The sequence below is a fragment of the Camelus bactrianus genome, chromosome 11 (genome assembly GCF_048773025.1).
Source record: "Camelus bactrianus isolate YW-2024 breed Bactrian camel chromosome 11, ASM4877302v1, whole genome shotgun sequence".
In the NCBI taxonomy this organism is placed as follows: Eukaryota; Metazoa; Chordata; class Mammalia; order Artiodactyla; family Camelidae; genus Camelus; species Camelus bactrianus.
The window spans coordinates 25,080,003-26,111,051 of NC_133549.1; the positions used below are offsets into that span (position 1 = coordinate 25,080,003).

Genomic DNA, 1,031,049 nt, shown 5'->3' on the forward strand with positions numbered 1-1,031,049 from the left:
GAAATGATTCTTGACCTAACGATTAATTAACAAAAGCAAAAAAAAAAAAAAAAAAAAAAAATTTAATCTGATGAAACTTGAAATATTTTAAATTTTGCTTATAAAATGAGATTTTATAATGTTTATAATATTTTTATTTCATATTATTTGCCCAATTCAAATTCATGTAAATACAGACTTGCTGAAAATTACTAGCATATGGCAGAGAACGCGAAGAAAACAAAACATTCCAGGCAGTGCATAGACCTAATGACTATTTAAAAGTTCTGAGAGGAAAATAAATTCTAAGTAATGTTTACTATGACAGAAAGCAGGTAGATTTATGAAAATAAAAAGACAATGTTTTACACCAGAAATTGACACAACATTGTAAACTGACTATATACTTCAATAAAAAAATAAAAGATAATGTTTAAGGTTCATTATCTCCTTACAGAGTGAAAAAGAAATTCCCATTAATGAAGTGAATACACAAATTGAATGCCTTTCCTTCAAGAGACTTCACCAAAGCAATAGCAAAGGAATGCTTTTTTTTTCAAGTTTGTTGGGATAATAACAAAGACAACTGGAGGCACGTCAGCCGTCAGAGATTGCTCCATGTTTGTGGGTAACAGGAAGTGGACGGAGGTCTGGTCATGGAGGACTCAGGGCTGAGGAGCCCAGCATGGAGTTGGGGTGAGAGGAGGGCATAGGGGCTTCAGCGCAACAAGACCCTACAGACCCTGGACAGGCTCTGAAACACCAGGAATGGTGGAGGGAGCAGACCTGGGGCTAAAAATAATAAATGGATGTTAGCAGAGCCTATTCCTTCACTCCATCTTACCCTTCTTCTGATGCCTACCAACTGCAAAATCAAAATCAAAACCAAACCTCCTGTGTATTCTGAAAAACAAACAAACAATGGTAGGTTGAAGGTAAACTTAATTAAATATCTTTTAAAATAGAATTAGGGAAAGAATTAAAATATGAAAGCATATTAGAGGCTAAGAGAATCAATTCATGAAGTCTCACATCTGAATAAAGGAGAGGCAGACACTGAAAAAAATGTGGAAGGAAGAAATTATCAAAGAAGTAATACAAGAATATTTCCCAAAGTTGAAGGAGGTGAGTCTCCAGATAGAAAGAGCCCAGTAGGTGCCTGGTACGATAATTGAAAATCTCTCTCACAGTCCTGCAGGTTGGCTCATGCTCATGTTGGGGAGGGCGCTTGTGTGGCTGCACTCAGAAAACAGCTAGAACCAGAGTCATCCGAAGGCTCAGTGGGGTCGGGTGTTCAAGATGCTCACTCATGTGGCTGTCAGGTGACGTACGCTTTGGCTGGGAGCTCATCAGTGGCCAATATTCAGCCTCTTCGTGTGTCTTGAGCTTTCTTACAGCGTGGCAGATGGGTTCCAAGAGCAAACATTCCAACAGGAAGTAGAATCTGCCAATCTCTAACGGCCTGAATTCAGAAATGGACAGTGTCACTTCTGCTATATTCTATTGGTCAGACAGTCCCAGAGCCCCGATTAAAGGGGAAGGAGACATCAATCTCCCATTTCAGTGGGAGGAATATCAAAGAATTCATGGCCACCGTCAACTCACCACTGACCCTAAATGCTTCTAGAAATAAAACAAAATAGTTCACTTACAAAGTAATGAGAATCAGAAACAAACTCATTTTCTAGCATTTTCTCCCTTGTGTCCCACACTCCAGCTACATGTGCCAGTCTCATTTTATCCTCAAAGACTTTTCTTTGCTGTTGCCCCTGATTAGAATTCCCTGCATCTTTGCATGACTCATTACTTCTCACAATTCAAGTCTCATCTCAAATATCACCTCCTCAGAGAAGGCATCTCTGCCCATCATATCTAAAACAGCATTCCCAGTCAGCATTTATACCCTTAGCCTGATTTAAATTCTTCATAGCACTGATCATTACCAAGTCCCTTTTCCTTGTTTTAATTATCTCTGTCTCCTCCATGAGAGTAGGGACTTTGTCTTACTCAAGTTGTATCTCCAGTGCCCTAGAGCAGTACCTGGAATGTTTGTTGAGAGGTTGTCTCAAGCAGACAATGGAGCAATACCTTTAAATTCTTGGTGCAAAAAACGATTTTCAACTCAAAATTCTATGGCCAGCCAAATCATCAATCAATGGAAGGGTAGAATAGAGACGTTTTTCAGACTCATAAAATTTCCCCCTTTTACAATTCTTTTAAGAAAATGTCTCTGCAAAACCAGGGCATAGGCTAAGAAAGGTTTTAAACATAGAGTCCAGAAAGCAGTGGATTTCACAGAGGAAAGGAGGAAGGGGAAGCCCTATGATGATAACTGTGCAGCCATACTGGAATTCCAGCTCATCCAAACTGAAGTGGGCCGACAGAGGGCGCCAGGATGGAAATTTCCAGAATAAAAGGGGGAATTTCAGTACCATAGTGGATTGAATGAAGAAGCTGGAAAAAGTTGATGATACCTTTCTTCAAATAGTGCAATCAAAGCAACCAGAAACTGTAGGAGACAGCAAAAGTGTAAGAAAAAAATGTAACCAGTAATCGTATTGATCACTAGCTCTTCATTAAACAATATTCACAGAAATCCAGTAAAACATTGCTCATTGAGTTTTCAGTTTTGGAAATCGACCTAATGACGAAGTACAGCGGGTTCACTTAAAGTGAATAAATAAATAAACCTAATTATCTACCTCTCAACCCAGAAATATTCATTTTAAACTAAATTTAAAATAAACAGAAATTAAAATAACTTTAAAAACAAATAAATAATGGCAATTAAAATTTAATTACCCAACCAATATTTACAAAGAATAAAATAGAAAAAATTAGGCTTTAAAAATTTAGATTAAAAAAAGAAAGAAAATATGTGTTCCTAATATGATTAATTTTTTTGCCTCTTTTCTACTTTGCAGAATTTAACTTTTCTTTGTTTCTTTGGATCCATTTTCTTGAAGCTTCCATAGATATCATTAGGGCGTGTGTTCTACTGCATGCAAAGTTCTCTGCATCGAATCAAGTTGCAAACTGCCTACTTTGCATATGGAGTGGTCAATAAATAATAATAAAGAAAAACAAAAACTGCTTTATTTTGAAGCCCTCTAATAATATGCCTTAGACCAATTTTCCTAAGCTAGGTTCCAACCAGTAGTAACAACGCTGGTCGCCGCATCACCCAAATCTGGGTGATAGCTGTGTTTCTTCAGGGACACCCGATCCACAGTGGGTGATCAACCTGTAGTGTGAATTATCCACTCCTGTTACCTGGTCTCTTCATCACCACCCATGTTTATTTTTCCTCCTTGCCTTTTTTCATTCATATTTCCCACCAGGGCACTGCCTAATTAACACAAAAACTGACAGCCACCGCAAAAATACTAGCTAAAATATGTGTATTTCTTAGTTTGTGCTAGGAACTTTAGATAGGCTAGCACTGACTGATTTAATTTTTATAACAACTCTCTGATGCAAGATTATTGTTTGTCCCCATTTTAGAGATAAGGGCATTCTCTTAACACAGCTAAATAATGTGCCTAAATTAGTAAGAGAGAAGCTTAAGTCTGTTTTACAATACAGCCTGTTTGACTATTATGCATACAGCCCCATTTGCTTCATTTGTCCATCTCTCAGATGTTTGATAGCTTTGCCCTGAAGAAAAGAATGTGCTATTCTTTCACAAGCTAAAATGTGTGTGTTAAAATTGGAGATCCAGCCTATCAACCTAAATTAGTGTTCCCCAAAAGTGCTAGAATGTCATGAAAACTTCATCCCCTTTGCAATATCTTTAATATCAGTGTCCATCCCTAGTTTCAGTTTTCAGAGCTTAGCTAAAATGCGTTACTCTTTATATCTTAGAATACGTTTAGTGTCATGTATGGTATGTGTTGTGCAGAGGCTGGTTTTTAAAAGGGTGCTATGTACAAAAGTAATAGGACAATAGACTAAAAAGAAGTTGACATAGGCCACATTTCTGATTTGGGTGAAATGAGTATGAGAATTTCAGTTTATAGGAAAGTAACTATATGCAGGTAAATGTTTGCATTATTTTACACAATGAAGAAGACCAATATTAATACATAAACCAAATAAATTTCTTGGGTCAAGGAAATTTTTGAAAATTATTCCAATTATGCTTTAAGACTGTGGCTATTTAAATGTTAGCAAATATCATTCACGAAAATCGATTGCTAATAAAAATAGGAAAATAATAGCAATTTTTTAGCACGAGTAACATCCTTATTAAAAGGCAATAATAGCATAGCTAAAGTTGCTTTAAAAAGAAAGAGTAATGAGTATATTGAAAGGAGGAGAGGGTAAATGAAACATTAACAATTGGGGATATGGCAAGTCTTTAAATTCTTCTTGCAACTTCAATAGGTTTGAAATTATTTTAAAATAAATTACTTTTTGTAAGTGGTGATCCTTGTGCTCTCAGACCATCTGATCTTATTATGTTAAAACTAAAAAACGAAACGAAACAAAACAAAAAACCTAAGTGAGGTGAGGAATCAGAAAGCAGGATTGAGAAAATGTGCCTCTAAAGGCTTCGCCGGGCAGATGCAGCCTCTTCTCAGGTACCACCATCCTTTTCTTCTCAGTCCGGAGTCTGGACTCAGGACAGGTCCTGCCCTACTGCAGCTCTCAACACTGCCTAAAGCAAATGTTGCAGGTTAGGTAGCAGTTACTCTTGGATGAACAAGGGACTGTGACACAATAGGGGCCCCTTTGCACTCTTGAAAAATGCCAGTGAGTGATACATTCATGATACTGAAAAGGTGGAAAGAACCCAAATGTCCATCAACAGATGAATGGATAAACCAAATGTGGTCGGTCCACACAGAGCAGAATTATTCAGCCAGAAAAAGGAATGAAGTACTGACATGTGCTACAACACATATACACCTTGAAAACATTGTGCTAAGTGAAAGAAGCCAGACACAAAAGACAATGTATTGCATGACTCTGCTTATATGAAATGTCCAGAAGAGGTAGAAACAGAAAATGGGTTAGTGGTTGCCAGGGGCCAGGGGAGAGGCACTAACAGGCATGGGGTTTTTTCTGAGATGACGAAAATGTTCTAAAATTAGTTGTGATACTTGCAAAATTCTGTAAATCTAAGAAAAACCACTGAATGATATACTTGAAAAGTATGAATTTTATGGTGTGTGGATTATATCTTAATAACGAAAAAAAAATCTCGCCCTGGTGCTCCGAGGTGATTAAACATGTTTAAGTTGTTCTGCATCTCCCAAATCTCGCAGTTCAGGGGATGGTCCGTGATCAGTAGCGAGGGCATGGCCTGGGGGTTAAAAATGGGCAATTAGAGGCCCCCTCCCAGACCTACTGAATCAAAATCTGTGTATTAACAACTGCCCTTCCCAGGTGGTTCATATGCACATTCAAGTTCGAGGAGCACTGGTCTAAAGCATCACTCAGGCCACGTAGTCTAGTGTGAAGTGAGAAACACGTAGCAGGTGTGATCATATTAACACACTATTTCAATGACATGAGTGAGATTAGAAAACAATTTTTAAAAATTTGTTGGCTTTTATTTCTTCCTTTACAAATTCTCTTTAATGTTACAAAAAAAAATGAAAGAACAGAAAATGGGGGGTGGGGAGGAAGAGTTTAGAAGATGGCGTGAAGCACAGGGGTTTAGCGTGTTACCAAAGGTCCCGAAGTTAATACTGTTTGTGGGTTTTTGTTTGTGTGTTTGTTTGTTTGTTTTTGCTAGCTGGAAGTCACTTAAGGCACAGACCTTTCTCTGGCCAGCTGCTGTTCTTAAGTGCTGTTGACTAATGTGGCTGTTGGCTCTTTTCCAAAAAATAAGGAAATGCCTGCGGGAAGGGGGCATGGGGTGGGTGGGGCTAACAATCTTCTTTAGACCTTGAGGCCTTAAGCCCCTGGATCCTCGAAAATGTTTATTTGCAATTTTTGCTTAATAATTTGTACTCATTGTTCCCCAGTGCAGATCGAAAATTAATATTTTTAAATTAAATTTCTCTTCTGAAATGATACAATTAACACACTGCTGCAGATTTAATGACCTATTTCTCTTCGCCCTACTCCCACCCCAGGTAAGCACTATTAACAGTAATACCATCAGCCCTCGGTCAGAGGTTTCTGCATCCATGCGCTCAATCAACTGAGGATAGAAAATTTTTGAAAAAAATTTTTTCCTGGAAAGTTCCAAAAAGTAAAACTTGAATTTGCCATGCAGTAGCAACAATTTACATAGCATTTACTTATATTTAAAACTATTTACATAGTATTGACATTGCAGTGGGTATCAAAAAATCTAGAGATGACAAGTATACAGGATGAGCCTAGGTTATCTGCAAATGCTGTGACATTTTATATAAGGGACTTAAGCATCCACAGACTTTCATACCCATGGGGGCCCTGGAACCATCCCCTCTCGGATACCGAGGGACTATTGTCTACACCTTTCTCTGGGATCACACATGCGTGTTGCATATCTGAATACCAGCAGCCCCTCTGCTCTCTGGCCAAACTGCATCAGAGTGGGTGTTTCCTTTGCTGTCCGTGCCCAGGTAGGAATTGCTGAGGAGCTGTGTGGATCCTTCCCTCTTGTGATATCCTTTGTCTCGGGCACCCTGACCCAGAGACCTTGACAATAAAGGCAGGCACGTCCCAATCCTGGGCTCAGCTTCTTCTTGTAAGCTTTTGGATCAGTGTCTAGACTTGCAAGAGATGCTTGGAAAAAAGAGAAGCCTCTAGATCTGGAAAGTTCAACCCCCAGAACTTTGCATGGCTGGTTGACTCTCATTATTTAGTTCTTAACTGAAATATCATCTTTTCAGAGAGGCCTTCCCAGACCCCAGCTAAAGTAATCCCCTAGACCCCTCACTGCCTAGTTACTCCTTACCACAACCCACTTTTTAATTTCCTCATAATACACCATCTGCAGTTATTTATTTATTCCTTGTTTATTGACTCCCTCTCTGATAAGCTTGCCAGCTGGCGTCTGCCCCATGACAGCAGGGGCAGAGCCTCGATCACTTAGCAGAGCCTGGCATCTAATGGGTGCACGATGCCTTGCAGCTGCCACCCAGCCCTCTGTCCCCGCCACGTCCAAGCTCCCCTGCAGCCTCGGTACACAGTTTTCCACATCTCAACAGCTCCCACCTCAAGTTCCTGGCATTTTCCCTTTTCACCAGTTTGAGCTCCCTTTTACGTTCCTGGAGAAATTTCCTATATTTTCTGTGAGCTCAGCAGGATCGAGTTGTTCTGTAGCAGGAGACTCTTCAGAGTGTCTAATCAGACACATTTGTGATAATTTTTCACCTTCAGTCGAAGGAGTTCCCAAATATGGAGCGTCAGGCTTTGGGCTCGGAAGCCCCAACTGCCTTCCTGCCTTCACCCTATTCTGACTCCCATCCTGTGCTCCTTCCCATCTCAGCTGAACGGCCTTGAATTTGCTGTCTGGGTCAAAATTATTGCCTGGGTCCTGATCCTTTCTGTCCTAGCACCTGACACAGCAGCAATTATACTCACCTTTGTTTTCATTTTCTCCATGCCTGACTCCCTCCAAAACCTGTAAACTCCACGAGCGAGCACAGGACCTTGTCTGTTGTTTTTGATACTGTATCTCCATCATCTAGCACGTGGCTGAGCACATAGTACGCACTCCATAAACACTTATCAATAAATGAATGATCCAGAAAAGGGGTAGATTTTCATCTCAGATTCACGTATCAGCAGCACAGCAGGAGCTACCAGAGAACCAGGGTGTTGAAAGCTTCCACTAACTTCCCACTTTTCCCAGAAGCCTGGCAGCGCAGGAGCACTGAGATCTCCCAGAGACACATATTGAATATCAAACAACACCACTTGACATGTTTATAACGCCAGCCACAGAAAAAAACACATTGCTGATGCTCCAACTCAGCCCTGGCTGGACATACAAGCCTGGAGTTCCTGGCACCAAATCAGATCTGACCAGAAGGATCTCACCTGTAGCTGGCTGTCTCCTGCAGAGATGATATTGCCAGAACTGTTATAAACTTTGTTTTGTATCTGAGAATTTATGTTTTCTCATTTGATTCACAAGAGAGTGGGTAGCCAGCTACAGCCTGTCAGAAACTCTATGCCACTAGGGACCCGTTCTCTCCATTCCTGTCCCTCCTCTAACTCTTCGCCTATGTATCTCCTCTCTGCCTGGTGTTCATCAAGTCCTAGTTACCAGACAACCCGCCTTATGTGTCCCCATCTCATCTTGTAGTACCTCATTGTCATGTCATGGTAACTGGGAGGGTAATCCAGAGTCTTCATCTCTGAGGAAGAGAGGCTGGAGTCCACACAGCTCCTCTCACCACACCGTTTTCTACTTCGTCATCTTGAAACACTCTTTGTTCCTGATTATTGGATGTGACCACCTGTGCTCGTCAAGCTTTCTGTTTCAGGCACAGCTCCTAATTTCTGAATCCATCTGGTTGCACACAGTTGGATTCTCTGTTTTTCAGTACCAGAAAATCTAAACCCAATTGGCTTAAGTAGAAAACAAATGCACTATTTGGATGGTTTTGTCTACACAGAACACCCGATGAAAATTGCAGTAGGCAGTAAGGACATTTATTACTTCTCATAAGAAGATGCCCGGGGCGGGGGCACTTGCAAGCACTGGTTCAGCAGCTTGCTTGTGTCAGCAAGGACTTGGACTCTTGCTGCCTTGAGATGCTAATTTGTTAATCTGTCCTCACAGGGTCACAAGATGGCCACTGCATTTTGAGTAACACAACGTGGACATGATCATTTTGGATAAATAGGAGCGTTTTCCCTCGGTGTCTATTTTTATTGTGGAGAAAACATGTCTGAGAAGAACTTCCATAGATTTCTCCTAGTCCCGTTGGTCAAGAAGGGGCCACATTCCATGCACAGATACCAGGGAAGTCAGGAGGAAAGGTAGATATCTGGCATTTTTTTGGCTTCTATGGTAAAGAGGAAGAGATGGGGAAACAGAGAAACAGAAAATATGTTTCCCAGCCTCCCTTGCAGTTAGGTTGGCCCATGTGACCAGACCAGGCAAACAGACTGCGAGCAGCAGTGACACGTGCCACTTCCAGGTTGAGGCAATTAAACCAATGCTTATTTCAAGACTTTCAGTTTCACAAGAAGGATTACAACGATTTTGGCTAAGACACTGTAGTGGGGCTTCTATTATTCTTCGCTGAATAGACCCTGATACACCCTTTACCCACCAAGCTGGTTATTCTCATTTGTTCTCAATCCTGCCTTAAATCCATCCCAATCTTCCTTGGCCCTGCCCTGCCCAGCCCTGCCCTGAGATTGATCTACAGACCGTATCCCACAGGCTCTCTTGCCCTCTGGCGTCCGGTTGGCCTCAGTCAATGAGAGGTCAACACAGGGAGAAGATGTTGGAAGAGAGACCAGGGTATTTCAGCTCCCACTTCCTCTTTTCTCAGCACTTCATCTTTTTCTGGTGTGGTTGCCTCCCTTTAGGACCACGGCTCCTGTCCGGTGGACCCTTCTTCATGGCTTCAGCCCTCATGGGGCTCTGGTAACACTCCTTCTTTCTCTGACCCTTCAGGCCCAGGAGTAGTAATGTCTTTCCACTGTTGCTCATCCTGGGTACCTGTATTCATTCCCCATGGCTGCTATAACAAATGGCCATAAGTCTTGCCTCCAATTTATCTATTTTTTCTTTCTTTGGTTGCTTGTGCTTTTGGTATCATATCTAAGAAACCGTCACCTAATCCAATTGTCCCACCACCATTTGTTGCAAAGACTATTCTTTCCTCATTGAATTGATCTTTGTAGAAAATCAATTGACCTTGGATGTAGGGGTTTATTTCTGGACTTTTAATTCTATTCCATTCTATTTAATGTCTATCCCTATACCAATATCACATAGTCTTTTTTTTCATTTATTGCTTTTGTTTATTTGTTTTGGGGGAAGGTAATTAGGTTTATTTATTTGTTTTAATGGAGGAACTGGGGATTGAACCCAGGACCTTGTGCATGCTAGGCACACACTCTACCCCTGAGCTATACCCTTCCCTCATAGTCTTAATTACTACAGCTTTGTAGTAAGTTTTGGAATTAAGTGTGAGTCCTTCGACTTGTCTTTCATTTTCAAGGTTACTTTGGCTATTCTGGGTCGCTTGCATTTCCACATGAATTTTAGGCTCAGTTTCCTCCCTGCCTCCTGGTGAGACCCTGGAAGGCAAAGGCAAGTCTCTGAACTGTCTTTGTGACCTGCTTGCTGTGTTGGGTATCTGGCTCATTAGTACAGATCACAAGCTTGTTGAATTGAGTGAAATGTTCGAGGGATTTTTATCTGGAGTATGGAATGAATTTCCACCTGGAAGAATGCTAAGTATTTGTTTTGGTTCCAATATACTGAGCTGCAAGTAGTAAGCACAAAACAACAGTTGCCTAAACCACAGGATATTTAGGGCTTACTTAACAAGGAGTCTGGACGTAGGCAGACGCCAAGTCACTCCGCAATTCAGCCATGTCCATCCTTTCCCTCCAGGGTCCCCAGCATTCTTGTCTTTTGTCATGCTTGTTATCTTATCAGCTGTAGATGGCCACCATCATACCAGGCACCATTGCCTCATGCCAGCATCTCCGAGAAGGGGTCAGGATGGGGACAGAAGCTTTCTTTTTCTGGAGGCTTTGTGTGTCAGCCAAATGGGAAGCTCCCTCCCATGTTACTGTCCAAAACTAGATCACGTGCTATCCCTAGACCAGTCACTGGAGGAAGGGGGATGAGATCACTGCGATTCATTCAGGCCAATCATGCTTCATACAGTGAAGCAGGCGCCAGAGCATACCTTTCCTGAAATCCAGGGAAAGGCAGTAAGGGGAGGAGGTATATGCTGTTGGGCAGCAATGAGTAGTGCTTACCTCAAGCTGGGTATACATGATTCACAAAATGGTATTTTTGTAAACCCTTGTGTAATAATTCAATTTATATTGTTCCTTGAAGAAAATAAAATGTGTTCTCAGCACCAAAGAAAACTCTTGAGAAATAACATTTGCAATCTAATCTAAAATACATAGAATGAAATTCACATATTTATCTTTAATACTATACTGAATATAATTCCATCATTCTTAAATCCATTGGAAGGTATTTTAGAATCTTCTAGTTTGAGACCCAATTATGAACATAAATTGTCAGAGGGTAGATTTAGATGGGATGGTTAACAGAGAGTTTACTATTACAGAGTCAAGGAACCGTGTTAATTTTCTGTTTGTTCTTCTGTCCTCAAAAAGAGTGGGATCACCAGCTGCTCATGAACCCCATTTGATCCCCCAATGATGGCTCAAGGAACTAAGGTCACAAAGAGTGAGTGGCAGAACCACATCTCTTGTCTCCTCCAAATCCAGCGCTCGTCCTGCTCAACTGCAGGCGCCTCAGTCAACAAACACGTACTGCGTGCTCCTGACCTGGAAATGTTCCAGGTATTTCTGTCTGGCGCTTGGAATGAACTTCTACCTGGAAGAATGCTAAGTATCTGTTTCACAGGCTGTGGCTGTGTCCCGGGGGCCAAAGACACCTCGGGAAGATGAAGGTCTAGTGGGGTGGGCACGGGGGACCAGACAACCAAGACCCTACACACCTTGCAGGGTGGAGCAAGTGGGATCCTGGCACGCCAAACTTCACGCGAGGTCAAGGGCCTGCGCCGCCCTCGGGGCGGGCGGGGCGGCGCTCTAACCACCGCGCCCCCGGCCCCGGCCCCGCCGCCGGCCTCCAGCCACAGGCGTCGCTGTGCGCTCGCGCCGGCCGGGGAGCCGCGTTCCGCGGGGAGCGGCGCTCGCGCCGAGCAGGGGTTTCAGTTTCTGGCGCGAACTTCCGCCGTTCCGAAGTTGCACGGCGGCTGGGCGCGATGTCGGGGGACAGCAGCGGCCGCCGGTCGGAGGGCCGGGGCCGGGGCCGCGACCCGCACCGGGATCGCACCCGCTCCCGTTCCCGCTCGCGGTCCCCGCTGTCGCCCGTGTCCCGCCGCGGCGCCGCTCCCGAGCGCAGGGAGGCCCCAGAGCGCCCGAGCTTGGAGGACACAGAGCCGTCGGACTCCGGGGACGAGATGATGGACCCGGCGAGCTTGGAGGCGGAGACTGACCACGGCCTGTGCCGCCAGATCCGCCATCAGTACCGGGCGCTCATCAACTCGGTCCAGCGTAAGGCGGGGCGCGGGGCGCGGGGCGGCGTAGGGGCGGGGGCCGGGCGCAGGCCCTGTGCGGCGGGGCTGACCAACGGCGCGGGGGGCTAGCCCCGCGCCGCCCGGCCGCGTCTCGGTTGACTTGCGAAGCGCTCCCACATCCATCATGTGGACCGGGCTGCACGACCTTTGCAGGGGCGCTCAGGTCCCCGATGGGCAGGACGGCACAGCTAGAGACCGGGCGCGGTCCGGGACTCGCCCTAGCCCAGATGGCCAGGAAGGGGGAGAGGCGGCACGCCGACCCCGTGCTCCTTTTCTTGCATCCCGCTGTTCCCCGCAAGTGGTCACCCTCCCAGCAGCGGCAGCGTTACCTGAGAGCCTTCAGAAATGCAAATCATCGGACCACACCCCAGACGTACCCAATCTGCAACAGTGGGTGGCCCAGGGGATCCTGTGGCTGGCAGAGAGCCACTCTGTTAGAAGCGCTTCTCAGAGGCTGCAGGAGTGGAGCCCTTTGGGTGAAGGTTGGTGGGAGCCATCTGGGTTCCCTTAATTTTAAAGTACATTCTGCTGAAAGGGTTCAGTCACCTTTATTTTTCTTGGCCGTTCATCTTTTCAGCTTCATCTTTTGGAAGTAACTCCCTGGGGAGCAGAGGGACGGGGCTTGGCTTTATTGCTGCGGGTGATTACTTTGTCAAGGACTTGTTAGTGAAGAGCACGTTTCCCAAAGCTTGTGTTTTTTCAAAATAGAAAACCGAGAAGATATATTGAATGCCAGCGACAAGTTGACAGAGGTTCTTGAAGAGGCCAATACTCTGTTTAATGGAGGTAATTCATTATTTTATGTATGGAAGCTTTTTGTTACCATATGTTTGGGAATGGTTTTAATTAGTTTTACATAAGAGCAGAATTACTGACATCAATCAAATCTCATATTTATAATAGTGCTTTACTAGTTTGGGAGCGTTTTTCACTGTGGCAATACTACTGCTTTTATTGTACACTTACCATTTCCTAAGCGCTTGACATGAAATTTGGGGGGGGGGCAGGAGTCTGTTTTAACAAGCCACCGCCCCCGCCCCCCCCCCCCCCCCGCCCTTGTTCTGTTGCTTGTTCAAGTTTGAGAATGTTCCATGTATTATCTTTCTACTCTTTCTCCGGTTTTTACTGCTGTGCCCCCAGGCTGCATTGCTTGAATGGATGAATTAAAGGAAAACCTGAGCTGGCCTCTGACAGCCTGTTTCTTTCCCTGTTCTCCTCCCAGCCTCCCCTCCCTCAGCTCCTTGCTCTTGATTCACTTATAACCGAGTTGCGGGTGGCCATGTCTACAGGTGGACCTTTTGGTCTCCAGTCAGGGTGGTGTGTGAGTGTGTGTGTGCATACCCGTGTGAAAGGGAGAGGGAAAGAGAGACAGAAGTATCGACACTGAACTCTAGACCATTGTTGGGGGGCTCTAAAAAATAATCTTGGTTTGAATTAAAAGCAGCGGCAGTGTTGGTGCTAAGAGCAGGCTATGTGTTTGATGACAGAGGACACGCCAGGGGTAACCCTTGATGTGGGCCCTGGGTCATGGAGCCCTAGGATGAGTTTCCAGACCACGTTTCCTTCCAAGCCTTCCTCTTTAGTTCTGTGGGAACAGAAGGGGAGAGTGCAGACAAATGTGGGTAAAGGCGTCAGCAGAACTTGGCGCTGCCCGGACACCACAATTCCTCATGTTCTTTGAGGACCAGGACATTTATATCTGCTCATTCCTTAGTATAGCTAATAGCTTAAACATTGTCCCCTTTTAACATTTTCTATCTAAATGCTTTCAAATTTATGTCCTTCTTGCTCTGACTGCAGCTTCCTTACCATCCCCCACCTTGGTCTACCAGTTTACTAAATCTCATCAAACCTTCTGGAAGCAAGTCTTGCCTTTTCACCCAGTGAAATCCCTTCTCCACCCTCTGTAGCTTTTTCTTCTCTCCCAAGCCTGGAGGGCCAGGCCCCCTAGTCCCTCTCCTCAAGGTTACTCTTGACTCATTTGCCTCATTATTATTATTATTCACCCATCTTAAAATTTCTTGATCAACAGATCATTTCCCCCTTGGCCATTTCCACTGTGCTGACGGGGTCACCTCTTTAAGGCAGAGTTATACACTCAACTGGGCCCTAGGAGGTGGTCAGCAAGCATCAAATTCTGTATTGTCTGTATTTGTGGATTTGATGTTCTCAGTTTTAAGTCTTCAGAGGCGTGGCTCCATCCGGGAGAGATCTGCACTCTTCTCCCAGTAGGTGCTGTGAGGATGCTGGGCTCGGGAGATCTAGGACAGCCCAGGAACCAGCTTCTCTAGCATCTGCCTCTGCTTCGTTCTGTCACTCATTGTCTCTTAGACAGCAAGTCTCCCGATATAAAACGGAGGAAAAAGTAACACGTGACTACAAAACCTGGAGTCATTAAGTTCACCAGCCTGAGGAGTGTTTGGGAAATTGGTGATTCAGATGAAATGGCCTTGAGGAGCAAGCCGGGCGTAGGCATTTCTGTATCTGAACTTCCCCGTGTTTGTCTCTTCTTGGCTTCCTTTTCCATTCAACTTTGCCAGTGTTCCCAGAGCACTTCCTCCCACTGCCTGTTACCGTCGGGGTCTGATTAAACCCATGCCCCTCAGCTCTGCTGTTTGCTGCAGTGGACCCTTCCGTCATCTCCCCAAACTTCATGCTTGGTTTCCCTGCCCCGTTGCCTCTTGTCTCCTTTGATTTAAACCTTTTCTCTCTATAGCTTATCTTAAATCCCATGTCCTCTGTCAGACGTTTTTGGATCATCCATGCCCAGAGGTCACAGCCCTGCTGCCTGTAGACCGCTCACTTGGTGGTGTTGATGCTGCTGGGCGGAGGCGTGCATCCCTGCTGCCTGTCCAGTGTGTTATTTCAGTTGACGTTCCAGGACAACTTACTTGTTGCTGGTCAGCAAACCACCACGCCAAGCACAGTGCCTTACACATATTGGACATTCACTCTGACTTACATCACCCTCGCAGGTGTTAATAGTGACTGGGATGGGTTACTGGAGTCAATGGGAAAAGCAAGTGTTAGAGATGGTGAAGGTAGTATTAAACTGGGATTATTAAGAGATTGTGGTTTATATGACTGAAACATTATGCTTGTCACCAGAAATTGACACAGCATTGTAAATTGACTATACTTCAATTAAAAAAAAATTGTGGTTCAGTTCCCAGGAGTAGGAAAAGTGCAGAGAGAGCTGGCTTTTAGGAAGACTGGTCAGCTTTGATTTCAGATTTTGGTAAGTTGGGCAGGGGAACCAATTTTTAGACAGAGATGGGTATGTTTGAGATTTTTTTGGTCCAGTGGGAAATGCGGAGTAAGTAGTTGGAAATTTAGGGGAAATACCTGTGGATAACGTGTATGCTGTAATATGTGTATTTTCCTTCTTTTTTGAATAGTGTCCCGAGCAAGAGAAGCAGTCCTTGATGCCCAGTTTCTTGTTTTGGCTTCAGATTTGGGCAAAGAGAAGGCAAAGCAGCTGCGTTCTGATCTGAACTCGTTTGATATGTTAAGATATGTTGAAACTCTAGTAAGTTCAAAGCTACAGAATCTTAACAAAAAATGTTTTATCTGCACATGCTGTATAATTATGTACTTGGCTGATATCCATATGCAAAGGGTTTTCACTTCATTTTTCCTTTTTTTGGTCTCAGATACCTCCAAAGAGATCTTATCAAATTAAACCAGATGATGTGAGAGCTAATGGTGGAATCTAGGTTGGGAGTTTAGAGCAGTTTGAAAATCTCCTGGCCTTCTAAGACTCTGAGTGCTATGTTTATTTTGAATGGCCATGTTTTTTCCTCACTCAACTATCCGTTCATAAATGTTTTAGCACATTCTCAGTGACCTGGAACCTTTGTCCTGAGCTGGGCAAAAGCCCACGTTGCAAGTGGCAGAGTTCAGCTGGAGATGAGTTAGGACTGCTGGAGGGGGCACATTTTGGTCTGTCTTGGAGAATATTTCAGAACCATATGAATATGATTGGGGTTCTGCTTTTGGGATTTTTTTTGGTGGTGGTTTTATTCACCTTTCTTTGCCTCTTAATACATTTGAATGGTTGCTACCTGAAATTTTGAAATTTTTGGTTGACTGATTGACCAAAAAAAAAGTGCAATGAGACTCTGCTGGTTTTTTCCCCCTTGGTTCTGCTCTGAGCCAATCTCTGCCCTAGCATGTTTGCTTGGACACTGAATTCCTGTCTGAATGTTTATTAAATGGTTATTAAAATGATTTAGTACCATGAGATCTGACCAGATAAATTATTTTGTAAAAGTATGAGGCAGACGAGGTTTTTTGTTGTTTTTAAAACCTTAAATTTTTTAAAATCTAAGTTTAACTTCCTTAAGTTTCAAACCTTAAAATTTCCTTTTTCTTTAACTTTTAAATTTTGAGGTATAGTGCATTTTGAAAAATGCACCCTAATGTATAACTCAGTAAATAGAGTTGGCCATATATTGGGTAATCTTTTTAAAAATTACTTTTATCAGGGTGAGCTTTGTACTTTAAATAACATATCAAAATAAATTCCCAAAGTCTTAAAGCCGTCAGTGTAAAACCCTAAATTAATAGCTGTCTAGTCTCTGGATGGGGAAAGACTTTTTTAAAATATAGTAGCAAATATAAAGACTATAAATTGCCAGATTTGACCACAAAAATGGAAGCATCCTTCTCCAAGCGTGTGGTGTGGGACGGGGCAGCAGGAGAGGGGAGGGGAGCTGACCACACCTCTCTGACTGGGTTCTTGCAGCCTCTCTTTTTTTCAAAGTTTAATTGCCTTTAAAGGGTTAAGTTCTCTGAGGGCTTTTTGATTATTGTTTATATATGATACTACCATTTTAATTTGATAACTTCTAGGCATTTCATAATTTTATCATGTAACGTGTACTTTCATAAAAATAAATTTAATATAATGCATTTTCTGTGAGATAGCTTGAAATAAGAGAATTATTAGACTTCTGCCAACTCTTCCCAGGAAGGCCATTTTAAGATGCCTGACGCTAGACCATGCTGTCTGCAAGTGCTGAGATAAAGCTGAATAGAGGGCTCCAGGAGGTTGGCTAAAAAGGAAAATTGAAAGCTAGCCAAACTCCCCTGTTCTGTCTCGGAACTTTTGCTTTGGGATATGATTTCATGTTTTTATGCTAATGCAGCTTTACTGATTCTTTAAAAATGAATGACTTGTGATCAGAAATTCCCAGCGGGGTTAGTTCTTCTGGTACGTCAACCTCTCAGCCTGCGGTGGGCTAAGCAGGGTTTCTCAGCCTTGGCACTAAGGACATTTCAGGCTGGGTGAGTCATGGTCGTGGGGGCCTGAACTATACCTTGAAGGATGTTAAACAGTATCCTGGCTTCTACCCAGTAGCTGCCAGTAACCCTGTCCCCTCCGCCCCCTCCCCGAGTTGTGACAACCAGAAATATCTCCAGACATAATGCCAAAAGACCCCTGGGTGCAGGCAAAATCACCTGGTTGAGATCCATCGGTCTAGAGCATCTTACTTTCTCACTCAAAAATTCTAAGTACATTGAGGAATATCTTCTGCCAAAAAGACGATACTTTTGAAAATAGGAATTTACATATATAAGATTATCTTTATGATAAGAAATTTAGCCAACATATTAGAACAGTCAAAACAGACTGCCTCTGGCCTCTTGTTTAGTGATAGAGATTATTGGACGTGGTAAATGATTGCTTGTGGCTTAACTGGGGTTTTTGTTTCCCTTCATTTTTGTAGCTGACACATATGGGTGTAAATCCGCTAGAAGCTGAAGAACTCATCCGTGATGAAGATAGTTCTGATTTTGAATTCATAGTCTATGACTCCTGGAAAATATCAGGCAAAACAGCAGAAAACACCTTTAATAAAACCCATACATTCCACTTCCTGTAAGATGATTTTAAAAATCTGACACACTGGCCATTTGTAATCCTTAAATTGCTCTTTAGGGACAGAAAAGTTATTTGGTATTGTAGAGGTGATGATCATGATGCCATTGGTTTAAGAGCCTGTACAATCTTGATGTGCTTGGAACCTCATCCTGCTTAATTTAAGCAGCGAAGGCCGTGGCCTAGCATCCCTTACCCAGGCACTCTGCCGGCCCCTTTGTTTCCCAGCGTGGAAGACTTTGGGTCTGTGACATCATGTCTGGCTTTGTTTCATCCTCTTTAAATCCTTAGCATGTAGAAGGTTGATACCTCCCATGAAAGGTTTCATAAGATTTGTTACCAATATATGTAAAGTACCATTTACTGTAATTCCCTGTTGGATGATTTCTGACCTGTATGACATGAAGACTTCTCGAGCCACTGTCACTTAAACTGCCCAGGTCATTTTTTGGACACAGCTCTGATTTTGAAAAGCTTTTCTTTATTCTCAAATGGGAATTGGCTTTACTTTCCCAGCTCAGTCCTGTGAAGTAACGAGAAACAGCTTGTACTGGTTCTTTTCTAAGAGAGCCTTCAAATGCCTTGTGGATAATTTCTCTAGGGTAACCACCCAAGTCGTTTCTTCCTTAAGTGAATAGCCCCGGGGCATTTGTCTCTTCTGATGACTCTTCTAGTCCTCCTGAGATCAGTAGCGTCTCAGATAGAGGCTTTGGAGGTGCCGATGTAATAGGCCTGTAGTGTGGGGCCAGGCATCTCTTTTCAACAAGACTTTTGTTAACTCAAGTGCCCGGAACCACTGTATATTATAGCAAAAACAGCAAACTTCTTTGTGATAGGACAAGTCCAGATCTTTTTTTTTTTTTTTTTTTTTTTTTGCTGTTGAGTTCTAGGCTCTGTCATAAATCCTGGGATCTAAAGATAGCCTTTTGTTATGTGACTCGACTTCATCTCACCATCTAGCCCAGTTTGCAGCCACAATGAATTATTTGCAGCTTTGCAGCCTTGCACTTGCTGTTCCTTGGCCTACAGTGTCCTTTCTCCCATTTTTTTCCATCTGATAAGGTTTACTTATACCACAGGCCCCAACTTGGAAGCCTCTAGTAACTTCTCTAGACAGAGGAATCAGTGTAGGATCAGATTTCACAACCAGATCCGTCCCATGTCTGGGTAGATCCCTCTGCCCAGATGCTCTGCTAGCGCTTAAGTAATTCTCCAGTACAGCACTAAAGGATCTACCATGTTATATGGAAATGGATCTGTGTGCATGAATATCTGTCCATCTACACTGCATACTTTGATCTCTTCAAGTGTAGGGACCACTTGGGTCTAAATTCTCTAGGCCTTGGTTTCTACACAGTATGTCTATTACTGTAGCTTAAATCTGCATGGAAGCTTTTTTTCCAAAAGGGAAAGGAATGCCATAGCCTCTGCTTGACCTGTTGTCCTCAGGTGTGTTCTGCGGTCCCAGGCTGTGGGCCTCTGCCCTGGCACCCCTACACCAAAGGCTTTTTACCCTAGTGGAGCTGCTTGTTCGCCTTCCCCACTTGTTCATCCTTCCCCTGATCTCTGAAGTTGGCTTTGCGAAACTCAATAGGCTGGCTGGGAAAACCACAGGCATATTCACTGACTAAAGTCTGAAGATGCTTGAGGAGGTATCTATGGTCGAGTCAAGCTCCTAGGAGTTCTTTTAGAAACACAAAGGGAGCAGAAAGGATGTCACAAACCTGACATGAGTCTTGGTCTGATGTCAGCTCATTCATCACTGACGTCTGGTCTGAATTTGCCTATGCCATTGGGAACTCCTTTCAGCTCGTGAAATTAGTTTGTTTTAAAAACAAACCAAAAAAGACATGAAAGCGTATTTTTCATTAGGTTGGGTTCAATACAAGGAGAGGCTCCTGTGCCAAAGCCACGAGTTGATCGTCCAAGAAAAGTTCGTATGATAGAAGAGCAGCAGGCAATGCCTGCCCAGGTTTGTTTTTTTCAAATGTTGCTTTTTAAAACACCTAAAGTTGAAATAGCCATTAGTGTAATGATACATGTAATCTGGCCATCTTTTCTAAGTGTTAGGGTCTGGAGTCAGGTTCTGTCACTTAAAAGGAATCATTTAATGTTTGAATCATTTTTTTATTTATTTAAGCCTTTAAATATTTTATCGGATTGACCACTTTTCTTAGTTTTAACTCAGTTCTGTAGTTTGGATTAGTTCTCCCAAACCAGGGTCTCTTAAACTCAGCACTATCAGCATTTGGGGCTGGAAAATCTTTGTTGTGAGAGGCTATTCTGCGCATTGTGGGTGGTTAGCAGTATCCTTGGCCTCGTCCTCCTAGAAAGGGCATCCTTCCCCCCCAAACCCCACGTATGACACCAAATATTAGCAAATGTCCCCTTGGGGACAGAATCATTCCCAGTTGAGACCCACTGTTCTGAACTGCCCCTTCTGTATTTTGTATTTGTATGTCATATTTAACCTGAAAATGGTTGATTTGGTAATGTTACTCCTCTGTTAGAAAATTAATATAAAAATGTTACTAAAACTAGAAAAATCTTTTTTTTTAAACTATAAATTTTAAGACAGGGATAAAAACTGCTAGCCATCCCCCATAAAAGATATTTAGAGGAATTTGGCCATGTAAGGGAGCGGGAAAGGTTAACAGGCGGGCAAGAAGGTCAGTCTGCTTGATAATGACTTTGTATTTTCAGTTAAAAAGAATGGAAGAATCTCATCAAGAAGCAACAGAAAAAGAAGTAGAAAGAATCTTGGGATTGTTGCAAACATATTTTCAAGAAGATCGTAAGTATGATACCAAGTTCCAAATGGGGCATTTTGTATTTATCAGTTAGACCGGTGTCACTTTCAATGAGAACTTATTTTGATTTAAAAGGCATTTTCAGTTATAGGTGAAGGCTGAGTCATTTTGATTCTTCCTTGGCGTATGTATTTAATGAGGCTTCTCCTCTTCAGAAATCCCATGTGAGAACACTGGCGAAGTAAATTCTAACTTCTCATTTTTTATTTTTAAAAGATTTTTTTTTGTTACAAAACAATACATGCCATAGAAGTGAGAAGAGTAACAAGTCAAGTACCTGTTCCACCCACCCTCATTCCCTAGATGTCAGCACTTATAAAATGTGATGCGTATATTTTCAGATTTTCTTCTGTTTATGTCAGTCATATAAATATGCAACTAAGTAGTTGGGATTTTTTTTATAATTGTTTTTTTGCTTTTTTCAAAGCTAATCATAATATATACATCCTTATGCAACACGACTTCCCCACGTGGACGTTTTCCCATATGGATTTCTCACTTCCATTTTCAGTAATTCCCACTGGGGGGCTATGTCATAAATATATTTAACAAATCCTCTATTAGTGGGCAAGTAGCATTTTACTTTTGTATAAACTGCTGGGGTGGAAAATCTTGGCACACAACTTTGTGCACATGTGCTAATATTTCTGTAGGACAGCTTTTTAGAAGTGGGTTGCCAGGTGAGTGGGCATGTAGATTTTTAATAGATACGCCAAATTGCCTCCTGCAGGGTTGTACTGATTTCCAGCCCACAAAAGGATGAGTGCCCATTGCCTTTCTCTGGCTAACGCTAGCGAGTATTGGTCTTATTGGTAAGCAAAAATAATTTTTCCTGTATTGAAGAATCTTTTCCTCTTTTTTCTGTAGCTGATACTCCTATGTCCTTCTTCGACTTTGTGATTGATCCACATTCTTTCCCCCGAACAGTGGAAAACATCTTTCATGTTTCCTTTATTATAAGGGTAAGACTCAAGATTATTTCTCTAATTGCTTTTATATGCTTTTAAAAGGATAAATAATAACAGCTATAGATGGGAGCTGGCAAAGGAATCTGTACAAACCAAAATGTGTCTTAGATCCATTGTAGCAAAATGTTGACAAGCTGTAGGCAGAAGAAACTAGCTAGAAATTTATGTGCTTGCTTTTATATCCTAGAAATTTTTAAGAGATAGAATTGGCAAAATATGAATATGGAACTACAGATAACTAAGTTTGAAATAATTTCAAAATAGATGGGTAAAAAGAAACATACTCAGAAATATACTTTAAGAATTTGCTCTAGTCTGTCTTTTTAGTCTTAGGTTGCATTCCTGCACTTGTAAGATGACTTTGATTTTAACCTTAGACAAAAATCTGTTATTGACCAAAGTATTTTTCCAGAAATGAGATCAGAAGCATATTTGGCAATGGTAACTGATAGAATTATGCATAATAAAATGCGGAGTATTCAAACAGTGAATCAGTTAAAGAGGCAAGATGGTTACAGATTTATTTTAGAGATCTTCAGGATGGAGGCTGTGTCTGGGTAAAATTGCTGATTAGAACCTGAGAGATAGTCCGTGTAGAGAAAGATGTTGGAGAAGGCTTGTCCATATAATCTCATTATCCTCACAGTACATTTTGATTGTCTAAGATACAGAATTTTCTAATTGAGTAATTTACTTCATCCAATGGGTATAGGTTTTTGAATCTAAATTTTAGTCTTCTCCTAAAATCACGTTTGTGTTTTAGGATGGTTTTGCAAGAATAAGACTTGACCAAGACCGATTGCCAATAATAGGTAAGTGATCCTGTGTTCAGAAAAATTACTTTTAGAGAAAATATATTTGTTATTAGAGTTGGTGAAATGTATCTTATTAAATATAAATGCGTTTTTATCTTAGGTAACAAACTTTTTTCAGTGCTGTGTTTTGCTCAACTAACTGAAAATACTAAAAACTTGATCATAGTTTAAAACCAATGGATTCATCTGTATCATTGATTCACCATCTACTGCTGTAAAAATTAACAAGAAATGATATAATTTCCCTTAAATTTTAATTTAGAAAATTTCTGATTGCAGTTTTTTTTTAAGTTTCCTTCTTCCTATTTTCTAACGCCAGCTCCTCGTCTCCCTGAGAGAATCTTTAATTCTTGGTTGAAGGATTTCACACTCTCTATCACTCTTTTCCTTCTAAGCTCTCCTGTAGAGGATGAAGTACTTTTATTGTACTTACCTGTTACTTTAAAAGTTCTTAATTTCATATTGGACTCACTAGGCCTTAGCTCTGTGGTTGGTTCATAGCTATGCAGAGGTTTCCAAGTGATTGGATCTGTTATTCTACCACATTTTTTTTAATGGAAACAAGTGGAATTACTTGCTATAGTAATAATACTACAACACAATAATGCATGAAATTGTAATAAGCATGTAACATTCTACGTATCTTCTCGATACAGGTTTCATTCCTATTATTCATTGGTTTCTGTTCAGATTACCTCTTCTGATTTGACAACCTGAAAACTTTGTCTTTCAAACAGAGCCTGTTAATATTAACGAAGAAAATGAAGGAATTGACCAAAACACTCAAATTAGGAATCAAGGAATTATAGCTTTGAGTTATCGCGACTGGGAGGTAAAGCCCTGTATGTGGCCCCGGGCGGTTCATCTCCAAGAAGCCATCTGCTGTAAACCCAGTGCCCAAATGTTCTTTCTTCTCCACCAGGAGATTGTGAAGACCTTTGAGATCTCAGAGGCTGTGATTGCTTCAAGGCAAAGCCAGCCGAGGCTAAGTGCTTGACACCAGCTAAAGGTAACGTTTTCTATCGGGTGGCTGTGTGTGTTTATTTAAGTTTATTTTTCACTTTTTCACATTCTGGTGAAATTTGGATTTTGCTTCCCTCTAGTGTCCCATTCTTAGAACTGTGTGTTAAGTGGTAAAAAAGGCAGAAGAGAACCTAGTGGTTGCAAGTTCCCTTCATGGGTTGATTACTTTGGTGTTCTTAAGACTTGCAGTTGAAAGAGACAGAGCAGGAGATTGTTCTTGGTTTGGCTTTTCTCCCCCTGACAGATTGATAAATTAGCTAAGTGGAATACTGAATCCTCCCATCAGCTTTGTTCACTGTCCCATTAGATTCATTTATTTTGTAGATACAAAGTAGAAAAGGAGGATTGAGACAGAATTACCTTGGAATGATGTTGGTAATGGGCATGTCTGAAATTTGAGTAATGCTCATGAAATAATTCATTTTTTCGAAAGAGAACATTGCTAGTAGGAAATCTTAGTAGTGATCTGGCTTTCTGTACTGCACGCAGCTGTGGATGGGAATCTGGAGACTGGATTCAGTGGGCTCTGCCCCTTTAAAATGTTGGGCAAGTCACTTTATCTCACTTAGCTTCATTTTCCTTGTCTATAAATCTGTCCATGAAATGGGGGAATTTTGAACTAGGTAATTGCCAAGATTTTTTTTTTCTAGCTCGAATTTTCTTTGATTTTGTAAGTTAAAATTAGCTTTTTCGTACTTAATGGAAACTCTTTAATCTGTGCCTCAATTAATTGAGCTTCTTTTGTTCCAAGATAATTGAAGGAACGAGAACTGACCTGAGATATATAATGTGGGTGTAACTGGCCCCTCCTCACTGAGGAGACACTAGTTGTTAGATTTCATTAATGTATCTTAAATGAACTTTCAATTTATCATTTATAAACTGTTAACCAGCTATTTTCCCTTTTTTTAGGACTCACGTGGATAGTGAAATCCAAAAAGGAAAGCAGCATGTATTGTATATATTGTATGATTAGACATTTTTAAAGACATATTGTTTTTAGTAAAATGTAGCTTTTGATAGTTTATGAATTTGTCATGGTTATCTTTAATTAAAGGAAATTCACTGCCATATTCACAAATCATTGTAGTTATTCTTTATTTTCTGTTCTTGGGAGAGTTTCTCCTTTCTCCAGTCCTATCCCATTGCAAGTTTTGGTTAGGTTGTTAATGGCCTAAAGATCATTATCATTCTTTTTACACCTTTTTTTTTAGCTGTACAGTTAACTAGTCAACAAATATTAAGTTGCACCATATGAAATTGTTGTTTTTAAGTAAAATACAGTCAGGTAGCAGCATTTTCATATGATTCAGCCTATGATTTACACATAAGAAACTATTCGGTCCTTTTTCAAGGCAGGCTGGACCACTTTCCCCAGCAGTGCCAGCCCTGGATCCATCTTCCCCGCAGTCCTCTCTTTGTACACAAGGGCTGCTGATTGGCCAGAGGGAACCACACAGCGGGGTGAGTAACGCTGCTCCTGTGTTTGCTGGTCCGTCAGGCCAGTCCTTGATGTTCTCTGAGTCATGGTTGGTTCCTTTTCCCATTCGCCCACCTTCTGCATCCATCCTTTCTCACTCCTTCCCTCTGTTGTCAGAGGTGGAGGTGTCTGTTCTGTGGAGGCGCTGGATTCCTGCATCCTCGGCTCTCTATTCTGTCCATCATCCCCTCTTCATATCTAGCACTTTCCCTTCAACTGTGCTCGTCTGTCATCTTAAAAAAAATTACTGTGGTGCTTCTCAGGCTACTGTCCTATCTCTTTTTAAATCAGAATCATTTGCTGTCTCCCCCTTTGTCAGACCTCAAACTGTGTAGTGAGCACCTGCTGTCCCACCATTCTACTGGGGGTCTCTTAGACGCCAAATGTATTGGTGATTCCTTTCCAAATCTGTTAAATCCAGTGGATAAATGCTGTGCATCTGACACTTGAAAATTCACTTTTGAAAACTGCGCATCGTATGTCTGATGCTTTCCCTGGTTCCCCTTCCATGACCTTACTCTCATGACATAACACATCTGTATCCTGAACATTGCCAAAACTTTGACTAAACTTCTTTAAAAAGCTGCAGATGCACGTAACCAATGGCTCTTTGGACCACATGTGAGCCATCTTTTATACATGTGTTTAAAACGGCCCCCCAATTTGTTTTCCCTGTAATTCCTGCACGGGTGTTTTTACTACTTTATTGTCTCAGAAAGAAACCCAGGATTTCTTTTCTCTTTTACCCCGTGTAGCCTCTACCACCTTCAGTCATGGATTCCCATTTGGTCTCCTGATTCTCTGTATCTTGCCCAGCTCGCTGCCCCTGACTCCCATCTGCGTTCCCCACTTCCTGTCCATCCTTCAGATCTCTTCCTTTTCTTCACAACTCCTTGTCAGTTTCTCAGCAGTTTCCCCACTGTCTTCAGGATTTGAAACCCTGAGCTCTTCAATGATGCCCAAAGCCTCGCAGGATCAGGTTCCAGGCTCACTTCCTTCCTCTCTGAACTCTAGCCATCTCTTTCATTTTGGTTAAGCAGCTTTAGTGAGATATATGTCACATACCATACTGTTCACTCATTTAAACTGTGTAATTTATTGCCTTTTGGTCTATTCACAGGGTTGTGCAGTCCATCACCACAATCTAATTTTAGAACATTTTTGTCCCTTCAACCTTGGACTCAGTAGCTGTCAGTCACCCCTCCTCACCTACCCGCCTAACCCCCCAGCCCCAACCAACCACTAACCTGCATTCTGTCAAAAAATTTTCTGTCTCTATCTCCACACATTTGCCTATTCTGGACATTTCACACAAAGGGAATCACGCAACATGTGGTCTTAACATTTTAATTTTTCAAGCATGTGTGTTTAGAGCTGCCTTTTTCATTCATCTGCTTTCTACTTGTTTCAAACTCCTTGTCAAGAAAAGTGGTTCCCTTTTGCAAGCCAAGGGGCCAAAGCTGTTACTTTGCATTTTGTACCTTTCTGTAATTGTTTGAGTTTTCTAACCACACACTTCTTCATTATTTTAAAAAATTATCAACAGAAGTTACCTGGACAGAGAGATTATGGGCCACTTTTACTTCTTTAGACCTCTGAATAGGAAAAAAAAACTAGTATGTCATCTCTTAAAAATCAAACACAGGTAACATCCCCAAAGCCTGTTTCCTTCCAGAACTTTGTGTTGTAACAGCACCTTTTGTTCACCTCAGTTCCTCCGTTTGTGCTTCTCACATTGTTTGCACGCCTTTTCCAGCAGAGTTCCCCCAGTGGAACTGAAACTAAAATAAGGCTGGGCCTCACTTCTGTGCCGATGGTGGCTGGCGGGAGGGGGCACTGGTGTTGAGTTTCTCCCGCCTGCTCTGCCTGCCTGAGGAGTTACCATCCAAAGTGCATTCTCAGGCCCCGCGTTCCCCATAAACTGCTACCCTACCCTCTAGTCCATATTCTCGGTGTAGCTTTTACACCTTCTCAAATAGATTGTGAGCCCCTATGGGCTACGTCATAGAGTCCTGGATCTCTGGCAGGGCTGGGGCTTAGGCCTAGGTACATGGTATCCCGTTAGATTTCAGGTGCACTGGAGAATACAAGACAAGGTGTTGTCTGCATAACAACTGTAACAGGCTTTTACACTCTGTCTATATTTATAGAGAGGGAGCCAGGGCTCTTTAGTCAAGACCAACTCAGAAGCTGTGGAATTGCAGATTTCTTTTGTTCATATTCTTAGGAGCCGTGTTCCCATAAAAGAACAATGAAAAGCATAATGAAGGAGAGGCTTGGGGTGGTAGATTAAAAAATGGCTGCAAGTGTTTTTGCGAGAGTCTGTTTCTCTCCCCTTGAATGTGGGCTGGTCTTGGTGACTTGTTTGATCAGTAGAACACAGCAGAAGTGGTGCTCTGGGACTTCTGAGACTAGGTCTTAAGAAGCCTGGTGGCATCTGACAGGCTTCTCAGAGCCGTGAGTCACCATGTTTTAAGTCCAACTACCACATGGCTCTGAAACTAAATGGGGGGGGGTGGACAGAGAGAGCGACCAGCTAGGAGCTAGGCTCAACCTTCTAGCCACCCCTGCACCAAGCCATCTTGACCCTGCAGACTAGCCCAGCCATCCCCTGAATGTCCCCAAGGAGTCCCAGTGGGGCTGCATGGGACAGAAAAGTTGCCCAGCTGAGCTCTGCCTGAATCCCTGATACAGAATTGTGAGATAAAATGGTGGTGGTTTTAATTCACCAAGTTTTGTGTAATTTATACAGATAGCTGAAACACTTGGGAATGCTGTGCTTGTGGTTTAATTTTTTTTCCCCCAGTGTGATGCAGTTAGAAACAAAATTAGGGGATAGGAGGTTTTACTGCACCAACATCTATGAAGGTAATGCTACAGCCTAAAAAAGATATAACAAATCTAGAAAATAATTCAAATTTTATGTTTTTCTAGTTGACGCCTCAAAAATGGTGGCATCCTCAAGAACTCCCTTTGGAGTGGTTTTTTAATTTTATCCTCTTTATTTGACTTTTCCATCAGAACAGTCACTTCTATAAGTGAGTCTTGGTAAGGCTGGACAAGTGGATAGGCTGTGACCCATTCAAGTTCTTTTACTTTCTCTTTCTCCACCTGCGGTTTTAGGAAAGGAGGAGCTTGGGCAGAGAGTTTCTGAGCATCTCGCTGATGGTTCCTTTGCTCTGTGAGTTCTCTCCCTCGAGTCATTCGGTCTTGATGTCCCTTAATCTGTTTCTCTGCCCAGGCCAGCCTGTGCTCTTTGGTCTTAGTTTTGTGTATTTTCTGGATGCTTTCAGTGTTTTCATTCTTCTCCAGTGTTAATGCTTTGGGGAAGAGCATTTCACTTGGGATTCTCAGAGGCAGTGGTCGGAACTCGTGGTCCCTGAGGCCCCTGGCTTGTTTGGCTCGGTGTATGTGTTTCTCTATCTGTCTCAGCTCCTTCTCAGGCACCGGGAAGCACCGTTTCTTAGCATCTTCTGTTTTTTCACTTGGTCTTTTTTCCTCTTCCTCCTCTTTAACTTCCCATTTCGGAGTCACTTTGTGTGTGCGCGCCTCTTCCAGCATCATTTGCTGGTGGTGGTGATAGAAGTATGCCTCTGCTTGGGCAAACCGGAAGTCAGAAGACATGGCCTTAAGTTTGTGAAGTGTTTCATTCTCCTGTTGAATCTTTTGGGCTAACAGTTTCCTTGCTTCTGAAGAATGGACACCACCTAAACCCTTTGCAAAGGGGAAGTATTAGAGCTCTTTAAGTTGGCTGTCCTTTATTTCGTTCTGTGTTCGTCCATGGCATGGGTCTCAGGGGGCTGTCCGCCCTGCCTGCCACGCTTACATGTCCCAGTTAGGGTCTCTTCGCGGCTTCATGTCTTCATCAAACCTCCCACGTTCTGCGCCCCCCGGCACTCCCTCCTAGCTGAAGACTCGGCCTTAGATGTCCTGGAGAAAACAGAAGCAGCCACCCAGGAACACCGTCCTCTTCCCACCAGCCCTGAGCGTCCGTCCCGGACGCTGCCTTCTGCCTTTCTGGTGGAAACACTGCCGCTTCGTCTGTCAAAGCCGGTTCTTGTTAGCTTGTTAGCTTCGTGAGCTACAGTTTGCAAAGGTCAAATTCCCTTTCCTGCTTCGAAATTTCCCGTCTACTGGATCACTCTATCCGCATAAGAGTACGCTTCAGTAAATATCATCTTAAAATAGAAGACTATTCCTGGCCCCCTTCGCGGTGTAACTGGAAGCAGTTACTCCTCCACTTTCTCCCCTCACATTTCCCCCAAAGTCCTCTTAGGTTCAGCTCCCATCCCCGACCACCTGTCCGAGACTGCTCTCGCCTCAGTCATGAGTCATCTCCCCAGTGACAAATCCAGTGATCTCATCTCTGCCCTGTCATACTGGACCTCTCAGCAGCAGAGGTGACCCCTCTCCTCCTTGAAATACTTTACTTTCTCCTGGCTTCCAGGCGATAGCCAAGGGCATGTGACTGGGGCTATCTTGGACCCTCTTCACTCCTCCAGCCATTAGCTAAATATCCCCAAGTACCTGAATAGCCCCTCATTCCCTTCCTACCTCACGGCTACCCCTCCACCTGCTTTTCTAGTTGTTTTTTAAATGTAATGTAGGAAAACAGCAGAGAAACTGGCACTTAAGAGAGCACAGTCACATTTCGGCTTCCTTGGACAAGGACAGTGTTGGTCCTTCAACAAGTGACAAACCGTCTGTCAGATGCTACTCTAGAGTGGGAGTGGGGGGTAAGGCAGACAGCCAAGGCACCCACCTTCAGACCTGGACACCGCCGACCTGACATCCCTTTTGACTCGTCCTCCAGGGCGTTCGCTTCAGCTTCCCCCTTCTCAAACCTGTCACTTCTAACTTCAAAGTGCCCCCAGCCTAGGGTCGAAGCCAATAACTAGCTTTCCTAAATCCACACTTCTCTTCCTGTGTCCCCAGCCCCATCAGACCCGTCACACCACCCAGAGTGATCTCTGCATTGCATAAATCTGAGCACATCGCTTTCCTGCACAGAATCCTATTGCTTTTAGGAGAAAATCTCAAATTCCAGTGTGGCACCTGTAATCTGGTTCCTGACTTTGTCTCCAAACACACTTCTCAGGGTGACTGGCTGCTCCCTCTGCTACAGCCACACTGAATTTTCTGTTCTCTTTCCTACCTATTTTCATGTGTTCTTCCTTCATATACTCCCAAACACACAATATAGCAGCTCTGACTATGATACTTAGTATATAGTTTTTAGGTTTTAGCTTAAATGTCACTTCTTCAGACATTCTACATCCTCATTCAAATAAAATCCCATCCTTTCTGGGAGGGTATAGCTTAGTGGCAGAGCACATCCTTAGCATGCACAAGGTCCTGGGTTCATTCCCCAGTACCTCCACTAAAAAAAATTAAAATTAAAAAAATTAAAGACATGTTTAAATAATAAAATCCCACCTTTTCATAACAGTTCTGTCTGTGGTAACTATTTGTTCAATCTCTACGTCCCTCACTGGACTAACCCGGTGAGAATGTGGGTGGTGGTGATTTTGTTTGGTGCTGTCCAGTCAGCACCACTGGTGCTCAGTGAACCAGACACTGAACTAAACACTGAAAGCAAAGCACACTCCCTTGAAATACTTAAGCCCCCCCCCCTTTTTTTTAACCTCCATGATAAACTTATGATTCTGTTACTGGCTTCAAAGCTCATAGTAAGTATATTTCCTCACCTTAATCTTCTTTTCTAATGGGGACTGTGAACCTACTGCAATCTGAGGGTCTTGAGTGTTTTTGGCCCAGGCCAATCTAGAAGAGCAAAAAGAGAAATTATACTGGGGTTTGGAGAAAGGTTTTGGGAATATGCTCTGGTGTGAATGGTAACAGGGAGTTGATCTGGGACTCATTTTTCACATGTAGCAAAAGGCATGTCTCTGTCCAAAAGGCAGGACTCCACGGTGTGTTTAAGTTCTTCTATCTTTCCTTGAAGTGAGAAAGGAATGCTTTCTGATAAAAGTGTTAGAGCCACATTGTGTTTGAGGTTGAGACTGTCAACAGTACGTCTTATTTTAACACTGGAGAGGGAAGGCTTAGTTACTATTTCAAATTCCACAAACCACTGTTGGTGGATGTTGGTGGTAGAACAAAGAACTTACCTTTGATGAGAAATTAAGGTTTCAAAACTAGTAAGTCCATTTTAAGTTCAGTTATGCATAAAGTGATAAAGAATAAATATAACTGATCAGCTATCATGAATTTCCAGTAATAGCTATCTGACTATAACATGTTTCATGATTCTTGTGTGAGGTCTACATTTTAGATAGATAATAAAACAACTTGACTACAAATGTTTTTTTAATTTAATGCAGGAAAAAACAAATTTATCCCTTAAGATAGAGCACTCACATTCAGGCATCAAGACCTCTTATTTCTTCAGCTGCTTAGTTAGCAAATAGGTTCTGTTTAGCAATCTGGGTTGTAAATATTGTTTCTCTGGCCTCTCTTAGCAGTGAAAAAGAAGGATTTTATAACATGGAACTGGAAAAAAGACTATTTGCTGTTTAGCAAAGCTGATTTCTCAAAGTCTCCTTTCTGCTTTCATATTTTTCTTTCCTAAGCTGTTCTTATATTATTTCCATAGCAACATTTATAGTTTACCATACAATAGGCATTGTGCTAAGAACTCAGATTCTTTTACTGAGTCTTCCAACCATATGAGGTAGGTACCCATTCTCCCCTATTTCATGGCAAAGTGGACTGAGGTAAGAGAGGTTCAGTGACTTGCCAAAGCTCCACGGGTTGGTGTCAGAGGCAGGTATGTGCCTGTGTGACTCAAAGCAATTAATAATTCATTTCTGTGCTACACTCATCCCCTGACAAATGAACATTCTCCTGCCTTTACTCAAAATGTGAGGACAGGAATACCTACTGTTCTTCTGCACTCAGATCCAACCATTCGGAGTCTGTCACCAAAGGAGGGTGCGAGGGTGGGGTCTGCACTGCCGGCTGACTCTTCCACAGCCCCCCACTGCACCCTCTCCTCAGAGCACCTTTGGTTACTTCTGCTGATCCCGGGTCCCCTTGCTTTTTATCTCTGGGGTCTTCTGTTTCAGCCATCGCCCTATCCATCGCCACCTTTACAAACAACATCTCAGCCCTTCACTTTCTTCCTTGCAGCCTCTGCCCTCCTCAGCCGCTCTGCCAGCTCTAAGCGCTCATTCTCTATTTCTGCAAAGTCCTGTCTTGCAGCCATTCAAGTTTCTGGCCCCCTTTCAGACTTTCAGCTACCTCCTGTTGATCCTTCAGGAGGCCTCGAGCTGATTTCTAGGGCAACCAGCAGCAGTCACAAGCTTGTTTTATGTGTCATCACTGTCTGAGATTGAGCCTCCTGTGAGGTGGTAGGTTAGGACACCGTCTGGCTGGCAAGGAATGAACTTCAGCGTGAGCTGAGCCAAATGGCCCAGACAGAAAGCAGAGGGGCCTGTGTTTCACACACACAGGCATCCCTACTTAGTGCAGTTAGAGAAAGAATCTTCCAAGGCAACAGGTGTGTCTTTTTCTTTTTTGGAATATATACTATGTATCTTGCATGGAAACGAAATCATGGAATTAGTGGGGAACCCTGGAGTGGATCCTGCACGCGCATTCGCAGTGGTTGGAGGTCAGACGTGTATTCGGGTGGCCCAGTCACGCGGTTTCATCATCTCTTAGCTGGTGTGTCACTCAGCTAAATAATGTTCCTGCTTTGGAGGTTTTGAACTTCAATATTCTTTAATATACTTCTAATCATATACTATTTAATTATGTTCATAACTGGTCATTATAGATGCAGAAGATACACCAGTGTTAAGATACAAATGAATGAAAATGAGCCTGCATGTTCACTTCAGGGTGCTATTCACCATAGATGTCAGCTGCATCCATTTCAACAAAGCCCTCCTGTAGCCCTCATGCAGACCAAGATGTCTCTAGTTCCTAAAAAAAAACATGAAATGGAAAAAATACAATGGTTAATTACAACCCGGCTTCTGTAGTAGGAATAACATCTATCCCTGCCAAACGTGCTGTTTGTAGAGATGTGCTTGAATCTGTAGCCCCAAACCCATATTCAGAAATAAGTTATAAAAGTAAGTTTACTTTATCTGAAATTAATGTAGCTACTGCAGCTTCCTTTTGATTAGTGTTAGCGAGAGTATATATTTCTCCGTCCCTTTACTTTTAGTCTATCTGTGTTTTTATGTCTAAAGTGGGTTTTTCTACAGATAACGTATAGTTGAGTCTTATAGTCTCTCTTTAAATTAGTATATTTAGACCATTGATATTTAAAGTGATTGTTGATGTAATTGGATTAGTATTTACCATATTTGTTACTGTTTTCTATTTATTGCTCTTGTTTTTCTGGTTTTGTGTGTGTGTGTGTGTGTGTGTGTGGTCTACTCTTATTCTGCCTTTTCTGATTTTAATTAAGCATTTTATGATTCTATTTTTTTCCCTTCTCTTTTAGCATAGCAATTATACTTCTTGTTTTGCTTTTTAAAATTATACTATTTTGCAGGCAGTGCAAGTGCCTTACAAAAGAGTATTCCCAGTTCCTCCCTCCCACCCCTTGTAACACTGCAACCATTCATTTCACTTATCCACAAACTTGTACCCTGTACATGCTGCTATTGCTATTTTAATCCATCTGTTACCTGTCAGGTCAATTAAGATTTGAAAAATTAAGAATCTGATTTTTTTACCTCCATTTATTCTTCTCTAATGCTCTTCCTTTCTTAATGTAGATCTGATTTTCTTTCTTTCTGAAGAGTTTAACATTTCTTGCAAAGCAGGTTTTTTGGAGACAAATTTCCTCTATTTTTGTTTGTCTGAGAAAGTCTTCTCCTTCACTTTTGAAGGGTAATTTTGTAGGATACAGAACTCTAGACTGGTGTTTCTTGCTTTCATAATTTTAAGTATTTCACTTTCCTTTCTTGTTGCTTGCATTATTTCTAACAAGAAGACTGATGTAATTCCTACCCTTGCTCCTCTATAGATAAGGGCTTTTCCCCCTCTGGCTTTTTTCAAGATTTTTGTTTGTCTTTGATTTTCTGCAGTTTGAATAGGATATGCTGACACACAGATTTTTTTTGACATTTATCCTGCTTGCTGTCTATACCGCTACGATTTAAAAATTCAAATAAATTTAAATAAAAGTTCAGTTTCCCTGTCTCACTAGCTACATGTTAGGTGCTCAGTAGGCACATATGGCAAGTGGCTACCAAACTGGAGAGCACAAGTCTAGACAGTGGAGGGATGGGGTCCAATCTGAGACCTTGGCAGTGAGTGGCCCATAGAGGAAAGTGTCTTCTAGGATTCTACCACTCCTAGACCTGAGACCCCTGGTCCCCAATCCACCTCCCTGCCTTGCTCATACACAGGCTTTTTCTAGCATGTCCTCTGTATTTCACTCTTTCCCTCTGGCTTAATTCAATTGTTTTGCTCACAACACTTTCTTCATTTCACTTTAATTCAAGAAACATGGGCCTATCACCATGCAGATTCCTTCACATCATCTGTGCCTAGTACCGAGCCTCACTCTTAAGCTTTGCAGACTTGATTTCACATCCAATTACATCAACTGTGTTAATGACCAAACATGCTAGTGTTGCCAGTGTTTTATTCTGTTGAGAAAATTAAAAAGACGACTGTCTATTGATGACAATTTTATAAATAAAAGGACATTCTAATAGTGCCCTATTCCAACTCCCCCCAAAAAGGGGGAAACTAAATGAAGCTTTGCATTATTTTTCTAATTTGGACCTGGAAGATGAAAATTTTGTCTGTAATCCTCAGCGAACTAAAGACATCTAGGAACCATTGCCTTAGTATTAAGTCTGTAAGTCCAAACCTAGTATTTGCTGATCTCTTCTTTTTCAATAATTTTATTTTTATAACCCTTCCCCATCCTATTTGTTTCTTACTAGCTGTATGATCTTGGGCAAGCTATTTGGCCTCTCTGGTCTGTTTCCTATGTAGTGAAGGTGCTATAAGGATTAGATGAGTTAATACATGTCTAGGGCTTTGGACATTCTCATTGTTGTTCAAGGTTGGTACGTCCTGGAGTGCACTGGCTGAGGTTGGTCTAGGGCTTGGGACAAGGTTAGGGCTTCAGAGGGACACAAGGGAAATGGGACAAGACTATAAAGCCTGAAGAGCCTCCTGGTTGCCTACTCTCTGTCCTGAGCATGGCATTCTACTGTTTCATTTCACTCTTACTTTCAAAATGAGAGCCTGTCCAGGAATGGATCAGTAGTCAAATGAACAAAATGCATGAGGTCTGTCTAAGAACATGGGTACTGAGATCTAGCAAGGAGCCTTCAAATCTAAGGAGTTGGAGGAACTGCATAAACCTAAAGGGACCCTGAACACCTCTTGCATGCTATATAGCTATCCTTAGGTTCTTTCCCATTGTGTGAGGCACAAGTGATGCTTAGCAATGTAACAGGTCACTGCCGCCAAGAAACCTCTTAACTAAGCACACATCCAGCATAGTGGACCTCGGGGTAAAGAATGTCGAAACTGACCTCAAAAGTTTACCTGTTTCTCCAAGTTAAACATTTTTTAAACATTGTTAAAAGGTAACTGTTACCCAGTCCAAATTCGTTCTGCTTGCCACAGGACAGGCCAATAAATCGGGAGACCAATAAATCAGGAGAGGAGATGTGGGGGCAAGGAACAGCAACTTTATTCTGAAAGCCGGCAGACGAAGAGGATGGCAGACTAATGTGTTGGAGAACCATCCTCCTCCAGTCAGAATACAGGCTTTTATACAACCCCCCCCCCCCAAAGACCCCCAGAAAACAACAGGGGAGGGGGTGTGGTTGGTTGGTGCAAACTTCTTGGTGTAGGAATTCTTTGTTCCTGCAGCTGTCCACGTGGGCCAGCTCATTGTGCTCCTGCAAAATCTCCAACAACACAAATGTTATTCTCTATTCTGCAACTTGTTATCTTTACGTGAGTACACAGCTAGCAAGACTAAGCCTAGAAAACAGGGCATACTGGTTAAAGCTAAAGGAACAGATCCAATACAGTCAGATTTTGTTCTTTTCTATTATATAACCATCTTCTAAAAACACTAAAAAGATAGTCTTTATTGTTGAATGGGAAAAATATAAGGACAGACAGGCTTAAATTACCGTGCATAAAGAGTTAAAGATAAAGGACTACTGCCTTACTGAAGGTACTCACTCATTTTTATACTTTGCTCCAGACTGTTACTCTTTAAGCAATCTCCTTTAAAATAGTGGTTGCAAATTGGAGGCCCCTGGGCTGAATCCAGCTTATATAAATTTTATGTTTGGACCGTACAGTTAAAAATATTCTTTTAAAGTAACATTTAAAAAGTATACTTTAAAAAAATCTGATTTTCAGCTTCCCTTAAAAAGTTGTAAGACACGGTGGCACTGGGCTTATAGTGGCACAAAGCAGCAACTGGCTCTGACAGTTGTTTCCTGTGAAAGTGTAGTGTTCAAGTCACCTACCTGGCCATTCAACAGAATGCCTGCATGTGTACTTGAACCTATGGCACATTTAAGTGCTTGCTGGTTTGGAAGAAGCCAGAATTGTCTACCATCAGGGGCAGTCTCAGATGTTAACTTTTAAACTGAGATCTGCAGGATCTAGAAATGAAAGATCACAGCCTCCGTGCCCGTTTCCTTATCTGTGACGGGGCCAACAACGCGCCGTTGCTGGAAGCACTGGTAACAATACGCAAAGGGCTGGCTGGAACTCGGGGCCTGGGGGCACGACTACCATCCCCACAAACGTCCTGGGAGGCCCGAGCCCCGGCACAGAGCCGGCCCGGGGGCACTGGAACGCCCCGCGCCGGTTCTCGCTCTCCACTCCTCCCCGCCGCGGGCCCCCGCGCTCCGCGGAGGTCGGCCCCGGGGCGCCGAGAGGCGTGGCCGGCCCACGCGGACCCTGGCGGCGGCGACCATGGCCTCGGTGGTGGAGTACAAGGGACTCAAGGCCGGCTACCACTGCGGCTACTGCGACTCCGAGGAGGGCAAGGCGTCCAGCGGTGAGTGCTCCCGTCGACGGGGCTGGCGCGGCCGACTCGCGTCCAAACCCCGGCACCGCCCGCCGCGCCCCAGGCCAGGCCCTCGCGGGGGAACACCCAGGCCCTGCTCCCCAACTCCTCCTTCCCTTTCCCACGCGTTTCTTCCCAGACTGGAGCCCTTCACGCTCCGTCTCTCGGCCTCACCCTCAGCGAAGATGGCGGTCCCTCTCGAAGAAGGAGCGGAAATAGCGGAAAGCTGCCCTCGGTCAAGATGGCGCAGGCGGCGTCAGCGCCAGGGGGCTCCCGGCGAAGCTCGGCCTGCGGGCGCCGGGCGGCGCGGTGCATTGTGGGGTGGCGGCGGCGGCGGTGGTGGTGGTGGTGGTGGTGGTGTGGGGCTGGGCAGCGTCGCGTTTGGAGGGCCGGGACCATGGCTTCCTGGGCCTCTCTTTCGCCCAGCATCGTGGAGTATTTCGAGGGCGAGGACTTCTACCGTTGCGGCTATTGCAAGAACGAGTCGGGCAGTCGCTCCAATGGTGAGCGGGTCGGGCTGGCGGGCGGGGAAGGGCGTCACGTCCTCGGGGGCTCCGCGGCTGGCCGGCAGCTTCGGGGGTGGCGGCGCCTCGGGCGGACTGGCCGGAGGGACGCGCCCAGGATGGAGTACCGGCCCAGCCCCTGTCAAGTGGAGCGAGGGCCGAACGAACGCGGCTCTCCGGGGAGTGGCGTGGCTGTCAAAAATAAAAACGGATCTCACCTCTGATTCATCAGGGAAGCTTCTAGAGGCTTATTCTTCACACAGGTGCTCAGACGTGCGAGCTAATGATTGTCTCGCAGGAGCCGAGTGTGGAAACAGGTGTCCATCGTCAGTAGGATGGTGGGGTACGTGATGGCACGCCTGCCGGGGAGCGCTGTAGTGTGGTCAGTTACGGGGGCTCACCTGTAAGTGCTGATGGTGATGTGGAAGGATCCCGGTAGTAAGTGCGGAAGGCGAGGTGCTGGACAGTGAGTGACGGTCGTGCTGTTTGTGGAGAAAACGGTGTGTCTGGAAGACACACGTGCGTGGGCATCCACGGAGGACATGTCTCTGGGAGAATGTAACAGGGAACTGGTGACCAGAGTCGCTGCTGGCGAGGGGCCCTGTTTGTACTGATGTGTGAAAATTGTACCAATTGTTTGTGTGCCATGTCATTTCTCCACCCACCTCGATGACAACACAGCCAGCCTACAGTACCCTCCACCCCCAATTATGATTCAGGTTTCTTTCGGAAGATTTTTTGGTTTGTAGACAACATCATGTTTGTTTCCTGCCTTGTCATGCTTTGGCAACAGTAGAAACTCTTATTTTGAAGAATAATCTGGCATTGTGGAAAAATGGGATATCTACGAAGGTGTAAATTTGGGTGGTTTCCGTATTAAAAAAAATTCTACCCTACGGTAAGGGAATGATTTGGGTGATTATGGTGTGTCCATCTACTCATTAATTAAGTGTTTACTAGGTGCTTCTTGTGGGGGAGACGGAGTAGAATGTAGCATAATGCAAACATCAGGAGTGACGATTATGAAGATGAGTTAAGTGGAAAAAACATTTAGAGTGGTGGGATAAACGGAGAAAATAAGCAGGATGGAAATAATGTCTGTGACATGATTACAGGTCTGGGAGGGAGAAAAAAAACCCAGCAGAAGCACACCAAATGGTGACAGTGATTGCCTAGGGTTCTTAGCGATTCCTCCCTTCTCTCTCGCAGAATTTTAGAATAGCGATTATAATATATATGTAACAAACAACTTATATTAAACCTGCCTGAAGTTTATATTTAATAGGTCCTTAATTATCTTTTTCTCGTAATTTCATTAAGAGAAAAACCGATTAATATAAATATCCTTCGTTTAAAGTTCTATGGAAACAAATCTGCTTTCGACCTTTTCACCTAAAGAGAGAACTGTAAAAACTTCTGTCTCGATTTTGATTTTAATAATACAGGGCGCTCCATCTATTGGGTAGGTAGGTTTTATTATTTCTATTTCACAGATGAGGAAGTTGAGCTTCAGAGTAACTTGGTGTTAATGAGCGCCTGCCAGGCTTGTGGACATTTCTGCTGTGCTCGAGCACCCATACTTTTCTCACATCCTTCTTTCTCGAGCCTGTCTCTGTCTTTACATACGTCTGTTGCAGTTTACTGTTTACAAGGGTAAAACTCATTTTTCTTTTAACAATCAGTGTTTTCTTAGTCTTTATTTTTTTTCCTGGTTGCATAATTATTTCGTCATATTGATAATACCACAGTCCCAGTAATCACTTTTCTGTTCCTAGGCATTTGGATTTCTTTCAGGTTTTATACTTAAAAGGAATATTGTTGTATGTATAGTTTTGTCCTGTTTTCAATGTATGAGACTGTTCTGTAAACACATGTGAAAACCAGGAGAACTTACTTGCTTTCTAATTCTTCTGAAAAGACCAGCTTATTAAATTATGTGAGATAATATTATGGTTTAAAGGTGTGATGTAATTTGATTGCAGTGAGGACCTAAAATTATAATGTCATAGAGACTATTGACTAATCCTGAACTGAATGTGATCACTTAATTTTAAAAATTAGGATAACCTTGATACATCCTGTGTTTCATTTGTATTGTGTATTTTGTCAAACTAATAAGTATGAAGTATGTGCAGACTTTCATTTCTCCCCTGTGAGCTAGGTATATTTTTTGCTTCAGTATTCACATTTTAAAAATCATGTGAGTTTAGAAAAGTGAGAAGTTCCACCTGCTGTAATAACATGACACTTATTTTTCAGGCATGTGGGCACATTCCATGACTGTTCAGGATTATCAGGATCTCATAGACCGAGGATGGCGAAGGTAAAGGTCCTTGATGCAAAGATACTTCTGATATTCCTCAGGTTCTTCTCATAATTGAAAGATATTGTTTGCCTTTAAAATGTTTTCCTGTTGTTGAAAAGAGATTTAAAAGAATTTTTATTACATTTTGTTGTGTAGAGATTTGGTTCTCGTTTTTAGGGTATTTATAAGGAAAATTTGACAAATGTAGAGAGTACATTATAATAAACCTCATATACCTATCATCAGGTTAACATTTTGCCAATCTTGTTTCATCAGTTTTCCTTGCTCCCTGCAATGTACTGAATGTTGGTGTTCCCGCCAAAGTTCATATGTTAAATCGTAACTCCCAATGTGATGGTATTTGGAGGTGAGGCCTTTGGGAGGCGATTAGGTCATGAAGATGGAACCCTGATAAATGAGATTAGTGCCCTTATAACAGACCACGGAGCTCTCCCTTGCTCTTCTGCCACGTGAGGACACAACAAAACGATGAACCAGAAGGCTTGTCTCCACCTGACAACAAATCTGACACCTTGATCTTGGACTTCCCAGCCCCTAGAACCATGAGGAGTAAATTTCTGTTGTTTGTAAGCCACTCAGTCTGTGGCATTTTGTTACGGCAGCCCCAATGGAATAAGATACCTCCCCACTCCCCCCACAAAATTATTTAAAGCAAATTTCAGATATCATGTCATTATAGCTGTACTAAATATGTGTTTCTAAGAGGGAAGAATTTTTTTCTTAACATATCCAGAATACCATTGCCATACTTTCCAAATTTAATAATCATTATTTGATGTCACCTGTTACCTAGTTTTGATTAGATTTTCTGCCTGTCTCAAACATTTTCTTTCTCCCCCCATTGCTTAATTTGAATCAGGGTTCCCTTAAGGTCCACACGTTGCCTTTGATGGCTAAGATTTTTTGGTCGTTATTTTTATGTAGATGATTTTAGAATAACTATTAGGTGAAGTTCCTTACATAAACATGAGCAACGTTAAGTGCCACTACTCCCCAGAAGACATGGGCTTGAGTACAGCACATGAAACTACACAGCTTTCTCCGGAAGTAGATGAATATAGTCAGATGTTCAAAGACTGCCGTGATAGGGAACTTTTTTTTTTTTTTTAAGGTACAAGGAAGCTACTGAAGGCTCTTATGTCAGAGAGAAGTTTGATGGAATTTGTGATTTGGAAGTGATCATTCAGATAGCAGAAAGGTATCTGAGGGGGCGATTCTGAAAGCCAGAAGACTAGTTCCAGAGGTGATTGCAGTATCCAGATGTGAGATGGTGAGGACCACTGTCGTCGTCAGGAGCAGTGGCTGTAGATTAGGAGATAGATCAGAGGGAATAGACTTAGGAGACATTTTAGAAGTGGAGCACTTGCTGTCAGGAAAGGGAGGTGCATTAGAGGGAAGAATGTGGGAGGACTCCCAGGAGCCTGGCTCGGGAACTGAACTCATGTCTTTACTGGGGCAGCCATAATGAAATACCACAGATCGGGCAGCTTACACAAGAGGAATTTATTTTCTCATGGTTCTGGAGGCTGGAAATCCAAAATCAATATGTCCACAGCTTTGGTTTCTCCTGAGGCCTCTCTCCTTGGCTTGCACCTGTCTGCTGCCTCGCTGTGCCCTCATGTGGTACTTTCTCTGTGCATGTGCATCCCCCGTGTTTAATGTCTCTCTTTATGTCCAGTTTCCTTTTCCTATACGGACAGCAGTCAGATTGGATTAGGGTGCATCCTAACAGCTTCATTTTAAGCCTAATCACCTCTCACAAGGCCTTATCTCCAAATACAGTCACACTCTGAGGTGCTGGTGATCAGGACTTCAACATAATGCATTTTGAGGGGACAAACTTCAGCTCATAATGTCATGACTCTGCATTAACTGAGATCCAGAAAGCATGGAAAGGATCAGATTGGTTTGGGGGTACATTGTGCTTGCACATGGAACCCCCAAGTGTGGATGGAGTAGGCAGCAGCACACATCAGTCCCACAGCATCCTGGGCAGTTTTCTCTGCCCTTTCCAGTGTTGAGGGAGATGGCAGGTTGAAGCATGTAAGGGACTGCAGATGCTGAAAAGAGGGTAATTGAGATCATTAACCATGGGGTACATATGTAAAGGTTTAGGAAAGAAGACGCTACTCTGGCCCTTCGTATACCCATACTGCAATATTAGTTAGCTTATGAAGAGTAACTAAGCCTAAATGCATTTTTAACTGTTAATTAGATTTTACCCGATTTTTGTTTACCTGTTGGTTAGATTTTTCCTTAGATTTTTGTACCCCTGTACTAATCTACTTGGCTACATTTGAAAAATTTGTATGAAATTAACAAAACTATTTTATAATTTTAGAAGCGGAAAATATATGTACAAACCTGTCATGAACCAAACTTGTTGTCCTCAGTACACAATAAGGTAAGAATTTTAACTACTAGAATTCTGTTAATATGAAGATTGTGTATAATTTTTTTCGTAGAATCTTGCTTTTTTCTAAATGTTTATTTCTATCCTAGGTAGACATTCTTTATAAAGGAAAGCAAATGAGTTGTGTTTTTTCTGCATACTGATGCTATATTCATGTGCCGATCAATAGCTTTTAATAATGTTGGATTGTTCATTTATAAATATGATATGAAAAAATATACTATTTAGCAATCTAGTCAATAATACATGAAATACTGGGAGAATATTGGTAAATACTTAAATTACTTTTAGATACTAAATTTTTATAGGTTTTAGCTTAGGATTTTCCACATTCTAGTGTATTGCTCGGTACAGTGATTTTATTCAAGCAGTGTCATAGGGTCCTGTGTGAGGAGGAGGGCTGACGCTTAACCCGCATATGTTCAGTCTTGTTTTTGTCATTGGAAAACTTAATCTAAAAAGTCTTTTTTCTTTTCCTACAAAATGTTTGCTTGCTTGATTTTATACAATCTTTTATCTTTCCCCTGTGCCCCTCTTCCTCTACCCTAACGTGGAAGGATTTTTCCTTCTCTGATTGTAAAGGTCTTTCTCTTCTCCCTCATCCTCCTTCCCATTCCCCTTTCGCCTTCTGGTAGAAAATAGGGAAAGTATGTAAACATCGTGAAGCGCGTCTGCAGTTTCGGTGTGTGTGTATGTACTCTCAATAAAAAAGCAAACGCAGTTGTGTCCATCACGCTTGGCTTGTCCTCACAGCTGTCTCCCGTAGTTGCTCTTAATCTGTTTTGGAATTAAAGAGAATTTGATGAAAGTTACAGACCCTCTCTGCAACAAAACAGTACAGTAAGAGAGGAGGCATACAGACAAAAATATGTAATATTTTACACATTAATTTTAGGATGATCACTGACTTTCAGAATGTCGCTGATTACTGGTTAAGAATCCTTTCTCTTATCTAACTGGTCATAGGCCTGGTACAATAAAGAGAAAAGATGGATGTCTGGTTTGCTGACAGCATCTCATGTAGTATAAAATGACAGAGTAGCTCCTTCAGCTTTAATGGTTAGGAAGTGGTGGCATCTTCAAAGGCACAAGTCATTTTGCTTCAGATAGCAGTTTATTATTGGAATATGGCTAGAATTCTGTTCAAATAAGTGTCAGGACTGAATCCTGAGAATCTTTAATCAGAAAAGGCCAATTTTAGTGGGTTAAAGAAAAAGGTAAAAGCTTCTATAATTTATTGGGTGCTTGTCTCATACAAAGCACTCTTCCAGGTATATTGCTTTTATGGGAAAGGATTTGGTTAACATTGTAAAACAAAATAATTATGAAGTGTGAATTTTTCTTTGCATTTTGTAATTTTGCATGGAATCAAACATTTCCTGAATTGTTATCCTTTACATAACTTCAGTGTTTATATCGATCTTATGGAGTCATTTTGCATATTTATTCTTTTGATTATACTACAGTGAGGCCTTATGAGGCCTTATGTAAAGGCAAGGTGGTCTAGCCTACAACTTGGCTTCTTGTGAGGCAAACGCTGGGGCCTGCCCATATGTGAGCCTGAATGAGGATGAACTTCCTGGCTATGAATTTTTGCTTTTTTTTTAGTTTTACTTTTTAACAGTATTATATCTGCTAATAATTTAAAGAATCAAATAGTTCCATAAAGCTTATTTTGCAAAATAGCAATCCTCTGAAACCCCCATCCAATTTTTTGTTTCCCGGTGCAGTCACTTTCAAATCTCTTAACTGATTCTGTCTTTAAGTAACATGCTTATATAATTATAATGCTTGATTTTTAAAATTGGTTTTCCCCGTTATCTCTGGGCTTCTCTCTTTGAAAGATAGAGATTTAACTTTATTTCACCCCTACCCCACTGTCACATTCAAGCTCATGTTTATTTATTTGTCCTCATCCCCAGCTTCCAAATACTGTCCTTTTGGATAGATGTAGTCATGTCATTATGTCTGCGTAAATAGGCCTCACAAGCTCAGCTGTGTAGTAGCCCATGATTACTTTTTCTTTCCTGCACAAGTTTTTACTTTCCCTGGAGTTGATCGTTGCTATTTTTAGTTTCATAGTTTTCTAGGTACTTCCATCGGTATAAATTTCCTCTTGGTGTGTTTGGATGCTTTTTACTCTTACCATTTTTATCTTCTTGAAGAAAATCTCTTGTGGAGTCTTCTGACCTGCTCTGGTCTGGACCGGTGGTCTCTACACCTTGTTCGTCACTGTCATCCTGTTATCTCTTTTTAACTGTCATCTTGAGGATTCTCTTTGGGTCTTGAGTTGGATTCTGTCTCCTCTACCCTCTTTCTTGTATTATCCCCTCATTTTAGTGAAGCATATCTTCTAATAGCTTCCTGAGAAAAAAATACATGAGAGGTGAATTTTTTGAGACTGTGTGTGTCTGAAAATGTGTTTGTTCACTATTCAAACTTAACTTAAAATTTGGCTGGGTAGAGAAGCGTAGATTGAAAATAATTTTCCTTTAGAATTTTGAAAGCTTCGCTCCATTGTTAGGGAGTCCAGTGTTGAGAAGTCCCAATGGCATTCTGATTCTTATTCCTTTGTCCAAAACGTACTTTTTCTCTTCAGAGGTTTTTTTGTCTTCAGTGTTCTGATATTTCATAATATATTTGGCACTGTGTTTTCATTCATTGCATACAGACTTCAATGTAGGGGCTCCTCCCATCATGTCCTTCAGTTCAGAGAAATTTTCTTTTTTTGGTCGATCTTCTCTTTTCCCTTTTCCTTATCTCTTCTATAATGTCTTTATTCAGACATTGGACTTTTTAGACTGGTACTCTAATTTTCTTTTCAGTTTTCCACATCTTTTGGGAGATTTCCTCAACTTAATTTTCCAAATCTTCTGTCTTCTGTTTAATTTTTTATTCTATTATATTTTACTTCTAAGAGGGATTTTTGTTCTTGGACTTTTAAATTTTTTAGACTCCCTTCTTCCTGTGTACTCTTTATCCGTAGCCTCCAAATTGCTTTCCCCAATTTTTTTGCACCTATCTTTGTATTAGATGCCCTCCTCAAGTGTCTGGTGATTCCAGCTTTCCAGTGTCCCCATTGGAAATTTTACCTACTCTGTTGGGCCTTGTTTACTGTGGGCTTTAAGTAGGGTGATCTGGCTAGGCTGCTCTGTGGAAGAATCCCTGATGTCAGTATTTTAAGGTCTGATCACATTCTGGAGAGAAATTACCATCTGCTGTTCTGGGGTTGGGTTGGGGAGTGGGTTGGAGGTCTCAACATTCAGCATGTAGACTTCTGTTGAAGCTTGCTGTTTCCAGTGCAGTCCATTGCTTTCATCTGTGCCTGTATCCCTCATATAAGAGACCTTATTTTTACTCTTTCTTAAACGTTTGCCGTTTTCTCCTGGGTTGTGTAGAGAGTCATTTGTGTAAAATGAGGGAGACTATCATATATGTAACTGCTTCCAAAACAGACTTTCAAGGGATCTTCCTATTTTTAGACTCATTTTCACTCTTATCCTCTGAGGTATCAGGTCTCACCAATTCTTAAGACTTTTAGGGGTAATGTAGAGAAAACTGGATAACCTCTGGCTTAGGATTCAGCCTTCTTTGGTCTGCTGAGTCAGTGAGCACTGTGCATCGGCTTTCTGGTTTCCAGCATTTCTTCTATTCGTTTTTCCCTAGTGGTTTATGTCTTTTCCCTTTTTAAAATAATCTCTTAACTGTAGTTTAGTGAGATTTGGGGTGGGATTAGAGGCTACATTAAGCTCTGTCTTTACCCAGAAATCTGAGGCATGAACTTGGCCTCATTGTAGTACTATGCAGAAGTGATTTGATTTCTTCAAAATTTGAGTTAACCTTTTAAATATTTATTTTGCTTTCCCAGGTGCCAACCTTTACAGTTTCAGCCATCAAAATCTCACAAGAAGGTTTTGAAGAAAATGTTGAAATTTCTGGCTAAAGGGGAAATTTCAAAAGGACATTGTGAGGGTAAGATGAGATGGGGTCTAAAAACTGTTTACTTTAAATTGATCTTTCTTTCCGAGGTTCTTACTTTCAGTCATTTCTTAGGTAGGGGAAAGGGGTCCCACTATAATCAGACACTGCTGTTACTGTGATGGTGATGACTGCTCTTAGCCCTGCTGTCACTGTTAGCACTGCCCGCTAAATCAAGGATATGGGGAGTATATGCCAGGGAAAGTCTCGTTTGGGAAGAAGAGAGGACCACTTTAAAGATGTGATTTCCTGGAGTTTATTGAAATTTTAGTTTTCACAGTTCTTTGAGAATTCTTAATTTTATTTGGTCCTTAATAGGCTTGTGAATTACATAGAAAGTGGCATTATCCCTAGAGAGATAGAGATGCTTATATGCAACTCACACAAGATTGCGTGACCACTTACAGTGCTGAGCAAAGCTCAGCTTTTCCGTGTTTGAGGAAGGTCTTCAGTAAATTATATTGCCTGAAATTGTTTCTTACTTTCTAATAAATTTTGAATTGTGAATTTTCCTGAAAGGTAATTAGTAACATTTAATTTACTTGGGTTACAGATACTTTGCTTTTTCAGTTTTTTCAGAGTTTTTGTTGCTTTTTTTTTTAAGATTTCCTATAGGCACTGCCAAATACATGACCATAAAAATTGGGAATACCGCCCATTCCTAGAGCTCTTTTTCACTTTTACCATAGAAAATGCCTAATCCTGGGAGCCTCTCACCCCAGTCTTAGGTTGTTAATCTGTTCCCCAAGTATGTTTTGAATGCCTACAATGTCCTAGTACCTCTTTTAAGTACTGGAGGTACAGTGACCAACAGGACAGGTAAGTTCTTTGCCCTCGTGCACTGTCCTTAACAGACCATAATTCAGAACTACTTGGAGCAGACTTGGCAGAGCTGGGGACAACAAAGAGGCTGGAGGGCTCTAGGTCATATTGGAAACATCAGAATTTTGGTATAGCTCTGTTTAGTAATGTTCATGTATAACCTTAAAGGTTAAACGGATTTTCTTGGTTAGTTAGTATACAGTTTTTTTCAGTGACCAGGAATCATCCTCTGAATTTCAAAAATTAATATTCAGATTTTGAGGATGCTACCCATTTGTTTGTTTTATTTTTTGATGGGGAAGCAATTAGGTTTGTCTGTCTGTCTGTCTGTCTGTCTATCTATCTATCTATCTATCTATCTATCTATCTATATCTGTTTATTTTTAATGGATGTAGTGGGGATTGAACCCGGGACCTCGTGCTTGCTAAGCATGCACTCTACCACTGAGCTATACCCTCCCCAGGTTGTTCATTTGTAAATTGAGGATTGCCTGTCTTTTTATGTAGCTTTTACATTTAAGTCTTTATTTGACTTGTAGACTTCTGAATTATTTATACCTGCAACTTAATTCATAGGAGTGCTAATACTCATTAGGGTAAAAGTTTAACAAAGAGACACTAAAATGCATAGACTGAAAAATGATAGAAGTCTGTTTCTTTCCTCATATAACAGTCCAGTGAGGGTGTTCCAGATCCACCTGCAGCTCTGCTCCTACCTCAGCCATTCTGGGACTCTCTTCAACATATCATTTCCAAAGTCACTCTGGTTTTTGCTAATCCAGCCAGTGGGGAGGGGGAAGGGTGGAAGTTCAGGGTCATAGATTTCCTTAAAAACAAGCGAGTCACAATTGGACATTTCAGGTGGTTATATTCCATTGACGGGAGCGTGGCTACAGCTTGTGAAGGGACTGGCAGTGCATTCCCTTGGTAGTAATCATGGTCTTAACTACAGCTCTGACTTCAGAAGACAGGGGAATGGATTTGGTGGACACACTAGTCTCTGCTGTGTTGAATCAAAAAGGGGCATTTTTTCCCATGTGTGTCTTAATTGTGTCAGACGGCCTGACTGATGGACTTGGATCTTTTTTGGTTTGTAGATGAGCCCATGGAGCCCACCGTGGAGGATGCTGTTGCGGGTGACTTTGCATTAATAACGAAATTGGATGCACAGTGTGACCTTAGAACACTCAGTGGTGACTTCAGAGAGAGCTTAGAGAGTGAAGAGAAGAAGAAAATAAAGAGCTCAAAGAAAGAAGAATCTAATGAATTAATTCAGTCACAAGATATAGAAGAGAAGTTGGGCTCTGGTGAACCATCACATTCAGTTAAAGTGCATACAGTCCCTAAGCCAGGTAGTGCAAGTTTGTTGTCAGACCTTGTTAAAGTCATACTAAAGGATTTTCTTTGGTGCTTGAGACTTTGCAATCCCTGGGCCCTCTCGTGAGCTCAAAAAGTGAATTACTCATGAAATCTGTAAAATAGATCGCTGTTTTACACAACGTGTCATTACCTGGAGTTAGATGAACAAATTATTTTGTTTAAAAAGCCTGAAATAATAACCTTATTATCCTCAAACACAGACATTTTAAAAGAGTTCCATTTCTTTTTGCTACCTTAGGCCCTAGAGGCTTGAGGATCAAATTTTTGTCAGACGGTATGGTGCTAAACGTTTTAATTTTTGGTGTTAAGTGAGACAAAGTAAATTTTAGATATTATGTCCAAAACATAGACATTGTAAAAAGCTGCAGTTTATCATTAGATTTCTTTGTGTAATCATAATTAGAGTTTAAAAATTTACAGATTTTGATATTTAAGTTCACCTTTAATAAGATAAGACTTATTTCTGTATCAGTCATAAAAATAATAGGCTTAGAAAATTTATCCAGTATTAAATGGGTTTATTATATATATGTGTGTATGTATGACTCTTTCAAAATTATTTTGTTAAATGTCAATTTGCATAGTTATTCTGCTTCAGTTCTTGAATTTGTTCTTATATTTATTTATACAAAATAATCCAAGGGAGAGATTTTTATACCATTTTAGTTTTTTTGTTTAAATTGTAAATTACATATGTTTAAGTGCAGAAAACTTCACATCTTTATTGAATTTTTTTTTAACATAAAGGATTTCTTGGTACTTAAATTGATGTTGGTCTGAGAGTTCATCCTAGTTGATAAGAGTAGTCCAATAAAATATTTTGAATGACTTAGATAATTTCTTTCAACTCTTACTCTCTTGGGCATTAGGGTCAGTCTGTTTACTGTTTTTATTTTTTATTATAAAAATTAGTCCTAGTTTATAAAATTTGAAAAACCTGTATTTTGAAGAATTTCAAACAGACAAATGTAGACTGAGTATTATAATGAGTTTTCAAGTACCCTACCCTCGTTTGAGACAATTTTTGACTCATGGTGGCCACTCTTTTTTTTCTTCCAGTTTTATTGAGATATAATTGACATACAGCATTGTATAAATTTAAGGTGAGCAGCATAATGATTACATCACGAAGTGATTATCACAATACATTTATTGTGGTGAACATCCATCATCTCAGATAGGTAAAAAATGAAAGAAATAGGAAAAAAAATGTTTTCTTGTAGAGAGAACTCAGGATATACTCTCTTAACAACTTTAATATATAACAGCAGTAATTATATTTATCGTGTTGTACATTACATCTCAAGTATGCTTTTAATCTTATAACTAGAAATTTGTACCTTTTGACTTGCCTTCGTCCAACCCTGCACCTGACCACAAGTCTGATCTCTTTCTATGCGCTTGTTTGTTTTTAAAATGGCCAGTCAGCTAAACTCATATCCAGTTCCCCCTTTCAGTATTGTGTTGAAGCAGATTCAGACATTATATCATCCTGTATTTCAGAATGCATCTCTAAAAGCTAAGTACTTTAAAAAACATATTCACAGTACCATTATTACACCTAAGTAAAATTCCTTAATGTTACTGAATATGCATTATGTAAATTTCTCATTTTTAAACAATTGTTTGCATCTGGATCCGAATCTCTTTAGATTTGTAGGTTCTCATTTCATCACTCCCACTTTTTTATTGCAGTTTGTTTATTGAAGAAACTGGGTTGTTTGTTCTGGGTTGTTGGTCCCAGTCTCTGTATCTGACCCATCACATCTTACATGCACTTTCAAATGCTCCTCTGCTGCCTGTAAGTTGATAATTGATGTAGAGCCTTGATCAGATGCAGTTAAATTTTGGGTTTTTTTTTTTTGCTTTTTGGAGGAAGGCAAGTCTTAATCAGATTTAAGTTCAAATTATTGCTTTAAGAATTGGTAAGGGTTTGAGGATTACTTCACGAGTGGTGGGGTATTGTTTCAGGAGACATACAGTGTCTGGGTGCCTCTTTTTGTTAAGTGCTTCTAGCCATGGGTGGTCAATGTGTAAATCCATTGATCCCTTAGATTTTCGAACTTTTTCATTTATTTTTTCATTTACTGACTGAAATACTTCTAAAAAGAGTACTTTCTTTGCATCTGTTTGTTTCCCATAAGATAAATTCTTGATTCTTCCATTTTATTTTCCATCCTTCAAAATAAAATTTTCTAATAGTGACCAGTTAATTTTTTTTTTTTTGTATTATTGTGAACTCATGGATCTGAACACATTTGCTATGTTGTAATTCTTTGCTCCTATGGGAGCTTCTCTAAGTTGGCTTCTGAGTCCTTATGATACAGTTGTACTAGTCTTGACAGCTTCCTTGCTACCTGGTATAACGTGATACTCCTGGATCATCTTGTACAGCCATTTCTCCAAGGAGTCCTGGTTCCTTTTGATGGGAAATGGTACTTGGAGATCACAAACTAGGTTGGATGTGGCTGTTATTGCTACTGGCTTGGTCATTGTTTTCTAGTCCTTTTCAGTGAGCAGTCTTAAAGGTTCATGAATTCATATTGATATTTTCAAATCGAATTCAGGACTGTAGTATTTTTATCTTTTTTGTTTGTTTTGCATTTGTATCTTGTTTTTCCTGCACCGAGAAACCTAGTTCTCAAGGACATTGGAGATGGTATTTGCCCATTTGCTTTATCCAACATTACACAATAGTTTTAGAATTATAATACTAACCTTACCTCCAGTAGTATGGTTACTGAAACATTTAAACACTTTTTTACAATTTTCTTTTTCCCCCTTAGGACATCTCTCACTAAGAATGTGAGACTATTCTTTTAAATCATAGGAATCCTTGTTTTGGATTTTCTCTGGGAACTTGCGTTTTCATTTTATTTGAACAGTATTAAAAGTACATTCCCTTGAACTTAGCTAGAAATTATGCAGATCTACCTACTGAACTGTATTAAAACCACTGGAGACTAAATCTAGGATTCTTGAGTGGTTTGAATCTGTGCGTACAGGGTTGGTGTGGTGTGCTGATCTTATACTGATGAGTTATTTTTATTCTGCTGAAGGAATTTGTTAACTTGGGGAGATCTGTGCCCCCTAAATAAACTGAAATCCTGATTTGCTGTGCATTGTAGTTTGCACCATGATAGTACATACATGTAGTATGAAATGACCATGGTAAAGATTGCTTAGTCTAATGAATGAGATGTGTAAAGCTGACAGAGGTAATCTTTCATAAAAATACTGAAAAGTTGTTCCTCAGTTTGTTCTAGATAATTTCATAATTTGTTCATAATTGGGAAACTTTGGTAGGGAATGTAATTTTGAGTAACTATAGAAAATGCAGGTATTTTTTCATAATACATTTACAGAATGCCTATATAGGCAGAACATTACTTTAGGTACTCGTGATATATATGATAGTGAATAAAAAGATGACCCTTCAGTGGATAGTAGATACTGTTTTATGAGCTGTGCTGCATTAACTCATTTGATCCTTCAGAACTCCATGGGTGGGACTGGTTATTATCTTGGTACAGACAAGGAAGCTTGCCCAAGGTCATCTTGTCAAGTGACAGAGCTGACCTCAGGTAGCCCATGTCAGAGTGTGTGCTCTTGACTGATAACGCTGTTGTGTCTCTCAGAACAAACCTGAGAAAAGATACATCCCCTGGCTGAAGGAAATGAATTCCCTAAGGCGGCAGAGTGGTGGCTAATTACAGAATCACTCTTATGTTGCTGGTTTAGTAGACTTAAACTCAGAATCTTTTTTTAAAGGTCAGCTTTGCTTTTAGGTGGAACACATGTTAGTGAAGTTGTAACGGCAGCCTCACTATCAGTGAGCTCACTGTTTTCTCATCAGGTTTGTTTCTGTTGACCTGCTCTTGGTCTCTGGCAGGTCCCTTTACAGTCTAGGTCTTAATTTCCTTCTCTATAAAATTGAACTTGCTAGTCTTGTAAACCTTCCTAGTGCTGACTTTTATATGATTTGTGAATACTGTGTTTCAGGATCCTAAATTAAAAAAAAAACTTTCACTAATAGCTTTTAAAAATTTATAAAGTTTAGTGTTAGAAAAATTGGAGAAAAGAGAACACTACAAAAAAAAAAAAAAGAGAAGGGAAAATCCTTTCTTTATTTCTAAACCTGAATAAGATGACTGATAACATGGTGGTATATTTCTTTCCAGATTTCTTCCTAAATATTTTAATGTATATATATTTATATATAATGTTTTAACACTGAATAATGACAAATCCCCTAAAATTTCTAAAGCATTTTAAATGACTGTTTGGTATTCTATTGCTTACTGTTGTAAAAATTCTGTAATTATTCTATAATTGGACATTAAGATTATTTTGAGGGTTTCATTTGTGTTCATAGTTAAAATTTTCTCAGGATGGATTCCTTGAAGACAGCTTCCTAGATTAAAGGGTACTTACTAAAATTTATGGTTTATGATAGTTAAAGTTTTTATATTTTAAAGGGTTACCAGTTTGATATTTGTTCTTTCAATCGAAGCAAAACTCTGATTAACTAGAGCTGAACTAGTGAGACCCTTCAGATAGATGAAGAGAGACACAAAGATCTTGAACTAAGCAAGGATTCTTTTTTATTAAAAAACCTGCCAGAGTATGTTCTGGGATCGGCACTTACTTACTCCCAGTTCCTAAGCATTTTTCTATGGCACCAGTGGTTTCAGAGAAGTGTCTCAGAAATGAGCTGGAGACAGCAGTGTCCTGAAGTGGAAGGTTCTTTCTTCTCACAAAGGCAGAGAAGTGGATGAATAGTTACAAGAAAAAATATTTTTCAACAGTAAGAGCTGCCTGAAAAGTTTGTGTTACTGTTTACTTTCTGTGGCAGTTCCTGCTTCTAAGGTAGAACTTACCTTGGAGCTCTCCTCTGTGGTCCTCCGGAGCATCCACCCAAAGCTAACCTAACAGTCGGGACTCTGTGGACTTACTCTGTAGAATCGTTGAAACTTAAAAAAAAAATATTTCTAGAGCCAAATGTGATTGGTCTAATATTTTGAAATTCTTTTTTAGGCAAAGGGGCAGATTTGAGTAAACCTCCCTGTCGAAAAGCAAAGGAAATCCGGAAAGAAAGAAGAAGGTTAAAACTCATGCAGCAGAACCCAGCCGGAGGACTTGAGGGTTTCCAGGCTCAGTGTGAACCACCAGCTTTGTTCCCAGCAAAAGCTAAATCAAACCAGCCCAAATCACTTGAAGATTTAATCTTTGAATCTTTACCAGAGAATGCATCACACAAGTTAGAGGTACTTTGAAGGGTGTTTTTCTGTTTTTGTTTGTTTGTTTTTGTTGGGTGCTTTGTTTACTTTTCACTTGATAATACAGTTGATGTTTTGCTGTTTAGTGGGAAATGAAAGTGAATTGGGATGAGGGGCATTTATGTTTAATTAATTGCTACTTGAGAAAAACTATTAAGAATTGAGAAAAATAGGCAATTGACTACTAAGATTGTGAAAATTCCAGTTTTAGAATGTTATTAGGTAAGGTGCTCTGGCTTTTTGTATCCCTTGATTAAAATTTAGTAGTTAGAGTAAAAAAAAAATACTGTTTAAAATTTCATTTTTGGCAGTTTTGGTTTAGCTAGTGAAAGAATAGTTCACAGTAGGCAAACCATTGTTGCGTCCATTCTGTTTTTCTGATCTAGGCAGGGCGGCAAATAGTCCTACATGTGCACGCCAGCAGTGAGGAATTAACTAACCACAGTCCTAAATGTACTAATGTAATCCTCTCACTAATTCTCCCAAACCAATTTAGGCATAATATGAATACTTTTAGAGTATTCCTCTTACTTTCTCCAAATTGATTTATATTTCAGGTTAAGTCTAGATTTTTTGGTATCAGTTTGGTATTTACAATTTTTTTTTCTAAAAGATTAGCTATAATGATTTTATTATATTCTCATACTCGATAAGTAACTGGTCAGCCTTTGAATTTATAGCTTAATATCATCTAAGAACATCACTTATCACTAAAGCCCTAATACTAAAAATTAACTGGATGCAGTTTAAACTAACCTTAGGACAATATATATTATTAGACATAAGTTTTGACAGCTTTGACTATTATAATTCCTTGGCTACTCTGATTTTGGTATTGACTTTCTCCTTCCCAAATTGTAGAGAATTAAACACACTACTTAAAATATTTTATAAAGAGTCTTTTATCTTTTGATCAAATAACAATGTGTTCAGGGCACCAGGCACACCTAACACGCAGTCCTTCAGCAGGCAGCCCTTACTTTTACGGTAGGGATACCAGGGTGCATGGAGATGTGTCATCCACTGGGTGTCACTCTTTCTTCACAGAACTCATGGCACAGATGAGAAGTTTTCATTTATGCCTTTGTATTATGTGGCGTTTGATTTTCTCTTTTATTATTGTGTTTTGCTAACGTATTTTAACTGATTAGTAGATAAAGTTAAAATACACTTTAGCCATTGCTATGTGTAATTACTGTCTTTAATGCATTCTCATTTTACATATGAAGAAACTAAAGCACAAAGAGGTTAATTTATTTACTTGACTAAAATGGTGACATTAAGATTTAAGTAAAGGAAATCTGACTTTAGAGCCTTCATTTTAAACGATGCTATGAAACAGGAACACTCGTTTTTTTTCAGTGGAGGTACAAGGGAGGTGATGCAGGACCTCGTGCATGCTGGGCCTGCGCTCTACCACTGAGCTCTATACCCTCGCCCTGGATAGGAACACTTTTTGAAGGTTATCTTTTACACTTATAAAAGTTGCAAGTTTAGAGTTAATGATGCGTGAAAGAGTGTCCAGAAAATACATTCATTTTTAGCCTTTTGAACTATTTACTGAAAGTAAGTTGTGCACAACCAACATGAACAGTATTTATTTGTGTCTGTGTCTTAAGTGCCAGAAGTATCCTACCTTTTGACAGTAGAGGCAGGCTGACATAATTTGATCATAAAGCTTAGTTTTAGAATTTAGACAGGATCCTCTGCTGTGTTGATGAGTCCGTAGTTTGGAGAAATAACTTTTTTCTTTATTTACTAACTGGTTGATTTTAAACATTAATATATTATTGTTATATGTTTATGTTTAATATTTGTATTGGAACTTTTGGTTCTTTTTCGGTGGGAGTAACTGTGAATGCATAGTCCATGGAATGAATAAATGAATTAATGAACATTGTTTTTTAACTCCTTCTGAAGGTGAGGGTGGTGAGATCATCTCCACCAAGTTCTCAGTTCAAAGCCACATTTCAGGAGTCTTACCAGGTCTATAAACGTTACCAGATGGTTGTTCACAAGGACTCACCTGATAAACCAACTGTGAGCCAGGTCAGCAGGCCAAGTGTAATTTTTCTATGCAAATGAAACTTTCCCCTCTATTTGATATCATTGTATGAATTCTTGATTTGTGGTACATTTAATTTATATTCAATTTGCAGTATATCTGCAAAAAGATAGGACTGTGGGATAGTGGACGTTCTGAAAGTGCAAATTTTACCTAGTGCCATGTTAAGTGCCATTCTTAGATAATTTTTAAGTGGAAAGTAACACATAAAATGAATTATCTCTATTTAAAGTCACAATGTTTAGATGCATTTCTTTCCAAGTTAGTAATAAATAGATCTCTAGGTTAAAATGTGAGAGAAAAAGTTAAAAAGCTTTATTTTCATGGTAGGCATACTTTGCACAACACGGTTCATGTGCTTTATCTCCATTTAAAAGTCATGCATAGAGAGAGTTCATAGCAGCTAAATTACTCTCGTTGATGTACTGCCCATACACAGCTGAGTGGGGCCAGAAAAGTAAGAGAGTAGAGTGTTTTAATTGAAGTCCTCATATGCTTATGATTTTATAAATCAAATTACCCAAGGGGAAGAAGCTTAAAACCCTTAATCTAGGTAGAGGTGACAGAAGTAATGGCCGTTACATTAGCAACAGTATTGGCTCTGGTGTTTGCAGAGAACCACAGTAGGTGGATAGAGAAAAAAACAAAAGAAAAGAAAAAGAAATTTCCTGGCCCTTATGAACTGACATTTTTCCTAAATTTTGCTATAAAGTTAGTGCTTCAGGCCCTGTGCCAGTCCACCTGTTCCAAAGATTTATCCATTTCATGAGAAATTCCAGTGTTGAGCTTTGGAAGCGGATTTGCGGAGATCTTACTCTAGCCTCACCTTCAGAAGCACGTCATCAGGGAGAGGTGTTTCAATGGCATTTGCTTCTATTTTCCTTGCTCTGAAGGTGAGGTTAGTACCTGTCTCCTTTGAGGACCCAGAGTTCAAGTCGTCCTTCAACCAGTCATTTTCTTTATATGTCAAGTATCAAATGGCCATACACCAGGATCCGCCTGATGAATGTGGGAAGACTGAGGTACCTTTCCTTAAACGTTTTTTCCTGTGTTGGGTGAGGTTGTCTTTGAAGAAGCATTGGTATATATCCTTCTCATGCCATTTCCTTATCTGTTAAGTAGAGCTGATGAGCCTTTCAGTGTGTTTTACTGAACTTTTGTGAAAAGGAGTCATACGTGTATCATTTTAAATCCCTCAGGAAAAGGGATATGTTTTTACTCAGGGTCCTCTCCAGAAACCTGAGTGTAGCGTGTTTATATGTCAGTCATCAGGCTGCATCAGCAGACATCACTGAGTGCTTGTTATGTGCCAGACGGTGCACCACAGCACACAAGAGGAGTCTCCGTCTTCAAAGAATTGATGATCAAATGGGAAAGACGGGCCAAGAAACAAGCATATCTTGACAGGAAGCAAGTGGGAAAAATTGCATCTGTTGAGGTCATATTGAGCATCATTTAACAAGCCTTTATTGAGGGCCTACATTTTCCAGCTGGTGATAGATGCATAAGAGATTGTTTAATTGTCACAGTGGGACAGTGATGTGTTGGGAGAAGGATGCCAACGGATGCAGGAGGATTAAAGTTTTGATTTTTTGTTCGTTTTTGTCTTTTCAATGACACAGAATGTGTTAGCTTAGAAGAGATGATTAATAAGGCAGGAGTAAATGTGGCACGTTCCCTGAGAGAGGGCTGACCTCTGGGTCTCCCACAGCCTTGGTAGTTAAAGTGTGGTCTGCAGGCCAGCAGCATCAGCGTCACCGGGAATGCAGAGTCTCCGGCCTCCCCTCAGGCCTGCTGAATCAGAACCTGCGTTTTGAACTAGGTCTGCAGGTGATTCACGTGCAGATTCCATTCTGAAAAGTGCTTCCATAAGTTCCCTGTTGAGATGTGTAGCTGTGGGCGATAGCATTTGCAGAGGATAACGATTCTGCCGGGTGCAGGAAGCATCCTTTGGTATTCTCAGGTGGTCTTACTCCTTTCTGAACGTTGCTCTTTCCTGCTGCCCTGGAGGTTCTGGCTCTGTGCCTGCCTGCCTACCAGGTGTGGACAGTTGGGCCAGAATACCCTGCCATGGTCTGATGTGTTTACTGGGTAAAATAAAGATCACTTTTCCACGAGCTCTGGCTCCCCCCCCCCCCCCCCCCCCAATTTCAGGCCTCTGTGAAGTCCATTCCGGGAGACTTAGTTCAGTGCTGAAGTTTATAGTCTTAACTGGGGAGACAGATTGGTAAGCAGTTCCAGTGCTGTTTGAATTAGCTATTGGATTGGTAGGGAAAGCCACCTTAGTGTGGGACTAGGGGTTAGGGAGGTTTTTTTGATGGAAGTGACATCTGAGCCAAGTCTGAAGACATGAATGTTTATCAGGCCAAAGAGGGAGACAGACATTCTTGGCAACAGGACTGTGTTAGGAAGTATAAAGCACCACCTATGGAATATTCTTGCCAGAGAAATTGAGCCTGAATCTACAAGCTTCTAGATGTAGTAATTCACAAAAATATGAGGGATAAAAGAGTATTTTAAAATGAAACCTGGTCAAGTCTATAAGACAGATGATCTTGTTTCTTTAAATACATAATGAACAAACTGTTTTTAAAAAGAGAGAAACCTGCTCCAGGTTAAAAGTTATAAACTTAAAAAAAATATAGAACTACAATACCATAATCACATCCAGCAGAATTAACAATAATTACGTAAGGTGGTGTCCAGTACATTTTCAGTTTTCTTTAGTTGTCTGAAAAATGTCTTTTTACAGTTGGTTTGTCTGAGTCAGGATCCATGTTAGGTCTATACACCACATTGGGTTAATATTCTCTTAAACATCTTTTAATTTAGAACAAATCTTCCTCTTGTTTTTGATAGCATTTAAAAAAAGAAACTGGGTTATTTACTTTGGGATTAACTTTGCTTCCTTCTACTGATTGTTTTTGAAGGTGTAAGCAAATATAGATGTGGTATCTGTGGGTGTGGTGTGTGTACACGGCATGTATGCATGTATTTATATCTCTTTATATGCATGTTTATACTGCACACCATGCTACGTACACATGTCCTTATATATACACCCATTTCCTGCCCTTTTCTTAGACAGAGGGGTAGTGTAGCAGACTTGTTTCCATCTTAGTGGTCACTTCCCAGCAATACATGGAGAGATCTTCATTTTCTAGCTGCATGGTACTCTTGTCATGGAAGTGCCATAATTTTTTCAGTCATACCTTTATTGCTGGCCATTTGGCTATTTATAGTCTTTTATCCTCTCATAGTGTTGCAGTGAGTACCCTTGTGCCTAGAATTTTTGTATTCTTGTCGGTGTGTCTTTGTTACAGGTGTCCAGGTCAAAGGTGAATTTCTCTACAGAGAGTCTGCTGTCCATAATGGTTGTACCCTTTTGTACCAGTGTCTATGAGATGCCTGTTCCTTCATGGCTTTGGCCGTAGAATATTTTGTAAGAATTTTGGATTTTTGCCATATATATGGGAATGAAATTTCTGTGTGGTTTGAGTTTTCATTCCTTTTATCATAATGAAGTTAAATGTGTGTTCTTATGCTTAAACTGCATTTGAATTTTGCATTTAAAATTTGAAATATGACATTTTTGCTTATTTTTCTAGGGGTATTGCTTTTTTTCTTTTCGCTTCTTAGAAACTCTGTGTATTAAGGACATTGGCCCTTTGTGATAAAAATTGTAGATACTCTTTTCTGGTGTGTCATTTATCTTTTTGCTTTGCTCAACAGTATTTTGGAATGCAAAAGTTGATTTTTATACCATCAAATAATGTAGGGGCCAGAATTTTTAGGGCTCTCTGCTGAGCTCTTTTGATTTTAACCTTAATGTAACAGAGAATCATTGAAGGATTTTAAATAGTAGAGCTATAGAATTCAGTTTAGTAGTTGTGAAGAAATGTGTTAGATAGGACTTAATAGGCAATAGAAAACAAAGTTGAATTGTTTTTGAGTTTTTTTTTTAAGAAAGTATTTATTTGCGTATGTAACAAAGAAGTTCTGGCTTCAGTAGATCCTGGGGAAATACCATCAGATCTGTGTCTTTTGCTGGTATTGCCAACCTCAATTTCCTCTATAATGATTTAATCTTAGGTAGGCACATGGTGGCAGAGATGAATACTGCCTGTTTTTGGTACATCATTCTCACAGCTAGTGATCTCAGCAAAAGATAATGGTGCTTTTTTTTTCTGATGGTTTCAGTAAAGAGTGCTAAGGAAGGTACTGAGTAGCCTAACTGGAGACAAATCTTTATCCCTGAACCAGTCACTGTGGTTGGGTTGGAGAACTCTGGTCACGTCTGGATCACATGCTCTACCCAAGAGGTTAGGTGGAGGAGGGTCCTTACCTGAACTGCGTGTTGTAAAAAGTAGAGCAGTGGTTCCCACCATAATGTTGGACATCCTGGCTGGCACTGAAGGTCACTTTGGTGGCAGGATTGTGGGAGATTTTTATTTAAGAGTGATGAGCCTCAAGGCAGAGCCCAGGTGAGGTATGATGGAACCGAAAGTAAGCAGTGGTGGACAGAGTATGGTAAGGGTACAACAAATACTTAGGAGGTGGAATTGGTGAGGATTTGGTATTTGACTTGAAGGATCTTTGGGGAGTTAGAAATAAGGAGAGAGAGAAGAGTCCAGATTGATTTTTTTTGAAGTTCTTCCTTGGATGCCTGGGTAGATCCTGTTGCCTTTATCTGAGGAAGAAGAAATTGTGCACTTAGGGTCATAAAATGAGCTCTGGGTTGGACAGGTTGAGTTGGAAAAGCTTAAGGGACAACTAACTGAAATCAGCATCTGGCACTTAACATCTGGACAGGCTAGGCCAGTGTTCTGTATCAAGGCACCAGGTATGATGGAGGCTTTAAAAAAGGCTTTGTATTCTTCTGTCTTTGTGCTTTAAGAAGATGTGGGTTACATTTTCTTAATTTTGTTCTATGTTATGGGACAACTCTAATGTGTAATTTAAATGACCCATATTATAGGGTAGTAGTCTATACTGTAAAAGTGATAAATGTATTTTTTTTAAGAAAAATGACTATAGCATTTAATTAAAGTAAATTTTATTGTGAGCCATTCAGAGTTCTATTTCCTTTTGCAAAAATGAGTTACTGTATATTTTAAATTTACATTCACTATCATTGAGTAATACTGAACTCTGGGTACATAATATGACCATGTGTTTAAGAAATACATAATGAGTATTTTTACTGTAGCCAAATAGTTTTGCGTTAATGATTCATTTTATAGGATAACATGATTGCAGCAAATTCATCCCAGTGGGGACGTTTGTGATAGTATAGTACTTTGATTTCATACAAGTTTATTTGGCTTTGATAGGTCCTTTGACTTTGAGGTCATTCATAGCATTTTATGACATCTGACTGAATTCATATGGAATTTTCAGAGACATTTGAAATGATACTGTTTTTCATATGGGCCAGTTTGTCTTTTCTCTGAATGTAGTTTCTAAGAAATAACATGAGATAACATTTTGTAAGTCAAGACCCTGTGCTGTGCTTTTTTCTTTATAGCAGCTTTATTGAGACATAATTTACATACCATACAATTTACCCATTTAAAGTATATGATTCAGTGGTTTTTAGTATATTCACAGAGCTGTGCAACCATCATCACTAACTCCAGAGTGTTTTCATCACCCCCAGAAGAAACCCCAGACCCATAGCGGTCACTCCTTGTTATCTGCCAGACACCCCAGCTCTAGGCAGCCATTATTCTACGTTCTGTCTCTGGATTTCCTTAATCTGGACATTTCATGTAAATGGAATTGTACAATACTGGTCTCTTGTTGACTGGTTTCTTTCACTTAGCATAATGTTTTCAAGGTTCATCTATGATTCAGCATGTGTCGTACTTCATTCCATTTTATGGCTGAGTAATATTCCATTGTATGGATGTACCACATTTTGTTTCTCCATTCATTCATTGACGGACATTTGGGTTGTTTTCATATTTCGGCTTATATGAAAAGTTTTGCTGTGGACATTCGTGGACAAGTTTTTATGTGGACATGTTTTCATTTCTCTTGGGTATTTACCTACAGTGGAATTGCTAGGTCATAGGGTAACTTTATGTTTACCTTTTGAAGAACTCCCAGACTGTTTTTCAAAGCACTACACCTTTGTAAATTCCCAGCAGAAGTAGACAGTGGTTCTGCTTTCTCTGCATGCTCACCAACACTTTTTTCCCCTTTTTTTCTTTTCCAATTTATAATTTTAGCCATCCTAGTGGGTGTGAACTGGTTATCCCATTGAGTTTTGATTTTCATTTCCCTGATGGCTAATGAATGATGTTGAGCATCTTTTTATGTGCTTTTTGGCCATTTGTATATTTTCTTTGGAGAAAATGTCTATTCACATTTTTTGCCCATTTTTAAAGTTGCATTATTTATCTTTCTGTTATTGAGCTGTGAGAGTTCTTTATATGTATTCTAGATATGAGTCCTTTATCATATATGTGATTAGAAATATTTTCTCATTTTGTGGGTTATCTTTATCTCTAGTAGGATTTTTTGTTTTAAAATCTATTTTGTCCGATACTGGTATCGCCATTCTATCTTACGGTTCCTGTTTGCATGATACATGTGTACCTTCTTTTGTCTTCAACCTGTTTGTATCTTTGAGTTTCAAATATGTCTCTTTTAGAGACCATATATTTGTGTGTGTTTATTTTATTTTGGAGGGAGAACAGTTGCTCCCTCTTAATTGAAATGTTTAATCCATCTATATTTAGTGTTATTCATAGAGTTGGATTTATGTCTTAATTTCACTTGTTTTCTCTGTCTCATGTCTTTGTTCTTTTATTTTTTTACTCTTTCTTTTGCACTAAATGAGTATTTTCTAGTGTAACGTTTCAATTCCTTTAATGATTTTTACACTGTATATTTTTGAGATGTCTTCTTAGTAGCAGCTCTAGGGCTTACCGAATACATCTTGACTCAAGAGCGACTTCAGATTTTATACTAACTTGATTTCAGTGAGATATAAAAATGTTACTTCTGTACCTCTAGTCCCTCTTCCCTTTTTTATGCTACATACAACATGTATATATATGTTATAAGCTCAATATGTGTTATAATTATTACCTTATATGATTTTATGTCTCTTATAAAACTGAGAAGAGGAATAAGAACTAGTATATATTTATAATTTGTTAAAATTTACCTTCTGATTAACCATTTCTGGTTCTCTTCCTTTGTTTCTGTGCATCTGAGTTACCATTTAATATAATTTGCTTGCTGTGTTTCAGCTTTGTCCCCATCCACTTCTTTATGATGTTGCTTCAAATATATTACTTTTCTGTATGTTACAGTCCCAACAGTGCAGTTGTGTACATATTGTTTTATACAGCTGCTTTTAAAATCAGTTAAGAGAAGAAAGGAGAACATGCATTTGTATTTGAGAAGCCTCTGCTGTCACTCCCAAGAGGGGCTCAGTCTTGGACGTTGCCCAGTCCCCCCAGGATGACAGTGGTCTTACTAGTGTTGTCTTCGTCTCTTTCTCTGATCTCTCTTAAGATGTTTGTCTCTGTTGGTTTCACATCCAGCTCTTAGGCCCCAGGAATTGCTAACTGGTTGCTGCATTGTTTTTTACAGTGCCCAGGGGCATAAATTGCTCCCTAATGTGATTTATTAAATTTAGGTCCTTTTGCAGCGGCAGTTTTTGAGGCCAGTCTTTGAGGTTTGTTCTTTTCCCAAGAGGGCACTTCTTCATTGTCTCTTTTCCTGTTTCTCTCTGGTAAACAAGCTGGCCTACGGGTTTAACTTGTCTTTATGGAACTACTAGCCTCCTCTTGATTGCTTCCACCCAGATTTGTTTCCAAGTGCTCCCTTAGGTTTGAACTTCCCCACGCTCTGTTCCAGAGTCCCTCGGGATTGCTGAGGAGCTCTCTGTTCTTATGGCCTGCTCCCTTGCCCTGTGTCACTAACCTGGAGCTGTGGGCTGGGACGGTGGCTCCTTTCTCTTTGAGGGACACCTCTGCTTTATGAGCAGGGCATTGGTCAGGAGCCAGGTCCTAGCTCTGGTCTTTTCTAGGTAAATGATTAAATTTGGGGCTCATCAGGGAATTTTAAGACCTATGAGCCGCCCTAGTGAGAGTTCTGTGTAGGGAGATGGTCACTGCTGCAGATGGGGGTCCTTTACCTGCTATGTTTTCAGCCTAGAAATTCTTCATTCGCTTGGCAAACCCTTGCTTACAGATAGAGAGTAAGCACCCTGTGGGGATGGCTGCCTTGGGCAGCTGGTGTGGACATGCTGCGTTGCTTCTCAGTCTTGAAGTGTGGCACTTTATGTTGAAGGACCCTAATTCTCGTCATAGAATACAAATAGTAATTTCTCTCTGTACCTGGCAGCCATTTTCTACCTGAATAAACAGCCAGTGTTCCTGGGCTTAGAGGCAGAAAGAGAAACTAAAAAAATTCTCCTTTGAAAAGTATAAGTGATCTGACCTGCTTTCCGGGCTCCATGCAGCAGCTCGCTGTGCGTGGTTTTGTCGGTATAATGGGCCAAGCCAATTTAATTATGTTCAAGAAAATACACTTTTGCTTTTGTTGTTGTAAAAGGTTTGAAGTAAATAACAGCATACTGAGTTGGGAATTCAAGCAACCATATCAATGCATAAAATCCATTTTTTCTCTGTGGATAACTGTAAAAAACATCTTTTAAACATCCTGAAAAGTAGGTTATTTTTTGAGAGATTTGATGAGAAGATAAATAAATATAGATTGCTTTGATAACCAAAATAGCAGATCAGTTCTTTCTAGTAACATCTTTAGAAAAGTAGTACGTAATTGGAGATGGTGAGATTGTATTCATAAATTATTCCAGTATGTTTGTTTCCAGTCATTCAGGTAGATACCAAATTTTCAGAAAATAATGTGATCTAAACAAAATAGAACAGGAGTAATTTGTGACCTACCTTTTGTATAATACAATATAAAGCCAGTATTTAAGAATCTTTGTTTTTTCAAAATGTCGGTAATTGCATATGACATAAACATGGGATTTTTAGCTGAAATTTTACTGATGTTATATTATGGAAAATACCGTTAATAATATTTATTAAGTGCTGTTGGTTCCTTAGAATAATTAAAATTGATCTCAGCTCTTAACTTTTTGAAGAACAGGGTATATAGTCTTAGCTCCTGTAGTCTGTCACACTTCTGAGGCATTGACTGCATCATTTTCCAGATTTTATTTTGGACTTACAAACGTGAAGGAAAGTTGAGAGAATAGTATACTGGCCACCGTATACCCATCACCTGGATTAACAATAGCTAGTTTTCTGTGTTTGCTTTACCTTTCTTTATGTTGAATCATTTTAACTTAGATAATGCATTGTGACATTTTACCCTTAAATTCTTTAGCATATATCTCTGAAAAATAAGATGTGCTTCTTCAAAATGCAGTGTCATTATCATCCATAAGAAAATTAATGATTCATAAATATCAAGTCCTATTTAAAAAAATTTTCCCATTAAAAAAATTAGTGTCCAATCTAGGTTTGTAGATTATATTTAGTTATTTTATATTTTAAAAATTCTAGAATAGCGTCTGTCTTTCAGATATTTTCATGATACTGACTTCTTTTCCTCAACTTTTTACTTTGAAACTTGAAATTTACAAACAGAAAAGACTACGGTGACACCCACACTCTTCACCAAGGTTCACTGGTTGTTAACAGCATTTGTGAGATTTGCTTTATCTTTTTTTTCTTTCCTTTTCACCTGAACCATTTGAAAGTAAGTGGCGAGTATTACAACCCTTCACCTGTAAATACTAAATAAGCATCTACGATAGCAAGTATATCCTCATGCTTGACTATAATATTTATTCCTAAAAAAAAATGAACAAATTCGGTAGCATCATAACCCGTATTCAGATGTTCCATTTATACCCAGAATACCTGGAAAGCTTTTTTTTTTTTAAATATAAGACCCAGTCAAGGTTAATGCATTGTATGAAGTATTATGTTTATGCTGTTTGTAATGTGGCTGTTATGTTTGTTGAGTCTTCTAAATTTTTTATTTCTTATGACTGATATTTTTAGAGTGTAGGCCGATTATTTTTAGAATGTCCTTTATTTAGCATTTGAGTATTTCTAGTGATCAGATTCAGCCCAGTTGTTTTGAGGTGTAGGTGATACGTACTTTCTAAAAAAAAATCCTTTTAAATTGAAGTATAATATTCATACAGAAAATTACACTCAAGTGTTCAGTTCAGTAGACACATTTTCATGAATTGAACTCACTCATGTAACTGGCTCTCAAATCAAGAAATTGACTACTACCTCCAAAGTCCCCTCTCGTCCTTTTCTGGTCACTACTAGTACTCTCTTGACTTGTAAGACTGCAGATGAGTTTTGCCTATTTTGTACTTTCTGTAAATTGAATCATGCATGATTCGAATGTGCTCTGGATTGTGGTTTCTTTTGCTCAACGTTGTATGAAGTGCAGTTCATCTGTGTTGTTGTGTGTTGTAGATTGTTCCATCTCATCGCTGTATACTGTTGTACTTTTGCATGTATACCATCGTGTACCCATTTCTTGGTTAATGGGGATGTGAGTAGTACCTGGTTTGGGGCTACTGTGAATAGTGTTGTATACGGATACCCTCTTACATGTCTTTCTGTAAACATGGGCGCATTTCTGTTGGGTGCAGACCTAGGGTAGAATTGCTGCGTCGTTAGGTATGCAGATGGGCTTTCAGATATTGCCAGTTTTCTCTAGGGGTTATGCTAGGTTTTCTTTCTTTTTTTTTTTTTTGTCCTCCTCTGTCAGGCGGCACGTGATGTCAGGTTGTCCCTCACTTGTGCTAGGTCGGCTCACTTAGTTGGATGGCAGCCATCAGATCTTTCTAATGTTGAGTGACATTTTCACCTTTGTAATTAGATCTTTCTATTGTAAAGGCATCTTATACCCTTACTATTTAAATAGTAAGCTGTGGGATGATATTTTTGAGATATTTTGAATAATCTCTTTCCCAAAATCTGTTGTCCAATCATTTTAGCATCCTGTGATGTTCCTTGTCTGAATCCATTATGGGGAAGGTGAGAGGGGCTGCAAAATGGTGATTGATCTAATTGTATTATTTTCTTCTACGTTTATCTGAAATTGCATATCTTCTGTAAAGAAGAGCTTTATCTCCATTTACCTCCTCGCCCCCCCCCCCCATCTTTTTTCCTTTTGGTATTGCTGTGGGCTCATGGATTTAAAATTATTATTTTATATTAGAATAAATATTAGTATTTATATTCAGTATTATAATCCATTGTCATCTTTTTTTTTTTAATGCTTAAATTGTCCCAAATTTGGCCAGTAGAATTCCCCTTAAGTGAGTCTTTAAGTATTTATTCCCTTTTTTTCTGGTACAATAAGATGTTCCAGACTAATGTTGTATTTTTCTTCTTTCAGATTTGAAATCAGCCTTTCTCCAACCAATCCTAGTTCCTTTTGGTGGAGAATGGTATTTTTGTGCCTGAAACAGGATGCTAGTTATGCTCATTACTGCCATGGTATATGACGTTGGCTTTTGAAAGTCCAGGCCAGGTGTCTTAGAGAATGTCCCACACTTTGTATTTGTCTGAGTTTTTCCTCCTGGTCTAATTTAACTTACTCCTTTGTTGCCCAGATTTCCTGTAGACTGAAAATGAAGCCTAAATCTTGATTCAGGCTAAACAGTTTTGGCAAACATGCTTCATAGAAGCTTTTGTGTACATCATATTATATAACGATGGATTGTCCCAGTACTGATGCTTGAACACATGTGAAGGAGGTAACCTCCAGATCTCTTCATTGTAAAGATAAGGTTTTCCCTGTGATTAGCAAGGAATCTGTAGGAGAGCTACTTCAGCACAGATGCATGTCCCTTTCGTCAGCAACCTTTCATGTAATAGTTTTAGTATCCATTGATCTTTGGCTCAATCAGTTCACTAGTGGTTTGTTTAGCTTTTTCTTTTTTAAAAAAAAATGTATTTACTAATAGCTATTCTTTGTTTTAAAAAGGGAGGGAAAGATTTTCCTAATTACTTGAAGATGAACTAGTTGTCTCTTAAGAAGGCAAGGTAAATGCTGAATCCTTTCTCCTTAATTTTACAGTAAGGAGTTGGTGGCAAATTAGTATCCCTCGCTCTCTTTTTTTTCCCCTAAACTATCGCTGCAGAACTCACGGGTGTTTTTATTTCAGTGCATTATAATCACAGTCATTATACTATTTGATGCTCAAATTGTCCCAGATTTGGCCAATGCAGAATCCTTCAGGATATCCCCTCTGTCCTTTTGATAGGCATCTTTGAGTCTTCGAGTCTTCCTGTTTCCTAGAACAGAAAAGAGAGCCCAGCCTCATCTTACGCACTTCCCAGCCCAGTCTTAGAACCTGCCAGACGTTTTTCCGAGAAGCCCTGATTCTTTTTAATAGCTATTGAATTTAGAGATCAAGAAGAGTTGGGTAGTGTGAGTTTATGTTGATATTTCCAATTCAAGTTCAATATTGTGAAGTTGTCTTAACTTTTCTGATTCCATATTTGTTTCTCTTTGCATTTCTTGATCACATTAGTGTATTTATGAACTTGCTTTATATCGTGACATACATAAAATAGATTCAACATTACACAGTCAAGTAACAATACTTATGACAACTGATGAGTGAAGTTTATGATACTTTTGTGATTCTCTTTTTTGTCCCTGGAACATATCCCACTCAGATGTTCCATCAGAATACTGTGTTCAGAAGTCACGTGGAATAATTTCTCTTATGTGACTTAGGTTCATTTATTTCAACTTGCTTTCAGTTTTGGAGTTTGCTTCTTAATTTTAGTTTTTAATAGGTAATATTAGTAATATTAATATTTTTAATAGGAACATCTACATGGTTCCAAAGTCAAAACATAAAAAGAGATACACTCAGAAAAGGGCCCTTTCCGTATCTCCTCCCTCCTATTCCCCTGCCCTCTGGAAATAACCATTTTGATTAGTGTCTGGTTTATCCTTCTAGGGGTTTGTTTTTGTAAAAATAAACAAATACTTCTGAATAAACTTATTTTTCTCCTTTCTTTCACCAAGAGAAACATTCTGTGTACACTCTTTTGCATCTTTGTTTCTTCTCTAAAAACGTATCCTAGGAGTTACTCTCATATCGTATCATAGAGATCCCCCTCGCTCTTTGTTTTTGCAGCTACATATTTTTTTCCTGAGTGGACATCCTGTCACTCATTCATAGGACAGTTTATTTATAGGACAGTCTCCTATTAGTGGACATTTGGCTTGTTTCTAGTCTTCTGCTGTTATAGCTAGTATGATTTTGTCATTTTGCATTTGTGTGAAGGTCTGCTTGTGTGCTTTATCTCACATAGTGCATCAAAAGACAGAAGCTCATATACTTTTGCTGGGTATTGCCAGATTCCCTGCATAACTGTCCCCTTTTGTACTTAAGTACATGAGAGTGCCTTTCTCCACAGCACTCCCAGAAGAGCGTGGTAGGAAATAGGAAACTTCTGTTTTTTGACAATGGATGAGCAATGTATCCTTGATTAATTTTTAAAGGTTGAAAAAAATATTAGGAAGAGGTGTCTTATTTTGGATAACTTCTATGATCAAGGGCTGAAATGTGTAGAATTTTGTATTTCTGTTTTATATAGTTTTATGAAACAGTTAAGAGACTGATGCTGATGATAACAAAAATGAAAGGGAGTAAGCAAAAGCTTTCTGAGGGGTGATGAAGATGGCAGCACTGTCATTATCCCTAGTAACTAGGAATACTAGTAACAGTGTAAATTATGAGGTTTGAAAATGATCTTTTGAACAGTGTCTTTAATGACTCGTATCATTTTTTTCTCAGTGAGAATCTGCCTTGTTAAATTTAGTGACTGAATCCAGGTTATTGCCTTAATAAAATACTTAAGCAGCAAGAATTTAGACCTTGTCTGACTGGTCTATAAGAGATCTGTTTGCACTAAAGAGGTAGGCTTACACTGTGCCTTTTCTTCCTCGTTGTAGAATAAACATGTGATGTGATTCTGTGTACATGTGTGTGTGTATATAGTATCGTAGCTGCATTATTACACAATTAAAAGAAACTTGATTTAGATTTTAAGAGGAATATGTATCCCTATCTCTTTTTTTTGTGAAGTCAAGTCTTTTACCTGAAGTATGATTGGGGTGACAGAGAGTAAACCTGGCTTGAGTGATTTGCTTGTAAGTCACTGTGTGGCAGTGTATTGGGGGTATCTGCTGTCAGGCAGGGAGGGCCCTCTGGTGGCATCATGGCCCTGTGCCTCCTCTTCATTGCCTTCTACCCTTGGGGCTGGGGTGAGGGGCGGGGCAGCTGCTGCCCTTGAATTGTGACTCCTCTGACTTCATTCTTCTTACACGGTGTTGACAGGAGCCCTTCTTGAACTGTTTGTTCCATGGCTTTGTTATCTGCAGCGGACACCTGCCTATCTTTAATATGTCCTTGTTATGGATATAGCTCTACTACAAAGGGTTTCTTCTTGTGATCAGGCTGTTCTCTATCTAATTAGACAGTCAGTTTTCAGGTTTCAGGTCACCCGTGTTCCATGTTTTTATTTTCCTTTCTGGGTCACACATTCACAAATTAGTGACAAGAGAACATAATAATGGGGGATGACAGTAGTTTTGCACCTGTTAGATGTCTTTGTTGGCACCAGAGCCACTTCTCTGGCAGGGATTACAGAGCCCATCATCGTTGCTTCTGTTCGCGTTGTTTAAAACACAGCACTCCTGGACTCCACGGATGAAGATGGTGGGAAGCTTGTCTTAGGCCACAGGACACTTACTCTCTACTTGTTTGTAGATAATGATGATGTTCACAATGTTACTAACCATTTATTATTTTTAAAGGTATCTTTTCTTTTTTAAAAGAAAAAAGATGAACAAACTTTGTTTTTTAGAGCAGTTTTAGGTTAAAAAGCTTTTTTGGAAAGTTCACGTCATATTTGAAACACATATCACTAGGATTAATAAGTAAGTCTGAATTATATATTTTTACTTTAATTTTTAATAAAAAAAACTTTAAAGTGGAACTTTTTTTTAAACATGGAGCATTCCTAGGGTAGAGATAACAGTGCCGTGAACCCTGCCCATATGCCCATCACTCAGCCTCAACGCTATCTCAGCACTCAGCCTATTTCCCCTTGCCACTTTTTGTTTGTTGTTTCTGAAATTATGCTTTTACCTTTAAATACTTATTTATTTATTTTTTGTTGATTCCATCAGGTAATCTTGTGTAAATTAAAAAATTACAGTGATTGAACTCATTTCAGGCTACTGTGCCTTCCACTGTTTTCTAAATTAGTTCAGAGAACTTCCTACGAGAGATTCAAATATCAGGAGACCTCTACTTCTGAGGGATACTTATTTTGGGGAAAGCTATCTTATATTCAGGTGTAAATGATTAGACAGTAAGTGTGGTAAAGAAAAGGTTGCCATGGGTCCCTTCTGACCCTGTGGAGAAATGGAAGATGGTGGAGTACTAGACTCAAGCCACCAGGTGGCGCACTAGATCTAGGACAGGTTTGCTCTTCCATTCAGGTTCAGCCCTGTCTCAGAGTGGCATGTGTAAGTTGCGTGTTCATAGTCTATGAAGTATGGATAATGCTTTTCTTCTGCCACTTGTAAGAATTAATTGAGTCATTGAACATGATAATTACAAATGATTCTTTGCTTGTTAAAGATTTAAGTGGTTTCTGGAACTTAACCTAGAGGCACTTTCAGCTTTGTTTTTCCTTCCTTCCTTAATAGTCTGACTCTATGTGTATGTACATAACAACAACTTACTTTTAGAAAATTATTCACTGTATCACACTGACATTTTCCTTCAATTATGCAAAGAAACCAGGCAATCATGTATAGGATAGGTGTGTACCAGTTTATAAATAATATCTAGCTGTCATAATTAACAGAATCTGAATGATGGCAAGGTGTGAGCATTTTGAAACATTTTTTATATATTTTCAAGGCCAGGGCTCACTTTGGTTAGTGGCAGAGAAATGTCTCCAAATTTAAGTGCTTTTTACACTGGACCACAGTGTTGCCAAGTGAAAAAGTGAAAGTTGGTGTAGATAATTAACATAGAATAACGACATCAGTGAATGAAATGTTCAGCATAAGGAAATTTTCTAAACAACTGGAACATTTTCATTGTTAAGGTGTTATATACGCTACTCATCTGAAATGACCATCTTTTCCACATGTGTTCTTGCCTGCTTCTCACACAGAATACTGAGCAGGACTTGTCTCAATAATGGCTCTGTTCCCTCGTGAGTGTTACTGCTCTTGCAGTATTTCTGTGTGCCCCGTGCCCTCAGACTACTGCTTTTTTCTCCAAAGTTACTCTGTTTTCATCTTTTTTCCTTTTCTCTTTTTGCTGTCAGTTTTTGCTGTGTTAGCTTGTTTAGTTTTAGCATTCTTGCCTCTTGAACTTGTGGTTTCTTAATGCATTAAAATGTTTATTGAGCACATACTATGTACCAGGTAGTGTTTGAGAGGCATTTGGTACGGTTAGCAAATGAGTAAATAAGTCAGATAAAGATCCCCTGTGTTTGTGAAACTCACATTCTGAAAGGGGAGGAAGTGGTCAGAGGTAGTCATTAAAGAGTGAGCATACTAAATGGATAAATTACACAGTGGGTTAGCAGGGGTAAGTGTTAAGGGGAAGTAGAGCAGGAATAAAGGAGGAGTGGATGTACTAGTTACTGGCTTGGAGACTAGATCACAAAGTTTATTGTTAGTAAAGTAATAGTCAAGGGAAAAGTGGGAAAGGGAGCTGGAGGGGTTCTTCTCCAAGCTGGGGACATAAGCGTCAGGACATGGCTTTTTGATGCCTCCTTTTAACCTTTATTGCTTTCTTCTGGAGTTTGAGTGTCTGAAATTCTGAAGTAGTTTGATAATTGACCTCTGGTTAAGGTATAACTTAACTATAATGGTTATTGTTATACTTATGTTAATACGTACATATTTACATTATTTTCTGGAAGTTGAAGAACAAGACAGGGAAACAGTTCAGTGTCAGGTGGAACGTGTGGCATGAAGTAGACACTGGTTCTGGATTAACCACCTGCAGGAGGGCAGGTGTGCCCCGTGATAAATGATCTGGGTTGAGCGGTGTGAAGATGACACCCGTGCTAGCAGACAGCACTTGTGTGTCTATCATGGCAGACATTTTGGGTCAGAATATCAATAAGTAGCATCACGGATGACAGTGCGAACTCTGGTCAGACACTTGCCTTGAATCTCAGCTTCCCCACTTCTTACGTGTGTGACTGAGCAATTTCCTGATTCCTCAGCTTTCCGCTCTTCAGGCTCTTCATTTGTAAACATGGGGGAAAACAGCACACAGGGTTTGGTGCGAGGAGTAAATCAAGGTACAGGTGCTTGGCTAAATAATTGTTTAAACTTCAGTTACTCCAATGTGGGTAGTGATGAGCCATTAGGAGGCATCAGAGACACCAGGTCCAGGAACAGAAAGTGCTAGCTCTGGCCCAGCCAGCCAGCCAGCATTTGTAAATTAAATTATATTTGTCCTTGTTTTGTTTTTCCATTTTAATTCTAGTATGTGTTTGACTTAAAAGATCTCATATGTTTTCCATTTTAACATTGAATTAGAATTAATCCTTTAGACGGAAAAAAGCAGTCATACTCAAAACCATTCAGTGTGGTTTATCAGCATGTCGGTTTTGTCTTTAAAATCGTATTATACCACATAAAACCTTTAAAAGGTATCATTCAGTGAAGATTTGTATGTGGATTTCTTGACTGCTTTGCTCAGAGCTGGAGACAAAGGAGCTGAGTGTTCCTGTCTTACTCTGCTGATGGAGCTTCTTATTCTGCAAGTAGATCTCCTTTTGAACAAAATAGCTGTGTTTTATTAGACCACCATAATCTGCGGTGTGCTTTGTACTGGTACATCAGCTTATAAAAATACTCTGCCAGAGTCAGAAGAAATACGCAACGTGAAGTGCTGGGAAAGCAGTGGGTGCCCAGTGCACGGCCGTTGAATGAAGGGGCAGCTGAGTTGACTGTTCTCAAGAAACAGCTGGAGAGAGAACTCACTTGCCAAATGGAAAATTACAGGAAAGAAAATAGTGTTCTTGAAACTTGTAATGTGAAGCAAAAGGAAAATTCAGATGATGACAAAGCTCCTGACAGTTGTCCTTTTGTAATAAGTAAAAGCTGAGAGAGAGTGTTGAGAAACTTACCTCCAAGTTAAGCACATTTTAGTGAGTGCAAAGCTCATGTGATGGGGTAATCTTGTTGTGAGTGCAATCTGTCTTTAGTTTTTGTATTTTAGGTCTGCTTTTTCCATTAAATCTGAGGAGCCTCAGGTTTTATGACCTCCTGGTAATGACTCGACAAGTGAACAATGCTACCTATTGATGACTAGCCTAAACAAGGGAAGTTTGTGTTTTTGCTGTGGTCATTCATTTGATACGCCAAATAATTTTAGCTAACTGCTTGCATGATTTTCTTCGTCAGTAGTTATAAAAGTAAAAAATATGTATTATGTACATGATTTTTTATCCAGAGCCTAATTCTGCCTTTAAGAATGTGTAAGAATAGGGAATATATTTGTGTAGGTCTACAAATACTGTCCGTGAAATAACATATATTAGCTTATCTATGATAGTCATTCTAGAAACGGCTCAGATTTATGCTTAGAATGGCTCCCATGTTTCTTTCTCTGAGGCTGTGCAGCAGTGTGATTCTTCTGTTCAATCAATTGTATAAATGTTGAATTCCTAGCATGTTCCAGTCACTGGGGGTGCAGAGATGGATAAGACGTGGTCTACTGCACATTTTAGCTAACCAATAACGTGAATTTTAAAATATTTTTAAAAATTTCTTTTCATAAGTTTGCATTACTGTTTCAAATATTAAAATACTAATAATATTACAGATACGTACCTGGCATGATGTGGAGAAATTTGATCTTGCTTGGAATCAGTCTGATAAGTATGCAGGTAGTACCTGTAACCATTGTTACTGTTTGTTAATGTTATCAAGTATTAGGTTTTTAAACAGTAATTAGATTGCTGACAGTATATTCCATTTCTTAGTGCTTTCACCAGAGAGCTTTCAAAATAACTTTTGTCTTGACTCTGGCTTCCTGCTGATTTTTATTACTAGGTTTTGCGGTTTTCTGTTTATCCCTAATTCATGTCATTCAGATTTTTGGAAGACACCCAGTTTTTCAAGGTCAATTTGAGTTCTTTACCTAACTTAATGCTGTTTAAATGATACCTACTGTTGTCCTCAGTATCTCTTGAGGAGTTGTGCCTCAAAGATAATTCTTACCTGGAGTTTCCCTGCAGGAAATGGGAGGAGTGTGTGGAGGACACAGGTGTTCCTACGGAGTTCTACTGAGAAGGGCACAGGCTCTTTCTTCACTGATACCAGCTCCTGGTTACTGGTGACTGCTGCTTGCTGTTTGTGGCATCCCACCTTGACCAAATGACCCAATTCTACAAATAGCCAGGGGCCATGAAGACAGGTAGAGAAAAAGAAAGGACTATGAATATTCATTTATTTGTTTATCAACTGATTAATCCAATTCACAAATGAATGAATGCACTTAGGCATTTGAACAGGATGTATTTTTTGAGTCCCTCGTATGTGCCAGGCATTATTTTAGCTCTGGGATGTAGCACTGTAAACAAGACAGAGCTAAGTTCTCACCCTCAGGGAGATTATTATAGGCTAGTGAGGAGGGTAACTGAACAATAAGTGTGCAATATAGTGTCAGGATAATACATGCTAACAAGAGAAATGAAGAGGGGAGGGGTAGAGAGTGATGGTGATGATAATTACATCAGGGTGTCAGGAGGAGGCTCTGAGGAGAGGGGCTCCTTGGGAGACACCCAGATAAAGAGCATGCCTGTCTTTGGGTGATAAGTTTCAGGCATGACCTGTTCTCAGAACAGCAGGGACATTGATGAGGCTGGAAAACAAGGCATGGGACATCTTTCTTATCTACATTGCTTGTGAAAGTTATTTTTTTTTTTCTTTTAAATCTCCTCTTCCTTTTTGCCATTGATTGGCTGAATTTGTAATTATCATAAAAATGTGTTTTCTTGTAGACTTGTTAATTGCTCTGTTTCCTTGTTACCTGAGCACCTCTATGTCACTGTATTTTAGTGTGGTTTTATAACACTGAGACTTTACTGCCTTCCTGGTGAGTTTTAATTAACGGTGGTGTTAAGTCCTTTGTAAAATGAAGGGAATCATGGATTGGAATTCTGGGTTCTAACCCTAAGTTTTGCTGCTGACTGAAATAATGTAGCATTTCTGGACCTCGGTTTATCTAGATGTAAACTAAGGGAGCTGGACTAGATAACTGCCAAGATTTCTCTTAGCTGTAAAATTCTGAGGTGTCAATGAATTTTAGAAAAAATCCCCAGGAGGAACTCAATAGTTTTTTGTTTTTATTTCCTTTTTTAAAATTAATTTTTAGGTTTCCATACAGTGAAGTGCACAGATCTTAGGTATGCAGCCTGTTGAATTGTTACACAGGTACGTGCTCCTTACAGTCACCCCCCAGGCTGAGAGAGAGAGGGTTTTCAGCATCCTAGAAGGCTCCTTCATGCTTCTTCACGCAACTGCTGTTCTCACTTCTGCCATCATAGATCAGTTTTGCGTGTCCTTGAGCTTCGTATAAATGTAATAATACAGTATATACTCTGTCTTCTTTTACTCAGTGTTCTGTCTGTGAGATTTGTATGCATTTTGCACAATTTGTTCTATTTTTGGTGGGCATGTGGGATGTTCCCAGTTTTAGGCTATTATCAGTAAAGCTGCTTTGAATGTTCTTGTACATATCTTTTGATGGACATAACACAGTTCTCTTGGGTAGATAACAAGAGTTAAATTGCTTGATCGCAGGGTAAACATACTTAGCTTTTGTGAATACTCTCAGTTTCCATAGTGGTTGTACCTTGTGCGAATTCTCATTGTCCTATATCCTCACTAGCATGTCACCAACTTTAATTTTAGCCTTTCTGGTATTTAGTGGTATTATATTTGGGGTTTAATTTGCCTTATGATCACCTTTTTGTAAATTTATGGCCATTTGAATATCCTCATTTTTGCAAAGTTGCCTGTTTAAGAGTTTGCTCCACCTTTAAGAAATTGGGCTCTCATGTTGTTTCTCCTTATGGATTTTGAGAGTTCTCTATTTTTGGATATGGGTTCTTTCACCTACAGTCATTCCTCAGTATGCGTGGGGGGGTTGCAGGATCCTCTGCAGATAAGCACAATCTGCAGATGCTCCAGTCCCTTATATAAAATGGTGTAGGATATTTGCGTATAACTCATGCAGTCCTCCTCTGTATACATTAAATCATCTCTAGATTACTTATAGTATCTACACAGTGTGAACTCTGTGTAAATAGTTACCAGTGTGGGCAGATCCAAGTTTCACTTTTTGGAACTTCTGGGAATTAAAAAAAAAAATTTCCATCCATTTCTGTCTGTGGTTGGTTGAGTCTGTGGATGCAGAATATGGAGGGTCGACTGTATATGTATATTCTAAATATCTTTTCCCCAATATGGAAATGCCTATAACAATGCAATCCTAGGAAAATACTATATTTAGAAGAATGCAGTTTAAAAACTTTTTTGTTACATCTTGGAACACTCAATGTACAGACTAAGAAAGCAGCAGTTTTAAAGATTTCTTATTACATAAAATTTTGGTCCCAAAGTAGACTTTTAAAAAATCCTAAGGTACTTTTTCTTTTAAACACACTTGTAAAATTATTTCCACACTTCTTATGTGATGTTTTAATATTTTGTGCTAGTCCTTAATTTATTTGGTGCTGTAACAAGCAGGTCTTTAAGTCATAGGGTCCTGTAGCAGAATGACTCTCCCATTAGAGAAGCGGAAGATTCTGGACTCAGCACATCCTGTCACCAGCACTTGAGTCTGTCTTGTAATTATCATAAAAAGCTATGTGTTTTGGTATTCCTTTTGATGACTTTGCCAAGAACTCCTTTCTTTGCATTTTGATGTGAACTCGCTCTATATGGTGATTTTGTTTGCTGCTGGTAATGTTGAAAAGCAACCAAACTCTTTGAGTTCATTCTCTTTGAGCTGTAGAACTATGACATTCTTATCTGGGTTTATAGATTGATGTTGCAAGTTTAACCTTTCAATTTTAGAAACAGCAACACCAGAGTTGCCAGTAGTAAACAATGAATGAACTTTTAGTTAAGTTCAGATATATACCATTTGTGTTATTAGATACAGAGCCGTTGTCTATAAAACATAATTATTAAAATGAACACATGAGGTGGGTGTTAGTGAATGACTTAATTATAGCCCAGGTCCCTGTTGCTCTTAGAAATTGGGGAGAGAGTTGTAAGTAGTGAAAGCATATGCACTGAAGTAGTTCACTAATTAGGATGTGTGGCAGCAAGCTGTGGAATCAACACTTAGGGCAAAACATTTATAACTTGTCTGTGTATTAATGTTACGGGCTTTTGTGATTCGGGGCAGATGTTAATCTTTCAAGAGACATTTGTTGTAGTTCCTTCCATGGTGTGGGCTTGAGCATTAGCCCCTTCATCAGTCCAAAGTGCTAAATCTTGCGAGGATCCCCTTGAGGGATATTATTGGGTAGGAACCTTCTCTCTTAAAGGGGGAAAAAGAGCCATTGATTCATTGATAGTTTATGTTAGATTTTTCTGACACTGCCATACTCAGTATTTTCAGTGAGCATTTCAGTTAAGTATAGATTGGGGAAAATGATTCAGAGCTGGCAGGGACCAGTGTTTCCTAGAATGAATTTTGTCAAATGTTGTCTGTGGAATATTAACAAATGTTACTTGAAACTAAAAACCAAGCAACTAACCAACAGAACTCTTTGGTCATGTAACTTTGGAAAGCAGTAGATTAAATGGAGTTGAAGGGGTTTTTGTTTTCCCAACCTTTTGGAGATATAGTTGACATATAACATTGTGTGCCTTTAAGTGTACAACATACTGATTTGATACGCATATGTTGCAGCATGATTACCAGCATAGTGTTAGCTAACACTTCCATCGCACACATGATTACCATTTCTCTTTGTGGTAAGAACATTCAAGATCTACTCTCTTAACAACTTTTAAGTATATAGTACAGTATTGTTCTGTATAATCACAGTGCCGTGCTTTAGATCCCCAGAACTTATTCATCTTGTAGGGTTTTTCTTTGCAGAATTTCTTCGAGCCCTTAATTTGTCAGTATACCTTGTACTTTTCCAAGATGAGGAAGGGGACGTGAGACAGCAACAGTACGCAGCATTTCCTAAGTTTATTTGGCTGTGGAATCATCTTTTAGAGAGTTTTTTAGGAGCTTGGCGTTTGGTCATGGAATCATTCTTCAGAGAGTGTCTCAGGAACTTGGCATGCCACAGGACACCATTTGGTGAGAGTGGTTAGGCTGGAATCATTTTGTAGATAGAAAACTAAGGCCCAAATAATTTACGTTACTCAAGTAGCTTGAGCTAGTGAGATTCCAGATTGCCCAGCTCTGAGATCACTGTTCTTTCCGTCAGCAAAAAAGGAGATTTAATGGCTCAGAAGAGATAGGTTTAAATATGCTAGAATGTAAATAAGGTTTTCATTGTCATCTTTTAAGACTTATTGAATCTTAATGTCATGTCCAAGGTTCTAGGTCTAACCAAAAAAGGTAGTAACAAGTGGTTAGTTCTTTGAGCTGCATTGCTAACAAATGGAATAGGGAATAGCTGTAAAAATGAATTTGGGGAATTATCTGTATCTGATCTTTTTACTCCTCACTAGAATTCGGATAAACAGGATCTTAGTTCTCAAATCTTAGTTTTGACTTCTTATTAAGTACAGATTTAATTGTCATTCTGTTGACTTTTTAAATGGGGCCAGAAAGGTGTCTAGCTTAATATAATTTAGGCTCTCCATTAAAGCTTCCAAATTCCTGATAGAAAAACTTAATGTTTTACATTGAGTTATGATTTAGATTGATAATCGTAAATTTTAATTAATTTATTTATTTTCTAATTAAAGTATAGTCAGTTACAAGTTGTCAACTTCTGGTATACAGCGTAATGTTTCAGTCATACATATACATACATATATTTGTTTTCATATTCTTTTTTCATTATAGGTTACTACAGGATACTGAATACAGTTCCCTGTGCTATACAGAAGAAATTTGTTTATCTATTTTATATATAGTAATTAATATTTGCAAATCTTGAAGTCCCAGTGTATCCCTTCCTACCCCCTTTCCCCCAGTAACCATAAGTTGGTTTATGTCTGTGAGTCTGTTTCTGTTTTGTGAATAAGTTCATTAGTGTCTTTCTTTTTTTTTTAAGATTCCACATATTAGTGATATCTTATGGTATTTTTCTCTCTCTTTCTGGCTTACTTCACTTAGAATGACATTCTCTGGGTCCATCCATGATGCTGCAAATGGCATTATTTTATTCTCTTTTATGACTGAGTAGTATTCCATTGTATAAATATACCACAGCTTCTTTATCCAGTCATCTGTCAGTGGACATTTAGGTTGTTTCCATGTCTTGGCTATTGTATATAGTGCTGCTGTGAACATAAGGGTGCATGTATCTTTTCAAGTTAGAGTTCCCTCTGGATATATGCCCAGAAGTGGGATTTCTGGATCATATGGTAAGTCTATTTTTAGTTTTTTGAAGAATCTCCATGGTGTTTTCCATAATGGCTGCACCAAACTACATTCCTACCAGCAGTGTAGGAGGGTTCCCTTTTCTCTATACTGCTCCAGTATTTATCATCTGTGGACTTTTTAGTGGTGGCTATTCTGACTGGTGTGAGGTGATACCTCATTGTAGTTTTGATTTGCATTTCTCAGATAGTTAGCGATTTTGAACATTTTTTCATGTGCCTATTGGCCATTTGTATGTCTTCATTGGAGAATTGCTTGTTTAGGTCTTCTGCCCATTTTTGGATTGGGTTGTTTGTTTTTTTCTTATTAAGTTGTGTGAGCTGTTTATATATTCTGGAAATTAAGCCCTTGTCAGTCTCATCTTTTGCAAGTATTTCCTCCCACTCCATAGATATCATTTTGTTTTGCTTATGGTTTCCTTTGCTGTGCAAAAGCTTATAAGTTTAATTAGCTCCGATTTGTTTATTGTTACTTTTATTTTTGTTGCTTGAATAGGCTGCACTAGGAGGACATTGCTAAGATTTATGTCAGAAAATCTTTCACCTATGTTTTCTTCTAGGAGGTTTATACTGTCTTGTCTTACATTTGTCTTTAATTAAGCCATTTTGAGTTTACTTTTGTGTATGGTGTGAGGAATGTTGATAATCATAAAATTTCAAATATTTTATTATTTTATAGCCTAAAATAATCAGACTTGTCCCCTAACAATTTGTAAGAAAGTACCACGTAGTAGGGTGAAAGGCTGAGGAAATAGGACCAGCAGAAGCATTTTGTTAATGCATGGAAATTTTGGATAATCTGTGTGAGCTATTATAAGACTTAGAATTCCACTTTGACAAATAGGTACATCTCACTGATGTTCTTTGGTTTAGAAAAATAATTGTGGCTTATTTTATAAAAATTACTGTTCAGTATGCCTTTTTAAAATACAGGAATTTAGCATGGTTCCTTATTAAACAGAAAAGGCATTTCAGGAACATATTAGCTTAAATTACTTGTGTGTTAAATAGTTTACATTACAGGGATAAATAGTTGATTATAGTTTTACTGGGCTATCTTGACAAAGTTAGTAGTATGTATTTTTCTTTTTATTCTCCCACCCCACCGCACTCCACCTCCAGTAACCAGCATGGTTAATAACAAGTCTTGGAAAAAAGAATTACTAATTGCAACTGACAGGAGGTTTAACTACAATTTTGTGTGCTTGGAAAACTGTTTAGAAAATTTGGGTAAGCATAAAGTGCTTCTCTGAGAAGGTGCTATGAGACAGGCTACCAAAGATGAGAGAATAATGGTATCGAGAGTAAGAATGGTGAGTAAGAATGCTTTAAGAGAAGCAACGTCAGTAACTGTGCATCAGTAGCACTGATCTGTGTGTATCTTTTTTCCCTTTTTATTTTTATTTTATTTTTTCTTCCAGTTTTATTGAAAAATAATTGATATACAGCACTATATAAGTTTAAAGTGTACAACATAATGATTTGACTGACGTATGTCTTGAAATGATGATCTCAGTAAGTTTAATGAAGATTCATCATCTCATACAAAATTAAAGAAATAAAAAAAATTTTCCCTGCAATGAGAACTCTTAGGATTTACTCTCTTAAAAACTTTCATATATAACACTCAGCAGTGTTAATTATATTTATCATATTGTACATTACATCCCTAGTACTTACTTTTTGATTGCCTTCATCCAGTTTCCTCTCCCCCACCCCTTCCTCTGGTGATCACAAATCTGATCTCTTTTTCCATGAATTTGTTTGTTTTTGAAGTATAATTGACCTACAACACTGTGTTAGTTCCTGTTATACAACACATGATTTGATATTTCTGTCATTTCAGAATAATCACCATGATAATCTTAGTTATGATCTGTCATTACACAAAGATATTACATAATTATTGGCTAAATTCCCCACACTGTATATTTCATACCTGTGACTCATTTATTTTGCAACTGGAAATTTTGTACCTCTTAATCTCCCTTACCTATTTTTTACTCCCTCCATCCCTTCCCCTCTGGCAACCACCTGTTAGTTTTCTATAATTCTTTCTGTTTATGTTTGTTCATTTGTTTTGTGTTTTTTTTTAGATTCCACATATAACTGAAATCATACAGTATTTTTCTTTCTTTGTTTGACTTCACTTAGATTAATACCCTCTAGGTCCATCCATTTGTTGCAAATGGCAAGGTTTCATTTTTTATGGCTGACTAATATTCCATCATGTGTGTGTGTTTGTGTGTGTGTATTATCACATCTTCCTTATCCATTCATCTATTAATGGGCACTTATGTTGCTTCCATATCTTGGTTATTGTAAATAATGTTGCAGTGAACATATGGGTACATATATCTTTTTGAATTAGTGTTTTTGTTCTCTTTGAATAAATATCTGAGTGGAATTGCTAAATCATAGGGTTCTTCTATTTTTAATCTTTTGAGGAACCGCCATACTGTTTGCCTTCATGGCTGCGCCAGTTTACATTCTCACCGACTGTGCACATAGATTCCCTTTTTTCCACATCTTTGCCAACCCTTTTTATTTGTTCTCTTTTTGGTAATAGCCATTCTAATAGGTACGAGGTGATACCTCATTGTGGTTTTGATTTGCATTTCCCTAATGATTAATGATGTTGATCACTTTTCATGAGCTGTTTGGCTTAAGTTTTCTTCTAGACATTTAAGTCTAGAAGAACTTACATTTATCTTACATTTAAGTCTTTAATTCATCTTAAATTTATTTTTGTGTGTGATGTGAGAGTAGTCCAGTTTGATTCTTTCACATATAGCTGTTCGGTTTTCCCAGCACCATTTGGTTAAGAGGCTGTCTTCTCCCTTTGTATATTCTTTGATTTTTGCCATTTTGATTACAGTGTGTCTGTATGGTCTTCTTTGGGTTGATCCTGTTTGGACTGCCTGTGCTTCCTGGACCTAGATGTCTGATTCCTTTCCCAGGTTAGGGAAGTTTTCAGCTATTTTGTCTTAAAATATGTTCTCTGCCCCTTTCTCTCTTCTCCTTCTGGGACCCATATAATAAGAATGTTAGTACATGTAATGCTGTTACAGAGGTCTCTTAAACTGGCCTAATTTCTTTTTACTTTTTATTCTTTTTTCTGTCTTCCAGCTTGCTGGTTCTTTCCTCTCTGTCATCTCATCTACAGTTGATTCCGTATAGTGTACTGTTTATTTTAGTTAATGTATTCTTTATCTCTGTTTGGTTCTTTTTTATATTTATATTTTCTCTTTGTTAAAAACATCTAACTTCTCGCTCTGTTTATCCATTCTTCTCCCGAGTTCTTTGAGCATCTTTATGATTATTACCTTGAGCTCTTTATCAGATAGATTGCTATCTCCACTTCACTTAGTTCTTCTGGGGTTTTATCTTATTCTTTTGTTGGAAACATATTCCTCTGTCACCTCATTTTTCCTTATTTGCTGTTTTTATTTCTATGTATTTGGTAAGTTGGTTTCATTTTCCTCCTCTTCCAGGTACAGCAAAGGAGACACTCTCACAAATGAAAGTTTTGTACATTTACCAATGTAAATGTTTCTTGTGAAGGAGCAACTCCTACTTGGTTTTCAGAGTTTTTCCTAATTCTGCTGTTTCTTAGAAAATAACCAGCTTAAAATAATATTCTAAAGGGACACATTTTGGGGTGGCGAATTCTGCTCCCCTGCCTTATAACAAGCTCTATTTTTTAGAGAAGTTTTAGATTCACAGTAAAATTGAGCCATTTTTTAATACTGATCTGACATCATGGTGGTATTTGTTAAAAGATATGTATTTCTTCTGTCAGTTTCAGTGTATATGCAAAATGTATTTTGCAATTATATTTCCTTTTTGTGGTTGTTCTGAGTATTAATTACTTGTACTAAATATAATATGTGTCATTTCATCAGGAAAGAATTTACTAAGTAATTTGACTGAAGGGAAATCACAGTGGCTTTTTCTGGTGCACTAATTGAGATGAAACATTTTTCAACCTTTTTCATGTCCTGTGTATAGGATAGTGAACATCTGCCCTGTAATTTGTTATTCTGTTTATACTGCTTTGCAAACTAAGAACTTTATATATTTCATGTTTTGGCAGCTTCAAACAAGAAAAAAATTTTTAGGTCTATTTTGAAAAGGCTGCAACAGGAATGTTACATATATACATAACAAAGATGTGTGTAAGTTGTTGGAGCTTCAAGCAGACAATAGTTTTCTTGCAGAGTATTTATATGCTACTCTATCATTATTTAAAGTGACTTCTGTCGATGAAAAATTAATCAGCCTAGTCGATCTAAGAAACAAATGGAAAATTTTATTCGAGCTAAATTGAGAATTATAACTCCAGGTACAGCCTCTCAGAAAGCTCTGAGAACTCTTCTGCCAATTAGAAGTCAAAGCACAGTTATATAAGTTTTTTGACATAGGAGGCTGTACGGTAAATGATGTATTGTTGACAGTTTACACGATCCAGATCTATAAGTACAAAGTGGTGGGTCGTGCGACCCCCTTACAAGAGCAGGAAGGAATGTTGTCTTTTAAGCAGTTGTCTTACTGGTATAGGAGGTGTTGCTTCTTATTGTTGAGCGGATATTTCTGCCCACGGGGGAGGTTTGGCCGATGCATAATGCAGACACACAGTGCACAGCAGAGGGGAGAGAGGAGGCCAAAGGGCAGAGAAAAACTTATGTTTTAATTTTTCTTATGTTGCCATAAAACGTGAATTTTATCTCACACTTCCGTCATAATTGATGCATTAATTATGACTGAACCATACTACTTCTAAATTCTAAAGTATAGCGTGTATAATATAGTTAGCATGCACATATTGAAGAAAAGCATAGAAAAAACACTACAGTAGTAAATTTCTCATTTTAAAATGAAGATTCACCATGCTTCATTTTTCTCCACTATTAAAACTGGATAGTCTTTCAGTGGTTACTTTTTGCCCTTGGGAGGAAGTGTAGATGTCATTTTGTGCTGGGCTATTATAAAAAGAATCCAAGACAACAGACGTTGCACTTTAAATTTCAGTAGAATTGTGTGCTTTATATCAGCATTATGAAAATTTAAAATTTGGTATATCTTGCACTTTCAGAAAGTTCTTTTTAATAGTTAATTGAATTGCATATTAATATTATATAAATTAAGGAAAGAATCTCACAGTGTCTGTATTTTAGTATACCCTGTCGTCTAAGGCCTAGATGATACTAGGTAATTACTTGGCTTTGGAGTTCACTACTAATGTTTTAGGAATGTATTTGCTTTAGTTTTGGTGGAAGGAAGTGTCTGATATACTTTTTCAACTTTATTATGGAAAACTTTAAACATTCACAAAGTAGAGAGTCGTGCACTGAGTCCTCATATATTCATCTCCTATCCTCACTGGTTTAATATAAAGGCTCTCCTTGTTTTATCTGCACACTCCCTACCATCCCTTTCCTCCTGAACCCCCAGTGATTTTGAAGGAAATCCCAGACATCATGTAATTTCACTGAGAAATATTTCGGTGTGTATCTCTAAAAGAGAATCAAATTATCTGTATTCCCAGGGAGAACTAGCTGGCTTTGTTGTGGAGAGGAAGTTGAAGAGTGCTTGGAAACAGGCCTGCCCCTGCGTTTTATTGTAGTTAATTTCCATTCAGAAAGATCCAGGGTTTATACTACTTTATTATTACAATAAGTCTCAAAAGATTTCAAATGTTGATTTTGTAAATAACATCTCAGAAAACATGAATTACCATCATGAAAATGTATGAAGTTATGTGACAGTCCTTATTTCAGAGCTAACCTACAATTTGCTTTGTCATTTTTTTCATGGCTTCTCCCCCCTCCAAAATTTGTTCCTTTATTTAAATACCATGAAAGAGTCAGCAGGTTAATACTTAGTTTCAGATGAAATTTATAAAACTCTGTTTCAGAGAAAGAGAGAGCAGAGAGAAAAAAATATGCATATGGGGCTGAAAAAAAGAGGAAGGGCAGAACAGGGTAAACATCATAGGCTGGGTACCAAATTGTGGGGAGGGAACTCCTTTCATCCACCCTCACTCACCCAACCTCCTTTCTTGGTCTTGACTGTTTAATTTCTCTCCCTTCTTGGTTTCTCCTTTGATTTGCATATTTTTCTTCTCTTGGCATGTACTTAACTTTGCCTCTGGCATTTATGATCAGGAAGATTGCTGATTCTTCTCTTGGGGAAGGTTTTATTATGTAGGGGTTGTGAGATAAAATTTTAAAGAACAAAATATTTTAAGACTAGTTTTGTTGTGCTTTATCTGTTTTTGTACAGAGTTTTAAAAATGTTTCTTTAAGTTAATTCAAATAGTTGGGTACCTACTATGGGCTAGATTGAACTTTTCTATATTTTGTGAATGAATTATACAGTGTAAGACATTATATACAGACATTTAGGTTTACTCTATGTGCTCCTTTTGAAAAATTTTGTAATAATTTTTCATTTTTTGTTCTCTTTTGCTGCTCTTTTATTGGATGAAACTGATTCTATTCAAATGTGATTCTGCAGTTCACCAGATTCCTTTGCAACTCACCTTTGGAGGTAAGAGTTTACCCACTGACCTTAATACTAGAAGTGCTAGTTGAACATCATTCTTGGTATCTTTTGTGAAGCATTCATTTGATAATTTGAGTGATCTTTTTTGTCATGATATATTCTTCAATACCAGTAATGAGATGAATGCAGACTTTGTTTTATAAGAACTCCTATAAGTTACAGAGCTATCAACCTTCATAACAGGTTGTCGCCTCTTTTTAAGTACATTTTCTTTTTAATTGGTAGAGTGAAATCATTCCATTTTGAAGAGCCTTATGGTATTGCCTTACTCCCATGACTGTCTCACCCTGGCCTTATCCTCTGTGAACTGCCCTAGTGTGGAAGGAGAGCCGGAGAGGTCTGGGCAGAGGCTGTCTCAGGGAGGTTTCAGTTGATTTGAGAGCGCTTTTTAAAATCCATGAATTAATTAGCGAAGAGCAAAGGATTTACCTTTAATTGAACTTCATTGTAACACAGGCACTATCCTAGGTGCCCAGTTCACTTTCTCATCTAATCCTCGTTAATGATAACCCGAGAACCAGATGTCAGTGTGAGCTGTGGCTGATAAGGAATTACTTGGAGAAGATGGGCGAGACTTTGGGAAAGGAGTGGGAAAGAGGAGGCATCCGGATGTGTAGAGGGACATTGATACTACTTTTGCCTATATTAAGACATAAACGCAGAATGCAAAATTATACGTGCAAATCTCAATTTAAAAACAATTTAAGCATACAGAAATTAGTTAGAAAGGAGATAAACAAAATGTTAACGTTAACTACAAAATGTTTTACCTCTTGCTCTTCCCATGAAGAAGTCACTTGGGGGAGAATGGGATACCTTGGTAGGTTTTAAGTGATGGCTCTTGTAGTCAGTGTTTGATTGAGATGAACGTGAGGGAACTCTCTGACTGATGTGGGAACAGGGTCTTGTCTTGGAAGAAAAGGGACTGGTAGGAGCTTAGATGAAGAGATAATGTTGATAATGCTTAAGGCTGGCCTCTAATTTAAGTAAGAGCTGAGGGGAGTAACCAGAAATAGGAGTTTTGAGCAGACGGCAGTGAGGCTGGGCTAGCTTACCTCCACAGGTATAAATACGGAGACCGGAGCTTGATGTGCACTTCACTGGGGCAGAGTAGCGGTTTGGAGATGTTACTAAACAATGGCAAAGATGCTTTTAAGTAGACCTCACTGATACACTTTCCCTAGATGTAAGCTCAGAGAGGACCGCGTTTTTCTTGCTTCCTTATGTGTCCTTGTATAGTTAATACTACACAGGAGGCACTGAATAAGTATTTGTTGAAAGAATAAATAAGTAATCTAGGTACAGTACAGTTGAGGCTAAAAGTAGTATGCTTTTTTCTGTAATTTGACAGGATGCAGCTGAAAGCACACAAGGTCTAATATTTCTGTTTCAATGTGGTTAATAGTCTGTTTTCTTAGCTAGATTGTAGCTACTTAAGATCAGTGTCTGTCTTTTTCCAAAGGATGCTCTCAGGTATAAATAGGACTTGGAATGGTGCCAACCGTACACCTAGAGTTGTACCAAACATGTTTTTAAATTACATCTTATTATTCAGGTTAAATATTGGGGATCTTTGTGTAGAAGCTTTAATCTTTGGTGAAAAGTAGATGGGAAAGTATCATGATCAAAGTTTAGTGATCGTTCCTGCATTTCCTGTCTGATCTGCTTTCTCCATTTAATGACCTGGAGCTGTATTTTACCTCGGCTAAATTGATCTTTTTCCTTTCTGGGCTTGTGGACATGGAGGAGGAAAAATAAAATAAAAGATGGCTAATGTGCTTTTCTTTTCTTGAAGTATTTGGGAAATACTTTGAGGGCATACTGTTGATATGTTTCTAGCCTGGAATTTCACAGGGGCCACTGGATGGCATGGTTGGTGCTGCTACCCCCAGATCTCCAGCAGCACTGAGCTCAGGATTCTGCTCCTTTGCTACCACACAGAACCTGAGATCCAAAGCAAAGCAAAGCAAAGGCAGGAGAATGTTGAGAGTCTCTAAACGTTTAAAATGGTGCTATTAAGCTTATGCTTCAGCTGGAGAAGGAAAATTGCAAACATGGTAAGTACCCAGATACCTTACCTAAGTTTGAATACAAGAAAAATAATTCAGGTAGAGACAATAAAATACATGAGGTTTGCAGTTGAATATGAAGGTGACTTTTAGTTTCATTCTGTCCACAAAACTACTGTGAATGACCCATGTCCCTTTGCTGTAAGTCCTAAACAGTTAACTGCCCCTGGGATCTAACGAAATTGTCAGGTTATAGTAATTACATCAGTAATTTGATCTGCTGTCATTTGAATGGAGCCATGTGTGGAGAGTCAGTTACTTCCCTCTGTGGGGCTGACCCTTTTACATTCCTGTGAGCTGAAGACTAATAGAGCTCATTAAGCTTTATAGGAAAAGAGCTTTTATCACCTCGTCAAGTCAGGCCACATACTTCCATTATATTCCTAATTTCACGTGGCTCTGTAGTTGGTGATGTGCGTTCCCCTGCTAGGTTTACGTCGGATCTCTCCCTTACAGACATTTTTATTGACATTTCTAAGCCTGAATTACATTTTGTGTGGCACCACATACAGATGTCTTCAATTAAATGTAGGTAAATAAAAGGGATTATGTATCAGAGGCTAAAAGATTCTTGAAATTCTCTTCTAAGTCTGAGTTTGCCAGCCAGTCCAGTAGGGTGCAGTCTTATCATCATTTTGGAGGTAGAGAACCAGGGAAGAGGCATTTGTGAGAAAAGTTAAATCATTTGGGAATGTGGGTCACTTAGGATTCTCTTCAAGGATGTCCTAGTCCTTCATTCCAGGTCAATTGGAATCTTTTTCATTAGCAGTTACCAGTTTTTCGAGAAGTTGCAACTGTAGTATATGGGAGTACTATGCTTATATGCTTATATTATTTTAATTTTCACAGGATGTCTATGAGGTAATTATTTCCAGTTTCTTTATGAAGAAAATTGAGCCCTAGAGAGGTAGTTTGGTTGAGTTCACTATTGCAGCTACTAGTATATGACAGCAATAAGCTTTGAGAGTCTAACATTACATGAAATGATGACAGTATTTTTTGAAGGAAGACAGTGGTACGTTTCAGGTGTGCCAGCCTTGGCGCTGTTGCCATTTTGGGTTGGATAAGTCTTTTTTTGTGGGCGCCGTCTTGTGTGTTGTGTGGTTCTTAGCAACATCTCTGGCCTCTACCCAACAGATGCTAGTAGCATCTTCCCCATGAGTTGAAGCAAAATGTCTCCAGACTTTGCCACATATCCCTGTTAACAACTACTGCCCTAGAGCAGCCTTAACAAAAAAGAGCAGAGAGAGTTAATAATCCAATGGTGATGACAGTAGCAATGATAACATGTTTTCAGACTCACAAAAGGTGGAAAAAAGGAACGGTGAACAAAGGACAGGTGAGACAAATAGAAAAGAGAGCAAAATGGTCCACTTAAACTCAGCCATGTCAATTAGTACATTAATTATAAGTGATCTAAGCCAAAAATCTGCTGTATGGAAATGTTTTATATCTACTCTGTCAAAAACATGTGTGTATCCACTGGTCATACACAGCCACTGAACTCTTCAGGAACTGAATTGAAAAACTTTTAAATTTTAATTAACTTATGTAGCCACATGTGACCAGTGGCTATCCTGTTGGATATAGTACAGGTCTAAACACTCCAAATGAAAGTCAGAGATTGTCAGACTAGATAAAAGAAAAAAAGCAAAATCTACCTTAAATATGAAGATATGAATATGTTTAAAGTAAAAGGCCAGAGTAAACTATACCAAGTGAATACTAATAAGAAAGTGGAGTGACTATTCATACCTAACAAAATAGACTCAGGGCAAAGACTTTTAACAGAAGGAAAGATGGACATTTCATAATGATAACATGGTCAGTTCATCAAATGAAGACACAGCAATCTGAAATGTTTTTCACTTAATAACAGAACCTCAGAATACATGAAATGAAACCTAATGGAACTGAAAGGAGAAATAGTCAAATCCACAGCTATGGTTGGAGACTTTAGGACAACTTTCTCGGTAATTGATAGAACAATTAGACAGAAAATTGCAAGGAATATAGAAGATTTGAACAAAACTATCACACAGTTCTACTTAGTTGGTATCTATTGAACACTGTACCCAACAATGAAAAAATACATATTTTTTCAAGTACTCAGGGAATGTTCCCTAAGATAGATCATGTGCTGTACCATTATGCAAATCTCAGTAAACTGAAAAAGATTGAAATAATCTCTGTTCAAAATGGAATTTAATTAGAATCAATAACATAAGGAACTCTCATAGCTTAGTAATAAGATAATGTAGTTTAAAAACTGGATAAAAGATTTGATTATATATTTCACCATGAAGACACAAAAATGGTTAATAAGCACAAGATGCTTGCCATTCATTAGGGAAATGCAAATTAAAACCACAATGAGATACCAATATAAACCCACTAGAATGGCTATAATCAAAAGACAATAAGTGTTGGAGAGATATGGAGAAATTGGAACCCTCGTATGTTGCTGGTGGGAATGTTAAATAGCATAGCCACATTTTGGCAGTTCCTCAGAATATTAAATATGTATGACCCTGCAACTTCACTCCTAAGTGAAACGAAAATATACGTCCAAACAAAGACTTGTATGTGAACTCTCACAGTAGGGTTATTCATGATGGCCCAAAGCTGGAAACAGTTCATATGTCCGTCGGCTGGTGAATGGATAAGCAAAATGTGGTGTTACCATACTAATACTATTCAGCAATAAAAAGTACTTTAGATGGCTCTGGTAGATATCAAGAAGTCACCAGTGGCCAGAATTGGGAAGAGGGAATGGCTGTTACCTAAACTGGGTCCTGTAGAAATGACGGGAGTTTGCAGAGGTAGCAGTGGAGGGGTGAGGTACGTATAAGGTTGAGTTGCTAAACTTGGATACCTTTTTGCCAAGTCAGTCTTCCTTTAGCAAGTAGTGGTGTTCATCATTACTCCAAGGATCTTTCCATTGTGTTAAAAATTGAGGTCATCTGCCTTGACAATTTTCATTGCCCATTAGATGTGCATGAATACTTAAGAAAATGTTTGAATGGTAAATCCTGGCATGGATTAGTTTCCATGGGGATGTCAGTCTTGCTTGATGTTGGCAATCATTGAGTTCTAAATAAAAATATCAGTTTGGATGGTCACCGTGGGATGTTTTTTTCCTTCTATAAGAAAGATTGGAAAAGCAGGAGCCTCAAATTGAATTGACATTTAGTGAGGGCTCACGTTAGGATAATCACTCTTGATTCTGAGGTGTTCGTTGCAGTGCTCAGTACATACTGACTGATCTGTAGAATTGACAGGTTTTGGATTCTATTACTTTTCCTTTTGAGTGTTTAGATAGTATCTCACTAAAAGTCTTTGTTGGATGTTTAGGATTGGATATATAAAGAGAAATATAAATAAAGTACAAGGAAATGTCAAAGTAAACAGTTACCAGGTTAACATCTTAATTTCTATTTGTTCTACAGTAAAAATGCAGCAGATATAAATAAATTCCTATTTCTGTCATATTTATTGAAAACATTTAATGTAAATCTGTCCTCATTTATTTATGCTTAAAGTTCATTAGTTTTTTTTGTCATTTCAGAGCTGCTAGTTTTTGAAGCATTTTAGTTCCTTAGAATTCAATCATTGAGAAATACTTTTCTTGATTCATACTTTGGTTTGGTAAATTGCTGAAGTATCTCAATTCATTTTGTTGAACAGGACATGTTAATATATTTTAATTGTGTGTTAATGGTGTACTACAGAAGCAGTGTCCACTGAGATGAATACTGAACTAAAAGTTACGAATTCTGGATCCTTCTTAGCATTCTCCTAAATTGGCTCTGTGATCTTGGGCAAGTTCCTTAATCATCTTGACCCTCACTTTTTCACTTATAAAGTGAGTGAGTATGTCAGATGAAGATGTCCCTCAAAATTTAGCCAACATTTTTAACATATTTTATAGCTTCTTTAAAGACTCAGGTATTTTAAAACAGGCAAATAAAATAAACTTCCCCTAACCTTCAAGTTTTGTCCTTTACTATGCTTTTATGTTCTGAAGCAAGTTGACATTTTACACAGAACAGTTCTGCTTACTTTTTTAAAAAAATAAAAACAAGTCTTATCCTATTACCTTGCATACACAAATGCTATTTCTCTTACTTTTGTCCTTAAGATGGTCTCAACCATCCATATTAATTACATTTTTAATAAAGTGATAACTTCTGTTTCATAGAGAGAACTTGAGAGGGAGGTAATTGAGAACTTCCTGTTGTATATAAGCAGTTTAGCAGACTGAGAAAGTGAATAAATACAAACATCACAGCTTTCCTACACATCCCTTTTACACCTCAGAGTGACAGAGATGAACATGTTTATTGACATGACCCAAAGATACAGCCATTCTGTAGCATGTGGAAATAAGAAGAAAAAATATATAAGCTTAAAATTATGCTCATTGTTTCAGTGTTCATTCTTACTTAGAAGTTCCCAAGGCATCCAAAGGTTATACATTAAATTTATTGATTTATATTAATCCACATTTAAAAATTATATAAATGTCTTAAATTATGTTTAAGCCAACACAAAACATAAAAATATTGTTGGTTGCTCCACATTAATAATCATGAGGGAAATGCAAGTCAGAACCACAAAGACATACCACCTTCACACCCAATAGGATGGCTATTAACCAAAAAACCAGAAATCAATAAATGTTGGCATGGATGTGGAGAAATTGAAACCCTTCTGCATTGCTAGTGGGCAGGTAAAATGCATGCAGAGGTGCAGCCTCTACCGAGAACAGTATGGCAGTTGCTCAAAGAATTAAAAATAGAATTACCATATGATGCAGCAGTTTCTCTTCTGGCTATCACACAAAAGAATTTAAAGAGGGACTCAGATATTGTGCGCCAGTGTCCACAGAAGCACTATTCGCACTAGCTGAAAGGTAGGAGCGGCCCAGGTGTATATGGGCAGGTGAATGGATAAACAAATTGTGTAGAATGAATATTATTCAGCTCTAAAAAGAAAGGACATTCTGACACATGCTACAACATGGACAAACCTTGAGAACATGTTAAGTGAAATAAATAAGCCAGTCACAAAAGGGCAAGTACTGTATGATCCCACTTAGCTGAAGTACCTAGAGTAGTCAGATTCACAGACCGACCGTAGAGTAGTGGTTGCTGGGGGCTTAGGGAGGGAAGTAATCGGGAGTTACTGTTCAGTGGCTACAGACAATCAGTACAGGATGAAAATGTCCTGGGGATGGATGGTGGTGGTAGCTGCACAACAGTGTAAATGTACTCAATACCTCAGGATTGTACACTCAAAAGATGTTGAAAATGTAAGTTTTATGTTACGTGTGTTCTACCACAATTTAGCAAATATTTTAAAATGTCAGAATTATAATTTAATTCAGTTGAACACAAATTTTGATTTTTCAAAATCTTAAGCATTGTATAGAAATAGTGTTAACTTTTTTGATTGATAAACCAGTAAGTAGTTTTGGAAGTTTAGTTAAACTGGTCTTTTCATTACAAAAAACAAAACAAAAACAAAGCTTCATATATTCTTTCTAAAATCTATCATATATTACACTTAATACTTATAAATCTGAGAAAAGACATGACTTTTTTCTTTCTTAAACCAAAATTATTAAACCAGTTTAATTTATCTTAAAAATGTTTCTGAGCCAGCAATTTCTTTTTTTTTTTTTTAATTTATTTTTGTATTTTTTGTTGGGGAAGGAGATAATTAGGTTTATTTATTTATTAATTTATTTAATGGAGGTACTGGGGATTGAACCCAGGACCTTGTGCATGCTAAGCATGCTCTCTACCACTGAGCTGTACACTCCCCATCAAGCTAGCAGTTTCTTTACTTTCTGTGAAGTTGGAGAATATTAGATTTATATAAATGCTCACTTATATCTGTAAATCAGTTTTACAGAACTCTTCTAAGAGGTGTAATAGTGTGATTTATTAATACTCTCTGGATGTTGGAAAATATTTCATGTACAACAAGAAGTAAAGATTTTTCTGAATTATAGACTCACAGTCATGTAGAGAGCTCTTAGTTTCAGTTCTAAACTTGAGCTACAGGTCAGAAGTAACCACAGAAACCAACGAGGTTCAGAACTCAGAGAGCTGTTCTCCTTAATTGATTGAACTCACAAATAAAGAAACAGACGAAAAACTAACAAACCACATTCTCTGTCTTCTCTCATCCAACAGAGAATAGATCTCCATCATCCATCCAACAGGGACTATGAACCAGATTTAACTATTGCTGCCAGTAGTGGGGATAACTTACTGGTTATAAAACATAAACAAAAGCACAAAATCAGAAGAGAGGGAGAAAAAGACTTAGAGAAACAGCAAAGTTAGAGCTCTGTCACTGCAGGGGAGTCTCTTTGAGAGTCAAGAAAAGACAAACAAGAAAAGACATGCTAGGCTTAACATACTGTGAGGACACTTATAAATTACTTAGGTTCATCATGTAAGTCAGTTCACTTGAGCTTCTCGGTGGGTGACCTCCAAAACTGTTAAACTATAATTTGCAAAAAGTTAAAATCATGACCTTCATACAGCTACAGCATGAACACATTAACATGACAAATTTTGTTTTGACTCATTAATTAATGCAAGAACCAGTAAGACTTTAGAGCTGGGTCAAGGAGCACGTGTGAAGATATATATATATATGTCTGTTACGTATCTGCAAACAGTTTAATAAAAGGTTGAGATGAGATTACTAAGTTAGATAAATAACCACTGGTTATTGTCTTACAGGGCATTAAACTGTAACCTTTTGGGTTATTTGTTCCACCAGACAGAAGTCTGTAAGTTAACCTCTACCCCAACTAAATTGAAAAATAACTCAGTCAAGAGAAAATCAAGTCCAGAGCTGCACTCAAAGAACAGCCAGCAATTTCTTTGGCCTGTGTCAAATTTCACCTATTAACCACCTATTTAACACTAGGAATTCCTCAACTTTGAATTTTAAGACTTTTTTGATTATACATTAATACATGTTATTAAAAATAACACTATTTCAAAAAATACAGAAAATGGAAGAATAAGAAAAAAATCACTCATAAGCTCTCTACTAACAATATTAGATTTTTTCCCCTTTTTTACAAGTTTGTGTGTTACATACACAGAAATTTTTCATATGATTGGAATCATATATCTCATTTTATACTTTTATATTTTTACTTAACTTGGAGAAATATTTACAGTGTTATTAAAAAATCTTGGTAAACATAGTTTTTAATTCCTACATAATAGTTCTTCATATGAATTACTGTAGCTTATTTTATTTTATAATTTTTTTTTGAATTTGTCTCTTTCTCCCCAATTTGGAAGTGAATAGAAGTTGTTATAACATGTCATGGTCTTATTTAATAAGAGCTGATTAAAATTTTCAGGTTAGATGCTGCTGAGTATTTTTTGTTGAGAGTATCAGCAGAAATTGAGGTAGATAGTATAAAGAGTTTTTTCCTTTTTAATGACTGGATAATCTTCACTAACTCAGGGATTCTGATGAAATTGAGGCCTTTAGATGCTTACCTAGCGTAAAGTACCTTATTGCAACCTGAGACAGTTGGGTGAATGGGAGCAGCACATGAATTCTTAGTATCTGGAGGCTGTAAAAACTGTCCCTTATTTTACTTAGTAAAATTAACTTTTATATATTTCCTTTGTGAACAGAGAAAGTGTTTCTTAAAAAAGAATAACAAAATATTGTTACTTTTACATGTACTTTTTTTTCTTTTTTGAGGATCGTTAAAATTTAATTGTCGTCAGATTGAAATACAGGTGATAATTGGAAATAATTGCATTAGAATAACCCTGCATAGACTAAAATTTTTGGTGCCGTCTTATTACAGAGTTAGCAATATTTAATTTATAAATATATGAAACTAAGACAATTGAATGTTTTGAAGGTTATGATCAGTAAATTTGGTTCCTGTAATATAACGTGGACTGTAAAACGTTGATACCCAGTGTGATATCAAATCAGAGTACTTGTAATTTGTGTTAACTGTCAGAATCAGCAAAGAAAAAAGTAACCTCAAAATGCAAAATATTGCTTGCTGGTGGAGATTACACTGGATATTGGTAGCTAAACCCATCAGGTAATGTTCCCAACTAGTTCAACACTATAGTTGTCTTTTCAGGAGAAGGGATTTTGCCAGGGGAACAAGAATTCATTGAATAGCAGATCTGTTGTTCTGTGGAATGTTCTTTGTTGGGAACTACATGTCCAACCAGCACGTGTTTTCTCAGAGTTGGCTTAATTTCACATACTTTGGACATCAACTGGAAACAAGGTTGGAGTCTTTTTCCAGGTAGACGGTTGTATTTACCGTACGGTACAGCTGTGAACCAGGAAGTGTGTTAGTTTTGGTAGCTATCTTTAGTGTACTGATTGTCTGCCAGAAAAATTGGGAATTGATTGCATTCAGTTTTTTTTTTTTTTTAATTTGTAGACTTTATCTTTTAGAGCACTTTTAGATTCACTGCTCTTAAAGGGGAAAGTGCAGGGAGTTTCCATATATCCCCCTCCCTGCACAGGATGTTGACAGTGGAGGAGGCTGCATCACAGGGGTGCATGCATTCAGGTTTTAAATAACTTACACAAAACTATGTGATATATTAACCATGAGTATTGCTGTTTGTATTTTACAGATTAATTATTATCTTAAATTTCTTAATTATAGACTATACTATTTCAATTCGGTTTTGGGGTCTTTTTTTTTTTAAAAGAGATCATGTAAATTTTGATACCATAGTGGTTTACCACACTTTTGGGATTCTGTTTTTAAAATGAATTCAAAGTTTATTGCAGTGTTTCATGAAACTACTAACAAAGGGCAAAACAGTTGCAGGAATTATTTTCAAACAGTGCATACTTCAGTCAGGTGCTTTGAATGAGTACCTCTGGGGGCCTCCGTAAACTTTAAAAAAATTTCGGAATACCAATGGTCAAATCGTAGGTTTTTGTGTAAACCAGTACAATTTAGTAGAGTTTCTTCTGGATGCTTTAGCAGGAAGGAGGACACAGCTTCTGCTCTCTTGAAGCTCCTGAAGCCTTTCACTGTTCCGGTCTTTGAACTCCCGAGCAGGTCCCCCCAGTGCTGTCCCTGGTGCCTGCAGTGTAACTCCCCCTTTGCCTGTTCCTTTGAATCTTAACAGTGTCTATGTTTTTAAGCATAACTGAGGAACATAGAGGCAGGTGGGTCAGGAGACAGGCGTACTTTATCAGAGTAAATATACACCCATTTTGGGGAGCCATTTAGCTGGGAGCCTGAATTGGCCCATTAATATTGATGTCGTTTCCACATAGTGCCTTTGGTATTGTACCACATAGCTCATTAATCACAGAAGCCATGCCATCCTTCCTCAATATTTAAGATGTGTTTCCTTTTGTATAGCTAGTGGTGAGCTTTATTGTTAAATTTTTCCCCTTATCAGCTAAATTTCTGAAATTGAGGAACTGCTGAAAAATACCTTTGCTTATTACTTCTTTCACTTATCTAAATTTTACTACAAGCTGTGGGTATGAGAAAGATAAACTGTTTATAAATATTGTTAGTCACATTACTGACTTATTGGTGAGGAAATTAAAGATAGTTGCTTTTAGATTAACCTTGCTATTAAATGAGCTACTAATGAAATTTCATAGACACAATCTTTTAGAATGTGTCATTCAGTCCCCTTTAAAACCAAAACCAAAACTGACTCAAATTTGCTAATAGTCTGCAAAGTGCTTTTATTTGTACATCATTATTTGTTTCTTATGACTACCTTTGAGGGTCGGCATAAAAGTGTGATTCTTGTTTTAAAAATGCAGAAATTGATACTTCTAAAAGAAGTTAACTTTCTGGCCATTTTGCCTTTGCAAGACAGTAAGTGTGTGGTGAGTGGAGTTAGGGCTCAGATCCGGGTATCTTGATTCCAGAGTCCTGAACTCAGGTCACTATAACCTGCTCCCTTTCTGTTTGCAGTTTACAGTTTATAGACTCCTTCTCTACCTGTATTTTAAAGATACATTTGTATGAGTGGTTCTCAAAAGTGTGGTCTTGTACTCCTGGTAGTCCAAGGCCCCATCCAGGGCTCTTCAAGGACTAAATTATTTTATTAGCCTTTTTCACTCTCGTTCTCATGTGAGTGTACAGGAATGTTTTCTGCAGGCTATGTGATGGCAACAAATTAAATGTAGAAGCAGATATGAGAAATCAGCTGTCTCTATAAACCAGACATTAAAGAAATTTGCAAAAATGTAAAACAGTGCCATTCTCCTCACTAATTTTTTTTTTTTTTTTTTTTGGTTTGGAAACTACAGTAATTTTTAAACAAAATATATTGAATTAACATATGTTGGGTTTATTGTTATTTTTAAGTGAATTAACAAGTACATATTTTTGAAAGTCCCAGTTTTAATATCTGATACAGTAAGTACCTACTGATACAGTTCAATAAGCAAAAGTTCTTTGGGGTTCTCAGTAAGTACTCTAAATATACAGGGATTTTGAGACCAAGAAGTTTGAGAGCTGCTGGTTTACATGATACCGTGAGATATCGAGGCAGCACCACTGTTACTTTCCCTTTTTCAAATAGTTTGTGTAATTTCCTGCATAATCTGTCATTATCTCACCTTCTGTGTTTGTGGCAGTTGAAGAATATTAGCCATTACAAGATGTTAGCTAAGTAAGAGGTAAGAAATGCAACAATCCCAAGTATTGAAGTAGGATTCTCCAAGCAGTAAATAGAGAGTAGTCAGTGACTTGGGAAGGCCTCTCTAATACTGAGGGACTGAGCCCTTGGAATGTTAATTGAAGGGACGGAAAGTGACCTAGTGGAGGTGAAGGTGACAAATCAATGTAAGCTGACAGTTTAAATTTGCAATAGGGATAATTTCTAATTGCTACTCATGGACACGTGTAATCAATAGTATCCAAATAATAGCATGTGGAAGCATATGGCAAGATCAAGTTCAGTGAGTCTGGGTTTTAAGGATATTACTGAATGATTGGAGAGCCTTTCCAAGAATTCTGCTGATTTCTGATTTCACAGATTTAATTATTGTTCTTTCTGTTTTTATCTTCTTTACTCTGTCCCTCAAACTCCTGTGTTCTTTCCATATTTTAAAGTATTAAGTAATTTGAATTAAGGGATTTCCTTTGTGGGAAAGAAATTCTATTTATGGCAGTTTTATATCAGGTAGAAGAATAGAACCGATTGAACAGGTGTGTGTGTGTGCATAGACAGACATCAGGCATGTTAGTTATATCAGTTCAGTGCGTGGTATTGGACACATAGTAGGTACTGACTTTTTCAGGATTTCCCAGCCAGAAGTGAGTGATTTGGGGGCTCTGGCTGTTCTAGCTGCAAAGAGAGCTGAGGGAATCAATATTTCAGGTTCAATTCCAGTCTATTTTCCATGGCTACTGGGTACTTATTGAAAAGCTTGAAAGTATAGACTGACTTACCAAATTGAGACTAGCAGATCATTGTTAACCAGCAGTGCTGATATCTCAGATGTATCTTTAGGAAAATAGCTTCCTTTACTTGAAGCATCTTCCACAATGGAGAAAAAGAAATCATTTATATTTAAATGTCAGAAAACATGTTGGAAAGAAAAGGAGTACAACAAGGCAAGTTTTAAGAAGAAGCAATTTTTTAACCATGCATTGAAACACTTTGTTATTCATGCTGCTATACTTACTGACTTGGATATACGAGGGATGTTTGAAAACTGAGTTTATTTAAATGTGTTTAAGTAGCTGATTGTCTTATTTAACATTGACTTAGGGGCTAGGAGCCAGTTTGTGGGTCATTTAATAACTCCATGGTTTTATGATCATTTTATTGCTTAACTGACTCTTGGATTTCAGGTTTCCTCAGGTGATGTGTTGGGGGTCAGAGTAGGTAGACACATGGCTTAGTCAGCCCAAATCTATATGAAGTGCTTTGCAGATCGGAAAGACCCTCAACTTCTGCATGAATTGAGAGATTGGAATAATGCCTGCAGTAGGGCAGACTGGTCATGACTGGACTCACAGGAGAACGAGCCAGTAAAGTAAATGAAAGCAGATTATTAAATGGGAGGTCAGGGAATGAGAAAAACAGTGAGAACTGGAAACTGAGAAGGTAGTTGCAGTTTGAAAAAAAAATTCTATTTGGTGCCACAAGTAGGACTGATTTATATTTAGGGTTAGCAGAATATATTGGTTATTTATTTATTGAGAATATGCTTATTGAGTCCATACTTATGTCCTTAATAAATACACTTTTAATGCATGAATGAATACACATTCGATTTAATGAGTCCTAGAATGATACACTAAACTGAAATCATGGAAAAATTTAGACTCACTTCAAAGTCATCCAATTAGCTTTTAACTTGGAGGTTTTCTGACATTTGACAGACTCCCCACCTTACACATCATGAACTGGCAGTCTCTCTGTCACTGCTGTGGTTGCTCTCCTGCACGATTATTTTTAAAGACAAGGAGCTTCATTCCTGTGAGCCTCAGGGCTTACAATTGAAAGATGGTTTTCATAAAATTTAATAATATGTAGGAATTTGTTTATTTTTTATTACATAGTTGGAGCATTCTAGCTTCTGAGACAGGTAATTAGGCTTAAAGTCTATCAGCAATTTGGAGTATTGACGTTAATTCAGGTGTTGTAGTTACAACAGGTTGATACCCTTTCTTTTTTCCTTTTGTATAATACTTCTGTTTGCTTACCTGTTCTACTCTTCAAACTGTATCTGTTCTAGAGAAATAGTAATGACTTTTTAAAGAGCAATACTGTATGTGACAGTGAATGCTAAAACCAGGGGTTGACATAATTTATTATTATAGTTAGTGGAAGCTCTTAAAAGGTTAAAGGTGTGTTTATTGCCAAAACGACATTTTAAATATAGCAGTGGAAGTTTTAGAAATCACTGATGCTGCTAGCACCTCAGTAATTTTTTTTATTTGTTGTTGACCTTGATCGCCTGTACAATTACTTTTCCTCCCTTTCCCATACTGTACTTTTTGGAAAGAAGTCACTGTGTGCAGCCCACAGGTAGGTTGGAGGCAGTTATGCTCTCCTACCTTTAGGCAGAGTATCTACGTAAGCTTTTTGGAATTCTTCTGCATTAGAGATTTGTCTCTTCTTCCTCATTCATTGGTTTATTCAGTCATATATATCAGTATGTACTCATGGACAATTATTTTGTATTTTGGGTTATAATCCAATACTACTTTATTTTCTTGCTTAAATTGTTCCAGCTTTGGCCATCGGGGGCTCTTTCAATTGACTGCTGTGCCTCTTTGATATGCCTCATTGTGGATTTGTGTGTGTGTGCACTTCCTTACTTTCTGGCACTACAAGATGCTCTAGGTTTATTGTGTATATTTCCTGCCTCACTCCTGGAATCATTTCTCCAAGGAGCCTTGAGTCTTCTTATTGCAGAATGATATTAGAAACCAAGATTTATGTACTAGATATGTTTATTGCTACTGGGTTTTTTTTTTTTTTTTAATGTCTTTCCACCTGAGAATGCAAAGAAATAAATGTGTGTCTGCTGACCATGGTATTGTATGAGCATATCTATGATATGTGGATACCTATAAGTATTTATGTAACCATCTGTGCCTGTATTAAGCTAAACATGACGTCTTATTCGTGTCTCCAACTCTAATCCATGACCATGTGGATCATTCTAGCCTCTACCTCTTGCTTATTTGTAAATTTACACTTCAACAGTGAGTATCCTGGTTCCTACCATCCGCCATCCATTTACTTAGTTGTTCAGTTCCAGTATACATGACATATCAGTATCAGAATTGTTAACCTGTAATTTTCATGTTAAACAACTTTATCAGGTAGAATACAATGCTTATGTGCAGATTTCCTCTTGCCTTCCTTCTTATAGACCCCCAAAGTTACTTACATCAGCACATTTCCCCTCCCCAGCCTCTTCAGTTAGTTTGTTTCATACATGTGGTTTTTTAAGAAAATTTTTTGTCCAACTATTTTTGGGGGTGGGTAATTAGGTTTGTTTGCTTGTTTGTTTGTTTATTTTAATGGAAGTACTGGGGATTGAACTCAGGACCCTTGTGCATGCTAAGCACACACTCTACCACTGAGCTACACCCTACACCCTTGTTTTGTACATTTGTATACAGTTAGATTCTCTTGTCACTGTCTGCATTGCTTCCTGGGATCCCTTAACCTCCTAAGTGATTTTCTTTTAATTTGCAGACATTAAAGCTCACTCTTTGTGTTGTAAAGTTCTATGAGTTTTGACAAGTGCATAATGTCATGTATCTACCACCACAGTGTTATACAGAATATTTTCATACTAAAGGTACTTCATCTGTTCATCACTCCCCAGCCCCTGACATTCTTGGCAACCACTGATCTTTTTACTGTCTCAATAGTTTTACCTTTTCTAGAATGTAACTGGAATCATACAATATGTAGCATTTTCACACTGACTTCATTCACTTTGCAGTATGTGTTTATGGTTTCTCCATTTTGTGTGTGTGAGGCTTGATAGCTTATGTCTTTTAACTGATGAATAATATTCCATTATGTGGATGTATCACAGTTTATCACCTATTGAAGGATATCTTGGTTGTTTCTAGTTTTGAGCCATTGTGAATAATATTATAAAAACTGTTGTGTGCAGGCCTTTGGGTCTTTTTTGTGACTTAAGTTTTCAAATTAACTGGATAAATGCCTAGGAATGTGATTGCTGTTTTGTGTGGTAAGACTGTGTCTGGCTTTGTAAGAAACTCCCAGACTGTCCTCCACAGTGTCTGTACCATTTGGCATCCCCACCATCAGTGAGTGGGAATTCCTGTTGTTTTGCATCTTCACCAACATTTGATCTATAGGTTATTGGGTTTTAGCCATTCTAATAGTTATATAGTACTCTCGTTTTTTAAATTTCACTGTCCTAACAAATGATGTTGAACATCTTTTCATATGTTTATTTGCCATCTGTACAATTTCTTTGGTGAAGTGTCTGCTTAGATACTTTGCCTGGTTTTTAACTGGATTGTTTGCTTTCTTGTACAGCACCATTTGTTGTATAGACTATCCTTTTTCCTGAATTATCTTTGCTTCTTTGTCAAAGGCCAGTTGACTGTATTTATGTGGGCCTCTTTCTGAGTTCTGTATTCTGTTCTGTTGTTGTATTTCTCTGTGCATTCACCAATATCACACTATCTTGATTATTGCAGCTTTATAATAAGTCTTGATCTCAGCTAGTGTCACTTTCCAGCTGTGCTCTTCTTCAGTATTGTGTTGGTTCCTGGCTCTTTTGCCTTTTCATATAAACATTAGAATTAATTTGTCAATATCCTTGAAATAATTTGATTGAGACTGCATTAACTGTGGAGACCAGCTTGGGAAGAATGGACATCTTAATCAAAATGAACATATACATTTATTTACATCTTCTTTGATTCCTTTTGTCAGAATTTTGTAGTTTTTTTGCATATAGATTTTGTATATATTTTGTTAGATTTATTCTTAAATGTGTAATTTTTTGGTGGTTTTGGAAAAAGGTATTGTGTTTTTAATTTCAAATTCCAGTCATTGCTGGTATATATGGGAGCAATTGACTTGTATCTTAACCTTGTATTCTGTAACCTTGCTACAATTGCTTATTCGTTTCAGTTTTTGTTGTTGATTCTTTGGGATTTTTTACGTAGTGTGTTGTGTCATTTGTGAACAAAGACAGTTTTATTTTTCTCCTTCCCAATCTGTATGTATACCTTTTATTTCTTTTCTTGTGTTATTACACTAACTAGGATTTCCAGTATGATACTGAATAGGAGTGATGAGAGAGGATATCATTGCCTTGTCACCACTCTTGGGGGGAAAGCAGTCAGTTTCTTACCATTAAGTATGATGTCAGCTGTAGATTTTTTTGTGTATGTTCTTTATAAAGTTGTTGAAGTTCCCCTGTATTCCTAGTTTCCTGAGAGCTGTTAGTCATGAATAGGTGTTGGATTTTGTCAAATGTGTTTTCTGCATCAATTAACATGGTCATGTGATTTTTCTTTTAGCCTGTTTTCGTGGTTGGATTACATTAAATTTTTTTTAAATTACTTTCCTAATGTTGAAGCAGGCTTGCATACCTGGAATTAATCCTACTTTGTCATGGTGTATAGTTCTTTTTATACATTGTTGGATTCAATTTGCGAATATTTTGGTGAAAATTTTTGCATCTATGTTCATGAGATACTGTTCTGCAGATTTCCTATCTTGTAATGTCTTTCTGGTTTTGGTATCAGCAAACGTACTTTTTTCATTTTTCTTCATTCCCTTTTAGCTTTTTTCCACATACAGTGTCTGTGACTTTAACTGTGTGAAAATGATATACAAGTTTTGTATATTTGTTCACTTAAATTGTTAATCTCTAACATCCATTCAGTCTCTAGCAAAGCATTTTTATGGTGCTTCATAATTTTAATTATATGGTTTTCACTTGAGAGCAGTTCATTTAAAATTATGTTCAATTTTAAAGTAAGAAATATTTAACTGTTTACAGAAAGTGGGTATACTCTGAGATCTCTGAATTTTTTTCCTGTGGGATTATAGGGTCATTAAAATAATGATAAAAAATAACTTTTATTTTCCTTTGTCTAATAGGGAGAACATCATAACTCTTTGTACTTACACAGGAACTCTTAACCTAAAAAAAATCACAAGCTCGTATGCTTTATGAGTGTGGGGGACAGATCAGGCCTCGCTGGCAGTATGGGGACACTTCTGCTCACACCCAGCCCTCTCCCTTACGTCTTCCATCTTTCTCTCATATACCATTTCTTTCCCAACTTTCACGTGAAACAGAAAAATACAGTTTATTTTGCCCTCCAGTAAGATTGCTTCTGATAATTGTAATGGATCATATAGAACTTCAAATAATTCTTCATTTGATTATAGTTTAAGTAGTTGTTTACTTATCCTGTAAAATTTATATTTCCTACTGCAAATTTTAAAACAAGTTAAAAAGATCTGAAGTTGAGTTTTTACTATCGTTCCTTTGTTTGGTCAGTGTTTCTACAACTGAAAAGTTTTGTGGGATATGAGTCGAAAGATAATGGCAACAAAGAGGAAATTTTAGGACTTACTAACCTGAGTGAAATAAAAATATAAGAGGTTAACTATTAAGATTTTTAATATAAAGAGAAAAATAACAAACTGTTCATGTTTGTATGTCTACTTTTTCACAGGCAGAGAATCCCCCTAACGGACCGGATTGTGGCTATGGCTCCTTTCACCAGCAGTATTGGCTTGACGGAAAGATCATTGCCGTGGGGGTGATTGACATCCTTCCATACTGTGTATCGTCTGTCTATTTGTACTACGATCCTGATTATTCATTTCTGTCTTTGGGTGTCTACTCTGCCCTCCGGTAAGATTGCTTCTGACAATTGTAATGGATCATATAGAACTTCAAATAATTCTTCATTTGAATATATTTTATTATGTAATAGTAGAAATCCTATTTGATAGTACATAATAATTAGTTGCTCTAGTAGTCTCTTATATATTGGTATTTAGAAATACCACTTTTAGAATGGAGGCTGGTGTTTGATGGTAATTACCTGGCTTTTTATATCCATCTAATCTAGTGCATGAGAAGTCATTGTATTTGTGGGATGCTTTTGTTGTTTAGTTTATGCATTTATTTAAGCTCCCCTGTCAAAACCACTTCATGGTTTTTAAATGTTGCATATTTTTTCTTGTCATCACTTTTGTATGTGTACTTTTATAATTAATTAAAAGTTTCATGAATCCGGTATAAATGAATTAAAACAATGTCTGTTGGAAGTAATATACAATTATTTAGACTAGGACCTGGGAGTCCGAGTCTCCACCTAACTCCTTAACCCTCATCGAAAGATGATTTCCCTTTTGTGACCATGATTGCAAATGTATGCAACACAGCAAAAATATTTTTAGTTGCATTATCTTAATGGTAAAAAGATTGGGGTCTTAGTCCATGAAACTATTCATTTCTATTTTCATCCCTGCTTGTCTGTGTATACATGTGGTAGAGGAGGGAAGGAGGATTGAGAATTATTTTTCTGTTGTTTGCTGGGAGCTTGAGTCTCTCATTTTTCTCCCTCTTGATCATTGTGTCATTTTTTTCTCTCTACTTTTCCCGTTCTCTGTCTGATGGTCATACTTTTCACATCATGGTAAAATATACCTCAGGATTGATTATTTTGTTTATTGTGTATGTGTTTTTCTCTGAATTATAAAAAATAAAAGGGTCTTTTTTTTTAATCACCATTTGATTTTTTTAAAATATGGCCCATAATTGACTTTTTTGTGTTTTTCAATGGCCCACAATATTAGTGTTTTCAAAGTGACCTGTCTCTTAATGCCAAATTATATAGCAAATTCAAAAATACATGTTTGCAACTGATTCCTATAATAATCTTTTAGTTTTCTTATGTGGTTAATTACATTTTGTATAGACTAAAAACATTCAAAATTCTTTGTAGTATCTTTGTGACTTTTTGTGAAATTAGAACTGATAATTTAAAGCATTTGTATTTTGTAACTTTAGAAGTGTATATTTCAGAAAAGATACTTTCTTTGTCCCAAAAATCAGTCAGCACTTTGAAATTATTGCCGTTTTCTTTCTTGTTTTATTTTTGTTATCTCTTGCTTTACAGTGTGTAGCATGGATTTGTCTAGACTTCTCAGATAAATATTAAAAATGGTATTTATTCTTACATAATAAACCTCAGCCTCTGTATGAAATATGATTTCATGTCTCAGTAAACAAAGAGATACAGAAATCCTACTGCATTTGAGATAGCAAATAATTAATTCTCAGCAAAATGAGAACGAGTTCTGTTTGTTGCTTCGTATATCTTGAAAATTCTAGAGCTGGAAAGCTTTAAGGAAGTAGCAGAGGAGCCTGAGGGCACAGGAGCTGGACCAGGTGACAGTGTGGAGGGTGCCAGTGTGCTGCGGTCCCCTCACTCCCTTGCAGTGCTCTGGAGAGTGTGAGTGGCTGAGTTTATGCAAGAGGAGAGGTGGCCAGAAGGTTGACATTAGGAAGCAAAATTGGGGAGAGTAGGTTACAAGTTGCCAATTCCATTGTTGATTTTAATGTATTTCAGTGAAAGCTATCTAGGTAATTTTCCCTCAGTTTCTTAAGCAATCGTTCAATCAATAGAGTTTTTATACTCTACTCTATAATCAAGTATAGATTTTTATGTAATCTAGTCTGCAGAGTTTAAAACTGTTTGCCTTGGGAATCATGAGCATGGGATTTATTTACTTTTTTTAGCAAGATGAATTTTAGAAATGTAATTAATTTCTTTAACAGATGTTTATTTGAGCACAGTCTGTGTGTCCAGATACTGTTTATAGATGTGAATAAGACAGACAGGATTTCCAGCTTTGTCAAAGCTGGCAGTAAATTAGAAAACTTGACAGACACAACTTTAGAGACTGTTGTGCTGTGTTAAAAATAAAATTATGGTTGCAGGCATATGGCCCTTTGTACATAAGGTAGTCAGGAAAGAAAGAAGAAAAGGAGCCAGCTATGTAAAAATTTGAGGATAGAAGTCCTGGTCAGAGGTAGCAAGTCCAAGTGCCCTGCCCTAAGGTGGTTGGAATGAAGAGAAGGAAAGTCTTTCGGGCTGGGATACGAGGTAGGGTCTAGACAATGTTATCCAAGGAAGGCAGAGAGGCAGGTGGCATTGATGAGGAAGGTGCAGATGGAGCAGGGCTTACAGGTCACAACAGGGAGGTTGGACTTTTATAAAAGTGTGATACCAACCCAGTGTGAGGGTAAAGGGTTTGGAGAGGTTACCTGATCTGATTAATACTGTAAAAGACTTCTTAGACTGTTCTGTGGGTTATGGAGGGGCAACAGCAGAAACTGGAAATCCAGTTGGGAGGCTATTGGAATTGTCCAAGGGAGACATAGTGGTGACTTGGACCAAAATATTTGAAGTGAAGGTGGTGTGAGAAGTGGTCAGATTCTGGGTGTATTTTGGAGGTGGTGCCAACTGGACTTGATGGATTGGACATGAAGGCAAGAGGAAAAGAGCAGTTAAGGGTGGTTCATAGGTCTGGGGCCTGAATAGCTTGTGGGTGGAGTGGTGATTCAGTTAACTGAGATGAGCAGGGCCAAGTGAAGGAGTGCCGGTGTGGCTGGGTAGGGTGTCCACGTAGAGCCCAGTGGGCCTGCGTTGTTGTATCCGTGCATTCTTCCTCAGCTTGAACCTTGAGAGTGGGTTAGTTCTGGAAATAGTGGGAACTGTTCTTACTACAGAACAGCCTAATAATGTTTTAGTCTAATAATGTTCAGGTAGCTTGGATTTAAAAATATGTTTGCTGTAAAGATGAATTTTTAGGGCAGTAGCCCTTCACCAGTTTAAATTTAAACTTGCAGAATGAACAGACTATTCCCTTAAAAAAATAAATCTCTCCTTAGATTTCAAGCATCCACTGCTGTTAAAAACAGAGAAAAAGAAATTAAAACCTTGAAGAAACAAACCTAAAAACAGAACAAACAACTTTTCTCATATTTTAGAAATGTACTCTCAAACACAAGCATTCATTCAGATGGGAAAGTAGGATGAAATTCTGTGCCCATATTTATCCAGCTACAAATTAAAACCATGTCAAGCATAGGCATTGCGGACAGCTGCTTTGTTCAGTTAGTCCTCGCCTGTGCCAACAAATAGAGAAAAAGCAGTGAGGTAACATGGTTTCCTCTGCTCTTTAGTTTTAGAGAAAATAAATATTAAAGTAGCATCTGGACATAGGAAAGGATTACATGTCATGTACTACTGAAAGTATTTGCATGTAAATGATAATCTTCCTGAAATTTGTTGGCTTTTGAGTTTTCTAAAATTTGTTGTACTGCTTTTAACCTGATAAACCCAGTCTTTGAGAACTCAAGGTGATAATGAATAACAGCAAGGAGCTGTATTAAATCTCTAATTTTATGCTATTTGAATTTTGGATACACTACTGTGCCCAGCAAAGTGGAAAACCTGAACTTAGATGCATTTACTCAAAATAATAAAGTTTTTTGGTGTCTTCTCTTAAGTAAAAATCATCTTACAGTATTTTCAAAATTGTTTTTCTCTCAACACTTGGATTTTTTTAATAGCTTAATATCAGATTTTATCAAATATTTGTCACGAGATTATATAGTACTTTGAGTATTGGAGTTAAATTTAACTGTACCTTCATCTTTATTCTTCTTTTGGCAGAGAAATTGCTTTTACTAGGCAACTTCATGAGAAAACACCTCAGCTCAGCTATTATTATATGGGTTTCTACATTCATTCATGTCCCAAGATGAAATATAAGGTAAAGTTAATTTTCACAACTGTCTGTCTGCTGTAGAGTCAAGTTATGAAAATTAGTGCTTTCATAGTTTCTCATCATAATAGTTTAACATGCTTGTACATTTCTAATATATATCACAAATTATTTTTAAACGTGTCTTAAACTTTTCAGAGAATCTAGCTTGTTCATTGCCTGAAACAGTGCCTGACAAATAGGTGCTAAATATTTGTTAAAGTAAGTTAATAGGTAGAAATTAGTGGAATGTATAGAAAGCTCAGCTATTCTAGAACTTTCAGTAGGGCCCTGCTTCCTTGCGGTAGCACATTATGCCTATTAAGAAATCTACCTTTACAGGGTGCATCCTCACCCTCTCCTGCCCTCCATTTCTTCTCCCTCCTTTCAGTCTTAGCTTTGTTTCCTTTGGACCCAGTCGCAGTCCAGAACAACCGGAGCTCGGTGTGAGCAGTAAGATAGTTTTGATAATACAACATTTGCAAACGTTTGTAAGGTTTTCATCACGGGAAGATGAATCTTTAATATGATTTTTGTCTCAGGGCACAGAATTTGGAGCTTTGAAAGGGGTTCAGATGGGTTAACTTAACTCTCTTTGCTGTCTCAGAGATGAAGCTTTCTGTAATGAGAACCACAGCCCCCACTGTTCTTATTTTGTAATTTATCTTATTATTGTCTGACTTCAGTACATTTTAGAATTTCCCTTTTTAAAAAAGGTCTTACCGTTTATGACTCTTACTTTTATTCTATTGTATTTTTGATTATTGAAATATAATTGACCTACAACACCATGTTGATTCCAGGTGCACAACATGGTTATTTGACATTTCTATACATTACAAAATGATCACCAGTAAGTTTAGTTACTATCTGTCACCATATAAAATTATGACAATATTGATTATATTCCCCACATTGTACATTTCATCCTCATGACTGACTTATTTTGTAACCGGAAATATGTACTTCTTTATCTCCCTCAACTGTTTCATTCATCCTCCCATCCCCCTCCACTCTGGCAACCACCAGTTTGTTCTCTGCATCTATGAGTCTGTTTCTGTTTTGCTTGTTTATTTGTTTTATTTTTTAGATTTCACCTATAAATGAAATCATATGGTATTTGTCTTTCTGTATCTGACTTATTTCTCTTATCATAATACCCTCTTGGTCCATCTGAGTTGTCACAAATGGCAAGATTTAATTCTTTCTTTATGGCTATATATGTATATATATATATATGCACATATATATAAACCAGTCTTCTTTATCCATTCATCTGTCACTTAGATTGCTTCTATATCTTGGCTATTGTAAATAATGCTGCAGTGAACATAGGGGTGTGTGTATCTTTTTGAATTAGTGTTTTTCTTTGGAAAAATACTCAGAAGTGGAATTGCGGGATTATATGGTGATTCTGTTTTTAATTTTTTGAGGAAACTCCATAGTTTTCTACAGTGGCTGCACCAGTTTACATTCCCATCAGTAGTGCACAAGGGTTCCCTTTTCTCCACATCCTCGCCAACACTTGTTATTTGTTGTCTTTTTAATAACAGCCATTCTGACAGGTGTGAGGTGATCATCTCATTGTGGTTTTGATTTGCGTTCCCTGATGATCAGTGATATTGAGCATCTTTTCATGTGCCTGTTGGCCATCTGTATATCTTCTTTGGAAAAAAGTCTTTTCAGGTCCTCTGTCCATTTTTTAATTGAGAAGTTTGGGTTTTTTTGATGTTGTTTTATGACTCTCTTTAATGAAACTCTTTGATGTTTTCTAAGTATTAGTAGCCCACTGTAAAAGCTCTGGAAAATCTAGAGCAGTATAAAGGAGCAGGCCACATCCTGCCTGCCATAATAACAGTAACCAAATACCTCTGCTCTACTCAGAGCACTGCTTTAAGCTCCGAAGACAGGAAAAGATTTAAACATGAACTTTCCTCTTAAAACTTGTAATCTAGGTGCGGATTGGGGGTATTTTACATAAAATCAGGTCAGTACAGTGGTCTGGTAAGTGACCTGGGAGGTGATGGGGTTTGCTGCACAAGGTATGGAGGAGGAAAGGGTTTAACCGGAAGGAAAGAGAGGCCCCCCAAAAGAGTAGGTATGACAGCGAAGCACAAATCATGGAGAAGGAGTGCAGAAATAAGAATTACTAGGTGACAGAGCCATATGTATTCATAAAAAAATGGAGGAGGAGGAGGACGGTCGCCATTCAGTCAATCTCCCTTGTAGCTGAAGCCAAGTTATGAGCATGTTTTGTGGCTCTGTCTGCTGTTAACAATGTAAATATAATAAATATTAATCAGTTTATACATAAAGTCTATTAATGGTGTTTTGAGGAAAAACTTAGAAGCAAAATAAGTCCATAAATTGGTAAATTTAATTTGTTATTTAATGCAGTTAACATGGTAAGATATCCAAAATGGTTATTAGAAATAGGACCTCGTAATGTTTGCTGGCAGTTTCCAGTGTTTTAATATTCTCTATAGGCTGAAGTTCTTTGTAAATACAGGCATACCTCAGAGATACTGCGGGTTCAGTTCCAGACCACCACAGTGAAGTGAGTAACGCTATAAAGCAAGTCACACAAATTTTTCCCAGGACACATAAATATTATATTTACACTATACTGTAGACTGTTAAGTATGCAGAAGTATTATGTCTAAAAAAATGTACATACCTTCATTAAAAAATACTTCATTCCTAAAAATTGCTAACCATCACCTGAGCCTTCATTAAATCATAATCTTTTCACTGGTGGAAGGTTTTAAATAGCAAAATGTGACACAGAGACATGAAATGAGCAAATGCTGTTGGAGAAATGGTCCTGATAGACTTGCTTTTGATGCAGGGTTGCCACAGACCTTCAATTTGTAGAAAATGCAGTATCTGCAAAAAGCAATAAAGTGAAGTGCAATAAAATGAAGCATGCCTGTACTACTAAACTTGATATTTCTTATTAAACAATTTTTAAGATAGTCATACTAATAAGTAAAGAATATTGGAAATATTTTAAGAATAACTTATGATGTTAGGAATCCTATTCTCTCATTTAAAATCCCAAAAAGTAATATCTTTGGGAATTTGGAAACAACTATTAAAACCTGTAAAACTAGGTTATAGCTCAGAGTGGAAAAGGCATGGGGCGGACTCAATTTAACCATTTTAAACAAAACTTTAAATTTTTCCCAATATATTATATTCACATTATAACTTCTTGGGAGAGAGAATTCTGGGAATTTGTACTGTATTTAATGATTTTGTAAGTATGTGAGAGATAATAGTGATAAAATATCTGAATATTAAATTAATTTTGTAAAGCTGGCATTTGCCTGGCATAATTGTTTGAAAACTTTTGGGTCATCAGGAACATGTTGCTTTTAATTTTTATATTGTTTAAGAAAATTGTTTTTATCTCCTCATGATTGAAGTAAGTCAGTTTTTGTAACTGAAGAGTAAAGATACTTGCATTTCAGTTAAGGATATTTTATTATATTTTGAGCAAATGAGAACCCTTAGTTATGCAGGAATAGCACAACTGGTTGTAAACATAGGAATTTTCAGTCAGAAAATGTGCTATCAAAATTGTAAGATGGATAGTTGTTGGTTCAAGCATGAATAGTTCTCATTGCAAGTTGAAGGTCTAGAACTAGAGACCAATAAAAGATAACTCACAGAAAATGAATCACATACTATTATAAAATTTCTCATTTTCATGAATGAATGAGGGTAAATTTAGTATGTAACTACAATAGTAGTTAAAGTATCTTTTTTTCTTAGAGCGTAAGTGTTTCACGCATTAGTAGTGACATATTTTTGTCACATCGTAAAGTACACATGGAAAAAACTACAAGTGTTTTTTATCTGATGTTAAAGAAAAAGGAATATATTTTAATATAGGAATATGTTTAATAACTAAGAAGGAACAGTCCATTAGGTACCTGGTATACACTAGACACTGGGAATACAGTTGTAAGCAGAATAGATGTGGTCTCTGCCCTATTGGGGGTTAAATCTGAATGGGCACATAGATAATTATAATCCAGTACATAAAGTGGCACCAAGTGACTGTACCTGAAACTAGAATAATGTTTCATTTGGGTTTTCTGGTGTAGATTTAGACATAGTAAGTTACAGTCTTCATATAATACATTTATGACGCAGAGCAAATTATTTAACAGGTTTGAAATACACTAAAGAACTGGTTTTACCTGCTCTCTTATATTGAGTAATGAGCTATCATGAAGGCATACTGAAATGATGAGTCTCTTTATGGGTAGGAAAGACTGTCATTTGATAGATGATTCCCAAAGCTTTCCATCATCAATTTCTCTAACTCTGTACCCTGTTTGTGTGTGCTGCTCCATCCATCAGCAGTACATTTTGTTTCCCTCACCGTGTATTGGACTGGCCTTGTGACTTGCACTGACTAACAGGATCCCATAGAAGTAACTGCCTGGGACTTTAGGCCCAAGTCTTAAGAGGACAGACAGCTTTTGCTTCCTCTGTCTTTGAAGCCAGTCATCTTGTAGAAGGTCCAACTACCCTGCTGGAGAGAGAGGCCACTTGGGAGGCCTGAACATCTTGGATGTTTCAGCCCCAGCCAAGCAACTGGCTAAATGCAGTTGCCTGAGACCAGCAGAAGAACCACCTAGCTGAGCTATAGCCAAATCACAGAATGACGAGGAATAATTATTGTTGTTTTAAGCCTCTAAGTTTTGGGGTGGGTTGTTACTCAGCAACTGATGACTGAAACACGTGGTGTAGGATGGAAATCACTAGATCCAGTTGTAGATTTCCACATCGATGGATCAATGGAAGTCATTCTGTGCTGAGCTGTGCAGACTCTTGTCCTGAACTGAGCTGAACTGATCTGGGAAGTTTCTGACAGCTCAGTGTGAGAGAGTTTTGGCAAAATTACTTTATTTCCATGTGTGGTCATATCTAAAGATGTGCCTACTTGGCTTATGAGAATTCCTCTTTATAAGGCATTCAGTTTAATACCCTGACTTGGGCCTAGAAGGCGTTTGTTAACATGATGACACATTTTGATTTTGCTTGTGTTGCTAATGGTGAGCACTACAAGACGAAGATCACCACGTGGCCATCTTCATGGTTACCTAGATGGCTATAATGCAATGGAGTCTCCTCTCAAAGTACTCAAGGTTTACTAGGTCAGAGCAGTTATACTCCTGTGCAGCATACTCCCTAAAATGCATTTTACTGAATTATTTTGATTTTACTGTTCTGTGTGTGTGTTTTAAATAAAGGTTGATTTATATAAGTAGTAAATAGTCAGATACGTTTTGTCTGTGGCCATAGTCTTAGGTTAAGGCACAAGGTAGTCACAGAAGAGTTTTAGAGTCATTAATGAAAAGAAATTATCTTGATAAGATGTGTTATCATTGCTCGCTTTACCTATTATAATAATTGTGGCCATTTTAATGGGACTTGGTAATGTTTGGCATAAATCAGTACCGATTTGGGGACTTGGGAACTGGCTGAAACAAACGGAAACTGTATTTTCAACTTAGGAGAGTTTCTCCTTGGAGGAGCTGTCCTGCTGAAGTGGGAGTGGGTGGTGTGGTTTTCTGGATGCCATCCTCAGTGGTGTTCGTCCTCTTTCTCTGCCCCTCTCACAGTTCCCAGGTAGTGGCTGCCCTTTGGACATCACAGGCCATCAGCGGTGGCTAGAATTCAAAAAGAATAATATCCTCTCCTGTGTCTCACTTTTCTAAAATATTATTTTTAATTGTGGTAAAATATACATTGCAGAATTCCTCTTAACCATCTTTAAGTGCACAGTTCAGAAGTATTAATTAAGTATATTCACATTGCTGTGCAGCCATCACCACCATCGAGCTCCAGAACTCCTTTCATCTTGGAAAACTGTAACTTGTATCCCATTAAGCAATACCTCCGCATTCCCCTCTCCCCCCAGCCCCTGGCAACCACCATTCTACTTTCTGTCAGTCTCAGTTTGACTACTCTGGGTACCTGATGTAAGTGGAATCATACAGTGTCTGTCTTTTTGTGACTGGCTTATTTCACTTAGTGTAAGATCCTTAAGGTTCATCCATGTTGCAGGTGTCGGAATTTCATTCCTTTTTAAGGCTGAGTGATACTCCATTGCCTGTATACACCACCTTTTATTTATGCATTCATCCATTGATGGACACTTGGATTGCTTCTACCATTTGCCTATTGTGAATTATGCTTCTGTAAACATGGGTGTACAGGTATCTGTTCAAAACACTGCTTTCAGTTCTTTTGTGTATATGCCCAGAACTGGAATTGCTGGATCATATAGTAATATTTGTGTAATTTTTTTTGAGGGAACGCCATACTGTTTTTTGTAACAACTGCACCATTATCTTCCCATCAGTGGTGCACACGGGTTCTGATTTCTTCACATTTTCACGAGCTCCTGTTATTTTCTGGTTTTGTTTGTTTGGTTTGACATTAGCTATCCTAATGTATGTGAGCTGATCTCTGTCTCTTTTTTAAGATCAAGAAAAACCTTACCAAGAAGCCTCCTAGCCTGTTTCACTCATTTCATTTGTCAGAGCTGTGCCTCTTTTCTGTGCCTGAGCGAGTCACTCACTAGCAAGGGGAATGGAATTAATTTAGGGCAGATGTGATTGGAGATGGGCAGAGTCACTTCTTGGAGATCGTGGCACTGCAGAAGGTGAACATCTGAACAAGATTTTTTTGTTTTTTAAATTCTGCCTAGAACCCAGTATTTTTAAACTGAGCTGTTGATTTATATTTATTTATTTTATATATAGTTTATATACGTTATGCAGTTTGTGTGTGTATATATATCATTATATATGCTTTTACAAATTGAACTGTAGGTTTAAGTATAGTTTTCTAAGGCTTCTTTAAAAATAAAATGTTTTCCTGTGTTTTCAAAATGCTTAATATTTGCATGTAAAGCTTAGTTTACATTCTCTGTTTTGACACCTTTCCATACATTTCAAAACTATTCAGTTTCCCTTGAATGTGAAAATTAGAATATATAGAAATTGGTGTTGGGAATAATTTTTTAAATTTCTTCTCCATGTTGCCTCTCAGACTGCTGCTGCAAGGCCATTCTGTGATCTGAAGGAGGTGTTTTGACTGAGTTCTTTATCCAGACTTATATGCAGGCCAAAGTAAACAGTGATTCAGGCAGTCTGCCTTGGTATCATGACATGGCCAGACATCAGACAGTTGAAACATCAGAAAGGGTTCGGAAATGTCAGAAAAGAAACAAAAGGCTAATTCATCTGTGATTAATCTTTCTTAAAATTCAGTGCCTCAGCTTGATTGTGGTCAAACAGCATCTCTGGAATTCTGCAGGAGTTTGCCTGAAAAGAGGTAGCTGACATAGCTGTTATAAAAGCGGGTACTAGAAGAACTTGGAGCCCGCAGAGCTTCATCTGCAAAGTCCTGTGCTGCTGGAATCCTCGAGCTCCCGAGCTTTTCAGGATTTCCTGACTAGACAAAGTAGCAAATGTTATTTTACTACAGTCTTGCAGCCCAGGGTGATGCATTTGGGTACACGTGGTAGTGACTTTGCTCCTACTGGTCTGAAAGAAATACAAATGGTCTCATCAGTTACCCACAGCACAGTACAGAACACTGGAGTGCTTGATTCAGCACCTATTTTTGATGTTCAATTAAACATCCAGTGAATTAGACACGGTCAGTAGAAAAAATTACCACAGAATAATTTTAGTAAGGGGTTTTCGATGCCTCCTGCAGGCAATGGCTTCTGGCTTCTGTATCATGCTTTATGAAGACCTTCCCTATCCCTCATATTAGAACATAATAATATCCTCTCTTTATTCCTTTTCTCTGGCAAGATTCATCTCAGGTTTGCTCCACTCTGAAACCTTGCCTGACTCTCCTGTGTGTAAGTGTACGTTTCCATCGCAGCTTACATGTTGATACCTGACACTTACTGCACTGTATTACAACTACTTGTTTTCATATCCGTCAGTCTCTTTAGACTCGAAGCTCCTTCGAAGATGGAGCTTGAGCTCATTTATTACTTACTGTAGCAACAACCCCTGATTTACAGTAAATATTCAATAAATCTTTGAATGGTTGGAGGGAGATCAAGAACAATGAGTAATTGGATTACTGGTTAGAGGGAAAGTACATATTTGCACCAAGTAAAGTGACGTCATTTGGCATTTCTACAGCATAGACCTTTGTATAGTTTTGGCAGTATTAATCAAAGATAAGTTTATAACAATTGTTTACTTTTAGAATAATGAGAAAGTTGTTTTGTTTCAATTGTCAGACGAACACTGAAGATACTCTTGCATTTGCCTTTTTCTTCAAATTGAAAAAGCACTGCAAATAATTTAGAACATTTGTAATTCTAAAATGATAGTCCTGTATAATATTTTATGTGGTTTATATTTGAATAGCATTTTATTTTTAAATAGGTTGATCTAAAAATGTATCTAACTGAATAAAGTTTATTATGTAAAACCCTTGAAATAACAGAATATAGTATAAATTTTTTTCTAGGGAGTATGATTATAAATTTTGATAATTGTGTAATATGAATGTACAGTCTAAATACTGTTTTAACTAGCATTGATTTGTTTCATGATCTCACATATTGGCTGTAGAGGGGCAATGAAGGGGGCTTCTCACTGTGAGATCTGGTTCCCGCTTGTCCCCAAGTAATGGTTCTCTCTTAGGGGCAGTTTTGTCCTTATCCCCATCCTATCTCATTTCTGGAGACCCTTTTGATTGTCGCAACTGAGGTGATGGGAGAAGAGGGTGTGTGTGCGTGCTGCTGGCATCTAGTCGGAAGAGGCCAGAGATGCTGCTAAACATTCTTCAGTGCATGGTCCCTGCAATGAAGATTCTTTGGCCCAAAATATCAGTAGTGCTGAGGTTAGAGAAACCCTATTTAAAGAGTTAGCTTTTTGCCATTGAAGTCAGTAGGGCTTTACAGTTGCTGAGTTACCGTGTGTAATTTGACTACTGCTGTCAAGAAGGAACTGCCAGAAAGATTAATTTTGGGTTCACCATAACAATCTTGAAATAAACTATCCCGTTATGACACACCAGAGAGAGGTTTCCTGTGTCTTAATTCATGACCCTGTGCGGTCATAAACGTATTGATGACCCCAGGACTGTCTTAAATTTTCTTTGGGGGCTTATATGTGGCCTTCATGTCGGCTTAAAGGTAATGTAATGTTTCTGTACAATGAGATATATCTAGCGAATCTTGAGGTCTCATAGAAGGAGCAGCAGAAACAACAAATAAAGCTAAATTTTCCAAAATGTGTTGCTTTGTTTTTCTAGTTCCGATGTGAGTGGTAGGGTCTGTCTTTAGTATTTATAAATCATTCTGTTTTCCTTGCTTTGTAGAAATAGAAAGAAATTTGGCAGCTTCATAATAACCAAGTGAATTGAATTATTCTTTCCCTAGCAGCTAATTGAGTTCATCTTTTTTAGTACAGAGAGAACACAGTGTTGGCATATGTTTCAGGATGGGAGGTTAGACTCCTTCAGCTTTAGTGGCACAGGGATGTTTGGCACATCCTATACTCGTGTGCTTTAATCTAGCCCATTTGGACCTAAGCTGTTTTAGAAAAGCACGTGTGTGTATGTGTTTATTGTTTGTCTTGCCTAGTATTCTACCTTGGTGTTGATGAGAGAATGAAGCCAATTTCCACCTTTCCCACACCGCTCCAGGACCCCCCATCACAGCTCAGGTGTTCTTTCCTTCTTACATCTGTACGTGTTCTCTTGGTTCTTATATCTCATTCTGTAAAAATAAGGCAACTGTAAGGTTTTCATACTTGACACTTTCTTTCAAAAGCCTTATTGTCTGCATTTGTGGCATTAGCTAAAGTGAAGCAACCTTGAGGAGCATAATAATCTGGGATATTCAGCAGTCGGTTGACAGTGACAACACTGAGAAGCACAGGAAGCTCTGTGTCCACGGCTAGAGGACCTTTCTGGTTGTTGCCTCACTGCCTTCCAGCCTGTGGCCGTCCTCAGCCACGGAACTATTCCAGCATGAGGTGCATTGTGTGGGGATCGTTTTATTCTCTCACACGGGTCTCTTAAATCCACATTTCTTGGCTTGGTCCTCAGGAGTTCCTTTTTCTTCCTGATACCTCATCATCTGCCCTTGGGCATCCTTTGTCCCCATTTTCTCTGCCGTTTGTCCCACACAGAGACCACTGCATTGAGGTGTGTGCCATGCCTGTACTTCTTTTCTGAGGGAAATTGCTATTCTGATCGTTTCTGCCAAAGGAAATGCAGCCTTGGAGTTTAGGTCACCATGTTTAGTGCCACGTGACCCTGCCATCTTAATTGCTATTAGTTGGACTAGGCATGGGTACCTGACCCCAAGGTGGTCGATCTCCGGTAGACTAGGGTCAAGTAAGGCTCATCATTAAAGCTTTGCCCACTGAATAGTGGATGACCAGGCCATTCAGATCCTCTCTTTTAAGGAAGTGTGGATTGAGACTACAGGGAGGATCAATATTTAGTGGGAGTCGTCACTGAGAGCTACACAGGGAATGGTAACAAAAGCTCAGAGTTAGATTAGGGCTCCATAAACACAGGTCCATAAAGTTTAAATTGTAGGCAAACTTTTGTACACATGCCCATTTATCTTGAGAATAGAGTTCATGGATTTCTTTCATCTGGCTTTCAAAGGGGTCTGTGAACCAAAAGATAGCAAGTAATGAGATGGTGGGGGAGCAGAAGCAGACACAGTGAGTAGCAGATGAAAATACAGGTTGCGGTCTCCTGCTCTGAGGGGAGACAGGTAACCACTTGTTAGACCTACTTGTCGGTTTTTGAATTATGATCTGGGCCTGGGTTTCCTCCTCTTCCTGGATAGCCTGGGATTATCTGGAGCCTGACCCTACGTGGGTAATATTTGTGCCCTCATTTTCTTATGTTCTTCCCTAAAATGTTCTGTTCCCCTCTGCCATTAGTACTAGCCACTTAGTGGAGCACCTGAGTGAATTTCTTTGTTTCTTTAATCCAAAGAGCCAAACTGATAAACATGTCTGTTAGCAGCATAGATGTGCTAGAGAGGGCAACAGCTGTGCCATTTCCCTGGCTGCTGAGTATTATGGTCAGTACCTACATAAGGTGTGTCCATATAAATGAGCCACATGCTCACCTAAGGTTAGATGGAGGATAAGGAGGGAAGGAACTGGTGAAATATTCTGTATAACAGGACTTGATAAAATCCCAGATCGTAAATAGTTTTTACTCTTTTCCTATCAGTGGAACATGCCATCTTCTTTTTCCAAGATGTTAACCATAGGATTGTGACGGAGGGTTCAAAAAAGTGGTTGATTTACCATGTTTGTGTCTGGGCATAAAAAACATTGACTTAAAAATTAATGTGAACAGATGGTAGAGAATATTACATTATCTGACGTTTTAACACACTGAAACAGATTAGTGAGGTTGAGAATTTTCTTCCTTGAGAATTGAAGAACAAAATGACAACAAACAGATCTTTGTTGGCATGAAGGAGATATATGACCATCATACCTTAGAGACAGAGAGAGGACCATCTCAGTTCTAGCCTAAAGCCGTGAAAACTAAGACCAAGGTAGTGGTGATAATGAGTTATAATTTTTCCTAGGAAATAGAATAGTTGCTTTTGTAACTTGGAACTACCCAAGTCTAATTTAAATTTAATTTTTCCAGAGGTTTGCTGCTTCTTACTGAATGTTTGGCCAGGCAAAGTTTTGAGCTTGTTTTTCAAACTAAATTATGATGAAGGATTAAAGAGAAGGGAAAGGGCGTTGTCATAGAAAATCAAACAGAAAATGTGTATTTTCTTTTTTCACTGATTCCCCGGTAAAGTTTTTATTCTTCTTCTTTTTTTTTTTTTCCTTATTTTAAATATGGTCAGTTTACAATGTTGTGTCAATTTTCTTTCCATTAAGAATTTTCTTAGGGGACAAAACAGTAAGTTGAAAATTAAAATAAAAAATATACAACTTATTTAACTAACTGGCTGCATTTCCTTTGAATTTCAAGGTGGTAAAAGTTCTTAAGTGCTACACAGCCGCCTTGATGGGCCAGGAATCATAAATACTTAGAGGGGACTTAGGAAAATAAGGACCCTTTTTTAAAAAAGATAAAAGGTCCATTTCTCCCTTCTTTGTTAACATTTATTGGTTTTCTTTTACTTTTTAATTCTCTTCCCATCACTTTTGGGTGAACTGAGGAAAAACTGGAGAATGCCCTGTGGGTGCTTGTGTGCCTCTGCTGTTGTCATGGAGTCACATAGACTGTAGCTGCGTATTTCAGTTAAGGATTTGGAGTAAGGCTCATAAAAGGGAAATTTCTGTCCTCTGTAGTCAAGGTCTCACATTCCAGTACAGCACCGTGTAGCTGCACTGCTCCTAGCTCACAAGGAAGGCATCTTGAAAATGGTAAAAATATTTTCATATTTTTGGATACAGAATCCTAGAGAGATGCTAAGTGTTTTTATTGCTTTAATTCAGATTAAAGCTAATAAACCCAGTCCCAGAGGCTCTGTTAGAGTCAGGTTAGTAGGGTTGGTGAGTGAGTCTCAGATAAGAGTCCAGCAAGCAGTTTTACTTGTTTTTGGAGCTCGGGAAGTGATAGTTTTGTTGATCCAGCTCCACTTTGGAAACTCGCCATTTCCAGACATGGCCTGAGGCCCTCAGTGAGTACTCTAAGTGAGACAGTGAAACCAGAGGGCTCAGTTCCATGTTATTGTATTGTGATTAACAGTCCAATGGTAGACTTGATTTATTTGGAAGTATTTTCAAGCTTTCAGAAAAGTCTCAGGAATAAAAATGATACAAAGAATACTCAAATACCCTTCACTCAGGTTCACCTTCTTCTCTCTTCCCCCCATATTTACATAGATACGTGAATATGTGTATTTATACACTTAAAACACACACAAATTTTTTTAACTATTTGAAAGTAAGTTGGTTATACTGAGTGATTCTTTAGTCCAAAAATTTTTGCTTAGTAAGCAAAATACTTGCCAGATGTGTTTGGAGAATATGTGTTTTGTAATTATTAGCTCAGGTAATTCTCACAACCACCTGATACAAGTGTTATTTTCCCCACCATTTTATAGAATAGAAGTCTGTAACTAACGTACAAGTAGTTAATGTCGGAGTGTTCACATTCAGGTAGACTGAGGCTGAAGCCCAAGCCCTGCTATGTTGCTTCCCTTTAGGACACTGCCAGTGTGAAGACTTTCATGCAGATTTTAAAAACACTCTTGAGTTCTCACAGACTGTATCAGTCCAGATTTCATCTATTGTAAGACATGCATTTTTTTCTTATTCTCACATTTTAAAAGCCTGGGTGTGTTTTTCACAATGGATGGTGATGTAGTTGACAGTATATACATGTGTGTGCAAACTTGGTTGTTAAATTTGGTGGTGTGCTTTTTGGCCACTGAGGTAGGGGTATGTGTGTGTGTGTTTTTCATTTCCCACTTGAAAGGGAAAATGATGTTCTGGGTTACCAGCTCTAAGGGGTAGAGGAGCTGTTGCATTTTATTAAATATTGTGGACTTGCTTGAAGATCAGACATGCTAAATTTTCACAAGTAAAATATGTAAATATTTCTGAAAATACAGCTAAGAGCTCCTTAACTATTTGAACTTAGTGTTCAAGTGTTGATTGGGTGGTATAAGTTGTGCTGTTGCAGAATTTACCTTCCTTGACATGGGTTTCCTTCTTCTGTTTGTCCTTCCCCATTCTTTTCTTCCTTTTTTTTTCTTTTTGATTTTAAAAATAATTCCTCTTGTGGAAAAGGGGATAAATTAGAGGAATGTTAAAAATAAAAATTGCCTGCAGCTCTCTCACCCAGAGCTCATCACAGCTGACATTTTGCTGTATTTCCTTTGGGGTTTTGTAAATATACATGCATTTCTTTTTTCCTCACAGTTATTAGGTGATACATGCAATATTGTTTCCTACCTTTTTCTGTTTTCTTCATAAGTATTTTCCTATTTTTCTTAAATCTTTCATTACCCCCTGATTCTAAGTGACTGTAAATGTTATAATGTGCCATAATTTATCGAGCTATTACTGTGTGTTTAAGTTCTTTCCACTTCTTCTTGCTATATAAGTAACTCACGGCAAGCATTTTTTGGTATATTTCTTTTTGAGACTGTCACAGAATTTACCCTTTTGCACATTCATGCTGGAGGTGAGGAATCCATCCGTATTGTGTGTCTATACATTTGGGACATCTTCCACGAAGAGCAGAGCAGCACTATACATTAGAAGCTACTGAAAATTAGACTAGTAAACGTACACAGGAGTATAACAACGGGTGTCTCCTGTTTTATGAAAAATAAACCAGCTGATTTTCTTTTTAAATTTTTCTGTCTCTCCTAAAATTTTACACTGATTAGTCACTTAGCTTGACTGCCTTTAGTTCTTATACACTGATGAAGTGTAAGTTTATTTCTTTTCCTACAGTTTTTTGGATTTATTTAGATACTGATAAATTTTATACTACCTTTTAGGAGTCATTAGTGCTGATGTCTTGTGGCTATTTTAATTTCAAGTTGAAGTAGTGAAAGGTTACTTTTGTTCTTTCAGTACTTCCCAGCCTTAGTTTGCAAGTCCTCAGGAGGATTATAAGGAAAGTTGAATAACTCAGTGATGTCAGCCCCTGTTGTAATAAAGGAAATAAAAGTTCGTTTTTAACTTTAGTTCTCTTAAGAGGACAGTTTGGCAAGAAAAATGAGGAATACCTCCAACAATATGAAAGTAGATAACTGTCTTTTGCCATTTGTGTTCTTTTCCCCCTCTTCAGCTTTATTTTCTTGGGCCGTCTACAGTGCAGCAGTGGCTCTGGCCTGACTTTATTCCACTTCTTGCTTTCAACACCTAAGTAGGGTCACCTAATCTTCCTGCAGGTGTACATTTTCAGCTTTTGCCCTCAGCCCCTAACGTAAGAGCCCTGTAACTGGGCTGTGGTAGCTCAGCACTGTGACCTGCTCTAACAGCCGGGGCTCTGGCTTCTCCCTGCCCACTGCCTTGAATCTGTTCCTTATGTTCAGTTTATCTGCTGATGCCCTTCCATTCCTTCTGTAAAACACACACAGTGCCCATGGCAGTCAGAAGACTTATGGCTGGTAGGCTGCACTTTAGTGTACATGCATGTCTGTTTTCATAAGTTTTTTATGCCAATTTTACTTGTTATTGTAATGGTGCAGCTTAATTAAATATTAAGTAAACTGATGAAAGATGTTTTTAAAAAAGTTATTTGCATTAAACCTAATTTGAATGCTTTGGGTAGACTCAGAGATGAGTCAGAAAATTGCTGCTGAATTAGTTGTGGATGAGATAACAAAGAGTTTGGGGTAAAATAAAAATCCATAAAAATCTTGAAAGAGTCCCCACTTCCGTAAGTAAGTTCTCACTGCACTTTAAAGAACCAGTAACCAAAGTCACAGTGATGCACCTTCAGAGAAAAGACTTGGTCCTAAATCAATGAATGGCTAATGAATGTGCAGGTATATATTTTAACTTAAAGTGTTAAAAGTTTGTATGTGTGTTTGTGTGAATTTTGTCACACAAACACTGTAATGAGCATTTTCACTTAACCTACCATTACTAGTCCTGTTCACTCTGGATAAGACTGCTTTTGCTGTAAATTACTCTATAGTATTTATAGATATTTTCTTTGCTTGAAAATAATCAAATTGTGATTAAATAGGTCTAGCAAATAAATATTGTCATGTAATTTACAGGCCTTCAATCTCTCCATATTAATAGGATTTGAGAGTCACTGAACATGGCTTTGTGCTTGTGGGCTTCCATAGTTGCCACGTAAGGGTTAAGTCAAAGCCATATTATTTTGCCTCATCCTCCAGTCCTCTTAGATCCTGGAATCTTGTTCTCAAACCCTAGTGTATGTTGATGTGTCTGTTACTTGAGCCGCGTCCTGCTGTTACTGTTATTTGCTTGGGCTGTTTTTAGTTTTCTGGAACCACCTCTAAATGCCTCGCTCAGGTTGATTTTTGTAATTTGCATATCTGGCCAGCCATAGTCTGGACTCTGTCACAAATCAAACCCTGATTCTTATGACTTTTTAAAAAATCACTGTTTTACATGTTTAATTTTGGAAACATTATGAGAATGTTATCTCTTTATTACATCCTAAATTCATAATAATTTTTTTTAAAGAAACCATTTTATTGAGGCCTGCTATACATATAGAAAAGTGCAACAAAATGTAGAGCCCCATGAAAATCACAAAATAAACACACCTATGAGTCCTTGTTGTCTACTGGAAATTGATATTTCTCTCCCTGGCAGTCATTCTGTAAAGGACCAAATTGTAAATATTTTAGGTTTACAGGCCATATGGTCTGCTGTTGTAGTGAAAGCAGCCATAGGAGATATGTAAACAAATGGGCATGGCTGTGCTCCAGTAAAACTTTCATTTATGGACATTGAACTTTGAATGTCATATAATTTTCACATGTCACAAAGTATTACTCTTCTTTTGATTTATTTTCAACCATTAAAAAAATATAAAAACCATTCTTAGGTTGTGGGCCAGTGAACGGCAGACCCAGTTCAGCCTGTGGCCATGGTTTGCGGACCCCTGTTCCGCGGTATGCCGCTGACCTAGTTTAGTTTACTCCCCTGCTGGTCCAGCCTCTCCACATCTGAGTTAACATCGTTGTCATCTTCATCATCCAGCACATTATAGCCGTTCTCCTACAATTAGAAAACCCAACTATCAGAACAATTTGCTATGTGAAGTTCAGTGATAAAATTGTCCTGATGTCTGTAGAATGCATATTACCAACCTGGGATTCAAATTTTAAAATGAACTTTTATCTACATAAATTTAAGCTTATACTAGGGGAGAGGGTATAGCTCAGTGGTATAGTGTGTGTTAGTGTGCACGAGGTCCTGGGTTCAATCCCCAGTAACTCCATTAAAAATAAACCTAATTACCCCCCCCCAAAAAAAAAACCCAAATAAAGAGGATTGTTTTTTAAAAAAACTTACACTATATGAGGTAATAAACTATGAGTTAATCCATAGTGGCTTAGAGACTAAATATAATGATGGTTGGTTGATTATCTTTGTTTACTTTTCCTTTCTTTTTTATTTAACTTTCCAGACACTCAGCAGTTTAAAAATTACTGTAAGTGTGAAGGATTATATAGTATGGTTTAATCAGTCATGAAATAAGTCTGTTGTGAGTGCTTTACAGTATTGTTAAAAGCCATTTATTTGTCACCCATATGGTGGTATCTTGGAAAAAGCAAATATTTAATTCAGCCAGCATTTGCTAGGCCTGCTAGTAAGTGAGGCACATAGAGTAAGTTACTCTAGATGGTGATGAATGAGACACAGGTCATGTCTGCAAGGAGCCTTTGGACAGGATAAACATTTGCAAAAACTATCCTGCAGAATGAAATGTGTAAGTTCTATAAAAAAAGCAACAGAATACTGTAGGAGCACAGATGTATGGTAGAGAGAAGTATATATTTATTGAATCTGATTTTTTCCCCAAATTTTGAAAATTTCAAACCTACAGAAAACTTGAAAGACTAGTACATTGAACACCCATGTACCTTCACCTAGAGTCATTAACATCTTGCTACATTTGTTGTCTCTCTTTGTATGTGTGCAAATATAATTTTATGTATGTGTGTGTTTTCTTCCTACTAAACCAGTTGAAAGTAAGTTTCAGAGATCATGACGTTTCATCCTAAGTGCTTTAGTATGGATCTCCTAAAGCAAGGTTGTTCTCATACTTAACATTATTTTATTTTTTTAAATTGAAGTATAGTTGATTTACACTGTTTCAGGTGTACAGCAAAGTGATTCAGTTACATGTATATATTCTTTTTCAGATTCTTTTCCATTATGGGTTATTACAAGATATTGAATAGAGTTCCCTGTGCTGTACAGTAGATCCTTGTTGTTTAAATGCATGTGTTTATTTCTGGGCTTTCTATCTTGTTCCGTTGATCAATATGTCTGTTTTTGTGCTAGTACCACACTTTTGATTACTGTAGCTCTGTAGTATAGTCTGAAGTCAGAGCATGATTCCTCTAGCTCTATTCTTGTTTCTTAAGATTATTTTGGCTATTTGGGGTCTTTTGTGTTTCCATACAAAGTTAAAATTTTTTTGTTTCAGTTCTGTGAAAAATACTATTGCTAATTTGTTAGGGATTGCACTGAATCTGTATAATGCCTTGAGTAGTATGGCCATTTTAATAATACTGATTCTTCCAATCCAAGAACACAGTATATCTTGCCATCTGTTAATGTCATCTTCAGTTTCTTTTATCAGTGTCTTATAATTTTTGAAGTACAGATCTTCTGCCTCCTTATGTAGGTTTATTCCTAAGTATTTTATTCTTTTTGATGCAGTGGTAAATGGGATTGTTTCCTTAATTTCTGTGTCTGATATTTCGTTGTTAAAGGTATAGAAATGCAACAGACTTCTGTGTATTAATTTTTTATCCTGCAGCTTTACCGAATTCATTGATGAGCTCTGGTAGTTTTCTGGTAGTGTCTTTAGGATTTTCTGTGTATAGTATCATGTCATTTGCAAACAGTGAAAGTTTTACTTCTTCTCTTGCAGTTTTGATTCCTTTTATTTCTTTTTCTTCTTTGATTGCTGTAGCTTGGACTTTGAAAACTGTGTTAAATTAAAGTGGCGAAAGTGGGCATCTTTGTCTTGTTCCTGATCTTAGAGGAAATGCTTTCAGCTTTTCACCATTAAGTATGGTGTTAGCTGTGGGTTTGTCATACATGGCCTTTATTATGTTAAGATATGTTCTCTCTGTCCCCACTTTCTGCAGAGTTTTTATCATAAATCAATGTTGAATTTTGTCAAAAGCTTTTCCTGCATCTATTGAGATGATCATATATGGCTTTTCTTCTTCAGTTTGTTAATATGGTGTATCACATTGATTGATTCGTGGATTTTGAAAAGTCCTTGCATCCCTGGGTAAAACCCCACTTGATCGTGGTGTATGATCCTTTTAATGTATTGTTGGAGTCAGTTTGCTAGAATTTTGTTGAGGATTTTTGTATCTATGTCCATTAGGGATATTGTCCTGTAATTTTTTTTTTTTTTGTAATATTTCTGTCTGGTGTTAGTATCAAGGTGATGGTGGCCTCATAGAATGAGTTCGAAAGTGTTCCTTCCTCTGCAATTTTTTGGAATAGTTTCAGAAAGATAGGTATTAACTCTTCTCTAAACATTTGTTAGAATTCACTGTGAAGCCATTTGGCCCTGCCTGGACTTTTGTTTGTTAGGAGTTTTTAAATTACTGTTTCAATTTCAGTACTGGTAATTGGTCTGTTCATATTTTCTGTTTCTTCCTAGTTCAGTCTTGGGAGATTGTACCTTTATTTCTTCCATGTTGTCCATTTTATTGGTGTGTAGATCTGCATAGTAGCCTCTTAACAATAATTTGTATTTTTGTGGTGTTGGTTGTGACTTCTCCTTTTTCATTTCTGATTTTATTGATTTGGGCCTTCTCCCTTTTTTTCTTGATGAATCTGGCTAGAGGTTTATCAATTTTGTTTATATTTTCAAAGAACCAGCTTTTAGTTTCATTGATCTTTTTTATTTTTTCTTGTCTCTATTTCATTTATTTCTGCTCTGATCTTTATGATTTCTTTCCTTCTACTGACTTTGGATTTTATTTGTCTTTCTATAGTTGATTTAGTTGTAAGGTTACACTGTTTATTTGAGGTTTTTCTTGTTTCCTAAGGTAAGCTTTTATTACTGTGAACTTCCCTCTTAGAAATACTTTTGCTGCATCTGATAGATTCTGGATCATTGTGTTTTTATTTTCATTTCTAAGTATTTTTTGTTTTCCTTTTTGATTTCTTCAGCGATCCATTTGTTATTTAGTAACATATTGTTTAGCCACCATGTGTTTGTGTTTTTTGCATTTTTCTTGTAGTTGATTTTTAGTCTCATAGCGTTGTGGTTGGAAAAAATGTTTGATTTGGTGTCAGTTTTCTTAAGTTTACTGAGGCTTGTTTTATGGCCTAACGTGATCTTTCCTGGAGAATGTTCCACACGCACTTGAAAAGAATGTGTATTTTGTTACTTTGGGGTGGAATGCTCTATAAATATCAATTAAGTCCACCTGGCCTAATGTGTTATTTAAGGCCTGTGTTTCCTTACTTATTTTCTCTGGATGATCTGTCCATTGATCTCATAGGGGTGTTAAGGTCCCTGCTATTATTGTGCTACTGTTGATGATTCCTTTTATGTCTGTTACCAGTTGCCTTGTTTATTGAGGTACTCCTATGTTGGGTGCCTATATATTTACAATTGTTGTATCTTCTTGGATTGATCCCTTGATCATTATGTAGTGTCCTCCTTTGTCTCTTGTAACAGTCTTTATTTTGAAGTCTGTTTTGTCTGATACAAGTACTGCTACTTCAGCTTTCTTTTTATTTCATATGCATGGAATACGTTTTTCCATCCTCTCACTTTCAGTCTCTGTGTCTCTAGGTCTGAAGTGAGTCTCTTTTAGGCAGCAGATTGTGGGTCTTGTTTCTGTATCCATTTAGCCAGTATGTGTCTTTTGGTTGGGGCATTTGTCCACTTACATTTAAGGTAATTATTGATAAATATGCTCTTATTGCCATTTTGTTAATTGTTTTGAATTTGTTTTTGTAAGTCTGTTCTTTCCTCCTCTTCTTTTGTTCTTTTGTGATTTGATGACTATCTTTAGTGTTATGTTTGGATTCCTTTTTCTTTTTTTTGTTTGGTGGATAGATGTTTGGTTTGCAGTGATCTTGAGGTTTTTGTATAATAGTCTATATCTGTGATTATTTTAAGTTGCTGATCTCTTAATTTCAAATGCATTTTAAGTACCCTGTATTTGTACTCTCCTCCCCTCATGATCACTGGTTTTGATACCATTACGTCTAATTGTTTTGTGTATCCCTGAACCACTTACCGTGGATGCAGATGATTTTACTGCGTTTGTCTTTTAACCTCTCTGCCAGCTTTGCTTATAGATGACAACCTACCTTTACTGTATATTTGCCTTTACAGGTAAGCTTTTTCATTCTGTAATTTTCTTGTTTCTAGTTATGGCCTTTTGTTTTTTACCTAGAAAAGTTCCTTTAATATTTGTTGTGAAGCTGGTTTGGTGGTGCTGAATTCTTTTAGCTTTTGCTTGTCTCTAAAGCTTTTGATTTCTCCATCAAATCTGAATGAGACCCTTGCTGGGTAGAGTATTCTTGGTTGTAGGTTTTTTCCTTTCGTCACTTTAAATGTATTGCACCACTCCTTTCTGACCTACAGAGTTTCTGCTGAAAAGTCAGCTGATAGTCTTATGGGAGTTCCCTTGTATGTCATCTGTTGCTTTCCCTTGATGCTTTTAGTATTTTCTCTTTATCTTTAATTTTTGTCATTTTGATTACAATGTGTTATGGTGTGTTCTTTTTTGTATCGATTTTGTATGGGACTCTCCACTTCCTGGACTTGAGTGACTACTTTCCTTTCCAGGTTAGGGAAGTTTTTCAGCTGTTAATCTCTTCAGATATTTTCTCGGGCTCTTTATCTCTCTCTTCTCTTTCTGGGACCCCTGTAATGCAAATGTTAATGTGCTTTATGTTGTCCCAGAGGTCTCTTAAACTGTCTTCATTTCTTTTCATTCTTTTTTCTGTTAGGTGGCAGTGATTTCCACTACACTCGTCTTCCAGCTCACTCATCTGTTCTTCTGAAGCATTTAGTCTTCTATTGTTTCCTTAGTATATTTTTCAGTTATTGTATTCTTCATTTCTGTGTGGTTGTTCTTTGTATTTTCTAACTCTATTAAAAACTTCTAACTTCTTGCTCGGTGTATCCATTCTTCTCGCAAGCTCTTTGACCATCTTTACGATTATTACTCTGAACTCTTTCTTGGGTAGATTGCCTGTCTCCACTTTACTTAGTTCTTCTTCAGGGGCTTTATCTTGTTCTTTTGTCTGAAACTTACTCCTTTGCCACCTCATTTTATCTAAGTTGCTATTTGTAATTTTATACATGTGGTAGGTGAGTTGTGTTTCTTGACCTTGGCAAAGTGATCATCTGTAGGAGGCATGCTGAGCATCCCAGCAGTGCACTCTCCTGTCGTCACCCAAGCTATATGCTCTGGGGCTACGTGGGTGCTTCTGTTGTAATGGGTTAATTACATGGATGGTCTGGTAGGTCCCTAGTCTTGTTGGTTGCCAGGCCCTGCCTCGGGCAGATGCTGCTGGCTGATGTTTAGCGGGGCCTGGTCGCATGTGACTGGTTGTGGAATCCTAGGGGGCCCCTGAGGCTACTGCTGCCTCACTAATGGGCAGAGTCAGGGTCCCAAAGACTCTGGGGCTGTTGCCCACCCACGGGCTGGTGAAGCCAGATCCTGGGGTTAGTGCTGGTCTACTGGCAGGCAGAGCTGTTTCCTGAAGTCTGGTTACAGGGCCCAGGGATTCCAGAGTGCGTTTCAGATCATTGAGGGGGAGTTGGTTCCTGACACAGTTGGGTATGGGTCTGGGGTATCCCACAGATTACCTGCTAGTGGGCCGGGCCAGGCCAGGGCCCAGCTGGTCCCAGGATGGAGTCTGGCCTGCATTGTGGGATCATAGTTTTCTTGCTCCTGGTGTCTGTCCCCTGGTGTGTAAGGCTGGTCTGGAGGTCTGGTCTAGCTTCCTGGTGGGAGGGGCCGGTGCCTGTCCAGTCGTGCGTAGAGCTGGGTCTTGGCCCTCTGGTGGGCTGGACTGTGCCTAGGGGTGAGCCCAGAGGTGGCTGTGGGCACCTTAGTCTTTAAGCGGCCTGTCTGCAGATTTGTGGGGCTCTTGTCCCCACCCAGTTGGTTGTTGGCCTGAGGCGTCCCAGCACTGTTCTCTGCAGGCTGTTGGCTGGGGCCAGGGCTTGGAGCTAATGGTCCAATATGCTAGCCACTGCAGGAGTGATTTTCATGTGGCCAAATGTTCCCCATTGTGTCCTCCCCCAGTGTCTGTGTCCGCAGGGTGAGCCGCAGTTGCCTCCCACCTCTCCAGGAGTCTCTCCAAGACCAGCAGGAGGCCCAGCCCAGGCTTCTGTCACATTACTGCTTTTGCCCTGTGTCATGGTGCGTGTGATACTTTATGTGTACCGTTAAGAGTGAATTCTCTGTTTCCCCTAGTTCTGTGGGGCTCCTGCAATAAAGCCCTGCTGGCCTTCAAAGCCAGATGCTCTGGGGGTCAGTTTCCTGGTGCGGACCCCAGGCTAGGGAGCCTGACGTGGGGCCCAGAACTCTTGCTTCTGTGGGAGAACCTCAGCGATACAATTTTTCTCGTGTCTGTGGGTCGCCCCCCCCCCCGGGGGGGGTAGGGGTGGGTATGAGATTTGATTTTATTGCGAGTCTGCCCCTCCTGCCTATCTCATTGTGGTTCTTCCTTTGTGTCTTTACCTGTGGAAGACCTTTGTTGATAGGTTCCAGGCTTTTTCATTGATGGTTATTCTGCAGATAGTTGTGATTTTGGTGTGCTTGGAAGACAAGGTGAGTTCAGGGCCTTTTTACTCTCCCATCTTAGCTGCAGTCCTCCTCTTCATAATTTTGTTCAGACAAAACCTTCTTGGTTAGAATATTACCTCGGTGATGCTGTGTCAATCTCCAGACATCACATCTGGAGTCCCCTGAAGTCAGTTTGTCCCATTGTAGGCAGTGATAAATTTGCTCACTTATTAATTCATGTGGAATCTACCAGGTTTCTCCACTGTAGAGCTGCTTTTTTTCCTTTGCCATTAGTAAGTAATCTGTGAGTCTATACTTTGAGACTGTGTACAGCTGTTCCCACAGTCTTTTACACAATGGTAGAATCTTTTTCTTTTTCACAACTTCTTCTGGGCATAGGGCTTTAAAAACATATTTCATAATTCCAGTTGTTTGCAGACATTTAAAATTTAAATATTTATGCATTCCTTTAATGAAATGCTGTTGAAAGTTGGGCTATAAATATATTTCCTCATATAATTTAAATATTAATTACCACCTTATCAGGAGAAAGCAGAGTTAAGATCAAGTTCCCAAAGATGAAATCACTGAGTCCAGGTCTTGGTTTCATGCCTTATTATTTGTACAGACTTTCTAAGCTTCCATATCTTTATCTGTAAAATGGGGATAATCACCATGCCTTATAATACCAAAATTAGTTATTTAATTATAGGTAGACATAATCTTTACTAAAAATGAGTGACTTCAAACTATAGAAAGAAAAACATTTGTTTACCTAGTTATTTTATTCAAATGTGATTTGAAATTATAATTAATTTCCTTTTTTCTCCCAATGCATTTGATTTATTCTAGTTTTTAGATTTTTTTTTTACATGCCCTTCAGTTAAGGCTTCATATTTTTTAAAAGTGCTTTGGAAACTTACGTTTAATTCTGTCTTGTGTGATTCTTAATAGTCATCTTGTAAGTGCTTCACGCTGTTACTACAGGAAGCAGACTCAGATTCTCATAGATTATACTGTTCCCCAAGACTATAAAGTTTGATAACTGGGTGAAGGCTTAATTTATTAATAGATTTTCAAATCCATTGCTTTAAAACACGTAGTAAAGTTTGAGGGTACTTAAATTTTCTTTAATAAACAGTCTACATGAAGATAAAGTTAGGAAGCATAGAAGCTATCATAAATAACCAGGGTTGTGTCGGAAGCTCTCTGGAGCCAGCTTAAATTGACTCCCACTGGGCAGAATATGGACAATTTGAACATCACAGAGGATAACTGCAGTGGGTTGAAACAGGTGAAGTATCTTTAGACCTGTGAGCTCATGGGTCTGAGTCATTGCTGGAGTTGGTGCTGTGTCCTGCAGTGTATCACGCAGATGCTACATCACCACAGGCCTGCAGGTGGCCTGTAGATCCATCACTTCCAAACATCCTCAGGGATCCACAATTTTAGGTTCAGAATCATATAGATGCCATAGTTTTAGGCTCTGCATAACAGTAACTTCTCAAGATTAGACTTTCCAACATCTGGAAGTTGTAGATTTCAGCTTCAATTTTATTTATACAAGTTCAAGAGAGTTTGATGTAATAAACTGACAGGATAATTATGCTGTTTTGATTTCTCCAAACTGTTATTGGATAGAAAGGTGATGATTGGTTGCTTAAATTTTTAGGATAATATACTTTTTTGTGTAAAGCAAAGATAAATACCACTATAGAACTTTATTTTAATGATGTAGCCATTGTAAACTTCCTTTCCTATATTTTAAATTTCAAGATATGTGTATTTTTAAAATAAGTTCTAAATAACACTTTCAAACCATACAAAAATATTAAAAATCCTCACATCATGAAGATTTTTCTTGTGTGTTTGGTGCATATGCGGTTTTTTTAATGGGCTAAAAAATGGATAAGATTAAAACATTACAGGGACACTAATGTTACTATGATCCTTAGGATCTTTGTAACTCTAAATTCCATTCTAATAATTTGGTTAATTGGGTTTGGACCAATATGATATTTTAGCCTGGATATCTTAGAAGGAATGAAAAAGGAAGATTTCTCAGGTTGTCATCCAAGATTATTTGGTGTTTGTGACATAATAAATTTGTCTCAGTAATTTACCTGAAATTCTGTGAGTGGACTTGATTTGCTTACCCTGTGAATAACTGTTTAAATAGTGTAGTCTTCATAATTACATAACTGATCCTTTAGAAAGGAAGGAAATAATGTATTAGGCATCTTTGCAGCCTGCACTGCACAAAGCTGTTACATTAACCTTCTACCAAGCCCTTCCTTGCAGAGACACTGAATACTGATGACATCCAAGGGGATAGGATGTAAATTCTACCAGGACTCCTACTGCTACACTGTTGAGGGGAAAAAGGTTATCCTTAAACTTGAAGCATTTAAGTCATTTGTGATGAATTTTCCATCAGGCAGAAAAAAAGGAATGATTACCAAAGATCACACCCCTGGGATAAATATGAGGTTATGGCTAACTTCTTATTTGCCTCAAGGGTGTAATTAAACAGACTTTTACGATTAAGGGTTTTAGGCATTGAAAAATGTTTACTGGAAAAAAAATAATAGCTCTAGTTAGAGACACGATCAATCAGAGACAGCTTACTGACTTTATTAAAGCTATGGATTTGTCATGAAATGTTTTTAGCATTTGTTTGACTCAGGGCATATCAACTTAAAAAAGAATGTTGAAAATTAAAGCCAGTAATATATTTCTAGAGGGTCCACATCCTAAATAATTTTAATTAGACAAATTTTTGTAAACAGGAACATTGGATGTTGCTGACACACTTTAGGTATTCATACTTATGTCTGGTTTTAGCTTGGGAATTTTAACAGAAAAAGAATATTGAGACTGAGCTTCTGATTTTGGTTTTATCAGTAATTGGCCTTAAGTTGCTAAGGCCAATTAGCAACTTTTAATTGCTTCCCAGCCTTTTAAATGTGAAGATGAAACTGGATATTAACTAGGGAGGTCTAAGGCCCTTCTAGTTTTAAAATGATCTGATTCTCTATTTTTAGGGAATATGATTTGACAGTTTAATTCAATAAATATTCAATAAGTATCTTTTGAGAACTCAGTCCTTAGAAGGAGCACTACAGAGACACAGGAAATGCAAAGAAGTGATGTCCTCCCAGCTCTTACAAAAGGCCAAGTTGGGATTGTGGGGCGAGGAGAGGAGGTTGGTGCAGAAGAAGCGCAGCCTGTGAACAGATGACTCCAGCAGATTGTACAAAGTTGTGGATAGATTTCTGCAGAAGCCCAGATATCCCCAAAAGATGCCAACTCTGACCCTCCCGATCTAAATTAGATTTCCTTCTTGTACTATGTAGTGTGCTTTTTCTTCATAGTATCTGCCATGCTTTGTAGTAATATGTTTCTGTATGATTATTTCCTTCAAATTGTTTCCCCTTCTAGACCAGAAGGTCCCTGAGAGCTGAAACTGGCAGTGTTACTGTTCTCTGTGGCATGCCCCAGACCTTAGCAGGCAGCCCGACGTGGTAGGCATTTCATAATTACTGTTGACTGCAGGAGTGAGAGCTCAGTTGGTGGTGAAGCAGAGTCCAAGGAGAGCTTGGTAAAGAAAGAGTAGGCAGCATTTAGGTTTGATTTCAAAAGTATAGTAGGCGTTAAGACCAAATGGGAAGCACCCCAGGCAAAAGAGCCTGTGCCTAGATGTGCGTGCCCCGGTGAGTGTGCTAGGGGGTGCGAGAGTAGTCTGAATGCAGACCTCGTGCCTTATGCTCCCGATACTTGGTACCTCTAAACTGTGGAGCGTTCATAGGAAGTTTGTGAATCCATATGCAGAGTGTGCACACAGACTAATAAACATGTGAGTACGGTACTGTTATTCTACAAACATGTATAGATTCTCTTGTGATTAGTAAAATCCAAACTCATTAAAAGCATTAGTGATACTTACCTGGCAGGGGAGATACTGTGATCACAAAGGTTGATTTCCCAGGGCGAGTCTCATCCATTGAGCTTGGGATGTGCTGACCTCTGTGATTTCCCCAAATGTGGGAAACTCAACTGTATAATTTGTGGTAGTGGGGGACTGCGTTCTCACTCTCCCCTAACAAAAAAAATTAATTAAATTAAAAAAAATTAAAAAGCATTAATGAATTTGTAGTGGGTTTTTATCTTGTGTAATTTTTCATCATCTGTAACTAAAATTATACTATCTTATAAAGGTCTATAAAATTTTTTTTGCTTTAAAAAGGGTTGTCCTACTTTACTGAGGGGAGAGTCAGTAAAGGGTTTTCAATAGAGAATTTACAGTCATTTCTCCCTGTTGAAGTAGGAGGTTGGATTCAAGAGGAAGAACTTGGAATCAGCCCTTCTCACTGTTGTCTAGGTAAGGATGACTTCATTTGTGGTACTGGCAGAACCTGTGATTCTAAGTGCTATTCTCCAAGCAATAGTCTAAAAAAGCAAACACGTGGATTGATTCTTCTTACCAATGTGGTGAAGGCCAAATTTAATATACACATTCATACAAACACATAAATGTGAATATCCATACGAATATTTAATCTTTAACAGGAATTAAAGAAGCTTTGAATTTTACTTTTTTATTTTTTCCTGCATTACTGTCTTTGTCTTCATCTTTCATTCTATTTCTTTTTTTTTTTTTTCCCCTTCATCCTTTTCAACTTATGACCCTTCAGTTTGAAATTAAATTTGGGCTGTAAGTTGACTCCCTGAATCTTTTCTTCACAAGCTTTCTTTGTATTTTCTAGAAGAAAAAGATTAACCCAGGGTTTCCAAAATAAAAGCAAAGATTGTGATTAAAACTGAATTAGAATCTTTATTCTCTATTATTTGCTTATAGTAAAATAAATAGCCCAGTCTTAAGGAAGATTTAAAGTAAGTCCTGGAGCCTTTGCGAACCCTTGGATTTTAATTAAAGAAACACAGAATACCATCACTTTCTGTTTGTCAGTGGAAAAAATATGTATTTTTAAATTTTCAAAGCTTAGCCTTGGAGCACATGGAGTACATCTGTTGGCTTTCAGAATTTGGGGAACACAAATGGATTCAGATGTTTAGGCCCTTTGTCTTCACTGGTCTCAGCTCACCTCGCCAACTGAGCGTGGCACAATCCAAACACAGTTTCTGAAAACAGGGCAGCTAGAGTTACTTCTCAAGCACTCTCCTGGGGACTGATAAAGTCAATCTCTGTTTATGTAATGAAATCAGGGAGCAAGGGGTCTGCTGTAGTACTTTGTGGATGGGATTCCATTGGTGTTGTCTTTCAGGGAAAAGACTGGATTTAATAAGCCCTATTCTTACTCACTTTCTCTGGAGGTACAACCCACTCTAATGGATTATTTTGAGCTGTTTTTGTTTATGTAGCGTTAGAGCCTCTCTTTAAGCAATTGGTTTTAGTAAAATCAATAGGTTTATTGTGGAAAAATGGGATACTGATAACAACTTTACCTGATAAAAGACTTAAATGTCTAGTTAATCTTTCTGTTTTGTTCAGTGCTACTGGTGTTCACTGTGTGTGTGTGTGTGTGTGTGTGTGTGTGTGTGTGTGTGTGTGTGTGTTTAAATAATATTGCCTTTCTAGTGTTCTTACATTTTAATTTAACTTGAACTTTCAAAACAAATTCTGCTGGTGTTATCCTCAAGTACTCATGAAATCCTTCCTATTTTTCAAAATATTTATAAAGTATTCTTGAGAGTGAAATCTCATAAAGATCTTTGCTTCAGGACCGGAGTTCAAAGGAAAGTCCGTTTGGTTTTAATTTGAAAACTGTAAAAACAAAATACCCTCAAAATGGCAGGGTGTGAATTGGTAACTTCAATTTTATTGCAATCGGCCAAGCCCATCCCCAGATGTTTCCAATTAAAAGCCAAGAATGCTAACTTGGGTGAATGTCATATGAAAGCGTTTCTTTACTATTCTGATTTTTTCCCTAAGAAAAAGAACAGCCTCAAATTCTTTAACTTTAATTAAAGAAATAACTTCTCATTTACATGTTTTTTAAACTTATACAAAGAAATATGTAATATTCAGAGAGGATTTTTATATGTTGTATGTGTAGTCCTGAATGCATAGGGGTTCACATGTGTCTTTACAAAGGAAAAAAAAAAGATTTTTAAAAGATGTTAAAGCCCTTTAGAAATTAAAATCATGTATTTCTGGATTACTGTAATCAAAGAATGGACATGTTAACGTGAATTTGTTTTAAAAATGGTGTTTAGTAATTTTATTGCTTTCTTCAGGATTGTTACAGGGAATTTTTCCATTATAATGTGAATGATGAGTGTTTCTCTTACTTTCAATCAGTTGTACATTCAGTTGTAAAAAGTACTTCTATAAGAATCTAAGACAATAAAAAGAGATAAAAGGAACCAGAATGCAATTTTAAAACCATGTGTTTCATATTATTTCTCTAGATAATACCAGGTTACAGTAGGATCCATTCATGAATTTGAAAGTTGCTTTGAGCACATCATTCTGTATGAAGAAGAAAGATACCTACTGGTAATAAATTTGAATTTATGGAAATTGGCATTGTTTGGGAGAAGATGGAGTTACTCTTTATGACTAACCTAATGTTAACATTTTGAAAGTAAAGCAAATAATACATTGATTTTTGAAGCTTCCCCGCACCAGACACAGGACCACATACTGTCTGTAGAGATGAAACAGTTGTTTTTCATTTCATTTCTCATTGGGTGGAGTTTCGACAGACGTGTATTTAGGAACTCAGAGGGGAGACATGGTCTGTGTAGGTCTTGGATCTCCCTCCATTTGCTGTTGGTAAGTGCCTACCTTTTTCCCCCAAACATGGTGCTACTCAGATTTTATGACACTGTAGAGGGGACCTCTTCTGAGAAATCTCCAGAGAAAGCGAGTGTTTTACCTTTGTGTCCCCTAGCAGCTTGTTTGCGGTCCTTGTTGTTCTTCTCGGAGTCGTGGCCAGAGCTGAGCTTGTGCTCAGCTTCTCGGTGCTTCCCACGCACTCGTGCCCTCACCCTGTGTTTACCGCTGGCTGCCTCCCCTTCCCCGGCTCGGTTCACCTTGTCCTCCTCCATGCTGGGTAGAGTCTCCGTGCGTGTTAAACTGTTGTGATTTTTAAGCGTTTTGGAATTTATCTGAAAATGCTTTAAAGAATTGTTGACTATTTTAAAATTTAGGTATAGAAAGTCATTATAAGATATAACCCAGATTAAAAAAAATTAACCCAGATGATATGCAGAAGCGTTACGAGGGTTATGTTCTTAACAATCACAGGAAGAGCTCATTATTACTGGTATCGTCATTACCAACCAAAGTGACACTACTCCACTCTGGACAGATGAAGATGCCTTTTCTCGAGTCACATTTCCCCCTTCTTTTCTTAAAGTGAAACTTAACATGAAAAGCTATGCTTTTCTTTAAAGGAAAGTGTATGCCAGTGAACTAAGGAAAAATATTTTCAAGTTTTGGGGAAAACACTAAATTGACTTGAACCAGTAGTTTCTAACCTTCTTGAGTATGGAACCGCTTTTTAATTTCAGGAACTTTTATAGACTCTGCCATGATAATGTTCTCACACTTCTATTGTTTTCCCAAAGGTTGAGAACTAAACTAGTCTTATACAGTGAAAACATACAAATTCAGCAAATATTGATTGGTTCTTCTGTGTCATGTTAATGTGCCAAACCAGAACGTATTAAAGTAACATCCACTGTGTTTAGAGAAGGAAAGAGAAAAGGGATGGACGGGGTATACTGGAGTCATTGCTTCATCCAGCTGTAACCTGGAGCAGGTTTTGGGATACATCAGTGAACAAATTAGACTAAATCTCTGACCCGACATTGTTTCTCAGAGTTTCCTACAGCTGTAATAAAGAAGTAAGTTAACAAGGATGTTAAAAGCCCTGTGGAAGAAAAACAGCTGGGAGGGTAGGTGGGCTTTATTGAGAAGGTGGCAATTGAGCAAAAACTTAAAAGCGGATGATGGGAGTTGGTCATGGGAATATCCGTAAGACCAGAAGACAGAACAGTCAGTGAGAAGCCCTGAGGTGGGAGCAGGCCTGAAGTGTTCCAGGGATAGCATGGAAGCCTGCGTGGCCAGGGTGGTGTGATGGAGGAGGAGGAAAGTGGTAGAAAACAGACCAGAAAGGTAAGGAATGCCGCATCATGGAGGGCTCCCTGCGCTGTGTTGTGGCTTGTTCGCTGCCTCGGATAGGAAGGATGGGCATGCAGACAAATCCTCTGTTGTAAAGTGAATTGTCAGTAGGTTTAGTGGTTGCCAGGGGCCTGTGGGGAGAGGGGATGGGGAACAACTGCCAATGGGTACAGAGTTTCATTTGGGATGATGAAAATGTTGTGGAATTAGGTAGTGCTGGTGACTGTACAACCTTACAAATACCCTAAAAACTGAGCTGTTCACTTTGGAAGGTGAGTTTTATGGTATATGAATTACATGTCAATAAAAATGCTGTAAAAAAATTGACTGTTAAGGCTTGCTGGAACCATGTTTTTTGCTCGTTCTCCGTCCAGTTAATACAGCCTTTGCCTTTGAAAATTCAGATTTCTAACTAGTTATACCTTAACTGAGGGAAAGTCTCCTCTTGTTGTTGGCTTTGTTTTCATTAGAAGTAAAGGATATTAATCTATTTCAAAATATCTTTGCTGAAATTGTTAATGATTGTGAAATCAAATTTTCCCAGATACTCACCCCTTTTCTATGCTCTTTAACTACCTGTGTCCACTGTTCTCCAGGAAGGTGTGATGGTGAGATGTGTCTAACCTTTGGCTGTCAAATGAGTGTAATTTTTTTGGTCAAATTCTGACTGTTAAATTTTTCTAAACTAGGATATTCTACGTAAAATTTATTTTGTAAATCTTTTATAGGGTAGAAAATTAGATCAATATGATAAAAATATTCTTCAAATTATGGTCTAAAGCATGGAAGTGAAAAGAATGCCTGGTCATTCCATTGACCAAAAACCAAAATTGTATGATCTCCTCTTCCAGAAGAAGCAGTTATTTTTTAAGAGAAATGGAGCAGGAGCTAGGATTTTTTCCCCTCGTGTTTTAGATTTAACTTTGGCATTTCAAATTGTAATCTGTGACAGCCTAGTGTAGTAGATTGAAATATTAGACCATATTTAACTTTTTTCTTTTTTCCCCCCATGATGGAGGTATGGTATAATTGGTGTTTTATGGCCAATCTAAGTGGTTTTCTCTAAAGAAGATAAAGTCATTGAATAGTATAGTTATACTCTGAGTAGAATGTTCATTCCTCTGTGACAACTCAAAATGTAGAGGCATTTTGTTTGTTTTTTGTTTTGTTTTGTTTTCCAATTCTAAAACAATTCCAGTTTGTAAACAGCTACAGAAGTTGTAACACTGGTGAAGTTGTCGATCACAGAATTTGCTGAACTTACTTCTCTTTGAGGACTTTGAATTGAGTAGTTATCCCTCACCAGACGTGTTTAATTAATAATGAAAAGCACGCATTCCCTCCTCTGTGTTTAGGCTTTTTAAGCAGTAGTTTTGACCCTTCCCAGGCGTCTTGTCTTGAACTACGTCGTCATCTCTGTAGCTGCCCCTCTCGGAGTAGGTGCCCTTGCTTGGTGAGATTTCACTGGGGTTTTCTTTTTTCTTTTGAGACTGGGGTGGGGGTGTGTGGAATCTAGAGCTCATCTTCTAAGGTGCAGATCAAATTGAAGGAATGTCTAAACAATTATAAGATAAGCCCTGTCGGACCAATTACATTTTCAAAATTTTGAGTACTTAAGAAGTCTGTGGTAACCCAGATTTCTTCTTATTTACAGAAAGTCGGCACCCTAGGAAGGGACTAATCTGCTTTCACCTCATTGTTCCAATATGAACGAGTGTGCTTAGAGGTTGATTAAATATTTTTCCTTCTGACCACGGGAAAGTATGTCCAAATCCTTAAGTAATTACATTCTTAATACAGACTTTTCTCATTTTCTTACACTAGCTGGAAAGGCAGGGCAGCTTTCAAGCCCCTGCGCTTTTCATTTGAGTGATGGCGACTTTAAATTGAACTAGAAGCACTTTGGTCGCTTAACCCTCTACTAGCTAAGTTTAGAAAACATAACATTTCAAAGTGGTTTATTTCATAAGATTCTTTGCATTCTTTGATGGCTTGAGACAATATTTGAAGCACTGAAATAAGCCTGTACTTAGAAGAAAAAGAATGTTTTTAACCTAATCTAAAAATTGGATTTCAGACGATCAGATCAAAAGTTTAAATGTGTACATTTATGGTTTTTCAGTGAGATAACCTGATTATTTAAAGAGTTAATAATAGAGGGGGACGGTATAGCTCAAGTGGTAGAGCCCATGCATAGCATGCTCAAGTGGTAGAGCCCATGCATAGCATGCACAAGGTCCTGGGTTTGATTCCCAGTACCTCCTCTAAAAACAAACAAACAAACAAATAAGTAAGTAAAATTCCCCCCACAACAAAAAACAAAACAGTTAAGAATAAAATATCTGACCCATTGTTATAAGCAAATATTGCCTTAAAAGAACGTTGTGAAAATTTAGGAACTTTAGACAGTTGTACATGATCACACTCAATACATCCTTATGTGTACTTTGTTTTTGTCCAAGTCTGTCATTCCCAGTAGATTGTGAATTATCCAGAGGCATACATTTGTTCATCTTTTTGTTCCCAGTACCTAGCGCCTGTCTTATAGTAAGGATTCATTTAATGTTCATTGACTGAATATTTTTCGTTGTCAGCATCATTGTTAAATCCAGGCACTGGGCTCAGCTGGCTGTTGGTGAATCTGCACATCTGCATGGAGTATGCCTGTTTCAATCTTAAAGACTCGTTAATGCCGATGCTTCCCTCCCCCCAAATCCTTGACTTGTGCGTCTCAGCCAGTCAGCATTCAGTTCTACCTTAAGTCAGAAGATGGTGTCATTTGTGTATTTGGGGGTTTCTTGGGGGGATTTTCTTGGTTTTTTAACTCAGGATGACATACTTTCTTTTTAGTAGACGTTCTTGGAATTCTCTTACGTTCTGCTCTCACAATAGACAAGATACACTGTTCCGTTTTTATTACTGTTTCCTTATTCATATAGGTAATCTTTTTGTACTGAATATAGAATCATGGAATAATTAAGCAAGAAGAACCAGAAAATTCTGTAGATTAGAAGAGCAATAAGAGGGCTTAGACCTATCAGATATTATATTAAAATATAATATAAAGCTTTAATTGAAACTATGTGGCACTGGTACATGAGTAGACAGACAGACATGTAGTGGAATAAATACAGAGTCCTGAAGGAGATCTAAATATATTTGGAAATTTAATAAGTTACCTAAAAGACATTTTAAATCAGTTGGGAAAGTGACAATTGTTTTAAAAATGATGTTAAGCCCATTTGGTAAACGTCTGAAAGAAATTAGGTTGTATCCTTTTTTCTACCTTACACCAGAATAAATTCCAGATGGAGCATAAATGTAAATGTAAAATTATGAAACCATAGAAGTGCTAGAAAAAAACATGAAAATGTTTTTATAATCTTTGAGTGATAGTGGCCTTTTTAGTTATATTGCACAACCCAGATGCCTTTTTAAAAAATGATGAACTTGACCACTTACCAGATTTCCACACAGCAAAAGAGCATGGCATACGCAGTCGAAAGACAAACTAGGGAAGTCCAACATACTTTATAAATTCAGGGTTAGTTTCCTTAATATATAAAGAGTTTTTCAATTAGTAAGACCATAAATCTAACAGTACAATGGGCCAACGTTAAAGAAAAGGAAATGCAAGTTCCTTTAAACATATGGAAAGGTATATAATGTACATTACAATCACAGTGAAATGCCATTTCTCAGATTGGCAAAGATGGAAAGTCAGTAGTATATCGTGTCAGTACAGATGTGGGGAAATTAGCTCTTGCATACATGACATTGCTGATGGAAATATAAAGTGGCACGACTTCTATGGAAAATAGTTTTGTGCTATGAAACTTATAACCCTCACAACATTGTAAAATGATTATAAATCAATAAAAATGTTAAAAAAAAACTTATAACCCTTATACCCAGCAATTCCAATTCAAGAAATGTATCCTAGACATATTCACAAATGACATATGTGCAAGAATATTTCTTTTTTTCCCAAATGGTTATACCATTTTAAACCAACTGTATTCAAGTTCTAGATGGTCCAAATCATTGCCGAATTTGTTTTCCTGTCTTTTAAATTTTAGCCATTCCAGGGGTATTCAGTGATATTTAATTTGCATTTCTGGTATCTGATGCTGGGTTTTTTAGGCATTCCTGTATTTTGGAAACATTTTTAAGTCTTTTGCCTTTTTAAAAAGTTGAATTGTTCCTATTATTGAGTTGTTTAATTTTTTATATATTTTGGATACAAATCCATTGTCTAATGTTTTGTTAATATTTTCCCCTGTCTTTCGCTTGCCTATTTATCTTCTCAATAATTTTTTGAGGACAGTATATAATTTTGATGAAGTCCAAATGATCAGTTTTTTTCTTTGATGGTTAATGCCTTTTGTGTTCTAAGAAATTTTTGTATACTCCAAGGTCAAGAAAATATATATACTCCCTTTTTTTTTTAACCCTGGAAGTTTTATTTCTTTAGCTTTTATATTTAGCTTTTTGTTCCCCATCAGAATTTCAAAATGGTCTATAACCAAAAAGAGGGGGAGAAAAAAAGATTTAGACTGCTTTAGACTGCCGTTTAGTGTTTTAGATTTGTTAATATGGACAGCACTATGTCATACTGTCCTTTCTCTCCATAAAATAGTTTCTGAATTAATGGAGAGAATGACATTGCTTTTGATAAGGTAGGTATCAGTGGAATAACTGGTTTTATTACGCCTCTTAAGTAAATTATTAATTCATTTCTAAATAATCCTGTGTTAGGAATTTTAATATTAGATGAGTATGTGGCCCACCTGGACCTGCCCTTTCCTGATGACCTTTCCTGCTCTAGGGCAGTGCGGCATCAGCAGTGCCGTGAACACTGCAGAAAGGTCAGAGAGCTGAGTTCGGGTCTTCACACGGTCACACCTTCTCTCAACCAACGAGCATTCCCATTTCATCTGGAATAAAATCCAGAACATGAGGTTTGAGGCTCCACAGAGTCTGATGCCAACTTACCTTTTCATTTCGGCAATGCCATGCTGCTTCCTGTTCCCTAGAGTTACCTTGTACTAGGCCCAACTCTGCGTCTTTGTTTATGCTGTAATCTTCAGCTGGATTGTTTTCATTCCTTTTCAGCCTGCCCCTGATTTATCCAGTTAATCTGTTAAATCCCCACTAAAACTCCATATCCTCCTTGAGCTCTCTCCCAACCTCTCAAAAGCAGGAATTAATTTGTTTGCGCACATTTTATGTACAGTCTCTCCACTAGCTTCTAGACTTCTAATGCTGGGAGGGCACAGTGCTCATTTTATGTCTGAGTGATGCTCCATCTAGTTGCTCACACGGGGCAGGCTGGTTGTAGGGCGCCTTTCTGATGCAGAGCTGTGTGACAGAGCTAAGTCCCCGAGCAGCAGTGTTCTTTGTCATGGGTTTTGCACTAGATAGTGTTTTTCAAACTCTCAGCTTGTGACCCATTTACTGTTTGTGAAACCAATTTTGGTGGTTCAAGAGCATCATTAAAAAAATGAAATAAGAGTAGAATAGAAGATAAAGGATTACATAACATGAGTAAGCATTCTATAGTAAAAGGTTTGTTTCTAGTTTTACATCTGCATATGGGTTTAGTAGGTTGTAATGTAAAATGTGTCTCTTACTGTGGATTGTATTTTAAAAAATTGAAATAATACTGTTTAGATTTTAACCTCTATGATGAATTTTGAATTTTAAAATTTATAGAAGAGACCTTTGGAATTTTAATTAACTTTGATATTTCTGAAAATTTATACTAAATGATTTCACATAATCTGTACTATCCTCTGTTAATTGTCTCCCAAATTGCCCTTAGGTGAATCATTTTTTTCTTCAGTATCTATTGTATGGTCTTCATTTTGTATTTGGGGTACATGACTGAATTATAAATATATAAATCATTTTTTTCTAAAATAGCGTATTTGAAGAAACATTAGAGGGTTAGTATCACAGATGTTTCCCTGAAATTTCTGTAATGTTTTAAAAATTTCTCGTTATTTACATTTATTAGTCTAGATTGCTTATGGACGTATGTTGGCAAGACAGTGCTTTTTAAAACATTAGAATGGAATGAATATTATCAGCTGAGTTGATCAATTTAAAAAATTGTGACTAAGAATAGTGAAATTCCACTTTGGAAAATAAGTATATTTCATATATAAATGATGATGCTCTCATATATGAAAGTAAATTTCACTTTGTTATTAACTAGCATTTTTTTTAACATTTTTTATTGATTTATAATCGTTTTACAGTGTTGTGTTATTAACTAGTATTTAAGAGACAACTTGATTTTGAAACTGGGTGTTCTTAGCAATCAACTCAGCAATAATCATATGTTAAATATTTCTTCCAAAAGAAAGTAGAAACTTGAATCTTCTAAATCAGCACAGGCATCCCAACTGGTGACACATTATTTTTAAAGAGGCTTTTAATCAAATGTGCATTCTTGCGATGGGAAAGCAATTACTAATAGGGTCGTTTAGTATTTACAGTAAAGCTGTTTCTGGTTGACTTCATTTAAATTTGTGATTAAAACCTTTCCTGGAATTCTGGAGCCTAGTAACTAGGAAGTTACTATGTTAGTAATGCCTGTGCCTCTCTCCTTCACTCCTCTTTAGGGTCAGTATAGACCGTCTGACTTGCTGTGTCCTGAGACGTACGTTTGGGTGCCCATCGAGCAGTGCCTGCCTTCCCTTGAGAACTTCAAGTACTGCCGTTTCAACCAGGACCCGGAAGCAGGTATGTCTGGAGCAGAGCTTGGCTGGAAATCACTGGCTTTGTTTTAAAATCCATGTGTGATGTTGTGGCAATCAACAGGGTCCAGGTAGCTTTTTATGGATCACAGAGTGCGTGAGTGCCTGCGCACGCCTGTGTTTATGAGATAGAGGAGGATGCCACGCGTGTATACACACACAACACTCACACTCGGGGTTTTGCAGATAAATGCAGAAACCTCGTGTGCTTGTGCTACTTACGGGCCATTTGGTTAGTTTCTCCACGCTTTGAGGGCTGACATCGCTCTGCATTACTTTCATAACTATCAGAGTCCATCAGAATTGTTCACTAGATTGTTTAGCCATCGTAAGGAATAGGAATATCGACCAATTGGACTAAGTTATGGAATGGTTTCAGGGGGGCCGACAGGCTGTGATGGATTTTGTGACAATACTTTCTTGACTTGTTGCATCTCTGGGGCTTCTTTTCTGTCCTTTCTGCCCAGAAGAGCCCTAGCTGTACTGTATCTCTTAGTGTTCCCCTTTGGGTCCTGTGCACACGTAGCAGGCACAGAACACTCGAAGTACAGCCCTGGAGTCAGACTTCCGGCATTCAGACCCCAGCTCCATCATCAACTGGTAAACTGGATACCCTTAGGCAATTTAATAATCTCTCTGGCCTCAGATTCCTGGCCTTCAAAATCGAGATAATAATCGGACCTCTCATATTGAGCTGAAGTGAGGATTAAAATAAAACGAACACAGTGAGAACAGCCCCTGTCGTTGATGGGCTGGTGATTGTTACGCAGATTAGGACGCTGCATCCCATGTGTGCCACCGGTTTTATCTTCATTTCCCTTTATCTGCACTGATCCCTCTTGCCAAAAAAGCATGCAGGTCTGTTTGCCTTCTTGTCGTCTGAGTACCACTCACCGTTTACAGCGGTTTTTCCTCCACACAGCCCTCCCTGTCCTCGCTGCGTTTCTCTGCGGCTTTGCTCATCAGACACGGGTTGTGACACTCTCTGTGGTCTGTGATGCGTGAAGTTGCAGTGTGTATCTCCCCCAGACTGAAGTTCCTGGATGTTTCCATGTGTGCTTCATTGACCTTTGTGTCCTCACAACCGACCAGAGGAAATGCCCGATGCATTCTTCTTAAGAATACAAATGTTTTCCTACTGGCCACCTGTGGTCTAGTCCAAGTTTGGAGAAGAAGAACGAAAGAGAAGTGGAGAAGTCAGGGGAAGGGAAGAAAGTAAATGGAAAAATCAAATAGGGAGACAAAGGGGGCAAGAAAAGAAATGCACTCATTTCTTCCTTAGAGGAGAAGACATTCATTTTTCGCCCCACCAATCAGGTTTTCTCTCATTAAAAAAAACCTGATTCATGTACCATTATATATACTTTGAAAAGCTGTTATGAAATCAAGAGTGGTCACTTCTTACACCTAATGATACCTCAGAATCTGATGAAGAGTGGCCATAGGGACCCAACTGACTCATAGGCCAGGCACCCCGAGGTTAGTTCTAGGTCTTCTGGGTGTTTCAGTTTCATAGAACAGCCAAAGCTGTATAGTTCATGCACCTTAAATTATTAGTCAGAATTTCAGTCTAACTCATTGATCAAACAGATATGTTGCTTAAAAACAAAGGTATTGAACCCATCAATTAGTTCTGGAGTCAGGTTCAAAATAAAGGGCTATAGTATCTTACAGGAAAGTGCATACGTTGCCCCTTGAACAAGTCAGGGGCTGGGGGCACTGACCCTCCACCCAGCTGAAAATCCACGTATAATTTTGAGTTGGCTCTTCATACTCGCATCCTTGGATTGAGCCAACCTTGGACTGTGTGGTACTTTCGTATTGAAAAAAAATCCGAGTATAAATGGACTTGTGCAGCTCAAACCCATGCTGTTCAAGGGTCAGCTGTACTTATCCACTCTGTCCCCTCAAAAAAACGTTTTCCCTTTATCTTTTCCCAAGGTCAGGTCAGATTGAAAACTGCAGAACATCCCAGTGCATTGTTTTCACATTCACATGTAAAAATTTATCTTTATAAGTTCCTTTCAATTGAATAATAATATGGTCTTAAGTTGGTCTCTGGCTCCTAAACTTATGACACAATTTCGCCTTCCCTTTTTCCTTCTTGATCTAGTTTAAAGGTTGCTCTTATATAATACACGGAGATTAAAGCGATCACAAGCGCTCCCTGTTTTATAAAGTTGAAAAGGTGACTGAATGATTTCCGTGTACTGAATGGACATTCAAGTAAGGATTCATTCTTGTTAATATATTTTAAATTCATCTTCCAAAGCACTAATGAGCATTTCATGGCAAAGAAAATTTAAAGTCTTGTATCCACGGGTTTTGTCAGGATGTATGTAACTACACACTAGTGAGTGAGGAATATATGGCACGTTCTTTTCCTGTAATCTACTGAGTTCTATCTGTTTCTTACGGCAGTAGCTTTAGCTCTTAATGTTCGCTGTTTAGAATTCATTTACAAGAGTCAGAGGAGTAAATTTCTTTGACAGTAGTGCTTCGAAGAAAATGAAGATCCTTTTCCATATGCTGAATCTTTGGAACTTTCGGGAGAGCACCATACAGTTTTATCAGTATTGAATATCGCACTCCAGACACTGTTTGAAATCAGACTTCTATCCTGTGGCTTTAGGAAATTAAAATGCAGTTACATGCTGGAATGTACTGAGCATGCTGTGAAACATGGTCGTTTGAGATTTAAATGGCAATCTGTGAGAAACTGCTCTCTTCTCTGGGGCCAGTTTTACTTTTACATGACCTAAACTCTGACTCAGAAAAGACAGAGCTTATTACGGGCAATATTGTTAGTCGGCATGGTGCTTTTTTCACTCAATCTTACTTCTCTTTTCAACTGTTCAGTAGTTAAATTACTCTGTGAAAGGCACAGCTGATCACCATAGGTGTCTCTAAAACAGACCTTGGCTACAAGGTACATCAGTGGCCACTTGCAAGAAAATTACGTTTCCCCCCGTCCCGAATTGCAGTGAGCGTCTGGAAATCCTATTCTTGCTTGTCCTCAACGTCCCCACCCCCAACCCTGCACATTTTGGAGATTTGGCTCCCATGGTTATTTGCTCAACTAAGAAGTCTGCGTAACAAGAAAAACCTTTGTATTTACTACTTTCTGGTACTATGGAAGGCAGGGCTGGCAAACTGAAGTAACTTGGAAAATTTTAAAGAAATCCTTTGTTCATAAATAGGTTTTTGTTTTTTAATTCAGGACCTCTGCTTACTCCAAAGAAAGGATTTCAGAAGTTTTTCAAATGATTTTTAGGTAAAAGTCTGGTGGATTGCTTTTTAAATTAATGGTTGGATATGTATACATTTCAGAAATTCTGCATCACAGTCACATCTTACTCTTTTGCTTAAATTATTTAAGTATTTACTGGAAACACTAGTAGAAAGTTTATTCAAATGCGTAAGACCGCCACTAAGAAAGAAATTAAATGACCCATAGATTTGTCAGACAGCAGTAGTCATTGTTAATATTCTATGCTCCCCTGATCTTTCTTTTTTTCTGTGCCTATGTGTGTGTATGTTTTTAAACAAACCAGGAATCATGCTTCATACTTTTGTTACTGTTTTTACTTAATACTTTGTGTTGCTTCTTACTTTTAGTAAAACCTACTTGACCGTTAACTTGGTCCTTGAGCAAACAAATGCCATTACGTATGTGATAGCATCTAATACAGATAGTTTGCAAGTGTCATTGAAAGAGTAAACCAGATGTTTTGGAGTTGGTTTTAGGGCCATAATAAACTATGATTTGATCTGACTCTTAATGTTGCACAGTATTGTATTGTTTTTGTTGGTAGCAAAATCGTTTTGGTTCCAGATTTACAAAAAAATTAAAACTTCGCTGAGCACATGCTATTTCCCAAGCACCGTCCTAGGTTTTCACCTCCGTTGCCTCAGTTTATCCTCAGAACATAATTAAATGCTCCATCCCTGACCCCTCAGATGTTATTTATTGCAAAAAAAAAAACAGCAAGTAATTGTTTTTAATCAGAAATTTAAAACAACTTTAATTCAAATATTGGTCTATAATTTTTAATATTTCTTTTAGAGGATCTAATTAGAATAAGCATTATTTCTATTTCTGCTTATAATTCCTGAAGTGTGCACTTTATTTACCACAGATTAGTCTAGATTTCACTCCCTCTTTTCTATATACATCCTTTGAAATGTTTGCCAGCAATTTCTTAATTTGTCTCTAATGTAACTAAGTCATAAATTACTAGTAAGGATTTTGAATTTAAATTTACTATAAAAATAACAGCACCTAATTTTGACTTAGTGCTTTATGCATTTACCCAGGTTAGAGAATTTCCAGAACACCTAAACTCTTCCCAGCAATTGCTGAAAATCTAAACTAATACAAGAAACTTTTTCCTAATTTGACCCTCGTCCTCTGAAACTCTTGAGGCTCGAAACTATATTATTTTATGTTATTTCATTTGTCTCTTTTCCTCTCTCTTTACTCCATCCTTCTTTTTCGCTGGCATGGTTCCCTGGCACTTTTTCTCTACTTCTGCAATGTCTGTCATATATGCCCACAGAAAAAGCAAGTCCGCCTCTGACTGTGCCTCTGTGTGTCCCCCTCTGACTGTGCCTCTGTCCTGTACCGGCTTGCCTGGTTTCTCCAAGCCTGGCATCATTCTATGTCCGGTCCCTCGAAAGAAAATATGCTTCTGCCATTATGTCACCTTAATCACTGGGAAATGATGCCTGATGAGAAAGCAAATTTACCAAAACTTCCTAGGGCCCCTAGCAATGTGCTAATCGGATAACTTATGATTAAGTAGACAGTGTCCTCCATAATTAATTTAGATGTAAAATTAAGCTGCTGTTGTTCTAATACTTCTGAGGGTAAAATTTTTTTCAAATCTAGATTTGAGGTTTACCTACCCATTTGAAGATCCAAAGTGAACCATGTTGATTGTTGGGTACTTAATAAACATAAATTCTTTGTTGCCAGTAAAGATGATGCTGTTGGATACAGCCAGCTGGAGACAGAATCAGTTGTAGCCTACTGCATGTCATAAAGGAAACAGGCATCAAAACAAGAAGACATGTTTGGAAATTTGGCTCTTAAATTTGGTGGATCTGGAAAATGATATGGAAAATGTAGAAAATTACAGTCTCCTAATTTTTCAGTTTACTCCCAATCACTTAAAAATATCACTTTATTATTATTATCTTTTCCAATTTACCTCCTTTTCAACAATATCCTTTTTATTCAAATGTTAGTGTAATGCTAAAAATAACTACTGGCTTAAAAATTAGAGACCAGATTTCCCTAGTTTGCATGGTCTTTTAGCGAAGACACCAAGGAGCAACAAAACAAGTCTTTCTACAGTGTTTGTGCAGAAGAGGGAAGTATTGTCACATTTTAATATTTGTATTTTCTATTAAAAATGTGAAGCTAAGACTTACTAAGGTAAACTGCAGTAGTTATCAATGACTGGTCTCATTTTTAAGAGTGTTTTAAAACCAGCCTTGCAGAGAAGTTTTTAAAATACTGTTTTACCAGCCAGTCTTTGCTCAGTAAGGCATACTGTGTATGAGCAGTAAGTCAGGGACTGAAAACTGTTACAGCCCTGGCCAGAGGCAGACTGAACTACCTCTGAAAACCAGACAAGGTTTCCATTTAGCTATGCAAGAAATACTTCTTTTATCCCTTTCTTTTTGCTTATGGGATAGATAAAAGTTTTAAAAATAAGCGATTTAAAAAAACGCAGTTTTTAATGTAATTAATCCTATAATAAATAATAAAAATTATTTTAGTATCATTCCAGCAGGCTCAAAAACATCGCGATACTCCAGAGCATGTCTGTAAGTGCTAGTTCTGCCCGGTTCTAATGTGTGGCATCTTACTGTGCTTCTTTGTTTCTTTGTTTGTTTGAATGAAAACTGACACTTTTTTTATATAATGAAGGGGTTGTCCAAAATGTCAGTTAAAGAATAAAAATAAAGCCCGTACCTGCTGTTTAAGTGCTGGATAAACTATGATACTCTGTTGAATATGAGACATCAATTTTAAGTCCTTTATTTACCATCACAAAAGAAAAAAAATGTTGCCAATTAAACTATGACTCCATCAGTTATAAGATGCATGCGGGTTTGAGAAATGTCAAAAATGTGTAAAAATAGAATCTTAACCTAGAGGAAGCAACGTTCAGTCTGTGCACTATAATAGCTGGCAAAACTATGGAGTATTTAGGAGACTTGGTGTGTGTGTTAAGGAGCTTTGTGGCATTTTAACTCTAGGCATTAAGTATGTTATAGATGGAGTGTGTGCTTATGTATCACTGTTGGAAGACATTGATTTCAGATGCTTTTATATAAAAATAAGATTATCATTGATTGATGATAATAATAGAGTTCATTTAATACTATGATCTAGGTACTTTAGAAAATTTGGAGAAGACATGTAACTACTTTACAAGGATATTTTACTGTAATAAATTAAAAACTTTTTACTACCCCGGTCATTGAAAGTTTGCAAGCATTGTTGATCTCCATGCATTCTGGTTTTAAACAAATTTTAAAATGTTTTAAAACTTTGTCTGCTGTTGGAAGGCAGCAATAAAAATAGAGAATTGAAAAGTTTTGCTTAGCCAATTAATTCAGTGATCTCTGACAATTGATGAAATGCTTAAAGATTGATTGATTAAATAAATAAATAAATAAATAAATAAATAAATGGCAAAAGATGGCATCCCAGCATGTCATCAAGCTTGTCACAGCCGTAAAGTAATCTGCAGCTGATTGAACGTTTTCCTAACTTGTGGGTTGTCTGTAAATACTCTTGGTTTTACTTATGGCTCTCTAGTAATAGGACATGAAGCATTAGCTCAGTTGAGAAAAAGTCTTAAAGATTACTTGATGGTATCTTTTGGAACCTGCATCGTTTGATACTCAATACCGTACCCACTAGCTGTTAGAGAAACTGACCCAAAGTAAAACGTAACTCTCTGAAGTTTTCCTAAATCATTCACACCCAACTTCAGTGTAAGAATGGACTCTCTGCATTTGCCTGCAAGGTATTTTTAAACTGTTTAGATTTCTTTTTTGTGGATGTTAATATTCAGTCTCTACAGAAAAATAAGCAAGCTATAACATGAAGGTATGAGAAGTTCTGTTTATTTTATGAGTGTTCTTTTATGTGATGCTGGCAAAATGTTTTTAATATAAACATGTTAACTGGGGTAGAATTCCTGTTCTTGTAAGAAATGTATTTTCCCAACCGCCATTCATTTGAAATAGACATCATTTAGGGGAGACCTGACTTGTTCATGCTTCTGTGGAGTGTTGTTCACTGCTAATAAATTGAAATTTGTCTGAAAATAGGAAGGACAGTGTTGATACCAGGGAAGGAATTAAGTTACCTGCTTTACTAACCCTATCAAAATAAGAAAACAAGAGTGAAAAACCAAGTACCTCTGATGCTGAAGAGACTGTCTTAGCCTCGTTTCTTTCCTGAAGCAGATCCTAAAACATGGGTTTGTATTCAGATGATTTATTTGGGAAGCTGTCTTGGGGAATAGGACTGCGGGACTGAGAGTAAACTAGGGAAGGAAGAAGAGAATAGAAGGGTGTGTTAGTGTGATCCACCATATTTAAGGACTGGAGTTCAGTCCTTCTGCTGTGTGTCTCAGAGTTGGCCACCTGAGGGACCAAAAGCAGTACATGTCCACTGGCTTCCATTCTTCCCTGGCCAGTGTTTGTCTCATTGGGTGTTAATGCCTCTGCGCTTTGATCTTGAACCTGTGCAAATGCCAAGCAGGTTCCTACAGGCATAGCTGCTGCCTCTGAAAGGCAGGAAGGAGGAGAGACAGACCTTGCCAACCTGTCCTTCACAGAGCCGTTTACCAGCCTTGTAGCATGAGTCAGAGGTGAGGCCAAGGGGACATGAGAGGCAGCCCCAAGGGGTGTCTAATACAGGACAGGTACAGAATGCGGTAGCATGTCCCTGATGTCGGTTGACCATGTCAGTTACATTAGGGCAGGCAGACTAAGGACCACGAATATGAGGAAGTAGTGGACTCTTTAAAAAAAAAAAAAAAAGCTAGCTTAGTTTGAAATAGTCGGAGGAGCCAGCCCAAGAATTAGGAACATAAATTTGAAGGACTCATGAAGTCATGCACTCAACAGGTATTAAGTCGGGTGTTATGCCTTAAGATGAGGTGTAAATTACTCCTCCTGGCCCTCGGGGTGTTTAGCAAAGGACACTCAAGCAATTTCAGTAAAATGTGATAAGTAGCATATTGGGGGTAATAGAGCATGCAGTTAGTCCACAACCTCTGAATTAAACCAAAGAAAATTTTCTTCAGGTTAATTAAGTTAGAGGGTATGGGGAAGCAGGGGATTAGATACTGTGATACACTGACTAAATGTAAATAAATGTAAATAAGTATATTTGAACTAGTTTTTACTAAATTTGCATTATCCTTGTCCTTTAAAATAATGTTTTCAGAGAAGTCTCATGGAATCTAGTGATTATAAATTGAACTACATTTTTAATGTCTCTTTTAAAAAACACTCTATTGTTAAATCCATTTTGTGAATCCTTTGATAAAACAAAGACTCTTTCTCAGTGCAGCTAATCAGCCTCATGTTATATTGTCATTTAAAAAATTTGGATTTTTGAGCATGTTTTCTTAAAGTACTTAAATTGCATTCAAGAAGGCAAGGAAAAGTAGAAGGGACTGTTTAGTTTATTTGCACTTTTTGAGTTTGCCACTGGTGCTAGAGTCTGCTTCAGGAGATAGTCCTGGCTTTAAACTACAAACTGCAGCCATTTCTTTCATAACTATTTAAGTCTATAACTGATATAAGACTTACAGAGACGTGCTTGGAATATAGGAAGAGGTCTTAAAAATTTATTTTAAACTTTGAAAGACTGCAGTTTAGAAAGTCTCATCTTTTAGGGACTTGTGAACGTATATAGCTGAGCAATGTGAGGACAAGACTTGATTTCTGTGTCAGAATCTGTCGAAGCTGAGAGGGGACACAGGAGAGAGTCCCAGGAATGGCCTGGAACAAAACAGAGTTTCTTCTACCATCTTGTCGTTCAGAGGGTCTGTATGTCGATGATAAATTTTGCTGTCACTGACTTGGTTGCTGGTTAGCTTGTTTATTTAATGACAAGAACGGGGTTTTAACATTCTTATGTAGTACCCCCTATACCTTTTCGTTATTAAAACATTTTGCTTCAAAGTAGACATTTTCAGTGCAGTGTAATGAAATGGAAATGAAAACCAAGAGCATTAGGTCATTAGGGGAGATTTGAGTCAGCAGGTAACAAATGGATTCCACCCTGAGCAAATGTGAGCTAATGAGAGCACGGCAGACACTCTGTGAGCACGTGGAACTGGACGAACAAGGAATGGGAGGGTCTAATAAAGAGTAAAGCAGAAACACCAAAACCTGAATAGCTGTAAGAGGTTAAAAGAAAACATTCTTCCTCTGAGCAAGGGGATAATATACCAGAAGACAATGTGGCAAAACTTACTCAATTTCGTTCTTTTTGTTTCTCAGCTCAGAGAGGGGAGTTTGCTTTGTGGAAGTGGGTTGCGTGTTCTAATCTAGTATCCAGAAATAGTAGAATTAAAACACTCAGGTGATTATGAGCTTTGAATTGGGGACCAGTAACCAACAGGGCTTTTTGATTAGCAGCAAAGCAGTTGGTAGCTTGCGGCTATCTCAAAAGTATCTGTAAATCTGCTCAAGCAGTTGACTTTGGCTGTGATTCACTGTCGTGTTTGGACCCAGATTCCTCTTTTCATACAAATTATCGGTTAAGCTTTGCCAGTTACTGAAACAGATCTGGAGCAAGGGTACTCTCTCTGCAGTGTCTTTGTTTATGGAATTCTCAGCCTCTCTGGAGAAACAGACATAGACCAGTCCAGGACGTGAGGCATGAGACAGAGCCTTTCATTCCAGATAAGCCCAGGGTGTTTTTGATAGGTGGTCTGCGTCAGCATCGTTTCCTTACGTCTTATTGTAGTTAATTAATGGGAGTTTTAAGAAGATTTCAGATACCATTCTTGTTCTAAAAGTGGATGAACACAGAGCACAATTTAAAACTATTGTGACTTGATTAATTTCAACATTTATAACACATTAACAAACGAAGGAAAATAATCCAAGGAAGATTTAATTTGAGAATTCAGACATTGAGTAATAAACATGTGGTAGTAATTAACAAGAGAGTCGATAAAAGTCTGGTAGTTGCTCTGAAGGTAGGTCTGTGTTGCTTGTCTGTGAAGAGCGTGAGATTAAGATCAGCACTGTGAACCACAAACACTTACTTGATGCCCACGCGGCACTGCACCTCATAGGTCTGTGTGTGCCCAGGGCATGGGGTGGCTGGGTGCTGATTCGGTCCCCACCCTCAAGGAGTTTACTGTCAGGTTGGGAAGGTCATCCACATATAATGATAGAGAGCAACTAGACTGTGGTTCCTATAAATAATGCATTAGAAAGCCCCATTTTTGATGAATGTGTTAAATAGCTTGATTGTGGTAATCACATGATGTAAACATATATCAAGACGTCATGTTGTACACCTTAAGTACAGTTGACCCTTGAACAACAGCTTTGAACTGGGCGTGTCCACTTACATGCAGATTTTTTTCAATAGTAAATACCGCAGTTCTGCACTATCCAGGGTTGGTTGAACCCAAGCACACAGAACCGCAGATACAGAGGAACCACGCATATGGAGGACCGACTATAAATTATACTTGAATTTTTGACCGCACAGAGGGTTGATACCCCAACCCTCACTTTGTTCAAGGGCAGTTGTATATACAATTTTAATTTTTATTTGTCAAATATACCTTAATAAACCTGGGGAAGAAGCACCAGTTTTAAGTGGTTATAATTAAAGAGAAGAAGCTAAGGTGACATTATGATGGGTTACAAGAACAAACTGCTGAGGTTTTAAATTGTGTTTTCCCAAGCAAAGCTGACCAAAGTGTAAAATGAATACTGCATGCATTTTCCTTCTAGCTCATTTTTTTTCAAGTATTGAGCTAATTGCTCATTCCATTTTGGTCTCTAAATTGTGAGAACAGATGGAAATAAATGGAAGTGTAAAATCTTTGCACTTTTTACAGAAGACCAAGAGTTACATTTCTCTGTTTTGTTTGCATAAAAGATTTTGGAAGCTTCTACTGTAGCCATTAGCTCTGTTCATTGACCTTTGCACTCCTATCATTGTTTGGAGATTAAAAATAAAACCTGAAGTATGTCTCACTCTTGCGTAAGAAAGGCTGTAGTATCCTAGGATAAGCTGGATTATGGCTGTTGGCTCTGGGGCTAGAAGAGGAGTTCCCTGTAACCTTTCTCCCAGGTAGGCATACCTGTGTTTGTGTTCAACATGGGTCATGACGTCACCCAGCAGGTTGTCATTATTTTGGTGTTCAGAAAACCACTCTTTACAGTGGGGAGGGGTGGCTGTGTGTAACTTTGTCATCACTTACCTCAACCTTTTATGAAGGTTTTTGAGGGATTTCATTTGATGTTTTGTTTTGTCTGGTGGCTTTTTTTTTTTCTTTCTTATAGTCTTCGTTTCATTTGCTCATGTTAAATTTTCCCTTATTTAAACATTTTTTGTAACCTTAAACTAGTTAAGTGCTGTTCTTGGATATATCCAGGTTTGCTTTAAAGGTTTGGGTGTTTATATATGTAAGAAATTTTAGACATTCATTCATTGGAAAGATACTCTAAGACAGTTAATGTGTAAAGTCTCATTTTGAGATTGTTCTTAATTGTAATGGATAATGAAAGGTCCTGATAAGATTTTTTTTTTCAGTTTAGGAAGTGTTTTATAAATCCCCCTGACTCATCTTGAATAATAAATTATTAAAAAATCAAGCACAGTGAGTTATTGTTAATAAGTCAAATCAGACTTATTAAAATTTGGCTTTATTGATCAAAGTATTTGGTTTATAGCATTGCTAATAGCACTGAATTTTAAACCATAAAGAGATAATTGGTCTTCAGGTTCAAAAGCAGACAGATAGTTTTAAACAATATGATAATATAATGAAACCTGAAATATTTCAAATTTGTACTACAGTTTTGCTTTTGCTTATGAAAATCCAGTAAAATCCTGAAATACTATCTTTGACTGCTAATTTCAGAGATTATTAGAGACTTTTATGCTAGAATAACTAAACCATGAAGATACAGCCCAATAGGAACATCCTGGATGTTTTACTGTATTTCCTTTGTGAGCTCGCTCGCTCACGCTCTCACGCTCGCTCTCTCTCTCTCTCTCTCTCTCTCTCGGTGTTTTTTTCCTCTCTCTTTCTTAATGTATCAAATAGTCCATTCCTTCCCATTGCCGCATAGTATTCCACGTTGTGGATAGTAGATGTGCCACAGTTTCTTTAACCATTTTCCTGTTGAAAGACATTGGGGTTGTTTTCATTTTAGGATTACTACCAGACAAAACTGCTGTAAGCAGCTGTTATACAAGTTCACGTCTCGACTTTGAAGTTTTCGTTTCTGTGGGATAAATGCCTAGCAGTACAATTGCTGAGTTGTGTGATGTTATATGTTTTTTGAGAAGCTGCCAAACAATTTTCCATTTAGTTATTGCCAAGCTAAATGCCAAACATTTCCAAAATGTCTATTCCATCTTACATTACCACTAACAATGTTTCAAAGATAACAGTTTCTTCACATACTTGTCAGCATTTGGTTTTGTTACTGTTTTTAAATTTAGCTATTCTAATAGGTAGGCAGTGGTATCTCACTGTGGTCTTAATTTGTGTTTCCCTTATGGCTAGTGATGTCCAACACCTTTTCATGTGTTTATTTACCATCCAAACATCCCTTCAGTGAAAGGTATCCTCACGTCTTGTGTGCATTTTCTAAATGGATTGTTTGCTTTTATACTGTTGAGTTAGAAGAGTTCTTTATATGCTCTAGATACAAATCCTTACCAGCTTGTCTTCTCATCCCTTTAACAGGGTCTTTCACAGGGCAAAAGTTTTCGTTTTGATACAGTCCAGTTCATCATTTTATCTTTTATGCATCATGCTTTTGGTGTTGTATCTAAGTTCTCTTCATCAAGACCTAGGTCTCAGATGTCTTGTAGAAGTTTTATACTTTTGCATGTAACATTTAAGTCTATAATCCATTTCTGACTTAATTTTTGTATAAGATAAAATGTATAGTTCAAGGTTTAATGTTTTGCCTATTGATATGCGATTGCTCCAATACTGTTGAAAAGGTTGTTCCTCTATTGAATTGCTTTTTTTTTTAAGTCAAAAATCAGTTAGTCATACTTGTGTGGGGCTGTTTCTGGATTCTCTATTCTGTTCTACAGATCTATATAAGTATGTTTATCCATTCTTTTCTAACAGTTGCATATTGTGATATGTCTTATGGATAATAGCGACCCCCATTGATGAACATTTAAATTTAAAATTTTCTGCTATTATAAATAATAGTACAATAGAGTTTATACATCTTTTTGCACAATATTTTTAATATATATTACATATAATATTAATATTATATAGAGCAGATTTCTACAAGTAGGATTGCTCTGACCAAGATAATGTGAATTTGACCTCTGAAAGGCAAGTTGTATACTGCAACGTATACTGCCCTTAGCCACACATAGTATTATCAAGTCTCTTTAGGCTCAGAGGAAAGATTTAGGTGGTCCTGAGGATTTGGAGGTCATACTTAAAGGACATGGATGAAATTTCCGAGGGAGAAAGTGTAGAGCAAGAAGAGAGGACGGCCTAGGACAGAACACTGAGTAACTCTCAACATTCAACGGTCAGGTAAAGAACTGCCCTGGTGGTAAGAGAATAACCAGATAAATGGTGTCAGGAAAACTGAAGGCAGAGCGGATTTCAAGAAGGAGGAAGTGGTCCTCTGAGTCAGTACTTTGCTGAGGGTGATGAAGACTCTGCAACGGGTTCCTTGTGTTCAAGGTCAGGGAGACCCTTTGACCTTAGTGAGTAGAGTGAAGGTGACTGGGCCAAGATACACATTGAAATAGGCTGTGGAGTGAGTGGGACGTGAAGGAATGGCCGTTAATGTAGATACTCTTTAAAGGAGAGAAAAGTAGAGTGAGGTAACTGGAGGAGAAGTTGGGGGTCACAGAGAGTCTTCTTTGTGCCAGAGGGCAGAGTGTTCAGCTTTTGTGAAAGTTAGTGGAAAAGAACTAGTAGAAAAATTCTGGGAAGTTCCAAAAAAGCAAAACTTGAATTTGGCACTTGCTGACAACTATTTATAGAGCATTAACACTGTATGAGGTATTATAAGTACTTTAGAGATGATTTAAAGTATATGGGAGGATCACAAAGATTATGTACAGATACTACACCGTTTTACGTAAGGAACTTGAGTGTCCTCAGGTTTTGGTATCCACTGGGGGTGCTGGAACCAGTCCCCCATGGATACTGAGGGACGACTCAGTATGCAGATTGAGCTGAGGCCAAGAATGGGAAAGAGATCAGACTTCTGGATTGAGACCTTTGGCAAAGAAAAGTGAGTTTGTGTTTGCGCCCATGGTAAATATTGTAATTTCACATTTAATTTTATGCCCCAGGAAATTCTCAAAAAGTTTTGTTGCCTGAAAGTACTTTGGAAAGTCTCTAGCCTAATTCCCTTGGAAGGAATCAAAATCAACCCAGTGCCAAATTCACTCTGGAAGCTAGCTTTCGTTATCTTTGGAACTTTGGCTTTGTGACCCAATGAGGTCGTTACCATCATGGTAATAATTTTCATGATCTATCAAATATGATGGAATTTTAAGGTGTTGATTTAGAAACAACTAATTTGTCAAACCAACTGAATATCATAGATCCTAAAATGAATGATTCAGGGTATTTGATAACTAAAAAAGTGATCAACTCTCCATATGTTGACTTGTATTAAATATAGTATTACCTTTGCTCTGTTGTTTTTTTTTTTTTCAGGACTCTATGTATGATTTTTATTCTTACCTTGATAGCTAAATTTCCAAATACTATGAAGCTAGTAAGGATCTCTGATGAGTCAAAAGAAAAGAAACAATATAAAAATACCTCAGGAGGCTGTCGTGATGGGAACAAGTCAGAACAGAATTTAACAATGAAAAAAGTACAAATGTAATGCTTGGGTTCCAAATAAGAAGGAATATGATGGGAAACTGAAGAACATAGTTTAGCATTTGTTAATTTTTTATTTTGAAATAATTTCAAATTTACAGAAAAATGGTGAGGTCAATACGAAGAGCTCCTGCCTACCCTCCACCCAGATTCCCCCGCTGTTAGTGTGTTACCATGTTTACCTGGTCATTTCCTCCCCTTTTGTTCTGTATTTTTTTCTTTGAGCCGTTTGAGGCTAAGTTACAGATATATTGCACCATTATCCTTAAATATTTCAGTAGGTGTTGCCTGAAAACAAAGACTCCTACATAGTCAGAGTACAGCCGTCAAAACCAGGAAAGTAGCAGAGATACATGAATACCATCTAGTCCACAGACCCTATTCAGATGTCACAGAGTTTTCCAGTCATGTCCTTTATAACACACAAACACACACAAACCTACCTTCCTTTTTCCTCCTTTTCTTTCTGATCCAGGGTTCAAGTCAGGCCCATGTGTTGTATTTATTGTCATATCTCTTTCATCTCCATTTATCTGGACTCTTGTAGATTATCCCTTAATTTGTGTTCATTAAGTGTTTCTTCATAACTGGGTTCAGGTTACATAGTTTTGGCAAGAATACCCTGGAAGTGATGCTGTGTTCTTGTTGCAATGTCTGAGGGGGCGCACACGCTCTCAGTTCATCTCACTGCTGGGGACTTGAATTTCTGTCACTTCGTAAAGTGACGTGGGTACCGTGGGTACCATGTGTCTCCACATAAAGTTAGTATTTTGTATATGTTTTAATAAATAAATGTTTTGTAGGGAGATACTTTGGGACAATGTAAATGTATTATTTTATCAAGCTGATACCTTCTAATTTTTACATCCATTGATTCTTTCTTGAATCATTCGTTGCTGAGATGGCTGGCAGATGATTTTTCTCATTTGATCATTCCTTCTACTTTTCTTAGTCGGTATTCTACTAGAAGAGGAGCAGTCCCTTCTCCCTGTCTGCTTGTTTATATATCGGTGTGGACCTGAGGAATCCTAACATTTTAGTCAATGTGTTATGTAATCCATTACTCTCATCATTTATTTTGAATGCTCAAATTGTCTTAGATTTGGCCAGCAGGAACCTTTTCAAGGTGACTCCTGTATTCTTTTGACATATCTCCAGCATTCTTTGAGCATTTACTTTCTGGCACAAAATATTCCAGGCTCATCTTGTCCCTTCCCTGACCCAGCTCTGCATTTAGGCACTTCTCCAAGGAGCTCCAGTTCCTTTCGTGGAGGATATTATTTGGAAAACAAGATCTGGGCAATACGTATGCTCGTTGCTACTGCGGTATCGTTGCTTTCCAGCCCTCTCAGCAGATAGATCTAGGAAATATATATGCGTACACACCCACTTATATCTCCTTTCGTGTCTGTATGTCTATATGATGTATAAACACCTTGAGTTTTCACTAATACTTCCATTTCTAATCCAACACAGCAGAATTTATCTCAGTCTTCTCCCATTTGATCTCTTCTCTGACAGAGAAATTCAACTCCCATTTTTCTCAGTATATTTATTTATGCAATCAGCTCCTTTGTATGTAACTAATTTCTTGACCACAAAGGCCAGACATGGCTTAGGCCTGCCAGCCTGGCACTCACAGTCTGCCCCTTTGGCCCTGGCCCCAGCCCCAGGCCCAGTGCACAACAGCAGCTGGGCAAGCCAACTCCCGCTTTGCCTTGAGAAAATCTGGAATGATGCGTTTTACGTGTTTTAATTTACATTTCTTTTTATTGTTGTCAGTTTTTAAGTGTAGCCTTTATTAGGGGAAACAGTGATGGTGAAAACGGAAGTATTTAAGAGGATATTTAAGATCAAAACACACAGAGTAGAAATTTGAAAGAATACAACCTTTATTCATCATCTGAAGAGGTTTTTTATTAGCACTTTACTTAGACAGCCAGTAACCAGTATTTAAGTAAAGTCTTAGCGGCGGTGAGTGGAGCCATGAGGTAAAGCAGTTGTGATTTTGTACTGACTGTGATGACTCCTTGTCTGGCATTATCCTGCTTTACTCTGCTGGCCTTTTAAGGCCTTCGATACCATAATATCAAAACAAATCTAGAGTTCTTTCTGGTTAGAATCATCTTGGTGAATTAGTTTTATATTTTGTTATATGATTTCTGCGAGTTAAGGTTTTTTTTAGTCCCCATCGTACCATGAGTTTGACAAAATTACGTAGTTTTTTCCCTTAAAAATGATATTTCTACTAGGACAGTTAGGCAAGAAAATGAAATAAAAGGCATCTAGATTGGAAAGGAAGACATAAAATTATCTTTATTTGCAAATGACATAGTCTTGTATATAGAAAATCCTAAAGAATGTACTAAAAACGATCAGAACTAATAGAGTTCAGCAACATTGCTGGCTAAAAAAATCAATACACAAAACTGAGTTTTATTTCTGTATACTTGTAATGAACAATTAAGAAAACAATTTCATTTGTAATAGCATTGAAAGGATGCATTAGGAATAAATAAAGACAGAACAGTATAAAATTTATATCCTGAAAAGTACAAAACATTGTTGAAAGAAATTACAGAAGACCTAAATAACTGGGAAAAAAATCCCATGTTTGTGAATCAGAAGACTTAATATTGTTAAGATGGCAATACCCCTCAAAATGATCTACAGATTAAATGTAATCTCTATTAAAATAACAGCTGGCTGCTTTGCAGAAATTGAGAGTTGATCCGAAAATTCACGCAAAAAATTAAACCCAAAACAGCTTTGAGAAAGAACAATAAAGTTAAGACTATGTGTATATAGACAGACATATATATTAATGGACTAGAATTGAGAGTCCAGAAAGAAACTCATATTTATGGTCAGTTGATTTTCAGAAATGATACCAAGACAGTCCAGTGGAGGAAAGAATAATCTTTTCAACAGGTGGTCCTCTGTCAACTGCGTATCCACATGCAAAAGAATAAAATTGATTCCTATTTCACATTGTATACAAAAATTTAACTCAAAATGAATTGGATCGAAATGTAAGAGCCAAAACCGTAAAACTCTTAGGGAGAAAAGATAGGAATAAATCTTTATGACCATGGATTAGGTGATAGTTTCTTAAATATGACACCAAAATCACAAGCAACAAAAGAGAAAAGTAATAAATTAGACTTCATCAAAATGATAAACTTTTATACTTCCAAAAACACCATCAACAAAGTAAAAAGGCAGTTCATAGACTCGGAAGATGTGTTTGCAAATCATGTATCTGATAAGGATTTAATATACAGAATATATAAACAATTCTGACAGCTCAATGAAAAGCCCAGTTTAAAAGTGGACAAATGGTTTGAATAGACACTTCTTCAAAGAGGATATGTGAATGAGCAGAAAGCACATGAGAAGAAACTTAACATCATTAGCTGTTGTGTGACCCAATGCAAATCAGCATCAAAATAAGATACCACTTCATACCCTGTCGGCCGGCTGGCTACTATCAAGAAAACAGATAAAACAAGTATTGTTGAGGATGTGAAGAGGTTGGGACTTTCATACACCGCTGATAGGAGTGTGAGGTGGTCCAGCCACTTGGGAAAACGTCTGGCAGTTCTTCAGTAGGTTCAACACAGAGTTAGCATATGACTCAGCACTTCACATCTAGGTGTATATGCAAGAGAAATGGCAACACAACAACTTGTACACAAGTGTCCATTAACAACATTATTTATAATACTTAAAAAGTGTAAATAACCCATATGTCCATCTCCTGCTGAATGGATAAATAAACACTGATAGAGTAGTTCCCCTACCCACCGGGGATGTGTTCTGAGACCCCCAGTGGATGCCTGAAACCACAGATACACTGAAACCTACATATACTATGATTTTTCCAACTCACACATACCTATGATAAAGTTTATTTATAAATTAGGCATGGAAAGGGAATGTCTAAATTGTCAGCATCACTACTCCTGTGCTTTGGAGCCATTATTAAGTATAATAAGGGTTACTGGAACATAAGTACTGTGATGCCGTAACAGTTGATCTGATAACCGAGATGATGACTACTGAGTGACCAACCGGTGGGATACGCTGGACAAAGAGTTGGTTCGAGGGACAGGGTGGGATGGTGCGAGATTTCATCACACTACTCAAAAGAGTGCACAACGTAAAACTCACGAAGTGTTTATTTCTGGAATTTTTCGTTTAAAATTTTTGGACCATGGTCGATCACAGGCAACTGAAACTAAGGAAAGCAAACCTGTGGCTAAGTGGGGGACTACTGCATGCTCCTAGAATAGTACATATGCCATTCGGCAGTAAAAAGGAATGAAGTGCTGATAACATGCTGATATGTGGATGAACCTTGGAAGCATTGTGCTAAATGAAAGAAAGCAGTCACAAAAGAGCACATCAGACAGAAAGGAGATTGGTATTGCTCAGGGCTAAGGCAGTAGCGGCAGTGGGGACTGACTGCTAGCAGGTGTGGGGTTTTTTCCTGGGATGCTGAGAACGCTCTATGGTTGATTGTCATGATGGTCGTACAGCTCTGTGACTACCACTGAAAACCATTGATCTGTGTACTTTAATTTGGGGAATTGTCTGGTATGAGGATTGTCTTCATAAAGCTGTTATTGGATGGTATTTTATAAATAAGCTACGTTTAGATTTGTTTTCTTAGTTTTCTTTTTTACCAGAAAATACTCTGAGTGAAATGACCATCAACAATATTCCTTATAGAAATGAAAATGTGTAGTTCTCCCTGACGGATTCCTAGACTGATTGTTGAGCCTTCCACCAAGTGGGCTTGACGACTTTGCTGACTGAGCTCAGTTAATTTCCCTTGCCCTTTGCTGTCCCTTAAAAAAGCTGCCTTTCACACTTTCTGTCCACCTTCCTCACACCCTCCCCTAAAGCAATCAAAACACTTGTTAGTACCTCTTGTTACTTTAAAATGTTCTAAATTGTATTTGACTTTGAACTTTCCAGAGTTGAGTTTGCTTTCACAGTTGAGTTCTATCATGTATTTATTTGTTCAAAATTTCAAGTTCCGTTATATCATAGTTTTGCCCAAGTATATTTAGCTTCGTTAACGTTACCGAGTCTGCCATTTATACAGCGATCTTTATGAGAAACTGTAACGGTACCTAACTTGTTTGTGTTTTTATGTTTCTTGTTCATGTAATGCTGTAACAATAAATAATGACATTAAGAAAAGAGACGGTTTCATAGTTTCTGGAAAGCCTAGAAGTTACAAAGTCTCTTTAAGAATAACGAATGAGTTAAATCCCCATAAGAAGAAGACATAAAGCTTTGATCTCCTGGTTCTTTTCCTTTGAAAGCACCTGTGATGTACAGTTCATCTCCAGCAAATAAAAAGCCAGGGAGGAATCAAGCAGCTGTTGCCCACCAGCGTTTTCCTTGAAGATTAAAACATCACAGAGTTGACAGCATGTGTGTATCACTAGTGATCAAATGCTCATCTCAGAAAAGAGTTTACAAGATTACCTTTGGTTTTTATTTTATGAAATGAAATTCTGATGCATTAGAGAAAGGAAAGATAGAAGTTCTTGCTGGCACACATTTTTAAGACATCTCAGAATAAGCTGACAGTTTCCCTTAGGTGATGGCAAATGGCCTTTAATCTCAAATGGCTGATTTCCCTGGTATCTTCAAGGTCCCCTCAAGAAGAGGCCTGTTGTGCTTTGTAGGTTTAGCCGTGTAGGTTTCTGTCTACAGACACTGATGACATTTATCAGGCAAGCGATACAGGATGATTATAAGAGGGTTTTGTGAGGATTTGGGATTTTTTTTTTTACATTAGTAAATAAATCATAATAATTAATTTTCAGCATTTCAGGTATCTGGTAGAATTTTTCTTGCTTAGGTTTTAAATTTAGATTTTAATACTAATTATGTAGAATATACTAAGAATCAGAATCTGCCTTCAGTGCAAATGTGACTAATGATTATAAAACTGCAGACTGTTCAGCTCAGAAAACACAACTGTGTTTTGTATAAAGATAGTCAGTGATTTCTGAAGTTAATACAGTAACCACTGAAAGCGTGATTGATTTGATTTTTCTGGGCTTAATTTGAGGTGTGGGTAGAATGTGATCCCCCCCCCCCCGCAAAATCTGTTTAAATGCATCTTAGGGAATTGTTAAACATTAGTAACTTGGACAGAAGTTTGGTGAGGCAAGGGGGAGGAGTAGAAGAAAGGATTATGTGTGGGGCTGACATCACTCTATTATTTGAATTTTTAAAAAAATATTTTCATGATATTAAAATGCATAAAATAAATTAATGCTCATTTATTGAGTATTCAGTAATTTCATTGATGACTGATTGCTAGAAAATTTGTTAGTTCAAATTATTGAAATACCCAGTTTTTAAAAATTTACAATATATCTTTGTTTCTCTTGCTCAATGTCTTGTTGACGTGCATTTACTTTTTCCAAAGTACTGGCAGTTTAGATCGATATTTCAGTATCTTGGGTAGGCAGAATTCTAAGCTTACATTCCAAATTTAAGTTGCAATTTAAGTTTTTGTAGATGTGGAAAGATACATTTTAGTGCTCCTTTTGTCTGTATAGTGTTTCAGTGCCTTTTTTACAAAGCATGATAACAGGAAAATTAAAGAGTTGGGGACAATTAAGAAAAGGAATCTGTGTTTCAGTAAATGTATAAAAAGTTTCAGTTGAGTCTTAGTATTTCTAGTGAATTGGTGATAGAATCAGGAGCGTATTATTTGGAATATTAAACAACAACCCCCATGAACTTCCAAAGTGTTTGAGCACTAGGACCAAATATATTTGTATCTCCAGTGACTTGGATGTATTAACATTGAAGGAAATGAGGAGAGGGTTTTAAAATTCATTCTTACCACTTTCTGATAATTATATATGTTGAAAAGTCGGTAGCTGGTTAATATCTATCTTGAGTATATAAAGCATTTGACTAATTCAGAGCAAAGGCCTCAAAAGTATTTGGAGTAAGAAGAACTATTGAAGTTGACTGATTTATATGCTATACCATTCTCTAAAAATGCTATAAATTAATTTATTAAGTTTTATGAAACCTAACTAAATACATAAATAGATTCAGCATCACCAATCAGTCTGGAATTCATGGTTGAAACTCACATATTGTAGTGTTTCCCCCAGATTTGGAAAGCATATGATTTTAAATCTTTTCCTGTAATCTTAATAAATAGATGTGAAATATATATTTTGACAAGTGAAACAATACAAAATTTTCTACTCTTTAGGAGGAGTGCACTTTAACATACATAATGGTGGATTTTTCCTATTCTAGTTTGATTTTTATATGTCATACTAGAAAAGAATGAAAATTAGGGGATGACATTTCATTCTAAATAAAATAATGGCTTATCAAATTTTAAGTTTTTATTTGTTAAGGTGTTTCATTCCTTCAAATCTTAAAGTATGTCTGTCCTAAAATATTTTAGGATACAGGTTTAAACTGTTAAAACATCATTCTATATAGTTAAATATAGACATGCTTCAAAATTCCAAAATACACACATGCTTCAAAATTCCAATTTTAAAAATTCAAGGTTTTATGTTTAGAAGATTTTGTGCAGTTTTGCCAGTGTTTCTTCTTTCCTCCTTTGCTGTTCTTACTGATCTCTACTGGTTTCCTATTTGCATTAGTTTCAAAGTACACTTGAATCTGACTCCTTCCTGCTAGTAGCATTTACAGCCAGGGCATGGAGATTTCTCTGTTTCAATTTGCATGCTTTAAAATGTCTGAAATGGACAGCAGGAACCAAGTTCCTGCCTCTTCCTTTGCTTATCATTTACCCTCGTAAGGGATGTGGTAACCTAATACATGTTAAATATTTAATTGTTTTGAAGTATGTGGATTTTCTGCTTCAGTTGGATAAAGTAATTTGTAAGAAACAACACAAATTTTGAAGTTGGTGTGTCCAGCCAGGTACACAAAGCCACTTCAGAAATTTACAACAGAGAACATTTAATTCAGGAAGTTGGTGATAAACAGGCAGTGTTGTTACTGAGAGCCGAGCGAGGCACAGAGAGGTGACCCAGAGAGCAGCACCAGCAGGAGACCACTGCCCCCCCTGGGCCGGAGAGGAAAAGGAGCCCAGAGAGGGCTACCAGCAGAAGCCAGAACCTTGACAACTTCAAGTGCGGCTGCAAGCTGCTGCCGAAAAGGTGGAGAGAGGAGAGGTTTTGGGAGAAACGCGCTGGCTGCTGCCTCCCCCGGCTCCAGCCTCCTGCAGAGAAGCCCCGGGGATAAACCAGCAGTGCTGAGGAGATGCCCTCTGCCAGTGTCTCCTTCACCCCCAGCTCCTCAGAAAACGTCCGGGGTACAGTGACAGCCTGAAACCGCACTGGCTTGCAGTTCTGTGAACTGAGGACCCGCTGGCCTGTTCCCTTTCTCCTCATCCCTCCACGCCATCCCAGGCTGCGTTCTCAGTAGGAGATCGTGGCCTTCTCTGGCAGTGTGTAACTTCTTTTTGGGAACTAGTACATGATTAGCTTTCATCTCCCTGCAAAAAAAAGCCTAAACAGGCACAGAATGCAGTCGGTGTTGGAACGCTTTAACTCGTTTCCTCGTTAGATGGTTGAGATCAGCTGGCCTATGGCCCGAGTCTATAAAATGGAGTCTCTCTTTCTCTTTAGATATTAGAAGAATAGTGTTACTTCTCTATCCCCTGAAACTGATTGTGGATGATTTACCCTGATTAATTAAGTGAACATCTAATAGAGAAAGCAATGTGAGTTGAAGAATAAATGTTTAGTATTTGTTGCTTCCATTACAAAATAATACGGGATGTAATCCAATTTAAGGACTCAAAGCATAGAGCCTTGTATCAGTGGGCATCCAATAAAATGTTTAATTTACAGTGACTCTTTTGTGAAAAGTTGGCATTGACTTTAAGAAAGAAGTTTATAGCTGAAAGACCCTGAGAAATCTCCTAAAACAATCCTTGTGATTTGTAGAAAAGGAAACCAGTATTTCCACTTTTTATTTTCAGAAGATCCAAATTTAGGGAAAAAAAAAAGAATGCCTAAATCAACCTCAGAAACAGCTATTTTTTTAAATTATAAAAGCCTCATGTTAATTATAGAAAATCCAGAATAATGACTGTGTATGTGTGTGTGTATGTGTGTCTCACATTTAAAAGTATTTTGTAATCCTCCCCCCAGAGATTTGTTCATCCAGCAGGTGTTTGTTCATTCGTTCAGCACCTACTGTCTGTCAAGCATTGTACTAGACACCAGGCAAATATTATGGGCAATAATATTTTAAAATTTCATTTCTATTCTTACAGCACTTTGTAGTAGAAAGGGAAACAGGTGATAAATATATATGTCAGGTGGGGGTCAGTGCCATGAAGGAAAATACAGGAGAACAAGAGAAAGGGAGATACTGTTTTATATAGGACCAGAGGAAGCCCTCTGGAGCGCCGACATCACAGTGCTCTGACGAAGACACTGAGCCACGAGGCTCCCTGGGGAAGCAGGGGCAGTTCTAGCAAAGGGAATAGCTAGTGGTCAGGACTGTTAACAGGCTGATGTGTGTTTGTCCAGATATTTTCCTGTGCATATATTAGGCTTTTAATAAAAAGAGCTGTTGTTTACACTACATCTGCTTTTTTTTCACTTAACAATCTCTCTTTGTCTTTTTAATGGCTGTATAACATTTCACCGTGTGGATGTACCTTAATATATTTAACCGGTTCTTTGTTGATGGACATTATGTTGTTTCCAGTTTTTCAGTATTATTACAGAGTATAGACAAACGTGTGTGTGTGTGTGTGTGTGTGTGTGTGTGTGTGTGTGTGTGTGTGTTGAGAATAGTGGTTTCCAACCACCTTTTAGGCTTAAGAAAATACTGATGCTCAGGTTCCATTCAGACCGGTTTTTAAATCATGATCTCTGGGGACAGGATCCAGGCTTTGAAATTTTTAAAAGAACTTTTCAGATGATTCTAATATTTGTCAACTATAGGATGATTCTAAGAAGTGGCCTTGCAGAGTCAATGTTGAAAAGAAACACACATTTTAGTAGATACTGTAACACTGTTCTCTATATTAGGATTGAGAACAACTGCCAGTAATAGAAACCTAAAATAATTTGTCTTAAGGGAGTTTATTTCTGTTTTATAAATTTATAATTTTATTTTAAAATTCTAGACACAGGCAGCCCAGGGCTGGTATGGCAGGGTTGTTCCACAAAGTCTTCAGGTACCCAGTTCCGTTCTGGCTTTTGTTTTTGCTGAACTAAGGGAAGCTCTTAACCTCAAGCTCAAGGTAGAGGTTAGAGCCCCTACCTTGACCTTCATGCTCCAGGCAGCAGAATGAAGGAAGGTTTAAAAAATGAAAGAGGCAAAGGGCCCGGGCCAGCTATCCCATAAAACACTTCACCTTGTATCCTGCTGGCCAGAACTTGGTCACAAGACCACACCCGACTTCAAGGAAGGCTGGGAAGCTGCCCTGCTGACCACCAGGAGCTCTTCTGTCTGGAAGAAGACGAGAACGGGCAGAGGCAACCTCCATGAAAGCTGTAAGCACCTGCCCTCCTGCTTGCGGAGCATTAGCGCCCGAGGCCCAGACCTGGTCAGGTCAAGTCAGCGCCTACTGCTGGGTCAGCCAAAGCCACACGTGGGGATGGAAACTTCACACAATATGTTGGCTCGGGGAAAAGCAAAATAAATCTCCATCCGACTCAGGAAAGATGCTGCAGCATCGTCAACTTTATAGTGTATGAGAGGATGACAAGGGTGATCGTTGAAGGCCAGTTTCTAAATTGCACACGATTCTCTGTCTCTCCCTGATGTTTCAGCTCTTCACGGAGGGAATTTAGTGTCTTTCAACAAGGCATTTGTTCCTTACTAGTATACTCAAGTTAACCTGAGTATTAATGCTACACACCCTCGTTGGAACATACTGCTCGAAGAAGACATCTTAACACATAATTTTTTGTACTTCAAATTAAATACCCTTAAATTAGGAAATGAAAAGCAGTTTGACATGCGACGTTTTTCATCAGTATTCTCTGTTGTTGCAGTGGACGAAGGGCGCTGTAAGGATCCTGACCGCCTGCAGGTGTTTTACAGGAAAGCCGTAATGCCTTACGGTGTTTATAAGAAGCAGCAGAGAGACCCCAGCGAGGAGGCCGCGGTGCTGCAGTACGCGGGCCTGGTGGGGCAGGCGTGCTCCGAGCGGATGCTGCTGTTCAGGAGCTGACCGGCTCGGGCCGCCCTCTGCCCAGCCTGCCCGCGCTGTGCTGATGATGCGGGCCACGGGACAAGTTCATTTCCGTGGGGAAATTCCGTTACCATCCACGGATTAGATTTTTTTGATCTTCACAGTTATATGGCTTTTCTAAAATATTTTGTGGCAATGTGTTTGTGAGAATCTCATGGTTAATATAAAGATTTTAAAAGTATGTTATGACCTAGACTCAGAATTGAGGTTTATCATTTGGGAAGCTGGTTTTATGAACAAGACATGCTAAACTTCTCTTGGTAATATTTTGGAAAATAAAATTAATAAGTGAATCTTAAGTAATTTAAATCACAGATGTGGTTTTTTTGTTCTGTTAGAGGAATCAAAACAGTCTATTTCCTCAGATCCATTTAAAACATTAATTTATGCTGAAAAAATTTAAGATGGGGAAGAAGGTGGGAATTCATTTTATCACTTAGGAAATGTCTTCTCAAGGGAACAAAACTGGGCTGTTACTCAGTGTTCAATATTACATTACTGCCGAATGTTATATTATGTAGTTTATTAGAAAACTTGAAGCAAGGGAAATAGTACAAAACATCAAAAAAAAAAAAAGTTGTGTTTACATCGATGCCTTTTTACCCAGGACAGTCCTATTCACGTCTGCTGTTTTGGCACAGTTATTTTTCCTAGAATAATTGTTACCTGTGTTCCCCTTTACTCTCCAAATTGTCCCAGCATGGACAATAAAACATATGATTACCCTTGTTATATATTATACTGTCCAAACTGGGATACTTTGCTCTATTTCTAAAAATCTTAAGAAATGGAGTTTTTAGAAAAATCTTGACTCCTGCCTTGACCTAAGCCCCATCAAAGGTAAATGTACACTAATTCTTCTTTCCTTAGAACTCAGGACACTTGTCTTTGGTTATTGATTAAAAATTAGTTAATATCTGACTACTTTTAGAGCTATGCTACAAATCACATTTAATGAAGTAGGGATGATTTTGACCTCGGTTCCAGGGCAAGAGGTGGAACCATCCACTTCTTGCCCTTTGGTGTGGGAGTTGGAGAGGAGACGCCACACTTAGCATGAAGTCTAGAGCAGAGGCCAGCCCCTTCTCTCCCTCTCCCTTGCTCTTGTTTGGTCCTTCACTTGTTCTGCAGATGTCCCTCGTTCCCCACCTCAAGGGGCAGGTGCTGTGCTGGGAGGCAGGAGGCGAATCCTCGTCACGTGTCAGTTCGCAGGGCTGGGGCTGTGCTGGAGACTTGGCAAATGAAGGACGGTTACTTTCCTACTTTTCTGCACTGATCCCCATCTGCTGCTGGCTGCTTGGCACTGAGTCCTTTTCATTTCACATTTTGCCCATTTTTCTATTCTCTATTGATTGATCTTTTTAAAAACCATATTATAAAACTTAGTAGCTTGAATCCCACTACTGATTTTAAACTTTTCTCCTAAATGTGCTCAATTTAGATATAAAACATTAGAAAATAATTTCAGCTAGCTAGAATAAAAGGGAGGATCATAAAACAATGATTTTTAAAGTGTCTAGAAGTTCAAATAAATCATCCAAATAACTGTATTTATTGATTCAGGGAGAGTGTATAGGTGTGTAACACCTGCCACAGGCAGCTAGTCAGCTGACAGGGGAGAGGAGTGAGCAAAGCCATTTTCCCTGAGAGCGTAGATTTTGCATTCTTCTGGAATTTTGTCCTTCAAAATAGTCTCCCAAGAGCATCTGATAGACTTACTTGGAACTGCCTTCTGTAGAACATTTTTTTCTTTTTCCCTCTAAAGTGGAGATAGCTTAATTTTTTTTATGATTGCAGAAATGATCCTATAAGCAATTGAAACATTCAGAAAAGCATAAATAAAATTAAAATAATCTGAAATCCTGTTGACTTCAGAAGTGTAGTGAGTATTCTCAGTATTATTAAAGTAAAGTAAGGAGGCTCGGCACCCTTGGCACTCGGGTGTCAGGTTGATGTCATCAGGTGCGCTACACCTGCTTTCATCTTAGTGATTAGCATGGAGAATGGAATTCATTAAGATTGCAACTCGAGTATCAAATGAAGAGAAAGCTTGAATCTTAACTTCTTACTGCAACTCTGCAGAATTCAGTTTAGGGTTCCTTCAGAGGAAAATGATTAACCCCCCCCCCCCACCTACCTGGGAACCGTGGTACCATCCCTGCGGGTGGGGTTCTAGGTTGTCTCCAGTGAAGCCCCAGAGATGAGGTGGGCATGAGGATGCTTCTGCTCGGTTGCTTTATTCCTGTGGTTTTTTTTGAGAGCAGATAGTGTATTGATCCTAATGAGCAAATTCAAAAGACATTCGTTCTTTTGAGCCCTAGCTGAATGAATATTAATAGTGGGCCAGAAGAGGACAGTCAAGGAAAGTGACTTGGCTTGGTCAGTTGACAGGCCGTCTAGCTGAGAAGTCTGATTTTATGTTAATGGCTTTCAACTAAAGAAGGACGGACACGGAAGAACCTTTCAAAGATAGTTCATATCTTTTCAAGGCTGGATCAGTCTTAGTATTATAGTCCCTTTCCGATTTCAAATAAATGTACACCTACCTCCCTGTCTTGGGAGCAAAACTATAATAGAGAGTCCCCATGCTGTCATCTGTGTTTAAATTATTTCAGTTCAGTGAGATTTTTGTTACCTTATTTTTAAAAAACGTAATCTGAGCACTTTTTTAGTATTCTAAAAGGTAGAGTCTATTATCAGATGAATATATTATTCATTTGATTAAAATTACTTAGATAAGAAATTATTACTGTTTATTTTGCTTTCAAACGACTTACTCTACTTTTTATCCATTTTGCGAAATACCAGTTGTATATGATTTCCTAATGTATCAGAATTTATTATGTAAATAAACCTTTCTAGATTTCTGAACAGTATATGGTTTGATTTTTATAGGCTTTAATATTATTTCAGTCTGAATAAAGATGAGAAAATATGATAATCAGTTTCTTAAAATGTGGCTACTGTTGCTAACTGTAAAGAAAAGAAGGAAAGGGAAATCAGCTGGGAAATGTCTGAATTAGAAGTTACTCAAATGTGTATTCTTGTCCAAAAGAAAACCAGTGGCTGTAAGACAAAACAAATTTGATAGCATATGATATTTTTTGCTCTTGTGTATGCTTTTTGAACAGTCCATTTGATAAAGCTTGAATGGAAAAAATAAAACTGTTTCTATCTGCAGTGGTTCTTGCTGGTCATTACTGAAAAGACATGTGTTTTCGTCTTTTAAATTCTCGAGTACATTTTACCTGTAGTGAATATGCAGAAAACAGAGGTAAAACATTGGCTATATGAGTCATAATATTTTCAGTGATTGGAATTCCAAATCACTTAGTTACCTAAATTAAAGCATGATGGATTTCTTTCTCAGGAATAAATAAAAGTAAAGTAAATCTCACCTTAAGCAAAGAGTCTGGATTTTCACAAGATAAATTAGGGAAGAGACATTCTTTTACCCAAAGAGGTTCAAAATAAGATTTAAGTAGCAAACTCAAGTATAATTTCTCTTAAAATGTTTAGTTTTCAGAGAAATTTTCGTAACTATCTCATAAAGTGTGCTTTAATCGTTCATAATCGTCAACAGTATATTTATAGAATACATTTTAAATGTTTTGTCTCTTTACAGAATCCTGGTTGGTTGATAATAAAATTAATCCTGTTTCCCAAGTGATTTAAATATTAGTTATAATTCCCGCTGATATTTTTTTCTAGAAGGGAAATAACCTTGTTATTTTTCTGTTTGAAATGGACAGTGTTCACCAGAGAACATTTGACAATATGGAAGAGTATATTAGATAAAATAAAAATCACTTAGAACCCCATCACTGCCACTACTATCATGCACATTTTGGTGCGTGTCCTTTCAAACTTTTTTTCTACCTACATGTGTGTGTATGTTTTATTTTGAAATAAAAATGGAATTCTGCCTTGTATATTTCCAAATTTTTTATCAATTTAATATATTTTTGAACATCTTAATTTACTGTGAAAATGAAAATAAATGAGGGAGAATAATCATTTAAATAGCTGCATAATATTCTGCTGTGTCTGTAACTTTTTGAGAAAGGAGGTTTAAGACTTGAGCCCCTCCTAATGTGTAACGGGGTTGTGACTGACAGGCAGTAATAGTTTTTACCAGTTCTTTGTAACACCTGACAACGTTGTTTTTATTCATTTCCTGGTTTCCTTGGCTTTTCCCTTACTTGAAAATTTTGAAAATGTGCAGCTTTTAAAACTTAGTTCCCCTCCCTCCTCTCATTGTCCCTCAACTAAATATTTTCTGAGAGACCTATGCTATTTTTACCGTTTGCACACCTCTAGAATTTCCAGTTAGAAAACGTCTTTATTTAAAAGCTTTAAGTTATTTAAAACAGGTAAGATTCTGACTCATTGATTCTTTGCAGAACAGAGGTCTTTAAAATGAGTACCTGGAAAGGGTGGATAACCATACCACTATTACTAATTCAGCTAAGTTTTTTTTTTTTACTTTTCAAAATACATTGGCTGTTTTATTTTCGGATTTAATTCTAAGTAAAATTGCATTTTTCATATACAGTTGGTTGTCACAGTTGGTGTCTTCAGTCCTGTCCAGAAAATATTTTCCTATTAACTGTTTCAATTAGACCAAGAATTAAAGTTGCTGAATATGTTTTGTGTGCCAAGCTTTTATTCTTTTAAAGCTGCAAAATAACTTGCAGATTTTTATAGCCTGGTTTTCTCATCACATCTCTTCACCTGAAATATGAAGAAGCAATTCCAACTAGAAGAGCAAAAAACAAAAAAACAAAAAAAACAAAACCTAGCATAGCAAATCTTAATGTTATGTGGCATTTGTGATTTTTAATAATTACCTGGCATTCAATGGTAATAACATGGCACTCAAAAGTAAATGTTTCAACCACTTGGGAGGAGGGGAGAGACATCTTTCACTTGCCTGGCACACGTAAAGCAGACTGTTAGTGACTGGCACCAATATCTTTGTTTCTTTCATCGTTAAAATTTTATTAAAGTCAGTATTCAAAAAGTATTTTTAAATATTTATTTGTTGTTTGTATGTTGCAAGCTAGAGCCATTATACTAGAAAGATACAAATGTTGTACTCCTAACTGGTATAATTCAACTGTGTGATTTTGGATCACGCCTTCCCCAGAACCTTAATTTTTCATGCTTTTTGTCAGTCTGTGCCAGGGTCTTAAAATCATTTAACATAGGGCTTTTTTTTTTTAATTAGCATTAAATGAGAACTCATGAATACTTCATGAAGTCTAGTTCATCACTTTGTTAACTCAGTATTCAGTGAGTTTGAATAGCGCCTCTCAACTGATGGAGCTTTTTGATCATGAAACAAGAAAAACAGCATTTTAGGATTGTGGATTCCGAGCTGAAGGCTCTTAGCTGAGTTGTATGTGGACAGTTCTGTGCATTTTTCCAGGTCATTTAAAAATACTGAGAGATGGCCAGACTAGTCTGGGAGTTAACTGTTGCTGAAGTTATTGGCTATTTAAGCAAAGATTTTATATAAATATATATATATATATATATATATATATATATATATATATATATATATATATATATATATTATATATATATATATACACACACACACACATACACACACACACACACATACACACATATACAGTGAGAGAGATCATGTGCTTAATTAAAACTTGCTGGTAATAGTATGATTTATTTTCAGTTTTCAGTTTGATAAAGGGTTTGGATTTATACGACTTGTAGAAGTCATACAAACTGACAAAGCTACTCTGTCCAATAACATAGCCTCTAGCCACATGTGTCTAATATGATATAAAATTAAGCTTTAGTTCCTCAGCCTCACCAGTCACATTTCAAATGCTCAGCAGCCACGTGTGGCCCCTGGCTATCCTGGGGCTGTCCTAACAGGTTACCACCACCTAGATGGCTTAAAGCAACAGGAATTTATTTGCTCACAGTTTTGGAGGCTAGAAATCCCAAATCAAGGTTTCGGCAGGACCATGCTCCCTCTGATGGATCTGGGGAGAATCTTTCCTGGTCCTTCCCAGCTTCTGGTGGTTGCCAGCAATCCTTGGTGTTCCTTGTTCCTGGAGGCTGCATCTCTCCCAATTTCTGCTTTCATGGTCACATGGCTATCTTCCCTCTCTGCATGTTTCTCTGTGTCATCTTTTCATCTTTTAGGGCTCCAGTCATACTGGATTTAGAGCCCACCCTAATCCAGTATAACCCCATCTTAATCCATCTGCCAAGACCCTAATTCCAAATAAGGTCACATTCACAGTCACCTGGGGTTAGGACTTGAACATGTATTTGAGGCAGGGGCCATAATTCAACCTGTGGGAGCTGCCGTATTGCACAGTGCAGATACAGACCACTTCATTATCACAGCAAGCTCTATTGGATGGCACTGCAGTAAGGCAATTTTTAAAAATAATTTATGATTTTATCATTTTTAAGGTTTCTATATGGCAAAACATCATGGAAGTATTGCAGCAAAACATTTGGGGTGGCTTATTTTGATGCTTTCTGGTTTCTCTTAATTTCCATTGTGTGATCTGGTTCCATCTTTGATTTAAGTGCATCCATGCATATGTATGAATATGAGGTATCTCATTACCCTGGGGCTGTCAGTTTCCTAAGATAACTGCCATATTATGATTTAAAGTTAAACTCTGTACAGATAGTGTTTCTTTAAAGAACAATTTGAATGGAAGATTAATTTAGAAATATAGGGGATCCCTGTTATTATTTCCATTTTTAAGTAGCATCTTTCTAGTTGTTCTAGTCACGTTAATTTTGGTAGAATAGAAAAAAACATTTATAAATTTATCAGTTAAAATCTAGATCTATAGCAATAAAAGGATTTAAATGCATCTCCCAAAAGAAGTCTACCAAAAAACATACAGAAAAGTGGGAAAAATAAATCCTCATTACAACATCCTTCTTATACTGTTTAATCTACAGCTGGTGGTTACCTCACATGAGTAAGTGGACTCAGAAGACAGATTAGATTGATTTACAGCTCTGCTTCTTAAAGATTTTCAAAATTCCTTTATTACTGTTTTTTAAATTTTTTTAAATGGAGGTACTGGGGATTGAACCCAAGACCTCATGCATGCTAAGCATGTGCTCTACCATTAGCCACACACCCCACGCACTTATTGTTGTATTCTTAAGGGTAATTTTGGTTACTGGTTTTTTCCTAGTATGGCCTACTTCTAGCCAAAACTGCATGTCAATGTTCTTAGCATGGAGATCTTAATGGAATTTCACTAGAGGCATGTTATTTAGATACGAAGAGGTTAGTTTGGACTCAGTTCACCAAAACTGCTTGCAGACACCCGTGAGCGGAGCTGGCAATGATGAGAGAGCAAAAGGGGCCTCCAAGGTTGGTCAGTGGCCACTGGGAGTTCTGCACCGGGGGAGGGATGATGTCTGCAGAAGTTAAGAATTATTATCTCTGGTCTCCCTGGTTTTCTGCCTGTTCTTGAGAGCCACCTTGTGATTTGCTTAATACCGTTCCATGTGCTGTTTTATTAAGAAGGCCAGAAAAACATCAGCGCGTGGCCAAGTGTGTGTCGTTGCGTTCTGCCCCTACAACAGCTGGTGGGTCATTAATATTTCTGATAATGTCACCAAAGATTCTGTTGGGAAACTTTGGAAATCAAGGAACCAAGTCTAGAGGAAAAAATCTGGAGAACAGTTTGAGCTTTTTATAACAAGCGCTTTATTCATTTCTATTACCCTTTATTGCCTTCGTTAAGATATGGAAACTGTTATGTGTCAGCATTATCGGTGAGTGATGAGGAATCGTGGGCCTCACTTATCTGCACGTTGCTTATCTAGCCACTTCGCCATCTGGAACGTAAATGCAGTATCAAAAAGTAAAGTTAAAAAGAAAAGAAAGAAACAAACTTGCTGCTTAGCAGTTAAAATGGGCTTGAATCCAGGCGTTAAAGCTCATGCCTTACTCATGGGAAAGCTACTTGGACCAAGTGGCCTAAAGAGAAACTTGGGGTGCCAAGGTAAAAGGATAAAGCAATATGGAAATGCCATGTTAATGGAGGGGTGCACATCGTCTTGTCTGTGTGGCTGACACTCAACACTGACCCTGTGAACATGGGAGCCTGGACCTGAGAAGGAAGATGGACTAGGGATGGGGGGGTGGTGGTGCTGATATCAGACTTAGAGCAACCTTCTGACCACATTCCACTAGCAACTGGATTCTTTAAAATAAAAATGGCAGAGGAGGGGGCCTGGATCCTACAGGCAAGCCACACTGGGTTCCAACGCCAGATCGCTTCCTAATTGTGTGACCTTGGGCAAAGCCCTAAGGTCAGCAGAGCTCAGCCTCCTCATCAGGCGGGTGTGCTGGGCAGGCAGGGGCCCGGGTAGAAGGATCAGCACCCTGCCCGCCGCCCCACTGCCCTTCACCCCACTGCACCCTGCCCAGAGCAGATGTCGGCAGGAAGAGAGGTCATAGAAACAAAGTTTTGCCAAGATGTTTAAAAAAAAGACGTGAACCCTACTAATACAAGGCAGAGACCCCTGAACATCTCACCAGCCCCTGGGCACACACAGTTTCAGGCCAGCCATAGTTGACACCGGGCATGGCGATGCTGAACTGCCAGGGGAACGGTTAAAGGACATCCATTGTACTCTGAAATAGGAAAACGTATAACCCATTCGAAATATTTCCATTCAAAATTGTTTTAAAGTAATAAAAAAACATTCTATTACTGGATAAATTACAGTTATTTGCAAAATTCACACTATTGGAACAGGTCTTCAAGACCATGGAATTGGCATCTGTTTTAAATGCCTGTTCAAAGGATACTCATCTAATGCTAGGAGGGTAAAAACTTTCTAATGGCTGCCTTTCCCTAATAGAATGTGGATAAACAATTATTCACAGGAGCCCAGGAGAGCGCCTCCCTCCAGCGGCGCCACCGTTCAGGATTTCTTTGGTATAAATGGGAGAAGAAAATGGGGTTTGAGGCCCGGTACAATTATGCACATTTTGGTTTGTTTTGTTCGAGACAAAACTAAACAACAGGATATCTGGAAAGCCGGCAGCATTTCGTGGGCTCCGCTGATTTCTCTGCACAGCAGGCTGGCCTGGGCGGCTACAGTTTAACTGGTAAAGACCAGACTGTTTTCATCTCGCCCCCTACCGCTGCGGCTTTTCTTCCTCCTCCTCCTCCTGCACTATGCTTCTGCGCGAAGGCAAATTCGGGAGGAGGCATTTCGTCTTCAAGTTGGCTTTTCACAGAGCCACAGGTTAGGGAAGAGCATTATCAAATAGGTCAGGGAATCAAAATCACATTTTTTCAGATGGAAAATTGGTGACTTTTTCATAGGACTGCTGCCTGCAGGGGAGAAAAGGGAGATGCGACTCGGACATAGATTTGTTAGTTGTTACCCCCCAAAGGTATTTACATGTTAATAGTAATTTTCTCCAGCCTAATTAAAAGTGAATTCTGTTGTGTGCAGAGCTGTGTGCCCAGTCCCTGCGCCAGCACGATTTGACACGGAGGCCAGTGGAGCTGTTTCCTGAGCATTGTCAGAAACGCTCTGCTCCCAGGTCACGTCCCAGCCACTGCTCCGAGGCCCCCGTGGAAGCAGAGCTGGCATCTGCGCAGCCAAGTCTGCACCCCACCTCCCCAAGTTGGGAGGTGGGGTGGCCCCACCTCGACCCACCAACCTCAGGTAGAAAGAAAGCTGCGCTGGGAAAGGTCTGACATGTCTAAACCTCTGAAGCATCTCTGTTCTTGTCTAGACTGGTGTTTGCACAGTGGGCACTGAGTGCAAAGTGGAGACATTGGTCCCTTTTCCTCTTTCTGCCCTTTCAGTTAAGTTTTCCAAAGGCCACCAGGGGGCAGAAAGAAACTTCCTTGCTTTTTTTTTTTTTTTTTTTCCTCTTCTGGCTAAATATACATGGAAAGGTGAACTTTTGGGGGGCTCCATTAGGGCCAATGTTTTTGATGTAAATTATGTTCCTCATACTTGGGAGTTTTTTCAGATTTTGGGTTGCCTTTGAATTGCTTCTTCTGCAACTAAGGCAACTGAGAGGGGGAAACTGTATACACAGCATTTTGTATTGTATTGTTTAATGACTTAGTTTCACGACCCCCAGGCCTGACGCAGCATCCCAACCTGTCCTGTGTTCTCCTCCGTGTTTCCCACCTCACTGTGCAGCCTCTCAGTACCTCTTATCCAGATTGTTGCAAAAGCCTTTCAACCAGTTTCCACCTGGCTCCTCCAGCCAGTTTAACTGCCTGACACACCGACTGTCCAATCCGTGCCTCCTGGTCCCACATCAGACAGCTCCTCATTCACCGCTGAGTGAAGGCTAAGCTGCCCCCACTGTGTGCCCCAGCTCATTTCTCAACCTTTCCTTCTCCATCTCCCTTCCAGAAACTCCAGTCCAGCTCTTTCTTTCCTGTGTCTTGATCGCTGGGTCTGTTCCATCACCAGTCCTAGCCAATCCCTCCTAGCAACACATGTTCAGATCTTCAAGGTCCAAATCAGGTGTCCCCTTCTACATTAGCACCATTAGTCTACCATGTCGGACTTCCATCTTCCTTCAGCAGTTCTCAAGGCTGGAGAAAACCAACACGACTGGGGCCGTCAGGGTGATGCACGTGGCTCTCAGCAGAGGCACCCAAAGACTGCACTCGTTTGGGAAAGCTCCCCGGAGGACACATGCTGGTGTCGTGGGGCTGCTGAGTCCCAGCTCCAGGACCCCAGGCTGGGCCCGCCCCTCATGGTTTCACAGCACGGGGTGGAAACATGTAGCAAGCACTCCTGACAATGAGTCCAAGGTGGACCATATTGAATTTTGCAGACTCTTAACACATATGAACAGTGAGAGAAAGGAACACACAAAGGACCCCAGGAACGACTGGGGGCTGACACGCCTCGGCAGGAAGGGCACACGCGGGGAGGAGCCGTCGGCGGACATCTGGCTGTTGGTATAACAGTTGCCTTGTGTAATGAATTCCTGGCCTAACGGGCATTTGGTCCCAGTACTTGGGGGCAGGCCTGCTTTTGGTTTAGAGCTCCCACAGCAAAAAAAAAAACAAAAAAACATATATATATAGAATGCAGCAATATGAATTGAAAATTCTTAAAGGGGATCAGTGTAATCCCTATTTAATTTGGTCTTTTCCTCTTAAATCCATTTTGGATATGAGAAGACATTCTTGCCATGAACACAAAGGCATTTTTACACATGTTGAGAACACTCTTCACCCTGGGAGAAGTCCTTGCACCTAATTGAGATCCTGAAGGGAGAAAAGTCTTGCAAACAAAGCTTTCCAAGTACAGAGAAGAGCTCTCACCAGCATCCAAGTGCCATTTGTCATATAATGTCTCCTTCTCTTCAGGGTCCCCCGAGTCCATGGATTCGTCCACAGTGTTCGGGTGGCGGGGCCAGGGTGCAGATAATGTTGATTGTGAAGATTTCTTTGCTATTTACTTGGTCTTAAATTCATAAACTCTTCCATTTGGGAAGAGGCACTGTGAGGCACTGTGAGGCACCGCTTGTCCTTGAAGCCCATAAGGCCCTCAAGGACAGGCCTGACCACGTGAGACGTGTTGCTCAACTCATCTGGACTGTGAGCTGCTTACAGAGACACGTGCACAGTGCCATTTGCAGAGACTGACCACGTTGCCCGGTGGCGGAACATGCCCATGAGACCTGGCGGGCCAGGAGGGGTGCTTCCAGGGCACGCAGCCCTGACACCAGCCCAGCACAGACCAGCGTCTCTCCTGGAGGCCCAGGGCCCTCAACCTGCCTGCTCTTAGAAAGCCTAGTGCAAACCCCACGCCTCACACATACACTTCATTCCTTCACTTCTTGATGGGTAAATCCGTCCAACAAGGATCTGAGCACCTGTTCAGTGCCAGGAGTGGAGTTTGCCACTAAGTGAACTCCATCTGGAGTTCCGTCTTCCTGGAATTACATTCTAGGGTGAGAGATGGACAATCTACAGGTAAACAAATAGGCAAGAATGCTGGATTATGCCCAGTCGTACAGTAGGCCACTTTGGACGGGGTGGTCCTCAGGGAAGGCCTTTTTGAAACAGTGACAGTAAATGTGTGTGTTGAATGTGTGAAACTGTGACCACATGTGCACCTGGAGTTAGCAGAGATTCAGAGGTGGGACAGTCATGTTCTCCGCTCTCTCTAGGGGATCAGCCTCAAAGACTCAAAATCAGGAGATGGAGAGTGAGCTGGCCTGAGGGCACAGATGAAATCCAGTGGACAGTCTTAGGCAGAAAATCGAAGGCGATCAAAGCGGTTTCTTAAGTTGATCTTTGCCCGACAGTCAGTTTTAGGAACGGAGGGCCAGGATGTTCCCAGCAGAGGGAACAGTAAGACCCCGTGTGGAGGCAGAAACACAGGGCACATGTGGACGCAGCGTGCAGCTTAATTCTGCTGAAAAATAGAAAACGTGAAAGGAAGTCACGGTGCTACGGCTGGACAGGCCGAGGGGAGCATCTCAGGACGGGGGGGCTCGGACATGCCGTTGTGGGCAGCAGTGTTCTCCCCGGCAGCCCTGGGCATCACCTTCAGTGGAGGGGGATGTAGCTGGGCCTGGACGCACGCGGGGCCTGTGGGGAGTCCCCCCTGCCCGGGAGGAGGAGAAGCCACGTCCTCGTCTCCCGGGATAGAAATGGAACGTGCCCCACAGAGTCCAGCAGCCCGGATTTCTCCTCACCACTAGCTAAACTGGTTTATTGCTTTCACCAGGAGGCCTAACGTGGAATATTCGAGAATCCCAAGCCTCTCCCACAGAGAGCACCCAGTGTGAGGGGGCGGCTGGACAGAGAGGCAGAGACCCCCACATGAACAAGCCCCGGAGGACGGCATGGCCAAAAAATAGGATTGGCCAGAGGGAAAAAGACAAAAATGAGAAAGGACGAGGGAAAATTTGAAATTCTACATATACCTGGCATTGATAACACAGGCATTCTCAGCTAAGGTTACTTCATAGTAATTTTTTTTTTTTGAGAATATGTATGGATATCCGTTTTAGATCGTTTTTCCTTCTTCTAGAAGTATGGAAACATGATAATCAAGGTGTCTGGTTCCTGTCTCAAATGATAAAGAAAAATCAAATATTTTGTTTAAATTGTGGCTTTGGGTTTTTTCCTCCCCTTTGTAAAAGCAAAACTGGGAAATCCCCACCTACGCCTTTCTTATGTGTAAGGTGACTTCTGTCTCCTGCCTGGGCCGTAAGTGTCCCTGAACCTGTTGGGATGAGCTCTCTCCCTGCTCTGTCTCCCCACCCAGAAGGGCCCAGCAGCTCAAATATGCCAGACGCTCTCCCCACTCCCCTACTCACCTCTTTTCTGTGCTCCCATTAAATACATAATCCATAGGGAGGTTTTAGGGGGATGGGTAATCTAGGAAGTCACCAACAGCAGGACCAGCGGACCGGTCTGGAGTAACACACCTTGTTGTGTGTTGCTATGGCTACTAAGTCTGGCACTAGCACCCCATTTCTGCAGGGAGTTTTGGGGCCACGTGTTCCTAGACCCCCACACAAATCCCGGGGACTTTAATAAGAGACATGCGACTGAAACCACATGCCATGCTTAGAAAACATCTGGGCTGGCCCGTATACCCGCTCCAGGGAAAAGGGATCTTCCACTGCTCCTCGAGCCGGTCAGGATCAATGAAAACCAAATGTGTCCACACTGCGTGCAAGCCCACATAGATACATTCACACTCACACACACTTTGCAAATATTTGTTATGTGTGACAGGTCAAGGGTAGTTACTGCAGCTGAAATGTAAACTGTCCGTGGGTCTAGAGAAGGCAAAATGCTCAGGACTTGTCTCATTTCTGTACACCACGTTCTTTCCTCCCTGTTATGGCTGAAAAACACTGACTTTATCACCAAAGTATATTTCGTGGGAGACCAGCTGGTTGCATACTCTGTTGACAAAATGTTGTCTGCATCTAAGGTAGCATGTGTTTCCAACTTGGCAAATCTTCTCCCATCTCACCTGCAGGGCTCGTAGTCACCGTGCGCTGCTGGAAAGCGCGCAGGGCTTTGCTTGGGCCCCGTGGTCAGGGGGTGAGACTGAGCCACTAGCCGAGGCAGGAGACTTGCATTGCTTTTCCACAAAGCACCCCTGGAAAACTCTTTTCGCCCCCCATGACAAACGGATTTCATCTTGCACAATAAAGAGCTGAGAGTCCCTGTGCCTGCTGTGGCCAGGGTGGTGACACCTGCTCGTTACCCAGTTCAGGACTCCCGCCTATCATTGTACGTGCCTTTGCTGGAATATTTTGGCCCAAGCTGGGGAAGGTTTTTGGCCCCATTCAGGGCAAAATAGTTGGCAGTACACTCAAGAAGGACAGCTTAATAGGTACTCCTTTATTCTAGCAATGGCCCTGGATTTCTATTTCTCTCCTGCACTGGTGTCATCCAGGCTCGTGGGGTCACCTGTCATCCTCTCCTCTGCTTTCGGCTCCACTGGCTAACACCATACTTGAGCTCCTTCCTTGTAACTTGGTCCTCCACCGCCAGCTCCTGCTCCTTCACTCCGGGTCACGAATGGCATCAGTTCCCGGCATCGTCCACCCTGCAGCCTTGATGACCTGACATTGACTCTTCTCTTTTGTGTCCAACATGGAATCACTTGGAAAGCTCTGTCAATTCCAGTTCCCATGTAGTTCTAGCATCTTTATCCTTCTGTTCCCTTGGCACTGGTTAAGTTTGCTCTCAGCTCAACTAGCGCCCTTGGCTCCTTACTGGGCTGGCTGGCTGCAGTCTCTCCAATCCAGCTGATGTCTCGCTAAATAATAGGCAAAGAACATTTCTTTCTAAAATAAGATAATGCCTTCCATGGCTTTTCATTGATTCCTGATTTTTCTTTGACTGAGTTGGCTTTTTGTTGTACAATTAGATGCTAAGCTTACATTTTTAACCTCCTACCCATAAGGATGGCTACTATCAAAAACCAGAAAATAATAAGTGTTGGCGAGGATGTGGAGAAATTGGAACCCTTGTGCACTGTTGGTGGGAATGTAAAATGGTGCAGCTATGGAAAACAGTATGGTAGTTCCTCGAAGAGTTTAAAATAGAATTACCATATAATCCAGCAATTCCACTCGTGGGAATATATCCAAAAGAATTAAAAGCAGGATCTCAAAGAGATATTTATGCACCCATGTTTATGGCATTACTCACAATAGCCAGAGGGTGAGAGCAGCCCAGGTGTCCATCACAGATGATCAAAATGTGAACACACACAATGGAATACTATTCAGCCTTGAAAAGGAAGGAAATTCTGACATGTGCTGCAACATGAATGAACCTTGAGGACGTTATGTTGAGTGAAATAAGCCAGTCACAAAAAGACGAATACTGTTTAATTCTATGTGTGTGTCTGTGGTAGTCAAATTCCTGAAAACGGAGAGTAGAATGGTGGTTGACAGGAGCTGGGAGAAGGCGGAAATGGGGAGCGACTGTTTTGTGGGTATAAAGTTTCAGTTTTGCAAGATGAAAAAGTTCTGGACATTGGTTCTACAACAATGTGACTATACTTAACAATACTAAATACTTAAAATGGGTTAAGATGCTAAAGTTTATATTATGTGTATTTTACCCCAATTAAAATTTAAACATTAAAAAAAATCAGGTTTAGATGATGATATAGTGAGCGGGCTGTCTGTCTTTTGTGCTGTTTCATGAAGACGAATTTCAGTATTTGAAAGAAGAGGTTAGCTTTGAAAACTAGGTGGAATTTGTAGAGTAACAAAATGGAAATGCTAAGGGCAGAAAATCCACCTCTCTTCTAAGAGATTCATGCAGTAAATATATAATATTTATAAGATTCTTGTAGACAAAGCTTCCCAATTAAAATTCTATTGTTATTGACATGACCAAGGGTCCATGATTCTACTTAGCATTTTCAGCAACTACAGATAGCTGAGAACCTAGCATCTCAAGCCTAAATTGCAGGAATATATTTAAAAAAAAAATTTAGGCTGAATATTTTTTGTTTGTTTTTGGGGGGAGATAATCAGGTTAATATTTTTAAATTTATTTATTTACTTAACTTACTTATTTAATGGAGGTACTTGGGGTTGAACCCAGGACCTCGTGCACGCTAAGCATGCAACTCTACCACTGAGCTATACCCACCCCTGCAAGAGTCCATCTTGATGTAGGAGCACAAAAGGAGATAAGAATAGTTACACAAATCTGGACCACGCCTCTGACCGTTTATCGGGAGATTTTCCGTTCCCATTTCAAAGGGAGAGAAAGAATAATAAGAACCGGTGTCCAGAGCATTTTAATAAATACAAAGCTCCCCAAAAGGCCCACCATTCCAGACCTTATGGCTCCTGCCAAATCCTGTGAAAATAAAGATTAAACCGTACAGAAGATTTGTTTTGTTCTGATTGCTGTTATTTTGTTTTGGTAATAGACGTCCCCAAGCATCTGGCCTAAGAGTGCTGACGGCTCTAACTTTTGATACTCCTCCTCCCGCACCCATTAAAAGGAATCAGTTCTTCTTTGGCTGGAAAATACTCTCCCTCCCTGGAATCACACACTCCACACTCCGCACCCCTTACAGGGAGGGAGGCAGCGCTGGGCTGCCGCACTGCAGTGCTGGGATCTAGAACCAGCGGGCCTGGGTCTCAGATTCCTTGTCATCGCTCAAGATTTTGTATTTTTAAGTAACTGCAAGCTTGTAGAAAATTTGCAAGAATAGTACAAAGAAGCCCAGCAGACCTTTCACCCAGGTTCACCAACTGCTAATACTTCGCCTTTCTCTCGCTTTTTCTGTCTCATATAATCATGGTACCACGATCAGAATCAGGAAATTAAACACTGGCACGACAGTATTATCTACAGCATGTCTCATCTCACCAATCTTCCCCATAATGGCTTCTATAGTTGTTTTATTTTCCCCCCATTGAGGAGACTTAGGCAGTAAGACATTAATTTTTGACCACCAGTTAAGCAAGTAGGCCCTTCACCGTCTTTCCCACTTTATTTATTTTTTTAATTGACATATAGTCAGTTTACAATGTTGTGTCAATTTCGGTGTACAGCATAATGTTTCAGTCATACATATACACATGTATTCATTTTTATATTCTTTTTCATTATAGATTACTATATGATATTGAATATAGTTCCCCATGCTTCAGTATAAACTTGTTTTTTATTTTATATATAGTAGTTAGTATCTGCAAATCTTGAACTCCCAATTTATCCCTTCCCACCTCCTTTCCCCCGATGGTAACCATAAGATTGTTCACTATGTGAGTCTGTTTCTGTTTTGTAGATGAGTTCATAGTGTCTTTTTTCCTTTTTTTTTAGATTCCACATACGAGTAATATCATATGGTATTTTTTTTCTCTTTCTGGCTTACTTCACTTAGAATGACATTCTCCAGGTTCATCCATGTTGCTGCAAATGGCATTATTTTAGTCTTTTTTATGACTGAGTAGTATTCCATTGTATAAATATACCACAGCTTCTTTATCCAGTCCTCTGTTGATGGACATTTAGGTTTTTTCCATGTCTGGGCTATTGTAAATAGTGCTGCTATGAATGTTGATATGCATGTATCTTTTTTTAATTGGAGGGTTTTTTTTCCCACTTTTGAGTAGAGAAAGAAGTTGGTGATTGCAAAGAATTAGAGAACAGGATTAACTTATTGTTTCCAGCCTATATGAGTCAATTATAATTTATTCTTTAAAATAAGATGAACCCATATATGACTTTATATTATTAATATATTACCCTATAGTAATTGAAAACAGCCTAAGATAAATGATAATTTTCATTTGATTCTATGTTGCCAACTGTTTAAATAGTTCAGCTTCACAGGTGGCAGTCACGAGGAAAGTGTCCCTCTATGGAAACAGGGAGGGAACTTATGATGTTAACACTTTAGCAGCAGTGTCCTGTCCGTAGGCTAAAATTACTGCTGCATCACCACTCTCCATTGGGCTGACCACACAACTCACAACAAAACTAAACAGTAATAGGGGAAAATAGAGAAAATGATGGTAAAAAATAGTTTACAGACTGAGGGTGGAAGGAAGTCCTCTGACGATGCTGTGAGGGCATCATCCCTTGTCTACACATTCAAGTTGAGGCTGGATTAAGCCCCTTGGAGAATACTGTCTGTGCTGTTCCTCTGTGAAACATATACTTCTTTCTCTAGGAGGGAAGCGTCCCAGAGGAGGAAATGTTGAGTTTTCAGAGTTTGATGGTAGAAATGAGGGAGTTGGATTTCAATAATTGTTGTTAAATGCACTTCTTCTCCGCCCTCATCCCAGAGGTGTGTGTGTGTGTAGGGAGGTCCTTCTCGGGGTATCTCTGCCCAGGATGTACTTCTTTAGGTCAAAGAGACTTTCATATAAGAGGGAACAGCAATAGTACATCACATTGTAGGAATGCCGACCTTATAAATAACGAACCACAAAACCACTAGCATTCCTCATCACATCTCCGTTTTTGCAATCATCAGTAATTCTTTAGCAACACTGGCTCTCTCTTCAGTTTCATATTTCCTCAATTATCTTATAAATTATTTTACAAATTGTTAATTCAAATTAGGATCCAAATTGGGTCCATACATTGCAATCAATTGATATGTCTCTAAAGTTTATTTTAATCTGTAAGTCCCCTCTGCACATCTTTTTCCCTTAGAAGTTATTTGTGGAAGAGACCTGGTCATTTGTCCTACAGAGTTTCCCAAAGTCCAGATTTTGTTGATTACACCCACATAGCATCGTTTAGCCTATTTCTCTTTCCCCTGCAGTTGCAGTAAATTCCTGGTTCTATCTCAAGGCTTAATTAGATTCAGGTTCAAGTTTTTCAAATAAGACTCCTTGGTGTGTTTTCCCAATAAGAATAAAAAATGTCTGATTGTTTCTCATTTTTGATATTAGCAGCCGTTTGTAATCATCACCTAGATCCATTATTTTATTAGGGGTTGAAAATGGATTATAAATTGTGAACTTAAACATATTTAATGTAATTGAACATATTTGATGAGTTTTAATCCTTTGCAATTATTACCCTTATTGAAACTCCAGGAGTACCAGTTTTGGACAGTGGGTGGTTAGCAAATACTTTTTGATAATAAATCATTCTTTCATTCGTTTGCTCACTTGCTCATTCATGTAACTGAGAGTTTTGTGTACCTATCATAAGCAAGACACAGAACTAGACAATGTGAAGAGCACAAAACTAAATAAGATTTGGTCCCTGTCCAGTAAAGCTTGCAGTCTACCGTGAGAAATAACATAGACAAATGGCACCTAGAAAGTGGTATCATAAAAGATATAGAAATAAACATGTATTGTAGTGATTTTGTTACTGAACCAAACTTGGGTCCTCTTGCCTGCACACAGTAAAGCGAATCTACTAACACCAGATTGTGGTGGAGGAAACTGTACCGTTTATTGCAGGGCGCCAAATAAGGAGTCCAGGTAGCTAGTGCTTAAAAGGCCCAAACTCCCTGAAGGCTTTCAGGGAAAGGTTTTTCAAGACAGGGTGAGGGAGGAGGGTTGTGAGGTGTGTGATCAGCTCATGGACACTCTTCTGATTGGTTGATTGTGACGTAATTGGGAGTCAACATCATCGACCTTCTGGCTCCAACCAATCCGGGGTCTGCATGCTTGCAGGCAGCACACAGTTAACTTCTTCCACCTGCATCTGCAAAACAGCTCAAGGGACATGTCTCCAAATACTGTCTACAGCCCTTGAGGAACTAAAGGTCCCTGACTTTGCTTACTGGCTAAACTAGCATTATTTTGTCTTGCTTGCCTATTTTCCTTCCTTTCTGCATTTTCTCACTTCTCTGATTAAATGTATTCTTTAGAACTCAGGGAAGCCTAGGAGACTAAAGTTTTTGTACAGACAAAAGGCTGGCTGAGGACATGGCAGAGGGGTCGGGGGGGGGGTGTCTGTTTCAGGAAGGCCCCATGGGGTCCGGCTCAGTTACAGTTTGGAGGTAAAGCTGGTATGATACGTTGTGTGATTGTCAGGTACGTAGGTCTCCTCTTTGCTCTGCTGTCTTCAGCATGAGATTCCATTTTGTGGTCTAAGATGGCTGCTGTATCTCCTGCCACAACGCTTATATCCAGCCAGCAAGAAAAGTAGAGAGGGAGGCGGAAGGCAGGCTACTGCCTTTCAAGATCAGCACCTGGAAGTGGTGCATTTCACTTCCACTTGCTACCAGTAGCTGGAACTTAGTCATGTGGCCACACCCAGCTACAAAGGAAGTTGGGAAATGTAGTCTTTAACTGGGTGACCATGTGTCTGTTCACTCTGCTATGTGCAAACTCTGTGTAGACCATCGACTCTCCAAGTTTAATGCACATATGAATCATGTGAAGTTCCTATTAAAATAAGTTTCTGATTCAGTAGACATGGTTTAGTGGGTGGGGATGTTGGAATTCTGCATTTCCAAGAAGCTTCCAGGTGGAGCAATGCTGTTGTTTCTTGGACCACATTTGAGTCCCACACTTCAAGAGTGCAGATGACCCCATAGGATGAACTGTCTGCTCCCAGGGTGGCCCAGAATTGCAGGCCACTGTGGTCTTCAACAATCCTGTAGCTATTTGGATAAATACCTTTGGAGGATGTTGAGTATTTGCATCAAATGCTCAGATAATGGGCCAGTGTACAAAGTGTAATTAGAAGGCTCTTTGCTCAAAGTAATTTGTATATTAGCTTTTGTTTGGAATTTGGAGTTTTCCCTTAGGATTAGCAAGTTTGGGTAATGGTATTCCAAGCATAATAATTTTTAAAATGAGTTATTTTCTAAGTAGAAAACAAATCACAGCAGCACACAGATTTCTTGGCATTATAAATGTTTAGATTTATGGCCTTCATCCAGTTTTCTTCAAACACTTTGGAAAGTGTGAATAATTATATTTTACGCCAGTATAAATAGCATTTTTATTCCCTAGAGAAATCGAAGCACTTCAAGGCCCTTTAAGTATGTTACCTTTTACATTTTGTTCATAAAAATAGAAAGAGCATCCCTGAAAGTGTTTCTTGCTTCTTCAGGCCTGGGTTAGCCACACCTGCCCTGCAGCTCGCACTGCACCCTCCACCTCCCCAGCGTGGCCCTGAATTGTCAGCCCCGGGATGGCAGGACCGTGTCTCTCTTATTCACCCCTGCGTCCCACAGCCTAGAACATTCTCAGTCTCGGGCTAGATTTTGAAGTTTGGATTTCTCCGTTTGTTTTGTCCCCAGTGACGGGCCTTTTCTGCTTGACCTGGCAGTGCCTGGTGCAGGGGCTTTGATCTCCCTCCAGCGAGCCACAGCCAGGGCTTATCAGAGGAGCCCAGGGTCGTTAGGAAGATTACAAGAGGGGAGGTAAGTGGAAGCACTTTGTGAATCATCGAGTGCTGTAAAAGCGCAATCGAGCATTACTCTGTGTAAGAATGATGTATTATTATGATTTTGAGCATTTACCACATGCCAGGAAGTAAATGCTATATATAATTCTCTTCTTTAATTATCATCTCTGTTTCACAAATGGAGAAACTGAGGGTCAGTAATTGGGCTGACGTCACACAGCGGAGCTGGTAGAGCCAAGACTCCAACCGGGGCCCTGGTCTGCAGAGCCTGGGCTCTTAAGTCTGATTCCATTATAAGGTGAGAACATATCTGGGGATGTGTTCAGGCTTGAGTGTGGATTTTTGAATCATTATTATATTTCATTTATTTTTGTATTCCAACGTGTGCCTTTACGCACCAGAGCACCTCCTGGCATCTTTTGGTTCAAGGTCTTTATCTTCCTTCCTTATATGAGCATCAGAGGCGTGGAGCCGTATGTAAGCTTTGTGTTTCCACATCGTATTTTTGGGAGAGCTAAGCCTTGGTCTGTACTGTTGGTTCAGCCACCAGGAGGGGAGGAGACCAGGAACACAGGCATGAAAGAAGGAAGATAGCGAAGCCCAGACTAACAGATGCCTCCCACCCACCCGTCTGAGATCCTGCAGTCTGTCCGGACTATTATCTCACCTCGTCCTGCATGTTTCAGTCCAGATAATGTTTATTTCCCCCTCCTCCCTCCAACTTCGAAAATCACTTACCCTGCAGTGTACAAAATAGGAGTGCAGTGCGCTTTAGAAAGATGCACAAAAATGGAAAGGGAATTTACCTTACCCCCTCTGGGCATCTCAATGAGCAGTTTAAAAGATGCTTAATGAAGCATGAGGCTTCTTTCGAGCAGGCTTACATTCAAGCTGCAAGCTTTGGGTTTTTTCTCCCCCCATCTCATCCCTCTCCCCACCCCCAGCTCCAAACAGTTCTGTCTACCACCCCAAAGCAGGCGGAAAGTATCCTGTGGCTCCCTCCCACAAATCAGCGCTCAGGGGGAGAGAATGAGGCTTTGGGGAGTGACCTGAGCGGTCAGCTTCGGCGAAATGTGCACAATAAACTTCTATCTGGACTGAATTCTTCTGTGAAGTGGCAATCACTTCCCAGACAGACAGGCCCTGGAGGACCCGCCGTTCTGCATCTTTTAATCACCGTTGCTATGGAGAAAGCCACTATTTCATTAGAGAAAGCGCCTTAACGCAATTAACACATAGTTCAGTTGTTCCCCATCCCTTCTGAGCCCCGGGATGGAGGGAGTTCTGGGGTATTGCTTTCCCTGGGGGCCCGCAGGAAACTGCAGGCCAAGCAGGGTAGGGAGGGTTCCCAAGAAGCAAACTCTGGGCAGAACAGGTCTGGGTTGTAGATCAAGAGACGTTAGAAAGAGGAACGGGCTTAAAATTAACAAAGAGCTAAGGACGAAGATTGGCTCAGTGTTCCAGAGCAAAGCGAAACAAAATAAACAAAGAAAAAGTGTCTGCTGGCTACTTTTTGGTTTGGAAATATACTGGAAATCTCCACACATCCTCTGGTGAAACCGATTTTATTTCAGTTGGGTTTTCTCCCCAGCACTGGGACAAATCAGTAGCCAGGCTGCGTGTGCATAGACATGACCACTGCCCCCGAGCCTGACCCTCTGCCTGGCTGCTGTTTAAACGTCCCTTTCACAGGCTCATTTGCAAACAGGGAAGATAATATTTTCTACTTAACTTGGCCATCATAAGAAAATTTCCCTAGGGTGCCTGCTTGGCTAGAAAAAGGAAATGCTAATAAAAATGATGAGTTTCAATGGCTATGAAATGAGCATTTGGGGAAGAGTTTTCCAAAGTTACTAAATTCTGGGCATTTCCCAAGAGCAGGCTGTACTTTTGCGCCCCCTTCCACGCCTTTCTCTAGCTGTGTAGAGTAAAAGACTCAAGCGACAATTTAACTCTCAATTAACAGTATTAAAAAAAGGAAGAAGGTACCCTCAGAAATCCATCTGGAAAAAGAAGGGCAGTAGAAAAGTTGGCCAACGAAACAAAGAAGAGGCATATATATCTTGTGTATAGATGTTTCGCATCGTCCCTAATTAGCTAATGTATTTCTTTCCGCATGCTCTTGGAGGAATTCTCAAGCATGTCCCCTGCAGCTCCTGGAGACCGCAGAAAAGCAAATGACACCGAATTTTCCCTTCTTAATTAAAATGTTAAACAGGGTTAAGATGCCAAGTTTCATCAGCGATATTTGTTCCCCTGGTGAACTCTTAAATCCTGCTGGGGTTCGGTTCAATGGGAGTTATTTGAGTCAACACATGTTATTAAGTTTCCAAATGTAATCAGCCCAGATATTTTAATGGAAACTTTCTCCTTTCTTTTAATAAGCATGTGGTTTGGTTATAAAAGCACTTGGGTTGGGTGCCCTGCGTTGCCCTTCCGCAACCAAATCACCATAGTAACAGGCAGCTGGTCTCTACAAAGCCCGGTGGGCGCTGCGAGGGGGCAGCGGGAGCCCAGCCCCCAGCCGCAGTGTTTGGCCAGGCATCAATGCCCTCAGTGGGATTAGAAAGTTTACGGGGCTAAAGGCTGTGGGAAAACTTTTGTCTGCCATATTTATCTCTTCTGCTGCTGTGTCTTGACATTTCCACTCGGGGTACAATGGGGTTAAAAGTAAGAGCAAATGTTTTGATGGGTTTATTTTGAATTATGAATTCATAGGTCTGCATAATCACCCGTCAGAGTCAACCTGCTTTTGACCGTGTCCGCCCAGGGCCAGAGATGGGTGGGAGGAGAAGGCAATGGGAATCTACGCCCGGGAGTAGCTTCAGCGTGGAGAATTAATTACACGGGGTAAGTGGTGGACACTCTGTCTCTTGGAGACAAGTTTCAGGCTCACAGGCGTGCTCTTGGGGAAGAACCATGAAAAGAAAAGACCTTTATTTCTGATCAGTTGGTTATTAAGAGGGAAAGAAAGAATGGGGAGGCAGGTGTTTCTCTCTCCTGGTCCTGAAACTCTCCTTCAGTTGGCTAGGGTGCTGTCTTCAGGACTGTGGCTAGTATTCTCCTGTTATAGGCTGAAATGTGTACCCCCAAAATCCACATGCTGAAGCCCTAACCCCCGGCACCTAAGCACAAGACTGCATTTGAAGATGGGGGTCTTTAAAGAGGTGATTGAGTTAAAGTGAGGTCATTCAGGTGGCCCCACTCCAATCTGACTGGTGTCCTTATAAGAAGAGGAAATTTGGGCACAGAAAGAGACACCAGCCATGCACATGCTGAAAATGAGAGAAGATCCTGTGAGGACCTAGCCACCTGCAAACCGAGAAGAGAGGCCTCAGGAGAAACCAACCCTGCCGGCACTTCGATCTTGGATTCCCAGCCTCCAGAACTATGAGAAAATAAATTTCTGTTGTTTACGCCCCCCAAACTGTGGCATTCTGTTACAATGGCCCTAGCACAGTGTACATCCCCCGAAGCTATTTTCCAATTCTACTAGAGGCGTTGACAGCCACGTGTCAGAAGAAGCAGGTATGAAGGCCCAACAAAACAACCTAGGCCATGGGCCCGAATCTCTCTCTCCCTTTCTCTCTCTCTCTCTCTAGGAAAAAAAAAAAAAAAAAAGCCACAATCCTAAACCAAAGGCCTGCCATTAAAGCAGCTTTAGCATGTGCTTCTGTCAACTCCCTTCCAAGTGGCTCAACCTCTTCCACTATACTAATGTCCCTCTTCAATATTAACGTTGTTAGTGGTGAGTTTAATGGAGCAGATGTTGAATTATTTGCAATATCTTGTAAAACTTCTGTGCTATATATAATCAAGATGGTACACTCATTCTTATTATGCAACCTGGGAACCCGAGTTGAAGGCCCAGGTGGATCCTTTGCTACCTTCTACCCAGCCTCCCCCACCTGCACAAGTGAACAAAGGAAATCCTAGCTCCATCCGCCCTGGAGGATGAGAGAAGTTAGAAGTGGAAGGGGTCAGGCATGCCCCTATTGTAAGCTGACCTGACATATCAAACTTGGACTTGAAAACAGGCAGATTTAAGGATGATTAACTTTTCTATAAAGTACATGTTGCAAAAGTATATGTGAAAGATACATTAAATAAGAGATTCTTTTGGTGCATTTAGAATTGGATTTAATGTAGAAAAATCTGATTTGTAGGGAATTTCTTTCAAAGCACTTGCTTAGTAAGATAAGACACTGAGAAGTAACTAAGATTGCTTTCTTACACTGCTTTTGGTCAGGAGTCGGGTAGTCCTGCCACACTGGAAGGCAAGTACAACTTAACAGATGAATATATATACACACATGAATATATACACACATCTACGCATTGACCTATAGATGAAGATATATATACACACACACACATATATGATTACACACACACACACACACAACTCTTTGCAGTCGATAACGTCATTGAGGAACCATTTATCGAGTGCCAGCTCTGTTTGCTACCTTGCAAGGTGCTTAGAATACAAAGGCATGGCTCCCAAGGAATTCACAATCTACTGAGGAGTGAAATATGGAAATAAACAACTGTGACATGGGTGATGGGAACACGGCAGAAGTTCAGGCAGCCTCGTGGGGATGTTCGCCAGCCTTCTACTCCCCGGCTCCAGTTTGTTGGACTCTCACACCCACTGTTGGTGAAGCCCAGCCTCAGCATGTCAAGGTGACCTGCCATTTCTGCCCCTGGATTTTCGGAGAAAGAAAAGAGAATTCTCTGCCAAGACATGGTCATGTATATACTTAGCTCATCCATTTGAGGTGCTAAAAACTTGCAAACTTAATGAAATATATTACACACTTGTTTTAGGATGGTAATGTAGGTTCTTCTTACCTGAGGTTGGTCTCATATGAAAATCTAGGGGGAGAGTGTAACTTAGTGGTAGAGTGTGTGCTTAGCATGCACGAGGTCCTGGGTTCAATCCCCAGTACCACCATTAAAAATAAACAAATAAATAAACAAATTCCCCTCCCGCCACAAAAAAAAAAAAAAAAAAAAAAAAAAAAGAGAGAGAGAGAGAGAGAGAGAGAGCGAGCTAGAGAATCTAAAAGATCAAACAGGAATAAGTTCAATTTTGTTTTCAGCCCTTACAACCCAAAGCTTTTGCTGGCCTCCTGCTTTTGGAGTTTGGGATCCAATGTTTGGATAGCTCCATGAGGAATGTCTGTTTCCCTCACCCATGTTTTTCCTTTTCCCAACCCCCCACGCCCACCTTCCCTCAGATTCCCTTTACCTTCGCTCGTGGATGTTTTTGGAACCCTACGTGCCTTCAGTCGCTGACCCCCCTGCGCAACTGCAACCGTGTCACTGCTCCGATCGAAGCCGTCAGCATCTTCCCTTTCAAGTGTGTTAATGTTTACTGGCTGCCATCCATATGCTAGAGATGTGCTTATACGTGGCTTACAAAACAAAGTCCCAACCCTGAAACCTGACATACAAGGAGCTCCGTGGCCTGGGCCCACCCGGCTCTGAGAGGCTCCGTGGTTTGCCGACATCCCTCCCTCTTTGCTGCACCTGCTTCCCACACCTTTCCTTCGACCTCCCACTCACCTGCTGTGCTCACCTGCTGTGCTCTCCCCACCCGGAGCAGTTTGTGATAAATGAAAAAGAAAGTCATGAACACACTTGTAGAAAAGAACAATACTTGTGTGATAGACAGAAAACAAATAAAAGTTCTTGTTCAGAAAGCAATTTTTGAGGAAAAGACACTAAAATATTCAGAGAGGCAGTTTCTGGGTAATGGGGTCCTGCGTGCATTTTTTTCTTCCTTCTACTTTCTGTTTCCCGAATTTTTAAATATCAAATACATTTTGCTTTATTAACTGAGAAAAAAAGATTTCAAAAATAAAACCTATGTATTCTTTGAGAACTAGCTTGGGATGGTAAAAAAGAGCATGAGTTTTTAGTTGCTCAAACTTAAGTTCAGACCCTGCTTCCACTTCCTAGTAGCAAGTATTAACTGTATGAGCCTCAGTATATACATCTGTAAAATGGGACAATGTCTCTTTCATAAAATGTGGAGGATAAAATATCCTGTCCATAAACTGCTTAGCACTTTGCCATGTAGTGAGGGCTAATACATTTTCATTCCCTTCCCTTTGTCACCCTCCATGAAGTCTAAAGCCCTATCAGGAAATACTATCTTACTTCTGTGGGTCTATCATGGCCCTGCTGTTTGCTATGATTATTTGCAAGTATAGTAACTTCTCAACGGGACGGAGAAATTGAGAACAGGAAGGGTAGTCACCTCTGCATCTCCTGCTGCCCATCTTCCCATAACAGACACTTGATGAATATAACGAGTCCTTTTTGAACAGAAGTAAATAATCAATATCTGTATCGAAATGAAGACTCTGCCAGAACAGTGCTGAGAATCTGAGATCCAATGAAAAACAGACACAACAAGAACTAGAAAACCAAATGAGGAAGAGTAGCCATTTTAAACTCACTTTAAAGTCAAAACTATCAGAAAACTCAGAATTATGACTCCCTCTCCCACTGTAACCTTTTCACATCACACATATGTAATAGAGACCATAAAAGTTAACGCGACGTTCAGTAGGACACGTTAAAAACAGATTGCGCGACGTGGCTGAGTTACTGTGGCAATGGGAATCATAACTTTGAATTTCCTCACTTTTATGTCTTTGTAACAGCATCAACCGTTACTGTATATTAGTGGCCCAGTTTACTCTCTGAACCCAAACTCTGTTTAAAAGGGAAAGAAGCTGCCATTCATGGATGCCCTGATCTCTGGGGTTTACAGGTCTTTAGGCAAGTTTTTCAAGTGACGGTTTCCAGAAAGATATTGGAGTAGATGGAATATTTCCCTCTTAACAGAGCGTTTTGCTTGAGTTTACCAAACTGTATTTCTTTTCCATTAAAATAAACGCTTTCAGGCAGGGGATGCATCACCGTGGCCGTGGTTGTTGACAGAACCACACAGCTTCCAGTAGGCGCTCTAGGCTTGGGTAGAATTGGGACTTCATGGACCACAACAATGCTGGGTTATCACTCAACCTCTGACCTCCATGCTTTCCGAGATTTCGAAATGTTGCCTCAAGAGGAATCCAGCGATACTAACCACTAAGTATCAAATAAGCAACAAGGTCCTAGGGTACAGCACAGGGAACTGTATTCAATGCCTTGTAATAACTATAATGAAAAAGAATATATATATACACATATATTCCTGAGTCACTATGCTGTACACCAGCACAACATTGTAAATCAACTATACGTCAATAAAAAAATTTTAAAAAAGAAGAGAATCCACGGAGGAGATGCAGGACCTGAAGTCTTGGGCTGGAAGGAGAACTGGTTTTCCATTGTCACAAGACCCTTGGTTCTGTGCCCCGGGGAGCGGCCTCTGTTCCTTAAAAGACAGGCTGCTTTTTCGAGTGGCTTGTCCCTTGACTAATGATTCCATGGGTTCGGAAATTATGCCTTTGGTGTGGCTTTACTTTTTCATTCTTGCTCCAGATCCTTTATTGTCAACGTCTTCTCCCCAAGTGGAGAACGGACAGGCCTCCATCTTTTCAGAAACCTTCATAAGCCGGCAGGTTGTTACTGAGTTTTCCTTCACTCTGGCTTCTCCGGGCTAAATCAGCCCCGCAGACCTTGAGCCTTTCTTCCTGGGTCTTGTTTTCTTACCCTTTTATCAGCCTTGTCATTTTCTCTGAGAGGCTCCAAACACTCTGTTCTCTGGGACATAAACACAGTCACTAGATGAGTAAATGTCAGCTTAAGGACTGAATTCTAAAATGAGTTTTAGTCCAAGGTAGAGCTTGTAATAGCTCCCAGGAAAGTTTTTTTTTCTTTTAAAGCACTCGTCCAAATTGCTATCCACAAAGCAAACACAACATCATGTACACACACACACACACACACACACACACACACACGTGTGGTGGAGAGATTGCGTATTATGCACAGGGAGCTACTTCTGTGCTTGTTTTTCTGAGGACGGTCAAGTCATGATAAATGGTCATGGCACTTGGAATGTTTTAAGCGCCTGCATTTTATTTTTTATATAGTTTACTTTGGTGACTGTCTTTTGGTAATTCCTGTCAGGGTTGCATTTTGGAAAATTGCAACCATCTCCTTGGCAGTACTTTAGAGGAAAATTCTAGGCATACAGCAGGGTGAGGGCCAAGAAGCCTGTCCCTATAAGTGAGACAGTGAGGTCACTATGGGTGTTTTTTTTTTTTTTTTCAGGGATAGGGGGAGGAGTAAAGTTGTTTGCTAAAATAAAATACCGTTGATGTTTGTATGAACTTCCAGAAGCACAGAAAATCTTTAAAAAATCCAAAAACAAAGGGAAAACGTCGATAGATTTATGCCTTTGGCAGGTACATCCAGATACGTAGTTGTTTTGCAAAAGAAGGGTGAGACTGGGAGAAAGTTGGGGGTTTCAGTCCCATCAGTAAAATGACCTGACACGCCAACCTTTCATTTTCAGAGGGAAGCACAAGCAATGAGTGAGTATTTTCCGTAGCATATGTAAAAACTAGGTGAAAATTAAAAATTTTTCTAAGACATTTGATGAACCTCAAGATTTTTCATTCAACTCATCAGGGGTCTTTAAAGCACAAACACTAAATCTACTAAAAATGCCTAAACTTTTTGGCAAGGGTGATTTGGTTCTGGTTGAGGACATAGCAATTATTCTTAACAGGCTCTGCTCTATTCACTTCTTCTGAAGGAGGGACCATGGAAACCTCTGAGCTAAGAGGACTTGAGCTCTTGTCCCCAAGAGTTAGAGTAAATGGATTCTTTTTCCTTGTTCATTTAAGTATCTCCAGTGCTCCTTTCTTTTAAGACCACAAAAACTTCTGAAGGAGAATTGCTGTGGTGTACTCAGGATAAAGGATTATATAGTACTGCTGTGTGGGTTTACCATTTATCCACTGTTTACAGAGTTTGATATCTTCAAATAAAGACATGTGAGAGAGAGAAGAAAATTAAATCAGAAAGAGAGATCACCAGTTACAAGGGGAAGAGGGGTCATGGTGGTTGGAGATGATTCTATCAGGAATATGTAGAAAGAGAGGACAAGATTAGATTTGGCTGTGAGTGACAGAAAACCCAAAGTAATGTGGACTTATATGACAGAGGTGTTCATTTCCCTTTCCTAGTAGGGTCCAAGGATAGATAGTCTAGGCTGAGGTGGTGGCTCCAAGATTATCTTGGCTCCTTCTATCATGCCTTTCTACCAACCTTAGCTTGTACCTCATGGTCCAAAATGGCTGCTCAAGCTCCAGCCATCATATTCACCTACCAATAAGCAGGAAGCAGGAAGAAGAAGAAAGCTGCACACTATTTCCTCTTACATCCTATTTGCCAGAAGTTAGTTTATAGCTGTGTCTGGTTGCAAGGGAATCAGGGAGATATAGTTTCTATTCTGAGTAACTGTGTACCTAGGTAAACATCAGAAGTTCTATTTTTAAAAAGAGGGACAAGAGTTAGTCTGGATACCCATTTTTTAAAATTTTTTTCTTTTTATTGTTACTATTTTGAGGGGAGGTAATTAGGTTTATTCACGTTTGGAGGGAGTTCTGGGGATTGGACCCAGGACCTCGTGCATGCTAAGCGTGCACTCTACCACTGGAGCTACACCCTCCACCCTGGATACCCATTCTTAAGGAGAGAGAAATACTTTCCTGAAGTCCATCTGCAAATTACAGCCATTCTAGAGTTCATTTAATTAAATTTTGAAGTTAATAACAATACTAGTAATTTACCCATTTTCACTTACTCAGAGGGCACGACTTTGAGGATTAGAAGCACATCTCTAAAATGGCTGACCTCTGTGCACCCTCTCCGCTCCTCTTTGCTGATCTGCCTGAGCTGGGATGCTGTTCTGGGGTCTAGAGATCAAACAGCATCTTTCTCTACAGCTCCCATCAGCCCCTCACTTGCACTGCGACCTTGGGCCAACCCTCCTTGCTGTCTGAACCTCAGTTTCCTCTTAACTAGGAAGTTCACAGTAATGCCAACCTCAAAGGTGAAATTTCAAGTGCACCCGAGGGACGGTGGTGAACATGTCTGTTCTCTGCCCTGAGCCCTCATGTCACCCTTAACCTAATGCCTGCAGAGCTGATAATAATAGCAAACAATGGAGTCTGTGCGAAGCCCTCCACATAATCCACACAACGTCCGCATTTGGTAGAAAAGGATAGAAAAGGAGCCTGCAGGTGAGAAAGGCTAAGGAACATGCCAGGGCCACTCAGCAGTGCTGTGACAGCCAGCTCCCAGCCTAGTTCCAGTACTTTCTGGAGCCCCAACATTGAAGCTCTCTGCTGGGCGATAATAACAAACGTGGGTTAAAAGTCTCCTCTCACTTTTCAAACCTGTAAAAAATTTCAAAACTCACAGTTTTCTCAGGTCAACTTGGAGGTGATCAAGAAGAAAGTCTGATGTTCTTCGAGAGCACATGGCCGTACCTGTTAATGGCTCAGGATGATGTGTTTATAAATTCGACATCGGGGAATAGACAAGGATATTACTGCTTCCTTTTGTTTGTGCTTTAAACTGTAATTAAGGATACGGAACCATTTTTAAAGGGAACCTGTGTCCAGTGCAGCCATTTTTTTCCAGCTCCACTGGCGGTTCACACACATGAATCAGGGAATGCAGGTTTTTCTCATAACCCCCCCCCCCGCCACCCGAAGGGGCTGGTGGACCAGGGCATCAGTGAGCATGCATCTGCAGAGCCTGCTCCTCTGCCCTGGGGCCAGTTCATTCTCAGCATGGTGCTGTTGCTCCCACTCTGACGTATCGAGGCATCCGCTCTCTCTTTGATCACTGGTATCTTGCTACCACCCGAAGCCCCAGCGGGAAGCATTTCTCCCCACACCCCTGCTCCGTCCAGGCACGTCATTCCTCCCGAGGGCTCAGGAAGCGGCTGCAGAGGGAGAATGTGGGCCTTGGGGCAATGGCTGGGGGTGGGGGGGAGAGAAAAGGCACCCAAGTTGGCACGAATGAGTCTGTGAAGCAGAAACTTGCTTGCTTGTGCCAGGCCAGATGGTTGTTTCGCGTCTGTTAGAAGACGCTAAGCCCCACGGCCGTGGGGCTCCTTTAGCTGAGTCTTCTGCCTGAATACAGAAAAATAAGACAAAGAAAAGAATTTGTCTTTGCTTTCTGAGTACGGGACCCCACGGCTTTTTAAGATACACTTTGAAAATAAAGTCGTCCAGGATCTGAGGGCACTTCAGTACCCCCTCCTTCCGGGCACCTCCTGTCCTTAGGACCTATGTTTCTGACAATCGGGGTGAAGTTCTCACCTGGCACAGCACACAGATCTTGCTGGATGCCTGGTGGGCGCGTGGCACTGAGCTGAGGGTGGGGTGGTCGATGGCAGTCCAGGCCCCACAGAGGAGAGCCAGGCAGTTTTTTTGCAGGCTGAACCTGTCTCAGATTTCGTGGGATTCCTCTGGGATTCTAGACATCATCCCTTAGACCCAGACACCAGCTTCAGCCAAAGGCAACCATGTCTTCACAGCTGGGCTGGATTTCTGCTGGAAGCTTTTGGCATCAGAAGATGAGCTATTTGCTCCATTACCTTCCCAAGGACCAAAGGCGATGATACCTTCCTTATCATTTTGTAAGAGGACTGGCCCAATTCTAGGAGTCCCATAATAGCATCACCTCCAGCCCAGGCTCCAGTCCTTAATGAACAAGACCCTGGAGAGACGGGTGACCATGTTCAGTTCTGGTAAAGCCAGCAGAGGACACTCTCACTCTCCAAGGCAGGAGGAAGGACCATTTCCCACTCCCTGCAGGGCACTGGGCCCCAACCTGCTGCCCAGCTTTCCCAATCACTAGCTGAGTGACCTAGGGCAGGTTAGTGACTCTCTCCTCCACTCTGTGTCTTGCTCTGTAAGAACAATATGAGGGTGAAATGAGTTGCTGCATGTAAAGGGCTGAGGGCAGTGCTTGGCTCAGTAACTGTCTGTTCTGATTACTCCGAGTATCCATGGGAAATCAAGCGCTGATTGATGGGCCAGAGGTATGCTTCGCCTTGAGCATGTTTTTTTTTTAGGAATTAAGGACATATGCTGGAGTAGATCAGGCAGAGTCTAGGACCTGAGTCCCTACTAAGGACCAAAGGGGATGATACACGAGAGAAAGTAGCACATGGTAGGGCCTGGGGGTAACTAATAGAGCATGATGAACATTAGGAGCAGGACACTGGGCTTTGAGGTCTAATCAGTCAAAACTTGTATGACTTCTCCTACTCATTCATTCATTCATTCAACAGACATTTATTGAGTGCGTACTGGAGGCCAGACTCCGCGCTGAGTCCCAGGCTCCTGTGATGAACGCAGATCAGCTCATTGAGCTTCCGTCCTAAGGGAAACTTGGGTGGGGAAGGGGAGGCAGGTCACGGAAAGTAAACAAATGTAAGAACAAGCTCATTTCAGAGAGTGGCTGGTTATCGACTGCTGTGTAGCTAACCACCTAGGACACAGTGGCTTAAGACCATCATCTGTGTGCTCGGGATTCTGCCGTCTGGCCAGGGGCCGCTGGGGAGAGCTCCTCTTGGCTCCGCGTGGCATCAGCTGGCTCACTCGTCTGGCCGGCCAGCTGTTGCTGGCTGCTGGCTTGCGGCTCGGCCGGGGCCGCTGAGCCGGGCCCTAGCTCTCTTCCATGGGCATCTCAGCGGAGTTTGGTTGGGCTTCTCACCGGGCAGTGGCTGGGGGCGGTGAGGGAGCTTTCCAAGATGGGGACCCACCCACGGGCCCGGGCAGGGGATGGGTGCAATCTGATTGGGCAATTGCAAAACCTCTCTGTCCCTCTCTTTCCTTCATTCACAAAATGAGAGGCCTGCCTGAATTATCTCTAAGGCCCCTTCCAGCTAATATTCCCGGAAGAGAACCAGGTCTTTGGCAGCAGCTTTCCTGGATTTGGGCCCTTTCGACTGCGCTTTCTCACCTGTAGAGCAATGAGAAGCAGGAGAGGTCTTCCTGGATGCTTTATGAGAAAACTCATTAACGAAGAGGTCCTTGGTACGGTCTCCAGCTGGTTATGTGAGCTGTACTGTCAAGCACACACTGTGCACCGTGGATGTGAAAGGCAGCTGCTTAAGCAAAGGCTCCTTTGAGCAAGAAGAAGGAATAACAGTCATCAAAAAAATTTCAGAAGGCACAGTTCTAGTCCAGACTAGACCAGCAAATAAACCAAATTCCAGCCAGCTAAAGTTACCCCATGCTCTTGGATCTGGAGGGGTTGGGGGGGGCAATGGAACTGAAGTTTTCTTTGGAACTTAATTAGATCGAGATGGTTGATAATGCTCCTTAAGGAGGGAGCTGAGCATTTAAAATTATACCAAAGATATTTTTCCCCAGGTATCTGTAAGGGGAGCCGTGAACCTATCAAAATGTGTGATAAGGAAGCTACGTGCGTCGTTTTCAACTAGTTCAGACCAGCTAGGCTGCTCCCTGCTCTGAGCTGCTGGCTATTAGCTGTCATCCAGCCTGGATATGAGACAAGCAGATGGATAAGCGAGACATCATCTCGTCAAGACCTGCAGGAACAGGCAGGCAGAGTGCCTATCACCGGCACCCATCTCCGAGGCAGGCTCAGGCTCCAGCACGAAGCACCAGGTTAGATGGGCTTTTTCATTTCAATGACATTTTTTTGGAAAGGTTAAAATTTAATCCTCTCCCAGGATAGAGTTATTTCAGTTGCCACTGATCCTTCCGATAAATGAGACAGGGTTTCATTTTTTTCTTGCTACCAAGGTATCTAATTTTATAAAAGCCTTCAACAATGTGATAATTTATGGTAGCAACAGGATGGCTACGTGTAAGGACTTGTCTACTTTCTATTAATTTTCTAAAGGAATCTCTTCCCCTCGCCACTGAGAAGCTATGCATGCCTTTCTCTGCGGGTTTCATTAAGACTGTTTGAAGTCATGATGGCAAGATCATTACGATGTTTTTGAAAGATAGTGGGTTTCAAAGAGTTGTACTTAAGAGACTTAAAAAGCTTCATCATCTTAATTCCTGTCCTCCGCCACTTTTTCAGAGCTGTGATCTGGATATGCAGTAATTGGTATCACCTTCCATACAATCTCGCCCCCAACTTGTGTTGTTGTCATTACTCCTGCTCCTCTTCTGAAATGACACAAGTAATAGAAAATTATAAAATAATTCAAAGCCTAGAATCTTCGAAGGAATTCAGAACCAGTGTAGAAATGGCTGTATCCATGTGCGTGCACACACACAAATGGGGTTATTGTACACTTCCTTACACAGCTGGAAACGGAGGCAGAGGATTTCTGTGATAAAGAGTCTAGCTTAGATAACCGTTTCTTACAGTCACGCCATGGCCATGCCAGGGGTAGGGCTGGTGTGGTCATAAGCTAGGCATCAGGACAGGAGTTAGTAAAAACTTTTAGAAATGTTCCCAGCTTCAAAGGATGAGGACAGAAAGGAAGAAGGGAAAAGGAGGTCCATTCTGAGCCTCAGGTTGGAGCCAGGCAGTTTGGGGAAGAAAGAAAGAATTCTCACACGTTTCTAAGTTTGAACTTGGTGTACAAGGAAGTGTTATATTTGCATTATAATCGTTTCAGTCTGTGATTGAAACATCTAAAGACTCCGTTTTGCAGAGAAGTGAAGTCAGAACCCAAAGACGTCAATTAACTTGTTCAAGCTCATAAAGAAAGACCACAAATTGGGATGAAAGTCAGGATACTGCTGGTCTTGGCTTAAGCAGCTGGGCTTTTCTGCCTGTGCTGGTGGGGGTTAGAGAAGAAAAGGTGGCTGGTGTGCGTGGCATGAACTGGGGGAGGAGGGGCTTTTCTACTTGTTGGGCAACCTGCTATCACATTCAGGTAAGGGACAATGAGGGCGCTGGTGCTTCAGCCACGGTTCAAGCCCATCCAAGGTATGTTACGTAGGAGGTCGCTCTAGACCTAGGACTTGGGAGAACAGGGTAGACGTGGCTTCCCCAGCCAACTGTGTTACCGATTTCTTAAAAGACAGGCAGTGAGAGGAGATGTCAATAAGGGACACACAGTACAAGGGATCAGTCTTTTGTAGAAAAAACATTTTCAACAAAGGGCAAATGAATTACAGATTTTACCGGGAAACTTCCTGCCTGCTGCTCAGGAAAGTTTAAAAAACTCAAAGCAGGGGAGTGTTGCAGGAAAATACAACTGAGGAAGAATGTCTCTCCACTATGCAGGCGTCCTTAAAAATATCTTGTGCCTTTTCTGACACAAACTTCTGACGTTGCTAAATCCACTCCTCTTAGCCTGATTCACTCGCTTTTCCACCCAAACTCCTCTCGGAGCCATTGTTTCATTTGGATGAGGGCTGTGGCCTGGCTCGCCAGGGGGCTACATGCGTAGAGCTCCTTTTTTTTTTTTTTTCATTTGATTCATCATATATTCACATCCATTTAAAAAAGTATTTTAAATTGAAGTATAATCGGTTTACAATGTTGTGTTCCCTTCTGGTGTCCAGCATAGTGAGTCCATTACACATATGTATGTGTTCTTTCTCATATTCCTTTTCATTGTAGGTTATTACAAGCTACTGACTGCTGTATCTTTTTACAATCTGCTTTTAGAGCCCATCACTCCTTAATCAAACCTTGTGTGCGATGCAGTGGTCTGGGATTGGCCCCTGGTGAGGTGGAAGGCTGCAGGCTTTTCCATTTGGAGCGCTGGAAGTTGCGGCTTCGTCGTCTCCTCATTTAAGATGATAGGATCTGGAAAGAATTTTTTGAATGAGAGAGAAGTAAAAAATACTATGTTGTGCAGTGCTATTTTTGCTTTTAAAAACATACACTCTCAGACACACACAGTGGACCGTTCTGGAAACATATGAGCTCAAATCATAGCCAAGGTCTCCTCTGGTAGGAGCCCTTCCTACCCGAAAGGGACCGCTTGTTAATAGCTGTATTCATGGAAGTTAAAATTAAATTTCTGTGTGTTGATGTAAAGCCAGCTTTCCCCTCAGGGCTATTTATTTTAAAAATCTAAAATGGTAAGGGGTCTACAGCATAAGCCGTAACGTAAGCGTACTGGGGTCTGTGCTCCAAGCAAAGCCTTCTTTGTGCTGGCCTCTGCGATTTAATGCCCTCCAGGAGGGCCCTGGCAGCCCCCTGGCTTCTCCTTCAACACGTGGCCAGCTCAGACAGCTTTCAGACTTGCCCACAAGGGCAGTTGTTTAAGACTCTCATACCTGGAGGTAAAGGCTGCAGTAACTGGCGCTGTCCCTGATTGGCCACCACGGGAAGGAGGGCTGGGGGAGGGAGCGGTCGTGGTCGTGGCAGAGTTAGTGCTGCGTGTGCGATCGCTTTTCCTTCAGGGTCCAAGGTTGAGATCGATGCTGTGCTTTAAAAAAAAAATGTTTTAATCAAGCAAATTTTAAGAATTAAAAGCAACCATTTAAAAAACAAGAGGGGAGGAGGCCATTTCTAATAACGCCCATAAATAAAGCTGGGAAGTGGCACATATACACGCAAAGGTTTAAAATGTAGATTTTCAAGAGGAAGTTGGAGCAAAAGGCAGTGATCATAGTAAGTGGTAGACAGCAGTAGTAAGTAGCAGAAGGCGTGTGTCTTCCCAGCTCCCTTGGAGTAAAGGAGTAAGCAAGACTCCTTAAAACGTCTTTGAAAGATCCCAGAGCCTTTTCCATTATGGGATAAATAGAGTAAGCCACGGCAGGAAGCAAGATGGGTCTAGCATAGACCCCAGCTTTACAACCCCAGCCAATACCCCCAACCCCTAGCGCCCGCCACGTAGTTACAGGATGTCTTTTACACCTGATTCTCCCTTGATTTCTATGCTTGAACTTTTGATTTTACCCAGGAGAAACCTATATATATATATAGCGGGAAGACTTGCTTCTCTCCCTTCTCAGAAGTACGTCATATTTGTTTCTCCCTTTGCAAATAGCACTTAGGGAATTTAACAGACGAGGTTTTGGGTAACAAGCAGTAGGAGAAGAGAATATTAATGAGCAAGTGAAAAGTGCCTTCCTCCTGCTGGCGGGAAGCGTGTGTCTCTTTATTTCTCCGAGAATTAGTAATAACTAAGTGCTCTCTTCCTGTTGATTGCTTTGCTCAATTGCCTTAGAGTGTGGATTTCTGTATTGCCACCCATGTGTCTTCTTAAATCCCTTTGGCAATGCCTCCAGGTGGAGGCACTGCATTTGCACAGACTGTCCACAGTCTTCAGCCTGCAGCCTAGGTAAAGTTGTGCACGAAGAGAAAAAGACTCTCTTGGGGTGACGGCCTCTACAGAACCCAGGTTTGCTCTCCCTGTTTTATCTGAGAGTCTTGTGTTGGGAGAGAAAGAAGCAGCCCTCGTGGTGGCCGGCTTTCCTTGTCCTTTGTGTCTCACTTGGGACCCATGAGTAATCAGTGCATTGTACAGAGAGCAACCTCCGCTTCTTTGGGCAAATTGAACCAAGTTGGAGCTGTGAAAGCAGGACCATAAATCAGCTCTGTTACAATGGCAAAGTTCTTGAAAGCACCTAAAAGCCCTGTATGCATTCCTTCTGGTTAATGAGCAACGAGGTAGATCCTTAGTCGCTGGCTTGATGGAGGCCAAGTTAGAACCAGAAGATGGATATACGAAAATCAGTCACCCAGAAAAATCTAAGCCACCCAAAGAAACACAACCAACTTCAAAGGCCTCCTGTGCTTTCTCTTATACAATGCTTTGCTGGCTGAACAATCTGTATAAAAAAAGCAGCTGGGTCTTCCATGGAACCAGCTCTTAGAACACATTTTGCACAGTCTCTATCAGAGGGGACTTTCTCTTAAAACTTGTCTTTAAACCTTCCCCTTGAAGTGTCGTGTGGATTCCCTGTGACATGATACAAAGCTGGCGAGAGCCTCCTCTTCTCCAAGTGTGGAGGCACCAAGGTTCTCCTATTACTCATTTTCTATGATTCCCAGATGTGTTCATAACAACTTGTTCCTTCTTTAGCCCTTCAGGCAGGATGAGACCCCACAGTTTTTCACAGTAGATGAAATTGAGGTAGATTCTTGCTGATGCATTGAAACTCTGTAGGAGTTTTTCTTTCTCTGTGAGATGATATGACCCAAGCTTCTGAAACAGAAGAAAAAGTGAAATCAAATTAAAAAGCAAGTGCTCGATCCGTTTGATCTTTTTTTAAAATTGTTTCTAAATAGTCTTTTTCTTTTTCATTGAAGTATAGTCAGTTACAATGTGTGAACTTCTGGTGTACAGCACAATGTCCCAGTCATACATATACATACATATCTTTGTTTTCATATCCTTCTTCATGAAAAGTTATTATAAGATAAGGGGTTGAATATATTTCCCTGTGCTATACAGAAGAAATCTGATTTTTATCTATTTTTATATATGGTAGTTAATATTTGCAAATCTTGAACTCCCAAATTTATCCCTTCCCATCTCCTTTCCCCCTGGTAACCATAACCATTTGATATTTGTGTGTGTGTATTTGTGTATAATTCCAGTTTATTGGTCTTCTTTTATCACGTTTTTTTGCGGGCTTATGTATAAGTAATGTAACTTTAAGTTCTTTTAGTTTTCTTTTTAGAATGAATTCTTTTGCACTAATTAATTTCTGGACATAACACATCATACACATTCCCCCGAATGCCACCAATAACATGAGGACACATTAAACAGTAACCAAAGTAACATATAGATTTTTTTGGCTCTTCTGAAAAATGAAATAATCGCCCCAAAAATGTATGTATCACATTTGAAAAAAAGCATTTACCTAGAGTGATATTGGTTTAATGACATAGAGAAAATATGTTCAATAGTTTTACCTTCTAAAATGCGTGGCTCTCCTGATGTCTTTCTGTTTACTGAAGGAACATGCTCTTAATCCGTTCTGCACAGAAAGTGCCCCGTGCAGTTCCATGCTGCAGGTGACATGCATGACTGGTCCCTTAGTGTCGTCAGTTGCCAGCCATGGTGTTTCGGCTTGTGCCTCCCCCTGGCCAGTGCATACTGATGGTTTGAGCCAGTGATATGGCTGCTGCCGCAGTGGGCTGTTCTCTGAGCTGCCCTTGCTTCATCCTTAGAGTTTAGGGTCTGCTCCTCCTCTCTCAACCCTCATGTAAAAAGCATTCTCAAAACCCCCTATAGAGAATCCAGCTTGGCTCACACAGGCATTCAGGAAAGGCTGGTTGCCTAACCAGAAGGATACTTAACCTGGGGTCCTAGACTCTCGAAAGTCCATAAAGGGAGTTTAGGGTTGCAAACCACCCCTGACAGGCGTGGTTTTGTACATGCAGAGATTCTTTTAGCAGGGAGCTGGCTTATAGGTCTCAATGGATTCTCGGAGGAGTCTGAATCCTGCCAAAATTTCATTACCGTCAATTGCCTACATCCAATTTTGTTGTCTCGTCCACCGTGTAGATTACATTAGCACAATCTATCTAAAACCTGCTCTTCATGTCTTGTACCACAACCCCAAGCTTCCAAGCCTCCCCTTACCTGCAGGACGAGCTACACTCTTGCCCTGGCTGCCCTCCTGATTCCATCGCCCAGTAATCTTCTCCACATCCGTTCCTCCAGGCTGTTCTACTCATGTTTCCCCAACATGCCGTGCAGGTGTGAATCCTCACCTGCCTTCTCTCATCCCTTCCCCACATTCTGATCCTGCAACTCCTTTAAAGTCAAACTCTTTCATGAAGACTTTTTTCCATCAACCACCAGCCTCACTCCTGTTCACAAGCTTATACCATCAATACACACTTGAATCCTAACTCTCTCTTGCAGTTTTACTTATTTCATATAAATAAATTAACCTTTAACATATAATTAGCCTTTCACGTGTATGTTTGCCATTCCAAACTGGATTGTGAATTCCTTCAAGACAAAGGTTCATTCATTCATTTGTTCAGCAGACATTTATTGAGTGTCTTCTACTGATGGGGCACTGAGCCTGGTGCTGAGTTTGAGCCCCTGCTACACTTGACCCAGTTCTACACACAGAAAACATACTCAGTGAACACTGAATGAATGAATGAATGAATTTGGGTTAAATCAAGCCATTTCAGGAGTGCTTGAGAACCTCTGAAAAGAATGCACAGCTAGAGTTTCTCCTGGTTTCTGGAACCAAAGCAGAACACTCAGGCACGGTGGATCTTAAAATATAACCTTCTGGAAGGACTCAGTAAGTCCCAAGCAACAATGTCTTTCCGCATCCAGGGAAGACTGTTTTCTGCTGACTCGGCACCACTCATGGCAGGTTCCTGGCTTTGCTGGCTCTCCTTGGCTTTTCCTTTCCCGAGGATGGCTGAGCGAGCGCGGGATCCAAGCCCACCCTTCCATAAGAGCTTACAACTTACAGTGGGGAAAGAGCAAGAAAACACGAGTTCTTTCTGCCCACCAGCGCTTTCTAGCATTCTCACCCCTTAGGGCCCCGCAGCTAAACTCATCTTTCTTTCCTGCCTAAAGAAGCCCACCTCTGGGGACCGGGGATGGGGTTGGGGGGAGCGGCGTCTGTGCAGTGGTGGGTCGAGTTCACCCACCTTCAGGTGGGCACGGGAAGTGGGTGCTGGGCGCGCATGGCTTTTAGAGACTGCTTTGAAAGCCCCGAGTGTTTGTCTTGGCTGGCTCCTTCGGTGGCTGGGAACCTGCCACGAGAACTGGCCAGGAGGTCAGTTTGGTTTCCTAGGTCTTGCTTCTGGGTTTGGGATGGATTCTGCTGCTCTGCTCCCTTCAAAGAGGGGACACAGCCCCTGAGACTTGCGGGCGGTAGCGAGCCAACTTCTGTAAGCCACATCCTGGAGGTTTGGGGACTGGCCTCCATCGCCCGGGATTCTGTTCTCTTTGGTGCAAACCAGGATCGGAGTGCTGGCCCTGCTCAGAAGGCCCCCGAAGTCTGCTGTTATTCCTTCCCACCTCCTGCTCCCTCCTGCCAGGACAAACAAGAGAGTGAAACAACTTTGCTGCGGGACCTCCCTCAAGGCGAGTGTGTGCTGGGAGAGAGAGAGAGGGTGTGTGTGCATTTCAGCATATCTCTTACACTTTAGGCCTTATTTCTCCTGAACGTTTTTTTGTGGAAGCCCCCTGCAGAGGTCCTGAGAAACTGCTTTCAAAGTAATATATTAAAAATACGCTTCATCACTGCTGGGTTGACCGCCAACTGCATGTTCCATGCTGAAATGGGGAAAAGTCACCTTTTACTCATTAGAAAATGGCCGATTGAATATACGCTCAGCTGCCTTTTAATTTTATTGTGGTGAAAATACACATACTCTCAAATTTACCATCTTAGCCGTTTTACTCTGAACGATTCAGCCACACTTAGTGCTTCCACAGGGCTGTGCCATGTCATCGCTATCTGCTTCCAGGGCATTTCTGTCACCCCTAAAGGAAGGCTGGTGCCCGTTAAGCCGTCACCTCCCAGCCCCCCTCCCCCAACCCCTGGCAACCACTAATCAGCCTCTGTCTCCATGGATTTCCCTGTTCTGGATATTTCGTATAAGTGGAATCAGACAATTTGTGCCCTTTTGTGTGTGCCTTTTTTCACTGAGCACCAGAATGTTTCCAGTCTCATGCATGCTGTGGCACGGGGCGGAATGTCATTCCTTTTATGGCTGAATAGTTGTCCTACGTTTGGGGGTTGAAGTTGTCCTCTCTCCCTCAAGCTTCCAGTCCCACTCCCATCTTCAGTCTGGTTCGAGAACTTCTGAAGTCTTGACTCATTGGAACTTAGTTCCTCCCAACTCACTCCCCTCCATTCTGACCTGCAACCCCCCAGCCATGCCTGGGAAGCAGCTGCCCCAGGGCCCCCTGAAGGGCCAGCTGAAACTGCAGCTTCCCAGCCCCACTCCACGCCCAACGAGCGCTCTCTCTGGGGACGGAGCAAGGAAACCTAACAAGCTCCCTGGTCGCTCTGCTGAGCCCACGTGAGCACCGGGGCTGTGACACAGGGCTGGCCAACCCCTCTCAAAGCCCAGGCGTGGACTCCTGCAGCTCCAGAGTCTGGGCCTCATCTCTGCCTCCACCACCAGCTGGAAGCCCAGCTCGAATGCCACGCCTGTGATTCGGGAAAACTTCCTCAACTTTTGGCCTGAAACCATCTCTCCTGGACTACGTGCTCCCTGAAAGCAGGGTCCAGGCTTCTCTTTGTATCTCTTGAATAATACTCATTTCCAGATTAAGATCATTCAGTGAGCCCTTACCTGCAGGCACCATCCTAGGTGTTTCTAATCAGTCAACGAATTTAACCTTCAGGATACAAGCGAAGGCAGTGTCGCTGTCCCCAAACACCTCAAGAACTACCATTTCCAGGAAAATGCCGGCGTGTGTCTGCTCAGTGACAGGTAGAGATCAACCCCTCAGCCTAAATCATAGATGGTGCACCAATGAATGAAGTTTGTGAAAAAGGCTGTCCTAAAGTCACGGGGAATAAAAAAGTGTCAGATAATGCTGGTAGGATAATAATAATTTAAAAACAAGTATTAGTAACGTCGAAGGAAAAGATGCATCTATGCCAAGCTAAACTTTCAGTCCCTGGCAGGAGACCCGCTCTGTCCCCCACTCTGGGCTTTCCCCCAAGCTGGGTGAATTCCTCTGTGCTTGAGGCTTCCTACATAGAAGGTGTATGTCTTCCCTCCTTCCTCACCTTAGTCACTTTTCTCAGTCATCCTGCACTCAAAGCACAGGGTCTGTGCCATTTACTATGATAAAGGCACAAGTTAATTCATGTGATTGAGCGCTAGTACTGTGGCCCCAGTGACACGTGGCTCCTGTGGCATCTGGCCAGTGGGCTAGGACAGGCCTTAACCTGTGCCAAGCAAGTAATGTTTAGGAGAAAAATTGCAGCTTTCCTTCCTACATAAGCCAGCAATTCCACCGCTAGGTATATCTCCCCAAAGAATTGACAGCAGGGACTTCAGTAGATCCTTGAACCTCTGTGTTCATAGCAGCAACGCTATTCACAAAAGGTGGAACCAACCCACGTGTCCATGAAAGGATGACTGAATAAACAAAATGTGGTGTTTCTATAGAATGGAATATTATTCAGCCTTAAAAGGCAGGGTATAGCTCAGTGGTAGAATGAATGCATAGCATGCACAGGGTCCTGGGTTCAATCCCCAGTACCTCCATTAAAGAAATACGTAAGTAAGTAAATGAACCTAATTACCTCCTCCCCAAAGAAGGAAGTACCGACAGCCGCTACAACATGGATGGATTTCAAAAACATTATGAAATAAGCTGGACAAAAAAGGACAAATACTGTATGATTTCACTTACATGAAATATCTAGAGTAGGCAGATTCATAGAGATAAAGTAGGTAAGTGTTTGCCACCAGGGACTGGTGGGAGGGGCAGTTTGGAGGGTTATTGCTAAATGGGTACAGAGTTTGAGGTGATGAAAAAATTTTGGAAATACTGGTGATGTTTGTACAACATTGTGAATGTGATTAATGTCACGGAACTGTACACTTAAAACTGGTTGAAGTGGTAAACTTTATGTTACTTATATTTTACTGCAATAAAAAGAAATCTCAGCTTTCCTTTCCAACCACTATAATAAAATAAAGAGCTGTGGATCTGCCAGATTCTGTTACAGGATCCTTGGGTCTTAGGTCCCCTTTGAATAAGGTCTATTAGGAGCTCCCCGCTGTTGAGAACATAATCTGTTTAACCTCCTATTTCCCTGCCCCAGCTGCTGGGGACTGGTAAGAAAAGGATTTGGGCTTTCTCTGACTGGCCCCAGGGAGAGTGAAGCCCAGCCGAGAGGGCAGCCTCTGCCCAGCAGACCTTCCAGCCAGTCTCAATCTGCAGATATGCCCCGGGGCACCTCCCATCCTGGAAAGGGAGTTCTGGCTGATTGTCCTGAAATGACAGCCACTGAAAGGATTCTCCTTTCATTGTTAGAAATTCTCCCAACAACGTTCAGACTGTGTCCTTTTCAGGCCCTGCAGAATTCCTAACGAAGAAATGAGGAAGCATGGAAGAAACAGCCAGGTTCACCGCAGCCTTGAGGATACCCCTATGGGGACTCTGCAGGCCTGGCATGGTTAGGTTTACTAATCCCTCCGGGGAGGAGGGCAGGGACCAGGAAGGAGGATGGGGGGGGGGGTGGGGGGGGTGGAAATCGTTACTGGCCAGCAAGGCTGGTGGTAGGGTTGATGGTTGTTCTCAAACACAACCACACGATTCAGAGCGTGTGCTTAATAATCTTCAATCAACTCCGGTTTATTTGCATGCCAAATCGATTTTACATGCGAAAGGCATCCCCCATTTAAATTAAATGCTCTATCAAAGACCTCCATGCTTCCCAAAGCCTCATGCACTTACTCTGGGCTCTTTGGAAAAAACACTGAGCTCTAGCTCAGGTCTCCTATGAAGTCACTTACAGATATTTCATTTAATTTTAATTTTTGTTGTTAATATATCAAGGACGTCTGTAGATTTATTACGTGCCAGGCATGTCCCAAGCTTTTTACAAGCCTCACTCCCCTGATTCCTCCTAATGATCCTGAGAGGTCGGTTCCGTTATTCCCCTCATTGTGCAGATGAGAAAACCAAGGCCCAGGCCACACTAACGAGGATGGCACAGCCTGCAGGGAACTTCCTAAGGGGGCTGGTAAGACACCAAACAACCCACTCTTTATGAGGCTTAGCACCCCATTTCCTCCGGCTGATTATGTTTTCGTAAGGCCCAGGCGAGTCCAGTAAAGGACGGGGCACGAACAGGCCTGCGTGCCTGGCTGTGTCTTTGCTTTCCCCTCCTCTCCCTGGCTTCCAGGGAAACTGAGGGAAAGAGGGAGGGGCTAGTGTTTCCACCTGCCTTAGGGGGCTTTTATCAGGAATAGACCCCAGTGAGGAGATGAGAGTTTTTGGAATAACCATGATGTTGGTACCATAAACTTGCATGTCGAGTCATTTTTCAGAGCAGCGCTGAAATTCCTGGTCAGATCGCATTTGAGAGCCATTTCAAGAGGTGACTACAATGCCATTGTTTAGATCTGAATCGGGGCTGTGGATTGTACCCAGACTGGCTTCCTGGTTTGGATGTTGTGCTTCAGTGACACAAGATGTTATCATGAGGGAAGTGGGGTGAAGGTCTACGGGCCCTCTCAGCACTATTTTTGCAACTTCCTGCGTATCTATAATTATTTCAAAATAAAAAGGTTTTTTTTTTCTTTTTCTTTAATGCTATTGTTTAAGAAGCCAGGGTGCTGTAGCTGCTCCTTCGGCCACGCTGTGTTTCTCTGTGCTGGGAGCTCAGGTCCGGCCAACCTCGTGATGGTCTATGGTCAGTTTCAAGGCTGTGCTCACTTCTTTCGGAGGCCGACCCCCTTCTTGGCACCAGTCCCCCTTTTTCCTAGACTGGCAGGTGGGGGGGGTTCTCCTTTCTGCGCAGGAGCTGGGACATTGTAAACAGCTTCCTTGGGTGCCACCAGGAGCCTGCTGCACTTCCCCATAAATCCTGGGCACGTTCAGCCCTGGGACTCCCCTCCCCTCCCCGCACAAAGCCTGCTGCACCTCCCACCTCGGGGTTCTTGTGAATCTGCCTTTAGAGCCCCGTTGGGCACCTTACGTATACTTACATATTCAATTCCTGCAACCCCAAGGAAGGAGTCTGACTGGGGAAGTGTGGGTGTCTGGGGAGGGGGTTCGTGGACACCCCAGGAGGAGGGAACTGCAGGAGCAAAGGTTTGGAGGTGGGACCGTGGGGGCTGGTGCGAGTAACAGACCATCTACACACAAGCACAGACAAGGCTTCGGGGGTCAATGAGGTCGGACCGACACGTGCAAGGTCGGTTGTAGTAAGCATTTCGAGACCCAGTCATGAGCCTCATGGTAAATATGGAATTGAATTTCTTGGGCAGCAGTAAAACCACCTTCCGTCCCCCATGCTCCAAATGCAAGGGGCTGTCATCTTCCGCAGGTTCTGAGAAGCCTGTGAAATATCTTCTCCTATTTCTGTGTCCAGCCTGCAGGAGTTGTATCTATAACCCTTGCCTTATAGACTTTAACTATTCAAGACTCTGGATCCTAATTTATTTTTCTCCCTCAAGCCTGGCATTCGGAGTTGGGCCTCTTTGGGGTCAGCAAAATACAATGGGACATCACCACACCAATCATGAAATCCCTAAACCTGCAGTGCAGAGGTTCCAAGTGGCTTCAATGTGGCTCGAGGCACAGAGAGGTCAAGTAAGTAGTCTGGGGTCACACAGCAAGAGTCAGGATTTGAACCCAGGCTGTAACTTTCATGCTGAACGGCCTCCCATGTGGGTAAGCAAATGTATCTGAGGCTGGTGAGCATAAGAGTAGCCTTGACACTGGAATATGGGCAATTTGAAGAACCCAGCCAGGAAGAACACCCTGATTTCTCCATGGTTAAGGTCACCTTTGCCAGTGATGTTCTTCAAGGAACAGCTTCATCTTGCTTGATGACTGTGAAGCCTATCACATTAAGGGTGGTGAGAAGCCCCTTTGCTTGGGGCTCAGATTTGCGATAGACTTTAGACCCTTAGACTTGTTTTCACAGGAGCAGCCTGGGATTGTGGCTGTTCTATAAAAGAAATACCCATGGGGGGGGTGTTTTCCCCTTCAGCCCCTCCAGCGCCCCAGTGTCCTTCCAAAGCAGTGTATGAATTCCTAGCTGCTCTGAGCAGCCAGCTTGGAGGGGAAGCTCCCCTGGTCCCTCCTGGAGGAGCCCAACTCGAAGCAGCTCTCGGAGGGCTGGAAGTGGGGCCCACGAGCCCTCTGCACCTGGCTCTGCCTTTGGCCGCATCCTGGGAGACTTTCCAACCACACCCAAGTTACCGATGACTCAAGGCTGCGTTCAGCCTGGTTAGGGGCACGTGCCTGGGCCAGGGGCTGTTTCTGCCATGGGCTCCTGGCAAGCTGGGACAATTTAAGAAAGAAGCCTGAGGACGTGTGTGCCTCTGGCTCAGATCTGTGTGTTTCTGGCCTCACTCCCCTCCCTTTCAGATGTGTGTCCTGCCTCACCGGCTCGCCTCAGGCTGGCGTCCACCACAGGGAGATTGCCAGAAGCTCTTATCTCGCTCCCTCCTGTTGCACCCACCTGGCTCTGGCCCACCCCTGAACTGGGATGGGGAAATGATGTCAGGGGTCGGTCCCCTACTGACGCAGAGCAGTGCCCATCCCCGCCCTGCTAGCTGTGTTCTTTGTCTGTCTTAACTTCCCACGATTCCTGCCATAAACGACTGCTGAGGGCTCAGCTCCAAGAGAGCTGACTGGAGTGGGTGGTCTGCAGGCCATCACACGGAGGCTGGTGAGGCACACTCTGCACTCAAAGTCACCAAAAGTGCGTGCGTGTGTGTGTGTGTGTGTGTGTGTGTGTGTGTGTGTAGAGGAGGTGGAAGGGTGGAGGGTAACAGAATCAGTAGAGAGACTATTCTCGTGGAATAGTCCCTCTCGTTCTCCCAAACATGCACCTTCAGGACTTTTACAGAGAAGAAGCCCAGGTTGCTTCCCACACAGGGTGCACAGGGAGTAGCTAAGAGACGGAACAAGCTGTCAGGCTCAGTCATGTGGCGGAAGGTAAACACGGGACTCAGACTTCAGGGCGAGCTGGCCCAGGTCGCCGTGTCTCCCACTGCTGAGTTCGGTTACCGAAGGGTCAGGGCCGTCCTGGCTGGCTCTGACCTTGTATCTCACTACCTTGTGCTGGAACTATGCTGAGATCTTCGCCAGGTCCCCTCCCTGACCCTTTCTTTCCCACCTCCGTGCCTTTGCTCATGCTGTTCCCTCCGCTAGATGTCCTTCCTGTTGTCTCTGACGTTCCCTCCCTATCTGTGCCGCAGGCCACCTTCTGCTCACATCCCCTGATCTCACATTGCTCAGGGAATGAGCAGATCTAAATGGCAAATGGACAAGGGGACCAATCAGACACCACTCACCTGGAAAGCCATGATGGACACTGCGAACTGTCTACTATGTGTCTGGGGAGGTGAACCCAGCTAAAAACTTCAGTCCCCAGTTTCCCTGCAGCCAGGGAAGCTGCGTGTTCCAGTTCTGACCAATAAGATGGAGACACAAGTTTGGGTGGGGCTTTTGGGGAGACTGTTTAAGTGGGAACAGAATCACGGTGCTCCACCCTGACGATCAAAGTCACGTGCCAGGGATGGCGGAGAGGTGCTGAAGGAGCCGGGCCCCCGGGGCCTCCATGAGGCAGCCCTGCCCACCCTGGACTCATTTTGTGGGACAGGTCCAAGTTTTATGAGGTCTGAGGCTTTTGTAATGTAGGAGACCTTCTTTGAGAAAAAGAATATAAAATATGAAGTAAGATGGCGGAAACCTGGGAGGGGTCTGGAAGTGTAACTGGACCTCCACAGGCCTCCTGTCTCTGCACTTGGACATGCAAAAGGGGACCCTTCATTGCTAAGCCCGGTGCTCAGGGTCCTGTTACTTGTGGCTGAACGTGATGGCTGACCCACACCGCCACGAGCTGTCAGGTGTGTCCACGTAGGGTCGGCTGGCCCGTCAGCTTAGAACCAGGTCCTAAGCATGGCCGCAGGTGAGCAGCACCTGCAAAGCACTTACAGCCCTGTTGTGGGTGGAATTGTGTCCCCCTAAAATTCATATGTTGAAGTTCCAACCCCCAGTGCCTCAACAATGTGACCTGTTTGGAGTTAGAGTCTTCAGAAAGGTAATCAAGTTAAAATGAGGTCATTAGGGTGTGTCCAAATTCAGTATAACTGGGGTCCCTCTAAAAGGGGAAAATCTGGACTCAGAGATTGCCACGGAGGGGAGAGAGTGTGAAGAGAGAGGGAGAAGGTAATGGTCTACAGGCCAAGGAGAGAGGCTTCAGGAAGAACCAACACTGCCTACACCTTGATCTTGGACTTCCAGCCTCCAGAACTAGGAGAAAATAACTTGCTGTTGTTTAAAACAGCCAATCGGTGGCACTGTGTTAGCAAGCCCTGGCAGACCAGTGCCGCCCTGAGACCCAGGCCCCACCCGCAGAGTCTGACCAAAGGGTCCGGAGCAAGCTCAGATCTGGGAATGTTTTAAAAGCCCCCAAGGAATCTCATGTGCAACCAAAGTGGAGGACCGCTGCTTTAGAGGGTTTAAGAAAGATTCAGAGGGTAGATGAAGTTCCAGTGGGCCTTGAAGGATGAACAGGAGTTCAGTGGACAAAGAAGCAGGGGAAGGTGCGCAGGTCGGGTAACCAGCCCAAGTGTGAGGGATTCAGAGTGCAAGACTGGGTCTGAGGGCACCAGAGGGGAGAACAGAGGTGAGGGCAGAAAGGCAGTCTGTGTGGGGTTTGTAGGGTCCCACAGGGCACGTGGGGAGAGTTTCCTAGGCTGCAGGGGGGCAGCAAGTTCTGCAGGCAGAGGCCTGCTTCGTCAGAGCTGCTCTTAGAAAGACAAAGCTCACTGCTTTCTCCCCGGAGTCTGAGTTACCAGGTGCGTACCTCGTCCGCTCCAGTGTAGCCCCGAACTTCAACGGGTCTGGTCCTGAGCTTCATGACAGTGCCATCCACGAGCTGGGCGCCCAGGAAGGTGACCCCAGTCAATAATCACGAGCTGGAATCAGCTGCCTTCCCTCGAAATGAACCCAGTGGACTTTCTTCTGTTTTCCTCTCACTGAATGCCCTTCCCCCTTACCCCGAGGGCAAACTCCTACAGTACCCTCAACACCCAGCTCCTGTCACCTCCTCTGAACAGCCTACCTGTCTTCCCTTGGAGGCTGCCACAATCACATCACCCACTCTGGTACTTTCCATGCTGCGTTGCCATGATCTGTTTACCTGCCCCTTCCCACCGGTCTGTGAATCCCTCGAGAGTAACTCTTCTCATTCATTCAAAAATGTTTATTGAGCAACTACTGCCTGCTAGACACTGTATCCTGTAGAAGTGAGCATAATTGATGCCCTTAGATATTGACTGAATTGATGGAGCATGAAAAAAAAAAAGACCTGGGAGGGAGTTGAAACTACAGGAACAATTTTGCATCACGTCGGTTTGCAAATACGTGTTGATTTGGAATGGCGGGGGGGGGGGGGGCGTTTGTGTTGTGTTCAGTTAACCACTTAAAACTCTCCAGGCTATTTCCCCAATTATAAAGTAAGACTAAGAATCAGCTACATATGCAGATCTCTTCCAGGAAAGTTCAGTAAATTAACTATATTCTACCTGCATTTAAACTCCTTCCCTGGGGCAAGTGGAGCCTGGCATTTGACTGATGTTTTATCAGGTTGTGTCTTGGGCGCTGGGACGAGCTGGCTGGCTCCTTCTGCCTCGAGGTTTCTGGCACTGGCAGAATGTGGACCAGTGGAATTGCAGGTCACCCCTGCCCCTGTTTTAGCTGATCATTCCAACCTTCCCCATAGATTCCTTTACTCTTTTCCACAGCTTAGTGGGTTACAGTTCAGTTTCCCCCCCTGCAGCCTTGGTCATTCTCTGCTGCAGCAGCCAGCGTGTTAAAGGGATAGAAAGAAGCAAGAAAAATCAGAAGTCTGGCGGGCTGAGACCAAGAGAGGCAGACGAGATCTTAGCATCCTGAGCAAGGACTCTGTTCTTAAGGTTGCATCCTATTAGCGTCCCCTAGGACTTGATTCCTTGAGCTGGCTTCTGCTCAGGCGCTGGAGACCCAGGGAAGAAGATTACAGTCCGCTTGGCAGAGGGGCTAACTTCGGAGAGAAACGCTTGGCTTCCTTCTGAAAGAAACCCAGGTGTTCTCAGGGGAACCCTGCCATTCAAGAAATGAAAAATGCCTCCTTGGCAGAAAGCCTGTTGCAAAAGGGAATGGTGGCTTTAGCAGAAGAATCACCATCAATAGATATTTCTTTGAACCCAGACCATGGGTTACAGCCACAAGCTTTCATTAAAGATCATTTTGACCCCGATATCTGGCATTTGCTTACTCGGGCCAGCCCAGAGCCTTCAGGCTGCTGGACACTGAGGCAGCCCAAGCTGCCCACTGTCCATCTTGCCCCAAGGTGGAGAGATAGCAGCATTTAGACACCTGTTAGATGCAGTTCTAAATATTTCCACCTCTTGAAGCAGAGAAGTGCCATCACCTGCTTCAGGTCTTGATTGCCGTAAAAGTTATGCATGAAAGACTCGAGTGGGCTATTTGGTGGCACTATATGCTTTTGTTTGTTACACATTGGGAAGCAAGAACACACAACGCTGGGGGAGAGAGGGAGCGGGGAGGGTGGGGAGAGTGGGCCCAGGCCTTGGAAAATGGAAATTTAGGTGTTCCAGCCTGGCCGAGTGCAGCCAGTGGGGACCACAGCTTGGAGGGCAAGGGGGCCATTGTAAGCCCTGCTCCTTAGAACCACCTGGACCCTTAGCTGACCATGCAGATCACTGTGTGGAAACCCCAGTGCCTTCAAGGGCTGTTTCCTGGAGGAATAAGATGGAGAACTTAGCATCTTGTTCTTGGCATCTTGAAGATGGCAAACTGAGAAGAAGCTCTGACCTTCCCCACTCCTTCTGGTGGCCAGGCGGGAGCAGACTATGAGCAGTCTTGGAGACTCAGAACGTTAGTTCAGTCTCTGAATGCTTGCTGTGGGCCTGCCTAGAACTAGGCCAGGGCAGGGCCACCCACAGGCGGTGACTGTGCAGTTGGAGAGCCAGGCCGGCCGAACCTCAGCAGGTGCAGCAGACGAGCAATGCCGGCGGCACCCCTTCCCTCCCTCTCCTCTCCTCTTCCCGTCAAATCTGCCACCAGGTCAGTCACCTTCTAAAGCACAGTTTGAGCGCACCTGTCCCTCACCCAGAGCCTCTCCTGCTTTGGGATTTGGCCGTGGCATCTTCTCTGCCTGGAAACCCACCAACAACCTCCGCCCAACTCCCAAGTCAAGGCCATATTCAAACCCCGCTTTGCCCCAACTCCCAAATGCAGCTGTGCCCTCCTCTCCTCCCCTCCCTGTCCCTTCCCCTCCCGCTCCTATTCTCCCCTCCCCTCCATGGCCCTGGCATCTCCCACATTGACTAATTATCCCAAGCTGCTTTACACAATAGTATTCCAGACACCTCTGTCCCATTTAATACCGAGCCCCCAAGGGGCGGTGGCCATATAGTGAGCCCCTGGTTCTCAATCTGACTGCATGTTGGAACCCCCTGGGGGGCTTTAAAAGAACACTGATGCGTGGGGTCCCACGCCCAGAGATTCTGACATAATTGGTCTGGGTGCAGCCAAGATAGGGGAGTATTAAGAGCTCAACAGGTGATTCTAAGTGCAGCAATGTTCTGAGAACATCTTTTTATCCTTAGTGTCATCCTGCACCCGAGGTATTTATGGAACTTGAGGGTGGAAGCAGCGAACAAGGCTACAGACCAGCACTGACCAATGGAAACCTATGAGCCACATTCGTAATTTCCAATTTTCAGTCACCCCATGTAAAAAAGTAAAAAGAAACAGTGAAATTAATGCTTTTCTCTTTTATCTAATCCCTGTATGCAATAGTATCATTTCAATATATAATCAATGCAAAAATGATTAATGAGGTATTGTACACCCCCCCTTTTTTTTCACACTAGCTGGTGTGTATTTTACACCTACCGTACATCTCAGTTTGGACGAACCACATTTCAAGGGCTCCATAGCCACATGCAGCTGGTGGCTGCCGTGTTGGGTAGGGCAGTTAAAGACCATAGATCAATTGGATCATGATGTTCCTGTGCGGAGCTGGTCTGGAGAGCACATGCAAGCTGTCCTGGCAGAAGCAAAAGGTGGCTTCTGCAGCTGCGGTGAGAGAGATCTAACACTCAGCCCCGAACACCCCCTCCCTCCCCTTCTAGTTAAATCACAGCATCTTCTTATCTTGCCTCACTCTCCGCTTTCCCCACCCCCCACCCCCATCTGGGTCCCACTTCCAAGACAAATTTCCTCCCATCCTCAGCCTCCTGTGGGCCAGCTTTCCAGTACCCAGCTGTGGACCTGCTGGGTTTCCTGTCCTGGTAGCTCTTTGGAGAGCAGGCTGCCAGTCCCCGCAGGAGGGAGGCGTGGGAGGGTCGGGGCACCCGGCCCGGGGATCCGGGAGATCCGGGGGTCTTTGGAGTGTATTCTGTCTCTCTCTTGCTCTCCCTCGGGGTCAAATGCTTAGCCACTGGCCACCCGCTCCCCGAGAGGCCCTAAGGCCCTCCCCGGCCCTTAGGAAGCCCCATAAAGCTGAGTACATCTTCAGGTGAGAGTCACCTGGCTATCTGCCGACCTCCCCAGGGTAACCCATGGTGAGGACATTTTGATGTCAAAATGTGCAGCGCTAGCAAGAAAAGGGCTATTATTAGGACCCCCACCCCCACCCCAGTTACCAGCCACATGACTCGGCCCTTTGATGTCACAGCAGAGGCTTCGGCCCAGTTCTCTGCGACGACTAATATGGTATTTCTGAAAATGCTTTCCCACTGGCACGTATTATCATTGTGTTCTCAGTGATTATCTTTTATTTCCAAAGGCAATTAATCTTCTTTGCCGTCCTTTTTTTTTTTTTCCCTCCTTGCATGTGGCTAGTTCCCCGTCTTTGTTGCTGTTTCAAATCTGTGAATCGTTTGGAAGCATGTGGTAAATTGGCTTTTATGCTCTAAGTTTTTGCTGAAAGCTGAGACAGCAGGGATGGCTGATGAGAAATAAATTTTTTTTAAAGTGCTGTAATTCTTAGGCATGTAGCAAGAGGTTTCACATGAAAACTTGGAGAGATTAATTGTAGATGACCCAATTTCACAGCACTATAAAGTGCTTTGACATGACTGGTTCTGCAGCTCAATCATCAAAGATTTATTGAATGGCAACTCTGCCTGGGGCACGGGATAGGTTCCTGGGAGGTGCTGTAGGGACAGACAACACAGCCCCTGTTGAGTGGAGGAAATATGTTGAGTGCAGGTAGATGGGGAGGGTAAATGCGACAAGGTCGTATATGTTAAGTGGAAGTTCAGAAAAGCAACGCAACAGACCTACTGTGGGTGCCCACAAGAGGAGGGTGATGGGTAAAGATCCCAGAGGAGGTGGGTGCTTGGGCTGAATATAAAGGACAGGCATGTTACAAGCACAGCCGCCAGGAAGCCATCCAGTAACTCTGGCAGGAGGTTCTGTACAAGTCCAGAGGGGAGGGTCAGGCTTTACAATGCCCGTGGGTTGGAAGCTTTACCATCTCATGGCAAAATGGTGATTCAAAGAGTCAAAGCCATCAGGTTCTCCTTCCAGCTCTGCTGCTGACATCCTCTGCTGGCTTTGGTCTGTCCCATAACCACTTCAGGCCCCCTCCTGGTACTGACAGTCCTTGTCACTGTCTTTCCCTTGACCAGCTATTCAAGAAAGATCAGAGATTGATCATCCATCCACCCATCCATCATCCATCCATCCATCCATCCATCCATCATCCATCCATCCATCCATCCATCCCTCTGGTAAATCAGCTGTGCACTTGTTCATTCACCCAAGTCCTTGTTTTCTAAGGACCTACTCTGTGACAGACACTGTACTGAGTGCTGAGAAATGCAGAGGGAAAAAAAGCTTGGTTCTTGCCATCAAGACAAGTTGAGGACGGCAATGACATGTACAAGTATTCATACTCACATGACAGAGCTACTGCCATAAGACACGTTAAGTAAAGACTGCCGGGTTGCAGGGAGACGAGGCCCCTGAGCGGGTAGCAGCAGTGTGGGCTCAGCTCTGCCTGAGCCCAGACTCGTGGGATTACGATGATCTGTGTGTCTTTTTTGTCACACTTGAGCACGGGCACTGTGTTTTCAGTACCACCCTTAGACCTAGGCAAGAGAGATCCCTGTTCTGGGGCCCTTATTTCAGGGCCCTGCTCTGACCTTCCTTCAGTGGAGCCCCTCTCCACCGGGTGAGGCATCTGTGGGGTCAAGGTGACAGGTCACCTGGAGCCTATGCCTCCTCCTTCTCTTTTAGTTCACACCAGAGATAGCCAGGCCCGAATGGACCTGAGGAGTCCTCTTTCCTGCGTGGACCCTCCCAAGAGTGGGTTGTGTCACCGATGTGGGCATCCCTGAGCCTAAGCCATAGTCCAAGGGCAGCATCTATAGGGTGTGGATGGAACCCGGAAGTGCAGACTGGGCTGACCGCTTGTGTGCATGCAAGGCTCCTCACCGTGTGGGACTGAATCGGATGAGGGACCAAGCAGGCAGGCTACAGGCCAGGGACAGGAGTCTGCTCTCCCCAGGCCACCCCTTCTAACACAGAGCCCCAGGGTGTCCAAGAACTCTACATCCAAGAACTATACATTGGAACACAGACCTCCGGTTGTTATGAAGGTATATTTGTCAAGGGAGGAGGAGAGGACGTATTTTAATGGACAATTTTTGCAAAAATAACCTTTAAATATTTAGACCTGTGGTACGTGGGTGTCCTTTAGTGCTCTGGCCTGGGTCCTGGAAATGTTAGGGACAGGACCCTTCGCCCTGTTTGTGGCTGAATCATAAATTCCTGAGCACCTATGATAATTAAATATAGTACATCATTCTGGACTGGATTCTGAACTAGAGTAAAAAGTGCTGTAAGAGGCATAGTTGGAACAATGGACAAAATTGGAATGTATACCGTGGACTGGGTAGAAGTATCAGTGTTAACCTTCTGAGTTTGAGAACAGTGCTGGGGTTGCCTCGGAGAATCTCCTTGTCCTTAGAAAACACAAGTGGAAGTACATGGAGCAGACGCGACCTTTCTCAAACGGTTCAGGGAAAACAAAAACACAGGGAGAATACAAATGTGGCAAAACGTTACAACCTGATGAATGGGGGTAAGGAGTATGCAAACGTCCTCTGTATTACTCTTGTGACTTTTTTTTCAGCCATAAGCTTGAAATTATTTCAAAATTAAAAACAAAACCACACGGCGCCTTGGGCAGAGGAGGGATTTAGTAAGTGTTGGCTGGGGTGACCTTGCAGCTGGTCCCCGAGGAGGGCTCGGGTTTCAACAGTCAGCAACTGGGAGAGAAAAGAGCGTTAACAACAATGGCCAGCAAACACTGATCGTGCCTGCGCCGCGCCAGGGCTCGGCCTCATTAACCCACTGCATCCTCCCAACAGCCCTGTGCTGTCCTAGTCGCCCCATTGTACAGATGGGAAAACTGGAGCCCAGAGAAGTGACATCAATTGCCCAGGATCTGCAGCAGTTAGCAGGAACCCAGGCATCTGGCTCCAGAGCTGCACCCTGCGCCCTTTGGCTTTGCTGCCTCATAACATTAGCTGACATAGAATGAGTGCTCAGTAAGAGAAGCACTCATATTTAGACCTTTCACACGTGTCGATTCCTGTAATCCTCATAAAACTCCCAGGAAATTCTTCTTCTTCCCATTTTACAGATGAGGAAAATGCAGCCCAGAGAGGGTAAGAACCCAGGTAGCTGGAGCCCAGAGCCTGTCCTCTTGAGCGGCACCTATGCTGGGTGAGTGTTTCCAGTAGACCCATTCGAATCAAAGCCCAGCAAGGGGAAGGCAGATGTGTGTTTAGAGGGCTCCGGGAAGTGGGCCTGCCTGGATGGGAGGGCATCGGGAGTAACAGGAGGCAATGGAAGAGCCTGGGCTGGGTGATGGGATGGGAGCTGGCTCTCCAGCTGGAGGACCACAGCCCAGGGGTGGTTGTGGAGATGTTGGTTAGTCTGGAGGGGGTTCCCAGCGACTTTCTCCCGGGGCAAGCGTCGGCCACATCCTGTTTGGCATCTGGAATGGGACTCCCATGGCAGGGGTTTATCTGAGATTGGGTGACGTGTGGCTGGGAGAAGGAGGAGGGGCAGGGATGTGACACTGCAGGACCAGGTCCGGGTCCAAGAGGAGTATCTTCCCTCCAGGTGGATACGGCTTGCTTTCCCGCTGTGTCTCCTGTGAAATGGTCTCAAGGCCCTCACCGTGCTGGCCCCTCTGCATTGAGTACCCTCGTGTGGGTCTCCCAGGGCTGGCATACGAAGTAGCAGAACCAGGGCCAGTGTGTTGACTCTTCAGGGAGACAGAAGAGGACTGGGAAGGAGTGAGGTCCCTGTCACTAAAGGCATTCAAGCACAGCTTGGACAAGTGCCTGGGAGATGTCCCGAGGAGTCATGTAGAAGTGGCAGAACTCGATGGCCTGACTCCTCTGGCTCTAAGATCGGCTGCTTTCTCTGCTGGTACTGAGAAGACCCACTGGGACAGACTGGACAGCCTCGAAAGTCAGGCTAAGCTGTTTGAGGTCTACCCTGAAGCTCTGGAGGGTCACTGGGAATGTCTAAGCAGGGGGGCCAAGATCAGAGCAAGGACGGCAGGGTGAGGAGGAGGACAAGGGGTGGGGCAGTGGTCTAGGGGACTTAACAGGACACTTAGTGGGACATGACAGTGGGATAGGCATGGAGGGTTAAATGCGAGAGCCATTCAGAGGTGATGATCTGCCAACTAATGAGCAGAGGGAGGGAGCCAGCAAGTGCTTTTCAGCACAGCTCTGAGGTTCAAGGCTGGGAGGACGTGACACCCTAGGACTTGGTTAGTCCCTCCCCTCTGTGCATGGGCTTCTGTCTCCAAATTCACCTTCATGATGAGACCTGACCTGCTGTGTTCATCATGTCCCCCAAGAAGCAGATGCCAAGATGGGGGTGATTAGCTGGGTAAGAGATTTATCAGGAGCAGCTCCAATGAGAAAAAGTGAGGTGAGTGGAGCAGGGAGAGGCTGGGAGAGGCATCAAACCTCACTGTGGCTCTGAGCCTGGTCGGGGAGAGAGGGAAGGAGGGCAGGCTGGACAGGGTGGGGTGGGGTGGGGGGTGTCCTAATCGGCCATGCAGCTCTAGGGAAGCTCAGCGAGGCCGTGGGGGCGTCTTTGGCTAAAGGTGCCTTTGGAGGAGCCCTGTGTCTCCCAGGAAGGGGCTGCCCTGTGAGTAGCCCATGGGCAGCTGTCCTGAGGCAGGTGGAGTTCAGAGCCCAGTTCTGACACACGCATTTTCACAGTGTGATGTCTGCCTGTCCTACTTAATACGCAACCTGTTCTCTCCTCCCTGTCATCCCCTCGACCCCCAGTGCCCCACACCCTGGCTCTACTTCGTTCCCCCAAAGCATTTATCATCTTTTAACACACTATATAAGGCACTTATTATGTTGTTTATTTTATGTCTCCCCAACCCCCACCCTTCAGCTAAATGCAAACTCAATTAAAGCAGGGATGTTGATCCATTTTGTTCAGTGATGTATCCCCAAAACCCATTAGCAGTGCTTGCCACATAGTAGGGACTTGATACATATCGGTTAAATTAAATTGAATTAACAAAGCTGAGGAATCAGGAAAAGGGGCTAGGTTTCAGGAAGCCAAAGCGAAGAGTTCTGTGACTTTCTAGAGGATGTGGCTTAAAAAGCACCCCCTGCCCTTGACCCCATTCCTCTGCTAAGCCTGGCTCTGTGGGGCTTCCCAGGACCAAGATGCTGCGCATGTGGGTGGCCATGGCCACAGGGGTTTGGACTGCCTCTGCCTTACACAGAAAGACCCGAACTAGCACAAGCCTCAGAGCAAGGGCATCAGAGGAGAGTTTTACCGCTACCTGTGCTTGAAAGGAGTCACTTCTCATTTCAATCGGACCAGCAGGCATAGCATTTTGCAGCAAAAAACCACTTTTCCTTTGAAAATGAGTTTGCCCCCAGAGAGCCCATGGAGATCAGTACCTGTGCTCCCGGACGTGCCGCGTGACTCTGGAAGTGGTACCAAGATGGAGCTGTTCTTGGGGAAGGGAGCTGGAGCCTCCATCTCTCCGCCTGTACCAGCCGCGCGGGGCCGGGGCCCAGCGGATGTGGGTTTTCGCTCCCCCCTCCGGAACCCCGGGGCTCCCTTCCTGCTATCACTTCCACCCGTGTTGTTGCTGACCCGTGGCCAGGCCCCCCGGGGCCAAGTGTTGATTCCGATACTCGTCTGGGTCACGCGGTCAGTGTTGCCCCTGGCACCGCGCTCCCTGGCTGCACAAACAGTTGGAGGAGACGCTGCTTGGAGGGCGGCTTTCACACTTGGCTCTCCCCGCGGAAATTCTCGGCTGCTTCATCCCACCAAGCAGGCTGGCTGCCCGCCAGGCCTCCCAGCACCGCACCTTCCTGCCCAGGGACCCATCCGTTCCGGGAGTTGGTCCTTCGCCTTTGTTTTCTCAGAGGCTGCGGTGGGAGTCAGTGTCCGCACTCGCCTTGGCTAAGCTTGAACGTTGAGTCTGGAGGCAGGAACCACCCAGAGAGTCAATGCCACCAGCTCCTGGAGGTCCACCCAATAAACTGGCCACCCCCAGGTTATGAACAGCAGGGGCCAGGATAACCAAACAGACCTTCTAGAGCTTTGGACAGGATTCTGTTCACAAGAACTGGGGACTTGTTCCAGCCTATACTAAGACCTTCCTGAAACTGGCCTTTACTCCTTTGTTCATACCTTACACCACTTTGCCTGAGAGCCTCGCCACGGATCCTGTGTGCACAGCACCCCACACCGTGGGCCCCTGATAAACAAGTGTGGCGTACATGCTTCCCTTCCAGCTGGGACGGATGCTTTCTACCCCTCCAAACCCCAGGTCCAGCTCTCCTCCCGCGTGAAGATTTCCTGAAGTTCTTTCCCCAGGAGCTGCACCCTGTTCTGACATCGGGGAGCAGGTGTCTGAACCCCTGGCCTGCCATTCATTATTTTCAATTCATATGTAGTCAGCTCATAATTACCAGAGCAACAAAGTGAAAAATTTCCCAGTTCCTGCTCTCAGGGAAGTCCCCACAACACAGAGTGATGGTTGATTTAATGTGTTAACTTGGATGGCCACAGTGCTCAGCTATGTGGTCAAACATCATTCTAGATGTTTCTACGAGAGTGGGTTTGGGGATGAGATTTACATTTAAATTGGTGGGCTTCATGTAAAGCGTGGATTCCCCTTCACAAAGCGAGTGAGTCTCTTCCAATCAGTGGGAGGCCTGAGAGAACAAAGACTGACCTCCCCAGTACAGGAGGGGTTCTGCCAGCACACGGCCTTTAGATTTCAGCTGCAACACTAGCTCATCCCAGGTCTCCATCCTGATGGACCACTGTGCAGAGTTTTGACTTGCCGGTTAACATAATTATGTGAGTCCAGTTCCTTAAAATAAGCCTCTCTCTCTCCCTGTATAAGCACGCGCGCACACACACACACACACACACACACATATCTTACTGGTTCTCTGGAGAACCCTGACTAACACGGTGAGGGAGCCAGGTCAATCAACAGAAAAGGTACCATGTGAAAAGTGGGCAAAGTACAAAATGCCTTCAGAGCAGACGACCCTCCACCCAGCTGGAAGTCAGGGACAGAGTCAGAGGAGGGACCCCAAGCCAAGTCCGGAAGGACACCTTGCCATTTTGCCTAGGTACATGCTACTTCCAGGAAGAGAGTTTCTTTGCTCCCCTGAGGGCCCTGCATGGAGCCCCTTAGTGCTGGGTGTTCAAGGTCGTATCTATGGACAGTCGATCACTTCTGTAGCCAACCTGTTTAGCCCATGTTATTTCCTATCCTGCTCCAGACAGACATGGAAGGCAGCCAGCCTGCCTGTGGTCATCATTTGAATCTGCTAAGTGAGGCTTCTCCTTACTGCTCAAGGGGAATCAGAAGTGGCTTGGCAAGGCCCCGTGGGCTTCCCTCAGTGGGACGGCACCCTCAGTGGGAGGTCAAGGAACATCCAGAAGACAGTTCATCCGAGATGAGTCATTCTTTTCTCCCCCACCACCACAGCCCCAAGTCAAGGTTCCTGCTCACGCTGCCTTGCCTCTCTCTGTCCTGAATCAGGCCTGAGTAAATGGATCGGTAACTTAGATCTCCAGAACTGACCTAGTTCTACTCTTTTCCAAGGTGTGAATTTTCAGCCTTTCCTTCAGTTCTGTTAGCAACTCCATCCTTCCAGACAGTCCCTTCTGTCAACTGGAGCTGGTTTCTGTTGCTTGCAAACAAGGAATCTTATCAAGATTTCTTTGTGGACGGGAACCAGAGTGCGGTAAGAATGGATCCTCATATGTATTGAATATTCCTCCAGGTCAGGAAATGTGGCAAGCCTCTTTATTCCATAGATTTGAATGTGCACATTCCCCCAACAGGTGCACAGTCTAGCATGAAAAATTTGGCATAATTCACCAGGCTCACTGTCCTATCCATCTCTTGACATTAAGATACATATTTTTGTGTAGAGAGAAAAATGAAGATTAAAAAAATAGAATTAAGAGCATCTTATGTAACTGGCCTCAGCCTCCTCCCTGGTGTGTCCACACACTCCTGCTTCTGTAACACGGGCAGGGAATCAGCTTCCCCACTGAGGCCCCCAGAGGCCTTGAGGAGCAAGGGTGTGGACCCAGCGAGGCCCGTGGTGGATGGAGCAGGGGCTGGCACGGCCCAGTGGCCCCAGAGCCACAGAAGGAATTAGCAAGTGGTCTGCTTCATTTTTCCAGGCGCCGCGCTGTAGACAGGCCTCCTGGATCAGCCGTTAAATGAATTCTGCAAGTGGGCTTCCAAAATCAATAGTCTGCAAAAATCTGTTCAGCCTGCAAACTCTTCCTTGGTCTCCTTCACATTCATCAATGCCTCTCTCCCCACATGCACACTTCCCTCTGCCCAGCACAGCTTGGTGGGGATGAAGCGTCTGGGGGGCTGGCAGGTCAGTTCACAGCTGCAAACACAGGAGCCTGTGAAATGATACCAGGAGCGAGTGGCAAAAAAGACTGAGCAGGTGCATCTCCTTGGGAATAGTTCCAGGCATGTTGTTCCGTGGCTGCCCTAATAAAGACACTGCCGTCCTCCCTCCGATGTGCCCCTGGGGTGAATGTCTACCAATGACTGGGTCTTGCTTCATATTATTTATAGCTACCTTTTATTGAACAACTGCTATGTGCCAGGCATGGTTCTATGAACTTCAGGACCATTTATGCCTCTCCCTTTTTCTCATACAAGCCCTTAAAGTATTGTCCTTCTTTCACAAATGAGGAAACCGCGGGTCAGAGAGGTAATAAACACACCCAAGTCAAAAAGTGGCTTAGTGCCTTGGCTGGGATTCAGATTCGATTCTGTCTTCCCTGGAAACCTGTGCTGCTGATTTCACTTTCCAGAAGCAGAGTTTGAAAGCCAGTCGGAACCACGGTGTTAAGTCGGAAACATGGCCTTGGTCATGTCCCTGGGATCACTTCTCATTAGAATCGCCCTCTCCCTCTGTCAAAGACAAGGGCAGATCACCCGGTGAGAGCGTCCCTCAGTTTACCACAATTGTAGAGCCGCCGCGACATTATCCCCTTTAATCTCTGGAAGCTGCTTGCTTTCCATTTGTGTGAGCAAAGCTGGCTCAGAGCTTCGTGGACACTTGGGATAGAAGAGAGTTTTTATTATATAAACAGAACCTATTTTTGAACTTACAGGTTCTCTTGAAGGCATTCCAGTTCTTAGCATTGTATTTTATCCTGAAAATAGCAGTGGGTTGTTGAGAGCAAGCTGCAGGTTCCTAATCTGACAGGCATTTGGAAATATTCGTGAGGAGAATGCAAAGCCTGTTGCAATGTTTATGGGAAACTGAGACACATTTGTGATTACATACTGCTACATGGAACTAATTGCCAGAAGCGTGTGTTGTGGTTGAGCAGAGGAAATGAAACCAACAGTCCTAGAAACACAGAGAACCATCTACCCCGCTCCTTACCACAAGGGAGCCGTGGGCACGTAAGTGTGGCTTTATAAGGAAACTCCCCTATTTTGTCTTGCCAATGTGACCTGAAAACTAGTTAAGAAATTCCAACCAAGCCTTACGTTGTTTTTTGCGTCTATCTGTGCTACTAGTGGACCTCAATGGTAAGTTTTCTGATTAAAATCATTCTGGAATATCCTTGAAGGAATCCCAGAAATTCACAGATACTTTAAAATGTCACATTTCGTAATAATTCAATGAGTTGTTTTAAACTAACTGTTCAAGTTATTAAATCTCAAAGATTTCAAAACAAGTGGCCCCAGCTGTTGGCAGACCCAAGGACACTCAGAGATTAAATGTGGATCAACATCTGAGATGCATCAAGACTAGCCCTGGAGCGCCTTCGGAGAGTACAGTGTTCAACTGAGCATCGTAGGGGACACCAGGGTGGGAAATCCGCCGCTTCCCCACTCACCCAAGGACTGACATCATTCGGAGAGAGGATGGAAGAAACATGACTAGCAAAGCAGGCAGGACCTGCCGAATGTCAGATGAGGAGGCCTCGATAGTGTAGGGTTTCAGGGGAATGTGGGCTTGTGGGGATCCGGGCCTTCATACAGGGGCTGGAGGACTGAGGGAGTCAAGACGAGAGTGGAGGTGGGGACAGCACTTGCAAGCAGTGCAGCAAGCAGAGGAATTGGCTGGGACAGAGGATTTGCCTTAAGAGCAGAGCAGATGCACTCAGGTCAGGCTCGGGTGTGGGGGATTTCAAGCCAGGTGACAGGATTTGGAGTTTTATTCGGGGTGCACTCAGGAGCCGGGCTACAGGGGCCCAGCCTGCCCCCACTTGCTCCCCTCCCTGGCACCTCCATCCGGTACTGCCATCCACCCAGTTGCTAAGGCCCCAAACCAAGAGGTAGCTTGAGTTCCTTCTTTCAGCCCTACGCATCCTGCTCACCCTCCTGCAGTCCATCAAAAGTCCTGACATCTCTGTTTTCAAAATATATTCTGAATCCAACTACTTTTCATCCCCTCTCATTCTGGTCCAAGTCTCCATTGTTTCTTGGCTGCATGAATACAATGGCTTCTTCACTGGCCCTGATTTCCATCTCCCCAGCTCCTTACTCAGCTTGCAGAGTCCTATAGGACTGGCCCAGCCAGCGTCACTTCTCCCTCTCTGTCCCTACCCTGGCCTCCTCCAGCCACTCTGCAACATGCCTCTCTCCGGCCTACCTCAGGGCCTTTACACTTACCACTGCTGATGCCCAGATCACTCTTTCCCTGGCTCTTTGTGCTGCTCACATTATCATTCAGGTCTCTTCAAATATTCCTGCCTCCCCCAAATCCTTCCTGATTGCACCACCAAGAGTCCCTTCTCCCCTACTGTCTTCACAGTAGTTGTCACAATGTAAAATCATACTCTTTATTCATCTGTGCTCATTCTGTCTCACCCCCTGGAGTGCAGCTCTGTAGGGGATTCATTTGACCTTGTTCATTGTCAGAGCCCACGCCCTGGAGCTGGGCTGACCCCCAGGGGAGTTCAGGGGCTCCTCAGGCCGTTCAGTGACCTTCTCAGAACAATGTTTTTAAATGTATAAAATAAAATACATTCGATTACAAAGAAAATCAAGCATGTTGAAATAGAATTGAAACAGTTATCACAACATTAAAAGTGTTTGATATAACAAAATAGATGCTTCTTTTTAATATATTAAATACTGAAGTTCAATATGGGTGTAGGAACTACTGTAATGACCACATTTCAAGGTGATGGTGATGGCAGGGGCTGTTTTACAACATCTGATATGAAGCTACCTGAGATTTCTGTGGGTGACAAAAGTCACAGGTACTGCTGATACTTACTGTGGTCTGGGGCCTGCGTTCATCATTGGTAGAAATGCTGAATATTCAAGGTTAGGAAGATGAAAGGTGTCATTGTTTTTTTCTATCTAAGTTCACAGACTCCCTGAATTCATGGGCCCCAGGTGAAGACATTCTACGTAGGTGCTGACTAACACGTTGGAGAAACAAATAGATGAGCGGATAAAGGTTTTGGAGCAAATGAGGCAAGACATCAAGGTTTAGTGCACATCAAAAAAGATTCATACTGCTTTGGAGAGCCAGACTCTGTGCTACGTACTGGGTGTAACAAGATGGGAGAGACACAGCCCTACCCATGAGAAGTTTCCAGTCCAGTTGGATGAAACAGTCATGTGTAAGCAGAAAATTTCAGCACAGCACAGCAAAGTCAATAGCCTGTACCCAGGTCCTGAGCCCACACAGGAGCCGCAGAGCAGGCAATCCCTAGAGCTGAAGGCTGGAGAATAAATTACGCTTGTTCAGACAAAGGAGGGGTTGGAAGTGTGTTCTAGACCCAAGGAACAGCATGAGTGGAGCTCAGAGTTTTAAGGGGTGGTGGTGGTGCAGAGAGCACAATGCAGTGTAAGAAGTAAAGGGAGTCCTTCCTTCCACAAATATGTATTGAGCACCTTCTAAGTGCCAGGCCCTGTTCCAGGGACTGGGAATTTTGTACTGAATGAGACAAATTCTCCGCCTCCAATGAGGTAGCATTTCAGTAAAGAGAGTTAGACAACAAACAGATAAGTATGTACTGTAGTGTCCAACAGTGATGAGTTCTGAGAAAGACAGGAGGTAAGACTGAGGTGCCCCATGAGGGCTGTGGTGTGGGGAATGCCATCAGCTACCCTCAGAAGCTTTGGGAGGTGACAGGAGACACTGGTGATACAGAGATGCCGTTACGACTGAACTGTGTCTCCCTAAAATTTGTATGTTGGAGCCCTTACCCTCAGTGTGACTGTATGTAAAGATTAGGATCTTTAAAAAGGTAATTATGGTTAGATGAGGACATAAGGGTAGGGCCCTATGTCTGGTGTTCCTGGACTGGTGTCCCTATAAGAAGAGGAAGGGACACCAAAGGATGAGCTCAGAGGGCACAGAGAAGGTGGCATCTGCAGCCAAAGAGACACCAAAACTGCCGATGCCTTGACCTTGGACTTGAGCCTGCAGAACTGCGGGTGGATACGGTCCCGTCTGCAAGCCCCAGGCGGTGGGGCGGCCCGCGGCGCCCCCGCGCGTGCGCACTGTCAGGGAGCCCACGCCGGCGGCTGGCGGAGGAAGATGGAGGAGGGGGCGGTGAGAGGGCCCACGGCGCACGGCCGGGAGGTCGTGGCAGAGGCCAGACGGGGGACGCAGGCGCAGCCAGGACGGCAGCGGGGGGCGTGGAGATGAGGGGACTGCTGAGCAGGTACGCCGGCGGGGCCGGGAAACGGGGCAGGTGTGGGGTCAGGCGGTGGACCGGCAGGCGGGTTTCGGCGGTGGGGACGACGTGCGGTGAGGACGACGTGCGGTGAGGACGACGTGCGGTGAGGACGACGTGCGGTGAGGACCTGGGCCCGCCGGGGTCACCGAGCCACCGAGACCGCGCACACTGGGATGTCTCCCATCCCCACATTTCCATGCAGACTAGGAAATGGGGGAAGGGCGGTCATTGTCCTGAGACTTCCTCCCTCTGGCTCGTGGGGCTCTTGGGAGCCCCATTGTTCCCACACAAAGGGGCAGTGATCAGTTGGTTGTTTGCAGCCCCTGGTGCCAGCGCGAGAGGCTGTCTCCCTGCCCTACGCCCCGGCGCGTGGGGCACCAGATGATGCGAGGCCTCTGAGCTCCCCAGTGGCAGCAGAGGAGGGGGCTGGGGCTTGTACCTGAATCACAGAAGAGGCATTGATGGGCTGTGGGGCGGGCGGGTGGGGGAAGCCGAGGACTCAGCAGGATGGCACTGGGCTGGCACAGGCTGCTCCTGGGTCCGTAGGCGGCCTATCTCCTCTGTCCCATTTTCCTTGCCTTCTCTTCCTTCCCTCCTTCTGTCCTCCCTACCCCCTGCCTTTCTCTCCCTCCATCTTCTCCCTCTTCCCCTCCACTCTTATTGTTTACAACCTTCCAGCCTATTGAGCAGGTGTGTACTGCTTCCCACTCACCTCCCCTCACACTAGCTCCTCTCTGGCTGGAGCTCCCAGCCTAGCACCCTGCACCCCTTGTCTCCAGATTAGTCCTTACCTCATCTGCTTTCCCTCCCCGCCCCTCATCAGAACGTACCTGTCCTGGGTCCCAGCGCCCTCAGAACCCTGCTGGGTGGATGACGGATGGCTGGGTGCTTGGCCCAAGGACTTGTTTACTGAACTAGTTATCTGGTTGATTTGAGCTCATTTGGGCCGATGCAGCTACTGGAGTCAGTGTCAGTATCTTCTCCCTCTCATGTCACAGTGGCCTTATCAGGGCTTTTCCTTGTCCTGATCCTGCAGCTGCAGGTCTCAGGGAAGATGCCCTGTGGCTTTCTGTCTGCCCCTTTCTCATCAGGCTGAGCATCCTGGCTTTCCAAGGGACCCAGCAGGTGTTCTACCTCCTTAAGCCCAGTTGGCCAGGGGTGGACAGTATACTCTGGCCCAGATCTCCTGTTCTGGGTTCCTTGCCTTCTGAGCACTTATGTGCACCTGCTTCTTACCTGCCACCACCTTTCCGTTTTCCTGGGTTAATCGATTGATAAACTAGTTCATACCATGGCTACGGCTCCTAGTTTCATGGAACCTCTGCATTTTAAGTGACATAGCCTGAAGGGACAATGGTGGTCTCAAAAGAGTGGCATTTCAGCAAGGTGGGCAGGTGGATTGGGTAGCTCCACATAAACACCCAGTGCTGCCTCTGGCAGGGCCCTGTCTTCTCTAATTAGCACGAGTGTCAGCGAAGGCATGAGTGGGCGAGTGCAGAGTGAAGCCACGTGTTTGCACCTGTGAATCAACTGCTCATCCCTGGGGTCAGAAAGTAACTTTCATGAGAAGAGATTTCTGTCCATTTTGTTCTGTTTCTGCAGCACCTTCAAGAGGGTGTGGCCCAGAATTGGTGCCCCAAATGCTTTTTAAATAAGTGAATGTGCCAGAGCCCCCGTAGCCTAGCGTGGCCATTCTTTCCAAGAGGCTGGGGGATGGCCAAAATGGCTTCTTGGGGTCCCCTAAGTGCTATGATCCACTTTGTGTAAGTTTTCATCTACAGTCATTAAAAGGGGTTACTGCTAGTTCTTTGCCTTACAGCAAACCTGCTTTCGTAATTACACATAGTATTTGGATGGCTTTCACAGCCCCTGTTCCATTTGTTCCTCACGATCACCTGTGAAGGAGATGGACCCAACTCTATTACCCCGTTGTATAGAGGGGAGAATGGAGGCTTGGGGACATGAAATGTCTTGCTCAAGGTCACCCCCAGAAGCCAAGCCCATGGTCTTTCCTCCACCCTTCCTGCCTCAGGGGCATCCGTCAGGTCATGACTTACGAGGGAGGGTCTTGAGAGGCTCTTAAGAGCCAAAGTCAGGAAGAACTTTCCATTCAAAGACAAACACCCTCTTCAATTTCAATATATGGTCTCTGGGGCCTTTTTTTTCCTTCCATTTTCTTTTTTTAATTGATGAAATTCACATAAGATAAAAATCATCAATTTAAATGTACATTTCATCAGCATTCAGTACATTCACAATGTTGTGCTATGTAAATTCCAAAATATTTTCATCATCTTGAAAGAAAACCCCAGTCCCCATGAGCATTCAGTCCCTGCTCCCCTCCCCCAGCCCTGGGGAGCGTGGGACTGCTTTCCACCTCTGTGGATTTACCTGCTCTGGGCATGTCGTGTGGAGGGGGGCATATAATTTGTGGTCTTGCATGTCTGGCTTCTTTCACTTAGTGTAGTGTTTCCAAGGTGCACCCTGGTAGCAGGTGTCAGTACTTCATCCCTTTCTGTGACTCAGTAATATTCCTTTGTGTGGATCACCACATTCTGATTATGCAGTCTGGAGGCATTTTAAAAAGACGATGGGAATCCATTTCATTTTTTTGGGACATCACATTCCGTGCAGAAGCCTTTGGAGCACGTCACTTAGGCCTGGTTAAAACTCACTTCTGTCTCACCGAGCCCACTGCACGGTGGCTTCCCTCAGGGACACTGAGAAGTCCCTGAAGAGACAAACTGGAGGTCAGGAGTGAGTGGAGATCCTGTTCTACCATGTGCCCAGTGAACCCACACAAAACTGGCCAGTGCGGGGATGGCACTGGGGATGGAACCGGGAAGCAGCTCTGTGCCCAGCCCGGAGGCGAAGTCGCCAGCACCCAGAGTTGGGGGAGACCATTCCTTGCTGGGCTTTGCTCGCCTCTCTGTGCAGAGGAAATGAGTGAGGCTGGGCCCCCGGCCCTTTCTGCCTTTCACACCCGAGCTTCTAATCTGTTCATCCCTCATACGAGTTGCTCCATGGTTAATTGTCCAGCTTTGGGTTCCAGGTTGTTTTTTCCTCCACCTGCCACGCAGAACTTTTCAGTGCTCATCAGAACCCTCCTCAGGGTTCCAATCACTGGACTCCAGCATGAACTATCTATGGGGTTCATGGGTTCACGAACAAGAGTTCCTGGGGCAATTCCACGAATTAATTACACAAAGTTTCTGGTTCATGGTCAGTTTTCAGTAATTGAATAATATTCAGTAGTTGTGAATAATAATAATAGCAATAATTATTAATACTATAATTTAGTGCATTGGAAATAGCAATACAAAAATGTGACTGGCTTGTCTGCTGGGTGAATTTCCCAGTTTCCCTGTGTGGGTTTGAGATGGAAGCCATGCACCTGTCATTTCTGGAGTGAAGCATCACCACCTGTGGCTACCTGACAGTGAACCACAGCGTTCTCACCTCCTTGTCAGCCCCAGACACCAAGAGAAGCTGGGCTCTGCAGACCAGTTTGGGGTCCATATTTAACAAGATTCAAACCAGAGACTGTACTTCCTCCCCACCCCCTCCCCACATCCTGTTCCCAAGTGGCTTTGAGGATAGAGCCAACTTCTCAAATGATACCACACCAGGAGCTGATTGTAACCTTGGGTGGGTTGGCTGAAACCCAACAGGCGTCATAAACTAGTGCTTCTTGAACTTCAGTGCGCTTACAAACCAACCTCGTCAAGATGTGGAGTCTGATTCCGCACATCTGGGTGGAGTGTGGGAGCCTGCGTTTCTAACAAGCTCCCAGGTGAGGTATGGTGGCTGGTCCTCCAACCACCCCAAGGGCAGCAAGGCCCTCCATGCTTAATTCCCGGCTTAGTCTGTGTGTGTGTGCTGTCTAGGCCGTCACGGGACCTTCTAGAGAATTCCTAACTGGGTATCTCCACCATTCCTTTGGTATGAAAGCCATGTTCCTTGATGACATTAGGAGACGGCATCCTGGCAGCAGAGACCAGCCTGGCTGATGAGAGGAGGGGCCGGAGCCTTGCTGTGCTGATGATCAGTGACCCGTTGCAGAAGGTGCCCTTGTGATCTGTTTAGTCGGCTGGTCTGAGCCTGAAGCCAAGCTCTTGCCCCACGGGCACAGCCAGGCTGCTGGGGATCAAGTTCAGAGCTCTAGGGGGTGTGCTGGATTGGTGGGAGTTTGGGCCTCTCTTACCCTGCCTTGGTCTCTGCTCTCAGTCATCTGTCAACTGTTAGTATGACATTAGGTGTCAAATTGCTGCCACATGGGCTGCAGCCACACTGCAGGAGGACTGACTCCCCTTCCTGGGTCCTCCCAAGCCAGATCCTGCCCTATCTGGCACCAGGCGGGCCAGCGTTTACTGGAAGGCGGACACATGGCTGAGACTGTGAGTGCCCTAAGGCATCTGGAATATTCTGAGAACAGAAGAGAATGCACACCCCAACCCTGAAAGAAGGTGGGACAGTGCTGAGCAGTGCTGGGGCCCTGAGGCCTGTCACCCCACCCTCGGTACCACTGGCAGCCACTAGGCCTTGGACCTTAATGTTTTCTCATAATTTATGGGGCAATAGTTTCCTTTAGAATATGGGATGGAGAGCCAGAAATCATATATTTTGTTCTTTCCCTTTCTTTCAAGGGGAAGAGGAATGTTCTTGGAAAAGGAATCAAACGTGTGTCCCCATTTGGTATCGTGAATCTCAGACACACCTTGTAGGGTGAGATGTGACTCAGCCTCAACTGGAAATTTTGAAGTGTGGAGGAGGGGGGCTGGTGGCCAGTGGTGGAAAGAGCCACTTTGAAGCATCTTTCAAAGCTCCTAGGCTTCAAATTCAGGGCAGAGGTGCCAGGGCCAGGGTCTGCCAGGCAGTCGGGAGTATGTGCGGGTTCAGGGAGATAGCCAGCAGAGTGGCTGGGGTGAGATGCTGGTCCCATACATGCCTTCTTTGTTGGTGGAAATAGAAAAGGAGGCACCAGATGGGGAGTGAAATGAGGGGTTTCTTCGGAGAGCAAGAGAGTAGGGTTGGGATAGGCTGAGGAGTGGGAGAAATCACCTCTGAGAAGAAACTAGCTGTCACCAAGAATCTTTCCTGGAGCAAGTGCTTTTCAGGTGTGTCAACTCAGCTCATCCTCAAAGGATCATGCAAGGGAGATGTTTTCATGCCCATTTTACAGATACAAAAACTGAGGTCCCTTTAAAGGATGCAATCTCCTAATGCCATGGTTTAGCCACTGGAAGCCCCAGGAATGCATATGTAAGCAGTCTTCAGTTCACCAAGCCCATCAGCTGATTCTGGGGCCTTTTTTAGTTAGAGCCACATGTCTGGGGTTTTGTGGTGTTGGCTGTTTTCCAGAAAGGATCGTTTTGACTTTAAAACCTGAGACATAGCATCTGTGAAAACTCAATGGAGAAAAACAGCACAAGATGAACTTCTAGAAGCGTTCTGTAGATTCTGTGAGGCACCTAATTTCTGAGCGTGGACTAAGGACCAGAAAAGTTTTACAACTGCTTGGAATCAGCATGTGGAGACAGTGCTTCTTCCCTTCTTGTTGATAGTGGATGGGATTCAAGCTACTACCTCTGTTTTCAAGAGGAATCAGGAGAAGCTCACAGTTGCTGTATTTGCTAATGTCCCCATAAGGTCAGACCTTTGTCTTTAAAAGATTTTATTGGCTCAGGGCTTTCAGAGACACAGCATCGTGCTCTGTTGCAATACAGAATTGGAGCTAGTACATAAACACTGAGTCAATGGTGGACGTTTATTGAGTGCATACTATATGCCAGACATTTTTGAATATGCTTTACATGTATTACTTCCTGAATCCTCACAACAAGTGCATGAGGCAGGCACTGTTACTCTTATTTTATAAATGGGGACATTGAGGCCCAGAGAGGTTCAGTAACTTTCCCTTGCTCACACAGCCAGGGAGTGTTGGAGCTGAGCTACGAGCCCAGAGAGGTTTGCTTGTTTGTTTTTTAACTTTTATTTCAGAAAATTTCAAACTTATGCAAAAATATAGAGAATTAAATAATGAACCTCTATGTGTCTATCACCCACTTCAACATTTATCAGCATTCTGACATCTTGTTTCATCTTTCTTCCCCATATTTGTTGTGGTTTTCTGGAGTATTTCATTCCTGGGTAGCATGTCATTTCACTTGTAAATACATTAGCTAGTTTACTTAACAGACAAGAACTTTTCCTTTTTTTGTATGACAGTAATGCTGTAAAACCTCCCACCAAATTATTCTTCTATGTCATATAAAACTTGGTCCAAGTTCAGATTTCCCTGATTGCCCCCAAAACGTCCTTTTGCAGTTAGTATGTTTGAATCAGAGTGCGACCACCAAACATTGCATTTGGTTGATGTTTTTTTGTCTTCTAATCTAGAGCTGTTGCCTACTTCCCACCTCCCCTCCCCATGCCATTTATTTGCAAAGTAGTCTGGACTTTGCCATTTATATCTTAGTGGTATCGTTTAACATATTTCTTTGTCTCTTATATTCCCTTTAAACTGGGAGTTAGAACCAGAGGTGGGATTCCACTCAGGTTTAATGTTCTGAAAAGTCTCTCATGGATACCACTCCTTCTCTCTACTGCACAGGCTGTCTGGTGATTCAGTTTTTAATGATGTGAAGGTTGTTCTCTGGGTTCAGATGATGTCAGCCTGGTCACTTCGTGATGCAGCTCCGTCCATCTTTCATCCATCTAAGCAGCCATCAGTGAGTGCAGTCAAGGTCCCTTGTATCATATGGGATAGCAAAACACTGGTTTTCTAATCTTGTCTTTCTGATCTGTACTTGTTAGCTAAGCTTGTTTTCCAGAGTTTTTCCACATCAGCTACATGTTAACCCAGGCAGTTTGCTTTAAGAGTCCGAATCTGTGCTTCTCAGACTTCCGTGTTTGCACAGATCACCTACGGGTCTTGTTAAAATGCAGATTCTGACTCATTTTAGTCTGGGCTGGGGCCTGGGATTCTGCATTTTTAATAAGCTCCCAGATGATACAGATGCCGCTGGTCTGCAGACCACACTTTGAGTAGCAAGGCCAGTCGATCACCTGCTTGGCCTCTGCCTGGTTCTTTCCTCTACAGGACTGTCGCCTTATCTTTACATGGGTAAGCTACTCTAATGCTAAATGGTGGTTTTACGTTTACCCTTACAAAGGCAGGGTTAGTGGGTTTTTAACTTACCTCTGCCTTCAGAGTTACCTCCTGCTTTAACCTAGGCTGCAGAATGCATTATTCAGACTGTATTATTATTATTATTAATTATTAATTTTTTATTTATTTAGGGGGGAGGTAATTAGGTCTTATTTATTTACCTTTTTTTAAATGGAGGTACTGGGGATTGAACCCATGACCTCATGCATGCTAAGCACGTGCTCTACCACTGAGCTATACCCTCCCCCAGACTATATTATTATTAAAGCTTAGAATTTTCTGAGGAAGGTTGACCCATCACATAATGTACTACAGGTGCAGTTTTTATTGTGTGTGTATGTGTGTCTGTTTGTCATTTTGTTAAAAGGCACATGTTTTTTCCAAGGGAAAATGGCCTGGCTGTATTCCAGCAGGAGACCCTTGTCTTCTAGTGCTAAGTCTATAAACAGCAGAGGATTCTGCCTGCCCTGCGTCTAGGCCCGCTTCCTTTGTTAGCAGAAACTTGGTGATGCTTTGGAGAACTGTCTCCCCAAGATGCTCTTCTCTTGCATAGTCAGGAGGTGGACCAAGCCGACCCTCGCTCTGTGACTCTAAGTCTCAAGTAGAGTGACGTTGGGACTGAAGGTGGTTGGTCTTGTTTACTTCAACAGCAATGCCAAGAAGGGATTGTCCTCTGTGACCTCCTTCTCAGGTTCCTGGGGCTTCCTTGGCCCTCTTTTCTGGGTCTAGATACTCAGTCTTTCTTTGAATATATGGGGTACCCCATAATTCCATGTGAATTCTTTTTCTGCTTAAGTCACCAGAATTGTTATCTGTTCTTCACAGCCAAGAAGCCCTAACTGGTAGAGGCTCCCTCACAGAGTCTCAGTAGGGTAGGACTTATCTGCTTGCTACTTGGCTTAGTAAGACCAGCAGCACTGATCACCCTTCAATACAGGCGATTTATCAGGGGTGCGTGGCTTTACAGGCTGGTCTCACCTATGTGAGACAGAGGAAAAGGAGCAACTGCCAGCATCAGGGACTAGGTCCTGTCAGAGGATCCTCACTCCTCTACCTTCCCCGATTACCTGGCGTTGCAGCTACATCTAAGGGACATTCCACTGATTTTGATCTCAGTGAGGTCACTAATCACAAGAAAGATGATTATATTTAGCATATATAGCATTTTGCTTAAGAAGGTAGGGTGGGATTTCTGGCTAAAGAAGCTATAAGGGTGTGTATATCTTTCCCACTTCCTAATGAAATAAACAAATTCCAATTTGTTTATTGCTAATGAAATAAATTAGTAAACAAACAGAAATTTAAAAAGCAAAACAACAGCAAATAAGCACAAATAGTAACCAAACAAGGAATTACCTTTTGTGTCTAGAAAAGCCATGACCTTGAAAAGAACCAGAAAATTCTGATACAGTGCAGCTCCCGAGTCCCAAATTCTTTCGCTAAGAAAAGAAAGAGGCTGGATAAAATTCAGCATTTCTACTAATATTCTTCAATTTAGAGAGAAACAGGGCCTCTAGCAGAAAAGGCAAGAATAGGTAACCCTGTGAAAAGATCCCTTGAGTTTGGAAGGTCCTAAATGTCACCTTGAAACCTCAGGAGAGAGTAAGTTGCCAAGGATTGCAATTGTGCAGGAAGCCAAAAACCACAGAAGTGTGATACAGCCTTGGCTGGGTGGAGTGAACCTTGATTTATGATACTCAGGGCATCCCCCAAAGAGAGAGCAGAGCCTGGACTTCCAAGAGAAGGCTAGTGGCCATGTTCCTACACCATGATTGTTCCCTTCCCCATCTCTGTGTCCCTGGACTATGGAAGAGTAGAGAGTTTAGTAAAATCCACCACTATGCTATAGCCTATGAGACAACAAGGCCCAGATAATGTGAAATGGGGGTCAAGGAAAATTCCCCTGCCCTTTAGAGTAAACAGGTATGTGCAGAGCTGCACTCATTAAACCTGAACAATATGAGATGTGGTACAGCCCACCATGCAAACACATTATAGCAAACAACAACAGGTGAAAGAAAGGGAACACAGCTGGGGGGAAAAAAAGATCAAGGGCCTGTCCTGAATGAAAACATATTCCAGGAACTACCTATGAACATTTTGAATAATAGAAGAACTTAAGACTATAAATCCAGTAAAACAAGACCTCAAAAGCAAGATGACGTGAAATAATAGGAGATTTAAAAAGATTTCAGTGCAATAGAAACATACCAAGTTTAAAAAAATAATTTTGATGACTTAATACATGAGATGTAAGGAATAATAAAGGTACCACTGAAAAATCAAATTATTGACAAGGAAGAATTACTGAAATTATTCATGGTAAATAAACAGGAAAGGGGCAAAGTTTAACGTAGGTTAGAGGAGATAAAGCAAGAAAAGACAAAGATGATCCAATATAATGATAATTGATGTCTCTGAATTAGGGACCCAACACATGAAATAGGGGAAAAAAACACTCAGAGAGATAAATCATCAGAAATAAAGTGCAAACCTTTAGATCAAAAGGCCACGGGGTGGGGGGAAATGATATGTAAGTGCTGACATTAAACCGTATCCTGGTTAAGATATTGAACTTGGAGGATAAACAAAGACTTCTCAGACATTCAAGCAGAAGAAGCCTGCAAGGGGAAAATAGGTGTCCCAGACGCACTAAGAGAAGACAATGGAGCAATGTCTAGAATGTTCTGAAGGAAAGAAAGCAAAATCCAGAAATATTAAACTGCTGTGAGTTGTCATTTAAGCAAAAGAGCAGCAGGCAGACACCGAGGTGAGAAAGAATTTAGGAATTCTAGCACCTACATGCTCTTCAGGGAAAGAGCCCCGCCAAACAAAAAGATAGATTACAATGAAGAACTTGGCAATGTAATACACTTAACATGAACTAGGAGGTGGCAGTAAACAAGTCCAAGTTTCCTATTATTTTTAGGAATTAAAAGTCAAAATTGAAACAAAAATTTGGGGGAAAAAAACTTAATGGCTCTTATCACTTCATGACTTTAATCACTTTTTTTAAACTTTGAAGGAATCTATAAGAGCTAATATTTCTTTTGGAAATTCAGCGAACTACAAGCATTTATTGAGATTTCTTCAGCTTTTTAAAATTAATTTAAATTCTTTTAAGATGGCATAATGATATGATACAATTCAGCTTATGCATTCAACAAACATACAGTGCCTTCTGTGTGCCAGACACTATTCTGGGCGCTCAGGAGACAGAAGAGGGAAAAAAGAACAGCATGTTACATATAGATATTTATATATTTATGTGTGAAATTCATGCTATAACATTTATAGTAATATAAACGTATAATTACATAACACACAACACACTTAGATATCTGTATAACAAAAATGCTATAAACTTATTTCTTCTCATCCTTCTGTGTAGCCTTAGAGAAATTCGGAACGACGCTCAAATATTAACACTACGATTCCTCAGTAGTGGGGTTGGAGGTGTGTCATTGAACCTTTCATATTGATTAAATGCTTTTTACCAGGCTCATGTGTAACACTTTTCAATTAAAAGTGGATGTGTTTTTTAAAAACTCGAATGCTTTAGTTAGTTGGAAATGGGAGAATTATTCCCTTTAGTTTGTTAATTTTGCAGTTCTCTCATTACCAACACTGCTGACCGTGTGCCGTATCTTTGTTAACTAGGACTACATTAATCTTTGGTGAAATGTCTGTTGCATAATTTCCCATTTCGTGTGTGTTTGTATGGTGCTCTTTCTACCTTTGCCATCTTCAACCTGTTTCTTCTTGGCTGCAAACAGTTTTTTCCAGTCTTGCCTACATATGTTTTTATTATTAAAATAATCTTTTTTCTTTATAAAAATTCATGATCATTGCAGAAAAATCAGGTAACGTAAATAGAGAAAAAGGGAAAAACTCAGACAATTCCACCTATTCAAAAACAATTTCCTGGAAGCACGTATTTCCAGATGATTTCCCATGTACATACCAGCTGTGATTTTTTTTACAAAAATGTCGCAATACGACACTTTTGCAATACGCTTTTCTTCACTTAATTTACTGTGAACATCTTTTTATGTCATTAAATTTTTCCTAAAGCTTAACGATTATGTACTGTTTTATGATTTGGCTCTTTATTTTTAGTTAATTCACTCTTAGCCATTTAGATGGTTTCTTGCCTTTCAGTATTACAATCCGTAAAGGAGTGAGTGTGCTTTATAAATAAATTTTGTGCACACCCATACTTCTTTCCACATAAAGTTGCTGGGACAAAAGCTAAAGATATATTTAAAAGATGTTTGACATCAAAAACTGCCATGTAGGAAGACTGACCAAATTTCTGTCCCACCAGAAGTATATGGCTGTTTTATTTACCTACAACTTGCTGAAAAGGCATCCTGCTGGTTTCTTAAACCTTTTCTGATCAGTAAGAAAATGTGTCTGAAGTTTGCTTTAATGTTTTCACGTTCTTTGATTACTAAGGAAGTTGATTTTTTTTATTATGTATCTGTCATTTCTACTTCTACAAGAACTGCATCTTCATGGTTTTTGCCATTAAAAAAAAATGGGCATGTGTTTCTTCTTGTTTTGGAATAGCTGCTTAGGTTGTGAGGATAGTAACCCCCTATTGTATATTTTATAAATCTCTTTCCTGATTTGATACTTAATTTTGATTATGATCTTCTTTATACAGAATTTTTACTTATTTTTTTCTGCCACCATATTTGTCAAAGTCCTCCTTAAAAACATCAGGGAAGTATATAATATAACATTCAGAAGTTTCTATTTGGTTACAATGGGAATGGAAAAACTCAAGCACTTGACCTTGCGAATTTGACCCTCCAGCCCGGCTTTTTCTGTTGAGTTTTCAGATCATCTGGTTCCACCGCGGTTTGCTTTCATCTCTCCCAGTGCCGGGTTGTTGATGACCTGCTATGATCCATTTCTCTCTTCTGGGGCACCTGCAGCCGACCAGGACCTGTGGATGGAGTGATCAGAAATGAGGCCTGTCCTTCGCGGACCAGGGCTCTCTGCCAGGCTGGTGGAGCTGCCAGCAGGCACCAACAAGAGTCTTGCAGGAGCAGCCCTTTTGAGGATGGGGCAGGAGGTGCCTGTCGACATTCCTGCAGACGGGAGGTGCAGGCTTGGGCCCCCCGGGGATGTGGCCCCTGATCTGGACTTCATCCCTTGGGACATTGAGGCAGGGCAGGGCGACACTGTAATTGGAGAACTTGGGAAGTCACCTGAGAGCCCTGGGCCAAGGGCATGAGCTGGGGCCTGGGCTGACAGGGAGGCGTAAGGAACCTCGATCAAGAGGAACAAAGCAACATCCCAGGTCCAGACACCAGGGGTGGTCAGCCCAGAGGCCGCTAGCCAAAGGCTCTGAAGACCTAACACGTATAGGTTTTAAACTGTCTTGACTCAGGCTTGAGGTCATCTCCCCCTTCTCTGGGGCCCCCAAAGCACTTGACCGGCCTTCTCTTCGGTACACTTGGCTTTGTGTTAAGGTTATCCATGTACTGGTATGCTCTCCCCTCCTGAATTGCGACCCTTCTGCAGGCTAATCTCATCTTTGGAGCCCATCGAGCGACCAACGCAGTGCTTGGCTTGCACAAGCATTTCTGCAGAACGAATGCCTTCCAGGATCGCGTGACCACGTTCATCTTACAGCTTTCAGATGAGCAGCTGCTGCTGCTGCTTCGCCTTCTCTTCATCATGGTGGTAATGATGCCGACACATTCCTTTGCCCAAAGTTGGCTTCGTTGGTCACGTAGTTCATCCAATTTGGAAGAAACAGGGTTTTCCCAGCCATTCATTCTTGTCCCAAAGATGAGATTTGTTGTAAATCAGGATTCTTGGTTATCTATTACGAAAAAGAGATCCAAAGTTCTATTTATTTCTAGGCTTTCTTGAGACTCAAACACCAGACAGGAGCTCACAATAGCACTGGCTTATCAGTGTCCACAGGACCAGCCAGGACTGTCAATCAAAAGTGATGCAATAGTTAAATGAAAATGGAAAGCTTGTGTTCTGCTTGAGTGGAGGCCCTGAGGACACTTTACTCCAAGGATCCACTTTATAATGTCACGGAGGGAAGGTTACGGCCTACAGAGGCCGATCCAAGACCCTGGACACAAGCTCCCTCCATTGAGAGATTTGCCATCTCCGTTCCTGGGGCGGGAGGTTGTGGAAGGGAAGTTGTGGGACCATTTGGAAGACACAGCAAGAGAGAGTCATGCCTCTGCCCCTGCCCTATGTCCTCTGTTTCCAGCTTTTGAAAGGCAGCTGTTGAAAATGAACCCGAGTGATTTTTTTTCCTGCACACGAGCTCCGTTTGCCCCTGTCACTGGCACTGACCTAGAAGCGCAGGCCTTCGGACTGTCCCCAGCCCCACTCGAACAATCAGCGCGCTCTGCATCGCTGCGCAGGCCTGGGTAAGGCCGCCCTCCACCCGTCAGGCCCCTGTCTGGTTCCTCTGCTCACGGTCCCACCAACAGGGGTGGCCTGAGGAAAAGCCCACGTGGGAAATCTGACTGATGGGGGGAGAAAGTCAGGAGAAAGCTGGGTTTGCAGGGAGCCCAGTGCTGTAAACCCAAGATCCCCTCTGCCACCAGAAAGGAACAGAGGCGTATTTGTTACTCTTTAAAATGTGTCTTCTAAGCATCTGGCAAGTCACCGTGTTTAAAAGTAATGCATGTTCCAATGAAAGGAGGGCTTATGAGTGAATAAAGCTGACTATTCACCGTCTGGCGTGGTGTGTTTGACTTGAACGACAGTCAGAAGGACGAGTGCGTACTTGACATTTCTGCTCAGGCAGAGTGTCTGATGCGTTGCCAGTCTGTCCGCAGGATGGGCAGCTGGTGGAGACCTCCTCTGTGGGTTCACCGGCAACAATGTAACTTCCCCTAAGTCACTCAGCATGGAACCACATTTAGGGGAAAAACTCAGGGATCTTAAGTTTACCTCTTTGTTCCCATACCAAATGGTGTGGTGGGGGTATAGATTCCCAGCCTCTGATCTGAGTCAGGCCGCTTTGTAGCTGTGTTACTGTGGGCAGGTCGCTAGGTCTCTCTGTGCCTTAGTTTCAGGATTGGTAAAGGGCAGTCATTCAGACTTGCATTTGTGAAAACCTTCTTTAGAACTCTGGCCCACGGGTCAAATCTAGCTTTTGTACAGCTGGTGAGGTAAGGAAGGTTTTTAAGTTTTTAAATCATTGAAAAAGTCAAAAGAAGAGTGATATTTTGTGACATGCAAAAATTGTATGAAAGTCGCATCTGAAATAAGCCAGACACAAAGGATGAATGCTGTACGATTCCACTTACACGGGGTACTGAGATCATCAGACTCACAGAGACAGAGCAGCAGGGTGGGTGCCAGGGGCTGGGGGAGGGAGGATGGCGAGCTATCGTTTAATTTGTATGGAGTTTCTGTCTGGGAAGATGAAAAAGTTCTGCAGATGGATGGGGGTGCTGGTTGCACAACAAAGTGAATGTACTTATGCCACTGAACTGTGTACTTCAAAATGGTGAAAATGGTCGATTTATGTTATTCATATTTTACCACAATAAAACAATTATGTGAAATTCGGATTTCAGTGTCCGTAAATCCAGCTTTATTGGAGCACAGCCACACCCATTCACGGCTGGATCGACTGCAGCTCCTTTGGCTACGACAGCTGGGTTGACCAGTGGCAGCAGAGACCATCAGATGCACAAAGCCTAAATTATTCTTATCTGGCCTTTCGCAGAAAAAGTTTGCTGAGCCCTGGTTTAGAGACATAACATCTGCTGCTTTTTTTTAGGGGGGCACAACGCTAAATCAGAACACTGATTCACAACCTCTGTTCCCCCCCATGTTCAGGCATCTCAGAATTCAAGGTGTCATTGGTGGAGGCAGAGCGGTGGGACAGAAAGAGATGGTGACGTTGGGGGTCTAGCTCTGCCACAAACGGCCTGGGTGGCTTTGAGCAAGTCCAGGGCTACAGTCTACCCAGAGGTGTGGGGGTGCGTGTGGGCCCCAGACTCACAGTGCCTGTGTTTGCGTCTAGCGAAGCCACTTCGGAGCTGTGGGACACTGGACTAGGTGCTGCACTACTCTGCCTAGTTCCCCCATCGGTAAATGGGGATAATGATAACCTACCTCACAGGATTTAAAGGGTAGTGTACTTTGAGATAATAAATAATTTCTTTTTTTTTTTGGTAACAACTTTTTTCAGATATGATTCACCTGAAACAACTCACCCACTGCAAGCGTACAGTTCAGTGGGTTTTAGTACCTGCACAGTTGTGCAGCCATCACCACACCCTGTTTTAGAACATTTTCATCATCCCAAAGAAACTCTGTACCCTTTAGCAATCTCACTGTGGTTCTCATTTGCATCTCCCTAATGACTAATAGTGTTGAACATCTTTTCGTGTACTTATTGGCTATTTATACATACTCTTTAGAAAAATATCCATTCAAATCTCTTGCCCAGGGCTAATGAGTAGTTTCTGAAGTTAGGTGATGCTTGCTCAGCAGTGTGAATGACCTTAACACCAATGAACGATATACTTAAAAATGTCTGGTGTAAATTTCATGTTATGTACATTTTACCATAATTGAAAAAATAAAAACAGGGACATAAGTGCACATAGTACTTAGAGTCGCACCTGGTATGCAGCAAGCAGTCAATAAATGCAAGCCATCTATGTAGTAGTGAAGTGTTGAAACCAGATGATGGTGAAGAATTACGATAACGCTTGTGATCTGAAGGAGCGTGTGCACTTTGGATCCCAAATTTATTACCCACATGTGAATCCCTTAAAGCATAATCTCTCTGTCTGTGCATCCTCACAGGGGCAATCGGGTAGGTGTTGGGGCTTTCTTCTCCACGGAAGGAAGCCAATGATGGAAAGAATATGCTTGAATTCTTCCTACTCGATGATACCAGGTGGCCAAAATATGGCTCCCACCTCCAATAGTCCCATCAGGCGCTTCCTCCGTAAGACTCAGGGAAAAACCGGCCTGAAATGACCTTGCGTGGAGTTTAGAACACGGAGCTAAGGCGAGGTCCTTGTTTGATTCCTTCTAGTGCCATGAGCAAATAGTTTCCTTTAGAGATGATTAAGAACATTATTGCTGCATAATTAATCGTCTTAAAACCAGCTCTTCCAATGCAGTGACTTACGATTCTTAGCAAGCTTTTCCAGTCTCTTCTTTTTGTTTCCAAAATAAGTGAGTTACAGCTAAGTTAATAAGGAGTGATCGGTTCATTGCTTTAAGAGACTTGCGTCGTCTCATGGAAACATATGCAGGGCCCCAAACCCGTCATTCCTAACAGACAGAACCAGGAGAGAGGGCAGTCGCCTGATATAAGACCTCTCTTCAAGGTAAACTTAATCTCTGGTTTTTAAAACTGCCATAAAGACTCGTTCAGGGAGAAAGGCAGTTGAAGCCCAGCCTTGATGTATCGTTACCCATGGAAACTGACCAAAATGGAAGGCAGTGCTGAGATGAGGGGTTCAAGATTCGAACAAGCTTGCTAAAGATCACAACGTTTGCTGCAAAACAGCAGCTCAAATTTCAGCTGCGGAGCTTTGCCACATTCTGGGGCCATCCGTCCAGTCAGGCCATAACTTAATTCTGTAAATCAGCGTTCTGCCAATGGAGATGTTTTCAGCTGGTGGGGGGCTCTGCCGGGTCTGTTCTTGGCAGCCTCCCTTGGAAGTGGTGTGTGCCTTTCGCCCTCTTCAGATCCTTAAAGACAGATTTGAGAGCTGGGAAACTTTAGCCTGTTTAAAGGAAACTCAGTCCATATGTGGACCCCTGACAAGACCCAGGGCATGCTGGAGATTAAAAAATGTGATGATCACACTTTGTGTGGGACGTGGGAGAGGGAAGGGGTGGGAAACTGGATAATTTTTTAGCACGTAAAGGCATGCGTCAAGCACAGATCAGAAAAAAAATTCTGTAAACACAGGTTTTACAAGCAGCACAGAAATGGACTCATCTGGGGGGTAACTTGGTTGTAAAAGATTCTGTTTTAGATGATATTTGTATTTTTTTTCTTTAATTGAAGTGTAGTCAGTTTACAGTGTGTCAGTTTCTGGTGTACAGCATCATGTTTCCGTCATGTACATACATATATGGGTTTTCATACTCTTTTTCATTACAGGTTACCACAAGATAGGACACTTGTATCTTTTGTAACAGTGGTGCTTTGTCCATAGTTGCCAGGGGAGGACAGAGGAATTGAGAGAACTGGGAGACTTGGTAGAAACTTGGAGGACTGGGTGCATAAAGAGCATGTGACAGGTGCAGTCAGGCAGGGTTTGGTGCCACATATGCAGTGGGTGCTGTCAAAGTTTAACCACTGGTTCTCCACTGATTTATAGTGTTTGCCAATTTCTGTGGTGCAGATACTTCCATGTTTAAGTCATGGCGAAGTTCAAGCCATACTTGTGAACTCCTTGGATGTGGCCTTGGCAACAGACGCACAAAATTGGCTTCTGGAGCCAGGATAAGCTGGCTCCATCACATGTATGAGATAAATGGTGATTCTCCAGGATTTAAGAGAGAAATGGAGGTGGAGGAGGGGATAGCTCAGGGGTTAGAGCAATGCTTGGCATGCATGAAGTCTGGGGTTCAATCCACAATACCTCCATTGAAATCACTAACTAAATAAACCTAATTACTTCCCCCTCTCAAAACAAATAAACAAAAAAAAAAAAAAAAAGAGGGAGAGAGAAATGGAAATGTGCACAAGGAACAAAGGCCTGGGTGAGGAGCCTCTCAGGTGTGCACGAGGCTCAGCTGTTTCAGAGGAAACGCCACCCATCACTTTGCACTGCAGGCAGGGTGTTTCAGCGGGGACCTGTGGGGCCTCTTCTGCCTTGAAAACTGAGGAAGTTGGATCACGGTCAGTTCCTGTTGGATTGTCAGCAGCGTGACTGATGCTGAGAAAATGACACTCGGCAAACTTCTATGTGAGAGGCCACGTAACGCCACTGTGGCCAGCATCCCTCTCTACAGAGTGCGGTCTTTAGAAACAGACACGTGAACAGGTGTGAAGATATGTTGATAGAGACGTACGGGAGCAAGGTGGAGGAGCAGTGAGTTGTGACCGGGGTGTCTGCATCGAACACCAGTCATCAGGATGAATCGGGGAGCTCTGAAACACATCAGGAGAAGACAGGAAAACTGAAAGTTGTTGGCATCACAACTGACATCGGCCTGGTAACCACCACTCGTGCTGTTACAGACCATGGAGTGATGACTGACACGTCTGTGGAAGAGAGTCTGGGAAGAAGCCTGCAGCCCCAACACCTGCACTTACTGCTGTGTGGCCTTGGGCAAGTTTCTTAACTTCTCTGGGGTTCACTGTCATCCTTTGCAAAAATGGGACCTTGCAGAACCGCGGGGACAGAGCCCAGCACCTCACAGCGCCTCTCTGCACTCATGTTGTTCAGGGTAAGGAACTCAGCACCCACTGTGTGACCCTTAACCTGGGGTCTGAACCCATATGACCCTGAACCCCTGTTCTGCTACTGGGCGGTGTTACTTAGGGTCACTCTTAACCTCCCCAGGGCTCACTAGCTCACTAGCTCCACGTGTCAAATAAACAGGTTGGATCTGAGGCTCTCTGAGGATCTCCTGTATCAGACAAGAACAGCCAGGAAGACCAGATGCCCTCAGTTGCCTGGACAGTCCTGGCTGATGCCTGCTGTTCTGGGGTAATTATTATAGCTCCCTTTCTGCTACCAAAAGTGTCCCTGTTTGGGCAGTAGGGTATATGGGCACCTTTAATAGCTAACATTTACTTACTCCTTGCCAGATAACGTACGTTATAAATGCGATTCCATTTAATCATTTTACTTTCATTTAACCACTTAAGCTTACAGAGACACAGGTGTGGAGAACTTAAGGTCACACCAGTAACGACCAACAGAACCGAGACCCGGACCCAGGTCCTAGATCTATCTGAAGCCCGTGTCTCAAGCCCCCTTAGCCACTGTGCTTCACTGCCTCCTCGTTGTTCAGTCACTCAGCAAGTGTTTACAGAGTACCTGGTACCCTCTCCTATCCAGTGGTTCAGAATAGGGTTCTGGAAACAAGTTCAGAAAGCCCTGCATGTGAAGGTGGTTATTGCTAGTAAGTAAGAGCATCGCCACTTAGGCCCGCGCCCACGACACACACTGGAGGCTTTGCGCACGTGTTGTGCATACGTGGCCCATCCAGGCCTCAAGGAATCTTTCAGTAAGCGAGCTTTGCCTTTTCAGCTGGAAGCCTTCGGGAGGCCCAAATAATGTGAAATGTTAGCTTAAGTAAAGCACCAGTTAAGTAGGTGTGTTTGGTGCTGGGCATGTTTCAGCTTGATGATGGTTCTTTATCACACCCAGATGTGGGTCAGATTCCCAGCGATGCCCAACCCTGATGCCAGAGAAAATCAGAGAGACCTACCAGGGGCTTAAAGAGACAGCACAGCTTTTCAGGTACAACTAACCTCAACACAGGGACACAGGGACTTGGAGACAAAGGGATCCTGGAGGATCCGTGGGAGGGTGATGGTGAGAGGTGGGGAGATGCGGTTCTGTGCTCACGTGCAGTCATTTCAGGAGAGCCCGCTGTGTGTCAGGCCCTGTTCTAGACACGGATTTTGTGTGATGTTTACGCGAGGTTTCTCTGTGACTCCCAATTGCTGTCTTTCTCCCTAACTGCTGCAAATCCATTTGTGCTGCACCAAACCCCCTAGACCTACGAGCCACGGCTGGCTCTCAGCCACCTTCACTCACGTCCCCAACTAAGGGTTCTGGTCTGTCCCTTTCAAGGCTGGTACATTCTGGTAACACAATAACGGATCACTGAACCACCCAAAGACGGGCACGCTAACAAGGTTTCTGACGGCTGGGAGTGCTTTCCCCATTTCGTATGCTGCGCGCTGTTCAGCCAGGATGTTGGTTTCCAATGAAAACTGCCTCTGGGCGGCACATTCTTCGCGTAGGCCTTGCCCTCCGCCTTTCACAGACAGTGACGCTGCTGTCCCAGTGTCACCTGGGAATCCCTGCCCTCACTTTGGCATCCAGAAGCCTTTCTTGCCTTTCTTTCCCTTGGCCATCTTCGCAAGCTGTGTTTGTATTATGGATTGCATGGTATTTACATACCTTCCTCGCCCCCACTGCCAACCAGCCAGCAACATCGAGATGCTTCTTTAAGTCAAAACTCTGTGCCTGTGGCCACAAAATGCTGAAGGTTGTCTTTCTTTGTCTTTGACGTGAGGGAAGGTCAGGCAGGATTGGGGTACCCGGAACCTCAGTGCTGTTCCTGGCTGTCTCGCACCTGGGGGTCCATTTTATTTTCAGTATTTTTAATTTTCTTTTTTATTGAAGTGTAGTTGATTTATAATGTTAGTTTCAGGTGTACAGCAAAGCAATTCGGTTATACATATTCATATACATACGTATATTTTTCAGATTCTCTTCCATTATATGTTATTGCAAAAATTGAATGTAGTCCCATGTGCTATACAGTAGATGCTTGTTGTTTACCTATTTTATATACAGTAGTGTGTATCTGTTAATCCCGATCTCCTCATTTACCCCTTCTTAGCAACACTCCAAATGTCTCTGCCAGTTCTAGGGTGGCCAGCTCAGAGCTAAATGGACTAAAAGTTAACCCATTCTTACGTCAAACAAACCCGCATTATCAAGGCGGGGGCGGGGAGGCACTGCGGGAGGAGCAGGAGCCTCTTGGAGGGGGAACCGCAGGCCAGGAATCTCACCTGCCTTCCTGCCCTGGGGGTGAGCCTTGCAGTGACATCTGTGATACAACCTTGCTGCTGTCAACTGGGAAGAAAAAAAAAGCACAACGTGAGGGTGGTGAGTTAAGCTTTATCTGGGGCAAAACGAGGACTACAGCCTGGGAGATAGCCTCTCAGAGAGCCCCGAGGATCTGCTCGGCAGAGACAAGGGGAAGGTCAGGATGTACGTGGTTTTAGTGAAGGCAGGGCACATGCAGGCAAGCGCACATTTTGGCAGAAGGTTGCTGCTGGTCCCGGAGAGCAGATGTCACCGTTAATGACGTTAGTGCTTTCCTAGATATGAGAAGATGCAAACTTGGCTCATAAATCTTGAAAAATCTGTAACTATCTGAAGGCCTGTTCTGCCAGTTTTTCCCAGAGCACAGAGTGCCTCCTTCCTGATCGCCCTGAACTTTCAGGGGGTGTTGAAGGTCAGTGACCGCAGTGACCAATGACGTCGTCCTTCCAGAGGTAGCTGGCGAGTGACAACTTTCAGTTGGCGCTGCTGGACTAAAATTCAACTCTCGCTATGTCTTAGGGCCGGATCCCTTGACACGGACTCTGAGGCACACAGGAAGCTTGTTGGGGGCGTCCCTGTGACCCCCAGCCGTGGAGGAGAGGGGGAGGTAGGACTTGGTGAAGGTGAACTGTGCTGCAGTCAGCCGAGGCCTCAGCCAAGCCCTCGGGCACCTCTGGAGCTCTGGGGCCCTTCAGAGCCATTTCTCGTTGGTGGGGGGGCCAGGCCTTCGGTGCCCCACCCCACCCCAGCACTATGCTGGCCAACCGTCACGGGACTGACGGGCTCCTGGCATGTGGGTCTTTCAGTCTGCAAGGGAGTGGGTCACCCCTCTGATGACCAGTCACTGGACGTGTGCCACCCTGGGAGGTGACATGACCGTGGGAAGGGGGAGGATCTCCCCGCATGCGGGCCTAGCTGAGGGCCGTGGCTGCCGGCACTCACAGAGGCCAAGGAAACGGCCTTCTCGGTCCCAAGGCTGTCCCCCTCCGTGCCCACTGCAGCGATGTGTTTCCTGAGGTGCTCCTGGCTGTGTGCAAAGAGCCAGGTAGAATGAAAGGGGGCTGTCACAGGCTCAGGCGTCGTCCTGGGAGCTGGGGCCTGGCGGGCGGCCTCTGCTGCCTGGGTGTGTGTGGAGGGGGAGGGGCTAGGGTCTAAGGGGAAAATTCAGGCAAAATGACCCCCAGAGATCTCTGGAGAAGGGGTCGGAGACTGCGCTGTTTCCATCAGTCCTCCAGCACCAGGTTGTCCTCGGGGCTGGAGCCGGTCTCCACGTCCTTGTGCACCAGAGGTAGTGCTCAGTGTGCAGTTGGAGCTGTGCTGGAAGAAGGAGAAGAAGGAGAAAAAGGAGGAGGAGGAAGAGGTTCACCTGAGGGCCGGGAGGTGCTGACACTGTGACCTTGGCCAGATCCCCCAAAAGTGCTCTGGGTTTCTATTTTCTGAAACCTGGCCTCTGTGTCTCCAGGAATGCATGCCCCTTCCAGGCAGCTACTGTCTTCTCGCCAGCATGTAGTGGGCACCAGGAGCAGCACCAGGTCCTAAGTGGGTCTTCAATAACTCGATGCACCAGTGATTGAATGAGGGCATGAAAGATGGCCACCCTGTAGGGCCCCCAGGGGGCTGCTGGGGGAACCCGCTCTGTGAACTGACCGTGAGAATAGGTGAAGTGTCTTCGTGATGCTCAGATCAAGGAGGAGTGATGAAATCTCCTTCCTCCAGCCTGAGGTTGGAAAGGGGCGAAGCCCAGAACCGAATCTTCTCCTTCCTTCCTTCCCCTTCTGCCGGTCCCACCGGGGGGCAGAGGCAGGGGAGGTAGGCAGAGGCCTGTCCTCGGTGCCTGAGTGTCACAGTAAGGAGGAGGTCCCAGCTTAGAAGACTTGGGTGGCTGCTCACCTGGCTTATCTGACCTCCCCTGCGTTAGGCTGAGCTGAGGCCCATGGCAGCTGATACTGGGGGCACCTCCTGGGTCCTGTGAAGTCACCGGCCTGGGCTGTGCAGGAAGACATCCTGGAAGGATCTGCTGCTTGCGCTCTCCCTCCCCCACATCCTAACAGGGAGCATTTCCTCCGAGCGGAACTTTTACACACAGGCCCCTGGGAGGGGTTCATAAACTAGGTTTATTAACCAGCTGAAAGGCGAGCAGCTCGGGACCCCGGGCCTTGACACTAGAAAGATTCCAACATCACCACGTCTGTTTATTTTATTTTAAGTTTCTGAGTGAATGTGTATTTCTGCCTGTTTAGGGATTGGCAGCCCTGGAAAATGAAGTTTATTTATCCACCAGATACACATCAGATAAACAGCTGCAAATGGCTTCCCCCACTCCGTGCGGCCGCGGGGCTCAGCGCTGACCTGCGGCCTGCATGCTCTGCGGCTGAAAGGTGGTAGCGTTTCTCGTCTGCTCTGCCCTGGGCCAGGCTAGGCGATGCTCGTAGGGTGCGGAGGCCTGCATTCTGGGCCTCAGGGTGGGGCTGAGACCAATTCTTGACTGCAGGTGGGGCAGCTTCCAGAATCTTGTCTGGCAGCCTCAAATCACTCCCAGGTCTTCGTTGATTTGTTCTTTCAACCAGCCCATAGTGGTCTTTCCCAGACCCCGTGCTAGATCGTGGTGTCGCGAAGGTGATCAGCCCAGCCCTTGGGACCGCCCCCCCCCCCCGAAGGTGAGAGCCTTGAGGGGCTGTGTCTTGAGGGAGAATGGAGACCTCCCTCTGGGGTACTTTTCAACCCCAGACGAGCCCGCCTGCCTCGTCCATTCCTCCAACAGCGACAGCTGTCCCTTGTCCTCCAGCTCTGCTCCCATCTGTGCTGGGGGAAGTGAGCTTAAGGACCGTTTCCGGAAACGAGGAGAGGTCAGGACGCTGGAGAGCTTGGAAGTCACCCTAGAGAGGGACTGCTGAGGCCTTTGCTCGCCACAGACCCTGCTGTGGCTGGGGGCTGCTCTGTGTTTGCACGTGTTCTAATTTATTAAACGTGGAGTTACTAAAAAAATGGAGTGAGATTCCTGGACTGCTGATGGAATCCATCAAACCTTTCCTCTTTTGCATTTTAAGTCAAGTCAGCATAATTGTAATGAATGTCCAAGGGTGGTAATCGGCCATAGCTGGTGTCCTGTGCGACCTGCAGACCCCCGAAGAGTCATGGCCCCTGGAGGCTGACTGGGCCAGGGTGTTTGGATGTTACTGTTTCCTTTCTAGGAAGAGCAGTTCACATTTACAAGACGGATTATCATGCCCAGGATAGGCAGAGGGTGCAATTTCTTGCCTGAAAACTACTTGTCTTCTGAACCTTTCAGCCACCAAGTAGGCACCTAGCTTTCTCTTCGCTCGTCACTTGAGTTTTCGCCGGCATTTCCTGGTAGAAAGGCCCTTTCCCCAGCTGGCTGAGCAGTGGAATTCCGAGGCAGCATGGTCCTTTTAGTCTCCATCTTTAGCTGGCCCATCCTGCCCATGGGCACAGCCACTCGAGGGGAGGCCTTCCAGAACAGGTGAGGCTTGAAGACTGGCCAAGATGTAGATTTGGACAGCCCAGGAGAAGGCAGAGGGCATCACAGGCAGGGGGGCAGCCTGTGTACAGGGCTGGGGTGGGGGGTGAAGCTGAGCACAAGACGGGAAGGGGACGGTCAGGAAGGCAGGACGGAAGGAGGCACGATTTCTAGGCTCTTGCCCCCTGCCCACCAGCCTGCCTGGTCTATGGCCACGGAGCCCCAGAGTGTCTGGGGTTAGACTTGTCCATTCCAACCGCTACTGCTGATTAAGGACCGGCCAGCAGTCAGGCCCTGCGCCAGATGCCTCTCAGGCATTACCTTGTGTTTCATGTTGGGTTGTGTCCCCCCAAAATATATGTTGAAGTCCTAGCTCTGGTATGTGTAAATGCGACCTCCTTTGGAAATAAGGATCTCTACAGATGGAATCAGGGAAAATCAAGGTCGTTAGGGTGGACCTCATTCAGTATGACTGGTGTCCTGATAAGGAGGGGGAACTGTGGACACAGACACACGGGGAGAAGGCCATGTGACGACAGAGGCAGAGACTGCCAGCCACCACTAGAAGCTAGGACAAGAGAGAAAGTCTTCTCCTCTAAGGTTTCAGAGGGAGCATGGCTTGCTGACACCTTGACTTGGGACTGCCAGACCCCAGAATCAAGATACTAAATTCCTGTTGTTTTAAGCCACCTAGTTTGTGGCACTCCGCTGACAGCAGCCCTAGGACCCGAACACACCTTGTCTGACCTACGACATCATCACTCTTCCGCAGGGGGCAGAATGTTGCCTCCCCCCCCCTCACCTCAAGGACATCCACCCTCTGATCCCCAGAATCTGGTAAGGGGACTTTGCAGATGGAATTAAAGTGATAGACATTAAAATAGGGAGACCTGGGTGGATCCAGCCTCATCACATAAGCCCTTAAAAGCAGAGATCTTTCTCTGGCTTGAGCAGAAGAGATGCAGGAGAGGATGAAGTCAGACAGACTCTGAGTGCAAGAAGGATTGATGTGTTTTTGCTGGCTTTGACCACGGGAGAAGGGAGCTGAGGGAGGCTCCTGGCACATGGCCAGCCAGGAAACAGGACCCGCAGCCACGAGGAACCAAATTCTGCCAACATCCTGAATGAACCTGGAAGCAGAGTCTTCCCCCAGTCTCCAGAAAGGAAGGCATCTGCGCCAACACCTTGAGTTGAGCTGAGCCCACCCAGACTTCTGAAGTACAGAATGCTAGGGTACTAAACTTGCATTGTTTCAAGCCACCAAGTTTGTGGTGATTTGTAATAACAGCAGTAGGAAACTAACACACCGTAACTAATACGCCATCTATAAAGTAGTTGTAGCAACTGCTACACAGAACACTTGTCCAAGTTCAGAGGGCAGTTCAGTGGAGAACTGACCAGGGAATGCAGGCCTGACCGAAACCAACATCCATGACTTACCTTTTGGGACTGAAAGCGTTTGTGACACAGGAAGACGGCAGGGAAAGCCCTGATACAGAATGCCACTTGACATGAGATGACAGGGGCTGGCAAAGGGGATGGGAGGGGGCGGCAGGGAGATCCCTGATCTCTAGGGGGCTGGTATGGGGTGGTACCCACAGCGGATGGCGGGTACTGATGCAGTCAAGAGAAATTGCTGGGAATTCAGCAGGCTTGAGCAGAAAATCAGCTCTGAGAAACGGAGCCAGGGAGAGGAGCCGGGGCTAGCACCAGACAGCAGCCAGAAAAATGGCCCAGGTATGCGGGGGCATATTTGTAGCAGGAGGTTTATCTGCTCTCGTCTTGGACCAAAGTTCCATTTGCCCCATCAGCTAACTCCCCGTAGGATGGCAGAGATCAAGGGAGGAAACACAGGCTGAGAGAGCTGTCATCACAGGCTTTGTGACCACTCCACTGCGACAAGATTCTGCCCAGGACCGACCACAGCCACACACTGTACACACACACACTTGATGACCAAACACCATTATCTTCTCCAACCACACAGTCAACACTGTGGTTACTACTTCATTCAAGAGGAAGCATCGTTTTACAATAGATGATTACCTTTTCCACCAGATATTCAAATAGCACTGTCAACACATAAATCAGTCAGGTCCAGGAGGAGAGGAGAAGGCAGTTAGGTCCCCATGATCTCTGGAAAGAATACTCGACTCTCTTGGACTTGTCCCAACCAGTTAGCCTGTGGGAATGCCTTTTACTGAATGTAGGGTTGCCATATAAAATATAGAACATTCAGTTCAATCTGAATTTCAGATAAACAACAAATACCTTTTAAAATATAAGTATGTTCCATGCAATAGTTTTTCACGCAATATTGGGGAATGCTTATACTAAAAAAAGTACTCTTTTTTTTTTCCTGAAATCCTAATTTAACTGAGTGTCCTGTATTTTAATTAACTAGCTAAAGCTGGCACCCCTAACACAGTGGTGTTCTGAGTGGTGTCTTATCTTATTTGGAGAAGGCTAACAAATGTCTTGATTCCTATTTTGAAGCACATGGAGGATTTTTACAAAGAAATGTCCTTTCCTTGTCCCCAGAGGATGGGACAAAATGATGCCTCAGTTGGATAAAACAAAGAATCTGCTGATCGTCATGATGAGCCAACACTGGAGTGAATTTCTGTGTGCTACTGAGAAGACCTGTAGAAGACAGCGAGCAGCTACTTTGCCTTGGTAAGCTCGAACTGCTGCTGGAACCAGGGTGAACTAGAGGTGAATTTTGAACATTGTTACATCCAGCATTCACCACCTGTAAATCAAGACACAGGCTCAGAAAGGCGAGTAACTTTCCCATGGTTACACAGCAAAGAGAACTGGCAGGAAAGAAGGCCACGGTTAGGACGGGGCTACAAAGAGGGAAGGCTGAATGCCTCTAGCCTGGGAATAATACCAGCTCACTTGTACTGATCATTTGCCATCAACCAAGCACTTTACCTGAAGCCTCTCATTCAATCCATGCAAAAATTCTTTTAAGCAAACATTAGTGTTACTTTACTTTATAGAGGAGGATGTGGTAAGAAGGTGTAGCTAGGAGGCCCGCGGCAGGCAGAGCTGGACTCCAGGTCCCATGTTCTTGGCCACTACACGACCGCTGAGGATGCAGCCTGCAGACCCCCAGGCCAACTGAAAGGGGAGCCAGTCTAAAAATGGGCACAATGGTGATAATCGGAAAGGGATGGCTAATTTCTCTGGAAGAGTCAGAAGACTTGGCCCCAGTGGCCTCCATTTCCATTCCTCAGCTGAAGCTGCTGCCCCACCCTGGATCTTTCGTGGCCCCCATGAGGGTCAGAGTGGTACTTACTTCACAGAGTCCTGGTAATCCATATGTGCTAACCCAGAGGCCATGATCAGAGGAAGCACCCAGTAAACGTCAGCCACCAAGCACCCACTCTGTGCTCAGAGAGCAGTTGTCATGATTCTTGCAAATGGGGAGCCACACCAAGGCTCTGAGTGACCTGATGAAGGAGCAGGGCTGTGGTCCCCACCTCTGTGTAGAGCAGCTGGTAGAGAAGGGAAACTAGAGGCAGAAGCTGCCCCAGAATCTAAAGGTCCCTGGGAAGCCAGGTCAGCTGCAGTGACACTAGGGGGAAAAAAAATCCCCACAAAGGAAGGGGGTGCGTGGCTTTCAAAAGACAGCCTAGATCTGGGCATGGACTGGCCCTGGTGGGAGGGGAGCTGGAAATCCCCACCCTGGAGGGACCAGAGACACTGGGGCCAGGGGCCCAAACGGGACAGGAAGTCGAAGCTGGTGTAAGGATGAGGGTGCAGTCGGGTTCTCAGGCTCGTTGATCCAGGTGGAGAGAGGCCTCCAGGAACTGGAAATGTCGGGGTCGCAGCCCCTGGGCGAGGCCACGCTGTGGACAGAGAAGAAAGCAGAGGTAGGGATACACTAGGCCAGGGTAGAGGCCGCTGCCACCCCGCCCCTGCAGAATTTAGCCGTCGAGGCAAGACATTCCCATCTGTGCTTCAACAAGCACCGGGATTCCTGCTGCAGACATTAATCGCTCATCACCCCCACAAACCGAATGACTTTGGAGGGGAGGCCGGGCCCAGGCAAGATCACCCCTGCTCCGGGCGGGCTGGGGCGGGGCGGCCCCCCTCATTCACCGCACCGGCTGTCCCCGCGCCCTGGGCGCCGCCCGCCCACTCTGTGCGCGCCCGGGACGCCCACGGCCACACGGGGGCGCTGGCACCCTCCGCGCGCCTCTGCGCGCAGCCCGGAGAACAAAGGGAGCCCTGGGGACCTCGGCCTTCCTCACCTGGAGCCACCTGCTCCCGGGGCCGCGGGCGGAGAGCCCCACTGGCATCCGGTCCCAGCGAAGGAGTTAATTTTTGGTCAGTGCCGCTCTTGGAAATCTGTTAAAGAAATCGCTCCCCCCCATTGATGGCCTCTCTCCCCAGCCTGGGGACAAAATACAAGAGCGCTGGGACTCTAAAAGGGTTACTGGGTTTGTGGTTTTACGATGAGTTCTGCTCTGTATTCTCCGTCAACTTCCCCAAGTTTACCAGGATCCCGGCCGCATCATTTTTCCCCTCTTCGGTTTATTAAAGTGAACTTCTTTCCACATTTGGTCGAAGGAGACACACGCCCTCGGGAAACAGTGTAACAATCCAAACACAGAAATCAAGAGAAAAGAGGGAGAGAGCCCTCATGGAAATCAGGTCTTGCAAGGAAAGGTAATTTCCACTGCACAGCCAGGTTGGCTTTGCCCGAAAATGGCTCTTATTCTCTAACTTCTAAATATACTTCATGGACTTAGGACAAAACCCTATGTAAATGTTCCTTAGTTAGGGAACCCCCAGACGAGGCTAAGTTATTATCACCATCAATCAACAAATATCTACAGAGGGCCTGTGGGCACAGAGGCAGCTCGTAAGCTGCCCACGACTAGCCAGGCACTGCGCCAGGCCTTGGAGGTCTAGATGGGAGACACAGGCTGGCCTTTTCTAGGTGTTACCATTTAGTCGTCCCCAGTTAACCCCTCTACCCACCCCCACATTGTTGTCCAAGGTCAGTTTCGACTGGGCCTTCTCCCAGGGCATTGCCGTCTTGGTTCAGCCAGCCTTTCTCCCTCTGGGTTCACAGCTCTGAGCACACAGCGGTGAGTTCCTGGGGATTGGAGGGAGCTGCAGTGCTCGCGGAGAGGAACTTAGGTCCTCCAGAAACTCCCGCCAAGATTAAGGGCTGCTTCAAGTGGGCCCCAGAATCAGAAGGTGATGCTGCAGGCACCTCATCACTTTCATCCAGCCAACGGTAATTCTGTATTTGTCCATCAAAGACTATCCTGGGCATCTCCGAAGAGTCGATTCCTGTTCCTAAACCCTGCTGGTAGCACCAGATGATGGAGAGTGCGTGGGAGTTGCGGGGAGAAAGGCAGGAGCAGTTCCTGGAGACTCCGCTGGTTCAGGACATCTTGCAGGAGGAAGGGGAAGGTAGGGGAACTCCCCATTGAAGTCCATCCTTACAGCATTCAGCCGTAGTGACAGTTTCCTCTAATATCTCCAATATGGTGGCTGTTAAATACTTAAAATGGGGTTGGTGCTACTGAAGAGCTGAACTTCAACTTGAAGTAGTCACACTGGCCAGTGGCTGCTGTTTTAGACAGCAGAGCTCTAGGCAATGACGGCGGGCCTGGATGGGGAGAGGGCAGGAGGGGGCAATAGGAAATCACGGTTAATCTCTTCCTAGTTTGCCCGACACCAGCTAAAACCACCTGCTTGTTTTCTTTCCAGTCTGCTGGGAGGCGTGGCGGTGGTGGAGGCGGTGGTTGCGTGCAGGGTGGGGATGGAGGGAGGGCACGGAGGCTTGCAGCCAAGCAGGGACACGCCATAAATTGCCCTTAAGCAGCAGTGGGCCAGGGGTTAGAGGAGTTTTCCGGTAGACACCGTTACTGGTAGACAGAGGTCAACAGCAGGGTTCCTAGACTATGGTTTCAGAATACGTTAAAGTGGATGTTGACTTCCTGTAACCAGTTTGCTCTTCACTGATGGGTAAATGACAGCTTCTCTGCTTCTCTGCTTCTCGGGAGGCAAGAAATGCTCAGAGTTGGGAGGGGCTGGAGATCATATATTTATCTTTTCGGCAAGAAAGGGGAGACCTCAATTAGGCAAAAGAGGGGGATGCCCAGGGTGCTGGTAGGGGGCATGGCATGCTAAATGACTTTGCCAGAATCACACAGTTAGCCCTCGACCACGTTGGGATGAAAACCCAGGTCTTGGGCGCCCTGGCCTTCTGCTGTTTCCACGGCACAAGGTTGCCTGTCCGATGCCCTGTGACTTTGGGCTTTGTAGATGTCACATCTGGCTGGGTTGGCCAGCCAGTGAATTGACCAATCAGGTTTCCTTCATGTGTTCAGACTGGCAGATGCCAGGCAGAAACTTTCAGCATGGCGGGGGTGGGGGGTGGTGGGATGGCACTAGGGGACAGTGTTGAGGTGAGAGTAACATTTTCCCAATTATTCCCCCTCCCACTATCTTTTATAGCAATTTTTGCTTTTCTTGAACCAGAATGCACTCAAGGTTCCCAAATTGCCCCTCCACTGCGTCTTGAGTAACAGACCTGGTTACCCAGTTGCAAATAGCAAATGTGTGGTAGATTTGTAAGCCTTAACTTTTCAAAGGCAAACCTGAGCAATTCTTCAGAATCTTCCATTTCCATTGGTTTTTATAATATCACTGATAAGAATCATTTTATGAACCACAAATGTTGGCCGTTAATTCTTCCTCTATTTTGGAGACTGTACAGATTCAACTGATGAAACTGCAGGTGTGTGAAAGAGATGTCGGAAAGTCTTAAGCACCTGAACTTGAAGGTTCTTTGAAACATTAACAGTAATAATAACCCTCACACAAATTCCTCTTGGAGTGCTTGATGGAGAAATGGGCTAAACCCATGCTGAACAGGTAATTTCTCTGAAAATACTAACATTTTGGGTGACAATGAATTCTACTCAAAATATCTCAGTTCTCTGCTGAGTTGAATCACCTAGAAAAAGCTGAATTACCTGGCACAAACAGGGGAAAGTGGTTGACTTGCTCTGGTGGCCACTGGAATGAACCCCATCCTGATCAGGAGACCAGATTTCTGGGTTTCACTGCTGCTAACCAGTGTGGTGGCCTTGAGCCCATATTTCCCCTTTCTGCATCCTGATATCCCCCCCTGTAAAATTCGGGAGTCAACAGGATGGCTTAATACACACTTCCTCACCTTTGGGCCTGGCCTCCCTAGGAGGACCTACCCCTGTTACTCAAGCCACTCGGGAATCCAGTGAACCAATGGAGCGGGGCATAGTGGCCGTTTTTATTCAGATACTCCCCGTGTTGTCAAAGAAACTCTTTCTTAAGTTGTTCACCAGTGTTAAAAGTGTCTTCTACCCAACACTCCCCCCTCTGCCTCCCTCACCATTCCTGGGGGCTGCTTCTGGGCAGTGGGTACCAGTGAACGTTGTAAAGCCTTCTAACTGGATGGCCATTTGTGTGACTTGCTGCCTTCCCCGCCACATTTCATCTCAGGGTGGTCTTGGGTGGGCACCACCAGGCCTGTCAGCTGGGGCGGAGAGGAGATGGGGAATTCAGCAGTGATGGCTCCAGACACTCTTAAAACCAGGTTCGTAATAATATCCACGTGTTGCTAGTGGATTCTCAGCTCTTCACTGAATCACTTTAATTCTTCCAGTAATCCTAGGAAGGGAGAATAATAATAACAGCTAGTAACAATCATAGGAAGCACATTGCATTTCCCACGCGCCAAAGAGTTTCTCTGGAATCGTGGGGAGCATCTGAATAAAAAGGTCTACATGTGTGTCGTACCTTAAATCTTTTAATGCTTTGCGTCACCCTGGCAAATTGCTACAAGATAGGCACCATTGTTTTCCTAATTTTATAGCTCAAAAAATGGAAAACTCAGATAACTAAAGTTTTTCTCCAGGGAAGTCTTGGCTTTGAGATTCTGGCCCTGTTCTAAGTTTAGAATCATGGATAATGGTCCGTGCTGGGATTCACGATTTTGCTTCAGGCCACATGTCATAAGCTCCCTGAAGATGGGTCCAAGCTTTCCGTTCCCCACACCCTCCCCACACCAAGAAGAATGACTCTCACCATAGTCCTTGGACTATTGTGTATTTCTCCTTTCGAATGCTGCTTTTACCTTACAGACATGATTGAGATGTAGCTTAAAGAATGAAATTCATAGTTTTACAGGGCGCTCAGAACCACATTAAAAGGGCTCATTAGCACTTAAATGTCAGTAGCCTTTTTATTCATCGGACTTTTCTATTGGGTGGAGGGAACAGCCCACCCGTTAAAAAACAAATTATTAAAAGAGAAATTCCAAATCTTTAAAGGAGAGGGGCCTGGGGCAGCCAGGGTTCCCACCTCCTCCCCCTTTCTCTTCCTGGAACCAATGGGCTAGCAGCAGTTTGCTTCTTGAAACTCATGGGGCATCGGAATTTTGGTGTCCTCATTTTTCTTCCTTCCATTGATGTATCATTACTAGAGTGAAAAAGGAAGGGCATCTCAAGGGCTCTTGAAAAAAAATGGGTGACTACTCAAGAAATTTTGTAAAGGGGGGAAAATTGTGAGGAGAAGGGACCTCAGCGGGGGGTGGAGGGGTTGTGAATGTGGCCTTGTCTGGCGGTCCTTTCAGCTGAAACCTGGTGCCGGCGTTCTTGGTTCAGTTCAAACTGTCACCTTTAGTTCTTGCTGGCTTTTCTGCCCTCGGCCCTGAACCTCAGCAGATTGGGGCTTACTTACCTATTCACACTCGGCCGTGGAAGCTCATTAATAGGCTTATTAGCTACACCATTCACGGGAGGCCATTGACAAAAGGGGTTCCAGCCACTTGAAGAGGGAAGAGAAAAAAACTGTAAAGAGATTATTTTCTCATTCAGACGCCTCCACTGGTGTGAAAGCTTTCCCTAGACCCTCTGAGGTCACTTGAAGCCTAAATATGATGACAGAATCGTTTTTTGTTTTTTTTTTTTAAATTCCAAATATGCTTTTACTTTTCTCAAAACCAAGGAGTTTTTGCTGTTGTGGGCTTTGCTCACTTAAAAATGGACATTCTTCAGGGAATAAGGGCTTTTGATGGATTGGTGTCTTTCCATCCCCATAAAGAATAAATTCTGCAAACTGTGTCTGGACATTGAAGTAGGTGTTCTTATTTGTCATTTTCAGCAGAAGGCTTCCTTTTTATTCGGCGTGCATAGAGCCATTGATGAATGGGGGATAGGGACGACAGCTTCCTGCACCAGTAATTTATGTGAGAATGTGTTAACGGCATTTTCATTGGCTGATGGATTCCTTGCAGGATGGGAAAGGACTCTGCCCTGAGACACTCGAGTTTCCCACTGGCGGGGAATATAAAGATGTAAGTGCCAGCCTCCGTCCGAGCAGGCAGACACTTAGCCGTGTCTCTTTTCGTGACTCCTGGTCTGAGCAGTTGAAAGGTATTGATATGGTCAGAACAACTCAGGTGTGGTGGATGTTTGAGGCTCACCTGGCTGAGGGGTCTGTGAATTAAAAGGTTCTGGAACTGAGCCAGGTTAGAAGATTTGACCCAAAAACATAGCCCTCCTCCAAGCATGTGGACTGATAACTTTGCTTCAGAGTCAAGCTATTACTTTTGCTGTCAAATTTCCAAAATATAACTTTAGAGCCATTTGCCTGAACCATTTCAATGGATTTGTTACTCCTGGCTTTTAGGTAATTTTACATAAAAGTTCTCTAAGATGTATCGTGAAGAAAAATGATTTTCTAATGATGTGGCACCTTGAAAAAATATTTTCGTAAATGTTGTGAAGTGTGCAGTGTCAGTGACCCATGAGCAACTGTATTTCTAAATGCAGGAAAAGTCGATTTCCCAGGTCAGTTTGGGACTGCTGCTCCATCCATCTTCAGGACTCAAAAGCACTTCTGGGTTTAATGACCTTTTCTAAGGAAAAACAATTAAGGTTTTTTATCTGTATTGTCTTGACTTAAGGCACCACTGCTTAGGAGCTGGAAGAGTGATGAAGGAGAGAAAGTATATTAAAGAATAAATTATCCCGTAGACACAGCCTAGTGGAAAAGGTAAATGGAAAATATGAACTTCAACCAGTTACAGCATGGCATTTAGTTGAAGAATCTTAAGATGCAGAGAGAGGAATTGATTTGCTCAAGGTCATACAGCTATTTATAGCAGAGTTGAGCCTTTAGAATCTTCCAAATTTCTTTTTATTGATCCAAATATATATTACCAAACACCATTTTTTTTCCCCTCAAGTTTTGGATTTTTTCTAACAGAGCCAGATTCAAAGTCGGGTTCTGCTTCAGTAACCAGCTGTTTAACCCTGGACAGATAACCTCTCATCCTCAGTTTCCTTACTAGAATTAGGAATATTACGCTGCAGGGTGGCTGTGATGATTAACAGGGATAATCTATTCGATGTATGGCCCTGCCCATAGTAGGGCCTCCCCAAGTATTCGTTTCTTTTCTCATTGCTGTTGTTTTAAAGGACAGAGAAGTGCCACGTCCAGAAAGCATTGCCAAGTTGCTTCCTCTTCTCTCAAAGTTTCAGTTGCATTACATCTCCCCACCCGCCCCTCCTCCCCCGTCCCCAATACCACGTAGACGCATTTTAAAGTCTCTCTCAGGGGGTAGAGCAGGCATTCTGTCATTTGTTTTGACTTGAAATAAAACAACGTAACGCAACCACCCGGCAAACCATCAGTCAGGCTAACTCCCAAGGGAGGGAAGGGGGCGGGGGGCCGGTGCGCGGGGACCGGGCCTTATTCACAGAGGATGCTGCTGCCTGGCTCCGTCCCGGTGGTGGCCGGGTCCCTCGCCTTCCCGGCCGGTGTCTCAAGGCCGTTCGGAGGCGTCGGGAGCCGCGCGGAGTCGGGGCGGCCGGGCTCGCGGCTCTGATTGGCAGAGCGGGCGCCGCCGTCCAGGAAACGGCTCGGGTTTCAGCGGGGGCGTGACCCGCCGAGAGGGGGAGGCGGCGGCGGCGGCGCGGGCGGCTGCGGCAGCGGAGAGCGCCGCGGAGAGCCGAGCGAGCGGGCGGGCGGCGGGTGCGGAGCGGCGGACGAGCCAGCAAGCGCGGCCGCAAAGCTCGGGCGCCGCCGGGTCTGCGCGCGGCGTTGCTGGCCCGGCGCGGCGACTCGTTTCCAGGCTGGCGGGGCCCGGCCGCGAGCCCGGGGAGCCCCGAGGCCGCCGTTTTCCTGCGCGCTCCGAGCGTTCGCAAGTTGCGAGCAAAGTTTGGTGGAGGAAACGCTGAGCCTGAGTCCTTTCTTCTTCTCGCTCCCCAAATCCGAGCGCAGCCCAGGGGCGTCATGCCCGCGCGCCTCCGCAGCCTGGCGTGCGCGTGAAGCCTCGGAGCCTTGGCGCGGGCGAGGACCCAAGGACCACTTTTGGGGAAGATCTCGTCGCTTGTTCCATCCCGACGCACGCCAGGCGCGGGGACAGAACCGATCGCCAAGGAGCGTTGCCATTCAAGGTAATCGCCTTGTTAGGCGCCTTGGGGAGCCTCTTGGGGCGGGAAGGTGGGCGTCTTGGGAGCCTGGGACGCGGGGTGCACCGTCCCCCGAGCGGAGGACTGGCACTGTGGAGGCTGTTCCCTGTCCTTTCTCTGGCTGCATAGGTGATGGGGGAGCTGGGTGCGTGCTGACGGCTGGCTTTTGGGAAGTTCTTCCTCTCCCACCCCCATCCAGATGCTGACATCTGCCTCTGGCCCTGACACCCACCTCCCTGTCAAACTCCGGCCAGCGCGATCCTCCGACCCCAGAGCTGGCGGGCGAGCGGCGGTGCTGCCTCACTGGTGGCCAGCTCCGCAAGTCCGGGGCTCGGAGGGACACATTCGGGGTGCCTCGTTCCGGGGTTCGGGGAGTGCCCGCCCCGTCCCATCCAGGCCCCAGCGGAGGGCTGTTCTCCGGAAGGGAGCCGCTGGGGTGGGGCCGGTGATACCTCCGTAGGTTTGGCGATGCTCGGGGGTGGCACCTTTGGGGAGAGGGCTGCTCCGGTTCCGCGATTGCCGGGCGCCCTGAGCCCGCAGCCGCTGTCGGCGCAGGAGGGAGCGCAGCGCGCCTGGGGCTAGGGGGCGAACTGGACCGACTTTTTCTAGTTCGCTGCCTGCTATGCCTGCAGCAGCTCGGAGATGTCGAAAGCGCAGGCGAGTTCTAACTTGCGCGCTCATTCTTTCAGCGACGGGGCCGGGCCAGGGAATCAGCCCAGGGCCCAGCCCGGCGCTGGCTCGGACCCTCGCGGCGCTGGCTCGGACCCTCGCGGCCAGAGGGCCAGGCGCAGGGGTCCGGCTCGAGCCTGAGAGCGATGAGCCTCCGCCGCTCCCCTTGCAGCCCGCTTCCCTGCAAACTCTTCTTTGGACCTTCCTTCCTCTCGCCCAGTTCAATAAAACCTACCCTTAAAGGCAAACCTACTTTCACCCATTATGTGTTTGGTGTGAAACGCTATCAACATTTAAAACCCCATTGTCCCCTTGGTCCCAAATCCCTGTAAATCTTCACTGGCCTCTACTCATTTTCATCTGAAAAGCCTGTTTAGTTTGAATAGAAAAGCAATCAGGCGCCCCTCTCCCTCTCCCTGGAATGTCAATTAAAATGCAGATTTCTCTGAGTTCTTTAGTGCCGGGGAGGAGGAGAAAACCACGATATTCCAGGCAAACAAATGAAATAAATGCTATAATGAAGCCGGGTTGGTGGTGGTGACTTCTCCCCAAGCTGCTGCCCGTTCTCATTGGTTTGCCAGCTTTACCAGGGAGGGATGGTGGTCCTGATTCAGCCTGTATTTTGTATTTTTGAGATTGTAGTATGTTGAAGAATTCCCCAGCACCCCCGATTTTGACTCCTTGAGAGCTCCCTTCCCTGTTCAGCTCTGGGGAGAAGAGAGTGTAGGGAGGCTCTGAGCCAGGAGGTGGATCTGCCCTCTGGGGAACCTGGGCATCCCCCACTCTTGGCTGATATGAAATCTCCTGGGAACAGAGTGCCTGAGTGCTCGGCCTGGGTGAGCCCACCGGCCAACAGACAACTACGTAGGGGTAGGAGCTCGGTTAAGGTGGGCACTCTGTTGGCTTGCCTTCTTGGAGCCTGGGGGGTTCGGGAATGTTCTAGTAAGCCTAGGAGCCCAGCGCAGACCTGGCTTAGGGACCACTCTCTAGCCAGGCTTGCTCGCTTGTCGCTTTGACTATCTGAGGGCAGGCTTGTGCCGAGGTGAAAATGGACCAGGGGAACGGGTGGCCACGAAGAGCCATCCATCACAGGGAGGGTGACAACTCCTCCCGCGCCCTGGCGGAGAAGAGAGTTCCCTTTCAAGGGGAAAAATAAACACGCTGGGGCTTTCACTGAGGCTCAGACTCCAGGAAGGATTATGGTATTGAAGGCAGGAAGCCGGGATTGTGGCCGCCAGCGGCGTGCTGGGCCTGTGTTCCCAACACTGAGCCTGGGGACCTAATTATCCCGCCTAGGAGGTCCCTCCATACTTTTGTCCACCCTGGTGAGGAGCTGTGCAGACCTGCTGCCCTAGGCCTCCAGTTTCCAGAGATTTGGAGAGGCGGGGGCTGCGGGTCCTGGACCCGGAGATGGCTAAAATTCAAGTTTCTGGGTTACGCTGATGGGATGAGCGAATGGCTTGGGATTTAGCTGAGGTCGTTCACAGTCCACTGTCCCAGCAAAGGAAGCTCATCTGGGCTGGGACAGGTGAGTGAGGGGGCCGGGGAAGGAACCTGGGGCCCACTGTCCAGCTAGGATTTAAGATTGTTCCTGAAGTTGTGTTAGAGACAGAAAATTCCCATGCATTCTGGAAATACTTAGTAAATCAGTGAGAATGTTTGTGTGCTTTCCTCCCACACGTATGTAGAAATAGATATGGAATTATCTTTTGAGGCTCTTAACTTTTAAGAGGAGAGAAAAGTTGGCCAAGACATCCTGCAGGCAATCTGAAGACACAGGGTGAGCGCACACACTGCTTGCTTTTGCCGTGAATCACCCCGTTTCACATGTGCTTTCCTTGAAGCAGACATTGTCTTTATTCTTCTTCTGGAAATGGTACAGCATCCTCTTTTCCTTTGCCCATTTTAATCCTTAGTCAAGGCTAAAAGTTTTTCTGATGTAGCTTTGGGGAGGCTTAACAGTGTTGGAATCCTACATTATAATTTGAAACATCAAGTCTGCATGCAAAAACTGCAGAGTTCAGAGATTTTTATATCAAAGGTTCCAAGCCCTACCCCTAATCCTATAAAATGTGGTTCATTCATATATAGTTCACAGAATCTGTGATTGTTTGAATCAAATTCTCTAAACTTTCTGTGTTCAGTTCTACACTTGGTAATTAATACTGAACCAATAAAAAGTTATTTGGAATATCTTAATCTTGGAAAATTCTCTTTGCCTTTGGGTCAAATGGGTGAATGAAATAGTCAGTCGAGCATTATTGTAACTTGTACTCTGAAATTTTAGCCAATAGATTAGCATATTGAAAGTTATTGGCCCAATCACATACCTTGACAATAATTTACATATCATTGTCAGCGTCATCGTCATTAATAAACACCCGTGTTATTCATCAGAGTTTGCATCTCCTCCGTTTCTTAACCCACTGGTTGGGTTGCCGTTACTCACAGGGGAAGGGGATTCAGGCTTTGAATCTCTTTTTGGATCAGCTGCTTTGAATGTACTGCAGTTCCATTCATTCTTTGTAAGTGGCTGCTTGGCGCAAGATTGAAATACATTTCTGCATTTGAAAATGAATCTTGACAAGTGTAAACTGGTGGGAATTTTTGGTCGCCGTCCTGGGGTTCTTTTTATTTTGCTGGTCTCCTTTCTTCCTGAGGGCTCCAGTGACGGAGCAACCTGCTCAGCTCCAGCCCCTAGAAGCAGACACCTCTAAAACCCAGTTGGCCTAAGAGAAGTTAATGAGGCTGGGTATGCCAGCCCAGCATTGTTAACTTGCTTTTGTAGTTGCCCTTGAAACTAAGGTCACGTTGCTTCTGCTTTTTGAGGGCGGGAGAGGTGACAGTGGATAAGAGAAGAGAGTACACTTCGCCTAGCTGAAGTGGCCGCACGTATCTGTGTCCTGTAGCTAGTTTTTTATCTCTGTTTCTTAAAAGTAGGCTTTTTAAACGATCAACCTAGTACATGCCATGGACCGGTCTGGTGGGAACCCCTGGGACTGAGGTGCGGATGGAAGGCATTTACAGATAATGAAAAAGACCTGTGTAACCCACCTGGGTTGAAACGAATTGGCTTTGGGGAAGATTTCACTGACTCGCCGAATCTCTTTCCTCTAGAGGCTGCAGCAGGAGCAGCCAGGCCAGCAGCAGCTGCCGCGGCACCCTGGTTCCTGAGCCCACCGCAGGCTGAAGGCATTGCTGCTGGCAGTCCATGCTGGTAGAGGAAGTGTGCAGATGGGATTAACGTCCACACGGAGATATGGCAGAGGACGGGGGATTGGCACCGTAACCATGGTCAGCTGGGGTCGCTTCATCTGCCTGGTTGTGGTCACCATGGCAACCTTGTCCCTGGCCCGGCCCTCCTTCAGTTTAGTTGAGGATACCACGGTGGAGCCAGAAGGTAAGTTATTTAATTTCACTTTCAGGGTACCAAGTTCATTTCAGGGTTTGTCTGGGGAAGTGGCACGTGGGTCAAGGCCCATTTGAGAATCAGCTGCCCTTGCGTTGTAAATGAGTTTTCTAAAAGTAAGGGAGAGCCGGCTCTCTGATTCCCTTAAGTCAGATTTTGCAGAGAAGGTTTTTGGCTGTAACACTGCAGGCAGAGTGGTGTAGTTTGGTGGTTTCTTGGTGTGTGCGTTTCTCTGTGTGGGGTGAGGGGGGCAGCGGCAGTGTGTCTGTCCAGTGCCCGGGAGAGCTGTGGAAGGGGAGCTTGTAGACGAATGCCATCGCCAGCTCCCTGCAGTAGCATGCTTACTGGAGAGAGCCTTGCTTACACAGTGTAAAGAATTGCTATTTTCTGATGAAAGGAGCCACTCGGGGAAATTGCCAACATCTGAAATGCTGACATTTTATTTTCATTGTCTAAGGAGAAAAAGCAGCTTCTGAAGTTCAGCACAGAGAGGCTTGACACATTACATTCTTTTCAGCCATTGTAATTCATAATACTTCAGCCATACGTCACAGAGAGGCAGATTCTATTTTAGGGCAATTTGAAATGTACCTGGGCTTTTCCCGAATCGGTGAGAACTTCCAGATCTAACAGGGCTTGCATAGCTGTTTCAGCTTCGGAAATTGAATTTTAAAGGCACAGCGGCAGTTGCGAGCACTGAACAGGGCCAAGTTATCCCACTGGGCAGATTTGGAACCTCTTTTCCAGGTCCTTCCGAGACAGCGGTAGCCAAGCCTCGACTTGGTGCAGCCCTGAAATCTGTCATCAGTAGGGAATATTGGTAGCTGAGTTATTTTTCGAGTGGTAATCCGAGAATAAAACGGCAGATCTCAGCACTCATCGCCACTTAATGAACCTGTTTGCTGAGAGCCCACCTGGTGCCTGGTGAGCTTTGGGGGCCCTCCACGGGCCTGAGTGGTCTGGGGTCAGCTCAGCTGTTCTGGAAAGGCACCCTGCACGGAAGAGGAAGCCAGCCCGTCCAGGACCATACGGGAAGGAAGGCTGTGTCCCCATATGAGATGAGAGTCCTTGAGAGGAGCGCCCGCTGAGACCCTGAGCCATGAAAGGATAAAGGCAGATCTTTTTCTAATGCGGAAGCACTGCTTACCAGAAGCAGACCTGAGATGGAGACCTGAGATGAGGCTGGTACCCTTTTTCTTACAGAGCTGTACGGAGGCTTTGTAATGGACAGGTGTGGTGACATTGCAGCAGCTTCTGGGTCTCCGGGAAGGGGAATCTGGTAGGAATCGTGTCTGAGGCTTTCACAGGCTCTAGCTCTGATGGTCATGGGACTGCCTCCTTGTGACATGTGCTGTGACATAAGCAAGAATGTCGTTTGCAGGGGGGATGCGTTTTTAGAGGACTTAATACGAGAGAAAAGACTCCCAGTTTCTGAAAGTCATGCCTGTACTTCTTTAATTTTGCTAATAATTAAAATGGATGTTTCTCTAATTGCTGGTTTTCCCCCGAGTGCATGCATGGCCCAGCCACACCGAGGCAGCCGGGCTGGGATTTCCTGCAGTGTGAGCCCAGGAATGGGCCAGGTTAGGAATAAACTGTCATTTTTCATTTAGACTTCTGGGGCAGCATTATTGGGAGTTTATTTCAACATAAAGTGTAAAATGGTCCTGGAGGACTTCTTTTTATCGTATTTAATTATTGAAGAGAGTTTAAAATATGCACGTACAGACAGGAGGAAAGAGGTGTGGCAGAGAGCAGGGAAAAACAGTGGACAGGGATGAAGTCCCCACAGGGGTTCTTCGTGTAAAAACACGTATCCAACAATGTGAGTATTACTGGAAGCAGGTCTTCCCAACCTGGCATCTGTGGCCGCACTTGGGGGTTGAGGGGAGGTCCCTGAATTCCCTGAAATGGTAGGTCATATTTTGCGAATCTCCTTCTGTGCGTATTTCTGGGTTCATAGCTCCTTTGAGGATTGCATCCAGAGTTGTGAGATGTTAAAAAAGTGGAAGGTGCAAAACCCTGCCGAGGGGGGCAGCTTTGGAAAAGCGTGCAAACCCCTGGACTACAGTTTCTTCTTCCCTCATCTGAGGGTTGGCCAAGACAATCTTCAGGGTCTCTTCATTAATGTTAAGTGAATGTTAATATCCTCAGAAGCCTTCAGGTAACCTACCCCCAAAGCTTGCTGGGAGATTTAAGTGTGCCTGGATATAACAGGGCCTGGCATCTAATAAGCACCTGGGTTATGTTAGCATCATTGTTCCCAGGGAGCTGGGCACATGCATCTTCCCACTCCTGTGGGCTGGCTTTGTCAGTTGCCACAATGTCAAGAAACATCTAGGGTTTTGGAGACAATTGAGAAGAAAGTTTCTCTCTGACGAAGGAGGCCCTTTGTGTTTCCAGGCAGCTGTGTTTGCCTTCTGTAGAGTCTGCTCTTCCCTTGTCCGTTAGTCCAACGTTGGTGTTGGTTTGCGCCCTAAGACGAGTTCTTCCATTCCAAGAACCTTACTTTGGTGTCAGAGACTATTAGGAGGGTATTAATTATAGATGAGAAATAGGAGTTTTGAACGACTGGAAACAGACTAAGTAGAGTGGCTTCAGTTTAGGCTGTGATCTTGGCGAATTGGAGAGGGACAGACAGAGCCCCCCGTCCATGTGTGGCCGGCAGTCACTGTCTGTCTTGCATGGTGAATATAACTATAGCTTTGGTTAAAATAAATTCAACCTTGACCTCCTGTTGCATCCGGCCTTAGCTTGGAAGACTTTTTGGTTTGCTAATTTGGAAGCTCCGTTCAGATAACCTCTATTGGGCTGGGCCAGAGAAAAATGTGCCCAGATTAAAACGTGACTAAGTTCCAGGAGGGAGCCTGAACCCTAACACTAGAGAGTCTTTTCCAATTGTCTCGGCTTTGTACTGTCCTATCTCATGTATCTTCATACCACGTATCACATCATTTCATCTACCATACAGCTTCCTATCATACCCATCGTCTGTTATATACCATTTATCTTCTGGACACTTTCTGAAATGGTAGCAGTAGGTTTGACTCTACTCGACTGACTAGAGAAGGAGAAAATAATCTCTAGCAAAGACTTTAGTTGTTAATATTCCAGACTAAAAGTGAGTATTTTCATTTGGTCTTTCTTTTTTGTAGAGAACCAGCTGTGAAGGGTGTGACTCAAGGGGGCCAGTCCTCGGTGCCAAGTACCGTTCTGATTAAGATTCTAATTATTTAAAGTATAGTCAAGCCTGGTTACCCTGAGCAGGAGGCGACATTACTTTCAAGTTCTTCCTGACACTGTCACCTATGCTGGTTAATTAAGTCATTGTTGACATTAGCAACATCTTTGTTTACACCAGCCCAGTAGGAGCTAAAATAAAAGGGCTTTTCCAACCCAAAACCCTTAATTACTTTCCCACCCCCACAAAGTGTGATTCTGAAAAGAAACAACCTGGGAAGAAAGTAGTTTGCATTTTTTTGTTTGTTCGTTTCCGGTAACTAATTTTTTGGCAACCTCCTAAGAGATGATGCTGTCCTGGACCAATGGTCCAAAGCTCAGAGAAATTCAGTAAGGGGTCCACACGGAGACCTCCCTAAGTCAGATTTTTCCAGCATGGTTTAAGTCCTTTGTTAGGAGTATTGTAAATGCTATAATATCAGCCATACGCATTTAATTGCAAGTTAAAAGAAAAGAAAAAAAAAGAATATATCCGCATACCAAGAGTGAATGATTTAAAATAATCTTCTGTTTTGTATTATCTGCATCTTTGTTCCTCAATATGAGTGTTAATATTTAAGAGTTGACTGTAACTTGATAGTTAGCTTAGGAACAAGGACTTATTCTTGGTAAATTAAACCAAATGCAGGCTTATGCAGTTAAATACACAATGAAGTACACATTCTTTATTAGTATATAAAGTATTTCACAATTCATAGACAAAGAGCTGTGTTTAATATTACTTCTAGAGCAAAGAATTTGGCAAGCCCAGAGAATTTGTATTTGTACACTTTCTATATTGGCTTACTCTCATCTGAATTCGAAGTCTGTATGTGTGTGTATTTTGTCTTTTTATTTTAACCAGTTAGAACACTGGTTAAACCTACTCTGTGACTGGCCCCACCCTAGGCCATAACTGAAGACTTGGTCCTGTCAGGTCTTTCCCACCCAGTTGAGAGTGAGAATTCAGGTAACTAGACCAGTCCAATAGGAGATGTTTCCACTATCAGACTTAATGAATAATTATATGGTTACGAAATAGCCGGGGTAGTGTTTAAACAGGAAGAGTTTTGTTTAATGTCTGCATTCTCAATAAAATGTGTCTAGTAGCCCTCTTGCTTGCATTCTCCTTTGGGTGTTTACTTATCCAGGGTAATTGCTACAAGGCTACCCTCCCTCTTTCATCAGAGTCTGGCTTAATTGTACATTTCCATTAAAAATGCTGTTTAATTTTAGTCTTTAAAAGAAAATGTGGGAAATTGATTTTGGGGTGCCAGTGTCTTCAGTTCGGTGGGAAATACAGCCTGTGTGCTACTTTCCACTGTGCTGGTTTGATCCTCAGCAGGGTGACTTGTCTCAGTAGGCAATTCAGAAGCAATTGTTTGAAAGTTTTTCAGGCTATCCTACAAATGATTCTGGTTGAGTGGGTTTTATGTGGTTGTGAAAAAAATGCCTATGGTCTTTGTTATTATTTTGTTTTCCTGGAGGGATGACTTTTGCCTTAGGTTTTGCATTCTTTGTATACTTTTGCTTTATCCAAGTGAGATTTAGAGATGGCTCTGCTTTTCCAGCTTTCCTGGCATTGAGATGCCTGATGCGGTTAACCAAGCCACACCCTCACCCCTGTCCTTCTGTCTGAAACTTCTTAGCGGAGTTTCTTTTAACTGGTGGTGACTGTTGAAGGCCATATGTGACTGAATCGTGAACCTAATGTGAGGTCTAAAAGTTTGGCCTCAATTCGGAGAGGTGGGTTTCCGATCGTTATATCCAAGATGAACAAACGCCGAAGAATTCAGCTGTAACTTGCTAGAGGCTCTTGAACTTGAGTTTTTAAAGCTATGTGTAACTTGTGTTCCTTTTTGGGGACAGTGTTTATCTTCATGGGAAGCCTTAAGGCTTCCTGGCAGCCTGAGAGTCTCTCCAAACTGGCCACTTCCTCTTGCTTACCTAGATAGACCTGGAGTGACCCAGCCAGGTTCAGCTCTGGCTTTCTTGGATCAGGAATGTGAGGAGGTAGGGAAGGGAGCCCGAGGCCAAGCTCTGTAAAGGAGAAGTCTGGCTGAACTAGCTGCTGGCCTCTTCATTATGATGGTCCCACATGTCTTGGTGATGTCTTCTACTGGAATTAACAAACATTACACTTCTCCCAAGTTTTTCCTGCCTTGCTCTGACTGTAACTACCCCATTTTGGGGCACGATAGGAAATCCAAAATGGTAGCCGCATCAGTGGTGGGTGTCGGTTTTAGGCTTCCACTGGCCTCTGTTTATATAACTTCAAGCATTTACCATTTATATATTCATGCAAAAGGGTATTTAATTATCAGGCCAGACCATGGTTGTCCTTAAAGAGGGAGAATCTAGTAAAATAGACATGCTTTAGATTTTCAGTAATTTTGGTTTTAGGAAACTTGCACCATGATGGAGTTTTAAGATGTTGGGTGTGAGCTGTTGTCACTCATTCCACTTTGGAATACTGTAAGTAATTACGTCCCCTTCTGGACTTTTGCCATTTCATGTGAATATTAAAATTTTCAGATTCTTTTTTGCCTGTACTGAGTCAGGGAACTAAGGTGTCACCTGCTCTTTCCTTTTAACCCCTTGTTCAACTGAAGCATGGTAAATTCCAAGTCATGTCTGAATGGAATAAACATACATAGAATGTTAGGTTGTTGTGAACATGTTTAATGAGGAGCTTAAAAAATTGCTTGTAGGGAAAATAGTGATAGATTCAGAATTGAGGACAAAGGATGTATGTATTTTATGATTTATACATAGCACCTTACATGAAAGCAAGAATCCAGTTCTGAGCTCTGACATTAATAAAATAAACCCCATATAGATTGTCATGATTATTTCCTAACACTAAAACTCCTTCTAAGTTACTGTGTGACCTCTTTTTAAAGGCCAGTTTGCTGTTAAGTTTTTCCATACATGACCAGTTGTAATGTAAAAGTATCAAGACATTGAAAAGGCCAACTTTGTGCGTAGGGGAGTGGGAGGTGGGGAGGTGCTATAAAATGAATATGAAGATTTTTGTAGTGCTGAGTTTAGGGTTTAAACCCTTTGAAAAGCCTTACGCTTCAGATTGTTAGTGGACAGTGAGATTGCCCCAGAGGGGTGTGACTGCCTTCAGGGCGCCCCCTTCCCGTGCCGCTCACCCCCCTGGACCTGCATCAAAGCGTGCTGTCTTCTTAGCTGACCCAGATACGTGCACAACGGACTGTATATCCTAAGTGTCACAAATGTTTCAAGTTGAAAAAAATCACTACTCAAATCTTTAAAAGACCAAGAATCCTCTATCTAATTAGCCTCAGTTCTGCATCTGACATTTTATTTTTTCATATAAATGAATAAAATCAATTTGAATGGCATGGGATGTGTTTTCCGGGGTTACAGACTCACAGAAGGAACTTGGCCTTGGCAGCTAGGCAAGTCGGGTTTGCACCTCTCCACTATCTACTGATGCTGTGACCTTGGATAAATTAGATAACCTCTGTGAGCCTCTCTTTCTTTATCTTAAAATGGATCTGATAATATCTGTCTTGAAAGGGGGACCATGAAGATTAAATGCATGTGGATGTAAATCCCTTACAGTAGTTCCTGGCAGACAGTAGGTGCTCAGTAAGGCTAGTTTCCTTCCTGCCCCACCCCACTTCCTTGTCAAGGTGAAAACCTGAGATAGGGTGTAAGGCGATTTACTTCAGGGAGGTTTACCCTGTAATATATAAGGACGGATCTTCTGATGAGAGGCATTTCCATTAATTAAAATAGAAAGGGAGCTCTAGGCCCTGGTTTTATCCAACCCTTTTAAATTATCTTAGACGTTTACAAGTCTGGACTTAAGAAATGTGATCATCTTGCTGCTTGCAGTTCAGATGGTTCAGGGTTGACATTTTTTTCTCTGTTGAAAAAAAGTCAGTTGCAGCCATGCAAGAACAGCGGGATGTGTACTTCACAAAGAGAAATGTATTTTCGGCAAGGAGTTCTCTGAGGCTCCAAAAGATTGTCATGAAGGCTGATGAAGAGAGGGTTATGGCACTGGTTGTGGGGGAAGTGGGGTGTTTCATGCTCGGCTTTTGTCCTTGCCAGTGAGGAGCGCTCCCTAGCATGTGTCGATCATCCCTGCCAGGTTGGCTTCTAGGGACATCTCCTGGGCCTAAGTGGTGCTGGGCTTCCATGGCTTCATGGAAGGGAGCTCAAGGAGATTGTTATGGTACCCACAGTTCTGAGGGGTGGGAGCTGAGTAGTCGTTTGTATGTTATACCCTTGTGGAGATTATTTGATAGGACGGGTGGGGTGAGGAGTGAAGGATGGGGGTGGTCAGTATGGATGAGGTCGTGTTCTTTCAGCCCATTCCTTGAGAGGATGAGGATGCAGGTGATGATGATAACATTCCCATCTGTTGAGTGCCTGCCATGTGTCAGACACTGTGCTCGGTACCTTGACATATATTATCTCTAATCTTTTCCCCCCAGTTTTATGGAGATGTAACAGACATACAGCACGGTTGAAGGTGTACGGCATAATAATTTGACTTAACGTATGTTGTGAAATGATTGCGACAGTAAGTTCAGCTAATATCCATGATCTCATATAGACACAAAAAAAGGAAAAGAAAAAATATTTTTCCTTGCTCTGAAAATTCTTGGGATTTACACTCTTAACAACTTCTGTGTATACCAGCCATACAGCAGTGTTAACTACAGCCATCACTTTGTATATTACATCTCTAGTACTTATTTCTCTTATAACTGAAAGTTTCTACCTTTTGAAGCACCTTCTTCCAGTTCCTCCTCTCCCTCCTAATCTTAGTAAGGAAGCTGATCCCAGCTATTCATGTTTCCATTTTATGGGCAAAACTCATGACTGGGATTCTTGGAGATGAAATGATTCTTCCAAGACCCCATCATTAGTGAGCGTGGACCCAGGCCTTTGGGTAAATTTATTGGTGCAACAGAGGTTTCCCAGTTGACTCCTCTTTCAGGACAGGAGAGTCTTCTGTGGAACACCGTGGTGGCTCCCTCATTCCTGAACCTGTCATTTGACTCTTCAACATGTAAGGGCACTGCTGGCTGATTCTGTTTCTTCTCATCTGTCTACGTCTATTCCCCTAAAGCTATTTGAAGGAAAATCTCAGGCAATAAAACCGTTCCAATAATTACCACTTTGTGATTCTTCTGGAATGGCCTCTGGTGGTCTGTCACTTATTGATAAGGAGCTGACCCTCTCTGCTGCCTGGGAGACCAGAGGGAGACTGCTCTGTGTCTCAGCTAGTGACCCAGGCTGAGTCATGTGCAGGAGTCAGTACCGGAAGGGCTGGCCCAAGGAGCGGTACCAGGCCATCCCGTTTTTCCTTGTCCCCAGTGCTTCTGGCGGTCTGCCTGGGACCTGAGTTACTCAGCGTTCAGTTGGGGTTGTCAGTTTGCTATGGTGTCAGGCTTTCCTTCAGCGTTTCTGCTTTGAGATTGAGTCAAGGCCCACCTATGCAGACTGGCGTACCCTGGGCTCCTGCAAGCTGTGCTCACGGAAATGACAAATGCTGGGCCTGCTAATGCAGGAGTCTAGGAAAGCCAAAAATAAATAAAGGAATAAATAAAAGGGTGGGGGAGGTGGGAGAAAAGGGAAAAAAATCCCAAGAATGAAAGGGCAGAAGCAGCAACACCTACACTTCCTCTAGCCCTGGCCAGGAAGGGTATCCTGAGGGAAAAAGAGGCCGAGGGGCACAGCCCATTTTTAAAGCAAACAAAGTTCAGTTTCGTGGTTTAAAAAAAAAAAGTTAACTCTGAGTGGTTCCACTTAGATGTGGGGCTGAGTCAGGGCTGGTCCATCAGCCAAACTCTGTACCGGTCACTTGCTCAGTGGACGCAGAAGACGCAGGGCCACAGGCATTTGGGGGGTGGGGACTTCGTATTGGGGAGGAGTTGCCTCCCTGGTGCAGCGACACCTTCCAGAGCCAGGGTCGTTGCTCTAGCAGCCGTTACAGATCGCGGCAGAATTGCTGTGGCTGCTTTGAGTTTGTTTCCCCAAATAAGTTGTCTGAGACCCTGCTCCTCCCTACTCTGTGCCCTGCTCCGTGGGGATGAATGGTGAGCAGAGAGCTCTCAAGTCCTGTTGAGTTGGGGACTGACGGGGTCGGGGGACTGGCGTTTGTCATAAAGAATTGCCAAAAAATGAGGGGCCACTTCGAACCCAATGGGAAGGTGCTCGGAAGTAAAGGTGCGGTGTGTCTCGGAGGGATTCGGGGAACCCTGAGGAGGCCAGTGTGCTGGAGTGATGACCGAGGGCCCTGGGATGCGACTGGAGAAGTAGGCCAGGCCAGGCTGGAGGCAGCCGGGGGGCCATGTTAAGGGTTTTTCTGGGTCCTCCAACTCTGCAACAACTTCCTGAGGCTGGTCTGGAAGGAAGTGGGCACCATCTTGATTCACGGGCAGACCCACTGCGTGGGCCCTACTTGGTACCAGCCAGTGTGCCAGCTGGGTTGCCCCATGCCTCTACCGTCGGTGAGGGCTGCCCAGCCTGAGAGGTACAAGTGAGGAGGTCATGGGCAGCTGACCGTGGCACTGAGTGGGTCGTTTCATCCTCCTTCTTGACAGTCTGGAGCTGCAGTTTCTTGCCAGGCCACCGTGGAGGTGGGGGGATGGCCTGAGGGCAGGGTGTCCAGGGGAGCCCGGTGGACTCCCGCTGGGGAGTGAACATGACTCTGCTCTCCTCTTGAGGGGCTTGTTTGGAGACTCAGAGAGTCATATCAGGCTCCCTCCTCTCTCCAATCTTGGTTTAAGAAAGGACTTGCTAGGCCCTGTCCACGTCTTGGGAAGCCAAGATGCACCGCCGTGCACAGCCTTTTCAGGATCAGATGCTCCCGAAGGTTCTGAAAGGGGCTCTATTGGGAGGTAGGGACTCTTCAAAGTTTGTTTGTTTTCTTGAAGGTTTTACTTCTATGCAAATATGCGGCTTAGAGTTGGGGAGAAAGGTTAACCATGGTGGCGCCTATCTTAATTTGGAATTTCCTGAGTGCATGTGGTTTCAGTCCTCAGGCACAGGACCCCCCTTGGGAGGATTTTTCTTTTCTCTGCAAATCACCGGAGAAAAGTGATCCCTGTGGCTTCGTCCTGCCTTTCTGGGTCCTGCGGGGCCGAACCAGCTGGGAGCGTGCCCCGCCCCCGCTGAGGCTCCCCGCCCCCTCGGACTAGAGGGACACCTCTCCAAGGGGTCATTCTGATCCAGCTGCTCGCTAAAGACCCCTCGGGCTATGAATCTGTGCCTTGGCCTGAACACGATTCCAGCCCTGGCCGGGCCTGAACTTGCGGAGGCCTGGCTGCCAGATCAAACCCATTCAAATGAGGAGGCCCATCTGCTTCCCAGTATCCAGCTGCTGTCCCTTCATTTGCAAATGGCTGGGATGCTGCTGGGGGTGGGTCGGGGGGTGTCTGGGGACACATCTGCAGGCTCTGAACGGGTGTTGGAGTTGGGGTCCTGCTGGGAGAAGAAAGGCCCGGCCCTTTAAGTAAACTTGCTGAACAATACCCCCAAAAGGTCTGGAGTTGAAAAAGCGGGAGGCAGCCTTGCCCTCAAGGAGTGACTAACTCTTCGCCCTCTCCTCCCCATCCCCCACCTTTTTCCCCCTTTCTGTTGTCGCTGGGGCCCCTTTGAAAGTATTCATGTATTGAGAAAGTACTCACTGAGGGTGGGGCTGGAGAAAATGTCAGAAAGGATTTGGACATTGATCTGACCTTTAAGGGACTTAGAAGACAAATGTATCCCCTTGGATTGGCACCATTTATTGACTGTTTATGCCAGTGACAGGGACATGTGAGCTGGTCCCACCAGCAGCTTCTAGGAGCCACAGGTAACACTTAAGTGTGGAAAGGCAACCACCCCTGAAAACTCGCTTCTGGAATGCAGTCGGACTGCTGGCTTTGGGGCTTGCTCTCTGGAACGCAGGCCAATTACCCTACTCGTTGTAGCCCAGGTCTTCAGGCTTGTGGCCTCTGGGTCTGGTGTTCAGGGTTTTTTGAGGCAGGGTGTGTGGTTGTGGTGAGTTGTCCCTGAGCCCTACTGAGATCCTCTTTTCTAGGGAATTCTGTGGGGCTTCCCATGCCCCCATACAAGTATCAGGTATCTCTGATTTGTTGGATGGATGAGTAATAAATGGTATTTTAATAAGCCACAGGCCACTTCCCTCATGAAAGTAATTGAGCAGGTGTTTTACATGGCTGTTGATAGTGACAACTCTCACAAGATCCTTGGGAACATTCCAGAAATCCCACTTAGGTAACTTACGTTGTATATGATGTGAGAGATTTGTTCATTTGAAAGAAAACTCTATTTTAAAATCAGACAAATGCAAATTGAGATTCCCACGTGATTAGAAAAGAACAATCTGCTGATCATTTAGTGTCAAGCTACAACCCATAAGCAGGAGCCTGGCCCACCCCGGCCAGTTCTGAGCAGTAGGCAGGCAGGGGACCCCTGCTGCCTGGTAGGGGGTAGGGGGCTTCTCTCAGGTGTACCCCCACTTTACAGAGGCCTCCCCAGGCAGTCTCTGGTTTTGTCCCCATGGCGACCTTGATGTAGCCCGGAGACAGCCTGTTCTACAAACCAGGACTCTAGGCCAAGGGATGAGAAGAGACTGCCCAAGTCAACAGGGTTCATCGCTGCTGCAGCAGGTCTCAAACCTGTCCTTGGACACTGGAGCTGAACTTCCCACAAGGTGACTCTTGGACCTGTAGCATCAGCATTACCTGGGGAATGTATGGGAAATCTAGAATCTCAGACCCCACCTGAAGCCTCCTGACCCAGAAACATTGGAAGTGGAGCCCAGGAAGCTGTGTTTTAACAAACTGTCTGGATGGTCTTTATGCAAAGTAAAGGCTGAGAAGCACAGTCCCCCCCATCCTCAGAAGCTCTCAGTTGGAGTGCAGGGGGCAGGGGGGCAGACTATATTTGGCTATGACTAGATGGATGAACAAAGAGCTAGTGAATTGGAGATGCGGGCAATGCAGGCTTCTTAATGGGAATCAGAGGAGTTTTCACAGAGATGAAATTTAAGTTGGGCTTTAAAGGCTGAATAGGAGCTTGCCAGGCAGAGGACCAGGACAGAGGATGCAGGTAAAGGGAATAGTGCTCATGTGAACAGACATGCCTACTGTGTGAGGGAGAGGGTGGAGAGGGATCTGGGGCCAGGGAGCAACCAAGGCTGCAGTGTGGGTGATGTTCTTCGGGTTTTCCCCTGTCAGAGTGTGGCATGGCCTGCACTTTTTTTTTTTAAGTAGAGATAAGTTTTGCTTTCCAGAAAATTACTCTGGTGGCCCATGATGTGGACACAGAGGGCGGCCCACAGGTGATGGTTAGGGGATGTTGCAGAGGTCTTTTGGAGAGATGGCAGAGGCCTGGGGTGGGCCTGTGGGAGAGAAATCCACCCTTGCTTTCTTTCCAGAGCTGTTGCGGAGACAGAGTGAGTAAGGGTGGAGGTGTGGGCACTACCTGGATGAGAAGCGAGAGGAGGAAGAGGGGCTTTAGGGCAGATTTGGAGCTGGGGTTGATGTCACGTGGTAACTGCGCTCAGCGAGAGGCCAGCGCAGAAGGAGGAGGTTGAAGGTCGTCTGCCTGTTTTGGATAGGACCTCTGTAGACGTCCAGGTAATGTGTTCCCTCCGGCAGGTGGAAATATGAACCTGCAAGCTGGGACTTGAGTGGCACTGACATGCAGGGGGTGGGAAAAACTGCAGAGATGGAGATCAGAATGTAGGGAAAAGGAACAGAGGAGCCAGGGATGGAATTCAGAGCATATGCACGTACGGGGGAGGGAGGGAGAAGAGGCGTTTCCCAGAGGCAGAACGACCTCCGTGCACAGTTTTGTTCTTAGGAACACGTGCGCACGCCAGCAGACAACAGAATGCCGCCGTGGACCAATAGGCACTAAAATGTGCGTTAGAGGCTCTCTCTTTTCTAACATCCCCATCCTTCCACGTTGAGAAGACCTGGTTAGGGGGAGTTTCCTCCTTTCACGGTTAGCCCACTGCAGCGGAGGAACCATGAGTTCAGCCACCAGGTCTTCTCGATGGCCGGTGCACTTTGAGTTCTCGCTAAGTGCAGGGCGTTGTGCACGGCGCCTTCTGGGCACTGTCTCAGGTATCACTGTTCCTCGTTTGCAGGGGAGGAAAACGAGTGATTAGAAAGCCGAGTGCCCTGTCCTGGGTCACCCAGCTCCTAAGTGGCTGAGCTGGGACTCAGGCCTGTTCTAAGTCTGGCCTTTTACCATCCCCAGCCTGTCCTTGCCTCTTTTGAAGAGTTACCAGGGAGGGACAGAAGTGAGACTTCATGCTCAGATACCATGCAAGGCTTGGGGGGACAGCTAAGGGAATTGAAGGAACATCTGATTAGACAGGTGGCTTCCCACTTTGTACAATGAAGAGGGCTGCCTGCGGCCTAGGGCTGTCACCAGGACTCGGGGACAAAAATGTCTTGGGGGCAAAGGATTTGGTTTTCAGCACTGGAGATGATGTGTGTTCATTTTACAGGCGATGCTTCTGCAAGGCCACTCTCTACCTTTAAGACTGTGCTGATAAAGCTCAGGCAGATCCTGTTCATTCCTTTACCTCCTCCTGAGGCCCCTGTCCACCCCCACCCCCACCTTTTCCCTTCCTACTTGTGGGGATACAGAGAGCACAAAATCTTTCCACAGAGAAAAAGATTTCCCAGTGGTCTCGGTCTGTCAGCAGAGCCAGCTTTTTGATGCTGTGGTTTTCCCTGGAACAGCATGCCCTAGGAAGCCCAGAAGATCTTGAGAAGCGCCAGCCTCTCACCATGTCTGGCAGGCTTGTTTCCAGGAGACAGGAGGCTCAGGGCCTGGATAATCAGGTGACTGAGCACAGAAACTCATTGTACATCCCACCTGGGGTCGTGGGGCCACTTTGACATGACTTGTGCTGCCAGTTTCTGCTTCCTGGGCGCTGGATAATCTAATGGCGTATCTCTTTGGGAAATAGTTTTTAAACAAAGGGCTCAAATTTGAAGTTCTTGCTCAAGCAAAGTCGCCAATATCTGGGGGTTTCATGAAGATAGTCCTGTCCCGTACCTGCATCCTGGTGGTCCAGTGGGAATTTTGTTCCTCTGAACATCAGAGTTTGATGCTCCTATGGTGACCAGGAGAAAACTTCTTTTGTGACCCTCTTTCTCCCTTTTGGAGAACACTATTATTAACAGACTAAAATGCTACATCAAAGGGAGACTGGATGCAGACAAAATAGGAGCTAAATATTTCCACTTTTGGGGTTCAAATATTGGGTGATAATGGTGACTCACTCTTAAAAGGGTGCATTCTTAGGCATTTTACTATTTCGACATTTTAATTTTCTCATGGGCAACAACATCATTTCTTTTCAGACTCAGAGCTGTTTGCCGTGTTTCTCAAAGGCAGACCTAAATTATATGAGGGGTGGGCCTAAATATATAATTCTAAATGGTTACCATATTGGAAGCATTAACCATTATCCCATCTGATGGTGAGGAATGCGAGCCAGTCTAGAGTTTCTGGAACAGTCAAGCTACTGTGTCAGAGGTAGCTGTTAGTGGTTCTGGCCCCTGTGATACCGACAAGGAGGACTGTAAGTCCTGACTTGAGTCTGCAAGACACTCGACAACCGGTTGGAAGAGAAAGCTGCAGCCTTTCAGCCTGTTTACTTATCTGTGTTTCATTGCTCTGACTTCTTTTAGGCCCCCATTTTTATGTTGGCAGTATTTCTTGAGGTGGAGAACTTTCATCTTTATATTGTGCAGAGTATTTGTCTCCCCCCCACCCCCCGAAAGAACAAGTAGTACCCATGCCTTATAAGGCTTCTGTTTGATGTCCGGATTTTGTCTTCTGCAAGCCTGTTCTTGTAAAAGGGAAGCTTTGAGGCTGTCTGAGCTGAAGCAGCCAGCTCGGCCCCTGCCGTCTGGGTGTCTGCAGAGCCCCTGTGCTAGGACACACAAGGGTGGTCATTTCTGACTTGATGGCGGGGACCCCAGTAGCTTTATATCTTTCTACTGGTAAGTTTTGATGCCACCTAGACAGAAACTGTGCTGTAGAAAAGTGGGGGCTTCGCTCCTCCAAAGCCCCTACGCCCCATGGGTTACTGAAAAGTAACACCAGGTGTCCGTCGGTCCAGACTCCCTCGATTCTAACTGGTGAAAAGGACTTTGGTAGTGCTGTGTATCAGAGGAGTCTGCATTCCGTTCCTGTGGACAGAAAATGGGGTATTGGCCAGTTAAAATGGGGTAGTGGCCACTACGGGCCGTCTTGAAGACCAGGAGGGTGAGTCGACGCTAACTGGAACAGACACTTACTTGCTACGTGCCCCGTGTACTGTGACATTGCGGTGACATTTGCAGCTTCATTCTGTGTGTTTCTTCTGTCAAGACAGTGGCAGCCCCACAGCAATGATATTTATTCCTCTTGTGCAAGGTGGCAGGATGTCTGGAGGGCACCAGGAGACCGAGGCTGTTTTACTATGCTCGCGCCAAATGCTGGTGTTAAGAATTCCCGTGGGAGTCCCTGCCGGCCACGCCGTCGCAACAGGAAGAGCCTCCACTGCGTCTGCGCGTACCTGCTGGTTTTCTCCCTCTCCTCCTCCCCTCTCCTCTCCTCTCTTCCTCCCTCCTCCTCTCGCAGAGGGAGTTGTTTAGGGATTTCTTTCTCTCTTTCTTCTCCTTTCTGGAGGAACGTGTTTAGGGCTTGGACACCCCTGACTTTCTGAGATAGAGAAACCTAGGTGGGGGGGTGCATTCCAGGGGTGACCTCTCTCATGCGTCCTTGGAGCTGGGGTTTCCATTTCTTAGCTGCGATAAACTTGACCTTTGAAAGAACACTGATCCTGAGGAAACCCCAGAAAAGGCTGAATTTGTGAAACATGACGTCATTCGTTGTCCCCGTGGCATACTCTGCTTTTTTCTTCCTTAACAGTTTAAATCTGTCATCCGTTCTCCCTGAAACGATTGGACAGGGCAAGACGCGGGTTTCCCATCTGTTCTCTGTTTGCATTTGGGCGCCATTTCAAAAACCACATGGGAGAAGTTTATAGGCAAACATTATAAAAAGTGACAGTCTGAAGTGCTGCTGTGGCTGGCTTGGCAGCATAAAGTGTTACCTGAAATAGCTCCCTGTTCCAGACTCCCTCTCGCTGCTTCAATTGTCTCAGGACAGCCTCCTGATGACACTGGGGAGGAATTCGGCTTGGACGTGCGCAGTGAAGGCACAGAAACCACAGCCTTTGCTGACTTTTGCAAGACTTCCCCCTCCTAAGGCTCTGCTCACCTCCAGCAAGGACTGCTGGTCCCTGCGTTGATTTCCTGGGAGGTAAAGCTGGTAACATCAGCATGACACCACCCCGAGAGGTCATGATCTGCTGCAGTACTGGGGACTCGAGGAGTCAGGCAACCCCTGCCTCACTTTCTTCCTTTCCCCAGTCGAGGCCCCTCAGTTCTAAATTCCAGTAGCTCCCCAGGGATCACAGCTCAGGAGTTTCTTTGGGGCGGGAAGGAGACGCAGCTTAGGACAGGAATCACACACATGCTGTATGCAGTGGTGGCTGTTACTCAAACCCTTCACTTGTTGATGAGCTGTAAGGGTGCCCATCTCTCATTTTTTAATGTCAAACTAGTCCATTTATTGAAAAGAAGCTGTGTGACAAAATGCTGCTGGCGCTATTCGGGTGTTTGAAACCTGTGGGGAGAAAGTTCAAATTGATGCAGTGAAAGAACGGCACAGCCGAGCTCTCCCCGCCGGTGCGCGACCTCAGCACATAGAAGCAAGTGCCTTTTCGTCCTCCTGGAAAGCAAACCCACGCCTTGTTTGTTTAGCACTTTGAGGTACAGTGACAGAGCGTCCAGCACTGGTGTGTGCGCTCCATGCTTCTCGCTCCTTTGAGGTTGTAATTTGCATTATGAAAGATACAAGGAAATGTATTCTGTCTGTAGATGTCTCTGAAGGAGCACGTGGTGTGTAACAAAGCAGCTTCTGGAAACTTCCTCCCACTGTGTTTTGGTGAGAACTGATGAGGAAAGTGTTGGGCTGTGTGTTCAGCATGGATTTCTCCCCTTCTCTGTGTGAGAAAGGTTAAAAGTCTGCCACAGACCAGAAAAAAATAAGTGCAGGAAATGTTAATGTTGCTAGGTATTGTTTAAATCTCCCAAGGAGTACTTTGCCCCGTGTCAACTGTCATATTTTACTGAGCAGGCCATGCGACTTGGTGGAGCCAAGGGGAGGCACTGGCCTGTGACACTGGAAGGCAATCAAGTCAAAGTTAGAGGGACAGTTAGGGGACCACAGAGACAGCGTCACTGATGTCAGAGGGGACTGGCCCGTTGTCCCCACGGAACAAGGTGAGGTCAGTCCCACTATGGAGGTGGACACAGAGCACTGGAGAACACGTAGGCAGGGGGTCACCCGGAGGATGGCAGCACAGAAGAGAAACCAAGCCCCAGTGGCCGCACGGGAGGGGCAGGGACAGAGCTGCTTCCACCGAGCAAGTGGTTTGGGCCCCAGGCTAAGTGTCTGTGTTCTTCGCGTCTTGGCCTAGGATGCCTGTGATGTAGGAACCCACACACGGGGCCGCGGGAGCCGCTGGGTGGCCTGGGGAGGATGGGTGTGTCATTCAGCCCCTCCCCACCACGTGCCCCACTTGCCCTCCCTGACCCTCTTTCTTCCTTCTCTTCTCTTTCTCCCCAACCTCTTCTCCCTTTCCCCCTCTTTCTATTCATTCACCCATTCTCCCTAAGATGCACTTGAAGTCCCTCTAGCTTATGCGTAGAGATTGCTGGCTTCTGCTGGGTTTCCCCAAAGATGCCTCAGTCCCCCAGCTGAGCCTGTTGTGAAATAATCAGCTGGGGGAGGGAGGCACACGCGCTTTCTGAATTCCCCACGGCAGTCACTGGTTTCAGACTTCGAGTGGCTTAGGTAGATGGCTTAATTGTGTGGGTGAACATCGTTATCTTGTTGATGTATTGGGGGAGTTATTTTACTATCTGTGAGGCTTATCATCTAATTGGGAAACTGGGTGATGGTTTTGACCTGGTTTTACTGGAAATAAAAACCACTCTCAGGACCTCAAGTCATCTTATGAGTCCTTTGAGCTGGGAGCCCATCATTAGTAAAATTGTTTTGTTATCTATGGAGATACAACTCTGAGTAGACTCTGATTGTCCTCTGAAGAGAGTGGTGCTCAAGATCATGGTAGTGTCTTCAGCCTTGAAGAATAACAGTCTTGGGGCCCGGCAAGTTACGGTTGGAATTTGGTTCATAATAGTTGGCTTGTTGGATCCTCAAAATAATACCCTGTTTGGAGACATTCTTTCTTGTCATTCAGTAAGAAAGCTGAAGCCAAGAGGGTTAGGCAAGAGCAGAGTGGAATTGGAGCTCAGGACTTCACTCTCAGCTCATGCAGGCAGTGCCCAGGCAACCAGCATCTCCTGCGTGTCCAGCCTGAACAGGACGTGGTCCTTACTGTGCTGTGTTACCTCTTGCTACAGCAGCAGGTGGCAGGTGTCCTTCTGGTGATGTTGGTCCAGCATCTCAGATACCCCTGGTTTCGGCAAGACTTTGTGGTTTACCTATTTCAGATGAAGGATTCTGAGTTAAAAATGCTTTCCTTTAAAAATGGAGAAATCATAATGCCACCTTTATCTGGAGAGATTTTTTTCTGCTTCACATATGCCAGTGTCTTGTTCTGTCCCCGTCCAGCAGTCTTAGGGCCTTCCACTGCCTCCGCAAAAAAGGGACATGGCTTCCCCTGGTTGGAGGGCCAGGACAGAGCAGGTTGGCTGCATGGGTCCCAGGCTCTCACTTAAAGGAAGTGTTGCTGCTTCTGTCCAGCTGCTTCCCTGCTCAGTAATCTCTGGATGACCGGTTCCAGCTCAAGGGGACGCAAGTGCTGCGACATTCTTGGTGACCTGCTGACCGTGCAATGTGGTCGCGATAAATATCGATCATTTTATGACCCAGGCTAAGCCAGTGTAAATACATTCTAACATTGTGGGTGCTGTTTCAGTGATCAGCTGTTGGAGACCCAGGACCCCAAACGATATCTGAGCCTCGCTTTGAACAGCTGTAAACGGGGTTGGGTTAGGCCAGGTGGCCTTTGGGAGCCTGTTGGTTCTGATGTTGTATGACGCTGACTCTGGGATACTGGAGGGGGAGATGGTCTGAGATTTGGGGCCAAACTGATTCCTTTCTTTTCCCCCTTTCCCCGCATTTCTCTTCCCCTCCCTTTTCTGCTCAGGATTCAGAGTTCAAAATATGTCTGTTAGTCACTGAGTTCAGTGCTGTTATGACTTAAATAGCCTTGAGAGGCCTCCTCTGAGGACTGTCCAACCAGGTCCCCAGCAGCATCTTTTTTTTTTTTTTTTAAAGTTGAAGTGTAGTCAGTTTACAGTGTTGTGTCAATTTCTGGTGTACAGCTCAATGCTTCAGTCATACGTGAATATACATGTATTCGTTTTCATATTTTTTTCCACTGTAAGCTACTACAAGATATCGAATATAGTAGCCAAAAGCATCTTGTAAACATCACTTTGCCCTTCACTTCTTTCTAGAGAAGCCTTCTCTGACATTTCTATGCAACACGGCTTGGCAGACTTCCTGTAATGGGCAAGACTGTAAATATTTTAGGCTTTGCAGGCCATCAGGTCCCTGGTTCAACCACTCAGCTCCGCCATTGTCACACCACAGCAGCCCCAGACAATGTGTAAGTGAGCGAGCAAGCTTGGCTGCAAGCCTGTAAAACTTTGTTTACAAAAACAGGCGCTGGCTGGGTTTGGCCTGGGGGCCGGAGTTTGAGCTTGCATCTCCGGATGTGCCGCTAGCCTGCTGTGTTCTTCTTCCTGACACTTAGGACCACCCCACACACTTTAGAGTTGTGTAGATTTCATATTTGTTGTCTGTAATTAACATCCCACAAGTGCAGGGAATATTTTATTTTCCTGCTGCTTCCTGGGCATCCAGAATAAAGCGTGGCCCACAGTAGGTGTTCGGTAAATAATTGTTGAATGAGAAAAACAAACTTTTGAAGAGTAACCCTCCTGTCAGTTGGGGCTCTCTGCCCTTGTTTCGGGGTGTGTTTTTCCATATTTAAATTTGTATTCTGTTTTCTTCCCTGTGTTGTGGTTATCTCTTTGTGTTGCCATCCTGTTGGCTGTCTGGGCCCTTCTTGGCGTGGATGCCTTGTGGGGGCTGCCCCTTTGGGGAATGGGCTGGTGGTGGCGGGGAGGGGGAGGGTGAGTTCTGGAGCCAGATGCTTGGCAGCCCTCGCTGGTCCTTCAATGCTGGGACTGAAACACGAAGTGACTTTATTTCAATCTTCTGTGGGAGATTTGTCCAGACTACACTCAAAAGGACAAAACAATTGCCTTGTGACGCTGCCCAGATTTGGAGCTGTCCCGGAGCTGGGAAGCTTTGTGTTTTCCGGGCCTGGGACTCCGGGTACCATTCACAGTTCTCACTGTGAAGGATGAAAGCCGATTCATGGACCCTGGTGGGTCCCAGCCAGCAGCTCTGACTATTCTCTTCGAAGGCCCATGGTTCCCTCTCACTCTGTCTGCAGAGGCTGGGTCCTCCTGGGTCCCCTTTTGCCCTGCGTGTTTGGGGACTGTGATCCCGTTCCACACAGGCCACCTTCTAGGTGTGTGCCTGGGGCGGGGGAGGGGCGCACTAGGAGCCAGGAAACCTGAGCCCTCCTTCTAGGATCTTGGCGTCTCCTCGGGGGACAGGACGTGCTCCTCAGGAATGTGGTCCCTCCCTAGGAGTGCGTGAAGTGGGCAGACGTACGAGAGGGGACATCCGCTTCACTCCGGGCCAGGGTGGCTGGTGGCAAGCTCTCAACCAGGAGGGCACTGCGTGATTTGGCCTTTGAAGGGATGGGTTGGGTTTGGCGTGGGGGTGAGGGAAGAAGGGGCAGCCCTCAGTTAGGAGACAAAGGCAGAGGCCTGAGGAGGCTGGGACTAGGGTGTGCGGTGGGGGCTGGTGGCAGGGAGGGGTCTAGCTTTTAAAATGGCATATTAGGCCTGTGGCCGTCACCAGCTTCGTTTCATGATCCATTTAAGTGCAATGGGGACCGCCTCTTGGCTGCCTGGGGCATTTCCCCCTTTTTGGTTTTGACATTAAGGCCTCCAGGCTTTCATCATTTTAAGAAAAATGGTGTGTTTCAGCTTACCCAGTACAGAGTTAAATTTCTAGACCAGCAATGTTTTCATCTGGGCCTGGGAATTTGAGGATTTCTTTTTAAGAAGCTCGGGTTTATGACCACAGGCAGAGTCTAGCAAAAATAAATAAAGGTGTGTGTGTGTGTGTGGAATGAAACCATTTGTAAGACACACATCCTTACAAGTGACAAATGCTGCAGTGATGGACTTCCCTGGGTGTTACGGTGCAAGCAGGATTTGGACTGGCAAGCGACTTCAAAGTTTTCTTGTACGATATCCGGTATCCTTCCGTGCCGGGTTTTGAGTTTGTTTAACGCCCTCCAGTTTGTGGAAACCGAGTAGGGCAGCTTTGGCTGGGTGCTTCCTCTGGTTGGTTTCAGGTGCTCCTCTGCTCTTTGGTGAGGGCAGCTTCCTGGGGTGCGGGGAGAGGCAGATACCCTCTGGGGCCGTTTGCAAAATGTGAACCATCTCTCCTGGGAGTCAAGGGGCCTCCACTGACCGTTGTTGGACGTTCTCTCCTCTTCCTCCTTCCCATCTGTCTCCGTCTTCTCTCTCCCACCTTTCTGCAGAGCCACCAACCAAATACCAAATCTCCCAACCGGAAGTGTACGTGGCTGCACCCCGGGAGTCGCTAGAGTTGCGCTGCCTGTTGCGAGATGCCTCCATGATCAGTTGGACTAAGGATGGGGTACACTTGGGGCCCAACAATAGGACAGTGCTTATTGGGGAGTACTTGCAGATAAAAGGTGCCACGCCTAGAGACTCCGGCCTCTATGCTTGTACTGCTGCTAGGAATGTAGACAGTGAGACTGTCTACTTCATGGTCAATGTCACAGGTGAGTCGTCCAGCGAGCCCTCTGCTCTCTTCTCTGTAGCCGTTTTCTGGGTAAAGTGTTACTGGACAAGTGAAGTTACAGTGGGATCTGCTAATTGCATGCCAGGTGCAGAGCTTCACGGTTTGTGATCCATCTGTGTTTGAAGTTCTTCTGCAGGACCTGGTATATCAAGAGAGAGGCTGGGCATTCAAAATGACAGGGTTTCTCATGTGCAGATAACATTTTTCTCTTAAGACAGTGCACTTTTATTTAAGTAAACAACCCCCGCAACCGGCATCCTTGGCATGTAGAATACAGGATGGAAATTTGGATGCTGAAGATTTCCAATTCCTTTTATGAAAATTTGAGTTTCTCACCTTGACTTTTCCATGCAGTGACGGGGGTGCTGCACAGGCCCCCCTTTTGTGACCAAGTTTAAAGCTCTGCTTTCAGAATATTAGCAAACAGTCAGAAGGCCACACAGGACCTCAGTTTTCCGATGGACTAATTCCTTTCTTGAAGGAGACCCTGAGTGCTAAAAGATTGTGTTGGAAAGAATCTTTGGCTATTACACAATCAGTAAATTTGCTGGAGACTTGAATACTGTTTGAAGCTTAAAATCCATTTTCAGTATTTCCAATTTTATAGCATGTTTAAATAATGTGAAAGCAGAAAAGATTGAGAATTGTAATAGAGACCAACTGTCATCATGGAAAGAAAATTTAAGCCATTAAAACCATCTTAACTAAACATGGTCTCAGACTTTGCGCCTGGGTTCCTGGGTCGTCGAGTTCCCTATCCAGAGGGATTGAGTTGTAGATGATTGCAGCCTCTTGCTTTTGCAAAAACGCAACCATGGATGTGTTCTTTTGAATACAGATGCCATCTCATCCGGAGATGATGAGGACGACACAGATGGCTCGGAGGATTTTGTCAGTGAGAACAGTAACAGCAAGAGTAAGTAATTGCTGTCTCCGGAGGTCCCCGAGAGAGGAGAGCCTGGTGGGCAGTCCTGACTCCCAGCTGTCTTCCTGTCCACTCTTCGGGATGCTCTTGCCTGCGGTCCTCACCGTTCTCCGCTCTGTCTACGCTCTTGACTTTCAAATCTGAGAATAAACCAGTGTTCTGTGCACCCTTCTCTCCTGTTTGTCCTTTCTTATTGTGTCAGTAGCCTCTTTCTTTTGAATGCAGTTATGAATTTTCTTTCCTTGGTCTTCCTCTTCCCTCTGGTTTCTCACTGTTCGGAGATGTAAAGCCAGTAGAGCCATGTAATATCCTGGTCGTCTTCATAACCACTGAGGATGCCTGGCTTGACCCAGTGGTTCTCCACTGGGGGTGATTCTCCTCCTTCTCCCTCCCCGGGGACACACTGGGCGATGTTTGGTTGTGTCAGCTCGGGGAGAGGGGGATGCTAGTGGCATCTACTATGAAGAGGCCAGGGATGCTGCTCATATACATCGTTACAATATGCAGAATGGCCTCACAATAAAGAATAATCTGGTCCAAAATGTCGATAGTGCTGAGATTGAGAAACGATGGCCTGGTAAAACATTATTGCATCCTGAGCAGAAATAAGGGAAGTGTGCCTTATTTTGCAGATAGAAAAGGGGAACAACAAATGCTGTTTGCGTATCTAAGGGCAGTTAACACTGAGCACCGACCCTAGGAGGTCTTTACTTGGTGAGTGAGAATGTGGCCTCTTGGACCTGGGCAGCATGGGTTCACATCCTGCTCTACCACTTCTGAGGTGGGCCACCTTGGGCAAGTAATTTAACTTCTGGGCCTCAGTTTCTTCAACTGTAAAATGGGAATAATAACAGTATTTCATGGGGTTGTTATGACGATGAGCTTGTATTTGTACAGTGCTCAGAAAAGTACTCGTGAGTGTTTGATAAAGAAGATCAAATGAATTGTATTTTCCAATAACATGGCTGGAATGTTTCCAGATCGCTTTACGTTGGCCACTGGCATTCTTTGCTTAGATGCTATGTTCCACATTTTCTCGAAGGACTTTTGTCAGTTTAATAAATTCAAACAAGACCTAAATAATAAGACAAATTGTTATTAAAATCGATGTTGGCTGGTACCTGGGATAATGGTTTGCTGAATTGGGGCATTGGATTTGTCCCTGAGTCTCCTAGCAGCTTGGGCAAAAAGAAATTTTTTGGCTTATATACTTTTCACTCTTTGGTGAGAAAGCTTGGGGCCTGGACCACTAGCATCAGCATTCCTAAGAACTTACTAGAAATGACAATTCTCATTCTGAATTAGAAAAACTCTGGGGGTGATTCTGATGCACAGTGAGTGTAAGAACTACTGGCTTAGGGATTCACACGGGCAGATCTGCCTCTAACACAAGTTTACTGTTAGAGATCTTATCCGTAATACAGTGGGTAATAAGGTGAGAGAGTGTCTTCCATTGTGATTTGCACCAGCCTTCTAATGAGGTGGTTGTTATTATTTTTGGTATTTAGTAATAAAACACTGGTACATTAAAAGATATCACTCACTTCTTATTAGTTCTTTGGCTCTGGCAGTGATGAAGAGGTCTGCTCTGGGCAGGCTCTGTTCTGGCTGCTGGTTCAGTCCATGCTCGCAACCACTAGATAAGGAGGAAAGAGGCGTTGTTTGTGTTTTATTGATTGGAAATTTGTGATTCAGGGAACAAAAAGCAGAGAGCCGCAGTTGAGTCGTAGGCCTGTTGCATGTCTAATCACAGGCCCCTTTGCCAATACCCAGGGTGATGATGTGGGTGGAGGGAGGAGGCTTGCCGTTGCTTACAGCTCTAAAGTGGTACCCATGTGTGGGAGCCATTGCTATTGACTGTGACATCAGATTCAGCTCAGCTCCGTTGGCATGCCTTGGAACCGCGTTGTCCTGGTGATCGGTACCCTGCCTAATAGCGTGTTACCACGGAATAAGCAGGAAATAATAAAATGTAACAGTGAGGTATAGGTTATGTAACAAGAAGGCTGAGTGAATGTGTCTGTGATGACTCAGCAGGAACACCTGCCGTGGACCTCCAGGTTTTCATCCTGAACACTTGTCCTGACTGCCCAGTGTCCAGGTGAAGGCCAGGTAGTCCTGAGCTCCACTTAACAAATGCTGGCCCATGTTGAGTGAATTGCCACGCCTTCACCTTGCGACCAGGGTTCTTTGTAATTAGCTCTCGAATGACACCAACTCTGCCCCGAAATGGATGCTCTGCAGTGATTAAGGGCTGGTGTTAGCTGTACCAGGGAGATACTGCTGTCGGGAACTGCCTCTGTTTGGTGCCTGTGAAACATTAGACGCGATTTAAAGTGATAGCAGTTCTTAGCTGGCTACTTGGCCTCTGCCATCTGTTAGTGTGATTAGGCTGGTCTGATTCACAGGTGCAGCCTGGGGCAGCTGAGATTAAGCAGCTGTGGCCTGTGTGGACAGAGGAATGCCATGGCCAGGGTAATTGGCAAGGCGGTGAAGGGGATGTTGCCATTAAAACAATTTTTTGCCACCTCAAGTGTCAAATGCCTGACCTGATTAATAGGGAAAATTGTAGAAGCACCGAATTCTTTGCATTTCCAGCCACCTGGAAACCACTCGTGTGTCCAGATTGATTCCTTCAGTGTTTTCTGATTGTCTGGAAATGCCACTGGGGTGTGTTTGAAAGTTCCCTGTCAGCGAAGTTAACAGATGATGCTCCAGTGACCCTGTGCTGACAGTGACATTTCTGAGCTTCTCCGAAAAGGGTTCTTCTCTTTTGGGATTGGTTGATGTTAGTTCCACATCTTCTGACTTGAAAACTCTATTCCAGGGTATTCCCACTGCTGGTGTTACTGTTTATCTAATTTTTGTGGTTAACTCGAAGAAGGCAAGCTTATCTTCCTGGTAGAGTTCTTCTTAGATTCTACAGAGAATAAAAACTAAGGTAGCCAAATATAATGGCAAAAAAAAAAGTCAAAAATTAAGGCAGGATGGTTGAATTTTGGCCATGAAACTGGTATCCATTAACATCCAAGTCCAAGTCTGATTTGATTTCTTTATGAATGTCCTGCAATGTTTAGGTTGACCTTAACTCTTTCCTGGGAGACCCAGCTTAAAAGTGGGCTCCTCTGGAGAGGATTTCCTCGTTTGCACAAGCAGATTGAGTGGCTGGGAGTGTTCCATTGTCTCATGAGCAGTATTGCGTAGTATCTCAGACCTGCCTTGCCAGTAGGTTGCTTCTGGATCTTGAATGAATATTTTGTGGAATCACCGTCCTCACACGTATCTTCTGTGGAGCTCCTTGAAAACAGAGCAGTGTTCAGATTTGGTCTGCACATAAAGAGAATAAGCCAGTGTTTCTCAAAGAGTATCCCTTGGAACCCTAGTACAGAATACTTCTCTGCCAAAAATGAGTTGTGTTTTGAGATGAATTTGGAAAATACCTCATACTGTGACCTTTCTTGGGGACTTCCAGTGTCTATCAGCATAATACAAGTTCTGAGAAGTTCTGTAGTAAAACATCTGTTTCTTTTTGTCCTTTCCCAGGGTTTTCCAAACTTATTGACCATAAGACCCTATTTAAAATGTAGCATCTATTAGCATCCTGTTGCACGTGCTTTGAAAATCCCTGCAATGGACTGATTTGATTGATCTGGCTACCCCACCTCCCACCCCTACCCCCACCACTTTTGAGTCAAATTCTTCCATCACAGATGTGGAGGGCATTCTCCGGTCATATTTTAGCAGCTGACTAGCTGATGACCTCACACCTTACCAGTGCTAGACGTTTCCCTGAGCGGAACAATCCTGTGATGTCATTACAAGCCTGGCTGCCAGGAAATAATGCTGCTACATATGCCCTTTGGTGAAAGAGATTTTCTCCGGACAGAAAGTTGCAATTTCAAATGCTAATTTTTGAAATGCATCCAGGCTGAGGGTTTTGAAAGGTTCAAGCGTCATGCTTTAGCATAGGAAAGCATAACTTAACTAGTCCTTGCCTTCCCCAGGTACTAGGTATCTTAATGGGTTATCTGGCAGCAAATACGTAGACCTGTCCATTTTTTTTCAAGATACTTTTTAATGACCTCTAGCTTGTGTTTAAGTATTACTGTTTCTGAAGAGCTTGAGACTTAGTTCTTGGGAAGATCGTGATAGACAGAAGTTCAGGTTGGCTGCTTAACTGGAAGGAATTGATGGTAAGACAGCTGTACCAGGATTCTTGCTGTTGGAGTGGTTCTGTTGAGTGAAGAGAGAGAGAAGGTAATTTTCTATTTTGGTTTTATTCCTGTTGAGACCTGCAGCTGCCTGTACTCTGCGTCAGGGAGAAGGCAATTTTTTTTTTTCTGTCTGTTTTTTGGAAGTAACGAGGGAAAATGATGGTACTTGGCCTGAGATTCTGAACTTTCACTGATGGTCCTGCTAATAGTAATAATTCACAGTCACCTTTGCTATAATTGGGATTTTACTTGGTAGAGATTGTGTCTAAGTTGGCAAATGCTGTTTTTTTCACTGTGTTGCAGTTGCCAGGAATTGAAGAAAACAAAGTTTTAAAAAATGCACCAGCTTCCTATGGTTTTTTGAAATGTCTTTGGAATGAAAACCTCATCATACATTGGCTAGGTTGTTTATCACAAACACTGGTGATAGTGTTCCATCCATTCGGCCGGATTGACAATCCTTTCTTTCACGGCTTCCCCTCTGGTCAAACAGCATCACCAGCGACTGGAAGGTTCTCTTTTGAAGGCAGATCATGGGAACTCCCACGGGCAGCTGGTCTCCCAGGGGACTCAGGCACTTCACATGTGGGTCACTTGTCTGGTTTGTTTTAATGTCTTTCTTATCAAATGACCTGCTGTTCAGCATGTTGTTGCTTTAATAAGATGTCTCAGATAAAGAAATCCCCATCCCCCCCAGTCACACCTCCACTCACATCTCCATCTTTTGTTGGATTTGCTTTCTCTTTCTGTATGCAAAACTGAAAACAGACGAACTGCAGTCTGCGGCAGGGGTGGGATGGAGCGCTCAGAGACATCTCCTCCCTCATCAGGGGTCAAAGCATTGAAATGTCCTGATTAGTGATATTTTTAAAGGCCCTAATTATAGACTTAAGACAGAGGCCTTAGTGGAGCTTTGGGGAGTTTGTGAGACTTAATCTAGGAGCTGAAACAGGCTGTGTTTTTATTTTTTTTATTTTTGCACCAATAAAAATATAGTTGGCAGTCATCAGTGGCCACAGCGCACATAAATCTTGAGCTTTTGACTTAATTTCCATGGGAGAGTTCAAAGGGCAGTCTGGAGTGGTTGAAAGAGCTCTGCTCAGGGAGCTGGGGACTTGGGTCTAGCCTCAGCCCAGCCTCTGGCCGTGCGACCTTGATCACGTCACTTAACCTTTCTGCATGACATTGACCACACCGGCCGTTGGGCCAGATGGTCACTGGGGTCTCTTCTGGTACAGTGGTAATATGATTCTGTGTTTTTCCTTTAAACTGCTGGGCTGTAGCCTCTCTTTTTGGTTAGAGAGAGAGAGGAGGAAAAAAGACCGTAAACCTTAGATGTCAGTGTCGGGACAAGTAAGAGTCTTTGTGGCAGTGGGCTCAACAGCCCAAGTTTTCCCCTGAAGTTTAAATTGCAGGGTCAAAATAAATCCTCTTATCTGGCCATTTATTGACAGAATCAGTATCTGTGTGGAATATAGGTACTTGGAAAGAATGTTAGGACTGGGAGGGGCCTTATCAGCACATTCAGTTCAACTCCCTCATTTTATAGCTCAGGCTTTTAATAGTTGTCCTTCTGGTTCACCCTTCCATCCATCCATCCATCCATCCATCCATCCATCACACTAGAGTTCCTGCTCCATGGTTTGAAGATGACTCAGGCTGCACCGTCCAGGTGATCCACTCTTGTTGGTCAGCAGACCTTGAGGAGTGTGCTTTTCATTATGGAAACACCCTGCTGATGGAATCACGCATAAATAACCAAGAGGTGGCTCAGAGATGGAATAATGAATCTTCTCCTTAATCTGCTCAGCCAGCCGCATCTTGAGACTTCTGTATTAAATTAAAATTGTACTTACTTAGCATTATTCCTAGTGTACAGTACCTGTTTCAGTGTAGAACATGATAATGAGTAGGTATGCCAAACCTTGGTGATGGGATTTTACTGGTTTATTTTGGCTGGGTCTTACTGTTCCTTTCACTTGCTTGTTTTTAGTATTTTATGAGTAAGTACATCTTTCTTTTGCTACCTCTGCTGCATCAGGAGATCTGAGGATGTCAGAGCAGAAGGGGCCATACCGATCCTCCAGGTCAAATTATTTACTCCTAAGTATAATTCATTTTTTTTTAATGCCATCAGGGATTTATACCACAGTTCCTTCTCTATTAATTATGTCCCTAACATTATGGAAGACCAAGTTGATGTCATATATGTCTTCCAAGCAGTGTGGTGTGACCTTGGCCATCCCTGTTGAGCACCTACTGTGTGTTAGGGTCATCTCTTTGTAGATCATTAATTTGTTCGGTGAGTTTCTTCTCCAAATGAAGGTTGTTAATGTGGTTCACAGCCTTGGGATGAAAGATGACTCCTTAGGCAGAGAAGCTTTTCAGGAGCCTTCTCCCTATTTCTCTCCAGCTCCATTGTCCTTCTTAGGAGGGACCTGGTCTTCCCATGTGTCCAGACTGCAAGCAGAGCCGGAAATATTGAAGACAGGAAGAGATTGCAGAGGACATGGGGCCATTGATGGCGGCGACACAGCAGGGCTGTGCCTACAGTGCGATTATTTTTGTAGCTCTTCCAGGTTCTTCAAGTTTTGCATAAAACTAGCTTATTTCAGGAAGAGCCACTGTAAAATAATAAAATAACCTCCCCCTCTAGCACCATGCTCTTAAAAAGATTCGTGTGCTTGGCATCGTAGAGGAAGTCTTCATCACAAAAGCACATTGTGCCTGTGTGACGTTTAGCACTCACCCCGAGTGAGGTTGGATAAAGGGTTGGGGGTGACCCAACACTGCCACACGTGGAACCTCGAAAACTTGGCTTGACAGCCCTTTCTGTTGAGTCGAGATTTATCATTATTCAGGGAAGGCGAATGTTGTGAATTCGGGTTTTGAGCGATAGTCATGTTAGTGATTGGCTCCTACATCGTGGATTAGATTTTGTGGCGCCCCGCCCACCTGCCATCTCTGAGACTTTAGATGAGGAACATGGCCGTGTGTCTGTTTTGCACAAGCAGGTTTTATAGGTGCAGTTTGGGTGATTGAAATTTCACCCTGGGGAAGTGGCTACCTGCCAGAAATTCCAGCAGAATTCTTTCACCCTTGTCCTTAAATCATTCCTTAGGCGCCAAGAAAAAGGTGCTGGTTGCCAGGGCGCTGTCGCCACAGGCCAGGACCGTCCGGGCTCATGTGGTCTGGGGTGATCCCCTGCGGGTTGCAGCCTCACCCAGCAGCTTAGCCCAGCGAGAGGGGAACAGAGCCACATTCCTAGTTCCTAAAGCTCAGTCCTACTTTTCGGCCTCGGGAATGTAGAAAGCATGCCTAATGGTATGTGCGCACTTATCTATTGATTTCTTTTATGTAAAAAAGAAAAGACATTCCACAGGATCATTGCAGCCGTAATTGATGCTATCTGAAAGAGTTACTACATTAATATTTAGCTAATTCACATGAATAGGCTATTGTGTTTACTCAAACAGATGACATGAGTGCAGACACCTGACAGCATGAGGTATGCTTTTCATTTAGGTCCGATTTGTAAAAGTCTTTGTGTAGCGACAAAGCTCATTACTTATTTTGGGCTCTTAATGCTTTCTTTTTTCGTGGCTGTGGATGGATTGCTCTAAGTAGAAGCTTTTAAAATGAAAGGTGATTGAAATTGTTTCAGCATATGCCAGACCCTGGGAGACTTGCGATAAATAGGAATCGGGTACTCCCTGGGGAACCCTCAAAAGAATAGGTGTGTTATGGGCGTTTGACACCCCAAGTCAAGTGGGTACCAAGTTGCTTACTCATTACAGATGCAGCTGGATTCAGACAAAAGAACGCAGCCCTGTTCCTTCTCCCTTGTCCCCCCTTCCACATTCCCTCTGGTCTTTCTCTGTCTGGTACGCATGACTGACAATTTTGGCCTCACTTTGCTCTGTCTTGGCATCATGTCGACACCACCTATACCCCACTACCTTGACACTTAGATCAGCAGAAGGATAAAGAAGACACAACCGTCCTTGTTAAGAAATCCCAGCTCTGCATTTTACAGCAGGTTTCAAGAGCAAGGGTGAGGCAAAGAGGGGTAGGGTGTTTTGGAAGCGGTTTTTCCACTTCCTAATTCTACCATTAACAGCCTGGCTGTTAAGTGAAGGGCATCGCTTCCCCAGGAACGAGCTGCACCATCCACAGAACTGAGCAGGAAACTTCTAAATCCGCATCGGAGACAAAAGCCCCTTCGTACGCCCATTTTGCCTCTGGTTTGTGGAGTGTGTGCGCCATTCCTCAGTCTAGCCTGCACCAGAAATAAGCAGTAGTGGATCAGTCTTTTAGAATTTCAGTGTTCTAGAAGGTTCCACAATATTTTAGAATGTTTATGGCCCTGTTGATGGATGCTTTAGGCGGGAACACGGGGATTTTGGTGGCTCAGACAGAAACATACATGTGAAGAGTTACATCGCTGTACAGGATTTCACTGGAAGTCCTGGGCAGTAATGCAGGAGGCAGTGTGCCTTCAGTCAAGGTTGTCTGTCCTGGACTCCAGGCCTCCATGCAGAGAGGTTAAAGATACGGATTCCAGTGCCTTGGAGAAGCCGATTTTTACTAGCCGTGGAAAGTAGGGGAGACAGTGGGCTCTGGAATCCAGCCAACTGCCTTGACTCAAATCCTGGTGGTGCCTCTTCCTAGCTTTGTGGTTTGGGGTAGATTATGTAACTTCTCCATGACTCAGTTTCCCCATTGTAAACAGGGATCATAACAGTGCCTTTCTCCTCGGATTATTGTCAGTTTTAATGTGTTAAACATGTGAGAGCTTTTGCCGCCACATCTGCCAATAAGAAGGACTCAGTCAATGGTGGTCATGCGCCGTTATTAGCAGGCCTGCAGAATTTGTGGCTGTATTTCCGATTGATGTTACAACTTTTATTTAGAAAGAATGTCTTTCCTTTGGTAATTCAAAAAGTTATCTCCTTCTTTGGGTTTAAAAAAATCACTACTACCCCTGTCTTTGAGGGCTATCTTTAGTGTTAATTGGGAGACGCCTATTAAGTTATACCCCTAGACGTGGTGGTAGAATTACCATGTTCACAACCACCACTGGAGAGAGGGGAAAAAAAAAAACCTTTTTTTCATTAAAAAAATTGAAATATGTTTAGTAATATGGTTTGTTGGCCTGTCATATAAAGTACTGTGAAATTAACTGTGCCTCCGTGAATTATTTTATCCTATTGAGATGGTAAGTTATACTATTGATTACCCTTTAAAGTAAAGTGCCAATGGGTAAGTTGACTTTTTAGCATGACTTGTTTAGGTGTAAATGTAATCATTCCATAGGCGGAGCAATCTAAAATGATATATTTTTGGAGGACTCTGCTGTTATTATTGTATTTGTTGTCACTGTGTGTCTAAAGTAGCATTTTAAACCATGATTCTTGAATTTATATTCTGGCACTGAGAACAAGGGTTAGAAGGTACCTCCAACACTTTTTTCCCTGTTAATAGACATGAACTATCCAGCAGCCCATCTCCAGGGACCTTCTGTGAGGCCAGCTGGATCAGACTTCAGAAAATGTTTCCCTAATGTAAACATTACCCAAAGGTTTTGAAAACATTGGGTCATTCACTTACAAAATAAAGTGATCTTACCTGTCAGGAGTTTATAATGGGTATGAAGCTCTCCATCCATATACATTATGATGTTGTTTTCCAAAACAGGAGCACCGTACTGGACCAACACGGAAAAGATGGAAAAACGGCTTCACGCCGTCCCTGCAGCCAACACTGTCAAGTTCCGTTGTCCAGCTGGGGGGAGTCCAACACCAACTATGAGGTGGCTGAAAAACGGGAAGGAATTTAAGCAGGAACATCGCATCGGAGGCTATAAGGTAGAATGAAGCTTTCAAAATAATCTATTTCTTAAATTTTTATTTCTTCGTTTTTTTAAGTAGTCAAATGTTAGCCGAAACTAGAAGGAATTTTTTTTAAAAGGTCAGTAATTATCATAATTGATTGCTTCAATATTTGATATTTCTAGAAAGTTCCTGGACTTGCATGTAATTGTAAAGTACAATCCCCATTTACATTGTTCTTTGTATGAAGAGAGTTTAATAACAGAAAGGTCGAAAGTTGAGAGTCTGTTTTCTATATGTTTTATGGTCTGTAAAACTAAAACTGGAGCAGAATTTGAGAAGTGTAAGTACAGTTGCCCTATTCAAGGAGGATTGTATGAATAGTGGTTGGACTTGGATGAGAGACTGGAGTGTGAAATATTACTTATTAAGAGAGAATGCTTCCAAGATGACAGAGGCAATCTCCTTGTCCTCCATCCTCAAGGATTCTGAAGAGACTGTTACAGAATGTGGTGAAATACAGTCTCATCACTCTGGTTGAGGCTGAAATTGACAACCATCTCCCTGAAGATGCCTGTTTATGCCTTTGTTCATCCATTCAGCAAATGTCAATTGAGTGTCCTTCAGGCAGGGACCGTCCTAGGCTCTGGGCAGAGCACTGCACTAGCTCATTGGGGCTCCTTGTCTGACAGAAAGGCAGGCAAAAAAACTGGCAATCAGGACACTGATATGGGTGAAGTTAGAAGAATGTGTGGTCCCATGGATGTGCAGGGAGCAGTGGTGTTGGCTCCTTGTGGTACTAAGATGAAGAACATCAGAAAAGGATTCTGGGCTGAGTTTGAAGGAGAGTTGTCTCAGAAAGAGTGATGTGAATTCTCCAAATCATTTAGTGTGGAAAGGGAGAACTTGAATTTAGTATATGAGGAAGACTTAAGGAAACTTACTGAGAAACTCTTTGGTGCATTTGAAACATGAACAGATGTATTAGTTACCTATTGCTGTGTAACAAATTACTCCAAGACCTAATAACTTTAAACAACAACATTGACTCTCTCACAGTTTCCATGGGTGAGGAATCCAGGTGCCCCTAAGCTGGACTTCTGTCTCAAGGCCTCTCACAGGACTGTAATTAAGGCCTCGTTTAAGGCTGGGGTCTCCTCTGAAGGGTCACCAGGGAGGATCTGCTTCCAGACTCACTCACTGTAGTTGTTTTCAGGTTTAACTTCCTTGCAGGTTGTTGGACTAGGGGCCTCAGTTCCTCGCTGGCTGTTGGCTGGAGGCCACACTTAGTTCCTTGCCACGTAGGCCTCTCCGTAGGGTGGCTCACAGCATGGCAGCTGGCTTCCTGATGGGGAGCAGACAACACGGGCCAGAGAGAAGGGTTGAGAAGACAAGTCACAGCCTTTGTAACCTAATCATGGAAGTGCCATCCCACTACTTTTGATGGGTTCTACTGTTAAGCAAGTCACCAAGAACAGTGATTATCTGAGGACATGTGTATCAGGAGACATGGGGATTACTGGAAGCATCAGAGAAACCTGCACAGTGGGTACAACAGAGTATTCATTAACTCAGGCCCTAGGTCCTTAAGAGCCAAGTAGGGGAGGGTTTCTTGGTGGCAGCAGTGTGATACCCAGGAAGACTTTCCTTGGTGTACCTCTCACCTGTATTAACATGCTGTCATCACTTTAGATGGCACGTGAGCCCCTCCTCCATTGGTGCTGTGCTCAAATGCTTCTCTCTGCATAATAGGTCCTGGAGCCCTTTCCTGAAATACCATCCCCAGTAACTCATCTTGAGAGCGTTAGTCATTTCTTCCGCAAGGACTTTTGACTTTTGTCTTAACGTTGAAAAATTACTTTCTAGAGGCCAAAACCCAGAGGATAATTGGGAAAGCCTACGAGTAAATTTCTGAGAGCACGTGTAGGCAGTTTGTGTGTGAAACAGATGGGAAGCACATATGCAAGGTGGACGCCTTTGAAGCTGTGGAGTAGAAGTCCTGGAGTTGTCTTCCATGACTCCTGCTCATTGGTGGAAATAGTAGGTGGAGGATGATTTGTCTCTTTGTTCAGTTCTTTGACTGATACAGTGAAATCAGAGGCTGGCCTTTTTCTTTCTTTCTTTTTTTTTTTAAAAACAATGAATAGACAAAGATTTCATTAGGTGATGCTGGTTGTAAAGGAAGAGTTAAACCCCTCAAATCAGGGCCCCTGGGATTGTTCTAACCACCACATGTTCTCTGAAAACATAATTGATGCAGTTCCAATGATTTATTTAAATACAACATAAGTATAAGAATGGTGGTCAAAATCCTGGTGGTTAACTCATTTCCTTCCTTAAGACAGCCTTGGAAATAAGTACAAAGGGTCGATGAGCCTCCAGAAACTCCTGGTCTCAAAATAAATAGGACCAACATCATTATTATGGGTAAGGAGCTTTTTTGCAAATCTGAATTAGTGATTACAAACACGCAGAAAGACTAAGGGTGCCTAATGAGAAAATGCTGCTTGATTTTTAACAGGTGCAGTTCAGTTTTGATTATTGATGACAACATTCTGCTAAATGAAGAGCAGCTATGCTCTAAAAGCAAAATGAGGAACCTCCAGCAGAATACCGTTAGCCTCTCCCCAAGGAGGCACGGATGACCAGAGTATTTCTGTTGTTTGATGTTGGAGTCATTTCTGGAGTGAAAGAGAAGTGGAATTCGTGTGGGGACAAAAATCTCAAATCTGTTTTGCTTTTAAATGAAAAGGGCGAAGGGGAGGGGAGTACCACACGTTCTTAGGAACATGGGTTGCTGGCTGGCCATGATGAGGGTGCATCTCTTGTCTGGCGGGGCTTTCTCTTTGGAGAAAGAGGCTGGGACAGTGGGCCTGAGTGGCCTGGTGGGTGGGGTGGTGGTCGCCCCAACAATGCAGAGGTAGCCTGGATTCAGTAAGGGGTTTTCACAACAGTTGTCGTGCCGGGCATTTGTTTTGGGAATACTGGACACTCAGAAATTCCATTGAGCCCCAGAGCCTTCTGGGACTTGAAAGGGAAAAAGAGAGATCCATCATCTCTTGGGAAAGCATAGTTACCTAAAGCATAAGCGTTGTTAATGATGTCTTAGACCCTCCCTAGGTCCCCAGGTCGTGAAGTCACTAAAGGTCACAGAGGCTGACACCCTCCTGCCCACCTTGGCTCATGGGGCCTGAACAGGGGCAGAGCAGGGAGCAAGGTCCTGACGGGGGGTGTTTCCCTCTGACGTTTGCTTTGTTACTTACACACACGGTGAAAGAACCGTGCCTCCGATCACCTGACGTGAGGGAACCATTTCGTACAATTGTAGTTTCCATTCCGTAGCCCTTTACTCCAAAGCAAGACCTAATTGTCACCTGAAGGGCCAGAGTGGCGTCTAAATGTCCCCCCCCTCACTGCCAGCCCTTAGCCTGCTTATTTAATGAAGAAGCAAAGTGTCAAGTTTTCCAAGATGTATTTTTCCAGAAAGCAGGACCTGAAAGTTTCCACAAACAAATGTGTTATTTCTGTGGTTTTTTTTTTTTCCCCTTCTTCATAAATCTAATTCCATAAACCGTGGTCATGCTCCGGTGGCCCAGCTGTCTGTCGAGCCCCTTCTGCCTGTTTCTGGGTCGGGCACTTTGGCCCTGGTCTGCTGCTTTATGTATATGTGGCCACTGAAGGGAGAAGGAACACAAAAAACCAAAACAAAGTCAAAGAGAATTATGAATTAGGACAGAAAGCTCATTTTAATTAAAATGGCCCATAGAGCTCTTTGGTGTCCTGTGATTCAGTCTTATTTATCAAAGAACTCATGCTGAGCCATTCTTAGGTGATTAAGAGTCAAATTATTGTTTTTCTTGGTATGTGGGCAAAGGCTGGCTGGATGTTATTAATTTATTTATAATGACAAAGCATGACTTGAAGCAAAACTATATCTCCCTAATTGTGCTGACGCCTGGGCTTTTACATCAGTCTGGACAGTGGGCAAGTTGCTTAAGCTCTGGGCTTCACATCACTTATCCTTAACATGAGAAGGTGGGATAGGAAATCTCCATCGTCTGATCCTTTCCAGCACTAAAACCTGTGATTTAGTAGCATGACCATAACCCAGCATCAGCCATTTTTCATCTTAAACAACAGCATGTATTTTTCTTTTTAACAGAGGTTGCCTTTCAGGCTGGATATTTACTAGGGCTCTGAATAGTTATTACAATCAAATGTAGAAGAGTAAGAAGATGACTGAGATAATTAATAGATTACCTCAATCCCTAACTCTTTCCTAGGTAGGGTATGATTTAGCATAGAGGAGGTGAGTTTTGCTAAAAACCACTGTCATGCCACTTAACTAACTGCATAAAAACCAAGAGAGATCACGGGATGAAGCTCTCCCTCAGCATGGCCCTGAAATTGGCACAAGAGCCCACGGCATCCGAGAGGTTAGAATTCTCATGGAGCCCCTCGGCAGAGGGAAGCGTTGTAGAGTATGGACTGTTAGATTCCAAGTATATTTCAGGTCCGAGAAAAGACAACTCAAAAAAATTTCTTATAGTGACAACTAAACTGGTTGTTTTGATGCCTTGGTTAGATTTATATTTTCTAAGTTATTAAATGTTATGCTTAACACCAAAGGATGTTTGTTTGGAAAAATCACTATGAATATACTTTTTAATATACTTTGTTGAGATTTTTTTCAGTCAAGACATTTCTGCTTTAATCCCAGATCGAGCATTCTGTGATGAAGAGCAGGTGTATTTGGGATTCACCAACATGTACTGACCGCTTACCTGGGTCTTGACTGTTCTGGGTGCCTGCTGTGTATCATGGCGCTCTGTCCCCTGCACAGCCCAAGGAAGGGGGCGCTGTTCTTTTGCTCGTTTTAGAGATGGGGCTTGTCATGTTGCTTCTAGGTGGTGGAGCTGCCCTTTGGACCCAGGCAATTTTTGCTCCAAAGTTCATGGTCTTATTAAACTGCTTTCTTCAAATGGTGGTTCCATGTTTTATTTAAAAAAAAAAGAAGCCCACCATTATAATAAATGAAAAACACTGAAGGAGTAAATGGCTTCCCAAGAACATACAGATACCCATTGGTGTAAGGTATATTGTCGAGAGCAAAGTTGGTGGTGTGACGCTGTTCTTCTAGCTTCCATGACCTGGTGAGATTTGTGTGTGTGTGGTAAAAGTATAATGTAAAATTTGCCACTTATTTCCAAAATTTTTTCATCACCCAAAGTAGAAACTCTGTATCCATTAAGCATTAATTACTTAATCTTCCCTTTCCCAGACCCTGGTAACCTCTAATCTATTTTCCATCTCTGAATTTGCCTGTCTAGGTGTCTCATATATTTGAAATCACAGGAAACGTGTCCTTTTGTGTCTGACTTACTCCACTTAGTATGTTCAAGTTTTGACCATGTTATAGTATAAATTAGAACTTCATTCCTTTTTATGGCTGAATAATACTCCATTATATGGATATACCACATTTTGTTTATTCATTCATCTGTTGATAAACACTTGGGTGTTTTCCACCTTTTGGCTGTTGGTGGATGATGAAGCTATGAACCTTGGTGGACTAGTATCTGAGTCCTTGCTTTCAATTCCTTTGGATAAATACCTACGAATGGAATTGCTGGATTGCACGGTGATTCTGTTTAGCTTTTTAAGGAAGGCCATGAAATTTTTTGAGTTAAGTTCAAAAGGCAGTGGATGCACCTTTCTGGGCACCGCCAGGGAACAGGCATCTAAGAACAGCCTTGCATTTTGTAATTTACTTCCCACCTCCCCTGGTCCACTGTTTACTGAGTAGAGGGAAGAGTTTCTGCCACTGATCCTTGAAGATCAGAGCTCGTCCAACTCTTGTTCAGACACCTCCTGAAAAGCAAACTTCTTGGAGTTGAAGCATTAAACAGCTATTTGCCTCCACGTCTGTGTGGTGATAGGCAGCAGTTGGTGCCACAGCCCTTGGCACATGTAAGCTCAGGTGGTGTGTACACATCCTGGAGTGATGGTTTGAAGTCCCCCAGGAACCAGCTGAAAATAGGGGTCTGGAGTGGGATAGTAAGGTTTTAATGCATTCTAATAACAACTAGTCTGTGTTGAACTGTAGTTCATGGGTCATCTTATAAAGCCCAGGGTGTAAAGGGATTGCTGTCCTTCTCCATAATTTGGGCCCTGATGCTGGTGGAAGGAGGATTACCATCATACGAACATAGCGTTCATCGCCTTGGCCCAGAGCTAAACTTTCCATCCAGCTTCTGGATATTTATTCTGCTTGTTATCAAACACCTGGGTATTTGGAAATGTCCAGAGTTTTTTGCAACGTGGAAAGCAAACATCCAGGTGACAGCTGGGTCTTTGGCCTCCCACCTTTCACCTTTTGGTGTCACACAGACTCAGTTGACATTCCCAGTTGTCAGCTGAAGGCTGGGGGTTTAACATGCAACCGGGAGGCTTTAGGTAACAGGAATTCCAAAGAAACCTGTCTGGGCCACCTTTTGTCTTTAGAATGACAGCAGGTGGAATGTTTGTGGATTCAGTTTTATTACAAGTAAGAGAGTTTAGGCTATTAGCTTCTGTTGGCTTGGTTGCAGCGTTGAAGTGTATTTTTTTAAAGTCTTTAGTGAACATAGTTTTGAAACCCCACGCTCTCTCGTTTTGGTCCTTGGCAGATGAAAAAATACTGATGCATTCCACAAAGATTTGGCCCTGAGCAGGAATGAAAGGAAGGAGTTGCGCTGTGTCGGTTGATGCAGGGTTTCTCCTCTCCCTGGCTTCCGTGTTCGGTCGGCCAGGCCGGAGAAGTCAGAGATGCTGCAGGGCGACCGCTGCCCGAGGGAGGTGGAGAGAGACGTTTTATTTCACTTTTTTGTTGTGCGTGCGCGAGATTTCTGTTTAAATTTGAGAAGTGAAAATGCAAAGAGTAAACATCCGTAATCCCACTACTTAATTATATAAAGTGTGTTGCTAATGATTTAATATATTTTCTTTCTGATTTTACCTGTGTGTTTACAAGTCATGCTTACAGATTCGGGCCTATGGGTACCTATATGGTTGTGTGTGTGTGTATTTTTTTTTTTCTTCCACAAAATGAAATCAGGGGTATATATAATTGTATTCAGGCTACTTGTTTTATTTATCAATAACTATTAATAGTGTTTTACCAGGATTGAGCATAAGAATACCACATTCTTTTTAATGACTGTATGCGCTTCTTTTGGAATAAACTCTTCATTATTAATGAGTCTCCTCTTGATAGATCCCAGTTTTCTCTGTTACAAACTGATGCTTGAAGCATCAGTCCTGTTATGTGCCTTGAAGTAATCGTGCTATTTTCTGTGTAGGCCTGATTTCCAGAAGTGGAATTAACTGGGTCCGAAAAACAATGTGCATTGCTAATTTTAACAGATATAGCAAATTATTTTACAGAAGGGTTTTTCTCACCTGCTGTTCCTCTTCTCAGTTTGAGTCTCTGTTCCCCCCCACCGTCACCGAATACTCAATGACGTTGATCTTTCTAATTTTTGTTAATCAGCTGGTGAATAACAGTGTCTCATCATTGTTTTAATTTGCATTTCCCTTCTCTTTAATGAGGTTCAACATTTTTTCATATGTTTATTGGGTATTTACATTCCCTCTTCTGTGAAAGCCAAGGTGGTTTATGTGCTATTTGACCAAACCGAGCATTAAAAAGCTGAGAAATTGAGAAAAACCGTGTTGAAGATGACATCTTAACATTTTTTGCAGTTTCTTTAGGTTTACACTGAATCTTGGCGTGGAAACAGAGTGTTTATAAAAACACAGAGATCTTTGCGCCTCTGTTCCCCATCTTTGGAGAGTTACTGTTTGTAGCTTGTCGTTAAGCAACCGCTAGTTAATGGTAGGATGTCCCCTGCAAAAGTGTCTGTCTCCCTGTTGGCAGCTACCAAGGGCATCCGTTCGGAAAATGCCACAGCTCATAAAATTTGGGATTGGTGGTATGTCAAGGAATCAAATCCTGGAGCCATGGTGTAAGAAAATAAATATTAACAGGGCTGTGTGGGGCACTGTTGATTGAGTACCAAGGTCCCTGGAAGGGGCAGAAACACCCTGTTGGGTAAATGTGTTTCTCATTGGGAAAGCATTTTATAAATGCTGACGTATTAACATTATTGTAGTGCATCTCTAGGAAGTAAACACTCAGGGAACACATGCCCTTGGAGAGGGATCTTACCGTGGAATGCCACAGCCCCGGCGAAAGGCTGGAGCTGACCATGTGCCCTCGGGTTAAAAAAAAAAGGCAGCGGCATGCCAGGCTGCACTGGCCAAGATTTAATGTCTCGGGCCGCGGCAGACGCTGCCCTCCCTGCGTGGTTCAGGTCAGCTCCATTTGGAATACGCTCTGTGCCAGATCTGGATCCAGGCACAAGAAAGACATTGACAGTTTGGAAAGGGTCCAGAGTCAGGCACTAGCCATGATTAAGGGCTTATGGGCATGACATTTGAGAGGGGGCTCAAAGAACTGAATATTTACAGCAGGGCTAGATGCTGGATTACGTGGCTTGGTGACGTTAGGGCCTCAGTTACCCTCCACGTGACTGGTTCCTCAGAGGCCCCAGGGTCCCATTCCTGATATTTCTGAGAACTTGGGGAGAGGGAGGGTCCCACTGTGGTTAAATCAAGGAGCTGGTACCTGCCTTTTCCACACTCTGAGCCTACAGCCCCTGGGTAGCCCCCAGGGGGCCAGGATTTAGATAGACAGTTCTCCTTGCCCTGGAAATTTTAGCATCCGCATCTTGTCCTCCTTCTGAACACTCCTTCTATACATTCCTACCAAGAAGGAGCTTGTCCCACCTAGGAGGAAACATAGCCTCTTGTTTTGATTCTCGTAAAAGTCTGTGGCCCAGCCAAGAGCAGAAAGCAAGTCTTTGCCAATGTAGAGAGTAAACTCCATTGTAGGTCTGTTGCCTTTGAATTCACTTACTGGCAGGCATGTCACCCATGACAGATGATCTCCCCACCACCAGCTCCATGACGTTAGACTCTGCAGCCACCTCCATAGTTGTACTGGGGGCGTCAGTCTCAGACAGCAGCCGAAGCAAAGTGACAGCCCAGAACTCAGTCTTAATTCAGTGCTTGTGCTCTGTTAAGAGGAGTCCAGCCTTCACCCGTGTGGTCCTCCCTAAGACTGTCAGTGATGAGCAGCGATCTTGTATTTGGACTCAGCATCCCTGACTCCACTCTGCGGTGATGGCTCGTGCTGAACTGAATGCCTGACACGAAGAGTTGTGCTATAGTGTGTTCTTCTAATCACTTACCTCTGTCGGCTCTGCTTTTCAACGTGGACAGCTGCTCTGCCCTCCTCTTTTTACAACGGAGCATCCATGAGATGATTTTCTCTTATTCTCTAATTTAGTTCCTTGAATCACTCGTGTGCTTGCGAAGGCTCTGCTGGCATTATCGGGTTTTATGTGATTAAGCCAGAAAACACTTGCAGTGCTCAGGGAATCATTCAGAAGGTCAGTTGAAATTCCTGAAATGATAGTTAAGATGCATAGGCCCTGGCTTTTTTTTTTTTTTTTTTTTGGCCTTTCCATTTTTCCAGAATGCCTTGTCTAAAAGACCTTGAAAGAATGATTTGGATTGGAAGAGAAATATTAAAGCCATGAACCTGAAAGATGAAACCTGCATTTTGGTCTTAATAAGGAAAAATCATGCTTACTTGAAAAGCTGGGTCTACTGAAATATTTTAAAAGCAAGGTGGGAATATTAGAATCTAGCCTGTTTTCTTGTTGACAGAACTGGGGTGGGAATCACAATAACTTCTCTTCGCATGTGTTCCTTATCTTTGAAAAGTCTCAAGGAGTTTGTAAACAGATACACAACTTAAGTTTCCTAAGGATTCATTGCTCCCATATTTGGAATTCTGCCTGTATCTCTAAGAAACCTGTAGCATCTATTCAGTCACCACCAGAGATGGGAGAGGCCAGACTCTATTCTCAGCTGAAACTTCTTGAGATGTCCCGACTGCCTCTGAGGGCTGTGGGGAAAGATCTGAGAGGCCTTCAACCCGAAGGCTCCAGGAGCGATATCAGCACCTGCCTTGTGGCGTCTTGGGAGAGTCAAGGTTAAATTAGCTGAGGTGGGAAGAAGCACTCAGGGCAAGGGGCTGGCAGACAGGATGAGCTCACTGGCGTGGGCTCTGCGTGGCTCCTTGGTGCTGGAGGGGCTGAGGGTTCCCAGCAGATGAGCAGTCTGGGAGCTCACCTGCCTGGGAACACTGATACCGTGCAGGCTAGTGTTCTGGTTTCCCGGCCCTTTGGCAGCTCCTGGGGGAACCTTCCAACCTGTGACAGTGACAGACCCTCTCCACACGTTCTTTGGTATCTGAACACGTCAGTATCAGCTAACCAGACATCTGCCCTGGTGATAATTATTGTTTTCCTTTGTCACCATTCTGAGTACTTATTACGAGGAAAATTTAGAATTCAGGTAATTTTTTTTCTACCTTCTTTGCCTCCCTCAACTTCTTTTTAAATCAAGAAAGCAAAGCACCTGGTATTCTGTACTAAGATTGTTCAGTAGACTACCTTTACTTTTATATTTTCAGGTACGAAACCAGCATTGGAGCCTTATTATGGAAAGCGTGGTCCCGTCCGACAAAGGGAATTACACCTGTGTGGTGGAGAATGATTACGGGTCCATCAATCACACGTACCACCTCGATGTTGTTGGTGAGTCTCTTCTCCCCTAGTGGCAGCCGGACGCCAGCCTGCTGCAGCCTGACTCATTTGAAATTATGAAAGTGAGTCTTGTTCCTCCCTATACTTTGAGGAGAATTGGTTTGTTTTCATTTTTTCTAAACACAAGCTGTCATTTGGGAAAGATTCTTCTATCATTTGACAGTGTTTCTTTTCCCTGATTAGCCAGGTTTTCTGTGTTATGCATAAACCCCATGGGGGCAAGCGTCACCCTATGTCACGAGGATGTGGTGTGAGATGTGCCGATGTTCTGGAAGCTGAGGTTACTCTAATGAATGTTAGTGTGCGCAGGGAAAGGGTACACTTAGGCTGTAGGAGAATGTTGTTTTTGAAAGAAGGGCAACTGTAGAATGCTGACTGTAGAGCAAAGGAAAAAGTCATTATAATGACTGAGCTGATAGCTGGCTGGAGGAAGGTTAACATTAAGGGACCTTTCAGTTACATTGGAAGAAAGTCATTGGGCACTACAAGTTCGATGTCTGTTCCTAGAAGCTATTTCTTCTATGAAAAGATAGTTTTTTATGGGCTTATGAATACCTTTTAATCAAAGTGTTGAGATAAATATGCTATTTTAATGAAATATCTTAAGAGTCCACATAGCTTATCCTGGAAACTCAAATGTCTTCCCAAGTTTGGTCTATTATGATGGGTTTTGTTGTAACTGATGAAGAAAGAATGCTTCTCTGTCTTGTTGGGAGATTGATAAACTTACGTGTAGGATGTGTCTCGTTGTGGGATGGTGGGCTGAGATCTTTGTAGAAGCCATCTTTTCTCTTTGTCATCTACCCTGACTCTCCGTAGGGCCGCCTGTCCTTGAATCCTTGCTGTGGGTGACCTCATCGATTTACACATCTCCACGTGCAGGTTGCTGGCTCCTGCTAAGGTCTCAGCTCAAAGCTCACCTTGATTCATCTCACCTTAATGTGACCCTTTTTAACTGCACAAACTCATGCCCACCCACTGTGCATCTATAAACAAAGCCTTTTTTTTCTCCATCATTTCCTGCACACGTGTCCCTAGTATTGTTTCACATGTGGGCATTTCTTCTCCTTCAATAAAATATAAACTCTTTTGAGGAGAGAGACCCCATAGATACTTGAATTGCCCAAAGAGCCATTAAAATACTTTGCAAAAACTTGATTAACCGCGCTACATAGATTTGAAGTTAATTGAAGTTTTAGGTTAACTGAAAATTAGATAGAAAACCATTTTAATTTCCTATCAAGTTAAATTAAATCCATAAGAAACTCTGCCTTAGAAAGCATGATATAATCTTTATTTCCATTTGCAGTATTCAGTGAAAAAGTAGCATTTGTTATTCAGACACTTTATTGTGAAATTTGAAAGGTTTTTGTATGATGGAGAGTCTATAGATACTTGTAAAAACCTAAATTTTAGAGCCCTCTTTTCTCACAGATTTGTGAAATGTTTCTTAGTGAGAATCACTATGTACAGATATTTTACAGAACAAACACAAAGAGAAGTAACATTCAAAGACGAGAAGAAAACAGTTAACGTTTCTTTTGGCATTGACGTACCATAAGCCTATTGATCACAGAGCACACGACTTGGATTTTACTTTGGGCCTCGTGTATCCTGAGTTTGACATGAAAGTGTTTCTATTTAAGGAAAGAAAGATTTGGGGCTAAAAGTTCTAAATACTTAATTCTGAAAATAACTCATTTATTGTGGGAATAAAATAATTGTGCTGCAGCAGTCTTTGGGGATCATGGCTTTGCAGAGGTCTACAAATTGTGCAGTAAGATTGGTTGGGGCCGTTCCAGGAATCGGGAGTCGTATCTCGGCCACTTCAGCCGGGGGTCTTGCTCATAGCAGATTTTAGGTTGAGTTGTTATGTAAAACATTCAAAAGCCCCTCGCCCCACCTCCCCTTTGAGCTTGCTTGGCAGCTCGTCTCTGCGAAGCCCTGAAATCTCTCTTAGAGTTTAGGGCTGGATTTGAATCGGGCTGCTGAATAATGGAATTGTGCTGTCTAATGTTAATCCCCTGGCAATCAGTCTTGTTGAAAACAGCATATGATTCAGTGGTGTAATGTTGAGGGAGCAGAGAGTGTATGGAGAAATGCAGAGAAAGGCCTGATTATGTCACAAGTTTGGGAGATCGCCCAGCTAAACGTGGGCCAATAATGACACAATGCTGGTTGGGAATATCCATTAAAGCTCAACCCCAATAATTTTCCAAGCCTTGAACCTTCTTTATAAATAGAAGCCAAAAGTCAGTGGAGCAGAAGACATTTTCAGGAAAGATGGAGGTGTGAAATCTTTGCTCAAAACCCTAGTAATTGCTTTGAGAAGCACTAATAAAATAAGAATTGAGTCGGGCTGGAGTGTCTCGTGCAGACTTACAAGGCTGGCTGACAGTCATTCTGAACATCTCAACAAAGTCAAACAAAAGGGATTCAGGCTTGAACAGCGAATTTCTAGTGGCTCTCAGGTCCGGGTTTAACATATCGCTGCGTCATAACAGCCTCTCAGCCACGTCTCTGTTTCACAGAAAACCGGAGACTCTTTCCCAGAGAAAGTGAGGTCCATTCTGGTTCACATTCTCCGAGGTTTTATTTTTGTTGCTATGATACGCAGGCTTGGAGTTCAGATATTACGAAGCATCAAACCGGGGGAGATCTTTTTATTGAAATTCTTCCTTGGAAAGGCATTCCCATAAGCACTTTAATGTAAAAGCCGTGTAATTTAAGTGACGTTCTTGTGTTCTGGAATTAAACAGCGAGCCATTGTTGTATGTGAGGGACATGCTTTTGTTTATGGGAGCCCTTTTAGGAGCCTTGCTTGATCCTCATTAAAATTGACACCATTACTTTTCAGCCATTTAGTTGCAAAGGGAAAATGAGTGTGAAGCTCCACGTCTTGGTAACTGTGGTGATAATAAGACGGGCTCTCAAAATAGCTGGCTCCGGGGGGTGGCAAGTGGTTAGCTCATCAGTGAATGAGGTTGAAGCACTGGATCCTGCCTGGGGCCCTGCCACCAAGAAGCTGCAACCTGGGAGAAGCCACTTAACTTTTGGTTTCACTCTCCTCGTGTCTAAACAACGAAGCCGCTGAGACTCACTCACGTGAGACCAAGGCAGCCTGGTGTCGTGAGCGTAGTGGGTCCATCAGCCCGCACGCTGGGGACCCAGCAAACTGGGACAAACGACTCAGCCTCTCTGAGCTTGAATTGCTCATCAGTAACATGGAATGATGGTGCGTACCTCGTCCCTGGGATGGTTGTATCCGTTTCCTAGGGGCTGCTGTAACAGATCATCGTGAGCTGGATGGCTTAAAACAATAGGAATTCATTCTCTTGTCAGTTCTAAGGGCCAAAAGTCTGAAGTCAAGGGATCCGCAGGGTTGGTTCCTTCTGGAGACTCTCAGGGTGAATCTGTTTACGCCTCTGCCCTGGCTTCTGTGGCTGTCAGCAGTCCCTGGCTTGTGGACACATCACTCCATCTCCAGCTTTGTCTTCCTGTGACCTTCCTTTCTGGGTCTTCTCAAGTCTCCCTCTGCCTTTCTCTTATGAGGACACCTGTCATTGCGTTTAGGGCGCACCTTAAATCCAGGATGATCTCATCTCGAGAGCCTTAACCTAATCACAAAGATTTTATTTCCGAATAGGATCATGTTCACAGGCTCCAGGGGTTAGGACGTGGGCTTGTCTTTTCTGGGGCCACAGTTCAGCCCCCTGCAGTGACTGAGGAGTCTGTTGGGTTAACAGGTGAAAACATCCAGTTGGTCCCCTGGCAGCCAGCGGCAGGTGCTGCTTTCCTCCTCCCCAAGCCTGGAAACTCCTGTGGCAGTTAGAAGACATCTTACACAGCTTTCATGGACTCACCTGGGAGTTTTATTGAACAAGCTGGATGCTGCGTTGGGACTGACAGAACCAGCCAACTGCTGCCGCTCGCTGGTCCTGCTGACGTTTCCACCTGTGGTTAATGCTGTCATCGCGGATGTCCCGGGACTCAGATAGCTGCTTGAACTTGCAGAAGAGGGTCGTAGAGTTTGGCAGCCTCAAGTTCATGGAGTTGGTCTCATTACCTCCACCTCTCACCCCATTTTACAGCTGAGGAAATGCAGGATCCAGGCGGGTAACTGACTGGCCAAGGACTTGAAGGAACTCCGCAGCTGAGTCTAGGTTAACGCTGCGTGCGCCTCACTCTGATGTCTCTGTTTCAGGATCACTCTGTGGTGTAGACCAGCAGTGGCTGCTGCAGCCCATCTAGAAAGGGGAACTCCATGTTCAGCTCTTTGTTGCCCGAAAAACCCCAAAAAGTGAGACAGAGAGAGAAGAGGGGAGAGAAAGAGAGATGTGGAAGTATTCAGAAGGCCAGTTGCTACTTCTTACTCACATAGACCCTTTCTTTGGCCTTGAATTAGGAACTTCTCCTCCTTCTGGTGTCCAGCCCTGCATTCCCAGAGACCATCAGATAACTTGTGAGCTTTTCACCTGGCAATGGATATTTTGGGGAGTAAAGTGCATCAGAAGTGGGACAATACATACCCCTGTATCTGCGGAGGCCAGCTGTGCCTTCTCCCCACCCATCTACTTTCCAGAAATTTGTCCTCCCGAGACCAGAGCTGTAAGCGGCAGACGGTGTCTCCGTGGATGGTTGGGAGCTTGTCAGGGGCCAGGCGTCCCTTCTGGCTGCGTGGGAATCGCTCAGGCCCCCTCGCCAGCCCCGACTTGCTCGACAGCTCGGCACCAGGATGGTGCTGTCCACTGGCCCTTGACAGAAATCCGCTGTGACTCCGCTCTGGACATGATAGGACTCAGCCCGAAAGCAGGAAGGAATCCATCCTGGTGCTGACTGCCCCTCAGGTGTGTGTTTGGGAGGAAAGAAGTCTGTTATTCCAGGCACAGGCTGATAAGCCTGACCGTGGAGCTGACACCTGGCGCTGAGCATTTGGCAGCCTGTCCCCGGTGGGAGAAGGGGTCGTGTCAGTTGTTTGCTGCTGGGTGGCAGCCCCATCCTGGGAAGACAAAGGACCCAGTGTGATCCCTGAGCCACAGGCAGGGGACTGAGGCATGTCAGAGTCCCTGACACCACACTTCTCCAGTGTGAATTTTGCATTCTTTTTTTGGCGGTGGGGGGTGGTAGTAATTGGAACAAAGTAGCATTTAAATAAATGAAGAAATGGTGGTCTAGTTCATTAATTAACTGGTTTATTACTGAGTCTCTTGAAGTTAGGAAAATACCCATTCGCTTGCTCCTTACGGAAGACCCTCCTCTGTCCTAGTTTCCGTCCCATCATGGCTCTCAGACGCAGCGTTGGGTTCTCTGTGTGACACTGCCTTGTTGCAGGTAACACGAAGCCGGACAATACCGTGCCGCTGGAGCTGTGAGCGCAGTGGACCCCTGCCTCTCACCTTCCTTCCGAGGTGTAGCTCCCGGGCATTTCCCTGGGGCTCTCCAGGCCTCGGCTCCACAGAGCTTCTTGGGGTTCTGAACTTGAAGCATCTTGACCTAGAAGCTCCCTGGCCAGGCCTCATTTGATTTTCCAGATTCATGATTTTGCTGCCAATGAATTCTTTCCCATTTCTTGCTCTAACTTTAAGACGCGGTGTTTATGCTGATACTGGTTCTGCGTGCCAGCTCGACGTGAAATCTGGCTGGAGGGAGGCAGAAAGCCCCTCTATTGGGAAAGGATGGAAGAGCCATGCCCAGGTAATAGGGCACAGCGGTGCCTTCCTCAGTGGGCTTGTTCGGTTGACATGGAACCATGGAGCTGCAACAGGGATTGAGAAGGAAGCAAGGTTCAGCTGTTGCTTTTGTGGCTCCAGCAGCCAGTTCCTCCTTTCCTTCCTAACCCATGTATGTACCATATCACCCCTCAAGGGTCTCCGCTCCTTGCCGGGTAGCACCTCTGGAGGTTCTGGTGGGAATTACATGGGGGAGCAGTTCAAATTCTGTTTGCATCATTTGTCAACTCTGTGGCCTTGGAAGTGATGGAACTTCTGAGCCTCAGTTGTCTGGTCTGTAAGATGCGGGTGATGACATGGTTTTCTCATAACACCATCGGAAGGATGCAGTAGGCAGGCGGTGCTTTTGAATAACAGTACCCACGTGATCGCTCATCCTGTCATTAGGTGGTCCCACACTTCGTTTCATAGCTCTAGCCTAAGACACGCACACTCAGCCCAGCCCTGGCGAAAGGAGTGGTGGGTCCTCTCGTTTCCTTCGGGACAGAGATTTCACAACCTCCTTTGGTGGCTGCTGTTTAACGAGCTTTTTGGTTGCTACAGAGCAGCTCTTCATACCTGTTTCACAACAGGAATTCCAAGGGGTGAAAGCTGGCCAGTGGGTGGCTGCATCAGCCCTGAATGTACTGACTAGCAGATAAATGCTTTCCTGCAGGACTAATACCAGCTCGGAGTTATTCCTTCCAGGCACCAAGAGCAGGTGATGTCTGTAGGTGCCAGCTCCCGGGGTTGGAGCAGACACACTGGCCTGGATGGGGCATGCTAGAACTTTGCCTTATCAGCATGTTTGCCATGTCCTCTGCATGCCATCAGTTGCCCTCTGCCCCATAGTTGAGGAAGGAAACCTTATTGATTGCTTTAGATTCTGGCAGGGGTCCTGGCTGAGGTGGCTGGGAGAGGGCTAATATTTGATCTCTTGTCTAATCTTTGGCATTGAGTTGGGCAAAGGGGATGCAGAAGTGTTACAGACAAGTTAATGACTTACAGCATTTTGTAAGAAGAGGGTCTCTTCACCGTACCTGGAAATAATTCAGGTGGGGGCAGAGGGCAGAGAGGAGGGTGCTGCTGTCAGAGTGTGGGGGCAAGTGAGCTTGGATTCGTCAGTGGCACTCAGAGTGCCCAGTAATGAACTAGAATGTAGCAAGATTTTGATAAGCCTGGGCTGAACTGAAATAATAGAAAAATGGTTTGAGTTGCTTACATTTAGGGGTTTGTGGTTTCTAACAGATTGCAAATTCTAACGCAGGGAATCTTCCAAATTTCTTTCTAAACGTATACAGCTTCAATTAACTGTCACCTTTATTAACGAAAGACCCCATTTGGAATGTATTATGCCAGTTCTCATGAAGGTGAGCATAAATGCTGATAAGTTCTTCCCCTTCCGAATGGTACGTCCTCCAGAGTGCTTTTATGGATTCGTCCTTGGAACACCCTGCAGTTGCATTCAGGTCTCATGTTTGGTTTATTTTCACAGTCAGGTGAAGGTAGGGCAGAAGTGACCTATTGTAACAGGGATGTGCTCCTGACTTACAGGGCAGGTTTGAATTGGGAAGGTGGCGTCTAGAGGTTCTGACACCTCTTCCACAGTAGTGAGGTCATCACAGGTGGAAGGTGGGGAAAGAGATGGCTGAGGGGAGGGTTCTGGTTGCTGTTTCTATGGGGAAGTTTTTCTGTTTCTCCTTCTGAGAAGAGATGATGAGGTGAGGACATGGCCTGGCTTTGGAGGGAGAAGATAGAACTGAGCGCTCAACAGGGATTCTGTTGATTGTATTGTAATGTTAGTCCTCTCTCTATGGAGTATCCTGTGCTTGGCCAGAGGGTGTTTTTTAGACAATCAGTTGAATGAAACAGGGTTTGGCCTCTTAGGGTTCTCAGGTCATGGTACAAAAGACCCCAAACTGCCACAGTGAGAAGATGGTAGAGAAGGATGAAGATTCCTGGATCTTGATGGAACTATGTTTTCTCTCTTCCCAGAGCCTCCCCCTTAGAGAATTCTCTCAAGCAAGGCCTGTAGGAAGCCAGTCCATCTCAAATAGATGGGCAAATCACAGGTCAGATGGTGCCCCAGGCATCTTCCCTGTCATTCCAGGATGGAAGTGCTCTTTTTCAAGACAGGCATTGGGTATTGTTCTGGGAGAATCTTTGGGTCATTGTACTTTATTTGAAAAAGGAATTAATTCCTCATTGTATTTGGTTCAGTATACATTCTGGACTGAGACTGAAAGATGAAGGATTTAGTCCTTTAAATTTTATCTTTCGGACAAAAGAAACAAAACTGTTCTGTATGTGAAACCATCGCCCATTGATCAGTGGGCAGTCGGAGGGTTGCAGGCCAGCCTGAGGCCGCCCGTCTGCCTTGGGCAGTGAGAAGAGAAGTGGAATTCAGACTGGGAACCTTTTGTGATCCGGACGACTCTTTTGAAGCTTCTCTTTAGATGAGGCTTATAGCAAGGAATTATCTAGAATGACTTTTATTTTCAGGGCCTGAGTTTGCCTCTGAGAAAACAAATGAGGTTTTATTGTTCAACTTCTCCTGTGGTTCGTTACCAAAGGGGGAGGCGTTTTTTTGTTTGCTCAGATGGGCTGAAAGCTTTGGCTTCTACTTGAACCACCCCAGGAGCAAAATAAGGCATCCGAGGAATCAGCGTGATACATTATTCTGGATTTCCTCTAGAAGTAAGGCTTTTTAATGGTGAAAGTTGATGAAACTGTCGCCATCATTAGCGTGGACATCCTTCCACGTCTGTACGTATCTCTCTGCTTCATTCTTCCTCGTGGCCCGCATGCTCTCTGTCACGGACATCGTATGATTTATGTAATCATCCCGCTGTTGCTGGGTTTTTGCCTCTGTGCATCCTCTGTTTTCCAGTTACAAGAGAAGCTCCACTGACAAGCTTTGCACATACCTATTGGGCACCTGAGTGGATATTTTTCTAGGACATATTTCTAGCGGTGGACTCACTGGATCTTTTTTGATAGATGGTCCCATTTTCACCCTAAACAGCTTCATTCTGAGTGCTGCTGTCTTAGGAGACTCCCTAAGTGGTTTGGTTTTTAGCTGCTTTGCAAATCATTTGAGAAAAGCTATCCTAATTCAGAGTTCTTCCTGTGTAACAAGAGGGTATGTTCAATTCCTGGGCTTTTTTCTTTTTTAACGTTTGTTTGCAGCGTACTCTTCCTGTGAAGGGAACCCAGCCCTGCAGACACCAGCTGACCATCTTGCATTCCTGAGAGATGGTGCCCCCGCTCTGGCTAGTGGCGGGGTGCTGAGGCTCTGTGCTGGAGCTCCCCGGCGTGACTGCTCTCAGCTGTGTTTACCCCAGCTCCTCAGGAGGGAGCCTGGGGAGACTGAAGTCTGAGTTTTGCATCAGCTTGAAAACCAAGCACAATACAGGGAAGGACCTTGTGCAGAGTCCTTATGTCAAAAGAGAGAAAAGCCCTCTTTTAGTCAACTGGGCAAGATAAACACGCTCAGCTAATTGAGAAGGCAGCTTTTCCATGACTCTAGGACTATATCTTACTCACTCTGTGATCTTGTCACCTTTGCCATGTCTCTCTTTTCAATTGTGGTAAAATATACACGACATAAAATGTACCATTTTTAACCATTTTTTAATATCCAGTTCAGCGGCATTAAGTACATACACAGTGTTGTGCAACCATCACCGCTCTCCATCCCAGGACTTTCTCGTCCTTCCAAAGCCATGTCTCCTTTTAATAAAAGGAAAGGCATTTTGGAACCAAAAATTGGCCAAACTTTGTGGTCGCCCAAGAGTCTTCAGTTCTGGCTTAACTTTTTGAAGGCACAGAGATCAGGGTATCGTAAACACTTGGGGTGTAAATAACACACAGCCCTGCTCCTGTAATTTGCCCAAGAAGACCTAAATTGACACCCAGCTGGTAGAAGCCACTCAACTCCCAGCCAAATAATACCGTCTATGACATTAATTAGGGAAGGCACTGTGCCTCCGCCTGCTTTCGTCCTTCCCGGCCGTGCAGCCTCAGCCAGCACTTCACTCAGCTTCTCCACCTCGTCGAGCAAGCAGAAAAGAATTAGTGGTGTTTTGCTTCTAGCGCTTCACGTGGGGCAGCCTCCCTAGGTCACTGAGGAACTTCGGTGCTGGAGAGAAGACATTTTGGCTTTTCCCAAACCAGCTTGCTCCCCTGACTTTGCTCTTTCTGCAGAGAAACGTGTGTGTTTTGGAGGAAGCTGGATCCCCAGCCCAATTCTGCAAGACTTTCCAGGGTCAGATGTCCAAGCAGTGGGAAAATGAGGCTAAACATGGGACAGAGAGAAGGCAGCAAACCAGCCACCTTCTACCAAAATGCATTTTTCCTTTAAAAAAAAAAACAGTAATTCCAGGTACCCAGCATCCTCAGGCCACTCGTCTGTTCTAGATGACAAGCAAACTCCTGGATACAGACACTGTGACTCTGTCTGAGGGGGTGGTGCTCCTTCTCATCCAATATCCTAATTGTACCTTCTCCTCCACATCAGTTTTGGTTGGGACCTCCTTTTGTGCCAAACTCAAGAGGCTGGAGAAAGCTTAGGGAGAACAAAGCTCAGAACCCAGCTCGATGTAGCCTGTCCGTTGGAGAGCATTAGGCAGAGTCTTGACAAGGCAATGAACTCATTCTACTAATTGTAATTAGTGTGAGGTCTTTAGCAAGTTCTGGGCCTCCTCAAACTTCAGAGGGCTTTGATCAGCTCCCCTAATAACCATGCCTCATGCTAACTGGTTTAGTGCGTTTTCATACAACAAAAGCTACCACCGCCTACTCTTGAGAAAAACAAGCGAGGCTGGGCTTTGGAAACAAGAATTCTCCGTTGTTTTCACTTGTCCTCCCAATCGCAGAATGTTTTTTCCTTATTCAGCCCCTTGGAGTTGCTAAGAAACTGCCATTTTAGAGGAAGGGTAATTAAATTCTGATTTTAATTTAAAGATGGGGCAGGCAAGATTCTTCATGTTCCTGAAATGAATGGGTGCCTGAGAGCAGGAGCCTTGCTGTTCCCAGATCAGTCCTGGGCACTCAACGGGATTTGAGTCTCTTGGCATTTTGCTGCTGGAAAGCGCGGCTTTGAAATGGTTCTTTGTGGCCAACGCTGCTGTACTTTGGGGAGAAATACTTAGAAGACCAGTGTGGGCTGGGAAGCCGGCAACTCTGGGCTTGATTAATTTATAGGTGTAATTTAAGAACCTGGTTCTCCTTCTGATCACCAGGATGCGTATTTACTGAGCTCGCAGACGTGAGGCCTCCCCGGCCGGTGGACTTTTTTTATGGCCTTTGCTACATCAGAGCAGAAGTTGTAGATCTCTTATGAGCAAACATATTATTATGTCCAGAGGAGGACTGGCATGTTATAAAGTTTCAAATGGTCAATTAACAAAGATTTATTCTTTGTCACTCAGGTATTTTCGCTCTTTTTCTTTCTCAATAATTACCCCTTGGAATGAAGCAGACTGTTTTCTTCCTGCCGCCCTGGTCGTGGCTCCCAGCTTCAGAGCAGGACTGGAGGGGCCGTCTTGGCATTAAGACTCTCAGCAGCTGGGCCTTCTGCTTGGTTCAGTAAAGTGGACTCATTTGGAGCACTTGGCAAAAGGGAGTGAGAGAACGCGGGGGAGAGAATATATTTTTTAAAGCACTCCAGCCTGTGTTTACTACACACTGATTTGGTGGATCCTCATTCCAGCAGAGCAGCCAACTGTCCCATCGGCAGCAGCCGCACACCCTGGACTGCCTTCCATCCTGTATTAATTCTGAGCTCACACAGGGAGCTTCGAATCTCCGTTTTAAAAGTTCTCATCCTCTTGTGGGTCCATGAACGATACATCTGCAACCTGCTGAACTCAGAATGTATCATTTTAAACATTTCAGTAAAAAACACAGAGGCGAGGTGCTTGTCAGCTTTTCTGTTTTCTGTATATTTCTTTCCCTCCTCCTGTAAAGAGAGAAACCTGCTTTGTACACTATCTGAGACTTAAACGTGCCGTTAAGAGACGCTTGCCTAAAACCAAATCCTTCCTGGTAGACAGGATGGAACTTTTGTTATCACGTAGAAGAACAAGAACAAGAGAAGGGTCAGCTCTGGGTTTTAGTCTCTCATCTGGAGCTAATTCGTCGACTGATTTCTTTTTATATCAGCTTGCTGCCCTAAAAGCTGCAGACCCATGGGGTTCGGGGTGCCCAGGGCGGAGGAGAGCACGCTGGAGGTTGGAGGGTCTTCGTGCCCATGGTTGCTGCTCTGTCTCTGCAGTGCTTCCTAAGTGCCCGCTGGCCCGGGGCATGGAGGGGCTGCCCGGTCCTGGGAGCTGCCGTCCCGCCTGCTCTCCTGGCTGCCATCACACCCTGCTTTCACCCCAGTTTTTCAGAAGTTAGAACAGGAGTCCACGTGCTGTCATCCCCTCACTAATGATCCCTGTTCTTAAGGGTCTGATGGACACCGAGGGAAGAGTGATCGCTGAAGGATGGAAGGCAGGCGAGGGGGGCCGCGCTCGGCAGATGCGGGCATCCCGGGACCTCTTCCAAGATGTTTCAGGCCTCGTTCTCCGACTTGTTTAAGGGCAGAGAATAAGGTTGCAAAGGAAATCAAAGCCTGATGTGGAGAAACGAAACATGAGGCCTCCTGACTTTTTAAAAACATTTTAAATAACATTCTCTTAAGGTTTCATTTCATGCTGAAGGCAGCTGTAATAAGTTTTGGAAGACGGTGTAAGGTTTCGATTACAGAGCGATCCAGCTTGCAGTTTTTGTACCCAAAGTGAGAAAGGGCCGAGGGGGAGCCGGGGCGTGATTAAGAGCTTATTTTGTATAAGGTGAGAAAATTTGGAAGGATGAACTCAAGACTGTACGTGGTAACATTGGGTACGCTGTAATTTGCAAATGTAATAATATGAAACCATTGCAGAGGTATTTTGTGTTTTTCGGTTTTGTATGTGTGTGTGTGAAAATAGCCCAGATAGCGATGGAATAACTTAATAACTGGAGCGCAGCAGCACGCTGACCACAAGTGAAACAAGACGCAGCTCCACAGTGGGCCCTGCCAGTGTTGCCCCAGTGACGAGGCTCTCTCTGCTGAAGGCTGGCGCGGGCCAGAGCTGTCGAGCCATGTGAAAGCATCCATTGTTCGCAGCGTCATTATTTGGTATTACATGCACATTGTTTGCTTGTGAAACAATTTATGGGAAAGAGAACTCGGTTTGAAATTCAGTTGATCTGGCTTATGACATTTAAGATTTTTATAGTACTTTTGTTTCTAAGAATAAATATTTAGGTCCACTGTAAATATTTATCTTTGAACACGCAAACACACGCACGCAAGACTGGAAAGCTGAGCCAGAGAATGAACTCATACCGAAAATTCACTCCTCTGTGGGAAGGAGTAAACTACTTCAATATTTGAGAGGTACAAAGGAGCATCTTTTGTGAGCTTGGCTGGCAGTATCCAGCCCGGATGACAGCTCCCCCTTGGGCTGTTAAGTCTCTTGGGAGGAGGCCTGGTGGGGAGGAGAGTGTGTGTGGACTTAACTTAGTTCTTCTCACGTGGATGAAGCTCGCCAGGGTGAAATCAGAACTTCATCTCTGCCAGCTGCCAGCAGGTCCCTGTGGCTTCCAGCTGGCTGGCAGGCCTGACGCGGAGGCTCGCAGTGGCCCATCGCTGGGATGGTGTATCAGCCAAGGAGTGAGTGTTTCTAGTGATGCTTGAAAGTATCCCAGCGTTGAGATTTTCTGCCCACAAAGAGTAGGAGCCTCGGCTTCTGTGCTCTTTGCTTAGCCACTGTGGGTGATATTGGGGCAAATGAATGACTTCTTTGGGGCTCTGAAATCCTTCTCTTTTTAATGTGAAAATGTAGGTGTCTGTGGCGTAATGCGAGATTCTGGAATGAAATGTGCTAGGAGTAACGGCTAGCACTCTCTTCTTTTCTTTCTCTTTTCTTTTCTTTCGCTTTTAAATACTAGCGACAGGCTTAAGCAGTAAAATCAATTTGCACATGGTCTGGCTCTTGTCCAAAAAATTCCGCTCAATGACACTTTATTCTGAAAGCCCAAATATAGAAAAGCTTAGATATCTATCATTCTCACTTGCTGTTTCCAGCCCAGCGCACAGGGATACTCAGGTGTAGCATGGAGACATCCGTGGGTGTGTTGGGCCACTTGGGTCTCCTCATTTCCCTTGGAGACTTTTTAGGCTGGAGGTTAAAGGCAGTGGTACCCACAGTGTGGGGAAGGAGACAGGGAGGATGGCTGGAACCTACAGGTGTGGGGGGATGGGCTGACATTTGTGAATGGTTGGATAATTGGGTGTGTGACTTTTGACGGTGTAGGAAGGTTCCTGTCTGTGATTACGGTGCCTTTGCGGACAAGGTCACATGGCAGGCTGGTCTGTTACTTGATTCTTGAGATGCCTGGTGTGTAGTTGTTCAAGCGCCTTGATGGGGTCGCCTCTACAGGGTTTCTGCAGAGACCACTTCTGAACTGGAGACTCCGCTAGAGAGGGAGGCAGACAAGTGAGGGTGGGAAGTAATTGCCAGCCTACCCTCTGTGGGGCCTCCTTTGACACAGTCTAAGACACTGCCAGGATTTGGGGACCCGTGTTGCTTTACGTCTCTTTCAGTGCCACATCTGAATAAGCCGAGGAATGTCTGCTTGTGTGTTTAGCATTTGGCGCACAGTTAAACTGAATGCTTATCAAGGAGACAGATGGAGATATTGGACAGGGAATGAACTCACAGCGTAAATTCCGCAGCAAAGAGATGAAACCAGTTGTGTTGTTCAGTTGATCTGTTCATAACTTTGGGCTTTAGTTTTTAGTTTATTTTCTTTTTAAAACAAAACGGGGATGGAAGTCTGACCGGAGCATCTTAGAAATGTTTGGCGGGGGTGGGGGGAGGGTATAGTTCAGCGGTAGAGTGAGCGCTTAGCACACACAAGACCCTGGGTTCAATCCCTAGTACCTCCATTAAATAAATAAATAAACAAATAAACCTAACCCCACCCCACCCCCAAAAAATTATTAGAAAAAAAAAAATATATCAGGAGATACTGCCCTAAGGAGCCATTTTGGAACTCATGGTGACCTTTGAGTCTTGTCACTTACCTGGGATGTTACGCTTACAGTCAGTGTGAGTTTCCAGTATTATCCCAAGTACAGTAAGGGAAGAGGCACCCTTTCCACCACCATTTGTCTTTTAGATTGTAAAAATAAAATCTTTGCCCTTGTTCACTAGGTAGCCATGGACAACCAACGACTTGAGATGTACTAAGTTCTTTTCTCAGTTTTCTAAATAAGTATTCTTTTTACAAGGGTCGTGCTCCAGCCATCTCCTTTGAAGTCGTTTTTGTGATGCATTGGGCCGTGGTGTTATTTCAAAGGAGTCAGCCAGCAGACTCGAGGCCTTTTTGGCTTGAGTTCACGAACAGCCTTCTGGACAACACAACTTATTTGTTCGTTTCTCCCTCTCCCCTCCCCGCTCCCGCTTTCTTTCCTCTCTCCACCAGAACGATCCCCGCACCGGCCCATCCTCCAAGCCGGACTGCCAGCGAACGCCTCCACCGTGGTTGGAGGTGATGTGGAGTTTGTCTGCAAGGTGTACAGTGATGCCCAGCCCCACATCCAGTGGATCAAACACGTGGAAAAGAACGGCAGTAAATACGGGCCGGATGGGCTGCCCTACCTCAAGGTTCTGAAGGTGAGGACTTTCTGAATCCAGAGATCCCCACAACTGGAGTCTCCTCGAGGGGTTTGGCCACAGGTTCTTTGATTTCCTGTTGAGTCCGAGAGAAGATGGTTCTCTTGTTTGTTCAGTACAGCGTGTATTTGGGAATTAGCAGATCGTTAGGCTTGCTAATAAAATCTCAGAAGGGAGGTGGGGGGAGTGGGAGGACTACGAAAGCTGGAGTCAGAGTGGTTGAGCTATTTATCGGCCCTGAGATCTTAGATGAGACGTTTAGGCTTAGCTGCACATCTATAAAAGTGGGGATTATGGTAATATCTCCCTACAGGGCGTTGTACAGAGTAAATGAGATGGGGTAGCTGGAAGGAACTTTGTAAACTCCAGGCGCTGTACCAGCGTTTATTGTTACACTGACGTTGTTTTCTCTCAGTATGACGTTAGGATCAAATTTTAGTAGCCACTTTTGGGAAACCATGTAGATTTTCCTTTTAAAAATAATCCCTTAACCTTTGACATTCATTCACACGTGGTTTAGAATAGTAAACCTTAGAAGATATTGCTGTGCTAGTCAAATGTTGAACAGGGAAACTTTCTTTCCCCTTGTGTTTCTTATTTGGTTCCGTGGAAGACCCTGTTTTAATAGCACCAGCCTCTTTTTTCTTATTTATTTATTTGTTTGTTTATTTTTATAGAAGTATAGTCAGTTTACAATGTTACGTTACATTCCTGTGTACAGCATAGTGATTTGGTTTTTCATATATGTATGTATAAATATATCCCTTTATGTATTCTTTTTCATTATGGGTATTACAAGATATTGAATACAGTTCCCTGTGCTGTACAGTAGAGCCTTGTTTATCTATTTTGTATATGGCAGTTAGTATCTGCAAATCCCGAACTCCCAATTTATCCCTCCACCCACTTCTTTAATTTTTAGATCTGTCTTGCTCTTCAAGATGGTGATAGCAAATGGCAGCTAAGTGTGTATAAATACTTCTCAGACCGCTGTTTGCTGCTGTGTCTCCCATCTTGAGTTGTTCCCAGAGCATGTCCTTAGAGAGAACAGTCTTCCAGTAGAACCATGGGTAGTTCAACTCAGAACTTGTAACCAGTGAGATATTCTCTCCAGCTGAGAATACCAAAGATCAGAAAAGCTGGAAAAAGATGACCAGCCTGGGGCACTGCTGACCTGTTCTGCACCCTCCCACCCCTCTCCACCGGGTCGCTTCCATTGTCCACCAGTTGACTCATTTTGTTCTTTCCAAACCCACAGCCCTTTAATGCTGCTGTTTAGATGAGACGGAGGTTGTTTTTTTTTGTGGTGTCTTGGTGGTGGGACCCTAGGCCGTGCGAAGTCCTTCCTGGTTGGCCGTTATATTGTTCTCCTGTGTCTGTTCCAGCACTCGGGGATAAATAGTTCCAATGCAGAAGTGCTGGCTCTGTTCAATGTGACTGAGGCGGATGCTGGGGAGTATATTTGTAAGGTCTCCAATTATATAGGGCAGGCCAACCAGTCTGCCTGGCTCACTGTCCTGCCAAAACAGCAAGGTAACAATGTTTTTGTTTTGGGTTTTTTTGTTTTGTTTTGTTTTGTTTTGTTTTTTAAAGAAGGCTGGATATAGAAGCTGGAAAGACTTGGTGCTTTGGGAGACTGCAGGCAGCTTATCGGATAACTCTGTGGTCTTGGTATATTCATCATAATCTTTCTTCGGTGATGCAGCTGGTATGATGCCAGCAGCCATGGAAAAATGCCCACAATGTTCAAAGTGCTCGCTCTAATTTCTTCTAAAGAGTGCCCTCCACCCCCACCCAGTTTTTAAGTTGTTCCTTCTGGTTTATCTTGTTTGGGCTGCACACCTCCCATCATTACTGCACATCAGCTCCATTTTACACACACACCGGCAGGCCTATTGCATTTGTGGTGTTTGCATAGCAGCAAAATACCTCCTCTGCCCCAGATTTTTAGAGAAATAATGGCATAGTATAATTGGTTCAGCAAAGCAGCATTTTCTTGGTTGCATAACTGATACTTAGGAGATTTCTGTCCTTGACCTTGTTATCCCGAATTTGAGGCTATTCCGTCTCACTGACTAAATGTACTGTTGATGCTGTTGAAGGCAATAGGTCAGCTTTCTCAATTTGTCATGACTCACATTGAAATGTTATATTAAAAAGAGAAAAGAAAAATCCAGTTTCTTTGCTCCCAGGGTCGTGCTTTCTTCCATTTTCTTGCAGTGTTATGTATGTCAGGAGAGTTATACAGGAGGCAGAATAACCAGATCCTGGTAACCAACACGGAACTCCACCCTGGTGGTTCCCACAGGCCTGCAAGGAGGTACAGAGTGTCCACTTGGGCTTAACTGTGGTGTGTTATCTTACAACATGACAGTTTAGCTAGAACCATCCTTTTTTCAAGATGGGAGCCTGCAGCCAACAGGACCAGAACCCAACTTGGACTTTTGGGTGCCATACTTATGGAAAACCACCCCTAACTCCAAAGCAAAGCAAAGGCCAAGAGAACGGATCTCTGTGGGTTGATTTTTCCATGCATTTGATCGCATGCATGTATGTCTAGGCGGTCAAGCCGGTGTGGTGACGGGCCTGTGGAGGTGAGCTACTCCGTGTCGCTCAGTGTCTCTCGGTTGTGGGCTTTGTGGATGGGCTGCAGTCGGAATCCTCCGGTGGCCGGTACCCGCCGGAGCCCCCGGTGTGATGCCTCGTGGTTCCACGGCCCCCTCCACAATCATTCCTGTGTCGTCTAGCCTTTTCTCTTGCTTTCCTTGTTTTCTAGGCTGCCGGTGTTAATACCACGGACAAAGAGATTGAGGTTCTCTATATTCGGAATGTAACTTTTGAGGATGCTGGGGAATATACGTGCTTGGCGGGTAATTCTATTGGGATATCCTTTCACTCTGCATGGTTGACAGTTCTGCCAGGTATATACTGCTCTTTCTCTCCATGGTTTTTTTCCTTTTCTTGGTTGATTGCTATAAAATTAACACAGCTTCTGTTCTCAGAAATGGCCCCTTTTACCCTTGCATAAAGATTTTTTAAAATGTTTAAAATTGTCCCCCCAGGGATAAGAAAGTTGCCTTGGAAATTCACTTACATTGAGATCCCACCCTCACGTTTATGATCAAGTGAAATTTCCCCCTTAAAACCCAAAGGGATCTTATATTTTTAGTAAGTCACTGAGTCAATGTATGAATTCACCCATCTCCGTTTCTTTTAAGGAAGAAAGTTGAAATTACTTTGTAAAATTCAAAGTAATTTTTTCTCCGTTCAAATTCCATTTTGCTGAAATCCCATAAGTCCCTTTATTATTTATTACTTTCGTTCCACTTTCTATTTTTAACGAGACGTAAATAGATGGACGTATGCAGAGGTGCCAGGGAGGAGCACCTCTGTGTGGAGGGTGTACAGAAGCAGTGTGCTGCCTACCTGGGGAATCGGTGGCTTGCCGCATGTTGTAATGGATCGGACTCTCAGTTTGCTTTCACTGCAAAGCATGCTCTTGCCATCTTGGGCTTGATGTTATTTCTGCCCTACAGAGAAATCAACATCAGTGAAGCCCTTTTGCCTAAACATTGCCGCTGTCTGAATCTCTAACCGACATCTCTATCCTAGACAAGCTTTCTTGATAATTGCTACCTGCTCTAATGCACCTGTCTCTCTGCCATTTCCTTTGTGAAGCTGTGTAGACTGTGGTTTGCTAGCTCATGATGTTCCACTCCAGTTATTAATTCCTCATGTTTAGAGTGCAGTGCCTACCTGCATGCTTATTTTATATCTAGTAAAAATAAATTGATCGTTTCATTTTGTGCTGTGCTGCTGAGAGTTTTGACGATCTTGCAAATATTTTTTTCTGACTCAAATGTATAAGCTTTAAATAATACCATTGCATTCATTTTTCCTTTTGTTGTGAATCTGCTCTGTGAATATTTGCTTTGAAACAATGAGATGCCTCTGGTATTGAGCTTGCTTTTTTTTTTACCTGCAGTACTGCATTCTGCAAGTGTCCAACTGACACTTCTTAACCAATTTGCCTGACAGTTACTAGCACATTAACTAAGAATGCAGTTTGAGAAAAATGCCATTTGGAAATACACTGCTTGTAGATTGACCATTGAGGACTAAGGAGGGAGCAGATATTATTGGAAGTTGGTATAAGAATGTGCTAACTTAAGTAATTGTATGTGTACTCACACGCGATAGCTTTTCTGTTTTCTCTTTAAGAGAAAAGTAGTAACATACCAGTATAACCAGATACAGAAAAGTTTAAATTGTTATTGATTAAGGAATGTTACAAACTTTTTATAGTATGGACATAGTGATTCTATACGATGAGCAATTCAGTCTTTAGATTAAATGCATTTGTTTGTTTGGTTGAATAATGCACTGGACTAGTAAGAAATTTGAAATTTTTCAGACCAGCCTACTAGATGAATATTTATTTCATTTCATATGGGACTGTGTTCGTCTGGGAGAAACCACCTTGTTGCATCTTCCTTTGGAAGAGCTTACCCAAATAAGACTGAGGCACCGTCCCTTTTGAAACAAAAGTGGGCACCGTTCATATTTAAGAATGCTTAAATGGTTTGCATCAGAGACCATCATGGTAGAAGACAGTTCCCTTTTGTTGTAGGGATGGTTGACTGTCGAGACATTTGGTCTGCCCAAATGTCTTACAGAATGTGGCCTTGTAACCTGCCTTGTACCTTGGTGGCAGCCAATCCATCACGATCACCAGATTGCAGAGGCCCACTGAGGTTAGCGATAGTGGCCGCCTGGGCTCTGGTGGTAAAGCGGGGACCCCTTGGTTATATTCATCTTCATTTGGAAGAGGTACACAGCAGGCCCATAGCCCATGCCGTCCTGCAGCACTGGGTTGTCGGGAAGCCCATCTGGCCTTGGGAATGGTCATCGCCTTTTGATTCCTTTAGTTATGCCAGAATGCATCCATCCGGTGTCCTAACTCTGTGGCCTGCTTATCTGTTCCTCTCCTGTGATCTGCAATCCAGCTCCCGTAAGAGAAAAGGAGATTACAGCTTCCCCAGACTACCTGGAGATAGCCATTTACTGCATAGGGGTCTTCTTAATTGCCTGTATGGTGGTGACGGTCATCTTGTGCCGGATGAAGACCACAACCAAGAAGCCAGACTTCAGCAGCCAGCCGGCTGTGCACAAGCTGACCAAGCGCATTCCCCTGCGGAGACAGGTAACAGAAAGTAGATAAAGAGTTTGAAGAAGTTTACCCTTCCTCCAAGCCCAGCCAGCTCTTGGGTCTCTTTCTCTGTGTCCATGCCGTCTACTTGTGGGAGCTTCCCCGTGTGAGCAGTTTGGACTTGCCCCTTAGTGGCCGTCTGATCAGTGTTTGGAGCTTGGAGGGTCAAGGCCTGATGCATCAATGGGGTCCGCCGAGTCTAGTTCCAAGGGTGAGGAAGCACAATGGAGTGAGACCCCAAGCGCATCCTCAGGACGTAACCTGGAACTCAGTGCCCTTGTGTGTTTCCTGAGACTCCAGTGCAGGGGTCTCTTCGGTGCATGGGCCACTGTTGTCCCTGTAATCTAATGCTTTTTTAAAGACAAGCTTATGCCACTAGTTGGTAAAAGAGGGACTCTAGTTTTCTTGAACTTACTTTAAATCAAAATCAGAAACCTGTGCCTGGAGGTGGCTGAACTGCTTAATTGAAACTGGCCCATGATGTCTATCTTAACTGAATTTTGGCTCCACTGCTCTGAGTCTTCAAATAGAATTGTATGCATATATTATGTTATTGTTAGCTGTTCGCACTAATACTGTGGCTGTCAGTTCGGTGATGGGATGATTTTTATGTTGAATAGGCAGCAGATTTTTGTTCACCCCATCCTTGGTCTTCGGTGGTTACTTTTTTGTACGTGCCTCCTGACTGGTTTAATTTTGCTTTGGGCGGATGGGGCAAGTGTAGAGCCTACACTTCTGCCTTAAACCAGAGACAGCCCTGTGAAGCTGATGGAGCAGGAAGCCCTCTGACCCTCGAGTTCACAAAGATGGACGGGAAGGAGGGTGTGAATGTGCTGTTTACAAAAGTATTTGGAACTTGGTTCCGATAAAGGTTTGTTATTTTGAAAACAGCAAGGAAAACAGCTAACTCACTGGCTCAAACTTTGTGTTTTAGTAGAATTTACAGGGCACCTGTCCAAATTGTAGCTTCCTCAGTTGCAGCCTCAGAGATTCTACTAAAGTAGTTCTTGACCAAGGCCAGGAATCTGCATTTTAAGCAAGTCCTCGGGTGATTCTGAAATGCACTCTGAGAAACTCTGGGCTGATCCCCGCTCTGCCCCTCCTGGGACTTCAGGTGGCGATGACATTTTCTGGACAAGGCATTAGGAAGGATTAGGAACCAGCTGGCCAGCAGCAGTTTTGGCATTGATCCGTCTGTTCTCAGCCCAGCTCCGAACTCCGGGCTGAATGGGTCCTTGTTGGCTTCTTTGAAGCCATGTTTTAAGCAGGTCTCTCTTTGTGGAGGCTGAGGGTAGCATTTGGAGTGTGCGTCAAGTGCAGATGAATCCCAGATTGCCCTAAGAGCGAGGAGAGAAAGGTGCCCACCGGGTCCCTCCTGCCCCCAAGAATGCTATTGTTATTAAAATGGCACCACTGTCATTCTTGGCACCAGGGAAGCAATGATGAGGCCACTTGCCTGACTCTGGGAGAGTCCAGGACAAAGGTGACTCCTACAGGATGGTGCCTTCAGTGACTGTCAGGTGGTGTGGCCACCCCTCCCCAACGCCCGCTCCTTACCAGTCACCTCCTGGCCCTTCTTACTGCCACCGTCTTGAGATCCTGGCCTTAGAGAATTGAAAGAGGGAGTGGTTTTTCCACCTCTATCATTATTATTTTTTTTTTCCTAATAGAGAAAAATGCTGTCCTCTAGAGGAAACCTATAATTTGGTGTAGCTAGACCATTGTCCTGTAATTATTTCATCATCTTTTTTTTTCTGCAGGTGTTACAGTGTTCTTCTTTTTATTTGATATAAAAGAGGCAGATGCCCTTAAAGTCCCCTTGACTCCACCCTGGTCATCATGGTGTTTTTATTTCTCTTTGGCTGACTGGCCTTCCTTCATTGTCTGTCTTCACCTAACTTGGTCCTTTCTCCTACTCCTCTGTGTAACTGAGGGGAACATTAGGTTCTCTTCCTCCTTTTTTATCTCTCCCTCCTTCCTTCATTCCTTCATAATTTTCTGAGTGCTTGATCTAACCCAGGTTCCAGGTAAGACATGACCTGTTACCTTCACCCGTGGCTCCAAGGTTATCTGGGGGCCTTCACTGGAGATGCCTTGTGCTTGAGATGGCCTTGTGTTTCGGTGGGGTCACATAGTGTAAGAGAAGCAGAGGGAAGTGGGCACAGACCAGTCCCTGGAAAAACAACTCTCGGAGATGATTTGGGGAAATGTTGACGCACCTCAGCTGCTCACATGGGACATGCTGATTCTTCCCAAAGACCAGTTCGTCAGCAAGCACGGCCCCTTTGGTGGACGAGATGCTTATCAGGTACCTGGATAAAAGAGGGTTATTGGACTGTAGCTGGAAAGAAAAGCCCCAGCAAGGCGGGCAGATATGTTGATGACAGAGAGCATACCACAGGGATGCCAAGCATGCCTTTACCTGGCGACAGGTGAGCCTGTAATCAGATGTCTTAAGGATGGCTTGTTCCTAGGCATTTATGAGGCCACTTTTAACACTGTGTTTGCTCAGCCTCCTCTGTCGCACAGGTAGCACTCAGTGTCTTCATGATGGTATCCGAGTTTCATCTTCTTGGCTCTGATCCTTGCCCCTCCCAAGACGTGCATACAGACTGCATCTCACTCAGTCCATCATTGCTCCCTTTGTAGAACAAGAGAAGGTTTATTTTATTTTTTTATCCTATTGGGAATTTTTCCTTATTGACATTTAGTCATCTGACCTGGACTTACCAGTGTGAGACAGACATTTCAGTTTATTTGTTTTTGAGACAGAAATATTTTCCTCCAGTACCTAAGAAGAAATTCCTTGCGATCATTTCCCAGTCACCATGAATTTTTTTTGAGATTTTTTTATGCCCTTTGATGCTTGGGGAAAGAGAAACACTTTTTTGGTGGGGGAGAGGCGAGTGGCATGTGGCGTCTCCTGGTTTCCCTTGACCAGGGTCACCCCACATCCAGTGCCGGGGCTCAGACACCGTGCCAGCATCAAAGGGACCAGCAAGAGCCAGCCCAGAGAGGGGCGTCCGCGTGACTGTCGGCTCTTGTGCAGGTCTCCGGGGCTGCTCATGGACAGCGTGGCCGTTGTGAAGCTGTCTTCACACACCCGTGAGTTACAGGGAGGGCTACGTGCCATGTGTTTTGTACGAATTGGTTGGGTGGTGACGAGGAGGGGCGTGAAGGCAGTTGAGGATGTCTGTTGAGGGAGCATGCGGCTTTGCTGGGTTTGTTGAGTTGGTTTTTCAGTGAGTCCATCAGGTTCTTGCTCTGGAGCCAGATGCTTCGTAATGCAGGGTGGAGATGTAGCTGTCTCCGTAAACAGATAAACCCAGATCCTGGGTGGGGACATACAGGTGCACGGAGCCCACACTGTCCTACCACCACCACCACCACCAGCAGCAGCAGCATCTCAGAAGGGGCTTCGTTGTGTTTTGTTTTGTTTTTCCCCCTAGACTTCAGTTTCACCCTCTTGGTTGCTGATACAGGGAGATTGAAAACCAAAGGAAAATCAAGGGCAGTCAAAGTCATGTTTTATAACAATACCTTTGAGGCAAATGTCACGTTCCCAGGGATGTCCTGAACAAGACAAAGATGGAGGGCTGGCATGTCTGATTCAGGAGGGAGCCGGTTCTTGGGGCCACATATTAGTGGTTATTAAACTCGCCGAATTCTGTGAAGGGCAGTTCCTCTCCTGAAAGCTCATTTACTCCCTAGTAGCCTAACAGCATGATCTCGGAACATTCTCTGTATTTTGGTCAATCAAGTGGTCTAATGAAACCTCGCTGGTTCCAGAAAGCATTTGGGTAATTAGACGGTCATGGTTGGCTTAACTGGAATCTGCCCTTTCATGCGGGCGTCTGGCCCCCCTGGCCCAGCCCCCATTCGGCCATTCTCTCCTCTCAGCTTCCAGAAGACACGGCAGTTTGTCTAAGGTCTGACCTGGATTTGGGCTGATGTGGTCTTCTACGATGACCAGCTGGTCCAGGTCTGATAGGTTTACTCGGGAGAGCCTTGTGGGGAGGTTCGGGGAGGCGGAGACTTGCTAAGGGAGAAAGTGAGTGTCGGATCAACTACCCCGCCTCATGACCTAAGATTTGTTACAGAAGGAAAAAAAAACCCCACTTCCCCCAAGCCCCTTGCACCTTTATTTCAGCCACTCGTCTTGAGGTGGTGAAGGCATTTTGTTTGCCATCGGGGAGTGGTGGGCAGGGCTAACAGCAAAACTGTCAACTCCGGGGCCTTGTGCTCTGGTTGGGGAACGTGCGTCCGCCTAAGACTAAATCGGAGGGTTTCTCTGCTGGTTGTGGTCCGTTTGTGAGTCCTCATAATAGTCCCATGAATATCCATCCCTGTGCCCCACTTCTCTGCCTGCTCTGTCCTCTGTGGGACCCCTCGCATTGTTGAATCTAATCTAGTATTAAAAGATAACAAAGTTTCTTGGTGGCCCTTTAAAAAGGGAAGAAAAAAACCACTTCCTTGCTTAATCTCCTTTATGTACTGTGGAAATATACAAAAAGCACATTTAGTTAAAGGCTTGATTTATGGCTCGAGGAATTTATGGGCAAGAGATTTTGGAAAGTATGGAGACTGAATTGAGACTGTGAAAAAACTTGCTAAAAAAAAAGTGCCTGCCAGGATTTGGGAGTGGGAAGACAGCTTACTAGAGTGTTCATGTTTATTATTGTAAATAACGAAATGATCTTTGCCGGTGGAATATTTTAACATTAGATCAAAAGGAAAACCTGGAATTGAAGGAGCCTTCTGATAGGGAAGATTATGATTTTGTGCCAAATAGTGCTGCAGAAGGAGGTTGCAGGGGTGGGCAGTGGGATTCCTGGAGGAGCGTGGTCCGCAGGAGAGACCCGCCAGAAACACAGTGTTCCACCGAGGAGTCGCCTGCGAGGGGTCATGCCAGCCCTGGAAACACGTTAGCACTCGGAGTAGAACGGAGTGAAGAGAAAGCCAGTCATATTTTACAGTCCCTGAGGGGGTTTTAAAAGCATAGTAAAAATGCAAAATTGAGATATACCTCTGTAGACAGAGTGATTGAATTCTGTAGTTTCTTGGAGCATTACTTTACCTTTCTCCTCTTTGCACTTTTTACAAAAGTACTTTCCAGATCTGTACATCGAATCTAAACCTCTACCCTTAATCTGAACAGAATTTCCATAATTTTAATCGTAACGACAGCAACGAAGTTTGGAAAGGTTTTCCATTTTAAAAGCTTTCACATTAAAGCCTTGTTTGAGACACTGGGGAGAAGGTGTACGTGAGTGTGAACTTTATCCGTGGCTGTGTGGGCAGGGATTCCTTCTGGGTCGTAGGTTAGCCGCAGAGCAGCTCACCTTTGACTGGATGTGAAGGTTTCCTTTTCTTAAGCGGCCTCGCAGCCTATTTGTCACGAGGACCTCCTCACTCTCCAGCTTGCCTCCTGCCCTGGGACTGTCCCCTGACTCCTGCATCCTTAATTTTCTGGGGTTTGCTCTTTTGCTCACTGGAGCCCCAGCCCATCGTGGCTGCGGCTGTGAGCAGAGGCTCTCATCTTTCAAACCATTAAGGCAGATCCTGCCTTGAACGCCAGCAGGATTTCTTTCTGCCCCATTGCACACGTGGGACAGTATCTCACACTCAGGACAACCCTAAGCTCCAAGTCCTCAGGCTTCCCCAGAGGGAGATGCTGACATAAGCTCCCTTGGATCTGGGCAGCAAATGACTCTTAAAAAAAAAAAAAAATCATCGCGGTTTTCGTAGCAGACGTGTGCTGAGCTCTTAGGCAAGTGCCAGTCTCAGCACTAAAAGCTTTACAGGTATGACCTCATTTTACCTTCACAGTACTTCTGTGGGTACTGTTCTAGTCTCTTTTTAACAGATAAGGAAACTGGAGTTTAGGAAGGTCAAGTGACTTCCCAAAGCTCTCCCATTTGGCCAGTGTTGGAACAGGGATGTGAATCCTGACCATTGGACCACACAGCCCCACGATGGTGCAGTCGGTCAGGATGCCACCACCTGATTCAGGGCCCTGCATCATAAATGGTTTGCGGGGGATAGGCACCGACTAGGGTTGGCCACTTAGCTCTGGGGAGTCACTGGGTACCCACACGGAAGGATGCAGAGATGCCCCAGCACCCAGCCTGTAGCACAGGGAAGGAGCGAGAGAAATGATCTCATCACTTCCAACTAGTTTCAGAAGTCAGTGTATTTCAAGCATATGCCCTATTTTCCAACCTCCCATGACATGCCTCACTTCAGATCCTTTTTATTCTAAAAAATACTTCTATCATTGAAGAAAGTACTTTGTTTTTCTAGAATGTAAAAGAGATATGCACGCATGGGAGTCAAGTTCAAACAGTTTAGAAAGTTCTGAAATAAGACATTTTCTACCTCGTCCCTCAACTTCTAACGTCTCTCCCCAAAGGTGACCACTGCTCAGGTTCTGATATCTCCTTCCCGAATCTTGTTTTCAGTGCCTGTGTTCTCACACCTCACCGTGGGAAGGCTGCTTCCCCACATCACGTCCTGTAAGCCTCACTGATGGGGGCAGTGATTTGCGAGGTCACGGCAGGGAAGGCCAGACATGCCTCTTCACCCAGAACCACTCCCCCTACCATCTCCCCGTGGGTTTCTGTCCTTGCCACCATCCCAGCACACCACACACTGAGAGTGGAGTTCTGGGAACCCCGTGGTCCAGTGAAGAGGACTGCACTGCTGGCCTGGGAGGGGCTGTTGGGGCTACGAAACCTGCCAGACCTCGTCCGGTTGGGGCTGGTGCTGTCTCATTGCAGGGCAGTCTTTTACTTGTTTTCTGAATCTTCTTGCCTGTGCTCTTCAAGCACAGTCCCTACTGCAGTGAGTGGTGATTTTTGCTTCTTCCTGTGGGAGAAGACCTTTTTGTCTTTGAGAACACCAGTCTCCTGTTGCCTCCACAGTGCATGACCTGATGTGATGCCAGGCATTAGGACTTGGGGAGGTGGTTTTGGCCAAACCTATTTCTGAATCTTTCTGAGCCCTTCTCTGCAGATGGAGCTCCAGACACATCTGTGGTCAGTGGAGACTGGGAGACCTTGATGGTGTTACTGGTGAGCCCAGCGGCTGAGGTCTCCTCTTTTCTTTGCTTCTGCGGTTTGCCTGTGCAGCCCAGATACTTGGGTGAGAGATCTCAGCCTCTTGGAGCCACATGAGGCCCCTCTCATCTCCCAAATTAAGGATTGTTCCGTTCCTTTAAAAAAGCAATTATTTACTATGTTCACAGTGAATAAACATTGCTCATACTGTCTGTATAATAAAATTTAGGAATAACTCCCTTTGCCAAAAGATTGCTCAAAAGGCTCAGAAATGTTCTCATGAGCATTTTTATTTTTTTAATTTTTATTTTTAATACTTTAATACTGAAACCAACTTCCTATTCCTAAAATGACCCCCCACCCCGACCCCACATCCATTCTTGGCCATCTTAGGTTTCCTACCTGCATTAAGGGCAGTCTGGGTTTAAGGAGAGAATCCAGATTTTTTTTTTTTTTTTTAAATAGGACATTCCTGGGAAAGTAGAGGACTTCTGGTTCCCTGTGGGAATGGTCCAGGCTGCACCTTGGAAGTTCATCCTCGTTAAATTTGTTCATCTGCACTCAGTCCTTGCCACATGGATTTAAAAAGTGTTTGTAAGCACAGCTGGAGGGAAGGGTTGACGTGGTCAGTCATGCAGGGGACAGAACCACGTTTGATGGGTCACATTTACCTGATGTTCCAACTCTCGGGCCAAAGTTTTGTTCACAATTTAGAATAAGGTGGTGGTCAAGCAGCCCGTGATGGTGTTTTCCTGTATAGAAACCAGCACAGGGAAAATGATATATTTAAGAAATAATCACTTTATCAAATGCAAACTAAAATGGTAAATGAGAAGACTCAGTGAAGCCCCCCTTGCTGCTGGGTGGGAGAGGAGTTTTCCCGTGAGATTATGAATAAAGATGTAGTTTTCTTTCTGCTGACTTCATCCCCTGTGTTTAAGCCACTAGTTTCTAAAACTGAAGTTGATAAGGGGCATCTGATTTTCTCCAAATGGCCTGGGCACCAACCAGTTCACAGAAGGACTAGGGAGAAGCAGACAGTGGTCCCCAGTGTCTGGGCTTTGATTCCCTTGAGTAAAGACACTTGAAGCTACGGGAATGCCTTTCACGTTCAAACCCTAGAGCCTGTTCCTTGAGGTGCTCTGCTTTATGTTTCAAAAGGTAGAGCTGATTGGAAAGCTTATTTTTCAGAAGTTTTGATGGAATTCTGTAAGCACAGCATTGACTTAAGACCTGAGTGGTCTGCGGGGAGGAGGTTGATATCTGGGGCTGCAGGACAGGCACAGGCAACAAGGCCAGAAAGGAGCCCGAGGGGTCTGTCTCTGTGTCCTCAAGTGACTGACTTGAGGAGTTAGGACAGAAAGAATGCGTGTTTTTTTTTTTTATCAAGCACTGTCTAAGAACGCTGTTTGGAAACCTGGTCTTAGGAACATGTAATTTGGATGAAATTTTGTACGTACTGCATAGATGAGAGGACAGAGGAGTTGAATTCAGTGGTCTGGGTCTGAATTCATGACTTTGGTCAACCCCCACCTCTCTTCCTTCCAAAGAGCTGACCGTCTGGCTGGGCTCTGGCCGGCCTTCCAGCTTCTCAGGTGGAGCTAGGATTACATCTGTGTCTTTGCATTTTGTATCCAGGTTTCTGCTGAGTCCAGCTCCTCCATGAACTCCAACACCCCCCTGGTGAGGATTACAACTCGCCTCTCCTCAACAGCAGACACCCCCATGCTGGCGGGGGTCTCGGAGTATGAGCTGCCGGAAGATCCAAAATGGGAATTTCCAAGAGATAAGTGAGTACTTCTATGGGGCACATCCCCAAATGGGGACTTAAACATAAATGGGGAGATTGGATTGACATTTTCTTTTTATGACCCTTAACTGCCAGGGTCTTGCTGAGATGAAATCAGCTATAGTTTGGGTAAGATTATATTTCGAAATAAGCAACTCCTGGAAAAGCAAAGAATTGATTCTCTCTCCCTCTTTTTTAATAGTTCTCTTAAAACAGAGCTACTAAGCTGTGGCTGGTCCCCAAACAAGATGGTACCTTGTTAGCATTTTTAAAACTTTCTAGATAATTGAAGCCCAGTCAGATGGAATAAAGGCTGTATTATGATCCCATTTATAAAACATAGTTGACATTCCAACTGCTGGTTCCAGTGTGACTGTTCTGTAGTTCATTTCTTTAGAGAAAATAGGTCTAGAATATAAATTGCCCTAAGAATCGTTAGCCAGTGTTGTTGTTTTTAACAGTTATTAATGTAATATTGAGCAGAAATGCTTCGAGTATGGTACCTGACATCAAATTTCTGGGGTCCGTAATGGATGAAAAAGAGGTGTTCCAATCAGACGTTCAGTCAAAGTGTGGCCACTGGGGCTCTGGGGAAGGCATTGTTGGCAGTTGTATATCTCTTGGTCTGGCTTTGAAGTTCATGTCCTTGGGCTCTGTTGGGTTGGGTTTGAATCCTGGCTCTGCCAGCCAGTGGCTGAGCAACCTTGTGAGTTTCCTGATTCTCTTTGAACTTCATTTCTATAAAATGGAGGTCATGGTACAGACCTCCTGGGACTGAGCACAACTTCTGGCTTCTAGCCAGGGACCAGCGCCCAGACCCACCTTCTGACCCACCTTCTGAAATGAATACGACGGTCATTTCTGGGGTACCTCTTGTGGTAGTTAGAGTCCAAACAGCTTGAGAGTAATGGAAGGTAGAAACCGCTGCCTATGCGTCTGCATCAGATCAACTGGAATAAGCTCTTGACTTGCTTATATACAGCTGCCCTATTTGTCTTGACGTTTGCGCTATCTCCCTGAGATTATGTCGGAGAAGTGTCTCATTCTTCTCTGTCTAGAGAAAGGAACTCATATACAAATGTGGAAGTACAGAGATAAGCTTTCCCAGAGACTGGATCTGACGAGCTCTCTTTGGAAGGGGAGGTGGTTCACACAGCACTTGTCATTTTGATACACACAACTCCAACCAGTTTTGCTTCCTAACAGCTCGTTTAGAGGTGCTGATATGCACCGTAAGTTAGAACCTCATTATTGTGCCGGCGTCATTCTGTTAGAGTGTTAATGGAAGTGATTTCCAGTTTATTTTGTGGGCTCTTCGTTTATTCAGGACTTGTTTACTGAACAGTTACCAGTAAGACACCAGGGAAGAAAGAGTGGTTTTTTTACCTGTAGAACGTGGAAATGTGGAAATGCGGGAAACGTAGAGCGGTGTTTCTCGTGAGCCCTCCCAGCTCCCTGGTTTGGTTAAGCTAGTAGGTGAGTTCATGGCACATTCCTATGGATGTAGGACTGAGTTGGGGAGCTAGGATCATATTTTAAGAAATTGCAACTCTCAGTTTCAATCCTTAGTTTTTGCCACACCTGTGACACCACCGGCAACAGTGGGAGTCTGTCTGTGTCCAACTGTTAGCTCCCACCCGGGGTACCCTGAGTGCGGAAAATCTGAGTGCTAAGCATTTCAAAACAGTGTTTAGCACAACCGTAGGTGGAGCGGACTTCCAATGAATGAAGGCTATTTAGAAGCAGTTTATTAGATGGAAGGCAGACATTATACAAAGAAAGGATTGTTTTGCTTGTAGTAGCAGGGCAATGGGACATAAATTAGCCATTTTTCCAATGCAAATGTTTATCTTCTGCCAAGATATTAAGTTTAATTTTAGTTCAGGACAGAAAGGGAATGACCTCAGCATAGTACACACTGCCCTCGGTCTTTGCTTAACGTTTGCAAACCATTGCGTACTTACCAGAAATACTCCTTGCTAGTGGCAGCTCAGTACTTCGTGTTGTGCTTAAATGAAAAAAGCACATTCATACGTATCGCAGCGTCTCTTCCTTTCTTTTGGGCCCAAGGAGACTGTATGGCTGTATGATGTGTGTAGAGCTTCTGGGCTTAGACATTTAGTTCGCTGTGTTCACTTTGGATTTTCTTCATTGTTAATTTTGGGTAATCATAAGAATTTCTAAACCACTGTGTCAAAAAAAAAATTCCCCTCAATTTCTAGAATTTTCTTTTTCCCTTAGTGGGAAAAAAAAAAAAAAAAAACTAGTGATTCCTTGAAATGTGTTTTAAGATTCATGTCATGTAACTTGGCCCGGAATGTGATCATAAAATCCACTGGTATTTGAATAATAGCGATTTTTAAAGACATCACTTCTCGGAGACAAAAAATAAGAACAGCTTTCACGGTTTTCTTTGAGACATTCTAAATGACGAGTGTTCAACGGGCTCAAGATCAAAAGCTCCTCATTGTTAGCACTTAGGAAAGCTGACCACCTCACTCGCAAGGATACCTTCCATAAAGAAAATAAATCAAGAATACAAATGTGAAATTTAATAGCTGTTCCAGCAGTAATTGACATTCTCTAAAACGTCACGAAGAAAATAGTCAAGCACGTGTGCACCCCAAGTCTCATTAGTTCCATATGATCAATGCTCCACGCTTTTGCAAGCCGCTGAAAGATTTTTATATTTAGTTCTGGAATTTCCCTCACTACACCCCTTCACCAGATGCTGTGCGCTAATCCTCTCTTTACACGTCTAGGCTGACGCTGGGCAAACCCCTGGGAGAAGGTTGTTTTGGGCAAGTGGTCATGGCTGAAGCAGTGGGAATTGACAAAGAGAAGCCCAAGGAGGCAGTCACTGTGGCAGTGAAGATGCTGAAAGGTGAGTGGGGAGGGGAGGGGGTGGGGGTGGGGGGCGTCTTATCAAGAATGTTCCTTTTGTGGCATGTGAACTCTATCCTGGCAGGGGGTCAGAGAGCACATAGTTGACCTAGGGGTTGAGAAGTTTTCAGTATAAATCAGCATCTTGGACAGACTATTTATCTTGAGCTGTGTGCACTTGCGAAAAAGAAAAGCTGGTTTTGCTGGAAAGCGGCAGCCTCCTAGATCGTGCTATTCTTCGACTCCTTGGAAATGACCGTGAGTCTTTGTTCCTTTTATATTTGTATGTGCTTAGAAAGTATCCACTCACATAGAGTTGATTAATTTAGATGAGTGTTGGTGCATTGGATTCAGGACCCCAACCTTAACTTACAAATAAAGAAAAATTGGCATTTTTGGAGGGAGCAAGGACGGACACCCTTTCTCCTTTACAAGAGGACCAAAGCAGGAATGACAGTGGTCTGGGGAGTCACTTGGGAAGCTAAAAGGGAACTAACTGGATTGGCGCTGGTGCAGAACCTTCTAGAACCTGTGAACAACCACTCAGAGATGTAAACATCACGTGGCATTCATGGGAGTCTGAATGTTTCTGCATTAACCTTCCAACCCTGCTTCATGCCTAGGTCCAAGAAGCTTAAACTTTTAACCATTAACTTCATCCTCCTGCAGTATTCTTTTATGAGAGGAGTTATAGGGAACGGTTGCATTATAAATCCTATTGTAGGCATCTCAGAAAGGACACCCCAAGCTGAGTTTTTCCCACATTTCCTGGTGGAGAGATCTGTTCTTGGGATGTGAGGGTCCTGGCACATTATGGATGCCTGGGGAGTTAGGCTTTTTCTTTCTTTTGTGGGTTCTTGTGGAACAGTCATCACATCTCTCCCTGAGGGGAGGTTGCGGGGTGGAAATGGTCAGGAAGATGTTGGGTTGTTTTTTTTTTAAGCTCTGGATTCAGATGGCTCCCAAGGGGATAGTATGGTGTTTTGAGCTGCTCCCACCTTGGGGGTTTGATGCTTGGGAGGACTACGCTCTCTTACTGGGCGAGTCTCGGCTCCACCAACAGGGGCAGCCCCCTGCCTGCATCCTGCGTGGCCTGGACCTGCCTCCTCGCCTTTCTGAGTGGCAGGTGCAGTGGGCTGTGTGCCCTGCATTAGCCACCCTCAGCAGCCCAGAGCCGAGCGTGGGGAAGGCTGGTCCCTCTCGGCAGAGCTTCTGATTTGTTTGTGGAGCTCAGGGAGGGAGTCTGGGTGTCCTCTTTCTCTGGTGATACCAAGGCTGGCCTTCCCTTAGGACAGGGAAAGACATCAGCCACAGAGCCTTTACGATGTGGCTGTTTTTACAGCCAGTGGGTGGCTCAGAGCCTAGAGAAGACCTCACACTGTGACCCCAGTGGTGCCCCATCCTCTGCGGGGCTGGTGCTCAGTCCTCCACGTCCGTCCGTCCGCATGGATTTTATACTCCAGGCAGTTGTGTCGCTCTTCCTTTTGTGAAGTCAAAGAGCTTCTTGCAGCCTGGCTTCTTTCCATGCCCTCATCTCATTTGCTTATCGTTTAGTAAGCCCAGATTTTCCCACAGGGGAAAATTGAAGTGGGGCACCTGGGAAAGAATCTTGCCACTTTTTAGAAGCTGTAAGCCTGTGTGTGCAGGACGTAAGCTGTTCTTGCTTGAAATGTTGGAGCAGAGGTTTTCATTTTTATTTTGTTTTTGAGTGGAGTAGAGGTTTTTAAAACTTTAATTTTGGGGGATGGATATTGCAGCCCCTTTGGAAGGTATGAGCCTTGGCCCCTGGAGATGCCCGTGCACATACCTCTTGTCTGCGGTTCCAGGGTGCCCTCTGAATCCATCTGCGAGCGTTCTGAGGGCTGCGAGGGCTCCGACTAGCAGCACTTGGTCCAGGGAAAGTCCGAAGTGATATAAAGGGCCCCCAGCCGCCTCCTCCTCTTCCTCCCTGGAAGCCCTCACAGTTGCTCTCATGAAGTTCGGTGTGATTTTCTGAGATATCTCAGATCTGCCAGAGGATGGAATTATTTCCTGATAGAGAAAAATGCCATGTTTGTGAGGTTTGCTGGAAAAGGCTTGGCCTTAGTGTCAGAGGCCTGTGTTCTTGTTCTGAGTTTTGACCCTGTTGACCCAGAATCAGCTGTTTGACATGGAGCAGAGCAGTTCCCTGTCTGGGCCTTTACTGCTTCACCAGGAAGATGAGGGAGGTGATTTAGAAAGTCTTTCCTGGTTCTAAAATTCAGTTGCATGCTGTTCCAGCTAAGTTTTCATGAACTAACAGTGGCAACCAATAGGTTAGAGGAAACTGACCTGTAATTTACCTAATGTTCATAGATGACGCCACAGAGAAGGACCTTTCTGATCTGGTGTCGGAGATGGAGATGATGAAGATGATTGGAAAGCACAAAAACATCATAAATCTCCTTGGAGCCTGTACTCAGGATGGTGAGTGGAGGGAGCAGTGCTTTCATGCACTAACCCGTGGTCCAGTGTCAGCATCATTTTAGAAACGGTTGGACTTTTATTTAGGTCTTGGTGCTAGGGCCCCTCAAGTGCATGTTTCAGGTTTTCCTTAAAAACCCCTTCAGGAAGGCGTTCCTGGCTGTGAGCACAAAGAAGACTTTGTGACCGTGCCTGAGGGGAAGGTGGGCCTTGGTTGGGCAACATTGGATGGGAAGGCTTACGGGGCTCTGCTGCTTTTAGGGCACAGTCTGGAGGGTGTTTGGAAAAGGGAGTCTCCTTATGTTTTTGTTTTGGAAGTGCTAAGAGCAATTTCTCAAAATAAGAGCCTGCGTTTTGGTTGACAAGTTCTTCCCTTAAAATGGGGATTGAGGAAGCCGTGTCTTGATCTGGGCAGCGTGAGGCTGAGCTCCCGAGAGGGCCCTGAAAGACGAGAGACGGGCAGGAAGGGACGCATGGTCTTCCTTATGGGAGACAGACCCTGGCTTCTCTCATGGAATAGCTGAGGCACTTTGGGAATCAGTTTGGTGATAACTAATCAACTGGGAAACGCCTGTCTTGGCATCAGCAGTTTCTCTTTGGGGTCTTTACCAGGAGTCTTTTTCTGTAAAGGGTGATTGTGAATATTTTGGCTTTTGGGCCTTATGGGTCTTTGTGGCAACTACTCGTCTCTGCTGCCGCAGTGAGAGAGAAGCCACGTACAACACAGAAATGAATGGGCCTTGCTGTGTGCCAGTGACATTTACACACACACACGGGCTGTGGGCAGGACTGGGCCTGCGGGCTGTCATTTGCCAATCCCTAGTCCATACCACGGGGACACTACTGCATGTGTCTATACGGAGCCATGCAGAGCAGTGTTCATTGCACACTGTTTGCAGTCGCCCAAACCTGGAAGCAAACCTATAAGGGGGATAGATAAATACAGTGTGGTATATTTATATGATAGAATCTGTGTAACTCTTAAAAGGAATGATCTGGGTATATTTTTATCAACCTGGCTGGGATAATTTTCCAGTCGGATAATAGGTAGGGACAAAATATTGCAAAGCTTTACCTTTAGTATCCATTGATCTGATTAAAAATAATACCTTGTTTATTGATACCTATGTGTATGTAAAATAGTACAGTGAACTAGAGGGAGCCGATGTACAGTAGCCAGTGCTTTCCAAGTGGGCGCAGGTGAGAGTGGCCTCTCAGGGAAGGGACACTCAGTGTTTCTCTGTTGTTTTTTTTTCTTTTTTTTTTTTTTTGTATTTTTGTATTTTTTTTCTTTTTTTGTATTTTTTTTCTTTTTTTGTATTTTGTTTTTTAATTGAATCTGTTTTATTTCTTAAAGACCCTTACGACTGTCTTGACCAAGTATTGGGTGTCACTTTGGGGAGATTAGAAGGCAGGTGTCCTATTTGTGTGTGCTTTTTCTGTGTATATAAATAAAAAGTAAATAAAGTACTGGATTGTAGTCACTTCAGCTCCTTGGCTGAGCCGCCACAGGGCAGATCCGGGGCTCGCTGCCTCTCCAGCTCGTGTTCTCCTCCCCCAGGCCCGCTCTACGTCATAGTCGAGTACGCCTCGAAAGGCAACCTCCGGGAATACTTGCGCGCCCGGAGGCCGCCCGGGATGGAGTACTCCTACGACATCAACCGCGTTCCCGAGGAGCAGATGACCTTCAAGGACTTGGTGTCATGCACCTACCAGCTGGCCCGGGGCATGGAATACCTGGCTTCCCAAAAAGTGAGTCCTTCACGTTCCCCTTGGTTGGGTGGATTCCAGTTTAAAATAACCGTGAAGAAAACAGGCAATTTGGGTGTCCTCATTTGCTGAGTCAAGCCCTTGCCTGCCTTGTACAGCCTGGAAAATATTCACTGCATGATTCACATCAGGGTTTAATGAACTCTTTAGAAGCCCAAGCAGCTTCATAAACCTGTAGTGACACCGCAGGGATGAGCAGAAAAGATGCCTCTTCTCTGCGGCAGGACTGGGCGAGGCCCTCCGGGGAGTCAGGTCTCCGGGGAGACAGCAGCTGGGGGAGGGGCGCTACCTTGAATTCTTGATGATTTGGGGGCTTTCTTCATTTTGTCGTTATTTAGTCTTTGGCCCTGGACTCCCGGTGTTGTGTTTATGGTTTTCAGTTTGATACGGCATCGAAGATTCCAAGACTAAAGATCAAGCGAAGGGCTATTTTGGTGACATCGAGTGCGGGGTGTTCTCTGGGTCTGTCTGATTTAGCGGGGTGACCCTCTGCGGTTAGAAGTTGGCCAGGTCCCCTGAGGTGAATCGCCTGCATTCTGAGCATGCCACATGCGGTGGAACTTGAAACATCTGAGCTATTCTGAAAGCAGTTAGACAGGTGCCCAGATGTCCCCTGGGGCATTTTGGATGACCCAAGACACCTTTCCTTAGCCCACGCTTGGGGGAGGTGACGTGCTACCTCCCTGAGCAGAGGTGGGTCATTCCTCTTTTAATGCAGCCTTAGGAATTCCCTGGGTCCCCAAAGAAGTAAGGATCTCTGGGGAGCGTGGGCCCTCTGTCACCCTGTGGCCCGGGCTGGGTCATGGCCATGCCAATCACGTGAGAGTGAGGTGGCCCCTGTTAGATCACGCAGGGTAGGGGTTCCGGGAGGGCTGGCCGCACCTCGGCCCCTGCTGTCTGTGGCCACATGGGAACATGGCCAGAGCTCCGTCATGTTCTGATTTTTTGTTTTGTTTTGTTTTCTGTTTTCAAGAGAGGCCAGAGTTCAAGATTTTTCAGATCTCTTATTTTCCTTTAAAATCTCCCCATGTATAGATTTTAGGAAACCAGAAGTGTTGAGTTCTGCACTTGTGTACACGCATGTGCCCAGCGAGGTTCGCCAACTGACAAATCTTTGGCACTAGGAGACAATCAGATCCAGATCCAGAATGTGGGACATTTGACAAGACATCACTTCAAAATGTCAGTGTCACAAAAGACAAAAGATGCTGGGGAGACGGTTCCAGATGAAGGGAGGATTAAGAGATGTGACAACAAAATGCACGTGTGTGATCCTGGGCTGAGTCCTGTTCTGGGTGGTGGTGGGGAGACAGCTTTTATAAGGGACGTTTATGAAGAGTTGAAATTTGAATATGGACTGTATATTAGGGAATGTGACTGCATCAGTGTTAAATTTAGGGGTGACGATAGAGGTTTCGGGTTGAGGTAGGAGATACATGCTACTGAGGCCTGCGACTCACTTTTAAATGTTCATGAAAAGTGTGTGTGTGTGGTGGGGAGGCTGGATGGAGAAGGAGCAGGTAAACACAACAGGTGCATCTGGCAAACATGGAAATCCGTTGTTTTGCCTTCTCCGTACCTTGGAACTATTCCTAAACGAAACCCTGACCCTCTGGTCCTGGTCACCCCGTGTTCTCCTGGTGTGGGCAATGGGAAAGAATTTTTCTGGACTCAGCAGGGCACTGCTGCTAATACACACGTGGTGAGAGGCTGGCCTGATCGTTTTATTCATCCTTCAGCAAAGATTCCTGAGTGTTCCTGATTCGGATGCTTCAGGCTCCAGATCAGGTGGCTGCAATGGACATAGTCCTTGGCCTCTTGGAGTGGGAACCAGGGGAACAGGTGAAATCAGCGATAAATGTAGGAATAAAAATAAGTATGTGAAAGGCTGAGAACCGTGCTGTGGAGGAAACCAACGTGGGGTGAGGAAGAGCTGAGGGTGGGAAGAGGACAAGTGACCTCCCTGCCTTGACCTCCCTCCCTCCCTGTGGGCGGAGGGCGTGACACGTGGCCGGAGACGGCCAGGCCCTGCTCCATCACTGCGCTGTAGGTGCTGGGAAGCTGCCGAGGGGGGAGATGCGACCTCCTTTGTGCTGTGAAGCTCACTCTTGCTCTGCCTGCCCGGCGGGTGGAGGCTCTGAGTCCTATGAAAGGTGGTCGTGCTTTGGGCTCGGGTTGATTGGCTCCGACAGACACTAAAGTTGATTGGTTTAGGATATATTTTGCTCTCAGGGCAGATAATGGATTGATTTGATATGGGAGAGAGAGAGAAAAGGGAATCAAGGGTGACCCCTGGATTTCCAGCCTGAGATGTTAGAAGGTGGTGCAACGGATCAGGAGGAGGAAGACGTGGGGCAAGAAGTGATGGGGGGTGGCTTGGAGGGCACTGGGGAGAGGGTGGCAGGAATAGATTCTGGAGGAAAATCCAAGGAGCATTTTGAACATGCCTGAGAGTCATTCCAGGGCAGGTGTCAACCAGGGCTGAAGCTCAGCTCCGAGGGCTGGGCTGGACACCAGCGCCAGCCAAGGAAGTGTAGTTTCAAGCCATGGGAATGGACGAGTTCCTCTTGGGGCTGGAGTGTGGGGCTGAGAGGGATGCACAGAAGCCTGGAGTCAAACCCTGAGAAAACTCTCAAATCTGGAGAAGGGCTGAAAGCGCAGGAAAAGACGGAGGAGACATGGTCAGAGAGGCAAGGGGAAACCCAGGATGTGATTCACAGGGGCCAGGGGAGGAGTCTTGGGAAGGCGGAGTGGTCAGCGGTGGGTGGGTCTGGCTCAGGGAGCACTGGGTGGTTCCCCCCCCTGCACCCTGGCCCCGAGGACGAGACCCTTCCTGCTCTGGAACTGCTTGGTGACGGAGGACTGAGAATCAGATGAACTTTGTGAAATGGGGCAAAGAATACATTTTAGCATGATAGTCTGAAAATACCCTTATTTATAGCATTGTGTTAATAACAATTGTCCTTATTACTAATCACTACCGCTTCTTGAGAGCTTCATGTCTGCCAGGCACAGGGCAAGCATTTTACATACAGTATCGTGCACAACCTCAGAACAACTCAAAAACAGGGGTATTTAAATCCCATTTTATGGATAAGGATGCTGAGGACTGGTCCCAGGAAAGCTTTGAGCAGGTCACCGTCTTCCTTTATGAGACAGAGACAGAGTCAAGCGTCTGGTCCCAGACCTGGCCTTTTGGTTCTCCGCCCACACATCCCACTCCCCAGCTCCCCTGCTCTTAGGTAATCCCTTCCTCTCTGGACCAAGGAGAGGAACACTGAGATGCCCTGTGTTGGGGCCTTGTTCACTAACCCAGGGTGGGGTGGAGGAGATGGACTCCTGTTTCCTAAGGCTTTGCAGTCATGTTTTCAAAGCTCTTTGCTGAAGGCCTCCTGCAGTTCAGGACCAAGAACAGTTTTGAAGCAGGTTCTAGATGAAAATCTTCAGAACGGTCCCCTGAGTGGAGCTGCTTCCAAAAATGGAGGGCTTGTTCCTGACGGTGGAGAATGAAGAGGCAGGGGAAGGGTCCCTCCCGGTGGATGGTGATGAGTTTATTAGGGACATGCCTGAGGAACTGTGCTGAGAGAGACGGCTGGCTTGTTGCTGATGGACTGTAATTAGGAATTCAGCTCAGTGACTGTTTACTGAGTCAGGCTCTGTGCTGGGAACATAGCAATGAACTTGCAGTCCTGACCTTGATATGGGGACACTGGGGTTGGACAAGTGAAGAAACACCGTGATGTGTACAGTAATACGATTATGTGGTGTGGTATTTGAGCCTTATGCAAATTATGAAGGCCTTGCTATTTTTAGTTCGAAATACATTCATTTTTTTTTCTTTTCTTTCTTTTTTTTTTTTTTTTAACCAAACCTTAAAACCAGTTAATCCTCTAAGGTGTTAAATCTGAGCAGGTTGGTTTTTATTTTTCCTGGTTTTTTTATTTTAGCAAGCCCTGGCTTCCCGATCTGTAAAATGGGTATAATAATGCCCATCTCCTAGGTTGCCATGGAATTTAACGTGATCAGCTGTGCAGAGACACCCAGCACACTTGTCGGGGTCATAGATCATCTTCCTTCCCCTAGTGACCCATTGACCTTCACTTCTTTACGATGGAATACCAGTTTGAGAGCCCGCGTTATGTAAGATGGTCAGCTCTTTGCATTGAAGTACAGCTCAGACTTCTGCAGACGATGGGAACTTGGCTTGACTTTGATTATTTCCTTTTTCTTGAGTATTGGTTCCAAGTCTCTTCTTGTTCAGCCCAGAGGGTGGGCTTTGGTGTTTCCTAGTGCCCTGGGATGCGGGAGGTTGTTGCTGGATTCTGGCCGTCACAGTGAAAATGGAGGTTGCCGTTGTGGTGGCTCTTGAGTTGAGCCCTGATGTGTGGTCGGAGCCCAGCACACGGGGAGTCAGAGTCCCCTGACAGCAGGGCTTGCCAGACGTGCAGAGTCGTGTCGGCAAGGAGCACACTGCTGGGAGAGTCTGGCCCAGGGCTTAGAGGTTCGATTGAAAGAGGCCTCTGAAACCAGGAACCCGGTTCCCGCCCCGGCGGGGTCCCCAGGCGGCTTCTGGGAGCGCTCACGTTTCCTGTTTCCATTCTTGCGGGGCACATGTGTGCCTGTGGGGCTCTCCTGCTTTCCGCGCAATGATCTGAGCCCGTCCGGGGGCCACAGAAGTGTATAAACACAAGGACTAGTTGGGGGGGTGGACAGAAAAAAGTTATTCCTCATTTATTCTTCAGAGAAAGTTTGACATGCTCCTTATTTCATGGAATGTCTACAATCAGCCCCATTTCATCTGTGTCACACAGCTTGATACGACTCCTTCACATAATAGTCTTTGCCGAGAACCTGGGTAAAAGTGACAAGGATGCTTGCTCACTTATTCCTTACCATTGGGGGGTGATGATTTGGGGCCCTCATGACCATGTATCATGATGAAATGTTGATATATTAAAGTATAACTAAGACATTTCTAACACCTTACAAGTGCATCATTTATAAAAAGAAAGAATGGTAGTTATAGTGACTAGACTGTTCTGAGACTGTGGAGTTAGTATCAGAACTATAAATCAAGGCAGAGGGGCATAGCTCAGTGGTAGAGCACGTGCTTAGCATGCATGAGGTCCTGGGTTCAAGCCCAGCACCTCCATTTAAATAAATAAATAAACAAACCTAACCATCCCCAACACAAAATAATTTTAAAACTTAAAAAGAACTATAAATCAGCTGCCCTGTGGTGAGCGTCTCAGCCTCTGGCCCCCATGTATGTGGCAGACATAGGTCGGGTTCTGGGTGGGGGCCAGGTGTTGGGTGAGAACTGGATGGAGAATATGGGTAGACAGGCGTTGGCCATGATATAAGCCAGGAAAGGACAGGGTCAGCTCCTTCAGAAACATAATTTGTGGGTAGCAGAGAAGATGTAATAGGGCTGAGTCTGGAAGCACGGAGATCAGTTGGGCGGCAGTGTAGCCGTCTGTGGGGCTTGGGGTGTGGACAGTGATGAGGCTCTGGACTCAGTGGGAATGGGATGGGGAGGACAGACTGGAGAGCCATTTGGGAATTGAAATCAACAGAACTTGGGAGGAGTGTGTAAAGAATTCTGGTGTATATACCTCAGGTGTACATGAGAAAGACCAAAAAGGTAAGAATTAGGGGAGTAGAGACCTTGAATTTGAGGTGTCAAGGAATGTCAATGTGGAAATGATTCAGAGCTTGTTACAAATGAAAATCTAGATCCCAGGAGAGAGGTCAGGATAGAGATAGGAATTTGCACACGTTTCATGTGTATCTGAGAATTGAAGCCATGAAGATACACGGAAATATACAAGATGAATGGGGCAGTTCCTCTGTCTTGAGGGCCGGAGGGAGAGAGGAGCCAGCCAAGGGATCTGGAGGGGCAGGGAGAAAGGAAGAGAGGGAACCAAGAGAGGGGATTGGGGTAGAACTCAGCAGGGAAACAGATTCAGAAATGAGCAAGAAATCAGCAGTGTCTGGAACTGCAGAGGGAAAAACGGAGGAGAGGTTGTTTGGGTCCATCAAGAAGTTCTTCACAAACTTCAGGAGGAACAGGGATGGAAACAGATTAGAATGATCAAGAAGTGACCAGGAGGGGAAGATGATGTGATGTTGGAGTTTAATCAGCTCTTCTGAAAGTTTGGCTGTCAAGGGCAAGAGAGCAGGTGTTGAGACAGAAGATTTTAGGGTCATTAAACACAGATCCTGCAGATAAAGGGAAATGTGTTTTCTTATCCACCTTTGCTCTTGGAAATGATTAGGGCCTTGGCTTTTTTTTTTAAGTTAGAAAAGGAAACCAATTTTTGACTTAAGATGTCTTCTCTGTCTGTGCTCTGAGAAGGAATATGTTTTCTTTTTACTCTAGAAGCATTTTGAAATGAGTTCTTTCTCAATTTCAGTGTATTCATCGAGATTTAGCAGCCAGAAATGTTTTGGTAACAGAAAACAACGTGATGAAAATAGCCGACTTTGGACTGGCCAGAGATATCAACAATATAGACTATTACAAGAAGACCACGAATGTAAGTCTGTGGTGATGCTACGGTGGGAAGGGTTGGAGGGGTGGCATGGAATGCTCCAGATGAAAGCTGATGCTCGGAGCTAGAAGGACCAGTGCTTTTTTATTCCTATTCTTTTGCCTTACTCTTTACAAACCTCCCTATAAGCAGATTTAAGCTCTAGTTAAGATACTTGCAGTAAATGTGAAACAGTCTTTATAATCAGCAACCTCTGGGATTTCATAAGGCTCTGCATCAAGACCTTTCCCAGCAAAGATGAGAGCTTGCGAGTTTCTGGGTTAATTTTCGCCTAGAAGTTGATCGGGGTACGTCTGGGTGCTAGGGAGATGGATGATCGTGAGGATCCAAGGAAATGACATTTATTAATGTGTCCAGGTCTGTGTATCTCACACACTCTGTATAGTGCCGGTTAGAGCTCATTTCTGCTCTAATGAGTGTCCAGTGAAAACCATTAGAGTGTCAGCTCTTAAAATAAACAGGGCACAGCCTGGTGGAACCTGCTAAAGTAAACCGCTTTTTAATATATTGGCTTTTACCTTTCTCCCACCCCTGCAGGGGCGGCTTCCCGTCAAGTGGATGGCCCCAGAAGCCCTGTTCGATAGAGTGTACACCCATCAGAGCGATGTGTGAGTAGTAGCTCCCCCCTCTCCGTCTTCTCCCTCGGGTTGAGTTGCAGAAATCACACACGTTCTTTGCCTTCCCTTCATTCTTTGGCGCCTGCTGCATTTCACACATCCATAGAAGGTGCAGGAGCCGGCCTGAGAAAGGACGGATTTTATGGTAGGCTGCTAACCAATGCTCTGTTACTAATCTGCCCGGCTTCAAAGCGCACAGGAGGTGGAGTTGCTAACCTGCTCCTGCCAGAGCGGAAGATTCCCCCTTGAACTTACTCACGGATGTGCAAGTCCAAAGCTGCTCTCTAATTTGCCAGGCTGTTGGCATGTTCTCCGGGCCCTCAGACTTTTCCTACTTGAGAGTGGTTTGCATATTTCCCCCATCCTAGGTTTGTTCTTACAGGGGGAGGCTGAGTGGGACATGGTCCACTCGGGTGATCTTGACAGGACTGCTCCCTGTTTATCCTTTGAAAAAAGTCTGATCTTGTCTTAGCATCCTTGATAACGTTATAGAAATAGACTGAAGACAATGCAATATTTCTATTATGATATGCTTAAAAATACCATTAGGGCCAGGCTCTAAGTGGTGTTTTAGAATTTTTAGGTTTGGAAATGTGATTGAAAGATGCTATTAGCATTGCAAGAAACTGGGTGAAAAGTACAGAGGCTCTCTCTGCTCTGTTTTTGACAAGTTCCTGTGAATCTATAATTTTCTCAGAATTAACCATGTAAACCAATCAGTTGAGCCCCTCTTATTTGTGTGGGTGGGAGGGTTTCTGGGCAGGCATTAATTGGTCCCCTTCGGCAATCCCAGGAGGAAGGCGTCCAGGTTCCCAGTTTTGCAGTCAGCAGACTGCCAGTCCATGCTGCTCCTCTTGCTCCGCACAAAACTGAAGGCAGTTTCATTCCTGAAACTCACCCTGATGGAATCCATCAGGGTGTGATTAAGCCAGCACCACAGGTAAATGCAGGATTCTCGGCTTGATTAGCTCAGGAACTATGAGTCTCTTAAACAAGGCTCAGGACCCAGCTGTGGGTCTCTTCACGGCCAGGTATAAATTGTGCCCTGTGAGATGTTTTAAGTTTCTGTGTATGAAGCTCATCTGGGGCACAGGATCCCTCCACCCGAATCCCTGCCCGGTGACCAGAGTAAGTCATGAACCTTTTGTGCCCTCAGATGGTCCACTGGGCACCTTAGGCAGCTGTTACCTCGCAGAATTCCTTGGTGGCCTCTCTGTTAACTGCCCGTACTGTAGGTCACAGCCCTGGAGTCAGGCACACAGGCCGACAGAAGAGTCAGACAGGAGCCCAAAGAGCCTCACAGCTTAGAAGTTCACGCTGCTGACGCTGCATCAAGACAAATACTTTTATTTGAGAGCGATGAAAGGAGGGAAAAAAACACCTGGATCTCCACCAACCCCCCTACCCTCCCCTGACACACACACACAAAGAAAGAGTGATGGTAACCATCCCTTGTCGTCTGTTGATGGAAAATTCCATCGGAACAGCCTCTCATCATCGTCATTTTGGGGATGCTCTTGGGGGCAGGAAGGGGTGTGTCGGAGGAACGGCAGAAGGGTCTTGGTCATTCGTCTTTGAACGTAAGAAGTGACTGGGCGTTTATTTTCTTAACTGGGTGTGTAGGTTTCTGTGATTCAGATGAGTTAGTGATGCTGTTTTCTCCCCTCCTTTGCAGCTGGTCCTTTGGGGTGTTAATGTGGGAGATCTTCACTCTCGGGGGCTCGCCCTACCCAGGGATTCCGGTGGAGGAACTTTTTAAGCTGCTTAAGGAAGGACACAGGATGGATAAGCCGGCAAACTGCACTAATGAACTGTAAGGACTGTTGTCTCTCCCGATTCCCCAGTGGCCCCCAGTAACACTTCTCCTGGCTGGTTTGCTTTTCAAAGGTCCCTGGTTGTCCAAACATGTCCTAAGAAGAAGAATTGCTGAAGCTTTCTGGGCTCAACCCCAGAACTGAGAGAGAGCTGCACTGACGGCCCTGACCGTCCAAAAGCAAAGACGTCCTTCTGCAGTGTGTGAAGAGAGCTTTAAACCTCAGCAGGTGCCGGGCTGCCTGGCCAAGGGCTCCCGATTTTGCACGGCGCGCCCGGTGACCTCCCTGGGCCACTGTGCCGTGCCTGGCCGTTCTCAGAGTGACAGGAAGGGACATCGGGCCTTCCCCCAAACACAAGCTTGAAGACCGTGGGGTGCTCGCTTTCATCACGAGGGTACCTGGCACCTGCACAGCGAGTGGAGAATGGTTGCTTCTCTAGTCTCTTTGTGACCATTGAAAGTGGCTATTGTAGAGGGACCCTGACCACCTTTTGAGCGAACGAACACAGCCTGGTTACGTATATCTTACCCAGATTTTAGTTCAGAGAATTAAAAATTTGTCCAGGTGCCATCCTTAGAGTTCCTGATCCGACTATAAAACCATGAGCTGGTTTCTAGCAAAACCTACCCGGTGCTTTAAGTGGAATTATATTGTGTTGGAGACATGCATTTTGTGCAGTCAAATCAGTGCTTTGAAAAGGAGTCCCAGAACCAACTAAGAAGAGTGATTGTCCCAGAGACCAGGGTCTCTTGAGTATCGTTTCATGGGGATTTTATGTCTGTAATCCCATGAGCGCTTTCGGTGTACACTGGACGTTGATGAATGGCCACATTTTATAGTATATGGTATAAAGGCATTTATTGTGCTCCTTGTCATCCCTTGTGCTTTTACTAATATAGAGGGTTTGTCGAAACCCATAATCAAGATAAGGCCTGGGAACCTGGGCCTATCCAAGAGTTAATCAGGAAGTTAAGGTGCAGCCCAGCGACGGCAGATTAATTCATAAGAACCTTGCCTTGAAGTTGTGGTTTTCCGACTCTTTTTTTTTTTTTTAAACTAAGGAACCTTTGTCCACAGTGTCAGGCAGATAACAGTCGAGCTGCCTTGGTCCAGGCAGGGGCGTGTGGTGAGGGAAGGCCTGCCCCTGTATGGCTCGTCCCACAGTGTCCCAAAGTGCCATGGAAGTGGGATGGCCTGTCATATATCACTGCCACAGGGAGACCAGACGTCAGCCGTGAGGACACACTGAAGTGTCTTTCTTAATGACATAGATACCTTCATAAAACATTTTGGATAAAGTGAGGTTTTTGGAAGCCAAAGTGCCTTTCAGAGGAACCATGCAATGCATCTTTTGGCAAAGTGAATCACCACCTCCCACCTGAGTTGCTAGGGAAGTTCAGACACATTTTTATAATTTAGGACATCTTTCCTTGTTGCCTGTAAAAACTGACTTATAGCCATGGCATAGTGCTTAGAAATTAATTCACCAAGGGCATCCATCTTTTCTAGGTATATGATGATGAGAGACTGTTGGCATGCAGTGCCCTCACAGAGACCCACCTTCAAACAGTTGGTCGAAGACTTGGATCGAATTCTCACACTCACAACCAATGAGGTAAGAACCTCCTTTCAGAAGCCCGGGGTCCTTGCTTGGGAGGCCAGTGTGAGTTTTTAAATGTAGCCTCCCCGTTGCAGTTTGTGGTATAGTTTATCATTGTTCCCAGGGGTCAGACTGAGTCAAACTATGTGTTCCTCCCAAATCCTGACTTTTCTTGGAACTGCATCTTGAGAGTTCTGACTCACAAAACCAGAGACCGAGGACCCCACCTGAGGCTGCTCCTCCCTGTGGCTTGTGGGTGGTGGGTTCAGGGTGCATGTGCAGGAGGGTGGGGAGGAGAAAGAAAGGTCCAACTGTAGCATTGGGGTTTGTGTGGAAGGGAGCTGGGGTTTCTGCGCCGGTTGGATTCCGTACCCTGGTCATTAGTGTGAGGGCTGCGGATGGTCCGCTACCAATGAGCTTAAAGTGATGCTGCTGTGAAGTTGTGCCTTTCCAGCTTCTGTTGTACACATGGCACAGACCTCCATGCCCCTGCCTGGTCATGGCTTGTGGCTTGTGGCTTGTCTCCCTCTCTGTGTATGTAAATGTACACGTGGTTCCTGATGATGAGAGACTCAGACAAAAGCTTCTACCTTTTGTTAAAATACTAATTTTCTATGAAATATTTATAATCTATGCCAACAAAAGAAACACTCTTCTGTCACTCACTGTCCAAGCTCAGCCACATCAGTGACTGCTTCCCCGTGCAGAGAGCAGGAAAGATGGTAAACCCATCAAGGCCAGAAAAACCCTACAATAGAGAGAAACCGTTAGTGAATGAATTCAAGATATTTAACGAAGATGCAGAATAGTTCCAAACAGGGGGACAAAAAAAACCCCACAATTGTCTTAACAACAATAAAAGGCTAAAATTGTGTAAATATTTTAGAAGGAAAAGAATACATTTAATTTATTTTTAAATAATACATGTAATAGTTTCAGAGTGATTTTTTAAAAAATAATCAAATGTTGTGATTTACGGTCTTAAGCCAGGAATATTATCTGTGTGTCTGACTGTGGCTGATAAAGAGAGAGATTGCATTTAAATGAATACAGCTGACCTTCAGAAGTTGAAAGGAAAGGAACAGTTCAAGGGGGAAAAAAAACCCCAACTTTCTTCTCCTGCCAAAATTGTTGTTTCTAGTATAAGTTCCTTTAACCCTAGACTTGGAATCCACTGATACCCCTAGTTGTTTTTTTTTTTTTTTTTTTTTCCCTATCAGATCTGAACGTTTATGGCTTCAGTTAGAAACTGGGAAAGCACTAAAGTTCCATTTTAGTGATCCCATATCCATGGTCGATGCCATTTGTTTATATCTATACATTTCAAGTGGGCCCGTTCACTGAAATTTACATCTAGCATCCTAAACTAAAAAAGCAGAATGCCATATTGTCTAACGGATATAAAAATCGAAGTTTCTTTCCTTCTGAAAATCACTACCACATGGTTGAGAAAAATGGTTCCATTTAGGACAAAATTTCATTTTTATCATTGTAAGCAAAAAGTTCTCTTTTGATGTGGTGGGCGTGTTTGTTTCCAGTTGTGCGGTTCATGCTGATGTTGTTGGAACTGACACATCCCCCATTCTCGGACAGGGACTCTGTCTCTTGCCAACCCTGGTGATGAATTATAGCAGTGGTTTGGTTTTTCTTCCTTTCTTTTTTTTTTTTTAATCTTTGTCTTTTAAAATGTATAGTCGCCAACATTCTGTGGGCTCTTTTCTGATAACACTGAAGCTGGTTGTGCTGTGGTCTGCACTTTTTGCCCGCCTCTCAGCAAAAACCATGTGTCGTAGTCAACTCGTTGGCCTCTGGGGGTGTGAGCAGAAGCACCCCAACTTGCTCACCCAACTGAGGCAGTGAGACCCAGAAGTCCCCCTGTTTAGAAACCTTTTCATAGTTTCAGAGGTTTTTGTTTTTGTTTTTAAACAATTTCAAGAACCAACATTTTGAACATTTGCTTATTGAAACCAACATTCAAATAGTATCTCAAGGTGACATGCTATTTCAGCAAAACCAATTTAACAATTCAAATACATATAAAAACATTTAAAACTTAATCTTGTGAAAGGTGATAATTTCCCCTTCCCCCATTTCATCTGCTATACTTCATTGCACCAAATAAACAGGGAAGACTTTGTTTAATCATCTGCACAAAAAAAAAAAGAAAAAAGGAAAAGAAAGAAAATTAAAAAAAAAGTGCATTTTGACAATTACCAAATGTCAGGTGCCTGCAAATCTTTCTGTCAAGGGCCAGACATTTAATATTTTCAGCTTTGTGGGGCTGTTCGGTCTCTGTAGCAACAACTCAACTCGGCCGTTGCAGTGGGAAATCAGCCACGGATGGTGTATAAATGAATGCGTCTGTGTCCCGGATAAAACTAGATGGAGCCTAAAATTTAAATTTTGTATAAATTCTACACCGTTTTATGTAGTTTTAATGCCATGAGGTATTCTTCTTTTGATTTTGCCCAACCATTTAAAAATGTTAAAAACCATCCCTAGTCCATGGGCGACACAAGAGCAGGTGGTGGGCGCTCCCCTGTCATAAGTCGGAAGAAACGCTATCTGGAGCCATCAGCCAGGCTCTCCGACAGCAACACCAATGGATGCTTCCGGGAGCAGATTTGGAATTTCAAACCTTCAAAACTTTGAAACGTAACCTGCATTTTTCTAAACTTTTCTTTAACAGTCCATTATGGATTTAACATACACGAGTGTATCCAAGCTTTTCTTGAACCTGTTTACATTTTCAACTCAGAGAGCTTCTGAGAGTAATGAATTACATCTGTGAAATTACTCGCTGAATGAAGACATATTCCCCTTAAATTATCCTAGAAGCTACAATAGTAAAACGTGATTTGTAAAATAAATATTCATGGTCTCAACTATGAAAAGGGGTTCGGGGCATCCACAGCATCTTTTTTTTTCCGTTTTGCTGGATGTGGATTTGAACCATGTGCTCAGCCGGGAGGTCCTTGGGTCTCTGCCGGTCGAGGTGACCGCTCAGCTGGGTGTTAGCGTTCCCTGCTTGCCAATAGGTTATTCGAGATGTAGAAGAAAAGTTAACGGCAGCCTAGAGGAGAGAGCGTTGGGGTCTCAAGGAGGTCTTCATGGGAACCAGGGCGGGCAGGGTCTCAGCCTGCTGGGGGTGCCCCCATCCCACCCCAACTCCCATGTCAACGTCTCAGAGCCTGCGTTTGAAATAAAAGTCTTCTCTTCCCTTCTTTCAGGAATACTTGGACCTCAGTCAGCCTCTCGAACCGTATTCACCTTGTTATCCTGACCCGCGATGAAATAAAACGTCTCTCTTCCCTTCTTTCAGGAATACTTGGACCTCAGTCAGCCTCTCGAACAGTATTCACCTAGTTACCCTGATACAAGGAGTTCTTGCTCTTCAGGAGATGATTCTGTTTTCTCTCCGGACCCCATGCCTTATGAACCCTGCCTTCCTCAGTATCCACATAGAAACGGCAGTGTTAGAACATGAACCAGCTTGTCCTCCTGTCCCCACCTGGGGCAGTGTCAGGACCTGGCTGTACTGAGCAGGGAGGCCGTGCCTCTAGGAGCCTGTTGTCTCGGCTTGTATATATGAATCAGAGGAGTAAATAATTGGAAACGTAATCGGCACACGTGTAAAGAATTTATTCAGTTGGAACTTAGAATCTTCACCAGGAGAAGAAGAATGTTTGGGGCAGTGGACTTTCATGGGCCACCCCGTCCGTGTCCGTGACCCACTCTGGGTACTGGCTGTGGACCAGCCGGACTCAAGGCAAACAGATGGTCTGCCTTCCTTGTGAATTTTGTAATAATTGGAGAAAATATATGTCAGCACACACTTACAGAGCACAACTGCAGTATATAGGTGCTGGATGTATGTAAATATATTCAAATTATGTATAAATATATATTATATATTTACAAGGAATTATTTTTTGTATTGATTTTAAATGGATGTCCCAATGCACCCAGAAAATTGGTCTCTCTTTTTTTAATAGCTATTTGCTAGATGCTGTTCTTACACAGAATTTCTTAATTTTCACCCAGCAGAGGTGGAAAAATACTTTTGCTTTCAGGGAAAATGGTATAACATTAATTTATTAATGAATTGGTAATATACAAAACAATTAATCGTTTATAGTAGGTTTTTTTTTTTTTTTTGTAATTTAAGTGACATTTCTATGCAGGCAGCCCATCGGACTAGTTAATCTGTTGCTTGGACTTAACTAGTTATCAGATCCTTTGAAAAGAGAAATATTTACAGAATTTGACTAATTTGGGGAAAATGACGTTTTGATTTATTTGTGTTTAAACTCTGCTGTCAGATGATTGTTCTTAAACCACCTAAATGCCCACATTCAAAGAACCTGTTCATAAGAAGGTGTTTGGTTTGGGTGTGCAGCTCTGTCATTGGTCCCGGAAACATTTAACTGGACTCCCCAAGAGAAATGGCACCAACGTTCTCTTAAAAAGATGCCTTAACCATTCCTCAAGGAGGGACCTTCGTTGAGATGACGGCAGAATCCTTGCTCTCCGGCAGCTGGCCTGCTGCCTCTTGAGTTGCACATTTATCAGATTAGCCTGTGTTCTCTTCAGCGAATCTTCCTAATGGCTTCCAGATTCACTGGCGATGGAGAAGCCTTCACATGCCATCGCAGAAAACTGAAACGCCGAATTGTTCTGCTGATAGTTTTCGGGATACTTCCATCCTTTTAAGGGATTGCTTCCACCTCATTCTGGCAGGACCTCACCAAAAGATCCCGCCCGATGCCAACGTCAGACAAAAAACACTGCCATGTTGTTCATTCTGTACTGAAAGTATTGTGTGTTGCTTTTGAAACACCTCACTCTGCTCTAGCCATGTGACATGAGTGCAGATCACACTGATTTTACGCATTACAAAATTGGAGAAAGTATTTAATAAAACCTGTTAATTTTTATACTGACAATAAAAATGTTTCTACAGATATTAATGTTAACAAGACAAAATAAATGTCACGCAGCTTATTTTTTTAATACTCGTGTCTCACCAAATGGTTTCCTGTGCTCGGAGGTGCTGACTTCAGGGCTGTGCGATGTGATTGCCTAAAAGAAGGCCGAGCTGGAGAGGTCAGTTGTTCCCTACAAACAGGTGACTTGCTGGAGGGGTTGGCCGGGACCAGCAGTATCTGGGATGGGGGATCCAGTGGAAAATCAGAAGAGGCTCGGTTGCTTCCTGGGACCCCAGGGGAGTCTGTGTTCCTTTCTGGGCCCTAGCTCTCCCAGAGGAGCAAGTAAGAATGGCATGGGAAGGAGCTTTGGGAACAAGCTGCTGTCCTAAGGACGGGAGGTATTGAGAAGGGAGATATTCAGGAGATCTGAATACTGGGCACCTTGAAAGCTTTTAGGCTAGCTTCCTCATCATGGATGGGGAGAATAGAATTTGCTTCAAATTTTCAAAAAGACAACTTGAACAAATTTTTAAAATAATTTTACTTATTTCCATGCTGCCAAGAAACTAAAGAGGGAGATGGCATTTTACCTGTTTAAAAAAATGTGAATCTCTGACTCAAGGTTTCATTATATCTGCTTGCCAGCCTCCACACTAGGAAAGGGAGACAAAAACAGCCTGACTTCTCCTGAACTTCAGCGTGCGCTCAGAACCTCCTCGGGCTGTTGGTGGTTAAAAAGTGCCGTCCTTGGCCAGAACTCAGTTTTTTAGTTCAGAATAAAATAAAAATTTCTCTTCAAAAAATAAAAAGAAAGATGTCATCCTTGGCATCTTTGTTGTGTTTGAGGCCATTTGTGATGGAGCAAGTGAGGGTCTTACCAGCCAACTGGAGAGTGGCCTCCAGCCCTCATTCTGCATTTTCCAATCTCCTGTGCTATTTATTATCCAAACAGGGTTATCATCACACCCAAAAGAAGGTGATTTAAAAGATAAGTGAAAGCAGCCTTTAGTCACAAGTGTACAGGAAGGTGATTCTGCAGTTCTGGCCGTCTTCACCCATGGGATGCCCATGGCCAGGCTGCAGGAAGGACTTGGAGCTCCAGGTCCATGCAGGTTCTTCTCTGTGAACATCCCTGGTGCATCGTCTATACTTTTGAGACTGAAACGGCAGTTTATGGCTTTTTACAATGTAAATTACATTGTAAATAGGTAAGGTAGGTTAAAATCCTATACTAGCTGTTGGCCATTTTAGCTTTAGAGTTAGATTTGTCATCAAGGGAAGGAAGGTAGCATGGCCATGAGAAGGACAGGGGATACTTCTTTTTTGAGACCTGCCCCAAATAAACAGACATGGCAGAACCCTAGAACATATGGCTTTTTCCCACCCCGGGACCTAAGGAAACAATGGGAATTAGTTGAACCATAGTGTGACTGTCATCGAGACGTCAAGAACCAAAAGCCGCAGGCATCTTGGTGAGGAAGGAGCAGTACCCAGCTCTGCTGTCTCCAACCAGGAAGGGGGTACATTCAAAAGGCCATGTCCAAGTCCAGCTGGTGGTGGCCTGGGCAGGTTGGGCGGTTGGAGGAGCAGGGCAGAGAAGGCGGGCCTTAAGGAGAATGCAGTGGATTCCCCAAGAACCAGGTACCCTTATCCACTCTCAGCTTCTCCCCACCTTGTTACCTCAGGGAGCTCCCCTCTACCAGATCCTGTGGGAGGTTCCTTGATCCCATACACAGGAAACTGACACGTGCAGTTACAGTGAAACATCTGGCAGACTTGAACAGCTAAGGACTGAGGACCCAGCTCCCATTCTGGAAACAGGAAGTTGGTCTGCTAGCTTGTACTGTATGATTGAGGCTTTAGGAAGGTGAGGTCCAGAGACCCCCGCCCCCCACTGTTACAGATGAGAAATTTTGAGGTTCCTGAGGGTCACATGGCTGGGAAATGGTCTAAGTAAACAAGGCTGCAGCCTTACGCAGTCCAGGAGGAAGAGGGTGGATGATGGATTGGGATGGAACTGGATTGGTCTACTTCTTACAGCTGGGTGATGCCGGGCAAGTCGTGGATTCTCTCTGCACCTTCATTCCCTCACCTGTAAATCTGTATCACCAGCCTCATGGTCTTACCAGGCATGAGGGCCACCCGTAGGAGCTTAGCTCTGGCAGACCATCCTCAACAACCAGTTTTCTGTTCCCAAGAATTTTTTTTTTTGTATATTTGTGATTTTTTAAGTATATTTTCACAAGATGGTGCAACCATTACCACCATCTAATTCTGGAACATTTTCCTCACTCCAAAAAGAAGCCCTTTACCAATTAGCAGTCCCTTCCCCTACCCTCTCCTCCAACCCTGGCAACCACCAGTCTCCTGTTTGCCTATCCTAGCCATTTTATACCAATGGAATCATTCAATATGTGGCCTTTTGTGTGTGGCTTCTTTCACTTACTGTAATTTTTTCAAGATTCATCCATCCTGTAGCTTGTGTGAGTATTTCATTCCTTTTTTATTGCCAAATCCTACTCCATCATGTGGACAGATGTACATTGTGTTTGCACATCCATCAGTTAATGGATATTTGGGTCGTTTCCACTTGTTGGCTTTAGGAACAGTGCTGCTGTTAACAATTCGTGTACACGTTTTTGTGTAGTCATATGTTTTCATTTCTCTTGGTTGTGTACCTAGCAGCGGAGTTGCTGGGTCATATGGTAACTCTGTGTTTAACCTTTGAGAAACTGCCAGGCTGCTTTCCAAAGTGGTCGCACTATTCTGCATTCCCACGAGCAGTGTATAAGGATTCCAACTTCTCCATGTTCTCGCCAACACTTGTTAACTTGTTACTGTTCATATTTTTTATTCTTATTTTTTATTGGAGTATAGTCAATTTACAGTGTTAGTTTCAGGTGCATATTTTATTTTTATTATAGCCCAGTGGGTGTAAAGTGTCTTCGTAAGATTTTAATAGCTGAGGAAATACTACTTAGATCATGGATCAAAGGTACGTAATACCTTGCTGGGTTTTCTAGAACAAGATAAGTTCAGTGAATTGGCCTGGCTTTTGCACGTATAAAATGGCCAGGATAGCTAAGAGACCTCGGTGCAGCCTTGTGGAGTGGAGGGCCCAAGAAATTGATCGATTCCATCTCTTTCCTCTTGGGTGAGAAAGGAAGGAGGCCCTGCCACGTGGTACAGAGGGGTAGAGATTCCTTCTAGCTGGAATCCTTGAGTGCCTCTCAGCCCCGTGTCCCCAGTTCCGTAAGCAAATAAATTGTAGTGAGCTTGAGCAGTCCGCTGGGACCGATGAATGTAAGATCACTTATGTATGCACAGTGAGCCCTCCTTATCCAGCCTGCATTTTGATGTTATTTATTTTTTGATGTTTTTGAAGATGAAAGCAAAGTTTATCTTCTCTCACATTTCATCCCCTGGAAGCCTTGAAATGACTTGGCTGGGCAGGGACTACAGAAGCCTTCCACATCTTAAGTGACATTCTGGAACGGGGCCCTTCCGCATCCTCTTTTCCTCAGGGTTTCCGGGGGTTTTGATGAGCTCCTCAAAATTAACCTCCAAGTCCTGTCTCAGGGGTCACATGAGGTGCTGTAGAAGATGGTGGATACGGGGACAGTCAGTGCCAATCATCTGGAAACGCCAGCAGGCCTTGTCATCCTCCTGGGACCTTTGAAATAAAAGGCTGTGGATTTCTTTCATTTGCAGGGCTGAATTCTAGGGTGTGTAGCGGTTCAGTGATGGAATTAGGCTTAAAATACAGATGCAGGGAAAAGGGGGGAGGGCTAAATTAGAAGTGGGATTAGCAGATACAAACTACTGTATGTAAAATAAATAAACAAGGTCCTAATGTATAACACAGTGAACTATATTCAGTATCTTGTAATAACCTATAGTGAAAAAGAATATATGTGTATATACATAACTGATTCCCTATGCTGTGCAGCAGAAACTAACACAACATTGTAAATCAACTAGACTTCAATAAAAAATAAAATGACAACAACAAAAACATATGCAGGTAAGTGAGTTTTCCTCCTGTGGCTCAGACCACAGCCTCTTTTTGGATTGTGTCTCTTGAGTCTCCTTCTCCTGTCCTAATTCCTTCGCTGACGGCACTTAGGTGAACCTTGCCTGCGTCCCTGACAAGTCAAAATCCTCAGCGTGATGTACTTGGAAAGGGATAGATTTATGGATTTATAAATTAACAATAAAGAAGGAAATGTTTTCTTGGCCTTTAAATGGAATGGTGACAAACGATCCCTTTTTCAAATGATGGTTGAATTAAATTAGATTTTACCTGGTACGCACTAAACATGGTGTCTGCTACATAGCACTCAAATATTAGGTGCTGTTTTGTCTCTATCTGTTTATATATGTATGTATCTGTCATCTCTCTATGTAGACGTAGACATAGAGAAAGACACAAAGAAAAATACATGTATGTGTATGTGTATATATTTATAATTGTCATTATTACTAAAGAAACAGATTCAAGAAATTGCAGTCTGTTGTGAATTTCCCAAGGATCATGTCTCCCCCACTTTTGTGAACAAAACAATATTTAATAAGTTTTAAGTCAGCGAAAGTCATGATCAGACTGTTTTAAAAGCATGCAAATATGTTTACAACATTCAACCTGTAACGTCCCTCTTTTTAAACAAGCGTTCGCTCTATAAACACTGCTAGGCAACGCCCCGTATGACTTTTAAGGGAAAATTCACTGCTTTCAGAACTGTCTTGACCAAGCTGGTGAGTGGTTTAAGTACCCCAGTCAAAAAGTCAGTCCAGACCAAAAGTTCCAGGAAGGTTTCTGCAAGGGAAGCGCCTCTCTGGCTCTGCTGGTGATGTTAACAAGCAAATCAAAATGAGTACCGTGACAAAAGGAAATACCACATGGGAAAAACAGAGGCGACCTGCAACAGTGCTCTCCCAGGACTGCGAGTTGAATTGTGCAGGGGCCGTCCCCGTGACTCTTCAGGAGTTGGGCAACTGGTGTAAGTTACCAGGAAGGGTTAGAAAGGTTGAAATAAACTCTCTCAGTTCTGTGGGGACATTCATCAGGCGTTCTAGCCATCGACAGGCATCTCTGATTCCTGCCAATCCTACTGCAGAAGTTTAAATGGGGGAAGATGGTGGGAGCGTTCGTGCAGAGCGAGCACTTCCTTTTACCACTGTTTTGTGACTTGACTCTTGCTGCTGCTTCTGAAAAAAAAAGGCTAACTGTGTCTTTGCATACACTAACACAGCACGAGAGGAAGCCAGAAACCTGGACTCCTTCCTGGCATGGTCTTTCCTCCCCGTGAGACTAGCCCTTTGGGTGCTTCATAGTGGATTTAGATTTAACCAAAATACAGAAGTTCCCGGTTCGTCGCTGGCCATCACCCAAGAGGCAGCCAGTGCTGCGAATGAGAAAGGCAAAGGCAAAATGCTAAACCACAAAACGGCAGTGATATCGCTGGGGCCAGGGGTGTGGTTAGTGGGGGCACTTGTCCTCCTCTTGTGGAGATCAGGGGTGGATGAACTACGGCCCACAGACCAAAGCCAGTGCCCCCACTTGCTGTTTTTGTACTGGCTTCGAGCTCACCGTTCTTAAATGGCTGAAAGAAAATTAAAAAGATAAATCCTGTGACACATGAAAATTACATAACACTCAAAATCCAGTGCCCATAAATGAAGTGTTATTGGAGCACAGCCATGCTTATTCATTTATCTCTTGTGTGTGCGTGACGTGGGAGAGCTGAGTCGTTTTGACAGAGGCCAAATGGCCCCCAAGGCTGAGAATATTTACTATCTGTTACCCTTTACAAAAAAGCTGGCTGACCCCTGGTTTAGACAATGACGTACTAGGTGGATGCCAGCCCCATGCAGGTGGCTTGTGGTCAATACAGTAGCGGGTAACAAGGGTCTGATCTTGGGGGATGCTTTCAAGAATGGGGTCCACTTGAAAGGCCTGAGGGTGGGGATGAAAGTCATGAAAAATACCTTTTGCCCCAGCAGGGTGTTCTCAAATCCTTTGGGGACAGTTAGTGGCCAGTGTGACGTGTTTAGGCGAGCCTTCCTGGTGCTGCTTCTCCCCGGGAGCTGCGTGTACCAACATGCGCCGGTACTCTTCCAAACAAGGTTGCCACAGAGATCCGTAAACCAAAGGCTAAATAAATAATGTGGTTCTTCCAGAAGGAGGGAAGGTGAGAGGTTGACATTCGGGTTTGAATGATGCTTGTTTGGCAGGAAGTAAATCTGATCTCCCCCAGCGAAGGAGCACCTTTGTGCCGTCACACTCTGTGCTCCTCGGCAGGGCTGGAACACCACGTTCAGGGGGCAGGACGGCCCGCTTTACAATTTTGTTGGCTGGCTTTTATTTTCCATCACTCTGGTGTTCTTGCATGCATTAAGAGTTTCATGGACGAGATGGTAGGCACGCATTCTGGTCCAAACTCCTCCCTGAACTCAAAGGCCATCCCAGGACAGATCTTGCTGGAGCTGTGTGAGTTCCCCTGGACCCGTAACTGAGTGTGACTTCTATTTGCTTCCCTAAAGCTGGAGTTAAAATGATCTCTAAAGGTCAGATCGCTGAAGGCTTGAAATCACAGAGCCCCTTGTCCCATAAATCAGCAAGCAACTTCCCCATGTACACAGATCCGGAAAAAAAAAAAAAAAACAAACCAACAGAAAACCACATATGCAGTCAATGTATACAGGTAATGGAGACTGGTAATAAAAATGCTTCGGTTTGGTTTCAGCTTTCCCCTTGTCTTTTAAATGAGGTTTAAAGCAAATCAAGCACTAAGCCGTTATTTTTCTGACCTGAAAGCAGGTGAGTTTAGTCACGGGCAGGAGAGGTGAGATGAAGGGGACTCCTGGGGAAGGAAGCCCAGGCCCACGTAGCTGCTCGGCGGCAGCCCGGGGCGGGTGTGAGGGAGCAGGCAAGGATGTAAATGGTGTTCTTGAAAGGTACACATTGTTGGCCTGACCTGATTTACATGACACCTGTAGACCCAAGACAACCTGAGAAGGGGCCCCCGGGCAGCGCCCAGACAAGGATTTGTGGTTACATGTGGGTGTGTGCACACGCACCGTTGTAGATGAGGTTTTCACGGCTTTTTAGAAAAATAAAAACATTCAGAATTCCTCTGGTGGCCCCACGACGTGGGGCCTCCTGGTTATTTAAGATCTCGTATGACCCAAGCACATCTTAGGCAGAGTTCAGATCAGCTCCACGTCTTGAGAGGACCACACCAGCTATTAAGAAAGGAAGAGGTGGGGGGGGGAGGGGATAGCTCAACTGGTAGAGTACGTACTCAGGATGCATGAGGTCGCGGGTTCAGTCCCCAGAACCTCCATTTAAAATAGATAAATAAACCTAATTACTCCTCCCCCAAAAAGAGGTGGGAGGGCATGGATGGTTCCAGAATTTCTTCATAGAATGGGTGGAGGGTCTGAAACTGGCATGGAGGAGGGTTAGCGGAATTGGGGAGTTGATCTAAAGCTGCTTTTACATAGCAAGCACATGTAATCCTTTATGTATATCACGTGTTTTGGCGGTTGTTGTTACTTTTGAGGGGTTGGAGATCAGACAGGGAGCACTGAAACCTCCCCAAGCCACCCCTCCCACCCCCGGCCACTTCCAAGAGTCCAGTTAACCTGAGCAGTTTCATTTCTAAGCCCTTCTCCCAGCAGTCTGCCGGACCAAATGTCTAGCCACTCCTAACCACCCCTACTCTTCCACCTCACAGGTAGGAAGGGACGTGGAGGACCCTTTCCTGTCCCTTAAGAAGTTGGGCCTTCCTTGAGCTGCCTGGAGGCTTGGCTCAGGGCAAGCTCCACGCGAAGGGCTCGGTGCACCGTCTGTCCAGCACAGCTGAAACGCTATCAGAGTTTGTGCAAAGGGAGGCTCCGGTGGAGTGTTTAACTTAGCTCCCGTGAGACAGAACCAAGGGTCACGGTGCATTCTAGAAATGTGTGGCCACACCATGTTTCCAGAGGAGGAAAGGCTATTGGGGTGGAGTCGGCATTGGGTGAGGAGAAAGGGGGATGGTACCTTCAGAGATGGCTCTTTAATAAGACTGTCGCAAAGCACATTTGTGCAGTTGCTTTGTCAGGAGACAACCTCTGGGACGATGTCGAGGCTCCACCCAGCCAGCCAGCCAGGAGCTATGTGCTGTGGGCCCAGCACTGCACTAGGGATGGAGGGTTGAAATAGTCCTATAGTTTCCTCTTGCTGCTGTAAGAAATGACCACAAACTTGGTGGCTTAACACAACCAGAATTCATTCTGCCACTGTTCTGAAGGCCAGAGACTCAAACCAAGGTGTCAGCAGGGCTGAGATCCTTCTAAAGGGAGCAGTGGTATAAACCCTGGCCCCGCCCCCAACACAGCTGTTGTCAGGGAACTTTGGGAGAAGCCCTGGAGGGAGGCAAAACAGGAACTGGTCCAAAGGGTAACTGTGAGCATGCGTTTAAGTAAGAAACCTTAGCATCTGGGCCAGGAGAAGATGCCTCGGTCCAGACCCAGGTTCACAGGTGAGCTTTGGGCAGGAGGGGGTGGGTCTTGGGGCCTAGTCAGTGTCCATGCCGTGGGTGGTGACTCTGCTGTAGACATGGCATAAGTTTCTCTGGCTCTTTCTGGCTGCTTGAGACTCACGGTTCTGGAGAAAGGCCCAGTTCTCTCAGGGCACAAGGAATGTCATTTCTCTGGAGACAAAGGCAGACTTGCATGTCTTCTCTGATGTCAGGACCAGGGATGAGGGTGACTCGGCAGGCCTGGCTCCTGCACTTGTCAAATAGACACGGATGATACCCTGTCTTTTCCCACATCCTGGGTTTTGAAAGAAAATACCATCAAAGAGAAATGGGAAAAACCCATTTTCTTTCCAGGTAACGAATCTGATTTGTTTTTAAACTGAGTTATGTAGAAGGAGGGTGGGCTGCTTGGTTGAAGAAAGTCTTCCAAAACAACAGAAATGTGATCCAGGATGGGATAGACTTTGTGATGTCAGGCCTAAGGCAGAGCTGCCCACAGCTGTCTTCATGTGGCCGGGGAAGCTGTGGAAGGGGCGGAGTGTTTAAATATGCTGACACTGGCCCATTTTTAACTGAGACCCTCTCTTCCTGCAGTATTTGGGTTTTTAGTGCCTAGCAATGAGCAGCTCAGCTTTTCCTCACAGAAACCAACCTCAGTTTACTGTGGCTTTCTCTTAGCCTTCTACTTGCTGTGTGACCTTGGGTAAGATGCTTAACACTTCTGAGCTTTCGTTGCCTTATCTTCAAAATGCAGACAAAGAAATGGACAAGGGTACCCACTTTCCAGGCTTGTTGTGAGGCTGAGGAGTGGTGATATTGCCAAGAGTCTTGGTGCCTATGCAAGCTGCTGTGGGGCTCACGGGGCTGGGAGTGCCGGCCATCTTATCGCTGGACCCTCACTGTGACTTCAGCTTATCAGTTCTCTTTCCTCCCAGAGGTTAGGGAGATTCCTCTTGAAAAACCACCTGAAACCCGAGAAAAGAAAACTGTGGGCTGCACCAACCTGAATTCCTGAACTCACCATTAACTTAAGGTCGCCTCTGATTTCCAGAAATCACCTCCTACACGTTGAATGGTTTCTATCAGCTGAGGGCGTAGAGTCCTATGCTGTAGGTGGCTGAGTGCTTGGAATTCACCTCATCCTAGCCCCTCTTTTCACAGGCCTGGAAAAGGGGGGCTAGCAGCTGGCAGCTGGCCAAGTGACATACAGAAAAATTGGTCAAAGAACTGGAACAGGAACCCAAGACTCCTGGCTTCCAATACAGTGCGTAACAAACAAGTCCGCTCTTTCCCTCTCCATCTCTTGAAGTGTCGAAATTCTGCCTTGATCCTGCAAGATTTCTGAATTTTAACACGCAGATCTCAATCTTCCCTTGGAAATTCAGATGTTAGTGGCTACTGGCCACATGGCCACCGTCACCAGTGCAGATTAGCATCTGTGCCCTTTAGGCCTGGCACGTGAGTCCACCTGGTCAGCCCGCATCTGGCTGGCCTCAGTTTTTGATGCACCTGCCAGACCTCAGTGGATGTCTGAGCTCCTGAGTAGAATTTGCTTATCCAGGAAGGTTTATTCTCCCCAGCTCGTCAGACAACACGCCTGGACAACAGGTGGTGCCTGGTTTTCTGCCTTTTGGCTCTCTAAACCAGTTAACCTGGCTTCAGGTAAAAGTGAAAGCAATAAAGCCTCCCATTCCATAATGAAGTTATTTTCTTAGCGTCCCATTTGAAAACTGCAAACTTTCCAGAAGAAACGCTTGTTTTCTTTCCCAGTTGACCTAGTTGCAAGGGAAAAATCTCATTTTTCTTAAAGAGCCGCGATCTCGCTGGGGTGGTGTGTGGACGGGCTGGTCAGCATTTCCATTAGGAACACTTTCCTGGGCTTTAAAACTCAGCCATAAAGATGTGTTTTGGACCAAAATTGGTCCTCCCCCAGTGGAACCTGGGAATCTCTATTTCAAGGACTCTTTCAAAACATCTTTCACTCTTGAAGTGCAAATATGAAAGTCTGTGGCGTCCTCGACCACATTTGGGGTTTGGGATTTTGCAGCATGACGTTTTTCCAACCTTTAATTTTAAAGCCATCATCTCCTCTATTTATTTCCATGGTTAAAATGGGTTTTTTTTTTTTTCTATTGGAAGAGGACTGCATAAAAGAGGACTTTGTCCATCATCCCCAGTTGGGGTTTGCACTGACAGGAGGCCTTGGCAGAGTTCCTAGAGCGGGTGTCTCCTAAGTGTGTTAATTTACGTTGCCCGACAAAAGTCAGCGGACACGATTCAGTTACGAATTAAGAGGAGGTTGCCTTCCCAGCAGCGCTCTGCTTGTTACTCCTGTTTTGATGCTTGCCTGACCTTTGCAGGTATTTTTGATTAGCTTGATGGCTTTAACGATCAGGAAATAGAGTTCCAGGCTGGATGTGATTGTTCTTGGGGAGAAATTTTGAAAATCTACTCTGTATCACCTATTCACTACTTTTTTTCAAGAGCTAGTTGATATTTTAAGTGCAAAGAGGTGGCCCACAGTATGCGTCCATCTGGTCCACTCATGCAGACTTACTCAAGCCCCCTCCACTTCCCTGTTCCCTAACTTGGTCAAGACCGTCCATCAGCCTCTGAAACTGGAGACTGTAGATGAGGCCTTGACTCCTCCCTCCTGTCCTCTCCAGTATCCAGTTAGCCACCATTTCCTGTCCTCTGTCCTGATGAAAATACCCTGGTTCTGTCCCCCTTGTTCCCATCCCCACAGCCGTGACCTGTCCCTGTCCTCCCCGTCGCTTGCTGGGGCTTCACCTCCTGACTAGCCTGCCGGTCTCCGTCTCTCCCAGCCAGGCCACCCTCCACCTTCCTCCCAGTTTTAGTCCTAACAAAGTCACATCCCATCCCAGTCTATGCTCTTGCTTAAAAACTTCGTAGGTTCCTGCTCTCTCAGGAGAAAGTCCAAAATCTGCTGCAGGACATACTAGCCAACTCACTAGGCCTGTCACACGCCACTCCCCACTGAGGGACCTCATGCTCCTGTCACCCGGAACCCATCATTCCATGGACAGCCAGGCCCTCTCCCCAAATCAACATTCTGTTCTATCTCTAGGATGGCTTCCCCCAGACGCCTGTCTTTGGCAAACTCATTCAAGGCCCAGGTCAGGCATCACAGCCCTTGAAGAGCTTTCTTGGTCTCCTGCAGGTGGAGTTAGTACTTTATTCAAAGCTGAGCAACAGTATTTGTCATTGTGTGTAGTGGTTTTTCTCTCTCTGGCTCTTATCTTCCCTTTGACCATGAACACTTTGAAGGCACTATTCCAGGTTGTTACTGATCTCTGAGTTTCTGTCACCTAATACAGTGTCTGACCCATAGGAGGGGCTTCATCAGTGCCTTGTGAATTGAATAGTCATAGCTCACATTTATAAAGTGCTCAGCGTGCCCCAGGCACCATTTCAAGTGCTTCGTACATTTTAATTTTCATAACCACCTTTGAGGTATAAGCGCTCTTGGAATTCCATTTGCATTCGACGGAGGCATGGAGCGGTCACGCGAAGTTACCCCAGGTCACGCAGCCTGGATTGCATTCAGTCTGCCTGAGCACACAGCCTGCCTGCTGCCTGAATCCTGACATCATTCTGTTTTCCAGTGAATGCGTTCCAAGTCAAGTGCTTTGATCAACCTCTGGATAGATTTGAGGTGAAGGTCACAGTAGGGACTCAAACCGGGATCCATTCCTGGCCCTGAGATTGTCATCTCAGACTGGAGACCAGAAGCTTCATCTCTGTTCTCTTTACTTCCTGAGCTCCTCAACTTGGGTGAGCCATGGGAAGCTTTGGTAGGAAGGCTGGTAAGTGGCTGACTCACCTTCAGGAACAAATCTTCTAAAACCTGAACTCCTCATCTGAACGAACACCTCCCAGGGAGTACTGGACCTCATGGGCAAAGGCGGAGACACACCGACCCCTTCATCGTCACCCTCGTCCTTTGGGACTCTCACTGAAGCCAGCAAATAGACACCGTGCCAGCCTGTAAGCCCAGGTGCGAATGACCGTTTTCTGGATGTTTGTCTAGGACACAGGTTTATACACGAATGACCCAGCCTGACTCGAGCGTGTGGCTGAAGTTTCCCCAGGAACTCCAGGCAGGAGATCTAATTACTGCCTTCTTGGAAGGTGCGGATGGCATTCATCTGTCTGGAATGTTTAGGCACAGTCTTCCCTGGAGGTGGGGACCTGAGCTAGGACTCCTCCCAGGCCTCGTCCACTCTCTAGGCAGGTGTGCTGGGAAGACCAGGGGCTGGGCCAGGCCTCCCCGGGGTCCCCGGGCTGCTCTGACACCAAGGGAGGCGTGGTGGCTCGTCTCTCCAGCATCATTCCCTCTTTTGACCCTTCCCAGTGATCCCCACTCTCTGTTTTGATGACCTGCTGGCCTGCGGGAATGGATTCACCTGCTGGCCCCAGGGATGGAGCCAGGAGTCGGCCAGGCCAGGCAGCACATTCTGATCAGGAGTGGACATGTGGCCTCAGCCAGTCCAGTCAGAGGACTTATGCTGGGAATGCAGGAAAGTGAGACTTTCTATTCCCTCTGAATATGCCTGAGCAATTCTGTAACCCTGGGGGCTTGTTAGGAATGCAAATTCTTTGGTCCTACCCCAGACCTACTGAATCAGAATCTCTGGGCCAGAGCCCAGGAAACAAGCCCTCCAGGTAATTCTAATGAACACTCCAGTTTGAGAACCACATCTTCATTTAATTTACAGATGATTAAAAAAAAAAAAAAAGGCACAAAAAAGCAAGGTGATTTGCCCAAAGTCACACAGGTAGTGAGGATCCAAGCCAGGACTAGAACAAGGCTGTGCTTCCCACTCACACCATGTAAGAGGCATCTCTGTTTTCATTAAACTGTAAAAGTATCCGCAACAGAAATCTCTTCTCGCCTTTGAAGCTCCTCCCCTACCTGTCTTCCTCCAGGGATGAAAATCAATTTCACCTGCTCTGAGGTTACGCGGAGGGAAGCCTCACTGTTGCTCCCATGTTTATGTGCCCACTCACGGACTTGACATCGGCTGCACTCAGGACACCTGGAGTCGGTGAGGACCACGTCCTGCCTGAAGAGACAGGTCCACCTTTGGCCCAGGACCCAGGGCATGCTGGGAGAAAGGTAGGTGTCATCATTCCTGGGGTCAAGGTCCTGGTCTCTTGGCTGGCTCCTTCCAACTTGATCTGGGCTCCCTGTGTTGATTTGCCACCCAAGGCTCTGCTCCATGTGTCTGTGAGGGTAGGTGGGGGGGCGGGGGGCACAGCTGGTTCCTGGCCAGAGTCGTGGCTCCAGTCTGAAAGTCCAGGCATACCTAAGTCGTCTCTCGTGGCTCCCCACTGCCATATTAGGCTGCCCCCTCTGAAGGGTGGAATCTCTGACTCATCCTCCCCCCCACCCTCTCACTCCTGCCAGTTTTGGCCAAGATTAGAATTCACTCAAATCTGTGGGTTCTAAGGTTTACGTGCTATTTCAGTTTGGCAAATGACTCCTTCTTGTTTCAAGTTAGAAAAAGAAGTTCTTTCCCAAAAGGGGCTTGGAAAGGCTTTTCTTGGTGACCCAATGGTTTGGGCAACTGAAAAAGGTGATGATTTCAGTGCACGTGAATAAGAAAGAAGCTGACTGCGCTTCTCAAATACATCCTGCGGTTAATAGATGAGAAGCAATGAGACTTTCTGATCAGAAGGAGAGAATCAGAATCTAATCTACCCTCGCAGTGTCCTGCATGTTTCCAGCCCTGTGCTGGGGCCTCTCTAGGCACTTTATTTACCCACACCCCAGTCTTACCAGGTAGACAAACGTTCCCATTTTAGAGATGAGAAAACTGAGGTTCAGAGAAGCCAAGTCTGGAGCCTTAGGCCACACAGCTGAGAGGTGGCATCAGGACAGGAGCTCTGGTCTCACCTGTGGTTTTGCCATGCTAGTGGTCCTGCTTCTTGGGAAGAGGCAGGGTCCTGCTGTGCCACCCCGAGATAACCAGCAGTATGATCTCTGTCCCTTTTCCTTAGGATCTGAAAGGTGAATGAGATAGGGAGGGCTTCTGGGATGCGGGCAACAGAAAAGGAAATTGAAAGTGATGGGACAGAATCAGAGAGGAGTCAACCAGCCAGGGCAGAAGAACCGGCACACGGGCTGCTCTGAGAGTCTTGGCAGAAGCCGATGGAAGGTGTCTCCACGGTGCTGCCCCCGGAACAAGGGCACCGACAGTTTCCTGCTTTTTGTCTCTCTCTCTGCTCGCGATTCAGAGTCCGAGGAAGACCTGCGGATGTGAGCTCTGCCGGGCTCAAGTGCCATCTCTTGGCTTGGGGAGAGCAGGGCATCTTGAATGACAGCCTCGGCAGACTGCTCGCATGATTCCAAATGGAAATCAGGACACTGTTACTGAGGGAGAAGCGGGGAGAGTGGATGTTGGATGCCAGAAAGCTGAAAACGTACATGACACTGGGAGTTGGTGAGGAGCCCAGACAGCCTCCAACCCTCTGGCTGTGGGGTGAGTCTTTTTCCTCCTCTCACGGACATCCCTGAGGCCTGGGCACCTTTTTCGGTGAGGAAGACGTGAAGACATTGCTTGATTCTAGGCTGATGGGTGATTCTGAAAGGTGGCTTTGAGAGACGGGCCAGTTGTGGTCATAGGGCTAAGAGATGACAGCCTCAAGGAGCTGGGGCCCCTGATCCAGAGCACAGCCCCCCACCCGGCTAAGCTGCAGCCGTGGGGCCCACGGCGGGGGTTGGGGAGAACATCATGCGCACCAAGTATGAGGGCTCCCTGCCCATTCTCCACACTTTAAAGCTCTGGGACAGAAAGGGTCAGGAGAGCATGAGTGGGGTCTGAACAAAACTGCACCTCCCCTCAGCCACCAAGATAGGGTCCCAGGCTGGAGAGGGAGGAAGACAGCCCGAGAGGTCTTCGAGATGACCCACCCAAACCTTTTACTTTAAGAGGGAAACTGAGGCTGGAGAGGGGAAGGCAGCACCCACGTTGGTACCATCGCCTGACCCAGGGCGTCCTCCCAGCCCCTGCTGGGGCCACCCCCCATCACCCAGTCTACCAACCACCCCTGATTCAGCACCTGCTGTGTGCAGCTCTGTGGGTGCCCTGAGCTGATAAACCTACTCTCTACCCTCAGGGAGTTTATAGCCAATAAAGAGGAAACAAGGAAACAAAAAACCAGAATAAACACCTGGAGGTGGAGGGTTTTACCTCAGGGACTCAGGTGGCTGCCTCTCTGGCCTCTGATGGCCCCAAAGGCTTGCACTTTTGCCTTGAGAAAAATGGTCAAGCTAGAATATTTGAGAGACAGAAGCTGCAGAAGAGGCCAGAGGGAAGTTGGTGTGTGTGTGTGTGCGCACGCGCATGCATGCCAGTGTGGCTGACGTCTGGGTCCTTTCTTTCTCTGCCTCCCTGTCAGGTGTTGCTGGGAGCTGGGGTTATTCATGGGGTGCCTGCTTCTGGGGGGAGATGGATGGTTGTGATGTTTTCCGTGGCCCCATGTTCTTAGGTTAGCCAAAGCTTTTGAAAATGAAGATGGTATCACTTAGAATCAAAAAAACAAACAAACAAAAAAAACATTTACAAAACAGAGACAAACTCACAGAAATAGAAAACAAAGTTATGGTTACCGGAGGGGAACTGGGTGGGGAGGGATAAATCAGGAGTGCAGTATTTGTAGATCCTACTGTATACAAAACAGATAAACAACAAGGTCCTATTGTGTAACCAGGGAACTATATTCCATACCTTGTAATGGCCTATAATGAAAAATAATATGAAAAGGAATATATATATATACGTATATATAAATGAATAACTATGCTGTACACTATAAATTAACACATTGTAAATCAACTGTACTTCAATTTTTAAAAAAAGACCAAAAAAAAAAAAAATTCCCTGGAACTGGCGTTCCCACCTGGGCCTCGGCTGCTCTTGTGCAGAAGCCCAGTGACCTTCCTCTACGCCTGTTCAAACCTTCCTCCTGGTCCTCCAAGTCCCAGCTCAAAGGCCTGTCCACCCTTCTCGTTCAGAAGCCTCTTCAGCAACCCTGTCCCTGGAACCCGGTCTCTGCAGATCCAGAGGGAAGTGCCCAGGGCCCGCCTCATATTTTGGCTTTTCAGTAGGGCCACCCGCATACAGTGAGAACTGATGAATTGGACCCTCTCTCCATTGGACCCCCGGTGTTTGCCCACCCACTTTCCCTTCCTAGGCACGATCCCAAATGGCATCTGCCCAGAAATGCTTTATACACTTGCTGAATAAACATCTTGGTTCCATTCTGGGGCCACAAAATCATCAAAAGTGGAAATTATGCTTCACTGAAGTAGAATTTGGCAAGCACATAGTGGAAGTCGCAGCATGGTCAGTTTAAACTTGAAGTTCAAGCCCCAGCTCTCCCACTTAAAGGCTGTGTGACATTGGGCCAGCTGCTGAACTTCACTAAACCTTAGTTTACTGACCTGTAAAATGGATAGAATTCTGATGTCTGTCTCACCAGAAGTAAGTGAGAAACAAATAAAAATAAACAAACCTCTAAGTACTGAGCAAATACTAGGTATTAGGCCACGTGATAGGGTCCATTTGAGAAAAGATAGAATAATTCAAGTCTTAATGCCTGGACCTAATCTTTATGATAAAAAGGAAAAGAGAAGGAAGAAACTTAGTAACCTGTGGTCTTTGGCTGTTTCTCTTAAAAATGTAGTTAAAATCCAACAAGAAAGGCCTGGGAAACTAGAGCTGATTAGATAATTCTCTGAGGGGGGGCCTCCCATCCTTTTCCAGGAGGGTGAGCAAACATTATCACAGGGCCCAAACAAAACACGTGTTGACATTGCGAAGTGAGAATTCCCCACCCACAGAAAAACCTGGCCCAGAGGGGTGGCCTGACTGATGTTATCTTCAGGGAGTGCCCGGCACAAAGGAGTGAAGTGGGGACATTCTGGCATCTGGAGAAGTGGAGGCAGAATCTATAAAGATAGCCACGTGGAGGACAGGGTGGGAAATGCAGGGAAATTTGCTTTTCTTTAGAGAAACTCACTCGTTCCAGGAGCAGGATGGGGCATTTATAATGTGGCCCCCTTATCTGATTCTTATCCAGAGAACAATGTGGTAACACTTTCCAACGTGTAAAAGGGGAATACTGCAAGGAAGAAGGTCACTGGATTCCCTCTGGGGCCCTGGATGGGGAGAGCTCAACGCTGGGATGAAGGTGTGCTAAGCTGAGCGAGCGGTCCCCGCAGAGAGCAGTGTTGACACAGAGACACTGTAGAGCCCCAGCGAAGAGGAGGGGGTGCTGCAGAGAGAATTCCCCCACCAAGTGGGATGAAGATGAGGTAGAGGGTCATAAAGACTTGGGTTCTTCAGTGTTTTTCCAGCTTTGAGATTTGGGGTTAAAAATCCTAACAAGCACCTTATAAAGATGAAGTCCATCAGAGTGCACGGTCCTTCGCACTGTACCTCCACCAGTGCAGGGACTTCGGCTCTCCAGATTGCTACTAGGTCCTCAATTCCTGCCATTTAGGCCCTGCACAAACAATTATTTGTTGGACGATCAACAAATGATCAGAATCTAGGGGTTCAGTGTGCTGGATGGCTTGGATTCAACCATGACCCTATTTCTTGTTACCTGTGTGACCTTGGCAAATTAACCTCTCTGTGTCTTGTTGCCCTCATTTGTGAAGCGGGGCTATAAATACACTCTACCTCATAGGTGGTTGTGGGGTTCAAATAGGATGATATGTACAAACTGCTTAGCACCACACCTGGCATGTAGTTAAGGGTCCAAGGGAAGTTAGCACGGAGGTCGTTAGGACAGGGCACGACCCTCCTCTAACTCTGGTGGGGCCAGAGGGCTTGCTCTGGCCAATAAATTATGTGTAGAAGAGATGTGTGGGACTTAGTAGCTGAGAACTCTGTACTTGGCTATATTCCCTTCCCCTCCCACAGCCACTGTGGAAACACATATTGAGATGGATCCCTGGGTCCCCCAGTGACTACAAGGAGCAAAGTGCCCTGCCCCCCTGCACTAGATGATGCTAGGAGTGAGAAATAAACTTTTGGGTGGTTGAGCCTCTAAACTATGGGGTATGTTTGTTACTGTCTCATAGCCTAACTTCTCCTGACTAATACAGTTCCTTATCAGTTTTAGGACACAAGTTCCCGAGGAGGATTCTCTTTATTTGAGACTTACACACACTTTCTTTTTGGGAAAAAGACAGCATGAGAGGTTGGTCGGAGCTCAAGAGTTCAAGCTTTTGTACAGTAGACCTGGGTTTGGGTCCTTCCCGGTCAGTGTCTAGCTCTGCATTTTCAGGCAGGTTTTTTAATTTCTCAGAGCCTAGTGCTCACATATAACACATTCTGCTTGGCTGGGTTGTGGGGGCTCCAGGTGCTGGAGGAGCACCTGGCGCCGGCTGGCCAGTCTCCCGAGTTCAGCGCGCATGGGCTGTGGTCAGGGTTGCTGACCTTCTAGTGTGGTCAGCACATCACCTCCTCCAGGGCTGCTGAGACACATGTCTGAGAATTGCTCGGAACCCTTCTCTGACCATCTGAGCTGGGCTGACATCTCCCTTTGCCCCTCTGGGACCACTTTCCACCCTCTCCACCTCTCTCTGCCCCAGAAGCTGACACCTATGGACACACAGGTGAGTTGTTGGCCTCCATTGGGTGTGGGACCAGAGGAACAGAAGAGAGAGTTTGGGATATTTATCTCTTCCATATCCATCCCCAGCTACCTCCCTGTGAGGTCACCTCAGGCTGGCCTTGCCGCTTGACCCCAGGCCCCTGCTCCTTTCAAGGTGGCCTCCCACTCGAGGCTCCCCTGGGGTACAGTCACTGTGCCTGAAGGTGGTAAGGAGTGTGCTGTGGCCATGTTTTGCACTGGGTTCCTTCCACACCCTTCCAGAATGATCCTATCTTAAGTCTGCCATCTGGTTCCTGCCGAGGTCCCGATGATGCCTTAGTCCACAGCGGTCTCTCCTTCCCTCTCGCCTCCTGTGATTTATCTTGCTGGTCTCGTTTCCCTGGGCCGTGGCCTTCTCCACTCAGAGCAGAGTGAGTTGGCCCCTCCTCTAGGCCTTATCTTTCCAGTTCTGTTACAGGCATGCTCTCTAAAGGCAGAACCGCTCAGGTCTTTCTTGGGTGTCTGCCCAGAGTGTCCTGGAGAACTCTCCTCTGTCTGCACATCTGAAGCTTGTCTAAAAATACAGATGCTTGGGTTCTTCCCAGACCTACTGTATCCAGACCTCTGGGTGGGGCCTGGGATTAGGATGAGCAGACAAGGGTGGAAGAGCAACAGAGGAGATGGTTGGTAACCGTGGAACCCTAAGGTCCTGTTAATTACATTACGATTGCACAAGGAGCTTGATTTTGGATGTGATCACTTTCATGGATATATACGCACTCCGCGTGGACATGTGTGCATGGGTGTGTGTGGCGTGTGTGAGTGTGTGTACATGCAGGCTGGATAGTCTGCTCACTGTCCCATAGACAGGCTCTGCCCACTGCTCCTTCTGAGCCCTTGTTTATGTTGTTCTCCCATAAAAACAGAGGAGAAAAGCCCTTCCTTCTGCTCGTGTAAATTCCTCTGTCCTTCGAGGCCCACCAGCCTCAGCTTACCACCGTTGGTAGCACGCAGAGCGGGAGAAGTTCCTCTTTGATATTTACTGGTGTTTCCATGTCCAACCACACGTGAACAATCCACTAGATATTCACTTTGAGGATGGGAGCTCAGTTTTACACTTTCTTTTTCCTTCTCCTCTGTCCTGTGTGACTGCCTCAACTATGCCAGGGACCATAGGTGATTTTTTATATGTCAGGTCATTAACCTTTGCAACCATCCCATGACGTAAACATTATTATCAGCATTTTACAGATAATAAGCCAAGGTTCTGGGGCGGGGGTGGGGTGGGGAAGTGGGGGGATGGGTGGAAAAATAACTCGTCCAAATGGCAGAATTGGGTTTTCATCCCAGGTCTGCCTGACTCTAAATCATTTGTTATAAACCAGTAGTTCTCAAGCTCTTTGGTCTCAGGACTCCTTTACTTCCTTAAGAATTATTGAAGATTCCAAAAATCCTTTGTTAATCTGGGTTATATCTATCAATATATCATATTAGAAAATAAAACTGGAAAAAAACACAAGTATTTATTTCACATAAAATAACAATAATCAACCTATTACATAACACATGTAACTTGTTAAATGAAAATTAACTATATTTCCCAAAACAAAAAAGTGAAAGGTGGCATTCTTTTACATTTTGCAAAACTTTATTGTCTGCCTTCATGGAGGACATCTGGATACTTGTACCTGCTTATGCGGTGAAACTGTTGCGACACAAATCATGGAACCTCTGGGAAACTCCGCCGTACACTTTGGAGACAATAAGAGTAGAAAAGCAAATAACTTTTTAGTATTGTTAAGGAAGTCATTTGGAACCCATGAAACCCTGAAAAGGTCTTGGGGATCCCCAGGGGCGCCTGGGCAATACTTTGAGAACCACAGCTCTGGACTGATAAGCTCTGTCTTCGCTTTGCATTCTCACAGTTTCCGGGTACCTGTCCGTCCTCTTCAGCACAGTCTGGACTGCATGCATATCCATCCATCACTGGGTAACGTGAGGGCAGCAAGAGGACACCTGGGCCCTCCGCACCCCTCCTTTACTGCCAGGGAAGGGCAGCCACTGAGCTTGGCTCTGCCTGGGCTCCTGGAGAGAGGCTGCCATGGTCCAGTGAGTAGCCCAGGTTCTCCGTGAACAGGGGACATGGGAGGTACGGCATGTTCTTGACCAGGCTTCAGGAGAACTTGCGAGCTCAGCTTGATGATGATCCAATGACCTGAGTGAGTCACCGCCATTAATTTTGAAGAGAAATATATACACATTTCTCTAGCAAATTGGGAATCAAAACACATTTTTTTTTTTTGTTGGTTTTTTGGGGGAAGGAGGGATAGGTGGAGCCCAGGGGATTTTTAGGGCAGGAGAGATGCTCTGTATGATTCTATAATGGTGGATACAGGCCGTTACATATTCGCCAAAACCCACAGGGTGTACAACACCGAGAGCGAGTCCTGACGCGAACCATGATTTTAGTTAATAATAATGCATCAGTATCAGTGTGTCGATTTTAACAAATGAACTACACTTAATGCAAGATACTCATAATACTGGGGGATGAGGGGAGGGTGAGAGGTGATGTGAGAACTCTCTGTACTTTCTGATCATTTGTCTGTAAACCTAAAACTGCTCTTAAAATAAGACAAAACATCGCTGCTAATCTGGGTCTTAGCAGAGGATCTTTGTGGTTTGGGGGCTGGAATGACCCAGAGAAAACCCCTGAAACCACTGTCCTGATGGTGCTACCACCCTGGGAAATTTGGACCCACTCATGCATCGTGACCCCAGACAAGACGTTCTCTTGGGATCTTTCTCCCATCGTCTGTAGCTCCCAAAATTCTACAGTAGCATCAGCTAGGATTTGGAGGGTGTAATTCTGGCGGTGAGACTAGTAATTAGAGGATTGTTTAAAAGACTCCTGGCGTTGTTTAATTACTTGAGAACTATCAGTCCATCATCCCAGGGATAATAGCCCCTCTAAAGCACAATGAGGCAAGAACACTGTGCGTCTATGGCTGGGGAATCTCCCGCAGTGTGATCTAGGAGGGAGCCCCAGCTCTTCTGTCCCCACCAATCGGGAATTCAACAGGAAGATGTTTGGTGATTGCGGAACGGGTCAGAGGATGTGGCTGGCCGGTGTACGAACTGTGGGTTGATTACCAACTCTGGCAGACAAACCTTGGCTTGCTCTAAGGACGCCCCCCCACCCCACCCCGGCCCTCACTAAGCCTTCTTTTAAACAAGCCAAGTTGGGAGAATAGAACCTGTTATTGTCATTTCTGAGGATATGTGGACCCCAGGGCTGGGACGGGGGAGGCAGGGAGGCACTCATGGGGCCGATTTTTCAGGAGGTGCAGTAAATCCAGACTTGGCATCCGAGAGTGAGAGCCTTTTGAAACCCCAGGTACCTGGCTCTCCCCGCCCTCGTCCCTGTCCTACAGGGCGCCTTACCTTGATAGCTATTTTAATCTTCGAAAGTGTTGCCTGTCTCCACCACGCCTGAGTCATTTGCACTATAAATAATTCTCAGCACGGTCTCCTCCACGGCTTTCCCCAGTGCCTCTTCCCCCAGCTCCTTCGGGGCTAGCAGTCTCAGGAAATGAGCTTGACGCTGGAAGGTTTCTTCCACAGCCCAATGAACACACAGGCTCTCAGATAAAACATGCTTAGGAGACAATAAGTGGTTGTTTTGCAATTGAAAGCGGAGACACTTGCAGCAAGGCACAGGGGAGGCTGCTTCAGTGCGTTCTGCAGACTTCTGCCTTCTGGTGGGGAGCAGCGGGGGTGCTGTTTGTGAGGACAGGTAGCAAGGTGACCCCCTCTCAAGGAATTTTTTGGTTTTTTTTTTCCCCCGTTCTCTATTTGCTCAAACTTAATCGGTAATATTATAACTTTCAATTTAATCATTGACCTAAATTGAGTTGTATTTTTATCTCAGCGGGAGCCTGGCTGGGGCTGAAAGAAGCAGCTGTGGCAGCTGAGTGAGAGGGGAAAATCTTCCTAGAATATTTGGGCTGGCGAGTGACACCACTTCTGCTCCGAGATAAGATGGAGACCTTTTTCAAGCTATGTTTTAAAATCATAAAAAACAGAGTCTCCTGCTGGAGATAAGATATATGTTGGTTTGGAGCATCTGGGAGCTGTAAAAGAGGAGGGTTTATACCAGCATTACTGAGATGATTGCTGAAACCGAGATTATAAGTAATTAAGGTTTTGAAAGTTTTCTCCAGGTGCACGATAGACTCCTCAGTATCTCAGATTCTTGAGCTGGGGTCAGGTTAACTATTAAAAGAGGACGAAAAGTATTTATAACAAAACCTGAAGTTTATTTAAAGCCTACATATGCCATTCCTGCCACTTTAGCAGATCTTTTTTTTTTTAATTGAAGTATAGTCAGTTTACAATACTGTGCCAATTTCTGGCGGACAGTATAATAGTTCAGTCATACATATACATACATATATTCGTTTTCATATTCTTTTTCATTATAGGTTACCACAAGACATTGAATAGAGTTCCCTGTGCTATACGGTATAAACTTGTTGTTTATCTAGTTTATATTTAGTAGTTAGTATCTGCAAATTTTGAACTCTCAGTTAAGCCCTTCCCACCCCCTTCCTCCACTGGTAACCATAAGTTTGTTTTCTATGTCTGTGAGTCTGTTTCTGTTTTGTAAATAAGTTCGTTTGTGTCATTTTTTTTTAGATTCCACGTATAAGTGATATCATATGGTTTTTTTTTTCTCTTTCTGGCTTACCTCACTTAGAATGACAATCTCCAGTTCCATTCATGTTGCTGCAAATGGTATTATTTTATTATTTTTTATGGCCGAGTAGTATTCCATTGTATAAATATACCACTTTAGCACATCTTACTATAAGCTGTAGCTCTTTTCCTGGCTCTCAGGGCATCTCCTGTGGATTCACTTCCAGGCCTAGATTCATGGTGTTTCACTTATTGCGATGTTAAATGAGGCTGCTCATTTTCCACCCCAAGATGGAGGTCCTTCATGGCACTGCCTGCTAGGATCTAACAGCCTCACCACCTCAAGATACAGGAGGACCAAGAATCATTGCACTTCTCCAATTTGTAACCCCATCTTCTGGAACCAAATGCAGGGCCTGCATGGGAGATGCTTGCTCTCCTCTTTCTCTGATTGCATTTTTCACTGCAGAAGCTACACAAGCCCTAACTTTCCACGGGCCTCAAATGTTCTTTTACAGGCATCCTGTTTCAGTGTCTTTGATCTGCAGGATGCAATCACATTTTCCTTGGAGATATAAATCATCTAGAAAAACACAGAAGAGGAGAAAATACCCTTAAGTAACTTCTCAAACTGAATTAAAAACATAAATTGATGATTTTGAACTATTTCACAGTTCTCCTGTCTCTATCTTCTGTTCTCATCTTGGCATCATGTGTGCTGACCACCCTGGATCTTAGATGAGACACTTCATTCACAAAGGAAAACTTTTCTGGGGGGAGGAGGGATTTTTTTTTTTTTTTTTAAGTACAGTCAGTTTACAGTGTTGTGTCAATTTCTGGTATATAGCATAATGTTTCAGTCATACGTATACATACATATATTCTTTTTCATTATAGGTTATTACAAGATATTGAACATAGTTTCCTGTGCTATACAGAAGAAACTTGTTTATCTATTTTACATGTAGTAGTTTGTATCGGCAAATCTCAAACTCCCAACTTATCCCTCCACCCTCCCCTTTCCCCCCTGGTAACCATAAGTTTGTTTTCTATGCCTGTGAGTCTGTTTCTGTTTTATAAATAAGTTCATTTGGGTCTTTTTTTTTAAGATTCCACATCTAAGTGATATCATATGGTATTTGTCTTTCTCTGTCTGACCTACTTGACTTAGTATGATAATCTCCAGGCCCATCCATGTGAATGCTGCTAATGGGATTATTTTATTCTTTTTTATGGCTGAGTAGTATTCTATTGTGTGTATATACCACAGCTTCTTTATCCAGTCATCTGCTGATGGACATTTAGGTGGTTTCCATGTCTTGGCTGTTGTAAATAGTGCTGCTGCGAACATTGTGGGGCATGTATCTTTTTGAATTAGATGTCACAAAGGAAAAATTCTTATTTGGTTAAATTGGCAGGGAATGACTTTTGCAGGATCAGAGGATTTGAATTTGTTTTTGTTTTTTAAATGTCTGTTGATAAATGTGATAAAAATTGTGATATATATGCACAGGTATATAATGGAATATTACTCAGCCTTTGAAAAGAAGGAAATTTTGCCGTTTGTGACAATATGGATGAATCTGAAGGATGTTATGCCAAGTGAAATAAGCCCGACACAGAAAGACAAAGGCTGCCTGAGCACACATGTGGAATCTAAAAGAGTCAAACTCACAGAAGCACAGAGTACAATGGTGGCTGCCAGGAGTTGGGGCTGGAGGAAATGGGGAAATTTTGGTCAAAGGGTACGTGCTTTCAGTTACAAGATGAGTGAGTTCTGGACATCTAGGTACAGCATGCTGACCCCAGTGAGTGATGCTTCATTGTATGTTTGCATTTGCTAAGAGGGTAGATCTTAAGTGTTCCCACCGCACACCCACAAAAAGGTAATTACGTTAGGGGATGGGTATGCCAATTAGCTTGATTGTGGTGATCATCTCACAATGTGTACATTGTGTAAGCTCTTGGGAGCTTACTTCACAATCTCACAGGTGGGGTTTGTTCCAGAGGGTTCCTGTTTTTCCCAAATGTCTTTTGTATGCTTTTTAAGTTGTGATAAAAGGTACATAACATAAAACTTACCATTTTAAGTGTGCTACTCGGTGGCATTCGTTACATTCACAATATTATATAACCATTACCACGATCCATTTCATCAACCTAAACAGAAACTCTGTACCCATTAAATAATAACCGTCCCACAAGCCCCTGGTGACCTCTAGTCTACTTTCTGTCTCTGTGAATTTGCCTGTTCTGGGTGCCTTGTAGAAGTGGGATCATAAATATTTGTACTTTTGTGTCTGACTTGTTTCACTTGGCATAATGTTTTCAGGGCTCATCCACGTTGTAGCAGGTGCCAGAATTTCATTCCTTTTTAAGGCTATATGCATGCCGGTGCCTCTCTGGTGCACCCGGTCTGTTCTTGAGCTTCCTCAGGCTCACACCTCTTTGCCTGTGTCTCTGAGATCCCGCTGGCTACGTCTCAGTGTCTCCACACACGCCCTCAAGCTGCTGCCCTGTTCCTCTGAGTCACCGTCCTGCTGGCTCTGTGTCCTGTTCCTGAGGCCTGAGTCTGTCTTTGTCCCCAATGTGTCCCTTTCTCTCTCTCACCCCTTTTGGGTGTGTGTGTTTACACATCCAGTGTGCACAGCTGATGCTCCAAAGGTTGTCCTTCACATCCCAGGGGCCACAAAATGAGAACAGAAACCTTGGAGAAAGGCTGGGTGAAGGGGTAAGAGGATGCTGTGAGGAGCATTTCTCTCCTACCTTCCTGCCAGTCCTGCTGCCCTGGGGAAGAGGTGGCGGGAGCAGGAGAAGCCTCTGTGAGAGCCTGTGTGGCAGGGACCCTGGGGATGGAGATATATATATACACACACATATATATATGTGTGTATATATATATGAAAAAAATATAAATAAAAATGTATATGTAAATATATATAAAAAATAAATATATATATCATATATGTTATATATATTCCATTCACCTGTTGATGGACGTTGGGTTGTTTCCACATTTTGGCTATTGTGAATAATGCATCTATAAACATTAGTGTACACCAAATGTCTTTTGGCAGTGCTAAATAAAAATTCAGTTTCAAACAACAAGTTTATACTGTACAGCACAGGGAACTGTATTCAATATCTGTAGTAACCTATGGTGAAGAAGAATATGAGAACGAATGTATGTATGTTCCTATGTGACTGAAGCACTGTGCTGTACACCAGAAATTGACACAACATTGTAAACCGACTGTACTTTAATAAAAAATATATTAAAAAATTCAGTTTCATAGAAATGGTGCTGTGGCATCACCAATTACAATAACAACAAATGTTTCCCCATCAAAATGGAGGCTCTGTGGGATCACGGAGAAAGAACAGTCTTCAGAATCCTACAGACTCATCTTTAATCCTGGGTTTGTGATTTCTTAGTCTGTGACATTGAGCAAATTATTTAATCTCTGTGAGCTTTAGTTTCCTCATGCAACAAATGACTGAGAAAAAATGGACATTTCTGGGTTGCTTTGAGAATTTGGTGCTTTCCAAATTCATTAGTTATCCAAAGAGTGCCTGGTAGCACTTTTGAAAAACAGAGTCCTGAGCTGCACCCCAAACTGCCGACTTAGAATATCTAGGAGGGAGCTCTGGAAGGCTGCATCTTTACCAAAATCTTCAAATGATGCTGATGAAGCCAGATTTAAAAGCTCATCACTGAAATCAAGCAAATAAGCCAAGCCCTAACCCAGGACTTCATACAGAGTGGGAGTTTAATAAATGCACATCTTCTCTCTTCCTCCTTCCACTTCCATATACTATACCTATGAACAGAGGATGACTGCATTTTAAGGACCACTTGCAACAGGGACCATTCCAAGTAACAACAACAAAAATTCTAATGATGGGTTGTTTTCTATTTTGAATGACTAACCAGCCACTCTGGCTGTAAGTGATGTTGGCAGTTCAGGCTATAAAGCCATTCACTTTATTCATTTACATCTTTGGTTATCCATTTGGGTACAGTTGCCCTGTGTGCAATTCAGGTTTGCTAGGGATGGTACCTGGGTGAAGGGGAGGCTGGAGAAAGGTCTCAAGTCACACTGTGTGGAAGAGAGAACTCCTTGGAGATAGTCATGCAAACCTGAGGCTTCGATTCAGAGAGAGAACCCGTGAATTGATATCAAACCAGCCAGATTGATGTTATTTGTGTACTTATTTTGGGTGCCCTTCGAATTATAAAAGGAGTGGACAGAGGGAATGTAGTAGATGTAATTTGTTCTAGATTCTCAAAAGCATCTTTGTGCCTTGTGAAATCTTACAAGAACAATGTAATTCAAATTGGCTTAGAGATGAGAGCTGTCAAATAGATTGAAAACTGGATTATAAACCAAGACTAATGAGAGCCTGCCATGTGCACCAAGTTAGGGATGGAGTCCAAGAGAATCACTGCAAGGTCTTCCAGGGGAAGTAAACAGCCTATTAATTAAGGTAGCAGATGGTAGTAAATTGGGAGATGTTTCAGATTCCAAGGACAGAAAAAGAAATGAAAGCGTGAGATATGTATTGGGTAGTAAGAAATCCCAGCACGAAATCAATGAAATAGTAAGAGCCACAGGTAGTCTTGGAAGCGAGCAGTATTGGGAATAGCATGGGGTTAGAAAGAGACTAGGAGTGTTAGTGGAATGGCTGAGAAGCTCCTGGAGGAAGCCGTCCACAGTGCCGTAGCTTAGTTTCAGGCACCCAGCAAGTCGGCTTGGGGACGTGCGCATGAGCTGAGGGTTAACGCATTTCTGGGTGAGTCTTAAGATCTCCCCAGTGAGCATTTGCAGACAAGGAAGCTGCCTGATTAGAAGGGGCTAAATTGGATGTAAATTGAAGAAGTAAATCAGTGTAGGGGCAAAAAAGCAGATGAGCTGAGATAATCAGTGTGATTTGATCAGGATAAGAAGGCAAAGTGGTGGAGGAGATAGAACCAGGGCTTTGATCTCTCAGATTAGAGGGCTCGCGTTGTCTCCGCCACTTGCCTGCAGTTAATTATTTAGCCGTTTTGAGCCTCAGTTTCCCCACCCATAAATGAAAACAAGATTTCTTACCTTCTATAGACGTTGTAATTTCGATGAGATTTGTATGTAGACCACCAGGAACGCAGTAAGTTTTAAATACATGCAGGCTCTTCCTGGTGCTACCTGCATAATAATGAATGTGATCACTAACTGCTTGCAGGAGTGGACGGCAGGAGGTGTTTGGGGAAACTGGGTAGCATCTGTGCCATTGTGCCCATTTCTCGGTTCTTATTTTCTATGAGCAGAAATCAGTCCTGCTCTGCTATTACAGTGGAGTCACATCTAACTCACGGGTTAGGTTCTAAAGCCATCAATCACATGAAGCGAGAATCACAGATGAATAAAATCACCCTCGAAAATACCTGAAAGTGCCCATAAAAGACAGTACTGTGCTATCTTTCAGAAAGTTCTATTTAGCCAGTTTTTCCTTCAGTGTTGGAACTGATCACATTTTTTTTTTTCAGTTGAGGACCAGTCTCTGGGCCATGCTATAGGGAAATGCTTCTCTTTTAACACTCGTTGGCCCTTGGCATGATAAGATGCTCACACCAGAGGGCTACCCAGGAGCCAAGGGCAGGGCTGGGGCTCCCAGTTCATGCTGGCCCCACACCTGTGCTGGCCAGGTGCAACGTGACACCTTCCGTTCCCTCTCTGGGCCATTCATACAAGCTGTCCTTGTCCATTCGGGCTGCTATAACAAGATACCATAGACTGGGTGGCTTAAAACACAGAAGTTTATTTCCACTCTTCTGGAAGCTGGGAAGTCCAATCAAGGTGCTGGCAGATTCCGTGTTTGGCGAGGGCCTGCCTCCTGGTCTGCAGACAGCCGTCTTCCCTCTGTGTCCTCACATGGCATACGGAGAGACGGCTCTTCTCAGAAGGACACTAAACCCACTAGAGGTCCCTAGCCTCAAGACCTCACTTAAACCTCATCATCCACCAAAGGCCCTACTTCCTGATATCATCCCATGAGGATTTAAGGCTTCAAGGTATGAATTTGGGGGGAACACACACATGCAGCCTATAACAAAGTGGAACTTGCAACTCTTCTGAGCTGAAGCAACTGCAGAGGATCGGACTGGCTGGCTGAGGGCTCAGCTTTGGTTGTGGAGAAAATGTACACGACAGGGCTCCCTACTGGTCACCTAGCCAGGTCCCCCTGTTATGATGGGGCCTCTGGGGCTGTGCCAAAGGGAATGAGCCCCAGCCAGTGGCTGCTGCTCTCTGCCCAGCATGAGCGTGGGTGAGTGGAGCAGCCTGACTGATGCTGCACTCAGGGCAAACAAGGTCGCTCCACCTTGGCAAGCTGCATCTGCCTTGGAACAAGGTGTGTTCCTCCTCTGAGCTTGGAGATGGCCCAGGTGTGGGTCTGTTTCTCTGCTTCTGCTCCCAGGGAAGGAAGTGATATGAAAACTTGGTCAATCCATGCATTTAGAAGAAAACAAATGCTAGCAGGTACATTCACTGTTCTGCAGTGGCATACCTGTTTTTCTTTTTACTTTAAAAATACATCTTGGGGATTATGTCTGTTGATACACAGAGGACTTCCTCGGCCTTCTTTTTATTAAGGTAGAATTTATGTAACATAAAATTCACCATTTTAACCATTTCAAAGTGGACAGTTCAATGGATTCCAGTACATTCACCATGTTTTGCAACCATCATGACTAATTCCAGAACATTTTCATCACCTCTGAAAGAAGCTTTATACCCACTAAACACTGACTCCCCGTCTCCACCTGCTCCGCCCCTAACAACCAGTGATGTTCTTTCTCTATAGATTTGCCTATTCTGGACATTTCATGTACATGGACTCACACAATGTGTGGCCTTTTGTGTCTGGCTTCTTTCACTTACATAATGTTTTTAAGGTTCACCCATGTTGTGGCATATGTCAATATTTGTTTCCTTTTTAATGCCTAGTTATATTCCATCATATGGATATACCACAGTTTGTTTCTCCATTCATCCATTGATGAATATTTTGATCATTTTCACTTTTTGACTATTATGAATAATGCTGCTCTGAACATTCTTGCTGCAAAAGTTTATTTGAAGACTCATTTTCAACTCCTTTGGGTACATACCTAGGAGTGGAATTGCTGGATCTCAATGTAATTAAATATTTCATTTTTTGATGAACCATCAAACTGTTTTCCAGAGCAGCTGTTCTATTTCACATTCTCACTAGCAGTGTGTGAGGGTTCCAGACTTTCCAATCCTTGCCAAGTACTTGTTGTTTTCCATTTTTACTTATTATTATAATATCCTAGTGTGTATGAAATAGACTCTTGTTGTGGTTTTAATTTGTACTTCTTTAATGATTAAGAATGCTGAGCATCTTTTCATGTGCTTTTTGGCCATCTGTGTCTCTTCTTTGGAGAAATGTCTATCAGATCCTTGCCAGTTTTTAATTGGATTGTTGTTTTGTTGTCGAATCAGCAGAGTTCTTTATGTGTATTCACTGGACACTTATCATATATGATTTGCAAATATTTTTCTCCCATTCTGTGGGTTGTCTTTTCATTTTCTTGATAATATATTTGATACACAACTTTTAAATTTTGGTGAGTCCAATCTATCTATTTTTTTCTTTTGTTATTTGTGCTTTTCATGTCATATCTAAAAATTCATTGCCAAATCCCAGATCATGAAATTTTACCCCTATATTTTCTTTTAAGAGATTAATTATTTTAGCTCTTACATTTAGTTCTTTGATCCATGTGGAGATAATTTTTGTATATAGTGTGAGGTAAGGATCCAATTTCATCCTTTTGCATCCTTTCAAATGTCTGCATAGCATTCTGTTCATATTTATTTAATTAGTTTTCTACTCAGATATTTGGGTTACTTCCAATCTTTGACTACTAAAAATAATAAAATAATAAATATCCTTGTATATAATTATGTCCTATACATCTGGGCATATTTGTGTCCCTAAAAATGGAATTGTAGGATCAAAGATTGATTGCCTGATTGCTGCCCTAGAGGCTGAAAGGATGTGCATACCTTCCAGCACTGGGTGAGGATGTGTTTCCCCACATTCTTGCTGAACCGTGTAGATCTTTGCCAACAAGATGGGTAGTTTTAATTTGGAATGTTCTTATTAGGAGAAAGATTGTATACTTTTAATGTATTTTAAGAGCCTTTTGTCATTTCTTTGCTATGAACTTTTCATAACCTTTGCTATACTTTCCATTGGATTAATGGTGTTTGTTCTGTTTTGTAGGAGCCATGCAGAAAGCAAATGAGGCTTCTGTCTGTAATGTGCTTGTCATCCACCTTTCAGCCTTATTAACAATGTTTTTTTTTCCCTTCTAGAAAAAGTGCTTTATTCTTTGTTTTTAAGATATTTCTGTTAAGTGGCTACTTATAATAGCCTTTCCCATTCTACTATTACAGTATTATTTTATGTTTTTTTTTCTTGTATTTTTATACTTTCAAAATATTCTTTAATCTGTGGTACAGCTGGACTTTATTTGGTTTTATGGTATGAGGTAGGGATTCATTTGTTTTTGCTAGATAATTGAGATAGTTGCTTTTGAGGTCATATATCCTCAGTGCCCTACAACAAACAAAGCTATAAAAGTTTGGTCCTGACCTGAGAGAGACCCAAACCCACCTCAGTGTTTGGTCCAGGCTAGGAAGGGCATCTCTGTGTCCTGGAAGCAGAGGTCACCCCATTCTTCTGGGCTCTGCTTGCTTGAGGAAGCACAGACTCATGACTAAGAGCAAGACTCGAGATGCAGACAGGATAAAATGCTGCTTTCTCAATACCTAAGTGTGTGACCCTGCTCAAATTTTTAACCTCTCTATTGTGTTTTTTTCCTTATCTGCAAAATGGGGATAATAACACCATCACAGAATAGTGATGTGAAGTAAGCAAACCTCAGCACAGGGTCCAGCAAGTAGTAAACAGGGAGAGCTGCTGCCATTGTCACTGTCATCAGCGTCATCTGGCCACTTTGTGATGGCTCCAACCTCAGGTCTGCCCTTTCCAACACAGAGAGTGCTGGCCTTGGGCTCCTCCACCTGGACTAGCTCCATCATTTGGCCTGTCTTCTTCCAGGGGAGCCAGGGGAGCCAGTGGTGACCCTCACGTGTCTGGCCTCGGCCACCCTTGTGGAGGGGGTGGGGTGTGTGTGGTTCTGGCTCTCTTGTGCCACCATCCATTTCTCAATCTTTTAAATTAAATAAAATCAAATAAAAACAGAAATCAAGGGTAGCCCTGAAGGGAGATAAGATCTCACAAAGGGTTAGCACCAGAGCTTGGTGATTTGTGGGTGGTAAACTGAGGTTCAGGGTGAGAAAGTGAATCAGTAACCCCAATGATTTCCTGGTAGACCAGGGCCCAGGGCCCTGACTTTCTAAGTAGGGCTTGTTCTACACAAGCACAGCTCCTGGCACCCTTCTCTCTCAGCAGTTTGTGGTGGCAAGGAAACACGGCTTTTTTTTTCTTCTTCTTCTTCTTCTTCTGAAATATGGATAATAAAGCTACCTTTCTACTTGGGGAGGGAGCATGATTCTCGCGGACATCACTTGACATCACCCTGGACACTCCTCTGAGAAGCGGCTGGGCGGTGACCTTTAAGCTTCTGAAGGCCTGGAACTGTGCTGTTCCCTGGGTGTCGGGCAGTGATGGGTGAACTGACCCTGATGGGGTTTTGGTAACGATCACTTTCTATTATTTTGTGACCTTTGATGAAGCAGGTGCTGATTTCTCTCCCCAGCCTCAGGGAAGGGAAACACAAGTCAGAGAACAAAAGAGGCAAACTCTTGCCTTTTGAGCTTTTTTAAAAGGAGAAATGGATTAAGAGCTAAAGCTTTAGTTGGGACTGGGGAGAGACCCCGGGAGAGGAAGAGAGATGAGGTTCTGGTGGGTCCCTAGAAGGGACCCCAGCCTCCCAGTGCCCTGGGGGAAGGAATGGCAAAACCAGAAACCCCAGACAGGTGAGGGGTTTAAGTTCCAGGGGACCTGTGCCTTCCCCCACGGTGGAGCTGGTTCTGGAGTAGAAATGGCTGCCCAGCGGGAGCTTGAGGTTGCTTTGCAGAAGGTGTCTGACTCCAGGGGAAGAATTTAATTTTTGTGGGGCTTGAAACGTAAACAATTTGAGACCCTCTTTAGAAGACAGAATTCAAAAGGATGACTTCGAAGTTAGGAATAGCTAGGGTTTCTTTTTGGAGGTGATGAAATATTCTGGAACGAGATAGTGGTGACGGTTGTACAGCTTCACAAATACACTAAAAGCCATGGAACCCCTTTGAATTAGATCCCAATTTTAAAAATATACTATTAAACAATATCAAACACAGAGTTCCAGAAGGAGCCAAACAAGAGAGGGCCCGAAGCAACTCTGTGTTTGCCTTAGTCTTTGATCCCAGGGTGGCCAAGAGAGGCATGGACAGAGGGACAGCCAGCACAGTCCCCTGGGAGCTGTGGTCTGGAGAGATGGCCCCTTGAGGGCTAGATCCTTCTTCCTCCCTGGCCTGCCTCTCATGCTCGGGCCTGAGTGAGCCTTCAGGCTCTTCCAGGCAATCCTGGACGAAGAGTGGGAATGAATGGTGACAAGGCTTCAGCTTTGTGGGGTGACACAAGGAAAACAAAGCAGTCTCATTTCTTGTAGTCCCGCCTTTCAGAGCTGAGACTCAAACCTGCTCGGTGTGTTCAAGCTCTGGCGAACAGGACCTCCACGACCAGGCCTCCCCTGGACACCGCAGGTGATGGTCGAGCTGGGGGTGCTTATAAACCACACCTCTGTGAGGTTGGGGCTGGCCAGAGGGGCCCTCGATTCTACCCGGGGCAGGTTGGGCTGGAGAAAATGCCTGCAGTCTGGGCAGACGAGGCTCTTTGGAGGCCAGCGATATGCCACTGTCATATTTAGAATCAAATCCTTGTTTATCTTGAATCAGACTCGGCTCTCCGCATAACTTCTGTTCCTCGCATTTTGAAGATGCGGGCCCAAAACAAAATTTCAGGGAATAAGGAGAAAGCTCATGTCTGAAAATGAACCAGCAAAATAAATCATTGTGTTTCTGACATGATGCCCATTGAATACTTTTCAATTCTTAGCTTTGGCAGCAGTGTTTTAAAAAAGCACACACACAAAACCTATCACATAATTCTTTCTGAAAGGCTCATTCAGCAGGCCTGCCCCTCTTGGTTCCCAGCCACCCCCCCTTTTCTTTTCTTTCTTTCCCTTTTTTTTTCCTTTTAAATCAGCCCTTTTGGTGAGAGGGCAAGTGTACATACAGCCTTCCTTTGTGTTTGTAAAAACAGAGCCTATCAGTTGAGCAGTAATGATAACATTTGTAGTTATGCAAGCAGAGATAACAGCAATCAGATCTCATGCTCTCGGCAAAAACCAATGGCCGAAATCTAACAACGGGTTGGGGTATTATGTTGAAAGGTGAGGGGAATGTGTTTGTGTGTTTTTGTTTTATCAAAGCACCCAGCACTTTTTTCTGCCAGAGGATCTCCTGGCTAAAGCCCTTCAGAAGCTGTCCGGTTAAAGGGACCCTCCCCTAAACCGAGATCTGAAGTTCCCCTCCATGCTCAGGTTCTCTTGGCTACTTTTTCTTGCATCAGATGATTTAGGGTTTCCTTTGCTTTCCAGCAGGTAATTTGACCTCTCTATATTGGAAGGAGTGAGGGCTAATGTATTCAGTGGAGCAGAGGCCAGTGGAATGATAGCATCAGTTTGCAAAGCCATTTGGATTTCTTAAAAGAAAGGTGTTGTTCTGGAGTTGCCCTTACTCTCTCCAAATCTGATTTCCCTGAGGGGGTTTCTGTTGCATTGTTACCCAAACAACATGCAAATATACTGATACCTGGGAATTTAGACAGTGGCAAGAACAGGAAATTGCAATTGCCAGAGTATGATGAGGCCAAAAACAGAGCCCAGGCATGTATGGGTTTAACATAATAGAGGCCAACATCCTCAAAAGGGATCAATGTTCAGAGATCACAAAGTGTATGAGTTTCTCTGCTGGTGGGTTTCTCTGATTTCCTTTGGGGGTTGTAGTTCAGTGATTTGGGGGTCAAGGAAGTAGTTAGTGTTGAGTCCTCCAGATGCAGCAAATCGTGTCTCCACGTAGACCAAACGTGTAGACCAAATCCTATAATGGGATAGTCATCAAGGGACAGATCCTGTTTCTTATCTGACTTGGGAGGAAACTTGGATCCACAGTTACCCTAATTTTCAACAAAATGGAGACCAAACGATTTTTCTTTTCTGTTAAGAAATGTTCCTAATTACCTTTAAAATAAAGTGCACGTTTTTCTACTTTTCCTCTGAATACCTGAAAAACTGTCCCACTTTATTCTTCCTTTCTACTCATCTCTACCCAAAAAAGAAACCAGAAATAGGAATGCAGACATGGAGTTGGGGAAATCAGCAACTTAAACCAGGAAGTGCTTGCTGGGAGGGGGGAGGGAAGAATTATATAAGGAAATGCATTTTGTTTTATATTTACAAGATACATGCTCTTCCCTGTCTCCAGACATTAGTGTTTGAATTAAAAATTGTACTTCGAATGCTGTACAGATGTTGGCGTTTTAAAGCCAAATACTATTGGCCTGTGGGTTGCTAAGCGACCTGCACCACCCAATCAGCACGGGCCTTAAAACGGAAACTGTTTCAAGAGATGAAACGCAGCACCAGGGCTCTGGTGCGATGGGCTGGCAGGACAGGCTACCCCCCGCGCTGGCTCTAGTTAGAAGTTCAGCTCTCCTGGCTTTCTTTGCCTGAACACACATTTTAATTTCACTGTGTCAATTCACATTATCTGTCTACATGGAATTCCCTTTCTGGTTTTCAGAAATAATTAAGTAAAAAGCCCTTTCACTCACTGCATTTTTGGCATTGATGAAGACATCTGAGGCATGTCAGACAAGGTGGGGGCCAGTATCAGAGCAGTCTTTGAAGATGTTCTTTAAAGACAGTTCTGACAAACAGTGGCAAACAGACCAATTAACCCCAGAATCGAAGTCCTGGCGGCTTTAAACTCCCTTCAAAAGAAATTAGCTCTAATGTTAACGAAGTGGGTGTTAGACCATTTGAGAATCTCAACTTCAGCAGTCTGAGTCCATCAGAATTATTACATTGTTTGGCCAAAAGAGGAGCCCCGTGCTGGTGTGAATTTTTGTTATGATTGCTGTCTGAAAGTTAGAAAAAAATGTCCAAACCACAGTAGGAGCAAAAATTCCAAGTGAAATAGTACAAGTTTCTTTAAAAAAAAAAAAAAAAAAAGCTAGTTTTAAAAAGGAAGAAGACCCAGAGAAGGTAGTAAAGGAAGTGCCCAGGAGTGTGTCCTCTAGCGCTGGAATTTGTGGTTAGAATCAGGATTACATTCAGGGCTCCAGCTCCCCAGTGATAAGCCCCACTAATGCTTCTCCACTCGCCAAGGAAGCCTTGTAGCCCAGCTGTTGATTCCTTATTGATTTTTCAGGTCGCAGGGAGACAGACCCAGAGCTTCAAGGCTCTGCAGGTGGTGCTAATGAATTGCCAAGACCCGAGGTATGTATTTGGGTTGCCTTGATGCTTTCTCATAAGAGGAAAAAAAAAGTTATTTGCTGGGGGAATTGTTTTCATCTGCTGGGACTGTCCAAGTCGATTTTGTATCATTTTGGTTAAAAGTCCATTTCCAGCCCTCGTGTCTCACCCCTGGTCTCTTTCTCAGAAGAGGGAAATAGACCTTTCGATCAATGTATTCTCTGAGAAAAGATAATATTTTTAGTGTTTGCTTTGCCAGCATAACTGCTGGACAACAAAGTGTAGAAAGGGAAGAAAACAGCTTCCCCAAAGCCTGGGTGGCTGGGAAGGGTGGACAAGGCAGCGGTTTCCTGGGGGGCACATGGCTCTGAGCACTCAGAGCATGACTCTCAGAGGAGAGAGGAGAGATGTGTCTGGGAGAACAGGACAAACTCTTCTTTAGAGATGGGGTGCAAGCGGCCAACTCCCGGGCTGAAATGGAGTCGGAACTTCAGCTCCAAGGAGCTGCATGTATGACCCATGCCTGTCCCCGGTGCCGTTACCAGCAGTGGGGAAACTGCGGAGGAAGCTGAGGCTGGGAGGGGATGTAACCTGCCCAGAGTCATGTGACCACCAGTGCCGCGCCCCGGTTCCCTGCTTTAACTCATCCCAGGTTCTTCCTGCTGCCCTGGGACCCTGAGGTCCCACCTGCTCAGGACTCAGGATGTCATTTGAGGTCGGCGGTGGGAGGGCCGGGCCGCTGCATTTGTGACCGGTGCTTTTGGCTCACCCTTGCTCTCACCCAAGCAACTCTGCTCTCAGACTGGCTGTGGGTTAAGTTGGGCCAGGATCCCTCCTGGCTGGGGGCCCTGGGTTCAGGGTAAGACTCTTGCCACTGTGGCCGAGGCCAGGGCAGACCTCAGAGGCCAGCTCCCTGCACGCTGTCTCCGGGGCCCGTTCTATCTCTGCTTTCCCAGGCTCTGCCTTATCTCCCCTAGATAATGCTCTCCTCTCCCAGCCACCCGCATTCTGTGACACCCAGAAAGTAGAAAGCCTGACTTGGTAGGAGAAGGAAGGACCCTTAGTGCTAAGGATTGACTGTCCTTCTTGCTTTCAGAGGCTCCTATGTCATTTCTGTTACTGTAGGAAGAATAAAGTTCTTGGCTTTTATTCACTGGGACATGCAGACCTGGGACATTCAGTCTCCTTTCAGGCTCCCTACTCTTTGCCTAGCCTGAGTCCCTTCTGACTCTCCGTTTCTCTCAGCTTGAGATCTTGATCCAGAATGGAGGGCAGGACTCATCTTGTTTTCATGCAAACTCTCTGTTTATGGTTCAACCTGGTCCCCTCAGACCTGAGGTTTTAGGACTTCATTTTCCTCTGCTTTCTGAGTGAAAAAATTACACACACACACACACACACACATACACACACACACACACACACACACACACACACACACACACACATCAACAGCTTTACTGAGGTATAATTTACATACCATAGAAGTCAACCATTGTAAGTATACAGTTTGATGAGTTTTAGTAAATTTATATAGTTTTGCAACCTTCACTGCAATCCAGGTTTAGAAAATTTCCATCACCCCCCAGTGTTTCCTTGTGCTGGCTCACAGTCAGTCCCTGCTCCCCCATGCCCCCACCCCCGATTACCACTGATCTGCTTTCTGTTTCTACAGCTTTGCCTTTTCTAGAGATTTCGTGTATGTGGAATCAATATAATATCTAGTCTTTGGTTTCTAGCTTCTTTCTCTTCTGCTATGTATTTGTTAAAACTTCCTGGATAATTATGGTTCAGGTGGTCTGAAGACAAGGGCCGGGAGATGTGAGTTTGCCTTTAAGAAGTGTGGCCATGAGTGAGGCTACGAGTATGGTGGTGGCTGGTAGTGACAAAGGGCTGAGGGAAGGGCTTGTTTGTTTTAAGATACAAGAGACTTGAGAAGCTTACATGCTGAAAGGAGAGGCATTAGCAGAGGAGAGGTTGCGAATGCTGGGCAGGTGCAGGGTGATGAGCTGAGCTGATAGCGTGGGGAAGAGGCTGGAACCTAGAACTTGGGGGCAGAGGCTCACCTGGGATGGGAGGCGGAAAGATGGGAAGGACAGGCAGGTTTGGCGATCTGGTGGATGTCAAGGACATTCTCCTCTTACCAAGGCTGTTGTTTCTCTGTTGCCTGCTGAGAGTCAGGAGGGTAGAGAGTAGGTAAGAAATTTGAGCAGAAGACAAGTTGGAACTAATTGTTACGGGGAAGGGAAGGCTGAACTGATCAAGGAGACATAGCTGGATTGTCCAGGAGAATGAGAGGCCCAGGCGTTGTTGGTGAGCATGGCTTCCCGATGGCACCAATCTGTCTGGATATCCCCTTGACTCCAGCAATGCTTAGCAGTCCGGGTGCCCGTGGGAAGAAGATGGCCTTGAGTGGACCTGGCATTTACCTTTCACCTGGTGGCAGCGACTGGGGGAATGGGCAAGGAAGTTAGGGGGCTGGTAGCAGGAAGTTTGAATAAATCATTGAACCCAAGTTGAATATAGAGGGAAATAAAGAGATGAAGAAAGGTTGCGGGGGGCAGGCGTCAATAAATGGGCACATAAATGGGGTATTGGAAGTCGTGGAGAGAGCAAGCTAAAAGGAAGGGGAGCCGGGATCTGAGAGAGGAATATCCAACTGTGATCTCAGAGGTGGAGCATTCTGCAGAGGGACCATGGGTGGCTGAGCAGGAGTGAAGAATAAAGTCAATGGAGATAAGAGGTCAAGGATTTGAGATGGCAGGTGTAAGAGGGCTGTTCCAGTGCCCTCCAGTGAAGCTTCTTCCAGGGTAAGAGTGGGGTTGGGCTAGAGAGGGAGAGTGATGGAATGACCAGATTCATGGTAGGACTGGGCAGGAGAGGTGAAAGCTGGAACGAACCTATTCACCTGATGGTGGTCGGGAAACCTGGAGAGGGTCCAGGAGGTCTCTGAGGAAGCTGCATTGAGCGTGGAAGGTGACCAGAGTTCACTTGAGATGAGGCTTTAGGGAGTAGGGGTCTCGCTGGAAAATAGGTTTCTGATAAGGCAGCAGATCAGAGCTGGGGATGGGCAGGAGCCCACTGGCACCTCCCTCCTACCTGTTCAGGTACCTTGGGATGAGGAGCAAAAGCCAACCCCGAGTGTAAACTGCCCTCAAAAGTTTCTGTAAAATTCGTGGCTCAGCCCTGTTTGAAAGAGCTTGGGGAATTGCCTGATTTCCCAGCTGCAGTAAGGAAAGGAGTTACAATTGTCGGTGATGCTTTTCTGTTCCAATCTGCATTCTGCTGTTTAAGCATCCTCTTTGTTAGCCTGAATATCTGCTGTGTGTGCTGCTGCCCGAAGGTCTGTTTGGATAGGAATGAATGATGTGCCTTCAACCAGGCAAAAAAGGCTTTTCACTGTCTCTGTTTGTACAGGTTATTGGCTGTGGTGGCTTGTTCTGATGAATAATGTAAAATCGCCATTGGAAATTCTTCTTTAGGAAGAGACCGAAAAAGAAAATTCTTTCTTTTGTGGAGCATAAATGCTCCATTTCATCCACCTAAATGATTTTTATTTCTGAAGGCTGAGTGCGATTTAACTCTGACTGTCTGCCCTTCTCAGGTCAAAGAGCCTTAATCTTTTAAATACATTTCATAACCTTCCAGTATCTGAAACCACCAGGTTGCCTGCTTCTTCGGGGCAAAGGAGAAACATCTGTTTCAATTGTGCAGGCCTGTCTGCCACCTGTGGTCCCATGGGTCCGTGTCCTTACTTTGCAGTGGGTACTTTGCCGTTCCTCATCTGGCCCTGTTTCCTGCTCATCCCTCTGAAGGGAGCACCTCATTGTGCTGAGCGAGATGCCAGGGCTCAGAGGTAGCGAGGTGTTTTGACTCTGTGTGACTTTTACCTTTTCTCTGACCTTGAAACCCAAATCTCAAATGCAAATCCATTGCGTTTTTTCTGGGGTCAAGATTCCGTTGGGCTCCTTAGTGTTGTGTTGTAGAGATACATGAATGAGGCTGTTGTAATGCATGGCATGAAACACATGAAACAATGCAGGACCCTTCATTCACTGAGTCTCTGCTCTGGACATTTATGGAATTCTCTGCCTGGTGTCTCCCCCTCCCTTATTATCTGGAGACCTTTTGTCCCCTGAATTCACATGGCCATTGCAGTGTGACCTGTACTGCTGGCCACTGTCAGTTGGTATTGGGTGGCCTTGCGCCCAAGCTGAGCCAATCAGTCCCTTACTTTTGAATGTGAGAATGGAGGAGAGTGATCACCTTCTCTCAGTTTGCCCAAGACTTTCTCAGTTTTAGTACTAAAACTTCCAGGTCCTGGGAAACCCCTCAGTCCCCAGCAAAACGAGACAGTTGGCTACCCGCGGCCGGAGTGGGCATTAAAGCCAATTCCTCTGTGTGACTGATGTGCTAAGCTAGTCTAGGGTGAGAGAGAGTGCTGATGTGGAAAAAACCCTGGCAGAGAAGGGAGATGGAGAGATACCAGCCTCATCTCTGCACTTCCTGGGCTCGCTGTAGGGACTCTCCTCAAAGCCCCGCCACCAGTGGACCGAGCTTTTGCTGATGCACGTTAAATGGGGTTTTGTCACCTCAGCCACGAGGAGCCTGCTGACTGGAGTGCTCTGTCTGCAGCTGTGCTGAGTCCTTCCTTCTCATTTAATCTGAGAACAGCCTGTGAGGACAGGAATGTGAACTTTTACAAGTGAAGAAACGAAGGCACAAAGATTTTAAGAGGCTAAGGATCAAGGTCACCCAAGAGGAAGGGACAAAACTGGGAGTGACATCTAGACCCAGAGACTCCAAGCTGAGGGTTCTGTTGTCACACTGCGGCTACCTCTGCAGCTGGTATCCGAACCTGTCAGTACTGGCAAGGTCCTGGTCAGTCTGACATCTCATTCTGAACATTGGCATGTCTGGAAAGGATCGATAGACCTGTTTACGCTCACCTCGTGGGATCCAGCTTCCCGCTTTGGATGGGGGACCTCTGTAGTGTTTTGCCTTGTTTTCCGCAAAGTACTAAGTGACTTACAGAATTATTGAGAAGGCTGAGGGAACAGGCTCGAGGTTGACTATCCGAAACAAGTCTCAAATCTACAGCGCAAAACTGACTGCCAACCAACCTGGGCTTTTCTATAAAAAGGAAGGCATTGGATCCTGCAGTCCAGAAGCTGCCCTTCCAGGAGGCCGTCGCTGCTTCCATCAGCCCAGAACCAGGCCACACCAGCGACATGGATGCACCGTACCCTGCTTCTGGACACCTGTGACGCTAGAGCTCCTAGCACTGCTGCTGGAAGCCCAGCGGCGCCAGGGCTCAGCTTATCAGCAGGGGGAGTCAACAAAGTGTTACCTCCATCTCCTTCTATCTTCCTAACATACCTGCCTGCCTCTGATTGGCTGGGACTACCTCACATCTGGCATCCCAGTTGCAGGAGAGTCTGGGAAGCGTAGTTTTTAGCTTTCTAGTTTCTGCAACTCAAGTAGGCATCTCAGAAGGAGAACAGAATGGGTGTTGGGTACCAATGGATGTTGGGGACTGATCTACTGCATTAGGGTTGCCCCGTAGGAGGGCTTTCTGTGGGATGCTGAATGGAGCTTCTAGGTAGAACTATTGATATTCTCTGTGAGATTGCTAGGTGCTCAGGTAAGGAGTGGGGTGTGCACATGGCTGGATGCCAAACTCCCTGACCCTCCTCTGCCTCCACAGGGCTGTGAGCATGACTGCTGGGCACCACACCCTCTGGCAAATACCTTTCTCTGCTTTTTATGTGTTAGGTGGAGTGGGCAGGGTGGCGTGGCACAAGGCACTCTGGATGGAGGTCCTGGTCGCCCTTCCCCAGTAACAAGGTGTGACATTGAGCATGCATCCTCTTTTGTAAATGAAGGGGCCGGCTGAGGCCTCCTCTTACCCTTAGCAACCTCTAAATTTATAAGAAACAGACTCACATGTGGTCACTTCATTCCAGAACAACATTGGAGAAATAACATATTTCTTTTCAATATCAACGTTGTCAAAACCACAATATCTGGGTCTGCATGGTTTCTGGTAAAACAGAGGCTGTTAAAACTATGTCAGTGCAAACATGGACATAAATAGATAATAAATCTTGGTAGGTATATAGGATGGCTATATTTGGATTCAAACCGGTTAACCTTCACAAGATAAAGTTCAGTTTGATCGTTCAGCTTCCCGACCTGGGCAAAGGTTCAGAAATGGAAGGTTTGTGGATTTCACTGCTAAGAAAACAGAAAGCAGAAGTAGCAATCTCGAATGTCAACATTGTTGCTGAATTTCGCTGCTGGAACCCAGGCCAAAATCGGGCTGTGGTCTTTGGCTCCATGGAGGTCAGGCATGAATTCCTGGATTCTATTAACCTGGCATTTCAAGGGACTAGAGCCACTTAAAAAAGCTGAATATGCATGTAAAGACTAGGGTGTAAGGGCCAACATTTAGCTTCTGTTTAAGAGCTCCTAGCATCTGAGGTGACCTTCCTAAGTAGAGGCAAGCCCTGGTTGAAGAAAGCCCAGGTATATGAAAGTCTGATCAGGGCATTTGTATGAGAGTATGTACGTGGAAAATCCCAAGTATAGCAGTTAGCGTTTTCCTGCATTTTACACGAATAAGCCTCCAGAAATCCATCCTTTATGGGGCATGCAGTCCCCCCAGACCAGGCAAAGCTCTTTGCTAGGAATGCACATTTTCTTGATTGCTTGTGGTATTCACTGTTTATTTTCTTAGCTGAGTTAAGAAGATCCTGAGAGCAAGAGGGGAACTTCAAGTTCATCGAGCCCAACTCCCCAGGTGGTGGGAATGAAGTCAAGCAGGAAAGTTTTGGAGCGGAGGGGATTCTGACTGGCATCGATGGTCAGTCCTGCGTGGTCCCCCCACCCCTTTAGCCAACAGTGCATTCAGCACACCTCCTGGTTGAGGCTCTGCCAGTCAGTTCCTTCCCACTCCCACTGCACCTTCCCCCCTTTTCTCCCCTTCTTTCTTAAGCAGCCTGTGTTGTGCTTCCTGAAAAGATTTTCCCAGTGGCCCAGCGTCTTCGACATTTACTGAATTAGTTTTGAAGTTGTCCAGCTAGCTTATGAATCTAATCGGTTTCCAATTATTGATACATCACTTGACTGAATGTCCTATCTTTTTTCTCTGCCCTCATCCACACCCACCCATGGAAATGGATGGGTCTTGGCTGGACCTGAGTGAGGGGACTTGGGCCGGTGTGAGCAGTTTCTCATCCAAGGCAGCGAGGATGCCCACAGGAGCCAGTGGAGTGCGGATAAATTGGGAACTTGTAGGTCTCCAAACCGAAGGAGTCATGGGCAGATGTCGAAGGCAGGAGACTAGTCAGGGAGACAAGAAGGCAGCAATCTCAAGGGCAGAGCCAGGGGTCTTGGCTAGAGCAGGATTGCCCCTACATGCTCACCAGAGTGAGTGGGGAGCACTCAGCGTGGTGCAGAGGCCAGGATGAAATAACAGTATCTACCGTGATCTCAGCCCAGTGTGTGTGTGTGTTTGTGCGCGCACATGCATGTGCAGGGACCTATGTGCCACACGAAGCTTCAGACTTTTGGAAAAATGCAACGAACCCATATAACATGGACGGCCATGTATTAAGTGCTAAATTATGGTGGACAGAGAACTATACTGGTAATGAGAATGCTCAAATCTAACTCTTCGCCTTCTTCCCTGCTTGGTTGTGTGGGCCTCAGTTTGCCCCTCTGCAATGTGAAGAGATGGGACTAAACAAGGAAAAAAAAATTAGAAAAAAGATAGCATAGATGCAGGAATGCAAACAGAACACATGAATTTCCACAGAGCAAACACTGGGGTTTACGGTGTCAATATCACCCAGGTCAAGACATCAAATAATGCTGACACCCAGAGGCCACTTTTGACCCCTCCCCTGAATTGCCCCTTTTTTCCCCCAGATGTAACTGCTGTGGTCTTCACAGTTCTGAAGTCTCCTTCGGCTCTAGATATGACCATCATGGACAGAAGATCTCCACAGCCCTGGCCAAGGCTGTTAAAACTGCAGCTGTGATACCTGAGTTCTTTTAAATAGTTTTGCAACAATGGGGATTTAGGGCTCAGATTGTTCTTCTGACCAGCAGAATTCTAATTTTTTTTACCAACTGAGGATGATCAATCAAGTCTCTATGTCTGCTCTCTGCCCTGTGTACTTGGCACTGTGGTTCTGAGGTTGTACTGTGGGTCAGAAAATTCCTGCTTTCATCCCAAAGCTCAGGACCAAGTACAGAGCTATTTTTTTTTTCTGGTGGTGCAAAATTTAGCTGGGTGGGTACATCAGGGTGCTAAACTGTTCCTCGGGGCTGCCAAATTGTGACTTGGCTTGTGTACATATGCCCGTAAAAGGTTGTTTGAAGCACAGGAAAAGGGCAAGCATTGTGATTAAACACACACACACACCAGAAAGCATGGCCACCAGTATAATATCTACACCATGCACCCGTTCAAATGATCTTTGCGAAAGGAAATGGATTTGAAAATTCTTTGAATGGAAAAAATCGGGCTGGATATTGTTCAGAGACAAATGAGTACATGAGGTTTTACTGAAAAGCTGGTTTCCAGCAAGACTAAGGATCATTTCACTGTGGCTTTCGCTGTATTAGAGGTTTCTACCCTCTTTCAGTTGGTGACGCAGTTGGAACTTCTGATGATTCACTGGGGAGCGAGTGACCTTTGTGTCCCCTCGTCCACCCGTCAGCTCAGCCCACGTCGGATCTCCCTGCCGCAGCTCCCCCAGAGCATCTGCGTACATACTCACACACGTCCCCACACCTAGGCGTGCGCACACACCTACCCCGGCCGCCTGTGCTGCCTCTCCACTCCAGCAACCTCCACTTCTGCCCACCCATAGGAAGGGGGGAGGTCAAGGCTGGTCTGACTCACACCTGCTGGTTGGGAAATGTCAAGCCCGTCCTTGAGGCTTCCTTCTGACCCCTGACCACGGAGCAACCGGACCTCTGATGAGCTGAAGTACACAGTCCATTGCCTGCCTGCTGGGATTTAAACAATTCTCATCACATGGCGTCTTTCACGGGGTGGGGTGGGGGCAGGTGGGTCACGTGAGGCTGGAGAGGTTACTTACGTAGTGTGATTTGAGGAGTGAGGAGGGCCCGTCTCCTACATCCCACCTGCCTGACGGTGACTGATGTCCACTTGCTTAGCTCCATTCCTGTGGGTTCTGAAAGATTTTTGGTCACCAGGAATTTCTTAGGAAGATGCATGTGTTCAAGCTGTTATGAGCTAATACCTAGGATCCATCAGACAACACGAGTGAGGGGCTGGGGAGCAGGGCAGCAGGGGGCTGAGGACCGCTTTGCTTCTTAACAGCCATGTGGATTGCTGAATTCATTGCAACAGGCAAAAGGAGACTCCAGCTCCAGGTAAGCACCGATGACAGATCAATGTGCTCTCCCAGCAGGCTGGGAATTCATGGGTAGAGGGACTGGGGCTTCCTGGAAGGTGTGCTTGAGTTACGACCATCAGGCGAGTGCCCACCTCAGGCTTCCTGCCTGTTTACTCCTTACTGTGTCTCTCTCTGCGGAGAGGAGGCATGTTTCAGATTGGCAAGGTCCCAGGGAGAGGCCGTGACCTTTAGGGACACACTAAAGCCTGTTCAGTGTCCTTGCTTTGCCCAGAGAGCACCTCCCTCATTACCAGAAAGAAGCTGCAGAGACCGGGAATCCATCAGGCAGCGTAACCTCCTGGTGGGCCCGCCGCAAGCCCGTACAACTGGAGGCTTCTGAGCAGGAGAGCAAAGTAGTTCTTGAAGGGGAGTCCATGCAAGACTGCAAATGAAAATACAGCGTGAAACTTGATCAAACCTGGCACTCCCCTCCCAGGCTTCCTCGGGGTGGAGGAGATGGCTATAGACTGGAAAATGTAATTTCAAGGGGGCCTGGAGAGAGACAGCAATAAAGCCCAGTTTGTTTTATTGCACATTTCTAGGGGGAAGGCTTAGGAAGTGCCTTAATGGGTGAAATGAGAGATGGTTCTAGAGGACAGAGCTTGATAAAAGGAAGGCGGCCCAAGCTCTCAACAGGAGAGGTCATGCTTCTTTAATTTGGTGGAATTCATGAAGGTTTTACTGTAACTGCAGCACAGCAGAAATCACGGGCTGTTCGAGTTTCTATTTATCGGTGCTGATGAGGCAGAGATGAGAAAAGGCTGTGGCTGGTTGTTAAATAAACAGTGGTGTGCTGGTCAGTGTTTCACAAGGGGCTCTGGGGATGGGTGGAGGAGAGCCCTGGTGTTTGCTGATTTCCATGGTGTAAATACTCCTACTGTGGCTGGTTTTAGGCTTCCAATGTGATACCACTGAACACAGATTTGGGAAGAGAGAGGCAGGATGGGTTCTCATGAGCCTTATCAGCCAGCTCCAGCCTAGCCCTGCTTGTAACAACCCAGTCTGTTATTTCTGTGGCTTTTTTTGTTTTAAATTTTGTTGGGGGTGGGGTGGGGAGGTAATTAGGTTTACTTATTTACTTACTTATTTATTTTAACGGAGGTACCGGGGATTGAACCCAGGACCTCATGTGTGCTAAGCATGCGCTCTACCACGGAGCTCTCCCCGCCCCCTCTTTCTGTGGCTTTGATGTGGGATGAAAAGGGGACGCAGGGCAGCTGATCTGGTTGTCCTTCCCTAGATGGGAGCTGACAGCCACGCTGTTTTAGGTGGCAGGAGACTTGCGCTGGGGGAGGAGAACCAGAGACAGGCCACTCTCCCCTGAAGCTGGGATTTAAAATTCCAATGTTTTAAAATGATTCCTGAGGAATCTGAAATGTTTCAGAGAAATTCCAGTAAGCCCGGAGGACTCTGGACAACACAAGAGACGAATGGCACAAAAATATTGTGTCTTTCGGGGAAAGTGCCCATTATTTGAAACGGACTCTTTTTAACGATGTGTGAGCTGACCCCGAGTAACAGGATCACCAGGGGTCATGGGGTCGTCCTGCTCGTAGCCGGTGAAGATTGCTCGAAAGGAATGGCTGTTGCTTCCCTTGGATCTCCTGACCGCTGCTCCATATGTCTGACATTTTTTAAAAGACCAGACCTGAATTAAAATGCTTTCTCCCATTGCCCTGCAAAGTACAATCATGCTTGTCAGACCAAGGGTGATACTTAGATCCACTTAGGAGGCACCTTTCCTTGGAGTGCAGGATTTCACCTCTTTGGGCCTTGGAGTCCTAAGGGGCAGCTCCCCCCACCTCCCAGCTCCACCAGCCACGGGGAGGGGGGTGCCAAGTGCCAGTCCATTGACCCGCCTGTGGAGCAGCCCTGCCTTCTGGGTGTTTGAGGCAGATTCTGACTGAACAAAGTTTTCTGTAGCTAATGAATAAATAAATGATCCAAACCCTCAAATGCAAACACCCACATCTTTCCTCCACCCTCTCCAAAAAAACCTCTAAAGAAACTTTTATAAAAAGGAGAATCTGCTGTTTAATGGCTTATTCTTGCTTGTGATTTTCCTCTAATATATCCCATGCTTAGCAGACACTTAACATCTTTTAAATCTGAAGACTAGAAAGCTAGAAAGCCCCTCAGGCAGTTTATTCTGTGTATATTTATTTCTAAGTGTTGGAAAAGCGGGTAAGACCTAAGTTCCCTCTCCTGGAAATACTCACTACTTTTTTTCCATTTTCTAAATTGAAGTATAGTCAGTTCACAATGTTGTGTCAATTTCTGGTGTATTGCATAATGTTTCAGTCATCCACGTACATACATATTCCTTTTCATATTCTTTTTCATTATAGGTTACTACAAGATATTGAATATAGTTCTCTGTGCTATACAGGAGATACTCACTATTTAATAAGGAATGTAGGATCTTGAAGGAGTTAAGAACTTAAGCCAGGAGGCAGTGAGAAGGCACAGGCAGTTTTTGATCAGGGGCGTGACACAGAGATGCGCTCTTGGAGAGCAGGTGGCAAAGATGGGTTGGGAAGAGAGACCTGATAAATGCAGGTCTGGGTTTCAGGATAGATGTCACGACTGTCCATGCAGGTGGAGGTAGTTGGGAGGGAAGAGAGGAGATGAATGGAGGTGAGTGGTCTCACCTAGAGAAACATAAATGTAAAGAGGAACTATTCTGAGGGCAGGAGGATGAGCTCAACTGAACTGTCAAGCTTGAGGGGAGGCAGGAAGAAACTGAAATGTTCTCCATGGGTTTCTGCCGTTTCTACCCATCTGAGCAGACTCTCTTCTCAAGGATGTTTGGTGAACAGACTCGGGAGATGAGATAATGTTTTCCTCTGGAACAGAAGGTAAGTTTGCTGTCCAGCAAAGGAAAGAGAATGTCTGCTTCAGAGGTCAGGCAGCTTTACTTGTAGCCTGTTATGAAAATGAAGCTCATACTGTCTGCTGTGCGGTGAGCGATAACTTCCTTGGTCTCTGACTCAGGAGTCTTGTGTCTTCTTCCAGCACTCATAAAGCTGCAGCAGGCTAATGGGTCTGCTTGTGAGTAGGGCAAAGTCTCAGACCCTCTGCAGTTCTGGATGTGTGGAAATAGACATGTCAGTCTAGGTAGACTTTACCTGTCATTTATTTCAATTTTCTTGGGTTAGAGAGGAGGAAAATGAAGACCAAAGTGACTTGTTCCGGGATATTGAGCAAGTTGGTGGCCAAGATAAGACGTGGCCCCTGGTACCCCCAATTCCTTCTCTAGAACTTCTTCCACCATTGCATGTTGTATACTTGGCTTGGCTGTAAGAGATGCTTCTGTGGATGATAATAGCAGTAGACCATGGAATACTCTGCACCTCCAGCCAGGGGTGCTTCCAAGAGCTTCACAAACACTTTCCATCACATTTAAACCTCTTCTCTTGTTATCTCAAGCTTAGAGACAAGGAAGCTGAGGCATACGGAAGGTCAGTGCTGGATCTGCACCCAGCACAGGGGTCCAGCATCTGTGGCCTTAGCCACCATCCTGTACTTCCTCAGTCTGGTCAAAGTGGAAAGTGGAAAGCAGCGTAGGGCATAATGCAGTAGTGGAGCACGTGCTTAGCATGTGTGAGGTCCTGGGTTCAATCCCCAGTACCGCCATTAAATAAATAAGCCTAATAAACCTAATTACCTCCCCCTAACCTCCCAAAAATGATACAAAAGTGGAAAGCCACTTCTTGAAGTGGGCACAGGAAAATTTTCAAAGTTTATATTTTTACTGGGTTATAAAAAGAGAAGAAGGCTAAAATGTGTTTTGATCATGAGAGTCTTAATGATTCCATTAGGATTATTTCTACTTATAAATAAACATTTTCTTTCTTTCCTTCTTTTTTTTTGATAAGTCTAGTTCCAATCTGTTGCCCACACAAAGATACTACATAGTTATTGATTATATGCCCCACACTGTGGGGAACTTCATTAAATTTCATGTTGTGACTCATTTATTTTGCAACTGAGAGTTTGTCTATTTCATTTCTGATTTACTCAAGAGTTGAGAAAAACTCATGTCAATAAGATGACAAAGAATTTCATCAGTTGAGAAAGAGAGACGGGAAAAGGAGAGGGTTAGGAGCACAAGCCAGCAGTGATAGTTCCCTCACGTGAGAAGGAAGAGGAATCCACTTTTGCCTTTTGTTTTCAGTAATACTGACCATGCCCTGGGCTCTTAATGCTGTGTGACAGTGCTAAGCATTTCACAGATATTATCTCATAGGAACCCCCCAGTGACTCTGTGGAGCAGGTATTTTCATCACGTCTATTTTACAGATAAATTGAAGGCCAGAGAGGTGTCATTTCAGCAGGTACGTGTTAGAACCAGGATTAATCCCAGGCCGTCTCCCTTCAGGCCCTGTGCTCTCAACACTGCCTTGGCTGCAGGATCAGGGAGGGCTCCATGGAGGAGGTGGCGCCCCAAAGCCGGGCAGCCTTCTGGTGTGGGAGTGGAAAGGGCATTCTGGTTAGAGGACATGATGCTGGCACAGGCACAGGTAGCTCTCCGGTTGATGTGGGTAGCAGGAGGCAGAGTTGGAGAGACAGGATTGGATCAGATTGTGGAGAGTCTTGAACGAGAATCTAAGGGAGCTTGAGATGGTTTTTGAGGAGGAGGAGGAGCATGTGATGAATGCTGCTGTTCAAGACATAATGCAGTGGCTGGAAGATGAGGGCTTCAGCTAGATTCTGGGATGGGAGTGGGAGGATGGGAAGGAAGAGGGGTGGCTTTGGTCCTGCCTCTCTCCTTCTTTTCTTCCTGTCTATGTGCCGGCAGTCTCGTATTCCTTATCTAGTCATCTCCTAGTTTGTGGTCTTAATGTAATTTAAAATACTTCAACCTAGACCATTAGGTAGGAACGTGTGGACCACATAGTTATAACCCACACCCTAGGGGCAATCGATCAGTTTACTTGGGCAGATAACACCCAGAGTTGATCAGTTAGTATTTGAAACGTTATTCCTAAGGGCACTCCTTGCAGGTAGATACTGCAGGCTTTAATCATCTTTACCTACAATCAAAACTGGGGGCTTTTGTTACTAGCATGATGGAGGAGTGAAGCTGCTTTCCAGTGGTGAGTTATACGTTTGATGTGTGGGGACTGGCCTGCGGTGTTAAACCAACATCTCCCCTCTACATGAGCAGGGAGAGGAATGTACCAGGGGTACAACAGGCAGTCTGCGCCCTTTGGGATGACATCCCAAGCTTGATTCAGAACTGACCCCATCCAGCTAGTGCTTTGGAGGATTCTTATTGCCTGTGTCCAAGGATTGACCTTGGGCATCAACCTTGAGTGACATTGACCTTTCATGCAAGTGCAACTGCAGCATGTGAATGGAGAACAGCCAAGACCTCTAGGTATGTGACCATTTTTGTACCAGTTTGCTAATAAATGTTTATACCCGAGGCACAATCGGTCTGAAACTAACTTTCATTGTAACCTAGAAGGGAGGCTGTGGGGAGGAGGCTGGAGCCCCACTGACATCTAATTGTTGGAGACTACAGATATTTACCCAGAAGAACCTCATAACTGGGAAAGACCAAACTTCCTTGTTTGCAGCTCTCCCACCTGAGGTCAAGATTACTAATACCTCCGTAGTACAGATGAGAAAACTGAGGCACAGAGAAGGGGACTAGCTTGCCCGAGGCCACATGGATAGGAAATGCACCCTCCAAGATTCAAAATGTCACCTTCATTTGTTCTACTAGAGCAAAACATATCTGTCATTCCTTCCTCGTCATGAAAATTTAATTTGTAGCAAGGAAAGAGTAGAGATTATATATGTGGAGTTTGCTATTTAAAATGCATGACTGTCAAATGTCTATATTTTTAGAATTCATTGCCGGGGGACAGATGAAATTGTGCACAGGCCAGGCCCAGCCCTCTGGCTTTCCCTCATCTCTTCCAGCTCTAGGGGATCCAAATATAGATATGAACATTAGTGCCTTTCCCTCCCGCTTATTCTGATCTCATTTTAAGGGCAAAGAAGAATGCTGAGCTTGGCTGGGCAAAACTGGAACTCACCTGCCTGGTGCTTTTTCTTCTTATAAGTTAAAGTTAGCCTTGGTTCTCTGAAGGTAGATTAATGAGACCTTGGTGGTAGTTGCCTCCCAAGAGCTAGTCTCTCTTCCTCCTGCATAAGCTTAAACCCATTAAGCTTGGTCTAAGCCAGCCATGGAAATTCTATCCTTTGCTACTGAGTGGTTTATGGGGGGGACGTGTAACCCAGTCCTGGCCAATAATGGGGAGTTTGTGAGTGATTTCCTAATAAGAGGCAGAGAGCAATTATGAGGAGAAGCCCTTTGCTCCCACACTCTTCCTTCTTGCCTCATGGGACAGTGCCACATGAGGAAGCAATGTCTGGTGCTACAGCAGTCATCTTGTAACCATGAGGGGAGACTCACCAATATGTGAGAATGGCCAGGCAGAGGAAGAACAGAAAGAGCTGGGGTCTTTGGTAGCATTGTTGAGCTATCTAACCAACTCCAGGAAGGTTAACCTCCAGCATAATTGTTATGAGAGGCTAATAATTTAAGCCATTTACAGTTAGGTATTCTGTTTCTTGTAGCTGAAAGCATTCCTAACTGAAAAACTGTTAATTAGAACAATTGTTCTAACTGTTAATTAGAACAAAACAAGGGAAGAGTGACTAATTCTCCAGAAGAATAGTCAGCTCTGATGTTCATGAAAGATGCATTCTGAGACTTTGATTAATCCCAGTTTCATAGATCAATTATAGGCCCATAAAATGCAACAAAGCATTACTAAAAAACTGAAGGGACTTCTTATTCTAATAAGTGATATTTGGTTGCAAATGACTGTAAAAAATCAGTTAAAAAATCCATTGGCCTAGTAAGTAAAAGATAGGAAATGTAAGCTTCAGATACGGCTTGACCCGGAGCTCAGTGATGTTACTGAGTCCTGGCCCCTCTCCATCACTCAGGTCTGCTCTGCTCAGAGTTGACTTCATGTGTAGGCTCCAAGAGACAGCAAAAGGACTGCCACCAGTTTCAGGTCCACAGTCTCCACTGTTCGAGCCCAGCAGTAAAAGGAGAAGTTCCCTCAAAGGTCCCAGCAAGATTCATTGTTTCCTTTGGCTCTAACTGAGCTGTGTGATCCCAGAGAAATGAGAAACTTTGATTTAGGCCTTCGTCACCCGCCCAGGTCATGGGCAGGATCAACTTCACCTGACAGTCCGTAGGCTGAGAGTGGGAAAGGCAGAAGTTCCGGAAGAAATGGGGACTGTTATCAGAAGGCAAACAGGAATAGGACAGCAAAAACTGGAGCTGTCCACCCTGCTCTTCAAATCCTTTAGAAACTCTGTCTTCTGCTGTTTCTTCCACAATCTCATTTTTACAAACACACACACACACACACACACATTGTAAAACTCCATCATAAGCATTAGCAACCACCTTCCTTTTCAGGGTCATTTTTCTAGAAGTTTTTAATATGATAAGCAGAAAATACTTAGGCCATAAACAGATATGAGTGCAGAGATCCGCTAAGACCCTCGCCAGCCTCGCAGTGTACAAATGAAAATTCACACCTTGGAAAGTTACACAGGGCACATGAGCACAGGGCGCGCAGCTTCTGGTTTTGCTCTCAAGTTGTTGGAAGGATACATTTGTGAAGTGACAAAGAACGGCAGTGACGAACATTCTACAGCAAGTGACAGAAGACCTGGAAGGACGGACAGATGGTGGAGTGACCCTATGTGTGACTCCATGTGTCACAATTTAGCTAAAACAATGAACACCTCTTTCCTTGACAGCTGTGACAAGGCCTAGGGTGTGTCTAGTGGAGGCCACCGAAGACCCTCCCAGGAGTTACTGAAGGCAACGGTGTTACCTATGACTGTGTCTTCTAGAATGGGGCTCACATGGGTTGGGGGGGAGAATGGTGGTGACATTAGAGGTGACACAAATAAGCACTTCTTTACTTTAATAGCTACTCAAGTATAAATATTCAGTTGAGAAAACTCACGTAGCTTTGATTTTGTGGATGCTGCTGCAGAAATGGAGACTGAAGCGAGCAGCTCTCTGGGGTCCATAACGCACAGACCTCGTTAACAGGGGCAGCGCCCAGGCAGGAGGGGCACGTGGCGGAGGTTGGGAGGACGGACCGCAGATGGCTGAAGTTTGGGAGATAGAACTCTTCAAAGTGCTCTCACATGAAACATGTTAAGCTTGCTGTTGTATCACTTTCTATTGCTGTGTAACAAATCACCATCCATTTAGCAGCCTAAGGCAACAGCCATCTCACAGTTTCTGTAGGGCAGGGCACTGCACGCAGCTTGACTGGGTCTCCCAGGGCTTCAGTCAAAGTGTCCACCAGGCTTCTTCTCTTCCTGAGCTCAGGGATCTCGCCCAAGCTCGTGGGGTCGCTGGGAGAATCCAGCGCCTTGTGATTGCAGGATTGAGGTCTCTACTTTCTTGCTGTCTTTCGGCTGGAATCCGAAAGGCCGCCTGCGGTGTGGGCGAGGCCCCTCGACACGACATGACAGCCCACGACATGACAGCTCACTTCTTTTAAGGCCAATCTTCAAGCCAAAGAAAGTCCCTCCCTCCAGGCTGCGAAGATGGAGCCTTATATAGAGTAATTTAATTACAGGAGGGACTATCCCATAACCTTTGCGGTCTAATATGACCTAATCAAGGGAGCGACAGCTCATCAGATTCACTGGTCACCTCCCCTCTTCCCCAGAAGGAGGGGATTTGGCTGGGTATGTTCAGCAGGGGGCAGGAATCTGGGGGCTAGCCTGGAATTCTGCCTTGCTTTCTCCCTGTGGTGGTTAATTTTTTTGTCAACTTGACTGTGTCAGGGGGTGCCCAGACACTTGGCTAAATATTATTCTGGGTGTGTCTGTGAGGGTGTTTCTGGTGAGTATAAACATCCAGATAAATCTCTAACTAGGAGCGCCCCTCTTGGTGATCACGGAGGCTGAGAAATAAAGACTTAGAAGAACCAGTGGCATAACTTCAGTCGGAGTCTGAGACCAAAGGCAGGAGAAGACAGGTGTCCCAGCTTGAAGTCAGGCAGAAAGAAAGAATTCTCTCTCACTCAGCCTTGCACTCTGCTCAGGCCTTAATGGATTGGATGAGGTCCACTCACACTGGGATCTGCTGCCCTTGATCCGAGGGTTCTGGCTGAAGATGAGCTGTTTGTCCCTTGGTCCCTTTTACCACTGCATTTGTACCTGACTGTGTTCTCATTTGTTCAGTAGAACCTGACACTGTTGACCAAAAGGTTTGGCTTCTCCGCTTACGAGCACCCTCAAACACCAAGCGCTCCTTCCATGTGGATAGAGACAGCCTCCCTCGTGGCCCACAGGGTGCTGGGACAGGCAGGCCCTAGAGATTTCTCAGGGAATCCCTTGGGATGGAGGCAGGAGACCAGTTCCTGCAGGACACATCAGTAGCCCAGGGGGACAGAACTGCGAAGTGTGGATTCAGGCTGACTTTGTGTCCTTGTGACCCGTGCAGCTGCCTCATGCTTAGAAAAGGCTCATACTTACAGTCTCTGCTCTTGTCATCTTGAAATTCTTGATAATTTTTGAACAAGGGACCCTGCATTTTCATTTTACACTGGGACTTGCACATCACATAGTCTGTCCTGCATAGAGTTGGATTGAGTGGCTTGCAGGATTCATGTAAACAGCCTGAGGAAAATGGGGAAAATACATAAAGGAGGCTGAGCACAGTTACAACCCGAAAGCTGAGCTCGTGTCTGTAATGGCAGAAACGCCCGGCGTGTTTCTGTGAGCCTGGAGACAAGCCCTGGGGGTTTCCTGCCCAGGATTGCTGATTCAGGGCGAAGCAAAGGGAAGTCACAAGGAGCCCTTGGTTCAGTGAGGGACCAAGACCCCCAAAGAGGAGTCTAATAAAGAACAACGTGGTGAGCACAGGGGCTGTGGGAACGTGGAGGACCCACCTCTACCCGCAGTGGGTAAGGGGGTGGGAGAGTGAAGTTGAGGAGGCTCCCTGGAAGAACTGATGCCAGAGCCCAGTCTTAAAGGGTTAGCCCAGCAAAGGGTGGGAATGTAGGGGTGTGCGTGCGTGTGTGTGTGTGTGTGCATGCACTGGGGCAGGGAAACTGTTCCAGGCAAATGTAACCCCATCAACAAGAACATGAGAAGAGAAGCATGATATTTGAGCTCTGTAAGCATCTTGTAATTGCCATCCCATAAAGTGCGGGTGGTAAGAGATACAGCTGGAAGGAATTATTATGGGGACCCTGGTAGCCCTGTTTGATGATTGGGGTGTTACCCTGGAGGTGGTGAGGCATTATCCACATTACACAGCAAAGGAGACAGACCCCCTAGAAGTGAGCTAACCTCCCGAGTTTGCATAGTTAATTAGCAGCAGAACTGGCAGGCAAAACCAGGTCTGGCCCATCCCCGACTAAGACTGTCAGATTTAGCAAATAAAAATAGAGGATGCCCAGTTAAATGTGAATTTCAGACACACAAGAAATAATCTTTTAAAGTATAAGTCTGTCCTATGCATTATTCTGTATGTACTTTTACTTAAAACTCTCTGTTGTTTACATGAAATTCAAATTTAAGTAACAATCTAAATCTGGCAACCCTTTCCCCAAACCCCTGTTCTTTCTTTTCTTCTGTGATGGTCCTCCATCCAAGGAAAGTTCCGTGAAGGACATGGGAGATGGCATAAAACCTGAGACGAGGAGAAAGAAATGCTCAGAATATGCAAAGTTGCGATTTAAATAGATATTTAAAAACAAAAGTCTTTCCCGGTTGCCTATGCCAGTGAGCTAGCGTTTAAAGTAACCAGTTCTGCACTCCATCACCCCAGTATCCTGAATGCTAGACGGGAGATTCTCTGATTTCATGTCCCTATTGAGAGACAGGGAAGCCGGTTCTTTGACACTGGGCTTATTTTGTCTCTTTTCCATCCATTATATTTCAGGAGCTTTAAAACCTTTAATGACAACCTCAGGGGCAAGCAGGATGTCACTTACAGTTTTCAGCATTTTCTATTGTGTAAAAGAAAAAGAGGAATTCCGAATATGGAAGCCCATATTTTCCAGGGCTCCAGCCACTTTAAATACTCTTCAAAGGAAGTGCCAAGAAGAATGAGAATGAAGAAAAGCGTTTTTTTTTTTTTTAAATGTCTCCCTTATTACGTTCTTGCCTTCTTAAGATCTTAACATGCCTGTGTCAGAGGCAAATAGCTTTTTACTATCATCTTGAAACAGAATCATGAGACATTTACTCTGAAAAATGTAGACTATTTCTTCTTCTCTAAGTAGAAATAGCACGTTATGGTTAGCATATGTGTCTCTCTCTTTCATGTGCTCCTTTTGATTACGTGTTCTGTCTCTCTAGGTCTTTGTAGTTGAAAAGGTGAGGCTTTCCCTTATAAACACTGTGGCCCCGCAGAAATATCTTGGCCAGCGTTGCCCGGAGAAGCATGGCTGCCGGCGCTACCTGGTTGACAACTATCAGTGATGCGTGTTTCAGACGGGTGTCTCGGGAGCTCCCCTCTCTAGGCTGTGTTCCATCCACCCTCCTGGCTGCATCGTGGTGTTCCTTTTCCCCTTGTTTGGAATTGTATTCGACTGGGCAGGAAAGCCACCACTCTTTGATGCCTGTCTCCGGCCAGGTTGACTTGAGTGACACTCACTACTCGCCATCCTCCTTTGCCCACCTGTGAAGCGGGGGTAGCACCCTTCACCTCTCAGGCTGGTTGGAAGCACTAAACTCCACGTGCAGGTACAGCTTGCATGAGTTTCCCAGGGCAACGAATTGCTACCAGCTTGGTGCCTTCAAACAACAGAAATGTATTCTGTCCCAGTTCTGGAAGCCAGAAGTCTGAAATCAAGGTGTCACCAGGGTCCTGCTTCCTCGGAAGGTTCTAGAGGAGGATCCTCCTCTGCCTCTTTTAGCTTCTGATGGCTCTGGGTGTTCCTTGGCTTGTGACACATTCACTCCAATCTCTGCTTCTGTCTTCACGTGGCCGCCTCCTCTCTGTCTCTGGCTGTCCTTTCTCTCTTTCTCTCTCTTTTTCAAGATATTCTCCATTAAAAAAAATTTTTTTTGAGGAATTTCCATACTGTTTTCCACAGTGGCTGCACCAAACTGCATTCCCACCAGCAATGTAGGAGGGTTCCCTTTTCTCCACAGCCTCTCCAGCATTTGTCATTTGTGGACTTTTGAATGATGGCCATCCTGACTGGTGTGAGGTGATACCTCATTGTAGTTTTGATTTGCATTTCTCTGATAATTAGTGATATTGACCATTTTTTCGTGTGCCTATTGATCAGTTGTATGTCTTCCTTGGAGAATTGCTTGTTTAGGTCTTTTGCCCATTTTTGGATTGTGTTGTTTGGTTGTTTCTTATTAAGTCGTATGAGCTGCTTATATATTCTGGAGATCAAGACTAGGAATAGACTTACCGTATGACCCAGGAATCCCGCTCCTGGTCTTATATCCAGAAGGAACCCTACTTCAGGATGACACCTGCACCCCAATGTTCATAGCAGCACTATTTACAATAGCCAAGACATGGAGACAGCCTAAATATCCATCAACGGATGATTGGATAAAGAAGATGTGGTATCGAATACTGCTCAGCCATAAAAACTGACAACATAACGCCATTTGCAGCAACATCGATGCTCTGGGAGAATGTCATTCTAAGTGAAGTAAGCCAGAAAGAGAAAGAAAAATACCATATGAGATCGCTCATATGTGGAATCTAAACAAAAACAAAAACAAACAAAGCATAAAAACAGAAACAGACTTATAGACATAGAATACAAACTTGTGGTTGCCAAGGGGGCGGAGGGTGGGAAGGGATAGACGGGATTTCAAAATTGTAGACTAGATAAACAAGATTATACTGTATAGCACAGGGAAATACACACAAGATCTTATGGTAGCTCACAGAGAAAAAAATGTGACAATGAATATATATATGTTCATGTATAACTGAAAAATTGTGCTCTACACTGGAATTTGATACAACATTATAAAATGATTATAAATCAATAAAAAATGTTTAAAAAAAGTTAACAGAAAAAAATTTTTTTTAAGTTTTTATTACAACTTTATAAGCTACTTTGTATTTACACTTATTACAAAATATTGGCTATATTCCCCATGTTGTACAATACATCTTTAAGCCTGTCTTACACCCATTAGTTTGTACCTCCCACTCCGCCATCCCTATATTGCCAGCTCCCCCTCAACTGGTAACCACTAGTTTGTTCTCTCTGTCTGTGGGTCTGCTTCTTTGTTGTTACACTGATGAGTTTGTTGTACTCTTTAGATTCCACATATAAGTGATATCATACAGTATTTGTCTTTCTCTATCTGACTTATTCCAGTTAGTATAATGCCCTTCAGGTCCATCCATGTTGCTGCAAATGGTAAAAATTTCATTGTTTTAATGGCTGAGTAGTATTCCATTATGTGTGTATATATACACATCTTTATCTATTCATCTGGTGATGGACACTTAGGTTGCTTCCATATCTTGGCTATTGTCACTATGAACATTGGGGCACATGTATCTCTTCAAATTAGTGTTTTTTTTGTTTTTTTTTTTAATTTCAGATATATACCCAGGAGTGGAATTGGTGGGTCATATAGTAGTTTTATTTTTAGTTTTTAAAGAAACTTTTCTTTTATAAGGATACCTTCATTGGGTTGGAATATACTCGAATCCAATAAGATCTTATCTCTAGCCTTACATGTTTTCATCTTCCAAGACCCTATTGTCAAATAAGGCCCCATTCTGAGGATCCTGGTGGCCGTGCATTTTTGAAGGACGCCACTCAGCTGACTACACAGCTTATAGTGCGGTGAGAGGCTTTTCAGAGAATGAAACTTCCCTGTTCCCCCTCTGCCATCCGGCATGTGTTAACTTAGCCAGCATTTTATGTAACTTTCTCAGTCCCTTCTAAAGACTAGGCTATTTACACAGGGCCTCAGAAAATGTCTTCTAGAGCCACTGGCGAGGTAGTTCCTGCCAGCTGATCTGGGCCAGATGCTGGGAGCCAGGGGCTAGGTGACAGCAGTCCCAGCCCTTCAGGAGCCCACGGTCTAGCGGAGGAGAGTGACAGGTAAACAAGGAATTACAATACTCCTATTTATTAAGCTGGTGCTCACCCAGGACTCCATCCAGAACAATGCTTCCAGAGCTGTTGGTTTACCTGTGGTTCAAGGAGCCAGACCTTCCCTGCCCTCCCTGCTGGCTCCTCGGGCCTCACCCTCCTGCCCCCACGGCTGGGCTTGGCAGGTAACTTACAGGTTAAACTCAGTCATCACGCTCATCCACATCCTTGTCTCCTCTCTGCTTTGGCCTTTATCTTTACTGGAAGCGTCTCAGCTGGCGTACTGCTATTTCACTTTTTCCCTTGGTGATGATTTCTACACCCCTTTTCAGAAGACAAAACAAATTGTTTGTTTAACCCCCCCAGGAGTAAGTGGGCCAGGGGTGGCGTGGGAAGGGAAGCATACTTATTATTCTTGTGGGCAAGCCTTCCTGGGTATTTCCAAAGAGATTCTTTATTGACTCACCTTATTTCATTTCCCCCATTGTATTAAAAAAAAAAAGTCACCTCTTTAATTCTTCCTTATCCATTCTCCTTTCTACTCTTTTTTTTCCCCCAACCCCATGCTCTCCCATTTTAAAATACGGCCAACGTGCACTTTCTTACTGCTTATTTTTGTACGTTTTAGAGATCAGTACATGGGGCACAGTAGTCACTCAAGATGTCATGTGATGACTGACAAACAGCTTGTTACGTTGAATGGGGTCCAGGGCTATGTTAGAAGTTTAGATCTGTTTGGCAAAGCCCGGAAGAACCAATCTTTTGGGCAAATTCCCAAAATAATGCTTCCCAAGACCAGTGAAGACATTGGAGTCACATGGGTAGAAGGCACTTGTTAGAAATAGGAATGTTCAGTCCACCCTGGAGAGTTTGATTCCTTACGTCCAGGGGGAGGCCCAGCAATGGGTGCTTTAGAAGCTCCCCGAGTATGGGCAGCTGACCGGGAATCGGGGGGAAGGTGGGGGGTGGGATGCTCTGGGCTCCAGAGGCTACAAACTGGGAACTTCAGGAAACCAGGAGCCCAGGATGCCTGTATTCACTGGCGTTCTGCACGTATATATAGTGATGTAGTCTGGAAAAGAGATGGGATGGGGTTATGGTGGGCCTTGCGTGCTGTAGGAAGGAGCCCTCTTTTGTCTCCCTCCTCCCCAGAGCAGATAATTTCCCATCCAAATCTGTGGCCCAGGAGCCACTGAGTTTAAAGGACATGACCCTGTAGTAATCATAGTGGCCTCTAGTATCCTCCCCCCGTTAGCCCGTGGGACAAAAGCAGCACACATGGAAAGCTGCACTCTCCATGGCATAGAAGGCCCTCTTTGTTAAGTGCCAGGCTTATCTGAGAGCACCTCACAATCTGAAGGCAGCACACCCACTCCTCCTGTTTTTCTTGGGCAAGGGAAGCCTGGGCCCTGGAACCTTTCTGGAGTTATCTGCTGAGGAGGTGGGCTTTGTTTGAGGGGGAGGGGCTGTGGAGGGGGGACGCCAAGGTGGTCAACTGCTCCCCTAAAGGGGACAGGTGAGGACACTGGGGTGTCTCTGGACTCCCAGACCAGGGATGTTCTGCTCAGGTTTTTTCCTTTGGGGCCTCAGTGTCCCTTAAAGCTGCCATGGCCAGTGTCTGGCAACCTGTGCTGGCCTGGGCACAGGGTCTGGCTTTACTGTGGGAGGGTCTGTTCATCTGAGCAAGCAGTGAGGAGAGCATAACAGAAATCAGGCCCACAGTTGCTGCCAGGAAGGCTGGAGCTTGGGGGAAATGGCTTCAAAGAGCGTCTCTTTTTCACTGAGAGGAGATAGAGTTCAATGCTCTTCAAACCTATTTGCCCGGCGAAGCCAGTGAAGGAAAGAGAAGGATCAGACAACTGCGTCACTCTGCACACACCCGTCGGGCGCCCCCCAAGTGCCCAGGGTTGTTGTAGGTGCTGGTGATGCTGAGAAAGAGGAAAAGACATCGCTGTCCCCTAGGACAGCAGTTCTCACAGCTTTTGGTCAAAGGCCCCTTTATCCGCCTAAAAACGGAGGCCCCGTAAGAACAGTTGTTTGAGGATTATATCTGTCAGTTATGCAAAGCAGAGAAATGTTGAACCATATTTATTTTTTAATCATTAAAAAAATAAGCCCAATATATGTTAACATACAAAAACATTCTAATGAGAAAACTATATTATCTTTATTCTGAACAGCTTTATTGAATCGTAATTGGTAATCCAGTAAGCGGTACACAAAGTGTATAATTAGATGTTTGACATCCAAGGACACCCTTGAAATTGTCACAGCACGTCCATCACCCCAGAAAGCTTCCTTGTGGGGCTTTGTGCTGCTTTCCTTCAGCCCTTCCCTCCCCCCACTTCCCCCCGATCTGTTTTCTGTAGGATCTGTACAAATGGAATCATACAGCCCGCAGTCTTTATTCCCCCCCAGCTTCTTTCACTCAGCGTAATTATTCTGATATTCATCCACGCTATTATGTGTTTACTTTATTAATATTACTTTTTAATGGAGGTACTGGGGATTGAATTCAGGACCTTGTGCATGCTAAGCATGCACTAACCATTGGGCTAGACCCACTGCCTGCCCCCCGACCCCACGCTGTTGTGTGCATCAGTAATTCATGGATTTTTTTTTTTATTGCTGAGAAGTATTCCCTTCTATGGCTCTACCACAATTTATTCACTCATCTGTTGAACATTTAGGCTGTTCCCAATTTGGGGTTCTTAAAGCTGCTGTAGATATTCATGTACAACTATATGGCCATACACTTCCTTTTCTTTTGCGTAAACATGTAGGAGTGAAATAGTTGATCACATAGTAGGCATGTGTTTTAACTTTCTGGGAAACCGTCGAATGGTTTTCCAAAGTAGTTGTACCATTTTCCATTTCCACCAGTAGAGTATGAGAGCGCTAGTTCTCCCGGGTTCTTGCCAACGCTTGGCATGATAAGTCTTTTAAACTTTTAGCCATTCTAATAGGTAGCTCATTGTGGATTTAATTCACAATTCTCTGATAACAAGTGGTATTGTGCATCTTTTATATGAATTTCATGTTTGTCATTTTTGAGGAATTTCTATTTAAATACTTTGCTCGTTAAAAAATTGTGTTTTATTGTTGAGTTTTGAGAGTTTAAAAATATATATATATATATTCTGGATACAAGTCCTTTATTAGAAAATGCTTTGCAAAGTTTTCCTCCCAGCCTGTGACTTGTCTTTTCATTCTATTAACAATGACTTGAAGAGTTGTTTTATTTTTGGTGAAGTCGTTTTATCTATTTATTATTTCATGGGTCATGCTTTTGCTGTTTGCTTTTGCTGTTTGAGCTCAGAAGTATTTGCCTAGCTCAGGGTTACAAAGATTTTCTCCTATGTTTTCTTCTTGAAGTTGTTTTAGGTCTTAATGTTTAGGACCATGACCCATTTAAATTTAACTTTTTAAATTAAACTTTCAATTTTGATATAATCGTAGGCTTACATGCAATTCTAAGAAATATCACAAAGAAGTCTTATAGACCATTTACCCAATTTCCTCAGTGGTAACATCTTGCAAAACTGCAGGAGAATGTCACATCAAGGATGCTGGCATAGATACAGTCAAAATACAGAACATCTCCATCACCACAAGGACCTCTCCTATTGCTCATTTATGGCCACACCCACCCACCTTTCTCTGCCTCCCTCCTCCTTACAACCATTAGTTTGTTCTCCATCTCTATAATTTTGCCATTTCAAGAATGTTATACAAATGGACTAAAATAGTATGTAACCTTTCGGGACAGGTTTTTTTTTTTTTTTTTTTTTTTTTAATTTTTTTTATGTAGCCTCATTCCCTGAAAATTCATAAACATCATCGAGTATATCAGTATGTTGTTCCTTTTTCTTGCTGAGTAGTAGTCCATGGAATGGATATACCATAATTCATTTAACCATTTGTCCATTAAAGAACAGCTGGGTTGTTCCAGTTTCTGTGGAAAAGCTTTATTATAAATACTACTACTATGAACATTTATGTGCAGGTTTTTATGGGAACATAAGTTTTTATTTTGGGGGATAAATGCCCAAGAGTGCAATTGCAGGGTTGTGTGGTAGCTACATGTTTAGTTTTGTAAAAACTGTCAAATTATTTCCCAGAGTGGCTCTACCATTTTGCATTCCCAACAACAATGTATGTATGATCCCAGTTTCTCCACATTCTTGCCAGCATTTGGTAGTGTCACTACTTTCTATTTTTGCCATTTTGATAGGTATGCGGTGACATCTCATTCTGATTTAATTTGTTATAGATCCTGAAGACTTTACCCTATGTTGTTTTCTAAAAGTTCTATAGTTGTATGTTTTACCATTAAATTTGTGATCCATTTTGAGTTAATTGTTATAAAATATGTGAGGTGTAGGTTAAAGTTCAATTTTTGGCCTATGGATATCCAGTTGCTTTAACACCACTTGTTGCAAGGGCTGTCCTTCCTCCATTGAGATGCTTCACACTTTTGTCAAAAATCAAGTGGGCATATTTGCGTGGATTATTCCTGGATTCTCTATTCTGTTTCACTGATCTGTGTACGCCTCCATCGGTACCGCACTGTCTTGATTACTATAGCTTTATAATAAGCCTTAATATGGGATGGAGTGATTTTTCCCAACTTAATTTTTCTTAAGATTGTTGTAGCTATACTAGGATCTATGGCTGTCCATATAAATTTAAAAATAACTTTGTGTATACCTGCAAAAAACTGGCTGGGATTTTGATAGGAATTATATTAAACCTAAAGGTCAATTTGGAAAGAATTTTCATTTTTACTGTGTTGAGTCTTCCACACCATGAACATATGGTATATCTCTCCATTTATTTCTTTGAATTTTAAAATCAGCATTTTGAAATTTCCAGCACACATCTCCTATACATATTTTGCTAAGTTTATACCTAGTATTACACCTTATTTGGATTGATTTATCTGGAGTGGCATTGTGTCTTTAATTTGTTTTCCACACGTTCATTGTTACTATATAGAAATGCGATTGGTTTTTTGGTGTGTATTGAAGTTTCCTACAATCTTGCTGAACTCCTTTATTAGTTATAAGGGCCTTTTTTTGTAGATTCCTTGGGATTTTTTTATGTAGACACTCAGGTCATCTGCAGAGAGGGATATTTTATGTCTTCCTTTCTAATCTGTAAGCTTTTTATTTACTTTTTTTCTTGCTTTATCGCTGTGGCTAGAACTATGTTGAATAAAAATAAGAGCTGACATCCTTGCCCTGTTTCCAGTCTTACAGAGAAAGCACTCAGTCCTTCATCATTAAGTGTGATGTTAGCTATAAGCTGTTTTATAGGTACTGTTTCTCAAGTTGAGGAAGTTTCTATTTTTAGTTTGCTGAGAATTTTAATGAATTATCATGATTGTGTGTTGAATTTTCTCAAATGCTTTTATGGTGTCAATTAATATGATCATATAATTTTTATTCTTTATCACATTTTTATGTTGAAATATAGTGATTGATTGTTTTTTAATGCTGAACCAGATTTGCATACTTGGAATAAACCCCATTTGGTCATGGTGCATAATTATTTTTATATATTGCTAGATTTGATTTGCTAACATTTTGCTGAGGATATTTGCTTTGAAGTTCATGAGAAAAATTGGTCTATAATTTTTTTTTTTTTTTTTACTACTTTTGACTGATTTTGGTATGATGCTAATACTGGTCTCATAGAATGAGTTGAGAAATATTCCTTCTATTTTTTTTTTTTCAAGAGTTAAGTTGTTTTTCATTAGAGTTAATTTTTTTAAAAAGGCTTGGTAGAATTCTCCAGTGAAATCATCTGGGCTTGGAGATTTCTTTTGGGGAAGCTTTAAAAATTACAAATTCTGTTTTCTAAATGATTATAGGACTATTCAGGTTGTCTATTTCATCTTGATTGAGTTGTTGTAGTTTGTGATTTTCAAGGAATTGTTCCCTTTCTTCCAACTTGTCAAATGTATGGGCATAATTGTCTATAGTATTCCCCTGTTTTCCTGGTAAGGGATATACAATCACATCCTCTGTTTCATTCCTGGTATTATTGATTGTACTTTATCTCTTTTTATCTTTGTCAGTCCTGCTTGAGATTTATTTATTTTATTGATCTATATTTTTAAGAATCAGCTTTTTGTATCATTGAATTTTGTTATAGTTTCTCTGTTTTCAATTTTATCAGTTTTCTGTGTTTACCTTTGTTATTTCCTTTCGCTTGCTTTGGGCTGCTTCTGCTCTTCATTTCCTAGTTGTAGTTATGTCCGGGGTTCTTTAGTTGTAAGAAGGAGGATCAGGGAGCAGTGGGGCTGCTCCACATCAGTGGAATGAAAAGTCAGTTATCTTTTAAAGCGACTTTAAGAATAAGGAAAAAAATCTTACATATTTACACACCTCGTTTCCAATGACCCAAATTTCCAAGGATCCAAATTTCTTTGTGTACCTTCAGATTTTCATATAAGGTCATTTTCCTTCTGCCTGAAAGGACATCTTTTAACATTTCTTATAGAGTAAAGCTTATAAAGTATAGAGTTGGTAATAAATTCTTTTAACTTTTGTATATTTGACAATGTCTTTATTTTGCTTTCATTTTATTTTTAATGCATTTTTTATTTTAGAATAATTTTAGACTTACAGGAAAGTTGCAAAGATAGTAAAGAGAGTTTCTAAATACCCCAAACCCAGTTTCCCTTTTTGTTAACATCTTGCATTACTGTAGTGGATTTATCACAAGTAATGAACCAGTATTATTAAAGTCTATACTTTATTTGTACGTCCTTGGCTAGTTTTTACCTAGTGTTCTTTTTCCTCTTCCAAGATGTCACATTACATTGGATCATGTCTCCTCAGGCTCCTCTTGGCTGTGACAGTTTCTCAGGCTTTCCTTGTTCTTTATGACCTTGAAAGTTTTGAGACATACTGGTCAGACATCTTTTAGGATGCTCCATGATATATTTTTCTAATGTTTGTCTCATGATTAGATTGGATTTACAGGGTTTGGGGAGGAAGATCATAGAGGCAAAGTACCATTTTCATTACATAATATCAAGGCTTCATACTATTAACATGACTTATCACTGCTGATGTTTGGTTTCTGTCAGGGTTTTCCACTGTGAAGTTGTCCCCTTCCCTTCCATACTGGGCTCTTTGGAAGGCAGCTGCTATGTGCAGTCCACACTTAAGGAGCAGAGAATTGTATTTCACCTCCTTAGGCTGGTAACCTCTACATAAATTATTCCCCACTTATTTATGCCTCCAATCATTTTATTATATCAGCAATGGATTCATGGATGTTTATTTTATGCTTTGGATTATAATCTAATACAATGTTTTTTATTTTGTTGCTGCCCTTTTTAAAAAAAATTTTTTTGGAGGAGGGTAATTAGATTTATTTATTCATTTTAATGGAGATACTGGGCATTGAACCCAGGACCTTGTGCATGCTAGGCAGGCACTCTGCTACTGAGCTATTCCCTCCGCCTGTTGCTGCCTTTATTTTGACAGATATTTTTGCCAGATATAGAATTCTAGGTTGACTGATATTTTCCTTTTGTACTTTAAAGATGTCACATCAGTGTCTTCTTGCTTACTTTGTTTCCAGTGATGAATCTGCTATTCTGTGTACGTGACATCTGTTTTTCTCAGGCTGCTTTTAGGATTTTCTCTTTTTCCCTGATTTTAAGTAATCTGACTATGATGGGCCTTGGTGTAGTTTTTTTTTTTTTTTTTTTCTCTCTCCATGTTTCTTCTGCTTGGGGTTTGTTGGGATTCTAGGAGTGTGGATTTATCCTTTTCATTAGGTTTGGGAAGTTTTAGCCATTACTTTTTAAAATATTTTTTTCTGTCACCCACTCTGTATCTTCTCCTTTAGGGACTCCAGTTATCCATGTATTAGGTGGCTTGAAATTGTTCCACAGCCTATGATGTGCTGTTTATTTGGATTTTTTGTTAAAAAATGTTTCACTTTTGATAATTTCTTTGCTATTTGTACCTTCAAGTTTACTAATTTTCTTTCTTCTGCAGCGTCTAATCTGCCATTAATCTCATCCAGTGTATTTTCCATTTATAGACATTCAATTTGGGGATTTAAAAAATATCTTCCACGTCTCTAGCTAACTGAATTTCATACATTCAAAAAGTTATAGTAGCTGACTCAGTGTCCTGCTTCACTAATTCTAACATCTGTGTCAGTTCTTGGTCACTTTCAATTAATTGATTATTTTCTTCATTATGGGTCATGTTTTTCTGCCTCTTTGCATGACTGGTAATCTTCGATTGGATGCCAGACATTGTGATTTTTACTTTGTTTGATGCTGAGAATTTTTATGTAACTAAATATTTTGGGCCTTGGTCCTGGGGTACAGTTAAGTGAGTTGGAAACAGTTTAATTCTTTGAGTCTTGCTTTTTATGATTTATTAAGCTGATCCATGGCAGTGCTCACTCTCAGGCCGATTATTCCCCATCACTGAGGCCAGACCTCCTGAATATTCAACAAAATACTCCATGAACTCTGAGCTTTTCCGGTCTGGCTGGTGAGAACTAGCACTGTACCTGGTCCAGGCACTGCTGCTTCTAGTCATTTTGAGTGGATTTTTCCCTTGCCCAGGGGTAGTTCTCTTTCACACAGGCACTGATTATTACTCGGCTGAATCTTTGAAAAGGACCTTCTACAGATCTCTGGAGTTTTCTCTCTGTGAAGTTGCCTCCTGTTTGTCCTATGACCTCTAGCTGCCTTCATCTTCTTGGACTCTTAGCTCTGTTTCCTGAACTCAGAGAGTCTGTGCAGCCGTGCCTTGGTCTCGCCTTCTTTGTTACACCCTGCACACCCTCTCAAGGCGATTGTTGGGCTTACCTTGTTGGTTTCCTATTTTTAGGGGATCATATTTCTTTATTGCCTAATGCCTAGTGTCGTGATAACTGCTTTATATATTTTGTCTGGATTTTGGGTTGTTTCGGATGAGGGAGTAAATCTAATTCCTGTTACTCCATCTTACTTGGAAAATCTGTAGAGTTTTAAAAAGATGTACATTGTCAGATCCTAGACAGGAGATTTTGATTCACTAGTTGGTCTGAGGTGAGCATTGAGCTCTCAAGTTGCCGAGCTGAAAAAAACAAAAGTCATAGTAATAGTGACAATAGCAAACAACTAAGGTTAGTAATTTTTTTTTTTTTGCACTAGTGATCCTTACATACTACCCCCTTCCAAATAAGATGCAGATAATAGTTATTTATAAGGCATTTCCCATGAAGCATGCACCATGTTACCTGTTTTATACGTTTTGTGTAATTTCATTTTTGTAACAAACTGTTGGTCAAGGTGTTCTTAGCGTATCTCAGAAGAGGAAGCTGAAATTTAAGAAAGGATGGAAGGATAAGAAAGGAGGATAAGAAAAAAATTTCCTTAGTTACTTCAGACCAGTTTTCTAATCCTGCTGAAGTGTTGGCATACAGTCCACATCATCACCCATCTGCAAAGCACTCACTCTGATAGTTGAACAAAGCCGGCAGCTGCTTTCAGAATCATTTTTATTCGTTATGATGATTTACTGGGTTTTACTAACTCTGCCCTTGGGCAGTTACTTTGCCATCTAGAGATATCTTTTCCTTTCTTGGTTATACTATTTTTGTTTTTGTTCTTTCAGTCCTTTTAAAGAAAAATTTAACCATCAGTTATTAAACACACTGACAAAATGTGTAAGAAATTAAGAATGTCTGTGTACCCACCAGCCAGCGGAAGACAGGGTTGAATGGCTGTTTGCAGACATTTCAGGTGAGACTAAGATGCTTTGGCTCAGGGCACAGACATCAAACTGTACCCTACCCCCCTCCCCCGCCCCGCCAGCTCCGGTTGCTTTCATCTCTCTTCTGCGCATGCTCTCCAGAATGTTTTATTTAATAAGGTTCAGAGATCAGGGCCCCTTGTGAACAGGGCATGCTACCTCACATATCCCAGGGAACAGATGCTCTCAAAGGACTCATTTAGCTGTTTGCAAAAGAAGGAGCACTTTTGGCAATCATGTAGCAAATTGCATAGTTAATAAAAACGGAAATATCTCAGAGGGAAGAGTGGAGCATATGTTACAGTCTCAGGGAAGCAATATCTCATTTTCTGTGCCAAAAATCAGAAACTGTTTAGAAATTGCATCAGGTACTTCTCTACTCTGCTGTTCCAGACAAAACTGGAACTGCCCTGGCCACCACCTCTTTCACGGAAGATAAAACAAGGCATCTGCTCTTTTTATTTTTCTCTCCAAAGAAAGGTACCTGCAGGCATCAGAAGTCGAATTACAGATGTGTTGCTTTGTGGATGACACTCCCCTCCCAGGCTGGGCTGAGTGAATTCTGTTGATTCAGACCATGAAGATCTGTGGTTCCCACATGTGGCAGTGGTGGCATCCTGGGGATGGTGCGAGGTGGGAGTGGGGGGGCATCTCATAGTAAAACGAATCTTTGAATTCATATGCGCACCAGAGCTTATGCATATATGTACTTCTGGTTGTTAGATCTATGGAGATGCCTTTGGAATTACACGTGTGAATCAGCTCAGTTTCTGAATGAATAGTAAGTTTCTATTGTACATTTTTTTCAATCAAGAGACGATACTGTTATGAAGGGAATTTATGAAGTTTTCTGACGTTAAAATATGGGCTCTTTACTCAAAGTCGAAGATTGTTGGACTAGATCATCTGTAACCTTTCTTCTTGTCTAAAATTGCATGACTGTAACCTTGGGATATGTCCACTGTATGTTCTGGGCTTTTCGTGTTTTCAGTTCTTAGGCTTCTGTCTCGCGTGTGAAATTGTGTCTTGATTTTACATATTGAGCAGAGTATTTTTGTAGATTCCAGGCCAAGGAGCTCCCCCAAAGTTCACTGTGGGTCTTTGCTCCCCACTAAGTCTGAACTCTCCATGCCATTTTTATACCCTTTGGGCATGTCTGTGTTCCTTCACTCATTGCTTTCATAATCTCCTAATTATAAAATGCTATAGTCATAGCATTTTATCCATCCTTCTGTAGCCCCCCGAGTGATCTCGGAACTAAAATTACTACAGCTACTTCTCCTCCCATCACACAGTAAGACTCCTATTCCCATAGTGCCCGTGATCTCAATTAGCTAGGGCTTAGGAAGAATGCAACCTGGTTTAATGTATTCACACAAATTCATATAAATATGACTGAGCGCTCCCCAGAGACGAGCTCCGCTTGTGCATTTACCTTTGTGAAAGAAAATGCTTATTAATCTCAATTATCCCTTAATTGGTAACTTTCAACAGTAAGAAAAAAAAATGATGTGAAAAAGTGCAGATACGTAGGAAGAGGAAATCAGTTCTTGGGCATGAGCCCACCAGACAGGTGGGCCAGCCCAGGCTGGAGTCTGTTCACAAAGTCAGCATCCTCTTTCCCATCCTCTCTCCTCCCCTCCCTCCCTCCCTTCATTCTTCTACTTCAAAACACTGCACATTTTCACAAGGACCAGTATTTTTCACTTTGGCTCACCTATCAGGGAGGGCAAAGGAAGGAGTGAAAAGCTGTAAGTTGTTGACAGTGGCAGATTTTTCTACAATTTGTCTATGTGAGTCTAGGACTTTCTTACTGGGAATCAGGAACAAAGCAAACATAATGGTGGAGAATTAATAATAAGGCAGGGCTGAAGACGTGAATGTGTCTAGCATTTATATCCTGACTGTATTCATTTAGAAGTTTTATGAGAGCTCTTACCTGCTCTCTGGGAAACAGTGAGTCCATGAAGTTTTTTACAAAACTAGATTTCTAGATAGTTTATCCCAGAAGAATGGGAGGGCAGGGGCCTTGGGACAGCAGGGGTAGGAGGCAGTGGGGTGATAGGGAGGGGTGCTGTGCATCAAGGGGCAGACCTGGAGAGGTGGAAGGTACCTGGGTACCCTGAATCCGTGTCTGTAAGAAAATAGGGCTGCAGTTTCCACTGAAGGCTTGGGGCTGGATTCTGGTTCCTGGGTGGTAGGTGGGGCACAGCAAACCAGAGTCCCTGTGTTATTGGAATAAAGGCTTGGAAAACTGGAGCAGCTTGGACTGAGAAGAAAGCAAAGTCTCTGTGGTCAGAATGGAGAGACCAGGAAGGAGGCTGGGACAGAGATGTTGGAAGCCCACACATTGGCCTTGGACTCTGTGTGCCAAGTCAGCCTGATGGTGAACTTGGCTTTGTGCATGATGGGCTGGAGGACATAGGCCTTACCTGTCCCAACTCAGGTTTGGTTTCATAAGTTTCTTGGTCTCTGCAGAGCTTAGCCTATCTGGGGAGCCCGTAGAACAAGCAGATATATAGAACACAATTTGGTAAGTGGTACAGAATCAGAATGAACACCTTTTGGGAGAATTGTGGGAAGATCTCCATATGGACTGGGTTCCAAGACACTTCCTCATTTAAAAAAAAAAGAAGTAGCTATGTTGTACTCCAGTGCATGGATGTACCATCGTTTATCCAACTACTCTCCTGTGCGTAAGGATTTAGGTCATTTCCCATCTTTTGCAATTACAAGTGATGCTGTGATGTATGACTTTATGCGTAAGTATTACTGTATTGTTGGAAGCCTATCTTCAAGGTAGATTTCTAGAAGTGGAATTTCTGGGTAGAAAAGTGAGTGCATATGCAGTTTTGTTGAGTGTTGCCAGCTTTCCCTCCAGAAGGCTCATACCCACTTGCATTCCTACTAGAAATGTACAGGGTGCCTATTTCCCCACAATCTCAACTACGGAATATGTTGTCATATTTTGAAAATTTTGCCAGTCTGGTAGGTGAGAAATATTATCTCATGAATGTTATAATTTGAATTTTTCTGATTATGAGTGAGTTTGAGCCTTTTTTCATTTGTTTAAGGGTGATTGTTAGATCTTTTTTGGGTGAACTCTCTGTTCATGTCTTTTTCCTTTCTTTGCTATTGAGCTTTGTTCCTTTGCCCTACATTTATAGTCTTTGTATATTAAGGATATTAGCCCTTTGTCTATGGTACATATTGTGAATATTTCCCCCCAATTTGTTAGTTGACTTTGCATAACAAATAATGCCGTAAATAATTAAAAAAAAACTTTTATATATCCAAATCTGTCAAATTTTTCTTTCATTGCCTCTAGGTTTGGATCATAGACAGAAAGCCTTGTCCTACACCACGATTAACCCTGTTTAATCTCAGTTTAGATTTCCAGGTGTGGAAATCAACTGTCTGGATTAGGCCACTGATTAGGAAATGGATTGACTACTCCCCGTTTCATGGGATTCCTGCAATAGTCTAGCCAGCGGGGTGAAGCGCACACCTATTATTGACAAATGATTTTTGTAACAATCTCATATTCACATACCTGTGAGCACCTGCGTGTGATCTACAGATGTTCCTTTACCAAGAGGCTCCGAGGCCGGGCATTAAGCCCGTCGCTTGAATAGGAAGGCACCTTAAGTCTTTGCTATTAAGGCTTGTCTACAGAGTAGATAAACATGTTTTCTTCTCTGCAGGTGATGCACTGAGGCAAAGGGAGGATTAGCTGTCTTAAGACAGGGAGAATTAAAAAAATTTTTTTTTGAACTTTCAGTCTCTGTGTCTGGGGTCATAACTCTGTTGAAGAATATATGTTGACCTTTTCTTTCTTTAAAAAGAAAAAGAAAAGAAAATCTGACCTCAGCACTTGGAAGCCACTGTTCTTTAAAACCCTTCTCAATTCTGCTTCCTCCTTCATCCAACTAGAAAGTCCAGGCAGGGGTTTGGTGATTGAGTGCATTATTCAGTCAGGTCATTTGTGCAGCTCATTCAGCAAATATTTGTCTGAACTTATCTTCAAGGCAATTTTGTGGTTTTTTAAAAAAAAAAATTTTTTTTTTGAACTGATGACTGCACCTCACCTGAGTCCAGTTCGAATTTCTGAGGTTGTAGCCTGGACAACAATATTAAACAATTGCTACCCAAACTTCACAGGTGATTCTCATATACGGCTGGCCGCGAGAACAGCTGGACTGTATCACATTTCTCAAATTCTGTCTGCAAATTACGCAGGAATCTTGTCAACATGCAGATTATGGCTCAGTAGGTCTGGGAGGGGGAAGACCTGCGAGTCTGCACCTCTAACCACCTCCCAAATGAGGGTGGTGATGCTCATTCATGGACCGTAATTGGAAGAGCAAGGCTAGATCATCCCAGAGAGTAAGTCTGTGGATGTGTTTGTTGAATAGTTTCAGCTGTTAGGACTGACTGGTTGTCGTGATGCTGAAGGACCCTTCCCTAGAGCCAGGCCTTTTTTGGTTTTTTTTTATTATTATTATTATTATTATTATTATTATTATTATTATTATTATTATTATTATTATTATCATCCCCAAAGCAGAGGGAGGCTTTGCCCCTGATGCCTGGGGCCACCGCTTAAGTCCGTGAAATCCAGCTCCTTAGCAAGGTGTAACTCAGTTCTGTAATCCATACTGCTGCAACCAGTAAGCTCTTTTCAGGACTGATATTTATCCTGTTTGCTTTTGTCATTTCTCTCTGCAGCATCTACACTGTATACACGGTGTAATTGCAGGTTGGAAGGGAGCTACCCAGTCCACCCTGCAGAGGATGTGCTTAGGACTTCTAGGAGATCCTCCATCCCCCTAACCAGCAACCACAACAGTGGTGGTTTCATCCACATGAAACAAACCCAGGACAGACCGCCCCGTTTCATTTTCAGGATGAGCTCAATGGCAGCCCCTTCAAACAGCCAGGAGCTGTTCTCCTAGGTTTGGTCCAAGATGTGATTAGTGGCTAATGGGCCTTGAAAGACGTCTTTATTTATTCCTGTTGCAGATCACTGCTGCCTTGTTATTGATCTTTTCCAATTTTCTATTTTGTCCTTTGAAACGCTCAGAACACAGTGGGGGCAACTCGTCGCCTGCAGCATTCACTTTGTTTAAAGCTCATTTCCTTTTGCAGTTAATGTAGTGATATTTCATTGTAACTGTTTTTTGGTTCGCTTTGCTTTTAGACCAGAGGGGTGAAATAAATGAGGACCTGTTGTTTCCAAGGCAGGTGGCGGGGAAGATGAGAGCCTAGTTTGAAAATAAATTCAAAACTTCTGATGAGTCATTGTTGATGTCTTAATCAGTGTATTTATCAAGAGACTGGGACTCTTGATCTGATAAAAAAAAATGCCATGTCAGATTAGGGAATTTTAGAAAATCGACAGCTTTGTGGATCAGCATGTATGTCATCCAAAGCATTTTTAGGAGGTCTATATTTATCAAAGAAGATGAGTCAAACAGTATTACAGTTTATGAAGCCTGGGCTGGTGTTTATTTTGATCCCTTTTCTCGGAGGCACCCAACATAATACACTTTCTTTCTTTCTTTTTTTGTTATTGAAGTATGGTCAGTTTACAATGTTGAGTTAATTTCTGGTGTACAGCATGGTGACTCAGATATAGATATGTATATTCCTTTTCCTATTCTTTTTAACTATAGGCTATTATAAGGTATTGAATATAATTCCCTGTGCTATACAGTAGGATCTTGCTGTTTATCTAATTTATATACAGTAGTTAGTATCTGCAAATCTTGAACTCCCAATTTATCCCTTCTTACCTCTTTTCCCCATTGGTAACCATAAGTTTGTTTTCTATGTCTGTGAGTCTGTTTCTGTTTTGTAAATAAGTTCGTTTGTGTCTTTTTAAAAAGAATTCCACATGTAAGTGATATCATATTTTGTTTTTCTTTCTCTTTCTGGCTTACTTCACTTAATATGATAATCTCTAGGTCCATCAATGTTGCTACAAATAGCACAATTTTACTTTTTATGGCTGAGTAGTAGTCCACCGTGCTATTATACATACCACATCTTCTTTACTCAATCATCTGTCGATGGATATTTAGGCTGTTCCATGTCTTGGCAATTGCAAATAGTGCTGCTATGAACCCTGGGGTGCGTTATGCCCTTCCGAGATGCTGAGAACCATTGTGGGTGTAGAAATGGAAGGCACATCTCTCTGTGCTCTAGGGACCCAAAGTCCAGGGCAGGAACCAAATAGATGAGAGAGGGAGCCATATCTCAGACGTAAGTGAGGTTCTAAAGTTAGTCCACAGACAAAACCTGTACAGAGTCAAAACACGACAGAGCCATGTGCCATTTCAGCAGGTCCCGCTCAGCCCACGTGTCTTCCCGCTTGGGAAGAGACCACTGTTCTTTCACTTATGCTCCTGCTGGAGAGGTTGGCTTGTGCTTGGCCTTGTGGTTCTCCAAGTACGGGTCCTTAAATGCTAGAGTGATTCCTAGAGCAGGAAGATGTCCACAGGACAAGAGGCACGTGGGATCAGCTGTGTCTCCCTGAAGTTCCCTCTGAGACAGAGAGGCCTAGCGAGTGGACTGGCTGGGGGAGTCCCTGAACCATCCCTTTATCCTTTGCCTCGTGAATTCACACAGGTACTTTTGGTTTGAGGCACAGAGCTGACAGAAGTTATTTGACCTGTGTTGGGATTCTGCTATATGAAGCCAGGCCGACTTTCCAGGTGCTGGAAGGAAGCTATGCCCAAAGGGTTATGGGAATTTGGAGGCAGGAGGGATTAATTCCAACCAAGGAGATGGGGGACATCTTTTTGGAACAGTGGGGATGGGAGTCGGGGCTCGAAGGACAGGTGTGACTTCCATAGGTGGTGTGTGGGGACCTGGAGACCCAGGAGGAGAAGGCACAAAGGATGCTAACTCAGGTGTCTGGGATGCAGGCGTGAGAAAGTGTGGGAAGGTGTAGTGGGTGATGCTGTGTGCCTTTCACAAGGTCTTCCTACCATCCTGAGCAGTCTCCACTTCAGTGTGTAGGCAGCATTGGAGTGAGGACACAGATCTTTGATGGAAGGGGCAGGAGTTATGAGGTTCCTGTGGTGGGCGTCTCAGTGGGCCTGCAGTGGAGGCAAAACACTGGTGGTTCATGCAGGGAGTGTTTATGATGCAGGGGCGCCAGCTTGACGCCAGGTGGGGTGAGGGTGGGGAGCTGGTAGGGTAGGGGTGGTGGTAGGTTTGGAAGGACCTGCTGTTAGTGGGGAGCAGAGAGCTGTAACAGAATCCCTGGGGGGTAACAGTGGCCATGATTTTTTTTTTTAAAGTACACTCAATGTTATGATATTTTATATTTGGAAAACAAAAAAAATTAGATTGTTTTGATGATATAAATAATAGGAAGCAAATACTAAAGGCCTTCTGGGGTCAGAGGAGGGGGAAGAGTGTGCCTTCCTGGCTGGACGAGGGGGTTCCGCAGAGGGAGGGGCAAGTGTGAGGGCAAGGGAGTGGGCCAGAGAGAAGTGCTGGGTGACTCTAACAGGAAGCCCAGTGGGGCTGACGAAAAGCACCGAGAGATGAATGATGCCTGCACAGCTGAAACTGGGCCAAAGCTCTGTTTGGTAAAGGGGTCCTTAACCTACTTTTTTTTTTTGCCATCGACCCCTTGGCAGTCTTGGGATAATGGCCTTAAAAGCATGAAACCGAGTGCATAGAATCATAAGGGAAACTGATCTGACCAAATTAAAATTACCAAAATAAAAAAATTAAAAATCACAATATATATACTTTTAATTAGGACAATGAATCACACAAACTAAAGGTAGGTTTACTTATCAACATAATTTTGGAGTAGTGATGAGTGTAAATGAAATCTTTGCGATATTTTGACGTGATGTGAAATATCTGTGATATCCAGTTTTGCTAATATTACTGTGGTTTGTTTCTGACTTTCATGATTACAGGGAGTGCCAAATTTCAGCTAGAGGTCAGTGTAGTTCGGATATACTGTTGGTGGACCCCGTGAATTCTGTGAACTCAGGTTAAGATGCCCTGGAATCCCACAGTCAGTCTATGCCTTTCTCTCGACTTCGAGGGTGGGAACAGGGACAGAGAAGTGAAGTGGTTGCCATCACTGCTCACAGCATTAATCAGAAAAATCAAGAACAGTAACCATTCCCTTTTGGTTGATCTTAGATGGTGGGAAGATGGATTCAGCCGGGGTCTGTGTGGGAATGAGGGCGGGCCCTGTAGGAGAGAGCGCCAGGCTGTAACTAGAATTAGTTTGGACAACTCATGGCGACTGTGCAGGCCCTAATGGGTGGGGGACAAGGAGGATCTCTAGGAGTGTCCTGTCGCACGTAGAGCATCCTATACGGACGCAAACATTTAATACAAAGATTCATGTAACACTGAAACAGAAGAATTAGTTTTAGTGAAGTGGGGTTTCAGAGAGAAGCCTTATTACATCTCTGGGATGTCAGTTAAATATCTTTCAATAACAGGGAAGTTCTCGTTTAGGAACCTCACCCGAAGTCTATTTTGGGTGCAGAAAACATTGTCCGCAGGTTGTCGGTACAATGTCATTAAAAATTCCCTCACTTAATAACCCAGCACCTCGTTAAGGGTATGAGAAAATATCCAGAAGACACTAATTTTGAAAGTGTTTAGACTATGAAAACGTAATCTCTGCTGTTATGACAAGTGGCCACAGTCACCACCAAGCCCACTTCTGTTGACTTTTCTGTGCAGGCTGGCCCCACAAGACCCATATTCCACGTGAGGATGACAGTTGTGATTGTGGTGATGGCCCAGGCCCCAGCGGAGGGAGAGCTCGGGGTGACTTGAATTGTTTTTGTAAGAGTGAAGTCCAAGTGGGCCACGTGGTCCCACCATGGAAACCAAACTCTTCCGACATTTTCTTTTTTTTCGGCAGCTTGGAGCTCAGCACAAAGCAATGATGTTTAGCCACGTGGATTTGCTGGAATTCAAAGGCCATCTGATAGTATTGCTAATATAACCGAAGGTTTTAGAACGCAGCATGAGGAAAATGTGTCACAGTGCTGACAAATAATTGGGTCCCCCCCTTCCCCTTTTGGTCTGGAGAGGAGTGGCATGAGAGATCTGGGCGTGTCGATGATGCATCTTAGCAGACAGCCTCATAAGTCAGACTCTCTCCACCTCAGTTGTCCGACTCTTGAAAGCAGAGCCCCAAACATACCAAATTGTAAATCTCTTGTGCAGAAATTGCAAGTTCTTTGTGAAACGCACACTTTCATTGTGTTCTCGCTCGCATTTGAGAGTCTACAGAGCAAAATGATGGGCATCTTGCTAACAGCCAGCTGGGACTTCAATTGTTGAGCTGGATGCGTCTTTCAATGGTCGTCTGTGGGATTTCGTGATGAAACTTATGAAGTCCCTGGGTCCTGTAACAGCTGAGTATGAGTTTCCTAGGGTTGCCACAACATGTTACCATAAACCTGGTGGTTGAAAATCACAGAAATGTATTTGCTGCCAGTTCTGGAGGCCAGAAGTCTGAAGTCAAGGTGTCAGCAGGCTTGGCTTCTTCTGGAGGCTCTGAGGGGGAACCTGTTCCATGCCTCCCTCCCAGCTTCCGGTGGACCCATTCCTTGACTTGTGGCAACTTAACCCCAGTCTCTGCCTCCGTCTTCACGTGGGTCCTTCCATGCCTTCTCCTCTGTGCCTGTGGGTGTCAGATCTCCCTTTCCTTTCTCTTATAGGGACATTAGTCATTGGATTTAGGGTTCACCCTACATCCAGGGTGATCTCATCTGGAGGTCCTTACTTACGTCTGCAAAGACTCTTATTTCCGGGAAAGGTCATATTCACAGGTGCCAGGGGTTAGGACTTGAATACACCTTTTTGAGGGGAACTCTATTCGGCCTGATCCCTCACCAAGGAGAGGCAGTAAGATGTGGGGGAAAGAGCGTGGATGTGGGATTAGAGTGACTGATTCGGATCCCAGCTCTGCTCCTGGGAGGCTCTACAAATTATTTAAGCTTCTGAGCTGCGGTCTTTCATCTGTGACGTGGAGACGATGATGACGAATTCACAGGGTTTTTGTACGATTCAGGGAGACGAGGTAAAGCGTATACCTCATACAGTGCCTGGGACATGGCAGGGGCCCAGTTAACAGCACTTATTGTTATTGTATTTAAGGCCAGACAAAGTGTGGGGTTGCTCCTTTTCCCTGTCCTAGTGTGGAGCCACGGGACATGGACACAAGATGACTCCTATGTGGGCATTTCCAGCGGCATCACCTGGATTAACAGCTGAGGCACCTTCCCTTTCAGTTACTGTTCTCTCCTGTGCTTAGGAGTGGAGCCGACCTCCATCCTGCCCTGGGCTGAGCCATAGAACCTGACCCTGGTGTTGATTAGACCAAAGTCTTGTACCTGGTCGTGAGAAAAATGACCTGTGCTCCAAATGCTGGTGATGCAGACAGGTCAGTGTTAGGTCAGTAGCAGCGTGTCCAGACTCAAATCCTTGGTATCAGCCAACTATCTGTAGCAGCCTGAAAAATAAAGTGCTAAAGGACCCAGTCAACAGTTTAACCGACTTGGTTATAGCTCAGGGTGAATGGAAGGGAGGAGAGATTCTGTGGCTAATCTGATAGAATCTTCAATAGAATTTGCCACCATTACTGGCTGTGTGACCCTGGACCAGTGACTTAACCTCTCTGTGCCTCAGTTTCCTCATCACTTAAGGAGGGATAATTAGAGAGCCTTCGCCATCTAGTGTGTGGCTCAGGTGCTTAGAAGGCACTTGGGTCAAGGCCTGGCACACAGCTGGGGCTCACCGTGACAGAGGCGGTCACTCACATTGCTGTCAGCACCTCCATTCCCCATGGCGTCAGGACCACAGCTCCACATCTTTGGAGGGACTTGTGCTCACTCTAGCACAGGTTTTAAAAAGACTAAAGGCAATCCAGCTTTTGTGTTTTCTCAGAGGCTTCCCCCATGAATCACTTATTTTGTAGACAGAGCATCTTCTGAACTGGTATGTGGGCGTTCCAGGGTAGGTTTCAGGCAGAAGAGATGGGCTGGGGTAAATATGCTCATTTACGGAGTCAGGGGCTGAGGAGGCTAGGGAAGTAGAAATTGCAATCAGTAGAGCTATTCTCTTTGCTCCCAGATGGTACAAAGGCAGCATCTAACTTTCAAAACTTGGCTTCTGTTTGAGCTTTATAAAACACTTGAAAACTTTATTGTTCCTTTCAAAACATATAAGAGCACAGAAAACAACAAAACATTTACTTTTATACCAACATCAAAAGCGAACATTATCCAATTAGCTTCAGATCCCATTGAAAAAAAGGAAAGAACATAGCACAGGTGTGGCTGCAGTCAAGTCCTTGATCCACCCACCCCCTCACATTCTCTCTCAAAGGTGATGTCGAGATGTCACAGGCTGACTTGTTAAAAAAAACCAAGTTAATGCCACTTGTTTCTTTTCAGTATTAATCTTATTGCTGCTATTATTCAGCGCCTCCAGAGCACAGTTCACAGTTCTACCTCTTGGATTTGATAGATGTCATTCTTGAGAGCTTGTTTGGAGGGTTTAGCAGGGGAGCACGGCTACTGGTATACCCTTGACCGAAGACCAGTCCTCCTCTATCGGGGAAGGTCATCCTCTTTGACCAAGCGTGCAGCTTTGGGTGGGACACACATGGAGTGGAGAGGGAGGAAGGGGACACCTGCCTAGGCAGCCGGAGCAGCTGAACCAACCCTGGCAATCAGTGGGGTGACAGATGTCACAGCCAGATTGCCCTCACGTCCAGTGTACATCGTGCTTGTATCTGTTTCTCTATGTTTTTAACCACATGTGTATATATCCATAAACAATAAATGTTAATGTGTTTTAAAATTTTATCTGAATGGTGTTGATACACATATAGCTAGTTGTTTTATTTTATTTTATTTTTTAATGGAGGTACTGGGGTTTGAACCCAGGACCTCATGCATGCTGAGCATGTTCTCTGCCACTGAGCTCTGCCCACCACCACCCCTGCCCCCAGTTAGTTTATTTTAATAGCTAAATGGAATTCCATTACATGGCTAAAACATAGTTGATTTTCCCATACACCCCCTGAGGGACAGTTTGGTTCTCTACTTGTGCAGTGCCGTAACACGCTTGCACGCTGCACGTGGGGTGTGTGTGTGTGTGTGTGTGTGTGTGTGTGTGTGTGTGTGTGTGAGACTCTCTATACAAGTGGAATTCTTGGAATATAGACTGTGTAAGGAAGCACATCTTTAACTTTATTAGGTATTGACAGATTATTCTCCAAAATAGCTTTTCCATAGTTTGTACCTTTGGATTGGGAGTGTGGTAGCTTTCAAAAACCACCGTCAATATTTGTGTCAAATGGATGAAATGAAATGAGGAAAGATGCATTTAACAACATTTGAACTGAAACAGTACAAGTCTCGCAGTTTTGACTTTCAGACAGCCTCCTAACTTATTGTCACATGCAGTGTAGGTGTGCCCTTATTTTTAAAGCATAGCTTCAGTTTTGCTGGACCTGTCATCCAGACCTCCCATTGCTCTGATTTTTGAATATGTTTTTCATTTATTGCTCAGACACCAAATACCCCACACATTTTAGTAAATTCTTGCAGTGTTTTACTTCAAAGAGAGAAATGCTTCGTATTATTAAAACAAGTCTGAACCATGGGAAGGGTTTACCATGTCACAGCAAAACTAGAGGAAAGGGGATGTTACAGAGCACAACTAGCTGGAAAGTATTTCGAAGATGGCCAGATATTGTTTTTACTTTTAAGGACTTGATAATCTAGTTGTAAGTGATGGACTATTTGACGTAAAATGATTAAGCAACAGTTTCATAGCAACATATTAGCAAGTATATGGAGGGTGCATTTTCTATATTTTATGATGGAGGAAATAAGGAATAAGAGATGTGGAGCAGGGTAGAGTTCGCTTTGAAGGACCGGTAGGAAATTAATGGTCGTAGAAGGAAACTCACATGTATGATAGGAGGTGCCATTTATTATCTTCACCTCAGTTGATTAATAAGTCCTGGCGATGCTGGAAGATTCTAAATCTGTACCTTCTTGAAGAAAGGAAATAGAACATTGCTGGCATGGACGACATTTCAAAGTGACTCTTGCCTTCTTTTCTACCAAGTGGAATCAATGGCCGGGGATAACCAGAATTTTTAACTTAACCATTCAACTCTGGGGACAGGCTTCCTGTCTGTGAATTTTGCCAGGGCCTCTGAGTCCAGCCCCGGAACCAAGCTGTAAACCTAAAAGAGCATCCTGCCATTTACAGTTTCACCAGTTTGAGACAACCTGTGTAGACAGAGCGCAAATGTCACTTAGAATTGAGAAGCAAAGGCACATTTGCCAGAGGAACCTGGCCAGTGGGGCCAAGAAATAAAGTGAGGCCAAGCTGGCAGCCACTCCAGCAAGTTTGGTCGTTGGTGGTGCCTGTGCTTGGGGAATGTGGGGGAGTGGGAATGTGGCACCGAGATGTTATAGGCTCTCTTCCAGAAGGAGAACAAATGCACTCTTCGGCAAGTTAACATTTCAAAGTGATTGGGGATGAGTTTCATATCATCTTTTGCTTTCCAGAGTTTTCTTTCTGCAGCATCACACCACTTCTCTCATTGAATCTTCCCATTGTTTCCCTACTACACTTATAGCAGGGTTTCTGAATGTCAGCACTGTTGACATTAGGGGCCAGGTAATTCTTTGCTTTAGGGTTGTCTTGTGCATTGTAGGATGGTTAGCAATAGTCCTGATCTTTACCTACTGGATGCTGGTGGCACCAGCTCCTCTCGCTCCATCTCATGACAGCCATGACAATCAGAACTGTCTCCAGTCATTGCCAAATGTCCCCTGGAGAACAAAATTGCCTCTTGTTGAGAACCACCAACTTAGAGTAACATCTAACTCCTTTGCTTGGCCAGCACAGCCTTGGTTCCTCTTTGATGTCTCCTCCAGTTGCCTCTCCTGGCTCAGGACGTCCTTCTGTTCTTTGCGCCAAGCACCTTCCCTCCTAAGGGTCGCCACTCAGGGCCGACAGCTCAGGCTGGAAGGCGCTTGGCTCAGATCTTCGCATGGCTGTCTGGCTGCTTCTTATCCTTTAGGTTTGAGTCAGAGGCCTTCCTGATCTTCCTCCTTTCCACCCCTGTCACTCTCTCTCCTATTACATCCCTCTGTTTATTTTGTTCATCACGCTTGTCTCTACTGGAATGGTCTAGATACTCCTTTTCTTTCTTGTTGATTATCTGTCTCCGACTAGATTGTGAGCTTCCAGGAGTAGAGACCATGTCTATCTTGCTTATTATTCTGTCCTGGAGTCTAACACCTAGTTGGTACTCAATAAATTTTAGCTGAATGGAATTATGAGAAACAAGTGCCTAAAGAAGTAGACCAGATGACCACTTCCATACCAAGTGGAGGCTGCTCTGAGGATGATGCTGAAAATAGGTTGAATGGGGTGGACTTGCCTGAATGATTTTTTTGGGAAGTGACTTTGAGTTTTACAAACCTCTAAATTCTGCAGGCCTCCTTTCTTCACACTTCCCCACTCTCATATCGTATCAGTTTTTGTGGTCACACCAGCAGCCCCCTAACAGATTGTTGTCTTGCTGAAAGTCAGAGGTCACGCACAAGGCCTAACTCATAAACTCCACTGGTGACAGATTGGCATGGGGGCGGGTTCCAGTTCCTTCCTAAGCTCACCTCTCACAGTGGTTCTTTTCAGCAGATAATTCCCTAAATGAGCTTGAAGTTTACAGCGCAAAGACCAATGGGGTCATTGTATTCGGCTTTGAACTCTCAGCGCGGGTCCAGCACAGTCAGCGTTTGGAGGCTGTGGGCAGCCCCTCTTGGTCGGACAGAGGATGCTCGCCGGTTTCAGGCCGGGGTGTCAGGAGGGGCAGGGAGAGCCGCGTTAATAAAAGCAGTGAGAGCGGAACTTCAGCACGGGGCAGTGAAAGAGCTCAGTTTTACTTTGTTCTCACACATTAGGTTCTGCTTATAGCAGACAAGCACCAGTGAAAATGCTCTGGAGAGAGGCTTCGTGTAGGAGCTGGACGTGGCTCCATCAGATGTGTCATTTCAGGAATGTCGCCAGATGTATTGACTTACCAGCAATTGCTGTGGTGCCATCTGGCCTCACGGAGGCCGCGTTCGGGATGGAAAAAGCTGAACAGAAGAAATGAAATTTGTTCATCATGCCATTACCCTTGCTGCTTATTTAAAGAAGGGAAAAAAATGTAACTTCTTGGCAGGGGGGATGCCATTTGAAAATAAAATATAAAGATTTTAAGGAGTAAGAGTTCCAGAACTCCAAAGTCGGCCGTGATGTTTACATAGGGACTTGAAAGCTGGTCCCTTTTGCTATCATAGTGCACATACGTGTATTTTGTTCAGTGTAAAACTTCTTTGAGACTCTGCTGTTCCACATGTAAAAAAGTTAACCCCTTAGATCCTGATCATGTGAGTGAGCTACCTTATAATGCTTCTTGGAATGTCACTGAATACCTAACCCTGTGGCTTTTACCCCATGACTGGGATTTCTGCTTTATCCCAGCTTATGGTAAATAGCTGGGATAGTTGTCGCCTAGTACAGACTGTTTTCCTGCATCAGAGAGACTCTCCAGGAAGATCAGATTCAACTTGCTTTCCCTCCCCTTGTCCACGACCCTTCTCCTCCTTGTAGTCATGATTTCATTTCTGAGCATAGCATCAATCAGTTGACTCAGTCTGGGGGTGACTAGGCTGTATAAATATTCCAGAGGCTGGAATTTATATGCTTTTCTGGGGTAAGCGGTAGAAACACTGTTGTGTATTCAGAACCAGTTACATAACCCGCAGGGTCCAGTGTGAAATGACAACATGGGATTCTTTGTTCAAAAAGTAGTAAGACTTTCAAGATGGCGACAGCAGAGCGTGTAACCAAGTATGGGGGGCCTTCTGAGTGCGAGGCCCTGCGTGACTTCACGGATCCCACATTCACGAAGCCTGCCCTGTATATATATTTTTTCATTATCCATCCTTACCTCTGTATGAAATTGCCAGGATCCATCCTCAACACTCCCAGCCCCTACGTTCTGCCCCAAACATTCTATTGGCTCATTTAGCCTTCAAAACTCAGCTAAAATGCCTCTTTTCTGGGTCCACCTGCCTCCCCCTCATCCTATAGTCCCCTATTGAATTTTCAGGGTTTTTTAGTTAATAAAAGAAGCACTTATTAAGTACTGCTGTATGCCAGGCACCCAGGACACAGAGTTGGCTTTTTTCCATAAATTCATTATCTCCTACGTTGTTTTCTTTCACTTCTCTCCTGCCTGCCCATCCTCCTTACCGCAGGCTCAGACAGTGCTACCCGCCCAAAGAGAAGACAGCCTGAGGGCAGGACCTAAGGCAAAATTACAGATAAAGAGTTGAGAAAATAAAGGCTACCCTCAGCATGCTGGTGTGATTTGTGTGTGGACTGTTAACTAAGTAGGAACATAGTCCTTTGGAGGAAATTACAGTGTATTCCCCTGTAATTTTGGAATTTTGGATTTGCTAGTTTAATTCTTAAAGGCAACAATTATTATCCCCATATTATAAACTAGAAAACCAAGTCTCAGAGAGGTAATTTGCTCTTTGCCATGAAACCACTAAAAGGTAGCGCTCAGATTTGAATCCGTGTTAGATGGACTCCTAAACTGCCATGGCATTTGGTCTCAATTCTGATGATCTGTCTGATTATGTGAAAAAGGATGGAGAGGAGGAGGCTGTTCTAAGTGCAAGGACAGAGTGGGAAAAGGGATTGGGCAGTCAGATACAGGACATGCTTCATGCTTCGCAGATTCCCTCACATTTTCTTACATGTATTCTCTCCGGGACTTCTCATCCGATCGTGTGAAATACGGAGGGAAGGTAGTTTATTGTCTTAACCTGCAGCGTGAGTGAGCAGCTCACTTTACCTGGAAAAGTCCCAGTGCCAGACACTCTGCATTGCCTCCCCAAGCTCACTCACCTTTGTCCACATGCCCTTGCTTTTGGTTGCAGACATACGGTCATCACAGGTAACTAGGAAAACTCCAGACCTGACGTCATAGAAAACTCAGGACCAATGCCACTTTTATTGATCAGAAGGCAACACGAGGCGTAGAAGGAGCCTAGGTCTGGGAGATAAGAGGTCTGGATTTGCTGCCTGCCTTTCCTGACTCCAGAGAGTGTGACTTTGGGTAAGACATTTGGTGTCTTTGCTCAGTCTCCCCTCCCTGTAAAATGGGCTCTATCATATCTCCTTTTTGCTCTGACATTGTAACATCCTAAGGAATACACTGATTAGCCAAAGAAAAACTCAACCATTAAGAAACATGAGAAAATTAAAAAAAAAAAACAAAAACCAAAGTCTTCTGATAGTCTAGATTCTGTAGGAGAATAGGGTGAGTGATTTGTGGCAGGTGAGTGAGTGGTTTTCCTTCCTCAATGGCTTATTTGTAAAACTGTCCCTCTGTCTGATTTGAACATCAGATGTCTTCTGAACCCAGCTGGGCTGGCTGCATTGTGGAGGACAGAGACCAAGAGCCATCATCCTGACGAAAGAACAAGACTTTTACATTTGCTATGGTGCCAAAGGTGGGGAAAACAGGGTAAGTGGGTGGAAGCTAGAGGGAGACCAATTTCAACTCAGCAAAAGATGAGATGCCTCTGATAGTGGAGTCAGCCTCCACTGCCACACCCGCTGCTGTTCAGTTGAAGCAGATGCCCATTTATTGTGGCCCCTGTGTGCGCGCGCGTGTATGTGTCTCCAGATGAAGAGCTATTTTTAAGGACTTAAGAAAGTTTGGAATTTTTTTTAGAGGTTCGAGAAAGCCCCAGGGATAGGAAGATACCTCCTCACTCCTGCTAAAATCTCTAACAACCTCCGCATGTATAAAAGGCTCCCAAGTATTACAAACTCCAGTAAGCAAAGAGCCCTCAATAAGCCCTCTACAACATAAACATCAATGAAAAAGACTGTTGTGAACAATAGGCAGATGCCCGAAGATTCCAGATGGACTGCAAACCCCATCCTGTCCGACTGTTCTAGGTTGCGGTCATTTCTCTCCCCTCTCTGCTGCAGCCCACCTGGTGCTGTCAGTTCCGTGGTGGGAACAGCATGGGAGGGGAAGAGAGAGATCTGATCTCCCCAAATCTTTTTTGGTCCCGCATCTTAACCACTCCGTGGTTCTTGTCTCAGTACTCTGTACCCATGTTGAGGATTTCATTTTGCTGGGAAGAGATTCATTCTCCTGGCTGGGATGCAGGGCTGGATTTCCCTGGCTCCCCAGCATGGTTCCGCACAGTGACACGAGAACATGGCACCCTGGATCATAGAGAAAAAGCATGATGGCCTGGGAAAGCTGGGCCTTCTAGTTCACGTCCAATAAAATAGAAAATCCTCTTTATGTGTTTACACTCTGGGTAATTGCATTTCAGGTGCCTCTGCTGGAGTGCTAATGGTTAGGGGAAAAAGTTCTTGCTTGGTGCCAGAGGTCAGATGACTTTTGTTGGCTGGTGTGTGAAATGTAGTCACGTGGAAATGCCCAGCACAGTGGGAAGTGTCCACCCCAGAGGTCCTCAGTCCTTGAGTGGGAGAGTTCAGGCATGGGCACTGTCCAGAATCTAGCTTTCTGAGGGTCAACCAAGAAGCCTGTGAAACTTTCATTCTTTTTGGAAAAAGGCTTTACGATGGTAGAATCTCCTTCCTGATGGCACAGTGTAATGAACATAATGAGATTAAAAAAAGACGTGCCCTGCCTCTAACCTCATGGATTTCAGCTCCTGCTGTATTTGTGTAAATGTGGACAGAGCAAGACACAGACTGGAGAGACGAGGGGTTGCTTTTTTAAATAAAACCTCACAACCCCTCTTGTGCGGAGCTAAGTGGACAGTCTCTGGATAAATACCTTTGAATCCCGGCTTCTTTACCTGCTAACTACGTATTTTTGCCAAGTTATTTGTAACCTCTTTAAGCTTCAGTTTTCTCGTTTGTAAAATGGCAGTAATAATCCTACCAGTCGCATAGGGTGATGGGAGGATAAATCCACGCGAACCATTGTCGCTGCCACGGCGGTGAGTGTGGGATGAAAAATATTCGTGTTTTTATTATCAGCCTGGTGCTGTTTGTCTCATTCAACACACCCCTCCCTTTTAAAATGCAAGCAATATCTATACAGGAAGTTCTGTAAATGGAGAACTTGTGTCGGCTGGGTTCAGGGCCTTATTCACGGGCTCTTGATGCTTCTTGGGGAGAAAGGAGTGACTCAGGCTGGTACTTACAGAACTGGGCTAAGTCTCTGGTATGTACATCTGGGCTTCTGAGAAGCACCTAAAACTTGAGGACATCACATGACCTTTATCTAAATCTCTTGGGTTTGCAAATGGAGCTTTGATTTCACAAGAAGGCTTTCTGGAACTTCCTGCTCCTGGTCCCGGCAGCACCGTGAGAATAGCCTTCCCTGTGTATTTTGGCCAGGGTTGGCCGGAACAGGGAAACGCAGTGATGTGCAGAACTCAAGAATAATACAAAAAAGAGTGAAGTGATACTTTCCGAATTTCAAAATTTTCTGTTTGGGTTCATTTCAGACTTGAGTCCAGAGTCATGGGGCCGGTTCTCCTGCTGCTCCCAGGGGGCGGGCAGAGTGTGCTCTTCATCCCTGGGGAGTTAGGCAGCCTTCTTTTTCACGTGTCAAGCCTCCTGTTTCACGCAACAGTGATTTGAAATGTTCTCTGGCTCTCTCTCATGTTTTCCAAGTAAAATCCCTGTGTTTCCCAGTCCTTTAGGACTTCCAGTGAATGTCTTCAAGGAGACCTGTGTAGACCGCACTCATGAAGTTGGGTTAGAAAGTGACTGACTCCAAACTTTATACCTGCCTCTCGTTCAGCACTTGCTCAATGAGCTAAGCACTGACCTTTAAGATAAGTAGATTTGTGGACCGGTGAGATATTAATTTTTTTTTATAATGAAATCTGCTCGGCCAAACGAACTCTTTATTTCCTTTGGAGTGGAGCAAAGACTACCTTCTCCTTTGATTTCTACCGGGAATGTTCCAGCACTTTTCCTGATACAATGCCTTTTCCCTGGTACTTAAAAAAAAAAAAAAGCCATCTTTTAACTCTCCTAATCAAGTTTATTTGAAAGAAATGTCTACGGGAAATCTAAAGGTGGCACAGTTTATCATGTGAGCCTTATCTCAGTTTGGCTGACAGGACAGTAAGGGAATGTTTTCTGGGGTCTGGAGATAAGATTTCACTGATACATATTCACTTCAACGATATAGTGAAACAATGATAAAGTGGAATCTAAATTAGGTTTTCACCCCTGGTGGATAGCACTTTAAAGAGCTTTTCTGATAAGGTTTCAATGAGTCATATTCTTTCAGATATTGATTTATTGCTTTCAAAGAGTGTTCCGGGTTCTCTAAGCATTGGAACACTGGCTGCTTCCCTTGGTGATAAGAATGAGCCCTTTAATATTTATTCAGTTACAGATGCTTTGGGCACCTATTGTGTGCTCTGAGGAGTGTTTACTCAGTCTCCTCTATCTAGAACTTTCTCCTTTAACTACTTAGAATTCTTAAATTCTTAAATTCTTAAATTCTAAGTGCATTTCTTCCTGTCCCTTAAGGCCCCGTTTATAAACATCACTTTCTCTGAGAAAGCGTCATGTTCCCTTCCCGTGTGCTTCTTTGAGATGGTCTTTACTGCAGGTTCTAGCAGGTTCTAGCAGGTTCTAGTCCGTATAGGCTTCTTAGTTTGTCGGGTGTTCCCTAGAACTGAGGACTTCTCCAGAGCAGGAAACTTATCTTTTTCTCCTTCTTTTTTGTCTTCACTTTGGACTTTTTCTGTACTTGGAAAATGGTTAGTGGATGAATGTTGAGTGATCGTCCCAACAGATGTTGAATAAATAGATTGTCACCTCTTAAGAGGATGGATGATCTTAACGACTGAGAAGACAAAACCTCACACTGGACCCAGTGCTTCAGCTGCCTCTGAGGAGTGGGCTTTGTCCACAGACCCAGTGGGTCTTGGTGGGGGCAGCAGATCAACTGCTGTGCGACCCGACACACATATTGCCTCTCGGCTGTGGCGAAGGATGACCTGCCCTCTGTAATTTTTGGTATCGTTCAGTTTGGCTGTGTGCTGAAAGAATGAGTGGTTGAGTTTATTTTCACATTGGGTGGTCCGCAACACAGATCACCACAATCCATAAAGCTCCCCACCCTCCATGAAATCAACAAAACCCCAGCCATGGTGTGAATTATGGGCCTAGAAGCAATTCCTGCATCTGCACAGCAGGTCCTTTTTCAGTGAGTGATGCTTAAGTTAATTTGTCACATTTCTGTCTGAATTAACCTGATTCTTAGTAAGTAGGCTCCGAAGGTTCATATTGCTGAACAAACAAATGAACAAAACCAATTGTCATGGGATGAGGAGGAAAAAAAAAATCTTGATCTTCAAAAGAAAAAACAGATCCCTAGATTTTTTTCTTTTTTAATTTTTTAGCTTAAAAATTTAATTTGATTTTTTCCCCTGTATTATCACATTCAAGAAAGGAGAAAGAAGGAATATGTAGCTCCTTAAGGTGCTGTGTTGACCACCTCTGAGATCAAAGTCCCCCCTCCACCCCAGCCCCCAGAGCTATTTTTCTAAGTCTGCCAGGAAATTCCTCAGACACCCTACCTGACAACTGCCTGGCCCTGAGACTCCTGTTACCGGGGTGACAGGCTGATTCAAGCCTCGCCCAGACACCCTCCGTGGTCAGTTGTGGCCTTGATGTTGGGTTTTTAGCAAAAGGGTAAACTGTCCTTTCAGTCTCTCTGGCTGCCATATTGGCTCATAGGCTCCAGGACAGAAGCCACATCCTCCGGTGGTGTCTGTGGGAACTTCAGAGACGACCAAGGGCATCCGGCAAAGCTGTCACTCCCCTCAGGACTTTCCTGGACTGGCCAGATCAGGGCCCTTGCACCCCTCCTCTCTGCTGAGGTCTGCCCTCATCCTCAGCGCTTTCAGACTTGGTGGATAGTGGCCCAGGGTTTCTGTACACAGACCTCAGCCCCGAAGCTGCCCTGGGCCAACACCATAGCTGAAGGAGCTTCCCTTCATCTGGCAAAGCAGAGTGAAATGTATAGAAATCTCAGATAATACTGTACCAGCATACACAGTATGTCTGATTTTAATAATTATAAAGATCTCTGTTGTATACACGTATATAGTGTGTGTAAAGTACATATATATGGCTTCTGTGTAAGATTTCATTTTAAGAAATAATACTTTGCCTTCAGCAAAAATTCAAAACCACTGGTATATTTAAAAGAGCATTTTCCTTATTCATTCTCCATCCATTCATCCATTCAACGAACACCTGTAGCATTTCCAAGGTGCCAGGCTCCATGCTGGGGGTGTCACAAATATAAACTCATTCAATCTTCACTACCACCCTGTGGTAGGTACTCTATTGTCTTCATTTGGTGAATGGGGAAACTGAGGTGCAGAAGAATTAGGGTGTTGTAGCCCAAGCTATCTGGCTGGGTCTGCTCTCCCACCCCCTAGACTTTGCAGCCCTCCACCAGGACAGACCCTCCCCCAACACAGACCCTCCCGGCTACTCTCTGTCCACAGACTTGGAGCCCTGGGACAGGTGGCCCCACCCCTCCTGTCTACTGCCAGCGGCAGCTTCACTCCATGATCTCCGAGGTCCCATTCAGCACTGATGGCCGGGACTTTTAAGTCAGAAGACTGGTCGTTTGACGTACTGTGTGTTTGACACCGTGGCAGCCAGCGAGAGGGTCCCAAGTACAGGGATTCCAAGATCTGCAGCAGATGTGGGTCTCAGGTCTCAGGTCTCAGGTCTCAGGCTGGACTCTAGACAGCCCTGACAATGGCCAAGCGGCTGTTAGATGGTAATGAACATGAGCCACTGCAGATCACTAGCAACCTGAACCAGATGTGTCTCAGCTCTTAGAAACAGAAGGTCTGCATTCTATTGCCCATCAGCTGGGATGGGAGAGACAGCAATAGTTACACTTGATCGTAACTGCAACTTAAAACAGTTCTGCTTCCATTGAACTGACACTTACACCGAGCAACCCTTAGAAATCAGAAATGATTTACTAACTGCTAAGTAAGTCAGTAGTGGCATAAGTTGCCTGAGATTTTATTAAAAATTATAACAGATTTTATGAATATAATGAAGTAGAGAGTAAGTAAAGAATCAATAACTCTGCCGGCTGTTTTTTCCTGTGTAAGGGATCACTTATATTGTCACAGTCAGCTGTCATACTCGGGGGGAAAGACTATACTTTTAAGAGAGAAAAAAGCTTTTAAGTGACTATATCTTTAAAGGCTCTAGTGAAATGAAATGTCTTAAAACGACTTCTAGGCATTAATCTAAGTTTTTGTGATGTTGGGGCAGTACAAAGCTACACAGAGCATGGCTTTTAACTCAGACAGGCAGTGCCATTTTCTGTGTGACTCCCAGAAAGCTTGCAAGTTGTACTCCAGTGTGATTTTGGGAAGAGAGTTGCAGGGACAGACGGAAGGAAATTTGAGGAAAAGAGAAAGTTGATGTTTCCTCTTTAGGCTAAAATCTCCTTTGTGGCACTAGGGTGGGGCTGGGGCTGGAGCTGGGCCTGCCTCCACAGGAATCTCTCACAGGGCTTTGGAGATTTTATGCAGCCCTGATCTGGCTCAGGGAGGGAGCAGTGGGCTGGTGCCCTGCAGGGCTGACCTGCACAAAACAGGGACTGGAGATCTAGTGGCTGGGGGTAGGGTGGAAGAGGTCCCCACGTGGAGAGGACATCACAGGATTTGTGATAATATCCCCGTTCATTTGGGAAGGGCCCCACTGCCACCCAAGCACGGAGCCTTGGAGCTGGATATTTAATAAGAGAGCAAACCCCAACAATTACAATAGAATATGGAAAGTGCCACAGAGGGCGCATGGTAGCTGGAGGGCAGAGCCCAGAGGGGATCTGGGGAGGCAGGAAACTGTTCACAGACAGGGGTGTGGGACGTTTGAGCTGGAACTGAGGAGTGAGCAGTGGTTTGAAGGATACGGGGATGGGTAGGAAAAGGCATTCCATCTCCAAGTCTAAGCACTGGAGACTGACTTCCTCCCCTCCTTTCTTCCAAAAGCATTTACTCGGGCTTCTCTAGCCAAAGTTGGTAGCCCCAAACCGTGGGGCCGCTGGCGCCGCTGCGCCGGCCTTCTGGCATTCCATCTGTAGGTGCTCCCTTCCCACACTCTGCCCGGGTTGGTCTGTGTGACAAGTGGCACATGGCAGAGGTGATGGTACTTCTGAGATTAGGTTATAAAAAGACCAGTTTCCATCATGAGTGTGTCCTCACACTCCTGGATCACTTACTCTGGGGGAGGAGCTGCCATGTCACAAGAACACTCACACAGTCTATGGAGAGGTTTGCGTGGTGAGGAATGAAAGCTTCCAGCCACAACCTTGTGAGGAACTGAGGCCTGCCAACCACACCATGAGTGAGCCTAGAGGCAAGGTCCACCTATCCCTGGTCAAGCCTGGAGGTGAGACTGCAGCCCCAGCCCGCAGCTTGACTGAAGCCTCATGGGCATCCAGCTTAGCTGCTCCCAGATTCCTGACCCAGAGAAACCTGATCTAATAAATGTTTATTATTTTAATTTGTGAAATTGGGGGCTAAGTTTTTATACAGTAATAGATGACTAATATAAAGACTACCTTCCTTCAACTTCATCGCTTCCCTGTTCCTACTCTCTAAAGATGACATTAGCTAATCAAGAACATGGCTGCTTGAGGCATTGGTCTTTGATTTGGGCAAGTGATGCCTTGTGCTGGGCCCCATGCTTTAGTGAGCTCAGTCATGTCTCTTTCCAAGGGCTAAGAATTTGCAGGGCCAAGAGGAATGCAGCCTTCACTGCCCGATTTCCACAGGGCAACTATCCAGGTACCTGGGATTCTCTGCCCAAAGGGACCCAGACCTGCTTCCAGGACTTGGAGGCATCATCCCTGGACTTGACCTTCCAAAGGTGAACTATGCTGCTGGTAACAAATGCGGGTCTGTGGATATTAAAGGGATGACTGTTCTTGAAGCTGTGGGTAGAAGTTGGATGTGTGGGCTAGGGTGGACATGTGTGCTCACAGGGACCCCCATGGTGTGCAAAGGGATGGAGAAGAGAAGAGAGCCAGGCTGATGGGCTCATCTGCCTCTTCCTCAACATTCTCACAAGAAACTCCAGAGAATTCTAAATTTGAACCCAGCCTTTCAAGTCATTAGGAAGGTGTATTTGTCAACGTAGGAGGACAGAACTGATTTTAACAGTTTGCGATCATAATACATACCTTTACAGTGTTTAGGTTTACGGCATTTATGCTTATTCTGGGCTCTGTAAATGTTAAAGGCAGTCACAGCTACTTGATCTCAAAAGGAATTTGTAGAAAACAGTTCTTTGGAACCAGAGTTGGTCAATCTATAGAAAAGAAACACTTTTCTACTTCTTAGACTCTGGGATAAAATGGAAATAAATAAAACTTTTGTTTTTATCTTCAGCTCTATCTATGTATCTGTCTAAATAGGTAGATTATCTATGTATCTATCCATCCATCCATCCGTCTTCCATCCATCCATTTACCTACCTATCTATCTAAAAATACCTTTCTCTTTTAGGACATTTTTTTCCCCCTCTAAGAAAATTTTCTGCTCTTTACAACACCTCGTGGCCACCTCACCTATTTCCTTTGTGGCATTCTTTTTGAGGACTGCTTTTTAACGTTAGGCTGGCTGGCCAAGGCTATTAGACACACTGGTGAGTTTGTGGGATTATTGGCGTTCTGAACTCAGTATCTCTGCTGTCCCCAGTTTGGAGAAAACTTCTGATTTCTCCACCATTTCTCATGCTGGAAAAATGCTTCCTCCCAGACTTGCTCTTTTGCTGTGTTCTATTATATACAGCCTCTCTATTCCAGTCCAAGAGTTGACGCATTTGACTGGTAGAAGTGATGGGATCTATATTTCCTCTATGTTTTGTTGACTTGTGAAGCTCTTTGTATAAATTATTCGTGTGTGGGTATTCTAACCACTGAGGGAAAGACAGAAAGAGAATCATTTTCTGTTCCAGCTGGAACTGGGATCTTAAACATAAACCATATTGCATTTGAAAATGGCCATCTAGTTTTATCATGCTCACAGGAATCTGATCGCATTCTTGTGTTCTAATGAAACCCAAAAGAGCCTGGCTGGCCATTAGTAAAATCAGTGACCATTAAACAATGCTCAGGTTACCCGACCCATATCTTTCCTTCCCTAAAGTATGCGATAGTGCCATTTTAGTAAATATGATACAGGAAAAGCAATTTTCAAGTTATTTCCTGATATCTAAAAGTATTTAATAATCTACAAGTTGAGGATTATTTTGGAGTTGTTTTCTCAATCAGTGTATGTGTTTGTGTATATATGCACGTCATGTGTGTATTAATTTTTTCTTTAAACTGATTTTTATTCTGCAGTTGTCCCACATGCCTTCTGGCCAAGTCAGGATGGGTTTGTGTATGAGAAATGTTGGTTCCTGAAGCAGTTGCAGCATCAAACAGTCAGCCTAGACAGAGTGTTCCAAGTTATCAGTGTAACTCTAAAAGACACGTTTATTTAATCCTGACTCGTAGGACTTAGGCCATCACGACCCTCCTTCTCCTTTGCCAGCAAAGTAATTGCTACCACATTTAACTCTATGAATGTGGTGCCATTTCCCTGCAATTGTGGTTAACTAAGGAGAAAGCCTGAGACACATAAACCTTCGTCTCTATGAGACATATACGTATGTCATTGAAATATGAGAGCTCGCCTTTACAATGGTATCCTTTTAGAGAGCCAGAGTTGTCCGAGGCTCCTTGGAATGGTTCTTAAAAGGCTTTGGCAGAGCTGCAAGCTTTCCTTTTTCTTTTCTTCTTCTATTTTTTTTTTTTTTTTTTTGGAGGGGTAGGGGTACAGATTAGGGAAGGAGAGAGGCAAATGGGTGGGGGAGCATTTATTTATTTTTTGTCAGGAATCTGGCATTATTCAGTGGAAGCCATTTAGGCCCATTTTCGGGCAGGGGCCTTAGAGTCTGACCACACTGGAAACGCTCACCCTGTGAATGCTCCGGTTTGTTGAAGGGCTTCCAAGGGGGAACATCTCCAACGTGCGGCCACTGGTGACAATCACCGCGTTGAGATCAAAGCTTCCCGGCTCTGTCTGCTGACACCAGAGCACACTATCAGAGGGCATACTGAACTGTCAGCAGACGTCAAGGAATTATTTGCCGGAAACCTAGTGAAACAGAGTGGGCTAGAAACACAGATCATCCGTATAAAGCACATCATTTAAACGCCTAACAGCTCCGGCCCGGCCTTCCCGGCGGCAGCCATCTCGAATGGAAACACACCACCAGGGCGTCGCGCGGGCGCTGAGCTCACTGCGCAGGCGCACGTGCCCCCAGCGGTGGATACAGGTGCATCAGCCCCTCCCACCCCCCAGTTCGCGGCTCGTTTGCGTTTCCGAAAGAACCGTAACATTCAGGAAATAAACACACCAGGGAGAGCACTTCTGCTCCAACGTACATACATGTGTAGGACATCACCTCTGAGTGATCATATTTTTATTTTGGAAATTTGGAAAGCACATTCATAATCACTGAGCCTTTCTGCAGTGTCTCAGGGTTTTCCAGTCAACCTGCGCGAGTCCTGCAGCGCCCCGGTAGGTGGGCAAAGTCTGTCCTCCTATTAAATGTGCGGGTGAGGAAGTGGAAATAGTCAGGAGCTACCTGCTGGCTGAAGAGAGAGAGAGCAGGCTTATGGAAAGGGCAAGTGGGAGTGTTTGGGTCCAGGTTTGGGAGGTCGTCATTGATTCTTCGGTCTTAACAAATATTTACTGAGCACTTTATACTTGCCAGCCGCTGGGATTAGCAAAACAGGAAGACTCCCACTTTTACAAACTTCCCATTCTAGAGGGGGTAACAAACTTTACATAAACAACCACACAAACATATAATTACAGACTGTGATAACTGTTCCTGCAATTAAGGAGAGGATGCTCAAGAGAGTGAAACTGGGGGACCTTATTTAGATTGTCAGAGTTGGGGGGGACACCAAGGGATGTCTCCCTCCCAGGAAGTGACATTTAAATTGAGAAATGAAGCCACAGTTGTTCAGAGAAGAGAGAGGGAGGAACTTTCTAGGCTGAAGGAAGGGTATATGCAGAGGTCATGATATAAGACAGAGCTTGATCTGTTGAAGGTCTTGGCTGGATCCAGAGGCAGAGATGCAGAGAGACAGGGTGGAGAAACCAGAGACTGAAGCCAGGATAACAGGCGGTGTGTTGGAAACAGTGAGCCTGTCTCACGGAGAGAGCTGTTTCTTACCTCCATAAGGAGAAGAGTGGAACCTCCTTTTTGGTTCCCATGAAGGTTCTGATTCAACTTTGGAAAATAAAATGTCCTTAAGGCAATTTAATAAAAATATCCCTCTCTGTACGGAATCCAAAGAGGAATTCTAAATCTGTTGCTGATATAAATCACTTTGCAGAGTGTGGGTGGGTGGGAGACTACTGTCTTATTGTTTCAGTCATCCTGTGTCTGCTGTTTATTGTGCTGAAATAAATCCCCTGAAGGACAAGGCTCATGTTAGAGTAGATCTTTTGGAAAGATTTGCAGCCTATCTGTTCAGTTTGTTTTCATATGCTTCCTCATGTCAGTAAATCTCTGTCATGTTAATAAATTCTCTATACGTATTCCTTTAGTAAATACACAGATTTCAGGGGGAAAAATAGTTGTTCTCATTCAGGTCCTTGAGCCAAATGCTAGTCTCAAGCTTTTCAAACAGAGGCCTTCATTGAGACTCTTATCAAGAGATTCCAAATGAGGAACTAGGAATAAAGTGCAGCTTCACAAGCATCTCTTCCACCTCTTCCCAGGTCCACTGGAGATCACCAGGTCCACTTCCCAGGTCCACAGGGAGCTTGGCCAGATCACCCCAGGAGAAGAAATCACTGCGAAATGAAGAGTGAAGCAGCAGTCTGACCCTGAGTCTCTGAGTTGTCTACTATGTGATGGGATAAAAAATATTTTTATCCTGCCAAGCTGTCTTCCAAAGTGCTGTTTAAAGGTACACAAAATTGGCTGTGAAGAACTGCTTTCCATTTGTCCATCGGACAAGTATGTAGTGAATGTTTGCTGTGTGCCATGTACTGGATCTGGTTTTCTAAGGGACTTACCCTCCCCAAGAAAAGATTCCATCCTGTCTTTTCAGAGCTTACAATCTAATGAGGACATAAAACCCAAGTATTTCCACCCAAAAATAGTGTTAGGAAGTTATCCCATTGATAGCTCCAACAGAAAAGGGAACCAGAATTCAAGGGGGTGGAGATCCCTTGGGCAGGGGGATCTGGAAATGGGGATTGGGGAGGGGGGAAGGGGTAGACCTGGATGTCAGGTGAGCAGTCACAGGAAGACAAGGAAGGAGGAGGGGAATGGACCATGGTTGGGAAAGAGGAGTAGAGAAGCCGTAGAGAACGGTGATGCTTGGGGGAAACCATGGTCATGTTTCTGAGCCTGTATTTTATTTGGAAAATGATTTTTTGAGATAAGGGGTTGAATACTGTAGATAGTGAATAGATTGCTGTGGATGAGAAACCAATAGATGATCTGGATGGGGAGGGAGGGATCGGTACATTAGGGGTCATGTCCTTGGTTTCACACATGTCTGTTGACTTTTTTAAAGTCATGCCTGTGCAATATAGGAATAGGGAAATAACAAAAAAAATTATAAAGGACAAGAATAGCTCATAATCCTGCCTTTCTGAGATGACTTCTGTTAGCATAACATTTGAGTATATTTATTTACACATGCATGTGTGTATCTATACATAGCTACACACATAATTTTTGGAAAAGGATGTGTAGTACTAAAAACAGTTCTTTGTGTTATTTTTTAATTTAATTATGTATTGTGAGCATTGTTGTATAGCCTGAAATGCTCTCTGAGAATATTATTTTAATGGCTGCAGAGTATTCTATGGAAAGGATGTGCCCTGGTTTCCTTAGCCAATCTCCTTTCGTTAGGTACTTATGTTACTTTCAATTTTTTGCTAATATGAATAACTGAGTGATAAATACTCTGGGACATAATATTTGTTTTCACCTGTTATTTCCTTAGGATGAATTTCTAGATGTGTACTGACGGAGTGAAGCAGTATAAACATGTTCTAGGCTTTTGGTGCACCATGTCAAATTGTCAGCGCCCACTGTTGACCTCTTTGTTCTTAGATGGGAGTAAACATGTCATTTGGTGAGCTTGCTTCAGGCCCTGGAACACCATTTTTAGGTCCTTCTTCCAATTTTCCAAGCCAGGAATGATTCCATTGCCCAAAAGTGTGGGTCCCTTCGCATGGTTAACAGGTCACAGAAGAGAACTTGCCTGGTGTGATGGGTAAAGTCAATGTAGTCTTTGCACACAGTGGACTATTATTCAACCATAAAAAGGAATGAAGTTCTGATACCTGCTACAACGTGGATGAACTTGGAAATATGATTCTAAGTGAAAGAAGCCAGACAAAAAGGGTCACACATTTTATGATTCCATTTATACGAAATATCCAGGATTGGCAAATCTATAGAAAGACAGAAAGTAGGTTACTGGTTGCCAGGAGCTGTGGGGGTTGGGGGGATGGGGAGTGACTGCTTAACAAGGATGGGGTTTCCTTAATTTAGAGATAGTCACAATGTTTTGGTAATAGGGGGAGGTGATGGAGGCACAACATTGCGAATGTGCTAAATATCAGCGAATTGTATGTTTTAAAACAGTTAAGACGATAAATTTCCTGCATTCTACCTCAATGGAAAAAAAATACCTGGTATGTGTAATTGCTCAGGGAAGCAGATAAGAGAACTTACTGGGGATCACAGGGACCCTCTTCATCTATTTCAGCATATCTGGTTCAGGCCATCTGAGAAGCCAAGCCGATTCCATTTGAAAACAAAAGAAACTAGATCAAAGCTTTGATTTCAGTAGATAGTTCCTTTCCTCGTAACTACCCAGATAAATTTAGATATAGCACACATCTCATAGCATTTAATTTTTCTTCAAAGAGACTTCCTAATAGATAAGATCTAGTTTTCTCAAAATAAAATAAAAAAGACAGCTGGAAGTGTCGGCATTTTAATACAGTAGGGGGGGTGTTTAACATAAAGGTGACCCCCAGAGGCCATGTTGCCGACTTGTCTGTAGGAGTCCATCTTTATAAAACCTCTCCCTGTTTCTTTAATTACTCATTTTGTGAGGGAATGAGTTATTGACTATAAAGTTGGCCAGAGAGAGTCTCAGGGAATTAAAATCTGAATGTAAATTAATAATTAGCTCACCTGGCCTCCATTTTCAGAAGTAAAATATATTCCCATATCTCTGTAAAGCTTGCCAAATAGCTAGCTCATTGGAAATCTCCTAATTACGGGGAAATGGCATTAAAGCTCTCTCTCTCACTATCTCTGAGATTTAAGATTTTTAAATGACAGTTTTGGCTTTGGTTATGCATTAGAATCAGTGTTTCTGAAAGTTTAAAGATATTGATATAAAATAAAAATAGTCTTTTGTTGGAAAAAGTGAAGAAAAGGACCTTTAGAAATTCCATTAGCAGGTAGCAATGGTGGAAGTGAAATTTCCATTAGTCTTATTAACAAAGCCTAGGGGACTTTTGAAAGGTGTTTTAATAGGAAAACTTAGCACAAGAGACTTACAATTAAACCCTAAAGGTGAAAAAAAAAATTAACTTCCTCATCTTTATAGTTCCTAGATTTGTGATGGAGGAGAACCTGTGTCAGAGATGAGCCCTCCCAAACAGTGACTCATTAATTAATTCATTCATTCAGTCAGTCAAAAAGCATTTACTGTGTGCAGTGTCTACCGGCCTTGCATCATGCTAAGCTCCACTGATACAAAGACTATCTGAGACCGTTTTTGACACCAGCGTTCTTAGTGATCATTCAAGGCACATAAATTAGTAACATTAATACAAAGCAGGTAGGAATATGCCATATAATTAGTGCAACAAATTCTACACAAAGGGAAAATATGCTTGCTTGCTGGGGAGATTTAAGAAGATTTCATAGGGAAAATGACCTTGGCATTGGCCCTTGATGGATAGATGGCCATTCAACAGGCAGTGAGAGAGAGGGCATTTTATGTGGGGCACATAGCAAAGGATGCAAGTAGTGAGGTGAGTGGGCAGAGAGATTAAGGTCTGCTTGAGCCATGTGGCTGCTCTCATTTGACTCAAGTGGAGTTCTTGAAAGAGTAGAGTCGGGTATGAGACCAGGTAGGTAGGGATACAGTGGTACCTGGAGACAGAGCGGCGGGTGGAGCTGGACCATGGAATCATGAGACAGAAATTGAAACTGAGCATCACTTTGGGAGGGGTCTGTCAGACTGGGCGTTCTGGGTCTTTTTCTCTTGTGGGGTCTGCTAAGGACACTAACTGTTCCCTTGATCAAGCTACTTTGCTGTACTTCTCTGCTAACAAAAGCCCTTACATGGAGGGAGAAATGGGACATGTTCTAAGTGCACTTAGAAATCTTGGACTTAAAAGGCACTTCTTTCATTTAAAAATAAAACAAAGCGTTTCTCGTTTTATTTGGGGCTGTGATTCTATGGTGAGTTGAAAGCGGTCAGCTATTCTCTGGCAGTGAATTTCCCTCTAGCATCTGGTGATTTAAAGCCAAGTTGGGGAGAGCTACGTTGACACCCAGGAAATTTCATCTCAAACACCCTTTTCTGGCAGAGAGGGGAGTATATTACTCACCTTACTCAAACTGGCCAGGGTGGTGAAGATGTTCATTGATCCTACAGAGGGTCCTGGGGCAGAGGGAAGAAAGATTCTGGAGTAAGAGAAGCAAGAAAGAGCACCCAGCAGACATACTAAAGGCCACCGTGAGCCTGGGCAGGGGGGAGGCTTGCCACTAGTGGTGGCAGCAGGAAGACCAGGAAAGACTGGCACATTGTCCTCGTTTCCAGAAAGGCTTTTGTATGAATCGTGAGTCCCTAAAGACAGCAGTGTAATAGTGTCAGTAATTGGCAGCGAGGGGCACGTGAAGATCCAGATTTAACGTTTAGTTTCCCTGGGCTCATATAAGATTACTAGGTAGGTCCTTTTAAAACTTCATTCAAAAATTCTCATTTAGCATCTATCCCTCGATCCTTCCTTTCCTCCCTCCATCTACCCATCCATCCGTCCATCCGTCTCTGAACACTGTATATAAGAATGCCCTCCTCAGATCGTCACTGTATGCTGCTTCTTTATCGTCCTTACTCACTCCCCAGACATCCCTTAGGCTAACTTCTGTGAGAGTACACGTTGTCTCTGTCTTGTTCACCACTGCGTCCCCAGTACCTAGGAAACTACCCGGCACACAGTAGGAGAGAAATAAATATTTATCAGATAAATTCACTAGCTCATTATCATCCTTTAATCCACTCATCCAACATTGTGAACCTACTGTGTTGCAGGCTATTTATGCGAAATTCTGGGCATACAAAAATGAACAAAAGACATGTTCTTTGCACCCAAGAAACTAATACTGGGAAACAGGTAAAAAGAACACAGTAAAACATATATTTGATAATAGTAATATAGATAGAAGAGAGGAAACCACATTTAATAAATAGTCAGTATACGCGCGTTACTGTGTTTATTGTCTTCCGTGTGATGTATTTTTTCTTATATCACCTTTGCAAGGCATAATTTCTGTCCTACTGATGAAGAAACAGGCTCTGAGAGATAAAGTAACTTATCTACCACTAATAAAGGGTGCTTTGAAAGTACGGAGAGGGTATGGTTTATCCTGTTGGTGAAGGGATATAGAAGTAGTCAAGGAGGACCCCTCAACATAGGTGACAACTGTAAGGGAGATTGCACCTGGAGGTAGAGAGGAGGTGGGGGAGGAGAGGCTTTCTGGCACTTCTTCCCAGCAGAGGCAAGAAGGCGCAACTCTCCTTTCAAACAGGAAAGTCAGTAAAGTATGTGGATCAGCAATAAATATGGCCCATGAACTAGTGCACCAGGAAATGAAAAATAAGATGCCTGGTCCCTGCACACCTAACATTCTGTTTCCATGGTGTTGGCTCTGGCGAAACCAAGAAATGATTGACTTGCTGTTTGGCTTCTTTTTAAGGACAATAGTGATCACAAGGAAGGGAAGACCCGTTTGTCTTCCCAGAAACAGATTACAGTCTTAAATTTAGCAGGCTGAGTCAACATTCTCAAGTGCTGATGCCTACCGTCAACAGATTCCAGTTTCCTTAAAGAAATCATTATCTTTCAGAATAGAAGGGTGCCCCAGAACGTTCTTAATTCATTAGCTGCTCGTTGTTCCATCCCGCCTTAGATGGTAGCCTTTGTTTGGTAGTTAGCTATAAAATATACATCCAAACAATCTTTTCCCTCCCCCACCATCTCTAAATTATATGGGTCACTGCCTTGCCCTCAACTCCAATTTGACAGCCCCACTCTGGTGTGTGAAGAAACTAACAGTATCAGATTCCTTTGCCCTAAACAGTTAATTCATCTCACATGGTTGAGCAGTTCTTTCCCAGGAAGTGCCTGCCCAGTCTCAGAACAGGGTCGGCCTCACTGTCACTGGGGGTGAGGGTTCGGGGTGGCAACAGCGGGCTCTCCCTCCGGCTTCCTCTCCGCCAGAGAAGAACACCAAATATTCTGACAATTAAAAATTAAATAAACGTTTGTCTCACACGTTCCTCTTCTGTAATTTAAACACCTGATGGGCTATACTGTTATTAATTAAAAATGTGGAACTGGTATTAAGAATCTGGAGAGTCTTGAAGATGTTATAAGCTGGATGCTTCCCCCCCCAGAATTAAAAAAAAAAAATAATAATGTGTTGTCACTGGCAGATTGAAAACCAGAACCCAAAAAACAAAACCATCCTCATGGCCCGCTCTCCAGACTCCAACCCTGTGTATAAACTGAGATGCTGAAACATCTCTGCGCTCCTGGCAGTGGCTCAAATTTTACAATTGTTTTACTGAGGTGTCCATTGGTATTAGTCCCTCCTGCTTTTGATCATTCTGACTTGCTTTCTCCTTCTGAACTGTGTTTCTGTAACCAATTTACAGGACCGTGTATTCAATTTCAGCTGCCCCGTGGCGGCTGAAGCGGCCGGCACAGCCCGGGCGCTGGCTCTCCGCTCACCCTCTAGCTGGCTTCTGTGCCGTCAGCTGGCCTCCCGGGTCATTCATAGGCTGGCTGGTTACAGGCAGCTGAAGGTCCAGATAAAAGGCCCCTGGGGGTCTGTCACAAACTCCTGTCTATTCACTTCCCAGGAAACCCCTCAGAGCCACCCCAGTGTCACTACCTTGGGGTCTGTCCCAAACAAAGAGAAACGGGTTGGTATACTTAAAGAATCTCTGGCCAAGGTCAGCCAACCTTTGATAGGTCCTACCATGAGCCCTCCCCTTGCGCATCAGTTTTCTGGCTAACTGGGCAAAGAAAGTGGACGAGTTTTCCTTTAGAGTCAGCAGGAATTTTGTAATGTGACAAGTGATAAATATATTTATCTATATATCTTTCCCTCTGACAAAGGACTTCTTTGCTAGGAGAGAGAACTCTTGAGAATCAGTAATGCTTTTATTCCTGGTTAACAGTGGGGTTTAGAATGCTTTCAGGCCCCATCGACTATTTCCAACTATAAAATTCATAAACACTCAGCCAAACTGCCAACATCTGTCTCAAACCCAGCATTGACCTTCAGAAAGCCTTTTCCAAGAAGACTCCCAAATATGTCCACTTTTTATGATGTGCACCCCCAAAGAAGGTTTTATGGCTTTGCAATGGTTCCCATTCATAGGCTGGGTCTCACCCCATTCAAATGCCTCTCCACCTTTCTCTTATCAACCTCTGAATGGCTGTGGGAGACAAAGCAGAACGCTGCCCTCTTTTCCAATTGTCTTTTTCCACTGTCAGGATTTGCAGCTCTGGGCGAGAGGGGAGGTAAAGGATATCAATGTCTGTGTCTCCTCCCTGCTTCCCTCCAAGCTGCTGTCTGGGGGAGCGGGGAGCAATAATAAAGACACCACTAACGTTTAGCCCATTTGACGGAGTCCAAAGGGATGCAGACACCCGAGGACTTTATTTAAAAGTCTGCCACCAGGGCGAGGGCTTCAGGACAGGCTGGCTCTTTTCTTGTCTGATGTTCAGTCCTGCAGAGAGGGCGTCGAGTTGCCCGGCCCTTTGTCTCAGTGAGCCTAAATAACCCTCCCACAACATTATGCAGAGCGGATGCCCAAGCCTTTCAAAGACGGAGGGGCGTGCAGAGGGCGTCAGGGGACCCGCCACTTCAGAGAGAGGAGAGAGGGAGCCGACGCTGGGAACAATGGGAGCTGGGGGCTTTGTAACTCAGAACCCTCTGCCCCTCTCAGCTCTCCTCCTCTGGCCTCCCCAGATTGGACCAAACAATGGAATTGTGGGAATGCCAAATTCTAAGCAGCTTTGCCAGGGCTTTTGCATTTGTGCTTGAAGTCTTGTTTCCAGATGGAAGAATATCGTTGAAGCGAAGGTGGGGGGGTCTTCATGTAGACTAATCCATGTTAGGCTGCATGAACTGGGGCGATGGCTTTGTCAGGGAGCCGTGGTCATGATCCTAAGAGTTTCTGATTTTCTTTTAAAGACATAGGAGATCACTGCCTATACCCAGTGGCCTCAGCAGGCTAGGAAAGACATGGCTTTGAAGCTGACTTCAATCTGCAGATCAAAAATACTTTTAGTCATCACTCAGTGTTGGCAAAATTGAAAGAGTGTTGGGTAACCCCCAAATCACTCTTTTTAAAGAGCTGACACTCACACTTCTCCCAAACCAAGTATTTGGGAGGGTGGAGGGATCCTACTGGGTCATCAGTGTTTGATTTTCAGTGAGTGTAGCTTTTCTCTCTTCACATCCATTTTTGATTTCAGAAATGCAGAGAACTGAAGTTTCAGATTGGTTCCATTCATGCATTCTACTGGTTAGTGATGGACGAGCCACAGAGGTCTAACTTTATTTGGAGAAGTAGACCCCAAGATTTTAAGGGTCTCTGCCTGCATAAAAGTACCCAACCACAGTGGAAATTGGGATGAAACATATAGCCCTCCTTCTGATGTGTTTCCATGGGTTTTGGGTTTGGATTGAACAGAAAACCCAGAGCAAACAGTCTTTCTGAGGACATAAACTTCCACTTCCCAATTTATTTTTTTTTCCAAGCTAGAGAAATGCCAAAATTTTCCAACCTCAGAAGAATATTCTGATTTCAGATCTGCTCAAATTTTGCTTGAGGACTATGAATTTCTCATCTTAGAGGGATTTGCTACTCCTGCTGAATATAAAAGTCTATTTCAGACATCTCCATGGGGATTTCACTGATTGCGGGTTACTTACAGAAAAATGTTTAATCCCAGTCGACGCAGATTTTCTGCTTCTGGGCAGCACGTGTCAGTCAGTGCATGCTCTGAGACTCGAGAAAGAAATTTCTTTCTACCGATAGCCTAAACCTGGTGGGAGTCAGAGGCTAAATCATGTAGAAATAAACCAGACAATACATTCTCCCCTCACTGATTTTTTTTTTCATAATCTGCTATTCTTAATTTCTTTCCATTCGAATTCTTTAACTCTCATTGAAATTTGGTTCAAAATTCCAATTGCATTTTTCTGAAAGAAGGTAGTTGTGTTTTGGAGGCAAATCGGAAAACAAACCTAACTGGGTCTTTGGTGGAATATATTTGCCAGTGGTGACACACAGTCACTGGAAACAAAACAAACCAAAAATCAAAAAAAAAAAAAAAAAAAAAAAAAAAAAACTAGGAGGGTGCTGGATCCGGGGAGGAAAGAACGTCTTCCCTGGGCTTCCCAGACACCATCAGGCTCAGCAGGTACCGCGCTGGGAACTGCCTTTGAAGATGAGCCTGGCCGAGTTGGAGCCATTAGCAGAGAGGGCTTTCAGCTTTCTGCCATGTTTTGTTTGGCCTTCCACGTGGTTTAAATACTGAATGCTCTTCTCCGGCCATAGACTCACAGAAGTGCATGTTCCTCCTTCTTGCCTTACGTCCGGTCTTTGTCACTCATCGCTGTCACTTGCCTGGTTTCTGAAGGCATCTGAGATTGTGTCAGCTACAATTCCAGCCACTGAGGATATCCACTTGTGGACAGGACAGGGCTTGCCTTGCCCCCCTGAAGGTTTTGTTCTAGGAAGAGAGACTGAAAGAAAACAACTGAAGAAATTGTTTCCAAGATCTTTTTAAAAAAATTTTATTTCTTATTGAAGTATAGTTGATTTACAATGTTAGTTTCAGGTGTATATCAAAGCAATTCAGTTACACAAATACATACATATATTTTTTTTTCAGATTCTTTTCCATTATAGCTTATTATAAGAAATTGAATATAATTCCCTGTGTTATACAGTAGGTCCTTGTTGTTTATCTATTTTATATATAGTAATCCAAGATCACTTTTGATAGGGGTGTGTGCCCTGTAGAAAATGGTAGAGGGTAATATGGCAGAGTGATGGAGGAGGAACATTACATGGGATGGTGGAGAAGGTCACTGAGGGTGACATTGAGCTGAGCCCGGTGACACTTTGAGGGAGTGGCAGTCCAGGCACAGGGAATAGCAAGTGCAAAGTCAGGAGGCCGGAATGAGATTGCAGGGGTCCAGTGTGGCGGAGCAGAAAGAGTGAAGGGTGATCGGGAGATGCCAGTGGAGCAGGGTCTTTGGAAGCTGGAGTCAAGTTGGGGAAGCCGCTGGAGGAGCCTGGAATTGGCTGTGGGTGTGGTACCCAAGCTGGACCGTTGAGATCCTTTTCAAATCTGATTCTGAAAAGTCTGATTGGTGCCCACATGGGCTGTGTGGAGACTGGTCGCCAAACTTGCTGTAAAATGAGAGTTCAGTTCTTAATAATAGAGTTCTTTGGAGGGATGTCCCCAAGTCCTGCAGCTCCAAGCGAGCACTCCAGCCCTATCTTGCAGAGAAAAGAGGCTATGGTGAGGTTAAATGAATTGGCCACAATGACTCAAACGTGGCATGAGCGGCACCTGGAATAAAGCCCCACTGTGTTGCCTCCTTTTGCTCTGAGCGCGGTACCATGATTTCTCCCCTGTATCGCCTCATTATTATTCACTTAAGCGGGTGTGATCTGAAAGGGGGCATTGTTTCTGAATCAATAAGGGGCTGAGTTCGGGTAGTACAGTGAGTGTCTGAGCTTCAAGTCCCTCCTTATCACCAGCTCACAGCAGAGGATAGGTCCAAATAAAACACATTATCAGGCCCTGCTGAGTGTCCAAGCCGAGCAGCTGTATTAATGGAGCTCTTTATATCCATTCCCCGTATGAACTGGGTTTTCTCGCTTTCATTTCTCTGGGAACTTCTAAATAGAGCTCTTGCTGAAGAATGACAAGGGTGTTTGAGTTGGATGGTTGAATAGAAACCATTTGCTCCACGGAGTTCATACTTGCAAAAAGGAGAAAAAAAAATATGTAAGAAAAGACCACCCCCATTCTAAGACAGCAGGGAGGGAGTAAATGACCTACTTTGTGGACATTCTGTATCGTATTAAATGTATGATGTTAGATGGATACACTTAGCATTGACTTCATAAATTTTTCTCTGAATCTACATGTCTCCCACTAGAAACTTAAAAAAAAATTAAATATTTTTGCACTTAGAATCCTAGCAATTGTCCATTGCATTTAGCCTGTGCATAGATACAGTAATTTTGAAAAGATCTAGGTTATCAGCATTATGCCATTGTTGAAAACTTTTAGTAAAACTCTTTCTTGTTACCAACTTTTTATTATTGCGTGGGTTATTGTTACTACTGCCTGGTGGGCACTTTCAGGATGAATGGTAGTTTCAAGTAGTACCAGTCCTATCAAATTCAAATGAATGTGTTTAGGAAAAAAACCATTTTTTTTAAATCCCATTTTATAGACCCATAGGCCTGATCCTCCCTGTAAGTGTGTTTTGCTTGCTATGTATATTGTTTAAATATTTTCTGCGTCAACATAAAAGAAGATTTTAAAAATAAAAATCTGTATTTCTAGCTTCTCTGGAAATATGAAAAGATCTGTCAACACTGAGTCTACCCAGGACCCGTGCTTGTCTGGAATCCACAGTCCCCACCACGCCCTATTGCTCTCTGCCCCTGAGGCTGAATGTCAGTCTGTAATTAATCACTACACTCACTACACTCTTTTTTTTTTTTTTTATAAGAGTAGAGAAATATTTCTCTGTACTTGTGTCTTTATCAAAAATGCAAATATAGAAAATTACCCAGATGGCTGTATGTTTGACCAAATGTGGAGTGCTTTGTGTTTTATATGCTGATAGGTGTCTGGTGAACTGGTTCATTTACAGTGCTTGCTGGGCGCCTCAATTCATGTGCATTTGTTACCCTCACACTTGCATTTCCTCTACAAGGAACAAGTAACCTTCCCTACCTTTTCCTTGAGTTCTCAGCTTAAATGTCATCTTTCCATCCCACCTCCCCTGATTCCTGCGTTGGATTAGGTGGCCCTGCTCTGGGCTGCTGGCACTTTCCCCATCACAACACTTACCAGGCCTTCTTGGAATTACATTTTGAACATCATCCTGTGACTTTAAGTTCTACGAGGTCAGGAACTGTCTTTTCATTGTCATAACCCCAATTCTAGGACACAGTACGTGTGCAAGAAATTTTTTTTAAAAAGAATGAATGATGTCACTACAATCTGGATTTTGAATCAAATGTAATCCCATTCATTTGAGTCCTTGTAACAAGCTTTTAAATCTATTCTTTATAGTTTCGGCATATAGCAACTGCTTCTGAGAAGAGGATTTTTCCTCTTTTAACTCTAGAGCAGAAATTGATTTCAACAAGTATTATGGAGATAATACTATTCATGCAATAAGTGTTAATTGAGTATCTACTGTGTGCCAGGTGCTATTCTCATTGTTGCAGAAGCCTCAGTCTTTGATAAAGCTTTTATTCTTGTAGGGCTGGGGAATGTGCAGGTAATAAATGTGTAAAAACAGATAAGATAAACTCAGGTATTGATAAACACTACAAAGAAGTTAAAACAGGCGAGTGGACTAGAGAATGGACTAGAGAGGGGGGACAGGTGGAGATCAGAGGCTCCCATAGCTGACGTTGTCGGGGAATGTCTTTTCCTTGACCTGCTGTTTGAACTGAGACTTGAACAATAAGAAAATGCCATCTTTAGGAATATCTGAGAGGAGAGTGCTCCAGTTATAGCAAGGAGCAAGTGCAAAGGCCCTGAGGCAGGAGCAAGCTTTGTGTGTTTGAAGGACAAAGACAGGGCTAATGAAGCTGGAACTTGAGTGAGGAGTGTGGCATGAGATGAAGTCAGAAAAGAAGGCAGGGGCTAAAGTAGGAAGGATCAGACAGGCCACATAAGAGCATGGAGTTTTTTATTCCAAGGAGTGCTGTGCCTTTCACAGACGCAGGCTCCAGATTTCTCTTGGCTGACAGAGGGGTGTCCTAGAGAAATTGTGGGCTTGAGAATAAAACAGACCTTGCTTTGAATCTCTTCACCTTCTACCAAGCATGACCTTCAGCAAGTCTTTCATTTCTCTTGAGCTCAGATTCCAGCTGTAAAATAGGATTAATGCTTTTGATGCAGGAAAACGGATGTGGGGTGAGAGGAGGGCCAAGTCCCGGGTCTCGGTTGAGCCCCTGGGACGTCCCCTGCCAAGTGTGGGTCCTTGGCTTTGTGCAGGGAAGAATTCAAGTGCAAGCCACCATTGAGTTAAGGTAGATTTATTCAGAGAGGTACATACTGCATAGAGTGTAAGGCAAGAGAAAGGCAAGGAAAGAGGTGTGGGAATTGGGTGCTCAGGTTAAAGTAAAAGTAGGTACACACTCCATAGACAGAGTGCAGGCTGTCTCCAAAGGGGAGAGAGAGTGCCAAGGGCCCCTAGGCGTGATGTTGTTACTTTTTATGTCTGGTAGCTTCACACGCCTACAGGTGGGATCAATCCAACTGCCCTGGGGAAGGGGCTCGGATTCCCAGGGATTGGGCCACCGCCCATCCTTTGGCCTTTTGTGGTTAGCCTTGGGGCTGTCATGATGCCTGCGGGCGTGTTATTTGATCACAGTGTTACAATGAGCATATAATGAAGCTCTAGGTCTACTAGAAGTTTAACCTCTTAATCCTCAAGGCCAACTGGGAGGTGAATCTTCCACCATTTGGTTGCTGTCATTCCTTGAGTGGCTGTTCCCTGCCCCCTTCCCTCCTGTCTCACTTTCAATGTGATTGATTCATTGCTTTGTTCATTCATCCAACAAATACTTATTGCACTTCTGCTGTGCATCAGGCCCTGGAGATGGATCCATGAATAGGACAGATGGGGTTTTCCTGCCTTCATGGAGCTTATGATATTCTCGGAGTTGACAGTCAGTTGGTAATGAGCGGTGTAAGTTAACTTCAGGTAGCGGTCAGTGCGGTGAAGAAAAGACACAGCCACAGATGAGGGAGACTGAGAGGGAGCTACTTGACCTACTAAGTTGTCCCTGTTTTAGGGACATTTTGAGGACATTAAGGGTCAGAGAAGTTAAGGGACTTGCTCAATGTCGCTCTGCACAGAAGAAGCAGAACCAGAAATCAAAGCCTGTCTTTCTGGTTCCACAGTCTTTGTTCTTTCAAGACACTGCGTAGTTATTGGTTTTACTCCCCAAGAAGCAGAATAATAAATTACCTGTTTTGTTTGGATGACTTAGATCCGAGAATTGAGAATTAATCCCTAAGCCATCCAGGTGACCAGGTGACTGCTTAATGCTGGGCTCTACTGTACAAGTTTTGACATAACTTCAGTGTTTCTCTGCAATTATGTGGCTGCTAAAGTGCCCTGGGGTCAAGGATTCAATCCCTACTGTGCCCTGCCTGCAGTCTGAGTGGGCCCTGTTTCCATAGTTACCAGCATCTATTGTAGCCTTCGTGGTTTCCAGGGCACTGTCATGCCTACTATTTCATTTGATGCTCATGCCAACCCTTTGGAAAAGAAAAATGTTATTCATCCTGTTTTATAGATGGAGACATTGAGGTTCTGAAGGGTAGTTTAATGACTTGTCTGGGCTGTGCGGATATCAAGGGGCTGGGACAGGACTGGAACGTTGTCTTCATGGTCTGAATCCTGAACTTATTCTGACTCTTCCTTCCAGGGCTCTTCGGACCTCCAGATGCTCTCCTTCTCCCCAAACCTGCGACCCTAGGAGATGAGTTTACAGTAACACGTCTTAAAGTATACATTTCAGTGGTAGGGCTAGGAGCTAATCTCAGTGGTTGATATCACTGTTTGACTTGACTCAGTGACTTCTTTTCAGTAGTGGGATGTGGACACTTCAAACATCACCCAGTAGGTGAGCAGAACTTTGCTGCTGTTCTTGCTCCAGGAGCCTTTCTCTAGGAATCAGGTGCTAGTTTCATCCAAACAAGAGGTTGGTCCTGGTTGGAAGGAACTTGTCTTTTTCAGAGCTGCTATTGGTCTCGAAAGATTTATTATTGTGTATATATCTTTTCAAAATTGAAAGAAATGACTAGGATTCTTCCACATGTGCAGTGGGGCTTTGGGGAGCGGAGTTGGGGTGGAGACCCCGAGGGAGAATGTTCCTGCCTCCCTCCCACCCCTGGGTCTCCAGGCACCAGCTCTTTCTGACTTCCTCCTTGCCATCTGATTGCTCCTCCCCATCTTTTAAGAGGCTGACCTTCTCCCTGGCTGGGAAGTACCGGGTCGTGCAAGGTTGCACCAGACCCTGTCATCTCCTTACTCTCTTCTCCTCCGGGAGCACTTCATTCATACCCGCAGCTGCTGTCACCTCACTGCGTGGGGGAATCACAGCCCCATTCCTTCCCGTCAGACTCTGCCTTCCACCCAAATATCTGATTGTCCACTTGCTATCTTCTCTTGAAGGAAACTCAAACGCAACTTGTCCAGTTGTTTTTCCCTAGACCAGTTGTTTGTCTAGTGTCTTCTATCTTAGTGAGTATTACCGCTCTCTATCCCAGTACACAAGCCCAGAGGCGGGGAATTTGCTGTTCATCTCCACCCCAGATCTAGTTCAGCCCGTTTTAGCTCCTGCATAGCTCCGGTGTGTGCACAGTTCCCTCCATGTCTGCCAGTAGCACCCCAGTCCAAGCTGCTCCAGGGACCCCCTTTCCCCTGCCGCCCACTCACCACATGGCAGCCAGACTGGTCCTTTCAGAAGGCAGATCTGGTCATGTGGCCCCATGGCTTAAAACTCTTCAGTTTTTTTTCGTATAAGATAAAAATGGAATTCCTTGACTTTCCCTACAGGACCCTGTTGAGTCTGGCTCCTTCTATCCATTGTTGCCTCATCTTGAACTGTCTTTGTCCATGTTCTCTCCCCTCCAGCCATGCTGGTCTTCTTTCTGCCCATCACACCACAGCCTCATTTCATACTTTTCTCTTGGTCTAAAACCATCTTTTCTTCTTTCTGTGCTTGGTTGAGTCATATTCGCCTTGTAATTCCCAATTTCTTTTATCACTGCTTGGGCACGTGTTTTCTGGTTGACTTGAATTCCTTTCTTACAGACCCCATGATGTTGTATTGCTACTTTGTGGCCCTTTTCATCCTTATAATTGTAAAGTTTTATTCGTGTGATTACTAATCTCTCTCCTTCACTAGCCTGTGACTTTCACGAGCACGGGGATCCTCCCTAGTTTTGGCCCCCCACCATCAGTATAATAGTTGATGCTATAAACTTGAGTAGAGGTCTCCTTGCCACGAACAGTCTGTGGATACTAATATCCCTACAAGTTTTGGGGGTATGGTAGTGTCAATCCCAGGTAGCCGGGTTGGACTAATTGAGCAGAATTACCATTACCACCATCACTACTACCACCAGCACCACCACATCTATGACTACCATCACAGTCACCATCACCACCATCACCACCACCACCACCACCATCATCACCTCCACCATCTCCACCACCACCATCATCATCATCATCATCACCACCACCATCACCTCCACCATCTCCACCACCACCATCATCATCATCATCATCATCATCACCACCACCATCACCTCCACCATCTCCACCACCACCATCATCATCATCATCATCACCACCACCACCACCTCCACCATCTCCACCACCACCATCATCATCATCATCATCACCACCACCATCACCTCCACCACTTCCACCCCCCCCCACCATCATCATTCCCATCATGGTACTCTAGCCCTGGTGTCAGAGTAAGACAGCTTTTATTTCCCTATGACAGAACATAACCAGTTGTTCGTTGGTTTCTTGAGAACATCTAGAGTTCTGATGAAGTTGTCTCAGATGTTTATATTATATTGTTTGTTAGTTATCTTTTTAACTGAAAAAAAAAAAAAGAGTGCTTTTGCTTCAGGCATTAGAGAGCTCGGGGCTTCAGATTGGAAAACATACAAATCCTCCCAAAGGTAAGAATTGGGATCTCATTTATTCATGTAACAAATGTTTACTGAGTGCCTAATGTGTGTAAGGCATGCTGTTAGAGGCTGAGAATGCCGGGCCCTCGTGGTACCTACAGTAGAAGGAAATAGGCAATAAACAAATAAATCTAAAATATATACTAGGAATGTAAACACTATAAGGAAAACAGAGTGATACAGTAGAGCCTGAGGAGGCTGTTTTAGATTGCATAGTGTGCTAGATTTTTTTCTTTTTTTTTGCAATGTAACAAATAGCATTAAAATCTCATTGGCTTACGACAACAACAAGGATTTCTTTTGTGGGTCCTTCTTTGTTTGCAGGTCCTTTGTTCACTTTGGACTGGTGACTATCTAGGCATATTCTTCTCAGCAGAGGAAGTGGGTGAGTGGAAACATGTAATAAGTCTTAGGTCCCAGCTCAGACCTGGCCCACTGTCACACCCACACTTTGCAACCAAAGCAAATCATGTGACTGATACCATGGAGAGAAGTTGCTCTGCCTACGGTGAGAGCCACTGAGAACACTCGGGGCAGGAGTGTGGATGTACAGTCCTCTTCCTGGGAACAGAGAGTCGGGACCATCATCTCGTCTGCCCTAGAGAGCTCAGGAACCCTCCGTGTAGATGACCTGCCTGCTAAGATCATGCAAAGAGAAGGAACCCACCCTGTGATCTCTTGAGGAGGAGTTCCAGGCAGAGGGCCCAGCAGAGAGGCAGTCTCATGGGGCTAACAGGCTTGGAGGATTGGATAAAACAGAAGAGGATCAAGTGTGGCTGGAGGTGGTGGTAAAAGGGAGGTTCAAGGGGGTTAGTGGGTGCTTTATCACGGGGGCCCTTGCAGGTCACAGTTGGGGTTTGGGTTTTGCAATGAGAATGGGTGTGACATGTGACCTTAGTTTTCGAAAGAAAACTCTGGTTGTGTCTGATGCCTGTTGTCTGGCAGGTAGACAAGGAGGGCAGGTCGGCTTGGAAAACCTCTAGGAAAGATGATCTGAAGCCCCAGAGACTTCTTCTCAAGGGATTTAAAAGCTACCCTAGGAAACTGCAGGACAAGGTAGCCCACGTGCTGGTCCTTCGCCCTGGAGCCGGGCATGGACCCTCTGTTTCTTGGGGGCTGCACCTCCCCGGGGAGCCAGTTGACTTGTCCGGGAGAAAGAGAGTTCAGGGTGGGCCCCAGATACATACACCACTCTGACACAGCCTCCTAATTCAGAGCAGAAGCCTCAATAAGGAATCACTTTAGAAGAAAGGCTGTGCTTTAATTTATTGTTTTTTTTTCCCCTCAAGTTTAAACATTCTCTGCACTTGAGTGGCTGTTGCTTATGCATCTGACTTATTTAGGGCAATTTGCTATTGTGTGTGTGGTCCAATCCAGCCTGTTTCAGTAAAGTGTATGTTAGACGCTTGGAAATTGTCCAGCGAGCATTGTGTATGTGTGTGGGTGTATGTGTGTGTGTGTGCGTGTGCGTGTGTGTGTGTGTGTGTGTGTGTGAAGTGGAGGAAGGGAGAAAGGATGGCAAGAGAATTTTTGACTGGCAACCCAAGCATGGTATTCACAGATGAATAGTACATATTTAATTTGAAGAATGAATTCTCTTTTTTTTTTAAATTTGGCTATTGTCAGTTACACTGCAGGCGCACTGACATGGTTTAAGTTAGCATTGTGGAAGCAGAGGGGTGCGTGACTAAATTATTAAGAGCAACGCATGAGGACCAAGCACGAAACCATCTCAACAAATAGAGGAACTTTATATGGAGCTTTCCGCCAGCTGTGTCCCTGGTCATTGAGCACAACATGGAACAGTTTGCCCAGGGACTATTTTGGGAAAAACAGTCATTTCATCAAGGGTACAGCTTAGGTTTGAAATTCTGTTTGGATCATTTGCCAGGAAATTGGTATCCAAAAATTAAATATAAAAAATGTTAAGAGGATTGGAAACTAAGGCAGGGAACTCTGCTCACCAGATTTTAACTCTTACTAACCTGTTAGAAATGAGTATTACTGAGTAATTCTAGCGCATTAATAATTTATAATTTGTCCCTAGACTGTAATTTCTGTAAGGCTCTGATAAATAAGTAGAAATCTCAGAGGCTCTAGAAGTAAAAGAGCTACGATGAAATCTTGGCTTCCTGGCTATGGACGGTGTGAGCTTGGGCAAGTCTCCTCACTTTGTGCCTGTAGCCTGGGAGTGGCAGTGCACACCTGCAGGCTTATGAGAAGAAGAAATGAGCCCATGTTTGCAAAAAGTCCTTTTAAACTTGCAAATATACACAAATATGCGTTATAACTTTCACGGATGGTCATGACGAGCTGAGGGTCACTACTGAGCACCACAGAGCTGAAGAGCTGGGAAATGAGAATCTCAACGGTTTTGAAAATTCCTGGGGCTACTTAATTGAACAATCAAAAGAAAAAGCCAGGGCAGATGCTTCAGCTCTGACTCCAGAGGAGTGGGCTTGGAAGATGATAGGAAGCAGATTGTGACTGAAGGCAAGGAAAAACAAAATGAGGACAAATCCACAGCAGGTTTCAAGCTGAGGTTTTTCGGAACCTCCTAAGCCAATACAGTAATTGGAGGCCCTCATCTTGTTCTCATTTCTCCTGCGTATGATAGGCCCTTCGGCTTGGGACGATAACCGGTTCCCTGCATAGAGAGGAGCGTCCGACGATTAGGAGCCGCTACCAATGAGGGGCGTGGGAGGGTACCTGGGGACCTAAGGCACGTGTGAGGACTCTGGGGCAGACACCTGCATCTCAGACAAACAGGGGCCCAGCGAGGCTCCTGGCATCACCGAATCACTCAGGACCTGTTTTTTGCACTGATGAACGAATGGATTAATGGAGACAAAAGCAAGAGTTGGGGGCCTAGAATTGAATTCTGCTCCTTCTTGAAGTCCCAGCTAAATTCCCAACTCACATGTAGGTCTTTTTGCCAGTTAAATATTTTTTTCACCCTGGTTCTTACAGTTTCTACCATTAGGGAGAATCCATTGGGTCTCTCTTTACTAAAGTCTCATTGAGTCCGTTTTTTAAATAGGTGCTTTTTAAAATTTTTTTCCTGGAGTGTTTGCCATGTACCAAGGGCTGCCCTTTGCACTGAGGACCCAAAGGAAGAAGAGCATCCCATACTATTGTGGAGTACACTGCCTGGAAGGGAGGACCAATATAAAAGGCAAAAACCAACATTTCTCCAAAGAAAATACAAAAATGGTCAACAAGCACATGAAAAGATGCTCAACATCTTTAGTCATGAAGGGACTGCAAATCAAAACCATCTTGAGATACCACTTCATACCCACCAGGCTGGCTATCATTAAACAAAAAATAACAAGTGTTGGTGAGGATGTGGAGAAATTAGAACCCTTAGGCAATGCCAGTGGGAATGCAAAATAGTGCAGCCACCGTGGAAACCAGTTTGGAAGTTCCTCAAAAAGTTAAATATAGAATTAACAGACGACCAGCCATAAAGAACTGAAAACAGGTATTCCAACAAAAACTTATACATGGAAGTTCAGAGCAGTACTATTTAGAATAGCCAAAAAAAAAAAAAAAAAAAGGAGACATTCCAAATGCCTATCAGCTGATGAATGGATAAAACAAAATGTGGTCTGTATCCATGCAGTAGAATGTAACTCAGTCATTAAAAGGAATGAAGTACTGATACTTACTACAACGTGGATAAAACTCAAAAACAGCAGGTTAGGTGACAGATTTAAGACATGAAAGCTACCTATTGAATAATTCCATTTACTTGAAATATCGAGACTAGGTAAATCCGTAGAGACAGATGGATGAGGGATTACCAGGGGCTGAGAGGAGGAAAGAGTAGAGTGACTGCTTAATGGGTACAGACTTTCCTTTTGCAGCGATGAAAACGTCCAGAATTAGTGCTGATGAAAGCACAACGTTGTGAATGTACTTAATGCCACCAAATTATATACTTTAAATGGTTGATTTTATGTTATGTGAATTTTACCCCAACAAAAATAAATAAGGCAGTTAAACAGAACTCTAGTAACTATGGCTTAATGAGGGCTATAAGAAATGTGTGGTCCTTGCACTGTGGGAACATGGATGCTGAGACACTGCCTCTGTCTGGGGGTATCAGATGGGACTAGTTTGTGGAAGAAGGTGGCCTCATCCTGATAGCATCCTGAAGAGGAAGGGAGTGTGGTCTAGGTAGAGGGAGCAATTGCAGGTAAGAAGTGGGAGTCTGAACACGCGTGGTTTGTTTTGGGAATGTGAATCGTCTTGCAGGGTTGGTGAATAGGACAGGCTTGAAATAGTGTGATGGAAAAATAAGCAAACAAACACTTACTGAGCACCTACTGTGTGCCGGGGCTTGACATCAGTTAGGTCGTTTAGTCCTCCCAGCAACTCTGATATTTTTCTGATCTTATTTGTGATGAAACTGAGTGTGAGAGGAAGTTATGTGCTCAGTGTCGTGCGGAATCTTCACTTGTACAACTACACCAAGAGGACACACAGAGAGTCAGGAGTTTGTAAGCAGATGAGCACGAAGCTTCATCCCTCCTAATTAATGCCACTGTATTAGATGTTCAAAAGTGTGCTCACGGATGGCAGGAGAAGCTTTGTTCTTGGAACCAAGCGTAAACCCACACTGTAGTTACTGAACATTCTCTAGTGAAACAAGACCGATAGGATGTATATGTAGGAAGAGATTTAGGATAAGGCTCATGAAATTACGGAGGCTGAGAAATCCCACGATCTGCTACCTGCACACTGGAGACCCAGGAAAGACAGTGCTGTGATGATCTGAGTCCCACGGCCTGAGAACCAGCAGCACCCAGGGCAGGGGAAGATGCATAGTGCAGCTCAAGCAATCAGGCAGGAAGGACCAAATTCTGCCTCCCTCGTCCTTTCTGTTCTGTTCAGCCCTTCCACAGATCGGAGGATGCCCACCCATATAGGGAGGGCAAACAGCTTGGCTTTACTGAGTCCACGGATTCAAATGCTAATTTTATCCAGAAACGCCCTCACTGACACATCCAGAAATAACATTTAGCCAAGTATCTGGTTACCCCATGATCCAGTCAAGTTGACACATAAAATTAACCATCACACACATGTTATTGATCTCTTGTGTGTTGGGTTCTGGAAGACAGTTGTGAGATTGTGTTGCTTTTTATTACTGTTTTTAAAAACAGTTAAAATATATGTAAGCAAATCTGGACCAGACTTTTGTGGTCGCTTGGGTTCAACAGAACACAGTTTGAAAACACTGCTTGCCTTCTCAGAAGCCATTTAGCTCTGTTCAGTCCTACCACGGGTGCCTCTTGTGCCTTTGAGTGGATTACTGTCTTCCTGTGCCCAAGTTTTTACCTGTTACTTGTTCAGTCAGTGACAGGGTTGACCGGACTGCTGTGAGTCAGACCCGGTGAATGACCGCTGGTCCAACTGATTGTGTCTTTCTGTCATGTCTCTTTATGAGCAATTTCATTTTTAACCTTTGTAACTCCTGGAAAATTCTTTAGAGTCCTCCTATACCTCTCATTAAAAAAAAAAATCTTATCTTAGAATAACTTTAGATTTACAGAAACATTGCAAAGATAATAATAGAGTTCATCCAATTGCCTCTACTATTAACATCTTCCTCAAGTGTGGACCATTTATCCCACAGATACATTGTTATTAAACGCCTATACTTTATTCAGACTTCCTTTGTTTTTATCTAATGTCCCGTTTCCATTCCAGAATCCCATCTGGGATACACAGTACGCTCCTCTTGGCTGTGACAGCTCAAACTTTCCTTGTTTTTGATGACCTTGACAATTTTGAGATGTCCTGGTCAGATGTTTCATAGAATGTCCCTCAACTGGGATTTTTCTGATGTTTTTCTCATGATAAGATTGGGGTTATGGACTGGGAGGTAAAGTGTCATTTTTCTCACATCCTATCGGGGTACCTACTGTCAACATGACTTAACCACTGTAGATGTCAGACTCAGCCACCTGGCCGCAGTCATGTCTGCCAGGTTTTTCTACTGGAAAGTTACTTCTTCCCCTGTTTCACGTTGTTCTCTTGGGAAGGAAGTCACTGTGTGCGTCTGCACTGAAGGAGTGCAGGGCTATGCTCCACCTCCCAGAGCCTTGTGCCATCTTTTAATTGTTCTTTCTCTTTTCAGTGAAGGAGTATAAAATGGGAATCATCCACGTGAGGATGGCTCTATTTCTCTTCAACTTTACATCAAGGTAGGGTTTCTCAACAGTGGCCCTAGGATATTTTCGGCAGGATAATTCTTTGTTGTGTACCATTTGCCTTGTAGGAGGTTTACCAGAATTCCTGACCTCTGCACACTGGATACCAGCAGCAAACCACTTCCAACCACCAAAAATATTTCTACACATTTCCAAATGTCTCCTGGGTGGCGGGGAAGAGTCCCCTAGCTCCTTGCCACAGTTGGGAACTACTGCCCCAGTAAGAATGCTCCCATTCACAAATTAAACTTAGAGAACTCAGGAAATATATGCATGTTTTTCAGTGCCAAAGTGCTGCCTAGTTCCAGAGGCAGAACATAGAACACCGAGTGAATGGCTGTGCTCTGGGTGTGCAGTTCCCACAGAATGCAGCATGAATGGTGCCCCCTGGGGTTGTGCAAAGCAGTGGTCCTCAATGAACAAATCCTGAAGGCATTCCTCGCCTCCCTCCCACTTTGAGGGAGGATGGACAAGGTTATGTTGTGATAACAAGCATCCTGAAAGTCTCAGGAGCTTAAAACGTGAAGATTTATTTTTAATTCCTGGTATGTGTCCTGGGAGGGTCAGAAATGACCCTACTCTTTGGAGTTACTCAGGAGCCCAGGATGCTGGGGGCTGTGTCTTGACATACGTTTTCCTGGTCTTCATGGCAGAGAGAAGTGTGCACTGCAGTGTCTCACGCTGGCAATCGTATATTTCTGGAAGTGACTTTCGTCATTTCTGCATACTTCTCATGGGCCAAATCACGTCACAAGATCATGCCTAACTTCAGGAAGGCAGGAAAAGACAATTTCACTTTGCACTTGGAGGAGGCAAGTGAGAATACCCCTGAACTGTCCTAATGACCACCATAGCTTTGAAATACAAAACATGGTACTACTATGGCTAAGCAATGATTGAAGAATCAATATATAAATGATTCATAGGGTGCTTCCTACCATGATGACAGGGCCTCAAAAATACTTGCTGAATAAAATGAGTATCTCAGAACATCCAGGAAGTTGCACAGGAAGTCATCAGCATAGTAGATGTTCCAAGTCTAAACCAAGATGTAGGGTTTAGAACTGTGCCTTGTCTATGTCTCTTCCCACAACTGACTAGCCATAGTAACTCGATATCTACCTGTGTAACAGAGGGTTGAGGGATCAGAGTTATGTGTGACAATTCTTGTATGTATGTGTCTGGAAGATTGTAGGGGCCTCTCCCCTATTTCCCAGCCTGCCTCCATGGACCAAGAGGTCTGAGCCCTAGGGAAAAAAAGAAAACTATAAATGAAGAACTGAAGGAGTTAGGTTGACTTTGCAAGGTTCTGGATATGAGTAGTGTAGTCTGCGTACCTTGATGATGATGGAGCACCATAGATTAGAGAAGAAGAGATGCCTCCTCATCCATGGATATGCAGTGAGGTCCCATCTAAGTGGGCATGACCGCATCCTGGCAGTGAAGGAGGATGAATGATATGCCATCTGCAGGTGGCTTAGTGGGCGGTGGGCATCAGTAAGGAGGCTGGAGTGGGGAAACAGGTGGACTGATCCTGTGGTCTCAGAAGTAAGACCAAGGCAAAGGACTGACTTCTTGCAGATAAGTAGCTGAAGTTTTGGAGCCAGAAGTGTCTGGGCATTAATTTAATATAATCTCATTCATATCCAAAGGCTTGTGAAGCCTGGGGGAAATTCCAATTATGTGAGGATTTAAGAAAGGTTTTAAAGATCTACGAATTGCAGCCTTAGAAAAGATTATGGATCTTTTATTTTGCTGTTGGTTCTCCTTGAGCAGAACAGCTTTTGTCTGCTGGTAAATCCCAGTGTGAGCAGTAACACTGAGAGTTATGTTAAAAATGAATATTGGGCAGTTTGGTTTGATTACTGTATTCTGAAAGTACTGCTTTGTGTGTGTGTGTGTGTGTGTGTGTGTGTGTGTGTAAACAGAACTACCAAAGAGGTGTATGTGTATTGTGGTATACTTATGTGAAATTATTTACTGTGGACATGTCTTGGCTTATATATATTTGCTTCATGTGTACCTTCTACTTAGAATTCTTTATGGACATAAGTGCCCTGCTGTTTAGAAAAGTGTGGTTTGGGACTTTGGTTAAGCAGCACCCTTGGCTATTGTCAAGCAGTGAGGTGGGATCACTTGTTCCCTGGGAATGGTGAAACATTCATTTCTCACCCATGAGGTTTCTAAGGCTAACGTGCTGTTTGTGATGATTTGATGTTCATTCATGTGGTAAAGTTTACTTTTGTTAATTGCCTGTGAGTCAACAACTATACTACGCTTTTCCAGGAGAAAGCAGCCCACTCTCTAGTGTACACACTTTCCAGTTTCTTTAAGAAGAAAGAGCATAGAGAAGTGTCTTTGAAGTCATCAACCACTAGACAAAAGACTGATGCATGTCCCTAGAACCACCACAGTTGGCCTGTGTAACAATGCAGAACTAAAATTTGAGACATAAAGAATCTAGAGATGATGGGTGGGGGAGGAAGGTGAGAACAGAGGCAGGTGAAGGCATGCCAAAGCCCTTGCTTTGTTCAGTGTAAGATGTAAATATTGGTAAGTTTAAGAAATGGACGGCAAGGAGGGATATGATGGTGAAACTTAAAAATTAGGAGCAACTATCAGAAAACAAAAATGGACTGTATAACTTTCAAAAAAAGAATTCAGTCCATCTAATGGAAGGCAGGAAAGGAGAAGGAAAAAAAAGAAGGCACAGTAATTGAAGTAAAGCTAAAATTAGATGGCAGAAACAAATCCTAGTGTAGCAGTAATTACAGTAAATAGTAACTTACCAATCAGAAGACAGAAGTACTCAGATTACATACAGAACGTAAAATCTGGCAATATTTTGCCAATAAAAGAGTAGTGAAAGAAAAGAATTTGGTTAGACTAATAACAAAAAGATTTATATCTATCTATCTGTCTATCTATCTATCTATCTATATCAGATAGATAAATCAGATAGATATAGACAGATATAGATAGATAGATAGATATGAACCAAAAGAAAACTGGAAGTGTAATATTAATACCCCATGAAATAGAATTGAAGACAAAAACATTAAGGGCAAAGTGGAATGTGACATACTTATAAATGTAACAATAGAGTAAGAATATATAGTCATAATGAACATATGCATAATGAACATTCACCTGATAACATCATCTTAAAATATATAAAATGACAAACGATGAAACTATACAAAGAAATAGGTAAGTCAATGGAATACTACTTAGTTATAAAAAGAATGAAATAATGTCATTTGCAGCAACATGGATGGACCTCAATTATCACACTAAGTGAAGTAAGTCAGACAGAGAGAAACAAATATATGATATCACATATATGTGGAATCTTAAAAAAAACGATACAAATGAACTTATTTCAGATTCACAGACATAGAAGACAAACTTATGGTTACCACAAGGGAAAGGGTAGGGGAGGGATAAATTAGGAGTTCAGGATTAGCAGATACAGACTGCTATATACAAAATAGATAAACAACAAGGACCTACTGTATAGCATAGGGAACTATATTCAGTAGCTTTTAATAACCTATAATGGAAAAGAATATGAAAAATTATATATATATATCTGAATCACAGGAATATATATAACTGAATCACTATGCTGTAAACCAGAAACTAACACAACATTTAAATCAACTACACTTCAATAAAAAAATAGATAAGTCAACAATGTAGATAGTAATTTTAAAACAGCACTCTCAAACTGCTGGATTAAACAAACCAAGCAAGGAAAGATATTAAAGATCTGAATAATACCTTAAAGTAAGAAACTAACAGATACGTGTAGAATATATCCAAAAACCAGTAAAGGTATTTTTTTTTTAAGACTAGATCATCCACAAAAAAATGACAATTTACTAGGCCACTGAGGAAGCTTCTGATTTCAAAGAAGCCTATTTAATGCAGAATATGTTGTCTAATCAAAATGCAGTAAAATGAGAAATCAATGTCAAAAGAAAGCTAAAAATAGCTCATATATCTGGAAACTAATTAACTCAGAAATCATAAGGGAAGTTACAAAATTCTTAGAACTAAATTGAAATTTAAAAACACTACTTATCAAAATTTGTCAGATAGCTAAAGTAGTCCTTAGAGAAAAATATAGCTTTAGATACATTTATATGAAAACTAGAAAGACTGAAAATAGATGATAAGAGTTCAAGAGGAGAAGCTGGAAAAAGAACAAACGTGAAGAAATGAGAAAGAGAGCTATAATAAATTTAAGATAAGAAATCTAAAGGATACTAAAAATAATAGAGAAGATTAATGAAACCAAAATCTGGCACTTTGAAAATACCACAGTAGAGGCAGGCACCCTTTGGCTGTACTGATCAGGAAAAAGGGAGAACAAGCAAATAACAAAATTACAGAATGAAAACCAGCTGGGGAAAAATATTATGAACAACTCTCTCTCAATAGATTTGAAAACTACATGAAAAATACACATTTATGGAAAAATATAAGATACCAAAATAGTGTAAGAGAAACTAAAAATATTGAATAGACCAATAAACATAAAGAAATTAAAATTATCTTCAGACTCTTTTCTCTCACAGAAGCCCCAGATCCAGTGGTTTTATTAGTAAGTTCTACCAACATTAAAAAAAAAAAAAAAAAGACAATTTTAAGAAATAGAAAAAGTTAGAAATAATTTTATGAAACTAGCATATTGCTGATTCCAGATTCTGTCAGGGTCAATGCTCAAGGCCATGTGGCTTTTAAACATAGATGTAAAAACGCAAAATGAAATGTTAGCTACAAATATAAAAGGGTAAATGTAACAGGTGATCATGGAGAGCTTAGCCCTGAAAAGCAAAGATGGTTCAACCTCAGAAGATGTACTGCTGTATTAATCCCAGGGAGAATAATCACTCAGTCATCTCAGAGACAAAAAAAAACATTTTAATAAAGTTCAAAGTCAATTTATGCTAAAATCTCTTGCAAATTATGTCTAGCAGGAAACTTCCTTAATGTGGTAAAGATTTATGCCTCCGACCTACAGCAGACAACATACTTCAGAGAAACTTTGGACTCATCCCCTTTGAGATTAGAACCATATGCTGCTGCTGTTTAACACAGTATCAGAGGTCCTGGCCAACTCTATAAGATAAAGCCAAACCCAAACAATCTAATTATTGGGAGGGAGGGTATTAAATTGTCATTTGCTAATGATACGATCTAAATAGAAATCTATAAGAGTCAACAGAAAAAGATTAGAGTAGGGAGTTCAGAAAATTTGCAAGACAGAGATAAACTCAGAAAAATCAATTGTGTCTCTTCATACTACCAGTAACCAATCAGAAAATAAGATACAAAGCAAGATGAATTCATAATGGCAACAATAAATTTAAATTATCTAGTGAACAAAGAATATATATAAAATCTAAGGAGAACGTTTTAAGAAAGTATGATGAAATGGAGAGCTTCTCCATGCTTATGAGTGGAGCACTTGAACATGAAGATATCAGTTCTCTCCAGACTAATGTACAATTTCAGTGTGATTCCAAAATAAAATTCCAGTTAGTTTTTTTAAGGGATGTTGCAAAGTTATTCTATATACAGAAGCACGTAGGTTCATAAATAAACAAGTTACTTTGGAAAAGAAGAGGATGAAGGCAGACTTCTGTTACTCGATATTAAGACATAGTACAAAAATGTAGAAATAAACAGTGTGCTATTGGTACAAGAACAAAGAAATAGACCAATTTAACAGAAATAACATATAGACCTGATATGATAAAGGTCAGTGAGTTACCAGATTAATTACTTGATAGAAGGCATTGGGAAAATTGGCTCACTCTACAGAGAAAGACAAAGCTAGATCCCTGCCTTATGCCATATACAAAGTGCACCCTGGATAGATGAAAAGCCTAAATGTGAAAAGGAAAACTAGGGTGCTAATTGGAGAAGATGTGGGACCTGTGGGACCTAGGGGATAGGAAGGACTTCTTCAACAAGACCTCAAAAGAACATATCATTAGAGGATAATTGATGATCTGATTCCACACAGAAAGTTCTGCTTGAAGAAGACAACGTAGACAAAGTTGATAGATGAGTGGCTGGAAAAACATATCTGCAATGTCTGAGACCAATGAGAAACCCATACATAGAAGACAAGGAACTCTGCCAATAAACAAGAAAGAGAGAAAGGTCTATAGAAAAACATGGACAAAGGATGCAAACAGCTGTTCACAGAGGGGTAAACCTGAGTAGCTAGCACATATATGAAGAGATGCTCAAACTCTTTAATATTCAGGGAAATGGAAATTAAAGTAAGAAAGGGGATTCCCGTTTTAATTGGCAAAATGTGTAATCAGTTTAATTGGCTAATTCATGGGTTCGTGGGATATGGGGTCTAGGCACCCTCCTGTCCTACTGGTGGGAACGGGAACTGGTCAGCCATCCAGGAAGGCGACTGGGGCAGGGCTTACTTAAATGTTGTGTGTGTAGATAGAAAGACTCAGGATCCCACTGGTGGGCCATCTCCAAACAAAAATCTTTGCATGGATCCAGAAGAAGACATAGATGCAAATGTTCGATACTTACTGTTTGTGCTGTCCTGTGTGTCAGTTAGAGGGGAACTAATTCAGCACAGTGTGGTGAGTCGGTAATGAAACACCATGCAGCAGTTACAGGGCACGAAATCGATGTTCTCATAGCAACAGGGATCAAGCTTTAAAACACAGCGCTGAATTGAAAAAGGAAAGAAATAATGTGGTTCATAGCACAGTGCCGTTTATGCAGATAAAAAAATACATATAGACACACTAAACAATTCTACATTTTACAGAGATACCTACACATTTGAGGACACATAGAAAATGCACTCGAACTGTTGCCTGTAGGGGGCAGAGAATGGGAGTGGGTTTTTTCTTTTTTGAAAAGGAAGTCAACAAGTAAATAAAACAAAGCAAGAGAGCAGACTTGCCTGGATCAGTGATGAAAATTGGCCATGAACTGAGACATAAGATAAATCCAACCATCTGCTTCAGAAATCCAGAAAGCAAAGCAAAATAACTCTGCGTTGACACGTTTCTGCCCGTGTCTATTTTCCTTTGTTTCCTCATTTGCCACTAACACGGACAACTCAGAATGAAAGAGTTTTAAACTAAATCACGAAAGAAAGAACTAAATTTCCGGTTGCTGCAATTTGGAGGAAACAAGTGGTCTCCATCCTTAATTTGGAGAGGTTCAGCCTAGTGTTCATCACCTGTTCTGGCACCTGGTTTGACCTGGCCTCCCCTTGTAGCCCACGGAGGAATTCCATGGAGACCTTCTGTTTTCAGAAGGAAGGCTTTGGAGCAGGCACCTCCACCCGGCCCCCTACTTTGCCTACACAGACTTCTAATTGATTGATGCTTTCCCTTGCCTCAAGCTGCATCATTTATATTAGCAGCTTTATGATCTGATATCTGATCCCCTGGCAATCCCAGCAGGCAAGTATAGGTTGTTACAGGCAACCAGGTCCTCAGACAATGTCCAGGTTTCCCAGATAATAACTTCTCAAGATTTATTTTTTTTTCATTAAGAGTCTGTTAGATTCTCTAAATGTTATTTGTAACATGGTCCAAAGCAGATTAATTGAATGTCAGGGACTTTCCCTTCTGAGGTGGCCCTTATTCTCTCTGAGAGAAGGAAATAAACAATTAGGGGGCCCTGGATGGTCCCCTCCGTTCACTGCTGCCGTAAGCCCAGGTTACAGCTATCCTGGTGTATTGGTCCTGTTTCCAGAACACTCTTGGACCTAGGATTTTCCCACCTCCATTTGGCCCTCTCGTGAGGGAATTCCCCTTTATAGTGATTTCCCACATCCTCCACAGGCCGGTTTCACCTTCAGTTATTATTTTATTCTATGAAGACCGAGCATCTGGAAAATATCCTTTGTTCAATAAATGTTCATGAATCTAAACCTATTAATAGTTCCCCAAGCAGTCTTTATCTCTTTCCCTAATCAATTTTTGTTATGTCAACATTTCTAACATTCTAACGGTGATAATACTGTGGAAGGTTGTAATTCTAGGCGTTTAGCAGATTTCCTAGTAATAACCCATTTCATTATTATGGGCGTACATGGAACTTGTCACAATATACAGTTCATCGGAAGAACACAATGTTCTTCCTGCAGATTTGCTTCTGACTTAGTCTCCGTCATTCAAGTAAGATTAGTGGTCGTAGGTGCTGTTTCTCAACATATTACCAGTCTCTTGAGTAGGAGAAACATGTCATTAATGTAGAATACTCCATTTATTAAAAGTATTAAATTTTGCTATTTCTCAGTAGGACAAGTTCAGGGGTCACAGAGGTCAGGGCCTTTGGTAAGCACACCTGTGCTGCGTGGACTCTGGGTAGAATAATTGGGAATCTTGACAGTTTTCAGTTCCCTTGATCATGAGCACATCTCTGTATCTAATTAAGCTTATAGAAACATACCTGTGTTTGGAAGGCAACTTGACCTCTAACTAGTTGGATGGCCTTGGATTAAATTAATTCACTGGCCGAAGCCTCAGCTGCCTCACCTATGGGAGGAGAATCCCTTCGTTCGTCTAGCAGGCACTTACTAAATACCAGCTGCTAAATACGTTTTAGGAGCTGGGAAGAGAGCTGCAAACAGGAGAGGCAAGGTTACCTCTCTTGTGGAGCTCACATCCTGGTTGAAATTTAAAGCACAAACAAAAAATAAAATAGTGACGTAGTGCAAATATAATAGCACAGTTGATCCTTGAGCAATGTGCAGGTTAGGGACACTGACCCCTAGCACAGTCTAAAATCCACATACAACTTTCGATTCCCCCAAAACTTAACTACTGATAGCCTCTTGTTGACCAGAAAAGCCTTACTGATAATATAAACAGTTGATGTACACATATTTTGTGTGTTATGTGCATTATATGCTATATCCTTTCAGTAAAGTAAGCTAGAGAAAAGAAAATGTTATTAAGAAAATCGTAAGGAAGAGAAAATACATTTAGAATTCTGTACTTTATTTATAGATACTCTAAGTTTACGTTGTCTGTTTACAAGATGGATCATCTTTCAGTGCTTATATCAATATTGCTTATAAGATATGAAACACTGTAGGTGTTATACATATTACTAACCCTAGGCATCAAAAATGAAAGGCTAGTATGTTCGTATTTATTTACAGGTATAATGGTTCATGCACTGATAACGAAGAAGCAGCAATATGATTATTTTTACAGTCACCTAACGTAACTGATATAATTGCTCACGACAGCCTAGCCTACACACTAATGAATGAGCCATTATAAAATTTTTATGGCATGTGGTATCACAGTCATGTTCATAATACAGCACTGGAAATGCTGTTACATTTGGAAAACACTTACCTGTGATGACAGGCTGATACGCAGTTTCTCCAACTGTGAAATAATAGGACTGGATGATAATGTAACTCTTTGAAAGCAAAGTCATAAAATAGTAAGGAAACTAACACATTATTAATTTTATATTAAATATCCCTCGCTTTATGCCTAGGTAAGTGTGGACTAACATATCTGTACATTTTATGCATTCATGACATGACTAAATTTTACTTAATTTTTTGATATTTCTAGGCTACTCGGTGTGTCTGCAAATTTTTCCAAGTTGTCACAAATCTCCAAAAAATTCCTCTAATATATTAAAATTCATATCGGAGTGGACCCACCCAGTTCAAACCCATGTTGTTCAAGGGTCAACTGTACTTACCTTACAGAGCAGTTGTAAGACTCATTCAACAGAGATGCTACGGGGATCAAATGAGGAAACCCACCTGTGTAGCTGTTGGTGTATAGTGTGTCCTCAGTCGGTGGTCATTACCTGCGTTGCAGAACTGTGGTTAAAGGCCCTTGCTCTTTCTGTCACATCTGAAACCAGTGGGCGTGGTGGTGAAGATGCAGAAGACAATCCTGAAGTGGTGCTGGATGCCCATGGAAACTTTTTCATGGAAAAAAGTTTAGGGGAGAAGTTCTAGCTCCCTTTGGCTTCCTAGGATGGAGAGTGTGGGAATGCATTAAGAAGGGGCACAAACCCCTGTCTGTGTAGTGGATCCCCTGCCCGTCACCTCTGCTCCCACCCTACGCACTGCACTCTACCTGGAGAAGGCACTAGAATTATTTCCCAGCAAACATCAGAACAGATTGTGGCTCTGGTTTGAGGCTCAGGTGTGATTCAGTTGAAACATGCGTGTGTGCAGGCAGCTGGGTGGGTGGGATGGAGAGCAGGGCGGCTTCCCAGGCCAGTGTTCTTCCTCACCTGTCTTCCCTGGACACTCACTGAGTGTCCTGCAGTTCTCTTTATCATGGCCCAACCTCTGCATCCCTGGTCTAAATAGGACCCCTCCAGCTGAGATGCATTCTAAATTCAAGGTGGTTCTTGTCTTGGACTCAAACTTGGGGGGGGGGGGCGGGGGGGGAGATGCTCCTCTGATGGTTAGAATTGAACTGCGCCTGGCCATTCTCTGTGGCCTGGACCGGTCTCTCTGGAGTCCTGACTTTTCCTCGGCATTGCACAGAAGCTTGGCTCAGGTTCCTGGCTTCATAAAACCACTTAATATGTAGTCACTTGATAGACTGAGAGTGTCTCTGGCTCTATGTACATTGTGGGCCTTTTGGAAGGGACTGTGAAGTATGATTGAAAGGCACATGGGAGGAAGGAAAAGAGAAGTGGTGTGGCTAAAGCAGTCAGCAGAAATCAAGTCTGAATTTGTGAACCACTCGGTGGAGTGAAAACCAAGTCACTGGAAATAAAACGAGCCAACACATTTTTATATTATCCTTATTTAAACATTTGTTACATCCATTACAGCACGGAGGCCTGTTGACCTTTTCTTGGGGACGTTGATTCTTGGGTTGTTGGCTTTGGTTTCCCTAAAGTAAGTAATCTCTTGAACTCGCTGGCATTGCCCTTGACCACGAAGCCTGCAAGAGTAGATACGCGAGGAAGCTAATACCGTCTCTGGCTGCCAATCCGTGCCCGAACCAGCTAAGTCTGTGCGCCTTGAGGTCCCAATAAACCAGCACTGAAACTCTGATTCCCCTGAACTCATCAAAAAGAGTCTGACTGGGTTACAGAGGATTCCAGTGCTTGCTCCTGGAAAACACAGCTAGGTCTAACAGTTCAGATATGTCAGAACAGACTGGAAGTGAGTGTGTCTTTTTCAAAGACAAAACAAAACACTGACTTTCTTGTAGGAATTTGACAGGATGCAGGTTGGAATATATTCTGCACACAGATTTTCACGTTGGGTCTTCCGATCGGTACCTGGTAAGTTAAATTCATTAACTGGATTGTATTTCAAGCCCCGAAAGGCATGTCCTAAGTGAACGTGATTTAACAGCCCAGAGCCACGTGGACTTCCTGGAGCAGCTGTGTCAGGCATTCAAGTCAAGCTGGGGCATGAGTGACCTCTAACATCTAAAGGAGCGTTTACTCCTTGTAAGTTTATCCTCCAATTTTTAAAAAATAGTGTTTGCTGACATACAGCCTTCATTAAGCTGCCAGAGACTTAAGATAATAGCAGGAAGTTGTGCACAGATAAACCCAACATGGCAGTCAGGGAAGAATGGAACTTAGTCAATTAAATCATTAATGGATATTTGAAATGCCTTTATAATGGGGCTCCAAGGCGGTCCACACATTAAAATAAAGGAGAAAATATCTTATCTCATTCCACGGTTCTTGTTGGGGCCAAAAGATTCTCCCTTGAACTTACTCTGTTTATAGATGGCAAGGAATGAGGTTTATTTGAACTGGTTTTGTTTTGAGTTTTGTGTGGGTTTTTCCTCTCAACTGCAGAATGTATTCTTTGAGTCCCTGCATCTCTGAGCCTGGTTTTTCTTTTTTGTAGCAGTGCCAGAGTTTATCACCACTCACTTCTGGGTAGTGTTAATGCAGCAGTCACTTCCTGTCTGCAAAACAATCGTAACATTCACCAGAGTTCTGGGTGTTAAGGCCACGTGGGGGATTGTTACCTGAAATGGAGGAAAAAAATGTTTTTAAGAAGTTAGTGCAAGATGCTGACACTGTTTATAGAGGAATGTTGTCCTAGGTTCAACAAATGCCGGTCAGACACATGGGAAGAGTAAAGCAGACCCGTGAACCCCAGAGGGGACCCCATTGTTCATGTTGACCTGAGAGCGCACTGTGGAGCCACGGCTCTTGGCCCCACTGCAGTGAGGGTTAGCCTGTAAGCAGTGGAAATTCCAAAGAAGGGAGTCTATTAATGTGGAGTGGGGGTTCTCATACTCCTGCGAGCATCACAATCACTGGGCGAATTGATGAAAACATGCCTTGTGGGCTGGTCCCCAGTGTCTCTGAATCAGTCAGGGATGGGTGTGTGTGTGTGTGTCGGGGTGGGGAGGGGAGTGTCCTTAGAATTCACATTTCTAACAAGTTTCCAGGTGATGCTGACGCTTGCTGGTCCAGGGAGAGCCATTGACATCAGTGAGGTCAAAAAGGGAAAGGGGCTGATATTCCACGCTGGACTTAGCACTTCAATTCTCTTGTCCCATTTGAAGGAGATAACCTCTTAGGAAAGATAACTTCGCTGTTGCTTTAAAGGTAAACACAGACATTCCTGGCTTCGTGGAATAGATGGATTCTAACAAAGCAATGTACAAATGAACAAAGTACAAATGAATCTTATTTGCTTGCTGGTCTCTTCTGTCAAGTCAGGGACAGATTCCCTTTAAAGCGGAATTCCCTGGGAGCACCAAGAAGGAACACTTAGTTAAGGAAGAGGCTCAGTGTCATACTCAAGGCATCCGGGGTGTAGGATCCTGGCACCTTTTTCTTAATTCTCTGAGCTCTCCGCCCAGCCTCTCTGCACCTTATTATTCCACTTCTACCCTTGGCACACCCCTCATCAATAGAAATTTCTCCTGTTCCTGTAGATTGACTGATTCATGACAGCCTATGAGGATTTAGCTCCCTCTTGTCCCTTGAGCTTTTTAATGTCTGATGTTAGTAGACATTTAATGTCCAGCTTCATTCATAGGAAATTGGCACCTAAATCTTTCCCCATATCCTGAGAATGCCATACGTTGAAGTCTTCAGGTTATGAAAAGTAAACCACACACACCCCCCCCACACACACAGAGGAAATGAGATCAGGGTGAAACGTGTAGGGATTTTTGTTTTCCAGTATTTAAAAAGTTTATTTCTATTCAGTTTTCTTTTTTGGAGGGAGGGAAGGGGGAATTAGGTTTATTTATTCATTTTATTTTTAGAGGAAGTACTGGGGATTAAACCCAAGACTGGAACCCAGGATGTGCTCTATCACTTGAGCTAGATCCTCCCCTCTGGTTTTCCAGTATTTTAAAGTGGGAACGAGTAGTAAAATCATGTAGTGGTGAAAGCAACAGGGAATTTAGTGAAACTGTCTTTCTCAGCGGGAACTCGGGAGTTACTGGGGATGAGTGGAAACAGGAGTCGTCTCTGCTTCCCAAACTGGGGGCAGCACTCATGAATGATTTCTCTGGAAAGGTTTTAAAGGAATTTGCAGAATGTAAATGATCCATTATCTTAATGATCCAAAACGTGTCAGCAGGTGTCAGGAATACATATCATATTCTGAGGTTGCAGTTCACTATGGGATTGAGCTGCAGATAAAATCGCACATGTCCCTACCTGAGATTTAAAAATTGGAAAAGAAGAGGAGAGGCAGATTTAGTTGGGGGTAACTCTTCCTGTGCATGAGAAAAAAAAGAAAAGAAAAGAAAGAAACTAGGAAAAAAAAAGTAGCTTTCCCATCACTTCAGAGTTTACCTCTCTGGCCTCCGAGACTTAGTCTTCGGAAGCCATTGGCACTTCTGGAGAAGTCAGGGTTGTCTCTGCCTCCCTCCGTTACTGTTTCCTTTTTCATCTCCTTTGCGTCCCTGCCTCTCCGCGGCTCTGTCCCTTTTATAGCAGCTGGTCTTCTGGCTTCTTTTCCCCTTCCCCGCGGGGGAACCGCATGTGACAATCGTCGCTCATTGCCCCGATCCACCTGCTCTAAATAGTCTCACCCATAACGCCTTGGGCTCCCCATGCTTCCTCGTAAATGTGCTCAAAAGGATAATTGTGGTTTCTCAGTTACAAGCTGGATATGAGGTGACAGTTTAGTGGTCAGTCCAGCTGTCTTGGGAGTGAAAATTATCCACGCTTGTCTGCACTCTGCTCACCCAACTGTATGTCTCTACCTTTTTCCAGCTGATTGAGCCTTCCCTCCCCTGTGGTGTGTACAGCCTGAATCCCTTTGCCTGCTCTGAAATTGGTTCCCAGCATCTTTAGGAGTTTGGCAGACCATGGGGATAATGAAGAGGTCTGGCCTCTTCAGATTTCTCTCTCTGATGAGTTGCAAGAAACCACTGTTTTGACTGTGGCAAAATAGCTAGTTGTTCCCCTCGTGAGAGGAAAAGGGTTTCTAAGTTATATTCTTTTCTCTGTGCTAGTTGCTTCCCTATTTTGCCTCTGATTTTTGCTCTAGGTAAATTTTCGGTCTTCGAGCAAGCCCTGTTGTGCAGTCATCATCTGGTTAACAAGAAGTGGAAATATCCTGAAGGGGTCCATGGATCCCTGGGTTATTACTAGGAACTGTGTGGTTTCAAACATCGCCCTTAGGATTCCAAGCGAGGTTGTGCTTAGGACCGAAGTGCACTTTTCTCTTCCTCTTCCGGGAGGAGCATTTTCTTAAGTTAGCCGAGTCCAACCTTTAAGAGCCTTCATTATCTGCTATCCAAATGGTTTTCCCCTGTCTTCCTCATTCATCTGTCCCAGCGGCGTTTTTCTTCTGGAAATCCGGTGTGCACTGTAGTCAGGAAGCGAGAAGGAACAGCCCACGGACTGACTCCTTGGGCCTCAGCTCCCTGGGTGAGGGAAGCCTTTGTGATTTGGCAGAGTGTGTGTCCTCTGTGGCTTTATCAGAGCTGTGTGCACAATACTCTGTAGTCTATAGATGAAATGCTTCCAAATGTTTTTCAAGGCAGCAATCCTCCTAGAATTTTCCCACTTTCTCAAGTAAAGAAATCAAATTGCCTCTTAGAATATTCATTTCTTCAGTCATGAAATATACCATGTGCCCAATATTGTGCTAAGCAGTGAAGGGACAGTAATGCGTCAGACAAGTTCTCCCCACTCCCCACCTCAGGGAATTTGCTTTCTAGGATTGTGGGATATCAGATGGGAGGGTGCACAGGGGACAGGGGGAATATTCGAGAGGAAAGAGGCAAGTCTGGTTCCAAGCGGAAAAGCTCGAGTGGGAACTTTCCTAGAGAAGATGACCCAGGAGCTGTGTTATGAAAGATGAGGAGCTATGGACCTGGAGACAAGGTGAGGGTGGCATTTCGGTGGGGAGGGGCAGGACAGGCAAACGCATGGCATCACAAACCCCGCTGGCGTGTGCAGAGATGGTCCTCCCAGTAGAGATTTGTATCCTCTTTCTGATCATGAAACCAGAGTCTCTTTCAGTCTCCTCTGTAAACTAGAGAAAACACAGTCAAAGTCAGGGCGCACGTCACCCCGCTCCTCCACACACCCTGAAACTCCAAAATAAAAATTGCACTCACTCTGCCGGATTCTCTGTGCTTCCAACGCTGCCGGTGTCTAGGGTGGGAACTGTGTGGACCTGAGAGGGGTGGCTGCAATTATGATGAAAGCTGGTGAATTCTCCATGGCCTTGATCTCAGCGTGCCTTGACGGAACCCAAGTCTGTCTGTCTCTACCCAGTGAGAGCCTGGCCCCAATTCTAGCAGATTTAATAGCGTCTCATTTATTTTTCCAGTCTTCATCAGCATGCTTCTAAGTAATTGTCTTCACATCCCATTACCATTTTCTAGAATCTTCCCTGCAGAGGAAAACCAACACACCAACCCGCCACTCTGGTTAAACGTTGGCAGATGCCTTGCGAAGTTTTATAAAACATACATTAAGCAATCCAGCTGAAAGCCTGTTGTAACAAGCCATTTGATTTAGTGAACTGTCTGCACTGAAGAGGTTTTGTCATATTTACAGTGTCTTTCACCAACTTATGTCCTTTTAAGCCAAAAAAGAAAGCAAAGGAAAGGGAAAAAAAAAAAAAAAAGAGGAGGGGAAAAGGTGAGTTACTTTTCAGGGTAAAGACAGAAACACAAAGGGTAAAATTGCTTGCTTGCAAATGTTTCCCTGAAGCCACGTGGTTTGTATATATAAGGGACACATGAGCCCTGAAAGGCCTAAACCCTTCTCTGCTCCTCAGGAGTACCCTCTCTTTTTGTATAACAGGTGATATCAGATAAATAAATAAGTAAATTTAAAAAAAAAAAAGAGTACCCACTTTTGTAGTGGTTAAGGATCGGCTGAACCATGGAACCGGCAGGAGCCACAACCGGAAACGGTCTGTTCTTGCCACATGCTGGTGTGCGGTCAGTGTTAGTGTGATACTACACCGTAAGGCACTGCTTGTGAAAAAAATAGCCATTTGAAAGTGAAAATCACAAGGCTTTTTCTTTGACAAGATAGGTGCCTCCCGGAAGCCATATTATCCCGTGGACCCTCCGGTTATTAGTTCGGGGCAGCAGAATCAATGGTTTAACCCCAGTGACCCGGCACTTCTGGGGCTGAATGCGTCCAGGGATGGATTTGTTATTTACATAGAAAGGCAGCGGTTCTGATGTGGCCGCTGGGTCATGATTCTTGTTTCCTATCAAGGTGTGTATCTTTGCAAGAGCCCTCTCTATTAGCAGGAGGCCATCGGTCTCTTTCTGGTTTATACTAGGGCGGCATTCCAGGCAAGCCGCCAGTTGAACAGGGGTCTGTGTTATACAAGGTTTCAGCACCCAGGGAAGCATTTGTGTATGTAGATGTGTACTTCTGTGCATATATATTCACAAGCCTTGTCCAGCCGTAGTCTCTCTGAAAGCAGAGCCTGAGACAAAGACTTGCACGCAGATGGTTTGTGTAAAAAGTGATCGTAGGCGGCGGAAGTGAAGGATGGAGGGAGCGAGTGAGGGAAGGAGGCAGGTCAGTAGGGGATGTGTTACTGAGTTGACCATTGTGTGGGCAACTGGTGCTGCACCCCAAGGAGCCTTCTGGGAGCTCAGGAAACGCATCTCAGACACGTCTGTACAGCTGATGCAGAAGGACGCGCTGGCACAGCAGCTCCCGCCTGGCACCAGCCAGGGTGGCCCCCGGGGCTCTAACTCATCTTCACCTCCTGGATGTAGTTGAGGGTCCTAGATCTTACCCTAGGGCCTCAGAGAAGCTCCAGGGCAGAAAGTGGAAATGTGAGGTGTGAGGCATGGTTAGGCAGATTTTAAGTGTTTAGATCTGTTAGTGTTGATGAATGCATACACTCGTACATGTAACCCACACCACTAGCAAGATATGGACGACTTCCCTCATCCCAGAAGTATCCTTGTTCCCCTTCCCAATCAACAACCCCCACCCCACCCAGCACGCTGCCCTGAAACTCCAGAAGTGATCACTGGTTTGATTTCTCTCACCATATATTAATTTTCTCTCGTTGCAAACTCCATGTACATGGACTCATCTGACATGTACGATTTTGTGGGTGGTTCCTTTCACTTAGCATAATGTTCTGGAAATTCACCCATATTGTTTCATGTCTCTGCAGTTTGTACCTCTTTATTCCCGTGTAGTATTCCTTTGTATAAATCTCCTGTGAATTGTTTATCCATCGTACTATTGATGGACACTTGAGTGGTTTCCAGTATGTCACTATGATGAATAAAGTTGCTGTGAACAAGTCTTTTTGTGGACATGTGTTTTCACTTCCCTTGGATAAATACCTAGGAGGCTGCCGGGTCATAGGATAGCTGTACATTTCACTATGAAACAAAAGTGGTTGTAACATTTTACACTCCCACCAGCATTGTATGGGAGATCTGATAGCTCCAGGGCCTTGCCAATAACTGGTATTTTCAGTCGTTTTCATTTGAGCCATTCTGGTGAGTCTGTAACACCATTTCATTGTAGTTTTAATTTACATTTCCCTGATGACTAATGACACTGAGCAACTCTTACACTTCCATGTGCTTATTGGCCATTTGAAAATTCTCTTTGGTGAATGTCTGTTCAAATCTTTTGTTCACTTTTTATTGAGCTGTTTTTCTTTTCATCACTAAGTTCTATGAATTCTTTAGATTTTCCGGAATCAAGTCCTTTATCAGATACATGGGTTGCAAATGCTCTTTCCCAGTTTGTGGCTTGCCCTTTGATTTTCTTAACCGCGTCTATCAATAAGCAGAAATGTAAAAATTTGACTTTGTTCGATAATTGTTTTTCCCTTTGATGTTGAGGGCTTTCTGGGTCCTCTCTAAATCATCTTTTCCGATTCCAAGGTTGTAAAGACGTAGTCCTAAGTTTTCTCGCAGAAGCGTTGTAGTTTTACAAGGCATATGCGGGATTGTTCTGGATAGTCTGTGCCCGCTTATATTTCTTACCAAGAAGAGTTGGTAGTAGGTACTTTTTATTACCTCTGAACACTGATGGAGGCATTGCCTTGCAGACTGATGAATTATGGAGACCTTTAAAACTCTCAGCTACGTTCGTCATGTTTACATCAATATCTGCCCCTGGGATGGGATGTTAGGTCAGGGAGGGAGAAAAGGTTCCTTGGATTTACTTTGGGTGATGCTGGTGGGGTTATCCCAGCACACATGCCCCTGTCACTATACACACGGTCACTCTGCAGTTGAAACCTGACTTATGTTAAATGCCTGTGTTGACACTTCTCTCCTCAAATGAAAGGGCTTTTTATTTAACGGGTGGCTGCTGAATTTGTGGGGGCCGCCAGGTCATTAAAATGATGTTTGTTTGAATCTGGCAGAATGAAAAATTGGACTTATATTGACTTTTTTTTTGTTCCCAAGGCTGTTCTCACCATTCACCCCTAACAATACTCTTTTGATTTTATGAAGAAGCCGTTACAAAAAAGAGCAAAATGCAGCAGAGGCCCACGGCATGTTCTAGGCTTCCTTGGTGTGTGGTGTCTCTCTTCTCCAGTGCCTGCCGGTGAAGAAATGAAGAGGCCCTGGATTACACAAACAAATTAGGACCAGAACTGTCTTCTCTGAAATGGCATATTAATTGTACAGACTGTCATTGCATACCAGCTGGTCATTAATTTATGTATTTAGGCAACATCTTAACATTTGGGTCTTAGGGGAAAGAGGGCTGGAGTCAGAAGCTTAGAGTTATATTCTGGGTCCTGCTGCTTGCTATTGATGTGATCTTCAGTGTATCTTATATTCTCCGTGAGTGTGGGTCTTGTCATCGGTAAGATGGAAACGGTAACAGCTAGGGTGTCGGTCGGAAAAGGCTAAGCTCTGCTGAAGTCACCAGTACAACTTCAAACCTTTGTGGCTTAGTTGTACAGCCTGTTCCTGAGTAAGATCTATTTAATTCTTGAGCATCTCATGCTAGTCTTCAGTGTCTCTCTTCCATCTGCTGACTCAGGGATTAAGACCTCTTCATTTTCTCCTTGCCAGCTCACCAGCGGGCTTCCGGAGGCACCACAGTGGCGAGATGGGGAGATGGAGGAAGCACACTGCCTGTTAACTGCCTAGACACTCATCATCTCTGCTCATGGTCCATGTGAGCGAGTCCCTGACCTCCGGCATGGAAGGCTGGCAAATGCAAGGGAGCGTGTGCACTGTTTGGTGAGCACTTCCTGTCTTTGCTGTGTGTGTCTCACGTATGTTCTGGGATGCTCAGATGAAATTACAGATTAAAGCACATTATAAATAATTGACAATAGTTACAACAGGATTATATTACTTTATATTCTATTCAAGACGTGCTGATTTCGATATGTTTGCTGGCATTTGTACACAGTTACTTCTTTTTTTAATTTGTTTATTTTATTTATTTTTTTACTGCTGCCTCACTTTGAAATAGAAACAGCAGCCATAACTTTTCTTAAAGGCTGGTTGGAAAACTGGTTCTCCGACCTTTTTTGCACCTAAACACACACTCACCCATCACTTGATTAGAGTAACAGAGTGAAAACACATTGAAATGAGGGGAAAATCTGAATTACAGGAGAGTTTTAAAGGAAATACAGGAAGCTTGTAGACATGTGAACTAGCTGCTAACAACCCTGCAGGTTCTGTTTGAATGACCATTAAGACACCTCTGTACCGAGCAGCTGTCATTCATGCGGCTAAAGCCTTTCTTGAGTAGCTTAAACATGACTCCTATCTGTCTTGTTTGTGTTATTGATTTGTTTAGTGAAACCACTACTCAAAGAGAGTACAAAGGCAGGCTTCAATGCAGGCCGAGCGGCATTATTATAATTCTGGAATGAGTGGAATCTGCAATAATGAGGTTTTATTTTACTTTGCCCTGGAGGTTTCTGTGTAGCATTGGGAGAGGAAGGAATATTTGTTTTTATTTAAAAGACACACAACTTTCATTGTGTTCAAAGTGGAGTTAGAAAACAAGTCAATAAAACAGCGTCATGGTGCAGTGGGACTCGCTCTGTTCTTAATTTCGCTGTTCAAGGCATTTAACTCAAAAGAGCTGGGGAGTTTCTCCCCTCACTATTTGGCTCATTTAATTTTGAACTCGGGGCTTATAAACAGAGCTGCAAAGTCACTGTCTTTGTTATTAATTTCTTGTTTGATTTTCTAAAGCTCTGAACCATGGATTCTGTGTGTGGTGTGTGTACAAAGTCTTTTTCAGGCGAGGTGAACCATCTACCAGTGGTCACGCACATGGCCGCAACCTAGAGAAACCCCTGTAGACCTGATGGTAACTCTTGCTCTTGTTTGGTTTCTGTACCACATCTGTATAAAACACTGCACATGGAACACATGTTCTTGGGCTTGGAACAAAGAGGGGCTGTTGGTTGTCTTCCTGCCCGGGCATCCATTCCCTCTCTTAGGTGACATGCTCTTTGCATGACGTGCAGTCCTGGCGGGACTTTAACTGGGATGCCCTGCCCTCTCTTGGCCAAGATAGGGGCACATGACCAAGCTAAGCCAATCAGAATCCTCTCTCCTAGGAATCTGCATATTGACGACAAGGATGGAAGCTGTTATAATTGATTCTATTTGACAGTTGCCTCCTAAAGGGTTTCATTATTTCCTGCTATCTGGATTCCTCAAGGTTCTCTGAGTCTTCACTCTCCGATACTTGATATTTCATCCTTTTCGTTAGTTCTGTGTGCACCCCATACCTTTTCAATGTTTCTTTTTTTCTGTTAGATGAATTCTTGTTGGTTTCTATTGCCTGCATATTCTGTTTTTGTATATTTATTTGCATTTGCCTTAGAATCATAGAATTTTAGTAGGATGGAACCTTAAACTCAAAATGCATTGAAGTGGGATCTGAAAGGTGGTCCAAGCTTCTTCATTACATTATCATTTCCTCTATTAAAAGGGGTCAAAAGAACTATTAGCTGAAGACTGAAAATATTTTTGTCCCCTGGTTATGATAATTAAAGTAAAAAGAATCCTCTTTATTGTAGCCCTACAGACTCAATCCCTCAATTGGCATTGCTATTTGGGATCCGCACAGGCACCCCAGTCACAAATTACCTAAAACCAGATGCAATTTCCTCCAAACTTGCTCCCCAGGGAGCCAAACGGAGGAGAGTTCAGGATAAGAAGCGAGTTCTCGTTTTTATTCTGTTGCAACTTCTCACCTGGAGTCCTTACTAGAAAGGTGACATCTAATAGAATAATTTAGGACTATATTTTTTCCAGATGCTTCTAAAAGCTTTTATCTATCTATCTATTTATCTACCTCTCATTATTCTTCACTGCAAGTGCATTCCTCATTTGAAAAATAGAGAAGGAAAAAAAATCGCACCTAATCTAGCATGCAAAGACAGCTCTGATTAACTTTTCGATGTGGTTCCTTTTCTATGGATTTTAATGCGGTATTGCTGATAGAACATAGACATTTTTCATCTTGCTTTTTACTTAATGTTATATAGTGAGGAGTCTCTGTATGGCAATACAGTTTTCAAAACCGGCTTCCAAAGGGCTCCATATTATTCTATTAAGTGGCTCTTCTGTATTTACTCAGCCATTTCCCCTCTGGACATTTAAACAGGTTGAGTAAATATAGGTACTGAGGCTTCATACCTACCCTTGCAGTCCAGACAGCGCCAAAACTTGCCGTGGCAGGGAATTTGTGAAGTGTTTGCCATTCATTTGGCTCTCTTGCTCCTAGAGACAGGATTGCTGAGATATAATTGCTTATCACAACATAAATACCTGTGGTCACAAAGCAGTGGGAAGTTTTTAAAATCCAAATTTGATACTGACCCACGAAAACTTGCCAGGACAATGGATTTTTTTTTTTTTTATTCCTAGCCACTAGAGTCAGTAAGATTTTAATAATTGGTATTTAATTTCTATCACTGAGTTTATCGGGTTTAAGTTTTGGCTCTTGATCTCTTTTAATTTACTTTTGCTCCTTTCCCTATATTTCAGCAGCAAGTGATTATGTTTGGGTTTCCACTCTTGGAGGGCAATCCTTGGTCTGAACTGTTTTCATTTATTTTATTTTAAAATTACAAAGACATTTCCAGTTATATTTGGTTTTGCAATTCATTCCTCCTCTGTTTCACAAAAACCATAAAACCCACATTGTCTAAAAATGCTATGTTGAGCAAAATGGATTCAGTCCTCCTCGGAGAGCAGAGAAGGATGGAGCCAGTGTATGTTATAAACATTTCCAGGGAGATTGTCTCTTTCCCAGAACTGGTTTTAGTCAAAGGCTGCTGACCAGTTGTGTGATTTCATTTGGGGTCGCTGACCCTGGACCCTACTTGAACTTGACTCTGGATGTCATGTAGGCATCTGTCCACATCACATCTACGTCCTCAATCTCCATTCCTGCTGCTTCAGCCCCTGCCATTATTTTTTGAGGACCCGAGCCATGAAAACCCAGGACTTTGGATTTCTGAATGAACATTTCTCATGTTAAACTTGGTGGTTTCCTGTCACAGAAGCAAAGACTCGGTGAATTCTGATTGTTCTGCAATGTGGATCTTTCTTTTCCAGTTAGATTAAACATCCTCATTCCCTTCGATTGCAACATTTGATCTTCCACGCTCAGAGCCTGCAGTCTTTGAACAGTTTATTTTCGGCAGATTATAACTGGCCTTTCATTTTCCAATCGGAGGAAAACCAAGTGGAAAGTGTGGGTTTTCTGGGGATTTTTTTCCCTGTCTGCCCTCGTATTTAATTGAGGTCTGTGATGGATGGAACGCAGACGGAGGACTTTCTCAGGCAGGCCCTTGCTTCTGGTAGGTAGCTGTGCTCTCAGTGTTGTCAGACAGAATCCGACTTCCCCTGCGTAAAATTATGGGTATTAGTACCTGGCCATTGTGTCAATGGTAGGCAGCCCAAGACTTGGAAGAGAATTTTCAAAGAATCTGAGGCTTGCTCCCTCCACAGAGACCACTTTACAATCCTCCCTGCTACCCTCCAGCCCTCTTTTATTTATTTATTTTTTTTTTGGTGAGGGAGGTAATTAGGTTTATTTATTTATTTTAATGGAGGTACTGGGGATTGAACTCAGGACCTCGTACCTGCTAAGCAGGCACTCTACCACTGAGCTATTACTTTCCCTCCCCAGCCCTCCTCTCCTTCCATGATTTAGGGAGGGAAGAGAAGGGGAGAAATGTGTAGTCGGCATACTGCTCACCATGCTGGTATTTCGGGGATGGGGAAACTGTCCATTCCTCGTGGGACCTTAGGCGATGGATGTGCATGCGAAGTACCTTTGGCAGGTGAGCATCCCCCTCTAGTCTCCGGTCCACTTGGTGCCACTTCTGTTGCTTACTCACACTGCTCTTACTATTTTTGCAAAGTCTCCCTTCCCTGCTAAACTGTGAACTAGTTGAGGGTAGGGAGACATCTTGATCAGCAAATGTTTGTTGAGTGAATAAATAAAAGAGTCCCTGCTGTGTGTCTTCCTGGGCCTCTAGGCTAAGAGGAGGAGCCATGACTTCCCAGCTGGATTTGAGGAGGTTTGCACATATTCCATGGGCCTTCTTTCCCAGCAGCACTTGCCTTGGTTTCCTGTGGCTGCCATATCAAATTACCACCAACCAGGTGGCTTGAGACAATGGAAATTTATTCTCTTACACTTTTGGAGGCCAGAAGTCCAAAATCAAGTTGTTAGCAGGGCCTCCCTGCCTCTGAAGGCTCTAGGGGAGAATCCTTCCTTGCCTCTTCCGGGTTCTAGTGGCTCAAGCATTCCTTGGCTTCTAGCTGCGTAATTTACATCCCTGCCTCTGCCTTCACATGTTTTTCTTCTCTTCTCATGTCTTCTCTTCTACTGTCTCTTGTGAGGATTTAGGGCCATTGGATTGGATTTAGGGCCCATCCACACAATCCAGGGTGATCTCATTTTGAGATCTTTAATTTAATTACATCTGTAAATACCCTTTTCCCACATAAGGTCACATTCATAACTTCTGGGGATGAAGATGTGGGGGTGTCTTACAGGGGACCGTGGTTCCCCCTCCTCCGTGCCCAATCTAAGTTGTGCTAAAGGGGGCTGGCTTTCAGAGGGTTACACCTTCATCTGAAAGACTAAGTTGACCTAGAATGTGGTTCTGCCACGTAGATAGTCAAGGACCATGATGATCTCCTGTCCCCTCCCTTCAGTTCCATCCACTTGTCCCCAGGAGATGGACAGCTTGGATTTTCTCTCTCCTTTCTATTTTGAGTTGGGGCCACTTGTTCAAATATGGAGCCTCTTCTCCGAGGAACAGGGCCAAACTTCCACATTAGTTGGTAATTACTTGTGAATATGCAATTGAAAAAAATGCCCTCTTACCTAACAATTCATTACTTAATAATGTGTTAATTATTTATGGAGAGACGGTATGAAAGATGTCTTTTTTGACTTCAGTCAGTGTTTGAACTGTCTAGGCATTGATAAAAGAATGAAATCCTTTCCTTTTCCAAGGTGGATCTTATTTGTTCTCTGTCCGATCAAGGCTTTTTCAGCAGTGAGATTCTAAGCACAGCCCAGATGTAAGGTGGCAGCTTCTTGGGAGCAGCTATTACCTTTTGTTTCTTTCTCTCATCACTTGACTTCGTGATTTTTGTTTGAGTTAAGTCAAGTCCTGACAGTACAGAATCGACCGTTAAATGAGTTTTCGAAGGTGTGGTTCATGAAGGCTCCCTGGGAACACCCAAGGCTGCACTGGAAATAAACAGAGCTGAGTCAACCTCCTCACTTTCACTGAAGAATCTAGGATTAAGTTCTCGAATCTTAGAAGGGAGAAAGTAGAAGTGATTAGAATTGGAAGGTAAGGATTCTGGCTCCTTTGCTAACCAGTGAGTGACCTCAGGTATGACACTTTAAGTTCTCTTGGTTTCAGTGTTCCCATTTCACATGGGTCTAAAACTACCAACCCTCCTTTAGTTCTGAAAATCCAGTGCTCCCCATGACTCTAAGAGTCATTTCTAGCTCAAAAATTAAATTTCTACAATCGATATCTTTATCTAAATTACTTGCAAAACAACTTTGCAAGTTGGAAATAGATAATCTACAAAGTTACCCATCATTTTCTATGCATTCAGTCTTTCTCCAAAAGCAAGTTGTTGTTGTTGTTATTATTATTATTATTATTTTGATTGTACCTTAGAGTTCCAAGTTGTTTTGGACAAGAAAAAACCTTAGGTGTCCTTGCCCAGGTCTTGGCTAATTCCATCTCTCCACCTGGGTCTTTCATAGCTGAGATGTTTAGCTTAAACAGGAAGCTGTCTAAAATTTTAGCAGGAAGTTAGCTACATTAATCAGTACACTTCATGCTAACAGCAGCCCCGATCTCAGTGACTTAACACAATAAAATCATATGGCTTGCTTACACAAAGTAAGATGTAGACGTTCCTGATGGGGAAGCTCTACTGGGAGGGAAGCTCCTTCTGCAAGCTGTGACCCAGACTTCCTCTGTCATTTGATTTCCCTCCAGGGCTCATGTTTATGGCCTGGAAGAATGAGGGAGGTGGGCAAAGAAGATGGTACCAGGAATTGTGTGGTCCCAACCAAACTATGAAGGATGTTGGGAACGTAATTCATCCTGTGTGGCCAGGGAAAGGAAACAGGTTTGATGAGCACATGGTGTTTTTCCTGCCATGGTAATTCTACTGCCTACTTTGGAGTGATGAGGAGACAGAGGCCAAATGATCACCCTTAGCCCTCATGGTATAGCTGGAGATCTTAGAGGAAAATTTGTAATTTCCATTGCACTCCTGAAGACATTGATCCAAGCTTGCCTTGTCATCATTCTTTACCACAGAAACATTATTTAACCCAGGACTATAGTTTTATTCTTTAATTTACATCATGTGCTCCCAATGCCTCATGGGAATAAAACAGGAAATAATGTGGGTGACTGACAGCCTCTACTCACTGAGGCTTCTACTTCCTTGTAAAAGGGCATCCAACCACATGTTAAGAGGTTGGAAGGGTAATAATCATGATAATAGCCAACATCTATTAAGTGCCTACTATATACTTAGCACCGTAGTAGGCGTGCATTAGGTCTACCTTATTTAATTCTCCCATTTGATCTTCAACTCTTGCTTTTACCAAGTGACTTGGAAACTGACTAACTTCTAAGGACGGATCTCTAAGTGATTTTGAGGAGAACAATTATAATCCCTTTTAAGGTGATCCCTTTGGGAACAGCAATCATTTGGATGGATAAGTTTTGATGGGTTTGTGAAAACATCAGTCACGTGACCAAGAGTCCCATCTCAAGTGACTTGGTGGGGGCCTGGGGCTGGCCTGTCATCACCTCTGCTAGCAGAGGGGGGTGGGGGGAGGTGTTGCCCATCTGCTCTTCATTTTCCATGTTGACTGCTCAGCCAGCAAGCTTGCAGTCAGAATGTTGGAGAGATCTCCCTGCCCATCTAAGTGGACAGAACTGCCTGTCAAAAATGGAGTGTGTCAATATTCTCTCGGGTTCTCATGTTTTGGGGAGCTGTGCTTTGGGGGACACCGATTGAAGAGTAACTACAGGGGTTGGTAAAGGTGGTATTAATGGGTCCAGACACTTTCATAGATGAAATTAACATCTCTAAGTATCCTTCCTTCTCCTGGAGGTAGTGGCTGGATCTGCTCCTTGACCAGCAAAAATTAGGGCTCCCTATGCGTCATCCAGTTTTATCCTATATAAAATTATGTGGCTGGGGGATGTCTGAGTCCTGCCTTCTCTCCTCCATGGCTCCAGAGATGGCCCTGAAGATAAATTTCCTAGGGACTTTTGTGGGGCTGGAGTGGAGTGGAGTTGAAGGTCACCAAGCTGTTAGCACAGACACCTAGTCTTTAGAAAATGGGCACCTCCAGCACAAAGGCTGTTTTTGTTTGAAATGGACACTCAAAAATATTTTCAGAACAGGTTTTCAAGGGAACTTTATGCCACCAAGATAATGGGAGACATTTCCCCATCCCTAAGGATGTCTACCTAGTGATGCTTTGTCCTGCTGTGCAAAGGTGATCAGAATCTGGGCCAACAGCTTTATAAGTTACAGCTTCTGTTTCAATAAGTCATTAGGATTTCCAGTGAAAATGGGCTAAAGCAAAATGTCTTTAAGGTGTAAAATCATAGCTTTTTATTCCTGAAATCTAGGTTTAAATGTCTCAGTTCCATTCAGCTGTCCAAGGGGAGGAGGGAACAGGGTAACTTGGCAAATGCGCTGAAGCACTTTTAGGAGCAAATGGCGGGTTTGAACACAGGCCCTTACCTGTGTGTGTTAATCCTCTCCCAGGGCCTGTTTCTGGGCTGTGTGAATTTGGCCGTGATGGCTTCATAACGCAGCCTGGAAAATGGAGGTTCCAAAGGAGGTGAGCTTCCTCTTCCGTCCTTTCTTGAGGCTTAGCTGCACAGTTGGGGGTTGTGAGCATCCAGTAGATTATTAGCCAGGACGAGGTTAAAGTAACACCAGAGCACTTGACCTTCAGCCTTAACGAAGGGAACTGGTGGGTGACCTTGATTTTTTTGGAACACACACTTTCTGAGAGTAACATAGACCTTTTTTTTTTTTTTTTTCCTTTTCTATTTTCTGATCATCAGGGATGGTCTTTGGTCTCAGCCCTCACACTCTGGTGGATAATCAAATAGCCACCAAACAAGTACACAGTATATCAGTAAGGCTTGATTTGAAAGTCTTTTGCTAAATAGCCGTCACCTGGCTTCAGGAGATGGGCTAGTGGTGATCATAAAATTATTATTGAAAGTGTCTATTATCTTTCTGGGAGATGCCCTTTCTTTATGACAGTTGGGCTGATTACATTTCCATGGTTAAAATTTCACTATGGCCTGTGTTTTGCTCAGGGTCTCACAACTTGCTGAGAGCTGAAGCCTGTCACCTGAGAGTTCCTTTGGGGAATTTGATTTTATTAATGCTTTACGGTTAGTGGCCTTTAATTAATGTTAAATGAAAATGGGATTCTAAAAGGGTTACAGAGGACTTTTCACTGGGGTGTCAAAATAATTTACAATGATTAATAAGCTTTAAATAACCATCACAAGAGAGTATCTGAATTTCATTTTGATGGTATGGCATTGCCTGGAATATGTTTATAATTTTTTTTAAAAAATGTGTCCTTGGGAAAAATGTCTATCTGATCTTACTAGTAAGAAATGTAGCACTTTTGCTGAGCAACTGGTCTGCCATTAAGGGATGGCTGTTAGGACAACAGACAAGAGCTGCCCTGGTGGCCTGCCCTGAGCTATTATGGGATGCAGCACAGGATGCCTGAGCTAGCTTTATTTATCCATCTCTTGTACCTTGTACCCACCCCCCGCAACACACACTCACACACCCATACACACACACACACACTCACCCGTACTCCTATTTTGGAGAAAGGTGGAGTATAAACAAATAAAAGCTAACATTTACAGAGAGTTGTCATGTGTCAGGTCATGTGCTGTTTCTAGGCAGTGTCTCATTTGAATCTTCCAGTAGCTCCGTGAGGTAGGTCATGGTACTCTTCCCATTTTATGGATGAAGAATCCGAGGCTCACCGTGAGGAATAACTTGCCCAAGATTCTCACCTAGTAAGTGACAGAGTGGGGTTTAAATGCGGGCATGGTCAGAACTCAGAACCAGTGTATTATACTGTTTTTCACTGATACGCAGATAAAATTCCGAGCCCGTTTTCCTGCGGGCAAGGGTCACAGTGGCCCGGGGATCAGGGCAGATCTCCACGTCCATGAGGAAGGGTCAGGGGACCAGAGCAGGGGCTCTGTGAGGCACACTGGGCACACTCCACAGAGGGAGAGGTTGTGTCACGGTGGCCACCATGGTACCCAGGGCCAGTGGGCACCCCTCCATACCCAGTTCTGATGGATAAGCAGCTTGAGGGATGCTGGCTGCTGGCAGACAGCTTTGTTTAGAAAAGATAGCAGTCTTGACTCCACCCTATTTCATGAAATTGTTCCTTCCATATTTTTATATAACACATTAAAAATGGGTCTGAAGTGTCACATAGAAGAGAGGGTTCGAGTCCGTCCTGACTTACCCTTTCCTGGATCCTCCAGGGCCAAGTTTTAACTCCATCTGCTCTGCCCCTGTCCCTGCGCCCTCCCTTGGGGCATTTGGCCCCTCTCCCACCTTCTTTGCAAGTTCTTTTCTCTCTGAGAGATACAAATTCCTTTGCTGGAGACCTGGAGCCCAGCTTGAGTAGGGCACTCAGAGAGCACGTGAAACAGCACCCTCTGCTTTCACCAGGCAGCTTCTGGGGCCAGGCGCAGTGGTGGGCATGTGCACCCATCATCTCGCTCATCCGTCACGGCAACTTGCCTCTCCTGGTGAAGCCACCTGAAGGTGTCTGCTGCCACACCCACCCTCCCCCCACACACGCCCCCACCTCCCTTACACACACATCCCCCCCACACCCACATACACCCTCCCCACACCCCCCATTCCCCCTACACACATCCCCCACAAACACCCACACCCACACAGCCACAGACACCCACCCCCCGAGGAGGCATACGTATCCATCATGAGTCTTTGGATGATCTGAATCTACTTCTCTCCAGGATCCGGGTGTTAGAGAGCTCGGTGGCAGTGACAACAGAGCTAAGGTCACTGAGTCCCTGCGTGGGCCGCGTGGTCTGTAGGCAGACTCGCTGTGCTCACTCTCTGTCACCCCGACTGCCGCCCGGTCTTACTCCATGAGGGGCTTGGTGCTCTTACCACGATCGTCATGTTCCATCCCTGTGAGTGAGTTTTCAGATCAGCGTCTGCCTCCACCCACAGCTGTAGGATGGGGGGGGGACAAGGACCCCTTCCTTTGGTTGACCCAGGTGCCCCCAGGGCTGGGTGGCCCTCAGGAATGGTGTCCTGAGTGGCTGAGTGTGTAGGGGAAGGGGCACCTGGGGGCTTGTGCAGTCCCTGGGACAGCCCTGCTGGGGTCCAGGCGGACCTGACAGATGCTCTTGGTCAGCTGACGCCGCTCATTCCCACACCTTGTTAGAAGGGAGGTGCTGACTGGTGACCTGTGGAGAGTGGTCTTAGAGTCTGTGGGCCCCTCAGTTTGTCACGAGCTGACCACAGCTTGCACTCACATCGTATCTGCCAGGACATGGGAGCTGCTGAACTTCAGAGCTGAGAAAAGTAAACGTCGCCATGGAAACTGTCTGGCTTAATTGGTTGAACTTTATAATGGGCCCTCCTGGAGAGGCCTTGTGCGCATTAACTGTTTTCTCTCAGGTCCGGGGGTGGGGGTTACTCTGCTGTCACAGCTCGCCCTTTGATTCTCCTGCCTGCCCTGCGGTGCAGACCGCAGCCTCCTTCTCTTCTCTTTTCTGTGTGTGCACATGCATACAACCGTGTTTGTGTTGCAGGAGTGTGTGTCTCCGTACGAGTCTGTGGGGGATGTGAATACACGTGTCTGGGCCTGGGTGCAGGCGTGTCTGTGCGTGCACAGGTGTGACTGTGTACTTGTGTGTGTATCTGCTGTGTGTGCACTTGACTGTGCACAAGGATATGTATCCATGTGTGCACGTGTGTGTCTATACGTGTGAGTGAGTGTGAGTGAGTCTGTGTGCACACAGGGCCGTGTGTGTTTGTGTGCGGGTGTAGTTGTCAGCGTGTGCACACGTGTGTCTCCGTGTGTAGCTGCGGGTGAGTCCGTGTGTGCTTGCGTGACCCCCCGCCCCCGCCCGGGAGGGAGATGATGGCCCGTCGCGCTCCCCGTCTCTCCGCATGTTGATATTATCACTTCTGCTTCCCAAGTCTGGCAGGAGACGCAGAATTAAACACAGACGCTCTGGTGCCAAAACAAAATCGTGAAAAGATTTGAAGCCCCCGGTCCCTAAACTTGCAGCCTATCATGCTGGGAACAAGCACGGCTTTGTTTTATTTCCTGCGCTGCACGGGGGTAGAACAGTCTGGAGCCACATTGGTTCTGATAGAAGAGCTGACTCGAAGCCAGGGAATTTCAAACTGCTGAAACCCAAGGCAGAATGGAGACAGCAAGATGTGATGGGAAGGGGAAAAAAAAACTTATAAGAGGGGAAAAAGGCATTCTTACCTCGGGATAGGAATGAAGAGAAGTGGCAGTGCAATGTTTGAGAAATATAGAAGCACAAAGAGGGAAAAAACGGTTCAGGCCAAGAAACCCGGCAGAGGTCGGCAACCTCGGATCTTGCTTTGCCCCGGATCCGGCTCAGTGGGTGGTGCTGACAATAAAAAAGGGTAGATGGAACTGGGTCCATTCGAAAGCGTTCTCATGTCCAACCCTTGATTGCACGTCTGGGGAAACGAAGGCCCAGTTGGGAAGCCACGTCCCTGAGTCACAGGGGCCTGGGGCCCAGCAGCCTGGGGCTGGGTTCTCCGACTCTCAGCCCAGTGCACCCTGCGCCTTGGGGTCCCATCGAGAGGCAAGAGTGGAGTCTCCCCACGTGTCCTGGGCTGCCTCATTGCCTCAGTGCTGCACTTTCTGAAAACAGGTTTTTCTCTTTTATTTGGAGCCTCTGATCTTGAGCTGGCCTTATCTGAATTTTCTGGTTTTATTTTAATAATAGGGTTCGGCACAATGGTATCAACCAGGTCGTGTTCTCACTAATTATGACTAAAGCATTTCTTTCTTCTTTTTTTCCCTTCATCTGCCCCAAGGGAATTGATGACAGTCGTTCCCTAAACCTGTACACCCCAAGGTGGCTGGCCTCCAGGTCAGTCGTGACTGAGAAGTAGAAGAGGTTTGTGGGACGGTCAGGCGAGGCCACAGGAGTAGAACTGGGGGGACAGGAGTTAAGGGAGACTTGTCACACTGCCGGGGTGGGCGTCTGAGCCGGCTAGGCTCATCACCAACCCTGTGGAGTGTAAACAGTTACTCCTGAAGCAGTGTCCCTGAGACCACACAGGACCCAGAGCCTGGGGCCTGCTCCTGGACTGGTCCTCTCTCCCTGGGGTTCACCAGGCCAGGGGGATGGGATTTCTCTTGCTCTGCTCCAACCCTTCCACATCCGCCACTGAATTCATCACTGTCGACTGCATTCAGTAGGGGCAGCCTAACAGCCGTTAAAGCTACATTTCTAATCGGCTCAGATTCAGATGATAACTCTTCCCTCTGTTATCTTCTGCCAAGAAAACTTTGGGATTATAAATCTCCTTTATTGGGGCTTATAAAATGAATTGGGATATGTTCCTATAGGAGACTACTCTGTAGCTGCTAAAAAAGAGTGGGGCAAATTTATGTAAAGGAAAGAGATCCACAATGTTATTCCTGATTCTTTTACTTCGTTAAGTGAAAAAAGGCAGCTGTAGAAGAGCAGGGATTGTTTGATTCCATTTTTATTGCATAATGAGTCTATGTGGCTGGAAAGCCATGTACTAAACTGCTAGCAAGAGTTATCTTGGGGAGGCGGGGCTTGGGAACTTGTAATTTTTACTTTATGTATCTCTTCTCTCTGTCTCTCTCTCTCTCCTTCTATGATTCTACTGCATAAATAGTTTTTAAATTAAAAAATCTGTCTAAGATGGCAGGAGTTCATGGTAAGCGTCCCGCCTCTTTTTTTTGTTTGTTTGTTCAGAAGACCTGAATTTTCTCTTAACTATGGGTTTTAAATCTTTTTTTGGGCCATGGACCTTTTTGACAGCCTGGTGAAGAGGATTCCCTTCTTAGAACAATGCTTTAAATACATAGAATCAAATACACAGAATTACAAAGGAAACCAAATATGTTGAAATACAGTTAGCAAAATATTAAAAAATAAATTTATGATATATTAATATGTGTGCTCCTTAATGCATTAAAATATAAGATCTAGCTGCTAGTCGGATAACTCCTATAATTTAGAATTAGCAAGAACATATGTGGTATTTGGAGAGCTCTGCGCTCTCGCAGTTGAACGTTACAGGGTAATGTCTGTAACTGCCGTCAGTGACTGAGTCATATATGCTAATACTGCTGTGGCTTGTCGTTGTCCATCATAAGTGAAGGAAATACTAAACTGTAGTTGGGAGGACTGAAAATGAAGATGTCATTATTTTTTTCACATCCAATATCATAGACCCCTGTTTGAATTCCCCAGGCTGAGAATGAATGCCCTTGACTAGCTGTGAGGCGTGGAATCCTGTCACTCCATCTCTCAGAGTCTCAATCTCTCCATCTGTGAAAGGAGAGACTTAGCTCTGGCACTTGCGTGTCATCTTACGTGTCGAGTGTAAGTGATTAATAGTGACTTGGGGAGGCATGTTGAAAAAGTTAGCGAGATCATCTCTGAGATCGATTGGAAAGGATGCTGTAACTAACTAGTGATGTCTGCCACGGGCACTAGATGGGAGAGATGGGGAAGGGTACACATGGCACAGATTTCCATCCCTGGACCAGATGAGCTATGGTCCCTTTCAGTGCTGACGTTCTCATCAGCCTGAAATTAATTACTCTCTTCTGACTCTAATTAAAAATATCTCCCGTCCAACAACAATAACACCACCAAGAATCGTTAGCCCTTCCTGAGAGTTGTATGTGTGTGTGTGTGTGTGTGTGTGTGGTATGAGAATCCCTCCACCCCTTTAGACCACATCTTCGGACAGACTTCTCATTAAACGAAATTGTAAGCATTACCTCAAGTTTCAGTGATAGAAGGGTTACCGGGAACAGATTGTCTAGAAAGAAAACAAGAATTAGTAAACACAGTCTTACAAATGAGCCATCTGGAGATTTATTTACATAAGAAAAGAAGGAAGCCTTGGTATTTTCATGCTGGGGTTTGTTTCTCTTGCAAGTAGCCACAGGGGTGTATTTGTCAGGAACACACATTAAGCGTTTTAGCAAAGATTGCCCAAAGCATGAAAAACAGTGCTCATTTGGTTGGCTATTTGGGGAATGGGAAGGAGGAGAAGAGAGAGTGGGACAGTTACCAAAACAAAACAAAACAAAAACCCCAAAAACCCCCCACACTTTTTGAATTAGCATGGGATTTCAGAATAGCTACAATGCATTCACTCCCTAGTTTTTAAACTACACATTATCCCCAAAGTGTCAAATGAGAACAATTTTCCCTTAATAAGGGCAAATTGGGGGGCATTGAACAATCCTGCAAATGTAGAAGGACCGCAGAATAATGCTAGGGAATCCAAGCCTCCACACGATTTGACTTGAGGTGGGAAGAGTGACTCTTTGACCCCAGAGAGCCCCCCCGGGTGTTTGTCAGGCAGCTAGCTCTGCAGAACCGCTTAACCCCCTCCTCTCGCTTGTCCCTTTTCCACTGTTCCCTCAGGAAGTGCACACTGAAACAGTCCTCTCTTCCTAGGATTCCAGCTACATAACAGGGAGGACAACACAGAGTAGATAAAAGATGGATGGGGAGGGTCCTATGGGTGACCTCTCCCTAAGCCCTCAAACGCTGTGTTGGATGACGCCGAGGGGGCCCAGCTTGCATTGCGTGCTACACCTGCAAAGTGAGAGTCTGCGTAAAAATAGCCCCACAATGCCTGGACAAGCACTGTTTGGCCAATAAAATACAAATTAATAGGGGACTGACTTTATAGAAACATAGCTTTCTGCTCCTGGACTGGGCTGGGTTGTAAAGGATCTTACATGTTTGCTCTGGAAATTGTATAGCTCAGGGCAGTCATTCTTTACAGGGACAAGAAGAGGCAAGACTGAAAGGGCTGAGCAGGTCCCCTGCCCCAGGGCTCCTGGATTCAGAAACAGCTGCAAGGAGGGCGGGAAGTGAAGCCTGAAGAGAGAGCATAGCTGGAAGGCACCCAGCAATTCGGAGCCATCAACATGGAAGATAATTACCTGCTGACAGGTCTCTGGTGTATACCTGGATGGGTGTGTGTGTGCATGTGTGTGTGCGCGCACTGTGGTTAACCCTGTCTTTATAGCCAACTTGGGGGCATATTCCATACTCCATACCTGGGCAAGAGTAGGGAGGGCACATAAAGATCCAGAACCCTTAAGCATCATATGGGGAACAAATGTGCCATTAAGCTTGTAAATGTGGAAGATGCAAGGAAAAACAAAATTTGAAATGTGGGAAGGTCCTGGAAGAGGCAGAACCAGAGCAGTGCCTTGGGCCAATGCCTGACCAGGAGATGCTTCATGAATGGTTATGAAGGAGTGCATGATCAAGGGACCAACTGACGGAAGGGAATTATAAGAAGAAAAACAGCCAGTATGGATGGCAAACACTTGGCCTGGCTCTGGGGCTAAGACCCTTTGTGGCCCATCCCACCGTAGGCACCCTTTGTGGATTCATTTTCCAGAAGAGCATCCTGACAGAGGGTAAGTCAGTTGCCCAAGGCTGTACAGCTAGTGAGAGGGAGTGCTGGGACTTAGACCCATGTACCCTGACTCCTAAACCTGCCCTCTTAGCTATTACTTAAGCAAAGGTGACCTTGACATTATAGAAATGACAAACAGGAGGCCAGATGAGGTGGGAGGAACACTGGGATAGGGTAGGAGAAGACTCCGGCTCATAAACCTAGGAACCTCCCAAGTGTTGGGCAAGCCATCACTGTGGTGTCTCTTCCTGCTGTCATCATTATAACCATGGTGATTTAGCACTGCCAATATCTGGGCTAGGATAATAAATTTGTAACATTTTGGGTTTTGGTTTTCAGACTCTTAAAAGGATAGTTATAGGGCTCTGAAGGTGACATCAGACAGGAGTGAAATTCGGGAGTCTTCCAGTTTAGTAATTCCAAACAGGGAAGAGCTGCTCATGGTATCTAAAAGTTCTGCAGATTTTCATAGACCGTAGTTGTATATTTAGTATCCAATGTTGGATAAAATGCATAAAGTCAAAAGCTACTCTAAATTTACAAATGCTTTTAAATGAATTTGTATGTTATTGTTATGACACCACCTACACATATTTGAAAACAGTCATATATACAAAGAGGAGACAATCAGATGGCTTAGAACACAGACCAGGCTTCTTGGGTAAGGGTGGTTAGGAAGGTATGTTTCTATCCTAAAATGAGAGCAGAATGGATGCTTTGCAAATAGCACAAAGGTGATCGTTTGTCTCTTTAGCACTAAGTAGGCCTCTTGGATTTCTGTGTGATGCAGCGTTATACCATGCATCCAGTATGATCTGTTCAAGAATGAAAGTTGAGCTCCAGGAAATAGTGGTCTCACTTGACCCTTAAGGATGTCAGGCTTAGAGTCTGACTTTCAGGTGAAGTGATGGATGTGACTTATTCTGTCAAAGTCATTCCAGAAGACAGGACTTTAGAGTCAGGCCAGGGAGGACATCAGTTCAGGACCCGTTTTCCAGTTCCTTTTGTTGAATGCTTCTGCTGCTCCCTTGATGGTGGCAGCTGGGAGATGTGATCTACGGAGAAACGGAGCCTGCAGATTTGCTGATGACACACATAGATGCTTCTCCTCTGCCTCCCCTTTCCAAAAGCGGAATTGGCTCAGCATAATTCACTCTTGCTTTTTCAGCCTGGATGCCAGGAGCTGCAGATTCCACAAGGGACTTGGTAGGGTTTTATCTGATCGTCCCTCCCAGGGACTGACCTAGGGTAACTCATGGCTGATGGAAATACCGGTAATACTGATATTATGCTATTTTTCCATGGAGGCCCATAAGTAAGAATCATGCTTGTTATCCATTCATCTTTCTCCCTTTCTGACCTTTGCAAAATTTAACCAGCCAGAACAAATTTGGGTCCTCTGTCATCATTTTAGAACTCATGGTGCTGGAATGTTCCAACATTCCTGGTATTTTCAACTGGAGTGCCAAGTAGATTTCTTTTTCCTTAGAAATGAATGATTTCTTCAATTTGCAGATACAGAGACAGGGGCCATTGTGTCTTCGTCTGTCTTGACACATAAATACCTACCCAGAGAAGGCAGAGGTGTTAGTGGTTTCCTCTCACTTCTGCTATTACACGAACTTGAATGAGATGACATTACGAGTGGCAGTCCTGTCTTCCGTCACAACGACAACATCATGCATTTTGCTAAGCTTTCGGAGAGAACGTAAGTGGTAGGGATTCAAACGTTACTGTGCGTAGACTCTAGTAGGCTTAAAGTTTCAACTTGTTTTGGGGCTCAACTTTTGGAAGACAGCCTACAAAAATAGCAATTTACAGGGGAAAAAAAAGCAGGTCCCGAGGCATTTGGTCAGGGCAGACATTAGTTCTATTTAGGGCTTAAACCAGCCCACAGTTAATTGTAGGTCTCTTGCATTAGCTTGTAGGAGCAGTAAAAGCATGTAATTCGAGCTAATCTGATGGGCAAACGAACTGGGTACTTGGTGCCAAGTGAGACCGTGAAACAAAAGGACACATGTGTTTTCAGGAAAAGAAAAAAAAAAAAACCAACACAACATAGTTTCAACTATTGCACACGTGAAACTCTGGAGGATTCTTTGTGGAAGTTTTGTCATTTTAGAAAAGGATCTTGAGGGCACAGGGGATGAACCTCTGGAGCCCAGGGCTCTCAGTTACCTGGGCCACTGAGTGAAGTATGTGGCCTGAAATGATTTGGGGGCAGATTTCAGAGAAGGTGTGTTTCAACTGATTGTCAAAGCTTCCTTTAGAAAGCGCCTCTGTCTGGTGGGTCTTTGCGTTCATGTTCCCTGACTGCATTAGAGTCAGCCCAGGCACCCATCCCTGTCGATTCTGATCACGTTGGCCCAGGGTGGCCTCAGGAACTGCTGCTTCCTAAAAGTCCCCCGAGAGGGGTGCAAGGTGACAATGGCAGTTAGGATTCGGAACCACTGATCTAGCAGCAGGTGTGGCTTAAGGAAGGTGAGCTGGTTAGGGTTGAGGTGAACGGACTTACTTTCAGCCACCTGAGAGGGAAGGGATGCACAGGCAAACTGTGAGGTTGTAAGTGAATGTTTGACACTCTGCGGTGATGCCATCTTGTTGTCCATGTTGAGGGATTTGTATTCCTGGGGAGTTAATACTGGTGATTTTTCTATTGTCATTTGTCCGGAGACTGGCTTCCTTAAGCGTAAGTGGAATGTGACACTAGGTAAGACAGGCTCTAATGTGCTGCCTGCCTGACAGGTACCTTCATACAGAGACAGGAGCTCGTGAGTTGGTAACTTTGATCATTTTGCTAGTATTTTAATTTGCATGAATTTCCCAGAGGGATCTGAACAACAGGCCTGAGAGGGCTCGATTCCAGGGTCCAAGACTAGTTCACGCCTCCCTCCCTCCTTTAATAAACATCCTCAGAACACCTACTTGGTGCCAGGTGCCCTCCCTCCAAGGAGACGGCTTTGACCTTTTCCCTTTGAGCCTGAGCCTCAAATGAGGTTTTAGTATGTCCTTTCCCTGGCAGGGCTGCCCTCCTGGGGTCCAGGGTATGAGTACCTATTGGTAAGATGCTTTTAGGATAGTAAAACTTCAGCCAGTTTAATCATTTGAGTCAAATTATCCCTTTCAGCCAGGATATGTTAAACTGGTAGTTTAAAAAAATACATTAAAACAGGAGTCAGTGTGCTTTGAATACATTTTGCTGATTTAAACCAATTACGTAAAACATTGTGTTAAAAATAAGACCTTTTGTTTTTTACCATTAAAAGAAAAACTTTAGAAAGCTGAAAAAAAATTAATACCCAAAATGTATAATTTGGACTGGACTACAGATTAGAATCCTCAAGACTTGGAGGCAGAAAATTAAATAGTAACTCCAACATAAGCTATTATATGTCCGGAAAATGAGATTTTTTTGAAGCATACTACTGATGCACAAGGTTCACCAGAAGGGACACTAAAAAGGGAAGGCAGTCTTGTCTGTTGCCAAAGACTAAATATTAACCCCACATTAGAGAAACAATGGGTATATTGTTTTTATACTGTAGATGTTTATTTATATATATATACCCCAGAGTATAAAACAATGGGTGTATTGTTTTTTATGCTAGATGTTATAAGTGGAAATTGATGTAATTTCTGTGACTTCATATTGAATTAGCAAGTCAATATAAAAAATTATAAATCTAAAAATTGTGATCTCCCTGGAGGACATAATGAGCAGCATCGTCAGTGTCCTCAGGTGTGCAGTTAAGGATCTTAGATCAGGTGAGCCAGGTACGAGAAGGCAGATGGTAAAAAAGATTTCTGAACAGACACTTAAAATAGTAACAAAACCTTCCTATAGAGAGAGGAGCTCGTGAGTCGGTAACTTTGATAGTTTTGCAAGTATTTTAATTTACATGAATTTCCCTGAGGATCCGAACAGTGGGCCTGGGAGGCTCCATTCCAGGATCCAAGAATAGTTCACTCCTCCCTCCCTCACTTAATAAACATCCTTGGAACACCTACTCTGTGCCAGGTGACACCACACGGAACACATATGGAAGCAGGGCTCTGTTAGTCAGGGTTCTCCAGAGAAACAGAGTCAACGGGATGTATGTCCTTCTCCATCTTCATCTCTGTCTCCATCTCTGTCTCTGTCATCAAGTATATTTATGTGTATATTTACTATATGTGTGTCCTATATGTCTGTATAGTGTCATTTATACAGATGCATGTGTGTGATAGATTTTAAGGAACTGGCTCATGCAGTTGTGGAGATGGCAAGTTGAAAACATGCAGGGTAGGCTGGAGACCCAGGAAAGAACCAGTGTAGCTGAAGTCTGAAGGCCGTGTGCTGGCAGAATTTCCTCTTCCTTAGGGGACATCAGTCTTTTTCCTGTTACGATCTTCAACTGATTGGATGAAGTCCACCCACGTTATTGGGGGAGACAGGGAGTAGTCTGCTTTATTCAAGGTCTACTGATTTAAATGTTCATCTCATCTAAAAAATACCTTCATAGAAACATCTAGAATAATGTTTGACCGAATATCTGGGTTCCATGGTCTAGACAAGTTGACACATCAAATTAACCATCACAGACGGACTCCTTGTTGTGTGTAAGATGGAGGTGTCAGGATTCTGAGTGGTGAGCTCCTTGGTCCATCTTGCCAGTCCGTGCTTATCCCCCTGACTCCAGTCATTCACCGGGAATTCTTGCTGATGCTCTCTGATGTCCCATCATCTTGATGGATGGGTATTATCAGATGAGGCTCAGCAGGCAAGGAAAGAGGCTTCTGATCTTTCTCACATACAATTTCCTCCCAAGAGATAGAATGGAAATCTAACGAGAAAACTTAACAGTCCATGTGAGGAGTTCAGAAAGCAGGAGGAACCTCTTCTCTTACTTCTTTGTCCATAAAATTATTCTCATCGCTGAGTTTATAATGGAATCACGTTTTAACTCTCAGGTAAGACTCAGTGTTTCCCTCACCTGTATCTTGACTAGGAGTGTCTGACTGCCGTTATCTTAACATAAATAGGACAAGTAAAAGTGTAGTTGGTAGTGCAAGTTGATTAATGGGATTGTTTCCCATAATATTTGTATGATTGACTTAATTTTTTTCTAATCTTTTCTATAACATTTCAGCAGCTTGGGAATGTGGAGAAAAAAAAAATGGGTAGCCCAACATAACAGCACAATGATTTATCCTTTGTGTGGTCCTTCTAGTCCATATACATAACATTCGCTTGCATGATTATTACAGAGTCCATAGATTTTTATCCTTTCCCCATGAACATTTTTATCATAAGTACATTTCCATGCCTTTTATAGTTAGTCTTTATGGAGACATAACATTCCATCAAAGGGATGTAGCATAATTTAATTAACCAACCCTTATTGTTGCTTATTGAAGCTGCCTCCAGTCATTTGCTGTTATAAATCAAGTTGCAGGGGCTTGCTTTTCTTTACGATAAATTCCTAAAAACAGAATCACTGTGCCGGAGGACATGAATGTTTTATGGCACAACACATACTGCTTTTGTTGGATTTGATTGGATTGTGTGCATGTTTGTTTGTTTGTTTCTTGTTCCTTTGGTAATGACCTTACATTACTACCTCTGGTTTCCAAAAACCTCTGCAGCCACGGTGACACACAGATGGCCATCCTGACTTCCTGATTCCTCTGGTCATATCTTCCTGACAGAAATAGTCTTTGAGGCTAAAAATATCATACCTAGTCCTAGCCTGAGAGAGATTTACAGCTTGGAAAATCTGAGTCCAATCTCTGCAGCCATTTTTCAACCGAGTAGAAAAAAAAAAAACCCCTACATTTCACACTTAAAAGCAATTTGGGATTTATTTTTGGTTCTTTGATAATTCAGGGAGACTCCGAAATGCTTAACATCTTATTGCTTGTCAACATAATTGAAGACGAGCCCCAGGTTGAGACATTTAAGGAGCAGTAGTTAGAATCTGGAGCAAACATTTCAGAAGACGGAAGATCGCAGTGCTATATTATCTGTTTAAAAAGAATTTACTTGTATTTTTTTGTTGTTGTTGTGATATTTGGAGCTCATATTAAATTTCAATGTTAGTTCTACTTTGGTGGAGTCTGGTAAACGTGATTCAGTTCTCATTTTTATTACAAGGAAGTAATGTATTTAAAGAAGTCAGTTTAAAAATTGGTGTTAGACATGGTTCAAAACTGAAGTATTGGGGAGTGAATGCTTTGTGTTCTGGGAAAATTATACTTGAACCTGTATGTTTTTCCCACATCTCATATAAACAGAGCCATACACTACGTGGCCTTTTGTGACCGGCGTCTTCAATCTGTTGTTCTGTTTCTGAGGGTCACCCACATTGTAGCATGTATGAGGTCTTTGTCCCTTTTTATAGCTGAATAATAGTCCATTACAGAGACATGCCACATTTTATTTATCCATTCATCTATTGGTGAGCTGCTTCTACTTTTTGGCAGTTATGAATAATGCCCCTGTAAATATTCATGGACAAGTGTTGGGTGAATATATGTTTTCATTTCTCTGGGATACATGCCTAGAGGTGGAATTGTTGAATCAAGTGATAACTCCATGCTTAGCTTTTTACGAAACTGCCCATCCGTTTTGGTGGCTCATACATGGAGATGGATGAGGTTATGCATAGGCCTGTTAGTGGCAGCTTGGGTGAAGGGAATGACTGAGGTTGAGGGTCAGAAAGTAAAGCGGTAGAGGAGTGCCTCAGACCAGGGAGGTTTTGACCAGGGAGGTTTAACCAGGATGGTTTTCCATAACAAACTGTTCATTTAGAACAACTTCTCTTCAGGTTTTAAGTATATTTATTTGTGTAATAGTGGAAGTGTAATAGGATATTAGTGGTCTGAAAGATTTGATGTGATCCATGTATGAGCTTCTTGTAATTTTAAATGCTTAATTTACTTTTTAGGAATTAGTTTTTGCCTTGGAAAGCAAATACCATATTCCCCCCACCCCGCAAGCTTTTCTCAATGAGTAGTATCCTGTTTGGGCCTTCTAATAAAAACAGTCTCTGTGCCTGCCTTCAGTTAAATACACTAATGTTGATTCCTTGACACCCAATGAGGGAACCCAACAGTTCTCCAAATGTTTTCACTCTCCCTGAATTCTGCCGTGTATGTGAAGGTTATAATAAAATTGGTTTATTTTATGCAAAATCCCTTTAATAACATGGGAGACACTGTTTGGGGAACATTTCTGAAACTGACATTTAACACAGTTAAGAAGATATGCTATAAGCATGTTAATGATACTGTCAGATGCTTGATTTTTCACTTTTAAACATCTGAATTTGAATACCTTAGGAATTTGATGTTAGCCTTGGTATTAATCCGAAGATGGTTAATTCACATGAACGTCGGCCGCAAGGATCCCTTTTCCTCTTCTTGAGTGGAAAGATGATATTAGCTTGTGTAATTATACCCCTAGGTGGCATTAACCACAGAATTGAAGGTTTGGCTGCCTTCTGGCAAACAAACCTCAGTTTCTGACTTGACGCTCCTAGCACTTGCTTGTATAATCACGCTACATGTGAAGGGTGGAAATTAGAGTGTAGGTTTGCTGATTTATATTCCATGAGCTGAGTTTTCCTGCGCCAGCCCAGAAAAATCTTACCATTGCTGAGACGTTCAGTCTTTTTGTGGCTTCTCCAGGCCCTGTAAGTGATCCAGGAGGCAGATTCTGGTGCATTCCAGCACAAGGTCTAATTATGGCTGTAATGATTGGTGAACATTTAAAGTAAAGGCCTAACTCCTAAACCTGGACCTTCTTGTTTTTAAATTAAAAGGTCAGTAACCCAGTGTCAACAGTTTTAGACAGCTTAGGTTATACCTCTAAGAAATAATCGAAGTCAGCAAGAAAAAACAAACCCAGACCATTCTGTGGCTTCTAAGTGAAGGAATCCAGTTGTCTTATGTGTTGTAACTGACACGATTTGACATGCTCATTTTTTTTTCAATCGTTGGATTTTGAATAATTGCTTCTTGCAGAAAGCCTATATTTTCTGTACTCTGTGGTTGCCAAGCTGTACTTGACTTTTAAAAGAGAGTCAAAGGAACGTATCCTTGTGAGAAATTGCTGCTTTGTGGGGTACAAATGAGAGGTTTCATGATCTTTGAAGCTAGGAAGGTCAAATCTGGCTTAGAAACCCCATCTCCAGGCTGCATTTTTATATTTTTCATTGCTTTGCTAAACTGAACTGTTCTTTTGTTGGAAGTGAAAAAAAAAAAAAAAGATGTAGTGGAGAGTTAGGGTTTAGATAACTGATTTTTCCCATCTGGCTCAGAAAGCAGAGTTCTCCTTGATCATTGCAGCCCAGGAGTTAGGCAGAATGGCAGACTGCTCCCACCCTAGGCCAGTGATTGGGGAAGATTTTGTCCCCCAGGGGACATCAGGCAATGTCTGGAGAGATCTTTGGTTGTCATAACTGGGGGTGAGGGGAGCGGTGCTCCTGGTGGTTAGTGGGTGGAGACCAGAGAGGCTGCTAAACACCCCTCACTGTACAGGACAGCCCCCCACGACAAAGGGTTTTTCAGGTGGAGAAATGCTGACTTGGAGAGATTACTTAGTACCAGGTGTGAAGTTTCTCGTTCTGCTGTTCACAGAGGGGTAGAGAACAGAATGTAGATCAGTGTCTTTCTTCCAGCAAAATGTTCTATTTGGCACTTCTTTTTTTCGGAGCGCTGGAATAAGAAACGAGAAGCAAGCTCCCCCTTGCAGGAGTGCCAGGGGGCCGATGGACACTCACAGACACAGCTGGTGTCACGGAACTTCAGCCTCTCCCTCCGCTGCTCAGCGAGCCATTGGCAAGACCCTACAGGCCTGGACTTACTTTCTTCCTGTATTTGTCAAATGTTTCATAAAATGCTTTTGCCCCAGGATCACTTTCTTCCTTTTTGTTGTTAAAAAACAAAACTTTCTTTTTTTTTGGTGAGGAATTATTCTTTAAGCCTTCACCTTTCTTGGAAGGGAAATACTTTGACAAATAGATTATCAAGTTGTCCAAAGTCACCATAACCTCTAGTCTGTTTGGAACCTTGCTGACATGGGAGTGTTTCTGTTTCCCTTAGCCCTGTCTGCAGGGAAACAAAATCGCTTTCACCGGTTTCCTAAAGTCAACATGTCCAAGCATTCTGGGGCCCAATTGTGGTCTGTGAACAACTGGTAACCCAGGTTGGCCGACTCCCCAGTTTCTGAGCCCTGCCCCCGACCCCATCATATGAGCACCAATGATTCTTGGGGCCTCTCCAGGAAGGAGAAAAGTGAATGAAGCACGTTTATGCTAAGCTGTTCATGTTGTAGCTGATGTCCCTCTTCCACTTTTTAACCAAAGGCTTAGAGAGAATGACACGAGCTGAAAGGGTGATTGTCCGCCATGTTTGTTTCAGAAGGTGGTGGTGGTGGTGGTTGGGTGGGACAAGACGTCATGGGACCTGGAGGTCTTCTGCATCTCCTTAACATTCCCAAATCCGCCCAACCCTGTTTAGCACTGTCATTATCAGCAAATATTTACTTTGCTAGCCAGTACTAATCACTATGAAAAATGGGAAAGTGAAGTAAGTGTTTTCTGCCATGTGCTTTGTTAGGACAGACTTTATTTAATTTTCAAAAAAAATCCTGTGAATGGAGAACTTTTATTATTTTTGTTTTGCAAATGAGGAAACTGAGGCTTAAACCAAGTCATTTGCTGAAGGTTACAGAGCTTCTTAGTAACTATGTCAGGATTTGAATTCAGGCAGGCACCTTGGTGTTTTCTAGATTCTGCCATATAGTAGGAGCTCAACAAATGTCCCTTGAGCTGAAATTCTGTCCACACACCCAAGCAAAAGCATACATATACATTTAACTTATAATTTCAACTACACATATGCAGAGCAAATCAATGATCAAATCTCCAGGATCTGCAGAGTATGTGAGATGGTGAAGGAGGCTCTCTCCTTTCTCTGAATGTCCAGAGGTGTGTTTTGGAAGTGAGAACAACTTACTCATTGAGTGATTCTGATCCTTAAAGATAATTTTCCATCTTGGGCCCTAAGTGGAAACCATCTGCTTTACTGTGGTTCTCAACTAGAGAAATAGGGACCTGGCTTGGCAACACTGGAAGAAATCCTTGTTAGGTGGCCCTTCTGAAGACATGGCTTGTCTCCAGTAGACACCAGGGTGCTGTAGAGTGGTGCTGTCTAACACTTTAGGTGGCTACTGGGCACGTGAAATGCGGCTCGCCTGAGTTAAGATGTGCAGTAGGTATGAAGTACACACTGATTTTGAAGACTTAGTACCAAAAAAAGTAAAATATCTCATTAGTAATTTTTTATGTTGATTACATGGTGAAATAATATTTTGGATAGATTAGGTTAAATAAAATATATTATGAAAATAAAATTAACCTGTTTCTTTTTACATTTTTAAAGGGCAAACAGACCATTTAAAATTACATATGTGGCTCTCATTATATTTCTATTGGACAGTGGTGGGCATGTGAGTGAGTTTTCAAGGAAAATATGACTATGTGTGTTAACTTTCTAACTTAACTCCCCCCACCTGACCCCAGATGAACACTCAACTTCAGTATGATTTTCAAAATATAAACCTATGGAGCAGGTGTTGTTGTATTTTTATAAATGAAAAATTCAGTGTTTTGGTGAGATTCGATTATTAAGGCAAATGCTTGCAACCGACAGTGATCAGACTGGGAGCTGAATCCAGGTCTATGTGAAATCAGTCCTGGTTTCTTTCCCTTGTAATTTGTGAGAAGCGAATCCGGAGTAAAAGGGGAGGAAATACGGCCACAAGCTTCCTGATAGTTTTCTTATTACTGTACTTGCTGCAGTACAGAAGGCACATGAATTCCAGTGAATTGGGGGTTCTGGTTGGCTGGTCTTCAGTTACTCCAGATTTCATGAAATATTTCATGTTTTTATTTCCTCAGAGAGGTTAGGGAGCGTAAAAGAAATAGCAGCTTTGACGATGACCACGTTCCCCTCTATTTTATTGAGATATAATTGACATGTAACATTATATGAGTTCTAAGCGTACAACATAATGATGTGATATGTGTCTATTGTGAAATGATTACAATACATTTAGTTAGCATCCATCACCTCACATAGTTCCAGTATTTTCTCATGTTGAGGACTTTAAAGATCCACTTTCTTAGCAACTGCCAAATGCACAGTGCAGCATTGTGAATTCTGCTCACCGCGTTGTACATCTCACGTATAGCACACCTTTTTTCCCCATTGTGGAACGAGAGTGTATCTGCAGTTCATCATCTGTGTATTCTTTAATCTCCGTCAGAAAGGACTCTGTTTTGGGGACTATGCCTCAATTTTGGTTTTGTTCCATGAGTGTTTAGAAGTTACAAGGGGTTTTCAGCTGACTTCGTCACGTTCCTGCTGCACCCTGGCTAAAGTGTGTGTCTGTGCAGCACAAAGAATAGCTGAGATTTGGCAGCTGTCCACGTCTATGGTATAGACCGAGTGGGTGGCCTTTCTTTTTATTTGTTGTTTTTCATCTCCAGCCAAATGTGAGCAGAAACTAGCTTTTTGTTCTATAATGTTTTGGACTGGGGTCTCGACTGCCAACCTCAAGATACCCACGCACCCATCCCTCTGTCAGTGCTCCATCCAGTCGTGTTCTCTACCCAAGCTATCAAAGCACGGGGGAAGTAGAGCCAGGGCCTTCTCCTTCTCTCAAGATACGCATGGTTTTGATTTTGGAACTATCAAAATTAAAGGCTGGAGAATGTATTTGAGGGTGTGGAACTTAATTCTCAGTATAATAGATGAGAAAAGGCCGTGGAAGTGGCCAGTGGCGGATGGGGGACTATCCCCCAGGGTTACTGCTCTCTACGCTGCCCATGTCAGCCCCATTTCCGAAGCAGGTGGTGTTGAGTTGGCCAGCTTTCGGCTCAGGCTGAACTGTAGGAGTAATGACGTCATCTTAGCATCCATGTCTGCGGTGATGCAGTGGAAGTCATGCTTGTCCCCCCTGCATATGTCACTTAGCTACAAGTTGCTAACTCAGGACAGATGGTTGAATAAAAAAGGGTGAAAATAAAGTCTGTATCTCCAGACTGTATCGCCCAACTTCCTCAACCCCAGACTGCCATCTTCAGCCAACTGACATTCCTGACTAAAGGTCGGGTGGCAAGGGAAGCACTGAATATGTGCCAAGTATGGCTCTAGATGTTTCATGTGCATGAACTTATTTAATTCTCACAGTGGCCCCAGGAAGTAGTTGCCATCATCATCCCCACTTTGCAGATAGGTAAACTGAGGCACAGAGCAAGGAATAAAATGGCCCAAAGTGACACAGGTAACTATCAAAGCCAGGATTATGGGTGCAGGCCAAGGCTGGTTTTAAAGTCTTTGTTTTAACCTCTACATTGCACTGTCCAGCCCAAGGAGCCCTCAGATATATTGGGTTCCAAACTGAACACCTGTCCGTACTCTCCACCAGCCCCTCTTCTCACTGCCCCATTTCTCTAAATGGTTTCATCTCTCTCCTTGCCAGGGAGAGTCAAGGGGCTGAGGCTAAAACCTCCTGCTACTGACAAGTACTCAAAATGTTGCCAGGTCTTGTAGATGTTGCCCCCTCAGAGTTTTTCAGTTCTTTCTGTTCCTTTCCATCACTGCAGCTACGGCAAATCTCAGGTGCTGGTAACAGCTTTGGATCACAGACTGTTAAGGGGGAGGGACTTACAAGGGCATCAAGGCTCAGCCTCTTCCTTGCAAGGGAGAGAGATGTTGCCTCCAATCTTGCAAGAGCCTCCTGTCCAACCTGCCAGCCTCCTGTCTCTCTCCATCCCAATTCCTCCCATTCTGGCCAGGGAACCGGCTGCGTGAGGAACAACCCACAGCGCTTACGTAAATGTTTATGGTGGGTCCCATGCCAGCCATGCAGAAGCAAAACCCCTCAATGAAGCCTAGAGTCTCCATTTTTAATAAGTCCCCTGGATATTCTGATAGGCAGCTGGGTTTGGGGGTCACTTCCCGTTTACTCTCCCGTCAGGCCATCTCTGTCCCACGTGCACAACCTGGGCAGCCCTCTCTTGCCGTGTAATCAACACACCTCTTTGCTTGCCTGCCCCAAGCCCTCCACCTCATGGCCTGGGCAGCTTTTCCAATGTCATTTCCAGCTGCTCCTCCACGTGTCCCTTCTGTTTCAGCTGCTCCAAATCATACACCTGGGGGATGCTCAAGGATATTGTCAATAGCTGGCATCGTTCAGCCGACAGGGGGCCTTCGCTGAGCTCGGGAGCTTCCAGGCAGAGACCTTGTGAATGAGCGTGGGTGAGGCCTCACCAGTCAGACGAAATGATGTCTAGGAGCTCTGTAAGATTTGGGAACGCGTGTGCCGAACATAACCCCTTCTCAAGTGCTGTTTAGACATTGGTTTTTGACGACTGTCTGTGTTGTTTTTGCTCAGGGCCCAACTCCCTAAGTGGAAGGCAGAGTTTGTTTTAAATTCCGTTACTGCAGGACTGGGGAGTGTTCCACTCGTAGGCTAGAATCTCCAAGGAGCAGCATTCCTCTCTGTGAAGTCCTGCTCCGCACTCTTTGTAACTGGATGTGTCTCTGCCCCGGATCTTGGCTGCTCCCGTGATCTCCGTGCCCCTGGAGGATGTCCGTGAGATGCTGGTTCCTGGTTACCTCTCACAGCCCATTCTTTGGCCTCTGTTGTCATTTGTCAAGACTTGGACTTCATGACACAGTTCTGCGACACTGTCTGCTGATTGGCAGCAAACAGAGGCCTAGGAAGAAAGCTGTGACTGGCTTGTCAGAGGGTACCCCTACTTTCCTGCCCCCCCCTTATATGTTGTATCTTCAAAGGCACATCAGAGATAGGACCCCTCTCTCCATATGCCCCTTTCTCTCTATCTGGACTCCCAAACACACAGGATACATGAAATCTGTGCATCGCATTTATTCTCGTGGGTTTTTTAATTTTCTTTTTTTCATATTCTTATTTTTTATTGAAGTGCAGTAGATTTGCAATGTTAGTTTCAGGTATACAGAAAAGCAGTTCAGTTATACGTTTAGTTTTAGTTTCTTGTCCTTTAGTTTCTGAATATAGTTCCCTGTGCTATAAGTAGGTCCTTGTTGTTTATCTATTTTATGTATAATAATTTGAATCTTTTAATCCAAACTCCTAATCTATCCCTCCCCCACCTTTCCCCACTGGTAACCACCATTTATTTTCTATGTCTGTGAGTCTATTTCTGGTTTGTAAATAAAATTTGTATTTTTTTTTTAGATTCTACATATAAGTGACATCATATGACATTTGTCTTTCTCTGTCTGACTTACTTCACTTAATATGATAATCTCTAGGTCCATCCATGTTGCTGCAAATGGCATCATTTCATTCTTTTTTATGGCTGAGTAGTATTCCTTTGTATATTTACCACATCTTCTTTTACTCCCATGTTTATTCATTTGTTCACTTGATTTTCATTGACGGCCCAGGTCTTCCTGCAGTCACCATAACTAGCTTTCTGCCTCGAAGCGCTCCTAAGTGAGTGTGATAATTCTCCTGCCCTTTAAAACCCATTTCTTCATTGAATAAAAAAAAAACTCATGTCTTCTTTTATCATGGGTTGAAATAAAAAAAAAAAGCATGACTATTGTGCTAAAAGCAAATGAAAACAACAACAATTTTAGACGGCACTCCCAGCTTCTGATAGTAGCCCCACCCCAGCCCTTCCACAGACTCCCCTAAATGTGGGCGGCTTCTCAGTGTGACGGCTGGGACTTGTTTCCTTCCCTCTGTGGCATCCACAGCTAACCGGCGACTGTTGTGGCCGAGGTGACCATCCTGCATCCAGCGCATAGCAGGCTCTGGTCAATGGCGGTGAGGACAGTTTCATTTTGTGGCCAGCCTTTCCCTGGGCAGACAGGTACTGGATTAACACATAAACTCAGAAAGGCTGCCTCGGGCCTCTCCCCTCTCTAGGGGTCTTTGTAACACTCTCTTGCTGTGTTTGTCCCATCTCCCAACTAGATGGGAAGTCCCTTGAGGATAGAGGTTATGCCCTTCTTATCTTTCTCACTTGCTTTGTTTCTCATGGAGCCTGGGACCATCCCCTCCACTACATGTGTTGAGATAATTAGAAAAATAGACATTTAAAAATTGGTGCTAGAATGCCCCCGAGATCCTGCCTAGTAGGAGCTGGGCTGCCTTCCTTACAATGATAGGGATCCTGTATTTTTCTTTCTAATATTCTCATTTTCTTAACCAGGAAAAGAAGCCACATATTTTTGGTGAGACAGGCTTGGCCCTCTGATGCCCGTGGGTGGTGACTCTCTTGCAGTTGTGATTTTTGAATCTGGAGTCAAGGCCATCTCATGGCCCTTGGGGACCTGGCTGCTGGGAACCTCCCCAGCTCCTTCAAAGGGGAAGAGCTTTGGCTACGAAAGGAAGCAGGGTTGACCTTGCCACCTTAGGTGGCACCCAGGATATCCCCATGGGGAGGCCCGCCTATGACCTTGACTGTGACCCCTGGCAAGACATTCGACACCTGTGCTTTACGTGCGCCACCTGTGCTCCAGGTGGCTCCCCAGGTGTGCAAGAGGGAGAGAGGCTGACCAGTGAGGGCTCTAGTAACTGAAGCAAGTTTCTGTGGCTGTTATCTCCTGCCAGGTTTTAAGGCAATGGAATGTCCCTCCTTATCCATCTCGTTTCTCTTGTATCACCCCAGAGCCCTGCACCGAACACGGTCTTTGGCATTTCAGAAAGACCTCACCCGGCACCCGGGGCTGAGGCTTATCTTAATGTCGGAGACTAACGACAGCAAACACTCATTACAGAACATTCAGCATGGGGCGTCTATCAGTTACTGTATTATTTACTTTTAATAATCCTTTGAAATAGATATTCTTGTGCCCCTTTGACCATGCAGGAAACTGAGGCTCAAATATTGAGCAATCCCCCTTGAGTCATATTCCTGGTAAGCAGCCAAGCTAGGATTTGAATCCGCATCAGCCTGACTCTAAAGCTCTTACACTTTTTTGGATACTTGACTTTAAAGCAAGTTAATACTGTAAACGATATTGCAAAAAAGAATGCTTCGTCTGCTAAAGAAAGCAAATGCTTCAGCAGCAGAGAAACAAAATTTATTGCTGGGCGATTGATATATTAGTTACAAATCAAATTACATTTTCCATAAAGGATTTCCTAAAGGAGCTCTGTGTGGCAGTGATGTTAGCGAAGTATGAATTATTTTAGGACTTGAGAGTTATTAAACTACTTGTCGTTAAAAATAATTGCTTATTCAGACTTTCTTTAATTCAGACGGGCAGTTTCCTGGAAGTAGACTGAGTTAGCATTCACTATCATTTGCTGATTCACTGGGCCACAGAAACTATCAGTTTGGCTTGCCAATAGGCTTATTTCGTCCTGGCTCTGTGTATCAAATGTGCTGATGGTTTTAGCTCCCCCCCACCCCCCATCAGAATTAAACTCATCCTCCTCCAGCTTGACCTCATCCACTGGTTTGCTAAGTTTTTATCTAGGAGGTGCCTGGCATGGAACTGTATGCTCAGAGAGTATTTGTTGAAGAAATGAAGCCATGTGCTCATTTGTAGCATGAATCAAAATGTTGAACGGGACGAGGCTGAAATGTCTCAATGTCTTGGGTCCCTGCCTACATGTGAGCTTTGCTACAGTCACCAATGGCTGCTTGATGGCTAAACTCAAGTCTTTTCCCTCACCTCCATCCTTTCTCATTGACTGAGGTCCAAGACAAAATTTTCACCCTTTCCCCCCCCTTTTTAAGCCACCCTGTCTCATCTGTCTCCATCTCTTCTGGTTATCCCATCAGTGCTAGTGTTCTTCCCAGCTGCCCTCCTGGCCGCCTTCCCTCTGGGGGTCTGAACCACTCACGTGACTTCTGGGACCACATCTTGGGTGATGACTCCCAAATCCATCTCTCTTCCAAGTTTTGGAAACACATCCAACTACTTACTGAATGTCTTCTCCTGATTAGAAAGTTCTGCAGAAAAACCCCCAAAGCAAAAACCAAACCAAAATACCATTTTCCAAATCAATTTATCATTTCTTCTCTACCCTAAACTCTAGCCTCTGTATTTTAGCTTTTTAACTTGGTGAAAGGTATCACTAGCATTCTGGAAACTTCTAGAAACTTCATATTGTCCCTCTCTGCTCTCCCATTCCCTTCAGGCTTGTCACTAAATCCCAGAAATGTCCCACAAAGCCCACCCTTCAACGTCCTGGATTCTGCCTCCATTCTCTTCTCAGTCAAGTTCATCTTCCACAGGCTGCCAGACTAGAGCACCACGTGACAGCAGAGTGGGCCGTAGCCTTTACCAGTCTCAGTCAGTGGTTGCTCTGGGTCTCCTGCAAACTTGTTAGTGATTGGAGGAGCTATTGCATCACACGTTCAGACTGACAAGTGAAGAAGTGGCTTCCAGTTGGGCATAAACAGCCCAAGACACAAAAAACAGGTCGGCACCCCTGGGCTGGCCTCTCACCTTGTCGCTGTGCTGTGGCCCTCAGATCAGTATCCAGTAAGCAGTGTGGTTGGAGGAGGGTCCCAGGGGTGCTTGCAACCTGCCACATTGAACCTGAGCCCTTATCTCTGGTTGTTCAAAGGGTCTTCCTGGTGTAACTTTTTTTTCTCTTTGGTTAAAAGTGTTGTATTACTACTGTATGTACGAATGTGTGTAAGTTAGCACATATGAATGTGAGTGTGTGAGTGTGAGTGTGCATGTCTGAGTGTGTGTGTGAGTCTGTGTGTTTTAATCAGCAAATTCATAATGAGCAAAAAATGAGGAAAATGTAACCCACGTGGCCTGGAAGAGAGAGAGACTAGGTCAAAATAAGACTGGGATTTAATCCATCAGCAAAACTCTAATGCTTTTAAATAAGAACCACTGGAAACAGTCACTCCTCTGCTTAAAAATGTTGGTTTTCACTCCTTGTTGTCTGCAGGATTGAGTCTGACCCTCTGTCCTGGGGTCAGTCTCTGACATTGGACCTTGTGCAATCCCCAGCCCTCCCAGGCCCTCCCAGCCTGACCTGCAGCCATTCCCCCCATCGTCTTTGGACAGGGAATGGCTCTCAGGACTCCGTGCCGTGACTGTCCTGTGAACACTTTGCCCTCCTTTTCCACATCCTTGTTCACCTTCGCTCAAACACCAGCCCTGCTGTGAACATCCCCTGGTTCCTTGTCAGATGAAATATTGGAGGGCCAGTTGAATTCAAATTTCAGATTAACAACCCATAATTTTTCAGCATATGCCCCCCAATAATTTAGTCATTGTTTGTCTGAAATTCAAAACGAACTGCGTGGCCTGTGTTTCCATCTGCGATATCTGGCACCCTGACTTTTTTTTCAATTGAAGTACCATCAGTTACAATATGTCAATTTCTCATGTACGGCACAATGTCCCAGTTGTATGTATACATACACATATTCGTTTTCATTAAAGGTTATTCCAAGATATTGAACATAGTTCCCTGTGCTGTACAGCAGAAACTTTTTTTAAAATCTATTTTTATATTTAGTGGGTAACATTTGTAAATCTCAAACTCCCAAATTTATCCCTTTCCACCCCCTTTCCCTGGTAACCATATGATTGTTTACTATGTCTGTGAGTCTGTTTCTGTTTTGCAGATGAGTTCATAGTGTCCTTTTTTTTTTTTTTAGATTCCACATATGAGTGATATCATGGTATTTTTCTTTCTCTTTCTGGCTTACTTTACTAGAATGATGCTATCTAGGTCCATCCATGTTGCTGCTAATGGCATTATTTTATTCTTTTTTATGGCTGAGTAGTATTCCATTGTATAAATATACCACATCTTTATCCAGTCATCTGTTGATGGACATTTAGGTTGTTTCCATGTCTTGGCTATAGTATATAGTGCTGCTATGAACATTGGGGGGCACCCCAACTTCTTATGTTCCTTCCACCTCCATGTCCCCTAGAACGTTGCACACAGATCTCCTAGAGCCCCTCTCACACGGTGGTGATTTATCACTTTGCCCACTGTCTTCCCTACCAGTACGTGTATCCTTGAGGCAAGAACTGTGGCCATCCACTCGCTCACTCAGTAAACATTTCTCAGTCATGTCCCACCTGTGAAGCTCTAAGACGGGTGCAGGTTCCAAGGTCTGTGAGATCAAGGCCCTGCACTGGAGCAGGGATGGGCAAACCATGGTCCTAGCCCACATCCAGCCTGCCGCCTGTTCTGTTGGGACCGTGGACACTGCCGGGCTCATTCATTTATGTGTTGTTTGTGGCTGCTTTCACACCACAGTGGCAGAGCATGTGGCCTCTTGGCCCGCAAAGCCTGAAATATTTACTATCTGGCCTTTTACAGAAGAAAAAAAAATTGCCCTCCTGGTCGAGAGGATCTTACTGTCTAGAGGAGAGAGACAGACGTAAACAAATAAAAGCAAATTCATCTTTCATCTCTGAAGCCTCGTATATATCAATGTGTGGTCTGGGACCACCTATCTAAGAATCACCTGGAGCCTCACCCAGCTGATCCTGATTTCTGAGCCCGGGGACTCTGCCCTGCTAACAAGGCTTCCTGGTGATTCTTCACACTGCAGCCTGAGCATCGCTGTCCGGGTGCCTGCCACCCTGTCTGGTGCGTGGTGAGCCCTGATAAAGGTTTGAGTGAGCAAAAAGTATCTGTTTGTTGATTGCATCTCAATTCTGTTAAAAAAGAAAAAAAGCCACTGGCATTGTTTATTACCCACAGTGATAATTTCAGCCTGTACTGCTGTCAGTGAACTTAGGAAAACTGACCACTGGTCCAGGCACGATGTGGCTGGGCGACCTCCAGAGAGAATGCACACAGAGACCGTTCTCCTCAACTCTCCTGAGCAACTTCTCACTCACCCCACGGGGTGGTGGCTGCTGACCACTTTTGAGCAGTGGTGCAGAGCCATCCTCTAGTATGATGGCCATCTTCTACCTTGGGGTCCTTTGCCCGGAGCCAACGTGGACAGCATCACTCACAGTCACGTAATCAAAATAAGCTAACGGGTTCCTTCATGTCCCCAAGCTCAGAAAATGCTCTCTTTGTGGTGTGATGTGAGGGGCCGACAGAAAATAAGTAAGAGTGAATTCAACCCATTAGGATTTGGAAGGCAAATGTTTCCCAGTGAAAATAAAGCCTGTGACTATATGTTGAGACAGATGTTCACACTTGCTACTCTTGTTAGAGTCCTTAAGAAAATAAATTCAAGATAAGAGAACCAGCCAGGGGCGTTCCTGGGGCCTGCTCATTCCTGCCTCTTCAAGCTCCTGCAAACAGCACTCGGGCACAAAGGGAATAAAATATGGAAATAATTTTCCGGTAATTCCACCTAAATTTTCTTGGGGTAGCCAAATAATTGAGGCAAATGGATTAAAAAAAAAACCCTCAGATTATCTCTGTAATTAAGTACTTTAATGGCTCTCTTTATTTCACATACAAAGATCCAGACAAAACGTTCTGTTGATGTGTTGGTGAGAGTGGAAGTATTTGGACCACATCCTACATGGATAGCAATGTGTAACGTAAACTCAACCAGTTCACACTTGTTTCTGCTGTTTGGCTTTAGTGCAGCCACACAAAGGAGTTTAACTGCAGTCATCTTAAGGGAATTGAAATGTCTGTGCTTCATTGGATGCTACAAGTTTCCCTGTGATGGACATCAGCGTTCCTACCCCATTCTCTTCATTTGATACATGAAGTTATAGGTTGCAGACATGTTTATGTGAGTGATTGATAGGACGTATTTTAAATGAAATGCCATTGCATGAGCAATTTGGCTTTGGGGTATTAAAGTCAATGAGAACTTTCTCTCTGACAAGATTTGGAGGAAAAAACAATGCCCAAAATATCACTATACTTACAATCTTTGGATCTTTTTTTAAAATCCGAACAACCTAGGTAATTCTATACTTTATGATTTCTTGGCTTGATATATTCCATGTTGTTTAAATGTATTCTATTCCAAGCAGTTTATGCTGTACTGCATCCCATATATGATCTTATTTGATAAAAAAAAAAACCTCTCTATGCTTAGTTATATTTTCATATTCAAATGCCCAGCATGATTTAAAAAATAAATTCTTAATAACTTAATGCTTCTTTCTTTCGGTGTTTCTGTCATTTGTAGAAACACACCAGGGGGAGAAACCTAAATTAAAAATCGTCTTCTCACACTTTTTTTTAGAACGGAGCCTTAGAATTGGTTACTAATTGCACCAGCATGGGGCTTATTAGCTGGTTAAAGCCCTATGTACATAAATCGTTAAAGGAGGCCAAGTAAATTTTATGTGCAAATCTGAGGTTTACTGAGAAAAAAAAAAAATCCTCACTTAGGTAATCATGCCGAGAAGGGATCAGGCGTGGTTATACATTTAGAACACAAAATAAATATAAAAATCAAGTCCCCTACCACTCAGCTGTTTTATATTAATAAACCTCCATCCATCCTAAATTGCTGGGAAAGCTGGCCAGATGTTTGAAACCCACCCCACTTGTCACCTAGGTCACTCCTGCAGGAGTTGCAATTTAGTTAATTTCACTACTACAGTAGCTTGATATAATTAAAGACTCACTAGGGTGTGTTTTAAACACTATTAAGTCATTACGGGTTTTTAGGGGACCAGGAAGTTCCTTCACTGCAGTAAAGAGGGCAACGTTCTCTTAACACAAAGAAGCCAACGGTCCGTACTTTAAAAAGTAGGAGTTAAGGTACTGAGGGGTGAAATGCGATTCTCTGACATCGGTTATGGACATCAGTACAGAAGCTGCAACATGCACGGTGCTTTCTTTCCCTCCCTTGATCGAAGGAGAGACCTGGCAGAGCCAATAAAACTGTGCTGGGTTAATCAAAGCAATCAATTATGTCAGAATTGCATTTTTAAAGGTGCTCTAAAATTTTTCTTTCTTTTTTGTTTTTGGTGCTAAAGTCTGCTTCTGAGCCCCATTTACCTAATTCCTGAGAACACAAAAGGCACAGTAAAGGATTTTTCCCACCGAACCAGTTTAAAATAACATAGAAATTGCTCCACAAATCTTTCAACAGCTCAGTCCTGTGAACAAAATACGAGGCAATTGGAGGAAATCAAGGGCTGAATGAGACAGTGAGCAACCAGGTTGCTAACGAAACAACAAAAAATAATAACCCCAGAACGCACTTAAATGGATCGAGTGGATCAGAGAGTGGATCACTCTGAACCCCCTTTGCTGAGGAGGGCCAGGCCCCTTTCAAGATCCGTTTTGGTTCAAACAGCCTGTGACCAGGATGCTTTCTACCCTGCAGAGTGGGCCCGACTTCACCCCTGGAGCACCCCCAGCACCGCGAGCCCTTTCAACAACCCCTCTGGGGCAGCAGGGAAGGGTGTCTGTGAAGATCTTCCATGTGCTCCGTGATCGTTTATTTGAGTTTGTTTTTACTATGTAAGTACGACAGCAGTTAACAATCAGATTCAGAGACAAGTCTCATAAATCAGGACAACAGCCTCGAAACTCCCTCTCCCTCTGTTCTGGCAACAAGGAGAGAACAGGGCACCGAAAGAAGGTGTTGGGTTGCTCTCGAAGAGCTGTTTGGGGAACCCCAAAGTTGCCATCAATGCATTATGGCGAGATGTTGATGACGGGTGAGAGTGAGGTGTGTTTGGAAAGAGTTGGGGCCAGTCTGGGCAAGGGTTGGATTGTGCCAGGCTACCCTGGGGACAGAACACTTGTTTGTCCAGTTCTGGAATGTTTCAGGCACTTTGAAAAAGCCCACCGAGAGGGGAGAAAAGATCCAAAAGAAAGTCACAGAACTGTGATGAAGGCTTCAAGAGCAACAGGGCTGGCTTATTCAAGGTCAAGGATGATTTGCTCAAAGTCTGGCTATCGGTCACTATCAGCAGGAAGTATTTAAAGGGCCCAGGTAGATTGGTTTTGTTTAGGGGAGAGGCAGGGTGAATACCATGAATTATATCATTAGGCCTAGGAAGCTTTGGCTTAGCAACCCTCTAACATATCTGAATGAAAATCCAACTGGACCCAGGATTAGCTGAGGCAAAATAGGGAAATCTTGTCCCCTGAGTGCTGGCCTTGGGCTAAATCCACCTCGCAGACATTGTGCGGCTGTCATAAAGAAGAGCAGCCTGATCTAATTGGAACCTTGATTTCCGACTTGATCCAATTAGCATGCCTGGTTTGCTGAGGTCCTTTGGGGACTGGAAGGAGTCTAGTGACCAGCGGCAATGGAAAGTTCCTGTTCTGAGCTGGAAGTAAACCAGATGTTGTGTGTGCGACTGGCTGTCAGCGTTGATCTCGGTTCACATGAGGATGGCTTCTTGCAGATGTGTGGGCTAATCAAAGCCAACTGGCTGTCTGGCTTTAAATAGATCTGGTCGTCCTGCCTAGTCCCCAACACCCACCATAAATGATTCAGCCTTTAAACAAGTTTAATTGTAGTTCAAGTTAAGGATTCATCCATCTTTGACCAAGAACCCACTATGTGCCAGGCATCATTGCCAGGCGCTGGGGATACACGAGATAGACTCCTCCTTAACAAGGACTTTGAGGCATATATGGCTTTGCCCTGCTTCTCCAACCAGATCTTATACCACTCCACGCCTTTTTGGCTGTAGTCATGCTGGCCTCAGGGCCTTTGCATATGTTGCTCTCCCTTGGAATGTTTTTCCTCTTGCTCATCACATAGCTGCATCTGTCCCATCTTTCAGGTCACAAATGCCTTTCTTGACCAACTCTTCTAGAGTAGATTTTCTACCCAGTGATCCAATAGACAGCCATAGTAATAGTAACTATTACATCTTAACCCTATTCACCTTATTTTTTTCTTGATAGCCCTTACTACAATTTGTAATTATTTTATGTATGCTTATTTGTCCAGCAGAGCATATTGGTTAAGAGTGTGAGCTTTGAGGTAAAACTGCCTGAGTTAAAATCTTAACTCTCAGTCCTTGGCACTGTATCTTATCCTCAATGCCTGAGTTTCTTTCTTTCTTTTTTTAAAATTAATTTTTTAACTGAAGTATAGTCAGTTTACAATGTTGTGTCAATTTCTGGTGTACAGCATAATGTTTCAGACCTACATATATATACATATATTCCTCTTCATATTCTTTTTCATTATAAGTTACCACAAGATATTGAATACAGTTCCCTGTGCTATACAGTATAAACTTGTTGTTTATCTATTTTATGTAGAGTAGTTAGTATCTGCAAATCTCAAACTCCCAGTTTATCCCTTCCCACCCCCTTACCCCACTGATAACCATAAGTTTGTTTTCTATGTTTGTGAGTCTGTTTCTGTTTTATAAATAAGTTCATTCCTGTCTTTTTTTGGGGGGATTCCACATGTAAGTGATATCATATGGTATTTTTCTTTCTCTTTTTGCAATGTCTAAGTTTCTTAATCTGTAAAATGGAAATGGCAACAATAGGGTTTTTTATGTCAGTTTAATTAAATCTTTTAGTTAATGGTCCCACATTTCTCTCTTTTACTTTGAACTAACTGATTAATAAAACATTAATATAGCAACACATAGAGACAGACTGCATTAATGTACAGACTGTATTAAACTCAAAAACTTGTATTTTTAGACTATGACTATTAAAGTAACTATATATCTTTATTAAATGGAGCAATTTACAACTATAAAATATGAGGAGGAGATTTTGCTTGCCTGTAAAATATATAAAAATAGTTCTGAATTAGGAAAAGACAGTTACCTTCCAAGCTCACAAAGCGTAGCCTGAGATTTACGTGGTCAGTGGACCCATATGTGTAAAACAACTGAATTCAGATGGTTCAACTTAATCTCTGAAAAACTGGCCATTTCTAGGATTTAATCATTTGCTAGTTCAACATAATGAGAGGAGACCAGGTAGTTAACACTTCTAAGATACAGCAGTGTTAACGACAAGGATGAATTATTGTAAACTGTTATGGGAAGTGTGATGAGTAGCTTAAAGCAGAAGAAAATATATTTTTTTAAAGCATTATAAAGGAAATGGAGTAAGTTGTTGGCAATAGATAATGTTTTACAAGAGAAGACATATGTTTTGAAGCATTAGTGAAAGGTGGATCTTGTGGTGAAAAGCAGCATGTTAGTTGAGAGTGGAGTTTTAATTAATGTGGTTAGCATGTGATAATACGGTGGCTGTGGTCGTGGGAATGACATGACATATTTCCAGTACTCTCACTAGCAATCTAGAACTTCTTTTGTTCCCTAATGAGAGTATTTTAAATAATCCATGTTGTGACTCCTGAATGGTGCATTTATCATCACAGTGTCAGATAATGAGACTAGCGTTCCCTCACCATTAACTCTCTGATAACCGCTACCATTGGTGGCTGGTGTTCTGTTGAATTAAGGGGTCTGGTTAACTGAATTACCATATGTACCCGGTATAGATTCTGAATATTCAGGCTTGCACCCCATAAAATTCATGGGACATTAAAGCTGTGCTGAATAGAATTTCATTTTTAACTCAGAAATTATGTAAGTCTATTATAATGTTTTATACTCACCACTCTGAGCACCAGTGACCATTCTGATGATGCAGAACTGGTTGGTAGGTCATTCCAGTTGATGTCTTGGACAAACCTATTGTTCCTAGACTAGATACAGGTTTAATAGTGATGGAGTAGTTCACACTTAGTGAGAGCTTTTCATGGGTCAAGCACTGATCTAAGTCCTTTATAGGTTGAATTCCTTTAATTGGCACAGCAACCCTTTGGGATAAATACTAATATTAGCCTCATTTTACACATGATGAAACTGGGGCCCAGGGAAGTGAAGTAGCTTGTGTAATGTCCCTCTTTATAAGTGGAGGTGCTGGGGTTGGAACCCACGCAATCTGGTTTCAGAGTTCATGTCTTTAAATCACTACACTATGCTGATCTTTGGTGGGTGTGACCATTTTGGCAGGGGTATGTATGTGGGGGAGTTGGATGAAAAAGTTCCTTGAATGTTAGAAAAACGTAATGATGATGTGTGTGTATTCCCATTTTCACATGACATAGACGTGTATGTGTGTATGGTTTGCATGGGCCAGACCTTCACCTCAAATGGGACTTCCACCCCTTACCTTCAGTCTAGAAATCCCAAATTAGTTATTAAAGTCTTTGGGTTAAGTGTTTCTCTCCTCTGGTGATTTTTTTTTTTTAACCAAAAATACTCTTGGAGGATAAACAATTTGTTGTGAATTAAAACTTCAAATGCCCCAAGATAATTAGTTTTTTTTCCTGTAGTTTTATTTATTTATTTATTTTTGTCTTTTAACATTTTACTGCTTTATTCTCATTTCTGAATCAGTAAAGACTCTACAAATTTCAAACACTGCAGAAATATTTTACTTAGGAAATGAGCTTCCCTCATAATCCCATATATTTCTCTTTCTCATACTGATATGTAGCTATATATTTATCATGTATATGGCTTTTTAAATTTACTTTTTATTTATTCTTTAAATTTATATTTACAAAAACAAAGTCATACTTAACATACTGTTTTGTGACTTGCTTTGTTTTTCTAACATTTGAACATCGTCCCTGCCACACTCATGCACCTACTGTATTTATTTACTTTTTTTTTAACAACTCCATTGCAGGCTCTCGTTTATGGATAGATAATCATTTAATTCCCTTGATGGACAAACTCAGGTTTGCGTGTGTTGTCAGGGAAATCCGTGGATTAGGTGTTACATTTAGAAGATCTTTTTTAATTGATCTTGGCCCTTAACCTGTATTTATTTTTTAAATTAATAGACTTTATTTTTTTAGAGCAGTTTCAGGTTCACAGCAGAATTGAGCGGAAAATACAGAGTTCACCCATAGCCCTCGCCACCCACACATATATACTCCCCTACTCTCAACATCCCTCATCAGTGTGGCATATTTGGTACAATCGATGAACCAACATGGACACATTATTATCAACCAAAGTCCATAGTTTACATTAGGGTTCACTTTTGCTGTTGTACATTCCAAGATAATTAATTTTTGAATTGAATTTCTTCTGTCTGTGAAGCACTCTTTAAAAGAGGTATCTTGAGACTTCAGACAAATACTTCTAAATTCATTAGGCTGAGTCTCATTGTAAACTTTAAAACCATAATTTTAAAATTAAAAAATCTAAATTATTTCACTCTTGTTATAGGCTATAATATATATGTTATATATATTATAATATAAAGGAATCAAAATAATCCATCCTCTCTCTAAAGCTGGTTTGCAAATATTTGAGAAATTATGATGCGTATCAATTGTCAGCACAGATTAAAGTATTGTTATTTCATAGAGTGATGGCTACTTTCTCTATGTTTGAGCATTTCCAAGTATATTTTTATTGAAGTGGAACATATATAAAAAAAAGTAAGTCATAAGTACATAGTTTGATCAACTTACACAGAGTGAAGACAGCTATAACTCGTACCCAGGTCAAGAAATAGAATGTTACCAACCCTCCCACCCCTCCAGAAGACCTCCTTCTTGCCTCATGGTCGGCAGACCCTCCAAAAATCAACTAGCCTGATTGCCAGCACCACCAATTAATTTTGCTTGATTTTGAGCTTTCTACAATGGGATTCATACAATGTATGTTCTTTTGTGTATGACTTCATTCTGATGGTGAAATTTATTCCTGCACTTGTATATAGCAGTATCTTTTCATTGCAGTGAAGTATTCCATTTGGGGGGTTAGTCCATATATGTTAATTAATAAATAGGTATTCTCTATATTGATATTTATATCTGTATCTATATCTAACTATAGTCAAATTAGTTCATTATTTTGTTAAGATCTCCTATGCTATACTGATAGTTTATCTGTTACTTTCAGAAGATCTTTTCTCATTGATCTTGGCCTTTAACTTGTGTATTTTTTTTAATTAATAGACTTTATTTTTTAGAGCAGTTTCAGGTTCACAGCAGAACTGAGCAGAAAATACAGAGTTCACATATAGCCCTCCCCACCCACACATAGATACTCCCCTACCCTCAACACTGAGAAAGATGTGATAAAGTCTCAATTATAATCTCTATCAGAGTCTACAATGATTATGGATTTGAATATTTCTCCCTTTAGGTCTGTTGATTTTTGCTTTCTATATTTGAAAATATATTGTTAGATCCATACAGATTTATAATTATTATATCTTCCTTTTAGATTGATACTTTATCCTTGTGAAATTGCCCTCTTTAATAATGTTACTTGCCTTAAAGTCCATCTTATCTAATGTTAGTATGTATCTACTTTCATTGGCTGACTTTTGCATAGTATATTTTTTCCAACATTTACTATTTCTGTTTCCCTGTATTTATACTTATATTTGAGGACACAGAAGATATTTTTTATATGTAAGATATTTTATATATGTATATATAAAATATATTATATAAAAAAAGATATATATCTTTTAATGGAAGTTTGTAGGACATTAATACACTTAATTTATCCCCTTCCCTCCTTTTTACTGTTGTCATACATGTTACTACCCAATCTTTATATTTTTATGAGTTTATTTATATATATATATATAATTTTTTTTATAGGTTTGTATATTTACTTAGGTTTACTCATATTACACAAGTGACCCTTTCCATTTCTCTTCATTTCTTCCTACATTGCTGGGTTTCCATCTGGGATCACTTTTCTTCTGTGTAAAAACAAAACAAAACAATTCCCTTTAGTATTTCCTGTAATACAGGTCTGTGAGTGATTAGTTCTCTTAATTTTTGTTATTCTAGAAATGTCTTTATTTTGCTTTCAATTTTTGAATCTTTATCGAGGTGTCAGTGACATACAGTAGAGAGCACAAATCTTAAGTTTATAGCTTAATTCATTTTTATATATGTACACACCTGTGTAACCACCACAAGATCAAGATGTAAAACATTTACAGCACCTTGGTAATCTTTTTCTGCCATTCCGAGTCAGTAACTGCTTGCCCGGAGGTAACCACTACTCTGACCTCTAGATGAGTAAGTCAGATTAGTTTTACCTATTTAAAAATTTTAATATAAATGGAATCATATCAGGTACTCTTGTTTCTCCTTTCTTTTGCCTAACATTGTGCCTCGGAGTTTCATCTATGTTGTGTGTACAGCAGTGGGTTTTTAAAATTATTATTGCTGTATAATATTCCATTGTATGACATTACCATATTTTATCTGATCATTGGGTCATTTGGTTTATTTGCAGTATTGGCTGTTATAAAGAGTGCTACCTTCATCATTCTGGCTTAAATCTTTGGAGGACATAGTGCACGTCTTTTGAGTACATAGCTGGAAATGAAAGTCCTAAATCATTGGGTACATGTAGCAAAAAAGATAATGTGTCTTTTTTCTTCTCCCCATTTGCTTTAAGATTTTCTGTTTGTCTTTGGTTTCAGCTGTTTTATTGTAATGTGCCTAGATGTGATTTTTCTTTGTATCTACCCTACTTGGGTTCACAGCATTTCTCGAAACTGTGGCTCGATGCTATTTTTCAGTTTTGGAAAATTCTCAGCCATTATCTCTTCAGATATTGCTTCTGCCCCATTCCCTTTCTTCTCCCCTTCTGGGACACTAATTACATATATTTTAAACCTTTTCATCATGCCCTATATGCCTTGCATACTATTTTCTGTACTTTCCAACTCTCCAGTCTTCAGTCTTGGCTATTTTCTGTTGTGTTTCTCAGTCCTCCATTTCTCTCTTCAGCTGTGTCTACTCTTTTGTTAAAGTGCTCTATTGAGTTCTTAGTTTTGGTTATTCTGTTTTTCTAGAATTTCCATTTATTTCTATCCTAGAATTTCCACCCTTTAATACATTTCAGTTCTATTTTCTTGAACATATATTACAGTCATTTTAAAGTCTGCATCTGATAACTCTAGTATCTGGGTTAACTGTAGCCTGTTTTCATTGCAAATTTTTTGTCTTGGTTCTGTTTCTTGGGTGATTTTACACTAGATGCTAGGTATATCTGTATGAATTTTGCAGAGTTTTTGCATACTGTTTTCTTCCTCCAGAGAGAATATACCCTATCCTTAGGTAAGCTGCAGAGAGGCAGGTTATTTCACTCCAGTCAGGGACCAAGGTGACCCAAGCCTACTTTAGAGCCTTTGCCATGCTTGGTCCTCTCCTAGTTTGTTCCTACTCCTAGGATGTCATCCTCCGGCCTTCTTAAATGAATGCGTGGAATTTTTCTCAAAGCTCCCACTCTTTAGTGGGTCTATGACTCAATTTTTTTTTGGTCTTTTGATCACTTTGAGATAGCCACAAAGTCTGTTCTGCTCTTAAACCCCTTCCTGCTTGGCTTCTTAGCTTCTCTTTCTGTGCAACTTATTGAAAAAACGCTTCTAGGAGAAATCACTGCGAGTTGGGCTCAGTCCTCTGTACTTTGCTTTTCTGTGGGATCATGCCCCTCAAACTCTGGCTGCCTTGGCAACCCTGAGCTCCAAGTTCTGTCTCCCTAGCTTGTGGGATTGCCTAAATTCTGCTGGCTTCTCTACGTCTCAGCAGCCTCTTTCTCTTTGCTTCTCAGGTTCTTGCTTCAAGCCAAATGCTGGCAAATGCTCCAAGGAGAAAAGAGGTGAGCAGAAATTTGGGATCACCTGAATGAACTTCCCTTCCCTCTGAGTCGCCCCTTCTCAAGTCCTGGATGCCTTTGCCAAGTTCTCTGATGCCTCTAGACAGACGGTTTTGGTATGTTACCCGCCTTCTCTCCTGCAGAGATCTGCTTAAGTTATTTCATCAGGGCTGAAAAGCTTTTTTTTTTAAATTTTACCATTTTTAAATTTTAAGAAACAGATGCAATATTCTCCAACCAACCCCGAGGAAGAAAAAGAAAGCAAAATTTAATAAGATAGAGCATAATATGACTACTTTTATAATTTCTTCACTATCTGTTGTGATGTATTATAGCTTCTGGAATTTCTTAATGTAAATTACCTATAGGGGAGATTCTGTCTTGTTATTGTTTATGTTACGATAGAAAATGAAAGATTAAAATCTTACTTAAGTATTCATCTGAGTGACAGATCCCTGCCATCTAGAAATGCTGATATTACTACAGTGAGGTCACTGGATGTGGGAAAGGCTAGCACTGTGGCTAAATAATTCACCTCTATCTCAATTTTCCATATGCAAGTGTACTGAGGTGGGGGCACTGATGTCATTGATGGGCGGAAATGAGCTCTGCTGCTTGGAATCAGCATGGCCTTTCTTTCTGAAATATGAAAATCTCAGTGGCCCAGGGGGTCTACAGCTGTCAATCACTTCTTCACTCATCAGAAAGAGAAGCTCCATTTAAATGGACAGCATTTTAAAAACTGTCAAATAAGAGCAAAAAGGGCAGGAGTTAAATCTGTCTTGCTCAGAGGGCACCTCATCTTTAGAAAATGCCTTCTTCAGATTTAGTGAAGGAAAAATACGGCCATTTTTCCACTCTTCATTCTGTTGATAAGTATTATGTACTTACTACGTATATTCAGGCGCTCTGAGGGGTACATAGGAACATACAACGTGATCCAGAGCCACTCCGGCAATGCCACACTCTAGGGGGTAGCCAAGACGTAGCGCACAAGTCAAAGCAGTCTGCTGTTAAGGGTGAAAATAATTTCTATGGAAGGTGAGCACTGTGGGAGGTTGGCCAAGAGGGAGATCTTGGAGATGTGGAGGGATCTGGGAGGCCTTCTGGGGGAGGCAAGTCTCATTGACGCCAATGTTCGGCAGCTCTTAGCCTCTGTTTCCGGGGATGAAATGGTGCCCATCTCTGCTTCATAATTTCCACTGGCTCTTTCTTTCTCCTTCAGTTCTGTGGTCTAAGCCAGATTTGACAACAGCTGCCACTTTAGCATTCTGTGGTTTATTCCTGGGCGAATTTCTCCCAGTGCAATTGGGTGTTATGGGACATCTTCCCAGGCCTTTTCTGCTTTGGACCTTTGCCATCCAGATTGAAGACTCACCTGCAAGCAGCTCCCTGCACCACACCGTGGCTTCTTTTTGGCAGTCAGCAGTTGCCAGAGGATGCATGAAAAGGCAGGGGCAATCCCAGAGAGTCAGGACCTGAGCTGCTTGGGTGCCATTGCTCAGAACTTTGAAGGGGCTTCAACAAATTAGTGGCATTGAGAGAAAATTCTCTTTAATCATTTCCTCCCTTTTTCATGTTGGCTCTGTGAACTTTCCAGCAGACAGCGGCCAGAACTTTATGGAAACCAAATGATAGGTTATTTGAGAGAAATAAAAGATAATTGATTCAGAAGATCAATTCATCTCTTCCCTGTAGTTCAGTAGAGAGAGTTTCTCAGCCCCCTTGTCCCTCCTTGCGGTCTAAAGGGGGTTTGTTATTTAAGGCTGAAATTAATTTGCCAAGTCATTTAGCCTCACAAATACATATTTTTTTTAATAAGTTCAGGCTTCAATAAGGAGGCATCCTGTATGTAAAGAGAGGGCAATAAGCAGGATATGAGGGAGGTGGAATGGAGACCCCAAGTGAAAAGCAGAGACCAGGTGAGGCTCCTCATTGTGGATGGGATTCTCCAAGGTCAAGCACATCATTGAGGACACAGCAGGGATTCATGTTGTTCCGTTGACTGAGTTGCATTCTAAGATGTGATGGTCTTCTGCTCTCACTTACATACCTCACCTGCCAGAGACTGAATGCCTCCCTGTTTTATTACCTGCCTTGGAGAGCTGTTAGAATGAGGGCTGCAGCACTCAGAAAATTCTCAAACCCATCACCATCTCTACATCCCATGGAGCCTTTGGGGACAGGATGGAAAAATGGGAGCCAAATACAGTCTGAGAATACATATCCAGTTGAAGAACACCCACTGGTTGGTAAAAGTCAGCTGAATCTTACTGAAAGGAGGTCTCCAGAGTATGCAAGCAGTTTTAGCTTCAGTCCTTGATTTTGCTCTGTTTAATATTTTAAATAATGATTAAGAGGAAGACAGTAATAATGTGAGTACTCAGATTTATTCTGTAAAGGGCCACAGAGAATATATTAGGTTTTCTGGTCTCTGTGACCTTGGTTGCATCTGCTCAACTCTGCTGTAGTTCAGAAGCCACTATGGAGAAGGTGTAATAAATGTGTATGGCTGTGTTCCAATACAACTTTATTTTTGGATGCTGAAATTTAAATTCCATATCATTTTCACTCATCATGAAATACTGTTCTTCTTTGAATTGTCCCCTCCAGCTAACTAAAACTGTGAAAGCCATTCTTAGCGCATGGGGTTGTACAAAAGAAGACGGTGGGCTGGGCTAGCTGTGTGGGTGGAGCTTGCTGTCCCTTGGAGCAGACAGTAGGATGCTTGGAGGGATTCTGCCTATAGCTGATGATAGAGTCAAGATCCCCACGAACTTTGAGCAACTTAAATGATGGACCAAACATACAACAAAATGTGATGGGACTCACACACTCAGCATTATTCATTCAGCACCTACTGGGTCAAGCATTGTTCTCATCATTGGCAGCATGATAGTAAACCACATGGCCAAGGTCCTGCCCTCAGGAGCTTGTATTGTTTTATGCTCTGAGGACAACTAGTCATCCAAGCTCAGCCTGGGCCCTTAAAAGGTAAACACTTCTTGCCTTAGGAGACATAGATAACATTCTACTCTTAGATTCAAAGAACCAAATCCCCAAATACAGGAGGACGGCCACATCTTGTTTGTGGTCTCAGTTGACTCTGTGAATCAATGGTGTGTTGCAGCTGAATTAAAGGTGATGGAATCTTACACTGTGTTAACAGAAGTAAAGCGTTTGAAGTCAAGGCATGATCTTCCATCTCTTCTCAGGCTGGTCAGGCCCCACCTACTCTGAATATTGATGTAGAAATGATGAAACCTCTCATTCAACAGCTATTTATTGAGGGCTTACTTTGTACCAGGCGTGAGGTTGAGCAATCATTTCTCAGGGATCTGGAGGGAGTGAGGCTGGGCTAGAGGGCTGTCAAACGCCCTCTCTTTCTTCATGATGCTTTGTACAGCTCAGAGGGGAAAGTGTATTCACCAGGATCTGGAAAACCATAGGGATTCTGTAATGATAAATCACTGCTAAGAGTATCTATGCCATGCCTCTGTGATCGGGGCTGATATAGGGCAGAGCTGGGTCCTCCCAACAGGGTTGTCTCAGGGCTATTACTGGCAACAGAATATTGAGCTGAAAGGCCCACCAAGTCTGGCAATCCCTGTTTACTGATGGGAACCTATTAGAGGTGGTGAAGGCCCTACAATATCTACTAATGGAATTGTTTATTAATAGTATATATTTGATCATACATAATTTTATGTAATTTAATAATGATTATTTTTCATTTTCACTGTGTAATGGACAGCAGTGTTCTTAATTACGACTTTGAGGCATTAAATATATTGTTAAAGATACATAACAAAAAAGAAGCAGACTCACAGATATAGAGAACAGACTAGTGGTTACCAGTGGGGAGAGGGGAGGGAGGAGGGGCAAGATAAGGGGAGGGGATTAAGAGGTACAAACTATTAAAGTAGCTACCAAGTATAAAGTAGCTACAAGGATGTATCGTGCAACACGGAGAATATAGCAAATATTTTATAATAACTGTAAATGAAGTGTATAACCTTTAAAAATTATAAATCACTATAGTATACACCTGTCATTTATATAATATTATGCATAAACTATACTTCAATTTAAAAAAAAATTAAAAATATGTATCATTAAAGAGTAATGTTAAATATCATCTTGATATTAAATGCATGATATTATATTTCAATTGTTTGATAACTATAACTCTTTATTAACCATAATGTTTAATTACCATTAAGTGCCCATCTAGTCTCCATCCAGCTCAGGTAACAGATTGCCATTATCCTTTTGCATATCTGTAGAAAGGAGTTACTAGTAAGTAAGAAAATAACCCTTGCCAGCCCTGAACGAGCTGAGATATAACCTTTCCAACTTACAAGTTTTCTGAAGAAACTGATAAAATGTAGGTGACTCTGGAATATCATTCATTTGAAAAACCTAACATATTTCATTAAGTCTAAGATACACTTCCCCACCCAACCTCCTAACATTTTTGAAATCACGACACATCTTATAATCAGTGGCATCTTAAACCTTCATATTTGTCTTTCTTCCCTCCTGTCTTTTCCTTTCCATTTCCTTCCTTCCTTCCTTCCCTCCTTCCCTCTCTTTCTTCTTTCACATAAAAGTATCTTTCAGTTAGTAGCATTTTACATTCACACAGTTTTTTAAATTAAGTATTCTATCCTTACTGTTAGTAACTTGGGGTGACTTTGTTGAGGGGTGAGGTTTGATGTTTGTAATCTCCATCACCCTCTTCCCAAAGCGACCTTCAGTAAAAATAATAATATTCCTTTTAAAATGGAAAATTGATGTTTTCTTTCTTGATTTTATCTGACACAAATGAAAAGCACCTTTATTTTTAATTATTTGTAACAAACACTGTAACTAAAAAGAAAACCGTACATTTGCTGTGCAGATGCAACTTTAAGGAAAGTTTCTGTCCCCACCATGGCCAGATTGCTGACCCAGTGCTTCTCTTGTGTTAGGAAACTGACGGTGCCAATCTCAAAGAGAGGCGATTTTATTTCAAGTATGTCTTTGCATTTTATAAGGAAATAGTCTCTAAATCCCTTTTTCTTCATCAGCACACTTCCTTGCAATTTATAAAAGAGGCGAGATGCAAGTAATATATATATTTTCAGTTCAAGGTTATATTTTTTTTAGTCAATCGCTAACTCAGGGGCTCACTGGCTGTGAGTCCCCAGCTACTCTTTTCATCTAAATGGAGACCAGGAGACTCACTGCTGTGCTTGAAATCGTTGGTGAGGAGATTATTTTGCGCTTGGGCTGGAGGTAGAGAGACCTCATTCCCTGTGTTAGATCTCTGGGAGTGAGCAGCGCGGATGGTGTGACTGGCGATTTAAATGCTTTTGACACATCTTTCTTCTGCTTTTCATTCTGGGTAGTTCTTTTCACAGTTCAAAGACTCTTCCAGGACTGGGAACTTGGTGATACATGACTGTCTCTTAAGTTTGTCCTACTTTCTGCTTTTAACAGTAATCAAACCTCTTTCCTCAATTTAATTTAGCTAAAAGGGCTTGGATTCTAACTTTAAGAGATTCCGTGTGATGTCAGGGAAGCAGAATTCTGGGTTTCTTAGCCTTCACAATAGATGGAATTAAAGAGGTGGACGGGGTTTATTTTCTTTGTCTTTCTCTTTTCTTTTATGTTTGAAGTCATTTTGTACAATGTAATAATCATCTTTCTTTTCTCCATCTTTGGTTAAAAGCTTTGTGTAGAAGTAAATAGAAAATAAAAGCGTATCTGTGGAAAGGTCTGCTAACCACATAGTCTGCAAGTGTCTATTACTTTGCTATGTAGCATTTCAATGTCTAGTCTGGGAAAAACGGCAAAATCTCTGTTTTTAACACTTCAGCCGGTCAGTTCTTCTAGCTCCAATTTTGTTATTAGGCAGCTTTGCACAATCACAAACACGGCCAAAACTGTGCAATGAATTCACATGGAGACACTACCATTGTTTTGGGTATGGTAGGTTTTACCAAGCATTCCAGGTAATTTCTTTTTTCACAAATGTTTGGTTAATCCTTGGTTTTGGGGGACATTCGATGTTTTTCAAAACCCAAGGAGAACACTCTTTTTACCCTTCGCCAGAGTCTTCATGGTTACCCTTATCTGAGAATATCTCCAATCTGAAGAACAGTTAGAAATCAGCTCCCCGACCTTTACTTCCATCGCTGAAGAGCCTACGCATGTACGTGGACCTAGTCTCCTGAGAACCTTCGCCAGGAAAATATTTCATCTCTCCTGGAAACTGAAATAGCCTTTTTTAGACAGAGAATCAGATGACCTTTGTCTCCCTCCCTCCCTCCTCTTTCCCTCCCTTCCTCCCTCTCTTTCCTTGTTTTAACTTGGCAGCCAGCAGCTCAGCAGTAAGATCATTTTCTCCCGAGCACAACTTCTCCCACTATAATCTACAGTGTATGAACTCTTTACTTCATACTCTTAAAATAAATGTCTTCTTCTCAGAAAAGTAGTATTTACTGTAGAAACGGCTTTTAAAAACCCTGAAAGTCTAACGAAGAAAAAGAAAAATCACCCAAGTTCCCACATTGCAGATGCTCAAGTTTTGGTGTGTTGTTTTCATCTGGCGATTGTTCTCTGCAAAACAACTTTTTTTTTTTTTCCTTAGTTGAGATTAATTAGGAACGTATTTTGTATTCTGCCCTTTTCACTTAATGAAACATTAGGTCTTCCATAGGCTATTAAAATGATTTATAAATGTAATTTTTGATGGCTGCATACTATGTCGCCCAAAGTTGACAGGATTGCCCTAACCATTCTACTACTATCAGATGTTCAGGGTGAATCTGATTTTTGCATCAGTTTGTGAACTAATGGACACGACCATCTCTGGGAATGAGTCGCCGTCAGCATCTCACCTGTATATCCTTCCCTCATGCAGGAGTCTGCAAACTTTTGGTAAGGGCCCAGGTAGTAAATATAATGACTTAACTCTTTCTCTGCAGAACAAAAAGCAGCCACAGACAATATGCAAATAAATGGACATGGCTGGGTTTCAATAAAACTTCATTTACTAAAACAAGATTTGGGCCTCGAGGCCGTAGTTTGCCAGCTCCTGCTCTGGTGTATACGATTTTAGGCTTACAGGTCTCAAAACTGGCTTTAGAATCAGGCAGGTAATTGATTACAAATCAGTTACATTAATTACAAATCATTGCATGTTCTGTCCATTGAGTCCTTTAAAGTTAATATTAAGTCCAACCTGGCTCACTGGCAGCAGTCCACTGCTGGCTTCGGGGGCAGAGGAGTGGTTTGCTGCCGGTGGCTCTCCTGGCAGGTCGGATGGGCCGCCTCCCAGACTGTGAAGCCCCAGGGAAGCCATCAGCTGGCCTGGAGCAAGAGCACTGCGACGTCGTTTACCCACATGTCAACTCTGTTTACAAAGTGACTCCAGCAGGCCTTGTCTCTGTTTGTACCTGCGTTTGCCAGACCGTCAGTGGTTCTAGCCTCCAGCCAGCCAGGTAACAAGCCAGAAAAGCCAAATGAAAGGAAAACTGCACTGGAACGAGTCTAAGTGTCTTCATAGAACTCAATCTTCCAGTTCTTGGTGGCCGGATGTCACTTCTCCAAACCCAGCTCCTTTGAAAGTTTGCAATGAAACCAGTTGAATCTGAGAGTTACTGAAATATTCTCTCATATTTGATCATTTGAAACCCCTTGATAGCTTTTACGTAGACTGTGCCTCAAAGGGAAAGGATTCTTGCATGTTTCTAGGTGGTACCCAAAATACGTGTGCATGTGCAGAATGAGGGAGTGTTCTCTTGCTCCAGGAATGAGCAAAAGGGAGCTCAGGTGTGATGTCCATAGAGTTTCATGGATGCTAGAGGTGCATATAGTTGGCATGAAAACCCCACTCAGCCTGCTTTCTTCCAGAGACCACACTGTCAGTTAAGGTAGAGCGAAATGTTTCCTAAAACATTAGGAGGTAGTCTCTGAACACGTCCTGCCACTGAGCCAACCATAATATTGAGTAAAAAGCCAGACCGGCTTACATATTGTAACTTGAGATGTGATCTTTTCTTTTTTTAAAGCCTGTATCAGGGTTGTCTCAAGTTCTCTAGCTGTGAACTCCAACTTATTTCTAATTTATTGCTCATGAGGAGGGGGGAGGTGTTCTATTTGGTCTTGAAGCTGATATTTGAGGGAGGAGGAGACTCATGGCCCACCCACTCGAGGGTTTGTGAGCCATAGATTTGCTCCTTTACCCTTCATGTCAGTGGAGGAATTTTAGAGAGGAGGAGACAAATGCTGGTAGAAAAATGTTAACTTAATAAAACAGACGAAGATCAGATTTCCCTCTCTCTGGTCGCCTCCCGCCTGGAATCCTTTTGTTAACTTCTTGAAACTTCCTGTGATTTATGGGACCCCTCTCCTGTAGGCCAAATGCCTTTTGATTAAGAAGTGAACCACAGCTCCAAAACCACAGGGACAGCTGTTGTTTGAATCATCCAGGACGCTTAGGGCCGTTTTCCAACTTTGCTGTGCAAAGACATCGTCTTAGTGACAAAAGTTGCCCCAGCGGCAAGAGGGCACCCCATGGCCCTAGACAATCAGTGCTCCTCCTTGTTTGGAACTTTTGATCAGCAGAGGTGGTAAAGGAAGCAGTCTTTGGACCTCTTAACTGGGTGGTAGGTGGGAGAGTGGTGTTCTACTCTGTGTTCTGGATCCCTTCCCAGCCTAAGATTCTAGGAGTGTTTCAGGTTCTGGGATCCTGCAAGTAACAGCTCAACTACTTAGAAGTGATTCTAAAGGAGAGGCTGGAGGATCTCTCTCCCTAGAGGTCCCATCAGGGTCTGGGTGGCTGGGATGGTGGGGGACGGGGAGGGTATGTGATGTTTGAAAACAAACTTGTTGATCAGCTGTTTGATGTAGTTTTAATGTCAAGTAGCATTAAAAGAGAGCATGGAATTTTCACTGGTCAAAGGGGAGCACAGGTGAAGATGGAAAGAAAAGCTCTCACACGTAGGTGGTGACAGGCCAGGTCCTACAGGTGGGAGAAGACATGGTAACATGTGACCGTCTCTGCCCTCGGCTCCGTTTAGATCCCTAACGTGTCTAGAATTGCCAGGATAGGGGCCCTTCCTTTAAGACGGGCTGAACAGTCAGAGGCACTTAACAAATGTACCTGTGACCCCTGGGAAGGGAGGCGGATGGAGGCACCTTCACCCAGGAAGGTATGAAGGGCATCACGTTATCGCTGGGCTTAGAACGCAGATCTCAGCCACCTGGGATGCGGGGCAGGCAGGTTTGGTTAAGAGGGAGGAGGTAGCCTAGTGCAGCGGATGGCAGACTCCAGCCCATGGGCTGATCTGGCCTGTTGCCTGCTTTTGTAAATGAGGTTTTATTGGAGCTCAGCCACCTGGTCATTCACACGTCGTCTGCAGCTGTTCTGCTCCACAATGGCAGAGCTGAGTTGTTGTGACAGACTCCATGACCTGCGAAACTGAAAATACATACTCTCTGGCCCTTTGCAGAAAAAAGCTTGTCGGCCCCTGCTCTAGTGTAAGGGTCCCTCAGAAGAGGAAGATGTCCCAAGTGGTCCTTAAGTGGGGAGACCAGGCACGGCCAGAGAGCACACAGAAGCACCGTGTCCAGAAAGTGCCAGAAAGCACGGTGTCCAGGGACAGGTGGCACTAAGGAAAGGAAAAGGAGAAGCCTGCTGTGTGTGCCCCTCGCTTTTTATCCCTTTGAGTTCTTTCCCTGGGGCTTTCCTAGTCGTATTGCGCCCGGCTTAGCAGGCAAGGGGCGGTCGGCAGGGTGACGGGGGGCAGATTCATCCCTCCCCTGCTTATCGCTACTCACACGTCTTTGGTCAGTGAAGATGGAACCCAGTCTGGAACGTATGCACCCCGCTGTATTTAACTTGACCTCAGTGAAGTATAGAGACGTATTCTTGGGTGATTCATGTGCTGAGGTCATCGTTTGATCTGAAAACAAACAGAATAGAAGGCACACCTGAGCAGGGAAGTCCTCCGCAGCTACCCTCTGATCCGGGGGCCCCAAGCAGGCTCTCACCTGCCCTGCCTCAGTGAGTGGACAGGTAAGAGGCAGAGGTGAGTGGGGGGGAGTGCCCGTCAGCCCCAGCCAGCAGTGTGCAGAGGGGCAGCTTCACAGAGAACCGTGGCCAGGGGAGGACACCGCTCTGCCCGTTAAAGAGCCAAGTGGAATGTTCCTGGATCCTGAATGTAGGGTTCTCAGGGTCTCCCCTCCCATGCCAGCAGCAGTGTGATCAGCTCTGAAGATGCACTTTCCTGGGGTGGGCTCCAGGAAGGGACCACACAGCCATCAGAAACCTGTTTGCCAGGCCCACCCGGTTGTCATCTGTTTTCCGGTTCCATCTCCTGAAACTCAGCAAAGTGCTGTGAGAAGGAGGCAGTCATCCTTCTCTGGCTCCCACAGCAGGTGGGGTTGCTGGGTGCTTCTGTGCCACTGCAGTGAGTTAGCTGTGGGCTCCTCCTTCCTGAGAAAGGCTGGGGACCCAAGGGCCAGAGGTGGGGACGTAACCCTGGTGTGATTCTCCTGTTTACTCCTTTGGGTTTTTCTAGTTACATTTTAGAGTGCTTTGGGGTCGAGGTAGCCAAGGGACATTTTCGACACAATAAAGGATTATATTGCAGAACTTCTGGACGTGTGACTACTATCCACTTAGCCAGGGAAATGTGAATGGGGTTGGAAGCAGAGAGCATTTAAAACTTAATTTTTCCAGTAGCCAACCCCTACCTCCCAAATTCCAAAGTGTTAAGTTTATTTTTCTTTAAAACAGAAGCTGGGTATCCATCCAGTAGCAGCAATTCACTGAAGTCACGTTGTGAAGTTTGAGGCCGTATCTTCATCTTTGCAGCATCACCTTGCCTCCTTTCCTTCTGACAAATTCTCTTTTGGAAGCAGGGTGTTGCGGTCCTGGGCCATTTTTTGTGTTCAAGTTGGAGTTCTGATCTGTGTGATTTATGTGATCTGGTCTAGCTGCTTTTTAAAAGCATGATTTTGCAGAAACTATATTCATCTGGGACTAATTCTCAGCCTGGTCTTTGCACCATCTCGGGGACAGATCAACAGGCTCTGGTTGGTCCTGATGTGTCTGACTCAGTGCAGATCCTGGAGCCCCCTGCCTGCCGCTCTCCTTCCTCCAGTTCTCCTGCAGCGATTTTCCCATTTAGAGTCTTCTTGGTGTAAAACATAGGTCCTCTGATCCAATAGCTTACAAGCCCGGGTGAGCTCTTAGGGGTCCTGTCACAGGTCCGACCACGAGGGCAACATGGTATAATGGCAAGTTCCTTGGGCTAAAGAGAAACAGCAACTTTCCCCTGAGATCCATCTTCTAACCGTGAGAATTTAGAATGAGTGATGTTTTTCTTGTCTGCAAAATGGAGATGTGGGTGCCTACTTGATCAGTTGCACAAGACTTTGAGTCACTTGCCTTCCTTATAAAATACGCTGGTGATGGAATAAACTAAAGGGAAAGATGGTCAGATGCACAGTTTCACGGTGCTGATAAAGGAAGTCAGTTCTGCGTGAGCCCTAGAGAAGACTCCATAAAGGGAGATGTACGTCAAGAGCCAGATGCGCCTGTATCTGGGTGAGATTATCATTCCTTGAAATACGTGGGCAATATAGTTAAGCACAGTTGGGCTGAACAGGTAACAGGTGCTCTTTGGCGCTTTTATTGTTTTGTTATGTGTGTAAGACTCTTCATCCAGAGCAAAATAAACACATATCCTGGTTATTTAATAACAAGGAAAAGGCCACACACCAAATCAGGGTGAAAAGACAAATAGAAGGGGAACAAATCCTCTCCTTTGACAGGTGGCAGGTACCAGGAGGGCAGGGTCCAGAGGGGTATTAAGGTGAGGGGTTTAGTGGCAATAAGGAACTTTCCAAAATTGAGGTCTGAAGTCAAGGGTGTTGCTGGGTGTTGAACCCAATCCGTCCACCCAGCCTAGTAGCTGGGGGAGGGGCAAGCACTCCCTCAGAGGTTGGTGGACCTGACCATCCTTTGGGAAGGTGGTGGTCCGCTCTGTCGGATGGGGAGGAGCTCAAATGAGGGGGTCTAAGGGCACCTCTGAGGTAGGGCTTTCGGAGTTACATAGCAGGGAATTGGGGTGAGTCAAGAGAAAACAGGGTGGAGCCAGGAGAAGAGGAAGCCGAAAAGAACCTGGTTGCTGCCTTGAGCCTCTGCCAGATTCGTGGCCTCCTTTTGTGTGCCAGCTGGGCACGGAGCGACGGTCACTGGGCTCAGTGTCAGGGATGGGACTGCACAGACCCGCCATCTTGAGAGCCCCCTGGACTTCTGTGCGTTGGCCTGAGCATCACCAATGACTGGTCTGATAAAGGCCCCCTTCTTCGGGGAACTGGTTTACAAAATGGTTTGGTTTGGTTATTTTTTCCCCTTGTTCAGTGATTTGGATGATTTTGAAAATAGATACCCTTTTACACTTCTACAGGCCAAACTCATGCAGGTAGGGAATGAATGAACACCCTGGAAGAGTGTCTCCTTTTTGCACATATTTGTTGAGAAGTTGATAAAATAACTTTCACTCCACAGATGGCATCTCTTTTCTTTGGCCTTTGTACTTCCTTTGCATGCAAATCTCTTTAGAAGCGTGTACACTGGCTGTTTGAATCGTTTTAGAGCTGTCTGGGTAGGAATACAAGCTCCTTTCAGTGTCCCTGAATGTTTATCTTTGAAGTAACTGGAAACAACTTCCTTTAGGAGGTGGGTGGACACATGGAGAGGGAAAGTACCGCTGTGTGTCTGTCCCATTTTACAGACAGGTAGGCCGAGGCTTACAAAGGCTGTGCCTTGTCCCTCTTGTACAGAAGGATATGGAATGTGTTTGAGTCAGTTCTGACCGCTGTGGGGCTTCTTGCTTTCCCCTCTGCAGAGTGGTGGGTGGAAAAGCAAACCAGGAATGCTCAAAGAGCAGAGAGCTGCCCTCTGTGAACCATCACAGACCAAGGAAGGGGACAGCACCATGGCTGTAGGAACCCAATTATTTATTGACTTTCATGGAAGGTGAGAACGAAAGCAGCTCAGAGCCTCTGCGTGATCTTGTTAATAACAAACCAACCAACCAAACCATCCCCTGCTTACTTTTCTTCCCATCAGAGGAAGGGATCTGAGGGGTCTGGTAATTTAGATAAATTCTAATCAAATCTGGACATAAAATCAGGGTCAGATTAAGCAGTTGCTAACTTAAGATAAGAGTTAAAATGGGCAACAGTTAAGGATTAGTAAAATTCATACCAAATGGTACTCAAGGATCAGTCTTTCTTCAAAGGTTCCTACAAATCACCTGGTGTTTTTGCCTAAAATATAATTTAAATCCCTGATCCTCTTCCATTCTGTCAGTACCCGGGGAGTACACTGGCATTAGTGCCAAGGGGAAAGTTTGAGAAATAGTACTTTAACGTATATGCAAAAATAAATGAATGACTTGGAAAAATAAACCTTTCTTCCATGTTGATGTGCTTGAATGTCTGGGGTCACCTGCAGAGACAGGGACCCTTCAGCTTCTGCTCTGACCCCAGGCCTTCTCTGCTCAGCCCCTTGGCTGGGTGAGATATCCAGGTGTATCTGTATGAGGCATATAAGAGAGGTAGAGATTCTTTTCTTTCCGCTTCCTTCATACGGGCAGCTGGGCAGAGAAGTTAAACCACTATCTGCTTTCTAGCTCTTCCCCCTCCCCAGAGGATATGGTCCTGGGGTGGGGGTGGGGGGAATAGGAGCCCTATCCGAGTCTAAATACCCTCAGCTGCCTGTTCCAGACCATCTTGTCCAGATTTTGCAGAGGGAGTCTGCTGCACGTGAGGAAGCGGTTTCGCATCCCATTCCGGCATTGCTCCTTTTACACATAGGTCGCTCAGTAACCCCACAAGGAGGGAAGCTGGTGAGGAAGGAGATGGATAAAGAAGGGGCCCAAGGGGGAGGACGACTGGTGGCAGGTGGGAAAGATAAGACGAGGAGATACGGTGACAACGGGGAGGGAATTGATGATCGGGGGGCCTGATGGGGAGGGGGCAATGGGGCAGGGGCAGAGCCTTTGGGAGAGAATGGATGAGGGGTGCAACAGGAGGGCGATGGAGGACAGTTGGGATAGGGCCAACAGGTTGGTGATGGGACGGGGACCAGTACGGGAGGAGACCAAGAAAAAGGGGGCCAATGGGACAGAGGGCTTGCTAATGGGCAGGGTAGGATCTGGTTACTTCCAAAGTCCTAACCATAACAGTACCAAATTCTGTCAAAATCTTTCCATGGCATTATCTTTTCAGGAAAGATGGTGTGTGTAGCAAAATATTTCCGTCTCTTAGAAGGCCAACAGCGCCCGATTGCCCTACGGTGTCGCCTGGCCAAAGTGCCACCACCCGCTGTCCCCTGGTTGCTCTAATTATAGGCAAATACCCTCAGGAAATGAGTTCTTTAAAAACTACAGTTTTAAGGGGCAGATCGAAAAAGATACTGCTGCGGTTTATGTCAAAGAGCTATTCAGTATCTTATAATAACCTATCATGGAAAAGAATCTGAAAAAGAACACAGATATATGTTTATGGATAGCTGAATCCTTTGCTGTACACCTGAGACTAACACAACATTGTAAATCAACTGTACTTCAATAAAAAATCGATTAATTAGAAAAATGAAATAAAAATCAACAGCAATTATTACCCACAGATTGGTAGAAAATGCACAAATTTCAAGCATGCTACTGGGTAAGAAAACTCCCTATGTTGCTCGACACCCATATTCTCAAACATTTTGTCTCTTTCCGTAAGTTTGTAAAGAGCATCCGGCAAGCCAGAATACTTTCTGATGCTAGTTCCCATTTCTACTTTTTGGAAGTAGATTTTCTGTCTGGAGTTTAACTTCTTGAAGCTCTAAAACATTGTAACGTGTTCTTTTATACTTTGAGTAAACTAAAAGGGGCCAATAACAGTTCATTAAAGATGGCACATTATTCTTTTTAACTTAAGGACAATGGCTATAAAGATTAGGGATACAGATTGATTTAACTTTATAGAAAATATCTTCTGTAGTTAGTGGAAGAAGCTGGCAGAATATGTGTCGGATCCTAGAAATGGATCATAATTAGTTGTATTATTATAATGCTGATTTCAGGAAAGCTCTAACACTTCCACGATAAAGAGGTGCTCTTATTTTTAATCCCCTAAAAACTGAGTTTGGGAAATCTGGTCTTTGGAATGTGAGTGTGGTAAGGACGTGATGGAAGTTCTGGTCAGTTTTAGTGATGCTGTGTGATGCCCAGGCAGAATCCAACACAGAATTCCCCCCACCCCTGGCCTCTCAACACCCACGGTCCTGCCACTGGCCACCCAGAGCCGCCCTCAGTGTGCAGACCTCAGGCCTGATCATTTGCTCTGCTCTAGGTCCCACCTGCTACCCATTCTTCCTGAATATGAGTGCTTACCTGTCCTTAATTTTTGATCTTTATCACATGCCTGGTTTTTTACGTTTGAACACTTTTTCCTTCTGCTATCCAAATACTCAGCTCCTTGCTAGATTCTGAAAACCTTCCTACCTTGACACAATGCTAATTACTAATCTGACCCTAATATAAATTATGGTTCTATCAGCAGAGTTCCCTGCTCCCCAGTCATCCCCTTGTGCTTCGATTGGAACAGGGCTTTGTTCTTGGCCTCCTGTATCTGGTCGCTTGGACCAGGGGGAGAGGCAGCTCAGGCCAGATGGTGTGCACTGGGCTAGGAGCTGTCCTCTGAAGGTGCGGCAGTCAGTGGCTTTGAGCCAAGGAGGGTCATCACAGAGTGGTTAACCTGAGGAATTGAGGGCAATCCCTTGGGTGTTTCCGTTTCCTGCCACTGTCCAAGGCCTCATGGCTGGGAGGTGTAGACCTTGACCAACAGGTCAGCACAGCTTCCAGCCCTCAGAGCTAGTCCCAGCCGTATGTTTGTGGGTGGAGGGTGGGAAGAGGGGAGGCCCAGGTTCCAATCTCGGGGATCCCATTTCTCCAGAAGACATCTTTTGCCTTATTTTCCTACTAGTTTCCAGTTCCCCTGGGAATAGACATCCTACCTTTGAACTGAAATATTTAAATGCACTGTTTCCCTGCCTGCTGCCACACCAGCCTGAATTACCAGCCCCTCGGACAGACCCCCTGAGACAGAGTTTGGACGTGGGCTAGTGGTACACTTTTGTCTGGCTACTTCTATGCTCTTTCCAGGGGTGGATGAAGACCTGGTGGGGAGTTCTGCCACCGGGCTGATGGATGCTCCCAAGGAAAGGCTGGACCAGGATGGTTAATAAGCAAGGATGGCTGGACTCAAGTCCGCTCTGCAGAGGGGAGCTTAGGGTGGTGGTGGAGGAAGAACATTTGACATTGGAACCTGGGGTCAAGTGTGAGGCTCAAGGCTAGCACTGAAGTCTGAGTTTAGGAATGTGGGAAGATGGAGGGGGTGGTGCTATGAAGTGGGAAGGTTTGAAACAAGGGCTACAAATAAAGATACAGAGAGTTTGTGTTCATTGAATGTTGACTTTATGATGAAGTCAATCCATGTCTATCCATCATATTTCTCACTGATACACCTCCAGATTTGGACTTATACCATTGACCCAATTTAGTGCCTGGTATATAGCTTGGCACATAGTAGGTACTTGTATATTTCTAAGGAAGAGAAAGCTCTTTGAGAGCTTGATCCCATAATAGTAGACCCTGTCCTTCTCAGGGGTCCTCAGCAGTGGATGTGCAACCACCCCGGGGGGTGGTTCTCTTTGTCACAATAATGTGGGGACTCCATTGCCATTTGCTGGTGGTACTTGATGGGGTGGGTGGTGGTTAGGAGTGTTGACCTGGAACAGGAGGATTCATTCTCACTATGGAGAACCAAGCCCCATCCTGATGGGCATCCACCAAAGGGAAAACTGACGGGTATCCAGACCTAAAAGTGAGTCCTGTTTTACACATACATACAAAATATTTTGTGCATGGTTTTAATATACACTGAACTTTCAAGAAATGCAACTAACTAAATAAAATGAGGGGCAGCGGGGCTTTGTTTTCTTCAGAACTCTCCCAAGAGTTGTCCACTCTTTCTGAAAGTCATGTCACCCACGGTGACACTGTTCATGGCATCTGAGTCCCCAGACAGTACCCTGCATAAGTCAAAGTTTAAAGCTGTTGCATTCAGGCCAATTCAATCTATATTTACAAATATATTTGTTGAATCTCTTATTTTTTTAAACATTTTTAATTGATTTATAATTATTTTACAATGTTGTGTCAAATTCCAGTGTAGAGCACAATTTTTCAGTTATACATGAACATATATATATTCATTGTCACGTGTTTTTCTCTGTGAGCTACCATAAGATCTTGTTGAATCTCTTATTTTTAAATGTCAAATGCAAAGAAAACGTGTCATTAACTGCTTCTCCTAAATCCAAATACATTCCTAATGTAAGCCTCTGGTTACCCATTACATCTTGAGGGTAGAGGTACCCAGTGCTTACTTGTTGAAATACAGATAATAATCTAATTTATTATTATAAATTATTTAACTTTTTATTTCTCCTTATAGTATAGTTAAAGCATTATGTCGATTTGATTTTTTGAAGTTGTGTGTGTGGTTACGTTATATAAGTGATGAAATTCATAGGTTAATAAGGAGGATGTTATAAAGTATTTATTTTAGAAAGAGGGCATGGGTCTGAAAGCGTTGGTTTATGCTGTGACCCTGACCTTGGCCTGGCCTCCCCTTCTGGTCTTTCCACTGTAGCAACCTGGTGTCTGACTGTGCTTCTCCTTGAAAGTGAGCCCTACTCTAAGTGAGAACTCTTGGGGAGCCAGCGTCATACAGTTTCCTTCTATTCTTAAGAAAATAAATCCTGAGAGGGAAGGGCAGAGCTCAGTGGTAGAGTGTGTGCTTAACATGTATGAGGTCTTGGGTTCAATCCCCAGTACCTCCATTAAAAAAAAAAATCTAATTACCCCCCCCACCCCCAGAAAACCCCCAAAATAAGAAATAATCCTTTTCAGAAGTATGCTTTCCTGAACATATCATTCCTGTGAAGTCGTTGCAGAATGCCATGCTGGCTTTTGATACTCTGTCTTTCTGGAAGGAGGAGTGATCTCTTCCAGCCCGCGTTTGCCGATGGGCAGAAGCATGGGCGCCCCTGGGCCCTTTTGTAGCCCCTGGGCTGAGAGATCCCCCTTCAGGGTTTAAGCTGAGTCTGCTGAGGGGACCTGCCTGCTTCTTGCCAGATTCCTGTGTCTGCCTGACATTTCTCTCGTGTAGCACCGTGGGAACTGGGAGAAATCTCGGCACCTCTGACGCTGGGGAGGATAATGGAGCCCTTGATCATTTGAAGTCTGGAAATTGTCTCCTGCCAAAATTACCTCGTGAGAGGCCACTCTTTAGAATACGCTGTTCCCTCAGCCCTGCCAATGCTGCCCCCTTTGACCTTTGACCTCACAGCCCAGTGGCAGAGTGCCACCGCTTGTCCTAACCCCGCTGTGCTGCTGGGAGTCGTGGGCTCCAGAGGCAGGCAGAAAGACAGGACTGGACAGAAGGAAGGGTGGGGCAGGTGAAAGCTGGGGCCACATCAGGACACTGTCCTTGCTGGGTGGCTCCAATGCCCTGCATCCAGGATGCTTAGCCCACCCGAGTGGATGGCGAAACCCACTCTTTACCTTTTACCAGCCTGGCTCTGCTTTCCTGTTTCAGAATCGAAGCACGATGCAGCAGTTGGGACTTCTCAGTCCCACCTACGCTGGGTCCCTCCCAGAGATGGCACGCCATGAATTACCATGCTCGGTTTGTATTACGCTCTGTGTGTGTGTTCAAGGATGATACGTTTGTTTGCTCATTCACTTGCTCAGCAAAGGTTTGTGGGGAGCCTCTTCTGTGCCAAGGGCTTTTCCAGTCTCTGGAGATACTGTAGTGAGTAAAATAGTCAACTCTTTCCTTGCAGCTTTCAAAGGTGAAATAATAAATTACTTAAAACTCTGACCAATGATATGAGGGAAAGTATAGGAAACTGTGAAAGAAAATGCAGAGGCAACTTCCTTAGATGGAGCGGTTGAGACAAGCCTTGCTGAAGAGGTGACATTTAGACTGAGATCTAGGGACAGGGAAGGGTCCAGGCTGGCAAGGAATGAAGAGGGTGCTGCAAGCAGAGGGAACAGCATGTGCAAAAGGCTTGAGGTGAGAAAGTGCTTGCTGTGTCTGAGCTCAAGAGGAGCCAGGGGGCCTGGAGCACGGCTTACCCAAGAGAAAAGTGCTGTCAGGTGAGGTAAGAAAGGTAGGTGTGGGCCAGATAATGCAAAGCCTGCAGGGAGATTTTTTTAATTTGGACACACAAATTCTTTGGTACTCATCCCTTCAAAGTATGAATCCTAATTTCTCTCCCTCTAGTGCAATTTATCCTTAATGGCTAGAATGTGGTAGAAGTGGTGGTGTATAATGCTGGAAATTAGGGCAGAAAAATACACTGCTCTTCCTCTTTGCTCTCGCTTGGATCACTTGCTCTGGCAGAAACCAGCTGCTTTATCATGAGGACGCACAAGCAGTCCTATGAAGAGATCCACATGGCTGAGACCCCCCACCAGTTGCCAAGAGAGGGTGCCGTTTTGGAAGCAGTTTCTCTAGTCCTGGTCAAGTCCCAGCCAAGATCTTGACATAACCTTATGAGAGAGCCTGAGTCAACCCCTCCCAACTAAGCCGCTCCTGGATTCTTGGCCCACAGAATAAACGTTTGTTGTAGGCTGCTAAATTTTGGGGGTAGTTTGTTATGCAGCAATTGATAACAAATACACTTGGTAGACCATATTAAGGAACGTAAATATTTGTAAATGGAAAGAGAAGTCATTGAAGAGTTTTGAGCAGGACAACTGCATAATCAGATTTACTGTTTAAAAGGAATCATTCTGGTTGCTGCATGAAGAATAGTTTCAAGATGACCAAAAGTAAAAGTGATAAGCCCTCCTGAGGCTGAAACAGTCAGAATGCATTTGGCTACAAGAGCCTGAAATTCCCACCTCAAACTAACTTAAAACAGTAAGGACATTTATTAGTTCCTCTTTTAAGAAACCCAGGTGTGGGGTGAGTGTTGAGGAGTGACATCAGTGGCTCACCAATATCGTCAGGACCCCAGCTCTTTTTGTCCCTGTTCTGCCTGTCTTGGAGTGTTGGCTTTGTCCCCAGATTCACTTCTTTCATGGGGGCCAGATGACTGTCAGGATTCCAGATGTCATATCTGGAAATAACAAAGTCCAGCGGAAGCAAAGTCCGCCTCTTTCTAAGTGTCTCTTCTTAGGCGTGTGGGAGGCTTTCCCGGAAGCTGTCAGCAGGCTTCCTTTCACTTATCATCGATGGGAAATTTCATCCATGCTCCTGGCTAATCGATCCTGGACAAGGTCACCGTGGATCATCATGACTGATTGGCTCAGGCTGGATCTGATGGTGGCTTGGAGTAGAATTGTGGCAAAGAGATAGAAATAAATAGATGGATTTGAGAAACCAGGAAGAGAAAGGAATTGTGTATGGTCCTTAGGTTTTTGGCATGAGGAACCAGGGTTATAAGACCATTTTCTAAGATGAGAAGCTGAGGGGAGGCAGCTCTGTGCAATGGGGGAAATAAAGAGTTTGTTTGCTATTTCTATGGGCAGGGCTCATCAGGCCCAATTTGCTAACTACCATCCTATACCTGAAGGAAGCAGTACCTTTGCTTCAAGGATGGATTCACCAATGGTAAATGTCTAGCACCACAGCAGGCTGGCTAGGGGAGTACATTCAGTGAGGAGGGCTTTCTAACTAAACCACAAATGCTGCAGCAATTTCTTTTTACTACTAAGGTTTCCTTTAATGATTTTTGTTAAAGGCATTACTTGATAACACAAATTGGGGCATGGGTTTCAGTGAGTGTCCTTGGATCATTTTCTCTGCAGTGGACACTTTCATTAGCTCTCTTGGCAGCCAGATGCATTACCTTACAACTTCCATGAATAACAAATGACATGAGCATTTGCCTCTAGGTTGTACTTTCTATTTTTAAAGCTCTTTGCCACATTAATGGATTGTTCCATAAATGTATAAAAAGCTAGAGAAAAGAAACATTCTCATCACATTTTCATACCCCGTATTATTTTAAATGCAGTTAAGACCGAAACGCTATGTGAGAAATTAGTTCGATGAAGCTTTCTGGAATCTCTACTGTTCCAGGCACTGTCCTAGGTGCTGAGGGGACAATTACAATAGTAGGGGCTCAATCAATATTGTTGACTTGTTGAATGAGTAGGCGTAGATGTACTTCGATAAGAGAGAGATAAGAAAGGCCTACGATCCATGGGAAAAAAATCACATTTTCCCTCTTTGGCAGACTTCCCTCGTTCTAGAAATGATGGCAAAAAATCACCCTGACCCTTGAGTCCTGGGATTTTAAAAGAAAACTGCCAGAGCTGAGATCTGATTGGATCTTACTGGGCGCAAATCAGATTGATTTTTCTTTCTTTCTCTCTTCCTTCCTCTCTTTCTTTCTTTCTTTCAGTGTAGTCAGTTTATAATGTTGTGTCAATTTCCAGTGTAGAGCACAGTTTTTCAGTTATACATGAACATACATATATTCATTGTTGCATTCAAGTCAGGTTTCTATGTTGGGTTGAAACATGGTCTCTACAAAGGTACAGAACCTTTAAATCAATTTGAGATTTGGGGTCCTAAGAAGCAGTTCCAAAAGCCTAAACATAAATTACAGTGACATTGAATTTGCTTGGCTGTAAGTTCCATCTTAAGTTTGCAGATCAACCAAATATATTCTACCCATCTTTTTTTAAAAGGTAAATTAAATTAAATGTCCTTAATTCATTTTTTTTTTTTTACTATTTGAAATGAACCTGCTTATATATTTGTTTTTGTTTTTATTACCTGTTTCCTATTGAGACACTAGCCCTTAAGACAGTGCCTGGCACAGACAATGAAATTAAATATTGATTGTATGAAGGGATGAAATCCCTCTCCTGCTTTAAGTTTTCCTGATTATTCTTCTCTCCTTTTCCTGGATTTGGGTTACCCTAAATATTATGTAGCAGATTCTTCTTGTTTGGGACTTAACTGTTTAAAGTTGGCAATGTAAATTCATACCAGACTGTAAGATCCTTGAGGTCAGGGATAAAGTCTTGTGCTTCTATTAAAGTCAGCTTCCCACGCTCAGATAAAAGGAGTTCGTAGAAACTGGCTGGTCGCTCACTCATCGCAGCCGGCCCGCGCTCCGTGTCCTCTCGCTGCTCCGCCGCTTGCCCCACCACATCTCGCCTCCTCCGCCGATCGCGGTGGAAGAAGAAATCGCTGCGCTCGTCATTGACAATGGTTCTGCCACGTGCAAAGACGACGCCCCGGGCTGTCTTCCCTTCCATTGTCGGCTGTCCCCGACACCAGGGCGTCACAGTGGGTGTGGGGCAGAAGGACAGCTACGTGGGCGATGAGGCCCAGAGCAAGTGCGGCATCCTGACTCTCAAGTACCCCGTTGAGCGTGGCATCATCACCAACTGGGACGACATGGAGAAAACCTGGCACCACACCTTCTACAACGAGCTGCGCATGGCCCCCAAGGAGCACCCTGTGCTGCTGACCGAGGCCCCCCTGAACCCCAAGGCCAACTGTGAGAAGGTGACCCAGATCATGTTCGAGATCTTCAACACCCCGGCCATGTACGTGGCCATCCAGGCTGTGCTGTCCCTGTACGCCTCTGGCCACACCACTGGTATTGTCATGGACTCTGGGGATGGGGTCACCCACACTGTGCCCATCTACGAGGGCTATGCCCTCCCCCACGCTGTCCTGCGTCTGGACCTGGCTGGCCGGGACCTGACAGACTACCTCATGAAGATCCTCACTGAGCGTGGCTACAGCTTCACCACCACGGCCGAGCGGGAAATTGTGTGTGACATCAAGGAGAAGCTCTGCTACGTCACCCTGGACTTCGAGCAGGAGATGGCCACTGCTGCCTCCAGCTCCTCCCTGGAGAAGAGCTATGAGCTGCCCGACTGCGTCATCACCGTCGGCAACGAGCGCTTCTGGTGTCCAGAGGTGCTTTTCCAGCCCTCCTTCCTGGGTATGGAGTCACGTGGCATCCACGAAACCACCTTCAACTCCATCATGAAGTGTGATGTCCACATCCGGAAGGACCTGTACGCCAACACGGTGCTGTCTGGTGGGACCGCCATGTACCCCGGCATTGCCGACAGGATGCAGAAGGAGATCACGGCCCTGGCCCCCAGCACGATGAAGATCAAGATCATCGCTCCTCCCGAGCACAAGTACACCGTGTGGATCGGGGGCTCCATCCTGGCCTGGCTGTCCACCTTCCTGCAGATGTGGATCAGCAAGCAGGAGTACGACGAGTCGGGCCCCTCCATCGTCCACCGCAAATGCTTCTAAGCGGACTGCGGGCAGAAGCGTAGCATTTGCTGCATGAGTTAATTGAGAAGTATAAATTTTCCCTGGCAAACATACACACCTCACGCCAGCCTTGTGAAACTGGAATAAGCCTTTGAAAAGAAATTTGTCCTTGAAGCTTGTATCTGGCATCAGCACTGGATGGTAGACTTGTTGCTGATCTTGACCTTGTATTCAAGTTAGCCCTTCCCTCCGTGTATGTTTAATACCCTGTGCTTATCTTTGATTTAAACCCCTAGTTACATGCGGCTCTGTCACTTGTCGTGGCCAAGGTGAGAACACGTTTGTGGAAGAGAAACTCATTGGCTTGATGTGAGTCCGGGAGACCCCGAGTCTCTTGGTTGTGCAGGGTATTTCCGTGTGAGAGCTGCCTGTTCCAGGGTTTCCCTCGAGGCTGCAGGAGTCCTGAACCTGTTGTCATTTCTGTCTCGCCAGCCTGACAGACTTGGGAAGGTCTGAGCCTTAGGATCCACTTTCCTTTCTTCCCTAATATTTTCCTGCCAGAACACCAAGGGTGGTTCCTTGCCTTGAGTTGGAAGATGGTTCGCATTCACACCTGTAAATTTATTCATCCTTTTAATTTATGTAAGGTTTTTGTACGCAATTCTCAATTCTTTAAGAGATGACAACAAATTTTGGCTTTCTACTGTCATGGGAGAACATCAGTCCCCAGCAACGAGTCATTGTGAGGAAATAAAAAAGGCTGCAGTTAAAAAAAAAACAACAAAAAAACGAACGGGCTGGTCAGCTGGACCAGGTGTGAGACAAGTAGACATTTAGGGAGGGCCCTTCCTCTCCGCACCAAGTCCCCAATAACAGCAGAGAGCTGTGGCTCATGGTGAGAAATGCGAGTCTTTTTTTCCAGAAGAAAATTTACTAGCTTCGGGAGGTTACTTCGCTTAGGGGCTGTGGCACTCAGCTCTGCCTCTCTGTGGCTTTGTGTGAAACTGAGTAATGTCATAAAATTGTCAGTTGTGTGTGTGGCTTAGAACTGAAATTTGCCGTCAGTTAACACCCTCAGGAAATGCACAACCGAGTTAGACTTGTGTATTTTTAAGAAAAACCAACAACCAAAAAAAAAAGATGCAGAAATCGTTAAGTTGTAACATGTGGTCTCCACCCATTTAGGATGAGAACAGACACCGTGACAAAGAAATTGCAGGGTGGACACAGTTGGAGGCAGGAAGTAAAGACAGATTTTATCATAGCAGAATTCTGGTTGCTTTGCTCTTGAAGTTGTGTGAAAAGAATCAGGATAAATGTGACCAAAATTAAGAAGATGCTTTTGTTATTAAATATCTCTGAGGCTGTTTGGCTCACTCCATCCGCATTCAGTAAAGACAGAGCTCACATTGTCTCCAAGGAGGCATTAAGTTCAGCAGTATTTGCCATCGATGAGTGGTCCAGAGTGCAGAGTGGTTTCCAAAAGCTGGATTGTCAGCAAACTGGCAGGGTCAAAATGTGGTTTTGGGGTCCCAAGGATCTCACTCTCCAGAGAGACACCCTTTGGAGCAAGAGCCAGGATGGATTTTTACAATTACTCTGGCCATCTCGGGGAAGTTAACTTACTTTTTGAGGAGCTCAGAATATGGTCAAAATGGCTTCTGAGGTGTCTTTAAAAATTTTGAACTAATTTCAGGTTTTCAGAAGAGTCGCAAAAACAGTCCAGTGAGTTTCCATAAATCATCCAATTCTTCTAACTTCTGCATATTATGTAACTATAGTATGATCATCAGAACCATGAAATCAACATTGATTCGCTGCTGTAAACTGAAGATCTCATCTGAATCTCACCGAGCTTTCTACTAATGTCCAAGATCCCACGTTGCATTTCATTATTTCTCCTCTGTCTCCCCAAAGCTGTAGTTACTGTTCCTCAGACTTTTCTTGTCTTCACAACTTCGACACGTTTGAAGGCTCCTCATCAGCTGTTTTGTAGATTATCCCTCAATTTGGGCTTGCCTGATATTTCCCCATGATTGGAATGAGGTTATGCAGATTAGGTAAGAATCCCACAGAAGTGATGTCGTGTCCTTTTTGGGGCATCACATCATGGATTCCTGACGCCGATGCATCTTATTGCTAGTGATGTTCACCTTAATCATTGGGTTAAGATGGTGTCTGCCTGTTTTCTCCACTCTCTCTTCCTTTGTAGTTAATAAATACCTTGGGGGAGATACGAAGAGGCTAAGCAAATTCTGTTTCTCCTCTAACTTTCACCCTCCAATTTTAGCATCCATGAATGTTTCTTGTCTGCAACAATCATTATGACGGAGTGTTCCTGTTATTACCGTGAAGTTTTCTATTTCCCTTTGTCCTTCTACACTTATTAATTAGAATTTTATTCTGAGGAAGAGCAGTCTTTGCTCCCCTAGGTAATTGATAAATAGAATTGTTAGTCTGGACTCAAGATATTTATTCTATTCAATGTGTCATAGTCCCACATTATTATTATTTACTTTATGCCTCAAATTGTTCCAACTCAGGTCATTAGGAGCTCCTCTGGCTTGGCTCTTCTGTTCCATCAACAAGCCCTTATCATTTTTTTGAGCAGTTCCTTATTTTCTGGTACCACATGATGTTCCTGGCTGGTATTGTACTTTCTCTGATCCAGCCCTAGAGTCACTGGGTGGCTGGGAGTGACCCTGGAGCACCAAGTCATCACCCTTTGGCCTTGAATTCAGATCCAATTTACTTAGAAATCAATGAGCCACTAGGAAACTCGATGGCACCCAAGTCTGTCAAGGTGTCCCAAAAGATACTATTAATAATGTACGCCAAGCCTGGAAGGTGGTTATGAAGGTTGGAGATCTATTTCCCATCACGGGTGGAGGAGAGAGCTTGTGGCACAGGGAGACCTGGTTTAGAGGCATCTCTGCCACCTGCTGTCTGGGACCCCACACACTTCCTATTGCCATTCCACAGAGGGACTAAGTCTGACCGAGCATGCCACTCACAGGCTTCCCGTGTGGATCAAATGAGCCACGCACAGAAATGTTTATGAACTGCAGAATGTTATAAAAAGGTGGGGTGTTAGTGTCATTGCTTCTATAAACACTTACTCATCATGATCGTGATGGAGTTAGAATGGACCTGAAAGATCATCCTTTTCAATGCCTGTGTTTTACAGGCAGAGGAGCAGAGCCCCCAACAGGTTAAATCATCTGAGCAAGGCTCCAGGGAGGTAGAACTGAGACTAGAACTCACGTCTTCCAATCCCTCGTTGTGTGTTTTCTTCATTAGACCTTCTGCTATTTAAGCATTTTTCCATCATCAAACCTGGGAGAAGCTCCCTTGATTTTCTTTTCTTTTTAATAGCTCCTTCTAAAATAGAATTCAGGTAGACTAGAGAAACAGAGTCCCAGTGTTACTTTTGAAATGCTGTTACTTTAAACTTTTCACTCATTATTCTTGGCTGTCTGGGGAGGGTGGGGCTAATTCTTTTCTGTAAGAAACATCACAAGATAAGGTATCTCTGTTCCCAGAAAACTACTATCTGAACCTAGTTCTGGGAAGAGATTCCAATTCTGCTGCTGAAAGGGACTCCTACACACTGGCAATGACTACATGATGCCAGACATCTGGATGTTTAGAAACACACCAGTGATTGCCTACGTGTTTTCTCTGTTTTTATTCTAGATGCTTGGAGTCATGGAGACTCTGAATCTAGACTCTCAGTGAAGAAAAGGGTTTCTTTTTGAAATTGTATGTCTTCTTACAACAGCTCAGAACAGGACTTTCTTTCTTTTTTTCCTGGAATATTTGTTGAGCAGGAACTTGGAACTTCAGAAATGCATGCTTTGTAAGGTCCCAATTCTCAGAACTTTCCCCACTGAAATCAGTAATGGGCACCTGCCGTAATGTGTTGTTCAGAACTCCTCTCTGCGCTGGGCAGTTTGCCTTCTCATCTCACGTGGATCTGGGAAGTTGTATGTTGTGATGTCCTGCCTCCTCTCCGGCTGCAGATGTGGATCTGTGAACAGATCTCGCTAATCTTGGATCCCATCTCTGCCCATGGTACTTGTGCAGAGCTGATCATCGTATCTGTATTTCTGGATCCAGCTCTACTTGAGCTGGACCCCAGGACTTCAGAGTCAAGTGAACCAGCAAGTCCCTTCTTGGCTTCAAAGTCTTGAGCTGGGTTTCTGTCTCTTGCAGCCACAAGGGTTCAGACTACTCCCAGGTCCTTGTCTCAGGGACGTTCCATTTTACCTGCCCATTGCAGGCAATCAGTAAATGCGTGTTGAATAAGTGAACACATAGCAAGGGTCTTCCAGTCCAAGAATGTGAGCCTGTCCCTTTGATCTCTTCTTCCAACAGCCATTTATCAGGATGCAAGAGACAAATGGAGGAGGGAACGTTATTTTTGAATTATCAGTGAGCAGCGATATAACTCAAAGGACAAGAAAAAAGACAACCAAGGTATCTGAATAATTCAGACTGGATAATTAGCTGGAATGCTTAGCGCTATCAGAAATTCCACTGCTTAGGATCCCTTTGTTCAGCCAATAGTTGCAATCTGTCTCATTTCATTACATCAGATTTTTAATGAGAAGGGAAGGAGAAAAAGAAATATTTGTCAGACACCAGGCTGGGCAGCAGGGCCAGCACCGTGGGCGAGCCCTGTGCAGTCCCACTGGGTCCTGTGCTTAGAAAGGCCCTGCTCTTGGTTTAATACTTTACAGTCGCTGGCTTGAAGTTCTTCATAATTTTTAAAATATATTTTAATTGAAGTACAGTCAGTTTACAATGTTGTGTCAATTTCTGGTGTACAGCACAAAACTTCAGTCATCTAGGAACATACATATATTTGTTTTCATATTCTTTTTCACCACAAGTTACTACAAGATATTGAATATGGTTCCCTGTACTATACGCTATGAACTTGTTGTTTATCAGATTTTGTGAGAATCCTCCTATATTTCGAAATTTCGAAGAGACAGTCTGCCAGAGCTCAGTAGGTGTTCTGTGCGATTCAGTGGGTTTGTAGATGTAATTCTCGGTGGGAGAGGGTGAGCTGTGAGTCTCTCTACCCCACCATCTTGGCTCCGCCCCTTGAAGATCTTCATAATATTTGAGCAAGTTTTCCCATGGTTTCACTTTTCACAGGGCCTTGCAAATTTCTGTAGCCAGTCCTATTAATCCTCATATCAGCCCAAGGATATTGTGTCATTAACCCCATCTTTCTAGAAGGAGGACCTGGATAAACATCCAGCCCAAGGTCACCTTGCAGAGCCAGGAGTTGGACTCATGTCTGTCTAGCGTGAGGGCCTCTGAGCTTTCCTCGGCCTCCCTCTGCTCACATGCAGGTAATAAGAGAGGGTCCTACCTCCGAGGGGCCTACATCTAATCGTAGGTAAGAACCATGGGTAGCATGAGGCCAGGTGAATTCGAGGATTCTCCAAACACTGCATTTATGACTAGAAATTTCTCAAGTTCTTTTTATTCATTTGTCTGATTGATTTTTTTGAACGCCTGAAATGGGCCACGCACTGTACATGCATTTGTTCTTTCAACAAAATTCATTGAGCTCCTGATCTGTGCCAAGTCCTTTCTGAGGCTCTGAGAATAGGGTGATGAATAAAGCAGGTGAGATCTCAGCTTTTGTGGACATCACGTGTGCGTGTGCGTGTGCGTGTGTGTGTGTGTGTGTGTGTGAGGGTTGACGGGGCAGCAGGAGTTGACCATAAATAAGTTACCAAACAAACTGAATAATAAAGGACATGATAATCACAATGGAAAAAAAAGAAATCAGGATGTGTGATCGAGGTAGGGTGAGCAGGGAACCTCTCTCCAAGGACTGGATATTTAAGCTGAAGTCTGAAGAATCCAGCCGTTGGGGGAACCAGCTTAAGCAGCTTCATACAGAAGCAGGGACGAGGGACAAAGACCCCGGGACTGCAGATAGCCCGGCAGGCTGCGTGATCCTCACCTTAAGCTCATTTTGCAGGAGTGGAAACTGAGCTCTGGGGAGGTAAAGACATCTGCTGGCGTCGTGCTTAGTGGGAGATGAAGCATTAAATTCTATCTTCAGAGCTGATGCAGTTGGGCCCTCTGCTCTGGCATCCTTGGAGCAGTAAGATGACGAAGGAACTGATTTAGATGGTGACAGCCTTGGAGGGGCAGACGTACAAGTCTGAACTGAGACCTCTCTGACCACATAAATATTTATTGCGAATCTGCATCACATTTTCCAGTGTTCTACTTTTTTTCTTTTAATCTCCCAGCATAATTTGTATGCCAGGGATCCATAAATCCTAGTGGAAGGTTGCAGTTTGATTTTGGGGTGGGCGTGGCCATAGGGTAGAGCGCATGTCCAGTAGACTACCTGTTCCTCCTCTCCTGGGTTTAGTGGCTCCTTACCTCGAATTTGGGGGTTCCGGTGCCCTGAGAGATGAGAATCTCGGCTCCAACAGAATGGCCCGATGTCAGCCTGGAACCACGTGCAGTCAGTGAGATGCTCATGACACCCAGCTCTGATAAATGGGGTAGATACACTGTCATCTCAGATTTGAACCGTGTCCATGGAAAGCCCTGCCCCAGTCCCTAAGTGGATTAGAACTAGGCTGAAATAGGCTGCTGATAGGCGTGACCCTGTTTCCACATTTCATTAAAAAACCACAACCAGAGTTACATCTTGCTTCAAGTCCTGGAGAAGAAAGAAACCTTTGCATTCATTGCCTTGCCTGAAATTACTTTGGATGCATTTTAAAACCAGTCACAACTAACAGTAATTATTATTGTGGCTGTTTGAATGTAAGACATACTCACCTAAATGGTAAATATTAACAATCATCGTACAAGATATGATGATTTAGACGCTCAATATGTATTTGTGATTTAGCTAAATGCACTAAAATTTGCATTTGTGCTTGTTTCAAACCACTAATTTTAGTGTGTTATAGTTAATTATTGGGTCATATCCTTGCTTTATTGCTTTGGGCTGTAAGATTTAGTAAACAAAAGCATGAATAAAATGTAATTTCTAAAGCAGTTTGTAAAGATCCACATGTCACAAAGCTAAAGTGGATTTCTGGATATAACAACAGCTATTTTTGATAGTTTCATGAAATATTTGGTATTTTAAGTCCCAATGCTGAGTTAACGACAGCAGCCAAAGAACAGCCACTTCTGACTTTTGATGGAGCAAAAAGCAAAGGAAGATGCTCTGAAAGTCGTATACATGACTGTGTCTGGCAGTGAGCAGTTTATCTTTTCTGGTATTATTCTTGGGTGGGTATTAATGAAAATGTCCTTTACAAAATGTCAAATGTGTTTATAAATATGTGATTCAGTTTGGACTTAGGAAAGACAGAAGAGGTCCGTGGGTAGATGAACTCCCAGTTGATTATATTTGATTGGGGTGGATCAGTGGCCTGTCTTTAGGAAAAAACATTTCTTGAATTTGTGTTGTAGATGGGGTCCTCCCTACAACTCTTCTGGGGGGCATGGGGTGGGTGGATGTCCAGGAGTAAGTTTATTAATTATTCTTTTACCATCCCTCTATCCCTGCCAAATACATATCATCATGATTATTACGTATAATTAGAAGCTCTGCTTGCAGGTGGGTGCCTGGTCCATACTGAAGAAAGATGATTCAAAACACAGCCCTTAGTGAAGGTATCTGGGCTCCTGCCCTCAGTGTGATGCTGGCCAGTTTAGAAGTGATGCTTCCAGACAGGTAGCAGTCTTGTTGTTTCCCCTCCCTCCCTCTCTGGCCCTGACAACTTTTTCCTTATTCCATCTTATGTATTTAGACGCTACCCTGCTTTTATTTTGCTCCGCGTTGATCATGCTACAGTGACCTTGCAAATTACCACTCCCCACTTGACCCAAGTTTCAAGTAATTATACCCGGTTTGGCTATAGTAATGCGTGCCCAAGCCGTCTGCAAGTGCCCTGACCCGTGAGGAATGTCTCCTTGTTGATTTTCATGTATGAGAAGAGGCTCACCCCACCCCGAGCCCCTACACGGGTCATTGTGATGGTGTCGCAGACAATAGGAAATCTGAGAAAAGCGTCACCCTCTCACCTCCCAGCAGAGCCAGCGTGCACAGGAGAGCTCTGAAACCGGACCGTTCTGCTGAGCTGCCCAATTAGCCACTAAAGGAGGCCAACTGGCAATAGCAACAAACTGGGTCAAAAATAATATTCTTGCGTATTTCTTAAGTTCCTTTCCCGGAGAAATGGAGGGGGGATGTGCAGTAAAAAATGAGGCGTCTTTTCATGAGTGGGTAAAACCATACCTGCCCTAACTGTACAGGCTGTGAAAGATGCTGGGCTCAGCAAAACCTGGTCACAACTCCAGAATGACTCCGGGCTCCGTGCCTTTGTAGAATGTCCCAGTTCATTCTCTGCAGTTAATCCCAGACTGACTCTGAGTTATGCCCAGAGTGACTCTTTCCCACGGACTCTGCTGGTATCGGGGGAGTCCTGGATCCGCCGCCCGGCGTCAGATCAAGGTCCCCCCGTGGTGTTGGCATGTACACCAGTACCCACCTGCTTTCGGCTCCAAAGACAACAGTTTTCTCTGACTCCTTTGTATTCCTTTTGCCTTACAAGTTAATGTTCAGGCGGGGACATGGTGGGGGAAGGAGCATCCTCACTCCAGGCAACGGAGGGGTTTGAGTTTCTGGGTCAGCGGATAACGACTTCCCTTTGCCATTCCTGGCAGGCCGCCTTTGGTGGAGGCTGCCTTAGCACTGACATGTTTGGTAACTTGAGGAAGGGATGGAGCAATCCGTTATCTGCTTCGATATCGCTTAGCTAGCCTCGTGCCCGGAGTGGCCATCTTGAATTGATTGCTCCAGCGACACAAGTCAGAGGCGAACTCCGTGCCAATCCTGCCTGCCAGCAGATGGCTCCAAATTAGGTCATTGTTTTGACAGTTGCACAAAAGAACCCCAAACAGCCTGAACAAACCCTTACACATGTTGGATCACCCAGAACAGTTGTGACATGAAAAATGAACCTGGACCAAAACACTGGGAAGTGTGAAACACCACTGAGGGCTTCTCTCTGACTCCTCACATCCAGGGAAACCCTGAGCGAGGCTGGAGAAGATTTCTCTGGTTCCCCTCCCAGCCTCCTCCAGCTCTGGGTGTTGGAACTGCTTGGGTGGCAGTGATGATCTGATTAGGGGAGGACAATTATGTCAAACCTCAGTGATTGCAAGCTCCATTGAGAAGCATCTTGGCAGCCTGGACGCTGAGATTCTTGGAACACTGTATTTTTCACCAGTTCCAAAAGTGTACATGTAGCAAGTCATGTGACCCTAAAGTAACACTGGAAATTCATAGAATTGGAGCATCCACTGGGACCACTTATCATTTAAGTTGGGAAATTGGGCCGGCATATGGCTTTCTGAGCTCTTTGCGGGGACAACCACTGTGTCTTGGCTTCTAGAATCTGCATTCCTTGACGGCAGCACTTGAATCCTTAGCACTGACCCAGCTTAACCTGGTCACTCAAGCTTGCACCTGAAGAAGGGACGTTTCCCTGTTTTAGATCTGTGTGCCCCTCAGAACTGGGGTCAAAAGTGATCACACGTTTCCCTTTTTCTTCTTGAGGTGTTAGAAAGAGCACTTGGTTAGATGTATGTTTTCTTCTCTTATGTCTTAGTTCTGGAAACTCATGAAGGCAAGAAATGTGGCCTGTGTTTGTATTGACTTCTTACACCTTCCATAACAAAGTGTCACAAACTGGATGGCTAACACAACAGAAATTTACCCACAGCTCAGGAGAGAAGAAGTCTGAGATCAAGGTGTTGGCAGAGCTGGTTCCTTCTTGGGGGCTCTGAACAGAGGGAGAATCTGTTCCATGCCTCCCTCCTGGTGGCTGCCAGAAATCCTTGGTGTTCCTTGGCTTGTAGCAGCCTAAATCCAATCTTTGCCTCCATCTTCACATGGCGATTTCTCTGTGTGCCTCTGTGTCCAAGTATCTTTCTTCCTGTAAGGACACCAGTCACTGGCTCAGATGACCATTTTCCCCCATATGACCTCACCTTAACTTGTTATCTCTGCAAAGACCCTGTTTCCAAATAAGGTCACATTCACAGGTAACAGGGTTAGGACTTGAAGATGTCTTCTTGGAGGACACATTCGGTCCACTGCAGAGTTTAACTCCCAAGTGCATCCCCAGTGCCTGCCACCTCTTGCTATCTGTAGGCTTTTGGCAGCTGACGGAATTCCTGGACTGGAGTTCCCTCATCCATGGAATGAGAACCCTGAACTAGACCATCTCCAATGTTGTGCTCCCTGCCTGTATGCCCCTGTCGGTGGGTGTTCCTGTGTATGCTGGAGGGCACCTTTATCTGGGTAGGGGTAAATATCAACCCAGGAGGGACCTGAATTTTAAATGTGAAGTTCAAGGTCTCTCAATAGTTAACTCCTCAGCTGGGCAGTATTGGTGAAGTGAGTCTTAAAATGAATACCATTCAAGCACTAGGCATTCATGGAATTTTGTTAGAGGCATTCATGGCACAACATTTTATGGGCCAGTATACAAACATTTTCATTCCCCCTCGCCTTGGAGTGGAGGGCTTATAGAAAAATCCCATGATTTCCAAAAGACGTACTAGGGGAATGCATGGAGGTCTTCCAGCTCTCAGGTGTGCTGGGGCACAGGACTTGGCCTTGCTCATGTGCCCGGCGAGGAAGTCGAACTGAAAATTCTTAACAAAGGCTAAATGAACCCCAGAGGTGCCTCTGGGTCACTGCAGGTTCCCTGAAGGGCTTCTCTGCATTTTCCACTCTGCACAGTGATGTTTGTTTCATCACTTTAGCTTTTTTCTTATTCCCCTTATAGCCCAGGGGTTGTGAAGCCCCATCTAAAATCTCTTAAAATGACTTCCTCTTCTGCAGTGCCTTCCCATCTCTGCTCCCCTCACCAGCGCATTCTTTATCACGGTGCTTCATTCATCCTAGGAGCTATGACACATGAACCAGGCTCGCTGCTCAGAGATGACCGTAACACAGACACTTTCTTCCCGGAGCTCATAGTGGGATGTTAGAACGCATAGCTAAGTGCAAAGGTGGAGACTGGTCCAGGTAGTTATGGGAGCTCAGAAGACCTGCACCTAAGCCAGCCCAGGGCCAGGGAGACTTTTGGGAGGAGACAGATGATTCAAGGGGCTCGGGGAGTCATCCTGTTTCCTTAGGATGGTGAGGTCTTCCAACCCGAGGGAGAGATGCGCAGACAAGAGGCAGGAACGGCGAGCTGAGCGTGGTGTGTGGCTTGTTGTCGGAGTGCAACTCCTCTGCTCAGAATTCATGGTTAACGAACCTTAGGGACAGCAGCAAAATTTATCTTCTTCCCACGGCACCTCCATCAGATTAAACTTTGTCTTTGAGCTGATTGTAAAGAGGAGGCGAGGCTAGCTCCCAGCCCTGGTGTGATTTACCGGTAACTCTCCCAAGTGGTGTATAGCATGAAAGAGGTGAACGTGTGTTTGGTGATTCATCTTTCTCGATCTGCAGACACTGGACGAATAGTGCGGGTTTGCTTCTGAGCATTATCTTGGGGCAGGTTGGAGGGGCAGCGCGGACCTAGAGTGGCACCCTGATGGTGCACTGACTTGAAATAGAGACAGCCCATGGTGGAGGTCAGGGAAACCTTATAATCCTCCACCAATTAAGACTCTGCTCAAGGCCTTTGTCTGCTTAGCGAGCCTGTGGGGGTCAAGCCTGTCCTTGACCCCATCTCCCAGGCAGTTAATCCCATCTGGCCAGACGCCTCGCCTCCCTGGAAGAAACTTCAACTATTCTGGAAGGTTCTGCTCACCCCAGGCACCCTCTGTGAATCCCTCCAAAGCCCTCCGGGAGAAGTTAATGAGCACACGCTGTGATGGATGGTCTTTTGGTATTTTGTTCATAATAATAATATCTTACCATTGACAAAGCTGGGCAGAACTTGTGCTTGACATAACTATGGTGAGTCTGCACATTTTCTCATATAATCTGCCTGTGATGCTCATGAGCGTGAACCCCTCACTTCTCCCACTGCGGGGAGCATACTTGCTGATGGCTTAGCTGCTGTGCTCTGAGCCCACCACGGCGTCTCGGTTGCTGCTCCCAGCCTGTGGCTGAGTTTGGCAGGAATTCAGACTGAGCGGTGTGGGTCTCCTCCAGTGAACGACGTTGACTGCAGGGGGCCCCATCAGTTTACCAGGACTTTCTTAGAACTAACTGCACAACAGGCTAAGACTCTTTCCGTCCCTGTCTCCTCCACAACCAGGTCTTTCTGGCCCCAGCATCTGCTCTTTACTCTGCCATGTGGCCTTGCCCCTCCCTTGGGACATGTCTTTTTTTGGAGAGCAATTCCTGTGTTTTATCTGTTTTCTCGCCAGACTCCATGCCTTGGGGGGACGTTGTCATCTTCAGAAGCCTCATTCCTAGCTCGGTGCCCTACAGAGTAGGTGACTCATAATTGCTTGCTGAATGAACGCATCCTAACAGTGATTCACTCAGGTATTTCTGACCTCACCTCCTCCAGGAAGCCTTGCTTTTTCCCCTCCTAGCCCACAGCGACTGCTCTGTCTCAGACCCTGCCTGCTGTCCTTGGGATCCTCATCACCCAGGACTTCACTGGTCTCTAACAGCCTCTGTCTCTTCTCAGGTCTCCAGACAGAGCGGAGCTGTTCTTTAAAGGCAGGGATGGTGTCGGTCTGCTTCTTCAGGGTCCTCACACACCCAACAGTTGGGTATTTGTCTAGCAGACATTTGATAAATACTTTAAAAAAAGTAATTATTTTTTTTTTAGATTTTTTAAATGTCATCTATTTATTTATGATTATATTATTTAACTATTTTATTTTGGCAGGGGGAGGGGAGGTAATTGGGTTTGTTTAGTTTTATAGGAGGTACTGGGGATTGAAACAAAGACCTTGTGCATGCTAAGCCTGTGCTCTACCATTTGCACTATGCCCTCCCCACAGTTTATTTTTTTATTGAAGTATATTCAGTTTACAATGTTATATTAATTTCTGGTGTATAACATAGTGATTCAGTTATATATATATATATATTCCTTTTCATGTTCTTTTTCATTACAAGATATTGAATATGGTTCCCTGTGCCGTACGGAAGAAACTTATTGTACGTAGTAGTTTGTATTTGCAAATCCCAAACTCCCAATTTAGCCCTCTACCCTCCTCTTTCCTCCCTGGTAACCGTAAGTTTGTTTTCTATGTCTGTGTCTGTTTCTGTTTTGTCAATAAGTTCATCTGTGTCATTTTTTTAGATTCCACATATAAGTGATATCATATGGTATTTTTCTTTCCCTTTTTCCTCTACTTCACTTAGAATGACGATCTCCAGGTCCATCCATGTTGCTGCAAATGGCATTATTTCATTCTTTTTTATGGCTGAGTAGTATTCCATTATATAAGTATACCACAACCTCTTATCCAGTCATCTGTCGATGGACATTTAGGTTGCTTCCACATCTTGGCTATTGTAAATAGTGCTGCTGTGAACACTGGGGTGCATGTGTCTTTTCGAATTAGAATTTCCTCCAGATGCCCAGGAGTGGGATTGCTGGATCATAGGGTAAGTCTATTTTCAGTAATCTCCATACTGTTTTCCTTAATGGCTGCACCAAACTGCATTAAAAACTTTTTGATTTATTGTAATTAATTGATTTTTAAGCTTGCTTGTTACCCATCTTCTCTTTGTCCCCACCCCCACCTTGAAATGGACTGTTAGGCTCTGAGGTCTTTTAGCTTCTGAGATTGTTCAATTATAATGTATCTTTATGCTCTAGGTTGTGTACATTGTCAGTGAGTGCAATATTGTCCCAAGGGGACAAAAATTACTTCTTGGAGGATAAAGAAAATCTTACTCTTTAAGTATATAAAGCAGAGATATACATTCAGTACATAAGCAGATATACAGTATAGCTGTGGTATTAAAATTTCATGGGAAATGATTTTTTTTTAAACATCTTTAAAAGCTCCTACAGGGACAGGGTGGGCAATAATGAAAAAAAAATAAATAAAAGCAATGTTGAATCACAGCTTGAGGAGTGAGACTGGATCACAGTGTAGGGACTGTCTGTCTTACCAACCAAAATGTCCCCTTGATGACTCAACACACATATTATGGACATCTTTATTAATAAACCATCTTTATTAATGAACCTTTATTAGGTAATTAATTTATTAACTAATCTTTATTTATAGAGTAGATGAATTATTGTCAGAGCTGGAGAGATCTTTTAAAAATTTGTCATAAATGAGTAGGTTTCTCATTATCAGCATCACTTCCCAGAATGGTACATTTGTGCTCAAGGATGAACCTACATTGACACATCATAATCACCCAAAGTCCATAGTTTACCTTAGGGTTCACACTTGGTGTAGTATATTCTATGATATAGATCCATCATTATAAAGCCATAGAGTATTTTCACTGCCCTAAAAATTCCCTGTGCTCTGCCTATTCATTCCTCCTCCAATCCCCAACCCCTGGCAACCTCTGACTTTTTTTTTTTTTTGATTATCTTCATAGTTTTGCTGCTTCCAGAATGTCATATAGTTGGAATCATGCAGCATATACCCTTTTCAGATTGCCTTCTTTAACTTAGTAATATGCATTTAATATTCCTCCATGTTTTTTCATGGTCTGATAGCTCATTTCTTTTTGGCACTCAATAATATTCCATTGTCTGGATATACTAAAGTTTATTTATTCATTTGCCTACTGCGGACATCTTGGTTACTTCCAAATTTTGGCAATTATGCATAAAGATGCTGTAAACCTCCATGTGCAGGTTTTTGTGGGGATAGACAAAACCTTCAACCTTTGGGTTGAAAGGAGCATGACTGCTGCATTATATGGTAAGAGTATGTTTAGTTTTACAAGAAATTACCAAAGTGTCTCCCGAAGTGGTTTTACCATTTTGCATTTCCACCAACAATATTTAAGAGTTCCTCTTGCTCCACATCCTAGTCAGCATTTGGTGTTGTCAGTGTTTCAGGTTATGGCCATTCTAATAGATGTGTAGTAGTATCTTGTTCTTGTTTTGATTTGCATATTCTTGATGACATATGAAATAGGGCATATTTTCATATGCTCATTTGCCATTTGTATGTCTTATTTGGTGAGTTGTCTGTTACGATCTTTGGCTCATGTTTTAATTGAGTTGTTTGTTTTCTCATTGTTGAGGCCTAAGAAAAGTTATTTGTATATTTTGGATAACAGTCCTTTATTAGAGTTTTCTTTTGCAAATATTTTTTTTCCCACTATGTGGCTTGTCTTCTAATTTTCTTGGTACCGTGTTTCACAGAGCAGAAGATTTTAATTTTAATGAAGTACAGCTTATCAGTGATTTCTTTGATGGATTGTGTCTTTGGTATATCATCATGCCCAAGGTCATCTAGGTTTTCTCCTATGTTGTCTTCTAGGTGTTTTATAGTTTTGTGTTTTACATTTAGATCTATGATCCATTTTAAGTTAATTTTTGTGAGACTGTAAGCTCAATGTCTAGATTCTTTTTTTTTTTTTAATGTGAATGTCCAGTTGTTCCAGCACTATTTGTTGAAGACACTAGATTTTTTCCTTTGTATTGTCTTTGCTATGTTGTCAAAGATCAATTAACTGTATTTATCGGGGTCTATTTCTGGGCTCTCTATTCTGTTACATTGATCTATTTGTCTCCCCCACCCCAATACCACACTGTCTTGATTACTGTAGCTTTATAATAAGTATTAAAGCCAGGTAGTTTCAGTCTTCCAACTTTGTTCTCCTTCAGTATCATGTTGGCTATTCTGAGTATTTGCCTATCAAACTTCAGAGTCAGTTTACTGATATCCATAAAATAACTTGCTAGGATTTTGACTGGGATTATATTGAATATTGACAACACTGAGTTTTCCTATCCATGAACATAGAATATCTCTCCAGTTATTTAGCTCTTTGTTTATTTCTTTCATCAGAGTTTCACAGTTTTCCTCATATAGATCTTGTACATTTTTTTGTTATGTTTATACATAAGTATTTCATGTGGGGGGTGCTAATGTAAATGGGATCATGTTTTTAATTTCAAATTCTATTTTTTCATTGTCAGTATATAGGAAAGCATTTACTTTTGCATACTAACCTTGATTCTTCCAACCTTGCTGTAATTGATTATTAGTTCCAAGAGTTTTGTTGATTCTTTAGAATTTTCTACATAGACAGTCCTGTCATCTGTGAACAAAGATAGTCTTATGTGTTTAATCACAATATACATACCTTTTATTTCCTTTTCCTGTCTTGTTGCATTAGCAAAGACTTCCAGTACAAAGCTAAAAAGGAATAGTGAGAGGGAACATAATTGTCTTGTACCTGATCTTAGCAGGAAAGCTTCCAGTTTTTCACAATTAAATATAATGTTATCTGTGGGGGTTTTTTTAATAGATGTCATTATCAAGTTGAGAAAGTTCCCTCTGTTCTCAGTTTACTAGGAGTTTTTATCATGTGTGATGTTGGGTTTTGTCAAATGTTTTTTCTGCATCTATTAGTATAATCATGTGATTTTTCTTTTTCAGTCTGTTGATGTGATAGATTACATTTTTGATTTTTGGATGTTGAATCAGCCTTACATACTTGAAATAAGTTCCACCTGGTTGTGGTGTATAATTCTTTTTATATATTTTTCAGATTTGATTTGCAAATATTTTATTGAGGAATTTTGCTTCTATGTTCCTGAGAGATATTGGTCTATAGTTTTTATTTTCTTATAATGTAATTGTCTGGTTGTGATATTAAGGTGATTCTTACCTCACAGACTAAGTTAGAATAAGTTAGGAAATATTCTCTCTGCTTCTATTCTCTAAAAGAGATTGTAGAGAAATGGTATAATTTCTTTTTAAATGGCAGAATTTACCAGTGAACCCATCTGGAACTGGTACTTTCTGTTTCAGAAAGTTATTAATTATCATTCAATTTCTTTAATACATATAGGCCTATCTACATCAGTAATTTCTTCTCATGTGAGTTTTGCAGACTTTGTCTTTAAAGGAATTGGTCCCTTTCATCTAGGTTATCAAATTTGTGGGCATAGAGTTATTCCTTACATTCCTTTATTATACTTTTAATTTCCTTGGGATCTGTAGCAATGTCCCCTCTTCCATTTCTGATATTAGTAGCTTGTGTCCTCTCTCTTTATTTTCTTAGCCTAGCTAGAGGCTTTTTGATTTTATTGATCTTTTTGATCACTCAATTTTTCTACTCCCAAGAACTGCATTCATTACCTAGTCTCTCTCACGTTTGTCTCATGGAACGGTTCGAATTGGAGAATTAACCCATGTATTTAAAATCATTAACCTAATGATTTTATTCAGCAGAAGCATCAAAGTAGAGCTTTGGTGAAACACTGTCATGAAGAGAAATATTTTAGGGAGATTACTCTGGTTTCAAATGGATTTTCTTCTGGGAAATTGTCCCTTACAAAGGATGGGGGGCCGAGAAGTGACATTCTGAAGGGGCTAGGAGTCTCTTTTGAATTTCATTTCAACATTGAATTACAACATGAATTGCATTTCAACAGCAAGTGTGTAGTTTTTAATCTAGATCCAGTTTGGAGGACACTAATGAAGATTACGGAAGAGCATAAAGTACCTTCCCCTCTAGCTACCCCTTGGCACCATCACTGCTCTTGGGAGGTTTCCTGATGTGTAAAAATAATTGTACCTGTTTCATTAGTAGTATTCTTATTATCCCCATTGTACAGATGAGAAAAACCAAAGCTCAATAGTTTAAATGCATTGTAAACATCTAACAAGAGTCAAAGTCAGGATATTAACCTGGGCTTATCTAGTTACAAAGCACCTTTCACCATCTCCTGCAGACTCTGCAAGGATTCATGAAGTCTCAAGATGGCAGAGCTGTAATCTAATTTGTTCATTTGAATTTTCTGCCTCTGCATAAAGTTATTTTCAGGCTATAGCATCTTAATTAAGAGGCCTGGAACATCATGGCTTAAGACTCCAGTTGACTGAAAAGTTGACTGATGGAGGACCAACAGAAGAGCCCTACTTCATATATTTCCTTATTTATCCTGGTTTCCTTGGTACCCAAGACTGGGCAGTAATTTTTAAATGTCAGTACACATAAGCACAAACAAATATTATCCCCTTAATTACTGTTCATCATTACTGCTCACACCTAGGGCCCTATAGTCTAGCTTAGCTCATGAGGGATGATTTTAATTAGATACATTCAATTTAAGAGAATGTATCAATTCATTTAGATGCTCTGGGAGACTTCTCTTTTCCCAGTTGGGTGTGTATGAGGTGGGGGGGTCCCACTACTGTTGATGCTTGGTGTAGACCTCATTCCTACTGATTCTGAGTATGGCAATATCTATCTGTAACTGAAAATGTTAACTTTCAAATTAAGTCATTTATTGATCACCCCTCTGTGTTCAATGGGATGGGATGGAAAAGGTGAAGGAAATAAAAGTATATTTGTAGAACTTAAAATTTAGCCAAGTCTACCAGGAATATTTGCTGGACATTCACAGACTTCAGATCCTGATCTCAGAGCAGGATCCTTTTTATGTGAGGGTTCTCTCTCAGTCTGGATTTTTCTCAGGAAAATGGAGCCAATCTAAGTATTCCAGGAATGAAGGACTTTAATCTAGGAATTAGGGTTTGTTTGAGTACTGGAAGAGCTGGTACTGCCAAGGTCAGAAAAGTTACTGCAGAAAACCAGGGAGGTTGCAGCCAGAAGGGTAGGGAAGTAGACACTGAAGACCTCAGGCTTCTCCAAAGCTAAGGAAACTGCTGTGGTTCTTAAGAATTTCTGAAGCAACTCCTAGCAACTGGCTTAATCTACAGTAGCAAAATGGGTGATTCACAAGCACCAGCTGAGAAGAAACCACAGAGCTCACATCTGCTCACATGTCTGCTAAACTGATCTCTAGAGAAGAATGACCCCCTGCTTCTCGACCACCATGCAGGTCTCATTGGCAAACTTGACATGGAACCATACAGTGGAGAGATTCTGGGAACTGTGGTTTCCTAATCCTTAGAAGGGTGTGGAAGGTGACATCATGCTGGCAAAAGACCATTCTTTCCAGGTGGTCCTCAGTTGGACTTTTATGCCATTATTCTTTTTAGTGGAATTATTACAGGTAAACCTGACTTACAGCCAGCACATTCAGGCACACTCCTTTCACATGGTACTTTTTCTGCCTCCAGTGCCATGATGGTCTCTGAAAATTATCTTTGCTCTTCTTAATCCTGTCACCTGGAAGTCTTCAGCTACGTGCCTTGAGTATTGTTTATGTCTTAGCTGTGGGCTAATTCACTAAATGGTAAGCCATCTTGTCTTCTGAGAGGTGACAGATGACTTGTTGAGCACCTAGTGTGGGTCACATAATTAGGCCCTCAGTAAAGGTAAGTTCCTTTCTTCCCTGTAGAAGATGTTCGGTGTTTTTGTCCTTTCATTATCCACCCATCATTATCTACTTCTTCAGGTCACAGCAGCTCAAGTCACTTTGGAAACCATCCATCTCCCGTTCCATATCCATGTATCCGTGTGGTTTGGATGAGGCTGACCACTGATCTGCTTCTTTTCTACCCACCCCTTCACCTGCTTTGGGCATAAGCATATAACTTGACCAATTTGGCCAAACTAACAAGCAGTTGGTTTGACCAATCAGTGTTTCCCATCTCTCCGGTCCTCATGATTGGCTGAGAGATGAGCACATGATTTAAGAAATTGGTCCAATGAGAATCAAACATGGAAATTGTATGAGAACTATGGGAAAGAGAAGCACTTTTTCTTTGGCCGGGGTGATGAAGGTGGTGAAATGTAAGCCTAGAGAGACTGGAGGCCTCTTTATCTCTAAGAGTTGAGAACCAGCCTGAAATGAAGGTGTGAAAGTCACAACAGAGTCCAGGGATGTAGAAAGAGTCCTGACAACTTTGTTGGGCCCCTAGATCACGTTGAAACTAAGGCTTCTGGAGATTCATGCCCCAGGTTAAACTCTCATTCTTGACCCTCAACCTGCAGAGGTTCTGGAACTCAAAGCAAGACATTCTGATAAAGCAAAGGAGAAGGTTTCAAATCAAGGGTAACATAGCTGCAGTCTGGGTCAGGAAGAAGGGCAGGGAATGCTCAGAAGTTGAATTAGACACGAAGTACCAGCCCCATGGATCTTCTTGAACCTTCCCAGCATCTTCCCAGAGTCTGTCCCTAAAATCTTTAACCACCTGCTTTAATGAAACTTTCTTTAGCTCGAATATTGGAATCTAAGTAAAACATATGATATTAAATATTTTCTCTAATAATTAACAGTATAAGAACATACCAAGAAATGACTCTACATCTACTAAGACAGTATTGGGTATTCTCTATAATTAAATGAGTTTTTTAAAAAAATTGAGGTATAATCGATACATAACACTAAGTTAGTTTCAGGTATACAGCCTAATGATTCAATATTTGTAGTTATTGCAAAATAGATTATCGCAGTAAGTCTAGTTAATGTCTATCACCATATATAGTTACAAATTTTTTTTCTTTGACTAAAACTTTCAAGATCTACTCCCTTAGCAACTTTCAGATATGCAATATAGTATTATTAACTGTGGTTACCATGCTGTATATTACTCACCCATGACTTATATAATTTATAAGTGGAAGTTTGTACCTTTCGATCCCCATTTTTCCCTCTTCAACCTCTGGGCTTTTTTTTTTTTAATCTGCTTAAAAATACAGATCTTTATTAATGTTTTATACATTATTTCAAACAAAATACTTAGTTATTTGATCTGTAAGTATAATTTTCATATATTATAGTGTTTTTACTAAAGTTTTGATTTCAAATGACAAGCCTACAAATGAATTTTAAGAATACAGGCTTGAGAATTATTTGCTTCTCTAGTTTAGCATTTGTTATTAAAAAGGACTTAATCTATGTATGGTGTGTACTAAGGAATGCAAGTTCAATGTTAAAGGGGAAAAAAAAAACATGTAGAAAAACCAAAATGAGCCTGCTTTTGAGCTGTGATAATAGAAGTCCAATGTCTGGCTCAAGAGAGGTGACCCTCTGTGCTGGTCAGACCACACAGAGCAGCACAAGTTACGGTCAACTGCATGGTCAAACCACAATGAGGGGCTTAGCTGCGGAGCCACGTACTAAGGACAGTGACAAACGCAGTGGTCTGGAGAGGAGTAGTGGGTCATAGGAAACTCCAACAGATTAGTCTAAGGACCCAGGAGTGTTTAGTTTGGACACAGAGGACTTCAGGAGAACACGTGATCATTCAGGGGGTGATGGGCTCCCTTATTCTATGTAGTTCCTAGGGCAGAAAAAAGCCAGCGAGTGGAAGGTGAAGGGAGACAGAGTACAGAAATCTGCGGATGGTCACAGTTGGATGGTCAGCATGACATGGCCACCAGGAGACTCGGCCAAGCAGTGAAGAGCTCTAGCTGCGGGTGTAGATAGCTTGGTTGGGATCCTGCTTAATAGATGTGTGACCTTGAGCAGATTCCTTAGTTGCAAATGAGAACAAGGACAGTACCCCCCGTGTAGGGGTGGTTACGTGCGTTAACTGAGATGAATGCAAAAGTCTTCAAGAGCATGGCGAGTAGTAAGCGCAGGGGTCACACTTAGCACAGGGCCAGGCAGAGTAGGCGCAGGTGCCCAATTACTTGTATTGATTGAAAGACTGATTGAATGAATGAATAAATGAATGAATGAATGAGTGAATGAAATTAATGGATCACTCCTAAGGTCTCGTCCAGCTGTGAGTCTGGTGCCTTATCAAAAATAGCAGCATTTTCTTTTTCTTTGACATACATCAACTCTATTTTTATGGATTTTAAGAGAAACGTATATATATACATAATATTTATCTTATATGTAATTATATAATGCATAAAATATTTTATATAATATATAATTTGTATATATATGTGTGTATGTATATATAAACAGTTTAAAAGTATGGAAAATCAAGAAGCAGGAAAGAAAACCCCCGTGTTCTCATTCACCAGAAATAATTGCTAACGTTTCCTTTGATTATTTCTCCATGTATTTGTTTACGTAGTTGGATCACACTATGTATAGATTTTGTACCCTGTGTGGGTTTTGGTTTGGGGCTTTTTTGGCTCACGTTGTGTGGTAATTTGCTTACTTTTGGAGATGCTTTTTAGTGTTTATTTACTCCTTTTCTACTTCAATCCTGAGCATTCACTGAGCACCTCCAACGTGTTCAGGTCTAGGCATAGAGATGGACGGGGGGCGGTTCTTGTCCGTTTGCCGACTCAGGTGCTAGTTGGGTTCATAACGGCGAATAACTGAATGTTAAACGATTAAAAATCTGTCTTTACCATCTTCATTGGAACTCTTGCCCCAGATGTGTATTATCAGAAGTTAACATGTGTTTCTTTTCACCCTCAGACTAGAAAATCTTCCCCAAATAACCAGCTCCTCTGCCTTCAACAACGCTGCCTCCCCCGTAACTACCCGGAAGGCTAGGAGCTGCCAGCGCACACACAGCTACTAGACATGTTCCCAGACGATGCTTAATTAAATCCTTTAATTATTAGCTGCTCACCACATTTGCATCATTCCCTAGCGCTTAGGGCCAGACTCACTTAGGGGAAGAAGCCAGCCTCCTGTTTGCCCAAATTACTGCCTCAATTAGACTTGTATCAGATTCAGGAAGGTTGGAATTCTGAAAACTTTTTTTTTTAACTCACCAGCATTTAGCTTTGTACTAAGCGAGTCTTTATGCCTTTAAAAATGCCCTTTATCCACATCGATAAGTTAAGCCTAGACTTCAGGCTGAATCCAAATATAGGATTAGCTTAATCAAGCTCACTGATGTGAGTAGCATGAACAAAGACAACGGGAAAGCAGACCCAAACCCTGAACCGCTATGAAAACCTGTGTATTTTTTTGTGTTTGCCTGGGGAGGTGATTCAGGCTGAAAAGACACTTAAAAAGACAAGAAGAATGGAAAAATCTGGAACTGAATTTCTGCTTGGTCGCAGGTTAGCTGATGACCGGTCACACCCTATGTTTGGGTCTTGGACTCCTCACCTCTCAAACAGGCCTGCTCCCCTGGGAGGGGCAGGGATTAAGGAGGCAGCAGATGGAAAGCCCTGGGTAAGGTATAAAGAGCAAAGGGAGAGCGAGGGGTGAATTGGCAAGAAGTACGGCAGCCAGGAGGGGACAAGAAACCTCCACACAACTCTTGGAAAGGAACAATGCTGACCACGTGCCTTGTTTCATAATCTACCTTCAAAGCATATTTTATCAGGCAGGGACAGGGTTGGAAGGCAGGACTGGTGTTAAAATCTCCATTTTGCAAATGAGGAAACATCCTCAGATCACCTGAGAGGACAGCCCACCCCTCCCCAGTGCTCACGCTCCCAATAAAATGTTTCAGAGCGTAACACAGAGTAGGGCTGGTCAGTCCCAAGTGCCCTGTCCGCCTCCTTCTCGTGAGAAGCCAGGAGGCTGAGACCTGGAGCTGGGGCTGCGGTAAGGTGGGTCCTTCCATAAAATCCCTCCTTAGAGTCCCCAGGCACCGCTAGACACCACGGCTGCCCGTAGGCACCTGAGCCAACGTGTCAGAACTGGCGAAATCAAAGCTGCCGCCCGGGAGCAGAAAGGATTTGGCAATGCCAAGCATAGACATCGTACTCATAAAGAGTTTTTTTTCTTTATCTTTATTTGTTTTCAACCGTAGTTGATTTACAATGTTGTGTTAGTTTCTGGTGTACAGCAAAGCAATTCCGTTCTATCCATATTCTTTTCCATTATAGGTTATTACAAGCTATTGATATGGTTCTCTGTGCTGTACAGTAGGACCTTGTTGTTTATCTATTTTGTATATAGTAGTTTGTATCTACTAACCCCAAACTCCTAATTTATCCCTGTATATTCTTATACATCCATTGGCCCTCAAATATAATTTTTGGTTCTTTTCTTAAAATTCATTTTGTTATTTTTAAATTAATTTTTGTGTGAAGTGGTGGTAATTAGGTTTGTTTATTTACTTTTTAAGTGGAGGTACTGACTGGGGATTGAACCCAGGATCTCCTGCATGCTAAGCATGCCCTCTACCACTGAGCTATACCCTTCCCCACCCCCCAGAGATAGTTTTTAAATAATGAATTTCATCACACATATCCCTGATCGGTGTTCCTGTCTCTGAGGCCTTCCCTGACCAGGGTATCTGAAATAGCAGACTCCCTCTCCCCACCCACTGACATCTGGACACTCTCCCATAGGCCTGCCCGGCCTAATTTTTCTCCTTAGTACCTGTTACCCAATTACAGACTAGAAGACTTTTGGTCTGTTGGCTTTTTGTCTAACTGCTCCCCATCTTCCTTTGCCAGAAGGCAAGCTTAACAAGGCTGGGCTTTGCTGGGTTCTCTGCTGTATGTCCAGCCCTAGCATGGTGCCTGGGACACGGTAAGTGTTCAGTAAATAGCTGTTGAATAAACAGAGTGTGAGCAATTCCTAGAATCTTCTGAAGTGTGCAGGTGATGGAATCTGCCTTCCCAACCCTTTATGTATACAAAAATACTTATTTAGGAATGATCGTTCTCTACATGAGATGATGTGGGAGCATTTTCCTGGGCTTATTGTAAATCATACTGAGAGAAATGGCTCCTTCATTCCGCAGACATGTCATGAGCACTGTTATCTGCCAAGCATTGCGCTGGGCATTTGGGATTTTGTTTTAAGTGAATGGGATATGTCTGTTTTAATTTAGTCATAATTGATTTACTCGTACATTCATTCATTCACAAAATATACGGTCAATTTCCTCTCTGCCAAGCTATTGAAGGACACAGCCAAATGGGACAGACAAGTGTGTGTTCTTGTGATTCTTACCTTCTAGGGGAAGAGGCTGGACCATCAGTTGCTATTTAATCAGATAAAAACCTTTCAGATGGTGATTTGGGCTATGAAGTCGACATAACAGGGTCATGGAATGGGAGTGATAGCTGTGACCTGGGACAGAGACGTGGGACAGGTGTGGGTCTAGGTGGGCTGCCCTGGGAAGGCCTCAGGGAGGAGGCGGCCTTTGAGCTGAGATCTGAATGATGAGCAGAAGTCTTAGATGCCAAGAAAGGTCCAGGGCTGAATATTTCAGGTTGAAGAAGCTGGAAAAACCCTGAAGGCCAAACCAGAACAGAAAAAAAGGCCAGGGGCCAGAGCTGAGTGAGCCAGGAGGGACGGGGTGAGAAATGAGGATGGGGAGTCCAGAGAAGGGCCTTGTGGGTTAAGTCGGGGGGGCTGGATTTATTTTAAGTGCAGCGGAAGCAGTTGGAGGACTTAAAGCAGGAAGGCTTTTCTGCCTTGGGGTTAGTTCCTCTCTTTACTAGTTTTCAAAAATATCTTCAAATTATAACAGGTTTGTTGATGTAGCAGTATTGGTCTCAACACTCTCCCCATGCTGGCTGAGGGTGGGCCTTTTGCTTTTCCTCTTTGGAGCCACCCGTTGAATACTTACTGAGCGCTGCTCCAGGCGTGCTCTGTTCTGGGGATGAGGATGGCCCGGGGGGCTCACCTGCGCGGCTTGCGGAGACAGGACCCACTTCCTACTCGTGGATGAGACAAAGGAGACCACAGAGTACAGCCTGGAGCTCAGGACTCACAACAGAGGCAGCAGGAGCTTCAGAGACCCGCGAGGCTTCAGGGCCCTGGGGGTCTTCTCCCTGCCAGTCCGGCCCCTGAAGGAGCAGCATTGGGCTGGTCTGGGTCCCGAGCCCCCAGGCTTGTGGGTCACAGGAGCAAACTCCTTGCCGGGAGCCGGGCAGCCCCTCTGGCATCTTCAGTCGCCCTGGGAACAGAAGTCAGGCTTGCAAGTGGGAGGCACAGCTCTCGGAGCCCTGAGGCTGGCCAGCGGGATTTAGGATGGACGTCGCTGTCCCGTCTCCTGTCGTGCGTGCCCTCCCTTCCCCTCGCTGGCCTCCTGGCCCTTCTCTCTGCTCTCTCCTCTTCTTCCTCCCGATGTCCTTGCCTTCTCCTCTTCATCAGTATGACACAGAAGGCATTTCTTTGGTCTCCACTGGCTCCTCAGTTTTCAGACCCTCTCGTTTCCTTGGACCTCAGGCTCCCGGTCTCATCCTTCCCAGCATCTCCCTCCTACCCCTGCCCCATGACTCAGAATCATCTATGCCCAGGTGCAGATATGCCCTTGGTCCACAGGCTCTTGACTCCGTCCTCTCCAGGACTTTCTTCTCCACTTCACGTCAAGGCCCCTTCCTGACCTTGTACCACGACCTCATCCTTAGCTTCCACGGAAGCTCGCAGCTCAGGAGAAGCCCTGCATTTTGTGCAGAGACGAGGCATGGGGGCAGCTGTCTAGTTAGAAGGTGCAGCCAAGAGATTTATCTTAAGAAAGCATTTAAGTAGCAAATGCACATATAATTTTTTTTTTACCAAAAGTATAGTTTGAATACTTTATAAAAAGTACTCATTTTCATTTCGATTGAATGTTGATTTGGGGAGGGGTGTGGTGGAGAGTATAGGGTTAAAGCTCCAATTGCCAACCCTTGTTACCTTGTTGGCTTAAAATCATTGATCCTACCTCCTGGCCACACCATTGACCATCTAGATTCTACAGTCCTGTTCTCACACTTCTTGTCTTTTTATTGTACCAAAATCTCTGGTCCCTTCGACCCCCATTTGCACCACTCTCTCACCTCCCTTTATTCATCTTCCTTCCTTAAATGTTGGTGTCGCACCCTTGATAGCCTTCTCTTCTCATTTCATCTTCTTTTCCTCCCTTCTCCCCCACCCCATCACGTATCCTGCCTGCATATGAGTGAGTCCCAGTATCCAGGGCATCTCTCTCTCCTGAGTTTCAGGTCCCTTTGATCAGTTGCTTCTTGATGTCTCCATTTGGATGTCCTACTGCCACTTTAAATCTCATAGGATCCTACCCCGTGGTCCAAGCAGAATTCATTTCTCATTTTAAACCTTCATCTTCTCATCAGTTCCTTTCTCAGTGAACTAAGTGTCAGTTTCCAACAGCCCAAGCTGGAAGCCTGGGCTTCTTCCTGAGACCTCCCTTCTCTGAACGCCACGTCGGTAACCTAGTTATGAATACCTGTGTTAATCCTGTTCCTCTCTGCCTTCTCTTCTCTCTCGGCCTCCTGCAGAAACCACCTTGTTTCAGGTCCTCGTCCTTGGCCTGGATTGCTGGGTTGGCCTCTGAAGTGGTTTTCTGACTTCCATCTGAACCTTCCTCCATGAGCTTCCGGAGTTGCCCTTCTGCAACACTCATCCCTTCTGGCCCCTCTCTGCTTAAACAGCTCCCCTGGCTCAGTCGCCTTTGTGAGCCAGCCCTGCAGGCCTTCCACGGCCCCTGCTTCCCCTCCAGCCTCATGACTGGCCGCCCCATCTCCTGCTCTGTGTTTACACTCTGCCATTCTCACCTTTCGCTCCTCAAAGATGTACGACACCCTAGACTCACCACTAGGCCGTTGTACAGCTGCTCTCTCAACCTGGAATGCGTTTCTGGCATCGCTCCCCCTGAACATCCCTGCTTCCCCTCCACGAGGAATTGTCCTCAGGCAACCCAACCACATCCCCCTGCCAGGCCCGAATATAGGGGTCACTCTCCTCGGCTGGGATGCAGACACATCAAGGGCACAGGTATTGCCCCCTTCACTTGCGTAGGGCATATTTTTGGCAGTTCGTTCAATAGAAGTTGGATGAACAAATGTGTATTTCCTTGTTTGGAAATGAGATTTGTGGATGAACTCGGGCAGATGCTGCCTTGCCTCTAGATACCAGACTCCGTGTGGAAATTGACTGAATTCAGTCGTCTCTCTCCTCCCTTCTAGGAACTGATTCAAAAGGATTCTATATCTATGAAGAAAAGATATTTGCCGTACCTTTTTTTGTTGTTTTGTTTTCTTTTAGAGGTTTACACCCTTAAGCTGGAGCTTAAATTCATATGTATTTAAAGTAAACATCATGGCAGCTGGTAGAAAAAGATAAAACCTTGAAGAGACAGTGACACGTTTTTTAATTAAAGCATTTCACTTGACTCTAGTCTTCCAAGTCCTTTACTCTTAAATCATCATTTGTGAAGGAGTCTTGAAAATGGATATAATTTTCACTTGAAAGAAAATGGTGGGGGCAGGGGTTGAACAAGTGGAAAAGACTCTCCCAAACCTGGCAGTCAGCCTTGACTGTATTTTCAGAGGCCCCCTTTGATTGTTCCCGCCCTCCCCACCCATGGCCGCGAGTCGGCAAAGACAGGGGCAGGGCTGTGGAGCTTTGGGACACAGCCCCCTTGTGGCTGACTGATACTGCCTCTTGGAAGGTTAACACCACATTGAGCTTAATTCCTGCTCCAACCCACAGCCGCGTGGGCCCTGCAGCTCCGTCCACACCCTCCCTGAGTGGCATCCTTGTTTCTACTTCACAGGTGGGGAGAGACTGATGAGTAACTGGCGGTCGCTCCTGGCAGTGATGGAGGGGATGGGAGGCCCGGCGACAGGCCTGCTAGGGGGCGTCATTCCTTATGTGCAGCGGGCTTGTAGCACCTTAACACGATGGATGGGAGGAGAAGTCTGATGCCATCCGGAAAAGTTCCAAAGCTGAAAATCACCACCATTCTCTTCACTGCTGTCCTGCCAGACACGTTTTGTGCTCTCGGTCCAGATCTAGCCTCGCAGTGTATTGCACCGTACGCATGGAATTTGACTTCTCCTGCCTGACACGTTATGTGCGTCTTTGGAGAGGCTGACGTTAGCTTTTCATCACCCCATGTGTCCCGAGGGCTGCGGCTGGGTTCCAGGAGCAGGGATGCTAAATCACACTGTGGGACACCCTGCACTTCAAAGGGAGGCATTCCAGGGGAGCCCCCAAGGTCATGAGGGGCTCCTTCCATAGAAGGCCCCAGCCCACGGTGCTGTTTGTGACCATGAGTCTTCTCTCATTGATATCATTTATTTTCTCTTTGTCATGAGTGAACAACCTGAAAAAAATGTAAAATTTTTACTTCCATGGGATAATACTGTATTTTCTAAAGATTATCAGAAATGATCTTTTGCTGGCTACTTACCAGGTACAACCGTGGGGTTTTCTGTAGTCAGTTCACAATAGATTATTCCCTTTTTCTTGGTGGGCTTCAGTAACAGCTGTATCAGGGCTCCTGTCCAGATGGGCACACTGGGCAGTAGAGGCAGGTGTGTACAGATCCTCATTATCTGAGGATACTTAGTTCTAGAAAAAGGAAAACCTCTTAAAATCAAGACCAAAATTGTCATATTGCATAGTGGAAAATAAAGAATTTAGGAACCACAAAAGTAGGTTTACTTGCAGAGTCTAGGTTCTTGTGCAGCGCTGTGGTGATTTCTTACTGTGAACAAAGAATAAATCAAAAGTTGGGACATTTGAGGCATAATTTTTTTCTGATGAAACTGTCTTGTAGTACCAACACCTTGCCCTTCGTGGATGACTTTCATAGCACTAGATCACAGAGAAGCTCGATTTGGCAAAAATATAAGAGGCCATTTCTGTTTCCTCCTGAGATCCTCTTCATGCTTGGCTATTTATATCCTCTGCTTCAGTATGTCCATCGTGTCATCTTCCTAGGTGACTTTCTCCATTTGTTAACTGGTCCTGTTCCACCACTTCCTTGCCTCTCAGTGATGATGGCTCTAGTCTGAGCTATTCTAATTTAATCATAATCTTAGCATTCTATATCAATGATAATGCAATGATATATTTTTCAAATTTTATAAATAGTCCCTTTTGTCAGTTTGTTCATGAGTATTTTTGTGTTCTGGTAATACTTTTCCTTACCCATGAAATTGCCTGACAGAGTGAAACTAAGTACCAAATATCTTCCCTGCAAAAGGAGCAGAACTCCGGAGGTGGTGGCTAATTGTTAAGTGATTGGCCCTGATGTTTGCGATCTGGGTTTGCAGGAAGAGATCTGTGTAATGTGATTCCTGTCGTGCCAGTCTTCAGAGCCCTGTCTTTCCATATCAACGCTGGCTGCATAATTCCCTGCAAGCTCAGAGTTGATGGGCCCATTTTACAGATGAGCCTAAGAGAGTAAAAGTGACTCACTCCAAGGCACCTGCTGGCCAATGCCGGGGCTGGGACTCCAACTAGGTCTCTCAATTTTAAGAGCATTGAGGGAGCCTGGGAGATGGGAAGAAGCTCACGTGAGCAGGGAGAAAGGAGGGACACTAGGTGAGGGGCTCTGGTGGAAATAAGCTTGGGATACATAAGATGATGAAAAATTCAAACAAAGTAGTAGATGTGGAATATATAAAAGGGACTTTGAGCTTTGTATGTCAGGTGACAGGAGCTTTTAGAATTTCATGGAAGAATCTGGGCAAGCAGCTGAGACATTGCGTTTATCTTTACTTCCCCAACTGTGGGGAGTCCATTGTCCCCAGCCCTTATCGCCGGTAACATAGGCAAGGTGAACCCTTGAAGTTAAATGGAAAATAGTCTTTTTATCCTGCAGCAACCAGCCTGCCAGATAGAATCTAGATAAGGCACCCAGGACCTTTCATAGTGCTGCGCACACAGCAAATGGCTTTTGGCAATAAAAACCGTCAATGTAGAAAGAACTTAGGAAAGAAAAAAAATCTTTTGAATTGTTATTTTCCCCTGAGGTCTTAGAGGAAGAAAGAAAGTTTACTTAAAGGAGAACACTTTTCCATAGACTCTAGTAGCTCGTAATTTGGGCCTGTAAAATGGTATTTCAATGACAACCTGCCCCAAACGTCTTGAAAATCACTTTTGACCCAGGTAACTGGCTGCAGGAAGCCACTGTTGATATATTTAAATGAATCCAGCTGGATTACTCTAATGTATTGATCCTGGGGATGTGGCGGGGAGTCTGGGGACAATGCTTGAAGTCGATCCAATACGTTTTGAATAAAAGTTTACTTTATTGCTGCTTTTATTAAAAGCCCTAAGACTGAGCTGCTGCAGTGGGAACACACCGATGCCTGGGGCGATTAGTTCCGGATCCTTCTGGTGCCTCCATCAGTGGGGCGAGAACAGGCCCTCCTCAGCTGTGGGCTTCTCCTGGGTGCTTCCCTTTCAGCGAGCTGGATCAGAAAATAACCGGGCGTTGCTCGAGCTTGTAATCATTTTCACGAACATCCCATAAAAGTTTATGGATTCTGGAAACCTTAGCCGAATCCCACAGTCACCTCTTTTCTATTCTACTTGCCCTCAGAAGGCTGGACGGGACCCCGTCTCCTCCCCAGCTGGCCTTGAATCCTGTAGGCCACCATCAGTCCCCTGCATGACTAGGGCTCAGCCCCAGGCTGCCCCCAGTGTCCTGGGGAAGGAGCCTGTGTGCGGTTCCCAACTTCCTTCAGGGGGCCACAGCTGGTGCCTGGACCAAGCAGCTGTGCTGAGACCTCTGTGTATTAGTTTGGGGCAGGGATGGTACCTGAGCTGAGTCCTGTCCTCCTGGGCCACATGGGCCCCTCCTGAAGGCTTGGATCTTTCTTCTTGGTGGAACCGTGTCACCTACTGGAAAGGTGGGGAGAAGGAGGGGAAAACCTTGTCTTTCTCAATATGCCAAAGAAAACTTGAGCGCAAACAACTCAACCCACTTTGGACAGACCACCAAAATGTGATGGATATGAGGGTTCTGGTGCTCGGGAGCCAAGAACAAGTTGAGCAAAAGCAGAGCCACGGAGGAGGCAAATAACTGACGAAGACAAAAGTGGTCTGTGTGCAGCCCCGAGCAAGCCAAGCTGGAAACCGCTGCCAGTGAGTTGCCCAGAGCAGGAGCACCGCCCAGACCCGTCTGTCCAAATCCTCCACTCTGGATTAATCTTTAGCAAAGGAATGAGGCCCTGAAGCCACTGGAGTCTGGAAGAACTTTTCAGGCACGGTCCTTCGGAGATTCTTGGAAGCCAATGAATTTGTCAGTTTTTTTTTTTTTTTTTTTGACACGTGGGCTCTGGTTTGAAGGACCCTATTGTGAAGAACCCACTGTCACCCCGAAGGATGGAGGCCCAAGGAAAAGGAGGGAAGCTACCCTTAAAAAGATCTGTTGCAGTCTCAAAGGCTGCCACCTAAACACAAGGGAGCACAAAATGTTAACACTCGAGCCTTGACGTGGCCACGCAGCGCAAGCAAAACCCAGGTGACCCAATGCAGTGACTGAGTTCAGTTAGACCCGCTGTCACTGATGGAGCTTTGTCTTAACAGAGACATGTTGCAAAAGTAAGATCTATCCTGCTTTCCCAACCTTCCATTCTTGAGTTTGGTGACTGGAAAGGAATTTTAAGAGGTTACATTATCCACCGTCCTTTAGTCTAAACAGAAACCATTACTTTTTGGATAAACATGAATTGAATCCCTTCCATGTGCCAGGAACTGTTCTGGAGATGGAAATGGTTGCTCTTTTCTAAGGACTGGATAGTCTATTGAAGGAGACGCATGCACAAATAATTACAATGTCCCGCGACAAAGGTTATCATAGATCGATGGCCAGTCCAAGCAGATTCTTCTTTCTTGTTCAGATTCTCTAGCCAAAGAGATTGCTACCGTCCTCCCTGGGAGCGCACGGAGAGCAGCAGACCGCAGGGCTTCATGTATCCCGGGCGCATTCCCAGGCTTTATGCCTGTGGCTGATGGACTCAGGGGTTGAAGTGGGCTCTTCGCCAGGTCAGCATGCCCTCCAGCTCTCTTGACATTCTCCTTGTCACAGTGGACCAGATGAGAACATAGGGATGGGCTCTTTGAGCCCACCCAGCTCACGGCTCCCTAGGGGGTTGCGGCAGAGCTGCCTTGCTCGTGAACCCTGGCACACACAGTGAAGACCCCAGGAGTTCTGCCTCCACCATGCACAGCGCTCTTCCTAGCCCATTGGTTACCTTTAGCTTTTTTCTCAATACCTTGAAAAAAAGTTCTTGAGTCCCTCTCCTCTACAGAAGATACTTTGTTGCTGAAGGGGGAAAACAATTTCTCTGGCTGCACTGATCTGCGTGGAATTTTGTGGTCAGAGTTGCTGAGGTTTGGTTTTCTTTTCTTTCTGCCATTTTGAAAGCAGCCCAAAGTGAAACCCTGCTGAGATACCGACCGACATCTCCACCCTTGGCTGCGGCAGGAAGGGCATTTGCCGGGCCCAGCCCCCTCTAGGAGGTGGATCTTGGGCAAAACCAGGAGCTGTGCCGCCACAGAGCACGGCCCATCCTGATTCCTGGCCACCTCTCCATGGGCGCTTGTTGGCACTTCCGCAGTTGTGCTGAACTGGGCCTGGGGAGAGTCAGCATCCTTCCTCTCTTCAACTTCCTGAAGGCGTTTGTGGAATTGCTGTGTCAAGAGGGGAAAGTCACATCTAACATTCTACAGAAAGCTTTCCAAAACGAAAGGCCAAGGCATGTCCCGTGAAGCACTGGCTCATTTTCTTAGCTCCCAGAGGGTGCATCTGAAGACATCCCTTAGTTAATCATGGATTTTGAATGATAGTTCAGATCACTAGTGAGGTCTTCAGATCCATAATTTCCACTGCATCTCTTGATCTTGAGTGGGGAGCATCTCTTGGTTGTCACATGCATGCTTTCCCCAAGCAACATTTTTGTCAGGGCTTTATTTGATTGTTTTGCTAACAAAAAGCCTAAATGTTATTTCTGAAGATATTGGAGATTATTGAGATTTCCCTGTAGAAATCTGAGAAGCCTGCCTTAATTGGCACCAGCAAAATATTTGGCACTGGGGATTTGTAGCTTTAGCTAGCAGCAAATGAAAAGCTTGTCTCTGCTGTAAATTTTTCATTTTTAGTGAATGGTCCAATTCATATGCAGAGTCAGAAACTAGAATTCCAGGGGGATGGTTCTGTCTTAGGTTTTAATTGATTCTTTTTTTTTTTTCTGCTTAAAGATGATTGACTATGACTTTCTGTTTAAGGGAAACAACATGGTGAGTCTTTCTAATGCTGTTTCTCTGAGAGGAAGTTAAAAGTGCTATGTAAGCATTTAAACGCTACAGCACTTTATGAGTTAGAACATTTTAGAGCACTAATCATTACCAAGGCTAATGAGGTATCGTTGGGTCAGCCGTAAAGCAAGTTTCAGAAGCTATCCTATTTACCAGGGAAACCAGTCCTTGACAAAATAAACTCTTTGGGACAGTGATTTGAAAGATGGGTGCTGCCACTGTCCCTGCCCAAATTCAGTTTGAAAAAATCCACTTTGGTATGTATTAAATATCGGGGTTCTGCACAGGATTTCACTTTAAAAGGGGCTGTTGAAAAAGTTTAGTAAAACCATTCTCTGTGGAGTACTGCTTTCAATCCAAAAATTTTATATCCCCTGTTTTCTCTTCTCAAGCACATATACCCATTAAAAAAAAATGTATGTACAATTGAGTGCACTCCAACCCATTCTTACGCTCTCTGTAATACCCAGCCCTCTTAGCCATTTCCTGTGGCTTGGGAAATGTGGCCCAGGTCAGACGTGTAATGTGATTGGCAGGAAAGTGGGCCGTGTGTACAGCCTGTACTTTGCTAATAGGAATGCCAAGTTTCAAGAGAAGGAAGAGGAAAAATTTCCCCTTACAAAGAGAGCACCATCGAGTTATAACTCTAAGAACCATATACACCAAAGAATTTCGACCCCCTCAGGATTGTAACCTTAGGCAAGGCCTCACTCATTCCAAAGATGCAGCCAATTCTTTTTGACAGTTGTCTTCAGGATCCGTGCCATTAACATCATCCTTACTGAGAGCACAGCACAGCCCTCAGATGATACACTGGCTTTTAGGGGACCCACGGGAATTGTGAAGAGGCAAATTGAAAGGATGAGGTGGTCACCAGCCTGTGTTACCAAGTTGTAAGTAAAAATATATGGAGGTCAGTTTTCCCCTGGATTCATTACCTGGTTCTGAAGAACTTATGATGAAGCCATTCATTCATTCTTCCAATCACTGCTTATTGAACCTCTTCTGCAAGCAAGAAAGCTCTCCCTAGCTATTATCTCTTACTGTTCTTCAATTAAAAAACATTTTGCCTCTTAGCCAATGTTACTCGTTGATTTAGAGCAACTGTTTCATGTCAGCCACTCAAATGACAATTGAACTACTGCTTGAAGGGTCTCAAATCTTTTCTTAAGCTGCCGTATTTACAACTCAGGCTCCAGAAATTCTGCTTGCATTCCATAATATTTGGGAGGTTGACCACAGTCTGCAGTTACTGTAGGCTATTTTTAGAGCATCGGCTTATGCCAGCACGTTATTTACATTGGTCAAATTAGCTGGCTACTTGCCAGGTGGCCTTTTTCTTTTCTGATATGCTGACAGCACCTTAATTCTGCTGCTCCTAGGAAGGCCTAAGTTTCTTGGGGACACACATGCTATATAATTGCAAAAGAACAGTAACTATCTCAAGCATCTGCTTACATAATCTATTCCTTCTTCTCCAAAAGGGCAGCAAAATACAAGCTGAATTTTTTTTGTCCTTTTTTTTCTTTTTCCATGATAATAATCACGGTGCCAGACTCCTGGGGCACCGGGTACATTCAGCTAACCAGAACACAGAATGAATTCTAGGAGGCCATAAGGATGTCAAAATACAACATCATTCCCTTTGTTTCCACAGAACTGTGTTCCTATTGATGGTTTGCTTCAGTTTGCTTGCCTGTAAAATATGCTGGCGAGACATGGCCTGTTGGAAATGCAGGGAGGGAGACAAGATTTCCAAACTCGTGGAGTGAAATGAGATGGAGGCTGTGAAAGCTCAAGGCACAGAGTGGCGGAGCAGCTCTGTAACGTTTTCTAGCTGAACAAGTGTTTTAAATATCAGACTGGGAACGTTACCCAAAGTTTCAACACATTTCAGTGTATTATACACTACATGCCATTATTAGTCATTTCTGAACAGCTTGAAAAATTGCACAAAGTTCAGTGGATGACCCAGTCATGTTAGAGTAATAATATAGCTTAAAAAATTCCTCCGTGCCTCCCTGTTTCATGTGAGAACCTTATTGCACTTTATAAATTCGACTTTGTTAATCCTCACAGTTTCATTGCCTGGTTGACACGGTTTTCCAGGCTTTCAGGTGTCTCTCTCTCTCTCTCTTTTTCCTTTTCCTTAGGTAAGCGTGCAGTATTGGGGCCCATGTTTCAGAAAGTGGATGCAGCCCTTGATTTGGGCCCATTCTAATATGATCATTAAATAACCCTGGAGGAAGAATGGAACTTTTTGAACAAGCGATGTGAAGCAGATGTAGCTTCAGAAGTAATGTTTTAAAATGTGCATTGGATGTGAAGTCTTTTCACATTTCAGAAATCGCCAGCACAGTGGATTGTTTAAAATATATGAAGTGAAACTTAGCAGCTGGGGAACACTTGTTTATCTACTTCACGGTGTTAAACCCCAATAAATGTTTTGAACAACCAACTGGTATGTAACATTACCAAGTAACTCTTTCTGTTAAGGGAAACTTGTTAGCGCTCATGGCACAGCTGAGTTTTGTAATATCAAAGGAATATGGGCCACATGTTAATCCAGGATAGCATATAGTCACATAATTGTTATAGCTGTATTTCAGAAGTTGCTAACTTTAGTATGCAACTTTATTGTATACAGTATGGTAAGAGCTGTCTTATGGTCTGGAAGCAGGACCAGTCAGGGAGCCTAAGGTTATGATTAGAACTACTTGCTTTCTTGCTTTGGTCAAATCATCCATTGAGGGGAAATAATCAGAAGGCCTATTGGCTGTTTTGTAATCAAAACTAGCTGTTTGGTTGACCAGATATCCATTTTTCATCTTGTTGGGTTGGCTTGTTGTCAGTCAGGCATTGCATGGTGTCTTGGATTTTAGTTCCACCAGAAATCACAAAAGGACTCAGGTACCGCTGATCTGACTTATTTCCATTCAGAGGTGGGCTCTTGTGTGATGGTAAAAAAAAATGATCTTGCCAGTTTTATTTTCCCTCTGGCTCTTATGTGAAGATTGTGAAAGTCTCCTCCCCCAGAGCCTATTACCCCAAAAAATCTGATTGAGAAAAAACAACAACTCAGTAACTAATGTCAACAGCACATATGAACCTCGCGTCACAAAATCTAGTGTGAGAGAGAAAACTTCTTTATTTTTTCATTCTAAGTTTTGTCTAAGGAGATGGGTGGGGGCTGATGAGATGTCAAAGGGGTATCGTGTAGGTAGGCATGGCCTGAACCATCTTTCTGTGTAGGTCATGAGGACTCCTCGCTCACTCAGGCTGGCTCTCGGTCACTGGCTGGTGTAGACACGTGCTCCTTTACTGATATTTCCATCTGCAAGGCCACCTCAGGTCCTGAAGCTCTCTTTGTTGCTTTCAGACTTCCGAGGAACCATCTTGTGGCTCCAAAAGTATCTGAGGAACAGTCTGCAAGGCTAAGTCCTCAGCTACCCAGACACTCCAAGCTGCCATGTCTTCCCTTCTGGGGCCGTTCCCAGGAAATGGGTCATAGGTGTCATCTGCTCATGGATCCCACAAACTGGGGATTGATTCCTTCCTAGGACTGGAGGTCAGGGGATGGAGTAGGAGAGAGTCAGGGTCATTATCCTGAGCCCTTCTGGTTTTTATCCTCTTATCTGACTCTTCTGGCCTCCGGGAAGCCCTTTTCTATTCATGGGGGTATGGTATGCTTACTCAAGAAGTATCCTCCTTAATCTTCTAAGATTAATCATCTTCCTTCCTCAGATTATCTAAGCTTTTAAAGGGAAAGACAAATTGAGAAGGAGAGAAGGAAATTCTAAAGAAAAACATTGTTAAATATTTCAAAACATCAAGCTATTACTCATTCATGGATTGCTTGTAAGCGAGGCACTGTGTTTACAAATAATACTTTATCCCATTTCAACATCTTATGAAGTAGGATCTTTGGCCTTAAAACACACACACACACACATGCACACCCATATATATATGGAAATCTAAGCTCAGAAAGGTTAAATAACTTGTCTAAAAACCTGGAAGCAGGAAAAATGAGATATGAACCAGATTTTTCTGACTCCAGAGCCAAGAATCTATCCCCTAACAGTGGAATCCCTCGAGAGTCTGATATGACTGGTCAGGGTGCGGCTTAGGCCTGAGGATGCTGTTTCAATTTCCCCAGTGATTCCCTTCAACCAGGATTGGGAGCCATGGCCCTAAGCGATGTACCCCACAAATGCAAGCATACCTTGCTGGAAGGTATCTATTAGAGATGCATCTTTGGTTTTCATTCCTTCTCATCTCTGAAAGGTGACTGTGCTTCTGAAAAGAAACTAGACCCAGAGGCATGGTATACATTGCTGGGATTTTGAGCCACAGAATGTGTTCTTTACTTCATATATTTTGTGTGTGTGTGTGTGTGTGTGTGTGTGTGTGGCCAAAACGATTCTTCAGTGTTCATAGGTTAGGATGGACCTCTGGTCATCTTGAAATTCAACGGGAAAGAAAACTTTTTGACGGTAAATGCTTAGATTTATGTTTAAGCTCTTCGAACAGAGAGAGAGGGTCCAAGGAACAAGCTCAGGGATGTCACTTGGAAAATTTGTTTGGAGGGAACCTTCCTTTGCACATTTGCCGAGGGAGGTGGGGGAGTGGGAGGGCTGTTTTTACCACTTCCAACAAAACTCATAAACGATCTTCTTCCAAAAGGACTAATTTCATAGGAGGCTGGAGAAGTCAGTAAAGGCCTTAAAGAAGCTGAACTTCTTTAGTTTTCACTTAAAGGCCATTCGCAATTGTAGCCCTTGTTAAAAGTTAAGCCGGGAAATGTCTCTGAGGAGAAATTCAAGCTTTACTTCCAGCTTGGACTGGTCATGAATGGTGATTATCTGACTGTAATTCAAATCATATGTGCTGCCCTTGTGTTTTGCCCTACTCAAGATTATTTTTCCCCTTTTAAATCGAGCAAAATAGTCCTTGGCTTAAGGCAGACCTGTTCACATAAAGACATGAAATGAGATGGTGTTCCAAGACCTCAAACTGCAAACCAGATTTATAACTCTCCAGCGAAGACGAGGCCCAGTCTGAATGCATCCCTCATGCGCTTGGTAATCTTGAATTCAGCCTTCCCCCCGGTGATTCATGAATGAATACATTTCAAAACTGGAAACTAAAATTGTCAGAAAAACACAAACGTGGACAAAAGCGAGTCAAGTACTTTATTTATATTCTGGTAGCAGGGACTCGCTTTGTGTACAGATGGTCCTAATTATGCCTTTGTCTCTAAACAGCTGAATGAAGCGTGAACAACCGGCGTGTCTCTAGGAATATTTCCCAGCGTCTCAATGTTGGATGCCATAGTGGACAATGTGTGCAGATATCTGATTTTTCTTGTATGAAGGTTTTCCGTGTGTTTGGTGTCTTTTTAGAGAGCAAGGCAGTGTGGCCTGGTAGGGAGAACTTGTCATCAAGAGTTACCACACAGGGATGGGAATTCCACTCTGTGACTTACTGGTAGTGATGTTCGAAAACCTGTATATGATTTGAGCCTCAGTTTCCTTATCTGTAAAATGGGAGACAACAATTCATACCTCCCAGGATCACTGTGAGGTTAAAATAAGGTTATGAGTGTAATTTATGGAGCATCAGAGAAACACTAGCTTTTGCTGTTGTCAGAGATCATTAGGAAGGTGCTGAGGACTGCAAAGGAAATAAAAATGTGCCTTGAAAAGGGAGGAGTGAGCCTCCTTCCTGCTCTGTGCAGGTGCACAAGCACCAGGGGACCCATCAATTACTCGACCCTTCTGTGCTTTTCTTTTCATTGGCCTTAGAATGTTCTTTGGTTTTCAAAATGATTTTCTCTGATATGTACCAGATTCCTGTAAAGGGTCCTCGGTGTTCTAAAAGTGTTAAGACCCTGTTCTAAAAATACATGTTTTATCCTGCGTTGCCAAAGGCAACTGTTTTTTTCCCTCTGGCTTGCTCATGAAGTATCAACTGGACCTTCTAGAACTTGCCTCTAGCCATGGTTTGTATTCCTCAGCAACTGGTCAGCTCAAGGCCCCACAGAGCTCCCCACCGCCCGTCCTGTCTCTGTTCCATGTGTGCACGTGAGAGACATTTATCTGGGTGTATATCCTAGTGCCCTTGCTCATTATCCTCATAAGTTTATGTGGTCGAATGGACAGGGCAAGACTTATAGCAGATCTTTTGGGTAGGACCTTATACTACACATTTTTAATAAAATATTATAATGCACAGGGTTATTATAAAAATTCACCTACGTGGCATCGTATTCTTCTGACGGTCTGCCCTGATCAGCATGGGACAGCTGTTACTGAAGCACTGAGAACATTATCTGGTTGCTGCCTTCCAGATATTGGGGTGCAAATCTGTCCCTCCTGAGCTCTGGGAGAAAAAGGAAAGGAAACAAATGAACATGATGACAACAGTGCACTATAGCATCATCGGGTACCATTCAGGAAGGTTAGGGCAGCCTGACTTGTAAAGGTTTGAAACTCAAGGCTTTCCCTGTGTTAAGCATTAAGTTCCTGGGCTCACGTGGAATCATGTTGAAACCAGGAGGCAAGAGTCAACAACAATTCAGTGGAAGAAATACCTCCATCATTTCTGGGATTCTTCTTGTCACTGTTTTAACAGTGTTAACGAGATGTCAAGCCACAGCCGAGCCTCAGGTGGTGCTCCCTGTGCAGTTTGGAGGATGGGAAGGAGCACGTGGCTTAAAGCAGAAGATTTTACGGAAAGGAGCTTCCTTGGGAGGCATTGTACCCACTTCAGGTCACTAGGGCACCCTGTGCGACACTAGGTTTTTTCCCAGGGTGTTGAGCCACGTGCCTGTGTGTCTCCTGCATTCTTTAACTCGCCCCTAGAGGAGTGCCTGCATGTAATCTCTAGGATTTTCCAAAATGAATCCCAATGCCCTTTGGATAATCAGAGACCTGGGGACTCAGCAGAACACATTTAGCCCTTAATTCCTCTGCTGTAGAGTCAGCAATGGCCAAGCACAACTTTGGGGCCACTGGTGAGGGTTTTTGAAAAATCTAATTTAGCACGAGGGATACATTCCAAAGAAAGAGCGAACATGCCTGGGTCGTGTTTGTTTTTACAAAGGGAGCCCTGATTTTGTTAAGGATGACAACCGAGGCATCTGCAACTGCAAGAAACATTTTTGTGCCTTGTTCCAACCCAAATTTTCCAGCAGATTTTAATGTAATTTGGTCCCCTCCGAAATGAGAAAATCTGCTTCCAGGATGAGAAGTCAGGTTTCAGCAAAGAATAATAATCTCCTTGCAACTCACTTACAAGGAATTGAGAAGTGGTTTTTGCACTACAAATACTCAGCACCATGCAGCGTAGGCTGGGGGTAGGGGGGTGAGGGTGGTCCTCCGGCATCTGCAGCTGCACCTTCTTCTGGAAGAGCCTCCTCCTGACTCCCAGGCCACACTTCTGCAGGCCAGTGTCAGCCGGGCTTCTGGGGTGACTCCTTGTGCGGGTCCCAGGGCACCAGCCATAGGCAGGGAGGGAAAAACGTTGTTCCTTTGGAGCAAATGGATGGACTCATTTGCTGCGTAGTCCGTTTCCACTCGGGCTTTTTGCACACGTCCTCAGGTAAACACATGCCTGCTCAGTGGCAAATACTATCAGTTGTGACCACGAAGGGAAAATAGAGAAGGCATTCTACTTTCTTCATCATAGCTTGAAATGACACCAGATAATTCTTCAGGCGGGAGAAAGAGGGGCCCCATTTTCTCCTGTGTGGAAGAGCACTTTGGGCAGAGTTCTGAGAGTTATCACATTAATCAGTTAACGCTGGGGACCAGCCTCAGCATTCACATGCCTCCTGTTATTTAGTTCTTTTATGTTATCATCCAGCTTGAGTCTCAGACAGGCCCAAGTTTGTGCAGATGATAAACTGAGTCAGGATTCAAAGCCACTCGAAGCATTTTGCTGAGTCTGAGTGTTTCCTGGTAAAGCAAGTTCCTGGCACCCCCAGATCATGGATGGGGCGTTGATAGGTCTGCCCTTCTCCAAACCATCCTGTTCACCACGGGGATCGTTAAGGGTAAACCTGGGGGTCCATTTGTCAGTAGGACACAGTCTGGACAGAGTGACTTCCAGAGCTCTTCCTTTCTATTTGGCCTTTCACATGAACCGGGGTTTTCATGGCTTCATCTGACATGGGCTGATTGCTCACCCCGGTAGAACGCAGGCAGGTGATACTCCACAAGACTGGGTTGGTTAACGCGGCCTTTTCCAGTATTAAAGTAACAACCTGGAAAATATGCTCCTTCGTGCCATATTTTCTTTTTCTCATTTCCAACATTTGAATCATTTATTAAAGAAAGGAGCCGTTCTTTTCCTTGCTTTCCTGGGACAATATGTTCCTCAAAAATCCAAAATAGTGCAAAAGCCAAGCTTTGAGGCCCCCGGCCAAGTCACCCACAGGATGTCCTAGATGGAAGCCTGAGGTTCTCTTCCACCAGGTGCCAAAGGCCACAGTTGTCTTATATATGCATAGAGTATAGGTGGAAAAAATTCCCCACTTGAACTAACTGAAATTCACAGTAGCTTTGATTAAGAAGTGATACGAAATTTGCTGAGTAATTGATTGTATAAACACACAGTTAGTGCATACATGGAACACAAACTCAGGATGTTCAGATCGGCATCCAGTGAAAAGGCGTCCTCCATGCCTTCAGGAAGTCAGCTCATTTCCCTCCATCTGAGATAAATCAATGCAACCAGTACTTTTTTTCCTTCCTTCCTTCCTTCTTTCCTCCCTTCCTTCCTTCCTTCCTTCCTTCCTTCCTTCCTTCCTTCCTTCCTTCCTTCTGCTCTCCTTCCCTCCCTTCCTGCTTTCTTTTTTAAAATTTAGGTGTTAATCCTCTTTTCAGTTATATTGAAGTGATTACTAGGGGAACCATCTGTTATTGGGGTGCTGAGGTTGTTTGATCACCTCCAGCAGAGAACCTCAAGGCATTCACTTCTATTAACATTTACTAAGTACCCACTCTGTTCCAGACTCGGTGACAGAACATGTGTCAATCTAATCAAGTGGCTGTCAATTCGTTTTTACAAAATTGACTGATGGCCAAAAATCCCACTGGAAGCTGGATGAGTTAACCAGGAAAAACAAGCTCAACAGCAGTAGCCAAGAGAACCCCAAAAAAGAAGGGCAGTGGGGGAAGCGAGCCTCCACCAGACATGAAAACAGAGCAGGAAACCTCTGGAATCAAACAGCTTGGTATTGACACATGAATAAGCAGATGAATGGGACAAAGTAGAAAATCTAGAAAGAGATCCATTTGCATGTAGAAACTTGAGTGTATGAAAAAGATGGTATCTCAGATTGGTAGAGGAATGGACTTTTCTGCGAGTGGTGCTGAGATAAGCAGGTAGCCATTCAAAAAAATAAAATAAAATAAAATTGGATCCATGCCTCATACTATATGCCAGGTTAAACTCCAAGCAGGTAAGAGCTTGAAATGTAAAAACTGAAACTATAAAAATGTTTTCAAAAATATGAGTAATCTTGGAGAGAATGGAACTTTCTGAACCATGACTCAAATCCAGTTACAATAAGGGGCAAAAAATTGATAAACTTGGTTGTATAGAAATTTTTTTAAAAGTCATATGGAAAAAAAAATCAAAGAACAAATACAAAAATGAAACATGCTGTAAGATAAAAAGTCAAATGACAAACCAGGAAAAATATTTGCAACATATCAAAGATAAGTGGTTAGTAGCCCGAAGGCATAAAAAAAAGCTTCTAAAAAATACAGGAGGAAAATTCCAACAACTGTACAGAAAAATGGGCTAGAAATAAAAGCAGACAATTGATCAGAAAAAAAATGCGGATATCTCTTTAAAGTATGAAAAGATGCTCAACTGTATTCATAATAAATAAATGTCAAATGAAGACTTCACTAAGATACCATCTCTCGTGTATTAGATGCCAAAACCCCAAAGGTTGACCACGTGGTCTGTTGGCAAAGCTGTGGGGAAGCAGGCATTCTTACGTGGTGCTGGTGGGAATGTGAAATGGCTCAATCCCTGTGGAGAGGACTTCAGGGCTATCTAGCAAAGTTACGCATGCCTTGACCCTATGACCCAGCAATTCTACTCCTAGGAATCTCCAAAATACCCTGGCAAAAATATGAAAAGACATATGCACAAGGCTACTCACTGCAGCACTATTTACAAAAGCAAATGACTGGAAACAAACCAAATGTCCATCAGTAGGAAGCTAGTTGAAGAAGCTGTGGGACATCCACATAACTGAGCACCTCACAGCTGTAAAAGGGAATGAGGATCCTCCCTGTGTACAGCTGTGGAGTGGTTCCAGGGTCTGTTAAGTGGACAAAGAAGGGTAGAGAAAAGAATAGTATGTGTCATTTATCACTTGTGCTATTTGCGTATATTAAAAGAACAATGAAAAAATAAATCATGCATTTAAAAAAAAATGACTACTTTTGGGGGAGGGAGGAATGAATGTGACAAGGACAGAGATGAAAGCTAGCCTTGCTAAATCTATTTCATTTGGAACCATGAAAGTGTTTTACATAATTATAAAACTGACTTCTAAAATGTTTAAAAGCAATCTCTAAAAGTTGAAAATAAAATGAAACAAATAAACCTAACTGTGTATTGAGCTGGTGGCATAAGCAAGAAGAGAAGAATTCTTCCAAGTGACTTTTAAATATGGTAATTTCACTGTATGTCCCTGGTGAGTCTACACTCTAAGGGCCAAAGGACAGCAAAAAGAAATCTTAAATTGTTTTCAGTAATCCTGTTGTTGGTGCTAGTGTTTGTGTTATTTTTCTGATACTGTGTTCAGTATGGTGTAGGATAAAGTGAATCAGTAGTTATATTGGTGTCATTGACAAATGGGATTTTGGGCATGGGTATGGATACAGTTGTAGGATCAAGGAATTTAAGTAAAATCTTAATTAGCTCTGATTTTGGATTAGGAGTATAAACTTAGATAGATAGATAGATAATTTTTCAAGCTCTGTCCACTCAAGAGGTCTGGAATCAATGCCCAGACCAATATCAGTGAGTACATCTAGCACCCAGATTGTGATTCTGCTAAAAGGTGCTACTTGCCAAGACTTCTTGGCAAGATGGCGGATTTCATGTTTGGGAGGAAATAAACAAGGTGAGCCTGGGGCGACTTGTCATAACTGAAAGCAAGGAAGCTATCAAAGACGAGCAGGGACATGTCAAAAGGACTCAGGAGCCAACTTGCAAAAGCTTCCACAGGGCAAATTTTTTAACATCAATAAAAGATAACTAAAATGGATGGAAACACATCAAATATGTTTGAACCCAGGAGTTCCACGTGGTGCTGGAAAAAAATCACTGATCACCTTTGAGGAATACCAGGAAATAAGTCATTATTTTGAAAATTGGCGAATAAAGGAAAGAATAAAGCATTTATCCTGTTGTTTCTATATGAACTGTACCTCCAGAAACAAAAGGGTTGATGAAGGAAGTTCCTTTTGATACAAGTATTACAGCTAATGAAGAGGAATGGAAGGGGTCATGAAGCCAGGGAGAAGAAAGCCTCAGCTTCCGATGCCCCTGCCTGGGGATGCAGGCTGGAGAAAAGAGGACCATTGCGCAAATGCCAGTGAATGAATGGAGGTAGGCAGTGATCTTCAACAGCTGCAAACACCACAAAATAGCAAAAACCCAACTGGTGGAAGAACACAACTCTGCTTGTGGAGTGGTCTTGCCAGAAATCAAACTTGAATCTCATCAAGACTCTAGATCCAACTTCCAATGACAGAAAGTACAGGGGCCAGACGACACGTAAACTCAGTGGGAATGCAATCGATGAAGGAAATTCTACAGGACAAATGACCCAGTTTCTCCAACAAAAATTTCAAGGATATAAAAAAAGAGACGAGAAGAAGCAATACATTAAAAAAACAAACAAACAAACAAAAAAAAAAACTAGAGACTAACAACCAATCACATTGTATGGACTTAATTTGAATATTTCTTCAAACAAATAAATATTTAAGATAATCTATGAAACATGGACATTGAGATATTGACTAATAACTTGGTGATAATGAGTAATTATTATTGTTAATTCTTTTTAGAGGTGGTAATATTGTTGAGTTTTTAAAAATGTTCTTATCTTTTAGAAATACATGTTGGAATATTTATGGATGAATTGACATGCTATCTGAGATTTACTTCAAAACAAATTGTAGTTTGAGGAGGGAGATATATGGGGTATAGATAAAATAAGATTGGCCACAAACTGATAATTTTTGAAGCCAGTGATGGTACTCCCAGCTTACTTGAATTACTCACTCTGCTTTTGCAGATATTTAACATTTCCATAACAAAAATTTGAATTAAAAGTAGACAGTAAGGAAAGTATAGAGTGGCCTTTCCTTCATTTCAGAATAGCTTTATCCAGTTATAATTCATAGTCCACAAAAACAAACAAACAAACAAACAAACAGTGGACTTTCAGATTTTCCCAATGAAGAGCTAACTTTAATTTTAAAAGAAAATATTCAGGGATCTTTGTTTCAGTTCACCTTAAGTTTATTATCCTCACAAATAAAACACAAATTATCTGAAAATTGGTTACAAAGGATGATTTCAGCATATTTTCAAAAGTTCCCTTTACAAAAGACTTGGAAATGTCAGTGCTACAAAGAGGCAGCTAACCAACCATCACACAAAGACTTATCTTGGATAATTAAAACTCTTCCCACTTCCCTTCTGTCTTTCCCCATCTGTTTCATGTTTTGAGGGTGAATACTATTTTTTTTTTCAATTTACAAATTGCCATTGATAAGATTGTGATGATTGTCAATATCAGAGTTTTGAGGGCTGCATAGTCTAATAATGGATTTATTATTAAATATTCTTTGGGCTGAACTCATTTTAGGGTTAAGGTTTACACACAGATCTCATTACCCTATATTTAGAAGTGCATTATTCATGGTAAACTGCTCGGACCTTTGACTTTTGTAAGCTGGTTGTTTTGAAGTTTGAACAGCAAAGCTCTTGCCTAGCTTTGAGGCGCAACCTCCAACTGGCATCAGGGAAAAGGGGGTGTGGAGGGGGAGGGGGGTGGAGGTGGGGGATGGTGGAGAAACCGTTTGCTGCCAGAATCCCTCTGATTGTAGCCGCACCGGTAACATCTGCTGCTGTTCTTGTTGAGATGGGCTCTCAGGTGGACCACTGGCCACTAGCATTTGGGTGAGAGCATTGATTAATTTCAGAATTAATAATAATGATGAGGTGAGTATTAACTATTGTAAATAAAATAGATAAACAACAAACTTCTACTGTATAGCACAGGAAACTATATTCAATATCTTGTAGTAACTTACAATGAAAAGGAATGTGAAAATGCGTATATGTCTGTCTATGTGTGGCTGAAACATTACGCTGTACACTAGAAATAAGTGACACATTGTAAACTGACTCTACTTCAATAAAAAACAATAAAGATAAGCCCTATCAGGGAGGTGTTATGATGACTAAGGAGTAAAAAGTGAACATTCAAATTAGTCTGCTCAGTCTGTGTCTTCTATAGGACACCTCACGACTTTGTGGGGAAACTTATCGGTGATTTGATGACCTGTTTTGCATTTCAAAGATACCAGTTTCAGAAATGAAGCAGATCACCTGAGCTGATACCAGTGCTAGAAGGTTATTTGACTGTGAGGCATATCTCCATTCATTCACCAAGCCTGACTGAGCATAGACCATTTACAAAACATTGCACTAGGTGCTGTGGGAAATGTGTAAGGAAGAGTCTGGGACCTCAACATGGTCAGCATTTAGTGGGAGAAGTGAAACACAACAGTGCTTTTAGGTTTGTATTGTAATTGAGTAAGGTTCGGAGAAAGGGATAGGAAACAGAAGAGTTGATTTTCGTAATTTCTGGACAGTCAGGACAGATCAAGGGTGGATCCCTAGAAAAGGTTCAAGTTGAGATGGGCTTTGAAGGTTGGTAGGATGTAGACCACTTAAGTTGGAGCCTGTGTGTCTGTGCGGTGTGCACACTGGTGCCTGCACACACTCAGGCCTGGGCCCATGCTGGCAAGCATGAGTCTGGGGAGAGCATTTTTGATGAAAGAAACAGCAAAAACAAAAATTCAGAAGGTAGGCAAATGGGACCAGTGATTGGAGCACTGTGAAAAGTTTGTTTACGTGTGCTTTCGTCCGTCCTTTGGATTTTTGCATCACCCTCCTTGCCTACTAGACCTGCCTGTATCCCCGGCATTTCTTCCAGAGTGCATCAATTATATCTGTTGTAATGAAAAAGTTCTTTCAAATGATGAGGATAATTTCTTTCATTTCTACTTCCACAGTGATAGTGAAATAATTAGATGGCAAACAATCAAGGCATATAAATTGTTTTTCTGAGTCTCTCAGTTGTTGGCTTCCTTTTAGCCGTGATAGATTGTTTTAAGAAAATTTCATTGCAGGAGCTTAAAAATAGTGAATTTGTATTGAACTAATTGAATTACAAAATGTTTATTTACCTTATGAAAGGGGTACCTGAAGGGGTTTCCCATCAATAGCCAATTTCCCTCCTTGTGTTTACAATACAGTTTCCTTTTGCTTCTATTTGGTTTACGTCAAATTTCCAGGTCCAAGTGTATGGTATAAGGCACACTGTAACAGGAATGTGGAAATAAACCATACATTTCTGTCTCCGTTAGCTACTTCTTATGTTATGCATTCACAAGGGAAGGTCTTGGTTCATAGCCTGAATCAGTTATCTCCAAGTGTGGTGTCCAGGAATGCACGTGCCGGTCCCCTGGGAAAGGAAATGTTGGAACTTATATTTGCATGTATTTTATGAGAAACGAATGAATCATACTGATACTTGGTAGGTGGAGTGATGACAGCACATATAGATAATTTTAAAGCAAACATACACGTATCAGGGTTGTGTGTTCACAAAGGTTGTTTTGGCTGCCTTGCGTTCTGCTTGGGAGCACCTGGGGCGTCATTATATATACTGAACATCAGCCTTGGTTGTGGGCTAGCTTCAGCCTTTAGATTACGAGTAATGGAAGCCATCGAAGAGTTTTAAGCAGGGGAAGGGCATGGGCAGAGGTGCATTTTAGAAAGATTGTGCAGGACTGGAGAGGGGCAAGGACAGAATTGAGGAGACCAGATAGGAGATTAGTCCAGTAATCTAAGGACTCTGCTGTTGTGAGATGAAAACTGGAGGTGATGCAAGCCAGGTGGACAGACTTGGTGCTAGTAAGCTGACATCATGTTTGGTGCATTTTTCTTTTCTTTTCTTTCTTTTTTTTTTTTTTTTTTTTTTTTAAAGTTTTCTGTGTTACCTGTGCCCTATGGCTCTATAGGATGTATTTGGTTATCCAGTAAGGGAGAGGATGTTATGTGTGATTAATAAAGACTTGCCCTAAATAGGTGGTTTATTTTCTCAGAATTTGAAGAGAGAAAAATCCTTTTAATACTAGAACGTTGCTTGTCTGTTGCAGAGGCTTGTGAAACTTGGGTCACGACTCCGCTCAGACAGTGGCTGACTTTCTTTACTATTGGTCCTTCTCCCTCGGATGTAAAGGAAGACACTGTCGATGGCGTTCCAGCCCGGAATCGACTCTGACAGGTAGGAGGAGCTCAATAAATCTTTTAAACGTGCTCAGATCCGGACTTGCCTGTGAACATCAATTATGCTCGTACTGGAGCCTCCCTCCCGGGCCCGTGCTTGTCATGTGGGCGAGATCCTTGGGCTGAGTGGCAGGGTTTCGCGTTCACGCCCCAGGCCCTGTACAGTTTTGAAGAGCCCTCACTTGCAAAACAACCATCATTTTTTTTCTCCCAAACATTTTCCTGACTATGGAAGAAAAGCCGAGGAGGAAGGAAGAAATAGGCGTATGGTACCCTACTGGCCACTGGCCTGACCGCAATCAAGAGGTGTCGTGGCCCCTGGACAGGTCCAGGAAGGGCGGTGGGGGCGCCTATTTAATGAGGAAAGAGATAGTTGTGTTTTTGATCATGCGTCCATTATGCCTTTCCCTTCTGTTTCGGTTTCGTCTTATTTTATTTTTTAAAGAGTAAGCACGTAGTTTTCTTTCCTTCGTCCCTCCTTCTCCACCCGCTTCTTTCTTTTGGTAGCGTATTTCATTAATTTATGTGAATTACAGGTTAATCATTAAAAAACAGTAATGGCTAAGATGCGCTGAGCTCTTAATACAAGCTGGGTATTGTACGAAACACTTTTTAAAAGGCTAAAAAGGCTCAGCCACTGACAGCTAACAGAAACCCTCTGTGTAGTGTTGTAGTTCACCCATTTCACAGATGAGAAATGAGACTTTTTAAAGAGGCCAAAGTAAATGTGCTCACTTCCACATGGTCATGTAGCTCATCTGAGAGCTAAACCCCAGTGAGCTGACTCCGAAGCCCACGGACATAACTAAGACACTCCCCCACTTCCTCCTGTAATGTCGTTTAACTTTTACTTTCTTGGAACATTTTCCATTCACTGCAACACACAGACTTTTCGTTTCACTGCAGCCCACAGAATAGCATCTCCAATACAGGAGGCCCACTCCTCAGCACCCTTGGGGTTTACCCTGGACTCGGAATTCTTGGACAGGAGGGGCTGTGCTGTGTTCATCTTTATCTCCTTATGCCTCCTATAGGATAGGTACTCAATAAATATCCACTCGATGAAAATGACCTCATCTCTCTCCATCCTCAGATGGAGACCATAGAGAGTGGTGGCAGAAAGGATTTGAAATTCATTTTGACCTTCAGGAAATGTTAAAGCTCAGATGGGCAGGATGGTGTGCCTCGCTGTCCTTGAAAGCTGCTCCAGGATCCTGTTGTATCTTTGGGCGCTTCTTAATGGGACTGTATGACGGGAGTGGCTCAAGGTGGCCTCGTTGACGAGGTGAAATTCCACTCTGAGCTGAAAAGCATGAAAACCAAGTTCTAGTGAATCAGTGAGGATGAGGATTTCATTTGGTTTCCCAGCAGGTGGAATTTCCTAGCTTCTCCTGCTTTCCCTTCTCGCCCCATCTCAGCACCCTACTCTGAATTGGGCATAGAGGCTGGCGGATGTGGGCAGGGGGCATAAGCAGCTGAGACTTAGCTCGCTGACGCGTTCTGGTCTACCACCGCGGCTGGCCCCATCACGCAGAGTGGTGGGGCTACCCACTGCCCTTCTGCCTTCAGACTGGCCATGCCTGCTTTTTAGCCTAGAGGGCTTTTTAACTGGGATCCCACAGGCAGTCATTGAGGTGCTATATCTGTCCTTTAATTTTTAAGTTTCTTAACCACCTGGCAGCTATTTCTGCAGAATTGCTGAATGAGTTAAGAAATACAGCGAGGGGTTACTTGTAACATCAAGGTCCTTCCAAGCCTCACCACAACATGGTGTCAGTATGGTCCATCAGGACCTGACCTTTGGGACATCCATGTGGCAGAGAGCGTTGGGCAAGAGTGATCCAGTTACAGCTCAAGATATCTCGAGGGATAGAAATCCTAACTTGATGACAAGGGGTGACAAGCAGTTGGACCCAAAGCACACTTTACATTGCATTATCAGGGGAAAGGGTTACATCTGGTTAAACACACACACACCACCACCAACAACAAAAAGACCTCTGTTTTTTTGGAATTGCTGTCATATAGGATGGAGAACAGTTGCTGGAGTAAGAATTAAAGAGCTAGTCTTGAAGAGTCAAGGCAATGACTTGTGCTAGCAGGCGCTCAATAGATTTTGATGAGCGTTACATTAAGAAAAACTTGGGCTGGGTCTTTAACCTCTCTGGATCTCATTTTCTGAATCCATAAAAGAGTAAATGTGGATCATATGATTTTGAAGGCCTTTCCAAGCTTTAACAGCGTGGCTATGATTTTTTTGTAGGAAGACACACCTAGGAAAGAGAGATTTAATTAGACAGAGTTTAATTAAGTCAGCATATCTTAGATGAGATCAGGCAACTAAGGCATCTTCTTAATCAGTAACTTTATAAATGTTTAGTTGATAGGTGCCTGGGGAATTTCAGAAACACCAGAATTACCCACAAGAATTCAGAGGTCGCTGTGGTCAGAGGTTGGCTGTAGTAATTTAGTCCAGTACGGATGGTAGCATTTCACAGTTGAGAATGTGGGTCACACTGCCTGAGTCTGAGTCCTGGTTTTTCCACTTACAAGTGTGTCCTTGGCCAAGCGTCTCCTCTTAAACTTTGGTTTATGTGGCACAGTGATAACAACACACCTTTCCTCATTCCATCCCTGGAAGGGTTGAATGGAAATGTCGCTAAAACACTTGGCACAATGCCAAGCATGGAGGCCAAGCACACGGTTAGAAGACATAAAAGGGACATGTTCACTGTGTACCTAATGTTGCCCAGAAGACTCAGCCAAACAAACCGTTCAAGCAACAGCGTTCTCTAGAGTTTTCTAGCTACTTCCAAATGGGGGGAAATGCCTCAAAATATCTTTTGCGAAGATGATGCATTACAAATACTGCCATTCCTTTATTCTGACTCATTCGTCACCCAATTCTAATGTGGTTTTCCTTGTTTCTGGGAAGGAATGCATTGATCTACCAATGTGGTCATTGTAGTCTGCTAACAGTTTACTGTTTCTCATTAAAAGTCCATACATTGGCATTCTGGTTATATATCAGTCTTTTATAAGTTCAGTTACTGGGAGTTCATTATCCAGGGTTTGCCCAGCTGCCCCGCTCCAGGAACTAATCAAACCTGCTGAAATGTAGTTCCCAGAGCAGAAAAGTGGAAGGCTGCATCCTGGAGTGGGGTCCAGGATGGGATGGCCTGAAGGACATTTGACTCCACTGGGTGACACTGAGATCACACATTTTTTGACCCACTACCTAACTTTCTTAAAGTGAAAGCCTCTTCACACTGGGACCACTCGGGTTACAAAGTTCCCAATAGATGTAGTCTGGGTGTTGGATCTTGTCACTGCTGGCCCTGAGCATCCGAGTGTAGAGTTTAAGAATATCCATCCAGTAAATGAAGTAGGAACGCTTACCTTGGACAGTGGTTAGAATCTCCTTGTGTTGATTGGCACTAAGCCAAGATAATTGCATTTTTACTATAATTATGTAATGAATACAAATAAAAACTACAAAACCACACATGAAATGTTAGGTAGGAGTGTAAACTTACACACAGAGGATTGCAAATTCCAGGGCAATGGTTTGGAAGCAACAGCTTGAAGCCATCTCTTACATCCCTCCTCTCACTTAATCCTTACAAATATCCTGCCATGGGGATTTTAAATGAAGATATCCTCATTTTATAGTGAGGGACCTGAAGTTCTAAGAGGTTGAGAAACACCTCTAAACTCTTGGTTATTACAGGGCAGAAGTGGGGCTCATACCCAGGTCTTTGATGTCAAGCTTGGGCCCTTTGGTTTTTTGCACTACCCTCCTGGAGTTTTCATCTGTACAGAGATGTATTAGAAGATGCTGAGGGAATGTTTGTGAGTTTCATGAAAATGTCAGAGGCAGAATTCAGTAGATCATTCTTACTTTTTTAAAATAGAAAGGCTGTTGTCGGCTATCCCGAAAAAGACAAAAGCTATGCTGTGGCATGTCCTCAGCCAGGTTGAGTTTATTGTATCCAATAGCTCCAGATGCGTGAAGGTTAGGTTAACGGTGGATTATAAATCATTCTTCATGTTCTGCTTGGTTCCTCATGTGAAAGTCACTCAAAAGGCTATTTAAAGCAAGAAGAGTAACACATGTTGAGACATTGATTTTGATTCTTTTTGTTGGTTTGTATGAAGCAGTAGCATGTTACCACCAACCCTCCCCTTACATATCCTTCAGAATTTGCAGGTGCCTGTCCTGTTCATTGACAAGTTTCTAATTTCACCCACAAGCATCCAACAAGCATACTTTCTACAATAGCGTAGTTTTGTGTTTCCAAAAACCAACACCACTTTGTCATGGGAGAAGTGTTCTGGGTGTATAAAAAAATTTCCCTTCCTACCTCCCACCCCACCGACAGTGAAAATATGAATAAACATCAAATAATGCGCTGCCTCCCTCAAGACAGACACCACACCTGTGGCCAGTTACCTGTGAGAAGGCACAGGCAGCAGTTCAAGGCTGGGTCATTCGAGCCCCAAGTTTATCGCTCCAGTCCTGCAGAGCGTGGGATACAGGGTGGGAGGGAGGCACCTCGCACTCACTGAGAGAAGCCTGATAAGGAACATGGCATTTTCCACTGTCTTTACCAGGGCTGATTCCGAATGCAGGCTTTGGATCCAAAAATTATGTGGGTGCAATTGAGGAAAAGCTGGCTCCTCAAATCCTCAGGTTGACTTCTGGAGCCCGAACTTGCCGTGACAGAATAAAACAAAACAAAACAAAAAAACCTCCAGTGCTTGATACAGCCTAGGAAAACCCCGTTAGGCAGTCGAATGTTCCAGAGTTGCTGGTGAGCAATGAATTTGGTCAGTGCTTTGGAAACCAAAGAGGCAATTTCATGTGAACTGTTGTTTATTCCTCAAAAAAAAAAAAAAAAAATTCCTGGAGGAATGCACTGCTGACTTCTTTGATGCCACTCTGTGTGTAGAAGCCATGTACAACTTGCCTGCTGGCAGGATCCTTGGATGTCCCTTTGTCTTCCCACTAATTCAAGTCAAGACCATGCTTACGGGGCAGACAAATCACCATTTAATGATATTTAAGACCTGCAGGGAAGGTCTCCAGCTCTGTGGAAACAGAACTTAAAAAAATCTCCACTAACAGCAGTTTCTTTTTCGGACTTCTCCTACCCTTGTTTATTGAACAAACCAGTATTTACTGAGTAGTCATGGTGTGCAACAACAATGAAAAAGCAACAGTGATAATCAAAATAGTATAATAATGTCCCGATCTTTAAGGCTTTCTTTCTTTCTTTTTTAATCTTTTGGTTTTTAGGGGAGGAGGTAATTAGATTTATTTATTTATTTTAAATGGAGATACTGGGGATTGAACCTAGGACCTCATGCATGCTAGGCATACACTCTACCACTGAACTCTACCCTCCCCCAATGCTTTCTTTATTTCAGGCAGATTGCTAAGTGCTGGGCACATATTATTTTCTTTAATCTACATGTCACTACCCTAGTCTCCATCCCACACAGGAAGTGGCGGTAGAACACAACATTAGATGTACGGGGGTTGTACAACCTGCTCAGACAGAGATGTCGTTTTTAAGGGGAAGCTATCATTCCACAGATCTTTACGGAGCACCTAATATGTGCCACTGGAGACATGGGGACACTCAGGAGATAGTAAGGGCCCTAATCTCAAGGATTTTCCTTCTAATGGATTATGACATGTGCATAAGTAACTCTAGTATTAAATGGCTCAAAAAAAAAAAAGTCATCTTGCATAGAAACCACATATCAAGTAGCATCTGTCAAAAACTGTGTGTGTAATTCAGATACCTGATTGTTTCGTAATGAGGACTCAGCACCTTCCACAGCCCTTCCTTCCTGACTCTGTCTGTTGGCTTTCTGTCCAGCCTCCTTGAGTCCCTAGCCCTGGTATGTGTACAGACGTGTCTTGCCGTGAAGTAAGTTGTCTGTAAGATGCAGTTTCCCTCGGAATAGTCTTCTCTTCCCTGTCTAGAAAGTTCTTTTATGTTTGCTTGTATTAATAGCTTTGTTGAGATATAATTTATGGACCCACGTAAGGTATACAATTCAGCAGTTTTAGTTTATCCACAGATACGTGTGACTATCACTAGAATAAATTTTTAAACACTTAAACCTCAAAAAGAAATCCTGTAATCCATGAAGTCACTCCTCATTTCCCTCAAAGCCCCAGCTTGTGAAAATCCCACCAATCTACTTTTTGTCTCTGTAGATTTGCTTATGCAAGAGATTTAGTGTAAGTGGCGTCATATAATGAGCGATCTATTGTGAATGGCTTCTTCCACTTAGCATCATGTTTTGAAGGTTAATTTTTGTTGTAGCTCATATCAGGACTTCCGCTTTCAGACTGGTTTCCAAAAGCAGCTATCCCATTTATAATTCTCACCAGCAGGGAGTGGAGGTTCTGATTTTCCCACCTCCTCACCAACACTTGTTGTCTGACTTTTAGATCACAGCCATTCTAGTGGGTGAAGTGGTATCTCACTGTGGGTTTGATTTGCATTTCTTTGATGACTAATGATGTTGAACATCTTTTCACGTGATTATTGGCCATTTGTATGTCTTCCTTGGAGAAATGTCTATTCAGGTCTTTGGGCCATTTTAAATTTTTTCCTCGTTTTTATTATTGAGTTGTAAGAGTTCTTTGTATGGTCTAGATACAAGTTCCTCAGATGTATGATTTTGCAGGTCATTCCTGTCATTCTGTGAGTTGTCTTTTTACTTTCTTGATAGCACAGAAGGTTTTAATTTTAGTGAAGTCCAATTTATCTATTTCTTCTTTTGTTACATGTGCTTTTGGTGTCATACCTAAGAATCCATTGCCGAATCTGAGATCCTGGTTTACCCTTGTGTTTTCTTTTAAGAGTTTTATGGTTTAGTTCTTATATTTAGGTCTTTTATTCATTTGGGGTTAATTTTTTTAATGTGGTATGAGGTAAGAATGTGACTTCATTCTTTTCTTGCAGCTATCCAGCACTATCCCAGCACCGTGTCCTGAAAAGATTATTCTTTCCCCCTTGAATGGCCCTGGTACTCTTGCTGAAATCAGTTAACCATGGACACATAGGTTTATTTATGGACTCTCATGTCTGTTTCCTTATGTCTGTCATTACAGAGGTAGCACACTGGTGCTTTGTATCAAACTGTTACCAGTAGCACCCTGCTGCCAGTCTATTGTTAGGCCAGTACCGCACTGTTACTGTTACTGTTGCTTTGTAGTAAGTTTTGAAATCAGGAAGTGTGAGTCTTCAACTTCATTCTTTTTCAAGATTGTTTTGGCTCTTCTGGATCCTTTGGAATTCCTTATGAATTTTAGGATTAGCTTGTCAGTTTCTACAAAGGAACCAGCTAAGATTCTGATAAGAAAAGCACGAAATCTGTAGATCACTTTAAGGAGTGTTGCCACCTTAGCAATATTAAGTTTGCTGATCTATGGCCGTAGAATGTTTTTCCATTTATTTAGATATTATTTAATTTTTTTCAACAATGCTTTGTCATTTTTAGAGTATAAGTTTTGTACTTCTTTTGGTAGATATATTCCCAACTGTTTTATTCTTTTAGATGCTGTTGCAAATGGAACTGTTTTCTTAATTTCATTTTTAGATTTATCATTGTCAGTATATAGGAATACTTTCATCTTTGTATATTGATCTTGTATCCTATAACCTTGCTGGACTCATTTATTAGTTCTAATACTTTTTTTGGTCGATTTGCTAGCATTTTCTATACACAAGATCATGTCACCTTGAGTAGAGATAGTTTTACTTTTTCTTTCCAATATAGATATCTTTATTTCTTTTTCTTGCCTAATGTGTCTGGCTATCATCACCAGTACAATACTGAATACAAGTGGCGAGAGCAGATATCTCTGTCTTGTTCCTGGCTTTAGGGGGAAAGCATCCAATCTTTCACTCTTAAGTATGTTCCCTGTGGGCTTTACATAGATGCCCTTATCCAGTTGAGAAAATTCCCTCCTATTCCTAGTTGGTTGAGAATTTTTGTGCAGAAAAGTTGTAAGTCTTTGTCAAATGCTTTTTCTGTGTGTTGAACTAATCATGTGGCTTTTGTTTTTTATTCTATTGATATGGTGTATTACATTCATTGATTTAGGGACATTAAACCAACCTTGAATTCCTGGGATGAATTCCACTTGGTCATGGTGTACAACACTTTTTATATTTTGCTGGATTTGTTTACTAGTATTTTGTGGAGGATTTTTGCATCCGTATTTATAGGAGATACTGGTCTTTAGTTTTTGTTTTTCCTGTGACACTTTTGTCTGGTTTTGGTATCAGAATAATACTAGCCTTTCCAGAGGGTTTGTGTCCTTCCTCTTTTGCTTCTCGTCCCATAGTCTTCTCTAGGTCTCTAGGAAACCTTAAATCTCTGTTTGTAAACATCTGTGGGTGGTACTTGATGCAAACATTGCACTCCACAGGAATCCCATGTGTCAGTGCCCCATACGACAGGTTAGGGTTGCTTTCTCTAGTCACTCCTGCAGTACTTTGTAGATTGACCCCAATTAAGAATGGGCTTCTGATTTTTTTTTTCTACTTTAAAGCAATATATGCTTCCAAAACTAATCTGCATGAGAATTTCCTAAGAAACTTTTACAAATACAAAAATCATTCCAGACTTTAAGAATCTCTGGAAGTGGCACTCAGGAATCTGTATTAAAAAGATCCCCCCAGGTGAGTCTGATGATTGGCTAGGTTTACCCTCACTGTTATAAATGTATTGTTTAAGCAATGGGCATGTTTTCTCTGCTGGACTTTGAACACAATAGATGATCAGTCAGCACTGCCTAGATCCATGGTTTATAAACTTTTAAAAACTTGATTCATAGTGTGAAATACATTCTGCATACTGACCCAGTACACAGTCTGTACATTTATGGGTGTATATGTATGTGTGGAAATTTAAACAACAGTTGTGTGCAATAATACCTACTCTTTTTTTGACTTTTTAAATTTTTTAAATTGAAGTTTTTATTGAGATAAATATTGATTCACATGTAGTTGTAAGAAATAACACAAAGAAACTCCTTGGGCCATTTGCCTAATTTCCTCTTAAGGTAACACTTTGTAAAATGATAATATAGCCATTAATACCTACTCTTACTACAGAAAATGTACTTGGACTTTTTTTCTTTTCCATTCTGTTCTATCTTCATTTGTTCATTAAAAAAACAGTGATCAGAATCCACTAATTAATTTCACAACCAACTAATAGGTATTGACCCCCAATTTGAAAAGTACAATCTTAGGACGCATCTCAGAAGCCTTGGCATCCTCTGTCATTACAGTTCTGGAAGCGTCAGTTTCCCCTTCTGTAAAATGAGAAGGGTTTTGGATCAGAAGTCTAAACTCCTGGATTCTGTACATTTCTTGGCTAGTAAGTGTCTTTTTAGCTGTTCTTTGCAGCTTACCCTGGCTAAATGTGTTGAGCTTTCCAATCCATCATTAGTTTAAGCTCTGTACCTTCTCCAAGTACCCTGTGTTCCTCTTACATCAGGAAGGCCAGGACCGTCTCCAACCGATGTGTCCTGTACCATGGATAACTCAATAAAATCAATCATCTCCTTCCTGCTTGTGCTTTTGTCTGCTGTTTGTTCTGTTGGAAGCATTAAAGAAAGGAAAAGAAACTACTTAGTCTGCACAAGCAATGTTCTTCTCTTTCTTCAATCATTCAACCACTGTTTATCAAGTGCCTACTATATGTGTCATGATCTCTGTGTGTTGGGTTAATAGAAAAGTCCTGAAGAATTCCTTTTTTTTAAAAAAAAATAATTCTCTTTTTCTTTATCCACACACAGAGATGGAAGAATGAGGGTGGGTAGAGGTTACCACATCATGTTCCAGCTGTGTAACAAACTGCCAGTCTTTGTACTGAGGAGGAGGGTGGGGTGCAGGAGATAATGCTATAATTTATATTGTCTTTTACTTGGGAGGGGCAATCTCAAATTTTAGCTTGGCCATCTGTAAAGACAGTCTCACAAACATTCCTAGCTCTGGTGTCAGGACTCTTTTGGCTGAAAGTAACAGAAAACACAATTTCAACTGGCTTAAGCCATCGGGTTTTTTGATTTATATCCTGAGAAGTTTGGGATGCCAGCTAGATTCAGGGTACAAATGATTCTGCAAGGGTCACCTCCATTTCTTGCTTCTGCCTTCCAGGGTCCTGACTTCATTCCATCTGGTTGTCCTCAGCAGTTCCAGGTTTTCCACTGAGGGCAACAACTCTAAGCCCTACATCCTCTTCTTGTTGAGGCTGAGAGCACTTGCTGCCGCCCCTACATTTTCATTAGAAGTGATACTGAGTCTCCACTGATTGGCTCTCATGCCTGCTCCTGAACCAATCACAGTGCCCAGGGAATTGCCATATGCTAATAAGCTTGGGCCTGGGTGATGTGTCCCGCTCACCCCAGAGGTGGATGTAGAACTCCCTCCAGAACACATGGTCTAAGCAAATGTTGGGGGGATGCTCAGTAAAAACTGGGGAGGTTGCTGGAGAGGGAGAAACAACTGTCATGGAGGGTAGACCCATCAGGTCTTTGGGGATGGGAAGAGACCCACACCAGTGTACTCAATTTACCTTGTGGAGAATGGGACTCTAAAAGCAAAAGTGACTTATATAAGGCCCTGCCACTAATCACCTGTGTGACTTTGACTTTGGGGTTTCTCTTAAGAGAAATTTAATCTTTCTGCCATTCATTCATTCATTCATTCATTCAACAGTATGTATTAAGAACCTATAAAGTGCCAAATATGTACTTGAGATACATCAGTGTATCACAAAGACTCCTCCCATATGGTGCTCTCATTTGAGCGGTGGTAAGGAAATTAGGAGTGTTTTATGGAGGTGCAATTTTGTATAGAGTGGTCTAGAGAGGCTTCTTTGAGAAAATGATATTTGAGTGAACACTTGAAAAAGGCGAGGGGAGTTGGCAGGGAGGGAAAGTAGCCATTCAGAAGCCCTAAGCAGGGTATGCCTGGCTTATTTGAGGAAAAACAAATAGGTCAGCATAGCTGGAGTAGAATCTGAAAAGGGGAAAGAGTCAGAAGATGGAGGACAGGGATGTAAGGGAGCAGGGAGACCACAAAGAGACCCTTCAAGGGTTAGAGAGGCGGGGATCCAACCTCCAGCTCACTCACTTCCTAGCTGATTGTCCTTCACAAGTTCTGTAATCTTCCTGAGCCTCAATTTCTCCATCTATACAGCAAGGGTGCAAATGCTGTTGACTTCAAGACTGCCCTGTCAACCTCGCGAACTCTCAAGCACTCTGCTGTGTTAGCTGTGACTGTAACACTCAACACACACACACACACAGAGTTAATGCCGGGAATTGAACTGAAAGAATTTTAACTTTGAACTATTTCCTTCTTGCTTGAATGAATCACTGCCCATTATCTTTATGATACAATAATGTAAAATAGCAGTGAAAGGAGTCGGTGTTTGTTTCAATGGACCATTAACTCTTCAGGTCTGATTTTCCTTGTCTTGCTACTGAAAGTTTGCATTAATTTTAAATTAAGGAAATATTTAGAAGGCAGGAGCCAAGAGAACAAAAAATGCTCTGTTAGTGCCATGGCTGTCACAGGAACTTTGGGGAGACCTGATAGGGATGACTTTGTAGTTATAAACTGTGGGTCACTGTTTGTGTAAGGGCTTAGCGTGTGCTTGTTTCTACCCAGAATGAAGGGCTGGCCCCTTCCCCAGTGGGCTCTGGTCTAGAGTAAGAGGTCAGGCAGATGTGGCTGCAGAGCTGAGCCCAGGTACGAGTTCTAAAGCACAGGTTTCCAGATGCTGGCTTTAAGCATGCCATCTTTGAGGTCCCTTTTTCCTTTGCAGATTTCCTCAGCAGAGTTTTGATCATACCATCCAGACATCAGTAGAGGCATTTCTTTTTATCTTGCTGAGCTCTTTCCCCAGGCATATCACTGATGCGTGAGTTTAGTTTTAACCCTGACCTCTGAATCATCTTCCATACCACTTCCAGAGGGAACTTGCTGAAAGGCAAATCTGATCATGTCTCCGAGAGGTTTAAAATTCCTCCCTGGCTAGGGCAGTTTTATTTTGTAATTTATTGTTGTTTTAATTAAAGTTACAGATTAACATAGGGTTTTGTTGGTTTTTTTTTAAAGGCAAATAGTAGTACTAGTTTGTAGGGAAACACAGCTGCCCTCTACCCTTCTCCTCCCTAACCTCAGTTCCTCTCTCTGAGAGGAGATATTTTCCAGTCTTTCATAATTTTGTCTCACTTTTCCCAGTAACACATTTATACTCTGTGGTTGGCAGAATAATAACCTCCCAAAGATGTCCACATCCAAATTTGTGAAATCTGTAAATATGTTAGATTAAGTGGCAAAAGGGAATTAAGATTGACAGTGGAATTAAGGTAACTAATCAGTTCACCTTAAAATAGAGAAATTAGCCAGGATTATCTGGATGGGTCCAGTGTAATCACAAGGGACCTTAAAAATGGAAGAAAAAGGCAGAAGTTAGAAGTCAGACTTAACCCATCATTGCCGGCTTTGAAAGTGAAGAAAGGAAGTCATGGGTCAAAGAATGTAGGCAACCACTAGGAGTGTGAGAAGCAAGGAAATGGATTCTCTCCTAGAGCCTCCAAAGAGGAAGGCAGCCCTGCTGACACCTTGACTTTACGCCAGTGAGACCCATTTCAGAAATCTAACATACAGAACTAAAAGGTAATAAATGTGTTGTTTTAAGCTACTAGGTTTTTGTTGATTTGTTACAGCAGCCATGGAAAGCTAATACATACTTCCATGTCTTGATTTTTTTCTTATTAGTTCTAGAGATTGTCTATTGACCTAGACAATCTCTTGTTTTGTTTTGTTTTTTGTTTTTTGGGGGGGAGGTAACTAGGTTGGTTGGTTGGTTTGTGTTTTTTTGTTTGTTTCTTTTAATGGCGGTACTGGGGATTGAACCCAGGACCTTGTGAGTGCTAGATATGTGCTCTATCACTGAGCTCTACCCTCCCCACCCCTTGACCTACTATTGTTGAAAGTGAAGACCTTTATCTTGTCCATGCCTTCCTCCCACACTTTCCCCACCTCTCTTCTCACATCCTCCCCAATAGTTACAGCATAATCTTTCGGTTAGAATATTCAACATGTAATACTGACATTGTCATAATATTGTATTTTGAGCTGAGCGAGCCAGTGTCCTATGACTACATCTCTTTTTTGTACAGTTTTTTCTTTTCACTGGAGCTCATATTTTATGTGTTTGCTTAGTTTTCTAGGGCTTACCATTAATGTATCCCCAAACATTTCACCAGAAGTATAAATCTTCTCTCAATATATTCTGACTCATCAACCAGCCTCTCTGTTTTATCCCTTTTTGTGTGGAGACATCCATTGTCCCTCCTGGTGCCCTCCAGTCTCTCACTGCAGCCAGGTCTGTCTGCCCTCAGGTTTGCTTCTCGGTGCTCATCCTCTATCTCCTTAATCACCATGCGGGGGATTCCCTTTCTCCCGTGTTGGAGTGCCTGCTTCTTGAATCCCATTTCTTCTTCTTCCTGCTTTGTTACATGCATATTTGTATAAATATAACTTATGTATATACATATTTGTGTGTGTGGAGCACATGCTCTGAAGCTTCCAGAGAAAAAGATGCATGAAAAGAATAGCTTAAAGAACTTGTATGTCTAAGAATATCTTTATTCTACTATCAAACTTAATTGATGGTCCCCTTGGAAATGGAATTCTAGTTTGGAAGCCATCTTTCCTTAGAATTTTGAAAGCTTTGCTCTGTGGTCTAACAATTTGAGAAGTCTGATGCTTGGGTTTTAAAAAATTATTTTCTCCCCACAGTTGTTTGAGGCCTCTCTTCTTGCAACACCTGTATTCCAGGATGTTGGACCTCCTGAAATTGTGTTCTCATTTTATTTTTTATTTATTTCATCCCTCTCTGGTCTTTTCTTCTTCCTCAACTTTATCTGCCAAAATTGTTATGGAATCTTTCATTTCTGCTGTCTGCTTTTTAACTTTAAGATTTTTTTTTATTGTCCTTGTTTTATGACTACTCCTTTTTTATAACCCCTGATTCTTACTTCATGAGTAAAATAATTTCTTTTGACTTTCTGAGAATAGCAATTACCATGTTCTTTTTTCTTTTTTTTAAACATTGCTTTGAATTCCCACAAGTTTTTGTTGTTGTTAGCTTTGATCTCTGGCTCACAGGCTTTCTTTAAGTTAATGGTGCTCATTGATTATGTTTAAGAGCTTTACGTTAAAGTGTATGTGTGTGTTTGTGTGTGTGTGTGTGTGTGTGCGTGCGTGCATGTTGTTTACTTGTACACTCACTGTAGGTTGATCCAGCTTCTTCATTTGGGAATCCTAAACCTTCAGCACATCTGAATTTTTTTGCCGAGCTGGTCAGTTTTCCAGAGAGGTAATGTTCCATCTTCTACCTGGGAGATGAGAGCCTTGCTTCAGGTTTTCTCTTGCTGAGTGATGGAAAGCAGCTGAGGTTTTCATGGTCCAGTATGTGACTTTCAATGATGATTTTTGTAGCCGAAAATGTTACTGCTCCAAAAAGACCCATGTCAGATCTCTTTTTCTCATTGTGTGAGTTCCTTTCTAGGTATCAGATGCTTTGCCTCTGAGAGGGGACACCTGTGACTTTGCTTTGGAGAACTTCCCGCTGGATACTGGAGCACTGGGCTGACATGTGCAGAGTTCCAGTGCCTGAGAGCTTACAATGACCCTCCCCCAGCACAGGGCAGTCCTTGGCCAGTGATTCTCAGGATGGGGGCATGAGAGCCCAGCAGTCCTGGCTCGGGATGGGCAGGTCTGAATCTTTCCTTAGCTTTAGGGCTTTGTGGAACTTTGCCTGAAATTTCCTACTTGTTTAGATTCCTCCCTCTTTCCTTGTCTTGCATTTCCTTACTTGTCTCCCTCGAACCTTTTCTATGTCACTTGCCTTTATCTCAGGGACTTTTCTGGGAACTTGATCTGACGTCCCCATTTTTAACGTGGTACCCATGCCTGAAGACCCTCTCCAGGGCATCTTATTTCAAGTGTCTGAAACCTTGTCAAGCAAAAGAAAAGTTACACACCGAATGTATAGCTCCAAATGTAGCTTAGATCTTGGATAGAATTTACCAGGAGGCAGAGTTCAGTGTATTAGTGGACTTCCTTAGTAAGTAGTAAGTTCACCGTCCCCAGAAGTATTCAAGCCAAAGCTAACACAGGCTTGAAGAAGTGTTTGAAAATAGGGACTCAGACAATTCATGGGGAGGCTGACCTCAGAGTCTGTGGCACTGGTATTTCAACAGAGGACCTCCTTAATGAACTAATGTAGTGAAGAAGCTGAAAAACCTCTTTGAGGAAACAAATGTTCAATTTTGAAGTTTTGTTTCAGTACCACGTGGTGCTTTTTTGAGATTGTGAGTATAATTACTGCTTGTGCGACTGTAGAGAGGTGCCCATGTATTAATTTCCCAACAGCAATTATAGCCTGATTAAAAGAGCACCTAGACAATAGCAGGAAAAATGCATCGACAGTAAATGCTTTGTGTGTTCTTGGCATTTCTCTGCCTCACTTTCGTTACCAAGAGTGCAAGTTGGAATTAAACATTCACACGCTTCCAGAACCACGTGCCTGGAGCTCATTGTTCCCGGGGTTCTGTCTGCCATCCCCCCAGTGGCGGTGTGTACACACGGAGCAGCTCTCTGACCCAACAACCGACATTGTTTCCAGCCGTGAAGACGGTGGGGCTGGGCTGGACAGCAGAGCGCTGGTCATTTCATTTCACAGTTGTAAAGACTGATGGTGAGCCTCTGTCAGTAAAGACTGAGACTGGAAACTCAAGGTCAGGGGCAGGGATGCTATTGTCTCAGCTACCCCAAGGCATCCCCCACAATTGTTGAGGCGTTTAAGCAGGAGAAGTAATTCCTTCAGTGTGTGAAGTTACCTGGGTGCTTGGTACTCAGATTCTGGACTAAACAAACACTAATAACCAACTTTTTTTAACCTTTAAGTGTCAGGAAGTTCCTCTTTCAGGAAATAAATATTACTGTCTCTATTTCCTTTTTTTTTTTTTTTTTTGGCATGGCAAAAGAATATGGTAAAACCTCTAAACAGACAAACAAACCATCAAGCAGACAGTGAGTAAAGAAGCTAAGGGTCCTGCAGTCTTGGCTGGCTCCGGAAGCACTACTCCCAGGAGGACTGGCTCTAATCTCTGCTAAATTCTTTCAAAAAAAAAAAAACTTTTAATTGAAATATAGTGGATGTGCACTATGATGTTAGTTCTGCACTATATTCAGATGGGCACCCTAGCTGCACCGTGATGATTGCCTGTCTCTGTGAACTGAGGAAGAAACTAAGGAACTGTTGAGGTTCCTCCCTTCTGTTCATTCAGTGAGTCCATCCACAAATGGTTGTTGAGTCTCCACTGCTGTCAGAGCCTTTGCCAGGAGCCCACGATATTGGATGGTCAGCAGTACAGATGTGGCCCTTGCCGCACGAGCCTTACACTGTAGTGGGGGAGACAGCCATCGTATGGCAAGATGCAATTTGTAAGGAGAGCTCTGATGTCAAGTACGGCAGAGAAAGGGGTAGATCACAGGGCTGCTCTCTCAGAAGATGGTCAGGGAAGACAAGATCTTTAAGAAATAAGCAAAATGAGGTGCAGGGTGACTGTGTTCAGGCAGATGGCACCTAAGTGCAAAGGCCTTGAGGTGAGAACACACTTCATACGTGGAAACAAGAACAAAGAGACCGATATGCAACAAGGGACATGGCAGAGAGGTGGCAGGAGAAGTGGAGGGGACCAGCCATGCCAGGTCTTTGAGTCCATGGAAAGGAGTTTAGTTCTTCTCTGGTGACGTGCTGGGCCCTGGGAGAGTTTGAAACAGCTGTGTGATATGATCTGATTGGCACTTCACAAGAACCAACTGTCTGCTGAATTGATTTTGCTATTTTTTTATTTATTTGATTAATTGACAAATTAGTCAAGTTACAGTGTGTTGATTTCTAGTGTATAGCATAGTGATTCAGTTGCATATATATATATATATATATCCCTCTCTCTATATATATATATGTATGTGTGTATATATGTGTGTGTGTGTGTATATATATATATATATTCCTTTTCCATTATAGGCTCTTATAAGGTATTGAATATAGTTCCTTGTGCTATACAGTAGGACATTGTGCTTTATCTATTTTATATATAGTAGTTAGTATCCGCAGATCCTGAACTCCCAATTTATCCCTCCCCATCCCTTTCCCCTTTGGTAACCATAAGTTTGTTTTCTATGTCTGTGAGTCTGTTTTTTATAAATAAGTTCATTTTTATAAATAAATGTCATTTTTTAAGATGATATCATGTGATATTTTTCTTTCTCTTTCTGGCTTACTTCACTTAGTGTGACATTCTCCAGGTCCATCCATGTTGCTGCTGGTGGCATTATTTTAGTCTTTTTCTTATGGTTGAATAGTATTCTATTGTCTATAATTATATCGTACATAATTCTCTTTTCGATCCTCACCTTGAATCAGAAGTCACTGGATGCTGCTATAATCACTGCCTTCTTGAGTATTTCCCTGGCTCATGTAAAACTGCTCTCAGGGATGTTCCCCTGTGTCTGTGGGTTTCTTCTCAGTTTCCTTTGTGGTTTCCCCTTCTACTGTCCTCTGTCGTCTTTTTAGATCAAAAGAAGTTTCTTTGCAATTAACCAGGAAACCCTCACTCGAAAGTTTTATCTACTGCATTTCTCTGGTATAGTTTAATCCCTATGGGAAATTTTATAAGTGATTCTTCAATTCTTAATTATCTATTCTAAACCTTTTGGGGTTATTAAGAGATTTCCTTCATAATATATTGCCTAATTTGTGTCTTCTGCTAATAGAAACTATGTTAATTAGAACTGGGGAAAATTGCAAATTATTCCTCACATTTTTTTGGTTTCACAAGGAGAGGAGGGGTAATTTGCTGGAGGCAGAGGAAAAAGGGCCATGTATGAAAATAAAGTAGAAAAGAAGCAGATTACACCAACATTCAATTATTGATGGATTGCTTATGTTTAGTAGTGCTGCTTTATTCAACTGTCCTGTTGGCATAAAATCTTATTCCATATTTTTAAGGATAGTTTGCTTAATGTTTTAGTATTTTGATAATTACAGAAATTTAACCCAAGCATTTAAACCAATACAGTTTTCCCAAATAATATGAATTTATCAATAAGCAAACATTTCTTGATCCTGTAGCATATCTGTGACATTCTGCCGGTCTTGTGGGTAGGCATCATTAGTTCCAAGTTATCGATGGAAAAGCAGATCTGAAGAGCTCCGAGTCAGTGGGCAGAGGCAGGGTTCCAGTGCAGGTGTGACTCTTGTGGCAGACACAGGTGCTGCCCTGCATTTGCCCTGGGGTCTCACCAGCTACAGTGGAAGCCCACGTTTCCCAGCATTCCTGGCCAGGAGCTGCTGTCCCTGTAACTAAGCTCTGACCAAAGAAATGTATAGGAAGTGGTGTAAGCCACTTTCAGGGATGGTCCTTGGAAACATCCCATGCAAGTTGTAGCCCCCTTTTTACCTTTTTCAGTGACACTGGAAGCTGCAAGTCCGAGATGGAGCAGCCTGGATCCCTGAGTCACTCCATGGAGTAGAGAAGACCAGGAGAGCTTTCTAGGCTTCACTGAATGTTGCGTAATAGAGATGTCAATTTTCATCGTGTTTGTTGGCTGAGATCTCTATTGTAGCATCTAACATTGCTTCCTTTAATTAAGAAACTGACACTCGAATTGGGGTGATGTTATAATCAATATTGACTTAGCGGTCAACCGCAACTATGGGGGAAATGGATATGGTTTTTCTCTTTGATGAGGAGACATTTGAGCAGAGACTTGAATGATGTGAGGATGTGAGTCATGCTCATGTCAGAGGGAAGATTGTTGCCTGAAGAGGGGATAGGAAATGCGAGAGAGAGTTCTCCAGGTGACAGAGGAATATCAAGGAGGCCATTATGACTGGGGCTGAGCAAGCAGTGATGGGAGAATGGCGAGAGACAAAGGCAGGTGGGACTTGATCATATGGGACTTTTCAGGCATGCTAATAACTTTAGATGCACAGAGGGCTGTGTCTCAAACAACGTGAGACTGAATCAAAGTGACTGCTCTGGACAAGTGTGCTCCATGACTCAAAAACTGGCTCTAGTGGAGACACAGACCCTAATGACAAAGAATCAGATGGAGAGCTTGAGTGAAGTTACTTAATGAAAATGGTCTGTTGTTTGATATGAGATTTAAATGCATGTATGCAACTAAATTTACAAATTAAACATTAAGGTATACATCTGACTATATCATCTTCCTCTAATATACATTCATGTTTATGTAGAAAATATGTTATAATAGCTATTTATCACTATGTGTAAAGTGTATTATAACATATAGTATATATTTACTTAATATCTCATTAAGAAAATGGAAAGATGAATTATGTTAATATTGTCCTGTATTTGCAGATATATACTTCATATACTTATGCAAAGCCGAAAATGTGCAGTCTTGGCTTTTAAGCAACTAATCCATATACAATCCAGAAGCCACAGAAATTTTGATCTGATAGAAACTTAAGGGACTCCAACTCTCTTTTGTTACAGGCAGGGAAACAGAAGTGCATTCTGGGAAGGTAGGCAGCCTGCTGAAATCCTAGTGAATTGGTTTGCACATGGGCATGATTTGGGGCCAGGAGCTCTCTCTGCAGGGCCCTCCCTCCTCCAGGGACATCCAGGGACGTCCAGGGCTGTGAGCAAAGGCTCAGGAGTCACCTCTGTTGACACTTTGAGCCAGCTTCTCTTCACTCCAGGACTGCACTGGTTTGCTTGTTCCTTTCAGAGGGGCATTTGCGACCCGCTGCTGCTACCATCCCAGTCTGCCCGTAATAATAAGTAGCTACTGTTCAGTGAGCACCTACTATGTGCAGGAGCTGGAGTTTGCCTCCAGAGCCTGTGCTTTTAACCATTGTGCTCTGTGTCCTACCCCTGCCTGGCACAGACACTCAACAAATGGTGGTTTGTGTTTTTTGAGTTGCATGGAATGGAAAATGATTTGAGGGCACAAGATGAGCACGTGAGTGTAATTTAAAGCCAACCTTTCATTCTTGGAAGCTAAGCCTCCTGGAAGGAGTTTGAGACATCATTCCCATCAGCACCCACGTGAGCTGTGCTGCCCCCCGGCCTCCTTCTGCCCGAGAGCAAGCTGGCCGTTCTCCACAATGCCATGTTGTCTCTGTCGCTATCAACTGACCGCCGGGAAGCCCGCAGCCTCCCTGACTCCAGCCTTATCTCCGAACAGGACACCCTCCTCTGCACATCATTGAGTCGCTTGTGATGCCAGCCCCACTCCTCAATCAGGCTCTATTCATCTGTGACCTTAGGTGGGAGCAGAGGAGGGACAGGCCAGCTGCCCCCTTTCCACCTGAGTGGCCGCGATATGAAGGCCCACTTTGGAACACTGAGACGCCCCGAGCCTCGCTGCACCCCCTGGGCACCCGCAGCCCTGCATGAAAGGCCCTTCTTGTTCTGCGGAGTGCGGCCGACTGTGAGATAGCCTCCAACGTGCTTTTCATGTGGCCGCATCCAGGCGCTCCCCTCTGCCTTTTAATAGCCAAGTTAAAGGTAACTTGATAGGCAGATATGCCTGGAGCCTGGGAATAAGGCTTATATTCATTTATTCCTACTTTTTTTTTTTTAACACTTTTTATTGAGTTATAATCATTTTACAATGTTGTGTCAAATCCCAGTGTAGAGCACAATTTTTCAGTTATACATGAACATGCATATATTCATTGTCACATTGCTTTCTCTGTGAGCTACCATAAGGTCTTGTGTATATTTCCCTGTGCTTTACAGTATAATCTTGTTTATCTATTCTACATTTTGAAATCCCAGTCTGTCCCTTCCCACCCCCTATCCCCTTGGCAACCACAAGTTTGTGTTTTATGTCTATGAGTCTGTTTCTGTTTTGTATTTATGGTTTTTTTTTTTTTTTTTTTTTTTAGATTCCGCATATGAGCGATCTCATATGGTATTTTTCTTTCTCTTCCTGGCTTACTTCACTTAGAATGACATTCTCCAGGAACATCCATGTTGCTGCAAATGTCATTATGTTGTCGGTTTTTATGGCTGAATAGTATTCCATTATATAAATATACCACATCTTCTTTATCCAGTCATCTGTCGATGGACATTTAGGCTGTTTCCATGTCTTGGCTATTGTAAATAGTGCTGCTATGAACATTGGGGTGCAGGTGTCATTTTGAAGTAGGGTTCCTTCCGGATATATGCCCAGGAGTGGGATTCCTGGGTCATATGGTAAGTCTATTCCTAGTCTTTTGAGGAATCTCCATACTGTTTTCCACAGTGGCTGCACCAAACTGCATTCCCACCAGCAGTGTAGGAGGGTTCCCTTTTCTCCATAGCCTCTCCAGCATTTGTCATTTGTGGATTTTTGAATGATGGCCATTCTGACTGGTGTGAGGTGATACCTCAGTGTAGTTTTGATTTGCATTTTTCTGATACTTAGTGATATTGAGCATTTTTTCATGTGCTTATTGATCATTTGTATTTCTTCCTTGGAGAATTGCTTGTTTAGGTCTTCTGCCCATTTTTGGATTGGGTTGTTTGGTTGTTTCTTATTAAGTCATATGAGCTTCTTATATATTCTGGAGATCAAGCTTTTGTCGGTTTCATTTGCAAAAATTTTCTCCCATTCCGTAGGTTGTCTTTTTGTTTTATGTATGGTTTCCTTTGCTGTGAAGAAGCTAGTAAGTTTAATTAGGTTCCATTTGTTTATTCTTGCTTTTATTTCTATTGCTTGGGTAGACTGTCCTAGGAGAACATTTCTGAAATATATGTCAGATAATGTTTTGCCTATATTTTCTTCTAGGAGGTTTATTGTATCTTGTCTTATGTTTAAGTCTTTGACCCATTTTGAGTTTATTTTTGTGAATGGTGTAAGGGAGTGTTCTAGCTTCACTGATTTACATGCTGCTGTCCAGTTTTCCCAACACCATTTGCTGAAGAGACTGTCTTTATTCCATTGTATATTCTTGCCTCCATTAGTTGACCGTTTATCCCTACTTTAAAAATTTTAAATGATGATACCTGTCATTGCTAATTTCCCCCTGCTTTTGTAAATATCTCAATATGCAATTTAACAAGTGGCCAGACTTTGAAGTATGAAGTTAGTGAGCAAGAAACTGAAGCCCCAGAAATATATTTGCTCATGTCATAGTATTCCAGATTCACCTCGCCATACCTGTCTGTAGCTCCTCTGTTGATCCAGTAACCATGGCTCACAGATCACAGGCCCTGGCTCTCACCTCATCAGTTAGTCCCTGCCATCTGCCCTACTCTAGTGATTCCTAGAAAGAGCCAAGAGCTAGCCCAAGCTCAATGAAGAGGGGTTAGATCCTTAAGGAGATGCAGGTATATTGCAGATAATATTGAATTTTCATTTTACTTTGGATGTTGGTGTTGCCAGTGGGACTTGGCTCTCAGAGAAAACCCTCACTGGCTGGCCTTGGTGGAGTCACACACCTCTCTGGGACTGATCCTCTAATCTGTAACAGGAAGGGTCTGTGCACTCTAGGACTGGAGGTCAGCTTTCGGGGAAGTGCACATACCCTTTGAACTTCACATTGGTTCCAGAGTGACCAGCCATCTGGATTTTTTTTTTCTTGCACAAATGGTATTTTATTGCAGACAATCAAATTTACAAATTTTTACACATCTTAAGGAAAACAGGCATCATAAACACAAAAATTTCACTATGCAAACTCAAATTTACAACAAGAAGATAAACACAGAAACTTAGTTTTGGACAATGTGGTTCTTGTTGCACTACCTTTATAACTCCTCATCCTGAGTCCAAAAACGTGGGCTCCAGCGAAGGGCCCTTTCCCTGTTCACTAGAACAGACATTGGACCATAGTAAGTACTCAGTCAGCCTCTCGTGAAGGAGTCAAGCTGGGAGGGCAGGGAGGGAGAACCGTTCTCAGCAGTGAGAAGGGCACATCGGAACCAAGATTTGGTACCTACACTGAGTGCCTTTAACTTCTGCTGTCTTTGAGGATTCTGAGGTCAGCTCACCAAGTTGGGCCTGGCAAGAAGTCCAGAGAGACCAACTGGCAGGTCCCAGAACTGACAGAAAGGAGGTAAAAACATACAGACCTCCCACCCCTTTCCACCAGAGGCCCCTGTGAATTTTTAGCACAACTTCACAACTCAGATTATGTAGGTTGGGATCAGAAGTGCAGAGAGATTCTGCATTAGAATCAGGGTCTTTTTGTGACCTTGATCCTGACTAAATAGTTTTGCAAGTGACTTTCTTATAAAACAGCTTTCAGAGCTGATCTCAAGTGGGAAAATGTTGCTCGTAATGACAAAAATTGTAAATAACCCGTGTCCATGTTGTGATGTGGTGATGTGTGTGGTATTCATCATGGCCCAGGCACTGAGGTTGTTACTTTACCCTAAGTAGGATTAAAACAGCAGAGGTGGGTATCTCAACACTCACCATTTTACAAGTGAGGGGATAGAGGCACAGGATAGTTAACCAACTTGCCTAAGTTCACACAGCAGAGCAAGGATATGAATTCGGATGCTATGACTTCAAAGGCCAAATGTTCACTAAGTTGTCACACTGCATAGAACAGTCTCCCTTGCGGCAAATGGAGTATGATTTTAGAACATGGGGGCTTTAGAATACTTTGGATCATTTCATAGTTGAAGGGAGGGGCAGTGGCTTGGCCAGTGTTCTCCCTTCCAAGCCCAGCGCTGTGAGCCTTCCCACTGCACCTGGAACCTGTGATTGCTAGTGCTCCTGAAATGGGCAACCATCGAAGGGGAGTTGAGATGAACCTTTTATCTTCAAAGGCTTTGAAATCTGGGGCACTTTTCCAACCAGGAAAATACTTCTTAACACCCACAACATGTGGTAACAATAACCTCCACTTTCAAATGAACACATTTGAAATTTGACAGATCTCTGGGTAATTACCACATCATTTGGTAAATGAGTCTCACCAACCAGTCTCAATGCTGATTCCTTGTCTCAGCCCTGAAACCATCCCCAGCCAAGCCAGAGGACAGATTTCTCGGGGCACCTGCTTCTGCCACCATCATGAGTCACACAGTGGAGCCACAGGCGGGGCTATGGATAAACTACTAGAGTGAAAGAGGGAATGAGTGTTTGACTCAGACGGTCCTTGCCCTGAATGACTGACTTCACTCTGGAGATGATCATATACTCAGGGGAAGGAGAGCATCTTTCTAGGCAGCGAGCCTCCTGGCTGTGTCCAGCCCATCTCCCTCCCACCTTGGTGGACTGTGATGGACACAGACTTGAGAACACGCTCTGGGCTCCTGGATCCGACAGGGCATGGCTGGAAGGGGCAGATGTTGGAGTCAAATGAGATCTAGCCCCTGGAGGAGAGATTTTAGGCCTATCTTTGACTTTCTTGGAGCCCTGATTTCTCCTTATCTGAAAATAAGAGACAGATAAAACCTACCTCACAGGTTATTATAAGAATTGATTTAGGCTAACTAAAGGGCCAGATAGGAGTATTTTAGGCTTTGCAGTCTTTATGGTTTCTGGGGACCACTGAACCCTGCGGTCATGGCCCAAAGCAACCGTAGACAATACATAAACGGATGGGCTGGTTGAGTTCGGTAAAAGCTCATTTACAAGAGCAGGTGGCAGGCTGCAGTTGATCCACGTGCCCTTTCTCTGAGAGAGCATCTAGGTCAAAATGGTAGGCACTGAGTAGAAACTATCATTATTATTATTACTGTTACTGCTACCACTCTTCTTGTTCCACTGCCGTGGCTGAATGACCGTGGCGGGGTCAAAATAAAGTGAGATAAATATGTAATGATAATAAGAAAAAAAAAAATATATATATATACGTAGTAAGAGTCACAACATTTATGAAAGGCTTACCATGTCCCTCCCAGTCACTCTTCTAAGCATTATATACATATTAACTCATTTAAGCCTCAGATTGTGTTATCATCCCCATTTTGCAGATGAGCCCATGGAGATAAAAAGATCTTAGTGACTTGCTCAAAGAAGCTACCTAGGATTCCAACCTAGACGAGCCGGCTTCAGAGCCCCGATAAGTTCTCTCAGTACTTGGAGAACACTGCGTCATGATCTTTTATTATGTGAGTCTACAACTCATTTCTTTGCACCTCCTTTAGGCGTGATGCCTTCCTGAGGATCTGGGGACACCAGTGATGCTCAGCCCATTACAAAGCTGGACCTCTGGCCTGGTCCAGTCCTCAGCTGGGGAGGGTTCTTCTCCCAGGGTGCTTAGCTCCCCATCCTCGGCTCTAATTACTGGCCAACTTGGGAGATGTTTTGGGCACAGCTGATTGAGCCCCAGCACCTGGGCGACTCTCATTTATGGTGCTAATTAAATGACCTCAGTGCTGGGGGTGCCCATTACCTAGCTGATTGTGCTCCCTCTGCCCATTAACAGTAAAATCACTCGAGCCTGGGAAAGGTCTGCTGGGAGAGAAGTAACTCTTATTCGGGTGGGATGATTATTTCAGTTTCTCTGGATATCATGTCCTTTAAAACAAACAACTTGTAGACATCATTTCATTCTGGAACCCTTTTACGAACCCCACACCCCAAATTTGGCAGATTTTGGTGATGGTAACATTTCCATTTCAAGGGGAATTTTCATTTCCCATGGATTTATTGCCATCTTTCCATCACTGGGTATATTTCCCTCTGAATTTTGAGCATCTCCTTTGAACCTGTCTCCAGCACCTAGTAGGTGTGGGGCATCTGAGAGACCAAGGAGTCAGCTTTGCTCTCGCCCAGTGGCCTCACAACAGCAAATTATATCAGAAAGGCCCAACAATCAGTTCCTTGCTGGAGACATGTAACACCAGCCCCGGGAAAGGAGAAACAGGCGTGCCCTCGCATTGGGCAGCCAGCTGAGCAGGATGATCTAATGGCTCTTTTCCACGTTTGACGCATGATTCATGCATTATACGTACATGTGAGTGTAGTTCTCAAGTGAGCCAGGCCAGGGGCTGACAGGAGAGAACAGACCTGGCTTTATTTCCGTTTCACTCCCATCTTTGCAGGCTGGGGTCCCTGGGTTCCATGCATTCTTTTGCCGAGCACTTTGGGAGAGATGATTTTTCCATGCGTGGCGGGTGTTCTTTGAGGCCACACAGTCTGCTGTTTCAAAAACCAAAGCTGGGCAGTCTTCCTCCGCTGGATTTATTTGGGAATGCTGGTATCCTCCGTGCCACTCACCCATCAAAGATGTGGAGAACAGTGAGCCAAGGCCAGATGGCATCTCTGTTTAAGCTCCCAGCTCCCAAATGCAGCTAGGTGGGGGTCGGGGGAGAGATGGAGACAAGGTTTGTGGGAGCGGATCAATCCAGAGAGGGGACGAGGGAGTGCTCTGGATAAAAATAGCACGCGCGTGAACTCCTGCCCCCACTCAGTGATTTCTCTCTCTGCTGACTTGTGTTTGGCTCTGCGAGGAGCAGCGGGCGCCGGGAACTGTTACTCAACTGGGAGGCGATGGAGGGAGCTTGCCTGCCAGGTGGGTTTTCCAAGCCCTCGCAGCTCTAAACTTCTCCACATGTGAACAAGTGTTTACAGTTTTAAAGATGTGTTGAGTAATTGCACATGCGAGATATCTCCCCTTTAATGCACACAGCATGTTCCCCGGCTCCCCGAGAACACCCTGGTTGACAATGAAGTTGTTTGCCTTCCCCGCGTTGGGGCTTAAGGAGGCACTGGTTTGTGTTGAGATGTAATTGGTAGCACTTGTGCCTTTGTAGTCCTTTTCTCGCTACTGAAAATTACTGGCTTAATCCACTCTTTACTTACCCGGATTAGGACAGAAGCCCCGTGGAGCCCCCTTCACTTCAGACGACAGAGTGGCAGTTCTTAAAACTTATTTGGAGGCTCACATCACATCTCGGAGGGCTGGTTTACAAGCAGAAACCACAGCAGCAGCACCGATTCGCTGTCAAGTGCTCTCCATTTTCCGGACTTTTCGAATCCCTGAAGAATAATCTATAATTGTTCTTTCGCTACTGCAAAGTCATGGAAAAACCTTCCTGTTTTTACAGATGGGTTTCTCTGAGTCTCCCCTCCCCCTTCTCTTAATTATTCTGCACTCTTTTTATTTTCATGGGAAAATAGCTGGTGTCACCTCAGGGAGACAGGCAGGGCATTCTGCTTAGCTTGTTATTTTTTATAGTGTTCTTTGTCTTCTCTCTGGCTTCCAGCAAAACACAGCCAAAATGGTTTGGCAGATCACCCTGCATTAGTAAAACTCTGTGTCAGCCACAGCCAAGGCCCAGAGTAAAGGACTAACATCAGCTTGTGAGTTGGAGAAATGTACCAGGCCCTGCAAATGTCTTCCCATCAGCCCTCTGGTGGGATCCCAAGGGCGGGCCAGACCAGTGGGATGGATGACACACTTCACCCGTGTGTCACCTGCCTGCTGGTCCTCTGGCTGCTCCGGGATCTCCCCGCTCTCAGCTGACAAATGACGACGCTTCATGCCCTGGCTGGTGCCTCTCAGTTAACTTCGGGGCTGCATTTTCCAACTTGAAAATCTTTTTACTACTGTTTTGCAATTTTCCCTACTGAGCACTTTGGCATCTGAGGAAGAGTCTCTAAAAAGTAGGGCCCAAGGGAGCTGGGTCCTCTTTCCCAGTTGGGCAGCTGTCCCTGCTCCAGACACCCTGCTTAAGTGGCCTTCATTCCTCCTGCAGCCTTTCCATGAAGTCAGATATGCACAACCTCACCTGAAGGAGAAGAACTCATTTGGAGGACAGACTTTACAATTTCTAAAGTCTTTGTAGCATCTGAGCCTGAGCCTCTGCCTTGCTGAAATAAGACATTACTTACATTTGAATGAGAATTAAAATTTTGTTCACACACCTCGCTTTCACCCCTAACCTGTTCCATAGGCTCTCACTGCCCCCTCACCCCCAAGCCAGGGGTTCTTCTATTTGCAGGATGATGGGATGGAGAGACAGCTGGAGACCCCCGTCTTTTCCTTCCCCTGCAGCCCACCCCTAGAGCTGTAGCAGCAGGGTTGGGGCATTCATCATCCTAGGATAGTTGTTTCTTGGTTGTTTGCGGGATTCCCAAGGGTAGTTTCTGTGTTCGCTCAATTTTGAGCAACTCTCAACAGAAGACCTGGCACTGAACAGGTGCTCAATAAATATTGCTTGAAAAAATCCTGTATTCTCTCTGGACTTGTGCCTGTTTCTGAGATGGGTGTTCATCCCAGAATATGCATTAAAGATAAAATTCCCGCAGCATGGAATGGGGGGGGGCTAGCACTGGAAAGAGGAAGTCCAGATATGACCTCTGGAGGACCTGGGGTCAGTCCTCAGAGCAGTAGGGGTGGGGGATCTCCAACATGGAGAAGGGCAGTGAGCCGTGGGCAGTCCTGGAAGATTTAGACAGGACATAAGTATCAGGGTCTCCATTCAGTCACCCACAGCCACTGAGTGTCTCAAGGAGGGGACCAGGCTCTAGGTGAGGTCTTGCGGATTCAAAAGGGAACAAAAGAGAAGCACACTGTTCTCCTGCTGCATACTGCTTCCTGAGGGAGACAGATGATCATATGTAAAATTAGTAATCCTGAGAAGTGTTAGGAAGGAAATGCACCCCTTCCCAGCAGAGGTCAAGGGTAGATAGACCCTAATCCAGGGGTCATGTGAACAAAAGCAGAGAAAGCAGTGACTGGCTCAGAATCAGAGGGGGCACCTGGGAGCCTGACTTGAGACAAGGCAAGGGTGGAGTCACAGTAAGGGAGGCTGGGCACTGAAGCCCAGAAATCCAGGTTGGAGCTCCTTTCATCCATCCTACCTTGGGTCAAGATTTTTCCTGAAGAAGGAGGCAGGGCTAAGCTTAGAGTCAGGGCCAATTTCTTTCATTCATTCATCCATCAGATGTTTGTAGAGCATCTGTCATGGCACTGTCACTGTTACGGGCACACAGCAAAATCAGTGCAAAATCAGTACCTGTGCGTATCTTACCTGGCATTGCAAAAGGAACTTTGCTGATGAAGGTTATGGACCTTGAGATGGGAGGATATTCTGGATGATCCAGGTGGGCCCAATCTAATCACATGTCCTCAAAAGTAGAGACCTGTCCCCGCTACAGTCAGAGAAAGATAATGACATCAGAAAAAGGGTTGGAGATCTGCAGTGTTTGAAATAGGAGGAGGGGGCCACAAGCCAAGAAAGGCAGGCAGCCGCTAGAAGTTTGAGAGTCAGCAAAACAGATTCTCCCCCAGAAAGGAACGCGGTCCTGGCAGCATGAGGACTTCAGCCCAGTGAGACCTGTATGAGACTTCTGACCTGCAGAACTATAAGATAATAAATTTGTGTTGTTTTAAACTATTAGGTTTGTGGTCATTTGTTTCAGCAGCAATAGGAAACTCATACAGTCTAGAGGCAGAAAAGAGCTTGGTACATTCTAGAACCACAAGGGGGCTGGTGTCGCCGGAACAGTGTAGACAAGACACACACACACAAACATTTAAGTGGTGTAAGCAGGGAACGGGCAGACACAATGCTGCTGTTGACATTTTGCCATTTCACTTGGACGTTAGGTGGAGAAAAGCTTAGAGGGGGCAGGTGTGGAGGGAGACACTGGTTAGAGGCGCTCAGGCGCTCAAGATTAGGGTGATGTCAGAGAAGATAGAAAGTGGAGGGTGGATTTGTGAACTTTCTGGAGGCAAAATTAATCAGACATGATGATTGACTAGATTCACGGAGCAAGGGACAAAGAGGAATCAGAGATGACTCCCAGGTTTATGGCTTGAGCAGAGGCTGAGAGTGAAGGTGGAAAGAAGCTGGGAGAAGCCGGGAAGGAGGCAGGCAGGGCCTCACCACACGTCGCCACTGCACAGATGGTCCCACCTACCACCAGCCAAGCTGATCACTGAGAAGCATCTGTCATCTCAGAAGATGATGGAAAATCCCCTAAAAGGCAAGGAAAGCGTCTGTCGCAAAGCCCAATGGTTGGGACTGTCTTTGAACGTGTGAGTGATGGAAAAACCAGTTCCAAGTGTCTTAAGCCTGAAGAGAATCTATGTTTATTTTAAGCTGAAAATCCAGGGGATACATCTGGCTGCATCACAGCTCCATGCAGGGCCTCATCTCTTGGACTCTCTTCCTTTGAGGAGCTCCGTTCTCCAGCCCTATGTGCTAACAGCCCACGCCCAGCAGTGGAGAGCAAGGGACCTTGCCCCAGAATGCCCAGAAAAAGTACTGAGACGATTCTGATGGGACCAGCCCAGATCAATCCCTGCCCTTCCCCCGGCTCTCCCAACCTCTCCACCCACTCTCCCGCCACCACCACTAAAGAGGTCCTGGGACAGGAAAAGGGAAGGAGTTGAATAGTTTGGCCTGAGTCATAAGTTCTTCTCCTTAAGCTGTGGTCTAAGAGAGTGGGAGGGGTGTGGGCCTGAACAGAAGTTGAGGATGTGACTGGAAACAGGCAGACAGACCCAGAGCACCCCCATCCACACATGCACAATCCTGGATGCCTTACTGATTCACAGCACAAGTGTGTGCAGCCCCTGGGTGTATGGCTCATGGGCTGAGAACTACGTGGACAGCGAAGTGTGCTGAGTCATCGAGACTGTCTCCTTCCCGGGTGATTGATGCTCACATTCACAATGGGCAGCAGCACAGAAATACTGGTTTGGAGGGCCCAGGAAAATTAGGTGCGGAAGGGCAAATGGCAGGAGGGGACTGAACGCTTAAGAACTATAGGCAGACGCAGTGTCTGAGGCTACCGAGTGTAGGGGTCACAGAACATTCCTTGGGCATCGCTGAGTATAGGGCACGTCTCTGAGGAGGGGTCCGTGGCCCAGTGGCTTCTTCCCTTCTGTGTCCTCACTGCTGAGGGTCCATCCTCCCCCAGACACCTTGTCTCTTGAGCTGACGCAGCACACAATTTGGGGTGGGCATGGGGAGTTTTGTCATCCTGGGAGCTGCGTGGTTGACATTGTTTGAGAGGCTAAGTGGGGGCTGAGATCACGGGGTCCATCTCTTGGCCTTACTTCCTTTGCGTGGACTCAGTAACTGAGCAAGAGAAAGGCGTTGGTTAGGTCCTGAAGGTTTTCTACAGGGCAGAGAGCTGAGTGTCACATCTCAGAAAAGTTCTAACAAAAATAATTAGTAATCTTAAGACCTTGAAGCCTGGGCAGGAGGCATGGGGTTTGGTGTAGCCCTCAGGTAATTCAGACCGTAGAAGATGCTGTTAGGGCCCTGGCCACGGCTCCTCGGCTCTGCGGGTGTAGGTGGGTGTTGGTGGGTATATACCCCAACTTCCACAGTGCCATCTGCTTTCAGGAGGATGTCATCTCTCAGAGGTCCCCAGCAAGCGGTGGGTTGCTGGTGGACTAGCTCTGAGGGCAGAGGGAGCAGAGAAAGTGCCTCAGCTATCTAACCAAATCCCCCTCTGCTGGTTAGAAGAGGGGCAGGAGGCGTGGCTTTGTGTGTGTCCCTCTGTGACGATCCCTACAGGGACCACACTTGAGTGTCTGTGCCCCAGGGACCCGTACCCACTCTGATCCCGGCTCCATGGCAGCCTGGAAGCTGTCCCTGCCTCTCTGGGCTGGTCACACTTCTGTCCATCCAGTGCAGCCTGGCTCGGGCAGGTCCTCTCCAATCTGGCCTCAGAGCTTCACGTCATGCTCTAAGACCCTCGGGTGATAGGCTGACTAGATGGAACAAAGAACACTGAATTCCCTTCCTAGCCTTCCTTCCACAGTGCATCTCACTCTCATGCTGCCTTTGTTTTCGCACCAGGAGAGTGCTATCTAGGGTTTACAGTCAGGAGGATTCTTAAAAATAGCGTTTCTATGGTGAAACAATGTCCCTTGTTTGGAAATCCGTGGAGCTTATAAAATATGTTCCCGAGTTTTCCTGGATCAGGGCATCTTGTGGAGTCTAGGGATTTATTTACAATGAAGAAATTGTTTTTGCAAATTGTGGTTAAACAAAAGGGTTGTTTTTGGAGTGCTGAGTAAAGGAGACATTGTTTCTGATGTTAGTTATTTGGGACACAAGCTGGAAAGGGATGGTTTTACAGGGAATGGGGTTGGGGGAGGGCGTGCATCATTGGATGTAATGGTCCATTTCTTTGGGCCGGGCACACTGGAAGTAAAACACTGTGACCTCTAACATCCATCCCCTCTTTTCCAAAATTTATTTCGCCTCTTCCGCTCCAGCGCCTACAAAGGAATGTCTATCAGTGTTGCCCGCCCTCATCCCCCTAACGCAGGGTTCTGCCGCTCTGGCCCTTCCAACGCCCAGTAATAGGAGAGTTGCTGTGCAACCTTCCTTATCTTGCTCCAAGGCTTTGCTTCCAAGGAGCTCTCAGCACTTCGGAGACATAATACCTCCTGCACCCGCGCGAAGTCCCCAAGCAGTGGGGGAACAGAACGGGTCAGAGTTCGCAGGATGAAAATAAGAGCCGAATCCAAGATCTGTTGTCACGGTCTCATCTTATGAGCTTCCCCAAGTGGCAACGCTGGGGCACAGGGCGGGAGAGCCTATTAGCAAGATCCCGTTCTCTGGAGGATCCAGGCAGTGGCGTATCTGCCACCGGGAAGATACATCCTGCCTTCTTTAAGGAAGCTGTCGTCTTCCAGGCCCTAAGCTTTCTGCATTTTGAATTTTACTTTTGGGGGAGCAGAACTAACATCAGTTACTGGGCATGTGTGGATCTGGGGGGAGGATGGAGCTTGTTAGCCTGAAATATCCACCCCGCAGACGCCATTCTAACACTTCAGGAGATCTTGCAGACTTCTCTGTCTTCCTGGGGCCCTCGTATAGTGAAAATATCCCTGGGAAGTGTGAGTTCCTGAGCGAAGACACTTTGTTAATCTGCTAAATCTGTAGGAATTGGCTGTCGGCCAGCAGGAAGAGGCTTACGGGTGTGTATGTGGGGAAAAGGCAAGGGAGCTCTCGGATGGAGATGGCATGTGGATTTTACTCCACTTACTTAGCAATCTTTCCCCTGTCAGGGGGCATTTTATCCAGTGTAGCCCCCAGGGAGGTCAGACCCGTGCCAGGGCCCTGGCCACGGCCCCTCAGTCCTCTCCACGCTCTTATAAGCCAAGGGTTTTCTAGTGTGAATGACTGAGGCTCCCTACCTGCTGTAGACCAAGTGTTTTATGTCCCCCCAGGATTCATTAGGAGGTGGCGCCTTTGGGAAGCCATGAGTCAATCGTGAGGGTGGAGCCCTCATGAATGGAATTAGTGCCCTTATGAGAGTCCCCCAAGGGTTAGCTAGCTCCACCCCACTTCCGCCCTGTAGGGTACAGCAAGAAGATGGTCATTTACGGACCAGGAAGCAGGCTCAAATTCGTAGGCATCTTTACCTTGGCCATCCAGCCTCAGGAACCGTGAGAAATAAATGTTCGCTGTTGGAAACACCCGGTCTGTGGTACGTGGTAGAGCAGCCCCAACAGACTGAGATGCCACCTGAGGGCGTTCTTCAGCCGAGAGGGCACTTACCCTGTTCTAGGAACACAGGGCAGGTAACCCTCCTGGAGCAGTGCTCAGCCAGTGACCTACGGGTGTTGGTGGGTAAACATCTGGCTCCCCGGTGCCTCTGCCCTCGAAGGACAAGATCGTCTTTCAGAGGCCCCTGCAGGCCATGGTGTGCTGGTAAACAGGCTCTTTGGGAGGGGGTGGGCCCAGGTAAAGCCTTAATCTGTGGCATTTGCTAATTTCTGTGGTGTATTTCTGCCACTGTGGCAGAATTCGAGTTACCAACAGATGTCACTGAACTCAGAGCTGAGGACAGATGTACACAATTGGCTTCTGTGAGTCAGTCTGGCAGCACATCCCTGCCAGCGGGAAGGAGGCCCAGTTGCCCCTAGTGCTAACCTGCTCATTAACACACCCTGGACTGGCATCCTTCCCTTCCCTGTCTCCATCCCCCACGGCCTTCCCAGGGCTTCCTTGGACCACCTCCCGAACAAACAACTTGCACCCAAATACTTATTTCAGGATCTGCTTCTGGTGGGATCCAAATTAGAACTAGATAAACTCACCAGTCATTGTTCTTTGAACAAAGTGGGCAGACTTCTCCACTGAATGGAGAACTATGTGTACTCTTGGTCTAGCCCCAGCCTGTATGCCAGCCTCACTCCCCCGCAGAGCCCAACACTTTTCTCTGGATTTCCTCTCCACCCACCGCCACCACCGTGGTTTCCCAGTGTGAACCCTCTTCACCTGGTATCCTCTCTGCTGGTGCCTCTCAATCCTCCATCATTTCTTCAAGTCTATTTCACACCCAGCCTCCTCTCCAAGGCTGTTCCTGGTTGCTCAGGGCAGAATGAGCCACTTCCTGTTTTTTTGTTCAGTTGTTTGGATCTTGACTATAACATTTACCAAGACTTGGCTTGTATTAGCTTTACTTGGGCTTGTGTCCCTCGCTCGCTGCCCTGGGAACCTGGAGGGCAAGGAGCACGATCTGAACAGTTTCCAGCCCAGGTGCAGCTGGGTTGTCATCACTAAATGTTTGCTGAAATAAACTGACCCGGTTCCGGCCAGAGTTGTTACTCCCCAGCTGCTGCTTCGACTTTCCCCAAGTCACAGCCAGCAGCCTCCCCATCCTCCAAGCAGGTGGACATGACCATGGATGTGAGCCCGGAGAGGGCAGTTCTGAGGGGGTAACTGTTCTTTCCTAAAGGAAGGAAAACACCAAGCTCCAAGGAAAACCTTTCCAGGTACCCTCAGGGTATGTTCAGCATAGCGAGGAGAGGGGAGTTTGCATCTCGAGTCCCCAGATCTCCTCCTGATGAGGGAACAGGGTCACCTGGCAGTCACCACAGTCTAGTGAACATTCTCTGATTGTCAAGGTCACTGGGGTTGTGGGGCACTTTAATTTGTTCTTTCATCCGTTAGTTCATCGAGCATCAAGTGCCTGGTAGGTCGGCACTTGATCAAGTTCAGGCATTAAGAGCTTTGTCTGAACAGCCTGGGCTGTGGACTTGGCTGTCTTTGTCGCAGGCTGGGTGGCTCTCAGTAAGCCATTTAACCCTGAAACCTCCATCTCCACTCTGCAAAATGGGGATAACCGGGTACCTACCTCTCAGGGCTTGGGGGACGTTTGAAGGAGATGAAGTAGGTGGAGGGTATAGTGTTTAGTACCTGGTACAGATACTAAGTATGTATCAGTATTATTAAAATAAAAATGTGGGCTGATCTCTGTGCTAAGCTCAAGGAGTGATCATTTAATGAGTTGCAGCCTCTGTCCTCAGGAAGGTCACAGTTGAGGGGGAGAGAGACCACAGACCTGTAACCCCACTGCAGGGTGCTAAGTTTGCAGGGGGCCCGGGGGGGTCCAGGGAGCCCAGAGGAGGAGACCCACAACAACAGCCCACCAGCCAGGGGCTGTCCTCGAATTCTTCTTATTTCTGATAAAAAAGTGTTCTGCTTGGTGAGAACCCTCTCCCTTCCTATTCTTATTCTGACCAAATTGAGGAGGCTGGCTGGGGTAGAGCTAATACTGATGGAAAAGGCGAGACAGTGGAGAGATGCTGGGGGCCTTTCCTGCTGTCTTTCCCTAGCCAGGTCCTCCCCCCATAAGACAGGAGGATGCAGTCAAGGGGCCACAGAGTCCCACTGCACTCTATGTGACATCCACTTAACCTCAAGGAGTTGAGGCTGGCTCCTCTGAAAGCACACTTCTTCCTAAGATGAAGTCTTGGATTTTCTCCCAGCTCCTTAAACTCCTTGATTTGTTTAATCCAGGAAATAAATTGTAAAGGGAGAACTTTCTTACTCAACATCTAGTATCTCTTGGCTTCACAAAAAGCTAGAAGTGATATGGCCATTTTAGGTCTAAGGAGACAGTGGGGTTTTTTTTGTTGTTGTTGTTGTTAAAGTTGCTGTTGTTGAAAGATGATTTCTTTATTGTTTTTTTAACATTTTTTATTGATTTATAATCATTTTACAATGTTGTGTCAAATTCCAGTGTTCAGCACAATTTTTCAGTTATTCATGGACATATACACACTCATTGTCACATTTTTTTCTCTGTGAGTTATCATAACATTTTGTGTATATTTCCCTGTGCTATACAGTGTAGTCTATTCTACAATTTTGAAATCCCAGTCTATCCCTTCCCACCCTCCACCCCCCTGGTAACCACAAGTCTGTATTCTCTGTCTGTGAGTCTATTTCTGAGGAGACAGTGGTTTGCAATGGAGAGGGAATGATTTTACTCCCCTGGGGCCCTTTGCGACGCCCAGAGAGATTTTAGGTTGTCCCACTGGGTTTCTCATGTAATAGGGACCAGGGATGCAAAGCGTCCTACAATGCACAGTACAGCCCCCACCACAAAGAACTATCCTGCCCGAAATGCTAATAGTCCTGAGGTTGAGAAACTCTGTCCTAAGAGAATGAATGCTGAGTGCACATGCACCTGTGTGTGTGTGTGTGTGTGTGTGTGAGAGAGAGAGAGAGAGAGATGCATGGATAAGGCGTGAGGAGGATGTTCTAGAGTATTTTTCAAATGTCTGAGAAGGTAATTGAGTGGGACACCACGTCACACCTCACCGTATTGGAATCAGATTAAGTCAAGTCAGTCAACCAGTACGAATTCATATTTAGTTTCTAATGGGAGGCAACTGGGAAACACAAATGTGTGAGAGACAGGAGTGAAGCCTGAAGTCAACGAGAAGACGTTGTGGCGCAGCTGAAGCACACGCGTAAGTTACACCGTTGCGTCTGGTCCTCTGACGGCAGTTGGAGAAATCCAGCCTTCAAAATGCCAAACACCATAGTTCAGGAGCTGTAGTGGGGGGGGGGGGATATGAACTAGAAAAGAGCCTGGTAGTTACAAATAGGACTCCCAGTCCGTCCTACCAGCAACAAGCAAGCCGAGTTCAAAATAAACAGGACGTCCTCCCGCCAGGAGGTACAGAGGGCGCTGATTGGTTTGGAGGTTTATTAGTGAGCATCTGGTCGGGGCAGAGCAGGGCGGTCCCTCACCCAGCCTGGGGTCACAAGGTGGGAAGCCTGCTCTTCCACCAGACGAGTCAGGAAGCAGTGGTGGTGGGTGAAGTATCTACCCTGCAGGCTCCGGCGTCTCAGGCAGTCTGGATTTCTGGTGCAGACTTGCAAATCAAGTGGCCTGAGGCCTTTGCCCTCTTTGCAGATATCTGGCAATTACTCTCCTTTTGAAGTGGCTGAGCATCCCAGGGCTTTAGATCCCGTGCAGACTTCTCATCAAGTTGGGTCTTGCTCAAGTCACTATTTATATTAATCTTTCCTGCTTGCAGATGACTCTCCCCATGCCCACTTGTAAAGACTCTTCATTTCAGTCACTGGCTGTGGGCCTTTTCCAGTGTGGATTGTCCAGGGAGAATGCAGACAGAGCCAATAACCCTGAGGGTAGGTGGTCACCACACTTCCTGAGTATCAGAGAGGCCTTAAAGCTTGTTCAAGTCATCCCAAACTTGAAAAAGACACCCTGACACCCACATATTTGGATAGAGGGCAGGAAAAAAAATACAGGCCTCCATGGAGTAACCTCCATCTTTATCCAGTTTGATCATTTAAATGAGTGGTGGTAACACTATTTTTTCCAACCATTGAATTGTTTTAATATTTCTTTCTTTTTTTTTTAATGGTCACATTTTTTTATTGAGTTATAGTCATTTGACAGTGTTGTGTCAAATTCCAGTGTAGAGCACAATTTTTCAGTTATACATGAGCATACATATATTCATTGTCACATTTTTTTCCACTGTGAGCTACCACAAGATCTTGTATATATTTCCCTGTGCTATACAGTATAATCTTGTTTATCTATTCTGCATATGCCTGTCAGTATCTACAAATTTTGAAATCCCAGTCTGTCCCTTTCCACCCCTCTCCCTCTTGGCAACCACAAGTTTGTATTCTATGTCTATGAGTCTGTTTCTGTTCTATATTTATGTTCATTTTTCTTTTTTTTTTAGATTCCTCATATGAGCAATCTCATATGGTATTTTTCTTTCTCTTTCTGGCTTACTTCACTTAGAATGACATTCTCCAGGGACATCCATGTTGCTGCAAATGGCATTATGTTGTCATTTTTATGGCTGAATAGTATTCCATTGTATAAATACACCACATCTTCGATATTTCTTAAGTGTCCATCATGTTCTTGGCAATGTAATTATATGCTAAAGACTCTTGGGTGGACTGGTTTCCAGAAGAGAAGGAAGGATGCACAACCTCTTAAGGAGCTTGAGGGTCGTGTGTAGGATATACAGAGGCCCTGCTCTTTTGTGAAATGAAGGGCATAGGTGGTGGAGATGGGGCTTAAATAGACCTTGATGGCAGTGAGGTGTGGTACGCAAGAGGAGTTGAGCACTGTGCTCATTTTCCTGGATCCTCAGCAAACTATGTGATCTGGTAGAATATAGATGTGGAGTGTGCAGTCCATTTAAAGACATCTTAGGTCCATTTCTTTTTTTTCAACCCATTTTCTTTGTAATCCATTGGTAGAACTGGTTGAGGAGACATCATTGAAGCCTTTTTTGGTCAATCCAGTCTGTCCTCTGTCTGGGGTAAGCTATCAGGTTGGTTTCTACCCACGGGTCATTTCTAGGCACCATTGAAAGAAAGTTTGGTGTTTTTTTTTTTTTAATGTACAAGAAAATTACAAAACTTTATTGAGGAACATCAAACATTTTTGACTAGATGAAAATAAATACCACATAACTGGATGGAAAGGATGAATAGTCTAACAAGGTCAACAGTTGCCAAATTAATATGAAGGTTTAATGCAATTCTAAACAAAGTATCAATTTCTTTTTTGTAAGTTGATAAAATCATCATAAAGTTCATCTGGAAGAAAACAACAGGCAAGAATAACTAAGAATTGAAAAAGAGGTACATGGTACCCCCGTACTAGTTAAAATGTAACACAACAAAAAATAACTATGGCATCGAAAGAAGGGTTTTAAGGAAGAATCTACACTTAGCAGGAAAGTGTTCTGACTGACTCCTGCTGTCTGCCAAGGTCCCCAGAGACTGAGTGTGCAAGTGTGTGACACATCTTTGCCATCCTAGGTAAGACCGTGGCCCTTCAAAGCAGCCCACTGGGTGTGTGAGTCTACCCTTCTGCCTGCTGTGTGAGCTTTAGCGGGGTTCACATCCTGTTGAAACAATTCTTGTGTATTAACGCTCCATCTGCCCCCCACCACAGAGCTGTGGTGAAGCTCATGTTACAGAAGACCTTGAATAAGGGGAAAGGGCGGCCGTTGTCACCACAAATACAATACTCCATCTCCACCAACCATGGGCTATTGCTGGATGCTGCCGCCATTTTTTTTTTTTTTTTAATCTCCATGGGGAGTGACGCTTTGCTTGGTCCTTACAGATATCTGTGGACACTTTGTAGTTACTGAAACTATGCAGACTTTTTAAAGAGTCTCCCCCACAAAAGCCCTGATTTAGAGTTTATTGTTTTGCTTTTGATTGTCTTATTTATTAATTTTTAATAGATTGAATTTTGGCTAGAGTAACCTTATTTGATATATCTAGGGGGTCCAAAATTACAGCTCCAAGTGCGTCTGAAACATGGCTAGAGAAACCTTACCCTGACAAGGATTTTTAAATGGATTTGTGGCACATTTCTGAATAACCTGCTGCTAAAACTGCGGAGAAATTTTTTTTACCACCTATGAGTGAGTGTAGATCTGATATTCTCCCGTTTACTTTAAAAAGTAATGTTTCTTGTTTATTTTTCTAAATATGAAGACAAAATTATATGCATGATGGAACATTTGGAAAATATAAAGAAGCGTACATATGAAAATAAAAATCAGCCTCTTTCTCCATCAGAGCAATAATCACTGTTAACATTTGGGTGTTTATTCTTGCAGGTTTTTTTTTTTCGGTGCATGTATAATTGATATGCATTTAAAATAAACTTTATAAATACACACTGTATTTAATTTTATGTCATACTTTTCCACAATATTGTAATATTCTCCTGTGTTATTACATATTCATTAAAACAGGATTTATAAACACTGCACATAGTCTCTGATACAGATTAGCACAGTCCATTTAACCATCATCCTCTTGCTCAGCACAGATTTTTGCTCTTTGTAAAAAAAGTGTGATGATGCCATGGCAAATAGATAAATATTTAACTATAAATTTGCTTATATCCTTAGTACAGTTTACTAAGAGGGGAATTACTGAGGCACAAGACATGAGCATTTTCAAAATTCTAGAAATGCCTTATTTCCTTAGGAAAAAAAAACATACTAATCACAGTTCTAGTAACATTGAACATTACCATTTACATTTCTGTAAATTCTCTAACTCCTCCCACGGAGACGTGGCATCTATTTCCCTCCCCACGAATCTAGTCTGGTCCAGTCTTAGTGACTTACTGGCATTTCAATACGATGCCAGTACAATGTCAGGGATGTGATGCTACGAAACGGCCCAGGTTTGGTAGAAGTGGCCACCGGGTTGTCATTTTACACTTGCCCTCAAGCCAGCTGCCATGTAAGAAGTCTGTCCACCCTGAGACCTCTGTGCTGGAGAATCCACATGTAGATGATCCCGCCTACAGCCCAGCCCTCCCCGCACCTTGTACTGCAGATTCCAGTGGTGCAAATATCTTATACTTTTCTCTGCGGTTCCCCATGTCTGTGCCTTTATTCATTCTCTCTCTTGCTCAGAAGCCTCTCTCCATCCTCTTTCCCTGGCCACACTCCTGCACATCCTCTAAGAGCCAACTCAGGGGCCACTTCCTCAGGAAGTGACTTGGCTGGCTAGCCCCCTTCCAGCACTCACGGTCCCCTAAGGTGGTGACAGGTACCTGGTTGGTCATTGGTCATAGTCTGCAGGTGTCATGTCTATCCATGCACTGACCACTTTGTCATTGGGTCGTCTGTCTTCCCTGCTAGCTGAGGGGCATCTCGAGGGCAGGGACTGTGTCTTATTCTCTTATATTCCTACTGCCAGCACCCTGCCTGGCCCTTGGAAAGCTCAGGAGCCACTGGCTGCAGATCAGTGCACTGCGTGCATTGGACTGAACAGTATTTCTCTCTTGGGGTGTCTTCTTTCAGTGGAGTGCTGGAGGATGAGGGTGGGAGGAAAGGAATGATGACCCAAGCAAGCCAAGCAGCAGAATCTGCCCTCGTGGTAAAGAGGAAGACACACGTGGTAGCCAGACGGCCTTGGCCTTTCAGATGGTGGGTGGGTGGACTGGGCAGATTTGATCCAGGGGCTTCTGAGCGGCTTCACTTTAAAATGGAAATGGCTCACCCTTGTAGCGCAGCCCTTTCTCAAGAGCTGGCCCCGTCTCCTTCCTTCTGCCGAAGACGGCCAAATTCAACATGCAGGAGGGATGGATGCAGAGACACATGTGTCACACCCAGGCAGCTCCCAGCTCCCGGCTCCAAACAAGGCCCCACTGAAAGGATCAAAGGCAGCACATGGCCCGGCAGTGACAAATTTATGAAGTCCCGTCATCCGCGTGAAAACATTGTGTATTTAATCTGCCCAGTGGAAATAAATCAATCTCAGGTTTCTGTTGAAGGAATTGCAAGTCAGCTACATGTCTCCATAAAGATGTAAGGGATCTGTTTAAAGTGACTCTTACCTCTTCCAAAGAGTCGAGGTTTTCTCTTCGCAGTGGCGGCCTCTAAATGCACCTTTGTGTTCTCCCTTTCACAAGTCCTGAACATCTAGCCTTGAATGAGTATACAAGCTTTGTTATTACACTTGGATTTACAAACAAACTTGTTGGCACAGGAAAGCCTGTGGTAGGTAGGGCAGACCACCCGTAAGTATGCGTATGAAAGCCCCGTTGGAAAATCTCCTATGTCAGCCAAAAGTGTGACTGTATTTCTAAAAACTTGGCTGTTCTCTTGGTGGTCGAAACAGTGAACCTTTTTGTTCATTGAACGCTGAAAAACCAAGTATGCCAAAAAGTGCCTTTTCCTAACGGGGTTCAGGACTCCTAGCTATTTTTGACTCTTTTCTCTCAGGGCTTGAGAACATTCAACAAACGTGAATCAGACATGCTTTATTGTTTCGTGTACACGTCGGAGATTTCAGGCCACAGCCAACAAGTGTTGGTCCTTTTGCCTGCCATGTGGCTTACAATGAGGCCTCTTTCTGCCCGTGTCCTCCGGCCACAGGCGGGGATGGATGCTGGATGCATTCATTTCGCTTCTCGGGGATGTGGGAGAGAGGCGTGGGCACTGGATGAGAGGCGAAGAGAGGAAGCGTGATCTTTCATCCTGGGGAGGCCATCGTGCAAGATGGCTGACTGAGGCTTGGTCATGCGGTTATGGAAGAGAGAAGCTGCGTCTCCAAACTGGGAAAGGACTAGTAACTAGAATTTCATGAGCTTGCTATTTCTAACCAAGGGGGCTAACAAATTCTCCAAATATTATGTGTGTACCTATGTATGTGTGTGTATTTAAATATACATACACACACACATACATACATATAATAGAGTTGACATTAATTACATATATGTACTATGTAATACTATACATAATGCTATATGTATATGTGGATATGTAATACTTTATATAACATAGTGACATAATTTCTCTGCTGTCTTTTTATGTTTTTGTCACAGCCTTTGATAGACTGAAAAACATTTTTTGAACTAGGTTTTTTTTTTTTATGAAAAAGTAATTACATGTACAAAGCAAAAAAGAGAAAAAAAAAAACAAAAAACTCTGCAATGAAAATAACTCTTCCTTTCATCCTGGGCTTCCCAAGTTCCCTCCATGTGACAGACACTGGTGACTGTTATTTTTTAAGTAAATCTTTCCAGAGTAGTTCTATGTGTGCACATGTACACACACACACCCACACACACACCTTATATACAGCTGAACCAAATGGGAGCACAGTATATTGTTCTTCACTTTTTCTCTTAATGGTTTGCTTTGGAGATATTTCTCTGACAACTCATATTCATCTGCCTTGTTCTTGTTAATGACTGTGTGGTGTTCAAAATCGGATGCACACAATTATCGCACCAGCCCTCACCAAAGGGTATATAGTTCATTGCAGCTTTCTGTTACAGTAAACAGCACTGTTATTTATCTTCCATGTGCAAATATATCACTAAGAGAATCTCTTCAGTGTGGTTTATCAGTGTCAATGGGTATGTGCATTGCAATTTATTCTGACTGTCATTGTCATTATTTATTATCATTACTAGGTTTTTATAGATCTCCAAAGAGGATGAGCCAGTTTACTCACCCTCCATTTGGCCAAGAGCACCTGTTTTGTTGTCCATTCATCGGTCCAGTGTGTTTCGAATTTCAATCGTTGCCAATCTGATGAGTGAAAAATATCACGTGAAATGTTAAGGTTTTTAAAGAGAGAGTTTTTATTGCTTTCTCATAATATTATAACATTGTAGAGCTTAAATACCCCTTAGAGATCATTTAGTCACATTTTCTCACTATATGATTTTACAGTTGAGGATGAAAGCTCAGTGTGGGAACTGCCCTCTGCCTGCCCTGCAGCAGCCCCTGCACCCCGTACCCTACTCCCCCAGGACTAATGCAGAAAAAGATGTTTTACTGTCTCCATTAGTGGAATTTCAAGTATCAAGTCACTGAAGTGATGTGTGAAGCCAGATTCTTCCTATATATGATCTACATTTCCAACAAACATTTATTTCTCATAGTTCTGGAGGCTGGGAAATCCAAATCAAGGTGCTGGCAGATTCCATGTCTGGTAAAGGCCCGTTTCCTGGCTCACCAGTGACTATCTTCTCGCTGTGTCCTCACATGATGGAGAAGATGAGGGAGCTCTCAGGGGTCTCTTTTGTAAGGGCACTTACCCCATTGATAAGGGCTCCACCCTCATGGCTTAATTGTCTCCCAAAGGCTCCAGCTTCAAATACCATCACCCTGAGGATTAGGTGTCAACATATGAACTTGTAGGGGAAGGGGGCACAAGTATTCAGTCTATAGCACTCCCTGAACAGGAGCCAGAGGCAGGTGGACAAGGGTTCTGGTCCTCTCCTCACTAGTGTTGCCACTTTGAGCAAGCTACCTAATTCCTCCAAGCCTCAGCTTCCTCATCTGCAAAATGGGGATAATTGTAGACTCCACCTCTTATGGTTTCCACAAGGACTAAGAAGATAACACACAAAAAGCATTTGACACAGTGCCAATCGGTCACTGAGCCTGAGTAGGAGAAGGGGTCCATGTCAGTGTTGTTATTTTCCGCTCTCACAAGTTCATTTCTGCTAGTCTTTGCCCTAGCGCTCTCTGCTTTTTACTTTCTTAACCTGTACTTCCTTTTGTACTCAGACCACTCTCCTGGACAAGGCACTACCTAAAATAGGAACGTTGTCAGGGAAAGGACGTCCTCTTGGCAGAAGTAAGCCACACCCCCAGGAAGGCGAGGAAGATGCTCCCAAAGAGGGGCGCTCCCTCTCCTGGTTTTGCTGAAGCAGCCCTAGGTGACTTAGATGCTGTGGTGGTGTTTGTAGCCTCAGTTCATCCAAAGACGAGTGAGAGGGGGTGTCAGGGTTTACCTTGGTTTCTGCTGAGCCAACCACCAGGGTCCTTCAGGCCTGTAGACAGTGCAGTGTTGTGTGAACCCCCTGACATTCTCCACTCATGTTTGATTTCAGAAGCTGGGCACCCCTGGAGAGAAAGCCCATGTTAACAAGACAAAACGGCCACCTAGAAGGGTGATGGGATAAACACGGCTCTTCTAGACCATGGAAACGTGGAGCAGGAACTATTTCCCTTCAGTATTTTAAACCAAAAATTTCTGTCTTTCAGCATTTCTCTCTCTCTCTTTCTCATAATGGTGCAGTCTGTGGTCTAACTCCTGGGTTTTTAAAGCTGGTGGTTGATTGTAGTTCTTGGCTTTCGGTATACAAAGTGGGTGTGTGTGATTTTTCTCTTCTTATTAGCCATTCTTTTCATACCGGTGGGAGAAAAGTTTTCTAGGAGATCTGTTGGTTTCTAGGGACTGTAGGGGACATTTCTGTGTGAGCAGGTTGCAGGGTAGGATTTCTATAACCTGTGTATTTTTTTGGCATCCTCACAAAAATGCCAGGTCTTTTTGATAAAACTGAAACCAATGCTACATCCGCTCCTTTACTAGAAAAGATTCACTGTAAAGATTAGTTATGGGAACAATAGCCCCCTTTTCACCTAATTTTTATGTTACACATTCTTCTAATTTTGCTAGCACTGCCTCCGCCTCAACAATCAGGGCTCTGTCACGGAGCTTTCAGCCATGTTTCAAGTACCTTCCAAAAACAACACACATAAACACACACACACACACACACACACGCACCACACACATACACATACACATCCCCCAAGTACAACGTGGGTACTTCCCGGTCAGCTTCATGCATGAGAAATCTGTAGAAAAATATAATTAACTCTTGTTTTTTTAAGAGAATGTAAAGAGCAAGGGGCTGGTGCTGAAGGGATCAGGGCTCTAGAGCTGATGGTTCCCCTCCCTCACCGCAGGGGGTGGTTGCCCTTCCTGGTCCTGTTTCCTCATCTGCATCACAGGACATCGGATTGGATGATTCCAGTTGGGGGTGGAGCCCTTCCATCTAGGATATGTCTGAATTCCAGTCTCATGCTGCTGTTTGTTTATTCCTCATTGGCTTACGTGTGTTCCCACTCCCATGTTTATAAAACAAAATATAAGAAGAGAGCAACAACTATTTTGTTTCCATCACCTCAAATTAATAGAATCTCTTTCTCTCCTCTTGCCCTCTTTTAAAAATCATGCTATTGATATAGTAAATGTGATGTTTGCCCACACTGAACAAAAACTGAGACACTGAATGCAGAAAAAAGTACAAAGATGGGAGTTAAAATAATAAACATGAAATCTCATCCTTCACAAACAAAAAATTCTTAAAGTGAATATCATTCGTTCCATATATACATACAAACGTATTGACAAACATATTAAGGTGATAGATAGGGATAGTTCACAAAGATGGATTTAATCTGTACATATTCTTTTAATGACAAGTACTTAAATTTAACTTTGAGTTTAAAAAAAAGAAAATCTGAATTAAAAGTTTTGTGGGACCACAAAAGTTTTTGTATGTTATGCAAGATCATTTTCTAAAAGATATATCTAAAGCTAAAAAATTAAATTTTTTTCTTTCTTTTTCTTGTTTGTGTGTTTTGGGGGGAGGTAATTAGGTTGGTTTGTTTGCTCATTCATTCATTCATTCATTTATTTAAACGAGGTACCGGGGATTGAACCCAGGACCTCATGCATGCTAAGCACACACTCTACCACTGTGCTATACACTCCCCCTAAAAAATTAATCTTTAGCTTATGAAAAAAGAGAAATTATTGGCTCATGTCAACTAGAAAGTCCAAGGAGAGGGTGTTAATTCTAGATACAGCTGTGTCTAGAAATGGCAAGGAGATTATCAAGCGTCACTATCTCTCCCTTCACCCATATCTCTTGCTCTGTTACCTTTTGGTTAGGTTCACGCACATATGGTGGCAAACCTTGTATGGGCAGCTCCATACTTACATTATACTAGAATAGAGATGCTGGAATTGTCAAGAGATTGGAGTCATTGCCTCTTCTTCGGTTAACTACTTGCTTCAGTTTTAGACAATATTCACCAACTCCCTACTCTAAGAGAAGGGAACATTAGCATCCTCGTATTTCTCTCCTTATCTCTTCCTACTAGATACTGATTTTTGATGATTACTATGTTTACATCATCCAGATTTATAACACTCATATGTATCATCATAATTCCCACAGTTGTTTAATGTTGGTTTGACATACAAATGAATTCAGTGCTCCCCACCAGGCATTTTAATGTGGTTCTCTATTCCTGATGTCACTATTTTGATTTATCGTAATTGGCTGGATTTTGTTGTCAAGCAGATTTTCAAAATTGTTCATTATTACTGCATGCCCAGTTTTTTTTTTTTTAAGTCTGAGATTGTCTCTATGTTGCTTTTATACTTGAATGATACCCTAGGTAGATAAAATTTGGGGGGATACATTTTCTTTTCTTTAAGCTTTTGTCATTGTGTCAATGTGTTCTGGTTTTGAATTTTGCTAAGGAGAATTCAGAGACCAACTTGATTCTCTCTGCCACTCCTCCACACTTATAGGTCCTTTTCTTACCTACTTTTTGCTTGACAAATTATTTCTTTATCCTTTAAGTTTAATAATTTAAAAAGCATATATTGTAATGTTAAGCATTCTCTTCACATTTTCCTAGAACACTGTATTCTCTTTCAGTCGATGGATTTAGGTCTTTCTCCATTTGGGAGCATCCTCATATACTTTGTACCTAAATGTATCTTTATCTACAGTTGTACTCTCTATTATAAGGTACCAATTATTTTTATGTTGGATTGTTTTTTCTGACTTCTAGCTTTATTAGCTTTTTCATTGTTTTCCCATCTTTGTGAATTTTTTAAAATTCTGTATGTAGGTGAATTATTTCAAACTTTGATAACAGTATTATAAATTTGTATTTTACTTCATATTTACCATTTATGGTATTTTTTATTCCACCTTTTTTTTTCTTTCTACATTCCATCTTGTAGTTCCACATTTCCTTCTATTGTTTCTTTTTAGCTTAAAGAGCTCTCTTTAACATTTCTTGTAGAGCATGTCTGCTGGAAACAAAATTTCTCAGCTCTTATGTATCTGAACATGTCTTTATTTTGTGTTAATTTTTGAAGAATAGTAACTGTGGATATAGAATTCTGGATTGACAGGGTTTTTTATTTTTCCCTTTCAACCATTTAAAGGTGATGTTTCATTGTCATCTGGCCATCATTGTTTTTGGTAAGGGGTCAGTAGCCATTCATATCATTGATCTTCTGAATGTGTTTTCTTTTCTTCCCAGGCTGCTTTCAAGATTTTCTTGTTATCTTATGGTTTAGTAGTTTAATATGATAAACCAAGTTTGATTTTTTCCTTCCAGATTCACCCTCCTTCAGGTTTGCTGAATTCCTTGAATCTGCAAAATAATGTTTTTCACCAAATATGGGGAAATTTGAGCCTTTACTTCCTCAAATATGTTTTTCTGCCCTACTCTCTGTCTACTTTCCTTTTGCGACTATAATCACAAATATGTATCAGACTACTTGATATTGTCCCACAGGTCACTCAGTACTTTTTTAAAAAAAATTTTTCCCTGTTATTCAGATTGGATAATTTCTACTGCTCTGCCTTTAATTTACTGACCTTTCCTTTGGCCATCTCTAATCTGCTGTTAAGCATATCCAGTACATTTTTATTTAATATATTGTGTTTTTGATTACAGGATTTTCATTTGGTTCCATTTTTCCACTGAGATTCCCCATCTTTTAACTATGATTGTATATATTTTTAAAGGTTTTAGATTTTTACTAGATGCTTTAAAGACTTTGTCTGCTGATCTCAATATTTGTGTCATCTTGGGATCAGTTTCAATAACTACTTTGACTCCTAAGTATGAGTCACATTTTCCTGTTTCTTTTCATGTCTAGTTTTGCTTTGCTTTGTCTTTATTACAGCCTGAACACTGTGGCTGATATATTAGAAAGCCCCTGGATTCAGTTATCTTCCTCTGCAGAGTGTGAATTTTTATTCTAGTAAGGGGTTAAATTACTAGTTAATCACCTTGAACTTGTGGAGGCTTGGTTTTATGCTTTTTTATGATAGGTCTGTTTTGGTTTTGCCTTTTGTCTTAAGATATATCCTTAGCTCTAGAATATACTCTTTATTCCTAAGAATGGCCCTTCTGGAGTTTCAATGAAAAACCTGAGGTATTTACCGAGACCCTATAATTTGGCAGGAATCAAGCTCAACACTGTCTTCCCTGCTATGGTCAGCAGCTGAAATCAAGGCTCAGCTTTTCCAGGCTTCTAGCTGTTTCTTTCTGCCAGTCTATAGGGTGCCCCCATCCATATTCAGTTCAGGAGTCAGCCAAATATTTGGGGAAATATGTATGCATATTGGGGGGTGCTCTCCACTCAGGCTTTCTGTGATTTCCCTTCTGGTTTTCAGATGCTCCAACAGCCCAAACTTCCATCTTCTAACTCCTCAAGCCAATAAGTTTGTGGTTTTCTGCTTGAGCTTTACCTACCCAGCACTCTGCAGGCTGGGGAGTGCCTTCAAGGAAAATGTTGTATAAAAATAGGTCTCACCCAATGACCTCCATTGTCCAGGGGTTGAATCTCTTCCAGTTCTGCATGATTATGATTGTCCTCCAGCATTTTTAAATTGTTAGTTTTCATATTTCATCCAGAATTTCAAACACAAGCTGCTTCATCATTATTGGGATTGAAATCCCATAGCCATTTGAGTTTAAATAGTATCTATTCGATACCATTAGTCCCACAGTGAATTGGTACTGTCCTCATTTCATCTCCTTAGGCCTGAATCTCCATTTTTACCTCACTTTGTGGATCTAACATTTTTCCTTAGGGTCATTACTTTTTAAAATTTCAGAATTTCCATTTATTCAGAAGCCCTACAGACTTAAAAGGGGGTCTGCCCCATTAAGATGTTATTAACAGGAGAATAAGCCCTACTTGGCAACATAGTTGACTCATGCCCAGTCACTTCCAATGTCATATTGCCCAAAGTTATGTTGCCATCAGTTCCTTCTTCCATGTACAGTTGTATCAGTTAAGACTCCCTTTGTTGCAAATGACACAGGATCTATCTCAGATTGGCTTGAGCATGAAAAGGAAATTTATTGATATGCATAACTGAAAAGTCCAGGGATGTGTCATTTCACATGCTGCTTGGTCCAGGAGCTCAAATGAAAACAGTGTCCCTCTCTCTGTCTCTCACCTGTACCCTTGGTAGAGCATGGGCTCGGTTCTCAGCAGAATCTCACCTGGTGGTGGAAAGATGGCCACCCAAGACTCACTTTGGTCCAGTTTTGAGTCCAGTAGGAATATGAGGGACTGAATGCCTCACGGTCAGAACCATCGCCTCCCATAGGCTCTGGCTGCACATCCCGGAACCAGTCACAGTGCCGGGAGAACGTGATCCTCTCGCTGGCAGCCCTGAGTCAGTGGCCACCTGTAGATGCAGGGCTAGAGTTGGCGCCACTGAAGCACATGGATTGATGGTGCAGGAAGAAGCAGTTTCCCAAAGGCAAACTGTAACAGTGTGAACAGAGACAAGTCTTCAGATTCTGGATGGCCGCAGAACAACAGATAGTTCTGTACCTCAAAGTAGTGTGTTGGTTGGCTGGTTTGTTCCAGATTTTACTTTAAAAAAATCAAAGGTCCCGAATGGCATGAACTTTTCTGCTCATCACTTGACCTTCAGGGTATGTTTCAAGACCTACAAAAAGCATCCTGGAAGAATCCACATGAGTCTCCCAAGCAGATAATCCAAGATACTCACAAGAGCTGGATGGTCCTGTAGCCCAACCACCATTCCAGGCTTATTTGAGGCAAAATAAGTGTTTTCATTTTATAAAAATGAAGAGACGATTATTTCTTATTAATGTGTCATTAAGATCACACATCCATTCAAAAATATTTAATATTCTAAGCAAAAGATGCAGTGGAGGCTACAAAGGCCTCTGGTTGGCTCAATTTATTGCTTTTTATTTATCCCTGATTTTTAGAAGAAATGAGCTCAACTCAGCTATAATAGTCTGTCTTTGCAAAGCTTTAAATCTTTAGAGAAATATGCAGGTGAAAAGGGTCTGAGAACCCTGTCTGGAATTTGTCTGTAGTAAACCAGACAAAACTAGAAAGACTAAATTGAGCTCCTTTGCTATGTAGCATGAAGAATTATTTTGTAGGATAGAGCAGAGCCAGTTTGGGTGTATTCTTTCTTTGGGACATTTTATTTATGATCTCTGTTTCTTGTCACTTCTCAGGTTATCTGGGAACTTTAAAGGCAAATGTGCAGACTGGCTAGTCTCTCTTAATCAGCATAAGCATCGTTTCATCCTTAGCCTGGATCGCGCTGTCCTGGTAGATAAAGAGGTTATCATCATGTTAGTCTCACATCTAACCTTTAGAAGTTAAAAAATAAAATAAAACACAGTCCTACATCTGAAGAGTTTCACAGATCTCTTATCCCAGTTTGCTGTATGGGGGCCAGCGTTCAATTTGATCCTTTGAGGCTTAAGAACAGATTTGAGACCTTCAGAGATTTTTCTTTTTGTTCTTAAGTGTCTAACCCATGTTTCTGGGCTATTTCCAAAATATCCCACTCACACACTACCATTTGTCCTAGGGGCCAAGAAAAAAAAAAATCCAGTGACTAATTATTATTTTTACAGGCGTTTGCAGCAAAGAGTCTTAGGATCGGAGGTTCCTCAGGGTAGAAGTAGGTACGGACCCAGATATCTCACCACGTACTGCAAGGGTTTTCCAAATCTTAACTTGTACTCAGTTTTATTTAAAAGATAAATATCTAGCATTCGTAAGAGATAAGAAAATTGGAACCTAAAAATTTTAAAACAACCCATTGCAAGTTGCCTGATATCTGATAACTCGAAAGCTTTTCAGGGTGACCGTGGTTTGCCTGCTGGGGGTCAGAAAGGGCCAGCTGCATCTCCTTATGGTTCCTGTCTGAGGACTGTGCCATCTGGGGGAAGGGGTATCCTATCTCATGACCCACTTGCTTCCTGAAAAGCTAGTGATGCCATGTGACAAGGAAGCAGGCGTTCTGGGATGGCTAGGCGTTGTCACACGAAGAGCTCTAAGCAAAGATGCCTCGTTAGAAGCCCTTCCAGCCTCTGGGCTTGTTCTCCCCAGTGCAGTCTCAGGGGGGGATCAACACCTCAACTGATTTTGAAAAAACATAACCTTGGACCTGTCACTACCCTGATGAAAACTCACATGTCACCTTGTCACTGCATGGTTACAACCCTTCCGTGGTGCCCCTACTCCCTCCAGGATGAAGCCCGAATTCCTTTGTTTGCCTTGCAAAGCCCCAGTCGTCTGGCCCTGCAACTCTCCAGCCTCATCTTTGCCACATCCCCTCTCACTCAGGGCTGCAGATGGCGGTACGTGGCTATCTCCTCTCCTCTCCACTCCGCTGAACCCCCCACTCGACATGGCACCTTTGCTGCCCACCCTCCCTCCATCTCACCCTTCCCTTTACCTTTAAACTCAGAGTGTTAGGAAATCTCCCTAACACTCGCCTCCTTAAAACCTGGGCCAGAGCCTGTCTACCATCTCCCTCTCTGGGCCAAAAACTCCTATACGGAACCATTTCCAGTCTTGCATCCTTGGGGCCCAGCATGTGTCCAGCGAGTGGTAGATCCCCAGTAAATATTTGTTGAATGAATCTAAGCATAGTTTACAATCTTTTCAAAGGGAGGGCTGAGGGACAGAAAAAGATAGTTGAGAGCTGTTTGTTTTGTTTCCTTTTAAAAGGATTCTTTCTGCAAGTGGTGTCATTTAAGAATTTCTGGGATTTTTTTCGGGTTTTGTTTTCAGCATCCTTCCGTGTCTGGCATTTTACAAAGGGTCTCTCGTGATCTATGGCTACGAGGGCCGAACGTGCACTCACAAAACACACTGGGAATGGTCTGCTCGGATTTGAGGTGGTGGAAGGAAATTCAGAAGGAATAGCTTCCCACTTCGCTTCTGAGTTATCCTTGTTTACACACAGTGATGAAATATTTCCTCCTAGTTTTTTTCCCTTAAAACATCTTGTCTGAGGGAAGTGGAAGGAGAACTTGGAGAACCATCCCCTGAAACACTCATTAACTGAAAAATGGCGTTAAAGGAAAATATATGTCTTATGGAAATGCAGTTTGGTTATCACACATATGGGATGCATTTTACTCGAGTCGAAAACTTTCTGAAGAAAAGAATCCTGTAAGTACACAGACTGCTTCGTGTTGTTCTTCAACTCAATTCAAAAGCGCTACAGGGAATTTAACATAAGAAGCAATGGCTTTTGAAGACCACACCTAAAATCTGATTACTGTTGGCATATTTATTGAACCATGTAGCAAAGATGATTGATTTATTTCCATGCTGTTGTGCTGAGCTCATGTTTAAGTCTTGATTTCTGTTCAAGACTGAGTTTTGTCTTTGGGATCTTATTTGAAAGTTTGTTTTTTAACAATGTAAGAATAGATCCATTTTGACTGTCATTTCTGTAAGTAGCAGAACTGTTCTCGGAACTTTCTTTTTTTACAGATTAAGTGTTAAAATTAGATAGTCCTGGTTAGAGGATCTTCGCAGAGACTCCATCTCTGAAGTGTCGTCCAGGTGTTTTCCCCTCGCCGGTTCAGATCCCAGCGCAGGACCACCTGGGTCAGGGTCATGAACTCACACCACTCTTTGATATGGTAATGTCCATATGACATGTTTACTCACCCTAAACATAAAAGGAGATCATGGAGGATCTTAGGCTGGGTTCAAACTACTCGGCTTCTGTGAAACTTGCACGTGTCTCACCCTTTCTGCTCTTCCTTGGCCAAGGCTGCAGCGAAATGCAGTTAAAGGGAAGATAAGATCGTGGCCAGCTGAATGGAAAACATAAAATGAGTATCTTACCACCAAACCCAGATCTCTTTTTCACCAGCTCTGTGCTACCTCTGACATGACCAGAGGTCCTTGGGGGAGATGCCCTGGACTTGCATCAAGTGAAAAAAGTATTCCAGCAAAGTTAGATTGTGAGAATGCCTCTTGTTGAAAGAAGGTCTTTGTGGAAAGGAGAGAAAGAAGGAGGGGTGTGGGGGCTTGGAACCTGGCAATGGCTTAATGTCCAATAGCTCCCCTGCCCTTCTCTTGCAAAACAGTCCACCAGGTTCCAGTATCCAGAGACTCCTGCAATCCTAGCTCTTCTCCTTGAAGATTCTCAAGGATGTCCAGGTTTGTCTTCACTGTTGGCCTGACCCCTCTGTTTTCAGGCTGTTGTGAGCCTGGGAAGTTTTTAGGCAACAGCTACTGCTAGGCACGCTTGGCCTTGAGGGAAGGCATGACCAAATGCACGCCCTCAGGGAACTTTCCGGGGAGGAACCTCTCAGTCAGATGATAGGCACAGGAACAGAGGCCCCTAAGACGAAAGTCTCCCACATTCAGTATCAGCCCTGAAGTTTCTAAGGGAGGTGCTGTGTCGGAGAATGACGTACATTGACTGTCATCTTTCAATGAGCCCAACCGTCCATTTTCTCGCTAATATTGTAACTGACCATTGCTTCTGTTGAGCACTAAATTAAGTAGTTGACTTGACCCTAGGGGTCACATTAGAAAAATAGATGCCAAGTGTGAGGCAGGTTCACATTGTGAAAATCTCCCAGCAAGGAGGTAGGGAAGGATGGAAAGGAAGAGGCAGCAGAAAGACCGATAGATGCTGCATTCCCAGTTCACGTTTACTCCGGCACCTGTTCACGGAGGGAGAATTGCCTGTGCTATCTAAATTGTTGTCCTTCTTTTTCCTCTCCTTATCCACACAACTTCACCCCACCCCTTCTATGTTTGCCAATAACTGAATGGGTACATGGTGTTACTCCATTACAAACCAACCAGGAGACTTCAAGATGATGGGGAGTCTGTTTAAATCATTCCTGTACTGCTGGCACCGACAGTGTCTGCTATTTGCTGTAAACATTTGTTAAATGAAATGAAATACTTAGGAAGAGATGACATAAGAAGAGAGAAGTTTAATAGTAGACATTCCAAGCAGTATCCAATGGGTGAAATCAGTTTAGGAGCTGAGAGAGTGAGTCCATGAGCTGAATATGATCAGGGACAGCTTCCTGGAGGACCTGGGACCTGAACTGCCCACTGCGACACTAGGGTTGCATTAAACAGGAGATGGAACCTGAAAGAGACAAAGACTGAATAAATAGAGGAAGGAAACAACGAGGTGCAGGCCTAGAATTCTGGGTAGACCAGTTAGCTAAGAAGGTTAGCAGCGCACAAGTGAGGAAAAATGTGTAATTAGCCAAAAAGTTGGCCTAAATTGAAGTAAAGTCTTGTATTTCCAAGACTTTGGGTCCCATTCTTTGATATTTCTGCTTCTCTTCTCCATTCACCCCTCTGACTTTTCAGTTATCTGCTAGGCTTGTCTTTATGGAATTTTTCATGAGTTAGAAACCTGCTGGTTTAATGTTCCTGAGTAAGATCTGAAGAAAGACTCAGGGGGTATAATTCCTGAAATTGAAGTTCTCAGGGACTAAGGTGGTGAACTGAGTCCACTATCTCTGTGAAATGGGGCACAAATGGGTAAAAAAATAAAACGGTGCTTCAAAATACATGGGGCAAAATCAAAGAGAATGTGGTATGGTTAACGTGATTTCTATATATTGTTTCAAATGTGTATTAACAGGGGAAAATGATATTTCCTAAAAAGAGAAGTATCTTGAATGAGGGTTGCTGATTTGAACGGATGGAATAATTCACATCCTGAAGATGGTTTAGTTATCAAAAAAGCGTTATCCGATGGAGAACGCAGTCAAGTTGGAAACACTTCTCAGGGCCCTAATGATAGAGCAAATGCAATAATCAGCAGCACATTTCCTGCATTACAATGCAAATCGCGCTACCACTAAATTAATAGTTGTCATTTGTTGTGTTTCCTGGTTTCTGCGATCCCTTTCATTTTGGTATCAGAGATTAAGAAAAAAGGCATACTTCTATTATCAGTCAACTTTTGATGACATGTATTTTCACTCTTTTTGGCCAAGCTCTAGTTCACTGACACAGACTTAATGGAAAGAAATGATAGTACTATTAAAAAATAATTACGGACTTAAAATAGCAGTCACATTCTTAACCACCATGGTTATAATGGAGATGTTATGATTAGAACCTTAAGTGTAACTGTAAATTATCTTCCTTCTGCTGTTTGGGGGCAGGGGGAAGAGTATACAGTGATTTCAAATGATAGTTTTCCTTTTTAAAATTATTTTTCGACTGCAGGTATAATCTAAAGATTTTTTTTTTGCTGCAGCATGCTCTAATAAGCCAGTTTAATGGTGGATCAGTGATTCCTAAGGTGGATGGGAGGGTGAGCTATGTATCGGACCCAGCAGGGGTACTTTTTTAATGTAAAGCTTAAGGCAGACCATTACCCCTACTCCTTACCAGCACAAACCACTTTTATTACTTGACTATATAATACCCCTCAGCTATCTTGGGGCTATACACAGGTTGAGAACTACCAGCTTGAATGAATTTTATAGCTAAGAACTAGGACACAGTTACTTAACTCTCTTGTCTTACAGAATAAGATTAGGTACCAATTACTGAGTATTTATATGTACTAGGTACTTACATACAGCGTGTCCAGTCTAAACATTGTTCTCACTGTACAGATGAGGAACTAGGGGCTTAGCGAAATATATTGTCCAGGACTACCTGCCAAGGGAGATTGCAGTGATTTGCATCCTAGCTTTTCTGGCTCTAAAGTTAAATTTTAAAAGATCAGTGTCAACTCAAACAACTGGGGCACAGCCCTGTAATGGGCATCTGCTATTGCCTGTCAGCATCTCTTTCTGTCTTAGGGTAGCAGCACCCCAACCCTCCTTTGGGGATCACTCCTCTCTCATTCTCAGTTCGTGTGGTTTACTCCCTCTGCTGACTCCAGGGATCAGCACTTCCCCTAGTTCAGCCAATGGGCACCTTCTGGAACCTGAGCCACAGTGACCGGTCCGGGGATGGGCAAATGACCCTTAGATATATTACAAGGGTTTGGCTTATGTAATTATGGAGGCTGAGAAGTCCCAAGATCTGCAGTTGGCAAGCTGGAGACTCTGGAGAGCCCATGTGTGGCTCCAGCCTGCGTCTAATGGCCTGAGAACCAGGAGAGCCAAAGATGGAAGTTCCAGTTCAAAACCTGGCAGATTGGAGACCCAGGGAGAGCCAGTGTTTCAGTCTGAGTCTGAAGGCCGGTGTCCCAACTCAAGGAGTCAGGCAGGAGGAGTTCCTTCTTAATCTTGGGAGGGTCAGCTTTTTTGTTCTACTCAGGCTTTCAGTGGATTGAATGAGGTTTACCCACATGAAGCAGGGTAATCTTCCTTCCTCAGTTTACCATTCAAATGTTAATTTCATTCAGAAGCATTGCTGGGTACCTTGCGGCCGGTCAAGCTGACATCACCACACTGGAGAGGAGAGCTGAGTGATGCGGTAAGACTGGTGACTCCATCGTTGGCATCCTCGGGCCATGCCTCGTTTTCTCCCTTGGGTCTTTTCATGTACATGAGCCCACAAATCCCCAGGTCTTGCTTGCCTTTCCGAGGGAGGAGGGAAGAGCTCTAACTTGAACCCCTTGCCAGCCAATAGTTCTGAGTCTTCCTGGAGTCCTGATGGGACTGGTAAAAGCAAACGTCCACTGTACCAAAAACACGTTGAAAACACACAAAGATGGAATTGCTGCCCCCACGTGTGTGATCCTGCTGGGCGTGGGAACCGTGGCAGAGCTCGCAAGCCAGGCCCTGATCTCTGGGCATCTGACATCTCAGTGTCAATACGGAATCGAAATGCTTTCAACGCATTTGCAATCTTTCACTGATTTAAAAATTCTTGTAGTCATTTAAAATCCCTACATTGGTCAGTTTTTTCTTTTTATTATCTTTTGATTTTTTAAGACGTCGAATGAAATTACTTGGTTGAGCAAAATAGCCCTGTGGGTTTTGTCCACATCCTTCAAAAGTTAATCTGGTTTTTCTGCTGAGATATTTGGAAAAAACCTCTCAGGAGCAGAAATTGGGTCTTAGATGCCTCATCAATTTCCAGGGTTGTCTTTTAGGCTGTTCTTAGGTTCGTGAATCTTGCACATGTACTTTTTATGATACAGAAATGGGACTAAAAAGGTCTGAATTCTAATTACTTCCCGAAATACTCTGTACTTCTTTTAATGTGTCCCCGCATGCTGCTTCTGGATTCATTCAGAAATACTTATTGCTAAAAATAAGAGGAATCCCCCACAGAAATAGTCTGGCAGTAAAACAATACACCTCATTTCTAGCCAAAGGCTTCTCTTTGTGCTATGTGTTAAAAAAAAAAAAAAAAAGATTATTGTTTGTTCATTTAAAACTGTGCACTGCTTAAACTGGTGAGTACTTGTTACACCTGTCTGACTGATGCATCCTGAGAATAAAAATAATAAAGCAATCTGGGGTTGCAAAACCATAAAGATGCTTTAAACATGTCTATAACGCAGATTCTGTCACTCATAAAATGAGACAGTTAATACATTCTTAGTCTACTTCTTAGGGCAATTTTGAGAATAAACTGAAGTACGAGATATGAAAAAGTATATTAAAATACTCCAAAAGGTAGTTGTTTTATATTATTCTTTGTAACATGGGATGGGGAGGCTCTCATGGCGTTGAAGGATGAGTAGTTTTTTTAAACCATGTAAATCCACTGTAGGAAGTTCATAGTCTGAAGTCCCCTAGGGGAACCAGGGGAGGACAGAAGTTCTCACTCTTTCCTGACCATCCTTCCACAGCATGGATGACAATCACAACCTGCCAGGAAGCCCAGATTTTTCTTAAAAAACTCCACCCTCCAAAGTTTCTGGGATGGGGTGTCCTATATGGATGTGTTGCCATGAGCAGGTGTAGGATAACTGTCATAGTGGCTCCCTGTGGGTTGGAGGGTGGCTAGGACGGGAGAGGGTGGGGAGAGTGATGGAATTTACCCCCCAAAACACTCCATATCTCCACCTCTGTCTCCCTCATAAAGCAGATGAGAATGCAGATGTGTGAAAACAGGCCTTGAGTGGATCACCTGAAATCTGCTATACTTTTTTTTATCTTTTAAACCATAGCAACATAGCTACTTAAGCTCTTACTAACAAAAATGACTTGAGATGTAACTCAGATGAATTTGCCCTGCCAGTGGGTCATGACCCTGTGGATGAGAATTGCTTATTTAGGTGGTCAGTGGAGATACTTGGTGGGAGAGATTGTGCTACCATGTCTAAAAACATCTTCTCAAGATGAAACGGGTCCCTGGAATTTCAGAGTGAACCTCCATTTCCTCTTCTGTAAAATGGGAGTAGCATTAGGCCTGGAGACACCTGTAGGTGCTCTTTAAATGGGAGCGAATCTTCCTTTATAGGATGTAACAGTGGAGTGATCTTCCGGGTTCCAGTGACTCAGAAGTGGTGACGTTTGCAGCGCATCCTGCAGGGAGGCCAAGAGGAAAATGGAAACAGACAGGGCATATAGTCCGTGTCTTCCTGGAGCTCCCCACTGAATGGGGAAGGCAGACATCTGCCTAAGGCATCCTGCCATGGCTCGGTGTGGATAAAGCCTTCATACAAGGGCAGAGAAAGTTCCATGGAAGTGGGACTGGTAGGGGAGGGTAGCAGCATTTGCACTGAGCCAAAATGGATACTGTTGTGATGCTTAGGAGCACCTCCCACCCAAAAAAAAATCATTCTGCCGTGCTACCTCAACACATTCATGACTGTGCAGAAAGAGAGTCCTTTATTATTTTTTTAAATCTGGTTTGGCTGCTGGGAACACCAAGCATTCCTTGGTGCCATCCAAGGGAGCAAAGAGAAAATCACAAGGGCATGAACTACAATGATTACAAAGTCGCTGAGACAGGTGACTCTCAAATGCATAGGTTCCCTGGCCAGGTACCATCCAGGTCGGCTGTTTCTGCATGAACAAACGCTACCAGGTGGCGGAGTCACTGACGGGGCATGGCGGGGACGGACAGTGGCGGGAGGGCCTCCTGCAGCCACTCAAAGTGTGGGGCTCCTTTCTTCCTTGGAGAGTTTTTGCCCTTCTGGAAAAGAACTGCGTGCTTTCCTTCCTCATGACTGTAACGATGAAGTGAGTGACCAGTGGCGTCCCCTCGTGGGTGCTCCCCACCCCCCATTGGAGGATGCCATCGTCTGCCCTCTATTGTCAGGCAGAGCTTGGCCCGGGAGCCCGAGAGCCACCCCAGGCTTCAGCTTGTTGAGTGGCTGCTTCACGTGCCGTCTGCCTTCTGAATGCATTCAGCCCTTTGTCTGTCCTGAAGCCACACAGAGCAGCCTCTGAGGCTGGAGGAGGCCTGGTTCCAACCAAACCCCACGTGGAGGAAAAGGCTGGAACGGGGGTTCCCTTGGAGCAGTGAGCCCAGGTGCGGTTGCCAGCATCTGGTCCAGAAGTAACGACACTTTTCCCAGGCCCTTCGCTCAGAGCCTTGTAGTTAATGTGCCAACGCGAACACCGTTGGACCCATTTGCTCCTGAAGCTGGCTCAGGGCAGGGCCATCCCAAATGCAGATACACGTTGTGAAAATATTGGGACAAATAAAAGCTCAGGCTGTTTAACAGCCCACACTCTTCTCACTCAACCACTAAGGAAAAGGGATTTGCATTGTTTGAGCGCCAACAGGTTGCTGGCGATGTGTGTAAGTGGTTTGATCCAGGCTCGTAACAATGTAGAAAGTGGGTATTATTATTTCCATTTTGTACGTGAAGCAGACACTCAGAAGTTGGGAAAGCTGCCTGAAGCTATTGCATTAATAAGCCTGGTAGAAGAACCAGGCTCCAAAACCCGCCTTGCCAGGCTAGAGCACCCCTCCACGTGCTCCCTTCTAGAATGGTCCTCCGTGAGGTCCCGTGTTGTCCTGTGCTTAGCCCCACATCACTTCTCAGATATTTGCTGATGACCAAAGGGTTGTGCTTGTGATACCGACCCGGGTTCTTGAACCCTGTAATCAGGAGAAATTGATAAGAGATAAGACAAGAAATTCAGGCCAGGCTTTATGGGATTGGGACTCGTGCTGCAGCACAGTGAGGTGAAAACCAGTGCCCTTGCTTGCTCTCTGGGAACGAGGGAACAAGGTGGGGCCAGCTGGTCCCTTAAGTGGGCTGAGGGTAGGGGCAGGCCCAGGGTGGGCCGGAGGGATGGCTTAGAGCATGCACCCAGTGATTTTTTTAGTCCCTTATAATTTCTTAGTATTCTGTTGCTCAAGGACACATTTGTCCAGGTGCAAACCCTGCAGCACAGGGGCTCAGGCTCCAGGTTCCAGCCTGTCTCACTTATAGACGTGATCTTATGCCAAGCATAGTAGAATTCAGTAGATGGGATGCCCACAGACATTTCTTGATCTTCTGCCTTATGAAAGTGCTAAATTGGGAGCCTCAGTGCACAAGCCTGGAGACACCATTTGCAATAGAAGTGCGTGGAATAAGGTGGAAGAAGATGGATCCTCACCAGCGGGTCTCGGTCTCCCCATCCCACCTTTCTCTTCTCTTTTCTTTTTTTTTTTTTTCATCCTTCTTTTCTGAGCATCAGTTGCAAGGTCTTCTCTTGGCAAGATGTGGCTGAAGAAGGATCCCTTATGAGGCATCATGACAATTGATCTGTCAATTCTCAAGCTCCCTTTGATAATAGTAATCTTTTGAGGGTTTACTCTATGCAGGAACTGTTCCAGGTGCCTTTCAAGCCTTATCTCATTTAATCCTGGCAGAAACCCTATAGGAGAAGCACTCTTACTATCACCATTTCGCAGAAGAGATTAACTGATGCTCAGGGACTCGCCCAAGGTTGACCCAATAGTGACCTGGCCCAGGAGGCCCTGGATCCCATCAAAAGCTGTTTCTCTTTAAATATTGCAGTGAACACGGCAATGATTCAGCCATTTTCCCCATGCATTTTGTGTTCTTTCTGATATATATATATATATTTTTTTTCTTTAAATCTAGTGAGGGATGCTTAAAAGAGAGTTGGCCAAGAGATCTTGTTTATTGTTTAGGCAACAGTTTCAGTGATGACTTTCATATGAACCTTATCAGTGTCAAACCAGAGTTTACTAACACTTTGCTAACTTATAAACAGGCTCCCACACGCTCCCTCGCCTGCTTCTACAGAGAAACACATGTAAACATTTCAAAACATTTCTGGAGGGCAATTAATTTTTTCCTTTGGGAAAATATCCGATTGATGAAAATAATGAGGCAATGCATATTTTGAAGATAAATAATATTAAAATGGGTGGCTTTGGTCTCTTGCAAGAATTGTGAAGGCTTAGACGTCGTCATTAAATTTCTGTGGACTTAGAGACCCATTTCTCAGCAGGCTCTGAGGAGTGTGTGCAGGAATTCAAGATGGAAGAGAGGAAACCAGTCATGAGGTTTTTTGGTTTATTTGAAAATTCTGTGTCTTCTGGAGAACTGAAGGCTTTTTTGGGGGGAAGGGTAGAAGATTTTTTTTTCTTTGTTTTTTTTTTTCTGCAGTACAGCGCTGCTCATCTAAGAACCCTCTTGACGGCTACTTCTAGATTTCTTCCTTGCCATTTCTAGGTTGTTGTTTTGTTTTGTTTTGTTGGGGGTTTTTTGTTTTGTTTGTTTGTTTGTTGTCTTTTTCCTCCCTCTTTCCACTGTGTGGGAAAGGTAATCTGGGAGGGTGGCCAGTGTTGGCAGAGGGGAATATAGGAGCATGTTTATCCTGGTTTATGATCCCAGTACTTCCAAAAGGAGAAACATTTCCATCTGAGCATGCTCCCTGGATCTGCTGTCCATCTTTGAGATCTTTGAAGACATCTCTTTCAGAGGGGACCCCTGTGTCATTGTGGCTTGCTTTTCTCTAGCTCCATTAAGATAACACTTCTCCAGTTGCACACCAGACAACACTTTTGGCTAAGTGCTTTAAGAAAGACACCAACAAATTTCAGTCTATGACCTGCAGACTTGAATGGTGTGTATCAGCTTTCTGTTTTGAAAACCTTCCATCCTGGGTGCAGAGAGGGGCACTGGAAAGTTGGTTAAGACATGTAGAACCTCTCCTTTTTTCCTGGAACATAGTAGGATTGTATCTCCCCACTCCCTTTGAAGTTAAGCATGATCATGTGACTTGATTTGGCCCATGAAATGTCAGTGGCCGAAGAAGGACCCAGAGCGTGATCTGCCACATCCTCTTTCCCTTCGCTGTGGCAACCCGCAGTGTCTTAGAAGGTGCAGACTCCATGGGAGAGATGCCCCTGCTGATCTGTGACGGGCATGTCCTATGTAGTGTGCTTCCTCAGTGGGTGGGGGTCTTGGCCTGGATGTCCTTCTGTGGGGAATTCCTTGACTGAGTGAGACTTGCCTTTTGAGGGTTCTTTCTAGTGTAGATTTCCAAATACAATGAAATTTTAAGTTGGAAGTTAACTTTGATGTCTTTCTGCATGGTGCCTCTGTAGTGTGTCTTCTGACTTCTACTCAAAGGTCCAGGAGCAGATTCGGTATTAGTAGCTGTGTAACCTTTATTAGCCAAATCATTTACTCTATCTGAACCCCAGTTATGAAAATCTAAAAGTGAGGTGGCAACAAGTTCCAATTGTTTTACTACACTTTTGAGGAGATTTAAAGGCAAAGTAAGATGTTGTTTGTGGAAGTGCAGTCCAGCCCCGGAGGGGTGGAGGGCCATGTCATTACAGCAACATTGTTCTTGCTGTAACGGTGCCCACCAACCCCTGGTTGCTGGTATGGTAGGTCCAAGGGTTGGTGTAGACAATGAATGCATTCTAGGGGGCTGCGGGGAGGGGGAGGGCGTCAAGGGCTCTGGTGCCTCACCGGATGGGATAAACTGTTCCTGAACTCAGGAATTGGAGGCCCCGTGTCTACTCTGAACAGTGTTACCCATGGCTAAGCTCTCTTGTCCAAACTCAAATTCTGCATCTTGGCTCATCCGTTTGCAAAACACCTAAAATATCTACCTCATTTGGTTGATGCTTTAGAAGATGACATCTAAGGAAACATCGTAAAACTGGAAGGGTCCCACAGAAAGTTCTAATAGGACACTGGTCCTTTTTTCCACCTGAGGGTACTCAAGATTCCCTTCAGTCAGTTAGTCCCACTGTGTCCCGTCTGTGACGGGTCCAGTCTCAAGAATCAATCCATTCAGCTATTTCCTAGTTAGCGGGAGGCAAGGCAGCACTTAGCAACTTCTGGAGATCTGTCTTTTCTAGCAGATAGATTCCCTTTCTTGGATATATTCTATTAATTTTTTATTAAACGAATCTTTTGGTGTGGAGTAGATCCTGAGTTTTGACAATTTTTAACTCCATGAAATTTTTGGATCATTCAAGACCAAAAATATGACCTTTTCATTTTTACGTATCTTTTTCTTTTCAGTGTGACATGGTTTCTATTTTCATATACTTGGCATCACACAGATTCAGAATGATTCAATTCTTCAATTTCTTCCTCCTTTTTCCCCTGCCTCACTCACTTCCTGTCCTGTCCTGTTTTGACCAGCTTCTCCACTGACCCTTTCTTCTCTGGGGAAGCCATGGTCTGGACATCCTCCAAAGCTGCCCCTGGAAGGTGATGGTGGCAACTCCCATAGACTCTCCATTGGAACAAGCACCCCTCGGGGCACATTGCTTCCCTATTGGAAAGTGCAGTTACAGAGCTTGGCGGGGATGTCGTGCTATAACTGATTCATTCATAAGTCTGGCCTCAGCGCACAGAGAGAAGCCCCGCCCCTGCCCTGGATCCCCCTACCCCAGCCAAACAGTTCCAGCTTATCTCTCAGAAGATTAGAGGACCTCTGGCTCATTGCTGGTTTTCTTTCTGTGGCAAAAGGCCTAGCAGATCAAAGTCGACATTACTTTACATAGCTAGTGGCTTATCTCCTGCCTGTCCTGAGACCACTGACCTCTCAATTAAGGTTTTAACAACAATTTCTTTGGGGGGAGGAAATGCTCATAGGATGGAGGACAGTTTACATGACCAGGCCTCCGGTCCTGACCCCACTGGCTGTGCGGCCTGTCGTGACTGCTCGCCATGCAATTAGGCAGTGTTTTGCAGTTCCCTTATAAAGAAAAAAAAATGTTATTTTTACTGAAAATATCTCCAAGTGTCCTGGAGGATTCTATTTTTCATGTCTAATGAGGTGACAGTGGAATCTGTTAGATGACTCTGACTTTATCAAGCTCTAATGCTAACACTCCTTTCAAACGCGGAGCTTTGTGGCGCGTCGAAGGAGACGCTGATAATCCTGAACCTCGGGTGATGGATGTGTTTGGTGCATTCCTTTGCTTTCTCGTGCAGACCGGCCCCTCTCCCCCCTGTATAGTTTCAGCCTCATTGGAGTTTCCTTTGAAACATGGCCTGCTAGTTTGCAAATGATTAAATTGAAATTGAATGCCAAAGAAAAATATCTTGTACTCTGGGCACTGAAAAATTCTCTGAAAGATGTGGGCTTTTAAGATGGACACTGCTAACTGATGAATTATGTATATGTGTGAATATATATACATAAATTGTGTGTGTGTGTGTGTACACCTTATGTATACATATACACACAGGCAGACTTATTTTTATTGCATTTCGCTTTAATGCACTTTGCAGATACTGCATTTTTCACAAATCAAAAGTTTGTGGCAACCCAGCATTGAGCACGTCTATCAGTGCCATTTTTTCCAACAGCATTTGCTCACTTCCTGTCTCTGGGTCACATTTTGGTGATCCTCGCAGTATTTTCAGCTTTTTCATTGTTATTGTATTTGTGCTGGTGATCTGTGGTCAGTGATCTTTGATGTTACTGCAAAAAGATTATAGGACTCGCCGAAGGCTCAGATGATGTTTAGCATTTCTTAGAAGAAAGCGTTTTTAATTACCATTAAAATTTAACATTTTAATTAACTAAGTACATTGTTTCTTTATATATAATGCTATGGCATACGTAATAGACTACAGCATAGTGTAAACATAATTATATATGAGCTGGAAAACCCCCCAAAAATCATGTGACTTACTTTATTTACTGTGTTATTTGTTTTTTGTAGCAGTCTAGAACCAAACATGAAATATTTCTGACGTATGCCTGTACACACACACACACACACTTTTTTTTTTTTTACTAGCAGATTGATTTTTTTATTGGATGTTTGTGCCAGTTACCCTGGAAGACACCATGGATGTATGTAATGTGTCTCTCTCCTTGAGAAGCTTACACTGTAACGAAGTGTGATGAAGTTAGTGTTAAGACTATTGCAGTAGACTAGATCTCAGGCTCTGGGGCAGAGAACCAGGTTTGAATCTCAGCCTTGCTTGTTGTTAATCTGTGTACCCTCAGGAGGATCATTTCACTTCCTGAGCCTCCCTTTGTTTGTCTTTAAAATTGGGAGAAGCAGCCTCAGTGCTTCTCAGGGCTGCTGTGAGGATCAAATGACTGAAGACATTACAGTATGCAGCCCGATGTCTGGCATATGGGGAGTATTCAAGAAAAAAGTTGTTTCATTATTTTTGTGTAAATTCTGAAAAGCTTGTAAAAGGAGGGATAGAATTTACCGAAAGACCGGGAGGCAGGAAGCCCTTCCTGGAGCAGAAGTGGACAGGAGCGCAGGCTGAGTGTTGAAGGCGCAGCTGGGAAATCCTCCAGAGCCACTTGTTGGCCAGTCGATTTCATGGCTGCCCTCGTGGTCATTCATACCTCTCTGCCTGCACGACTTGCTGAGAATGACTGAGGAAGCCACAAAGTTAGTTTTCTGTATCTATTACAGATGAGGGTCAGTTGTCATTTCCATCATAAAATCCATGCTTCATGGATCTAAAGCTTGGAATTTAAAATGCCATGGGGCTTAAACTCCACTTAACACTTTGATTTAAAACCTTTTCAGAGAACAAGAGTTCTTAAATCCACATGGCCGATAATACCATTGCAGGCTCTTTGGTTTAAGTTACCTTTGGAAAAATGAATTCTGGGTCTGGCTTTGCACAGCCTTCTCAATGATAAATAGCTTTAAACAAAGAATCATAAAAAATCAACACTTTTAAAGAGCAAATAATCAGCCACAATGCGTTCTTTATAGAAGCATGACTGGTGCCCTGGGAGGGTTTCATTTTCACGCATTTTAATAATGACTTTCCAAAATGGCTACTTTAGAAAAAGAACAGTTTAGGGAAAGGAAGGAGAGACATGTTTAGGGGCTAATTTTTTAGCTTCTAGAGATACATGTTTAATTCATCTATTTTTTACATGGAATTTTATTTTAAAGATAAAAATGTGTTATATATAATATAAGTAAATGTTTTGTCTTTTGGCTTCTACATCAAAGAAATACTGCAGCTAAATATCGCATCTGTTAGCAGACTGATCTGAAAGCATTTTATTTCCAAGTAACAAGATCAATATTCCATAGAAAGTATCTGATGGCCAGAATCAGCAAGGAATTTTAATTTTTTGTTGGAGAAAACAAAGGTTGCTCTGATTTCAACTTTGGAGAGAAATGGAGACATGCAAACAGTCAGGGGAGATTCTAAGAGAAGGTTGAAAGTGTGGGAGACACCTGCAGGAAATGCACATGATCTGGTTGAAAATTTAAAAGCTCTATAGTGTTTAGTATCTGGTGTAAACGCTTCTGTGCGGCGTCCAGGTGAAGGCGATGGGAACGGGGAAAAGATCGTGGGGCTGCACCTTCAGTTACTCGCAGTTTTTGAGTAGGAGGACGGGTTGTGGAAGGACAGGACTTGGGGAGATGCCTTTCCCCTTCTGGACAGATGGGGGGATCTCCCATAGCCTTTCACTTTTCATTTTCCAGAATCTAGTGAATATATATGTCTCACCTTGGGCTATCTTCATAATCAACTACAGATTCTACAAAAAGCTATCAAAGGGCTTAGGCAAGGCTAGTAAAGGAGTATAGTTTAGTAACTGATGAGTTGGCATCCTTGAACTCATGTTGGGAACAAGGGGCCTAAACTGCTCACAGGCCCTGGTAGCTTTCTATCTACTGAATAAAGATGTGAAAGCTAAGGTGTCCTGTTCCCATCCGAGACAGACTGGGAAAGAATGATGACACCATTGGGCAGCTTTCTCTTGACTCCAGTGGTGACGTTTCTTTCCCCACCTCTTGGGCCTGGCCCAGCCTTGTGACCTGCTGTGACCCAGACAATGTGCAAAGCTGTGTATGTTTTGGAGCCCGGGCCTCAAGTGGCCAGGCAGCTTCTGCCTTTGTCCTCTTAGAATGTTCCACGCACTTCATGAGAAAACCTGGGCTAGATTCCTGAGACCATGTGGCGAGAAAGGTCAGGCTGACAGCCGGCATCCAGGCCCCAGGCTTGTGAGTGAGGTCACCGTAGTCCCTCCAGCCCCAGCTGAGCCACTGGCTGACTGTCAGTGCCTTCAGTGAAGAATGGGTTATGGACCCACTCTGTATGGACTGAGTGTTTGTGTCCCTCCAAAATTCATAACCCCCATGGTGCTGTTGGAGGTGGGGCCTTTGGGAGGTAATCAGGTCTGTCTCAGGTCATGGAGGTGGAGCCCCATGTTGGCATTGGTCCCTTACAAGGGGATGAAGAGACCAGAGCTCTCCCTTTCTGTCCTGTGGGTGTACAATGAGAAGGTGAACATCTGAAAATCAGGAAGAGCCCTCGCTGGACACAGAATCTGCTGGTGCCTTGGTCTTGGCCTTGGCCTTCCAGTCTAGAACTGTGGGGAATAAGTATTTGAGTTTAAGCCCCCAGTCTACGGTAGTCTGCTAGAGCAGCCCTAACTGACTAAGACACATTCCAAGGGAACAGGAGGGGCCCTGATCAAGGAGTAGTACATCCTCCTGGAGGAGGGAGACTGGAAATTTGTGCCTGGCTGGATTTCACAAAGCTATGGACCAGCAACTGCCATATGCCTCCCATTCCTCCCCCTTTGAATAGAAATACCTACAGTGATGATATACTTCACCAAGTATGTTGCAAAGTGGGGGCCGATGACGTGTCTCCTTAGTTCTCTGATGCAAGAGTCACTGCCTCTGAAGAACTACACCTGAGAAAGTGCATCCAGGGCATCTCATCTGTATTGCACATTAGATAGATTATCAAGACCCTGCATTTTGACACTGAGACTGACACTATAATTGGATAAGATCTTCGGGCAAGCGGGTCAAAGTATTTTGTGTGTGGGACCAATGAAAATAATTTTCCAGCCCCTCCTATTAGAAGATGAAAGTTATTCCACCACCTCTTACACCTAGACTGGCCTTGTGACTTACTTTGACCAGTAGAATATGACAGAAGTGATACTGAGGTTTTCCAGAGCTGAATTTTTATGAGACCTTGCAGCATCCACCTTTGCCCTCTTGGCCCACTACTGCTCTGTGACAGAAAGTCCAAGCTAGATCCTGAATGATGAGTAATCACATGAAGAGAGAAGCACAGCTAACAACCAGACAAGGCTCCTGATGTGTGAGTTAGGCCACTTTAGACTCTCCACACTCAGCTAAGTGGCCAGCTGCTTGAGGCCACATGAGTGAGCCCAGGGGAGACCAGAAAAACAACTACCCAGTCAACCTACAGAGCCATGAGAAGCAATAAATTGTAGTTTAAGCTATTATAGTTGGGGTGGTTTGTTACACGGCAATGACTAACTGATACACTTTCCAACTAATTATTTTTTATGTTTATATTCAACTGAAGGAAATTCAGGAAGAACAGACAGCATGTTTATACTTGTCTCCTATGGAAAAGTAAATTATTGTGTTCAATTTCCAACATAATGCCTTTCCTTTTGTTAAAATCTATCATAATCGCAGGCACTATACCAAACTGAATATAAATCCAAGATCATGAAAGCAGATTTGGATCCAATAGCTAAACAAAACTGTTCTAAACCCACAAATCATGCCACAAAAAATAAAAAATTTGTTTATTTTTAGCAATAAATATATACTTGTATATGTATTATTAAAAGATGATTCCAGGAACCTTTCTTCCAAATTGGGAACAAGATTTTCCATCCCAGAATATACGTCTCCAGGACAACCTGGAGAGACAGATTTAACACAGAAAATACTGGTTAGCCACACTAACTGGGAAAGAATATTACTCAGCTGTAACAACATTGTCACTGCAATGAAGGCAAAGAGGAATTTGGGGTCATTGTTTTAAACAGTGGCTGACTACAATACTCACTACTAGAAAATTAAAATAGAACTCGGTGTTTGAACAAAAGTCTCCATGAGTGAATAGAGCTTTCTTTTTCTCATTGAAAAAACATTTATATAAGCAGTGATGAATTTCCTTGTCACTACATTCTAACAGAATGAGGGCACATCGAAGCCATAGGAATGCTCAACCAGCCACTGGGGGTTTTATGTGTTTACTGGCGTCCTGCCTATGGCTGGAACTTCTATGAGTCATTTTGGTTTGTGTCTCTGTTTCTGTTTGTAAGAAGGGAGCTTCTTTTCTCCCCCCAGGGCTTGGCCCATTTCAACCCATGGCTGTTCTGAGCCTGCAAGAGCTGACTGATAACTCGAGGATTAAATGCCATTTTGAAGATTCTCCTGGTGTTACTCATTCCTCCTTACTCGGGTTCACAGTGCAGTTCTGATACTTACTGTGGGACCTTGGACACATTATATAACCTCTGAGTCTCAGTGTCTCATCTATGGAGAAGAATAACCCCTGTGCTTTACAGGACAGATGTGAAGATTAGCAGCAGTATGGGTGCAACACCTCTAGTGGTGCTGGGTGTGTATCAGCACTTCCCTTATAGGGCTTTTATGGGGACCTCATAAAGTCATATTTGTAAAGCTCCCAGAGCACTGGCTTGCACATGGTAAGGGCTTGCTGAGCTAACTAAATAAAAATCTTCTAGATCCATTGTAATCAACAGGCTCCAGACCCCAAGGAGTTTGCCTTCCGTTGTGCACATGAAACACGGGGTCAAAACCCTGATCATTTGTGACGAAGACCAGCTGTCAGAATGCAGCTGTGCCCTGTATCCGTGCAGCCCCCCCACATGGGATGCCTGCTGCGTGCATCATGTCAGGCCCCGCGGGAGCGCAGGGGAGAATGGAAGCGGGAGGGAAGGAGAGTTTAGCACACCGGTACCTGGATTTTCTAGAACTGCCTGTGTGGACACTGGTGTTGCCTACTCGGCATCTTAGTCTGTTGGGGCTGCTCTAACAGATACCCTAGACTGGGTGGCTTGTAAACAACAGGCACTTATTTCTCACAGTTCTGGAGGCTGGAAAGTCCCAGATCAAGGTGCCGGCAGATTCAGAGTCTGCTTCCTGGTTTATAGATGATCGTTTTCTTGCTGTGTCGTCACTTGACAGAAGGGACAAGTTAGAGCTCACTGTGGCCTCTTTATAATAGAAGGCACTAATCCCACTCGTGAGGGTTCTACCCTCATGACTAATGGACCCCCAAGACTCCACCTCCAGATACCATTACACTGGGAGTTTGAATTTCATATGCATTTTGATGGGACACAAACAGCCCATAACAGCATCCATCCCCCTCTCTGCTACTTACTTTGGGGAGCCACCTTCCCCATGGGGCACAGTGTAGGTGGTTCTGCCCATCAAGGTGTCTTCCCTTCTCTGACCAAGAGGTGACCTCTGATCCACCCGGACCAATCAGAAGCTCTCTTTCCCAGGGATCAGACTCTCTAGGGAGACCCCTCCGGAACTCTGGTTCTGACCACTTTCTGAAATTGTATGAAATCTCCGGGGAGGGGACCTGGAAATCTGAACACGTCAGGAGCCCTGATGTTTCTTAAGCAGTTGGCAGACTGGTTTCTGGGAACCACTGATATAGCTACACTGAAAGAAGACACTAGAGGGGGATTGGGGTGGAATGAAATGGAAAAAGAAAATTGGAATGTAGATGACGAGGGTCAGCAGTTTTATGAAACTCTAAAAATTGGCCATTTACATGTGTGTGTTGATTTGCAGTGTAAAATGTATTCATTGATTTATTTCCTCCCATGGGGCTTGGCAAAAAAAAAAAAAAAAAAAAAAAAAAAAGCATGAAAGCCATGCTCTGAAATACATTTCTCAAACTTGCCTGCTAATAAGAATCCCCAGGGAGCCTGCTAGGCTGCTCGCTGGTCGTTCAGATTGGGTCTGTTCCATACCTTCCTCCTCTTCCTTTTCTTTCTTTAAATAAGAGGTACCCTGGCGATTCTTATCATCATCAAGTTTGTGGGGAGAGATGGGGGGTGCCCTGCCCTAAACCCACCAGCTCTGTTTATGAGGGAAAAGGAGAAGGCTAAGCGCTCAGTAAAATTGGTATGCAGAGTGGGAAAGCTGCAAAATCGTGATAAAGCAAAAACCAAATGGTGGAGTGAAGAGCGGCGAGCTTGTTAACGGTGACCGTGACTTGACACACCCCTTCTTAAGACCCCGTGCTCAATCCTTCTTTTGGCTCACATCTCCTGAGACTCTCTCCTGAGACTACCGAGGACCCTTGAAGACCAGCTGGTCCCATGCCTCCGAGCCCTTTGAGTGCGGACTTGGAAACCTCCACTCTCACATCTACAGTGTGGGAGGCAGAGGTGGACTTTGAACCCGCGTCCTTCTGACCCAGTGCCCGGCCCTGAGGTTCTCGCTGCCCTCCCTTGGATGCTGACACTTTCTGACAGACTTCTCCTGCCTCCTCAGCTTGCAGGGCCGTGTCCTTTTGATTTTTTTCCAGCCTCTCTCCTTCTCTATAGGGACAGAAAATACCCTCAGAGAGCGAGAGGGAGGGAAGCCCATCTCTGCTCACCGTGACCTGCAGGATTAACCCCGTGTGCGAGAGATGCTTGGGGAAAGGCGATTCCTCATCTCCATCCACACTCCCCTGCCCCAAGGCTCTTATCAAAACACCAGGGAGGCAAGTCTTCAAGGAGACTCGGTGCCTCCTCTTTGGGACCCAGCTGTTCCTTATCAGAAAGTAAAACAAAACCCTGGCTTTGGCACAGCCCAGAAACCTCTGCCCGATCTTCCTGGCCTGCAGGAGAAATCTTTGTCCCCATCCCACTGAGGATGCGTGAGGAGTGGGGAGGGGCAGGTTCTCGCTCTGCCTCCTGCCCAGAGGACCAGCTGTCCTTCTCTATGGGGCCTTAGGAGGGAGGGGAGGCTTGGGGGAGCCCCTAGGGCCTGACGTGTGCCCCCTGGTTCAGGGTTTGTCCCCTGGGACCTGACAGGAAGGGTGTTTGCTTCACTGTGGAAACAGCCACAGACCAGAGCCGCCAGGTGGGGAAGTCTCGGAGCCCAGGCTAACCCTCCTAGAAAATGACCCTTGTCCATCTTTCCATCCATCTGTTGGAAGCCTTGACTTAGAAATGTGTCTTGGCTGAGTAGAAAAATGAAGAGGATGTTTGGGGAAAATGTCAAATTAATGTTAAGCTAAATTTTTTAAATTAAAAAATGTTCAATTAAGCCACTAACATGCACTGAGTGTGTGTGTGTGAGAGAGGTTGTTCTAGAAAAGTAGTGCAAAGAGGCAGCGAGAACTGTCATCTGGAAATGAGACCATATGGGCGTAAGTCCTGGCTGTCCCACTTCCATCAACCTCTAAACCTCAGGTTTATTCTTCTCTGAAATGGGGGAATTGATGAAAACCACCTTGGAGTCAACAAACTCAGGCAACTCCCACCACATGCCAAGTGGCGTGCGGAAATATTTCACATGCATGGACTTAATGTGCCCTCACATGTAATCCTGTCTGGTGGAGATGCTGCCCGTTTTGTGGATGCAGGTGTGGAAATTTAGTTTGGGGGATGTTTGTGGGGTAGCGGACTGGATCTCCCAGGTGGTACATCTCTGCTGCACCACGATTGCCCGAGGCGTGTATTAAGTGAGAAGTCTTACACTCATTCATTCATTCTTTCATTCATTCATTCAATAGATATTTGTCAGATGCCTGCAATATGCCAGGCGCTGTTCTAAGCTGGGGATACGTTGGTGAACAAGACAGATAAGGGTCCCCTGCTTTGGTCAAACTCTTCCCTCTTCTAGAGAAGAGAGATTGTAAACAAATAAGCAATAAGGCATAAGGTAAGAATAACTGCTGTGAATAAAATAAAATGGGGCGATATGATGGAGTGAGATCAAGGGCCATTACTTAGAAGGGGCATGGCCTCCTTCAGAAGAGTATTACTAAACACAGGCTGGCTCCTTCCGCCTTTGAGGGACAGATGTGCTCTGCCAAGTGTCCCCAGGCTGGGATGCCAAGTGTCTGGGGACTCTGGAAGCTTATCTTTGTAACCACTCCAAGCTGTCGGCTGCCTCTCCCAGGTGTTTTGTTCACTGTGATAGCTGTGTGTCTTACTCTTCAAAAGAAGGTCAGATAACAAGGTTAAGAGAGACCAGCGGACAAGACAAAACACATGCCAACTCAGAGTCAGTTGAGAAAGAGACATAAGGCATCATCTAAATAAACCATGAGTTTCCAAAAGTGAATAGCCGTGTGTGTGCGCGCGCGCATGAGCGCGTGCGTGCAGGTGTGTGACGTTTCTTCAGGTTAGCAGAGCTGTTCTGTGGCCGGAATTCATCAGTGAGCGTCAGCTGTCACCCCACTTCCCCATCACATCATGCCTGTTGACACTGGGGTGTAGAAACAATCACCCAAGAGCTGAGGGCCAAGGACATCACCGTCTTGGTGTTGGGGGGACTCAGTCGGACTCCGCCCCCCAGATGCAGAGCGAGATTCACCCCCTTTCATGGACCTGCCCTGAGGCCGCCAGGCCTTGTGTCTTTCCTTACAGGAGCAGAAGAGAACTCTCAGCCACATGCCAAACTGAGGGCTCATCTCTCATTGTCTTCAGCCTTATTTACTTTCCTGTCATCTCCATGGCCTGGCAAATACCAGAAGCAGCTTGGTTCTCATTTCCCAGTTCCAGCGTCCACTGCTGATTGTGCAGACGGGACCTGAGAAATCATGTTGCTCAGCAGTTTGATTTAATTGATTTATGCATTTAATTATTTAACTACTTACTGGGGTTTTGGCCACCAAGCCTTTGGTTGAAACAAAATTTCGCACAGAGTTCTAAAATGTAAAGCAGATACAAGCAGGTCGGGAACCCTCAGTCCCTCCTTCTTGGCCCCTTTCTCCCTGAGGCAGCCTCTAGGGAGGCCCTCAAAATGCCCGTGCTCTTCCCAGAAGCCCAGTTTGGAAAACATCCATCCATCCAAGCGTTCAAACCCCCTCCAGATTCAGAAGCGCCGGGAGGAGTGAAAGTTCCCTTGAGTAATGGTGAGTTGGTAGCAAATCGGGGATTGATTCAGTCAGTGTGAAAAGCGTAGCGGTGGCATCAGGAGACGGCGAGCACGGGAGGGTCAGAGCAGGACCCAGAGGCTGGCCCGGGAAGCGGGACCGTCGGGCTCAGAGGGAAGGAAGCGGCCATCCGACAGCCAAGGAGCTCCACGTGCGTCGCACACGAGCGCCGGGAACTTGCGGAGTGAGAGCAGTGATGACAGCTCAGAAATGCATTCACCCCCAGGTGCTCTCATGCATGTTATGAGTCTTGATATTTTTATTTAACTGGAAGCAGTCAATCTGGTGCACGTGAGGCAAGGAGGATGGGTCTGGTGTTGGCCACCCCCACAGCCAAGTCTCCCCTTCCCACCGAGAGAGCTCCTAGCTTCTGAGTGCTGCAGGCTGGGTGCCAGCATCACTCCCAGGCTCATCCAGAGAGGCTCTGGGTGTTGTCTTGGCTTAACAACCCCTCGGAAAGGGTTTGATCCCAAGTGTCCCTGCAAGAGAGACAGACCAGGAGAAAGTGCCCTGGGCTGGGAGGCAACACGCGGGGGTGAACTAGCTGTGTGCCCTGGGGAAGTTTCTTAACCTCTCTGGGCCTTAGGTTTCTCGTTTGTAAAATGAGGTGGACAACATTGTATTTACCTTGCAAGGTCAATGTGAGGATTACACGCAGCAACCCTATAACGTGCTTAGCACGTTACCTGGTGAAAGCTGGCTGTGGTTACTATTCCCGCCTCGGCCCTGGTGAAGCCCCTTCCCCCACTCTCACCAACAGAGGCCAAATTGCATGAGCATTTCACTGCAGCGAGGGCTGTCTTCTGAAGACCTTTGGGGAGAATTTAGTGGAGAAGATTCTACTGCTCGCTAGCAAGAAGGTGTCAGGTGCTGCCTGCTGAGGGCTCGGTCTGCATTTTGTCATTTAAACGTCACACTGGCCCTGTGAGAGGTACATGTAGGTTCTTTTAGAAGAAGAGGAAACTGAGATTTGGGGAATTTGAGGAATTTGTCCAAAGCCACACAGCCAGGAAACGGGGGAGCCAGGACCCAAACCTGGGGATCTGACTCCTCTGTGTTTCTGTTCGCTTGTTGTTTCCTTTCCTTTGATTTCGTAGATTCAGGGGACACAGCAGGGAGAACAGGGGACTCTGCTGGAGGATGAGACAGCACGGCTCAGGGCAGAGGCTACAGGCAGGCGTGAGATTCAGGTGGGCAGAAGCAGACTGTGCCACCCCAGGGGGCAGAGTCCTGGAGGCCGGAGGAGGAGGGGCACGGGGACAATGAGTGGGGCTGGGGCACTCTGTCTTCAGGTCACCTTAGTGAATTTGTTCCTCCTGCAGATTCTGGAATGGTGACCCTGCTTCATTGGGAACCAGCAGTGTGACCTCCATAATTCCTCTTAACCTCTCTGCAGCTTGGTTTCCTCCTCTAAAAAGCAGGCGCAATAATTCCTGGCATGGAGTGTTTTGCCATACAGTTTTCTTTAATTAAATACTGGAGGTACACTGTGTGTTTCTGTAACGTGTCTGTACTGTCCATGATGTATGCCACCCAGTACTGTGAGAACTGCAAGTTCAGTGGCTGGGAAAACACCAGATAATCTCGCCGATCAAACCTGAGGACTTCTCTTAATTTTGTCTGGACAGACTTTGTACCGTGAAACTCTCAAGATGGAAGACCCTCCTTTATTTAAGTAGAAATAATACAATTATGCTGAATGCTGATTCACAACCACCCTTTGGAGGGAAGTGGAAAGGAAGCTCAGTGGTGTTAGGTACATTCTGGGGTCACTCGCTCTGCCTGTAAGTGGTAGAGAACAGATTTGAACCGGGGTCTGTCGGAGGAGGCCCCGATGGTTCCACGACACTACGTGATCCCCCTGGGGCTCTGGACGTTGACAAAAAGAAATAGCAAAATGGATTTGCTGTCTTGGTGCTTATCCATCTTCTGCAGCCTGTATCCTGCATCAGCCCTGTGATTGGCACGTGCAACCTCTCAGGATATTGGCTAAACTGAGCTATAGAAAGAAATGTCCTGTATTGTTCCTCTCTCTCCTGCCCACACCCACCAGGGTGGTTCCTGGGCTTCCCTGAGGAGGCAGTTGTCAGGTTCCCTCTCTCTGCCCACCTGAATTACACACCCACCCACAGCTGCCGAGATGACAGTGCCCCGGGAATCCTCACACTTATGGCAGTCAAGCCTTTGTAAAGTGTAGAAAAGCATCTCTCCCAGCTCAGCCCCTGCAGATGGGCTCATTTTCCAGCTCTCCCTGCCAGCGGGCCGACTCTATGGTTGATTAGGGTAATGAAGCTTATGCAGGCTTCCTCTGTCCCTCCCCATCTTCTTGGCTCTAAAAGTCAGCCCACTGTCTATCAATACTGTCTGGCACCAGAAGAAAGCCCCTCTCCCTTCCTGCACCCAGCATCTGGTTGCCTGGAAACCAGGACAGAAGCCTAGAGCATCTTGGGTTTCTTTTTAATTTCCCTGCCAGGTCCTGAAAGCAAGCAGTGTTTGTTTTAAGCAGAACCTTTGCACTGCGGAGACTTGCCTTAACCTTGCCCAGAATGATTTCATCAACCTGCGTAAATGTGATGCGAAGAGGCAGGGACAGCCACTCCAGGCTCAGTGGCATTTGGTTATCGGTGAGCAGAGTCATAATTAACAGTGAAAGCTGAAGATGGATTGTTTCAGAGGGAGCCAGGACTAGGCTCAACTCGTGTGTGTGGTGAGTGTGCGTGTGTGCGTGCATCCGTGCACATGTGTTGAAGTTGGCAGCTTTGTGAATTGCAGCGTGCTGTAGGCACATGCAGAAAGGAAGAGAGATTTTTCTTTTTCCAAAAGAACAAAAGCCCGTCTTGAAAATAAATGTCCTTTGAAAGTCGCACAGTTTGGGGTAAAGCCTCCAAGACTATTTGGCTCACCCCCAAGCTGTGCTTCAACAGGAGCATGAACCATCTTCAGACAGGGCCGCAGAAGAGGTGAGGATTTAAAAAGTCACAAATGGAGAAAGAACTCCTCCCTCCCCCAACCAATCCTCTGGCTCAACACTGGGAGGACCCACCAGAGTTTAGGACTCAGTTTGGCACCGGTCACCTCGGATGTGTGCCGGCTCACGCCGCCGGGATGCTGCGTGTTCCAGACCTGAGAGGCATTTCATTTGGGGTGGGTGGGGTAGGATTTTCTGTCTTGTCAAGGCTGCCCTGTGTTCCCCAGTTAAGAAATCTTGTGAAGAACCGTGAAAGCAGACCCCACTGAGAAAGCCACTTCCTAGAGATTGTGCGCTAAGCATCTTGCCCCTCACCACACCTTGCCACCGTGAATGGTCTCCCATTTTACAGACAAGAATGGAGAGGCCCATCTTACCTGAGGTTACATAGCTAGGAGGTAGTGGAGCCAAAACTTGAACTGTTGAGCTTACTCAGAAACCATTATAAGAAACACTTTTTCTGACTTCCTGAATCCGAAGATCATTCAGGGAGATACTGGCTCTTCAAGCCAGCAGTCTCTTGGAAAATTCTTATCACTCAGTGAATAAACTGAAATAGAGCTAATAATAGATAGGTATGTAGCATGCCTGAAAAGATCTACTTTCTGTATCTTCTGGCTACAGAAGTGCTGTGATGTCCTTTTACCAAGAGGTTGAAGTGTGGCATATTATTGCTACATAGTAAACCCATGTCTCCTTATCCCATTACTCTCCTGGACTCCCTTTGTCTCTGTGTTTTGGGGAGTCCTGCATGTTTTGTGGTGTTTTCCTCAATGGTGGTCTCCCTCCTTGCTTGAAGAATATTTTAGAGACAAACCAATTTGAGGACAAGGACTCAAAGGTTTTCCCCTCAGAAGTGGAGGCAGGGTAGTGAAGCAGCAAGTTGCCCGTATTCAGCCTCAGGAGCCAGCTGCCCTGGGTTCAAATCCTGACTCGGCCAGCGCCATGCCCGTACAACGTGGAGGACATTGATAACCCATCCAAGCCTCAGTTTCTAATCTGTGAAATGGGGATGATAATAGTTCTGAGTTACTGAAGAGAAGAATTAATGTGCAAAGTGATGAGTACAGTACCTCACACACAAGGACTTGATAAGGAGTAGCCACTATTATGATTTTATTACCAACAGGGAGGTTATGGGGTAGAGTAAGGCTGTGGGATAAATCAGGGCCAGAAATGAGAAATTCCCAATCCCAGGAGAAGTGCTCAGAAGAGGCGTTCCTGATACAAAGAGGCTTTTGTCACTGATCCTTGTCTCCTGACTCCTATATTCTTTAAATTTTTAAAGATATTTAAAAAATAGCACTGACATGTAGGGAAATATCTTCATACCCACCTCCTTAGTACAGGAAGCTCTTGTACATGTAAGGTGACTCCTGTTCCCTGCTGGAAGGCACAACACTGGGTTTCAGTGTAAGAATTTGAAATATGACCTTAGAGGAAAAAGAAAAAGAAACTCTACCCCAGGCCCCTCAAAGAGAAACGACCCTTCTGCTATTTCCTACTCATTCGAAGGCAACACGAAATGAGGTGACTGTGTTAAGAGCAGGCATGCTGTCACCACTAAGGGATCAATTCTTCTGATTTCTGGGCACAGAACAAACCTTTAACATTCATAACCATTTTTCACCTCTGTGGCCTTTCTGGTTTCCTGGACAAACATTAATTGGGCGCCAGCATGAATAAGTTGGGGTGTGAAGCATTAAGGGATAGAACACACGTAAGAAACAGACCCTCCTTTCTGATGTTGGTTTCTGGGCCAGGCCCCCTTCATGTGCATCCCTGTGGATTCTGCTAAGCCTCGTCACCTGGACCAGCTCTCCTCAACCCCTTGGCCTCGCACAGTGGGCTCTGGGATGGAATTTACACCTCTCTGCTTTTGGCTGGGATAGGATTCTAAGGTTGCGAAAAGCTCTGGCTTGCCCTCCTAGCCTCTCTCCTCCGGGACCCCCTGTCACCTTGTGAGCCCCTGCAATGCCTGTTACACATAGCCCCTGGCCCATCACTGGGGCTCAGTAGAAAGATAACTCTTCTGGCCTCTATCCTTTCAAATTCTCCCATTTTTCCTCCACCCCAACCCCCTTCAAATAAACCAGGCTCTGCAATCTGCTAAAGAGGACAACTTCATATGTTTCCCTTTGCAGGAAACTGATTTGCATTTTCATGCAAGTTTCCTCGAGCCTCAAAGACCATTAGAGACACGTAAAGGATTGAGTCTAATGGTGTGAACCTTAGGTGCCAAGGCCGAACATCTGGGTTCATAATTTTAAACATATGGTTCATTTCAAATCATGCCATCCACCAGCCGGCTGCTCTGTTCCTGCCAGCCTTCACCTTAGCCACACACACTTAGCACCTTCCCCGCACCAGCTTCCCATTCTTCAGACTAAAGGCAGTTGTCCTCACTGCCGCCGGGGGAGGAGATTTGGATTCGGTGACAGTGGTAACAGCTGCAGTTTCCACCGTGCGCCCTCCATCCTCTCATTGTATCTGATCCTCAGAGCCTGTGAGCAGCGGTGTCACTGCTTCTGCGTCACAGAGGAAAAGAGGGAGGGCGCAGAAAGGTTCAGCCCCTGGTCCAAAGTCACAAAACTAGAGGCGAAGCCAAAATGCAAAGTCTGGGTCATGTGGTTTTCATCCATCACACTGTACCTCTGACCTGAGCGGCAGAGACCTTCAGAGCCAGTTCCAGCTCTTAGCGGCCATAATAACTAAAACCAGCAACATCCACTAAGCAGCTGTTAGGAAACAGGCAACTCACATCTGATTGTCCAAAGAATCGAATGTGGAGGGTACTAACCTCACGCTCAGGGTGAGAGGAGGAAATTGAGAGCTCGAGTAGTGTGCCAGAGCCAAGGGCAATGAGGATGCGCCGTGTTCTCAGCCACCACTTCTCGTGGCTCTGCAGTTGACTCACTCTGTGACTTTTGGCAAGTCCCTTAGCCTCTGGGAGAGGAGGGGACTTTTCTCCTCTGACAAATGCAGTTGCTGGCCTGGAAAATGGCTAAGGTGCCTCCTGGGGTTTCCACACGGACTGCCCTGTGAGGAGATTGGGAAGCGGAGCCAGCCTGGCCGGTCTCCCGTCTGTACTCCCAGGTTTATTTACACTCTGTGTCTCTGGCGACAGCAGCTAGACCATATGGGCCGCCCTGGCATAGGACAGGCTCAGTGACAGCCTTGGGAGCTGAGCTCCTGCTGCCCCTGAAGGAGGGAATCTGGTCCTCCACAGTGCTGGCCTGCTGGGGGGGCACGGTCCCTGGTCGCACCCTGAGTGGGCACCCACAGGCAGCTGCTCTGGCAAAGACAACCTCACAGGGCAGAGTCCTTGCTGGCTGCCTCTGCTGCTTTTACTGCTTCATTATCTCTCAAGTCAAAAAACGTGAGGGCTGCAGCTTTTGCTGCAATCTGTTAACTCGCCAGCTCTCAGGGGCTCAGCCCTGGCTGAATCCAGTAAATTACACTGTTCTCGCCTTTCTTAACCACCGTCTTGTTGCACACAGCCAGAGCTCACAAATCACAGACGCCCTTCTCTTCTTTGTCCCCAGCTTCACCAATAGCCCTGCTCCATCGCAATGAGATGGAGTCTTAGAAAAGATTTTGTAAATTTGAATGCATTGTGCTCACATTCATTGCCTTGGTGCTTTTTTGTTTCTTTGTTATTGTTGATTTCAAGAGGAAATTCCCCCCTGAATGCCCTGAAACTGAAGGCTCAGAGATTTAATCTGCAGCGCCCTGTGGCTCGTACTTAACAGATTGCTTATAGATCATGTGTTAGCTATCCCAGATCCCAAGCTGGGGGAAGTGACCCTGCTTTCACGGTGCTGTACATAGATGAACTGACTTTTGAGCCTGTGACAAGTACTGAGGGCACACTGTGACATCTTTCCAGAATGATAAAGCTTGCTTATTTTCCTGCACTAGGTTAAAGGATTATTTCTTCATTTCCAAATCCTCCAGTGGTACCTGGAAAAACTACTGGAAATTTATTTCAAAGAGTTGGGATTGTACCAATACTTCTTTTTTTTAAAAGGTTGAAAACACCAGGAGAGTTGTTTTTCTTTCTCTCTGCAGAGGAGGAGTTCCATCTTGTAATAGTGTTGTTGAAAAGAAAGACAGAAAGACAAGAAAGGGGGAAAGGAGGGAATAAAGAAAACTCTCTCAGCTACATCTGGCCTAAAGAGGCGCCCACACTGGACATTGCATGGGCCCTGTTTCTCTTTTAGGTGGGGCGGCTTTTCTGCTCTCCCAGTTTGTGGCTTACCCCACGAAGCACTGAGCAGCTGCGCCTGGGGCACCTTCTGGACTATGTCAAGTACAAGGGACAGAGTATGTTAACAGCACATATAATTGCAACTGTGGTTATTATCCCTAGTGAACCTGATCTTGCAGCAACCTGATCTCTGGAACCGCCCTCACACAATCCAGAAACTCAGCCCCCACCCCCATGTCACCTTGTGTTGTGGGCTTGGTTTGATGACGATGATGCGATTAGCACTGTTTGCTTTGTTTCCTTTTGGATTTGTGCTAGTTCATATAAGATCAGCACCGTTTGATGGTTGCAAGACTTTTTCCAATGATGGTTCTTGGAAATTACTTGAAATGGCTGACTGTAAGGTTTTGTGTATGCCTAGGCTCAGGAGGAGGAGGATGAAAAGGAGAAGAAAGAACAGGCAGTAACAGCCCGGGTGGCCGAGCCCATGCAGGCGTAAGGTGCACACCTGCTCTCGAGTGGGCAAATCAGCTCACTGCCTTTCCAGAAGACTTGAAGGGGCTGGAACAGGGCCAGAGAGGGGATGAAAATGATTAAGAGGTTGAGGTGTGGGGTGAGGATTGGCAGGCAAGACAGATTAGATCTTTGTGTCTGGAATGATGAAGACCCAAGGAACGTAGGTATAAACCCACAATTGCATGAAGGGTGTAAATATAGCCATGTTCACCGGCTGGAAATCTCTACCAGGAAGACAGAGCAGTGCTTGAAACTGGATAGCAGTCAACAGTGAGGTAGCTGACTCATACGGTTGCCTTTGTGCCAAGAATGTGTTGAAATTGGGACCTATGCAAAAGAGTAGGTGATGGGGTCCCCATTTGTGGGAAGTCCTGGGTCTATGATGAGACGTGGAGAGTGAGGTCCTACATAAGTGAGGATGCCCACACATGACATTCTTCCTTCTCCCAGTATTTATAAGGGGTTCCTCTTAGCCAGGCACTGTGATCAGTGCTGGGGGCAAACCAGTGAAAGGATATAGTCCCCACTGTCAAGGAGCTAGCAGACAGTCAAAAACATTGTGATCTGTACACCTGAAACTAACATTGTAAATCTACACTTCAATAAAAAATAAGAATTAAAAAAAAAAAAAAACTACCAAAAAAACCACATTGTGATCATCACTAACTTGGGGTTTTGTGTAAGAAGCATTGGGAATATAGAAGAATGAGGGTCTGAATGGATCCAAGGGATCAGAGAGAAAGTCATGGGGAGGTTGACCAGATGGACAAGTGAAGTGGGCTTATTAAATAATGGTAGAACCTACCATTTATAGTGTATCTACTAAATATAAGGCACTGTACTAGCAATGTGTTATAAAATAGTATGGTGTGGTATGGTGTAGTGTAGTTTTATGTAGTATAATATAGTGTTTAGTATAGTACGGTAGAGTACAGTGTAGTGCAGTGTAGTGCAGTATGGTAAAGTATGGTGTAGTATGGTATGGGATCGTGTAGTACAGCGCAGTGTAGAGCGTAGTACAGCATAGTCCAGCATAGTATGGTGGAGCATTGTGTAGTACAGTGTAGCATGACAGGGTATAGTGTAGAGTAGTATAGTACAGTATAGTATAGCCTGGTGGAGTGTTGTATAGTATAGTACAGTTGGTACAGTATAGTACACTACAGTGGAGTATTGTATAGTGTAGTGTGGCATGGTAGGTATCGTACAGTTAAGGTAGTACGGTGTTGTGTGATAGAGTGCAGGATTGTGGAGTGGAGTATAGTACAGTATACTACAATACGGTAGAGTAGAGTAGTGTAGTATAACATAGCGTAATATGAAGTAGGAGCCAAGTTTGACCCAGGACTGGTCTGTCCCCACAGCCGGCCCCTTGATCGCCGAGTTGTAAGCCTTTCCTTGTACAGCATCAGTGCCCAGGAGGGTGACAGGAGTTGGGCATGAGAGGGGTATTAACCATGCTTTGAGGATGGCTGAACGCTCTCCCCAGTGTCTGAGGTTGACATTCTTGATGACAAGCCTGGCCTCTAGTCAGCTGTCCTCTATGCTGTGGGCAAGACAACCCAGCAGGAGCCTCCAGGCCCGAGCAGCCAGCCAGGCAGGCCTCACATTGCAAGCACTGTGAAACCATCCAGGGAGTCGGGCTTCTGCAGCGCCCTCCTCACATGGGACCAGCTTTGCTCAAGGCAGCCATCAGGTCTCTGGTAGCTTAATCCCCATTCTTCTTGGGGAGGTGAGGGTCAGCCTCCTGCTTTTTTCATCCTGAACCTTGAGGAGCGGGTCTGAGGTGGGGAGGGGTCTGTTCCGGGTCTCTTTTCTCTCCATCACTGAGACGGACATCAGAACATTCTCGCTACTGGCTCTTCCTGGGATGGAGAAACTTGAAGAAGACAGGCTGTTAGAAAATGAAAAATGAGGTGCAGAAGCAATTTTCCTTGTGGGCTCTGGCCCCAGGAGTGTCAGTTTTTGCTTTGGATGCAGGTCCTTGTCCGTTCTGTTCTTAATTTATCCTCGTGGATCTGCCCAAGTGCACTTAAAGTTAATAGAAAAGAGGAGAGTGGAGAGCAGGGAGCTGTGGGGCTGAGATGCTGACAGTGAGAGGCAGACAACCTGGGAAATGTTCAGGCTGAGGCTCCTGCACCTCCTTTGCTGGAAGCAATGGTTCTATGTAGGACATTTCGTCCTTAGAGGGAAACGTGGCTTTACCAGTGGGCCCCTCTCCAGGGACCCACTGGGGACATAGGGCTGCCCTGCCTGCCCAGGCCCCGGGGGAGCTCCGTCTTTGAATCCCTCTCACTGGCTTTATCATCAGTCATTCAAAATGTGCAGGAGAATTTTAAAAAGGGGTCCACAGCTGATGAAAGAGGAGCGGCAGACAGTGACGGTCTGTGCTGCTGGTCTATCCAGTTACATCCCTATTGGAGCAGATTTGGGCTTTTCTTTGATGCTAGGCTCGTTTCTAACTCTACCTCATTGCCTGAGAGTAAGATGAGTAATGAGAGTGATTAGAGAGGATGACAACCTGGACCCTTGGGATCCTATCACTGGCCCTTTGCGTCTCTCACCTGGACTCAGTGATGGATCCCAGCCCCCACCTGCCTCCACGCGCGCTCCCTCAAAGCCAAAGTCTATGTCCCGTGACAGTATGTCTCAAAACCCGTGTAGCTCCCCACGCTGCAGGGTAAAGTCTGAGATCTTGAGTGTGATCCCTAAGACCCCCTCAAGATGCCTGTGGGACCCCCGTGGGCTGTCAGTTTGCTTTGGAATGGACATCAGAGCCTGCAAGGGAAGGGGTACTGGACTTGTCCCAGCCCTGGCTTTGTCCTGCTCCTCACCTCAACCCCTAACGCCCCAGCTAGATCCATAGAACGGGGTACAGGGAAAACAAGTGGGGCGACACCACTGCCCCCAGCCAACAGGCCACACTGGCTGGTTTTCCCCCAAGACGCGTGTTCCTTTAAGATTCACCCACTCACTAGCTGCCACCTGTCATCACGAACTAGACGTTGTTCTTTTTCAGTCGAGCACAGAGAGAGCTGTCTGACGCTAGTGGAAAACTTCACGGGAGGAAGGTTACCCGTCTTTGTCATCATTTTTTTAATAAGCAAGAATCCCCTAGCCAGGCCCTTACTAGTATATAAACTGGTGTAAAACTCCACGCCAGGTTCTCAATGAATTGAACAGCTACCTAATGATCACTCTGGAAAATTATATAAATGTATTTCTACTATATTATGTATTACATATAATCCTTCACAACCGAAAGTCAAGGTTCATGATTCAGTCAGTCTTATACAGAAAGGGAGCCACGTTCTCTCCAAGGAAAATTTTGGTCTGAGGTTGTCCGGCTGATGTGGGTGTGCCAACCACTTAGGAGATAATTACTCAGCCCTTCAAAACTCTTTAGTTTGTTTCTTTTTCTTCTCTTGTATCTCTTGGAAAAGAGTTGTCTCTAACCCTAAGCAAAACTTGTCAAAGGACTCAAATCCTACCAGCCCTGGATGCGGTACTTCCCTTCACTCGCCTCGCACCCCTCCCACCCCTCCCCTCCCTTCTCTTTTTTTCAGATGATTGCCTTCTCCTCCTCCTGTCTCTCCCCTGTGCCCTGTTTCTCCCTTTCCTCTACCTCTTTGTTATGTTTACTATTATTATTATAATTTTTAAATTATAAACTGAATTAAACTCACTATAAGAAATTTGAAAAACAGGCAATAATTCAACCACCTGTTGAAAACACTATATATATATATACTTATATACACACACATGCATACATGTATTTTGAACAACATTTTTTAATAATTTATTTTATTTATTTATTTTTTGGCACAGGGAGGTAACTAGATTTCTTTACTTTTGGAGGAGGTACTGGGAATTGAACCCAGGACCTTGTGTATGCTAAGCAGGCACTCTACCACTTGAGCTATACTCTCCTTGAGCAACATTTTGATGTATAGACTTCTCATTCCTTCCCTCTCTTCCTTTCTTTTCCTTTTAATTTTTTAAACGCGAGATTGACATCAGCAACGTTATAACCTCTCTTTTTCCCCCATTTAACGGGTTGTAGACCTTTTCTCATATCACCGAGTGTTCGTCCACAACACGTTTTGAGTGGGTGCTTAGTACTCCCATATAGGGATAAGCTATAATTTATTAACCCAATCCTGTATTGCTGAGTCTTAAGGTAATCCTCCCACCCTTTTTATTGCTATAAATAATGCTCTGAGGGATAGCCTCAAACAAAATAAATCTTTGTGCAAACTTTGGCTTTTTCTTAGAATAAATTCCTCAAGATGGAGTTGCAGGACTTAAAGTATGAAGGTTTTCACTCTTCTTAAACAGACCAGTTTTGGGGAGTCAGGAGTATCCCTGACCCTCCATGGCAAGGGGATGCCCACTGAGTAAGGGAGCTTTCAGTGGCTCCTCTCTGTTTCCTTCACGTTTGCTACTGACTTTGGCCCTGAAGTCCTCCCTTCCTTCTTCTTTGGGGAAGCCATGCCAGGGAGCAGCAATATATCTGTAAATCCACATTCCCGCTCACTCTGACCTAGGATGAGCAGTCTTCAAAATCCACTGGAAAAATCCTAGCAATGCCAAGTCCTGGCCAGAGTTGCCATGGTGACAGACGATGACAACAATCCTTTATCCACCTCCCACCCTAAATCTTCAGAAGCTCTCAATACTCAGAAGACACTAGGGGAAATGTCTGCATTATCGGCGGGGGCAGCTTAATCCTCTCCCACCCAGTTGGGTGTCTCAGATGGGCAAAACTAGCGGCCAGCAAGACTTCACATGGATCTCATAAAAATACCACTGCTGTGTTTTCTTTTTTAAATGCTTTTTTCTTTTTCTTTTTTCTTGCCTCTCCCCTGATTTCAGTATATCCCAAATAATCCTAGATTTCCAAAAGTCAACCCAAACATAGGCCTAGGACACTGACAAAGAAGGGGCATTAAAAACAGAACACAGACCAAATGAAAAAGACCCTTTTGAGACAATCAGGAAAATTTGATTATGATCTAAGTATTGGAGGCCACCAAAAAAAAAAAAAAAAAAAGTAAAAAAGTTAACTCATTCAGGTATAATAATGGCCTTGTGGTTACAAAAGAATATGTCTGTAATTTTTAGACATGCATACTGAAATGTGTGCCAGTGAAATAAAATGTCTTGGCTTTGTTTCCAAGTAGTTTAGCAAAGAGAAAGAAAGAAGAGAGAAAGCAATGGGACAATGGGGCCAAATTTTAATAACATTGGACTTGAACAGTAAGTTAAAAAATTATACTATTTTCTCCACTTTTGAGGGTGTTTCAAAGTTTCATGTAAAAAATTGATAAGAACAATGTCTTGTGCTTTAGATTCTTTTTTTTTTTTTTCCAACAAAGCAATGTAACAGTCATGAGAGAAAAACATCATAGCTCTTACATTAATTCTGTGCCTTTACCATTTTCTTTTGAATTCCGTGTGGGGTTGTACCACTATCATTTCAGAGCCCAGTGTCCCAGCCCCAAAGCTACAGGGTAGACCGCTCCCTCCCCCAATGCCAGTCAGTGGGACAAAGGCCACAGTGACCCTTGACCTCTCCTGCAAGGTGGGGCCGAGGTATGTCAACTCTCTGGTGGTTCTCGGCCTTAGTGCTCCATACACCTTGGGTAATTTAACACTCAAAAATGCATTATTCACACAGAAAAGGGTTTTACTGCAGTTTACACACACCAGGGCCTGTGGGAGTCAACCTGCTCCCACCAGCCCTCCTTTGTTCTTGGTTGCTAGGCACCCTATTGCTTGTGAGAACAATATTTACTTTTATTCGTTTTATTTGCGCTTGTATTTGGAGAGTCTGGGCAGCACCCTGGATGCCGGGGCTGGGGATTTTCTAGGGGATCAAATGCTCAATGAAGCAGTTTGCCCATGCCTGCTTCTGGGTCATAGGTCCTTCCCACCCAAGGTCAAGGCCCTGGATTGGTGCTTAGTCTCTGCTTGAAGCAGCAAGTGTGGGATTCCCCCAGGAGACCTGGGTTCAAGGGGCCTCAGAAAGCGGTGCAGAAATGCTGGCCAATTCAGCACCCCAACCCAACTATTCACATTGAAGGTTTTCCTTACAAAATAAATGTTTTTAAATAGTTATATTATAAAAGACACAAGGAATAACACGGAAGTAAAATGCAGACGTCCTGTTCATTACCCATCCCCCGTCCCTTCCTAGTGGTACCCGCCACGTACAATTTGCCATGGCCACTGGCCCTGTAGATCTCACAGCTCCTCAGAAGGAATTCTAAGGACCTACTAGGGATGTGTGGTGGGTGGCGGGTGGGGATGCAGATACAAGACAGAAAAGCCCTAGTTCCTGTCCTTAAGACGTTTATAAGGTTTGGGGCCAAGAAAATCTCTAAGAGGTTTCTAAGGAGAGCTCTAAAGGAGGGGCTAGATTCTAAGTTACAGGCTGTAATCAGGTCTGTAGAGAAGAAAAGAGAAATCTCTACTTTCTCTACTCACAAACCTCTGACAACAAACATGTGGGCATATTCTCCATTCCAACCAATTCTCCAGCTCTGCAGACAGCAGCTGGGTATCCTACAATTCAGTTCTGACACTAACTACCCGGAGTTAGGGCAAGCCTCACAGGTTAAGGAGTCAGTCCCACGACACTGCCCCCACTTCAGATGCCAATCACAAATTCCAAGCTGTCATGATCCCCCTCCTTATATTTGATGATTTGCTGGAATGGTACCCAGAATCCTGGGAAACACTTACTTCCTTTTAACAGTGTATTATAAAGGGTACAGGTGAACAACCAGATGAAGAGGTACACAGGGCAAGATCTGGAAGGTCCCAAGCACAGGCACTTCTGTCCCCATGGAGCTGGGGTACACCACCCTTCCAGCATGTGGATGTGTTCACCAACCTGGAAACCCTCGGAACCCCGTAGTTTAGGAATTTTTATGGCAGCTTCGTCTCGTAGTCATGATCAATTATTAACTCAATCTTTAACTCCTCTCCTCCCCTCTCCCTGGAGGGTGAGAAGTGGGGCTGAAAGCTCCAAGTATCTAAACATAGCTTAATCTTTTGGTGACCAGTCCCCACCCCAAAGTCATCCAGGAGCCCATCGAGAGTTGCCTCATTAGAACAAAAGAAGCTCTTATCACCCAGGAAAGTCCAAGGGATTTAGGAGCTCTGTGTCAGGAACTGGAGGCAGAGATGAGATCTGTATCTCTTATTACGCCACAAAAAGGAAACAGTGAGAACAGAAGTCATGGGACACTCCAGGTAACATCTGAGCAACACTCCAAAGGACAGGGAAGACTTAGACCCTGGAGAAGACTTGCCTGGTGTGGGAGGATAAGGAGAGCAGGGCCTGAGCCTTCTGCATGCCTATAAACCAGTGATACTGACCTTTAGGGATCTTTTGGGTGCAAATGATAAAAAAAATCTAACCCAAATTGGCTTAGGCAAAAAGAATTTATCTATGTAATTTAAAAGCTCAAGGGATAAACTGAGTTTAGGCATGGCTTGATCCAGGAGCTCATAAAATGTCCAACCACATCCTTATTGCTCAGCTGTTCTCCTTCACATGCACTTTATTCTTGGACTATATTTGGTGGCTCAGGATGGTGGCCAGCAACTCCAGGGTCCAAAGCCTTTCAGGTTAAATGTCGAGGAGAAAAGAACACATCTCATCCTGTTAGCTTCTGAATAAGCACCAGGATTCACTCTCACAGAACAGATTGATCCCTGAAGCAGTCACTGTCACCAGAGATTGACATCATGCCAATTGATCCTTTTGGGTCACATGCTCAGAGAGAGAAGGGAGTAGTTATTATTCAAAGGATGTTTGGGGTTCTGTTACCAGATGGGAGTGCACTGTTTGCTCGGAGGAAATCTGCATAACATGGCCTCCGCAGAGACTCAACGTCATGAGAGTTTTGCTTGTCCTACTTGCAGAAGCCTGCTCAGGAGCAAAAGTCCACAAAAAAAGAGATTAAGTTGAGCAAAGACCCCTCCCTTGCCTCTGGGGAGCCTATTGTGCCCTAAGAGCTCTGGGAGGGTGACTTGGGAGGGGCACACCTACCTCCGTCAGGGGTTCCCAGAGCCTTCTGAAGAGAAGCTGGTTGCCTCCTGCACAAATCCAAGCCTGGGGGCTTGAGATGACTGAACTGTTCAGGCTTCTGGAGACGATTAGTCATCCAGAGAATCAAGACACAGGAAACTCAGGAAAGTGTTCATTCAGAATTTCTGGCCTGATGTCTTGGTGGACTTAGGAGTGACCTGGCGGCCCCCTGCTTCGGCTATGGCCAAGGCTGACACATTTTGAGCATGGAAAACATTGAGAAAGGGGTTGAAATGAGCTAGAGGTCCAGAACCCCAAGGCCCAGCAAAGACGCAGGCCCTTTAGGTAGTCCTCTGGGGCACACCCTCAGGAGAGGCCTGAGGACAGAGTCTTACTTCTGTGTAGTCCAGTAGGCTCCCAGCCACCCCATCAGGACTCCTTTACTCCCCAGCAGGGACATGGAGGGGGACCATCACTGCAGCTTCACACAAATCCCCTGAAACATCGTGAACTTTTGTTTCATTCCTTTTTCTGCTCTTCCCTAAGGACCAGGTGTTGTCTTCCCCTGGAATTGGAAATGTGGAAATGGGAAGATAAGGAAGGGAGACCCATAGATGGGGGAAGGAAGATGAACTCAACTTCAGAAGAAAACCAGATGTAGGCTTGAGATTTAAGTGTTTCCTTAGAAAGTTTATAGAATGAACATGTTACTTTTAACTGACAACTGGAAGTAAACAGGGAGAGGGGTCTCAGGGCTCAGCTGGGAAATGGGGCAGGCAGAGGAATTAGCCTTTTGAGAAGTAATACTTTTCACTTTACCTAAACCATTTTGGACAGAACTATTTCAGAGTGTTTTAAATGGTGCTGTGCAGCCTAAAACATGAGGTATAACAGAATTGTTTAACTTTTTGTCTTGGAGTTGTCATTGTGAGCTCAGATATGGTAATACCTTCTGAAGTGTTCAGGATTTTTAACAAAACCAGAATTCCACACAACTGTATGCTGGGCATAATTCGGTGTGTGTGTGTGTGTGTTTTAAGAAAATAACTGAGGAATACACAAAAACCAGGAATAAGTGGGAAATTTTCAACCTGATGAAGAGCTTCTACTAAAAAAGAAAACACAACTACTATATATATATACTAGATAAACAACACGGTCCTACTGTATAGCACAGGGAACTATATTCAGTAGCTTGTAATAGCCTATGATGAAAAAGAACATAAAAAGGAATGTGTATATATATTTATATGTGTGTGTGTGTATATATACATATATATATAACTGAATCACTATGTGGTGTATCAGAAATTAACACAACATTGTAAACCAACTATACTTCAATAAAAAAAAGAAAATACAACTAACATAATGGCGAAAGACTGAATGCTTTCCTCCTAAGATCAGGTACAAGACAAAGATGTTCATTCTTGCCACTTCTATTCAACATTTCACTGGAGGTTCTATCCAGGGAAATTAGCCAAGGGAAAAAAAAAAAGCAGCCTGATTGGAAAGGAAGACATCAAACTACTTGTATTTGCAGATGATATGGTCTTGTATATAGAAAATCCCAAGGAGCCACTAGAAAACCTATTCAAACCAATAAACAAGTTCAGCAAGGTTACAGAATACAAGGTAAATATACAAAACAAATTGTATTTCTATACACTAGCAATGAACAATCTGAAAATGAAATTAAGAAAACAACTCCACTTATAATAGTATCAAAAAGAAGAAAATACTTTAAAATTAATTAAACCAAAGTAGTGCAAGACTTATACACTGAAAACTGCAAACGAAAAAACCATTACTCAAAAAATGAAAGAAGATTTAGGTAAATAGAAAGATATCCTATGTTCATGAATTGGAAGACTTAAAATTGTTAAGATGGCAATACTGCCCAAAGTGATCTACAAATTCAATATATTCAAGCCCTATCAAGATTTCAACTGCCCTTTTTTTCCCCAACTTACAAGCTGATCCTAAAATTTATATGGAAATGCAAGGGACCTAGAATAGCCAAAACAATCTTGAAGAAAGAAGAAAATTGAAGGGCTCAAACTTCCTGATTTCAAAACTTATAACAAAGTTACGGTAATAAAGACAGTGTGGTATACTAGCATAAGGATAATATATAGATCAATGAAACAAAATTGAGAGTCCAAAAATAAACTTATTCATCTATGGTCAATCGATTTTCAAGAAGGATACCAAGACCATTCAATGAGGAAGGAATAGTCTTTTCAACAAATAATGCTGAAGCAACTATATGTCAATGTGCAAACAAATGAAGTTGCACCCCTACCTCACCCCATACATAAAAGTTAGCTTAAAATTGATTACAGACTGAAATATAAGAGCTAAAATTTTAAAAACTCTTAAAAGGAAATGTAAGTATATCTTCATGACCTTAGATTAAGCAAAGGTTTCTTAGATACAACACCCAAATCACAAGAAACAAAAGAAAGTACAGACAAATTGGACTCCACCAAAACTAAAAATGTCCTCCTAAGGACACTATTAAAAAAGTAGAGTGGGAGAAAGTATTTTCAAATTATATATCTGATAAGAAACTTATATCCAGAATATATAAAGAATTTAATCAACTCAACAAGAGGGCAAACAACCCAATTTAAAAATGGGCAAAAGATCTGACTAGACGTTTTTCTAAATAAGATGTACAACAGCCAATAAACACATAGAAGGAAGCTCAACATCATTAGTCATTCCAGAAATACAAATCAAAATCACAAAGAAATGCCCCTTCATACCCATTAGGATGGCTGTAATCAGAACAACAGGTAATAACAAGTCTTGAGGAGGGCATGGAGAAATGGAAGCCCTCATACACTGTTGGTAGGAATGTAAAATGATGCAGCAACTTTGGAAAACAGTTTGGGAGCTCTTCACAAAATGAAACATAAAGTTACCATATGACCCCATAATTCCACCCAAGAGAAATGAAAACACACATCCACCCAAAATGATTGTTCACATCAGCATTATTCATAAAAGCTAAAAAGTGGAAGCAACTCAAATGTCCATTAACTGATGAGTGAATAAATATGGTATATCCATACAGTGGACTATTATTCTGCCACAAAAAGGAATGAAATACTGATGCTGATAAATATGAATGAACCTTGAAAACATCAGGCTAAATGAAGGAAGCTAGACATAAGAGGACACATATTGTATTATTCCATTTATATGAAATGTCTAGAATAGGCAAATCTATAGAGATGGAAAGTGGATGAGCAGATGAGTGGTTGTGTAGGGCTGAGGGCTGGGGAAAGAGGAGGTGGGGAGTGACTGCTAATGGATATAAGCTTTCTTTTTAGGGTGATGAAAATGTTCTGAATTAGATAGTAAGGACAATTGCATGAGTTTGTGACTGTACTAAAAACTACCACATTGTACACTTTTAAAAGTGTATTATATGGTATGTGAATTATATCTCAATTAACCTGTTAAAGAAAAAGGTGGAAAAAATTAACTGAGGAAGAAGAAAACTGGGGCTACCAAGAAATCTGGAGGCTAGTCAGAGAGGTTTTCTGTTGCACCCTTTTTCCCTAAGTGATATGGTATTATTTTTAAAAATGATTTTTACATCTAGATCTTGCCACAATGGTTTGAGCCCTTTGCTTCTTGTATAATGTCAGTTTCTGCATGTGCCATGAATTACTTTTTCATGTATCTGACCAGTGCTGGACTCCTCCTGCACCCCCCAATATTCCTGAAGGCAGACACAGTATCTGGATCACAATCAGAGTAAAGATGTTTCCACCCTTCCTATGAACTTTTTTAGGAAAGAAGTGGTAGGCAATGGTATTAGTTTCCTATTGATGCTGTAACAAATTGCCCCAAACTTAATTACTTACCACCATGCTTAGCATAGCACAGGTTGCCTTACACTTCTGGAGTCAAAAGTCCAATATCAGTCTCACTGGGCTAAAGGCCAGGTGTCAGCAGGGTTGGTTCCATCGGGAGGCTCCAGGGGACAGTATTTTCCTTGCCTCTGTTTCGATTCTAGCAGCCACCTGTGTTCCTTGGCTCTTGATTCCCTCGTTCATCTTCAAGGCCAGTAGCACAGCATCTTCTGATCTCCTTCCATCTCTCCCACTGTTTCTGTTGGCCCATCACCTTTTCCTCTTCTGTGGTAGAATCTCCTTCTGAGATTTATAAATGTTCCTTATTAAGTGTCTTATAAGGGCCCTTGTGATTACATTTAGGGTCTGTCCAAATGACCATTATTCCAGTGACCACAATGGTGATCACCTCCAGTTGTAAGTCCAAAGCTATTGGAGGCACATGAAACAGGTGTGTCTCTCTCTAACCTTTAGCTACAATGTTAATCAACCAGCTGGCATAGCTTTTGGACAGAAATTTCTCATAAGAACTCTGCCTGAACCATTGTTCTGTTTGTTGCAATAATGTGAAATTTATCTTTGTGAGGCAAAGTTATCAGCTGTATGGTGAACATTCCAAGGCTCTAGTCCTAGAAGGAGTCCTGGCACTAGGCTGCCTGCCTCAGGGAAGGCCTGATGCCCTCCCACAAAAGGCTCCCAGACTCCTGTCCTTTGATCTCTGGTGTCTGCTCTGTGCTAATTTTCTCTTGCCTCCCTTGCCTTCTGCTGTCTGTATGGCTTGATGAGACCCTGGGCCTGCCTCTGTGAGGTTCCTAGGCTGTGAGGGTGAGGAAGCAGATTCCACAGCTTTGGGTAGAGTAGAAACATAAACCGAGGGGCTAGAGAAAGGCCTTCCCCTGTTCTCTCCTCCATCTGCAAGTCAGCTTTGATATTTCTCTTCTAGCCCCTGAGCTTTTCTGTGAACACACTTCTAAGTTTTCTGAGACATTCCAGATACAAGAGGTCTCTAGATTGCTGGGTTCTGCATAGCTGAAGCATTCTTGACTCAGTCTCCCCAGAGTTACCCAGATTCCCCTGGGACCTGCTCATATTTTCAACCTGTTCTGACATTTGCAGTAATGAGTCTTCCATTTCATTCTTTCCTCTTCAGTATCAAGACTATTCTGGGCAAGTGAAATAGATGCAAAAAAGGGTGGAAAGAGTTCTGTAGGATTTGATCCCCACTTTCCTTGAGCTCTGTGCTGTGAACAAAACTAAAGCAGACTTTCTGCTGCCTTTGACATTTGTTGTGGCTCAAGATGACACTTCCCAGAGGTCCATGTGACATTTTTATATTTGTCTTCTGCCGAGCTCTGTCTCTTGTTGTTTGTGAATGTCCTTCTACAGATATCACAGCTGTGAGACAGCAGTGGCTTCTACCACCACCCCCCAAACTGGCGTGCCCACTGGGCCTCCTGAGATTGCACTGTCAGAGCCCACTCTGGGCCCTTGCAAACCCTCTTCATAGTGATAATGGTCACAAAGACTACCAGATACGGAGTGCCCAGCAATGTGCTAAGGGTTTACTATTCATTGTCTCCTTAAACTATAAAAACAACTCTGTAAGGAAGCTAGTGGTATTTCCATTTTACAGATCAAGAAATTGAGACTCAGAGACGTTAACTTGTCAAGAATTCCAGTTATTGGGTGGCAACGATGGGATCTGAACACAGCTCTGGTTTCAAAGCTTATGCTTTTAACCACTGTCTCATCCCTGTAAGATGTAATCCAGCTTCTTTCCCCACCTGATAAGGCTTGACATCCTATATAGAGAGCCTGTGATCACCTTTATGGGACTTTTCCTGGTGTGCATGTTCAGAAGAGGTACCTGCTTTTTCCTGTAATTTCTATGCCAACTACTCTACAAACCAAGGTCTTCCTATGACCAGGATCAGGGCTAGAGCAGCAGGTTTCTTGGAGTTTCTTCCCATTGGAAATTCTTCCAGTGTAAGCCTGTGGTTTCCATTCAAACAGCCTCCTTGATCTTTCCCTTAAGAAGGTGTGCATGTTGGGGTGGGCAGTCCACACCCCCCTCTAGTGTTGTGACGTCACGTTCTCATATCTGATGTGGTAGGTCCCTAAATCTTTACTAGATTTGTCTCCCCCTCTCAAGAGTACGTGTGTCTCACCAAAGCTTCCAATATCCACTTCTTGCTCATCTGGTTTGACCAACATGGTGTCCTTGACGTAATGGACAAAGGTGATGTTCTGTGCAGTGGCCAGATGGCTCATCCATTCAGAATACATTATGACCAAGGGTGGGAGGACTAAGATAATACTGGGTCAATATAGTAAATATATACAGTGGTTCAATATGAACACTAACTGCTTCTGGTTCTCCTTCCTGGTAGGGATGGAAAGGAACACATTTTCCTGATCCGTGGCTCCATTCCATGTGCTTGAGGCCCTATAATCTGCTCTTGTGAAAATACCACATCTAGCATTACAGCTAAGATCAGGGCTACCACTTGGTTGCATTTGCATGAATCCTCCAGGATCTGTCTGGGTTTTGCAGGGACCGCACTGGTGAGTTACATGAGAATAGGACAGCACCACCGTCCCTATATTCTTTAGGTTTTTCTGGGTCTTCACAGTTTCCCCTGTGGTGAAACATTGGTTTGGGTTTACTGTCTTGGCCAGGGGAGGGAGGGGAGATTTCAGAGGCTTCCACTTGGCCCTCTTTACTACAACTGTAACCCCCCAGGCTAAGGAAACAATGCATGTGCATGTGGTGGGTGTAGGCATACACTGCTAATTACCCAAGGGTATCCATTCCAATTATGCATTCAGAGACTAGGGGGAAAAAACCACTGGGTGGACCTATAGACCCAGTGAACCCACTGTGAACTCGGCTTTGGCCAGAATTGTATTCATTATCTGGCCTTATATTCACTCCCTCTAACGGAGGAGAGTCACAGTAATGGTTTCGATCCTCAGGTATCACCGTCAGTAACAACCTGTGTCCAACAATCCTCAAAATCCCTGCGCATCCGTCCCTTCCTCAGAGTACAGTTAGCCATGTAAATGGCCACAGGTCTCTCTGTGGGGAAGGAGATGGGGGGTCAGCCTCCGGCAGTCAGTCTATTTCAGGTGAGAAAGTGAGTGAGGGATAGTCGCTTTTTATCGTGATGGCTGCCCTCATCTTCCTGATAATCCATCCCTGATTTGTTCTGGTTGTACTGAGCAGTGCCCTCGATGGCTGCCCAGCTATTGTTCCCTTCACTTCTTTGAACCATTTCCACTGCTCTGTGTGGGTCAGATCCCTCTGGCAGCCATTCCCACCTTGCTACTCATAGCGACAATTATACTCACCTTGCATCTGACAGTAAGCACTATCTCCTGGCCTCTCATCCCCATTGCAAACAGGGAGCCCAATTCTGTCTCAGAATCTCCACCGACGGCCTTGACCCCGAGGGGAGAGCCACTGCTGGTCTTCTTCATGGGACTTGCCCTCTCATTAGTGCACCTTTTTTGCATTGGTAAACGTGGTGTTCTTCCAGGCCTTCCTGTAGAACGCAGGCGCTGCCAGGTTCTCCGGCCTTGCAGAGTACACCCGTCACTCAAGCTTGCCCACTCTTCCAAGCCTTTCCTTCCTCCCTCCACCACCTGCCGTGGCAGATCTGGCCTCCCTGCTTCACATAGCGTCACATTTTCTAAGCTTCCAGGAGCCAAACCAGCAGGGTATTAGCTCCATCTCCTGGGGCCCTTGTCAGGGTGGTAAATGCTGTGTCAGAGGACAGTGTTTCCAAATCAGCTTTCTCATCCAACTTTGCACTTCATCTCACTCTGTCCAGCACACTCACCGTTCATGCACACACCCTCTCTCACACATACCCTCCTGGCTCCTGCAGGGCTGTGCCAGCTGTCCCGCAACTGCAATGGGCTGTAAGCCCCTTCATCGCTTCATAGGACCACCCTTCTCTGGCCAGATTATGTGACTGGAGCCTAGTTGTTGGTCTTGTGATGGGGCGCGGGGGATGGCATAGATCTGCAGGGTGTGAAAGGGATGGGGGATATGGCTGGGAGTTGCCACGTATTGTCTTGCAAAGCAGACCTTATCATCATCTTCATGCAAAGGCAGACATTAGCCTGAAAGGAAACAAAGAGGATCCTTCTGCAGGTCTAGGGCATTCTGGGGAATCTGGGATTCGAGATGTTTTGACATACCAACCCCGTTGTCCCCATCCCACTCCTGTGCAACCAGACCCCTGACCTCGGCATAGCAGACCTGCCAGGGCTGATACTTCGCTGTTTTTTGAGCTCTTCTACTCTTAGAGTTACATTCAGGGCCTGCTTCTCAGCTGTCTCTGCTTAATTGCAGAAGATGAGGGTCTTTTCAAACGCTGCCAAGGGGGCCTACTAGTGTTCACATTGCCTTCTATTGATGTTTAATAACCATTAGCCTTTACTGTGTTCCTCCAGTGCACTGGTAACTTCAGCAACAACCATTTGATTCTATAGTTTCTTATAATGATTATTTCCCCCAAACTTTTTAAATTGAAGTATAGTTGATTTACAATGTTGTGTTAGTTTCCGGTGCACAGCATAGTGATTCAGTTACATATATACATACTCTTTTTCATCATAGGTTATTACAAGCTATCGAATATAGTTCCCTGTGCTATACAGTAGGACCTTGTTGTTTATTTATTTTATATAGTAGTTTGTCTCTGCTAATCCCAAACTCCTAATTTATTCCTCCTCCCCTTTGCCCCTTTGGTAATCGTAAGTTTGTCTTCTATGTCTGTGAGTCTTTCTGTTTTATAAGTAAGTTCATTTGAGGCATTTTTTTTAGTTTCCACATATAAGTGATATCATATGATATTTGTCTTTCTCTGACTGACTTACTTCGTTAAGTGTGATTATCTTGAGGTCCAGCCATGTTGCTACAGATGGCATTATTTCATTCTTTCTTATGGCTGAGTAGTATCCCACTGTATAATTAAACCACAATTCCTTATCCAATCCAATCACCTGTCAATGAATATTTAGGTTGTTTCCATGTCTTGGCTATCATAAATAGTGCTACTATGAATATTGGGGTGGATATATCTTTTTGAATTAGAGTTTCCTCCAGATATATGCCCAAGAGTGGGATTGCTGAATCATAGGGTAAGCCTATTTTAGTTTTTTGAGGAATCTCCATACTGTTTTCCATAATGGCTGCACCAAACTACATTCCCTCCAGCAGCATAGGAGGGGGTCCCTTTTCTCCACACCCTCTCCCGCATGTGTCATCTATGGACTTCTTAATGCTGGCCATTCTGACCGGTGTGGGGTGATACCTCACTGTAGTTTTGATTTGCATTTCTTTGATACTTAATAATATTGAGCATCTTTTCATGTGCCTATTGGCCATCTGTATGTCTTCACTGGAGAACTGTCTGTTTTTGATTTCCCCCAAACTGTTAAACACCTGAGATCCCACATCCACCAGCGCATTTCCCTCCCAGGGATCGCATTCTGGTTCACTTACCGCTGGTGACAGGTCCTCAGTGTAGCAGCCGGCAGGTGGCCTGGTGCCAACATACTCCCAGGATCAGCTTCCACAGGTTGGGTTCTGTAGCAGACAGACTACTTACAGGAGCTTTCCTGGGAGTGATCTCGGGACCAACACCTATGAGGGGTAGGGGGCAGGAGTGGGCAGAGGAAGAAGTTAAACTGTGATGCAGCTGCCACACAGGCCTCAGCCAATGTCAGGGGGCGCTCTGGGGCTGGGCTTTCTCCAGTTTATGCCAGGGGGCTGGACCTCTGTGTCCCCTGCATCAGTGAGTCGTGGGATGCCAGCTGCCCCCAGGAAGGAGACCTACCCTTGGGTGAGGCTGCTCCCCAGGGCCAAGGGCAATTCTAGAGAGGAGCTCAGGGAGAAGCCACGGCAGGTGCCTGTTGCAGAGCTGGGGGAATGACTACCTCCATCCTGAAGACACCCCTGGGCAGCGCATTCCTTCACTTTCTAAGAGAAGGCAGGTGGAGATTAGCTTATTTGTGTAACTTTTTTTCATTGCTCTGAGATGATCATTTATATCCTTTACACTGAATTAATCTTATACCCCTTTAAGTTTTAGCATTTTACCAGTCTATACCCTCTTCCTTCTTTTGTGCTGTGATGTCATGGATTTTATGTTATGAACCCCATAGCACAGTGCTCTTCTTTTTGCTTTAAACAGTCAGTCACCTTTAAATAAATTAAACTTGATTTTATAAAATTGTCTTTACTCACATATTTCCACTTTCCAGTGATCTTCATTACGTTCCATAGCTCTAGGTTTCTGGGCTATTTAGGCTCCGAAGGGGTTAAGCTGTGATTCCAGAGGTCTGTTTCCTTTTGGGTTAAACTCTGAGCTTCCAGACCCAAGCGCCATGGGTCCTGTCTTCCACATCCTCTGCCGCGGCCACCTCGTCCACAGCACCTGGGGCTGGGGTAGCACAGGTCGGGAGAACTGCTGGCTGAGTGATCTGTGTCGGGCTCTTGCAGAGTTCAGCGGTCCCACCGGCCCACGTGGTCCTCTCAGGCTCAACTAAGTTCCCCTGTGCCTGAAAGTCTCCCAGTCCCTGCAGGACCCTCCTCCATCTTCTCGTTCTGGGGCCCAGCTCCCTCCCCCAGCCAGGGAGCTGCTGACCCATGAAAGGCTCGCTTTTCTCTGCAATTCAGTTCATCAAGGGTTCTTCGCAACCCACGGCCCGTCAGTAGCCCGATAGAAGAGCACGCTTTTTGTTTTGCCTGAGTTTCTCTCATTTTACCCCAAGCACAAAGGTCCATGCTCTTGCATTCTGACCAGAAGCAGAAGTCCTCTGTCTGTTGCTGGTTTGTTTCTGTTCTCTTTTCCCTTTTACGAGCAGGTGATTGTCAGGAACTAAGGGAGGAACATACTATATTATGTGGCCAGGATGACAACCGAGCTCCGGTTTCCCTAAACCAGTGTCTGGGATGCACAATGGTTCTGCTCCTACGGAGAAGGATGAGTGCATTTCTCTCCATCTAAGGGGAAGCCCTGGGGCTGCAACACCATGTTGCAGGTGAGGCCACCTGGGTCTTACCTGGAGGGGCTGCTGCCAAACCACTGCGAGGCCGCGGGCTCGTCACCCCCTCTTTAGACTTCCCTTTCCTCCTTTGTGAAGCGAGGGGTTTCTGTTGTGCTGCCTTCATGGAGAATAAAGTGGTGGCACTTTAAGATTCTTGCTTGGCTTTTGCAGGGGGAAAATGAGGAGGGCATCCTGTGGTATCTGAGTTCCGGTAACGTGAGAGGCTCCTGTCATGCTGCCTCCCTCATTAACCTGTGATGATAATGTACACACAAGGCACTAATTCTTTATTTTTAAAAAATAAGATGGTGGCTAATTTGATTTGAATGCTCCGGTCTGGGAATACCCTTCATGATTTTTAATCCAATTAGTGTTGGAGATACTTCTGATTCTGAGCGTATCTGGTTTCTGCTTATGGTGTAAGTTCTGTGCCCCCGTGACTTATGTTTCAAGAAGGGAGAAGAGGCAGTCTATAGTCAATAAAAAGGGTCTGTTTATATGCTTGCTTTGTTTTTTGTTATCAAATGCAAGCTGCAGGGAGTATAGGCCTTGCTTTTAGCTCAGATTCCTGTCAGCCGCAGGAAAGGTTTTATACACAAATCAGCATTATTTCTCAGTAGGGTCTCAAAACATCCTACTTGAAGGTAAACAAAAGCTGCCGCCACGACCACCACACTAGGGAACATTCTGGAAGTTTTAGTCTGGACCGCAGGGATCAGTAAACGCAGTGGGTCAGCTCTTGGTTTGAGCGGAATTATACAGGCAGAAGACGGCAGTCCCAGATCCCCTCTCTCCTTGCAGCCTTTGCCTATAAACTGGGCCTCCAAGTCAGTCTGAACCACTCTCCAAATAAGTGGCATTTTCCCTGAGGAAGATAGTGCCCCAGTCAAATCTCCAATTCTGTTTTGTTGGCACCACATCCATTTAATACTCTGAAAGTTCTAAAGAGAATATATGTTTGTAGTTAACATGGTGGTGCAATTTTCACACTTAAATTTTTTGGCATCAGTAAAACTCCTCGTCCCTCTCAAGGTAATTTCATAATAAGACACTTTCTTCTGTCCTTGGCTGTTGTTGGTAAAAGTCCTATGAAACCATCTTAGACGTTGACACAAGTGGTGTCCTGTTGCCCCTGTGATAAATCAGCCTGCAATCCAATTTTCATGTGACAGGAAAGTGAAAAGAAAACAGAGAAAAGTGAAAATGAGAGAGAGGGAAGGACTTTGTAGATCCCATCTGTTTGAGAACGGGTGTTTTGAGCCGTGGTCCTGCTCTGGCACTGGGGGATACAGTTTGTAACGAAGCACAGTCTCGGAGTAGCCTTGTCCAGAGGGGAATGTCGCTACATAGTTCTGGTGTTATTTCCTAAGATGGAATTGAGTATCTTTGCAGCTAAGGCTCTCAGGTGACCAGAAAAGGACGGAAGACGAATCTTACACTTTTTTTTCAGCAGGAAAAAAATTCCTGGGATGTAATTACCCACAATGCCCTCGCCCACGAATCTGGCTCTGTGTGTTCAATTAATTATGAAAACATAGATGAGACCAATGAAAATACTGTACAGAAATTAAAAACAAATACTGTTCCATCAGTAAGTGTTGTGGAGAGTATGAAAAACATACCTCTGTCAAGAATGTGGAAAACAGGGAGTGGCTTTGAAATAACATTTCTTTTTTCTGAAGGCTCAAGGAAAATCAAAAGCATATTGAGCTTTGGACCAGGGCTCATGGCAAAGGGGGTAGTGACAAGATTATTTCTTCTTGGCACTTCTAGCAGAGGGATTAGTTAATTGAATCTGTGGTTTTTAGATTTAGTTGGTGCTTCTGGCATGGTTGCTGGATGCACAAAGTTCTTGGGTCCTTTTCTCACTGGGTCCTATGCCCAGTTCTCCAGGACAAGATGAAAAGATTCTGCAGTCCATCAGCGCCCCGGCCTGTTTAGACAGGCTGATTTGTTTGAGCAGCACAGGGAATTTAGATGTCCCCGGGTACCAGGAGAAAATGTTCTCCTTTGGTAGATGTGGTTCTAGGCTATTATCTCAAATCCCACAGGTGAAGGATGCATGAGGAAGAGACTAGGGGTGACTGTGAAAGGAGGAATAAAACTCCAACTTGAAAAGATTCCCCAACCTTAAGAAATAGGGGGGAAAAAGGAGGGAGGAGGGTATAGCTCAAATGGTAGAGTGCCTGTTCAGCATCCGTGAGGTCCTGGGTTCAGTCCCTAGTACCTCCATTAAAAAAAAAAAAAAAAAAAGAAGAAGAAAGAATAAATAAATAGACCTAATGACCTCTCCCCCCCAAAAAAAATAATTAAAAAAAAAAGAAATAGGAAAAAAAGTATTAAAATACTTAAATACATAAGGTGGAGTGATGCTGGGGGAACTCACTGATTTCTTTTTCACCTAATTTTAAGGCTTAAGACTTTGATAAAACTGTTACCCTCTTACAGTTGCCTCTCACCAGATCCCCAAATGTAAGGGGTGTCGTTGAAGTCATCAGAATGAGATGTCCAAGGGAATTCCTCTATGAGTTTTGTTTCCATCCCTGATCCTACACCTATCAGCACCACCAGTTATCATCTTTATTCTAAGTCTGAAAATGGTGGGATATTTTTATCCCTAGTTTATAATCAGGGCATTTGTGACCCAAATAACTTCTTTTCTTAAGTAAGATTATCGTGTGCAGTCTCTTTCTCTAAAACACCCAAAGCAAACAAACCTTGACAGCTCTCTGGAGAACATGGAGTCCTCGTAACTTATGGTGATGAACTCCTCTGTTCCCCCCTCCCCTCCCCCCACCAGATCTCCCAAATCTAAAGTTAGGGGTCTGTGATCAGGGGAAGTGGCAAAGACTGGGGACAACTTGCAACATCAACACACACGTTTCAGATGGACGACTGTCCTACCTCTCAAGGGGTCAGTGACTGCATTGGACTAGTCTTAACTTCCTCACTCAGAAAGGGACAGCACTGGGACAGATAATGTCACAGATCTCATCCTCCTCATCCTCCCCTCCCCTCAGCTGTACTGCTCTAGGAGTGGATGAAAAATCTTTCTTTCTTAGAAGATAGAGGCTCGTGTTTGTTAATACCCTAGTGTTCTAACACATCTGTATTGATCGACTGTATGCTTTAAATATTTTTTAGAGGGCCAAGCCAAAATTCACGATTCTGAAAAAAATAATTTACTGTCGTTTAAAAATATAAGTAGCCAATGAACATCGTGATTGTGTTAAATTCTTGAGTAAGTCTAAGAGATAAGAAAATTGTATTCTTATTGCTAGTTTACAATTCTCACCATTAGTATGTTCTTTCCCAAAATGTATCTTGCTCAAAGAGTCTAACTTTCTAAGTGTCCAAAACTAATCAAAGGAGCGGGGGAGGTATAGCTCAAGTGGTAGAGCACACGCTTAGCATACCCGAGATCATGCCCGAAGTTGTGGGTTCAATCCCCAGTACCTCCTCTAAAAATAAGTAAGTAAACCTAATTACCTCCCTACCCCCTCCAAAAAAATTAAAAAAAGAAAAAACTAACCAAAGCAATCAAATACAAAAAGAAACAAACAACAGGAAGGCAAGACAAGGAAACAAATATGATCCAAATTCTTGCTTCTTACATCATACTAAGACAAGATGATGCCTTCAGATGTTTCCTTTTAAAATTTAGATATTTCAAGTGTTTTGCACATGATCACTCCAGACACCAGCCACTGAGGAGAAAGGAGAAGAGGAAAAAATGGTTCCTCTGCAACCTACCTCCCATAAAGGGGTTCCAGCAGGGCACTTGGTGGAGTTTCTGCAAGAAGCAGGCTTTACTTGATTCTTTCCTTACCCATATCCTCTGCTTTACTCCAGAAAATGCCAGGTGTAGCATTATTTCTTTTCAAGGCAGCCATGTAGAAAAATTAGAAAAAAATGGCAAGATCTTGGATCCTTTTCCAATGTAGTCATTCTGTATCCATGTGATTCAGGGCAAAGAGCCCCAGGACTCAGTTTCCCCATCTTGGAAAGGAAAGGTGGAACCACCTGACTGGTCTCCAGGGTCTCATCCAGCTCTAACATTCCACATCTTAGATGTTTAGTAAGTTTCCCCAAGAGCAGGAAACAAATAAATATCTTACTTGTTGGCAGAACAAGAACTTTCCAGAGGGGTTAAAAAGATACCAATTTCGTATTATCTAAGTTCAGAGCAGTTTGGGGTACATCTCTTCCTCTCAATCATTGAAAACCTTCAGAGAAAATTATTTTCAACTGTTGAACTAGCTTAGAGTTAAGAAAGAAACACATTGGCACTAACTACTTGCTCATTCCAAGATGACTGAGGTTTTAAATATTTAACTTGTAAATATTGTGATTCAGACAAACAAAACTTTATGCACAAGGAAGTTCAGGAGATGAAAATCCAGGAACACCATGAGTCACGTTATAGATTCTGCAACCTTATGAGTGCATATTCCTTGTTTGGGGCAAGAGATTCCAGTTAAGGGTACACACCTTTGAGCTGTGGGAGCTGGTTTCCTCAGATTGTCCTCCATCATTTTTCTTCTTCCTTTGCTTTTTAAAATTCTGTATCTCTCTTTGGACACGTTACTCCCGACATCAACCAGTTCTTTGGTTCTGCATTCACCTGGATGTAGAGCATCAGTATAGGTACGGCAGTTGCCGGATTCAGATTCAGTGCAACTGTGAATCATCCTGTGCCAGTTATCAATATAATACCTCTCGGCTCCAAATTCACCCTTAATTGCCTGCTCTGGGAAAATGTAGAGAGCTCTGTGACATTTTTCCCCTTGCCAGCTGGCATAAAACCAAGCTTTGTCCATAGAGGACGCTGGAGAGACATTAGAGAAGGAAGGAGTTTTTCTGTCTGGTTGGGGCTCTTGCACGTCACATGACTTCTCCAGCACCAGGTTTCTGTGGTGCCCGTTGCTCCCCAGGATCCAGCTCCTACAACGTCATGGCCAGAGCACCCAGTAGCCAACAGCTGCCCCTAGTCCTCCCTGGAGCCATTCTGTCATGGAATACCTCCAGTAAGACACTACCCTGTGAAGTACTTTGCCTGCCATCCAGTAAGCCATGACAGAACCTTCTGGAACAAAGTGGATCTGAGCCCTGAGGGTGGGCTGGGTCAGGTGGAGGCTCTTCCTTGGGCTCTCTGCACCAGCCCCAGGGCCAGTGACTGCTCCTTGTGTCTGCTCTATGTGTATTCCTTGGACTTTTATTTCTTCCTTAGCAGTCAATCCCGTGTTATTCCAATCCTATCTTGTAGTTAATAACTCTCCATAGTAAACTTTCCTTGTTCAAAGTATTGCAAGGTTTCTTTCTCCTGATAGGACCCTGAATGATACAAATCCCAGGATGAAAATCAACATGTATTTATGATGAGACAGAGGGAAATTTTGACCTGGAGTAAATATGGTTAAATTCATCGTTCGTTTATTAGTGCTGGGTGGGAGGCTAGTATTGGTGTGTGCTCTCTGTTATCTGACATTACTGGGCACCAGTCTGCTGGGGCTGCCATTGCAGACTGTCACAGAGTAGGGCCTTAAATAACAGCAATTTCTCACAGTTCTGGAGGCTGGGAGTCCAAGAAAAAGGTGTTGGCAGGTTTGGCTTCTCCTGAGGCCTCTCTCCTTGGTTTGCAGGCGGCCACCTTCTCGCTGTGTCCTCACAAGGCCTTTCTTCTGTGGGTGCGCAATCCTGGGGCCTCTGTGTGTGTCCAGATTTCCTCTTGTTTTAAGAACAGCAGTCACATGGGATTACAACCCACCCTAGTGGCCTCATTTTAACTGAATCACTTCTTTAAAGGTTCTGTTTCCAAATACAGTCACACTCTGAGGTTCTGGGCAATAGGCCTTCAACATATGAATTTTGGGGAGGACACAATTCTGCCTTTAACACACTAGTGTTTATTTTCTAGCTTTGGTGTTAAATATCACATAGAAGTAACTCTGCGGATCATGAGACTTGCCTTTGGGAGACCTGACTGGGGGCTGATTTCTGCTACTCACCAGCTGGACAAGTTGTTTCACTTCTTGAATCTCAGTTTTCTCATCAGTTAAATGGGCTTAAAAGGGATTAATGGGGATCCAATGAGATCATGCAAATGCAAGTGCTTTAGAACCTGCAAAAGACTTCATGAAAAGTGAGGTATTCCTTGGTCGGTATATGGACTCACACCTTTTTTAAAACTCTCCCATTACATTTCATACTTTATGCCTATTAAAAGGTCCTTGCCAGCCTATTAAACTGGTGTTAAGTATAAATGATTTGTGTAGCCAAAAAGTGTCTTGGCTTATTAGACAGAGAAAAATTTCTCTAGCCCTACAACTGCCTCTGCACATGCCAGGTAACCTTAATGATACCAAAATTTTGAGTTATTGTATTATCTCTTTTGTGTTCTCATTCTCTGCAGAAGTAATAAGTAATTTATTTATGGCCTCATGAATTCACTTGACTTGCCCCTAGTTTTGGGACAAGAGAGAAATTACATGGCCTTTAGAATGACGGCCAGGAAATTTTAGGGCAATTACAATATCCACCAACGGAGGGCTAGGAAAAAAACTATACTTGGTTCTCATTTTACCTAGTATCCCAGCATTTCTCCCCACACGCGGTAACTCAGTGCATGCAGCCATCCTGCACAATGGGGAACTAAGGCACCAGGCATCTGCTCCAGGTCCTGAAAGGAAAGGAAACTCTCCTGTATTGAGAAGCTTTATGTACAACGTACATTGTGTAGATTTCACTGAATCCTCACTCCATCCCTAGAAGGTAAATATTATTATTAGCTCCATCTTACAGATCAGGAAACTGAGGCTCGCAGAAAGGAAATAACTTGTCCAGAGTCGAGTGGCTAATAAATAGATCAGAGATCAGAACTCAGACCTGCCTGACTCTGGCCCCGCCTGTCTTATCACCTCCTTCGTTAGCCAAACTGTATTTACAGGGGCCTCGATTTAATAGTAGTGTTAGCAATATAATTGTCATTGGATGGAAAGCAATTAGAAGTTGAATCTAACAGAGCCTCAATTAATAAAATTCTCCAGTGATTAGTTACTTAAGAGTTCTCAAGCTACATCATGGATAATAAGAGTTAAGTGCTGGATTCAAAAAAAATTTTTTTTGGCATGTACTCAACCATATGCTGTAATAGCACCAGTTGGCCATTTGCCCCTTGTGCATATATAACCATTATCTACAATGATATTTATTCTGTTGCCTTTTCAGTTTTCCCTTTGCCATCTGTGTCTGCATTGACTTAATCCATAGAGCAAGTTATGTTCACATATTTATCTAGTAAAAGAAAACACACACATGATAACCATTTTATTTCCTTGTTAATTTTTATATCAGATTCGGCAGCTGAGAAATAGCATACTTTTATTTTTATTTTTTTTAATTCAGACTCTTGAGTTGGTCCTAGATCTTTAAGAGGCCCTCCATAAGCTTCACTTTGAAATCTTGTTGGAGTAACCTAGAAGACTGATCTCATTTCAAAAGAAAACAAACTTCACTGAAATTGAAAAGACAAGTCATGAGGCTCAAAGGAGGAATGAACAAGACCGTTGCTTTAATAGCGAAAGAGAGGAAATGACGTCAATTAAGTAGGACCGTTCATGGGGAACCACCCTCCTTTGAGGCATCGCTCTTGGCATGTTTTTCTTACGACACTTTGCAGTTCAGTTATTTCAATATTAAGTTTCACCGAATCACCCTGCTGGATAAGTTCCTTGAGATCAGGACTCGTTTAATTTGTCTTTATCTCGCATTCTTCATCACGTCTCAACTGCCTTTCGGACCATCACCTTCTCTAGCTGGGCTATCACAGTGGCTTCTAGAAGAGCTCCCTGCCTCCCATCTTCTCAGCATCACCTCCTGTCTACAATGCAACAGGATCCAGCCCTGGAACACCCCATCTAGTGCCAGGTTGATCCCCAGGTACCATCCAAATGTCTTCGCTGATTCTGAAGGCCTTGCCAAATCTTGCCCAAGCCAAATACTCTGTCAGTCATGTTTCCCACCATTGCTACTCTTTCCCTGACCCTCTATCCCTGCAGCTCTGTAAAGGAAATCACCAGAATGATGACAGAGCAGGGACCATGTGGTGTGATGGGGTGGCCAGGGTATTGAGTGGTCAGAGAAGGGCTCTTTGAGATGGTGACATTTGTGTTGGGATATTTTGGGGTTGACCATAGAGAGAAGAGAGAATGAGCATAAACTGACATACAGAGACTCAAATCCAAAGGCCCTGGGGGAAGACAGAAGTTGACCTTTTAGAAGGACCTAATGGAGACCGGTGTGCCTGGTGAGGATGGGGGAGATGCAGGAAACAGCTGCAGATTAGGAAGAGGACAGGTCCTGGAGAAACTTTTCCACATTGTCCAAAAGGCCATAACGAGCCCCTGGCTGTGTCTACGATATCTACATTTTGTAAAGATCGTCCTGGGCACTGGGTAGAGTGAAATGGGGTTGGGGGAGGGCGGCGCCAGTTCCCGTCAACTGTTTTTCAAAGTCAACTCTCTGAACACAAGCTGTGTGTAGATAACAGACTCTTTATGTCTCAATAAATTGTGAGAAGAGCCGCAGTGTCTTTCTTTGGGCCTCCATTTTGAAGTCTCCATGGAGTAGGCAAGGGTCAAGACACCTCTTTGGAATTATTATGCAATTTTGGTAATGTTCTGCTAAATAAAGTCACAAATACATTGCTAACACTTGCATTCCAAAAATAATCTGCTCTGTAGCAGACACAGCACTTGGCATTGACAGTGAGAGAGAAACAGAAGGGATTCTTTAGAGTGTAGTAAGCTAGCATCGTTCCTGGTGGCCCATGTTTAAAGCTCTGTTGGTGCCTCATTTTGAGACTCTTAACCAACCATGTATTTTAACACTTGGTAATACTATGACATTGCATTCTTTATATCGGCTTATAATCTACTGTGACCAGAGGAGGTATTTTCAGCAAAGTCATGTATTTTCTCTATATTTCCCAATATAATCTGTGCAGTTGGGTTTTTCTTTCTCATACTAGGCTTCAAGAACTCACTCTCTTTGGTTCTGATGACATTTCTAAAGATATTTATAAATTGGCCTGTTGAATGCCAACAGGTCAGGGATCACTTCAGAGAATTCTATCTCCATGTAATAAAATTTTAAAAAATGGCACTGATTAAGTAGTTCCAGGAGTGGGGTTGACTCTGGAATGTCCACAGTCTTTGATAGGCTTCTTCTCCGTTTTGGCAGAAACCATAGTTAGGAAGTCTATGTTTTTAGAGTGGGACTGTGTTTGGGTTTGGGGACAGACCTGAGATTTGCAAGGACTTTGGAAACTTCTGAGGTTATGTGCCCCACAGTTATAAAATTCTATCTTAGACAAGTAGCCCATTTTTGAGGAGAACACTTAGCCTTCTATTCTCAACCGCATTTGTTGCATTTGGATCCAGCAGGGAAAATTAAAATCTTGTGTTTGTCAGCAGTGAGGCCAGGATGCCTATGGCTCAAGTTTAAATATCCAGGAATCATCCAGTGGTTTGCTTTTATTGTTCATAAAGTCGGCAGAGACAAACCACCTGAGTGGTTCCAGATGTCAAATCAACAAGGCTGTACTTCACAGACCTACATGGAAAAAAGTAAATTTATAGGCTCAAGGAAAGGCTAGGAGGATTGTGCTGTTTCAGGACAAAAAGATACTTTCATTCTTAAAACAGATTAAGCCCAGAATGTCCAGCCCTGCAGATGGTAAGTCTAGGTGACTTTTACCTTCATGAAGGCACTTGAGGCTTCACATGGTACTCCCCTCCCCTCCGCTCTCTTTGTAAAGAAGAAATCCCAGTGATTGACTGGCCAACTCCAGCAGACCGGACTGTTTTAAGATAGCAAGTCTCTCTTAAATTTTAACAGAGTAACTTGAGGGCAGCATGGCAGAGAAAAATTTCTCCACGTTGACTCGAATTCTGGAGAGCATAGAGACATAAATGTGGCTTATGGTTATTAGGATCTGTTCCATCTCACTGGTATTTTGGCAGTGAGGCCTAAGATTGTTCTAGGCACCTTACTTTGTGAGTTGGCTACCCAGGGTAACATTATATGGCGGTAAGTAATATGACTTGCATGGGCATGGGGCCAGGAGGTTGGAATTTGTTGCCATAAATCTTGAAACTGTTGAAGGTGTCTTACGTTCAAGTTTATCTGGCACAGCCCAAAAAGTGAAAGTTCTAATAGCCAGAGTGCCTACATGACTATAATGCATAGCCTTACTGAGTGGTAAAGAATTTTTATGGCTACTGGCAAGAATCCAAGCAGAGAGTCAACTATCTCTCCACAAGATATTTCAGTGGAGTGACCTAAGTTATCCAAGTAAGATTCTGGCTCATAAATCCAGGATTGGAATAATAACATTATTCTGTGTCCCGAATATTACATTACGGTGGCCAGAAGATGGAAGTATCTGTGCTATTTACGTACAGTGCTGGTCCACTGTCAACTGATGAGTCATTGTGATCCAGTGGTCATGCAAGCCAGTGCATTTTGTGCAGTAGCTAAAGTCTAACATTTATTGAGAGGTGATTATGTGTCAAGTACAGTGATAAGTGAGCTTCAAACATTATCTTGTTTGAGCCTCCCAGGTAGTATGGAGGAGGTGCCCTTGACGGATGAGAACCACAAGCACGGACCAGTCAAGCACTTAAGCACATTATCCAAGGTCACAAAGGGATGGACACACCAGCCCCAGGGTCTCGACCGCACGCTGAGCTCCACACTTACGACCTCTTCTAACAAGGATAGAAAACTTAAAAAGATCTTGAGCACTTTGAAATATTAAAAGACATACAAAAGTGTATCCAGAATAATGGAAGGAATCTTCATGCAGCTTCCCTCCGAGCTTAAGAAATAAATACTGCCGGCACAGTTAGACCCAGTCGCCCTGCCCGCCCTCCCTTCCCCAGGGTAACGCCTACCCTGCACCGGACACTGGCCATTCCCACGCATTTGCTTTCTACTTGCACTACAGCAGTGTGTTTCCTTAAGCTACGTCTGCAGTAGGGTTTGGCGTGTCCGTATGAATGGTACATCACGCCTTCTGTGTTCTTTTGCAGTTTTCTTCACTCAATATGGTATTTGATCCAACCAGGTTGATGCAGGTGGCCGTAGCTCTGTTCGCTTTCCCTGTATAAGCCTACACTGTTTGTTTATTTCTTCTCTAAAGGGCATCTTCCCATCAGGCATGTCAGTGACCTTTACAACCACCTTCTGCACTTAGTGGAATTGGTACCGATATCATGATTTTACTGATAAAGAAACTCTGTTCAGCGCCTCCCCCAGGGCCTCTGTCTTAGTTTGAGCTGCTATAACAGAATACCTTAGACCAGGTGGCTAGTAAACTATAGGCCTTTATCTCTCACAGTTCTGGAGGCTGGAAGGCTGGAATTAGGGTGTCAGCATGGTCGGGTTCTAGCGAGAGCCCTCTTCTGGGGTGAGACGGCTGATGTCCTGCATCCTCACATGGCAGAGAGAGAGGGCGATCTCTGGTGTCCCTTTGATGAGAACAGTAATGCCATTCATAAGGACTCCACCCTTATGACCTAATCACCTCCCGAAAACCCCACCTCCGAACACCATTAATTTGGGGGTTAGGATTTCAATATATGAATTTGAGGGCAGGGCAGAGGGGAGAAGAAACTTTTAGTTCATTGAAGCTGCACACCCAGAAAGCGGCAGGGACAACATCTGTACTCAGTTCTGCTGAGTCATGGTCTGGGGCTTTCTCTCCCCTGGACGCTGGCCTTCTCAGACAGCACTCGACGAGTCTATGCTAGCGCCCCATCTTCTAGGGCCTTTTCTGGTTGTCTTTAGGTCCTCTGTTTTTCATTTTGTGGCTAGAACAACTTAGCAAACTTCACCTGGGGCCTGGTCCCCCACCAAGCCGCTTCTCTGAAGCTCTTGAAGGAAGCTGAGGGTGAAGGCAGCAATTAATATCTTATACCCATCAGTTACAGCATCCGAAGGTCACGGTAGCTGTGACGTAATAGTGATAAAGACAGTGCCTGGGGCAGAAAGCGCCCCTTTTATTTTTATTTGTAAGAGACTCTTAAAAATGTGTGCGTGTGCGTGTGCGTGTGTGTGTCTTGAAGGAAAGCCCTGGAGGTTGTTTCCACCCAGCCAAGGGCATGAAGGATGAAAAGTAATTACATTTTGTCATGAGGTTTCATACTTGACTCGGGGGGGATTTGTAAATGGACAAATTTGAAAAACAAGAAAGGGCTGAAAACAAGAAGATACCATGTGGCTTTTGTTCTGAGGAGGACGCAGTTTGGTTAATAAAGCGAGAAGCTAATTATTTCCACCTATAACTTCCTTTCCTGGCATCCTTGGCAATGAGGAGCCTTTAGATGCAGAAAGATCGTTACTATTTTGCTTTCCATACAAAGCTCTTCCAGAGGGATAAAGTTGATTATTTGGGGGTGGGAGGGTACATTTTTTAAACGTTTTTTATTGAAAACTTGAGCAAACTGGTAAAATCCAAATAAGAGTATCATTTAATTGTATTGTGTCAATGGCACTTTTCTGGCTTTGACTTAGTAGCACAGTTATGTAAGATGCCACTGGGGGAGGCTGGGTGAAGGGCACTCTCCACTATTTTAGAAACCTCTATGTGAGTTTAAAAAAATTTTTTTTCAATTAAAAAACAAAACAAAACAAAACTTGAGCCGCTCTTTTTGCTCTTGGGATTTTGAGCCGGGCGAACTTCGTCAATAGGCATTTTATAGTATTGTGCTTACAATACATGGGGAATGGGAATTTTGAAACAATATCTAGCAGCCAGTAAATTTGCTGGAAGGTAAGCTTAGTGCTTACGAAAGCATCTTGAGAAGTTTACGATCACCCAGCCTGTTGGAACACACTAGTGAGGCAGTCCAGCTCCCAGACGTTCGATATTTCAGGGTTTCTCAACTGCGGCACTACTGGCATCCTGGAACGCACGCTCCTGTGCTGGAGGGGGCTGTCCTGTGCACAGTCTGATGTCAAGCGGCATTGTGATTTCTACCCACCAGATGCCAGTAGCACCCCACCCCTGCACTTGTGACGACCAAAAGTACCTCCAGACATGCTCACTGTCCCCAGAGGGAGCAAAATTGCCCCTGGGTCAGAATCTCTGCTATACTTAGTAAACCATCTTTTGTCATTCCCTGCTTTTCAAAGAAAATGCAACTTACTGAGTTTATAGCTCACAAGACAGCACTCCTCCTCCTGCCCATCCTTCCACTGACTTCAAAGCACAAACCCCTTGAGCAGAGATGCTGGACTTTTTTTAAAATAATGAATCATTGCACTCCTTCTTTAGTGTCTCGGACATACGCAGTGGTATTGAAACCGAAGTATTGTCTACTCTTAAAAGACTGCCTGAAACAGGTATTTCAGAAGGAGAAATGTATACGTGGCCTCGAAAGAGCAGAGCATCGACAGCGTTGGCAGTAGTACTGAGTGTCCTATAGGGCCCTGATTTCACATGCAAGGCTAATGCATTACATTAAAACATTCACAGGCTTTAGTTTATTTAAGCCTCTGGGGCTAACACAGCACATTTCTAAATATTATGGGTTTTGTAAAGGTGCATGACGAACAAGCAGACGGCCAGTGCACTGGAAAAGTGATAAAAATCAGCCCTGAGCTTAATCACGGCTTTCTTCGGAGTGTATATTTATGTGGTGATGTCAGCACGGTGTCCCGCAACTGGCTGAAGGTCATGCTCTGTGTTCATCTGCACAGGACTTAGAAACCCTCCGACAGTCTGGCTGGAGACAAATGGTGAGCTGAGTCGGAGCATGGCCGCCCCTTCCCTTCCCGGTGGACGCTGTCCCCCAGCAAAGGCACTGAACAAAGCAATCTGTCTTTAAATGAATTCAAAACCACAGCAGCTCCGTCTTGTGCCCACATGAGTTATTTGAGTTATGGAGGCTGGCTCCAGTGTCAAGCCGTGTATGTTGCCTTAATGTATTTATTTAACCCAGGACTGCCACAGAGAAGGCAAACCCACCTCAGCACGCGAAGGTCCACGACAAAGAGAACATTCAGCCCCGATCCAGGGTAACAAGCACATCAGGAACTCTGGGAAGGGAAAGATGTTGCAAGCCCAGCACAATGCTGGGCTTTATTCCCCCTGTGGAGGCAGGCTGGAGCCAGCCGCACTGTAAACTGCTGTTCTCTGAGCAGCCTTGGCGGATGGCGAACGTGGAGGGAGAGGGGGCTGCAGCCCGGCTGCATGGAGGCCTGATGGTGGCGCAGACTCTCCAAGCCCCGGCCATCAGCAGCCTTGTGTTTCCTTTTATGGGCCCGGTATTGGCTGGATGCAGCTTGGTAGCTGCTGCGTAGAAAGATTCTAGAAGCCAGTTACCCACACTCTGATCCACGAGCCCACACAGCATTCTGGCCCAGCTCACCGAGTCCCAGCCCCAGCCGGCCTCACCCACATCTGGGACCAGACTGGGTAGGGGGAGGTACAGGTGGGAAGGACTCCATGCTGGTAAACGCTACCTTCACCCTTCAGAGACCAAGTCCTCTAATTACGGTGACTTTACAGGTGACGCACTCCCAGAGCCAGTCACGGATTAGGCTAATCCTAGCTAATAGTATTCAGTTTGTTTTTTCTTGGTTTGATTTGGCAATTAGGACGCAGGTCAGTGGCTTTGGGTGAAGTTAGAGGCTCTGCTATCATGTGAGACACCCTGTCTCTCCACCCAGTCCAACTGTGAGCCCACCCACAAAAGCTGCTCTATTGGCCAGGAATCTTTCCATTGCAAATGACAGAAATGCAAAGCAAACTAACCTCAACCAAAAATAACTCCACACTCCTGTGCCAGGCACTGTTCTAAGTCCTTTCATATATTCACATCTTCAGTCTTCACAACAACTCTGTGAGGTAAGGCTATCATTAGCCTCATCTTAGAGATAAAGAAACTGAGGCACAAGAAAATGAAGCCTCTCGCCTCCGAGTCACAGGGTTCTTCAGTGATGGAGCTGGGATTTGAACCCAGACAGGCTGGATTCAGTACCCCTGCTCTCCAGTACTGTCCGATACAGCACATGGGACAATGGGTCGGCTCAGAGAACTGGTTTAGATACTGGAGTGACCTACAGGCACGAAGTGAGAGCCACAGGGACTTCACACCACTGGGCTTTCTTTCTGCACATGCCTCCCCGCTCTTGTCTCTGCTTCTGTTTAAATGCTGGTCCCATTCCCTGCTGCAGCATGCAGGCCCTCTCTGAGCATGGGGAACACGGCTTCTCAGAGCCTCAGCTGAGCAGCCCACTAGAAACATGAGCTGCTTCCTTCCAGGATTTATGTATTGATACCTTGCTGGGCTCGGTGAGGACCACCTGGGTTAACCCATCCTCTGGCCAAGCCTAGGTCACCTGCCTCCTGCGATAGATTATAGCCCTGATGGCCCTCATTCCACACCCTTCCCTGGATCCATGCCCCTTTCCATGAAACTTTGCAGTTCTTCCCACATGCATAGATTCTCCATCCCTTGATTCTGAATTTGCTCATGTGATTGCTTTGACCAATGGAATGTTAAGAGGTGTGATGCAGGCTGAGGTTTGGAAAAGCAACTGTCACACTTCTGCTTCCACTCCTGGGGCCCTGCTGTATCGTGAGAGCCTGCGAGCTGGCCTGCTGAAGGCTGAGAGACCTGTGAAGCAGAGCCAAGATGCCCCAGTAGCCCCTACAACAGCAAGGCAACCCCCAGACTTGTGAGAGGACCCAGCCAAGACCACAAGTACTGCTCGGCTGAGCCCAGACTAAATCATCAGCCTGCAGACCCATAAGCTAAACCACTGCTCTGACTCCTCTGCGTTTCTGGTGTGGTTTGTTGCACGGCGGTATTCGCAGTGAGAGGGACAAGGAGTGCTCACTGATGTCCATCAGGACCACGGAGAGTCAGGGATTTGGTGCCCAGAAGAAAGGGGGTGCTCTTAGCAGACAGAGGGCCCAAGGAAGCGTTCTGGGCTGACACAGTTGTAGCTCTAGTCCCAGACAGCTTTTTAAGGATGTTATCTGTTATGCTCTCTGGAGTCCTTTTGTGATAAACAATGTGAATTTCTTTTAGATTTAGAATACAAAACCTTTTGATTTTCACAAGTATTATTTTTCCTTATGAGTAATGTGCATTTGTTTACTGATTACATTTCCCTTTTTGCCTTGACATCCAGGAAGCTCAGGGCCAAAATGGTGGACCAAAATTAGTAAAATTTTGGACCTGAAGATATGCTTTTTTTTATACTAAACCTCCCTCTTTTTTCATCTTTCTATTTTTGCCTCTATTTTCCTTTCTCTCTCTCATTGTTTTGTATGTTTTTTTATTAAACCACCTCAAATCCATATGGGGATGAGCAGTGATATAAAAATGTAATTAATAAAACTAAACATGTTTTTAGTTTCAGGTGAACAGCAATTCAGGATGAACACAAAAGTTGTGGTTGTTAGAACCTTGACATCATGAGAAGTATGATTTAACATGAAACTAGATTATTGAAAATAAATAAGATCTTATAAGAATAGAAATAAACATTAAGATTACAATGAAATTAGCACAGATCAAAAAGTCTGATAACTCATCTTGACAGTAAGGGTGCAAATTGGGACAACTTCTGTGGAGAGCAACTTGACAATGTCTGTCTTAAAATGCATATTTTCTTTGACTCAGCACTTTTAGGAATTTATTTCATTTAACTTTATTTATTACAATTAATAAATTTGACTTTTAAATTTGAAAAGTAAAATTAGTTTATTTAAATTTCACTTTTAGGAATTTCTCTCACAGCTGCATGGTAGATGTGCAAAATGATACAAGAATACTCACTGGGCTTTTTAGTGGTAAAAGGAACATCTGGAAACAGCCTAAATATTACCTTAATGGGGACTTGTTAAAATATGGTACAGTCCATAAAACAGAACAATAAGTAGCCATTTAAACCTGAGAATATTATCTACGTGATAACGTGAAAAGGTCTTCAGGATTTAGTATTAAATGAACAAAGAAAAGTGTTAAACAGTGTATATACACTATCTTCTGAGGCGGGGACAGGTGGACGTGGGTGTACATAGAAGCCCACATTTATATGCTTGTGTCTGGAAATAAATACAAGAAAGCCAGGGACACTACTTATTCTAGGGATGAAAGCTTAGTTGACTGAAGCCAGGGATCAGAGGCTTACTTTTGACTTTATACCCTTCTGTGATTTTTAAATTTTGTCCCATATTTTATGTAGCCTAGTTAAAGAAAATAATGAGGGAAAAATTAAATGATTTCTTACTGGCTTGTTGCATAAGGAATGACCACAATTACTTCTTAATGTGAGGGAAGAAAAAGAATCTAACCCCTCTAGCAATTTCCCATGTTAAGGCAATTGTGCCATATATTAAATTACATTTCAATGACCTGAAAGAATTAATGAATATCCACGCCTCCCAAAGCACAGCTGTGGCCCATGGAACACAGATTTATATACGGCACCCATTGTTACTCTAGACATCACATCAATCCAATTTAACAACCATTTACCGAGGGGCTCTCATCATTCAGGCCTTTCGTCAGGAGCTGGAAACAAAAATACTCGTAAGACTCTGTCTTTGTCCTTAAGATAGTCACACACACAATTAATACACCGTGATGAATTCTAGGTTGCTTGAAGGCAGGGGCTGTTGAAGTTATCTTTGTATCTCTAACATCAAGTGTACAGTAAACACTTCCAGAATGTCAGGGGAATGAATGAATGAATGAATGAATGAATGAAGGGAGTGCTGCACTGGGTGTAGACAAAGCAGACAGCTCTAGGGAGGGAGATAACTAAGAAACATTAAATTGAGCATTGAGGAATTACTCAAATCCACAGCCTCATTACCTGGCATTAAGACTATCACAAAAGGTGTCCGCGCAAAAGCTTACTCATTATTGACATGAATGATATTTAGTGGGTCAGCAGCTGTACAGCTTCATGGTTTTCTGGAAAAGCATGAACCATGGGACCAGAAAGACCTGTGTTAGAAACTCAAATCCACCATTTATCACCTAAATGACCATGGGTAACTTAACCTTTCTGAGCCTTAGCCCTCTCATTTATAACGTGGAAATAATCTTACTTAACTTGCGGGTTAATAGTGAGATGTTAAGGATCATTGATTCATTTATTCATTCACTGAAAAAATAGGGAGCAATTCGTGGGTGCCTGGCACTGGGCTAGGCGCTGATGAATGCACTACAAAGGTGAGCCCAGTGGTTAAACCCAGTAGGTATTAACGTGTGGAATGTCTTGGGATGATTAATATCACTTGGTAACAGGCCAGTCCTTCTGCCCTCAAATCCAGAGGAATGAGGGAAGAGTAACAGAACACTGCTGTTGGTGTGACATGGATGGAAGGTGAGTAGGATAAGTTCCCTTCTGGCTCAGTAAGTTCAGAGTTACTCAAACAGAGAGGATTCAGACTCCAGTTAACAGAGTCTACCAGGGCCTTTGGCAGGAATCTCATGTTCTTGGTGTACGATGTGTGATTTTTTTTCCTCAAAGGTAATGGGGGATCATCAAAGGAAAAAATGGAACCAGGGGTAGATGATCATGCTCAGTAGCCCCTAAACAGCTTTTAAGCCCGACTCCCCCCATCTCTTCACCTGGAGAGGAGACAAGGACTCACCCGCCTCTGAGCCAAGGAGGCTCTGAGCACAAACAGGTTAAGCTATTTGCTGACCATTTGTGTTGGGGCTGAGAAGATGGAGAGTGGCTAGAATTAGAAGGGACGTGGGACACAGTTGCAGCAGAAGAGTTGAAGGGCAGAAGTTCTGGTGGGGGATAGAAGGGAGAGTGTCTGAAGGGTGCACCCTCCCAGCCATGGGAAGTCCTCTGAGAGGACACCTTGAAGGAAGAGGAAGGTGGGTGAGACCTTCCTCTGTGTTGTGAATGGAGGCAAGATAGGTAGACCAGGAGGCATCATGTTTGATTGAGTCTAACCTCAGTCCCAACCAATGTTGTAGGTTTGGATGAATTACTGTAGACACTAAATAAGGACCTGTTTGCAACTTCAGTGTGCTTGCATGCATGTACATGCATGTGCTTCAGTAAATGTGAAATAGATAGTGATACTCAATGTCCAGGAGAAGAGTTTCCACGCCCACAGAGATCTCTCCAGATGGGCTACAAGGCTGCAAGGAGACCCACATGCAGACGCCTCTCAGTGATGAGATGCGGAGCTAAGATGAGGGATTTAGCACAGGGGCAAGGATGACAGAAGCCAGCATTGCTCCCCAGTCTTGTCTCCTCCATCTGCCCCCGTGATGCATCTCCCTCCTTACTCCTGTACCTTTCTACAGGCTGCACCTTCTGTCTTAAACATTTTGCTAACTCCTTTGTGTTCTTCAAAGTTCTAATTGGGGTTACCGCCTCCAAAAAGCCATTTTGGGCCATCACTTCCTTGACCTCCCCATGCTGGTCCCCCAGAGTCTTGAGCATTCTGACCTTACCACTGGGTCTTCAAGTCTTTGACTTCTCTGCCCCCTGTGCTGGACTGTGGGCTCAAATACACGGCTCTTGTATTGTCAAATCCCCAGGACCTGTGGCAGTATTTGGCACATAATAAGATCTCAAGAAAACGTTGGGTGAGTGAAGGAACCAGGCACTGGATAAATTTGGAAAACTCACCCACTGTGGGGAAAATTGTCATTTTTAATCAGGTTCTTTTTCAAGGAGTTTAATGTGTTCCACTGAGGTGACAGACCAGAGTCCACACTCTACCTTGTCCAGGATGTAAATGACAGAGCAGAGGAATCGTCCTAGGCTGCCAAGGACACAGGGAGTGATGATAAAGAAGGGGCAGAGCCAGAAGGAGTCCATGGAGTAATCGGTGGCTTTATGAGTGTTTCCAACATTTTCAAATGCCAATTCCAAATACTGGACGCGGCCTCTTTGGAAGGGTTCTTGAAAAGCGTTTTTTCAGTGAGAGAGCAGTTAATGGAGCTGGAAACACAGGACTTCACTGACAGGAAGTGGCTTTTCTTTGTTTTGGGTTTTGTTTTTTTTTTTTCTCTATCTTTGAAGAATGGAAAACCTAACCTCCCTCCTCTAGAAGGTTTACAAACAGATGTGGCTCTTACAGCACATCCACAGCCGCTGTCCCCCAGCCAGCCTCTGGTGGCCTATAAGGAACAACTTCTCCCCTCCAAGGGCAGAAATCCAGTTTCCTGCATGAAGTCATTGCTTCACAATGAGTTCTCAAGCTCTTTGTTTTTTAAACAGCTGGTTCCAACCTTGTACTTGCATCAAAACGTAACATTATGTAGCAATTATTAGCATTTCACATTGGATACATGCAAACAGTGGGGTCAAGCCCACAGGCCTTCTTGTTCTGGTCATCAGCTCTGCTGAGCCAAGAGAAGCCGGGCAAAGGTGGTGCAGAGATGCTCTGATGAAAGGAGGGAGAGGTTTTGTTCTTAGATGGTTTTGGCAAAACAAAACTTCAGGGCAAGGACCCCCATGGAAGGTTCTAGAAGGCTGATCGGGAAAAGCCCTGCCTTGAGAAGACTAGATTCCCTTAGGTGACCAGTCACCTGGAAGATGAGTCTTGTAATGCCACCAAGGCTACCAGATTTAGAAAGCAGAGATAAAAATGGAATCAGGCTAAATCTTGCCAAAATCAATCTGAAGGAAATACAGTGTTGTCAGTTATTGATAACAAGGGAAGAAACATGGCATTTAGCATTGGCAGGTTTAGTTTCAAATCTCCAGTTCATCAACAGAACTGTATGACTTCAGTCAAGTTATTTAACAAGACAGAGTCTCCTCCAGAGTTTACAGCACTAACTCTGAAACCTCCCATAGTGAGTTGATGTGAGGACTCAAGAGAACACAGAGAGTGCTCTCAGCCCGGTGCCTAGCACAGCAAAGATACAGTATCAACAGTGATCTTAGTAATAGTAATGTAGCCTTTCACTTTGCAAAACTCTCTTTTCAAGTAACTGGGAGAAACAGAAAGCGGCAGCAGGCAAGATAAAAATGATGACAGGGCCAAGGTAATGAAATCTCATTTTATTAAGGAAATGACAAGGTGCATGTGGCCTGGTCCAGTACCTTCTTCTTTGTGCGCTCTTGCCAGGATCGTATACTTTTTCATGTGTTGACTAAGGTGGAGCTAAAGGTCTCTTCATATTCATAGCCCAAGAAAACTGGATCATTTCACTGTCAGATGGAAGAGCCGACTGCTCAGAAGGGAGGCTGATTTGATCCATACTCCCTGAGGCCCCAACTTCCCGAGGGAATTCCATTCCATTCCTTTCTTCCCAGTGCACGGAGCTTGGGCCACACAATCGGACTATCTTTTGGCACCTGAGAGATGCCTGAGGAGCAGGTGTATCTGCTTAACATCCAACCTGTTTTTATTGCCAATCCCAATGACACAAGTGGGTTCAACTGGTCATGATCTTAGTGGAGTCGGAGTTTGTCATTGTTCCAAGAATACAGTTTCACAACAGTCATAAAATGAGGACTCTGTTTAGCCCAAGGATATGGAATTGGGGTGAGACGCTCCAGCTGTGAAACAAAGAATGATAAACTTTTCAGCAAATTGGCAAGAGTATTGTTATATCAATCTTTTGTCTTCTTGGGGAGGTCATAAAAGACATCCAAGACGCCGTGCTTGAGTTACAATGAAATGAAGATCGTCCATTCCCTTTTCCCTGCCTCAGGGGTGCCTTCTCCAAGCTCCCAATGACACTCAGACAATTAATTCTTGGACAGTTTAGAAAGGGCATTTAATGAAATCCTTTTCATCTGAAATGCCAAAAGCACAAACCGAAGGTTATTAGCAATACATCAGTGGTCTAGAATTCTGAGAACCAATTGTTCATTGCCAAGCTCAGTCTTGATTGAGGACAAACCAATACAGCCATCTCTACTGTGGCCATGAAAATAAAGACCCCCCCCCCTCCCCAAACTATACTCCAGGAGGGAGAGGAATGGACCCAAAACAGCTGACAAAGAGCATCTTTCATTCATTGCCACCCAGTACTTCCCATCAGAAAATAACTCCTTCTCTGGCTCTCAGTCCTTATGGTTCTGAGGACTCACACTTGGACCCTGATTGAGGAGGCTGAGTGATCCAGGCTTAAACCAATCAGCACGTTGTATTTTCCCTAGCCACTCTGATTGGTTGAGAGATGGCCATGTCACTCAAACAGGGTCAGCGAGATGAGATTTTTATCAGGAATTCTGGGGAAATCTCAATGGCTCTGAAGTAAGAGGAATGTGAGAAACTTGTAAGCTCTGGGGTTACTGCAGGAGGAAGCTCATGGTCCAGGAGGAGCCAAGTAGTGACCTAAGAGACAGAGGAAACAAGGTCTGAGGGTCGTCACCTGAGCCCCGCCTTAAGCCTGCCCTTCAGTGACTCATCAACTTTCCTTTTCTGCTTCAGCTACTGTGGGTAGGATTTTTGCCACTTACACCCCTTTATTGCCCCATTGTCTCAACTTTTACTTCTGCATCATGCCTTCTTACTTTTTTTCCTCATTTTAAAAGCAATACATATTTATCTTAGCAAATCTCATAAACACACAAAAAAAGAAAACAAAGTAACTATCCCAAGACCGCACAGCTCTTAGGTGGCTGAGCCATGAGGCTGGTCCAGCCTGGCAAGTGTTAGCAGCTGTGTTCCTAACTCTACAATCCACTTTTGGCCTCTCATAGATCTAGGCATTTTAATGTAGATCCTTCAGTCTTTTCCTTCCTTTGAAGTATTTTTTTTCTAATGAACATATATACTTATAGTTTTGTAAAGCTGGGATAATATTACAAACACCATTTTTGTGTGTGTATATATATATATTTTTTTTACTTGGTAATATATCATGGACATTTCTCCAAGTCATTAACTATTTCATAGAAACATTTTTAATGGCTGTGTAATATTTCATTTGAATTGCTGACATCATAATTTATTTAAACATTCTCATAGTATTGGCCCTTGTTGTGCTCCACATTATTTTCTATTTAAAAAAGCAAATACTAACATTGTAAATCAACTACCCTTCAATAAAAAATAAAATTAAAAATTTTAAAATAAATAAAAAAAGCAAATAGGTAGAACAAGGTTGTTAAGGCATACAGTATCTGTATGATACTACACTGGTGGGTACATGTCATATATTTGTCAAAACCCATAGAATGTACCACACAAAGAGTGAACCCTAATGTAAACTATGGACTTTAGTTAATAATAATGTCTTAATACTGCATCATCAATGGTAACAAATATGCTATATTAGTGAAAGATGTTAATAGGGGAAACTGGAGGTGAGGGGTATCTAGGAATGCTGTTCTGCTCCATTTTGCCTTAAACCTAAGGTTTCTCCAAAAAAAAAATTTTGTTCAGTAGAAACAATTAGTTAATTAACAGTATAAGTGAACAAGCAAACCAAAAGCAATGTAATATAAGTTTTCACCAGTTCTAATTACAGTTGACCCTTGAACAACACAAGTTTGAACTGTGTGGGTCCATTTACAGGAGGATTTTTTTCAATAAATACATACTATAGCACTATATTTGCTGCAACTGGTTGAATCTGTGGATACAGAAAACCACGGATACTGAAGAACCGGGGATGAGGAGGGCTGACTGTGAAGCTACTTATATTATGATTTTTGACTGTGGGGAGTGTGGGCACCCCTAGATCCTGCCTTGATCAAGGATCAATTGTATTTTCTTACAATGGACTCCTAGGGATGGAATTACTAAAACAAAGGTTAAGATATTTTAGACATATCACTGTAGTTTCTTTTCAGGAAAAAAAAAAAGTACCACTTTACAGACGACCCCCCCCCAACATATGAGAGGGTCCAGTTTATTAGATCCTTGTCCCTGCAGAAAGTTGAGTTTTTCAGTCTTTGTAAATTTAATAGGAAAACATAATGCCTAATTCTAATTTGCCTGTCTTTGACTATTAACTGTTCAAACTAAAATTGTATGATACAGGTTGATGATACAGAACAAATACTTCAAAAGTAGAATTCAGTTGCTTAAAAAGGTGGCATCACAAACCAGTGGAAAAAAAGAATGATTCCTCAGGACAAAGTGAGGTGAAGTGAAACCCACACCTCATACCTTCTCCAGTGGTCTTCAAATGTGAGTGTGCATCCAAGTCCCCCAGCGGGCTTCTTGAAACACAGACTTGGAGTCAGCCCCAGTCACTGATTCAGTAGGTCTAGGGTAGGGCTCAAGACTCTGTATTTCTACCAAGGGATCAGGTGACACTGCTGTCATGGTCTCCAGGAACCACACTTTGAGAATCAGTTCCTTGTACGATAAACTCCAGATCAACAAGCGGGGTGAGTGAAAAGATACATCACATCCTACATGTCTCTCAATTCTTGACAGATCAAGAAGGTAAAATTTACATGTAGATAAAAATTAATTTAAAATAGTAAATTATAAAAATATAATTACATAGCTCTTAGTACAATTAATAATATATGTTCATATTAAATAAGGTATAAAATACGTAATGTGATACGTGCATATCACATACATGTTATATTATTATATTAGAGAATGTATGTTCTTTTCACATATTTATGAAATAATTATAGATCTTAACTGTATACTAGGCATAAAGTCCACATCATACCATAAAGGCAACCTCAACATATTTTTAATAGTAGGAAGAGGATAGATGACATTTTCTGACCAAAATGCAATAAAGCTAGAAATACATAAGTAGAAACAAAACCCAGTAACTTCCCAGCCACTGGGAAAATATGCCTCTCTCAATACTTATTTGCTAAAACAACAATAATAAGAATGCTGCTCACCAAAATGCATGAGTTGAAGTCAAAGTTGGGGAAAATCTTGGAGCTGTAAATTCTCTCATTACTAACAAAAAAGGGTGATCTCGAACAATGAATCACAAAACTCAAAAATTGAGGAAAAGAAAATCAAACCTAACGCAGAAGGAATAAACGTAAAAAAGCAAGAAACTGGATTTAAACTAGAAAACCTGTAAGCAGTAAAACTGATTAATTAACTCAAGAGCTATGAAAAACATAGAAAGAGAAGTCATAATCTACCTTAATCAAATAAGGGAAAAGAGTACAAAAATTCAAATATCCAAAATTAGACAAAAGGGCAGATACAGATACAGAGGAAAGGTTTTAAAGTATTAAAGACTACTTTGTAAAACTGTGGAAATAAATTTTAAACTTGGATGATACAGCCAATCATTCTAGATAGAATAAATTGCTTTTATCAAGAAGAAATGGGAAACCTAAAATAAATTGTGAGACAATTATGAAAGCAGCCAGGCCTGTACAGACCCTATGGCTCAAACCATAAAAGAATAGATATCACAGAAATTATTTAAATTGTTCCATAACTCAGAGAAAGAAAGAGTGCTTCTCAACACTTTTATTGTTTTTTATAAAGCCGGCGAAACACTGTAACAAAACCTATTAAAGGCATACTCCAAAGAAAACCATAGACCCCATTTCACTAATAAATTCTAAACAAAATATTAGCAAGTAGAATCCATCAATACGAGTGGGTCGTTACCCTCACTCACACGTAACATCTGTCCAAGCCTGCACAATCAACCAAAACAAAAGGTGTAAGTATTGGAAAGAAGCAAGCAAAATTGTCATTATTTGATTTTGTACCAGAGAAGACTCAAGAGAATAAACTGAGAAAACTCTTAGAAACAGTGGTAATATGACTCCAGTTCCAAAACAAATACACACAAAAGTAATAATTTTCACACTAACAGTAATCACTTAGAAAGCATAATGAATAAAAATTTCTATTCACAATAGCTATTTATATATAATAACTAATAAGATATGCTCTATGGAGAAAACAAGAAACCATATTGCTGGAAATTAAAGGAGATTTGATAAAGTGGAGAGATGTACCTTTTACATACACTATCTTAACTTTTCAAAAAAGGGGATAAAACAATTATTAGTTTTTGAGCTGTAAGGCAACTATAAAATTCCTCTTGGAGAGAAAACTGATTTTTGTTTTGTTTTGTTTTGTTTTCAGTCAAGCACCTGGATAGGATGGTATTATTTTGGAAGGGTAAGTCTCGTCCTTGCAGTCAGACTAGAATTAAGACAGTGAGATTGGGATGGAGGTGAGTAAACTAGGAATGAAGGGAAGAGATCAAAGTAAGGAAACAGTGGGAACTTAACGAGAGAGTGAGGACCTTCTTCCTGTAAGAGAACAAATGGAAGGAGTTTTAAGAGTAAACACGTGTAGTATTTAGAGTCGTTCATTGTGCTTCATCATAATGCAGCCCATTTGCATGGTCCCCAAACCTTTGATGATGATGATGATGATGATGGTGGTGGTGGTGGTGTTGGTGATGATGATGATGATGGTAGGAACTCATATTTACTGAGCACCTACTTTCTGGGCAAAGCCCTAAGCGCTGTAACTGTGTATGTCATTTAACTAGCGTAAAAATCCTGTTTTCCATTACGGATGAGGAAGTCAGGCAGAGAGAAGTTAAGCAACTTGACTAAGTACACAGCTTGCAAGTGGCGTCCAGCGGTTTACCCAGACATTCTGACTCCAGGACTCAGACTGTAACGCTACCCTGAAGTTGCCTATCTAGTGCATTCATGGCCTTGAGTTAGTGCCAGGGAAAAGATGGGACGGTCTCCAGCAGGGTGCTGTGGACCGGAGAAAGGACAGATGTGCCAAGGTTAGAACCAGAGCAGACATCAAGAATTCCGTGGAAACAGGGAAAATGGGACTGGCTCCGGGAAAAATAAACACCAGCCCCCTCCACTGCCCTGAAATCCCAGAGAGACTGAGAAGCATGTTGGGACTTCTATCAGGTGTGAGATGGGGTGTTGAGACAATTTTATTACCTCTTAAAGTAAACGATTACTTCAGCTGGCTGGATAACTCAGATTCAAGCAAGAGGCTGAAATATGGCTTATAATTATTAAAATGCCAATGCTCCCTGAGTGAATCTGTAAAAATAAATCCAAGTACTCCCAAATTCGAATGGGATTTTTTAACTTGCCCAAATTATTCAAAATGTATTTAATAGAATAAACTTATACAAATCTCCAAGAAAGAGCTAAAAAAGAATGATAATCAAGGAAAACTTAACTCATGAAATAATAAAACACCCTTTGAAGACGGCTGAATTAACAGAGCATATATTTCAAATCAGAAACTAGTCAGTAACTAACATTTGAACAAACAACTAAACATTTTTAAGAAACTAGATCCCTCTCTACATCCAACACCAAATAAAATTTCCAATGAACTAAAGATTTAAATATAAAAAATTAACTCAAAAGCACTAGAAGAAAATATGGGTTAATAATCTTGGGGTGGCAAAGAGCATTCTAAGTTTGGCATAACCTGCAGCTAACTTTCTAATCACCAAAAAAGGGAAAAGAGGATGGCCTGATTATTTAAACTTCCAGATTGGGTCAGATACCTAACTGAGCACTTGCAACTGTTCCCAGTTCCACACCAAATCTCATGAAATGTAGAAAAATATATTCCTGAATAATAAAATCATGGCTGGTTTGAATAAGAAGAAGGCTATTGACACACAAGAAATTTTTTAAAACTCCTTTAAAAATCCAGATGGATCAGATCAACATAGGGAGGGAAGGGGAAGTGGGGAAGACTGCAGGAGACCCATTCCTCAGACAGTTGTAGCAAAAACTTTCTTGAATGAGGGAGAGTTTGGAGGTTGCTGAGAGCCCAGAGTGAATGGCCGTGATAAGGAGAGCCTGGGGCTATCGCTTATATGTGGTTAATTGAGGTCCTGTTTTCAAGTACTGACATGCAGATAAAAGCAGTGGGTAGACATTGGGTCAGAGCACAAGGCAGAGTCCACGTAGCCACTGACCCCAAAGAGCAGAGGGAGCAACGTCTCAGGAAATAAAGGTGGTGGATCAAACACCAGCATTTTCTTATTCTCCCTTCCAGACTCCTCTAAAACAATTATAAAGAGATTTTGTTTTTTCTTAACAGATAAACCCACAAGGCCAAACAGACTGGGAAAAAGAACAACTATAACAAAATTTGAGATGCTGAAAAGCAGATGGACCAGTGGTGACTGGCTCCTCCAGGGAATCAGGGAAGCCACGAAGCAACCTGATTTACAGGGTAAAACTACCCAAAGGCATAGAGCTTGGCAGCATCAGGTACCTCTGGAGTAGGTAGTGGGAAAAAAAGAAAAGATGTTTAAGAAGTTGGTTCCCTTGACCCATCACCACCACCACCACCACCACCACCACCACCCAGGCAGAAATGCAGAGCCCCAGCCAGAGGGATGAAAAGTCGGGGAGCTTCAGTGACAGTTGAGGGCTAGGGTGACATTCAGGGGTGTAAGTGAACTTACACCTAACTGAATGCTGAAATGGAATCAGTCCCCAGAATTGTGGCAGATAGAGCTACATCCTTCAGGTGAGAGACGGAAGACCCTTCTCCAGGGAATGCAATCAGCCCAAGAGGAAGACCTGGTCATCTTGCAAGAAGCCTGTGGTTTACAAACCACACCCTCAGGTTCAGAGCTTCCAATCAACATATTTTTCCTATTCCCAGAATAGTGATCTGTCTCATGGCTGTCCTCCCGCAGCACTGAGCAGCTCCTAACCCTCTCTCCTCCCCGGCCGGGGATGAGCCCGGCCCTGCTGCTGGCTGGCACTGCTCTGTGGGGAGTTCTTGGCTACCTCCCACCTTGCTGCTGAGCATCTTTGTGAAACAAATACAGCTGAGAATCATGTGCCAAGTTCTCCAGGAGAGGCTGCAGCAGGTGGTATCCAGGGAGGCAATGTGGTATAGTGGTTAGTACAGGCTCTTGGAATCAGACAGGCCTGGGTCCACATCCCAGCACTGCCCTGCCAAGTCATGAACCTCGGGCAAGTCACTTAGCCTCTCAGTGCCTCCATTTGCCATCTGTAAAACTGGGGGGAAAAAAAAAGCACTTGCCTCCCACTCTCCCCACATCCCCATTTGGTGATAGTGAGAATTACACAGTGTTTACCCTCAGCCCAGAGTCTGGCCTGTAAAAGCTCAATCATTGTTTTCTTAAAATGATCAAAACCTTAAGGCATGCAATTAGACCGAGGCCTCCATTCAAACGCCAGGAGCAAAGAATACACAAGTTGGACCACCTCCTGAATCAGAACACATGCCCCATCCCAGGCAGTCCTCACTTGTTGTTTTGATTTTTTTCCATTAGAGATTTTAGAACGTCATAAAAATAGAAGCATTTTTTGGTTTTGGAAGAGAAGTTTTCTCTTTAATTTGGGAGAAACTGAATTATCAATTTTTTGTTTTATGGTTTATGCTTTTGGTGTCCTCAAGTTCGCAAAGATTTTCTTCTATGATTTTAGAAGTTTATATTTTTAGTTTTTATGTTTACACCTACAATCCATTTAATGTCAATTTTTGTATATGAAATCAAATAACGGCTGAGGTCAGCATCATTTGTTGAAAAGACTCTCATTTCCCCTTGAATTACCTTGGCACGTGTCATCAAACAATTGACCATGTGTGTGTGACCTCATTTCTGGACTCCCTGCTCTGTTCCATGGGTCTCCAAGTCTAATACAACACTGTCTAGATTACTGTGGCTTTATACTAAGTTTTGAAATCAGGCAGCAGAGTTCTTCAGGATGTAGCCCTTTTCCAAAATGGTTTTGTCCAAATCATCTTTTTAATTCCCCACTTTAATTGTGAGAGGAAAACCAAGTTTTATCAGACATATGAAAAGAATCTCTAACAAGAAAATTAAAAATCAAAATAAAGAAACCACAAGGGCACATTAAAGGAAATAGAGACCTTGCATGCGAGGAGGGGAAAGCTTCAAAAGAAGTATCGTTAATATCCTCAGATGTAAGGGAAGATGTTGAATCTACGAACAACAACAACAAAAGAATGAAATTAAAAGAAATTTCAGAAAATGGAAGTGGGGGCAAGCACTTCAAACGTTATCTTTATCAAGCACACAGAGGACAACTTCGCACTCATCCACTCTAGATATTTGTTAAGCACCTGCTGTATGTGGAACACAACACTGGTCAAAGGGGATGAATAAGACTATAGGATGCTTGAACAGGAAGACCTTAGAGAGCCCCGTCATCAGGTTCCAGATAGAGAACTGAAAGCTCAGCGATGTCGAAAGCTTTGCCCAAGGTCACACAAGAGTTGGCGGCAAAGCCAAAGCCAAAATCCAGGGCTCTTGACGTACTCATTGTTATAAGTGGCTTATTTCATTGCACTGATTGTAATCTTGTCTTTTAAAAGCACAGTGGAATAAAAGGTAATCTGATATGAAAAAGAAAACAATTCTGTTAGTAAAAAGGTAGGGGGCAATTTTTTAAGAAATAGTACTTGGTATGATTTGGGTTTCTTGCAAAATGTCTTGGGGAGATTATTGTTCTGCCGCTGGAAAGGATATTCTGTGTATATAGGGACTTGAGTATTTACTTTTTCAAATCTTAACTTTCTTAAAGGAGAGGTGAAACTTCACAAACATCAAGAAATTCGATATCAGGGAGGAATTCGAACTGTTCGTGGCCCCCCTCACCACTTGGAAATGGAACACTCCTTACGATCTGAGGATCCCTTGCTCAGAAGCGTTGTTGCACGGAATCCTATAGAGAATTCCTAGTCATTACCTTCCTGTACTTCCATATGGAGTGTTGGATGGGGGGCTGCAAGGTGGGAGGTTGAGGGTGATCCGTTATTCACAGAGGAAAGCCATTCTGCTCTGAATCGTTGATGCTTCTCTTAGTCTGAATTGAATTCAGCCTCACCTTGGAAGGACCTAGAGCAGAACGCCTTTGCTGGGATAGGCACACTTTCATTTTTACCTGCACAATAGAAGAAAAACGCAAGAGATTCCCGAATCAGATTCTAAGAGATGAGATGGTACCAATCTCATGGGTCAGTCTATCTATCTATCCACCATGTAGCTATCTATTTAAAGAGGTTGGATTTCTCATGGGCTTCTCTCCATAATCACTCCTCTTGCCTCCTTCCCTGCTGTGGTCTGAGCTGCACGTGCAGTTTTATGCCACTTCCACTCAACATGCAGTTGTGGCCATGCTGCATTGTCTTCCTTAAAGCTTCCCACTCTTTGGTTGGAAGGCATTGGTTCTGGTTTCCTAGAAAACTAGGGCCTCTGCTAATGGTCAAGTTCTTGATAGCTGAGCTCTCTCGTAAATGATGGAAGAAGGAGGGATTGGGGGAGTGGAAGCCCTTCTACAGATCTAGGAGATAAGGCTTTGGGTTGTCCTGGTTGAGCCCAGTCTACTAACTGGGTGTCTGTTGCATAGAATAAACTGTCAATGTTAGTTTTCCTTGTTTGTTTAACCTTTTCTTCCAGCCACATCACTCTGTTCCTGTCCTCCAGAGACACTTGGCATATCCTCACCTTCCCCTATAGGCTTGCTTCCCTGCTTTCCATGTCCCAGACTCAGTGGGGTACTCAGTTTCCCGACCCCACCATGCACACTCTTACCTTTGAGCCTTGTGCATGCTGTTCCCTCCATCTGGAACATGCTTCATGGTCCTCTTTGCTTGGAGTGGCATTCCCTGACCCTCATTACCCACAGGGAGACTTGGTCCTCCTGCTCTGTGCTTTCACAATGCAAGATTCCAGACTAGTAACCTCCAGACTACTTATAACATTGTACTTGGTCAGCATCTTCCTGTGTTGAGACCATGACCCCCTCCAGAGCGGGAGCTTCTTGGAGCTGGGGACTTTTTCATCAATTCTTTTGTATCTCCAGTGCTGCCACATATAAAGCTCCATTTTAAAGTAAATAAGAGCATGATTGTCAAGAAATAACAGTGTAGCCTAGGAGCTGTTCATAGGGGTTTCCTCTTCAGTTGAGTTATTTTCGGAAATTTTCTGACTTTAAGGGATCTGTCTTTAACAAATTCTGGAGATATTTCTATCTCCAATCATTGTCAGTTACCCAGAATTTCACTAATTTCTCATCATCTGAGCAAAGGGAGGGACTTACTATAAGCACCCGCCTTACATTGAATGTTCAGAGTCATAAATGTGTCTACTTTATTTAACCTTTATTTAACCTACAGTAGATTAACTATGTGCATAGAAGTACACTTGGAGTCTTTCATGTATCCTGTGAGAAAAGAGTGGCCATGATAATTCTGTTATTGACACAGGGGTCAGATTTTCTTTGCCATATGGGCTACTGGAAACTTGTAACAGAACTAAATATTGTTCCATTGAGCCAGTTGGCTCAGGCACCATCGTACTTCAGGTTGAATAATCTACTTGTACAACGCACAAAATCAGACAGTAACAAGGATGTGCTTTAAACACAGCAAACCTCAAACCCCAAGTTATTAAAATGAAGAGGGAGTCTTCAGAGTTTCCCTCCCCACCGCCTCTCCTCTGCTCACCCAGGATAATCCTGTTGTTGGCATCCGACTGCGGGGCTGGTGTGGAGAAAGTCTTGGGAAACCAGTGGAGAGAGAGAGGTGCTCCAGAAACCTGGTAGGATGGATTTGGGGAGCTGGTGACAGACATGCCAGCAGAAGATATTGTTGCTGACTCGAAATTTGGATTCCCTTCCCAGTTTTGAGAAGCCCAGGTAGGGTTTGGAATTCCTTTTTAATTACTTTTTTGGCCTTAAGACTATGGTCCTTTGAATGCAATGCTGTCCACGTGGGTCCCTGGGATTTAGAAGGGTTACCGAAACAACGCTGCTCCAGGCTGGGCTGGTTTGCGGTGCTTATCTGCCTAAACATGCCCACTGGACGCTGTGCATTTTCTTAAAGGAAGATAATTACTGTGAGAAAGAAAAGGAAGTAGGAAGTGACACGTAATCTATAAAATAGTTTCTGAGAAGAAATATATTCCTCCTTGGCACAAATGAAAGGATCTTTTTTGTTGCCAGAAGAAAGTCAAGGCTAGTTTTCAGGGCTGTGAAAACCTCAAAGTTTTGCCTGGAGGAATTTCCTCCTACAAGAGAATTTTGAAAATCTTGACTTTGATCTGCCTTGTTTGATCCATGGAAAGCGATATCGGGACTATCTCAGGGTTCAGCCAAGTGCCCCCATTAACCTGCCATCAACGGGAAATGGTCACTTCTGCTCATTTAAAATAAGACAGAAGCCTCCAGAGGCATCTCATGTGTCCTAAACGGTCCCATGTGGTGGACACAAAACTATTCTCAGTAAACCAAATAATCCAGCTGGTATTCAGAAGTCCATACTAACACTGGTGGAGACCAGGGGTATATCCTGTGCTTGGCAGAAATCTGGTACAGGGGGCAGGCACTAGGCCACCTCCACCCCCTAGATCTCAGCTGCATTCATTGATTGTAGAATCTGTTTTATATCGTGGGCCAGCATGTAAGATGTCATTTGAACTAAGATTGCTATGTCTAAAAAAAAAAAAAAAAGGAAAGCCACTTGTAGCCCACCCATAGCTACAAATGGGCTCTGTTTCTGAACAATGTGTAAGCCAGTTACTTGGAATTCAGAGCACATTCCCCTCCCCCAGAAATAATAGTAAAGATTGTAGGCAGGATCCTAAACTGGTCCGTAGGTCCCAGGGCCATTACCCACTATGTCCTGGAAAAAACCAGGACGGATGTTGGGATTGCCACAGCAAATGGATATTCTAGAAGCAGGAGGAATATTATTTATTAAACATACTGGATACACCAGGCTTTCTTCTGGGTGGTTCACATGTGTTATTTCGTGTGTTATTCGAGTTGACCCTCTGACCGCGTGCTGGGCACCTTTCACAGGGTGCTCATTTAGGCTTCTTAATAACCTATTTTATAGACAGAAAAACCAAGTTAGAGAAGTTAACTAGTTTGCTTTCACTTGCTCGTGTTTCAGTCACATTTTCCGGTACCTGGCAGAGTGATTCCTTTCCCTTGGGACCCATACCTACAGGCACGTGCTCTGGGCCACTCTGGGAGGGGTGGCGGGCCAGAGGGTGCGGCCAGCTGGGCAGTGGGTCCGCTGGGCTGGAAGAGCCAGCAGCGTGTACGCGGAGTCCCTGCTCACCAGCTGCGGGCGCCCAGTGAGTCGTGTAACCTCTCCGAGCCCCACTGTCCTCATCCACTTACTGAGGATCATGGTAGGATCCACCTCCTGGGGTTTCAGTGAAGATTAAGTGGAATGAAATGTCTTGGCACAGTGCTGGGTGCTCGGCCACTATTATTACTCAGCTCCATCCCCCGGGTCACTGAACTCAGGGCTAAAGCTTCACCTCGGCCACTGTGGACTCCTGACCCACATCAGACTTAGGGCACCCTTGGTGATTGCTATAGAGACCTAATGTTATAATGTGACATCACACGCGGAAAAGCCTGTGGAGAGTGGCACCCCCCCCCCTTTCCTAGAAGAGTCTGTAACAAGGTGGCGGGTGTGGAGGTCCAGGCATGGGGTCGGGGTCCCAGTCCCAGCACCCCAGGCTTCCGGCCAGTGTCTCTCAGAGTCCGGGACAAAGGATGGCCATGAAAGGCCAGCATACAGGGTCCTTCAGGATTTCCCAGAGGCCTCATGCGATGAGGCTTCTCCAGAAGGTTTTATTTATATTGTCTTTTCTTTTTAAACATCATGAGTGGAGGGGAAGGAACGTGTACCTTTAAAATGAAACTTGTTCTGTGAATCCGTGAAGGGGAGGGTTGTAAAGGGATTGAGAACTGCCTGGTTGAGTAAGATAAATGGGTAGAATTGTCCGGACCCTGCAGGCTACAGGAGGAAAAACAAGGCCAAAGCCAACTCCGCTCTCCAAAAAAGAGTGCACCCATATGGACATCCGCTTATTAAAAATTAAGCTAATATAAAGGACTACAGTACACAACTTACAAATACTAAAATATTCAAATAATCTTAACTGTAAATTCCATGCACCTGTAATAACTTCAGTGTGACTTTCTCTTTCTTGCGAAATCCACTGTTTTCATAATTTACAACTCAGTAGTGTCACAAAATCAGAATATGAATAAATGCTCGAAGACGATCTGCAGCAGCAGTGTCAGTCCCGTCACTGACAAATGGGTGTACTTCTAGTGAAAGCACAACTAAGGCGTGGGTTGGTATTTTCATAAGACAGAAGCAAAACAGTGGAGATCCACGTTGGAACTCCACTCATTCGTCAGTGATGTGAGTGACGTCTTCGCTGAATCAGGTAATAGTTTACTAATATGGGGAGAATGTTTCCTCGATTTAGGGGGGTACGGTTCACAGTGTAACCACTGTGTATGATGTGCTTTTACATTTAAATGCTTTGACATGTTCTCCATCACTTTCTTAAATTGAGACAATAAACAAAACAAAACAATAACTCCCACCCATTCCTATGGTGTAAATATACCTATCATGGCCATTTCAGGCTACCAAGGTGATGTCACTACACACTCAGGTGGTAGGAGGCAGTCCTGCTGACACAGTGTTTCCACCTTGCTTCCAGGATTGGTGTAAATATCCTCGATAGCGTGAATTCATGTGAAAAGTGAAATAGCTAGGAAGTAATGAGTTCTGAGTAGTCATTACCTTTGACCATAATATAATATATTAAATTATACATATAATTTACATTTTAATGTGACTTTCTTTAGCCAGATTGCAAAATCCTTGAAAATTTAGACCCCCCCAGCCAGCTGGTACAAGGACGCTTGGTCGGGAGAGAAAGGGAGGGGCTGGGCTATTGCTCCAGAAGGCAGAACCCTGGGGGATGGGGGGTGGGCTCAGAGAGAGCAATGGGCATTGGCTCGTGGAAAGCCATTTGACCAGGAACAGGAAAACCCAGAACAAGTACTTTTTGCCCTAGAATGATTGCAGCAGGAAGGGATCCCAGCACTGGCTCCTTCTTGCCTCTGTGGTCTCTGCTTAAAGGCAGGTCTCCGGCAGGGCGGGGGTCGGGGGGTGACCACCTGGCTTCTTGCTTCTCCCTTTTCCTATACTCATCCCATTTGCAATGACCTCCTTAACCTCGAGATCACCAGTAGATGACGAGCCATCCAAGGGCAGGGACTGTCTGGCTTTCCATGCCATCCTCAGGACCCGGCACAGAGCTTGGCACTTGGGAGATGCTCAGTGGGTATTTGGGACCTGAAATGAAATGGCTAATTCCAGGCTGGGAAGGATTCCAGGCATTACCTTCCACTGCCTTTATCTCAGCCCCAGCTTCCTGTTTGGATTCAGGTAGCAGATAAAAGGTGCAGGTGAGTCGCATGGCCTTATCAACTGGACAAACTCCGCTGGGTCACCTTTCAGATTGAAAAAACTGTGGGAGGGTAAGTTTGGGCATGAGGTCGTAGAGGAAACCTCTAGGGCCGGTTTCCATAGTCTTGAGATGTTTTATTCTCTCCCTTACTCATTCATTCCTTCTTCCCTCATTGAACAGATTTGTTTTGAACACTGACTCTGTGCCTGGCCCTGGGTAGAGATCTCTGGCACCCAGTAGCTGCTCAGTCATTGGCAGAGCAGTATGTGTAAGGAGTCTTTAAGAATCATGACATGGCTTCAAATTCTGGGTCTTTACCGACAGCCTGTGAAATGTTGAGTATGTTTCTTAACCTCCCTGAGCCTCAGTTTCCCTCCTTTGTGAAAAGTGCTGATTAGGTTTATCCTGCAGGGTTGTGGTGGGGTTCAAAGGTGATGCAAGTGCTAAAATGACCCGTTGGAGCTGCACCTGTGTTAGTTCCAAGCACACCCCGCACCCTGGCCACCTCCACCATGTCTCTAAGTGTTTTGTTCCATCTCCTTTTTCAAACATCTCCTCTTCTCCAGTGGTAAGCTGGGTGGAAAGCTTGCATCGATGTCATTCAGAGGTTCTCAGAGTGACTGTGCAGACCACCAGCATCCGTCACCTGGGGAGCCCGTTAAGATGCAAACTCCTGGGCTCAGAGGTAGTTTATCAGATCAGAACCTCTGGTGGCCCCTCAGGCGCGGTCCCCAGGCAAGAACACCTGCATGTGATACTCCCCACCTCTGAGGAGCCCTGCAGCAGCCACAACTCGTACCAAAGGTCTGGACTCAGCTTGCAGAGAAACTGGAGTAGAAAGAGGTTTCAGAAACACCTGTGTGCTTAGCAAGGAGCTCAGAGGAGAGGGAGCAGGGAGATGAAATAGGTTGGCATGAGTAAGTGGGGGAGAGACTGGGATGATGGGGTTGCCAGCTAACAGTGCCCTGGCAGGGCAGAAGCAAGGGACGGACAACACCTGAGCCTGGGGGTGGCAGCACGCCCCAGGTGCCAGCTCTGCCAGGAGTTCCATGGGAGGGTCAGGACCTGATCCAGCCCTGCAGGTGGCGTCCTGACAGTGACTTTCTCCAGATCAGTCCTGTTTTCGAAGCTTTTGTCCTCTTATTAGATTATGTACCCCAATGACATTAATAGCTGCTATACCATTGATGAGAACTTCCTGTGAGGCAGTGCAAATGGAGAACAGGTGCTAGGGTCAAATTCACATTCAGACCCTGGCTCTGGCCCTGCTAAGAAGGGTGGTGTCAGGAGCGTCAAGTGACTCGATTTGCTCATCTGTAAAGTGGGGGTAACAGAGTCCACCCCTCAGGATCATGATGCGGAATCAGTGGAATGGACCGTGTGCCAAAAGCCCACGGTAAAGAGAGGCTCAGAGCAGGTGCTCAGTGAATATTCCAGAACAGATCCCGGGCAGCAGCCTGCCCCTCACCCAGCACAGTCCACAGCTCTGGCAGCCACACAGTCCTGAAGCCACCCACAGAGGTGATTTTTTCGTCTGTCTGTTACACTTTGATGGACAGGCCTGCGCTAAACACAGAAGGTTTACCTTTTCGGTCGGGTAGGAGGGAGAGACGGGGGAGTAAGGCGTCGGGAAGCCTGTGACCTGGAGCTGGTGGCCGGCAGGCAAGCCCCGGAAGTTCCAGCAGAGGCAGAAGTGCAGTGGCCAGTGAAGGGCAAGGGGAACTTGGTTAAGACCCAGCTCCTCGGCGTTTTACTTGGAACAAGCTGAGGGTTTAGCCATTTCAGGCTCTAAAAATGGCTGTGAAGCCCTGCGGGTGAGAAGGGCCAGGTAGGCTAGGCAGTGATGTGTGCGACTCCATGGGGTTCCAGGCTCAGAGGAGGGACTGCTGCTCACAGGGGGGTCTCATTAAAAATCTGGAAGGGAGACAGCCTAGCGGATTCAGTGCCCCTGGCCATTCCTGCGTCGCCGTCCTCACTGCCCCTTCTGCTCCTTTCCCGGGATCGTCATCACTCTTGGGACCTCGGGGAGCACACTGGGACCCACTGTGACATCAGCAGCAGGAAGAGGGGACTGGAGTGCTCCTCCACCCTGACAGGCTTTCTTGGAGGTGCTGGCTTTTCGCATTAATTGAACAGCTTTCAGCTTTTGGTGCATCTTGCAGGGACTTGCTGTGGCAGCTTCACGGTAGCAGGGAGATGTCTGCTCTGCTGGCAGCAAACGCAAAGCCACGGAGGGGAAATTAACTTCCCCCCAAAGGCAAGAGAGCGTTTGGTGAGTCATCCCTCTCCTCTCACCCTTTTGCTTTGAGATTTCAGAAGGGCCTGGGAGAAGCCCAGGAATTTAGAAGCAAGTGCAACCCCAGAGTGTCAGGGTGAAGTTCAGGGGTAAAGATCTGCGTCTCTGGTTCTTAGAATTCCTTATCCTGACGGCCAGCCTCACTGTGTCTCTGTGTCGGTGCACCTGCCTCCCCCACCCTCCCGAGTGATGGGGGATGGCGCTACCCAGACAACAATGGATGGGAACCAGCAGTCCCCTCCCCATCAGCTGGCCCCTACCCTCTCCATCCCCCCCTCCACCCCCCCATGCTTCCATGTTGAAATCTAGACTCTAGAAACATCTCGGGTCTCCGGTGACTGACTGGCTAGCCCTAGTTCAGAGGTGCGCCTCCCCTGTGAGGGTGTCTCCCGGCTCTGCTGCCACGTTCAGCTTCACAGAGCATGACTCAGTCCATGCATCTCCTCTGTCCAGAAATTGTCGTCTCCCTAGTGTTGAACTGGTTTCCTGCCACAGACCCTGACTTTTCTTTGAAGCCGATTGTCCTCTGTGCCCTCTGGTGGTCCACCCCGGGATGCAGCAGAGAATAAGCCCCCGGCTCTGCTTTCAGGAGGCTTCTGTTCTACGGAACAAATGGCTAAATTAGTGTGTAGTTACAAACGGTTACCCATGTCTTAGGAGACTCGGGCAGCGCTCAGGGATAAAGAAAACTGTGCTGTCAAGAAGGCTTTTCTGAGGCGGTGGCATTTCAGCAGTGACCCAGAGAATGAGAAGGCAAACACTGTCTCATCCTTGAAGTGTCCCAGCTTCCCAAACCTCATCTCTGCCTCTGTCACCAAGATGCTTTATTTCACTCTGGACTATGTCTGTAGTGGAAGAAATTGGCAAGGCTCAGAGGTGACACCCCTGAGCCTGGCAGCTCAGTCCCCCACAATCCTGGGTCCCCGGGGGGTTGTGTAGGTGCCCCCCCAACCTTGAGGGGCTCAGCCTAAGCCCCTGTGCGGCCCCGAGGACCGAGGCGTCCTTTGGTCTCCTTTGGTCTCCCTCAGTGTGAGGGAGACCAAAGGATGTTCTTCCCTGTTCTTCCCTGGCCTTCAGGGCAAGTCTAGATGGCAGGGTCCCTCCACAAATCCCAGCAGAGAGGAAAAGAGTAGCCCCCTGCTGGGGGCTCCAGGCAGGGAGGGTGCCTCCTGGGGGTAAGCAGATCTGCCCACTGCTGTGTCTGCACCACCTGATTCCCGGGCTGAGGGTAAGAGCCCCCCCACCTCCCAGACCCCAGAGGGCATGGCCAGCAGTGTTCTCAGAATCCCAGCCTGTCCTTCATTGAGGCACTTGTGCCCTAGTCTCCCTGCCTAGATGACAAACACAGGGCCTACCTACCTTTGCCCCATCTCCCCGGAGGTGACACCAAATGCGGGAACACAGAAGGTCCTTGGAAGCGTTGACCTGAATTGCCGCCCAAGTTCACAGCACTTCCAATGTGAATCTGGCTCAGGCCAGTGGTTCCTACCCTTTCCATGGACCAGCTTTGCCCCCACCTTATCACTCAGGCAAGAAGATGTTTTCTATTCAACACTGCTGCCTGGCTGAAAGTCAGGGATCCCCCTGCCCAAGGGAGACCCCCAGCCCAGCCCTTTCTCCACGCTGAGTGTGCCCCAGGGTGCGTGCCGGCCCTGGCATGGGCATCGTCCCCTTCCCCTCCCGGATCACTGGAGGCCTGCACCCCACGTTCATCCTTCCGCCTGCAGGCCCAGCTCACACCTCTGGTCTGTTTCACTTCTCCCATCTTCTGACGTCCCTGAGCCGAGCTGTAAGGACAGCCACATGTCCCAAGTCAGGAGATGGCCCGTCTTGAGTGCTCTTTGCTCCTGGCACTTGAATGGTGACTTTGGTCTAATATCATGGTCCTTTTTAAGAAAATATTTATTGCTCCCTGACCGAGGCTGGACACTGGGCTGAGGGCAAACACCATGCAGTTCTCACAATCCCCAGTCTTGGGGGTAAGCAACATCATTGTCCCAATTTACAGATGGGAAACAGAGGCACTGAGAGGCTGACTTGCCCGAGGGCCCACGACTTGGAAGGGCGATGCTGGGACACGGACCTAAGCATGCCTGATCCCAAGAGCATGTGCCTAACCACCGTGCAACAGTGCCTCCCTTGGTGCCCCCTGCTGCAGCCTCTCCTGGAGGACCCAGCAGCTCCTCAGCAGGGCACGTTTTATGAAGACACCCAGTAGCAAAGTGGGAGGTAGCCAAGAACTTCCCACAGAGTAGCTCCGGCCAGCAACATGAGTGGGCTCATCCCCCACCTTGGAGAGGAGAGGCCAAGGTGGGAAGTAGTGTGTAAATCCTGCAGCTGCCGCTGACTCACCGGAGGGGTGGGTGTGCAGAGGAGGCAGGGAGGCTCCCAGCCAGTGAGGAAGCAGCTTCCGGGCCCACAGGCCAGTCTCACCGGACCCAGTGTCTGTGACATCCTCCCCGGGGGCCTTCAGAATGCCAGCCAATGCCTTGGCATTGGCGGCACCAGGAACTCAGGATTCCACCAGGACTAACAACAGCTAGCACCTGGTTGGCACTTTTTGAGCGCCAGGCACTTGCCTAATGCTTTGCATGTAACCATCATTTTACACCGTCGCCCCAGGAGCCCTGGGGGCAGATGCCCTGGTGACCTACACTCACAGCTGAGGAAGCACAGCGGGGCAGGGGCAGAGCCTGCAGGCAGCCGGGCTTGGGACGAACTGCAAGGCTTTGCTGGCTGTGCTTCAGACCCAGCCATTTATACGCGCTCAACGAGCTTCGGTGGAGAGGTGCTCTGGGGTGACACTGAGGTGACACCGAGGGTAGAAGGGAACCATAGATCTCTGTCTCTCTCAGACAGACAGACAGACACACACAGTCTGAATGAACACAATGCTTCAGAAAGCAGTAGGTAGTAAAAGGATTGAATGGGCTGGTGGGTAAGAAGATCCAGGGAAGGATAATCCCTTCAAGGTGGAAAGACCATCCCCTCTATCCATTCTCTCTGCCTAGAGTATCCACAACCTCCTCTGCTTGGCCAACCTTTCATTCTGCTCAGAACTCTCCTCCTTCAGGAAGCCTGCCCTGATTGCCTCCCACTCCAGGCTGGGCTGGGCATGGCTCTCCCATAGCACCTGTGCGCCCCCCCAATCTTGGTCCTTAGTGCACTGGGCTGTATAAGGCCCTGCCTCCTCCCCTGGGTTTTGACATCCAGGAATGCTCTCACCACATCTTCCTCTGGGTCCCCTTTACCCAGCTTGGGTCAGGAAGGCCACAAGTGTTTAGGAGAGGTTTGCTGAGCTGCGCAGAGGGGAGGAGTGAGCAGGGCCAGGGAGGAGGGAGGAGGCCAGGATTGTGGGTGGTGGCAGTGCCTGGTTTGCTTGGAGCTGAGGGTCCCGACAGGAGCAAGGTGGCAAGTGGCCCTGGAGAGGAGCCTTGTCCCCATCCTGGTCCTTGCAGCCATGAATGCCATGGCTTCTCCCACATTCATGCAAATAAAATCTGGGCCCAAATGCAGTGGGCAGCTCTTCTCTGCAGAATCACCTCGTGGGTTTATTTTGCCCCCTCCAGCTGAGCTGACTGCAAAGACCTGGGATGCGGCACCAGGTGTGTGAGGTAAGGGAGCACTGTGTACAATCGGGGGACAAACGCAGTCCTACAGAGTGGTCAGGACCCAGCTGTTGGCTTTAGTCCCACATTTCTTGCTCCTGAAAGCTTTGAGAACTAGAACATGCCCGGATCTGGCTTTCTCAGAGAACAGGGGCAGAAGCCCCGGTCTCATCCTGAGGAAATGCAGTTACCAACTCTCCGTGCACCTGCGGTGTCTGGTACTGATGCTCGGTCCTCCAGGCCTGGGAGGCAGCCGCAACCGTGCGGGCATAGAGGAGGGCCTCCTTTCCACAGTGGCAGGAACCTTAGTGCCAGACAGCTGACCCCACCCTGCAAGGAGAGGAGATGCTGGCCCAGAAGTGCATGCGGAAGTGCTGTCCCCTCCCCACTGAGACGCGTCTGTTCCCCGTGATTGTCCCCAGAGCTCCGTGAAGGAAGTCCAGGCGTCTGAGGGCTAATCACCGAGGGAGGGGGCTTGCGGCCAGCTGCCAATCTGGGGCGCTGGAATTGTGGGCAAAGACAGAGAGGTCTGGAAGGGAGCAGGAGGCCAGGAGAAGGGACTGAGGGAACAACCAGTTACTTGTGAGGAGGAGGAGGTAGAGAGATGGGTGTAGACAGTTCAGGACGGAGTCTAATACTTGGGGAGGACTAAAGACCCAGCAGGGAGGCGTCAGCCACAACCAGAGATGAGGGGAGAGGCAGGGAGAGGAGTTCCTGCCTGGATTCAGAGCTCATGGCTGCATGAACGTGGCAGGCAGAGTAATAGCCCCCAAAGAAGTTTACACCCTAATCCCTGGAACCTGTGACTATGTTGCCTTAAGGGGCAAAAATGCAGATGTGATTAAATCAAGGGCTTGAGATGGGGAGATTCGCCTGGATGAGCCAGCTGGGTCCAGTCTAATCACATGAGTCCTTGAACTGGATGTGATAACAAAAGGGTCGGAGAGATGCTGGCTTTGAAGATGGAGGAAGGGACCATGGGCCATGGAATGTGGGCAGCCTCTAGAAGCTGGAAAAAACAAGGAAATGGATTTTTTCCCTAGAGCAGAACTGTGACACTTTGATTTTTGTCCAAGAAGGCTGTGTTGGACTTCTAACCTACAGGACTATAAGATAGTAAGTTTGTGTTGTTTTAAACCACCATGTTGGTGGTCATTGGCAAATTAGCAATAGAAAGCTGATCTAATGACAGAGGAACCTCTGAAGCCCCACTCTCTTCTCCCCACCCACATTCCCACCCTGACAGACCAGCCTCAGCTACCCCGGGTCCCCGCATTTCTCCCCTGCTCCCTCCCTACCACCCCCACCAATCACCTCCACCTCTCCTCTCCTCTCCTCTTCAGCTCTATCTGAGCCACCTGCCTGAGGCTGTTTCCCTTTAAATCCATCCTCCTCGATGCTGGAGTGATCATCCAGAAACTCAACTTACATGAGGAAAATCCCCATTTAAAAACTGTTTTTAATTCCCTATGCTATACAGAAAGAATTTGTTTTTCATCTGTTTTATACATAGTAGTTAATATTTGCAAATCCTGATCTCCCAATTTATCCCTTCCTACCCTCTTTCCCCCAGTAATATGTAGTAACCTATAAGAATAAGAAAATGAATATATGTATGTATATGTATGATTGAAACATGCTGTACACCAGAAATCGACATATTGTAACTGACTATTCTTCAATTTTAATTAATTAGAATTTAATTAAATTCTAATTTAAGTTCTAAATTAATTAATTAAATTCTAACTAATTAAAATTAGAAACTGTTTTTAGCTTCCTGTTATCTAAGGAAGTTTGTCCAGATGCCTCCACCTGGCATCCAAGGCCACCAGGAGCTTCCTGCTTTATTCCTCTCCACACTTCCCTTCTGGCCGCGTGCCAGCCATAGGTCCCCTGTCTGTGGCACCCCCTCCCCACCTCCCTGACTTTGCCTTTTCCTCCATTGCCTTGAATACTCTGCCCAGTCTGGAGATGCTCAAGTAGACTCTCTTCTTTCAAGTGCCTCCTGCTTGGGAATAAGACTTGAAATTGCTCTCCTCTAAGATTGCTCCCTGCCGGGCCTGGCTTTTTCAGGGTTGGGAAGACCCTATTCCATCTTGTTGTGGTCCATGCTAACTCCTGCAGGGCAAGGATGGGTCCCACTCACCTTTACTGAATGTACACATATTTCCTTGAGAAATGCAGGTGGAAAGGGAGAACTCAGGTGGGCCATGGAGAGATGCAGGGAGGTGGCGCTATCTGAGACCTTTGGCAAACAGTCCCCATGGCTAACTTTCTCCAGCACTGACAGGTTTCTAATCATGTACAAATCTACCAGCACATTCGAGTTCCCAGTAGCCTTTACCAAGAATCTTTAAATCCAACTGCTGACATTTACTAAGCACTTGGACCTTAACACAAACCCCAGGAGGTAGGGAAAATGCCAAAACTTCCCCTACAGCTCAGCTAAAGAGAAGCAAAAATGAATTCGAAAAAGATAATAAAGCAACTTGTAGTTCACGCATATCTCAGCTGGTGGAACTGTCCTTTTAACTCCTCGCCACCAGGCAAAATGATAGGAAGAGGACACAGATCAGGGGCTTCCAGAGGCCAGGAATGGGGAGGAGGGTGGGCTAGAAAGGAAAAAATACACGGGAATATTTTGGGGTGGAGCACTTGTTCTGTACCTTGATTGTGCTGGCGGCGACACAACTGTACACTTAGAGATGTCTGCCCAAAAAAGTGCATTTCACGGTATGAAAAATTTTAAGTGAGTAAAAATGAAGTTGCAGTTAAAAAAACAACAACAGCAAACAAACTTGCGAGGCCAGTTATGAGCTACTAGAATGTGAGGCTGACACCAGCCCCTTTCCTCTGCCTAGGGCTTGTCAGTTTGCCAGAGTCTTTCCTATACCCTCTCTTTTCGATCTTCTAGGACCCTGTCAGGCAGGGCGCTGAGTGGAACTGCCTCATTTTATAGATGTGGAATTAAAATCGAGGTGCAGTGACCATCCTCAGGATTGGTGGCTTGTCAGTCCTCACCGTAGACCCAGGCCCTCTCGCTCAGCTCCGCTCTCGTACTCAGTGCAGACATGACCACCCCCCACCCAGTGTCCCAGACGGCGCCGCCCGGCTGCCACGGCCACAGAGCAGGGTCTCCCTAGAAGCAGACTCAGACTCTCTCTCTCTTTGGATTTCATTATCTGGAATCAACATGACCAGAGCTGCCCTCTGTCCCTTGGACACAAGTGTTTCAAACCATAGGTTCATTAGGTATGGTGAGGCCAGCAGATCAGGTGACGACTAGCACTGAAAAGATAGTTTTCTGTATTCACAGATCCCAAGAGAAGGGGAACGACCACGCCATGCAGGGCCACACGGGGAAACACCAAGGGTCACTCAAGGGCAGAAGGAGTAGGGGGTGGAGGGGAAAACACGGACCAGAGCCTTTAGTGTGGTTTCTATGGGGAAGAACCAGCAAAGCAGGGTGAGCAGTTGAGAATTTTTTAGTTAGAATAATTTCAGTGGGCTCTGGGGTATAGGGCTGGCCTGGCTGTCTGGTACCTGGTCCCAGGTGATCAGGGCAGGAAAGGTGGCCTAGGCTGTCAAATCTGGTAAAGGAAATGGTTGAGAGTATGGGCTTTAGATTGGTTTGCTTGTGAAAGCCACATGCACAGTCCAGGGGTTTGCTCACGTTAGGAATTGTCCAGCCCTGGGAATGCAGTTCCTCCAGCGTCAGCAAGGCCCCAATATGTCAAAGCATCCAAGATACAGAATGAAAAGACATGACTAATAAGAGCAAGGCCCCAGCTGCTCAGCGAGGGGCTAGCGCTCTCTCAGCCTCTCTTAGCTGACACCTCCCAGACCAGCTTTCCCACTGCCCCAGCCTGATGCAGGCAGGGGCTGGCCACACAGGAGCTAAAGGACACCCCAGCTGGAGCCATCAGCATTTCCTCCAAAGATCTGGTGAGTGTAGGTAAGGTGTTAGGCCGTCCCATCCTTGCTGGGTTTTGCTGTGAGAGAGAAGCCTCAGCCAAACGCCCCTCACATTGAATGTGTTTGCACAGCTATCCCCTGGCAGAGTCTCACAGTTGATTCGTGAGGTGATGTTATCATCCCCATATTACAGATGAGGAAACTGAGGCTCAGAGAGATGAAGGGACTGGCCAAGGTGCACAGCTAACCAAACACAGAGCCACCCTTGGGGTGCTGGGGGTGAGGGCAAGGCAAAGGAGTTACAGACAAGAGGCTTGGAGGCTCGCATCCTTCTTGGGAAGACTGATCATGAGCATATGAAAAGGTAAAGAAGATGAAGCTAAATGCAGAGCAGAAGGAATGAATGAAAGATGGAAAATGGGAAGGCTCCAATGGCAGAAGTGGTCATGTGGGCTGCAGTCAGGGAGCCTGAGAGAGGCCACCCGGGGGCTGCAGAGGGGAGGACACTGGGACCCAGGGAAAGGGCTAGGACACTGCCTGGTGCGAGTGTATGGAAATAAGAAGACAAAGGGAGCAGGAGGGTGGGAGATACTGTTGCAAAGAGGATGGCTGAGCAGGGGAGGTTATAGCTCAGTGGTAGAGTGCATGCTTAGCATGCATGAGGTTCCAGGTGCCCTGGATCAAGCTGACTAATGCAGAGAAAGAGGCTAACACGGTGATGCTTCCTGACTACCTGAACTTCACCCAGGCAGACCTCACCTTCAAGGTGGACTTTGAAATCACTACCAAGGAGGACCCTCGCAGCTTGTACCAGCATAGTGTTGCCATCCTTTGCACCCAGTGAAACTCACTGTTCCCTGCTCCCTCTTTTTGTAACAGTACAATTCAATATTTAACATGTATTCATTATTAAAGTGTTGGGAGGTATGGACTTGTCAAAGCAAAGTCTTCGGTGTAAGGTTGGAGGAAGCGGGACGGAGTGTGACGTTTGGAGCGGTGGGAACAGGGGGGATACAGTGCGTGTTTTTGCTGGTCGATAGCATAGCTTGTTTTACTAATAAAACACTAAGCATGATCTGGAAAAAAAATAAATTAATTTAAAAAATAAAAACAAACTTAATTGCATCCCCACTCAAAAATTAAAAAATTAAAAATTAAAATTAAAAAATAAAAAACAAAGAAGGCAGCTAAGGTGGGTTTGGACACCCAACCAAGAATAAGAACTGTCATCTGGGGTATTAGGGAGCCACTGGGGATACGTGAACAGGTTTTAAGCTTATTGGACTGAGGTTTTAATCCCCTGCTCTATCACTTACTAGCTGTTTTACCTTCAGCAAGTTGCTTGGCCTCTCTGGTCCTCAGGAGCCTCATTTACAAGTAAGGATTAACACCTGGAAATCGTATTCCCAGAATTATTATCACAATCAAAGGAAACAACCATGTAAGGTATCCAGCATCATGTCTGGCACATAGTAGGTCCTCAAAATAGTAAATGTTCAGTGCTCATCAGAAAAGAGACAAGCTCTCTGAGCTTCAGATGCCTCACCTCTAAAACGAGGGAGATAACAGTGGCTGTCAGCTTCTCAAAACAAACATCGGGCAAGTTTATTAGACTTAGCGTAATAAGGCAGTGACCACCTTGGCAATCTCCATAGTGTCTTGGATGGAAAAGCTGAGGGATGATAGTGACAGAGTCCTGAGCTGAGTGATCATAAAGCAGCTCTGGAAAGACTCGTGGGGACGATGCAGACTTTATGATATAATACTTTTTGATTGGTGAGCAGTGAGGCGAGGGTCTTGAAGTGAATATCAATGAATAAGCATTTAGCCTGGAAAAGAAAATAGGTCTGCAGCCTACTGCCCACAGCAAGTGTCTCCTGGAGCAAGGAGCTCAATTATCTTGCCTAGTCACAGCTCTATTTTGTTTTAGCACAAAAACCAGAAAGCATGCTTTGTCTCAGTATTGTTTCATCCAGGAACCGTAAAGTATGTTGGTTTCAATAAAGCAAAACTGACATCATAGGATTGTTGGGGAAATTACGGAAAATCGTGTAGAAAATGTGCTAAGCAGAGCCTCTGCTCAATGAACAGTTATTCATTTGGATGAGGTGGGAAATAACCAGAGCAGAATGTGATAAAGCCATTTTAATAAGGTGAGCAATCGTCCCCGTTTGAGACTGAGAGGGTTTCCAGGACATGGAGCTTTCAGTTTTAAAACCCAGACAACTTTCCCTCCGCCCTCCCCTGGCAATCACCATTCTACTTTTGTCTCTATGAGCTTCACTATTCGTGGTTCCTCGTGTAAGTGGAATTATCTAGTTCTGTCTTTTTGAGACTTAGCTTAATGTCCTCAAGTTTCATCCATATGCCACTTGCATGTGTCAGAACTTCATTCTTTTTTGAGGATGAGTAATATTCCAATGGATGGATGGATATACCACATGTTGTTTATCCCTTCATCCCTCAGTGAACACTTGGATTGCTTCCACCTCTTGGCTATTATGAATAATGGTGCCATCAACATGGGCACCCCCTTTTTTTTTTAAAGCATCTGAAGTGTTGAGCAAAGGTTACAAGTTGCAGAGCAGGACGAGGGGCCCTGAGTGAGTAGGGAGTAAGGCTTCCGGAGTGCCAAAGGCACTGTCCTTCAGGGAGCCTTTGCTAGGATCCTGCTTTGGGGTCCCGGCCAAGGATGCTGAGATAGCATTGGAAGCAGCCCAGCTCCTCTTGGAAAGAAGCCGGCAGAGGACCACACTGACAGGGAGACTGAGATCCTGTATCAACCAGAGGCACCCCTGGTGTGACGGGCAAAGCTCTGCCTCTTTCATTTCTCTCTTCTGTTCAAAGAAAAAGCTGAACCTGAATGAAGAAATGCCCAGAATTTGGGTTGAAAACCAAGCAACAAGGTTTAAAGTCAGACCCCTCCACACCCCCCACACCCCCCCGCCCTTACTGAGCTTTGACTTTAAATGCTTGGCTGGCCGGGCCCATGCAATTCCCACCACTGCCCTGCGAGGGGTGTATTTCTACGTCCACATTGCAAACCTGGAAATTAAGGTTGGCAGGGGCTAAGGGACTCACAAAAGCTCACGCAGCTATGCAGCTGTGGAGCTGGGATTCCAGTGTGGGTGTGTCCAGAGAGACCAGAGGCCTTTCTTCTCAGCCTCCTGTGAGCCATCAACTGCTGGGTGATCAGATCTCCAAGATTAATGAGTCAACAGGATTTCAAAGCGCCATCTGAAGGTAAACAAGTCAGTATCACCTCCCGCTTAGGGTTTGGGAGTGACTTTTCCCCTCTGGGGAGACAAAGGTGGAAATCTACACCTGATCGAGCCCAGGGCAGGGGCTCAGGTTTCTCCTGGGCAGGCTTTGCTTCAAGTCCCCTAGAGATCCTGGCCAGGTACGGGTGCTGTTTCCAGGAGGGTCTCCCTGTCACCAGGGAAACTAAAGCAGGCCTGCAGAAACTGCAAATGGAAAGAAAGCCCTGGGGGCTACTTGGTTTAAGCCAGATCTGAACTGTTTCCCTCAACCCTGCTCCCCAGGCATGAGGCCCCCTGTAGGGCCCTGACTACACTGATCTTATCTCCTGGGGAATGTTCCCACGGGGCGGGTGGGAAAGGTCAGCGGTGTGTCCCGAGGGCCTTGAGGGGCTCAGCCCCTTCTGCTGTAGAGGGGCGATGGCAGAGGCCCCAAAGCTTACACGTGTCCATGGGTCCCTGTGTCCTTCTAAGACACACTACAGAGCTCTGAGTAGGGGATGCCACCATGGTGCCTGGCCTGCAAGACAGCTCAAAGTCAAGTGCATTGGCAGGTTAGATCAAGCTCCCATTTGACAAGGTTTAAAAAAACTGGCCCAGCCTCAGCATGAGTGCAGGGTCAGAAACGCCACTACCCTAAATTAGTAAGTCTGAAATGCCGCATCTTCAAGACTCATGTACCATCTTCACCATTTTTGCCACAGCTGTGCTCCACCCGTGCTGTTATTTAATTTTTAAATTAAGTCAATTATTTTGTTATCCTTTAATAATTCTCAAAAGTACCAACAGAGTGGTAAGTGGAAACCCAATATCCATGGATTATACACAGAGTCGCCATAAACATAAATAGAAGGAATTCTCTTCGGCGACGAGAACGGACAGTCTGCAATTACACACGGCAACATGGAAGATCTCACAAACCGGATGCTGAGCAAAAGAAGCTGGGCTCCGGGGGATTCCATTCGTGTGACAGATGTGAAAAACACGCAAATCCAACCCACGCAGTCCGAAGTCAGGAGAGTGGCCACTCTTTGGAGGCGGATAGTGACTAGAAAGGGACAGTAGAGGGGGCTTCTGGGAGCCCAGGATGTTGTTTTCTGAATTTAGAAAGATCGAATTCTGGTTTTTGATCTGACTGCTGGTTTCACAGATGGTTCAGTGTGTGATAATTCACCCAGGTTAACATCCAGCTTAACACTTCTTATGGAACTAAACTTCAACATTATTTTTAAAAAGTTAAAAATAAGTAGGAACATAGTGAACCCAAGATGATGTTTATTGAATTCTGGGGAGAAGCCACGGGGCTCTGGGCCTGAGGCTGGCTCCCACTGTTAACAAGAGGGTATGACGTGCCCCAGAGCGGTCAAAGGCCTGCTCCTCCCCATTAGAAGGTTTGGGGGAGAATCGGTAAGGAAATGGCTTTCTCCTTGTGTGACTTCGGGGTTTTGTCCAAGCACTTGGGAAAACACTGAAGGAGACGACTTATTCTCAGCTCCAGGTAAATGATTAAAATGAGATATGCATGGAAGGCTGGGGGGACACTGAGAGTGTGTGGTGTAGGGGCAGGTGGACAGGTAGGTGGGAGGACAGAGGATGCAGGACCCGCAGATGTCACAGCTGAAGGTCTCAGCGCTGGGGTTGAGCCAAGTAGGGACTGGGGATGTCCAAGCCCCAACCACTGGCCAAAGGAAGAGGCACTCCAAGTGCACGGGACTCCCAGGGCCTGCGCCGCGGTCGGCTGGTGTGTGTGGCCCTGGCTGTTAACCCACCCAGATCTCAGGTCTGGCCTAGGAGGTAAGCCAATGCCTTTAGCTTCCGAGGACAAGGTGAGCTGGTGGAAAGGCTCCAGTTCCTTAGTTCGGGACCACCTAGGCATCCCTCATTCTCCCTGGACTTTCAGGAGGCCATTGGAAACTACAGGGCACATCTGTCCACTCACGACTTCAGCAGAAAGCCCTGTCTGCAAGGATGGGCTCAGGGCCCCAGTCCCACCCATGCGAGCCCAGACACGGTCCCACCCACGCAGAGTCCCTCCAACTTTCTCCCCTCCCCAGGGTGAGCCAGAGCTCCCCAGGCATCTCCGGGCACCTGGGCCTGCCTCCACGGGCTGCTTTAGTATTAAGCGTTAATGATTAAATCCCCGGTTCTCCATTAACCCCGCCGCCGGTCTTTGTCTCTGGGCCGCCTAGGAGCCTCCTCCTTTGAAATGCCACATAAAAATGATAGATGCCTGTTTCCTCCCTCCCGGATCGGCAGGTCCTGTTTCCCTTTAAAGTCTGAGGCCGCACGGGGCGGGCCCTGCTTAAACACAGGAGCGCGAGGCTGGCGGGCGGGCGGTGGAGATAAGCGCGGGGCTGGGGGACCAGACGCGGACCGTGAGGGGGGCGAGCGCGGGCAGCAGGGCGACCCGCCCACCCTCGCCGCGCCCTGAGAACAGAGGAGGACCTGGAGACCCAGGGGGACCTCCTTGCCAAGGATCGCGTTGATGGCGATCATAGCATTGATCCCAAGAAGAACGGTTGATCTGCCCAAGGGGCGAAGCGTTAAAACGAGAACTGAATTGGAAAGGATGTGGCCATGGCTGGTAAATTCCGAATTCTGCAGCCTAGGCGACTCAGACCGGGGTTCTGAGGCCAGAAGCATCCGCCTCACATGGGAACTTGTTAGAAATGCAGAATCCCTGGCGTACTGGATCAGAATTGGCACTTTGATTAGATTCCTGGGTGACTCATGTGCACATTAAAGTTTGAGAAGTCTGGAGTCTAGTAATAATAGTAATAATCTTGGCTAACGTGCATTGAGTGCTTATCATGAGCCAGCATTGTTCTAAGCACCTTATGTGACTGACTGTCCTGTTTAACACTTACAACGTGCCAGATGCACCATTTTGCAGATGAGAAGGTTGAGGTCCAGGGAGATATGGGAGATATGACCAGAGGTCACATGTGTAGAGATTAGAAGTCCAGGTTGGATCAGCCTCACATACAAGCACCCACCCAGGAGCCCCTTCTAGGTTAGCTTTTGTGTGTGTACCACATCAGGCTGGGGACTGTCCTTTGGAATAACCGGGGGCCAACTCCTGGCGGCTCGATGAGCGCCCAGCTGAGATGGATTAGTAGCAAGCCCGCCTGACGTGCTCAGAGTGTCACCCACCTCCATCTGCTGGAGATAATGTGACACGTCTCATCTCCCCACTCCAGCTTTCAGAAAGAAATACCGGAGCTGGATGTAAGCAACCCCCACTGCACACGTACCCGCAGGTCCTCTGTGGCGCCGTGAAAGGGTTAAGTTAGGGCTCAGCCACTACATAAATCTGTGTTTATCTGCTGCAAAGTAAGCTATTTAGGTTTCTGATTTACAGTCCTCGGTTTTCATAAAAGTCAGTCATTCCCAGTAAAAGAATGTGGGTTAGATTTATAGGATCTGCGTTAGTCTTTAAAGCCCAAAGCTGGTCTATGACTCACCCTCCATAATGTTTTTGCTCTAGTCCGGAGATATTCATGTGTAAAGAGAAAGATTCAGATCTCTGCCCTGAAAAATAAGACTTTTGGGGGGGAACCAATTATAATGGCGTCAATTGTACTATGCTTGTAAACTTGCCGTCGGCGGGCCCCCCCGGAGCCTGTTTTCCAGGGTTTTTATTCCTCAATAAAATGCACTCTGGTTTGCAGCTTGGCATATAAGACCTCCACTGGTATGAGCGAATGTTTTTTCCTACCAAATTATTAGAAATAAACAGCCCACCAGTGGGAAGGCAGAAAAATTATAAGCAATGAAAATAAATCTTGGAATGTTTGCGTTTGGTGACTTTAATAAAATCGGTCACTTAGCCCAACAGCCCAACTGGCTAAACGGAGCCAGCCTGGCATTTTTATTTTAATTTGAGTTTGTGTTCTGCCAGTGTGAAATGGGGTCAAGGCAAAACACCATGGAAAAAGGCTTTGATGTCTCCTTGAAAAATATTTTGCCCTGTGACTTTATGGTATTTCGTGTCCTTCTCCCCCCTCTTCCCCCCCCCCCCCCAGCCCCCAGCTTGATGAGCTGCATGTCTAAGCCATGACCATCACACGTAATAAAATATAGCCATCATCAACAATCCCCCTTCCAACTCTCTCCCCTCCCCCAGTGAAGTCAGAATTCAGGGCAGAATGTCTTAACAATGCAGAGTAAAAGTGCTGATCAAGATAACCGAATATGATTAAAGGGGATAGGGGAAAGCAGCCTTTTAAACTTTCTCCAAAGCAAAGCCAAGGTGAGGGGCCCAAGTGCAGGAGGAGGGGAGGGAAGGAAGGTCTTTTGGACTGGGCTGGCGGCCAGTTCAAATAGAACTGGGTTAGGAGGGGAAGGTTTGCCAGCTGGTGGAGGAGCGGAGAAGGATGTATTGAAAAGGATGGCAGAGAGCAATGAGCCCAGAATAAAAGCAAGTTTTCCTTTATCCAATGTGTGAGACAGAAAGAAGTGATCATGTTTAGGAGAGTTTTAACTCAGTCTCACCGTGGGCTGAGATTGTGTACGGAAAAGTGAAGGAGTCAGAATTACGTGCTCGTGGTCGTAGTCAGAAAAAGTTTACAGCAGACCTACAACGTGCCAGCTGAGGCCCCAGGACACACAGGGAATCTGCCCTTGCCTTTTTCCCCGACGAGCACTGGAGCAGATGAGTTGACAGAGGGTTCCAGTACAAGGAAGCAGCGTACACAGAACAGTCCAAACCTACCATGTATGTGTTTCAGTGTAGCTGGACCAAAAGTCCTGTTGGGCCTCTTCCTTAATCCATCATCACCTTCACTTCAGCACAGGGCACGATGGTAAAAAGGTCCTTTGGAGCTCTCAAAAAGGAACAAAATATGGTCCCTGCCCCTGGAGTTCAGTAGCACAAAGAAAAAGTATACAGACCACTCTAGTGTACCACGTACAAAGAGACAAGGGCAGTTTAAAAAAAAAAACCAAGGAAGGCTTCAGGGAGGAGGTGGTGTTTCTATGGCTCTTGAAGACATGGTAGTCATTTGACATATAGAGGTAAGGAGCAAGGACAATCCAGGAAGAAAGAAGAACAAGAAGAATGTTTAGCAGTAGGAGGGTATTGGTCTGTTTGGAAGGAGGCCGGAGCTTTTTGTGGGTGCTTCATGGAACATCTGAGGAGTCTAAAGGCCAGGAGAGGGAATCCAGGCCAGATATGGACAACCTTGAACCCTTACTGAGGAATCTAGACTCGATCCTTCGAGTACTGGGAGCCTTTCCTGACCCACGAATTCTGAGGTCTGTGTCCTTATTTGTGGCCCCAGAGCACACCCCACTTCCCTCCCTATTATGGTACTTTTCACCCTGTAGTTCAATTTCATGTTTGTCTCCTCTGTTGTATCATGAACCCCAAGAGTCTTGTTCACTGTTATAATCCCAGCCCCTAACACATGTAATAAATATTCAAGAAATACTGGATGCAGAATGAATGTTACGGAGTTTTCACGGTAATGATAAATTGAAGGCTTGTAGCAGGGACCGCTAGCTTGGGACTGGGCTTCAGAGAATTTGGATTTTGGGTCCAGGGTAGACTGGAGCCCAGAGAACCCGCAAGAATCCGTGGGCATTAGCAAGCAGCTGGGGTTGTGGTCTGCTGGGAGTGGGAAATGGAAGGGATGGGGGAACCAAGATGCCGAGAATTTGGAGACAATGCTGATGAGAGAAGTACAGTGAATGAATGAATGAACGAACGAATGAATGAGTTCATTTAGATATACTGCATTCGCAGTGCACACGACTCCAAACAGAGAATTTGTAGCTGTCAGGTAGAAATTTAGCACAGAAACATCTGCACAGTGAGTTCCACAAGAGACAACGCCGAGAGAAAGCCAAGATTGCAGCCTGGGAAGTTGCCTAATTTTAGGAGTTAGAACATCAGACACTAAATCTGAAATTCCCTTTTCTACGACCTCCATCTTCTCTACCTCTTTTAGCTGAAATCACTTTGGGCTCACAGTGCATCTGCCAGTTTTCCCTCTGACCTTGTTTTGATCTTAAAGCCCCATAAATCGGAGACCTCTCTAGGCATGTGAAGTGTACTGCCCTCCAGCACATTGGGAAATAGCCTGGCTGGCAGCAACCTTGAACTTTGTGTCATATTGTGATAAACAGTCCTGGACAATGAACAACCCTCCCCTCCCAAGGCTCCTTGCCTTGGCTCTTTTGCAGTCCGTGGACACAAATTATCTGCTGGGAAAGTGTCTAAAAGCAGGTGTTTTCGGCTCACATATTGGAGCTGGCTGGGAGGTTAGCTGGGTAATGGAACGAAGGGTTGGCCTCACAGCCTGGGAGCAAGGAAACAGAAATGCAACTGACTAAGGTCAGAAACGACAGTGAGGGAGGACAACGGGGGCCAGGATGGAGTGATGGGCAGGAGGTGGACGTTAGAAACTGGGGGAGATGGGCCTAAACTTGAGCATTCATGAAAGGAGAGAGTTTTCCTGTAGATTCTGAGTATGAGGATCAGAAAGGAGGGGCGACTGAGGAGGCAGTGTCTGGGGAACCAAGTTAGGCTGCAGCCTCGTATCCCTGAGGGGTGGAGAGAGAGGGAGGGGAGCTGGCCGGGCTCAGGAGTTCCACCTGACTTAGGAGACAAGACAGGTTTCTGATAAGCTGGACTCTGGGCCAGTGGCTGCCTTCTAATTCTGACCAGGCCACATCTATAGCAAAACAGTCATTCCTCTGGGCAGACGGTCAGGGCTAGTTTGAGAGCACTTGGTCACTCACCCCTAACCCTGCAGAACAGACTGTCCTCAGCTCCCCAGGGGAGCTGTCAGAAGTGTCTGGGGGGTGTCATCAGGTATGTCCCCAATATTGCTCAAGAAATTTCTGGAGTCTGTGCCTCAAACCACCTGCTCTGTTCTCCATGCCATGCCCGGTCAGCAGAGGCTGCTGGGATGAACTGACCCTGCTTTGCAGAGGCTTTATTTGCATTTCCAGAAGCAGACATGTTTTTACAGGAAGGATCCTCCCACAAGTAAATAGCAGTTTCTCCCATAACGTGTGGGATCAGCTGAGATTTGGGTCCAGTCGTAGGAGTGATGGCGCCTTGGTGGAATTGCCAGAGGCTGGGGCCTTAGTCCTGGCAGGAGGCATAGGGCACATTGAAAGGAATTTAAAAAGGGATTTTTGTACATATACCATAAAACTTACTTAAACCAATTTAAAATGTGTGATTCATTGGCATTTAGTTCATCCACCGTGTTCTGCAACTGTCACCACTATCCAGCTCCAGGATATTTTCATCACCCCAAAAGGAAACCATGTATCCATTAGGGTTAGTCCCTCCCCATTCTCACCTCTGCTGAGCCCCTGACAACCGCTAATCTGCTTTCTGTCTCTGTGAATTTGCCTGTTCTGGACATTTTTCTGTAAGTGAAATCTTACAATATATGGCCATTTCTGTCTGGCTTCTTTCACTTAGTTTTTCAAAGTTCATCTATGCTGTAACACGTATCAGGACTTTAGTCTTTTTTATTGCCAAATAATATTCCACTGTGTGCATGTATCACATGTTGTTTATCCATTTATCCATTGAGGTACATTTGGTTCTTTCCACCTTTTGGCTATTGTGAATAATGCTGCTTACAAACATTCATGTACAAGTTTTTATTTGAACACTTGTTTTCTTTTTGGCATATACCTAGGAGCAGAATTGCTGGATCATATGGTAATCCTATGTTTAACTCCCTGAGGAACCGCCCAACTGTTTCACACAATGGCTGCACCATCTTACATTCCCACCAGCAGTGTGTGAGGGTGCCACTTTCTCTGCATCATCACCGGTACTTGTCATTTTTTCCTTTTAATTATTGCCATCCTAGTGTGTGTGATGTGGTAGCTCCTTGTGTTTTGATTTTCATCTCCCTGTTGACCAAGGAGGTTGAGCATGTTTTCATGTGCTTGCCCATTTGTGTATCTTCTTTGGAGAAATGCCTATTCAAGTTCTTTGCCCATTTTTGAATTATTTATTAATTGGTTTGTTTGTCTTTACTATTGAGTTGCAAGTGTTCTTTACATATTAGACTCCTTTCAGACTCATGATTTACAAACATTTTCTCCCACTCTGTGGGTTGTCTTTTCACCCTATTACTAGTTTTCTTTGCTGGACAAAAGTGTTTAATTCTTTTCAATTGATGTATATTTTATTTGCAATGTTGTGTTAGTTTCTGGTATTAGAATAGTGATTCAGGGTCACATATATATTATTTTTCATTATAGTTTATTACAAGATATTGAATATAGTTCCCATGCTATACAGTAAATCCTTATTTTCTACCTATTTTATATATGATAGTGTGTATCTATTAATCCCATACTCCCAATTTATCCCTCCTCACCTTCCCCTTTGGTAACCATAAGTTTGTTTTCTATGTCTGTGAGTCTGTTTCTGTTTTGTAAATAAGTTCATGTGTGTCTTTTTTTTTTTTTTTTTTTTGGATTCCACATGTAAGTGACGTCATGACAGTGGTCTTTCTCTGTCTGACTTAATTCACTTAGTATGATCATCTCTAGGTCCATCTGTGTTGCTGGAAATGGTATGATTTCATTCCACAAGTGTTTAATTTTTGATGAAATCCAATTTTCTAGCTTTTCTTCTGTTGATTGGGCTTTGTCTTTCTCAGAATCCATTGATAAACCCAAGGTCATGAAGACGCCTCCTTGTGTTATGTCCTAAGAGTTTTATGATGTTATCAGTGATACATATGTCAAGCCCAGAAATTTTTCAAGAGGTGTGTGCAGAGTTCAGGGAATCACAGGGAATGGAGCAGAACCTTGGGACAGGCAGGCAGACAGGGGCTCTGTTAGCATCCCGAAGCCTGAGGGCAGGAAGAGACAGTGGGACAGGTAGAGCTGGGACTGACACCAAGCAGAAAGGACTGACCATCCAGTGCCGTGCCCTTTGGTGGAGGAAGGCCCCATCCACACCCCCCAGGGGAGGGAACCAGGGACTCTTCTCTGTTCTGATCTTTGCTGGTCCTTCCCATTGGTTGAATCCTACCAGAGGCGAGAGGGCAACAGAGCCAGTAGGTGCAGTTCACATGCAGGTCAGACTCTGGGGGCAATGAGCAGAGTGGAGGAGGCGAGGGGAGTGGATCTGGAGAATAATAGCCCCCAAAGAAAGCAAGTCCTGATCCTCAGAACCTATGAATATGTTACCTCACGTGGCAAAAGGAACATAGCAGATGTGGTTAAGGATTTTAGGATGTGGAGATGATCCTGGATTATCTAGGCTGGCATAATATAATTACAAGAGTCCTTATAAGAGGGAGGTAGGAGGGTCAGAGAGAGAGGGAGGGGGATTTGAAGATGCTACTGCTTTGAAGTTGGAGGAAGAGACCATGAGCCAAACAATGCAGGTGGCCCCTGGAAGCTGGTAGAAGCAAGGAAAGAGATTCTCCCCCAGTGCCTCCAGAAGGAACACAGCCCAGGAAATGCCATCGTTTTAATCCAATGAGACCCATTTTGGCCTTATAACCTTAAGAACTGTAAGATAATACATTTTTATTCATTAAGCCATAAAGTTTGTAGTCATTCATTATGGCACTAAGAGGAAGCTAACAGGGGAGGAGCAGGTGGAAGAGTCCCCACCTCCCTCTGCCTGGGGAGCCCTGGGGGTCCTGGTCTGAGAAGAACTTCAGGCGACCACATTTGCTTTCTCTGGGAAGACCACCTTTCAGGAGCCCCAGGGCCTGGTTCCTCCAGAGGGGCACGCACCACAACTGCCCTTGGTAATTGTATTGCACAGGATTCACTAAGAGAAGTAGGGCCATGCTCTACTTCACTAAGAAGTAGAGAACCAGGATTTTATTATAGGAATCTGGCCGTACACAATCTGGAAGCGGGTGGGAAATTCTATGCAAGGCTGTAGCCTCTGGTGTTGAGTCTGAAGTTGACTGGGTCAGCAGAGCAGCAGCAAGGAAAGAAGGCTGATGGGAAGCAGAGGAGAGCAAGGATCAGCTGGACTCCAAGGGGGAACTAGAACCCAGACCTGTCTCCTGTGCAACCTTGATGGCGTGGGTGACCTGCCAGAGACACTGTGCCCTGTGCCACAGAAGTCTCAGGCACCCGGCCCGGCACTGGAGAAGTTGAAGAAGGAGGTCCAGCAGGACCAACAGAGCTGCCCTTGCCGACAGAGTGAGTTAGCAGAGCAGTGGCCACTGATGTGCACGATCACAGTGCCCAATACTGACCTGCAGAGCATGAATGGCCACTGCACCCTTTGCATCTTCCAAAGTCCCCACAGATGACTCCTGTGCTCAGTCTTAAGCAATCTTAACCCAGAACTACAGAGGAAAGGGAATTCTAGGAATCATGGTTCCAGCCTAGCTAGGTTACTGTGTCTCACATCAATGGTGTGGAACCTTTGCTGAATGCTTACTGTGTATCAGGGGCTTCAGCTTCATCACCTCATTTAACCACTTTCCAGTCACCTCCATTTTACAGGCAAGGAAACTGGAGCAGAGGATTAATACCTTCCCAGACCATGCACTTCTCCAAAGAAGATACACAGGTGGCCAGTAAGTGCATGAGACGATGCTCAACATCATTAGCCATTAGAGAAATGTACATCAAACCCACAATGAGAGGCCTCTTCACAAACACTAGGATGGTTGTAATAAGAATGAAAGATGGGCAAAACAAGGCAAGAATATGGGGAAGTTGCCTTCATGCAGTATGAGTGGGAATGTAAAATGGTGCTGCCATTTTGGAAAATAATGACAGTTCCTCAAAATGGTATGCATGGAGTTACCACATGACCTAGAAATCCCACTTCCAGGTAGATATCCAAGAGAAATGTAGGCATGCATCCATGTAAAAACTTGGGCACAAAGGTTCTTAGCAACCTTATTCATAACAGCCAAAAACTCTGGACACAACCCAAATGCCCATCAACAGATGAATGGATAAAAAAAAAATGGTGTATCCATACAGTGGAATATTATTCAGCCATAAAAAAGAGTGAAGTACTCACAGACTACAATATGGATGAAACTTGAAAACATTATGCTAAGTGAAAGAACCCAGACACAAACAGCCACCTGCTGTATGATTCCATTGATATGGCATTCCAGAATAGGCAAATCCATAGACAGAAAGCAGATTAGAGGTTACTTAGGGCTGAAGGGTTAAGAATAAAGGGAGGATGACTGCTAATGGATACAGGGTTTCTCCTTTGGGGTAATAACAATGTTATGAAATTGATTATAGTGTGTACAACTCTGTGAATATACTAGAAACCATTGAATTGCACATACAAAGTATATGGGTGAATTGCATGGTATGTCTATTATATTTCAATAAAGTCATTTAAAAAATCATGCCACTGATAAGGAGCAAAGCACAGAAAACAGCCAGGGTTTTTCTGACTCCAGAGCCATGCTCCCTCCTCAGTCATAGTGGATCCCCACCTTCACCAGGTGGAAGGATCACCTGGCGAGCTTGTTAAACATACAGATTCCCTGGTCCCTTCCCAGAGCCCCATGCAGTAGAGATGTCGAGGTTCGGGGAGACCTTGTGGTTAACAAGAGGCAGGTGAGTCACATGCAGGGGTTCTGAGAAACCACCGTCCCCTGCTCCACACAGTAGGACTTCCTCATCTCAGAGCCAAACACGGCCCCCATCAGTCAATGAGATTAGAGACAGTGGAGATTTCAGAGGCCAATTTTTCCAGAGGGTGATTTCTTTTCAGAGGATGGGTAGAGAGGAAGGGAGGAAGGAGAAAGAGAGAGACACAGGAGCTCTTGAAATGGGAGAGCTATTGGAAGGCAATGCGGTAGAGGCCTGAGTCAGGGGCCTGTCCAAGGGAGGGGGACCAGAGAAAAAAGGAATGTCGGAGGCGTGTGGAAATTACTGCAAAGAGGAGAGAGGGAGCAAATGCTCACGCACCAGCCGAGCTTGCCGCCTGCCCAGGGCTTCCAGGATTCTTGCTTCATGTTCAAGTGTAATCCTTGAGAGAAAGAGGGTTTCAGTGAACTTGAGGTAAACGTCAGTTCTCTGGGGCTTCTTTTTCAAGAACTAATCTGAACACGTTTGGCAAGCACCCAGCGGTGGAGGTTACATTTCAATCTTTTTGTGCTTCTATGTCTTTGTTCCCTTTACCTTCTCCTTGAAGTGGAAATGATTGATGCTTAAGTAACTTGGGCTATTGAGTAATGTTTATTCAGACTGCAGGGGAGCAAGATAGGGCTTAAAAATGAGGTGGACATTTTTCCTTTGAATGGTACAAGTTGAGCCTTTGAAAGTCAAGTGTATTCCCAATTGCGCAGTAGAATAAAGAGAGAGGGGCCGGCGGGCAAAAGGTCTCTCGCGGATGATCAATGTACAGTAGTTAAGTGGAACTCAAATAGTCTCAGGAAGCCACCTGAGCTGAAGCCCCGGGTGATAAATATTGACTCGTTTGGGGGGATATCTTGGGTCTTGTGGTGAGCCCTTTCGACCCGAGAACTGGAGGGCTTTGTAAATAAGCTTCTAAAGCTCTGAAAAAAAGGGACAAGTCATGTTCTCATATTCCAAACTCTCTCTAGATAATGGCAGCGCCCCCTCCGAGGTAAGGGAGACTGGCAAGGAAAGGGAACCTCCCCCCCACACACACACCAGCGATGGGGCAATGGCCCCCAGAGAGCCTGCTCTCTCCTGTGTGTGGGCTTGGCCTGTAGAGTGGCCACGAGGACTCAGACCAGAGATGAGGCTTGGCACACAATGGTTTGATCTTAAAATCTGAAAGTCCCCAAGCAGAAGCAGGGAAGAGTAATTTGTCTTCATTTTGCTAAGATACTCTAACGATTGACTCGGTCATCTTTGACCCTGTGGACTGAAGATGGGGTGAGGGACCTATATTCTCCCGGGAAGCAAAGGAAAGTGGTCATTTTCTGGGCTCTGGGTGATAGATCCATTAACAAGTGTTTGTGGAGCCCTGTGAGTAAACAGCCCTCTCCTTCTGGGGTGGGGTGGGGTGGGGTGTGGTTGGAGGAAGAGCTGAGGGCCTCTATACATGCTCTCCCACCTACCCACCAATGCCTTGATCCCTGGGTTTGGAGGGGGAGAAAATCGCACTCTATACTGAGAGGACCAATAACCTAATTGCCACCATTGCCATCACACCATGACCAGCTGATGCTCAGGCTCAAAGTGAGAGAGAAGCTGAAATGGAGGAAATTGTCCAGAGCATCCAAAGGGGACTTCCAGGTTGGTTTTCTTAGACGGGGCTGAGTGGGTGGGAAGGACTCAAGACTCATGAGTAGGCCTGGACTTGTGACTATTAGAGAGTAAGGAATCTGTACTCTGGAACACTCCCATCTTTGACTCACTCATATTTTAAGCATTTACATTTTTTATACCCCACTCTGCTCCTCTTAAATTCTTGAATAACATCATCTCCGAAAAATCTCAGTCTTCCCCTTTGATCTCAACAAGATAACGTCCCCCTTGCTTGGGCACTTGGCATCAGCAGAAAAGAGGAGAGATTTAGGAGATAACACTGGGAGGGCTGAGGACAGGGACGGGTGTGGCAGTGCCCTCCCATCTGAGCCATCAACCACCGGTGACTCATTCCTTTGCATCCCTCTGGTGGCTCTTTTTAAAAAAATATATACTAAGATGGAATTCCTACACCCTATAACCCCTTTTAAGTATACAATCTGTAGTATGTTTCCAAAGTTGTGCAATTATCACCACTAACTTCAAAAGATTTTCATCATCCCCCACAAAAAACCATTAGCTATCACCCCCTCCCAACCCCTCCATTCTTCCCAGCCTCCCAGTAGATTAGCTAACCACTAATCTACTTTCTGTCTCTATGGACTTGCCTAATACGGGCATTTAATATAAACAGAAGCAGACAGTACGTGGCTGTTTGTGACTTTCTTCCTTCATTTAGCACAGTGTTTTCAGGTCATCCAAGGGCGAACTTGAACCAGTATTTTGCTGTATGGACTTGCCTCATTTTGTTTGTCCAGTCATCACTTGTTGGACACTTGGTTGCTTCCACTCTAGGACTGTTGTGAATAACGCTGCAGTGAACATGAACACCAAAACATTCCTTTGAGGGTTTTTATCAAGGGATTTTATTACCCACTACCTATGGGAGCACCCAGATTCGGGGCACAAGAGCTGCAAAGAACTACACCTCAAAGTGCTCAATTTGATCAAGAAAATAAGAGAAAGGGGCAGACACTTAGATTGACTGAGCATCTATCATGAGCAAGAAGACATACTCCAACGCTGTGTGATACGTTCTCCTTTCACACATAAGAAGACCTTTACAAGTAAGAAGAGAGAGAAAAACAATTTGCCCAAGAACACATAGCTATTGGACTCAAAATCTGGAGTGACCTCTCTGGTACCACACTGCCACGTGCAAGGACAATGTATAAAGAGTTCAAGTGTCAAATGATGGGCTGGCTCTTCAGAATCGCTCATCGTGACGTTGGGGAGAAGCTTTATCTATTGGTGTAGAAATTTAAGGCTGAAAGATGTTTTGTAACTTTTTCAAGATCACACAGCTTGTAGGTGGCAGAACCATGGTCTCCATTTGGGAGGAAGGAAAGCTGGATGTGCCCTGAGACATCAGTAAAGACATGTATAATTGTCAGAGTTTGTTAAGTTATGCTGCGGTAACAAAAATCCCCCAATTTTACTGGTTTCCAGCAACAAGAGCTTCAATCTCACTCATGGTGAGAGCTGCAAGGGGGCCACACTGTTCTACTCCTTGTCCCTTCTCATCCTGGGACACGTTCTGAGAGGGAGCAGCCCATAGTGGGGATACTGCGTTCTCTTGGCAAAGGGAAAAGATCAAGGGGCAGAGCTAAGCCATGTGACCGCCCTTAAAGCTGCTCAAACATCCATTCATACTCCATTGGCCAAAGCCAGCCACAGAGCCAAGCCTGGAAGTGGGACAGGGAAGTATCCCCTGGGGTCACATGTCAATGAATGGGGATGTTTGGTTCTTTCAGGGGAGGCAGTAGATGGGAACATTAATACCATCAACCGTAGCTTCTAGAAGGCAAAGGGGTACTTACAGTCTGTAAGCCTGAGACTCTGGCGAACATGCCTTTACTTGACAGGTTTCTATTAAACGTCCCCTAAACGCCATACGCTCTACCAGGCACTGGTGAGCGAAAGCAAATATGTTTTCTGTCCTCATGGAGTTCACAGTTGGGAGAGAAAGACCGAGATTAAATACACAAGTACATAAATGACGGTGGCACTCGGACAAATGCCTCAGGGGGGCAGTATGCTGTGTCACGTGTGTATACAGACCCAGTCAAGGGGATCCAAGAAGCCAAGAAGCATGTGCACCAACCCAGAGGGAGAACCCGACTCCCTGGGCCCCGCTGGGATGTGTGTCTGACCTGGTTGTAGCAGTGGGTTTCACTGTGACACAGTTTCATATCAGTTGCCAGGTGTCCATGAAACCGTCTGACATAAAGGTGTGGGAAAAACCAGCCCCGTGGGAGGACATGAGGGACCCCCTGGGACTTTATGGAAAGAAGAAAGAGGTCCATGGCTGGAGGATCAGATGGGCGATCATCCCAGGAGGGGGCTGCTGGATGCCGTGGTGACGAGGCAGGGAGCTGTATTCCATCCTGACTGCCTAGGAGCCGTCTGTCTCTGGGTGTCAGTTTTCTCATCTCTGGGTGTAATAATGCACCTCTGACTCACGTGGCTGTTGTCAGGGTGTGGGAGATAGAATGTTGGCATGACACCCTTACTCTGGCAAAGATGTTAACATCCTAGCCCTCAGAGTTTCCTGGAGGGCCCAGTGTAATCACAAGGTTTCTTAGATGAGGGAGAGGTGAGGGAAGGCACCAGAAGGAGCTGGGAGACAAGCAGACATCAGAGTGAGCTGAGGGAGGGACCACGAGCCAAGAAGTGTGGGCAACCCTAGAAGCTGGAAAAGGAAAGGAATGGATTCTCCCTGGAGCCTCCACAAGGAGCACAGCCCAGAGAACTGCGCGGGAGGCCCGACCTGCGGATCTGCGAGGTTCGTGTTGTTTCAGGCACGTGGGCTACCTGCGCACTGACTTGTGGCAGCGTCAGTGGAAAACCTGTACCCAGGTTCAAATGAGATCGTGGACGTTCAGGTTCTTCGAAAAGTGCTGCCCACGAGGAAGTCGGAAGTGTTCGTGTTGCTCACGGGCAAGGAGGGGTGGGGGTGGCGGCTGGGTCGATACGCACCCCTGCAGGGGACTCTGGCAGACTCACCCTCCCTATCGATTGTGGGCCCTGTCTAGACGGATAAAACTCCCCAAGAGCTGAACGCTAAAATCATTCCTCCTGCTCCCACTGAGGCAGGTACCACTGACCCCCCCAGCAGAAACTGGGACCCCCATTCCCTTTCCACCAGCACTAGAATTTTCGGTGGCTTTCAACCCGTGTCACATTAAAATCAACTGGAGATCCTTAAAAAGATTTCTGTGAGTGGGCCCCACCTTCAGAAAATCAGATTGGCTTTGTCTGCCGTGTGGCGCAGGCCTCAGCATTGTTGAAACACTCCCACAAATGTGTCCGGGGTGCTGCCAGGGCTGGGAGTGGCTGGCCAAGGGGAACCACCAGGCCAGTCCACGGGGAGAGCTGTCCCCCCTCACTTACAGGGACACTGGTGTCCAATTTCTCCCAGCCCCTGCAGCCTGGCTGGCGTCAGCTTTGCCCGCTAAGCCAGCTCCTCCCAGACAGGCAGGCTCAACCATAAATTTTAATTCAAAACTTTTCCTTTTTATTATTTTCAAATGCTCAAGGCCCTAATCGAGATGAGAAGCTTTTCTCACGCCGAGACCTGCAGAAAAGCCGAGAGAGCTTTTCCACAAGTTCCCCTTCAGCAAGGTGTGTCAGTGTCAGATTTCAGCAGCCCCTCCCCGCCCCCCGTACACACACACACACACACACACACACACACACACACATACACGTTAAACTGGTTATTCTTTGCATCTCTGGATACTGTTCTATCCAAGTGCGAGGCCAGTGACTTCGCTCTGCTAAACTCTTTGTGTGGTGGTTCCTTCTCTGAGGCCAAATGGAAAGAAAACCCAGATAATCGTGGATAATGTGAGTGCTGACAGGTACGGGCGCGTGACTCCACCTGTGCAGCCTGCCTCGTCGCTGAGACACACGTAACGTGTCCAAGCATGAATTCCCGCTGCTCCACGTAGGCATGAGCTCACCCGCATTCCCGGCTTGTTTTGTTTCTTGACTGTGCGCCTGACGCCATGTGCCTGAGAGTGACTGAGCCCCTTCTGGCTGGCCTCCTGCCTGGAGTATTGAAAAACCCGAAGCTGAAGACTTGCTTGGCCCCTGGAGAGAATCCCTGCCCTTGCTCCTGCCCTGCCCTCCATGGCCTGAGCCTGGGAGTGGAAGGGTCCATCCCTGAGGCCAATAGCCCCAGACAGCGGCCACTCTTGGTCTGGGAACACTCAGGAAGTCACATGGCTCTGATGAGCTGGAGAAATCAGATGCAGGGGGTCTAGGGCAGGGCCCGAGGTTCTGCATGTCGCACAAGCTCCCGTGGGAGGCCGATGTCTCTGGTACCTGGACCACACCTCCAGCAGCAAGGCCAGGTGCTTTCTGATTGGCTCTGCATCTAGGTCCAAACCCAGCTGGAGCTTTCATGGAAACATTACTTGCTTGTAGGCAGAAAAGCTCCAAAGGGAGCCATGGGGGGCAGTGGAAGGATAGCACAGAGTGTGACCCATTTACGGCGGTGGCGGACAAGTAGTGATGTTACTGAGAAGCAGTCAGAGGAAGAGGATGCACTTTTCTTGTCCCTTCAGCCTGTACCCTGCAGCACAGAAACCAAAACAATGTTCTCTTGTTGGATTCCTTCTGTAGCTCCCTTAGACCAGGCGATACTCTCCCAATTGCTGGAGCAGCCTACGGGGTCCCCACCTCGGGTCACAAGCCACCTCTCCAGCCTGCGCCCCCTGCCCCGCATCCCCGTCCCCGACCCCTAGTCCCCATTCTCTCAGGCCAGGACCCAGGGACACCGCATCGTGGTCGGAGACCCAGCCCGGCAGTCACTTCCTCTGTGTGGTCTCCCCACTTTCAGCTAGAAGGATCTCGGTGTTCCCCAGGCCTTGAAACACCTTGTAAGCCCCTGCTCTGGAAAGGTTCCTTCTTGTGCTGTAATTGTCTCCCCTGCCGGGCCTCTGAGCACCTTAAAAATAGCACCTGCTAGGCATGTGGTCGGCAGGCAGTCAATGCCTGTTTAAAATATAAATAGGGCGAGCCAGCTAGTCACTCTGGCTTCCCCCTGTGCACAGAAGCAATCTTTCCCTAACAATATAACAAAAATGCAGCCTGGTTCAGAGCGGTAGAGGCACAAAGGGCATTCCTGGCGCAGGAGCACGAGCAAGGCAGAGATAAGAGGAGATGGATGGAGAGTTATCTCTGGCTCGCTCGGACTCTCCCCCTTAATCTTCTTCCCTAAAGAAAAAGCCCCAGGTCTGCAGCGCAGGCCTCCCTGGGAAGGCAGGTGTATGGAAACCTCACAATGGGAGCCCTGGGGATCCTTGACAAAGTTCTTCCCTAGAGGTGAGGGCCAGGCTCTGGTCCAGGGCATCCCTCTAAGGCCACGGGGCCGTGGTCTGTGAGGCCTCAGCCCTTTTGTGATAAAATAGGCTTCTGCTTTTTCCTGTCTCTTGTTTCTTTGGCAGGGGGATGGGGGTTGTGTAGTGAGGGCTGGGTTGGGGGTAGGTCTTCGTTCAGAGCTTGTGGGCCCCTAGGGAACTTGCTTTTGGTGAAGCCATCCCCTGTTCTATCAAACAAATTAAAACACATCCCTGGCTAATACGGGCACACATTTTTATATATTTTTATATACAGCAGAGTGATGGTTGACTTTTCGATGTCATATGTTTTGTAAACGTTAAATTCAACACATATTCATTTTAGTTTTGTCTTTTCATTCCCTCCTGTTGAGAGAGGGGGTGTGGCTTAAACCCTTCTGCAGGGTCTGGGCCCTCAGCAACCCCAGTGCCTCTAAAGCCAGGCCTGCCTGGCTGGGGAGTGGAGGGGTGTGGGGTTGGGTGCAGGGGGCGTCTCGTTTCTCTTCTCCCATTATCTTCTTGGACAGGCATCAGTGTCCAGCTAATGGCTTCTCTTTTTTGCCTCCAAGCTGGATTCTTCCTCCTACGCAGGAGCGAGGGGAGTAAGCTCCCTTTAGCGAAGAGCAATTTACCTCGAGCCAGGAACTCAGTCACAGCCCAACCCTTAAGCCACCTGAAAGTCATGAGGACCAAGAAATTAACTCACAGGGTTTGTTCTTCTCTTTAAGAGGGACCCTCCAGTGTGATTGTACAGTTGCTCCTTTTTGATGTTGCAAGACCCAAAGCCCTCTCTAGGGGCCCTGGCTCCGGTTGGGAAAGCAGCTCTGCCGCCCAGGGGCCGTCGCAGCTCTTATCTCTGCCATCCCTCCCCAGCTCTTTATGTACATAGGAGTCCCATTCACCCCAGCTGCCTTCAATGCCCGCCCTGCCAGACACCCCCGGAAACACACCTGCAGCCTGACCTGGGCTGGGCCAGGCAGGTGCGTGCTCCTGCAGCCGCCACTCCACATTCCGCTGTGCGCCTTGCCTCCGGGGGTGCCCAGACGAGCACCCCTCCCCAGCTCCGGATGCACACACAGAGGCCCTTCCCTCTCCTCAGCTGGGCCTAATTGCAGTGAAGCCTGGATGTGAGCATCAGGAAGGACCAGGGAGAGCAGGTTAACAAGCCAGGACGCTCCTGCTCTGAATTCTCCACCAGTCAGGACTCCTGCCCCAAGCGTGAGGCTGAGGAACGGAGACAGTGTGGGGACAGGAGCTAATTAAGCTGTAAGCCATCCCCAGAGCCCCAGTTCATTGGTGATTATGCTCTCTGATCCCAGAAGTGCCTCAGGCGCTCTGGGAGAGCGAGGAGGAAAACGGGGAGCAGATGATTGAGAAGCTGATCAGGGCTCTTAGAATGGATTTTCATGAAACTGACATTTACACCATTCTTGGAGAATCCAGCTCCCTGGAAAGAACCATAAACCGTGCCTAATTCTGCCACGTGATCTGAGGGGCTCCAAATGGCCGGCCCCAGAGGGTGCTGACTCGTTTTATGTAGGTCAGAGGACCCCTGTGTGGTGTAATTTTGGAAGGTTCCCCCCTTGCTCCTGCCCAGAGAAGTGCCCCAGCTAAGCTCCATGATGCTGATAGCTGAGTAACGCTGCCATTCTAGTGCCTTGACGTCGCAAACATCCAAACGCCGTGTTGGCTTTCACAGACACTACACCTCGGTGGGAAGGAGGGTGACCCAGTCTCCGTGACAGGACTAACTGCTGTTTCTCCAAACTGTCTTTTAAAAAAAAAAAAAAGTCAGCAAATCAAAACAGAACCTAATTTTTAGACCTAATTTGCCTGTGGGTAAACTGAGGACCAGAAAGAGTTCATGACTTAATTCCAGGTCACACTGGCCGAATGTGGCAGAGCAGGACATGCGTCCAAGTCCTCTGGCCTCAAATCCAGGAGACTCTGCAGTTCCTAAGAAGTGGAGCATAGGAAAAAGCTAGAAAGCTAAGGAGTGGTCAAGTGTTGTGCTGTGGGGCTAGTCCCGGGGCAAGGTGCCCTGCAGAAAGGGTTGGAGCCTGAACTTGGTCCCCATTATCACCTTTGGTCATTTTTTGATTTGTTGACTGTTAGAAAAATCCAGGTTGAGGGTACAGCCATGCTCCAGAGGATAAACTGCCAGCAGAAGCTCTCAGGCCGATGCACTTACATCTGTTAAGCTCATCCCATGTAGGAATGGCCCTGCTGACAACTGCCTCTGGTCTGAGCTGAGCACAGGCTCCCCCAGAAAGCCCCACTCCCCAGACAGTCCCGCACAACCAGAGAACAGCAGCTCATCTTCGCTCGCCTTTGAAGAAAACCAGATAATACTGGGTTCAACCTAATTTAGGCCGTGGCTATTTCTTTTAAAAACAAAGAAGGAGACAGACGAAATTCCTGCCCGAATCCATTCGCCCTGTCCTTGTGGCCAAGCCCCAGGAATTCTGCCCTGGCTGAGAAGACTCAGGCCTCAGCACTTTTCTGAGTAGTGGGGACTTGGGCCAGAGTCTCCGCCCACGATTCTGGTTCCCAGAGTGGCAGCAAGGCATGTCAGAGGGAGCCGGCCCTCCAGAACCTTCCAAATCTGTGGAATGAAGCTAGGCGATCTTGAGACTTTTTTCTATTTTTATGACAAATCATAAAATACAAACAACTCTTCTTTCCTAGAATTTGAATACAGATTAAGAGTTAAGGAACTTAGCCCAGTGCCTGGCAGGGAGTAAGTACCCTCAAAGTGGTCATTATAAAAATAATACATTTCTAGTTATAAAGGTAGCCGTCTTATTGGAAACAAATTTAGAAAACTGAGAAGTACAAGGAGTAAAATTAAATTAATTTATAATCCAAACTCTCAGACATGGTGCTTATGGATATATATATATAAAACTAGAGTTTTTTTTCTACCCATAAACACAGCATATCTATATCATAAACTGGATATGTCTATATCATACATCATAAATGGACTATATTTATTCACTCAAACCATTTATTTACACATGGCTATATGTACTGCTTGACTCTATTTTCACTTTACATTCATGAACTTCTTTTCATATTAACAAATATCCATCTAATTCATTCTTTTTCACAACTGCATAGTATTCCATTATGGTATAAATGACTGTTTTGTGAGCATCCTTGTACATACATATTCACTCACTTTCCTGATGATTTTCTCTTGATAATTCTCAAAAGTCAAAGTCTCAGAGTTAAAGATTTTTAGGAACATATGGTCCAGCTCATCTCTAGAATGAGCAGACTAGTTTTCACCCTGAGACACTAACAATACATTGACATGAGTCAGTCCTTAAAATTCATGGATTCCACATTTGCAAATTCACAAAAAGCATTCCCAAAAGTGTCCTAGAACTCTACGGAAAATAGGATTCCAATTTTGAATCTTCTAACTTCTAATGCCCCTGGTACATAATAAGCACTCATTAAATACAGTGTGTGCTGAATGAGGGGGAAAAAAGTCAGAGGTGGTTATACGAAGTGGACCCCGGTTTAGCAGAGTGAACTCTTCTGCTTCCTCTTTTTTTGAACCAGTATGTTTCCCCCGCTACATTTAGCTGGCTTCTTACTGCCATTTCTCTGAAGCTCAAGCACCCAACTCACACGTCCCCCAACAGAAGCAAACGCTAGAGGACACCCTTGATCCTGAACCACTCATTTAATTTGAAGGCCGTCAGTAGCACGGAGCACAGTGGGGCCACAAAGATCGGCACATTTCCCAGACGGAAAGTAGGAAACGAGGATGTTACCCAGTGTATAAAACCATTTATGTGGAGGAGGAAAAATATTTGCAGAAGAATCATATTTTGTGACACGTGAAGATTATACAGAGCTTGAATTTCAGTGTCCACAAATAATTTCGTTGGAACCCAGCCACGCCCATCGGCTCCTGATCGCGGCTGGCTGGCTCCGTGACCATGTGGTCGAGTGGAGTAGTTGCAACAGAGACCAGACAGCCCACAAAGCCTAAAATATTTACTCTCTGGCACTTTGCAGGAAAGTTTGCCAACTTCTGGCCTGGAGGTAGGAAAGGAGATTTAGTCACGATGTACTTTGAAGCATATGTGTGTGTGCTCGCACGCTGGGAGTGTGCAATCACCCCACTGTTGAAAGTAGTGGTTCTCAAACTCCATGGCCTCAAGAACCCTCTTTCACCTTGAAATTCACTGAAGGCCCAAAAGAGCTTTTGCTTAATCTGAGTTGGATCTATTGATATTTGCCATCTTTGACATTTCAACTATGAAGCATTTAAAATAGTTATTTATTAAGTCATCTAAAGTAACATAAGACTCCCATTACATATGAACATATACACCACATTTTTCGGAAAAATGACTCTATTTTCCAAAACACAAAAATTTCAGCCGAGGGGAGAGTGGCATTCTTTTCCATTTTTACGAATCTCTTTAAGAGCTGGGTTAACAGAAGATGGTAGATTCTCACAACTGCTTCTGTAGTCACTCCACCGCAGCATTACACATCACACAACCTCTGGAAAACTCCCCCATATACCTGTGAGGGAACAAGGGCGAAAAAGACAAATAACATCTTAGAATTATTACGAAAAAAGGTTTGACCTAGAGGATCCTCCAAAGGTTTCTTGGGGGAACCCCAGGGGTCCCTGGGCCACACTTTGAGAACCGTAGGCTTAGAACACAAGGGACATACACATGACAACAGTCGCAGGGGAAAGCCTCTGTGATAAGCTGACTGAGCTGGAGCCAAGATGCCTGTATCGCTTCCCCTTCCTGCAGTGTGACCAGAGCGTCACAGATGGAAAAGGTGAGCACAAAACAGGTCACCCCCTCACTCGTCATGCCAGCCTGGGGGTGGGTGCAGCTGCTCACCTGCAGTGCTGGCGTCCACAGCCCGGGGAGTGGCCAGAGCAGCCCGGGGGGTAGCCGGAGCAGCTCAGAAGTAGCAGTTCCTCCTCCCCCGGGTCCCAGCCTTTCCACCAACCTTGTGTCTTCTTTCCCATTTCCTCTCCTTCCCTCCGCCCTCACCTGTGAGCTGGGGGAGGAGAAGCTGGGTGGCATGCCACCCTGTGCCCTGCATGTGGTAGGGAAGGACCAGAGCGGTTCTCAGTGGCATTTCACAGGGGCACGTCTGTCTGAAATCCTTCCTGTCCCTCGAGGAGCATCTCCCCTGGAGACTGAGCCTCTGATCGCGCCCCTGGGGCCTCCGGCCACCAGGCTGCGCCGGCGCCTGTGGCATCACTTGGGTACAGCTATGTTATCTCCCAGGGAACATAAGAGTCCATCTATTCCCACACCTGCTTTTGCTCTTTTTATTTTTAAATTGTTGTTACTAATATGCTAAAACAGAAGGACAGTCTGTATGCTGAACACAACCTGAGGACAAAAGCAAACTGTTCTGAGTGTGAAGGTGAGGTCTTTGATGGGCCTGGAGCATGACTAGCTCCATCCAGTATGGCGGACATCTGATAAGAGTACTTTTATTGTCTGCTCACCAAGTCCCAGGCACTGTTTCAGACATTTGAGATACAGAGCACAAATTGGATGTCCTAGTATCTGCTTTTCTTTTTTTCTTGAATTCTAGAAGTCATGGTTTTAAGCTAGGCACGTGGCTTCCCAGTATACAGACAGCATCTGCAACTTCCCTTGAACCCAGGTGTGGCCAAAGGACTAAGTTCTGGTCAACGAGATGTACAGGATGAGCCCTTTGTCTCCAGTTTGTCTCTTCTTCCTTCCTGCTACCTGCAGTGAGGGTCTGATGGCTGGAGCACCAGTAACCATCTTGGGTCATGGAGTAAAACCACTTGTTGAAGATGATGGAGCAACAAGTTAGAAGGAGCCTGGGTCCCCGCCACTGGGCAATACACCAACCTGGACTGCCAAGCTCCAGTCTTTTGAAGGAAATAACTATTTTTCTTTTAAAGCTGCTGTTTTCTGTCACAAACAGCTAAATATAATCCTAACACATACCATTAAGAGTTATTACTTTTAATCTGAATAGCAACAATATGACATCAACACATGAGGAAAATGAGGCACTTAGAGATTATATAACTAATCCAAAGCCATGTACCTGAAAAGGGATGAAACCATCATTCTAGCCCAGGCAGCCTAATATTTCAATAAATGACTAGCCTCCTTCCTTTTGGGGGCTGATTTTCTGGCTTCCTTCATATACTGTTCATAAAAATCTGTGACTATTTGATATTGGCTTCAGGAGTAGAAGTGGGTGGCTAACTACAGAATGGGGCAAAAATACCCATATTTATCATATTCTCAGTTCCTGTGAACTTATAGGTACACACACACACACACACGTGTGTGTGTGTGTGTACGTAGTGATGGTTACATATCCATCTCAGGGTAAAATGTCAGGCATCCACCCAACTCATCAGACTTTTAGACTCTCTACACACTAATCATGATTCTGAACCCACAAATATATCCCATAATAAACAGTCATGTCAAATATCAAATATTTATTGTGCTTCTTTTGTGTCCAAAGGAAACATCCTTTACTGGCCATTGGTCCCGTTTTTCTTTTCCTAAATCAAAAATTAGGTGGCACGTCTTCCCACCAACAGAGGAGATTCTCACACCTGGGTCCCCCAGGTGGAGTCCTCCTTAGACAAAACCACTCAGCTAGCCTCTTGTGAGAACATGGCCAGCTCACGAGCCTGTTGTTTTGCTGTAGACCATTGTGTTAGTCAGGTTAGGCTAGGCTCTACTACAATAACTAATTAACTCTGAAACTTCAGTGCCTTAACATAACAAAGGTTTATTCCATGCCCAGTGTGGGTTGGCCGGGGGCTGAGGCATATTTAATGAGTTAGTACCCTACATCGTCACTTAAAGACCCCCATTGTCACTTAATGTAGCTTGTGGCTGTATTCTTTGGAACATACAACCGCCATGGTTACCATGGAAGGGGAAGAGAATATCCCCTTGGATCTCCCAGCCCCACTGTTTTATGCTTTAACCCAGAAGTAACAGGTCACTTCCTCCTCTTATCATCCATTGGCTAGAATGAGTCACATGGGCCACCTATCTGCAAGGGGACTAGGAAACATGGCAGGGACATGGGATATATGGTGAGCAGGAAATGTCTCTGCCGTCCCATTTAAGCATCAATTTGTCTACAATCAGGTAGATTCCGCTACCTATTGAAAAACATTCTGCGTTCTTTCCTTAATCTTCGGTGGGGACAGGTGGGAAATTCTAAGCTCCAATGAATGAGATACGTAAGGACTTCCATGGGCATCTCTGACCTAGTGACGGAACAAATACTACATATTTGATGGCTAAGAAGCAATTAATTAAGTGGTGGCCTGAAGAGAAATAAGCCAATTGTTCTATATGGGTCTGTCTCCAGGCCATGAAGAAACCTGGGGCAGGACCTGTGGTGCCATCCCCCCCTCCACCCACCATGATCCCCTCCAAAAAAAATGCAAGGAAATAGACACACAGATTTACGGTCTTTGGAAAGAGATGAAATCAAGAGTATGTATCAAGAGAAATGTACATTTTAATTTATACTCCTAGTCTTTCAGTCTAAACACATTTGATTTTATTTAAGAGGTATTGAAGAGAAAAAGCCAGTTTCTCTTTTTTATGGTTGGCCAATTCCAATTAGTATCTAAGGACCTCGTTGAAGTAGGGGCTGGCTTATTTTTGCTCTGGAAGGTAAATCAATCACTCAGACATTCACTTTGTCCCTATTACGTGCCTGCTACAATGCTGAACACTTAGATGAAAAGAAAAATGCGTTGAGCTGCATGCCAATGAGACAGGTGTGGTAGTAAAACATGCCACTTTGTAATGTTTAGAAGAACTCGCCTTCAATGTCATCCCTTCAGAAGGTTGCACACTTATTTCTGAGATGTAGCTGAGAAGGGCTGTGGCATCCTCTTTTGGAAATGTCTTCAGGCTCCAGGTAAGGACTCAGATGAAAACATGGTCCTTCTCCTTTTCTGCCATTATTGTTATCCAGCAGAGTTATCTGTCTTTTTACTGGAGTTGGCTTTCAATACTTTTTGTGTATCCTCAGAAATCAAACATATGCTCAACAGAAGAAGAGTCGCAACACGCAGCAAATACCTAGAAAAATGTGCTGTAGCCTCTGAAGGCGAACCCCAAAGTAGATTGTAAACCTCTATGATAAATTAGGGTTTCCAAAAACAATCTCTCTAATGATAGTTCTCATCCCATATGCTTTTCAAGAAACTTGACACCCCCCCCCCAAGAGGTGGAGTCCCATTCCTCTCCCCAACTCACTTGTAGCCAATAGAATGCATGGAAATGAGGCCGTCTGACTTCAGTGCGAGGAGCCCGAAGCCAGGAAGAACTGGGAGTTGTGAAGCTTGCCTGTGCTTGCCTTTGGCCAAGATGGAGAGTAAAGCCCTCTGCTTCACGGTGGACAAACAGAGAAGCGAAATCTCTAACCAACCCTAGAGGACCCCTAATTTGACAGCATGATACTGAAAAGCATAGCGGAGTTAAGCTCTTTGCCTTCTAGGGGGCAGATGTGCAGGCAGTGGTGGGCAAGTTAAGCCACAGCTCTTTGGGGTTTTGAAGACCTGCCTCCCTAACTAGGCTGACAAAGCCTGCCCTGAGGGATCTGAGAGGAAATGCAGAATAAACTTATATACACGGAACTCTGGGAGCACTGGGTCAGCTCTGGGAGGACATGGTCACATTTCCAGGGAGAGAATGTGCTCCCACCCCGACCCCCGCCCCACCTGGGGGAAGACCCGTCCCCACCAGTCACTCCCCGAGTCTGCAGGAGGGGGTCAGACAGAGGAGGTCATGCTGTTTTCAACAGGTTGTTTTCTACCATAAATTAAAATATTTTATCGTGAGGGAAAAGCCAGACACATAAAAAGGAGAAAATACAAATCACACCCATCCCTGCTCTCCCGACTGAAAACTTTTGGTTTTGCTTTTGGTCTTTTAAAATGTACCATATGTACAGCTTTTCCATCCAAAGTCGTCCCCTTCGCATTACGTGGTAGCCATTTCCCAACGGCCTTAAATCTTAAAAAAGAGTGACAATAATTGTAACATAATACTCCATCATTTGGATGATAACCACTCTGATTACTGGATCTAGAGGCTATCTCTCCAAATTTTTGAGCTACTCCAAACATGGAAAACCTCGTGAGTAAGTCTCTGTGTTCTTATCTGACTGCAGAGCATTTGTAGAAACAGGGAACCAAAACAAAGGGCTATGGCCATTTATAAGGCTCTTGATTAACACTATTATTTGAAGAAAAGTTTCTGTCAGTGAGAACGCCGACCAGCAATGTGCCAGAGTGCCTGTCCCATGGCAACTTAATGGGAAAAATGAATTTTCATTATTGGTTCGATTTACATTTTTTAAATCAATAAATTAGAGTTTTCTACGTGCTTGATGAACATTTGGATTTTTGTTACTTACTCGTGTTCTTGGTCCACATTCATATAGTTACGTTAGCACTTTTCTCCTTGTTTGTTTGGCAATCACCTTTCACATAAAACTAAGATTCTTTGTGATGCTGATCGTTTCAAAGTGTTACTGATGTCTAGAAGTTTTGATGTTTCTGTGGTCCAACCCAATAATCTTTTACTTTTTAACCTACGTGTAAGCTTTTATAAAGTTCTCTCAAGATCTGAAATTCCCGTGTCTTCTGTTTTTATGTTATTCTTGCATATAACTGTTAAGTGCATGTGGAATTTATTTGGGTCTGTGGGGGGAGCTAGGGATTATCTTTAATATCTTCCACATGGTTGGTCCTCACATCATTTATGGACTAACCTCCCTTTCCTTGCGGACCTTTACCACGTACTAATTTTTTATCTCTGTTATCTCTGTGAGGGCCTGTGTTTGAGACGTTCTGTTATACCCGTCCATCTGTTGATGGTTTGATTTGACTACTGAAGTTTTATAGTATCTTTGTCTCTCTTCTTTGCTCTCAAATGGTGTAACATTTTTAATATACTTCTTTCTCCAGACTTTCTGGACCGGATCAAGCTACCAACATTTCCGGAGAAGGAGCATTCCAGGCTGCTGCAGGAACACAACTCTTGTTGACTTGAGTGCTCACCACTGTCTTCTCAAGCAAATAGTCTGGTTTACAACTTTCACCCAGGAATCTGCTCTTTTGATGGTTCCCTCCTCATCCTGCCCTTCGCTTTGGAATGCAGAAGCAAACAGAGGCAGGATGAAGACAGAGCTTGGGCCTTGCTGGACCACCTTGGCAGGAGACTAATTCGTGTGGCCACCTTCTACTTGTTAAGCGTGTCATTTATCTATTGTTGCCAGAAAGCAACACCTTGCGTTTAGCTGTGAACCTTGGCAGAGACACCTGCAAATGGAACTAGTAGATGCTCATGAAAGAACACTCAGCAAAGGGCAGGGGCTCTGTTTGTAACTTTATCCCTAAATTACCTTGGGCATGCTGCTGTCACTCTCTGGAACTCGGCCACACCATCTATAAAATTCCGGACCGGACACCCTCCCAGCTCTAAAACAGTGCAACTGGTCTGAGGCAACCCCTTCCAAATCTTGCGATGAAATCCTCCAGGTGCCTTTGTCTTCCTGAAACCAGCATTTGCCAGAACTTTCCAGTAGCTCTAAGACATCTTCAGACATCTTCGTGTTTTTCCTGAGCCTTCTTGCTTTGTGAATGAATGGTCCTTTCAAGATCCCAGGAAGAAAAGCCTCCCCAAAGTGTGAAGCAGATAAAAAGCAGTAGCTGTACAAGAGAAGAAGAAAGCTGTGGGGGTTTTTTTTTCCCCTTCCTCTCATTAGTTTAACTTCTGACCGATTTAAACATTTGTTACACTTTTCCTGGAAACTTTAAAGTTTAATTTGGAATCCCGTCACGGAGAAAAAATTCTGCTGAGTATATAATGCAAAAATATGGTTGCTAATGAGTGGCACTGATTTAACAGGAAATAAGGAAGAAAAATACAAATTTTGGAAGAAAATAAGCAATTTCACAATATTTCCATTTGCTCCACATCCAACCTCATTGCTTCAGGGGGCAGCTTGGAAATTTTTCTCATGAAGGCACAGTAAATATTCCTGTAGACTGTCCATTTTCTGGCCTGGAAGAAACGGGTAGAGATGACAAATTTCCTAGAACAACTTCTGGGAAACTTGTGTTGATGCTACCTCTGATTTTAAACTCTTCATTCTTTCCTCCAGCAAAAACACACCAAATTGTGCAGTAATGCAGAACAGAGCAAATTCCTGCTTCTTTAATTAAAAAAAAATTTTTTTAAGTGTTTGTGGTTGTTTTGTTTGTATGTGAATGTGGGGGTGGGGGTGGGGGGGAGTGTTTTAGATACCTTTCGAGATAGTTTAGGGGAGATATCACAAATCACCTTCCTCCCCATTAGAAATTCTGATTTTACACCATTAATTGGCATTTTCAAAACAACAAGTGCCCAACTTGAAGCCTACAAATAAAATACTAGCCCAGATGCTCCTTTCACACTCGCATGCATTTAACACTTCATAAGCAGTTCATTAAACTGATAACACTTTAAACAGTAACACTGCCTCTTTCAGACTCCCTCAGCCTGTCATTTCCCAAGGCACCAAATGAACCCTTCCTAAGCTGGGAACCACAGGAATTTACACCCTTGACGTGTGTCTCTTAATTATGGACACCCTGGTCCCTGGCTGACTCAGAGAGGGCCAGGCTCAGGCCTGCACGGCCCGGTGACCACGCACACAGGGACAGGCTGCAGGGACTGTGCTCCAGGACACGGTGCAGGGAAACAGGCCTCAGTCTCCATCCAGCGCAGCCGCAGGAGCAAGGCTGTCTCACCACTTTCCTGCGACACCTCGGTTGGGTTTCAGCGGAGCCTCTTGGCTCTCCCACACACCTTCCTTCTGACCAGAAACCAGTTTTCCAGGAGTGGATCTTCCCATTTAAAAGGATTTTGGTATGAATGTTCACCCGGTTCCTTCTAAGAGTCATAACCCCCACCGCCCAGGTTCTCTCTAGAAGATGGGAGGCCCTGGCACAGTGTGGGCCCCACCTCCCTGGCACAAACCTCTAGGACCGGGGGTGACTGTGTGATCAGAGAGGCAGCAGGGTGTCTTGGGTCTGGCTACCCGCACGCAAGAACCATGGGAAGGTTAGTAGTCCTTGGCTGTTCCCCTTCTGCCAGGCCAGGTGCAGTCGTTCATTCAATTCCACAACAAGCTAGAGCAGATACTGTATGTCTTCTACAGATGAGGACCCAGGGCTTCCCTACCTGAGTCAAAAGATGACGATCATCAGCTGACTCTAGTTACTCCAGTGCAGGGAGCTGTGCTAAGCAGGCCTTTTCCCAGCATCCTCTCCTTCAATACTATCAACTGCCCAGGACTATTACTATCCCCAGTTTGCAAAAGAGAAAAGAGAGGCAGAAAGGCAGGGTGAGTAACTGGAACTCAAGACTTTTGGGGATCTCATGGCAGGGCGCTCATAGCACTATGTCATGGCCCCTCTGCGGACACGGGGTGTGCACAGTTAGAGGCTCTCAAAGCCTGGCTCCTGGGGTTTCACCCCGAGGGCCGCAAGAACCCTTTTGCTGTCGCCCCTCCTGCCGGGCCCGAGCCCGAGCCCTACTCGCCCTGGGGAAGATTTCCAGTCCCGCAGAATGATGGGTGACTGATGTGTAACTGATCGGCTGCTGATTAACCTCGTCGGGACTGCAGCGATGCTGGAGGCGACCCGCGAGCGCCCTTCCCAGGCCGGGAGCTCCAGCGGCTGCTGGGAGCCAGGAACCGAACCTCTATTTCCGAGCCTGAAGTCTGGGGCCAGGAGTCTGGAGAAAGCGCACGCGGAGGCTGGACGCACGGAGGCTCCGCGGCCGGGCCCACAGCGCCATCGCGTGGCCAGAATGGACAGGGCCTCTGGGGCCGCCGCTCCGACCCTCTCCAGGACCACAGTTGGGCGGTCATGGTGGATGGGGAAGGACCACCGCATGCTTTTGGAACTTCCTCTGGTCTCCAGCTCTGGGCCTGTGTGGCTGCAACGGCAAAGGTAATGGCCCGGTGTGGGAGTGGGGGGGGGGCAGTGATTCCCGTTTGGCGAAGACTCTTTGGTCAGCCCTGAACTCTCAGCGCAGGGAGCAAGGCTTCTCTGCGTGGGGCAGCGGGTTTGTCAAAGAGAAAGGAAAGGAGTACAGGTGGCAAAGGCTCCCAGGAACCTTCTGCTCCTTCGGAGGATACACGGGTCCCTGAACCCGGGCAAGGTCATATTAAGACTCCTGTGCGTGTTCATTCATTTGTTTTATGGTTCATTCAGGAAGTCAGTTTGCAATAATAAAATGAGCACCTGCTAAGTGCTAGGACACGAGGTGGGTCCTGATGATACAGAAAAGAATAAAAGTGATGGCTTGGAGCACCTTTGCTGGTCAGGTGATGCCACTGGGCTCCTTTTAATTGTGAAATAGTTTCTTCGTTAAGACGTGATGTAACAAGAGCTACAAACCAGTATGTTAACGATCTCTTTTTCAAAATAGTGATGAGGACAAATATTTCAAAACAACTGTTCTGATTGCAGTGTGATACGAAAATAGCTGTGATTTCTGTTGGGAACAGACTCACAGCCACTGCTGATACACTGTGACTTGTTGCCTGTATTCATAATTGAAAAAACTGTTACATTTCAGTTCGAGGTTAGTGAGATTAATGATGTAAATGCTTCCCTGGGCAAGTTCAGGGGCTGCCTGGATTTTATTCCCAGAATCCTTGGTTAAGAAGCCTGGTAGGTGAGCAGACAGTAAATAAGTAAATAAACAGGGTGAGTCTAGATGGCGCTGAATGCTTGGAAGGAAATCAACAGGGTAATTCTGACACTAAAATCAGAAGGGAAGGCCTGTGTCAGGTGGGATTAAGGTCTGTGGGTGATGAAACTTTGATGTTATGAAGCCCCATACAGCCACAGGAAATGGCCACCAGGGGGCCCAATTTAGCTTAAAACCTGCAGAGTCTGAAAATCGGACTCAGGTGCAGAACCTGTGTTTACCCTTTGCCCACGGTGCTCCCCCAGTTCCCAAAGCCCAGTCAGGCTCATTGACATCCTGCCTAGGCCCTGAAGGCATTTGATTATGCAACTTTGCTGTTTGGGGCAACCCTGGCAAACAGCAAGGATCTGCTTGGCAGAACTGAACCCCTCAAAGTTTAATCTAAAGAAAAAACTTAGCATCCCTGAGTCCTATTTGGGAACCAGCCTCTTTAAGGTTTGGAGATCCCTGAACCTTCCAGGTCTCTACTGTCTTTCATTCAAGCTGTGATGCCCCAGGGCCCCCTAAGCGAGTGGGTGTGGGACACCTCTGTTCTCATCCACGGGTTCCCAGCTCAGAAGCAGACATAGGGGCAGGGTTTCGGGGGGTCGCTGGTGAGCCTAGGGCCGGGTCAGAGGCGGCCTTTATGGTTGGGAATGAGACCGAGTGGCAAGCTTGCAGGGTGATGTCAGGGCTGGCACCGGCGAGGAACAACTTTGTTGACAAGAAGATTAATTAGACAAATGTCGTGACCATCAGTTATCACCGCCACCCCCCCCCCCCAGGTCAGCTCTACTCAAGCCTTTGCTTGAGACTTTTTTTTTTCATCTTTTTAGAAGAAAGCTTAATCTCCTAAGAAGGCAGCCCCAAAACAATTCATGGCGTGCCAGAAAGGGCAAGTACCTACAGGCAGGTTCTGAAGGGAGGGTTCCTGCAAACCGCCAGGCCTCGGGCTGGCCCCGCTGGGGAGCAGCGGGCCTCTGCCTCCTACCTGTACAGACCCGGCCCCAGGAAGCGTGCTGAGCCCTGAATCCGTCCTCAGCACGGAGGACGCCCCGGTCCTGAGCTCTCTTGATCGCTCTTCCTCTCGGCCTTTCATGGGAGAGCGTCCCTGGAGAGGGGCTGGCAGCCAGCCACGCGGGGTCTTCGGAGCCCGGGGCCTTCCGCCACCTACACCTTCCCTCATTTTAAACGGCTTCTTTCTCCCGCCGGCGCCTGCCCCATTGTCCCATTATTGGAAGAGACAATGAATCAGTAAGTCGTTGTGGCCTCATTCATCGTTCAGTAACTAGTCATTGAGTCTATTGTATGCCAGTAACACTGGGGATAAAGGGTTGATCTTGATACATCAGGCCCTTGCCTTGTGTGGGGTGGGGTGGGGAGGGGCTTATATTCTAGAAGGAGAGACACAGCAGTGAGTGAAATAAATGCAAAATGTGCCTGTAGTAAAGGCCCAGAAGGAGCCAAGTCAGGGGATGTGGTGGAGAGGGCCTGGAGGCCACAGCCATGTTGGAAAGGGCGCCCCCAGGCGGTGAAATTGCAGCTGGGGCCTGAGGACAGAGGGAAGCTGGGAGGCAGAACTGGCTTTCTCTCCACAGCAGGGGAGACAGGAGGTGCCAAGGAAGGGATGCTTTGTAAATATCTGTTGACTGGATGAATTAAAAAGTTGTGCCGTTCACACTTTAGTGTGAATTAGAATCTTCTGGGGGCCCTGAGCCCCATCTCCAAGCAGCCTGCTCAGTCCTCTCAGGTCTCCCTGTGGTTCTGCAAAGGCCTCGCAGCCAGGCTGTGGGCACGCAAGGCCAGTGTAGCGTCGGCAGGTGGTCCTGGGAGCTTGTCACAGCCCAGGCCCAGCCCAGGGGAGGCCCAGGTCCCAGGCTGGGTGTGGTCAGGGCACCTGACCACACGGAGGCTCCTCGGCCCAGAAGGTGCAGCGGCAGGTGGAGCTGGCCCTCTCATTACAGGGCCTCTGAAAGCCTCCAGGGTTGGGGCAGGGGTGACAGCACTCGATTGCTTTGTCAGCCATCATCCTCTGAAACTCCCTGAGGTCCCACAGGTCCGCAGCAGCCTCCTGGACCCCCATCTATTGCCTCTTGGACAGAACTGCGATCCCGCCTGCAGGGATCAGCTGAAGGGCCACATTCTACTTTGGTAGCAGACGGAGCTGGGGGTCTGATGGGACGCCCGCCCTGAGCGGCCCCGGGAGCGCAGTGGGATGGCCGGCCCTCTGAGGAGCGGAGCACAGCAGTCAGCACAGAGCACTGGGCCTTCTAGGGCAGGAGGAGCTGGCTTGGCCACCCCGAGGCTGTCCGGGGCCCAGGCAGGAAGGGCCTGCTCTGCCTCCGGAGGCCATGCCCTGTCTTTGGGCGGAGCGCCTGGGGCCTGGTTGTGCCTACCTGGGCCTTACATCCTGTCCTTGCAGAGTTCACCTTCAGTCCACGGAGGCCTGAGTCAGCTCCAGGTCTGCGTGGGCCACTCTCCCGTCGGTCCCTTTTCCTGTGGGTGACAGCGCAGCTGGATGTGTGCGTGGTGGGGACGGGGCATTGACAGAACTTGGCGGGAGGGGACACACCTGTGCCTTCACACACGTGCAACAAGGTCCCTGGTGGCCCCACAAGAGCTGGGGGTGGACCTCAGAGGAGTGGGTCACAGCCCGGCTCCCAGCCCTGCTGTGTTCTGTCAGGCCACACCAGCGATTTCTAAATTCAAGCCTGGCTTTCCAGGTGGCAGGGAAGTTGTGTTTATCAAGGTAGAAAAATAACACATTTTATCTAACAGCTTGTTGTTTTGATTAGTAACTTTTTAGTAATAGACACATGGTATGAGGCCACTACTTTTGCTCCTGTCCTGGCCTGAAACGTTGGGAAGCTAGGGGACAGTTGGAAAAATTTACCAGAACCAAGGAATCTTCCCTGGGGGGTGGGGGGGGGGTGATTCAGAGCCCAGAGACTGAGAATTTCCAGGGCTGGCCCTGCCCCCTTTCTGTGTCCTCCCTGACTGGACCTCTACACGGTGGTCCTCCAGCTACAGATGGGGAAGACCAGCCTGAGTTTCACATGCAGATCCCAGGGACTCCCCCAGACCTGACGAGTGGGGTCCAGGGGGAGGGTCTTGGGAACTGTCTTTTGTCTCCACCCCCCCATCGGGTGACTGAAAGGCACTGGGAAATGGGAGCCCTTCGTGGCACCAGATCCGCACTTGGGAAAGGGGATGGAGGTCTCTGTTTCAAGTTCAGCTGGAGAGGTGCAAGCTGGGAATTATCTGCCGTCTCTGAATAGATGTTTGGGGGCCCTGAGGTCAAATACTTGTAGGGAACTCCCCTTTCCAGCTGCACATGGAGGGGCCTCTAAACTCCTGGGGCCCTGCGCAGAAATCACTCGTCGGTCCCATACCCCATTCAGGGACCCCAGAGCTCCGCCTGGCCCGATTCTCTTCCAGGAGGGAGCGAAAGGCCTGTGTCATATACTGACCTGCCACCACCTTGCGACCTTGGGCCTTTTCTTCCCTCTCCAGGCCTCAGTTTCTCCGTGTGCAAAAGGGCTGTAGGTGCGATTTAGAAAGAACTTCCATGTAAGTCATCAAGTCATCCCTCCTAGTCTCAAGAGGGCGCAGATGGACTAGGACGCTTGTTGTTCCTTTGGCTAATGGTTTCTGAAGCACTAGTGACCAGACTGACGTTCAAACAGAAGACAGTTGCGCGCACGCGGTGTTCAGCTGGACGGTTAAGGTGCTGACTCACTCGGTTTCCTGATCTCTGCTGCCCTCTGCTGCCCGGCGTGGGCTAGGACACGCCGATGCCATCAGCAGGCGTGGCATCACAGAACCCCTTTCTTTCTAAGGGGATTTCTTTTTACCTGCAGGGACCTGAGGCTCAGAGTGGGCAGCTCTTTCCTCTGGGCCACACAGCAGGTCTGCAGGGCTGAGTCACAGATGCTCCTGGTGCCCGGACCGGCCGCAGCAGCAGCACCTGGGAACTGGCTAGAAAGGTGGCTTCTGGGGCCTCATCCTAGACCTTCTAAATCAGAAACGGTGGTTGGGGCTCAGTGCTCAGCATTTTAATAAACCCTCCAGGTGACTGTGATGCACACTCTGGGAGAGAACCTTTGCTGTCATTTTGGACATAGAAGTCCAGAGGAAAAGTAGACTTTTTAAAAATCATATTGTGCACCTTTAAAATTAAAATAAGACATGAAAATGCAGAAGTTCGACTACTTGGTTTTTATTTCGTATTTGGGAAGTTCAGCACTGTGAGACGCTGGATTCCCGCAGTACACAAGTGGGCCCAGTTTGAGCTTTTGCAGAGGACAAGACTCCTCCAGGACAGACAAAAAGTCTTCTCTGATCTGGGTGATGGGTGTGCCCCGCCAGTGAGTGACAGAGAGCCTCCGCTGCTGAGCAGAATTTCTGCATTTTGGCGGCAGGGATTTGGACGTTCTGAGACAGTCCTGATTTGAACTCATCCATTCATGCATTTACTCAGTTCACTTATTTAGCAACAGTTTATCCAGCACCAGCTGTGGAGTCTGCAGACCGTGCTGGCTGCTGGGCATTTGCTCCCTCGCCGACGGATGCAATCCAGAGGCAAAGACAGAGAGGAGACCAGAAATTGCACATAAAATGACTTAGCTGAAATTAATGAGCCACAATTGCAATAAGCTCAAGGGTGAGGACATTCTGGGTGCTCTGACGGGCAGGAGGGCACAGCCTAGGGAGAGGGATCATCAAACAGGGTGACAATCATGAAGGAGGTGGTCCCGAGTGCTGTGGAAGAGGGAGGGACTCTTCAAAATGCCCCTTCCCAGGAGGGCTGCAGGGGGAACCCAGAGAAAAGACGTCACAGAGGTCGCAGATTGGTGGGCTGTCTTTTTACCATTAGAATTTAAACATGATTTTATTATGGGACAACTTTTCATTGTGGAAAAAATTTGAAATGTAGATAATATATAGTGAACATCTTATAATTCCGCCATGTAGACATAACCCTTGACAAGTTTGCTGTAGAGCCTCCTGAATTTTGTGTGTCAATGTATGTGACATTTTACGATACTGGACAGCATATGCTGTATTGTTTGGTGATTCACTTTTTAAACGAACGCCGTACATGGCATCCTTTCTCTCTGCCCTCTCCTCTGTTCATTTGCGGATGTCACCCTGCTAGTACCTGGCTGAGCCAGATGCGTCCAGTGCTTATTTTATTCTGATACCCCTCAGGTTGTCCCCCGCCCCCAAGTCCACCCTGAACCTGTCAGATCACCGGGAGGAGCTTTCTTATTAAAAATACGGTAACGCATGCACCCCAATGTTCGCAGCAGCACTATTTACAACAGCCAAGACACGGAAACAGCCTAAATGTCCATCGACTGCTGAGCAGTTTGCAGAGGCAAAAAGCAAGACCCAAGCTTGGCTGAGTTACTGTGTTGGCCAGAGTGCGGCTCCAGCAGGCCCTCTGAAATGAGCGATGGCACTTCCAAGAGCACAGACTTAGTTCAGATTCTTAACATCACTGAACTCATGTTGGAGTCTTGCTAGAATACTAGCCTCTAGGACAGCTTTCTAGCTGCTTAACGGGACAATGTCTTCTTCTCCTTGGCCTATTCTTGGCAAATATTAGTAACTTTAAGACAAGCAAGGGCTTGTCATTTAATTAAATTCCCAATAGATGTGCCCTCCAGGCCACAGGGAAGTAAACTTAATCCACAGAACTAAATGTTGCTGTTAGACAGGTGGTTCATAAGAGAACGATCTGTGTCATTTCCCCCCAAATCTGCCTTAAGAAATCTTGTTTCTTGGGCCTTCCTGCTTCCCTCACTCCCTGCCAATTTCCTCAACTGAGCTTTCCCTCTTGATCGCATTGCAGACTTAGTCATCCTTCACTTCTGATTCCTGTTCTACTTCCTGGTTCACCCACATGGGACCATAGGAAGCCTGAGTCATCAGCTGCTGTGATTCCCCGGACCCAGGATCCCCCCTCCACGTGGGATGTGCATGAACGTCTGTCCCCTGTGAGCTCACATCCCCAACAGTAATGCCTACCACGGGCTTAGGACAGAATGGTTCTTCATCTTCCACGTTGCTGAAGCATTAAGGCTCTACATGGCAGAATGCCAAAATACCGGAATAAAGTCAGGGTCTTATTACACCAGGGTGCATTAGGAGGTCCGTGGAATGAAATTAAGATTCGCTTAAAAACGCTGATAATGAAACAGCCCTCGGATTTAAGCTTTTCTATCGCCTACTGATGCCTTTTTATCTCAGAATTGTCAAGAGTAAGACCAAGGCCAGCCTGGGCGACACGAGTGGTACGTGGTCTCCTGGGCCCACCGCCAGGGGGTCTGGGCCCATCAAGGAGCCGCACGGGATGGAGCCTGTAACACCTTCCTGAAAAGAGGGGGGTTCTAGTGCACCTCATCTGAGAAAAGTCACCAAGGGCCTCGCTGATCTGCACCCAGAAAGGCAGCTGGACATCTGAAAAATGTCATCAAGAGTTGGCTTTATAGGCCCAGGGTAGGAGGGGTCAACCTTTTCCTATAAAGGGCCGGGCGGTAAATCGTTTAGGCTTTTTAGGACATACAGTCTGCTGCAAACGCTCAACTCTGCTGAATGGAGGCAGCCACAATGAATGAGTGCACATCACTGTTTCGGTAAAACTCTGCTTACAAAACAGGCAGCCACACCATCAGGTCCGCAGGCTCCAGCCTGCAGCCCTGAACCTGGAGGAACAGGCAGAGGGCAGCGGCCCCGCCCTGCGCAGCCCTCCTCCCACCGCCTCCACATCGGCCCACCTTACTTTGGTTTCATAAAGGCCGTAACTGCAAAGAGAAAACTGATCCAAGCTACACCTCTAAGGCCATGACTGAGGAATGTCTTTTGATCTGATCTTAAATTCACAACTATCTGTTCAGTCCTTCTGAAGCAGTGCACCACGGGGTTCTTAGCAGCCTTCTTGCCTGACTGCATTTGGCTTTGCTAAAAATCAGTATGGAAGACGGAAAAGCTGAAATCAACCCAAATCACCTATGGAACCTGGAACGTCTTTCCTTCTCTTGTACTCAGGCAGCTACTTTTTACCTTGACTGAGTCGCATTTCTCAACATCCCCTGGAAAACATAAGGAGGGTTGGTGGTGTTTATTTGGCCTTTTTAGGCAAAAGAGGCAAATGCTGAAGCAAAATGCCTGAAACTGCCTGAAGGGACCCAGCTGAGAGCCGCAGTCACTGAAAATCCGAGTGGGAGACAAGTGAGGCTTCCGTGGCTGTTGTGCGTGGCGCCGGCAAGGCTGACGGCGCAAACACAGGGAAGGCGCCTTTAAAGGCAGGAAAGGCAGCAGGACAAGCTGCTTCTACAAGGTCCCTCGGGCTGGCCCCCCTAACTGGACTCCAGGAGGTCTCAGGAGAACTGCATTCTTAAAGCCCAGCAGCTTCGGTTTCTTTCCTTTAAAACATCAGCACCTTCAAGTATCACCAAGATTCCTCCCCTTTTAACTGAGAGACTTCTTTCCTTCACAAGCGGTTTTGAGTCAAATCAATCACAAGCAGGATCCCAAAGAAACAGCGCCCCAGCGGCTAGCAGGACGTTCTCACCTGTCTGTCACTTCTGCCTCGCAGAGTTCTTTTACTGTGGCAGTTACAAGTTTGCGCCTTAACGTTTACTTCGATCACGAACTGCTGCCGAGGAGAATGGAGTCCTGCGGGCGATCACGAGCTCAGGATGCACTGGAACCCAACACTGTCCTCACGCAAGATGAACTCTCCCGGCGATAAGGAGCCGAGAGAGGGCCTGTGTTCATACCGAGGTCTATTCTGCAGAGAATTTCTGATTAGGTGCATCTGGGAGGGACGGGAGGCTTGTACTGATGCTGCTCTGATATCTTTTTCAGAAGAACAAAATGTCCTGCTCCTACTTTCAAAGCGATGGAAATAACCTAAAGCTATAAAGTAAGCCAGTGGGGAGGTCCAGAGCACAGAGGGCTCCTTGGCAGAACAATGAGCAACAGAGCCGGAAAAGGTAACAGTGAGTGACGGGAAGTCACTCTGCTGAGGCCAGCCAGAGGAAGGGTCTCACCCTGGGCCTCCCTCCCCCAGAAGGCCCCGCTCCCAGACCAGGTCTCCTCCCCTCCACCCAGGCGCCAAGGGAAGGGCCAAGGCCCCGCTGACAAGCACACCTGTGGGAATTGGCACAGGGAGGCGCCCACTGTCCCCGAAGTCACTGTCACTCTCCCAATTCCCACTGCTTGTGTCACCCAGGGAAGCCTCCCTTGCTAATGCACTGGTAACAATGTGCTTAAAGGTCTTCCATGAAAAGACAAGCTGAGGTTCAGAAAGACTGTGACAGTGATTCTCCTTTGTCAGCTCTTGAACTTGAATGCTAACCAGAGGGAAGTGGAGCAGTTTTAGCTTTGAGCCCAAGGTCACGGAGAGAGGGACGTCTGGTTCTGTTTGGACCGGGACTTTCAGTTGCCTCCTGACAGACACAGACATGGGATCCGTCTTGTCGTGAAGAGTGGCGACTGCCGTCCTAACCAGCTGGTCTGTGACAAATGCCAGGCTCCCGGCCTCGTCTGCTCGGCAGCTCCTGGCCCTCTTGCCCATTCCCACAGTCAGGCAGTGGCTCACTGCCTATTTGTTGGCCTCAAATCCAAAGCCATTTAATTTTCAAATGCTCTGCTCTGGAATTTCTTCTTTTTCCTCTCTGCTTACCAAGACCACCATTCTTTTCTCCTTTAGCTAGTTGATGGCTGAATAAATAAAATCTATTTTGACAATCATTTAACTAATAAACACTATAAGGAGAGCTGGGTTTGCCCATGGCCTTTAAAAATTCTGATGTAACCTGCCTAGGCAAAGAAAGGGCAAGTAAAGCGAGCCAGTTACAGGACCAACGAACGGGTTTCTTCTAGGACATCGAGCCAAAGCACTGGCCGGGGAACAAGCATTCCTGGGACAGGCCCTTCCTCTCCGTGGATCTTGGTTCCTTGTCCGAGGCGGCAGACTGGTTGAGATCTAAGGGTAGAGACTGCGATCCTGTATAAAAATCATCCCTCCTCGTGGGTGGGAGGGTCCACCCTGGACGTCCAGGAGGAGAAGGGGAGGAAGGCCATTTCCCGTCCTCACCTCCGGAGCACAGGCTAAGCCCCACCCGTCAGGAACTCAGAGGCAGGCCTGCCCGGGAGCAGGGGTTCCGTCCTGCTCTGGGTCGGCACCCACCCCTCCCACCGTCCCCACAGCCGGTTTCTCCGGATTCAGCAGAGCGGCCTGGGCGCTGGAGGGTGGGCAGCTCCACTGACTCCTGGCCTGAGAGAACACAAAGGCCTGGCTCGAGTTTTTTATTTATCATTTCTGTAAGTTATACACATTTAAATTCTTAGCAATAATTTATAACAGCCATGTCTCATACAGTTCAGTCACTGGACGAACACAAGGACAGAAAATGAAAGCACAGACTTCAAAACGGAGGTTGCTGTACTGCATCACACAAGGAGTTAGAATCCAGAACCCCAAAGACCCCACACACTGTACAAAACATAAAGCTTAAAATTTCTCTATCAGCATATGAGCCTGAAGGTACAAAACTGAGTAACTGCCTGCACCAGGAAATCACCAGTTCTGTTCTCAAGGTAAGAAAACAAGGAATGCTGTGTCATTTTTACCGTTTAAATGTTTCTGCTCTGTTTGTATCTGGAATGACTGTATCAAACACAAGCGCAGCACATATTTCAGAATAGGCCTCACAAACCGCTTTTACTGTGGATTTAAATCTAGTCAATGAGAAAAGTAATTCAGCTGCTTGAATTTTTAAGTAAAAAAAATTAAAAGCATTTCCAGGGACTCTTAAAGCTCTATCTCCAAAAGTATAAAATGTCACCCACTTTCAAAATCTGAAGCTCTGCCGTCCTTCTCTGAGATACACACAGGACCTAGAACCTGCTCCTGATGGCCCAAGTGTCCATGCATTGCGTGTCCAAGTGCTGAAACAGCTCCCAAGGACCCGGGAAGGGACGGCATCCTCACGAGTCCGGACGGTGTGTCCACAGCCAGACCAGAGCCCCGGTCCGCAGGCTCTCGAGGTCAGGTTCCCTGGACACATTAACCTGTCACTCTTCAGTCACTTCCTGCCTGGGGGACTCCAGCTCCTTCAACAAATCTCTGCCAGCAGCTCTAGCTTTAGAAGCAAAAAGAATGGCTCCCTGTTTAAAGCCAAGGTTCTTCAAACTTCGGGCATAATCTGCATATATCACAGAGATGAGTTTCTGTAAACCACTGTTAAGGAAAAGAAGGCATCCACCAGGCTCCCACGGGCAGGAAAGGAGGGCCAGCCCTGCCAGGCTGCCCAGGAGGGACCGAGGGTGTCCTTGGGAAGGCAGCATGGGAGAAGCACAGACACGTCTCCCCAGGGTGGGACGGTTCCTAGCTGGGGGGAGGGCAGTTCCTAGCTGGGGGGGGGGGGCAGTTCCTAGCTGGGGGGAGGGCAGTTCCTAGCTGGGAGGGGGGGCAGTTCCTAGCTGGGGGGGGCAGTTCCTAGCTGGGGGAGGCGATGCTTCCAAACGTAACACCACTGCACTTGCACCAGCTGAGCCCAAAGCTGCTCCTTTTCGTAGAAGAGCAGCTGACATCCTGCCAGATCCTCCAGGACCTAAATACAATTAACGACTGGAGAAAGACGACAAGAGAAATTTATGTGCATAACACCCCCGTGCCATTTGAAAGTCTGAGAGCTTGGTGGTTTGGGGACAGACACAGCTTCAGTGAGAGGTTCTATTTACAGAGCCTGCTCCGAGGCAAAAGCCCCAGGCATCTGGGTGCTGGGATTTCAGACGGCCCTGTTCCACTGTTCTCATGTCCAAAATGGCTCCTTCAAACTACAGTCAACTTCGCCAGTGCCTAGACACATGATACTGAGTTCAGTTTAATTTTCTGTAAAAAATATAGAGAAAATCAAAAATCTGACATGCAGAAATGAGGCCACAATGTGATAATTTAAGAAAAAGTGCAATGAGAACAACAAGGCCTCTGCAAACACAAGGAACTGGGAGCTGTATTCTCAAGCCCATTCTTTTCAAAGAAAAACACGTGACTCAAGTGACGTGTAGAAGCAATGAAACGCTCCTGGTCACAGGTGGGCCACAGCGACACGCCTGCACGACACGCGTCTCCAGAGCGCGGCTGTGTCTCGCTCCATGTTGGCTTGTCACTATGGGTAACAGCACGTCTTTTTACTTCATTCCCGGGGTGTATTTATTCCAGTAGAAGATCCAGTTTAGGGAGGTTTTGGAGGCTGCTATCTTCTTTTTAAGCTCAAACAGAACATTACAAAACGTGGGCTCCCTCCCGTTTACAGTCGGCCCCGACGCTCTGCCCATCTCAGAGCTGATGCAGCCGGTGCAACAACCTTGTTTCTGATCCTTTCCCTCTCACCGCTCCCTCTTTCCTGGCTCGGGTGAGTCAGAGTATGGATCTTTCTCGATGTAACAGTTTCCTCCCAGGCAGCACCACCGAGCGAGGAACTCAAACACCCACCCACGGCACACGCCCCCTGCTCAGCACGCACAACCCAGCAAAGGATATCTGTGTCCTCACTGACTTCAATCGCACCATACTTGATGCAAGCTTCCACGAACAGGGCTGCTCTGTCGAAGTACCTCATGCTGCTCAACAGAACCAAATACAAGTCAGGCGTTGTGATTCACAGCATCTGAATGCAGAACCAGCCCGGGGCGATGTCCTACATGAAGACTGGTACACGTGCTCCCCGGAACCCTGAGTGCTACATCAGTCACACCGCACCTTTCTCAGCCCTGGCTTGTAGGGGGAAGGTGGGAGAAGTCTCACTTCCCTAACCCCTCGCTCTTTTTAATGAACACTTAAAAAAATGTGAAATGCACAGAAATCTAGAGCTAGGACGACGATCCATGTACCCATTGTCCAGAGTTAACACGTGTTCTTCAGCCATATTTGCCTCAACCTGCGTCCCTAAGTGTTAAATAAATAAAATGTCCCATGAGAAGTGATGAGTATTAAACTTCAAGATCCTCAGAGGGGACACCTCCAACTCGCCCCCTTCCTTCACCCTCCCCACCGTTCTCCCCTTTGTCTCAGCTGTCCTACGCACAGCTGAACTGTCGCCAGTTGTCTGAAGACTTTTAATATTCTTTTTGAACAGGTACCTGCTAGATTTGACTAGTCTATTGGCAGGAAAGTAACACAGCCCCTAGAAGAAACGAAGAGTGAATAAACGCAGACTGTCCTATCCCCTTTAGGTCTCCTTTTAAATAAACCTAAAAGGAGTGCTTCTCCTTTCACTCCAGCCATCCGTCGAGTCCTGCCATCTACCCGGCGGAGCCTCAGGACAGCACGAGGCGACAAGTCACGGGTGATCCTGCCCAGCCGGGGACACTGGGTGTACCTGTGAAGCGTCTCGGCCACGCTGGAAAAGCAGCCCAGGGAGAGGAGGACCAGGAGGGCCTTTGACTTCTGGTTCACTTGTGGAGAGCAAAGGTGGTCAACCCACCGCTTTAAAACATCAGCACACTCCTCAGAATTTAAACGGACCTGAGAAAGATGCCCACGTTAAAAACAAAGACATCCTGCACTATATAAGGAAAAACATAATTCAGCTGAAATGGGATCTGTTCCTAGGAAACCAACGCTAGGCTCTGCTTCATTCCACACCCCCTCGCCGATGCTGCTGCCACCACAACCAGCAGTGAGGGGGATCCGCACCTCTGGGATCTATGGGCCGGCATCACCGCTGGGCTGTAGTCTGGGCTCACACTCCAACAGGGAGAGGAGGCAGCTGTTTTCATGTAATTGCTACCAATGCAAACTCTGTTTTGCAATAAGAAATAAATTTATACTCAAAGAGGAGGAGGATGAAATCTGCAAGAAAATCTCTGCAAAGCAGCTCTGTAGCCAAAAATTGCTTCTAAATCCTAAAAGTCCTAAGTTCCAAACTGAACTTTCTACCCTAAATGTTCATGGCACCTACTAGAATCACCTACTTTTGCAAGCCACGCTGCCCGGTTCCACTCGCCATACGTCTGCAGGTAGCGGCAGGCGTCCGCGGCTTTGTCGATCAGGCAGAGCAACTGAACACCCTCTGGAAGACAAGACAGCAGCCCCTCAAGTGACACTGAGCTGTCTCTCTGACAGGTCACTAAAGAGTAAAATCACCACTTGACTTCATCTTGTCCTGTACATTTTATACCTACTGGAGACATTCCCGAATTAAATTTAAAATAAAATCTTAAAAGTTTTACAACGTTCCACTCAAGTAACCAGGGTTGGAAGCACAAATACAGCCCAGAAAACAAGCAAGTAAAGCATGCCTCATTCACTAGTTTTCATCGTTTCCGTGTGCCCAGGGTTGTCCAACTGGTGCCCACTGCCTTGGCAATTATTAACAGAGTCCCTTTTACTCTTAAAAAGCTGTTCTGCTTTAGATGATTAAATTATGTGGTCATCTTATAAACTGCTAGCAATACCCTTCTATTCTTCTCCAGTGTATACAAAAGAGAAAGAACTATCCCTAATAATAAAATGACCAGGAATGGGCCCGAGTTTCCAGAGTGCTGACAAATATCCCCACAGAGCATGCCTTACCTGCCAGTTTCCCATTGGCAATCATGTTAGTTGCCACCAGCTTAATGGTGCTCTGGGAGGGGCCCGACGAGGTGACAGTTGTGACCAAACAGGCTTTCAGTGAATCACAATAATAATGCTGGTTATCTGCACTTGTTTCCAGTAGTAACTGCACAGCTCTGTCTGTCTAATAAGAGAAACAGTGTTTCTAATTATGAAACCATTTTCCCCCAACATAACCTTTTAAAATTCACAATTTACAGCTTAAAGATCATTTTCACTTTCAAAAATTTGTTCGTGAACACTTTGCTTACATACACACAAGCTGAACAAAAGCACAGCACTGCTTCTCTGAGACGAATGTGAAACCACAGTCTGGTTCGCACAGGTACTTATGTAAGCTTTGCACCAGTCAATTCCAAGACACAAAACAAAACAAGTTAGGCCTCATGTGACGTTACAGAAGCCAAAATTACAAGCTGGTTAACCATACATTTTTGCTTTCTCAGAATGTTCGTTGGTCTTATTTTGAGAGAAAGCACAAATTTACACTTACACTTCCAGGGAGATGCTATAGTGTGCGCTCGATATGTCATGCCGTGAAACGGTAATCAGCTAGCAACTCCACAAAAACATGATGTTATGAAAACTGACATACTTGACCCAAGAGAAGTAGCTGGTCTGTACATTTCCTTGTATGATCGTAAGTTGACCGTTTTACTTCCTGGAGGTTAACCCTTTCCAGCTGAAATTTCTAGAGTAGAAAAAAAGAAAATTGAGCCTGGATTTTAAGACTTCTGAATTATTTAAATTTTACTACACTTAAAGTGATTTTAATGAAAGTTACTTTGACTTCTGAGGTTACTAGGGAATCAACTTTATAGCAGTCCAACAATTTAATATGAATTTGAGAAGAAAAGATGTTGTAATTATTATAATCTGTGTGCAAGTCTGCCTGTTTACAGAAACAGGTACTTCAGTAGAGCTGGAAGAAAAGTCCCAGTGTGTAATTTAGTCCTCTACAGGTCAGAAAAACACGCAACTACCCTTATATACAAAGAACAGCAAATTCAAACCAAGTATATGAAGTATTTGTTATTCACAGAAAATTAATAAAATTAAAGATTAAAATGAACCCTCTAAGTTAAAAATTTTAAGACCAAAAGAATTAAAGGACTGTTAATAGTAAAATTTTAATGTCTATTAAAAAACTCAGTAAGCGTTTATAAGCTTTCAAGTCCTGAGTCAGGCCCTTTTTATGTGAATGTGCCATGGGGCTCACTTCTATTATGTGGAACTTTACTTAGTTTGAAAGGTTCCCAAGTTTAAGATACTTACAAAGACGTAACTTTAAAGGTTTTAATATATGAAACACAATACCTGAAAATAGGCGTTTTCACAGAGTATGTCATAACATATATCTAGTGGGTTGTTTGCTCTGTCCTCCCGAGGGGCAGCTTCTTCAGCAGCTGGTGTCCTCACGGCCTTTTCCTGGGACAAGCTGTGCAGGTAGTGGGCAGCGACGGTCCAGAAGTGCAGCTCTGATTCATCACCGTAAAGCCTGACAAGGAGGAAACCAAAATGCCCATTGAACTCACACCGCAGACCTGGGCCGGGTGGGGGCCTCTCACAGTAGCTTGAAGTCCTGGGAGCGCAGTGCTGGCACGTGAGCGACCACGTGCTGGGCGGGGTGAGAGAGGGGAAGCGGCAAGTTCTCCAGCCTGTCACTGGGTCTCAGACAATACAGGGCCCGGAGTGCAGGGGGCGCCTTCAGACCCAAACCTCTCTGTTCTGCGTGAAGAGCGATACCAGGGTTTGGAAGCCTAGGCCATGATTTACCTGGTCTGCCGTTAGCATTCCTTTCAACGCAGACCGTAGCATCACATTGAGGAAGAAGTTTCTCTGGGATAACTGACTAGATAAGGTGTGGAAATGATACGCTATTTATTCTCTGGGGAGTGGAGGGAAATTCCTTTTTAATAAGGGATAACTCTACTGTACAGAGCGAATGTATAGGTTATTACTTCTAAAAATACATTTAAGGACACGCACTTTGTAGCTAACATTTTAAAAAGCTGTCTGTAGGAGGGAGTCTTTTCAATAGAGAAGGCCTAGATCTCATATTTAAAAAGTATTTTCCCCCCATTTGTAGTACTACTTTCAAAATTAACTGTAAACCGAATATAAAGGATGAACTGATATATTTTCTAAAATCTAAGAGTCTGGTCTTAACAACCTTAATAAGAAGGAGAGTTAACGTGAAATTCTCCATCCCTTACACAGGATACTTACACACAGAACTCAGTGTTACCTGGAAACAAGCAGGCATCTCTGCAAGAGAGTGAATTCCGGATCGAGCAGGAGTTTCTTTATGTCACTGCAGAGAGGAATCCAGACAAAGGTAAGACAAAATTTTTGAACCCAACAATAAAGGAGATAAATCAATACTCTTAAAATGGAAAATTCTACTCAAAGGGTATGTTTAGAGCTTATGAAAGAAGTCCCTGTGCCATGACCCTAACACTGCAAACGCTTACAGGGCCTAGAGGGTGTCCAGGCTTGGAGAAGTAGTGCCCACCAACCCCCACAGCTCGAGGCTCTAACTCTCATTCACCTTCTAGAAGCGGTTCAACTCACGTTTTTGAAAACATGAACAGCTGCCTAACTACAGGAACAAGAATGTCATCGTCGATAAAAATGATTTTACTGATAATCTTCAGAAACAGTATATACTTTAAAGAAGATGCATTCAGAATTTATTTTTGGAAGTATTAAAAAAATGAAATAGATAAGGAAGAAAGGCTAGTGTTTTCACAAATTGGTATTTCTAAAATGCCAATACAGAGTATTTATACATCAGGAAGCAGGGGAGCTAGTCCTTAAAATCTACTCTTTTCCATTTAAATGTAAATGCTAACCTTTGGAGAGAGAAAACAATAAAGTAATTATTCTGAATTTGACATCAATAAACTATTCTATTATCATTAATTTATTAAACATTAAAATATCTGTGGCAGATTCTCCATTGCAAAAATATGTTACATTTCACCAAGAATACCTTGTGGACCCACATTTTTCTACTTCCTTTCCAATATTATTCCCAGTATGTATTTTTAAATGCTCTTGGCTCCAGGAAGCATGTTTATTTCTTAGCCAGAACTGTGCACACAGAGCACCTGACATAGAGAACTCACTTTAGAAGAGGGAAGCTGACACAGGAGACTCGCCCTGTGCACACCCCCTGACACGAGGCTCCGCCGGGGACGCGTGGTGGAGGCAGGCTGAGCCACACAGATGCTCACACCGCAGCCTCTACTCCGGCCCCAACGTATAGAGACTGACTTCTACAAAACAAAGATTCTCAAGGGAAACAAGCCTCTGTGAATGGAATGGTCTCTCTGTGAGCCACTAATATTTTCTAAAACAAAGCTTATGTTTCTTTAAAAAAGCCTAAATCATTATATTTTTCTTTTTCATAGTCTCATCTTCTAGTAAAACATAGCTGAAGTGCTTACTTAGATAATGAGTTCAACTGCTCCTGAAGAAGAGTCTTTATTTCTTCATTTTCTGGATAATCACTGTACCAAGAAAAGATTTTAAATGAGTTCATTTTTCTCTTCATTTATAACCATTTACTTCTTTACCAGAAAAAAAAAAAAAGCTGTGTTAACATAGAAATAACTTCTTTGCAGTCCTTGGTTAAAAACCTGGTTGTACACCAAAATAGCAACAGTCTCCTCAGGAACCTACCGGTCATCTTAATGCTTTTATCTTAGTTAGTCAAAACCAAGAAATGAGTGAAGAAAGTCTCCTTGGCTTTCAAGAAACCAGAAAATTTATCAGTGAGCTCACAAAACTATTAGGTTTAGATTCATGTTAATAAGGAACTTAGCAATGACTAAAGGAATTTGCTCATTCTGCTCTGCAAAATGGACGTTCATTTCTCTAAGAAGATACCTCTTGGAGAATGGACACCTCATCACATTATTCTGTGTTTTTAATTCCCCTAACCCAGGCCTACCTACACACTCCGCATGGCATAAGCTCTGTTAACACTTGTGGTGGTTTAACTGATAACTACTAATAACAGTTTCTGTGAATTTTTTTTTGCAACAAGGCAGCTGTAAAACATAAAATACCTCTGAAGTAGGCCCCTTCATGCTGTTTTTAAAAAGAATTAACCTTGGCCCAAAATCCTCCTGGCCTCAACTGTCTCTCTTCCCACATGTTTGGCTGTAAGACAACCACACAGCCACCGAGAGCAGCGTGCTACACACAGCTGCCCGCAGCCCCACACTTCCCCAAAGTCCCCGCCGGGTGAAAACCAGTGGCAGATTAGGGATCGTTCAGTGTGTCTGCCATCACTGCCTCAGTGTGGTTTTAAGGTTCCAATCCCTCTGAGCCCTAGAGTGCAGGCCACTGCTGATGTTCATGGGTGTCCTTCAGTCTAAAATCAATTATGGGGGAGGGTATAGCTCAAGTGATAGAGTGCATGCTTAGCATACACAAGTCCTGGGTTCAACCCCTAGTACCTCCTCTAAAAATAAATAAGTAAACCTAATTACCTACACACTCCCCTACCAAATAAAAATAAAATAAAATAAATTAAGAAAGGAAAACAAAAATGCAAAAAAACTTACACTTGAGAAATATCCAAAGAATACTGTCCATTCCAAGGCTGGTGGAGTAAGAATGCCTTCAAGGCAAGAGAGGCCCTTGGAACAAGGAGATATGGGCACCACACAGGCTCTAGACAGAAACAGATTTTTGTTTTAACTAATAAAATGTTACACAACTATAAAGCTTCAGCTATGGACAGTTTACAGAGAAGTCAGCAGAGAATACTGTATAAATCTGATGGCAACTGAGAGAATATATTCAGTGTAACCACAACCTAGGACACATGGGCTAAGAGCTGGGGAGAAAGTTAGACTGAAGTCTCTGACACCACGGTGACTCTGTTTAAAGTGCATGGTAACAGCATCACACTAGAGGTTATTAAACAAGTCTCAAACTCTTGGATTCATTTTAGATGCTGCTGAAAAGAATATTAAGTTTGTCTTATGACATTTTATGCCCCTGATAATAAGCGTTCTCCAACTTAAAAAGAGGAATTTCAATTTTCTACATCTGTCTGACCTCCCGCTTTACCAATGGGGCAGGGTGGGGGTCAGGGGAGCTGTCAGACAAATGTAAATCAGGAAGAAGAGTAAGCTATTCTAAGAAAACAAACAGATTTGAATCAATGTATTATGATTTTTCTCCACTTGTCATCAAGGAGAACTGAAGAAAATATATTAAATATTAATTATATCAATGCCTATGACCTAAAATGATTTTGTTTTTATCCCACATCAGTAAGTCCAAAACACATTTCTAATTCCTCAAAATAGAAATATATTATGTCAAACATATTTTCCCAAGATCAAATCAGCACATATCGGGCAGCAAACACACAGACATCCTTTTCCTAACTCCATATTTCCACTGTCACCAGTTTTTATTCTTTGACATTTATTGAGTGTTGTTCTGAGTTTAAAGTTCAATTTGTGGAATACATGCACAATTTTATTGACTTTTCCCCATTACCATTTTAAAAATTTTCCCTTTGTGGCTGAGGCTGTACCACTAGAGACTGGACAGGAATGATTTTTTTTTTAAATATTAGGAAAACTTTAAAAGAAAAATGTAATCTAAAACATGGCTGCAAGTCACATGTTCAAGTACAGTATTAAGTATGGGTTAATGATGGGCTCCAATTCTGTAGTCGGTTTAATTTAAAAACAAGCTACCTTGGCTTTGGAGATTTTTAGACTCAAAATTTAAATTAAAGGTCAAAGAAAAGCTTCTCAAACATTAGATTATATCTGCATACTTCTTTACCTAGAACTATTAACTAAGAAAAATCATCTCTGAAGTTCCCTCAACTTCCTTAATAACTCTAGGTTTAAAATTAATATCTCTACTTTCCTAGGAGGGGGTCCTGCTACTTCCGCAGCGCTGGCAGGTGTCTCTGGGACAGACAGGGGAATGCTCATGGGATTGCTCAGTTTCTGGCATCACCAGATGGCAATCACAGTTACAGAGTAAGAAGTGGTGGTACCCAAATACAGCGGCAGGGGTGCGGCAGTGACAAAAACAAAAGCACACCTAACATAAGCGAAAGGCAGCCGAGGCAACATTATAGCAACTTGGCAGGGCCCAAGCATGAACATCACAGGAAGGGGCAGGTTTTCAAAACGCTACTGTCTCTGGATAAGGCAGATTGACTCTGAAAAGGCACAAAACTCCCCAGAGCTGACAGTTTCTATGATGAAACTCAGGAAATCACCAAACAAGTCTCCTAGGAAACTTTTTATAGATCAGACAGCCTAGAGTATACACCAAAGGAATGCTTGGAGAATACTTAATGCAGGAAGTTTTTTGGGGTTTTTGTTTGTTTGTTTAGTTTCCTGCTTTGCTCCAATTAGGATCAAAATATAATTAGGATCAAAATATCTGTCTCCATCTAAAAGTATCTTCCCAGGATGAACACTGCATTTCATCAGACAAAAGCTGATTTTCAAATTGATTGATGGGTACACTCAAAATCTTCTCATTCTTTTTTAAAAGTCACATTGGGGTTATTTATACTGAAATATTTTTCATTCTAGTAAAAAATCTCAAAACAATCATACAAAAAAGATGAGGCAGTGCAGTCATATCATTTTGTTTAGACTGGCCCTCTAACAAGTCATAAGATAGGCATCAAAATTCATGACACTCGGGATACTTTCCAAAGTGATTTTCCCATGATATACAGCTGTGAAAGACGTGAGGTTCATTATTAAAAAGTCAGCAGCACCTTATTACTAGATTCATGTCCTCTGAAGAGTTCTCCTAAAGTCTGGGGAAGTCATTTTTATAAATGCAAACATCTTTGATCTTTTAACAGAGCACTCAGAAAAGGGTCAAAGAAGGAGTGCTTAGTAAACCAGAGTTGGGAAATGACTGACGTCTGCAGTTACAAAGAGTTTAGCATCTCAGAAGTAAAAACATTCAAGCTTTAAGTTAATATGTTTTCTTAAACTCAGATTCCTAGAAAGCAAGACTGAAATGAGACAGAAGCAGCCCCCTCCCCCGGAAGAGAAGGGCTGGTATAAAATAAACAGGTTTCAAAGCATGCTTTCCTTACAACTGCATACCGGTCAGCTCCTGCTCATCCATTCTAAAACACGTAGACTTCATGGACATCTCCAGGACTCTGATACACCCGTCATCTGATGCCAGGATCACTTTATCTGACGTACACCAGTCCACATCCAATATCCGAAACGTTACATTTCTTCCACTTCTTAAACTGCTCACCATCTGAACCTTCAAGAGTGAATTTGATTGTCACTTTCAGAAAGAAAAGATGCTTATCATTCTGGATTCAACGATCAAGAAAAGACAGTGCCTGTAGCAAAGGCCCAGTTCCCATTTAAAGCTGAACGTCTTTGGCAATCTATTTTCCACATGCAGACTGCATCTTAAAGGTCCCAACAATAGTGATAATATTAAAAATCTGCTGAGCTGTCACTTTCAGAACAGAAATACCGTAAAAGAAAAATTTAAAAGGAAGACAACTGTTTTAAGAAGTCTGACAAGCCCATTACATGGTTTTCATTTCTAAGTCAGAAGGAAGGAAAAAATACATAGCTCCCATGAGCACCGGCTTCATGTGTGGAGCACCCACGTGCAGCTGGGCCTACCTCTTTAGTGTCCCAGACTTCAGCTCCATCATTGTACATCGCTATTAATTTTTGGTTTCCTTTACCAGGGGCAAAACGAATCTTCCTCACCCAGCTTCGGTGTGTAGGTATTCCTCTGCAGACAAACAAGAAGCAAAAACCAAAACACCACTAGGATGCAGAGTAACATCTCATCACTGAGAGATATGTCCAATGTTTCTTTCTATTTCTGTTTTTGACAAGGTCTAGTGATGTGACGGGAGAGTCACTTTGCTTTCTGGGACGGGGGTCTGTCCCTTAACAGCAGCTGGAATAATGTCCCAGTACTCCTGCGTGGACCACCTAAGGATCTTCTATGAATGGTTTAGAGTTTAGCTCAAGGCCCTTCCTCCCAGGTTCAGTGACAAGAGACCCAAGGGTCCAAGCTATACATGATCACATTTGGTGAGCCTGCTTACTACCAAGCCACAAGCCTCCAATGGAACCACATCGAGGGTTTTTGTTTTTTTTTTTAACCAAACAAGATTGCATTCTTGACTCATACCTGGATACTCTCCCTTTCAAATCCCAGAAATTTAAATTTCCATCCATATCTCCAAGAACCAATGTATCACCTTTCCAAGCGATGCAGGTAATACTACCCATGCTCCCCTAGAAAACAACAGCAACACAGACACATCAGTTCCACCAACTTATCAGCATCATAACAGAGAAATATTTTTACTTAATAACTCTGATGAAATAATAAAGATATTTTAATAAAACACAATTATAAATGGTTTTGCTTTAGTTTGAACATCAAACACTAAAGAAGTTTAGACACTAAAAGAGCTACCAAGCATTTCGATTTCAACTAAGAATAGGAGATTTCAATTTGATAGACATTAAGTTATCTGAACTAGATTTATAGAGAAGGGATGTCTTCTGAGGAAGAAATACTTTAGAGAAAAGAAAATTAAAAGAAGAAAAAAAGAGAAGAAAAGGACACCTTTTCAAGACAGCACTTGTCTCCAAGCTATCTGTCACTGCAAAAGGATAAATAAATCTATTCCAGGGGAAACTCAAAGCTGTTTTATAATTAATTGTTCAGCAATTTTTCTATTGAAAAAGAAGATCCATCACTATGTGGTATACTTGAAACTAACATAATATTGTACATCAACTATATTTCAATTAAAAAAGAAAGAAAGAAAAAGAGGATCCAGCTTCACTGATACCTTCTGGAATAATGAAGCTGGAGAGATTCCATATACTGAATGCATCTGCATAATGTGAATTCACAGAAAGCTCTGCAGAGAAGTTATATATGGAAACACAAATATAAGAAAGAAACACTATTGTAATAAATCAAAGCGCGGGGAGGAGACTGCAGCTCTAACACGTGCGTGGAGGTAGTGTGACAGAGCGCCCAGGCGCCTGGGTTCTGGGGCCGACTGCCTGGGCTTGAATCTGAGCTTTATTGTTCAGTTTGCTGTGTGATTTGGAGCATGTCCGCGTAATCTTCCTGTGTCTAGGATCTGTCATCAATAAAGTAGGGTGAGCTCATAAAACTTGAGGAGTTCCTATTAGCATTAATAAATTTATACAGGTAAAGGCCTTAGGAAAATGCCTGCCACACAGTAAACAGTCAATGCATGCTAGCTGTTAAATAATGTTATTGCTCAATTACTTGTCTACTTATTCTCTATTTATATTAAAAGAAATCTTGCTTCTGCACTTGTAGAACAATATAAAAATTCACATGTTTAGTTCTCATGGTAGCAACAGTAAGAAGTAGGGAAGCTCCAAGGGTTACCAAATTGGCTATTAATAGACTTGCACACACACCAAGTACTGTGTAAGTCCTAGTGGCAGTCAAGAAATAAAAGAAAAAGCTGGATTAAAAAAATGAGCATTTTAATGAATTCAATTAATAAAAAACTTAGAAAGCTATGTTAAATAAACAGAATTCTGTATTAGTATAAAGCAACACTCCAAGATCTTACTTCTAGTCTCCTGACCATATTAACAGAATTTTAAGAATTTGCCTTTATATTTCCTTTTTCAGTCTTGGAGACTTTTTTACATTTTATAATCTTACTTTCTAACTTCTAAAAATTAGAATATTAAAGTTTAAATCAGCCTAGAGAAATCAGCGTTACCAGCTTAGAATTACAAGTGATGTATTAATACAACTATACAATTAAACAATCCAGAACTTTCTACCTAAACTTTGTTGACAGGATACAAGCCACCTGGAGATACCAAGGTGCTTTCATTGGATGTGACACAAACTCGCTTTGTGGCTCTCCAAATAATCCCAAGAGAACCAATGTAAGATTTAAAATTCAAAAGAGTACTATTAGTTGCCACTGATATGTTGCCTACATGTAAAATACGATGTTCAAAAGAGAAGAAGTAAGGTTGACGGCAAAGCAGAGATACTCATGCCCTCCCACGGCTCCAGTTTTCTGCATAAAGGCAGTCAACTATAGGCTCTGCATGAAAACACAATTTAAAACATGGCAGCTTTGCCTTCTTTCCACCATCTTTATATACTTGTACAGCTCTGGGGCCAAAATTCGGAGGGAAAGTTTCAACTCAAAACAAATGTTTAATACTTTACCTTTGGGAGGAGGGTAAGGTAAATACTGGATTAAAATAAAGAAATAAAACCTCTGCCTAGATTCTACATATTAGTCACTTAAAAATATTTTGATTACTGAAAATACAAATAATGAACAAAAACGACTTTCTTGTCTACTAAGTATACAACAGATGCTTAATTTCTCTTCCCTAATAATAATCTGCTCTAAAGTATGTACTAATTTCACTGGAGGCTGGATCCTTATTAGGCTGGACATCCCTGAGGAAGCTGCTTCCAGCTGTGGACTAAAAGGATCAGGCAGGCAGAATAGAGACTTGCTACATCCTGACTTCAGAGCTCCACACAAAGAGGCAGAATCTTAAAAGCTATGTGGCAAAATTATCATCCTGAAAGAAGCACTTACAAAAAAGGAAAATTCATGTCTAATGTTTCAAAGTTTTAAACTTTTTTAAGGTGGGAGGAGACACAGAATCCCCAAAATTATTGGATTATTTCTATTCTAATCTCAAATGTGAAGTGATTAGAAAACAAAGAGACTAAGCTGCTTGCAAGTGGCCCTAGTGGAGCTCAGATGGGGGTGTTCTCTGGGGTTCTAAAGGAGGAGCCACGAAAGCAAACTGATTCTCTAAAGGACAGCTCTTTACAACCGCAGCTCTTACGTCCACACTCTTTTTTTAACAGTTTTTTTCTCTACACACTTAGGTTACTTTTCCTACTATAACTACTAAACGTCAATCTTTCACATTTGCGTTATTTTCGTCCTTTCAAACAAGTGAAAAATTTTGGCAATATTAGAGAGCTCAAAATAAACATTGCTAAGTCTCAGATATGACTTGTTCTATATAACAGTAAAAACAAAATTATAGCTTGAAAAGCACTTTCGCATGTTAGTTTCTATCATTAGTAATGAAGGCTGTTTGGATGCCCTCAATTCTTCTGAAGTTGTTAATCAGGAGGATGTGGTAGCCAGCCCCTAAGAGGCTCCCACTGATTCTGCCTTTGGTATTCATGTCCCTTGGTAGTCACCTCTCCCAATGAACAAGGCTGACCTGTGAACCGACAGCATACTGCAGAAGTGGGACTTCTGAAAACTAGGTCCTAAAAGACACTGCAGCTTTCTTTGTACTCTCTTTGATCACTCGCTCTGGAGAAAGCTAGCAGCCGTCTCTGAGGACACTCAGGCAGCCCTACGGAGAGGTTCACATGAGAAGAACTGAGGCCTCTCGTCACAGCCAGCATTCATTTTAATGCCGTGTGAGTGTGCCATCTTGGAAGTGGATCCTTCCACCCTGGCCAACATCCTCACTGCAACCTCACAAGACTCTGAGCCACCTGTAAAATATAGGGGTTGGCATTCAACTAAAACATTTCATTTTTAGATGGCAATTTTAAATAAATAAATATACATTTTTAAATTTCATGCCTCCACTTAACAATTAGAATACTATTAATTAACAAGAACATTTTCTTAATCCATCCATTAAAAACAACTTGTGGATACACACTGACAAAAATTATTAGCTACAAAACCTTAGAGAACTCCATAAGGTCATAGGAGAATATATATGTAATTGAATATTAATAATATCTTTACACCTATAACCTGAATGCTATTATCCAAAAATAATACCAGATTTTAAGTCGAATCCTTCAAGGTAATTCCTGAAATGGAAAGAGGAGAGACACTGGAGACAGACAGGCATACCTGGGTTTAAAACACTGTTCTGCCAAGTCACTGGGCTGGGCAACCTGGGACAAGTTACTCATTATCCCTCAGTTTTGTCACAGGTAAAATGGAAATAATTTCTCATGGATTATGATGGGGATAAAAAAACAGTAGCACAAAGTATTTAACTAAAACAGTTATAATGTTATCCCCAGCAATATGTAGCAAGTTTAATCAATGATAATACCTCCTCAGTAAAGTTTATTCACATTAAACTTTTCTGAAATAGCTTTCCAACCTAACTATGGTTTCACTGGAGGTGGAACCAGTAAGATCTTTAGTAAGAAATCTTAATGAAGATTTAATCATGGGTTGGACTCACATCTGGTGGAATCCGAGCACTATCTTTCACTGAGTTTCCTTCCACAGTGAGATGGTAAACTTGGCCATCGGTATCAGTAAACACAAAATGCTCCCGGGCAGAGATGTTCTGACTGAGTTCTGATTTACTTTCTGCCTCTTGCAACAAGCTTTGGGATAGAGAAAAATAAGATAAAGATATTTCTTTTCCCTAGAGTGACATAATTAATTAACTTCCCCAAAATACAGATACATTAACAGGAGGTCAAAACCATTAAAAAAAAAAAAAAAAAGCTGAAACTAATCTTTGCCCAGCAAAAACAGGTAACAGGGAGACACAAATGACTCCTAATACCACAAGAGAATGCTTACCCCGTTCAGAAGAACGGAGTGATCTAGACTCCACACAAGACAAAAAGCCTCTTGGCTGTTTCTGATGCAGAAAGCACCTCAGCAGAACAGAGGCCTTACCGAGACCCATCATGCTCCCCGATGGTTTTTATTTGTAAATTTCATGGGAACGGGATGGTACATAAATTAGAATTCCTAATACATTTTCTTTGGTGAACATAAGTGACGATATGATCCATCTGGATATTCACACTACATTCACTTGAACTTCGGAAGGGCACTGAGAATGACCATGTTAATTAATGGGTGCTGCTGTGTGGGTACCACTGCTCACTGCACCAAGCAATGCAATAACAGGACAAAGGCTTCAGTAACATGGGTATGTACTGAAATACCAAAGTATGTTCAAAAGCAGACTAGAGGTGCTTTGGGATGACACTTATTAAATTCCCAACCATGACGTGGATATTACAAGTGACAGAGGCGGAAGCAGTGCACCTGATCACGGATGACTCCACAACACTCAGCTCCGTATCCGAGACCACGGTCTGGCGGGCCATGGCCTCTCGGGTAGCCAGCTGCTTCTTTCTCAGGCTCTTCAAGTTGTGAGACGGTGACCACTCCTGTGAAGCAGAGACAGACACACCTACACGTGTTCAGTTTCTCTGTAAAGAATCCTTTCAGAAGAGCCGGGCCTACTCGCCACTGCCCAGCATCATTTTTTATCACTACACACAAATTCACAATCTGTTCTCTGGTTTTACCTTTTTTTAGAAAGGCTGACTGAATGCATTTTTATTAGAGCTTATGTTAGAAGATTTTTATAATCTACCTCTATCTCCTTCTATCTCTAATCTTCAATTAGAGCTTAAGGTAAAAGAGTTTAATGGTAAACTCCAAAAGGTTTAAACTTTTGTTGCTTTCATTTTTAACAAAATGAAAATAATACATTTACTTTCAGGATCTCCTGCTCCTTACCGCCACCCCCTCCCCATCAGGTGCACAGGGTGAGATGACCATGCTTCTCCAATCATGGCCCACCGGCATCTATAAGTTCACTCCAAACCTCTCTTTTTATTTATTTATTCCTGCTTATTCTAATGCATTTTATCTAATAGCCTCTCATATGTATATATTCTTAACAGACAAATATTTTACATGCATGTATTTGTGGTTGACATAAACAGTACTACGCTATATATATCTCATCCTGTTTCTAACTCTTTTTACTCAGCACGATGTATTTTAAGTCCCACCCCTGTTCTTTCTGCTTGTTATGCAACACTCCATGGGTGCACCCACCAATTTTTAATCTGTTTTCCCAGCAAAGAACACCCGGAATGACTCCATACTCTTATCATGACAAATCACACTGCAGTCAATATCCTCACAGAAGTTCCTGTATGACCAGAAGCTGACCACTGGGGCACAGAGGATGTCCGTGTTTGTCTAAGTGCTGCCAGTTTACTCCGCAGAATGGCTTGACTGGTCTACATTCCTACCAGCAGTGCATAAGAATTCCTATAGCCCATATCACATCCACAAGGGAAGCTATCCAGCTTTCCAATTTTTGTTAGTCTAAAAGTATATCATGGTTATTTTACTTTGCACATCTCAAAACTGATGAGTTTGAGTATTTCTGCATATGTCTGTTGGCCTTTTAAGTTTCTCTGCTGGTCATCAATTGCTCACATGCTTTGTTCATCTTTCCCTTGGGGTTCCCAATGCTTCACTGCAGGAGTTCCCACAATAGTAACCCCTTAGAAGGATTAGTTAGTCCTTTGTCCATTTAGACACTAGAATATCTCTTCTTTTAACTTGTCTCCTGTGTTTAACTTTGACACTGGCATTTGTCACCGACTAGAAAGTATCAGTCCTGATGTAATCAAATTCATTAATTTTTTTTTTTTTTTTTTTTTGCCTTTTGGCTCGAGCTTCTGATATCCTCTTCTGCTCCCAGAATACAAAAATAACCTTCTATATATTTGATCATATTAATTTTATAGCTTTGCTTTTTTTATATACTTAGGTTGTTAATCCTGTGGAGCCCACTTCTGAATATGGTATCATGTAAAGGTCCAGTATCTTTCTCCATAAAGTGAGACAGTTGCCCTAATACTGTCTACTAAACAGTGTCTCCCTCCCCTTGGATTTGTGTGCTACTTTACTGTATATTAAGTTCCCAAACATTCATGGGTCTGTTAATGAACTCTTTTGTATACTGATCCATTTCCTTTTCTTGGGCCAATGACATTGCTTTTATTGCTATCGTTTTATAATATGTACCGTATGGGGTAGGATGGGTCCCACCCCCACGTATACCTCTTACGTTACCCCTCTTTCTCCAAGGTTGACTTAGCCACTATGAACTTTCTTTTTTCATAAATATTTTAGAATACATTAATGTTCCTCAAAATATCCAAATTTTCAATTGGAATAATGTAATACGAGTTTAACCTAGCTAAGAAAATAAAAGTTATCTCCATTTATTTAGATCATCTTCTCTGAACACACATTTTTGACAAGAAAATACACAGCAGAAAAGATTTCAATTCAAGCTAAAGAAGAATATTCACCATATATATACATACCTAAATAAACTGTTTAGTACTTAAATTGTAACTTACCAAAGCAGTTATTGCAGGGAAGTTTTTGGACATTTCTCTAAGAATGGTACAAGTCCTAACGTCCCATAACTCCAGGGGCTTATCTTTGAATACAACTGCCAAATACTGCCTAAAATAAACACAATTACAAAATAAGCCCCTTTTTGCAAAATTTTCACCATAAGTAGTGCAAATAAAGTTCAGTAAATAGGAAAACTCAGATGACACATTCTAAAAGAAAATTTAAGCTAAAATTTATATGGAAATGCAAAGATCCTAGAAAAGCTAAAGCAATTTTAAAACTATTTCAGAGTTCTTACACCTTCTTTCTTCATTCTTTTGATTAGTTTTCATTCAGTCTCTGTTGTTAATAATCTTGCTTTATACATACTTTCCCTTGGAACAAAAAACTCAGAACCTTACTGGAATTAGGTCTAAATTATAAATAAGGAAAATGAATTCTTTCACTTAATAAACCCACAATGAGGTGGAAGGTGAAATAAGAACTTCATCAGATAACACAGTTTCTTAGTGACTGACAGGCATTCATATTAATATAGCAATAGTGGAACAAAATGGGGTTACTGGTTTTTCATTACCAACTGAATGAAATGTTAAGACTCAGACAAAAGTCACCGCGTCTTTTTAGAAGTGGAGAATTAAAAGCAACAGCAACTTAATTTTGTGATCAAAATATTTTCTGTGATACAGTGGCATAGCCACCATTTGCTATCACTGAGAAATTCCACATGCATACTTGCATATTCTCACTTTCTTAAAAATTAAAAAAAAAATCCTTGAGATTCCTTTGTGATAACACCATAGATTTTGTTTAGGCAGACACTTACTTCAAATAAGATACTTTGATCATTTCGATGGGCGATTCATCATTACCTCGTTCACCACGAAAAGCAATGCTCCTACCTTTAATTGCAAATATTAAAGAAAATATAAAAACAGCACATGAAACATGTAAGAAACCAAAAGCTATACCAATGCAATTTGATCAGTACTACCCTCTACTCTCCTGTTCGCTCTTCCATTTGCTTCTAAGCTGTTTCTAATAATCTAAATTCAAAAATATTCTCAGAAGTATTACAAGTTAAAGACCAGTAATATATAATGGTATATAAATAGCATATTCATTTTTTATAGAATTTTCTGAAGTCCTTCTGTGGTTTCTTTCAAATCATTTAATTTTAGAAATTTAGAATAGAGTTTTAATGCATCAAAGGTAAAGTAATTGTCTACTGTAAAAAATACTGGTACATTCAAAGTAATATACACATTCCCATGTTTACAAATACTAACTAGAGGGGAAAACACTCTTTGAACAGGTATTTAAGATTTTTTTGTCCCATGTGCGAAATACTCAACACAATATTTTGATATGTTCCTATCAAAAGATCTCTAAGTGAAATTGGGCAATGTTAAGAATTACTTAACAGCCAGAGAAGCTAAATGGTTTTCTGTAACTGAAAAAATGCAAGTTCTACCTTATATTTGAACAAATATATTTTAATATCTTTTCCTAGATATTTATTTACATTAAACAAAAGAGAGAACATACTCAATTCAAAGATAACTGAATGCCTCCATGCCTCCCTGCTCTTCCATGCCATCAGAAGTTATCTCACTATGATTGTTCACCAAACACTCCACATCCTTTCCTGACTCTGCTAGTCTGCTGCCCTCAATAGAGGAGAAGGCTGTAAAAGTCTATAATCTATGAATTCAAATGTGCCACTAAAGAAATCAGTAACTATTGCTTAGAAATCTGTTCCTCAAAAATGCATCTGTGAAAGATAGATTTTAAGTTATCTAACAGTCCTGAACGTAAGCTGATTAGAAAAAGTGAACAGGCATTTTTTTTAGTAAATGAAACTACAGAACAGCACTTCACTCCTAGGCTACCATGTAACTAGGGTGACCAGTGCCAGTTTGTTGGCAAATCAGGAATCTGAGGATAGGAGTCACCAGGTAGGTCACTGCCAATTAGACTACAGCAACACTGGACTAAAGGTGAGGCTAATTCTTTGAGGTTTAGTAATATACTCTGATAAGTAAGAACAAACTATAAGTTGGAAATATAAGTTGAGAATATAAGGAAGCAACCATATACATGATTTATTATATACACTTAAAACTTATTTGTTAAGATTATCTACATATATTCATATTGCTAAACTATTTTAAAGAAACTTCCCACAATTTTTTTTTTAAAAAAATATCTATTTGAAATCACTCCACGTGCTACATATAAAATATGAAACCTTTACCTTAATGTATTTTCAAGTTCTTATTTTGAAACTTACTGGGTTGTAGATTTTTAACAATTATAAACAAGTTACTATACTGGAATGTTTCCTATTGTAAAGTCTTTCAACTTCTAATTTAAGTTTCCCTATTTAGTCAGCCAGGGGTTATTTGAGCATTTAAAAACAATCCCTATTTATACGTTTTTTAAGGGTTTCTTGCAAAGGCCAAATTTTTTTTTTTAAAAGAATCTAATAAAATCTAACTACAAAGATTTATTTTAAAACTGTACTTCTGGTTACCTACAACAACATACTTGAATGTAGAACTGAAACCATATTCATGAGTCCTTCCATTCAGGCTAATTGCAGTCCGTTTTCCCATGCACTTGTGTTAACACAATTTGCATATAAACAATAACAAGTCTTTTCTAGGGCAATTATTATAGAACAACAAAAAAATGAATACACAAGCACAGAATATATAAAAATGAATATGTAAACAAGAAAAAAGTCCAAGGTGAAAGAAAGTACTTTGGAACATGTTTTATAAATAGCAACCCCTTTGATCAATATGACACACCATTTTAAATATTTTAATAAGTCTAAATACACAAACCTGTTGGAAGATCAACGAGCTGAAGTTCGTTTCTCACTAATCCCATGTTGTTTGGTGTTGAGGTAGCAAAAGAAAGAAAACCAGTCAAACTCGTCCATTCAATACCCCTGTAATGAGAAATTAAACAAAGATTCATCTAATACTCTTTTTTTGTTTGAAAAATTTATTTGAAAAATCCAGTTTTTCCTATGGTCTAAATTTTATTATGCAAGTTAATTAAGGAATAATATTAATATGACATTTATTTGAGACTATATTATCATACATTTCCAACAAATATAAAATCATTTCTAATTAACACTTTATCTCCAAATCTAATAAAAAGATAGTTTAGTTATCAGGATTTATAGCAGTATTAAAATAACTATTAAAATCTGGCAAAGGGGAGAATCACATCATGGCAGCTGCCAACAATTCTATTGTTTAAAAACAAGCAGTATAGAAATATTCTGAGCAGACTGCTTAATGCTGAGTGCACTTATGAATTTTAACAAATTTCATCAAAATTCCTAGTTGGTTAGGTACTGAGCAAACAATACAAACTGAGCTGGCAGATTTGGAAGCAGATGAAAATTCCAAATAGTATGTCAATTAGAAAAAAAGCACAAAAGAAAAATCAGACATGTTTGACAAGACAACAATCTATCAACCTAATGCCTTGGGAGTCCCCTTTATTTGGGACTGACAGTAGGTGGGTCCATTTTTTTTCCCACTAACACAACTGGCTTCACCATCAATGGAATGGAGAGTAGGGAATCCAGGACAAGTGAATGCATCAGAGTCACAAAAAGAATAAGTGAGAAACACTATTACCCTGCATTGCTTAAAAGGTAATAGAGATCATCGGAAGGCAAGTCTAAACCTCTGTTCTATGTGCAGCTGCTCATCAGCATTTATGGGACAACCATTTTTAACTGTCTACAGCTGTTTTCATGACACAATGGCAGGGCTGAGTAAGTGTGACCAAAAGTTTATGGCCTGCAAAGCTTAAAATATTTGCCATTTGTCCTCTACAAAATATGTTTGCTGACCACTGATCTAGTTTTTCCACTTCTACCCCAATTTGAATGCTATTGCTAGATTTAGCATTAATACTGCTCTAAACAGGTCCCTCACTTGCCCAAGAAAAGGAGCAACAGCTTCATGCATCGTATCTGAACTCTTCCTTGTGACTTTCAAAGCCATCTGGCCTTTTACCTTATACCACCTAATCAAACTTACTTCTTAATCATCTGAACCTTGTCTGCTATTTTAACTAGCATAACCTTCCTCATTGACCCCTGTGTATCCACCTACTCCTCTTTTCTCAGAGGAGCAAAGATAATCCCAAGAGAACTGAAAATAATATTTGCAACAGCAGGGAATTGCTGTAGTTATCAAGGTTTATAATGCTTTAGATGTAAAGTTGTGTTGAAATACTCAGATGAAGCTGCTAAAAACTGAGTACTGTTGAGAACTCCCATGGCTGGAATGACTCTCTCCTTTCCTCTTCAAATACTATCAATTTCAAGTCCCGGCTTCAGCACTTACTAGCTCTGTGCTCACTCTGCATCTCAGTTTCCTCATCTGTTGTGCAGGAGTAATAACACTGAAAGCACAAAGGCCTGACACAGAGGAAGTCGGTAATGTATTCGTAACTACCATCAGTTGTCATTCTTATTTCAAGATCTAACACAAGCGTTATCTTCTTCATGAGGCCTCCCCATTTACTAAACTCAAACCAAACCTATCATGACTACAATGTAAGCTGATTAATTACTCACTGGAAAAGTCCCTTTGTCTCTTGTCTCTCTCTCTTCCCCCTAACATGTAGTACTCATTAAGTTTTCTACTTAGAACAAAAGGAGAGAAGATTCATTTTGGATTTATTCTGTTCTCTGCACAAGTCTGGTAGTTTCCATCAGATCTGTATGCACATAGAAACCTTAAGAAATACTCTCCAAGTCTTGCTGCTGGCAATCTGAACTACTTATGCTCCAGTATAGTAACACCATTATCTCTGGACAGTAAGCATCTCAGTCCTCTCATTTTTCATTTATCATTTTAAAAAATACATCTGTGAAGTACCCCATATACGCTGGTGACTGTGCTAGGCACTGGGAATATAGCTGTGAGTGAGATGGCTACGACTGCTGACCTTCAGGAGCAGAAAAGAGACATTATGTAAGTGCACCCTGTATTATCTATTACAAGAGAGCAGTATTCAGTTCAACAGGAGCTTCTAAGCGTCACTCAGAACCTGGTCTCATGGGCTAGGCAGGGCTTCCTGCAGAACGATTAAAGCTGAGACCCAAAGGGTAAACAGGGTTTTGCCTGAAAGTCTGAACAGCTGAAAGGTGTGACTGGCGGAGAAACACTGCACTAAACTGTACTCTCTTAGAAGGGAGGCACCACACCATGTCTCCCCAGGAACGTGACAGGCACCCAGCAGATTCTGTTAGATTAAATGAATGATGTCCAAAAGAAACCGCCTCCTCCTCCACGTTTCTAAATGCTGTGCACATTCAGAGAAGTGCTTTCCCCACCATTTACAGGATACCCCGGTGTTCAGGATAACAGAACATGGGTGGTGGCTTATTTATAATCTAGCACCATGAGTATGCTGCCTGTGAGCAGATTCAGCAGCAGCTTGTATATGACTCCTACTGATCAACTGAAGAAAATAAAAATCCACTTCAAAGTGGATTAGATAAGGAGGGGATTATTTCTCAAAAGAATGAAAACTACTGTCAAACACAGCTGAACACCACACTGCTCCCAGGATCAGAAAACTGTTGTCTAGGTTTAACTACACACTGAGCTCTATAAAAAAGAACTCTTAAGAATAGTAGCTCATTTTCTGACCAATCTAAGTTTGTTTTATAGGACTTCTCACTACCGACCGAACAACTGTAACCTTAGAATCTATCAGCAGGTATTTGGGTTTTGATTCTCAGAGATTCTCAAGTTGGGCCTGTTCATCTCCACTGGGGATGCTACAGAGGCCACTTCTCAACACTGGGTGGCCGTGAAACTCTATAGTTATATGAAACTAACTTCTGCAAATTTACAGACAGACAAAATAGAGATCATTTTACCTTCCACAAATCACTCAATGTACTCAACCCAATACTGAATCAATCAATGTTCTGATATCCATATAAACCACTGTTATAATAATTTTTGACACTGAAAAGAGTATTGGGCTATATTATTGCAATTTTAGGCCACTGAACAATGACAACAACTAATAATGTAAGAACTCTAATCATCTAAGAAAACCTACATGTACAATTCCATTGCCTACTAGATTGGATTGTAAGACTCCAAAGTTTTGTCTGTTTACAGGCATACAGAAGATGCTCAATACATACTTCACATTTGTAAAGCATACTGTTTAAAACATCATAGTTTTAAAAAACCACACAGATGCAACCATCTGCAGTTAGGCAGTCCCTGGACACATGTATGCATAAGATTCAAGTACTTAAGATTAAGTGGTTTTCAAGAACACATTTAGCACAAAGTAGAAAGCAACTTCCTAAAAGCTGTCCTTTAATCTGCATATGTATATTTAGAATGTGCTGGGCTTACTGCTAATAAGTTCACCAATTTTTATAACACATCTGTGAAATTTTCATAATGGGTTTTAACTGTAATACTATAATTGCATTAATTGAAACACAAAGACAGCAGGATTTTAGCATCCTCTTGGGCACCATCTCTGGTTATAAAATGTGAACTATCTTCAAAATGGCAATTAAGAGGGAAAATTTGTACTTAAAAAATGGAGCATATTTGTGTGATTGTTCACAATACCAGACAGAGTAGCATAGCCCTTGGAGTTACTTGGTATCCCGAGTAACACTTGATGAACAATTTTGGTGTCATTCTATAACAAACATCATCATAACATGTGTAAGTCATGTACTTAGTGACGTCTATGACTTGAACAACCCAGAATAACAATCTTACTTATAGCAAAGAGCTCACCGATTAACTAGCTAATGTGTCTTTACTAAAGATTGCATATTGTGGTGATTATTTCACAACATATACAAATATTGAATTAATACATTTTACATCTGAAACTATTATATCTCACTCATACCTCAATCAATCAATAAAATACAATGTTTGGGAAAAAATGAAAATGTGCTTAATTTTTCAGAAGCATGTGTCAAACTCTTGGCATTAATCCTGGCTCAGTCAATATTTTTATCTTATTGCCAAAATATTTCCTACTAATCTATGTGACTGTTTTAGCTGGAGATCTAGCACATGTACTCTAAGTATAAGAGCTCTAGACTGAACTCCATGTACCTTTCACAGATTACGATACTCGGTTTTTTCTTCTGTAAATTAGGAATAATAACAGTGCCTACTGCCTAGAGCTGTAGGAAGGATTCAATGAAACAATGCATGCAAAGTACTAATACTTAACATAATCCTTAGAACAAGTACTGATTGAATGATGAGTTTTGATTGACTGGTGTTTGCCATAGAAGGAAACAATACACACAAAAACCAAGGATGAAAGGAAATGTCAAGAGAAGAAATGTAGACAGGAAAGCAGAAGAGAGAAGGTATCAGTGGCAGCAGGGACTTCTAGAAGGAGAAAAAGAAGATGAACAGCAGCCTAGAAGGATCCAAACAGATACCCGTGTGACTGCTCCCTAAAAGCCTAACGCTTCTGAAGACACAGTACTCCACGGAGATGTATTTAGGGAGATACTGGAGGCACACAGCACAAGGTGGCGATAAACAGGCACCCAGGCTATACCAAAAAAAACATGCGCTTGAAAAAATAAGGCAAAGTAAACTTTCCAGAAACTTCTATCACAGTCAGAAGTTGTGATACTTCAAGGGTTAATCCTTCCCTGTTCAGAAAATGCATTTACTCAGAATAATGTGTTCAGTAAGGGTTCACTAAGAACTTTAATGTATACATGAGACCTATAATTGTATAATGTAGAGAGGCAAGAAAATGGCCTTTCTTATACATTTGTTAAAAGATCATCAAAAAATAGCAGACAATTAATAAATTTACATTATACATATGTAACTTTACAATCCATCATTGCCAGGGCAAAGAAACGAAAGCAGCCACTGGATCAGCAAAAGAACACCATGTGGCAGGTATGTGTGCGCTTTAAAGCAGAGAAAAAGAGGCAGTGTTCTGTCCTGTTAGCCTTCCCTCAGATACCTCTGCATACACGGCACTCAAAACAGTCACATGTCAGAAGGAAAGAATACATGAGATTAAGTAACAATTAAAATGACGTTATCCACATTTTTCATGAGCAGTCCTACTGAGAGACCTTTACAGAAATGGAAAACAAACTACATAAACCTGAACAAGGGAACAGAGTGATTTCCAGTGAGAAAATAGCCTACACCTTAGGGGAAATAAATAAGATGCAGGAATAAAAGGAATAAAATTACTCCACTGCATAATGTCCTCTATAGAGTAAACAATTAGTACTCACCCCTGAAAACACAGCCATTAGTTGAACATGAATATTCATTGTTCGAAGTTTTTAGTCAAATAATCACCACTACAGAGTATTCGGTGCAGAAAAGTCCACAAGAACTTTTTTCGGTATGACATATGTTTATGATGTCAACATCTCAGTGACATACTCACCTGACTTCACACGAGTGGATGCTTAACTCCTTGTGCAGCAGGCCACTGGTGAGATGGTACACCAGGACAGAGCCATTACCTGTACCTATTAAAATGATGTAATGCATTTCAGAAAAAATTAATTCTAATTCCAAATGTTAAAAATAAAAAATAAAATGATGTAACAGAGGAGAATTAATCTAGTGGAAGTTCCAGATCTAATAAAAGTCTTTTCTCGAGATTTTAATCATTCTGTAACATTTATTTTTTATGAAAGGGACCCAAGCTATGTGTGAAGAAAGAGTAAATTTCTCTGTTTTCCCTCTTTTCACAAATGAGCCTAATTTTAGGTACTCTGAAATCTTACCTAAGTCCAGGGATAGACTTTCACAGAAAGACTTCAAAACTTAACTCAATACACACAAAATTTGAAGATGCATTTTCTTACACTTTTTTTACACATGAGAGTTTATACTTACTGAGATTTTGAGCTGGTCCTCAAAAAAGCAAGCTGCAGAACTCATTAACCTGATTATTGCGGTTTTCTTTACATACATACATTTTTTTGTCCTCTCTTTAATTTTAAATAAATCATAAGGAGCTGGTTAAGTACAGTGGTAAACTGTGAATTTTGCAGTTAAAGAAGTCTTGAGTTCAAGCCCTGGCTCTGCCCTATATTCCTGCAAATTACTTGTCCACACTAGATCTATGTTTGTATCCCTTTTAACATAGGAATGATGGAAGATCTGTTTGTTGGACATTGAATAAGAAACATATGTAAAACACTTAGTACTGCACCCAGAACGAAGTAGTACATGATTATTAGTATTTCTGTTTTCACTATAATTATGATTTGCAGTTATTATTCTGCCTAAAGCTTTTCATGGTATCAGGTAATGTGCCTAAAATTTAATTAGAAGAGATACAGCCTCTTGAGAAAGTAATACTCTCCTGAGAAATTGATTTTTAGCCCTTAACATGTTTTTGTAAGTTAAGCAAGAAAAGTGAATAATTTAAGTGGTTGCACAATCACTCTCACTGTACATGACTTAAAAAGAATTAATGAATTCATAGAAAACAGTAGAACATAGAAATAGTACAACAACAATAATAATAATAAAAGTAAAACTGGTAGGCAAATTCCAATTTTAGCTAACTTGCTGAATTAAAGCTGCAGAACATTTTTGCAAAACTATTCTAGAAAAACAGAGTATTATATTTGTTTACATTTATCACCTACTTCACAATATTTTCTAGTACTGAAAAAATATCTACAGAATTACTAAAACTTTTCAATTAGCAGATTCAAAATAATCGTATGATTTCTACATTCTGCACATTTTAATTATGTTGAACCTATGATCTAACACTCAAAGGGCCCCAGAAGAAGTAATTTCAGTTGAACTCTGCTTCACTTCCCTAATGACTTTGCAAAACTTTAAGCACTTATATTTTTTGCTTTTATTTTGTTGCTATACTAAATTCAATCAATGACTTGATATTCACTATATACCAGTACAACACAGCTTATTCTACAATGGAAATCTCAGAGCCTGGCTTAGCTCTTATTATTTGGCTATCCCAGGAAGTAATTTTCTCCAAGAAATTAGTAAAATCCTAATTGACAAGTTGGGTATACTGACATTGTACAGAGATGTACACACTACATACACTGACAAATCCCAAGTGAAATCTCAGCAAGAGGTTTAACATGAATCGGTTTCTAGAGCAAAAATTAAATATCTATCTGCATTTATATAAATCTGGACACCTGTACACATAGGCCATTGAACCTTAAAATTCAAATCACTTTCGAAAGATAATAACGGAAAACATGGGAAAATAAGAGTAGTGTCAAATAGTAACACTCAAATGAGCCATTAGTGCTCACAAGTCAGCCATTAAGTTGAGACACACTGGCCACAAGATAAACGTGGTCAGGTTTTCATTTTAGGAAAAAAGATCATAAGTCACATGTTTACAGATCTTTTGGGAGAAAGCCAGAAGCCAATCAATAGCATCTTAAGAAAAATATTGACAATTTCAAACAAATATACTATTTTTCAAAATTTTAGAGAAATGTATTTTAACTTTATACACTTAATAGCAAATTAAAATTTGGGTATCTTCGTAAAGGAAATCAGGTTAATCAGGTGAAACTACTGTGACAAGAAGAAACCCAGAACAACTTTTTTTTAATCTATAGCATAAAAATATGCACTTTCTATCCAAAAGGCAAATCTTAGTTTATAAAGACCCTTTAAACAATATTTAACATAAAATTCTTAGCAAATGAAGAAAGTGCTGTTATTAAACTACTAATTATGGCTGTATTATTAGTTAACAAAAACCCGAAACAAAATAACATGCACAGAAAGAGCTCTGAGGTGGTCCAAGAAAAGACAAGCAGTCCGGTTTCAGCATCTCCCGGGGACTATCCTCCTGACATTTCAGAAACAGGCCCATGGTGTCAGGGTCTCTGTCATCTGGCGTCAGGTGAATGAGTATTCATTGTGATTAAAAAAGATGAGTAAAACAGAAAAAAAAAGTATTTCAAGATGAGTATTTACACAATTTCATTTTGCCTCTTCCTCCTCTTAAAGCAGTCTCAAGGAGAATAAAGGATTTTCTAGTAACCAAGAAACTTAAATGTCTTAAAAATGTAAAACAGACATTAAGAATCAAAAAAAAGAACAGGTCCAATACTCACCAACAGCAAGCAATGGCTGATACATCTTGATGTTTTTTGTGGTCAACGGTGGGCACATACGGATAGCAAACTGTGGTGAGGGCAGTCCTGACAGCAGTCCTGTGAGCAGGAATTTGAGGTGCACTTCCTGCAGAATGGAGCCTTTGGGATGTTCTTCTCCAGCAATTGCACTTTGCCCTGATTTTTAATAAAAAGTACAAATATATTAATTATAATGTACGCTGATCTGAAAAATCTAAAGGAACTTTGCAGTGGAAATATTCTTCCGGTCTAGAAGGTGTGATGCAGCCCTCGAGGGGCTGTAGCTGTACAATGGGTCCTATTTGGCTACAGGACTTACACTGCATCACCTAACATCTCAAAGGATAGATTACTCCAAGGTATTGCCATCCAGAATTCAGGGACCTTTGTCTTCTAGAACCACTTTTTCAGCCAAAGTTCCTGGTATTAGGGCACCAAAGGCAAATCAAGAGGACTAGGGTTAGAGAACGGTTTCCATGGTGTAAGATATTACAGCACGTTCCTGTCTTACTGCCTTTCTGAAGGGTCACTTTTCAATGTGACATACTTTGTAAAGTGCACAAAACACTGGTAATCACAAACAGCAGGTTCAAAGAACTTATTTACATTTCTAATATGAAATCTTCAATTAAAGTGTCAATGTAATTACAACACTTAAGCTTTATAATATATACTTTTTTATAAATAAGTAAAATAAATACAAAAACATACAATAAATAATATATGATTTATAAACCATCACTGTCCGTAGCTAAATGGCATTATTTTTAGACACAGCACCCATAAAGTTATCAAACCTCAAACTAAAAAGATGATTCGAATACAAACCATTCTAACAAAATGTGAACACAAAGAGTGCAACAAAATCAAAACCATTCACTAATAAGGGTGTATAAATTTTATTCCTTTAAACCAGTACTGAACTCTGTCTGGGATAAAGCTGTCAAAAGTGAGTGTGTATATGCACATATGCACACATACACACACACACATACACACACACACACACATATGCACATATGTTGTGAAAGGGAAACATGTAAACAATTACCAGGAGTGGGTGACAGGATTTTGACTAAACCTTTTAAAGCTGTAAAGTTGTTTTAGTAATAATGTTATTTTAAAATCTGTAAGATACACGGAAAAAAGTAGCCATCAATCTAATCTAAATGAAACCACCCCTTAGGATTAGCCGTACAACTGATAATCAATCTTAAGGGTCTAACAAAAGACAGGGTCTAAAGGAATGGGAAGTTCACCACAGAGGCACCATGTTTACCAGCCCTTGGTAGCTTGGAGCTGACTTCAGGGAACTGCCGTATTTTAAATAAAGTATCTTCCATGTGAGGTGATTCACAAAGTAGGGCAGATTATGCCTTAATAAGCAGCAGCCTTTACCCAATGAATATAAATCAGGCCTCTGTATTTAACTGAATTGCTTTCAATTATCACTAAGTACACAGTGAATTTCAAATTAAAAGTTTAATTAAAAGTTTTAATTAAAGTGTTTTCAAGCAACAAAGATTTATTTATTTAATACTTTTAAATCAACAACATTGTCAAGAACTGCTGTATAATCTGTATCCTTTTGTCTCTTAAAAAATGTAATTTATATCACTTAGATAACTAAACAGCATAAAATTTCAACCTCCTACAGGCTTAATATTACTGATTATTTCTATGCACGTGTATTTATAATTCTTTTCACTTTACTATTTTATATTAAGTGCAGACAAGGCCAATTAACTCAGAAAATTGTGTTACTGATAAAATAAATTTTGCAAAACAATTATGTGTCTAAACATCCTCACATGGATTTATGTCTGGAAAGTGAAAAGAAAGACTTTTAAGTATAAAAGTTATTTTAGTGTCACTGAGCACAAGGATTCTACATCTGGCAGGAACTATGGGAAAACCAGGGCCTGGAGAGGTCAGGTCTGCTTCAGATCACAGTGAAGCAGACAGGACTAGAGGCCATGGCAAGGAGCAGACTCCAGACCGGGATGACTCGCTTCACATTATGGCTCTTCCACATACTGGCTGTGTAGTTTGGGGCAAGTTTTTTAATCTCTCTGGGTCTCAGTTCCCACATAAATAAAATGGTAATAATAATAATAGTAATAATGGCAGCTACCTTGCAGAGTTGTTGACAATTTAGCACAGTACTTAACATAGTATTAAGCACCCAGTAAGTGTCATCTTGGATTAAGGGGATTAATGAGGTAATGCTCCTTCTAGTATATCATCTATCTAGCATTTAAGCAGAAAAATCTAGTAAATAATATCCATTTTCAATTACATTATGGAAGAACAAATATTGATAAAGAAAATCCTATATAAACCACTAGCCACAATTTCAAAAAAATTAGACGTCGGCATTGCTCAGCATATTTACAATTTCTAGTTGTGTAATATTTGAAACAACCAATCCTCCTTCTTCCTTGCATATGTGTTGGCCCTATAATAATTAAATAACTTTGAAGCAACATTTTATCTGCAAATAAATATTTGTTGAAAGTAAGAATTCCCAACATGAAAATGAGAAAATGTATATCAAAAAGTTAAAAGCGGGGGGAGGGTATAGCTCCGTGGTAGAATGCATGCTTAGCACGCACGAGGTCCTGGGTTGAAGCCTCAGTACTGCCATTTAAAAAACAAGTAAATATACCTATTTACCTCCCCCCAGCAAAAAAAAAAAAACCTAAAAAAACCTCTAAAAAGTTAAAATGATTTTTTTTCTAACACTGCCCAGTTACTTTATTCCTTCAACAAATATTCCACATCTAGAATGTGCAAGGCCCTGTGCGGAGCACTGGGGATGCAAAGTGGAATCAAGCACTAGCCCACCCTTGGTGGAGCATATAATCTACTGGAGGAAACAGACAAGTAAACTAACAAGTACAATCAGCTGACAACTATTAGGAGCCACCTAAATCAGGCTGGGAGAGGAAAGCAACACCTGAGCCCAATTTTAAATCAGGAGTACCAGAAAGGGGGAGAGAGGAAGCGTGTGTTCAACTCCGCGCTGAGGGACCAGTGAGCACGGAGGCCCTGAGGAGGTACCGCACGGCCCAGCCAGGGCTACAGGCAGCATCTGGATGCCTCACACCATCTCTTTCATTTGGATCAGAGTCTCTCATGAAAGAACACTTTCTAACTCCAATACTACAAGGCTAGTCTATCCTGCTTCAGGTACAGTTATGCTTAAATATTTTATACCCCTCTGATTTATTTAGGAAAGAACAAGTCTACATTTTAGTCTGAAGTATTAACTTTGACTTTGTAACAGCTGTAGTCTGACTCTATTAATTTTGCCCTTCAAAAACTATACCTAACATGAAAGAGGGAAAAAAATGCAGCTTACCAATCATATTATCTAAGGAGAGGTCTGGGAGTTTATTTTGTAGCACTCCTACAGGAATTCCACAGAAAGACACTGGTGAATATAAAGGTGACACGCCCGAACTACTGCAAAGACATGATAATTAGATGGTTCTTACATATTTAAAACCTGCATCACATGTTACAACTCAAACAAACTGATTTCAAATCATGGTATTCTATCTGTTTTTACAGTATCCATGAATCTAACCCATAGTCAGCTTTACATAACTCCCTAATAATCTGAAGTCTTAATTATCACTTAATTTCCTTTTTACAGAGAAAAAAAGGCCCTGCTATTTTTATATGAGTCTGGTAATCTAAAAAACAGGAGGGAACAAAACAAAAAAGAAATCGTATTGATTCATTTACCTGTTCCGTGAATTTCGATTACAAACAGCAGACTTCAGTTCCCATATCATGACCCTGCCATCGCTCACTACGAGGGCAGCTGCATTCTCATTGACAGGACAGCACACCATACTGAAGGGACGGACGGTTTTTGTCACTCTGATTGCATCGCACTGGCTTCGCAAATCATAGGTAAGCTCCTGGACAGGATCTGGATCTGAAGAAAGTACTGTTTTCTTTTAAATATTAGAAAGCAACCATATCAATATGATTACTACTTACTTTAATTTAAACAAAACCTCAGTCAAAAAGGATACCATTCCTTCAGGAAGAAAAGGCTTGTCAGAAATGGCTTCCCTCTTCACAATTACTAACTTCAGAATATAAAGATACTTCACTCAGTGACTGTCTACACCAAGGTTAACTTCCAAACTAACACTTATAATCAAAACAACTTAATATTTTTAAAACAAAGAAAATTCTTTGAAAAAAAGGATCAGCCCATCATAATTTACAGTGGTCTACAAAAAGCCTGAAAATAACCGTTCTTTACAGAAGATGTGAAAGTCACTGTCACCGTCATATAGTATACTGTTCCACAAAAACATTATTTCTGTTCTCCAGGATGAGACTGAAACTGACAACTGAATGCCCTAGAGACCTATGAACCTATGTCACTTTACCACGGAGATCTCTAAAGCACAGGGGTCAAGAAGGTGTAATAAAGGTATATACAAGGTTGGACTTGTGCTAAAGAAACAGTCACACAAGATAACATCTACTTGGCTCATGGATACAATCAAGAAGAGACTACAAAATATTACTATCTTTGCTGCATGTAGGAGGTACACTGTCATAACACCAAGAGATTAATCTTGGCCTTGGGCTTCTTTATGCCTCATGTTATAACCATACTCTACTTTCTTAAGGCAAGGATTATCATTAACTCCATGCTTTGGCTAGTATTTGCCACATGAAATTTTATAAAATAATTCTGAAGAAAAATTCAATTAACATTGCTGTGAGATACAAACTCACCTGGTTCCTCATTTGAAGTGTTGAAAATACTACTGTAAGATCTTCGAACACGTAAGGTTATACAACCATTTTCATGTAGGCAAAATAAACCATCACGCTGAAAGCAGGGAATTACCTGCAAATAGATGATGTATTTGTTTTTAAAACCAATGAATTACAAAAGTATATACCGTGAGACTCATAAACTCAAATTCAGAGAATATGAGCAAAAAACAAAACACAAAAATACACATATAATCCCCTAGCTTTAAAATTTAGTAACCTTTTAAAAAAATCCATCTATAATCCTAAAAAATTTGTCTTTATCCATATAACTTAAATAGTTCAAAATGTAGCTCCAGATCAGTCAGAAGAATTTCCAGGGTTAAATCAAACCAATCAAAAGTGCAGAAAAATAAGGAATGTAAAATAACATTGTTAATCTTTAAATAAATATAAAAGAGAAACTGAAACTAAGGAATTTTGCAAGGTTATGGTTTTTCTCTGTATAATTCATCATCAACTGCTGGTGATATAATTTGTAAATTGTAGATACCTGCAGAAACGGAACTCCTGTTCGTTCTATTGCAATCACACCCACTGTTTGATTCACCTCAAGGTCAAGGATTAAAATCTCTCGAGGATAGAGCAGCAACATGTGATTCCTTTTGGAAGGCAGGTATGCCAACTGAAGGCAATCGTTGAGAGTTATGAATTCAGCACTGAAAAAAATAAACATTTACTTTAGGCATCAAGAGATGAGCTAGACTTTATTCATATCAGAAAAAGCTAATAAAGGACTGAATTTTATACTTTCCACATAATAACTATCAATGAGAATATACAACTGTTTCCAAAAATGACCAACATGGGCTAGCATCTAAAACTTAGATCTCCCCTTTGTGCCAAAATCCAAATTATGACAATCATATTGAATAGGATGGACAGACACATGTGTCTACATTCTTGAAAATTTAAAGTAAAGTAGTTAGAGTCTATGATACGGGATGGTAAGTGACAATGCTATAAGGCATTCATAAGATAGTTTTTCTTTTATTTTGTAACTGGAAGTACTAGACAGACTGCTGAAATGAAGCCTCAGGATTAAAACAAAGCATTTAGGGTAATTAAGACTAGGCAACTGTATCAGGAGTCATTTCATATTTGGGGCTTGGGCAAGTCACTTCCTCTACTCTGCCTTCATTCACTTTCAAGCTGTCTTAAATCTTTTTTGAAACAAAGTCGAGAATTTTATTCACCACAGCATTTTCTTCTACGTAAATAAAAGAGATAAAACAATATGATTGTAAAGACTGTTAGAGTCTCAAAAATCTTCTTAGAAATTTGTGATTGTTGTGTATATTTAAACACAACCTTACATTTATTTTATAATAAATTTATATTATATTAAATATATTTCAATAGGAATAGGTATATAATTATGTACCATTTTCTTTTTACATAATACTCTTATTAAAAGGTTTTGAAATTTAAAATAAAGTTAGAGGACTAGAGAGACAGATGTGGATTGCATTAAAATCCTGGCTCTGAATTTCCTAGTTGGGTGACCTGAAGTAACATATTTAAAACAATGTGAGACTCAGTTTCTCATTCATAATATGGGCACAGTACTACTGCCCAGGACTGTAGTAAGATTATATGTAATAGTGTATGTGAAAGCACTCAGAGCGGATCTATTCAAAGGGATAAATAATGCATTTCCCCAATATCAAGATGAACACATGATTCACATGAGAGAAAATATAAAATATATACATCATAACTTATAAAACTATGCAGACTACAAAATAATTATGATGCAGAATCAATGAAAAGTAAATAAAAAGTTCTCAAGATATTTAAGGAGTAATCTTAAATTATTTTGGCACAGGGTGGGGGATAAATTAGTGAACCTAACCAGCCTATGGTTTAATATATAAAAAATGATATTGACATATAAATTCAGAATGTATCTGTAGAGCAATTTGCATATTAACATATATTTTGCAGGTAATTACCCATGAAGTCTAGATAGAATAATCTTAGCATATTAAAAATAAAGGCTTTTTTTAAGTGAATGGCAAAAAACTGCCAAAGCAATAAAAATATAAGAACAATCATAGTACTAGGAAAAATAAATCTATTTTTAATACATAAAATTAGTTCCTTAAAATAAAATTTTATTCAGTCGCAATTTCTGAAATAAACAATAATAGCTAGCATTTACCAAAGGAACGATTACTAAGTTATCATACACTATGTCAAGTACTTAAGTTATTTTATCTATTAATCCTTACAACAACCCTTGTAATCCTTTAAAACACTATTTCAGAGATTGGGAGACTAAAATTTGAGCAAGATTAAAGCACATTCTGAGTCACATAGCTACAGCTTCCCCTCAAATCCTGGCCCTTAACCAGCATGGGAAACATCTTTATATGCGTAAGAAAAATACCTGTATTTTACTGGCTAATGAGATCACACAGCATTTAAGTCAAGAAAACGTATTTAAAATAAAAATCCAGCTTTTGTCCCCCAATTTTTAATGTATTCAGTGACCACAATTTTAGAATCTTTATCTCATTTTCAGAAGTAAAAAATCAAAAAGTCAAAATTTTTCATCTATAAAAATCAATGGGGGTATTTATCACATTACTGGAAACAAAGGAATCATCTTAAATGCTGAATCTCTTCTTAGGGGAAGAAACTAAAAATCATTTTTCTCTTATAAATTCAAAATTAGAAACAAGAAAGGGTGACATAAGAAGGAAAATCAATCTTCGCACATCTCCAGAAATGAGGCTTTCATGAATAGACGATTAAATAGATAAATACTGAGTAAAATAAACGAATGCTGCTGTTAGTTTTATTTCACACTTGCAACTTACCTAGGTTTCTCTTGAGTGATTAAGATTTTCACCTTATTAAGAGCCTTCTTGGCCCCTGTGGCTGCAGCCAGCTTGCTGTGAGCTGGGCTGGAGTGTGGGCTGGATATGTAAACTTTTTTCCCGGGGCCTGAGGGAGGCTTGGACGGAGAGAAATCTGAGATGAACACAATGCCCTCGCTGGTGAGCACTGTGTAGAGAGAAGCAAAACTCTGATTAAACTTTAATCAAGCTTAGCGTAGAGTTTTATCCCAGTATAATTTTGAGAGCAGAGTAATGATCATTTTAATAATATAGAACTGGCAGTGTTATGCAGTCATAACATAACAGGGATGTTCTCCAAGTTAAAGTGAAACAGGTGGTCCATTACAATTCCTCGGAGGCCTCCAAGCTCAGCATTCCAAATTAATGTTTTATATTAAAAAGATACCAGAAGGTTACTGGCAGAAAGAACAAATGTTTGTTCTTCCAATAAATTCAGTGCACGGACTTTCATTAAAAATCTTTCCTCATTATATGCCACAACTTCAAAATCCAAAGGCTTTCAGAATATAAAATTCACAGAAGAAAAAAAAATCCCAGATATAAGAGGCTCTGAACACCACACTTGGCAAGTTCAAATATTTGACTTGATGATACTGATTTTTTATCATTATCATGAGCTACTCAGTCAAAATGGATTTCCTTTTTCCTCTTGAGTATCAAATTGAACCGCAGGATTTGTAAAGAGTGTTCTTTTTCTCTTTATATCTAAGTAAAGGTAAAGTGCCAACAGTGGTTTACTAAGTACAGGAAACAGAAATATTCAAGGAGGCAGCACCACATTTAGCACTACAAATTACGCTTTTTTATGACTGGAAAAATAATCCCCCTCAAAACTGGGACTGACAAATGCTAACACATATCTGATCATAAAAAATCTTATCTACCCTGGCTCCTGGCAATTAACAAGGCTGCTTTAAACACAGAGAACAAAGTATTCAAGAACTATGACAACCCCAGAACATTCAATGAGCAAATCAAAGATGTTAGGTTAGCTGATGCTTTGAAACATGCAGTGCTTTCATCAACCAAATTATAGAGATGCAGTAAGTTAGCCTGAAGCCTTGTCTCCTTTTCAGGTTACAGAAGTCATCCTTCAAGTTCCTAGTCCTCATACTTCTGTGATGTCCTCACCCCCTGACTCTGCCACAAAGCCAACTGCAATTACTTATACAGCTGTGTTTCCCACTGTAATTTCCACTTGTCTGCCCTTCTCTCTCTCCATCAACGCACACATACACACACGCCTCAATAAATGTTGGTGGGTACAAGTTAGAATTCTTGAGTCATTCAAATCCAGGGGAAACATTCTTTACCATAGTTAATTCCCTTACCTCTTTCAAATTTTGATCAAATATCAAAATGACCACTTCATCTAATACAGCAACCTGCCTGCTCCCATCCCCTTCATCTTATTTTACTTTTTTATACCACTTATAACCTCTTAATATGTTGTAATTTATTAATTCATTATGTACATAGTTTACCACCTGACTCCCACTCTCTGGAACGCAAATTTTATGAAGGCAGGAATTCTTATGTGGGTTCACTGTACTCTAGGTTCCCAGAACACACCTGACTAGTAATAGCTCAAGAAATATCTGTTGGATAACTGAATGACAGTATTTTTTAAATAATTTAGTCACAAAAATATCTGTCTAAAATCTAACTTTTAGATCAGTAGCTCAAACATCAAAAGCACACTGACAAAAGAGCCTCTGCAAGAAAAAAAAACCCTTGGGCTGAGTCTGTTCCTGACATGCATCTGTTTAGGGCACTCAAATTGCACGGCATGGGTTAGAACAATTTTTTTTTTAAAGGAAGAAATAAATTTGGCCACAGACAATGAAACCCTTGACACAGGTTCTTTCGATGTTTCTAGAAGAAAATTTAATTAAGTCTGAGTTAGAATAACACAGCAACTCTCTCTGTGACTAATCTGATTCTATGCACAAGTTCCACACAATGAAGGTCTAGCTTGACAATTTAAATTTCTAACCATCAGCATACCTGCAAATGCTGTGGGTTATGATTTAGTATCTGTAGTAGGAGCTGAAGATATATGGACAAGCTGTGCTTCTCCACTGTGCTCAGTCATTTTAACAGCACAGCTGTACAATGGGAGTGTGTGAGTGTCCCACGTACACAGCATTAACCACATTACAAATACCTCAATTCATTTTCCCCAAGAAACCAGTACTCACGAGTTAAATGTGAGGGATCGAAAGGGTCAAAAGAGAAAGAAAGAATGTTATCTGCATAGCTCTTCTTCCAGAGTTTGGTGCCAGTATCTGCATTCCAGAGCACAATGTAATTTGGCGGGTGGATGGCAAGCAGTAAATCTCGGGAAGCATCTTGATTCCATAACCACTGAACATCTGTAAAGACCAGAAAAACAAAGGCAACATTCAGAAATCGCCCACTTCAAAACACTAGGCCAATGTGTCCTTGATATCTAATTGTTTTTGTGTGGGTATGCTTTTTGGCTTTTTTTTTTTTTTTACATAATCCTTAAAATCTTAACTCCACCCTGCTCATCAATGTTGCATATATGTGTACACGTATTGAGAGGAAAAGATAATTTTATATAAAGATTAGCTGTCTGGACATTAGAATCTCAAGGTCAAAATTTCCAAGTAATCTGAAATAGTACTTCAAAGAAAAAAAAAAGGCAATTTGCACTATTCATTAATTAAAACTTTATGTCAAAGATTGTCCTAGCCAAGATCAATGTCAGACTCTCTGAATGTTTTTGTGGAATTAGAGACTTTGTAGAATTGCCTGTCTGTTCACAACAAACAGGACAAAGATCTAGTTCAATAGTGTAGTAAGTACTCAATAAATGGTTTTTAAATAGTCATTTAAAAGATTCACTCAGTCAAGAGAACCACTCAGTCAAGGCCTAAAGTCTAAAGAGTCCAAGGAATACTGTGTTGATCACAGGTCAGTAACTCAGGCAGGCAAACAAACGATCTATACGGAAATGCGAACACAACTGTGATTATCTCTATTAATGGAAAGTAAGTACTGAGGGTTAATTCAAAAATAGCAGTTTGGCCAAGTTTACTTACATGCGGCTTAGATTTCCAAGACTGTTTACAGCAGCTTAATTTTTCTCATCATGCTCAACTGAGGGCAATGTTGAAATTAAAGCATTTTACCAAAGAACAAATCAACCAAGATTTGAGGCAATAAGCCCAGAAGCGTGCTGATAAGGAACAGAAAGCCAGATCTGGATCAGCAGAACAGGCTAAACACAATCAAGAGATGGCTGACAAGGGATGAAATTAAATGAAAGGGGGGAACGAGCCAAACGACTCTAACAGCAAGTGTACTAGCACAGACACTGAGCAGACAGACTCCTCACCCTGAATGGGCTTTGCGTGCTCCTGGATCTCACACTGAGCCACTCCTGCTGCCACATCCCAAATGATGATCTTTCCATTGACATCAGCAGAAGCTAAGCGCAAGGAATATGGCGAGCCAATGTTATGGTGATAATTTTCCCTGGCCCATTTAACCTAGTATCAAGAAGAAATCAAATCAAGTAAATACCTGCACTGGATGAATCTAAACATAATTTTCATAAAACATACAAAAATAGGAAACTAGCTTCCAACTTGAAAGTCAGGCATTTTTATTATTTATACTTTTTAAGAGTTGTAACTAAAATATTTTTGAAAACATCATAATGTTCCTTTAGAATATGAAAAATGAGGCACAGCTTTAATACTGCAGGAAGTTCAGATAAAACTCCAGAATACCATTTTCTAAAATGGTATGATCATTGAGGTACCACTTGATCATAGTAATGACCATAAAATCTAATTCTGACACAACATCTTAAATCCTAAACTGCTAAGCAGAACTTTTTCTGCGTCCTATTCTTCTAATTTAAAGGAGACAACTTAGAGCTACAAAAACCTTACAAACGGAAAAACAGGAGAAAACACAAGCAAACAAAAACTCTGGCTGTCCCTCTTTCATAAAATTGGAAATAAATATTAACAGTTTTTTTTCTCTAAAAAACAAATCTATGCATTATGTTTCTAGCAATATCATTAAGAATAGTTTTTAAAAAAAAAATAATAAACACAAGAATCCCAGCATGAATCAGGTTAATTCCTCAGCATCAATCGCTGACACAGTAAGGGATAAAACACAGTCCTCACCCTGAGCCAAGGCCTCCCCTGGCCACTTTCCTGGCCACCACTTCTCTTCTCCTCGAGCTCAGCATCCTACTTGCTTACTTCAAAGCATCTTCCACACAACACTTTGTAATCACTTTATTTATTTTGTTTTGACCCATCACCAACCAATGAACTGTAAGCTCCACAGGGCAGGATCACATGGTCCTTGTTCACATTTCTACTCCTAGACCTTAACACAGTGCTGCACACAGCTGGTGCTCAACAAGTATGTGTTTAGTAAATGAACTGAAGCCACAGACTCTTCAAACAGATACATATGTAAACATATGTACACACACACAAGTATATATAAGTAAACACACTCAAAAAAAATGCTATGTTAGGGAAGCATTTCCAACAGTGTTCATGAAAAAGATGGAAACAAAAAGTTTTCCAAACTTCAGTCTTAATAAGCCTTAAGTTTAAAAGATTCACTCAGTCAAGAATTTTTTTAATGAAATGTGTCTATGCATATGCGTATGTATATATGTTTGTGTGTGTATATATATTTACTTTACATATGTGAGAATATATGCATACTGTCGCTCCCCATTATTTGCAGACTCTGTATTTGTGAATTTGTCTACTCACTAAAATTTATTTGTGATTTTATTTGAAAAATCAGTGTTTGCAGTGCTTCTGCAGTCATTCATGGACACGTGCAGAGTGGTGAAAAATCTGAGTCCCTCAACATACAAGTGCATTCCAGATGTGGGTGAGCGAGGCGATCTTGTTTTCAGTTCTCATCATTTTTCAAGGTATTTAGTCAGTACCACACTTTTCTGCATTTTTGTGCTTCTTGCTGATGACTTCACTGTTTACAGTGGTCCCCAAGCACAGGGCTGAAGTGCTGCCTAGTGTTCCTAAGTGCAAGAAGTTGTGATGTGTCCTTCAGAAAAAAACATGTGAAGTGAGCTCTGTTCAGACATGAGTTACAGTGCTGTCAGCCATGAGTTCAATGACGATGAATCAGTAATGCATATTAAACAAGATGTCTGTTAACAGAAACACATATAAAACAAGATTATGTACCAATCAGTTGATGAAAATATTGTGACTAGAGGCTCACACGAACATAACCATGTATTTCCCCGAGGGGCAGTCCATGTTGAAGTATTCGCTAATCAGTGTTTGCAACAACTTTACAGAATAAAACTACCACAGGTAAGAATTACTGTTGTGTGTGTGTGTGTGTGTGTGTGTGTATTTATACATATGTATATGAACACAGTACTTGAATTCTATTTTTGTAAACCTCAAGCACTGTACATATTAAAAAAAAATCACCTAAACACAGCATAATCAAACTGCTGAAAATCATAGGTAAGGAGACAATCTCCAAGGCAGCCAGATGAGAAAAGATACACTATATACAGAGAAACAAAGGCAAAAATTTCTCATCAAAAGTTACCCAACCTGGAGGATAGCTGAGTGATATCTTTAAAGTACTACAAGGAGAAAAAAACTGGTGAAATACTTTCTCAGACAAATAAAAGCTGAGAGAATCACCCAATATCAGACACGGGCCTTAAAGACTTAAAGGAAATTCTTCAGGCAAAAGGAATATTACACCGGACTGAAACACAGATCTACACAAAGACATGCAAACGCCAAAAATGCCAAAAAGACAAAATGAAGGGGAGAGAAAATGTATTTCCCCCCCCAAAATCCCTACAACCTAACATCAGATTTGACGGTGAAAGACTGAAAGCTTTCCTCCCAGGCTCAGGAACAAGGCAAGAACACCCTCCCTCCACTCCTATTCTCTGTAGTAAAGGTCCCAGTCAGTGCAACAGGACAAGAAAAAGAAAGAAAAGACATACACATTTTCAGTGAAAAACTCAAACTGTCACTATCTGCAGACACCATGATTGTCTATGTAACAAAAAGTCACCCAAATTACTAAATCTGATGAGTTTAGCAAGATCACAAGATATATTTCGTTATTAAAAAAAAAACTGTATTTTTCCCTACTTCAAATTATATATAAAAATTAATTCAAATGGATCTGGAACCTATATGTAAGGGCTAAAACGGGACCGTTCTTAGAAGAAAACAAAAATGTAAACCTCCTTGACACTGGGAAAAGCAATGGTTCTTGGATACAGCAACAAAAGAAAAAATAAGTTTTACTACATCAAAATTTAAAACTTTTGTGTTTCATAGAACACTATCAAAAAAGTGAAAGATAACTCAGAATGAAAGAAAATATTTGTCAACCATGCATCTGATAAGGGACTTATATAGAATACACAAAGAACTCTCACAACTCAATAATTTAAAAAAAATAATTTTAAAATGGGCAAAGGAATGAACAGACATCTCTCAAAGAAGATCTACAAATGGCCAATGAAAAGATGCTATGCATCATTAACCATCAGGGAAATGCAAACCAAAACCACAGTGAGAACCACTTCATACCCACTATGATGGCTGCAATCAAAAGGACATGTAATAACAAGCATTGTTGAGGATGAGGAGAAACTGGAATCCTCATACATTGCTACAGGAATGTAAAATGGTGCAGCCTCTTTGGAAAACGGTCTGGCAGTTTCTCAAAAAGTTAAACACAGAGTACTGTCTGAGTCAGCAATTCTATTCCCAGGCATACACCCAAGAGAAATGAAAATATAGGTCCACACAAACTGTGCATAAATGTTCATAGCAGCATTATTTGTAATACCTAAAATGCTGGAAATACCAAAATGTCAATAAATGTTGTATTTCATACAATGGAATATTATTCAGCAATAAAAAGGAACAGAGGACTGACATATGCTACAACATGGATGAATCAAGAAAACATGCTAGGTGAATGAAACCAGGCACAAAAGGCCACATATTGTATCATCTCATTTATATGAAATTTCCAGAATAGACAAATCTACAGGACAGAAAGTAGATCAGTGGTTGCCTAGGGATGAAAGGCATGGGGAAAAGGGGTTGGGGGGGGTTGCAGGGTTTTTTGGGGGTGTTATGAAACTCATTGTGGTGATGCTACACAACTCTGAATAAACTAAAAACCATAGAATTGTATGCTTTAAATGGTTGAATTTTATGGTATGAATATCTCAATAAAGCTGTTAACAACAACAAAAAAGACCCCAAATCTCTAGCTCTAATCATAACCTCTCCTAAAATTTCGGATCAGTATAATTCAGTTGCCCCAGGCGTCTCACACTCTGCATGTTGAAACGTAAATTCACTGACTTCATACACACTCACCTTATCAAAGAAACACTGTCATCCGAGAAACTCGAGTCATTCTATTCTGACTCTTCCTTAAAATTGTTGATTATAAAGGTTTCAAGTTGACCTCTCAAACAGCTCCTAAATATGACTCCTTCATGCCTCTGCTTTATTCAGGCCTTTAGAATTTCCTGCCAAAATCACTGCAAAAGTCTCCTAAATGATCCCACTGCCTTGTCTTGCCTTTTTCCAACAGATCCTCCACTACTGTCAGAGTGAGTTTTTCTAAAATGCAAATACGATCATATCAATCTCCTACTTAAAAATCTAAATTTCTGCATAACCTGATAAAGCTTTCAGGGAAGGTGAATTTCTCGGGCGGCCCTCTCATCACTCCTACGCATGTATCTCATCTTTTAGGCATCCTCACACCCTGCTTCCCTTTGTGTATATTCTCCCTTTTTCCTGCAGTGCTCCTCCCTGAATTTTTCACTTAGCCAACTACTATTTACCAGTCCCTAAAATGAAAAGACGTCCGTGACCCTCCTCCTGTCCCTACAATTAGGTGATCTGTAACTCCTCTGTCTTCCCAACGCACACTTCGCAAGTCTCACTTTTAACACACTGTGTTTGTGTGTTTTCTTTCTTTCTCACTAGAAAATGAATTGCTTGAGGACTTTCATCTCTATACCCTTGGCACATGTCAGGTGCTCCATATTAATGAATGAATGAGTAGTCCAATATGTGGTAAGATTAGTGTTTTCCATCAGTTTTAAAACGACCTAAGAACTAGCGTTTAACAGCTCATCCTGACGTGACATTAAGTGATATACATGGAAATACAAGTCTGCCCCAAATAAATTATCATATTTAGAACCTATTCAACATTTGTCCATATGACTTAATGAGATTCTAGTGATACCTAAAACTTTAGAATAGACAATATGTAACAAGTCAAAGTGGGGTCTGACTTACCTTGACAACATCAGCTTTATGTTTTTCTAAAACTTGAAGAGTTTGAGCAGTACTGGAATCAATCACTACCACAAGCGAATGACATCCATAAGCAATTAAACCTTGCCAGCCCCTAACAAAACAGTGTTAAAATTTAAGTTAAAAAGCAAAGCAAAACAACTCTCTCACCAAGAGCCACCCTAAATAAGTGATAAATCTGATACGCACCAACATTTAGTACAATTATTATCTAAGACCAAAGGCCAGTAATTTACATTGTACCATTTATACAAAAGGTCTAGCTAAGCTTAAAAAAAGCTTTTTGAAATCCATTTTTCTTTTGGAGATACATATATAAATGTATATATACTGAAAGATATGCATGTCGAGCCGTAAAGATGTATAAAGCAACTCGGGTCGACTATTTGCCTTTGTGAGCATACGCCGCCTTGTCTCACTCAACTTGGAATACTTAGCAACCACAAAGTGCCTGGGATCATGAGCCAGAGTATTTGTGATTAGCCCCGGTCCTTCCAACCAGGCAAAAAGACACACACTGAACAAGAGGTTTCAGTTCTCTTGCCAACATTCCCAGCAGACAAAGCTACAGAATTTTGCTTCTTACCTATTATTAACTTTCAGAGCTGCAGTGTCATTTTATAGTGAAAGGAGAAAGGTGAAATGAAGGGTCAGTGAGAGCACAGGCGCCTGGCATAGGGTCTGGCACATTGGTGAATGCAGAAGAAAGAGGAAACAGAATGGGGAAGAGAACGTAGTCAGAGGAACTGGCGACGGGTAGAAGCCCCGAGACTGGAGGAGAGGTGAAGAAAACGGAATGGGATGGTGGGGAAGGAGGTGCGGGGAAAAGAGAAGCAGAGATGGGAGAACGAAGGTAAATATAATCACACAGGGCAAGTTCCCACATCGCATTTACTACTTTCACAGCAACAACAAAAATTCAGCATTAAAATGAACATCTCTAAATGTGAAGGCGGCACCCAGTCTCGGCGAGGCCAACCTAAGCAGTGGGTGAAACCTCTTGTTCTTTCCCCTTCCCCTCACAAACTCCTGGCCGAGCCTGGCGGCCTCAAAGCCCGGCGCCCTCACCAGTCCACCGCCGCCTTGTTGTGGGCGTTGAGGGCCCCAGTGAGGGTGCGCGCCGACACCTTAAAATTCACCATATAGGGAAACATCGCCGCGGCTAAACCCGGCCCTCGGCTGCGACCCTCAACCAGGAAGCGGCCGCCGCTGCGCTTCCGTTCCAAACAGTCCGAGTGGCTCCGCGGGCGCCGCACTTTGGTTCCGCCGTGTCAGAGGTTCCACTGCCCCCGGATTCCTCCACCGTCACATTCCGAACACGCCTGTGTTCCGCCTGAGTCAGGGTTCCGCTACGGTGCTGGTTCTGCAGCTCTGCGTAGGACCGGGCTGTGCCTTGAAGGAGGTGGTTCTGCCTCCAGTTACGCATGTCCTCTTCAGATTGGGACTGCTTGGACCTCTGTGCGACTGCTGGAAAAGGAGAAAAGCAAAGGCTAAAAATTCCAACTAGCCTTTCTGCCTTGGATCAGTTAACTTAGGGCAAATCCCAATGGCAGGCACTGTTGTAGGCGTCGGGGGTGTTGTCATGAAGAAGGCACAAAGTCTCCGTCCTCGTGGAGCTTATAGAATAAATGAATGAACGGGATTAATTGGATGAATGGAGACAACGAATGAGATGACTAGCCAGAATATTAAAATTTTTTAAATTTGGAGAAAATTCCATTTCTGGTCTTGGAAAGACTTTTTTAAAGTAGTATTACACCTGAGGCCAAGTGCCGCTTTACCTGTTTGCTTGTTGGACTAGCTTTCATTTTTCAATATCTCCTCTGCTGCTCTCCTTCAAGGCAGACTCAATCCCTCCCTCCTCTGTGCTCCACACTTTGTTAATCCTTTACTATAGCACTTGACGCAATGATTTCTTTACAACAATGATTTTTGCATACGTCTGTTTCTCCCCCAAAACACTATTAGTTCCTTGATCAACGAAAGGGACACAATAATGGTCATTTTGTCATCACAGGTCTTTGTGCTCACCTTATCACTCCTATAAAACAGCTTTCTCAAAGATTACCTCCAATAGCCTTTTACTTGTTAAAGTTAATGAACACGTTTTGGCTTTTAGTTGTTCTCTGGCATCTACACACTGTGGCTGTTTCCCTCCCCTTCCCTTGCACTCTTACCTTCCCTGCCCCTCACCATTCCCTACTGATGATGCTTTTGGGGCTACAAGAGATGCCCATAACCAGAGATCTAAATGTATCACTCTCTCCCTTACTAAAAATTATTGATGCCTTTTGTGACAGAGGTTGCTAATTGGTTCCCCAAATTCATTCTCTCCTTCTTTCATGGAAACATAACCACAATTTGTTTCTGGACACATTGTCACTCCATTGAATGAATAAGTGTATCACAGCTTCCCTTACAACGAGGTCAGGCCACAATGCTAAATTCTGGCCAATGAGGTGTAAATGGAAGTGTTGTGTAGTGACCTCTGAGAAATCACTCTTCTCTGCTGTTCTTCTGTGCTATTTCAATATTTATACCCTATGTTATTGTTATCTGCAGATATGTTTGTCTAGCAGGGGAGATAAACACATTTATAGGCAACTGTGATATTGGGGAATAAATACACTCAGATTTACAACAAAATTCCTCCCATTCTGCAGGTAGCAGTGTGAATTTTGAACCCCTTGGCTGAATAAATATATCCAATCAAGTCAAAGAATTAAGTGGTTTAATTGCCAAACTCAAATAGACAGTAGTGGCCTGGTTGTGACCTGATTTTGGCAAGGAGCAGGAATATAATTCTGGTACTAAAACATTGTGTATAAGGACAGGGTACATGCCTAGGAATATTGAAATTATTAGTCAAAGGGAAAATTTATGAATTTTTTGAAATTTAATTTGCATATTTTACTATTTGTGTAGCTTTTATTTGTATTTTTGTTTTAATTTATTTCACTTGAGGAGGCAGATAATTGGCAACTTCAGGCACATTATTAGTCCTGCTCAATTCCTGACCTTCACACTTGTCCAAATGTCTCCTGGCACCAAGTGCATCTATGTGCACAGGTCAGTGGATCCATGCACTGTATGTGATCCTTTAAATGTTTTTTAAAATGCACTTCTGTTACCAATACGGGGTATCATTTGTTGGGGATTTAACCATATGCTAGGCAGTGAGCTAAGGACTTTCCATGTGAGCTAAGCCTTTTCCATTCTTTAATCTTCACACTGGATTTCCTTCATCTGGTCCTAGGGGTCATGGAAGGTTAGCATCAGTAATAGAAGGGCATTTGTTGTGACTTTGGGCAGATTACTTGCATTCATTAAGCTCCTTTTCTCCCTCTATTATTTAGAGGGAGGGAAGTAACTATCCTTGGATGATTGAAAGCATTGCATTAGATAATATATTAAAAGAGCCTAACCCAGCACTTAAGCACCTTATAATTTACTGACAGAGCTGGGACATAAATCTAGGCCTTTTGTTTTTAATGACAGCACTGGCCCCTCTACGTTATATCACCTTGAATCTGAAGAAAGATCTTCCCTCTCTAAGGTGCATCCTGCAAGAGAAGTAATGAGGATTTGGGTAAAAGTGGAGTTGAGCTTGCTATGTCACCAGGTTAACAAAACCACAGCAACCAGCTTTAAAACCTGAGCTTTAAAGGATCATGACAGTGAACACATCAGGTAAGGTGTGGGAAATTGCAGTCCTGGATGGACCGTGATGACCTTGGAGGGGATAACTCGGTGCTTTCTAAAAGGCCAGGCTGTCCTCACACATAGCCAAGGACACAGGCTGCTGGAGCCGCCAGGCAGGCCCCAACCTGTGCTCTATTGGCCATGTTGCACTTGCATCATGCTTCTGTGAGCAGATGCTGCTTGGAGCTAGCATCCCATGGCCTCAGGGGTCAGCTTTTAAAGGAAAGGGGCTGCAGCTTGTGTATCTTTCAGGATAACAGTGCCTCTTGTCTCTTCCAGGCCTGGCTCCCATGAGCCTCCCTTCTCAGGCTTTGTGTTCACTCAAACTCTTCTCCTGACAACTGCTCACTCAGCCTCCCGCTAACTCTAGCGTCAATACTTACCAAGACATTTACTGCATTTGTTAGATTAATTTCCTTATAACATTGGTAATTTAAATTGGTCAGTTCTGTCTTATTTAAACAAAAACATCTGAATTCCAAACCAACCCTGTTTTGCTAGTGGTGAGTATCACCAATCCCATGTTCTGGATGAAGGAACTCAACCTCAGAAATGAGAAGTGACTTAACCTGAGATCATTCTTCTGGCCAGTGACAGAGGTGAACTTCCATGCTGCTTGTTTTCTCAGTCCCAAGCCAGGGCTCTGTCCAGGGTACAGAGCTGCTCTCATGTGAGATTTAGGAGTGGTCGTGAAATTGTCACAGGGGGTGAAATGGGGACCAGGAGTGCACATTTTGTGCAGTCAGTACAGTTTAAAGGAAAGGTTTCTACATGGGAGGCACAATCAGCAGCTGAGTGACGGATGGGCTGAATGCGAGGCGGTCCTGGATTGACAGTCTAGACTTGGCATCCACTTATCTTTCCTTCGGTTTTTCCTTAAACACCTTCCACCCAATCCTTACTTCCTTGTGAATGATCATCAGTTCAATTTATTATCTGGCTACTCTCATTACTGATCTCTTTTTATGTCTCTACAAGTTATGGGTAATTATTACAGTACTGTAGATCAGTCACCGCACTTTATGACCTGGTAATTGAGGTTTATTGGACTAAAGGATGTTTCTGAGAAAAGCAGTCCTGATGAAATGGATTTCTCACGAGAAAGTCGTGTGAGGAATGTGCTTCTCTTCCTTGTGTTGCTGGAAACAGAGAGGGCTTTGTGGTTGGACAGACAGGCAGACAGGAGTCCTGCTCTGTCACAGCCAACTCCTAGCCCTGTGACTTTGGGCAAGTTTGCATGTAAGGTTCTCCTGCGTGATAGTTGTCCTGGGTATGAAGATCAAGGAGCCAGATCAGCACCCATTCTGGCTCTTTCTTTCCAGTTCATCCACGTAATGGACCTGCCTGCAAATCTCATTCCTGGGGCTACCTACATTGTGTCAGTGTGAGTTTATCCAGTTATTGGCTGTTTTTAAAGGAAAAAAAAAACTAGAGGACTTCCTTATTTGATTTCTTCATCAGAATTTTATTAGTCCAAATAACCAATGTCTTAATATTGTGCTCATGGAATAGCATCTCATAAATTAGATTAACCTAACAAGGTTGTATCTGGTGTGCAATCATGATTTCATGGGAAGAATTGATTCTATTGATTTCTCATTCTTAACGAGCTTAGACTTCAGTAGAAATAGATTGTGAGACACTCTAACAGGCTTAAGGATTTTACAACGTTGTCAATTTTTCACAGAATCCTCCAACTGTTGCAGTTAAAAACAAATGCCAATTTGCTAGTGTTATTTTTGATCTCTGAGTGTCATACTAGTGTTTGTACTCAGGGTAGATGACTGACTTGTGATTCAAAGTCTGCCCTATGTGTGTGAGCAGACTGAATCAAAGCCTTGTGTGTGGACAGACTGAATCACGAGGCTTAGAAGCCAGCATAAGACAAGGGAGGGACCTATACTGAAAGTGTTTATTCAGGAGCATCTGGTTTTAAGCTTTTGAAGTGTGAAGAACAATATCACAAATTTTTTAAAGAGAAAAATGTATTCATAAGCTTTATTTGCTATTGTAATTATTTTTATATTTACACATTTTCTCCCAGTCCTCGTCCAAATGAAGATGTTTTATACAGTTGCATAATTCACATAAATTTTGTTAATCTTTTTCTTTGAAACTTCTATATCATAATTGTACTTATAATACTTATATAGTCATCATAATTAGCATTTGAACAATTTCACAATATTTCATAGAGTGGATATACAATAACTTATTTAGTTTTTCCATGATTGCCTGATATTTAATGTATTTCCACTTCTTAATATGAAGATAAAGCTACAGTAAATATCTCCATACTTATGGTTGGCTTTAATTCTACATCACTTCCTTAAAATAATTCACAGGAGTAAGTATAAGCGTCTTTTTTTTTTTGTCTATTAAAAATTGTCTAAATTAAAAAATAAATAAGTGCTTATTGTAGAAAATATGGAAGTTTAGAAAAGTATAAATATAAAAAGTTAATTATATAATCACTGGCAAGATTGTTTTTTTAAGTAACTAAATATTTCTTCCTTAAAAAACATAAATATATGTTATTTTTAATAAATTGAGGTCATACTATAAGAAATTACTTTTACTCTCCTCTTTCCTACTCAATGATCAGATGTAATCATTTGCAAATATTTTCCTAATTTATTATGCCCTTTTTTGTGAATTTTTTGAAATACAGAAATTTAACATTTTTGATGGAATAAAATGTACTGCCCAGTGTATGCCCTTTTCATACAGTGAAAGCATGTCTTCCCTTGCTTGACTGTCAGACTATGATTTGACAACACAATGTTCTGTATTTGTCATAGCACGTCTGTCTCTAGGCCAGGTGTCAGTCCCAGAAGCTAAAGAAAAGGAAACCTTTCTGAAGTCCCCAGGTGATTCCAAATTGAGCTGGGCCAGGTGCCAGGCCTGGGAGGTGTCATCCCTCCTTCCTGCTCATCTTCCTCCTCTCACTGGCCTATTCTGGTTCCCATGGAGATGTTGGTTGCAGCAGGAACTGTCTCCCAGACTCTACATTCACTATCTATATGGCCTCTGGGGAGCCGGGATTCCAGCCTCACCTTGCCTTTCCTGGTCCCTTGTGTGTCACTGAGCTCAACACCTGGGAGCCTGATCCAGATGGCTGGAGACACCACCAGACCCACGCATCTGCCTCAAGACAGACCTAGCAGGTGGTCACCAAACAAGCAGACTACTGAGAATTCGGCTCCTACCTTTGAAGGATGCTCTTTCTGAGGGTGAGGTTAATGCCCCAGGGTTTCCAGCCAAATTAATTAGGAAAATCAGACCTGACTTTGTTAGGTGCCAAGCTTCTCACATCTATCTCATTTGCATGAAGGGTTTCAACAGAAAGTAGAGAAGGAAAAGTCATTAATCTTCCTCATGGCAGAATGTAGTGGATATAAAAGTTAATTCTCTGTAGAATATGAGCTTAAGTTTCACTTAAGATATTTTAAGGGGAAAAATGACTAGGATCCTCGCATAATTATAGAAAGGGGCATTTTGTAAAACTCGATGAGCTGAATAACAGTGCTACTGATTGAGAAGCAGTACACTAAATGGAAATTTGTATTTCTGAGGATATATTTCTTTATACTCTCAAATACAAAAAAAAAATACAAATGTATAGAAAATGTTCTTTCCTACCACAACTTGCCATGCGGTAAAATGGCAGTGATATTAAAACGTTCTTATTCTGAGTCTTGCCTTTCCTAGCCAAGTGCTCTCTGGGACTCTGGAAGCAGAGGATGTGAGTTACTGCTGAAGGCCGGAACAGAAAGGGCCAGTGGAGCAGCCATTACCAAAGACATTTATGGTGTCTATGATTGAGGAATCCATTGGTTCTCTGCTTTACTTAGCCCATAATCACAGTCTTTATATGGTAATACATTCACATCAGGACTACACTAGTATTGCAGAATTTGCATTAGGACTCATTAATCTACACCAGGAGGTGGGAGGTGCCTTAATATGGACTTAAGTGATTCAAGGAATCGATGATAACACAACATCAATTTTTAAACTGTGGAGAAATTGTCCAGCCCTGAACAGTGCCTATTCCTCTAAAACAGAGTGTGCCAGGCACAGTAAAAATTTCCTTTTTGCTCTGAAAACTCCACAGGGGTTCCTAATGGCCCCCTGGATCAAATCTATCCTCCTGGAAAACCAGGCTCTCCCCTGGCTACGGCCCTTCCCTTCCTGCCCCTACTCATCCATCCTCATTCAATGTCACACATGTTCACAGAGCACCTGTTAGAGATGGTGCTGCAGGCCTGACTGGAGTCCATCTGTCCATCCTTGGATTACTGGGGATACAGCAGTGAAGTAGGCAGACCACAAGGCAGGCTTCGTGGACCTCACCATCACCCAGGATAATGCCTCTTTTCTCCCACTGCTGGGCCTTTGTTTATGCCACGTCCTCTACCTGGAATTCCCTTTTGTCTTTCTTTGACTGGCTCTTCCTCCTCCTTTAAAACTCAGATCCGCTGTCCTCTTCTCTGCCAGGTCTTCCTAGAATCTCCAGCTTCAAGGCTAAATACCATAGCTTCTACACAGTCATATTTTTTTCTTTTAAAGTGTATTTTCTGTGTTCTTCTGATTCTATAAATAGCATATGTTCTTGAATGAAATACTGCTAAATAATGTATCACTGAAATATTGGTAAATACAAAAATGTACAAAAGAGGAAAAAATCAGTATTCATCCCATCTGAAGATAACCATTGCATTTATATTATTTTTATAGTGTCTACTAAGATGCCGTCCCTTCTCCAGACCTCTTGGGGATGTATATTTATGTCTCAGACATCGTGTGCCTTCTTCTGCCTCACTCTATGCCTGCCATGTGGTAGACCCTCAATACACATTTGCTGAATGGAGCCAGATTAATTCACTTAAATGCTTTTATTGATACAAGAAGAAGAAAGAAAAATGGCCAAATTAAGCATTTTATTTGGGGTATTAGAAAAGAAGTATAAATTCCTGCTGTCAAATAGTGGGATAGCAAGACAGAGGGTAGCAAAAGAGAGAGGAATTAATAAATCAAAGCACCCTTCTTTTGAAAACAACAACAACAAATGGATCAATTACCCTCTTGCAAATCTTTAAAAAAAAAAACAGCATGAAAAAGCACAAACAATATTAGAATCAGGAAGGAGTTTATAAGAATGGAAGCATTTAAGAAATTTTAAAGTACCATATATACTTATGTATTACAAATTGAAAAGGCTAAATGGGATGGATGGTTTTCCTAAAACAAAAAAGAAATTGACACCACAAGCTGCTCTACACTTTGCTATGAGCAGGATTAGGGTGGAGTGATTGAGAATGTAGGTTTTGGAGGCAGGCAGACCTGTGTTTGATGTTCTGATCTACCACTAGTTTCATGGCCTTGAGTAAATTACATCCTCTTTTTGAACCTAAATGTACTCATCTGCAATGGTGAGAAAAATACTTACTAACAGTGTTGTAGGAATTGGATGTTCTTCTGATACTGCTTGGCACGTATTGAGCCTTAAGAAAGTGAAAATTAGCCCCTCTGGTCATCAGATTGTCAAGTTCCTAACAGAAGAGAAGCACTGTTTCTGATGGCACAGGGACAAGGCCACGCAGACAATGCTTCTATATGAGGCTGAACTCGGGCAGCAGAAATGACTAAGGGCCCCTTCCAAGTGATGGCTGCTTTCTTATCAGTGCTGTACCCCCTATCTTCATTCCTCCAGCCTCCTGAACAAAGTGTGTTGAGATACTGGATCAGGGAACTGACCCAGCGTCTTGGCAACATCCAATCCAGAACTAGCCCCTGCTTCCGTGCGCTCTCTTCAGAACCATCCAGCACGAGCCCAAATCCTTGCAACTCCCTCCTACTGCGATGCCCCACACTTCAAGGCTCAGAGATCGCTGAACAAGTTGAACAATACCGTGCCCCCACCTCCAGATTCTTTTGCCCACTGGAGTGTGACCAGCTTTGCTCTAGTCAGTATACTAGGCGCCGAGATTTTGCCAGATGGGACTTTGCCGCGCCGCACCAGGGGTCCACGAGGCAAGCCCAGCAAGAGTTCTCAGGACAACGTGAGCAACTTGCCCATCCTGCCTCTCCTGATGTGGGCTACTACTGTTTATTGTAGACTGAACGATATTATCTTAGTCAGTCTGCACTGCTGTGCCAAAAATATCATAAATTGGGTGGCTTCATCAGCAAACATTTATTTCTTCCAGTTCTGAGGCTGGGAAGTATAAGCTCAAAGCATGGTAGATCCATTGTTTGGTGAAGTCCCGCCTCCTAGATCATAGAACAGCCACCTTCTCACTACATGATCCCAAGGATGAAAGCAAAGGGAGAGACAGCAAACCCTCTTGTGTCTCTTCTTTTAAGGGCACTAATCCCACTCATGAGGGCTCCACCCTCATGACCTACTTACCTCCCAAAGGGCCCAACACATTGGGAGTTAAGATTCCCACACATGAATTTTGAAGGGATACAAACATTCCATCCATAACAGACATAGAGGTGGGAGTTGAAGAGTTAAACTAGAAAGATGCTTTGTGTTGACACTGTGACCTGAAAAGGAAAGTGGGCTATTCAAACTTTTAGTTACTTAACATTAACTAAACACATGCCTGCCTGCCATGTATGTCCCCTGTGTCGTGACTAACAGAGCTCAGACTTGATTCAGCTATGCACCCCTTGCCGAATGATCCATGTACTTCAGGAGAAGCTGACTTGGCCACCCTTGGCTCTAGGCTTGGGCCTGACTGGTCCACACGAGGTCCCTTCCTCTTTAGCAGGGGTTGGTTCAGGAATTGACGTGAAATATGCTTCTGGCTAATGAAATATGAGAAGTGTTTTGCTGGAAATTTCTGGGAGCGTTCTTCCTTGCTCCTCTAAAAGGCTTTAGGAAGCAGCCCCCCCTTCCTCCTGCTGGATGTGAACAAGTGTGAATACAGCCCTGGCTGCTGCCAAAGCCACCCTATGACCAAGAGGAAAACCCGTTTTAGGATGCAGTTGACCTTGGCCATCACAGCAGAGTCACAGAAAGAACCCAGGTAGCAATTATATCATGAGCCTGATATCAACCACCCCAAAGCCTTCCCTATCTTTGCACTTCCTCCTGTGTAAGCAGTTTAATCCAGTTTGAGTTCATTTTCTGTTACAGCAGCCTAAAGCACCTAAATTGGCGTGTTTTGACACTGGAAATAATACACACTCTAAACGTTAAATCATAGCATAAAATGTTGGTGCAAGCAGTGTCTGAAGGCATCTTTGATAAGAGCCAATGAGCAGTCCACCCTTCCCATCAGGGATGTCATGAAATGCAGACGGTGCACAGTGCTTCCTATCAGGAAGCCTCAGGCTCCTGTGAAGGCAATGCCTGCTCCTGTAGCATTTGAGTTTGGCAGAACCCATTTTGACCAGCATTTCAGCCACTCAGCTGTAGTCTGAACACTTAGCCTTGAGTTGTGCCATTGATTTTCTTAAGACCTCGTTCAGCTCTGCATTTCTCCATTGCTATCCCAACAGGCCGAGGAGGGTAGCAGTCACTTACCTTGAGAAGACCCTGCATTTATATTCATGATTAATTTGTGGGGAGACAGCTGAGAGACAGCAATAGAAAAGCTGTTGCCTGGGAAACAAGATGCCTCTTAGAATTTTTTGAGAAACATTGGGTCTTTGATGCTTCACAAAACGCTCAACTTCATCTAAGAGCTGAGCCATCAGGGTAACTCTGCCCAACTCAGGCAGAGCTTCTGAGCCTAGAGTCATCACTGGCTCTTTTCTCTGCCTAAATGTGTCCAAACCTGGTCGAGGACCACTTCACACATCCAACTCAGAAAGTCAAATCTGCTCTGTAATAAACTCCATGCTTACGGGCAATGACTGAAAATAGCCAATTCTGAGGGACTCCAGATTGTTCTGTCTTCTCCCTGCTAGGCGGGTGGTGACATATCCTTCTTTGTCAGGCCCTTATGGACAAGATATTTTTGGGCCCTAGAGATGGAGGATTATACAACACTGAGGAGCTCCCAGTTTTCCCTGGGGTAACAGCATGTTGCAACAGAAGCTGAATTTCAAGGATAGCATACTAATAGGTTTAATAAAATATTAAAAACCGTGCCATCCCACCAAGGTATATAAGGGTTCCAATTTCTCCATGTCCTTGTCAACCTTTGCTATCTTTTTTTTTTTTTTTTTTTTTTTTTTTTTTTTTTTTGTAGCAACAGCCATCCTAACAGATGTGGGATGATATCTCATTGTGGTTTTAAATCACACTAATCTCAGACCATTTGTATGTCTTATTTGGAGAAATGTCTATTCAAGACTTTTGTCCATTAAAAAAAATCAAGTTATTAGGTTTTTTTTGTCATTGAGTTATAGGAGTTCCTTACGTATTTTAGAAATTAAGCCTTTATCAGATATATGGTTTACAACTATTTTATCCCATTCCAAGGGTGGCCTTTTCCACCCTATTGATTGTTTCCTTTGCTATGTAGAATCCTTCTAGTTTAATGTAGTCCCACTTTATTTTTGCTCATGTTATCTGTGTTTTTGGTGTCATATCCAAGAAATCATTGCCCAGACCAATGTCAAGAAGCTTCTCTCCTGTGTTTTCTTCTAGGAGTTTTATAATTTCAGGTCTTATGTTTAAGTCTTTAATTCATTCTGAATACTGTTTTATGTTATGTATGGTGTAAATAAAGGTCCAATTTTATTCTGTTGCAAGGAGATATCCAATTTTCCCAATACTATTTACTGAAGAGACTATCCTTTCTCCATTGTGTATTCTTGGCATGCCTGTTGAAGATCAGTTGATGATATATTATGTGGCTTTATTTCTGGGCTCTCTATTCTGTTCGCCTGATATGTATGTCTGTCTTTATGCCAGTCCTATAATGTTTTAATTACTGCAGCTTGTAATATATTTTGAAATAAGAAAGTGTGATGCCTCCAGCTTTGTTCTCTTTTTCAAGACTGATTTGGATATTCAGGGTCCTTTGCGGTTCTGTGTGTATTTTAGTATTTTTTTCTGTTTCTATAAAAAGCACCATGGTGATTTTGATAGGAATTGCACCATATCTGTAGATCTCTTTGGGTAGTATGGACATTCAGATATGAATTCTTCCAATCCATGAATACAGATGCCTTTCCATTTTTTTGTGTCTCCTTCAATTTCTCACAGTAATGTTAGGAAAGAGGAAAGGGGTGGGGGCCAACCCTCATGAGACAGATGCTGTACTCAGTGCTTCACACTTATCATCTCATTTAATCCTCACAGCACATCACAAGTAAGCACCCCCATCTTACAGATGAGGAAACTGAGGCTCCATATAACAAGATAACTTCCCTAAGATGTCCTAGCAAGTAAGGGATGGAGCTTGCTGGCAGGCAGGAGGTTAGAGGCGCTCTCCACAGGCACCCCTGTGTAGGAGGGGTAGGGATGGTGGCAGCTGGCTGAGAATGTGCTGTGTCCTGACATGGTGAAAATATACTTCTTTTTGACACCCCTACAATGGATTCCTAATGAATTTTGGGGGGATATTTACAGACTAGGAATTACTTGCCCCCATCCTCCCTGGCCCACTAGGTAAGATAGCAGGTCTGTACAGAGGATAAATACTTGTTTCCTCCTTCATTGCCCAGGTAACTAGAAGCCACCTTCTGTCCTGGGCCCCAGACTCTGCCTGAGAAGGCTCTAACCCAGCCCCCCACATTGCCTGCACCTTGAGGGCAGCAGCACCTGTATAAATCATCGTTTGGAATATTGTCATATATCTCTTCTCTCTTAAAATAAGGACTATTTTTTTGATGTTCAGATATTTGACTTGCAACCGTAAGCATGTCATAATGAAAGTCGTGGACTATGCAGGCTGGACCTTATTGCAGAGTCTTCTGTATTGTATTAAAATATTTATTCCTACACTTCATAGTCCACAGGATTGCTAATTCCTTTCATAACATCACCTTGTGCCAAGGCTGACCAGGCTAATGAAATAATCATCCCATTGCCCTCTTCCCCAGAGCAATCATTTCTTATAAACATATCTTAGAAACCGTTCACATAAAATCACTTGAAGTAGTTTTGGGGACTGATTTATAAAGATGGATTTCTGCTTTGAAAGTGAAATTCAATTTAAATGTTTTCAGCTGGTTGTCCAGGTATAAGAAGGCTTTCCCTGTGTTTAATGGAGTCATTTGTCTCCAGAAATAAACACTAATGCAATGTGACACATATAGACCCGGAGTCCTGCCTGTTTTCCCTGGCCTGAGCAGCTAGCGGGGGAAAGAAACGCTCTGGTGTCAACGAGAATCACAAATGGCCACTTTTCTCGTGGGGACAGTGTGACTCTCCAGGGAACTGCCAGAGTAGCCAGACTCTGTGTTCTTGTTGTCAAGGCACTTAGATTCCTGAGCTAGAACATTCCTTTCTGTGTGGCTCTGGATTCCATTTGTAGGAATATTCTTTAAAACCAAGAATGTCTGGAACAGGCTTGCCGGGATTCTAGCTCCATTCTGGTCATCTCCTAGCAATCACTGGGGCTGTTACTATGACTTAGTTATTAGTTTCATGGAGAAATTGGCAAACTGCTTTTATCTTATGCAAAAAATCAAGAGCTGACTGATTTTTTTTAAGTTTTTTAAGAGCTGACTGACTCTAAAGAACGTTCAACAAATGCTGACAACTAAAGAGTCCCTCTGATGAGGAAGTAAAGAACTAGCGCTAATTTTAGAAACGTAAGAACAGACGATATTGCAGATATTAACACAGCTAGTCAACGCTGCGCTGTGCTTGCTATGATCTGTCTGAGTAGTTTATATCATTTAACTCATTTAGTCCTTATAACTACCTGGGGAAGCAGGTGTCATGATTACTCTCATTTTACAGATGGGAAACTAAGGCATTGAAACTGACTCAAGGTCACCCAGTTAGTTACTTGACCTCTGTTGTTCTTGCTTAGTTAATCTACATTCCTGCTTTTGGTAACAACACTCCATTTGCCCTTGGGCAACCACCCACTCGTCCAGGATTCTCACTGCCTGTGGTTTGCTTGAAATTGTCAACTCCCTCTGCCCCACCCCCACCCCCACCCCAGCAGCTAGGGTGGGTGGGTGGGTCTGTGACTCAGGCTTAAAGCCAATCGGCAAATTCTATCTCCCCGTCCCACCCTCCCTCCTCCACAATGTCTGGTTCAGGGATTCAGTCAAGCTGAAAACTCTGCTATGTTAAGAAAAGAGAACCCGTCTCTAGGCTCAACTCAAAGCTAGGAGGATATAAGCCTGGAGCAGCAGGAGCCCCAGGGTGGAGAAGGCAGCCTGAGAGTGGAGTCACCCAAAGCAGAGCTGAGCTGCCTGCAGCTGGAGGGAGATGGGCCTGAGGGTATCCTGGAGGCCCTGCATCCCGCCCTTCCCAAAGTCTGCACTGGACTTGTCTCAATTTTTCTTTCTTTCTGTTTTAAATTCAGTATCCTTGTTTTTGTTTTTGTTTTTTTATATTGCAAGGTTGCACGCCCATCACCATTATCTATTTCCAGAAGTTTCCTCACTCCCAAAAGAAATTCATTAGCAGTCACTCCCCATCCCCTCCTTCCAGTGGCCCTTGGTAAGGATGGATCAGGGCTCCAGTCCAGTCCATGGATTCCAAGTAGAACCATTGCTCACTCAGGCTTTGGGTCTCCCTCTCCCTGGCTCCCATCCCCACCCTGGGAGACAGCTGGTCTCCACAAGGATCACTGAGGACATCCACTGAGAATGATTCACACCAGGGATGCCTTCTCTGTTACAGACAAACAAACTAAGAATTAGAGAATCAACTGTGAAAGTGATAATAGATCTGTAGGTTGATGGGGTGGTTGTGACCTGTGACTCTGATGGTGGGAAGAACCGTGCCACCTCTTGTGTTTTAGACTGTCATCCAATCCCCAGATTCAAGCCTTTCCCACCATCCCTGCGAATCACTGGTGGCGCAGGGCTCCCCGGCTCCCACCCTGGTGCTGGCTCCTGCTTTAGCTTACGCTGTTCCCTCTGCACCCCTTGTGCCAGTTTGGAACTTGACTCGTGCTTGATTTTTCACTTAAACTCCACCTGCACAAAATTTACTAACAGAATTGAGACAGGGGGCAAGGAGAGAAGGCACAACCATTAAAAGAATGACACAGCAATTAGCACCAAGATGGTGGAAGATAAACTCCCACCAGACCTTGAACTTCATTATATTGTACACATTAGCATGCTAAATGGCACCCCCACAGGCGCCAGGACAGTTTCAAGGCTGACCATAAAAGGTCAAAAAGTGGGTGATAGCCCAGTTCCTGGGCATCCCAGCCCCATCCCCAAAGTAGTCGGACAAATCCTCCCACTTGTTAGCATATGAAGTCACGGAGCCCATAAAAACTGACAGCACCTCCTGACCTCTCTGGCCTTCAGAGCCCAACGGCACTCTGTCTATGGAGTAGTTACCTCTGAATAAATCCTTCACTCTACTGTAGCTCGCTCTTGACTTCTTTCCCATGTGAAGCCAAGGACCCTCACTTGGCAGGGAGCGACCCAGGGATTCAGTCGAGACCTGGGACACAGCCATCCCCTTGCGCCCCATTTTTCCTGTATCAGAATCAACTTTATGATAAGTTGAGGGGGAGATGGGGAAGGTGATTTTGGAACCCCACAGATAACTCCTAGATTAACATCAGGCTTCTCCGGTCTTGAAACAGTCGCCCACCACAGACTCTCCCCGCTCTCCTCTATCACTCCTGGAGTCCCCAGCCCTCACCACCCCCGGCTTCTCTCCAACTTCCCCCTGCACACCTTTCCCTGTGACTCTCTTGTCTCCACTTCTCAGTACCCCCTGCCCCTCCCCAGAGCCCCAGATAGACTAGCTCCAGCTCCTCTTGAAGAAAAGCTTAATGATCATTTTGTCACTAAGGCACCTGACCTCAGGCTCCCACATTCCACTCTGAGCACATATTACTGGCTGTCCCTGACAGTTCCCTTCCTAAGACCAATAGGACACTTAGCTGTGAAGCAGGGACACAATTATGACTTTAGTGAGCCCGAGGCACATTTCCCTTCATGGGCCACTTCCTTCATTAATATACATATATATATATAAATATGTATATATAAAAATTGTATTTATGATTGCATTGATATAAGAAAAAAATAATTCCAGCTGGACTGTGTTCTTTTTTTTTTTTTTTAATTATGCTTTTAAGAGAAATTAAAATTTGTTCATGGGTCCTTAAATGTTTCATGGCCCCCTGGGCACCAGCCTACCATTCCTATTGGCTAGGCTGGCCCTGCTGTTAAGATAGTATCTTCTCTGTTCTGCTTTATATCTGAGTGAGGTGGGCTTTCCAATCAGTGGAGAGACAGTCTCCCATCCCTGAGGCTCCCTTGCAGACTGGCCTCCTTGGTGCTCAGTGCCTGCACACACCATGGCGGGGCTCACTCTGCCTCCTCTTTTCTCTTTGCTCCCCTGCACTCACTGTCGAGAGAACAAGGAAGCTCAGGCCAGGCCCCCTGACCCCCCCAGCAAACTCCTCACTGAGGGTATTGAAGGAACAAGGACCAAGGGGTGAGGGAAGGGGTGGAAGGGGACACGTGAGCTACTGGGACACAGTGGGCACTATGGCAAGCACTGCTGCATCTGACATTCATGAGCATCTGAGAGGTGGTCAGAGGACATGTATGCGTAGGGCCTTTACTGTGTGCAGGCACTGTGTCCAGCACTCTACGTAGCTTACTTAATATATTAAGTAGGTATTTGTCTTTATTTTACAGTGAAGATGTTGATATTCAGGGCGGGTTAAGAAAAGATTTACAAGCACAGCCGGAGATAGAGGCAAAACACAAGATTGGTCATTATGAGCTGAGTTTCAGGGGCTCTCTCAGCACCATGACTCTCTCACACCCTCTTGGCGTATCATAGTCTGGAGTAGACTTTGACGCAAAAGGACTGTCACCTGGAGCGTGGGCCACTGTGTGTAAGAAAGGGTTGACAATTTTAGTCCTGGGCTCATGGACCGTGCACTGACTATTTCCCTGGGTGAGGCTTAGGTTAGACTTTGGGAGACACAGGGTTGGGCCACGTTGAGACCCATACACCATAGGTGTCAAGAATCCTTTAATACAATGATAATACACGTACCCACTTGTTTACCAAATCAATACCTGGGAAGCAGCCTTCCTGTGGAACTGCATGACAGAGCCAAAAATTTATAAGCAATATATACTTGTTTTTCCTATAAAGGGCTTGTTCCTAAGAAACTTGACTTGCCCACAGTAGCTTTCAGAACACAGAAGCCCATTCAGCCATCATGTGACTCTGCTCAACATCTTATAACAATAATAGCTAAGAGCCACCATCATCATTGTTACAATATCATTGGGTGCTAATTGCATACCTGAAATGTATTAAATGTCATGTCTCTTTTAATCCTCATAACTACCTTCAGAGATAGGGATTTTTTAAAAATGTATTTCACGGAAGAGAAAACTGAGGCTCAGAAGGTTGGGTAACTTGCACAACTACACAGTAATGGTAGAGCCACATCAGATCCAGATCTGACTTTAAATCTCAAGCTCATGACCACCAGTATATTCTTCCAAACCCTACAGGTAAGTGTTTCTCGTTCCCAGAAGTGAGGTGCTGTTTTAGGAACCATGACTGTCCAGAGCTGAATCTACTCAGATTTGTACATCAAATCCTATTGTAAGAAGTTCCATGTCAATGGTTTTCAAACAGGGATGCTTTTATCTGACAAATGACATTTGACAATGTCTGGAGATATTTTTGGCTGTCACAAACGGGGCAGGAGAGGAGGGTGCTACCGGCATCTAGCAGGAAGAGGCCAGCGATGGAGCTAAACATCTTACAATGCACAGTTCAGCCCCCACAGCAAAGAGTTATCCAGCCCCAAATGTCAATAGTGCTGAAGGTGAGAACTCCTGTCCTACATAGACTAGCACTTGGATTCTAAGCCAAATTAGAAAAATCATCCTATTTTGCCCTTGTTGATGGCAATGTGTCATTTGCCAAGGATGCAAAGTATAGCCTTGGCACCAACCATCAGATGCTGACTCTGAAATGAATGGGTCCTCAAGGGTCCCACTGGGTAGTGTGACCAGATATGTTATCCTGCAAATCAGGACACTGACTATGAAAGGAGATGCTATTTACAATTATGCCACGACAACAGGCATATATATATGTGGACAAGCTGCCTCCCTACTATTGAGTTCACTGTTAAAACATGCTCATGGCAGAGGCCAGTGCAGTAGGAAAGAGGAAATGCTACATCATGTGTCTTGGAAATGACTTCAAACCCTCCCGACTTAAAGGTGCATTTTTCCTCCAAGAGTTCCCAAACACTTTAGATTCCCAGAGGCTGTTCTGGGTCCCTCTGGCATCCATACAAGTGGCATCGAGCACCATCCTTTGGTTTGCAGGCACAGCTGGAAAGCTTTTGCTCTGTAGCCAGTTTTCTTGCTAGTTTTGAAAGCCCATCATTTCAACTTTGGCAAGAGGAGGATCTTCTATAATTCATCTCTCCTTGGCAGGCACCCTGTGAGGGAAGTCATGTGCTGTGGTCATTTTTTTTTTCCTCCTGTGGTCACTTTTAAGAAGTGTAAATTGAGATACAGAGAGGCTGTTTGCCTCTGAGGAGCAAAGCCAGTCCAAGTCCAATGACTCTGTCATAGGACAGGAGACAGATGGTGTCACAGTCTAAACACACCTGCAGTGGTATGACTGGACTTCGAGAAAAACTTGAAAAACGTTTTTACTACAACTATATTGAACTGCCATAATTGTCAACGCATCAATGAAGGTGTGTCCTGAGCCAAGGAAGAGCCAAGGTGGGCAAAGTGTTTGGGATGGGCTGTCTGCACTTGACCTTTTTTTCTTCCACTCACGAGAGCATATCAGAATGTAAGTGAAAGTAACTTCATTGTAAGGATAGCCTTGGATGCATTCTGTTTCATTAGGAAAAAGATTTATTCACAAACATTCCTCTGCCACAATAACTGCCGGTGACCCATCTCACAGGCTGCCAGGACTCACCAGTGCGATGGCCGTTGTTCTTAGCTTAGAATTGTTTTTTCTGGATTTCTCTTTTGAACTCATAAGAAAATCTGCTGGTGAAAGCTCGTGAGTTTTAGGAAGACAACAGCAGGTAACTTGAGCAGTAGAGGGGCACAGTGTCTGGCCGTGTTGCGACAAATCATGGAAATTTGAGCTGGTGGATAGAACACACTCACAAAAAGTACAGAGGCTACAGTTAGGGGTAAGGTCTTGTGAAAAGAAGCGGGCTGCCCCTCCCTCCAGTCTGGAGGTTGTGATACGAATAAGGTAAAGAAAAGTTAGGCTGTGAGGTTCACGTAGGGCTTTATCACACACCTTTTTTTTTTTTTTAACCTTTTTTTTTTTTAAATTGAAGTATATAGTTGATTTACAATGATGTGTTAGTTTCTGGTATCACACATCCTTTAACTTCTGCAATTAAAAGAGGGGGATAAGCGTGCGGTGTTTCTTTTTCCTTTAGAGAGATGGAAGCCGTAGGCCGCAAGCTGCTCACTGACAACCAGGAGAGGAAGATGGATGACCCCGGCTCCTCAGAGAGTTTGTAATGGAGTTTTCTTCTCTGCTGCATTCCATTTTTCCTTGCCGCAGATCCTGAGTTCTCCTGGTCCCCAGCTGAAATACACTCCCTCCTGTTTGCAGATGGCAAATGTGACTGTGCAGTGAGCTGTGGGCTCTAATCCAGTCTGATAGGCAGGCACCCTGGTCTGGGAGTGGAGGCCAGAAACTGTTGGGCAGAAACACAAACCATAGAGTTGAGGTGGCCTCCTGGAGTGCCAGAGAGGCCCCGAGAACGCTGAGGGCTGGCTTGCAAATCAGCTTCCTTCTTCTTGTCTCCCATTCTCTGGGGCTTCTCTGTCTCCCTTGCATCTCTACCCCTCCCCCCACCGCCCCTCTTCCAGGCTGCCTCCTCCCTTTGACTCAGAGCACAGCCATAGCACAGCAGGAATCCCTAAATTGACTCCTGTTTGGGGGTTAATGGGAAGAAGTGTCTCTGTCCATAGGACATTGGGATCAGCTGAGGCAAGGTAGCTGGGAGAACAGGCCTGGGGAGATCAGCCCGTTGGATCTCAGCCTGCAAGAGAGAACTTTTTGTTTAAATCAATGGATGTGCGGTGAATTTGAATATTACCCTACATTCGTGCACAGAAATGTCACCCTTTGGTCCTTGTTCCTTTTCCTAAATCAATTTTAATTGGCTCTGAACTCCCACCAACCAGACTGGCAGGAAATTAGTCTTGCTCATGGCACAGGGGTTCTCCTCCCCCTCCTCTGGTTGTACCCAGGCTTCAAAGGGATGGCAGAGCCCAGAACATTCATCAAAGTCTCCTCCAGCCTTTGGGTCACATTCCCAGCTTCCTTGTCAGGCTCAGCGTGGAGATCCTTGCTGGGACCAGGAGGCTCACTCTTGACTCATTCTCATGGGAAGTCCTGCCAAAGCCCCACCCACAGCCCCAATCCCGATGCCCTGTATGGGAACAGGATGGGGGTTCCCATCACCCATTCAATCCTCAAAAGCCCCCGGCTCTTCTCAGAGCCGAAGGAAGCTCTTAGTGATCTTGATCCCTCTTGTGTCTTCACCATCCTGACTCCTCAAATTCCATCCCATCCTTTCCCTTTGTCTGCAGCCACCCAGCGTGACTGCAACATGACCCCAGACTTTTGTCAAAGACCAAAGTGTCGGCAAGGTTGGTTTCTTCTGAGGGCTGGGATGGACAATCTGCTCCAGGCCTCTCTCCTAGCTTCTGGGGGTTAGCTAACTACCTCTGGCTTTCTTCATATCTGCTGGGTCACCCAGATCAGCCTTCATCTTCAACAGTGCTATCCCTGTACGCATTTCTGTCTCCAGATTTTCCTATATGGGATTAGGGGCCCAACCTACTCAAGGACGAACTCACCTAATCACTAGTTAACTAATTACAACTGCAATGACCTCATTTCCCAAAAAGGTCACATTCTGAGGTACCAGGAGTTAGGGCTTCAATATGTGAATTGAGGGGGGACACAGTTGAATCTGTAACAGTGAGCAATTTGCCTCTGTCTTCCTGAGGTTGTCCTGGTTTTAAAGTTTCATGTCCTGGAGATTTCCTCAGTCCCAGGCAAACCAGGACAGTTGATCACCTTGGTTGGAGACAGTGCTAAAGTAGTAACAAAAAACTGTCCAATACTCGGTCTTTGTCTGCTGTATTTACTTCTTGAGAACTTCAAAGGGAAGTCTGGCTATGTGAGTATTCCTAGACTCCTAAGATGACTGTCACTTCTTTAACTGTTGGCACATAGCAGATAGTCACTAAGTGTTGATGAAATGTGAAGGAGAAGTGAGGAGGGGGTTGGGCTAAGGGACAGATGTGGGGGGAAGGTGGAGGGATTGGAAGCTGGAGTATGGTAGAGAGGTTATTCTTGGAAAGGAAGAGTCTGAGTAGGTGAAGTGTCTGTCCAAGATGCTGGGGTGCAGAAAGGAGGGCCTGTGGGGCATTTATACCTGAGGACCCACTTCTCACCTGCTGAGGGTGAGCCATCATGTCAAGGAAGCCCAGCATCCAGTGGTTCTAATCCTCACCACGTTTTCTAGTTGCTGCCACTTCATAAGAATAGGAACAATTCTTTAATTCTCCCACAGATCGAAGTTGATGAACGTAACCTCTTAGAATCTGGTTCTAATCATGCTTAAGACACACACATCCTGTTTTTCAAGTCTCCATCCAGGACTGATAACAGTGAAGACAAGGAGAATTAAACTCTGAGGAGGAAACTCATTTAGAAGCGCAGAAGCTGCCTGGTAAGAGAGGGTCACCCCACTCCCGCTGTGATCCGCTGTTGCAGCTGTTTACAAGTTAGGGTTTAGGAAGCTTATGCAAATACCTCCCAAAGGGTCCCTGTGTTATTTGACAAGATCTCGAAATAATACCCTCCAAGCAAGTTTTCTGATTGCCGACCCACCTAATAGAGAAATCAAAATAAATTCTCTTTTGTAAAAGCCATGGATATGTAAAGGTGTCAGGGGCAGGGAAATAATTTCAGAAAAAAAAAATGTATGATTTTGACAAAATACAGCAATCACTCTTGTTAAATAAACATTCTCTTTTCATAAGACCAGAGACAAATCACAGCTCAGGTGAGGCATGGTTGATTAAAGAAACACATTTTCTTGTTTATAGTCGATTGGTAACACTATTACCAAGCAACTATTAGGTATAGAGCAAGATTTTTAGGGACTCCAAACATTTTGCTCAGAATAGGTTTTCCCTCCATTACCAGAAATTTATGCCACTATCCACATGATTAATGGCCCAATCCTAGAAGACAGTCTCCCTGGTTTTAATTAAAACATCTTCCGAATTGGTCTGTGGCAACCCAGAAACCTACTTTGCAGATGGAAACACTGAGGTACTTAGTACCTTTCAGAAGTGTGTTTAGAGAACTAAACAGAAGTAAAGTCACTTTTGAACTGAGCCTCAAAGTTCTAGGAACTCCACATCTCATTGATGTTGGATGAGGTGTCTAATCAGATGGTTTCTGTGGGTCCTGAATGTGTACCCCATGAGTGGGATTAAGAGTGCTCACCCCGTGCCATCTGTTCTTCAGTTCTGAAGTTGCTAAAGCACACTTTCCTTTCAGACTAGCAACTGCCACCTGCTGTTGGAAGTCAACCCAAAGGATCTGGCTAGTGTTCCGTGGCAATCTGTCACCTTGCCTGGCAGAAACACCCCCAGCGTGCTGAGTCCTCCAGGTGACACACCCCACATGCCTATCATTTTCACTCGTCTCTCCCCCATGCAGGAGGGAGTCACAGAGGGGACTCTGAGAAAGGCCAGGAGCAGGGATGACCAAGAGCTGGCATGTGAGAAGGAACACATACAAGTTGGGGGCATCAGGTGACTCTTGGGTTCTGTGCAACTACCACCACTAATTCCAGAACATTTTCCTCATCCAAAAAAGAAACTCTGTGCCCATTAGCAGTCACTCTGTACTATCCCCTCCCTCAGTCCGGGGCAACCATTAATCTACCTCTGTCTTCATGGATTTGGGCATTTCGTTGTTAAAACTCTACTGACAGGGTCCTTTGCACCTGCCCATTAACAGCCAAGAAAGGGGAAAATTAAAGCCCAGGATAAAATATTGAAAATCACTTTCATGATATTTCTTCTCGACTTCTGAAAAGTAGTGACACCCTACTCTCTCTTCTCTACCTGCAATTCGTGTCTTTCTTTTGTATCCACTGTCTACACACCAGGGTGCTGTCCAGCATACAGTCCCGCTAAGGGCATCAGTGGGTGGCTCGCGGGGCTGCCTCCTTCTGCATCATCCACTCTCTCTACTCCTGTGGCTTCAACCATCCCTTGTGGCAGTGGCTACCTCGCCAGTCCATCTGAGCTCAGGCCCTCTTTCTGAGCTTTGATTTTATCAGATACACTGCTGGGTGTTTGAATTAATTTCCCATTGCCACTGTAACAAATGGCCACAAACTTAGTGGTCTAAAACCACTCAACCTTATTCTCTTAAAGTTCTGGAAGCCAGAAATTCAACGTGGTGTCATTGGGATGAAAGGTACTGACAGGGCTATACTCCCTCCAGGGGCTCCAGGAGAGAATGGGTTTCCTTGCCTCCTCCAGTTTCTGGAGCTGCATTCCTCATATTCCTTGGCTCCTGGCCCCTTTCTCTGCCTTCAAAGTCTGCAGGGCAGCATCCTCAAATCTCGCTCTGTTTCATTGTCACATCACCTTCTTCTCTGACTCTGATTCTTCCTGTGTCCCCCTTGAATCCTATCTGCAAAGGCCCCTTTTGCCATGGAAGCTAACTGAGTCACAGTTCCAGGTATTAGGACATGGACATCTTGGGGGGGGGGCATTATTTCGCCTCCCATGGTGCTGGATGTATGTTCATGAGGGAGATAAAGGGAAGAATGGAGGAAGAAAGGGAGGAAGGGAAAGAGGGAAAGATGGAAAGATGAAGACAGAGCATAACGTTTCCTTCCCAGGCTTGCTGATCCACGGAGTTTTCTGATGACTGAGGAGAGGACTCTGGGAAAGGCAGCCCAGGTGGAGGAGCCCCCAGTCCAGGGATGGGAGGTGTTGGGAGGCAGCCGGGCACCTCTGTGATCTCTTTTGACTGCTTCATCTCTCCTCTTATCAAACCCCTTGTAGGTTAGGCCAGGCTTGGGGTGCAGGACACAGAGCAGGGAGGGAATTTTGGATAACAGCAGTGAGTCACGTGGAGCTGGGGGCCCCGTGGTCATCGTGGAAGCTGTGGCTGTGACACACCGTCTGAGCAGGGCAACTCCTCCTCCTGTTTCACTACAATTGGAAGCGTGAATCAAGGAAGCAGTTGGAAGAAAATTAAGAAAACAACCTAGTAAGACTTTCTTCTCTGCTTCGTCTGAATAAGAACATCTAAAACGTGAAAACTGTGTACGGTCCAGCAAGAGAAGCCCTCCCAAACCTTCCACAGTTGAGCACATTGTTTTCCTGCAGCTTCTGGCGTGACGTGGCAATCACCACGAACCACAATGAGCGACAAAGCTGCTTCAGAAATCAGAGCTTGCCGTCAGATCCCAGGGTTGTGTGTATGTGAATCAATTTAGAAGTTTTTTCGGTATTTATTATTTAAAATTTTTCTTTAAGGAAAATAAACTGTTTACAGCAAAAATAATAATGTATTATGCGCTTTATAACATAGGTAGGAGCAAAATGTATGACTGCAGTAGCACAAAGGCTGGGAGGTGCTCCGTGTAAGGCTCCACAGGATACATGCAGCGTATAATGATACTTGAAAATAGCCTGGGATAGGATTAATAAGTGTGATGTATACACCTGTTCCCCGTGGTTTTGTTTTGGAGAATATGCTATTTTTAATTTTTTAAAGTATGTTACTTAACATAGTTCGGGCTTATTACTATTTTAAAAATGAATCAATAAATATTGTAAACCCTTCTCAGTTTTAATTTCTAACCTGATAAGGATTAATAGACACATAACCCACAAAAACAAAAGCTCTTTGCAGTCGTCAGTCTTTTTAAGAGTGTAAAGAGATGCTGATACCAGCAACATTGAGAACCATGTGCCCTTGAAAAGAACGTGTCACCCAATGTGTGTTACATTCCTGGCATTGACTCCAGCGTCTGTTCTTTAAGTAAGCAACTGCCCTGCTTCTCAAACGTATATATATATATAAATATATATATATATTTAATTCTAACATCCATTTGTAAAGAAAAAAACGGAAATTTGAGGATAGGAGGGAGAATCTCTACTTGATAAAGAGTTTGCCTAAAGCATACAGAGATACCATACCTACAGAGTAGAATATTATACACATTCCCTCTGAAGTCAGTGACACCTGCCCTGCTTCAACCGCTGCTTCTATTCAATATTGCACTGATTTCTAGTCAGTATCATAAGAAAAAGAAATAAAATGGATAAGAATTACGAAGGTAGAAACAGAACTGCCATTCTTTGCAGACAAAATTCCTGTTGGCACAAAAATTTTAAGTGGCTCTGCAAAGAAAAGGCAAGAACAAATAAGAGTTCTATATGGATGCTGGACAGAAGAGTAATATTAAAAATCAATATCATCCTTTTATCCCAGAAACTATTCATTTGAAGATGTGATTTTAAAAGAAACCTAAACTTCATCTTGGTAACAGGCCTTTGCAGGTTAAAAAAAATGGAATAAAAAACTTTATTGAAAGATATAGAAGGAGATCTAAATATCAGTGTGTAGGTGGGAAGATTTGATTTTATAAAGAAGACACATCACCTTTATTATTTCATTGTTTATCTAAGACAAGTCCTAACACAGTTTTTTCACAGAATTTGACAAAGTGCTAAGACAAATTTGAAGAACGTGGCCATGTGTGTGGCGAAGGAGAAAGCTGGGATTGGGGCTCTAACTTGTCTCATTGGACAAGCTTACGACACAGGCACTGTAAATAAAAGGGTGTGACACTGGATCGCGGATGTAGACAATGGCCAAGGAACCCCGTCAGGCAGCCTAGTAAGAGAACCACATATGTGTTCAAGCAGGCACATGACACAGGTGGCTTTAAAATCAGTAGGGAAAGAAGAGACCAAACAGCTAGTATATTGGAGGACAGAGGGAACAAAAAGTGCCCAGTGAGCTGAGAAGGCATCTTGAGACTGAAACGAGGGTGGTGGCTCCGTAGAACCAATGGACCAGTGTACTGTAGGGTAAATTATTCACGGGGTGGGATCGGGCGGACCACTGTCCCGAAGCATCTGCAGCTCCTCTCTGCACTGCTGAGGGGCCCTGGGGACTGTTTGATCATTAACTCAGGGTCTGGGGGTAGGTGCTTGGAAACTGGATGCGCATGCCTAAGTCAAGATTTATGAATGGCAACTTGTCTCCTGGGTGCTGGGAATACATCAACAAAGGTCTTCATCATCGTTTAGGGACTAACAGAGCATAAAGGCCACGTGGTCCTAATGATTATTAAACAGTATCTATTAAGTACAAAGCCCTTGATGACAGAGAAGTGATTTACTGCACAGTACAGTCCTGGGTAGGGTCAGCCGAAGGACAGGAGAAACTGTAAGGGCCTAAGATGGCGTCAGTCATGCTAAGAGCCATACGTAGTGGTTCTAGGATCACGAGATGTCTTCATTTTGGAAGAAGATAACATTAGGGCGCTGTCTCCTACCATATGAAAAATCAATTTCCACTACGTAAAAGACACACATGCCAAAAACAAAACTGTATAACTTTTGGAAGAAAGCACAGGCAAATACCATTATGGATAATGATGATGGAGACGGGACAGTTTTTTAATGACGAGAAAAGCACAAGACACAAATAAAAAGTTTGGTAAAGTCATCTAACCAAAATGATAAACTCTCAAGCCAAGAGGCAGGAAAGAACATGAAAAGATAAGAACATATTTCATAACCCAAGTAATCAACAAAATAGCAATATTTAGAATATATAAAGAGTTCTTGTTTAAAAAGACACCCAAAAAGAATAGGAAAATAGGTTTCCCAGAGGAGGAAATCTTCATGGTCAACAAATACATGAAAATGTTTTCACCATCTCACATAAATAATCAAATTTAAACATGAAACAGCAAGGAGATACCATGACACCCATCAGTTTAGAACAATTAATAATCCTTTTCATACCAAGTGTTGGCAAAGATATATAAAAATGAGCATTCTGTACCATTGTTGGTGGGCGTGCTGATTGGTGAAGTGACCACTCCAGAGAGCAATATGGCACCTCTCAGTACGTTCCCCTCCAAAGAAACCAACGTTTACACACAACTGATGTGTTCACGGTGTTCGCTGCAGCTCCGTTACTTTACAGCATGTAAGTGGAAACCACCCAGCAGTCTAGGAACTAATAAATAATTTGAAGTCTACTAATTAAATGGAAGTTTCAACTAGATCTACAATGGTACCAAGGTGGGTACATTTCTAAGACATGATGTTGAATGAAAAAATCAAACAGCAAACTGAAAGAACAGTATTATACTATTTACCTAAATTTTTCAAAACACACAAAATAAAGTGTATATACTGTTGTAGGAATGGTCAAATACATCCATGGTAATAGTTCACATCAGCCTTAGAGTGGTGGAGACCTTTAAGGAACAAAGAGGGAGGAAAGAAATGAGAGGTGCGGTTGGGATTTAGCTAGATGTGCAGTGTTTTATTTCTGAGAGTTTGGAGGCCAGCTATCTATGGCAAATTGTTATGTTTAGCTTTGGTGGAAGAAACTGCACAGCAGCACATGGGTGGCCCAGGACCTGGGCTCAGTGTGAGCAATTCCATTTCTGAGAGGGGATTCAGGTGGGTTGGAGGCTGGGGCAGTGGCTGCTGTCCAGCCTGGAGTACAGCCAGTGGCCTCCGGTGATGTTTCAGGGATGTTTAAAGCAACTGGCCTTCCTAGCCATCTAGAGGAGAGATGCAGGGGCAGCCATCAGGAGAGAGGAAGGCATAGAACCACAGCAGGAAGTACAGCCACTGGTTTAGTGAAGGGGTTTGATATAAAGACAGCTGTAGAACCAGCAAAAAACAGGTGGGGAGCTGGGTTAGGCTGGGATGGGGTAGGGAGTGGACCTTTGCTTTGTGAGGAGACTGTGCTGGATTTTGAGTGTGTTGTGATGCAGGAAGTGAGTAAATCGGATGTGTGCTTTGAGAAGATGACTTTGGTATAATTTCCCCCTGAATTTCATTTTATTCAATATGGAAAATCAGTCTTGAATCAGCATTGTATTCTTCAAGCACATGTCCTTACAAAGAGGTCCTTTCCTTCTAACATACACATACGCGCGCGCACGTACACACACCCCTATATCTATATCTACATCTATATCTGTATAATTTAAAAATAGTTTTACAGAGGGATGCAATTTGAGATGATCTTGTTACCATGTAACTCAGGAAAATAAATCAACTTACTTATCAAAGATGTTCTTTGGGACATTGGGGTTGCCGTTTATTTTTTTTAATTGCCCTTCTACGTCAGCCTTAATTATTCAATACAGGCTTCTTTCTAATAAAGTCATGTTGCTGTCCTTTTGAAATATGAAAAAGTTATCTAATGTCAGGAAACCATAAAGGAAGAGTACTCTCTACCCCAGATTTTGACCTATATGACTCTTTTCTTCCACTTGGTCTGACTTAATTGAAAGGTTGCTTCACACATTTTTCTTTTTCCATTTATTTTTATTCTTTCCAGTCTCATTTCAGAACTCACACAACCATTTCTGCTTCTCAAAGAGATGCTGTTCTGTTAGTAATAGAGAAAGCGGCAGGTGCAATGCCGTAATCTAATTTCAGGATATTATTAAAAGCATTTAATTCACATAATTGTGTTTGATTTGGGGAAAAAATGACTAAATCTTGGATTGAATTGACTGGGGCATAACTATTTTAAGGCTTGTTATTAAGAATTTAAATATTATTGGGCAATTTCTTTCTGCTGTTTGCAGTGTCTGTTGTCACTTATGATAATGGATCTCCTTGTAAAACCTTCCATAGACAGCACTGTACACTTAACCGGGCTGGTGTGTTTTGTTTGATATAATCATTTTAGTGTCTCATCTCAGATGGTCTTCCATGATGCTCACTTTAAGGCTGGGAAAACAGAAGCATGCGGCTTAAATGACCTGCCAAAACTCAGTGGTAGTGGGTGGCTCCTTCACTTGTCCTCAGGTTTAAAAGTCAAGTCTCCTCCCATTGCTGTCACATGAATTCCAAAACTCCATGTTATCCTTGAATCTGTTTTTCCATTTGTCTTCAAGAAATCTGAGAATTAAGCTATCTGTCTCCCAGAAACATGGTATGCTTGGTTGTTCAACAATTTCTACAGAAAAAGGAGGGCTAGGAATGTTTCCACTGGGAATTGATAGCTGTTCAGGTTGTGGTCTTTAACTAAATCATGATGCATTATAATTCATCTCAATTGATTCTTGACATTATGGTGGGCATTGATGTTAAGTGACAATCCTAAATTATTTTCTGTGTTGTTAAATCAATAACCCCTTTTTCTTCTTCCTATTTGTATTCTTTTGGTATAGATTGGGGTTTCTCAACCTCAGTACTACTGACACTGAGGCAGATCTTTCTCTGTGGAGGGGAGGGGAGGCTGTCCTGAGCACCGTAGGATGTTCAACAGCATCCCTGGTCTCTACCCACTAGATGCCAACAGCGTCCCGTCTCCCCACTTGTGACCACCAAAAATGTCTCCAGGCATTGCCAGATAGCCCCTGGGGCAAAATCATCCTTGGTTGAAAACCACTGCTGTCAATGACATAGGCAGTGAAAATACTTCATTCTCTTAAATTATTGAATCCTCTAACCTAAAGAAGCATTATTCATTACTTAGAAGCACATTTATCTACTGATTCTTGTATCATCAATAGAAATCAGTTGAGAAGGTGTCCCAGAAGAGAGAAAAACTAAAATCTAGTTAATTCAAACATAACCCCTGGGACCAGGTAATTAAAGATGTAATTAATCGGTTGTCTTACCAAAATCAATGCAAACTGCAGTTTCATCCATCTTAGCTATAGAACATGTTTTCTTCCAGTGATGTTCCCGTCTTAGAACTGGGAATTGAGAAGACAAGCCAGGGTTGGCATCTTTGGTTGCATAATAAATGTGTTCTGACTCACATCAATCTGATTCCACTTCAATCATTCTACCAATTTTTCCTTTAAAATTTGAAATGAAGCAATCCTTTTTTTTTTTTAATCTATTAGGTCTATGTTGGTCTATTCTCTGCATTTAGGGAATGCTATAATGAAATTAGATGATTAGGAAAGGAACACTGTCCAGAGCTGCATCACCCAGTATGCTAGCCACTGGCCGTATGGAAGCAATCATTTATGATGGAGGAAAAAAGGAGGTAAGGCTCCAGGTAAAGAGGCATAAAGAGGAAAGGGAGGACAAAACAGTTCATTTCAACACAAAGTGCTTCTTACTTGTCAGTGCCGTCCAGCACGAGGCTGTGCTGCAGGGGAGGCAGTGAGTTCTCTGTCGCTGGAGGTGTGCAAACTGAGTTGTAGTGCTGGGGGTGGGAAGAGATCAGGTCAGGCAGATCTGGATTTGAAAGCTCAGTGGCTTGGATGTAACTTCAGTGAGCCTCAGTTTCCTAGAATGTAGAATGAGAATACGTAAGGTAAAAGGTTATTTTGAGAATTACAGATGCCATTTACAGAAGCCCTGGATTTAGGGTAAATATTCAATAAACGGCAGCTTTGTTTCTAATTTCTGTAGGCCTAAGCTTCTGCTGGAGGACTGGGCGGCTTCACTTCTGGGCGGCTTCACTTCTAGGCTCCCTCCTGACAGACACCAGGGAATCATTGTTATACAGGATCTGCTCCAAAATAGCTTTATCCATCACCATAAAGCAAACATTTTGCAGCACCCATTAGATGCATATTGTTATTAACTTCTCCCTGAAACCATCCTTGACTGTTTCATGGCTTGGGAAAAAGAACAAGCAAGAAGAATAATGGTTAAGGTCTCCATCCGCTGAATCCTGCTTTATGGCAGCGATAAAAGCAGTGTGTTATCCAACCATAGAGTGTCTATTTTTAAGTAAGCTGGGCTTAGCTTGCATTATGCAGACCTGCATGGATATGTGCACTTGCGTGTCTGGAAGCATCTCGGGGCTATGTGATGCTGGCTCGGCTCCCTGGCATGAGATGCTGGATGACAGAAAGGGTAGAAGAACCACAACAGGGGAAGGGCAAGGAATGAACGCCCTTCTCCTATTGCTAGCGCCTTCGTTCTGCACAGCCTTGCAGGGCAGTGAAGACGCGCTAGATCCGGAGTGCAAGAAACCAGCGTAACTGTGTTGACCACTGCCCAGGTCTTACTTCGTCACTCATCAAAGTGATTGCTATTTCAAACTATTTAGGAAATAGTAAATAAGGGAAAGCTTCATCAGCAAGGCTCTCTCAAATGCTGGAGTGGAGGGGCATAGGCTAGGGGTTTTCCATCACTTTCAAAGTTACAGAGCCTCCTTCGCAACATAGAATCTCCCAAGGGAGACCAAGCTGTAAGACAAATGGAAAGGAAGCCCCTCTTGTTGAGGTCAGGGTGGGGAACTGGAGCTTTGCAGTCTGTCCGCCTCCTGGACCATCCTGCACAGCTCCGCTTAGTGGCCTGGAGGCATTTCCGTGAGCCTCTGGGGCTCCTGCAATCCAGGTTGACAACCAGCGGGTTTAGCCATTTCAAATCCTCGTTTAAGAGACTTTGCCTGCACTCCTTTGCACACAGTGGGCTTGCAAGTCCTGGCACCAGTAGATGGCAAGAAATTGGAGGCACTTCCCTGCTAACTTGGTCTTCAGAGCCACCTGAATACAAAATAGCCCCCTTCTTAACTCAAGAAGTCTTTTAGTGACATTTAATAAGAGAATGGTTTTGTTTATTTTGCTTCTGATGCTTTTCCTTGACTTCCCATTATTTTCAAAATAGAAGGTGGTGGAGGAGGTGCTAATACAGGAGGTACTACATCAGGAAATAATTGTTCCCTTGATGTTGCCGTGATTTTAACTCTGGGAAAAAGTCACCAGAAGTGCGGATTTCTGAGTGTGAAGAATGGTTCTGCCATCTTTGGGAAGTTGGGGGCTGCTCTCATGAACAGTCTGCGGGCTCTGCCTAGATTTCAAAGTGCCTAGAACAGGGTCTGGCACATAGCAGGTACTCAACATGCATTGGCTGAATGAGAAGGAACGCAGGGCACTAGAAGCATCCTCGCTTATTCATGCTCTCCATCACACTGCTCAAATTTAATTCCAGTGTGAGCACTGCTGGATTTTGCTGACTAATTATTTCCCCCCTCTCTTCTGGCCCCCATCTCCTGAGAAAATGAAGAGACAATATGAGATAAGAGACATTTACATTTTTAATTTTCTTTCAGCCAAAGAGCTCTTCTATTTTTTTAAACATTATAGTGATGGCAGTTGGCACAAGTAGACGCTGAAACCAATTAGTGGGATGACATGAAGTAAGACCAAAAAAATGTAGAATTAATTGAAGAAAGTTGCAATATAAAATCCAGCTGCCAGGCTTTAAAATTGTAATTAATTCTAGGAGAAAGAAGGCTCATCAAACTACTCTAGCGGTGTTCTCCGTAGAGTGTTTGCTCAACGGTCTTTCTCCTTTAACTCTCCCCTCCTTCAAGGTGCTCTCAGACATCTTCTGATCCATGACAAGTACGCATCTCTGGGTGATGATTTTTTGACTCCGTGACTACAGGGAAGCTCTTTCCTCTGAAGACATTTTTGGAGCTCTCTGAACAATGCCACATCATAAATTCCACCAGAAGACATCTAATGTGGCTATGGACACAATCCCACTGGGGACTATCACCTCGGGTCTGTCTAACGTCAGAAACAATGGCTTTGTTGGAAATGATGAAAAAAAAAACAAGCTGCCAGTCAGAGAGCTAACCCACCTGCCCATGAGCACTGAATAGGTTCACTAAACAGTGAAGGAAGCCCGGAGGAAGATAGTAAGGATTTGAATAGAGTCGGAAAATTCTCCCCACGGCACCCAGATCTCTCCCAACCCAGCCTCCCCAGTGCTTGAAATCTCTCCATCACAAATTCATACTGTGGTTGATTTCTCTGGGTATCTTTTGAAAAAGTTAAAAAGCTCTGGAAAGGCACCTCCATATCCCAGTGTGAATTACTTGATCAGATGCATTTCCTCTCCAGCAGTAGAAATAGAGGCAAACGGGAGTTTTGAGCGGTAGGACCCTGATCAAGACTTTGTTTACCTTTCTCATTAATGCCTTCCAAGCATGAGCTAAGTTGTACAACAAATAATGTGATAATGGGGCTCTGTTGTATTTCTGGGAAAGCCGTCTGTTCTGCAGCCTCTGTTGTCTCTGGATGGGCAGAGAAAGCGGAAACCTAATTCATGAACCTTTCTCATCATGATCATTGTTCACAAAAACCTCCTCATGGTAAAGAATGTCAAGTCATATATTCCCGACTGAAAAAAGGCAAAGAACCTGTATTATAAGGAAACAAAGGAGCTGCAGCAGGTACAGAGATGCCCATTTAGGGCAATAAATGGGTCTTAAATGTGTATGCAATTCTGCTTGAAAGTATTACGGGCATATCAACTTCATTTCAGAAATGTTATCCCCTCTCTCACTGATCATTAATATGCAGTGGCTAATGATTTTAACTTTCATTGTTCTTGCCCTTAAGCTTTTCAATGAAATAATGATCTTCCATGAAACACGGCCATGTCTGCTGCCTGAAGAATTCTTTTGCAAAGTGAATCTCAATGCTCTAATTGATCTATTGTATACACTTTTGCTTTAATACACTGAAGTATTTTACTTGGCAAGGAAACAAGTAAGATAAATAATGTGATGCTTTCTTCTTCTTTTTTCTTATAAACCTTTCTCCTGGGAGCACACACAACCAGGAAATGCTGAGGGTAAGCAACAAATAAGCCTGAGGTTGTTGTTTTTTGTTTTTTTTTTTTTTTAAGTGTCTATAAAACCTGTAGTGATGTCTTCTCTTAAAACTGATATTGGTAATTTGTGTTTTCTCAACCAGTGAGGATATGTACTGTGTCAACCTGCCCAAGCAAAACTACATTTCCCAGGATTCCCTTCCCTGTTTGTTTTTCTTTCCTTCCTTACTTTTTTCCTTTCTTCCTTCCTTCCATCCTCTTTTGTTCTTTTGTTCTTTCATTCTTTTTTCTGGGTCATGGTTGGGCCCAAGAGAAATTAACATGAGATTTGAAAGGCAGAGAAAGTAGCAGCCAGCTTAAGGGCCGGCAGGCACTGTTCAGTTTCTACATATTGCTGCTTGTCTCTGGGTTTGCCTGATGGGTGGGGACAGCAGACAAGCTTACAGGTCCTCCCGCTCCTGCTGAATCTCCTCTTTCAGTTTCTCATCTTATCTTTATTTCTTTCCTCCTTTCTATGTATTTGGATTAAATTCACCCACATCTTTCTAGTTCCATAATGTGGAAACTTATGTCCAAGAAGAAGAAAGATTTCAAATCAATGACCTGAGATTCAAGGCTATACATTTCTTTTAAGTCAATGCTTTAGGGGAATTCTTGGATTTTTGATGTGCTGTGTTTTTATTATCAACTTATAATTCAAGTGTTTTCTTATTGCTTATGATTTCTTTGACATATACATCATTTAGAGATGTGTTATTTAATTTCCAAGCACTTGGAGACTTTCTAGATACCTAGATATCTAGATATTTCTAGATAGCTGTCTAGATATTTCAGATTTAATTTTGTTGTGATTGAAAAATATACTTTGAAAGACTTCAGTATTTTAAAATTTGTTGAGATGTACCTTATGGCCTAGCACATGGTCTCTCTTAGTGAGTGTTCCATGTGTTCTTGAAAAGTGAGTGTATATTCTACCATCATTCAGTAAATGCCAAGTAAGTCAAATTTGTTGATAGTATTAGTCAGATCTTCCATACCCTCACTGATTATCTTGAACAAACTTTTTCCATCAATTACTGAAAGAGAGGTGTTAAAATCTGCAACGATTTCTATTTCTTTCTTTAACACTGTTAATTTTTTCCTCGTGGACTTTGAATTTTTAATGTGTATTTTGTATTGAGTTTGAAGATCATATACATGTTGTGTTGTTATGTGTCCTATGAATTGACCCCTGTGTATAAAATGCTTCTCTTTATCTGCCCATAGTCCTTGCCTCAAAATTTATTTTGACTAATAATAATATAGCCACACCAGCTTTCTTATGCTTGTGCTTTGCATGATATATCTTTTTCCAGCCTTTATCTTTCAGCCTATCTGGGTCTTTATACTCAAAATGCATCTTTTTAATACATTTATTTGGCCACAGTGTAAGAAGAAAAATCATAAAAATTACTAGATGCCTTGTGATGAAAGAAGAGTTTCTAAATGGTATTATGTCTGGATAACTATAAAGCAAATATTAGCTTTCACAAATTTAGGCAAGTGATTGATTAAAAATATAATTTCCTCATAATTTGCCAGTTGCTCAGCTCACTCAGGTCCTTTTGACAGCTGCTTCTTAAACAGTAGAAATATGAGACTGTCAGAGACAGTTTGGGTTGCTGGGGCTACATCTTGCGATAATAACATCATTTGAATGAAATGAGATTATAACTGTTTGCTGCTGACTCTGAACAAACATCATCAACTTGCAGCATCTCAGAGGATCTGCCGACAGTTTGGTGATCCTCATTGAAGCATTTATCATAAGAGTTGAGATGAAAATGCAACGGATGAGGAACAGAGCAATTATTCCACTCGTAAACAATAGGTGCCTTGAAATTAAACAACCTTCAGCAGTTAAATGACCTTACGTACCTGCACTCTTTCCTATCCATCACCACCACATACATTCTAACCTTTCAAATTGCTAGAGTAAATTAAAGTTTTTCTCTACACAGAGTTAGAAAAATATGAAAATCAAAGTAATAGTCATGATTATGATCATTATACTTTCTATTTATTATTATCTATACTTTTGGTGTTTTGTACCTAAGGTTAATGTTTGTTTTTCACAGTGAGTATTGAGGTCAACTTGAAATCTAGGAATGTTTTTGAAAGACTTATTTCTTATACAATCTTCAAATATTTTTGCCAAAGTCCTGTAGGTGGTATTTACAAGCAGCTAGCGGGTTCGTGCTAAGAGAGACAAAGAGCTCTTCTATGGTACTCCTGCTGAAATGCATAGCCTCAATCTAATCGTGATGGAATGCCAGCCAAACTACACTGAGGAACATTCTACAAATAACTGGCATGTGTTCTTCAAAAACTGGCAATGGGCAAGCAGTTCATAAAGCAGAGGAACAGTTGTAGATTAAAGGCGATTCGATAACATGGCTAGAGGCAATGTGTGCCCTTGAGCTACCTTCTGAAGCAAAGGGAAAAGCAGAGCTAAAAAAAGGACATTATGGGGACAATGGGTGGGATCTGAATACGGACCATAGTTAGATAATGATATTGTATCTCTGTTAAGTTTTCTGAGTTTGGTGACTGGATTGTTGTATATGTAGGATAATGTCTTTGTTCTTAGGAAACACACACGAAAATATTTAAGGGGAAATGAACGTGATGTCTCCTATTTACTCCCGAATGATTCAGAAAAAAATTCTTTCCCTCCCTCTACCCTCTTTGCCTCCCATAGATAATTGTGAATCTGGGCAAGGTAGATGGGGGTTCCTTGGGCTGTTCTTATAACTTTTATAATAGTCTTTATTATTAGATAAAGCATAGGCTTATCACTCTCCTTACTACATATTCTCAAATGGAACGCTTGTGGAGTCACATTTCAGCTATTTTATGTAATCTACGTTTAAGAAGGGTAGTCAGAGACTTGCAGCAAATAGAAGGGCTTTCTAGGCAACCCCATATGATAGGAAGTGGACAGTTACCATGAGTTAGTTGCCCAGAGATAGTGCGGCCTGATTCCAAGAGGTGACTGGTATTTTGGAACAGGGTCAGAGAAGGAAAACACACATTGGGTACAGTGTGTGGTGCCTTATTGCTGGAAACTAACCCCCTTAGGGAGCCCGCAGCTGGCTCCTCGAGGTCCCCAGGGAGCTGCTACCTCCTGCGTGTTCCTCCTGTGAACCTGGTGTCCTGGGGCTCCTGGTACTGAGTCCAGAGCTCAATGTGCACATCTCTTCCCTACTCTGTGTTCATTATCTTCTTTTTGGTAGCTTGAAATTGGCCATGTGGGGAGTATTTACACTACGGAAATTAGCAAACACTACAAAGTAGGTTTTTTTCCTTTGTTTATTTGTTTTTCCAGGCTTGGCTTAGCAGCACACTACTTGTTTCAGCCTCTTTTCGCTGCACACAAACCACTTTCTGCTGCCCATGACCCCTCTGGGGCCTTGTCTCTGCTGGTCTCAGCTGCCTCCCTTGAGGGCAGCCACTGGCGGCAACCGCAGGCTCAGTGGAGGGGAGGGGACCCGTTCTCCCCTCGCCTGTTCTGCCCTTTGACTTGCCTGCTGTGAAGGAAACTTAGTTGTGACTTTAGCCAATAATGTGGTGGTCTGAGGATCAGAGGTGTTTTGTCCATCTTCCCAAATGAAGGCACCAAAGTGGCCCACAATCTAAGTTCAAAAAACAGCCAAACAACCCAGATGTTCACCAATGGCTGGATGGGTAAGTAAAATGCAGTTTATCCATACAGTGGACTATTATTCAGCTATGGAAAGGAGCAGATACATGCTACAACATAGATGAACCTAGAAAATACTGTCCCCAGTAAAAGAAGCCAGCCACAAAAAGGCTACATATTCTAGGATTCTATTTACATGAAATCTCCAGAACAGGCAAACCCATAGAGACAAAAAGCGGGAGCTGAGGGGTGGATTCCTCCTTCCTCCCAGAGCTGGCTGGCTTTGTGGTTCCGGGTGGCTTAAAAGACTTTTACTGAAGTATGAGTCTGACCTACAAGAATGCATGGGACAAAGTCTTATTACCTGGATGAAGCTTGCTTCCTTCCTTCCTTCCTTCCTTCCTTCCTTCCTTCCTCTCTTTCTCTCTTTCTCTCCCTCTCTCTCTCTCTCTTCCTTTCTCTCTCTCTTTCTCTCTTTCTTTCCTTTTTTCCTTCCTTCCTTTCTCTCTTTCTCTCTCTCTCCCTTCCTTCCTTCCTTCCTTCCTTCTTTCTTTCTTTCTTTCTTTCTTTTTTTCTTTCTTTCTTTCTTTCTTTCTTTCTTTCTTTCTTTCTTTCTTTCTCTCTCTCTCTCTCTCTCTTTCTCTCTCTTTCTTTCTTTCTTTCTTTCTTTCTTTCTTTCTTTCTTTCTTTCTTTCTTTCTTTCTTTCTTTCTTCTTTCTTTCTTTCTTTCTTTCTTTCTTTCTTTCTTTCTTTCTTTCTTTCTTTCTTTCTTTCTTTCTTTCTTTCTTTCTTTCTTTCTTTCTTTCTTTCTTTCTTTCTTTCTTTCTTTCTTTCTTTCTTTCTTTCTTTCTTTCTGGAATTACTAGGGTTTGAACCCAGGACCTCATGCATGCACTCTACCATAAGCTGTTACCTTCCCCCTAGGATGAAACTGTTAATGGAAGTGGCTGACAATTCAGAGGTCACTATAAAGCAAGGAAGCACAGGGGTTTAATTATTGTGGAAAACTGTTTCTTGTTCTCCCTCACAACTAGACTCCTCAGTTAAACCAGGCAAGAGAGATAGCACTGAAGTTTGGGGGGGAAATGGAAGAGAAATATAGCACAGAGCATAATTAGCCGCTCAGCCTGTCTCTCCAGGGCATTTCCTGGACCCTTGACCACCTGGAGGCTCCCAGACATTCCCTGGGTTGATGGAGATGACAAGTTGGTTTTTACTTGCCCTTTTCAGCTGCGTCTAAGTCTCTTCTCCTGCGTCTTCATTTCCTGGACCGAACTCTTCTTAAAATGACTGACAGTGGGAGCTTCAACCCCAGCTGCAGGGGTGCTGATCGATCCTCTGGTCCACAAGAGATCCATAAAGTATTCCTATACCAGGCACGCTCTGTTTCTAAGTTATGCAGCCTCACACGTGGGACACCTCTTAACGCAGGTGAAGTAAGACTGAACCAAGTTCAGGGTCTTCCCATTAAAGTTTAAAAGATCTTGGTGTTCAGTCTCTCAAGGTGTCCCGGTTTCATTAGGTAATGTCTTGACCAGTTTTACAGAAGTTAAGGGACTTGGTCAAGGCCACACCTCAGAAAGTGCCAGACACTTCCACCATTCCTACAATTTCAGAATTCCTAAAATAAACACCATCTCCACCTACCGCTCCAACCAGACAGGAGCAGCTGGACTTCACCCTGACCCCGTCTCAGCACACGACTCAGCCTTCAGTCTCATCAGAATGAATGCATAATTGCCTCTCCAAACTGCAGAGGGAAGCCTCAGGTAAATTTCCAATCATCCCCTCAGTGCACAGAAACATACAAAAATTATAGTTAATGGCATTAACCTCCTTAATAATGACTTTCTGAAGCAGAGAATATATCCATAGAGACTAATTCCATTCTAATGGATTTTTTAGAAAAAAACCACTAGAAAAAAGAACATACTCCAAAAACAGTTGAGATAATACAGGAGGGAAAACAAAAAGAATGAACTGTCCCTTAATGAAGAGGGATGAGACTGGGGAAATGGAGAAGAATTAAAGATTGGAAACGTTTGCTGTGCATAATGCTGACTTTACATCTGGAAGGATCACAGTGTAACTGTGCCATGAAACATCCCCCCAAACAAAACAGCCACATTCACACAGCTGTGTCACAGGCCCAGCTTTGGATCAGGGGCTGATCAGAAAGTGGAGGGTGGAATGGCTCAAAGGACTGATTTGGGACAGAAAGGATGAAGAGGTGAGCACTGGAGGGTTTGTTTAGATTGAGTACCAGTTTATCCCTTGTCCTGGGCTGCTGGCCAGACATTTGGCCAGGAGGGTAAGAGGATGTACCTGTTTTTGACCTGGGTCCTTCCTAGTACTGAGTCAGGGCACATAGCAGGTGCACAATGAATACTTATCATGTGATTGCATTTCAAACTGGGTCAAAAGGTATTTATTTTCCTTATCAATCGCAACTAATATTTCTACCCTCTTCCTGGCATAAGCTATAATCAATAAGAGTATTAACAGCAAGGGATGAACACAGAGAGTAAATAAGCAAGAACATGATGGGTTGAGGATACATTAGATTTGATTTTCTTTCTTTAGTTATATCCTTTGGGATTTATAATTCATTCTTTAGAAGGGGAGAAGGAAGAAGAGAGAGAAAGAATACGAATGAGAAATACAAGAATAAGAATGAGATATAAAATGAATTAGAAATAAAAGAAAGAGAAATGGCCTGTCTTGCAATTCCCCAGGGCATTTCCCAGCAAGAAGGAGCTGGGCAGGGGCACTGCAGAGCATCAGGACTGGGGGCGTAAGTGGGGCAACAGTCCTACACTCAGGAAGGTCTCAAACCAGCTCACCAGCTCCAAGGGGGATAAAACTACCTGCCCTGTGGGTGGCATGATGTTAGGCCCCCACTCCATTCACCCAGGGCTGAAAGCAGCTCCAGGACATGGAGGTGGTACCCACCCAAGGTCAATTACTACTCCATCCCATCAGTCCCTTCCCCAAGTGCAGAGACCCAGTCCTGCTCATCCATCTGTCCTCCAGCCTCGCACAGAGCCTGCAGCAATGTAAAACCCATGAAAATCTGTTGAATGAACAGATAAGCAAGTGAAAAGATGAATGAATGAATGAATGAATGAATGAACTGTTTGTCCTTACATCTGTGGTTAGTAGAGACTCCCTTTTTTATTTTAGGAAACATTCTCTCTTGTTCCTTTGAAACATTTCCTCTGTGTTTTGAGACATTGCAATGTACAACCGCCCTCACACCCTACGTTCAAACCCAGCTTGAAATCCTTGTGCTGGCAGCAAATACAAAAACATTTTTAGAAACACCCCAACCCTGGGCCAACCCAAAGTCCATCGATCGTGGCGTGGTTGGAATGTGTGTGTGTGTGTGTGTGTGTGTGTGTGTTGCGGGGGTGGAAGGGATGGATGTTTATTTATTCATCTTCAGTGTAAGGGGTTTATAATCTGATTTACCCTCAGGAGTTTCGGCTGCACTCTGTCTTTCAAGGTATTCTCAGCCACAGACGTTCTCCCTCTGTATGTGATGAAGTCTGCTCCCTGGATCACAAAACACTATTAATTCCCAAAGCAGCTTTCCCTGCCCAAGCCAGCTTTATGGATTTGACATCCTTCCAGCCACAGAGAGCACTTCTAAAGAGCGACCAAAAGAACACAATGGGTCTTGACCACCTGGCGTGCAGAGAAGAGGCTTCAGTGAAGTCAAGCAGAGGGCATGAGAAATGGTCTTTGGGGTCAGAAGCTCATCTCTGGCCCTCTCTTGATAATGACATCTGGTGAGCCATGAGAGATACTAGTGGATTTATCCACTAGTGAGGCAGCGTGAATGATCAGCTGGCCAGGATGTGTGCCAGAGTTGTTCTAAACACTTTGCACGTATTACTGTATTATCTCATCCTCAGGATCCAAGGGACGTGATCCATCATCACTCCCATGTTACCCAGAAGACGCTGGGACCAGGAGCACTTGAATCCGTGTTCCTGTTCTATGGCTTGTAAGCATCGGGGCCAGGATGGGGACCAAGTTAGGTCCTGGCAAGGTCGCAGAGGTTCTGATCAAAGGCTATGTTGCCTTTCCAGCTACGACCTCCGAGCATGAGACTTCACCTCTGCTATCCATTACTTCTGTTAAATGTGGGATAATTCAACAATAATATCTACTTCATTAGGTTGTGCTGAAGGTGAAAATTAATTATGTCTAGTGATGCTTGGCCCATAGTTTCTGTTTGAAAAATGGAGTCATTTGTATTAGGCTAAAATGATGTGGGAGAAACATGAATCCCAACTTATATTAAGTTTGATTTCCTTTGTATATACGCACAAGTCGGACTAACTAAAAATGGAAACCTGCTTATATTGATTTCCCTTTTAAAATCATTCTTATAAAGTAAATGTCACAGGGCTATTTCGTATTCACTTAGTTCCCAGGACAGCTCTGAGTTTCCGTAACTATTAGTTCAATATGTCAAGGCGTCTATCCCTTGGGCAGGGAAGGTTAGCGCTAAACTTGGTAGTCAGGTCTCTCTGGGGGCGCTCTTTGTTTGGATATTTTGTACATTGGAAAAAAAAATCAAATGTCCATCCTTCCCCATGAGAGGCTATTCCATTTATTGATTATCTAATGTGTCTTGGGCAAGCTCCTATCTCTAGCATTGGATGTGCTCCCCATCACAGCCTTGTGAGGAAGGCATTATTAACCCATTTCACAGAGGGGAAGCCTGAGTCTCCATGTGGTTCCATGGCCTGCTCAAGGTCACACAGCCAGTGAATAATGGTGCTAGGATCCCAGCTCCCTGCCAGCACCCAAGCTTGTGCTCCCTAAAATGCATCCTGTGCAGTAGGCCAAGCTTTCTATATCTTTGAGCTTTGAAAAATTGTAAGATCTCTCATGTTTAAACCACTTTTTTGGACAAAAGATTCGGAAAATTAAAAATTACACATTTTCCTATCCCTCAATAGTAAATAGGCCAAACATGATCCATTTCTCCATGATCCAAGTTTATCATTATGAACCGTCACCATCCTATTTCCCCATATAGAGGTGGGGGAACCCACCTCATCTATACACAAGGCCCCAGTTGCTATGACTTATATTATTTTTGCCTTTATATTTACCTTATCATTTTTTGCTGAATTATTATAAAATAAACTATGGACAATATGATGTCCTACCCCTAAATAGTTCAGCACGTATCTCTAAAAAATAAGGACACTTTCCTAGCTAACCACATCACCGTAATCATAGCTAACAAAATGAACGTCATCTCACAGTCCATCTATATTCAAACTTCCCCAGTTGTCCCAGAAATGTCTTTTGCAACTGGTCAAATTCTCTTTTGAAATCCTTGCCCATGGGAGAAAATAGCTGATCACATCTGAACACTGGCAGCTGGAGGCACGCCCCCAAGCAGGGGGTCAGAAGAGGCTTGGGTGACCCCAGTGAGAGCTCCTCGCTAAAACACAACAAGACCAAACCTCACGGCCAAATATGAGATGCACCTAAAATCAGGCAGTGTCATGTGTACGAGTTAAACTTAATGTTTAAAACTCAGAGGTGCTTTCCTCTGGGCTTGATACCTATTGTGGCTGCTGCTGACATGTGTGACGTCTTCCATGGCTGGAGGCAGACTCCTCTTCCCCTCTGGTGGATGCTCAAGGTCACAGTGGGATGACAACCAGGAAAGTGGACAGCCCTTCCCAGCTCTGACCACCTGCGGGAGAAGTTCAAGGGCTGCCGATTTTGAATCTCAGCGCTCTAGGTAGGAGGTGCTGATGCTGCGGAAACTTACCTCCTCCCCCAGCAGAGGGACCAACCATCTGGTTTCCCTGGGGTCGAGTGAACATGGGACTTTCATCTGGCCACAAGTTGGCCGTTCTATTCTGTTGGTCCCTTGCAGTGAAGTGCTTACCTTTTACTTGGATGGACACATCCATCGACCAGCAGTATTTACTGTGCCCTCTTAGGGTTCTAGCAGAATGCTAGGGGAGGCATACAAAGAAGAGGACTGGGAACTGACATCATTGACAACCCACCGTGTGGCCAGTGCTTCCCTGAGCCAAACAATTCACCAGCCTCCTGTCTGTATGTTAGAATCACTTGCGAAGATTTTGAAACATAACATTTCCAACGTCTCATCCCCCAAGAGTTATTTATTCAATTGGTCTGGAGTAAAGGCCTACAGGGGTGCTTCCAGGTGATCCTGGATAACTTACTCTTTTTTGTGGATCCCAGATTTGACATATAAATTCCTCAGTGCAGCATCCTAGACAGTCAATCTAGTTGGCATGTACAAGAAAACTGATTAGCCCAGCTAACATGCAAGGTGGCTGCCTTCGAATAGGACCAGTATGAGAACAGCCTTGCCAGTGAGGGGCAAGTTCTCTGGTGGGGCCCAGGCACTCTGGGTTTAGATGCCAGCTCTTTGCAGGCTGCCCAAACTCCTTCCCCCACTGGAGAAAGGAGGGGCTTCTGGTCTTGCTGGCTCTTTATCTAGGCAACCCCAGGTGAGTGCCTGTGGTCATTTTCAGACAAACCAGCTTGTCACCCTACACCACCTTATACGAAGAAGTGAAAATCACAGTGGGTGCCTGGTGATAATACCAACACCCACATCTTGAATAAAAGTTGGTAAAATATAACAAATGCTCATGAGAACATCATCAAGATCAGATAGACAAAAGCAATGTAGAAGTAAAAAAGCACAACCCTGCGTTAGGGATGGGGTGGGCCAGGAAGGCTTCCTGGAGGAGGAGGAGTGAACGGGAGAAGGTAGGTCCTGCTGATAAGAGAATGGACTTCCCCATTTGGAGGAGAAAATAGGGGTGTGCCTTAATTTTTGGTGTCTTGCATTTTAAGGTCACTGACATTACCAATGACTATAGCTTAGAAGTTAAGAACATAAACTCCTGAGATGAGCTACCTAGGTCTAAGTCTGGGTTCTGGTTATGTAACCATGGGCAAGATAGAGTCCTTGTCTATAAAACTAGAATAACAATTACATCTGCTTAATACAATTGTGGTGTTGGTGATCAGATAATGCACGTGGGGAGTGCAGTACACAGCCGGGGACATGATAAACTCCCAATAAATGCTGGTGATGATTATTGCTATGGTTATTAATCAAATGTTTAACAAATTGTTATAATTACCTGGATCCATGTCATCTCTCAAAATATTAAGGAATGTTCTTGGTGAAATCATTACTCACAGAAGATAGCTCTCCATTAGTGGGACAGAGCACATCTGACACTGACCTTCAAGCCTCATCATGTTTTGAGAATCATCAGTTTAACTCTGTCTAGCCTAGCTGATGTCTAGACCTAGCTGATGTCTAGATATAGCTCATGTCTAGACCTAACTCATGTCTAGATCTAGCTTATGTGTTGACCTTGCTCATGTCTAGACCTAGCTGATGTCTAGATCTGGCTCATGTCTAGATCTAGCTTATGTGTAGACCTAGCTCATGTCTAGACCTAGCTAATGTCTAGATCTAGCTCATGTCTAGACCTAGCTCATGTCTAGATCTAGCTCATGTCTAGATTTAGCTCATGTAAGATCAGCTTAGATGTCTAGATGTAGATGTCTAGGTCTAGCTAAAGTAAGATCAGCTTAACTCTAGATGCTAAACAAGATAGACCTAGTTTACCAGGGCTGCCAGAATAAAATAAAATAAAAGACTAGGTGACTTAAACCACAGACATTTATTTTCTCATAGCTCTGGAGGCTGGAAGTTTCAGATTAAGGTGTTGGCAGGTTTGGTTTCTCCTGAGGCCTCTCTCTTTGGCTCGTAGACCACTGCCTTCTCTCCGTGTCCTCTTGTGGTCTTTCCTGTGTGTGTGTCCACGCCATAATCTCTTCTTATAAAAACACCAGTAGGATTGGACCAGGGCCCACCTTAAAGGCCTCTTTTTAACTTAGTTTCCTCTTTAAGGACCGTCTATCCCAATACAGTGATGTGCTGGGTACTGGGAGTTAGGGCTTTAACAAATGAATCTGGGGGGGACATGATCAGCCCATTATAGCTGAGGTCTGTTTTCCACACCACTTCTGTTGATACAGAGTCGAGCAAGGTTCCAGTGAGTTTTACTGCCTGATTGGAAGAAAATATGGAATCCTTCAAGTGCATGTAACACCAGGTGCCATATGCCAGCTCTGCCTGGTGAGTCTGTCTGAAGCATTCACAGACGCCACAGACCAGCAACAGTTTCCAGCATCAACAAAGCAATCACTTCCAAAGTGCTTCTGAGAAGCGAAAATGAGTTTTTAAATATGAACCATTTGCTCAACACAGCTGCTAATATCTGCAGCCAATATTTCTCATTAATGGATGGGCTAAAAAATGAACTTATAGCCACTCTTGCATAATGAAATATGTGTACTCTCATAATTGCTAATGATTTAGAGCAGATCATTCCCTTGCTTAGTAAATGGAGTTTTTATATCTTTTATCATCAGTTAAATAAAATGAAGTCATGTTGACAATATTCAACCAAAATGAAAGGCAAAAATAAAGAAGGTTTTTATTTTTAAACATTTTACCTTTCATATTGCTGACAACTGGGACCAACTTTATAATAAATTATTGGCTTGTGGTGTTGAACTGCAGAAGAGCTATCCCAGATTATTGAGTTACTCAAGTTTGATCTTACAGGCTCTTTTAGAGGTTTCTTTTTTGTTTTTTTAAGTTAGTCCTTGAATCTGCAAAATGTTTAATTTACATAGCTCTTTTCTTTAAGGCAGCACAAGAAAGAAAATTATATTCATTTAACATATTTTTTCTACCCTAATAGCCTAGAGTTTTCACTTTATCTTCATCAACACCCACACACACACACCCACACACCCACACACACACACACACACACAGAGATAGCTCCTCTTAAAAAGTGGTTAAGAGCTTAGAAAGCCTAGAAAGTGCAGTTTGATTCCAGAGTCGTTCTAGGGGTTCTCTCATGTTCCTTCACTGGCTTGAAAAGGTAGCCCCAACAAAGACCAAGATGGTGCACATTAGGCCTTTGGGCATCTTGACTTACTTATGAAAAGTATTTACCATTGATGATTTTATTCTTCTATCCAATTTCCCTTTCTGGGGAGGCCTCTGACTTGGATTTTAATTGTCCCATTAACCAGAGTCGAATTTATGGCCAGTCATGATGATTGGTATCAGAAAAAAAAAAAAACTCTGTGATATAGGCTTAATTGACATGGCTTTACTGAGTTATAAATTATAGATTAGACCTTAAAGCGTAAAAATCCCCAGGGATGGGAAAGCCATAATGAATTGCTGTGTTCATAAAAGTAGTAATATTTCCTATGTCTCATGTATGTTATGTAAATCATTTTATGGTATAGAATACACACACTAAAATGTTGTTGGGAGATTTAATCAGGAACTCCCTATTTTGTCTGGCAAATATAATTCTAATCCAATTTGCACTGGAGAGGCAGGGAGAGTGGTGGGAGCCTCAGCGTGGTTGCTGGGCCCTGGGGCTGAGCCACACGAAGAGGATGCTTTGATGCGGCACTGTTGCTGGTGACCTCTCAGGACCTCCAGCTACTGGGAGCTTGCTGACTGTCAGCGAGTCTGGAGTTGTCCTCTCAAGTCGCTGGGAAAATAATGTGGTCTATCAATCAGCCACTTTCATAAAGGTCAGGGGTTTGAGACTGTGTAGGGGTGGGTAGGGGAAAAGTGAAGTTTCCCAAGGGCAGTTCAGAGGTAACAGGACAGCTTGGTGGTCTCAAACCTCAAGCCCTGGAATCCAACAGATCGCTTACCACCTTGGAGGGATTAAGAAACTCATCTGAAGCCTCACAGATTGTAAATAACTACTGCACGGGGTAATGAGGATCACATGACACCAGTTGTCAGTGTCCAGCATGCTCAGTGATGTTGGCTGCAATCATCCTTAATACTGTGCTGTTTACAAGGGCACAGCTCTGTGGAAACTTAGCCATCGTTTGATATAGGCAACATCGATGGACAAGTTAGCAAAATTAAATAGTTTGTGATCGACTTGACTCTCTTGCCAAATCTTCACTTCATTTCGTCCTAGGTAGATACACTTAAGCACAAAGAATTGGAGACGCTGTAATTTACTAATGTCTGCAAGCCTTTCAGAAAACTTGTGATTGCCAATACTCACAAATTAAGCATCCTGCTCTGATGCCCGTAACTTGAAGAGTTTCACTTCTTGGCAGAAGTAGGCCACCGGTGATCGGCCTGATCAATGTCCACCTGCTGATCAATGCAGGGGAGACACCCTGGCCCAGGAAGCGTGTGCCACCCGACAGTCGGAAGGCTGGACTGGAATCCTGGTCCTGTGCAGTTGGACCAGCTCTAGATTTTAGGGCTTCACTCTCTGTGATCTCCCAGTGAGAGAAAGCTATTTTCCTTCCACAGCGAGGGGTGAATGAATCAGAGAAACAAATTCCTTCTCTACTGCACAGCTGCCAGGGCAAATCATGAGAGGGGAATGTGGAGAGCTAGGGACATTAAAGCCACAGGGTCCCCCAGCTGGCGAGTCAGCAGTTTCTTCTAGCCAGGTCCTGCATGGAGCCTGCGCCGGTGTTTCAGTGGGACTCTGCAGAGCATCATTTATCAAGGCAGAGGCTGCGGGCCTGCTTCTCCCTGCTGCAGTACTGGTTCCCTGCTGCCGCATCCCCCATCTCAGGACGGCCACGAGGAACAGCAGTCGGCATTTCCCTCTGCTACTGTGTCTCAGGGTGCCGACAACTCAGCCACGCTGTGTAGAGGCCACGTCTGTGGTTGGAGGAGCAGCAGCTCATAGTTGACGGCACAGTTCCTGCTGAAGGACCAGGAAAGTCCGGGTGTCTCGTGGCTCCTTCAAGGAACGGGGCAGAGCTCCCTTGGCAGCTTTATAGCGTCGTCAACCTACTTCCTCCTGCCATTCCTTCTTGCTCTGCCCTGAAGTCTCACTGAATTGGTTGAGACAACCCTCCTCCATCCTTCTCCCTGCCCCATCCCTGGGGGATCCTAAGGGAATTTGATTTCAGTCCCTCATGTACTTTGGCAGGTCACTGTGAGCAGTGCATTTGGGGAGACTGAGAAAAGGTCAGCTTTTCATCATTTTTCTTGGCTGTCTACGTATGTGGGCGGGAGATTATACAAGGACAAAGAGTAAGAAGAAGGAAGGCCAGAGCAAGGGTGGAAGGTGGGAGGGCACCCTGGGAAGATGCTCTTGACTACAGGGAACAGAGCGCCTGAAGCGGACTAAAGGCAGTTCAAGCAGCAAGGGCTTCTCCCCCCGGCCCTTTTCATAAGAAATCCAAAAGAAGTCGATTTGTTGGGCTTGGTTCAGCAGCTCTGTGGTGTCTGGACACTGAGTTGGCACTTCTGCTCTTTTCGAGCCCAAAAGTCCAAAGGGAAGAGTAGGGTCAGCTTCATCCTGTATCTCTCAGGGAAGGAAATCCTTCCAAGACTCTCAGTATATTTCCTCTGAAGTCTTGGGACCAAATGAGGTCCCACGGCTGCCAGTGGGTCAAGAGCAGCTGGAAAGTGAGTTTCTGACCTATTCAGCCTCCATTTATCATTGACCCAGGCTCGTCCAGCAGGGAAATGGCGGTGGGGGATGGCGGCTGGAGAGGCAGCAAACAGCATCGGTGCTGGACACTGTCAGTTATGAAGGCTTGAGTTCTGACACCGTATCTCTGCCCCTCCTCCCTCAATATACTCTAAGAAACTTTCTGCAAATGCCTGTGTATTTTCTCCCTGTCTTCTCACTAGGGGCAATACGTATCGAATCACCTAGCACAGCCCGACATGTGCATGAAAATTCTGTGTCAGATGTGGGTTAGATCTACATGCAATATTAGCATCATTTTGTCAAAGCAGCAACAAGATAACAGCATGAATAACATGAGAGGAGAATATAAATGCCTTTGTCCCGTTACTGAATCAGAGGATTTGGACCTGGAATCTGCTGTTCCTTTAAATGCTTTAGCCAATTAGTCACCACAGTGGTAAGAAACTCTAGCATCTCATCCTGGTTCTTTTCACCCTCAGGCAAAGAGCCTGGCTTAAGATAGAGATTTGTTGCTACCATGCGGGTCAGAAAATGGTTGAAAGGAAATATAGAAATATGTAAAATATAGGAAATATTTCTAAGATTTTAAAAAACGATACCACCAAATTAAAGATAACTAAGGTTATCTAAGGAGGGAGAAAGGAATCTACTTCATGCCCATTTTACAGATGAACTAACCGAAACTCAGTGGCAGTAAGTATTTAGCCTAAGAGCCAGCATGCTGGTTTGTCTGGTTCCCAGTATTGTATTTTTTATTTAATCACATCTCCCAACTAAAACCCAACACCCTAAGGATTAAGAGAGATTTTCTCTAAATTCTTCAAGTGTGTAGTGAATGTTCTGTCTTCTGCAAATTACATTTTAAAATTAGACCCAGTAACACCTGCTGCTCATGAATTTCTTTTTATTTTTTATTTTATTTTTGCACATGAGAGGTGGTCTGATATTTCTGAAGGATGCTAATGACGAAGCTCTTTAGTGCATGGACCCCACACCTCAGTCTCTATAATGGCTTAATGGACTGTTCAGTCAGGCTCAAGCAACCACAGCTACCCTGAGACCAAAAAAAAAAAAAAAAAAAAAAAAAAAAAAGCGCTCAGAATATGTGTCTGATAAATGGCCGTGAGCCTTACCCAGCAGAAAGGGGACAGATTTAAAGGATGCTAACCCACCTGAAAGGTGCCCATTTTCACTCGGTAAACCAGGCATAAATGTCCTGGATCATAACGCCCCTCCTATTCGTGGCCAGAGTCACAATTTGAGAGCTCTTCTATTCATCAAACATTTCCAAGACTCAAAACATCTATCTGGCACCCTTTTGTTTATTATTTCTGAGGCAAGATGCATATAGCTGTTAACAAAATGTGTGATTTTGCTACAGCAAAGCAACTGGCTGGGAAGGCAAGAGCTGTTTTGAATGGGTGTCAATCTATTGCTTGTAAGTGAAATTTTCAACTTCTGGAACAATAGGGTTGTTCTAAGACAGGCCCTTAGATAGCACCTATTTGAATTCCTTTGCTTTGACGATGAAGATACTGAGGCAGTGAAGGTGAAAAATTAACAAAAGCGCGCACAAAACTAGTACTTAACTTGTCATGAGAATTCTCGTAACACAATTGCTATTACCAAGATCCTGTAAGCTCATTGTAGAAAACTTTAATATGCAGAAAGAAGAAAAACCCACCTCTAACTGCTCCACTCTTAAGGAATTATTTTGGAATGTTTTTCTTGCAATCTTTTTTTTTTTAATTTTCTATTTTTATTGTCAGATTTTCCAAGACTCCTAATTCCTATGATATAGTCTTACTTAGATACCAGGATCATTAAATGAAAAGATGTCTAAAGTAGCTGCTAAGAAGTATTATAGATGGGATGATTTTGATTGGAATAGTATTGAATTCCTAAGGTTCTCTCTCCACCTGGGGTAGATAGAGTTTTGAAAATGCTTTCCCCAAATCAATTAAACACAGATGGATATTAGCATGCCAGTAGGACTTACTTTAAAACCCAAACTCTGTCGGATCCCTTATTTTATTGGTGTTTCCACACTGGGCGTCTTTACCCTGCACTGAGTTGACTGGGTCCTTGGTCAACATGTTGACTCAATCCAAGGGCACAGGGTCACCAGGCTGTACTCATAATTCGAATCTGCATTGTTCTTTCTGGAGCACGTCCACATCCATCATGTCATTCGGTCCTTTTAGACACCCTGAGCGAGGTATTGTTGTGACCTTTTTCCAGAAGAGGGACCTGAGACTCAGGGAGTGAGAGATGAACACTGATGAATGTCTGGAGGCCATGCCTTCGGACTCCAAGGCACGACCTTTACAGGCGTTACACTGGCTCTGAATTGGACCCGAGGCTCTGGCTCTTGGAACTCTCCCAGCCAAGGTGAGTCTCGGGGACAGTACGAGGTTTCCTGAATTAAATGGGAGGTTAGACTAAATTAGCTCTAATGTGACTTCATCTTCTGAAAGTCTGTAATTAATTGTACGTTCTTACCCAGTTTAATTAGTCCCAGGGCCAGGATGATAGATTGGAGCAGAATGCTCAACCAACAAGATAATTCTGCTTGTAAAACCTGGACCCACACGGCCAGGTTCAGAGGAGGATCACCCTGGAAGACCTGCAGCCCTTGTAGAGGATTCGAGTTTATTTAGGTCTCTCTCAACTTCTCATGTGGCTCCGAGGCAAAGTCCACAACTTTTTATAACTTGTCTTGTTGCCTTCTCTCCTCTGCCAGCCCCGATACCCAGGGCTTTCTCCCTCTCCTAAGCCGCAAGTGCCCTCTCCTCGTCCACGCAGCCCTGTCCCTGCAGCTCTACGCATGGTCCCCTAGTCGTGACCCTTTTGACCAATTACATCTTTTCCTTCCCCACGAAGCTACCTAGTGGTGCGTTCTGTCTGATCTCTTTCCTCAGGAGGTTTTGCATAGATTCTACCCCATCTGCTCTCTGAAATCAGGGAGAGGGTGTGAGGACAGAAAAAGCCACGTTGGCAATTCTGAAATTACTAATATGTAGGGGAAAGATAAGGTCTGAAAATCCCCATGCATTAAAAATTGTGTCCTCTCACATGGGGAATAGGGGTGTATTGCCCCTGTGGTCTGGGTTGTGCACAAACCTTCTAGCATCTGAGAGCCTGTGTGGCGAAGAGCCATCCATCTGCCATCACCAGTGCAGTGGGTACCTTCCAAATGGGCTGCCTCTGCCATGACATTACAAATGGAAGGGAATGGGGGTGAGGAGCCCACATGGGTGAAGTGGAAGTTGCTTTGCACCCAGAGGCTGGCATCTGCAGCCCAGTCGATGGCTAGCACTGTCGAGACTTTGATGTGAGGAAAAAACACGTCCACAGAGAGGCTGCGTCTGTATCCACAGGGACCGGCATGGAATCTAACTGCTCCGCTCCCATCGCGGCGTGAGTGGGCTCTGAAAGTCTTCATTAATCGAGGCATTAAGGTAATGGAAAAATAATGATGCACACAGGACAATTGCTTTCATTATAATGTAGAAATTAAATCAGAACATCTTTTTTCCCAACCCCCTCTGCATAGTTCAGAGAAGTCTCTTGGGAGATTTAAGCCCGCTCGCTCTCTCTCTCTCTCTCTCAGATGGAGGAACGTTTAAATAAACTCCATAACTTTAGTTCCTTATCCACCAACACTTAGAACTTCATACATGTGGTGAGATGGGTTTGCTTCCTTCTCTGCCCCTTTTCTGCCAACCTCCATCACTCCCGACAGAACTCCTAGGGGTCTTTGGCAAAATTTAAAAAAAAGATGGAAAACTTTTTTTGGTGAAGGTAGGGTAAGTGGCATAAAACCATATTAGAATTAAGCAGGTAAATTTATTTTCCTCTAAAAGCTCCAGGCTGAAAAATCTAAAGGCGCCAAGGCTTCCTTCAGCTAAGGACCTGCCACTTCCTCTGCAGAATGACGTCTAGAGAGATGCTCAGAGCCTGAGGACTCAGCTAACAAATCTGGGATGCAGCCGGGAGCCCAAGGGTGAGAAAGGACCACAGGTGATCAAGGTGGTGAGACAGAGAAGGAGCCTGGAAAGAAGAGGGACACCCGGGTGTGAGCCAGGTTGGAGTGTCTGCACCATTCTTTGGACTCTGAGTGGGTGGTCAGCCAAACGTGAGGTGGCAGTTCAGGTGATGCAGAATCCTAGTGCCCTAAGTGGCATTATAACTAAGTGTTACTGTGTTACAAGACCTTTATGCATAAAGTTTTACTCTACCAAAATGTTAAAATATAAGAGCGATAATTTTCCTTGAAAAGAGCAGGAGAAATTGGATTAATATTTTAAAAGTCACATTGGTGGTGGTGGCCTACTTTTGTGTTTGTGATTCAGCCACAAATCTTTGATGACAGGTCTGGCTCTGCATTATTGACTTTATGCCCTCTTGTGGGTTTAATTGTGTCCCCTCAAGAGATAGGTTTATGCCTTAACCCCTGGTACCTTTGAATAAGATTTTATTTGAAAACAGTGTCTTTACAGATGCAATTAAGATGAGGTCATACTAGAGTAAGGTGGGCCCTGAATCCAACGGCTAGTGTCCTCATAGGGAGAGGGAGATGTGGATTCAGGGACACACACACACACGGGGATGAAGGCCATGTGATGATGGAGGCCGAGATTGGAGGGAGGCAAGCCAGGCAGCCATGCTGGCCACCGCCATGGGCCGTGAAGACCCCAAGAAGAATTCTTCCCTAGAGGCTTCGGAGGAAGCATGGCCCTGCTGACACCTTGATTTCAGACTTCTGACCTCCTCAGCTGTCAGGGAGTAAATTCTTGTTGTTTTCAGCCACACAGTGGGTGGTGCTTTGTTACGGCAGCCCCAGGACCCTGACACATGACCTTAAGGAAATAGCTTAACTTTTCTGGTCTCCTTCCTCAGGCCTATATTAGGACGGTTCCCTCTGCTCTGCAACCTCATAGCTCCGTGTGTGAACCTCGTCTGAAGTCACGTGCAGCAGCCTTTCTGTTCTGGTGTGTGATTTTTTTCCCTAGAATCCGTCAATAGCTCTGTGAAAGCTGGGCTAATGGACTGATGTCCTTCACTCCTCTGTCCCCACGGCTGTCCCAATACTAGGAACACAGTAGATGGTTGGTATCTATTTGTGGGGTACATAAATATTAACAGCAATGAATAAGAATACTGTGTTGTAACAACAGTAGCAGAACACACCTGGCTAGTGATCGTTCTACAAGTAAGGCTAACCGAGGGCATTGGGCTGTGAACCAAGCCTGGGTGGAGACTGAAACAAAGAGAGGAAAAGCAGGGCAGCGAGCAGTGGCTGGAAGGGGGGTGCACAGGGCTTGTTCAGCCAAAGACGCTAGAGGCTGATGCAGAACGTCCACTGGGATCCAAAGGAGCTGCCGAGCATTAGCGGTTTGTCCAGTCTTACCTCCTCGAAGCCACACGTTAGTGGGAGTCTCGACAAACTGTCCACCTCCCCAGGCCTTTAGCTCACCAACCCACTCGGGGATCTTATTATTTTACTGAATCCGAGGAGGGGTTGTTGGAGCCCCTGAATTATAGCCACTTGGTCAGAAGTATGGAGATTGTTGTCTGAAAGGAAGGCAGTCTTGTGTGACTGAACCCTTAACCTGTGGGGTTTCTGCTAACTCTGAGCAGTCAGTGTCAGGATTAAATTCAACTGAAGGACTCCCCACCGGTGTCTGGAAAGTTTGCAAATGGGTTTTTGTGGGAATAAACCCCACCTATTCATTGTCAAAATGTTTGTGAGTAAAAACAGTTCAGAATTTCCAACAACAAAGTGTTCTTACCTCAATATTATGAATCGTTACTGATGAAGAGCCCTTGCAAAGGTTTGTTTTTTATGGTTTACAAAGTATATCTAAACAAACAATCTCATTTGATACTTGGAACACTGTGAGGCTGTATTATCAGTACCTGTGAGAATGATTGTTTTATCTCCATTTTACAGGTTCAAGGCTATAAAGCTAATGTCACCCCAAGTTTGTGACCCTAAATCTATTATTCTCCTAATGCCTCTCAAAATGTTACCCCAACATCTAATGGCTAATCCAGTATTTCTACTAAACTATAGGTACTTCAGTTCAGTTCCTCCAAAAGCCAAGGTCAAGTTGGGATTAGTGATACATGACACACCTGTGAAGGGGACATAGCTGAGAGAGTCACAAGGTCACTACTTAGGTCTGACGCCCGTGAATAAAGTGGGAAGGAAGAAGGGTGGGGTGTCAGAGTCGTAGATGACACTGCAGCCCCGAGAAAGTTTCCGCAAGACAACGAGGAGTTGTCAAGATCAAGTTGTGTGACACGAGTCTTGCATCTTGCAGGACCAGGTCTGCCTTGGTGTCCCTGACATGCTCATCGGCCGGGAGCAGCTTGGGAGAAGTGTGCCTTCCACAAACTCGGGGCCAGGTTCAGGGCCAGCAGCTGGGGCTGTCAGTCGATTTTGCTCCCATAGAAGCAGATCCGAGAGCCTGTCTCTGGGCTACTATCTTCTGCTCTACGAGAGTGAATCAAAAGTACTGTGATCGTCATCCAGGAGAGGCCCTCGAGAAAAGTAACAACGTGAAGGAGAAATGATCTTTCCTGCAGTTTCCAGCGAAGAGCGGAAGAGCACAGTCGTCAGGGAGGTCCTGAGTTCTCCATCCCATGCAAATCTGTGGAGAACTTCACACTGAAGGACGAAAGCCTCGTCTCTCCCTCACCCGCCAGAGATTCAGGTGGAGCTCATTTTTGCCGTTGGATGCTACGTCGCAGCACTTGGAATCAACTCAGCAGTTTTGCTGATTTTCTCTCAGTGATGAATATTTAACAAGAAGGTCCCAGTGGAGCCATTTCCTTTTTTCTTCCTGTTAACAGCCTTGAACAGTGGGAAGAAAGAGTCTGCGGACGTCTTTAGTGTGGGACTAATTGAAAGTATCCGTGCAGCTAATGACACTAATGGGGTTGGAACAGGAATCTCAGAATTTGCAGAAGTTTGGCCAAACTTTTGAAAATAGAAGTTTACATCTGCTGCACCTGCTTTTTCACCACCCACTCGCTTCTCAGTTTCTTCTACTCTGTCTCTGATGTCTGTTCCTCTATGGAGTTACTCCCTGGACGCCACAGACGACTTCCTGGGCACCAGATGGAACGACTTTATGTCTATTAATAATACAAGTGTCCATATTATCATTATGATTTTCTTGCTGTTCCCAAAGGGGAAACACCTCTTCCTCCTTCTCCCCCTCTTCCTCCTCCTCCTCTCCATCCTCCTCTACCGTTGAAGCATCTTGGGCTCCCAGGGGTCTCCCAACCCACACCCAGTGCTTCCTACCATTACTGCTCTGTCTCCCATTCCAGGCCAGGCCTCCAGCCCCAAGCTAGAAGTCTTCTCCCTGTATTGAGGCAAAGAATATTCCTCAGCAAAGAGACAAGCAGCTTCAGAGCAGAAAGTGAGGAAGGCAGAAAAGAATAAAACCTCCAAGGTGAGACACCAGAAACACCATCAGAGAAATTCTGGAGCCCCAGAGGCTAAAGACTGCATGTGAGTGCCCTGCTAGAGAGGATGCTGGGGATAAAACCATCACACAGGTCGGTGGGAGACAGAGGACCACACCTCCCGGTGGCGCCTCTCCATAGGAACAAGAGGAGTCCTTGAAGGAGATGGGAAAGGCGATTCAGAAGTGACAACGAGCCACATCAAGCCTCTGTCTGGGAAAGTTCTCTCTAGGTATGAATCCCCTGCCCCAGATTTCTAACGCCCGATGGCCACAGAATTGTGCTCCTCTGCCCCATCCCCAGCCTGGGCCTCACAACTGGTACCTGTGAGCATCCTTCTCTGTCCTGAAAGCACGTCTTTCTACCAGAGGGAAAGGAGGGCCTGGCAGCTGGCTCCTCTCTGCCAGTTCCTTCCAGTTCTGCACCTGTGACCTGAGACACCCTCAGCAGGGTCTTGCTCTTTGATCAGGGGCAGGCTTTCATTTCCTCTTTTGAAGTTGTGCTAACTCAGTTTTAGAATTTCAGCCCCAGCTGTGAAGGACAGAGCACACTAAGTAATACAGGGACTCCCAGGCCTCTCATCCAGAGATGAAAAGCCCCAGCCAGGAAGAAGAGGGAAGGAAGAGTCTGGAGCTAACCCAGGAAACGAAACTCAAACAAGAGCGCGTGATTCAGTGCTCACATTCTAGACGGAAGAAGGCAGGCTCCTGCTGAAGCCTTGATTCTCCCCCAGACTTCAGGAGAGCCAGGCTCTGACGACCAACTTAGGCACAAAAGCATTATTCAGTGAGGACACGGCGGGACTTTTGTGTATTCATGTATTTTGTGATGGGGGGATGGTCAGTTTGTGTTGACATGTATTCATCTCCAAACTCTTTGGGATGATTGAAAGAGCTCAGCAGGGAGCTCAGTTGAGTCAGACTCAGACTCCAGTTCCCACTCAAACCCCTTCCATCTGGCGGTGCCATCTTGGACATTCTTCAAACGTTTCTGAATCAGTACTTCCTTAGTTGCAAAGTGAAGATTGTCCCTACCTCACAGAGATCTTAAGGAGATTCAATATAATAATATTATGTGGTGATATCATAGCAAGTACTGCAGATCTAGGGGTCTAGGGGGCACCCAACAGCCAGGACCGTTGTGGACAGCTCTACAGGTGGTGCACTGTGCAATGCCGGGGTACCACTCACACAGCCTCTGCAGCACCATTTGCAACAGCTCACCCCCCCACCCAGTGTCAGTTCCCTTCATCTACTTTCTCCTAAATGGGACTAGAGAAAAGATGAGGTGAAAAGATTATAGACAACAGCCAGGACAACTTTATAACTGTACAACCACAACAGATGTATTAAAACAATAAGTGATACTCTTCTGCTTTCTTTGCTTGACAAAAGGGAGTCCATTCATTCATTAGCTCAATAGTCAATGGACATTTACTATGTACTAGACCCACAAAAGCCGAGTTTCAGTCTCATTGCTGTGAGGTTCTTTACATCCTTTACCCATGTATCCTCACCCCAGAATGAAAGCAAAAAGCTGTTTCCATCCAGGACCATGTCACTGGCTTCAGGGGTCTCTTCTCATACTCTTAGTCTGTGCCTCTCCCCTGCCCTCACATCAAGTGCCCCGCTGTGTGCCTGGTCTGTCAGTCTTTAGGGGACAGCCCTTTGGTGTTTGGTGATAGAGAGATTTGGAGACACTGAAGTATTCAGTGCTATAGAAACTGAGCACTGGGACAGCCTGCAGAATTCAACACTGCCGTCAGTTTCCATCTGTCTCTCACAAGCCTGGCCATCTGCACTTCCTCATGTTTCTTCCTAAAGCTGTCAAGAGATGCTTGCAGTCAGGACCTTCCTTTTGGTCGTTAGTCAAATGTGTGAAAGCTAAAAATAAATAATATGTTTTGGAAGAGGGCTTTTGTTCTCTGAGAGATAAAGTTTGAAATTTCTACCTAGACCTGCATTTTAAGCATGGAAAAACATAGGCAATGTTTTTCCTCCACGTTGTACATGCTCTTCAAAATCAAACAGGTATTGTTATTTTGTCTTAAATGTAATACACTTATAAGTCCAAGAAATCTTACCATTAATATCAGACCTTCAGTTTTTCATTTCCACTAATTTTTGTATAACAATTTTAAAATGCAATAAATTGCATAAGTACACAATGATGTAGAAAGACAGCACCCAAACCCAGCTGGAGGTTGGCAGGCAGTGCCCCCGTGTTCAGAATTTATGCAGTGGAATATTACACAGCCATTAAAAATGATGAAGCGATGTGCACATATTTATACAGAAAAAAATCTGTACAGTATGCTATTAAACAAAAAGATGGCTGTAAAACTATATAAACAATAAAATCCCATTTTAATTGTATACTGCCATATAGGATATAAATAGCTAATATTTATTGAATACTTAAGATTTTGCACATGTTATCTCATTTGGTCCTCCTAACACACTGTAAGGAAGATTCTATTTTTATCCCAGTTCTTACAGATGAGAAAGTTGAATCAAAGTTTAAGTGAATTCTCCAGATCACAGAGTCAACAGATGATGGAACTAGGCTAGAATCCAGTTACCCAAGCTTTTGGTCACCAATCTACACTATGTAAACCTCCTGAAACAGGTAAAGCAAAATTAACAGTGGTTAGTCCTGAAATGGGATAGAAAGATAGATAGATAGATAGATAGATAGATAGATAGATAGATAGAGAGAGAGAGACAGAATTCTATATGTATATAACATATTTATAAAAATCAATGCCTGACATTGGAATAATAACCAATTAATGATAATTAGAAAAAAGAATACAACCTGAGAAAGGACTTTTATAAGTCTTTAGTCATGTCTATTGAGTTCTAGATGCATTTCAGGGCCACTTTGCAGCACAATTCATCTGCCTGTAATCTTTTTAAACACTCCAATGTCTAATTGTTTAGTTGCTTAATGAAACAGATTCCGTGTGAGATTCTCTAACAAGCTTAATAATGCCTTTCAAAAAGAGCTGAGTAACCAGCTAAATGGAATTATACAGGCATGACTATTGGCTGTTATAAGTCAATTTTTATATTCTCAGACTTGGTAATTGGTTGGGCTTTTTCTGACTCTGGGGCAAATGAACATCTCATACTTCTCAGTTTGTCAGCACAAAAGAAAATTATTGTAAAGCTTTGCTTCCTGATGTATGTTTCATTGTGAGTTGTTGGAAAACACACACTGTCAAATGCTGAACACACACTTTTACAAAAGGTCATGCTGACCATTGGAAAATTAGCTGGTGTATATAACTCCATTCATCTCAGCAGTTCAATTAATCTTAGAGTTTTAGGGTATTTGAGTGGGGGAGGAGAGGAGCAAAATCAATATGATGCCCAGAGTACAATCTCTGAATCTGCAGCAGCACAGCCTTCTTAAGATCAGAGGAAAGTGACTAGTGAAGGTACCGGCGCTGGGGCTTCATGGAATAGTTACCATTGGTGGGGGAGGAGGGGTGGGCCTGTCCAGGGCCATTACCTAGTAGCTAGTCATCTCTGTTCCAGCTCAGAGCTTAGACCTGGGGGTCTGCACATCATCCTTGGGCAGGCTACACTTGGAGACAGTTCTCATTCCTTGGTCCACAGCTTTAGCTCATTTATCTTTCAGATTTATTGACAGAGATGAAGGGCTCTTGCATATTTTTAGAGATGATGTTGGGACATGAAACTATGAGGCTCTCAGTATTGCTGCTTTTTGTCACAGCAACTTCCTTCTTAATGCTGGAGGAGATGTGGGTACAAGCGGGGGCCCCCAAGCGAGAAGCCTGCCCGATAACACTAGTTGCAGTCACACCTCCATCGCAGCACTCATCACCTCCTGCCTGGTATTAGCCGTGTATATGCGTGGACCACAGCTTTAATAATAGTAATAAGAGCAACCGCAATGATTTCCTGCTCCATGCCACATGCTAGTAAGCTCTTCACATACGTGGTTCCATTAACCCCGTCCCATTGCCCTATGAGGCAGATCCTCCTTATTACCCCCATTTGTTCCTGAGGACATGGGGGGCTCTGAGAGGCGAAGTCCCTTGCCCACGGTTACAAAAGCTGCTGCAGGGGAGCAGAGCCAAGGCTCATAACCACGTCTGCCCAGCTCCAAAGCCCCTGTGTTAAACCTCCACAGAGCTCAGTTTTGCACGTGGAAGACACCAAGATGGGGTCAACCGCAGCATGGCCAGTGGCGAGGCGGGGGTGGGGGAAGGAGAGATCATTGTAGCAGCAAACCTGGGAAGTTTATTTCCGGTGTATTGTCCTCTGCCCCCCACTTCTACCAGCCACGTCTAGTTCTGGGGAGAAGCTGGGGGCTGACAGTCGCCTTTGACTGTCGGAGAAATATTCTCTTGCCATCTGTAGGAGGGGAATTCAAGCAAAACGTCAGCTATCTGAAGTCAAATTCTATCCCAGGTGCTAGTTCGTTCTTTTAAAGACTGCTTTTGTTTCCGGAGATACCCTTGATATTTTGAACAGATAATAGCCCTTGCTCTGTCAGCCCACGTCTGCCTCCTGGTCTCAGTGCACTCAGAAAGCAGTAGGCAGACCTAGGGTCTGGCTGGAGAAGAATGAAACCAGTGGGAGGTCCTAGCCAGGCTGAAAGGCTGATTGACAAGTAGGATTAAAAGTGTTAAACTAAAGTGATGCCTGTGGGTGGCGGGGAGGTGTGGTCCTCTGGAGAAAGGAAGCAGGCTGTGGGCACCAGGATGAAGCCCCAGACCCGCTGATTCTCCTTCTACACTTAAACCCTCACTCTTCAGACTAAGTTAGAGCTGCAGAATACAAAACTAGCTGCAATCTGTAACAGAGGGCCCCACAGCTCACATTGCAGTCACCTGGGCACTTTTCCTTCAGTGCCGTCCATTGAGGTCTTTGGGACGAATGGGGAGCTGGCACCTTTGGCTTTTTCCTCTTTTGACTAGCTATGAAAACAATGAACCGTCCCAATCGAAGAGTGGCTCCTTGTGTATCAACCAACCGAATCAGCCTGGCCTTGGCCTTGTGTGTATGAGCTTGACAATAAGTGAGAATCCAATGGTAGGGGTGAGGACTCCAGCACTGGAATCAAATTCTAGGCTGGGGGTTATAGTTTAGGTTTTTGGGCCACATCATTCTTCTGGATTTGTGACCCTTAACCTGCTCTGATTTTCACAGCAAGCCCAGAATGACTGGACTGTGACCCCTGGGCCCACCTCACCCTCCGTCTGTTGGTTCCTGTCCTCCCCTTGTGAGAGATAAACAGTAAATAGAAGTTAACTGTTACACGCTCAGAAAATCTGTGGTTGTCTCTGTATTTCATCAAAAGTAAAGTTTGACTCAATTTTTGTCAAGATACAGTTATTTTTAAGGATGGATGTATAAACATGTTGTATGCAAGTATATTCAAGGGCAAGACAGTGCACAATTTAAGAATCCAACAATAAGGAAAAGGATAAAGACACTGTGCACCTCCATCAAACTGCATCTATCAAATACGATCTTCAGCAATGGTTTAGCAACATGATGGTCAAGAACCACGAAGAGTCTGAGATTTTGTCCCTTTATAGGTTAACAAGTTGGTCATAATTGAGTGTTGTTGGCAGAAGATACATACTCCTGGGTCAGAGACAGAGGACTTCATTGTTCACAATAGCAGTAGCCAAAATATCAGGATTTTTTTTCCTTGCCAATTTCCTGAGACCCAATTCCCAAAGGGTGACATAAAGAGGTGTGGGTGATGCCTGAGTTGCCATCAACAGCGGGTTGCATTTTAGGAGGGGAATTCTGAGCTTAGGGAACCCACATCTTTTACAGTCAACAACGAGCACTCCTGCTTTTTGCTCCAGAGGGAGACACTATCACTATCCTCCAAGGAGGTAAGCAGACTTGACCTTTGCTCTGTCCTCCAAGGTTGTTTGATTTATGACTATCCTTGACCAGATTATCTAGGACAAGAATACAAAGTGCCTCTGTGCCCAAGATGAGCAGAAACACGAGAGGCTCATGGAGAATTATTTCCCAACAATGATAAAACACTGATGATACATGGTTTAGTGAAATAAAGCAAATGATAGAGCAGCATAACCTCATTTTTGTAAAATATTTAAATGTGTGTATACAGACATACAGAAAAGTATGGAAGAACATTCATCCAGCTATCAATAGAAGAGGTTTTTTTTAATTTTTTGTTATAAATTTAAACTTTTCCAATGAGCATAGATGACTTGTGAACTTAAAAACTTTACATTCAAAAAAGTGGCTCCCAGATGTCAATTTAATGATTGAGGGAGCCCCTAGAATTTCCGTGCTGACTTCCACGTGGGCATGTAAAACACAGTGTCTGATCACGTTTTAGAAGAGATAAATACACCCTTAATATTTTTACAAAAGACCTGCCTGTTGACACCACAGGTGAGGTGTTGTTGACAAGAGCCTTAAACAATACCTCCTTAAACAAGGCAAATCACGACCACATCAAAGCTGCCTGCGAGTTTTTATTTTCCGTGATGCCATATTACTTCCTGCCTGCCCGAGTAGCAAGTGTAACACAAGTGTATTAAAGGCCTCTCTCTCTTTACTCATTTTTGCCAAATACGACAGAAGTATTCAGAATCATTTTCATATTTATACTGGCTGCAGAGCATGAATCTAAATAGATTTCTCTAAAGTACATTTTTCTTTTTCCGCATGACTGTAAGTGTTATGAATTGCTTTATAGTAACCATTATGGTTTTCCATATTTTTTATGCTTAGTCTACACGACAAACTTCTGTTTGGTTTAATGGTTTGGATACACACACACACTCACACACACACGCACACACGCAAGCAGTTTCTCATATTGAAACAGGGATAACAATCTTACAAATTGTGGTTAGGATGGGAAAAAATATAGATAAAATTCTGTAGCATAGTGTCTGGCACATGAGTGTTACACAATTTCAAATTTTCTACAACAGCCAAACAGTATTTTATAATCAATAGAAAATAAATGCGAACTTTTAATTTTAAATTTCTTCAATGATTCCACAATTGACAGTTCAACTAATTTTCCAGATATTAGTAGAATATGTGTGTGTGTGTCCCAAATCATACACATACACACTCACATATTTATGACTTGAAAGTGTAAAAGGTATATTTTCTAATAGCTGCTACTTAAGAGCTATCAAACCTACTAAGAAAAGAGATCACCTTTTTATAAGTATTTCAACTTATGATGGTTATTTGCATAAGTTGATTGTTTTTTAATTGATTTCCTGGGATCAACCAGCACTTAATTAACTTAATCCATCATAGAAGAGGCATTAAGGAGAGAGCGTTTGTTGCCAAAAAACTAGCCTCTCTACCGCAATAGCCAAATTGAGACTCAGAAGCAGATTTGGGGGAGAATCAGGAAAGAACAGCTTTTGCACACCAGAAATTGACACATCGCTGTAAACTGACTATACTTCAATAAAAAAGAAGACAAATAAAAAAAAGAAAAGAACTGCTTTATTGCTTTGCCAGGCAAAGAGGAGTCACAGGAGGCCAGTGCCTGAGAGACTGTGACCCTGTCTTGTGGGCGGGGTCCTGAGGTTTTACAGAAAAACTGGACAGAGCAGAAAGGCAACAACAATCAGGGCGTTTTCCGGGTGCTGTATTTTTCTTCATCTTGTGGAATCCAGCTGGCGTCACGGGGAAACTCCAGAGGGTCTGTTCATTCTTCTGAGGCTATCAGCCCGTGACCACCTTCCTGGAACATGGCTGAGTTAAAGGGTAATCTGCTCTGGGTCAAGAATGTACCGGGAGTGGAGAGTGTGATGGGAAGGCTGGGGGCTCTTAGCACAGAAGCAGTTGAGCGAGTGAAGCAGAGATGCGGGCTCGTCAGAGAAAAGAGAAAACAAGTGGCAAGAATCGAGTCAGAACGAATCAGCAAACAGCCTTAGCATCAGGGAAGCCGTTTTGTGTGTGAGTTTCCTACCCTTTCACGTTTGTCATTTTCCTGGGGCTCCCTCACAGTTTTGTTGAGTTTGTTTCGGTGGCAAATAGCGGAAACTCACTGCAAATTAGCTTAAGTGCCAAGTGGAATTTGTCGGAAGACACTGAGGTAATAGCTCCTGAAGTCAAAGAGAAGGACAAGTGACCCAGAAGTCGGGAGGGGCAAGAGTGAGGAAGGAGCCTCTAAAACCCCAGTTTGTGGGCTCTCCCTGTGCAGTCTCGTCACCCTCATCACTCAGCTCTCTTTTCCCATTCGCACTGTTTCTCGATTTCAATCCTCGGGAGAGAGGGGCTGAGTGGTCCAGCTTGGATCAGGTGTCCACAGCTGCTCCCATCACCTATGGCTGGAAAAGCAGGGTTTCATGATAGGACCACGGCTGCTGGGGCCCACGCCCATGTATGTGTATGTGTTTTTGTGTAGGCGTGCTTAGGTATGTGTGACTGGGGTGCTGTGGAGGAGGGAGTGGTTCTCAGAGATCTGTTACTGTCCTGACATCCCCAGATGTCTTCTCCACACAGTTTATGCTCTAGAGGGATAGAAAACTCCATTCGTCTTATAATAATATTGTTCCTAGATCACCTCCACTCTCTGGATTCTGGTAACTTGACCAGAAGTTGTGTAGGCGATACCTAAGCCCCCTTTTAGCAAAGCACACCAACAGCGCTTCCTCCAGCACCTGGGAGCCTGTCTCAATGGAAAATCCAGCTGGCCAGGGTGGGTGACAGATTCCACTCGGAAACACCTACTTCCTTTTGTAATGGGACTGCCAAGAATGAATCATGTTACAAATATGTCCTTTTAAAAGAATAATGCTGCCCTCTGACACCAACTTAATAGGTTCTTACCTCCTTGGGAAGTAAATTTTCTTCTTCTGTGCAGTTTCATGAATATTTGTGAGCCAAATGCCTACGATTGCCTGCCTTCTGTGCTGGGTCATCTTTGCTGCCGTCCACTCCCTGCAATTAACTAGTCACCTGCGTGCAATAGGCTGGAGGAGGTGGAGGGGACTTAGCCGTTGGCTGGGGGTCAGGGGCCCCAGTGTTGGCTCTGGGTCTGCCTTTATTGCTGATGGAGACTTGGAAACGTAGTATCAGCTGTCAGGACTTTTATTTTCTCATCTGTAAACTGGGATCAGAATCCCCTGTCTTACCCAAGGAGCTGGGAGAAGGCAGATGGAATAACAAGCGTGAACATACTTCAGACATCATACAGCTCTATGTAAATGTTAAATATATTCTCCATTTTAAAATCTGCCAACCTGTATCTCTTGGGTGGTTTAAACCACTTGCATCTGGGCTTCCAATCAGCCAGAGACTTTACTTTCTCTGGGTCCTGTGGCAGAGGTGCAAAATCTGTGAGTATTTTGTTTGAACTACTCTTTCATTTTAGAAACTGTGACATCTTCAGAGAAAATAAATATTCTGCAATACAGCTGTACCCCTACGCAAGTAATTAGGAGAACCCCAGAGGCAAAGTTACACATGAAACATCCCCAGAAGATTCACTTTTCCGCTGAACCATCCCGTAAAGACGATAATCACTCCTCACACTCCCCCCCCCCATTCCTCAAAGACACAAAATCCTTGCAGTGTTATCCAGGTTACTTATGTTTTGTTACAAATATAAATATTACTTAGTTATCTAGGCCCTTAAGATTTGATATTTAGACATATGGGGTCAGCACAAGTAATTTATCATTCAGAAAAGATAAATCATTTGTATTCCTGCAAAAAAGTAGCTTCAAACTTGTAAAACATCCTTTCCACTCTGAAGGTAATTCATACCTCTGGACCCTCAAAGGAAATTACAGTTTCTGGCCATGGGCTTGGGGGTCGTCAGTCAGTGATGAACCCATCCATCCAGGACTGGCCCATCTCATAGCGCACATGAATGATCACGCAAATCTGCTTCAAAGCTGGAATTCCAAAGACAAGATCATTGCAGCATCAACAGCTACAAAAGGGTTAAGGAGAAGGACCAGGAAGGCCATTTGCTGAGAGAGGAGGTGGCCACTGGTGACTCTGGAGACATCACTCTAATGCTGGCAGAATGACAAAGTGCAGAAGCCAGAATGCAAGGACTTTGGGCAGGTTCGGATGATGGGGAAATGGAAGCAGAGGTACCCATTTGCTTGCTAGATACATTAGCAGCGAAAGGAAGGAAAGGAATAGAACAGTGCCTCAAAGGAGGTGAGGCATCTATTTTCTTAGTTACTTCTTATAGTCAAAATGTGCCTGTGTCTCAAGGTCAAAGAGAAGGAGCGAATGAGATCCACCAGCTGTAAGCTGTGCAACCTTGGACAAGGTACCTGACTCTTCTGAACCTAAAAAGCTTCTGTAAAGTAAGGGTAATGATACTGCATATAGATACTCTTATTTTCCATTGGTAATGAGGTAATTCACGAATGCTTAGCTCCACCTAATACATAGTTCATTAAATGATCAATAAATAAGATGATGACTAACAAAGAGGAGGAGGAGGTGGAGGTGGAAGCAAAAGAGACAGTCAAAGTAGCAAAAGAAGAGGAAAGAGGAGAAGGAGATGGCATTGGAGGAGCTGGAAAGGACCCTCTGCAACCAAACGGAAAAAGGATGGATGACTGTGCAGAAAGAGAGACATTCTCTGGCAGAGAGTGGGTAGGAGTGGAGGCTCCTGAGGGACATTTCCAACTCCCTCAACAAAGGTTTGCTTTGAAACAGTAGCAAGGAGGGGACAATTAGGAGAGAAAGAAAAGGGTTCAGGATGGCCAATGTGAAATACACATGAAGACTCCACAAGAGGTGAACAAGTTGATTAGAGAGTGGCCACAAGAGTCCATTTGAAGGAAGAAGGGAAATCCAGGCTGGAAATGCAGGTTAGAGCACAGCAGAAGTTCAAGGGAGAGAGGAGAACGGAGTGGAGGTGAGGACGGTCTGTCTTTAACTTCCCTTTTTTGTCTTTTCTTTTTCTTCTTCCCTCCTTTCCCTTCCCTCCATCTCCATCCTTTCATTCCTTCTTTCCTTCTCCTTGAGGGGGTAAAGTTCTGGATTGTTTGTTCTTCACTGTTGTCTGCCTTCTGTGAAATTTAAAAGATTGATGTCCAATCTGTAGTTCTTGTGAACATTCTGAGCTTTTTGGAAGAAGGAGTCATATAAAGGGAAATAATAGCACTAATAAATGTTTAAAGTCTTGCAGTATTAACCTTATAATATGCAACCTGAAAATAGATCCCAGAGCCAGAGAAGCTTAGGTATCACAAAGAAAAATGTAAACTTAATTGGAAATCTCTCCAAGTCTCATATCTTCATGCACTATTTACTCTGTTTGAGGGCCTCCCTTGGGATCAGGTTATTAAAATGCCATCACTCTCCCTTTTTCAGGCTACTGAAGTAATATCATTTTTATCAAGCAAAGCATAAGATGAGAGTTAGAATTAAAAACATGACTTTACATGTCATCTAAAATATCATCGAATGAATTTACCCATCTACTGAGGAAATGTTTTGGTGAAAACCTGCTACATGCTAGTCATTGTGTATTTAATGAGAACATAAGCCTCACGGTTCCTACAATCATGGGTAGGCATAATCTTTAGAAGAAATTTCAATTCTGGACAACGTGATGAATTAACATAGCCAGACCCTACCTTGGAGAGTTTTAGGGAAAAAAGCAAAAGATATGTGGATCGATCCTAGCATTTAGCATCAAAACCACGAAAACCCATGGGAAGACAGAAGGTGGTTGAGTCCCTGTGTGGAAGGAAAATGGCAGCCCATGTCAGGAGAAGCCCAGGGCTGTAGGTGGGAGAGATGCTTGGGAGGGCTGGTGATTGTACCTTTTCTTTCTCTCACCTCGACCTTAGTGGACTCTTGACTTTTTGGCTTCAGTGGCAAATCACCTCCCCAGCCCAACACTCATCAGTGGTATTTAGGTGACACTGGGGATGCGCTGGAGCCCCTCTGTGGTGATAACAATTGTCGAGAGACTGGTCATCCCCTGAATCTATCTTTTTCACATCTCCCAACTCAAAGCCAAGAGGGATAGTCATTGGAAAAGAGTACTTTCCACGGTTCTCTGAGGGTTGAGTCCCTGGGGGGTGTGAAGGTGGGCAGAGAGGGTAGGAGCAGAAGCAAACTGGTAATGGTTGATTCCTCACTGCGGTACCAGGGTCGTGCTGCTCAGACCCCCTAGCTCACAGCCTATGTCTCTGTCTCTCCTTCAGGTACACGTAACCCTGTAGCAACTGAAATTCCCAAGGGAACGTGCACAGCCCGGGGGAAACAATGAGACCTCTGCAGAGCGCAGACACCCTGAAAGGCAGTACACTGAGAATCCTCCACTGGAGAATTTTAAGTAATTTTAAATATCTAATGATATTTAAGTAATATCATTAGAATGGGAAGGAGGGATTTTTTAAAACACGAAGTAAGAACAAGCAGTTGTGAGTAAGAAGAGATGAGAGATCCTGGACATGAAAAACTTAAGGGTAGAAGTGAAAAACTCAACAGAGGAGTTGAAATGCTGAGTGGACTCTTCCAAAGAAGAGAGACTCATTCAGGAGAGAGGAATGAGGTGTCGGAAGGGTGGGGGAGTAAAGGCATGAACACATTTTATTTCTGTTTAGATATGCAAAGACCCCCTGTTACCTCTCCCTCACAAAACAAAGCACAGCCAAGACAACCAATAAATACTCCAGGCGAGATCAACGGAACAGGGTAGGGCACTATGAGATGGATGAAAGGGTGTGCGTGGTCTTCTAAGGGATGAAACACCAATAAGGATACAGCAAATAACAGAGAAAATCTAATCCATAAATTACATGATAAAAATGATGCGTTTGGTAGAGGGAGAAGAGATGGGATGGAGACTGAAGTGGGAAGGGGCTGTGCCTTTATTTTTCTTTGAAATCGAAAATATATTCTCAAGTACATATAAAACTTGTACATCATTCAGACGGTGTCCCTTTGGATCAAATGAGCCTCCTCTGGGACCTAATTTCTGAAATCCATGTTCAATTTAGTAACAATCTCATCTCCAGTGGCTCCCCCTGAAAAATCTGACCATCCACACTCAGGTCATACTTCAGGCGCAATTGAATGTAAATTATAAAGACATTCTTGGGACATTCTTCCCATTAATTTTCTTTCCCAACCCTCTCCTGGACCATTAGATTTTGAATTACAGACCATCCTGGAGAAGTTTCCATGCTTCTGTTGTTTCTGAGCCGGGTTCATTGAACAAGCAGATGATTCAGAACCAGAATGATGTAACTTCCACTTTCATGACCACCCCCTTCCACCTCTCCTGTTGCCGCCCTTTTCTCCCACAATGGCTTTTATCACAGCTTTTCATCTGAGTTCAGCCCATTGGTCCTCCTCTAATTAGCCAAAAGTGTCTCATTATCAGCTCATGCCTGGTCAATTATCCGATTACCTGCAGTATCAATCAACAAGACATCTCCTCTGATTTAATTTATAGGCTCACAGCACTGAAACAGCATGGGGTCCTTTGCTGTCAGAGATGTATTACGGAGAGAGGATTTATTGCCCTCTCAGCGATATTTCCTTCATTGTTATCAGCTTCTCATTAGAGTTGGTTAAACCTCCATTGCGATGCACCCTATAGTCTGGGCTCCCACTTGGAAAGGTATTTTGTACCCCAGTGGGACTCGGGGATATCACCAGCCTCCAAGCCACAACTTCAGGAGTCACAAAGGAGAGCGCTCACCATAACAGACTGGGGAAGGATGGGGGAAGCTTGGAATCTCCTCTGTGCTTCGGGGTACCTGAGTGTAATGATGAGGTTCAGATGGATATTAACTAGGCCTTGAATTAGTGTTTCTTTACAAAGAGACTTGGTCAAATTTCTTGAGACCCACCATATTTGTTGTGGGGGCAGTAACTGGGTAGGATTGAATCTTAAAGGACAGGATTTTTCACAAACTGTGTTTCTTCATTTGGGCGAATTTCTCCTCGACTCAAGGTGATAGGAGCTTCTTTACCTGCGTATTCAGCTTGCATGGGGCACCTGATATACACAAGGGTCACATTAGGTATCGGGGATAGAGGCAAAATATCTTAGTTTGTTTACCTAAAACTTCGGGAAGAGGAAGGAGTTTGGGGGCAGAACATGACGATTTAAAGTTTGGCCACAGTGAGTTCAAAGTGTCTGTGGACCACCCAGATAGCTCCACCCCTTCCGTGTTCCTTTCCTTACGTTTGATATACCCCGTCTCTGTGCACCTCCACCGGACCCTCTGCTTGTGTTTCTCAGCACCCGCATCAGAAGATACACCCGCTTTCCTGTCTGTATTTTGGTTCTGACTTTCCAAGGGCGTGGTTTGTGTTTTTAAATCTCTCCAACAGCTGGTTCTGTTCTGAGTTCCTTCCACACTGTGATGACAACTCTCAGGAAGCTGGGGCAAGATGGCTTCCTGAGCACTTGGGTTCTCCACACTGGGCATCACACAACAGCAGGAGATGGGACCCTCTAGGACACTGTCCCCCTTCAGCCCCCAGATAGCCCCTTTCCCATGTGAGCCCAGTCCCTGTCCTCTATACAAATCCCTCCCAATTTTCATCCAGCTTTTCCCCAACATGGAACCCTCACAACCACATGATGCATTGGACTCTGACTACTATGGACCTCATTTTCTTGTGTTTTGTTTTTCTTGTAATAATATAGGTCTCACTAGAAGGACACCCCTGTCCCCGGGGGAACCAGGAGTGGGATCCCCTGCTCTGCCTGCTGGCTTCTTCCACCCTTTGATGGTTCCCTAGTCTCCTTATCTTGTCTGTGTCTCCCAGTCTCAGGCTAACTGTTCCACACTCCTTTACACATTTTGTTTTTACCAACAAAACATAAAGTCCAAAATATCTTCAGTGTGTTTACTTCTAGAAGATCTCTTACCAAATATATTATATATGTTTAATTCTTAACCTACAAATTCCACCGTTGTAATAAAACAAATTCTCTTCTCATCAAAATTACTCATAACTTTTGAATACACATGATCTCCTTTAATCTCCTTGACAACCCAGCCTTGTTGGTCTTACTGTTAGTTCCATTTACAATTTGAGAAACTCCGCCTCTGAGGGTATAATGGCTTTGCTTAAAGTCTCTGAACAGATAAGGGGTCAGAGTAAAACTAAAACAGCAACAACCAAAACAAAAAATATTTGCTGAACGCCATCTATGGACCAGACATTATTTTAGGCACTTGAGATACATCAGTAAACAAAATAGATAATGTATAATATCAGTGAAAAGAGAATTTATTGTATTAAAATATTGACATTTATAGGTTAAGAATTAAATTTATGTAATGCATTTGATAAAAGATTTTCTATAACCCATTCTAGAGAGACAGACAACAAACACAAAGAAATTGCAGAGATATTTAGAAGGTAATAGGTAGCTTAGGGCAAGTACGAGGGAGTTGGCAGTATGAGGTGATGGAGGCAGACTGTAATTTCAATTAGGATGAGAGTGGGTCTCATCGAGAAGGTGATTTTGGAGCAAAATCTTGAATATCGAAAGGAAGAGCGTTCTAGGCAGAAGGGACAACAGGTGCCAGTCACCTAAGGTGGTACCATGGCTGCCATGTCCAATGGAGTGGGGAGACCAGCGGGCTGGAGCAGAGTGAGCAAGGAAGAAAGTTACAAGAGATGAAGTCGGAGAAGTAAGATGGGGGTGATGATCACACAAGGACTTGTGCCTCAGGCCTCTGAATCCAAGTCCGGATTATTTTTACCACTTAACCCAGAAGAAATCAGAAGGAGCACTCTGCATCAACAAACAGCTATTACAGCTAAGCGTGAAGATGGGAGCCAAGCTTTATCCTCGGTCATCTATTCATTCACATGAGAAAGTCTGAATGTCATCTGGATTCTGATTATTTCCATATCCCATTAGGTTAACGCAGTCTATGCACTAGTCACTTCTGGGTAACTTTTAATGAGCATGACCTAGAGTCGGCCTGGGTTTTCCCTATAGTGAAAACTCAGTTTAAATCTTAAGGGAAAAGTAGGAAATATTTTGAAGTTTCTCCACCAGTCATTAGAATAGCTGTGGGGGAGCTTCACTTTTCTTCCCTGTGCCTTACTAGTCTGAACCAATTCCTTCCTACGTTGCAGAAGAGAGGGAAGGACGGTTTAACCGGAGTGGGAATTTGGGATGTCCCTGACCTTCGTTTGGATTTCATTTCCCCAGGGAAAGAATTTGGAGGCACAAAACTTGCTTTATCACGGTGATAACAAATTGGCAGGAAGATTCTAGCTCCTAATGACAGCTGGGATAGCATGATGTGCTTGTGTTTGTTGGAGAGAAATGTCTTTATGTGTGAGCCCTAAAGGGAGAGACAGATGCAAATTCACTCAGAGCGGACACCTGGGGAGAGTGGCTGCCTCCCAGCTGTAGTAAGTTTTACTTTGCTGCTGGGCAGCCCTCATCCAGCCACCACGCAGCAAGTCTTTAAATAAGTATTTGCACACTGGCCACAAGGAGCTGCCATCCTCTGTATTGACTTGGAAGTTTATGGCAATCTTAAAACCAGTGATCGCACACGAACTTTAAGTTTACGCCGTTGGAAAGAGAAGTTTATAGGACAAGGCACAGGCAGGAAGGGGATTTTTTTTTTAAGCTTACTCTTTAATAATGTATAAACATCATCCTATGTACAAGTATAAGCTTTTCTTCTGCAGGCATGGGCTTTGAGATCAGACATGAGTTCAAATCCCAGCTCCATCTTTATCGGTTAAAGAAGTCAGGATAGTGGTGATGTCTAAGAGCTGAAGGACTGGAAGGACCACAGGCACCTTTCTGGCAGTGATAGGAATGTTCTATCTGGGTCATAGTTGCGTGGTTTCCTGCCTATGTTTAAAGGCATTGAGTTGTGAGCTTAAGAATCCTATAACTTACATGATGGAAGTTGTATCTCAATTAGAAGAAAAAAAGGAGGGAGGAGGAGGTGGAGGAAAGAAACAGAATGAGCTTCTCAGGGCTGAAAGTGTTCAGGCAGAATATGGAAAAATACTAGGAATATTGTAAAGGTTTCTTTGCGCTAGCGTTAAAAGGTCCATGTTGGGTTCCTCACCTTGGTAAATATTTAGAGGACATTTGGATAGAGCTTCAGGAAGAAAGGTGTAAATGCTGGATGTTTTGTAATACAGAATGAGAGAGAGAGAGAGAGAGACTGAGCAGAAGGTTTCTATAATGGTCTAGAGATTTTTGTAACAGTCTAAAACAAAGTTTTTTAGCCTCCGTTTTATTACCATCTCAGGCCAGAGAATTCTTTGTCGTGCAGGGCTGATGTGCATTACAGGATGTTTAACAGCATCCCTGGCCTCCACCCATTAGATGCCAGTATCACCCCTGTAGTCATAACAGCCAAAAATGTCCCCAGGCATTTCCAAGTGCCACCTCACAAGGGATTGGGAGCAAATGGCCCTTGGCTGAGACCACTGGTCTAGAAGATCAGGAACTCCTAATTAACAGGAGGCAGTTGAGGAGGAGCACACTGGAATCACCAAAAGGGCCTTTAAAAACTGAAGATGCTCCCCTTCCACGCCAGACACCAAGGTCAGCCAGCTTAATTCTCAATCCCTTTCTCTATACCCCAGCTTTAGCCAATTAGATATAAACGGCAGCCTTTCTATAGGTGCTTTTCTCTTTTTTTCCCACTGAAATATAAACATGATGGCTGGAGCTTTAGCAGCCATCCTGCAACCATGAAATCAAAGTCAAGAGAACTCCAGATTCCTTGGTGCTGATGTTGTGAAGTGACTGGATCTAGTGCCAGCAACCACCCATCTGATACTTGGGGAGACTTTTCAACATGTAAAAGAAATAAGTAAGTAAGCCCCTTTTGGTCTACATCACTCTGGGTAGGATTTTTGTTCTTTGTAGTCAAAAGCATTTACACTTTCCTCCACGTGTCTCCTGTGCACTTGGCCACTTTCACCATGAGGATCACTGACTTGCGCCACAGCTACGGATAAGAATGTGCTATACGTCTCAGGAATGGAGAAAAGCTTGCTGTACTTTGAAGACTCCTAGCCTTAGCTGCACTCAGAATATCCTTGGAAATTAAAAAAATAATAATAATAATACCAATGCCTGGGTCCCACCCCAGACTAATTAACTCTGTATCACGTAGGTGAGATGCCGTTTCCATTGTGTTCAGCATCATCCTTCTCTCCAGGTGTATGGAGGGTACGAGCAGGGTGAGGATCTGGTCTCTGTGACAAGCTCACGTCCCATGTCCCCAGCCCCACTAGGCAATATGATGCCCTGCTGGTCCATGCGCTCCTTCTCAGCTGCCACATCTCCCTGTCTTCCCCCACTTACTGCATTGGTTGCATTCTCCTTAGTGGCAGGATAACATCTTCCTGTGTGTCCACCCCTGAGGGAGTGTGTCTCTGACTCCATTCACCATCATTTCCTGCCATGCAGAACACAGCATCTCACTGAGAGTACGTGTTCAGAAACCAGGTACCAAAGTTTAGATCTTTCTTCACAACCACTGCTTTTAGCCCCAAAGAAAGATGCTCAAAAGGGAGCCTCTTGGCACCAGTGATGGTCCCATGAACCCTGACTACAGGGACCTTATTTCTGCATCCCAGTTGTGATGGCCTGACATCTCAGAAAGAGGGGCAGGAGAGCGTGATGGTTACAGGCAGGCATGTCGGCGTCCTGATGCGAACAGGAGACAGTGGTTAAGAGAAGAGGCCGTGAGATTGAGCGGCTCTGGTTTCAAATCCTTCCTTTTTGTCCTAGAACAAGTTACTTAACCCTTCTAACCCCCACATGCCAAAAAGGAATGGATTGCAGAAATAATGCATGTCAGGGCCAGGTATATGGCGAGTACCTCGGGCAACATTCCTCCCAAGGGCTGAAAATTGGATATTGATGATTACAATGAGTTGTGGTCCTCCAAGGGGTCACAGGACATAAACAGGCTATTTAGTGCATCCATGGGATTAAAATTTCATGGAGAGGGGCAGTTAGGAAAATGCTGTCTTAAAAGACTCTTTAAAGTGTGTGGGACAGTAGTGGGGAAAGGGCCCAGCACCACTGGATCAGAGCCTGTTGGCTGATGTGCAGCTTCATTTCCATGTCTCTGACACAGGGCCCTGCGTCCTGCTCCCTCCCAACGCCGGCAGGTCCCAGGAAGCACAACAGGGTGATGAGCGGGCTGTGTCGGCACCAGCTCTCACATCTCCCTTTGTTTCTTGTTTCACAAACCAGTGACCCACGAACCAGCAGAAAAAGCACTTACTTCAAACCTGATGGATTGTAGCTTTTCTAGGATTTATTTTCAGTCCTTCACCCACATCCTTCACTTCGTCTCCTATTAAGTTCTTTAGCTTGTACCCTTTCAATGGTTTTTCCCTCCTGAAACTTCTTTCGATTGTCCTTAAAATGGCCTTTAAGAAAACCCACAAGGATTTATTCCTCTCTTTGGGGAGGAATCCCCAGAGCTCTGTTAAATTAAGGAGATTCTTCAACTCTTATTTCTCCAGGAAGAGCAGGTGAAGGTCTAGTGATTTTAGAAGTGCAAGCTCTCTCCAAAGCATGGCCCCCAGGAAATTACCTTGAGTCAGAAAAACAGAAGGAAAGCGGTACCAGAAAGTCAAGAAGGGTCATTATCACACCAGGCAAAACGCCAGCCTTTTCTTTGGTGGGAGTGCGTAGATTTAACACAGAGTTGCAAACCTGCTTTATCCAACAGAGCAATCAGGAGTGTGGCTTTCGGTTTTCACACTGATGTGTGGCTTCACATCCCTGTTTGTGGCTTTTCTAATGCTTTTTCTTTGTACTTAATAAATCACATTTATCCAAACACCTTATCATCAACCAGGCTCTCACTCACCCCTGGCTGGGAAGATGCTAGCTCTCTTTCCTTGCTGATATTTTAAAATTCAGCATTAATCACAGCAGTTCTTTCTTCCCATCTATATGGACACATGCAGAAAGAAGTAAAAAGTTTGCTTTTTCTTCCTCTAAGAAGAGCCTAAAGAGGTTGGTTAATTCGCTACCAAATTAGCCAAGACTGGATTTAAATTTTTGGTTTGGGAGGTGGCCCCCGTGCAAGAATATCTGTCTGTAAATTAAGGGGGTAAATAAGAGTAAATGCAGCATGTTTAAACATTCAGAATGACAGAGTTCTCTTTGTCATTATTCCAACCAAAAACAAAAACAAAAAAAAAAGAAAAAGGAAGAGAGAAAAATGGTAGAACCATCACCCATCTGCTCTGTCCTAGTCCCAGAGATTGAAGCAGCAGATTAAATGTTAAATTCTGGAATGATGCAGTACGTCCTTTATTTTTTAACAAGCCATCTATGCAGTGCTCTGAGGATGCTCAGTCCTTAAAAAAAAGAAAAAAGCTACTATCAACTTAGCACCGCAGTGTGCACCGCCAGTGCTAGGCTCTCTGTTAAGCACTTTGTATGCATGGCCACATTGCACTGTAGCCTCATTGTATGTATAAATTCTGTTCTTACCTCCACTTTAAAGATGAGGAAACTGAAGTTTAGAGAGGTTAAGGACTGACTTGCAGGTAGCTGAGGGGTCAGTTCTTGCTTACAAAGTCATCACGTTACCGGGAAAAAGGAAAGGGAAAAAGGAAATAAGAATTACCTCGGTTCTTAGTCACCCGAAAAAAAAGAATTTTTGATGAGAGACTAAAAGCGTGATATAAGCAAGATTTTTATTAGTGAAGTAAAAAAAAAATAGTGAAAGATAATACACCCCCGAGAACTGGGAGCGGGCCACACCAAGAGAGGAAAAATGGCGCCATTCCTTTGCTTTTCCTGCTATTCTGTCCTGTCTTAGGGGCATTTTCGTGATTGATTGATTGATTGATTGATTGAAAGCTCAGGTTCCCGGCGCTCTGGCACGCCCACCCCCTTTTGGGCAGGTTCATTGGGTCAAGTTATACCAGGGCCCCCTCCCATGCACAGCTGCAGGGCTGTGATTTTAACTGGCCTCCCTGACTGGCCCTCATTTAGAGAAAGCAAACATTTCTGGAGTCCCTTCCCCTGAATGCAGACACACTGCCGTTTTCTGGGTTGCTCCTTTCCCCGTCCTCTCCCCCTGCCCCGTGCTCATTTCTATCTAAACTACCTAACAATCATACCTCAAAGAGCTGGACTGCTACTAGTGGTTCATTATCAAAGGGCCAGGCTGATGGGGATGAGGGAACTGTCTCCTCTCTCTCCCGCCTCCCGCAGACCTCACCCGTTCGCTCTGCTTTGGCAGCCCAGCGGTGGCAGCGGCATAACCAGGGAGAAGCCACTGCAGCGCTCTCCAGACCAGGCAGGACCTTCAGAACATCCTGTCCTGGCTTTCACTTCTCAGATCCCCCTTCCTACCCTCCCCCAAGCTCCCGACTGCATACCATCCCACTTCCTCATTAGAAAATGGAGGTAATCAGGAAGGGACCCCCCTCTATCTGTGGCTCTGCACTTGCCAACGAATCCAGGCTGTTGTCACATGCAAGGTACCAGGACACAGTGGTGACTAGACTGTCCTTTGCTTTGCTTCTGGGAGCCACATGCCACATCCCAACCGTCATCTCATTCTGCGGATCCCACCTTAAAAATCCCCACTTTGCCCCCCACCCCTCTCCATCCCAGGTCTGTAATTCAGGCACTCGTCCACTCTAGCCTAGACCACATCACACCCAGCACTCTGGAGTCCTCCTCTCCTTGTACGACCGGGTTATCTTTCTGCAACTCAGCTGTGGTCCCACCACTTCACTGCTGACACGCCACTGGCTCCTGGATGTCTAACTTCAGACCGTTAGCAGTGACAGCAATGCCGTTCACAACCTGGCCCTGGTGCACTCCATGCACCTCCCTCTGCAGCCCCAGGGGAGCACTTCGTGTCCTGGGCACGTGGGCTACTTCACACCCCCAGCCCTCGCCCACCTGTCCTTTTGCCTTGTTCTACTCCATTCTGTATTTGGTAACTTCTAATTCCTCCCTCAATACCCAGTTTACATTGCCTTCAGCAGATGAGAAGTGACTGTTAGGACTAAACTGATTTCCAGGAAGGGAAAAGGAGGCAACAAGCTTCACATGGACTGATGGATTTCAAAACAGCTTTCAACCCACACCACCTGAAATGGTGAGTTGATTCTCTGGGAGAGGAAGCATCTAGGGTAGCTATGGAGACACAATCCCAGTTCCTAGGAGGAACACTTTGATAATTGGAAGAAATCTCCCATCCTTCCACTAGATGGCGCATCTAAATTTATAAGGCAAACATCAGAACAAGCTTTCCGTAACTCAAAAGCGTGTATTACGCCTGCATTTTTTTAGAGTGATTACAGAATTTGTCACCCACCATTCACTGACATGTAAACACTAATCATGGGAATAAATATTCAGAATATAAATTCACATATACAGTCGGGTGTCAAGGATCCACAAGACCAGTATTAAAGATCTGAGCTAGAAGGAGGTTCCCTCTACTCCACCCATCAGCACCTGGGAGATACATTTCTTAGTCGCATAAACAAACAGCTCTCAGCCTGCAGATGCCCAAAGTTCAGCCAAATTTCTAACTAGTTATAAGCAAGCAAATAGGAATTAGAAATGGCTCTGCTTGACCCAATGATGAAGCAGATGAGTGTGACCTTGACATTCCTAGAGTCTCTTCTCTGATCCCTCCCTTCATTCTAAGAACAAAAGCATTTGTCTTTATGGAGGCCAGTAAACTCTCAAGCTGGGGCAAGCACAGCTATTTTTACTGCATATTAAATGATATTTATGGAATAACACTCATATGGTATTCCAAGACAAAAATCCTTTAAAGAGACTATTTTTTGGAAGGTGGAGATGCATATTTGACTCACACCCACGAATTCTGGTCTGATTTTATCTTATTCCCTCCGTGTTGTTTTAGTGCCCGCAGGGGTTCCATCTGAACTCACTCTTATCTTCAGCTTCAGCACAGAGCTGCACTACACAAATGTGAATGTCTCTTTACAATCACTTGAGGACAGAAAGGTGCCCCATTCCGTCTCTAAATGCAAACATATCCACTGTAGACACTTCACACATTAAATAAGCCAGGTTTGTAAACATCTGCCCTGAGACACTGGCAAGAGAGGAGCCTCCTGCAGTAAACAGATGATTGAAGGACATTCTCAGCCAAGTCATCAATTTTCTTTAGCCATTTCAGGGCTGGAGCTCACAGTGAGGTCAGTTCATCAACCAAGTTTTGCTTTCTGCCCCTGGAGGGTCACAAAGCTCAGCCATAGTATTACAGGGTAGCACTGTAAGTTAGTATTCAGCTATTAGTATTTGCAAATGGATGAATTATTCAAGTCACAGGTTAAAAAAACAAACTGTACATTTCCTGGGGGAGATGATGAGAGTCCCCCTTTTTGTGGGCTGGGGTATTTCTCATCCTTTGTTTCACGGTTGATTTGTGTGCCAGAGTTTAAAGAAACTATTGGATTTCATCAATATGACAAGAAATAACCAGATGATTTAGTCCATTTAGTCAACAACTGAGCAAAAAAAGTAAAAACCATTCTGTTGTGAGAGCTCAAAAATTAATAAACAATAACCTTACGTGACATTTTAAATCACAAAATGCTCTCAGACAGAGTATTTCTTTCCATCTCACAACAACTCTATTGAATGGGTTAGGTCGGGGTCATTTTACAGACGAAGGAATTGAAACTCAGAGATGCTAACTGACTTGAGTGAGTGGAAGGTGGAACCAAGACAAGATCTTCTGATCCCAAATCCAATGTCCATTCAGGTCACTGACCACTGGCTGTTTGATTAGTTTGGCCAGTGGATCGGCTGATTTGATCAGTCAGTGTGCCTGCCCCGGGCAAGTAAATCAGTTCTCCCCTTGGCTCAGCCACTTACTGGCTGTTCGACCTTGAGCAAGTCATCAAAATATTGTCTAAGCCTCCAGTTTGCTGAAGTTGGGATAAAAAAATAAAGACAAAGTAAATACATTTCTTAGCTCTCAGGTGGCTGGAGGGTTCATTGTTGTCCCATCATCATTACATAACAGCAACAGCTACCGTTTGCTCCATTCGGACTGTGTCCCCATCACCGTTTTAGCCCTTGCTGTGGAATAACTCATTTCACTCTCAAAACACCTGGAAGTAAAGTAGGTACTACTGTGGTTCCCATTTTACAGAGGTAGAAACTAAGGCTCAGTAAGTTACACAGCCAGTCAGTGGAGGAGGAAGGGTTAAGCCTCAGGAAGGTTGGATTCGGAGTCTGTGTCCTGCTGCATGGTAAGCACTTGGGCAAGTCTTACCAGTTTATCGGGAGAGGGCCTGTACCATTCTCACAGTCAATGCAAAGGGGGCAGAGAGTTCGTTTATCTGGAAAGATGAAAACTGTGGGGGCTTTGTGGAAGCTGAGCCCTCATCCAAGTATGCCCAAGCCTGAAGCTTAAGGGCACAGTCAGTGTGATAGTTCCTGCCCCTGCTGCAAAGCCATGCAAGCAATTGGTTCATATCAAGCCGTTATTAAGAAGTTATTTTTGTAACAAAAATACTGTCTTCCTTTAATTTCTATGCAAATGCAAGGAAGCCAACACAAGTATAGTTTATTTAGAGATGTTCTTGTAGGGATTTAATTTATCTTTTTGAAGAAGCTACAAAAAGGAAAGGTACAAAGGAGGAGCCAGGCAACTTGGAAGTGCTCTGAGCTCCTGATAAAGGGCTGCTTCTCTCTCCCTTTGGATTCAGCACCAAATCCTCCTCTCACCTTGACCAAGGACGGAGCACACAACTCTGGAGGCCAGTGACACCTGGAGATGACATCCCCAGCATCCATCTACGTGATGCAGAGTTTCCGTAAAGTAAATCCCAGCATACGACTGGTTGCTCTGAGATATTAGAACAGTGACTGCAAACGACAGTGCTTGCCAGCGTTTTTCGAGTGCCCTGGAGTGGGGCTTGTTAAAACTAACAGGCAAAGAAATACTCAAGCACAACGTTTGGAGAAGCAATACAGCAGAGAAGAAAGAACACTGTACTTGGGGAGTGAAAACCTGACCTGAGCCCAGCCCCAGACTTAGAGACTGTGCCCCCAGCATGACTCATTAGCTTCCTTGAGTCTGTTTCTCTCGGAAAACAGAAATCACTGGACTATTTCTTAGAGTTACTACTTATTTTGAAAAAAATGAAACAGAGGTCATGAAAATACTCGGCAAACTATAAAATACTGTTTGAATCACAAGCCATCTTTCATTCACCCTTCACAGAAAAGGAGTCACCTATGTGAAATGTCAGAACACCTGGAGGGAGCAGCACGTTGATGATTATACGAGTCCTGCTGTCCGTAGGCATCACCTAACTCTCATTATACTGGTTGGACCGTATACTTGGCATTGCAGTCAAGTTATGCCAGGCGAATTACAGTCAGAGGCGAATGTGTTGAGCAGAACATGGTGTGGTTTAATATTTACTGGGTAACAGATCTAAACTGGCAGCAAATGCCTAGAGGGGTTGATTTAGACTCTTATGAGACAGCAGTGTAAAGTGATTCAAAACCATTGTTGTTCTAGAAGAATACGTTGAATTTCGAACATTTGTTTCCTAATGGCTTTTGATTAAGGCCTGATCACTGTTGACTGTTTTTGATGCAAATCATTGGCTGCTTATAGGTAAAGCTGTGCTGTGCATCAACTTTGATAATAACTTGTCATTAAGGGACGAGACGCAGAATCAGGATCTCCTTGGATTCTCCTTTGAAGAGGCAAGGAGTCAGAATTTACCAAGAGCAGGTGGGCACTGTATGGTATTGATTCCTGCTCACGCACCAGCACGATTCTGGTGGGAGATCAGCTGTGCCCTCGCTGAAATACACACGGGCTGTGGAAATAAACATGCACGTGGGTGAACGTGGTCCATCGCAGATAAAAGATTTGTCAGCTTGCCTCTCGTGACCCAGCTGGTAGAAACATTCATGGCTGTTTAGAAGCTGTAAATTTACAAAAACCTTTTGTAGCTGGGAACTCCTGTTTATCCAGGCTGTGTGTTAAGTGGCCTATGAAACAGCTGAAGCATTGAGAAACATCCTTTCCTGACTCTAATTTGTACACAGTGGCCCTATTGGAAGCCCTCTTTATTATCTGAGGAATAAATCCATTGCAATACTCTAATAGACAAACAAATAAAAATACTATTTAGGTCCTGCAGGATAAACCAAATCCCACAGTGCCAGCCCCTGGGAAAAGTTTGGTTTGGAGGAAAGAATTTACTTCCTCAGTAATGGAACTGTTAAACAAAACCAACAACCAACCTTGTCAAACTTGTCTCCCTCCCCCTCAAATAAATTCACTGCAATGGAATTTTAAAAAGATCTTGGACAATTAGTAAGAATTTTGCAGACCATTGGAATAGACAGCTGAGAGCATCCCTTAGATTGGTCCCTATGCAATATAGCAAGTAGTGACAACAGTTACTCTCAGATTCTTCCAGCTCTGACGCTTCATGATCTTATGATCCCATAAGACGTAGGTCTACCTGTCAGGTGTACAGCCTCCTAAACCTATGGGATTTAGGACAAGTTTCACAAACTTAAATGCCTTAATGGGTCCAGGAGCAAGAGGAATGAATAGCTGATCAGATGGCAATTGTGGGGAACAAAGGAATACTTGTCCCTTCTAAAGGGGGTGTATGGGTTGAACTGTGCCCCCACCTCCATTTACATGTTGAAGTCCTGACCTCTGAGTGCCTAAAAATGTGACTTATTTGGAAATAGGCTTGTTGCAGATGTAATTAGTTAAGATGAGGTCGTACTAGGGTAGGGTGGGCTCCTAGTGCCATATGACTGGTTCCTTATAAAATGTGGAAATTTGGACACAGACGAGTACACAGGGAGAACACCATTTGAACAAAAAGGCAGAGATGAGAGTGATGGAATGCCCAAGATTTCTAGCGAACCACCAGAATTTGGGAGAGAGACATAGAACAGATTCTTCCTCACAGCCAACAGAAGGAACCAACCCTACCAATGTCCTGATCTCGGGCTTCCAGCCTTCAGAGCTGCAATAATAAATCTCCACTGTTTAAGCCACCCAGTTTGTGGAATTTGGTTATGGCCGCCCCCGGGAACTAACACAGGTGACGAAATCCACTAAGCCCCAGCCCAATGTTGTCATGGGAGACATGCCAGTGCACTTCTTCCCATTTTCTAAGAGAAGCCAGAATTGTGGATTTTGTCCTATATAAAATCTCCCAATTTAAAAATGCTGGCAACCAACACAGAAGACTCAAACACACTGTGAAGGCGAAATACAACTGGTTTGTAAGTTACCAGTTGGAAACTTCTGCTTTAAGGATTGCTAAATCTACCCCAAATTATACTTTCCAAGATAATTTTAAGTATCTTGGCATTCTCATCTATGCCTACTTTGAATTAAGGCCCGAGGAGGTCCCCAATTCAATGCTCATGGGTTATATGATAAGCTAACACATAGAACCAAAATCATTTCTTTCTTGAGCTCAAATTAGTTGGTTAGATTCATTTACTGATTCTCGAACGTCTGAGCATGGAAATCCCTTCTTCAAAATTAATCCATGAACCTCAAAAACAAAAGTGGAATCTTAGTGGTATATATTATTTCACGTGTTTAAACTTATAACATTATTTATTATATAAGTGAGTTACAAGATAAAAAGACTTTTTGACTAACAAAATAATCTGATACTAGGATTTGTATAATCCTATCAAATGTCATCCAATTATTTTCTGTACTTGGTTTTGGCTTATAGTTTTGAAAAAATCCATGGTTCATGCAGATGAAGTGGTTGCAAAAGATAACAAAAGCATAAATACCTCGTTTGAAATCTTTGGATTGTCTTCAGTTTAACTTATTACAAAGCATGAAGAAGAATAACAGGAGATTTTTACTGCTCACCCAGTATCTCACAGTCAGAAATCAAAGAGAAGCACAGGACTTTTCCCTCCAGGAAATGAGTGAGTGTCGCTTTGTTCCAATAAAATTTTGTCTATAAACAACGAAATCTGAATTTCAATAAATTTCCTATGTCATGTTATTCCTCTAGCTCACAGGCTGTGCAAAAACAAGTGAGGGGCTGTGGTTTGCAGGCTGCTGCCCTAGCGGTATCCACTACAAATTATTAAAAATATATAATTTGCAAACTAAAAAAGTGGAAGATGGAACAACATAAATTCTCAATCCATCTCAAAGAAGCTTAGGAGGGAGAGAAAGGAGAACATAGGACAAATGGGACAAAGAGCACCGAGTAAGATGGTAGATTTAAGCGCAAATATGTTAGCAAGTACATTAAATCTAAGTGGACGAAATGACCTGCTTAAAAGAAAAAGATTAGCAGACTAGAAAAGGAGAAAAGCCCAGAGACTAGGGACACACATAAAATATTAGTTTATGAAAAGGACGAAAACAAAAGATACACCGTTCTTTTTTACGCCCTGTTACACACTATAAAATGAAAGCTATATTCATATCAGCTAAGGCATACTTTAAGGCAAAAAGTTTCACAGAGAATAAAGGGAGACATTCCATCACATTCTGTTTCAAGGCATCGGGGAGATATAACTATTCGTATTTTGCACATACCCAAATAGGATGGACTTACGAACCATAGAGCAAAACCTGACAGAGCCACAGAGCAAAAGACGGACCCACAATCACAGGGGAGAACTGAACATAACTCTCTTGGTTACCAACGGAGCAAGCAAACCAAAACTCAGAAAAGATTTAGAAGGCTTCAAAAACTTCATCAGAAAACAAGATTGAGGTACACATTTAGAACATTGCACGGAAGAAGTGCAGAATACATACTCCTTTCAAGTACACACGAACATCACTAAAAACGAAAACAAACAAAAAATAAGCTGCACCATTAAGCAAATCTCTACCAATTTCAAATAACTGCAATCGTTGCCCGTGCCCTCTGATCATAATGCAATTAATCCGTAACTCTATAAATCAACTATAAATTAGATAATTATAAACTCTGCAGGTTTGAAAATTTAAAAATATACTTCTAAATAACCCATGCGTTAAGAAGAAAGCCCAATAAAAATTACAACCTATTTTGAATTGTATAAAAATTAAAAATGCAGATTTTGCAGATACTAATATATGTATGTATATATATAAAAAATAAACAACAAGTTTATACTGTATAGCACAGGGAACTATATTCAATCTCTTATAGTAACTTATGATTAAAAAGAATATGAAAACAAATATATGTATGTTCCTATGTGACTGAAGCGTTGTGCTGTACACCAGAAATTGACACATTATAAGCTGACTATACTTCAATAAAAATTTTTTAAAATGCATGTAAAATTTGTAGGATACAGCTAATACCATGCTGAGGGAATTTCAAAGCCCTAAACACAGATATCATTAAAAAAAAAAAAAGGAGAAAACTTGAAAACTGATCAATTAAATATCCATCTCAGTAAGTTATTTTTAAGAACCAAAAAATGAAACCTGAGGAAGTATTATATATAGAAGCATTTATAGATATGTGTATATACATGGTTTACAGACACATCTATGTTTTCTTGCTCTTCGAGCTGGAAGAGCCTAGAAGTAATGGCACCCCAGTAGCAGAAGGCAACCAAACGTTGGTTTTTAATACCATTCCCCCCAAAAAAGGAAGCAAGGCTTCTTTGAGAAATGCTGATTCTAGAACCAAGGCAATGAATACGCAAGATGAGCTTGGAACACCTTGCAATGCCAAAATGTAAGGAAGAGCTTAAAAAACACCCCAACCAAACTCATAATGATGCAGTATGTCAAAGGGACACGGGGGTCTTTGAAAGAGCTCTCAATGGCCAGAGTTAGAACAATCTGAGCAATAAAGTAAACTAGTATTAGGTCATAGCCCAAAGCTTTAAGTAACTATCCAGCAGTCCATGTTGATAGAGGTAAATGATTGAATAAATGGATACATAAGAGAGAATTTATTCCTTCTTTCCAAAGCAGAGACTGGAAAGTAGAAAGGAGTAACTTAACAGTGGAGGAACCGGGTAAAATTTCCCTAGCCAGGTGACAAGGTCAACATCAACAGTGATAAATCATGTTGATGGTTTGTACCTTTGACAATGACGTAATGAAAATGGCACTTCACCTCCGTGGTCTTCATCCACTGAGGCTTCCACCTCCACCCAGAACTTCCAGAGTGCCCACGAAAGGGAGGGCATCGAGACATCCTTCCCCTTCAATGTCTCAGATTGGAAGTGACACCTGCTATACCCTCAGGGTCCATTAGCCCAAAATAGCCACGAGGTCCCAACCTAACGACACAGGAAGGGGGTGCTGCCAGGGAGCTCATGAGGAATCTGGCAAATGGTACTGCTTCTGCATCTTTGGGTTTAGGAAACAGGAGGAGTGGATCTTGTGTGTGACCATCTTATAAAACTAGCACATTCAAGCCAAGTACAATAAGTTTAAATATTTATGGCTTCAGGTCTCTCTGGGGAACAACACTAAATCAGACTGATAGATTTCTTTAATCCACCAGGCTGCAAAATTTTTGCCTCTTCACTTCATAATCTCCTGGCAATGATGTATGTCTTGCCACCAAGTAACAGTCGCCTGCAGGGGTGTATTACTAATGATGTAATTTGGAGCTTAAATTTTTATTCAAATTCTTACATATCTATGCTCCAGTATTTTCCAGAGAGACCCTGATAAGTCTGAAATAGGATTTATTTTCTTTGAGACAAAAATCCAGTTTTAAAACTGGAGTCTGATCCTAAAAAAAAAAAATGTGTATTGTCAATCAGCAAAAAGCAAACACTCTCATATTTCTGTAAGTTGCACTTTAATGTTTGAGAGTCATTAGGTAGCTAAAATTGAGTGCATGCAACACCTTCAAAAAAAATGATTGACCTTCTTCCCTCCTCTTCCTTCATCCTTTTCTTCTGGAGTAATTAAGTCTAAAAGTCCATGGGGTCAGGGGATCACACGAGGAAGGGAGAGAGTGAGAGAGAGCCTGGGACCATGTGAGGAAGGTGAACTGAGCAAGGCTGGTGGCTGCCTGGAGGTGGGAGGGGCCATCGTGGGGAAGACCGAAGGCCAGGAACCCCAGCTCTGTCCTGAACAGCTCCGTGGTCATGGGCAAGATGCTCTGTCTGAGCCTCAGCTTCCCTGACAATAAAATAAGAGACTGGCCTAGATGGCACTATTCGCATTCTGTCAATGGCACCTCGAGAGCCACAGAGAGTGTCAGAGGGAAAACCAGGGCAGATTTCCAGCCCCCTACAACTTTGCCCCTACAAAGACGCTCCTTTGTCTTCTGTCCTGTGATTCGGATGGGTCTCCACATGTGATTTTGTTTGACATAAGCTTCCTTTGGCTAAAAACAAATGAAATAAAATTTGAATATCTACATTTTAAAAACCAGCTGGCATGATCATTTTACCCCTGGGGCTCTTCCTCTGACATTTTGCCTGGAATACGTGTGAACTCTCAGTGAACCCTGCTGGGACCTAAGTAAGAAAAGCAGAAGTGCCTGGGACACCGAACAGGCTTTCTCTCCACACACCAGGAAAATCACAGCCAAGTGCACTGCAGGTCCACACCAGCAGTGTGCGCTCACACACCCAAGCAGGCAAACACCATTCACCCTCGTGAGGGAGGGGTGCCAAAGGAGCAGAGCAGCTTAGCTGAAGCCATTGACAGGAAGACAGAAAATCTAACGCGTTGTCCAATCCTTTATTCTCGTCACCAGTCCTGAGCTGGTGCAAGCTTCAAGGTCTCCTGTGAGTGCGGTCACACTGCTGTCACATGCTCCCCTCCCCCCCTTGATTACCAGCCTTTTCTCTCCTGGAGCCTCTTCCACTTTCTGACACTTTGACTTTGTTTCTCCTCTCCATCCTTAGCTCAGGTTACATCTCTCGCTTCTGCTCCTGTGTTATCTGTCCCTGAGCTCTGGATTTCCCAGCATTTCTGTGTGGTCGAGTAGAATCTGCCCCAGCCTGCATTCTTCCTGCGTTAGCTGTTCTGGGTCGTTGTTGTTCTACAGAACTTCATTCATTACCTTTATGGACCAGTGTTTATCAGTCCTCCAGAAAGTCTTGTCAATGAGGCTGGAAGATAATTGGACTGGGGGCAATTCTCTTATTTTCACCTCCCAGGGAGAGGGGTACTTCTGCTTCTTGGAGTACCTCTAGACCGCAGGACGGACACACACACACACACACACACACACAGAGTAATTCCAAAATCTTCCCTCTGAGAAGAGCAGTGGTCCATTCACTTTAATTCTTTATTTCTCTGCCATATGGGTCACATTCAGAGTGGAATGGGCAAAGAGTAGTTTTTAGCTCATTTGTGTTCTTTTGTTGGAAGATATCTTCTTGTTGCCAAGACAATATTTTGTCAGGTTATATAAGAATTGCAGACAGTGCAAATTCACTTTCAAGATTAAACAACTGAATATGGATTTATTCTGGTGTCTTGTACTTTAAGATGCTTTTTCGCTTGGGGAGTTTATTGAAGAGTTCACACTCAGTCATCTCGCTTCACAGGGAAGTTCCATATTTAATCTTGATGAATTGATCCTCTTATCAACAAAAAAGTCCCTCTTTTCATATTTGCTAATATTTTTTTTTTGCTCTGCTTAATCTGATATTAACATAACCACACAAGCTTTCTTTGACTTAGTGTTGGCATAACACGTTTCCCCAACTTTCTAAAAGTAATTGAAATGTGCTTATTGTAAACAACATACAGAGGAGTCTTTTATTTTTTAATCCATTTGAAATCTCTATTTTTTTTTAACCTGGAGTGTTTAGTCCATTTGCGTTTAATGTAATTATTGATATGATTAGGGTTAAGTCTCTTGTCTTAGTATGTGTTTTAATATGTATATAATTTATTTGTACATGGAAGTTTAAAATTAAGCTTTACTGTAAACTTCACATTAAGTTTATAGTAAAACTTCATGTGAAGTTTACAGTAAAACTTCACATTATCAGGCCTTGAAAAACCACAAAATCTGAGAGTTAAAAATGACCTTTAAGATCATCTAGTGTTACTCCAGTGGGCAGGAGAGTCGTATAAGGATATGTCAAAATTTACCATGGAAGTAACTGATCATCTGACCAATAGTTCTCAGAAATCATGAGAATTCACTCGGTTCTTTTCTTCGAGGTTCTTCCTGGAGACTGCAAATATCACAACACACCGTCTCCCACAGTCTCTAATTTGAGTAAAAGACAATTACTTTCTCCACAGCCTCCCATCCTTTCCTCATCCTTACTTATGATTTAAAAATAACTAAATAAACCTCAATGCATTCTGCAGCTTCTGTGTGCAGACATGATGAGGGGCAAAGGGGAGGAGACTCAAGGATGTTGAGATGGGTGAGAAGTTTCAGCCTAAAGGAACTCTTAACTTTTGTTGTATCAGACACTTGACATATTGGGTCCAACTTCTTTCTCTGGGTTGAGCTTATTTTTTTTTTTCTTTTGAACAAGAAAAGAGGAGGGAATTCCATGACACCAGAAGACCCCAGAGAACTACCAAAAGGATTATTCTATTGCCCTTTTCTTCTCGATAAAAACAATAGACATGAATTTCTAGAGACATCTGCACAGGCTTCAGCCCTCTGAGAGGGAGGTAAATTTACTCACATGTCCCAGCAGAACTGGACTTCCTTTTTTAGTGGATGGACAGAGCGTCAGGGTGCTACTGGACAGTATGACACACAGGACACACTATTACCTCATCTGAGACAAATGAAAGGCAGATGCTGCTCCATCTTTCCCAGCAAACATCTAGCTTTGGGGCAAAGCTTTCTCCTAGGGACTTTGCAAGCGTCACGTGTTTTATTTGGTTCACGAATGAGAAATGTGTACTTCAGAGCAAGGTGGACACAGGTGGGGGCCCGACGGCACTTACTTGAGAACTATACAAAAGTCACAAGTTACTGCTTCAATTTCTCTCTCATTAGAAAGAAAAACTCATCAATTTTACGATGCGTATCAAGAGACCTATAAAGTGGATGGCCCATGGTCTCCTGGATTCACATTCATTTTAACAGAAATGGGGACTCCCAGCCTTGTCATTGCTGGGACAAGTCACTCCCCTTTCCACTGGCTTTGGCCCTCAGGCTTTCGGTGACGCTGGAAGAGAACGTGGGCTTTACGGTTCCGAGGTTCAAGTCGCAGCTACAAGAGTAAGCATGCACGCAAGTCCTTTCATGTTGACAGGCGAGGGCAGCGGTGGGCCACCCCTTGATCCCCTGTGATAACTGCACGGACCCCCTGGTAACTTCCGAAAACATTTCACTGATGGGCCAGTGGGGCCCAGGGCCCGGGACGTCCGAGCTGCTGGCGACAGGACCCGTCTGCAGAGCCCTAGCGCACCACGCGTGCAAAAAGATCGGCCTGTCCTTTGCTTCCTGCTGGTGGACGTTTGTCATTTCCTCTGCTACTTGGGTGCTGTTTCTTTCCCCCTTCTGCAAGTCCCAGATCTCCGATTTCTTAAGGATTAAAAAGCTGACCTAACAAATGCCAGATTGCCTAGAGTGTTTCTACCATGGAATCATAAACAGAGTTTTACTTCTCCGAGGACTTTTAAGAGCTGGAACCTTCTAGATCATGCAGACTTGAGCCCTTTAAGTGCAGGGATAAGGTCTTGCTGGGACATGCATCCTTCACGATCCACCTTGCATAAGGTTGATGCTCACAACAAGTTTTCAGAATTTAGTCCCACAATCCCACTTGATAAAGAAGGATACTGGGGCTCAAAAGATCAGTGATGGCAAATCACATTCAGGGTCTTCCCTGGTAGGTCTGATTTTGTTCCAAGACTCAGCTGAAGTTCCATAGCCTCTGAGAAGTCTCTCTAGTGCCCCCAGGTCTACAGCTTCTCCCACAAGAGGAGCTTTGCAGCTTCTCCTGGAAGGAAGGTTTTTGGCCCTAAAATGCAACATTTGCTAAGCTGATGTTTACCACTCCTTTTTGTCTTTTGCGACAGTCTTTTCTCCTTCCTGCTAATTCAGCCAATTCTCATTACAAGGGAACACTAGAGGGGGAGGTGTAGCTCAGTGGCAGAGCACATGCTTAGCATGCACAAGGTCCTGGCTTCAATCCCCAGTACCTCCATTAAAAAATAATAATAATAAATATTTTAGAAGATAAATTTTAAAAAAAATCAAGGACCTCCCCCCCACCAAAAAGAACAAACAAAAAAAGGGAACACTGACTCTCTGCCCCCATTTCATTTTTTTGACCTCTCACCACCTTCCTTTTTGTGCCACGTGCTGACAATTATGCTCCCAGGCCAGGGGTTCCTGTCCCTTCTGGAACAAAGGGTGGGCTGCCTTCTTGTCCACAACAAGCCTTTTGTTCAGATTTGTTCCTCTAGAGCTGGCATCTCTCTTAAGCAATCTCTGTGTCTCTCATTCCCTGCTGGCTGGCTTGTCACACCCATCAGCTCAAGCCTCTTATCGACCTTCGTGTTTGCTTTCCCACAACATAGTTCTTTGCTCTCACTCTGTCCCAGCACAGCAAACCGGCTGCTCTTGGGTGAGCTTGATTCTCCCCTGCTCTGCTTCTCTGTGAGGCCAGGGACTGTCTGGGCAGAAAGCTTCATGTCTTAAAGCAGAAATTTTCCAGCACAGCTCGGTTGGCATGTTGAGCAGGGTCATCCGTCATGCAGAGTTGTCCTGCACATCATAGGATAGTTAGCTACATCCGTGGTCCAAACACTCTGGATACCAGGAGCATCCGCCCACCAGACATTGCAGCTGTCTCTGGGGGACAGATTTGCTCCTGGATGAAGACAGCTGCTGGAATGGAACAAGTAAGCTGTTCATTAAGCCCAAACACAGAAGACAGGGCTCTGTGACCTTCTACCTGTGTGGCGATGGCTGGGAACTAACCATCAGAGTCGTGTCAGAAGAGTAAGATGGAAGCTGTCCATGTGGAAATGCCAGTGTATCTTCTTGAAAACTGAAAAAAAATCTTCTGTTAGTTTCTCAGCAAACACAGAAGCTTGGTGAAGAAGAGGGCCTGACTCTGTGGAATAATAATAAGCTCTTGCGTCTAAGTGGAGCTTTAGAGTTTAATACAGCTTTCCAGGTGCATCAGCTCACTTGGCAGGGCTCTTCTTCGAGTACTGAAGGGAAAATGAAGATGATGGTTCTACCGCTTTGTTAAAACCATCCTCTGGAAACTGAATTCAGCAGGTTTTAAAAACTTCTGCACTGGATTGACTTTCTTGCTAGACAAGTGAAGGGCAGAGACCTGTTTTCTTTCATCGTAAATGAATCAGGATAGAAGTAAGTTCCTGAAACGTTTGCAAACTCTGGTCAGATCCTGATTGTTTCGCACCCTCTCTCCTTTTTCCTACCCCAAATGGGAAAAATAACTTAGTTACCTTTCGTTGGTGGAAAAAAAATCCCCTTAGCAGAGCACGAGCAGGAAGTGGTTTTTGCAATTCAAGAAGTTGCTTGGTAAGCATCTTGTATCCTTAAGGCTTCTTGGTAATCAGTGTACAAAACAGCAAGTGTCCCAGCAAGCAGCCTGCCACTTCCAGCGCTCTCTTAGTACAGCCTAGGTTTCTTGACCTTACAAGCTCATCACTGATGTCCAGTAGCATTCTCATGTGTTCTCTTCCCCACTGCTTTCGACTACCTTAATCAGACTAAGGGATGGGCTTTATTTAACACTTCTCACCCAGGAGGGGATGTGTATCACTACCATCTGTGCTATGAAATGGCCTTGCCTTTGCCCACGGGTCCCATCTGCTACATACCCTAGAGCATCGGTGAGAAGATGGACCAGCCCTTCCCAGAGAGCTGTGTGCTATCAGGTTCCCTCTGATCATAGGAGGTGTGCCTTTGGGGGAAATGGCTTGATTTTCACTATGAGTTGGTGGAGGTCACAAGCTGAATCATAAAATGAGTCTCTGCTAGGTTCAAAACTATGCTTGGAAAAATTTGTTTTAATCAGCCATGTAAATTTAAATTTTATTTTATTTTTATTGGCCATGTAATTTTGATGGACCTAGACTTAGCACCTGTAATTTGGAACTTGGCAAATAAAGTTGGGTTGATTGGTACAGAGACAGGGACACTCAAGAGAAGTTGTTAAAAGTGTGTCGGGGGTTATATGAAGGATGTGAGAACCTGGAAGCTGAACAGATCTGCCCACGATGGGGCTCATCTTCCTGACATGGTGAGCACTGGATGTTTTTACCTATAACCAGGGGCACTGGGACTGCAATGAAAATTCCATCTGTAGATCCTCAATTTATTCCCGCAGATTCTGGCTGCCCCAGAGGGTCCAGTCAACAACTAGCAGGGCAGAAGGACCCATCCCAACCGTCTGATGGAACTATGGACACCATGATCACCTAGAGTGAACTCTGGGTGGCATGTGACGTAACTGTCAGAACCAACTTTTGGAATCTGCAAACATTTTCAGCCTTAAATTCTAGAAATAATTCTTAAACTCCTTGGATGCCTGAGGAATTGGTCGTGAATCCACTTCTTTCTTTTTAACAAACTGAATTCCCTGAAACCAGCTGTCCTAACATACAATTAATTTTCATTTCCTTTATTGCGTCTTCAACCAAGTGGTTGTGAGAAGACAGAATAACCAACAATCCAGGAAGTTCCTCCAGATGGTCTTCAAGCTACAATGACCCCAGGCCCCAAGCCACTGCTGATGTATCAGGGACAATCACATCACAGACAGATATCTACTTAAAATTGACTCATCAGGGAGGCAACAGGGTTTAGGGACAGAGGGAATCGATGCTGAGAGATCACAAAGATGCTGAACTCCAAACAAATGGTAAGTGAGCTGCTGCTTTCTTTGTACTTTAGTCCAATATGAAGGGAAGAGGGGTCCTGGTGCTTCTTGAAGAAATTACTTCTCGTCAGAGCTTTCCATCAATCATGCTGCCTGCAGTCCGAAGCTGGGCTGCAGCGGAGGAGTAAAACGTCCACCTGAAATGCAGAGAAACTTACAACTTGGGAACGTGCCCTTGGAGCTATGATGCCAAACACAATCATCTCTCACATTTACAAAGCCTTGTTCAGTTTGCAGACAGCACTCTGGAACACTCCATCATTTGAAATGGAATCTGGGGAGCTGGGTTTGATGGAGCCGCAGCAAATGAATGGACATCCACAAAGGGGGATTGTGTGGGCTCTGATTCTCTGAGCGGGGTTGCAGACAGCCAAGGCATCTGGAAGGCGGATGGACTAGACTCATTAGTGGCTTCTCCTCCAAGGTGCAGTGTAAGAGTGATCTGCCTGTTATTTCTGTCACTTAGTTTTTAGCTAAAAAAGGCTTTTCGCAGGGCAGGAGCTGGTACTTCACTGCGTGGCTTTGTGAGACCACTAGGTGAGTGGGGAGCAGCTGCAACCTGGAGCAGCTGCTGGAAGTCCCAAGAAATCCCGTGGCCCTGAAAGTAAAGGGTGCCCACAGATGGAACCTAAACACAGTTGGAGCCAAATGCTGGCTGCCATGTGTGTGTTTTTACACAGATTCAGGAGCTGATTCAGTGTGAGTCTTCATCACTAAGAGAGCACAGCCCGCTTCCCACCCACACGACATGTGGTCTGCAGTCTGTGGTGGGGGACATGTTCTTCTAAAGCAAGTGGGAAGCACCGGCCAGCGTGTTAGACCTGGGTGGTGAGACAGGCCTGATGTGGCTGCCAGGGACTCAGTGGGTGCCTTTCTTCACCAGCAGAAATGCAGTGTCCCCAAAGCATAGGACATTCACCCACCAGCAGCAGCCACCCTGCAGGGCATTTAGCCTAGCCTCCTGAATCTTCTTTTAAAAAGATGTGGGGCAGGGGGAGGGCACAGAAAAAGAGAGCAGGTACCATAAGGCTGTCTTCTCTTCTTCTCTAATTTTATAGATAAATATATATTTATCTGCTCTTATTCTGTTTTATCATACAACTAAAGGAAGCTCACCATGGAAAAGTTTAAAAAAATCCAGAAAAGTCAAAATGGAAGAATTGTTCTGCTGCTCCCTATAGAAAACACAGGTGGATTTCCTTCCTGGCTTTTCTCTATATGTATATTTATATATTTCAGAAATGCTCTCCTAGGACACGTGCTCACTTAACCCTGCTCTTTACAGCTTATAAGTCTTGAGCGTCTCCCCAAGTCATCAACTTGAATGACTAGTGTTAGAGTGGATGTCACATAATGCACAAAGCTGGATGGAATTTTGAGAGATTAATTTCTGTTTCTCTTCCCTGTATTTTTCCTTCCTTTCCTCCCTGCCCTGGTCCCGCTCCTTAAAGCAAAGAGTAAGCTCTATGTTTCCTCATCCCAGGAAGAGTCTACAGTCAGATGGAAAGACGCTGCCATCAAAATGTCTCCTGTCCTGGAACTTGTTTCTAAAAGTCCGAGCCCGCTGAAGGGAGTAGGTGAGGTGAGTCTGAGGGACACATCAGGCGAAAGGAGAGTCTGGGGGAGAACCATGGAGAGAGGAGGGGGTGGGTATTAAGAGGCCTCTGGGACCTGTGGGAGCAGAGCCGGAGGAAGTAGCAGAGCTGAAAGGAAATGGTTTGATGATGTGTCCAGAAAGACAGGATCCAGGGACAGGCTCCCAGCATCAGCAGAGACCTCATCCCAGGGTGGACTAGGGTCAGTCAGGAGCCTCCCCACTCCAGGGGGCCTGTGTTCAGGGCTGGGGGTGCTCAGTGGTCACTGCTGTGAAAGGACGACTGTAATTACAGCCGCCACCCTCCCGTCACCTCCCCCAGCCATGGCACTGAAGACCATCCAGAGCTTCGTCATGACCAGGAGGCAGGGTGGATGGAGACTTGGAAACAACTGAGGGCCCTGAATCCAAAATTTAGGTTGCATTAGAGTCAATAAAGGAAATGAGAATTCTTGCAGAGCTGGGCTAAGAAAGTAGAGTCAGGCTCGCCCTGTGTACTTAACGCTCCCATCCCATTGTGCGCAGCATAAAAATTATTTCTAGCTTTCCCATCATGTGATTTCCTTAGTCTTAACTTTTATTTTGTTATCTAATTAATTTCTCTATAAAATGTCACTTATTTCTTTCCTTTCTAATTTTTTGGCGTAATTTTATGTATTTACTCCTAACAGTTCACATTTGTATCCAGGCTTTATAGATGGCAAGTGGGAAGTGCACTCATCAGGCCGCAGCAGTGGGGTTGGCGTGTGCCCTCAGCAAGCTGGCCGGGCCCTGGTTCTCCCTCCAGGAGCGGACCCCACAGGGACCGTCCCCACCTCCCGGAGCAGGCCATGTTCTCTGCAGAGAGGAACAGGGAGGAAAGCCTGTCCAAATGACTGCTGAATCTGGCCAGTCCCAGCAAAGCCCAGCTCCGAGTTCTCCCTCACAGTTAATACCAGGTCCAGCCCGATGGTGTTTTCTCCCATTTCAAGCTACTTAGACCGTTGGTGAGGAAGGATATGAACCATGACCCCTTGGGCTTTTCCCTGTCCATCCACTGAACTTGGACTTGGGCTGACCACCAGCAGTTGATGTTTGCAAGTCCCAGTCAGGGACATGCCCTCCCCTGGGTGAGGAGGTCACAAGAGCCGACTTTTACTGAGAGACATCTTATGGGAGAGAAAGTCAGCCTGCAGAGAGTGGAAGAGCCAGAGGACTTCTCTTTGGGGAACCTGAAAGAGAGATTGGGCAGTAATTACAGCAGACAGTTCAAGAGGAGATTTATTTGGAACAAGAGAGTTACATGTTTCTAGGCTGAGAAGAAGCAACAGAGAAAGGTTGAAGCTACAAGATCAGGGAGGTCTGAACAGCGAGGTGCTGGGGAGAGTGGGTGAAAATGGGGTCAAGAAACACATTTTTCAGCTTCACCTTTGAGTCTTTCTTACCTGGGTAGCTACTTGGATTGCTATCTAATATCTGTCACTTATTAAGAACCTCATGATGAAGAGGGCAAAATAAAATTTAAAAGTCAATACAGAATTAGAACTTCCCTCTTCTCTAGGTTTGGATTGTGGTTACACAGATTTATATGATTGTCAAAGCTCATTGGACCGAATACTCACAGTTGGTGCATTTTATTGTATCTATCTCAGTGTAAAAGAATAAAAATAAACCCACCTCTCCTAGGAACTCTAAAAATGTTAATTAGGAGTTCTGTCAACAAATATGATTACAGTATTTTAGGGGCAGTCAGAACTAGAAGGTTTGGAAGCAAGAGTGTTACGATGTTTTTATCTCCCAAATATGATTCTAAAAATGCATATAGAAACTGGAAAATCACCATTAATTTTGCCCTTATTGGTGCAAATTAGAGGGGAATCTCTCAGTGCATGCACTGGGATGAATCAATGTGTAGCTTACATTTTGTGATCAATAACGCTGACAGCTAACATTATAATGATAGCTAACATTATTCACCATTTCTATAAGCCAGGCATTTTAGGAATATTATCTCTATTCATCCTCATTATGAGCCTCTGAAGTAATGGCATTTTTGTGATGGTATTTTCCCAATGAGGAGCCTGAGGCTCACAATGGCTATATTATTTGCCTGAGGAAAATAACAGATCTAAGATATGAGTCCATCTCTGCCTCTGTCCAGAACTCAAGTTTTGAGCCACCATGTGGCACCGGAAAAAAAAGCCTCTGAAATTTTATTTCAAATGTAACTGAGTTACGGAGGGATACATGATATTCAAAGAAACCAAGGGAATAGTATTTTGAATAGAATGAAACACTTTGTAATGTGATGAATCAGATCATCTGTTGCATTAGTTAATGTCTTTGCATCTGTCTGTTTTCTCATGATGGAGCATGGCCACGTGGCCAGGGCTAAGGGGAGGAACAGTGTCTGACCCCACCCAGGAGTCTTTCATTGATGAGGCAGAGACATGAATACTCGAGGGTCAGGCCATCTCTTTCAAGAAACTTTGCTATAAAATCTGTGGAGAGCTTCTGCTCCCATCTTGCTTGTGAGAACTGTGGCACACAGCAAGGGAAGTGGGGAAATGTCTTTTTTGAGGGAGCATATATTGTCACTCCCAATTAAATCAGTTGTTGCTAGGCAGAAGGATACTGAGAACCTAGCTAGAATTCCCCACCAGAAAGAAAGAGAAGTTCAGATTATGGGAAACCAGAGACCAAACTCAGGAGAAGGCACAGTGACAGGATAGGAGGCAGGGAGGCCTGGGGTGTTAGGGAAGAACAAACCCCTTGACCATCTGCCCTGGGCACCAGCACTAGAATGGAGGCCCTTGGCCAGCTCTGCCTGTCCGGGCATCACTCAGCTCGAAAAGTGGAGGCTGGGAATGGAGTCCAAGTGGTCATGTGTAAATGAAGACGCTGGTCCTGGCTTAAACAGACAGCACTTGATGGGCCCACCAAAGTAGGTCAAACAAGTGAGGAGAGGGAAGCTTCCCTCCTCCAAAACATACCCATGGCATTGTTAGGAAAGGAGAATGATGCCACATGGCCAGAAATCACAAATATTCACGACTTTGCACACCTGTCTTGCTGGTGCATCAGAAGTGGAGTGTGTGTGCTTGTACACTGACTGCCGCAAGAGTGAGTCTATTGGGGTGGGGCAGAAGGGACCAGGACCCTTCTTCTTAGGGATTTAACAGGGTTGGAGCCCCTGCCCCATGATGCTGCTCTCATACGGCTGAATCAAATGGACTCTAACTGAATTTAATTGAGGACTACTGATTTCAAAAAGAGGAAGAGCAAATACACTGTAGTGTATAACAAAGTATGGTCAGTGGATGAATTTCACCAGAATCACCTGGAAGTCTTGTTTAAAAACATTCATTTATTCATTCACCGAATAGGTATTGATTTCATGTATGTGACAAACACAGTGCAAGGAACTGAGAACAAAGCAGACATCATCCCTGACCCCTCGGAACATATAGTTTAGTGAGGAAAACAGTGAAAAGTAAAAACTGTAATAATAAAAAAGTGAACAAAGCAATTGCACATTGTGCTATTGCTGTGGAAGAAGCAAATCCTGGTGGTGACCACGAAGGACAGAAGTCTAGAGGCAGTCTTCTGTTTTCCAGATGCCAACTAAGTCCTTGAGTCCTCGTTAAGCCCTGGGGAAAGGAGTGACCTTAACAGTAATGGAGATCACTTATTTTAATACCTTGGATGTCTCAGAGTCAGTGTTAATTTGATTTAGAAAATTAAAGGGACCTTTCTTTAACATGATAACCTTTACGTGTTTGCTCTCACTCCCTAAATCCTACTAAACTCACTAATATTGCAGGTTTTAACCCATAATCTGGGAGATTGGGAAAGAGGAAAATAGCTGTTGAAAGATTTCAATGTTTTTGGAAGACAGACAGACAGCAGATGAAATAATGACAGCAGAGGTGAGGAAGTGACAACCTATGTGTGTGATGCAGGGAAGATGTACAGAGGGGAGGTTCTGATGGTAAGAGAGTCAGCTCACCCTACAGGACCCTCAAGAAGCTCCAGCTTGGCACCAGAGACTGTGGGAAGCAGGGACAGGACAAGAAACCAAAAGAGAGTGGGTGGATGTCTTGACACAGTGCCGTGGTCCCCCCACCCACCACCACCACCAACTCCTCTCCATCGTCACACATAGCCACAAACTAGCTTTACCTGTCTTCCTTCTGTAGAAAAATGGACTCTTTAGTATTTGGATAAATGTATCCAGAAATCTCCAAACTCAGGGACATCAGGAGGAAAAGAAGAAGGCACAAAGATAAAAACAGGATGGAGTATGTTAAGTCAAAGTCTGCATTCTGAACAATGGAATTCCCAGCCTGCTTCCCAAATTCTGCTGCCCTCAGGACCCTAAAGCAAGAGATACACTTTCCCTAAGCTGGCGATTGGCATATTCATTTAAGAAAACACTAAATGGTCCAGAGAAAACACTCTAACATAGCAACATTCTGAGTTCCCCCAGGGATAGGTGATGTGACTACCCACACTGGAACCCACGAAGTACCCAGCCCTCCACCCCCAGTCTAAGGCAAACAGAGATCCATGTGAGTGTTTTCAGAGCTTATCCCTTAAGAAAAAGTGGAAAATAGAAATGTGGGGAGAATAAAAGATGAACGAAAACAATTTGAGAAAAATTAAGGTAAAGGAAACAGAGATGAAGCAGAAACAAAAGAAAAAACTTTTTAAAATACAACCATTACTTTACTGTCCTCAGGGGGATGAAGAAGCTATTCTACGTATAAAATAAGAACAAAATGCTTTTATAAAAAACAAATGGAAAATCAGATGAAACTCTTAAAAAGAACAAATACACTAACCTAAATTTTTTAAAAACTGAGATAGGTTTGAAGATAATTTTAAAGAATGACTCAGAAGTCACCTGGGAAAATAAAACCAAAATATGAATAACAGAAGAGAGAGGAAATGCGATGAGAGAATATATCTGCGAGGGTCCAAGCAGTAGGAGTTCTAAAGTGTGAGGTCAGAGAAAACAGGCAGGGAAAAATTATTAAGGAAGTAACATAAGAAAATTTCCCAGAACTAAATCTGGGTTTCCAGATTGCAAAAGTCTGTTGAGTGTCCTGCCCTGTGAGCAGCACAACATCCACGCCAAGGCTCATCATGATGACATTTCTGAGCATTACGATAAAAAGAAAACCAGGGAGGAAAGGTAACAGGTTGCATGCAAAGAAGCAGGAATCAGAATGTTATCAGAGTTTCGAGTAGTAGCATAGGATGCTAGACAATGATGAGAAATTCCTTTAAAAAATAAGGGAAGATTATTTTCAACCTAGAATTCTACACGGACTCAAGGGTGAATGTAGAATAAAGACTTTTTTTTTGATGTGTAAGGACGCAAAGATTTACCGAAAATACATGTTTCTTTAGAAAGCTACTGGAGAATGTGCTTTCACAAAATGAGAGAGCAAACCCAAGAAGCAGCGGAAATTCCAGTCCAGGAGAAGATGAAGGGCGGTCTAAGAGCTACTGAACATGGTCCTAGAGAACACTCTATGGGCACTGGAACAGGACCATAGAGGGTAGTGGGAAGAAGGTCCCCAGCAAAAACTGAGACTGACATGTTTTTGTTAGGGACTGAATGTTTGTATCTCCTCCCCAAAATTTCGTATGTTGAAGTCCTAGTCCCCAGTGTGATGGCATTAGGAGGTGGGGGCCTTTGGGAGGCAACTGGGTCATGAGGGTGGAGACCTCCTGAATGGGATTAATGTCCCTGTAAAAGGGACCCCAGAGAGCTCCCTCACACTCTTTCTGCCAGGTGAGGACACCACGAGAAGCCAGCCAGCCGTCTGTAACTTGAAAGAGGACCCTCACCAGAACTGGGCAGCTGGCACCTGTCTCAGACATCCAGCCTCCAAAATTATGAGAAATAAATTTCTATAGTTTATAAGCCACCCAGGGTCTGGTACTTCGTTATAGCAGCTCAAACTGACTAAGATAATTATCCAATATGTATGGGTTTTTTCTTTTGAAATATGACAGCCCTTTAGGGGAGTTTAGGAGGGAACTGGCAACAAAACAATACAAAATTATGCAAATTATCAACTCCAAGGAAGACAGAACTCTATACGAGAGAGAGCAGTCATAGTGTAATTACTTGGTAGTAATTGCAGTAGTGAGCCATGTAGATGGTCACAATGTAAGCATTTTAAATATGTGATTTTTACCAGGAATTGTGAGGTAACTCTATCAGGACAGATAGAGGTGGTGAACTGGTAGAGACGGTAAAAAAGCTAACATTCCGTCACTACAGTAAGTATTGCCTAACACTGATAACTGAAGTAGTACTGTAAACATATTAGTTAGAAAAATAAAATTCCTTAATGTCATATCATCTAAATGCATTGTAGGCTTATTTATTTAATAAGTGTCATTACCTGATGAAGGCAGCCGATGTTAAATTTGTATTCAGTATCTTTAAGCCGCAGTTGCAAAATGTCACATTGTACTTTACTTCGATCCCAATTTATAAGAGCCAGAGAATGCTGACTACCACTGCTTTCCCGAGTTGAAGTGGTGGAATCTAATTTTGTTAGTATCATGGAACAATTTACCAAGTGCGTGATCACTATGAAATGGAGATTTTATATTGTTCCCCAAACCAATTTGATTTTGTCCTATTCATGCTTCTGGGTATAATTTAAAAGGTCTTAAAAATTGAATCACCCTGTACTATTATCAGTGCCTATGTTAAGTAACAAGAGTATATACTTGACTCCCATTTTCCTTTTGTTAATTTTTTTTTTGTCATAAGAAAGTCACACAATCAGAATGAGGATAGATTGAACCATTAAGATTCAGTAGATTTCTTTTCATGAGAAAAGTTATAATAAAAAGAGGAAATAGAATAAAATTCACCCTGAGATGGCAAATGATCGGATGCTAACTCCTTCCTCTGGCTCCTTTACTTTTGCAGTCATCATTCTAGATGCTTTGGCCTGAAGGAGCTTTTAGGTAATTTAAACACATCCTCTGTTCTCAGAACTGAGATAGCCAATTTCATATTTTCCATTTTGCAAGCAAAGTGGAAGAGGCTCTGGGTGGAAATGAGATGAATGTTTAGTCTAGGCAAAAATATAATTGCTCTGTTAGAAAACACCTTCATCCAGATAGAAAAATTAATGTAACTCATTCTGATGGCATCTTCTTGAGTCAAATACATTTCAAAATAGGGATAGGATAGCATACAAGCTCTGAAATTAAAATGCAGAGATACGTTTGTATCAAAATCATTTTCCCTCCATCCCTGTAAAATAGGAGGCTACTGCCCAGAACAAACCTGAGAGCCCTCACCCACAGAGGTGACGCACATAGAAAAATTCAACAGTTTGCGTTGGTGCGCTGCTGCCAACTCCGACATGAGAAAAATCCAAATTAGGTCCTAGACCTACCTGAAGACGATTGCTCCAGGTTATCATTTCATTACAGCATCTTTTGGGCTTTAGTGATCATTTTTAACTTTTTTCTTCCACTGGGGAAAGAACTTCATTAACTAAATGTTCTAATGAACTAAACTAAAACTTGAAATGGAACTAAAATAAAACTATTTTTATTTGACTATTTTATTTAATGAAACTAAAATAAAACTAAAGCTAAACTAAATGTTTTAATGAAGATAACAACTGAAAAACATTTGGGGTTGAGGGTGATATTTCTCAAAGTCAGGCGAGACCCATGGACAAAGACAATACTTTCGGCAAAGTTGGAGGCCCTCATATGAACTCAGAGAAAATGAAAATGGTCATTATTTTACTGCCATTATTGTATTTTGGGTTGAGAAAAAGTGAACTGCTGAATTTGTGTTCATGTAATTCAAGAGATGTTTGCCAGCTGACAGGTATTAAGTCTGTAGGTAGAAATCTCAGTCTGGGATTTTGTTTGATACTCATTGCTGCAAATATCAACTTAAAATATACTACATCAAAACTGAAGAAAAACAGGCATGTCATTGATAGCTTTCCTTCTGGAAAGATCTTGCCTGTGAGCCCCTGGAGAAACACTGCCTCCCATGATAAAACAAGGGAGGATTTGGCACCACACTGCCTTTCAGTGTCCCACAGACCCAAGTGTCCAAACACAAAATATCATGCAGTTGTCTGCACCGGTTAAGATGGGGGAAGGCATAGAGCCTGCCCAGAACACCCAGGCTAGGGTAAGGAGACAATTTCCAAAGGGCTCCCAGAGGCAGGCTAGGGACCAGGATTCCAGCATAAGCCTGATGATGGGAACTCTCCTCCTGTCCATTGCGTTCCCAGTGGTGGCCTACAACTTGACTTAAGGAAGAGACTTCCCCTCTCCACCCAAACCTATGGCATTTTCTCCCCACCTGCTCTCTCCACCACCTGTGGAGCACTGGTTTGGTACCCAGGCACCTGGGCTGCACTCAGCCTCTGCCATCTAGAGCAGGTGACTTCAGCTCTCTTGTCTCCTCTTTCCTCATCTGTATAACAGGGAAGATGAATCCAGTACCTGCTGTCTGGGGTTAATATGAGAATCCAGGTGATGATCTGCTTAGCACTGAGGCTGGCATACAATGTGCAAGGAGTGGCAGTTGTTAAATGTTTATCTATTGATGCTTTTAATATTTGTTGGCCTCCTGCTAAGTTGTGATGTTATGGGACACAGAGATGGATCAGACACTGTCGTCCCCTCAGAGAGACCACAGTTACCACCTGGCTCCATGTCTGACTCTTTGGGACTGAGACATCAGACATCACTCCAGGGCATGAATATGAACTCCCCGCTCAGGCTTCCACCCACCCTGTGTGTCCCACCCAGGATGTCACAGCAGCACATCCCTCTCTATAATTGCTATTTGCTCTCCCAGCTTCAGAAAATCTTTTACCCAAAGGCTTTCTCCCCCTCTCAGAGTCCTATGGGAATTATGATAAGTAGGTTTTGGAACTCACAAAGTGGGAGAAGGACAGTTTCATAAAGGGGAGGGATGAGAGAGACAAAATAGCAGGGATCTCCTTCACTAAGGGCTGTGCCAACGCTTGTTCACGGGATTTAACACACAGCTCTCAGAGAGGAAGTTTTGTTTCTGACTAACGGCATTCATCCCACGCCAAAAATAATCAGGAGCCAGGGCCACAGTCAGCAATCAAACAGCAAGTAGGTACCCAGCCCTCATCTGCCCCCACGTGCTAAAGGCATAAAAGACCATGACCCCAGCATGCCTTCGGCTGAATGCAAGTGGAGAGCAACCATACCACTTGGGAATGTCACTGCCTAGTGACAGATCTTCTGAATCGAGCCCAGCTTTTAAAGCTAAAAGTCCTCAGGGTCCTCATTATGTTATGCTGCAAAAGTACAAGTGCCCACAGAATAAGAAATGAGCAAAGGAGGCAGGTCGGGAGTGAGGAAGATGTGTGCTTGGAGGTAAATATGGCTAAGTGGTTAATATCACTTGATTCATGGGAGCCAAACATGTTTGGAAGCTGGAGTCTTTATGTGTCCAGATCTCTTCTCAGGATGCAGGGGGGAGATGGGTTTCTAAGTCCACAGAAGTGTGCTTTAGCCTTTGAGTGGTACTTGGGTCCAGAAGACAAGAGTGGCTTTACCTACTGATCTTCATCCTCAATGGCTCCACCAAGAGCCATCTCACTGAAGGGGGCCATTGAGGGCTCTCAACAAGCCTGCAGGAAGTCAGCTGCCCCCCTATTCTGCAAGCTGAGTTTGCCTGACTACAATTTCCTTCTTTCCTTTTTTAAGGAACTATATCTAATAAACTAACATCCCAGAGAGAAAATGAGCATATTAAAGGCTAAAAAAGTTATAAAGTCTTATAACTTTATATAATATAGTGTTTTTCAAATTTGTTTGAACATAGACCTGTGTGTGTGTGTAAAACACCCATTAAGACCCCTCTTCTGGAGCACTGTGTTGTTCTGCCTCGCGGCAACAGCCAGGAGAGGGAGCTGTCCATGGTCCCACCACAACTGCATTTGAGCTCACTGTTGGTCACTGTTGGATCCACCTCTCTGACCAACCCATTGCCCACTCCCCAAGTATCACCCTGAGCATCACTGACAGTAGCCTGCCAGGCACTGAATCCCCATACAAGGTACAATTCTAGCCCTGAAGTGATCCACAGAGTCCATCCAATTCAACCCAGTAATTATATAAATGAGAAAACACCTAGAAAGGGGAAGCAAGTTGATAGCTAAGGTAGAAATCGAATTTGGATTCCCCAACTCTTTTTTTAAGTGTTACTTTGACTGTTCTATTCCTTCTTCCACTGTTACCCACCTCTTGTCCACCTTGTCTGGGAGACTAGCAGTTCTGGTTACACAGCCCCGATTCCTAACATCGTCAGACTCAATATAATGCACTGTATAACATATATCTTGCCATTTCTCCTCCAAAGCAGTTCCACTTCCCATTCCAATCCCAGATTCCACTTCCCATTCAACACCACCACCATCCTTGTAATTAGTTGCATGTAGGACACAAAAGCCATTTGGGACCTCTCTTATTCCTTAATGCCACATAATCAAAGACACCTAGATGCATAAAAGTAGACATATGAGGAGGTTTGCTTGTTAGGAAGACCACTCAGGCTACAGTAAGAAAATGGATGTGGCTGGGGCTGGTTCCTCTGCCAGGGAAGTCTTTTCCCCAGGTACCCACATGGTTGGCTCCTTCACTTCCTTTGAGTCTCTGCTTAAATGTCAACTTGTCATCTTCCCAGTGAGGCCTTATCTGACTACTTTAGATAAAATAGCAATCTCTCCCTATTTCTCTTACCTGGCTTTATTTTTCTAAATGTCACTTATTAGCTCCTCCCATCACATACCTTTTTGTTGTTGTTGTTCATTTGTCTTTTCTCTACCTGCCTGCATGACCTTGTAAGTACAAGGCTTTGCCTGTTTTTTTATACACTGCTATGTGTCTAATAGCTAGAACATAGTAGGTGCCCATTAAATTTGTTGGACAATGTTCTAAAAAACATTATTGTACTTAACCCCTTTTTTAGGAACATCAGGGTTTTTTCTGGGGTATAAACCTACAAATGGAATTGCTGGGTCAAAGAGTTTGTGCAAATTCAACTTCACTTATGATTTCCAAATTGTTTTCCAATGTGGTTGTATTAAGTTATGTGCCCATAGGTTGTGTTGCCAAGTTCCTACATCTTTACCAACCCTTGATAGCATGTCTTTCTAATTTTCAACAGTAAGAGTAGTGATTTTCAGTTATTTAGGAAGAATGATTCTCCAGTATAGAAAATATATACCACATAATACTGGAAGGAAATGTATCAAAATGTTAACAAAATAGTAATCTCTGGGAAGTGGAATTATTGGTGATGGCTAGTGGGGCAGAGTTATAACTCACTGTATAAATTTTCCTGTTTTTATGTGTTTTCCCCATCTCTCTTATGTTCCTGGACCACAAGGGCCATTTTTCCTTACCCCAGGCCATACTGAAGAGGAGCAAAGCCTCAAAGGGGTCTCTTAATAAGATATAGAAATAATCCAATGCCCATCAACAAACGAGTGGATAAAGAACATGTGATATATACATACAAGGGAATAATATTTAGCCTCAAAAAAGAAGGAAATCCTGTCATTTGTGACCACATGGATGAACCATGCATGAGGACATCATGCTAAGTGAAATAAGCCAGATAGAGAAAGGGAACAAAAGAAAAACCTGCATGATTGCTCTTATACGTGGTATCTAAAATAGTCAAACTCATAGAAACAAAGAATAGAATGGCGGTTCCCAGGCGCTGGGAAAAGGTGAGATGGGGAGTTACTGTTCAACTGGTATAAATGTGCAGTTATGAAAGATAAATTAGTTCTGTGCACTATACAGTACTGTACACTTAAAAATTTGTTAAGAGGATTCATCTCATATTAAGTGTTCTTAGTATAAAAAAAGCAAAAAAAAAAAAAAAGGGACACAAGGAAACTTTTAGAGGTTGTGGATACATCTGTTACTTTATGGTGATGGTTTCATGGGTATGTGCATATGTCCAAACTCATTAAACTGTGCACATCGTATATCAATTATAACTCAATACAACTGTTTAAAAATAAGTAAAATAAGTATGAGACAAGGAGATGCAGTGCTGGCTTACAGAGCTAGTGTCTCCCTCCGAAGGACCAGGCAAGGCTAAGGCAGGGGAGGAGAGACCAGGATGGAGAAGGAGGCAGAGGGAGAGCAGAGTCAGAGAAGGTAATACAGGGGAACAGCCTTTTGTCCTGGAGACCAGGGAGCTGAGTAGAAAAGGGGGGTGTCAAGCTGTTGTGGAATGTAGGCAAGTCCCCTGCTCATCCATCACCTGTGACCAATTCATCAATTAACAGTCCTTTTTTGGAGATGGATCCACAACGGAAAGACCTGCCTTGATCAGGACAAAATGGCCCAGGATTAATAGAGAATTTCCCAATGAGCTAGAGAGGCAGTTGACACTCTGCCAGATACATTTTTTCAGTTCTCAAATTTTCTACCACCAGCATTCAATTTAAAGAGAAGTACTACATGGCCAGGGTTTCTGTAAATACATTACATGGCCAGCACTCCCTGGTGGGTGATAATGATGTATCAATGTAGATTAGGTTAATTTACAGGTAATCAAATGTAATAAATGTACCACCTTGTGGGAGAATGTTAATAATGGGGGAGGCTGTGCATGTGTGAGGGCAGGGGGTATGTGGGAAATCTCTATAAATTCTTCTCAATTTTGCTATGAAAACTGCTTTTTTAAAAAAAGTGTAACTTTCCAAAAAATTCCACAACCATCTAAAAAGCATCTAAAACAGGAAAAGCAAACCAAACTAGATTTCTATAGATTATCTATGAAGGATTAAAAACTGTGCTGGTGGGAATTTTTTCATCTATGATGCTAAAGACCAGAAGAGAATGAAGTAACAGCTAAAGACATCTGAGGACGAAAGATTGTTTCCAGGGATTTCCTGTGCAAGTTGCTGCTTACGTGCAAGACTAAGAGAAAGACATTACCACAAAGGCAAGAGCTAAGAACAAATACAGCTTCACTTTTGGGGGGGAAAAAAAACACTTGAAGAGGTAGATCAATTTTAAGCAAGATAAGAATGCAAATTAAGTACTTAATATGGGGAAATCCTGGTTTTAAAAAAGTGCTTGTAGTGAGTCCTAAAATTAATTAAAAAGTTAAGTCCAATTGCAAATATGACTGCAGAAGTGAAATTTTCAAATTCCATGATGGAAAAGAAATATAAAACAAGAATTGTATAATGTAATGTCGATACATAATCACAACCTACATTAACAGAGAACAGGAAGTAGGAAGGAAGGAAGGTGCTGTAAAAACGTGCTAACTTCTCCAGCTTACCCAGGAGGAACAGAAGGGCAATATTTCATTCTGATCTGGGGTAATTAGAGAACCATAACTTGAAAATGTATTTTAAAAACTTAATGGTAGCTATGAATATAATTAAAATCAGAATGTGTACCTTCCGGATGACTGTAGCTGATAAATGAAAATAAGCAAGCCCACTCTTTCTTCCCTACCCTGCTTTATTCTTCTGAACACGTTTATTTTTGTCTACTTTCCTCCATTAGAATGTGGGCCACTTGAGAAGACTGACTTTTTATTCACTGCTCACCCAGGGTCCCCATAGAACCAAACAAATACCTATTTGCTGGTCTTAAGTTCCATTTTTTTAAGTAGGCAAATGTATTATTTTCCTCCTAGCTTTCTTCCATTGCTTTAATTCTTAGACTTTCTAAACCCTGAGAACAAAGAATCACTAAGATTTTACTCCAGTAGCTTTATGATGTTAATTTTTAAAAATTTAATTCATTAATCCACAAAGAATTTATTTTGCTGATACAGCATGAGGTTAAGATTTTCCAGCACTGCTGGCTAAGTAATCACTCCTTCCCCACTGCTGTGTGATGTATTTTTTGTCACGTGACACATTGTATATATCAGGCTCCTCTTCTCAGCTGTCTTTTCTTATTTCGTTGCTCTGTTGGTTAATTTTTACATCACAGACACTCTTAAAATTTTTATATACTTAAAATATATGTTACTGTTAGGAAGCACAAGACCTAATCTCTTTCATTTTTATTTATAATATTAAATAAAACATAGCAGTGTTTACTTCTAGTGAAAAATCTGAAAGAATTTGAATAATCAGCGATAAGAGGAATGGCGGAGAAAGTTACATTCACACAGTGGACCGCTATGCATCAAACAAATCAAAGCTAACGGCTCTAGCTGAATTAGCACCACGCCTGTGAATGTACTTAAAGGGAACATCGCTTCCCTGGTTTAGACATTCACAGAGAACAATGCTCTCACAGCCCACACCAGCTGCTGCCGTGGACAGGACCCTGGGACTTTTAAAAAATCCTATTTCTGAAGAATTCTTAATGGCTTCGAAGAACGTCATGACATGATTAAGTAAAATAATTGAGATAGAAAACTGTAGGTGCATTTTGAGTCCAGTTTTGAGTCCAAATCTCTATCTTCCTGTTTTAAAGGGTAAATGGAATGAATATGACGGTCAAAGGTTTACCTTGTACCATGGAGTTTTCTTTTTACCATAGTACTCTGTAGTTTCCATATTTTCATATTAATAATTTTAAAACCCCTTTGTTAAAACACCACACACGAAGAAGAGGTTAAAGAGCTTATCTGAGATGTATGACCAGCGAGGCCCACTGCCCGCAAGGCACTCAGTGCGGCCCAAGCCGGCCTCGCGCTGGGTCCACCCCAGACGGAAGTCCTCAGGCCCTGGCCTGCCCACACCCTTGCCTGCCAGCTCTCTCCTCATGCTTCCTCCTCAGACAGGCGCCCTGCCACACTCACCTCCTGGCCCAACGTGGGACACGACGCGCTGGTTGGAACTGGCCAGGCAGTGCTCCCGGAAACAGGCGAAGTTGAGGGCCAAGTCCTGCTGAAGCTCTCAGCTCACTGCTGTCTCTGCCACTGTCATGACATGAAGCCACCGCCTGCCGACAACGATTCCATCATGTGTGCTTATAACCCAGACTTTTAATCCATAAATCCCGCCAGATATGGGAGAGTGACAGGAAGAGGGAGGGTATCTCAGGTCTCATGGTCTTTTTCAATTGTTTTCTGCAATTTGAGAAAACAAGCAGATAAATAATCTCGAAGTCACTCCTTTCTAGTTCCTGTTTACCCTGTTGTTTTACTTCATGGGCAACCGTAGAGCTTTGGAGTTTTGTTTTTTAAGTAGGCGTTTGGCTTTCCAGTTCCCATCACCTCTGCAGAGGCTGTAAATACCTCCATGATGTAGTCTATGGGGTACTTGTTCTGGACCAAGGAGGGCCAGCTATCTGGGAAACTTCCCAGCTCTGCGGAGGTGGACAAAGCAAGGGATTGGTGATGTGCAAATACTGACCCGTCTGTCACATCTGTAGGACACCACCAAGTACGTCTATGAACGTGGTCTCATCCGACCCTCACAAAGGCCCTCAAAGCTATCGTTCTTTCCATTTGGAAGACGAGGGAACTAAGACTCAAAGAGTTTTAAACTTGTTTGCAGTTATGGGACTGGCCAACAACAGAGCCGGGGCCCCAGGCTTCAGAACCCCTCTTTCACTATGAAATTGTAATCTTATCAGTGTTTAGCTATCTCTGGATTAAATGTATTTGTTAGAGGCCACAAGCTGCTAGAACAAATGTTCACTTAAGGAGATTGCTCCATATTTTCTAGACACTGGCATCTGAGTTGACTATAGAGAAATGATAAACATGGCTTAGCAGAGCTTGCATGGAAAGAAAAGAAATTCTAAATTGGAGCTTTGCAAAAAAATTCCAAATCCAAATTCTGAGTTTTCCCCAAGGGTCATATGCTAAAATCAAACGTAATTATGGGTTGATTTAATCTACAGAATGGCTAATCCATAGATCATAAACATGAGAGGCCACAAAGAATCAAACCCAAACCAAATAAGAACTCAAGATATGATTTGTTAAGAATTTTAAAAGAGGAAAATAAAACAGATACCAGCATGTCTCAGGAGCAGATGATCGTGGAGAGATGCCGGTGAGATTTTTTTTCTTAAAGATATTTATATACATAAGTTACCTCACCAGCAGCCCTGTGATAGAATGCCTTAAGCGGTGTGACTTACTTCACACATCCTACAAATCCTGACACACATATAGACATACAAATAATACATTTGCAGTCCTCTTGAGTTAGTATTTGCAGCTTTTTAATAGTAAATACACTGAGGAATCAAACAGGACTTAATTCTATACAGCGACATGTTAGTTCAGGTTTATTTAACATCAAACAAATCAAAGCTAATGGCTGTGGTTAAATTAACATCCACACACATGAATATACTTAAAATGAACACCACTTCCCTGGTTTGGAAACAGCATGACCCACAGAATAAAGCTCTCACAGCCTACCTGGCTACCACGAGGCAGGGACAGATCACAGCTGGAACCCTGGGTCACCAAATGGCCAGCCTCCGTGGTGTCCCCAGTCCCTATGTTCTCAGCAGAATGAGGACAACTATAGCTGTCCTGCGGAGCTCCCCCTTGGTGTGGAGAAGGGGCCGTGTTCGAGTGTTCAGTGCTGTGCACTCACATTTAAAGAGACAGAAGAAAGATTGCTTTTGTACTGAGTCAAATTCTCCAATAAAACATTTTTTTAAATTTTTGAGAAAAAATGAGGTGTAACCTTGCTTTTGAAGGTGGGAGTCAAAGATTCCTGGAGATTAGGAACGAGGTGCTGTTCTCTGGTCGAGAGACAGACGCCCGGGTCTTGGTGGTGGGTGTGATTTTGGGCAAACGCTCCTATTCCTCCTTCTTCATCTGTGGGATGGAGATAACCATCGTGCCTCTCTCTTGAACTGTGCTAGGGATTAAATGTAACAACTAACACATGCAAACTCAATGCCCGTTACACTAACCACTCAATAAATGGTAGTGATACTGATTAATATTACTTTTCCACATTTAAAAAGAGACAGAAGAAAGATTGCTTTTGAACTGAGTCTAATTATCCAATAAAACTTTTTTTTTAATTTTTGAGAAAAATGAAGGGTAAAATTCCCTATAGCTTCCACAATCTTGCTAAAAAGGAATTATGTTAATTAAGCATACAGAACAAATGTAACAGTTAGATTTCAAATGCTGACTTCAACTCTTTCCAAAGCCAAGAGTACATTTGAAGTATCTTTCTACATATATCATTTAAATATCATTTGTTATAGAAAACAAATGGGTAATTTTTTTTAAATCAAAGCTTTGTTCTTGGCATAATTTCTCTTAGCATTTTTCCTTAGCAACTGAAATGGCTTATTAAAATGAAATAGAGAAAGAAATCATTATGTGACCAAAGCAAGTAGCAAATTTTAAGAGATATTAGTGACAAACTGGAACATACTCAGTGGAGAGATCAAGAACCCATGGTATGGGAAGTGGTTTCTAAGTTCAAGCATCTAGTTTGGTTTTAGGGCACCATAATCATCTCCCATTACTGACAAGCTGTCCCTTGGAAGAGGAAGAGTTTTGCCTTTTCCCAAGAAGTAGAAATTAGACTAATTTTTTAAGTTTTAAGGAGACAGATTGAACTTAATTATTAAAAAAAAAAAAAAAAGGAAAAAAAGAAGAAAGCCAAAAGAAAAAAGTACCCTGCCCAACTTTCTAACAATTACAGACAAATTGCTGGCTGCTGAGGAAGACAATAAAATGCCCTTAAAGATGCCAGTTCGCCAAGGCCAAGGATGCTACCCCAGCCTCCTCACTGGGGCCGCCTCCTCATCTACCCCACCTGCCCTTCCGTTCCCAACACGCAGCCAGACAGCTCTTTCAAAATGGAAATCAAACAATATATGTACTTAAAACATTTTGATCCAGTGGTTCATAAGATTGTCTTCACATTAGAATCATGTGACCACCTATAAAAATTCTGATTGTCAGGCAGTATGTCAGACCAATTAAAATCAGAATCTCTGGGGAGAAGGGCCCAGGACTCAGCATTTTTAAAGCTAGCCAGGTGACACCAGTGTGTACCAAGGGAGCCCCAATGCTCTCATCCAAATGCCCAAGTTCTCACACAAGACCCACATGGAAGAGCCGCCATCTGCCTTCCAGCCACCTCTCCCATCCCACTCCCTGTCTTCTCTCTCTACTGACTTCTCAGCTCCACTAGCCTTCTTTCTGTTTCTCAGTTACCATCACCCCTCCCATCACAGGACACTGGCCCATGCAGTTCTGTTGTGGGGAGCATCCTTCCCTCCCCATTAGACCAGGCCCCCTTTCAGCCACCGCCCTCTCTTCAGAGCTGATCCAAGGGAGGCCTTTCTGTGTCCTCCCACTCCAGACTGGACTACTTTCTTCCCCACCTGTTACATGACCTCAAAATTCAGAAAGACTTGACATCAGAGGACAAGTCATGGTTCTTAACATAAACCTTAGGCGTGTAAGTATTTGCTCAATGATCAAATCTCATACTAAAATCTGAACACCCAGGAGGGGTGGGTGTTCACACTGTGTTGTTCATGTTTTGGTGACTGTCTACTCACTGGACTGTAAGATCCTTGAGGCCAGGGATCACCTCTGTCCATCTTGCTATCCACAGACCTTTATGCAATGATACACTCTAGGCAATTGACAAGTATGTGTTGATATGATTATTGCCCCTGATCTCAGGAACCAGCAAACAGTGGTGCAGATAGTTCTGGACTTTTTTTCTCCCTGATTTCTTTTATGATCCTTTCTGGAATGGGCATCCCAGGATCTGTAGGTGCTGTGAAGAAGTCACCGGCACCAATGGGAGGGTAGGAGCCCAGCAGCACAGACGTGCTCTGGCTCAGGCTTGGGCTGGGGGCAGGAGAGCTGGGACTCAGAGGAGTTCTGGACTCTGGATGGATCAATGCAAATCTCTCTCCATCTTGGAGAAATAGCACAAAGCCTGTGCCTACCTAGGGTGTGGTCAACAGAGCATATCCAACCCTCGCTAGTGAATCATTCCAGAGAGCCAAGGCAAACCCAAGGGGACTAATTATATTTTTTCCCTGACATCACTTTTAAAATATCTCCCTTTGCAAATAAATAATCAAATGGAATGAAGCTGTTTCATTTTAGACCAAGGGCTTCTAATAGGTACTTAGAGAAAAACAGCAGTTTTCAGAATTTTCACTTCCATACGGCTCAGATGAAGATTGCATAAAACCTGCCCCAGCATTTACCAGTAAGAAAGAAATGGCTTTCTTGGCCAAGACCTAAGCCTGTGGGGCCTAAGCTTCGGCTGTGCTCAGAGGTGGTCTTGTTCTAAGGACCCAAAGGAACCCAGATTCATGGTTATGTAGTGGTGCTGTTATTGTTCAGTTTTCTAAAGGGAAAATTTTCACGTGTTAGATGTGCCTACAGATTTCAGCAATGCTACCATTAAGATGTACTGAGGTACAGCAATGGAACCAGCTTAGAGTTGAACAGATGCCTGCTTTAAAACAATAATTGTCCTCTCCAAGTATTACATTATCATGGCAGAGAGGACCTGCCAGAGTGCCCTAATTTGAAAAACAGCCCAAACATGTATTTGCATTTCCTCTGGTACGTGTTATCCTGGGAAGGCAGGCCAGGGGGCCTCTGTGCACAGATAAATTCAATCTAACGTCATGGCCCCGCTAAGCACTTTCTGGATCCTTCAGCCTTTTCATCCCAGCATAGGCGTGGGTCTTCGATGTGGTGGGGAAGATGGCGCTGATTGGAACAGCTCAACAGTTTTCAGACTAGAGCTCCCCTCAGAATCTTCAGAAAGACTTGTAAAATCAAGATCATTAGGACCACCACCGGGGTCTCTGATTTCTTGGGTAAAGAAAGACCTGAGAATTTGCATTTCTAGTGAGTTCCCAAGTGAGAGAAATTTATTTCTTACAGTCTTCCCAGGTGATCCTGCAGCTGCTGGTCCACTGCTTGGAGAATCACTGTGCACCTGGTACTGTTCAACCCTGACCACGTATTAGAAAACCCCGGGGAGTCTTTAAGCCCTGCTAAGCCTGAGGTCCTCTCGCTGTTTGATTTAACTGGGGCTAAAGGAGACAAAGTAACCTGCCCTGACACATTACCTAAAGCAGCCTTTCTGAAATAGATGCTAGCACCATCTTTAAAATATAAAAACAGATCCAGAGAAGCACACAAAACAAATGTGTAGCTCGGTGAACTACTAAATGGTGAGTATCCCTGGGACCATCAGACAGGTCAAGAAAGTGAACTTGGCCAGCCACCCAGAGGCCCTTCCCCATCACAGCCTCCTCCATCCTGACTTTGAGAGTAATCACCTCCTTGGTTTCTTTTTAGTTTTTTCACACTTACGTATCCCTAGAAACTAGTTTCAACTTTGCCAATTATTTGATACATCTTCTCAGTCTCTTATAATCTTCAGAGTTACCGCCATTCCTTTCTTTTCCTTACATTATATATTCAAAAACCCAAGCCACTTAACCTGTAGTTTCCACCAGTCTGGATTTGTTTGGTTGTATTCTTATCTTGCAGTTCAGTTACGTCCCTCTTTCCTATACGTTTCTTGAAATTGCAGCTGGATCCAAAGTCTTGATTGGACTCCAGTTTAATCGCATTGGCAAGACTATAGACACGCTGTGTTCCTTCATTAGGAGGCCACGTCTAGCTGTCTCTCTTTTTGTGTGATGTTAGCAGCTATTAACCCATAATGCCCAGGTCTGTTAATTCAGTGGGGATTTCAAAATGGTGGCATTCTAGCTCCATCATTTCTTTTTTTTTGCTTTTCATTGGAATGCTTTTTTACAACAGAGATGCTCTCCCTCATCAACTATTTGGTTACCCAGTAGAACAGTTCTTCTAGGAAAAAAAGAGTAAATGCATCCTTCTTTCCCTTTATTGACCAGTTCATAAGATAATGAAAACCCATGAAGTTAATCAGTTAGTTTTTTTTTTTTAACTATTATTAGCTCATGGACTTAAAACATATTTGATGGGTTTTAATTCATTGCAATTGTTATCCTTATTGGAGCAAAAATTGTGCCATCTGTGGCAACTGGGAGCCTATTCAGGCTGGCTGATGACCTCGGTGGTCTTTGATAACTTTCTTGCGACCTGGTATGACAATATATTCCAGGCTTATTGGCTTTTTTATTTCCTGCCCCAGACCTGGGATCAATCATGATTTCTTTTAACAGGAAATGAAATCTCAAGACCACTTGTGGGTAAGTCATTGCTTCTAAGGCTTTTAAGTGTAAAGAACCTCGAACGCTCCTAGGTTCCTGTTTATATGTGTGTGTTAAAGATAAAATACTTCTACTTCATGAGATGATACAGATGTATCTAATTTATATGTAGCATGCTTTCACATATCAAATCTGTATCTCCTTTGCTCCATCCTAAGAATCCTGATGGAATCCTCAGAACCAGATGATTATTTATTTGTTTCATTTCACAACATACACCCAACAACTTCCGAATGCCAATACCAGTACAACTACCGATATAATTACGGAAATTAATGAAGTAATTTTCTAACTATGCGCTTCTCATCCCCTCCCTTTTTTCTCCGTCACAGCAGAGAAATACCTGTAAATACTCTACTCTCTCCTTTTCAACCTCCTTTAGCATTAATGCTGCACATGACTGTACACTCAGTGCTCACCACCAGTCTTTATGTGAATGTCTCTCCAGTTCCTTTGGTGACGGGAAGCTCATTCTCTGGTTTACTTTTCAGGAAGGAAAATGTGAACAATATTCACCAAGTTCTTGCACATTGATAATACATTGCTCCCTTTCTACTTTTTATTCCTAAATTTTATTCCTAAATCTTTCCTGAGTTTGGTGTTTTCCTTTTGAGGTTTTTCCAATTCTAATGTATGTAATTCTTTCATGTCATGTATCACTTTCCAAATGTCATTTTGTTCATTTTGAAAGAGTGGATTATAGTTTTCTGGGCTTGACTTTCTGGCAGGTGTTCATTGCCTTTTGAGGATATTATTATTCTCAGTTTTTCTTCTATTACCTCTGAATGGGCTTGACCTTGAATTGTACTTGTTGCTCAGTTTTGTACGAATTTATTTTCTCCTAAGCCTTTAGTAGGAGGCAAGGTTCAGAATAGCTTTCTGCATTTCTCAGAATTCCCTCTTCTGTTGTCGTCATTTCTGGAATGTGCAAAAATCCGACGGCTTACTCTGAATTTTCCTGGTGTCCTCCTCTTCTACTTCTATCTGGACTTTCTCCTTCCTTTTTTCTCTGCTGTCCACATGCTGCTCAATTTTGATTTCACTCTCAGATGTCTCTCCTCCATGTAAGTTTCTGTCCTGGAAAGGAACCCTGGTATTAAGTCAGTTTCAAGTTCAGTTCCAGCTGCCTCATCCCCTTTCAGAACTTGCCAAGGGACTTCCATGTACTCACTCCCAGTTTTATCCACTGTTCACAAGTTAATAGGATTTCATTTTCCAGTGAATACCCGCCGGGTATTTGGGGTTCTTCTCATTCAAGACCTTCAGATGCCCCATTGCCTCCTCCCCCTTTCTTCCATCCTCCTAGAAAATTCTCTTAGACAGAATTCCTTTGAACATAGGAATGCTTTTCTTTCCTCTGCTGTTGTACTCAAGAAAATTCATCATGAAAGTGTGAATTCTGTCATCTATTCCACCCTTGGAAAATATCTCAAAATAAGATTAAGGACGTGGTGACACTCTAGGATGGCAGCAACATTGTGGGATAGTCGTTAAATCTACCTGAGCCCCCTGCCCCCTAAAAAAACAGGTGGAATAAACTAGACACTAAAACAAAAACTCACAGACAATATTTACAAAAACCCTGGGTGATAAAGTATCCCACACACCCCATAATACAAGCAGATGAGGACAAACCTGAATTAGTCAATACATGCCCATTATTTTCCCAGGAGAAACTTGCTTGTGTTTGACATTTTAGAAGAAATTAAACATTTTAAGAAGCTTCCTTTCAGCTGCGGCCAGAGAAAATTACATTCCACACCCAAATATACACAGCTGGGTATCAAGGGGAAAAAGTAAGAGCTTTAATGGAGTTATTAAAGCTGCAGCATAAGAAATAAAATTCTCAATAGAAATTCTTTTAAGCTCATGAAATTTGAGGGAAACAAAGAATTGAAGGCCCTGTTTATTATTTGATTTCATAAAAATGCCTGGCGTGAAAGCAATTACCCATCCTAAATGCTTTGGCAGAGAAAATATACACTCACTCATCCCAGATTTAGGGGGAGGAAGACAGACAGTAGCTAGTAATGTCATAAATCTTAGAGGGATCTGAACAAGCAACTTCTGAACATTTTAAGAGTCTAACGAGAGCTAAACTTCAGCCCAGAAGAAGCAAATCAGGGAGCAGTTTCATCTTTTGCAAATCTCGGTTTCCATCTGGAGTCTCTCTTGCAGGGGGGCAGTAAACATCATCCTTTTTAAGAGCAGACAAGATCTTAATTGCCTGTTTGATCCTGGCATAGCTCTTCCCCAGGAGCAAAATGAGGGGAAATCTGAACACTTTCAAAATGCTGCAGTCTGTCTTTGGAGAGAGGGAGCAAGTCGTATTTTATCAAATACAAGCTGTGTCCCCAGAATGACACTGAAACATTTAGATGATAGCAACTAATTATATAAAGCCATTTACAACATAAATCAAAATAGTAAAGGAATCTTTGGCATTTGATTTTTTGGTTGTTGTTGAAAATGACAGCATAGTGAGGACAATATAATCTAATTATCTGAGTTGGCTGCACCAGAGAATTGTTTGAGATGGAATCCACTTCGAATCCACATTTCCTGCCACAGATTATTGTCAGGGTGGTAGAGAGCAGTTTCTGGGGTGTTCTTTCATTTTTCTTTCCTTAGGACCTTGGACAAGGATTCTCACGTGATTTACAAAATCTCTCTAGAAGAAGAATGATGGTCAAAAGACAATGCTTAAAGCAGAGGAGGAAGAACTAGCTAGAGAAGTCAGTTAAAGCCACATGTGATAAATTTGCAAATGTTTGTCACAACCAGATGGAGAAAGACAGGTGGCTTATCAGGATGGGACAGAACTAAGGATGGTACATGGCAAACAGAATATTTTTCTGCTCTCAAGGAGCTCACCCTTGAGCAAGACATGGAAAACCAGCAAAAGGCACTCTGTGCTATCAGGTAACAGAGGAGAGATTCTAACCACAGATTTCAGAATCACCTGTATTTCTTAAAATACACAGACGTTCAGACCCCATCTCAGATCAACTAGACGCAAATCTTTAGTACAAGTCACTGATGGACTCAGTGAAAAAAACAAGGTAAATAAATCTAATACCAATTTAAGAAGTATTATTACTGGACATTTGACCTCATAATTTTAAAATTGGGATAAAATGCATATAACCTGAAATTTACCACTTTAACTATTTTTAAGTGTATGTACAATTTGTGGCATTAAGTTCTTTCACATTGTTGTCCAGTCATCACCCACCATCCATTCACAGAAGTCTTTCATCTTGCAAAACTGAGCCTTTGTACCCATTTAACAATAGACTGGGTGGCTTAGCAAAACAGAAATTTATCTCTCAAAGTTCTGGAGGCTGGAAGTCTGGGCTCATGGTGCCAGGATGGTCAGGATCTGGGGAGGACCCTATTCCAGGCTCCAGATGGCTGACTGCTCACTGTATCCTCACATGGTGAGAAAAGAGCTGGCTAGCAGGCTGGCCTCTTCTTACAAGGGCGCTGGTCCCAAGTCCTCACCTCCGAATACCATCACATTGGGACTAGGATTTCAAAATACAAATTTGAGGCGCAGACACAAACACTCAGTCCATACCATCATATAAGTTGGATCTCATAATTTTTAAGTGTCACATTTATTGTAACTAAGGTTTTTAAAGATTCCTTTAAAGAACACGACAGTTACATGTCTCCCATGAGGAGATCACAAACATAGAGCTACCAGATGAATAAAGGGCACAGTCATCCTGGTATTCATTAAATCACTGAGTTCTTGGGGCTAAGGAATAGATTTCTAGGGGGAGTGTGGAATCCAGGTTCAAAAGTGCTTCATACCAAGGAACTTAAAGATATGCAAAGATGATGAGCTCTGGAAAACTCTAACCAGTGGCTCAACTAATTACAAAAACAACCTTTTTCAAAGAATGAATACGAGAAATTTGAATACAATTTTTTAAAACCAACGATTTTCATCTTTCTGTTCCAAAACCAAAACCTGAATGGAGTGAGTAAAACATTCGTAATTTTTCTTTTTATACTAGACCAAGTCAGAAGGTCTGGCTTCACTCTTGCCTTTGATAATCGGAAATGTAGGGTTTCAATATTCCTTAAAAGACTTAAAAACAGGATGTAGGACTTTTATGCATATTGGAAAATAAAATCAAACAAACCACAACGAATATGATGCAGCAGAGAGGACCAAGGTGACAGCAAGGATACCAAACAGAACCTCTCCCCATCATCCAAGAACATCCCCCAAAGGATAGAACAAAAGACGGAAGAAGTAAGACCAGATATACAGAAATCACCTAATTGTAAATGGTTTAACTTCACTTATCAAAAAATCAAAATGTGGAATCTAAAATAAACAAACCAACCAACCAAGCTCACAGGTACAGAGAACAGATTGGCGGTTGACAGAGATAGGGCTTGGGGATGAGAGAAATGGGTGAATTATTTTTGTTTTTGTTTTTTTTTAGTTTAAATAAATTGATTTATCTTTCAGATAACTAATTAATTTTAAAAAAATTGGATACTAGACTCAAACAGAGCTGGGCCATAAGTAAAAAAAAAAAAAAGGAGACACACACACAGTTCCTCCCTCAATTTATCTTCCCTCTGCATTTTAAAATTTGACTTCCTGCTGTGTGAGCCACATTCCAGAAAACTTCCACAGAAGGAAATGAGGGTCCAGGAGCTTCAGTTAGAGCTTTTCAGCCAAAGCTGTGTGACCTACATTTGCAAGAAGAGGACTCCAAGCTCTTTTGGACTGAGGGGTATTTCCTCCACCCTCTGAGCTGTATGCAGCTTTTTCTATTCAAGAGTTGGTGATTAAAACCAATTTTTTTTTCTTCCTGCTGAAACTACACAAGGAGAAAGAAACAGTGGAAAAAGGACACCCTCTTAAAACCTGGTCCTGGAGTTGGAACATTATACAAACTCATTGTATTGGTGAGAATTGTCTCCTGAGCTCAGGTGCACAGAAGGAAGGCTGGACAAGGCAGCCCAGGGCTGGGCATTGACCTCTCAGCAGTAACTTCACCCTGGGTGTGTTGGGCAGAGTGGGGAGGAGGGCCGGTGGGAGGGGGGCTTTTTTAATGGACAGCTAGGTGTCCCTGCCACAGTACTTAGCTGCTTCGCCCCGGGGCCGGGCACACAGTCGGAGCTCAGCCCCCGAGCAAAAAGCCTCCTCATGAGCAGGCATGATCCTTGTAAACACATTATTTATTTAAAGTGAGGTTTCAAACTGCCACCCAGTAGGAATTGCATATTCAAATATAAAGAGTTTGATTACAAGTGCTTCTTGAAAGATTTAAATATTTAAGCATTTGCATTGGTTGTAAAGATTTATATTTTGTGAAGAGGAAAAGTAACTGGTTTCTTCTGTAAGCCTGGGCTCCTCTGCAGCCCCTAAGAGAAAGAAATCCCCCCTAAAAAGGAGCCACATTGCGGTGACAGATGGCCAGTCACCACAAGCAGGCTCTTAAAGGGTGACTTCCGGTGTCTGTCCCCAGAGAGAGAAGTTCTCTGCTGCCCCCAAGCCAGCAGGGAGCTGTCAGTTTCTCACATCTCCAATACCTTCCCCGGCTGAGTCTCACCACCCAAGAAGCACCCTCTGTTCCCTTCCTTCCCCTGCCACGGGCCTTCCGTGGCTAGTTTAGAGACCAGGGCGACCTGTGTGCACCCTCATCATAGGCATTCATCTTCTGGAATCACATCTTTTTATGGGGAGTCACTTCAGGGAAAGATAAACCATCGGCTGAGGGCAGGTGGACAGACCCTGAAACCTCTGGCTATAGATGGTCCCGGAGCCCAGCCCAGACCCTCTCTCTGCCTCGGTGTCTCCAGATCAGCAGCCCAGAAGGGCCTTCTCTGGGGTATGGTAGGGGAGGTTTCGAATCATTGAGTTGGGGGGGTTTTGTGGTCACCATCTAAGGGATGCGGGGGGTTGGCTTGGACAGATGGGATCCCTGTAGTGAAAGTGAATCCAGCTGGTCTGGTTGTCAGTGATGTGTTCTCTACAGACTCAAAACCTATGCAGTTTCAGTGTGTTGATTTCCTATGCTGTGTAACAAAGCAGAGGTAGAGTGAAATGGAGGCAGTTACTATAAAGGAATGCATAGTAACCAGTAGTCCAAGTTTGATTTCAGGCCCCAAGAGCCTTAAACTATCCCCAGGGAGTCTGGCCAACAGGGAAGGAAGGGAATGAAGCTTACCTGGCTGGTGATTTCCTCCTGCAGAAAACGTATTGAGCCTCATCAGGACCCTTGCAAAGTGCAAAGTCCCACAGTTCTTGGGCAGAGGGAGAAGGTCCCAGCTTTTACTTTCTTTGCTCTCCTTCTCAAAAGGAGTTTTCACGGAGCAGGGGCCCTCAGCCAGGGCTGGGTGGAGACAGACCAGCTGAATCTCCTCTTTGCCCCTTCCTTAAAGGGCCAGAACAACGATTGACCAGGACCATCCTTCCACATACCAGCCTGGTGAACCCACATACCAGCCCAGGAGAGGAAAAACACATCTCTCCTGGGACGGCCAGGGACACAGCATACTCTCAGCCCACTGCCTTACTACGTAGTTTTAAACACAGGGGCCTAAAAACATCTTGCGGGGATTCAGAAGCAGGTAGAACGCATTGTGGAAAGTTAAGAAAGCTGTGGCTGAAATCATCTTCATCCCACCCTGCTGTTTGGGGGAGGGCATTACAAAGCCAGCCTTCACAATACAGGGTTGTTGGGGGCCCTATTAAAATTTATAACCCGCGTCTAATTTTATAACGAACGCTGCCCTCCGTCCCACGCCTTCCTTCCGCTGTTCCACTCTGGCTCTCTGTCACTATTTGCTCATGAAATGATACCTGAGATAATAAAAGAATGTTCCTGCGATCTTCTTTTGGGGCAGACCGGCCAAATGTAAAGGGCCCTGGATGGGTGTCAGGAAACCTGGATTCTGAGCCCTGCCACCTTCAGCGATTCCCTTAACCTCAGGAATTCAATTAACTTGGCATTTATAAAGGAGTGGATTATCTCTGTGATCCCTTGTAGGCCCCAAATCTATAACCTGAAGTCAGGGAACAGGAAATGTTTGCCGTGGCAGGGAAAACCGCATCTCCATTCCTGTGGAAGAAATAAATGAAGGACTTGGGTATCCCGGATCACTAAGGAGGAAATACGTGCCTACAGAGCCATCCCATGAGCTGTGTGTGTCATACACCGATTGTCTCCAAGGGCAAGTTCACAAGACCATTCGCCACCAGTACAATTAACTCAGGAATGTCCAAAGGCCCAAGGTCCAAATTAATTTTGATAGAGAACAGCAAGTTAATGCCACTTGCCCCTCCCCACTGGAAAAAGAAACAGGTCCTGCTGTGAATGAGAGGGAAGGTGAAGAGCTTTGCTCCTGAGATGTTAGGGCAGTGCCTCATCTCCTGATCAGGTATGCATGGTGACAGCTGATCAGTTTGGGCCATCCTCTCCAGAGCTGTCTCATGCTCAGCTTCTTCCCGCCTCAGTTACTTCTCTATGAGACTGAGATGAGGCTAACGTGTCTGCAGGTTGATGGAGAAGAATGGCGCTAACTCACATGCTCACGGACCATCGGAGCAGAAGACGCCAGCTATTCTCATGGATAAATGACGGGTGGCAGAGGTTTGTATGACGTTTATGCAGTGGCTGAGCGATACGCTTGAAGAATCAAATGTCCTGATAGGTGCCAAAGAATCTTTCATCCTGAAAAAAGTGGCATAGAGATATTAGTCATTATTTGGGGCTGCCCAGTTCAAACCTCTTCTTACAGGTGAAGAAATGGAAGCCCAGCGAGGGGAGCATCCAGCCTGAGGTCGCCAGCAGGAGAAAGGCAGAGCCACATGTGGAAGCTGGGGCCCCTGGGAGGGGTCAGCCCCCCAGACCAAGCTCTTTCTCTGTGTAAATCACGGAGCGATATTGAGGACAATTTATCTTTTCATTAGCTTAAACATTTTGTCTTCAAAGAATCTTAAATGCTCTATTTGTGATCCCCAGTGTGTTTTGGAAACTACAATTAAACTCTAGGAATTAAAACAAGTTAGAAAAATAAAGCCCTGATTTACCAGAAGTCCTGTGGAATGAGGAGTTTGGTCTAATTGAAGTTTATGGCACTTTTATTTTACAATTAAAGGTGACCATGTTGGAGGACCTCTTTCATGCCAGGAGCTGTAATAGACATTTCGCAAGTACTATCTTCACATAATCTCCACAGAAACCCTCTGATGGTTGGCATTCCTGTCTTGCAGTGACGTTCATCAGGAGAACTGATGCAGATCTGGGTTTTGCACCCAGGCTTCAAGACCACAGCGTCCTCCCCGACACGCCTCCCTCTGGCTCTCCCTTGGTAGGACAGCCCCTGATGTGGGCTGGGGCACTGCCAACTCCAGTGGCCTCTTCCCTGGACCATGTCAATGAGCAAGGGAGAGCCACCTGATCTGAGCAAAACCACTAGCTCTCTGTCCCAGCTCTAGGGCAAAATTACACCAGCAGGAAGCCAGCTGGGGTGAGTCATTCTGAGGGCAAGACCCTCAAAAGACAGTCCCTGAGCTCCTGCCTCCAGACCCCTGGGGCTGGACCCTGGGCTTTGTTCTCAGGTCTGTTTGTCCCACTGGCCAACTCCTCCCTTCCAATGATAGAAACTCCTACCCAGTCCCTGTTTGTCTCCTAAATTCTTTAAATTGGTTTCTTTTTTGTGTAAGCAGAGAATCCAAACGATCTATCACTATTACGGAGGAATCCTTTGTTTTGCTTTAAAATATCGATCTTTGTAATAACCTTCTAAAATCTATAGCACCCACATCTCTGCCTTATTATGTACAATAGCAAATATGTCAACATAGTATATTATTTAATGAGAGAACTTGCCTTGCCTAAAAATGAATGTAAAAGGCACAGTAAATTGGGCTGATTCTTTGTTGAGCCCAAGACACAGAGGGAAAGATATTCTTGGGGAGGGAGCATTTGATTCTTTTCTTCTTTTCTGCTAAATCCCTAACATTAAACTTTGTGTTTTGCCTCAATCCCCTGGGTCTCGTGGGTCACCTTGGAGTCTGTGCCTTAAAGTCCTGGGCAGACCTTCCCCCGGCCCGCTGCCCGGGTCCCTGTTGTCCTCTTTGTCTTCTCCAGCTACTGCCGAGGATGACCTGCTGCCTTCCGTCCCCGTGGCTCCGCAGCTATTCATTCTCACCAGGGTCTCCAGCCTGGAGTCTTCTGCACGGCCACCGACGGTGTCGCCAGTCTGTGCGTGACGCGCGGTCCTGATTTACCCCGCAGCCTCCACACACAGCTGAGCCCATTCGCTTCCTAGACTTTACACTCCCTCCCCAGCAGGACTTTGGAAGCTGTTATCCCAGGGCTGCAGGGCATTGGAGATTTTCCTGCACGTGTGCACATGCCCTCTCGCCTACTCCTCCAGGTGGACTGGAATGTAACTCTGGAATCAGAGAAGAGGGACTGGTTCCTTTCGCTCCAAGATTCCTTTGGCGGGTCTGGCTACTCAGCATTACCTGTAGCTGCTCCGCACCCTCCCCTCCACCGGGGCTCACGCATGTTCCAGACATTTCGTGAGCACCTGTGCTGCGTGCCAGGTACTGAACTAAGGACTGAGTCCCTGACCTCAGGAACTCCAAGACCACCAGGAGGGAAGAGAGGCAAGTGAGGAACTGACTGCATGCCTGTGGGCCGCGTGCCATGTGAGAGAGCTGTGCGGGGGTTCTGACATCAGGCCGCAGAGAGGCTCCGGGATTCTGGAGAGCCCTCCTCTCCCACCGCACAGTGCGTCCTGTGCACCTGCTGAGGGCCAGCTGTGCTAACGGGACAGCCGCCTCCATCGCCGATTTCCATCGCTGTTATGGGCTCATGCAAAATTCAGACAAGGATCTCAGCTCTCCACCACTGTGATTAATTAGCTGATGCATAAGTATCAGGCACATCCACATCATTCGCGCTCCCTCCAAGAACCACGTGATGAGAGGCCTCATTTAGTTGATGGGAGCATGAGCTCAGCTTTCACCAGGAAGCATCCCCAGCTGCTCTGAGGGCATCCCTGGACCTGGGGCGGAGTCGACGCGGGGAACACCATTAATTGATTCGTTTCCCAGCTGTTTCATCAGTTCCTTTTAAATGCATGAGGCTAATAAGGAGTGCTTGCCATTCGGTGATTTTTTTTCTGGTCCCTTTCAGGCAGCCCACGTGGTTACCCAGCATCCACAATTAAATCACAGTCTAAGGTTGGAAATGACTCTGGAGAGAGGCAGGCTGGCACTGTCTCTGCGATTGTGGGGCCTCTGCCTAAAAACACACACCTGTGGGACAACCAGGCAGGGCCGCAGAGAGGCCCTGGGCAGAGGCCAGTGAGATTCCAACTCCTCTTGTCTGTGTCAAAGTTCAGAATAATCCTGGTTTCCACAATATTCCTGCTCCGTTTTCCCACCCACTAAAAATGGAATGCTCTCTGCTCACTCGCTCTCTCTCTCTCTCTCTCCCTCAGCTCCCCTCCTCTAGATCTTTGTAAAATTGCAGGTTTAAGGTCGGCTTCCTACAATAAAATACAAGCCCCAGAAGGGAAGCATCTGCTTTGCCCTCTGCTGTAATCCCAGCACATCCAAAAGTGCCCGGCACATGGTAAGAACTGACCATCATTGTTGAATGAATAAATGAATCGTCTTCACTCTTTGACCTCAGCCCTCATCTCTGGGGGGACAACTCCAGCCTTAAACTTGCTCCTAAACCAAGTCCCACATCTTCAGCAGTCTGTCTGCATTTCTTTCTGCCAGCTGCTCACAATCAACAAGCTTGCGACAGAAATCTTTTTTTCTCTCTCCAAACCAGCATCCCCATCTGACCTTCCTATTTCTGCCAGCAACACCATCACTCACTCAAACAGTCCCATACAAAACCTCAGTGTGGGGCTGCCTCCCGTCTGCCTTCTGCTGACTACAGCTTGTCCTAAAGCCTGCTAACTTGTTCATTGCAAGGTTTCCAGTCACCCTCCCTTTCTTGTCAACCCCAGTCCCACGGTCTGGCTCAGGATTTCATTCCTTTAGATTTACCCTCTTACAACCGCCTCCTAACTGGTCTCATGGCTTTCTTAATCCACTGGACACTTTTCCACCAGATCAATGTTCCCCAAAGTCTGTTCATCTGCCACTTCTCTAACCTAATCAAAACTTATCAACCACTCTCTACTGCCTACTATTTTGAACCTTGGCATTCAGAGTTCTCCATGGTCACCCCTTAAATATTTTGTCCAGCCACACCTCCAGTGATTCCCAAGTTAGGAACTTCCATCCATCTAGCATTAGCTCCTGAGCATGTTGTATACCTGGACTCATGTCCTCTCCTACCTCTGCCCCAGGAGTCTCTCTCCTCAACTCCATCCAGTGAAATCTCACCCAGCCTTTAAGGCCAGCCCGGATCACACCTCCTCCAGGAAGCCCTCCCTAACCAGTTGAGGCCACCATTGTCTCCCCCTTATCTGAATTCTGTAGCTTGTGTCCTCTGTACCCTCAATCGATTTTAACATATAGAGCTGAGTGGATATAGTGAATCAGTAGCAGTTTTGTCGTGAGTTTTAGCCTTATCTCTCCAGCCAGCTTGTAAACTCCTTCTGAACAGGGCTCATGGTTCATGTTGTCTTGCATTCCCTACAAGAGTTAATCTTCTTGTTTCCCAAATCAGGACCTTGCACAGAGTAGGAACTCAGTGGATATTGGTTGATTTTAAAGGAAGATAAGACTGAAATAAATGAACATCAGGATAAGCATCAAACTGTGCATATTTAGGAATCTGCTTTCCTCGGGATACTTTTGAAGTATTATCCTCCAATAAAACTGGATATTTTAAACAGCACCAACCTCACATATTAGCTGTAAAACACACTTGCTTACCTCAGAACTTATTTCACTGTTACTAACTTACAGGAGACGGAAAATTAGAGAACGTCTTAAATTCCAGTAACAAAAGTAGGTCATCTGGAAACCGATCTTAATTTCCCATATTTAAATCACCTCGTTTCAGCAATAACATGGTAAACGTAGTGATGATGAAGGGCTCCAGAGTAACTCTTTTGCAGTGCTTGTGTTTTAAATCAACACAGAAGTGCTATTCATCTTGTTCTGATTCTAACAGGTTAAACTACTTCCACTTTGGATTTCAGGAAAAGTCTCCAGTGTGGTTCTAGATTCTAAGATGTGGATCCCCCTGCTTCCTCTTCTGGAATGAATGTATGTGTCCCTCCCCCAGATTCATAGATGGAAGCCTCATCCCCAAAGTGATGGAACTGGGAGGTGAGGCCTTTGGGAGGTGATTAGGTCGTGAGGGTGGACCCCTTATGAATGGGATTAGTGCCCTTATAAGAAGAGATGGAGTGGGAGGGTATAGCTCAGTGGTAGAGTGCGTGCCTAGCATGCACGAGGTCCTGGGTTCAATCCCCAGTACCTCCATTAAGAAACAAATAAATAAACCTGATTACCACCCCCTGCCCCCTACCCCAAATAAAAACAGATAACAGGAGAGAGCTCACCCGCTCTCCCTCTGCTCTCCACCATGTGTGGGTGCAAGGAGACAGCTGTCTGCAAACCAGGAAGCAGGTCTTCACCAGACTCAGGATCTGCCAATACCTTGCTGCCTTCATCTTAGACTTCCCAGCCTCCAGAACTGTGAGAAATAAATGGTTTTGGTTTAAACCACCCAGTTTATGGTATATTTGTTATAATAGCCTGAATTAAGCCAGTCCGCCTACCCCCAACCTCTGCCATCTGGGTATCTTCTGACAAATACAGTCTGCTGGGTCTGATCCCAGAGCTACTGCTAATAATTCCCTGGGTAGGGCCCAGGAATATGATGTCAAAATGCCACACTGGCGATTCTGATGAGAAGCAGCTTTGGGAATCCCTGGTCTTTGGACATGGAGAGGCTAAGTGGCCTCTAAGAGCCACAAAGTGGCCCTTCGAGGCTGCGCTGACCCCTGTCTGCCAGAACAGCCTCATTCTGAACCACTCTGCCTTCTCTCTCTAAGAATGTGCCCGCACACACACATCTACCTGGCTCGACCCAGCCCCATGCCTCTGTACAGCCCTCTACAGCCCTCCACCTGTCTGGGTTACCCCTGCCTACCTTGCCCATCCACTCAGCCCCTCCTCTGCAAAGTCTTCTGGAATGCCCGCTGGCCACTCACAGCCCTTGCCCCTCTGTGTCACTGCTGCGCCTCTCTGGTTGGACATTCTTTATTCGTGTACAATTTGAAGAGCATCAGTGGAGCTTCAGTCATGTACCAGGTCCTGTGTGGGGCTGAGCAGACCGAGCTAAACAGGATGCTGCCTCTGGGCTCAGGGAGGTTAGAGTCGAACCGGAGAGATGAACCAGAAAACCCCAGATGAGACGTGAGGGCTTTAACGTCCCTCACACAGAGAGAGCAGGAGAGAGCAGCATCTGCTCAGACTTTGGGGTCAGACTTTCCTTTTTGAAAAGCTGGCTCTTCAGCTGAGGTTTTGTATTGTGTTGCATTGTATTGTATTGTACTATTTTGTTTGTTTCTGTCAAGGGGAACACACAAAGAGGCAAACTGTTTTCAAGATTTGTTATGGAGAATCTTAGATCCCTCTCTCCCCTCACCATTTCTCCTTCATCTGAAGGCAGCCACGTCCACTCCTTTTGGCTGAGTATTTTCATTTTTACCTCCATGTCTTTGGATAACATACTTGAATTGCTCCCATTTGATGTTTCCGCTTTAGGCGTTTTTTATCGACTTCACACTGAAGAAGATAAGACTTTAGTCCTACTGCCCGCATGCGCCCCTTCCATCTTGCATCCTTCCGGTGGAGTTTTATCGTGGTTTTGATTTGATCGATATCCACTTTTACAATATTATGATTTTAGAACATAGCGAACTCATGACTGTTTCCCCTGGGGTTGATATTATCCTTTTTCTTTTTTTTTAAATTGCATAATACACTACATTCTAACCACTAATTTAAGATCAAAGTCATAAACAATTGTCTAAATGTCCTCCCCAAAAGCCCAGATGCATTCAGTACTCTTTCAAGTTCATCCTCCCAGGAAGCTCTCTCCCAGAGCCGTCAGCTGGGCTCCAGGCTGGCCTGGTGGTCCTAAGTGCCCTGCAACCAGCCCTGGTCCTGGCATCTTGTACCAGCATCCTCAGGGCTCCCTTCACCACTCTCCTGCATTGGCTTCTGCTCTCTGTATTCCATGTCTTCCTCTTCTTTGATTTACAGCCTTGTTTGGGGGAGAGCACATTCTCTGGTATCTTCATAAACAGGGTGCCTAGAAGGTAAGTTTTTTGAGATTTTGCATGTCTAGAAAGTTCTTTCTTAGCACAGCACTTGATTGATTGATTGATTATCTGGTGTTTTCATCTGGGTTTGCCCGGAAGCAGCTCCTGAGATGAAGACATGAGTGCAAGGAGTATCTCTGGGAGGTGATGCCAGGAGGCACCGGCAGGGGGAAGGGGAACTGAGCCAGGAAAGTTAGGGTACCTCCGCAGGGGTCTTAGTGATCAGCTTACCTTGTGGGCTTCTGAGAGGCTGCGTGGAGCACACCTAAGAGACATCTCTCCTGAGAGACAAGAAAGCCCATTCTCAGTCGAGAGCTGCTCCTGGGGCATTAATTCCCCACCAAGGTGACCAAAAAGGCCCTCAGCCAGAGCCACAGGCAGCCCTCTGGTCACTGTACACATATCCAGGGAGTGCTGGGGAACCTGGGAGGGGCACTGACAGCCTTCAACTGAGTGAAAGAATTAATTGGAGGGATGTGTCATATTCATGTTTGTTCCCAAATCCCCTGTTAGGTGATTAATAATGCTAATAATAATAATATATTTATTTACAGAGCAAATGAATGAATGAACAAATGAATAAATGTGTCCTGTGCAGCCACCTTGTGCTGCAGATCTCGGGTTGGAGGCCCCTCCACCAGGCTAATGAGAGCCCTGGAGGGTGGGGACCCCGACCATCCCATCTCTATGTTGTTCTCATGCCTCAAAGTACTACGATGTACTGATTGTATACACATGAGTGTCTCCACCTTGGTGCTTTGTCATTATTTTTGAAAGGTCTGTCAAATGATTTAAATGGAAATATTCAATTAAAGAAGGGAAAAAAATGAGTTGTTCAATAACATGAGGAGGGCTAATATTTTCTGATGTAAACACCCCTCCCTTGCAGGTCACAGCAAGTACTACCTAAGGGCATGGAGACAGTCAGCAAGAGTTTTTAGGAATGGCCAAGTTGCTGCCCACCCCATTCTCCTCTTCCTTGCTTTGTCACAGTATCTGAATGTACCTCATGAAACCACTTCTTGATCACTACATCTTCAGAGGGGCCCTGTGAGCATGGAAAGATGTCCTCTCCTCTGGGAGGATCCATTAAGAAATTGGCCTCCACTAACACAGCAACACAGCCTCACTGACCTCAATACCTGGAGATGCATGTGTCTCAGCCTAGACAGCGTTCTCAAAATGTGGTTCCTGGACCAGCAGAACAGCATCACCCGGGAACTTGCTAGAAATGCAAATTCTCAGACATCATTCTACCTCTACCAAATAAAGAACCCTGGAGATGCAGTCCAGCAATCTGTGTTTTAATCAGCCCTCCGGCAATTCTGACACACACTTGAGTGTGAGACCCACTAGGCTGGAGCATGAGTCCCTGGAAGGCGAAGATCACATTGTGCATTTCTTTATGTGCTTCTATGTGTCTGGCACTAGGGGTGCTCGTATGTTTGTGCAATTAAATTTTATGGGTGAGTTGAAGAGATTAAGAATTAATCAAATAGCACTCTAAGAGAATAAGCCATAAATCTGTTGACCTGAAACAAGCAGACTGCCGAATATTTCTCCAGCAAAAATGGGTTTATTCTGGATCAGCAGAGAATTACAGTTCGGGGTCTGCAGCCCTGGCAAGCCACGTACAAGGCCCCGCATGGCAAGGGAAGGAGAACGCTGAGAGGGGAAAAGGAAGTTGGGAGGATACAGTAAACAAAGAGCCCATGGCTTTTCGTTGGCTGAGTCCTTGCCAGGAAGGAAGAGGAGTCTTTCAGAGTCTCAGGCTCTGCCATCTTCACAGGGCCCAGCAGCGCCCCCTTCTGGTCTTTCAACTCTATTTAATTGAGTTTATTATTTTTACAAACCTCGTACACCCACTGATGTAAGGAAAGCAGGGAAGCAAATATTGAGATGCACTGTCGGGCAGAGGATACTGAGAGGTGTTGGTGGAGTAATGAGAAAAGGAGGGGAGGATGGCAATGCTAAAAACAAACTTAGCCTGCTAAAAATTTCACCTATGATGTCCCAGAACACCTGCATCATTTTGGTTTGATCTTATTAAGAAAGTGTGACACAGAGAGAAGAGTAAAAAAAAAATATATATATATATATACATTTTCTGTTTTCTCTCTGCAATTTTTCAAAGAAAGGACCGTACTCATTTGTGCTCTGACAAGCACACAAAGATGAAGAAGCCATGCCCAACAGCTGCTGTCTGTGCTGTTGACCCTGGTTCCTGCCCATTTGGAGGCTGGCCATGGTGGCCTCCAGACCCAGCCTTCCACACAGTCTGCACCCAGAGGTCAACCAGCACTCTGATCCATCACCCTTGTCTTTAATGTCCTTCAGCTGCCTGCAGGGACATTTAATATTGATGGCCCTGGGTAGGCAGTAGTTTGAGCCAGAGAGGAGCGAGTGAGGACAGAGCAAGTTCCTGCAAAGGGATGCAGCCTTGCGAAGGGTATAATGAAACATCAGAACGCACCACTCCCCTGCTATAGTAGCCAGAGGAGCGTTTGTGCCTCAGGTTCTTCCCGGTCTACTTTGCAGACAGCCCATCTGAAAGCTGGGGATGTACACAACCCATGGCTCCCTCACTGTGGAAATGCAAAGAAAGAGGAATTGGCAGTTCACAGCAAATAATAATGATCATTGTAGTAACAGCTAATGTCTGTGGGCACACGCCAAACACCAGGCACGGTGCGGGGCATTCACACACCCTGACTCATTCCGCCTTTACAAAGTCCCACGTTTCTTCTAAGGTGAGGACCCTTGTCAAGGTCATGGGGCCAAAAGTGGGGGAAAAAATCCACTGGATTTAATGATGGAAGGACAGCAAGCATTTTCCAAACATGCGTTTTGTTGGAGAGCATATGATGATAAGAGAGCTTGTATTCAAATTCTGGCTCTGCCTCTTAACCCCTCTGTGCTTTTTTTTTTAATCAATAAAGTTGGAGTCATAAGGATATACTTCATATGGAAATGGTCAGGATTAAGTAACACAAAGCACACAGAAAGTCCTCAGTAGATAGCAGCTCCTGTGATGTGCACTGAAATCCTGTATCTGCTAGCCTTTTAATCTTGACAGCAACTCTGTGAAGTAGGGAGATTACTATCCCCATGTTCTAATAAAGAAGCTGAAACTGAACCAGAGAGGAAGCCCATAGGGCTGGAAGAAGCCAGCGAGGGGCTGTGAACTTAGGCTGTTAAAGGACCTAAGCCCACATTCCTAATTAAGCTTTTCCCACCTCTCCCCGCTACCTCCCACATAAAGAGACACAATCAAATACTATACACAATCAAATACTAACAAAATTACTTTCAGAAAATGTAGTTTCCTGTTAGTTCAGGTCCTCTGAGAAGCAGGTACCAAAATGGGATTCAATGTGTAAGAGATTTGTTGGGGAAAATGCCCAGGAGAGAGATAGGGAGAGAGCCGGAGGAGGTTGGGAGAGCCTGGGTCACTACATGGGTCTGACCAAGTGGAGGGGAGAGGCAGACGGCAGAGCCATCCTAAGAAAGTTTTGGCGAGGCCAGTGTAGAGCCATGATGCCAAAATCTCCTGTCAAGGATTCTTGTAACTCCCAGGAACGGGTCTCCGTTAAAATTCCTACCAGGCTCAGTCATTGGCCAAGAACAGTGTGTGGAAAGCACGATGCAGACGAGGAGATGGACTTCAGCTGGGACCATCACCGACTATGCTCCTGGCAGCTGGAGCTCTGAGAGATGCGTTTTCACAGCCATCATAATTACCAATTAAAGGCAAAAATATCTGGTGAAATGTTCTGTAGGAAGGCACTCAGCTCTGATTGAGCAATGTTTTGATGCCACATTTTATAAATTAAGAAGTCAGTTCCCTCTTAAGAGAAAAGCTCTCTAGAACAAACGCCTCTTCCTCCAGGCAGCCTTCCCGGGAAACACAGGTCAAGGCAGGTGCCTCTGAGTTCCCCCACCCTAGGGCCAACGGCTCTGCTCCACCGTTGTCCACATCTGCCTATGCCCATCTCACCTCCTTCTCTGACTTAGATAACCTTCTAACCCTCTTCTCTGAATGTCTTTTATATTTTATGACTATACCAGGCTTCTTATTAGCTTTTGAGGAAAATGTCCTGATTCCTGAAGTAGCCTAAAGATCTGAGGGGCTTGCAAGATTCCTTGGCGGGGAGTGTGTGGGGGGGTGGGATTTATCAGAGAAGTTGAATATCAAGTGTTTTGTGAAGTTACTGAATATTTTATTTTCAAATGTGTGTGAGCATTTTATTTCTATCCATTCCCTTCCCCCATTTTCACCTTCCTCATCACCCTCAGGTAGTAAAATTAATCCAAAGTGCCATCAGGAAATGAAGAATGGAAGACAAGTGGATGCTTCTGCGTGGGGATTGATTCCATTTGTTCTAACCTAAGCTGGTTAAAGGAAAGTGTAAAATAGAAACATAAGTTGATTTACAATGTCACAATCTCTAATCCAATTCCTTTAAGTTTTACTTAGTCAAACACTGTGTTGGGTGGCCTTTAACCTGGATCATGGTTGCAAAATAGTGTAAATCACACTTGATTACCATTTGCCTTTTATGTGCATAAAGCTTCTCTTCTTTCTCCAGTTCTTGTATGTTCTTTTAAAACAAAGTTTTCACAGTTTCATCTAAGAAACAAGTCTCTATTCTCAGTCACTCAGTGGATATGTGTTGTATGCTAAATTTCTATTTGCTAACTTTTTTTTTTTCCTTTGAGCAAACCTGTGTAGGTTTGCAAATTTATTCATACCAAACTCTGATTCCAGATCTGCTTGCTAACTTCTAATGGCTGGAACAGTTTCCATCTAGACTGTATGTCACTCAGGGAAGGGACTGTATGCATCTGCGTCACTTCCAACACTCAGCACAGTGGCTGGCACAAGGTAAGTGTGTCAAGCATCCTTTGTTGGAATGAAACAATATGCCTCTTCCAGGCACTGAAGCCTGTGGTTTGCAGTGAGTCCCAAACCTTGTCTTCACGGAGGTCAACTGTTTGGATGGAAAAGAGAGGCCAGTGACTCCAGTTTCAGCTAGGGTGGTGTGTATAACCAGAGAAGCACCCACGGGTGCTAAGGGCATGAAGGGTGGGTGGAGACCCAGAGCCAAACATGAAAGACAGGTAGGAGAAGTGACTGTCCTCTGTCTCTTTTGCACCCGCTGGGCTTTTTAACACTATTTTGTGCTGCACACGTAACTCTCCTTTCTCATCCACTCTTCCTCACTAATCCATTTAGTAAGCTTAGAGAGCAATAATCTTAACCTAAAAAACAAGAATCTAGTTTAAGAAGCAAAGCAGTCATTTGGGATCAACGAATTGCAATGCAGGGTACACAGATTTGGGTAGAAACCCAAACAGTGTCCCAATTACAGGAGCGGAGCTCAGGGTTTTCGCGGGAAAAAGAGGAAGACAAGGTAAGTTGTTTTTGTAAGAGTTCACTGGCACAAATGAGGTAAAGCTTGATTTGTACGTCGTTGGCTGGTCAGGTGAAGGGGTCAGTTTTATCAGGACTTTCAACAGGTTGTTCTTGTTTCTTTGCTGACTTGCTGGAATGCTGGCAGTTTGGTCCAGCTCAGAGGTACAGAAAACAGGACATGTGAGGCAGTTCCTCGGGAATGGATGCTCCAGTTCCACTTTAAATGGCTCTACTCACATCATCTGTTATAGTCTAAATGCTCCCCAGCTTGGGAAAAACGTGTAGAAAGTAATTTATAGTCGAGTGATCATCGCAGCATCTTGGGATCCCAAATGTCCTTTCAATCGGCAACAGTTAAACATAATGACAGATTCATTAATTAATTCACTTCGTCATTTCTCCAGCTAACACTGACAAGCATCCGCCGTACGTCAGGCCAGGTTCTAAGCGCTAAAGAGACAACGTTGAACAAAACAGACGTTCCTGCCAGCAGGCAGCTCACACTGTCTGCCTTTTACTCACTGGTAGGTGTTGTCTTTTTACATCCTAAATGGAATCTGATTCTTGAATGTCTTTCAAATCAAGGCCAAATGGGGAAAAAAAAAAAAAAGCAAGTGAAGTGTCAAACTGATATCCACTTTCCACTTGAAAGTTCCACCTAATCCGTATTTCCATTTATGCCAACATATAATTTTAATAATTACACCAAATACAGCCATTCGTCAGTATCTTTTGGAGGTCAATAACCTTTCAATTACTGTTAGGGCTAAAGACTTAATAAAGATTTAAGACATTCTACCTAGTGTTTTTGTGGGGAGTGAATCTTCAAATTGTAGACTCAACTGGAGGTTAATTTATAGTTGAGTTAACAGCATAAAGTCGAAGTGTTAATTTTAAATTTTTCTTTGTAATTTTAACCGGCAATTTAGCAAGGGGTTTCTGTAAGTACGGAAAGACACAAGGAAGAAAGAACTGAAGGAGCTATCCTTAGAGGCCGCAAGTGGCAGGCTTTTCTTCTGAAAGTGAAATTTAGTCCCCAAATGAACATTTCCCAAAAGAAAATTTAGTCTTGTTGCCAAAGGTGAAAACACTGCAGTAGCAGACATATAGTACCAAGAAGCACAGAAAGGGACAGAGGTTAAACACACCATCCGGAAGTACCTGCTCAAATTACTCTCGATTTAAACTTTTGCTACCGCTTCCTGAATAAATGCCTAAGTGTTATTGTGGCTAATATTCTGCACCAGGGCTTCTCAACCTCAGGACTATGGACATTTGGGGCTGGATAATTCTTTGCCGTGGGGGCTGAACTGTGCATTGCAGAAGCTTTAGAAGCCCTGGCCTCTACCCACTGGATGCCGGTAGCATCCCCACCACTCTCTCACCCCATCCTTCCACTGTGACAACCCAGACATTGCCCAATGTCCTCTTGGGGGAGGAGGACAAGATGGCTGAGAAACATTGTTCTGGACAAAGACTTTGACTGTCGTCTACTTGATCTTTGCAATTGCATGTCCTACTGATATGCAGAAAATAAGGAGTTGGACAGATGCATAAGGAGAACTGGCTAAAAATGTAAGGAAAAGCCAAAATACAGCCCTTTTTCTGCCTGCTGAGTCATGGGCCCTGATATGGGCCTCTGTCCTGGAGGAAGAGACCTCTTTAGAACTCACATACAGGCGCCTTGTGGGTTATCTTTCATTAGCAAAATTAAAAAGTGATAGGAAGACTAGAAGGTCAGGTGCTAAACTCATCTAGTCCAAATTCTTCCATCTTACAGACTGGAAAACTGAGGGCCAGGGAATTCTCGGAGGATAACTTTGAAGAATGTATTCAGCCTCTAATTCGGACAGAAAACTTGGGAAGAGAAGAGAGAATTTAATTCTACTTTGGGAGCTTGACCGTCGAACAGGGAAAAATCTAAGATACGGTTTGGAGAAGGGCCTTCGCATGGGTCAGGGAGGAGGCACAAGCCGCTTGACAGGCAGGTACAAGGCAAAGAAGAGATAAGCCTTCGTACGAACAACGGTGGAGGCAGGAGGAATGGAGCGCACTTGGCCACACAGAAGATGTCCCTAGAGAAAAGCGTGCTGGCGCTCCCTGCTGAGCTGGGACCAGTTCAGAACCAAGGCCAGGCTCTGATTCATCTTCGTGGTCTTTGGGCTCATTCCTGGTTCATACTGGCACAGGGCAGAAGCACAACAAAGTATAACCCGGGCAAAGAACTGCTGACCCCGGAGACCACTGAGACAGCAACAGGAAGCCTTCCTCGTGGAGAGGGCAGGCGGTCCAGGAGGAGAGGGAGTGCTCCAAGAAGTGACTGCTTCAGTCCCTCTGACCCTCGGAGAGGTATCCTCCCTCTGTGAGGCGGCATGGCTTATCATGCCACGCTCCCTCCTCTGGGTGCCCCACCCACCAAAGGTGATATGACAAGTTGTATTTTCTGTCTGCCCTGGTGAGCCTGGCGGCACCCACCTGCCCCTGGACTCACCAGCTGGAACACAACCTCCCCAGGACAAGCAGGTCTCTGGGTCTCTGAGCCCACAGACCTCCTGGAACCTCAGCACTTGGGCATCTGGCCCCAGCACATGCTGGTCCCTCTGCTCATGCAGGTCAACTTAACCTTGGCCAAGGGCTCAGCTCCTCTTACAGCCCCAGTGAGAATCCTGGCCAAATGCATGACAGGTTAACAGACGCCGCAGGGAACAGCACACAGACTCAGAAACTGCCATCGACGCACTTCTCCTCCCGGGGCTTCTGGCTGCAACCCCCACGGAGGGTCTCCTTTCTCCTGCCCAGGGAACACCCAGTTACACTGCTTTCTGTCTTTCCTGTTCCCCAGCGGTGATATTCAAATATCAAAAAGCAATTCCAATGCACCAACTAATCAGGACAGGTGCCTGGAGGCCCCCTGCTGGGTCAGGCGTCCCCACCGTGTCAGTTCCCTTCAATTCCCTATGGTTGGATTCCATGGAGGTCTTGGGGACTGTCCCCACTGGCACAGGAGTATTTCAGGGTTTTAACCCTGGTAGGGTCTTAGCAGTGGCTACCAGCCCCAGATCTCTCCCTCCTACGAGTGCAGGTTGGCTCTGCCCGACTCCTGCAAACTCACAGAGGCTTGTGCAGTTTTCAGCAGGTCCCCTAAGGGCACTTCAAGCTCTAGACATGCACGCTTCTTGGGAGGTGATGGGGTCTAGAGGTAATCCCACCACAGCCTCCCCCTGCAGCTTTCCCTTCCATGGAGCACCTGCTGTGGCACTTTTTCAGGAAAAGCTGTATAATACAGCCCAGGCTGCTAACTCTTCTCTTCCGCTGCCAAACTTTACAGACGTTTCTGTGGCATCTGACTCTGTAACAATCCATAAGGCACCAACTACAGCTCTAATTAAATTGTAAAAAAAAAAAATCAATCCCGCCACCAGCATGCAGCTGGGGAGGGATTCATCTCCTGTGACGTCCCCAGTGGGCCATAACCCTCCTCTCACTGCCATGGCATGTGGCAGAGGGCACTGTGTCAGCAGCACGGAGCCCAGAGTACACCCCTGCCTGGCTGTTATTTCCATGGCACAGGTTTGGGAATTAGTCATCAGAGCTACAGTGCCAATGACATGAAAAAACAGTCCACAGGGTAAGTGTTGTCAGGATGAAAGATGCTAAGGCTGGAGCTCAGAGAACTCGGCAGTGAGGGTGTTAAGATTTGGTGCCAGGAAGGCACTGGCCAGTGTTGGGTTGCGATTGGGCAGAGGGGGTAGGAGACCTGAAACCAGGAGAATGAAGGAAGGAAGTGATCCAGGCTAAAATGGAGACAGAACCCCCAACCTTTCAGACCAGTATTTTCATTGGTGTGGAGATTGCCAACCAGACTAATTAATTAAATCTGCTGGACATTTAAAATTTGCTACATATCTGCTTAAGTTGTACGTGTGTGTGTATAATTCTACAATGTAAATTTTATTTTCAATGACTCCATCTGTTATCCTCATAAAATTCTGGAATTAAAAGGAATCTCTTTGGATATCGTTAAGATGAAGTGATAAACTGAATCTTCATTTGGCCCAAGTGCTGGGCAACCTGGACTGGAAAGATCTGGTGACACGTGCCTCACGCCCTCTTTCTCTTTTATGTAGGTTCAAGGATGCCCCATCCCCCAACGCCCCCAAGGATATGTCCACCTGGAACCTATGATGTGTCCTTATTTGGGAGAAGAGTCTTTTAGAAGTAATTAAGTTAAGGACCTTTTGATCAGATCATCCTGGATTAGGATGGATGCTAAATCCAACGACAAGTACCTTTAAAAGAGATGAGAGTGCTCGCTTCAGCAGCACATGTACTAAAACTGGAACGATACAGAGAAGATCAGTATGGCCCCAGCGCAAGGATGACACGCAAATTCACGAAGCATTTCGTATTTTTCAATATCGCTAATTATCAGGGAAATGCATATCAAAACTACAATGAGGTACCACCTCACACCAGTCAGAATGGCCATCATTCAAAAGTAATGCATGCTTGAGAAGGTGTGGAGAAAAGGGAACCCTCCCACACTGTTGGTGGGAATGTAGTTTAGTGCAGCCATTATGGAAAACAGTATGGAGAGTCCCTAAAAAACTAAAAATAGACTTACCATATGATCCAGCAATCCCACTCCTGGGTATATATCCAAGGGGAACTCTAATTCAAAAAGATACATGTACTCCCAATGTCCATAGCAGCACTACTTACAATAGCCAAGACATGGAAACAACCTAAATGTCCGTTGACAGATGACTGGATAAAGAAGTTGTGGTGTATTTATAAATGGAATACTACTCAGCCATAAAAAGAACGAAATGATGCCATCTGCAGCAACATGGATGGACCTGGAGATTGTCATTCTAAGTGAAGTAAGTCAGAAAGATAAAGAAAAATACCATATAATATCACTTATATGTGGAATCTAAGGGGAAAAAAAGACCCAAATGAGCTTATTTATAAAAAAGAAACAGACTCACAGACATAGAAAACAAACTTAGAGTTATGGGTGGGGGAAGCATGTGGGAAGGAATAAACTGGGAGAGCAAGATTTGCAGATACTAACTACTGTATATAAAACATAAACAACAAGTTTATACTACACAGCACAGGGAACTACATTCAATATCTTGTAGTATGACATAATGAAAAAGAATATGAAAATAAATATGTATACATATGACTGAAACATCATGCTGTACACCAGAAACTGACACAACACTGTAACTGACTATACTTCAATTTAAAAACACAGAAGTGGACCAAAAAAAAATTAGAAAGGGAGAAAAAACACAGAGAAGAAAACGATTAGAAGACAGAGGCAGACATTGAAGCTATCGGTCTACAAGCCAAGGACAGGACCTGAAGGGATTGCCAGCAGCCACCAGAAGGTAGATGAGAGGCATGGAGTGAATTCTCCCCCAGAACCAACACTGCCAGCACCTGGATTTCAGACTTCTGGCCTGCAGACCGACGGTGAGAAAATAAATGTCTGTTGTTTTAAGCCACCCAGTTTATGGAACTTTGTTATGGCAACCACAAGAAACTAATCTGCATGGTCATTAGTGACATGGTGACATGGGGAGTGGCATCTAATGCTAGTTTTAGAGCCACAGTAACCTGGATTTGGATTTGAATTGTGCTTCTGCCATTTTCTGCATATATGACTTTAGATGATTTCTCAACGTTTCCTTCTGTGCAATGGGATAGTAAATAATATTTGCCTTACAAAGTTATAAAAATGAAACGAGATGTAGCCACAGAGCACCTGGCACACAGGAAGTACTGGATAAGGTTTAGGTTATTATCATGACCTATTATTAGAAGTTGATTGGACACTCACGTTAACGACAAGTTAGAAGGAAGACATGAAAGGACAGAAATTACTTTTGAAGTAGGCTTTCCAGCAAGAGATAGCGGCTCATCTTCTGGGAAGAAGAAGGGATAGAGGACATTTGGGAGAAAAACGAAAGAAGAGGATGCATTGGCTGTATTTGAAATGAAGAGAGGGGAAGAGAGGGCAGAGGAGTAGGCTGGGAAAGGCACAGGGGGAGGACTGGTTTTAAAATAAAACAACACTTGCTATTTTGGAAGATGAATGGAGGGTGTTGCTCCGTGTTTAGGAGGAGGATGGAAATGGAGAAACTATTCTTTCAGAGAGCAGAGGGAGAGAGGCTGTAATTATGAAGGGGGTGTATACATCCTGCATGCTGGGCGATTAAATAAACATGCTTTATGGAGAAAATGAGTAGGAGAGGCCCAAGGAAGGGTGAATTTCCTAATCAGGATGCCACCAGATAACAGAATGGGTACTTGCCCATCTCTTGGTCTGGGCATGATCAAAAGTCACAGAGGGATTTCCAGGCAACTGCCCAGAAGGAGGGAGAGAGAACTGCCTGGGAATTGTGTTGGGCAGAAGTTTAGAACATCCCCAAAAAGGATACAGAATATGTTCATCAGGTCTCATCATGATTGAGCTAGTCCTGGAGGTGTATTTTTGATAGCAGAGAAGGTGGAGTGTGTTCTGGGAGGAAAGAACAGGTTGGGAAAAGATAAGTGAGTGAATCAAAAGTGGAAGGGGTTCAGGAGGAGGGCACAGGTGTGCAGGGTGTGTACAGAGGAGTAGCAGGAGAGAGAGAGAGGCACCACCACTTCTGAGCAAGGGGGTTAAATCAGCAGTGCTCAGGAAGGTCAAATAGGCAGCTCTGTGTAGAAAGAATGGGAGGAGGAGCCCTCATAGTGATTTATTAAGAAGTTTAAATTAGTGCCAATATTTAAGAATCAAGAAGTTTTACCTAAAAGCCAGATGACTGGCATCAGGAGAAATCAGAACATCTGGCAATGCTGGGCCCGTATTGAGGTGTAGACTAAGGAAGTTTGAGGTAAGAAGCTGCTGATGCTTTGGAAGGCTCATGTCTCCTTGCCACGGCCCCACCTTACCCACCACTTCAGTCATTTACATGACCTGCTTCGGCCCCACTGGCCAGACGCAGCAAATGTAGATGGCACTGAGGGGCAATGTAATATGTCCCTAACCTCTCTCTTTGCAGGCCCTAGTGCTGAAATGCATCTCTGACTGAAGCAGTGGATTGATAGTGTTATTCAAATCTTCTTTATCTTTAACTTAACTTAACTTATCCTTAACTTTTCGTTTTGTCTAGTGGTTCTATGAATTGTTGAGAAAGGAATGCTAATCTCCAACTACAGTTTGGACCTGTCCTTTTCTCCATTCAGTTCTGTGAGGTTTTGCTCAATGGATTTTTTGAAATTTTGTTTTTAGGTGCATACACATTTAAGATTGATACATCTTCCTGAGAAGCCAACTTTCTCATCATTAGTCTGTTTAATACGGACACTCCAGCTTTCTTGTAACTATTATTTGCAATATATGTATTTTTACCCTTTACTTTTAACCTATCTGCCTTTATTTTTAAAGAAAATTTCTTGTAGACAGCATACAATTGAGTCTTATTTTTTTAATCCACTGTGACAATCACTGTTTCTTAACTGCAGTGTTTCAAACATTTACATTTAATGTAAGTATAGGTAAATTTGGGTTTAAGGCGCCATCTTTCTTTTGTTTTCTACTTGTCCAATATGGTGCTTGTTCTTTGTTTCTGGGTTTCCTGCCTACTTTTCTATTAATTGAGCATTTTTAGCATTCAATTTTATCTCTTCTATTGGCTTATCAGGTATATCTCTTTTTTAAGTTGTTGCTTTAGGATTTAAAATATGTATCTTTAACTCAACACAGGCTACCCAAATAGCATTAAACCACTTCAGGCACAACCTAAGAACTCTGTACTTCCATCCCTCTCACCCCTGATTGTTGTATGTGCTGTTGTGCCATATTTTTCCCCTGCATATGTTATAAAATTAATAATATATAATAGTTTGGTTTAAAAAACATAACTTAAAGTGGGTCACAGATTTCAATGTCAAAACCAAACCCAAAAAAACTTCTAGGAGAAAACATGAGAGAAAATTGTTGCCACCTTGGAGAAGGTAAAGATTTCTCAGAATACAAAATACGCCTATCATAAGGACCAAAACTGATAAATTCACTTTATTAAAATAAAAAACATTTATTCTTTGATAGACACTGTTAAGAAAATGAAAAGGCAAAACACACACTGGAAGAGATTATTTGCAATACATATATATAAAAAAGGACACAAGACCAAAATATATAAAGAACTCCCAAAACTCTAGAAGATAAATAGCCCAATTAAAAATCAGCAAAATATTGAGAGCGCAAACACATTTCACACATACAAATACACACACACACACACACACACACACATACACAAACATACAAGAATGGCCAATCAGTAAACAGGGAAATGTGCAGTATCAGTCATGATACTGAAATACAAACTAATGCCACAATGACATACAAATATGACCACTAGAATGGCTCAAATTTTAAAGATTGGCAATCCCACATGTTGATGAGGATTTAAAGCAACTAGAATTCGCACACATCAGCAGTACGAGAGCAAAATAGTGCAATTTAGAAACCAATTCCAAAGGGTTTTTTTAAAAGTCAAACATACACATATCCTGTGACCCAACAATTCTACTCAATAAACAACCCAAATGTCAGCGAACAAGTGAAGGGGTAAATACATTGTGATAGAGTCCTACCATGGAACACAACCCTCCATAAAAAGTAAACAGCATTAAAGGATAAAAAGTAACAGCATTAAAGGAACTGATGACAATCACACCAGCATAGATGTTCCTCACAAAAGAATGCATTTATTGGATTCCGTTTATACCAAGTTCTAAAACTGGCAAGACTAACTATGGTGCTAGAAATTGAATTAAGGGTTTTGCCTGCAGGACAAGGATTGCTTCTGAAGAGGCACAAGCAACTTTCTGAATGATGGAAATGTTCTGTATCTTTATTGGGGCAGTTAGACATATGTATATATTTGCCTAAGCTCATCGAACTGTATACTCCAGAACTGTTCATTTTATCAGTGTAAATTAAACCTCAGAAAAGTTGGTTTAATAAATGTCCCTTCCATCAGAACAGCCTACAGCAAAGATATAGTTGCCAAAGAAAAGACAGATGCAAATGTGTCACATTCGAACAGCAGACAGCAGGACAGGGACTTGTTATTCCCTTCCAGCAAAAGACTAGCATCCTGCAGGGCATCTTAGAACAGGGCAACACTTTCCAAAGAAATGACATGATAAAAGCATGGTCATTTAGAAGATGTGCTTTGAGCAACAGAGTAACTGCACAGACAATGTTCTGTGGCCCTAAGGAAAGAAGTGGATATTTCTACACCGGGAGTGTGGATGGGTCATGATGGTCTAGGGCATAATAGAGGTTCCACTTCTGGGGAAAAGAGTCAAGAAGATGCAAGCTAATTTTTTTTATTATTGGTGGTGGGGGGGGGTGTATTGTGTGTTTTAATCAGCTTCTTAAGAAGGAAAAACTGCAGTCAGAAATTAGAGCTCACACAGAGCCTTCATAGCCTGGCATATAAGTGGTCTACTGACCTGCATCAAGTTATCCTTCCAGAGTGCAGGTTCAGACAGTCTCCTGGTACCTTCGTGATGTCTTTCACAAGGAGCCACGTATGTAGATTCAGCATCTTGATGGACCATATTAAGCTTATTAAGTCAAGATTCTGAAAGAGTTGCTAAAACCAAGTTACCTGCTACAAATTCTGTCTTACTAAGGCTTCTTTTTTTTCCTGGGTGGTATACAGGATATAAAGGAAAATGTGGATATTTTCTGGTTTTCTCCAAGGTTTCAAATTCAGGGCAGACATATCTATAGACCACATTAGCCAGGGACCAGACTTTGTGGCAGTACAGGCATCGCCCCCAGGGTAATTTTCCCCAGGGAAAAGCTTTAGAAAGCTTCCTTAAAGTGAAGATGCTACAACACTCTTCAGCCAGCCTTGAGAATTGCAAATACAGCACAGAGATGGAACCTGGCTTTTACCTTCTTTAAAAAGATGGAATTCCAACACTCATAGCTGAAACTGCGAAGAACTGATAGTCATCATGCAATTCCACCTGACGGTAATTCGTATTTATTATTTTTACTGCTTTGTGGAATTTCTTGGCTTATTTTCATCCTTTGAGCAAACTTCTCTTTATTCTCTACCAGTTTCCCAGTTCCTGTCCCAACTTATGCAAGTCAAACAGTGCCACTCCAGTGGTCCATCCTCTGACACTAGGAATCAGTTCCAAGAGCGAAATACATGCTGGCAAGAAACAGTACATCCCAGCAAGAATCCTGGCACACATGACAGAACAAGATTACAGATGAAGTGGGGGTGGGGGGTCTTCCTAACTGGGAGCTGGGGCAGGAGTACAGCCTAACAAAACCACCTCTAATGACAGCATCTCCCACGGACCTTCCCTGCTACACGAAGGAATCATCTTTCATGTACATCTTGTCTAGGCTAAGGGCCCAGGACAAAGCAATACATAGTCCAAATTAGCACCTGCTATCACTCCTCAGAGAAGAAAGACTGGGACAAGGGTGGGTCAATATTGACAATGGGAAAAAAGGAAGAATTTTTAAAGCCAGACTTAGATGCATATCAGTGTAGGGGTCTTGGACAGGCAAGCCCGGGGCATGGTCAGCCTGTGCACCTCTACTGCTCTCCCCCCCGGTGGAGTTATTTATCTGACTGTCCTCCCATTGAGGACACCTTCTCCTACCACAGGGTCCTATTTCCCATTCAACTGCTTATTTCCTGATGAACTGTTGGTGGCAGGAACAGTCCAAAAATGCACCCACGGATTAGGAAACTGACAACTTCTATTTCTGGTCATGAAAAACTGGTAGCAGACTTATTGTCCCACCAATCAACCACTAGAAAACCAAACAGAATATGGGAAATGACTGTTTGCAGACGTTGGATCACAGGCAGCATGGGAATGTGACTCCCTAGAGAAGGGAGAGAAACCAGCTGAACAAGGTGAGGTCTACAGTCACCTCGCTTTTCTGCCTGGAGGCACTTTCCAAATCTCAGTGCAGGGAGAGAGATCCCAACACGAACACAGCAGTCTTGATAAATTGAGACAGATCACAGTTCAGAGAGACTGAGGCAGCTTTTCAGGGCAGAGTACTGGAGAGGAAAGAACTATGCCAAGCAAGGGCTCCAGAAGTCTGCGTAGGTAGCCCTTTGAATCACTGGCTGGATGCTAAGCTGTGAATTCTTAGAGTGAAACCCACAGGACTGGGTAAGGAACAGCAACCTGTGAACTGTGAAGACAATTCCCAGCGCTCACACGGGGCTGGGAGACACTTACTTCCACCAGCCAAAAAGGAGACTCCACAATGAACACCCAGGGTGTTTAACAGCAATTTCACAAGGGCCACATCATTCAGTAGGTCTAAACTTAGAATAAAGGCTACTTTCGGACCACTCTAACAAGGCTTAAACACAAATGATTCTCCAAAGGAAGTGATTGCTCTTCAAATACATTGACTGCCTGCTAGAGCAAAGTCCAACTTTCTTTAAAGAAAGACAACACAATCCAGTTGCTCAACAAAGTAAACTTTACAGTGTTCAGCATATAATTAAAAAGTAATGAACATGCCGTGATGCAAGAATGGTGGCCTATAACCAGGAGAAAAAAAATTAGTCCATAGAAATAGAGAGTAAGAGCCTAAATCCTTTTGTGTCTCTTATACAAATTCTTCTTTTCAGAATTAGCAACTTATTTTACTCCTGTCAGACTCTTTGAACACAAAGCTATTCTTGTTTATCTACCGTTTGATGTGCTTGACATCTAATTAACTAAAAATTTACAAGTCCTCAGAGGCCAGCTGATAGCTTCTGCCTTGAAAGAAACAAAGGCTGGACTTGCTTGGATGAGATAAAGAAAAGTTGCTCACTCACAACACATGAGAATAATGAATACTAGATAAATTCTTTCCAGGAGGGTGATGCACCAATTTCCTTTTCAGCTTCTCCAGGCTTTGCAAAATCGTCTTCTATTCCTATTTCCCCACCTCCACACCTGTTATTATTTCAAAGCCAATGAATGAGAATGCACAAGGCAAATATGGGCAAGATCCCAAAAGATGAAAGTAAGGAAATGCAAAATGAGACTCTATTTGGATGGTACCTTGGTTTTTTCTATTATTCTTGGGGAATTATGCCAAATTATTTCTTTTCTTTAACAAGCGTATTAAAAAGCAACCCAACATTCATTAACTATGATTTTACAAATAGCTGCCTAGCATAGCCTGCAGAAAGTGACAGTCACCAAGTACATAGAATACAGTGTGCCAGGAACAGGGGAGAGAAGGACATTTTTTTCCCATCTGGCCTTCAAAGTAGTAGTTCAGGAACTTAGCTTTAGCTTAGCTTTAGCTTAGCTTTATATTTAAAAAAAAAAAAAGTGATCAATTCAAATTTAAGCATTTACTTTGAATGTCACCCAGCCCCAACCACCACCACCACCACCACCACCACCACCACCACACACAAACAAGGTCTTGATATTGTTGTAGATTTGAGTGTGAAAGCAAATCTCTAACAATAAGAAGGATGTTTGTCCACTCTTTGAGTTTGGCTAGGCTCACTGGATTGCAGGGCCATTCAATAGTTCCAAAGGTTATTATACCATACGTCCTGGAGGTGAAGTGATTTCTGCTGTGTCCCTGACTCATGTCACTGTGTGGGTGGTGGTGTTCTGGCCAACAATGAGCATCAGAATTTGGGATTGAGTGACTTTTATAGCCATCTCACTAGGTTCTGAGAGCTCTCCAGGGCTGACAGCACAGGGCTAATTAGAAAGGCAACTCAAGTAATTGACTAGGTAATGAGGGGAAATGCCTGTGATTTAACTTTCACCTACTATTGTTCCCCGTGGGGCTTTGGAGGGGAAGTAATCACCTCCTCATTACTGCAAAGTGTTACTTGATGTGTGTTTTGTTGTTGCTGCCGTATTTGTTCCTTCCTCTGAACTCTGAGTTACAGGCAGACCTCGCTGTTTATTGTCCTTCACAGATTCTGCGCTTTTCAGATTGAAGGTTTGTGGCCACCCGGCCTCAAGCAAGTCTATTGGCACCATTTTTCCAACAGCATTTGCTCACTTCATGTCTCTGTGTCACACTTTGGTAATTCTCACAATATTTCAAACTTTTTCATTATTATTTTTGTTATGGAGAATCTTTGATCTGTGCTCTTTGATGTTATTATTGCAAACGATTATGACTTGCTAAAGGCTCAGATAATAGCAGTTTTTTAAGCAATAAAGTACTATTTAATTAAGAAATGTACATTTTTTTAGACATAATGCACACTTTAATAGACTACAGTAGAGTGTGAGCATAACATTTAGATGCACTGGGAAACCAAAAAATGTGTGTCTTGTGATAGTCATTTTATCGCAGTGGTCTGGAACCAAACTTGCAACATCTGGAAGCTCTGCCTGCATTTGTTCCGAGGTGGCTTGAGCTTCGCTTAGGTATTCCCCCAAGAGCCCCTGAGTTTCCAAGAGCTGAACGTGAAACAGCAAAACGCAGCAGTGAGCTAGTCTTACGCTTCCCCCAGTGCCTGAATTCCTTCCTCGGCAG

At 43.5% G+C, this 1,031,049-nt stretch overlaps 5 protein-coding genes, 5 long non-coding RNA genes and 3 other non-coding genes across 51 annotated transcripts; 9 read left to right on the plus strand and 4 right to left on the minus strand.

The window, feature by feature from the left end:
- Nucleotides 1-11,762: 11,762 nt before the first annotated feature.
- Nucleotides 11,763-24,763, plus strand: NSMCE4A (NSE4 homolog A, SMC5-SMC6 complex component). Its single transcript, XM_074373527.1, has 11 exons — nucleotides 11,763-12,159; nucleotides 12,891-12,968; nucleotides 15,581-15,711; nucleotides 17,915-18,066; nucleotides 19,939-20,038; nucleotides 20,770-20,860; nucleotides 21,744-21,838; nucleotides 22,608-22,656; nucleotides 23,397-23,491; nucleotides 23,582-23,668; nucleotides 24,595-24,763. The coding sequence occupies exons 1-10, from the start codon at nucleotides 11,868-11,870 to the stop codon at nucleotides 23,654-23,656; spliced, it is 1,158 nt and encodes a 385-aa protein (XP_074229628.1). The 5' UTR covers nucleotides 11,763-11,867; the 3' UTR covers nucleotides 23,657-23,668; nucleotides 24,595-24,763.
- A 144-nt stretch (nucleotides 24,764-24,907) lies between these two features.
- On the plus strand, nucleotides 24,908-196,775 carry ATE1 (arginyltransferase 1). Of its 13 annotated transcripts, none has more exons than XM_074373525.1 (13): nucleotides 36,822-37,196; nucleotides 39,968-40,031; nucleotides 42,376-42,438; nucleotides 46,316-46,419; nucleotides 48,345-48,599; nucleotides 53,665-53,894; nucleotides 55,827-55,955; nucleotides 56,865-56,993; nucleotides 87,178-87,210; nucleotides 106,519-106,700; nucleotides 110,539-110,638; nucleotides 148,881-149,001; nucleotides 175,198-178,577. In XM_074373525.1, exons 1-13 carry the CDS (start codon nucleotides 37,112-37,114, stop codon nucleotides 175,374-175,376), a joined length of 1,674 nt encoding a protein of 557 aa, XP_074229626.1. In that variant the 5' UTR covers nucleotides 36,822-37,111; the 3' UTR covers nucleotides 175,377-178,577. The 13 variants fall into 13 exon arrangements, with proteins under 13 accessions (XP_074229622.1, XP_074229626.1, XP_074229620.1 ...); XM_074373524.1 differs by lacking the exon at nucleotides 36,822-37,196 and adding an exon at nucleotides 37,447-37,708; XM_074373521.1 differs by lacking the exons at nucleotides 36,822-37,196; nucleotides 55,827-55,955 and adding an exon at nucleotides 24,908-25,146.
- LOC123612778 (uncharacterized) lies at nucleotides 25,136-37,512 on the minus strand. Its single transcript, XR_006720053.2, has 3 exons — nucleotides 37,380-37,512; nucleotides 32,067-33,112; nucleotides 25,136-30,946 (listed from the first exon to the last, which is right to left on the minus strand). It is a non-coding gene; the product is annotated as an uncharacterized LOC123612778 (long non-coding RNA).
- On the plus strand, nucleotides 138,038-138,201 carry LOC123612786 (U1 spliceosomal RNA). The gene has a single exon (XR_006720068.1). It is a non-coding gene; the product is annotated as a U1 spliceosomal RNA (small nuclear RNA).
- Nucleotides 196,776-205,682: 8,907 nt separating the features above from the next.
- LOC105080790 (uncharacterized) lies at nucleotides 205,683-213,163 on the minus strand. The gene is made up of 4 exons (XR_836387.3): nucleotides 212,974-213,163; nucleotides 212,380-212,497; nucleotides 209,714-210,897; nucleotides 205,683-207,873 (listed from the first exon to the last, which is right to left on the minus strand). It is a non-coding gene; the product is annotated as an uncharacterized LOC105080790 (long non-coding RNA).
- A 29,294-nt stretch (nucleotides 213,164-242,457) lies between these two features.
- LOC141579080 (uncharacterized) lies at nucleotides 242,458-256,491 on the plus strand. The gene is made up of 2 exons (XR_012510104.1): nucleotides 242,458-242,582; nucleotides 255,304-256,491. It is a non-coding gene; the product is annotated as an uncharacterized LOC141579080 (long non-coding RNA).
- A 21,510-nt stretch (nucleotides 256,492-278,001) lies between these two features.
- Nucleotides 278,002-378,691, plus strand: FGFR2 (fibroblast growth factor receptor 2). 20 transcript variants are annotated; one of them, XM_045506595.2, is made up of 18 exons: nucleotides 278,002-278,495; nucleotides 282,297-282,579; nucleotides 304,550-304,816; nucleotides 305,675-305,752; nucleotides 315,673-315,842; nucleotides 326,392-326,515; nucleotides 341,752-341,942; nucleotides 344,719-344,863; nucleotides 346,949-347,145; nucleotides 355,848-355,999; nucleotides 358,761-358,882; nucleotides 361,216-361,326; nucleotides 362,885-363,075; nucleotides 369,510-369,632; nucleotides 370,185-370,255; nucleotides 371,940-372,077; nucleotides 373,588-373,693; nucleotides 376,909-377,143. In XM_045506595.2, exons 2-18 carry the CDS (start codon nucleotides 282,414-282,416, stop codon nucleotides 376,969-376,971), a joined length of 2,415 nt encoding a protein of 804 aa, XP_045362551.1. In that variant the 5' UTR covers nucleotides 278,002-278,495; nucleotides 282,297-282,413; the 3' UTR covers nucleotides 376,972-377,143. The 20 variants fall into 20 exon arrangements, with proteins under 20 accessions (XP_045362551.1, XP_045362549.1, XP_045362550.1 ...); XM_045506593.2 differs by having other exon boundaries at nucleotides 278,004-278,495; nucleotides 344,719-344,812; nucleotides 377,001-378,691; XM_045506594.2 differs by lacking the exon at nucleotides 344,719-344,863 and adding an exon at nucleotides 343,328-343,475 and having other exon boundaries at nucleotides 278,004-278,495; nucleotides 346,949-347,151.
- Nucleotides 378,692-390,230: 11,539 nt separating this feature from the next.
- On the plus strand, nucleotides 390,231-821,111 carry LOC123612780 (uncharacterized). Of its 3 annotated transcripts, XR_012510109.1 has the most exons (10): nucleotides 390,231-391,149; nucleotides 392,082-392,271; nucleotides 393,393-393,637; nucleotides 415,973-416,040; nucleotides 478,284-478,474; nucleotides 500,998-501,064; nucleotides 520,564-520,734; nucleotides 640,235-640,362; nucleotides 798,976-799,113; nucleotides 819,878-821,111. It is a non-coding gene; the product is annotated as an uncharacterized LOC123612780 (long non-coding RNA). The 3 variants fall into 3 exon arrangements; XR_012510108.1 differs by lacking the exon at nucleotides 500,998-501,064; XR_006720056.2 differs by lacking the exons at nucleotides 500,998-501,064; nucleotides 798,976-799,113.
- LOC105080788 (uncharacterized) lies at nucleotides 399,268-401,857 on the minus strand. Of its 2 annotated transcripts, XR_836386.3 has the most exons (3): nucleotides 401,208-401,592; nucleotides 399,700-399,978; nucleotides 399,268-399,514 (listed from the first exon to the last, which is right to left on the minus strand). It is a non-coding gene; the product is annotated as an uncharacterized LOC105080788 (long non-coding RNA). The 2 variants fall into 2 exon arrangements; XR_012510107.1 differs by having other exon boundaries at nucleotides 399,268-399,978; nucleotides 401,208-401,857.
- LOC105080786 (actin, cytoplasmic 1) lies at nucleotides 589,558-591,434 on the plus strand. The gene has a single exon (XM_010969885.3). It carries the CDS (start codon nucleotides 589,747-589,749, stop codon nucleotides 590,818-590,820), a length of 1,074 nt encoding a protein of 357 aa, XP_010968187.3. The 5' UTR covers nucleotides 589,558-589,746; the 3' UTR covers nucleotides 590,821-591,434.
- Nucleotides 821,112-832,961: 11,850 nt separating the features above from the next.
- On the minus strand, nucleotides 832,962-880,994 carry WDR11 (WD repeat domain 11). Of its 5 annotated transcripts, none has more exons than XM_074373532.1 (29): nucleotides 880,837-880,994; nucleotides 879,751-879,862; nucleotides 874,764-874,917; nucleotides 873,601-873,774; nucleotides 871,358-871,544; nucleotides 869,026-869,191; nucleotides 868,491-868,605; nucleotides 867,474-867,669; nucleotides 867,085-867,185; nucleotides 863,700-863,876; nucleotides 861,011-861,095; nucleotides 855,385-855,491; nucleotides 853,359-853,434; nucleotides 852,532-852,640; nucleotides 850,403-850,527; nucleotides 849,576-849,723; nucleotides 845,485-845,591; nucleotides 844,962-845,076; nucleotides 844,413-844,584; nucleotides 841,869-841,977; nucleotides 840,744-840,806; nucleotides 839,540-839,605; nucleotides 838,609-838,789; nucleotides 837,887-837,982; nucleotides 837,250-837,415; nucleotides 836,649-836,746; nucleotides 836,054-836,199; nucleotides 835,215-835,295; nucleotides 832,962-833,901 (listed from the first exon to the last, which is right to left on the minus strand). In XM_074373532.1, the coding sequence occupies exons 1-29, from the start codon at nucleotides 880,920-880,922 to the stop codon at nucleotides 833,745-833,747; spliced, it is 3,675 nt and encodes a 1,224-aa protein (XP_074229633.1). In that variant the 5' UTR covers nucleotides 880,923-880,994; the 3' UTR covers nucleotides 832,962-833,744. The 5 variants fall into 5 exon arrangements, 4 of the variants coding, with proteins under 4 accessions (XP_074229633.1, XP_074229632.1, XP_074229631.1 ...); XM_074373531.1 differs by having other exon boundaries at nucleotides 867,085-867,188; XM_074373530.1 differs by having other exon boundaries at nucleotides 867,474-867,681.
- A 129,137-nt stretch (nucleotides 880,995-1,010,131) lies between these two features.
- Nucleotides 1,010,132-1,010,204, plus strand: TRNAA-AGC (transfer RNA alanine (anticodon AGC)). Its single transcript has one exon. It is a non-coding gene; the product is annotated as a tRNA-Ala (tRNA).
- Nucleotides 1,010,205-1,021,776: 11,572 nt separating this feature from the next.
- Nucleotides 1,021,777-1,021,883, plus strand: LOC123612792 (U6 spliceosomal RNA). Its single transcript, XR_006720074.2, has one exon. It is a non-coding gene; the product is annotated as a U6 spliceosomal RNA (small nuclear RNA).
- The last annotated feature ends 9,166 nt before the right edge of the window (nucleotides 1,021,884-1,031,049 follow it).

Excerpts from the sequence above, each read along its gene's own strand:
- NSMCE4A (XM_074373527.1), top strand. The coding sequence starts at position 11,868 with ATGTCGGGGGACAGCAGCGGCCGCCGGTCGGAGGGCCGGGGCCGGGGC. Across the intron at positions 18,067-19,938 it reads ACCCATACATTCCACTTCCT|GTTGGGTTCAATACAAGGAG; the intron begins GTAAGATGATTT and ends ATTTTTCATTAG. Across the intron at positions 22,657-23,396 it reads AGACCGATTGCCAATAATAG|AGCCTGTTAATATTAACGAA; the intron begins GTAAGTGATCCT and ends TCTTTCAAACAG.
- ATE1 (XM_074373524.1), top strand. The coding sequence starts at position 37,447 with ATGGCGCAGGCGGCGTCAGCGCCAGGGGGCTCCCGGCGAAGCTCGGCC. Across the intron at positions 55,956-56,864 it reads ATAAACCAACTGTGAGCCAG|GTGAGGTTAGTACCTGTCTC; the intron begins GTCAGCAGGCCA and ends CTTGCTCTGAAG. Across the intron at positions 106,701-110,538 it reads GGTGTCTACTCTGCCCTCCG|AGAAATTGCTTTTACTAGGC; the intron begins GTAAGATTGCTT and ends TTCTTTTGGCAG.
- FGFR2 (XM_045506589.2), top strand. The coding sequence starts at position 282,414 with ATGGGATTAACGTCCACACGGAGATATGGCAGAGGACGGGGGATTGGC. Across the intron at positions 356,000-358,760 it reads TGGGAATTTCCAAGAGATAA|GCTGACGCTGGGCAAACCCC; the intron begins GTGAGTACTTCT and ends TTACACGTCTAG. Across the intron at positions 361,327-362,884 it reads TGGAGCCTGTACTCAGGATG|GCCCGCTCTACGTCATAGTC; the intron begins GTGAGTGGAGGG and ends CTCCTCCCCCAG.
- WDR11 (XM_074373529.1), bottom strand. The coding sequence starts at position 880,922 with ATGTTTCCCTATATGGTGAATTTTAAGGTGTCGGCGCGCACCCTCACT. Across the intron at positions 867,682-868,490 it reads CACTTCAAATGAGGAACCAG|TACTTTCTTCAGATCCAGAT; the intron begins GTGAGTTTGTAT and ends AAAAGAAAACAG. Across the intron at positions 835,296-836,053 it reads GTGGCCGAGACGCTTCACAG|CATGAGGTACTTCGACAGAG; the intron begins GTACACCCAGTG and ends TCTGTTGAGCAG.
- LOC105080786 (XM_010969885.3), top strand. The coding sequence starts at position 589,747 with ATGGTTCTGCCACGTGCAAAGACGACGCCCCGGGCTGTCTTCCCTTCC.